Raw genomic sequence first — 1,153,433 nt, 5'->3', positions numbered from 1 at the left:
GAGATACAAATGAGCCTTTAAGCACACTGTGGTTTAACACCATGGCTTGTTTTAAAGCTGTTACCAGTGCTGGAAGAAAAGGGAAAGAATAGTTAATGAAAGAGTTGCTGGTTTGTGAGCTTATTCACACAAAGGGATGGGCATAAAGACTCTGTGCATGGGCAGAAGACATTATCAATATATCATTAAACTGATGGCTGATCATCCAAATGCAGTCAGTATACTGAATGAGAGTATTTTAAAGATGCAGTACACCATAGATTTGTGCTGCCTGTTCAGATACCACTTTGTTTCATTTAAAAAAATAATAACCACATAATATATGTCTAGTTACTCATTTCTTCTTTAATTTTATTAATTAAGGTCAGCGGTTCAGATACAGTTACTATGATGAGTCTCAAGGAGAGATCTATAGGTCCATTGAAAACCTAGATAAAATGGTAAGTGTTAAATTTCATAATTTCTGTTGTCTGCTCGTCCTGCGTTTTTTGAGGGCTCCTGCAGTTTTTCAGAGCTCCAAATAACACGTTCCCATTTTTGTTTCAACACAAGGGATGCAAACTGTATCAAGACCATTTCATCTATCCCTAGTCTAGGAGGGAATCCGTAGCCGCAGTACATGTGGCCACCAACAACATTGGGAAATAGAGTTTTGATGTCCAGGATCCCTGTGGAAGCTTTTCAGAAATGCTCCTTGTTTCTTCCTTCATTGCTAGAATTCAGAATTTCCCAATGGTGTTGGATCATCAGTAGGTTCAGGTGGGGGGGTGGAGCAGGGAGAACTTAGTAATTTTTCACAAGGCACAATTATGCTATAGAATTCATAGCTATCTTGCAGTGCAATCATAACCACGTAAGTCCTAGTGAATTCAGGTAAGGGAGGAGATGAATGCAGCCTTTTAAAAGGTCAACATCTGTTAGTGATGATAACTAAATGGTGTCGCCATGTTCCGAGGCACTTTTGCATCTAAATACTAGCTGCCAAATGGGATGGCTATTGTCTTCATGCCTGTCTTGTAGATGTTTCCATGGAGACATATAGAAACAAGATTAGAGTAGATCAACCCTTGGTCTGATTCAGTGGGGCTCCTTGCATTAAGAGCATGCTACCCGTTGTTCTAAGAGACAGTTGTAGACTCTAATGCAGGCATCCCCAACCTGTGGCCCTCCAGATGTTTTGGCCTACAATTCCTATGATCCCTAGCTAACAGGACCAGTGGTCAGGGATGATGGGAATTGTAGTCCAAAACATCGAGGGCCGAAGGTTGGGGATGCCAGCTGTAATGGGAGGAGGTATTGGGCCTAGGCCTTCCCAGTTTATCACAGAACTCTTTGGATTTGGAGCTAAAATTCAACGGGAAAACTCTTGATCAAGCTGGTCTGGGAGGAAAAGACCTAATGTGTTATGTAGAACTTCCACTTTACTGATAGCTTCTCAATTTGGTGTCGGTCCCCCCCACAGGTGATGTGACAACCGTATCACATTGAGTGGAAAGCTCTGTGTATTCATAATACACAGTAATACAATTATAACTATCTTTTTTACAAAAAAATGTTTGTAAAGCTTAGGTATTTCCCTACATGTTAAGACTTTCTGTGTTTGATATCTGTATTTCTTGGGTAACATGCTTGGCATGCTATAAATGTTGGTTATGAATAAATGCAGCTCTAAATTATAGCTGATCATAATATTGATATTCTCCTTAGGGTATGAGCATTATAGAGCAGCTTGACCCTGTGTCCTTTAGCAATTACTTGAAGAAATACCATAATACGATATGTGGAAGACATCCCATTGGGGTTTTACTAAATGTAAGTACTGTTTGTTAAGCAGAGTTCAAAAGCAGCAAATGCCATTATTAGAAAATACCATACACTCTCCTTGATGACCAAACCTTCTGTGGTTTAGCTTTTGTCGTACTCAGCTGGGTGGTGTTCTTAGCAGAGTTTGGAGTGGAACTGAATTCTTGAGGGAAACCCTGAATTTCCAGTAGTATTTTCTCTTCAGTAATGTGGGGACTGAGCATTGATACCTACCGGTCCTCCCCTGCAAAGTTTGCAAGAGTCCATTATGAATAAGGCGCTGGAGTGTTGCCTCTCTTGGAATGTCAACTTTACTTCCAAAACAGCGAACCTTTTTGCTTTCCTTCCCCCTAGGCTATCACAGAGCTCCAGAAGAATGGAATGAACATGAGCTTCTCGTTTTTGAATTATGCCCAGTCAAGCCAGTGTCGAAACTGGCAAGACAGCTCAGTGAGTTACGCAGCAGGAGCGCTCATGGTCCACTGAACCTCTGACTACTCAGGGATGACACCTGCACACCCAGTGGGGTCCCAGCCTTGCCCTTACAAAGATGCAGTTCCTGGTCTTTGGGTATACTGAAACCTCAAACTAATAGAACTCTTCTTTTTCTAGTAGGTGTAGTCCTTCCTTAGTTACAACTCATTTTAAAATGCTTTCTTGTTTAGGACAAGGGAAGGAAGGCTGGTGTCAAAATGTTGTGACTTCTAAAAGCCAGTGGCTATAAAGGGATGGTGGCAGACGCTGGTCCCCTTGCAGGTACAACATGTAAAAGCATTTACCACATCCCAGATTTGCACTCTGCAGACCTGTGCACATGTACTCTGCTTTCAGAATAGTTTTGCAAGTTGTAAACAGATGAGGGTGGAAGCTTTTTAATAAAAATGCATTTATAAAAGATCCTGTATCAGAATATAATAAAACTCCAGTATAGTCAATTACTACCCATGTTGTACAACAAATATCTTCTATTTTAGTTGCTAATAAAGGGCTGCACAAACCAACCTGGTGTGATGTGATTTGCTTTGAGTGGTTTCTTTTCTACAGGCAAGTTTTCTTTTCTCCTTGTTCCTCTCCAGAAATTCCCATGAGTGATTTCTTCAAAGGCCCTATTCCTATTTGAGCTACCTTCCAAGAGCCTCAGGCCTGTGGTAGACAAGGTCAGAAGCAAAAGTGGGTAAAGGAAAATAAATACCATTTTGCACAGGGATTCTGTTCCTGGCCCTGGTACACTTCAGCAGAGCACGTATAAGCGTGCCCTGTTATGCCCTCTTCTGGATCCATAAGGACCTGCACGTCAGCAATTGCACATCAACTGGAGGCACCTAAAATGGTCACGGCATGTACTGCAAATGTCCTTTTACAGGAGGCTGGTTCCTTCACACACCCCTATCTATTCTCCATTCATGCAACCAAGAGTTCAAGGACACATTTCAGCCAGGCAAAAACACTCCAGGATATGAAGTAGGGCTGGTGAGGGATGTGGCCTGAGAAATATCCCAAGAGCCAAATAGTGAGGTGTGGAAGGCTGCATTTGGCCACTCGGTCATAGGCTCTTCACCCTTGCTTTAAAGTACTGTACAATGAACCCTGTTCTGTTAGAATGTCAGTCTTGCATCCATCAGCAACAGGGTGCAGAACAGCTCCTGTAGGGCCCTATTGCTACCTCATTTGGCCTTCTCATGCGGCACTAATATTCTGAGCAGTGAGGTCATTCAGGTCTATCTGAGGTCCTCCTGTGCCTTCATTTCAAGAATCCCAGCACTGATTTTCCCTCTAGGGTCCCAGCATGCCAAAATAGAGGCATGTAGCCAAGGAGAAGGGTATGCAGATTTGGAAGAACAGTGTTGCACGTGAAGGCAGCTGGTGGCAATGGTGCTTCCTGGAGTCTCTTGGCATCCCTTTCTCTCTGTGCACATGGTGCAGAATGACAGTTTTTAAAAGTGTAGGAGCTGATGCAAGGACTTTGTGTGCCAGCCATACAGCTGTTCAAGGTGCAAAGCATTGTTTGCTTTGCTCCTGTACTTCCTGCTGCAAGCTGCCCCATTTGCAAGACCGCAGATCTGTTCAGCAAGGAAGATACATGAAATGCCTCACAATCCTTCTGTATTCTTAGTGATTACCGTATTTTTCGCTCTATAAGACGCACCAGACCACAAGACGCACCTAGTTTTTGGAGGAGGAAAACAAGAAAAAAAAAATTCTGAATCTCAGAAGCCAGAACAGCAAGAGGGATCGTTGTGCAGTGAAAGCAGCAATCTCTCTTGCTGTTCTGGCTTCTGGGATAGCTGCACAGCCTGCATTCGCTCCATAAGACGCACACACATTTCCTCTTACTTTTTAGGAGGGAAAAAGTGAGTCTTATAGAGCAAAAAATACGGTAAGTGACTAAAAAACCCTAGCGACATGAGTGCCTCCATATTTGCCTAATAAGCCTTAGAAGGTTGCGTTGACCGTTTGCTTCCCACCTTTCTTTACTTGCTTCCCCCATTTTTTTAAAAAAGAAGCAAAGAGTCTGCGCCCTCATTCTTTGTGGCCGGGTGGAGGAGAGGGAAGGGAATGAATGTGAAGATGAACTAGAAATCATTCTAAGTTTCTGAATGAACTTAATCCACTTAGCTCACTGAGTAATTATGGGCACTACTAGGTGTAGTTCAGAGATTTTTGATGTCATGCACTGGATTGATTATTAGATTATGATTTAAGTACCGTTATGTACAAGTTCATCCAGAGGAGACACATTTAGAGTCAAGATGGAAGGCACTGCATCATTCCATCTTCTCAGATAGGAGTAATTACAAGGTACCACACTAGATAATATTAAAAAATTTTTACTGTGCAGGTCCTGGTGTTGATGACATCTAAGCTCTAATGTAGCTTTTTATGCTGCATCCATGACTTGGATCACTTCTGTCTTGTGTTTCTTTGTTCACTTTTGTCATTCTTTGCAACCTACCTGGTGTTTTGCTACTTTCCCCCTAAGGTCTCTAAACTGGTGCTTCACATAGGCTTGGAAGAATTCTAGTACTGGTAAAAATGGTGCAGGGAGGTGACTTTCCTGTAGTGTTACATAATTGGGGCAGTTGTAACTCCAATTTCTCTGACCTACTGCTAACCTGCTTTGATTATTAAGGGAAGCAACTTTAAAAACAACAAAAACAGCTACAAATAAATGCCCATGTGACCCATCCTACTTGGTCTCTCTCATTTCAGTCACCAGTTAAAAATAATTCTGTTTTCCAGAGCGTACATCACATAGGCTTTTCTTATCCTGTCAATGAAATGTCCCTTCTGTTCATCTATAAATTTAGTGCTGCTGGTACAGATTGTTCTTCAGGCTGTTTGAGAATTTTAAAAATTTCTGTAGGAAAAACTCTTGGTCTGTCTGCTTCCTTAATCCAGTAAAAAGTAAATATATTTTGTGTGTTTTTTTCTTGCAATTTTTTAAAATTGATTTTCCAAAAGATTTTTTAAACAAACAAACAAACAAACATAAATCTCAATCATATTAAACCAATCTTAGTAACATTATTAAGTGACTCCCTCGTATCCCCCTAGTTCAGGGGTCTGCAACCTTTAAGACAAAAAGAGCCACTTGAACCCGTTTCCGAAGAAAAAAAAACTGGGAGCCACAAAACTCGTCATTATAAAAATAACTTTTTTGTCACTTTTTAAATTATTTCTTTGTTTGACTCCTCAGAATTACTCCTCATAGAAATAAACGTTAAATTAACAAGTTACCTTTTTGTGTGTGTGTGTTCTTCACTCCCCTTCAAAACAGTGACCAGCGTACATGCCCCCTTTCAATGCAGTGACCAGCGTACGTGCCCCTTACAATGTAGCGGGCGGGCGGGAAGGTGACGTCGGGACGGTGCGTGACTAACGCACACACCGCTCCCATGCAAAGTCACAGCCAGTACAGCGCCCGCCACAGTGGGGAGTGTCGGGGCACACAATGCGCCTCCTCCCCTCACTAGTATCCGCCACGGAGCTGCGGCAAAGGTGTAAAAGAGCCACATGCGGCTCCGGAGCCGCGGGTTGCAGACCCCTGCCCTAGTTGAATTTCAGTGTATATCATTATAACAGTTTTCCAAAACCAATTTTCTCATAAAATTAACTTAATCACTTAACATCTTTCTATCTTTCTATTTTAGCATTAAACATTAATTCCTAGCATTACATATTTAAATCTTAAGCCTATCTAATATTTGCAAGCTTTTCCAATTAAATTAACTTGGCATATTTAACTAAATAGTCTTTGAATTTCATCCATTCCTCCTGGCATTCCTCCTCCTGGTCACGGACTCTTCCAGTCAGGTCAGCTAGCTCCGAAAAATCCATCATCTTCACCTGCCATTCCTCCACTGTTGGAACTAAAATATCGGTGTCCTCTAATTGTATCCATTCCTTAATCCAGCAAAGCGCTGCTGCTTCAAAGTAGATCTTCAAATCTGGCAGGGAAAATTCCCCTCTTTAGAATCTGTTAATCATTTATATTTAATTCTTGGTTTCTTCCCCTGCCAGATAAATCTAGATAAAGTTTCTGCCATTCTTTAAAACATTTCACATTGTCAATAATTGGGAGGGCTTGAAACAAAAACAACATCTTTGGCAACACATTCATCTTGACCACCGAAATCTGGCCCATTAATGACAAATGTTAAATTCTACCAAATCTCCAGATCCCTCTTAATTTCATTCCATAATTTATCATAGTTATCTTTATATAGGTTCAAATTTTCCCTCAACAAATTAACTCCTAGGTATTTAACTTTTTTCACAAAGGCTAGGCCTGTCAAAAAATATATATATTTTGAGTTGGAGGTGTGTTGTAGCTCCTAGAATTGTAAACAGAGAATAGGATTAGATGATAACGAAGCATACAATGCCATGTGACTTGCAAGATTGTATCATGCAGGAAGGGCTTCCAGAATAAAAATTAAAATATCCAACATCTCTACCCTGCCAAATCCACATATACTTGTTTCTCCTGGAAGTTTGATGCCTATCCTCCTAAAGTCCTTACTGGTTCAACTCGGTTGAAATTAACTGCAATTGTGCATATTGTTAGTGTGTGTTCTTCATTCGTACAGGAGGAGCACGTGTTGGTCTTTGAGCCAAGAATCATGGTTCACCATGGGGACAACTAGAACTTTCAATTAGTGGTAGGATGAGAGCCAGTGTTGGGGCTAATCAAATGAACAGTTTATTACAGTGGTACCTCAGGTTACATACGCTTCAGGTTACATACGCTTCAGGTTACATACTCCGCTAACCCAGAAATAGTGCTTCAGGTTAAGAACTTTGCTTCAGGTTGAGAACAGAAATTGTGCTCCGGCGGCGCGGCAGCAGCAGGAGGCCCCATTAGCTAAAGTGGTGCTTCAGGTTAAGAACAGTTTCAGGTTAAGTACGGACCTCCGGAACGAATTAAGTACTTAACCCAATGTACCACTGTTCAGGCACAAAGGAATGTTTACAGAGAGGAGTATTTAAGCTAGACCAGCAAATCTATAGAAGACAACAGAGGTCAGGACAGATAAGTTGTGAAGGAGCTGCGTGCTTAAGCTGCAAGTTAAAACTGGAGAGGCTCTCAAACAAAAAAGGGCAATATATAGCAGACAAAAGATGCTATGGGATAAATTACACATTGCTGGGGGGGGGCAGCATGAGTGATCTGAAAATCTAAAGGAGGAAGAGGGCAAATCAGTATGTGCTTATAATACCAATCCTAGCCTGACTGCATTGGCTGCTAATTAGTTCCCCGGGTCCTATTCAAAGTGTTGGTTTCAACCTATAAAGCCTTAAATGACTCAGGACCGCAATACCTCCAGGACCGCCTCTCCCCATATGAACCAACCTGGACCCTGTGATCATCATCAGAGGCCCTTCTTCATGTGCCTCCTCCATGAGAGATCCAGAGGACAGCAACAGGAGGACAGACCTTTTCTGCGATGCCTCCCCGTTTGCGAAATGCTTTCCCCAAGGAGGCTCGCCTGGCGCCTTCATTTATATTTAGGAGCCAGGCAAAAATTAAACGATGACCTTTTAAATTGGGGGGCAGGGATTGCGATATTTTGTTATGTATTTTTGTGTTTTTGTATTGTCAACAACCCTGTGATATTTGGATGAAGGGCAATTTAATAAATAATAATTATATGCCTAGATACTTTTAGCCTTGTGTGATATAGGGTCTTTTGGCAGAAGCTTGAAGGGGGAACACAAGACTATGCATTCCTTTGTTTTGTCAGCATGAGCTTATCTATCTTTCCAGACAAATAGAGTTTTACAGTCGAGGTACTTAAGGAGATATTTTAAAATAGCAACATGGCTGAGCTCCTAAGCAAAAGTATTAATCCTGATGAGTTTTTTGTCCTCTCTATTATATATTCATTTATATGTTTAGTGGGCCTTTTTGTCCATATTCCATGTACCACAGGTAGTATTAGTGTTAATATATACGGTATATGCTAATACATCCTGCCTAGAGGGTTGTCTGCTACCTTGCTTCGTTTAAATCCTTAGTCTTAAATTTTGCAGCTAGTCTTTACCTTAATAGAGATAGATTTTGGCTGGAACTACATAGAACCTTTCCTCTGGTCCTGGAGAAAATTGGAGTCCTTGTCCTCCCGTTTGAAGACATGCAAATTGTACTTCCCTATCAAAGTCTAGGGACGCAGGTGGCGCTGTGGGTTAAAGCCTCAGCACCTAGGACTTGCCAATCGAAAGGTCGGCGGTTCGAATCCCTGCGGCGGGGTGCGCTCCCGCTGCTCGGTCCCAGCGCCTGCCAACCTAGCAGTTCGAAAGCACCCCCGGGTGCAAGTAGATAAATAGGGACCGCTTACCAGCGGGAAGGTAAACGGCGTTTCCGTGTGCGGCTCTGGCTCGCCAGATGCAGCTTTGTCACGCTGGCCACGTGACCCGGAAGTGTCTCCGGACAGCGCTGGCCCCCGGCCTCTTAAGTGAGATGGGCGCACAACCCCAGAGTCTGTCAAGACTGGCCCGTACGGGCAGGGGTACCTTTACCTTTACCTTTATCAAAGTCTAGAGTTTGGAGTGTATTTTATATATACAGCTTACCTTTAAATAATAAAGTTTTGATTCTGTTATACAATATGAGTATCACTACTGGAAAAATGTAGAATACCAGTTGAATACATTAGATAGTAGGTCAAAGCATTGTGGAACCCATTTTTAAAAATCTTTTCTTTAGCTTTTATTATTATTTAAAAAATATGTTTCATTGCTTTTTCACACATAATTTAAAATACCATAGAAAGCAACAATAGCAGCTAATCTTGTCATTTCTTGGGAAAAGCTTAATAGCAGCTTAAAGTTGGAACCACTGCTTAGAACAAGTTTATGATGCATATTAAAGACTCTAGTCCAATAAGTCTCTCCAGGTGTTTTTCTGGGTCTGGAGAGGTTGTTTCAATTGATTTCGCGTCTCATATTGGAGATGAATGGATGTGCTATAAACATAGCTGTTAACGTTTCCCTTTTTTAAAGGGAAATTCCCTTATTCTGAATAGGATTCCTCGCAAGAAAAGGGAAAAGCTGACAGCTATGGCTATAAAAGGATGAAGGACTCATCTTACCTCAGGCTTTAGCCTTTATTTTTGAAGTAAAATATGGTGCCTTGTTTTTACTGAGCAACATTTATATGTCGTTTAACAGTCTAACCAGCATCTGAGCACTTTACATGAAACAACATACCATACACACATGGGTGTAGCCAGGAATTATGTTGTGGGGTGGAGGAGAACCCCATTGATTTACTTGGTTTACGGGAGGGGAGGCAGCTATCCCCTGCCCCCCCCCCACTGGCTGTGCCCATGTATATAAATAAAAATACCTTTTAAAACTTTTTTTAAAAAATCAAGCAAACAAAATTTATCTAGATAAAATCAGCAATCTTAAAGGAAATATATACAATAAGATTACATGTCTAAATAGGCTGGTGTAAGTATGGAAGTTTTTAGCAGGCACTGAAAGCCGCACAACAAAGGCACCAGCCCAATATTGATAGACAAGGAGCTTCAGAGCATGAGTGCTGCCACACACAAGGGTCACTTCAGTGGAAGTGTGGAAGGAGCACTTGTAAAATTGCCAGTTCTGCAGATCAAAGCAGTCCAGTGGGCTTGATGGGTTGAGGCAATCCTTCAAGTAAATTGGCTTCATGGTACTGGGAGCTTTACATACTGACACCTTGAATTTGGCCTGGTAACCAATTGTCAGCAAGCGCAACTCTTTGGACAGTGATGGAAGATGCTGACAGGGTTTCCTTCCTATCAACAAACATCCCACAGAAGAACAGTAATCCCATTTTGTGGTAGTTCTCTCTCTGGTGTCAGGTTAAGACTTTTCTTCCTTTCCCAGGACATTTAAGGCCTGGTTTTGAGTCTCTGTGACATGGTTTCTGGTTTTAGTGCAGCTGTGGAGAAACTTTGTCCCTCCAGATCATGGGTAGGCAAACTAAGGCCCGGGGGCTGGATCCAGCTCAATCGCCTTCTAAATCCGGCCCGCAGTCCAGGAATCAGCGTGTTTTTACATGAGTAGAATGTGTGCTTTTATTTAAAATGCATCTCTGGGTCATTTGTGGGTCATAGGAATTTGCGCATTATTTTTTAAAAAATATAGTCCGGCACCCACAAGGTTTGAGGGACAGTGGACCAGCCCCCGCTGAAAAACTTTGCTGACCCCTGCTCTAGATCATAGGAGCCAACTCCTAGAGGCCATGGGGGCTTCTGCCCTCACAATCAGAAGGGGGGCAGGGGGGCAGCACTTACCGCACCCAAGCCACACATCTCTCCTGGGAGTCATGCAGTGGCTTGGATACATGCAGGCTCTGCGCTGCCCAAAAAAGCAACATGGGCCTGCAGGGCACCAGAGTAGAATGGGACTTAGGAACTGGGATTCTGGTGCGCCCTGCCCTGTCCCGTCCCCCTAGCTGAAGCAGCTAGCTATGCCGCTGCCCACAATAAAATATTTGTGTGTGTGCTCACGTGCGCACTGCATCATGTGATCAATTAAATAGGGCGGGGCTTACCTGGACCCCCACAATATTTTATTCAAGTTGGCCCCCCTGCGTCAGATGCTTCCGAACTACAATTCCTGTCATCCCCGGCTATTGGCTGTGCTTGCCAGAGTGGATGGGAGTTGTAGTTCAGGGCCAAAGGTTTCCCACACCTCTTTTGTGTCTTCATATGATGGCTGTTTTAGTTCTGTGCTGTATGTACTGTTTTATTGTGCTGAGTTTGTGGTGGTTGTTTTTTTTGCTGGTTGCCTCTTAAGTTTGAACTTATTTTATGGGACGTCTCATATTTGCAATAAATAAAACACAACACTTGCATATGCCAGCTGTAATGTTCCATATTTAGTGCAATAAGATCCGAGGAGGCCTAGAAAAGGTCTCTTAAATTTAGGTGCGGTCTTTGTATTAAAAAACAAACTATTATGAATGCTTTCCTTGTGAATTTTCTCATATGGTGTTTGTTTCTTCTGGCTTGTTCCTGGGTGACATATGTAGTGCTATAAGTAAGTCTTGCCAAGGGGATACTCTAAAGCAACAGAAATTGTACATAAGATAAATGGATGTTGATGTCGTATGCTGCCTTTCCTTTGCCTTCACATCTGCTAATGTTTGAAGCACAATGGAGTAAACATCACATCCTTGTAGCTTTAAAACACTTGTTGCCTTCCAAAACAGTGAAGCCAGAAGCCTGTGCATATACTGTAGTTCTTTCCTCCTCTGAATATGCTTAGTAATTGTGATGCTTTATTACTGATTATTGATGAGGATGATGAAGATAATAAAGTATTAAATCCAGAAGCACAATCTAAAAGGCAGATGCAGAGCAGATCAATCAAACTTATAAAATCCTAGTTAGACTTGTGATAATGAAACTGCTGTAATGCAGTCCCATTCAAAATTTAAAAACTGCTTTACAAACGATGAATCTGTTATAGTGCCATCAACTGATTGGTATATTCAGGAAGTATAAAATGCATAATGTGCAGCTTAAACAGCAGATGTCGCCATTGGGTTTTTAAAATGTGTTTCTGTCAGTTGCTCCTTTCAAGGAAGCTACCTGCGTTAATATCAGGCTACAGATCAAGCCAGGGGATCAGAAATGATGTACAAACATGAAACTGCCTTTTTGTAGGTGTGCACTTTCTGAATTTTAACCATTTCTGGACTACTGCATAAATGTTAGGATGCAGAACAGCCACCGTGCATTATGTCCTCACGTTTTTCAAGTGTTTTCTATTTTAGCCAACAGCCTGGGGGGGGGGGGGGCTCTTTCTACACTTACAATTTAGAGTGGCATACTTGTTGTTGGATCTGACATTTTAAAGAGTGAATTTGGAGCTGATTTTTGGCACCTTTGCTAATTGTTCCTGTTATTGGGGAGTGAGGGCAGGGTTTTCCTTTCCACATTACTGGCAGGTTGTACGGGAACTGAAAAAATTCAGAGGTTGTAGTCACAGCCCTTATATTCCCTGGTGTGCCTCTAGCCAGTAAACATTAGAATTCTGAACATACACATGGAATAGCGCTTTTGCAGCTTATCTGTCAATCTAGATCTAGATCGATATACAGGGATAACTAGGCTCATATAACCAACATGTTTAAGTCTAATTAATGCATGAAGGGATTCAAACCATAGAGCAAGCTGTCCTGCTAGATTTAGCTCACCTTGGGAGGGACTAGGTAATGAAGCCTTGTTCCCTCAGTCTACTTGAGAAGCTCAGTTTTTGAGGTCTGAGCTGGTTGCTCCATTCTCCAACTGCATGGTTCTTACAAGCCACCTATACCCATAATTTATGAACTTTCACTGCTTTGCAATTAAGCAAAGTTTTACTGCCTGTGCAACTTTTCTGAATGCTCCATGGAAAAGCCCAGGGATCTGACCTTTGGAGAATTTGTAAGTAAACCATTTTAAACTTACCACGTGATGATAGGAACCACATGTGAATAGCTCGCAAACTGAAAGCTCGTACTAGTCAGATTGAAGCAGCACAAAACACACATCTCCAAAACCATGCCCATCAAAGTGGGATGGTGCTTGTACATATGCCACACAACGAAAATATTAAGGATTTATTCTGACGCTTTTCACACTCTGGTGCCCACAGTGCTTTCTCAAAATTCCATTTGGGTTCACTGGCTCAAAACATCTGGGGACTCTTCCTGAGTCATAGCTAGTGACCTCATGAATCAGATTGCCACATCTCTCTACCGATTGGTCTCTTCCTCAGCAAGAGGTGTATGTGGATTGGATAGCGAGGCGGGTGGTCTATGCAAATATCAACAGCACAGTAGATTGTCTTAAAAAAGAGAAACAGTAAGCAGACAGAAATTTACTCATCTTTCAGGCAGGCTAACGTTGTAAAAACAAAATGGTGTTCCCTCTTTCTGTAGTTAAACAATGTGCAATCTTTTGATTTGATCACAATTTAATTGTCTGTAATCTTACATAGGAAGCTGCCTTAAAGGTAAAGGTACCCCTGACCATTAGGTCCAGTCACGGACAACTCTGGGGTTGTAGGGCTCATCTTACTCTATAGGCCGAGGGAGCTGGCATTTGTCCGCAGACAGCTTCCGGGTCATGTGGCCAGCATGACTAAGCTGCTTCTGGCGAACCAGAGCAGAACACAGAAACGCCGTTTACCTTCCCGCCGTTACCTATTATTTACCATTGGTGTTTATAACTTTGTATTGTTGACACAGACTGGCAGCAGCTTTCCAGGGTTTCAGTCTTTCCCAAGGGATGCCAGGAATTGAACATGGGACTTTTTGCATCCCAAGAAAACCTGGTGAAAACCCGAGTTCTTCTCTCCTTCTGCAATGAATATTGTGGAAGCAGAATATCTTAGGGCTGATTCTGCATTGGGTCTGGTTATAAAGTGTAACACTGAGATTGAAACAAAGGGGATTTTTATGTTGTCTAAGAAGAATATAAGGAGAACCTGATGGATCTGACTAGTGGTCCACCTAGCTCAGCATCCTGTTCTCCCAGTGGCCAACCAGATGCCTTTGGGAAGCCTAAAAGCTGGACCAGAGGACACCAGCACTTACCCCACTTATGATTCCTAGCAGCTGGCGTTCAGATACTACCTTCCACAATGGAGATTACCTCCCACAATGTATTACCTTCCACAATGGAGATTACTAGCTAATCCTGACTAGTAGCTCCAGGTGACCCCATTACCATGCTTTCCTGAATTCCACACTGATAGTGCAAGAAAAAAATAGGACCATGGACACATCTTCTCCTAACTCCTGAAAATCTAGTGAGACTGAGTGGGAAACTTCCTTTCAGATATAACATTGTACCCTTGTAGCTACAAATGCTTTAATTTTTTTTTTTTTTTTACTGTTGTTGAGATGGTGAGGAAATGATTCTCTCTTTTTTGTACAGTGGTACCTTGGGTTACATACGCTTCAGGCTACATAAGCTTCAGGTTACATACTCCACTAACCCAGAAATAGGACCTCGGGTTAAGAACTTTGCTTCAGGATGAGAACAGAAATCGTGCTCCGGCGGCGTGGCAGCAGCACGAGGCCCCATTAGCTAAAGTGGTGCTTCAGGTTAAGGATGGACCTCCGGAACGAATTAAGTTCTTAACTCGAGGTACCACTGTATATAATTTTATTGAGTTTTCTGTTTTACAATTTAAAATACTCATTTTACATCCTTAAGATATCTATGACTTCCCTTCTTCTCTTTCCATGGTTCATTTTACATATAATAAATCCCTGCATATTTTACAAAAAAAAAAAATTCTTAATGCTGCCAGCATTTTCAGCTGCACACAATTATTTCCTATATATTCAATAAATGTTTTCCAATCTTCTTTAAATCTATGTTCTTCTTGTTCTCTATTCTATATGTTAAGTCTGCGAGTTGTGCATGTTCTGTCAACTTAAGTTGCATTCTTCTTCAGTTGGGACCTCACTCATTTTCCATTTTGGGGTTAACAAAACATGGGCCGCAGTAGTAGCACCTGGGAATTTCAGTCTGAATTATCCCCAACAGAAAGGACTCTCATTTTGGGGGGGGAGAGTACTTCAAAACATTTTTTTTTCAATTCATTATGGATCATTTCCCAGTACTCTTTTACCCTTTCTCTAAGGTGAAACACACTTAGATTCCTGTGTCTCATTTTGTGTTTTCCTATTAATCTTTTCCAACTATGAAGTGGGAATCCAGGAAATATCCTCTGGAACAGGCACTTCCTTCTGTTTACTAACCCTCTTTTCAAATGGGCATAAATTATTCTAATGATTTGTTCTTTTAGAATTTTAGGAGATAGAAAAAACACCAATGACTCATGATAGAAGAAAGGTCTTCCACCTCTGTTACAGATGATGGATGAGGGACATCAAGAAAGATGAGGCCTTCTACAGAAGAATTACAGAAAGTAAAAGGATTTGCTCAGACGTCCAGACATGTTGAGTAGAGTTCATTAATTTAATTTGAGGTTTTTGCACATGAGATGTTCTGGGTGGATCAGGCCCGCTTCTGTCACAGCCTGCACATATGGCTGCTTATTTGGAAGTGTCTAGTATGTTCAGCTGGATATAGAACTATTGCCTTTATTTGAACTTCAGCAGGGCTTGCCCTCAAGTGCAAGTGATGTAGCTGCCAAAACCGCTTTCATACGGAATACTTGAGTGAGTGTTTTTGCGTAGGAATTGAGCCAGCTAACTACATTGCATTATATACATAAACTATTTTGGCAAAAAACAAAACCACAGGCTGCTCCACAAATCTAGTAAATATTAAGTGGCTACCAGCTGCCATGAGCTTGACAGCCCACCCAGACGTTGAACTGGACTTTCCAAGAACTCTCTGGGAGGCTTTTGCTTGAAGATTTCTTCAGTTGCCTACATTTCTCTTGTTTGTTTTTATGGTACATTTGAAAGAGGAAACCAATGCAAAAATAGATAAATCCCATTAAGTAAGACTTGAGATCCAGAGCGCATCTTAAGCAAAATACACATAAATAGCACTGAAGACTAATAGGAGAGAGGTCAATCAGGGCAAGTTGTAAATCAAAGACTTATAGTGCTGACAGTGGAAGATGGTGGAGACAAGGGAAGCACAGCTGGAGACCAGACTCCATGCTTTGTAGCAAAAATCAGCAGTTCTGCCTTTTATGAGGTTGTTTGGTTCATACTGAGAATAAAAGCCAAAATATGCAAAGGTTGCTAGGTCCCATTTGGTTGACATGGCTAGGCTTTTCCAAGGACCATCAACTCTCTGAATTAGCAGAGAAATCCTACATCAGGCATCCCCAAACTCGGCCCTCCAGCTGTTTTGGGACTACAGCTCCCATCATCCCTAGCTAACAGGACCAGTGGTCAGGGATGATGGGAATTGTAGTGCCAAAACAGCTAGAGGGCCAAGTTTGGGGGTGCCTGTCCTACATTATGTCTACCTTATACTAGCTTTTGCCAGCATGGCACCCTGCAAATGTTTTTTCCTACAAGCCCCATGATAGCTGGGGCTGATGGGAGTTGTAGTCCCAAATACTTGAAGAGTGCCAGGTTGGCAAAGGCTGCTATACTGAATCCATAAATCATTTATGGTCAGAGGCAATAGATGAGAAACTGAAGGTTCAAGCTGGGGGTGGGTGGGGGAGAGAGAGAGAGAGAGAGAGAGAGAGAGAAGGGACCTCCTTTACATGCACATGTCTTTTAGCTAGGCAAAGCAAATAATAGTAGCACCCTGAAAATTGTGACTGTGTGATAACAGGAAAGCATCCAGTCACATGTTGTATTTAAAATAAGAAAGGGAAACATAACATGATATATTTCTTGATGATAGATTGAATACATTTCCTTGCATGTAAAACTGAGCAAATCTTGAGTCAAATGTGGTAATGGCCAGCCATGTAAAATTGTTTTGGGATATGCTCTGGTTCTTTGGTCATTTTTGCTCTTGATTAATAGCAAGTAATAAGTCGCTCTGCCCTATATATAGGTCTCTCTTATGACCATAGATTGTAGACTGATATACACACACACACACGCACACACACACACAGCCTGTTTAAGCAATGTATTGTGTAAAGGGGGGAAGCTCTTGGTGCTTCAAAATGTCAACCCCACCAAAAAGGTGGTCATTACATCTTTACATGATTAGCATGAAACTTTGAAGGGATGGCATTGCTGGTCAGGCCATTGTTTATTAGAGATGCACCTGTTCTAAATTGCATGTTAATGGGCCTTTGCTCTTTGGTGATCACAGCAGTTCGCGTTCTCCCTTGTTGTTTAACCCATCCGTTTGTTCACTAATGATATAGACCTGTGTACCAGAAGAGAGTATTTATCACAGCACATTTGTAATTCACCCTTCCCACAAGGAAGGGGGCAAATGTAGATTTCCTAGTTGATAATGTAGGTCTATTTATGGCAAGATGCTGTTTCTGTTGCTGGTCAAAACTTACATATTAGCTTGGATTCAGTTTGGCTCTTCCATAACTCCAGAAGAGAGTTATGTGAAGTCTGGATGGCTTTATACCTGTTAAGAGCGGCATGCCAGCTCTTCATGGAGGCTTAAAGCTGTAGTACTAAACCTGGAAATGTAGGAAATAGGTATTTTTAAAAAATTGCTGACACCATCAGTTCTACTCTATAGACTAGAGTATCTATATGGGGGCATCACTTTCAAAAATTATTCTCCCTCCTTGCTTCCAAGAAACCTGTTAGCAGGTAGACGACTGGCAAAGCCTAAGGAGTCACTAAATTAGGGTCATTGTTAGAAAGTAGTAAAATGGAATTGAGTCTCACTTTTTTGCAGCCGTAGGCTCATGATCTCCTGTCCCCTTCCCTTTCTACTTTTTAAGCTTAACAAACTTTTAAAAAAAACAAAAACACAACTTTACTTATGGCAGTGGAGTGCACTGCAATACATAGATCTGGTGAGACTCCAATCGCTTCCCAACTTAATGTCTTAGAAGCACTGATACCTATAAATTAGCATATGCAATTGCATGTAGATTTGCATCATGAGTCTATGCCCTGGTTCCTTTAAGTACCAAACCATGTGGCTAAGGCAGGAATCAGCAAACTTTTTCAGCAGGGTGCCGGTCCACTGTCCCTCACACCTTGTGGGGGCCCAGACTGTATTTGGGGGGCGGATGGGAAATGAACGAATTCCTATGCCCCACAAGTAACCCAGAGATGCATTTTAATTAAAAGGACACATTCTACTCATGTAAAAACATGCTGATTCCTGGACAGTCCGTGGGCTGGATTTAGAAGGTGATTGGGCCGGCTCCAGCTCCCGGGCCTTAGTTTGCTAAGGGGTAGTGGACAAACAGGGCCGCACCTGTTTGACCTTCACCTTCAGGGCAGTCATCTGCGGAGTGAAATAGGAAACATCTCCTCAGACTTCCCTGTAAGAAAGGACTTGTAGTAAATGCATTTTTGTTTAACCTACACAAATGTGTGCTGGCTGGCATTCTCCCAGCCACACAAATCTGCTCATCTCCATAAAAGGGTAAGCATATTTCATAAGCAATGTTCCTTTAAACACACACACACACACACACACACACACACACACACACCTCTGGATATGTGCTAACGTGACCTTACAGAGAAACCTAGATTTTGTGTTAAAATTACCCTGTGGTTCTTAAACTGGGTTATTTAAATCATTTGTTTTGTGAATCAGTTCCTCATTTCATCTAATGTACACTTCATTTGCTGCCATTCATACTTTTGTTTTGTTTTTATTCCCTGCAGAAATCCTTTTCACAATATATTTGGGGCGTCATCCGCAGCACCACCAAATGAGAATTTAAAAAAACACATTAGTTAATTAATGGCATGGTTTATTTTCTTCCATTGAAACCAATAGAATCTTAAAAAGTGTTTTGGTTGGACCATGCTCATACTGTTGTATCTGATGCTGAAGAAATTTTGTTATGCTTGTTTTCCATTGCTTTAAAACATTTCTTACCATCCTTTCCCCAAAATGGTTTCATGCAGTTGGTTATATCTGGATATAAACTCAATCGGAAGGACAGGAAAGGGTGCACTGGAGGTGATGTCACTCTGTATGTCAAGGAGAGCACATAGAGTCCAATAAGCTAGAAATCCCCAAAGGGTCAGACTCTTCCAAAAAACATCTCACTACCTGTAAGCCTGAAGTTAGAATGAACTCTGGAGAAGGTTAGATCACCACACCCTGAACTTGAACTCTGATCAGAAGAAGGTGTGGCCAAAACATATTTGGCTATTTGGTTTTTCACGCCACAGCTTTCACTTAAAGCCATGTTGTAGCTGTGTTAGCATTTTTTTGCTCTATTTTCTAGGCATGGTTTGAGGAGCCTGTGATCCTCCAGATGTGACTGGACTACATCCCTGTCTATTTGCCATGCTGGCTGGTGTTGATGAGAGCAAGGGTCTAACAACATCGGGGGGGCCAGAGGTTAACCAGCCCTGGGGTAGACAATACCTTCTGAAGAAAGTCTCCTAGAGTTGAGACGAGGAAGGGAAGTTCAGCCCTTGGTATTATACATGGTTTCTGTTAGGATTTTATTCATTAATTCAAAAGGTGAACAATACCTAGGAAACTACTTGGATCTTTTGCTCATTGAGAAGACAATTGTCTCCAACGAAAGAGAGTTTAGTGCGAAGGCTGACATTTTAATAACAAAGTGCAGTCATCAAATACAATTTCTGTTGATGTATAGATAAAATGGGCTGATGAAAATGAGACTGAACTCAGCCATATCTGACACATTCCCATCCCGATCAGCTGCTGATTATCTCATCGCTGTACAATCACAAATCAGCCTTTTGATTGTTGAGCTTTTGGGAAGTCATTTTCCTGGATTTTGTCATGCAGATGTAGGCTTAGAGTGGAATTTTTTGCTCATGTCTAAGGCAAATTCCTTAGGACTGATTCAGTGAGCTCTGCTCCTAAATATGTTCAATCCACTTACCTGATAACTAAGTCCTGTGTACGTTTTACTCCAAAGTAAGTCACATTGCACATAGGATTGCAGCCTTAATGTGCTGGCTGGCATTGTCCCCGCCACACAAATGCCTCTCTCGTGATGATTCTGCTCATCTCCATAAAAGGGTAAGCATATTTCATAAGCAATGTTCCTTAAAAAAACAAAGCCACCTCCGGGTATGTGCTAAAGTGACCTTACAGAGAAATCTAGAAAGGCTCAGATGTCCTTTTGTTACAGGTGTTTCTAGGCAGAAGGAAGTATAGGTCAACTGCGGGTGGGGGAGACATTGTTGCTTAGTGGTTGGGTGACACTGTTCACGGTGCTTGTATTTGGCAGGGCACAGAGAGCTTTTTGGATAGGGGGCTTGTTATCATTTCATCAATCTAAATAGACATATCCAGAGCGTCTGTTTTCCTTTAACGATCATAGTCTGTTAACACAAAGTCCCTTGAGAAACAAAACACGAACACATACAGATAGTGAGAGAAAGGTAGAAGTCTAAGGGTAATAATAATAATAATAATAATAATAATAATTTTATTATTTGTACTCCTCCTATCTGACTGGGTTTCCCCAGCCACTCTGGGAGCCTTCCAACATATCAGTGGCATAGCGTGGGGGGTGCAGGGGGGGCCGGCCGCACCGGGCGCAACATCTGGGGGTTAGGGTTAGGGTGCGCAAATCCATGGGTTAGGGGGCGCAAATCCACGGGTTAGGGGGTGCAAATTACTTGCCTTGCCCCGGGTGCTGACAACCCACGCTACGCCACTGCAACATATATAAAAACATAACAAAACAGTACACATTAAAAGCCTTCCCTATACAGGGCTGCCTTCAGATATCTTCTGAATAGGTCCACCAAACTCTCTCCTGTATGCTTTTCTCATGCAGTATATAGCGCACCAACGATGTGCTTCAGCCTGCCAAGTTCTAGATAACCATGTGTTCTGCATATTTGTGGCCTGAGTGGGATCATTCACAATATACGGAGGGCATGTCATGTGTGGTTCGGGAATTGAGCTTGGCAGGCTATAGATTCAAGTCCTGTCTTGCGCTGTAGGCACAGCACGGCCAGGTTCTTTCTCCATTATGTTGAATGTTCCCGGTGGGAATAATGACACACAGACAAGACTGGATTTCCCCCACCCTGATGCAATTCTTTATGCGTGGACCTTCACTTATCTGAATGTCCCACTGTAACTGATAAAGGACCAGTCACAGGGGGCAAGGGATGATTCCTCTTGTGAACAGGCTCCTGCAGTATAATGTCGATTACTATCTGCAGGATTTGTAAGGTGCCATTTTTGTCTTGTAGTTACAAGGCCTGCTGCACTCGCCAAAGCAAGAATTATCTCTTGGCTCCAGAAGCACCTTGCTAGGTAAAACAGAGCCGCTCTGCTAGCTTCCTGGCAAGTGGGTCCCTGCAGGGACGTAGGAAGTGGGGTGCAGGGTGTCATCCCTGAGGGGATGTCATCCCTAAGGGGGTGACAAAATGGCATACTCCGGGGGGAGCACTTACCGCAGGCCTTGGCCTGCAGTGCACCCGAGCCATCCGTCTCTTCTGGGAGTGACGCGGTGGCTCAGACTGTATCATAACTACAGGATATAACCCTCCACCCCAGTTGAGGGCCTCTCCACCCAGACCACCTCCTAAGCCTAGGTAAAGAGATGGTTTAAGTGATGTCAGTAAAGCTACATTACTTAGGACTCAACTAGACTGGTGAAGAAAATATGCGACATTGTGCCACCAGATGGCGATGGGGAGTTCTGTTTTTCTCTACCTGCTTTCCCTGTTTAAATTGGCAACCCTTTAAACTGAGAAGCTTCTTGGATGTGTCTAGATCCAGCCTTAGAGTTTGGGCTTTCTTTAGGTCAAGGAAAGGAGAGGCAGGGGTGTAGCCTGGCATCCTCACTCTTCTGCCAAACAACGTTCATCTTCTTAACTTGCCTTGATGCTTTATCAACTGGAATTCCCTTTAACTCATGGAGTGGGATCCTCTCCTTCTGAATTGGCTACAGCCTGCAGGTGCCCTGTGTCTCAAGATGATCTCTGCATAATGGCCTGTCGCAGCAAACTCAAAGCAATTTTCACTGGGAGAAGGGATGGAAAGATCTGTCAGTTTTGATTGTCTTGGTTTCTCATGAAAGCTCATGAGCATTTGAGTGTGAATTTCTCCTAATAAAGAGTAAAACGCAGACATCAGTCAAAACGGCATATAAAATATCTGATGTCTGCGTTTTTTTGCAAGAAACTATCTGCAACACATTTTTATATGCTGTTTTCACAGATGTGTCCATTTTTATGCACACTTTCCCCTGTGATATGCATTTTTGTAGACATTGCTTGTTTGGAGAACTGAATCACAAAATTCAGAGAGGTGCAAATTTCAAAGGCTGTGTTTTGCTTCACATATTGTTTCAGAAAGTGTGAATTTGATAGATTCAGTTTTAAATCTGTACTGAATTGAATTTCTGCTCTGTCCCTATTTGGAAGCAAAATAATCCAGATACGACATCTGGATTTTTTCATTTATTTTTAAAATGTGTTGTCCTTACATGCGTGCATTTTCTCACACGTTTCCAGAAACTGGAAATTGGGGAAACTTGCTAACCAGTTTAATACCACCCTGAATCTCATTATGTATGGTTATATGTGAATGAGTCTATGTGCATTATCTATTGCTTTAGACTGCCCTGTTTCCTAACACTTTTCAAGCACTTTTGAACACTTGTTTCTCATTTATTCATTTGTTACTTCTTAGAAACACATCCTATGCCACTAGCTGTTTGTGGTGAGCAAGACTTTTGTCAAAAGCCAAAATAGCAATCTCTTTTGTAAAGAGCAGAAACTAATTCTCCATTTAATTTTTACAGAAGTGTAATGCTATAGTAAGCAGCAGCCAGCCAGCATGAAACCTAAGGTTAGTCACATATAAAAACATGTTACGGTTCTGATGTTGCCAGCTCATGAATACCACATTTCTGGCATTTTTCTTAAGCGTTTCTGAAATGCCATCTTTAGACAAATAGTTCAGCATTTGCTGTTAAAGCACAAAAGCCATTTGGCTGCTCAAAAATTTCCAAATAAACCAATATATACAAATCCTTAAATTGCTAAAGGAGACTTACAGTGGTACCTCTGGTTACAAACTTAATTTGTTCCGGAGGTCCGTTCTTAAGCCAAAACCGTTCTGAATATGAGGCGTGCTTTCACTAATGGCGCCTCCCGCTTCCGGCGCACTGCCAGCACGCAACTTCCACTCACATCCCGGGGCAAAGTTCGCAACCAGGAGTTAGCGGAGCTTGTAACCCAAAGCGTTCACGAGGATGGTAAGTAACACAAGGTTCCACTGTATATTGTTTAAGTCTTTTTCTTAATTGACAAATTATTAATTCCTCCATATGGCTTCCAACCTCCTCATTGAGGGTTCATCCTTTTTCCCTTTTTGTTATCACTGTTTCCGTATTCCTTATCTCAGTTTCTTTTTTCTATTATGTCTCATGTATTCTTAATCTAACTTGCAACCTGCAGAGTTTAGTCAAAATATGTCCAGGTTTTCACTTGTGGACAATGTTTAATTAAATATTCTTTATAAATTCCCCATTCATTTTTGTACCTTTGGGTTGGCTACTTATCTCAGTTAATTTAGCTAATTCAAGATATTCAAACAGTTTCTTCTGCCACTCCTCTTTTGATGGTATCGTTTCACCTTTCATTTTTTGGCAACAAGTATTCTAGCTGCTGTTGCAGCATATAAGAATATTCTTCTTTTTCCATTTCCATAATTTCCACTACTTTACAAGTGTGGTTAAAATCCTGCCAGTGTTCTGACCTGCTTGAAGTGGTCTTGTAAATAAATTATAAACTTTTCCCACTTTTTAAAAAAGTTCTTGTCTTCTTGATTTCTGAGCTTCCCAATTAGTTTTGCCATCATTTTTCAAAATGCTACCAACTCATTCTACAGCCTGTGTAGACCAGAGGTAGATCTACACACAGAGAAAAAAAATAAGTCAGAAAGTAAATTGTTATAACAAAAGGGGGGGGGAGCTATGTAAAATCGGAAAGATTTTTTTAAAATATATTTTTTTTTTGCCCTCCAGCGCAATCTAGTGTTGCATGCTGCCTTTCAGAAATTTCCTCGGACGTCAAGTCCTCCTTTGAAATCCCGGTAATATCCAGAAAAATCCGGACACATGGCAGCCCTCTCCAACCTAAAGATCAACACATGCAAATTTACTTGTTAAGTACAGAATACTCAACTCATCAGTTGGGATCCATCCATTCAATGGTAAGGTGATTTGAAGGCAGATACCAGACATGAATTGATGCTTTTGAATTATGGTGCTGGAGGAGACTCTTGAGAGTCCCATGGACTGCAAGAAGATCAAACCTATCCATTCTTAAGGAAATCAGCCCTGAGTGCTCACTGGAAGGACAGATCCTGAAGCTGGGGCTGTAATACTCTGGCCTCCTCATGAGAAGACTCCCTGGAAAAGGCCCTGATGTTGGGAAAGATTGAGGGCACAAGGAGAAGGACACGACAGAGGATGAGATGGTTGGACAGTGTTCTCGAAGCTACCAGCATGAGTTTGACCAAACTGCGGGAGGTAGTGGAAGACAGGAGTGCCTGGCATGCTCAAGTCCATGGGGTCACAAAGAGTTGAACGCAACTAAACAACAACAGCAGCAGACAGGTTCAGATAATGCTCAGCCTTTTATTCAGCAAACAGGATGACCAGCTTTAGCCATTTTTCACTAAGATGGGTGAGGTGAGGATTAGGCAGGAAATTCCAGAAGGAACTATGGAAATTGTAGTAATCACTCAGTTCACAGTGCCCTCCCCTCTCCGCTAGTATGCCTTGGCAAAAAGGTATCAAAACCCATTAGATTAAAAGGTTAATTAGCTCTTCTAGCTCTAACAAGACAGCACTTACCCAGCATTCCCCAGAACTCCACACTTGCTCTGCACACACACACACACTTTATATTAAACTTCTCAACAGTGTGAATATGAACATACACAAGTGCTGACTGCATGAGACCAGGTCCACATTCTTGTAACATAATACCTCTTGAAGACCCAGCCAGCTTCTGCTCACCTACCAGGTAAAAGAGTGCCTCCTTCGGACTTACGCCTTGAGAGTTGCATACCTGTGGGGCTTGGTGAGTCCTTGAAATATATTTGCTATGTTATGCCGGGGCAGAGGAAGGGGTGTGTGGGGCAGCCCCGGGTGTCACCACTGAGGGGGGCGACAAAATGCCGGGCAGCACTCACCATGGGGCCTGCAGCATGCCCAAGCAATGTGTCTCTCCTGGGAGAAGGCAGACAGACTCCGGATGCCCCATGGTGCATTCTGCCCCTATGGGTGGCTCACCTCGCTCCTATGGGTGGCTCGCCCCGCCCCGGGCGCATCGCCCCAGGCACCCGAGCAGCTTCCTCCACAGCTATGTTATGCAAGTAACTCTGAGTGATCACAGTTTCTGGGGCACTCCATGAGGTGAGCTTTTGTAGGGTTTTGCATCCATGCTCAGGTGGGCTAAGATCCACCTTTGGGTTGAATCACTGGTTTGACCAGACTCCATAGGTTCCCTATGGCCATGTATTTCTAGTTGGTGGCAATGGATTCTGCATCAAAGTGTGTACGCAATGTCTCCTGCTTTGCAGACACCATGTCTGGCTGACTGGGTGGGACCATGAAAAATCTTTGTAAATTCATAAAATTCAACAGACTCCCACACTAATTATTGGGAAGGCTTTCTCTGTGTGACAAGTCCACAACGTGCTATTACTTTATTATACCAAAATGAAAAGGATTAGTGGTTTTAGCCATTGGACTAATTTATTGTTCCAGTGAGTGCATTTCTCCCACACTGAAGAGGGCCCAAAAAGAAAGAATTAGACATTTGACATTTCCGAAACAAAGCATCGTACATGGAAAAAGCATAACTTGGTTAGTTTTCCTTGTGCTCCACTACACACACTCCCCCAAGTTTTCTGTTCTCTTTTTATTACATTTCCCCACCAAAATGGGGCTGGGCTGAGGTGTCCTACTAACATAGATCAAAATATTGCAAAGAAATCAGATCCTGTCAGGTGTTCCAATAAACCTATGTTTTGTTATAGATGTATTATTCTGAGTTATACATATATGGGTATATGTATATATAAAATAGTGGGTGTTGTGTAATTTGCCTTTTAAAAGTAATCTTTCTGTTGATTTACATGGGAGGGGGCACCACAATCTTTTCAGTGCTTAGGGACTCTAGGGGTCTTAATCTGGCCCTGATTTCGGTAACTAATAAATTGTGTGCCTCGTTCTTTGGGAGTTCTGGATAGACAGAAGCAGTTTGACTTTCTGGAAGGAACATTTAAAAAGAGCCACATGAACATTAGGCAGAGGGATATTATTCCAAGAAAATGGTATGTTATATTGATTTCATTAAACATTAGGAGTGAGTAACTGGCAGATAAGGAGCTTGTTGTAGATTCCTGGAAGACTTGCAGTAGTTTAAAAGGGATTTCTGACTTCCAGTTTTCTAAGAATGGCAGCAGTTACGAAGTCCACCACACCACCACAATTACCAAATTAGGTTGCTGAAAAAGAATCCTGAGTGGAGGACGAACTAGGAGTGAAATTTTTAGTGTGAAAGGACCTATGAGCTTGGTTCTGGTACTAATCACAAATGCTTGGGCTAAGCTTGCACTTAGAGGCACTTTATTTTTTAATTATGAGTGCACACCACCCCCCTTTGAGCCATTTTGCATCTGGCTCCAGGTTGTGGAGCTTGAGGGTTCTAGGCTGCATACATACTATATCTTTAAAGCACATTATTTCCCTCAAAATATTTATGGGCACTATAGTTTGTTAAGACTCGCTAGGGATTGTGACTCTGTGAGGGGGTGAACAACAGTGTCCAGAATTCTTTGAGGGGAAGAATGTGCTTCAAATCTGCTTTAAAGGTGGAATGAGTATGCCATCCTTCAAAATGTGCACTCTGAATTTTGCAGTACAGTTCTCCATCCAAATAATGTGTACAAAAATGGATATACTAGAGTAAAGTGTCAATAAAACCACACAGATTAGTGGGGGAAAACACCGTTGGGGGGAATTGCTTTGCAAAAAGGTGTGCATAGTAGGAGAAATTCACGTTTAAATGCTAATGAATTTTCATAAGGATTTTTTTTAAAAAAATGCAAACGGATGTGGAAATGTGGGGAAATTAAGGTAAAGGTGAGTGATAAATTAAAATATATGTGGGGAATTCTTGGAATGCTACATAGAGATTTGGCTGAAGCACAGAGGAAGAAAGGTCAAATCTTCTAATCAAAGTCAAGGCTATATAGAATTTAAACAAAAATGCTGATATTTGATGATATATCTTTGCATGTGGCATGTTGATGTTCCTGAGCTCTCTCGATAAAGAAACCAGAATATGGCAGGTCAATGCAACAAAAGACTCCTCTGGAAGTCTTTTTTATTTTGCATTTCTTTTGATTTGGGCTCATAATGGTATTGGGTCAGTCAAACACATTCCTGCTTTCCATACTGTCTGTGCCTGAAGAGGTTGGGGGGCAGCCACACTGCTTCATTTCCAATCAGTACATATCCCATAACTTCCTCATGAATTCTTGTAACTTTTGATGCTATAAATGTTCTGGTTTATTTTTTAATCCTGCTTTTGTTGTACCACAGCCCCTCCAGACAGCAATAATGTAGTAGCATTGGGGAAGCGTCACTAAACCCACCCCTAATGCCCTATTTTTGCTTCCATGGCATGTTGCAGAATATACCAGTCTAGTGAGGTAGAAATTCTGTAGAGCCCATTATCCGTAAGGCCTGATAAAAAAAACTGGTAAGAACCTAACACTGACTGAGTGAAAAACCCCTCCAAATAAGATACAAGGAGGGCTCTGCACAGAGAATGTTTTGGGCGAAGTTGCATTTCAAGGGCTGTGGTTGGATGAAGAGATATGGGTGGCAGAAGATGGTTGGTCAGAGGATGAAACCACTAAGATGACATCTTTGTCCTATATAGAGTATGTTCTTATGGAAATATCTTACAGACTCTTTGGACTCTGTCCTGTAATCCATCACTGAATAAAGTCTGACCAATTGGGGCTTGTTGTGAGGCTCCATACTGACAAATTTCTCCTACATTTGAGAGGGCCCTGGTCTAGCCAAACACCAGGGACAGGCCAAAGCAGATCACGTGAAAAATTAATTAGTAGTAAGAGAACTTCTAGGTTACATGAAGTTGTTTATTTGGTTGTTTGCCTGAGCTCGTAAGAGCCTTGCCTGGGTCATTGCCTGTAATGAGCAGCTGTGCATTTTAAAATGTGGTGCTGGGAGGCAGGGGGTTTGGCATTTTAGAGCTAGACTAATTTATGCAGAAAATAATTTAATTTCCATATTGGCCACTCCAACAGTTGGAACTTTACGTAATGCCATAAAATGCAATTTATGGCCTGCATGCTATAATAAAAATGTGCTTACATAAGGCAGTAAAAAGCAACCTCACATACAAACATTAAAACAAATGTTACAAAGAAGAAAGGAAAGAGATAATGTATGAAATGGAAAACCCACAGCTGATTCCCTGAGAGCATCTGGCAAATAAATAATCCTTCAATAGCTTTTGGAAAAGGACTTGGGAGATGGCTGAGTCAAGTGGCTATTGACCACAGTTGCACAGGCCTGCGGAGATTCTCCAGTCGGCAAAACACTTAAACGAAAGGAGGTTAATTTGTGGAAATCATCTAAACAAGTCTTTGTTTTTGCGCTGAGGGCCTTGAATCCAAAGAGAAAGGTTGCAAACAACTTTGGAGGAAGGCAGCAAACATCTTGTGTGGGTGTCAGGAGGCAGTTGGAGGATGTAGGACAGGCAACAGATTGAGAAATGTTGGAGGGTATGTTGTACGGTACAGGAAAATTTCTACCCACACTCTCTCCAGGCAAGCAAAAGTCACTATCAAAGACCATAGACATATTTTAGCCAGGCAAAATCAGTCAAGGAGGATGTGAAGAAAGACCAGTGGGCAATGTGGTCTGGGAAGAGTTGCAAGAGACAGGAAGAGACATCTGCAGGACTCTGGTTGGTTGCCCAGAAGCGGATGTGGTCTTTGGGCTAAGAAAGGTTTCTTCAGCTTTGCTATACTGAAAAGGATGTCTTATAAAGTCCCCCCCCACCAGTCCTACCATCCAATTTCATCTTCTGTATACATGACTTATTGCAACAAATTTTATCGCACAAGGTTTTTATAGGGTTTGCAAAACAAATCAGTTTGGCATTCCTGGGGAACGGTAAAGAAAAATCCTTTAAGTAGGCAAACGATGATTTCAGGTACGGATTGTGAAGAATTTACAAATGAGGGCCAGTGTGAGTGATGAGGTTTTTCAGCAAAAAAAGGACAGATGATAAAATACAGACATACAATGTTTATGGCTTGGTATAAAATCTGTGTCTGTACTTAGAGATTGAAAAATGTCCGGGGGGAAGATAATCAGAAAGCCAAACTCAAAACACTTCAACTATCTCAATGTGATGAGATGAACGGAACTGATTATTTTGAGCTTTTACCCAGAAAACAGAAAAGAGCCAGGATGTTCCGGCCAACAAAGTTTCTTTGGTCACGATAATCTAGGTCTGAATATCTGCCTAAAGAAAATGCTAACTTGCTAACTATCCTAGAATTCAGCTGTTCAGATGAGAAGCTGGGCCAGGCCATTTGTAAAACAAAACATTTCAAATCTTTCCCCAACTTATTTGTAGCTTGCAGAGATCCAGATGGAAGTGTACAGCCTGTGTGTGTGTGTGTGTTTTTTCCAAAGGCCATTATCTCAGATAGCAGAAGTTTTGCCTCCATTTAATGCTGCATCACTGAATGGCCAAAGAACACACCTATTACTCATGGCATGAGCCATGAACCAGAAGGGGAATGGGCTGCAGTTATGTAACTGGAATGCAATGCAAAGCCCATCATTGCTAATGAAGGCTCCAAGGAATGTTAATAGACTTAAAACAATCCTGCCCAAAGCAAGACATCTATGCTGCGTGCGAGAAGGATCCACCCAGACTGCCCCTGCAGTGGCCATAATGGCTTCTCTCCCTGTTTTGCTGCGCTATTCAGCACCCATTCCAAGGCAAATCATTTGCATTAATTTCCTTCTGCCCCAGTTCATAGAAGCAAGCACCATTGCTTTCTCCTCCCCATCTCGTTGCATCATAGTATGGAAAGGACAGATTGCCTTAACATTCATGTGATGTTCCACCATCTGCACACCTACACATATCATTGTGATATGTTGTCAAAGCAAATAATTTATATTTTAATGTGTACCTGAACTGATGATCAAGTTACAAACTTCCCAAGAACATTAAAGCTTAGTCATGTATAGAGTACTCCCAATTCTCCGAAAGCCTTCTTTATTTTGCCAAAATAGGCCCCCACACACACAACAGGGAAGTTTCAGTATGCTTGTGAGGGAGGACTCAGAAGTCTGCAGAAGGGCATAATATATTTAGAATAAAAAATGAGGAGGAGGGGTGGAAACTTCCCAAAAGCTGACCTGGTGAAGACTGAACATGCTTAGTGGGCATGGAATGCTGGCTGTTGCAGAGGAAGGAAATGAAAAATTTGCTTGAAATCTGGACAAAATCACTTCACACTAGGGATGGAAGAGGGCTGATTTTGCCCGCCTCGAGGTACGCCTATGCACTGCATCAGCAAGCTCACTGCAATTAGTCACTAGGACTAGTTGTACTCCAGGAGAAATTTCATAAACATTTAGTGTTGGATGTCAGTCCAAAAGTGTAACATTTTCCCTTTGAAGATAATATGCAGATGAAACTAATGTCCTAATACAGATTGGCTAGTATCCCGGGGACAGAAGCAGCCACAATTACAGATTTCAAGACTTGGGAAAATTCCCAAGAGAACCGAATTGCCAAAGCTGTGCTTTGAACGTGGGAAGAGCTTTTTTCTGATAGAATGTTTGCCAATCAGTGCACTTGTTTGTTATGCATAGTGTGCAATGGGCCTCACAAAAGATGCCTACTGAAGAGGAGGTATTAATGGACCCAATGCTTTCGTCACCTGGATATTTGTGAGGAAGAAAGCACTTGGAATCCCACCAGATAGTTTGTGGTTGATGAGAGCCTATGTATCCTTTAAGCAGCACATTATTAATTTATTAATTTCCATACCGCTTTATATTTTTAAGGGGAAAAAACCCCTCAAAGTGCAATTTTTCTAGAAAAATAGGTGCCAGAACTTATAATGACAATGGTGCCTACCTGAGAGGTGCTGGAACTGAGTTCCAGTGGGTTCCAGCTGAAGAAAGCACTGTTTGTAACATAAGAAACCCGCAAATAAAACAATGACAGAAGAAAAGCAAATATAAAGTATACATTAAAAGCAATGCAATTAAAATGGGAAACTAAAATATTATCTTAACTTTACAAAGGAGGTCAATTGCAGAATGCACATTTAAGACAGCAAAGTAAACAACAACAAAAAAGTGTTAACATTTCAAAAGAAAGCATTTCTAAAGGAAGTCAGATATTAAAACAGCACAATTAGCAAGAGAATGAAATATTATAATAAGTATAGTACATACCTGTTGCTGCCAATCCTGCCAATGGTGGTTCGTGGCAGGCAGAAGCTGTGGAAGCTCAAGCTCAATGATTACAGTCTGCACTAAGAAACAGCCAAGATGATTTCTGGCCTCTTCAGCAGCTTCAGCTTTTGTAGCTGGAGTCAATCAGGACCTGCCTTCCCAGGCCAGTTGGCAAAAGGCCTGCAAGGCAGGAGCAGGTCTACCAGGACTAACAGCCAAGATGTGTATTAGCTGTTGTTTCACACTTTCAGTCTTCAAGATGCAAATGGAGGTGGGAGTGGGGACTAGTAGCACTGGCCTCTAATACATGGCAAGTATTTCCAGTCCCAAACTCTCTGGCTCAGATTAAATATCTGATCCCTGTCTTGCTGTTGAAGTAAAAGTGAATGGCTACACTGGCAGACACTCCTATAGCATCCTGGTAACTCTTCTGACATCCACCAATCATGATGTTGGTCACCAAAGATGCCCATACATCAGCCATGCAGAAAAGTCTACATACAGTGATGGCAATGGCCGTGTGTCATCACTCAACCCAATACTCTCAAGAGCTCCACAAACAATGCCAGAAAGAGACCAGTAGTCTCCACTCCAGCACAAGCTCCCAAAGCACTGTGGTTGGGTAGTCTACACAGAAATCCCAGAGGCATCTCTGAAGAAGAGTTTTGTCAGTATTCTTAGCTGCAGTTGGAATTTGGGGGTTGTTCCTTGATGCGAATGGCTGCCAGACTCTGAGACCATGTAGGAAAGGTTATTTTCGTTCTTTTGACGTTCAATTCTTTATTATGGGGAAAGCGTGAGGACATTTTTGGCACACTGAGAAGCAGATCTGGGGACAAGTCTTCCTGCTATTCAGGTTGAAATCCATGGTGGTTGTGCCAAAATGTTAAGTGAAGTGTCTATGTCGGTTATCAGTAAATATCTGGTCTCTGCAATACTGCTGAGATGGCAGTCACAGTATATATACTCAAAGTCTGAGCTTGGGTGTGAGGATAAGGGCTTGCTTTTCTACTGCTTCTGAATGCAAAAGCTTTTCTTGTAGGCATAAGCACAGGTAGTGGGGAGCATAACAGAGAGAGCTGGTTCCCTATCCCCTCCCCATCTTATTTAGATGGCAGCAAGAATTATTCCAGATCAAGTGCTATCTCTGAACCCACTTTTTAGCATGTGATCCAGTTGCAGTTCAGAACTATCACGCACCAACCCTGCGTTAATTGCCAGATGAACATGCTTGATCAACTAAGTGTAATTTTATATATGTCTATTCAAGAGTGCAGTGGGACCTTCCCCCCAGTGTAGGCAAAGATCTCTTTGTAGATTAAAATGTGGTTTCTTTCTAACATTGAGACTCTTGAAGGACCTGGTGCCTGCGGGCTGCAAAGATTAACTGTCTTCTCTCTCACTGCAGGGGTCCCAGCTTGAATAAAATATTGTGGGGCCCAGGTAAGCCCCACCCCACATAATCAATCACATGACATGGTGCACACAAACCACCTGAATGGCAGTGTCCACCAACTTTTTTGGGGGGGGCAGCTGCCTCAGATACTTTATTGGGGGGCCGCAGCTCCCACAGCCCCTAAGAGTTGGCTCCTATGCCTCACTGTATTGAAAACTTGATGAAAAAGAAACAAAAGTTAGCTTTTTCTTCCAGTTTGTATCCAGATCTAACACACTCTTTGCTTTTCAGTGCAACTAGTTGCTTTTTCCAGTGAAACTACTACACCTTCCAGCTGCATGTGAGCAAAACAGACAGTACTTAATTGCAATAAATATCAGCATATCTTTTAGATGAGGCACCTGTCACAACATAGATAGATGCTGATGCTGTTTATTCTTTAAATAAGAATCCCCATGTTTATCCCCATGTTTATCCCCATGTAATAGGGATTATTCCTTGGCCAGCATCCAGAGGACAGCTTGACTATTTCTGCACTCCAGGAGTGGTAACTTGAATAAGCCCTGCCCCACATAATCAATCACATGATGCTGTACATGGACACCATTTGAATGGCAATGTCCATCAACTTCGGAGGGGCCCAGCACCCTCAAATATTTTATTGGGAGGGCTGAAGGGACCTTGGCTGCAAACCAGGGTTTTTTGTGCTTGATTTCCCCAACCCCAACAGTAGCTTACGTCACTAGAAAACTCTTTTGGAACCTGGTTGGATTTTTAAAAGCATATGGGTGTCTGTTATTCAAAGTAGATGGGGAAGTCAAAAACCCTATGAGGCATATCCAAGCCCTTGGGCCTGCCAGGATAAGCTCTTTGGATCCTGGCCCATCTTTGATGAGGAAAACAATATTGACAGTAAAGTAAAGGTAAAGGGACCCCTGACCATTAGGTCCAGTCGTGGCCGACTCTGGGGTTGCAGTGCTCATCTCGCTTTACAGGCTGAGGGAGCCGGCGTACAGCTTCCAGGTCATGTGGCCAGCATGACTAAGCCGCTTCTGGAGAACCAGAGCAGCGCAGGGAAATGCCGTTTACCTTCCCGCCGGAGCGGTACCTATTTATACACTTGCACTTTGATGTGCTTTCAAACTGCTAGGTTGGCAGGAATGTTGACAGTAATGTTCCTTTATAGTGGGGGTGGCAAAGTGACTAACCCTTTTCTGCCCAATGGCTGCATTTCCTTCTGGGCAACCTTTTCAGGGGGGCACATGCCAGTGGTAAGCAGGTTCAGAGGCAGAGGAGAATAGAGCAATGGGTGTGATTTTTACCTTTGTACAGTAAAGAAGGTTTTACACAAACGGCCAATGAGTGTGAAGTGGGGCCAGTGAGGAGGAGCGTGGCCTGGGAGTGGGGGTGTGGTTAGTGTGGGGGTACCCTTGGAGAGCGTTCCAAGGGCCAGATAGTTGTATCTGCCCCCCAGACCTGAGGTTCCTCATCCCTGCCTTATAGCAATGAGCGGTAGTGTGGAATATGGAGTTACATTGTATGTCTCATACAATATCCTTAAAACTTCTGCTACAACTTTGAATTTCATATGTACTATATGCCAAAATACTTGAAAATATTTCCAGCTGAAGATAGGCCACGCCTGGTTAGAAATGAAGAGACTAGTAAATATTTTGGGTGAAGCATCCAACAATTGCTTGGCAGGATCTCTGCAGTCCTTGTCACTCTCAGCTTCCTTTTCTGGCCCTTTTCTATTGGGAGATAGACCTTGCCCTATTGTACACTAAGGGACTGGAATGTTGTGGTGTGGAAAAGAAGTAAAAGTATGCCAAATTGATCATTTTTTAGATGTATACACATTTGCATAATTATTTCGCTCACCGTATTTCCATAATATAATAATAATAAATTTAAAAGTATCAATGCATGTACAGTATTTTCCTTTATATATGGCCTTTCCTCTTTAGAAAACTGATCTTAGAGCCCCTCCAGTTGACCTGTACATTGAGCATTCATCCTGATTTACTTTCCAAAAAGCAAGAAGTCCGATTCTTTTAAAAAGTGGGTTTCTTGCACTAGGGTGATATAATGCTTTAATACCCTTTAACTGTGGAAATCTAAAGTTCCAGCATGTGCTTGAAACTTTCCCGCAAAATAGTGAGTCAGGAATCACCCTTAATTGTACTAAATAGTGTTATCTTGTCCTTGGTTGAAGTTAGTGTACAGTACATGCCCCTTTTTGCCCATAGGATGATTATATCTTTTCCCCCCAACTGCTAGACAGAACTCTCTCTGTACTCTAAGATTACATTATACATGTATAATTCCTGCATAGTTTGTTACATTGCCTGGAGCAAACAAACTGGAAGCTTGTAAAGGCAACTACTCCATCAATTTTTTTTAGAATGCAGGAAGACTAGAAAGCATGCTGTGTTCTATTATAAAATACATGCCAATCTGGTAATGGAGCAGCAGCAGACATAAGACTATTAGGCTAATTAAAAGGAAAAAAAATTGTTCAATGGGACGTAAGATTCCAGTAGCAGAAGAAACGAACTTGTCTTTTCAATAGTGCTCAATTTCAGTCAGGAAATATGAACTCTGTCCCCACTTGACCCTTTTCTTTGTGACTCTTACAATATTCAGTAGTTCTGTTAATGTTTCCCAAATCACATTCTTCACTATTGCTACAATTCACAGCTTCTCTTTTGACAATCTGTGCAGTGAGCCTAGTTAGAGATTAATATAACTTTTGAATTAATGAAAAAGAATGTGGTGGACTGCATCTGCTGTCCATTGAAAGACCACGTTATGTGGCTAGGTAATGGATTTGGCCACAGCTGTGGAGGCAGAGTCTGTTCTCTTATGGTAACACTGTCAAGATACACCAAAATATGTCTGTATTGTTATTGAAAAAACTTCCTTCTCTTGGCGAAGGGCTCTGCAGACCTATGGGTTGTGCTCCACTAGGCAGAAATAAGAAATAGCAGGCTCTCAAATGGACACAAGGAAATTGGTAATGCTGAAATGAATTTGACCCACAACAGTTTCCAGGGAGGTGGAATACGCCTTTACACGTTTTGCAAGCGCATCTTTGGATTTGACACTTGGCATCCTTCTTCTTTAAAAGATGGTGGAAGGGAAACAAACCAGTCAAATTGTGTGTTAATTTTTGATGCTGAAGTTTCTATGTTGATGTCAAATTTCAAAATCCAAATTGCAGAGGATTTGTTTTCTTGATTGCCTCTAAACCTTAATTTCACCTGTAAAGATGGATTATAAAAGCAAACATTTTCGTCATGTTAAATATACATTCCATGCATGTAATCTGTTGACTAACTGGGATTAACAGAGTATCATGACCACCAAGACCACAAAATTCTAGTACCTTTTGACACCATCTGTTTACAAGATCAGGCACTGCAGTTGTTCATTAGTTGTAGCTTTCAAATGTCTTCCATGAGGGAACTGCTTTTGGTTCAGGAATATCACAAATCAAGCTGTAATACATTGTTACTTGGAAAGTGGATCCCCTCCCCCCCCCCCCGATTTTAGAGCCACCATCACTGATCATGAATGGCACAACTTCCTCCACATAAAGAGTCAATTATATTGTGGTTCTACTGCTGGTGCTCAGTGTGCAAAGAGAAATGGAAACTAATGGCTCTTAAGGTCATTGTCACACGCACAGCAGCAAATCTGCAGACTCTGCTCTTCTGCGTATGTATCCTCTGCAATTCCTTACAAGTTTTCTCAAGGTCCTTTCACAGGAGCCTGCCCCCAAAACATTTCTTAACCACCACCAATAAAACTGCTTACACATGCATTTCTGGTATCCCCCCCCATCATTTAACCTTCCCTTTTAGAACAGGAGTCTTTATTCGATTATGGAATTACAAATAGGTCAACATGACTGTACTCTAGTTTTGCTTTACATCAAGCTCCCATGGCAGCCATTTTGTGACTGGTGCCTACAGCACACTCTCAAAATTCAAAATGTACCCACATAACCCACTGGCCCCAAATGTTTTGTGAGGCCTAAGCTAATGGATGGTGCATGGAGATGGATCCAAAGAATTCCTTGCTGACATTTATTTGTACAGTGGTACCTTGGTTTACAAACTTCATCCGTTCCGGAAGTCCATTCTAAAAACCAAAGCGTTCTTAAACCAAGGCGTGCTTTCCCATAGCAGCGGGGGACTCAATTTACAAATGGAACACACTTAACAGGAAGCGGAACATGTTTTGCTTCCAAGGCAAAGTTCACAAACCAAAACACCTACTTCCGGGTTTGCAGCGTTCTTAATCCAAGTTGTTCATAAACTAAGCTGTTCTTAAACCAAGGTACCACTGTATAAGAACTACACATTATACGCAAATACACATAACAGACCCTGATAGTGTTTTTCCCCCTATTTGAGAAGATCAGGTATGGGAAGGAGCAGTTTTGAACAAGGAAGCAGCAGGGGGAGAGAGGGTGTTTAATTAGGAGACCAAACACTTGCTTGTAAGAGGCAACTCAGCTCTGTACTGATGAAGGGGAAGGGAGCTGCAGTGTTCTACTCTGCCCACTCCTTCTACCCTATCAGATCAGGTGGGAAAACAGAGCACATTACACCCTTAAGCTAGCCTGATGCCCTCAGGTGTGAAGGATGCTGTCTGGTTGACAGTGCTGAAATAAGATTCAAGTGCCACTCTGATTGGATTCTGTATGTGGAATAGGCAAAGGAGCATGCATGTATTGGACCAGCTTTGCTAGTGACATTTCTCTATGGGATTTTTTTTTTCTGGTGGGATTGACAGAGCTGAACTCTTAGGGCCTTTCATTTCATTATTTGGCGTTGCAGTATCCTCTCATCTGATCCTGCTGCTAGGACCTGCCCAATAAGAGGGTTCCAGAAGGCAAGGAGGGTGTACTGGATGAAGGTTTGTGCCTCAATAACCATAAGGCCACAAAGTCCAGCGTGTTATTACACTCCTAAATAACCTAGAAAGGCTGAAAACAACAGCCAGGGCTGAGGAAATTATGAGCATCCAGATGCTGTTAGACTACAGTCCCCAACACCTCTGACCACTGGACATGCAGACTAGGCTGATGAGAGCCAAAGTCAAGCAACACCTAGGGGGGCACTGGTTCCCCATCCCCAAGGCCATCCCCAAGAGTAGGCAGAGTCTAATGCGAGGGTGGAGAGAAGTGGCAGTGATGTGTTGAGGTACAAAGGTGTATGTGTGAAATGGTCCCTGGGTACCCTATCTGCCTTCAGATTCAGGTATAGGACAGTGTCCCCTGGAAGCAGAGCTGTAAAGGGGGGGGGCAGCTAGCTAGGTATTTTTTTGTCCCAGGTGAAGCCTCCAGGGGTGCACCATTGAGGCTCCCAGTGTGTGTGTGTGCCAAACTGGTTCTTTGACCTGGGTGAAAGAAAGCCTAGTTTCACCCCTGCTTGGAGGTTAGATTCAGCTGCCAGTTTGGTCATGGAATGGAAATGGGGAACCATTTTGCCTCAGGCCAGGGGTGCGAACTTAAATGAAATATTGAGGGGGGGGGGATAGGCAACTAAGCCCTGCACTGCATCATCGATCACATGATGGGGCACATCTACACTATTTGAATAGCAATGCCCATCAACTTTGGGGGGGTGTCCCCTCAAGTATTTTATTGGGGGGGTGCAGGGGACCTCTGCCCCTAGGAGTTGGCTCTTATGCTGCAGGCCAGCCCTTGCCCACCGCTCTTTAAACAACAACAGCAGCAGCAGCAGCACAGGTTTAGCACCGGGCTGACAAGATCCCAGAAAGGCAGCACCGTCTGTCTGTTACAGAGAGCACGGCAACAACAAGCAACCTCGTGGCCCCACGAAGACAAGCGCGAGGGGCCACACGAGGCACTTCTGGGATGGGAGAGAGGAGCGTGGAGCAAACTCGTCCTGCGCGGCTTTGGTGGCTGGGACCCTTCGATCTTTTTCTCTCTGCTAGAGAGATGGCTCCTGGTTCTCCGAGGGGGCTGAGCAGAGCGAGAAGTCTACTCTCGGGGACGGAGAAAGCACACCTCGAGGAAGCGCTCTGGCCATCCCTTGCTCGCTCGCTCGCTCGCCCCTCCTCTGGCTCCCGCCTCAGCTGCGAGCGAGCCAGCCCCCACCCCACCCCCTCCTCGCGAAGGGGGAGGCGGGCGCCCGGGCGGCCCTATTAATGGCGGGGCTGCCCTGCCGTGGCCGCCAGCGCCGAGCGCCCCCTCGCGAGCAGCATGCAATGCTCGCCGAGCCTGGTGAGGTCCCTCAGCTCCGTGCTGCTGTCCTTGGGGCTGCTGCACCTGTGGCTCTATAGCCACACGCCCTCCCGCTACGGCAAGCACGAGGAGGAGGAAGAGGAGCCGCCGCCGGCGCCCCCGGACAAGGGCGAAAAGAAGCCTCCGCCGAGGCGCCGCGCCCACCTGTCCGCTCGCTGCGCCTGGTTCCTGCAGGAGCTGCCCGCCTTCCTGGTGCCCGCGCTCCTGCTGGCGCTGCGCAGCCCGCCCCGCTTCGCGCCCCTGGGCTGCCGGCTCCTGGGCGGCATGTTCTGCGGCCACTACTTCCACAGGTAACTCAGGGGGTGAGAGCCCAGGGCACAGCGGCGCTTTCCTCCCGTTGTCCGCGCTGCCGCCAGGCGCCTCTCTGGTCCAATGCGGCTCTCGGCTTCCCGGGGCTCTGATTGGCTCTCGCGACGCCGAGCGCGCCCCTTCGGCTTCCGTCTAGTTCAGTCGCGAGGGCGCCCGGCATCGAGCCGTCTGCCGTCCCAAGTCCCCGTCGCTGGGCGCTTGCTTTGCCCGGTGACTAGTACGGCTGAGGTATGACAGCGCAGGTCTAGCCGTGCCTGCTCAGAAGCAAAGGAACTTTCTTATTCCCAGGTAAGTGGGGCCAGGATTGCAGCCGTGGTCCCATCCCACCCATGGTGCAAATGTAAACGTTAGGATTTCGACCGCTTGCAAGCAAGGTGGATCGTAAATCGCTTATTGCGGGGGCAAAGCAGGGCAGGGCATTCCCCCTTGGTAGCTCAGCCGGTAGAGCACGAGACTCTTAATCTCAGAGTCGTGGGTTCAAGCCCCATGTTGGGCAAAAGATTCTTGCGTGGCAGGGGGTTGGACTAGATGACCCCCGTGGCCTCACAGAACTCTACAGTTCTGCGATTCTATTCCGTCCAAAGTGCCATCGTATTCAGTGAAGCTTGCTCCCTGATACACACTACCTTTGACCAAGTCCCCTGAAACTCAGTGGGACTTGAATAGGCATGCATAGGCTTGCGCTGGAAGACACTGTCTGGCTTACTTCTGTCTGAGCAAACATGCACAGGATGTCCCTGCTTTCTGATCAGGGAGGAGTTGGAATGAAAATCACTTGCTTAGCAGCTTCACTCTGACACCAGAGTGTGTGGGTTTTTTGTTGTCAATCTACTGTTGATGATAATTGACACACATAATTCCCCACAACCTTTCATTTTTCACCCTTCACAACTGCATATATCTGCTTGTCTTATTCTGCTTCACAAATATATATACTAATGAATGTAAAGATATTTGTTATAAGCATGGACAAATGGACAGAGTTTATTGGGAGGGCTGTGACAGGTTTGCTAGATAGGGCAGTGCAAAGTATTTAATGGACTGGGACACACTCTGTGACATAAATCTGTGTCAATGTGCAAGAGTGCTTCCGGGAAAATGTATGATGGCAAGTGCCTGCTTTCTCATTGACACTGCATTTTGTAGCATGCCAAACCACCCTGTAAGCAAAGTAAAATAAAACAGATGGGGTGTCATGAGCAATTCCGGGAATGAAACTGATTAGTGACCTTTAAACAACAGCCTTCTTCCCCTCGCCCATCGCCCCAAATCATCTTTGTAATTTTTCAGTTTCTGAAAATGCATATAACAAACAAGCCTTGTATATCCCCACCCACAATAAACGTTCTCTGCATATACAATGTCAATAATACAGTCAAATATTTAACAGGTTTGTAAATAGTTTAGAGTTGATTATATCAGTTAGGTGTCTTTACTGCCCATCTTAACAGATTGTCCCAGAGTGAGTTGTGGGTAACTGGTGGTGAGGGAGAAACACTGTCCTTTCTAGTGTACTGAATAAACATGTACCAAACAGTTTCAAAATTGTCTTTGGACTTTGTGTTTCTGAGTGCTCTAAGGTTCTTCATTAGTTTCTTCATAAGGGCTGTATTCCATAATCCATCCCACCATACTTCTGGAGTTAAGTTATAAGCTGTTTTACAGTGTTGTAGTAATATATTTCTAACTTGCGGACATGAGAAAGATTAGGTTCTTAAGCAGTAAATTCTTATGGTAATCTATAAACAGATTTAATAAAGCTAACCTCAGATCAGGCTGTATCACCTGTCCTGTAATAGAAGAACATTCTTCAAATACAATTTTCTAAAATAATGGTATAGATTTTCATTCCCACCACATGGAATTATGAACCTAACTGTTGGCATCCTCTCCAATTTAAAGAACTTGGATGAGAGCTTAATCTAGGGCATAAATAAATGAGAGAGGAAGCTGCCGCTCAAGATAAGAAAAGAGGTTGTAAGGGAATACCTAGTTGCTTTCAATTAATTCATATCTCTAGGGCCTGATGAACAGCATCCCAGGATACTAAAGGAACTTGCAGGTGTAATCTCAGAGCCTCTGTCTATAATCTTTGAGAATTATTAGAGAACAGGTGAAGTCCCTGTGGAATGGAGGTGAGCAAATGTTTTCACATATTCAGAAAACTACAGACTGGCCGGCTTTACATCACCACTATGACAAACAGTCCTATAACAGACAATTAAACCATCTGTCTGTGAGCACTTAGAAAAGGATACTGTGATTACTAAGAGCCAGCACAGGTTTCTCAGTACCAAGTCATGCCAGACAAATCTCATTTCTTTATTTGATAGAATTACAAGCTTAGTGGATCAGGGGTATGCTGTGGATGTAGTGTATCTTGGTTTCAATCAGGCTTTTGACAAAGTCCCCCATTATATTCTTGGGAGAAGCTGGTAAAATGTGGGCTAGATGATGTTACTATTAGGTGAATTTGTAGCTGGTTCACTGACTGAATCCAAGACTGCTCACCAATGGTTCCTTATCATCCTGGAAAAAAGTGACAAGTGGGGTGCCACAGGGTTATGCCCTGTGCCTGGTGTTGTTCAACATCTTTATAAGTGACTTGGGTGAAGGAATTGAGGTGCTGCATGTCAAATTTGCAGCTGAAGGCAAACTGGGAAGGGTAGCTAATACCTCAGAAGATAGAATCAGGATGCAAGATTATTTTAACAGTTTGGAGAACTGGACCAAAACTAACAAAGTGAATTTTGATCCGGACAAATGTAAGGTTCTAAACTTAAGTAGGAATAATAAGATGCACAAATATAAGATGGGGACACCTGGCATGAAAGCAGTACATGTGAAAGGGTTTGAGGGATCTTAGTAAACCACAAGCTTAAAATGAGTCAACAATATGGTCAGATCATATCTGGAATACTGTTTCCAGTGCTGGGTGCCACAATTTAAGAAGGATATTTGACAAGCTGGAAGATATGAGGAGAAATGCAAATAATGGGGTAAAAGGTTGGGAAACCAAGCCTTATGAAGAGGAGCTGGGCATGTTTCGCCTAGATAAGTCAAGACTGAGATAACTATCTTCAAGGGCTGAAGGACTATCACATGGAAGATAGAGCCAGCTTGTCTTCTTCTGCTCCAGAGGGCAAGACCTGAACCAATGGATTCAAATTATAAGAAAGAAGATTCTAACTAAACATTAGGACAGGCTTTCTGATGGTAAGAGCCGTTCAGTGAGAATGCACTACTTTGGAAGCTGATGGACCCTCCTTCCAACGCTACAATTATATGATTCTTTGATTTCACAAGTATGTCATAGTGCCAGCTGCAAATTGTTTTAAAACTGTTTTTCTGTGTGTGCCAAGTTGATCGGGCCTCATACAGTGTGGGAATTTTTATTTGCAAAAGTGAATGCAAAGATACCAGGATGGATGCCCAGATCACAACCTGAGGTTATGGAAGCTGTGATATATTGCTAGTAGCAATGTTCTTAACTTTCAACATAATAATAATAATAATACAGATTGCTCCCTCACTTGCCACATAAAAGTACTTGGGCTCATGTTCACATCTTTGTGAACATAAGTGTGCACAGAACAATTTATTAAACTGTTTAACTTGACAGGTACATATGGACTTGCCTTAAAGGCAGGGGCATGTTAGTTTTTGCCCTCACAGAGCTCCCAGACTTCTCCGAGATCTTAGCCAGCATCCTTTGATCCAATAGAAGGAATTTATACAGTATGTAGCTAGTTTAAGATGCTGCTCTGTTGTTATTCTATGCTGCAGACCAGCTTAGCCAGGTGCCTTAGATTTGAGTTTAATGCACTAGACAATTTTTCTTGGATTAAACTATAAAACCCTCCAGACATTTTGCCAAATTTAAAAAATCTGCCTGGGCAGAAATTTCAGTCCTGAAAAAGAGGATGTGTCCTGAAAAAGTGGGTGTGTCCTGGAAAAAGAGGACATATGGCAACCCTAGCTATGCGGTCACCACAGCTCGAACTATTTCTTAATCAATTTCTTAATCAATAATTCCACTCTACAAAGCTCACAACTTATGTTTTCAATCCAACTGGGTTAAACACAACTGTACTTAACTTTTAAAAGGATAGAGTAGAATAAATAAGTTTGATACAAGTTTTTTAAAAACTTGCACATGAATATACCATATGCATAAATGTCTCGAACAAACTGTAGTCTCCTAGGTTGCCAAACACACAAGTTAGCCCTAGTGCTTCTGCTTATTAGGGCTGCCAACTTACCGAAACCATGTTTATAGCTACAAGATGCATTTTAATCATGGCAGGGGCAGAAGATCTAGAGCCTGGCAGAAATGATGTTGGGGCTCAAGATGCTGGACAATCCCTATACAACATCCCTGTCGGCAGGCAATAGGTTTAAACCTGGGACCAAGCTACATGTTGCTTGGGAGAGCCATGATTGGATCTCTTGACATTTGTATTTTTTAATAAAAATAAATAGCCACACTGGACTCCAAATGCAATCAGTCCAGCAGTGTTTCAAGGGGACTTGCTTCCATGGAATTGTGCCCTGGATTGCAGCTTTCGGCTGTGATTAATAGAGATTGCTTTCAGGCAATTGTGTTTAAGACTTAGAATGCACCAATAAAGCTGACATTACAATTCATGTTAAGACTGGCTTTGAAAGAACAAGCAAAAGTAGAAACTTTAATGTGTGTGTTAAAGGCACTCTCTAAATGTCATGTTAAATGTGATTTCATTAAAAAGTATTTAAGGGTGGTTTTAATCTTGTTATCAACACTTTAATGTTGACAAGGATAAAATGAAAGTATGCTCCTAATTAGACTTTTTATTACATTAAGCTATGTAATAATATGACATTTGAGTTTGGCTTCTTGAGATTAAAGCGATGGGTCTGGCAGATCTTTTAAGTGGGGTGAAATGAATAAAGTTGTGCAGAAGACAAACTTAAATTGGCTAGTGTAAGAAAGAGACAAAAAATTATTAACACAGCACCAAGGAATGCTATAATAATTATAGTACTGTATATTTATTATTTGTACCCCGCCCATCTGGCTGGGTATCCCCAGCCACCTTGGGCGGTTTCTAGCAGAATACTAAAATACAATGATTCACCAAATATTAAAAACTTCCCTAAACAGGGCTTCCTTCAGATGTCTTCTAAAAGTCCGAAAGTTGTTTATTTCCTTGACATCTGATGGGAGGGCATTCCACAGGGTGGGCACCACTACCAAGAAGGCCCTCTGCCTGGTTCCTTAAATGAGAAATGCTAAATGGACTGAGATGTTTCTTGGCAGTGTTGGTAACAAACCTGATGCAACGGGATCTGGTTTTAAACAGGCTGCTGCTTTGACAGGTGGCTGCTTTTGAGTGACTGCCAAAGGGTAGCTCCATTGTGCGCAAACATGGCCTTTGGGTCACAGAAGATGAAGGGGTGGCATTGTGATGGCAGGATCCTCCCCTAGCCTATGTGCTTTGATTATAATGTGTGTTAGGTTAGGATCCCCCTTGTGTACACTTCAATCCCTTTTCACATGGGAGCATGGTCACGTAGTCTAGGAAGTGGGAGGCCACATCCCAAAACATGCATCAAATATCAAAGCCTTCAAAGCTGTTGCTCATGGTCAACTGAGTATTAAAAATAAAGCCAAAGGAAGGGATTTCAGAACAACTGTCCCTCTCTTCAGGCATTCAGGAAGCTGTCAAAATCAAATGCAGGGGGGCAAGAATAAGTACTCAAACTCTGCTGCTTCCACTAGAGGGTGCTTGCATTCCTTGCATGGTTTTCCAGGGTTCTGCAAGATGTGTGAAGCCCACAGAAGCATCCCCATGGCAAAACAGGTCTATTAAAAGCTGGTTTTCGGTGCCCCTCTGAGCAAAACATTTTGCCTCCTCCCTTCAGTCCTCAGTGGAAGAAGAACATATAAGCAGGCAGCATCAACAAGCAAGAGAACCCTGTGGTGTGGGCCAAAAAGAAGAATACATGGTTAGGTCATCACTGGTTCAAAAGAAGAATACATGGTTAGGTGGTCATTGGTTCAAATGCACATGGGTGGTTTTCTTGTCCTTTTAGAGCTGCTGTTACTAAATCGTTGTGCTAATACAAGCACTGCCAGATTTCTTCACAAACCATTCCTCTAACATCTCTGCATGTGATAAAACCACGTCATCACAATTTTTTTGGCATGTCTGCTGTGGAAGCGGTTGGTACAATCCTTCCTAAGCAGTTCCAGTTGGGTGCAGTGAAATCTTACAATATGGCATTTGGAGATTTCCATTTCCTGTGCTTTCGAGTCAATTACTTTTTTGGGGGGGTGGGGTTTTCAGTGCTGTTGTAATTATAAGTCTGGGTTTGGTAAGAAAGCCATCAATTACGATGAGACAGCATTATAACAGAAGCAGGGTGAACCAAGTGCACTGTAGATTAGAAGGTCAGCAAGCTGACACTCGTCTGCTTCTTTGGTATGACTCTACTGGGACAGGTACACATCCTGTAGCATTAAACTTCCTGTCCATGGAAGTTCATCACACTCCCAGTTTGGCGCCTCCATGCTAGGTTGGTACAAGTTTCCAACAGTGCGCATTGCCCTGAAACAACCTGCATATTCAGAGCAGAAGAGTGAAAGCAGCACAAACATGGGCTAAGCATGGCATGTTGAGGATCAAAAACAGATCCTACCCATGTTTACTCAGGAAGACTGAGATTCCCGTGCACTTACTGCTCCCCATTGAGTGTGCATAGGAGTCCTACTGTAGACCCTGAAAAGTGGTTTTGCAGCAGCAACTGTGGCGGAGAACCATGAGCAAGCTCACTTACACTGCTTGTGCATATATTTAAGATTTGCACTACAGTGTCTCCTATGGCACGCCGGTATAAAGTGTAATTTCAGGGCTATCAGATCTTCTTTACTGAGAGCAAACATCCACTGGTATTCTGAATACCTGTAAGAAGTGAAAAATATCACATAGGACAACTGTTTACAGCTTGCCTGTGATCAAAATTTCAGTCAGATACTAAATAAGATTTGGAAAGAAACTCTTGCTTGATGGAACTAGTATGGAAACAAGAGTTTATATCCAAAAAGAATTATTTAACATCTCATGATTTAAGATTTTATCAAGACGCAAAATGAAATCAAGAATCTGTCATTTCCCCTCCTATTTGCAGAGGAGAGGATGAGAATGTGACCGCAGTAATATACTGACTTATAGGAGCAGAAGCCAAGAGACAAATTAATCGAAAAAAGTTTTTACATTGCTTCTTTAAAAATCCATTTCAGTCCCACATTCATTTTTATTTTTATTTTTTGCAGCTAGGGGTGGTAACCACAAACGTTCACCAAATTCCTTGTGTTTCCCTTATTCATTTAATGTATGCACAGGCCTGTTACAAAAAAAGTAATTACGCGTTTTTGCTACATGGAGGATTAAACTTGACTTGCATATAATAATGACATTTATTTTTAACACAGCAAACAGTCCCTTTTTGTTCTTCCCACAGTTAAGCTTGCATAATAAATCTTGGAACTTCCTGCTCCATTAAAGCACCTAACTTTTTGAAGTTTGTGGTCTGGTTAAGTCATTCTGGCACGTTTTCATTATTTTGGCAGATATATGACAAACAGTATAGCAAGAGGAACAAACTGATCTGTCTTCATAAAATGTCAAATGGCTATTTTCTAGAAGAATGGCAAGGGATGTTTTGTTGAAACATAGATCCATCGCATTTACTATGCACCATCCATTTGAAGCACTATTAAATCATAAACCAACAACATCTTGAAGAGGTTTGTTAGGCAAAGGGAAGTACCTGGAAAGACGGTCAAAGGATCATTTGTGTGGAAATTTCCTATGCCCATTAGAATAATTTGCATAGAGCAATTTGCATCTGAACTTTTCCCAGTTTGCATTGGAACATTTTCTGAGTCCCTAGAACAGGAGTGCGGAACTGACCCCTGGGTTTCCTCCCCCTCGGCAGACAATTGTTATAGGTGGATTGACCGACCTGTCAATCACTTGACAGAACAATGATATCAGGTGACCCGATCCGCCCACCCCTTTGAAGCAGGGCACACTGTGCCAGAAAGGAAAACCCAAGCCCAGTCAGGTGGGGTTTGAAGGTACCACTGATCAGCTGCTGTACTGACTTCGAGCTGTGCTTTTCTGGCAGTTCTCTGTAGCTGATCTGTGGTAACTTCCAGCCCTGCTTGACTCAGCTTGGATGTTCCAATGTGGCATACTGTGCAATAAAGGACAAATGGGTCAGCATGTTACGTTCGGCAATTGCCAGAATGAGAGGGGCCATGGCAGTTAAACTCTAACTTTAAGATATATGCTTTAATAAATAGTATTGTATTATCTGACTTAAAAGCGAAATTATAAATCTTTGTGTTCTGCTGACTGTAAAGTTCTGTATTAACAGAAGAGTCTGCATGCTTGTGACACTAAGTCCATTTTATGTTTGCATGCATGTATGTATGTATGTGTTTGTTTATGATCTTTCTTTCATGGCCTGGAAAATGAGCAGGAATAAGAAACACTAGGTGGCGCCATAAGCCTTTCTACTCCCTGAGGCGTTCCAGTAGGTTCCTATGGGGAGAGGCAGTCCTTGAGGAACTGCCATTTTTTATTCTTAGATAAAATCTCTTTATTTAATGGCTCTCCAGATCAACCCCAACAATGGCCAGGGATGATTGGAGTTGTAGTTTAACAGCACCTGGAAGACCAGAGATCCCCCCCTGACCTAATTTAATGGGAATACCCTCAGGTGACTTTCTAATGTAAATTTATCAGATACACCTTTAATAATAACTTAAGTATAGTCACTAGATAATTTTTCATTTGCTAGTGAAAGTTGTGTTTATCGCTATCATCTCATAAATATTCTGTGTACTGTAGGACTGAATTGGCAGTCTTATTTTTTATTACGTATGCTGCCTCCTGAGTGTACTTCAGTGGCGGGGGAGGGGATGGTACATTGGTGTTTTTTCTGTTATCTTTGGAAGCATTTGGTGCTTCCTTTGCCCATGGAGTTCTTTCATAATTGCCTGAGACTTGGCTCTCAGCTCCAATTCATAAATGGAGGAAAACAGCGTGTACTTGGTTGATTCACTGCTTAATATGCACAATAAGATAAAAGCTACATTTGCGGCATCACAGCATGAACTCTTTGCAGGTTTTAATGAGATTGTTTATCTAATTGGCTTCCTTTAGGACAGGTTGGTGTTATGAGTTTGGCCTGTTATGACTTGTGGTTGAGTCTGTAAGAATGGGTTTGCCTGAAATATTCCCCGAGTTAGGTCAGGGAATGAAACACATGTTGGTGACTCCTGCTTTATTATTTTCAATTTGAATTGTGAGGGACATCAGAAAGGAAGTGCTGACAGATGGCTGAAGGAGGAGTACATTGGAGTTAGAGATGTGAAGGCCTTGGTGGGGGGACTGAAAAATTTGGGGGTAGGGAGAGATTCCCCCCCCCATTTTCTCTGAAGGCTTTCTTTCTTCGTTTCTTTATGAAAAATTGGGGGGAAATGATTTTTCATTATTAAATATTTTAGAATGATGAACAAAATGTTTAAGGTGTTCATATATCCCCCCTCTCTATATATATACATATATTTCTCTCAGGGATACTTTTACATGAGGTTATGTACAGTATCATATCTTTACAATTCCAATAAACTGAGTAAAAGCAAGTCCTGAGCTGTTGACTGAGAATACAGCTCTCAAATGCAAGAACAAGATGCATTTCCACCTCTCGGATGGCACTACCATTGATTGTCAAAAGAGATGGAAGAATTGTGGTGATCAAAGTTGCAACTTTCCATGGTTGTAAAAAATACAGCAAAAAATAAAAAGGAAATCCAATCATGGGTCCCCAGCATAATTTGATGCTCAGAAAAGGAGTGGAGCAGCAAACCTGGCTATAAAGCTGCCCAGCTGTTGCCTAGCACTTGCTGATGCAACATCTCCTGTTATTCAGCTTAGTGTGGCTCTGTAGCTGGACAGCTCCCTTGCTATTCTGAAAGCCTTGCTTCTTATTCTGGTGGACAGCTCCTTAGCCTTGCTGGTAAAGTGAGAATCTGATCCATATGGTGTTGGTGATGTGAATGGGACAAAAAACTGAAGAGCTCATAATATTAGTGAAGAGATACACGCCATAGCAGATTTGTCCATCTGTTAAAGAATGTAAGCTTTCCAAGAAGCAACATGCTTCATTTGTGTAGGACTTAGTTTGGCAGGGTTGAGAAGGAGCTGGGCAGCTGGCCAGGTGCAGCAATGGTGGCAACCAATGGCTGCTGCCTTCTGCCACAGCCTTGGCTAGATTACAGACTGGCCACACATAGGCTCCTAGAGAAGAGCAGACTTCAGACTCATTTGCACAAAGCCCAAACCTGAATGAACCTTGTTCTGCTGCTGCTTTTTCCACACTGCTCCCAGTGTCAGAGCCAATCCACACATTAGGTGAGAGACCTATGGTGGGCCCTCCCAATGTTTTAAATGCTTACTTTGAAGCAGCAGTGGGGGCTGGTCCCATTGGAACTGGTAGGGCGGAAGGCAGGGAGACCAACAGTAAGGTTGAGCCAGAACCAATGACAAGTAGAGCTAATGAATCAGTGAGACTAAGGAGGAGTTGGCTGATGGGAGCTCTAGCTTTTAAAGGAAGAGCACTGTTGGGAAAGTTTGGTTTTGTTGCTTCAGCACTAACAGCAACTAGGTGGGCAATATTTAGATCACAGAAAGCTGTGTGGAAGAAAGGATTAGACATCCTCCACTCCAATACCACTCAGGTGAAAGTTGAAACTCCCCATGATTACCTTGAAAGCAAAAAATAAAAAGGAAGTCTAATCAGCATAGTGTGTAGTTTGGCTCTCAGTGTGATTTCTGTTCTCATCCTGAAGTAAAGTTCTTAACCCGAGGTACTATTTCTGGGTTAGTGGAGTCTGTAACCTGAAGCGACTGTAACCTGAAGCGTCTGTAAACCGAGGTACCACTGTACACCGCTTGGTTGTAAGAAGAACCTCAAAGCCAGTTACAAGAAGATAAAACAATAAAGTAAAAAAATAAAATACAACTGTACTTTAAAACATATACAAGTTAAAATGCTAAAACAGATTGAAATTACCTGCTCAACAGCAGTTTTAGCAGTAGGATCTCTGAGATCAAATGTTTTCTTCTTCAACATGGAACTTCTTGGAGATGGTAAAGATTCCGGTGCTAACCTTAAACATATGCCTTGTGCTTAACTGCGACAGATGAAACAAAATTGCCAATACAAGTACATACTTTTTAACCTTCCTTGCCAATCTGCCTATCTTTTGCCCATATGTCATTAGGCATTCAGGTTGCCAGTTGCCCTAACAGCTTGAGAGTGTTCATGGACCAGTGGCTGCTTACCTGTATGTCTGTGCAGCAAAGACGTAGGAATAAAGTCACATGCCACCTTGTCTTCAAAGCTTTCCTGTGTTGAAATGTAAATAGAGGCAATAAAGTTCCAACGACATATAGAATTCTCCACCCCTCCCCATTCAGTTCTGACCTACCTTGGAGGTTGTCAGAGCAATTCAGATAGTTTTCTGATGTCTGTGGTCTTTTCATCTCCTGGCACTTTGTCAACACAAAATAGAGAAGCATGTTGAGGATTTTAACCTCCTGACATTTTAAAATGCATTCTATTATGCAGAGCAGTGGTAGAGAACATTTGGCCACCCAGGTGTTGCTGAACCACAACTCCCATCAGTCCCAGCAAGCATACCCAATGGCTAGGGATGATGAGTGTTGTAGCTGAGCAACTTCTGAAAGGCTGGTGGGTCCATACACCTGATGTTGAGTCTCCAAATTTAAGTGCTCATTTATTGGATGCTGATAAGCACCAGCTTCCTTAATTGGACTGTGCTTGATTAGATGTTCAGATTACAATGACATTAGCATTAGTTTACTGAACTTCTGAAAAAATATGAGTTGGCTTTATATATCATTTGCCCAAGAGTCATAGGATTATTTGATATGCATGTGTACAGATCAGCACATTTTTAAGCAGCAGTTTATTATTAGCCACTACAGTAGCTGGAGTATTAAATTGCAACCACTTCCTCTTTCACAACAAGGGGTTGTTGTTTTTTTGTAGAGAGTTGCAACCTAATTTAAAAGACAAATCTTACTGTGCAATTTTATGCATGCTTACTGAGAAGTATGTCTCCCTGAGGTCATTGGGGCTTATTCCCAAGTAAGTAGATATTGGTTTGCATTGGAACCTTGATAAATTAATCATGACTTCAAATAGTACCGCCACATGTCTACTTAGAAATAAATTCAATTGATTTCACAGGTAAATGGATGTATGATTACATCCTTTGGCACTTAATCTGATGGTTAAATTTTGCAGCATTTCTTAAAGCAAGAATTATACTTTGATGTCTTTAGATTGTTTGCAGCTGGGTCCTAGAAGGTACCATCTTAAAAGAGGCATCCCCTCCAATGTGAGATGAAAGTCAGAATGGCTCTGAAGATGGTGCCTGCCATCTCAAGTGTTTTATTAGTTTTAACATATATATCACCCTTTGCCAATCTGATGCCTTCTATATGTTGCAGGACTACAACTTCCATCTGCCCCAGCCAGTAGAGAGAAGGCTGATATTTATTTATTCATTTATTTTATTTATAAATATATTTCTAGATCACTATTCATTACAAAATGTCAGAGTGGGTTACAACAATCATACATAACACAATACAATAAAACCATATGAATTTTTTTAAATCAGAGATCAACTATTACAGAAGAGTATTTAATTGCCAGCATAGAAAGGTCTTCAAAAGGTGCTATATATATGCTATATTTTATGTGTGTGTTACCCAATAAATTGAGGTTACTTTTAAAATCAGTTATATTTAAACGTTGCAGCCTTAATTTCTCAGTGTGTTTTGATGAGTGTTGTGGTTTCGTTTGTTCTCATTGGTCATATCCATATCATAAAAAAGACTTGTTTTGTTCATAAAGTCTGTAAAGCACCATATATGCTGCATTCATTAATAATAATGATGATGATAATAATGATAATAATATCACTATCAAAATAAGGTGCTACACTCAATATGCCAGCGAGTTTGGAAAACTCAGGAGTGGCCAGAAGATTGGAGAAGATCACTCTACATCCCAATCCCAAAGAAGGGCAGTGCCAAAGAATGCTCCAACTACCGCACAATTGCACTCATTTCACACGCTAGCAAGGTTATGCTTAAAATTCTACAAGGAAGGCTCAAGCAGTATGTGGACCGAGAACTCCCAGAAGTGCAAGCTGGATTTAGAAGAAGCAGAGGAACCAGAGACCAAATTGCAAACATGCGCTGGATTATGGAGAAAGCTAGAGAGTTCCAGAAAGACATCTACTTCTGCTTCATTGACTATGCAAAAGCCTTTGACTGTGTCGACCACGGCAAACTATGGCAAGTTCTTAAAGAAATGGGAGTGCCAGATCACCTCATCTGTCTCCTGAGAAATCTCTATGTGGGACAAGAAGCTACAGTTAGAACTGGATATGGAACAACTGATTGGTTCAAAATTGGGAAAGGAGTACGACAAGGCTGTATTTTGTCTCCCTGCTTATTTAACTTATATGCAGAATTCATCATGCGAAAGGCTGGGCTGGATGAATCCCTAGCCGGAATTAAGATTGCCGGAAGAAATATCAACAACCTCAGATATGCAGATGACACAACCTTGATGGCAGAAAATGAGGAGGAATTAAATAACCTTTTAATGAGGGTGAAAGAGGAGAGCGCAAAATATGGTCTGAAGCCCAACATCAAAAAAACGAAGATCATGGCCACTGGTCCCATCACCTCCTGGCAAATAGAAGGGGAAGAAATGGAGGTAGTGAGAGATTTTACTTTCTTGGGCTCAATGATCACTGCAGGTGGTGACAGCAGCCACGAAATTAAAAGACGCCTGCTTCTTGGGAGAAGGGCAATGACAGGCCTAGACAGCATCTTGAGAAGTAGAGACATCACCTTGCCAACAAAGGTTCGTATAGTTAAAGCTATGGTTTTCCCAGTAGTGATGTATGGAAGTGAGAGCTGGACCATAAAGAAGGCTGATCGCCGAAGAATTGATGCTTTTGAATTATGGTGCTGGAGGAGACTCTTGAGAGTCCCATGGACTGCAAGAAGATCAAACCTCTCCATACTGAAGGAAATCAACCCTGAGTGCTCACTGGAAGGACAGATTGTGAAGCTGAGGCTCCAGTACTTTGGCCACCTCATGAGAAGAGAAGACTCCCTGGAGAAGACCCTGATGTTGGGAAAGATGGAGGGCACAAGGAGAAGGGGGCGACAGAGGACGAGATGGTTGGATAGTGTTTTCGAGGTTACCAGCATGAGTTTGACCAAACTGCGGGAGGCAGTGGAGGACAGAGGTGCCTGGCGTTCTCTGGTCCATGGGGTCACGAAGAGTCGGACACGACTAAACGACTAAACAACAAACAACATCAAAATGAAAGGCCTTCTTTTTTTCATTTCTGCTTACAGTACAGTAACACTCCAGAGAACATAATGATCCCTCTCCTGGAATAGGAAAGGAAGGTGGTGGCTAGATTGCCTCCCTTTCCCCAATATTAAATGTTCCTTGTGGGACACTGCACAGGGTATAGGCTGGCCAAGGTCCCCTACAAACTGTGAAAGATGATAGGGAGAGGAGCTATTGGAGAGGCTACTGAGCAAATGAGGCTGTGGAATGTGGGCACAGAGCAGCCCTTTCTCCAGTTTCAGTAGACCATGTCCCTCTGTGAGGGAGCCTTCCCAGACCCGCTGAAAGAGGCGGTCATTAAACCGCTTCTTAAAAAAACATCTTTAGACCCGGCCAATTTGGCCAACTATCGCCCAGTCTCAAATCTGCCATTCTTGGGCAAGGTGATTGAGCGGGTGGTTGCTGAACAACTCCAAGCACGCCTGGAGGAAACGGACCATTTGGATCCCTTCCAATCGGGATTCAGGCCTCACCATGGGACTGAAACTGCCTTGGTCGCGCTGGTTGATTATCTCCGGCGGGCTAGGGACAAAGGTGAGAGCTGTTTCCTAGTTCTGCTGGATCTCTCAGCGGCCTTTGACACCATCGACCATAACATCCTTCTGGACCGTCTAGAGGGGCTGGGAGCTGGGGGCACTGTCATACAGTGGTTCCGCTCCTTCCTCCTGGGCCGTGTCCAGAAAGTGGTGGGGGGGGTGAGTGTTCAGACCCCTGGGCTCTCACTTGTGGGGTGCCTCAGGGTTCTGTCCTCTCCCCCATGCTTTTTAATATCTATATGAAGCCGCTGGGAGAGATCATCAGGGGGTTTGGACTGGGTGTTCATCAGTATGCAGATGACACCCAGCTCTACCTATCCTTTAAATCAGAACCAGTGAAGGCGGTGAAGGTCCTGTGTGAGTGCCTGGAGGCGGTTGGAGGTTGGATGGCGGCTAACAGATTGAGGTTGAATCCTGACAAGACAGAAGTACTGTTTTTGGGGGACAGGAGGCGGGCAGGTGTGGAGGATTCCCTGGTCCTGAATGGGGTAACTGTGCCCCTGAAGGACCAGGTGCGCAGCCTGGGAGTCATTTTGGACTCACAGCTGTCCATGGAGGCGCAGATTAACTCTGTGTCCAGGGCAGCTGTCTACCAGCTCCACCTGGTACGCAGGCTAAGACCCTACCTCCCCGCGGACTGTCTCGCCAGAGTGGTGCATGCTCTAGTTATCTCACGCTTGGACTACTGCAACGCGCTCTACGTGGGGCTACCTTTGAAGGTGACCCGGAAACTGCAATTAATCCAGAATGCGGCAGCGAGACTGGTGACTGGGAGTGGCCGCCGGGACCACATAACACCGGTTCTGAGAGATCTGCATTGGCTCCCAGTACGTTTCCGAGCACGATTCAAAGTGTTGGTGCTGACCTTTAAAGCCCTAAACGGCCTCGGTCCTGTATACCTGAAGGAGCATCTCCACCCCCATCGTTCAGCCCGGACTCTGAGATCCAGCGCCGAGGGCCTTCTGGCGGTTCCCTCATTGCGAGAAGTGAGGCTACAGGGAACCAGACAGAGGGCCTTCTCGGTAGCGGCGCCCGCCCTGTGGAACGCCCTCCCATCAGATGTCAAAGAGATAAAGAATTACCTGACGTTCAGAAGACATCTTAAGGCAGCCCTGTTCAGGGAAGTTTTTAATATGTAATGCTGTACGGTTTTTAACACTGATTGGGAGCCGCCCAGAGTGGCTGGGGAAAACTCAGCCAGATGGGCGGGGTATAAATAATAAATTAATAATAATAATAATAATAATAATAATAATAATTATTATTATTATTATTATTATCATGTTCTGGCACAAATTAGCTACCAGGATATCATTAAAACCAACTCCAGAGATGCTTGCTCCACCCTGAAGTAGTGATGTGTCAGGAGATGCCTGTGCTTAAATGTGGAGGGAAGGGCTGAGAGAGCTGATAATGCTCTGCAAGGTGAGTTACTAGTTGTATCTTCTGCCTATGCTGTTTAGTACCTTTAGTACCCCCTGAGGCCTTGGACTGACTCTACACCTCCCACCCCAAACTGGTCTTTCCTGCCCAGGGGGATCCTATTACTATAAGCTGGCTTCCTATGCCCTTTCTCAAGCAACAGAGTCCTTGGTGTTCTGTTTGGTTGGTCTCTGGTCCTGGGTTTGCTTCTGATTTATCTTTCAGTCTGCCTGCAAGCTTTGTCCTATTGGTCTTGGCTGAGCTCAGACTGCCGCCCGCCGCCCAGCCTTGATATGATGTGACAGCCTCTGCTAAAGCTAGCAAATTCCACATTAATTAAACCTCAAAAGCTGACATCGAAGCCTGCGCAAGGGATTTCACTGACATTTGTCTAGCTTGGCTGAAAGATATTCCTGAGATTGTGAGGTAGCCGAGGACAGTCTTCACCTCTGTGCCATGCTAGATCTGAGGCAGTCAGAAGTAAACATGGCCGGAATGGAAGTGAGGAGTCTGAAGATGTGGACTCTGCCTCTGCTTGTGTATAAGGTGATGAGATGGCTGTGGAGCAGAGAGGCAAGCAATGATAGGAACAAACGCAGCAGCACCAGCAACCAACAGAAGTTTGTGAGGGAACCTTGCCATAACCTGAGAGACAGCAAGGAAAGCAGAGAAAAGGCAGACATAAAAGTGGGAACAGCTAAAATAGAGGACTGTAAGTGGAGGAACTACAAAGCTCCAAGCACTGGAGATACCTGGGGGTGTGTGGAAAAGTGCCCATAGAAACTTTATTTGGTGATTACAGCTGCAGAGTTAAGCCTCACAGGAACCTTATGATGAAAAGAGTCACAGACTTCCTTGGGAAAAGAATGAGTGACTCACCAAGTTTCCTATACAAAACTGAATAGACTTAGGGCTCTGAAGGAATTCTGTTAAGCTTTTCCCTCTTTCTGGTGCTGTAACTAAGGATGCCCACTTTGCTTACCTTACAAGGCCATGCCTCCTGTCTCTCATGTAATATTCTGGTGGGGTCTGTATGGACTTGTGATCATGGAAGGCTGAAAATCCCTGCTAAAACAATATTCCAGGCATTTTCTCCTGCCAATCAATTTGTTCTCTTGGGTTGGGGCAACCCAACCACTGTTTTTCTGGCAGGGACCCTGTTCTCCCTTTGGTCTGGGAACTGGTTTATTTTCTCTTTGAAAAGTTGCCAGGTTGTTTCCCTTGCTGAATCTGCTGTTTGCTCCTCTGCAATTGTTAATCCGGCAGCTTTTGAAATTCTAATACTGGTCTGGTGCTAAAAGAGTGCTATATTTGAATTGTTTAATGGAACCACACTTGAGAGATCCCATTTCTACTGTGCCTTCGCGGGTTGCTGACCTACTTTTGGATTTCCCATCTTAAAAAGCAAAATGTTTATTTGGGATTACACTTAATGGCCGGAATGCACTTCTCACTTCACTTCTTTTACAGAAGTATTAAGAGCTAAATGAATCTTGCCATCACCATGACCTGGCAGTCTTGCAGATACAGCTCTAGCTCTCCAAGAAAGCAGGTCAGGCAAGATACACACACACAGCAAAATAAAAGCAGAGTTATATGTACTGCACGTGACAGAACCAACAGTTTCCCCATATAGCAGTGAGCTGTGCTTAAGCAGTTTCTCCTGTGTGAAGCATCTTTATTTATTGTGCATTTTTTCTAATTATATGCAATAATACAAACAACGCTAGTGGAGTGAAGGGGTCTGTGGCAAGAACCCAAATATCAGTGGGTGGGTATGCATTCTCCACAGCTCCTTCTGGTTGCACAGAGGTTATCTGCAATATTAGGCATGGATCTCTCTCTAAGCCAAAGCTGGGGCATCTTTTTCATCCTGAGGACCACCTTGCCTTCAGGGGCCACACATGCCAGTGGTGGGTGGGGCCAGAGGCAAAAGTGGGTGGAGCAATGAATATAAAGGTTACCTTGGGATCAGTGCAAGGGTTTCTGCATGTGCAATGGAACTTCTTCCCTCTCCTCCCCCTGTGCACCTCTTAAATCTAGGGGTTCTCTGCCCCCCCAAAAGAAGCCTGTGAAGATTTGGGGAGGGTGTGTACACAGGGGCAGGAGTTCCACTGCACAACATAAATGGGGCATGTTTAGGTCGTTTTCAGAGAGAAAGCCACCCTGTAAATAAGGGGTTTTGTTTCTTGAAGTTGAATTTTTAAAAAGAGGGAGATCTGCGGTTCAGTGCAAAAGACCTAGGGATGCGTAATGTTCAACAAACACGCACGGGCCACCCCGAAACAACGCCCCTGGATACATGATGTGTGCCGATAAGAGCTTCACAAACTCTACTTCTGCTTGCCATGTGGACAGAACTGAAACTGAAGTAGGTTAAAATCTGGAGCCTACTGAGTTCATGTTAATGGCACATGAAGCAAGGTGACCAACAGTGCAGTTGCAAGGGGATTATTCTGTGGGTCATAATGAAAACATGCAAAATTTGGGTTACCTCCTAGCATGCTGAGACTATTGATGACGACCTCAGACATGTTATATATGGTACATTGGTTTGTATTTCCAACTGTGTAATGCTGTATCTTCTCCCACACTTTTCTTTCCCCCCATTTCCGCTCCCTACCTTTTTTATTTTTTATTTTACTACTTCAGGACATTCATTTACTCCTTCCTCCGAAGAGGCAGGCCTTTCCCATTGGAGAAGCTGTTTTTTGGTGTGCTGTTCTGCATCTTTAATGGCTTCCTTCAGGGTTACTACTTGATTTACTGTGCCGAATACCCAGATGACTGGTACAATGACATCAGATTTACATCAGGTAATTATAGCTGCAAGAAGTCAAGCATCTGGCCATCTAGTTAATATGAGCTCCGCCAAATTTACAGAGTGTCAGATCATAGACAATGTTGTCAAAATGTCAAGGCAGGAAAACAATAGTATGAATAACAGCAGTAGTTCAACACTTTGCAAAACCCAAGGTGCCAAAAGACTTACTGTTGCTGCATCAGGCCCACACAGCTGCCCTTGTGGAAGAGAAAACACATGGGGAACAAGCTGTGTAACCATAAAGACAGGCCATTAGAGGGAGCAATTTGCATGTTTCAGACTTACGCAATTGGCATTTGCTAGTCATCCTCTACAGTGGTACCTCGGGTTAAGTACTTAATTCATTCCAGAGGTCCGTTCTTAACCTGAAACTGTTCTTAACCTGAAGCACCAATTTAGCTAATGGGGCCTCCTGCTGCTTCTGCACTGCCAGAGCACGATTTCTGTTCTCATCCTGAAGCAAAGTTCTTAACCCGAGGTACTATTTCTGGGTTAGCGGAGTCTGTAACCTGAAGCCTATGTAACCCGAGGTACCACTGTATTTGCTTTATCTGTTCTTTTCCTTCTACATGTCTTCTCTCCCACCCACCACCCACTTAAAAAAAAAACTTTTTCTGGTTCCCCTCCCCCATGCAAATTAAGTTCTAGGGCTGAACTGTAGCTCAAACGAAACCCTGGGTAAATAAATAAACCCTGTGCAGATAAATACATATATTAGTGAAAATACCATACAGAAATGCATCACTATAGGGGAAATCACTTTGCAATTTGATCACTGCTGCAGGCCTCACTTGTAGTCTGCCTGGCACTTGGAGGAGGAATTTGCTTGTCTCTGCTGCTGTTGGAGGTCTGACCATGGAAAGCCAAGAGAGACATGGCCAGGGAAAGAGTAAAGTTCAGCCACTGCAGTGTGTGCTTTCTTCAACTAGATCAGGGATGTGGCTCTCAATACATTGATAGACCACATCTCCCATCAGCCCCAGCCAACTTGACCAATGGTCAGGGAAGATGGGAGCTGTGGTCCAGCAACCTCCGGAGGGCTGCAGGCACCCTGTTCCTGAGCTAGATACACAAGCAGTGCTGCCCAGATGCTCTTCCAGTCCCCTTGCCCAGCCTGCCTCCCCCTGTTGGGAGAGAGAGTGAGACAGGTAATACTTACCTCTACTTACCCTGTAAACACTCCCTTGTGCAGTGGCCATGTGTTCTGCTCCGTATGGCCAGGCTGTGGTCCTGAAAGGCCAAAGGAACTACAATAGGTTGGCCAGCAGTAAACATGGTTACACTGGAGGTGCTGATATTCAGGAATTCTCCTTCTGCATGGTGCATTCTTACACAGTGCAGACACTGTTCCAAACTCTTAAGGGAGAGAGGACTGGTTAGCCAGTACCAAGTTTCCATGCCGCCACCTGGCTGTCCTTTTACTTACGGTAGGTCTGGCCCAGGGAGTGACACTGCCAGCCAGCTTCCTTTTTCTCAGTCTTAGTGTTGCCCTTGTAGAATTCAGCAGGCAGATGAATGGAGAGAAATCTGGCTCTGACATTGGCTCTGGCTCCACCTACTGTCTGAGCTCCCTGCATTCCTCTCCACCCATCTCAATGGGCACCAACCACCACTGCTCCTCACAGACAGCCTCTTATGTCTTCTTCCAGACTAGGGTTGCCACCTGCCCTTTATAATACAGTGGTACCTTGGGTTACATATGCTTCAGGTTACATACGCTTCAGGTTACAGACTCTGCTAACCCAGAAATAGTACCTCGGGTTAAGAACTTTGCTTCAGGATGAGAACAGAAATTGTGCGGCAGCGTGAAGCCCCATTAGCTAAAGTGGTGCTTCGGGTTAAGAACAGTTTCAGGTTAAGAACGGACCTCCAGAACGAATTAAGTACTTAACCAGAGGTACCACTGTACAGGATTGTCCAGTATTCCAATGTAAAACGCTATATCCTGTATCAATACAGTTTTGTCCTGTATTTCAGGTCTCTCTTTCTGCCAAGTTAGGGATCCTCTCCAAATGCATGTGTTTGAAAGGGTGTGTGAAAGATCATGTATTTAAGCTCTGAGTAGCCAAGCACAGACAGATTTCCAAATTCATGTGTATGTACATGTGCATGTGATAAATTCCAAAGGGGCAACCCCCCCCCCAAAAAAATCACTGCCTTCCCTGCCCTGTATTTTTCCAGAACAAAGGTGGCAACTCTATTCCAGACCCAGTTCCAAGATTGCAAGTTACACACACACACACACACACACACACACACACACACACACCACACCTCTTGATGACATCACCTTAGCCAGGCAAAATGGGGAAGAAAGAAAGAATGTCACAACAGTCACCTTCCAGAAGTTTCTTCTATCTAGTTTCTGTGGCAATACTCTGTCCCACGTTTACATTACGAAACAATATACCAAACACACCAGGGCAAGGCTATTTCCTTAACAAAGAAACTCAGCAGTCTCCCTCTTCTGAAGACCCCAGTTTCCCAGGTCTCAAACTGCCCTGTTTCATTATAATATGGATTCTCCCTTCCTTTGCTTGCCTGTATGGGGCAATTAACAGTGCTTGTTAAACAGGCTGGCTATTTGAGCACAGGGCCTGAAATCAAATATTTTAGTCACCCAACCAATAAATACTTCATTCTCTGCTTTTAGGTCTCTTGTTGTTCTTGTTTGGCATGGGAGTCAATATTCACAGTGACCTCATTCTGCGCCAGCTAAGAAAACCTGGGGAGCTCACTTACAAAATCCCACAAGGTATGTCATTCTTTTCCCAATTTCCTTGTGGGGACCCTGTCCCTGTGGTTTGAGAAACATGAGGGTAGGTGAGGAAGACACCAGCAGGTCACACTATTAGTCACCTGTCATTCATCAGAAGTGGTCAATAATAAGCAGAGTAATGCAGGAATGAGAAACCTGTGGCCCTCCAGATGTTGCTAGACTTCACTTTCCACCATGCCAGCTGGGGATGATGGAGTCCAACAACATCTGGAAGGCCACATATTCACCACCCCTGAAGTAATAGGATCATGGTGGGAAGCTGAGAATGCTTTCTAGGATAATTTATCTGAGCAGAAAGTCTAAAACATTTCTGACCAAGGGTAAAGGTCCTCGTGAGGCCAACCAATCATTTATTACCTTTGAGGTCATGGAGCCAATGAGAGTGCCAGAGCAGTAAGGTGACGGGCTAAGCACCCTCCTTACTGCCACATTGTCCCTGTTTTGTGTCTGATTGGCTGAGCCCGCTGCCACTCTTCCCCTGGAGCTAAAGCCTCAGCTGCCAATGCAACAAATGCAGTGGTTTACTGCTGAGACATGTTCCCAGTTGTTTGGGGGCTTCTTGGACTGTGGAAGACCCCCAACCTACATCTGGTAGTTCAGGCCTAGTGGAACAATTGATGACAGGCCCATCAAGTCCAGTCTGGCCTTCTTTAAATCCTCTTGACCAGCAGTACTGAAGTCAAAACTCTGCCTTCTTTTTGCCATTGCCACACTAGCAAAAGAACTTTGTACAACATTGTTCTGCAATTGCTTACAATTGGCTATGGGCCCTGGGAGCTGTAATGGCTAGGGGGTGTTGAGACCGTCTGGCCACAGCCATGGCTGCAGTAATGGCAGCAGGAATCCCTGTTGGGTTAATGCCAGCCCCGGTGGCAACATCCTTAGGATGTGTAAATGAGGCTCACTTTCCACTGTTCAAATGTGCTCATACTAGTTCCCTTTCATGCAGGAGGACTGTTTGCATATGTATCAGGAGCAAATTTCTTTGGTGAGATACTGGAATGGTTTGGCTATGCTATAGCAACCTGGTGCCTGCCAGCGTTTGCCTTTGCCTTTTTCACACTCTGCGTCATTGGGCCTCGTGCATATCACCATCACAGGTATCAAGCGTGCTGTTTGTATATTCTTATTCTTATTATTTTTTTTGCTCCTGTTTGTTTGTAGTGTGATGAGAGGGGCTTAATGTTCGTTCTAATTTACCTTTTTTTTTTTTTGAGGGGGTTTGTTTTTTAAGGGATGCCCTCTCCTTTATGCAGGTTCCTCTGGTGTCTGCTTTCATTGTATCCCAGAGGAAGGGGTTGTTATGTCACCCACATCATTGTCCTTAAAGTAGTTTTGGAGAGTTTTCAAGAGATCCTCTCTAGCAACTTGGTTTGTGGTTAGGATGGGACTGAAGGACCACGATGGGGTATGTAGTTTGTGCTTCCTCTCCTATTTTGAGGTAGCTTCTACAGGAGCGTGGTCTGTGGTTTTAATGTTGTTTCTACCAGGGGGATCAGGCCTTGTGTGAGCAGAATGCTGTCCAGTATGGACATTGTGCCATGGCGTCCAGACTGGAATGTGTGGCTGGTGCCTCCTGGGTTCTTTTCTCCCCATATGTCATAAAAAGGCTTCCGTCTTTTTAGCATTTTTAGTAGTTTGTAAGAATTTCTAATTGTTTGGGGTTTCCCTCTGAGGAAGGTTGCTCAGGGGGTTGTAGGATGGATATCTTTTAGGGAGGTGCCTCTCATATTTAGGTTGAGGTCACCTCCTAGGGTTGCTTCCCCTTCAGAGAAGGAGATGAATTTGTTTAGTGTTTTCTAGATGAACGCTAGTATTTTTTGTGTGTTTGGGGCATACACTATATGGAGCCAATTGTCAGTTTACTTTTGCCATCTAGTACCTTTTTAGCAAAAACGAATCTGCCTTTTTTGTCTTTTACCACTGTTGTGGCTTTAAAATTTTGGTCTCTACTGAGTAGTATGTCTACTCCGTGGGTCTTTCCTGACCAAGGTGCCACCCATTGTTGACTGAAGCAGGGTTTGCTCAGGAGTTTGCTTCCTTTGGGTCGGTTGTGTATTTTCTGTAGGAAGGCAATGTGTGGTTTCATGGTGTTTACATACAAGGTGATGTGTTTTCTTCTGATAGGGTTTCCCAATCCCCTCACATTTAGTGTAATTGCTTTTAAGCTAGCCATTTTGTATGTCTATTTTATAGGATGATTCCCTGCCAACCTGTCTAGGTTGTCCTGTGTTTCTCACCTTATATTATTGAACCTAGTGTGCTGTGTTGACATACAGTGTGGTGGGTTGCGGGAGAGGGGGGTTAGAGTTAGGGATGGGCTGAAGATTGGGGAGTATGTTGTAGAGAGTAGCCTATATGCAGTTATATAGGTGTTTGCTTGGGGTAGCTTGGACCATTTGGCTCCCAGCCAGTTGGTCCTGTGTCTCAGCTGGCATGGATGGCCTTGTTTGAGAACAGGCCATCCCCCCTTTTGCTCGCAATAGGGGTGGGTCAGTGAGACAGTGACAAGTGCTTGTGTTGGGTGTAAAGTTTATAAGCAATGCTGTCAGTATTGTTACCAATACTGGTGGTCCTCAAGAGCTCTGCGCAGCCATGGCATTTGCCATCTTGCCTCACTGGAAGTCCCTTATTCTTATTTTATTTAATTTTTTAAAAAAATTAATTATACAAAAGAAAGTGAAAAAAGAAGATGATATATATAGTGGGGGGCACTGGTCTAAACCACTGAGCCTCTTGAGCTTGCCAACCAGAAGGTTGGTGGTTCAAATCCCTGCGGCGGGGTGAGCTCCCATTGCTCTGTCCCAGCTTCTGCCAACCTAACAGTTCGGAAGTATGCCAGTGCAAGTAGATAAATAGGTACCGCTGTGGGAAGGTAAAAAGTGTTTCCTTGCACTCTGGCTTCCATCATGGTGTCCCGTTGCGTCAGAAGCAGTTTAGTCATGCTGGCCACATGATCTAGAAAGCTGTCTGCGGACAAATGCTGGATCCCTCAGCCAGAAAGCAAGATGAATGCCACGCCCCTTAGTCCCCTTTGACTATATATATGTAATGTATGTTAATACACATATGATTATTAATAACTTGTTAAATTCTGTATAACTCATTCCAAATATTGATATATTTATCCAAATAAAGTCTGCATCTATAAGCAATCTGTCCTTACGTTTCGAGTGCTGTTATGTCTTCAGTCAATTGATTAAAGGGGAGCATATTTTTCTTCTTCTAGTTCATCAATACCAGTCTTTTGGCCATTGTTAGGGCACGTAGACGTGGGACGCGGTTGGCACTGTGGGTTAAACCACTGAGCCTAGGGCTTGCCTATCAGAAGGTCGGCGGTTTGAATCCCCGCGACGGGGTGAGCTCCCGTTGCTCAGTCCCTGCTCCTGCCAACCTAGCAGTTCACAAGCAAGTCAAAGTGCAAGTAGATAAATAGGCACCGCCCCGGCGGGAAGGTAAACGGCATTTCCGTGCGCTGCTCTGGTTCGCCAGAAGCGGCTTAGTCATACTGGCCACATGACCCGGAAGCTGTATGCCAGCTCCCTCGGCCAATAAAGCAAGATGAGCGCCGCAACCCCAGAGTCGGTCACGACTGGACCTAATGGTCAGGGGTCCCTTTACCTTAGGGCACGTAGAATCCATTTTTGTTGTCCAGTTGACCTATAATAGGCAGATAATTCAATGTATGTGCTTGATGTACCGTAGATTATACATGAAAAGCTGCTTCATGAGAGGGAGACTTACAGTGCAATCATGCCTACTCAGATGCAAGTCCCACTGAGGTCAATGGACCTTATTCTCAAGTCAATGTATAGGTCTGTAGTGTTAAACAAGAGAAGCCAGGGTGAGACACAAAGCACGCACACACACACACAAAAACACACTGGCTGCTTCTCTAGATTAAGACTAGTTTACACACCGTACACTGAAAGTACCCCCTCTCAAGTACCCTGGGAACTGTAGTTCATCCCTAACAAAGCTGCAGTTTCTAGCGCTATCAACATACTGCAGCTCCCAGTATTATTTTGGAGCGTGTGTGTGTGTGTGTGTGCTTGAAATGCGCTTTAATTGTACTTAATTGACATGTCTCACCTGTTGTGGAAGCCTGGTTGTCTGTGACAAGAGTTGGAGCTCTCTCAGTAGCTGCATCCAAAGTGTGGAATGCCTTGCCCCATCAAGTTTACCCTCTTTCACTATCTTCTGCCAGCTAGTATTTTTTAAAAAATTCCAGCAAGCATTTGCTGGTATGATAATTGTTTTTATTCAGAGTTTGTTTCTAATCTGTTCTGAAATACAATGAAATAATATAACATCATCAATAACCTTCACACAGGGCAGTTGGTGTCAGATGGCTTAGAGGGCGTGATTTTTAAGCATGGAACTGCTCTTTGTTCTAAATGTACAACACACATATAGCTCAGAGTTGTCGGTCTGCTGTTGTTTTCTGTCTTCTTGGGTCTCATCTTGATAGATTCATAAATTCACTCCCATCTCCATGGTGCAGCAGCTTATGGAGGAGGATTGACTGTAAGTATACTTGGTAAATTCGTATGTCACACCAACCCACGGTTGTAACAAACCATAGTTTGCAAACCTAATTCAGTTGAAACTATGGTTTGATAGCCTGTCAGAAACTATGGTTTTTCAATATAACATCACACTAAATCACAGCATCCTTAACCATAGTTTGGTTTGATGTCTAATTTCTGCCACTGCAATACTTATGTTCACCATTGCTCAAATCTGAAAGTTGAATGGAAACTCCAAGTCCCTCTAATCAAAACATTTTAAATATTTGCCACAAGCAGCATAAGATGTTGAAAAACGAGATTCTACTTTCTTAAAGCAATCTGTGCAGGTCTGTGTCATTTTGGCCATTTTTTGTTTTCATTGTGTGTCCCTTTTGTCTTTTCAGGTACTATCACAAGAGGTTCACTGGCTATCCAAGATCTAGAAAAGCCTTGATTCCATTCATATTCTAGAGGCCAATTATCTGGACTTTTTGAGCAGCGGGGTGTGTTTTGTGTGTTATTTTACTGTATAACTTTAATTATGAAGTTTATTAATAATGTGTAAAATGCTGATGTGAGTTTCAAAGGGAAAGAAACTTGAATAGTGCTATGTTGCCAGTTATACAGAGTGTTGTTGCTGGATGGAAACAAGTAATCACAGTTCTGTGATTCATCGTCAGAGTTTTTGATTTTTTAAACAACAACAAAAAACAAGTTTTGTCAAGCAAAAGTTTTTTGTCAGTGATTTGCAGAGGCACCTAATGCTTTTATTGTGCACCATTATTCCACTCAAAATGTCTACACACACACACACACACTCACACTGCTTTTATCCCTAGCAATGGTGTTTTTTTTGTTAGTAGGAATTACTGAAGTTTCATCTGGGCCTGTCTGTAGTTGTCACTGCTGTAGCTATACTGAAGACTCTGAAAGAAAATATCTGCTTTTTTTTTACTGGTAATCTTTCTATTCTGCTCCTGTGGTCTTCCCTATAAAGAGCAACAGGTCGTCTATGAAAAAGTAATTCCTGGTTCCAAGGCCTCTTGCTGATAGAGAACAATATTTCATATTTTTTCCCCTCCAGGTGGACTGATTATGATCAAGAATGGGCTGCTATATTCCCAAAACCGTTATGTAATTTAAGTGAATGTGTCATTTCCTTGTAAAACATGGCTTGTTAACTGAATAAGAAATAAAAATTTTGTTCCAAATTTAGCATTTCATTTTACTAAAAGAATAGCCCAGGTAGCCTGTTCTAGCAGAGCACTTGTATCATAGCATCTTGTATCATACAATATATGGATTTATTCATAACTTGTTCAATGTTATCTTCTGGTTGTTTCGGATCATGCAGATTGCTTTGCTTTAAATGGGTGGCCTACTTCCGAGAGACTGTGATCTACTTTCAAAATTAAAATCTGGCGGTGATCTACCCCCGTTTTTTAGGGGTTCAGGTCAAAGTTGTTGAGCTTTCTGGGGGGAGGTGAAATGCATCTACCGCGATCTACCAAAACCTCGCAAGGATCGACCAGTAGATTGCGATCAATGTGTTGGACATCCCTGCTAAAGCATCCATTTTTACTTACACTTAAGACAAGAAAAATAATATGCTCAGCAAAAATAATGTACTTAAATAATAAATGAAACAAGTACAGTGGTACCTCGGTTTACAGACACTTCAGGTTACAGACGCAGCTAACCTGGAAGTAGTACCTCAGGTTAAGAACTTTGCCTCAGGGATGAGAACAGAAATCGCACAGTGACAGCGGGAGGCCCCATTAGCTAAAGTGGTATCTCAGGTTAAGAACAGTTTCAGGTTAAGAACGAACCTCCGAAACGAATTAAGTTCGTAACCAGAGGTACCACTCTATTTCAGATCAGGTCCTGCCTGAAAGCTTACAGTATAAGACATATTTTGAAACACATTAGGAAGAAAGGAGGATCAACTGCATGTACTTTACCATTGAGCTATGACCCACTACATTGATGTTCAATTATTGGTGTTGGACCAAGCAATTACTGTACAATGTAAAACTCTTTCCTTGCGTTTTGTATTTCATTACATTTATATCTTATCTCCCCTCCATAGAATTCAAGGTAGAACTTTAGGGAGGCCTGTCACCTAGTGGCAGAGTGCGCGTTTTGTATGCAGAAGGTCCAGGTGCAGGTAAACGACGTTTCTGTGCGCTCTGCCTTCCATCATGGTGTTCCATTGCACCAGAAGCGGTTTAGTCATGCTGGCCACATGACCCGGAAAGCTGTCTGTGGACAAATGCCAGCTCCCTCGGCCTGAAAGCGAGATGAGCATTGCACCCCAGTCACCTTTGAGTGGACTTAACCGTTCAGGGAAACCCGTGCCTGAAACCTTAGATAGCTGCTGCCAGACATTACTGAGCTAGATGACCCAGTTGTCTTCCTCTGCTCCTATGAAGCATACAGAGGTTTCCATCAAGGCACTGAAGAGGCAGAGCTGCTTAACTTCAGCACAGCTTTCAGACCACTTTCTGATGCTTTTTAAAGTACTGCTTTTGAAACAAAGCTTTGAGTTGACAGTTCTGTCTTCTGACCATAACATTTTAGGTTGATTCAAACACTGCCCGCACAGAGCAGTCCTGTGAATGCAGCATCATGAAGGAAGCAATATCTGAACCAGCATGCCACAAATTAAAATCCTATTTCCCGGTAGTGATTGGTTCCATAAGATTCTCATACAAATGGCCAGCAGGCAGCAGGAATGCTTAGATTTGTAGATGCCCCAGGTCAAATGTGTCTGTTCCAATGGAATGCATTTCATACTCCTCAACAGGCTCTTTGTACTTGTGTTTGAGCTTGTAACATAAATGGTGCTGTACCAAAATATTTTTAATATAAGGGAGGTGTCTATCAGGTGAGTCCTCTCTTTCAGATCACTTGAAATTGCACCTTACAGGCAAGTATAAGCAAACAAATTTGCTGATCTTTCAGGCTCAGCCAAGCTGTCTTCACTCAAATGTGTAGTAGAATGAGATGAGTTGGAATGAGCTTGATGCTGCTAGGAAACTATAGACTGCTAGACTTGAATTCCTGCACAGACATGGATCTGTATTTGAATATATTGTTGCTGTTCCAATGGTCCTTTGAGCTGCAAAATCACTAAGGGATACATGTTACTACCCTGCTAGTTTGTATGACACTTGGAGTTATACAGTCAGAATAAACTGATTGCATACCTGCTCTGTTTTATGGATTACAAACAATCTCATGGTACCCATTTCCACTTCTATTTCTATGAATGTTGGAGAGGGAGATAGAACCTAAAAGGCCTCTTTAAGGGTTCCTAACTCAGATTCATTTTATTTTTGTTACATTTATATGCAGTGTAACTCCCTTTCACCAAAGTCGTCAGGGTGGTATATGCAGTCCTCCTCCTCCTCCTAATAATAAATGGCAAGAACACAAGGAAAATGTACTTCACAGGGACAAAACAACAGCCTGTAACAGTTAAAAGGATCAGATCAAAGGCCTAACTAGTCCAACATCCTATTACCCATCATGGTCATCCAAATGTCTATGGGGAAGCTTCCAATGGGAATATGAAGTCTGGTGAGAAGACCCTAAGAAAAGATCTTATTTTCATCACTAGCTACAAATATGCGAACTTGAACTCCTTGGAGGAAAGGTGGGATGTGCAATTAATTTATCTGGTTAATTTTCATTGATAGGCTTCTCTTCCATAAATTTGCCTAAGCTTTACTTGAAACTGTGACACTAATGGCTATCACTGGATCTTGTGGTAGTAAATCCCATAAGTTAATTATGCAGAGTACGAGGGAGTAAAATGCCTCTTGGGAGCGATGCTCTAAGTTCCGCTTTCAGTGACTTCAGTCACTTTTCCTAGGCAGCTCATTCTGCCACCAATTAGGTCTGCTTTTTTTCTAGGTTTTGCAATGCCCTCTTCTATTAAATTATTCCTACTCTACTGGAGAACAGTAGAATTCCCATTATGCTGTTTCTGGCTCATTGAGCCTGTAATTACTTTGGTTTTGATGTCAGTAAGCATTTATCACCGATTAAACATTTAATCAGCAGATGAGCACAGCTTTCAAACAAAACATACATGCATTGATTACACATTGCAAAGCACATCTATTATTGATCATCAAGGTTGAATAGCTGCCAATAAGGAAAGTCAACACAAAAATATCATGTGAGCATGCAATTAACAATCCTGCCAGGAAGGCTGAGATGTGTCTCCATTTTTAGGCTAGTGTATTCTTGGTAAAATAGAATCTTACATAGCGTTGTTAATTTTTTACAAAATCTCCTGCACTGTACATGTTTTACTCTAAACCATTGTTGACAAGCATGTACAGGATCTTGCTGAATTAAGGATTTTAAAAAATGACACTAAAGCACCATGATAAGCAAGGCACCTTTCATGTAGGCAAACGAGGCATTATCCCAATTCAAGGGGACTTTCCAACCAGGCAAAAGCACTTGAGGAAGGTGTGGAGCAGGGCCAACGCATGGTGTAGTCTGGGGACTGCATTTGGCCCCAGAGCTTGAGGATTCCCACGCCTGTTGTAAATGGGTTCCTGACATTAAGTCCTGTGCTACCGTAGCAGAGGTACTTAAAGGTGTATGTGTAATGTATATATGTTTGAAGCCGCCCAGAATGGCTGGGGCAACCCGGTCATATGGGTGGGGTACTACTACTACTACTACTATTGTTAGATACAGGAGGTGTCATTCATGGACAGCCCTAGGCTATAACATACCTAGTACGACTGCATTTCATAGCAAGATGGGGTGGGTTCTCTCCTCGATAGGATGGCACTTAGTCATTTGGTTAACAAAATTTCTATAGTGAATGATTATAAGAAAACCTAAGCGGTTCATAAAAATATAAAATAGAACATTCTCAGTATAAAAGTTAAAAACAGGTATTTAAAAAGATTCAAGAGTAGCTAAAAAGAGATAAGGCATATATAACTTCTACATGTCTGAATTGGCTTGCCTAAACAAAAATGTTATAAGCAGGCGCCAAAAACAATACAGTGGTACCTTGGGTTAAGTACTTAATTCATTCCGGAGGTCTGTACTTAACCTGAAACTGTTCTTAACCTGAAGCACTACTTTAGCTAATGGGGCCTCCTGCTGCTGCTGCGCCGCCGGAACACAATTTCTGTACTCATCCTGAAGCAACGTTCTTAACCTAAAGCACTATTTCTGGGTTAGCAGAGTCTGTAACCTGAAGCGTATGTAACCTGAAGCATATGTAACCCGAGGTACCACTATACAGCGGAGGCGCTCGCTTCTAGGGAGTTCCAAAGCAGTAGATGCTGCCACACTAAAATAGTTAATTCTTTGTCTCTTTAGATTTTTTTTTGTTTCTTTAGTTGTCAGTCTCTCCCTGACATGAATGGATTTGGATTCAAACAATGGGCCCAGAGGGGCAGCCTATTGTAATGATAATTTGATTGGATATGTCCTATGTAGAAGACTGATATCACCTCCCTTGAGTTGGCCAATATTCCTCCATCAACCTCCTTCCTTTTATTGCAAAGTAAACCAAACTGAAGTTTTTTTTTATATCACATAGGCAATACTGCAGTAGTGTCTCTCAGGCTCTTGTGGCTAGCTAGCATCTTTCCAATAGTCTGGAGGGCTGCAATATTTAACAGGGATTGGCAAAAACTGTGCCTGACTTTGAATGGTTTGAAGGCAGCAATGGATACAACCCATCGAATCTAATACTCCCAAAGCAATCTGTAAATCTGAAACACATACCGGAGGCTAGTTTGTAGACATGGGTCTAATAATGCTCATTAATAATTTTGTTTCTTTGTTTTACATTTCTGCACCACCATTTTACTTGGTGGGCATTCAAGGTGGTTTACAACTCACAAATCAACAAAAGCACACTAAAGTCCCATTGAAGGAGCTCAGAGTACTCAGTTGTTGTCTCATCTGTGTCAGAAGCTGATACAATATAGTGAGGTCTGTGGAGGAATACTATTATACTGTATAATAAAAAGTGCTCATTACTTATGAATGCATTTCAACAAGGGAACAGTATTTCTCCCCTTTTTCCTTTTGACTTCTGTTTTATGAGCACTAGAAATAGACTTCCCAAATGCCAAAGTACAACACAGGAGAGAAACTTGTTTAAATTAAACATGACATATCATTTTATGGCAAGACCTGTATTAAATTAAAATGGTCATTACCTTTGCCTGAGGAAGTAAATAATGGTATATATTTGAGTTCTAATTGGTTACATAACATGGTTATCCTGGAACAGTGTAAGGCAAAACATTGGGACAAAAGGCTTCCAGATAATGTATTCATGGCTGTCAAACTTACTTTATCCAGAGAGTGCAAAGGCAGTTTTTCTGTTCCACTGTGCACTGCCTAATAAGTGTTCTTTGTTTTACTGAAAAGCATAAAGGTTATGAATGCTGTCAGGAAGCGCATATTGTATCAAGAAAGTGGATTGTAACATTTGGGGGGCAGGCAAAGCCACACGCACAATTAATACTAGCTCATATCGCCACAGAAGCATAGAGGTTTGTGGCATTCTTTCTTGACACAAAAAGAGGGAGAAGTTTTTCATACATAAAAAACATTGAGCTATCAACAAGATATCATTAGGTATGTATGGATGAATGTGTTAGGTTGTGTATGTCTGCCTGTGCTGTAATTCTTATGTTTGTAAAATATTCTGTTATATTAGCATATGAGTGTGTTGGCTGCATTAGAGTTTACACTTTAGGCAAGTCTGTTTATGCACACTTACTCGAAAGTTGTTGGTTCAAGGAAAAAATTGGTATACCAAAGAAGAATTCCAGGCCAATATCCAAGTTTGGGGCAAATAATCTTTGGTGAGAGAACCCCAGCAAAGATTTAAAATCACAAAATATGCAGCAAAGTAAGACGTGAAAATATAGACTGTTAGACCTTTAAAATATGCCTTTGTAAGTTCTAAAATTTCCCTCTTCCCCTACCATCCGTTTAGTTAAGTTTAAAATGGTTTACATACAAACTCTTCAAAGGTCAGATTCATGTGCTTCAGAAAGTTGCACAAACAGTAAAACTTGGCTTAGTTTCAAAGCAGTGGAAGTTCCTAAATTATTGGTTATAGAAAAACAAGAATGGCTTGTGAGAGCCATGCAACTAAACTGGATGCTGCAGCTTAGCTTCTTCACAGGTTGAGCTTCTCAGGTAACAAAGTCTTGATTACCTAGTCCCTTCCCAAGGCGAGCTAAGCTTGGCAGGACAGCTTACACTATGGTTTTAACCCTTTTGTGCATTAATTAGACCAGGGGTCAGCAACCTTTTCCAGCTGTGGGCCAGTCCACTGTCCCTCAGACCATGTGGTGGTGTATTTTGAAAAAAGAAAAAGAAAATGAAAGAATGAATTCCTATACCCCACAAATAACCCAGAGATGCATTTTTTAAAAAGGACACATTCTACTCATGTAAAAACAGTCTGATTCCCGGACCATCCGCGGGCCAGACTGAGAAAGCGATTGGGCTGCATCCGGCCCCCAGGCCTTAGGTTGTCTACCCCTTAATTAGACTTAAGCATCTTGTTTATGGGGACGCAGGTGGCGCTGTGGGTTAAAGCCTCAGCGCCTAGGACTTGCCGATCGAAAGGTCGGCGGTTCGAATCCCTGCGGCGGGGTGCGCTCCCGCTGCTCGGTCCCAGCGCTTGCCAACCTAGCAGTTCGAAAGCACCTCCGGGTGCAAGTAGATAAATAGGGACCGCTTACCAGCGGGAAGGTAAACGGCGTTTCCGTGTGCGGCTCTGGCTCGCCAGAGCAGCGATGTCACGCTGGCCATGTGACCCGGAAGTGTCTCCGGACAGCGCTGGCCCCTGGCCTCTTGAGTGAGATGGGCGCACAACCCCAGAGTCTGTCAAGACTGGCCCGTACGGGCAGGGGTACCTTTACCTTTACCTTTATCTTGTTTATACAAAGCTGGATATCCCACAAAAGTAAATCTCACTTAATTCAGTTAAGCTTATTTCACACATGCAAGATTTGATAAACAAATTGACTGGCAACTCCAAATACAGTGGTACCTCGGGTTAAGTACTTAATTCGTTCCGGAGGTCCGTTCTTAACCTGAAGTTGTTCTTAACCTGAAGCACCACTTTAGCTAATGGGGCCTCCCACTGCCGCCGCACCGCCGAAGCACAATTTCTGTTCTCATCCTGAAGCAAAGTTCTTAACCCGAGGTACTATTTCTGGGTTAGCGGAGTCTGTAACCTGAACCGTTTGTAACCTGAAGCGTATGTAACCTGAGGTACCACTGTACTAGCTTGCAGTAACAGCTTCCAAACAATATCAAATACTAGCTGGGGTTGAGGGGCAATTTTCATAGGGGCTGCAGCACAAGAGGCAAGCATTCATATTGCTCCTCCAACCCAGTTCTTGCACCTTCAGAGCTCTTTCGTAAAAGGAAAAAATCAGAAACAAAAAGGCAAATTATGCAGTTAAGTAATATGTACCGTATTTTTTGCTCTATAAGACTCACTTTTTCCCTCCTAAAAAAGTAAGGGGAAATGTGTGTGCGTCTTATGGAGCGAATGCAGGCTGCGCAGCTATCCCAGAAGCCAGAACAGCAAGAGGGATTGCTGCTTTCACTGCGCAGTGATCCCTCTTGCTGTTCTGGCTTCTGAGATTCAGAATATATTTTTTCTTGTTTTCCTCCTCCAAAAACCAGGTGCGTCTTGTGGTCTGGTGCGTCTTATAGAGCGGAAAATACGGTACCAGTAGCTTGGACCTCATCACTTCCTGGTTTTCATGTGACTGCAACTGCATACAACTCAATATAGCCAGTCAGTACGGGCTGGCAAAAACTCCAGGTCCTAAGAACAGCACTAATGCCAATTACAATCTTCACTTCTGGAGTGATCATGGACTAACTGAACAGGAAAACATTCACACACCTACCAGTGCTGCCCTTGTAATAGACTTCAGTAGGAAAGTTATTACCAATGGAGATTTCCACTTGCATAGCATATGAGACATAGGTTTTGAATTGGAGAGTGGGGGAATGGCTAGACATTCTGTACAGGTTGCTATTTTCAAATGGCTTCTGGCAGTCCTTCAGCAGCACCAGAGCAATGCATTTTTATGATTCGAACCCACCCAGAGATAGCTGTGGGCAGGATTACTGCATTGCAGTGTTGGACTAGATCAGTGTTTTTCAACCTTTTTTGGGCAAAGGCACACTTGTTTCATGAAAAAAATCACTTGGCACACCACCATTAGAAAATGTTTAATATTTTTTTCTTTAATGGCAAACAAAAACGTTGCGGACCGTTCTCTGCTCAGCGGGGATCGATCCGCTGATCCCCGCTGAGCAGGCGGATGACAGCTCCCTCTCCACACTGTGTGCGGGGAGGGAGATGTCAGAGCCCCGCTGCTCTCTATGGGGAATCGGATGAGAGCGGACCGCCTGTCTGCTCTCATCCGATCCCATCCGATCTGATCCCCACCCAGGACGGATGGAAAATAGGGTGGACACAGTCCGGCGCCCGCCTAGTGGGCGAAAATTTGACATATTTTTTTTTTAAAAAAATCTTTCACATTTTTCACTTTTTTCGACGGCACACCAGGGAACATCTCGCGGCACACTAGTGGTTGAAAAACACTGGTTGAAAAACACTGGACTAGATGACTCCCGGGGTCCTTTGCAACCCTACAATGCTGTGTAAAGTTGGAAAACGTTTTTGGAAATTGTTTATTAACAAACATAGCCACTGCTGCAACGTTATTAGTACCCCCCAAAATTAACAAAAATAAATGTGTAATTGTAAGCAGATGGAAATGCACAACTATGATGCATTCTGTTTGCAGTTGAACACTAAGAAAATATAGTACAATAGGCATCCATTCTATCACTAACTTTTTGTGCATTTGTTTTTCATCCCAAATCATGTTTTCCCCCCATCCAATTGAAAACTGCAATTGACAGTAGGCCTTTCCTATGTAACAGGGACAGCAATATACAACTGTAGCTACCTTGAATGTGTGAACAAATAAAACTTCACGGCGGCTGGGTTCACAAGAGTCTTGGGAGCTGCTCACCTGCCAAAAGATAATGTAAATATAATAATGCCTTAGGAGGACTGACTTGGGAGAAAGCCCTGCGTATGTTAAGATTTTTATTAAAGTTTTATCATAATACGGTAAGACATAGAAAACTAATGGAAATAATAATTTTTAAAAACAACTACAAAAAAGAGGGGAAAGAAACAGAAAGAAGCCGGAAGAAAGGAAATAGAAGAAAAAGAAAAGGCGAGTAATTCCTATGGTACACAGCTGCCCTTATTGCTAAGTAAACACGCGTCAGATCGTGGCCCACGTGAGCACATGGCCAACGGAAAGGCCACCGCCGCCTTTTAAACCTTCAAGGAAATCCCCCGCCTTCAAGACGCGCGAGACTGTCTTCTCCGCGGCTACGTTCGAAGCGGTGCATGCTGGGCCTTGTAGTTTGGCGAAGGCAGCGCCCGGGTGCTTTCCGCTCCTACTGCTTCGTCAGGCTTCGCAAGGCGAACAATTAAAAGAAACAACAGCAAGAGCTCAAGAATTTGAAAATTCCCGCGGCGGCTGTGATTTGTTCTCGCGAGAGGTCAGCCTTCCTCCTCCCACACCCCCCTCTCTCCTCCTGCTTGCCGGTGAGTGATTGCGGGTGGGGGGGAGGAAGAGGACGACGACGACGACGAGGCGGCTGCTGCTGCGCAGACAGATACCGAGCGAGAGCGCGCGCGGCGGCCGGCGACTGAGCAGGCCCGGCGCAGAGAGCCCGCCCGAGGAGAGGCGCACGTTCGCCGGCCTTCCCCAACCGCTGCGGCGGGTGCGAGAGAGGGAGAGAGATGACGCCTTTCTGACGGGAGGCCGAGCGGCAAAGCGGCGGAGGCGGCGACACCCGCCTGAGCAGCAGGTACCGCCCGCGAAGAGGGAGGCCGGCGGGCGGGTAGGCGGGCGGGCGGGCGGCGGACCAGGCTGGTAGGCCCTGTTTTGGGCCGGGCGGCCTGAGGCGGGCACCCCCAGGCTGCTTATGTAAGCGTCTGCGGGTGGTGCACATGGCTGTGCCGGGCGCTTCAGGCGCCTGCCTTCCCCGGGGAAGCCTCACTCGTACACGCCCAGCCTCGGAGGCTGACGGAGGCGAGGCCTCTCCTTCGCCCTTTGCCCTCCCGAGCGCGGGGACGCCGAGGCGGCTCGTCGGGCTGGGGAAGGCAAGCAAGGCGGCAACTGCAGGCGGGGGGGGGGGGGTGCGCGGCGTGCTGCTGTCGAGCGCCTTAAGCGAGCGTGGCTGGACGGGGGCGGCGGCCTGACGGGGCTCTTCCGCCCGACCCCTGCCCGCTGAGGCGAGAGGGCTCCCCGGTTCGTGTTCCGCTCGCGATCCTGTCGCTTTGAACCTGCGCTCTTAAAACTACAACACGGCGAACATGTGACAGTTCGTGACAAACAACTGAAACGGTGGAGGAACAGCCATTTTTTCCCCCCTCGAGGGCCATTGCGTAGAGTTATAATTTGCTTTCCGATTCCTGGTTCTGCAGGCTGGGTGGTTTTAATTTGAGGTGAGGGCACGTGGGCAGCCCGATTCTGGGTGCAAAGCGAGACTTGATTGCAAGGAAGCGTGCGTGCCATTGCTGGCCCTAATTACTTGGGAGTAAGTACTATTGGAATAACCTGGGCTTGGTTCTAACTCGGCATCATAGAATCATGATGTTATTGGGCTGGAATGGAGTGGTAGAATCCTGGGTCAGGGTGGATATCGCCTCTCAAGGCTGCAGGTTGGAGATGGCATTTCTGAATGGGGACTAGAGAAAACCATCGTATTTTTTTTGTTTCTTGAGTCTTAGCTAGTGTGCAAAAGTTGATCATTTTAGAGTTGCATGATAGGATGAGATCTAGATTTGAGAAATGGTAGATGCTGATGGATCCCATAGACAACCAAATTGTATCAATGGATGGGTATAGGTGACTGGTATCTTGCTTTGAATTCAGTGTGCGATAAGAACTATACAGTACCAGAATGCATTACGCAGAGAACTTCAACCATCTTTGTAAATAGTCTTCTCTTGTGAATGTTTGACTACAATGTAGATGTTGTTCAATATTGCCATGAAAGCCATGTAACTTTTTAGTGCCTGTCTCTTGGTGTGTTTTAAAAACATGCATGCTGTATTTGGCAGGACTATAGAGAGGTTGGTGTAAAATAATACCCCAAATAATCAGCATACTGGGTCCTTATTTTATTGTTTACTATCCTTGAGTTTACTGTAAAAATTGGCTTTCATTGTTTCAGTTCAGACTTAACTCTGGTCAGGTGTAACTGTTGGGTCCTTGGTTGGGCTTATTGTGCATACTTCTAGATATGTTTGCTGATATAGTGGGAATAATACTAATTCTTGGTCCTAACAAAATAAACTGATACAACCTGTGTGTGACCTGGTAGATTCAGTGCCCACTTGGTCTTTTTCTATGCTGGGCAAATACCTCTTTATTTTATTTTATTTTACTAGGCTTCTTTTTAAAATTGTACTATTCTGCTCATATCTGCTGTACCTTTATTGCGTGTATACAACTAAAATATAACTTGTTAGGTTAGGTGCCCTGGAAACATTTCTATTTTTTAGAGTAGCCTATTAATCAAGGCTGGCGAACCTGTGGCCTGCCAAATGTTCCTGAACTACAACTCCCAACATCCTGGACCATTAGACCATTGACTAGAACTGATGGAAGTTGGAGGATAATAAAGTCTAGAGGGCCACAAGTTCCGCACTTACAATTTTAATGTAAAATAAGTATTTCACTTCAACAAAGATATGTCCATAACTTCAGATGTTTCATCTGCATCAATCTGAAAGAGCTTACTGTGTGTTTCTGTCAAATGTTTCCTTTAAGTTACAAGGTGTGCAACATGTAAAATCCCGTTGTCCAGCAATACTTGGCCAGCTCATTAGCTGGATGAAATTGTGAATCAGTTCAATATGGAGTGAACACTATGACCACCCTACATGAACTTCCTGTATAAATGTGTTCCTCATCCCGCTAGTTTTTCTTCTGTACCAGCACTTGGATCTCTGCTTATGACTCATTTAGGGAAATGTAATAACCCAGTGCAAAAGAACCTAAGGTATCTTTAATGACTAGGTCTCCTGTTCTTTTAAAGTTGCAAATAAAAATTATTTATATTGTCAGCCATTCCTGAGTTGAGCTTTCTTATCTCCTAGAAGATTTTGTAGTAAACATCTTTGAAAGCATGGCAGCTGAAGAGTTTGAGTCTGAAAGCCAGAAAATGTTTTAACAGTTTGAAGTTTTTACTATTGGAAATCATCATTGTTCAGTTGTGGTAGTTAGTGTTCATTATATGTTGCGGGAGAGAGCGAGGGAGATTATTATTATTATTACTACTATAATTAAATTTGTATACCACCCTATACTTGTGGGTGTTAGGATCGTTCACAAGATAAAAACACAAAATACATAATCAAAATAAAAACAAAACCAACCCAATAACCCTCCCCCAAGGGCATTGAATGTTAATTAGGCAAAAGCCTGATTAAGGAGGAGCATTTTTTCCTGGTGCCGAAAGGTATATAATGAAGGCACCTGGTGAACCTTCCTGGATTGGAGTTGAAGGGTGAAACTGGGGGTGTGATTTTGGAACCTGTAAGGTAGTCATCTATTTCTACCCTTAGCTGGCATTGGAATATATTCTATTTTATTTATCATTTATTAAATATGTATGGCTCCTTATCAGTAAATATTCCCTGGGTAGTTTACAATTATGACAATATTTTTAAAAATACTAATTTTAATCAACAAAAAGCAATAAGATAGCAAATACTTTCCTTTATAGGAGACAGCGTAAGTGGTATGCCACTCAAATTAAAACCATGATAAGCCACAACAGCTTAAAATTGCATTTTAAAATGCAATTAAGAAGCTTGGTTGAAAAAAAAGGTGTTGACCTTGCATTGAAAAGACCATAGAGAATGTCCCAGCCAAGCTACTTTGGAGAGACTATTCTGTAAAAGGGTACCACTGCCCTCTGCCTGGTAACCACGTACCTCACTTCACTTGGTGGGTGCACCTGCAGCAGAGCCTGAAGGGGATTTAGGCATATGCAGGAAGAGGCAATATCTCAAGTGACCTTGCCTGAAGCTGTTTAGGGCTTTATGGATTAAAATCAGCATTGGTAGAACTCTTCCATAATATAATCAAATGTCCAGTCCCAGTAATTTGAACTACCTTCAGTTTCTGTACCATTTTTAAAGGCAGCCCCACATAGAATACAGTGGTACCTTGGGTTAAGTACTTAATTCGTTCCGGAGGTCTGTTCTTTTTTTTTGGGGGGGGGAAGTTTTTAATGTGTTTTTTTTAAATAAATATTTATTAAAGATTTTCTTAGAACAATAGAAAGAACAAACAAAATAACATATAATTTTTCCAATATCCACATTTTCATCACTTCTTTGGACTTCCTCGCATCTCTTGTTCCTGCGTTCCAAATATTCGAACTTTACCCAGCAATTTATCACCTTGTTTCAATTCTTATATTATACTTTTCTGATACTGTATCCCTAATTTTAGATACTTTAACCCAAACCTTAAAAGCTTAGTTTTAACATAATATTTATCCAAAATTTATCTTTTCTTATGTTTTCATTTATCTTCATATTCCTTTTAACTAACTTATTGGTGCCATACTGTTGATAATCTTACATCTTTCTTAACATTCATACAATTTACAATATTTTTGTAAATAGTCCTTGAATTTCTTCCAGTCCTCCTCCATAACTTCTTCTCCCAGGTTTCGGATTCTGCCAGTCATTTCTGCAAGCTCCATATAGTCTATCAGTTGCATCTGCCATTCTTACAGTGTGGGCAAATCTTGGGTTTTCCAGTATTTAGTGACAAGTATCCTTGCTGCTGTTGTTGCATACATAAAAAATGTTCGGTTCTTCTTTAACACCCTCTGGCCGACGATGCCCAGAAGAAAGGCCTCTGGTTTCTTAGGGAAGGTATACTTAAATACCTTTTTCAACTCATTATATATCATTTCCCAGAAAGCCTTAACTCTAGGGCAGGTCCACCAGAGGTGAAAGAACGTTCCTTCAGTTTCTTTACATTTCCAACATTTATTATCAGACAAATGGTATATTTTTGCAAGCTTGACTGGGGTCATGTACCACCTATATATCATTTTCATAATATTTTCTTTCAAGGCATTACATGCCGTGAATTTCAAACCGGTGGTCCATAACCTTTCCCAGTCAGCAAACATAATATTATACCCTATGTCCTGTGCCCATTTTATCATAGCCGATTTGACCGTTTCATCTTGTGTATTCCATTTTAGCAGCAAATTATACATTCTTGAAAGTACCTTAGTCTTGGGTTCTAACAATTCCGTTTCTAACTTTGATTTTTCCACCTGGAATCCTATCTTTTTATCCAACTTAAAAACTTCTTTGATCTGAGCATAATGTAACCAATCTCGCACTTTATCTTTTAATTTCTCCAAACTCTGCAACCTCCAATTATCTCCGTCTTTTTCTATTATTTCCCAATATTTCGGCCATTTGACCTCCATATTGAGTCTTTTCCGGGCCTTTGCTTCCATAGGTGATAACCACCTTGGGGTCTTATTTTCCAATAAGTCTTTATATTTTATCCAGACATTGAACACTGCTTTCCTGACAATATGGTTCTTGAAAGCCTTATGAATTTTAACCTTGTCATACCACAAATATGCATGCCATCCAAAAACGTTGTTGAATCCTTCCAAATCTAAAACATCAGTGTTTTCAAGAAGCAGCCAATCTTTCAACCAGCAGAAAGCTGCTGATTCATAGTACAGCTTTAAGTCTGGCAGGGCAAAGCCCCCTCTTTCTTTAGCATCAGTTAGTATCTTAAACTTCGTTCCGGAGGTCTGTTCTTAACCTGAAGCACCACTTTAGCTAATGGGGCCTCCCACTGCTGCTGCGCCACTGGAGCACAATTTCTATTCTCATCCTGAAGCAAAGTTCTTAACCCGAGGTACTATTTCTGGGTTAGCGGAGTCTGTAACCTGAAGCGTCTGTAATCTGAAGTGTATGTAACTCGAGGTACCACTGTACACTGCAATAGTCTTTCACACAGCATGATTGGAATCAAAATAGATGTAAAAATATCCTGGGGTGGGGAAGCAGAAAATTGATTTTAATAGAATGGACAGTTAATTTATAGATGCCTCATGGACCCCATTGCAATGTGAACAGAAAAGCAACCAGCCCTAATGCCACAGATTTCATGATTTTTCTGGGCATTCATCAAATTTAACTCCCTACTGCAACTCTAAAATATTTTGAAACAACTAAGTAGCTGCTAAAGGAGAACAACTTATCCAGAACTGAGGAGTGAGATATAAATGCCATAAATAAAAATAGAAAAATAGTGAATGTTTAACTGTTTCAGAAGGTGGTAGCCTGAAGTCAGAAATTTGTGCAAGCCACAAATGAGTGATCCATCAGTCTGCTGGATGGTGGTCTTCAGGATAAAAATCCTACTCTTTAACAATGAATAGCTGTTCAAATGCAAGTCAATCTAAAAATGGAAGGGGAAATCCTGATTTGCTTCCATAAGCAGAGTTAGAGAGGAATAGATCTATATTAGATGTACATTCCTTCCAAGTAGAGATCCTCTAAACATTCGTCATTTAGGGCAGTGTTTCCCAACCTTGGGCCTCCAGCTGTTTTTGAACTACAATTCCCATCATCCCTGACCACTGGTCTTGCTAGCTAGGGATGATGGGAGTTGTAGTCCAAAAACAGCTGGAGGCCCAAGGTTGGGAAACACTGATTTAGGGATCCTGTGTAACTGAGAAGGAAGTCCTGCAAAGTTAAGTAGTCTTTATGCTCAAGTAAATGTATATAAAATTAAGTGGTCAAAATTTGCCAGGCGCATTTTGCAGATGGGTATAGCCATTTGCGACCAAGTGAAGATGCCCAGGAGCAAGGATGGTGCCTGAAGTCTCCACCACTTGGAGGTGCATGCCTGGGGATCCTTGGATCTTGACTGTTTTCACACACTAGGAACACATCCTGTAGAATTATGTTATATTTTGCACAATCAGAATGAATTTCAGGAACCAAAAAGTCATATTAAAAAATTCGATGGCAACTATGTATTCTGTTTTGGCAAGTAACCCTAGTTTAGGGAGCAATTTGGTGCCTAGCTTATATATCTGAGTGTCTAACACTGATAAAATTGTAGCCTTCAGCTGCGTCCACACCATACATTGAAAGCACATGGCTTTCCCCTAAAAGCCTGGAAACTCTAGTTTACCACTCACAAAGCTACAATTTGTAGTACTCTTGACAAACGACAGATCCCAGGATTCTTTGGGGGAAGCCATGTGCTTTAAGGTGTGGGTGTGAATTTACTAACATTTCCCTTTCCCTACAGACCAAAAATATACCCTTAATGTGCTGAGAAGGAGAACTACCTATCTAGATAACTCATTTGATTAGTAAACACAGATGTTAAAGAAAATTGAGAGATTAGCTTTTTGTGCTTTCCTGTTAAGGAAAACATTGTAAAGAAAAGTTATTTTTAAAAATCCAATTCTTGTTCCATTTGCCATGTTTGATGCTTGTACTGATGCACTTCACATGCTGTGGAAAAAAGATACAAAACAGTGAAAAAGTGACTGTGGTAATGTTTTCTTTCCTATTGTCCTTGCCATTGGCAACATACTTTCAGAATATTGTTTTGTTTTTGAATTAGTTTCTGAATATCTTGGTACATTTTTAATTATCATATCCTTTAGTTGTACAAAGGTATTCCAGGTGTTCCAAAAGCAGCAGGGTACTTGGCAGGCCTTGGGCTTTAATATTCTCCACTGATTGGTAGCCTTTTTGTAAAGTTCAGATTAATAGTATTTTTCTTAAAATAAAAAAGCCTTTGCTATCCATATTGAGTTGTTTTAAAAACTACAAAACAGTATGTATAGACATATTGATTTATGACACATTGAATGATATTGAATGTCTCCATTTGTACAGCACATTTTTTTAAAAAAAACTAAATGGCATGTTGCTCCTAGAAAACAGAGACTTAGAAGAAATGTATCTTGACTTTTGGAAGGAGGAGGAGTAATTGAGCTATGCAGATTTGGCAGTGACTGAAATTTACAACAATGTCCTCCTTAACTTTGATGGTGGAGAATTGAGGGCATAGACCCCAGGGTCTAATCTGGTAAAGGCAAATGCCCATTGAGGACATTCTGTAAAATTAGCGGTCACGGTGAGCTCAATGAAACTATTCAGTCTGTTTTCACTAGAGCACATCAGATCCTGCTATGCACCTGTGCTGGAACACTTGCAAAACTTGGCATGTGTAAATAATCCTCTTGTAGATCTAATGAGTCTCTAGTCTTAAACTGAGTTTAAAAAGGATACTGAGATTGCAGGTTATATTCACACACAACACACACATACCATTATAAGTGTGATAAGTCTTTTCACTCTCTGTAAAGGAAATGTTCCTATGTTGCTGGGTGGTGCCAGTGCTCACATTCAGGATCTAATTGGCTATAATGTTTGAGGTGCCAGGAAACCAGGTCTGTTCCTGGCCTTGCAAATGTTGAGTGATGATGCACATTTTGTATGTTTGGGCTATGTTTCCATGTTTTGCTCAACTTGCTTATTGCACAACTTGTGACCTTCCAGACCAAAAGCTTATTAAGAGCTTGAGGAACTCTTTAAAAAAGTTTTATCAAGGTTTGCAAAATAGTGAAACATAATCCCATTTTGTTTTTGAAGAAGCAGCATGCAACAGTATATTAAGCAGTTAAAGTGGAACAAATACTAAACAATAAAGTTGCAGAGCTTTCATAGACTAAGAATATTTTAATTGCCAGAAAAAGCAGTTAATAGATTCTGGCAACCAAGTAATGCTGCTCTATAAATATGTGTGCATCCAGATTTAATACCTTTCAGGGGAACAAAAAGGGGTATCTAGCCAGCTTCCAGGGCAGGACAAAGAGGGGCTATTAACTTCCACATCTTGAACCTATGTAATACAGATCAGACTCTTCATCAGCTTGAGAGTAGGTTGCCTGTAGAAGATATAATTATAGAGTTGGACTGCACTAAAGTTCTTTTTTGACTTAAGAAAGTTCCTTTGGTAAAACTTTGGCTGAAAAATTGCGAGTCACAAATCCATTGAGCTATCTACTACCTGCCCTTGGAATTGTGTTTGCAAGTGTGTGCAAATACTTCAGGAAGAATACATCAATAGGATATGTACCCTTTCTAGAAAAATGCAAATAATGGCTTATTTTTAAGTGAAGTTGCACTATATAAGTATTTAATATCAGCAGTGGGCAACAAATACAATAAAAACCATATAAAACAAAAATCACAGACTAACTGTAGCAGAAATATTTTTTTCTTTAATTGCATAAGCATGGCAGCATAGAGAATTTTTCAGCAAATGCTTAAAAATGAATACAGAAGAGGCCTGCTAAATCTCTATTGGCAGAATATTCCACAATATTAGACCAATAACACTGAAAGTCTGTTTCATGTTGTCGTCAGATGAGTCTCAACAACTCAAGGGACAACCAGCAACACTCCTATAGATGCTCTCAGTAATTGAATTAGGATACAGTGGTGCCCCGCAAGACGAACGCCTCGCAAGACGCAAAACCCGCTAGACGAAAGGGTTTTCTGTTTTGGAGGCGCTTCACAAAGCGAATTTCCCTATGGGCTTCCTTTGCAAGACGAAAGCCCATAGGGAAATCTCCGGGACAGCGGGGAAGCGCAGCGCGTCTTCCCCATTGTCCTCAGACCTCCTCCGAAGGCTGGCGGTGGGGCGGAGAGACCTCCCCCCGCCAGGCTTCGGAAGGCTCCTCTGAAGGCTGGCGATGGGGCGGAGAGCCCTCCTCCCCCCGCCAGGCTTCGGAAGGCTCCTCCGAAGGCTGGCGGTGGGAGGAGGTCTCTCCGCCCCACCAGCAGCCTTCGGAAGGCTGCTCCGAAGGCTGGCGGCGGGAGGAGTGTTTTCCTTCCCACCGCCAACATTCAGAATGCTGTTCTGAATGTTGGCGGTGGGGAGGAAAAACCCTCCTCCCACCGCAAGCCCCGGGAACAGAGGAGAAGCGCTGTGCGCCTTCCCCTCTGTTCCCGTACCTGTCCGAGGCTGGCGGTGGGGCGGAGAGACCTCCTCCCGCCGTCAGCCTTCGGAAGGCTGCTCCGAAGGCTGGCGGCGGGAGGAGGTCTCTCCGCCCCTTCGGCAGCCTTCGGAAGGCTGTCCTGAAGACTTGCGGTGGGAGGAGGGTTTTCCTTCCCACCGCCAACATTCAGAATACTGTTCTGAATGTTGGCGTTGGGGAGGAAAAACCCTCCTCCCACCACAAGCCCCGGGAACAGAGGAGAAGCGCTGTGCGCCTTCCCCTCTGTTCCCGTACCTGTGCTGAAGGCTTGCGGTGGGGAGAAAAACCCTTCTCCGCACCGCCAGCCTGGCAAGCGGTCTCTATAGGAACGCATTAATTGATTTTTAATGCATTCCTATGGGAAACCGTGCTTCGCAAGACGAAAAACTCGCAAGAAGAAAAAACTTGCGGAACGAATTAATTTCATCTTGCGAGGCACCACTGTATTAGGGTTCAGCTGGTCCCTAATGTACTCTGTACCTAAGTTGCTTATTAATTAATACAAGAATATTAAACCTAGCTTGGCAGCAGATCAGCCAGTTCAGATGTTTTAACAATGGAGTTGCATGTTGTTGGCTAACTGATCCTATCAATAGCCTAGCAGCCACATTCTGCACAGCCTGAAGGTTCCAGACCAGGCTCAAGCGCAAACACACATAGAGTGCATTACATTAATTTAGTTTTGAACTAAATTAATGGTCTACAGTGGTCATGCTATCCCTGTTCAGGAATGGTCATAACTAGTGAACAGACAAAGCTGGTAGAAGGCACTCCTAACCACAGTAATACACTTAATACTGTATCACAGACCAGCAGCAGCCTGGTAACTAGTTCTGTGTCATACCTAGAACTACTAGTAGGGATGTATGAATATTCATTAATCCATTCCAGTACTCATTCATGCATTCATCAGCTGTTCTTTGTTGTGTGGGACATGGGTGGTGCTGTGGTCTAAACCACTTATCCTCTTGGGCAGGGGTCCTCAAACTTTTTAAACGGGGCAGTTCACTGTCCCTCAGACACTGTTGGGGGCCAGACTATACTGTAATTGGAAAAAATATGAACAAATTCCTATGCACACTGCACATATTTTATTTGTAGGGCACAAAATGGGAAAAACTACAATATTTAAAATGAAGAACAATTTTAATCAACATAAACTTATAAGTATTTCAATAGGAAGTATGGGCCTGATTTTGGCTAATGAGATGGTCAATATCCAGTTCCATATTTGTCACTGCTAGTCATAGCAAGTGATGCAAGTGTTCACCAGTTAGTCTGGATCTTGTTGGAGATTTCAGCTGTTTCATTCAAGAAAAAGTCTGTTCACAGACATAGGTGCTTCCAAAGATGGTTGCAATTTTGAGTGCATGGTTTCTGAGGTTAAGATATGTCCCAGAGGGGAGAGATGCATAGAAATTAGTGAGTCTGCTTGATTTAAATGTGTCTCATTGCGGGTTGTGGGGAATAAATGCGGATGGTGAAAACCACAGACCTTGAGCTTCTGGGAGAAAAAATGTGGGATGGAAATTAAGTAACTGTTCTGTCCCGCTTCGGGATGTTTGTGTGGATTCGGACGAACCCATACCCATTTCCCCCCCAAAGCCTGTGTCCACGTGGGCTCCTCTTGGATGGCAGGCAGACGTTTACTTGCGAGCAACCTGATGCCAAGGGGGATTCTGGCAAGCAAGCACACCTTGGATCGCAGCCCAGCCCCCAAGCACTTTTCCCAGGACAAAAACTCCCTATGATGATGGCGGCCATCTTTTTCCTTGGATGCAATCCCCAGCGGCCCCAAGGGGGGCTTCCTTGAGAGTAAGCCCCAGAGCCCTGCGTTCCTTGTGAGTGACCTTCTTCCCCCTTCCCCTGTCCTCTGCTCGTAACTCACCATCTGTGTGGAAGCTACCACAGGCGCAGGAGATGGAGGGCGAGCCTGGCCAGAGGAGGCGGCAGCTGGGGCTGCCGAGCTGGGCTGTAAGGACAACAGCAGCCGGGGCTGGATCAGGCAGTGCGCCACCGCGGAGAGGGCGGCAGACCACAGGGCACAAGCGAACAGCATGGTGGCTGGGGATCGAGGGAGGCGGACGCACGTGGGAAGGGACAGGCTGGATGGCAGGGCAGGGCAGGGCCAGGAGGGGGAAATCTTCACCTGCCTCTTTCCCTCCCGCCTGCTCTGCTTAAAGGCACCGCGGCACAAGCTCTCCAAAGCGTGTTGAGTCTCCTCCTCAATGGCTTCGCAGCAGGTTCTGCAGTGGCTGGGTGTGTCAGATTTAGGACCCTGGCAGGCTGCATTCGGCCCGCAAACCTTAGTTTGAGAACCCCTGCTCTTGGGCTTGCCTATGGAAGGGCTGGCAATTCAAATCCATGTGATGGGGTGAGCTTCCGTTGCTCTGTCCCAGCTTCTGCCAACCTAGCAGTTCAAAAGTATATCAATGCAAGTAGATAAATACGTACCAATGTGATGGGACAGTAAACAGTGTTTCCGTGTGCTCTGGCTTCTGTCATGGTGTTCAGTTGCACCAGAAGCAGTTTAGTCATGTTGGTCACATGATCCAGAAAGCTGTCTTTGGACAAACGCTGGCTCTTTCAGCCTGAAAAGCGAGATGAGCGCCACACCCCATAGTTGCCTTTGACTGGACTTAGCCGTCCAGGGGTCCTTTAATTTTTACCTTGCCTTTGTTATGCTGCAATTGGTTCATTTTACACAAGTATACTTCATTTTGTTGTCTGTTGATGTAGAAGTATACATAATCTTTTATGTATATCACAGAACTTGATGGATGTGCATTTGTAGATATTTACAACTCTTCCCTTTCCTATCTGTTTGACTTCAAAATTAATGACTTTTCAGAGGGGTATCCCTATTTATCAGTTGTAGCAAGAACAAACTCTTGTGACAGCTTAAAGACAAAGTGAATGAAGTAGCTAATGGGCCATCACAAAGCCACCTATTGCAGCAAGCCTATCCATATCTGCTTGGCAGTAATTCCAATTGAATTCAATGGGGATTCTCCCCGGAAAGCGGGGGTTGGGCTTGCAGCCCTGCTAACTTGATTTTACAGTTCGGCATAAATTTAGTTCTGGCTCCCCCTCACCCAGACATCAGGGAGTGATAGTTTAGTACCCTGTTGATATTTTGCTCTTTCTTTTTTAGGTTATATGAATTCCTGTGGGTATATTAAACATTTAACAGGCGCTCCAGTACCAGTGTAATGCCCCTTTTATAAACCATTTTTGTAATGCAGTTCTTTATTTCATAAATGCACATTTTATACAGAAATTTGTTCAATGTGTATCTGCTGAAACAGTGCCTAAACTAATATATGTTTCAGAATGTTCTCAGTAAGCATGATTTTGTTTTACAGCTTGGTATTCTCAGACTTCAACTGAGGAGCAGGCACAAAGTCAGCAGTTAACAAAAGAGGTCTTTGAAATTCACAGTAGGAAGCAGATTAAGGCTGCAGTCATAGCTCCACTTACCTGGGGAAAAGCGCCATTGAATTCAATGGGATTTACTTCTGAGTAGACATGATTTAAAGAATGCAGCTTTCACACAGTCAATGAACAATATTTTAGGGAAAAAAATGAAGCAACGAGGCCACTGTCAGGATAGCAGTAATTCTATGCCAATGAATATGTAAACAATGTGTATTAAGTGTCTCTTATTTACATACTAAAGTGATGAGAAATCATAGCAAATGTCCTTCCATCTTTTCTCCCCCCCCCCCCAGCTTACTTTGTTTCTTGCTGTAACTTTGAAAGTCAAGATGGTATTAAAAAAAACCCCTGTGGTTATAAAAAGAGGTGGGAAACCATCTTAATTGTTGTTCTTGCTCTAGTTTTCCCATCTTTTCCCTCCTCCCAAATCAGTATCAGTAAGGGACGCGGGTGGTGCTGTGGTCTAAACCACTGAGCCTTTTGGGCTTGCCGATCTGAAGGTCAGTGGTTTGAATCCCCACAACGGGGTGAGCTCCGTTGCTCAATCCCAGCTCATGTCAACCTAGCAGTTCGAAAGCACACCAAAAGTGGAAATAGATAAATAGGTACCAATCTGGCGAGAAGGTAAATGGTGTTTCCGTGCGCTGCTCTGGTTTCGCCAGAAGCGGCTTGGTCATGTTGGCCACATGACCCGGAAAAACTGTCTGCGGATAACACCAGCTCCCTCGGACTGTAAAGTGAGATGAGCACTGCAACCCCAGAGTCGCTTGCAACTGGACTTAACTGTCAGGGGTCCTTTACCTTTACCTTTTTAAGGTTGTGTGTGCTACCTGTTTGTCTTACAAATTCAGTGTTTGGCATAGGCAATGACATATTGAAGCTGTTGACATTTATTTTAATGAACCTTAGTAATACTAGTGATTAGTAAACTTGATTCTTGGCTACCGACGAAAGTTTACAATTTGTGGGAAATGTGTTTGTTACATAAGATATACTTTGGAACCAGGTATAGATCCATTACTATTGACTCTCATCTGTAATCCCTGCAGATTACCATCTTCTAAAGTTAAGGGTGATATCTAATGCTAAGTCAGTTAAATCATTTTATTTCAGTGGGTCTCCTCTGAGTGTGAGTAACATTGGTTATCACCTATGATAACCTTTACTGGTATCCTTTACTTCCTCTAGGCTTTGCTAGAAAATTCTGGTATTTACAGATAAGGATAATTGAAAAGGAGTAAATTACGCAGAAAAAGCAATTATTTTGACTGCAGAATTTGAGTTCCCTTATGCCATGAGTATTGTAGTAGCTGTAATAACTTACTGGAACAATCTGCTTGCTGAATAAACTTCCTATTGTGTCTCTACAGTGAAGCATGCGAGACCTAACAGCTCACGTAACCAGCAGCCTGCTGCAATTTCCAGAAGTGACTATACAAGCTCTTGGGGAAGATGAAATAATGATAGATTCGGTACTTCATGGGAAATTCACTGGAGGTAAAACTTTGAGAATTCATTTCTTATCCATTAGGAACATTAAATGTATGTTATAATGTGTAAATGCATAGTCAGTAATATGATCACTAGAGCAAAGAAGAATGCCCTTAACTGGGGAAAACAAATTGGGTCCATGTAGGGAACAGTTTATCAGAACCCACAATGAAGACACTGAGCAGTTGGTCATCTGTGTGAGTCCAAATGCAGGAACTGAATTTAATGTTGCAGCAGTTCTCTCTTCATAGACACTGAAGCTAAATTCTGGCAGGATAGAGTTGCTAATGGTTGTCAGATATTGCCCATTCACAGCAGGGTCATGATGCCCATGAAGAGAGAAATACACTGCTTGGAACAGCAATTTTGTCCTGCTCTGATTCTAGATTTCTAGGTGGTAGCAATGGGCTAAGGGACACTTTTTTACTAGCTTGGGTAGATGCACCGGCTGATTTCCTTTCATATATAACACATGCGACAGTAACTTCTCATTAGTTTCTATAAAATGTCCAATCTTGGCCTGCTCTTGAACATTGGAAGCTTCAGCTAATACAGAGTGCAGCAACCAAACAAACCAAACTCATGTGAAGAGGAGAACAAATCACTCCTATACTGGATTATTTGCATTGGTTCATCTTATCTCAACTCAAGGTGACAAGTTTCCTGCAATGCAGGAATCTTTTGCCCAATGTGGGACTCAAACCCACGAGTCTCATGCTCTACCGACTGAGATGTTAAATGCAGTAATCTTCAGGAAAATCCATGTTGTACCTCAGAACAGATAAACTGTAGTTAAGGCGGCTTGGCTGTTCACTGAAGTTTTTAGTATGAAGGGTTTTCATTGACTGAAAGTGTATGCACTTGCCAGGAGTAGATCTAGAATCAGAACTCATTTTCTCCCCTTTAATATTCATTGGCATTGTGTTTCCCATATACCTGAGTCAATATAAGCCTGGAACCTGAGTTTTTGTGTCCAGGCAAAAGACATTTGTTTCTAAGTTTTTGCTTGTAATTTGGCCCCTTTCTTATTTTTAGTCCCATTGTCCTCTTTAACTTCAGGGCTAGTACAGTGGTCCCTTGGGAAGCAACTGTGCTTGTGTGCAGTGTTGCATTTATTTTTGTAAATATGCATGGATGTTTCTCTGCAGAGTGTCCCAACTCTTTGGAAATGCTGTCATAGGTAGTAAGATGGAAACTGGCTAGGTATGCTTGTATTACAGTTTCTTGTGTTTATTCGGGAACATGTTTTTTTAATGTATCAAAAAAAATTTGAAAAGCCATATCTATATATATCTATATCTATATATAGATGCTTAATATAATAATAATAATAATAATAATAATAATAATAATAATAATAATAATAATAATATAATAATAATAATTGTATATACCTTTCATCTGCAGATGCAATGTATGCATTATTTTTCACTATGTTTATTAGGAAATATACTTTTCTTCTTCAGCCCTTCTTTCCAGATCCTAGGTTTACAATAATGCCTCCACATTTTTCCTGTTACTTATGTATATTTCTTCTGTTTTTTTTCTAGGACGAAGTGGACTGGCCTGCTTGGCTTGTGGGCCTCAGCTTGAGGTAGTAAACCCAGTCACTGGAGAACGGCTGTCTGCATACCATTTTAGTGGAGTGACTGAACAGCCTCCCACTATCCTTGCAGTGAAAGAGTTTTCCTGGCAAAAAAGAACTGGACTACTAATTGGCTTGGAAGAAGCAGAAGGAAGTGTTCTGTGTTTGTATGACCTTGGAATATCAAGAGTTGTCAAAGCAGTTGTTCTTCCTGGAAGGGTACATACATGGCTTTAAATATAAAAATCAAGACTTTTGCTTTGTTGTATACTTTAGATATTATTTATATTTTATTTCTTGCTGTTGGCATCAAACCAAATTCTCCCCTACATATTAGTGATACCCTTTAAAACTGAAATCCAGGTCTTATCTTCACAGTGATTAGACAAACTCCCCCTTTTCTCAGCAAGTGAAAGGCAGTTTAAGATCCTTTAATAGGATTTGTGAAATCAATTGCATGAGTGTAGTAGTACCAAGGATGAGGGCATTAAGCAGGCCAATCGCTTAGTGAAACTGGAAATGCAGCTCTTCGTGGAACATAGTTTTGAGGCAGATGGAATAAGAGGAGGCAGGTGCTTTGCAGAAGTAGGGATGCAAAAATGTTGTTAAAAAGTGTGTGGACACTCCTGGGATCTTTGTATTGAGGGGCATTCACTGCTGTATGTTCTCTTCACAGAAGACAAAAGTGCTTTTGTGTGTGAAGCCAACCATTTGCCACTTTGGCATCTTGAACTTATTTTTCAGTCAGTTGGAAAGAGTTCAGATTTGTTTTGGTTTTTTTTTCTGCCGCTCTAACTTTCTGACTACCTATCAATCATATTGAAAACTGGGATGGCACAACTCATAAACACAAAAAAGAGGAAGAAGTTAGTAGAACTGTAGCTTATTTTAAGATCATTGTACTTTGGAAAATTCCTTCCTTGTGGTCACATTTTTAACAACAATTCTCAGTGAACAAGTTATATCACATATCTTGGATGTGAGAAATGTTAAAAACATGCCACTAAAGGAGTTTTATGAAAAGCATTGGGCATATGAAAAACTATTTTCGGTATCTGGAGTGTTCCTTGCTTCTTTCTTGCCTATCAACAGCAGTATTGTCAGAATAGTGAGTTACATCCATTCTGATGTCAGCACAGCAATCTGTCACGCTTGGGAATTATTTCCCATTGCTGCTGCTACATTCCATTGTAGACCCTGAAAAGACTGTACTTATGGTCAGGGGGGCTATCTGCAAAAACATGGAATGGGTTGTGGGGACTGCTGGAGGAGGAAAGAATCACCCAGAATTGAACTCAGCCTTATACTTGAATTGGGGTGATTCTCCCATCTTCTAAAGGAAGAACTGTAGCTCAGTGGTATAGCATCTGCTTTGGATGCAGAAGGTCCCAGGTTCATTCTCTTGACATTTCCAGATAGGATTGGAGATGACCCTGTCTGAAACCATGGGGCGTTGCTTCCAGTCAGCATAGGCAATACTAAACTGTTTGGATGCTTTGTATTACATTGTATTAAGGAACTTCCTAAGTTCATACCAACTCTCATGCTTTCCCTAAGTAGAGGTTCTTTGGGACGCTGCTATGCGGTGTGGATAGGCATTGAAAAATTCCCGAGCATGAGACTTCCTCATAGTTGTACTAGGTTGGATGCAACCCAGTATATCCTTGGTACTGCATTGCTTTATTTGCATGGCCTGTTCAAAATGAGAATGCTATCTATTGCCCTGGGTTTGGGATTACCTGCATAAGCAATGTTCTCTTAACTTACGCCACAGGTAAAATATCTTATATGCACTGTTTTCTATATACTTAGTTTAGATAATATTTGGGTTCAGAGACCAAACTAAAAATTTATGAGCAGAGAAGCATTAACGTATGGCAATGGAAAACAAAATTCAAATGGTGAGCTGTTCTCTGGTGTATATTTGGTCATCTGCAGTCCAAATTTGTATTAAACCTGATCATTAAAATATTTGGCATTCTTGGCTTTTGAGCTTCTAGAACAAATATATTTAGGTCAGTTGTGTCCATAGTGTTGACGCTGAAGGCTTAGAGCCTGGAACTTCCCATTGCAGATAGTAAGCAAACATCTGCAGGCACATGGTATTTTCCATTTCCACAGCCACTTACAAGAGAGTCATGGTTGTGTATCTCTAATCTGCAAAAATGTGCTGTGCTTCATTTTGGTATTACATGAATTTTGTTTGTGATTTCTCCTGAATTCTCTGAACTGCAAGCCATACTTTGAGTGGCATATCAAAGTTCTTTCGAGATTTTTCTGGAGCAAATTTCTTTTAAGCTCATTATTCATATGTATGTTGAAGGAAATCAGTATAAATTTAAGGACTGGGAAGGTGTTAATAAAGAGTATTCAGAGAGGTTTTAAAAATATGAAGCCAAATAGTCAAATGGGGTGAATTCTTATCTCCAGGCACATCCAACGATTTTTGATTTGAGGCTTGGGAAGAATTGATAATGTCAGAGTGGAAACTTGTAAATTTATTGATTACAGTAACCTGTTTTAACCTTCTTGTGGAATGGAAGTAAATATCTTTTGGCGGCAATCTCTAGGCCCGAGTGCTCAGAATTTTAGCCATATTCTTTGTCAATAATAATTTTCAGACTTTTTGCTTGATCCTAAGCATTTGTGTCATCATCATTCTGTGACTAATTATACTCTTAATGCACGGTTCAGTGGGCTGCAATATTTTATAATGACCTGATCTACTCAATATCCTAAAAGAATCCGTTTCTAGTGCTTGCTGCTGTCACTTGAAATCTGTCATATCTCCAGCATTTGTCAGGTCATAAAATGCTGGAGAACACCAGTGAGTATGAAATGTACTTTTCTGCTGAATAACCTTAAATAATAGGTCAGTATTACTTTGAGGATACATTTTCTTTGTGGCAGTATAATGTTCTCCCCTGAATCCAAGTAATTCTCAAATAGTGTCTTGTTGGGATGGGATCTTGCATGCAAGGACATGGAGATCTTACTTTCAAATATGAGATCTCTGCACTTTTTCTACAATGAGCCAGAGACACGGTCTTAATCCCACTTTGAGGGCCTCTGAATAATCTTAATAAAATAGAATAAAGGCTACAGTTCTCACAAGTGTAAAAATGTTTATTCTGGTCATTTATGTTCCTTGGTTTTATCTTTTAAAGCAGCAGTTGTGTGTAAAGGCTTTTAAACAGAAATGTTTCTGTGAAGAAATGTCTAAGCTTTTATGCAGAGTTTTGTGCTCCAACATCAGGAAGCTTTTATTTTTTAAGGGAGGGGGGTTAATTCAGGTCTTCAAAGACAAGCAGAGTCCAGATAGTGTTGAATTTGTGAGGCATTTCAATGAGCAATTGGGTTCTGTCCAAAAAGAGTTCTCTGTAGCACAATGGCTTGTGTTTTAACAGTGCATCAAATCTCATTAGCTTCAAAAATTATTTGGAACTCAGGAAAACTTTCTTTTCTTTGAAGACAGCTTTTCTTCTGCTAACTGAAAAGGTGCATGTGATAGTTCAGACAATAACCTAGGATGGTAAAATAGTCTCATAGCATGAATACCTTTTAAAATTTGGCCAGAGTTAAAAGCTTTTAAAAATTTAGTACTTAATATAACTACTTGGATGGTACTTACCTGACCAATAACATGTTTTTATTGAAAAACTAAAAAACTTATTTAAATTGTTTTCCAGGACTTATTAATGTATCTCTGGCTGAAGTTGCATCCTCTGCTTGACATGAGAGATGGAACAATTCAATAATACCCAGTTGCTGGGCAAAAATCCTTAGTATGAATAACAAAAAGAGCCAGTGTAGTGTAGTGTAGTGGTTAGGGTGTTAGACTAGGACCTGGGAGGCCATGTTTCAGATCCCTAATTGGTCATGAAGCTCACTTGGTGACCTTCGACCAGTCACTGCCTCTCAGCACAGGGTGGTTGTGGGAATAAAATTAGGAGAGCAAGAACCATGTTCACTGCCTTGAACTCCTTGGAGGAAAGGTAGGATATAAATGTAATAAAATGGGGGGGGGGGAATAAACTTAATAATTCTGGGAATGCCAAATATGGATGGATCCATGACCAAATCCTTATACCTGGGATTGCAATGCTGGGTGGTAGAGCTGGACTAAATACAAAAACTAAATGGAATTCGTGTTGCTTACCTTGCAATTTGTCAAATACCTTAAGTAATACTCAGTTTTTTCCTAGGTTACTGCCATTGAACCCATAATTAACCATGGAGGAGCCAGCTTGACAACGCAGCACTTGCACCAGAGTCTCAGGTGGCTGTTCGGTGTGGCTGCTGTGGTTACAGATGTTGGGCATGTCCTCCTGATTGATCTATGTCTGGATGACTTATCATGTAGCCAGAATGAAATAGAGGCATCTGGTAAATTCAATTAATTTTCCTTGTAATATTGCTTGATTATTGAAAAACAAGAGTTATGTTTCCTAGATAGTGACCTGATTTTCACACAATCCATGGTATGTCTAGCCAAAGCAGTTACTTTGAATGTCCAAATTCAGCCAATCAATCTAAATATAGTTGGTTTTCTGGCACCAAACTGTGATGTTAAGTTATGTTTTGTTGTTGGCTTGCAAACCATGAATTATTTAAACCATAATTTTGTATAATATCCAGATCTAGCAATCTTGCTTAACTTTCTTTTGTTTGGCGACCTTGCTCCAGATGTTTGCCAAGCTGCAGAGACACGAGGGGTGGGGGTGGGGGGAGCCAAGCTTTGGAGAAGCAATACATGACTAGTTTCTTAATATGTGAGATGATTTTTGGATTGCTTAAATAATGGTTAAAACATACCATGCCTTAGCATGTGATCACAATGTGTGTGCAATTTCACATATTTTAGTAAACACAACTTCTAATGATAAGTGGGCTAGGAAGTACAGTGGTACCTTGGGTTAAAAACTTAATTCGTTCTGGAGGTCCGTTCTTAACCTGAAACTGTTCTCAACTTGAAGCACCACTTTAGCTAATGGGGCCTCCCGCTGCTGCCGCGCCGCTGGAGCACGGTTTCTATTCTCATCCTGAAGCAAAGTTCTTAACCCGAGGTACTATTTCTGGGTTAGCAGAGTCTGTAACCTGAAGCGTCTGTAACCCAAGGTGCCACTGTATGCCTGTACTGCTAGAGTTCAGTCTCTGCTGATCTACAATAGGATGGCTGTCTTTGATCTGTCAACCTCTAAGGTTCATATCCTTTTGGGATATAGAAAAACCTGTGGTTTTGGTAATTTCACTGTAGTTGCCATGGATGGTGGGGCAGAACAGTAGGTTCACTGTATCAGTTCTCTAGGCTGGATGTTTGGATGAATGGATTTAGGCTTTCAGTTTTGTCTGCAGTAGAATAGTCAAGTCAGACTACGACTGACTTGAAGTTCATCTAAAGCATGTATAACCTTTGTTGGCACTGAAAGCACCTGGGAATCTTCTTTTGCATTCATGGGGAGGAGTTTCCACAAATTTTAGTTGGCTTACTAAGCAAACACTTTTTGCTGCTGCTGAAACCAATGCCAAAATTAGGGGGCACAATACAGTGACCTCCTTGTTTTTTCAAGAACCTAGCTAAAAGTTTATTTTGGGATTGTTATATTGTGAACCTTCAGTTTGTGGTATGTGCTTATTCAGATATTGGAGTAGGAAACAGTGTATTGATGTGCACAAATTATCAAAAACTGTCCATATATTAAGAAAAACCAAGTAGAGGTATGCATCTAGAGTTAGACTATATATAATAATGGCTGGATCTTCAGTTTGAAATATATAGAAAAACAAATGAACTAATGAATAAATGCAGTTCTGACAAATGAAAAACAAAATAAATAATACAGTATGAATGAAAACTAATGGGATAGGGAACTTTTTACATGTGCATTCCTCAATTGAACTAACTGTAGTGGCTGCTTGACACTCTGAACCAACATTTTAAAGGCTAGCTACTTTAAAGCATGGCATTGTGTGTTTGTGTTGCATACTTTCATATACAGATCTAGAAGTCATCACTGGAATCCCTCCTGAAATCCCCCAAATAAGGGAAGCTATAACAAGGAAAGGACGCCATCTTTGTTTCCAGTTATTGAACCCATCAGGAACTCCTGTGACTACTCTTTCATACATACACAGGAGCAACCAGTTAGTTGTGGGGTTTTCTGATGGATATCTCTCACTGTGGAATATGAAAAGTTTGAAGAAAGAGTGAGTATATGTATCTGAAAAGTGCAGTATTTCATTAATGAAATAAACTGAATGGATGTGTTGATAGTTTGTGTACTGATCATAAAATATTGGATTATGGAATAAAAGTACATCAGTTAGATGCATATTCAATACAAAACAAAAAGCGGTTAAATTACTAAATGCATAACAATCAACGGATTTACACAGTTTTATCCACCTACCTTTCTCCTCTACCCATTTAGATACCACTCCCAGTTAGAAGGAGGTAGAATTCCTGTGTACACTGTTACTTTTCAAGAACCTGAAAATGATCCTCGCAATTGTTGTTACTTGTGGGCTGTTCAGTCAACACAAGAAAGGTAGGTATAGGCATTCTGACAAATTTAGAAAATAGTAGCTGGCTATTGTCAAGAAAATAAATTGTATGTAAGTTAAGTCTTAACTTGTTTTGCTTGCATGGCTTTGCTTATTCCTGCACTGTCAATCTTGTTCTACATTCTAGTACCTAATCTTCTGGTCAGAATGAAATCCTTTACCAAAGCCTTCTGTAGCAAGCGTAAGGAACTTTTAATGCTTGAGAGCTGCATTGTCTCTTGACCCAACCATCTGGGGGGCTGCTTGCCAACAGTAACAGAGGCCAAAATAAGAGTGGTTGTGATAATCTCACTCTCCTGCTATCAAGAGCTCACGCAGTACAGATTCTCATTGCTCCCTTCCCCAAGATTTTAAAAAGTGGGATGATCTTTATGGAGACTACAGCAGGAAAGGGAAGAGTTAACCCTTCCATTTGCACCAGTAAAAAGCTGTTTTCAAAGTTAGTTGCAGTATTGGGGGCTGTTTTTGCCAGGTGGTCACAGTACACAGAGGGGTTAAATCCACCCCTAGCTATGAGATAGACCCCCCTGTCACAATTAGGCTTGAAAAAACATTTGTATGGCTTCAGAGGTTGTAACCAGCCCCACAGGTCTCTGTTCCCCACCCATGTTCTGTAATAACTATTTTCAAAGCAGAAGTAAATTGAAATACAAGTCCAGAATTAAGGTCTTGGTAACAAAAGCTAGGGAACTTCCATGGTAAGATTCATGTGTTTGACTTCTGCCTGTGAAATATGATAAAATAATTTGATGGTGATTGAAAGGAATAATTATTTTGGAAACTGGATTCAAAATGTTTAGCTAAATCTGTGAATCTTGCAGAAAATATTTAGAATCATTTAATAATTAATGATTCATCATAGTTACTGAGAACCTGTATACTAGGAAAGTTGGATTTGTTACAAATGGAATACTATAGTCTTTGCGGAATGTTTTAGACACTACTTTAGATTTTAAGTGTTCCAGTGATAATATGCCTGATTCTTGATTGCTATGGGGATGTAAAAGTGCCTGCAGATCTCTCTTGCATGCAAGGGTTTTCCATCAATTCATTGGAATGAATCTATGTGATTAACGAAATGTCCATACAGATTAGACTGGACTATTTCTATGCATATGTCACAGAGGCCATGCCAATATAGGCATGTCAGGAGCAAACTAGGAGGCTATGGTTTGAAAGTTAACAAATTCTGTTAAAGCTTACTAAAATTTACTGTGATAAAAAAATAATAGGTTTATTTTCAGGTTGGCTATGGTTATATAACAGTACTTAGTTGGTTACATAACAATACTTAGTTTAATAACTGCTTACAAATGGTTCTGTTGCTTTAAAGAGGTGTCCGTAGACTTGCTGTTGTTTCTACCTTTGTACAAAACCACTATCCAATTACCTCTACTCCATTTACACTGCAGGTTATTTTAGAGGACTTTAAAATTTTTTCTAATCAGAGTTCTCTTTGCTACAGTTGCATAACAAAGTTTTCCAGCAGTTTTTCTGGTCAGAGACTTGGCATTTCTTCTGGTTTAAAGCATAACATTAAGAATATTTATTATATAGCAGCTGTGTTTTAAAATATTCTATAGTAACTATATTAAGTAGTATTCCCTGACAAATAACAAAGGTGCCTAGGCTTTATACTAAACTCTTAACTTGTTTCTTTCTAGTGAAGGGGATATTGTTAGTTTACATCTACTGCAGTTGGCTTTCAGTGACAGAAGGCGTTTGGCATCAGGACAAATCATGTATGAGGTAAAGTATTTGTATATACTAAAATTCAATACTGCTTTACTTGAACTGGTGTTCTCTAAAACTACAACTGGGTTCTAAATATGTAGTCCACCCGTAATCTTGCTAATAGGGAATACTTTAGATTTTAAGATTTTACTCCATTCATCTCAGAGATTAGATAGTATTTATTACTGTGCTACAGATGTACAAATATGTAGAGATGTCCTAATGGCAATGATAAAATTGATGTAATCAGTTTGAGTCTAGTTTCAACTCTCTCTCTCTCTCTCTCTCTCTCTCTCTCTCTCTCTCTCATTTTCAGAAGACATTTCCTCAGATTTTATTCTTAAATGTTCACTACATTTGCTCGTTATTAATCTAGTTAACAAATCTGGAGTGTGCTGGCACCACTGAGTTTGCATTCTTAAAAAATGAAATGATAAAATGAAACTTGTATGCACAGTAACATCATGCAGTCGCTTAAAAATAGGTGTAAATTAACTTTCTTTCCTGCCACCCATTGTCAGTGTTCCTGGCATTGAATATATAAGAAGCCAAATATGTGAAAAATAATCCTTAGGATACTACCCAAAAGTGTATGTAGTCAGTTAGACTGCATGAAATGGAACTCATTGCACGAGCCAAAGACTTTTCTTTTGGTGAACAGCTTCCAGACTTAAGACAGCTGTAAAGAACAAACACGTGGAAGCAGTTTCAGTGATCTCTTTATAGTGATTTGAATTGTCTGTAACAATGCTTCACATAAATAATCAACTTGTCCTGCATGCAAAAGTCATTACTTCTGTTCTAGTTTGTTTGAGGCTCAGGTACTGTCATAAAAAGCCAAAACAAATTCCTGGATTTATCTACTTGTGTTTTGAGCAGGTATTTTTATTGCCTGTCACTCACTGACTGTATGAGATCTGGGTTTTGTTTTTTAACAGTGCCCCAAGCATTCTGGCTAGCTTAAAAAGAACTTTCCTGCTTGTGTTTTATTTCTTCCCCCGGGCTTAATTCCTCAGATGCTTCCTAGTTTGTCATGTGCTTCGACATCCTGTCATTATAAAGTGATTTTTTTCTTGGGTTTGTCTCTTTTAATATTGCTTTAATTTAAACATAATACTGTTATATTCATATACTACAGCTCAAGCACAGTTTGCCTAACAAATTGACATGAATTCATATGGTCTGTTGAAACCTCACAGAAAGGTCTAACTTTGATTAAGTATTGCTTCAGACTTGACACCTCTAAGAATATATAGCAAATTTCACTGAGTGAAATTCTGGGGTTGGTCATACTAGGAATAGACCCTATTTATTTCAGTGGGTGGATTCTGAATGACTAATATTGGCTGTCACAAACTGTTTCTATTTCATGGAATGCTGCAGTGTGTACCTTCATTATAACAGGTATGTTTTACAGGATATGAGAACTTATACAATCAGAGCTCCACTTTCTGAGACAGGATATTTTTGTCCCTAAAGCAACTCTGAACATCAACTTTTTATTTAAAATACCCACATAGGATAGCTTTCCTGGAGAACTTTTTCATTGTTGAAATGCTCCTGCAGGCTATTCTCATAATTAAATATGCTTCTAGTGCTTAGTGGAACCAGTTTTGTCTTTGACATCCTTTCAAAAAATGTGAAAATTGTCAACATGTATAACCAAAGCAAAAAGACTGCTACTGGCAACAGTCTTTCCCTCCTTTTTGTGCACTTTACCTTATATTACCCTCACTCTTCTGTGTCATAATTGGGATATTAATTTTAAGCATTCCTTTTTTATTAAAACAGAATTTCTTAATATCTTACTAACCTGTAGACTGCACATTGTCTTAACGTGATTACTTTCTTCCCCCTCAGGGTTTAGAATACTGTGAAGAAAGGTACAGCCTAGACCTCACAGGTGGAGTTTTCTCTTTAAGAGGGCAGACTAGCAACACCAAATTGATCGGTTGTCAAACAGTAGAGAAATTTCGAAGCCATGTTGACAGAGAAGATGGTATTAATGAAGGTTGGTACATCAAGCATTAAAAAAACTTACCATTAGAACTAAGAATGAGAACATGCTGTGTAAAAACCTCCTAATTCTGCATTGAGTATTCTGTGATAAATACGTTTCTGCATAAATTTTGGTTAATATTTTCAGTGCTATATCAACAAATAATGATAAAGTAAAGGTTTCTGAACTGCTGCTCTTGAGCTGTATTTGTGTAATTGGTAGCTTCCAGCACTTTTATAGTAGTACCATCTCTTTCTTCCTCCTAGTCATATCACCTGATACAAGTGTATCAATCTTCAGCTGGCAAGTAAACACATATGGTCAAGGCAATCCATCTACCTATTTAGGTATATTTGACATAAATCGCTGGTATCATGCTCAAATGCCAGATTCATTAAGGTAAGAAATGGCAGCTTCTCTTCATAGATTTTCAGAAATAATATCTAATATGTTAACAGCTTGTCTAAGTATTTTTTTGGTCTGCTTTCTCAAGGCCTGGGGAATTTCTACACAATTGCCCCTATTTTGCATTATGGTCCCTGGATGCTGTAGTGAGCATGACTTCTCCACATCACATTCTGGATGTCTTGGTACATGAGCGAAGCTTAAGTCGTGGTGTACCTCCTTCGTATCCTCCACCTGAACAATTTTTTAACCCAAGCACCTACAACTTTGGTATGTGTACCATCGATTACTTCTGCAGGAACATGTTCAGTAAGACATTCAAAGATTAAATTTGTATTCTGTGTATCATTTCTAGCAATTAGGACTGCCACTACTTGAAGGGAATGTCTAGATGATTTGTTAGGCAAAAAATGCACAGCCCTTGCTCTATTTCAGGCAGTCCAAATGTCAGTTTGAGGGGAAAGCATTTTTTCTTCATTTTGTTTTTGGTATTTTTAAGGTAGAAAAATCCAGTTCTTTACCCAGCTAACAACACATTGCTGCACTTTCATATGGAATTGGTTGTCTTTGTGTCACAGGGTACTTATTGGTTGTTAGCAATAATATCATTGGTGGAAAAAGTGAACTCTTCTGTATAGTGGCTGTATAACTTTTTATGTGTTTTTATATTGTGAACTGCACTAGTATTTTATAACTTTCCCTGCACTATTTTAGAAAAGGCATTCATGTAGTCTGTATGTAGGCAAATGGGAGAAGTGAGATAGTTGAAGATGCAATCAGACTTAAGGAGGGGCCTTACTGAACATGAGCTGTGCCTGCCTCTGTTCTGCATATAATAAGCAGAGGTCCTTACGTAGTTGAGCGCTTCTGCTCCAAAGTTCAACACCCTTTCAGTCTAGTCTCTCACCCAGCATGTAGGCTGCAAGCACATCTGCACATTTCTAACCAATCTCTCTACAGAATAGTTAATCTGTATTGCTCTGGGTCTCTTGCACAATTTGTGTCATAAATCGTACCTAGAGAAAAGCTTGGAAGTTGTCAGAATAGGAAGCAAATAAGGAACTTGTCATACCTTTCAGCTAATTGAGCATTATACCTATTTAATGTTGCTGGTATCAATATAATCTAATGAAATTCTCTATTCTTTAGATGCCACTTGTTTGCTGAACACTGGGGTTGTTCATGTCACTTGCACAGGATTTCAAAAGGATGTAAGTTTTAATTCTCTGTTGCTCTCATTATGATGTTTTCCTGTTCACATTTTCACTAATTTTGGCAGTCAGCAGCATATAACATTTGGTAGAAGAAAGTTCGACCATGGCAGTTGTATTCTAATGTGTCTGAGAATGTTCACCGAAAGCAAGCAAAGGCCTTCCCAATCAAAAGTCAGATTGTGATTACCTGATTGTACTATACACTTTTATCAGAAGCATTCAATTCTGCACTTAATAATGACTTGGAATGAAGGTCAGTGAACTGAAACTGAATCCTGAGAAGGCAGTGTATGTAGGTAGCTCTCATCTCTCAGTAACTGGTATTCAGGCAGGTTTTTTTCTTCCCCTTAAAGACCAGATAGCAATTGATACTAGTTGATCCATAATTACCACATGAGGCTCAGGTGGCCTTGGTTGCCTAGAGCACCTTTTATCTGTTTTAGTGCTTTTGCCAACCTTGACTATTTTTGCAGCAGGATAGCTTTGTCATGGTGATTCACACTTTGGTTACCCTCTGAGTGGGATTACTGTTATGTATTATATGTGTGGCTGTCCTTCAACATGATCCAGAAGCTTCAGTTGGTGGAAAAATCCAGCTGGTACAGCTAGGGTGGCCCATATTATACCTGTTGTGAAAGAATTTTAGTGGTTGCCTATTCAGCTCTTGGTCCAATTTAAAGGCTGGTCCTTACCTTCAAAACCCTAAATAGGGACCCAGACACCTGAGGGGAGTGCTTCTTCCCATACCAGCCTGCTCATGACTTAAGACTGACCTGTTTGCCCAGGCATTTTAAATAGAATTTTAGTTGAAACTGCCTTTTGTTGTTGTTTAGCTTTATGCGTTTAGCCTGAATTTTTAAAAAGAAATGCTGTACTGTATTTATATGTTTTGTGAATTTCCATACTTCTGCACACTGCCCCTGGAAGATGATGGGTAGATGAATAACAGAATGCATAAGAGTGCTTTATGCAGAAGAGGCAAGCAGTCCTGCTTCGTAATAGGGTTTTCCTGATGCATCCTTCCCTCTAACCTTGAAAGGCTATTCAAGGAGACCCTCCACTGTGAAAGTTTATGTAAGTTGTAGGTGGAATAGAAAACAAGTACCCTGTGTCTATGTGTACTCAGAGTGCTTTCAATGCATGCACAAGGTTCTTTGGATTCCAGTCCCCAGGTAGTTCTAGTTGTATCCAGTATATCTCTAACAACAGTAGTACATAAGTTCAACAGTGAGCAACACCCTGAGTACAGACCAATTAAATGTCCATGAATCTCTATGGAGTGCTGCCAAAATGGTACTCAAGAACAGTAACACACAGTCTTGCAAAAAAGTCCACAGAAGTTCCTGGCTCCAAGATTCTTACTAGCCTTCCTATCCACAGAAAGAAAACAATGAATTCTATAAATCTTCCCTTTATGGTTATAGGAAAAAGTGATAAGTATAAATACTACTCATCAGCCTTTGTTTTGGCAGCGAGTGCTTAATTTTTTTATGACTTGTGTTTTGCAGTTTACTGCTGACAGCTTAATTTTTGCTGTCTTAATAAATAGTGTTTTGTTATTTACAGACATTGCATTTCTTAAAAAAATTTGGTGGTTCCTTAAATGAAGCCATTCCTGATAGTTATAACAGATGTCTTGTTGCTGGCTTGCTTTCTCCAAGATTTATCGATGTACAGCCTTCAAGTCTGAGCCAGGTATGTCCATGACAAATACGGAAAAGAAAATGTAGTGTTTTCACAATGCCTCTCTTTTTAAACACCCAAATCTAGTTAAATTCAGATATTGTTCCTGATCTAGGCATGCATGAAAGTAGGCTTAAATGTGTGCACTCAGGACTCATTTTAATTGACTTTCTGGATCATTTGGTGATGCACATCCTTTTCTGACCAGTACAGTGGTATCTTGGGTTAAGTACTTAATTTGTTCTGGAGGTCCGTTCTTAACCTGAAACTGTTCTTAACCTGAAGCACCACTTTAGCTTATGGGGCCTCCCGCTGCTGCTGCACTGCCAGAGCATGATTTCTGTTCTCATCCTGAAGCAAAGTTCTTAACCCGAGGTACTATATCTGGGTTCGCGGAGTCTGTAACCTGAAGCATATGTAACCTGAAGCATATGTAACCCGAAGTACCACTGTATTGTATAGTATTCATGACTTTAACATCTGCATAAAAATTTTATAAATGGGGCCCTGCCACAAAATGTTATGAAGGGAAGCACTTAATTTTCGAGATTCCAGATTTCTCCATATCTATGGGCTAGAGACACATTTTCAAATAGCTTTTCAGTGTAAACCAAGAACTGACCTATCCAGACACTGTGAGGATCCTTTTGATATTTGTTTTTCTCCCTTTTTCATCTTTTCCCAGTCACATTCCTCCATTCCAGGGGTCCTTTACCTTTACCTGTACCTGTACTTGTTATAAGCATGAGAATACTTGAATCAGCATTAGGAGTGATCAATGCATTTTTATTACTATTTTGTTTCAGGAAGAGCAATTTGAAGCTGTATTGTCAGCTGCTATCCAAACTAGTTCCTTAGGACTTCTCACTAGCTTCATCAAACAGTGGACCTCTGAAGGTAAATAAAGCCTTCCATTTGATTAAAATTTCCTCTAGCACGTAAAACTTATTATCATAACTTCTGCTTTTTTCTTTCTTTCTAAGAGCAACCAGATTCTGCTCCTAATTTGCGCTTTGTTCTTGAATGGACATGGAATAAAGTGGTTAGCACTAAGGAAGACTTTGTTCGACTATGTAAGTAGTATGATTTGGTGGTATGAAAGTTTCTGTTGAGCATATTTAGTAAATGGGCTGGGTTACTTGTTCATCTAGTGATACGGGAAAGCATGTTTAAACTCACTTCAAACTAATATTGTCATAATTTTTGTCTTTGTTTTAAAAGGTGTCCCACTATTTGATGGGTCATCTAACTTTATTGGTCCACAAACTCTACAGTCTTTGCAGCACTGCGAGTTACTTCTTAGCAACCTTAGCACTGTTTTGAGCTGTTTTGTAATGGAAGCACAAGAACTCACAGAAAAAGGTGTGTAAATGAGATCCAATCTAAGGTGCACATTTTATGTAACTTTCTAATGAATAGGAATGTTATTTCCCCCCCCCCCCTTCCTGTAAGGCAGTTTATGTGTATTTACAGCTACAGTGGTGCCCCGCAAGACGAACGCCTCGCAAGATGAAAAACCCGCTAGACGAAAGGGTTTTCCGTTTTTGGAGGCGCTTCGCTAAACGAATTTCTCTATGGGGTTGCTTCGCAAGACGAAAAAATCTTGCGAGTTCCCGCGTTTTTTTCTCGCTTTTTTCTGCCCTTTCCCTAAGCGCTAAGCCGCTTATCAGCTGTTCCGCTGATAAGCCGCTTATCAGCTGATCGCTAAAAGCCGCTAGACCGCTAATAGCGCTAATCCGCTAAGCTGTCAATGGGCTTGCTTCGCAAGACGAAAAAACCGCTAGACGAAGAGAATCACGGAACGGATTAATTTCGTCTTGCGAGGCACCACTGTATTTTAAATTTCATCTCCTTGGTGAAGAGAGAGGGCCTCTATTTTTAAATTTTATTTTAATAATAATAACTGGTGTCTGATTGCAAAATCATAGGATGTTTATACCAAAAAGATTAAAGGAAAGCTTTTTCAGAATTTCTAGACTTTTAATTCTGTGTCTTGAACTTCTAATACAGTTGGCTTGGTATCTTTTTATGGCTGTATTTCGGATGGGAGTAGTATGTTTTAAAATCAGTCTGGAGGAAAGTAGAGCCAGAATTGACGACTCTGTTCACCAAGATGTGAGAAGGAATGCATACCCAAGTAGACTGTTAATCTACCAAGTAGATAGACGATGACAGTTTGTCATAGTAATAGTTTACCAGTGAATGATGTGCTGTGATCTATCAGTGCTCTCAAAAGGATGCATTATGCTTAAAAGCTGACACAACTTTGTTGCTTTATTTTCAGGCATTACAGATCTGACAAATAAGCAGGTTGTAACCAGTCTCCTTTCACTGTATGTGCAAGTGGTCATCTGGTTCTGCCGATCCAACCTTCTTCCAGAAAGTTTAGGTAAGCCTTTAAAAATTGTATTTCAGTTCTCGGACACAACTCAGTCGCATCAAAATAACCTGAAACACGAACAAGCCTATCTTAAATTCTAATCCCATTGGCTAAAATTTGACTAATACAGCATTTATATTTTTCAGTATTTGAGTAGACAAGTGGCTTGCAAAGGCAATTTTCAAAAAATGTGGTAACACTGGTAGTTTCTCTGCTTCAGTAAAGTTCAGCTGTTTTCAACGACGACAACAACAACATTTTATTATTTATACCCTGCCCATCTGGCTGGGTTTCCTCAGCCACTCTTGGCGGTTCCCAACAGAATATTAAAAATAGAATCAAACATTAAAAACTTTCCTAAACAGGGCTGCCTTCAGATGTCTTCTAAAAGTCAGATAATCGTTTATTTCCTTGACATCTGATGGGAGGGTGTCTCACAGGGCGGGTGCTGCTACCGAGAAGGCCCTCTGCCTGGTTCCCTGTAACCTCACTTTTTGCGGTGAGGGAACCGCCAGAAGGCCGTCAGCGCTGGACCTCAGTGTCCGGGCTGAACAATGGGGGTGGAGATGCTCCTTCAGGTATAATGGGCCGAGACCGTTTGTTCTCAAAATGCAGAGACGATCATTTCTATGTGTTCTGTTTTTAGTTGTTTTCATTTAACAGTGTTTTTAAAATGAGCATTTCTCTCTTGTTGGTAGATGAAGATATGCAGTTGTCAAAACCATTCTATAATTACCAGCATATACAACATTTTTACGCTGGGTGTCGTCAGAAGCTGGAACGTTTATCAAGGTAATCTCTTAGTAAATGAAGTTTCAAATTACGTCATAGCCTATGGGTTTTCATTATCAGGGAGATAAGCACCAAGGTGTAGGCAAGATTGCTTAAGGGACTTGCTTGCACTTCAAAAATTGCAAAACATTTGCCTATGGACACTCATTGTTTGCAAAATGTTTATATAAACATTACTTCTACGAGCACTACAACTGCAGTTTTTGTTCTTCCCTTCTCTTGTATTGTCGAACTGTAAGCTGTTCTGTCAGGATCTCTTGTAGCATGTAATAAAAATCTATGCCTAATAAAATCCAGCTGCTTCCTATATTCAGGAAAGCTTAAATTGGTTTTAATGGCTTTACAGAAGGAACGTCTACAGTCAGAGTGAGCAGCCTCAGGCCAGGGGACCAAATACATTCCTCCACTGTGTATGACACTTGGGACTCTTCCTAGCCACATGCCCTCTCCCAAGCTATAGCCTTCCCTGACCCTGATTCAAATGCCACTTGAATGTTCTCTTTGACTGAAACGTGTCCTTGAACTCTGAGGATACCTATTGCTTGCCTAGATGGATGAATAGGGCATGTGTCTGTTTGTGCATAGAAACTAGGCTACTTTACTAAGGTAAAATTAGCATTCATTCTCCCACCCACTTTTTCCTCTGGTCCCACCCACCACTGACATTCAGCTCCCAGAAGGTTATACAGAAGGGAATGTCACTGTCAGGCTGAAAGGTTTCCTACAGAGATCCCTGTTCCAATGAATTCAAGTTTTCAAATTTTGTTTCAGATTTCTCGCTCTCTGTGAGAGAAATCTAAATTGCACAGTCATTTAATAGAAATGGTAAATATGCTTTCAACATCTGGGAAATATGTTTTTTTTAAAAAAAACACAACTTTTTTTATTTATAGAGGCAAATGGAACCCTGATTGTTTGATGATTGATGGATTGATTTCCCAGTTAGGCCATTCCGTAGTGAAGTTGTGGCAGAGAGATGATGGAGGAACAGGAAAATACCCTCCTCCTACATTACATGTAAGTATGATTGGTGAAGATTTTCTAATATTTTAACAAATGGAATACAGTACTTGACTCAGTGTGTTCTGCATTTTAGGCACTACTTGATCTCTACTTACTGGAAAATATTGAAGATCTCTACAAGCATGCAACTGTATCCTTTCATAGACTTAAATATAATGTTGTCTTTAAAATACATCATACAGAGAATAGCCTTTTATTGGCAATTCATGAATGTGTAGAATTTAAGGCGTATGTTGAAGAAAACTTATGATGTCCAAAAGCAAGGAATTGCAAAAAAAGAGCAGTATCTGCCATCTCATGGACTTAGAGAAGAGCAACCTGAGGACTGTGCTACAATGTGAAGAACAGAACCACCAGTCCTGTCACCTGTGCATGTATTGCACACCATAACCAAGGATCTCAAATTACTAAACTAAATCATTATTTAAAATTTTTACAGTTTTAGCTTTTTCCACTCCCCTCATATAAATTAATTGTATATATTATTTTTGGGACCTCATAATTTTCACATAACCATAAACATAATCTGTTTCTTGAAAGATAACCTTTTTACATAAACTGATTCGATGAATCTTATTGGAATAACATTGAGTTGATTCTCTTTCCCCCACCCCACCCCCAGCTTTTTATGTTGGACACTTTACTCTGCATTTCTCTTACTCTGGTGAGAAACCCTCAGATCTCCCAGACCTCAGTCTGAACCACAGAGGAATTTATAAAGCAAGCATGCCATCTTGCTGTGCTGCAAGTGTAGCTCCTTTTAAGTCTTTCTGAGGCTCAGTTCGTTGTTTAGGGGGGAGGTGCAAATGTTTGTCTTTGTAGACTTGGCTGCTAATCCTCAGCACAGTGTCATAGGCAATAAATAAGCATAGTGACCTGGGTTGGTTGCACCAACAAATTTTGTTTGGCTATCAAGTTGATGCAAAATGCACGGACCTCCAGTTGGACACTGTATATAAAATTTAAATATTTGGTAAATCTCTTTGTTACAGGCAGCATCCTAATTCTTTAGATATCTCTTAATTTTTTTGCTTCATACACAAAGTTAAGGTTTGTCAGCTACCTATGTCAAACATTGCTTAATTCTAGCATCTTTCTCCATTGTAGTGCAAGTTCTTGCTGTTAAATAATTGCTGCATTCCAAAAAAACTGTGGGATATTTGTATATGTTAAATAATATTGTTTTGCAGCACTGTATTCTCTCAGTCAGAATGCATGTTACAAATCTACTTTACTTAAGCATAAGGTTATAGTTATATAGTTAAAAAATGTGTAAGCAAAATGAAAATAACAGCTACTGCTGTTGCACAAGGGCTTTCAATGGAACTCATGCAGTTTTCTAACAGGTTCCCTAGCAGTTTGCATGCTTCAACTCAAATAAGTGGTTGAGCAAACAAGAATACAGTATACTTGGACTTTGGTTGTTCTCATGCAAATCACCAACATAAGATATTAATTATTGGAGACAAAAAACCAAAGGAAGAAGCTGCAGGAAAGATGGTTTTATGTTGTACAATGTGTCTGTTCTAGCACATCATAGAAAACAAACTCAAATAATGATTGCCCTTAATATTTATAATTAGACAATTTATTTACTATTGGACATCATGCATTCCTGTCCAAACAAGGCTGATACTTCAGTGGGCTCCTTCCCAACCGCATTTGCAATTCCTATAGGTCTGGTTAACTTAATCCAAGGTTTTTGGTGTTTGGATCACAATGACTTTGAGGTGGGTATATAAAGTGATAATTCATTGGTCTGTCTAGCTCAGTGGCAGTGGCTGTTCAGGATTTCAGACGGGGTCTCTCACGGCCTTAGCTGGAGATGTTGAGAATTGAATCTGGGAACTTTTGCATGCAAAGCAGATAGTCTGACACTGAGCTATGGCCCTTCTTCAGTTTAATGGCATACTAATTGAATAAAATTATAATGCTTTCTAGAGCAATGGTTTCTGTATTAGCTCTCTATTCAGGATCATAGTGGGCTGATGCTGCCAGTAGCTTATTGGCTTCACCAGTGTGGGACATGACTATTACCCTGGCAACAGTCCCTTCAGTGTAGATGGGGAAAGAATTAGAAATCATCTGGCTTTGAGCTTTCAGTTCTCAGCATCACTGCACTAGCTATACTAACACTAACTGACCTGCTTACAATGTCTTGTTTCACTTGCTTTAGTGGGAGCACAACTAACTGGTGGCACTATAGGATAGATCTAGCTGTCCTATAGAATTGGTGTATATGTTGAATTCCATAATTCCATAATTTCATTTCAGTGTAGAAAACTGTTTAGTAGAAAATAGATTGAAAGTGCACAGGAGGTTTCTGAATATTGTCTTGGATTCTTGCAGAATTCTCTGACCTATCTGTTTCATCCAGCTACAATCAAATTGCCTTGGCAGCACATAAGGATAATTCAGTTCTTGATGTGTCAAGGAGAGCACAGGCGAGCCCTCCGATACATACAAACAATGAAGCCATCATTGATGAGCAACAGTGAAGTAACACTTCACCTTACTGTCTTGCTGTTTAACAGGTGAAAAAAGTGCAGCATTTATTATTACGTTTACTCTTTGTGATATCACTGTATTCAAGAAGAAAAATGTTCCCCAGTTGATAAGATACTAATACTCATTTTTATGGTATTGGTGTGCTTTTTAAATAAATAAATAAAATAAAATAAATGCCATGATAGCATGTATTGGATGAACACCTACACCCTTGGCACATCTGTAATACTAGTTTTTAATGTTTTTTAATGCAATTTTTCCTGTAGCAGAAATATCTGCCACAACATTAATCTACTTTTCAAAAAATGATTGCAGTTGTATGGTGGAAGCTTGGAGTGTCCTGCGGCAGCATTCTACTCGGTTAAATGTAGAAGATATGCTTAAACATGTATATGAAACCTGTCAGGGGCTGGGACTGATGGAAGATTTGCTAAAGCTACCATTCACAGAAACTGAACAGGTAATCTTGGGGCTGAATAACTTCTGAAAGTACAATTCTACACCAAAAAGTGATTGGAAATCTCATTGACACTATGTGCATGTGTGTTTGCATAATTAGACCCTTATTGCTCCAGAAAAGGAAGCTTAATATTCTAAATCCTTTTTCCCCCTTAGGAGTGTCTGGAGAAGTTCTTGAGGACAAGCGCTGGTGTTAACAATCATGAGTTCCTCTTAGTTCATCATCTTCAGCGTGCCAACTACGTTCCTGCGCTACAGCTGAATCAATCACTGAAAGCTAATCTCATGGTAAGCCTTAATATTTTTTAATTGATTCCATTTATGAATTGCTTCCCTTAAAATCTCAGGTGGGTTGAGGAGTGGCATGGAATGAACCACAGCACTCCATGCACAACATTTTGTTTCAGGTCCCATTTATTTAAAGTTAATAGTGATGGAAACACTGAACTAGGGAGGGCATTCCACAACCAGGGAACCACCACTGGAAAGGCGATGTCACAGGTCAGCATCAGCTACCACCAAGGCCTCAATTTTGGGGGCTGAAATTTTTGATAGGTACTTGGGTCCCAAGCCATTTAGGGCTTTATATGCTAGTGCTAACACCTCAAAATTGTTCTGGTAGCTCACTAATCTCCAATGCCATGTTTTCGGGATTGGTGTTAAGTGGTCTCTTCAGAGTGCCCTGCTTGCAGCTATATTCTGCACTAGCTGTATCCTCCAGATTGTCTTCAAGGACAGGCCCACATAGAGTACATTACAGTAGTGCAATCAGGAGGTTACTAGAGCATAGACAACTGAGACCAGGCTGTCTCAGTCCATGAATATCTGTTGTTGGTGGACCAGCCTAAGCTTGAGCATACTAGCCACAGAAGGCACTTGTGACTCCATTGAGAAGTTTGAATCCAAATTACAAACCTGATCCTTCAGTGGAGCAACTTATCCAAGAACACAGGATGTACACATATCTCGCAGACATGGGAACCACCCACTCACAACACTTCCTCCTTATCAGGACTGGTCCCCATTCACTCCATCATTGTTTCCAGACACCTGACCAACACCTTCACAGCTTCTCCTGGTTCTGAATGGAGAGAGAGTTGTGTGTCATCAGCATGCTGATGACACCTTTTTCCAAATGCACAGAGGACAGCTCTGATCTAACTGGTCCCCCACCCCTGCAGAGGGAGTCATTCACAGTTAATACAAACCTCATCAGGGTTTGTATTGCCATATTTTTCAAGTTTAAAATTGGGGGTCGTCTTATACATGGAATGTTGAATTAAATAAATAAATAAATAAATAAATAAATAAATAAATAAATACATACATACATACATGCCACCATCCATATTATTTTCCCCCAGCCTCCCCTCACAATTGACCTCATGACAAACCCTGGTCTGGTACTTCCTTCAGCAGCTCCCACATTGTGCTTTCCACCTGGTTTCTTCAGTCGCTCCCTGGCTACCCAGACCCCCCCATTCCCCAAGCACACTCACTCAGGCAGATCTGGTAATCTCAGCTCCTTGCAGCAGCCTGGGGCGGGGTGAGCTGCCCATAGGGGCGGGGTGCACCGTGGGGCCTCTGGAGTCTGCCTGCCTCCTCCCACTCAGCCACCCTACAGCTGGGGGAGAGGCAGTGGGCGGACCATTTGGGCCAAAGGGGCAGCGTTCAGTTTGCTACCCTGGGTGTTTGAGAGCGGAGCAGAAAAAAGCAATTTGACTTCTGCAGCATACAGATTCCCTCTTAAAGGGTTCTCTAGCTATGATTCTTGCATTGTGGCGCTGACTAGTTCCCGGCCGTTGGGAACATGCTCTCGTTCCAGCTCAGCTTCCCAGCTCTGCTCCAGTGCTGCCGCCACTCTAGTTCTTATACTGCACATTATAATAATGCTGACTAGCAAAAAAAAAAAATTACCTACCGTAATTACGATACCAAATATATCGGCAAAGTTGTTCTGTTTGTTGTTTCAATATATGGTACTAAATATACTGGCATATTGAATATTTAATAAAATATCAAAGTTCTGTTTGGTGTTGAAAATATTTATTTCTTAATTTTGGGCTCAAAAATCGGGGCCGTCGTATACATGGGGGAATCTTATACACAGAAAAATACGGTATATTATAACAAGGTAATATTCACCCCCACCCCCGATCACCATATTCTTTCTAATATCTACTATAGCAAGAAACAGATTTTGATCATGACCTGAAGTATGTCTGGCACATGCTGTATTGAAACAGCTCCATGGTTGTTATGCAGCCATGTGCTGACTGGTCCAGACAAGGCAGCATCAGTGTGGATATGTGTCCTAGAATGAATTCTTCTAGGACACACTATAAAGGTTGTTTTACTCTCAATGCTCAAGATAAGCAGAACTGCTTGTATAAAATAGACTGTGGGTATGTGGTGTAGTATTAGTACAGTATTAATCTTAATACAAAGAGACCCTTTCAGCATCCAGGTTTATCCACAATTATAGTTTGCATGGGACGTGGGTGGCGCTGTGGTCTAAACCACTGAGTCTCTTGGGCTTGCTGATCACAAGGTTGGCGGTTTGAATCCTGCGACTGGGTAAGCTCCGGTTGCTCGGTCCCAGCTCCTGCCAGCCTAGCAGTTCGAAAGTAGATAAATAGGGACCACTCTGGTGGGAAGGTGAATGGCGTTTCCGTGCGCTGCTCTGGTTTCTCCAGAAGCGGCTTAGTCATTCTGGCCACATGACCCGGAAAAACTGTCTGCGGACAACACCAGCTCCCTCGGCCTGTAAAGTGAGATGAGCAGTGCAACCCCAGAGTTGTCTACAATTGGACTTAACTGTCAGGGGTCCTTTACCTTTTTTATATATAGTTTGCATAGTGTACTGTTGATCTATTAATATTGGTCAGAAAAATCTTCCTGTCCAGCTTTAAGAGCCCATGAATAAGCAGTTCTATACAGTTTGACTGTGAAACTGCCTCTCCTAATCCTGGGTTTACTATTTCATGTATTTCTGTAAAATATTAACTTAAATTCCTCTTATCACTCCTTTCTTAAACAGAATGATCGCGATCCCCGCTGGCGAGAGAGATCAGTTGCCAGAAATTCCATATTAGACCAGTATGGGAAAGTTCTACCCAGAGTACAAAGGAAGCTTGCTGTAGAGCGAGCCAAGCCTTACCACTTGCCAACTTCACTACGGCGGGAAAGTAAGTATTTTCTGTGTGTTGTGGTGAAACCTTTCAAAACTTGCTTTAAGTGTTTAATGCTGTTTTTCCTCTTTTTTTAAGTTTTAAGACCAAAGCCACTGTCAACAGTTGCAAAGAAAGTTACTGCAGGAAATGTCGTCACAAAAGCAACATTAATCAATAATGTACTGTCCAAAATTGGAGAGGTGTGGGTGGGAACTGAACAGAAAAACAAGTCGTTGCAAAATGATATGTAAGTATTCATTTTGTTGTCGTAGGAAATTACTGCATCTTAAGTTGCCCGGTACTAAAATAGGAGCTGTCCATATTCTTCACCTGCTTTCCATTGCCCATAATGAATAGCCTGGTGTTGATATTATTACAAAAGTGTTAATTTTAGGGTAGAAACTTTGACAGATACCAGGGCCCCACCATTACCTAACATACTAAGCAGTGTGCTGCTCTTTTATAATAGTTTTGTATGAAAAGCAGGGGGAATAAAGTTGAGCCAAAAGAGTTGAAAAGGCAGCAACTCATTGCTTAACCTTTGCTTTCTCACCCAAACTTGAACATTATTACCTGGCTTCTGACTGACTGTGTGCTTTATTTTTTCCTCTTCCGGAAGACAGTACTTGTGCATCTAGTGGTTTTCATGAGCTTGTCACTCTTGTGTTTCCAATCCTAGAACTGAAGAACAACCACCTACAGTGGATTCTTGCACTGACACAGAGATACCAGATCCATTTGTTGGGACACCAGCAACTAAATCTTTAAGAAAATGCTCCAGGTAAAATTTTTCAATAGGTGTTTGTATCCTTTGGGTGCTTCTCAGTCCTGTTGAAAACATCAGTTGTAATGAGTGGAAATCTGTTTTGACAGTTGCCTTGAATTATATATTTTTTACGTGGGCCTTTTTTAAAATGGAAGTATATTCTCAAAAAAGCTGCTTCTTTCTTTTAATTATTAAACTAAAATGACAGGTAAGCTGTGATAATTTATTGATAAAAGCATAAAGCAACTAAAAATTTAAAATCAGAAAAGCCTAGATGAGTCATAGTGGTAGGGCAGGGATGGCTAAAATATCCTCCTGTTTATGGCAACACCATTTTACATTTGTATTCTGTTTGTTAATACAACTTAATTCTTAAACATTTTGAAATGTTTGCAGATTGCTTGACTTGGTGGTCCAGCCTATTCCTCTTGATTCACCTTCCCTTCGAAGCAATCTGCACATGTCGCCAAGAGCTTCTGCATCCTGTATGCTTTCTAGTCCATTGCATTCCAGCCCTCGATGCTCCCTATACAAGAGCAGTAGAAGAGCACCTGAATTAAAGCTCCTAGAAACTCCTCTGGTTGTTAGGGTATGTAGAATTGTGAAGGTTTCATGAACTTGTTTGATGCAGAGGCTGAAGTGCCATGTAATTAGTGGGTTCTGCCTCCCATTTTGACGTGTTTCCTCCTCTTCTTAGAGAGCTAAAGCTTTGACATCTACATCTTCCTCTGGCTTTCCTGGTTTTACTCCTCAATCTATTTTGAGATCCAGCCTTCGGACTACTCCTTTAGCTACTCCAACTGCATCTCCAGGAAGGTCTATCACACCCCCTCTGCGTGCAAAAGAAACAAAAATATCATTTATGGAAGAAAGCAAAGCTTCAGGATGGACTGCTGGGGTAGGTTGGAAGAAACAGATGCTGGAAAGTAGAACGTTTTGAGCCATATTCAGACAAGTTGATAGTTGTGCAAAGGCCCTTAATTTTCTGCTTACCTTTTGGTAAGGTGGGCTTTAGTTAAATCTGGTTTATATATATGCATACATTGTGCATTTTAGGTTCATCTTTGTAAGTCACTTTGAATTTAACTTTTCTGGAATGAAGTATAAATAATAAAACAGCAGCAACAATAATAATAATTATGTGGGTGATTGGGTTCGTTTCCAGGTCTGCTGACACCCATGCATTTACTGTCCTATTCCAATGATGACCAAATGTGTAGAGCCAACACATACAGGCATAAGAGTCCCTTAATATACCATTTGTTACTGAATTTCTTCCTGGAGCTTTAAAACTGCATTTTGTGTACTTTGATGCATGCTAATTCCCAGGCCTATAGCCTCTTTTGCAGTCTTCTATGTTTTCTAAGTTAACATTTTTAATTCAGGAACCCCACATCATGTTCTCATGGCTGTATCTGCATTCCAGATATGAGGTAAAGGACCCCTGGACGGTTAAGTCCAGTCAAAGGTGACTATGGGATTGTGGCGCTCATCGCGCTTTCAGGCCAATGGAGCTGGCGTTTGTCCACAGACAGCTTTCTGGGCCATGTGGCCAGCATGACTAAACTGCTTCTGGCGCAACAGAACACCATGACTTGCAATGGCACGTTTTCAAACTGCTAGACTGGCAGGAGCTGGGACAGAGCAATGGGAGCTCACCCTGTTGCGGGGATTCATGGGTGGCACTGTGGTCTAAACCACTGAACCTCTTGGGCTTGCCCATCAGAAGGTTGGTGGGTCAAATCCCTGCAATGGGGTGAGCTCCTGTTGCTCTGTCCCAGCTGCTGCCAACCTAACAGTTCGAAAGTATGCCACTGCACATAGATAAATAGGTACCACTACGGTGGGAAGGTAAACAGCATTTCCATGAGCTCTGGTTTCCGTCATGGTGTTCCGTTGTGCCAGAAGCGGTTTAGCCATGCTGGTCACATGACCCAAAAGGCTCTCTGTGGACAAACGCCAGCTCCCTTGGCCTGAAAGTGAGATGAGCGCCGCAACCGTCCAGGAGTCCTTTACCTTTACCATTCCAGATGTGCAAAGCCCTTGTATGCATGTGTGGATTGGTCAATGAATTTTAGTAGCTGGAGCCTGCTTGTTAAAAAATGCACGTCTCCATCTTTAGAAGTAAAAACATTGACTATTTGGATCAGAGAGTTCAGGGTTTGCCTTCTGGATCAAGGCATTGAATGGTCAGAATTTTCTGCTCACTGGGGAAATGGTATTGCTTGTTTTAACTTGGACTGGTTTTTTTTTAAGATGACAGATAGTAAAACAAAACACAACACAGTTTCATCTGAATGCATTATTGAAGCTCACATGGAAGATATGTGGTCTAAGACTAGAGAAACTCCTGCCTTTTCAATATGCAGTCTTCAGGAAGACTATGAAGAAGCGGGTTTGTCGTCAGAATGCGTACCAGGCAATGATTTGAATAAAGCTGAACCTTCCAAAGAAACTAGTTATGGTTCTGTAAAGTCAGATCAAACTACTTCAGATTATCAAGATGCAAAATCGCCAGGTGACAACAGTGATTCCTTCAGAATCTCTCAGCCAGCAGGTTTCTCCCCTGAAGATCTTGTAAACATACAAGGGTCAGCTGAGAGAGAAAGCAGTGAGGCAGTAGCAAGGGATCCTTCGCAAATGGAACAGCAAACATCTACAGATGGAGAACAGTCGGCTGGTATGTGATCTACAGATATGCAAATGAATTAATAAGAAAAAGGGCATGCTGTAACATAGGAGAGATCCATCTAATCCAGCATTGGTTCTCCAACACTGCTAAAATAGATCCTCAAACTCCCAAATAGAGCATGATGGAGATAGCCAAAACACAGCCACCATATTTGGAAACAGTACATCTGGCAGATACTGGAAAGGGGTGTGTGTGGAGAAATTTTCCATGATTCCCTCTAATAGCAAACTCAGGTGGCTGATGACACATCAATTTGGCAAAGAAACAGTGGCTTTATATATTTTGGGGCCATCCAAGGTATGCAGAAGTATAACAGTTTGTGAATCACAAGAAGAGGGTGGGGGTGTGGACTGCCAAACAAGAACCTATGAGATTAAAGATTACTGGTGGCAGTTAAGCTTACAAAGAGGAAATAGAGGCAGCAAAAATTGTGGTTGGTGATAGCCAAGCCAAAATTGTAAATTCTTGCTACTAAAATCAAGACTTAATTAGTTTTTAGAAATTAGCATGAAGGATGCAACCTGTCTGCTTGTTTATGGGTTCTCCCATTCATAGGACTACCTGAAAGAGAAGGTGAAGACTATGGCTCACTTCCTAAGGATGAAATATTTGTGATGCATCACTTAAATGCTACTCCTGACACTACAGTCTCTTCTATGCCATCTAATGAAAGGTGAACATGTCAAGTACATCTTTAAAAAACAACAACCCAGATTTAGCATGCTTCATACCTTTTACATTTTTTTGCATTCAGTTTCTTGAGTACTGTGATTATGATATATTTATGATATATTTATTAGTGAAAAAAGGGACACAGCTGGAGCACCATTTCACAGCCTTGATTGTAGTGTTTGTTTTCTGTGACCAACTATCTCCCAAACAGCATGCTGATAGTTGCAAGCTTCTATTTTGATCCCCTGATAATCTCAGTAGATTGACAAATTGCTGTATCAATTGTTCAGCTTGCTTGCTTTCTCTCTCTCTCTCTACCATATGTTCAGCACATGGGAAGCACTAGACAGAGGGTTTACATAGAACTCTGCACAGAGCTTCCCAAACACAGAGCATAGGACTAGTATAAATGCAAGTTCAAGGACCTTTGTCCCACCCACCTGTCAATCATATGACATCATAATGGCAATTGGGTCTTTGACCATAATAAGACTATGAAATTATGATTGATATGTGAGTTATCCTATCCACGTGTCCAGGTTTGCCTGTGCATGGTGGGAATAGATAAGGATCTGACTACTGGGTAAAATAGGTTTCCTACCCCTACCCTAGTCAGTTCTTTTCATGTCCCACTCTAAGGCAGGAATTGACAATTTGCCACACAGAGGAAAACTTTTTTTTCCTTAGACAGTAGTGTGCATTTGGATTTTGCATAGCAACTGCCCTGAGTGAAGTGTACTCAGAGGAATATGCATAGGATAATATGCACATTAATACTGAGAATGGTTAATCAAACAAACAGGAAAGTAAAAAATTGACTTTAGTTAGCCACATTGTCAGAACTGTATAATTTGCATATAACAAAGGGGTAGATTCCAGACTTTTCCACAGAATTGGCTTTGCAGTATCTCTTGCAGTACAGTTCAGTAATAATTGGAATGGTTTAAGGTATTTGTTGACAAAAATGTGTTAGTAGCTTTCATAAAACTCACTTTATTTAAAAACTGTAAGTGAAACTGTCCTTTACTTTCTTCTTATAAAGTCAAACAAATGTCCTAGAGTCCAGCATGCTGCCATTGTTGGAAAAGAACCAGCTCCTTGATGAAGCAAGTCCCCAAGCTTTGGAGCCATTAGGAACAGATGCTGAATGTATGTATATTTGAATAATCGAGCAAATTTTCAAATGATCAAATAGACAAGGGAAATAATATTGAAAAGCTTGAAGTTGTGTGACTTGATTCTCACTGTGTATCTTTGATGCATGTGTGCTAAAATCTTTTTAGCCTGGTACTTTATGTTAAAATAGTAATTTCTGAACTGTTCAAGATACCATTTTTTATTAAATAAAATGTTTAATTATAAGTATATACCTCAAAAACATTTCCTATACTTATTAAGATCTGTGCTTCACATTCTGCAGTGCTGCTGTATAATTTAGTATACTCTACAGTGGGGGAAGTGATAAGCCTCCAAATCCTGTACAAACTTAAAATTAGGCTGTAATTGGAAATCTGGGTATGCTTTTATTTTATTTAAAAAGGACTTAGGAGTCATTCTAAGCTATTAAATTAAGTTTGAACTAAAGCACTACTGTCTTATAAGCCAATTAAAGTTGCAGATTGGGATGACCTTTTAGCATATGATACGTTTTCGCAAAAGACTAACATATTTTTTTTTTTTTTAAATGGGGATATGCTGGATGATCTCAGACATTGCAAAAGCTGTACCTGGTGACACGTTTTTCCTTTGGATTAGGAGGCACAATTGTGCTAACAAGTATTCACTGACTTTAAATGCACTAATTGCTTATTTAATGGGAGAACAAATATTTATCCAACTGCAAACTTTTGTTGTACATTGGTAGCTTCGTATTGCTGGCTGAGAGGCGCAGTAGCTCAGAAAAACCTCAGTTTTTCTGATTCTGCAAAGCAGAAGTGAGCAGAGATCTAGACAGTTCCTTAAATATTATTGGTCTCATCATAATATCTATCACTAAAAAGTTTTAATGTGGAAACAATAAAATAAGAAAAGTAATGAGATGACAATCCTTTTTCAGCTGTCATAAGTATTCCTGATAGTGAAGACATTGTCAGTGTTCATTCCAAAAATGAACTTGAAGAAAGAGAAGCATTAGATGAAGATGGGTCAAAAGAAGCTGAGAGCGAAGAAAATATAGCAGTCCTGCATGAGAAAACACCACTTAATATTGAACCTGCAAGTCAAGAAGCAAATGTAAGGGCTTCATTTAGCACTTCGGAACTTTCTTTGAAATCTGTTTGGAATTATTACTTTGCCGGTGTAAATACCTTGGATATTTGTAAACTTTCACATGTGGGGCAATGCTTAAGGAAGCAGCTGCAGGAGGAGACAGTTTTTGTCCCAGAGCACCCACAGATGCAGATACTGCTTCCCAGTGACCATTTATTTCCATGCATGCAACTGCTGAAAAACCAATTCCATGTGGCCGTGTTCCTAGAGCTGTACTGTGTGGAGCAATGTACAAATAGCTGAGTACAATGGCTAACTTTAAACCAATTGAATATTCCTCTGAAATTGGAAGAACTCCTTTGATTCATTAAATTTATTGAAATATGCGTATTGGAATTAAATTTATATACTTTTTGTTTTTAGCTTGTTGGTGATGGAACACGTGAAGTACACATCTCAGAAGCTGTAGTTGAGGCACTTCCGTACAATGAGCTATGTCCTTCAAGCAGTCTGAAATATCAGTACAGCAGTGATGCTATGGCGCAGCAAGTCACATGTGAATTACTCAAGAAAGATGCTGGTGAATCTGACTTTACTGGAGGAGATGGAGATCTGCTGATGTCCCAAAACAATTTTACGTTACTATTAGAAGGGGATGAAGAAGCCGAGATAGGAGATTCTAGTGCATTGCATACTTCCCCTCTTAAATCAGCCAGCGAGTTAGAGGGTGCCTGTGTAAATAGTGCTGGAAGTAACAACCCAGAATTCATCACAAATACAGTGTCCACTGTAACTAGTGATCAGATATCACAGAATACTGCTGAGGTGTTGCCTTATGTACCTGAACCTATTCAGATGGCTATTGCTGAGAACCTATTGGATGTAATCAAAGACACAAGAAGTAAAGAATTTTCAAGTGAGGTTGTGGACCAGTCTTTTCATGAAAGCATAAGTAAGAAGGTATTAAGTTCACCACAGGCACCTCTGCAAAATGTTACCGAAATAAGTAAAGATGTAAAATTGAGTCAAGTTGAAGATTCAGTGATGTCTAGCACCAGCACTGTGGAACAGATTGCACAAAATGTAAATGACTTATTACCTGATGGTCAGCCATTGGGACAGATGGATAAACCAGATCTGCTACTACCACCAACTCCAAGGAGAAGTGCTAGACGGGCAAAAGAAACATTGAACATTCCTGAAAGCCTTCCCCTTGGTGCTGAACAAGAACCTCGAGAAAAACCGACAAGACAGGTTCCTGCTTTCTCAGTCTTAGATACTAAGGAGACAAAGGAGTGTGACTTAGAAATATCAACAAATGTGCATCCCATCACACAGGAGTTTCAGGCAACCATTGCTACAAGAAGGGGGGTTAGAAAACCAAAAGAGCTTCATAAGCATCCAAGCGAACAGCTACCTTCTGCTCGCAGAAGGACTCCTAGAAGCACAAGAAGTTTAGTAGGGGATCAAGAAGGTAGTCAGTTTATCATTGACCATACAATTCAGATGATGGTAAATCCTAAAAGTGCAAGAAAACTAAAAAGCATTGCTTTCCACCTGGCAGAGAACGTGATGTCAGATCAGGAGGTAGAACCTCGTGAAGAGCAGCTGAGTACAAAACCAAGAAGAGGAAGGCCAAGAAAGCATGGTGAACTGAAAGTGATGGTGCAGTCAGAAACTGCAGCTGGGAAGCTGCCATTACCTTCACCAGTTAGAAGGGGCAGACATAGAAAGTCAAGTCTACCAGAAGCCATTTCTGAACATGACATACAGCCAAGTAAACCACAGCTACCTGTATCAACTGAGCAGGAGAGGGCGCGAAGCACAAGTATATCAGAAACTGTTTCTGATCAAGAGACTGGGCTTATTAAACAGTTGCCTGTGCGACGAAGAGGCAGACCAAGAAAGAATCCTTTGAATGTGTCAGCAGATTTGGGACTGGAGTTGTCTCCTCCCCCAACACCTAGTCAATCTTTTGTCACTCCTAGAAGAAATACTAGGAGAGGATCTGTTCAAGAAAAGACTCCAGTCGACACCACAAAGAGGAAATCTGCAAGAATTGCATCCGTGAAAATAGAAAAAACAAATACAAGTATAGAGAAAATGGATGCAGAAGAACATTCTGTACAGCCAAGTGAGGCAGAGACTTTAGTAAGGAGTTCTAAAAAGAGGCAGTCCAAGATGACGGCAATCAGAAAGAGAAGCCAGTTACCATCTCTTTCTGAGGAAGGTACGGAGGAGGAGGAACACATGCCACAAGCTGAGATTGCCGTAGGATTGCATTCCACAGATATGACCAAACAAAGGCTTAGTGAAACAGGGAAAACTTTGGCTCATCGTGGTACTCTTGTGAAAAGGACCAGATACAGCAGAAAGAGTACGAAACAGAGTCCCACCCTGGATACAAATGAGGCATTCTGTTTTTCTCCTCCTCTTACAAAACTGACAGAAAAATCTAAAGGTACTTGAAATGTTGCCTTCGGCTGTGTAAGGCTTTTTTGCTTATTTAAAATTGCCTACTATGCATGAATGCCATTGAGGGTAAAACATAACCAGAGCAGGATAAATACTAGGGATTTTTCTTAAAGCAAGACAGCCTATAACCCTGCCCACATTACTGTATGATATCAGTATGCCATCTACTGGGTATGGACCTAATTAGGCCTGCTGGGCCTTCCTATTTGGCTCACCAGGCCGTTTTAATCAACCCTCACAAACCTGACATAGGCACATATATAGGAATTGTGTACCCAAAAGTTTCACCCAGTTGTGACTTCTGAGTGCATTTTCAGCATTTTGCATATATGTATTGCCTCATCCATTACAAAAAGACCCAGTTCAAGTGCAGGGGAGACATTAGGATTCATCTGTTCTGTAAAATGTGAAGAGAGCCTTAGAATGAGCTGACTTTCTGCAACAAAACATTCCAAGGCCATAGACCACAACTAGTGCAATAGAGTATGGAGCAGCCCTCCATAAGACATTAGTTTTTACTTTACCTTGTCCATTTGCAGTCAGCTGGTACACTATTGCTGTAATGACAGCACTGCAGCTTAACTGCCCATTCACTTTAAATCAGGGAGGCCAGAACCTTATCTCTCCATTGGTCCCAGACCAAATTTGATAGGTGGGTGAGACTGTCAATCATCTGATGTCACTATTTTGCCAGGTGATCCTTTGAAGCAGGAGGGTCAAAGAGGAGCATGGGGCTGCTTGCCAAAGGACTTTCAAATATCACTGCTCCAGTTTTTAGAAGTTCAAGAAGCATTGCTGAGAGGGAGAAGCAGATTCAATGAAAACTGCTTCCCTCTCTAGGAGCAAGGTGCAACTTGATGGATGGCGGAAGCATGCCTTGTTTAGCAAAGAAACAGTTGGAGCTCACTTTAAGTTCCTGATTGTTCCTTTACCTGTTGTGTGCCTGACATTATGTATGACAGCTGGTTAAGGGAGGTTGGGCGTGGCTTTCCCAAAATGGCCTGGTGGGCCAAGTATGGCCCATGGGCCAGAGGTTTCCCACACCTGCTTTAAATGCCGACCCCACCTCTTTAAATGGAGATCTGCTCCCACCTCCCCTAATGCCCCAGCTATTCTCAGAAAAAGGGTAGCTGCAAAGCTGTGCTTTATGACATTTTGGCTACCATGGCATACAAGGTTCAAAGGGTCTTTGTGTAACAAAGCCATGCCAGGTGTTCTAAGAAGCTTAAACAAAGAGTAGTTAAATTGTGGGTATATGGAAAGCTTCTCTGCACCCTGCTTTCCGCTTATTCAGGATTGTAGATATAGTTGCATGCCTGGAATGCTTAGTTTCAAGTTCAAAAATAAACGCATGCTTTCTGATTCTAGGTGAGAAAGCAGTGACGCCTGTGCAACTCAAAGATTTCAAGGCAGACTTGACTTCTCAGTTTGTCTTCTCGCCCCCTGCTTTGAGATCTAGGAAGAAAAAAGTGTCCAGTATTTCAAGGATTGTGGAAGAGTTGGTAAGTAAAACCTTTGACCCCTTCTCCAAAGATCTGAAGAGAACAAGCCAGCAAATTTCTAGTGAAAGAGCCAGATTCTCCCTTCTGACATGATGTGAGATTAAGCTTTCCACATGTTTATAATTACAGTGGACCTTTTCAACACCTTTTGCAGCTTGTTAGAACCAGCTTGAGCTGTTGCTTCTTGGGGGTCCAGGGCACTTAATTGGTTTTATTGGTTTTTACTGTTCTTTAAAATGCTTAATTTTATTTAAGTTTTAAAATGCAATTGAAAAACTGTGGTTCTCCACGATCATGCTGGCTGGGTTGATGGAACAGTGCAACAACAACTGGAGGGCAACTCAAATGACAAGCAAAAACAATATGCACATCACCCCTTTGCTATACAGCAAATGAAAACAGTTTAAAAGATTAAAAGATGCCAGCTTTTGCAATATTTAACACACTTAAAGCAAGCTTTCAGGTTCATTGTATAGCATTTGAAGAACTGCTGACAGCAAGCAACACAGGGCAGTTGTGTTGCTTATTTTTTTATCTTTTTTAGTCAATATTAGAAATAACATAGAAAAGCAAGGAGTTTGTATTGATAAATTGGATTATCCAATTTAAGACTGGAAGCCATATATCATTATGGAACCAATGGTCTCTATCCAGCTTGTCTGTGTGGAGGGTCCATACATAGAGGAAAGGAAGCTGGCTTATGAGTGATGGGAGAGGCAAGAAAGATGGGAATAGATTTTGAGTGTGAATGTTTTAAATTACTACTGTATGGCACTGGTTTAGCAGTGTCACTACTAGTGCCTACATGTTCGTATGTGGGCAATAAATTTAAAAAGTAAATAAAAAGGAGATGTCAGAGAAACAGTTTCACTTTGTGCTGGTTTACCACTCTACATTTGTCCTTTAGGAATTACCAGTTAAAGAGGAGAAGGATGCAGTCTCAATAGAAACTTCAGAGAAGCCGAAAGTAAAGAGAAGCAGAGCTACAAGGTCAAAAGCAAAAAAAGCAAGCAAGTATGGGATGATTCTATATTACCCCCCCCAAAAAAAAAAACCTTGTTATTTCAAAAGCAGTCATGTGCAGAAATTATCACAGTAATGCATTTGTCATTTGGTATCATAACAACAAAAAGACATTAATTTGGTCTTCTGTGGCCTTTCAAATCTTGCCAGACTCCCAACTTCCATTATCTTGGCCACGTTGGCTGGAGGTGATTGGAGTAGGGGTCAGCAACATCTAAAGGTGCCTCTGTTCCCCATCCATGCCCTAAAGCATAAGAAATACTTTATATCAAGTCAGGCCATCAGTACATCTAGTTCAATATTGACTGGTAGCAGCAATCTAGGTTTCAAACAGGACATTTTTTCCAGCCTTATGTGGAGATGCTCAGGATTGAACATGGGACCATTTGTATCTCGTTTTAAGTGCCCTGTTTAGGGTCCATTTCATCAAACGTCCGTGGCAAACCCGGAAGTACCAGAACGGGTTACTTCCGGTTTTGCTGCTTGTGCACGCGCAGAAGCGCTAAATCTCGCTTCACGTATGTGCAGAGCAGTGCTTTGTCAAGCATCCCTTTCGTCGAGCTTCCGGGGCTCTGGAATGGATCCCGGACGCAAAAGGAGGTACGACTATACTCTATTATTCTTGTTGGAAGTCGCCCAGAGTGGCTGGGGAGGCCCAGCCAGATGTGCGGGATATAAGTATTAATTAATTATGACTGAGCCTACAGCTAATTATTCAGTCTTCATTCATCTGAACAGAAACATAACTTGTCGGTATCTGAAGAAGTGTGCATGCACACGGAAGCTTATACCAAGAACTAACTTAGTTGGTCTTTAAGGTGCTACTGGAAGGAATTTTTTTGTTTTAACTTGTCAGTGTAACCTCTCATTCCTCTTCCTTGCAGAGTCCTAGAGAAAGATAGCAGTTGGTCAACGCCACACATGGAAATTCAATTCATTTCTCCTTTTGGCACGCCAGTAGATGGAGCAAAAAGCAAACAGAAGGAGTCTGTGGATAAAGCAGAAAAGACTGTTCGTAAGACTCTTCATAGGAACGAGAGAATAACTAGCTTTCCAAAGCCAATTGTTCAGAAGAAGAGGCTATAACTGTTTTTAAATATGTGTATTGTACACCAATGCTTGTAAAGTCATCATTGTGTGGAATATTAAGAAAAAATCATTAATTTGGAAGATAATTTATATAAATTATTGTACAATTTCAGAAAACTAAAGGTCTTCAATAAGTAACTCCGTATGGAGTGTGATTTCTTCAGTCAATGCAGGTTTTCTATTTTATAAGACTTCATACATTTATATAATATGTAAATAATCTTATTTTAGGAATGTTAAATAAAAATGTATACATAACAGCGATTATTGTCCACTAGATTTTTGAGAGAGAAAGAAAGAATAAAAGAGGTGTGTGGTGCAAAGAAATTAAAGAGGATTTTAATGATGGCTTGTCACTGTTGGTGCTTCTCTAATGGGAGGCTACTCTTTTTTAACAGTTTGATCTTGCAATGTTTTTGAAAATTAAAATTTGGCAGTTTTAGAATTTATAGAAAATGTTTTGACCTTTTGGGAATTGGTAAAGGGGGTTATCCATTGCATACAAGTTCCTTACTCCTGGTTGAACATGTACCTTATTGAAGTCAGAATGTAAACAATTGTATTGAAGCTGTGCAATATTTTTTTGTATTTGTCTTAACTTGGGAAAGCTGCTCTTCAGTTTATAAAACAAAATCTCACCTCAGATGTTTCATTGTTCTTTCAATTTGCTGCATCAGCAGGAGTCTCTAACATTAGAAATATTTATATGTTCGCATTTACTCACCATGGGACTCAACACTTTCAGGGATTTCACCTCCTTAAATTTGCCCCCAAATTTGATATTTTGAAATGATGCATGTTTTATAGACTTTGTGGTTACTAGAGAAATGCTACCACAATTTTGGTAAAATAAAATGGTCTGGAAATATACATTCTCCTGTAGTGTTTGACCTATATCACTGCAGCACAGAGAAAGTGGAGTCAGGTTGAATCAGATTTGTGGTTCAAATTGAGAGAGAAGCCGAAAGAGGCAAGTACTTTAAACGAAGTTTTACATAGGATGCCCAATATTCAGTTGCCTCTTTTAGAAACAGTACACACTGCTGGCAAATGTGACCTCCTGGAGTTCCTCTTAGAAATAATGTATCAGGTGACATTCAGGTAATGAGTGGACACATAAATAATTGAGGAACAAAGCAGCAGCTGTATTAGGATCCACTCTACCCTTTTCTTTTTCCAAAACAAGGTCCTGAAGAGAAAACTTGAGCGATGCACTCTGTTTTCTTTCTGAATTCCTTGGAAGAGTTCAAGTGGCAGAAGCATGCCCGGTTCGGACAGTGTGAAAGTGGCAGTACGTGTAAGACCTTTCAGTAAGGTTAGTAACTTATTTTGTCTTCACTGAAACTATCAGGCCTAAGATCACAATGGGGCAGCTGAGTGGTTGGTGATGGGAAAGGCTAGGGACTACATTTCAGAAAAGAGGAGGAAGTGTCACTTGGTAAAGTGAGGAAGGAGCCCTTCCAGTAACGCTGGCACCTTTTAGAGGGCAAAACATCTGCTATGCAGGGGGTGAAGAGAGGGGAGAGTGATGCTTGGAACAGCTGCCCTGCTGCCAGTCCTTCATACACTACTGTAAGGCTTTCATGTAGCAAATCAGGCTTGGATCACGGTGTGCCTTTCTCTGGGTATGGTAGGCATGTCTGGCTAGTTCAGGCAGGTTTGTGAAAATGTCTCTTTGTATCATGTTAGGCCTTGATAGGTCCTTAAGGTTTCCTATAAAAGTAAGAATCTAGCTGAGGTTGCTTTTCTTATCTTACTGTAACAGTAACAGGAGAAGGAACCTTTTTAGAGTTAGGTTGGATCTACACTGATATGTAAAAATGCTGTAAAAAAGAAAAATAGTATAGCTCTCTTTGCAGTTTCCCATTGCTGGTGGATTGCTGCTCTACAGTGCCTTCTGGTGTCACATTTTTTTATTACGCATTTTTAATGTTTAAACTAACCAGTGTAGATTCGCCCTTGGTCTTGGAAACTCTTGTAGCGTAGTCCCTTGATTCCAAAGTTTTCCTGAGGACCCTGAACTCTCCTTCTCTGCCTTTGTGTGTGTGTTTTGTTTTAAAGCCAGTTTAATATTTGCAAGAGGCTGCTGTTACTGCATGGACTGGGTGGGATGGGGGAGTAACGTGACTTTTTAGGCCACAGTTAATGGATCCATTTGGCCCTAGGCCTGATAGTCGTCCACTTCATTCTGCCAGGGCTTCTGTGCTTTCTTAAATGTGTGTGACAAGCAAGTGTGTAAACAGCTGCAGCTTTCCCCAATTTGCACCTGTTGTGCACCTGTCAGTCATGCAGCTTTTCAACAGGACAAAACCAGGCTTTCTAAAACATGGGTAGGCAAACTAAGGCTCTAATCGGTCCAGGAATCAGTGTGTTTTTACATGCCCTTTTATTTAAAATGCATCTCTGGGTTATTTGTGGGGCCTGCCTAGTGTTTTTACATGAGTAGAATGTGTGCTTTTATTTAAAATGCATCTCTGGGTTATTTGTGGGCCGTAGGAATTTGATCACCCCCCCCCATATAGTCCAGCCCCCCACAAGGTCTGAGGGACAGTGGACTGGCCCCCTGTTGAAAAAGTTTGCTGACCCCTGCTCTAAAAGCTTGTCTCTGCTGTCTGGAGTGAGGTAAACAAACATGGATATTGCCTGGGGGTGGGGCAGGTGGAAGCTGGAAAGAGATGCCTCTGCTGCTGCCAAGCCAATAATCCCTAAACAAAACAACCCTCACGGTTGGTTTCCTCACTTCAGCTGATAGCATGCATAGTACTGAACCTCTTCAGTTTCCTAGAGCAATTCAGTCTCCTAAAGGTTTGAAAAGAGGAGACAAATGTGACTCACTAATGGAGATACTTCCAGACTGAATACAAATATGAATCTGTCTTGAGGCATTCTGATCAAGGCTTAAGTAAGCATATAAGGGGCAAGAGGGTATGCATGAGTACACTGGCCCTTCCCTACAAACCCTGTTAGCCAGCGTAGACAATGCTGGGTTTAGATAGACCCAATGGTTAGACATCACTTCCTATATTCCTACCCGTTGCTCGCCATCTGTTCAAAGTGACTGCCAGCATGTGGCCTCCAGAGGCTTGTGCGAGAGTGAATTCAGACCTCTGATCCAAGAAATGTTAGCCACTCTAGCAGTGCAACACTTCTACTTTCTCTGCTTTGTATCAGCTTGAATTAATCTTGATTCTCATCAGCAACCAAATCTGGAAGCAGCTTTTCACGTGAGGCAAACATCCCAAGGTCTTCTCCGGCAGAAATGTCCTTACTGATACCACCAAAGCATTTCATATTTAACTCTGAATGTCCAAAATCCATTGTTTACTGTTTCTTCCTAGCCTGTGCTCATACATTCTTCTACTCTCCTCTTATTTTTAAGTTTAAAGCCTTATTCTGAACTCCTGAATAGGTCTCATATGGATGTGATGGTGTATGTTTCCCTCCCCACCCCACAACATTTTAAAAGCAGGCTTTAAGCTTGAACTTCCTCTAAATTGCTCATTTTTTAGCAGCACTTAAAAGATCGTGAGTATAAGCAACAATCATAATTGCTGCTTAAGCTTGCATTTTCAAGCATGCATAGATCTTATTACAGTCAGTATAGCTAACTTCTAAGTAAATTTGTTTGAAGATTGGAACATAAATGTGATGTGTTTCATTTTTGGATGGTTTAGAATCATAGAGTTGGAAGAGACCACAAGGGCCATTGAGTCCAACCCCCTGCCAAGCAGGAAACACCATCAGAGCACTCCTGACATATGGTTGTCAAGCCTCTGCTTAAAGACCTCCAAAGAAGGAGACTCCACCACACTCCTTGGCAGCAAATTCCACTGTCGAACAGCTCTTACTGTCAGGAAGTTCTTCCTAATGTTTAGGTGGAATCTTCTTTCTTGTAGTTTGGATCCATTGCTCCGTGTCCGCTTCTCTGGAGCAGCAGAAAACAACCTTTCTCCCTCCTCTATGTGACATCCTTTTATATATTTGAACATGGCTGTCATATCACCCCTTAACCTCCTCTTCTCCAGGCTAAACATGCCCAGCTCCCTTAGCCGTTCCTCATAAGGCATCGTTTCCAGGCCTTTGACCATTTTGGTTGCCCTCCTCTGGACACGTTCCAGTTTGTCAGTGTCCTTCTTGAACTGTGGTGCCCAGAACTGGACACAGTACTCCAGGTGAGGTCTGACCAGAGCAGAATACAGTGGCTCTATTACTTCCCTTGATCTAGATGCTATACTCCTATTGATGCAGCCCAGAATTGCATTGGCTTTTTTAGCTGTCACGTCACACTGTTGGCTCATGTCAAGTTTGTGGTCAACCAAGACTCCTAGATCCTTTTCAGATGTACTGCTCTCAAGCCAGGCGTCACCCATCTTGTATTTGTGCCTCTCATTTTTTTTGCCCAAGTGCAATCCTTTACATTTCTCCCTGTTAAAATTCATCTTGTTTGTTTTGGCCCAGTTCTCTAATCTGTCAAGGTCGTTTTGAAGTGTGATCCTGTCCTCTGGGGTGTTAGCCACTGGGGTGTTAGACTCAGGCTTCAAGCCCCACACTGGGCAAAAGATTCTGGCATTGCAGGGGATTGGACTAGATAACCCTCTTGGTCCCTTCCAACTCTGTAATTCTATGATTCTATTATCATGGGAGGTTTGGAGAGAGGCATCCCACTGCCTTGCCCTGCTGGCCTTTGATGTGAAATATTCTGACGACACAGAGCTCTTCATGCTGTCCACAGGTAAAAATGATGCCAGCAGGGAACTCTGAATCCGGGCATTCCAGAGGTGAGGAGCTGAGTTGGGCCCACTGTCATCACTTGATGTCATCAGGCCCAACTGCTGTGCTAGCTCCAGGTTGGAGACCCCACTGCCTTCGTACCAGAGTGATCAGCAGAGATACAGTGGCAGCCCCATTGCTGCCCGACTGGGTTTTGGATTGTAGTGTTGCAGGGCCCTTTGGTGTATTTATGTGGATAGTGATGAGAGGTACTGCGTTATATGAATATCGAACACTTTCAAAGAACTCTGGTAGTGTGTGATACATTATAAATGGCCATTTGAAATGTGCAGCATAGATGAAATGTTGAATAAGGCCCTGTCTGTACTATACATTTAAAGCAGTATCATGCCACATTAAACAAGCACGGCTTCCCCCAGACAATCCTGGGAACAGTAGTTAAAAATGCTGAGAGTTGTCAGGAGGACCTTATTTTCCCCACAAAGCTGCAGTTCTCAGCTCAATGAAAGTAGGGATTAATTGTTGAACCACTCTTGAGAGTGAATTTTAATTTTTAAATATTAATGTGAATTTTTAATTTTCAATAGAGAGAGAAGAATGCAGGCAGCAGATGTGTGATTTCTATGAATTGCAGCACTACAAGCATACATGATCCCAGGAATCCAAGCCATGTAAAAACGTTTACCTTTGACTTGGCGTATTGGTCACACAATGGATTTTTAAAGGACCAAGATGGCAAGCTAATTTCAGCTGGGCCAAACAGCAAATATGCGGGACAGGTAAAATGCATTTCATACAGTGATGTATTCTTTCGCAATGCAATGCTAATAGCATAACTACTCATTCTGCGCTAGGACCAGTTCACAGGATGGTAAAGCAGAGGTTGGATTCAATAAGAAAACTAAAGTTCTGAATTTAAAAACCCAGTTCCTTTGCCTAGATTTTCACATCTGCACTTGGGTTGCATGTTTACAACTGTCATTGCTCTGAGCACAGTGTTAGAGAACCTTATTGTTGAACTTTTTGGAGTATCTGATATGGTCAGTGCACCAAGACCAACCTATCCATACCTGCAGTGCTTCATGATATCCAAGGGGCTTCCGCCAAAAGAAGTAAAATGTCCCTCCTAGTGTGTGCAATGTATTGGAGCCTCAGCTTCCCCAGAAAAGACCCTGATGTTGAGAAAGATGGAGGGCACAAAGAGAAGGGGACGACAGGGGACAAGATGGTTGGATAGTGTTCTCAAAGCTAACAGCATGAGTTTGACCAAACTGCGAGAGGCAGTGGAAGACAGGAGTGCCTGGTGTGCTCTGGTCAATGGGGTCACGAAGAGTCGGAAACGACTAAACAACAACAACAACAAAAGTGTGTGCAATAGTGCACACTGTACACACACATTGGTATCTATTCTGGTGCTGAGGACTATTTTCCTCACATTTCTGTTTCAAATATTTTACTGATTTTCAAGGAAAACACAAACATAAGCATTATCAAAACAATTTGTTCCCCTGCCTTCCCCTCCCCTCCCCTCCCTCCAGAACAGAAGACTAATGCATCAAATGTTCTCTTAAGTCTATGTGTGCATTCGGTGGGTGCCAGCGATCAGGGTGTTCATTTGAATATTTTATAAAGGAGTGCCTTTTTTAAAATAATCCATATCAGATATGTCATTCAGGGCTTGTACTCTATTAGTTACGGTAGTTTCTCAGATAAAACAATTGTCTGTTTCCATTGTGTCCTTTCCAGTTTTTTGCATCTACCAGAAGAAAGGTGATAAGTTCTTTGTGTATGTATAGGTATGTATAGGTTATGTTGAAGATTGTTAATAAACCTAGGCATGGATTACACAGTATATTCTGGTTTGTGATTTTACTTATTTCTGTGAATACCTTTCCCAAAATAGTTGCACTAACTCACATGCGCATGAAAAGTCGTACCGGTTACCTTGCACCCTTTTTTTTTTGCATTTCTGAGCCTTCATATTAAGGCAGCACTGGAGCAGGCAAGTAAGATCCTATGTATATGTGCACTAGACAGCTTATTTGTGTGTTCTTATAAATCTTACTTAGATTTATTTATTTTTAAAACCCCATTATAGAAGGAAGTTTTCCGGGACCTTGGGCAAGGAGTTCTAGACAGCGCTTGGCAAGGTTACAATGCTACCCTCTTGGCTTATGGTCAGACTGGCTCAGGGAAGAGCTATTCCATGATTGGATATGGTGCAAACAGAGGCATAATCCCAGTGGTGTGTGAAGAGCTCTTTAAAACAATTCAAAACCAAGAGCAGAACAAGCAATATCAGGTTGGTTCAAGTTGTGTAAAAGTTTGTAAATGTCAGCATTGCTGGATGCCTAAAACATAATTCTATATTTGGGCAATATTAACTGCAGTTTTTGCGTTTCAGGGGTGTATATATGTAAACCTAAACATATTATGCCATGGTGCTGAAGGATGATACAGATTAGGCCCTAAAAGGAGCGATTCTGAGTAGCTAAACCCATAGAGATCAATCACATAAAGATTCTAGTGACAAAAAAGTCACAATTTTATTACGGGTGTGTGTATGAAATCACAAAGTTATAAGCTGTATTAATTTGTTGCTGAGAGTTGATTATATATATATATATATATATATATATATGCAGGTTTTGGTGTCCTCGGGTGTCTTCCCGTGTAAAAGTTGGGGTGTCTAGGCGACGTTTCGACGAGGTCTCACTCGTCATCTTCAGGCTGGTGCTTTCGGCTTCTTGTTACTGGAACAGAGCGGGATCTCAATGTTTGAGTTCCTATAAATACTGTAGAGGGGGTGTGGTGTCTAGCCTCCAATGTTCTGGGCAGAGAGGAAGTTCCCAGGCTAGTGTGCCTTTTCTTCTTTTGTTCCTTAATTACTTGAGAGATACCTTGAGTGATTTCTTGAGTGATATCCTGAGTACCACTTAGGTGGGTCATTAGGTGTGGATTAGTTGCTAAAGTCTTTGTGTCTTGACCTCTTGAACTTTGTGAAGAGTTTTCCTGAGAAGATGGCTGTATTGCACTTAGTTGTGCTTTGGCTTGGCTTCGTGTATAGGGGCGAGCTGTGGTTTTGTGGCTTGTGTCAGCCAGATCTGTGTAGGGATTGCAGGGGGGTGCAGCATCCGGAGGTGCCACCATGGACTGGCTACTGGATGGTGTCAGTAATTCATCTGTGGAGAGGGTCTGGGTTTGGGTCTGGTGTGGTTGATTGGTGTTGGCGTTCTGTGTGCCTCTGGATCTGGTGTCAGTTTTTGTGGGGAGGGCTAATTTCCAGATGTCTGGCAAGCGGGATGTGTCGTCACGCTTGTTCATGTTGTGAGGGTGTTTCTCTATCTCGATGGCTTCCATGATTATTCTCTTGTGGTGATGTTCCGTGTTAAAGAGCAATTTGGAATCTGCAAAATTAATTTCGTGTCCTGTTTCTTTCATGTGTTGGAAAAGAGAGGAAGTTTTTTCTTCTTTTTTGACGGCATTCTTGTGTTCTGCGATACGTGCATTTATTCGTCTGTTTGTTTGTCCAATGTACGTGGCTGGGCAGACTTTGCAGGGTATTTCATAGATCCCTTGGTTTTCCAACTGGATTTTATCCTTGGGGTTTCTGAGGATATTGGCTATTTTTTGGTTGGTGCAAAAGGCTGTTTTGATATTGTGTTTATGGAGGATTTTGCTAATTTTATCTGTAGTGCCCTTGATATAAGGAAGGAGGGCCATGCCATTGTTTTCTTCTGTGTCTTGGTTTTTGGGGGGTGTTTCCTTGTAGCCCTCCCCACAAAAACTGACACCAGATCCAGAGGCACACAGAACGCCAACACCAATCAACCACACCAGACCCAAACCCAGACCCTCTCCACAGATGAATTACTGACACCATCCAGTAGCCAGTCCATGGTGGCACCTCCGGATGCTGCACCCCCCTGCAATCCCTACACAGATCTGGCTGACACAAGCCACAAAACCACAGCTCGCCCCTATACACGAAGCCAAGCCAAAGCACAACTAAGTGCAATACAGCCATCTTCTCAGGAAAACTCTTCACAAAGTTCAAGAGGTCAAGACACAAAGACTTTAGCAACTAATCCACACCTAATGACCCACCTAAGTGGTACTCAGGATATCACTCAAGAAATCACTCAAGGTATCTCTCAAGTAATTAAGGAACAAAAGAAGAAAAGGCACACTAGCCTGGGAACTTCCTCTCTGCCCAGAACATTGGAGGCTAGACACCACACCCCCTCTACAGTATTTATAGGAACTCAAACATTGAGATCCCGCTCTGTTCCAGTAACAAGAAGCCGAAAGCACCAGCCTGAAGATGACGAGTGAGACCTCGTCGAAACGTCGCCTAGACACCCCAACTTTTACACGGGAAGACACCCGAGGACACCAAAACCTGCATTCCTGTACCCGTGAAAATCTACGAAAGCATATATATATATATATATATATATAAAAGCAGTTTAAAAAGCAACTTTTCAAGCTGTTGGAGTCTCAAGAGTGTGAATAAAATGCAATAAGAAAGAGAAACTGGGTGTGGAGGCAGTTAAAAAAACACTATAGCTGAGTAGGCTCAGTGCACTCAATGCAGATTGACACATGAAATTGCTGAATTTTGCTGAATTGATTTTTTAACTGTTCATACTAGAAACGGTGACTTTTTGTATTTTGCTGTTCAATCTGCAGGTCACATTTAGCATGCTGGAAATTTACAATGAACAGGTAATTGCAGTGAATGACACTATTTCATTCTTTTATTTTTCAGTGTTTCTCCCCTAGAACCTATACAAGAAAGGATGTTTTCTAATAGCAGAGAACTTGAAATTTGTTCAGAAAGACGTTAACATTTCAAAAATAAACCCAGTCATTTACACCCAGGTCATGTGACACTGCACCAATCTTGCATATCATAGAACCATAGAATCATAGAATCATAGAGTTCGAAGAGACCACAAGGGCCATCGAGTCCAACCCCCTGCCAAGAGGGAAACACCATCAGAGCACTCCTGACATATGGTTGTCAAGCCTCTGCTTAAAGACCTCCAAAGAAGGAGACTCCACCACACTCCTTGGCAGCAAATTCCACTGTCGAACAGCTCTTACTGTCAGGACGTTCTTCCTAATGTTTAGGTGGAATCTTCTTTCTTGTAGTTTGGAACCATTGCTCCGTGTCCGCTTCTCTGGAGCAGCAGAAAACAACCTTTCTCCCTCCTCTCTGTGACATGGCTATCATATCACCCCTTAACTATTTAAACATGGCTATCATATCACCCCTTAACTTCCTCTTCTCCAAGCTAAACATGCCCAGCTCCCTTAGCCGTTCCTCATAAGGCATCGTTTCCAGGCCTTTGACCATTTTGGTTGCCCTCCTCTGGACATGTTCCAGTTTGTCAGTGTCCTTCTTGAACTGTGGTGCCCAGAACTGGACACAGTACTCCAGGTGAGGTCTGACCAGAGCAGAATACAGTGGCACTATTACTTCCCTTGATCTAGATGCTATACTCCTATTGATGCAGCCCAGAATTGCATTGGCTTTTTTAGCTGCCACGTCACACTGTTGGCTCATGTCAAGTTTGTGGTCAACCAAGACTCCTAGATCCTTTTCACATGTACTGCTCTCAAGCCAGGCGTCACCCATCTTGTATTTGTGCCTCTCATTTTTTTTGCCCAAGTGCAATACTTTACATTTCTCCCTGTTAAAATTCATCTTGTTTGTTTTGGCCCAGTTCTCTAATCTGTCAAGGTCGTTTTGAAGTGTGATCCTGTCCTCTGGGGTGTTAGCCACCCTTCCCAGTTTGGTGTCATCTGCAAATTTGATCAGGATGCCCTTGAGTCCATCATCCAAGTCGTTGATAAAGATGTTGAGGCTAGTATCAGATGCATTGTAGGCTGTTCATCTCCTTGTGTTAGCTGAGTAATGAATTGACCTTATAGCAAACTGGAAGTCTCAGTCATGTGCATTTAACTGAAAAGTGTTGAGTATATTCAAGTTTCTACAAGTGTGATGGCTATTATTGGGAATGTTATTATTAAAAATATGTATATTGTAAATGTTCTGTATAGTTTTGGAAGCATGTGGGGAAAATCATACGTACACAGTGTACATGCACAAACATTGTACAGTGGTACCTCTGGATGCGAACGGGATCCGTTCTGGAGCCCCGTTCGCATCCTGAAGCGAACGCAACCCGCATCCGTGGGTCACAATTCACCGCTTCTGCTCATGCACGTGATGTCATTTTGAGCGTCTGTGCATGCGCGAGTGGCAAAACCCGGAAGTAACGCGCTCCGTTACTTCCGGGTCGCCGCGGAACGCCACCCGAAAATGCTTAACCTGAAGCTACTTCAACCCGAGATATGACTGTATTTATTTCTCATGTATATGCACATGTTTACTTCAGATCATGTGACTCCTCGGGAGTATCCATATTTCCTGCCAACTTGTCAGTTCTACAGAGTTGCAATTGTTTTATAAACCATGAAATGGGCCTGTGTTCTAGCTACATGTACCAAGGGTGCAATTATTTTTGTCCATGAATGAGATTATTTGATGTGTTTTTGTGGCATTACTGCAAGTATTTTAAAAAAATACTTCTGAAATATACCGTTCTTTTGCCAATTAATCCCAACTATATACACAATTGTATATATATAAAATATTGCTAGGAACTCACCTTATTTTCAATAAAAAATTGCTGTAATAAGACACTTTTGTTTGCAATCCAAGGTTATAGACTTGCTCTCTAAAATCAAGAAGCGGGGTGGACTCAAGTTACGGGAAGATCAACAGCAAGGTTTCTATGTGGATGGCTTGAAACTGGTGCCCTGCGACAGTTATGCACAGATTGAGAGGTTAATGGAACAAGGTACCAAAATAAGAACCACTGCTTCAACCAGCATGAATGCCACCAGCAGTCGCTCTCACATGGTCATCACCATTCAGTTCAAACAGGTATGCACAAAACACTTTAGGTGTGGCCAAATGTAAGTAGAGAGTTAGATCTTAAAGCATTGGATTCCTTGTGAGGTTCGTGCTATTTCCATGGATATATTGTAGACCATCAAAACAAAGGACTGCTTTAATAGGTTGTGCATAGTGATCCTGTGGCAAGAGTGGCCATGCAAGAGTTTCTAGCACATGCGGACAAGACCTGAGAGTGGAGCTGCTATCTGGTATTTTGTGGACTTGGCTTGTGGCACACCATTGTCAAAATCATTGGCTTGGAAGTTAAGCAATAACATTAAGCAGGCCCCTGCCATGGTTGACAGGAGAGGGGGAAATGACTTGGGGGAAGAGGGATTCTAGAACCACTAAACAGTTTGCAACATCTTTTGTGTTAGGTTTGCAGTTTCAAGAATTGGTTTTGCATGTTTTGAAATCTGGGATACTACTTATTTTGTTTTGAGCCAACAGAGTTTTGCTTTGATTGGTTAGAGCCCTATCAACTTGTGAAGCACGTACTGTAGTTGGATGTGCTGAATCCAGTAGTAATGTCTCCTCTGCAAATGCCGGTCGAGAGGAGGAGAACTTAAAAGACTTGCACTGATGAAGTTCCCCTTCTCTCCTTTCCCCAATGCTGCTTCTTGTAGATTTTTCTTAGAGAAGACATCACTAAGCAATCCATTATAAATCTGGTAGACTTGGCTGGAAGTGAAAGACAAAAATCATCAGGATCCGAAGGAGACAGGCTGAGGGAAGGGTCACGTGTAAATCTAAGTTTGACCACCTTGGGAAATGTTATCAGGTACAAAATAGATTTTGTGAGGTGACCTAACCATCCCTTGGGTATTGCACAAATAGTAACTTTCTATTACATGATAAGTATCTTAGGGCAGGCTCCTGTCCGTTTGCTCATTAGTCTTTAAAGTACCAGGTTGTTGTTGTTTAGTCGTTTAGTCGTGTCCGACTCTTCGTGACCTCATGGACCAGAGCATGCCAGGCACTCCTGTCTTATGTACATATGATTTTTTTTTTAAATCCTTATAGTAAATATATATTCAAAGCTTCAAGTCTTAGAAATCCAAACTTAGAAACTTCCCTGAGTAGTATGCCCTTATTTCAGAGATAAGAGAATCTCATTTTTCTGTTAACTTCCTTTAAGGGATGTTTTTGACAAATAAATATTTTAATGTATTATTTAGGATATTAAACTTTTTAAGTACTGCCATTTTTTTTTAGCATTTCCTGAACATCAGCCCACATCCCATCTAGTGACCTTAAATGACTAATTATCATATGTAACAGTAACAAATAGAAACTCTTGTGCTCTTTAGCTTTGCAACATATTCAGTGAATATGGTACTCAGATATATGATTGATTTATTTTAAAGAAATAAATCTCCTGTTCACTCTCTTTCCCTTCTATCATTTATTGTTCTTCTAGTGCCCTGGCTGAGGCTGCTGTAGGGAAGAAAGTATTGCACGTCCCTTATAGAGATTCAGTTCTTACAAAACTCTTGCAATCTGCTTTGGGAGGAAACAGCAGAACTATTATGGTAAAGCTCCCCCCCCCCCCGGTAAATTTGGTAATAGCAATTTTCCCCACTAGAAGATGAAAATGTGTAGTTTCTTGTTCTGTAAACACATTTGAGACGGTGTACATAATTCTGTGGTGTTTGCTGTTTGGGTGCAGTAAAAAGGACTGAAAAAATCTGAGACACTGGCTACTTGGCAGTTGGATGCTGATTACATCACACCTAGGAATGAGAAATATTTCCCCAGCCCTGGCTACTGAACTGTATTTGCATATCTTATCCTCCCCCATCCCCAATTTCAATCACTGAGAGGTATTTAGAATTTCACAGCCAGGTTCTCTTAAGCCATTATCTGGGCACGTATATTATCTGAAGTAAAGAGGCTGTTGTGTCTTGTCATGTTAGTGCTGCCTTCAGCAACCTGTAAAGTTCCAGATGTTTTGGACTACAGCACATACTGGCTGGGGAGGATAGGAGTTGTAATACAAAACGACTGAAGGCTACATTAGTGATTTGTGAAACCGCTTTCTCCTCTATATGTGCAGTCAAAGCCATTCTTGGAACACAGGTGCTGTGTGGAAACATTAATGCAAACTCCAAAATATGCAATAAGACAATTATGACCACACAATTATGTCACACAAAAATGTGTTAAGCATTCCTGTTTTTCAGAACTCCGAATTAAGTTGAATGTGAAGAAAAACAGGGCAGGGGGAGACAGGGAGCAAATCAAAAGTTGGCATGAAATTAAAGCCACAAAGTCTTTCTGCTTTAGAAAGTTTGTTTGCTAGTTTGGTTGTTCCTAAAAACGTTTCTCTACTTCTTATTTTGGAGGTTCTCCACCCACTCACCCCCACAATAGAGCAGCATGGCTTGCTATCTGTTTTTGTTTTTGTTTACAGTATTTTGTTATCAGCGTTTATCTGAGAGGGGTTTATTTGGCTAAGAAGTCAGCCAGTTACCAATTCATATTCTGTTAGTAGTAGTCGCAGTATAGAACAAATAACTGAAAAGAAACTTGTCCTTTAACATATTTGCAGATTGCAGCTATTAGTCCAGCAGACATGTGTTATGAGGAGACGCTGTCAACTTTGCGATATGCTGAGAGGTATATTGTTTTCACATCTTGTAAGAGAAGTGATTGGAATGGATTTCAAAGGAGAGCAAGAAATTAAATAATCATTAGCTGCTATTTATTTGTGTGGGCACATACTACCCTGTTCAAGATCTGATCCACTGTTGTCACCCTAGAAATGTTAGGTAAAGGTAAAGAGACCCCTGACCGTTAAGTCCAGCCACGGACGACTCTGGGGTTGGGGCGCTCATCTCGCTCTATAGGCCGAGGGTGCCGGCATTTGTCCACAGACATGTGGCCAGCATGACTAAGCTGCTTCTGGCGAACCAGAGCAGCTCATGGAAATGCCGTTTACCTTCCCGCCAGAGCAGTACCTATTTATCTACTTGCATTTCGACGTGCTTTCAAACTGCTAGGTGGGCAGGAGCTGGGACCGAACAATGGAAGCTCACCCCGTCGCAGGGATTTGAACCTCCAACCTTCGGATCGGCAAGTCCTAGGCTCTGTGGTTAGCTTTAAATGCATACTCCTGAATTAGAGGTCCTGTTTCTTTTTCCAAACCAAGTTAACTTCTAGAACAGATTTAGGGGATTTATATGGGATTGACTACTCTTTTGTGAATGGCCACTGTTAAGAATTTAATTATTACCATCTGAAGTTTTGTACATTTCGTTTATTTCTAAATGCATTTGTTCAATCCTGTGTGTATATTTATCTGCAACTCATAATAATGTTTCATGCATTTGATGGGGTGAACTATACTCCAGTAAAGCTTAAGTCATAATAAATTTGTGAGTCTTCAAGCTGCCACAAGACTTTGTGTTAGTCTTGCAGCAAAAAGTAACATGGGAACCCCTCTGGAAATTAAGTCATTATTGTGTTTTAATTATATCTCATGTCAATCCTTTGCTGCAGCCCAGGGAGAAGGGAGTGTTGAGGAGGGGAAGCAATTTAAGGGAGACTGGGATGTCTTTTTTCTCACTGTCTGGAGAAAGAGAACTGGGCTGGGCTGCTTATTATCTTACAAGAGGAAACAAGGGCCTTACAGCACACAACAAATCATGTTGCCATGACTATTGTTTTTGCATCCTCCAAATTGCCACTGAAGCTTCGTGATTATGTTACTTGCTTTTGCTATACAGCACAATAATAGTCGTTGTCCCCCACCCCCCAACCCCGTTTTTTTTTTTAATCTGAAAGAACCAAAAAGATAAAGAACAAAGCTGTGATAAATGCAGGTCCAACTGCGAAACTGATAAATGAGCTGAAGGCAGAAAATTATCATCTGTTGTCCAGATTGTCAGGCCTTGGAAACTCTGGTAAAACGGTAGCAGATGAAACAAGTAAGTATTCTTGAGGAAGAAACAACATTTATTGTATTAGAAGACCTCGTGTTACCATTCTGCTGTCTTTTCTACTGTTTTCCTTTTCTGAGAGACTTCTACAAAGTGGCGAGGCTTGGATTCTGAGGGATCTAGCTCAAGCACACTCCTCCCTCCCTCCCCCCTCCCTCTAACCACAGCCCCACAGAGGACCTACCATCTGTTTGAGGAGGTCCCCTAGCCCCTCAGGAGCAGGTTTCAGGGAGGTGGTGGAGAGAGCTGTAGTGGTCCTTGGAATCCAACCCATTGTTTTTAAGGGAATGAGCCTATCAGGAGTGTATTAAGGCGAACAGAGCTAGGTATGTTATACCTGCCTTGGAAACAGGTCACTCACATGCAAGGGCTAAATGCTGAGGCATTTGGGGCCCACTGGGTTGGCATCTTGCCTGCCCCCTTGTGGCAGCACTCCTGCAGCTGCCAGCTCCCCCATTTCTCCCGCAGGTTCACTCACGGGCTTTACCCAGCAGCAGTGCTGTAATGCACCGTTACAACACTACCGACACCACTAGGCCCCTGACAACCTTCGAAAACCTCCTCCTAACAACAAAGGGAAATGGTAAAGGGACGGTATCCGCAATATACAAAATACTACTCCAAAATCCCGCAAATCCCCTAGACACAATCAAAAAACAATGGGAGAATGACATAGGCTATGAGATTAACCCCACTCAATGGACCAGAATGTGGTCTAAACCCCCCTTTAAATCCATATCAACAAAAAGAAAAGAACTCACACTGAAACTCACCTACAGGTGGTACCTAACACCAAGGAAACTAGCACTAATACACCCAGGAACCTCACCAAAATGCTCGAGAGGGTGCACCTCCTCAGGCACATACCTCCACATGTGGTGGGAGTGTCCCAAAATTCAACTATTCTGGACAACATCCATACAAGAAATATGTAAAATAACTAAGCAAGTAATAGACATCACCCCAGAATTGGCCCTACTAAACATCTTCCAAGACAACAATGCCCATTTACACCACAAAGAACTCATAACCCACCTGCTCTCAGCAGCCAGAAACATCATAACCAGACACTGGAGAGACCTGTCAGGAGTAAGCATGGACCAATGGTACCAAATAGTATGGGAAACAGCCCTACTAGAAAAATTAACTAATAAACTGAAACTGACACGGGGACAAACAGAAGAAGACGCCTTCACCCCGGTATGGCTCCCCTTTATCACATACACAGCCCAACAGGACAATGACAATAATCCACCAACAGCATACAAATCAATATGGCTAACCTGATCCAAAACACCCACCCACCTCACTCACACACGAAAACAAAGATCACCACAGCCAATCACAAGCAAACAATCACACCCTAAGCCAACCCCAACCTCTCTCACCACCAAAGGAACACAAGTGAACAACACAAGCAACGCTGACACCAAACTCTACATACATTAAACATAATAGAAACACCGCCACCCGACCCCACCCCCACCCATCCTCCCTCTCCCCACCCCCCCTTTCTTTTTTCTTTCTGTTTTCTTCTCCCCCTAATGCCTCAACAAATGAAACGGATTTGTAAAAACGTTACATGGAAGAAGAAGAAGAAGAAGAAAATAATACGAGGCACTACACTTCTGTAAAACAAGAAAATCCTTAATAAAAAATATTAAAAAAAAAAACACTACCGACACCAAATAAGCCTGCTTGCTTGTGAGCATGAGGTTAGCTATTCCACCTCTCCCTGTAGTGCTTGGTCGTGAGTGGACCTCAGTGTAGACCCCTGCAGATCCAGCTCCCCTCCCCCTTTCTGCCCCTGCGATTGTGCCTGCGCTGGTGCCAGTTCTGTCACCACACATTGTACCCTCACCTGTTGCTGTGCCTGCACTGCTGCTACAATGCAACAGCGGCGGTGAAGGCGCAGCGCCAGCCATGAGGGCAACAGGGCAGGGTTGGCGGCGTGGACAAACCCCCAGTGAGGCTGGCAGCAGCCCAGTGGTGGGGGTGGGTAGGCGGTCAGAAACAAATGGCCTCACCACCACCCCCAATAACTAAAAACACGCTGAACCTCACAGGATCGGTGCTGCTTGAGCTTCAGTCAGAAAAGGATTATTCCTTCTGCAAGCAGTGTAGACCTTGAAATACTATATAAAATACTCTATACCCGACCTTATAAGTAGACAACATTTGTAATGTAGTGCCTACCATGTGACATAGGTAATGTGAGCCAAAGTTTCTTCAAGGATCTCCAATATGCATAAATTAGGGGTAGTTAAAATAGATCCAGAAACCTTTCATCAGTTTTTCTGGTAGGATAGAAGCACTGGAACATATGGCTAAAGATCCTAGCTATAAATATTTCACTAGTGCTTAAGAACTGTTTGTTTCAGTTACGGCAGGGGTCTGCAACCCGCGGCTCCGGAGCCGCATGTGGCTCTTTTACAACTTTGCCGCGGCTCCGGGGCGGATACTAGCGAGGGGAAGAGGCACATTGTGCGCCCCAACACTCCCCACTGTGGCGGGCGCTGTACTGGCTGTGACGTCGCATGGCTGTCCCGACGTCACCTTCCCGCCCGCCCGCTACATTGTAAGGGGCATGTACGCTGGTCACTGCATTGAAAGGGGGCATGTACGCTGGTCACTGTTTTGAAGGGAGTGAAGAACACACACACACAAAAAGGTAAACTGTTAATTTAACGTTTATTTCTATGAGGAGGAGTAATTCTGAGGGGTCAAACAAAGAAATAATAAAAAAGTGACAAAAAAGTTATTTTTATAATGACGAGTTTTGCGGCTCCCTTTTTTTTTTTCCCTTCGGAAACGGGTCCAAGTGGCTCTTTTTGTCTTAAAGGTTGCAGACCCCTGAGTTACGGAATATATAAGAATCATAAATATCTGAGTATTTCAAGCCTGATATTTCAGCGTGGCTTAAAGAAGGTACCGCAGAATTCATTTGGAGAGAGAAAGAGTGAATGCTGTTTATAAATTGGATTTTTATTGTTGTTGTTTTCATATTGCATCCTTAATTAGTTTAGTTTTGCTTATTCTTTCCAGAAGAGCTTCGCTGTTTGCTGGCTGAAAATGAGCTGCGGATTCAAGCCATTCAGGCTACCTGGGAATATCGTCTGGAAGAAGCCCGGAAAGAATGGGAGCAGCAATATGCTGCAGTAACTCAGGTCAAGACGTCTGGACACTGGATGTCCATCTCCATCATTCCTCAGCTTGAGAGCTTTCCAGTGTTTTTAAAGTAGCAATTGTTGGAGCAAAGTGCTGGACCCATACAGTTAAATTCTGTTTTTCCTCCCAAAGAATCCTGAGAACTGTAATTTGTTAAGGGTGCTGGGAACTATAGCTCTGAGAGGCAAATTACAATTCCCAGGATTCTTTGACGGAAGCTATGTACTTTAAATGTGTGGTGTGCATACACCCCAAACCAGAGCTGTCCAAACTTTTCATGTTGGTGACACACTTTTTAGACATGCATCATTTCGTGACACAGTAAGTCATTTTTACTAGCAAACCAGAGGTTAAAGTAACCCCTTTCCAGCTCTGGGAGGAGTGCGGGGAGTGTTTGCGCAACACACTGCAGCCAACACACTAATGTGTCGCAACGCAGTTTGGAAAGCAGTGCCCAAAATGTTCATTTGATCTGGTTCAGAAAGGCCGTCCTAATTAGCATGACTATATACCGTATTTTTTGCACCATAACATTCACTTTTTTCCTCCTAGAAAGTAAGGGGAAATGTCTGTGCGTGTTGTGGAGCGAATGCCTACGGATGGCGGGGGCATCTGCTGCAGTTGTGAGCAGAGGATCCATGGTTCCCCTTCCTTCCCTCCTCCGTGGCTCGCTTTGAAACAGCAAAGCGGGAGAAGAGCCACTGAGTGGGGAGGAGAGAGGGACAGAGAGCCTGCTTGCTTTAAAGGAGCAAAGCGGGAGAGGAGAGGAGCTATTTACACGAGTGTAAGCGGCTCCTGTCCAGTTGGCTCCTTTAAAGTAAGCAGGCTCTCTGTCCCTCTCTCCTCCCCACTCAGCTCGCTAAATAGCATTATTAGCAGCATCCTTCTCCACACACCCCATGCATGCTCCTTGTCCCTTGAGTGCTTTTCCTTCCCTCCCCACTTAAAACGTGGTTACAAAGCACGGATCCACATGGATCCTCAGGATTTTTGCACTGGGTCACCCCAAATTCACCATCAGATCACATAGCATGTCCATGGCTACATCTTGCACCAAAAAAATCACTCACATACTGTTGCCTGGGGTCGCAGTGGTGCAAAAACGTGGTTACAAAGCATGGATCCACATGGATCCTCAGGGTTTTTGCATTGGGCTACTCCAAACTCACTGTCAGATCACATGTCTGTGGCCACAGCATGAACCACAAAAATCATACATCCACTGTTTCGTTTAGATTTTTTTTTTCTTGTTTTCCTCCTATAAAAACTATGTGTGTGTTATGGTCTGGTGCGTGTTATAGAGCGAAAAATACGGTACTATGTGCTTGGGAGTCTTGTGCAAGTAGGCTTCCCCATTAATTTCAAGGGAGAGGGCAGCCCGTCATACAGAAAAGGATGCTTGCTCAAAACTTCCTTTCTTATTGAAATGAGTGAGAGAGCTCTTGCTGGTGGAGTAAGGTACTACAACAGAGGTTGGCGCCTTCCACTTGAAGAACTTATAGCAGCCTCCACAGCAGCAAATATACAACCCTTGGAATATGTCACATTTTATTGGGTATAAAATGTTGCAGTGTGTGTGCTCAGAAAATATCGTTCTATAGAACTACAGTGTTGTAGGAAGATGATGATGATGATGATGATGATGATGATTATTATTATTATTAACTGAATTTGTTAGTTGCTGTATCTTGTCCTGGGCAATCCAAAGTGACAGACAAACAGACAGACAAAAATAAGAAACTCCACATAGATACTTTAAAACTAAGAGGGGAAAGTAATACATTAAAAACATGGATAGTTAAAGGCCAAAGGCCTAGATATAGAAGAAAGCTTTTGCCTGGCACCCAAAGATATAGAATGATGTCTCCAGGCAAGCCTCCCTAGGGAGAGCATTCCACCAACAAGTAGCCACCACCTGATTTTGTCCTTTCTCATGTTGCCACCCTCCGGGCCTCAGATGATGATTGCAGGGGCCAGGTCAGTTCATATGGCGACTGGGTGCAACAAATTAAAAATGCATGCAGGCGTATGGGAAAGAGCAATTGCGAAAAAGGCCTCTATGTTGCTAATAGCTGCAGAAACATGTATTTGTTCATGGGGTGGTGTGATCAGTTGTCAGGAATCAAAAATATAGGAACAAGGAGTCCATGCAATTACTATCTAATCTTGAGAAACATAATAGTGACAGAATGACGGGGTGGGGGTAGGTGTCCAGGAACTCTACAGATAGCCACACAGATGCTATTTCCTGTATTAATTCTTACCTATTCTTACATTTAACCTTGAGCATTTTTATTAAAGTAGCTAGATTTTTTATCAGAGGAAGAATTGCTAGCCTTGTTTATGATAGCAGGTGCAGTCTATAGAAAGAAGAGACTAGTTATTTGGAAGCCACTTGTCACATATGTTGTTGGCTGTCATTTAGTGGGAAGCGTGTGCTGAAATAAGGTTTAATTAATTCCACAGGAAAGATGGATGATGGAGACATGTCCTTATCTTGTGAATATCAACGAAGACCCTCAGCTTTCGGGTGTTCTCAAATATTTCATTCAAGACGGTATTATTTTGTTTAAGTGCTAAATGTGTGTTGCTCAGGTGGGTAATCCATTTTATATTATCACACATCTGAGTAATGTAACCAAAACAAGTGAGTCCTTTTCCAAGGAGGTTGCAAACAAAACTTTTACCACTGGGGAGACAAGATGGAAGGGTGGAAAGGGTAATTCAATAGGGCAGTGTATTAGCTTACCCACAGAATATTGAGTTATGGAACAGCATACAAATGCTTAAAATAAAATGAGATTAATATGTACAGTTTCAGTTGCACATGCTTTTAAATGTATACCTTATTCTAGTTTATTGTCTAGCATGTTGATAAAGCTTTTTCTTTTTGTAAATTAACCAACTGCAATTATATCCGCCAAATAAGCTCACTCCTAGCCACCCAGATTGTTTTTGTCTTTAGCATTTCACAGGGAATCATGTTTATGTATACCGTTAAAAAATGTTCACCACAGTTTTCCAAAGCAAAGTTTACACAGGAAATGTTTTATTTCAGGTTCTTCGGATGTTGGTCAATCATCCTCAAATGCAATAACTCTCCGAGGTTTAGGGTATGTAGATGAGCTTTTTCCTTTTCTGCAGGAAATTTCATCAACAATGTGGTAACTTATTTTGGTTTTGATTATAATTAGTTGGGAGGGAGATAGAAAGAATAAATATGCTACTAGATCAGGGGTAGGCAACCTAAGGCCCGTGGGCCAGATGCGGCCCAATTGCCTTCTCAATCTGGCCCACGAACGGTCTGGGAATCAGCTTGTTTGTACATGAGTAGAATGTGTCCTTTTATTTAAACTGCATCTCTGGGTTATTTGTGGGGCATAGGAATTCATTCTTTTTTCCCTTCAAAATATAGTCTGGCCCACCACATGGTCTGAGGGATGGTGGACCAGCCCATGGCTGAAAAAGGTTGCTGACCCCTGTAGTAGATGATGCTTACTAAAGTTATTACCTATCTCTATAACTAAGGCTCTGTCTAACATTGCAAGATATTTCATTCAAAACTTTGATGTGGGTTTAATTTATTGCTTTCTCTTAGTTTGTCTTGGATCATTTGGCCTTTTCTATAAGTGAGGAGGGTCATATAAGCACCGGGTGGCATCAGTCCTGTGTTTACATGGTTGAGAAGTGGGAATGCCAAACAAACTTGAATGCAGCCTCAAACACACAAGGGACCTCATTTCCTCTGCTTATTGTAACTGGGGTTTTACACCTATTTAATACCTACTTTAGCATTAAAATATATAATAATATTAATAACCATTTGTCTATCTAACCCATCTTACTGTTTGTTCCATATGGTAGAGGCTCTCCAAGGTTTTAGGCAGATTTTTTAATGAACCTTGAGATCTTTTAATTGGGGATAATGAAGGATCCAGCTTAGGACCCGTGTCATGGAAAGCATCTGGACTCTGAGCTTGAGACCCTTCCCACCCACTGCTCCTTGCGTCTTATTCCAAATGGTGCCTTATTTCTCCTTCCCTATTTTTACTAGAAATGAAGCAATGCTAATTTTACCCTGGTGGTGCAGTGAAAGATGTCTGTCACAATTTTGAATAGCTTGCTTTACAACTGTCTTTCAGCATTTTGGATAAGCATGCAACATTCACAAATGCTGATGGTAAAGTTACTATAACACCTCGGGATAAGTGTAAAGTCATTGTTAATGGTGTCCCCATTGCTGTGAAAACTAAACTGCAGCATCTGGTAAGTTCTTTGTTTGTTAACCATTTCCCCATGCTTTGGTATACTGTGTATATAGCTCAGTTTCTTAGTTATTACACTAACTCTTGCTGTGTAAAGACCAGGTTTCTGAAGACAGCTTTCAGGCTTTGAAAATATAATTAAATATAATGCTTAACAACTAATTGTGCAGTAGAAAGGCTTTCAGCAAGCCCTGTATACTCAATCCCTCAGGACCGTATTATTTTGGGGTCAAATAGTGCATATCTCTACATTGGACCACCTTCAGATCGCACCAGCGAGGACCTGACCAGATACGATTATGATTTCATTCAGTCAGAGTTGGCAGCAGCAGAAGGTTTCAGTGTAGATAAACTTGGTAAGCACTATAATATATTAGTTTTCTTGTTGATTTTCTAGATTTGTTGCTCCTGGCTTATTTGTTATTTTATTACACCTTAATATTTTATGGTAAGCTACCCACCCTGATAACTTGATTGAAGGGTATGAATGGTCCACATATTAATCCTAACACAAATTAAACATGGTGCTAAATTAATATACTATGAACAAATCTGGATTAAGGTGGTTGGGGCCCCTAGTGCAGTTCTCAAAAGAAGGCACCCCTACCGCCCCAAAAAAAGGAATGGAAGAAATAAAGTATCCAAAAATACATCTTGAAGTATATTAAAGACTAACACCTTTATTACTGTATACGATTTCGTGGATCACACCCACACACCCCTTAATAAAATTAGCAAAGAAGAAAATACTTCAAGCACGTGCAGTTTCGTATTTTAAACTTCTCATTGTTTTTGCTCACTTCCTAACTTGGGTTGGTCACCATCTCACATGACTGTTCTGCAGGAGGCATAAAATGGCTGCAAAAGGGGACCTAGTGCTTGTATCATAGGCATCAAATTTTGCTTCCTTTAATCAGAGTGGTGTATCTTTGTGTTATAAATGTCTATATTTTTCTGGGTAGTCCAACCCTGCCAATTAGTACAGTTCCAAGACTTCAACCAATATTAATCTAGCATGATTATTGTATGTTTCAACAATGCACAAGTCCAACTTATGTTCAGTTGCACAGCAGCTGAAATTTCAATAACCTAGTCATTTATTTCTCTGCCATAACCATGAAAACTGCTCTTGCCTGGATTTGATGATAAGGTGCTTTTCCCCCCTAAGGTGCTGCAAACAGGAAGGATGGGAAGCCAGATCCCAGCGTCCTTGCTGTGTTCCATGATTATCTTAAGTTAATGCCTTTGGTTGCTGAAGCCAATCAAATGAGTGTGGAGCTGAGGAAGGTAAGTTTGCGTGTGCCGTTGTTTACTGCAGGCGAAAGTCATCCTGATAGTCCACTGATTACACCTGTTGGGTAATTCTGTGTGTCCAAACCAGAGATCATCACATGGAACTATGGGAAATAACAAATTTATTTTCTTCATCAGAAAAGGCTCCTTCTGTAGGACTGAGAATAAAGCTTGCAAGCCTAATTCTCAACCCTGTACTGCATGGTGAAACAAATGGAGTACATAAAGTGAATGCCTCTTACAATAGAGAGGGGCTGCATTTAACAAGATGTGTTCCTGAAAGTGTGTTCAGGGGTTGGACTAACTTGTCCAGTGCCTTTGATTATTTTTGTCTCTCTGCGTTTAGGTCTCTAGCCCCTGCTAGTGCTGCAGCTATCTGCATAGCTACATTCCCTTGATGAGCTATATTGCCTGCATTGTTCAGTATGCACTACGTTGTACTGTGTTGCAGGATGAGGCCTATTTTTCTTTTTTTTTTTGAGGGGTGATAGTGGAAGTCCGCTGGTGGAAGATGGTGGACTTTTTCTCCATTTTCAGAAATATCACAATTTATGATTTTGTCTCTCCTAGAAAATAAAACTGCATTATTAGACAGGAGAAGGCAACCACAAGAACTACTTGGCATCTACCATTTTTTCTTTTTTGCAAGATTTACTGTGATTTAGTCCAATTCTTTAAACTGTGAGAGAGCTATCTATCTATCTTACCTATTAACACTACCTACTGTTTATGTCATCTACCTCTTATACCATTAAAAAGGAATTTGCACTATAGTGTTTTGCATATATACCCGATTTTAATGATTCTTGAGACATTTCTTTCTTTTACCTTTCTAAATTGAAAGCTAGTCAGCTACAGAAAAAACATTTTTCATACTGTGTGGTTTCTTTTCTTTTTTTTAACAGGACCTAATTTTGGAACTGAAAGTGAAAAATTTGGCTTCCTCTGACTCTAGAGGCTATGATCTGCAAAAGGAGATCATAGTTAAAGTGGCGCACAAAGTTACAAACCAGGTAAAGTAGTCTCAACCATTCGTCATGGCAAGTTGTATTGAGCAAGACTTCACAGGCTACTCTATTTTACACCAGATGGGCTTTCCCTGCCTGTCCAAAGTCCTCCCTGCTACTGTCTCAATGGCTGGTTCCAGTTTGACAAGGGAGGCTGCTGGTTCTGATGCCAAAGCCCCAGATCTGGTCTCCCAAGGTTGTCCCCTTCTCTTTGTATTCTTTGTTCAAGACATGTGCAGCCCATAAGTCAGCTTTTTGGAAATACAACTTAGTTTTTACACTCTGAACCTTATGATTAGAATAATTCAAGTTACTTCATTTCTCTAGATATGGGTTTGGTCAAAACCCAAGTTCATCAACAGAAAGTTTTTAATGGAAGAGCTCTATCGGCGTTTCTTAGATGGAGAAGATGTGCAGGTTGACAGAGAAAGCGATCCATTCTGGGATCCCGTGGAAGTAATCCATTTAGGATCTGCTCACATCTGGCTCCAGTCCCTTGCTTATTGCATGAAACTTGAGGAACAAACAGAACTCCTGAATTCTGAAGGAATGGAGGAAGCCATCATTCTTATCAATATCATTCCATGCTCTCCAAATGGCAGGTGAGCATCTGCTGTTGGTTTTCTTGAAAGGCTACTTGGGCTTGAAGATTTCTGCCTGTACCTTTAAAACAGGGGTGGCTAACCTGTGGGTTTTTAGGCGTTGTTGGACTACAACTCCCATCCTCCTCTACTATTGGCCATGGTCTGATGGAGTCCAATAACACTTGGAGGGGCATGGGTCAGCCACACCTGCTTTAAAAGCTGTGATGCACCAGGAAATTATGCAGCTGCTGTGCCTTCCCCTTCCCACACTGATTTGCCAGCTCGGTTGCTTACTTTCCTCTCCCATTTGTTGTACAACAGACACGACTTTAGGATGGGCAGAGGCTGATGGAGCAATGGGCAGAAGACAGGGGGGGCTGTATCTTTCCTACTACCTAGGAAACATGCCTATACAGTGGTACCTCAGGTTACATACGCTTCAGGTTACATACGCTTCAGGTTACAGACTCTGCTAAGCTGGAAATAGTGCTTCAGGTAACAAACTTTGCTTCAGGATGAGAACAGAAATTGTGCTCTGGCAGCGCGGCAGCAGCAGGAGGCCCCATTGGCTAAAGTGGTGCTTCAGGTTAAGAACAGTTTCAGGTTAAGAACGGACCTCCGGAACGAATAAAGTACTTAACCCGAGGTACCACTGTACATTTAACAACTTGGAGGCAGAAACTTGACAACCCTGTTTCTTACTGCCTCTTCTGAAGCTTACAGATAAAAATTCTAACTGACAGAGAACATTTGAGGTCTGACTAGGTATAGATTTATTATACATTTGTTTATAAATATTTCTAAACCACTATTCTGGGCATAATAGCCCTCACAAAGTGGTGCACAGTTGTGAAATAAAACAAATAAAACCACCTGTTTAAAACATTCACCCATTAAACTGTAGAAATTGATCCAAAATGGCAATGAATAAGTTGCAGATTGAAATAAAAATCTATTTTAAACAAAGCTAATAATGGGACGCGGGTGGCGCTGTGGGTTAAACCACAGAGCCTAGGACTTGCCAATCAGAAGGTCAGCAGTTCAAATCCCCGTGACGGGATGAGCTCCCGTTGTTCGGTCCCTGCTCCTGCCAACCTAGCAGTTTGAAAGCATGTCAAAGTGCAAGTAGATAAATAGGTACCACTCTGGTGGGAAGGTAAACGGCGTTTCCGTGCGCTGTTCTGGTTCGCCAGAAGTGGCTTAGTCATGCTGGCCACATGACCCAGAAGCTGTACGCCGACTCCCTCAGCCAATAAAGCGAGATGAGCGCCGCAACCCCAGAGTCGGTCACGACTGGACCTAATGGTCAGGGGTCCCTTTACCTTTACCTTTAATAATATGGAGCCATATGGATTTCCACAAGGAATGAGACCCACAAGTACAATACCATCACCAACAACGTCCTGCCTCTGACATTTCTGCCTTTTTCAACTCCAAGCCATAGAGCAGGGACATACTTAGATCATTTTTAACCTTGTCCAGGGATGGGGAAACTATGGCCCTCAAAATGCTGTTGGAGCAACTCCCATAATCCCTGACAATCAGCCATGCTGGCTAAGGCTGATGGGAGATAGGGTCCAATAACATCTGGAAGGCCACAGGTTTGCCATCTCTTACCTTATGACTTTGTTGGTCTATAAACTAACCTTGGACTTGATCAGCTGACAAGCTGAGATCAAACCCAATTGGCTGTGCAGCAACTCTGTAGCATCACTGATATCAGTGGGGCTTGGGCAGCACTAATCAGCTGATTAGTTCAAGGTATACTTTAAGTTCCAATATGATCTTTACATACCCCAGATCTGATGACATGTATGACATCAGATGTGGGAGAAATAATAATAATAATAATAATAATAATAATAATAATAATAATAATAATATTTTATTTATACCCCGCCCTTCCCAGCCAAGGCCGGGCTCAGAGCGGCTTACAAGCAATAATAAAAACAAGATGAATGATTACAACTTAAAAACAAAAATAAAATACAACATTAAAATAATGGAACATTAAAATATTAAAATGTAGCCTCATCGCAGGAGAAGGAAAAGAAAGAGGAGAGAAAAAGAGAGAGAGAGAGAGAGAGAGAGAGGGAGGGAATCAAATTGGCTCCAAGCCAAAGGCCAGGCGGAACAACTCTGTCTTACAGGCCCTGCGGAAAGAAATCAGATCCTGCAGGGCCCTGGTCTCATGAGGCAGAGCGTTCCACCAGGCCGGAGCCAGAGCTGAAAAGGCCCTGGCTCTGGTTGAAGCCAATCTAACTTCCTTAGGGCCTGGTTTGGGGAGAAACTGTATTGCAAGTTAGATTGAGACCCTCGCTATACCTAATTAGCTCTATAGTCCAGAGCGCAGTGCTGGTTTAGAGTTACATCCAAATAAGATCAAAGTCACTACCAACTTGCATATTAATTCCCATTTTCCCCATTTTATTTTTTAATAGAGCCTTTGGAGAGGACGATATGGTCATTGATCCTTTGGAATTGCTGGGCAAAAGAATTGATTTCCAAATTCACATTTTACAATGCCTTGGAGTCAGATGGATAAAAGAAGTGGCACAGAGAGGGATTCAGATTGGGTATTGTTAGTTAAAGCTTCCTGTGAAATATTCTCAGTTTGGCTCTTTGGAGTGAATAAGAATTTCACAACTGAGTTTTCTTTTGCATGAAAACTTTACCCAAGATAGTAATTTTTTCAGATAATGTTGGGTATCTTTATTTCTTCAGTTATGCACTTAAATCCATTCTTGACTTGCTGGTCTCTTTCCTGTTGTTGCTGATTTAGTAAATAATTTAGCTTTATAAATAATAGATTATAATGATCTCCACGGCAACTCCATGGGTTGTTACAGGGTCAGCCTGTGCTTTTTTCAACTCCTAGTATTGCATAGCACTGTAAACCAGGAGTAAGCAATATGATGTGCTCCAGATGTTAATGGACTCTAGTTCTCATCATCAGTAGCCAGGAATGATGGGAGCTGGAGTCCATCATTATCTGGAGGGGCCACAGGTTCCCCATCCCTGATTTCAATGAAGCTTGTTCAGAAGAACTTCCTAGTAAATTGTGTCCAGTGGACGCTAATGCCTGCTAGGTCAAGTAGTCAAGATTAGAACTGGGTTCTAATCAAGGGAAATGTATTTTTGGAAATGGTGACATTTTTGGCCCAAAAAGAGTATTAAAAATGACTACCATAAAGAAATTAAGAAACCATTTCATGAAATTTATTGGGCATGCAAGACAATTTTTTTTTAAATTAATAACTAGGAAGGAAAATCTAACCTTGAAATGTTGCTTCAAGATTGTCATATTTCTGTTATTTCAAGCAGTTGATGTCTTTGGACACAGACCTTAGTTTTTAATTGGGTCTTCGTTTGTTTTACTATTTTAGATATAAATTTTATGATCTCCCATGCTCATTATACACAAAGCCTGTTTGGAAAAATGTGAACCCGAAGATAGAAGAGCTAGTAAAATTTTCAACCCTTAATATGTCCCATGATTTTTTGAACTATTTGCAGAAAAATGCTCTGATTGTTGACTTGTGGGGGCTTCAAGGTATGCTTTTGACTTTTTATCTTGATAAAGCTATGTATACACCTTTATATTCAGTACTTTGTACCTAAAAGCATGGCTTTTGTTTGGAAAGATAACATAAAGCTGCCATGTACAAAGTCAAAAGATTGGTCTTTCTTGCCTAGGTTTGCTTACTCCAACTTGTAGTGGCATGTACATCTCATTAAACCACAGTTCAATAATAGTTTATTAAGCCATAAGCTGCCCCATGAACCATCAAGCAAACTTTTGTTTCATCATACCTTGAGTCATTTCCTCCCCCTGGCTATTTCCACCATCTCCTGTCTCTCTACCTACTATCCCAAAAATCTTTGTGGTGCCCAATTCATGGCACTTCCTTTTTCCCGTTCCTGTTGGAAAGTGTGTGGAAATGTTCCTCAAATTTTTAATCAGCTGTAATCAACAGCCAATTCCCTTTCCTTGCCCCATGAAGTTCTTTATAGAATTTATTTCCATTCCTCTCCTCCACTCCGTTGCCACATCTATCAGCTTTATTCCCCTATTCACCAATCACCCTGTTGTGTATTGGCTCTCCTGTCTGATTCAGCTCTCAGGCACTGTGCTCTTAGTTGCTGTTCTGCATTACAGGCAGCAGACTATGGCATGGTGAAAGCAAAAGGTCTTTCAAGCTGCCCTGCACCTCTCCTTGAACCTCCAGCTTTTGCATGTTTACATAGCAGTATGGGGCTGTTTGTAAAAGGGCTTTCAAACAGTCCCATGCTACATTCTGAAGTCCTGACAATCAAGGCTTCAAAGCACCACATCATCCGACATCAAGTGATTGGCAGTTCACCCCTGCTTTTAATGTTAATCTCTGGTATGTGTTGTAACTGACTCAAAGGTTTGGACAGCTTTGTGGTGCTGCAAGTAGGTCATGCTGACTTTTAGCTGACTTTTAGTACAGTGGTACCTCGGGTTACATACGCTTCAGGTTACAGACTCCGCTAACCCAGAAATAGTACCTCGGGTTAAGAACTTTACTTCAGGATGAGAACAGAAATCGTGCTCTGGCGGTGCAGCGGCAGCAGGAGGCCCCATTAGCTAAAGTGGTGCTTCAGGTTAAGAACAATTTCAGGTTAAGAACGGACCTCCGGAACAAATTAAGTTCTTAACCTGAGGTACCACTGTACCTTGATTATGTGTGGTTGGGCCCTTTATGATAGAATAAAGAGTGCTCAGTTATGTGAGATGCTAGCTAGACCTTGAGTTTAAATCCCCCTGGCTCTTCTTTACACTTTGAACTATTGACACAAAACATTTTGAATTCTTGCTGGCCAATTCTGCTTGTTCATTGTGAGACCATGACAGCTACAAGTCTTTGACCTATCGTATATTTAAAGTTAATTACATTACTCGGCAGCCACACTCTAACCCCACCTAGGACCAATGACTAGTCTAGCGCACTTGTTCTCCCAGGAGATGCTGGCGCCTGTATCCAGCACCCTTGTTTCCCTAGGATACCTTGCATGTGCAGTATCATAATGGCACATGTTAGACAGGAGTGGAGTGGCAGCAGACACCTGAAGCAGCAGAATAAGGTAGCTTTAGGGGAAAGAGGGGTAATTAAGGGGGGCTGATGATGCTCTTTCTAGGAACATGTTGTTATTTGTTACCAATGTTTAAAGTGATATAGAATGGGAATGTGGGGGATATAATCTATAATGGCAGTATCTTCCCAATAATACAGAAGGATGTGCGCAACTGGATTCCTCTCGGCAAGACATGGCATTAACAAGGGAGAGCTCTATTATCATTGATAATCCCAGAGCTGAGGTTCTGAGACACACCAGTCTGGTAAGTGTATTTTTGGTTTTCTTGCATGTGGTCAAAGATCATAACCAAGCAGTGTCCCAATTTCATGTAGCTAATATGGCAGGTGCTTTTTTCCTGCTAACATGAATTGCTTTTCTGCTGCTGTTGAGAATGGAAAAAGATCTAAAAAAACCCAGAAACAAACTTAGGGACAAAAAACTGATAACTATTTACTAGGGACAAATTCAAGGCAATAGGGACTTTCCTTGTACATGGGGACAGCTGGAGGCTATACAGCCATATGATGGCCAAATATGCCATGAAACCAATACCATTTCCATATGAATTATTGCATATGTACACACTTATTTTTGATAAGAATTTCTTCTATTTTTAGGACACAGAAAACCAGATTGCTGAACTTTACCAAAAGCTGTTAAAACTAGAGCAAGAGACTGAACTGCTTAGAGATATTAACAGAGCTCTAAGGGAAGAAAATGTACTTCTGAAGGATAAATTGAAAGCGTGCGAGATTGAAACCCATAAAAGTAAGCACCTGACCCCTTTTAAAAAGGTATAGGACCCCTGACAGTTAAGTCCAGTCGCGAACAACTCTGGGGTTGCGGCGCTCATCTCACTTTACTGGCCGAGGGAGTTAACTTTGTCCGCAGACAGTTTTTCCGGGTCATGTGGCTAGCATGACTAAGCCACTTCTGGCAAAACCAGAAGTGCATGGAAACACTGTTTACCTTCCCGCTGGAGTGGTACTTATTTATCTACTTGCACTTTGACCTGCTTTCGAACTGCTAGGTGGGCAGGAGCTGGGACCAAGCAACAGGAGCTCACCCTGTCACAGGGATTTGAACCACCGACCTTTCGATCGGCAAGCCCTAGGCTCAGTGGTTTAGACCACAGTGCCACACGACCCCTTTTACTTCTGCTTTAATTATGTTGAATTTGACCCTCTTCGGCTGCAATCCTGAGGGGGGGCAGAGGGGGAACTGAAGGCTGTTTAATTCCGTACCCTGAGACCCACTGAGTCGAACTGAGGACGGAGGAGCATTCTAATATTCCCTCAATTTTATAGTTTGTTTTTAAACTATAAGCTATAAACCAAACTATAGTTTAGTTCTAATAGGAAGGAAATACAAGGGAGAGATATTTACATCAGCTCCTAAGCTAGTTTAAGTATCTTTCTGGTTTGGAGATATGTCAGGCAGCTTTGGATCCTTCAAATTCAAGCCTTTATCTGGTTCTTCCTCTCCCTGTGACATGCTTGCTACTGGGCCTACAGATGTCAGAGCTCCAATGCTGGTAGGCTCAGGGTGTTGGAGGTTTCATTGGTGGCAGGAAGGGACGTTCCCCTCCCTTATGTAGGAGAAGGGACTACCAGTGTACACTATGTCCTCTTGCATTCCCTCCCAGGGCCATAGAATTGCAGCCGTAAAGCATTAACTGCTCATATTTACTTTAATACATTTTTGGGACAGGTGACAGCTGGCAGGTTTCAGGTGAGATTACCATGCTTGATTTATTGTAGTAGTGGTCCACCTCAAGGTCTCAAACAAATTTTGCATTAATATATGCATTGATGTATCTATGTAAAAATGTATTACATGTGTTGTGCAAGATGTGCTGGTTATTATAAATGATCAAAAACAGGATTATTCTTTTTTACATCTATTGAGTGAAACTCAGGACAGGAAGTTGGCCTTGCCCCCGTCTGCAAAAGTCTGCTAGTAACTTCAAATTAAAAAAAGTTTTAAGAGGAAGTGAAGATGAGAATAGAGCTGCAAGTAAAAGCCAGGAATCTCAGCACCATTGAGTATGGAGCATTTAGCTTCTGCATACCTTTTTGTACAGATTGCTGGAGGGGGGCAGCAAGAACACCAAAATTCTGGCCGTAAGTGGCTCTTTCCTTCTGTCTGTTGATACTAATCTTCACATCTTCCTGTTTTAGGTAAGATCTCAAAATCTCCTACAAAACCCCAAGCTGCTAAGGTAACTCAATCAGCGTCAAAGGATTCTCGCCCAGTTTGCAATTCTCGGATGAGCTGCGATGCAGAATTTGCTAAAGCCCTCAAAGCCTTCTACCAGAATATGAATGTGATCAGAGGCCAGTTTTTGAAAATAAAGCACTGCAGAGCTCCGGTATATATATCTTAACTGATTCTTAAAAAGAAAGGTTGAATCTATACTTATTTCCCCGACATAATCAGTATAATCCTTTTGAAAACTTCTACAGTGAACCAGTAGAAAACCCTCCCAGGACTGTAACTTTCCTCTTTTGCTGCTCTCTTTAATTCTACAGCTCTTAAGAATGCCCAAGTGTTCCTCACACCAAGGAGCCAAATAATGAAGTACTTAATGTTTTCCAGACTGTATTATATTGCAGGGCACATGCACCTTGTGTCCAATGAGAGGGTTTATTTATTTACAAAAGCTGAAACTGGGACATAGGAATGCAGAGTGCACCTCTGCTTTCACTTCCATTGTCAAGACTAGAAGAGCTTTTGAATAAAGCTGCAGAACTGCCTTCATAGTTCACCCCCCAGTTAGGATTTACTGTTGCTCGGGTTAAGTTAAGTTCCCCATTTGCTGGTGTAAGCTATTTTTTCCTTTTCACACTGCAGCTTCTGTATTTCATTTCATTTCTAGGAAGAAGATAATGTGCAACTACTTCGACATTTTGCTGAGAGACAGTCACACATGTTAAAGGACTTTGGAGAGCAACTTGAGTCAAGTATAAGTAAACTGAAAAATGATGTTGCTTTGATAGTTAAAAAGAAACGGGAGAGGCTAGGTTGCAGCAAACCGTAAAGTCATTGTACGAAATAAAACAGTAGTGTTTCAGTATAATTGTAACTGTGCTAAAGCATATGTTGTTTTGTGTCACTACAAATTAAGAGCACAACTTATGTATTTACCAGACCCACCCTGGACACAGCTGTAAGAGGGGAATAATTTAGTTCCAGGGTATGATCTGAAGGCACTTGAGGCAGTCTCCTTGCTGAAGCTGAGCAGGTCAGGATCTGGTCAGTCCCTGGGTAGGTGACCCATGATGGAAGAAAGGTGGGGTAGAAATGTAAGAAAATAAGTAACACTGCATGGTCATTATGTATCATTGATACCTCTACAAAAGTGTTCCTAAACTCCCTGTGTGTAAATTACTCCTGCTGTAACTCCTGAGAAGGAAGTGGATGGGAAACAGCTATGGGTCTGCCAGTTCTGAACAGTTTCGGGCATTGTACTGTGCCTGTGGTAGGAGAGTGACAGTTCCATTGACCATTGTACTGTTCTTCTCACACTGACATAGGAGGAATTGTTCCATCAGGAATGTTTATACACTTTTTTCAAATCTGTGCACTAATGCCTTATTCAGAATAATCAGTGTTGGAATACTGATCAATATTTGGAAAAGTCACTTATCCACTTGTTTGTTCTCTATGTTAGGACACTTCTCAATACAGGGGTGCCAAATGTGGCACAAGGGTTTTTGAGGGGGGAGGTAGTAGGTTATACCGCCATTTGGACACCAGGTACCATTTTGAATCAAGGTGACGGACTGAAATGTGACTTTGGCGTGACATTTATTGGTCTAGGTTTTCTGCCTCTTGAGGTGTTGTCACAAAATTCAAGCACAAGGGTTCCTGAGGTGTGGATGGCGGTCTCTGCCACTGTTTGGGTGCTGTGCACAATTTTGTTCCAACCATTGGACCAAAATATGATTTCACCTGATTTTTGGTGTCACGAGTCCAAACTCACAAATTGCATGAGCCATTTAAAAATCACAGTATTTTTGGGTTTCTAAAAATACCTGGGCAGTCCTGTGCACTTCCTGCTAGTTAATTGAAAAACACTTGGGAATGTAATTGGGGTAGGGGTGATGCTCTGCTTCAGTTTTAGTAAAATTTTATTTTTAAGGAGCATGTCACATTATTTGGGATGGTGCAGTTTTATTTCCAACAAACCACCACCTGGATGTCCTCTTGTGTTCCTTAAAACAGCCCCATGCTCCTGAAGGTAGCAATGTGTGGAGGGGAGGCTAGAGCAGCTAAAAGGTAAAAGCAGAAAATCATTTACAGAAAAGGGCCCTTGCTGTTATATGCAATACCCTTAGCACCCTACCTGTAATTTGGGCTTAAAAGAGGGACTTAACTTGTATTCTCGTTCCATTACATGGTCTACTAAATTGACAGTGGATCTTAAGGCATAGTTTATTCTAAGCACATTAGATAATGCTAATTAAAATGGTTGGCTTTTAAGTACAGTGATCTGTGTTGAGTTAAACAGAAACCAAGCAAATTTGTAACCCTCTTTTATTACACTGAAAAATGAGAACAAAGGGAATTAATAAGTGCTAAAAATCTTTCTTCCTTTCACAATGACATATTTCCCCTGCCTTGAGGATGTCTCAGTACACAGGAAAGGAATGATAACCGATCAGGTATGCAATGAAGTTACCAATTCAAGCAAGAATATTACTACGCTCCCCTCCACCAAGCTTATATTGAAAAAACATTGCAGGCAGAGTCTAGCTAAGTACCATGAGACCTAACTTAAGCATAATGAATTGGTTCCATTAGTGACAAGAGAACTATGTTTAATCAGAGAAATTGCAGTTGTCAAGGGGACTTGATCCCAGTCTATCTGAGTGTAGATTACAGTATTAATTGTGACAAGGTATAGCAGCCTAGGGAAACCTGTCTGAAGGAATGCCCACACAACTTACTAAAGACACCCTTTTGCTTTTTCAGTTTGCTTTCTCATTACTGATCTTCATAGGGAGTTAATTGGTTAAGGCACAGATTTTATAGTAAAGTCAACATTCACAATTCAAAATAAAAATACTGCAGTTGTAATTTGTTACTGATTTTTTTAGTTACCACAGCTAGTTCAGTCAAGCCCCTGATTCTAAAAAGCACTATTATTTAGCACTATTAATATAGTTGTTTTTTTTCATTTAACTATTGCTGTGCTACAGTGTGCATTTCCAGTAGTAAAAGTTCAGTCTTACTTCCATTTTGAGCAACAATATGAAACATGTTTTCCCATTACATAAGATTATGTCAATATTTTATTAAATTTAGCAACCATTTGTAGCTGATCTTTTTGGTATACAAGTACCATACAAACATTTGTTGGTCATGCAGCCGTCAGGATGTTTTTTCTTGTTTCAGACTTCAGGCTGGCTAATAACAGAAAACTCAATTCCATGCTGCTTGAGCCTGTCAATAAGTTTTGTATTGGAGAATGCAGCCCCAGGAGAATAGACACCACCCCTGTAAAACAGCCACACATTTGGGGTTACTGACATGTAGCTGCAAGCAAGCTTAACACTTATTATGAACAAATACTTACTGAAAATGGGATAGTTAAGTTCCATTCCCCGCTGTGAACCTTCAACAAATGTTTAAGTTAATTCATGAACTATGCATAGAAAAGCTTAACAATGTAACTGATTGAAATACTTTGTTATAGTTTTTAATACTGAACTTGACATGAAATTTTGTTATTTCTTAATAAATATTGCGATTTACAAACCATTAAATGACCTAAAGCTTGCACGTTACAACATGAATTAAGGTCATTTGCAGATATATTGGCATTAACACTCAAGCACTTTTTCACATGTTTGCAATAACTCAACTTGACAGAAAGTTTGCTTTTAATGCAAAAGCTGGCTGACAAAGTGAGAGAAAAGGAAGTTACTACACCATAGAACTGTACAGTGCTTTCAATTACTTTGATGCTTACTTTCATGCTAATATATTATTTATTCAATTGTATCCCATCCTTCCTCCCAAAGAGTTGGGAATGGCAAACAAATGGAAATGGTAAGAATACAAAGAATTTTTTTTAAAAAAGAAAGAAATCAGATACAGTACTATTACAGCCAAATAATTTAAAGGCTGCTAGGAACCCTGAAAGTATAAGCTATTTCACATCAAGAAAATTAAGACTTACTTTTTAGGAAGAGAAGGCTTGTCCTTCAGAAGTGCCACAGCTGCCTGAACCATTGCAATGGGTGTAGCAACGTAGCCAGCCTCTACAAAAATATGCGGGAGGGGAAAACATTACACTCATCATTTTGACTCTTGGGCTGGGGAGCTTTTCTTCGGGGGGGGGGGGGTGTTGTTGCTGTTGGTTTTCTCTATCTTAATTTTAGAGCTTATGAGCTATGTGGAAATTGTTCAGCAAGGCTGTGTATTTTTTGACATTTTATTTATTGTTTATGACTACTTTTGTTATGTTGCAGTTACATACTTTTTCATGTTGTAAACTGCCTTGAGTGTGGTTTGAACTGTGGAAAGGCAGCATACAAATAAAATTACTACTGTTTCTATCATTTCTAGAATTACCTTTGATTCAAGATTAAACATCTCCCTAAACACTGGGCCAGTACCATCTAGCTAGCATTCCCCTCCCAGGGCTGTACCTGTATGTACCATTTGCTTTATTTTCAGCAAGTATATAAACTAAATAAGCATGCGACAGTAACACACACAATCTAGATCTCCCAATAACCTTATGAGCAGTACATAAAGCAATCATCTGCCTTTTTCAATCACAAATCACAGTATAATCAAAATCAAACAGCACCACTATGTGCTCAGCTAAATTGAAAGCATTTCATAAAAAGCAGCCAAACCTTCCTCAAAAAGCCCCTAAACAGGAAGGGCATCTGAGCAAATCTGGTACAAAACCTATGATATGTGAAGGTATATCGTTATACAAAATTTGCTATACCTGGTCCCTTTACTTGGGTGCAGATTTTAACATTTGGTTTGCCCAGCTGTAAATCATCTTGTGTTCTGTATCCCTCACCAAAAAAAGTCATTTCAAAAGATGACTCTTCCATCTGTAATTCAAAAGACAAGAAAGAAAGAGCATCAAATCTCTAGGCTATGCCAGTTTCTATCGAACACACATTACTGCTTATACCACTGAATTTCAGCCCAGTTTAACTACAGTGAACTACAACCAAAGTTGAGGGAGTAGTTTGTGTACAAAAAAACCCACTGTAAAATGTTATGCAAAATAAGCCAGTTATTTGAATACAGTGTGACTTGCTCTGCAAAAAGTGTGGTATTTACCACCCATAAAATAAATTTGAGGTTCCAGACTGTCTTTGCTATAATCCAATCCAGCACTCTTATATTGTCATTTAACCTTCATAAAGTTAAAATTATCTCAGTGGTCCTGCTACAAGTTTGGTCTCAAATACTGCTTTTAAGCTAGTTTCTGAATAAGAAACTGCAAAAGTAGGTAGAAAAGGTTCATAGTCTGAATAGAGTAGATATGGGTTTCAGATTTAAGCTGAGATTTTTTTCCAGTCAACTTTCATTGAAGACTGTAAGGACTGGATCCAACACAAGGAAAGATTCACCGCACACACACTCACCCAACATACACACCACAAATTTCGCAAGCTGTTGAACAACAAGGGAAGGCCAGAATAGCACGAGCAAGATAGGTCCACTTTAAACAAGGCAGGAAAACAAACTGTCACCCCAAGAAAAGGGTGGGTCAAAGATTCTGTTGGAGTGATGCCATTTTCCTGCCTTCAAGCAACAGGACTGCTGTTCACTTGTTCTCCTAGTGCTCACCTGAGAACCTATTGCTATACATGGGTTAAACATGTCTGCTGAACATTTACTTCAATATTCAGTGTCCCAATATTACAACAGTAAGCCCTCAACGTAAGCACATTAAACTTGTGCATATTCAGCTTTATGTGCTTGGCAAAATAATTATTAAAAAATGAAAAGGGTGCAGCATTGGAAAAAATGACTTTGACAATCCCACCCACCATTGAACTCTATGGGTTTTGACTGTACACTATTTTGGCTTCATGCGCAATCCTTGGAATGTAACCTCAGCGTAAATTGTGAGCTTATTATACTCCACATCAGACTACCCATTATCCCTTTCCTTTACCCATTCCGCTTGAAAGACCCCAAGATGCCTCCTACTCCACAATTTTCCCAGTATTTAATCTACAATCTCACATAGAATTAAGGAATTTTCCATTGCTGCAATTAGTAAGCTAGTCCTGTGACACAGTAATTATGTAGAGAACGGTCACATCAGAAATACAATCACCTAAGAACAAAAGTAGTTACCTGTTTTTCTGTTGGTCCTTCCTTTGTGAAATGTCCCCCAGAAAAAAATGCGGGATACTGAAATAAGACAACCCATAATAAATTCCAGGATAATAGGGAGGGAAAATCAAGCTTCCAAAGTATTTAAAACAAAACCTACTTTTAGCAGGAGCTTTCTTCCAAAGTTGAATTTCACAAGCATTAAAAATAAAAGGCCAGCAAACATTAGCTTAATAACAGTTCCAAGACCACCCACAGTCGCGTAAGCAGCATACTGCACCTGAAAAGAAGAGAATTTTTTTATCAATGAAAACATGCCAGTTTATGTATAAACTGTTCCAGAATACAGATTTTTTTTAAAAAAACTTCTTTTTATTCATTTTCTATAACCAAACAACAGCAAAGAAAGAAAAAGAAAAATAGCCAACACATACCAAAAAAAAAAAGAAAAAAGAAAACATCAACCAAATCAAAACACCTAAACCAACCAAAAAACAAACATTAATTAACAATACAGAATACAGATCTTAAAGAACAACAATTCACAAACAACCAAGCCTTGCTTAGGCGACAAATAATAAATCCAGAAATAGGCTAGATATGATTGCTAGCTTTAACTGTGGGCATTGTAAGAGCAGCTGGAGGCATTAAAAGAAATACAATTTTCTTTTAGTACTACAATTACAGTAACACAAATACGTTATCATGTGGCACCATTGCAGAAGGAGTGATGACAGCCTTGCTGTTTGACACTTTTTCCCATTTCAGAGAGCTACATGAATATTCCCCACATAAGTGGCAGTGGTGACAGACATTCAGCAGTAATAAGATTTCCCAGAAGCTCATAAAGTAGCACATGCCTGCAATCTTTGCAGTGTTAGGCACATGAATTCAATATGGTTTCCCCTCAGGCACCTTTGCATATTATTGCAAGTTTCACATTATCAGATTCAAAGATTTCACTGATGATAGGACATTCTTTAAAATAGATGTTTAAGTAAACTTACAGGTGTTTCTTTCAGGTCTGTGTGCAAATAGTGCTGAGTTCGTTTTACTACAGAGACATCTGATCCCATGAACGGAATGGAATATTGTTTAAGTTCGTTACTGTAAAACAGTGCACCTCTGCAAAAACAGAAGCCAGGACAATTCAAACAAAGCTTGGCAAAGTGTGTTTCAGACAAGGCACTATCTACCTGTCCTTTCAAGCACATAAATCTGTATAAAGAAATTCTACCAGAATGCTTCCTTTCATGAAAATGTAAGGCACCTACAATTTTCCTTACCTTACATTCCTTCTGGAAACATCTTCTGAGCTACGTAAACAATAAATTCTAATCCACAAAAGTAGTATACCTTCTCTTAAGCTTTCTTCCAGTCACTGGAAGGGGTTTGTGTCCTATTTGCCTTCGAATTTTTTTCAGACTGCCTTGATCTGCAAAGCCATGTATAGCTGATTTCCAGGTCCCATCATGAATGCAGGAACCCTGTTAAAATGTTATGTTAATTCAATATACTATGCTCACAACACATCTATACCATTAGCTACAATAATGAAAACATACCTTATACACCTGATTCAGTGACTAAATCAAAGTATAGCTGAAAGCTATATACTTGATCCTAAGCATGACCATTTTCTCACTTCACCTCTCCTGTCCCCTCACAAAGATTAGTGTGTCTGCTCCTATGGCATTTATCGTCTGCTGTAGGAAGCAGGAGTGTGAGTGCATTCTAGCGATGTCTAGACTAATCTGGCTAGCTGTGTGAAGCACAGCATGTATGTCTGCAGGATTTTCACCCCACAAAAACCGTTTGCATAGACAGAAAGTAAGCTGTTTCTGCTCAAGGATGTGTCTTACTAGACTGGGCTGAGTTTAATATTGCATCTACTCCTCCTCCAACAGTGTTATAAAATATTGTTATTGTCTGCACCTTCCCAATCACTTATTTTTAACAAATGTTAAGTAGCTATCTACCCAACATCAGCAATAAAGCAATTTCTTACCACCTAACAGAAAGCAGATGCTTAGGTAAGGCTATCAAACTGGTATTGCATTACTTGAGTACTAGAAGTGCTATAACAGAACAAGCATTAAAGAGTGATGTTCTGCTGTCTGACAGTTTTGTAGACTATCACTACCAATACAACAGCGAATGTAATAATTTATTTTTATATTGTCTATATGATAAGTACCTACAATAAACTTAGCTAATCAAGAAATCAACCAACCTCTGGTCCAGATTTTACAGTCAGGAAACTTTCAACTGCAGTTAATGTACCTTGGGGCGGGGGAAGATAATTAATCATTAAGTGTGGTTGTAACAAAGAATTAAACAGCAGTTTATACTCAGGCTGTCATGGCATCAGGTAAATGAAGATACCAGGACACATTGGAAATCCTGTACTGAGAAGCAACAGCTTGCTCATCATTTCATTTGAGATTCTATCAGTACTGAACCTGCCACCTAGTTTTAAGTCACATACAACCTATTTTAATGATAGTATTTCCAGAATTATGCAACTTCTAATCAAGTACACTTTAGACGTGGGAAAAATCTCCATAGGCCATAACAAGCCCTGTTTCTACTTGGGATGTATGCCAGCAACTCACTACAGAAATGGAGCGGTCTGTGTTATTTCTACATCCCTTTCTAGCTCCGTACTCCATTCCATTAAGGAGCATAAGTTCCAAGTTTTTGTTTTTTGCTAATGCAACAGAAAGACTGATTGATGTACATTATTTTAAGATGATGGTAACTGAAGATATTTATAACTGCATAGCTTAATACAGCAGGATTCTGGTAACTATAACAAATATTTTGTAGCAACATCAGTCCTTGTGAAGAATTACAGAAGAAGCAGAATACAGAGCATATTATTGTTCCTAACCACTCAAATATCATTTTAACTCTCCACAAGGAAAATAATTTCTGCACCGCATATCAAAATTGTCATTAAGTTTAAGAGTCACCTTTCAAAGAGTTTCTGGTGTACAATACTCCCATATCTGCTGGGATAGAGTCAAAGCCACAGCTTCCAATAATATACACTCCCTTTTCTGCAGCTTTGTCATTGTAATTCAGATACATTCCTTCCAGGAACTGAAAGAAATGAAACAACATTGTACTGAAAAATAGATAATATTCTCTCTCAATGTTCAAGCAAAGATGATAACTTTCATAGCTGTGTCACTGGCACTATATTCAGTGGCTGATGCTCCATTTTGCAACATTACATAAGGTTATTATATTATTATCAAAACATTTATTGAGATGGATGACAGGGAGGGGGACCCACCACAAGCAAACTCAGCATCCCTGACTGCTGATACTTAGGATGGTGCAGGAGCTGCTATTCAAGGGCAGTATCACAAAGTTGGACACATACAAAAAAATTCCTGCATGATGGTAAGATGTGCAAATATGAATAATGTCTTAATACAATTGCGAATCTAGCTTGTTTTCTCAGTTTCTCATACCTGAGGCTCTCCACTGATGTCGATACAGCTTGTACCATTCTCAACACAAGCTTTCACCACAGGCTCACCAAAAAACCTGTACTATAAGAAGAAATAAAACTATTACTACTTTCATAAATCATACTATGCTACTTTAATAAAGACAGTAAGTTATCTCACTATGTTTACATATTTGAACAAGGTTATGTAAAGCAATTTTAATTTCTAATGAAATTTTAATCAATAAACACAATGATTAAAACTATTTAATTCCCATTCGGATTTTAAGAAACATCTCCCTCTGCATGCAATCCTTTCCTACCTCCTCTACCACAACTACAGCATGCACGTTTCAGTTATTAACCTTTGCTCTAGATTTAATGAGCTGGCAGAACTTTGCAACTGAGAATGAAGTAACAATGCCTTCCTCTTCATCTGCCTTCCCACAGCCTCACCACACACAGCTGCAATAGGCACTGTTTTGGGGGAAAGCAGCAGCATATTTTCCACATACAGCAATTTATCAGCTATTTGCTTTACTTAATAACTGCAAGTATAATTGGTATAAACAGAGGGAAATTAATTATGGCAAGAATTATTTGGATGTTCACTATACACACTGGGTTAAAAGTCAAGAAACAAACTGAACTGGTTCAGCTGCTATTATTAATACAGTCTTGTACATTTTACACTGGCCTTGAAGGACTGCCAGGCCCTTCTTGCTGATTTCTAAGCTTGCAAATATGTAGTGGTGGAATGGTGAAACTAGGAATCACTCTGCCCACATTCGAACCTATTTAATGAAGTTACTTCACCGTCTTAATATTTGCTAATGAGGGCTGGGCATAAGCCTATTTCACAAGGTCAAACTAGAATAATCCCTCATTTTATGCACATCTGACTTGCACAATTTCAACCATTGTAGCTGAAGGTGGGCTGAGTGAAATCATGCAAGTCAAGTTCCAAGCAAAGTAGAAAGCTTAAAAGCTTTTCTCACACCAGGCTTACTTGGGTTACCTAGCACAGAAAGAGATTTTAAGCTCTCTGCCTGGCTTGCTGGGCAAGGCCTGCTGGGCGTGCAGGCTGCCTCTAGGATGCAAAATCTTGCATGAACTACCCTTCCAGGGCTAGCACACAGAACGGGTCTTGTCCAGCAAGCATGGCAGAGAGTTTGAAAGCTCTTTTCACACTGAATAACCCAAGCACTCTGGCATGAAAAGAGCTTTTAAGCACTTGGCCTTGCTTGCTGGGCAAGACCTGCTCAGTGTGCAGGCTCTGGGAGTACTGGGGGTGTGCTCTCTCTCCCTCTCACCTGCTAGCTGTGGGGCAGCTCCATGAGTTTGACTATACACAATTTTTGCCTGCACATATAACCCTTGGAACTGACTCCTTGTGTAAACTGAGAGATTACTGTACTTCAAATGCCAAACAACACTGTCAAATTACAACCCTTTCTGATAACAACTGCCTCAAAATTATTTTTAATATCTGATCACCACTATAGAGGAGTGATACAAACATTATAAATTAATAAGTAAAAATATAGGATTAATATATGCCTTTGTTTCACAATGGCATAGCAGAGTTGCCCCTTTAACTTTTATTCATCCAGAAAATATTTTGGTTTACATACTTAGAAAAGATTTCTTTTTCAATGTTTGCTAAGGTAATAAAAATATTGCAATATATTAAATCTTCATTTTTAAAGTTTTTAGTATCATGGGAACTTTTTACTTACTCATTTTCCAAAAGAGGAAAATACTTACTGGGCCTACACAGTTCAGAACAATAGCAGCTTGTTTAGCCATATTAGCAAGAGAGGATGGATCACTGACATCACACAGTATTATGCCAACTTCTGACTTCAGCTCTTTCTTTCCTGAAAATGTAAAAGAAAAATGTTATAAAAGAAGCCTGGCACTGTATAATAATGGCTCTCTAATATACACATTGCTTTTTCTTAACATTCATTATTTAGTTATGAATTATTAGATGAATGGATCAAACCCTGGTCATTTTAAAATCCTTTATTTTTTCAACTACAGTACATTTGCAAAATAGGTTACTTTTTTCTGATACAAATTCAAACATCCACTCCCAAATATGCTTTTTCAGTATAAAACAACTGTGCAAATCGGAAGATGGGACTTCTTGCCACAAAAGATGACCGGAAAAATCTCAAGAAATTATTGAAAACTATTTCAGAGAAATACAATGCAGCAAGTCAGCCATGTAAGTGCATGTCACAAGATTATCACTATGACGTTTTATTTTAGCCATTGGCTTAGAACGAGCAACTACTCTGGTTTTAAAGATCAGTTTCAATAGGGTTTCCCCCCTTACGTGCGTTTTAACTTAGCAACCTCAGCACCACACAACCTTTTTCCAAGACTGCATTTATTCATGCAACATCAGAACCAATACATTTTCCCAGCACCAGAAAGCCTTGGGCTATAAAGCAAAAGAATGCAACAAGTGTCAACTGAAACACATTAATGAACCAACAAGCATTTTCACAATAAAAATTGTGTGGGCTAAGAAATCTGAAACAATGCTCAACTCAGTTATACCGACCAAGCGTGGGAACCTCTAACTAGAAAAGGCTAGTATATACAAGTCAGGACAAAGCAACAATTAATAGTTGGAGAAGCACAATGTCTGAAACAGCAAGAACTAAAGAACTCACACTGTCACAAAATGACAAAGAACACAGAAAAAAACTGACATTTTAAACAAGAAATGGGCCCATGTATGCAACTAACATGGTGATACAAGGCCCCAATACACTGCGGAGGATGTTTGGATGTAGCAGAGGTGCCTCTCCACTTAGCGCTGCCTGACTCCATTGGTGGGGGACTTCCACAACTGCAGAGGTCCTTATCAAAAACATGGCTGGGCAGAAAACACTGCTAGCACCAACAAGCAGAAACCCCTGAAACAAACTTTTCTAGAGTGGGAAAGAGGACCGGTTGTGCTGGCCAATGATCCACTAGATTTTAAGCTGGTCCAGCTACAGCCAATAGACCTTACCTGTGCCCAACTGAAATGCCTGCCTAAAGACGACAAAGGAAAACATGTAATGAAGCTGCTTCTGCCCTTGCGAACATACCGTAAGTAGCAGAACTGCAGAAGTGGTAATGGCTTTGCAGCCAGTCCAGTCCTGCTGCTCCCAGATGGGTGCTAGAATTCCTCCCTGAAGCTACAATTTTAAGTCATGGAAACATTCCGGTTGTTAGTCAGGAAAAAAGGAAACAAAAAACCCTTTGCAGTGAAAAATATGTATCACAAACAGCACCATCCACCTGGGTTTGGCAAACTTGGGTTCAATATCCCCCTCTTCTATGGCCCTATCACAAATTCTTGGTTTCACAGTGCAAGCCTAATTCCCCAGGTAAAATGGGTGGGAGAGGTTAGCACATTGTGCATCTTCCCATCACCCCAGTTGCCAGCCATAAATGAGCATAAATTATTATTATCAAGCATATTTATCCTACTCTCTTGATGCCAGAGTGGCTTGCAAAGAAAAGTCAGTCCTTGCCCTCAGGCTCGCAATCAAAGAGACATGACACAACAGGAAAAGGGGCTGGGAAGGAGTAGGAAAAAAGCAAGCTCAGGCAATAATTCTTAGTTACAGAGACCCTGCAATGAGCAGCAAGAATTGAAAAATTTGGCGAGGAGTCAAACGTTGCTGTTCTTTCAGCAGAGCTGATGGAGAGGATCTGCAGTTACATTTCCCCCTCTCTCTCACAGCCTGACAGGCAGTTGGGGGAGGGAAGTTGCTGTTTATTTAGGAGCTGATGAGAACACTGTGCAGTCCCATCTCTTCCTTTCCTATAGCCTGATGGGCTTACCCTGGAGTAACAATTTACATAGACTGAGAAAGCTATGCTGGAGTAAGGAAAGCTGGTGTGGAAGGCACAAAGGAGTGTGTTAAGGGTGGAAAATTGCAAAGCATCCTAACTCATTTGGTCTCGCTCATAGAGCTTGGAGCTTGAGCTCAGTGTAACTTACAGCACCAAAAATAAAGGTGCAATTAATTCACCCCACAAAAATCTAAGAGTAAGGCTTACCCTGCCCACACCCCTGCTAGAAGCAGTTAGGAAACAGCTTAATTTACACAGGAGATACACAGGCCTCTTTGTTGGGGGTTAGGGTCACCCTGCCAATACCCTTCTGCAAACAATGGCAACTTCCCAGCTAAAGTTGCTGTGAGAATAAGCACAATAAAAACTGTAAAGCCCTTTGGACTTGGAAGGGTTATTATCTAGATCAGATTTGTAATAGTCTGCTATCATCACCCCTGCCTTTAAATGGGATGGAAATCCTCCTGCTTGCTTGAACTCGGGAGAGAAGGGCTGCACAGTGATATGCTCCCTACACACTCACCTGCCCTGGATCAGTAAGATGGGAGGAACCACCACTCGTTCACATAGCTCCAAAAGAGAATTAGGCCTATCCTGCATGGGCCCATCCTGTCTATCAGCAACTACTGGTCATGACCAGGGCCATAGCAAGGGGGTGGTGAGGTGGGCCCCCGCCAGGGGCGCAGGTGATGGTGGGCACAAAATCAGCTAAAAATATGTCCATAAATGCAAATATTGATTATTGCCTCATAAGAAATGGTTTTAAATAGAGTGAATTGAATGGGGGGGTTGGAGGAGAGGCGAAAAGAAGAGCTAATTTGTCCATGGCTAGGGGGCGCAATCTGGATGGTTCTGCCAGATGGGGTGCAAGATCACCTAGCTACAGTTCTGGTCCTGACAGCTGAATGTCATGGCTCTAAGCCTGTGGACTTCTGCAGTCACCTGTCTGGCCATTGCAGAGAAACAAGATGCAGCCAGACTAGGTAGTCCTTCCGTCTGGTCTAGCAGGGCTCTTCCTGGCACCTGACAGGCTGCTGACATGGGCAACCTGGCCGTTTTGCAGTGAGCAGCTAGCCCCAGTGGTGTCCACACTTTTTTCAAAGAGGGCCAGATTTGATGAAGTGACAAGGGCCAACCAAAGTTTTTTTTTAGGATTGAAGTTGCTGAGCTTTTTTATGATTTTACCCCAAAGTCCTTGAGCTTTTTTTAGGGTTGGAGTTGTTAAGGTTTTACTGGATTTCACCCCAAGAAATAAACTGCCACAGGGGCCGGATTAAACCGACCTGCGGACCGGATTAGGCCCCCGAAACGGACTTTGGACACACCGGCACTAGGAACACCCTTATCGCTCTCTCCCTTCCACCACCCTGGAGAGAAGCAATCGGGCTAAGCTCAGGGTCCGGGGCCACGTCGCTGAGTTAATGTCTCACTTCGCCATCCTGGGCGCTCTCTCTCGCTTGAACGCGGCGGGGCTTGACTCCGAGAAGGGCAACCAGGAGCGACGCCTCCCCTGACTCCGCTTCTCATTTTGAGGGAAAGAAGCAGCAGCAGCCCTTGGGCCAAGCAGAAAAAAACACCCCCCACTCGCCCGCTCCCTTACCCAGCTTCTCGGCCGCCTTATCGACCGCCGCTTGCAGCTTCTCTCGGTTCCTGCCAGCCACGGCCCAGCGCAGCGAGCCTCGCAGCTCATCCTCACCGGCCACCCGCGCTACCTCCTGGACCACGTACTGCCCCGTGAAGCCCGATGCCCCGAACACCACCACCTCGAAAGGCCGCCCGGTCGCCATGGGGACGCGAAGAAGGCGCCGCGCTCATACAGCGCGAGGCGAAGAAGCGGAGAGGCGCTGCGCAACGGCTGGCAACCCGCGACTGCCGATGGGGAGGGGGAGGGGGCGGGGCCGCGGATCAACGGCCCCCTCTCCCGCCAGCCTCACGTGACCAATACTCGCTCCCAGCGCCCCGCCCACCAGCGGCTCCGCCGTGAGAGGCCCCCGCCCCCAGCACGCTTCCAGCGCAGCGCCTTTGCCAGTCTCGGCTGGTCCTGCCTGTTTCTTTCCACACCCGTCGCTGCCACGCCCCGTGTTTTCAGGAGGCGGGAGTGGATTGGCAGAGTCTCGTTCTCCACGCGTTGGGAGGCGACGTGCAGGCTCTGGCGACGTGCGTGCTCGTGCCCGAGGCGCGCGGTTGCAAATCCTCGCCAGCCCAGCCTAGCAGAAGGCATAGCCGCGAAATGGAGGACGATAGGGAAAAGGGCTGCATGTTGGGCTCGAAGCAAGAGCTGCGCTTCCTGAGGGCAATAACAACAACAATAATAATACTACAGTACATTCACAACAGCTGTTCTCTTCTCTTGGGGACCCTCTACAGGAAACACCTCGGGAAATATGGGCTTAAACTGTCAACGTTTTCCTTTTTTTAAGGGGAAATTCCCTTATTCCAAATAGGATTCCTCGCAAGAAAAGGGAAAAGTTGACAGCTATGGCTAAAATCTAATGCATAAATAGGCAGCTATGCTTGGGTGCATGGTACAGAAAGTGTGCCCAAGTGTCATGTCTAGAGCCATGTTACAAGTGTGTCTTGGAATTAGGCCCACGTGGGCAGTAATTTGGTTCGAAGCAGCAGGCCAGATAAAGACCTGTAAAATGAAGCATTGGACCACATATAATACCAGGATATATCATGGGATTCAGCCTCCCAGTAATGGGGGGTGTATTCTTGGGATAGCCCAAAACATCTTTGGTGGAGGGGTGCTACCTCTCTTTCACTTACTTAACTGACAGGGGACAGCAAACTTACTCAGTAACAAGCTGGGAGGGACAGCATTAGCCTAATTTACTGTACCTTACACACTGCTTCAGTAGCTTGTGTTTGTGAAGTAGTTTATAAATCTGCAAATGATTTGTGTGGGAAATTTTTCCATTCAATTATTTCCAAAAATCCCGTCTAGAGGATTTCCCCCCCAGAATCACACATCTAGGGGGTTCGGTGTCTGCTACTCATGTTTATAATAATTTCCTCAATAACACAACAATACAGTAAAATACTGTACTCCTATGTGAGAGTATCCACTTTGCAGGAGTAGTATCCTCTCTACAGCCATGGTCCAGTGATCATATTCTCAGTGAGAGGAGGATAGAGTATTAGTAACCTGCCCAATATGATATTCTCTGTACTGCTGCAGATTTCAAGGGCAGAGAAGCATGACAGAAACTGCACACTTATAACCTTGCACTCATTTTTTCCAAAATAAAAAACTCAATTGCATTCTAAAGTGCTTTTAAAATCTTGAGCCAAAGAAGTCAAATTCTACTTCAGTGTAAACAAAACATTATTTCAGGGGTAAGTGCCCCCACCATGCGTCTGAAAGTCCAAGCAAGTTTCACAGTAGTGTTCTTGGAATGAGTTTCAAAATGTAAAAGACTAATTAACTACAATGTTAGGGGTAACGTCTCTATATTTATTAAGGTGGTGGTGCAACGAATTACAGCCCATGGATATGTGGGAAGTGCGTGGGTTGCTGTAAAGATTTACATTACAAAGCTGTCAGTAGGTTAACTATCAGTTGCCAAGTTTCACTTTGGAATGGCCTGTTCCTTCAGACAATTTAGAAAGATTTAAGGGTATTATTTGCTTTAATTATAGAACCCCCAGCAACAAGATTACACAAAATTCTGCCAGGAAAGAGTGTAATTTTCAATGGAAAGGAATACTTTCTGGGACTTTATGCTGACAGTATTGTTTTATATACATCAGACCCAGTTAATGCTAGAAGGTATAGAATGTCTCTCAACTTAAGGTAAATTTTCAAAAATTGGAAGTAATGTTCTTTCATATTCCCCTGCAACTTTAGGAAATCTCCCAACATTTTACCAATAGCTAGAAAAAGTTTCAGGTATTCAGATTACTTATAATTTAAACAAATCATATCAGACAAATTATAGCAAAGTATGGAAAACAATAAATATGGGCATACGGTGCTGGAGCAAAATGAAACTTTCTGTTATGGAACTAAACTAAAATGACACTTGTTCCAAAAGTATTAATTTCAAACATTACCAGTTTGGCTCCCACCAGACCATATGTCTAAATGGCAAACAAAACTTAATAAATTCATGTTTAATCAGACATCTGGGAGCTGGGACACTGTCCTACAGTGGTTCCGCTCCTTTCTCCTGGGCCGCGTTCAGAAAGTGGTGGTGGGGGGATGAGTGTTCAGACCCCTGGGCTCTCACTTGTGGGGTGCCTCAGGGTTCTGTCCTCTCCCCCATGCTTTTCAACATCTACATGCAGCCACTGGGAGAGATCATCAGGGGGTTTGGGCTGGGTGTTCATCAGTATGCGGATGATACCAAGCTCTACCTCTCTTTCTAATCAGAACCAGTGAAGGCGGTGAAGGTCCTGTGTGAGTGCCTGGAGGCGGTTGGAGGTTGGATGGCGGCTAACAGATTGAGGTTGAATCCTGACAAGACAGAAGTACTGTTCTTGGGGGACAGGAGGGGGGCAGGTGTGGAGGATTCCCTGGTCCTGAATGAGGTAACTGTGCCCATGAAGGACCAGGTGCGCAGCCTGGGAGTCATTCTGGACTCACAGCTGTCCATGGAGGCACAGGTCAATTCTGTGTCCAGGGCAGCTGTTTACCAGCTCCATCTGGTACGCAGGCTGAGACCCTATCTGCCTGCGGACTGTCTCGCCAGAGTGGTGCATTCTCTGGTTATCTCCCACTTGGACTACTGCAATGCGCTCTATGTGGGGCTACCTTTGAAGGCGACCCGGAAACTACAGCTAATCCAGAACGCGGCAGCTAGACTGGTGTCTGGGAGCGGCCACCGAGACCATATAACACCGGTCTTGAAAGACCTACATTGGCTCCCAGTACGTTTCCGAGCACAATTCAAAGTGTTGGTGCTGACCTTTAAAGCCCTAAACAGCCTCGGTCCAGTATATCTGAAGGAACGTCTCCTCCCCCATCTTTCTGCCTGGACACTGAGGTCCAGCTCCGAGGGCCTTCTGGCGGTTCCCTCACTGCGAGAGGCCAAGTTACAGGGAACCAGGCAGAGGGCCTTCTCGGTAGTGGCGCCCGCCCTGTGGAACGCCCTCCCATCAGATGTCAAAGCGATAAACAACTACCTGACATTCAGAAGACATCTGAAGGCAGCCCTGTTCAGGGAAGTTTTTAATATGTGACATTTTAGTGTATCTTTCATTTTTGTTGGAAGCCGCCCAGAGTGGCTGGGGAAGCCCAGCCAGATGGGCGGGGTACAAATAATAAATTATTATTATTATTATTATTATTATTATTATTATTATCTCACACATTAAAATAACTTTTGCTGTATCTTCACCCAACCATTGATTACAATGCATGTCCACCCAGCAACATGACAGACCTAATGCCTGGCAATAAGGGAACTCAATGGAGCACATCAGAGAAATTGAAAATAGATGGTGCCCGTATAAAAGTAATAACTTTTTTTAAATAAATAAATAAATAAATTCTGCTCTTTACACTGGCTTACAAATCCATTTACACTCAACTTTCAAGATTTGGACAAAATGAGAATAGGTTATGGTCCAAGGCCTCCCACCCCATGTAATGTGTATGTAATGGAAAACACTGCTACCCGGTTTTGAAAAATAAATATAGAGCCTATAATTATAGATATGTGGAAATAAAACAGTTGTATTATTTGAAATATTTTTACAAAGATGGACAACTGCTTACCACTAATGAGATGCAAATTCAATTGGGAAATATTCAGATACCATGGTTATTAGGCTACCAATTAAGGTCCTTTAAAACAAATTCCCAGGTTAAAAACAAAGCCACAAGGCGATTGTCAACATATTAAAAGAATAATAGTGGAAGAAAATGTAACAAAAGGACTAATATCATCTTTGTATAAATCTGTTAGAGAGGTTTGATTTTGTCTTCAGCAAAATTTGAGAAGGTGGTGGGAGCTGAATTGAGACTTAGAAATTAAGGAGGTGGCATGAGATAGACTGTGAACAAAAGTGCCATGCAAATCCATATCAGCAGCAACCACAGAAAAGGTTCTTAAAATTTTGCACAGCTGGTACTTAACACCTAATGTTCAGAGTTATTCTTTAAAACATTAGTACAATACCGTTTGCGAACTGACTAAGTATCAAATTTGTTTGCCCCAAAGGGAAAACAGATCCTGGGTTAAATGCCTGCAATCCCTGGAATATCACACCGCTTGGATATTGGGGTAGTGTGTAACAATACTTTAAAAATACTTCACCTTTAATTCACCATATCTTCTTTGACTTTGCTCACTCCTACATATCAAAGCGTGAGAAAAAGATACACCTGAAGCCAGAGGCATTTGACATATCTTTAGTATTTCAACCATAACACAGCATTTTGTATGTTTGCAAATATTACTACAGTATTACTAAATGTTTATCACCAACAGGGACAAATCAACACAGCTCATTAATACATACTGTTCTGGTCCAGAGGGCTGACTGAAAAGACTGGTATGGGAAGGGCAGAGATTTCATGGATTAGTGAAGAGGAACAGTGGAATATGAAGAAGTGATTTAGGAGAGATCAGAGAGGTTAGGCTAGAGTCGTTCAGGGAAGACTTTGATAAAGAACAGGAATGTGTGGAAGAGGTAGAAAGAAGAGAAACTCTGGTGGTTTAAGGTAAAAAAAAAATGCAGTTAATCCTGAAAATTGAAGCAACATAAATCATGAACACATAGTCAAAGCTAGTACATAAGCAGTGAAATCTATGGAGGTCTAGCCACACCCTCTGCTGGTTATTGCAGGTATTCCTGTATTAGAGACTGATTTACTACTGTTATTTGTACAGGGCTGGGTTCAGAATTCCTGTGAGCAAAACACATAGGATGCTTTTGTCAGAGGGTGCTCTGGAAGGTTTGTGCCCTCTCCCAAACATTGTGGGATGGGGTTTGCAGGCAGTGGCAGCTGGTAACATTTTGACTTGGTAGGGCTACAGTGTTTAACCTTGCTGTCTTCATCACAAAAGGGCTTGTGAAGCACTTAGTTAGGAAAGTATGCCTTTACACATGTGCAGAATCACTGGTGGAGGAAGAGGGCAGGGGAGCGTACCACCCCTGGCAGTGTGTTCCCGGTGGGGTGCCATTGCGGCTGCCTCCCTGCCTGTGCTGAGCACCACACCCCCAGGATGTGCGCCACACCCCCAGGACGTGCACCAGCCATGTCCCCGCTTGCTCTCCGGCCCCCGGTGCCGGAGCATGAAGCTCTGCCACTGTGCAGAATGCTATTGTCTCTCCCTTTCTTGAAAAGGTTATTCCTTGTACAACTATGGACGGAGAAAGAGCTTCCAAGTAAGAGGGCCCGGGTTTGATTTTCAAACAAGAATGACTCACATTCCATCCTTCCTTCTACACACCCGAAAGAAATCTAAATGATTTTTTAATGAAAATAACTTCACAGCAAAACCAAATTATGGAAACGATGGGAGGATGCAATGTGAAATAGCTACTTGTCTTTCTAGTTGCTCATCTTATTTCACGTTCCATGGCCTTTGTCCACTGACATCCTTTGAAAATTTATTTTGAATACGACTGAACATTCTAAAAAAATTGGATGATGCTCAGCAACCAAACAATTATGAGAAACAGGCCTAGGTGCCAGTACCCAAGAGGCGGACTGGAACAATTTATGGGCCAAAAACCCTTTAAGATCTGTGTTAATTCGCAAAAGGGATAATTATTTTAAGTTAATGTATACATGACATTTACACCTTTAAGATACAGTTACATAGATGAAACACCTACCAATGTGCTGGAGAGAAAGTAAGGCAGTTGGTACGCCTTTCCATAGATGGCAGTCATGTGAACTTGTGCAGACATTATGGGAAAGACTATTTGTGGAAATAAGTAAAGGTAAAGGGACCCTGACCATTAGGTCCAGTTGTGACCAACTCTGGAGTTGTGGCGCTCATCTCACTTTCTTGGCCGAGGGAGCCGGCGTACAGCTTCCGGGTCATGTGGCTAGCATGATTAAGCCGCTTCTGGCGAACCGGAGCAGCGCATGGAAACACCGTTTACTTTCCCGCTGGAGTGGTACCTATTTATCTACTTGCACTTTGATGTGCTTTCAAACTGCTAGGTTGGCAGGAGCAGGGACCGAGCAATGGGAGCTTACCCTGTCGCGAGGATTCGAACTGCTGACCTTCTGATCAGCAAGTCCTAGGCTCTGTGGTTTAACCCACAGTGCCACCCATTATTTGTGGAAATAAGTGGTTACACATCAGCATGTTCAATGCAATCCAAGCATGGATTTATTAAAAATATTTAAAGAAGATCAGTTCAATTTACTTCATAAGCAACTCATCATTTTTCTCCTGGTGGCAGCACAGTTACTCATAGCATGAAACTGGAAAGGACTTGAACACCTACATATCACATGATGGCAACAGAATGTAGAGATTATTGCCGTAGCTGTAAAATTGACAAAAAGGGTGCATGCCTTGAACAACACCCCCGATGCAGATGATTTTATTGAAATATGGTGCCCCTTTATAACTATTTGAATTAACACTTGGAAGACTGGCACCCACCAGGCTTATGGTAAAATCTGACACATTCCTACTCTTCTGTTCTGGGGGGTGGAACTGGAGAAAACTTAATGTTTGGTTCATATTTTGTTGCAAATCAATAAAAATATTTTATATATGTAAAGAATGACATTATACCTCTTATTTAGAAATTAAGCCATACACACGACAAATATTTGAATTCATGTATTGTTTACACTTACACATCCATTGCCAAAAAGCTAAACACACACAAAAAAACTTTAAAATGTGAGGAACAGTTGCATGCAGTTTTGCTCCCCCATAATCAGCTTAACTATTTATTATGCAAACTACTTTCCCCCCTCTAAATTAACAGCCAATAGACAAACAAATGATTGTTGTGGGCTTCCTACAGACATCTGGTTGGCCCCTGAGAACAGAATGCTGAGCTAGATGGCCATTCAATCTGATCCAGCAGGGTTCTTAGACAGTTCTGAACAGGACAGGCAATGAGATGTGGAAAACACAAACAGCATTCTTCTTTTTTCTGGGACATTGTGGCAAATGAATTCGGACATATCCATCTTTGAAATTCTATACTGCAAGAATACTGGCTATAGATTGGACTGGAGATGGGACAGTGACTTTGTAAATTAAAGTCACTAGGTGGCACTATGGCATTGTTTTCACTTAGTGTGCAGAGTGTGTGTGTCTAAGGCTGATAGTACCATGTGACTGTATTCCTCTGACCCTCTCAGGAGTTCTGCTTTTTAAAATACAATGAGATATGTCCTCTTATGCAACTAGGAAAAGGTTGTACAAAGGTTCCCATCATATGGGGGGAAATTAGGTAAGGCAAAATTCTGTTGGGGGGGAAATAGATATGCTGATACCGGCAGTGAGAACATGAGGGAATAAAGCACTCTGCTATTTTGCAATTACGTTAATAAATTAAATAGTTTGAGAACAAATGTTATGCATTCATTTTTCACTGAAGATACTTGCATGCTGCTTTTGAAGCAAACCTCACATTGTTTCTTAACATTGTTTTAAAAAGCCACTACCATTTGAGGTGTTTGGAGAAGAGGAAGTCCACCACTCAGAGGCAACGACTCCTCCAAAGTTTTGAGTGGTGGTTGTTTTTCTTTTACACAAGGTACGCCAGTTCCTCCATCTTGGATTGAAGACATTGATGTTATTTTTAAGCAGTTTCTCCTAATGTCTTTTGTTCGCTTTTAAATAGATGTAAGTTGTTTGCCAAAGCGAACCTTCTTGATAATAATAATAATAATAATAATAATAATAATAATAATAATAATGGTATCTGGGGTTAATTTATAGATTAGCCAAAAATAATCTGGTTTGAAAACTGACAGAATGAAATACAGTGGAGAAAAATGTAGAAGTTTTGCATTTAGGCAAAATATAATTATGAAAACTTGAATGTAGACTTCTAGAATGGAGTGCATGTGAAAAGGATCTTGGAATGGTAATCAATCACAAGCTGAACGTAATAGCAATGTGATGTTGGCTGAAAAAACGGATAATGGAATCTTAGGCTGTATTAATCGAAACATTGTTTCCAAGTAAATGAGAGGTAATAATTATACTTTGTTCTGCATGAGTCAGAATACATCTATGTCCAGTACTGGGCATCATAGTTAAGAGGGATATATTTTATTTTATTTTATTATTTTATTGATTAAATGTATATATCACCCTTCACCCAAAGATCACAAGTTAAAAATACAGGTTAAAAGCACAAATAAATAGAACAAGAGTAAAACAAAAACACACAAACCCAAACACATTTAAAAGGCTGCAGAATATTAAACAGCCAAGGGCCTGGTTGATGAGGAACGGTTTTACCTGGCGCCTAAAGATAGTGAAAGGCACCAGTCAATTTTCCCTGGGGAGAGCATTCCACAAACAGAGAGTCACTGCAGAAAAAGCCCGTTGTCATGTTGCCACCCTCTGGATCTCTCATGGAGGAGGCACACAAAGGGCCTCAGATGATCATTGCAGAGCCTGTGTTGGTTTATATGAAAGGTGGTCCCTGAGGTACTGTGGTCCTGAGATGTTTAAGACCATGGATGGGGAACCTGCGACCCTCCAGATCTTGCTGGACTACAGATTTTGCTGGACTACAACTTCCATCATCCCTGACCATTGGGCCATGGTGGCTGGGCCTTATGGGAGTTTGAGTGAAACAACATTTGGAGGGCCATAGGTTCTCCATTCCTGACAGAGACAAATCTGAACAGACTCAGAGGAAGGCAACACAGTTTGCCAGTGGTGTGGGGGAAAAAGGCCTATGAGGAAAGGTTGAAAGGAGCTGGTACATTTAACCTGAAGAAGAGGAGGGAAAACATGGGAGCACTCCTTGGATACAGGAAGGATTGTCAGATAGATGAAAACAATGTAGTACTGGACTAGATTAACCAGGGCTAGTTTAGATCTTAAATTTCCAGGTGGGCTTAATTTATAGGAAGCTGCATTTCCAAATGTAATCCTATGCACATTTACTTGGTTTTAAAACATCTAGTTGAAATCAGTGGTTCTTAGTTCCAAGAAGGTATTCACAGGGTTGGCTGTATGTTGGCCTTACACAAAGATGATATTACACTAAATTACACTAAGACAATTCCCTAAGTAGACTGCTCATGACAAAGTGTTTAATTTATAGGTGCTTGCACAACATACCCCATGTTCCTGTTTTCAGATGAAGTAGACATACATCTTATTGTACATAGAATGTAGTTTATGTTGCAAATCACAGGTCTATAATTATACATTATAATCCAGGTCTTATAAATGGTAAGGTTTGTTCTTGGCTACTGCTTGTATTTCATTTCGAGAGAAACAAACCCTGATCCTGAGTTTAAACATAATGACAAGTCAGACTATAGCCAGTTTCCTTGCTGGTGTGGCCCCTGCAAGAACAGGAGAGGCGTGGAGTGCCTGCTATTGAGGAGTGGGCACTGGCACAATAAACTATAGTTTATTGTCACTATGGTTTAATGAGACAGGCCAATCAGTAAAGGCTTCCGTCAAAACACTGGGCAGACCGAGAAAACATTTGTTTGGTTTTGTATTTCCCATTTCCATGCAGTAATGCCCCTTATTTTTTTAGCTTATCGATTGTAAGCTTTGCAAAGTGCATGCCGGGGCAGGGGGGGGGGATACTGGAACAGAAAATGTAAAGCATATAGTGGAACAATTATTATTATTTCCATAGCACTAGTTTCCTCTTCTAACACTCCCTTTGCAATTTCAGCTGAACTCCACCCACATTGTCAGAGTTGCATCTTAAACAAAAGTTGAAGTAGTACTTTCTGCTGCAGTTCAACTTTTGTATTTACATGTTTTCATAGAATAAAATAATAATAATTCTCACAAACTGCTGCATATTGGAAAACATGACAAAATATGATCTTCCAGATTAGATAAATAGATTAATTTGAACAAAATCACAACTTTGTTCTTAAGTGATTGTATGGAAAATCTTTGTTGCGCTCCAATAGGAGTATAGGAGCAGGGAATGGGGCCACTATTTCTTGGCTGAAGCAGATGCAGCACTGGGCTAGGAATGGCAGAGAAATCACACAATTCCATAGAATAAAGTAGTTAAAAACAACTTAACTTTCATTTTTAAAGAGTAAGTGCTTGGGTCTGAGAGTTCCCCACTGCAGAGTGCTAGGGGGTGGGGGAAGGGAAGGAACATGAAGATGAACAAGAAATCATTCACAGAGCTATCCCAAAATAAATTTAATTCACCTTTAATTCACCTAGCAATTATGGTAACAAATCTCATGGGTAGTTCAGTGAACCTTGTTCAAATGAAAAAGTTCATTCCAAGGCCTGGTTGTAGGTCTGCTTGTAATTCCTTATAAGTCACTGTAAAATAACAGAGTTACTAAAATGCTTTTTGAGAACAATGGCAAGTAGTTATCCAGAACATATTATTAAGGTCTACATCCTTTATTAATAACAGCACTCAAAAGACTCAATGCATTTTCTCAGGGACACTTTATTTTTGTTCGTTATATTTAGAAATCACAAGCTTGGTTGATGCTTTCAAATAGTAATTTCCTCCCATGTTATTAGTAGCTAAGGTTTGATTTATCACATCTATTATTGACTTTGATTTGCCTTGACTTTACACAGTAGCAGAAGTTAAATTGCTATGTTTTCTTATTCTTACGAGTGTAACAGCCCTTTTATTGGAAGTTCAATAGTATGTGAGCTAGCTAGACTAACAAAATTCAACTTGATACCCAATTTGGCTTTAGGATTTTCACTTGCGTTTTACTGAAAAAAGCTTAAGGCATTCCCATTGTTGGCAGTAACTGATTGCACATCCACTGAGGCACAATCACACACATGTACAATATACTGTATAAAGATTAGCAAGCTGGGAGGCAGTGATTGGACGAAATGTGCCTTATTAAAGTAGAAGCAACTAGAATTTTCTTTTAAACAAATGTAGCTTAATATTCAGCCAATTGTTTTTATATATAAATTTATAAAAGTTCCACATCCCATGTATTATAGTATAATTTGGAACAATTGTATTTGTATTGTCCTAGCGTTCTGCTCTCTCTCACACTTAGCTTTATTTACAAGACCCAGCCATTCACAACTAGGAGGAAACAACCATGAGAAATGGGTTATAGCTCAAGGCCTTTTGCATACATGAATTACAATGAAAGAGAAAAACTGTTTCCTACCTTCTAGTTCCTCTCAATTCCACAGCAATTTGGAGATGCGCTTTTCATTTAGAGCGGTTTCAAGATGGAGGTTGAGACCCAACATAGCTTTATACAAGAGCCTTCTCTTTCAAATCGGTCACATTTGCATAAAATGTTTGCAGAATCAGAGCCTGAGATACTATGGAGAGCAACTTCAGCGTATTTTAAAGGCTAGGTAGAGCAAATTTTGTTACGCAGCCAACCATCTGAAAGGTCACCACACAGCATGTGAACTATCATACCAAACAAGAATTAGTACCAACGTTTTACTGATGTTTTAATTTCTTATATGAACCAACTGGAATATCTAGCTACAGGTCAGGATCACATGATCAACAGAGAGATGAAGCAGCACATGCAACATGGTCAAAAATTTGAGACTGCTTCCGTATATAGTGCTAATAAATGAGATCAACCATAAGACTGCTCTAAACCCAGCTCAGGACACCTGCCTATTCTGTTGCCCTCCACCTCAGTACTACCCATAGCAGTATGGGTGCTATGGCCTAGGCTCTGTGGCTGCAGAGTATGTCAGTTTAAGGTGGTATAATGATAGGATTGCCATAGTAAAAATTCAAAAATATACAGAGTCTGGTGGAGCAGGGTGTTACAAAATAAAGGAGATCAGTTCTGTTCTATGGTACTGCTGTGATCTAAAATCAAACAACTATGTGTTTTTTTTAAGGGGCATCTGGCAACCCTAGTGCAAAGTGAGATATCTTAAAATCTGTGTTGTATTTCTCTTTTAAATGTGCAATAAAAATAATTTTAACATTACTTCTGCCAAAATGAACCTAAGTACAAGGCTTCTTGATGGCATACTTTAAAAAGAAAATTCAAGTTATCATTCTCAATGTTTTTGGTGATCAGGAGCACAAACATTTAAAACAGAGGTGAAACTCGTGGTTGCTTTAAACATTAATATTCAACAGAACATCAAACTGAAAATTACAAAACCCCAAAATATATAGTAACTACATAATTATAGATACAACATTATAGCTACAGAAGGCATGCTCATCAACAATCCATCATAAAATTACAAAATAAAATAATAAGGAAATTCCTTTACAGATCAAGCTAACTTAATAAGAGCAGACAAAAGTGATGTACTGAACCAGCCAGTAATCAGGTTTAAAACTCATGCCTCCCTTTTAGAAGGTTCAAGCACTGCTATAGTGGAACACAAAAGGCCTTTGGAGTGCACATGGAAAACTGTGTTTAGACATAACAAAGATCCCCCCCCCATTAGACACAAAACACGTAAAATTGTTAACTACCCCATTGTAAGATTTGCTCTGTCAGCACATAAATCTTCAGGCCAAGAAATCCAAGAACAGTATAGTTAGGAGGGTGAGCAAGTGTGCTTCTGAATCCTTAGTTTCAAAAGCTGTTTCCTCTCCACCAAAAAGACTTCCTATATCCTGGAGAACAGCAAGAGCAATCCCTGGTGGTGAGGTGTGAGAAACTGTAGCCGGGGTGGGGGGTAGAAAGGACAACACTAATGTGGAAAGGTCTGTGCACAGGCAGCTAAGGAGCTCTTTGGATCCTAACCATGGGCTGGAATATACCAACAGCTATGCCAGCATAACTCAACAACTAACTGCTTTGCCAAAATTGCAGGCCGGCCAGCCAATGGAACTAAATGGGATTGGTGTACCAGAGGTCAAAATGCAAAAGAGTCTTCTCCAAGAAGGGTTGGGAAGAAAGAGGAGATCCAATCCAAAAGATATACCCAGCCTGCTAATTAAACAGGTGTGCCAGGTGTGCACCCTCTCTCTCTCTCATCACATAGATAGAGACAGGGGAGAAAAAAATCTAGCTGCATAACACCAGCCGCTTAGCAGAGAGGGGACATCCCTAGAAGAAGCACTACCAGTGTAGTTAACATGTCATTCTTCTGAAGGAAAAGCGTGATATAAAAACGAATCTTTTTCTTACCAATTCACATTAAGATGGATATCCTTTCAAATGCCCCAAAGCCTTCCCTTGTCAAGTTTAACATTCAGAACACCGTTTTCACGATATAACTTTCGCTGCCATTGCACTTTTGTTTTCTGCACAGCCAGGGCCTTAATATTGGTACACTCTGCATCATACACCACTAGCATATTCTGCACACACCTTTAGTGCACTAATGCACTAGAGCAGTGTTCCCCAACCTTGGGTCTCCAGCTGTTTTTGGACTACAACTCCCATCATCCCTTGCTAACAAGACCAGTGGTCAGGGATGATGGGAATTGCAGCCCGAAAACAGCTGGAGACCCAAGGTTGGGGAACACTGCACTAGAGCCCTGGAGACTGGTTTCTGAAGATATAAGGTTGGATCCATACTTGCCCCTCTGTGAACAGAAAGGCTCCTTCCTTTTAGAGAGGCAACTGGGATCCAGCAGAGGATGCCCATGAAGGAAGGGGTGGTGGTGATTTCTGCCAATTCCCTCTTTTGTCTTCTGTCCCCAAAGCTACTTCCCACCCTGTTTCAGAGGATTCCACAACACTCTGGACAGGTTTTCAGGGGACAAAGAAGACTGCAAGGGGAAGAGAGATTAGCAAATATTGCCTTCCCACCCGCTGCCTCCAATACGAGCGTAACTGTTGACTGTGAGCCTCAATCAAGCCCTTAATTTCATTATCAACTAACAGATTATACCATTAATTTTAAAAATAGACATTATATTCCAGTTTTAGAGTACAAATGTATATTTATACCAGTAGCTAGAAATGGCAGGGGGTTTCCCACGGCCATCTGGTTGGCCACCAGGAGAACAGGATGCTAGACTAGATAGGCCACTGGCCTAATCCAGCAGGCTCTTATGCCTGATTATTATATAAGCAATTTCTTCTTGGTAGGGAGAGAATTGGGGATTTTATCCAACTTTTCTCTAGCCTCACATATCATTATCAGAAAGCTTAAGAAATGCAGATTAGAAGGAATCAGGACGCAGTGGATATTTAAAAAGAAAAAAATACCGACACTGAATAAGAACCAAGTTCCAAACAGATTTCGGCAGGTGTCAGTCATGAGTCCGGTGTTTGTTGTCGTTTTCAGTTATGGAATTAACAAAATTTTCAGCTAAAAGGAAAACTAAGGATGTAATGTCACCACAAGATAGACTGAAGCTCATTTTTTTCATGGGTGAGAGAATATATATCAGATCCTCAACTTTTAAGCTGATATGCAAGCATTTTTCAGAGCTTTCTTAATTATTTCCCCCCTTTTCCTTCATAATTTGGTCAAGGAGAAATCAGTTGCTTTATTAAAGCTAAGGCAGTTTTGATACTGAGGCTTATTTGGCTCACTACAAAGAAAAAACCATATTTGCCACTGAGCATAGACTCAGTGGGGAAGTGTAGCTGATAATGGCTCCCTGGACATGATAGCAAAAGTGTTGTTTTAATTCTTAGATGTACACTTAAAACATAATAGTTGTATATCTAAAAAAGAAATTTCTGACATAGCCCTTTACAAGGGATGCAGATGGTACCATTTATTGGCCGTAAAAATTATTTAAAATGCCATTTTTTATTGTTGTGGCAAACGTTTTCTAAAAATCCACTTTTAAGGAATCTACAACTAAAAAGCTGTATATGAAGCAATGGAGGCATCCACTCATTACAGCTGCTACAATTTGAAATGCAAGACAAATTAATTAACAACTAGGCTGAGGGCTCTGATTTCTGCTACACCACTCCAATAAAATTACAAAACTCACTAGGACAATTAAAAATCAGGACAAACAGTAATTAAACCCAAATAAGGTACGTTTCCATAAAATATGGACTTATTGCATGATAGTTGAAGACAACATCTTTGCATGATCAGCCAGAAAGACAATATAGTCCTGCTCTAAGTTTACATGGATTGCATACAATTATGTGGGGACTGGAAACTGTAGGGTAGGTGATAAAACTTTTTCTTTTCTTCATTTCCTAAGGTTGGTGGATCGCTTTTGAAAGCATCACACAAAGGTAACAGTAGGGCAGTTTATCAGTCCGTCATGCTGCCTCATGATGTAGTAGCATGAATTCCACTTATGCACCCCTGATTACAGGAAAGTATCTCCTGAGCAGAGGTACTTCCTATGTCATCCACTGTACCTCTTCTGAAGGTGCCATGGTACAAGCAGCTTGAAATATTTTTCTCTCTTCAACAACTGTCAGTGAGCTGTCAGCAATTTCTTCTATGTGAAGGATAGCCAGTGCTTAAGTTCCTCTACACCCTGCACTATTCGGGTATAATAAAAGTCCATATTGGCGGCAAAGTCAGTACATACAGGAGATTCTGTGTCACCAAGCGTGCAGTACAGCGCAGTTCCTCCAACACTAAGGAATACAGTTGCTACGCACAGTAAGATCAGCAGAACACAGGAGCCACCTCCAACTTCCTCTGTAAAGATAAGATACATAACACACAGCTGATAAAATCGCAGGCAACTGAACTACTTTCAGTCTTACAAGATAAAGATGCATGGCTTTATCACTTGTTTCTAGAAGACCCTTTACCCCCTCCGTTTACCACCCAGCCTGATGATGAGTTCTGGAGGACTCAAAAGCACCTTGCTCACCGTTTTGTGACACGTGGGTTGGTGTAACAAAGGCATTGCCTTACTATGGGTCAACATGCCTTTGCGTGAAATGGAAACTCTGTGTGAAACTTTGCATGAAATGGAATTACTGTACTGTGTATGTCACTGTCCCCTCCGATAAAACTATAGAAACAAAATTGGAAGAGAACAATTTATAATAATCTATGCCACGAGTAGCTAAAATGTAGGGCAATGCCTAACATCACTGAATACAGTGTCAGTATTTTCGTTCTACAGAATTGTTCATCAGGCTAGATGGTAAACACAGCAACTATGGAGTGGGGAGAGAAGAGAGGGACAAAAATATTTTGGCTAAGGCTGAAGCCATGGAATCTGTATCTGGTACCAGTCTTACGATGGATTGGGGAAGGAGGTAGCAGAGATTCAAAAGCTTGCTATATAGGGCTATGCAGGTATCAGTTTACACCAGTGCCTTTTGTGAACGAGAAGCATAACATAGCTAATTTTCCATCTCTGAAAGCACAAGAACTAGTCTGTGTCCATCCTTAAGCAGGAGACATGACGATCCCTTGATTTCAACAGATTTCAAGTATGACTTAGTCGAATGCAACTCATAATATGTAATATGGGGGCAGGGCCGTGGGGTTGTGATAAACAAAAGCAGGGTACCTTGGTCAAATGTGTCTTCCATTTCTAGGAATCTTACTCTTCTTTTAGACTCTCTCCGCTGGATCTGAGCATCACTGTCATCTCTCTTCTTTAATATTGACACAAGCCCCTCCGCAGGAACAGTCTAACAGGAAAGATAAAAGAGGTGCTTTTAATGACAGACTATTAAGTGACTGGACTGCCTTGCACATCACAATATAGTAAATTATGGTTTACTGCTGGCTCCCAGAGAAGAGCTCATACTTATTTGCTCCTCCTTGATCCTTTTAAGAACAGCATCTTGTCTGGTTAAGGGATCTCCTCCTTACCTATGACCAATAGGCAAGTTTTTGTCCTATGGTTACTAATCATAATTAATGAGAAGAACTCAACCTTGGTTTAGCTCAGGGGCGGACTTTGGTAATCTTTCATAATATGGTGCCCTGTAAAGTCCCAAATTTGGCGCCCCCAATGGATCTTCTCAATTATTTATCTTTTCAGTTTTGCATCCCTTCAGCTCAGTTCCCTATGCAGGAGAACCGCCCGTACCACCCTAAATCTGGTGCTCCTTAGGTGTACACTGAGCTGTACTAAAGGAACTGGGGAGGAGCAAAGCACATGTGGTTCTGGTAAACTGTGGTTTGGCTTCCCCTTGATGTGCAAATTGGGCCACTATGTTTGGCTTTATATACAGTGGTACATAGAGTTACAAACACCTTGGGTTACAAACACTTCAGGTTACAGACTCCACTAACCCAGAAGTAGTATTTCGGGTTAAGAACTTTACCTCAGGATGAGAGCAGAAATCACGCGGCGGCGGCGGGAGGCCCCATTAACTAAAGTGGTGCTTCAGGTTAAGAACGGCTTCCGGTTAAGAACAGACCTCCAGAACGAATTAAGTTTGTAACCAGAGGTAACACTGCATTTCATTGGCTACATAATTGCACCAATATATTCCAATAATTATGCAGCATTATATAATTTATATTGCTAAACTACGACATTTGCTTCTAAACTTTGCTATTGTTGTAGCTTATAATTAATATGGATTATTTTGCAAGGAATTTCCCTCTAAATCACCATAAAGTGTAAAGGTAGTGCTATACTGTGATTACAATGTAACATATAGTCTGAATAGACATATTTTTTCTTTATGATATTTATTTATTTATGATGAAAAATATTTATGCTTTTTCTTAGCTGAAAAGTTGCCTTTATTCAATTTGATTACAATCTCTTTATATATTTAAAGGGGTTTCCTTCTCTTACACACACAGTTAGATACTAAGCTCAGTGTACATCTCTATGTAATTTTAGCAACAGGAGGGCATAGGTTCCTGATTTAAGGGCTCTTGTACTTATTACAGCTCTCAAATCACAATGTAACTCTGCTGTCTGGAATATGACCACATGAGTATTACAATTCCTTACTGGAAAATGCTAACAACATCACTTCTCATGAATGATACAATCACATCTGCCCCTACCACACTGTGACTAACACCAAAGCTCATTATGCAAAATGGCTGAAAGAGTTGAAAGTGACTAGTCTCATGATAAAGTGTGAAGACAACCCTTCTCAGTTTCCATCCACAAAGCAAATCTTCAGATTTTGCAGTGAGACTTGAGATGGACTCACTGCCTTGGGCGTGCTCAAAAGCTTCCTGACACTTTATTTTGAGACTACATAGTTGGTGAGAGTCATTCCCTGCTATGATGGTATATCATCCAGCAATAAAAGGAGAATAGTGAGGCAGACTGAGGAAAGAGGGAGACCAGTGAAGGGCCCACTTTCAGCTGGCTGTGTGGATAAATTCAGTCACAGTTTGATTCTTCTGTGACGCATGCAGGCTACTGCTGCACAGGTTGGAAGCTATTTCGCCACACAAGTGGCCCCTTGCTCAGATGCTGGGAATGTAACAGAGCATTAGAATGGGCGCAATCTTGAAAGCAAAACGCACAATTACAAAGCACATTTTTATAATGTCTCTAATGCATACTTCTGGTATTAATAGTTTTAGTTCTATCTGAAAAGAGAAAATCAATAAGCTGAACTTCTAAAAGCACAAGTACGCAGAGCAGAGATGTTAGTAGCTTGTCTCTGAAGAGGGAGAAGTTATTTGTGCTATTTTGGCAAAACCATTAATAATACTTTATGAATTATTCAACATTCAAGGCCGCTGCTGCGCACATGCTACTGCTATTATAATTTTATGTGGTCAGGCCAGAAACAAAACATTGATCGTTTTTTTTTTTATTGTATTATATAATAATATAAACCCTAACAGGAAAATTGCGACCTTGAGTATTAGCTGTTGATATGGAGGCAACTGGCAATATTAAAGGCTTCATAATATGTTGCATATTCCAAGCAACTTGGAACATGTATCATTTATCTGAAAATAAACTTTCAGCTCCTAGTAATTTGCTGTTACCCTGCCTTGACTTTGGAATTACATTGTGCAATGCATGAGCATGGATACAATAGACAACCATAACTTATAGAAATAATGAAGGCTTGCTAACTTGGAGTAAGCCTCCATGGACATCATGGGTCTTACTTTCAAGCAAATAAGGGGTGTGCATATATATCTTGCAGACTGTTTTAATGTATGGACATGCTTTTGGTTTCCCCCACACCAGTAGTTTCACACAAAGATTTGCTTTCTGAACATTACATGTGGACAATAATCTATTTTCCATAGATTAGCTGAATGGGGTGTCATTGTACATCACATTATTCTTATCCTGATACAGCATATTTCAATGCTTCATGCTGAACACACATGCAGATCAAGCATGAGGGTGGGTCAAAGGTCAAATTATGTGTTAAAATGTCAACAGAATCTTTACTGAGATTACTTTTAATGCTACAGTCAAGAAAATTCCCGTCTTTATGAACTAAACAACGCAAAGGTCAAATTCTAAAAACAATGAATACTGAACAGCTGATCACTCATAGGCTTCAACCAATTATTCTTATCAGCTTTTGAGGGTCCTTGGCTAAGACTCCCTCAGTGGGGTCCCATCTCTAAATGGGCCTACCCAGTCGCTGTCCCTCTCACTCCCCCTGTACCCAAATCACATCACTGCCTGTAAAAAGAGAGCAAGGCAAGTGGAGGTTTCTCCTGATCTTTGCTCTTGTCACTGCTGACATGCTTGGAGAGAGCAGGTGAACAGGCTGCAAAAACGAGATGAAGGCTTTGGGGGTCATGTGAAACTAGGCGGGTGCCCAACTACACCAGCTCCAGTCCTGATTCTTGTAAATCTGATCAGAATAAAACAGGAAACCTAATAAAACTACTGGATTGCTCTTGCTCCCCCTGCGAATGCATAGCTAAGGCAGGTAAGCCAGAACATTACAGAGTCTTACATAGTACATGATATAGCCCTACTCCAACACCACCCCCTTGCTTTTCCTTGATTTATGTATCTCTGAAACACATGCCTCCAGTTGACACAGCCTAGGGAACAAACTCCCTCTAGAGAGTGCCAATATTACTCCATATTTGGCCGGGAGAGATTGCTATTGAATGATGCAAGGTACTCTCTGTCCCCTCTTCAGAGACCAAAGTCTGCCTGCAAAGAAGAGCGCAGAGAACAGCAAACCTAAGTTAGGAATTACATAATGTTTCCCATAAGAACACTGTACCATCAGCTTTTGCCTTCTTACAGTAAACATAAGATGAGGGGAAGTAGGAACGAATGGCATTCAAATGGTACTTAGAAATGCAAAAAATAAATAAACACGGGGTGCGGGGCTCACTATGCTTACAGATACTGAAGTTTAGCAAGTGTAACATAAAAGATGGATTTCCTCTTAAGTATTTAGAAATATAGAAGTTGATGTAATTTTGGAGCAGATTTTTGCTGTATACAATACTCCTTGAGACATGGTAAAAAATGAGAGAAGATAATAAATGTATTCAGTTGTAATCCTTACCCATAAACTAGGCATTAAGACTGAAGGTTTATAAGAAGGATGTTTAAAATATTGCTAATAAACTTCAAAAACAAACACTCTGTTCAAACACACCTCTTTGCTGTGCTGTTCCAGTTAACAAACTGTGCCACTGCTACTGGATGAAAATGGAAATGACTGACTTCTGAAGACAAGTTATTTATTCTGCTTCTGAAAGTTAGCCTTAGGGATCAATCTTGCCTTCAAAAGAGTTTTGAGGGGGGGAGGCAAAACTAAACAGAGAGCTCTCTTCCTTCAACCTTTTACAGAGCAGTGCATAATGGATAGCCTTTGGTGAACAATATTCTAGATGATTCATTTAGCATGCCCAGAAGTACACTGTGACCTCAAATATGTCAGTCAGCTATAAAAGTATGGTGTGTTCTGTCTCAATCTCTGACTTCTGATGCTGGCACTATGTGCTTTGGAACAGCAGTAAATAGGATAAGCCATTATATCCTCAGGCGTTTCATTTACCAACTGTACCTAAATCAATAAGAATAGCTTAAAACTCCTTTGCTAAGTCATTCTGCCCATTTTCTTGCTGCTCAACTTAAAAGAGCAATGGTAGAACCAAATATATTCTCATAAAGAGAATAAAATTCACTCACGATTGTTCATCAGCCAGCCATGACTAGAATAACTGAAATGTTATTGTTAACCTCAGTTTGAGGTAAAGCAAAAAGGTCTGAAATATTCAAGTATGTTTTTACAAATGCACGAGAGAGCTTTTTTCATTCTGCGCCCCCTCCTCATGATTACTTTTGCTACTGTTTGGCCTCTTAAGATGCATAAGTTTATTTATTTTATCCTCTTATTTTTCATAAAGAAAACTTTACTTACCTAAAACCTAATCAATAAACTTGGAAAGGAAAAATAAACAACACATCCTCCTAAACATGGCTTCTTTTCAGGAAAAAAACCACAACTTTTTTCATGCTAAAGAACACAAATAATATAAACCACGAATAGTGCCAACAGTGTTGGAAGTTATTTTTGCCAGTGTTTACCTCTGCAATCTCTATTCGTTTTGCAAGTTCATCAAGTGAAGAAAAGCTTTCATCCAGTGAATAACCTTCCGATGAACTATAAAGTGCTTGTTCAGGAGGCATATGTGGAAGAATTTCAGAGTCCCCTTGGCTTGCTAGGCATTTAAGGGACTCCTCTCTGTCTGTTATGCAACCATTTAAAAACCGATCAAAGAGGTCTTCTGGTTCTTCATTTTCACCTTCCTCTTCCAGTACTGCTGTTTCCTCCTGTATCCCTTCATATGGAACACTGTCCAGTTCAGGCATGTTACCTTCAGCCTGCACATCCCCGGTAATGTCTGATGTTCTGCCCTGCACAGATTTCCTATCACCTCCATAAGCTGTCTGTTGCTGGTGCTTGTTTAATACGTTGCTCCCCAACTGAGTACTGGAAATCACAATAGAGCCAGCTGACCTGAGTAAGTTTTGTTCAGACTGAACAGTTTCATCTGAGGGAATTAGATCAGGAGGCATATAATCGGCCTCTGTCAAAACCAATGTGTCTACCATTGGCTCACTAGAGCACTCTGCTGCAGGCTCCTCAGCAGCTGCTTCTATTTTTGCTACATCCTCAGAGAACTGCTCTTCTCTTGGCTGCAGACCGTCATCTTCACTAGCATCCTTTGTAGATAAACAGCCTGGCTGAGGCGTGCCCAGTGTCTCTGTGGGCTGGGTGGCTGGCTCCAGTGTTGATTCATCATTGCAGCGCTCCTCCTCCATGTGGTGCTTCTCCACAGAGAGTCGAAGACTTGCCTTCTCTTCAAGCCTATGAGGCTTTTCGGGTTGGAAGCTCTCACACCTCTCACTCTCTTTGCGATTGTTCTCTTTCTTTGGTTCAGCGCCAGGCCAAGTCTGAGTATCTAATGCAACAGGGAAAGGGTTCAAGCATTTAGAAGTGATTCAATACTTCAGCATTGTAGGAAAAAGAAGAAGAAGAAAAATCAGCCACCTGATAGCACTACCCGTTAATGTTTTGACTGAATTCCTGTCTGGCAGCATTCGCTCTGCTCCACTAATTTTCATGTTTAAAATACAAATCATAGTTAAAGTGAAGCAGCTAACTTGTTTTCTATTGACTTTTAGAGCACTTAAAGACACCTCTACATACCCTGCTGAACAAGGGTGTGATTAGTTACATATATGCAAGTTTTCCTTTGGCTTTGGCACTAAGTGGCTTGATTTCACTAAGTATTTTATACAGAAATTACAAATTGCTTTAAACATTTTAAAGGAAAGGGAAACTGTGATGAATATTGGTTGCTAAAAATATAATGGTAGCTTCAGCAACTATAATTAAAAATGTACAAACCATACTGTTTACTGAAATTTTAAAAAAACCTTAATATGAAAGATTTAAAAAATCTCCATGATGTTTACTGCTGCAGCCCTATGCACCACTAAGTATGCATAGGTATACCATTAAAAAAATTATATTTAACTATGCAATGGGTTGTTATTGGGCAGAGTAAAGGTTGGGGGTGGGGAGGAAGATTTCTTGGCAGAGAAGCCACTGATTCCTAAGCCCTGTCAGCTTGCAGGTGGGAGCTGCTTGTTCTTTCCCCACCTGCTGCTATTGACAGATGTTTCCTAATTTCCCTCCCATTGACTCTAAACAAATTAACTACACCAGCTCTGTGGTTAGTTATTTGGTTTAGGTATGTGTGTCAAGGGAATGGGTGGCATCTTCTGGTCTACCCAACATGTTCCTTTTCACTTCTTACTGCCATCAGCAGTGAAGGAGAAATGGCAGAGGAACTTTCTGCTACAACTAGGCCATCAGCCATAGGATGGCTCCCTTAAAGTTTACTTTGATAGAGTGGATGGGGATGATCTTAAGTGATAACAGTATCTCATGTTTTGAACCAATGCTTGCAGTGCTCCTGATGTAGTACATCACACCAGGATACCTGTGTAGCATCGACAGATACAGAACAAGGAGGAGATGATGGCGATACATGCCATCCAAGGGGTCTATAAACAGCTCAGAATCCTAGTCATTGATGCAACCTGTCTCACATGGTTATTTTAAATACTTTTTAGAAAAACAACAACAACAACCTTCATAGAATGAAAAGTACCGCCAAAGCAAAAAGATCTCTCATGTAGAGAAAAAAAAAATTCAGCAGCAAAGCATAACCAGAAACCTTAGGGAATAAAATGCTAGGCTCAGTTTCCATACCATATTTAGATAAAGCTTATAAGTTTTAGAGCAACAGATACATAGAAATGCAGGCACAAAAACTTGGCTACCTTCCTATAAGGTCACGTGAGGACAGAACCATTAAGATTTCTCAGAACAACATAATTATTAATAAGAACAAATAGATATTTTGACATTTTCTATGTAGAAAGATAAAAATGCACTTGAAGAGTCTCTTTTCCAACTAGAAGCTTTGTTGTGGAAACTTGAAAATCTGCACAACAAAATCATTGGTCATGCCTCTATAGCGTGAAGTAGTCATTCCTTCAGCGCACCAAAAGGCACTGACAAAAGAAACTTCCTTAGTAGGACTGTAGGCCTCCCCAGGAGGCCTGGATGCTAAGGGGATGCACTGCCTAGCAAAAACCTTTTCTGCACACAGTGTGGCAATCAGCAGATCAGAGCTTGCTTGGGAACAAACATCTGCTAATGTGATGAGACAAATATATGTAACTTAACCTCTGATGACATTACCGGGGGGCCACATATATGAGGCGTGAAGAGAGGACCTGAAGAACACAGACCACAAGGAAACGAAACAAGATATTACTAAAGGGGTCAAAGAGGCTAAGAGGTTGCCTGAGATGAAATGTGATCGTAGTGAGAGGACATATTCCTGATCTTTAGTGAACTGATTGATTAGGATTCATATATTGTCCTGCTGAAATATACTGCTTTGCTGGCATTTTGTTTAGATGACCTCAGTACTGAAGGACAGCATAGGGAGCAGCTTAGATTTCTGTATACTAGCTGAGCTGAAAATAGTCACAGAGAAAAAGCTAGCAGAGGAACACATCTAAACAAGAATTATCTAACACAACTGGCTTGTGTTGATGAAGACAAGTTGATACCAAGGCATTCAACAAAGTCTCCCTGGTTATAGTGGTACCTTGGTTCTCAAACTTAATCCGTTCTGGGAGTCCATTTGACTCCCGAAACGGTTTGAAAACCAAGGTGTGGCTTCTGATTGGCTGCAGGAGCTTCCAGCACTCATTTGGAAGTAGCATCGGACGTTCGGCTTCCGAAAAACGTTTGCAAACCGGAATACTTACTTTCTGGGTATGTGGCGTTCAGGAGCCGATTTGTTCGGGAGCCAAGCCGTTCAAGAACCAAGGTACTACTGTATTTGATTTTAGGGCACTTTGGAGTCAGCAGAGCCTTTCTTGGGCTAACTGGAAAAGCTCCAGTTTTACTTCCACCTCAAGATCACAGGCACACTGGCCATGTCCCTTTACGAAAGCCTTGTTAATTATACTCACAAGCAGAAAACCATTGTTTGCTAATGATCCCACGTTGTGGTTGGAATTCACAACTGATTTACCATGCAGTCCTGTACTCAGAAGTAAATCCCAATGACGGCAGTGGGGCTGACTCTTATACTGGGTATAGGATTCCTTGATTATACAGTCTTTTCAACCCTCAAGCATGCCACACAACAGCAAGGAGAAGGCTAAAATCTTTAGGCAGCAGGCAGGTACACATCCAGGCAGACAACATCTCTGCAGCCGACTGCTCCACAGCCACCTTTAGCCTCTTTTTCTATTTCCATGCTAATTTTAGCAACAGTGGTGGATGTACAGAAGTTGGACAGTGTTTAATGTTAAGGAAATGAGGTCTATTATTTGAAGCCACTGCTCACACAGAAGCATAAAATTATATAGTTGAAAGGGACCATGAGAATCATCTAGTGCAGGAATCTTTTGCCCAATGTGGGGCTCGCATCCACGACCCTGAGATCAAGAGTTTCATGCTGTAACAACTGAGCTACTCTCACTCCTATGTTCTGCTGTTTTCTAAGAGAAGTCTAAGGCATCAAAAACGTAATCACCTTCTTATATTACTCTTGTTAGAAAATTGCCTAGCTAGTGCTATTCTAAATTAAAGTTTTCTAAACACTGACATGTTTTTAAAAATAAAACTGAAAAGATTTACAAGAGGGATACCTGAATCACATGCAGCAGCACCTCTTTCCTTAAGATCTTCAGATATCCTTAACCCTACAAAACTCTCACGTTTCAGGGATTTTTCTTTACTTATTAGCTGAAAAACACAACAGAATTCCTATTACTGAATTTTGTTTTTGTTTCATTTCATGCAGTACAGGTTATTATGCAGTGTAAGCTCTACACATTACATTTAGCACATTATAGAACACCCAGACATTTACTTGTAAAGCTATGCCAAGAAAAAACTTCACAGTTTACCTTGCTTCGGAAGACCAGCGGCCTGCAACCAAAAAAGAAAATACAAAATAAACAGCTGCTTCCACCAAAATATTATTCACAAAAAACATCATCAAAACTAGACGACAAATCAGATTAGTTCTTTCCATGCTCTAATATTAGCACAGAAGTTTCCAACACTGAAACACTATCTGTGCCAGCATAGTTTTAAAGCACAGAGCCAGACCATATGCTAACGTCATTACAAACTGCCAATTATTACTTAATGGCCCATAAGGCAGTAAAAGTGGTGAAATCAATACAAGAAGTGCTCTTATAGAATGTGTTTATACAAATGTATCAGCTTTCAAAAAATTGTCCTGAATTGAAATCGACCACTCAGAGGAATTAACAGTGCTTTTTAGATCACTGAAAGTACCACCTGAATAGCACTACTTCCTGTTTCTAGCGACACAAGAGACTTAGGAGTGGATGGGAAGCTGTGAAAAACTAGCCTCTCCTAATATTTTTCAGCACATAGGCAGCACACTCAGTTTCCCCATTTTGCTCAATCTTCTAGTCTTCTAGTCTCCCACAGAAATAGCAACAAATTTCAAAAGTGGAAGAAAACCATAAAAATCACAACAACTGGCAGGACAGCTCAACCTTTTAAATGTTATGCTTTATACTTCAAGAGTCTATTTCCAATAAAACAAATTATAAAGTAAAAAAAAATGCTTAAAGACAAACATAGGTGATTATTAAAAAGTTAATTGCACACAATTCTTACCATTGACAAGAAGCAATTTGTCCACAATGCAGTCCAGAGCTGCACTGTGAGTTCTGCATGCAAAACAGTGCTTCTGACACCCAAGCACCTTCATTTTACTGTCACTTATTTATCACATTTTTACATTGCCTTTCCACCAAGCAGCTCGGAACAGCGTCCTCAAACAATCATGATCCCCAATAAGTTTCATGGCCAAGAGATTATGTAAGATCAGGTCTCTCTGGATTGCATCCAGCTCTCTGGCCACTACTCCACACTGGCACTCTAAGAATTCTCTCCCTCAATATGGCACTTGACAAGCAAATTCTGAAACAGTGGGAAGTGGCACTGAAGAGAGATTTCATTTTGGGGGGTAGAGGTGGGGGAGTTAAATGTTCTGGAAGCAATTCTTGGTGCATGTGACAAAGAAGCCTCTCATTACTGGAGCCTCTGATCTGATAAATGCAACTATAGACCTGTAACACTTACTTTTAAAATATTGTGACTGTTAAGTAGAATAACATTAAACACAGCCATGCTCTTGGATCTTAGCGCAACTAGCTGAATAACAGTTTATTATCCATAATAACAATGCCCTGTCCACACTGACTCATTTATTAACTCTCTATCCCACCCTTGCTCCAAGGAGCTCAGAGCAGCATATGTAACTTCTTCCCCCCAGCAATTTTATCCTTACAGCATTGTGAGAGTGTTTCACTTATGAGATGGTGAGCTTGGGGAAGATACTTAGGGAGCCATCCCAACTACCCCGTCTTCCCAGCAAAGCGAAATGGGGGTGCTGGGACCAGCACTGCATCCATAGCCCTGCTGTGCATAGTGATTGAAGTGGAAGGGCAGGCAGATTGCCCTTCAATCAGAACCAGATTGAACTCTATGCTGTCATGTGACTGCAGGAGGGCCAGTTTGGGATCAGGTGGTTCCCCAGCCAGCTCAGCCCTGCCTTCTCTTTACCCTCGGAATATCCTGTTTGGGGGCTTCCTGCTGCCTGCCACCAGCGGGGATGCTGGCAGTGGCACATCTGCCAGCCCATACATTTGGCAGGTGAAACGGGAGCCCCTCATCAGCAGAATGACACTGGCATCACTTTGCAGCCAGCATGAAGCCATATCTCTAACCAATCTACCCCATTCCTGCCTGGCACAAGGGGGGTTGGATTGCTCTGTGTGCGAGCTTCAAGGAAGAGCAGGGATTTAAACCCGCATCTCCCCATTCATAGCCCACCACATTACAGTGGATATCTACAACACACAGAAACCTAAAGATCAGTACACTGACTATTACAGAAGGCTCAAAACTGGATATTTTTATTTCCCAAAAACACATGCTATCTCATTAAACTTTACAACAATCCTGTAATGTAGGCCAGTATTATCCCCATACTTCAGACAGGGGTTGGGAGTGGTTTGTCTGAAAGCCGCCTAGTGAATTTTTGGCCAGGGTGATATTTATATTACGTCACTCTTAGGCTTTTATGCTACAGTACTGTAGCGCACAGAAAGAAAAGTGGAAAAAGTCTACCTCATAGCAGCAGCACAAAAGAAGCCAAGTCATGCCAAGGACATAATTTTGGCCAGCGTGAGTTTTCCAGAACAGCTTTCAACGGGGAAGGCAGGACGTGAGTGGAAGAGGGAGAATCTCCAGGGCTCATGCAATTGGGAATGGAATTCAGAAAACCAGGCAGGGTATTCCCCCCCCCCAACCCATTTTAACAATCCTCACATTGGAGAAGATGAGGCTTTCTGGGGCAGCCAGAAATCTAATAGCTAAAAATACAATTCTCATTAAACATGGGATGGAGTTTAAATAGTTACTTTGGGGGTTTGTGTGACAGTGTTAATAATGGTAGAAAAGAAGGGGTGGGGAAGTAGGGAAGGCAGCAGTGGACGGTTCAGCCAGTAAATGAATGGAACGGTGAAGGATACAGCAATAAGAGTAAAATATGGGGACCGGAGGACTAGGGTAGAGAAAGGTAATTTAACAGGAATGTTGGAAGGCAGGAACAGTGGCAGGGGACAGGGACATGATGGAGGTGAGAAAGGGTAATAGGAGGAAACAAAATCAAAGTGACATAATAGGCAACCTGTCAAGCAGAAACGTGGAAGGTGGGGAAAAGGTTTTGTAACAACCCTTCCCCTTTGATAGATAGATAGATAGATAGATAGATTCTTTATTGTCATTACACAAGTGCAACATTGCACAAGTGCAACGAAATTGGATGCCATCCCTTAAAAACAACAAAAGCAACACAACAACAACAACCAAACAAACCACATTCCAGCCACACCCACACCCACACCCATCAAACTCCCAGGTCACACTATCGAGTTACTGCATTTAAGAAGGCCACAGCTCTTGGATAGAAACTATTTTTCAGTCTATTTGTCCTTGACTTGATGTTTCTGTATCTCCTGCCAGAAGGCAGTAGTACAAACAGACTGTGTCCCGGGTGAGATGCATCCTGCAGGATATTGTTTGCTTTCCTAAGACAACGGGAACCGTACAGTTCTTCCAAAGATGGGAGGGGATGACCAATAATCCTTTGGGCTGTGGTTATGACCTTCTGGAGCACCTTCCTCTTCCTAGCTGTACAGCTGGAGAACCAGGCACAAATACAGTATGTGAGAATGCTCTCTATGGAGCCTCGGTAGAAGGACACCAGCAGTCTCTCACTCAGATTGTTCTTCTTTAAAAGTCTGAGGAAATAAATTCTCTGCTGGGCCTTCTTCACCAGAGCAGTGGTATTTGCGCTCCAAGTCATGCCCTGATCGATAGTCACTCCCAAAAACCTGAATTCCGCCACCCTCTCCACCCGTTCCCCGTTGATATACAAGGGCTGAATGTCCGCCTTTTTTTTCCTGTAATCCACCACCAATTCCTTGGTCTTAGTCGTATTAAGAGCCAGATTGTTCTCTCCACACCAAGCACAAAGCCGCTCCACCTCGTCCCGATAGGCGGACTCATCCCCTCCTGAAATGAGCCCCACCACCGTAGTGTCATCAGCAAACTTGATGATTTTGTTGCTGGAATAAATGGCTGTACAATCATACGTATAGAGAGTATAGAGCAGGGGACTCAACACACAACCCTGTGGTGAGCCGGTGTTAAGGCTAAGGGCTGTGGACATATGTGACCCTACTCTAACCCTCTGAGAACGTTCTGACAAAAAGTCCAAAACCCAGAGACAGGTGGAGTTGGAGAGTCCAATCGCCTCTAGCTTGGACACCAGTCTATGGGGGAGGATAGTGTTAAAAGCAGAGCTAAAATCCACAAACAGCAGCCTCACATAACTCCCCGGCTGCTCCAGATGGAACAGAGCAGCATGGAGAGTGGTAGTGATAGCGTCTTCCGTGGATCTATTTGCCCTGTATGCAAACTGGTAGTTGTCAAAAGTTGATGGAAGACAGGAAATAATGTGACGGCGCACCAGTTTCTCAAAACACTTCATGATGATTGGAGTCAGTGCAACTGGTCTGTAGTCGTTCAGACTACTGATTGTGGATTTTTTAGGCAGAGGAACAATAGTTGACGACTTCAGGCAGGGTGGGACAATAGACTGGTGTAAGGACTTGTTGAAGATCTTAGTAAAGACCCTCGCCAGCTGATCCGCACAGCCCTTCAACACCTTTCCCGTGATGCCATCAGGTCCAGCAGCCTTCCTCGGATTCACCATCCTCAATACCTGTCTCACCTCATGCTCCTCTACAGTGAATGAGGGGCCCCTATGGGCTGGTGGCTGTAATACCGGCGTCTCAGGTGGCTCCTTCTCGAAGCAAGCAAAGAAGAAGTTAAGCTCCTCCGCCAGCAAAGGGTCACCGTCGACAGCACCAAGGTTAGGTTTGTAGTTGGTAATATGCTGAATCCCCTGCCACATCTGTCTTGTGTTGTTACTCCTTAAATTATCCTCAATCCTCTGCCTATAGACCAGTTTTGCCCGTCGAATACCCCTCTTCAAGTTTGCTCTTGCCACACTGTAAAGCTGCACCTCGCCCGACCTAAAAGCCCTGTTCCTTTCCCGCAACAGGCACTGGACCTCTCTATTCATCCAGGGTTTCTGATTGGGGTAAAACCGGACTGTATACTTACTTCCTCACATGTCATAAGCTCTCCTGGCCTATTTGACTGACCCTCCACTCCACCCAGTCCCCTTAGCAAATTTGGTGTGTGCTCCCAGCACTGGTATTGGGGTAATCAGTATTAGTGTTCAACCCTTTCTCCATTGTTAAATATGTGAAGCTGCCTTACACCTGAGGTCCAGTGCCGAGGGCCTTCTGGCAATTCCCTCACTGTGAGAAGTGAGGTTACAGGGAACCAGGCAGAGGGCCTTCTCGGTAGTGGCGCCCGCCCTGTGGAACGCCCTTCCATCAGATGTCAAGGAAATAAACAAGTATCTGACTTTTAGAAGACATCTGAAGGCAGCCCTGTTTAGGGAAGTTTTTAATGTTTCATGTTTTACGGTGTTTTTAATATTCTGTTGTGAGCTGCCCGGAGTGGCTGGGAAAACCAAGCCAGGTGGGCGGGATATAAATAAAAAATTATTTTATTGCATCTAAAGATGTGGGACCACCATTGATGGCTCTTGCTGGTAGGCCAGTGAGCAGCGCCTCCAATGATTATCTTAATGCTTGGGTAAGTTCATGCAGGTGTAGGTGATCCTTCAGATAATGTGGTCCCAAACTATTCTTTTAAGACAAAAACCAGCACCTTGAAATAGGCCAGGAAATTAATAGGCAGCCAATGTAACTGACTCAGAAAAGGTGCAATATGATCCAGTATGTGATGAGTATGGAGTTGGATGGTACCTGTAAGAAGGGGACTGCGCAGACCATTAGTGCCTGTGTCCTCTTCCGGCTTTCCATCCAATTCACTGTACTCAAAATGTTCTGTCACCCATGAAGTCTGCAGCTGTTTAATTCCTGATCAAGCAAATATAATCCACACTTTGATCTTGGATTTGAGTGTGACCTGGTGTGCATTACCAAGACCACCATGCAGGCACAGCCAGCAAAAATCACTACTGACATTGGCGGCTGTGAGCATTCCTACTGCCTCAAGCCAGCTGTCTGTAAAAAGAACTGTGTGCTGGTGACTAACTCATCCCCCAGAGCAAATATCATCTGCTCCACTCTAGGATTCGCTTGGAAACTTAGTGCTTCCAATGAGTTCTTACTCTCTGGGTGCAAACATTTGGACTAGAAGATAGTGAAGAAACAGGAACAATTATAGCTGAAATAGTGGGAAACCGACTCTGAACCATACTGAACAGAGATTAAAACTGGGTAGATGGTATATAGTGGTACCTCGGTTTACATACGCTTCAGGTTACATACGCTTCAGGTTACAGACTCCGCTAACCCAGAAATAGTACCTCGGGTTAAGAACTTTGCTTTAGGATGAGAACAGAAATCGTGCTCTGGCAGCAGGGCAGCAGCAGCAGCAGGCCCCATTAGGTAAAGTGGTGCTTCAGATTAAGAATGGACCTCCGGAACGAATTAAGTACGTAACCAGAGGTACCACTGTACTGTACTTATGTGTACTGGTAGATTTGCGTGAGGTGTGTAAATAGAATGATATTGAATGAGCAACATATATTACATGATTTCTGTAAATACAGGCAACTCTCAAATACATGGGGGTTGTGTTCTGGGGATAGTGCGTAAAGCCAAAATCATGTATAGTGAAAACACATTGAGTTCAATGGTGGGTGGGATTGCCAAAGTCATTTTCCCCAGACACACACACCCTTTCCATTTTTTTTTCTGCCAAGCATATAAATCGTAATGCTCACAAGTTAAATGTATGCAAGTTGCAAGTTACCTGTATGAGTCAGAATTGGGTGTGATACGTTAGTGGGGGGAGGGTTGCATGTTTTGAGCTAGAATGTGCCTTTGACAAGAGGAAAAGGATCCCTGGATCTTAAGATGTTTTCAAAATGTGCTGCTATGATTTTATTTTGGGAGCATCTTATTGTTTTATATTGTAGCTGTATTACAGTGCATTGTATTAGATTGTAGTTTCTCAGTTTCATTGTTTCTTACATATTCATATTGTATTTGCTATTTTGTTAACTCATCAGAGACCGTCTTAAGTGGTATAAGAACACATGAAATAAAAATAAATAAAATTAGTATGCTCGTATGGCGAAGGAAAGCATGCTTTTGTGAAAGTGGGAGTCTCCTTCATGTTTGATTAACTTTGAAATACTTCAGGCACCAAACTTTGAATTTAAAGCATTTATCTTCAGCAGTTAATTTGGGTAAACGATCTTCCAAACCATGTGATCCAACCCCCTCTGTCACATGACTATTTCATCTTCCCCTTTCTGGTTAGCACTAATCATAGTAATCAGTTAAGATGTGTAAACCATGGTTAATGTTAAACACAGTTTGCACTATTCAGCTGTCACAGCAAAACTATGGTTAGGCAACCTTGGAAAGAAAAGAGAGCCCATTGTATATTCCTTGTTCTTCCAAACCATTGTTTTGGAGGATTCCTAACATGATACAGTGGTGCCTCGCAAGACGAAATTAATTCATTCCGCGAGTCTCTTCATCTTGTGGTTTTTTTCGTCTTGCGAAGCACAGCTTAGCGGCTATTAGTGGCTTAGCGGCTTTAAGAAAAAGGAAAAAAACTCGCAAGAACTCGCAAGACATTTCGTCTTGCGAAGCAAGCCCATAGGGAAATTCGTCTAGCAAAGCGATGCAAAAACCAAAAAACCCTTTCGTCTTGCGTGTTTTTTGTTTTGCGAGGCATTTGTCTTGCGGGGCACCACTGTATTTTGAATTGAGACCAGGAAGATTTTGGCAATTTCATCTTCTAATAATTTTATTTTTAAATTTTCTTATTGAGAAATACAACAATGCACAAGTATTACAAGCAAGCAAAGGAAAGTAATTAATCTAAAAATCCAGTCACAGTCTAGAATTCTTGCTTAGTGTTTTGTTTTGGGTTTTTTTTTTTTACATTTTCTCCCTTTGAGCATCAGCTCTTTATGCTAAGTTGGCAAATGGCTTTTGAAAATCTGAACAGTTTCAACCACTTTATTCTGCTTTTCAAAGAAAACAGACAAGTGTTCTTTGGGGCCACACAATCCCTGAGTGCACCTAAACACACACAAAAAGAGAATTGAACTAATTAAACCAGTATTATTTTTATTACTTACTCCTGATGTGATGTGCAAAGTTTAGCAAGTTTGTCTAACTCTTCATTATTCAGGACTTTAGCAGAACGTTTTAGAGCTGGAACCTCGTTAGATGCTGCTGCTTTCCATTTTTTTTCTGCAACAACACACAATCATTTTATATTTTTGTATATTAAAAATATTTCAGTGTCTTCAAAAGCAAAATGTTTTGAATAGACAAAGTGGATTCAACATAATGGAAAAACAAATATTACAGCACGGAATAACTGCAATAGTCCATTAACAGCCAGAAGCCTAACTGAAAATAATGAACAACCACTGATCACTGTGCCTACACACAACAGTCACCACTAGGGAAATATGCAGCTATTTTTATTTTGCAACCCAAAACTTATTCTATTATAATAAAAACAAGAGATTTCCCAACTATATGACACACTTACCCCACTGTTGTTGTATAGAAGAAAGATTTGCAAGTAGTTGCTCATGATATAACCGTTCAAGCTGAATAAATTTCATGGCCTTCTCATCTGAATGAAAAACTAAAGGAAAATGCAGACACCGAATGACAGTCGAGAACAGACAGTGCTTTTTTCTAAAAGAAATGTTTAGAGGTACTCTCATTTTCCTACTCATATTGAAATACAGCCCCCCAATGAGGCCAAACTTAGATTCACAAAATGTTTAGGGGTATGCATACCCCTGCGTACAGAAAAAGGCACAGCATAGATATAATGTATAATTGTGCTCAAAACTTGGCATGCACGTGCTACATGGACCCCATAATCAACTCTCATAATCTTTCCCCCCTGTAGTCAGAAAGTTTTCCTTTTTTGGGCAATGAATTCTCTAGGATGAGTGTTTCCAGCAGTAATTTGCCATTCACATTTAAAGTTACTCAATTTAATGGAAAAAATACAACCAAGTACCACCTGGAAGCTCTTATTTCTTCAAATGACCAAATTCAAAAATGAAATAAATTTCTCTTTCAAGGGTAAAAGCTTCTCAGTTTTTGATCGCACATCTAGAATTAAGGGGCGAAAGCTAGCAAATACCAACAACATAATCAATCTCTTCGGACTGCAAGTGCAAAAGAGGAAAATCAAAGCAGCTATAAACATCTTATGTGACATGGCTGAGTGGGGATTTGAACCCTGGTCTCCTTGGTCTTAGTCCAGCACTTAAACCATTATACCACAGTGAATCTATGCAAAGCCTGACTAAATGCAAGCACCTCCTATATTAGATTCAAGTTCTTATGCTAGATTGAACAAGCTCATGTACACTCATAGCTTATGAACAATACCTTAGTGGTTTGTTTTTTGTTTTTTACACTGTTCTTGCAGACACTGTTTTACACTGTTCTTTACACATTTGAGATAACAATTTAATATTTATAGATGTGTCCCCTGGAAATTAAGAAATCTGAATAACTGTACTTAAATAATCATAATTTTTCCACTTTGGCTTTAAGCAGACCTGTTGCTGGAAACCTTCAGCCATATGCTGAGGGCAATGGCATAGAAATCAATCTTGATTTTAAAAAGGATACATTCTCCATCTTGAAAATACGTTTCAGCAATCTGTAACAGAAAGCAAAGAAGCAACTAACATTTTCAGATATTTATTATATCGTTATCACCCTTTATATTATCCTCCAGAAACCACCTCAGAATCTATATCCTGCCAAAAACGTACATAAATGTTGTACCCTGAACCATGGCTGAATACACTATTTGTGCGAAGCGAGATTATATATGTTTGGATGTTTCATATATGCAATAAATTAAGATTGTAGTCCTGGGCACACTGATCTGAGATTAAGTTCCAGTGAACACAGTGGACCACACTTTTGAGTACACTTTCTACCCATTTTATCAAAGCATCACATATACAGACAGAGAAGTAAGAGTTATAGCCACAAAGTTTATATACTTTCCAGCCTCTATATCTTCAAAAACTTCTGCTACAGTCCTCAGGATTATAACCGGCTACACCCACACACCTGAAAAGCAAATACTTGGGGTATTTAACTACTGTGGCATCTTAAATACTAACAAATATATTGTGCCATAAACTTTTATGGACCAATCCACATTTCATCACAGTCTTTGACCTACAAAAGCTTATGGCATGATGGACTTCCCTCAATAATCTAATGGGTAGGATCCAGACTAAATTAGCTCCCACATAAATCAATGGGACTAGGAACATAGGGCGCTGCCTTATACTGAGACAGACTCTAACTTACTCTAACTCAGTGGCTTTCCATTATTTCAGCTGATAAAATCTCTCATACTATGGCCACAGAGAAACCAAGGTAGTTCTTTTTTTACTACCTCATGGAGGCACAGGGGGAGGACTCTTGAATCCATCTGCTCAAATTCTTCTCGAAGAAGAGAGAAGAGGGCCTGCAAAGTCTGGGTTGGATCCTTTTGGGGAAAGTTTGCATTGGTCTTGTTTCCATCTTCATCTGATGTAGAACCTGTTGCTGTAATGCCAGTCTTCTCTTGCTTGGCTGCTGCGGAAGTATTAAACGAGAACAGTTGTGGAGTCTCAGAAACATTTCAACTTATAGGGTTCTGTTCAAAATTGCATGAGCAAACATCTGCTCACACAGGGGGATTCCCATCTCTCCTCCTTGAGCCCATGGAAAGCCACTCTGGGGGTCAAGGGCCTTTTAGGAAGGGGAACGGGCTGTAGCAAAAGAAGCCATACTGGCAACAAAATGGGTATAGCTTAATAGTACTTCTTAACTAATGCTCCTTTGGGGGCAAAAGCAACAAGAGCCGGAATTTATTCCAATAAACTATAAAATTTTGTATTAGAGATGGCATTAAAAGATTACCTTCAAAATAATTGGTTATTTTCATGGCAACGTGTGACCTTCACTATGTTTGTGCCATGCCAAATTACCATTTGTTTCAAAGTGCTATCCAGGTTTGGAATATCTTTCAGATATTCCAAAGCCATTCGTAAAGCTAATTGTGAGTGTTGTGTAGAACGATGGAAGTGGCATTCAAACAAACAAACAAACCAACTTAAAATGGAAGAAAAAAATTAACTTTATGGGAAATTGATTTCACAGTGTTGTTGATGCAAATATTGACTAAATTCTACAACCATTTCCCCAAAGTCACTCCTGCTAATATAGTTCATGCTGAAAAAATTCAGCAGTACCTCCTTTCTGGCTCTTACTCAGGACCACTACCTGAAAGCTAGGCTCATCAACGTAATTATAAAACTACAATTATTCTGTTATAAAAGCCACTACCAACACAGATAAAAAGAAAAGAATACAAAGAACACCTATACCTACCCTTGGAAGACACAAACCTACAGCACAAGACAAAAGAACATGTGCCCTCATTGTTTGGGCATTTTCTGATACAGAGACCAAAAGCATTTCATCATTACAAACTCTTTCCTAGCACCTGTTAAGTTCCCTCCTTTCTTGTTTCTGTTTTCCAACATACACCACAGATCACCAGTTTTGAATTCTACATCTAATCCCTTTGCAATCACTAGCTTAATCTTTAACTTGATTGTTCCACCTGTTGGGAGACTAAAATATCTGTTTCTCTTTATCCACATCATAAACATTTACATAAATATACAGCATTTGTTGAACAGCACCGAAAATTGTTTTTGATACAGGAAGAATTAAGAGTGAACGTGAATTCTCAGAATGGAACTGACCCAATTAGGTTCCTAAGATAGATCTGTAAGACCACACTATTATTCTTTCTTAGGAAAAGATACTACAGAAGATTGTTGCTCAGCTCAACCCTTGACTTATTTATTACACTGTGCAAACACTGCCCTCCCGTGAAATCTCTATATTCCTGAAAACAAAACTGCATTGCCTTTACATGCAGAAATGTGACATCTCATTTTTATCTGGTCACAGAAACCACAGCTGATATGTGAAAAACAAACTCAGAACAAGAAGATTGACAGGTCAAATGAACAAGAATGTATTAATTAGAGCAAAACTAAACCCTTTGTGTTGGCTAAGAAGCCAGCTTCAGAAATATCAGTTTGAAGTTGGCATGCTTTGAAACTAACCAGAATTTGTTATAATCTACGATTCCTAGTTCAGATGACAGGCCAAGCTAACACAGGGAAACTGAATGCTGGTGGAGTCCTTCTACCAACCATGTGGTAGGAGGGAAAGAGTGAACCTAAGATGGCAAAGTGCAAACCTAGGTTTCCCATCCATTATAAGGAAAAAGGCCTACGCTGGATTCTGTTTTACATGAAATAGCTTGCACAACAAATCCTTACGTTGTGATATCTTGTTTCTGCCATGTTTGTATCTCCTTAAAATAATCAAGAAAAAAACAAATTTAACATTTAAATTGTCACTGTAGTAGAGCTTAGACTGTATGAATAGTATCTTTTCAGTCTTCAACTATGCAAACCTAAATTGCCTTATTTTAAGCAGTTTATTAGCTGTCTTTCTACTTAGTATACACAAGACAGTATTCAAAATGGAAATATGAACTTATCATACACCCATTTCTATACATCCCAAGTATTTGCAAGTTCAGTCCTTCTTAATATGATAATGCCATCTAACCAGATGATGCAGATGAGTAATTGCCATTAAAAAAATATGTTCAATATACAGTGTAGAAAATCATACAGAGGCAGAAAATAAAAAGGGTTAACTAACACCTTATGAGGGGCGCAGGTGGCGCTGTGGGTTAAAGCCTCAGTGCCTAGGACTTGCCGATCGAAAGGTCGGCGGTTCGAATCCCTGCGGCGGGGTGCGCTCCCGCTGCTCGGTCCCAGCGCCTGCCAACCTAGCAGTTCGAAAGCACCTCCGGGTGCAAGTAGATAAATAGGGACCGCTTACCAGCGGGAAGGTAAACGGCGTTTCCGTGTGCGGCTCTGGCTCGCCAGAGCAGCGATGTCACGCTGGCCACGTGACCCGGAAGTGTCTCCGGACAGCGCTGGCCCCTGGCCTCTTGAGTGAGATGGGCGCACAACCCCAGAGTCTGTCAAGACTGGCCCGTACGGGCAGGGGTACCTTTACCTTTACCTAACACCTTATGAAAGAGGGTGTGACGGATTTCATGGAAGAAGTATTGTGAAAGGGAATTGCAGATGGTTTAGGTGTATTCAACACATTACATTTATTATATTTGCTGTATGGCCTGCTTTATAGGTCACATTAAACCACATTTAAGCAAACTATGGTTTAAGGTGAACAATGTGTTGGAGCATGCTGCTCAAGAGGTCCCATCTCACACTTCCCCTGTTGTTGCTGCCACTGCACAATAAACAAAGAAAGCCAGAGTTTGGCCTGTCATTTTGTCTGAATCCAGGCTGATTGCCTACCCACCCCCCAAAACGAGCTACAAGTTGTAAACCAGTCACAAAGCTTGAATATTGGTTGTGGCTTGTTGGGAGAGAAGCAAACCACGGACATGAGTGTGGTGTGTGAACTGGGCCATAAAATAAACTATTTTGGACCTTAAGCTGCCTCTGTGTGGCGACTAGAACTGGGGGCAACTTCTGCTACATGGGCATCTCAGCTCAGATTCCCGGCAGATAACTCTTGCACTGACAAAGCGATTAAATCAGTATGACACTGAAATTCCTTCCTATTATTTTTATCAATTGAAAACAAAAATTAGTTTTTAATAGCTTCTACTCTTCAAAAACGTGGGTGGCACTGTGGGTTAAACCACATAGCATAGGGCTTGCCGATCAGAAGGTTGCGGTTCAAATCCCTGCAACGGGCTGAACTTCCGTTGCTCGGCCCCTGCTCCTGCTAACTTAGCAGTTCAAAAGCACAAAGTGCAAGTAGATAAATAGGTACCGCTCTGGCAGGAAGGTAAACGGCGTTTCCATGCGCTGCTCTGGTTTGCCAGAAGCAGCTTAGTCATGCTGGCCATATAACCCGGAAGCTGTACGCCGGCTCCCTTGGCCAATAAAGCAAGATGAGCACCATAACCCCAGAGTCGTCTGCGACTGGACCTAATGGTCAGGGATCCCTTTACCTTTACCTTTTACTCTTTAAACAACACTACTTTCTCTTGTAAGAAAATGACTTGTTAATATTTGCCTTCTAGGTGAATGCATTCTAGGTGCATGCTTCACCTGTCAGGATTGTAGAGTTGGCTGGGAAGGTAGTGGCCTTGCAGAGAAGATATAGAAAGACCACACTTTTTGAGAACAGTAGTCATAGAAGGAGATACACCCAAGTCATGTTATAGGTTAAAGGCCTGTACTATGAGCAAACAAAATGTTGTATATTGTGGAAGTTGTTGTACCTTTCCTGCTGGAACTTTTTGTTTTCCTTGAACTCCTTTTTTCAGAGTCACCTTTTTCTAAAATGAGCATTTCATCTGCAGCGAAGCTTCTAGATGGCTTATCACTTTCATCTTCTTGGCAGGAGGACGTGTAGTCTCCACTGTCCTCATTATTATTAATGCTGTCCTGCTCAACCTTTCCCATTGTGTCGTCACTGCTTTTCAGAGTATCGTGCTTGCTTCCATTAAGCTGATTTTCATTTTCATCTGGTGAAGAAGCTAAGCAAGCTTTGATCTTTTCCACAAGTGTGTCGGTACGAAGTGAGCCTTGTAAACTTAACTGCAGGTCATTTGTAGGAGATTCCCTGTCATCCATTAGAGCGTTCCTAGAGTGAACTTTATATCCACTTAGCACAAATGATCTTCAGCTCTAGAAAGGGGAAAAAAGGCATTGAGATTTATAATAATCAAAATCCAATCATGTTTTGACTACCTAGCTATATTAGATTATATAGTCCAGCCTTGTATTTAAGCACTAGCCTGGTTACCATAGGATAGGTGATCAGGAACCACACGTAAGCGAGTGCATGGAATTCCACCCAGGCAATGAGAACAGGTTGGCAAAGGACTGACGAGAGCTCTGTCATTCCTCCAGTACTCCTCAGACAAGCAGCACAGAGATCTCAGCAAGGGTGATATCTGATGGGCTCCCTCCTGTGTCAGTGGGCCCTGAAGGGCTGACCTGGCAGCAGAGCCAGGCAGCTGAGGGGACTGACACCATTTTGATTCCCAACAATGCCCCAGAGTGACACTGTATGGCGCATTGTGGAAAATAAAAAGGGATTGTCTTGTGCTGCTCAGAGTGCCAGGCTGTGGGGGAATTAAATGGGGAACATGGCAAGCATCAGCACAGGACAGTTGCCCACAGAAACCAGGTGCTGACTCTCCTCCAGAGGCAAGCAATGTTTTTTTGCAGGCCTTTAACTTTTGTGGATTCTGTTTTTCCACAAGGCTAGTCAAAGAGGTTCAAGGGATTGGACTAGATGACCCCTTACAACTCTACAATTCTGAGAGTAAACTAAACTGTGTACATTGGCATACTTTATGGCTTCATATTCCAGGGGCGCTCTGTGCGATGAGAATATTCAGTGCCCCCACCTCTCGCCTGTCATTCTATATCATAGTTGTGATGTCTCTAAATCTCCACGCCCAGTACAACTGAACCGGTCGAGCTCCCCTAAATCCGCCTCTGCTGTACATATCATTCTGGCAATTTAATCCAAGAACGGTAGCATTCAGTGGTAAAATACCAGCACCATACTTTGTGGAGTAGTAAATTCAAATAAAAGCTCAACACTCAGAAATATGCAGATGTATATTTGTTAAAACTACAAATTATTTAGATTAGCCATATCCACCCACTAATTGAAAATCTGCTATTTAACAACAAAATGACTAGCTAAAGACAGGGGCCTCCATATAATTAAGCCCTAACATTTAGCAATTAAGTGAATTACACATTTGTGGTGCACTTTGCAAACCTTAAACATCACAACTGCTACCATAAGCAGGCAGTGGCTTTCACACCCTTTTTTTTTACAATGGAGGAAAATGAAGCAGAAATACTTACGGTAAATGACTGCCTAACAAAGAGGAAATCAGGCAAGACTGTACTTAAACAAATGAACATCTGTGATCTTTGAACAGCCACTTCACATACAAATGGGTGATATTTAACCAAGTCATATTCAGAGCAAACCTACCAAAAGCAATAGATATTGGTGGGTCTTTTCTGAATATGATCAATGTGGGATATAACCTATAAATGAGAAAAATTTATTTATTTATTTATTTATTTATTTGCTGACTCACCCATCCACACAAGGCTTGTTATTTCAGGAAACAAGACAGCAGAATGGGACAAACTGCCTGTAATCAGTGCAGTGCTGTAAAACACATTACTCCAGCATACAGGGAGCTATATGAGCAGATATGGGACACTCCTGCCAATGGAGCTTAATCTGGATCTAAGCAGTAGTTTTTAATTCAGTTAAATTATTTCACAATTAACACTACTTAAAAACCTACATTCTGACTTCTAAACTGAAGCTGATAGTATCCAGTTTGTATCTTTTATTTATTGTACCTTTAGATTTACTGAATCTAACTCATCTCCCTCTTCCTATTTACTTCCTCTAGTATATTTGTAGTGTTCCAGCAAAGCTTTCCGGTTAGCTAAGGGAGACTAACATTTCCTGCTGAACCACTAGCAGCTTACTAAGCGAACTTGCTCAAGCTATTCTACCTGAGTGTTGTTTGGTAAATTTCTTGTGCTTATTAGCAAGGATGATTGAGCATGAGCAAATACTAGCAAACATGCTCACTAAAGCAGCTGGTGCAACATTAATATAGAATCATAAGAGTTGCAAAGGACCAAAGAGTCATCTAGTCCAGCCCCCTGCAATGCAGGAATCTCAGCTAAAGCATCCATGACAGATGGCCATCCAACCTCTGCTTAAAAACCTCCAAGGAAGGAGAGTCCACCACTTTTCGTGGGAGTCTGTTAAACTCCTGAACAGCTCTTACTATCAGAAAGTTTTTTCAAATGTTAAGTCGGAATCTCCTTTTTTGAAACTTGAAGCCATTGGTTTGAGTCCTACCCTCCAAAGCAGGAGAAAACAAGCATGCTCCCTCTTCCATGTGACAGCTCTTAAGATATTTGAAGATGGCTATCCTATCTCCTCGCAGTCTCCTCTTTTCCATGCTAAACATACCCAGCTCCTTCAGGTGCTCCTCATAAGGCTTAGTTTCAAGACCCTTGATTATCTTGGTTGTCCTCCCCTGCAGACATTCTAGCTTGTTAACATCCTTCTTAAATTGTGGTGCCCAGAATTGGACATAGCATTTCAAGTGTGGTCTGACTAAGGCAGAATAGAGTGGTACTATTACTTCCCTTGATCTGGACACTATACTTCTGTTGATGCAGCCTAGAATACCATTAGCTTTTTTTGCTGCTGCATCACACTGTTGACTCATGTTAAACTTGTGGTCCACCAAGACCCCTGGATCCTTCTCACATGTATTACTTGTAAGCCAGGTGCCCCCCATCCTATATTTGTGCATCTGGTTCTTCCTGCCTAAGTACAGAACCTTACGATTGTCCCTACTGAAATTAATTTTGTTAGCTTGTGCCCAGTTTTCCAATCTGTTAAGGTCATTTTGAATTCTGATTCTGTCTTCTGCGGCATTAGCTACCCCTTCCAGTTTGGTGTCACCTACAAATTTGATAAGCATCCCCTCAATTCCTTCACCGACGTCATTTATAAAGACGTTGAACAATAACGGGCCCAGGAGAGAACCCTGTGGCACCCCACTTGTCACTTTTTCCAGAATGATGAGGAACCACTAATGAGTACTTTTTGGGTTCAGTCAGTCAACCAACTACAAATCCACCTAACAGTTACCTCGTTCAACCCACATTTTAGCAGCTTCCTTGCGATAATATCATGGGGTACTTTGTCAAAAGCCTGACTGAAATCAAGATACACTATGCCCACAGCATTTCCCTGATCCACCAAGTTTGTGATTCCATAAAAAAAGAAATCAGATTGGTCTGACGTGTCTTATTTTCAGCACCAGGGAATGTGCCACCTAAGAACTTGTCACCTCTTTACTGTTGTGCCCAGCAGAGGGGTTGTGGTATGGGTATACTGTGTTTTGCTTTAGGTCACTTAAATGTTTTCACTACCTTTAAATCTTATGGCAGATAGTGGTGGCACAGACATTATGTGAGAAATGGAAGGGAGCTCACTGGGAGGGAGGGGGAGTGAAATAGTAATAGCAGCGGCCAGCACACCTGACTGCTGGCCAGTGTGCCACACCCATTGTGGTAGATGGTCCTGCAGGTGATATATGAGAGGGCATGTTCACCACCTACGGAAAACGGCTAAATGTGGCTTATGAAAGGGCTTACCCTGGTGCCAGGTGAAGGGTTTTTAATTCACACAGAGGTTTTAAACAAGTAGCATTTTAAACAAACATCTCACTGTATCAGTTGCATCTTAATGTGTAACTTATACTGTACCAGAAAGATTTCCACCCTGCATTTAGTAGGTTTTAAAATATTATTTTAATTATTTGTAAAACCACCCAGGTAACATGTGTTGTGTGACCATATAAATCTAATAATAAAATAAATAAAATAAGTAGCTGCAACCCAAGATTTTTTTTGCATCGGGAATGATCCAGCCTAATTCAGTCTGCAGAACACCTCTATCCATATTAAAATGGCTGCAGATTTGCAGACTGGGCTTTTTTAAAATCTCACCCACTAGTACCCTCTCAGTTCCTCCCCTTCACATCTAATCCGAAGACAATCTCATTACTTTGTGATATTTCAATTGGTTGCAATATGGCATGAACCTTTTTCTGTTTTAGCCTAACTATACTGAGCAGTTCTTCATTGCACCCTGAAGAATTAAACTCCACAATATCAGTCATTATAATGCTCTGTAAGAGGCAGGGTTGGTTTTTCATTACTGGCTATTCATATGATGGAAGAAAAATAGTGATATTGTATTCTGAGGAGGCCTGCAATTAAGGGTATTTCACTAAAACAAATACTTCTCTCTTTTCAACACTTTTATACGAACAGAAATAACTTGATTATGGATTAAAGTACACAAAGGATTTAAGGAAATTTTGCATTCTGAACCCAGATTAGGCCAAGGAATTGCAAGAGAGTATATGGGGAGAGAAATAAACATCTGGCTCTTGGTCTCTCAGCCGCATGGCAAAACTGCTGAAGCTTGACTAACATTTGACACCTGTTGTAAAGACCACAAAAATCAAGTGCTGTCCCTATTTTACACATAACAAAATTAAGGTAAAAATATACACAAGTTAATCCATATATCGTCAACAGGCAACAAATCATTTGCTTAGCCCAATACTTCTGGTTAAGAGATTCAGGAGGAAATTCTCAGATTATTCTGGCTAATAATCTGAAATACAATTAACCCATAAGGTCTCATTTATACTAAATTGCACAACATGTGCACTACAAAATGAAGTGCACTACATAAATGAAGCATACAACATTTACACTGGTTTAATAATTATAATAATAATTTTAAAACACACAATGCCACCTTCGTAAATTAAGAATAATTCTCAACAATCAATAAACCAATAACATCATCATAAAGACAGGGACATTCAATGGGAATTACTCCAGATGTTTTTGCTTAGAGTTGCGGGGGACAGACAGAGGAAGAAGTATTTAGGATGCAAAATCTCTTTCCAGCCCAACTTTCCAACAGAGATAATTACCACTCAGTGCAACTGCCCCACAAGGCGGCCTCATTAGTAGTTTCTCTCATCATGAGATGATTGTGTTATGTACAATCTCATTAGTGAGCATACTCACTATCAGAAAATCTCCTTAATCTAACCTCTTGACTGTTTATGTCAGCTGGATGTTTTCTCTCCAAAAATAATGTGCTGAGAGTAAAAATACTGCTCTGTAAGCTCTTTGGGAAGTAAGCTCCTTATTTCTTCACTTCCCCTTCTCCTGAGCTTGAACCGAACATACAAATTCTGAGGTCCCTTCAAATTGTAGAAAATATGCAGCAATACATTTTATACTAACTGTGCAATGTGTAAGTTGTTTATCTATGAAAATCATATGATCTTCAAACATAATCCTTATCTATCAAATTTACATCCTACTCTTCTCTCCCAACGGCAGCAAATATATTTGTAATTTTGTTGTTGTTTAGTCATAAAAACATCTAAAAACAATCAAACACAGTGAAACATTTTATTCTCATGTTATACTCCATTCAAAACTTTAAAAAAAAATCAAAATACAGCTTATAAACACATAAATAAATGAATTCAACCAATCGTGTGTCTGAACACGCCAGCCAAAACACAAATATTTTCAGCAAGGATCTAAAGAATACAACAGCGGCACCTGCCTAATGTCTGTTAGGAGTTCCAAAGTAAGGTGTGGTGCCTAATGAACGCAGTACAGACACTGCATGACACTTGTAGAACTGTAACTTCTGCAGATCATTCATGTAGATATTATCACCGATGCAGACACAATGCTATACAACAAACAAGGGAAGAACATCAGAATTCTTGAAGGAGCATTGTCATACTATGGTCTGCTCCCAATCATTTAACCAAGAGTGGCAGCATAATGTAACCCCTGTGTGGGACCATGGGGTAGAGGTAGGGAAACACATGATAGAAGTTGCGGTTTTAAAGAGTGAAATGCAGCTTGAATTGCCCAAATTGAGTAATTACTGATGACAGAGGCACCAGCTTCTCCAGTAGGTGCGAGGTGTCTGCGCATGCGACGTCCTTTGATATTGAGGGACCCCAGCCCATGGTTAACCTTTGTCTGCTAGCATTGCTTCTCACAAAGAGATACAGAAATAGGGTGGAGAAGTCTTACTGCTGCAGGAAACAGGAAGTGGCATTAGACACACCTGGGGAATGCCTGATTGCAAAAGGCACAGGCTTGGGCCATGTGAGAGCCGAAAGATAGTTAGATTTAAGAATTTGGCACAGAAATGGAAGGAGCGAAACACTAATAATTACATGTTAGGAGAGGGAGAGGGAGAAACAGAGCAGGTTTCCAGAATTTCAGCATCATCCAAGGGTTTGGAATCATATGCATAAATGAAAGTTGTCAGAGCAGCTAGAGGCACAAGTCTACAGTTACTGAAAGGCAAACTTTGTGCCATCGAGAATACTGGTGATGATCTGGGGGGATGGAACAAAGGTACTTTCATTTGTTGTTCTTGAGGCCTGCACTGTGTGATCTGACTAACCCGAAGAACATAACAAACATAGAAGAGAGGCAAGGGAAGAGAACACTTCAGCAAAATGTGGAACAGCTTAAGTGACAAGAGGACAAAGAAAGACTTAATAATGTAATCTTTAAATGAAATAAAGAATTTGGTTTCTGAGATGGAAGATTGGACTGAGATACAGACAGAATGCTTAGTTAAAAGGTGTTATGCCAACAACATGAGGTAGGACAATACATGCGTCCCACAGCAGTATGATTTGGCAAAGGTGAATGTCATGTGTCAATCACAACAGATAGTCCCAAGCCTATACGACGTTTCAACTTGTGTGACAAGGCCGTCCCACATGCAAAACGAAGAGGCAGAGAAACATAATAATTTACAGCAATTAAAGGGCTGTGCCAGTTGGAAGGAGACTTCTGTTTTATGTGGGCTAATTAATGTCCAAAATAGAGGCGGATACTTGTATCAGCAGGTAGCACACCGATCAGATGCATAGATAAGCTTTAGGATACATTTGCAGTTCTTGCTCATCCCAGTCCAAAGACTTATCAACTATAAATGAGGATAGCCAATGTACAACCAGATTTGCTTTCTCAGTCTTGCTCATTTCACAGTCACCTGTGAAGCTAAAGGTGTTTTAGGGCATATGTAAAGTGCCAGCTGAACTAAGCATCTTCGTAACAAAGAATGGCTGCAAAGCAGGTGAGGGATGAAGGAGTTAAGGCTGTGGAAGAGCAGCTGCTGCCTTTTTTGCTCCTTCAACTTTAAAGGTAAAGGACAATGTACAGTTGTCTGATATAAGAAGTAGCAAGCCTATTATTAAATTATATGACCAATGATATTTGTATGGAGATATAAACTTGCTCCATATATAGCTGAAAATGATGCATTTTTTCATTTTGTTTGATGAAGTGCTCTGATAGTTCAGGAACCTGCATACCAAAATCAATCTTCTTCAGATATACTATTTTCTTTTCTTTCAATATTAAAATTTTACACTTACAGGAACTAGAGCTTTGCCTTTATTGACTGGGGATCATATATTATCTCTTAAGTTTCAATTTTAAAAAATAATTTAAAATTCTACTGATGCACAATTGAAACCATTAATGATTCCCTACTGTTTTGTTTAGATTTTAATTTAAATTTAACCATTCTTAAAAGCCATGACATATGGTTTCAGTAAACGAAGTATTGCTTGCACCAGCAAATACCTTCCTTCTGGGTAAGTACTTATTTTCATTTCTAAAGAGTGCCCATCTGTTTTTCTGAACACATATACAAATTCTTATTGAACACACTATTACAGAGCAATCTGATGAATGTAAACAGACCTGAATTTTAAAAGGGTGGGGGTGTTTCTCATCCATCAAAGATTCTAAAATACCATGGCTTAGATCTTGGACTCCGTTCCACTGATGTGATCAAAGTTCTGCTCCCAAAACACCCTCACCAGCAGAATGGGGGACTTCCTATGCTCATTTCTCCTTCCCTCTTGAAAGTATTTTCCAGTTTGAAGTAAAAACAGCCAAAAATTGCCTCCTCTTTTCTGCCAGGGAGATCCTCCACTACATGCTAAGTCTCCTTTAAGTGGGAGGAGTCCTACCAGTCACAGAAAGAACAATTAGGATGCAAGCCTATATTTTCATCATACTTCAAGAGGCACAGATTTACTACTACTATACAGGGATGGGATGAACCATTTTGTAGATTAAACGTTTTATGACAGAACTTCTTGATACCGATTTTCAGAAAATTAAGGGTCTGCCTTTAGGATCAGACTTTAGGCCTTCCTATGCACACAAATATTAAGTCCCATGTTCCACCTATGACAACAAATGACAATTTTCACCACCAGCATGGTATGGTAGTTAAGAGTGCCAAGCTAGGGCTGGGGATACCCAGGTTCAAATTCCAATTTAGCCATGAAGCTTGATGTGCGTGACCTTGGGTTAGTTTCACAGGGGTGTTATAAACCCGGGGTCAGCAACCTTTTTGAGCTGTGGGCTGGTCCACTGTCCACTGTCCCTGATCATGTGGTGGGCTGGACTATATATATATTTTTGGGGGGGGGGGAATGAACAAATTCCTATGTCCCACAAATAACCCAGAGATTCATTTTACATAAAAGCACACATTCTACTAATGTAAAACACCAGGCAGGTTCCGCAAATAACCCAGAGATGAATTTTAAATAAAAGGACACATTCTACTCATGTAAAAACACACTGATTCCCGGACCATCTGCGGGCTGGATTGAGAAGGCGACTGGGCCGCATCTGGCCCATGGGCCTTAGGTTGCCTACCCCTGTTATAAACTAAGGTGCAGGGTGGGACTAGCATGTAAATTAGGCTCCTTGGATAAAAGGATATGTAAACAAACAACAGCAGGTGGAAAGTTTGCGACTATAGTCACATGGCCTAGACATAATCAATGTCAGATATTTTGATTATCATTGTTACAAATTCTCTCCATGAGGTATCATAACACCACGAATACACAGTGTAACGCATGCCAATGTTTTGAATGAATAACTGTAGCACAGTTTTTCAGTCACAAACATTTTATATCTTTGGTCCTGTCATGTTGGTGGAACAGTGCCCTCCCTGCAAAATGAGGGCATATGCTACTTTCCTGGGTAGATCATCCCAAGTAAGAAAGACATACCAATATGCTTTACTTAGGGATTTTTACTTGAGAAGTCAAGTTGAGGTCAGTTCCAGGAATGCAGCCTCAATAGGCAGGGCAGGGCGTAGCATGCACAGCTGCTAAAGCAGAGAAAGAAAGGGAGAGCGATCTAAAAGGCCCTTGGAGAAGCTGGAAACAAGACAAGGAATGGAACTGATGAGTTCTACACCATGAGTGCTTCACTGCATGGCTAAAGTCTATTGGTAAGAACAGAGAATGTACAGAGAATTAGGGAAAGGAATGACCAACTGGTGGAAGTGCTTGAAACCCAGGAGGCCCATGTTTTAGAGCACTGGTATTCAACAGGTGGCCCATGACCTGACCTAAGGGGTCAACAGCAGCAGCACCATGCAAATATATGATAAAATAAAAAATAAGAACATGGTCCCCTAATGCATGTTTAGGGCTACTGCCAAGCCCCAGTCCTGAAGAGGTGACATGGAGGAATGTTCAATCCTAAGTACCAGCAGCTCCCTAGTTAAAGGGTTTCCAGGGCTTACAGTTCTAATAGCTTCCATACTTTACAATTACTAATATTTTGCATACGTATAAACAGAAGAATAGATTAATTGAATAATCTTTACTTACATAAGATAAATCTTAAGTATCAAAATGATTTCCCCTCGAATTACTTCCTACAGTTTTAGCTGTTGGCAAAAGTTGGTATAAAGTGCTGTGCCTTTGCCAATCAACGAAGCAGAATAAATTTCATAGAAATTACTATTAATCTCTCTAATTTCATATGTGCAATTATGATATTTTCCAAAAAAAAGAAAAAGAAAAAATGTTCAACTGATTTTATTATTTAAAATATACTAAACATGTTTACCGTTGCCTTGAGTCTTGTTCTTTCTAAACCAGAGAACAGTACTTACCATTTTTCAAAATGGTTCTTAAAGATATTGCAAGGGAAAGGAGATGCTTTTAGGCAACAAAGAGTTAATACAGAGCTGTCTGGTATCTGTTCATTCTGCCAAAAGAGAAAAAAGAGGGAGGAAATAATGTAAATTAAAATATATCTCATAAGAAATGCTAGTACATTTGGGTGCTACCTAGAAGGGACAGCCTTGAAAACCAACCAAATGAAAAGTAGAACTTCCAGAATACAATACTAATTAGTTTTTATTCCGTAATATGGAGGGAGATAATTCATCCTCTTAGTACATCTGGGTGAATTTTCTGACCTTTAGATATCGAAGAGATGGGCTCTGAACAACAATCCATTTACAAAGAATTTGCATTCATTTCTAAAAACAGTACTGTATATATAACAAGTGCTGTACAGAAACAAACTCAGTCATCACAATCACTGACAGAAAGCCTAAAAACTTCCACTGACTAACAGCAACAGCCCTGTTACGTTTTATTTTAATACGTTTTTGTGAGTCATGATCAGAATGTGCAGAGTATAGGCCTTTACAGAAATGGTAAGGCTTGACATTTATTCAAGTCAAGGGGATAGTCTTGCTAGATAGAACAGAGTTAATCTAAAACCAATTTCCTCAAGGCATGTTACAAATTAAACATTTATTAGTACAGTTAGACTGATCTTATTTGGAATATATGAATTACTTGTCTATCTCAGTTTAAGAAAGGAAAATAGATAATATAGCTTTTTTTCTTTTTTTTACTGGAGAACTTTGAATTTGAATCAGAATATACATGCCACATCATAAACAGCTTTAAAAGTTTCCCCAGTTTCGAAAGGGGGTTGCTGTGTGACAATGATGGCAGAGTATGCTTTTCTTTAAGAAACACAACCGAAAACTCAATTGGGCATGGAAAATCAGCTGCCAGCATTCCTTGGATCCCAGCCTACTACTACTTCAAGCAGGCAAAGGGAAAAAGGGATAGTTATTTTTGGAAACTATGCCAAATGTATGAATACAGGAATAAATCAACTATTTGGAGGAAAGAGAGAGGCAGAAAAGCAAATATTTAGCCAGCATTTAGAAGGCTGCTAATATGAATCAGACAATTGATATTAAATACAAATCTGACTAGATCTTCTGCATAACGCAAAATCAAGTATGACTACTATACTCATGCAGTTGAGCAACTGGTTGGCACAACTTTCATTATCAATATTCTGTTGCAAAGAGATCTAATTTAAAATGATATATAATGAGTACATTTTGTGCAATAAAGATCAAAACAAAGCTTTCCATTCAAGAGAAAAAAGCAAATAAAAAGGAAACAAATGATCAGCCATCTTCCATTTATATGATAGTCCAACTATCAAGCTCCATAGCTCTTAAGAAAATCCTCAGCTGAGAACACCCAAAATTGATTAGATAAGAGGTTATACTTAGTTACAGATGCCATCTATTCATCTTCTCGTATTTTTATCTGACAGATCATTCCCAGCCTTGGAACAATTTTTTTTCCTTTCTTGATCTGAATTTAAAGCCTCTTCTAAAAAAAAACCACCAAACCCTTTGGCCCATTAGCCTACAGCAACATTAGTCAGTCTGATGCTAGAGCAATAAAACATAGTGATCTGGGCAGCTCACAGGCAACCATGAAGGGACACAATGATCAGGAATGTAGACTATGTTTAGGAATGTACTACTTGAGTAGTGTAAACACTTAGTCACCACGCACCTCACTGACCTGTCGAGTTTTATTTAAACCCCTTACATTCATCTGATAAATAGGGGAATATCAACAGAACCAAAGCCCAACCGAAGGCATCTTTAAATACAGAATAGATCTTTAAAATAAGGGAAAAGTAATTATTACAACACTCTGTTATTATTCGTCATGCGCTTCATTTCCCCCCAAACATTACTTGCACAGCAACATCCCAATTTAGGGAAAGCATGCAAAACTGCATTCAGACACAAACACACGATTGTGCTTGTGTGTACATTTCACAAATACGTTCATTTCGACTAGATCTCTGCGCTTTCCAGAGACAGGTCACTGGGCCAAATGGACCAAAGCTGTATTCTCGCTCCGCTCTGAAGTCGACCAGGTAACCTTGCAAGAACCAGATCACTAACGTAGTGATCTCTGTTGGCTTAAAAAACAAAAACAAAAACGGCAACAACTCCAAAGCTTGCCCACCCTGAGCTCCCTTAGAGGAAGGATGAGAGTGAAGCGTGGCGAAGCGAGGGAGAGCACAGCGTGCACGGCGCTGTTCGGAAGAGACTCAAGCAGCTGGCACGCAAAACCCACACGTAATTCAAAACAAGGATATTGAATCCACAAGAGAGTGACGTGGTAACGAAGAAACAAGGACAGCGACTGGCTAACTGTGGCCGTTCATGGGGTGGGGAGCAAGACAAGCGCCCCACAGACCCAAGGATGAGCCTGATACTCTCTTCCCACGCAGGGCAGACCTCCTAATTTTCCCGCCCCCCCTCCTAATTAGCACCCCCCCAAAATCCCAGGTGCCCCACGCACACCGTCCCTCCATTACTTGCTCGCCCCTCTTCTCGCCCTTAAAACCGGGTTTCCATTTCAGGAGGCAGCAAAACACGCAACCCCGCGGAGGCTCCCCTAAGGGAGGCGGGAGGAAAGAGGACCCCGCCAGCGGCCGCTATGGCAGCTTCGGCTTCCTTCTCCCCTCACCTGAGGTCGCGGCCGCCTCGCGAGGCTTCCGGCCAGCCCCTCGCGCCGGCACAGCTGGGCTCAGAATGGACATCGAACGAAGCTACCTGTGACCCGGCTGCGGACTCCGGAGACTCAGCCCGGCGGCGACGGCGAGAAGGTGAGCACCACAGAGCTCCGCAATGCCTAGAAGGGAGCCTGACCACGGAGAAGAGGCAGACTAGAGCGTCGCCCCAGCAACAGCGGTGCCGGAAACGGAAGTGGGAGCCCCAGCCCGGCCGCTAAAGTCGTCTGGGTGCCGCGCATGCTGGTCGGCCTCGTACCCCGCAAGGTCACCCACGTGCGGGATGCTGCGTTCGGCGGTGGCGGCCTTGGCCCCGTCGGGCCTGCCGGGGCGCCCGTTGCTGCTGACGGCTCTGAGCCTGTCGCCTGGGAAGCGGCTCTCTTCGCAAGGCTCGGCGGATCAGAGCGAGCAGCGCCGCGGCCCGGCAAAGCCCCGCTTCCCTCCTCTGCGGATCCCCGAGGAGGCCGAAACGACCCGCTTGGTGGCGGAGAAGGCGCGGGCCCCGCCGCCCCTGCGAAGGTTCATCGCCTGCCCCGACCTCGCGCGCGCCGTGGCCTCCAGTCTGCAAAGCGGGAGGGGCTCCGAGGGGCCGGAGACGGTGGTGCTGGAATGCGAGCCAGGTGAGGGTTAGAGACGCTTGGTCCTCTTTACCTGTTACAGTGGTACCTCGGGTTACATAAGCTTCAGGTTACATACGCTTCAGGTTACAGACTCCGCTAACCCAGAAATAGTGCTTCAGGTTAAGAACTTTGCTTCAGTATGAGAACAGAAATCGTGCTCCGGAAGCGCAGCAGCAGGAGGAGGCCCCACTAGCTAAAGTGGTGCCTCAGGTTAAGAATAGTTTCAGGTTAAGAACGGACCTCCGGAACGAATTAAGTGCTTAACCCGAGGTACCACTGTACTTCGACTTCTGCATCACTCGCTGCACCAGCAGTGCCCCGGATCTTATTGCTAAGAGTTGGAAGGGACCCCAAGGGCCACCTAGTCTAGTCTTGTAATGCAGGAATCCTGCCCGCCACCATCCCTGTTTGGGCTCGAAACACCAACCTTCTGGTTAACAGCCAGATGCACTGACCGATTGCGCCACCTGCAAATAATTCTTTTAGAATAAAGAAACAGGGTGTTTTCAAAGTAGGAACCTAGGAGAAAAGTATTAGAGTCACACCTTTAGTTGATCTAGTTCTGTATCATCAACAACACTAGCTGGCAGTGATTGCAGTTTCAGACCAGGGCCTCTCCCAGTTCTACCTGGAGATGCCTGGAAATGGCATCTACTGCATACATTCTGCCTGTGTGTGACGGGCCATGCCCAATATATATAGGCAGTGTTCCAGAGTGTTTGCCAACAGTATTTCAATTACTTTTGGATCCTAGATTTTAACCAAATGTTTTTCTGTCTTGTGATTCCGTACCTTGACTGTTAGGCTATTGGATTAGACAGTACTAAGGAAGCTTCCATTAGCATCTAAGGCCCAATTGTTCCTTCCCCTTTTTCTCTTGTGAAACTCACCCCCGTTTGCTCTCCTGGCAAATGGAACAGTAAAACTAATGAACAAAATCTTCCACAGAACCTACATACAGCGTTAAGCTTACAAGGTGAACTTCAAAACTCTCTGTTGAATGCAGTGCAAGGCATTTCTTGAAGTTTCAGGTGCCAATTAATTAGGCATCTCTAATTGAAATATGATCTGTGAAAGAGAGCTTTCAAAATCATGATCGAATGAATGCATATTGCAACATATGGGACTTCTTAGTTCTGAAAAAAAGGCAAGTATGGTGAGACATGGCAAAGGCAAATAAAATTATGCATGATATGGAGAAAGTGAGTACAGAGACATTTCCCCCATTCATAATACTGGGGTCATCTAATGCAGCTGAATGTTGTAAGATTTCAAGCAGACATCTACTGCTTAACACTGTGCATAGTTTAACCATGGAATCTGCTAGCCAAAGATGTAGTAATGGCCACTAACTTTGACAACCTTCTAAGGGGGTTTCATGCAAAATGAATCTTATCGGTAGCTACTAGTGATGATGGCTGTTCACTACCTTCAGAATTTGAGGCAGTATGCCACTGAATGCCAGCATCTGGAGAGTACAAGGGAGAGTACTGTTGCGCTCATGTCCTCCTTTGTGGCTTTTGGTTGGCCACTGTGAGAACAGGATACTAGTCTAAATGGGCCTTGGTCTGATATCACCTGAGATATTTCATTTTTAATATAAATGTCCCACAGTTTCTTTTATAAAATTTGTTGTTGATGACTGCTGGCTGTCAAGAGAAATATGCTGGCAGAAACCCCAAAGTATATCAAGTTGGCCATTGTTTTCCTCCAGTTGTCTTCAGCTGAAGGTTATACTATTGAAAAGTTGTCCCTTCAATAGTTTTTTTAAAATTCACATTTCTTGCAATTTTTATTTCTTCTTTATGCTTGTATATAATATGTTGCCAACCTAGCAGTTTGAAAGCACTCAAAGTGCAAGTAGATAAATAGGTACCGCTCTGGCGGGAAGGTAAATGGTGTTTCCGTGCGCTGCTCTGGTTCACCAGAAGCGGCTTAGTCATGTTGGCCACATGACCCGGAAGCTGTACGCCAGCTACCTCGGCCAATAAAGCGAGATGAGCACCGCAACCCCAGAGTTGGTCACGACTGGACCTAAAGGTCAGGGGTCCCTTTACTATAGTATGTTGCAAGGGATATAATCCAGTGTAGTCCCTTGAGAAGTTTTGCATGTTTACATTCATATTTATATTTTTCTCTTCTTAAGTTACAGGGCCTTTGGGTTCTTCTTGCTCATTCTTTTAAACTAAAACTGTGTTTAATGCCGGTGTTTAACCCTGGATTTTTATTTTTTTTAGGTCCTGGAGTCTTAACCCGAACATTACTCAATGCTGGTGCCCATGTGATAGCTCTGGAGAGTAATAAGTCATTTGTTCCTGATTTAGAGGTAGGTTTGTACACGGGGGACTGAAATTTGTGGCTAAACGAAAAGATAAGATGATTGATGGTTTAGATTTAGAACCTGGACCTCTCACAAAAATCTGTAAAAGGACAAAAATGAGAGATTTAATTTATCTCAAAGTATATTGTTTTCCTGACAGGTTAGTCATTGATTGTTCTTTTTCTTTTTCTATTTTTTGTTTTATTTTGGTTACAAGTATGTCTCTATCACTCAATTTATCGTAATTTTTTTTTTAAACCAAGATTTTATTTTATTTTATTTTATTTAAAACCAAGATAAAGGCACAGGATAAATCCCAGCATCTCCTGTTAAAAGGTCTTGAGCAGCAGCTCTGGAAAAATCACTGCATGAGACGTTGGAGAGAGGCTGCTCTCTGAGTAGACAATACAGTATTTGGCTAGATGGGTTAATAGACTGACTCAGTTAAAACAAATTCAGATGTTAATTTCACCTTCTAATGATTTGTTTCTGTTTAGTCTCTGAAGGAAAAAGCAGATGGCCAGCTAGAAGTGGTGCATTGTGACTTTTTCAGATTGGACCCTATGGGTATTGGATCCTTGAAGCCACCTTTTATGTATTCTGAAAGACTTTTTGAGAACTTGGGCATCTTAACAGTTCCTTGGACAGCAGGTACTTAAAATTGGTACATATCAACTGTAGATAATTAGCAGATCAATATTTAATTGTTTCTATTTGGCTTTTTCCATATGGTGTGCTTGAGGCAGATATCTTCAGATGAAACAACAGCAGTTAAATACATTGTAAAATGGCACCTGTTAAACACGTTTTTCCAAAGCTTTTTAGGAAGAGGAAAGTTTTCATGGCTTGCCTAAAGCCACTGCTTCCCAAGGGAGTGTTCCGTAACTGCTTTGGGAACTATTATGATCCAAAGGTTGTATATAAATATAAAAATGACTGTGGTGCCACCGTGGAGATAGCCCTGTATCTTGTGGATTGCCAGTCTAATATTTGAATGTTAAAGCCTCACTAGAGGATTTAAGAGGTCTCATATGAAGGGTAGCAATATTCAAGGCATTAATTAAGTGGGAGTTATTTTTGTAATGATTCTGCTATTGTCTATTTATTTGGTGGTTATTTTTTTTAGTAGCGGTGAACATATACATTTTTTTCATTCATTTTGGTTGATTTTCTGTACAGATATTCCTCTAAAAGTGATTGGAATTGTGCCACAAAGAAAGGAAAGGAACTTGATTTGGAAGCTTCTCTATGCCTTATATGAACGCAGTTCTATATATAAATACGGAAGAACAGAACTGAACCTCTTTGTCAGTGAAAAAGAATACAAGGTATTTATGTATAAGATAGCTTAATAATACGCCAGCTGCTATGTGGTTGTGTTAAAATAATCAAACATACTTTGTAAAAGTTATTTTAATGCAGTGTATAGATGTAATAATTATTTTAATTTTTAAGCAAAGAACATCTCTGTACTTGTCAGTTCCATGAACAAAAAAAAGGTTTTAATAATTCGTATTGACAGCAAGTAGGGTAGTAATTATGTGTTGCACAGTCAATGAATAGATAAGTGCAGATTTTTTAAATTTATAATGAAACATAACCTTGGTTTTGATGCAAGTAGGAAAAATATAGGCTGCAGTTCTAAAAGATTTGGCTTCCTCTTTCAGTAGGCCAAATATCTGTGGACAATTTCTCAACAGAGGTTCTGTGCTTGTTAGGAATTTTTTTATCCCATTTGGGGGGAAATGTACTTGACAAATATTCAGAGGAACAAAGCCCTTGTATTAAGCTAAGGTTCTCTGGAGTAATTTCACAGAATATAAGTAAGCTCTGGCAAGCATTGGGAGATGACAGTAATGATCAGCAAGCACTCAGTGTAGTGGTGTGGGGTAAGGAACTGGAAAACCCAACTGTTGATTACAAACAAGAATTACTGAAAAAACTTAATCTAATCAAGTCCTGCCTCTTCAATAGGGTTAATCCAGAATGATCCATTTTATATGTAAATGATTTCATCTGCATATAATGCTTTTTGCCCTTATGGTCACTTATATCACTTTCCTGTTACTAAGAACTTTTTTATTTTACCATTTGCTTTTCACTACTGCCTATCAGTTGCAATAAGGTATGGGAAGTGTTGTTTGCCATACAACTCTGGAATAATTTTACTAATCCATGGCATCTCTCATCCAAAGGAATGGTTTACTCATCTGCTCAGCTAATATTACATTAAGGTGGAGCTCTGCAACAAAATGTTGGTATAGTCCTGGTGTGCATGTAAAACTGGTGACTGGGGTTTGTGTGTGAATTTGTGTGCTCTAACTTGGGTCTTATTTCATATGCAAAACACACTGAGATAGGTTGTGGTTTTGTTTTTGTTTTTTTTAACATTTGAAAGTTCAAAATCAGTAAGACATGGGGCTTCTGAATGCAGTGGCGTGATTTGGCTTGGGAAAAGGTCTGAGGGGGCAGTTTAAATAAATTGAACTTTGCTCCACCCCAAGAGGAATCCAAAAGAGCCCCAGCCCTACCTCTGACCTGCAGTATTAATGGTGGACTACATTACGGGGCTACTATAAGCTCTTCTGGCTCCCCATAGCTCTCCAACCTGCAATATGGGTATAGCAGTGAACTGTACCCCAGGGTTCTCTCCCAGCCCAGCTTGAGGTACAGATGTACATTTTTTGTACTCTGTTTTAGCCAAACCTGCAGTAGGCATCTGCTACTTTTATACAGTACTGCAGAGTTGTTGTAGACTACCCAGAGCTGTATTCATTGTTGTCATATAAACCCCAGGATTGTCATAAACCACTCTTCCCCGTAATCCCTTCTAACGTGAATGAACTGGTTTTGCTTTGAATCATCAAAATTTCAAATATGAACTGAATTAGAAAGAGCAGGAACTCTATTCTTTGCTGTTACCTTGTGGGTATCTTATGTAATGAATTGGGGTTGATAACTTGGTACACAATCTGAGGTACATTAAGATAATTGGATTCTCCATTGATTTCTGTTCCTGATGACATTTTAAAAGACCTTCTAAGAACCAGAAAATGAGTTAGTGGATATTGCTGTTTTTGCCGTATAAAGACGGACACTCCCCCTTGATGGTCGGAAATAGAATATTAGGTGATATAATAGAATATTGGATCTTCAGAACTATAGCAACTGCTTTGGAAGAAAGGGAACAGTAGTACAGATACTGAGTTGGCACAGTTTCGTATTTTGACTCATGACTGAAAATAGTACTCTAGTTCTGTTGTGGCATAACAGTGCTTCTAGTATAGCCTTGGACAAGCGAGACTTGTACCTTGATTCAACTTTCAGGTGCTGCTTGGAACTTCCTGCTTTAATCAAGCCTTCCAGTGTTCATGATAAAGTCAGAAATTTTGCATAAATATAAATGCTGTTTTTCTCCCTTGCCAGACTCTTGTTGCAAAGCCTGGGGAAACAAGAATCTATCAAGCACTAAGTGTACTATGGCAAACAGCCTGTGACATTCAGCTTCTGCGTATGGTGAGTGTTTAATACATGCAATGAATAGTAATGCAATGATACTTCTCTTAGGGCTCTTAATGGTAAGGTGATATTTCTGTTGTGCCAGGATTCACTTGGCTGGAAACTACTCCCACCCACCTGCTTGTAAGCAGGAAGCGCTTCCACCTGCCCCCAGGTGAGGATGTGCCTTCAAGGGATGCCACTCAGAAGGGTCCCTTGATCTTGTGGAGCAGCTTTTTGTTTTGCAGGCATGCAACAGGAAGCAAATATTTAAATACCTTGTGTGTAAAAGGTAGATTACCCATGGCACATTAGATCGCATTCTCCCAGATCTTTGTCATAATTTCTCAAGCAGTTATTTTGTCATTTCCTTAGCATTTATTGCTGTATAAATGCTTACATTCTTAATCAGAAGCCAAAGAGCTGCATGTGGTGCTCATGTATGATCGAAACACCACATGCTTCACTGATGGGGAGCCTTGAGCTGCCCTGAATAGGTACTGCTGAAAGTTGAGGGAACCTTTAGAGTAGGTGTTCCCAAAGTGGCCTGTGGACCACCAGTGCTCTGTGGCATGTCCTTATTGAATATTCATAAGAAGTTGCATTACTATTTCCTTCCTTCTAGGAGCCTTGGCCTTCATTTCTGACTAATTCAAAAAATGGTGGACTCTCTATACCAAAGAGTGTGGTAAGCTAAACATACTTGAATGCTTAAGGAAATGCTGTGTGAATGCAAACATTCTCAGATTCATTGAACTATTGTCCAGATTGCTGTTTTAGTGAGGGATACACAGGCTCATTCAGCTGTGCATTTAGCAATCAGCTCTCAGGCTCCAAATCTATATTGGCAGGGCTAGCGTCAGCAGCACTCATTGAAAATCCAGGTTTCAAAACATCTTTGTTGCTATACTTTTGCAATAATTGCCACGTCATTGTCATTGAATGGGATTGGGGGTTGTAAATATGGTGATCCAAACAAAATTGGTGCACATTATGCAAAATCCTGACTGGTGAACAAACTAGCATTTATTGGACCTCAGTGAAGGTCTGATTTTGCTTGCTAGCAGCCCAGTGGAACAGGGAGTAAAGCTTACACACACACACACACACACAGAAGGGGGAGAGAGAGAGAAATGATGAACTTCCTACTAGAGCTGAATGGTTACTCAAACTTACAGAATACGTGGAATTAGCCTCTCTCTCTGAAAGAATCAGAGACAAACACAGAGTTCATTCTAGAATGGGATAATTTCAAGAACTACTTGAAAAATAGTTGTAATATAAGCATGGTAGTTGCCTTTGAATGATTTCTGTGAATAATATATATAAAGGAAAATAACATCAAAATGGAAAAACGAATTTTAAAAAATAATGACAAATTAAAGTAATATGTTTATTGCAAAGGGAAACATGGAGAAAATCGGAGGTCTTACGTTTGTGTAGAAAACACATAGTTGAAATTATATGTAATTTTCTTTGTGAACATAAATATCCTTATTGGACTGACTGAAATGAAGATAAGTACATGCTGTATATATATATATGGAAAATGATTAATAAAGAATTTAAAAATCAAAAGAGAGAGAAAGAGCAAAGAATACTGATTGTAGCTGTAATAGTAGCTGGATGGCCATCTGTCAGGGATTATTTAGTTGTGATCCCTCCATTACATGGGTTGGGCTGGATGAGCCTTGGAATCTCTTTCAGCTCTGCCATTCTATGATTCTATGTGTTATTCAGTTTATTGATCTGGAAAGAAATGAAAAATGGAAATGATATGAAGCAGAATTATGAATCATACAGTAATATAGAAAATGGAAAAATTATATATATAACAAACGCAGGTGGCGCTGTGGGTTAAAGCCTCAGCGCCTAGGACTTGCCGATCGAAAGGTCGGCGGTTCGAATCCCTGCGGCGGGGTGCGCTCCCACTGCTCGGTCCCAGCGCCTGCCAACCTAGCAGTTCGAAAGCACCTCCGGGTGCAAGTAGATAAATAGGGACCGCTTACCAGCGGGAAGGTAAACGGCGTTTCCGTGTGCGGCTCTGGCTCGCCAGAGCAGCGATGTCACGCTGGCCACGTGACCCGGAAGTGTCTCCGGACAGCGCTGGCCCCTGGCCTCTTGAGTGAGATGGGCGCACAACCCCAGAGTCTGTCAAGACTGGCCCGTACGGGCAGGGGTACCTTTACCTTTACCTTTATATATATATATATATATGAGAATTATTACAGTATTCAGTAAATTATGATTAAATGATTAGCAATTGGGTATGATTTGCATATGGGTTAACATTTGTCATTGATTTAAAAAGCAGCATTGACAAAGCAATCTATCTAGATAAGTAACAGTTGGGCAACAAAGATCAGAGGGTTGGGCATTTTTCTATCAGTTAATTTCACTGTTTATATGAGCAGATCCACATAAAACATGGACTAAGGATTAGCATAATTCATCAGGGGAGGGAATGAAATGAGCAATTGAGACCCCTGTTGTATGAGGGGTTCCCAACGCAGTAACCTATGATACACTTGAAGTGTTGGTTTGCCCTTTCTGGAAAACTTATTGGGTAAAAGACACATGAATTAAATTCCTATGTTAATGTTTTTAATTTGTTATGTTATATGCAGCTGCTGCAGAATGACCACTTATGCTTAATACGGCTGACGCCAAGGAAGAATTTGTTTACAGACAGCTTGACAACTAGTAATTCAAGAATATTTGTTGTGATGGTGAAGCAATGCCTTGCTAAAAGCAAGACTAAACTAATAGATAAATTAAAGTAAGTAAAAGTCAATTTCTTTAGCTGACATCCAGCGTGGAAAAGAATTTAGTCGGATATGGCACTTGGCGTAAACCTGAACAATATTATATAGAATTTGCTTAAGTTTCAAAAAGCTGCGCATCTTTAGATTTGTGACTAATGTTTGAGAAGACTAGTCGGCTTTGTGGCTGGATACCTGAGCACAGTGGCTGGCAGCCAAGTGGTTACTGAGCCAGTTTGACTTTTGAATTTTTTAAAACAGCAGAGGCCCTCCGTCCCATTGCCATATCAAATACTATGTTTAAAAGCTGCTTTTATTTAAACATGGTTGGTTATTTGGCATGGAAGACACAAGGCCAAAGCCCTTTGGGAATGTAGAACTAGTTGCTTGGTTTTTTGGATCCTGAACAAAGACCTATTTTAGGCATGCCAATGGTAAGAATGTTTACTCTGAACAGGAGTCACAGTGCCATACCAAAAGCTGCTTCTGGAATTTCTTTCATTGCAGCAATAAGAAAAGGGAGGTTGGTGCTTGATAAACTTAAGTTCCAACCACCACCAGAGGTTTCAATATTGGCCATTTTATGTTTTCGACAGTCTTCATTTATTTTGTTTTTTTTATATAATTTTTTATTCGTTTTAAACACATTTATATTGTCATACATTTTACAAATTTCCAGCTTTTATACAATCTTTTGGACTTCCCTCAGCTCCTCTGATGATCTCCCATCTTTAAGATTTCTCCTGCATTTCTTAAATGTATATTACTTTTAACCTCATAACCGATACCTTCCCTTTTATTCAATAAGGCAATAATTCGAATTATTCCCCTTACAAAACTTCCTGCAAACCTACAAATGTAATCGAATCATCACAATTACTTTTCATATAGTCCGTAAATTTACGCCAGTCTTCTGTGAATATCTGGTCCCGCCGGTTTCGGATTCTTCCCGTTAATTTGTCCAGTTCTGCATAGTCCATCAATTTCATCCTCCACTCTTCTTTCGTTGGTAATTCTTGATTCCATTTTTGTGCCAATAAAATTCGTGCTGCCGTCATTGCATGCAAAAACAACTTACAATCACTTCTATTTATATCAGTTCCTACAATGCCTAATAAAAATGCTTCTGGTTTTTTAATAAATGTATATTTCAACATTTTCTTCATTTCATTGTATATCATTTCCCAGAAGTTTTTAACCTTTTTACATTCCCACCACATATGGTAAAATGTTCCTTCTTTTTCTTTACATTTCCAACATTTACTGCTTACCTTATACATTTTTGCAAGTTTAACGGGTGTAATATACCATCTATAAAACATTTTCATCACATTTTCTTTTAAGGCATTGCATGCAGTAAATTTTAAACCTTCTTTCCATAATTTTCCCCAATCATTCAGTCGTATATTATACCCAAAGTCTTTAGCCCAATTAATCATAACCGACTTTACCTCTTCACCTTTACAGTCTTCATTTGTATACATGTATCCTCAAAAGCATCCTGGAAACATGCTGTGATGCATTAACTTAAACACTGAAATCATTGTTTGCGTTTTGGGGTTTCATGATGGTGACAAGAAACCCTGGGTTGCATACCGTATTTTTCCCTCTATAACACGCAGATTTTTTCTCCTAAAAAGGAAGGGGAAATGTCTGTGCGTGTTATAGAGCGAATGTGTGGTTCCTGGAGCTGAAAAATCAGGCAAAAATCTCGGAGCTTCACGGAGAAGGGAAAACTGAAAAGAGGAAGCGGCTGCTTTCCTGCATTCTGCCTCAGGGTCTTACTGCCCACCCTCCTCTGTTTCGTTGCTGTGTTTGCTGAAACGGAACAAAGAGCAGGGAAAGCCCCTCCCCTCCAGGCAAGCAGCTCCGGTGCTGCTGGGGGGGGGAGGGAGAGAGAGAGGGGGAGGGAGGGAGAGAGAGAGGGGGAGGGAGGGAGTGAGAGAGGGGGAGGGAGGGAGGGAGAGAGAGAGAGAGAGAGAGAGAGAGAGAGAGAGAGATGGCTGGCTTGGGTGGGGAAAAACTTTTGCCTTTCTTTCCTCCCTCCCGTTAAATCCCTCTCCTGCATTCTTAGCCAGCTGCTTCTCTGCACACCCCTCTCATGTCCCTTCTTTGTTTTTCCTTCGCTCCCCACTTAGGTTACAAAGCATAGATCCACATGGATCCTCAGGATCTTTGCTGGGTCACCTCAAATTCACCATCAGATCACATAGCATGTCCATGGCTACAGCCTGCACCAAAAAAATCACGCACCCACTGTTGCCTGGGGCTGCAATGGTGCAAAAACGTGGTTAAAAAGCATGGATCCACATGGATCCTCAGGATCTTTGCATTGGGTCACCCCAAATTCACCATCAGATCACATAGCATGTCCATGGCTACAGCCTGCACCAAAAAAATCACGCACCCACTGTTGCCTGGGGCTGCAATGGTGCAAAAATGTGGTTACAAAGCATGGATCCACAGAGATTCTCAGGATCTTTGCATTGGGTCACCCCAAATTCACCATCAGATCACATAGCATGTCCATGGCTACAGCCTGCACCAAAAAAATCACGCACCCACTGTTGCCTGGGGCTGCAATGGTGCAAAAATGTGGTTATAAAGCATGGATCCACAGGGATTCTCAGGATCTTTGCATTGGGTCACCCCAAATTCACCATCAGATCACATAGCATGTCCATGGCTACAGCCTGCACCAAAAAATTCACGCACCCACTGTTGCCTGGGGCTGCAATGGTGCAAAAACGTGGTTACAAAGCATGGATCCACAGGAATTCTCAGGATTTTTGCATTGGGTCACCCCAAATTCACCATCAGATCACATGTCTGTGGCCACAGCATGAAGCCCAAAAATGATACATCCACTGTTTCATTCAGAATGTTTTTTCCCTTGTTTTCCTCCTCTAAAAACGATGTGCGTGTTATGGTCAGGTGCGTGTTATAGAGCGAAAAATACAGTAATTAGTTTAGCCATTGGAGTTATATTCACAATCTAACTGTTAATGGAAAATGATGTTTTAAGGAATGAAATCTGGCTTTGTTTTAAGGAATGAAATTTGGCTTTGTTTTAATAAGGTACTGATCAGCATTATCTTTAACTGTCCCATTGTGACTGATTCCCTCTCCCCCCCGCCTTTCTTCTATTTCAGTTTATGGAGTTCCCAAGGTGGGAAGGAATTGTTGAGACAGTTGGAGATACCAGAAAACATTACAACGGGTAGTCTGTATCCAGAGCAGTACAAAAGCCTTTTTGAGATTATGGAACAAGCTAATGAATTTGACCAAAGCTGGCTCTATGATGAAGATTTTTTGGAGGATAGCAGGGGCATCAATTTTTAATCTGAAACTGGTTTATTTTGAATAGGAGCTTGTTATGGTGCAAATGATAGTGGCTTGAAACCTCTTTATCAGTGAGGATAATTTAGTTGATAAATTATCAGGTGATAAATTATGAAGGTAATACCACATAAAAATTCAACATCTTACACATGCCCAATTTGTCCTCCATGGGAAATTTCATGTCATTGCATTTTCTAAGGTGCAAGGCAAAATCCTTTGTTGTTCAAAACATAGTGAACTGTTTTCAGTCCTGTTATTATTCCTTGTATTACAGCAGAGCTACTTTTGGAATATAAAGCAAACATGGCATACACTGCAGTTTGCCTCAAAAATAAATATAAAGCTTGAAATGCATAGATTTGCACACTTAAAAGAACCACCAGGTACTGTAAACCAAAAATTTGCCAAAAGAAGCAAGAAAATGTGTATTTCTGGTTTAAAGACTTGTGCTCAAATACTTGAATTACTCTAGAACTGGCCCCCACATGGAAAAATGTTTGCAAAACTTGCGCTGCCTTTATATATATATATATATTGTATAAACTTATGTAAATAGTATATAGTGAATGCACTTCAGTTATCCTGTTTTCTGACCAGGATGTTAACTACTATGTAAACTAAAAGAGGTTTGTCTCATCAGAAACCTTTTTCTAATTTATAAAAATGTAAATATTTTCATTAAAAATGCAATAAAACACTGTTTCTAGTCAAGAGACTGATTTCCTTTTGCAACTGTTTCATCCTGTCTACCCAGGCCCTTGTACACTGCTGTTGAAGAGCTGTATGAAAATTTCTCAAATATAATTGCCCGAATCAAATTAAGTAATTCTGATAGTGCAGAAATTTCCAACTGTACAGCAAAACTTTCCCCTTGCTTGCTCTTCCCTTTTTCCACTTTATTCTCCCCAAATCTGCTCTAGAGGGCTGGGGCAGAGGAAGAGGAAGGGAACTTGTACATCCGAAGTCCTTGTTCTAAGAACTAGTTTGTTGTTTGACTACCATAGAGGGGCGGGGAAAAGATACTGCAAGCTTCTTTGTGGATACTGTTTGTGCTGTTGAGGATGTACCGTATTTTTCGCTCTATAGGACACACTTTTTCCCCTCCAAAAATGAAGGGGAAATGTGTGTGCGTCCTATGGGGCGAATGCAGGCTTTCGCTGAAGCCTGGAGAGCGAGACGGGTCGGTGCGCACCGACCCCTCTCGCTCTCCAGGCTTCGCGGACCTCTCCGCAAGCAGCGGGAGCGCTCCCGCTGCTTGCAGATAGTTGCCTGCATGCCGAAGCCTGCGCACGCTGAGATCAGCGCGTCCAGGCTTCGCGGACCTCTCCGCAAGCAGCGGGAGCCAGCGCTGGGCTCCCACGGCTTGCAGAGAGCTGCCTGTTTGGGGGCTGGGGTCGGGGGAAGCTCGGGCCTCCCCCGCCCCAGCCCCGCGCCTGGGTGGGAAATAATTTTTTCCCCTTTATTTCCTCCCGAAAAAAACTAGGTGCGCCTTATGGGACGGTGCGTCCTATAGGGCAAAAAATACAGTATATAAAGCCAAAGACAGTTGGGAAATGGGGGAGGATAGATTATTAAAATGGAAGGACATGTAATCACTCCTTGCACAAGAAAATCTGCAATCATAAGAATTGCTATTGTTGATTCTGCTTAGCTGAATAAAGCACTACTGGGTCACTGCCACCAGAGCTATACGTGGAACCCCGCAATCATAAGAATTGAATGGATGATGATGATGATGATGATGATGATGAAATTTATTATTATTAGATTCACTAGTACGTCCTAGGGTGAGTTACAGTAATTTAAAAGTAGTTGAACTCCTGTTTTGTTTCTTTAAAATGTGTTGGATTCAGAGAAAAGCTGCAATTCTGCAAAGTACTTACCTGAATTCAGTGATGACTTACTTCTGAGTAGACATGTACAGAACTGCATTGTAAGTTAGCTGCACTTAAGTTTCATTTGATTTCAGTGGGAATTAACAACAGTCCAATTATACCTGCTCTGAAGTAAGTCTAATGTCAGTGGAGCTTACTCCCAAGTAAGTAGGGGTAGTATTGCAGCTTAAGTCATTACTAACTTTTCACATTTATCGAGATGCAATTAATGAAGACTGCAGTTCTGTGCTCTTACTTGGGAATAAGCAACACTGAAAACTATGAGCTTCCTTTTGAGTATTATGATTATTTACTTGTTGCATTGTACAAAATGTTTGTCTCAAAGCAACTTACATTTTTAGAAAACCCCCAATATTAAAATATATCAAAAAAATTAAAACATCTAAAAGTACTCATGCAGCAAGTACACATATATAGGATTGTGATATTAATCTGAACCCTACCAATAATTCCTTTCCAACTTTTCCCAAGTGCCCAAGCCAGTTTACAGCGTTATATAAGTAACATTATGTAAACCACTAACAGGCAAAGCAATCCTTAATGTGTGGGACAACTAATATGCTAGATCAATGCTTCAGAAATAAAATACACTGAAACATATTTGCGTGGGGTGGGGGCAGGAAGGAAGGAAGGAAGAGGCAGGCGGTGTGCTGATAAAAACAATTATAGCCCTAATACAGGGAACATGCTGAAAATATTTTGAAAACTACTGCTGAACATCAAGAAACGGGACATAGATAACTGGCCTTTTAAATTGTGTGTTGGACCCTGACTTTCAGTGGCCCACATTAGTAATACCACAACCATTTTCTTGTTTTTTAAGATCAGGAGAAAGATTGGGGGTGGCAGAAGGATGGTAGAATTATCCATTACAATACACATCAAGTTCTTCCAGTCAACATGGTTGGAAAAATCTAATCTTAATTTAACAACCCGGTAAAAGTGCTCAGAAAACTTTTGATGTCTGACTGTTGCATTATTTAAGGAGGGACAATTTTTCCTTTGAGAATAAGGAGTCATATTGCATTGCAAAGTAGAATCGGTTACCTGTAGCAAACACTATTCTTAGCAACATGATCTCATTTGACAACGATACAATGTCATGCTAGTAAGTCACAAAGAACACTGTACAGGAGCAACATTATACAACTATCCTAGAAGGTCAGATAATAATCTAAAACACTATCTTCATTGGGCAGAGGGCTTTATTAATGGAAGTATGCAGAGCCTGAAATTATATAACAAAAAGGTCTTGAAGTAGGCTGTTGAAACATTTGTATTGTTTTACCTGTAGATGTTTAAACAACTATATTAAAATCCAGAGATGAATTAAGGTGTTCATTAAAAAAAGCAAATAATATATCTTAGCACTTACACTATTTTAAATAAATCCACTTTTGTAGAGTATCTCTTTAGTTTCACTCTGCATATTAATATTTGAATCAAAGTGAAAGCAGGAAATAGCTAAGGAATCTGAGAAATTGTGTTGTTGTGCCACCTGCCTGTCATTTGGAATGTGTCCTAGTTTACAGTCTTTCTAGGCAAAGGACACTCTCTAACAAAATTTATATATTACTTGACTGTAAAGATAAAAATAAAATAGCTACTAATGTAAGCATTAGCCATGTTGTGCTGTTTCCAGGACAAATGCAAACTGTAGGTCACAACAATCCAAAACAAGATAACATTGCATTTTCCATTTGTAAGCAAAAGATGGTAAGATGATTTTTTTAAAAAAAATCTTTTATTTTATTTTTATCCTATTGTCCCACCCCAGGAGCTCAGAGCTCCTACATTTTATTCTCATAACAACCAATAAGGTAAACTAAGCTGTGATGTTACAATCCGAAAGTCACTCATTCTTTGATGCCTTTTCAGTGCAGTTTGTGGCTGAGTGAAGAGCTGAATGTATGCCCAAGTTCTAAATCTAACATTCTAGTTGCTGCACCACACTGAGTTTCAGTTGAGGGCACACTTCACACCATTCTCATGTGTATCTTCAAACCTGTGTTCATGTGTCTCCAAAATACTTCTTTTCCAAATTATATTTGATATGCACAAGTTCCTCAAGCCCAGGATTGGGGTACTCAGTTCTGTGGCAGACCACGTGTTTTGCATGCATGGAGTTTTGGGTTCAGTCTCTGGTATCTTGGCCCAAGGTAGCAGAAAACAGCATTCAAATTGCAAGTAAGCCAAACACATAATAGTAATTTATTTGTATTTTAAAAATACTTTTAATCTTAATAATCTGGATTGCTGGTATTAAAGGGGTTGGCAAATTGCCCTTCTTGAAGAGATATCTCCTACGTATACGTATCTAAAGGGCAGAGCTCAAATTTGACCTATGGCACTTTTTTGACCTATGACACTTGGTAACTCAATGCCATCACTATATACAAATGTCTGGATCATTTAAGACTATAGAACTTTTATTCTCAGTATGATGGAACTCACTGGTGAAGAATACAGTACTTTTTTTAAAAAATAATCTTATTTGTAAAGGGAATCTTTGTACGAGTTAATAATTTATTATCCTGTTAGAGCTCATCTGTATCTTTGTACTTCTGCCCTTCCAGGGCTGTGACACTTTACTGTTTCAATTTTTGATTTCTGTCTTTCTTTTGTGCTTTGTTATGTTGCAAGACTCTTTTCTGTCCTGCCCCCTCCCCTCCTGCAACAGACCCACCAGGGAAGAAGGGGTGAATGAAGATCTACAGCAGGAAGAAGGGTGGGAGACCAGCAGCTCCTCTTATTCCTGAATAGGCCACTGTAGATGTGGCACTGGGGAGGGCTGCCAAGGAAGTGGCAGATCTGGCCTCCAAGAAGCACGTGGCAGCAGCTGAGGTGGCAGCAGTGGGTGATACATTTATTGGAGGCTGGATGTGCTGCCTTCCGTCACCTGAGGCAGTAATTCACCTTGCCTCATTAGTGGGCCAACCCTCATTAGTCCTAGCCCCACATTAATTCAGTATGTCTTACTTATGAGATGATGTTGGTTATGGTTGTGCTGTGACACAGATCTGTAAATGGTGATTGTCATAGTAGCTGTGGACAAATATCTTAAGGTAGTGGGCAGCTTAAATCTGATTTTGCAATCCGATACCGAGTATGTTTACTAGGAAGTAATCCCCATTGATTTGATGAGGTTTATCTCCATGTTTCGGATTGCAGCCCTAAATTGGGAAATTATTCCCAATGTGATTCTGGAAGAGCCTAGCCTCCTACAGACGGTGCAAGATATCATTCTAATTGCCCTTTTTCTTATTTAAAACCCACATCCCCGAGTGTCTAAACCCGGTTTTTTGGGGGGAGGGGTGCACATGCGCTTCCCATCTTGTAGCTTGACGCCGCGCGGTGTGGGCACCCTGAAGCCGGGCGCCTCTTGCCCGTACCAAAGATGGTTCCGGCGGCGACACGAGTGGCGTCACGTGGGGCCAGAGGCGGGAAGGGCCCTGTGGGCCCGGGCGCCTCTCTTCGCTCTGTGCAAGCGGCGATGGAGAAGTTTGCCAGCCCGGGCAAAGGCAACGGCCTGCGCTCCTCGAAGGCGGTGAAGCCGGGAGAGCTGCTGTACCGCGCGGAGCCCTTCGCTTACACCGTCAGCAAGAAGCGCCTGGGAGGCGTGTGCGAGCGCTGCCTGCGCAGGTATTGGCTGGGCTTCCCGAGCTCCGCGTCCCTCTCTGCCTTCTTTGGCTGGGCGGCGCTGCCGTGCTGCGAACATTTGCGTAGCGCAAGGCATGGTATTCATGCGCCGCAGCTCCCTTCCAGCACCGCCTTTCCTTGCTGCGGCTGTGGAGTCTCTTGCCCGTCAACACAGCAGGCAAAGGCGAATTGGCTGGAAGTGGGTGGGGCGGGAAAAGTGGTCCTGGCAACGCTGTGAAGTGTAGCTGCTGTCTCTGGGTGGACTTATCCGGCCCTCTATTACTACTACTACTACTATTACTACTATTAGAATTTATATACCGCCCTATACCCAGAGGTCTCAGGGCAGTTCACAGAATACAATCAAAATATAAAAACCAATGCTTCAATGCTTCTTAAATTAAATTTTTAATGAAATGTACAAGACTGCTGATGTTTTAAGAACTGCACAGAAGTCTTCTTGCTTTGGATACACTTCTAAGTTACCAGTGAACTAATAAATTCACTGGTAATTTCTTTTGAGCAATATTTTTTAATGGTACAATCTGCTAGCAAGGCAATATTGCAATGTATACAGCTTTTGGCTGTTAAAACACCAACTTGGAATGTAAGGAAATAATTTAAAAATGGGAAATCTTTAAATATTAATTCTCAAATATTTTATGATGATTTCAGAAATATGGGAGAGAATAGTTATTTACTATATACTGTTCCTTAGTATAGGTCATAAACAGAAGTGGTCCTGGTAACACTGTGAAGTGTAGCTGCTGTCTCTGGGTAGACTTAAACCTGGCGCAGTATTACTTCTACTACTACTACTATTTGAATTTATATACTGTCCTAAACCCAGAGGTCTCAGGGCAGTTCATAGAATAAAATCAAAATATAAAACCACAAAATACATAAATTAAAAAGCAACAACCACCCAATAACCCCTGCCCCCCAAAAAACCACCAACCACATTTTAAAAGGACACGTAGGATGTCAATCAAATCCACCAAAGGCCTGGTTAAAAAGGAACTTTATGCCTCATGCATAGACTGAGGCGGCCGCCTGGTATTGGAAACTTGCCACAGCCACTGAGACAGTAGTCATCCTCCTCATCGGGTGGGTTTGCATTTTGGCCAGATAGGCACAAATTTAAGACCAATCTGTGCGCCCTGTAAGTTGGACTTCAGCTCTCATCAGCCCCAGAACAGCCAGTGGTCAGGGATTATGGGAACTGTATCCCAAGGATATGAAAGGCCAAAGGGTAACCACCCTTATTTTTAAGATGTGATGATGAAACAATGGGCCTCTCCTTACAAGATTATTCAGCACTTGATGGCTTGTGGCAGGATGCTGGAAGTGACTCAAGTGATGGAAGAGTGTGAGGTGATATGAAAGTGCTCTTGTGTGGTGTTAGATTTGTGATGGCATGTTTATACACGCAAGCTATGACTTGAAACATGCAAGTGTTTCATCCTATGATTTTTGAAGAAGTGATTTCGTAGCTTCGCCAAAGCTTGCCCTCCACTTCCCTCTCTATTCCTTTTGAGTCATACTGCATAGCGAGCCTGCAGGTAAGGGACTGTCTGTAATCCCTTAATAGCTGTACAGTGCTTAGAAGAAGTTAGGCATTTCATAGATGTTAAATAATAATGTCTTTCACACCTGTTGGGAATGGTGGAATGAAAGGGCAGTGCAGATTCTGAGGGGAAAAGCTCACCCGCACATATGCAAGTTGTGGAGGTAAATGCCACAAGATTGTTCATTAGCTAAAATTTCAATTGGAGTACCACCAAAAGGGCCATGCTAGTTTATTTCGGCATTGTCACTGACTAGCACTGACTGGTCTTTCCCAATGACATTTGGCAGGTGTCTCCTATTTGTTTTGTAGCCAAATGTGTAACCACAAGTTGTTCATAATTTGAAAAGCATTTTTTTTGGTCACTCAAATCTCTGTTCATATTTCAGCCATTCAGATAGTTTCACTGGTGATTTCCCCACTGCCCCCATTTCTCCACATTTGCATTATTCTCTTCCTGTTGTTATTTCCCTGCTGTTTACTGTGTCTTTCTTGCTGTAATAAGCTAAATGGTCTCAAATTTTTAGGTCAGACTCAAATTTATTTACCTTTACCACAGTTGTTCCAGATGACGGACCAGATGCCAGATATTGAGTTAGACTGATGTATCCATAAGTTTTATTATTTTGGCTATAAGATTATTGACTAGGATTTTGTAGACTTGGAATAGCATCATTAGACATAAACTTTTGTGGCTTTGTGTTTTTGTTTCTTATAACAAATCTCCAATAGGTGGCAGTACATGAACACAAAAGGTCTATTTGTTAATACATAAAAAAAGACTTAAGCCTCTAGTTTTTAACTGCATGAATAGTCACAATGAATGCTATGTCCTGACCATACTACAGTATGACTAGTTGGTCTGCAAGGTCAGGGGAAGATTAAGATTGGGCATAAAGCTCTCTGTCACCACATTGAAAGGGATAGGCACTCATACTTAACCATTTGCTCATAGCCACCTAGTGATTGTGGTGAAATGATTTCCTTTAAAATATTGCATGATTCAGTATCACAAAAGGGTAAAATGTTTGTTTCTAGAGCTACTCTTAACTATTGAGTGGTGATAGGCTTTCTTAAAAAAAAAAGTTTAAAATCTAACAACTGATATGTAAGACAATGTAACAATGTTGCTATTTGCATAGGAAATGTTTTCAAAATAAAGGTGAGTTTCACAGCCTAAAAGACATAAACTGAGCTTGCCATTTTCTCATGTAAAATAAAAAAGTGGAATCTCTATACTCGATAAATATTAATATGTGCCAAAGGAAAATCCTCAACACATAAGGGAGTGGGGGACAAGAGGAAATGGCAGTAACTTAGCAAATTAGCACACACTCAGTGCTTCATTTATTTTTCTTTAAGGGTAAATTTTTATTTTTTCAAATTCATAATGAAAATAAGTGCTGCGAGGGAAAAATAGATATTAAAATATGGATAATAGCTGATGTAATATGCAGTTGCAAATTAGTTTCCATTTATTGTTCTGAAGGTAAAAGGGGGGTATTTTATGCAAGATCCCTGGAAGTTTTGTATTATATTACATTATTGTAACTGTACATATATAAAAATGATATTAGTTTTTGTGGCCTAGAAAAAAATATTCTACTTATTTTGAATATTTATCTCTAATGTTTAACATATTATGTTACACATCTTGCATGGAAAACCTGTCTCAGCTTTAAGGAAGTTTTCTTAAAGGACAAAATAATTATGGGAGTTCCACATTGGTTTCCATCTTCAGATCTTTTCAGGGGATTTTCAAAATCACTTGTGGTATGATTTGAATTTGTACTATTTAAATAAAAATGTTAACAATTCCAGTGTAGGTTCACATGAAGTAGCATCCTGGCTAATGTTTGGAACGTTTCTGAGAATTGTTTCAGATTTTGGAGCAGACTGGAAGCCAAAATTCCATCCACTTCCTGTCCCCTTGCTGCTGCCTTAATCTGAAGTAGACCTTTTGCATCTCCCCTCCACCTCATTCCCCAGAGCTGTATGAACTCTCAATGCAGTCAGCTTTCCCAGTGAGTTAGATATGAATGTTCTTTTACAGACATGGCTGAAAAGCATAGGGAAATAAATAAATTGTCCAGTAGACCTTAGAGATCAACTAAGTTTGTTCTGCGTATACCCAGAACAAATTTAGTTGACCTTTAAGGTGCTACTGGACTAATATTTATTTTATTTATTTATTTCGACTGTGTCAGGCCAACATGGCTACCTACCTGTATCTAGAAGCATAGGGAAAGTAAGACATGAGGCCCTTTGTGTGCTAACTTAATCTAGTCTGATTGTAGAAGAGACCAAGGATTGTGCTAGGAAGAAAGGGTAGTTTTCAGGTGCAGATTATATTAGGTATATTAGGTATAGATTTCCTGGACACATGCAATGTAAGGTAAATCAAGGAATCAAATGCAATAAATTTATATAACAAACATTCTGAGTTGGGCTATAAGGAGTAATTGGTGGATCAATTAAAGCACTATTTGTTTAGATGGGAGCTTAAGCACATATCTTTTAGTTTTGTGGTACGTTGTAATGGTAAGGAGCAGAGTTTTTGTAATGTCTGGAGTCTAACATTACCTGATTTCATATTTGCTTCTGTTGTGAATTTTCATTTATCTTCACAGTTGGGGAGTCTTTTCATTATAGTTTTGATGTATTTATTTTTATCCTTAAATATATTTTCCATGGCTTAAACGCCTCCTGTTTCAGTAACGGTCCTTTAGCAATTTCAATGCTAACAATGGCCTTTTCAAAACATGTGTTCCTATTTATAATCTCTCTTCCTCTTATCGTTCTGACCCATGCCTCTCCTGCTGTCAATTAATTTTGTTCTTGTTTGTATCACACACCCAGTTGTATCATGTCCTTGCTTTCAAAGTCCTACATTATTCAGAGTCTCTTTACATCTTGGATAGGATATCTTTATGCTTTGTTTTGATTTATAATCTGCCTGGAGTATAAATATTCTTCGCAACAATTTTCTGAAAATTGGTGTATATTACAAATTGTGATTCGGGATATGCCTGAATGAAGAGGATTTGCTTATAGACAGCATGTTGTAGTTTAGATTCCATAGCTAATAAGGATAGGTTTGAGTCACTTTTGTAGTTATAAATGCACATAAACAGCCAGAGCGTGTTATATCTCAGACTGATAGATAGCCGAAAGCTCGCTGTAATAGCTCCATTCTATATTACAGAACAAGGCTATCTCTAACTTCCAAGATTGGTTCTTTTATATGTTGTGAGCCTTGGATCAATACAGCCAGTTATAGTAAAGTGTAATTTCCTCCCTACGCATAGCATGATGGAATATTTTTTTCCATTAAAGTCAACAAGTAGTGGTTTCTCTTTACTCCTTAATCTCTACTATATGTATAATCAGTTCTGGCAGAGCTATACTTCAGTTTATATAGAGTGTAAAATCTTCTACCATAAGTAGGCTAAGCTTTTAACAGTCCTTTAAGAGAAGTTATAAGGATATGGGAAATCGGTTCATGATTGAAAGTCAACAGGGGATATGATGGTATTGCATAAGATGTGGTTTGCTCCCATTTCCTGCTATAAGCAGAGGTGGCTGTTACTCTAATGCAGGTGAGGCAACTCCTTTGCTAGGAAGTTCCAATAAATTTGGTGGGACTTTTGAGTAATTGTTTTCAGAATCAGTCTTGTGTCTCCTTGCAGTACTCAGACCTTTCTGACCTAGGTTTGTTATGGAGCTGTCCACTTGATTGGAAGTGGGGGTGGCTGACAGTTGCCTTGCCTTGGGTAAGTGGATCCCTTTTGCAGTGGCTAAAGCCTCATCCTTTGCATGGTTCTGCAGTCTAGGTCATCTGTGTACAGTACACATTGGTTTGTAACTGGTATTCCCTCCACAAGACTTGCATCAAGTTCAAGCTTCATAAAACCCTGGTGGCCCATTCTCCCTTGCAATGTAAAAAGGTAAAGGGACCCCTAACCATTAGGTCCAGTTGTGACCGACTCTGGGGTTGCGGCGCTCATCTCGCTTTATTGGCCGAGGAAGCTGGCGTACAGCTTTCGGGTCATGTGGCCAGCATGACTAAGCCGCTTCTGGCAAACCAGAGCAGTGCGCAAAAACGCTGTTTACCTTCCCGCTGGAGTGGTACCTATTTATCTACTTGCACTTTGACGTGCTTTCGAACTACTAGGTTGGCAGGAGCAGGGACTGAGGAACGGGAGCTCACCCCATGTACTCCTGGATAAAAACCTTGCCAGTCTCTCTTTCACTGAAACATCTTCTCTCCAGCTTCTTTGACCCACGTTAGCATTCTGCACTCAAGCATACCTTACAAACACAGGCCTGAAACTGTACAGAGGAAATGTGAGTGGATACCAGAGGAATGTTTTGAGGGAAATCCCTCCTATTCTTTCTCTGATACAAATCGCTCTCTCCTCAAGGCACTTTGCAAAGGAAGAAGGGGCAGTTGGGGATTCATTACATCCAGCTTGGTTTGCCCTTAAGAATCTTTGTTAGCTTGATGGAAATAGGGAATTTATTTTACTACAATATTTGGATGATACCTTTCAGGAGGGAAATCTTCTGTTCCCTGACGATCTGCCTGGAGGTGTTTTCAGAAGTGGCTTTGAGTCCTGTCTGTTAAGACAGGGCACTCCAACTTTTCATACCAACTGGCCACAAGAGTACATTGACATGGAACCCATGAGCTGCACAATACCTTGTCGTGGTCTGGGGGGGGGGGGAGCCAAAATCTGACACCTCTCCAGCCCTGTGCTGCCTTCGCAAAGCTGGTTAAGCGAGGCTCATAGCTTTGGAAAGGAAGCACAAAGCTCTGGCAGGGTCCTAGAGCCCTTTTACCTCCTCCCCAAAGCTGGGAAAGCACTAGTTAGACTTTGGGAAGGAGCTTCTGTACCTGAGCTACATCCACCACATCAGAGGTGGGAAACTTTTTTCAGCCTGAGAGCTTCATCTCCTCCTGGGTCATTCCAGGGGCAGAGACAGAGGCAATAATGGGTGGGGCAACAAATGTAATTTTTACTTTTGTACAGTACTCTCTCAGTTCTCTATCCTCCATCCTGGAGAACAAGAGGAGTTGTCAAAGTTCAAGGACACGTTCTAGCAGGGCAAAAACACTCCAGGAATGTGAAAGTGTGTGGCCTGGGGAAGAGTGCCAGGGGCCAGATAGAGTGCTCTGAAGGGAGGCATTCAGCTCCTGAGCTTGAGGTTCCTGCCCGCCCTTGCACTGTATCCATGGATGTTGCATGTAGATCTGAAATACTGGAGGGTGATCATATGAATTAATGCATCTCTCTACAACAAAGAACTCATTTTTCAAAAGACAAACCCTGTGTATATAGAAAGGCGGCATGCTGAGGTTAGTGCTCTTCTTCCTGACATCCAGTTTCTTGTCTCCTACCTACCTAAGGTGAAAGTAAGGTTGATTTGGAGAAGAAACAGCACCACCTCATTCACTGCAGCAGCTGTTCTGGAAAACCTTGCCCCATGAGGTTCATTCAGCCTTTCGCCAGCTTTAGAATTTTTATTTTTATCTTTTCCAGCCAGCTTTTCATTTGTCATGCTGATCTGGTTTTAATAGGAAACAATGTTTTATCTGATGTGCTTGACCTTGTCAAGTTTGTTTGCTGATCTGCTTTTAATATGTTATGGATATATGTTGTTTTTGTATTGTTGATATTTTTATCTGTTGATTTTAATTGGTGCAATACACGTGTGTTAGAAAGGCAGGCTATCAGTTCTTCTGTACCTAAATAAACAAATGGTCAATTATTTTGATCTGAAATGTTTGATCTGTAGAGTGGCACAGTTTAATGGAAAATTAATCTGACACAGTATTATTGCAGGTCTAAGAAAAACGTTTGAAAAGACAGTATTTTATAAACCCTAAGTTGGGGTGGCCAATGAGGTGCCCTCCAGATGTTGTTGGACTACAACTCCCATCAGCTAGTGGTCAGGAACTATAGTACAAAACATCTGAAGGTCACGATGTTGGCTACCCCTGCTATATTTAAATGTGCATTTACACAATTCCACATGTTGAGCAAAACAGTGGTCCTGAAAGCAGACTGGCTGTTTCTTTAAATTAAAATACCTATTTCCCAGCTGCAACAGGTTTTGCTGCTAAAATGGGAGAATATCCAAAGAATCAGAACTAGCGTTTTGTCTGCGACAAAAATACAGCCAGTTCAATTGTTTGTCGAAGATAATTTTTATGGTAGAAATTAAGACCTCAGTCAAGCTTAGTGCTGGTGTTTTGCCTGATCCCCTTAGTATTCCACCTGGAATTGCCAGGTAAGCATTTGGGAGGGAGACAACACAGATAATACAGGAGAAGGTCAGAGCCAGACTGGCTCACTCCTGAAGGACAAATTAAGCTCACAGTGAGGGAATGGTGCCTGGCAGATTGTCAAATGTTTGATGATGTAGCTTTTTGGCTAATAGCTGTCCATTCAAACAGTTTGGATATTGCAAGTAGATGGCTTGCGAGCTCCCACGAAAGGTTTTATTTCCTTGGCAGTCATTTTGATTGAATTACCCTAAGTATTTGCTGTGGATAATCCCTTGTTTTATGTCTTGATAAGCCAATGCTGCTTAAATTAAATTTTTAATGAAACATGTCGAAGATTGCTGATGTTTTAAGAACTGCACAGAAGTCTCCTTGCTTTGGATACACTAATAAGTTCACTGGTAATTTCTTTTGAGCAATATTTTTTAATGGTACAATGTGCTAGCAAGGCAATATTGTAACGTATACAGCTTTTGGCTGTTAAAATACCGACTTGGAATGTAAGGAAATAATTTAAAAATGGGAAATCTTTAAATATTAATTCTCTCTCTCTTTTTTTAATATTTTTATTGCTTTTGAGAAATACAGAAAAAAGAATAAAGAGTAGTTATGAGAAAATAGAATAGAAGAATAACAAATTTCCATATTCTTTTTCCATCCAATCTAAAGGACTTCCCCACATCCTCCAAACCCTGCGTTCCCTGTCTTATAAAGCATCAGCAATTTGTTAACTTATTTCAAAACTTATTGTATCATCCATTTTATCATGTTCCCTAATTTCAATTTTACTGTAACCCAATTCTTATATGCTTTGTATTAAACACAATAAAGTTGTTTCATTATTTTACCTCTAAATTCTTGTGTCTTAATTTTCATTTCATTAACTTACATTTGCTGAAGCTAGAGTTTCCTGAAAGGTGCATTTTTTAACATTCATACAGCTTATAGTGTTTTTTCAAATAGTCCTTAAACTTTTTCCAGTCCTCCTCAATTGTTTCTTCTCCCACGTCTCGGATTCTGCCAGTCATTTCAGCCAATTCCATATAGTCCATCAGCTGCGATTGCCATTCCTCCAGCGTGGGTAAATCTTGTGTCTTCCAATATTTTGCAATCAGGATCCTTGCTGCTGTGGTAGCATACATGAAAAAGGTTCTGTCCTTCTTAAGCACTCTCTGGTCCACCATGCCCAGAAGGAAGGCCTCTGGTTTCTTAGGTAAGGTAAATCTCAGTACCTTTTTTAGTTCATTATGGATCATTTCCCAGAAGGCCTTCACTTTCGGGCAGGTCCACCAGAGATGAAAGAATGTCCCTTCCGCCTCTCCACATTTCCAACATTTGTTGTCAGACAGATGATATATCTTAGCTAGCTTGACTGGGGTCATGTACCACCGGTATACCATTTTCATAATATTTTCCTTCAAGGCAGTGCATGCCGTAAATTTCAAACCGGTGTTCCATAACCTTTCCCAGTCTACAAACATAATGTTATGCCCCACATCCTGAGCCCATTTTATCATAGCGGATTTAACTGTCTCGTCCTGTGTATTCCACTTAAGCAGCAAGTTATACATTCTCGAAAGTATTTTACTTTTTGGCTCTAACAATTCAGTCTCTAGTTTCGATTTTTCCACCTGGAATCCAGCTTTTTTATCTATTTTAAATACCTCTTGAATTTGCGCATAGTGCAGCCAGTCTCGTACCTTAGTTTTCAATTTCTCCAAGCTTAGCAACCTCCAATTGTCTCCAATTTTTTCAATTATTTCCCAATATTTAGGCCAATGGGCCTCCATGTTAAGTCTCTTATGTGCCTTGGCCTCCACCGGTGAGAGCCACCTCGGAGTCTTACTCTCCAATAAGTCTTTGTATTTTATCCAGACCCTCCAAATTGCTCTTCTGACAATATGGTTTTTAAACAATTTGTGCACTTTAACCTTGTCATACCACAAATATGCATGCCACCCAAACGCATTGTTAAACCCTTCCAGATCTAGGACGTCAGTGTTCTCCAATAAAATCCAATCTTTCAACCAGCAGAAGGCTGCAGATTCATAATATAACCTCAAGTCCCGCAGGGCAAATCCCCCTCTTTCTTTCGCATCGGTTAATATTTTAAACTTTATTCGGGGCTTTTTGCCCTGCCAAACAAACTTAGAAATATCCTTCTGCCACTTTCCAAAACATTCCACCTTGTCCACGATCTGTAGGGCCTGAAACAAAAATAACATTTTCGGCAATACATTCATCTTTACAGCAGCTATTTGGCCTAACAAGGAAAGTTTCAATCTTGACCATGTTTCCAAATCTCTTTTGATTTCTGACCAACATTTCTCATAGTTATCTTTAAACAAATTCAAGTTTTTGGAGGTCAGGTACACCCCTAGGTATTTTACTTTTTTAACCACATTCAACTCCGTTTCTTTAGAGAACTCATCTGTTTCTGTAACTGTCAAATTTTTTGCTAAAACCTTAGTTTTTTGCTTGTTCAACTTGAATCCCGCCACCCGACCAAAGTCAGAAATTAATTCTAGCACTCTTTTAGTACTGGAGACTGGTTCCTGAAGTGTTAATACCAAGTCATCTGCAAATGCTTTCATTTTATATTGTTTCACTCCGACCTCAATTCCCTGAACCGACCGGTCCTTTCTAATCATGTTTAGCAACACCTCCAGAACTGAGATGAACAATAGGGGGGATAGAGGGCACCCCTGACGTGTCCCTTTTTCAATTTTAAACTCCTCTGTCACCACATTGTTTACTATCAATTTAGCCTTTTGTTCTGAATATATTGCTTCTATTCCATTTTCAAACCCCCGCCCCACTCCCATCCCTTCCAAATTTTTCTTCATAAACATCCAAGAAATATTATCAAAGGCCTTCTCTGCATCAATAAAAATTAAAACCGCTCTGGTATTAAGATTTGTTTGTAGAAGTTCCAAAATGTCAATAATGTTTCTTGTGTTATCAAACAAATGCCTACCAGGGAGAAAGCCGGCCTGGTCCTTATGAATCACTTCATTTAGTACTTTTTTAAATCTACTTGCCAAAATATCTGCAAAAATTTTATAATCCACATTTAGGAGTGAAATGGGGCGGTAATTCTTAAGTTGAGTCTTTTCAGTTTCTAATTTAGGTATCAATGTGATGAAAGCTTCTTTCCACGTTTCCGGTGCCTTCCTTCCCTCCATTATCTGGTTGCAAACCTCCATCAAAGGTTGTATCAAATAGTCCTTTAAAACTTTATAATATTTGGAGGTTAGACCGTCAGGGCCTGGAGACTTGCCAAGTTGAAGGTTTTGAATGGCACTTTCAATTTCTTGCTGTGTAATGTTACAGTTCAGGTTTGTTCTCATTTCCAGGGGTATTTTTTGTAATCCATTAGTTTTAAGAAATTGATCCACCTCGGAAGCTTTTTGCGGCCCTTGTGAATAGAGTTCTTTGAAGTACCTCTGGAAGCACTTTCTAATTTCCTCGGGTTTCTGAACCATTCTCCCTTCAATCTCTAGATTTGTAACTGTATTAAGCTTTTGTCTCTTTTTCAACTGCCAGGCTAGCAGTTTCCCACACTTATTCGCCGATTCGAAGGATCTTTGTTTCATTTGTTTAATTTTCCATTCCACCTCCTGATTTATCAATTTTGAATATTGCGCCTGGAAAAATTTCACTTCTCTTAGCACATCCTTCGACTTAGGCCTAGATCTTAATTTTTTCTCTCCTTCTCTTATTTTCTCCAATATCTTCTCCTTCTTTTCATTCCAGAGCCTTTTCTTAATCGTGTTTTGTTGTATTAGAAACCCTCTCATAACTGCCTTACTTGCGTCCCAGATTGTTCTTTTTTCCACGGTGGTATTCAAATTTATCTCAAAATAGTCCTTTAAAGTTTTTTGGGCCTTCTTCACAATCTCCTGATCTCTTAATAAAGTGTCATTCATTTTCCATCTAAAGGAACCGGTTGTATTAAGTCTCAATTCCACTTTCAAAGCATTATGGTCGGAGCAGGTTTTTGGGCAGATTTCCACTTTTCTAGTCTTAGGTGCCAGTCCTCTAGTTGTCCAAATTTGGTCGATTCGTGTCCATGTCAGATGAGCTTCAGAAAAGAAAGTCCCTTCTTTCCCTAGAGGATTCTTAACCCTCCAAATGTCAACTAAGTCCATATTGTCTGTCATTTCAAAGAAAGTTTTAGGTAGTCTGCCGTCTTTCGATATGTTGACACTTTGTGACTTATCCATATTTACAGACACAACCCCATTCATATCACCCAGCATAATGATGTTACTATAGTCCAAGTAATCCAGCATAGTCTCATGCAGCTTCCTGAAAAATTCCGACTTTCCCTCATTTGGAGCATATATTCCTAATATCAAAATTTTTTCTCCTTGTGTCTGTATTTCAATCGCCAAAATTCGGCCATGTTCATCTTTAAATAAGAATTTCGGTGACAGGCTCTCCTTTGCGTATATCACCACTCCTCTCTTCTTAACTTTGTCCGAAGAAATAAATTCTTGGCCTAGTCTTTTATTGATTAACACTTTTCTATGGAGCCTTGTCACATGTGTTTCTTGTAGGCAGATAACGTCCAGTTGTTCCTTTTTCAAGATGTGAAAAACTTTTCTTCTTTTTTCCGGGGAATTTCCGCCATTTATGTTCCAACTAAGAAGCTGCAGAGACATCCTGAATCAATTGACGGGTTCTACAATGGGGTATCTAAGCTTCCCCCCGATCCCGGAGGAGGTAGTGCTGGTCCTGATCCAGGTGGTATAACTCTTGGAGGTGGTCCCGGTGGTGGTGGAGGCCAAGAAGCTGCAGCTCCTTTTTGCAGGTCCTCCTGCAAATTAAATATTAATTCTCAAATATTTTATGATGATTTCAGAAATATGGGCGAGAATAGTTATTTACTATATACTGTTCCTTAGTATAGGTAATAAACAATGATGTTAAATTACAGGAAGGTAGATTTCATTTACAATATTATCCTGAATGGTAAGAGTTGTTCAGCAGTGGACAGCTACTAGGGTATGCTACAAACCTCTTTTATTAGATGTGGGAAGATAAAATGAAGAGGCATTGGCTGAAGATATTTCCTCTGTGGGGGGGGGGTAAACTAAATGGTCTACCTGATATATTGTCAGCTGGTAAATGCTGGTCAACTTGTACTCAGTTTTGAAGTTTTCTAATTGTATAAGCAATTATTTCTTCTATCTAAACGTGGGGTGAATCTGGAGCTTACTTAATGCTGAAATCATTATTAATTATAAAAAAATGCACGTGAACCTTTTGGGAGAGGTTGAAATGCTGTCACTTCAGATTAATTATAGCGTCACAGGAGTTAGTAAGTGTCCCTGTTAATGTAATGTTTTTGCAGATCTATATAAAATTTGCTTCCCAATGTTTTGTCACATTTTTGCCTACAAGGGCCATATGTGTTAGCAGATGGGGGGGGCACATAGTCAGTGGATGTAGCTTGAGGTGGTGTGAAGCATGCTTCACTCACACACACACACACACACACACACACACACACACACTCACTCAGAGAGAGAGAGAGAGAGTGTACAGGCTTGTGGCCACCAAATATTGTTGCCCCTGCAAGCAACCCAGCCAGGGTTGATAGCAGTTGCTGTTCCACTACATTTGGAGGGCCACAAGTTCCTCAACCTTGATCTAGTGCATCTGAGAAACAGAACCCAGAAAACAGGACTGTGCAAGTACGTGCTGACTTAGTTCTTCAGTGCTCTGATAGTGTGTGGAGAAAGTTAAGGAGGCTGTCACCTGGAAGGGAGTTGAAAGAGGTTCAAACATGTTGCTTATTCCACCCACTAGGATCACCCAAAGACATTCCAATCAACACCATCGTGATGTTCCAGACTGCACGCTCTCATTATCTCCTACATATGTGGATGGTTGCCATCCATTCCTCTGAGGACTAGTAAGGAGATGAACTTGGGGACACTATTATTTGCAGGGGTGGAGTGTACATAAAACTGTATTGGGTGCAACTATCATATGCAATTGATCTGTGCTTCTCAACAAAGTTGGCTAGCTCAACAATATTTCAACAGACATATCCAGGTTCTTCTCTAGTGTCCTTATTCCCTTAGTAAGTTATTTTTGTTAGATTAAGGGCTTCAAGGCTTGCCCATGTGGAACAACTCTCCTGCAGGCTAATTAATTATTTCACTTCTAATTTTTTTTTATTTTTTGCCTTCCTTCACATATAAATTAATAATTATCATATCTGCCTGTACACACTCTTTATTGCTCATGTAAATATGGGTGCTGATAGTAGGTTTATTTAATATTCAGCCATGCATGTATGCATTTAGTTTTTAATTGTAAAAATAACTGGTAGTATGTTTTCATTAGAGAGCGGTAGACATTCATTCTTAATTGCAATAGTAAGCATTTTCCATAGTCATAAGTAAATTACAATTTAGTATCGGTTTTTTAAATTGGGATTTTTTCAGGCATTTTAAGCACTGGTCTATTTTCTGTTCCAAATGTGCAAAAGCTTAAAAAATAATAATACAGAATTGCTTGTGCTGAGTATGTCCCTGTGTCCCTTTTGCTATAAATTCTTTGAGGCATGAAATAGCCTGCCAGTTGTACGTTGCATTCGCACTTCGATAAATGGATATCAATTTATTGTAGCCACAAATTGTAATTAATGCATGATATCATTTCTCAGAATATTTGCTTCTAAGACAGTTTGATTTAATATGTTCAGTAATATGCTAGACTAAATTCCTCCCCCTCTCTTTTCAGTGGGGGTATGAATTATTTTCTTGCACCTTCTTTTATGGTAATTGATATGGAAACTTGCCTTGACTGGAGCCACATCAGACTAGGAGCCGAGGCATATGATAGTCACTGTAGAGCCAGGGCGGACTCCTGGTATCAGTTTAGTTGGAGTCTGTCTTCAGTGATCTTATGATGGGTAGTCAGAAGACACATGTTTAGCATATAACAAAAGAATAAAGGCAATAGCAAACTGCTATGCTATATAGCCCTCTGGAACTCTGGAAAGATTTCAGCAGGTGCTACTTCTCCTGCTTTGTTTTATCTGAACTTTTATGCTTGAGTCTTGGGGGGTCAGTGGTACAGCATTTCCCCTATATTGTACACTACATTTAGCAAGCAAGGAGCTGCACATTTGAATACTCCTCTACGGAAATATATCCTTACCCCTACAAAGAGAAAATGAACCTAATGTATTTCAGAGGAAAAGATTCAGCTTGGTCTCTCACTAATAATGGTATTTTTGTGTCCATCTATGTAGCGAGTTGTTTTCATCAGGGAGCTTTTAAATATACAACCCTATACCCCCCTGTTAATAATAGAGAGTGTGCCTATGGGGATATTCAGAGTGCGTTCCCCCTAACCACTGAGCAACTGCAGCCTCCCCTTTCTCCAGCCACTTAGAATTAAGAAGCTGGACTTGCACAGTAATGGCATATTTTCTGCACAGATGAAAGTCCCACAACCTCTCACTTCAGAAATTATTAGGAGGAGAGATGAGAGAGCCCGCTGTGAACCATCTAGCCTGGTGAGAAAAACCCATCTCTTCTGTACTGCATTTCAATCATGCCGTAGCTCATTGGACTTCAGTAAGACCGGAACAAGTAGTGTGGGATACCTTTAATTTTTTTTACCCATTAACATTAATGTTTTGCTCTGTGTCTGTGATATATTAAGTAATATTCAACTTATCATTTGTTTCCTGAATTGCTATTGCTATTGATTATATATTAGATTCATATGCTTTGAAGCAAACTGTTTTTCAGATGTTTTTTATTTTGAAAATTCATTGATGATGTCAGTGTCTTTTGGTCACAGTTCACTGTGGGAAAGTGGCACATGAATAAACTAGACTTAAATTTTAACAAACATTTCACCACCCTCCCCATCCACTCCTCATTTTCCTCTGGCAACTCTTCACAAAAAGCGCCATTTTTCTTTCCATAACTCTCTTTCCATTCTTGTTATAGGCAAGCTGCTTTTGCTTATTCCCTCACCCCACCCCTGTCTCATCCTAAATAATTGTGTCAACCGGAGCTCAGCCTAATACCGGGGTTGAGACCTGGAACATGGGATGAAAAGTACCTCTGAGCATGCACTTAGTACCATTTCCTTACCACTGAATCTGCAATCTTGTGTCTCCTCACATACTTAGAAACATGCCTAGCTATGCACTTTCAGTATAAGCATATATTGAATCTCTCCTAGTCCACTTCTGGTTGTCCAACACTTTTGTTCCAGCAACCAGAAAAAAAGTCTTAAAGCACCGCCACCATAACAATGCAATGAAAGAAGACATTTTTTAAAATGATATTTTAATTAGCACATAGATACAAGACTGAATAAAACAATTCCCTAACTCTTTATGCTTTCCATCCTCTTCCCACTTCAGCTTTTCATTGCAGCAACCAGCAATGGATTTGGGGAAAGCAGTGAATGTTAGTCAATATCACCCCATTTACATGTGATGCTAAGTTTTTGGGAAGGAAGGTTGATAAGGAAAAATAATCAAATGGATTTAGAAGAAAATGTTTTGCCCATTACTTGGTTTGCCTCAAATCATATTGCAAAAATTTATGTGAAAATCATAATGTTTGGTGTCAGAGTAACGATGTAGGACTCAAAAATATGAAGCTATGCAGACCAACTTGCTAAGCATGCCTGTACTAGGCTTTAGCTACCATTGGCATTTATAGTTCAACTCTCAAAAAAGTAGTTGCTTCCTGAAAATCATCTTCAAAGAGTCAGGTTTCTCCGGTTTGTTGTTATAAACACGGAATTTTATATTTCATTTGATAAAAGTATTTAAAAATATTTATTTATGTATGTCTATGTCTATTACTGTGGGCCTGTTGAAAAGTAGTTGTTCTGTAGCTGAAAAATTACCACTGAAAATACACCATTGTTTTGTGCCAATATAATGTAAGGTTGAAAACGGGTGTTGGAAATCAATTTGCAATTTGATGAGCTTTGACTACAAAACCCTGTACACTGATTACTTCTGATCTCAGTCTTTTGGGCAAGCATTCACATAAAATGTGACATAAACATTATGGGGAAAACATTAATTTGTATTCACTTTGTTGTAAAGAAAAGGCTGTTTTGCATAATTGTCTGATTGACAGTTCAGTCACATATAGAACTTTGAACTGTTATCTTACAAACATGCTAGATGTAAATAAATTGTGGTTTATTAGCTTTGTGCTGCCTACACTTGTGATGTTATTTAAGCTAGCATTTGGTAAGCATTGGAAATTGCTCAGGAAAATTCCATTACCTGAGTTAGCAGTGGATGCTTTCAATTTTGTTTGTTTGGTGCTTTAAATGATGGAAATTTATATAAAAAATTATATTAATTTATATTAAAAATACTCTCTAGAAATTCCTGTAAAGTGGCACTGGCTACCAAATTGTTTCTGGGCTTAAGACCAGGTGTTGATTATTATCTTGAACCCTATATGGTCCTATACACATAGGAATTTATTAACTTCTTTCTAGAATAAATCCAAGCATTCTCCTCCTACCTTCATTAATTGATAAACTCCTGGTACCTTTTCTCCTTCACTATAGCAGGAGGGGTGTGGTCTGATAGTGCTGCTTTTAGGAGCCACACTATGGGCAACTCCCCATTTAGGCAGCGTTCTCCAGGTATCTTCCCCCACTTCCAGGTTTCTGGCACGCAGTGCATATGTGCAGTCGTGCATGACTTGAACATGCATAAGCGGAGGGTATGCCTGTATAACAGGGGAGTTGGACCGCTGGTGAAGAGGCTGATGATGATGATAATAATAATAATAATAATAATAATAATAATAATAATAATAATAATAATTTATTATTTATACCCCGCCCATCTGGCTGGGCTTCCCCAGTCACGCTGGGCGGCTTCCAACCAAATATTAAAATACAGTAATACATCAAACATTAAAAGCTTCCCTAAACAGGGCTGCCTTCAGATATCTTCTAAAAGCTTGGTAGTTGTTGTTCTCTTTGACATCTGGTGGGAGGGTGTTCCACAGGGTGGGTGCCATTACCGAGAAGGCCCTCTGCCTGGTTCCCTGTAATTTGGCTTCTTGCAGTGAGGGAACCGCCAGAAGGCCCTCGGCGCTGGACCTCAGTCTCCGGGTAGAATGATGGGGGTGGAGATGCTCCTTCAGATATACTGGACCGAAGCCATTTAGGGCTTTAAAGGCCTAGCTGACATTTGCCCCTTTCCCCATTAAAAAGAAGTGATCAAGTGTAGATACTGATTCACATCATCGTGGCCTTTGGATCTTACAGCTGAATGGCTTGACTTTTATAAACTGTTTGCCAAGAGTAATACAAAGATTCTTGGTTAACATTATAGTGGGTGATGTAACTCATTTCATTTGCTCTTCAGTTCTAATGTTGAGTGGAATTTGGAAGTAGCCATAGCCATAGATCATAATTTTTATTTGTCTTCAGCTGACATTTAAAATATATTTCTCCATTAAACATGTAGTTTACAATGTCTAGGGCTAACGTGCAACATAGCTTGCTGTCTACACAGCCATAACATTTCTTCTCAAAGTGAACATGTACAGAATTTATTAATCTTATCAAAAAGCCTGAGAAGTGTATAACATGGAGTTATATCGTAATAATATGCTAGATAATAATATTCAATATACAGAATTTTCAGTTTTAAAAAATATGCAACTTCGTGTTCAGTGTAAGATAAATCTAAAATTTGGCCAGTAAAGGAATGAAATAAATAACGGGAGGTTTGAATAACCAGGGAGACATCGCCGTTGTAGAAGCTGAGTGTCTAGAAGGGAGACCATCAAACCATATGCAGACATACTTGCAAACAGGACCAGGAATGTTTTATTTTCATGCATGTTTGCCCCACATTTGCATTCAGATAACACATGTACTATCTACGTATGAATTCTGATATCCCCTTCCTCTTTGCTTCTTCATCCCCTTCCAGGTGGGTTGCTCACTCTCTTCCCTGCCCAAAGCACAGTTAATGAGTTTACCCCTCCCATTTTTTGTGCTTTGTGTGCTCTCTCTCACATATACACACCATTGTCTCTTTTTTAATGGAAAAGCAGCTCAGGGGAAAAGCAAAATGTGGTGACACAAGTCCCCAATCATTCAGCAATGTGCAGAGCCACTTCTGTCGGAAACTTCACAGAACGTGTTTGTTTCTAAGAAGCATTTATGTCTGATAAAAAATGAGGATGTAGTTCTGCAGCAGCTTGAGCACCCTGTGTGCATCTGTGTTCAGTTGTAACTGCTCTGAGTTTTCTAAAGGAGGACCAGTTAGAAATATAATAACTAAAACATGTCCATCATTCTTAGCAGTAAAGGCAAATCAGAAATTATAATTGGCTCTTAAAAGGGCACCCATTGCTATATTTTAAAGGCAAATACACTTTAAGATAAAAGCTTCATGCACTGCAGATTGATGTCAAGCAAGCAAGCAAGCAAGCAAGCAAGCAAGCAAGCAAGCAAGCAAGCAAACGACTATTTGAATAACAGAATAAAGGGTCACTTTAAAAATTCAGAATGTATATTTGTGATTGGGGGTGTTGATTCAGGAATCTGTTGTAAAAGAATTTGCAGAGACAAAGATAATTAAATTTCCACAGAGGTCATCCTGGAGCTGTATTATCTAACTGGCCAGTTGTCAAATATATGACTTAGGTTTCTGTTATGCTCTGTTGAACTAGCATCGTTCACTTATTGATTGCTGATGACATGATTCATTTGACAGCGGTTTCTATGCACTTTTCTAGTGCTTGTTGAATCTGTCCAAGTCTTTAATTTTCAAGGTGATATTAAGTTCATAATAAATTCTTCAAAATAACAACTGTGGAATTTGTTTTGCAAAGCAATGCATTGGTTTGTAAAATGTTGCTCATGCAGACTATTTTTAGTGATATTTGTTCCCTTTTAAATCAGAAAAAAAATTGTTTTCTGAAGCGGTACAGTCATACCTTGGTTCTCAAACGGAATCCATTCTGGAAGTCCATTCGACTTCTGAAAACGTTCAAAGACCAAGGTGCGACTTCCAATTGGCTGCAGCAGCTTCCTGCACTCAATTGAAAGCCGCATCAGCCGCCTCGGACATTCGGGTTCCAAAGAACATTTGCAAACCAGAACACTCACTTCCAGGTTTGTGGCATTCTGGAGCCAAAATGTTTGAGTTGCAAGGCGTTTGTGAACCAAGGTACGACTGTATTTCAACACTATCCAATCTTGTTAGGTTGCTGCACATGTGCCAAACCCATCATCATAAAAGGGAACTAAATCTCTCATTAAAAGAGAGTGTTGCACAGTGATAGGTTCTTTCTTTGAGCAGCTACTTTGTATATGCCAGTTGCAGACAAAGACCTTGATCACATGCCACTTTAAACCAGGGATGGGGAACTTATGGCCCTCCAGATGTTGTGGACACAGGGAGCTATCTGATACTGAGTCAAACCATTGGTCCATATAGCTCAGTATCGTCTGTGCTGATTTACAGCAGCTCTGCAGGGTTTCAGGCAGGAGTCTTTCTGAGCCCTACCTGGAGAAACCAGAAATCAAACCTAGGAGCTTCTGCATGCAAAACAGATGCACTACGATATACGTTATACGATATACGATACACGATACAATATACAATATATTTATTGTCATTGTCCCATACAGAACAATGAAATTGAAAAACTACATAAAACATTCAAAAACCCCTTAAAAAATAGCTACTACTGAGCTATGGCCTTTCCCTGTGTTATGGAACTTCCATTGGACCCAGCCAGCATGCCCCATGGTCAGGAGACTATGGGGAATGTCACCCAACAGCATCTGAATGGCTATGTGTTCCTCATTCCTGCTTTCGAGAGCCGGTGTGGTGTAGTGGTTAAGAGCGGTAGACTCGTAATCTGGTGAACCGGGTTCGTGTCTCCACTCCTCCACATGCAGCTGCTGGGTGACCTTGGGCTAGTCACACTTCTCTCAGCCCCACTCACCTCACAGAGTGTTTGTTGTGGGGGAGGAAGGGAAAGGATAATGTTAGCTGCTTTGAGACTCCTTCGGGTAGTGATAAAGTGGGATATCAAATCCAAACTCCTCCTCCTCCTCCTCTTCTTTAGTTAACAACAATTCAAAGGTGATAGTGCTGCATTCTGGTGCATTCTACTGGAACTGTAGGCACTTTGCTGCTCCTGCATTTCTGCTATATTGCCGGGAGCTAAGTCACTTTTTGGTGTAGCGTTACATCCAAACCCAGGCTCCTGGTGCTCCTGGTTTGCTTCTCACAACTAAGTTGCTGTGGAGTGGCGACCCCCTGCCTATTTCTCCAGGCTATTTCCATCCTCCTAAGAATGTTTGTTGCTGTCCTGGGTTGACTGTCTGTCATTCCCACTTGCCTTCTCCCAGTGCATCAGAAGCAGTGCCATTGTGAAAGGTCCTGATTAACCAAGCAGGCAGGCGGCCAGTCTAGGCCATACTATGTAGTGGGCATTACCAATGTGCATGGACTGCTCTACCTGCATGTTGCAGACTGGTGCTGCTGCTGCTGCTTCATTGCAGCATTTGTTTGAGCAGGCATCTGGTAGGCCATTTTGAGGATGGGATGCTGGACTATTGTAGATGGGACTTTTGTCTGATCCTTCAGGGCTCTTGCATTCTTAAGGTGGTGGAGGATTTACCTGTATGTGCCACATGGCCTGTCCTGCACCACCTTAGCTAACTTGCTGGTCTCTGCTGCACTAGATGTTGCTTCATTGCCCGTGTTGACAAGAGATTAAGCTGCTATTTTCTGTATATGGAAAGGGGAAGTGGTGCCATCTTGTCTTTGTCTCAGGCAACAAAATATCATGGTCCCTCCCTATTCCCTCAAATTCTGTTTCTTTAATATTATTAATTGTTACCCAGGTAGGCAATGGCATGCCTGTGTAGTAGTTAGGGTAGTGACTGATTCTGTAATCGACTGGGAAGCTTATCTAAATATAAATGAATTAAAAGCTTTTTGAAATATTTTTTCATGAATGATTCCTATTTATAGTTACGTGAATACACAAGCTGAGGAAATCCTTGGTTTAAATCTAAGATTAATGTTTCTGACATTTAGTGGATCTCGCTGCTCCCAAGGAGTGTTCGACTAATATTTGATTTGGGTACCATTTATTGCTCCATGATTTAGTGGTCTGAGGCAGTGGGGTTGACCGAGGTTGAAGGGGAAAATATATGTGCTGCTGCTGGAGGCCAGAATCTATATTAGAGTTCAGAAATACATTAATCTGCTTTGTATATAATCTTCATAAATGCTACTGTCAGTTCTCTGACTGGTCTAATTCTTAAGGCAAAGCAGTATCATCCATTTTATTTAGAGCAAGCTGATAGCAAAGCAATTATCAGCAAGTCATTTGGTTATGAAGATTATTTCATAAGCCAGGGAACCAGAAACAAGCGCACTGTAACAGATTGTGAAAGGGAACTATTCAGAATGACCACAAAGTCATTGCAGATGTACAGTGGAGCATCTGTGCAACCTTCAGACAGTCATTTATATACATTAGTGAAGCCATTGGTCTTAGTTTGATTTTTTTTGGTGGTATGCTAACACAAAGATTTTTTGTGCCAAATATTATTAAAATCTGTTTTGTACATCTGTCCATAAGATATTGAATTAAATAGCTAAACATATAAGGTGTGTGCATTTCTACTCTTTGGAAGTAAGGTGTCAGGGAACTGCCATCGGAGGGACAGGTGGTGGACAGGCTCCAGGAGAATAGGAGAGAATCTGCAGCAGAGGAAGGAACCAGCAGGGGGAGTGCAGGAGTCACAGCGGAGGGGAGGCTCTGGGATACTTCTAGTGAGAATAGCGAAGAGGTAACAAAACCCCCATTAGGAACTCCCACCCTTCGCCGGAAACTGTCACGCAGAGAGTCACGAAGGCGCATGTCCGTCAAACAGCTTTTATGTTGGCGTAAATTCCGTAGACGCCCACTGTCAGATTCTACCAGCGACTGACGGAGTCATGCTTTGGGGGCTCCGTTAGTGCCTCGGTTTGGATGACCAGCCAAACCCCAGAGGGATCAAGCTTTTACGCACAAGCAGCTCACTATCCCATCACAGCAATCTGACAGTCTTTGAAAGCAGCTTGTGCAAGCAGAGGGCATCATGAGCGAACCAGCCGGAACCGGAGGAGCTGGAGCAGGTCCAAGCCTGGAAGAAAGGTACAGGGCGTTGGAGGTCCAGCTGGCGCTGCAAACGGCGAGGCTCGAGGAGAGGAGGGCTCAAGATGCGGATAAAGGGAAAACCACCCCACTTGCCAGACGGGTGCCTGGATTGGTGCAGAAATTTGGGGGGGATCCCAGGAACTATCAAGCCTTTAGGACAGAGATGCAATATGCTCTCAATCTACTGTTTGATGACTTCCCCGATGAGAACTCTAGAGTGGCGTACGTGATTGGCCATCTAGAGGGAGGGGCGAAGGACTGGGTTCGGCCCCTGATGGCAGCCAATAATGAAATCTTAAAGGACACTATGAAGTTTTCTCGCGCCATGGACTTGATGTTTTCCAGCGAGATCGAGCAGGGGGTGGTGCGCAGACAGTTAATGGCGTGTAAACAGGGGAGCCGATCTGTACGTGAGTACTGGACTGAGTTCACCATGCTGATTCATAGACTAGGGTGGGACCTTGCTAGTGAACCTATTCAAATGCTGTTTGAAGAAGGTCTCTCTCCGGCAGTGAAAGATGAACTTTCCCGGGCGCCTAGGGCGGAGTCTATGGATCAGCTGACTAAATCAGCGCTGTCCATAGGAGCACGCCAGGAGGCTAGAGCTATGGAAAAGCGGGAAGGAAAGGGGGAACGTTGGAAGGACTTCCGCATTCCAGAGATTCCGGAGCAGCCTTTCCCGCCAGCAGAGCCGATGGAACTTGGAACAGCGCGCGCGCGCGCAGTTTCAAACACCAGTGAAGGGCGGAAGAAGGAGGGAAAGAGCGGCAAGAGATGCTATCTCTGCCAACAGCCAGGTCACTTTGCCAGAGTCTGTCCGCAAAGGAAGGAATGGCAAGGGATGGCGGGAACTGTTGGGGGGAAGGAGGAAGAAGAAATCACGGAGCAAGTAAAAGCCAACGCCTGGTTGCCAACATCAGGGCACAGCAGCCAGGCCAGGGAGTAGTGAATGTGCCCACGCCGGAACCTCCAAGACCAGCGCTTGTGATAGAGGTGTTGCTGGAACTGGCAAACGGACACCCACTGAAGATAAAAGCGCTATTGGATTCAGGTAGCTCATGTAATTTCATGAGTAAGGAGTTTGCAGCTGAACACCAGATACAGACTATCCCATTAAGTAAGCCTTTGCAGGTTACCACGATTGATGGGAGGGAGCTGTTGGGAGGAGAAGTGAACCAACAAACTGTACCAATGATAATGAGGGTGGCAAGACACACAGAACTGATAGCGTTTAACGTAGCCACCTTGGGAGGAGCTCCTATTATCTTGGGAATGAGCTGGCTGGCACTACACGATCCGCTAGTAGGCTGGCATCAGAGAGTGGTTTCCTTTGGATCAGCACATTGCCTAGAACACTGCAAGGAGGGAGAGGCTCAGGCAGGGGCCAGGGCCACTCTAGCAGGGATGGAAGTGATAGACAAGGGGAGGGTGCCACCACAATACGCTGACTTGATTGACGTATTCAGCGAAAAAGAAGCAGATAAACTGCCCCCGCACAGACCCTTTGACTGTCAAATTAACTTACTCCCAGGAGCACAATTGCCAGTGGGCAAGCTGTATGCAATGTCAGACAGTGAGATGCAGGAGTTAAGGGAGTTCATTGACAAAAACCTCAAGCGAGGTTTCATCAGAGAGTCACGAGCGGTGGGGGGCAGCCCAGTGTTCTTTGTGGACAAAAAAAACACGGGCAGGCCCAGGCTTGTATGTGATTTCAGGGCCCTAAATGCAGTGTCAGAACCAGTGACTTTCCCTATGCCTAGAATTGATGACATTCTAACACGGGTGAGAAAAGGGAAAATTTTTACCAAGCTGGACCTTAGGGGGGCATATAACTTGATACGTGTGAGAAAGGGGGATGAGTGGAAGACCACTATGTTCACCCCCTTGGGGGCTTTTGAGTACCGGGTTATGCCTTTCGGATTACAAGCGGGCTCCGCCTGCTTTCAATCATTCATGAATCACGTCCTGGGGCCACTGCTCTACAAGAACTGCGTAGCGTTCTTAGATGACGTCCTGGTGTACTCAGAGAATGAGGAGCAGCATGTGCGAGATGTAAGAGAGGTACTGAGCAAGCTGCGAGAAAACCGGCTGTGGGTGAAACTGGAGAAGTGTCAGTTTCATACCAGGGAGGTGGAATTCCTGGGGTACCGGTTGTCTGACAAGGGATTGGCCATGGATCCCAGCAAGGTTCAAGCGGTACTGGAATGGAAAACACCAAAGACCAAGAAGGACGTGCAAAGGTTCCTGGGCTTCGGAAACTTCTATAGGAAGTTCATCAAAAACTTTGCCCATTTAACAGCGCCCATCACGGATTGTCTTAGTAGCAAAAAGAAATTTGTTTGGACGGAAGAAGCGCAGCGGGCGTTCGAACGTTTAAAGCAGGCGTTTGCGTCGGAAGAGCAACTTTTGCACGTGGATCTACAACAACCAATGAGAGTGGAGACTGACGCGTCAGACCGAGCGGTGGGGGCCGTTCTTCTCCAGCCGGGAAAAGATACGTCTGAATGGAGACCGTGTGCATTCTTCTCGCGGAAGTTGAACAAATCCGAGAGGAACTACACAGTATACGACCGAGAACTGCTCGCCATTCATGAAGCATTCCGGAAATGGCGGCACTTGCTGATTGGGGCGCAGCACAAGGTTCAAGTCCGAACTGACCACAAAAATCTGGAATACTGGAGAACAGCCCGAGTGCTGAACCAGAGACAAGTGCGATGGGCCCAGGAGTTCTCCAAATTCCACTTTGAGATTCGTTACGTGCCCGGCTCCGAGAACGTGAGGGCGGACGCTCTTTCCAGGAAACCTGAGTACTTAGAGGGGGAGGGAGCGCCTGAGGCAAGGCATGTAATCCCTGAAGACCGCTGGGTGTGTGGGGCGGCATTGGTGGGGCAGAGGGAACTGATAGAGGGTACTGAGAACGATGAATACGCCCAAGAGAAACTCAGAGAGCTCAGGAGGACAGAGGAGAACACAGGGGGGTTTGAAGAAAAGAACGGGGCATTGTATTACAAAGGGGCACTGTACATACCCGATGGGGAACTGAGGGGCAGAGTACTCAAGCAGTTGCATGACAGCCCCACAGCGGGACATTTTGGACAGCACAAAACCATGTGGTTGGTTACCAGGGAGTTTTGGTGGCCCAAGGTGAGGGAGGACGTACGGGAATATGTCAAGGGTTGCGACAGGTGCCAGCGAGCGAAAGGAGAGAGGGTGGCGCCAACGGGGCTATTACAACCCTTACCCACGTCAGAAAGGCCATGGGAGGCAGTATCCATAGATTTTATGACGGACCTGCCAAAATCCAAAGGCAAAACAGCTGTCATGGTGGTGGTAGATCTATTAACCAAGATGTGTCATTTTATAGCTTGTTCACATGCGGTCACAGCGGAGGAAACCGCCAAGTTGTTTGTAGAACATATTTTTAGGTTGCATGGCGCCCCCTTGAGGGTTTTGAGCGACAGAGGGAAACAATTTACTTCCAGGTTCTGGAGGAAACTTATGAGCTTACTGCACGTAGAACTCAATTTCTCAACTGCCCGGCACCCAGAAACAAATGGGCAAGCGGAAAGGGCAAACGGGATTTTACAACAATACCTGAGGTGTTATGTAAAAGACAGAGAAAATGATTGGGTGGATAAGTTACCTCTAGCAGAATTTGCCTACAACAACGCGGAGAACGTGTCCACAGGGATGAGTCCCTTTCTGGCAAATTATGGGTGTCACCCCCGGGCATTCCCAGGAGAGGGAGGGGAGAGGTGGAGCGTGCCGGCGGCGGAATATTTTTTTGAAGAGATGGAAGCGATCCACCGTCAGCTTCAACTTAACTTAGAGAAAGCCAAGGAAGAATATAAGAAGCAAGCAGACAGAAATAGGAGGGAAGGTGAAACTATAAGGGTGGGAGACCGGGTGTGGTTATCCACCCAAGGACTACCGTTCAAGGGCGGGAGTAAGAAATTGAGACCCAAAAGATTGGGACCCTTTGAGGTCATACAGCAGGTCAACCCAGTAGCATTCAAACTCAGGCTGCCCAGTCACATGAAATTACACCCAGTATTTCACAGGTCATTACTGTCGCCGTACCGAGAGGGACGTGAGTGGGGGGAGCGTGAGAGAGAGGCCACCCAAACGCCCGTGATAGAAGAGAGAGAGCGCGACATGAACATGGCAGGAATCATTGATTCCAGGTGGAAGGGGAATCAGGTGGAATATCTGGTAGAATGGGAGGGGGAAGTAGAGTCGGAAAACACTTGGGTACCAGCAGAGGTAGTCAATGACGAGGTCTTAATAGAAACATTTCATCAGCGTTTCCCAAGAAAACCGCAACCCGTAGCACGATTTAGAAGGGAACACTTTGGGACCACCGATGAGGAAGGAGAGTTTGAAGGGTTCCCAGAGTCAGGGGTGGGTGAGGAAGCCGACTCCGACGAAGAAGAGGAAGACGGGGAGAGAGACGGTACGCCGTGGCTAGAAGTGTTTGAATCCTCGGATGACGAGGAGAGTTCCTTCAGGGGCTTTCCGCCCTCACCGCCAGTGGGAGAGGAGGCGGGAGGGGGTGAAGGGGGCCCTGGGGGGGAGGTGGATGTCAGGGAACTGCCATCGGAGGGACAGGTGGTGGACAGGCTCCAGGAGAATAGGAGAGAATCTGCAGCAGAGGAAGGAACCAGCAGGGGGAGTGCAGGAGTCACAGCGGAGGGGAGGCTCTGGGATACTTCTAGTGAGAATAGCGAAGAGGTAACAAAACCCCCATTAGGAACTCCCACCCTTCGCCGGAAACTGTCACGCAGAGAGTCACGAAGGCGCATGTCCGTCAAACAGCTTTTATGTTGGCGTAAATTCCGTAGACGCCCACTGTCAGATTCTACCAGCGACTGACGGAGTCATGCTTTGGGGGCTCCGTTAGTGCCTCGGTTTGGATGACCAGCCAAACCCCAGAGGGATCAAGCTTTTACGCACAAGCAGCTCACTATCCCATCACATAAGGTCACTATATGAATTTCTAAATCAAGTCTTTCACAGAAATGCTTTGTTTGTTCTTTGTTCTTCCACAGGCTTTCCTCTTATCAAAACAATTCTCCTTTCCTTACCTACAAAGAAATTTATACATATGCTTTTCTTGTTGCCGTTGCCTCTATCATTCTTCTCTCCATCTGTTGTTTCTACCTTTATTGAAATTTAAATTATAGGTCCCTATCTTTCTTGTTTGCTGCATGTGTTCAGGCATAAAACTAAGCTATATATCCATAATTTTTTTTAAAATAGCCCGCTTTGCCTCCTCCCTTCCTCCAGCAGGGAAACAAACCACTGAGCAGCTCGGTTAACCATTATGTCTGAAACAGCAAACTTGTGGCCACCCAGATGACCATGGGAAATCAGGAAGCAGAATATGAGCACAAGAGCACTCTCCCCTTCCTTGGTTTCCAGCAATTGGTATTCAGAAACATTGCAAGTCTGCTATTCTATTCTATTCTATTCTATTCTATTCTATTCTATTCTATTCTATTCTATTCTATTCACTTCAATTTATGTACTGCAGTGGTAGGAAACCTGATGCCATTTGGATGTTGTTGGACTACAACTCCCATCATCCATGACCAGTGGAGGCCAACAACATCTGGAGGGCCACAGATTTCCCAGCTCTTACGGTACGGTACATATGAGAGTACAGTGTCCTATAAATACATGTACACACACACTGTCATCCTTGACAGTGTCTATCCTTTTCCCTTAACAACAGCAGTAATAGCTCAGTGGCCGAGAATCTTTTCCATTTCCATTTTTCTTACCCAGTTGTGCTCATCTGTTGTTTGTTCTCGAAATTAAATGCTTCCAAAAGTGATACTATGTTGGTATTTCATTAACTCCACAGACCACAGCATGGCTCTTGATTCAGACCATTTTCTTGCAAAATGGATTGTTGGTATGGGTTAGTGAAAACCTCTGGTTGGTTCTTCATCCTTGACCAGTGAGTGAAAGCTTGCCATAGCTAATAGAAAATAAAATATCTTTTTTCTCTATTGTGCAGAGCGTAATTCCATGGCTGTCAAGCTAAACCAAATAATTTTATTTCACTGAAAACCCACTCTATAAACTGCTGGAGGATGATTAAAGGCCCATGTCTTTTGGGCTCAAGGCAAAAGGCAATTTGGCTCAGTGATGAACATGTAGTTATTTTTCAAACCTAAAATACAATTTTAACTAAATGTATCTGGAAAAATCTGTCTCAAAACATCCAGAAACACACCGTGTCAGGTTGGCATTTTCATACCAATTCATACTGTGCTGCAGTGCCTGTGTCTCTTTTGAAGTAACTTCAACACCAACAGCAATTTTTGAAATGGAAATGTGCTCACTGATGTGATGTGATTGGACCAACTGAGCAGGAGAGTTATTGACAGTCTCTCCTCTTGTGACAGATAACAGTGACACTGTAACTCCGCTTCTTAGGATGTATATAGAGAGAGACAGAGACATCAGCGCAGGAGAGGCTGAGAAGCAAAGCTTAGAAGCTGGAAGAAATGCTGCAAATTGGTTTTGCAGTCGATGATGATTATTAGCCATTCAGTAGAACTTTCCCAATGTCATTTGGCTTGCAATTGTCACACCATTTTGTGTACCGTATGTTGAATACAGTGCAATATATGGTGCCAGAGCAGGAGGTTTGCATTGTACAGGATGGTTTGCATATTTAGTAGGAATAAGTTTGACTTCTCCGGGGTAGACTCGTCCAACTGAGTTGCTCCATTTACCATATTTTTTGCACCATAACACTCACTTTTTTCCTCCTAGAAAGTAAGGGGAAATGTCTGTGCGTGTTATGGAGGGAATGCCTACGGGTGGCATGCCTACGGATTTTCCTCCTCTAAAAACTACATGCGTGTTATGGTCGGGTGGTGTTATAGAGCGAAAAATACGGTACTTCATTAGGCAGTCCAGCTGACAGAGTAATAACATTTGTTCTGAGAGACTTGCCTTTAGATCTTTACTGGGCCATAGACATGCTGAGTGGCTTACGGAGGTTGCTTCTTTTCCATCCTTGGTTTTCTGCTGTAAATTGAAATACTAGTAATGGTTTTCCATTCCAGGAATGAGAAATCTCAGGCACAGGGCAGAATGTGTCCCTCCAGCCTACATAGGCTTTAGGTGTCTCTCTAGGCCTCAACCTCATCCCATGCTAGCTAGGCTTGCTCCACCACCTCCTTGAGTGCTTAACTGTGACTGCTTCATGCGGGCCAGGATGGAGTTGAGCATGTTATGTATAGATACCCCTGACTTTTGCAGGCCTGGAATGTCACATCCATTACTGGATATGCCCATTTTTTGCTTCTGGTGCTGCCCATTCCTAGCATGCAACCCATGAAGGTTGCTCATGGGGGAATGTGACATTTGGACTGAAAAATGTCCACCATCCCATCTCTATTCCATTATGAAGGTATTCCATATTGTTCACATTCTGGGATAATCAATAAAACCAAGGAAATGTCATCCTTCTCAGTCATTAGAATCCGAATTGATCAATAAATATAGGCCTAAATTCAAAACTGTTAGGCATGGTTAAGCCTATTGACCGCCAGTGGACTTAAACAGTTACCTGTGTTGGATTTAGGCCATATCTAAATTGTTTTGAGTCACTGTTATTTATTGATCAATTTCCTTCAAGTTTGTAAATATGGTCATATATGGAAATCTCATCTGTAAAATAGAAATTATAAATATCTATTTCTTTAACAGAAATGTTGATTAATGGTTGCAAAATATTCTTTTCAGCCTTAGTATATCAGGATGGCACAAGAAAGAAAAATATGAGAAGAGGAACCAGAGTAGATTCTGAAGAGAAAAGCTCTTACACATTAGAAATTTAGTAAAACTGAAACATCTTTATATTTCACATAAATGTCCAGATCCTGAAGTTGTTTACTCTTAGATAAGTTGCATTGATTTTAATAAGGGCTCTATATATCCAAACAAGTATATTTAAGTATTGCAGATTTAATTAAGATTCTAATTTAAGATTCTATTTGTTTTGTATAATCTTTAGATGTTGCAAAAATGAGCCTTTTTTCTGAATCGAGAGCAGTGGTGGGAATCCTTCTCTGTGTGTGGTTATTCAGCAATCTTTATTTCTTCTACAAAATTCCAAGTGTCTTGACAACATCACAACCCTGCAATCAATAGAACAAATCAGCAACAGGCAAAATTATAGCAAACTAAGCTGTCAATTGACAGGCATATCCCCAGCTATAGAGAAAAGACGGAAGACAATGTGTTTTGATTCTGTTTTAATTGGAGCAGCCTAGATAAACCAGCTTTCCAAAAATATGTATGACAAGCTGGCAGTTATATTTTGAGTCTGCTACTGTTTACATAGAAGCCTACCTTCCCAGCCTTGCAGATGAGTCTCTCTAGAAGTCGGGCTTTTTGCAGGTGGAAATTTTTACTTTTAACAGCTGTAAAACAGGCAAAAATGCAACATGAGATACAGTGGTACCTCTGGTTGCGAACGGGATCCATTCCGGAGGCCCGTTCACCACTTCTGTGCATGCGTGTGACATCATTTTGCGCTTGCGTGTTGAGGTCCCCAAGCCACCCCCCAAATAACTCACAACGCACACTTAATTTTTTGTTTAAGGTTTTTGGCATAATTTTGGCCACAACTTTATTTAAATACAAAACCGTGAGTGGTTGTTTAGGCATTGGTTAAGACTATCTGTCCCCCCGCCTGGGGACAGAACTGACTTCGGGCACCACCGAAAGACAGTGCGGGGGAAAGCAAGTCGGGGGTAAATGGAGCTGAGTCACAGACCCTCAATTCTCATCCGCCTGCTCCCCGAAGGATTGCCGGCCCTAGTCCCATTCCAGGGATTGGACGAAAAGATGGCAAGCCCCAGGATTCCTTTAACGGAATTCCCTTTCCGCAGCAACCATGGAGGGGCAGGCCCAGCCTATCCTAACCCCTCCTCCACCAACTTATAACCAATGCCTAACCGCAACCTTACAAGTTGTGACGATTTGCTACACAGTAGGCAAAAACCAAATGGCCCAGCCAATCAGACAGATGGACAAAATTCCTACCAAGCCCCTGCCCCAACGGCAGACGACCCCATGACAGGCATAGCAAGGTCATTGCAACAATCCCTTACTCAAGGGCCTTCTCCATGAAGGAGAACACGCTTTCCGCGCATGCACAAGCGACAAAACCTGGAAGTAACCCTTTCCGGTGCTTCTGGGTCGCTGTGGAACGTAACCTGAAAGAACATAACATGAAGCAAACGTAACCTGAGGTATGACTGTACTGGAGATTTCAGCTGTTGAATTTCTGTCTCCTAGAGCTGTTAAAAACAATGGGTTGGATTGAAAATTGCCAAACTAAAAGAGGAGGCAATACAAGTTGGTATGTTAGGTGCCCTGAGAAATGGTTAATAAGAAAGAATGCTTGCGTAAGTGAGCCAATCACATTCCCAGAGCAGCAAGTGAGGATGTTTGAGGATGTTTGGACAGCACCTGGACAGCAGATATCCAGTGCAGAGAGTGAAAGGGAGGCTTTTCTTGAGTCAAAGAGGGGAAAAGCTGATATAGAGAGGGTTAAAAAGTATTAGAAATATGTGGAAAAAACACTTTTCAACACAAAGCATTTACGATTGTTAAAGACTATTATGTTTTAAGCCATTTATTATTTTTTTAAAAAAATACATGGTGAAGAAGCACATATGGGAGGAAGACAAAGGCTGTTTGTTGACAATGCTTACTTGGCTAAGTAAAAGTGGCATGCGAGGGCAAGTAATTTCCTGAGTTATTCATTCTAAAGGTGCGGTTGGTCTGTAGTTAAAACATCAACAGGGTTCTAACTGTGGTTGCATATGTGTACTTTTGTTCTGCTAGGTGGGTTGATTTGGGTTTTTTTTTATATGTTTGATAGTGTGAAAAAAACCCATTCTGCAAGTATATGATCAATTTATAATTTTTACCATGGGATGTCACTAGAGTGCAGATAGAGATGAACATGTTAAATTGCTATCTTAAGGATTTGTTTAGCTTGCTCATTAAAAATACAAGCAAACAACCCTTCATTAAAGCATGAATGCATATTGTAGGGATGGAATTCAACACTATAGGAAGTTGAATAATTTTATATTACATTTTTTATTCATTTCTCCTTCATTTTTGTGATGATTGAGTTTTTGTTGATGTTAGTCTTAACTAAAGTATTTTTTTCCATGTTGTAAGCCACCTTGAGCAGGGTGGAAAGGTGGCATACAAATAAAATGAGGTATGTATGTGTCAGATGGCAATGGTGGTTGCTCGTGAGTAACCAGTCAGGACACCGACCAGTCTTTTACAGGTTTTAGTTTGGTGCAAAACTACAGTGCAGAACCACAAGTTCATGTCTGCCTCAATCGCTAGCAGAATCTGGGAGTGGTCGTTTCCAGGTCCTCCCCCAACATAACAGCTTAGTCACCCCCAGCCTTTTCCTTCTTTCTTTGTGTTTTACACCTCTGCGCAGGGTGGGCAAGGGAAGAGACGTGCTTCCCTCTGGCCGGCTTGGCCAGGAGCGGTGCTGAGGCTCCCAGCATCCTCCTCTGGTCCTTTCCCCTCTTCCCTGCTGGAGGTGTGGCTTTCCCCGCCACAGGAAGAGGAACTGCTTCTCAATATTTTCGGAGGTTCCCTGTAACCCAACTGCCCCTCTGCTTCCCTACCCTCTTCCGATGGCAGTACCCTAGCAGTATGTATGTAAAGTAATGTGCATATGAATTTGGATAAGGTGTTTTGGCATGTTCAGTTACAAGTTAGTGTGCAGTGTACGTTGATGAAAGCTTTTAATTCAACTCTTGCTTTTGGATTGCACCCAGCGATGTGATTTCTGGATCCACCGAGCCATCAATGAAGACCCGCTTAGCTGGGTATGCCTGTATATTCATCACTTAACTGCATTATCAAACCATTACTTCTATGTGGGAATGGCTCACCGCAAGGAAAGTGAACTTTAATTTCATCTTGCCTCATGTCAAAGGCAATATTTTTTTAATGGAGTCACTTCATGCATTCAGCTACCCATTTCTAACGGAGCTTGCCAGAGGTCGAACAATGTGGTTCAGGCAAGACACAGTATTCACATGTAGTAAAGGAGGGTAGGAGGAGCCATGGAGGGGAGGTGTGTGTCTTGGGATCCTGGGTTGTCTGCTGAACTCTGATGGGTGTTGTTTTGTGTTTGGAGTCCTGAGGCAGGGCTACCTGCTATAGGCACAGAAGCGCTAGAATTCTCTTGAGGTTCCTGTTTGTGTTCTGGAGGCTGTTTTGTATAATTGCCAAGAGGTCCTACACACAAGTAGGAGTTTGGCAGAGACAGATGCCCGACTGGCATGTTCTCTCCCTCCTGGTCGTTCGTTCGGGAGATTCAAAATCTTTCTCCAGCCTGAACATCACAGCGACTGATACCTTAGAGGCATCAGCACACTTCAGGATCAGCAGAGTATAGGCAGTCAGCGTACAGACTCAGTAGCACAGCATTTGGCTAAACTACGTTTATTTACATATACACATTTGGAGCATCGTAACTCAGCTCCTTCCTCTTCAGCATCAGACAGCAAAGAGAAAGAACAAAGGACAAACATCTTACATCACAGAAACACAGCAATACAAACATCCTGTCTCCATGACTTCCCACAATGTGGAATGAAAACATACACTGTCATGTGATAAAAACAATCCCATGACTGCAACACGGGAAAAGAATCCTAACATAAGTGCTCTCTTTGGATGCAATGTGTCCTTTCTTCATAATTCATGGCAATGTGGGTGGGCAGCTTGCTTAATATTCTATTCTTCCCTCCTACGGAAGTCCATGGGAGGGAAATAGCATGTGCCAGATCTACTGTGGGCCTGGTGTGAAGTTGCCCTTTTGACGGGTGTGGTCACAGATGGAAGGGGTATGCAATATCGTGCAACTATATTCCTTTCCTGTGCCACCCATGACTTTCTTTCAGCTTTTCTGCTTCTGTATTGCAGTCATGCTTCTGCCTAATCGTGTTGACTATCATCTGGCAGGTTTCTAGCACAGGAACCATATTTATTCAAGGAAAATAATAAAAACAAAGCAAAGATCAAAATCTGTGTGCAGTCATTTCACCCAGTTACTGGGTTAATTCCAATGAAAATTGGCATATCAAGAAGACAATTTATTCCAGGTTCTCACCAAATCCTGTCTGAACTGAAATAACCTTAAATATGTATGATTTTCAAATAAGGAAAAAGGAAAAAGCCTCCAGGTTCCTAATGAATACCCATGATGGCAAGGCATAGAAGACCAAGTGCGATAAGAAGCTTTATCCACAGCAATAATTCAGGAGCCTGAAAAATGCATAATTTATAGATCAAAATATTCTCTAGTTACTAGTTAAAACTGACAAACCAGTATCAGTTGTCAGATACTGATTTTGGCTACTCAACTGATCATTGGCTTCTTCCTTCTCATTAATGTAAACATGGATATATTCATGGGATTCATTGGGAGCTACTGGATAAGTGCCATGAGATTTCTGTTGATTTCCATATGTAAAATGTAAAAAAAGAGGCTTCAACATTACAGTTCCATTTGAAGTCAAATGCTAGCACTGCTACACACAAAAAGGAATGTGTATTGAAAGCATGGGAAATTGAACTGTTTCAACCATCTACTCCAGGAATTATTGATGCTCTGCTTCAGTAGTGGTGTAAAACCTACTCCACATTATAAGGATAGGTGCACTGCAATACCATACTCTATTTAGTATAGATTTGTTTGTTTATTTGTTTGTTTACCCTATGATTATTCTTTCAACTATGCTTGATTTCCTCTCTGGTTGGTGCAACCGAAGTTTGACCTTGTCCACATAATCTAAAACTGGTTTACTGTCCTAACTCAGTTGTAACAGATGAATGCTTTGCAACCGCTGTAATTATAACCTGTACAAGGAAGGCAAGCAGAGCAGAAATGGACCAAGGTTCAAAGATGGCAAGACTTACATTGGCTTCCTCCCCAGGCAGCACTTGAACTGAGGATTTGAGGAATGGCAGTCAGGGATTAGTCAGAAATTTATGCTGGCTACAGGGGAAAACTAAGGAGATTAGCCAAGGAAAACTCCTTGCAATAGGCTACAGTGTGTCAGCTAATAAATCCTGAACTGCATTAAGGCTTTTGCCTCTAGCTTCCTTGCTAATCTGGCTAAAAAGGATACCTTCATTTACTGCAGGCACGCCTTTGCCTTTTCTCCTTCCTTCAGTAGATAGGACCTGGGTCTGGCATCAGAGGATTCTAGGTTGGCCTTTCTGGCAATACTGCAGCACAATAATAGAATGGAATTTTACTTGCAGGTCTTCAACTGGATACAAAGGCAAAATTTGGGATATAAAATAAGTAAGCAAATAGATAATTAAATGCTGCAATGCTGGATTACCTAGAACTGGGTTGGGGGACCTGTTGCCATCTAAACGCTATTGAACTCCTAATTCTCATTAGCCCCAGCAAGCATGGGCAATGGCCTGGGATGATGGGAGTTGTAGTCCAACAATATCTGGAGGGCTACAGGTTCTCCATCCCTGATCAGGTAGAATGGGTACCATAAGAACCTTTTGTGAGCGACAATATAACCTTGAAAGGCACTTTGAAGCAACCCTCCCAAAGTGAAGGCTAACCTAAAAAGTAAATTGACAGAAATACTTTTCTTAAAGTAACTCTATGGTCTGCTCTGCATTTATCCAATTTGCCTAAGGCTTTGTTTTACTTACAGAAGTCACTTATCCTCAGATTTTATTTTATTTTTAGTCTCAAAGGTTTTGAAAGCAGCATACTATCATCCCAAGGTTACATGTGAAGAGGAGAGATAAGGAGATATTAATTGTTTGAACTTACCCTGACTAGAAGGATATGGGTAGGTGGGGGCAGGGGCAGCAAACAGAAAAGGTTTGTCACGTTTTCACTGAATGCCTGCTGTGAATCTAACCCTCTGCAAGTAAAAGAGCAGAATAATAATTGCATGTTGGTTCACGTACAGATTCAGCTACCATGTCTTGTGACGTCAGTCTTGATTTTAACACAATTGTTTCCAACAGAAAGTGTTGCAAAAGGGATTGCAAAGTAAAATAAACAGAAAAGTTCTGCATTAACAGAAGATTTTAGATACATCAGGGTGGTGCCTTGTATCAGAACACAGAGCTGTTTAAATATTTGCTTTAATGCCCCCGTCTTCCTTAGCCCTGCATCATGAATCAGCAGAGATAGCATGAACGAGAGGCTACAATGTGGATTTTTCTAAGTGAGAGCATTCCAGGTTTTGAATTCCCACTAAGCTACTAAAACTCAATGAGTGGCCTTGCTCAAATAATCTCTTCTCTTTCAGGGCCACAGTCAACATATTGCTGCCAATATAAGTGACAGCCACAGATCTAGTTCCTCTCCCTCCCTCCATAACATCTAGTAGAATTTGTCTGGTGTTGTTACACTACAGAGTTCTTGGTTTCACTCCCCCTGTTAGCAGCAGCCAGTGTAGGACAGTGGGTAAAGAACTGCAAAACCTTATGCTACCCTGACCAGAGGTAAATTAATCCAACTAACTGCACAGCTGTTGTGTTTTGGAGTTTGGTCCTTGGGCTTCTTAGGGTGCGATACAAAATTCTGCCCTGGCTTCTTTGGAGGAAAGGTGGGAAACTTAGGAAACAAATATAACCTGATGACAGTGGCACTATACTAATGGTGTGCATTGGCACAAAGTTTAGTGTCACTTCGTTGCTCCGTTTCTGTGCTGTATTTCCGTGATATCATTATGTTCCTCCCGGACCTTGGGCTTTTCAGGGATATTCAAAATGTTGCCTGCAGAGCACTGCAGAGCTCTATATTGCTTTTTAGTTCTATAGCACAGCTGTGGAGGCTTTATTTTTAAAGTTAAAACTTTCATTTAAGTTTTTTTAAAAAATCCCTATATTGCTCTGCTTTTTAGAAAAGAAAATCCAAAACCCACAGACCAACCCTGAGCTCTTCAGAACTCTGCAGGCAGCAGTCTAGGCAGCCTCGTATTGTTAGGCCTATTGGTCACTTGGAGGACACAACCAACCACTAGATAGAAAGGCTGATCTGAAGCTGCAAAATTACACAAACACACAAATATGTACCAACTCTTAATTAAGGTCAGAAAGAGACAGACCCCAGCTCCAAGGCATTGTGAAAGAAAGTAAGTCCCTATTCCCCCCAAAAAAGCCCCTGAACCCATTTGACCGCAATTTGGCAAGCTTAATCTATTCTGGAGGAGCTATGGAGTGAAAGTGCATTTCATCCATATTGGTCAAAAGGAGTTATAGCTGTTTTTAGATTCCTCTTTATAGTGAATGGGGGAATACAGAGCTTTGTTTTATATGGAGCAGCTCAGAACATGAAACACAGATTGCAGCTGAGAGGCTACAGAGCGATTCAGAAACAGATCAGCTTTTTTAAAAAAAACACACACACAGAGATACAAGGCACCTCCTTACAATGCTGGGGGCAAATGGCTCACATGACCATCACCTTATAGCGTTGTTTGTGAGCTTGTAGAGACATCTGATTGGGGCATTTTTTGAAAATGGAAAGCTCTGCTAGTTGGGCCTTGATCCAAACCAGGTTGTTGTAAAGCTCCAACAATATTGTTGAAAAACATCTTTGTATGGAAATGGAGAGCCCTGTGTTTTTATAAAGACTGCATTCACATAATTACTGCAGTTCACAGAGTGCATGGACCAAAACCTATTGAAATATGCTGCAGGCATGCCATTGATTCAACAGGACTTTGGATTAGACCCTCAGAATCGTAACTCATGCCGTGATTTATCTTCTTTTCAGTATTGATGCATTGTTGCTGAACTCTTACACACCTCAACTTATTTCAAAGTCCTGAATAGCTCCTCAAACTCCTGTTGTTCTTTTATCTTCGCTGTGTGCTTGAACTGTTAGTATGGTGAAAAGAAAGGTTAGGCATGCACAGAGGAGAAAAATGACTCTTAGGTAGGTAGTTTCCAAGGCCAGCCTGGCCTCTAGCAGTGAGCGTAATAGACACAGGGATGTGCTGATGTTTTTGTGATGACTGATAACGCAGAGCAGTGGGACATCTGAAGGAGCAACGTGACAGCATGCAGACTGAAAAAACAACAACTGGGGAAAGGACCTTGAAAGATCACTTATACTACACTGAAAGAAAATTTGCTTGTTCACCATCTTAGCCAGACCACTGCACAAATGATCCTGGCTATTCTCTAATATCATCAAAACAGGATGCAGAAGAAAACAGTGGATAAAATAAAAACCAGATAATTATTCTTTACCTAAAATATGTTGCTTATTTGACACATGGGACAATAGAGGACATGGCCCTCCACAAAAGACCCAAACATTTGGACCTAAGCTCTACTAAGCTGTTGATGCTTGTAGCTAGCTGCCTGGAGGCCTAGCTCCACAGTTATGGGTGAGCCGAGTCCTGAGCTGCCTGGGGACTGCAGGTCGTGGGCCACTGGGTGAGTTTCACATAGATATACAGTGGTACCTCGGGTTAAGTACTTAATTCGTTCCGAAGGTCTGTACTTAACCTGAAGCACCACTTAACTTGAAGCACCACTTTAGCTAATGGGGCCTCCGGCTGCTGCCACGCTGCCAGAGCACGATTTCTGTTCTCAGCCTGAAGCAAAGTTCTTAACCCGAGATAATATTTCTGGGTTAGCGGAGTCTGTAACCCGAGGTACCACTGTAGCTTTATACAAACATAACAACCACCTTGATGGCTTGGACCAAAGGTCTTGGCTATTGCAGTAGTCTGTTTCCCACCATGACCAACAAAATTCTTCCAGGAAGCCCCCTTTCCGCAACAAGCCTTGAAAGCATCAACCCTCTTCTTTTTTGTTTCCCAGCATCTGGTGTTGAGTGGCATTCTCTCCCTGAACGTGGAGGTTAGATATAGCCACCATGACAGCCATTAATAGATCTTTGTTTCATGAGTTTCTCTTACTCCCTTTTAAAGCCTTCTTACGTTATTGGCCATCTCCACATGCCGTGTCAGTGAATTTCCTAAGTTTTGCTTTCTCTTAAGAAGTTGCTTCTTGTGTCTGTTCTGAATCCATTCCCCTGGGTAGCCCTGAGTTTTAGTCTTGCAAGAGGAGAAAAAGGTTATTGCTATCTAGAATCATAGAATCATAGAGTTGGAAGAGACCACAAGGGCCATCGAGTCCAACCCCCTGCCAAGCAGGAGGTTTTGGACTTCGGTTACAAAAATCTCTACAATGTCCCTCCTTACCTATCTTCTTAAGTTTTACTGTTAAGCTATCAAATACATTTTTAACAATCCTGTAGTGATCTAGAAACCCCAATGTACAATCCAGTTAAACCAAAATACCTCTGTTTTATCTTGAATGGATTTCACTGAATTCTGTGTAGGCGCCATTGGCATAAAGCCAAGAAAAACAGATTGAATTAATATGCTAATTGTCATTACTTTGGGGTTTACATTTTTGAAAATCAAGATCTATAAAGCCTGCGCAGGGCATTAATATCAACTATTTCAGAAATATTATGTGACTGCTGGGATAGCTCAGTTGGTACAGCATGAGACTCTTAATAGCAGGGTCATGGGTTTGAGCTCCAGAGTGCATTGCAGGGGCTTGGATTAGATGACCCTTGTGGTCCCTTCCAATTCTACAATTCTGTGGTTTTATGAGTTTGGTTCTATCAGTATGTTTTTACTTCGAAACAGCTGAATTTTGTGCTTATCCTGAATAATGGTCTGTGAAATGCAGCTGCTGCTTATTTTCACACCTGTTACTATAGTGAGAGTAATAACTGATATGAATCTCAAAGATGAAAGTAGTGAGAGGGAGAGGAGAGCGAGCCTGCAGTTCAGACTATTACTTGCACCCATCTTCTTTCCATCAAGTGTATCGGGTCTGCACATTAGCTAGAGAGATGTACTATATTAGCAAGATGTCCCACTGTTCAGATGCTGTAGGGAGCTGGCAGTATGGCAAAATAATAATAATGGTTGAGGCAAAACAGGAACGTGCTGCCACCACAGCTTCTCTTACCTGGTTTGTATGGCAGCGCCTGTGAATTGGCAGGTTCTGGCAAGATCTCGCTTCTCTTTTCATGGCAGCAGCGCAGGTGGAGTGCCTGCAGGGGCACTTCCTCTTGGGCTTCTGCTGCCTCAGGTGACTGCTTCACCCTGCTTGATGACTGAGCCAGCCCTGTAGTTACTAGTACAGTGGACATCTTGAATCTGAACCCAAAGAAAACTGATTGCTCCAGGGTGGGTTGTGCCTGTTCCAGCTCCTAGCAGATAAGTATTGTTATGTACAGTACTGAAGTTTTCACCCTGGGCCAGCAGGGGGATACTGTAGATAGTTTTCACTCAGGTCCATATATGCAAATAAGGGATTGAAAGTGACATTCAGTGACTGGATAGTTACAGAAAATGGTTACTGTTGCGTTGTAGTGGAGCTCTATATAAGCAGGCTGGCTGAACCCTTCAGTTCAGTTCTGTTCTGGCCTGTGAATAAACAAGAGCTGTTTGAAGAATCGCTGTGTCGTCTGATATGTTCACCCACAACTTAACAAGTATTCTTCCCTTGTGTCTTAATTCTATTGTGTTTTGTGTTTGCTTAGTACGGAATGTGAATCTAGTCTGGAACTGTAATAAGTTTCATCCATCCATCCATCCATTCATTCATTCCCTTGTGTCTTCAGCAATGCTTGCATCACAGCCCATATCTTACCAAGTGGAACCGTGGGAGTCAGCTCCTAGGGGTCAGAGGGTCTTCGGATCCCCTATAAAATATTTGAAGGGGCCGGGTTCGTCAGAGTTGATGGGCATTGCCATTCAAATGCTTTGTGTGCACAGAGTCATGTGATCAGTAATGCAGGGCGGGGCTTACTGCACCCCAATATTTTATTCAAGTTAGCACCCCAGCAAACTGAATTTTTCTGCCATCGCTTTGTCTGCCCTGTGATCTGAGTTATGAGCTCCTTGACTGGGGTTCATATACGGGCGCTGCGCTATGTATTGGTGCTTTGTTACACCGTATATTATACTCTGTCATGGTGACATGGGTGTGGCTCAGTCTTTGATTCAGAGGCAGCTTTTAAAATTTCTCCCCTTATTTGCACTATGTGAGGGGCTGGTGTAAAGTTAGATCATTTGGAGAGCATGACTGTGGGATGAAGGGGCACAGGATATAGGACATCTCCATCCTACCTGCCTTCTGCCCACAGCTGCAGCCTGTCTCCCGCTGTGTATCTTCAGAGGCAAACAACTTTGTTCTGATGGCATATCTGGGATGTTCCTGTGGTATACCTGCTGTTGCATTCTCCTTGTATATGAGCCCTTTGACAGCTCCATGGACCTCAGCTGGCAGATTGTCAGTACGGAATGTGGCTTTTAATTAATTAATTAATTAATTAATCAGGAAAAAAAATCTGCTGCCATATGAGTTTGGAGCTACTTTTGATTTAACTGATCAATCTACTAAAAGTTTTGTAACCCTCCTAAAGTGTTACAGTCAAAACCACACACTGGAAAGTTTTTTTTTAAAAAAAATGATAATATTTTAGTCATTTATTTCTTCACTTATCTTTTGGGGTGTTTTGTTGAGCATGCTAACTGAAGGACTAAATTACATGTTTTTATTACTTAGAAAACAATAGGAATTATATAAAAAAGCATTTCTACCAAGCGTTATAACGATATACAAAGACACCTCTAGTTTAAATTCCCCATCTCTTTTGATTGTATGCCCCCCTCCCAAGTGCCTTACAGACCCTGGAACAATTTAGACAGAACTTTAATGCTATTTTATATTGATGGGGAATTCAGAGTACAAATATATGCCGCAACTCAATGCGCCTACAGATTCACAACAAGAATTTTGCTTAAGGCAGATAAAATATGGACTAAGATTTACTGAATTTTAGCTTGCAATGGAATATCACGTTTTTGACCTCAAAAGGCCAACCATATCCCACTGTGTTGTTTACTGCAAATCAGCTTGGGATTTCTTCTGTGTTAAACATAGTTTAACACAAACATAGTTGACTGTATGAGAAGAGAACAATAAAATAAAAAGGTTATTTCTTTTATTTACTGTTGCACCCAATAAAAGGTAAAATATATTCTACCCGGATTGTAGCATTTCATTTTACAGCAAACAGGTATTGCTTGAAGAACCCCTATAAATATTATGAATTATTTACATACAGGATGCAAAAGCTGTAAATTGTTCAAGCGGAGCATGAATATTGGATTCTGAGACTTTCCATCTTTTTTGTTCTCCTGGAAAATATATTGTTTAATAATCAAACAGAGTTAAAATAATTAACTTTATGCCCATTGAACATACAAAAATAGAAGTTGTAAATATTCTAGGTCATTTTTTTTGACCTAGAATTCTCAAGTTCCTTTTTATTGAGACTTTAGGAAACACAGCTGGGCACAATACAAAGGTGATGTGTACAACCACAAGGACACAAGTTGTTTCTCTGCAGTTTTTATTTCAGATGGAGAGTCAGACCACAAAACAGCTTGCCTAGTTGTCAGTAGCAAAGAATGCTGTTTCCTAGAACCACAACCTAGGAAGCTAAAAAGTGCAGGTTTGTGAGTTCACTCCATTAAGCAGCCTTATAAACCATTTCAAAAACCAAGTTTGAAACTTGGCTCTAAAAATGCTCCCTGGATTGTGGACTGCTACTCTAGCATTAGGCTTTTCATACTTTTTTAAAGTTTACCTGAAAGTTATTTGTCTTAAATATTCAAAGTATTTCACCCCCCCCTTTTTCCTTTGCAACAGGAAGGATCGGCTGCTTAGGTGTTCTCAGTGCAAAGTTGCAAGATACTGTGGTGTACGTTGCCAGGTAATCATTACTCTGATAATTAGCTGCAAATGAATAATGCAAATATGTTACCCTTTTAGCCTTGATATTTTCCCCATTAACTCTTCTTAAGATCTAGGAAATTGGTTGTCATGGCCAGCAAAAATTATACATGCATGCACATGCACAATTAATTTTTTTAATGGTACAGTGTCATTATGTTGCATTTTGATGTAACTGTATATATTTTTATGTTCTGTATTTGTTTTGTTTTTGTGGTTCTTGGTTAATTTACTTATGTACACTGATATATTGAATTATGTTACTTAAAAATGAATTATTATTATTATTAGTATTAGTAATAGTAGTATTCTTAGGTTTTGAATGTGGAATTTGCTTTGCATTTTTTCTGTACTGGTTCTTTTTTGGTAGGATTTGTTAGCTGCTTAGACGGTTCTATTGAAATATGAAGCGGTATACAAATTAATTGTAACTAAAAAACTAAATAAGGGACGCGGGTGGAGTTGTGGGTTAACCCACAGAGCCTAGGACTTGCCGATCAGAAGGTTGGCGGTTCGAATCCCCGCAATGGGGTGAGCTCCCATTGCTTGGTCCCAGCTCCTGTCAACCTAGCAGTTCGAAAGCACGTCAAAATAGGTACCGCTCTGGCGGGAAGGTAAACGGCGTTTCTGTGCACTGCTCTGGTTTGCCCAGAAGTGGTTTAGTCATGCTGGTCACATGACCTGGAAGCTGTACGGCGGCTCCCTCGGCCAATAAAGTAAGATGAGCGCCGCAACTCCAGAGTCAGCCACAACTGGACCTAATGGTCAGGGGTCCCTTTACCCCTTTACATTAAAAAAAACCACACTAAATAATACTTAGGCATAACAAAAACCAAACCAAACACCTGCCTAAAAATGCAACCAGAAGTAAAGCACTATGTTACATTGGTCGGACTTCGCCAAGTTAAACTGTTCATGCAAAATACACACACAAGGTCACTGGGTTCTTTTGGAGCAGCAGGTACAGCCATGACAGTGCCTAAACTAGGAAAGGCTATGCCTGTTTGTAAGCAGTCTGTATTCACGATGTGAATGGATTCAAATTGGCAGTGATCATAAAGATGTGATTCCAATGTCTTTCTGACTTTAAAAAGCACTGCTAAGATTAGAAGAATGAGACACACGATTTTGTGTGATGTTGCATATTTCATTTCCTTGCTCCTTTAAAGGCTGCATAAACAGTTGATCATCTCAGTGTCACTTCTAGCATATTTTAAACTCCTTCCCAGCATTTATTTTAGGAACAAAGCATGTCAGATAAAGGCTGGCTTCAAAGAACAATTTTAGTTGGCTCGGGAGGAACATGCCAGTACAGCTACGTTATGCAGAATGATGTCTTAATGATTAGAGACACGACTGTTTATTTAGGGTGAAAGAAACTGGATTCATATAACCTTTGTTTTCTGGATACTTTGAGTTACAGTTATATTCCGATAGCTCTCGCTTTGTAGTCCATGCGAAACAGCAGATAAGTTAGAAGGGTGAACTTTCAGTGAAGTCCAAAACAATTATTTGTGAGGGGGAATAAAACCAATTTGAGAGTGGGAACTTTTCACAAAAACTTGCACAATAAGCTAAATGCACCATCCGCCCTTTCAGCAGTTTTTGAGAGATGGCCTGGTTAAGCTTCTGTGCACACCTTCACTTTGAAATGGCTTTCTAGCATCATAAGTCAAATCTGTTTGGGTATGTGAATTATACGAATATACCTTATACTTTTTTAAAAAATTAATTAAAGATTTTCTTGTTTTACAGAAGTATGTCTAATGTCTCTCGTATTTTTTCCATGTAACATTTTTACATATCAGTTTCATTTGTTGAGACATTAGGAGTGGGGAAGGGGTGGGGTTGGGTTGGGTGGCAATGTTTCTATTTTGCTTAATGTATGTAGGGTTTGGTGTCAGCGTTGTTCATGCCAGTTCTCTGCTGTTCATTTGTGTTTCTTTGGTGGTGAGAGAGGTTGGAGTTGGCCTAGGATGTGGTTGTTTGTTTGTGTTTGGCTATGGTGATCTTTGTTTTCGTGTGTGAGTGGGGTGGGTGGGTGTTTTGGATCAGGTTAGCCATATTGATTTGTATGCTGTTGGTGGATTATTGTCATTGTCTTGTTGGGCTGTGTATGTGATAAAGGGGAGCCATACCAGGGTAAAGGTGTCTTCTTCTGTTTGTCCCCGTGTCAGTTTCAGTTTATTGGTTAATTTTTCTAGTAGGGCTGTTTCCCATACTATTTGGTACCATTGGTCCATGCTTACTCCTGACATGTCTCTCCACTGTCTGGTTATGGTGTTTCTGGCTGCTGAAAGTAGGTGGGTTATGAGTTCTTTGTGGTGTAAATGGGCATTGTTGTCTTGGAAGATGTTTAGTAGGGCCAATTCTGGGGTGATGTCTAATACTTGCTTAGTTATTTTACATATTTCTCGTATGAGAATATACCTTATAATGAGTCACACCTTTGGTCCATCTAGCCCAGTAAAGTCTATTCTAACTGGCAGGGGTGCTTCTAGCTTCTTATCAAGAGCCCTTTTAGCTGGAGATGTTGCGGATTGAACCTGAAACCCTGACTCTTTCCTCTGACTTAAGATGTTGTGACATCTTCACATTGATTGCATGATCTCAGAGTGGCCGGAATTGTTGTGGCAGAATAAAGAAACCACCCCTTAAAAATAATGGTACACAAGGATTCACCCATTGGGTAGTGAACAACGTACAAACAACTCTGGAAGGTGTGCACTGAGGATTGATTTAGGGGCAATTTTGGCTTCTCCAAAAATACTTATTTCACACTGAACATATTGTGAACATTTGGTGCAGGCATAGTTCAAAGAGAGCAAGGGTGAAATTAAAATATGAGCTGTATAATTTTAAACCACTATTTCATGTGCCAGAAACAGAAATGCTTTTTGTCCATTCAGCTGCTCTTGCAGATTTGTGTGTAGTGGCACTCCTTAATCCCATGTCATGCCTCTTGCTTCTGTTGTCTGCCTGCCTGCCAGTCTCTGTGCAAAACCTGGCATAGCAGCAGCAGCAACAACGAAAACCCAGAAAAATCTTTTTGAGGTAGAAATCAAGGGACAGTCAAAATTGGAGGCTGAACATAAATATTCTGAGGAGAGGATTACTGATTCCGTTGGGCCAGGATCAGAGTTGCTGCAAAGCAGAAAGCTCCACTGGAAAGAATGGCATCTTACAAAAGGCAGAGATTTGTTCCTATTCATTTTTCTGCAGGAGATCAGATTTAGAGAAAAATAAGGGGGGACCTGCAACAAAACATTGCAGTGTTGACTGGCTACTGCTGTTTGAGTGTTCTAGTTAGTCAGCCCTGCCTCCAGAACAATCCATTCCCTTCCTACCCTGTTTTATGTACCCCTCCAAAGAGTCAGTCAGTTTTCTGTGACAACTGAACGTGATCAGTCTTCATCAGGCTAGTTCTGGGGTTCCCACTCTCTTTAGGAGGTATTTTAGATGCCCCCCAAATACCTCCTTATCTGCTTAAATGGTCTGTTTTGTCTACTTTAGGGATCCACACTCACCTATGAATGTAGGAAATTGGATGATACAGTGGTACCTCTGGTTACGTACTTAATTCGTTCCAGAGGTCCGCTCTTAACCTGAAACTGTTCTTAACCTGAGGTACCACTTTAGCTAATGGGGCCTCCCGATGCCGCCATGCCGCCAGAACACAATTTCTGTTCTCATCCTAAAGCAAAGTTCTTAACCCGAGGTACTACTTCCAGGTTAGCGGAGTCTGTAACCTGAAGCGTCTGTAACCCTACGTAACCACTGTATTGGTACATATCAGCTAGATTCAGATGTTACTCTGAACCAGAGCTTTCCAAACTTTTATGTTGGTGACACACTTTTTAGACATGCATCATTTTGCGACACAGTAATTCAGTTTTACTAGCAACCCAGAGGTTAAACTAACCCCTTTCCGGTCCCAGGAGGAGCACGGTGAGCATTTGTGCAACATACCTACACAGTACAACACTCTACTGTGTCATGGCATACAGTTTAGTTTTACATAAACAAGCTTAACCTCTTCCTGTGCTTATGAGCTACCACTTCCCTCCCTCCCATGCAGCTGGGAAGAGGAGTAGGGAAGCTTCTGCTTCATTAATTGATTATTCACAGGTCTCACCTAGATCTGAAATTGTGGTTAATTTTACCAGCAATTCGTTTCAAACAAGCAAGCTTCACACACCATGGTTTGAAATTTGCTTGTTTGAAGCTAATCATAGTTAATATTGACCAGTTTGTTTGTAGTTTTTTTCATTTATTTATTATAAGAACAGACAGGTTGTGTGTGGGTGGGAATAATGCAAGAGAAATTAGTTAAAAATAATAAGTTGTTACAATTGCTGATAAGGACATATGGGGAAAGGAGGTATAGTTTATGATTACAAGGTCTTTAAATCAAAACAATTACAAATTTCTATTTCAAAAAAGATAAAAGTATCAATAAACTAAATTCAGACATTTACATAGACCTGTGGGATATGACACTCCAGTTTGTATATGAAATAAAATTAAACCAAATGGTGGAGAAACAATTTTGAGCACTTTGGCACCCGGACATTTTTAGCTTATGTGAGATTTTTTTTTAATAACGCTGATTTACCAAGTCTTGACATAGTCTAATAGGTCAGATTATTGAAATCAAAGGTCTTCCCAAACTTGGTAGTTCTGGCCTAGGCTGCAGTTGAAAGATGTGAGATCAGTTCCTTGTTATTCAGATCTTGACCCAAATTTACAAATGCAAAAGAGTGAAACAAGGGGAATTGTTTGCCTGGTTATGAGTGAGATCTCAGAAAATACTTTTGTCCACAACTTCTTTATCTAGGTGCAGTTTCAGCACATGTGTTGGTAGGTCCCAGTATCCTGGCAGAGTAGCTTAGTGTGGTCTGTAAAACAGTTGAAAGAAGAAATGTAACAATTATATAGGGAAGTTGTTAGTACTGCATGTGCGTTGTGTTTTTTTCTGCACAGATAGTTTTAGTTAATTAATCAGTGGGGTGAAATTTTGGCAGAGAGCTTAAAATGGAAGGGCACTTTTTATATTACAGAAATAGGGAAAATATTTTCATTTAATACACAGGGGTAGAATTTTGCTTAAATTCTAATATGTCTTCAGAATCCTACAAAGTCACTTATACTGAGCTTTGGGTAATAATGCAAAATTATTTAGATGTAAAAGACAGATGGTTGATCAGCTAAAACATTTAAATGGTTGGTAGTTCTAATAACAATTAATACCTTACTGTAAAAATAGACCGAGTGTTTCAACAGCATTTCTTGCAAAAACCATATGTCCAACCGTAATCAGTGGCTTGGATCCCAATATTCTTATGCTTGCGCAAAATCACATTTATCTGTGCACTGGTCTCTTGCAGTAATAAATCATATTTATTATATTTCAATATCTTAAAAGTTTACCAGCAAAATAACTTCTGTTTTATCGCAATTTGTAGAAAGAAGCCTGGCAGGACCACAAACGGGAATGCAAGTGTATTAAGAGCATTGAGCCCAACTTCCCCCCAGACTCAGTGAGGCTTGTTGGCAGGATCATTTTCAAACTAGTAAGTAAACTTTCTACCTGTGATTGATCCTTGAAAAGGTGTCTACCCTGACTGGCTGAGGAGGCCTATATTTCACAGAGTTGTTATTGCTTCTGTTATGTACTGATGTTCTCACCCTGGGCCAGCAGGGGGATACTGTAGATAGTTCAGGTCCACATATGCAAATCAGGGATCGAAAATGACGTTCGGTGATTGGATAGTTACAGAAAATGGTTACTGTTGTGTTCTAGTGGAGTTCTATATAAGCAGGCTGGCTGAACCCTTCAGTTCAGTTCTGTTCTGGCCTGTGAATAAACAAGAGCTGTTTGAAGAATCGCTGTGTCGTCTGATATATTCACCCACAACTTAACAGCTTCATAATAGCTCTTGTTGGGGAGAGGCTAGAATAAGAACTGGCCGCCCAAGTTTTCCTGTGCTCCTTGCCGAAGCAAATTTCCTTCCCTGCCAGTGAGAGCCTGGCATATTAACAACCTCGAGTGGAACTTCTTGAATTGACTGCCTACGTGGATGTAGCTAGCTTCTGTTCATGTTGCATTATCCTCTGCAATTGGCAGCCGGGATGAAACTATTGTGCCATCACTTACTCGACTTTTAAGATACATGCATGCAAAAAGGCAGGAAACGGTCACATTTGTGTGAACCGCTTTTGTATTTATTACAAATGTATCCTTAGGCACTGGGATGGAAATGCAGAAGCAGAAGGACAGACTATACTTCAGAAGAATAAATTCATAAGTAATACATGTCATAAAATGCAAGCAAGTTGCACCAGAATAGTAATATGAGTAAGCAGAATTGAAGTCCTGACTGAATCAATCTTGCTGTAAAGGTTATAATTGCTGGAATTTGTGTACTTAGTGCTGGCTTCAGAGTTTAGTCCTTAGCTTGATCTTAGATGAATCCAGAAGTTGTATGTTTACTCATAGGTAGTTTCAAAATTTTCACAGCTCAGATCTCTGGGAGGCTCATCGTCTGACATCAGTTTCAAGGGGGCTTCTTTTGCACATGTTCACAAATGTTCACAAATGTTGCATATCAGAAAAATAAATACCTTGTGTCAGTGAATGAATTCAAAAAGGTTTGTAACAGCCACCTCAGCTGTGCTTGACTCAGTGTGGAACTCAGTGGCGCATATGGGTGAAATGTGTTCTGCAAAGCAAGGTGTGCAAAGCAAGAGAATAAGAATAAATGAGTTGTAACTTACAACTAAATGCTACTAATGTTTTCACAAACATGAACAAGAACGGATTAATGCTAATGATTGCTCTTTTAGTGCTATACATAAAGTATTAAAAGAATGATTAAAAATTGAGTTAATGATTTAGTCTGCCATCCTTTTAATTCATTATTATTATGCTCACCAGTTAAGACAATCAACATGTCCATCTGAAGAGCTCTACTCTCTTTCTGATCTTCAGTCAAGTAAGTAGACGTTAGCCCTACTTTTTTGTAAATGCTTCCCATGTTTACTGTGTAGCATCCTGAGATTTAACTTCCTCTTGGAACTTAAATTTTGACTCGACTAAGTAACACCTGAGAGAAGAGCTAGAAGGATTGTTTTTGAGTTTGTGTTTTTGGTTTTTTATGCTAACTAATATGTTTTCATTTTTTGGGTTGTACAGTGCTTTTGGATTTAATTTCAGAAGTGATCTAGAAGAAAAATACAGACAATTGGAAATCAAAGAACAAATGTTTCCGGCATTGTGGATTAACAGCTCTTCTGTATTGGAATCCATTTATTCACTCTGCCATTGGCATCTGGTTGTCCTCTGAGAGAACAGGATGATGGACTGGTTGTGCCTTTGGCCTAATCCAGCAAGACTGCTCTTATGCTCATTACTCATTACTCTAATATTTTGTGAGCTTCTTGGTAATTTGTTCCATCACCTTCTTGAGGATGCCCTATACTAATTTCAGCCACTGTTGAATTATGGGCTGATGAAGGATTTTTAGGAATATATAATCAATACACATTATTACAGTGGTACCTTGGTTCTCAAACTTAATCCATTCCGGAAGTCCGTTCCAAAACCAAAGCGTTCCAAACCAAGGCGTGCTTTCCCATAGAAAGTAATGCACAATGGATTAATCCGTTCCAGACTTTTAAAAACAACCCATAAAACAGCAATTTAACATGAATTTTACTATCTAACGAGGCCATAAAATGAAAGCAATAAACAATGTACTGTACTTTGCAGCTTTGATCCAAAATAAATAGCAAAAACAGACAGATCTCAGTGTAGCTCTCAGAACGGAAGCGTGACACTCAAATCTGAAGCGTAACACTCAAAACGGAACATGTTCTGCTTCCAAAAAAAGGTTTGCAAACTGGAAGACTTACTTACGGGTTTGCAGCGTTCAGGTTTCAGGTTGTTCCACTACTAAGCCATTCAAGAACCCAAGGTACCACTGTATTAGTATTAATAACAGTAGTAGGGTTTTTTTTACCACCATTCTGCCCACAAGAGCCCCCATGGCAACATCTTATTACAATCCAAAGATCATTGACCTGATTTTAACTTATTTCCAAATAAGCATGCTTAAAATTGCACCACAAAGGTAGTATTCACATGTGGCATTTAAATCATTTTATTTTTTCCTGCATCTGCCTAGAAATGTCCATTTTATTTAAAAGCAAGTTTTCTTCTTTCTATCCTGCTTCCGCAATATTCACCATCATCTGCACAGATGGTGGGAATGGGGCTCAGTGGTCCTTTTAGTATAACGTGTGAAAAAAGGGGCTGCATACGCTATTCATAGCCATACTTCTTGCAGCGTTTCATCTTCCCGGAAATGGAACAATTTTAATTTTCTAAACCCCAGAAAATTAAAACAATTTGTTTACTCAATATCATTTCACTTTTTACTTCCTTTGTCTTCAGTGTGAGATGGGAAAGCTAGCTCCTGATCACTTGCTGTGAAAACTCTTATGGGACAATTTTTCTCAGACAATGTTTAATTCTGACATCTTGGCCAGATTCCAGTCTGGATAATTGCCCTCTGCTTTTTGATTCTCTAAATTGTCCCTAAAGTTTTGGACGGATATATTATTCTTGTTTGCATCTGTCCTGAACTGAACTGAAATGTCCCCCACATTGCATTCTTAAACGGTTGCTACTCTCCATCCCAGAGGTGGTTTTGCTTCAGCGATGGGTGAAGTTAATACTGTCTGCCTGTCTCTGAAATAAATCAATAAATTCTGCAATGTGCATTGTGCATTGTGCTCCTTTGGGCTGAATAGGTTCTTTAAAAAAATATAATATCCTGTTCTTAAAATGTAAAAACGGAAGGAAAGAGGACCATGGGGCCACTTCCAGGGGAAAGCTGTAATACAAGCACACAAGTGTAGTAGCACTACATTTCCCTGGGGGTGTATAGTTCAATGGACTTTCTTAAGGCTTCCCCCTTCTAGAGACAGTGAAGTGGGGGAACTGGAAACCTTCCTTCCTAGCCTTTTTTACAAAGCAGCGTACAACATCAGTGTCTCTGGATATTTTGAATCCCTTTTGCGTAATACTCCAGGGTGGCTGATCTTTGGAAATTGTGGACCCACTCCATTTAAATGCAGCACTCTTGAGATTCCTTATGCTCAATAGAGCTCTATCCCACTGGTTAGGAGGAACAGGAGGTCAGTGGCGTTCTCCCCAATCCACATCCAGCCTTCCCCTCTGAACAGTGCAAGTGCATGAGTAACTTGCACCAAACAGTGGGAGACAGCTGAATGGGGATATACAGTGGTACCTCGGGTTAAGTACTTAATTCGTTCCGGAGGTCCATTCTTAACCTGAAGCACCACTTTAGCTAATGGGGCCTCCTGCTGCTGCCTTGCCACTGGAGCATGATTTCTGTTCTCATCCTGAAGCAAAGTTCTTAACCCGAGGTACTATTTCTGGGTGAGTGGAGTCTGTAACCTGAAGCATCTGTAACCTGAAGCGTATGTAACCCAAGGTACCACTGTACAAGGCGCAAACATAATATGTGCAGGATCATGCACATTGTTAATTTTTCTGTGTCATTAGATCTGGAAGCAATTCTGGAGCTCCGTTATTAGTTAGTATAACTGTACATAAGTAAATTAGTTGGTCCTTTCCCATGGCCGGTCACCCCTGCAGTGTTTTAAATTGTGGACATAATTTTGCACCTTTCTTCATAAGGTTTGAGAGGAGCTACAGTTTACTTTTTGATTAGCTGTGAGTGGTAAAGAAGCTGAAGAAAAAAACATATTCTTATGCCTTAAATGACAAAGATTTATTTCAGTAGTAAGGTAAAGAATTCTTTTCACTAGACGTTTATGCTCGATTGCCAAGTGGTTTCCTACACACTTGAAACCCTGTGTGCCTTTTCTGACTTTAAAAGCATCCTTGAACTAATGTACAATTACTGTAATATCTAGTTTGGCTCAAAGACACTTGGTTTCTTGTTTCCAGATTCGGCACCACAGAAATAATAAAATATAAACAATTGATCGGATCAGCTTTCATTTCCCCCCTGGCCTAATAACTCGGTTTCCAATAAAATGTGGACCACTATGAATAAAATATGCATGGATATTATATTTTTGATTTGGACCATGTCAGTTAAGATGTGGTTAGAAGGGTGCAGATTCTTTTAAATCGTTTCCTGCTATAGAGATTCATTTTGCAAAGTGGGAATTTTTACAGGGTTGGATCAAGAGGGAAACCTGCCAAAGGGGCTAGTAGAAGCTGGATTCCTACCTTACTTCCCTGGCAGCCAGTCTAGGGTTGGGAGACATTCCTCAATACAGTGGGCTTGGGGATGTGGAGGGGGGGGGAAGGGGAGAATACCCCCAAATTGGGCAGATAAATTTTCGTAGTGGGGCTCCTGCTCATTGAAGGCGTCTCTGTCTGATTTTTTGAAACCCCCACTTTCACCTCAGCCCCCTGCATCACAGTGACCTTCTAACCATCAGTGAAAGGGTTTTGGCTGATGGGTTTAAAGGTTCCTAAAGGGAAGAGTAGGCTTCTACTAGTTCCATTCTTTGGACTTTTCTCTGGATCCAGCCCATGGTTTCTCTGTTAATACTCGCCATATTACCTGCCAGCTTGAGACCTGATTTTGGGAAACCCTGATCTAGAGTGCAAATCTGCCACTGCGCAGACACGAAGATGTTGGTGGAAGTTTCTGTTCACCCCTTGCTTTATGTTGCCTTCTCTAAAGATTTTGACAAGTTAAGTGAAGAAATGAAAGATGGTCTTGGGCACCTTGCAAGGACTCTGCAGTTGTATCTGAAAGTGGAGATCCAAGAAGCTTCTCAGCTGCCACCTGCTCTAGATATTCTTCAGACCTTCGCAAAAGTAAGTGTTAAAACTGGATTCCTGGCAGTTCTATCATTTCCCACATCCTTAATTTTTGTGTTTCATGCAAAACCATAATATATTGCCATATGTCAGCGTGAACAGTAAATGTTATGTTCCACTTTGGTAATTAAACAAATTCTGTGCCTGGGAGCAGTATCATTTACTTTATATATATAAAATTGAATTCTTTGTTTTTCATTTAAGCAGCAAAGAATGGGCATATTAAAAATGAGAATGATGATAGCAGAAAATGCTGATATTGAAAAATGACTTGGAACGATTAGAGACAAATTCTATCCACCATAAGGTGTTGCTTTCTGGAAAAATGATCTAATGGTTTACGCTTTGCATTTTTCTTTTGAAACCTGTATATTTCTGCCGAATAAAATCTGTTTGGCAGATACATTTATATTTTGTGTTTTTTCTCATGTTGATATATGATTATGTGTTCCACAATATATCGGTGAATTCCAGAATTAGCTACGTCTGGCCATTTCCCCCCTTGATAAACCACCTGACACTTATATTTATTATAGGCAAACACTACTATCCTTGCTGTTGCCCACTTTTGGCCTTAGTTGAAGAGATGGCTTCCTAGAATAGTTTGGGGATCTTTTTTATAATAGCCATTCATTTTTCGTTCTTCGGGCCGACTGCGCTGCAGAAGTTTCCTGGTGTGGTTGGCCTCTTAAAGCATTACTGATTAGCCTTTTTGAATAGCCCTTCTTTGGCGGGAAATTTCCTGAGATCTGGCCCGTGGGGAATTTCCCACAGCTCTTGGGAAGTCCATGTGGCCAGGCAGCAGAAACTGAAGCAGGAGCACGAGGGTCCACAACCGTAGCCCCCCTGGGGAGTGATGAGCAGCTATTTCAGAGTATCTATATCTGGTTACTGGATATACGGTAATCAAATCAAAATTGACAGTATGCTCTAAAAGGGGCAATTGGTTAATCTTTTAATGAGTTTTTTAAAGAGTAACTTTTACTAACAAATTCTCAAACTACTGCTAATTTTATAATTCTCATTATTTTGCAACAACGGATAAGTTGAAATAAGTAGGAACACTGCCATCTAATTTATTAGATTTTTTTCAGTGTTTTAAGAAAATTCTAACTATTTCAGTGATGGCTCAGAGTTTAGTAACACTGCTATTACATATTCCTGGCTTCTTGTTTTTTCAGTCTATATATTGCAGTCTTTATTTGAGAGTGCAAAGTAGATACGTATTATTTAATCCTGAAATATTAATGTCCTGGGATTTAGTAGTTACATAATCATAATAAAACTGATGGAATGAGGTGTGAGTCATATTTCATCCACAAAAGTTGTGGGAGGAATTCAACATTCAGCTATGTTCCATGTACCGTCAGTGCAAGCAATTTCAGCTTGTCAGATGAAACAGTCTCTCCCCACCCCCCGTCATTATAGCAGGAGATATATATGTGGAAGAAGGGCCTATGTATTTCAGGGGCATTGTTTTGTGGGGTGCAGTGTATGGGTGAAACATTATGCCCAAGTATATCACTTTATTATTCTGCATTGGAATGAATGAGAAAATGTAAAGAGGTGTGTTCCTTTAGAGTTTGGCTTAAACTGCTCCTAATGACAAATGGTCAGTTTCCCCCTCCAACCCCACTCCAAATATTTCCTACCTTACAGATTACTCTATACTTTAGAACTCAGTGGGATCCACTGAGAACTGTGCTAACTATTTGCATAGCCCCACCCTCAATTCAATTTCTGGGTGTAAAAGAAAGATGGAAACAGCTTTTATATATACAGTGGTACCTTGGTTCTTGAACTTAATCTATTCTGGGAGTCTGTTCGACTCCCGAAAGCATTCGAAAACCAAGGCACAGCTTCTGATTGGCTGCAGGAGCTTCCTGCACTCAAGCGGAAGCCGCATCGGATGTTCGGCTTCCGAAAAGTGTTTGCAAACTGGAACACTTACTTCCGGGTTTGCAGCGTTCGGGAGCCAATTTGTTTTGCAACTGAGCCGTTTGGGAATCAAGGTTTGACTCTAATTTGATGTGTCTAGGTTGTCACTTATTGAGCTGCATCTGTTATGTTTTAACTATTTTCCAGGTTTTCTTCTTGCTATTTAAACACTGAGTTGATATAATTTTATTAGGCATAATATGATGATAAAAATGATTTGTGTGTTGCTATGGAAGTCAACCTTAATGAATTTCATTTTTCCGCTTTGCCGAAAAACTAAATGCAATGAAGATAGTCTTTTCAAAAGAAGTGTGCAATGTGTAGGACATCAAGCAGGTCTTACTATACTTCGCAAAATTACTTTTAATCAATTTTTTGCCATTTTTTTTTATTTATGTGTCCAGTGTCCACTATTTGAATTTTTAATTTTGCTGTTTCTATGTTGTAACTTATATGCTGTTCCTTTAAGCTTGGGAGTGACCAGGGAGAGGCCTATGAAGACATCTTTTTCTGAGTATTATAAAAAGTGATGGCAGCTGGGTTTTCCTGCTCTTTTCTTCCTTTTATATTCAGCTTGTTAAAGCATAATTTAGTTGGTTGTAAGCAAAGGAAAAGAAATCTTTGTTACAGAAGTCAAGCTTACAGGAACCATCGGTCCTGTTAGGAAGACTTAGACTTGCAGTATCGTGTATTTACTATACTATGTTTAATATACTGACCTTCTGCTTTTTATATGAATGACATGGAGGTTTAAGGCTCTTTATGTCATAGAGAGCAATTTATTAACTTTTGAATGAACAAAAACAAGGAAGACTATCTGTGAGAGAAGTGAAATCCCATGTAGCATTTAAAAGACATGTTGTGAGTTTTACGTGGCGTTAGATGGACTCATGTTTTTTTATGAAAGTAGTACTACCAGTATGTGATATCCTGTTGTAAGATTGTTTTTCTGACTTTGCAACACATTCTTTTCAAGTTCACTGGATGCTTGCTGTAAGCCTAGCCTCCATTTTTTCCTTTCTGATCAATCAGAAATTGTAGAAAGCTACAGTTGAAGGTCAGTCATAATCTGTTTGATGCTGTAACTTCAAGAATAAGAACGAAGAGACAAGAAGTCAGAAAAACAAGCAAATCTTCACTGAGGTGACTAATTCCTGACATTTTCTAGAAAGAGATTATAATGAAACTAGCTTAAAAAAAGTAAAAATTGGCTCCTTAATTTGCCCCTGTGCTCAAGAGAGTTTTGATCAGATATGACCAGAGGCTAAAATCAGTTTTGGAAAATATATTTGAAACACATCTACAGAAGGTCAGTGAATGCATTTCAGTTTATGAATATCAAAGAGACAGCAAAGGCACATTGTACACAAATGAATGTTGTGGAAGGGAAAATACAAGGAGCAGTGTATGCAGGTGAAATAAAACACAATGATTAAATGGAAAAGCAAAACAGAATATGAATATGCAATCTTTTAAAAATCATCTTTATTATTAATTAACATACACTACACACAATTGAACACAAAAAAACAAAACACAAGCACTAAGTTGCTTCTTGGGGCTTTCACCTTTACCATGCATGAGTTAATAGTACTTTCTTCTCTTTGTGCCCTTGTTATCCACAGCCTAAATTATTACAAGTCTAGCTCAGTTTTATTGTTAAAACAACAAGGTCATCACAGAGCTCAGAAATAAACTGATTTCAGGCCACAGTAATAAAGCCTTATTAAGAATAGGTGGTCAGCACACCAATTTTTGTTTGCACATGGGAATTCACCTCCCTGACCTCTGTGCATAGCCCCCCTCCCCCCAAAAAATCTTCTCTGGTGGGTTGAGGGGAAGTTCTGATACATAGCCAGAAGTTAGTGATAGTGATTCAGTTCACATTTAAAGGCAAACTTCACTAAGAAAGAATACGTGAACTGAAATACAGCTGTCGTAATTCACTCTTCTCAAAAAAATTGCAGTGCAGTTCTCCAGCCAAGTAATGTGTACTAAAATGCACAAATTTGGGTAGAGTGTACATAAAAATGCATTTATTAGTGAAAATAACATAAAATAATGCGTTGCACTAAGGGAAATGTTTGTATTAGGCACATTTGCATACAAAAATGCTGATGAATTTTCATGATGACTTTTTAAAATTGCAAATAGATTTGAAAATATTAAGATTTGGATGAATTAGAAACAGAAATTGACAGATTTGCCCATCCCTGATGATCAGTCTCCAGTAATTGTACTAAAAGATGGATGTAATTCAAGAACCAAATCATTCATGTGCAAATGAAATAAAAAGGGGTTAAGAAACTGACTAGTCCCACACCTTTAGTTGTAGGAATTATTTCAGATGGCCTTAAAGTAAATCAATGTCAATTGATACTTGTGCTCCACAACCAATTTATCATGATTGATCCTATTGAAGGCTGCTGTAAGGTAGACAAATGCCACAAAGTAGTCTTTTAGCATATTTGCTAAGCCAGTAATTAAGAACAAAGCATTGATCTATTTTCCCACAAGATAATACCCCTTCTTCTAATCATGTACCTAATTTTGACCCGATATCTTACAGGCTTTTTGGGTGATAATGACTAGGATCCAATTTGTTCTTATATATCATTAAGATAATGCTCACCCTCCAGTCTGTGGGCTTTGTACCGTATTATTTATATAGGCAACAATGCATGTTTGCTGTAGAGTTTCAACATGACAGTAAGTTGTGCTTAAACCAGGTATGTACAGTCCAATTCTTTAAACATGATATTACATGAGCTCACCTACATGGAGCTATGTGAGTGTTAGTGGTATGGATGCAACCCCATAGAAATCACTGTGTTCCAACATGTGATGATTTTACCATCTGAAATGTTCTATGTGAGTGGAGTCTGCCAAGTGGAGTGGATCTGTCCCAAGTCAGTGCTTCAACCGTTGTGTCTGTGAATGTGTGTATCTAGATTGTGATGCGGATATTAGTTTCCCAGTATTTCCCAAAGTTATAAGATCTCGCCGAAGGTTTAATTGGAATTGGCCAATTGATGGCAGACATTCTGTATGATTTCTAGACATTTTTTAAAATTTAAGCCTATGAGCCTCTGCATTCATAGTTTACGATTTTAGATATTGGACTATGGAATTAGTAGCTGAAGAAAGTCAGCTGGCATGTGGGAGCTCTTAGGGAGTAATCTTAGGCACATGAAGCTGGCGTAAATCAAGCTGGTGTAAGTTGGTGTAAGTAAGTCGTATTCATCAGAGGACTGCTGCTGCTCTGCTTAGTGTGGCAGAGGGAAAACAAGCCTTTAAAATTGTGCTCTATGCCATGGACTGCAAGAAGATCAAACCTATCCATTCTTAAGGAAATCAGCCCTGAGTGTTCACTAGAAGGACAGATCCTGAAGCTGAGACTCCAATACTTTGGCCACCTCCCTGGAAAAGACCCTGATATTGGGAAAGATGGAGGGCACAAGGAGAAGGGGATGACAGAGGACGAGATGTTTGGATAGTATTCTCGAAGCTACCAGCATGAGTTTGACCAACTGCGGGAGGCAGTGGAAGACAGGAGTGCCTGGCGTGCTCTGGTCCATGGGGTCATGAAGAGTCGGACACGACTAAACGACTAAACAACAACAACAAAAACATGCCAGGTTGCCAGGTCACATAACCAAGCTGCACAGGCTCAATTTGTTTATGGACCCACAGGGAACTCCTTCCTCCCCAATCCAAATAGGTTGGTGGCTGTTATTAGTTATGGGTTTTGGAGAGGAGACCAGCTGGCCAAGATTCACTTGAGATATATTAAAACTTCACATCAGAATGTTTTAGGGAGTTACAAGCATGTGGGGTCGTCCGTAGCAGTCTCTAGTTCATGACATACTTCTATAGATAGTTAGAATGTCCTGGTAGGAGTCAACTGTCCATCAAAAAGTATTTGTCAAGCTCTCCTTGAAGCAAGAACTGTCAGACATCTAGGCCATTGCTTTCAGTATTGTTACCGGTGATGCATAGAAACCTGTGGTAGCAACCATGCATTATGCAAATAGTAGCTTAGATATTCCTGTGTCAGTATAAGCCAGGCAAAAAGAGATCGCAATCAGTTCCCTTCTGTCTTATTTAGCTCCTGTAATGTCCACAATATTCTGAAAGGCTTTTACCTTTATTTAAAATGTCAACTTGTAATAATTAATAAAAGATGCAATCAAAATTCCATTTAGCAACAGTTTAAAATGACTTAATTATCTTAAGACCGCTCTCTTTTCATTACCATTCCGAGCACACAGAGTTCTGTTGTTGTTTTTTTTAATTTGCAGACTTACAGAGATGAGCTATAAAGAGTTAGCTAAAACTTGTTTAACCAGGCTTAGGAAAACAGATGGAAGTTTGCATGGAATTAGTACTCAATTCTGGGCTCAAGGTCCCTTCCCATTTACCAATTTGCTGTGCCAACAAAAAAGAGCTTCATTTTTTTCATTTGTTGTGCATTGCATCTCTCACAGCTACCTAGTCTTCTGTTTCATGGATATCAGTATGCAATATTTGAACATTGCAGTTATTCCCTTGATAATACAATAATATATTTTGCGGTTTTCACAAGAGTTACAACCCTGTGTTGGTTGATGATTGTATGAGATATTGCCATTGCAGGATTTGCTTTCTTCAGTCTCTGGGTTCTATCTGATTAAATCATGCTCAGAGTATACGCCCATTGAAATCAACGGACTTAAGTTAGTGAAGTCCATTATTTTTGTGGGTCTACGCTTGGTATGACTTACAGAGCAATCCCCCCATTATGCCAGGCTGTTGCAGGGGGTTGTACTGAGCAAAGGTGTTCCTCTGCACAGCTCTACAAGTATCTACAGGAATAGCCAACTGCACAAATATAAGGTGGGCGGACACTTGGCTTGCCAGTACTGCATGTGAAAAGAATCTAGGGGTCTTAGTAGACCACAAGCTTAACATGAGTCAACAGTGTGATGCAGCAAAACTAAATGGTTGTTGTTGTTTGGTTTAATAATAAGGATAATAATAATAATAAAGCTAATGCTAGGCTGCATCAGCAGAGGTATACTGTCCCCATCAAAGAAAGTAATAATACCACACTATTCTGCCTTGGTCAGACCACACCTGGAGTACTATGTCCAGGTCTGAGTGCCACAATACAATTGGACATAATTTGGAATTACGATGGTGGATTGAACCTGCATTGATTTTAACCAAGATGTAAGATATCTGAACCAGAATTTGCATGTTGGTTCCTGAAACCAAGGAGCAGGATTTTGTCCATGTTTGGATACAACTGGATGCCATTTTGAATCATCACTGAACCTTTCAAAACCATTGATTTCAAAAGTGCACCTTTTTCTGTTTATTAGAATGACTGAGCAAAGCCAGACTTTTACCACTAATGCTATGATTAAACAGAAGCAATAGTAGGCCCTGCTCATGGATAAACTCTCAGACTATTATACCAGCTGTGTAGGAATAACATTGTCACCTCGAAATTACTACATACTTTGGGCAGTGATCCAAAGGCTGAGAATAACCACACAGGTGTGTTAGTCAGGAGGCTGCCTCAGAGATCCTACAGGCTCCAAGCTGAGCTGAGGCTCAGTCCGAAGGAGGCTGCTTTGCAGACCACTTGGAGAAACACCTGAAGTCTAAAATTCTGCCATACACCCAAATTCTCTAGATCCTCCCCAAACACCCAAATCTCTCAGTTATCATGGACACTCCCAGCAAAAATCAATAGGTAGCATATATGAAACCTAGTTGGTACAGGACACAAAGTACTTCTGAGCGACATTTATCACTAAACATATTGTTGGCATTTTTTTTTTTTAATGTAACATATCAATGGAAGAAATGCCTTGTACAATTTTAGGCTCTCATTTCTGGGAGAAAAATGATGATGACCTATGTCCTCTTTTGTCATCAAGTTTGAGAAATATACAAAACTCCTACTTAAGTCCATACTTGCTCATTGTATGCTGGGCTATATTTTGCTTTGTTTCATCTTTTGAAAACCAGATTTATATTAAGCCTTGTGAAGTTCTGTTGGAAACAAACGGAGACAGCAATCCTGGAAAACATTCTCTCTAGTGAATTGTGACAGCTGTGTCTTTTCTCAGCTTAAATCCCTTGTTCTATCCGTCTCTCCTTTATCTCCTAGCTTCTTGTCATTTTTTAACTTAACCTAAAATCCAGGGATTTAAATATCAGAATTCTGAATATAGCTGAATTTTGGCCCAAGTTCAGAATGAGCTTGAGCAGTTGTTGCCACTTTCTCAGTTTCATTTTCATGGTTAATGTGAGCAATGCTTTATTATTATTATTATTGTATTTTTAAGAAAACGAGTTTATATTCAGAAACTGGAATTGAGTTCGGGAGAAATATCTCTGCTGTAATACTGTCTAGCTTTCCTGTAGCAGATTTGTGTCCATGTCAGTGATAAATATGGATTGTGCTTAGTGAGGTAGAGCTATGTGGGTTTCCTGTGTATATAGCAGCTATGCTATCACAGTCCGGAGCAGCTTTTGCTAATTATTCCTGATATAATTTCAAACCTATCTGACTGTGAAATTGTAACTGCAAGAATAAACTTCCGAGTCTGTTGCAGAAGCTCAATAAACTAGTTCAGCTGTTTCCCAATCTATCTGGTTGGCATGTGTTGATGAGTGGAAATAAAGTTATCTGGTATGAATGCTAGCGCCAGTCCTCATGTGTTGTGAGTGATTCATGTTTAGATCTCCTGAATTTTTTATTGCAAAGCAGTGGAGCCCCCGTACCAGGTACTCACATCCTGAAATGCTCAGAAAATGCAATTTTAGAGCTATTACTTCATTAAAAAAAAATCCTCTAATTGATTGATGAATTATTTTATTAAATCCACATATATTTGCATGTGTATAAAGCAATACTGTATTGGCTTGAATATAAGGCTCACTTTTTATTTTCCAAATTCCAATCGTGAAAAGTGTAGCTTAAATTTGTGACCTTAAAAAAATTGGCTTTTACGATATCGCTGCTGAAACAGACATACGGTAAAATGGAACGGGTGTGAGTGTCTGAGGAATATTCAGGTATTGTCTTTTTTTCTTTCCCCCCTTGAATTTTAAAGGTGCGGCTTATATTCGGGTGTGGCTTATATTTGGGCCAATACGGTAGTTCTGAAGAATGCAGCATTATTTATTAGATTATTTAAAATGCTTCTTTACTGGCCTTCAGCTTTTCTAGGGAGGTTTCTGTTTGTGTTGCAGCAAGTACTACTTTAAAGGTAAAGGTAAAGGTACCCCTGCCCGTACGGGCCAGTCTTGACAGACTCTGGGGTTGTGCGCCCATCTCACTCAAGAGGCCAGGGGCCAGCGCTGTCCAGAGACACTTCCGGGTCACGTGGCCAGTGTGACATCGCTGCTCTGGCGAGCCAGAGCCACACACGGAAACGCCGTTTACCTTCCCGCTGGTAAGCGGTCCCTATTTATCTACTTGCACCCGGAGGTGCTTTCGAACTGCTAGGTTGGCAGGCGCTGGGACCGAGCAGCGGGAGCGCACCCCGCCGCAGGGATTCGAACCGCGACCTTTCGATCGGCAAGTCCTAGGTGCTGAGGCTTTAACCCACAGTGCCACCTGCGTCCCTAAGTACTACTTTAGGTAAAGGTAAAAGGTGTGGGTGGTTCAAAGCCGCGCGATGGGGTGAGCTCCTGTTGCTCTGTCCCAACCTCTGCCAACCTAGCAATTCGAAAGCACGCCAGTGCAAGTAGATAAATAGGTACTGCTGCGGTAGGAAGGTGAATGGCATTTTTGTGCACTCTAGCTTCCATCACGGTCCTCCGTTGCGCTAGAAGCGATTTAGTTCTGCTGGCCACATGAGCTGGAAAGCTGTCTATGGACAAACGCCAACTCCCTCGTCTGAAAAGCGAGATGAGCACCACACCCCATAGTCACCTTTGACTGGACTTAACTGTCCAGGGGTCCTTTATTTTTACCTTACTTCAAAGGAAATTTCCCCTTTGGTATGAGAGAAGGTATTTGCCCTCTGCAGATTGTAAGCACTGACATCATTGCAATTTATATTAAGAGCACATCTTGGTGAGTGCCTACAGTTTTTAAAATACTGGGTATTCCCCACTCCTCCTTTAGATCTGGACCATGAATGCAGCATATTTTTCAATCTCCTTTTGTCAGAATTTATTTGGCCTAGGAAGCTTTCCCAGGCTATAATTACAGTACCTCTTAATTCCATCTGTTGATAAGCAAGAAGCAATCCATATATATCAGTGGCTATTCTCTTTTTTCCCATTCTTTTGAAGATCAAGCTTCACCAGGAAGGAGTTCAAGAGAGAGGGCAACTGGTGGCTTAACGCAAGTAAACAAATGGTTTTGATTAAATCCACACAATGATAAATGGTGGGATTTAGGATAATGGGGTACAGTTGGTCAATTTATTATTTCAAAGCAAGCTTAGTTTGGAAAAATTCATGAAAATATCTTGGGAAGGAATCCTCAAGGGTTGCACAGTTCATTTTGCCTTCATCTATCACAATTGCTATTGTCTTTTCCTTCATCAAACACATTTGTAGCAGTACATTTAAATTTACTGTTTCAGCTTGTCTGCTCTGAATCAATTTAATCCTAGTTTGGTGTCATGCAGTGCAGAAATTTTGTTTTAATGAGACTCCCTACGTCAAATGGTTCAAGATCATCCACATGTAAATTGGGCATGCCTCTGATACTACCTGTGATAGTCAACTGTTTATGAGGATAACAGCAGGTCAGGGGAGGGCACCGCACATAGATTTCAAGCAAAGCATACCTTTCCCTCTCTTTACTGCCTAGCATTTATGCTGTGCCTTGGACTCCTTCTATAACAAAGAAACAAAGTAAATAAATAGGTTAAACAGCCGCATTAAAATACTCACAAATCACTTCCCTGCGGTGGAATTATGCTGTCTTCTTAAAGGCCAGTTAAAAACAAATGTTTTATTAACTCTTGAACAACTGGAGCAAACATATCTTGGGGCTGCCTTTGCATTATCTTAGAGGAGGCATCTGTACTGTGGTGTGATAGGGTTTGCTGGACTAAACACAGAACATCATTATGGCTGCAGATACGATCCACTTACTGGCCAGGATGGTCGGTGGAAAATACAGCTAGCTACAATCATGGAGAAGCCCTCCTGCCTCTCATGTGTATAGCCCAGTTAATACCATTAGCTTTTCTCCATGAAATTTTGGAGCAATTTTGAATATCTGATCTAGCATTTTCAGAGGTACATAACTTAATCTCTAGTGTCAATGAACATTATGTTGTCTCTTGGCAATTTCCTCTTGCCCGTGACTTTTACAATCCTGCCAGAATCTTTATTGCTAAAAATGAAATAGTTGGGTCATCAGAAACTCTGTTAAGCAATGTGTTTTGCTTTGGTCTGAGATTTTGGGAAGAGAGTATATGCACCTGTGGGTGAGAGAAGAAGGGATAAATAAGTTAGTAAATTGTGCCAATATATGAGTTGGGTTTAAACCTGATCACCCTCTACTTTATCAGTGTGGTCTAGTGGTTACAAACTATAAGTGTAGTGGGGGTATGTGTGCAGGTTCAACTTCCTACTCACATGATGAAATTCACTGGGTAATGTTGGGCCAGTCACTGTTTCTCAGCCTAACCTACCTCACAGGGTTGTTGTAAGGATAAAATTAGGGGTGTGTGAGGGGAAGACAACCATATATGCCACTTTTAGCTCCTTGCAGGAAAGGCAGGATATAAATGTAATAAACAAAGTATTAAAAAACATGGTAGGAAACAGGTTCCAGGTAGAGATCATTGTTCCATAGGAAGATTTCTTGAAAGCTTACTAAAGTCATGTCTGTCTAGAGATGTAAATATTACAATTACAAGTGGCTGATTTCTAATAGGTAGTTGATTTGCCTGGTTTGTGGGATTGGGAAAACATAACATTTTTAATTAGAACGAGGACATCTTTGATATGAGGCACAAGCATCAATGCCATTATTCATGCATTATTGCTATGGGCAAGGTTTTTAACGTTTTAATTAGCATTGCTATTACTGTAGTGTTACTAATTAATTTTTCACCATAATCTTACATTGTAATAACCCCTGAATTGCCAGCGTTTTGCATAACAATGGAACTGCTAATGTAGGATGGGAGTGAAGGCTGAGAAGAAAGGGGGGATGAGCAGTGGCAGTGCCAGGTTTGACAGGACTCGGGGTAATGTACCTCTTGGCTGCTCCCAAGAGGCTGCTCCCAAGAGTTTTCTTTCTTCCCAGGTCCCTTCTGCCCTCTCCTCCTGTCACAACCTCCCTGGTTGCTCTCATCTGCTCTCCATATCAGTTTCCCAACAACTGCAGCCCTTTTTTCATTTAGGTGGGCATGTTGTGCAATGACTTGTCTGCTGCTAAGGCGCCTGCTCTACTTGGCCCCATCATCTGCCACTGCTGTCTCCTCTGCCGGTTGTTTGGGGACTGCAGGGCCCTGGACTTGGGTTATGAAGTCCAGTCCTAACAGAGACACTGGAAATAAATGCTGTTTGGCTCTTTAATTGTCATAGAATACAGTTTGATATATTGAACTACACTGTTATTTCTGATCGATTGTGACCGTGAATGATTGGAACACAATCCAGTATCCATTTAATCTCCTTATATTAGGAATGCATATTACTCCCAGTTGTCAGCTATCAGGACAATGCGTGAATGCAATCAATCAATCATTCAATGCAGTAACGATGCAACATTTCAAATACACAAACAAAACATGTAGAATGACAAAGACATGATGGTCGATTATTCTCTGTCCTAACATATCATTGTTAACTGGAGCTCTATATGTTGGCCATAAAATCCTAGGCAAGAAACACAATTCCTCTGACTTTATAGCAAAGAAATGAAATGTAGCCTGTTGGCTGGAAAATTATGTCTGCAGCTGTGACCTCTGAGGCACAGCCTTGCTTTCTACCCCGAAGGCCACTGTCAGCTTGCAGCCTAAAACCAACTTGGCCAGCTATTTCAGTCTGCTCCTACAGTCTTTTCCTAAGCACAGCTGTGAGTGGCGTTTACAGGATCAGGAGTGGAGTGTCACACTCTTTTTCTTCTTTTTGCCTGGGTAACACTGCTTCTCAGACAAGTAGTTTGGGATGTGGCACTGCCAAGGACAAAAGGTAATTAATTACTGTTTTTGAGCAGGCAACATCCATCCCTGCATGAAATGGCAAGGTTCCCGGGAAGATGTTGCAGAAATGTGTGGGGCATTTTTCCATTTCATGCTGCGAGGGTGGCTGCTGAAGTGGTGCACCATGCTGCTTTTTTGCCTGGGCCTCTCCCTCTGGGACATTCTCTCGTGAAGTCAGGAGGGCTTTCTTAATGGTCAGACCCTTTCCAGCCATAGTGGAACCTGATGACATTGTTGCTGGGGGACTGACTTGAGCCATAACACAGAACCTTTGGTTCTATAGGGAAGTGCCACCAATATTTCATACTGGAGCATCTTCCTGTGCAGTGAAATGTTCTCAGGCTTCAGATAGTCTTGCCTATTTTGAACTGAGATTTTTGCCTGATAAACAGTGGTCTTCTTGGTGTGTTTGTCAGCTTCTATTCTTCATTTGGTTCCTTCGCCCTGACTCCCTTCTCTCAGCTATCTACGATGTAGCCTTGCCAGGAACTCCCTACTCCTAAAACACCTATACTAGACTATTTTTCATGCACCTTTAGAGAAAATATTATGGATTTAATTCTTAGCAATTGAATTTTAGAGAAAGGTGTGCTTTGCAACATTCTCATATTTCTTAGAACTTTAGTCAGGGCAGCCTTTTAAACCAAAATGTCCATATCATCATCATACTTTAGCATGACTCTGCCCTGCTGTTCTTTAAAATGCTGAAAGACTTGACAATATGCACTGTATATCCCCCTTGCCTTTCATCTTTTCCCATGTCAGTGGATTCCCTCACCATTTCAACTTTTTTTATTGTGTACCTAGAGTGAGACGTGTTTGGAATTCAAGTGAGACGTAGCAGACACATCTAGTGCTCTCTAGAGAAAGCTATCCTTGATTAAATTGTTTAAAATGACTGCCATCGCGTGACCTGCTACCAAGGAGTCTCTGTACTGATAGATACTGTCAAGGAGATGAAGCTCCATGAGGTACTAATGAAGAATCTGAGTCCAATTTTGGAATGTTGCCCTGATATGAGATTACCTCTGATTCTTTTTTAAATGGTTTGTACATTTTTTTTTAGCAATTCCTTAGGATGCCATTTTAAAAGCAAAAAAGCAGAGCCATATAACCTGGGCCAGACCCATAGGTTTTGTTAAGTCTGGACAGATGGGAGAACTAGCTCTGTGATGGCTGTGACTTTGGCAAAGCCCTCTATATGAGGAACATGGCTTAGTACTATCTACACTGACACGTTTTTGGCCAAGGCTCTTTCCACCTTCTTTCCCTGGTAGCTGCATTCCAAGAAGGCATGGTAGAGGAGCTGAACAGGCAAGTAGTCTGTGTGCTATTTTTTTTTACATTAGAAAAGCTGAATCTGGTTTTCAGAAAGGGGACTCTCCCCCCCCCCCCCCGGTTAAGCAGAACTCCGTAATAAATCAAATTCCTGCTTCTGACCCTTTGAAAGCCCTAAGCAGTTTGAGTTGACCGTCTGCAAGTGATTGACAGGGCAGCCAGCATAGTAGGTTGCTACATCAATACTGTTTGAGGTTGCCGAATTGCAACTGAGGCATTCATACCCTTATAAATCCCATGACAGTTGCGGTGGGGTGAGGGAATGAAGGCTGCACCCCTCCCACCTTGTGCCCTTGGTACCTATGGTTGCACCCCACCCCAATCTCTGAATGGTGCAAGATTCCAGGGATTCCAGGCACTTACACAGGTTTGTGTTTGGGACAGCAGTGTTGTCTTTGCGATATATGATTCATTTGCACATATATACAACCTGAGCCTACAATGGATGGGTTCACAGCATTAACACCCCAAGAGTATTTTGCTCCCTCATAGCCACAGCCTTGGATTCAAACAGACGTGAAGCATCTCTTCCCACCCCAACCCCCGTCTCTCTTTCTCTCTGCTTTTCCACTTCTAGTTTCTAGTTCACATCAGTCCACTCTCCTCTCCACACTGGTCTTTGTCTTTCTAACTACGAGTGGCTGGAGGGAAGGGGCCGACTCCTTTGCAGTCTGGCACAGATCCGCTTCCTTTGTTCCCTTAATGGCTTATTACCTATAATCTTACTACACCTGGCATCTATTTGCTGCTGCATGCAGAGGTAGAAGGTAGGAGAAAAGGAATATAAAGGAATGTAGTGGAGTGGCTGCAGTTTTCTCTCAGTAATGTAGCAATGCAGTCAGTACTGAGTTTCGGTCTTTCATGCAGTGCTGAAATGCCACATTTAAGAAGCAGAGTCGTAGAATCACCCTTATTATGCTCAAGAATCTAGGCATGAAAGCAAATGTGGGGCAGTGGGTAAGATGCCATAATTACAAATGGAAAACGAAGGTTCACATCACACCTGGGCTATCAAGCTTGCTAGCACATTTGTGGAAAACGGTATTTTAACAGTATTCCTGTGACTTGGGTCAGTCTGCATGTCCTAGCCTAATCTCCCTCAGAGGGTTGTTGTGAGGATAAAGTGGATGAGAAGGGGGGGGGGGGACCATGTACCACAATCCTGAGCTTGTTTAACTAACCCTGTAGTGTCATAAAACAATGAGATCCAAACGTGTTACTGGGGGTGTGTGGGTGTGTGGAAAAATTCCCTATATTAATTGTACACTGCTTCAATGGGCTCTGACCTTTAAGCAGCTTATAAAACGATTACATGAATACAACAAATACTCCCCCATCATATGTTTATTTTTATTTTATTTATTAAATTTCTATCCTACCGTTCCTCCCAAAGGGTCCTGGGGTAGCAAATATCAAAATGTTAAAACTTGAAATGAAGTACAAACATTATTTAAAAGTTTTGAAACATTTAAGAATGTTCAGAATGTCTGAAAAAATTCAAAAGCAATTCGGATCTCTGTTTGGGTGCTGTGTGTAATGATTAAAGCAGAGGGCTGCAGTTCAATGCCCACAGGTAGGGCTCTGCTTGATTCAGCTTCTAACGCCTAAGCTGCAGAGCCACTACTCTCCATGTCTTCCTCCCTCTGCACTTTGAGACAGAAGTTCAACTTGGACAGAGCCTGTTGGTATTATGAATTTGATTATTACTGATATGGAAGAACGCAGGATGTGCATGGGTCTCGAGAGGACAGGAGCGATTCCTCTTGTAATATGTCACCTGTACGTATTAATCTGGCTGCAAAGAATGACAGCTTGCTGCTGTTTGTGCTCTGCTGCCTGTCATTAGCTTAGGTGCTCAGAATTGTTGTACCATCCATGACTCAACAATTTCCATGTTAAGATTATTCCCAGGACGGAGCTGGTGTTTCTGTAATAGTTGGCTCAACTCTGCCTTGTCAGATGCTGCAGTTTGTCTCCCTCAAACTGGACCAATGGTGTGCACAAAACATGGTGAACAAATATCTACATATATATTAATGTTGTTGTTTAGTCGTTTAGTCGTGTCCGACTCTTCGTGACCCCAAGGACCAGAGCACTCCTGTCTTCCACTGCCTACCGCAGTTTGGTCAAACTCATGCTGGTAGCTTCGAGAACACTGTCCAACCATCTCGTCCTCTGTCGTCCCTTCTCCCTGTGCCCTCAATCTTTCCCAACATGAGGGTCTTTTCCAGGGAGTCTTCTCTTCTCATGAGGTGGGCAAAGTATTGGAGTCTCAGCTTCAGGATCTGTCCTTCCAGTGAGCACTCAGGGCTGATTTCCCTAAGAATGGATAGGTTTGATCTTCTTGCAGTCCATGGGACTCTCAAGAGTCTCCTCCAGCACCATAATTCAAAAGCATCAATTCTTCGGCGATCAGCCTTCTTTATGGTCCAGCTTTCATATATTAATAGTTATTTGTAAATGACCCCACTTCCAAGAACTTCAGGGCACTGATGTGTGTCCCTGTATGTGAGAGAGGCCATTTGGATATAGGTTAGGGTCAGAGAGATAGAGAAATGAACTGCTCTAGGTTATGCAGTGAAGGTATGTATCTCAGCAGGTCTGATCTGAATGCAAGACTTCCAGCTTCCAGTGGAACACTCAGCCCACAAAGCCATCATGGCTTTCAAGTTTGAGCAAGGCTATGCCTTCTGCTGTTATTTTTGGAGAGCTGCAGAGACTGTGTTAATTTTCTTTTGCAGATATGGACGTTGACGTCTGCTCTATGTGCATTTGTGTGTTAGGAGTTGGCAGGCATTTAGGCTTTCTTCAAAGAGATGACAGTGATGCAGACATGATTAAAAGGCAAACGACTCCTGTGTTCCAGAGAAATGAATTTAGGTTGGGTTTAGGTTTCTGTTTTTTTGCAGCCCAGTGTGAGTTCCTCTGAATAACATAAATAGTATTTGAACAGAATCTTCTTTGTCAAAGAGGGCTTTGTTTTATTAATGTTCTATTTCCAAACAACCTGACCGCTTCTGAAGGGGGGAGAGACTGTTTAATTTACATCAGAGCCTTGGCACCTGTAACAGTCTCTTAAAAAGGGTAACCTAAGCTGAGTTGGATCAGCATATTGTGATTTAATTGTGCTAATAGGTTGCTAGAAAGGCAGCTATCCCTCGTCTTTCTTCCTGTTATTATTGCTTGAAAGACTGTTTTGTTTATTTCAGATCTCGCAAGCTTAAACTTGAACACTTCCTTGTTCCTTGAAATAAATGCATCTCCTCATGGTTTTAAAGAGGACAGAAAGCAAACAAATCAGGTCTGTTATCTCTGCATGAGAAAAACAACCCCGTGGAACATGCAGTTGTTCTGGGAATTCAGATACCCTGAATGTTATGTTAGTTAAGACAGATTTTAGAAGTACTCAGTTCCCATCAGGGAAGTAAAAAAAAAGGATAAACATTTTCAGTTCTTTCCAGGAAAAGCCATAATAGAAGTCTTGGTATTTAGAAGCCCCTGACCATTAATTGTTTGCTACTTGTTCAGGAATGTACAGGAATACGCCCTCGGGTACAATCCTTGCTTTGCAAGGATTTTGCTGCATGGGATTGTGCTAGGACCACCAAGAGGCAAGCTTTTCCACCTGCCCTGCCTTCCCCAACCTGGGAACCTTATAAAGAGGAGCAGAGAAGGATGCTTTTAGTTTTAACCCCTCTAAATTGTCTAATTTTTCCTACCACTGCCACCTGCCATACATATTATATTCTACCATCCCTTTAGAGTGAATTGGGAATGATATCTCCAGTGCTCGGCCAATTCCAGCCTGGCTGCTGTTATTAGGTGGGTGATTAGGTCTTTGTTTTAAATAGAAGGAAAATGTTTGATAAAAAGAGTAGCTACATTGTCAAAATTTACTGAACCGTCAAATATATATTTGTATGAAAAGCTAATTTTTAAAATTCTATTAGACTGTTGGGATTTAATTTTTTTTAAAAAAACCAGGGACTATTCCGTGATATGTACCAGTTGCTAGACAAATGTGTGTTACACTGACAATAATATCGTCATTTGAAGAACTGCTTTATTTTTGTTGTTTAGTCGTGTCCGACTCTTCATGACCCCATGGACCAGAGCACGCCAGGTACTACTGTCTTCCACTGCCTCTCGCAGTTTGGTCAAACTCATGTTGGTAGCTTTGAGAACACTGTCCAACCATCTTGTCCTCTGTCATCCCCTTCTCCCTGTGCCCTCCATCTTTCCCAACATCAGGGTCTTTTCCAGGGAGTCTTCTCTTCTCATGAGGTGGCCAAAGTATTGGAGTCTCAGCTTCAGGATCTGTCCTTCCAGTGAGCACTCAGGGCTGATTTCCTTAAGAATGGAGAGGTTTGATCTTCTTGCAGTCCATGGGACTCTCAAGAGTCTCCTCCAGCACCATAATTCAAAAGCATCAATTCTTCAGCGATCAGCCTTCTTTATGGTCCAGCTCTCACTTCCATACATCATTACTGGGAAAACCATAGCTTTAACTATATGGACCTTGGTCGGCAAGGTGATGTCTCTGCTTTATTTTAAGATTGTAATAAAATTTCATAAGTATAGAATTGTAGCGTTGGAATGTACCTCAAGGCTCATCTAGTCCAATGCCCTGCAATTCAGGGATGCTTTATTTATGTAGACCATTAAATCTTCTAGAATTTGCTTCCAAATTCATTGAAGTTAAAACAAAATTCCTCATCCATGTCAAGCCAGTTACAATACTAGACCAATAAATTTTACCCTGACTATTTAGCATTCTTGCTTGTAAACCTTTGACATAACTCCCTTTGCAGCCGCACACTTTTGAATTGTGTAATGTTTCCAAATAAATTATATATTTGGACTATTTTGCAAGAGGAGTAGGTGAAGGAGTGCACATTAACTATAGCCATGTGCACTCTCCGTATCTTTATATACATAGTTTCATAGTAATTGAATGCAAGAAAATTCTCTTATCCTGGTATGATTAGATTCAAGTTATGATGACAGTGCCATTGGAAAATCCCATCACTGTAGGCTGCCTGGCAAATCATGACAGTCAAGTTGAACAACACAATAGGCATAGGGGGGCTGCGGAGGAAATTGAGGAGGGAAATGATATGTCCTTCAGTGGAACTCACAGAGACCTGTTGACTCTGATAGGGGGTTGTAAGTTAGGATCAATTACAGTGTCAAAAGTGTAGGGGCCACTGGAGTATATATGTTGGCCCTGCAGAAATGTTCCTGCATGTAAAGGTAAAGGTAAAGGACTCCTGACAGTTAAGTCCAGTCGCAGACGACTCTGGGGTTGTGGCGCTCATCTCGCTTTACAGGCCAAAGGAGCTGGCGTTTGTCTGCAGACAATTTTTCCAGGTCATGTGGCCAGCATGACTAAGCCGCTTTTGGCGAAACCAGAGCAGCGCACGGAAATGCCGTTTACCTTCCCTCCGGAGCGGTACCTTTTTATCTACTTGCACTTTTTGGCGTGCTTTCGAACTGCTAGGCTGGCAGGAGCTGGGACCAAGCAATGGGAGCTCACCCCGTCGCGGGGATTCAAACTGCTGACCTTCTGATCAGTAAGCCCAAGATGCTCAGTGGTTTAGACCACAGTGCCACCCACGTCCCATTCCTGCATATACTGCTGCCCCTTTTCTTCTACTTCCGAAGGAGATTCTGAACATGTTCAGCTAAATTTGCTTCAAATAATCTGTGTCTTTGAGAACCCCATGCAATCTGGGTTCATGATTGCAGAGAGGATTCTGAGTGCCTTCAGCATGCTGCGGTTACTGCTGCTGCTGAATTGCAATGACAAGATCTAGGATGAAGAACTTTCTGTCTCTTTTTTTACCTTCACAAAAGGATCATCTTTTCTTTTCTTTTTGCTGGTTGCCTGTGATTCGTATTTCTACGCATTTTTTACATAAGCCATAATTATAACAAGTATTAGGAATCTTTATTGGCATAAGCCCTGTCTATTCTACTGATTTTGATAATGAATGCTAATAAACAGAGTGCCAGCTTTTCCTGTGTGGCCTCCCTACAATTGCTTAGCAATGCATATCCAATTTTTGGCACGGTGTATTAAACCACACTACTCATGAAGAGTAACAGGCACAAACACATTTGGGAAATGTGCTGAAGTGGCAGTTGTGTCCCCCCCCCGGGGGGGGGGATAGTGCTTCTTTAATCTGTCTCTAGGCTGAATACAACTACAGTGTGGTTTCTTTCAAGGAGAATCTTTACTGACTGATCATTTACTTATATGGTTATTTTTCGGATCTGCAGAATGTCTCTTTCTCTTCCAGCCCACCCCGCTTTTAAAGTGGTGGGAATTTAGCAGTGAAATTTTATAAGACGTTGCAGAGTTTTTGGGGTGAAATGCACGTTTTTCACGTTTTCATGTTTACAGCTCATCAGCAAGCAATGTTTGTTTTCTCTAACTGAAAACATTGTTATAGCATTTCATAGATGCTGTGATCTTTGGTTTTTAATTGGTCTTTGCAGCTTCTCATATAATTGTCCTTTTAAAGGATCATTTTTGGTGACCCTAGGGCAGTGATGACCAAACTTGGCCCTCCAGCTGTTTTTGGATTACAACTCCCATCATCCCTAGCTAACAGGACCAGTGGTCAGGGATGATGGGAACTGTAGTCCCCAAACAGCTGGAGGGCCAAGTTTGGCCATCACTGCCCTAAGGCAATGGAGCTCAGTCAACTCCACTCTCTTATCTGCAACAACTGTGTCCACCTGTGGGAAGGCAGACATCATGTTTCTAAAATCGAGGAATCAGACAACTTATGGAGGGCAATGAATATGTCTGTGTGAAGCTAGCCTGCTTGTTTCTGTGCCCCCGCATGTGTTTGCCGAACGTGAGCGGCAAAACCTCCTGTTCTCTAATTTTTCAAAACTTATATGCCATGGGGGGGATGCGGGTGGCACTGTGGGTTAACTGTGGGTTAAACCACAGAGCCTAGGACTTGCCAATCAGAAAGTCGGCGGTTCAAATTCCCACGATGGGGTGAGCTCCCGTTGTTCGGTCCCTGCTTCTGCCAACCTAGCAGTTCAAAAGTACGTCAAAGTGCAAGTAGATAAATAGGTACCGCTCTGGCGGGAAGGTAAGCGGTGTTTCTGTGCGCTGCTCTGGTTCGCCAGAAGCGGCTTAGTCATGCTGTCCACATGACCCGGAAGCTGTACGCCAGCTCCCTCAGCCAATAAAGTGAGATGAGCGCCGCAACTCCAGAGTCGGCCACGACTTGACCTAATGGTCAGGGGTCCCTTTACCTTTATATGCCATGGGTACCAGTAAAAAATGTGTTAAATGGTTCAATTTTAGGAACAGGCAAGGCTCCCAGAGTGACTCTGATCCCTGTTCATGATCAGAGGTCTGCAGTATTTCTGCCCCCACTTTATGACAGCATTGAAGGGTTTATGTAGCTGTGTCACCCACCTTCCTGTTCTTCTCTTAATTTATTTTAAATACAAATAGAAATTGGACAGATAACTAAAGCTTACTTTATATTGTTTAATATTTGAAATGAACAAAGGGCTTTAAATAACTCCTGGCAGTTTGATTTTGTGATAAATAAAAATGTAGATTCTGTAAGGAACCGGTCTGCTGAGAGACATCAAGGAAACTGCAAAGCTAGTGCTTGGAGTGACTGACTCATATATCAACTGTGACTTTGTGGGTGTAATGAGAATGTCAGCCATTTGACTTTGTTATGGCTGAACAGTGCTTCTGGGTGAAATTTTGCAAGCACACAAACAAGTGGAAATATGTTTCCCCAGTCTTTATATCTTGTGATACATAAAAGAGGGATTTTTTTAAAGGTAGCTTCTATCCTGTAAATGAGATTTGCTTTAGAAATATACATGCATTTATATAGGCAGACTACTTTACCTCTTTGATATCTAAGAATATTCCATTATATGGGACAAATTGCTTAATAACCCCTTCATTGTTTTTATCCTAAAGGTTAAATTTTAAACATTCATAGATGGAACATGGTATTCAAAGGGTGCAGCACACTTTGTACATGTGGCTTGCAATAAATGAATTGGGCATTGAGCCATCACCTGGTGGCAAAGCACATGATGTACCGTATTTTTCGTCCCATAGGATGCTCCGTCCCATAGGACGCACATAGTTTTTTTGGGGGGAAATAAAGGAAATTTCCCCCCTTTATTTCCCCCCCAAAACCAGGTCGGGGAACAACGGGATGGTGGCGCTGAGCCTCCCCGCTGTCCCCCGAGCTCGTGGGGCTGGCCGATGTCTGCCCAAAGCGCAGGGTGCTCTGCTTCAGGGCGCCCCATGCGCCGGGCGGCAGGGTGCTATCCGCAGCCTAGGGAGCCCTGCAGGAACTCCCGCGGGCTCCCCAGGCTTGCTGATAGCTTCCTGAAGCCTGGAGAGCCTCTCGCTCTCCAAGCTTCAGCGAAAGCCTGTATTTGCCCCATAGAACGCACACAGATTTCCCCTTCATTTTTGGAGAGGGAAAAGTGCGTCCTATAGGGCGAAAAATACAGTAGATACAAAATGGACCAGGTTTGATCCCTGGTCCCTGAACTGTGGATGGCTCCTGTCTGAAGCCAGAGAGAGTTGCTGAAAGACAGTGTAGATAAAACAGAGCTTAACGAACCAGTGATCTGACTTGTTATGTGGCACCTTTCTATGAACATAGATAATATTCCTTCCTATGAACAGAGCCTCTTTTTTTTTTGTAAATGTGGAAAATGAAGTTGCAGCATTGCAACATTTACTCAAAGATGAGTACTGTACCTAACTCACAGCCCCCAGTTTAATATGCAAAACACAGCTTTGTAGCCCATATTATTCAGAGTACAAGGAGGAACGGGTTTTATTTTTCTTTCAGTTTTACAAGAATTTCTAATGTGTTAGGATACTTGTTTTGACTGCTTTTGTGGTCCCCACTTATTCCTATAACATAGTACTTCCCAGTGAGAAAATTTCTGAGAAAGTGTGCAGAGGTTAAAAAAAATCTCTAAAAATATAAAAAGAGACAGGGTGAGATCTCGCCATAAAAGACTGAAACATATAAACATGATTATGACTTCGTTTTTCAAATTCACTAATGTTTCCTTTTCCATTGGCCATTACAAAGCGCTAATAATTTCTGGCTGTAATGCAGAGACAACAACAGTGTGCATATACAGCCAAAAGGAAAAGGAAAAAAAGGCAGCAGTATTTGAAATTCATTGTACACAAGGAACTGTCCACTAGTAATACCTCATATATACACACTACAACGAAATCTTTTGTACAAAATTCATTTTAGTGGAACATGTGGGAGAGAAGGACTGCTTGGACTGTATCTGTTTACCTTAGTTCTCTTTATTATGTAGCTCTTGCTTTCTGTATTTCTCTCTCTCTCTTGCCATTTCAGTAAGAGGCAGATATGTAGTATTATGTTTTGATTTCTCGGTTGCTAGTGTAACATAACAATAAATAAATTGAAACAACTTGGGAGGCTTGCATGCAACGTAAGTGGTATGGGTACTTAACAATACTTAAGTGATGCATTTCCTAAAAATGAATGCCCAACTCATACCTAGCATGCAGGGTTAATGTAGATAGTCTATATTTTTTAAGAGCAAAATAATTATAAGATATTTTGAAGCTTATGTTTACATTCTGTATCAACATGACCCAATACGATGCTCACAATATGTGGTTGGACAGCCTGCATCATCCCTGAAAATTGTCCATGCTGGCTGGGCGTTGGAATCAGAAATATCTGGAGGATTCCAGGTTGTAGAAGGCTGGTCCAAATGTTCAATAATGTATTGCTATGTGTAATATAGATATCAGTATTTCCTGATCTACCTTCTTCTTACCACAAACTCTGATGCAAGACCAGGAGAGTGATAAATCTGTTCCCATGTAAAAGTAATATACCATCTCTTCTTGGAAGTTATGACTTATTATAACATTGTCTGCCTAGACTCTGAAATTAACTCTTGGTTACTGTGGAATGAATGCTTATATTCCATATGCTCTCTTTTCACGTGTGCATCTTTTATTCACTTGGCTCAGTCTGTGTGAACCTTGAGACAGACTGGGGCAGACCTCCACATGTTGTGGACAACACTTTCCATCAGCTCCAGTAGGCATGGCTGATGACTCATTGAATCATAGAACTGTAGCGTTAGAAGGAACTAGAGGCTCATGTAGTCCAATCCCCTGTAACGCAGGAATCTCAACTAGATAATGGTGAGAGAGGATGGGCGATTCCTTCTCACGTACAAGATGGCCTTCTAATTAAAAGCCATCCACTGTCCTCTTTTCCCCTTTCCCAACAGAATGTACTGTTTTATGGGTGTTGATATAGCATATTGTGATAGTAAGGATTATGGAGCTGGCATTAGCTATGGCATCCTGCTGTGCTTCTTTGGCTGAAGCAGCACAGGGGAGTGTTCTACCTGCTTTATGTTCACTTTTTCTGCAGAAGGAAGAGAACTTTAACACATAGGGGTGAAAGAGGAGACAGCAAAAGCAGTGAGAGTAGGAAAAACAGCTGGAGAGAAGTTGGGAGACAACCCTACTCTCATTCATTCCTTTTCTATAAAATGCCACTCATTTTTATGCTTACTATAGTTGTTCTTATCTTCCATAAACCTTAGCTTTCAAATAAAGAACCATAAATGGCTTCAGCCCTGTATACCTGGAGTATCTCCACCCCCATTGCTCAGCCCAGACGTTGAGTTGCAGCTCCGGAGGCCTTCTGGTGGTCCCTCACTGTGAGAAGTAAAGTTACAGGGGGCCAGGCAGAGGGCATTCTCGGTAGTGGCGCCCGCCATGTGGAGCCCTGTATCGGGAAGTTTTTATTGGTCTGATGTTTTGTTATGTTTCATAGATTCTGTTGGAAGCTGCCCAGATTGTGGAGTATAAGTAATAAATTGTTGTTGTTATAATTATTAGTAGTAGTGAGCATTCAAGATTAAAATAAAGCAGAAACAAAAACAAATTTAGAAAACCTCCAGTATAATCTCTATTGTAACTTGGTTTGAAACAACATCCCACAGCCCCCCAAATAATGATATGTTTTTATCAGCCCATCTTTTATCGTCTTTCCCCATAAAACTTCAGTAAAGACTTGATAGCACTGAATAGTCATTGCATGAAAAACCCACCCACATTTATTCATGTATTCATTAATAAATTAGGAAATTAAATTTCAAACTGGTTTTTGGCAAATACTGTACAAGGAATGGCAAAGTTGCTTGTTCTGAAATGTTGGAAGCTACTGTCCTGTGAGATGCAGTAAGTCTAAGGGGAGATAACATACATTTGGGCTTGATATGGAGGTCATGTAAAGAAGAATCTTATAATTTAATTAAAAACTGTAATTAATCCTTGGGAGATACGATAGCTCACTATGGTCTGACATAATGGGCCTACAGAGTTTAAAAGCAAAAATATAAATGAAAACTCTTTATTTAAAAGATGGCAAGGGAGAGAACCTTTTTTTGTCCTGGTATCTGATGGAAATAGTATTCAGAAATGTAACCTTTGTTCTTTCGAGAACAAAAACTAAGCATTAAAAACTTCTTTAATGCTAGAAGATTAACTACAGAAAATGAATTGGGCCACTATTTTTGGCTTTGCTTTCAAAACTCTTTGCAAAAGAGCAAAACAAACAATTCTATGCTTAGCAAATTAGTTAATATCCTTGAAAAAGTCAATAATTTAATTGTGCTTTTATAAGGGCCTATTTTCTATTTAACCTGGAAAAATAGACTGAAATCCAAAGTGGTGGTCAGGCTTATTCTAAAGAGCTTTCACAAATCCAGCAGAGGTTGTGTTTTGATTTTTATTATTAAATTCATTGATCAGCTGTTCTGCAAGCCTCATCCGAACTACTTTTGAAGCTCCTTTCTGTTTCCCAAGTAGTTTGCCATGTAGCTCTCTGATGGATTTAGATAATTCCTTTCTGTATTCTGTATGATTGAGGTCATCATACAGTATTTCTCTGAATGATTGGCAGACTGGTCCAAGAGCTCTCTCCCTCCTCACGTTTTTCTGTCTGGGCCACCAGTTTGGTAAAAGTGAATATAAGTAAAGAAGTGAAGTGTTCAGTTGATCAAATGTATTTCTGAGGTGTGCAGCTCTGCTGAATGTTCTTATCACCAACCCAATGCCAGTATCTGTGTGTTGTGTGTTGAGGCCATCTTGTATATTTCTTCTGGTAAGGGGGAATGTTCTCTGTTATTAGATGGCAGTAGCATCATGTTTTTAGTGTGTGTTGAGAAATCAATATTGTGTGATCTCCTCGATCAGGAATAGCAGGACATAGGTGAATTTGAAAAGCAAATATGAGGATTTGGGGGGCAGGGTGGAAGAGCAGCAATGACTAAACTTTCTAATTTTTAGTGGTGCCATTCCCGCCATTTTGTGTTATGCCATGTACCCACAGCAGCCATTTTGTGTTATGCCATGCACCCACAGCAGCCATTTTGTGACTTGTACCCACAACACTTTCTCAAAATTTGAAATGTGTCTGCTGATCCAAAAAAGTTTGGCGACCCCTGGCTTAGGGTGATCCTAAAGGGACAGAATGGAAGGTATGTAGATTATGATCTACATAGCCTAAGTGAATGACATATTAATTATGTTTGGCATGTGACCACCTGTTAATTGATCCCCAAACTGCAGGCGAATCATTTCATTCACATGTCTTTTTATGTTCCAAGCAGGAGGCTTAGCATATATCCCTTTTTCCCAGCTGGCTATCCACAACATTACTCAGTGCAACTAGTTACCTCCAATACTTAACTTTTGTTTTTTAAAAAACAAAGCAATGTTGTGGTTTATTTATATACTGATTTTTGGCTCCCAAACAGCACATTAACACAGAAGAAATATACAATAAAGACACAATAAATCAGTTAAAATAGTATAAAGTAGTTACATCACAAAAGAACCATATTTGCATGGGATATGTTTCTCCTATGTTTCTTTCTGTGTGTAAGGAAATGATTGGACTAAAGAATATGGAATTTCTCTCAAACCCTGCGATTTTATAGCTGATTGAATTCTAGAGAATAGGAGACTGCTGAAATTTCTTTCCTAAGTTGCCACAGAAACCTAAGCATCTGAAAACACTTCTGGGAGATTTCTTTATTATTACATTTTTATCCCACCCTTCAGTCCAAAGAAGCCAAGGCAAGAAAAGCAGAAGAGGGCATGCATCTCTTTCCCTTCTCCACTAGCTGAAAGAGACAGAGAGGTCTTGAAGGGACAGGATACCCAAAATGTTACTTTTAAAGGCTAATGAATAGACTCTGTCAACGCCAAGAATACTCAGGCCTGAGAAACGAATTTTATCTCATTCCAGTTTCAACACATCTGAACATGCTGAACGCAAGGCTTATCTACCCCCTCCCTGTCCTGGGAAGGGTGCCAAGAGTCCAAAAGAGTCCCAAGACAGGGGAGCTTTCTGTTCATGCTCAGAGGAACTCGAGGCAGGACTCCTGAGGGAGGAGAAAAGGGGAGGGAACTGGAAGGAGTATATAAACTCTGTGCACATGACTGTGAACCCGTGCATGCTTTTTGTGAATTATCACACTTGCTCCTTCTACCAGTTCATGGATGGTAGAAATAAAGCTTTTTCTCCGAAACTATTCCTTGAGTGTCTGTTGACTCCCATTTTCCGTTTCCCAGGCACAATATTTTTCCCACCCGAGGGCAAAGCCTCATAAGGCTACAGTCTGACTTGATCTCTGGAAGAAGCAGTGTTGGAATTGAGACAGAGAGAGGCCTGACTTGCTATCTGTAGGGATATAATGCTAAGATTCATGAGTATATTATAAATGCCACCCTCTGACCAGGAGTCTCTTCATCCTAATTTTTTAATCTGTGGATCTCCATGTATGTGCAGAGAAAAATGCTCTGCAGCTGCTCTGTGGCATATTTAATCTATTCTTACTGCATATGCAGTCTGTCTAGGAACCCTTTCTGCTGGAACTCAAATACCTCTATTCCTCAGAAAGGTCTTTCTGGGTTTTATTAAATTTACTTCGAAACTCGGAAAGACTTGTAGCGGAGCAGCAAATCTGAGATGGCAGGAACATGCTTCATTCTGCTGCATTTTATGCAGAGGGTCCTGTACTGCAGAATCGCTGTGCTTGCCTTTCAGCACGCTCTTTGTTCTGGTTCTGCGAATTCACATCACCTTTGCTTTTGCTGTCATCTCAATTGTTTTACGATTAATCTTTGCTGCTCACTGAATCTTACTCTGTAGGCCTTGTGATTTCATCCACTATTGATGTCAAGGTCAAAATCTTTTAATTTTATAGGTAGAGCTGGCACCATAACCTCTGGGTCTGCTGCTGTATATTTAAATGCTGTCAGTTGTCTAAAAATGACAGTGTCTTGGGCTTATGTCTGTCAGCTTTTTTATTGAATTCTTGGGCTGTATTTTGTCTCAGAAGCCTATAAACATCATGATTTCAAAATTGATTTCCCCCCCTCACTGTGGCAACCTGACATGTTTGATATTGGGATTTTCTTGTTAAAATAAAAAGTTTATGGCATTAAAGATTTTCTACTGATTACCAAGAGTTAAGCTTGTATATTGCTTCAGGTTTAAAATTGAAGAAAGCATCAGCAAAATAAGAAGGAGAAAATAATAATATATATACCTGAGTGACTTTTCTGCTAAGAGTAAATAGTAGCCGAGCTTGAGTTGGGTTGAAAGTTGGATGTCCCTTATAAAACCAAAGATTGCTGCCGTAGTTGGACACTACAAATATTACAAAAAGGTCCTCCTTCACATATAACATGTATTTAAGCTATGGAATGACCACTACAATTCGTAGTGATGTTCATCAGTTTAGTTGACTTTAAAGGGGGATTAGACAAATACATGGAGGGTAGACCTTTCACCTACAAGTGGAATGGACTGCTCCCTGTTCACGATTCCAGCCACTTCATTCCATTCCCTCTTGATTCTTGGCTTTTCTGACAGTCAGCATTCTGCATCTGATCAGCATGTTCAGTCCTCATTGCTTCTTCCCCTTAAGACCACCCTAAATCATTTTTGTACTCCTGTAAGCCTTTGGGTTCTTCCAATCCTGCTGAAACATCTCTTCCATATACTTCATAAGCCATAGCTCTTGAAGCCTGAATGTCACAACTATGGCAAACATGTGGGATCTGTTATGAAACATGATCTTGTAGCGTACCCTGTCCATGCCCATGGCTTCTCCAGTCCATTTTCTTCTCCCTTTCCTCCTGGTTTTCCACATCTCCCCTGCCAGTCACCATTCAATAGCTGTTGAGTGCAGTCAGTCCTTATGGGCTTTTAAAAAAAATATAGCCTATTGTTTTTTGTTGTTTTAAAATATGTGTTTATTGATTTTCCAATATGAAATCCCCTCTCAACCCAAACCTTTTAAATCCTTGTAGCTGGGTTCGTTTTTGCAGTTTCTTATCTCATCATCTCTAGCACACACCTGTAGTTTACTCCAATTAAAAAAAACCCAATTTCCCCATCATTTTCTGATCATCTCCATCTGTCTCTCTCCGCGGTGTTGGGAGAGGTGTCCATCCCCTGCGCACAGGAAACAGGAAGCTTTTTTATATAGCCTATTGATACCTTTCTCTTGGTAAGTGTCTTTCAGGATCAGAGGGGTCTTGGACTGGGAGCTTTCTGAAGGCTAATAAACAAAGCAGTTATCCTCTTTGGGCTTCTGGTTCTCACCTGCCTTTCTGTTCGCCCTCTGCAAGGACTATATAATGTGAAATAATGAGGCCATGTGCTCCACTTTTGTTCAGTTCAAAATATAAAATGGATTCCCCATTCTGTTTGTGGCAATTACGGCCATTTCTCAAAGGTCTCTAGACATATGGACATTTGTGTTGACGATGCTAGTATTGCCCTTTTCAACTCTGTCAGCACAACAGCTGCATGTTTTAAGTCCACAGTTTCTAAGCATTTCAGCATCTGTAAATAAATTATTTCATATAAAAATGCTATTTATTTCCTTCAGTTATTCCCTGAGGGTACATTAGAGAAATTACATGAGAGGTATATTATTTAAAAGTGGTTCTGCCCCTCTTGTGGGACCATTTCCAGAGGGTGGCTTTGCAGGACTGCTCTTGAATGTTACCCGAAGAGTTTCATCCTGTCTTCCATGCTGTTTTAACTATATGAAGCCATTGAGGAAATTAGGGGATTTGTATGTAGCACAGTGTCACCAATATGCAGATGACACCCAGCTCTGTTTATCCTTATTACCTGAATCAGGTGTGGCAGCGCAGGGGCTGGTCTGACTAAATCTGAATCCTCACAAGATGGAGATGTAAATTAGAGGTGCTTTGGGATTAGATGGCCAGTTCTAGAAGGGGTCACATTCCCCTTGATAGAGCAGATAGCACCCAAATTTACATTCCTGCTAGTTGAAAAGGGAGTGTAATCTCATGTGGAACAGCCCATCAGTGTTCTCCCTAGTTCCTGACTGCTCTTCATGATTAACTGAACAAAAATAAATAATGGAAGGTAAGGGAAAATATCAAAAAAGCAATAGGCAAGGAGTACCTATTATTAAGGGACACGGGTGGCGCTGTGGGTTAAACCGATCAGAAGGTCAGCAGTTCAAATCCCCGCGACAGGGTGAGCTCCTGTTGCTCGGTCCCCGCTCCTGCCAACCTAGCAGTTCGAAAGCACGTCAAAGTGCAAGTAGATAAATAGGTACCGCTCCAGCGGGAAGGTAAACGGTGTTTCCGTGCACTGCTCTGGTTCGCCAGAAGCGGCTTAGTCATGCTGTCCACATGACCCGGAAGCTGTACGCCGGCTCCCTCGGCCAATAAAGCGAGATAAGCACTGCAACCCCAGAGTCGGCCATGACTGGACCTAATGCTCAGGGGTCCCTTTACCTTTAAAAAGGTAAAGGTACCCCTGCCTGTACGGGCCAGTCGTGACCGACTCTAGGGTTGCGTGCTCATCTCGCTCAAGAGGCCGGGAGCCAGCGCTGTCCGCAGACACTTCCGGGTCATGTGGCCAGCGTGACGAATCTGCAACTGGCGAGCCAGCACCAGTGCCGCACATGCTATAAAGCGGTACCTATTTATCTACTTGCACCCGGGGGTGCTTTCGAACTGCTAGGTGGGCAGGAGCTGGGACCAAACGACGGGAGCTCACCCCGCCATGGAGATTCGAACCGCCGACCTTACGATCAGCAAGTCCTAGGCACTGAGGTTTTACCCACAGCGCCACCCGCGTCCCCCCTTTACCTTTACCTATTATTAAATCTAGCTGGTGGGCCAGCTACAGTTGTTCCTTGCCACAGTAAACCATGCTTTGGTAACCTCAAGATCAGATTGGTTTGGAAACTTTGGCAAGCACAAAATGCAAATACCTTCTATAGCCATTTGGACTAATATAACACTGGTCTGGAGGGATCTGCAATGGTTGCAGTATCTTCAGTAGTCAGTGACTATTGGAAACCTAGATGAGATACATCTGGAAGTTTTGCAGACATAGGTGCTTTGAACACATCTTTGACCCATTAAGTGTTATAAGCTTGCCTTGGGAGAAAATAAATTGATGCTGATATATTAAGGGTAGCTTTCAATGCATATGCTCAATTCCAATATAAAAGGCCTGGTATGCTCTTGCTTTCCCATTTTGGGCTCTTTAAACTTTCCTGGAATTTTATTTACCCAAGTCGCCTCGGTGTCATTTCCAGATCATAATGTGCTAAGTATATATCCTTTTCTTACACAAGTGAATAAGAATTGGCATTGACGCGAGGAATGCCTCGCTTAACAGTTCATATCAGTATTTGTCTTTTTAAAGAAGGACAAGGCTCAACGGGTTGCTCACATAAATGGACAGATGTGATTATGATGGAGTAGGATATCAGCATAGTTGTGTCTTCCTTGATGACTACTAAGCCAATATGCGAAGCACAGATTTGTGTTACAGACACTGCAGGAGAGTTGACACCCAGAGTCTTTTAAACTTCTCTTTCCTCCTGTCACTCCTTTTCCTCCTTTTTGTCCAGGATGCAGTTTCTTTTTCACTTCTCTATAAGCATGGGACTGGTGCAATCTAGCAGGATTCCAACTTTCATCTTTAACTTTTCTTTCAAGGTTGTCCTTGTTATGCATAACTTGTTCCTGTTTTGTGTCTTGCTTTTAGCTTTGTGAAACAGATAGCTTTGAAGATTCTGCCAAATGATATTCTGGCAAAATGACATCATTTTGACCTGAATGAGAGAGGATTTCATATCAGATATATGAAGAGATTAAATATATATATATATGCAGGGAACTACCTTGGTCTGTTAGAAAATTAATTTAAGAAAATCACAACAAAGAAGCAATCAGATTTTTTAGTTCTTCCGAACCCTTCATCATGCTGAGCAAAATAAAAAGGTGTGTGTGGAAGGAGAGAGAGGGATAGGGAGAGAGATAATATTGGTGGCTATGGATAAAAAAGAAGCAGCCCAGATTCAGTGTGTAGTAATTTTCAGATAAATTGGGTAAGGTGTTACACAGATTAAATTAGGTTAGGATTAGGGTTCTTAGGTTGCACTTTGAGATGGAGAAGCATAACTGTGATTGCTCTCCTTTTAAAAATTTTTAAAATTGGTCTTGTACTAATTATACATTTTTTTAAAAAAAGGAAACCCACATTATCATTCTTGAAAGGCTAAACTAATGCATGCCTGCTCTAAACAGAGCAGATTTGGTAACCTAGAAAGTACACTTCTAATTGTGTGAATTTTGGAAATCTATAATGTTGGAAATGTCAATTCCAGGTTTACCCCAAGGTATACACAGACCTCACCTAATGCAACCTAATATTTCACTGCAGATTCCTATTGATGTCAAATGCACAGGACATCTGTATTTTTCATGGGTTGGATCCAGATCAAATTAATCATGCTTTTCTTTCCATTGAAATCAATGTGAAAGCTAATGATCAAATTGATCTTGCTTAGTCTCATTCATTTCATTGGGACCTAAGTACAACTTACTGGATCCAATCCCATGAGCCAATTCACGAGGAAAGATAACTACGTACATATGCAGAACTCAAAAAGCAATTAAGTGAGGAGATGAAATAGTGTGGATCAAAAATACTGAATCAGAGCCAAGTGTTGAAAGGAAAATGGAAGTAGAATATGGCTTCGAATGTAACTGATTCACACAATGCTAGAAAGCTTGAGCCAGTAGAACAGCCAGAGAAGAAAACATTGATCTCTTGACTCTCTGCCATCTGATGTTCTATTTACTGATTGCTCTACTGCATACACAAGAATATAATCTGGAAATTTATTTTTGAGAAATAGACTCACTCTTGCATGACTTTACTCAAACAGGTTGTGTTATTTTTCTTCCCTAAAAATACAGAGGCTTATTTTATGGTGGTCTTAATTCATTTCCTTGTAAAATAACTTTTCCACTTGGGTGCTTAGAATATTTGCCATCTGGAAATGAGGTTGTTGGTAATGCACAGCTAGAATTATACTCACCCCCCACCTCCCCACTAGGTGGTTGACAGCAGACAACAATTTTTGCAAGTTTCATCACTTTGGGCAATAATGCCTATTCCTTGGGGGTCGGGGGGGAACATATAGCTTAAAAATGAAATAAAAAATGCCTTGCATCTTTTTGTCATTAATGGGGAATGTGCCTAGCTGATTCGGTTTACCAAAGTGGAAAAGGAAAATAGCTTGTCATGGTCAGATTCAAAATGCTTTTGCTTTTTTATTATGCATCTTGCAAACACAAATACAGCTGCTTACTGATTTATTTCAGAATTTCCCAAAGGAAATTTCAAAACCTGCTGCATGCCCTGATTTCCTACTGGTATCTGATGTGCATCTTCCTGTCATGTCAGCTATTTGCACGAGGGCAGGAATGTTATTGCATTGCTGTGCATCTTACTGGAACTATCAGAATTCCGGAGAGTAATCATTAATCCAGGGGCAGAGGATCTCTGCAGGGCCCATAATACCAATTCTAAAATGAGCAGTGAGTCATACCCAAGAAATCACATATGTACATGTGAAGCTTCCCAATGCTGAGCCCAGACCATTGGTCCCATAAGCCAAATTTTATTTAGTCTGACTTAGCACAGTTCTCTTAAGATTTCCAGTCCTGTTACTGGATATGATTTTTAAGCAGAGGTTCCAGGAACCTGGGACCATCCTAAAACAGAATATGGAGGTCACAGTTTCTCTTAAGGTTTTAGGCAAGGTTCAGAAACAGCCAACCAAATGATCCTGAGGCTGCAACTTATTCTCCTATGAATAAATATTACAACATTTACAACATTATAGCTTCAGAAATAGAAAGGGTGGAGTTATATAAAATTATGCATGGAATGGGGAACGTGAATATGAATATGTTTTTTCACAATGCTAGGAACTAGGGTCATCCCATAAAGTTGAATGTTGGAAGTTTCAGGACAGACAAAAAAAACTATACTTGCAGGCAGGGAGAATGCTGTTGTGCTTTTGTCCTGATTTGGTCTTCCCTTGAGTGTCTGGTTGGCCACAATGAGACCAGGATGCTGTATTGGGTCTTTGGTGTGAGTCAGTGCTTCATCTGTTTTTAATGTGTTGGGAATGGAGGTACCCTTTACTGTCACTCTGCTTCACTTCTTCATTGGGAAAATGCCTTGTAAAAGAACTCTGGCTTACCTTTCCCATGGTGATGGGGTTTGGACAGACCAGAGAGACAGGTGGGCAGATTAGTAAGGACAATGGGGGTTTGCAAGGGGGTAAAATAAGGAGAAATGGGGGAAGAGGCTGCCTCACTGTTTTGAGGATATATTCAAAGCTACCCCAATTAGGGATGTTTGAGAAATAAACTTGACTAATATGAATTGGAATGTAGTTATCCTTCAGAGCCTGCACATCTTTGAACTTTATGCTGCAGTTCTCAGCTCAAAAATGACTTTCAAAATGTGTGTGTGTTTAATAAAATACATTTAGAAATGCATTTTTTAAAGAAAGAAATAGTGCATTTAAATACAGATTCCAATGGATTTTTTAAAAGCACAGATTAGTGCATAATTTGTTGGGAATGGACTACTCAATGAACTCATGTAAAAGGGATATGGGCTAGAAATAGAGTGATCTGTCCACTTCCAAACCAAATTCCTTTCTGAACTGACCCCAGTAGTCCAAATGAGTTATGAATAGTGTGAAGAAGAATGGTCCTGTAGTTTCCTGGGTCTAGAAACAGTGCTGCTGTTGAGGCAATATGAACTGTCATTGACTTTTTGAATCACAATATTACATTGTTGACTCAGGTTGGACTTGTTAACTGTTATAACTCTTAAATCTGTTGCAGAAGTGTTGCTGCTTAGATAGTGACTGCTCACCTTTTTATACTTGTTATTGGAATTTTCTTGTTACTCAAGTCATTTGTATATAACAGCGCAATTCTGCTGAATTTAAATGAATTCTTTTCCTTTTTGGTTGTCTTATGGCTATCTGTGATGACTATCGCATCTCTGATGTGTGAACATACCACATTGTTCACAGTGCAGTTACTTCACGAAGCTTACACAATCTAATTCCCATCTCTTCTCTTTATTTTCCTGTTCTCTTTGCTCAGTCCTTCAATTTTTGAGACTACTGGCATGCTTTTGGATGCCACTGACATACATAGTTTTTACTCAAATGCAATCTGATACTTGCCAGGCTGTTTTAATTTAAGGATCAGAATTCATACTCAGTAGGGGGCGCTTTAATACCAGTAAAAATCCATATATATATATATATATATATATATGTGTGTGTGTGTGTGTGTGTGTGTGTATATATAAACTATATATAACATGAGGAAAGCTTCTGAAATAATCACTGCAGTTTCCATCTGTACTTTGGGATCCAGGGAAATAGATGTACCAATTTTGCACATGATATATTGGCATGTCTTACAGTTAGGTAAACAATATTACTTTGTAGTACTTGCAACTGAATAGCAAGGCATGATTGTTTCTTTGAGAATTTTTACTAGCTGTGTTGTGTTGTGTTGTGGTAACACTGATCCAGTTTTCGGATGGATAACAGCAAAGTTCCTTCTGTTATGTAACTGTACTTGGATTCAACTTCTGACGTAACAAGAGGTAGAGATGGACAATATCCCTGGTCCCTATATCACACCACTCATTCTCAGTTGATGAGTGCTGTTGAGGAGCCACTGCTGGTCAGCCTCATTTTTGTGTTGTCAGAAATAGACCAAAAGTTGCACATTATCTGAGACCACAAGAACCAGTGGCTGCTATATGGTTTCCACTTGGAAAAGACTGAAGACTATACTCACTCCCTGATTACAATAAAGCAGTCCCTTTCTTGAAGTAGAACGTGTTCAATCTTCACATCCTTTGTCAGTTTGGTGCAAATTACTTTTTTCTGAACTATTACACTCATATTGATTTTTATTCTTTTTTAATTGGAGAAGGTAGTAGAATGAAGAAAACATTCACCTATCAATTTTACCACACAGCTGAATGTGTGGACCCAAAAGTGTAATTTCCATATTTATTCAGAAGTGATATCTGCAAGGAACTCTGGCTAACCTCTGCAGAGAAGTGTGTAGGCGTCTCTTTGATATTAATTAGGAATGTTTGTGAAAATCTAAGTTTCAAATAAAATAAAATTGATTTGTCAGATGCATCCTTGAACTTTAATTGCTTTCTGGTTTTTGATAGTCATCATAGATCTAATTAAGATGTACAGATGGTGTGTCTGTTTTGGAAAGTCAAAAACTTCTTTACACTTCAGATTACACAACTAAGGTTATTATCTTTTTTCATAGTCTTAGCCATGAATTTCTGTGAAATTCATGCACTCCCAGATGCTTCCCTACTTTACTAAATGCAACCGTAATATAATTGGTTTGGAAACAATTAAAACTCTGTTAAATTCACCACACGTGCACACACTTCCTTTAAAATACACTCTTTAAATGTAGGTAGAGTGGTGTGACAGTCACCATTAACAGGATGATGTTAAGGCTCTCTATTTTGTCTCCATATATCTAAACCTGATGGAATTTCGCACTTTGTTTCAAGGAAATAACTTGTTAACATTCCACCGTTCTTAATGAATCCGTTGTCTTCCACTTGAATTCTGTATGGTTTTGCTATGTATTAGTTTTAAGCCAGTCTATAATCTTGGTATGATTTATATATTACTAATAGGGTTGTTAATTATACATTGGATAAATCAAAATCAGTGTTGCTGGTTGCTTTCACCAGCATTACAGTAATACTATTAATTTTTAAGGTCCGTGCAACTTCATACTCTTAATATTAATTTTTTTAATACATTGTTCCTGCCATCTAAACCTTAGAGCATTCAGAAAATAGCTTGGGGGTCTATCCTCTCTTCACCTATATTTTCTTGAAATACGGCTATAAACTGCAGGACAGCTTGAGTGAAAATTGGATGTTGGCAAAAAAGATGCCAAAGGGGACTGCTTCCTATTTAGAGCACACTGTCTTCTGCACACTTGGATGGAAACAAAAATGCAATTAAAACGTTGTATTCATTGCCAAATACTTCAACTTTTAATTAGAAAAGGGAATCTAAATTTCTGAATTAACGATACATATGGCAGAAAATGTAGTGCATTTTGTTAACTGACATTTGTTATAAGACTGAGCCTGTTGCCACATATGAATAGTTTCTCTGTAAAGGCGAATTCCCTTAGGATTGTCCCATTGCTCCAGCTACAAGTCATGATTCGTGGATATTCTGTATAACTCATCCATGAACAAAACTTCAAAATATTTTCTCTCTCCTTCCAATATATAGTTGGGGCAGCTCTCCAATATTTCTCCTCAGGAAAAACGGAGACTAAAGGTCTTTTCTATTCCCTCACATTTTGAAGCTCATTGCAGTGGTAACCTCACAGGGCGTTTGCTCGTGTGTTGCAAATACTCTACAATAAAAAATTTGCCACTATATATCTGTTAGCCTCTATTGTGCTGCAGGGTTTTGATGCTGGTTCTCTTGGTTTTCACAACAGAGTAGATATGAGCCAAACATTTAGCCATGCCTGGTGATATTTAGGAGCGAGTTGTGGAATGGGGAGAGACACTTCCTGAAGGTTGAAAGGGATGGGCAATGTTTCTATGGTGGCAGGTGGACCTTAAAGGTAAAGGTAAAGGGACCCCCCCCCCCGACCATTGGGTCCAGTCGTGACCGACTCTGGGGTTGCGGCGCTCATCTTGCTTTATTGGCCGAGGGAGCCAGAGTACAGCTTCTGGGTCATGTGGCCAGCATGACTAAGCCACTTCTGGTGAACCAGAGCAGCGCACGGAAACGCCGTTTACCTTCCTGCCAGAGCGGTGCCTATTTATCTACTTGCACTTTGATGTGCTTTCAAACTGCTAGGTTGGCAGGAGCAGGGACCGAGCAACGAGAGCTCACTCCGTCGCGGGGATTCGAACCGCCAGCCTTCTGGTGGGCAAGTCCTAGGCTCTGTGGTTTAACCCACAGCGCCACCCTTAGGCGGACCTTGGGGAGATGTTAACAAACTGGGACAAGTTTTTTTAAATCTCCAAGAGGGTAGGAAGTTCAGCTCCTGCTATGCACTTTCAAAATTGGGGTTTTAACATCCCTGGAACTCAAACACCATGATTAGTTTATATTTCCAGGTGCTGTGTAGGGGGAAAACAAAAGATGGCATAGCATCATTTGCAACCTTTAAGGAAGTTAATGGAAATAATTAAGAAAATAATTCAAAAGCCACACCTCATCTTTCTTCTCTTCCTGAGAGTCAAACGACTTTCTCTCTCACCTCCATGGATGCAGCTGATTTCTCTGCTTGCCACCAATGTCAAAGGTGGGAAGGGGTGCTTCGCCAGCCCTACACCAGACAAACACTTGCTACCTCTCTGCAATTAGACATACCACTCTGAGTGTAGGGTGATTAGTGTGTGCAAAACAGCAGCAATCTTTTGTGCTTAAATTGTTGCTTCCCAATGTGATGCAAAGTTTGGCACTGCCATCTCTAAGAGCACTGATTGATTACCTGATGGTGAAGAGGGCAGGGTGGGGGAAGATGAAATGTCTCCCCCCTTGGACCTTCAAGCAAGTGATTGTTGTTATCAAGAGCTGCTATCACTGGCCATCTGTTTGTCACTCTTTCTGCCCAGTGTGGGGTTGTATCAGAAAGGGTAATTCATACATGGAAGCCTGATCGTTATTATGTGAATAGGTGCCCTATTAAATAAAGCAAAAAAAAAAAAAAAAAACCCACCCCACTTACAGAAATAATATAATTGTGTAAGTTGCAAGCAAGCCATTTTCAGTAATGCTTTTTTCTTAGCAGGAAAAGCCTTCTTGCTGAACTAGCTGCTTATTGTAGCAGTCAGTATGATTCTTGCAAATTGATAATATTTCGGGCAGGGTAATTGAAATCCTGGTTTTGCAAGGATACAGCAAAATGATAACCTTTTAAAAAATTATCCTTGGACAAAGGAAGTTTTATAAATACCAGCAACAGAAACGATGGCTTAAGATTGTGTTGAACAAAAAGAGTAACACGTAAGTAGAACTCATTTCCTCCAAATGTTCTTGTTTTCAGTATATATCAGTGCAATCTGTTTAGTTGTTTGGGTTTTTTTTAAGCATCTTGTTTTGGGTTCCCCAAAACCTGCAAACAGCTTACAGGTCATTAACATACATGCACGTAAGAAAGAAAGAAAAATGAAAGATAAAAGAAATTAGAAACAAACAGCAGAGCTAAAGAAACAAAAAGAAAATCACAATCCTTGGAAATAAAGAATAAAAACATAAAAAAACATTACCCACGAAGCAGAAAAACTCAAAGGTTTGTTGAAAAGAGGATAATCTTTGCCTGGTGCTGAAATAACAGCAATGGTGGAATCTCACCCCATAGTTTTAGAGTCTGGTGCCAATTTAAGATGAATCAATCCGTTATCATCATCATCATCATTCTCATACCATAAAGCTGCTGTAGCTGACAACTGGTGTTAAGATGGAGGCAGTTCTAACATAATGAGAAATTGTTATTTAAGCACAGATGTAAGGCCTTTTGCCTAACGGTATTTAAATCAGCTTTGACCTTAAGTAAAACAATTTACCACAATGAGGGACAGCCAAATAAAACTACTACTGACTTTATTCCAATAAACAAATGTCTGAACAAGAATAAGAAACTGAGGGTATGATCTTCAGTTCTGTTATGCCATGCGACACTGTAGAGCAGTATGCTTTCTTGCCTTGCTTAGCCCTGGTAAACCTCAGGGAGGCTGGTTCTGCCATTCAGGAGGGTGAAGCGACACCATGAGGAGAGAAAAACGAAGGCAAGAATTGGTGTCTGAATGCTGCAGCAAGGCTGTCTTGACCTTAGTTGGAGAGAGGGGGGAAATTTGAGCTCTGCTTCAAGCAGCAAAATGTCTTAGGCTAGCCCTGAACCCCATACATGTGTCTGGTTGCAAGACAGCGTGGCCTCTCTGTCATGAAACAATTGGCAATTGTTTTGGTTGGTGATTGATGACTGGTAGGAGCAGATGCTCTGCAGATACATGACATTCTGTTCCCCTGACCAGGAGCTATTGTGACTCCTGTAGACGGTTATACAGGAGTCTGGTAGTTGTTTCACAGTGGGGTAGTGATGTCACATTCTCGATTATTCCTGGAATTTTCTGAGCACAGCTCTCCACGTTGAGTGGGGAAATGGGGCAGAGCATAGAATCACAGATTTGTAGAGTTGGAAGGGACCCCCAGGGTTATCTAGTCCAACCTCCTGCATCCGTGGCAGTGGGCCATCCAACCTCTGCTTAAAAAATCCAAGGAAGAGGAGAGTCCACCACTTTCCAAAGCTATTGGTTTGGGTCTTACCCTTCAGAGCAGGAGAAAACAAGCTTGCACCATCTTCCATCTGACAGCTCTTTAGATATATGAAGATAGTTATTGTATCTCCTTTCAGTCTACCCCAGGCATAAGCAAACTCAGCCCTCCAGATGTGTTGGGATTACAACTCCAATTATCTCTGACCACTGGTCCTGTTAGCTAGGGATGATGGAAGTTGTAGTCCCAAAACATCTGGAGGGCTGAGTTTGCCTATGCCTGGTCTACTCTTTTCCAGGCTAAACATACCCAGTTCCCTCAGCTGTTGCTTATAAGGCTTTATTTCCAGACCTTTGATCATCTTGGTTTCCCTTCCATAGCACACATTCCAGTTTGTCAATATCCTCCTTATTTTTGGCAGCCAGAACTGGACAAGTATCCCAGGTGAGGTCTGGCCAAGGCAGAATAGAGTGGTATTATTACTTCTCTGTCTTTTCTACTCAGAGGGCCTACCACTTGCTTCTTCTTGCTATTAGTAATATTTCCATCTGCAGTGGGTTTTCTATTGAGATTCTGATGATAGTTGAGGTTTTTAATAAGTTCCAACCTTCATTCTTTGTTTTCATTAGATTCTAGCACTCAATTTTGTTGAGAACTATTGGGAAAAAAGTAAAGATTTTAAAATTAGGGTAACTAAGCTTAAAAAATTAATTTAAAAAAATGTGATTGTAAACATCAATTTAATTATAAGCACAGGGTAGAGCAACTGAATCTTAAATAATATGTATTTAGTTTAGTCTAGCATTTCACACAGTGCATTTCTAACATAATTGATGGGATAAATGATATGAAATGACTCTCTAGTTGTAAATAGGACTATTGGGATAGTAAAACTGGGCTAGGTAATGTTGGCTAATTGCTTGATCATTTTGGCGCTATGTATAGTGAAAAATTATGTGTCCCATATGAACATTTGCACTTGGTATGGTCACATCAGGCCTTGCTAATGCATTTTTTGTAGTTTCTCATCTTCAAAATTATCCATGTTTTGTTGTGCGTGTGCCTGCTAATTTCTTCTCAGATATTTTCCCCCCTGCTCATACAGTGGTGTTCTTCTATAGTCTCCTTCTCACTTCAGTCCTTGCCTCCCACTCAATCTGTTTCGCAGAGTCCAAGCAGCTAGCCCTTCTTTTCTTGCCCTTCTTTTCTCACCTCTGAGAAATACCAAGTAAGGAACAGTAGACTGATATAGATTATAGTCGTAAGAGGTTTGGGTTTACCAATTCCATGGTTCAGTATAGCTGTGAAGGTGAACATTCTTCACTGAGGACTCCTGATTCATCTTCCTGTTATGGCAGAGAAGACCATGGTTTAGTGCAGGGTGTTTCCAGCTGTTTTTGGACCACAATTCCCATTATCTCTGACTACTGGTCTTGTTAGCTAGGGATGATGGGAGTTGTAGTCCAAAAACAGCTGGAGACCCAAGTTTGAGAAACCCTGGCCTAGTGGTAGAGCATCTGCGTTGCATACAGAAGATCCCAGGCTCACTTCCAAGCATTCTCAGGTAGGGGTGGAAATGCCTCCTGTCTCAAACCTGGAGACACTGCCAGTCAGTGTAGACAATACTGAGCTAGATAGACCGATATTCTGACTGTATAAGGCAGCTTCCTATGTTCTTGGCTGCTTATGGTCTTGGGAGTAATGGAAAGTGCTGTGGACTTCCAAGGAGTTCAATACATTCCCTAGCCCCTCAGTTGCCTAGCATCTGGCAGGACAGTACTGTTCAAGTACTATTATGCACTGAGGTCAGCGTAGTGTGGCATATTTATAAGATCTCTATCCTGACAACTTTCCCTTCTGGATCCTGTCCTATATTAGATTTCTGAATACTGTACATTTAACATTTGAAAAGGAATACATCTGAACATTAGTTATTTTAAAGACACTTCACTTCAGTGATTTGTGTTTCATTCTTGCTGTTGCCCCCCATCCAAGGCCAGGTAGTTTCTGGCCTGGTATCTGTTTTCTTGCATCAGAAATATCTTGCATAAAAGGTTGCAGGAGTGGAGAGAGCTTAATTCTGAAGCTGCTTAGAATGCAGCCATACTGGAGAACCATTGGTGCATCTACAAGGACATATTTGAAAGACAGTTTTGAATATAGACATGGATGGCGCTAGGCAGGCTTTAATAAAGTTTGAATGAATTTTCTCTGTAGATGGCTGTTAATTAAATTTTGAAGGTTCCCTGAACGATTGCTTAAGCCCAGCCTACTTTAATTTACCTACCTCCGCTACTTCAGAAAATTCCCAAATCCTTTTCATGCCAGTTTTGATATTCTTACATTTAAGATAGAGAAGATCTGTGATGGACGTGTGTCTCAAGGGTTTTCCTCGTACAGAATGTAAATAGTAAATTCTGTGCAATCTAGGTAGGTTGAGATAATTTTGTAAAATGTTTTTGTTCAATGCAGGGCAGATTATTAGAGGACATAAGCTTTCTGTACTGCATCACATCTTTGGAGATCTCAGATGTGTGCCAAGAAAACTTTGGTCAGTCAGCCAACCCTGAATCCTTCATAGATTGTTAGTTATTTATTTTATTATTATTATTCTGGACTTATTTTCATAGAACGGCACTTGCAGCACTTTCTGTCTCTAGTGATGAACTGTGACTTGGCCTGTCTTGGGTACTATGCACCTTGACTTGAGCATGGGTGTGCTATGCTATTGTTTTCTGCTTTGCTGTGGGCAGCCAAATGTCTTGACATAGCCCTGAATATGACAATTTTGTGCAGCAACCAGGCCAGGAGAAGAATATGAGAGAGTTTTGTGATGTTTCTTACTTAGCTGAATACCCAAACCCATCAAAGTGGGAACGGTGGGCACTCCAACTTCATACAGCCTGACCATTGCTTTTTCTTCATTTTCACACAACTACAGGAGGTGAGTAGCTTTGAGTCTTTGATGTACTTGAAAGGGCCATATGATGTACTTCAGTATGCAAATTTGGCACCAAGGCCACCAGTTGTTGAGCTATGGGTTGGGGATTGGTGACACAGGACTTTTGGAGGTGGCGCAGAGTTCAATGAAGATGTTGACCCCGTGTGCGGCAGCTGTGAAAAGGGTGGATTCTACATTATGACTAATCAGGAAATGGGTTGAAATGCAGTTATCATAAGGCCATTATACGAATCCATGGTGAGACTGCACTTTGAATACTGTGTGTAATTCTGATCACCTCACCTCAAAAAGGATATTGTAGTTCAGGAAAAGCTTTGGAAAAGGGCAACCAAAATGAAACAATTTTGGAATGAAGAAAGGTTTCAACATTTGGGGATTTTTAGTTGAGAAGAAAGACAAGTAAGGAGGAACACAAGCGATGTGTGTAAGACAGGAGCAATTTGCCCAGAACCAAAGCAATAGCTTCCTAGCAACAGTGTTGTTGTTGCCATGGCAGGGCAAATCAGACAATTCCCCCCAGATTGCTGCACAGTCCTGGCTTAGTTACCACCCCACCCCATATTGCCCCAGAGCTACAATTCCAGAGTGATGTAGCACTCAATCCCTCTTCCCAGGGAACTCTGGGAACTAAGGCTCTGTGAGGGCCACCTAACAACTCTCTTAACTCCCTTAACAACACACATTTCCCAGGATACTTTGGGGAAAGCCATGGCCGATTAAAGTGGCATAATACTGATTTTAAATGTAAGGTGCAGAAGAGGCCTTTGTTTGTGATACGTATGTGGGATTTCATTTCTTTCTGTGGCATAACTGTAGGCTGCCAAAAGACAGCCAAAAACACTTCATTCAGGAGAGAGGGCTTAAGGACAAAGTGACATAATAAAGGCATGCAGTTTTTACACCAACTTAAAACCTACCCTCTCAAGCTTTACTGCTTGCTTAATTTACTGCTTATTAGCAGTCTTTAAAATGTGCTAAGCATCACATTAGCATATAGTATGAGGAGCTGTGTTTTCAAGAACAGGGAGAAAGCAGTGTCAGGTATCAAACCTGCCAGCTGCCAGATCAACACAACATTTTTTGTTTCTTGGCCTAGTGTGTTAAAAGCTTTGTTCCTTAATTGGCCATGCAGAGAAACAGAGGATCTATGTATGCCTTGAAAAGGTCCATATAACTGAATGGGCACCTTCAGGCCCTGAAAAACTTTCATGCAGGAATGCTTTTAATTAGTGTACTTAAAAAAATTGTTTTTCCTCATGATAGCTTGAAAATTCCTGCCTGCTAAATCAGAGTTTTAATGAATTATAAATGTCGTTGCTCCCCCCAAAATGAAACGTTAAAAAAAACACAAACCCAGGAGTATAAGAGAGTCCAGGGTAGAACCTTTTAAATAGTCCTGAAATATTCCACACAAATGCATTGCTTACCATTATGCCAGAAGTCATGCTGTTTTGTTTTTTTGTTATCACACAGAATGACTTTTAATCTCAAGTCAAACTGCTTTTACACATGATGTTTTTGTATGTTGCCTATGTACCATAACAACTTTACTGTTGTTTTCATGCTGCTGTGGCTATTGTGCATTTGTGGGTTGATATGGGTTTTAACAAAGGCTAGTCAAATCGTTTAAAAGACCTTTCTTAGCCACGAATGGGCTTTGCAAATTATAACTAAGCAGAGTTCAAACATTTTCAAAGGTGGGTTGAAAACATTTAGTCTCCCTTGTCCCACCCTCTCGGGACACTTTCAGGTCAATTGTGTGTTTAAACCTAAGCAATGTCGCCTCTGCTGGGAACCTTTGTTCTGCTGCGCTATAATGCTGTATTGAACCTGGAATATAAAGATTAATGTGTTTTACAATAGTCAAACAAGATTAATGCTAATTGATGACTTCTGATGAATTCAGTACCAAATTACACACCTACTTTTTACTCTTAGCACTTATAGATGTTGGTCCAAGTCTAAGCAATGCAGCAAATTCGTCCCCTTCTGTCCTCCCCTAAAAACTTTCTTTTGTGCAATCCAAATGCAAAATGGGAGGAATTATAGAATTGTAGAGTTGGAAGGGACTCTGAGGGTCATCTAGTCCAACCCCCTGCAATGCAGGAATCTCAACTAAAGCATCCATGACAGGTGGCCATCCAACCTCTGCTTAAAAACCTCCAAGGAAGGAGCGTCCACTACCTTCCAAGGGAGTCCATTCCACTGTCAAACAGCTCCTACTGTCTAAATGTTGAATAAGGTAATGCCTTCAGTATTACTTTATAAATTCATATGGCGTGTGTTGCAAAAATGTTTACCTCTTTTGTACAGCAGTGACACCGATCTTCTACAAACCCTTCCTCTTTTTTCATATTTGGGCTGCAAGAGTGGAAATAAACCCAGCAAAGGGAAAATGGTATAGGGGAAAGGAATTATAGAGTAGAAGCAATTAAACAATCTATGGCAGGCTTCCTCAACCTTGGCCCTCCAGATGTTTTTGGCCTACAACTCCCATGATCCCTAGCTAGCAGGACCAGTGGTCAGGGATGATGGGAACTGTAGTCTCAAATCATCTGGAGGGCCGAGGTTGAGGAAGCCTGATCTATGGCCTTTTAAACTGTGGGGGGTGGTAATTGTTTTTGTTTGTTACCATGTTATGTATTTTTGTATTTTTATATTGTAAACCATCCTGTGACCCTCAGATGAAGGACAGTATATAAATTTAATTAAGAAGAAGAAGAAGCAGCAATGGGTAGAGAAAGAATTTGTCACTTCTTGTCACCATAAGTCTCTAATTGAAATTGCCCTCCACCATGTTACAGCTATGTGGTATGACTCACATTCTACTATTTGGGTCTGCAGCTTTAACATGTTCAGGCCTGAGAACACAGTAGTTGAATCACACCCTGTTTTTATAAGCAGCTGTTTCTATGTTTAAACCCTGAAATCATGTTAGCCTTGGTCTTTTCTCTAGATAAAACACGACAAGCCATTTCACTGGTTTCTCATAAATCGTGCAATACATTAAACTTTTGAATCTTCACTCTTTTCCTCTTTGCGTTTTGAATTATTTGGATCTAATAGGATGTGAAGAGACATTGGATTTTTAAAATTTAACTTTTGTTCAACTACTTTCTTTTGGTCCATTTCAGTAGGCTTAATGTTCAGGTGGGTAGTGTTCATGGGCCAGGAGTCAACTTCACCTGCTGAGCAGCAACCTGAAGGAGCAGAAGGCGAAGTGACTCCACCTGCTGCTGATCAGCCTTCTTGCTCCTGATGAGAACCAGCTGGCTCCAGCTTTCTTAAGCAGGGTTTCCAGCCTCAGTCAGTTGGTGGAAGCAGCATTCATTGTTCCTGGCCAGACCTTGCTGCTGCTTCTTACATGAACTGAGATATTCTTGCCCTTAGGACCGGACTGAACCTAGTATTCAGAGTCTGCCTCCAGGCAAGTACCCCTCTGAGACTCAGCTGGTTGGCTGGCTTCTCCCTGCAATGGCTGGTAGCACAGGGCTACGACAGGGCCTATTTTATCAGGTTATTTTTCTTTCTGAGCGGTCCAGATAGTTTTACATTTGCTTTTATACTTCCAAGAACTTGTGATGCATGTTAGTTTTGTGTTGTGTGTATTCTTTCTGTCCTTTTGGTGCATTTCGGTATGAAAATAAGAATTTATGGGAGACCTGCCGTGTAGAACTACATTGTACTCTGGTACAGATAGCATGTAATAGCAAGTGGGAATATAATATTGCCTACCTTGAACAATGAGTTACATGCCCTAAAGTGTTCTTTTTTTATTGCCACTTTGAGACAATTAAGTGGGACTATCTGCCAAGCAAATTTGCTTTAGATGATGTAGAAGGGAAGCTGATTAAAGCATCACTTCTCTCTACCTCCCTGATATGTTTCACTTTCCCTTGATTGTGGTTGTTGCAATTTAACAGTATATACAAACACTTCTATGTAAAGCATTGTATTAGAAATTAAAGGAAAACAAGGGCGATAGTGTCTCAGACTTGGCACCCTTCCCCCTCCCATGTTACACATGCACCTTGAAATGCCATTACCTGCTGTAGTTGAGCGCAAGGCAATTTGTTATGTGGAAAAGCTAATTTTTCATTGCATTTCCACTGGGGTGTAGTGCAAAACAATCCAATGCCGCTCCAACAATAGTGTGGCCACTTGCATTAAGATCAGATAAGCTATCAGTTTCCATCGCCCATCAACTTTAAGGCCAGTAAGGTCTGTGACTACAGATTAGGGCCTTTTAATTTATTCAGCCCCTACCACCTCCTTCTTTCTTAGTGATGGAAAACTGAGTACAGTCCACTTCTACATGTTATGGTATGTCTTTTATCCCTGATGTCTGCATAAAGCAATTATTGGCCCTGGCAGGGACTGCTCCATTGTGCAGTGATGAAGAAAAAAACTGGGTCTGCTTGCATTCACAGCACTTACAGCAAAAGCAAGCAGATCCATCTTTTTGGAATGCTTGCCCAGTGCTGGTCCTTTTTGGAGATTGAAGGGGATTGGTGTAGTGTGGGCTTTCCAAGAAAGTCCTGCCCATCAGCTGACATAACCAGTGATGGAAAATGGCCAAATGTGACTCCCTGGTAGGCCCATATTTGCCTGTGGGCTGGAGGTTCCTCACCTCTGCTAAAGAGCAGTGTTGCAGAAAGTACCTGCTCCGTTTGCTGAGAACACAGTATTACTACTGAGCATCCTTGCAAATCCATCTTGGGATCACAAAATTAAACTGCATGAGGCAGGTTGGGCGGCATTGGTCTGCTTGCCTTGGGTCAAAAGCCACTTTAGCTGTTAGCTAAAATGGAGGCTAGGATCAGACTTGCTTTTAAACTTGCTTTCCCTCCCGCTGCCTCCCCCTGCCCACTATTAGACATACTGTTTCTGCTAGGGGAAGGGAGAATAAGAAAGGGAAAAATAGCTGTACAATCTTATTTTATCCCTGAGGTAGGCAGATACAAATCTGTATACACACAGGAAAACAGATTGGTTCCTTTTATACTCCGACAGTATAGTGATGAATGCCATGCATATAAACAAAATAGGGAAAAAAAACCCCAAGAGATTTATTAAGAAGATGCCAATTCTATGCAGTTACTTTTGTGGCCGTATTTTAAGGTTTTTGCTTTTGAGCTGAAGTTTCTATTATGGCAAAAACAGTACACCTTTTGTTTAGCTTTTGTCACCCCAAAAATGTTTATCCATAAAGGGGGAGAAATAATTTAATCCATCTAATTGTGTTTTTGCCTCCATTCATATATACCTCCTAGTGTAGCTGTTGTGCTAATTGATAATTCCACCTTAATGAATCCTCAGGTAGTGAAACAGAATTGGAAGTGGGAATCTTCTGTACATTGCAAGTAAAAAAAGAGAGATTGGCTTGCAGCGAATTGTTATTTATATAGTAAGCTGTGCAGATGGCATGTGTAAGAAAATCACTCTTCCTTCCTGAAGAAGCACTTGATAAATCATGAGGTTTCCTTTATACTTATTCTCTCTCCATGCCTAGGTAATCAGAAAGTTATGCAAATAGGAAGCACTCCAATCATGCCAAACACCTGGCAAAACATAATCAGTACTCATAACCGATTACCTTAATATCCCTTTTGTGCATCTTTTACGATATGTAAAAACATTTAAAAGTTTTCCCACAATGTATTTTATTGTTGTTTTTATACTATAAACAAAAGAAACAGGCCACAATCCAAATTGGATATGCATGTGCACATGTGAGGAACATGTGAAGAGCCAACACTTTTGCAGCAGTAATTCCCACGGCGGAAGAGTCAAGCCTGATTTTAGAGGCTTGCCTTTTTAATCAGCTTCTGCTAGTAATACTGCAGCAGAACCCTTAAAGAATACTGTAGGTGTGTACAGATATAGGTTCTCAGGCTCACCTGATAAATTTGGCCCGTGAGACCGACCCTGATAAGGATCTGGGCCATGAAGCCAACAGCTTCTTCACCCCTGTGTTAGAACAAGGTCCTGTATGTTTGGGATATGCAACAAGCCCCCCAAGTTTCATAGCATGTGACTTCTTTAGCCCAGGATGAGTATTCACTTGGCATAATTTGCAGTTACAGCTGTTGGCCATGATGGCTCTTGCCACCTGGATCAGAGGCTACATGCTTCTGCACCCCACTTGCCAGAGGAACCACAGAAGGAAAGGGCTGGTGCCCTCATTTCTTTCTTGTGGGCTTCTCACAGGAATCTGCTTGGCAACCATGGTAGGGAAATAAATAGGCTTTTAGTCTAATCTACCAAGGCTGCACTTATGCCCTTAGGAAGCAGGAGTTATTTTTTATTTTTATTTATTTATTTATTTATTTATTTATTATTATTATTATTATTATTATTATTATTATTATTATTTATTTGTATCCTGCCCTCCCCAGCCGAGGCTGGGTTCAGAGCGTCTAACATCATAAAAACAATACAAAACATAACTTTAACACAAGCAACCAACATCACAAAAGTAACATTCAACAATCGTAAGGATACTATAAAAAAATAATAAAAAAGTTAAACAGAAATCCACTCAACAGTTACAAAAAATAAATTAGCAAATGTGTATCTCTCCTTTTTCAGTTCCAGAAGTGGAAATGCTCAAGGTGATTTACATAACTAAAAACCAATTAAACAATTTAAAAATGACACTCGGTGAGCTGCAGAATAATACACAAACAGCAGGATTTTTAGAATCAAAAGAACACAGCAATAGGACAGCTAATAATCAAATGGAAAATTTCTAGTGAGCAATAAAATCCTGTTGGAAAAGAAAAATCTTATGATGTTGAGGGAGCGACATCAAAGAAAGAGCCAAATGAACACCTTGAGGCATGGAGCTCCACTTTCTGGGTGCCACAGTGAGAAAGTCCATATTGTGCAAAGATGCCCTTTCCCAGTATAGCTGATGTAGCTTCTGTCCTTGAGCAATAAGGAAATCGGGTCAGGAGTCTCAAGCTTTTGGGTGAAGGCTTGACTGTTCTTTTGCTTTTGATATTTCCTTTCTCACTGCTACACTAACCTTCTGACAAGAGCTTTTTTTCTTGCAAGGGACAACAATTCTACCCAGTGCCGGATTTACGTATATGCTAAACAAGCTATAGCTTAGGACCCCACTCTCTTGCCCCCCCCCAAATTAAAAGAAATGATGTACATTTCCAAATATAAGATAAAAAACAGATAAAACAAAACCTACATACAGCAACAGTTTTTTGTGTTGTGTAGGCTCCTACGATGTAAGTAATGGGCCCCGCCTGCTAGCCTGCTTCCTAAAATATCACTGGTTTGCTCATTTCTATATATAGGGTACCTACATTCTTCATGTGCAAATGGCTTTAGATACCTATTAGGTCCATAAATTACCATATAGCATATATTCAACACAAAAAACAGCGACAATTTGTTGTTGACAAAGGACAGGTGGACATATAAAGGGCCCCATTTCCTTCAGTAGCTTAGGGCCTCATCAAACCTAAATCCGGCCCTGATTCTACCTCAACTTGGAGCCAACGCTAGACAAACAACACTGAAACCATTTAAGCCCCATTTGGTGTGTGAACCTCACACAATGAGAATTGCATAAGAAGAGCAGGTCTGTGTTCATTGGTCTCTCTCCCACTGCCATGTCTCCACCAGCCAGCTCTACACATTTGGGAAGGTCTGAAGCAGGGAGCCTGCTCTCCATAGGTAGGATCTTTGTGTACAATTGGAGAATTGACTATGCAAAGTTCCCATTTGTGTGGGGTGCCTGCATGCTGCATCAAGCCGGCTATGCGCTTCAGATCTTGCCCCCAGCACATGGTGGGGACGGACGGACACCAAATGATCAGGACATGGCAGAGGGGGCAAAGCTAGCAAGTGAGGCCTTGTTGTTGCCATCATTCAAGTCTACTCTTGTGAGGTTGCAGCGCCTGTATTGAGCTACAGACTTTGGGATAATAAGAGTATTTTAAGATGTGATTTCCAGAAGTGAAGCATATAAACCCGAGTTCTCTTATTTTTTTTTAGCTGCTTCCGAGAGATGCTGTTATAGTTCACTTGGAAACATTGTTATTGTCTTTATGTTCCACATTTGTATCTGGTCTGTTAAATTGAGAGCAAACAAGCACACTCAGTGAGGTTCAGGGTTGAGAGAGGATTTGAACTTAATCCTAGTCTGACCGCACTCTTAACCACAATACCTCACTTGCTGACTAGTTACATTGTGTGCCCCACCCCCCAGTCATTTTTATTTGTCTGTGCAAGGAGAAAAGTATATTACGATGAAGCAGGAGGTTAGGAGTTCATATTGACTTCTATTTTGCTTAGTAGTCTTCAGCCTTATGTTTAATACATAATAGTGTCTGCTGTCTCCAATACTTCTTGTGTACAGTATGCTGCATTATTCTGTTTTAGGTTATTTCTGTTGCTCTGTATCTTGTAAATCAGACATTTGAAGTTCAGCGTGACTCGTTTGGGGGGGCATTTATTGCCTTGGCAGGATGCATGTAACATTCAGTAATGAGGAAAATCTTAATAAAATAAAAAAAACCTGTACAGGTACATAGCAGTATACACAATCCGGTAACTGACACATTCTTAAAAGCGAAAGGGGTAGCTGGGGAGGGGAGACTTCTCTCTGTATACAGTGCATGCTCTTTAAAGGGAGCAACCACTGCTTTTCTAGGTCATTATAATTCACACTGCGTCTGGCACTACTGGAAAACTAATGAAAACTCTGGGAGTACAAGGCTTTATTTTACAGTTGAGAATTCTCAGTAGTTACAATATGATGTTGTGCCTAATACTCCTGGTGTAGCCTCCCAACCCCCCACCCCAAACACAGATTTTTATTTTTAGCCCAGTCATCCATTTCATTCATTAACCCTATAACCACTGAGAGGTAGGGGTGTCTTTGTGTGTGTGTGTGTGTGTGTGTGTGTGTGTGTGTTTAGCACTGTAACCGAGCTTGTAAATGAGATAGTGTTGCTACATTAAAAATAACTAGGGGAAAATGCTCTTGCATTTGTAAGGAGGGCTCATATATGCATTGTTAGCACAGAAATAAAAATATGGAAAACTGGTGTTTTAAAGGGAAGCTGCAATAAAATGAAAGAGCAGGGGGGTGGCGAGCGGGTTGGGAAATGGTGGAGGAAGGGAGAATTGCTTTTAGCATACCAGAGAGAGTGATCTGATGCAATGCAACTGTTGCCATAGTAAAATTATATTGTATTGAATAAATGCAAGCTGCACCACCGAGACAAATTAAGCCAAGGTAATAAACTGTTTTAGCATAATTCCTGTCATCTTCCCTTTCTCTTTATGTAGAAACATTCATCTTTGGAAAGAGTACAATTAAAAGCTAAGCTTTGGCATATAGAATGCCAATTACAGATCATTTGTGTTGCCAAATATATGATAATAATATCTTTGGTTAAATGGGTCAGATTTTTTAAAAAGCAGTATTGTGGCACCCCTCAATGGAAATAACTGTCACAGCACTCACCTGTTTGTCTAAGGCAATGACTCCTATGTCGGCATGCAGTTAAACCATGCTGTGAGTATCCTCATTATTTAGACTATATATGATCAAGAATGATACCATTTTCAGCAAAGAGAAATGTAAGTCATAAACCCCAGCTACTCATGCTGGGTGCCAAACAGAGGAGGGGTGGGAGGAATGAAGGATTTCTTAAAGAGATGACAGGGATGCTATAATGAGATCATGCCATTACTTGGTCTCGGGACTCAACCTTATGACGTGCCACTGTATTGCAATTTTCAGTAGCTTCAGCAGCTGACACTCGGAGCTGATTTACAGCTTCAGAAAAAAGGCACATGATGCAGCAGCCCTGGGACTGTACCCATTTAGAAAGCAGACTGGGATCCTGTATACAGACAGCTAGCTTGCCAGGGGAAGTCTAGATTAGTGCTCTTCTTCTGAGAGTCTATCTTTCCACAGACACAACATTTTTGATGACAGGTCCAGTCAATCCTACCATTCCTTGCTTGCATTCTGAAGTCATACACTCCCAAGAGGAAGGCTGTTTTATGTCTGCATGACATGGGCATGTAAATTAGTCCTTGGGGTATCTCCTTTATCTGACCTCAGTTATCATAGCGGCACCCAGGAGTTAATTGCAATGCACCCACTGTAAATGTGGGAGCCAATTAACATGTAGAATGTTGTTTGTTAGCATTTTAAAATTGGCGAGATTCTAATCTGGAAGTCTCTATGTGAAGGCCTTACAGAGGCAAAAGCTAGAGAAGAGAGTGCATCAGCAGAGGTAAAATAACTTTGAAAATACTTGAGGAAGCATCAAACAGAATATATCATCTTGAAGAAGACAGAAGGGAAGTGGGCATTATTGTTAATACTGAATGAGGCCGGTTCACTGTAGATAGGGACGATTCACACCCCGGCCAGCATCTCTTAATCTTCTACTCTCGAGCAGGAGATATAGAAATATAATGAGTCGTACCAACAGGCTAAAAACCAGTTTCTATCTGTGGGCTGTTAGGCTGCTGAACGAAAAATAATATAGTGCAGCTGACTTTCGGGGTATGGGATGCTAGTAAGGCGGTTCTAAGAGGTTTCTTCATCCAACAAAATAGTTACAAGAAAAAAATAAGACAGCAAAAGACAGAAGAAATTATTAGACAGCTAAGGGAGTCTGAGAAGAAACTAACAGAGAACCCGAAAGATGAACAAAGTATACAATCAATAAAATTATTACAAACACAATATTCGATGTTGACGAATCAGGAAATTGAATGGAAAATCAAGCAAATGAGGCAAAGATATTTTGAATCGGCAAATAAAATTGGAAAACTTCTAGCTTGGCAACTGAGGAAAAGACAAAAGCAAAATGTGATAAATAAAATAAAAGTAGAGGAAGAGTTGATAGAAGACCCAAAAAGGATACAAATTTTTTTTCTCAAATTCTATGAGGAGCTATATAAAAAAGGAGAGGAAGATCCAATCCAAATAGAAAAATATCTTGAGAACTGTAAAGGAAAGACTGTAACGGAAGAAGAAAGACTTCAATTAAACAGACCCATAAGAATAGAAGAGATTCAGAATGCGATCAAAAAAATGAAACCAGGGAAAGCACCGGGACCGGATGGTTTATCGGCAAAATACTATAAAGTCTTGGGAAATCAACTGGCACCAGCACTTTGCGAGACCATGAACAATATCTTAAGAGGAGGAAAAATACCTGAGTCCTGGAGGGAGGCCTTTATAACGTTAATTCCAAAACCGGACACAGATAGACTGAACATCAAGAACTATAGGCCAATATCCCTATTAAACAATGATTATAAAATATATGCGGATATTATGGCAAACAGATTGAAAAAGTGCTTAACAAATTTAATCCATAAAGACCAGGCGGGTTTCCTGCCGAACAGGTTTATGAAGGATAATGTGAGACATATCATAAACATAATTGAATATTTGGGGATTAATAATGATGTTCCGGCGGCTCTGATGTTTATAGATGCCGAAAAGGCATTCGATAATGTTTCTTGGTCGTTTCTAATAAAATCCATGGAGAGGGCAGGAATAGAGGGCGAATTTCTGAAGGGAATACAGGCAATATACTCAGTCCAAACTGCCAAATTAGTAATAAACAATAATCTTACAAACACATTTAAAATCGAGAAGGGAACAAGGCAAGGATGCCCTCTCTCCCCGCTCTTATTCATCATGGTATTAGAAGTACTGGCGAATAAAATAAGATCGACATCGGAAATACAAGGAATTAAAATAGGACTGAAGGAGTACAAATTAAAAGCCTATGCGGACGACCTGATGTTATCCCTGGAAGAACCGCAAGAAAGTATGGGCAAAGCGCTGGAGATATTAGAAGAATATGGTAAGCTATCCGGATTCAAATTGAACAAATTAAGGACAAAAATGTTGACAAAGAACCTGGGAAATGAGCAAAATGAAAAATTAGAGAGAAATCATGGAATAAAGGTGGCAAAAAAAAATAAAATATTTAGGAATATGGCTTACACCAAAAAACATAAATTTAATTGAAGATAATTATTCGACAACATGGAATGAAATTAAAAAAGACTTAGACATTTGGAATAGAATTAACATCTCGTGGCTGGGCAGGATGGAGGTAATAAAAATGAATGTTCTTCCAAAGATGCTGTTCTTATTCCAGAACATACCTGTAATCAGGGGACCTAGACTATTCAAGGACTGGCAGAAAACCCTTTCAAGATTCATATGGCAGGGAAAGAGGCCTAGGATTAGATTTAAACTACTCACGGACCGAAAGGAGAGAGGGGGGTTTGCAGTTCCCAATCTAAAATTGTATTATGAAGCTGCTTGTCTCTGCTGGGTTAAAGACTGGATAACCTTGGAAAATAATGACCTATTGGATTTGGAAGGGGCAGACAACAGGTTTGGCTGGCACGCCTACCTGTGGGCAAATAAAGAGAAAGTGCACACAAAGGGTTCTCAAGCCACATTATCAGGGGCCCACTGTATGAAGTGTGGGGAAAAAACAAAAAACTGCTGGAATGGAGAGTACCTTGGTGGCTATCCCCAACAAACATCCTAATAAACAAAAAAATAAACACGGAGGAGCAAAAATTGACTTACGAAGATTTATTGATTAGATCGGAAGACAGCTGGAAACTAAGACCGTATGAAAAACTAAAGGGAAAGATGACAGGCTGGCTACAGTATCACCAAATCAATGCAATTTGGTCGGAGGATAAAAAAATTGGAATGAATGAAAAAAAATCAAAATTTCAGATTGAGATAATTGAAAGTAATTCTAAATTATTGTCTAAAATGTATAAAATATTATTGGATTGGGATACAAAAGATAAAGAAAGTAAAGAAGTTATGGTTAAATGGGCAATAGACTTGGGGCATAACATAGAATATGAAAAATGGACAAAATTGTGGAATGAGGGAATAAAATTTACGGCGAGTGCTGCAATCAGAGAAAACCTAGAGAAGATGATATATAGATGGTATATAACACCAGAAAAACTAAGTAGGATATATAAGAATGGAAATAAGGCTTGCTGGAGATGTAAAACAAAAGAGGGCAATTTCATACATATGTGGTGGGCATGTGAGGAAATAAAGAAATTTTGGGACATGATATATAATGAGTTAAAAAAAATATTTAGATACACATTCCCTAAAAAACCAGAGGCCTTCCTACTAGGTATTATTGGAGAAGAAATTAGGAAAGAAGATAAAATTTTATTTCAATATTCAACAGCAGCGGCCAGAATGTTAATTGCCCAAAACTGGAAAAGCATAAATATTCCAACGGTGAGGGAATGGCAAACGAAATTATTCGATTTTGTTGAATTGGCAAAAATGACGCAGAGAATTAGAAACCAAAAGAATACAAAGTTAATTGATGACTGGATTAAATTTATGACATATATTGAAGGTAATCATAGAAACCTACCAACTATAGCAGGACTGTTATAAAACTTCCGATGTAAGAACTAATAACCAATACCAGCTGTAAAAATGAAACTTTTAAAATTAGAAACCCGAAATCAGGAGGGAAGGAAGTCAGACAGTGTGTATTATGTATTAGTTTTTATCTTTCTGTATTTTTCACCTCTTCTTTTTCCTTTTTTGTTTTGGTGCCTGTAATGTATCTGTGTTTTTTTTTCTTTCTTGTGTGTATGTGATAAGTGAAACTCAATAAAAAGATTTAAAAAAAAAAAAAGAAAATACTTGAGGAAGCATCAAACAGAATATATCATCTTGAAGAAGACAGAAGGGAAGTGGGCATTATTGTTAATACTGAATGAGGCCGGTTCACTGTAGATAGGGACGATTCACACCCCGGCCAGCATCTCTTAATCTTCTACTCTCGAGCAGGAGATATAGAAGTATAATGAGTCGTACCAACAGGCTAAAAACCAGTTTCTATCTGTGGGCTGTTAGGCTGCTGAACGAAAAATAATATAGTGCAGCTGACTTTCGGGGTTGGTGTGTTGTGCGACAAGCACACAGAGTGCAATGAGATTGAGTGTTGGGGGGGGAGGGAGGCTTGGTTAATTTCATTGTACACAGGTTGTACATTTACAATAAAGGTATTATTATTATTGTAGTTCAATGGGGAGAAGCTGTTTTGATTCCTTAGAATTTAAGCTTCGTTGAGTGTTCCTCGTTTGAGCATCTTGGAGGCTTATTAGGCTTCATATTGTAAGGATAATGGGAATTTCAGAAGTCTGAGTTACACAAGAGATAATATAGCTTATCTTCCAACTTTTAGATATATTAGAATTCAACAGCCCTCACTGTGGCCAATCACATCCATTGCTTACCTTGGCCCCATTCAGGTTATCAGATGTTATCTCCTGGGCACCTGAGTGTGAGATGAGAGACGGGGGTAGAATCTTGGTAAAGGTCAAGGGATCCCTGACCATTAGGTCCAGTCGTGACCGACTCTGGGGCTGCGTTGCTCATCTCGCTTTATTGGCCGAGGGAGCCGGCGTACAGCTTTCGGGTCGTGTGGCCAGCATGACTAAGCCACTTCTGGCGAACTGGAGCAGCGCACGGAAATGCCGTTTACCTTCCCGCTGGAGCGGTTCCTATTTATCTACTTGCACTTTGATGTGCTTTCGAACTGCTAGGTTGGCAGGAGCAGGGACCAAGCAACGGGAGCTCACCCCATCTCTGGGATTCGAACCGCCGACCTTCTGATTGGCAGCCCTAGGCTCGGTGGTTTAACCCACAGCACCACCCGTGTCTCGGGGTGGAATCTACACACACATAAAAAACGCTGTGAAAATGCTTTTTCAATTTTTTTTTGAAAAGTACATTGAATTTTGCATGGCTCACTGTTGCCATCTAATGTCATACTTACATCTTCTAATTGTTCAGAACAGGAAGAAAGCCTGACCTGCAAGCTTTTATAGGGGTTGGGATCAGCACCTTATTTTCTCCGGCCTATTGTTACACAAAGGTTTCTGTGGCTGGTCTCTATATTTTCTTTGCAAAATACAATATAATACAATTCCAAGGAGGAATCCAGACTGACTTTTTTATGGCATGTCTTCTGTTCCAACATGGGAGATGTCCTCATTAAAACATACTAATAATAAGTTTCTTCTGAAATTGTGTAGTGGGATAAAAGTGCAACTTTATTAACTCATGTTACTGACTTGCACTTCAACTGAGCAGCTTCTGTATTTATAGCATTGCCCAAAATGCCAATTAACTTTTACACAACAGTTCATGAAGAATAGCTAAATAAAATTGACTGGATAGTATTGACCAACAAGCAGTTATCATGATGACTATTGACTGGGGGTGTTGGACTACGATTAAATAATCTCTTTATGATAACCCGTGAGCAGAACTTGGAAAATCAGACTTAAGTACAGCCATGGCCATTTGTTATTTACCTTATTATTTTGCTACTGCACGGTTCGATTTTGCCACTTCTAGTCTGTTCAGATATATTATAGGTAGCTGTTGTGTTGCATGCGTCCTTCCAACTTCACTAGATCTCACAGGATCTGGCAAACAAAATTCATACTTGGTGGTGGTGGAGCTTTCTTTTCAGGGATGTTACTCCATGCTAAATCTCAGCCCAAAGATCAGGGTCCTAAACATTTTAGAGCAAATCAAGGGCGAAATTCACTCAGGAGCCTGTATGGGTGTTAGAGCTGAATCAGAGGGAGCAGTCATTCTCGTCCACCCTGTGGTTGCCATTCAGACTGAAAGGAATTGGAGTACAAAGCCATTCTAGTAGGCAGGATGACATTTAGGTGGGGGAAAGAAAAGGCCTGCCAGATGGGAGAGGTTCCCAGACTTTTATACCCTAAACCACCTGCCATAAATGAGCAAGAAAAATATTAAGAGTAATGGTGTATTGGGAGACGTTTTCATGAGAGGTAAAGTTGAGAACTAGAGCAGAGAGCCTTTTCAGTGCCTGTGCCCAGCCTCATGAATTTCCTCCCTGAAGGAGTATTGTTTTGCTCCTTCGTTCAATGAACTTCTGTAGGAAGGTTAAAATCTTCCTCTTTGGGAAGGTGTTTGGGGCACAAGTGATTGCTTCTTCTTCTTCTTCTTCTTCTTCTTCTTTGCTACAAGCATGTCTGATTTTGAGGAGCGCTGGGTTGGCTGAATGCTTTACAGAGCCTTAAATCTCAAGTACAAATCCTGAATTAGAACCAGTAGGAAATAAAGTAGTTGTTTCTCACTAGGCCTGGAGTTACTGCAACATTATTATTATTATTATTATTATTATTATTATTATTATTATTATTATTGTTATTGTTGTTGTTGTTGTTGTTCTTCTTCTTCTTCTTCTTCTTCTTCTTCTTCTTCTTCTTGTTCTTGTTCTTGTTCTTGTTATTTATTATTATTTATTTAATACAGCAGGCACCTTAGATTTTTATTATGTGATGTCACAGCGAATAAGTAAGGTGTTTTTAGATTTTTGCCTAAAAAGAAAGCTGGATGTTCCCAAGTATATACTTTCAGCCAGTTTAGGTATCACCCTGCAATGTGGACTTGAGTTTAACTTGTGACACCTACAAAAATATGTGGAAAGGGGAAAAGGAGAAAAAAGGTGTTAAAGAGGTTTATCTTCTGTACAGACAATAATCTGGTGCGCCATTTCTAAATTATCTACACTGGGAGATGCTGAATAATGAGAAAAAGCAGATCTCCAACATGAAAACTCTGGACAATACAGATAAATCATGAGATACCTGCATCACAGCTCATATTCACTGATGCAAAAGGCAGCTGTTCTAAACTCTAAAGATAACTGGCTGGTGTGCTGGGGGAGGCGGGGGGGGGGAGATGCACCAGAAATGTAAGAATTCTCAGGAGTCCCACATAAAGGTGAGATGATGGATTTAGCTTCTCTTATAAAATAGCGTTGTGCCATCAGTATTAAATCTTAATGCTAACAGAAGTTTTCATCTGTGGTATGTGAGTGAGACCAAATTCTTAGGAGGAAATTGAAGTTGAATGCCAAGTTGTGGAAACGCTATTCTCATAACTCATTCTGACAAAACAGAGTGGAAATGAAGGCTATTCATATCTTAAGCCTTTAAAAATATTGAATGGGTTTCTGATGAAACCTGTGAAAATCGAGCCATTGATGTAAAGAGACCTATGGTTTTTAGCTGTGAAAAAAGAAAAAAAAATGTCCTTTGCAGCATAATATCTTTATTTAAAATAAGTTCCTGCCTGCCCCTCTGCAATTGGTTGGTTTGGCCAATGTGTAGTTCATTTAGAGGAATTTACCTGAAGCTGAAGTAAAGCTTTAATATCCTTTCTGACAGTATATGGATAGGGCACATTCATGGTAAACCCCAGAAATATTATAATTAGGACCATTATCATATTCATCAGACAGAGGGATTTAAGGCATCATAAACATAAAGCCTAAGGCTTGCCGATCAGAAGGTCGGCAGTTCGAATCCCCACGACGGGGTGTGTTCCTGTTGCTCGGTCCCAGCTCCTGCCAACCTAGCAGTTCGAAAGCACGTCAAAGTGCAAGTAGATAAATAGGTACCATTCTGGCAGGAAAGTAAATGGTGTTTCCATGCGCTGCTCTTGTTTGCCAGAAGCGGCTTAGTCATGCTGGCCACATGATCCGGAAGCTGTACGCCTGCTCCCTCGGCCAGTAAAGCGAGATGAGCACTGCAACCCCAGAGTCATCCGCAACTGGACCCAATGCTCAGGGGTCCCTTTGCCTTTACCTTTAAACATAAAACATCCCCCCCCCCCCGAATTGTGGCACGTTGGGCTGGAAGTGTGCTATCAATCTTATTTATTTGAAAAATAGAACTATTCAGTTCTGCAAAATGGTGGCCTGTTTTACTTGTCATTTGATGTGAAAATGTCTCCACACTGGCAATTTTCCAAAGTGTATTGTACTGGAGATCTATAGCAGGAGTCCTATTGCTCTTCCAGTTGCATTACTACATGTTTGCCAGTGACAAACATGAATCTAATTACCGTAACTTCTTTGCTGCTACGTTCTGCCCCCACCCCAAGTCAGTGAAAGTAGCTTTAATTTTGGTGATTTAACAATTGCTTTAACTTGTTATGATGTTGATCTGCTTGAGTGCCTCATCCTTCAATCCCACTGACCAAAAATTCTCCCAACAGTCTGGGGATATTGTCCCTTGCATGTGTGTTACTCTAACTGGCAGGGGCTACCTTACTTCCTGCCTCACTGACAGAGAACTGGCACTGACATCGACACTGATTTTGGGCAAAATATAACTGGTTCTGGGTGAGATCTTCACAGAAATCATTGTCGGTGGTTGGGCACCCAAGGGCTGCACTATGGACCTACAGTGGTGCCCCGCAAGACGAACGCCTCGCAAAACGAAAAACACGCAAGACGAAAGAGTTTTTCGTTTTTGAGTCGTTCCGCAAGACGAATTTCCCTATGGGCTTGCTTCGCAAGAAGAAAGCCCATAGGGAAATCTCCGGGGACCTCTTTTAAATGCTGGCGGTGGGGAGCAAAGCCTTTCGCTCCCCTCCGGCCTTCAGAAGAGGTCCAGGAAGGCCGGCGGGGGCGAAAGGCTTTGCTCCCCACCGCCAGCATTTTAAAAGCGGTCCGGGATAGCAGGGAATTGCGCTGCGCTTTCCCGCTATCCCGGACCACTTTTAAAATGCTGGCCGTCTGGAGCAAAGACTTTCGCCCACCGCCGGCCTTCAGAAGAGGTCCTGGACCTCTTCTGAAGGCTGGCGGGGGGGCGAAAGTCTTTGCTCCCCCCCCGCCTGCCTTCCCGGGACAGCGGAGACTTCTCCGCTGTCCCGGGCGATCTTAAAATGCTGGCGGGCGGCAGCGAAGCCTTTGCTGTCCCGGGAAGGCAGGCAGGGGGGAGCAAAGGCTTTCGCCCCCTGCTGGCATTCAGAAGAGGTCCTGGACCTCTTCTGAAGGCCGGTGGTGGGCGAAAGTCTTTGCTCCCCCCCGCCTGCCTTCAAAAGCCGTCGGGATAGCAGAGAAACGGCAGAGAAAAAAAAGCCCTTGTCCCCCCCCCCCCAGCCTTCAGAAGAGGTCGGGGGACAGACTGTCCCCGGACCTGGTCTGAAGGCGGTTTCCATAGGAACGCATTGATTGATTTTCAATGCATTCCTATGGGAAACCGTGCTTCGCAAGACGAAAAACTCGCAAGACGAAAAGACTTGCGGAACGAATTAATTTCGTCTTGCGAGGCACCACTGTATGTTCAACCACGGTTTAATGTGAACACTCAGATTCCTGCACCTCTTCTCTCTTGCCACTAGCCACACTGGACTGAGCATTAAACTACAGTGGTACCTCGGGTTACAGATGCTTCAGGTTACAGACTCTGCTAACCCAGAAATAGTACCTCAGGCTAAGAACTTTGCTTCAGGTTGAGAACAGAAATCGCGGAGCAGCAGCAGTGGGAGGCCCCATTAGCAAAGTGGTACCTCAGGTTAAGAATGAATTAAGTTGCCCCCCCCCCCGTCCTGCGAGAGTTGAGGCATCTTACAAGGCCCTGCCCCAGGTGTGAGGAAGATGAGCAGAAATGCCCTGCGCTGGAATGCCTCCCTCTTGCTGGTGAGAGGGGGACATTAAGGTGGAAGTGATGGGGTGGGCGGGACACCACCTCTTGCGCCTCTGCTGCCTGAGGTGGGTGCTTCACCCCACCCCATCAGTGGGCCGGCTCTGTTGGCTTGTTCCCCTCCAAACAAACCACGAGCAGTAGGTAGCATTTGTTGTTGGTATGCCTTTTGTGATTTGTTTTTTTTAAAAGATATTTATTAAAGATTTTCTTAATACAATAAAAAAAACAAAACAAAATAACATATAATTTTACAATAACCATATTTTCTTCACTTCTTTGGACTTCCTCGCATCTCTCGTTCCTGCGTTCCAAGTTTTTCGAGCTTTACCCAGCAATTTATCACCTTGTTTCAATTCTTATATTATAATTTTCCAATATTGTGTCCCTAATTTTAGATAATTTTACCCAAATCTTAAAAGCTTGATTTTAGCATAATATTTATCCAAAATTTATCTTTTCTTATATTTATATTTACCCAAAATTTATCTTTTCTTATATTTTCATTTATCTTCATATTCCTTTTAACTAGCTTAATGATGCCATATTGTTAATAATCTTACATCTTTCTTAACACTCATACAATTTACAATATTTTTGTAAATAGTCCTTAAATTTCTTCCAGTCCTCCTCCACAGCCTCTTCTCCCAGGTCTCAGATTCTGCCAGTCATTTCTGCTAGCTCCATATAGTCTATCAGTTGCATCTGCCATTCTTCCAGTGTGGGCAAATCTTGGGTTTTCCAGTGCTTGGCGACAAGTATCCTTGCTGCTGTTGTTGCATACATAAAAAATGTTCGGTCCTTCCTTAACACCCTCTGGCTGACGATGCCCAAAAGAAAGGCCTCTGGTTTCTTAGGGAAGGTATACTTAAATACCTTTTTCAACTCGTTATATATCATTTCCCAGAAAGCCTTAACTCTAGGGCAGGTCCACCAGAGGTGAAAGAACGTTCCTTCAGTTTCTTTACATTTCCAAAATTTATTATCAGACAAATGGTATATTTTTGCAAGCTTGACTGGAGTCATGTACCACCTATATATCATTTTCATAATATTTTCTTTCAAGGCATTACATGCCGTGAATTTCAAACCGGTGGTCCATAACCTTTCCCAGTCAGCAAACATGATATTGTACCCAATGTCCTGTGCCCATTTTATCATGCCTTTTGTGATTTGTTTAGGAGAAATGAACCCCAAGGACAGATTCAGACAACATGGCAAACCAAGGCTTGTGGTTTGTTGTTCCTGGCATGGCCAGGAGAAGGAGAGCACCGTGGCCCATTGTTAAACAATAGTCAAAGCAGGTCTTTAGTCTTTTGCATGTCAGAATTTCTGGATGAGGATTTGTGTGTGTTTTCTGGTTTCCACACTTTTATTTGATGCTACAAATAGATATATTCACTCTGAAGCAGTGCACATTTTTTCCTACGTGAAAGCTGAGCTCCTTTGTTTTAATGACAGGTTGGCCTTGAGAGGAAAGCAAAATCCAATCGCAAGTCCTGCAGCTGCATCTGGAATTTGACAGCTCTAGGAGGTCTTTTTAATTTGTTCTAGGAGTTGTTCCTCCCTTACCAAAAGCAAGCCGAACATAGAAACGATAAGCTTTCTGTAATAATAGAAATCTTTGCAACTGTAAGAATATCATTAAGCACTTCTCAAAAATAGTAAGCAATTTTAGAGATGGAGCTATATGAGTTTGGTCTCCTTGGATGAGAGAGTGGTAGAAACTTCAGGTGTTTTGTAATAACGGCCTTATTTTTAATACACAAGGAGAGTGCAAGTGGAACAAAGAGGCGCTCTTCTAAGGCACAAGATCCATTACCCTACCCCTACATCAGATACCGGAAGAAAGAGAGATGCCCTTCACTTACAAAGTGTCTTCAACAAGCTCTTTGCTCTGCTTCAGTCACTGTTTCATCCAACCTGCAAAATTCAGTTTTTCCTCACACCATTTTATATTTGCCCTTTTAAGATGTTGCACCTGCCTTTGAAACCATTTCAGGAAGGCTCACTTGGCATCATTTGATTTCAGTTTGGCAGTCAGTGGAGATCTTTTTGTTTGTCCAGACTTTTTAGGTTCTCTATTTTTATCTGTTTTGATTTTTTTTTAAGCCTGTCTTCCTGTTCATCAAACAGATATACCTTTCTGATTTTCAACATTTTCAGGTAAGTTGCTCTGAGAGCCTTTGATGAGTAGAATATGAGTAGACTGGATAAGTGACTATTGTTTTATACATACCTCGGGTTAAGTACTTAATTCGTTCCAGAAGTCCGTTCTTAACCTGAAACTGTTCTTAACCTGAAGCACCACTTTAGCTAATGGGGCCTCCTGCTGCCACTGCACCGGCGGAGCATGATTTCTGTACTTATCCTGAAGCAAGTTCTTAACCCGAGGTACTGTTTCTGGGTTAGCGGAGTCTGTAACCTGAAGCGTATGTAACCTGAAGCGTATGTAACCTGAGGTACCACTGTATAATCTTGCTGAAACTCATGGTTCTGGACTGTGACCTGTTTGAGCTGAGCTTTCCTGAACATCATATGGCTGTTGCCCAGTAGTTTTGCATAGTGAACTTAAAAATGAACAAACATAAATTAGGAATTTGAAACCTGATCAAATTCTGTAGAACAGCGCAAAGGCAAAGTTCTTCTGGATGTAGCACATTTCTAGATCATGCCATACGAGTTTGCATTTAAAAGAAATGCTGGTTATATAAAATAGCCAGTCACCTTCTGGATATTTTAGCACGGCTATCAGGAGTGTGAGACCTTTTGTTTCAGTTTGCAGCTAGTTCAAAGGAGGACAAGGAGACAGTTCTATAGTTTGATCTCTCCCCCAACTAAATGGGTTTATTAACTCCATTCCTCTCCTCCGATAACAGATCTCTGCAGCTGTCACAAAGGATATTTTCATTTTGCCATGCTGAAAAATCAGAGCTACTTTTTGAAGTAAGATCTCCTACAGAGGCGTATGATGATAATTAGCTCATTGAAATGATATTCTAAAAATAAAATAATCTAGCACTCAGATCATATTGGTACAACCAAGGTTTTCAATAATAATTGGGTGATTAAAACACAGAAGTATATTTATTAATGTTGTCTCCTTTAGATAAAGTCCTTAATTGGTTGCTCTCAGACTTCCTATGAACTGGAAGTATTCATACTGACTCCAGGTTTTACTTGCCTTTCTGCACAACTTTGATATTTATGCTTGTCAGAGTAGTTCTTTTTAAAGAGGAGAGGACTTTTGAGAGGATCTTGAGAGGACTATAGCCAGAAATAGTCTCTTCAGCCCAATATATGGCGGTGGCGATGGTGAACCCAGTTTGTATATTTTCCTGGGAATAACAGTTGGGAAACAGAATTGTGAAGTTTGAGAAGCTCACTAATGTGCTGCTATTGTTAGAGTGCTAGAAATGGGCATGGGAAAACTGACTTCAAGTTTTCACTTGTCCACGAAGCTCACTGGGTGACCTTTTTATGGTGATTGTTAACTAAATACATTTAATGAGCTCCAATAACCTTCTGGTGCTTTCCTCACTTCAAGAAGTGAAGTTACAGGGAATCGTGCAGAGGGCCTTCTCAGTAGTGGCACCCACCCTGTGGAATGTCCTCCCATCAGATGTCAAGGAGATAAATAACTCTACAACTTTTAGAAGACATCTGAAGGCAGCTCTGTATAGAAAAGTTTTTAATGTTTGATGTTTTATTATGCTTATATATTTGTTGGAAGCCACCCAGGGTGGCTGGGGCAACCCAGTTGGTTGGGCCGGGTACAATAATAATTTTATAATTATTATTCACTTAAAAAAAACTGAGTCTCAAAATGTCTTATAAAAAGTCATACAAAGATGCCATAAAAATACATAATACTAAATATGTTCATCTACCAGCGGAGGATAAACTATCCACCCTACTAAAAGATGAGCAGTAAAACAGGTCAAATTATTAAGCTTGGGGATGATATATTTGAATGCTTCCCATGTATAAAACCTTCACATATACAACTATCATATCAGGAAGAAAGTTAACATAAAACCCTTCTCTTGAAATGCTGGCTTTCCATGTTTTTACATGAAATAAAAGTGCATTCATCTGTGTAGTTGTACATACACACAAGCACACACATCCCTCAAACATACCAGGCTGAAGTGGTAAATTCAGAAAGGACTGTGCCATAGTTTCCCCTTGCATGTTTAATACATATCACAAAGTTAATAGTGAGAGAAATTGGTGTGAAGGTGGGTGGAAATGCAGGCTTTTAGGACAGTGCATGCAGCATACATTGAATGGTTTTGTTAGATTGGAGAGTCAGACTTTCATAGCAATACGGGAATGGGATGGGTTTGTGTGATTCTTTTCATTAGATGTGCTCATTGTGCGTCTCAAAGTTTGAATGCTTTGCTCTTTTTTAGCATGAGCCTGTTGAGGACCTTGATTTTACAGAGCTCTAAGTACGGCTTTTTGCAAGCTGTGAAAATTCCCCCCCTCCCTTTATCTCTCTCTTCTTCACTGAGATTACCACTGCCTTGAAACTGCAAAGGAGTATTGTATGTCCTGTCAATGTGAGTGTAAAGTGTTAATAGGGCGTAAATGGCCAGATGAATTTGTCATTTTCCCAGCACTAATGTCTAAAAGAAGGGATTTAATACAATATTGATTCCTGTTTTGTGATTTTCTGTGGTTGTGCGAGAGCTTAATTTGGGAACTAGTTTAGCCCCTTGAGATTATTGGCAAATACACAAGCTAATAAAAAATTACCCATCTGTTTAAATGTCAGCCAATTTTTAAAACCACATTTTAAAAAGCAGGCTGTGATGTAATAGGAAGTATGATTATGTGAGAATACTTGGAAAGAACAGGGGGGGAAAGCAACACAATGGCAGTATGCTACATTAAAATGCTCAAAATCTCTGGACGACCCCTGCTCACCGGTTTCATGTAGGTGTTGAACAGAGTGGGTGGTAAAATAGAACCATGTGGAACCGCACACTGAAGGTTCCATGGGGCCAAACCATATTTCCTTAAACACCACCCTCCAAAAACAACTGTCCAGGTGTGACTGTAACTCCCACAAGGAGGTTTCATGCACCCCCAACTCAAGCAGCTCAAGGAGACATTCATCACTTCCCTGGGTCATCCTGCCATGCCCTCTCTGCTCATTTTTATCAGCCATGTGTGGCAAGGGGCAAGAGCATATGTGGTCACCTGGAACAGATGAAGCATCTTCTTCATGTCTTTGAGCCTTGCTCACCGAAACTCTCATGGCAAGAGGACTCAGCAGTGCTCTGGACACCTCTTGGGACTCATCTGCTGTAACAGTAGAGTCAAGATCCTGGTGCAAGTGATTTTATCCTCGAAATGCTTTGCAAACAGCAGGACAACACTGGTCCTACCACCTCCTTTGGGCCTGACAGTGAAAGACCCCATACGGCCTAGAAAAGCTCTGTGGGATGGTACAGTGGGGGTGCACTGGAAGCAGCAAAGTTTGCCTTGCTTGCTGCCTTCACTGCCATTGAGGAGGCTCAATAGTGAGCACTCACCTGTATTTGATCACATTAGGCTGGTGTTTTTCTATACTTGTGTTCCAGTTGTCTCCCAGCTTGTTTCATTGCCCTGAGCTCTGGTGTATATCAAGGACCCAAGTGGGCTCTACAATGTGGGAGAGGATGCTAAGGGATAATCATTTAAACACTGCTGTCCATTCACATATTGTCCATTCACCAATTTAATAGGTCCCCCACCTCTGCAGGGAGGAAAAGGTGTTGAAAGCCTAAATCTCAAACATATTTATTAGCCTGTAAGGTGCCACAAGACTGTTTTTATTGCAGCAGATGAATGCAGCTACTCCTCTGGAATGTGATCATATAAGAAGCTTTCTGAACCCCAGTATCCAGAAACAGAGAAAAGCATATAAACTTTCTTTAAAAAGAGTTCCAGGAACTTATGGCTGTGCACAGGTATCTGTTGTGCACAGTGAACTTGCCTGCTCATAAAAGGATAGCCTGTTCCTCTAAATGGACAGGACAGTCCTGCATATGAATCTCTTAAAATGAGGAGGCATCCTATATGCACAGTGCCAGACGATCCTTGAGGGCGAAAGCTGCAGTTCATTGATCCCCTTTATATGCGTGCAAAAGATTGGTTTATGCACAGCAAACGTATGTTTTCTCCTGAGTGCACCTCCTCAGTTGCCAATTGCCAGGCTGCATCACAAGCTGAGTTTGAAATTCCCCAAGGGCTGCTGCCTGGTGGGAAAAAGAAGAAAAAATGTTGCTGCTGCTTACACTGATCTCCATTCATTTGCTTAGCTGGCCTGTGACCAAATTTCTTCATGGAGTTTTACCAGTAGAATGATAACGTTTGGCTAAAACACTGAAGCTGAGAAAACCACAAACCCTGACCATGTATGTTAAGGCCTGCTTTTTAAATTTTGAACATTTGAGAATGGCAGTAATCTTAACTAAGGAGTCTAAGCTATAGTTAGGTGACAGACTGGAGCCAAAGTAGATTCTGTTAAGGAAGAAGCACACTGGCTTGGGTCTCACTGTTAAGTCACAATCCATTTTATAGAAGTTTAAAACACCTTAATGTCATTCAAGGAGTTTATTTAACGGGGATCCACTGGGAAGTGATTCATAAAGGATTCACATGTTGCAAGGATGTTAGTCCAGAAAATTGCAATATATGATACAGAAGTTTTTACATAACTCTGCTCATAACTGACCAAATGACTAAGAAATTTTGTACATTAAGCTATATCATGGACAATGTCCCATTGCATCATGAGATCAAGTTATTATAGGTTTTTTTCTTTGAAGTTGCATGTTCTTGGAGAACCAATGAAGATTATGTAGTAATAAATAAAGGAAAAGTAAGGAAAACTACCCCTTCATGGATCACTGCCTTGCCGTGGCGAAGGGGCTTGAATAACTCAGAGAAGCTATGAGCTATGCCGTGCAGGGCCACCCAAGATGTACAGGTCATAGTGGAGAGTTTTGACCAAACATGATCCACCTGGAGCAGGAACCAGTATCCCTGCCAAGAAAACTCCATGGACAAAGGCAACAGGCATATAAAAGTTATGACGCTGGAAGATGAGCCCCTCAGGTCGGAAGGCGTCTAACATGCTACTGAGGAAGAGCGGAGGACAAGTACAAGTAGATTCAGAGCTGATGAAGTGGCTGGGCCAAAGCCGAAAGGTCGCTCAGTTGTGGATATGCCTGGAAACGAAAGGAAAGCCCAGTGCTGTAAAGAAAAATATTGCATAGGAACCTGGAATGTAAGAACCATGAACCTGGGTAAGTTGGATGTGGTAAAAAATGAGACTGCAAGAATAAATATTGACATCCTGGGCATCAGTGAACTAAAATGGATGGGAATGGGTGAATTCAGTTTGGATGACCATCATATCTACTACTGTGGGCAAGAATCCCGTAAAAGAAATGGAGTGGCCCTCATAATCAACAACAACGAAAGCTGTACTGGGATGCAATCTCAAAAATGATAGAATGATCTCGATACGAATCCAAGGCCGACCTTTTATCTCGAAGCTATGAACATGAGTGCTCTGGTCCATGCTCTGGCGTTATGTAGAGTTGGACATGACTAAATGACTAAACAACAACAAGGAAAACTTAGACTAGGCTCTCAAATAGAGCACGCCTTGTGGTAGGGCTGGCTTACCCATTGGCCTCAGTGAGGCAGTCACCTCAGGCAGCAGGCAAGGGAGGGGTGGTAGGCCTGGGCCCCCGAGGAGTGTGCCACTTGCCACCTGCTGAGCTTGTCTTTCATGGCTGCTGCCTGGGAAGAGCAGGACCAGCATTGGTCACTGCCTGCTCCTCTTTGGCCTCCATTTTTCTCCCCCACCACCTTCAGAACCTCAGGGCTTCCCTGGACTACCTCCAGTTCTCCAGGCCACAGTGGAGGGGCTACAGCTGATGAGGCAGTGGTGGGCCTTTTCAGCAGCACACCATGCCCTCTGGTTGGACTATAGCAATGTGGGCAAGACTACCTGCAGGATGATACAGTGCACACATGCAAACTGAGGTAACCAAGGTATTTGGAAATGTGAGCATTAAGAAAAGCATTGCAAGCTTTAGGGTTCAATTCTTTACTGTCTATACTGGCTTTATGTGGGTTGTAAGTCACTGCAGGATTAGGGTTTCCAGGCGTATTTAATGATGGTTTGTTATGGCAATTTGATTTTTAGTGTCAGGTTGCTACTCTTTTCTTCTTGCTTGATATACAGCCCACTGCTAAACTTGTTGGCCATAATATAAAGAATTGCTCAGCTACATCTGTGTGCCCAGCAGGGCTTTGGGTAGTTTCTGATGTGGCATGGTGAGGCTATCGTGTCAAGCCGCAAAATAAAATGTAATAATAATAAATCTGGAAAAGCAACACCTGTACTCAAGCAATTGGTTGGCTTCTGGGGATGATGGCAGGAGGAAAGATATTTTGGCTTACGTGATGTCTTTAGTGTGATTTAAGAGGCCAGCGCCAGGGCTTTTTTTTTCCAGCCGGAATTCGCCTGAACTCAGTTCTGGCACCTCTTAGGTGGGCACCATTGTTCCAGTTACAGATAGGTAGCCGTGTTGGTCTGCCATAGTCAAAACAAAAAAGGAATTTTTTTTGTGTGGGCACCATTGTCATTCTAAGAGCACAATTCATGGTGAATTCCAGTACATTTTCCTAGAAAAACAGCACTGGCCAGCACTATTTGTAACCTATAACTATCACAGCTATAAGTTTCAGAAATGTTGAGAACACAATTTATTAAATCAGTCAAATACTACAAAGCTGCACATTTTGCCATGTTCAAGTGATGCATTTTAATTTATTTCAATATTTTTGAATTTAGCTTGCTCTTCACATACATAAGGCATACCCTGTGCTCCTCAGCACTAAATCATGTTTTTGGGATACATAGGGTTGATGGCATACTTCAGGGGAGTTTTTCTTGCATATTTCTGTCTCGCCACTCCACTCCGTGATGCTTTGAACCCTTTAGGGAACATTCACTGCTCTTTTGGAATGCTATTTGCAATTTCCAGATTCCGCATCAAAAGGTTTCCAAATTACCAGATTACAAACAAAAGCTTCCTCCTATGGAAAATGGGGGGGGGGGGGGAGGTGCTGCAGAAAAGTCACAAATACTAAGACACCACACAAATTCCGGACCCATCCGAGCTTGTAAGATGCTACGCAGCCAGAATGTTTTCTGCAAGCATAATGCTTTTGATAGGACAAAACACTCAAAAGCTCAACTACTGATAAAGAATTCAGGCTAAGAAGCTCCATATTCCGTTTGTGTGGACTTTTGCCCCTGAAGTCTTTTATGTTCATGGGGATGTGAAGGGAACAGTGTGACCTTTTGGGGTCTTTCTTTCTTTTTTTATTTTATAAAAAAGAACTATTTTCTGAGGATCTTCTGAAGGAATAGTGTGATGGTTAAATGACACCATCCCTAGATAGAAAGAAGCCTGACCTCCAGGTAAAAATCGAAGTATGTTTGGTGCTTTCAGAAGTAACATTTGAACAGTGGTTTGTTGATTTTATAAGTATTTATTTATCTACTTACAACTTACATTAAAGTAAAAAAAATAATGATGGGTGGGACTTAACCAATGAGTCCTGTCAGCAGAAGTTCTGTATTATATATTTTTGAATGCAAGAAAAATGAAACACTATCAGGGTACCTATAATGTGCTGTCTCGGGGGACAGTACTTTTCTTACAATATATTGTTTGAAATTTACCCCAAGCCCTTTTTCCTATGATCTGCAAAATTCTCAGTGTTCTTGCTCACAAGTAAATGAAAAGGGAAACTATGGAATGGGGAAAGTCTGACTTTCATTTGGCTTTCAGAAAATATTGCCAAATGGGGGAGATGGTTACATATGAGACTGCCTTAGAGTCAGACAATTGGTCCTTCTACCTCAGTATTGTCAACACAGAAAGGAAGCACTTTTCTCAGCCATACCTGGAGACACCAGAAATGGAATCTTGTACTTTTTGCATGCAGAGCTTGTGCTCTACCACTGAGCTATGATTAACCATTAGAATGTAAGTTGGATTGCCAGGCAGTAACCCAGACTTTAGCTCTGGCCTTTTAAAACTGATTTAAATGGGGATACAGCAGCTGCATTTTCTCCTTTGCCAGCCCTTTCGTTTGCCCCTCTGCCACTGGCTGTCAACAAGTTGGGAGAGGCAGCAGGCACAAAGTCTCCTAGAGAGAAGTGGATGTATGGAACCAAGGCTGCTGTGTCTCCTGTTTAATTTGTATTTTTGAAGAAACACAGCGCACCTTCGGGCTGTAACCTGCTGACTGTAAAGGGAAATTCATGAAACGTTTTTTAAAAAGTTATTTTTTTCCACTTGTTTGCTCGCCAGTATCATATTCAATTAACAGTTACGTAGCTTGTAATTCATATGGAGAAATATGCACACAAGCATATGGTGAGGCTAAAAGAGGTTGGCGCCTTATTTTGGTTCAGTTCATAGAATTATGTAGGATATCTTGTTTGTTTCACATTTCCATGGGAGCCCAAATTTGTATTCTGAAGGTATGAATGGTTTATGTAAAGTAGGTGTTTTGTTTTACAAATATGCGCATTTCTGTGTTTTTTCATCACATCTTTGTGTTGCAAAGTGCCCAGTAACTCTGCTAGATAGTTCTGAAAATCCAGCTATTGGAACACTAGAACTTTCCCATACCTTGACATTTCAAACAATGTCAAATTGCTAATTAAAGAAAGAACTTTGTATGTTAGATGGATGAACTATAAGAAGGTGCCTTCTACCAGGTCAGAGTATTGGTCTGTCTGTCTCAGTATTGTCTGGTCTTACTGGAAGCATATTTCCAGAGTCTCAGGGACAGGTCTTCACATCACCTGTTTTACCTTTCGTTGAAGATGCCAAGATTTGCACCTGAGGCCTTCTGCATGCTACATGTGCACTGTGCCATTGATCAATGATGCCTTTCCGCTCTCTGTTGTAGCCATTAAATAGGAGTACTTCTCTAGAATTAAGGAGCTGTTGAGCCCCTCAGATGAATAGTGTGTGTAAGGTTTTGATTTGCAAAGCCCTGTGGCCTGGAGGTTACAGACCTTAGCTTAGGGCAGATAGGTCTACCAGTTTCATGTGAGCCCTGCTGCCCATTGAGATCTGGCGAGGAAGCAATGCTCCAGGAACTAAGAGTTGCTAGTAGTACACAGACTAGAGGGGAAAGTGGGGGAAACTACTTAATGATTTTTTTGCCTGTTATGAGGATCAGTAGTAATGCATTGTGCAGTGAAATACAGTGTATAAGAAATAAAGAAACCATCAAAATAGTTTTCAGGCATAACTTCCATAATTCAGACTAAAAGAAGAAGACTGGTAAGTACAGTGGTACCTCGGGTTAAGTACTTAATTCATTCCAGAGGTCCGTACTTAACCTGAAACTGTTCTTAACCTGAAGCACCACTTTACTAATGGGGCCTCCTGCTACCGTCGCGCTGCCAGAGCACGATTTCTGATCTCATCCTGAAGCAAAGTTCTTAACTTGAAGCACTATTTCTGGGTTAGCGGAGTCTGTAACCTGAAGCGTATGTAACCTGAAGTGTATGTAACCCGAGGTACCACTGTACTCACAGCAGACATTCTGACCTCTTTGCTGCTGCTCTGTTCTTCCTCCTGAGCTACCAAGAGCTAAGCTATGTTTTGCCCCATAGCATTGAAAGCCAGTGTGGTATAGTGGTTAGAGTGTCAGGCTAGGACTGGGGAGACCAGGGTTCAAGTCCCCACTCAGTCATGAAGCCCAGTAGGTGACCATGGGCCAGTCACTCACTCTCAGTCTCACCTACCTCACAGGGTTGTTATGAGGATAACATGGAAAGGAGAACTATGTATGTTATCATCAGCTCCTTGGATGAAAGGTGAGATGCAGATGTAATAATAAATAATAAAATGGGTCCAGAATTAGCTATGTAATTTGTCTGCCCCATATAAGCCAGTAGTAGCCAAGGGCAAATCTTGGGTACAGCTCATGGTTTGTCGGGAGTGAGGCAAACGATGAGCCTATGTCTGGACATAATTCCAAGTCAAATCATGGTTTAGCTCTGGATAATACAGCAGTAGGGGGCTTAGGGAAGCTACTTTCCTCACTGTCTCTGGGATAGTTTTATAAGAAATAAGGCACCCTTTATTTTGAGTCACTGTCAGAATGTGTCCTTTCAGAGCTAGGCCAGTGCTGAGTAGATCAGCACTGTTTCAAACACTTTTCTATAATGTAATAATTATTTGCAATTATTTGTCCACCCTATTCAACGGGATGCGCTGTAATCGACAACCAGCTGAAGTTCAAATTTATTTATGAAACTTATTAGTCACTTGGTACCAAACAGGTCTCCAAACAACTTACATTGAATAACATATACATAAATGCATTATTAAACAGAATAGGAAAGAAAAAAATCATATAAACATTAGCTTATTAAACAGCAACACCCAGCCCCCATATAATGTTAACATTGGCAGCACAACAGTAACAGCACAAGCTGTGGAAGACCCCACAATGTGCTAGATGATGATTTTCAGTGATAAAGCAGAACATTGGCTGATGCCTTATTTGTGTCTCACTTCTAAGCTTTCATAACCCTAACAAATTTTGAATCAAAATTGTTTGTCATTCGATATGGCTGGTCTACCTATCAAGGCATACATTTTAGCCATGTGCCAATTACATGCGCGTTAGCAATGTAGCAAGTGAAATTAATGGAATTTGTGTTTGTAATTGAGGGCAGGATCACAGCTGTACGTAATGAGCATTCAAAGACCTGGATTGGCTAATGCAAGAGACCCACGGTAGCCCAATTGGAAATGTGACTTATTTTCTTTGAGCAGCTAATACCCAATTTGAAATTGCCTCACTTTCAGAAAACACATGCTGCTTTTGTGATTCTTTGGATCCTATCCAATACCAGTAAGGTAGCAGTATGGTTAACATTAATATTGCCCCACCCTTCCAATCCCTAGTGAATACTATCAGTGATAAAATATTTTCAATAAATTAGGATTTTGGGAATAACCAGACAGTTGAATGTACCCACCAGTTTGGCCATGTGATCTGATTCTTTTGGCTAATGAATACCATTTCACATAAATGTCATGTTTCCAATATATATCCCATGTTCCCAATACATATGTTGGGAAAAGTCTGCCACCAAAATCCAATCATATTTGACCTTTGACGGGGAAATGCACTAAGACTAACTAGAGCAGCCTTTCTCAACCTTGAGTCCCCAGATGTTGTTAGACCACAACTCTCATCATCCCTAGGTAGCAGGACTAGTGGTCAGGGATGATGGGAGTTGTAGTCCAACAACATCTGGGGAACCAAGGTTAAGAAAGGCTGAACTAGAGAGTTTGAAAACCTTAAATCTTTTATGTTACTTTGTGAATTTTGCATTCCGAATGATAATTCACTAATGGCTTCTAGTTCCCGTGGGCTTGCTGCAATAGATGCTGAAATGGCAGAAGAATAGGGTGTAGCAAATAAACTCAATGAGCTGTCAAAAGAATTTTTCTACATCAAAGAAGACTCTTTCCCCTCTATTTGTGGTTCATACACTGACCTCCTCTGGCACTTCTCTTCGCTAAATATGAAATAGTTTCAAGCCATATTTTATTTTATTTTACTTTATTTTAAATCCATTTGGCTATTGAAATTTAAGGTTTAAGAATATTGTGGTGAGATTTCTCCTAATCTACCGTAGAATAGCGAGGGCAAAAAATTCTCTTTGCTGTTGCTTAGCAACCTTTTTTCGTAGCAGATGCACACAGGACTCCTGATTGTTTAATGCCAGCACTTCTGGCTTCTGTCAACATAAAATGCTGGCTGCAGAAGCAGCAGAAGGAAGTTATACTGAAACACAGGTAAGAAAGGGAACACATTTCTCCTGAGCTTATTAATGTGGATGACAGCTGGATTCCATTGAGGACACACATAGGGAGGATTAGTCATCCCAATGTGTGGTATATTGTGCTCCCCTTTCTCTGACCACACCTGAAGGCTTTGGGCAAACAAGGAAAATCAATACCACATAGAAAAAGAAACAGAGGCTTAGAGTATTTAATTTTTTTGCTGATACTTCCCAAGGGATGGATAAATAAATGTGTTTGCATATCCTCATCCTCATCATCTTGACTAATATCAGACAGAATAGTATATAACAGAATAAATGAATACTTCCATCTACCTGACGGGTTTCTGGACTTGTACCTTGGCGCATGCCATGTGAAAGACAAAAGGACCATACAATATGGTAAGAAGCAGCCAAAAACAGAAGCCATCAGGTACCAAAAACAATTTGTTCCAAGCTGATTCCTTGGCAACCTGGATATGACAAGTTATTCCTTTCAGAGGGTGTGTGTGTGTGAACGGAGTGGATGGGTTTCAGATGTGAAGGGAAGCTTCCAGTCTGAATTCTTCTTTTCAGATCACATCTAGCAGAGAGAGGCCCGTTTAGTGTTAGGACAATTGTAAGAATGACATTCTGGGCTGGACTGCCACAGACGTATGCTGCTGCCTCCAAATTTAGAGTCCCTGAATATTTATGTTTCCTGTTAGTAGGATACTGTGAATATTTCAGCGCTGATAAAAAAGGGTAAAGGTACCCCTGCCCGTACGGGCCAGTCTTGCCAGACTCTAGGGTTGTGCGCTCATCTCACTCTATAGGCCGGGAGCCAGCGCTGTCCGGAGACACTTCCGGGTCACGTGGCCAGCGTGACAAGCTGCATCTGGCGAGCCAGCGCAGCACACGGAACACCATTTACCTTCCCGCTGGTAAGCAGTCCCTATTTATCTACTTGCACCCGGGGGTGCTTTCAAACTGCTAGGTTTGCAGGCGCTGGGACCGTAAGACGGGAGCGTACCCCGCTGTGGGGATTCGAACCGCCAACCATGCGATCGGAAAGTCCTAGGCGCTGAGGTTTTACCCACAGCGCCACCCGCGTCCGTCAGCCCTGATACACCCCCCCAAAGGCCCCTGTTCCTCCAGAAAGGTAGGTAAAGGTAAAAGTAAAAGGACCCCTGACCATTAGGTCCAGTCATGGCCGACTCTGGGGTTGCAGTGCTCATCTTGCTTTATTGGCCGAGGGATCCGGTGTACAGCTTCCGGGTCATGTGGCCAGCATGACTAAGCCGCTTTTGGCGAACCAGAGCAGCGCACGGAAACGCCGTTTACCTTCCCGCCGGAGCGGTACCTATTTACCTACTTGCACTTTGATGTGCTTTCAAATTACTATGTTGGCAGGAGTCCAGAAAGGTACACATGAAATAATAAAAAAGCACCTTATTGAGTTAACATTTATTTTATTGGATGCATTTGTATACTGTAACACCTAACTGAGTGGTGTACTATTCTGATTTTAAAAATAACCACTAATAAAACAGCAATTATTTTAAACAATCTTTCAGCAGTGCAGCTGATGGCAGGCAAGTAGAAGTAAATTTGGAAGGCAATGTCTACATTTGGGGCACGACGACACCTTGTATAATTTTTAAGCATTGTAGTGACTGTTTCTCAAATCATTTGAACTGAATAAATTCTTGAGGAAATGGTTTATCAAGGTGTTTGGAGTAACAGCCTTGTAAATTTTCAGTAGAACTGAAGGTGTGTTCATTTGACATCTCAGTAAAAATGCCGAGGAATCAAAACTTGTCTGGTGCAGTTTGCAGGCAGCAAGATGGGAACCTACGCAGGTGGATAATTTATCCATAACTGGATAACATGGTTCTCCTTTGGAGAACTTTCCAAGACAACTGCATTCTAGCGTGTTTCGTCGGGCATGAGTTTGCAGAAGTGGTTAGTTTTTTTGGCTTTTGAAAACTCTGTGTACCACATCACTAAGCTCAAGCACTTCTTGCTTGAAGCTTTCAAAAGGATCGTGCAAACTAGCCACAGCGGCAGTGAGGAACTGCAGCACAATATTTAGCATTTCTTCTTGTTGTTTGATTCTTGTAACATATATGCTTTCAAGTATGGTGGCCTCCAATATGGTCGTGAAGGTGATACCTAGTTTCTCTATTTTTTGCTACTGCCCTTTTATCATTTTGTGTTGCCCATTTTTCTATCTTGTCATCCATAAATCTTTTATGATGTGAATAGATTTCTCTATCATTGTGGTAGAGAACTTTAGTGGATACAGCTCTGGTTGTGCATTATGTACAGTGTGACAGGCCTCTCATTCTCCCAAGCTGTAATGATGCACAGAAATTGTACAGTGGTGGCACAAAACTGAAAACAACCATACAGCTGCAGTCCAGCATCTTTCAATTGTATTCACATCAACCCAGCAAGGTTGGAACTAACCAAGTTCAAGGAGAGTGTCTATATTCACGCTTCAAATTGTGCCAGACTAATTGTTAGGATTGTCATAGGTTTGTCCAGAAGCGTTTTTAATGTCTAAGCCTAGATCTTTGATCGTTTTAAAAAACTCGCTCAGCTGTGGACAATCTATTCATGAAGCTTCTCAAAGCCTATACAGTAAAATGCTTTGCGATCTCAACTTCGGCAGTTACATAGTGCAATATGAAACTGAAGTGGTCACGTCTCAGGAGAACAGTCAGCAGCCATAGAGTAGTACTTGGCAGCAACTGATTCCAAGCATATAGCAACCAGAATTTCTTTCCTATGGGCAGTGCAAAAAAGACTTGAGAGTTAGAGTGTCAGGTCTCAAGCAGGTCACCTTGTCTCTGCATACAGGGTTAGTATGCCAGGGATTTTTGGCCGAGGGATTTTTTCACCCACCATGCAAATGCTGCAGGTGAGATAAATCACTGGCATCATACTTAAATTGGTTGCAGACTAAGTTCTTTGTCTTATTTCAAAGAAGGCAGACACAGCTACAGGTTCCTTTTACTCAAGGTGATAAGCAGGTAAAAATATTCTCACACATATTTCGTTGCCGCATGAAAAGAGAAAGCTACAGGAAACAGGTCCGTATAGTTAAACAGAAATGGTTTTCCCAGTAGTGATGTATGGAAGTGAGAGCTGGACCATAAAGAAGGCTGAACGCCGAAGAATTGATGCTTTTGAATTATGGTGCTGGAGGAGACTCTTGAGAGTCCCATGGACTGCAAGAAGAACAAACCGATCCATTCTTAAGGAAATCAGCCGTGAGTGCTCACTGGAAGGACAGATCCTGAAGCTGAGGCTCCAATACTTTGGCCTCCTCATGAGAAGAGAAGACTCCCTGGAAAAGACCCTGGTGTTGGGAAAGATGGAGGGCACAAGGAGAAGGGGATGACAGAGGATGAGATGGTTGGACAGTGTTCTCGAAGCTACAAACATGAGTCTGACCAAACTGCGGGAGGCAGTGGAAGACAGGAGTGCCTGGCGTGCTCTGGTCCATGGGGTCACGAAGAGTCGGACACGACTAAACGACTAAACAACAACGACAACAGGAAACAGACTTTACTTCCTCCCTCTCAGGAGAAGAGGGGTGTGAACTTACTGAGCCTACTCTAGAAATTAGAACTCTATGTTCATTAACCCCTCATATACCAACCAGCAAATATAGATTGTTAGGGTTGACTTAAGGGACGCAGGTGGCGCTGTGGGTAAAAGCCTCAGCGCCTAGGGCTTGCCGATCGAAAGGTCGGTGGTTCGAATCCCTGCGGCGGGGTGCGCTCCCGTTTTTCGGTCCCAGCGCCTGCCAACCTAGCAGTTCGAAAGCACCTCCGGGTGCAAGTAGATAAATAGGGACCGCTTACCAGCGGGAAGGTAAACGGCGTTTCCGTGTGCGGCTCTGGCTCGCCAGAGCAGCTTTGTCACGCTGGCCACGTGACCCGGAAGTGTCTCCGGACAGCGCTGGCCCCCGGCCTCTTGAGTGAGATGGGCGCACCAACCCCAGAGTCTGGCAAGACTGGCCCGTACGGGCAGGGGTACCTTTACCTTTACCTTTTAGGGTTGACTTAAAATCTCCCACATTATGTATTCTAAAGAAAAGCAAAAAGGAAAGGGAAAAGCTATGTTCATAACTCAGGAAAGCCAACCAGCCCCTGTTCACAGATACATCGACCCCTTTGTGTTTTCTTTTTCTGAATACTGTACATTGGGTACTAATTAAAGACTATTGCCTATTCCAACAAATGTATGACAGTATTAGGGCCAAATGTATTTGAAATGTATTGCAACATGAACCTTTAATTATAAAAGTCTGTAACCCTGAAACTCATGGTGATAGGATGAAATAGGCATGGTCCTTTTAATTTTGTACAAATGTACTACTGAAATAAGTGGGGCTTTATAAAAACTGGCATGCAAATAATAGAACTTTATATGGCAGACATAGCATTAACAAGGTTGCTTCCTTATGTGCCCTCAGACTATGCCCTTGGGCTAACTGTGGTAGCCATAGATGAGGATATAGCAAAGTCCTCCTTTCTAGAAGGATAATGAGGTTTTTAATGATCCAAATGAGTGCACATTGATCATTAACATCCTATACAGTATAATTATTCATTTATTCAACTTGTAGAATTGACTTTGCAGAGAGTTCATACAATTAAAAAAAGTTAAGTAAGCCCTTTAATTTATTGCTACAGCTAAAACTCTTGACCCTTTTTCTAATTCTTCCTTTGACATAGCCATATATTTTGCATTGTAATGGAGATTAGACTGTGCGTGAAGCCACTAGCACATTAAAGTTTTTAAATGCTTGTACTAATCAAACAATTAATCTGTGTACTCTGTAATGGAGATATTTGTACATTTTTCACATAATTATTTCAGTTAATTATCAGCATGATAGGGCTGAACTATGTTATATAATAATATCCTACAACTTGGTAAGTCTGCTGGTTCCTGCGGCCTTTTTCGGAACAGCTTTGCTGGTGTTGGTAGCAAGAGTTGAGAAAAGAAGGACAGAAATAGGCCGTGTTTGAGGGATGTGCTCTCCAAATGATTTTTCTCTCCACTGCCGCATTCCAAAGACATTGCATCCCAAAGACATTGATGAAAACAGGGGTGTCCTAATAGAAAGCAGGACGTCCTGGGATTGAATCAGAAACCAGGACGGCTTTTGTAGAATCTGGACTGTCCCTGGAAAAAAGGGACACTTGGAATGTCTGAGTCATTGGGTAACATTCAGCTACGTTTTACTCAGGGTAGACCCATTGAAATGAATGAACATGTCTAAGTTTTACTCAGGGTAGACCCATTGAAATGAATGAACATGTCTAAATTTCAGTGAGTCTATTTTGAGTAAAACTTAGTTGAATACCACCCATTGTATATGAACACAACATGGTTTTCCCCAGTTGTAAAGGGGAATCAGTATATTTTGATTCAACCCTTCTCTCAGACTGATTTTAATTCCTAGCATCCAACATAAAGGTAAAAGGTAAAGGTACCCCTGCCCGTACGGGCCAGTCTTGACAGACAGTCCGCAGACACTTCTGGGTCACATGGCCAGCGTGACGAAGCTGCTCCGGCGAACTGGCACCAGAGCAGCACACAGAACGCCGTTTACCTTCCCGCTAGAAAGCGGTACCTATTTATCTACTTGCACTTAAGGGTGCTTTCGAACTGCTAGGTGGGCAGGAGCTGGGACCGAACGAAGGGAGTTCACCCCACCGCAGGGATTCAAACTGCCAACCATGCGATCGGCAAGTCCTAGGCACTGAGGTTTTACCCACAGCGCCACCTGCATCCAACATATCTGACACTAAAGAAAGGAAAGGCTGCAGCATGTGCAACTTTTTAGTTTAGTGAAAAGACAAGCAGCAGCTGACACAATAGCTTATAAAAATTATGCGTGGCATGGAGACAGTGGTGGCCGATGGCCATTGAGACTGGTAGGGCGGCAGGCCGGTAGACCAACAGTAGACAGAGCCAGAGACAATGACAGGAGGAGCCAACTCATTCTAGTTTTGCCCCATTCCCTGCTGTGTTTTAAAAGGGCAACGTTGAGATGAAGGAGGAGGAGAGTGATGGGCAGTGCCACAAACCCAGTGCTACAATCTGGATTGGTTGTAAGAAGGCAAGCAAGTGAAGGCTGGCTATGGGAAATAGGAGTTTGTTGGGGCAGTGCTTCCTTAGCCCCAGTGTCCCAGCATCCACCACATCAAGAAAGTGTACAGTGGTACCTTGGGTTACATATGCTTCAGGTTACAGACTCCGCTAACCCAGAAATAGTGCTTCAGGTTAAGAACTTTGCTTCAGGATGAGAACAGAAATTGTGCTCTGGCGGCGCGGCAGCAGCAGGCGGCCCCATTAGCTAAAGTGGTGCTTCAGGTTAAGAACAGTTTCAGGTTAAGTACGGACCTCCGGAACGAATTAAGTACTTAACCCGAGGTACCACTGTATAGTGAAAAGCTGGATTAGATGGGCCATTGGCCTGATCCAGCAGCCTCCTATGTTCTTTTGGTCTCCTCTTACCTATTTCTTTATCTTTTTCTCTGTTTGGTGGTAACTAACTAAATATAAAGTTTTCCTGATTTGCCAGCAGGTTCACCATTCGTCAGTGAGAATGACAAATCTACTTGTCTATGATAATGCTGAGGTAGAGAATTGGTGCAGGCTGTATCCTAATTACCTTTGTGAAGTGCAAAAATCTAGAAATGGGACTGACTTTTTAGTACTCATTTTTGCTCTGTATTTTATAGCAGCTTTCCAGAAGAGTAATTTGTTCTAGTTTCATACAGATTGTGCCATATGCTATCGTATTAAGACGAAATGAAATATATGATTGGTTCAATTGTGATTTGAGCACCTCAAAATAAATGCTGCCACTCTTGTAAGAGTTGGAGAAGTCATATGCATCAGGTACCTGAAGGCTGAAGTTAATGCAAATAGCATCTCCATAAGAACATACTGTAACTACAAAAGAAGAATAATTTTTTAAGAGTTTTGATTAAATATCCTTCAGGTTCAGCACCCTGTTTCCATTTGTGGCAAACCAAATGCCTCTAGGAAGCATAAAACTGGGACACAAAGGCAGTAGTCCTTTGCTGGTATTCCTGTCCAGCAACTAGGATTCAGCTGCGTATTGCCTCTGAATACTGTTTAGCCATCAGTTTCTCTAATACTGAATTGAAGTGGTTGAGTGTCTATCAGTTTAGAAGTTAAACAAGCCCACCTCAAAATAAGGAAGTGAGAAAGAAAGAAAGAAAGAAAGAAAGAAAGAAAGAAAGAAAGAGGACATTGGAGTCTATTTTGGATCAAATATTGACCAGTCTTTGTTATGGAGCCAGGTGATTGGTAGGGCTATTAGAACTGGGATCAACATTACATTTCATCAAGTAGGCAGACTGTTGTCAAAGACAGAAAGCGCTAACTATAAGCCAAAGACAGAGCTAAAGGTTGTGGGTATTTAGTATGATGTGGAAGCAGAGCAGAACAGCAGAGGAAATGGCAAATACAAGGCAAGAGGAAGCGGTGAGACTAGGAGAATCCGGGATGGGCAGGTGAGGGTAGGCAGGAGGTGAAGACACTCATCACTTCACTCCCTTTGTGTGGTGTAGTGGTTAAGAGCGGTAGTCTCATAATCTGGGGAACCGTGTTCGCGTCTCCGCTCCTCCACATGCAGCTGCTGGGTGACCTTGGGCCAGTCACACTTCTTTGAAGTCTCTCAGCCCCACTCACCTCACAGAGTGTTTGTTGTGGGGGACGAAGGGAAAGGAGAATGTTAGCTGCTTTGAGACTCCTGAAGGGGAGTGAAAGGCGGGATATCAAATCCAAACTCTTCTTCTTCTTCTCCTTCTTAATTAAATATCAGATGCTGATTAGCATGAGACAACTTGCTGCACAAGCTGGTTGCACAGATAGTCTTTTCAAAGCAGCCATATTTATTATTCTCATTATCATCACCATCATCACTGATTTATTAGTCACCTTCTAACAACCATCTCAAGGCAATTCACACATCATTGAAAACAGTTAAAAACAAAAAAACAACACATTTAAAACAAGACTAAATCCCCACCAAGTAGACAGCCATGTTAAAACCCATTTGCCCAGATGGTAGAGAAGCAATAGGAGAACCTCTTATTGGAGTCCCTGGACTAGAGAGAGAGCGAGAGAAGCCAGAGGAAGGGAAGGAGGGAGAGGGTGGCAGCTGGTGTTATACTGATTTTGCTGGCCTAATTAAATGTTTCACATACAGTTCATATACCATCTGTTTAGTTCATCATGACAGTATCCTAAGTAGAAAGCAGAAATATGGCAGGATTCAGTACTCAATTCAAAATTAAGAACAAATGTCATCTGCTCATTTACATATGTCCTTAGCTAGTTCTTCAGCATAGGCCCGCGGTGCTTTCAAGTGAACTAGTTAGTGGGCTCTCAGTGCTCTAAATCACAGTGCCAATCACCTGCACACTGCACATTGGAGGTATGGGATGCCTGCTGCTGATCAATGCTAGTGCACATGGCTCTCAGTACTGGCACAAGAGAAAGAGCTACTGTTCTGCCAGAACAGTAATGGTAGCTCTAAATTCCCTGTAATCTAGCAAATAGTAAGCTTTTATGGACACTCTCCAGCAGGTGCAAAGAGAGCAAAGGAGATGATCACACAGGATTTATGATTACGAGGTGTGCATTGCAGTCTGCATAGTGGTGAGTAATGACAGCTACCACAGGAAGAGGTAGCATAGCAACAAAATGGGGCTTCACAACCTCTCTACTTTTCTGTCTCAGGACATGTTTAAAGCCCACTGAAAATATTTGTACTGCTCTCAGTGGACTTTGCTGTGTGCCTCTTCCATTTTTGCATGGTAAATAATATGAACACTGAGGAACTGAGTGCAAACAAAATGCACAACAGGCAATTGTTTTATCATTTGAAAATACTGGGGTATATTAACAATATCAGTATATGCTCTTAGTTGCCGTTTCAAGAGCCAGAAAGTTTTTTTTAATTCTTTTTTGCTTCTTCAGTTAGCTCTGGAAGATTTTATGAATGACTCAATAAAGGTAAGTATGCAGTAATGGTGTAACTTGTAGAAAAACTTAATTTACTGATGGAAATTATTCCTGCAGATAATTGATACCAGTAATTTATTTTTCTGTTTTATGATGAGATTAGCACTTGCAGCCACAGTCTAAGTCCCAATAATTTACAAGAGCCAGAGGTTCTGGTGGTCTATGATGACAGGCCTTTTAATGACTTGGGTAGTTTAGATGTTCAGCAATAGCTGCTGAAGGGGCCATAATGAATTTTCAGTTTTATAGCACCCACTGATATTAAATCACAGAAAATGATTTTAAGTGTCCTGTAAAGCTTAAATTAACATATTGTAGGCTATGGGCAGTTTTTAAAAACTGCTCCCACGCTAAGTGTCATAAACTGCGATTGCAACTGCTGATTCCTTAAAAATAACAACACGAAGAGAGCACAGCAAGTTCCATCAGAAGGTTCGTCTGATCTGAGCATCCTGCCTATATGGTGAGAGCCGAGTCTCAGCCCTTGCCACCTCAAATTGCTGACAGCTGTTAGTGTCAGCACATGTACCATGTGCAAATGCATTAATCATATTACTGGCTACATCTGTTCTTGGGAAAGGGACACATCTTGCTTTGAGAACAGGTACCTGGCTGTAAAAGGCTTGTTTCCCCCCTATTGTGATGCAGAATGCCATGTCAGCCCATTACTAGAGACTGTTGGACTGTGATAAGAACTAATTGACTGGCAATGCCTAATTTGCATCACATTTTTGATTCCCCGAAATCAATGGATAACCTGAAAGTCACAATGTTATTGAGGTCAGCACATAACACACAAATTGTATGGCTTGATTTAACTCTCAGATTACTGGGATTGTTGTGTGTTCTCTGCTGCTTCATCTTCTCTTTTTTTAAAAAATCCTCTAATTGTAACCCTCATATATGTAAGAATGTATTAGAAGCAAAAGGATTCTGTGCTTTAGCTCCATTTGTGTTTATAGGGCTATAGTTTATAAATCCTTGTGCTATACTGTAATTCTTTTTAGGACAAGAGGAAGTATTTTTCTGCTTCTGTTGAGAAATGTATGAACTAGCTGATGACCTTTACAACAACTTACGTATGGTGGTAAAGAGCTCTGCCAACCATCAGTATTCTTTATTTTGTCCAGCATATTACATTTTCAAAGATATGTGCCTTTGAGGACCACAATCAAGAGGTCTTTTTAAAATATAGTGTCTGGAGCAAAGCTTGCCACAAGCAATGAGATGTTAATGTCTTAAATGATTCAAGCACATTTTAGGGTTTTTTTAGGCGCTTCTGTTGGCAGTGGAGCCAAGTCCATGGGGGGCGGGGCGGCGGCTGGGTCAGTACCCTCCCAATGAAAATGCCCAGCAAATTTTAAAATGTTCCCCTCTTAATCTCAAAGGCACACAAATTTAAACTACTTTTTGAATTGCCTCCTGTTCCCTGGCCAATGATTTCTCTGCACCACTCAGCCAGTCCTAATCCAAAAGTATAGCTACAACAAGGAGGTCTCTTCCATGTGTTTCTAAGCGGAATAACCATGTGACTGTTTGGACTGGGTGAAATCCAGCCCTACATGGAATGCTCCTATTCCATCTCTTGTTATGAGGGATGTACAGTGGTACCTCTGGTTGTTCCGTTCTTAACCTGAAACCGTTCTTAACCTGAGGTACCACTGCCGCCACATGGCTTCTGTTCTCATCTTGAGGTAGAGTTCTTAACCCGAGGTGCTATTTCCAGGTTAGCGGAACCCAAAATGTTTGTAACCTGAGGCGTTTATAACCCAAGAGACCACTGTATAGGACAGACACAATAGCATAGAGAGGAGGAATAAAAAACAGCCCTTTGTGAAATGTGATATAGGCCTTAGGCTATATCAGAATCATTCCTCTGTTCTGAGCAAGAGACTTGTTTTTTTACACACACACACACACACACACACACACACACACACACACACCCTCTGCTAGAGACCTCATTTAAAACCCCTCCTCTCTGCCACAGACTCCCTGTATGGTATAGGTTACAGTACTCTGTTACTCTTATCAGTCAAAGCAGAACTAGGTGGGATTGCAAATACTCTAGAGGGCAGGTGAAAAATGTAGCTTGGTTTTAATAAACAGGAGAGCAAACCAGAGAGCAACATAATGCAATTCAGCAAGGAGAAATGTAACTGTTACACTGTGGAAGGAAGAGGCAAATGCACAAGCAGATGATGTTGGATAGCTGGCTGGGCAGCAGCACTTTTTGAGGGACGGAGGCTAAGGGATATAGAATAACATTGGATAACAAAATATATAGACCCAAGGAGCACTTTAGAGAGGTACAATCAATCGACTACTTATTGGCTTTAGGTGTAGCATTTTATCCTTGGCTTATCATATGGCACACAGAACATTTAAGAATTTACTAGCTGGTGCTGCAGCATTTATCTAAATGGCACAGTATTTTCAGGAGGAAATTTTCTCTTGGAATAAATTCTTTGGGGAACATATTCATTAGCAATGTACCATATGTTGTGAGCACACAGGTATTTCTCTTTCCTGAAATAGAATATTCCTATTCAAGGAGCTGATTTTACAATTAATCTAGATTTTTAACATCTGTTGCAAATAATTATTTAAGGACTGAACACATCTCTCTCCCCTGCCTCATTCAATAGCCAGCTGCTGAAATGCTTTTACATCAGTACACTCCAGCACAACAACAACAGAATGAAACCTACAGACAAATGGCCAGTGCATTCAAAGGAACCCATCATACCACCTTTTAAAATGACCAGATGGCAAGTCTATCACTGATATGCTTTCGTGCAACTGGCCAGCTCATTTGCAGGCCCTGCATTAAGTGTTTCAGCTATTGCCAGTCTACTGGAGTCCCTAAGATAGTTTGATGGTGTCTTGTATGCCTCCTTCCAGCAACTCCTGCAGCCAGGCTGGTGCCAAATGTATTGCTCTGCTTTCCTTTGGGACCCCATCAGTGAAGCCAAGAGGAGAGTCTAGTTGTTTGAGCAGCCCAGGACCTCCATACACCCTGCCCAAGCTCATGCCCCGGAGAGCTCACTTCAGTGCTGCTAATGCAGCAAAAACAACGTGTGAGGCAGCAGTTACAAGTTACCAGGCTCTGCAGCCACAGCTGATGCTGTAAATTCTCCAGTGGTTCACCCCTGGAGACACTTCTCTCTTGAGACAGATGGATGTCAACAATTGTCATTTCAGGACGGAGATAGCATAGTTACCCATGCTCTGTTAACCTTTTGTTTGGAACACTGCAATTTGCTCTAAATGGGGGTGCTCTTGAAGACCGTTCAGAGACAACAACTCATGCAAAATTCAGAGTCTTTAATAGATCTGATCTAATTTATCCCGAGCCCCTCAAGGTTTTGGTTTTGACTTTAAAACTATATGCTGCTTAAAGATAAGAAAGCTGGCAGTGGCAGGAACTGGGTCTAGCCATGACAGAGCAGAATGAAGATAAAGTCTGGGAATTAGTATCCCAGGGCTTGACTGAAGTGAGATAATCTTTTAAAGCCTCAATTCCCTCTTCAGGTTGGGTTAAATATTTCTCTAACATAGTTGGAGTTCAATCAGGGCAATCTCACGCATCAGTAGTGAGTAAAGATCAGTCAAATTTACCTGAATGGCAACCAGTCTCTAATAATCAAATAAAGCCCCTTACTGTTGGTCAGAAATCTAATAAAGCTCCTGGTGAAGATATGCACCCCCTAAGCCTTTTGAGGATCTCATGGAATGGTAGCTACCCATCTTGGCCATCTTATTCTCCTACATAAATGAAACGGGTCAAATTCTTCCTGGATGGAATGAGTATCATTTCCCCAATTTTTAAGAAGGGATAGAAATGACCCACAAAATTATCACCTAATTAGCCTACTAGACATCTCCTCCAGTCTTTAGGCTTGACACCTTCTTCATAAACTATGGGATTGTTTGTACACTAGTAATAAATTCTGCTATGAACTTGGATAAGCAGCAACTAAAGGACTGGCTCTTCTGGATGGAATCCATAAGGCAGTGTTCCCCAACCTTGGGCCTCCAGCTGTTTTTGGACTACAACTCCCATCATCCCTCGCTAGCAAGGGATCAAGGATGATGGGAGTTGTAGTCCAAAAACAGCTGGAGGCCCAAGGTTGGGGAACCCTGCCAAAAGGGATGCCCAACTAAAGAGAAAATCTATTTTTTCTCCTTGGTACCCAGAAAACAGAACTTTTTAGAGCAAGTTACTTGACTAAACTCTTTCCAATTTCATTTCCAACTGCTTTTACTAAGCTGTGTTTTCAACTGATGCCCTCTGCAGTTCTTGATGGTCATTATTATAAGATTGCACATGAAGACAGACTCTGTATATGTAGGCAACATCAGGTAGAAGATATTTCCCTTTATATGTTATCTTGTGCCTTATAAGCAGAGCCAAGGGAGCACGTTCTGAAACCCTTGCTCCCACAAGAAAGCCAAATTCTCCTTGGCTGAGTGGGCTTAGTTTCCTTTGAGTGATAACAGTGCCTTTGTGCCACATAAAGTGGCCCTTTTCACTCTGGCCACAAGAAAGATTAGGTAGAAGGAACTGGATAAAATAGCTGTAAATTGTATGCGGGACCCGGAGGTCTAAACTGATATTTTGTCAGTCATGGCTATGGTGGTATCCCTGTTATCTTTTCTTTTGTACTTTACACCTTAGCTGTTTGCTTTGTATTTTAAACAATTTCTGATTTTATGGATTTGACATGGCCTATGGCTAGTGCAATAAACTTTTTGACTGATTGAAACTATACAGCCATTATGGGTTCCCCAACAAGACCGAAGTAAACATGCAACAAATTTACAACTTATGTCCTTTCTACCTGAAGAAACCCCTCACTTTGTACTGTTCTGCTAGGGCTCTAAGGCCAGCTAGATAAGACCTGTTCGTGGAACTATTTCTCAGTGAGGTACATACCTCTGTGATTTTCAGGAGAGCTTTCTCAGCTTTGGAATGGTTTCCCTGCGCCACCCCCATACCCAAGTTTGGCTGGTGCCAATACTGGCTATCATTCAGCAGCATATGGGCAGTAAGATACAGTGGTACCTCAGGTTAAGTACTTAATTAGTTCCGGAGGTCCGTTCTTAACCTGAAACTGTTCTTAACCTGAAGCACCACTTTAGCTAATGGGGCCTCCTGCTGCTGCCACGCCGCCAGAGCACGATTTCTGTTCTCATCCTGAAACAAAGTGCTTAACCTGAAGCACTATTTCTGGGTTAACAGAGTCTGTAACCTGAAGCCTATGTAACCTGAAGCGTATGTAACCCGAGGTACCACTGTATTGGATTCCTGTAAGTGAGTGGATTTATTTTGATGAGCATATTTATAGCGATTCAGATATTGTAGATTTTATGTCTTGATTTTTGTGTTTTAAAAACTTTTGACGAAGTCTTTTGACAAAGGGCAGAATAAATAAAAAGCTGAAATAAATAAATGAAATTAACCTGTTTTAAAGATACATAATATCTAGCAATCTGGCCTCCAGATCTAAATATGTGATGCACTGGTAACAAGAATGCAACTGAATAAATGTCCAATTTCATTGCTTTTTAACATTCATGAAAATGCAGCAAGAGCTTTCAAGGGCTGATTTAATTTTTTTCCACATGTGGAGGTACCAGTTTTAGAATGCAAATATAGAATAAGGCAATGGTTTTCAACCAGTGTGCTGCGGCACCATAGGGTGCCTTGAAATTATGGTCAGGGGTGTCGCGGGCAACACTAGCCTCTGTCCCTCTTTCCTTCCCTCTCACCTCTGGTGCCCCCTTGTGCCTCTGCCTCCCAAAGCTGTTTGTTGCAGCAGCCCTGGCTACAAGCTCTCCAAATGAATGGTGTCTCTGTGGCTGGCCAGGGGATGCTTCCCAGGTGCCTGTGTGTGGAAGCTGTTATGTACTGAAGTTCTCACCCTGGGCCAGCAGAGGGATACTGTAGATAGTTCAGGTCCCCATATGCAAATAAGGGATCGAAAGTGATGTTCAATGATTGGATAGTTACAGAAAATGGTTACTGTTGCGTTCTAGTGGAGCTCCATATAAGCAGGCTGGCTGAACCCTTCAGTTCAGTTCTGTTCTGGCCTGTGAATAAACAAGAGCTGTTTGAAGAATCGCTGTGTCGTCTGTTATGTTCACCCACAACTTAACAGAGGCATCTCTCTTTGGGGTGGGGGCGGGGCAGCTCTGAGACCAGGCTTTACCTCAGTTAAGGTGATGCTGCAGTCTATCACCTCCAGCCTGGCAGGAGGCAGCTATTCCTATTTCGCCCCAGGTGGCAAAACAGGATGTGTCACCCCTGGTTGCATCCATCTCTTAAGACAAACTCTGCATTGAAAGTGGTAACACATGATCTCTGGGCACTTTTTAGAAGCATTGGATTTAAATTTATTGCTTGAAGAAAATCCCTATGATTTCTGAAACTATGGAGCTAGTAGTATCAAGTCTCTTGGTCATCCAAATACTAAGAAAAGGCATGCCAGGAATTGTTTCCTGATTGTGAATAATCACACAAACTGTAGACTCAAAATGACCCATCCAGGGAAGTTTGTTTATTTCTGGGGGTTTGATGGGGGCTGGCTGAAATTGCAAAGCACGTGTACGATTCTATACGACCCTATACGATTTAGCAACAGTACCACCAAACAAGAAAATCAAGAAAAAAATTACAGCCATACTTTAAAACATACAAAAGCTGAAATACTAAAACAGATTAAAATTACCTCAATTTTCTGAGTAGTCACCATAGGCATGAAAAAAATTGTTAATTTATGTTGTTCATGAACATATTATTATCTGTGGCTCTCTAGCTAAAAGCAAGTTATGTATTATAGCATGCCACATATTGTTCCCATGGATATGCCCCAAAATTTCCTTACCCTCATCTCTGTTGATTTTTCATTTGGACATAAGGAAATACACGTCTCAGTATCTCAAGGGGCACAGTAACAATATCCTTTAAATCTGAATGCAAAACTAAGCATCGTTCCCGTACCGAAATGTTTTGTGACTTTACTAGGGATCATGCATTGTGGCTATTAATTGAGAGAGCCCACTTGCTTGGCAATGTCTTGCGTCCAAATAAAGTGTTGAATCCAACAGGGTTCTAAGCCATTTCATAGTGAACACTCTCCTGGAGGTGTGGGTGTATAATTTGGGGTGGTCCTTATTTATAATTGTGCTTTGCTCCTTATTTATAATTGTGATCCTTGGTTATCATTACATTACAAATTAATGTACATTTATATATAAAAATCGTTTTGATTGGAAAGAATTATTGTGCATCCCAAAGAGGACAGCACCCTAGTCACGGAGATATATGATATGGAATAGGCCAAATCTATTTTGGGGTGCAGGGACATCGAGGCATCAGTTAGGCTGACTGACTGAGCTTTGTTTTGAACTTCCATGGAAATAAGACATTGGGATACTACACTTCCCAGAATTCTTTGGGGGAAGTCATGTGCTTTAAATAAGCGTTGAAATGTAATCCTGGTAATCAAAAATAACTCCTGGAAATCGAGGTATATATTTCTATAACATAAATGTAATCTCTGCCAAATATTCCCTACAACAGCATAGAACTATGCTGGTACAAAGACGGTAGGTAAAATGTTGCAGTAATTGGAATTGCTTTTTTTATATTTTTAAAGCATGCTGGAAGAGGAGGGGGAGCAGAAAATGCAAGCACAGCAGTATGTGTCCTTTTATGATTTATTAGGTGCTGGCATTGTGATGCCCTTTGCTGTTTTAAAACCGAACATACATCATCACTCCCTGCTGTTTCAAAAGCACAATGATTGAAAGCAAAGCTCACAATTATGGTAAAATTGCAAAACCTGTCAGTCACTGTGTTTGCCTGGTAGCAGCAAACAGGGTAGATTTACACCTGGGAAAAGCAAGTATAGAATAAGAGTCGTGGCATTCGTTGTTTTGCTCTTCTTTATAATGGAAGTAGGGGACTAACTACAGGAGGTGCTTAGCATATTTACAAGACGCTACAGGAGGTAGTTAGCATATTTACAAGCAACAATGCCACTATTTTGCATGCAGAAGTTTAAATATTGTAAAACATATTCCTAACACGGGTGCGTCTACTTTAAAGCATCTGCATCTACACATGTCAAAATGACATTTTCAAATCAAAGCGCTTTTTTGGCCATGAAAATTTCATAGCGTATTATCATTCTTTCTTTTGTCACAGAATTTATTTTTATTACACGCACTAGCTTTTACACTAACTCAGATTTGAAGTTGGTAATAGCCTTTGCTTAAAAGAAGAAAAGAGAAAAAAGAGCAAGTGGAAACTAGTAATAAGATGCTTAAAAATAATGGGGTTCTGACTTTCTTTCATCTTACAAAATAAAAAAAAAAATCCTTCCAGCACCTTAGAGACCAACCAAGTTTGTCATTGGTAAACTTAGTTGGTTTCTAAGGTGCTACTGGAAGGATTTTTTTATTTTTTTTACTATGGCAGACCAACACAGCTACCTACCTGTAATTTTCATCTTACAGTTTGCTTTGAGCTTATATGAGTTGCCTTCTTACAGAAGGTTGAAGTTGGTTCCTAGTCCTTATGGAGCTGCAATCCATAGCACCCTTGTTGTTTAGCCGTGTCCGACTCTTTGTGACCCCATGGACCAGAGCACGCCAGGCACTCCTGTCTTCTACTGCCTCCCACAAGGATTATTTGGGGAAAGCCATCTGCTTTAAATGTGCACTGAATGTGCTTTAAATGTCTGTCATGGCTCTGTACTCAGAACAGATCCACTGGAATTAAGAGACTTGAGTTAGTCATTTCTGTTGATTGCCACCAATATACTCAGAGTATGGCTTCATCAGATAAAACCATTAGCTTTTCATTGTTATTTTATGTTTAAGATGGTGGATTTCCTTCCCACTGCTCTGGCATCACCAGCAGTGAAGGTTCTACTTTTATTCCTATCAGAGCCACCACCTTATTGAAGAATTCATCATCCTTTGCTTCCTTGACTGGAGAATTCATGCATCCCTGGTCAGGCTATGGGCATAAGATAGACCAGATGATGTATTTTGAACTTGAAAAAACCACCATCTTACTTATTAAATAATATTCACAATATAAGTAAATATTGAGTGGGTTGGGTTGAGTCTGCATGTAGTCCTTATTTCAGTACAGTGGTACCTCGGGTTACAGATGCTTCAGCTTACAGACTCTTCAGGTTACAGACTCTGCTAACCCAGAAATAGTACCTCAGGTTAAGAACAGTTTCAGGTTAAGAACGGACCTCCGGAACGAATTAAGTTCTTAACCCGAGGTACCACTGTATTAGTGTTTAATATTTATCAAAGAATATAAGGCATGGATTGCTGTTGAAGAGGTTGGATCCTCTAGGCCTAGAAATGCTCTGGTGAATGACATACAAGGATACCTCAGAGATATTGCGGTTTTGGTTCCAGATCACTGCATATAAAAGTTACCTTTACACTATACTGGCTGCAGGAGGTGGAAAGAAAAAATCAGCTCCAGCCCTAGCCAGCTCCACTCCTGTGGCTGGAAGAGGGGCAGTGGTGATGGTGGGCTTTGTTCCCATGGAAGCAGCAAGGTTGCCTGCAGCTGCACCTGTATCCATGTAAGGAGCAGCAGGAGCCGCTGTGCAGCAGGGACAGACTCCTGCAGCCTCTTCACCAGTCCACCACCAGCTCCTTCAGCCCTTCAACTTGTAATAAAGGCAGTTTCTGTGAAGCAGGCTAAAATGAGGCATGCCTGTAATTACACTAGTAACCCTTGAGCAGCGCTAACTATTCCATGGGGGGGAGAAACTGACTGTTTTGCCTATGTTGAATATCTTAAATACTTGTCATTTTTAAATTCTGTGTTTATTCCTATTGCATGGTTTGTTTCATGCATGCTCTTGCCAGTGAGCTGTCACCGTACTTTGCTCTGATGCAGCTGTAATTTTCTGGATTTTCTGACCACGCTTGGTTCCTGATTTGTACAGTACCTGTTTGCATAATATTGAAACTTGGCTCAAACTTGTTGGAAGTTGTAGCACTTGAATCTTTCCTTGGAATGTCATAAGCTATCATATAAAGCAAAACATCAACACCTATTCAAACAAAACTGAAATTTCATGGTTTATAGCTCTCAGTCCCTATGTTATGTATATGTTTCTTCTTTTTGTTTGGCAATCACTTGTAGCCGAGTAAGATTGTCTTCCATAAACACGATTTTAACAGTGAGTCCGTAAGTGACTGTGGAGGCCAATTCTGGATCTACACATCCTTCCACAGTGGGGACATTGGTTTCTGAGCGGGAGTTGATCACAGTGTGGATTTGCCAAGTGTGCCTTCCTCTTAGCATGTTTCTCCCTTGCATCCTGAGTTCAAGTGTCTTCAAAGCCCATGACACCTTTGGTAAAGGCTGTTCTCCAATTGGAGCGCTCGCAGGCAAGTGTTTCCCAATTGTTGGTGTTTATACTACATTTTTAAAAATTTGCCTTGAGACAGTCTTTAAACCTCTTTTGTTTGTTTTAAGTTCAGAATAGAATAGTTGCTTTGGAAGACGATAATCAGGCATCCAAACAACATGACCAGTCCAACGAAGTTGATGTTGAAGAATCATTGCTTCAACACTGGTGATCTTTGCTTCTTCTAGTACACTGTCTTCCCAAGTGCTGCATTGAGGCATTCTAATGAAGTTAAACAGAATGACTATATATTATTTTTTCTTTGGATCTCAGTTCTTTAAATTGCATTTAAACAACAACCACAACCAGACATGTCAGAATTGCAGCCCCAGACTGTGCACAGCACACTCAACCCATATTGCAGCCTGTCAGGTGATCTGCCATTGAACTAGAGGTGGTTTATCAGGCACCAGACAGGTCTCAATATGGGGCTGGTGTGTCATGTATGGCTCAGGGCCACAGATTTGAAAGGGCTGATTTAAAATAAATTGCTATTCTTTCTTTGGATTGAAAATCTTAGTTTCTGGTTGTAAAAACCTGGGTGGCTTCCCCTTATACAGGCTTTGCTTTTTTAAAGGTTTGTTAATGCAACATAAGATGTTACTGTTCCATCTATGTTATACATTTTCCATGCTTTTAAACTATCTAGTTTCGCTTCAACGTTATTGCGTTAGGGGCTTTTGGTGGGGGTTGTCATCTTTTAATAGATGTTTTTTGTCATCTTTTAATAGAAACACATTAATGAGCTTTATGTACTTTCAGAAGGAAAATGGTTTTGATTTTTATAAGGCTTATATGCCCCAGAGAACATCACCATCTAGTGATATTTATGACCAGATGGAGTGAATTATGTGCATCTTTGTAGGTTTTCATGTGATGGAAATGTTTGCAGCAGTAAAATAGCAAATTGTCTAGCCTGCATTTAAAAATATAGTCATGTGGGGGTTCAAGGATCAAGAATGGTGGTCTTTTTAAAATGTCAGTGCCCTAAACATGCATAATTATTGCATCTCTAGACAGGCAAAGCCAAATTTGGTAAGGCATGCATTCTTAGTGTAACGCATGCTTAAAATACTGATAGAGATAATCTTTTTCTGGGGGGGGACTATTATATTACTGGCTTTATTTTGTCATTTATCATATAATACAAATATGCGGATACAAAGCATTTGGAAATAAGATAGAAAGTAGAAAACAGGGGAAGGTATTTTCTGTTTCCAGACAGTTGGGGGGCAGGGGAACCAGAACCCCCCCTCCCCATATATGTGACCCAGGTGCTCTCTAGGTGGGAGGGGGCAGAGGTAGCAATGGCTACTCATTTGGGGGGCATCAAGCATGATGTGTTGACCCCCTACCCTGTGCAAATGGCACTATCTGAACAAATATTTAGAAATGCACCTTTCTAAAATGTACTTCCTAAAATAAGAGGATTTAAATTGGGGGGCATGAACAAGACAGGTAGTTGTTACCTGCCTGAAAAGAGTTCTTTATGTATTGAAACTTTTTCCATACATGCTTCAATAAATGGATCTGCAGAGATGCTCCTCATCTTTTGCTGCCCTAGTGCAAAGTGGCACAGTTGTGCATGTTCATTTCTACACATGGAATACTAGATTCCATGCTACCTATCTGCAATCCTGATGAGCCACTGCCAGACAGTTTGCACAGTACTGAGCTAGACAGACCCAGTAGTTTGACTCAGTAGAAGGCAGTGTTCAGAATAACAGGTGTCCAAAGCCAACTTCCTTGAAAAGACAAGTATGTTTAATCTCTTACTCTTCATGACTCTTCTGCTGATAGCTGTGAACTATGATTAAGTTCCTGCTTAAGCAGTCTTTCGCTGGGTGAATAACTTCCCATTTGAGTCAATTCTCTAAATTGTTCTATTCGATTTGTTGCCTCTCCTGTTTCTGAGTGTTTTCTTTTAGAGAGGGGGCGCGGGTATCAGGGTTGTCACTTTGCATTTCTTAGTGCAGAAAGTACTGATCTGATGTGTAGAGATCTTTCCTATTCTACTTAATTCAAGAGAGTTCTGGAAGCTTCTCTGTGTGAAAGAATCAAGCAGAAGGTTCATGATGTTTGGATTATTCCTTCAGAGGAGTACAGCTGGCTTAAACTGGCTCTCTTATCTCTTTCAGTCACAAGGTCATGCTGACTTTAAAAGTAAGGCCAGAAGGAGCCTGGGTTTCACTTTCTATCTCTCTTCTTTCAGGTGTGGTGTTCTGTACATAGTATGCTATAGTGTTAAGGTTTAGTCTTATGGATTGCTTATGGACAGTGCCAGTCCTGATTGTATTGGATTTGTGACCAGCCTTCAGCTGAATGAAATATTAATTGCCTCTGGTCTGTTTTTTGGCAACGTGTTTAAAGTTTTTACTCTGCTAACTATGCATTGGAGTTCTACTCTGGAACAGTATTGAGGAGAATTTCATGACAAGAATTTAGCCCTGTGCAGACCTGAAACCTGGGTTCTCCTCCTAGAGAAAGCAGGGCTGCTCAGAGGTCTCCATGTGGCCAGGGATGCCACAGAGCCATTAGTGCCAGACATCTCCCTCACCAACCTTTCAGATCACCCTCATCACCTCAAGGGCCACATACTGCCCTTGGGCCATATGTTGGACTGCTCTGCCCTAAAGAGTCACTACCAGTCAGAGTAGACTGAGTTAGATAGACCAGTGGTCTGAATCAGTACAAGGCAGCTTCCTAACCTTAGAGTTCCCAGTCTAAGTAGTTTCATTGCTGGAGCAACCACTCTCTTAGGGCTCCACACTGCAATTCAAAGAAGTCTTGAACCAGGGGAATAGACACTGGGACCAGCATGTGTGAACCTGCTGTCTTTCCAGACACATTGTTTAGAAATGATCAAATAGGGCTATGACAACTGACTTTCCAAATGATTTAGCTTCAGGGCATGTAGAAGGTGGTAAATGGAAAGGGAGATAGGCCTACAGTGTATACAAACAAGCTGATTCAATCAATTATGGAAACTTAATCAGGTGCAAAACACAATATAAAGGCAGCTGGGGGCAACCTTTGTAAAACAAAGCAATGAGCTTCAAGCACAAAAGTGAAAATACTAGTTCATTCTCCTTCAGATACTGAAATTTTGCTCACTGCTGAAATGACTAGGATTCAGCCCTGGGAAAACCTAAGCTGTAAAAGTTTTTGTAAGCTCTGGTGATTGGGGCAATTTATTCTTGCCATAAGTAACTGATAATTTGCAAGCTCACCATACTGTAAAATCCCTGAGTGAGTACAGCGTTGATTGATTGATTGTCAAGAGTCCAAGTTATTTTGTATTGTTTTTCAGAGTTGTTTACTAAGGTTATAGCAACAACGCCTTCTATACATATTATGTGAACTAATCAGTCAATAACAACTAATTATGGTAGCTACAACCATTTCCCAAATAATACATTGTCAATTTTCTGAAAACAAGATGCTGATAAACAGTGCCTTTAAAAAAAAAAATGTTTAGAGGTACTCTCATTCCATCTGAGACTCAGGAAACACCATGACAGGAAATGAGGCCGCCATTGGGTGTAGCAATGGAACTAACAATTCACCGTGCTAGAGAATAAACTTTTTTTTTTAAAAAAATTAGTTTCTTCTCCCATTAGATTCACAAAATGTTTAGGGGTATACGTACCCCTGCATCCCCCCAGAAAAAAGCACTGCTGGTAAATATGGGAGACTTTCTTTTCTTTATATTTGTAACATCTGAAATTTACTACTTGGCTTTAAATGAATGTGTGTCCTGAACACGAGTCCCCAATGAGGACCCATGATTAGAAGTTTAGTTCTTTATTGGCAAAGCACTTGACTATATCAGCTCCTAAAGTGCAATAGTTGCATGCACCACTCCTGCTAAATTGCTAGCTAGGCATCTCCTTCTTCAGACCTGGACAGTTGGAGTAACAGCCTCCATGCCTCCATCAGCACATTTAAACACCCTCTTCTGACTGTTAGGATTCATTCCCGGTGTCTGCAGTCATGGGATTGTTATCTATCACATGATGGTGTATGTTTTCATTCCACATAGTGGGAAGTGACGGAGACAGGATGTTTTTCTTACTGTGTTCCATGATGTGGGACTATTGTCCTTTGTTTTTTCTCTTTGCTGTCTGATGAGAAAGAGGAAGGAGCTGAGTCAGAATGATCTGAGTGTATTATATGTAAATAAAAGTAGTTTAGCCAAAATGCTGTGCTACTGAGTTTGTTACACAAACTGCGAACACTCTACGGTTCCTAAGCATGCTAATGCCTTTTGGTATCAGTCACTGTGATGTTCAGGATGGAGAAAGCTTTTGAAGCTCCCGACCGACCAGGAGGGAGGGAACATACCAGTCGGGCATGTGTCTTTGCCAAGGTCCTACACGTGAGTAGGACGATCCTAACACTGACACAGTATGCACAAGCAACCAGTGACTTTTCCTGAACAGTAGCTCCAGCTACTCCCGTTATTTTAAGCCAAGCTTCCTCAACCTTGGCTCTCCAGATGTTTTTGAGACTACAATTCCCATCATCCCTGACCACTGGTCCTGCTAGCTAGGGATCATGGGAGTTGTAGGCCAAAAACATCTGGAGGGTCGAGGTTGAGGAAGCCTGCTTTAAGCCCTTCCTTGTCCTTGGAGACGGAGCTCTCTATGGGACTGCCTCTTCAACCTCTGTGATTCCCTGCAATTCTTCCCTTGCCTCATCTTTTCCAGCCTCTGACTGCCTAGACTCTTTCTTTTCTCCCTAATTCATGGGTGGCCCACAACTCAACAAATCACTGGGCCCTTCCCCTGGATCACCATCCTGTTCCTCTGCCCACTCTTCAGATTCCTGCCAGATTTCAAATACACACACACACACACACACACACACACACACACATTTTGAGTTGTGTATGTTGATAATTATATTTATATACATACTTGTTTTGTATAATCTGTAATAATTTGTAAATAAATAATATATTTGTGTGCCTTAAATATAGTAGGCGGTTGAACCTATAGCCTGTATTTTAACTGAGTATCCTGATTGTGGCCTTGGTTGTACAATTTAGTGTTTCCCTAATTTATTTTAATTATCCTTCTTTTGTCTGATGTTAAAGTAACTTTTTGGACTATTTATTCTAACTCATATGCTGTGATCCATTGGGCCTTCATTTTTACTGACTCCCAACAGTAATTTAGTTGCTTTCCTGAATATAAGATGTTGTGCAGTAAAATTGACAAAGAATAATAAACTGGGCATCCGTGAATGTAATTATTTATGAGGTCAATGCATGCTATGTAATTTCCTACAGATTCCCCCCCCCCCTTATTCTGTTGCTTTCAAAACTAATGTTCACATAAAAAAATCTAAAATCTTCCATATAATTTGGTAATTTGCTGCTTTCCCAAATTCTCTTTTCAACCTGTATGGGGATGTTTAGTCCTTTAATGTTTCAAAATGTTAGCGTAAAGCTTCCTGCCAGCTATGTCATGTGACTTGTGGCAATTACTATGCAATTTTTCTGTCCTGATTTTCCTCTGATGGTTTTCAGTAAAAAGTACTGAACAAGAAGGCACATTTCGACTTCTAGAATCTCCAGGGAGTATAATTTGCTTGACCTTGTAATACTGCTACCATGTTATTTTCAGATATTGCTTTATAAAATGTCCTCTACGACCTGTCTTCCCCCTACCTAAATAGCAACAAGTGCTTACAGTCTCTCATTGAATCTGAACACTGAAAAATGCCTTGGGGTCGTACTAGATGTGACGAGGCAGCCATGTTTGTTGCTCACATGCCAGCCCAAATCACGTATAAAGGAAGGATGGGGAACTGCCTTCAAAAGGAAAGGCCAGAGCTGAAGAGGAATATGTAGAAGAGTGGAGCATGGGCTGCTTTGGCCCGGGTACTTTTCTTCCAGCCCCTCCAGTGAGGTAAGGTAGGGGAAAGGTTTGCTCCCCTCACCCAGTGCCACTTTTGAAATTAAAATCTGACTGCTATCACTACCACCTTAAACATTAATGGGGAGACAGATGTGAACATCATCAAACAAGACTCTCTGGTTATGCCTAGTTTGGCCTTTATATACAGCGGGGATAGCCAGTGTAGTGCCCTCTAGATGCTACTGGACTCCTTCAGCCCCAACCAGCAAGGCCAATGATTAGGAATGATGGGGGTTGTAGTCCAGTAACATATGAATGATACCTCATTGGCTGCCCCTAAATATGAGGAAGAACTTTCTGATAGTAAGAGCTGTTTGGCAGTGGAACAAACTCCCACAAGTGGTGGTGGACTCACCTTCCTTGGAGGTTTTTAAGCAGAGGTTGGATGACCATCTGCCATGTATGATCTAGTTGAGATTCCAGAATTGCAGGGGTTTGGACTAGATGACGCCCAGGGTCCCTTCCAACTCTACAGTTCTTTGATTCTATTATTCTGTGATCTTGGTTCTCCTTTGAAATTATCTGTTGAGATCCCTACTCTAAAGGAATCCTTTAAATTTGGTTGTGGATAGCAACCAGTGTATTATTGAATAACGGGCACAAGAACTGTATGCATACTGTATTATGAATTACAACTTGGCAGGCTACAAAAGCCTCATGCATATCCTTCAGTTATGTTTTCTTAATGGGGTTCAACTTACTAAATGGGTATATGTGCTTCCATCAGGGGGAAAAATGGCAGTTCCATTTTTATTCTAGTCATAGCAATAGTTATGAGGTCTCAATGAGTGTTGCTAAATGCCCGCCTGTTTTTTCTTTTGAGTCTAGTATGTAGTCAACGTTTCCCTTCCAGTTGGCTGATAGTTTTTGTGTTTATTCCACACTCCACCCCGGAAATCCTTGCAAATCAGTATTTGAGGGCCTGACTCTATGCTCCAGAGTCTCAATTTCTTTATATAACCAGGAAAAAAATTCTTTTTTATAATGAATTTATAATTTCTACCCTTTAACACACCTTAATTGAAGTCAAGGCAACATCCTCTGTAGGATGATGCACTCCCGCTGCATTCTGAGCACTTGGAATCCTTCTGCAGAAAATCCCAAGCCCTTCATTTTATGTGTAAACATGCTATTAAGAGGAAATACTTCCTGCCCGTGAAGCTCAGAAATTAAAATTTTAAAAAACCCGAGGTTTTAGATGAAGTGAGGGGGTTGTTGCAACTTCATTCACTTCCGAGAAACTGTGCCAGATCACAGCAGGACTGAATTGGGTCCAACACATAAAAAGATGCCGTTTCTTTGAAGCACCATAACACAACGGCAGTTCCATTCGGCCGCGTGGGTGCCTGCAGTTCCTTTGCCTGCTGTCTGATAACTCTTGGCACAGCACATAAAAAGCATTTTCCTTTCAAGCTAGCAGAAGCTTTTTGTTTGCACAACACGTACTATCGCATTCATTTCTTCTTCCCAAGCATGGGAATGCATGGGGTGAGATGGATGATAGTAATTTTCACAGCTTAAGTCACTACTTTATCACCAGGAAGCAAATAGAACCCTCATGATGTTCAGACTATAGGAGGAAGTGTTCGCTTGCTGTAGTAGTATTCAGCTGCTGTTAAACCCTGTCAAACCCCCTTTATGGTTTCTTATGTTTCGGACGCAATTCATGCCAGTTCTACGAAAGTGTGCAATTCACTTTGGGCTGCATTTACATCCCCAGTAGTGAGCTTGACTGTTGATTGCTACCATGTAAGATAATTGTTGGGTAAGAAATCAAGGTAAAAACATCTTCATACCCGGGCAGCGGGTATTGGGGTGATGCTGGATACAACAAAGGATTTTACAGACTGATGTCTGGAATTTAGTTTGCTTCAATTTCTTAACTTGAATAGGCTACAACAGTTCCCCTCTACAGCTACTCTACAGTGTTTTATACTAGAAAAAAACTGAAAAAATCAGATGCAGTACAACAACCAACTCCCATGCAAAATTTCTAGGTGACTAAATAGCCCAATTTTTACGCTTTCGCCATTTGAACAGTGATGGTACACTAGTGTTGCACATACTGTTTTAGAACAGGTGCTTTTGTGGTTTATACGTTTTTAACTTGTACACCACTTGAATTACTTTACGCTATGAAGTGGTCTATAAATTTGTTAAATAACAGCAGCAGCAACCTGTGGTAAACTTGTGGCCATCAGAGTCCCACTGAGCTGTGCCTAAGGATGGGTCAAACCCCATAAGAAAAGTGGATTGCTAACTTGGTTTTCAAGTCCCATATACATTTTAAGCAGAAAATCCATGCCAAGTTTTACATGTTAACCTCTTTCCCCATTTCCCCCCTTCTTTGACATTTTTCACTTGTTTTCATTTATGCATTGTTGTGCAAGAGGCACATCATAGCATTTAAAGTCTTCAAGCTGTGGAATACTGAGGCATCCCTATGCCTGAGTTTTAAACAATGTTGCACTGTAATATGAGAGAGAGGCAACTGATTCACTTTCTTCCCCATATACGCCTGGCAGCGGAGTGATATTAACAATTGCGTTATGACAGTGAACTGAAAGTAGCTGCACTTGCCTCTGGTTTTCTAACTCTGAACTCAGAATGGAATAAAAGTAATTTGTGTAATGCTCAAAATTGCAAAGCGTCATCATCATGGTGGAAATTATGAAATGCGGAAAAGAATGAATGTGATAGGCAAAGAGATACCTAGGTTTTGGAAACAGCTTCAGCAGGTCGGCTGTATTATGTGGTGTTTGGGAGCACTAATAGTCTGTTTCTCATTGTGCCTGTTGGTGGATAAGCCATATATAGATAAGAGAGATAATTATTGTTACCTTACACATTGGCCTGGTTGACCCAACACAGGAAGTTGAACTATGGCTTCCTGGGACCATGTGAATGTGCAGGCTCCTGGAGAGTGGTCTGCAGAACCTTTTCTCCTCCCCAGTCCTATTTACTGTCAAGCTGAGCTACGTTTGGCTTAGTGTGTCATCCAGACAGGGACTTATGGTTAAGCTCTGTCTTCAGTAACCCTGAGCTGTAGCTAAGGTTTGCTCTTGCCTTTGTTTGGTGCAGAAGCAAAAAGGACTCTGAGTGAACAAAGTGGCTGTGAGCTACTTTTAGGGAGCCCAAACAGTCCCAGTAAAGCATAGTTTAGCTCACTGTGTTGTTTGAGCCAGGCCATTGTTTAGATAGCTTTGTTTCTCTCCCCCCCCCCCAGCAATTAGTGAACCAAACATTATCCCCCCCCCTTTGTGTGTGTTAAAGACTAATCTGTACACAGTCAATCTTTATTTTGGTCAGATTGTTTTACTGAATTGTGTACTAAAAGGCTTAATGTGATCCTAATTTGCAGCTAATCTTCTTTACCAAGGAAGTACTGTATTTGTTTTTTGAACTCCACATCATTAGCCTAACTTGTGGGGCGACGAAGAAGCACAGCAGTCCACAAAAGGTCTAGCATTAAACATCCACGCTTGTTATTCTCATAATCCATGTGGATTTTGAAACAGGGAGGTACAAAAGTTGCCTCTTTAACTAGACCAGTATCTGTAGGTTTCCGGTTTGATGTTAACTCTATGGAATCTGAAAACCTTTCAAATTAAAATGTAACGTTTTTGTCTGGCAGAATTGTAACACAGCTGATTCTGAGCAATATATAGAACAAGAGCAAGATTGCTTGTTAATGCAAATATGTAGTCAGCTCAGGTGGACAGTAACCTCTAGAGAAAATATTCAGTGTATGCATGCATTGCGTTACGACAGCAGGAGTTGCAGGCTGTTACATTGACTCAAGAAACTCACCTTCGGCAGGCATCCTAAAACTCTCTTCTAGGGGGAGAACAACAGTGTTACCCTCCAACTTTCCCTGGAATCCTTTTTTCTCTTACAGCAGTCAAGTGTTGAAGACATTATACTCCCAGTTGCTGTCTGACAGGACCTGTGTGTGTGTGTCCTCTGAGGTTTATTGCTGGAGTTTATTGCAGTGCAGCGAGTGGAATATTCTACAATGTTGTCTTGGCAAAAGTAAAAAAGCTGGAGCTGTAGTATTTATAAGAGAACTGGCCATTCCAGACAACTGCCAATCACAGAAATTTATGTTGTGTGTTCCAGTCTTCACCTGGGGGAGGGATATAAGGCCCTGTCACACCCACTCCCAAGATCAGCACCAGTCTAGGTTTCAGCTGCAGACTGTGAAGTTCCTGGCAGTGACTCCTCTATCTCTTGCAGATTTCATGTGTCAGATGTACTGTGTGAAAAGTCTCCTTTGTCAATGATTATTTCACAGAATGGGAGATTTTGGGTAGTACGTTTCTCCTAACATATTATTGCAATAAGGATTTGTTAGCTGCACTTGTAAAAACTTTTAAAGCCATGTCTTTTATTGCACTGACAACCTTAGTGGGGTGCTTTCATTCATTCATTCATTCATTCATGCCTCCGTTCATCTGGCTGGCTTGCCCCAGCTATTCTGGGTGTACAGTGGACGCTCGGGTTGTGAACGTGAGCTGTGTGGGAGGCACGTTTGCAACTTGCAGTGTCCGCAACCAGCAGCGCAGCGTCTGCACACGTGCGGGTTGCGATTCGGTGCTTCTGCACATGCGCGAAGCTCCGAAACCCAGAAGTAACCTGTTCTGGTACTTCCGGGTATTGGCGCGTCCGTATCCCAAAAACGCACAACCTGAAGAGTCTGTAATCTGAGGTGTGACTGTAATGTCACTTACTATCATAGGTGGGTGATTGGAATAGATGATATACCATCTTGACCTTGGATTTTATGTATCCATGAAGTAGTGTAGTACGTACAAAATGAAAGCAAATTTGAAAATCAGTAGGAGAATTTGTCACTCTAGGTCTACTGGATCCTTAAAGAAAATCTCAATTTCAAATTATCAAAGAGAGATTGCAGTTTTGAAACCACTTCAGTATCAATCTAAGGTTCTGTTACTGAAAAAGAATTTATAGAACATATAGGCAACTTACCCTAAGGGTGGTTTGCTATAAAGCATACCGCCAAACCAAAAAGCTTTATGCTTCATATTTATGCTGGCTTTATAGTTGTAAAAGAAAGCCTGGAGGCGGCCTATTAACTTCCCCATCTTAGTGTGATTTATAGTATGATGGATACTATATTTGATACATTTTCTTTATGCTTGGACTGTTTTATTAAGTTGATTTATGAGTGGGTAATTACAAAAAATAAATCCGAAATACTGTAGTTTGCTAAATAGCAACACTTCAGCAAAGAAAGTTGTTATCCAAATGACATTTGTATTGTATTTTTGGAGCTGCTTCAAAAACACTTTCGTGATCAAGTTTAATATTGAAATACAAGCGGCACATATTGCACAAAATGTGTATGCATGTACTTTTAGCATGTTGCAGGGAGCTGATCCTTTTCCCACTCGCATGTCGAGCAAGCTGAATCAACAATTAATAACTAGCATTAGAAGTTAAACTGAGTTTGGAAGTGATGATGAGTTTCAACCACCTATGACAGGTTTTATACATGAATCTGAGTCTGTCTGTGAGCTTTTAAAGAAGAAGTTGAACTGCATTTGCAATCGGAGGTAAAGTGTAGGTTAGGGCATCAATAAAGAATAACGTCCAGCTCATCCTCTTAACTCTTCAGTGGTTCTTTTGTAAAGTTATGAGCTTCTTTATGACTGGTCGTATGTTAGTGTCAAATGGAAGCTTCTGCCTACTTTCTTCAAACAGTGAAGGTTCTTCTGCCACAGAGATCCAGTTGTTTCTTCAGGCTGTGCAATTCATCACTACAGGCACTATTTAGTAGGTTTACCAGCTATCAAACTGCAAAATGAGATTGAGCTAATTCCACTCAGTATGGGGAAGTTTTGATCAATTCTGTCAGTATTCTCTTGATTTTTGGCAGCTTCAGAAGTTTGAGCTTTCATTTCTATATATTTTTAGTATGTGTTTCTTATCCTCAGAAACCAGGGGGAAAACATAGGGTACTTTCTTCCTACATGTCTTCTTGACATGATTTTTGCTAGGCAGGCTAGACAGGAATCCTGGCTCAACATTTCTTGGGAAATTCATAGAAGTTCAACTTTTCTGCACCAAACATTTTCAAGCAGAAACCACTGGTTTGGAAATGGGGCAGCTACAAAGTATAAAACCCAAATGTGGTTAAAATGTAAATTGACTGCAAGAAAGCATCATTACTCCACTCTGTTTCATGGCTGCTTAGCATTGTTATGAAGATGTGAATGTATTGTCATACTTGACTGAGCCCCAGCCTTACAATTCAGCTTAATTATCTTCAAGGTCATTTGCCCCCCCCCCCCCCAGTCAGGCCATACTTGAATATGTCAAATTATCTAGGACTACAGAACTTGCTCCTTTCCCCCATTGTGTGCCATTTTATTGCTGTCTATAACTATGATTATGTCTGTCTTTGCTGTGAAAAGCTAGAAAACTCAAAAGCCTTGTTTTGGCTTTTTCCTGCATGCGGCAAACAAAGCACTACAGACAGCCTATTCATCTGTTCACATTTACACAACCAAAATTGCCTGGAAAAATCTCTTTCTCTGACTGAATATAATATGGTGTATATTTCCCAAACAGTCACATCAGTACTGAGAGCCTTACTTCTTCACAATAAATATTTTCCTAACACAAATGGGCAAGCAACAAAGGTTCACTGCTTTCTGCTTTTGTTTGTCTTGCGCTTGCTACACACCATATAACAGGACAGAGTCCTGCTCTGTTATATCTTCTGGAGAGCAGCCCTTGAACTGGACGCTACAGCACCATGCTTATTTATATATTGGTCCCACCCTAACTCAAAGGTGTTCAGGAGTCACACCCTGCCTTCAGGCTTATCTAAAAAAGACAAGACACATAAGAGAAGGAAGAATGGCGGGAAAAAGTAGAGGAGGAAGATTAGTTTGATGATGCCAGAGTGAAGAGGTAAGTTGTAAGTAGGGGTCTGTATCCAGCAGGGTCCAGGGCTCCAGGCTGACCTTCCCTTGCTTCAAGAGAGATGCTGCAATCAACCCATCAGCCCTCATTCATCTCAACAGTGACAGAGTATGCGCACTGTTACTTATGGCAAAGCATTCTTTCTGGAAAGGAGTGGGAACAAGCTCCAGGCTGCAACTGCTACTTCTCTGGTTGATGGCTGGTGCCACACTCTTGCTGTGGAATTCATCTTGGAAGGCATGGTGTGTATCCTTCCAGAGACCCTTGGTCCCTGGGCATGGAGTGTGCTTCCCTCCACTTCTGCTTCCTGAGGCAACTGGAAGTTGGAGTTGCGTTTTGGGTAGAGAGGAGAGAAACAGAGCTAGCAATTTGCTCAATATCACTCAGTGGCCTTCGTGCCTCATTAGGAATTGGGTGCATTTATTTTGCTTGGTTGCAGCTTTCTGGCAGCCCTGCTGAATGTTTGTGGAACATGTTGCCAACTGGGAGATATTAGGCCCCATCACTTCAGGCCTTTAGGAGAACCCACAGACGTGTTTGTTCTGGAGCTTAAATAGGTTTTATTGTGTTTCTGAATTGAATTGAATTGATCTGTATTTATTTATTGGAAGTTAGTATTCTATAGAGCTCAATTTTTAATGTTGGGTTTGTTTGTTTTTGAGTATTATGTCTGGTTCTGTTAGTGATTACTTTGGTGTAGTCTTCCCCAACCCCAGATGCCTTGGGCTACCATAAGCTCCAGGCAGAATGGTCTGTTAACACGTTATAGTGAGCCACCCTGGAAGGGTTTTAAGCACCAAATGTGACATATGAACATTTTAAATAAAGGAAAAGCTTGGCAAAAGACTACTTTGGATGTGAACATTTGCCTAGCCCATGGACTTTGGTTGTTGCCTACCTCATAGGCCCACAGCCCAGCTCCCGAAAGGCCAGGTGGGGCTCGCTAGCTCTGGGAGGAGGTGTGTGATTCCTCAAGTGGATTAGGCTCAGGACAGGTGAGGGTCACCTGCCTCATCAAGTCCAGATGCTGCAATCAGCATGCAAAGTACAAAAGGGAAGCAGAGCTGAGGTGCTGTGTCTGCTCAACTGCCCATGTTGATGGACCTTGACTTGGTTGCTCTTGAACCTCCATGGGACTGTGTTTTGGGTTTGACTCTGCTGGACTTCAGACTTGGCTACTTGGATTGACCCTGGACTGTGTATCCTGGCTATGGACTATGCTTGTGTGGATTGACCACTGGACTTTGGACTTGGCATACACTTTCTGACAGGTAGGCCAGGGGGCGGGAGAAAGTCCCATTGTGTGAGCATACCATGTTGTTCTTATTCCACTTAGTGTTACATTGACATCCACCCTTAGGCTGGCTGCTCCTGTAGTCAAGCATCCATTTTGCCTTTGCCTTACAAAGCATGCTTGTATTTTCCATTCCTGATAAGAACATATATGCATGCATGCAAAACGTGTATTAACAACATTTGGCCATAATGAGCTTTGGGGAAATCAATAAACAACTTACTTTGTTATGGGAAGTGTAGCATGTTTTGTGCTCCTAAGATCTGATACACATGCATAATCCTTGTCTATGGGTAGGAATTACCAAACTAATGTCAGTTTCACAAAGTCTTTTCAATATACTTTTTCGAGTAATCTTCCTTGACTTGCTATGTCGGCAAAAGCAGTGAGGTTTTTCTTCCTGGCACAAAAGACACCAAGGCTGACTTTCTTGCACTGTGAAAGTAATTCTCAGCCTTCTTCAGACCATTATCAAAGACTACCTGACCTCTACTGCCCTCCCTTAGGCACTGAGGAGAGAAATAAATCACACTGGACACTTATATTAGACACTGTTCAATACCACTGATGTTTTTATTTCATTCTATATATTAAGCTACAGTTCTTAAGGTGGTTTCGTTTTAGACAGGTGGCTAGTAAATGAAGATAAGACATGGGCAGTTAGTTTAACAGCAACTGAACCTAACTATCTAAAGTGCTACCTTGAAAGCCTTAGTTTTGATTTATTAACCACCCCCCTCCAAAAAAAAGCTCATTGCAATACGCAGGGACATTGTTTTAAGGATCCTGTGTGCGCCACGAGTTTTACACTAAAAATAACTTTCTCTAGACATACTAACTGAATTCAATTAGCTGCCAACTTTAGCATGAAAAGAATGTCAAGTGATCTCACTATGGCTGAATATGTAGAGGTTGGATTATCTGTGGACACCTATGCCTGCAGTTGTCTACCTGTCTTTAATGACATCGGTTATTTGTTAAAAAACCTATTTCACACGTGTCATCAGAAGACCTCTGGTAAGATTACACTGAACAAATGCATAAAACACACTAATAATGCACCACATAATATCAATAGTCCATTGATTGGTCCACCAGACTCACCAATATTGCAGCCTGGAAAGACCTGTCCAAACATGGCAGGTGCCTAAAAGCTGTACAATCGGTGTGCTTGTTAGGGCTGATGGGTACTGCAGTTCAGCAACATCTGGTGGACCAAGGGTTCCCCACCCCTGGTTTACAGTGTTAATGCCACTCTTAACTTCTAGAGGGATTATGAGGTGCTATTGCCAAGACAACCTTCTGCTGAATGTTTGATCCCTGGGATTTCACTTAAGGTTGAAACTACCAGCCAAGCATCCCCAGCAGAACTGAAATGTGACATATATGATGGGATCTTATAGTACTTTCCTAGGATGTAAATTCTTCCTAAGTGAATTTTAACATTTTTAGTATAGGCAACTCCCCATTTACGTGGGGGTTGCATTCTGTGTGCATTGGTGGGACACACGTTAGCCTGCCCCATTCCACCTCTGCCCCATTGCAGTTCTGAAAACAGTGCACATGTTGGCAGCCGCACAGGTGCTGGTCACACACAAATGGGGAGTTGCCTGTAGAATGTATAAAGTCTGACACAGTTTGGGACTTTTAAAGACCCATCCTTCCCTGAAAGGTATATAGCTTTCTTCGTATAGTTTAAGACATTGCTGCCACATCCTATGTGTACTAAGCTTGGGATTGATAAAGGGGTGTATCATGTTAATAATCAATGTGGTGGCTGGTTGGTAGGTGGCACATGTGAACTTAAGACTTGCTTCTGATTGCGCTGTGGCAATGCACAGTTACAAGGTGAGTGCTGTCTGAAAGCTCACTCGCTGGATCATCACCCTGTCATGGTGAGTGGGCTTGCACATTCCTATGACCCTTGTGAACGAAGCTGTCAGGAGTTTTGTAGTCCCAGCAGGGTCACCCAGGGTGGTAAAGTCAAAGGGGAGGAGCTAGACAAATAATGACCCACTAAGTCCTCAACGGCAGGACAGGAGGAAGATAACAAGCGGTATGTTACAACGGCTGTGAAAGGATGCAAAATGCCAAGCACATATCCACACTTTCTATATGACAGGTTTGGGAGTGGTTCCAAGTATCTGGGAAGTGGAAATAACTGTAAAACACAGACAAGCAATATGGTTGCCAGCTGACTGTCTGACAAGATATCATCTTGGATTATAGCTCAGAAAGGGGAAATATGTTTTTAATTGCAAGACCTACAGTTTCAGAGCTTTGACAGCATAATTTACAAGGGAATATACGTTGGTGCAATTTCTTCTTTCTTTCGGAAACATGCTAAAATTCTTGTGTGGTGAACTCATATTTGCATAACTGGGAATAATCAAGCTGGGAAAATATCCTGTTACTTCCATAATATAAAAATTTACCAAAACTGAATGGAGATTGGTTGATACATTGTGTATGTTTATACTTAGGTAAGAATATAGCTAAGAATGCTAATAAAAAAGGAGTAAAAAAAAGGAACTCTTGCTAGGAGCAGACTGGATGTGAAAGGATAATAAATTGGTTTGGACTTGGGCTGCTTACACACTGGGCACTTACTGTGGAACAGCCATGCTTTATTCATTTTTTAATAGGGCTTCTACACAGCATCAATAGCAAAACATCACCATCTCATTTCCCTGAAATTCAGCTTATGTTTCCCCAGCCCAGAAAATCTGACACACACACACACACACACACACACACACACACACACACGCACCACCATTAAATGGCATAACTGCTCACTTTCATCAGTTGTACATGATCCACCCTGTTGCCATCCTGGCCTGATTATGATTTATATTGATTTGCTCAGCAATTTGCTGGATTGTTCTCTAGCAGTTTCTGTGGTCTCTCTCTTCTCTTCTCTCTAGGAATCAGCCTTATCCCTTTCCAAATAGAATTGCCTTTATATTAGCCCCCCCCTGCAGTGGGGGGCAATCATAACTGGGAGTGTAGTGCTGGAGAAGGCCACCCATGCTTGAGTGGGCTGGGTCCTGGTGGTCTTCCTTTGAAAGCACTGAATGCAAATTTACTGATATTTCTATGTCTCCTTTCCTTAAAGCAGAATACAGTTTTATAATGTTGAAAAAGTGCTTGGAGTGGGACAAGTGGGTGTCAACCAATCAGTGTTATGCATAGCCAGTTCTGCTGCAAGAATACGGGTTTTGCCCTTGCTCAGTTCGAACAATACATGATGTGTGCAGTTGTACAGTGGGTTCACTTATCGAGTTCTATATGTCTGTATACACCTCCGTCTCATTGCATCTATTTTTCAGTTTCTCTCTGGGGTGCTCTTACACTGTGCATCACAATTGATTTTGAGGGTCAGCTTCCTAGCAAACAGAATGGTAAGGTATGTCACACCTTCCCTGTTCCTGTGGTTCTCTCGAGAGTGTATGCGAGCAAGAACTGTCATCTCTGGACTCTTGTCTTTTTGGAATTGCTGCTGCATAAACAGGAAGCTGAAATAATTAATTCTATTGAAAGTAACAAAAAGAGGAGGGATAACATGAAGCAAGCCCTGGATTAGCAATGCAACTGCTGAGAAGAATAAATCAAGCTCATCTACCCTTACCCATGCAATCAATCGCTGCATCCATATCGCCAACCATTATTAGTTGCTCTAGCTGTGTGATAGCCAGCGCCAGCATGTTTATTCGTCTTGCAAATGTATGCATGGAGTTCTTTTAGCTATAGACGGGCATCGGAAATGATAATCTCTTCAAGATTGGATCTCTTTATTAGTTAAAATAACAGTTTCTGGATGAGTGGCAGATTAATCACAGAGGGCCGGGTTGTTGCATGAGTGGATCTGGGAAACAGCCTTCTGCTTCAAGACTTATATCATAAGTATCCAGCATACTAAATAGGAAAACGTATTTGGAGATTAAATCTTCGAACTTGCATTGGGTTGTCTGGTTCTGTGGAACTCAAATTGGAGTCCGGCAAATCAGACGCTGACTTTCTGAACTCACCTGGGCCATTCCTGCTGATGAAGTCGCACAGTCCTCCTGGCCTGGGAGGTCATGTGGTACTAGGGCCTTCGGGATGCAGTTGGACTACAATTCCCATCAGCTTCAACTTTCACAGCTTTCAACTTTTTGTCAAGGATGGTGGGAGTTATAGTCCAATAATTTCTTCAGTGTGCATGCACACGAAAGCTCATACCAAGAACTAACTTAGTTGGTCTTTAAGGTGCTACTGGAAGGAATTTTTTTTTGTTTTGACTATGGCAGACCAACACGGCTACCTATCTGTAACATTTCCTACAGTATCCAGCTGGACATATTAGAAGCTCACTAGCAGAGCTTAAACTTGAGCAGTATCCCTCTCCTGTTGTTACTCCCCAGCAATTGATTATACAGAGACTTAGTGCCTTTGTACCAGGAGGTTGCATATAGCAGTCATAGTGAATACCTGTACTGTTAGTCATGGTGGAAGGGATATTGTTTCTATGCATGTTTAACATAATGCTGTTTTTAATTACACTGGCATTTCCAGTGTTTTACTAATTTATAAAAAAATCCCTTCCAGTAGCACCTTAGAGACCAACTAAGTTTGTTATTGGTATGAGCTTTCGTGTGCATGCATACTTCTTTACCAATAACAAACTTGGTTGGTCTGGAAGGATCTTTTTTATTTTTTATTTTGTTTCGACTACGGCAGACCAACACGGCTACCTACCTGTTACTGATTTATAGAAGACAACGTTAGATATTTTGAGCACATACCTCTGCAGTTAGCACTGCTTCTCCTGAGATTTATAAAATTATTCAGTGTACAGATCTTTAGATTCATGGCTTTGGACCAGGCAAATTGCAAAATATAAGATTTGTAAATTTGTATGAAGTACCCCTCCCATGGACATATTAAGAAAAGAGAAATCCCGGGCTCTCGGTTTCTACTTCAGTGCTTGTTGAATGAAACCCATTAAAAATGATTCCACTGGGATACCTCAAAATTGAACTCTGTCCCTGCTTCCATTGAAGTTCTTCCCATTTTTTTAAAAAATCATACAGTGAAATGACTTTTATTATTAATTTAAGATTTGAGTGTATTTCCTTGTTTGCCAAGCTCAAGAGAGGCATCTTTTTATCAATAGCTTTCACCCAGTCCCTGGAAATGAATATACTTTGCCCTCTGCTCTTCTTCCTCACTTTATTCAACTCTTCTTTGCAGTTCGAGAGGCAGGTTTGCTACTGCTAGTGGTGCTGGAAGGCAAAGTGTGTTCTGGACCAGGGAAAGCAAGGGTCATTTCAGGCAAGCTCGACCAGGTGTCACTTCTATATGCAATATGCCAAACTGGTCTGTTGAAGTAACTTTGCTTTGAAGAGGTACCCTACTTTCCCCAGTGCAGCTTTTTTTTTTTATAATATTTTTTATTAGTTTTATAATATACAGAAAAAAGAATAAAGAACGTATTATAAAAGTAAAAAAGAAAGGTTACAAATTTTTCTTACTCCTTTTTCCAAATCTGTTGGACTTCCCCACGTCCTCCCAACCCTGCATTCTCTGTGATGCATAACGTCTGCAATTTGTTAACTTATTTCAATACTTATTATATCTTCCTTTTTATCATGTTACCCAATTTCAAATGTATTATAACCCAAATCATGTACATTTTCATTTTAACACAATAAAGTTGTTTCATTATTCTATCTCTGACTCCTTGTACCTTAATTTCCATTTCTTTAATTTAACATTACTGAAGCTAGAATTTCCTAAAAGGTGCGTTTTTTAACATTCATACAACTTATAATGTTTTTCCAAATAGTCTTTAAATTTTCTCCAATCCTCCTCGAATGTTTCTTCTCCCAAGTCTCGGATTCTGCCAGTCATTTCGGCCAGTTCCATATAGTCCATCAACTGCGTGTGCCATTCCTCCAGTGTGGGTAAATCTTGTGTCTTCCAATATTTTGCAATCAGAATCCTTGCTGCTGTAGTAGCATACATAAAAAAAGTTCTGTCCTTCTTAGACACTCTCCGGTCCACCATGCCCAGAAGGAAGGCCTCTGGTTTCTTAGGTAAGGTAAATCTCAGTACCTTTTTTAGTTCATTATGAATCATTTCCCCAGTGCAGCTTGACTTGGGCGGGGCAGGTTGAATTAACCTCATAAACACTACCTGTCAAACTGATGGGCACTTGTTAAAAAAAAAGCTGAGCTGAGTGAAAATGTTCTGTAATAATCAATTGTATACCACCAAGACTAAGTGGTTTTCCATTTTTAAAAGAAGGTGTTATTGATTTAATCTTCTCTATAGCAATGTTTTCATTCAGTGTTTTCTCTTGAGTGCTGGTAAAACATTGAAATTCAATATGATATTGTTGGATTTGCTCTGTGTGTTGTTCTAATATTAGTTTATCAAAACAAGAGATACAAACAATATTGCTTCACACCATTTCTTAAAAATACCCTACATACTCTGCAAATTGGCTGCTCCTTATCCATGATTGTTTTCAATTTTTGGAATATAGCAACTGGACTTTTTTTTATAAAAAATGTTTTGTTGTAATTGCCCAGTATGCTTTTAAAAATCTGTCTTTAAACTATATTTGCAGCCTAGTTTTTAATTCAGTATGATATCATATAAAGATTTCAGTGCTGTTGTTCCTCTATAGCTAGGCCCCACATTAAAGCAATTTATAATGTTCAAGACATTATTGGAACTTTGATTGTTTCAGATCTATCCATGTGAATGTGAACCACCAAGAAGGTATGGGTAGATGGGTGTAATGTTGGCCATGTCTACACAAGGATTTCCCCTTGCCAACCTTAGTCATGATCCAATTTGAGTCCCTTTGCTTGCTGAGCAACAGAGGCTTAATAGGTCTGCATGAAGCCTGGAAAATTTATGAATGCGATGAGGCCCATCAAAACCAAAGCAGGGTAAATGCAGCTTTCATTAATGTGCCATGTGCCTTGCAAGCATGGCTAAACTTCTTTCCGTAGTTAGTCTGTATTTTAAAAGCAGGTTTTTAAGAAACCAGTTGAAAACTATTCCTTAAAAGTGTTTACCTTTCAAACTTAGTAACATATTTGAATTTATTTTTAAATGTTCTACAGATATTTGTGCATCTCTTTCACCCATAAAATGGTGCATTTTGTAAAAGGTGTGTGCGTGGCAAATCAATGAGACTTCAATTGCAGAGGGTACTTTTGTGAATGAGAAAGCAAACATCCTTTATGCCATTCATCACACAAGGAAGAATGAATTTGCCTGAGGCAGGGCTGGAGTCTAGAGAGCTGTAGAAAATCCAGCAAAAATTTCAAACTATGAAAAGGAAACCCTCTTGGGGGACTTAGGTTTGTTTGCAAAATTTTCTAAAGAGAGAAGAAGAGTTGAGTCTCTGGTTAGACTTTCAGTTAGCTGGAGAGTGGATATAGCAAAACATAGTCTATAAAAAACATTTTTCGTATCTCTAGGGCTTCTCATTCCAGCCTTATAAAAAGATCCCTATGTTAATCCTTCAGAAGAAATGAGACTCTTCTTTTTAAAAGCTTGTCCTCCCATAAAAGAGCATATGAGATTCAGACAGGCAGGAAACCAAGGGTCTCTTTAAATTACTCCAGATAAGAGATTCTGATTTCCTGCTGGGCCTTTAACTCTGAAATACCCAGCCATTTTTGCCATGGCTCCCCATAAGTCATGTGTTCAGTTTACTTTATGTGCCTCTGTGGGAGAAAGGCGCTGACATAATGGGTGAGAATGTCCAAGTCAAGTACCTTGTTACTTACAGCAGTGATGAGCAGACTTCAGGGAACCTGCTTTGGTTTTTAGTATAGAACCCCAAGATCCATTGGCTTATGAGGTGCAAAAATAGTGTTTTGTGGGGCACAAGAAGGTGTCTGAGCACACACTAAGCGTAGGAATCTTATGCTCAGGTAAGACCTGAGCTCAGAGTCCTGCCACACCAACATCCTTGTCCCCCACTTTTCCAAGCTTTCTTCTTTCAGCAGCCTAAATAAAGCTCTTTTGTTGCTACCATGGGTGCAGAAGACTTGCACAACCAGATGCCTTCATCTGCCCCAGCTGCAACAAAACATGTATCTCCCGTATTGGTCTCTACAGCCACAGCAGGTGCTGTCACTCTCCAATGTGACTTCACCCCCAAAGGCACACTCCTCCATTGTCTCCCAAGACAGATGGATGCCAGCAGCGTTGGGGAAGTGGTTGTGTGGAGAAGCAGCAGAATTCCATTTGAAAAACAAGCACTTTCTTTACTTCAACATATTTTCCCCAGATCATTGTAACTGGGAGTGCCCTGGGTATTCCCTGTGATTAAAACCTAAACCTGTCCATTAAAAAGGAAGGTTCCTCTGTGTTCACCACCCACTCTCTGCTCAAGTTTGCAGCGTTTCACATTATTATTATCATTATGCAATGGTTGCTTTACAACCTGAGACCACAGAGTGGCTAAGAGTCCTTGATCTCACTTGAGACACCTTGTTAACAGTGCAGTTCAACTTGGACATGTAAAAACCTAACCCACATTACCATTACTTTTATCATAATTTGGGAAGCTGATGCACACCCCTAGTACCCATGCATAGGACTGTGCTATTGATATAATGGCCACAATCTAGCACCAGGTTTGGGGGGCTTAAAACCATTGCTAGATATCTGTAGTTAACTCCATTGATTTCAATGGAAAAATCAACACTATGCTGAAATGTAGTCACTGATTTCAAGCTGTCCCCCCCCCCTTTTTACTCTATTTGTAGAGAGCTATGTATCTAATGGGTGTTTTATTCTTTACAGGTGAGTAGCTGTTTCCTCCTTTGGGGGCTCAGTTCTGGTAAGTTTACTATGTCAAAGTTTCCAGTCAACTTTGCAAGTTAACTGAGAATATGCCCCAATAGTTCTATGGTATAGTTTTTTGAATTACCTACATAATTAGGGAAAACTCACTTGTACATAAAAGGCAGAAACTGACTATTCTCAAGGAGAACAAGATTTGCTTTCCTGTCTCAGTCTTTCTGCAGTGTACAGTAATTTCATGAGAACTTCTGGGCATTTTCCTATGGTTACTGAAAGAAGGCAAGTCTCGTTCAAAGTTACATGTATTGAAGGAAAACCCTAGAAATGTTATTTTAAAAAAAGCTTTGGTTTTGCTGACAACAGTTCAAGATGAACAGTGCTATCCTATGCATAGTATATTTGTGGAGCACCAGTACACACTATGCGCATGTGTATTGGGGATGGCTGAGAAGAATCATTTGGAAACCATTTGCACAAATGAAATAGCCCCCACACTGTTTCTTTTATCTTATAACTTCTGATGTGCTAAACTGTTCAGTCCCTCCTGATTTCAGCTTAAGATGCTACACCTCTGAAGTATTAATAGGATGCTGGACCGAATAATTAATCCACTGCCCCCCCCCCACCTCTGGGAGTGGTTGTGTAGTTTTCAGCCTTTATCTCCCTCCCATTTTTGACACAGCCTGTGACTGAGTAAAGCCATGAATCACTGTTAATTACCTGCAGTTTTATTTCTCTCTCACCTTTTTCTCACTCACGATGCCCTTGTTCTTCCTCTGCCGTGGATTGAAAATATTAGATAATTTTTATAGAGATTCTATTTTAAACACGTTAAATTCACAGAGAATGCCATAAAGCAGTGATATGCATCATAGCAATAGCAATAACGAAGTGTTGGAGGGAGAAATCCACTGAGCGCTGCTCCTGAGTGACTCCCATTAATTTTAATGAGGCTTGCATGGTAGCAGCATCTGGTGGGTTACGCACAGAACGTTGACAGAATAGCAAGACCCTCAAATATATCTGATTTTCTCGACATATACTGTATTGACTCAACAACATGGTTCTCCACATTCCGTTGGAGAGGCTATCCAAACTACTGCTACTACTATTAGTATTATTTCTTCCACCATTGACTTCATTTCATTTTTGAGGCCCTTAGAGAAAATATAATGCCACTTGCTATTTTAATATGTAGCCTTACTTGAAATAATTTTCTAATTATTATGGGCATACCCTTGCTTTTGGCAAGCGGTAATTGCAGAATGAAAGAAGTCTATTTTTTATGGTTAGGTGAAAGAAAGTCTCTGAGCATATATTTTACATGTGATTTCGTTTTCTTTTCATCTCTAGGTTCTTCATTTTTTCCTTAGGAGTTCGCAGTGGGAAAAAGTTAAGTGTGCTTACGTTTGATTGAAGTCAATAGAAATTAAAATGGATTGATTTCAGTGGTACTAGGAATGCTTTATTCTTCCACCCCCAAATTTGTTTGCTGTTCATGCTGAGATGTTCATATCACTCTGTTCTGGCGCTCTTCCTTCTCTTCTCATGTTCTCACAACTTAATTAAGCATCTCGTTTTATTTGCATCAGAGTACAATTTCTTTGGTACTTTTTCTATATTAGTATTTATTAGCATGGTATTTTCTTTCAGTTTCCAAATTATAACATCTTTCCTGACTTTTCAACTCATTTGTAATTATATTCCATGCCTGTCCCGTCCCGGAGTAACCAAAAATGTGTATTTGCTGCTAGGATTTTTTTTTTCATGTGTGCATTACTTTGTCCTTATCAGCATTAACTTACGTCTATTACTTTATTGCTCAGTTGCTAATTATGAAAGGCACATTAATGTCACAGGCTTAATTATGCTCACTACCTGTATAGCATCTGCATATTTTTATACATGCCAAGAATTAATGAAACTGTGTTGTCCTTGAGTTTGTTGAACAGTTCAGTAGTATGCGCATATTTGATAGCATGTTTAACCCATTACATAACCCCATGCACTCCATGTTGATTTGTCTCAAATGCTGCCATGTAGCTTAACTTTTATATGCATATGCGTAGTAACATTATAATCATAGGAAAAGTATATGTATATTGTGAACAAACCTGGTTTACAAGCAGTCACATGCCAGATGTTTTGCAGAATGTGCAGCAACCTGACGTAGGCTATGTTGGAACCATATGGCATATCATGATTTGACTTGTGTAGATGAACCTCTGAGGATGCTACAATGTAAGATCCTGACTTGGAGGCGGCATATTAACCTGGATGGGTTTCCATTTCATCTTGTAGCCTTCATTTTCCATTGAGATAGCCTCTGTCGGCTTGTATGAAGATGCCACTGAGCAGCAGGGTGGGTGGTACACCTTCCAAAGTGATAGACACTCAACCACCTGAGTTCGCTATTAGATACAATGATGCTACACCAGAAAATCAGAAATAGGAAGCACCAGTCGCTTGTGGTTCTTTCTGCTTCTCTGTTCTTTAGAGCTTAAAAGAGCTAGATGTTCAGAAAAATGTATTTGAGCTCTAACACCTTAGACTGCTCACCTAGAACCTTCCTTATGTACAGTGGTGCCTCGCAAGACGAAATTAATCCGTTCCGTGAGGCTCTTCGTATAGCGGTTTTTTCATCTTGCGAAGCAAGCCCATTGACAGCTTAGTGGATTAGCGCTACAGCTGTTAAGCGGCTTATCAGTGGAACAGCTGATAAGCGGCTTAGCGGCTTAAGAAAAGGGCGAAAAAAGCGAAAAAAACCCGCAGGGGGAAGCAAGATTTTTTTTTCGTCTTGCGAAGCAACCCCATAGGGGAATTCGTTTTGCGAAGCGCCTCCAAAACGGAAAACCCTTTCGTCTAGCGGGTTTTTCGTCTTGCGAGGCGTTCGTCTTGCGGGGCACCACTGTACTAGCTTCATGTATATTGGAAACATTTCGTACAGAGCAGCAGTCAAACATTGGTTTTCTCGTCTGCTGTTTGAAATGGTACTGCCGAGGACCTCTACTCATCTGTTTTAGCTCTTAGAAGTGAGAGTCAAAAATCTTTCCTCCTGCTTTTCATATGGATTAGCTTTCATGGTCTGTCATATCCTCCTGTATTATTATAGTGCAGTCTTGCTTGTTTTTCAGTGGCCTTTCTGACTGGCTAAAATAGGCTAGTGCTCTTAGCAATTTAGCTCATGTAAACTTGAGAATTCTAACAGAGAATACAGATCAGTTCAAATGACACAAAATGGAGCTTAGTGTTGTTTTTTTAAAAACAGTGTGAAGAACAGTACATTGTATCTGTATTGTTTTTGTCAAGATAACATCTTGTAGTCACATTACATATGAAGACTCATCCTATTTTGTTTATAATACACCCCTAATGTTGTATTTTAGAAAATCCCAGTTTTCCCCCTAAAGTGTATGTTTGCTCCATGGGATTTTCTGTACCCGTTTTAAGAGCGACAAGTATGCCTTTGTTCTGGCTCTTCGTTTCCTACATGGGCATAGAGAGCTAAGTCCCTGATTTCATCATCTATTTGGTGCGGCAGGGATGTGTGCAGTTATAACAGCAAAACCCCCAAGCTGAATGATTCCATAAAACTTATTACATAGGATCACATCATGCTAAGTCATGCCTTGCCTCAGTAAATCAGGCGGATTATGAAAGTATTAAATTAATAATAATAATAAAACCAGCTTATCCTTGCTTCCTTCACTCTTTTAATAATTTTTGCTCACATCACAGAATTAGTAACCCCTTCCCTTCTGAATTCACTCTTCCTTGAAAAGCTAATATGACAATAGCATTCATAAAATCATTACACTAGAATATGCTGCACCATACATGCTTTGTGGCAGGTTTGATCACATAACTGGAAAAGTCTAAAAAGAATATGTCAAAAACAGTCTCTTGCCTGGATACTTGTTTTGCACTTTAGCAGGGCTCCGTTATTATCTGCCATCAAATTCCAGTCCTCCATATGATTTCAAGAAAGCTATAAAGGGATGCTCCCAGACTGGCAGTTCCTAGTGCTTCCTAGAAATGTAGAAAGATGTCTTAAAGCATTATGATATTCATTTGCACTTTTGTCTGGTATTTTCCATTCCACTGCAATTGGTTTATTTTGCACAAGTCTCTGTTCTATTTCAGCATCCATTGATGTGGAAGTACCCATAATTGAAAATTATTATTTTACGTAGCGCACAATAGACATGCATATCTTAGTCATCAATAATACAGATTTACAAATCAATTACCTTTCCTATGTGTTCCCATTCAAAGTTAATGAATTTTCAGAGGGGTAAGTAGTCTTACGCATCAAAACTAGCAAAGAATCTTGTGGCAAAGTTGTCTCGTTTTGAAATTTGTCAGTTTCTTGTGAGCCAGATTTGTAGTTTGTACAACTCACCCAGGTGACATTCTTTGAAAGTGAAACTAATCTCCCGAGAAGTCCTCTTCCCAACTACTTTGTAGGAAAGGAGATGCAAGCCTGATGCTTTGATTGGGCTCATGGCAGCATGTCCACATAGCAGTAAACCAAGGTTTGGTGTTACATATACAGTGGTACCTCGGCTTAAGTACGTAATTTGTTCCGGAGGTCCGTTCTTAACCTGAAACTGTTATTAACCTGAAGCACCATTTTAGCTAATGGGGCCTCCTGCTGCTGCTGCGCCGCCGGAGCTCGATTTCTGTTCTTATCCTGAAGCAAAGTTCTTAACCTGAAGCACTATTTCTGGGTTAGCGGAGTCTGTAACCTGAAGCGTATGTAACCCGAGGTACCACTGTACTGTAAAATGCATCCTTTGTGCGTAAGTCTCTCTATGTTCCATCCACATTGTGAACATAGTTCTGAGAGTGGAGAAAAGAACATTTGCCTGAGAAAAAAAATGTTTAAGGAACAAATTTTAAAATTATTTTTAAGTATTTTGCTACAGCACTTTTTATTTAGGTACATGATTGTTTTCATAATTTTATTTTAAAAGGTAGTGTGAAAAGTTTTTGTGTAACTGAAGCATAGCTGAAATATCTGAATGGAAAATTAATCCAGTACTGTATTAAAAGGCATTTTCCAGGAAGACCATAATATTGTTCTCCTCAATCTATTTATAAAATTTGCACTGAGACAGAGATCTTTTTTTGATATCCTGCATGTAAATCATACTTTCCTGGCTTTTTTTTCCACTCAGTGTCTTTCTGATAAACAGTAGTAGAGTTGTAGTATTCAGCATTCTTGGTAAGATTGCTTAGATTATAATTGTGCTTTGTAGAAGCAAATTGGAGAATTCACTGCATATTAAAATATGCTGTTAGGTTTGCAAAGGCTTTGCAGATACTTTACCTTGATGCTTTGCACATTTTGGAAGCATCTCATCAACGCAGTACAAAAATACTGAGTAGTTATTCTTGAAAAGATTCTCTCCATGGACTAGCAAGTACCTTGCATATAAATTAAAAAGACAAGATGGGGAATATAATTCTGCAAAACATGCACGACTGTCTGCTGAACTACTTGTCATTATTATGCTTCACCCATCAAAGCACAGCATAAGAGATCCTCAACAGCCACAGGGTAATTTTAAGCATGTCTGAAATAATCACTATTTCCCCGTAAACATTTAGCCACATGATACTTTTGTGTTCTTTATTTTCACCTTAAAAATAAATAAATTCTGCTTTGGCTTGTTCTCTCTTCTAAAAATGTATGATCCATCCAGTCCAATAGTGAGACCAAGGCTCAGACTTGACCGCATTTTCATTGCTCAGCCTTGGAATATGCAAAGTGTGGTATTAATCTGTTTCTCCCATGCTAAAGCCATTTGGAAGAGCAAACAAAATAGACTGACATATAGTGGGAATAGCCCTCATTTGTCCAACCAGCCCATCTGCAGAAGACTCTTGTACAATTAGATCCCACCACCCTTCATCCAAAGAGCTCATGTTGGCATCCATGAGACCATCCAATTATTCATAATAATCTAATTTTTTTATTACAGATGAGACAATGAGCTTCATGACTTGTAGCCCAGCTTCTTATTTCCTGTCCAATACTGTTCTGTTAGCTAAGTTTTCTCTCCAGCCTTCACTGGTCTGACCATAACCGGAATGCTGAATGTTTCACTGGAAATTATATTCTGTTCCTCCTCACTCAAGTTCCATTTCCCCAACCTGCCTTAACACCTTAATTTGGGTTTGGTAGCAAATTGGAAATCCGGCCTGTTAATATGTAGCTGTCCAAATATACCCATCAACAGCCTTGCTGCTGCATTCTGCACTAATTGCAGCTTCTGAGCTGTTTCAGAGGCAGACCCACATAAAGAATATTGCAATAGTCCAGTCTGGTTGTTACCAGAATTGGCATCACTGTGACCAAGCTATCCCTATTCTGGAAGACTTGTAGCTGTTGAACTAGTCATAGGCATTCACAGCTTATTAAGGTTACTGTGCTTCTAGCACCATAAATGGATCAAAAAGTACCTCCAAGCTATACATCTCCCCCTCCCCCTCCCAGGGGAATGCAATCCTGCCAAGAACTGGCCCTCTCCCTGCTTCTCAGACTTGAGAACCAGCAACACACAGTACATAGCACCTTGTCTGGATTCAGTTTCATTTCATTGGCTCACATATAGCCCATTACTGCCTTCGTTCAATGGTCAAGCATCTGTACTGCTTCTCCTAATTCAGATGGAATGGAGAGATAGAATTAAGTGTTATCAGCATACTGATGACAGGTTACTCCAAATCCCTGCTCAAGGCCCATCTTCAGATTGTGTTTGTTTCATTTCCACTCAGTTTTATTTCTGTATTAGCCACAGGCCACAGCAGAATATAGATAATGCAAAAATTATCTTCTCGCAAGAAGTAATAAGATAATGCAACCACTTAGTGATGCATTTCACAACATGTGCCTCAGCAAATTCAGCAGGAGATGAAGATAATGCCAGAGCATAAGCTATTGATTTGAATAACACTGATTGATATTTATTGGCTAAGGAAGTCAACTTTTTGAACTTCTGTTTGTCTGCCTGTCAATGTCTAGCAAATAAATTTGCCTCAGGCTGACAGATAGTATTTCTGAAAAGTGTACAATATCCTCTATTTTTCGTGACCAAAATAAATGTAAATGAGCATCATGCAAGATTCCAGCAGAGCCATTCTTTATATATATATATATATAATATACACAGTTGGAATCATGCTAAAATCCACAAAATGTAAGGTCTCCTCTTGTCAAAGAAAAATAACTAACTTTGATAAAATAGCCTTCGAAACAGTGCAAATGTTTCAACATTGTAAATCATGGCACGCCATCTTATTGTGATTCACAGAACTCCTATAATGATCCTGGATGCTGTAAATCCTGGACCTGAATTCTGGACTCCAGTAGCCTTTTAGAGAGCTGATACTAGTATGAAATGTATAGGAACTAAGATACACTTTTTCCTTTTGGGTTATTGGATTTAAACTCTTCATTGAAGAAAGTAAACTTACATTACAGCTGTAATGTATACCTGGCCATTATACAGCTGCAATTATACAGCTGTAATGTATACCTGGCAATTATACTTTGGAGATTTAGGACAGAGAAAAGGAGTGGCCCCTTGAAAGCCAACTAAGCTAGTGGTTGTCACCACCTTTGGTGGCAATAAATTGAGGTTACAGACTAGAGCAAGACTGTCTTAACAGATCAGAAGTAGAACTCCAGGCAAAAAGCAGGCTGGCCCAATATATTTTGGCACCTGAGGTGGAACAGTAAATGTTGCTCCCTACCAAAGTCAAGGGGCACAGTATTCAAGGCTGGACAAATGTTTTTTGCTGGCTGAGGCAGACTGTGCTGCAAATAAAAACGATTTTGTTTACTCCCTAGGAGTAAAAAAATATATCAATAATATAACACATTTATTAACAATTTGCTGCCTTTTCCTGATACCCAGAGTCAGTAGGCTGAGGCAGAAGGCTCACTCTGCTTAATGGTAGAGCCTTCTTCCCTGCAGCTAACCATCGTTCAGGACTGAAGATCTAGGAGGAACAGGCAGGCAGGCAGGCAGGCAGGCAGGCAGGCAGGCAGAGCTTGGGTGGTGATCAACATATTTCTAATGCGAGCTACCGGTACCTATTTGGATATTTGTGGGCTTGTTTATACACCTATTATTTTTGCACACAGATAATGTCTAACAGTTAAATTGCAGTCAGTTTTTTCAGGAAATGTTGGCATAGTGAGTAATGTCATGGCTGCAAATGTCACGAGTGCTCAAATGTCATTAGCCTGGAGGTGGAGCAAGAACCTCATTTCCACCATTAGAATAGTAACAGAAATCAGGGTGGCTGGGAGGACGGGACGGACTCAACATGACTTTTCTAGCTTCTTATGAAATCATCACCCTCTCTAGAGAGGCCATGCTTTACCAGAGTTTACTCAGAAGTCAACTAGCATATCACTCCAGAATAAGCAGCTCCTAATGTGAATTCATTGGCTGTTTATTCTATGGTATACTGTGTCATGAGAACAAACTCTTTGTTAATCTGCCCTGCATAGCCATGTAGTTTTCATGCCCAGAAAATGATACATTCTGTATGGATTTCAGAGGCCGTGTGGCTCTGAAGCAAGGGCACAGCACGCACACTTTTCACAAAAAAACTATGGCTTCCCCTCCCCCAAGGCTTTCCTTTTTCAAAGGTTGCTAGTTATGCAAAACATACGATTAAGGCTGGTGCCATGAAAAATGCCAATTAAGCGGAAGTGTGCAGATTACAAATCAGTGCTAACTAATTAAGTTATGATACACTCTTGCCATTAGTGGAGCCACATAATAGAAAGGAAGGGAGGGGGAAACAAGCAAATTCTTGAAGCAGACTCTGTGATAGAGGGTGCAGTACAGCATTCCTGCTTTGATAATTAGGGCAAATAAATTAATAGGTGCCATATGTAATTTAAATAGAAGAGTTGGTTGTTAGCTTCTTCCAGAGTATAATTAATCACTTGCAGCTGCATATTTTGAAATCATGATGATGTACAGTAGTAGCATTTCATTAGAAAACAACAACCCTCTCTTAGTAATAATGGGTCAATCAAATTGTGATTGTTTCTAAAGGTGAGTCAGGCACTGAGCACACATTGTTTAATTTCGTTGGCTTGTTGCATCGATAGGTTGGATGAAATTGAATCCAAATCCTTCTTGCCAAATTGCTTCATGTGCTGCCATTTCTGTAATCTCCTGGGCTTGATAGCAAGTGCTGTGCTGCAAGATTTTGAATTGGGGGAGGAGATCCAGTGTGTTGTTTCTGCTATTGGATAACAAACAGTCTTCTGGGGCTGGAGGGAGAGTAGCTAAGGCAAGGAAAATCCCACCCACGTCTATTTACAAAAGGATTGGCCGCAGCATTTTGATACAGGCTTGCCAAACAGCTAATCCGAACACTTTGGGGAAGCAGTATGCTGCTTTTTCAAGCGGCGGTTTTATGCTGGTGGCAAGATGGTGAGAAGAGTTAAAAGCAGAGAAATACTTAGCACCTGCGATGGCGTGGATGCATCTATAACTGCAAAAGTGTAGTGTAGCTTGTGATCAGTGCATTACACCATTGTGGAATGTATGGAGCAGCTAGGTGTCAGTGTTGTCCACAGTGGATTATAGGTTTACTAAGATGCGGCTGTGTTTTCTTCAGCAACCACAGTGCAGCTCATTTGTGCCCAGATTCTGTCTGGTGGTTAGAACTGTTTTGGGAGAAGAGATTTGGGAGAAGAGATTTTTTTTTTCTCTGTTCCTGCCATGTAGCAGAGTTCTAACTTCTCTTTTGACTCATACATGAGCAGACTCTGGTTTGTATCCCGTGTTAGTCCTGTTCAGAATAGAGCTAATGAAATCAATGAACCCAAGTTAGTTAGGCCACTATTTTCAATGGGCCTCCTCTGAGTGGGTCTAGGATAAGATACAACCTTTTCTCACTTAAAAAAATAGCCCTACTAACCTAACCCCTTTCCTGTAATGTATTTTATAGATTTTTAAAATGGGTATTATTATACCCATTTTTTTGAAAGAAGGAAGGAGTGTAGTCTAATGTTGTTCACGTGTGTGTGTGTTTAAGGGAAATCCAGTGAGGTAAAGACTGTGAAGTTCTTTGTAGCAGCAGTGCAATTAATTAAGGGCTAGGGCAGGTCAGGGAGCCAGGTAATAATAGTTTCAGACATGAGCAGAAAGACAAGGTCTGCATACCAAGTCCACCTATAGATGGACAGCTGGTCTATCCATTGAGAACTTACCAAGGGATAGACCTATAATTCAGTTTTCTTAGAGGCCAGATCTACTCAGCCCTTGCCACTGCTCAGTAATCAGGTGTACCAGAAATCTTAAACCTGTTCTCTGATTTTTATATCACTTTTTATACCAAAATGTTTACTTTGCCAGCACTTCTGCCACCCTGGAAAAATCCCTGCAGATGCCCATGAGTTTGGCATGATTTGCAAACTGGGCGTATGTCTTTGTAGCCTTCAGTATGTCTTCTATAAGAGAGGCTTGGCACTCTAACAACGAGATTTAATATACCAACATGGCGGAACGTAAATGTTCAAACCACCTGTCAAAACCATGAGCATATTTTTTTGGGGGGAGGGGGAGATCCTAACAAAATGGTTGATCTACATGGTCAGCCATGTTGTATGTCAACAGTGCATTCCTATATCAAGACTGGTAACTTTTTTCTCCAGTCTATGATGTTGCTTAAATCATTATCCTATTTAGATATAGGTGAGATGGCTGGCTGTGCATCCACATGCAGGCTTTAACCTAACAAGGATTCCGAAGTCTGCTTTATTAATTCTACAAGACCTAGGAGAAAAGGATGAAGCATTAAGCTGATACTCAGTCCACAGACTTCAGGCTACAGACAGGGGTGGAGGACACAAGTGGACTGACTATGGATATAGGATAACCCTCCATGGAGAAAAGCCTGAATATAAATAGCAGACCCAGACCCAGAAGATCCTGTCAGCAGCATTGTATGATGAATAACCATGTCTTTAAAAAAGGCTTTTGTGTGTGTGTGTGTGTGTGTGTGTGTGTGTGTGTGTTTATGTGTTTATAAATAGCTATGTGCTTTATCCAGTAACTGCTAGCCAGGGGATATGCTGAGAGAAGCTTCCTTCACAAGATGAACAAGTAAGCTATTTGTGCAACGTGTTCCGTGTGCACATCAGAGCACACAAGGCGCTCTGGACCAGGAGGAGCATAATGTTAAAAATCATTTTCAAGTATGATCCAGTGGATACTTACGATGGGTTTTATCAATATTGACTTCAGAAGCTGCTAGCACAGTTTGCATCGAATTACCCAAATTGCTACTTGCTGTAATTTGCATCAGACTATAAAAACACCATATTATTTTAGTTTTCTAGAAGGGGGGAGATTGTAGAACTAAATGGAACATGTACCTAATTAACCATGGGGGAACCAAGCTGAGCTCCTGTCCATGGATTGGCAGTTTACACTCCAATTAATGGGATCTAACCAAGCTAACTATGATCAGGGTTGCAACCCAAACACAAAACCACATTTATGTTGCTATTTTTTCAGATTAATAAATTAATAAAATTTCTGCTTGTGTCTGTGATCAGCTGCTAGGCAGAACAAAAATTCTGGATAAAATCAGATGCAAGATCTTAGTTACTTAATGAATAGTAGTACAACAGTGCATTTAGGTCAGGTGCTCTGCATCCTTGCACTAGCGGAAAATTGTACCCAGGCCAATGCAACTGTTCTGACATGCCTGCATTGTGAAAGGTCTTGTAGGGAAATGTGTGAGTGACAACATTTAACTGCAGTCCTATCCTTGTCAACATGATAAAGTTTTCTCTCACCCCTGGTTGGTGCTGGACCTCCAGGCTCATCTGCAGCATTTGTTAGATCTAAATTTGCTAGATCCTCAGCCAGTCTCCTTTGAAAATAAGTCTGTTTGGCTACCAGTATTTTATGTTCTGGCAGCTCTGGAACGATTACCTGTCCCCTTAGGGCCCCTCACAAAAACATTTCTGGCTGTAGGCCTGAATTAGAGGCTTAGAGTACAAACCTTCCTGAGGATCAATGTATGACACTTCAGTACTCATTGTGACTCGTTGGCTCAGCTCCAGAGTTGTGTGGGCTAGAACTCTGCAAATTGGATACTCCTTTGAATGAAAAGTGATGGTGGGGGCAATTTTCACCACTTTCCCAGCACCCTGCAGTTCCTTATACCCCTGAAAATGTGTTCTGTGCAGCTGGGGAACTATCCTGCCCTGTGTACTATAGAGGATTATGCTATCTCACAGTATAATTTAGGGTTGCCATACGTCTGGAATTTCCCGAACATATCCAGAATACTGCAGCTACAGGGAAAATTTGGACCTTTAGCACCCCATGTCGGCAGTGCCGTTTTTGCCAATTTCCTTCAGAAGTAGCTCAAAAATGTCCAATTTCTTTGCAATTTTGCAAAAAGAAACTCAACAACTCTTATGTCCGGATTGCCCTTTTTGAAATATGGCAACCTTACTACACTTGTAACTATAGTAACAATAATCAGGACCTAGGGAGAAAGAACATTTGGGACTGGGTTCTGGGTATAGAAGAGTTCCTTCCAGTTGCAAAAAGGTGTTGGAATCCACAGTCTCCCTCTTTGCAAGCTGGATGCTCCCATGGGAGGATGAGATGAACTATTTGCTGATTTTACACTGCATCTCTCCACTTAGAATCATAGAATTGTAGGGTTGGAAGGGACCGTGAGAGTCATCTAGTCCAAACCCCTGCAATGAAGGGATATTTATGCTCAACATGGGACTCAAACCCAAGACCCTCAGATTAAAAGTCTTATGCTGTACCGCCTGAGCTACTAATACAATTGTAAGGTAAACACAAGTCCTCCTTTGTTTTATAAATCCAGAGTGAGCTTGTTTTATAAATCCAGAATGAATCCAACCTGAACTTCAATCATTTATATCAAAAATATGCATGTTGTTCACTTCAGATTTAAGGATTTAGAGAGCAGCGCAGAGAGCAAACTCCTTTGTCCTGCATGAGAACATGACCGACAGATAATGCAGCTGTTTCTACTGATACTAAAGTATTCATCAGACTGACTACCATAGATTATAGGAGAGCATTTCATTCAACTGTCAGCAGTTGGGTTTTTATACTCACTCTGCAAAATTCTTTAATTTTTCCTCAGGGACAGTATTACTCATTGACTTCATAAAGCCTTTTCTTTCCCTGTCAATATCTCAGGTAATATATTAAACAGAAGACTTAAAACAGCTTCAGAACAACTGATGATCAGTTCCACCTCTCTCTACTATACAAAGGGAGAAAAAGTAGGGGGGAAATACATTCAGACAAAATTCAAAGAGAGTTTAATGGAAAAGATGTGACAGAAATCTTATTATGATTTCCATACCACATTACAGTATCTCTCATGGCATAGAGAGATAGTTAAGCCCCATAAGATCTAATTGATATTGAAGAACAGGTACCCAGAATTCGTCTGGGTTCTATATAAAGTTATACAGTGCTTCCACAATGCCACAATTTCCAAACTGACATATTAAAACAACTATGCCAAATTGTATTCTCGACTAATATTCATGACTGGAAATGATGTTCCATTTTGCAGTTTCTTTGGTATGCGCTGTGTGGTAGTGGCTGAAAAGCTTGCTCCAGTTAAATAATTTGAATACAATTCTTATCCCAGCCCTGTTTCAATGTATTCAATGCTTCCTTCTACCATTAGGTGAGATGAAGAGTAGGGTCAGGCTTGATGGCCTCCTGTGGCATCCCCTCCACCATACGTATGTTGGGAGGAAGGTCTGAGGTGGGAGCCAGCTCTTCTTATCTAGGCTTCATTTAAGACTTCGTTTATTTGATTAAATTTCTATCCCGACCTTGCCCCCTGATAGAGCCCCAGGAGGCAAACAACTCACTAGTAAAACAGTTACAAGTAAAAACAAAATATATATTATTTAAAGCATTTTAAAACAATATAGACATCTAAAAATACTTCAAAACCGCTAAACATTTCAAGGTTACTGGGAACAGTATCTTTCATCCATGAAATGCCTGGATAAAATGGTATTTTTGAAGATCAGACGACGTTTGTAGGTTTGCAAGAAGTTTTGTGAGGAGTATTATTGGAAGTATTGCAAAAATGGAGAAGGGGAAGGATGATTTGTTAAGAGATGTAAAGGCAATATAAAGTTAAGAAATGCATAAGAAGTGGTTAAAACGGTGGAGCATCAGAGGTGCTGATGGAAGTCTAAAAAGATTGTATAAGTGATAAGTTTGGTGGTACATCTTATAATTTATATGTTAAAATCAATAAAAATTACTTTTTTAAAAAAGAAAGAAATGCCTGGATAAAATGGTCTGGGACTCAGCGTTTTTCAAACTTGGGTTTCCAACTGTTTTTTGACTACAGCTCCCATCATCCTTTGCTAGCAGGACCTGTGCTTCCCTCAAGCATTCCTGCAGCTGCCTGTCCACTACCCTCTCAATCACCTTGCCCAGGAAGGCAATATTAGAGATTGGTGGGAGTTTTCTAAAACTTCTGGAACCCAGGGGGGCTTATTCAGGAGGGGCCAGACCACTGCATCCTTCAAGGTGCATAACTCCCTCCAGTAGTGAGACATTAACCTGGACCCATCCAGTTAATCCCCCTCCTCCTAAATTTTAACAGCCACAATGAGCAGGGGATTGAAATGAATGGTAATTACATGGATGGACCAATGCAAAGTTCACTGTATTGGTTGCCTAATCACTTTTGATAATGCCAAGTGTTAAGGCATAAAGTTAATGTATAAAGTCAAACAGAGATTAATATACTTTACTTGACAGGATACCAGTTTGTTACTTCAAGTCTTACAGTGCATGTCTACTCAGAAGGAAGACCTAGCGCATGTAATGGTGTTTACTCCAAGTTAAATGAGGTTAAGATCGCTTCCTATTTTACCAATGCAAACTGAAATCCAAATAAGATAGAAGGGGGAGGAAAGGAATTTACATTTGTGTTCTCCACATTCCTCTTTGTGAGCTATTGTTTATCTTACACTGTTGCCCAAAGCTAGACATGCATTTATTAAGCCCTTTATATATGCAAATGCTAATTTAAAATAGGGCAAAAAAGCTGGTGAAACATGAAAAGCTCCTTTAATCTAGTGTATTTATTATAACGTGTTTTTGTTGTTGTTTAACTCTCATTAATTCGAACCATTAACTAAATGACCAAGTAGATCTAGCTCTCAGCTTGCACATAAGGTGATGGATGCTGTGGCAGTATAGCCATTATTCTGCATTACACAGTCATTTTTAAAAGCCAGAAACTGAAAACTGGTGTTTGTCTGTGAAGTAATTGCTGTTCATCAGGTTTACGGAAATGGAAAATACATGCATAGACTTCTTGATTGCTATAATAACATTCCTAGTGAAGTCATTTGGTATGTTACTGTTTCTAGCTCTATTATTTGTGAAACCTCATTGCAGCAGGACACACACACACAGTTTCTAAGTTCTAGTTGACTAACTTGTACAAATACACTATTCCGCCCCTCTCCCCATGAATAGTCTTAGCTTCTCATTATTCAGTCTCCAGATTTCCACATAAGTGGGATTTTATTATATATATATAAATAAATAAAGTTATCATTATAATTAATCAGTATTATTTATTTATTAAATTTGTATACCCTTCATTCAAAAATCACTGGCTATTTTAGTGCACATTTCTCTTACTATGCTAAATTTTTATATGCAATTTTGTTTGATATGCACAATTTTGCATAGCATTTTCACCTAATATAAAGTGTTTTTGTACGTTATCTTCACTGATGTTTGTATTTTTATGCATACTTTACCCTAGTATATGCATTTTTGTATATATTTCTGGGAATGAGAACTCCCTTGCAAAATTGAGATAAGTGTCAGTTTTGAAGAACGGCTGTATTTTGGTTCACGGCTTATTTCAGAAAGTGTGGGTTTCATAGGTTCCCCTTTAAATGCGAACTGAACCAAAATTTTCACCCATTTCTAGTCCTGACCTTTCTTAGACTCACATTTGTCTGTCAAAACATAATTTGGAAATGTATAGCCATTCATATGACTAATAGTATTTCCTATGTTTATGGCAAACTTTCGTCCATCTACCAGGACAAGAGAAATGGCTTGTTGGCTATACCTCTGATCTCCAGATCCATACGTTTGTGACTAGGACTTCTGGTTCATAGCATGAAGCCTTTTGTGTGACTCAGCATTTTGACTATTTCTCATTTATTTTAATGGCTTGATTAATACTCACCTTACATATGACTAGATAATATGTGTTCATCTCATGCAAATGACAAAGAAATAATGCACTTTTTCATCAGCATCCGCATACATGTAATATATTAAAATATATATTTAAAATGTTAATGTATTGAAGGTGTGCTCACGCTGGACAAGCAAGGGACTCACCATGTGAATTTTCTTGAGTAGCCTAAAGTTGAAACTACTTCAGAACCAGACCCAGGATGTCGATTCTCTGGAATATATATGATAACAATAGATATTTCACAAATGTTAATTAGCATATAGAAGGTGTGGGGAACCTGTGTCATCCAGGTGCCTTATCTTATCAGCCTCAGACACCACAAGCAATGGGCAGGGATGATGACAGCTGCAGTCTAAGGGCATCTGGAGGGCCACAGGTTCCCTGACTCCAATGTGGAGAAACTGAATAGATCAAAATAATCCAATGGATGTTATCTAATGCTTCATGGTCAGTCATAGGATCTGTAACATATGTCTGTTTTAAATTCTCACTATGTTTCTAGAGATAGGTCTATAGTACCCCTGGGTCTCCCCCTGGGTCTCTTCTAGCCTGTCCTTTTATATTGGCCATTTTTCTTGGGTTTGGTAAAGCAAGATTTATTTCTCCTTCTTTAGCTTCATAAGAGCAAAATGAAGAGATGGACTGCTAGTAGGCTGTGAAGAAATGATTAACTTTTAGTTCCCTGCTGATGGTTGAGTTATACATGGCATTGATCTGTGGCCAGTGGCATTAATGTATTAGGATATTTTTTTTCCAGGGCTCTTGATATGCCTGTTTAATGAAGTTCAGATTTCAGTAGTATTCCTGTTGAGTCCGAGTTAACTATGCAAATTGCTCAGCAGGTTGCTTCTTTGCAACCATTCTCAATGCATGAAAATAGAAATATATATATCCATCTGAAGAAGAATGCTCGCCAATCGCATTTCATTTCTGGTCTCCAAAAACTCATTTTGTCTTTCCAGATATAAACACCCTTTCCCATTGTTTCTGAATCAGAATTGTTTATGCCTTGGGTAGTTTTTATCAGGTGCTGTTACTGACAAAAGAGAAATATTCAATATGCAAAAGCAATATGCTAATTTACATTTTAGTCTGCTTCTCTCCTCTTCTTGTCCCATGAGAGTAAGATGGTTTTAATTCTGTGATATTTCAGGGGAGGTGTAGCCCTACCTAGTATTTTATTTGTGTGTGGTCATCTACCATGTTTATAACCTGAAAGAATATTCTTTGTAGGCAGCCAATGCAATCTCCCATTTATTCAGAATCAGCTGTGAAAGAACATGGATCAGAATGCTTTGAAGATCATGAGAATAGAAATGTCAGAAGAGAATTGCTGGATCAGGCCAAAGGTCCATCTAGCCCAACATCCATTTATCATAGTGGCCAGCCAGTGGGAAACCGGCAAACAAGACATCAACGCAACACCACTCTCCGCAGTTGTTCTCTCCAGGAACTGGTATTTAGACACATACAACCTCCAATTCTGGAGCCACCAGCTGACATGACTAGTTACAGTGGTACCTCTGGTTACATACGCTTCAGGTTACATACACTTCAGGTTACAGACCCCGCTAACCCAGAAATAGTACCTCAGGTTAAGAACTTTGCTTCAGGATGAGAACAGAAATCATGCTCCTGCGACGCGGTGGCAGTGGGAGGCCCCATTAGCTAAAGTGGTGCTTCAGGTTAAGAACAGTTTCAGGTTAAGAACGGACCTCCAGAATGAATTAAGTACTTAAACCAAGGTACCACTGTACTTTTATAATGAAAAAGAAAGAGAGAAGGTTGGAGAAAGAAGGTCAAAGAGCCTGCACAAATAGCTAGAAGGAAAGCTGGGAGCCTGTGCTTGTGGACACAAAATCACACCTTCGCAAAAATGCGTATGCAACAGGAGACTACATGCAATTCTACATGAGAAATTTTTCCACACGCTGACCTGTAGCATGTTATTGTTCTGTTCTCTTGTGGGTTGGAGGGTTCACAAAGCTGAAGACATTCCAAAGGGAAGCTTAAGTTCAAAAAGATTAAAAAATTCAGCCTAATAACCTGATGAAAGATGGAGAATTTACATGGCTTGTCAAGTTTTTGAACCTGCCAATCACATCTCCAGATATAGCATGCTGATTACTGCAGTACCCTGGTTCTTTCAGAGGAACAACTAAATGAATATACCCACATGGCCCTTCTCATTCAGTCAATGAATTTTATACAATGAAGGGAACAACTCATAATATATAGTTGGTTTGGGAAAAGAGCCAGTTCCATAATGTTTGAAAAGTGCTTTCAGTCAAATGCAGAATGGTATTATCTTCCTAATGATGTATATGGTTGACACCAGTTTAGTCCTAACATACAGGAAAAAGGTAGCCCAAATGTATTAAATTAACTACATAATGTGTTCTAATAAACAAAGGAGAAATGAAAAAATAAAGGATTTCAAAAGCATTTTGTTGGCAATATGAAGTTTTCTTGAATGAGATTTACAGATACAAATCTTTCAACAAACATGAACGTGCACACACGCACAATTTTTAACATAGTTTTTTATTGGATTTTCACAATTATAAAAAACAAAAGAAAGAAAAAACATTTTGCAAGCTGTACTTAGTTTATTCTCTTTTATTAATGATGATCAGTGCACATATATATCCCTTTTTGGGTCACTGTCTCTTCTGACAAGGTCTCAGACAGTATAAGGGAGCTAAATCAATACTTGCTTATTCATCCCTTATAATTAATTCTATCAGATACAAATTCCAGAAGAGGTGTCTCCTATTTCATGCATCTTTTCAATCTTCAGGCTGGTGCCTTGGAGGGGTGACTATTGATCCCCAAGTGAGAAGAGTCTCATATTAACTGTTATTGAAGGTGTCAAGATATGTCAGGGACTGTCAATAATGCAAATCACTGTTAACATACTAGATATAAAATGAAGAATAAATACTCTCTCTTGTGGAGAAATCCATTTTATATTCTATGACTGTTGTACGCTAATCTTTAAGGCATAAATTTTAGATTGCTAAATATATTTAGATGAATTGTCTTCTGGCTTCATTTTCTCAATACTGGTGAGTTGCAAAACACACATTTGGTATTTTGGAGTGAAGCAAGCTAAACTATACATGGCTTTTGTGTGATCTCCCTCTCTGTATCATGAATAAATTTAGATGGCCAGTGATTTGCTTCTCTTGCTAAAATCTCACTTTGCTAAATTTTAGAACTCTCTACATGACCCTAAGGGACGCAGGTGGCGCTGTGGGTTAAAGCCTCAGCGCCTAGGACTTGCTGATCGAAAGGTCGGCGGTTCGAATCCCTGCGGCGGGGTGCACTCCCGTCGTTCGGTCCCAGCGCCTGCCAACCTAGCAGTTCGAAAGCACCTCCGGGTGCAAGTAGATAAATAGGGACCGCTTACCAGCGGGAAGGTAAACGGCGTTTCCGTGTGCGGCTCTGGCTCTGGCCAGAGCAGCGATGTCACGCTGGCCACGTGACTCGGAAGTGTCTCCGGACAGCGCTGGCCCCCGGCCTCTTGAGTGAGATGGGCGCACAACCCCAGAGTCTGTCAAGACTGGCCCGTACGGGCAGGGGTACCTTTACCTTTACCTTTACATGACCCTAATGCCTCCCTTTAAATTATTTCTTTACATTACAATTCAGTCACAGTTTATAGCCTCATCCTTTTAGCAACTTTATCAACAAAGCAGCTCCTTGGACAGGTCTTTAAGGCAGATCACAACTGTTGTTCATGAGCTGGTTCTGGGGTTTGACAGCATCCTTGTTATCGGAACTGTAGCAGGCAATGGTGTGGCTTCCTTCATGCTTATTTATTGACAGTGCTTTTTTCAAAAAAGAAATGTTTAGGGTACTCTCATTTTGACTCAAGAAAATACCATTTTATAGTTAAAATTAGGAAAAACAAATACAGTAAATAGACAAAAGTACAAAGATTCACAAAATGTTTAGGGGTATGCGTACCCCTGCGCACCCCCAGAAAAAGCACCTTTTATTGATACCCCAATCCAGGAAAGAACCCATGGAGAATACATTGACATTAACTAGCTAGACAACTGTGTGGGTGGAGCTATTAGAAGTCTGGCAGGATACCTTTATTTTAGAAGGAATTTTTAGATGTTATTTGAGCAGTAGGTTTTCTGCCATGTCGGGAACATGAGTAGCTTAGTGATGGTGTCGGGGACAAGCAGGGCTCTGACAAGTGTGTGGTGGAGGCAGGGGGCCAGGGGATTGACTCAGAAGAAGGGACTAGTGGTTTATGGGATTTGGCTGGAGCCAGGGCAGGGGGAGGAGGAAGAGTCTGAAAAGTCAAGAGATGGAGGAAGGCCCACAGGATGTGCCAAAGGTGGAGGAAGAGACTGTTCAGGTGAGGACCGGGCCGGTTGAATCCCCCCCCCCCTGCTGTCTCCTAGAACCAGGAATGTCTTGAAGAGAGGAGAGCAGCAACAACTTCCATGTAGGCGAAGTCTCAGGTTGCGCATGCACGGCCCATCAGATGAGGGTACATAAGTGGGGAGGTGTGGTTCCACTGTTGCTGCAACTGCTCCATAAGGCCCATATCTGTGGCCAGCTGCTTAGAGGCGAGAAGCATGTGTGCATGTGTATCCAGAGGACTGTGAGAGCTTCTCTAAGTGTTTCTCTTGCCAATAAAGAGTTAACTATTAGATGTGTGCCTTCCTTATTTGGGGCGGGGCCAGACACCTATATGTTTTGGCTCTTATGTTCTTACGTTCTGTTTAAACAGATGGAATAGAAATAAGATTGGCTAGCTTCCAGATCAGATGTGTGTGTGTATGTGTATAAAGGAAGCAGAACAGATTAATTTCAGGTGTGTTTTCATGAAATAAAATCGGAATAAGTCTATTTACTTATTAAAAGTTAAATAGTATAAACACATAAATCTAATTCAATAGAAGGCTATTAGCTTGCCAAATGTTGATATGCTGGGTGGCAGCTGAGAAAGGTGATCTGAATATTTTGCAGCAGCTGTGCATTTTAAGTGCACAGTATCGTGTGTGGGATGGTATTTTAGAAGCTCATTCCCAGCCCATAAACAAATGAATCAATAGATACAGAGATGCACGTAGAGCCAAATGAAGTCATTGCAAGCAAGTTCATAAAACTTCATGAACTCAGTTTGAAAATGTGCTCCCTTTTAAATTTATCTTTTTTATGATGTAGTGAGGATCTAACTGCAGTTTTCGGAACTGGACTAGCAATGGAAGCAAACCAATGCCCTACATAAGCTCAGAAGCGCAGTTTGTATCCAAGCAGGAAGTGAGCAATTGGTATTATGGACCAACTTCCAGTTAAGGTCCGGCAGGCTGTTGAACCTCTGGCACCTTCTGAATCCAGCAGGCCTTTTAACTGAAGTCTGATTTTATAGTTTTAACTGATTTTTACCTTTTCTGTATTTCATGTCTTGAATACTGCTTAGATATGATTGTGGTTAAGCAGTATATATATTAAAAATAAGTAGTCCACCCCCTCGCCCCCATGTGGGGATGAGCCTGCCTAGGAAAGCCTGTGCAATTGCCCTGGAAGGTGGCAACTCCTCAAATACTGATGAACTGAATCAGTATTCCTGAAAGAGGTTTCTATTCCCCACCCTTTCTTCAAGTCCAAAAAGCCAGATTTCTCTTTCCTCTTACTCATTTTCTATCTTCCACAGCCTAGCAGGATTTACATGTTGGCAATCCAGAGGTCTTTTTTTGCTTTGAAAGATGGCGATACAACAAGTGACATGGGGGTTGGAGGCAGTTCTCAACCCAAGATTGGCCATCAAGCTACAGGGACCATCACAAAAACAGGAGCTGACTCAAGCTTAGTACCCTGCGTAGTCTACTGATTTCAGCAGCTCATGGCCTCACAGGGTACGGCTAGCCAGTTTGTTTGCATAGTACCGTCTGTGATGCTGTCATTCAATATCTACTGTTAAGGATGTTGCTTCTCAACGGTAGTGGCTAAGTAGCAAATCTGCACCATGTGCCACAGGCTACATTGCTTTTCTAAAAGAGTCTCGGAGTTTTCAATCTGGCAACCCCATCCTCTAGTCATCAACTGCCTGTACCAAATCCTTGTTAGGCATGTTCAGTTGTATCAGGCACATTAACCAGTATAAGAGGCACTGATGAGTTCTCATTCTGAACACACAAAAAACAGCATTTGTTTTGATGAGTAGATGATGGGAGTAGAGAAACCTGTGAATTCTTAAAAAGTGGTTTCAAATACGAAAAACAGAGTGCTTCTAAAAAAACCCACGACAGTTCTTAAAAGCATATTAAAGTGTGAGATTTATTTTCGGTATGGTTTTTGAAGTTATCAAATATTAGCCATTACTAAATTAAATTCTGACTTCTTAAATAGATTTATATTTTTTGCATTCCATATGTCTAGTATACATTACAATATCATTTGGACCCCTATGGCATCATCTTAACTATAGATTTAGTGAACTGAAGCAAATGATATTAAGAAGAATGATGAAACTGCCAACACATTAGCACTGCTTTGTATTCTTTCCATCTGCTTTTTGTCTGAAAAGTCCCAGCTTTTTATTTGCGTAATGGTTGTTTTATGCTATTTTCTTATGGAATGATGCTGTCTAGAACAGCTGGCCCTATCTCTATTAAACACCTGATTGTCTACACAAATCTTTTGTTCGTTTAAAAGAACGATAGCTTCTGTTGCTTTGCATCACCTCCATTGCATGTAATATTGTCTAGATGACTCTTCATTGCATAGGTCTCCAAAATACCATACAAAGCAAGGAGGTAAAGAACTGCTCTAGCCCGGGTGATATTCTCACTGATTGTTCTTTCCTCGAAATGCTCTTTTCGAAAGCCAGTCAAGATTTTATTCATATTTGGGGAATTTACATATATTTCTCACGCTTGTGGAATAATGAAAAAACCTCAGCATGGAAGCTTTGAACCCCAGCAAAAAAATTATTTCAGTAGAGATCTTTTGACAGTTTTGTGTGTGTGTTTATTTATTTAATGCTTTTCTATGCTGCCTTTCTTCCATTGTGAAACTCGTTGTTGTTTAGTCATTTAAAGGTAAAGGTAAAGGTACCCCTGCCCGTATGGGCCAGTCTTGCCAGACTCTAGGGTTGTGCGCTCATCTCACTCTATAGGCCGGGAGCCAGCGCTGTTCGCAGACACTTCCGGGTCATGTGGCCAGCGTGACAAGCTGCATCTGGCTAGCCAGCGCAGCACACGGAACGCCGTTTACCTTCCCGCTGGTAAGCGGTCCCTATTTATCTACTTGCACCCGGAGGTGCTTTCGAACTGCTAGGTTGGCAGGCGCTGGGACCGAGCAGCGGGAGCGCACCCCGCTGCGGGGATTCGAACCGCCAACCATGTGATCGGCAAGTCCTAGGTGCTGAGGTTTTACCCACAGCGCCACCCGTGTCCCCCTTGTTTAGTCATTTAGTCGTGTCCAACTCTTCGTGAAACTCAAGGTGGCATAAATTGGGTTTCCATGCGGTCTCCAATCTAGGCACTGGCTAGAGCCAAATCTCCCTAGCTTTAGCAAGATGGCTGTATCATGTATTTTTATTCCATGGTGGTGATATTCCATTGGTTATCCTTGATACAAGGTTAATAATGAGTGAATTAGATAGTCAGCAGATTCAATTGAGTAGGTTCTGCTGTTGTTGAACTAGGAACTTGCAGCCAAAGTTCCAGCCATTTACCTTGAAGAAGAAGAAGAAATTTATCTTTATGGCTTCCCCTACCCTAGCTGGCTTCATTCCCAGGCCAACAAGCCTCATGCCATGCCTTCCCTTCCCTTCCCAACTGCATTTTGTGGTGTTCCTCAGCTGCCTATATTAGTAAGCTAGGGTTGCCGTATTTCAAAAAGTAGAAACCAGAACACTCCAAAAGTTGCTGAGCTTCTTTTCTTTTCTTTTTCTTTTTTAGGAAACCCCCAAAATTGTTTGTTGAGCTTCTTTTAGGACAAACCCCAAAGTTGTTGACCATAAAAAGCCAAGTAATCTGATAGTTACATGGCCCATTTGCTTCCCAAGATTAACAACCCACATCACTCCTTGACTCTCTATGACACGGAACTCTACAATTCTATTATTCTAATATTTCCATCTCAGCAGCAGCACTTGCAGTAAACATGACTGACTCTCTATACCTAGTCCATGGGAGCCATTTTGTGTGTTATGCGGAAGTAGCATTAAGGGATTCCTGAATGATTTACATGTTCTCTTCCCATGCTTCTGAGTATCGTGTGAAGAAAACAACAGCAGCAACAACACATAAGCATGGTGGGATACATGAGCTATATCCTCACCAGGAGAAGTGTGGAAAGAGATGCATCGATTTCTTATTCCGCCTCTGTTGCCACATTCTCTTAATGTGCAAAGCAGCTCAGATAATTTTGTGAATACGTATTGACATCACAGCCTCTGGATAATGATGGCCTCATGAATTATGTGTTGGCAGTCGGTCCTGCATCCCAAATGCTGCCCTCCGGGCCACACCCTCTCCTGAGCCACCCATCTTACCAGCCCTGCTTTGCACTCTCTTTGAATTTTTGCCTGGCTGAAATGTATCCTTGAATTCTGATAAAATCCACATTTGTTGCTCCTCCCACTTTTGCCTTGGCCATTGTGGCCCTTCAGGTTGAAAAAGGTTCTTCACTACCCCGGTCTATGTAAGCTTTTGAGGAATTTTAGCATGATATGTAAATGTATTTGACTGACAGATGGAATTATCTGAATTAGGCAAAATTCAGCTAAAAAGAAATGTAGCTGAAAGATTTAACATTAAGAAATATATTATTTTTAGCCTTTTCTTTCACAGTCAATAATGAAAAAAGCATTATCTGTTGACTCTATTGAGAGGAATCCAATTAAAATCTGACATTAAGGACGTTGGCAGTTAGCAGATAGAGTGACTGCAGTAAACATATTTTTCATTTATGATTCAGCTCACAATAATCTTAAATGTGATATTTTATTGCCTGCTAATATCTTAAGGGACTCTGCCAGTTTCTATTTAGCCCTTTGGAGCACAAATTTCCTGGTGCAAAAAAAGATGCTTGCAATATAATGAATGTGGAAAAGAGTGTCAAGGGATATTTCCAAGTGCTTAAACCCATTTGAGGTTTATTAATTTTCTGGATTTAGGTTAACATGGTTTCATGAATAGGCACTGGGCCTGGAGAGTGGGATTAGGAAGGTTTCCAGGGGCTCTGAACTTGTGTCAAGCAAAACTGTCATGCCAACAAGCTAAGTCAACTGAACAGGGGAAAGCCTTTAAAGTGCTCTACCAGTGCATAATGTTTGTAAATTTTATTCAATTAATTTACAGCTGCAGGGCTCATGAGGCTGAAATGGAAGTTTTGTGAAGTTTTGATAAGAAAGCAGCCAAAGCAAAGAGAAAGGAAAAACAGAGTTTGATTAGCTGCACATAGTTTTAAAAGGAGTTGGCAGTAGAATGACAAATAAATGCTGGAAGGGCCATCTGCTGTGGTGTTTTTTTTGTATGTGTGTGTATACATGTATACTTACCTCCCCCTTATTTTGTTGACAAAAATAAAAGGTGTAAGATTCCCCCCCCCGTTTTTTATCTATTTCTTCTGCTTTTGCTGTTGATTTTTATTGAGCAGTTTAATGATTTCTTAAATTCTGGGAAGGGAGGTGTGTGTGTGTGTGTGTGTAGAGAGAGAGAGAGAGAGAGAGAGAGAGAGAGAGAGAGAAGGCTGGTTGAAGTATGGCTGCCACAGGTGTATTCATTACCTGTTAGGTACTTCAAATGAATGCTAGGTAGAGCTAGCAGTCCTTAGGCTTGAGTCATCCTCTTGATTCTGTATGTACCTGGGCTGCACTCCATTTGCACCTGTTAATGTACAATGAGTTGAGTAGTCAGAGAGTGTGTTTTGAAGTCACAGCAGCCTGAACAATCTAGAACTATAACCTATTACACAAGGGGGTAAGGAGCAATCAATAACTTAAATTGTCTTAGAGGTACTGAAATCTATTATATGGAATAATTAATCTAGGCATAATAAATTTACAAGGGTCCATTTGGATTTTAGTCCATCATTCTAACCTATTTTACAAGGTGTACATGGATATCAAGCCCTAATCCATAGCAATGCTAAGGAAAGTTTGGACCTTTCTCTAAAGATGAAGTTCTTAACGTTTCCAGACTTCATTTTTTAAGATAGTTTTGCATAGTTTTGCTCTGGATACAAATATTGTCATGTTTAAGACAATATTTAACAAAGACAAGGATCAGCAAAGCATATTGGCCAACGACCTTCCTTTTTTTGAATCAGCATTTAATAATCTAAGGCTGTTAGAAAAACTTTGATTACATTTGGGAGCCTCCTAGATGGGTTGTGAGAGAATCATTCCTACAGTAAAAGAAATCAGTGAAAAGACTCTTATTTGCCTATGTTCAACTGCTGGAGTTCTTCTTTTCTAGAGATTTTGTGGGGGCTATTAGACAAACGCATCAAGGGCATTTGGTTATTGGTGTCATAATAATACCCAGTCTTCACACTGATTTTGTGTCTCTGAGCTTCTGGAAAGAAAAGAGTGGGGATTTTTAATTGTATCTATAGATCTTCAGAGTGTGCTTAATCTACAGGTTAGAGCAGAACTAGCCATTAGATAACTACTAACTCAAAGTCCAGGCCAGTTTCAGATGGATTCAATATTGCAATTTCAACAATGTTTTAAGTACATAACCATAACAGCATCTTATAAAGGAAAAAAATAATTCCACTGGGCATGGTGAAAGATTTTATTTATTTATCTAAACCATTTAGATCCCATTCTTTACCAAAAAGGCTTCCAGAGTAGGTTACAAAAGTCAGCAATATGACAGTAAGCCCCTCAGGCTTACAGTCTAAAAGACCTGAGTTAAAACGGGTGGGGAGAGGGAAAAAGTTGTTTTTTTACAGTTCTTAGGACACATTTATAAAGTTCTGACTACACAGATTCTTGGAGATAGGGATGAAAGTCTGCTGCATCCCAGTTCACAGAGGGATGGACAAAGTTTGTCGCCTTCTGCCTCCAGGTGAAAAATTGTTAAGAATCCATCTGGAAACTCACACTTTAAAAATACTTACGAGAGGGGTGGACACAGCATGTAACCCTTGAAATGCTTCGTAATGAAATCTACAGGACTGGATTCGGAAGGGAACCTTTGCTCCGATTTGAATTCACCTGGATCAGATCAGCTGAGCTAGCTTTGGAATCTGAGTAGGGTGAATTCTCCATCTGTACTTGGAGAGCAACCCATCATTGGAAGCATTTTCCTCTCACATCAGGTCTAGGAGCACAGCAGATGGCTATGTCCTGGCCAAGAGGGCAAGGCCCCTTCTGCCACACAGTTCTTCCCTCAGATGGCTCATGCAAAGCCAAGAGGGAGGTATAAAATTTCCTGTCAAGCATTGATAAAAAAAAGTTTCTTCAGATGCTCAGGAAAAAAAGCTAGAATCTTCTACCATCCCAAGCCCAGAGCTGATAATAATATTTTTATTTTGTGTGTGTTTCTGTTTAATGAAATATTTGCACTTCTCTACTCTCTACTGTATGTGCTCAGGGTAGCTTCCAGTGTAAATTGTAGTATCAGATACAGACGACCAACTATTGATATAGAATGTCAGCTGTTGATAAACATTCTTGCAAGTTTTTGTCCCTCAAATACAAAGCTGACGATTCAAGAGTGTGAAGAGATATTGGAACTCCCACAGCCCTACGTTCCATCCTACCTGCAGCTTGGCTTGCTTAATGCTGGAATTCTGGCCTGTATTATAAGATTTTTGCCTTCATGTCCTATTTGTGGGATTTCTAGAAGCTTCTAGTCCATTATTGGAAAAAGAATGCAGATCTAGATGGACTTTTGGTCTGATCCAGCAGGACTTTTCTTATAACTGTAGCAGATTGACATAAGACCATACTTGAGACTTGCATGGTCTGTTTTTCTCCCCATGCATATTTTAAAGATGCAGCTAGGGAATATACTCTTGGTGTGAGCTGTTAATCTTCAGTTAAGTACGGGTGAGTAATTCTATTTTCACACTTATGTCTAGTTTACATAAGACTTGTATGGACATTTAGCCACGGTTTCTTTAATTAACTCATTTACAAATTAATTGTTGCTGTCACAAACACTGCTTCCAATATTTCATAGAAAGAAGAATTATAGGATCCTCACTGTGATGGCCTGGCACAACCTTTGGTGTTTTCTCGGGCACTATGCCTGGCTTGACCATCTGGGTGGGTTAGAGCATTGTTTAGATTGCCCTGCTATGGGTATTCTGGTGGTACATGTGGAGTACATAAAATCCTGATGAAAATAACATTTTTGGCTTATAGCGTAATGCAGTTTTGTAAAGTACCATTTGTCATAAGCAATGAAATTTTGGAGTAGCGTAAAATGACATATTTATAAACCATGTGTAACAGCCTTTTGATTACATGCTATGTTTGCTGTTTAGTGGTATGCTGAGAGTTATCAAGGCTGCAATTTACTGAGCACAGTGGCACATACTACTGAGTAAACTTCCCCAATATTCACTATAACTATATTCAGAGTTCCATATTTTAGTTAGGCTCTTCTCTCCAAAGACTATAATGGATCGCCACCTTAATCTGTGTTTCCAATATTTTTTGAAGGGCTGCCTGTCTCCATACCAGTATATTAAAATCTTTGTTGAAGATGATGAGTGTCCTTGACATCTGGTGGCTTATCAGTGGGCCTTCAAGTTGTGATATGGGAGGATTACCTGGTGCCTACTTCTTTTGGCATGAGGCAAATATTCGCCCCCCCCCTCAAATTTTTGAGAGATAATTTTAATTCTCTTGACTGTTTGATTATGATTTGGGGGCTTTTACATTTTTGTATTTTCAGTTCAACTGTGTTATTTTTTTTGTAAAGTACCATGGGATTGTAAGTATGAAAGCTTTTAATATATTTATCTATCAAATTCCTATAAATTTTATATGGCTTGTATCCAGTGGTGGTTTTGTGCCAGTGGAAGCACTTCCACACACGTAAGGAAAGACCCATAACTGTCACCAAACCACCAACTGCAACCCTCTGTGCCATATCTCATACTCTTCCAAAAAGGTCCTTCAGTCTTTAGGAGAAGCTTTTGGGAACCACTTCTGCCAGTGCAAAGTTAGCATATTTTCATTCCATTGACATTCGTATTCTACCAAAAATGGTATTATTGGTCTCACTGTCTACTGTGGCGAAATCATATAGCTTACATTCCTTACGTAATTAATTATGTAAGCTATATTGTCATTATGCTATTTCATCCATTTCATTTCAGTGCAACACAGTGCAGATTAGAGAGAAAAAACAATAGTCAATTATGTAACATTTGCAGACTGAAAACAACAACAATAGAAAATACCAATCATATTCACTAGACTGATTTCCCTTCTGGACATGGGATAAATAAGCAAACATAGGCAGTTTCCCTCTTTGTTGTAATTCTACGACATTCCTAATACACACACACACATCTCCCCCCTACAGATTCTTGTGTGTGTTTAGTACAGTTTATGGCTTATGATTCACTCCCAATATGATAAGCCTCTTATATAAGACAGCAGTAACATCTTGATACTTTAATCTCCAAACCAATTACACTTGATTTTACAAAATATTTCAGTCAGCCATTTTCTGCTGTCAGAGAAATAAATTATGTTTCTTTTTCACCTTCATAAATGATGACTGGCAACAGATAGCAACCTCAGCAAACATTTGTATGCTTGTAATGATGCTTGCAGTGTTATTACAGGCATGGAAGTAAGTTAGATAAACATCAGTATTAGATGCTGTGTTGTTTAGACCAAGTGCCTAGACATCAGTTGCCAGTTGTTCACTCACTGAACCACCATGGCAGAAGGTCAGAGGTGGGTAACTGCTAGCTGGCAAGCTGAAACTCTAGCCAGTGAGTTAGTTGCTGGGTCCCCGCCCCCCGGATATAAAACTCAAGGCCTGCTGTTATTCTTCATTCTGAGCAATACTGTCCAACTCCCTTGTCTACTTATATTATCTGTCTCTCTGCTCATACCCTTCATTGCTCTACGCATGAATGAAGTGAACCCCAAAAGAACCTTGCTGTTTTTGGAATGCAGGTCTTTCACATTGCTATTCAAACATTCAATGCTCAGGGGCAGTCTTTGCCAAACTGATGCCCTCCAGATGTTTTGGACTACAGTTTTCGGATGACAAAATGCATGCTGGCTGGGACTGATGGGAGTTGTAGTCCAAAACATAAGTGGGAGGAGCCCATGTTGATGAAGGTTTGGGTGTCCAGCTGTTGTTGGACTACAACTCCCATCATCCCTAGCTAGCAGGACCAGTGGTCAGGGATGATGCGAGTTGTAGTCCAACAACAGCTGGAGACGCAAGTTTGAGAAACACGTCTGGGTTGTTGTGCTGGTTTGCACTAGCCAAGCTTTCATTGTTGCTGCCTGATTTCCTTCCCAAGTCTAGAAGGCTAGAAGGGCAAAAGGAAGCAGTCTTTGCACTGAGATGTTGGTGCTGGGAGAATGCATACACCTCGACGTGTTTCAACCCATTTGTCTTGTTTGTGTGATCCATTTTTCTGTAACCAGTCTTAATAGTTATTTTCTAGGTCAAATGTAGTCTCCTAAAAGAAAGTTTTACTAAACTTGAAAAGTGTTGTATGATACCAAAGGCCTACCAAGCCCAACATCCTGTTTCCCATAGTCTCAACCAAGCATGACTGACTGGACTGTAGAGCACATAATGTTGCAAAGTTGACTTCCTTAGTAGGTACAATTTCAAAGCAATATCTGTTGTTCAAATTTCTAATTATTGTTCCCCTGCCAGAACACTATGACAGCAGCTTTCCATAAATTAGCCAGCCAAAAACCCAAGACATCTGCAGGCAATTTGGGATAGTAAGCGGCCGGGGGGGGGGGGGGAGGATTCAGGGCACTCTATTCCCTTTTATTACCACTTATGTGCTTCTCAGGCAGAGACATTCCTTTCTACTTTCCATACTTTTAGCTAGTCAGTGGATAATTCCCCAATCCCCAAATTCTTCTGAAATACAAAAGCATATGATAAATTTCAAGGTTCTCAACAGGTTTGTTTGGGATGCAAAATATCCCATTGTGTTCACTCGCTTATCTGCTGGATTTGCCTGCCATGCTCCTATTACAGTATGTTTTTTTATACTATCCTGTGGGGGGTCTAATGATGTGTATCATCACACTGTTGCGTTTGGCTAAGTGGGCTGACCTTGAAAGACATGCTAAAGGACATGCATAGTACATGGTGGTCACAGTACATGAGAGATAAATTAAAATGGCAAAAAGCAATTAAGTAGACTTTATAAAGCTATAATTTGCCATTCTGTAGTTCTTTGGTTTGTCAGTTCCAAACATTTTTATTGAGGACAAATAAAAATAAGTAGTTCTAAACTGCTGGGAGTATCTGAAAATTGTTAAAGCCTTTTGTTGTAATCTGGTTACTGTGATTGATGCAGATAAGAGATTGTTATTGGGGGGAGGAGAGTTCAAACTGTGGAAATAGGAATTTGTTTTATTGTGTATGAGTGTCACGATTTTATCTGCAGACCTAAGGGACAAGCGAAGATTTTGCTATTTGTTTCAGTAATTGCATCCTTGTATTATGTTTTTGGTGTGATAATTGCTAATTCCATTTTTAAATAGAATGCTTTGCACTTTATGCTTCCAGAATACAAATCAACAGATCAACAGTAAGAAGCATATAGATGAATGTTGCAGAGGAATTTTGTTGTCCGCTTATTAACTATAGGGAGTTATTTATTTCACCTGTGGCCTATCCAAGCAGCAACAACCTCAGTAAACATATTAACTGAATTCTGCTTATTAAGAGAGGTTCCTCTTACTTTCTAGAATAAAACTGTAGTGCTATGTTCTCTTACTCAGGTAAATCCCAATGTAATTCAGTTGTAATTCATATGTTAAAAATGCCCGACTTTCCAGCAAAAACAGGAATCCAGCAATGGAGGGGAAGTGTGTATGTAAACGAGTATTTTTCTATTTACTGCTAACATCCACTTTAGCAAACCATTGCCTCTTTGCTGCCACCATAGAACTAAAAACATTCATATTTTGCTATAGCGGTTAACTTTTCAGTAGCTATGAATAAATGTGGGAGAAAACAGACCAAAGTACTAGATTGATGTGACCACCCACAATCCCTGCCGAGATGTGCATAGGATTCCAGGGGTTTTGGCCTTCAGCCAGGTTCTGTGGTCCTTTGGAGAATTGAAGAGTCGGCGGAGACTGTGGTAGCTTTAAGAATCATGATTTATTCACATATTTACACCTGAGTTTGGATGGAGGGAATCCAGATTTTATAGCATGGTCATCTCAAGAATGGCTTGTTCCCCACAGCAGTGCAGCACTGGAGTCAAAGGAATCTCTTCCAGCCTGCCTTCATCCAGCCTGCCCAAGATGGGTCCCTGTCTTTGTTCTTTCCCTCCTCCTTCTTCCCAGCATGCCTTGCTAAAGACACTCTTTCCCTGTCACCTCATTACCAGCTACCCTGGCAAACCTCCAAATCCCCAGTCTCTGTTAACACCTCTCAGGGTTGGGGGAAGGTCAGTTTTCTTGCATTGCCAATGGACCTTAATGGCCCTGTACTGTTTCTTAATGACCCTAGCTTGACCAGGTCAATTTGAATAGGCTAGCTCAGGATTTCCTCTGCAGCTTGTATTTCCCCCTTCATATTACAAATGATCAAAACTCTACCATTTATTAATGTATTGGGTTTAGGGGGTTTCCCCCCCCCCATCAACATATAGCACCATTAACAGACTATAATGTTTGTTTAAAGGATTACTTATAAGGATTGTGGTTTCACTTACTTGCTGTTACTTTATTGCGTAAGGAATAGGGTTATGATCCTTTTATGAGGTTGTGGTTCCATCTCCTAATCAAGTCCTTGCTGATTACCCAGTTGGCAGACAGCTCCTTTTTTGCAGTTTTCACCTTGGTCCTTCACTTCCTTCACTTCTCTGGCTTCATTCATATTTGCAGCTGTGGTCTTCAACCTGGTCCAGCAGCCGAACTGGTAACCAGTGCAGTTACAGATGCTGACTGCCTCACTCCTGAAAGGACTCTGGCAGCTGTGCTCTAGACTAGGTGATGTTTCTGATCCACCTTTAAAGGCACCCCCCCCCCCCCACAGCACTTTTCAGTAGTCTAGTTTGGAAGTGATCACAGAGCACAAATCCAGATAAGGGCACAGTTGGGGTACTATCCAAAGCTATAAAAAGCACTCAGATCTTCACCAGGATCACTCCCAAACTACAAACTTAAACTTGATCTTTCAGGGGGATTGTGACACCATCCAACACCAGCTGTAAACCACCTTCCAAAGCTGAGGATTTCTAGTGGTTGTACCCTTTTCTGATAATCTTGAAATTACCCCTTTTCGCATAAAGAACCTACACTTTTTCTCCCTCCTCTTTTGCTGTACTATGGGTCCAAATAAAATTATGCAGGGAGACCAATAATCTAACATGCCATCAGGTTTCCTGAATTCACAGTTACATAAAAATGCAGGATATTCTAGCTTTACTGGTAAGATGTCTTCCACTATAGTATGAAGTAGGTTTCCTTTCTCCTTCCCCTTTCCAAATACAGTCATTGTTTAACTCGCCTACATATTTTAAAAATAATTACACACACAAAAATGGAATGGTGTACAATCCACTTTCTGTACTGCAGATTGCAGCCTCTGTGTTGTTCCAATTATATGTATACATATGAGTTCTGGTTTTTTTATCAGTCCCATCTCTAGGATGTGAAGAATTGATTTCCAGGAGATTTGAAAACACAACCTGGGTAATTCATTTTTACTTTCGATTTTCTTCCAAAACAATTCTGACAGCCCATTCCACTATGAAGTTAAGCCAAAGTTGATGGATTTAAGTTAATTTAGTGCCTTGAAGAAAAATGTGGCAGCAACAGTTCCTATGCCAGACCCAGTGAAGTAAATGTCACCTTTGCTTGCGGCATTCAAACATCACAATAAACCATTGTGATAGAATAAACCATGGTTTATTGTGATAGGATGAGCTGCAGTGAGCCTTAAGTTTGCACACTCCCCCCTTTCCTCTTTAGTGGACCACAAAGAAAGTTTAAAAGCTTTTTCTTCTATTGTTGAGGTACAATATTTTTTCTAAACCTGACAAACTGGTTAATACTAATGGTGGTTTGATTGAAGCAAACTATAATTTCAAACCATAGTTTATGGAACTGGTTCGTTTCAACAAAACATGGTTAATATTGGCCATAGTTTATGGTTTGTATGACCGGCCAAACTGCAGGTAATCTAAAACAGAAGCACAAAAATTCCTCATCTGGTTGCAGCTGCACCTGAGAAGGGGAGGGTGAGGGAAGAGCACAAGATCTCAAGGATTGTGGCTATGATGTCTGAATATAGCCATTGAAACTGATTTGGATGCAGGTATTTACTTTTGGAACTGAGTTACTTAGGGGAGGTGGTCCCTTGATCTTCTGCTTATTCCAGAAACAATGTAGTATATGGCACTGGATATTTGCAGACAGTTAGAAATATACTGTGGATTAATTTTAATTCATGGTTGAGATCTAGCCTCTGCAAAACCGAAAATCAGCCATAAGGTAACTTGGTTGTTCCGTCACAATTAAGAACAGCAAGGAGTAATCTAGGCAGCTTTACTCACTGTTCATCCTGGATAAGCTTTCAAACATAAAAAACAAGAAAGTGTAAAACCAGGCCCCAAGGAGCAATTTTTCTTTTCTTCCTCTCTGCAGTCTTTTCTTACAGCCTATCAGCATGAATTTAGTAGGGAGGGGGGGCTGCAAGCACTATATTCTTTCCTTTAGATGCCTTCAAAGTATTCATCAGAGCAGTGTGCAGGAAATGCATCTACTACCACCTCCTCCTTCCAGTTCTGGATAATTTCATAAACACCCAGTGTTTATCAAATTTATTTCTATTTAAAAAGGACAATTTTAAGGCTCTTTCAAGGCTTTCTATGCAATGTCGTAATTGTCTTAAATATTACATTCAAGTGAAAAATCTTATAATTCTGTAATGAGTGCCATGGTTTTTATTACAGCCCTGTAAAAAATATTCATTTCTTATTAATGTAATTTGTGAGTCACCTAACACACCAGCTTTTAGACAACGTACCATCAGGTTTAAAAGCACACAAAATGGTTAGGAATGGGCATCAAAATTTAATGTTTTTTAAAATGTAAAATGATACCAGCCTCCACACAAAACAAAACAAAACAAAAACCAGTGTTGGGGTGACCCTAATACAAAAGCTTGACGCAGCTGCATTATGCTCCATCAAATACTTCAAAGAAGAGGAAAGTGGTCTAATCTAGGGGGGTGGGGGGAGGTTCTCCTGATATTAAGCCAGTGTTTCCTGCTACTTCCAAATTGGCAGATTTTGACTTAATGTTAGAAGTAATGATGGAAATAAGCCAGAATCACATTCCACTATCTTCCCCATTTATTTACTGACATTAACCCCCCAATTTGGAAGTAACAAGGAACACTGGTTTACTGCAATGTAACAGGCTGAGGAGAGTGCTCAGCCATGACACTTGTTCACAGTAGTCTGAACTGGACCATTTTATCATACATAAGGCCATATTATTTTGCAAAACTCTGCTTTCTGATTATTTTTCAAGATATGTTTGTTTGCATTCTGGTGGAGTCATGGTTATTTTGAATGATTTTATTTGAAAGACAGCGTTGGGTGTCTAACTTCCATACTTTATTTTTCATTTATATTGCTTCTGTAAGTTTGGGTCCAAGTAGGGGAGTTTACGAAACATACATAGCCTGATAATTTCATGAAGAGAGCATATGCCAGGGCTAAGAGAATATATTTCTGTGTGCTTAGCTTATGAGAGACCTTAGCAAATATAAATGAATGATTTCAGCCCTGTCATTTCACTGCCTGTCTGCCTCACAAATCATGTGGCTGTCACTTTCCAAAGGAAATTACATCCTGGCACAATAAATGGAACTAAAAGATTTCAACAGGTTGAATATGTTGATCTAAAGTGTATATGATTTTTCTGTGATTTGGGTGACTCAAGTACAAGAGATTGCAATATGTGTAAGAATGTGTTTTTGAAAATGGCCAGAGTCTGTTGCCTTGAAAAGAAAATCCGCACCATTCCCAATTTTCTCATTTTATTTTATTTTATTTTATTTTATTTTGATGTTTCTGGCAGCAATTGTCTGAGCTACTGTGACGTCATAAAGTCTTAACTCCTCAGTCAGTGTCAACATAATGTTTGCAGCCCAGTTACCTTTCTGTGAGGGAAGGGAAAGTAGTCAGTTTGACTAGGATTAAAACTTCACACAGGAAGAAGTATATGGAGCAGATTAAATACTGAACGTGTGAGAGAGAAAAGGCCCTGGAAACAAGGGAGATAAAAGATAGCAGTTGCGTGTCGAGGTCCCCAGGTCCACCCCAATAACTCACACATCACACAGAATTTTTGTTTAAGGTTTTTGGCATAATTTTGGCCACAACTTTATTAAAATACAAATTTGTGAGTGGTTGCTTAGGCATTGGTTGCGACTATCTGCCCCCACCATGGGGGACAGACTGACATTCCGCACGATGCGAAAGTCAGAATGGGGGTTACGCGGAGCAGGGAACCTGCCCTCACCCCAAATGCAACCAGGCATTGGTTGCGACTATCTGCCCCCACCATGGGGGACAGACTGACATTCCGCACGATGCGAAAGTCAGAATGGGGGAATACACTTGGGGGTTACACGGAGCAGGGAACCTGCCCTCACCCCAAATGCAACCAGGAGCTCATTGCTATGGCCCAAGCCCCCTTGACAGAGTGGACAAGCAATAGTTAGCCCCCAATTCCTTTAACGGAATCCCTTGCAGCAGCAGCATTAGAGGGGCAGGCACAGCCAATCCATGCCCCTCAACCAACCAAACCATAAACCAATGCCTAACCGCCACCGAGCACTCAAGCTCGCCGCCAACCACTCACAGCTGCAACCCCACCTTCAAACCCAACACAACAGAATTTAACCTTGTGTCATTTCCCAACGGGGAAAGATGCACACCATCGTCCCTGAAAAGGACAGCCTCCTTGAAGGTGATATTGGGGTGCGCAATCATGGAACCACCATGAGCAATGACTGTTTTCATTGCCACCTTATTAACGCGCTTTCTGGCTCCTTCAGTGGCAGCTGGACAGCGATTGCCACGCCAGGTGCGCCTCTGCAGCAACTGGGACCAAAAAACTTTCACACCCAGTAAAAACTCTGCCAATTCAGCCAGGTCCTTTTGAACTGTAAAACGTAAAGAACAACAGTCCGTGGCAGGCAGATCATTTCCTCCTAACTGCAGCACGATAGCTGTAGAGGGCCCCTCCAACCTCACATGCTTCCGAACAAGGGAAAGCAATTCAGCCCACAGCATTCCATGCCTGGACAGCCAAGACACTTGCGCGTGTTGAGGAAGGCCAAGACTGAGTCCAAGTCTAGACTCCCTTGCTCTGATACCGGCCCAGTAGTCAATGCTGTGGCCCACAATGCGAACAGCAGCCACACCTAAGAGAAGACAAGCAAAATTAAGTATGGGTGATCAACGATGTCTATGCACATATCCACAAAATGCATTGGACTTCCAAAGGCCCATGTTCTTAATTCTTTCTACAGACAGTCCCCAATGAGCTGCTGTAGTGGCAGCACCATTGCGGAAAGAATGAGGGGCGTAACCTGCTGCTTTCAAACCACAAGCTGCAATCGCTTTCCGCATCACCTTAGCAAATTGATGCCTAGCCAATGGGGCGCCATCCTCATGAATAAGGAATGGACCCTCCCCCGTGGCCTGAGATCCAAATACCTGGAGGTATCCTCCACTGGGCAATGACCCTTATTCCCAGTGGCAGGCAGCCTAAGAGTGGCACCCCTGCCTAACTGGTCTGTCTTCGAATTCCGGATAAACAGGACCACCTCCGAAGGGGATAAAGTTACGTCCTGCAAAAGCAGTCCCCTTGACTCTCTGCCACAGGTGAATTCCAATACCACCTCACCTACCCTCAGGGCGCCAAAAAGGCTAAAGAAAAGGCGGCTGAAAAAAGTCGTGCTACATATTTGAACCAGCAAATGCTCCTCAACTTTAAGCGCATGCTGGTCAGCAAATCAAAAGTTAATAGGCTTCCTTACCACAGGGGATAGAGTGCCCAGCCTACCCCAGCCTTGCGCACCACAAATTTGGCGCAAGGGTCTTTATTAAAAAAGGCTTTGCAGAAAAAGTAAATGGCCGTCGGTTGGATCCTGAGCGTCCTGGCCACTTGGCCCAATTGGAAGAGGTGGGCCATCCTATGGAGTTGGAGCCTATTCCAACCGTCCAAGGCCCTGTGCACGACAAACTTTTTTCAAGGTCTCTGAAAATTAAGCTTCACTATAACAGACATTGCAGCGGACTGAATTCTAATAGTTTTTTCAGCACATCAAATCTGTAGCAGGTGGGCCAAATCCTGCAGGATGTGCTCAGCGTATGGGGGCAAGTTCCTCTGAAGGCCAAGGGCTGTCAACTAAAACCCTAAGAAATCAGTCCAGGCCTTCTCATAAGAGCTAAAAAGCAGAAGGGGAATGGAAGCTGCTACTCCCTGTAATTACTAATTGTTGTCAAAGTGCAACAGGTGGTCCGGAAAAGTCCAGCAATAGCTGAGTGTCTGGAGCCCAGGATCTGAAGCACTCCATCTGAAAATGGGATAGTGTCAGCAATATCATTAGAGGATCCCGTAAACAGGTGAGCAGCAAGCACAATATTAAACCTTAAGCAGTACAGCTCAAAAGCATGAGCGGAGGGGCGGAGACTCTGCTGGAGCATGTGGACTGTTCTGCCAAGATGCTCACCACTGCCTGGTTATCCGACCAAAAGCAGATCTGACGGTCACTGAACTCCTCGTCCAGATGTGAACTGCTACTACAATGGGGAAAACTCAAGCAAAGTTAGGTCACATGGTAGCCTCACCACACTAGGCTTGAGGCCATGGCTTTGCACACCAGCAGCACCTGAAATAAAAACCAAAGGCCAAAGATCCAGCAGCGTCAGCATGAACCTGAAAATCGCTGTGCAGGTTCAAGGTATCCTGCCATGTAAGCGTACACGAAGGTAAGGGGACCTCGGGCCGCAGACAGCCTGGCCAAGTGGGAACGGAAGGGGCAGCCTGGGACAATCAATCTGCATGCAAGATTAATTAAATGACCCAGGAAGATCGGATCTGATGAAGCATCACTTGCTTCAGAAGAAGTATTGCAAAATAACTTCCTTCCAGGCAGACAGCTTCTCCATAGGCAAGCGGTATGTTTGAGCAACAATATCCCTCTGGATCCCCAAATAATGATTGGCTTGCCCTGCCAGGCTCAAGGCCAGTGTACATGATGAAGAAGGGACCCCAGGCCATGAGACAACCTGGCCAAGCAGGAACGGAAGGGGCAGCCTGGAGCAACCACCCTGCGTGCAAAATTTAACTGACCTAGCAAATGATAGGATTTGACAAAGCAACACTTGCTTCATAAGAAGTATAACAAGAATAACTTCCTTGAAGGCAAACAGCTTCACCACAGGCAAGCAGATGTTTGAGCAACGGTATCCAGCTAACCCCCAAATACGTTACTGCCTATGAAACACCCAGCTCCTCAGAGGAATAAAGGGTGTCTAGCAAGCCTACAGAGGCTGGTGTTACGTGAACCAGCCAGTAAAATAATCCAAAAAATGGTACCCCCAGTTAAATGAGTATAGACTCACACTGTTCAATCCAGAAAGGCGCTAAAGGACTTGAGCGCTGCACAGTCTATTGCGCAACCCATCGGCATCGCCTTATCAATATAAGGAGCCCCATCCCAATTAAGCCCAACCACTTAAAATCGCAGGTGAACCACCAGCAGCCTAACAGTCAATTCAATATAGCATATTGCCAACAAGGCACCTCTTCCAATTTTGTGGTGAGCTCAACCGCCTGCCCCAAAGACGTGAACTTCGCAAAACAATTCCTTAAGGATAGCGTCATTCACTAAGGTGCCTTTGGGATGCGATAAATAAGGATCAGATGGAATTATATGGGGCTTTCTTAGGGGTCCCACCATACGTTCCAATGCTTCCTAACCTTCTTTCTGGCTACCTTAGGTGGCTCTCTAACTGACTTTTGATTTGCTGTATTTCGAGCCACTGGCTAAAAAAGCCAGAGGAATCCTAAACCTTGAGAAAACCCTTCCCACAAGCACAAAGTCGCTGACCCATCTAGATACCTTTTAGCCAGGCTTTCAAGGAAGATAATTTTATGGGAATATGGGCCAGAGATAAGGAGCTATTGCTTGCCAGCTCCCAGCCCCCGCTTGGGCAGGGGGCACCTTGTGCTGCCACCATGATATGTAAAATATACAGGGCTGACGCTATCCAGAAACCCTTAAACAATAAAGCTGTCACCAGGCCAGCTTCCTGCACACCAGTTTCAGGTTCTACTGCTCAGGGAATTTCCATTTGAAATGTGGAGCTGCACAAGTGGTCCACACGTCCCCATCCCTGCGATCCCAGCAAGCTGTGGGGATGATGGCAGGCCTGCGTCTAACATTCCCATCATAGTGAATTGCTACTTATAGAATCATAGAGTTGGAAGGGACACCAACAATCTTCTAGTCTACTCCCTAATAATAATAATAATAATAATAATAATAATAAATAAATAAATAAATAAATAAATATACCCCGCCCATCTAGCTGGGCTTCCCCTGGGTGGCTTCCAACAAAATATTAAAATACAGTAATGCATCAGACATTAAAAGCTTCCCTAAATAAGGCTGCCTTCCGATGTCTTCTAAATGTCTGGTAGTTGACATCTGGTGGGAGGGTTCTCCACAGGACAGGTGCCACCACCGAGAAGGCCCTCTGCCCGGCCCCCTGCAACCCGGCTTCTGTCCAGTTAGAACGATGGGGGAGCATGCAGCTGTCCCATACAGGGACCAATCCTGCAACCTAGGCATTACTGGCACCACGTGCTGACCCGCTGAGCTAACCAGGATGATCCTTAAAAACCTGGGACAGCCTCACCCTGACCCCATAAAGGTCCAAGGTGACGTCTTAATCGTCATCAGAGCCCAGGAATGAAGTACCTGTGAGGAAGCGTAAGCATCATCCCTGCTCCTTTTTGCGCTCCTCCTGGACTGCCGCCTCCGAAGAGCTTCCTTCTGGAAGAAGGCACCTGAGGCATCAGCAAGTCATCCTCTGCAGGAGAGACAAGCTCTGGAGGCATCTGCAAAGGCCCTGCCATAGTCTGCAAAAAACTAAACAATGTGAGGAACCGGTGAAACCAATGCTTTGTGCACCACATGGGGACGCTATTCAGGCCGGAAATTGCTGCCAGAGGTTATCGAATTCTCAAGCAAAGCCCTAGGATCACCTGCTAGGCCAGATATAAATGTTTCCAATGAGGTAACAGACTTGAGGCAGCCCACCACCTGACCAGGTACCCCTGCTTGCCCTTTTAGAGGGAAGCACCTCCTCAAGAAACCCAAATTTATTTTGATTTGTTTTGTTATAACAATGGCTAAGTGAAGTATATGAACCCTGTCTCCCAGGACCCAGTCCTAAACTCTAGCCACTAAGCCACAATGGCTCGTCTCTAAAATATTTTCTTTACAATTAAATTACACAGGCTGCAATGTCAGCCTAAAATAATGCAATAAAAACAAGTGCTGCAGTACCCCAGCAAACTAGGCCTCAAAAATGGCGCTCCCGCCAAAAAGAAGCAGGGAAGGTGGCGATCACAAGGGGGCCTGCTCCCAGGCCCCAGTTAGGCCACGCCTGCCTCCCTGCAGCCCTGGCAGACACCAGGGAAGGCCTGCCAGGCTAACAAGGCAAAAACCGGCCCTTTAAGGAATAGGGCGGGGGGAGCTCACAGCAAGGGCTCCTAAGGGCCTGGCAAGGCCAGAGGCACCAGGCGCCGCCAAAAAAGGCCTAACAAAGGCTGCCCAAGGCCAGGCCGAGGCTTCAACGTTAAGGTAAGCTGGGGGGGAGGGGGGAATTAAAAGACCAAAGGGGAAAGCAGAGTAAAAGTAAAAGAAAATATTGCACAGAAAAAAGAAAATTTAATAGGACTAAAATATAAATTAAATAGAAGCTAATGCAATTAAAGCAGGCCAAAGACACAAGGTAATTTGTAGAAAAATACAACCGTCTCCCTTCGCTATGATCAATCCGCTGCACGGGCGAAAAGAGGAAGCCCTAGCCTCGTGCAAGGAGTTTTAGCATTTCTGGCTGTCAATCAATAAATGGCAACATTAATTTCTTCCCAACAACAAGGGAAGCCCCAATCGCATCAGTGGCCAACGATCAGTTAGCCCGCCCCCAACTTTGGTGTGTCCTGGTGGCCCCCACTGCAACACGTGCTCCCCATGAAGGAGAACACGCTATGCAGCTACAGAAAAAGAAAATAGGCTGGCATTCATGTCCGGGCGAGAGTCTAGGTAGTGCCCTTAAGTGCAGGGTGTGTGCCCCCCCCCAAATTCCCAGCACAGAGTCTGCACCAAATTGGGATGGAGGGGGAGCTTTAACCTTTAACCCTTGTTTGATTTAGAACACCCCCCTATACCTGCAGTTTTTCATTGAAAGGAAAACTCCCATCCAATGGTAAAGCAGAGTTCCTGAATATGGGGTGGTTTGTAAGCACATATTTAGCTGAATGCACTTACAAGCCCACTTCAGACCATTTTGGCTAATGTGGAGTATTGTGCAGGTATGGGCATTGGGGAGCCTTGCATGAACACTGGGAAATTTTGAACACATGAAAAGGATGTTCCATTCTGTGCAAGGAGAACATTTGACCCCCTCCCTGCGGCCCTTTCAGTGCTGGCTTAAATCAAGCTTTGGGAAGGAGGCATGAGGCTCTGGCAGGGTCCTAGAGCTCTCCTATCTCCTTCCCAAACGTGGCTTTGCCTGGCTTTGGGAATGAGGTGGGAGGACTCAAGGACCCTGTCGGAGCCTCACACCTCTTTCCTGAAGCTGGGCAAGCACTTACAGGGTTTTGAGAAGGCACCCTCCTCGGATGCACACCCAGTGTGGCCACACAACTCATGCTGCCCTAAATCTGCCTCTGGATAAGGTGCTGTGGCACATTTTTGTGCCAGTTGAATGTTAATTCCACTTACACACACATACACACACACACACACAATATGGTAAAGGACTCCTAGATGGTTAAGTCCAGTCAAAGGTGACTAAGGGGTGTGGCACTCATCTCGCTTTCAGGCCAAGGGAGCCTGCATTTGTCCGCAGACAGCTTTCCGGGTCATGTGGCAAGCATGACTAAATCGCTTCTAGTGCAATGGAACACCAGGACGGAAGCCACAGCGGTCCCTATTTATCTATTTGCACTGGTATGCTTTTGGACTGCTAGGTTGGCAGAAGCTGGGACAGAGCAACGAGAGCTCACACTTTCACACGGATTCGAACCGCCAACCTTCTGATCAGCAAGCCCAAGAGGCTCAGTGGTTTAGACCACAGTGCCACCCGGATCCTACACACACACACACACACACACACACACACACACACACACACAAAGCACTCTTGACTTGTTCATCAAATACATGATCACTGTTATAATTGTTGATGTTGTAATTGGAATTCACTTAAACTGTAATTAATATAAATTCTATGATTTCTTATTAAAAACCACAGTGACTCTCTACATACAAAGCTATTAAAATATTTCATAGCAGTTTTTAAAAGTGTACATTGTCAACAAAGCAATTTTACCAGTTTTTTCTTTGTGTTATTATTCTACCATCCTGTTCCAATGGATTTCCACTTATGAAATAATAACTATCTTTCTAGTTTATTGTGGAACAGGTAAACAAGTTACAGAAATAATGGTGGGAAGAGGGACTAGTAACAGCTTTGACGTTTCTAATGACCATTTAAATGAATACTTCAGCAGTAACTCTGATGCAGATCAATAATTGTCCCATTGTTAAATGGATTGTTATATTGATTTATCTTGTGGCTAACAGTAAAACACCAATTAACTTGCTGTTATTGTGGAACAAAAATAAAAATAAATCAAGGGACCAACCACTTTTTGGTTAGTATTAAATCTCCTGATTTACATGCAGAATCAACTTCCAGCTTCTTATTCCTATGACTTGGGAGACTCAGAAGCAGCTGAGAATGGATTTTTGACCCAAAGCTATATGACTTGACTAAAATGTAATTACACCTTAGGTAATTTTTATCAGGTTTCCATTTGTCTTACAAGTAAGCCTGGACAACCTTTGACCTACCAGCCAAAATGCAGTTCACTGGCCTAATGTGTTGCCATATGGCACATCAGGTGCTTGAGGGTGCCCCTGTTTTTGCAGTTCTGCGGAAGTGTCAAAACTAGAAGCCTTACTGAAATTCTGGTGTGTCTCCAGCCATAGCTGTTGGACTCGTTTTGCCCTGATGCAGAGCATGTTGTGTAAGTTAAAGTATTATTTCACAAGGTGACCTCACTGGTGGTGTGAGACCAATGGTGGAGAGTACCTTAATAGTGCTGTTGGAGTGTTACAAAGTATTGTGGTGCTGTCTGTTGTTCTTTATAGTGGTTTCCTCCCTTTATTTCTAGCATAGTCTCAAAGGGCACAAGATCATTTAAGAAGCAATGCCAATATCTAATCTTTCGGTAGGCTAGTATTCAATTGGTTAAAATCTTGCTTTAATAATATTATTAAATTGATAAGCACGCATAATCTCTCTTCACAATAGAGGCATCTTGGTTAGAAGTAAAACTCCTTTTCCAAGCATCGTTTAAAGAATGCATTATGTAGAATTGGTATTGGAGATTTCTTGTTCCTATTTAATAATGAGGGAGCATTTGCAACAATTGGGTGTTTCTGTTCACCTTTCAGTTGCTGTTGCGTATATGTACAAAATGGTAGAATCTGTATTACAATACTGTTGTTGCCAGAGCTTGTGTATTAGTCAAATGGAATAGAGTTTTTCATATAACTTGTATGAAAATCAGTGGATAGCTTAGTGTCGTGCTGGTAGCATTGGCTGAATCTTTTCATTCAGGAGATTTTGACTTCTGGGAATCAGGGGTACACACACAATCGCACATTCATACGCAATATAGGAATGGTTTTCCACAGCACATGTGCATGAATATTGCAACTGTGTAGGTGTGACCAAACCTGTGGTCTGTCACTCCTGAATGGCGTCCCCATAAAATGATGCAGGTCAGATAGAACAAACACATAGAATTTCAGTATGCCTACACTTCACAGTAGTGTGGAATTGCAGCATGGAAAACTAGCTTTTTTATCTTTGTGTGTGTGTGTGTGTGTGTGTGTGTGTGTGTATACATACATATACACATTCCTGAACTATATACTTAATTGGAGCACAATGCCCCATAACTTTGCAGCTGTTAATGTGGTTTGGTTCCGCTGCCTACCATTTTGTAATGTTTGGGCAAGCACATTATGGATTGTGCGAAGTCTCTAAGATTACCTTCCACCTGGAAATGAAAATGGTCAAGGGAATTCTGGGAGATGGTGTACAGTGAGTTAAAGAAAATCTTTAAATTTCCTTTCCCCAAGAAACCGGAAGCATTTCTTCTAGGTGTACTTGGGCATGAGTTACCAAAGAAAGCCCACAGCTTATTTTTATATGCAACAACAGCAGCAAGGATATTATGTGCAAGATACTGGAAACAAAAAGAGACCCCAGGGAAAGAACACTGGCTATATAAAGTAATTGAATATGCAGAGCTAGCCAGTATGACATCTAAAATAAGAAATCAAGATGATAAACAGACGAGGAGTGAGTGGGAGTACTTGGGGGAATATTTACAAAAATTTGACCTCAAATATAAATTCCAGGTAGGGGGAACAGTTGACAGTATTAAAGATACACGAGTGTGGAAAACAAGGTGAAGGAATTAATGTATATGCAGCTAATCAGTGTGTAAAAAGAACTGTCATGGAATGCTGGGTGGGAAGTCAAACAGAACTACTGTATAAGAATGGAAAAAAGGTGTAATTGTAAAACTGGAAAACTTTTTTCTTTTTTCTAAAGACTACCTTCCCTTGTGGAGTAATGAGCATAATGGTACCTGGTTTGATAATGGAGAATAACATCTCAATGTCTTTATTCCAGCATAATTTAAGTTAGGATCTTGAAATGCACACTGTATAGAATAGAATAGCTCTGTTCTATCATTAAAAGCTGTTAGGTAAAGCAATGTAGATGTTAATAATTTTAGTCACCCTTGGTTCCTAGAAAAATGTTTCCGCTAAGGAACAGAACACAAGAATATCATTTCTCTTTATCCCGCTTCAGTTTATCTACTCAGTTTTCCTGTGGAAATTGTCCCATTAAACTTTAATTAGTTTAATGTAAATGCCCAGTGCGCTTCCATCGTCACAAGTCCCACTACAGCAGAGTATTTCGCACAGCAGTTGAAGAAGGGCAGGAGAGGCAGTATCTTTTCAAAGAGGAGTCTTGGAGCATGCGGTTTGTAACTCAAAGATAAGGTTTCTTTACAAAAACAAAAAACAACCCTGGCGAAGAACCACACATCTCAGCAAACACGCCCAAAAAGGGGGAGAAAGGGAAGAACAAACACACAGGAGACTATTTATACAAACTCATGTTCCTGGAAGCCTAATGACCTCCAGCTGCTCAGTGATTAGAGCGTTTCTGCTACCCTTTAACCCTTTGATAGCAACACCCCCTCTCGCTCGTAACACTGAGCTGTACCAACCTTAATTCAAATTTAAACCTGAACAGAAACATTTATGAGATTGCGGACCCAAAGCTTTCGTAAAACCGTCTGCAAGGTTTTCTTGGCTTGGACAATACTTTAGTTCAATTAAACCTTGTTTTACACTTTGGCATACATTTTGATAACGGATATCCAAGTGTTTTGTGTGTGCCTTGAATTGACCTGATTTAGCTAGTTTAATACAAGGTTGATTGTCTTCCCACACTCTGATAGGTAGGGAACATTCTCCAAACAATTCTTGTACCAGTTGCTTATAAAATTCCAGTTCTCTACATACATCTGATAATGCATTGAACTCAGATTCAGTTGAACTTAAAGCTATAAGTGATTGCTTTCTTGATCTCCAACCAATTAGTGCATTTCCAAATTTTATCGCCATTCCTGACACTGATTTTCTATCTGGTCCAGCATCTGCCCAACTACTGTCGGCCCAACATTCAAGTTGTGTGCTGCCCTCTGCTGATAGTTTTAAGCGAAACCTTTTGGTAGTTTGGAGATACCTTAAAACTCTTTTTACTCCTTGCCAAGCATGCATTGATGGTTTTTCAGCTTGTCTACACAGCATGTTGACAGCATATGTTATATCGGGCCGAGTCCACTGTGCAATGTGGAGTAGACTGCCTATCGCTGACTGGTAAACCCCGGGATTACTGAACTCTGTCTGTTGCTCGGCTTGAGCATCCTTTATGTAACTTAGCTCCATTGGGGTTTTAACACCAGCACAGTTGTCCATTTTAAACCTTTCCAGCAACTGCTGGATCTTAGCTTCTTGGCTTAGCCAATAGTTCCCATTTTCATCTTGCTGAATTTTAACTCCTAGATAAACAGATACATTGCCTAGTGATTTTATCTGAAACCTTTCTCCAAGCTTTGTGGCAAATTGTTGTGCAAGTTTATCATCCTTTCCACTGTATAATAAATCGTCAACGAATATCAAGACTGCTTCTTGTTCACATCCCAAGCCTTTTAGATAAAGACACGCATCTGCTGCGCTCTTTCTGAACCCCATGCTCTCTAGAGCATCGTTTAAGCAGGAATTCCAATTACGGGCGGACTGTTTCAACCCATAAATGGATTTGTGTAGGCGCCAGACCTGGTTTGGCTTATCTCCTTCAAAACCTGGTGGTGGTGTCATATAGACTTCCTCCTGTAAGTCTGCATTTAAATAAGCCACATTGACATCAAAATGAAACAGCTTATTTCCCTTCTTAGCTGAAGAGGCTAAAAGCATTCTTAGTGACTCTGATCTTGAAGTAGGGGCATAGATTTGAGAATAGTGAACACCTTTGCGCTGCGAAAACCCTTTTGCAACTAGTCGGGCTTTATATTGCAACTCCTCAGTAGTTGTGGGCTTTAAACGATATACCCATCGACAACCTACAGCTTGTTGCCCTTTCGGAAGCTCTGTACTTGTAAACACACCGAGAGACTTCATTGAAGCCATCTCTTTTTCCATTGCTTCCTGCCACTTAACGGCTTCTGAGCTTGGAAGCTGTTGTACCTCCATATAGCTATCTGGCTCACACTGTGCCATATTTATGTATACACTTGTCACCTTAAACCGCTCTGGTGGCTTGCCCTTTGTGGCACGATTTGACCTGCGCAATTGTTCCTCTTGTGCCCCCTCTGACCGTTGGCTGTCAGAATCTGTCTCAGACTTTATACCTGGATGTGCCTCTAGGGATAAAGACCTCCGTTTAGATACCTCCCTTGGGCTTGGTGTTGCAGGCGACCTGCTTCGCTTTTGCTGTCTGCTAGGCCTACTGACTGGCGATGTTGGAACACCCCTAGATTTTGGCTTTTCTACCTTAGGAGAAGGACCTTGTGCCTGGTCAGAATCTGCATCTGAACCATGTGCACCATCCTCTTCTGGCTCACTACTCTCTGGACTTTCATTCTCAGCATAAATGCCTAAATCATCTCTCAAAATGTCAGGGTTAGCATGTAAGTGAGTCCATCCGGATTGCTCACAAAATTCAGCGCTCCTACTGAGGACCACTCTTGTAGTATCCCCATTTGGGTTCACGAACCTCCAAGATTTGGCGTGTGGTTCGTACCCACAAAAGATGAGTTTCCTAGCCCTTGGACCTCCCTTTTTCCTTAACGCTTTTGGGATAAGTACATAGGCTGGACATCCAAACACCCGAAAGTAATTAATTTTGGGCTTCTTCCCATATAAAGCAAAATATGGGGTAGTTGCAATTACCGAATTATATACTCGGTTCAGAATATGAGTAGCCGCCTGCCAGGCTTCCGCCCAGTAACTTTGAGGGAGTTTAGCATCATACAACATAGAGTTTGCCAACTCTTGCAGAACCCTGTTTTTACGTTCGGCCACGCCTCCTTCTTGGGGGGAATAAGGTGTAGACAGACGATGCTTAATTCCCTTTTTCTTAAAGAAATTCTGCAACACAGACCCGGTAAATTCTGACCCTCTGTCTGTCTGAAAAGCAAGTACTCTAGTACCGAATTCAAGTTCTACTGCATGAACCCAATTTTTAACTGTTTCTGCAGTATCTGCTTTTGTTTTGAGAGGAAAAAACCATGTAACCTTTGTTTTGTCATCCGAGAGACACAGTGCATACCTCGAACCTCCCATGCTAGCAACAGGCATTGGGTCACATAGGTCCATATGCACAAGTTGGAATACTTTGTCAGATTTCCTATCTGAACTGGGATAGCTGCATCTATGAACCTTCGCCCTTTTGCATGCAGTACAATCCAAATACTTAGTACATTTGTTCATTTTGCACCCTTCTGATAATTCAGGTTGCCTTTTAACATATTGAAAATTAATATGTCCCAGACGGCGGTGCCATAAATGGACACAAGAATTATGGGTAGGTGAGTTCACACAACCAGCATGAACCTGTTCAACTTCATCTGGACTTGTCTCAAAATAATATAACCCATCTCTGCATTCCACCTGCAAAAGAGATACGTTATTCTTTGAAATAGTGCAAACCCCATTTTCAAACACAGTTTTAAACCCATTTCTATCAAGCTCTGACACAGACAAAATACACCCCTTCAATCCCTTTAGCACGTAGGCATCAATTTCTGTTTGCAAACATTTCAAGAACACTGTGCCTACGGTCTCTAAGGAACGTTTAGTTGAATCTGCCATTGTCACAACTTTAAGGGTTTGCAAATGTCTGCAATTCTGCAAACGGACACTAGATGGCGCCACCAGGTGGTGAGATGCACCACTGTCGATCAACCAGCGTAGATTGCTGCCTTGGCCACGCCCTTGCATCAACGCCATTGCTGAAGCCATGTGCTGTGTGCTGTGGGAGTAGCCATGACCTCCTCCTCTTCTTCGACGTTCCCTGGAACTCCTTGTCTGGTAACTAGGGGTAACGGCCTTGGTGCTGTCTTGACCAGGTTCACGTGTGCAATTCCTAATTAAGTGGGAAGGGGAACCACAGCGAAAACAGTGTCTAGCTGCAAAAGCATTTACTGTGTGCTCAAACTCAGCATCAACACTCTTAGGCACAGCATAACTCCCCTTTAAAGACAAACCTCTTTCTCTTTGCCTTTTATCCTGTTCATCTGCAAGCCGAGATGAAATGTATTCAAGGGTTAATTCAGTTGAAGGCATAGCTTCCAAGGTTAGAGCTAGAGTCTCATAGCTTTTATCAAGAGAAGACAACAATATGTATGACTGCTGCTCCATAGAGAAAGGAATGCCCAGCTGTCTTAGTTGATTAAAGGCAGACACCATTTTGGCAATATGTTCTTTTACACACACTCCCGGTTGGAGACGTAAATCAAACAAACATCTTGTAGCATGGATCTTGGCCCCCGCAGTGTTTCTGGAATTTAGCCGCTGCAGAACCGTCCAGACCTCATGCGTGTTCTTTAACTCAGAAACGTAAGGCATTTGCTCTGGTCCCACTGCCAAAACTAGTAGACCTTGGGCTTTCCTGTCACGTTTCTGTGAAGCTGCTGCTGTTGCTTTGTCTTCTGCAGACGCGTCTGCAGCTGCCTGTAAAGGCGGTGCTTCAGTACAACTCCACAACTCTTTTGCTTGCAACCAAACCCTCACTCTAGCCTTCCAATCTTGCCAATTTTTCCCATTGAGTCGCGTAAACGGGACAGAAAAACTTTCCTGGGACTCTGCCATCCTCCCTGGGGCTTAGGAACGATACTCACACACCTGTAGACCGTCTCCCAGCTGCTGAGGTGGCTCCTTGAAGAATAAGATGTCTTCCAGCGAGTACAAACTGCGCAGTGCCTGTTTAAAACTTTTCTAGGCACGTTGCAGGACTCAAGCTGCTTTGAAGGCTTTCGTTGTCGGCAACCGCTTCTGTCTTCGCTCCAGTCCTTGCATAAATCACTCTGAACTGCACTCCTTAGCTCCTTCTTGACTTACAAACACCCATAACCTGTCCCATTAAACTTTAATTAGTTTAATGTAAATGCCCAGTGCGCTTCCATCGTCACAAGTCCCACTACAGCAGAGTATTTCGCACAGCAGTTGAAGAAGGGCAGGAGAGGCAGTATCTTTTCAAAGAGGAGTCTTGGAGCATGCGGTTTGTAACTCAAAGATAAGGTTTCTTTACAAAAACAAAAAACAACCCTGGCGAAGAACCACACATCTCAGCAAACACGCCCAAAAAGGGGGAGAAAGGGAAGAACAAACACACAGGAGACTATTTATACAAACTCATGTTCCTGGAAGCCTAATGACCTCCAGCTGCTCAGTGATTAGAGCGTTTCTGCTACCCTTTAACCCTTTGATAGCAACAGAAATCAAACTTTAGAAGGAATCTTGAATAGAAGTTATTATGGATAAATAGAAGCCCCTCCTCCACTATGACCCATCAGTTTTTTTATGGTTCCCTGAAAGTATCCTCTTAGGACCAGTTCACTCAGTAATTTCTTCCCACAGAGCAGCCCTGAATCATCCTCAACCATGTGTGCATCCAAGATTATTGCACACTGAATGTGAACTTCACGTGGAAACAGAGAGAAGCAATTTCCAGAGTCAAAGCAGCATCCCCTAAGCTCTACTGTTGCAGGAATAGCTGTGCCTGTTAAATTTGGTTTTTTGCTTTGGTGAGCTAAGCTCAGGATTGCTTGATGTTGGGGTATTTTGTGAATCAGCCTTGGGTGTCCCTATACGCCAGGCATGAATATTGGGAGGGGTGTGTGGTTGAAGGTGGAGCTATTCTTTTCATCTTTAGATTCCCCCCCCCCCCCCGCTGAAGATTCACTAAAATCTGTGTCTTGACACCAAAAGCAATGTGATATATTCCAATGTGAGGCAGGTTCATTTATTTATTTAATGCATACCTTTACATTTAGCACTTGGAAAGTAGTTTAATGCAGTTTCATTCAGCTTCCTTTATGAGTGAGTGAAGTGCTAATTGTCTATAAAAATATAAAGAAATAAAACAATCTTTCTGAAGAACTGATGCTTGAGGGTAGCTGTATGGCTTTCACAAAGAAGGATGCTGTGCAATTCTTTTAGTTTATAATTTGGGTCTACAAAAGCATGTATATATGGGAAAACAAGTTCCATCTGTTTGGTTTGGTTTCTTTTCTTTCTTTTGTATGTGCTGTGTTTGTTTGTATACCTTCTGTTATTTTGGTTTATTGGATAGATTATGGATAATATACAGCAAAAATTTAGTTTAAATGTGTGCTCATGAAAATGAACTTGTATAAGTTTCAGATTACAGTGTATAACTGATGCTAAACCTTGATGAATGCTGGTGATTCTTGGAGTAGTGGCCAAACCATGCAAAGCTAAAGTTCTTTTGTATGTGTTTTTTGGAGGGAGAAAGTTTTGTAATTGTCCCTCTTGTCTATAAATGAAGATGAAAAATACATAAAGATTAAAGTTGTGTAGTTGTTTCCACTTCTCCTGTGCAGGCTAAAAACTGAGAGTACTTAATGCCCTTAAATGCAACGAAGCTAATATAAAATAAGCAAGCCTCTTTTTTGTTTCTGGTTGAAGGGTTTTATTTAGCTTTTGATCTAAACCAGTTCCCCTCCTATATGTTTATCTTATTGGCAAGATAACAGCAATGCCTACAGTACAACAGTACAAAATTCCGAGGAAACCTTGGATGGAAATGGGACTTGGGATCAGATATGAACTTTATGACTGCTGCCTTTATAGAGACCCCAAGCCAAGAACCTAATCCTTGGTCACTCATGAATACCCAGATGTAATCTTAGGTTGCTGAACCCATTTCTAATAGCACCATCATAAAGCAATTTTCTCATAGGAAAGAGAGCAAACAAACATTTTGAAGCTATATATTATTCATTTTATTGGTTTCTTTCAGAGCAGTCCTTATGAGAGGCCAGGGTGGTACAGAATGCAATGGCTGATCCTCAGTCACATTTGAAGGCCTGCCAGCTCTTGTTGGCCTGGGTGGAAGGGGGAGGGTAACGTTCCTCCTACTTTTGCGCTCCTCCTACTTTTTTGAAACTTGCATAGCTGAGGGACTAGAACACCGGGCGTCTTGAAGAATTCACATGATCCAATTGGGGGCTTTCTCCAACACAGTGAAAGATGCCAGTGGAGAGAGGTGATTGCATTATATCCTAACCCCCCTCCAGCCCCCAGGCGATAAGGATTGTGCCGTATCTCTTGTATTTCTTTTGTTACATATGTGTTTCATTTCAAAAGCAACAGCAACCACATCAGGCCTCTGTAAATTACTGTGGGAATAACAGCCACTGAGAGAAATGCAGAGCTTATGCATCACAATGCAACTTTCATAGAGGATGCTGGAGAGCATGCCTCGTACCTATCTAATTCCCATCTTCTGCAAGCTTCTCTGAGGTAGATGGCCAGTTGTCATACATTCAACTTCTCAGAAAGCATATCAGTACAGGAAAAGGCATGAAACATGCATACATTTGGTCATCAATCAATGTCAGTATTTAGATGTGTACATGTATTATATGCAAACTGGGTAGTCAGGGTCAATTGCTGTTCTATGTGTGTGCATGGCAAATACACATGTGTGATATTAATCACACGCAGAAGTTTTCATGTATGTTTCATACTTTTTCCAACGTTAAGTATTTTCCCTGTAAGATCATTTCATGTGAGGACACTTAGAATTACACAATTGTCGTGCATTCACCTAACACCTTGCTAGTCCTCTGTAGGTAGTCTTCTATTTTCACCCATAGGCAACTTTGATTGGAAGTCCCACCATCTCCATACACATAGCCTCTACATAGTATTCAAACATACTGTGCACATGTTCTCCACAATTGAAATAACCTCTCTCTTTGTGGTATACCAATTCATGGTGGGGATATATATTTATTGGTCATGTGTGGAGGCTGACATGTAGAAGAGGTGGAATGTGCTAGCATGTCAGAAGACAATCTGCACAAGGCTAACGTAGTCTGACGTTCATAACTGATATGTTTCTCTTTTACCCTACAACAATATAAATGCATCTAATTTTGTTTATTGTTTGCTCTGTTATATTCTTTCTTATTTGGCGATCACTTGTAACCGAGTATGATTGTTTTCCATGAATATGGTCTTAACAGTGTGTCTGTGACTGTGGAGGCTAGTTCTGGATCCGCACATTCTTCCACACTGGGAACATAGGTTTCCAGGTGGGAGTTGGTCATGGTGAGGGTTTGCCAAGTGTGCCTTCCTCTTAGTGTGTTTCTCCCTTTTGTCCTGAGTTTATGTTTCTTCAAAGTCCATGACTTTGGTAGAGGCTGTTCTCCAATTGGAGCACTCTCAGGCCAATGTGGGCCAATGTGCTATGGAAGTATGTCATATTTTACTGTCGAAGAGTGGTTTAAGACTTACATTTCCTGTATGATGAAATGTAACATTTCCATTGAAAAAGAACTGAAAACATACTGATATTAAAAGTTGTTGTTCTTTGAGTATGAGGCAATATGGAATGCTCAAGATAACAGTTACTATGTTCAGATGTCAAAAGGCAAGCAGGCAAATTGAGTTGAAGTTTCCAGGAGAAGAGCCACACTAATCTGCAGGAATGACAAATGAAAAATGTGGTGGCCCCTTAGAGATTTAGTGTGACATATGCTTTTATAAGCTGCATTCTATTTTATTAAGTGAGCAGATAGTGATGGATTGAGGTACACGAGGGGTGATGGTGGGAACTAAAGATAGTAGGAAGGAACACAACACACCCAGATTATTGGGGCACTCAACATACCAGAAATGCAACAACCAAATGGGAAGGGAGGAACTCATCCATAATCATTGCTCAATCCCTGAAAAACATAAAATTTGTTAAATGAAATTGGTTCAATACGTGTTTACTTCAGTTGCTCATGAGAACTCCTATCTAAATATTGTGACTGTAAGGTTTCAGAAACAGTGACAGGAGAGGTTTAAATGCTTCCCTTCTTCCTGTAGCCCAGTTTGTGTTTCAGTCTTTAAAAATGTGATAGGGTAAATGTCTTCACTGTATCCCTGGGTTAACAATAATGCCTGATAATTCTCTAGGACTTCCTTACATAAGGTACATATTTTCCTTAAATATTTACATATAGGTTTTTTTACCCCAGTGTTTTCATTATAATAAGCAATTATTTTCATGCTCAGCTAAGGTGAAATAGCATGATCAGTCAACAAAGCTAGAAACAGAGTTTCTTATCTCAAGCTGATGCTATCTTTAACACCCCCAATTCAAGAGGTCTCTTACCTTCCCTAAGCCGTACTTATCCTCATTTTTTTTTAATCAAAGGATTTTAATTCTTCAGGGAGAAACAATCCAACACACCAAGAACAATTTCCTCACATCAGCTATATCATAGTACAACTAAACAAAAGACCATCCCTCAAAACTCCAGTGGCCCAGTCTTGCAAGCATGGAACCAAGGAGATCCAGAACCAGCAAGTTGAATATTTACTTAATACACTTGTAGCTCAACTTACAGTTCCACCATAGAAGTCAAAGTGGCATCCATAAGGAGGAGTAGTTTGGATCTGATATCCCGCTTTATCACTACCCAAAGGAGTCTCAAAGCGGCCAAGATTGTCCTTTCCCTTCCTCCCCCACAACAAACACTCTGTGAGGTGAGTGGGGCTGAGAGACTTCAAAGAAGTATGGCTAGCCCAAGGTCACCCAGCAGCTGCATGTGGAGGAGTGGGGACGCGAACCCGGTTTCCCAGATTACAAATCTTTTGCTCTTAACCACTACACCATACTGGCTCTCACAAGGAACCTCTATCCAGACACTAAATTAGATCCAGGCCTCCTTATCTTTAGCAAGGTGGCTATACCCTATGCCCTCAGAGTACCCCATGCTAGAGAAAAGTAACACATGCTAGACAATAGCCAACAGCCATGCAACAGGTGTCAGTGTGAAGGGTACTGTACACTTAATTTGATTTAATATTTGTATTCTGCTTTTCCAACAACAAATGTTGAGCTCAAAGCTGCTCACAATAATCACAATAGCATTAAAGAGCAACAAGCATTGCAATCTCTATAATATCAAACATAGTTATATATAAAGCAAACAACAACAGTTGTATGTTCATAGGGCTCTGTTCATGGGGATGAGAATCCTGATAAGCCATACTTCATCTCCGAAGTATTCCCATACGTTTGCATTCATATAGGACACCCTTCCTGCTTCACTTGGGCAGACACAGATTGTGTGCCAGCTAGGGGCATGGCCAGCACATACAGTGGTATCTAGGGGGTAGGGCTAGCTTGGTGCATTCCCAGAAACTCTGCTACGTGTGCAGTACTCTTGGGTACCAAACACCTGAACAGGGCTAAAGGCGCCCTCTAATGTCCTCCTTCCCAAAGATAAGCTACTGTTTCTTCTTTCTTCCCACTTTCTACACAGTCACACAAGATGAAAAACACTGAATTTCTGCCACCACCTCCCCCGATTCTGTTGGTATTAAAGTATGGGTATGTGCCGTGGAGAGATGCTTTAACTAATCTCTAAACTTAATCCTTCAATGTAATGAAAAATAGAATAGTTTCAGCACTATTTAGTTTTCTTAGTCCTGGCTGATGAGTAACTGCAAAAACTGGCACCCACATACGCTTTTAAATCTGTCTTTTGTCACGTAGAAAATGGACAACACATAGAAGCTTTGAAGTCTCTCTTCTTCCCACTCATCAGAACACTTACAATCAGAGCAGAGAAGTGGAAAAGCTTTAGCTCCTCTTATGTTGAATCTAATACGATGTCTGCAAAGTTCTTGGCTTAAGCTAGGAAACACAACCAGCTATTTTTTGTTTATTGTCGGGCAACAAGAGCTTGAAGGGGGCTTTTGTTCTGTTACTTACTTGCTTCATAACAAATTAAAGTTGTGCCAGTGCAAAGTCTTTTTCACACTCCTACCTGGGCGTTTGGTACTAGCAGCAGGAGCAATGTAGGTCCTAAAGAAAAGAAAGGAAGAGAAATGGGGACTATTTTCTGGAAGGGTAGGACACAAGTTTAACAAGTTAGTGAATAAAGAAGATTCATAGCCTTCTGTAGTCTTCACTCTCTGCGCTGATCTTAAGACCATTAGCTAGGATTTATTCAATTATGTGTTTGTGTTCTTTATCTTGTATTTTTGAATTGTGACCCGCTCTAGGTTCAATGGATGAAGGGTGGTGTGTGTGTGTGTGTGTGTGTGTGTGTGTGTGTACACACACACTAGTGGGGGTATATGATCTTAGTGGGGTAACAGAAAATTGAATGAATTTAGAATGAGGAGCACTGATTTTATAATATTTGAGGAACACTGGCTTTCCATACAGATTTCATATAACAGAAAGTGTTGGAAAGAAGCCCAAAAAATAGAAGCCATGCATGATTTTGGAAAGCTCCTCCAGCCGTAGGATAAATAAATTATTGTTTCATTCACAGATAAAGCAAATCCAACGAAACAGTCTTAGACTAATCCATGGAATTATCAGTCACCTAATCCATCAAACAGCACCTCTTCCAAATTTGTGAAATTGCCTGAATTAAATGCAATGTTAGCCTAATTCATGAAATTGGCCATGCCGGTCATAGCTGTTAGACAAAGCACCACAGATTAGTAGAGTAGCTCTTGAGAGCCAGCCACAGCTCACTTGGTACCATTCATTCACATCTGACTTTATATCCCTGGTTTGCTACTGGGTATATGTTATAAAACATCAAAATTTCTAAAAGGTAGGGATCTATTCCCCCCCAAAATAAAAGACATCTTTTCTGAAGGCCACACTAGAGGCATAGAAAATAATAATATGGGCACCCTGGCAGGTGCTCTGAAGCACATTCTGGAGCATCTAGGCTAGTTATGGATGACAAATACATACCCAATGTTTTAAACAGCCCAGCTGTGTTTGCATACAGTTAACCATGCTCACTTACTCTGTCCATGCATTTTAAAATTTGTAAGTAACTAAACTCACAGTCCAATGAGAATTTTTTTTAAAAAAAATAGTTATGGCAGCTCTGCTAATGGAGATTGTGTGAGAGCACAAGGAAAAGAATTGCTTCCAATTTTCTAGGATATGTGCCAACCTAAGAGGGAGGGATTTTATATTTTTTTACAAAAATAATCAATCACAGCCTCATTCTTTATTGCTGAGCATTTATCTTTTAACAGTATGCTTCATAAACAGCCCAAGAGGCAGACTTAATGAGGGGAGCATAGCCAACATGGATGGAAATGTGAATGTTAGGACAGAAAAGCTGGCAAGGGCAATAGGCACCAGTGGCTGACCTTCAAAACAGCTGTGCTGTCATTACATACTAATAAATGGCAATTGTTCTGTGACTAAAGTCACCCAGGTGTGCCCCAGAGTATGGGAGAGAACTTCTGAATGCCGCACCGGAATGAAAGTTCTGCAGTGTCCCTGACCTCTCCTGATCTGACCCACATTTACTTAGAGCTATGTCTCACTGATTTCAAGTGTGCTAAAATTTTCAGTCTAGCATCAGCATTGCTTAATTACGTTTTCTGGTTTAGCCTTGTCATACTAGTGGGCCATAATAAAAGGACAATGTGGAATACTATATAAATCAGCAACCATTGCTACTACTTATACTTTACATAATGCCAGCAGGGAGCGCCCGGCACTGCCTGGGGATGTTTAGAAACAAAACAAGAATGTAATTTTTAAATGGATAACGTACCGTATTTTTCCATCTATAATATAAGACGCCCCCATGTATAAGACACCCCCTATTTTGGGGGACTCAAATTTAAGAAAATGGCGGGAGATGGCCCCATGTATAAGATACCCCCTAATTTTTGACATTATTTTTAGGGGGGGAAACCTAGTCTTATACATGGAAAAATACAGTAATTTGTGAGTTTTGACCCATCACACCAAAAATCAGGTGAAGTCATGCTAAAGTCCACCATTTTTATTCAAAATTCCAAGTGATGTCTGAATGCATAGAGGGAAAATGGACAACCCATTTTCCAAAATATATAGTAGATAAAACAGTGAGAAGAGTTTCTGTTATCCCATTTTATAAGTAAAGAACTGAGGCTATTGTTACACCTATTTAAAAATGTGGCCAAAATTGTCTTGTCAAATGCCGTTCAGCGAGTCCCTAGCAGATATGTGGGTATGATTTGAATCCAGTTCTCTCATATCAAAATCCAACTTGCCTTCCACTGGATAGTCCAACTTCACTATCCATAGACAACTACCAAGATCTAACTTCCTTCCTTCCTTCTACTATATATTTTGGAAAGTTGTTTGTTCACTGTGTATTTGGACACCTCTTCAGGTATTGCAATCAAATTTTGTGTGATTGTTCCTGAGATAAAGGAGTAAGTTTTCCTCTTTGCTTGGTTACAACTGGACACCACTCTGAATCAAGTTGGCAGACTGAATTGTTCAAAACTGCACTGAGTTTAAAACTGCACCAATGGTTTGGTTTCTTAGAAATCTCAAGCTGTGTCAGGTATGAAGCTTCTACTGTGATGCATCTAGGGCAAGATTTTTCCAATGAATGTACAGATGATTTCAGTTACCTTTTAAAACACTTCATACATTTAAGGCCCAACTGGATACCCAAATTCTTCTGCTACCGGTATATCTTTGAGAATATGTAAGAATAGGTTTTCTTCCCATGGAAAAAAAAATCTGAAAATGGTACAATTGTTTGGCTGGAATATTTGATCAAGACATAGGAAGTTGTCTTATACAGAATCAGAGCATTGTTCCATCTACCTCATTATGGCTGACATTGATTGACAGCAGCTCTCCAAGGTTTCAGGCAGGAGTCTTTCTAAGCACAGGAACGGCACCTGGGATCCTTTGCATACAAAGTGTATGCTCTGCCATTGAACTACAGCCCTTCTGCTATTATCTTCATTAGTGCCACAGATATAGTAGACAACAGTAGTGAAATGTCCTATCCTGTAGTTAAGCATCCTTCTAACTTCATATTTTGTAACTAAAACTTCTGACAGATTAATAGTTGCTTTAAAATATGTTCAGAAGATGTAATACAAGACTTAGCATTTGTGTTTAGTAAAGGATATTTTAAAAGATATAAAAGACAGAACTATATCCATTGACTTCACGTATCAATTGGATGATCTGTGATTAAGTAACAGTAGGGAATCCTAATGATCCCCAATGAGACTTGTGGTAGTGCAGAGCTCTCATTTTCTACTTTGCGATGTGGAAATGACAAGTAAACATGAATGAAGATGAGGCAAATTACGATTCATTGCAGAGCAGATCCAACAATTTCTCTAATAAGAGGTTATACCACAAATTTCCAGGGAAAAGAGATCAGCCGGAAAACTGGAGAGATGGAATCTATACAGACATTTTCTATAACCATCTGAATAAGTCTTTTCTGTCCCTATAGTAGGTTATTTGCATAAGAAAGTGTGGCCTTTTCTGTATTGTATTACAGGAGAATAGTGGCTATGTTTAGAGATGTCAACTCCATAGTGTGTGTTCATATATTAAGACTGCTGGTGGTTTCCCCACTTAAAGCAGGGCTCATGAACCTGTAGCCCTCCAGATGTTGGACTCCAAGTCCCGTTAGCCTTAGCAGGATGGCCAGAGGTCGGGGTGATGGAAACAGTAGTCCAACAACACCTGGACCACTACATGTTCCCCAACCCTGACTTCTAGGATCTCTAGTTGTCTAGAGGTGGAACTTCTGCCGGGAACCTGAAGGGTAGTTTTTAGTCAGCACAGATTAGCTGTAGGGAGCACTATAACAGGTACTGGCTACTAGGTGATTCATTCATCCAGTTTGCCTACTGCTCAGCAGATATAAAAAAAAGTTTAAACTTGCCGTCACAATTGTTCAGCACCATTTGCTGGTTTTTTTGGTTTATATATAAATCATTTTTATTAGTTCTCCAATAGGAACATCCAGTTAACAAATCCATCAAATTATAATCCAATTAAAAATGAAACAACAAAAAAACCCCAGCTAAATTACAATCCAAATTATTAATTATTAATTTTTCGGACATCCCATCTCCAATATTTTCATTTCTGCCTTCTTCTAGCACTGTTTGCTGTTCTGGCTGTCTAGTCACCGGATGACCTTGGTCCAGTCACCATGTCTCAGCCTAACCTACATCACAGTGCTGTTGTGAGGATAAAATGGGAGGAGAGAACCATGTATACTGTCTTGAGCTCCTTGGAGGATAGGTGGGAAATATATATGATCAGTAATACTAATTAACACCAACCAGAATCATCCTTACCAACATGGTATGAGTATGTGCATCATGGAAGCTAAGAAAGACAGATGAGGAAAAGACAGATGAGGACACCTCACACATATTCTTTGCCAGAATCTAGGATCAGTAAAACATGGATTACCATATATGAGTTCATAGCAGTTATTTAAACTGAGGCATTGAGAATATAATGTGGGAATCCATTCATCCTATATACATCACATTGACATCTGGCCATAGATATGGGAACTGAATGGGACTCAGGAAGACCTACCAGGTCTGTTCCCTGTTAGAGCTTCAAAGAGAATTTCAGTTCTATTCTTCATTGTTATGGGCAATAAAGGGGCACACTTTGCTTCTGCCTCTGCCTTGTCTTTCAACTTTGGCTTGTTCTTTGGGCATTGCCATGCTACATAACCCCAGTTTACTTGCCAGTAACTGGATCTGATAGTAGTAGCATTCTTCAAGATACAGCTCAGCTTTTGCAGCACTTTCCCTCACAATTTTGGCACAGCGAAGCTATGTTCAAAACACCTCTTGTCTAACCATCTTATAGAGACCGCAGCTGGTTAGAAATGCAAAATACTCAAGGGAGTATTATTTCAGAGTTCTTGCAGAGGAAGGAATGTAGTATGGGTCTGCAGGGTTATGTTTCATGTTAGAGATGTCCTGTATCTATACTACATTTTTTTCTTTTTATGCAATCTTGCTAAAGAGGGGGTTCATAGCTAAATCCCTGAGTCCTTTCATTGGCTATAATGAAAATGCGTAGAAAAGGTTTAACGTCACTTGGGTTTCATGTTCTGCATCTACTGTCACATTCACACCATACATGTTCTTGATATGAATTAGGGTTGGTAACAAAGAGACTAAAGACATTTAGGTAACTTCAACACCATAGTCAAAACAAAAAAAATTCCTTCCAGTAGCACCTTAAAGACCAACTAAGTCAGTTCTTGGTATGAGCTTTCGTGTGCATGCACACTTCTTCAGATACACACTTCTTCAGATACACTTCTTCAGCACACGAAAGCTCATACCAAGAACTGACTTAGTTGGTCTTTAAGGTGCTACTGGAAGGAATTTTTTTTGTTTTGACTATGGCAGACCAACACGGCTACCTATCTGTAACTTCAACACCATACTCATCACAGAACTACAATTCCCATCACCCTTAACAAACTATATTTCCTGGCAACCTTTAGGGATAAACATATGGTGTGGAAGTGAACTAAATATCTCTAGTCTCTCTGTCAATAGCCCAAATTCATGACAACAACAGTACCAGTGAGAGCCAGTGTGGTGTAGTGGTTAAGAGCGGTAGTCTTGTAATCTGGGGAACCGGGTTTGAGTCTCCGCTCCTCCACATGCAGCTTCTGGGTGACCTTGGGCTAGTCACACTTCTCAGAAGTCTCTCAGCCCCACTCACCTCACAGAGTGTTCGTTGTGGGGGAGGAAGGGAAAGGAGAATGTTAGCCGCTTTGAGACTCCTGAAGGGGAGTGAAAGGCGGGATATCAAATCCAAACTCTTCTTCTACCCCGATGTAGGTGTACCCCTTCACAAGTCTGCCATTGTAGAAGCCTAACTTCATGGGGAACCCCCATGAGTGCAGCCAGTTTCCCGCTGCAGATGTCCAACCCTATGAAGGGCAGGCCATCAGGAATGTGATGGAAGGGGAAGTCTGGCAAGTTAGCCCTCGCTCTCTTCCTCCTTGTGATGGGAAACTTGTGAGAGGGGTAGATGCCTGAATAGGGCTACTGAGCTCTCGCCAAACCATCCTGATCCCAGGCCTCGATGTTTAAAGTTTCATTTTAGCTTCCAAACAAGACATCTAAGTTCCATTAAAAAAAGATTAAGAGATATTTATCTTCACTAGGTCCCCTCAGGCATCTGATCTGAGTGAGGAATTATATACAAAACATGCTAAATGGGGGTGACATTGCTGCTAGTCATGAATCTGGTAGAGGAGATCATTTTTCATTAACAAGATAATTACCTAAATTACTTGATTTAAATCAGCCCTTATTATTTTGTCTGAGTTGCAAGTTGTACATAAGGAGCAAATGTGTTCTGCAGAGTCAAGTGATCTTCTTAAAGTGTTGTATTATGTGCCAAATGTTTTCCCAAGTAACCTGCTAAGTGTGGTGTGTGCTAGGAAGCCAGATAGACTATATCTTCCTTTACTAAAGCACCTAGGCATCCTGAGGTAGAGAATGCTCATTCATAAATTGGGGGGGGGGATTAGTGCCATTACTCCAGGTCTGTTGCTCTGGGTACATTCTTTTGGGGAGGGGTTTAAATGATAAGAGCAGGTTATGTGAAATACTGCTTGAGAGCAGTTGAACTCTCCAAGTTTCACATAATAAAGCTTATTGGTTTTATTATTTTAAATCTTTTGCTGTTGCACTGCCAAACAGATTAAGAAAATAAATATTAGTTCTTGCAAAGATGGAAACTGCAGTCCAACAATATCAGGAGGGCCACAGGTTCTACATCCCTCTTGTAACCTAAGATTTACAAGAGTTCAAAAAAAGAATATTTTTTTTAGTAGCCTTGAAATTCTGCTGCTGATAGTCCATAGCTATGATTCTACACAGTGTCCTCTGAGTAGCAAAGTATTTACATGACCCCAAAGATTTCCTTGTTACATCTAGCTTACATCTAAGGAAAATTTAATAATGGACCTTTAATAATGGTTTGTCTGCAGCATTTAAATAAAAAGGATCCTGGGTTTTTTTGTTTGGGTTTTTTTTTTAATTTATAGAAGTGAATCTGACAACCTATCAGTTGTAATTGATTCAAGTCAGAATACTGACAGCCTCTCAATAATGACTTGCCAAGTCAAATTGTGCCGGACCAGAAAAGCACATTCTGAAAGTTGCAAGCAGGCAATTAGGGTGTTTGACAGTTTTTGTTATTAAGCCATATGCGACTGCTTCAGAGAGGGCTGACAGCTCATGTGAGGTGATGCGCTCTCCGAGCTGTTGACAACCTTGCCTGGCATTCCTGTTGGCCTGAGGATATGGGGGTCTTGACACAGACCCCACAGCAGCAAACCTGTGAAGGTGCTCCTATTCATCTCACCAGAAAAGTGTTGCCTGGAGCAGATGCACAGCTGCTGAAACTTTTAAAAGTTGAATGCCTCTGGCCAATCAAATGCATCTGATCCAATGTTGTTGTGTTCTCAGCATCTAGTAATTCAGATCCTCTATATCTTATGCCAAACTATTTGGGCTGTTGGAAGCATTGCAGTGGTGTGGGGCTATTTTGAGTCCTTTGTTTCTTCTTTAGATAGGATGGCATACAAATGCAGGGCCAGCCACTGTCAGGCAGTTGCCAATGACCCAAGTCTTTAGAGGGCCTCCGCAGCTGAACTTGCTGCCAATTCAATCATGTTTTCCTTTGTCAGAATCTCAGGGGCATGGTGGGGAATTAAAATGGCAGGTGCCAGCAGCGCTTGTCAGCTAGAATAATTTTTTTACAATGCATAGAGAACTAATTTGATGAAGTCTCTTATAAATACGATAATTAAATAGATGTTTTGTAGCAGCAGCAGCCTACCACTGTCAATGTAAGGGGAGGGAAGGTAGGTAGGTAAGTGTGAGCACCACACCCAAGGGACGGAGCCCAGTCAAAGGTGTGCCAATGGCACTGCCATACCCAGCCCTGGCCCTATGGTGTGTGTTTTTTTTGGGGGGGAGGGGGGGAGGAAATCAAGAAACTGTTTGTGAAATAGATGACTGCCACTTGTTTGGACTATGAATGCAAAATACACACAAATATATGAAACTCCTTTCACTGCAGTAATAAAGTTGAACTTTTGTTTGGGGTCAGCTGTTAGTCATTCTTTTATCAGAGAAGTGACACATTTTGAACCCACTCTTGTAGAAGCATACTGTGAGCATACTACCAGTTATAGCTTTTGGAGAAAGGAATAAATGAGGTGAAGCTGCAAGGTGAATAGATGCCTGAAAAAAGCTTTAGAAGTTGCAAAGTGGCTGCAGAGATCTCTGCAGGAATCTGTAGTAGCTGATCAGCTGTCAGTGGGATCCTGGGCACTCACAGGAACCCGCCCTGGGGCTCATTGATTTCTGATGCTATTGGTTATTTACTATAGCCACAAAAAAGGAAAAGGAAAACCTGGTTTTCATGGTTGTAGGCAGGCAGTATGAGAAAAGCAAAGAGGTAATGGGGAGGGTGGAAAAAGTAAAGGAAGTGATTTATCTGGTGCTCTTGTTATACCTGTCGTAGCATTTTTTCCAGTCTTGGAATCACTGACTGCTGGATTATAATAGTTGATATTCTACATATCCAGTTTCATGGATTCAAATTCCTGTCCATCTTCCCCACCTTTTGTGGGTGCAATATGGCTGTGTTTGGATATCAAACCAGCTCTGGGGCCCTCGGGTGAAGGGCAGGTAATAATAATGCAAAATCATAATTCAGGATGATATGATTGAGCCTGGGCAATGCTTGATGTCACACTTTCTTCCTTCCCTCCCCTCCCCTCTCTGGGGCATCAAGAAGCGCTTGGAGGCTTTTGCCGAATTGCAGCTTTTGGTTTCAAACACAGACTGGTAAAGTTGATCACTTCAAGCTCACTCTCGTTAACATTAACCACATTTAGTGGGTTTGCATGAAACGACAAGGTGAAGTTAAACAAATCTGGAAGTGAAAGCCATGGCAGAGGAAGAATAGGAAGGAGCATGAGCTTGAGGTTTGCTTAGGCTTGTTTGTGCTAAACTTCTATCCTGCTTTCTAAAACAAGCTGGTGCAGGTTTATTACTTGGTACCTCTGCCAGACATAAAAGTGCAGAATTTTTATTCCAAGCCAGCAGAATCCTGCTCCCAGAGTCTAATACCTGGTACAGTGGATTGGCATAAGGTACATTGCAGTGAGGAAGCTGCTGTGCAGTCTTAAGCCTGGCAAGTGGTGGGAACCACCTGTGACATTTAATGCCTTTCCAACCAAGTTTGCTGTGATAGCTAGTACCAGCTAGCACAGTATACCAGCATGTAAGATGGTAACTGTAAGATGCATGTAAGATGGTTCACCGTGTGGCACTTAACTGCTGCATGTGCATTTTCAGCCTTCGTTATCATGGGACAAAGGAACTAAATCTGTACAAACGTGTGCTCATTTGCAAGCTGTCGTTCTTTTCCTTTGCAAACATGGCAATGAAAGTTGGATTTGAGGTGCAGGTGAGATCAGGTTTTGGTGCCTGCTAGGCAGCTTGAGATGCAAAAATGGCCACCAAAGGAAATGAGAACTGAATAACAGCATCAAGAATCCCTCTCCCTGCAAAGCTGTCTCTTCTTTCTGCCAGCAGTTCACTTCCAGGGCTTAGGGAAAGCGTCTTCGTGATTGTCAGGGTTATGGTGGGGACTTGGTTTAAAAAGTCGTATAAATAATAAGGGTATTTTTTGAAGAATAGATTTGCAATAAATTGAACAGCATCATTTCAAAGGTTATATAAGAACAAATAAGCAGTTGTGTAGAAACCAAACACAAAAACAAACTCTTCTGTCCAAAAACGATGGAGTAGCAAATTGTTTATATACTGGGACTTGGGTTCCAGGGTTCTATGGATTGCAGGCCTCTATGGAACTCAGTTTGACATTCTGTTAAAGTGGTGGCAGTTCCAGGAAGCCAAGCCCAGTCAGTTTACTTCAAAATGGAGATAGTACATCCAGAACTACTCTCCAACATTACTTTTGGGGAGACATTTGAGAACTCGCACATCAGTGGGCTGTCTGAAATTTTGCTCTTGAAGTTATTAGAAGGGGCCAGGAACAGAAATTGGAGTTCCTAAAGAAATCAGAACTCAGCGGTTCAGCAAAGCAATTTCCTGAATTGGGACTCACAAAATGAAAGTTCAAAAGGCTGTCCATCAAAAATGCATTTAAGGAAATAAAAGGAACTATGTGTTTTTAGTGCATGCAAAAATGAATAAAGAAGATAAGGCAGCAGGGCCTTCAGCCATTGAACACATATGGTATCATTGCAAACTGCAGTATCGAAAATAATTCACACAGTAGACAAAACAAGTGAAACGTTGTCTGTTGAAGTCATGCATTTAAGGTAGTGGCTGTGAACGTGGATGAACATGCACAATTTCCCTTCTATCTAATGGTTTTCCTCATTTTTATAGGTAGGTGGGGGGGGGTGTGCGTGCGCTGTGCACGCAAAATTCAGGATATAGACCTAGGAACTTGAGAATGTGCCCAGCAAATTGCTATCTGTTGATCACTGGAGTGCAAAAACAACCTTACAGTATTAGTTCTGGCATCAGCGAAGCTCATGTAATTCAAGGCAATAAATCAGGGCCTCGTTAAATTTAAAGGAACTAAATGAGAGTCTGGTGAGGACTATCCATCATGATGCAGTCTTTTGCACACAGGATGACCAAGTTGTTTACAAAAAGGAATTATTTAAAAAATACTCAGGTCCTAATTAAATTTCAGTGTCTACTCCCAAAAGAAACAAAATGATCAGTCTTTGGATTAGCAATGAGAGTAGCAAGGTAGTCCCATTTGGTTGTTTGTCATTTAGAATTTCATAGGATTATGAGGTTCTACAGAAGTTATTATGATCTCCCACTTATTCATCTTATAATGTTTCAAATTATGCTCTGCCAATAGATTTCAGGAGTGATCCAGCATAGGAGGAAGACTGAATCCTACAATCTGTTGAAAGGTTTTTATTTCACTGGTAACATTTCAGCCTCTCTTAAAAAAACCAGGAGGCTCAGAATGTGGTTGACAGCTCCTCCTCACTCTCCCAGCTAGGCTTCTGACAGAGAATTTAGTTTTCTTACAGTGCAATCCATATGTTTTTGGACGTAAGCTCCACTGCGTTCAATGGGGCTTACTCTCTAGTAAGAGCGTAAGAATGTATAATGTCCTCTCAGGAGAGAGCAGTGTCTATTTTTCAAGGAGTGTAATATGCACATTTACTGTTATCTCAAATGCTGTGGAAAATAACATTTATCCATGCCAAGGGGAAAGAAGAGAATGGCAATTCCATCTCTGCTATCAAAGCTCCCTCAGTTGTGGATGAGTGGGTGTGAAATTTGCACAATTGTATGGTAGTTGTATTAACTACAAAAATAGTATATTGTTTCAATCTTTTTCTGATTTCATCTGGCCTTCCTTGACTTGACTTGAAAATGACGGTGCTGTGCACAGCAGGGGGATCTGCACCAGCAATAGTTGCTCATTTAGGAATATCATCAATTAATTCTCACCTCAGGCCTACCCCACTACTCTGGGAATTCACTTTATGTGCTCAAAGTAGCTGCATACTACTTTAGTTTATCTGATTATATCTCACAGCAAGTGCTTTTTCCTCGAACTCTTTTGTTGTTTGTTGTTTTCTAAGACCGCTTGGAATTGTAGCTCTGTGAGGGGAAACTACTTTTCCCAGGATTCTTTGGGGGAAGTAATGTACTTTCAGTGTCCACTGGATAGACTTTAAATGTATGGTGTTGATAAGAATGAAGGTGGTAGAGTGGCCCCCAAAAAGAGGGAACTACATCACCATAAAGATGACAAAAGAGGGCACAGATCCGTATAAAAATTGCATATGTAAATATATATGTTTTGAGATGCAAATTTGCTGTAGTTACTGTAATTTAAATAGGAAAATTAATACATAATGTAGAGAGAGAGAGAATGTGGCCAGGTGACCTGTGTGCTGTCCAGGTACTAACTGTTGATGAGCAACTTCAGGGCCCCTGCCCATCTATGTTATGCTTCTTTATCTTTAAGCCAAATTCATATAGAAGATGCCTTCAAGCAGAGTAAGGTACACAACCACTCTAGAATGAGGTATTTTGTGGGAATTATTGGTGGGCATCAATTTCAGACCCTCTCAGTCTCATTATTTGGTTGGTGTTTCAATCTGTACTGCATGAGGAATGTGTGTATTCAGTTTATACCTGCAAGGTGGAGAGCAAAAAGGAACTTTAGTTAGATCTTTAAAATTTCACCTTGTAGGAACAAAAGATAATGACCAGAATATTCAGCTACATTTGCCATCTAGTGAGCAGATAATTTGTTCCAATTCTCTTTCACCTCTCTCTAAAAGGTCTCTTGTCTGATTAAGTTGAACAATTAAGGCAATATGTATTGCCATAGATAGCTTAATTGAACAATGAACACGGACAACTATTTTGCCATTTTGGAAGTGATACATTGTCTGCTCAGTAGTTTCTGAGGGTGAGACAAGTCTCAGTGTTAAAAAGATGGTGGTGCTGACTTGACAATTTTAAGTAGTGCTGCTTACAGTGTTGTTTTTTTAAAAAAAATCTCCTTGTGATTCCACAGCATTTTGTACCCAAAAGGGGAAAAAGGTGTTTTGTTGAGCAAAGTCCAGCTGTAGAATGCAAGTAATGGGGATGATTCTGCAATCCTCATTGAAGAACACTCTCTTCATAGCTACTGATGTTGGCAGACACGTTCTCTTTTCAGTATAAGGTTTGCAGTGCAAAAGCATGAAGGGAAACTGTTCTTAAGAAATGTAGAACTTATTAAATTCTGATGATGGTGGTGGTGGCAATTTTTAAAGATGACACATACGAGTTGTGTGATTATAGTAATGTCTAGACACCAGTATAATCACTACGTATAATCCAGCATTGTGGCCCTAGGGTAGGCTGTTATCTAAGAGTATGACCTGAGAGTTGGGTCAATCCATGGGCCAAAATTATCTTTGGTCATAAACTCTCCAACTCCTCCATTTTACAATATTAATTTATTTCATAAAATCCATAAGCTGCTTGATTGGGGGGGAACTGCAAAGAGGTTTACAAAAAGATAAAACAATAAAATCAATAAAGATTCACAACCATGTTTTAAAGCATGCAGAAATTAAAATACTGCTGCCACATTAAATGATTGAGTTTTTACGAACTCAGTTATCTGGGGATACAGGGGAATATGGAGAGAATAATCCTAGCCTATCTTTCGGGGCTTGGGTTACTCAGAGTAGATCCATTTACATTAATGGACCTAACTTTGCCATGCTTTTTCATTTCATAAGGTCTATTGTGTTTAAATCTTAGTTGACTACCACCCTATGTATCTGAAATTCTTTGAACACACAGTGGCTGCAGTTACAACTTCACTGACAAGAGAATGCTCCTATGTCCCATCGCACTCATTAGGGCCTACTTTTGAGTGAATATGCTTAGAATTACACTGAAAAATGTTACATAAATACCTTGTATTTTAATAGTCTGTTGGAAGCTGCCAAGAGTGGCTGGGGAAATTATTATTATTATTATTAAAGAGGTTACATGTACAAAGTCACGAGCTTTGCTGAACTTTCCACTCCCTCATGCCCCCCCTTACTTGAACACACATCCTACACTTTTAATTTCTCCCACACAGCTTTCAGTTCAACAGGAGGCTTCCAGAGCACAGGTAAATGAAAATAACCAGTTTTGCAGATTTTTCATACAGATTGTGCCGGTAAACTTAAGTGTTTCTGCTTTGCAAAAGTGGAAAGAGGCTGAAAAACAAATCCTGTCAAGAAATGGAAAACTCTTGTGATTATTTGAGATTCTGCATCTTTATGCCAACCTTCCCTAACCTGGACTGTAACTCCAATGAGCTCCAGCCAGCATGACCAATGGTTAGGGATGATCAGGAGTTGTCATCCAAAACATCTGGAGGACACCAGGTTGGGGAAAGCTACATTACACATTTAAATAGTTTTTTTAAAAAAAGTAATAATAATAATAATTTTATTATTTATACCCTGCCCATCTGGCTAGGTTTCCCCAGCCACTGTGGGCGGCTCCCAGCAGAGCACTAAAAACAGAATAAAACTTCAAACATTAAAAAATTCCCAATTCAGGGCTGCCTTCAGATGTCTTCTAAAAGTCAGATAGTTGTTTATTTCCTTGACATCTGATGGGAGGGCATTCCACAGGGCAGATGCCACTACTGAGAAGGCCCTCTGCCTGGTTCCCTGTAACTTGGCTTCTCACAGCAAGGGAACCACCAGAAGGCCCTCGGAGGTGGACCTCAGTGTCCAGGTTGAACTATGGGGGTGGAGATGCTCCTTCAGGTATACTGGGCCGAGTCTGTTTAGGGCTTGAAAGGTCAGCACCAACACTTTGAATTGTGCTCAGAAATGTACTGGGAGCCAATGTAGGTTTTTCAGGACCGTTGTTATGTGGTCTCAGCGGCCGCTCCCAGTCACCAGTCTAGCTGCCACATTCTGGATTAGTTGGAGTTTCCCAGTCACCTTCAGAGGTAGCCCCACACAGAGCACATTGCAGTAGTTTTGTCATAGTGTAGCCTATCACTTTCCAATGAAGTTGGGACAATTTCTCAAAGAATACAGTATGTGGTAAAACATAATTAATAATGATCCCATTTCAATTAGTCGTTCAAGTAAGTTGGCAGTTGGTTTGCTTGCCTTGAAAGGTTAATGCTACGGCTATCGTGAAGGCTGGCTAATTTCATGCGGATTTATTTCTATTAAAAACTCTAATCAATTTATAGTCGCAATACTTAATTTTTTAAAAGACTGTAGGTTGGCTGAGTGACTGCACTCTGATTACTTTATAATGAATATTTTTTCCTGGTAAATGAGCAATTTTTTACTTGTCAAAATTCAGTTTTGTGCCCTCGGATTTAGCATTTTGATTCTGTATTCATAGTTTGTTTTATTAATTGTTTGGATATATTTGGCTATGCTGAGCTGCACAGGCATGCATAATACATGGCACATTATGCAAGATATTTTCCTAAGTGACAAGCTCCAGTTACTCTCCAGTAAATACAGTATCTGTCACATAAGAATGTGGAGTGTTGTTAAGAGTACTCTTAGATCTCTAACAATTATCTCAACTGTTGAAAAAAGAAACCACTGTTTAAATTACTATGCTATGCCGTGTATAGCAATTTAAGAGATTAAATTCCAATATGTAAGTACTCCTAAATACATTCCTGATGTAACGAATCAGAGCAGTGGGTACATTTATTATTTCTTATAAGGAAAATAGTGCACATTTCTCTCTCCTATAATTTCATAATTGGTGTTTTAACAAACAAGTCAAAAAGGCCTCCAATCCAATTTTAAATTACAAGCAAAGAACAATATTTGGAAAACCACAAAATAATACCGGTAAAGCTCTGGCATATTTTGGAAGCTTCTAAATTCCATTAATGTATCCCAGAATGAGGTTGTTGAATGAATATTCTAGACTTAATGACCAGACTAAATTTATTCTGAAAGTGAACCCTTTCCAAGAAGATTCAATAGCAGGACATTTCCAAAACATTTGCAGCAAAGTAGCTTGTGGATCATCACATTTCCAACATTTATGATTTTTATAAAGTTTATCTCAAAATGTATTCTGGGAGACCAATGAGAATGAAATATTACTTTTATTGAATGAGCCAGCTGGGGATTTAAGGAGTGCCATTGTTGCATCAAATCTGGCCATGAATACAATACCAAATCCACTCCTAAGTAGGAATGCTGAGAAAACTGCTTAAAAACCTTTAGGATGCAATTTTATGGACCTTGGGAGGGCAGCATCCCAGGGGCCATATGATCCAACTTTCTCTCTAAGGGTGCAAGAGAGAGCCCCCACATTTGGAGAGGAAGGTCTGACATTGGATGCCTCCTCTGTAAAAGGTCCACAGCTAGTTCCTCTCTGACTTCAAAGCTGTGACATCAGAGCAGGCAAAGAGCAAGCATTCTGGGGACATTCCCGGGAGAGGCAGATCCACAGCCCTCCTGCTCCCCAGGCATGTCCCCAGAGCAGGGCACAAACCACGCCTGCCTTGGAGCTGGTGTGATTTACTCCTCTCCCATTGGAACCAAAGGGAATGAAAGTGTTTCTGCAGCAGAAGGGGACTTGGAAAACGGGAAGGAAGTGCATTCCCCCACTTTTTTAACCTGCCAGCATGAACCAAGCAGGGTATTAGGAAAAGAACGTTTGTCTGCCTTTGGTTCCTCTACTTCCTTCTGATTGCTCGGTTGGCATTCTATCAAAGGCAACAAAAATGTAAGGTAAGTGAGCATAGGGTTGTCACCTTAAATGTAATCATCACTATGTTGATGTCATTTTTTGTAAACCCTGTTGAGGTTTCATTGCAATCAAGTGGTATATCCGAGTGTTTTGAAATTAAAATATCTCTCAGCTTTAAAATAAAACTTGCCTTATTTTAATGGATTGTACATCAGGGACTCTTGGAGCCTTTTCAGGCGCAGGGTGGGGTGAAAATGCTCTAATTATTCTTTAAAAAGGAAAGGAAATGATACGTTTTGCTAATCTAGAATGGGCTCCAGTTGAGAGTGCACAGACCTCCCCAAAGTGGAGTGCAACAAGCGCTTAAAATTCCCCTGAATTTTAAATGGTGGTGGGGATGTAGACGGAAAGAGGCTGCTGTTCAGGAATAACTTTGGAAAACTGCGCTGTGTGCATTCAGGCCTCTGCAGGCATATAAAAAAAGCTCTCTGGACTATTATATTAATCAGTGCACACATTGCAGCACACTGAGCCTGAAATGCAGCAGCATACACAGCTAATCTGTAGAAAAGTCTGTTGTAGATGCTGAATGCAAAATCGATAGCATGGCTGTTGTATTGTGGAAAGGCACAGCGTGTAGTTCTGCAGGAACAGGGATTGTTATTTATGTATTATATGAAAAATAGTCCTGATTCCTGCAGGATTCCAAGCACAAAGCAGTTCTTCTAGTGCTATTGTTCTCTTGTTTTGAGATCCATCTATTCAAAAGAAACCTGTATTTAGAAGGCATAGTGAAAACTCTAATTGTTATGGCCACATTTGCACCTAATCTGACTGCATCTCTGCCTGTGAGCTTACCTGTGGTATGTGGGTGCTTCATTGTATGCCCTGGTCTGTCACTGCTTAATAGAAAACCAACAGGAATGTTACCAAATTGGTTTTCCTGCATGCCTTTAAGCTATTAAGTTTCCAGAATGGAAATAAATCAATATTTGTGTAAGAACAGAAGCTGATCTGCATATTTGCTGATGAATGGAGCACAGAGGCTTTCCCCTCAGACTTCTAGCATGCATAATGATTCATACCCATGGCAAATAAAAAAAGATCCATGAAGCTGATTTTGTTCTAATGTGGCCTTTTCTGTCCCCTGATATACCCATAGTTCACTTCCACTAAAGGTATATGCAACAAAATGGAAGCCGTGATACTTTATACATGATGGTGTACGTGGCTACTCAACATCTTTTTCCTATGTGGAAATGACTTCAAAATAGGGAAATGAAATAGCCTTTAGGAGGCTAAACTGAAAATCAAGAGTTCATGGAGCCCTGGGAATGAGAGAAAGAAATTCAGTGGCCATGTGGACAGTTTATCAGGGTCCTTTTTGTGTGTTACTGATGCACACATGCACTCCTGCACCCTGGAAAACATCGTACAAAAGGGGTCTGGATACAACCATAGGTAAATCAAATTTGCTCTTTTGCTGTGTTTTATCATTGCACTTAAAGTCACATGCCTGGTACTAAATCTCCACACAAAAACAATCATGGATGCACATTAACAATTGTTTGCTGGTTGTGGCTGTTTTTGGCATTTAAAAAATCAATTTAAACTTGCACCATTGTTAATGCGGGTTGTGGGAAGAGCTCTCTGTTGGTGGTGGCCACACCTGAGTTTTTGGTCCTGATGCAGGTGCTTTGCACTTAGACACAATAGCCGGCCCAACTCCACAGTCCTACTAAGAAGCATAGCTGCAGTTTTTCATTCCCCACCATGGACCACATTATGACGGTGAGCTGCATTTGCCGTGTGTGCCTGAATGCTCTTTAAAGGCGACAGAAATTGATGTATTCTTATTTTAAAGACCCATGTCTCCTATTTCCCAAGGGGCACATCCTTGGCATTATGCAAATAACATGGAGGCATTCATGAATTCATATTGTCAGTTTCATACTCTGCACCTGAGGCAGCATTAGGCTTTGAACTGCAACTCTTCCATCAAAAAAAGCAACTCATTAACACTACCTTATCAGCTTAAGCGAACATTACCCATCTGGATGTGAAGTCTCCAAAGGAAGATTCATTTTGCAAGTGAATGTCTTCAGTACAGGGTAGAGTGAAAGCATATTTATTAAATACATGAATTAGAATCTTCTTCCTTGCATAGATTTTTTTTTGGGGGGGGCGACCATCTGAGGCTATTAAATATATATATTTGAACCTTACTTATTAGGGAACTTCTATCTCACCTTTTCAGTTCCATAGAAAACTTCAAGGTGTGGCTCCCATCCTATAAACAATCTAAGTAAAGAACCAATTTAAACAAAGCATGGAACAAGAACATTGGTCCACTAGAGCAGATGAAGACCCTGTTGGATCAGACCATTTGGTCCATCTGGTTTACATCCTGTTTCCCCCAGTGGCTGATCAGGACATGAAGACATGGTTGCACCCCAGCAGCTGGTATTCTCCTAGTGTCCAAGAAGGATTGGATCTGGACAATTTTATCAGCAAAGAATCATGCTGGAGCCTGCTACACAGTGACAACTCTGCCTTCAAGGCTCTCCCAAATTCAAGGTCCTAGTGCCTACCTTTAAGGCCCTTCACGACCTAGGCCACCATACTTTGAACTCCCTCTCTTTGTTCAAACCTTCAAGCTAACTGTGGTCATCACATCAAGCTTCACTTCACTTCCCTCTCATCTCGGGAAGCGAATTCATCAGCAGGTGAATCTTGCTGTGATTGCCCAATGCTCTAGAATCACTTTCAGAATGAGGTTAAAAATTGCATATCCCCGGTGCCATTCCAGAGGGCTTGTAAAACACACCTATCTTTTATCAGCATTCATGGCTTGGAAAATATGACGGCCCTGGGATATAGTTGCAAGGATTGTTATTTTTGCAAATGGCATTGGGTTCAACTAAAAATATTATTTAGTAATGCACATTCCTAGCTTGGCTATTCAAGATTGTTTCGCATTTTTAATTTTTTTTTACTGGAAATAGCAGATGGGTTTGTCTTTTTTAGTTTTGGTATATTTTTCTTTCTTGCAAAGAACAAATTTCAGTGGACAAAAATTTCAACACAAATAGTTATAAGGGGCTGGTATAAGATTCACTGGCATTCCTAAGACATAGGATTAAACTCTTTGTGCATATTTAGAATCTGAATCAAATCGTATGTATCTATACCAAAGTCTATTCCAGCATCAGTGTATTATGAGAAAAAATGGGGAGGACAAGGAGATGACAACGTGGGAAGCTATGAAATCTGGCCTTGAGTTGCACTTTCTCATTATTATTATTTTTACAAATTGATACTGATTGGGATGTCAACTTTTCCCCAACACCCACCCGAAAGAGGTTTGCAGGTCAGCCTTCATAATGATATGAGTTGCTACAGCTATATGGTTTTGCTTGTTAACCATATTCTTTTATGAAATCCAAAGTGAAGGCAGTAGGTTCGAAATCTTTATAGTGGGAAACATAGTATCGATGATAAAATTACATTATTAAAAAAACAAAAACAGAAAGAAGCTGTTTCATTATCTTGAAGATGGGAAGCCAGGTTGTCAAGGCTGAGAAATCTGCTCAAGGGTGAAGATCAAAACATTCCTACATGAGAAAAATAAAAGGCTTGGCAGCAAAACAGAACCATCCAGCCATAGAAAGGTATGGCGTTTAAAAACCCAGACACCCTTAAGTAGGATTTGCTGCTTAAAGTCTCCCAGCTTAAGAAAGATACAATTATGGCTGTGTTGGCTCCCATATTGGGCCCATAAGATCTGTATGTGAAAGATTTACTTGGTGTTTACTACTTTACTTTCTGTGATAGAAGAGAGAGTTGGGGGTGGGAAGAAATGAAATGTTTGAGCTTGTATTGGTGTTTTAATTGTAAGGTTTACGTAGTCCAGTCTATAGAAATCACCAAGGATATCTGCCAGTACTCTCTAGCCATAAGCCCCATGTACCCATAACCATGCATTCCAAAAGAAGTGATTTTAAAGCAACCAGGTTATAGTTCACTCCAGAGCAGATCTGAGGAGCACGCAGGGGGTGGGGGGGACTGGATGTGGGGAGGGGAAGAGAAGAGAAACAATTAGTTCCATTGTGCAAGCCAATTTCCATTATGCAAGCAGATGGACATAACTGGATGCTTCCCTAACATAAATTTACGGAGTTGGGCATTTTGTTACATCCAGTTGGGCCAGTGTATTCTGCAGTTCCAGTTCTTCATTTTGTAGTGCACATGGCATGGTTCAAAAATGGCAGCCCCAGACCCTGTTAGAGAAAGGGATGTGAAGAGTATGAATTGTATGAAAGATGTAAAAGAAGTGGATTGACTGAATATGAGATGGAAAGGTTAGGAACAATGATGGAGTCATTTGTAGAATGCAGTATCTGTGGAATGTCAAAAGTGTCACGATAGGAAAAGAAATTGAAATAGTGATTGTGTAATTCTAGTGGGGATAATATACCAAAACTAAAAAAGTACGCCGTACAATGAAGCATCACAAAATGCCATTCTAAATGGCAGTATACTGACTAGCTGAAATTGGCTTCTGATTATCACTTGCTACAGTGTCTCTTTTTCAGTGTCTCTTTTTAAAAGTCCCCTGACATTCGTAGCTGGCGTTTTCACGTTCCTTTGTCTGAAGAAAGTATAAAGGAAACAATATGAAATTAGCTGTTCTCTTAGCCATATTCAGGTAGCAGGTTTTGGCCACTTGGGAACTATGCTCCTTTATTTTACAAGGAAGTAATGTGGATTCTGATGGGTTCTGTACTTTTTTGTTCTTTATACTTAAAAGGTATACTAGAAACATTTAAGATCTGATTCCCTCCCACTTCTAGTGTTCACCCTAATGCAGCTGGCATTTCAGTAGACAGTCTATTAGGGTAAAGTTCAAAGTGATGAATGGGCAAGTAATAGAATATATCTTTTACTTAACAGAAATAATTAGATTATTTGATAGTCCTGTACAAAATTGTGCTGAATTCATTTTTAGCCAAAAATATGTTGAACTCCCTTGTGATATATTTTTTTAATGAAACTTTTGTTGCAGTGCTGGCATTGAGAATTCTGTTTAATAATGCATCAGATATATTTTTGAATTACCTTTTATGTAACTTACAAGAGCACCAGGTATTAAAATATCAGAATAAGCTGAAACAGAACTGGAAAATGAAGGTAAAAGATGGTTGTAGGGCTAAAATACTCTCTGAGTAGATAACGTAGCAGTATCAGGAAATGATATAAACATTATTTATTTTAGTTTGGTTCAGGGTTTCCCAAATTTGGGTCTCCAGGATCACAACTCCCATCATCCCTAGCTAGCATGACCAGTGGTCAGGGATTATGATCAGACGAGATCGGGTGTGTTCAGGGTAGTATGGCTGTAGACAGTGGTCAGGGATTATGGGAAATGTAGTTACAGGGAACCAGACAGAGGGCCTTCTCGGTAGTGGCGCCCGCCTGTGGAATGCCCTCCCACCAGATGCCAAAGACTTTATCTGACTTTTAGAAGACATCTGAAGGCAGCCCTGAATTGGGAAGCTTTTAATATTTGATGAATTATTGTATTTTAAAATTTTGCTGGAAGCCACCCAGAGTGCCTGGGGAAACCCAGCCAGATGGGTAGGGTATAAATACATTGTTATTATTATTAATCCAGAAACAGCTGGAGACCCAAGTTTGGGAAACCTTGGTTTGGTTAGTCATCTTCAACCATTTCCCAGCAGAGCGGATAATGAGGACCAAACAAGAATTTGTTGACTTCATCTTCAAAAGTTTATGCATGTGTCTGTACAGGCAACTTTTGCCATATCATTGTGATTCAGATAATAAGCTGCTTATTTTTCCTTCTTACAAATGTAGGTATAATTAAGTTGAAACAATCTTTCTTTGATGAATACTTCATTTACAGTAGTAATAAGTAGAAGCCATCATAGAAATTAGTCTGTCACTCAGACAGACTGTTGTTAATCTGTCTGCAACTATGTACAGTAAACAAGGTTCTTCCATTTTCTAATTGGAAGCAACATCTGATTAGGAAGGGAGCTCAGTGTTATAAATGCACTAACTCACAAAGGACTTTGGTGGTTATGTTGTATCTAGCGATACTGCAAATATATAATCTGTGTGTCTGTTAATACAAATGGAGTAAATTACATTTATGAATATACAGATATGTGAAAAGCATGGTGTTAAACTTGCTTTAAGTCTGCTGAGGTATTTAGTTCCTGTCCTAAGAGAATAGACTTTAAGCCTATATTGGGGCATATTTACTGCCATGTGTGGAGTTTGCGGAGAAAGCCATTTTTTAACACTTGGGGAGAGATGGACATAGTGCAGTGATCTGCCAAATAGTCTTTGAATTGGAAAATTAGCACCATTTTCTGTTCTGTGGTGACAGAATTACTTGATTTATATAGCTTTGCCTTTTGAATGGAATGAATTAGGCTTCAGTGTTCAGTAATATATGTGGGCCAACAGACATGAAAGTGAAGCAGTGTCCACTTAGACTTCTATAATCTCACTCAAGTCAATGGCCACTTAATGAAACCACACCATTTATTGAATTCTCCTTAAAAGCTCTGTGGCCATTCAACAGCTATTTTAACACATTTGTCAGCGCGTACCTCAGCAGATGCAGATGTGCAATTAAGCTGTTTTTCTTGTATAGTATTTTAAAATTTGTAGCACACAGCACTTGGGCATTTTTTAAAAGTATAGTAGTTGAGAAATTATACCATAGCTAATTATATATATGCCTTTCTGATTTAGTGAGAGGCCAACATTTATTTGAAATGATCTTGCCTTTTATAATTTCTAAGAATTTTCAAAGCCTCTCCCAAAACAATAAAATAAAAAACAATATTAAAACAATCTAACAAATGCAGCATGAAAGCAAAAAAAGCAACTATCAAGCAATAAATAACATTTTATATTAATGCTATGTTGCTTTTCTATTTTGTTGTTGTATTGTGACATTAAAATAAAAACAGTTAAATATAAAATATAAATAACAAAAGAAATAGTGTCAAATTACTAATTTCTAATAACACGTATGAATAATCTGTGTGAATCTGAAGCCTGGAGTAAGAGTTTAAAAATAGAGACATCATTTGGAAAGAGCTGAGCGATTTGCAGGTGTTTCATTTTATTAATACACCTGCAGAGAAAGTCTTACACGACGGGGGGAGGGGGACCATGTCAAGCAAGAAAGCAATACGGTTTTAAAGGCCTTTTGGGGTAACAAGTAAAGAGCTTCTGTGCTTTGTAGTCTGCAGTGCTTCTTTGATCAAGTCAAGTACATTTCTTGAAAGGTTACAGTATATTCTTCTAAACTTTTAATATTCTTTCACTGACTCAGACAAATGCCAGCCTTTTGGCAAAAGCCTTCACACTAATCAAGTGCCATCACGGACGGGCAATTAATTTTTATCCTTAGGTCTTATCAGAAAAAAAGAGAAACTGATTTGTACTAATCTTAACTGTTCCCTGTGGCGAGAGAGTCAGTTTGTCAAAGAAACAGATTCTAGTATAGGCTGAAACCTCAACTAGTATGAGCTGTTATGTTCCACCACATTCCACAGACTGGTAACTCCATACCTGTCAACTGTCCCAATTTAAACGGGACATCCCAAAGTTACAGAAGCCACCCCAGCGTCTGATTGGATCTGGGGATGTCCTATTTTGGCTCCCTTGAGAGTGTGACGCCCAAAGGCACACGTTTTGGGGAGCTATGCTTATGCCTGAGTCACCTGACTCCCACAAGAGCATGGCTCCAAAAGACGTATGTCCCATTTTCCTCTGCGGGATGTTAGAGAGTATGTGCCAGCTGTACCATAATGATTTACACATATGATCATCCCCATTGTCTTATATGGTCCTTTTATGTGTTCTACATTGTCTTTTAATGGTGCCTTCTTAAAAACAGTTTCTCACAAAAGCTTTTGTAAGGATCTCCATTTTGACAATACTTTTGTTTGGACTTGATCCATCCCTGAACTTTACTGTATGTTAACAAAGCAGCGTTAAATAGCTGCGTTCAGGTCAGTGTGGGAAGAACATCACCAGAATGAATCATAACATTTACCGAATGTTGCAAAAATATAAGTAATTTCAGTGGAAGATTCATCTGCCGATGAAATGGATTGCATATTGCTTATTCACAAAGAAACATGGAGCAAATTCTTCCTGTGTGCATTAAGGATTTAATATGATTATTTTCCAAGTTGGGGGGGGGCACTTTTTCTCAATTCAGTCACAAATAACACTTTTTGAAGAGCCAGAAATGACACATGGTTTCAATATTATCTGAAAAATATCATTTTGACATATATTCTTTGTGCTGATTGGCTCTTTTTTTAATGGCAGCTTTTTGTTTTGTTTCAAAACCAAAAGTATTTGATTCAGCTGCTTTGAGCATTTGTCTTGAAAATGCTTTCATAGTGACAGATGTTTTGCATCTAGATGTTTGTGAATATATCTGAAAGCAAGGATGCTATCCAGGATGTCCCCCTCCCCTTGAAAGTGTTCCGAATGTAAATGAATGACAGGCCCCAAAATGCTGAAATGTTCAATTTTAATCTATACTGTCAGGATAGCAGTCTTTAAGTTCTGCTTTGATTTATGAGTCACACATGTAATAATTGATGTTGCCATAACAGAGTTTTGTAATCAACCCGTTTAAGAATTGGTTCAACTAAGGAAATGACGAGAAGCCTGACTTAAGCACACAAATAGGGACTGTGCATATTTTCTACTTGTGTTCACAGAATGCATGTAGAATTGTAGCAGGATTATGCCTCCGGTCTCTCACCCTTCCCCTTACACACTCAGCTTCCTAAAAAAAGGCTACACATGTGCAAGCTGTATGCTCCAGGGACTCAGCTGCATATATATGTACAAACAAGTTGGGTTTACTCTTTCAGAAATTACTCTGGATGCATGAAAATGTGAAGTTAGAAAGTGCAATCTGGGTGCTGTGGATTTGTGGCTTGTTGGACTGGCGCAATGGTGTTCAAGATTGTACCTAAAAAAATCAACTGCCTTATCTGTTAGATTATCTGACCATATATTTAAAGTTCTAAGTGATCTCTGTGGCTTGGCATATCTTTTAATGTCTTAGGCTGGTCTGAAAACTGCAACTCGTCCTTAGATGAAGATCACCTGGCCATAGATATCCTCACATTTGTAACAGCATATTAGGTTATTGCACTATGTCACAGTGGGGGATATCTTTTTAAACTTTATTTTTCAGTTTCTGAAAATATTTATAGTAAACAATCCCCATATAACCCACACCCAAGAAATATTCCATGTATTTTGTAAATTGTCTAGTCAAACAATAAGCAGGTTGGTGCAATGATTTATTTATTGAAATATTTGTTATTAGTTTTTATAAGAACAAATTTAAAATAATAGTTAGCGGGGACTTTTGACATATCCATATATGAGATCCGCCCCCCCCCCCCCGAAATATTTTGTTGGTGCAATCATTTAGATGTCTTTGAGGGCTGTTCGGAAATGAAAGTTAACTCAAAATGCCACAGGATGCTTATTAATTGGGGCTGGAAGTATGAAACATACATCATCATCAGTTCTCAAAAAGCAATGCAATCTCCTAACACTGTTTTTGAGCTTTTAAAGTAATGAACCACTTGGGACCTGGGTGCTTAAAGGGAGGCCGCCTCTTGCATGAACCTGCCTTGGTTTATAGATGTTCCTCTGAGGCCCAGCTGTGGGTCTTCAGAGGTCCAAGTGAAATAAAACAGATAGTTCCTAGAATAGTGCCTTTCAAGTCATAGCTGTCAACTTTTCCCTTTTCTTGCAAGGAATCCTATTCAGCATAAGGGAATTTCCCTTTTAAAAAGGGAAACGTTAACAGCTATGCTTTCAAGTTGTGGTCTGGAATTCTCTGTCCAGAGAATTTTCTCTGGTTTTGTTACTGCTTCCAAGTCATTACTAGATGGATTTTATTTTTATCTAACCAGACTAGGTTGTTGTTGTTTTTATTAAAAACAATCTTGTTGTTTGATTCTGCTCTGTTGTGACATTTAGCACTAACTACAGTTTCTGTGAACCATTTTGTTGCTTCTTATTGTTGTAAGCTGTTCCGAGATCTTCAGTAGAAGAGCAACTGCTATTTTAAATAAGTAAATAAAAGAAGTGCTCTGTGGGTGTTTATTCCCCATGTCATGAATGTAACTCCCTATGTATAGGTAAGAACAGGGAAAACTTGAAAGAGCCCAGAACTTTGTTAAGGCATAAGAGTTGATTTTTTTTTAAAAAAAGTTTGTTTAATTAAAAGAATGAGAATGCTGTTTTATTTGACACAAGTCTATGCACAAGAATTTTAATCAGTTGAAAACTCAGATTCGGGGCTCTGGCTGTCATTTGTGAAACTGCACTTTCTCATATCAAATAGGTTTGAATTGCTTGGAATTATTTTTAAAAAACAACAACACAATGCTCTTGAATAAGCTTCAGGAATTCTTAAACCTGCTTGCATATGTCCCACAAACAGAAATGGAAAGTTGACTATGCCAGCTAAATTATTTAGAGCAAATCATTTGCTCAGTGTTAATTGGGATAAACATTTTTATTCATTCAAATCAAGGAAATGAGCAGGCTCGGATATGGATTAATTCAAATCTGTAGCTGTTCGTTTCATTTTGCGAATAATTTTAAAACTGATAAATCAAAGTTCAATTGCTATACAGGCTGTTACTATGGATACCTGAATTGCTAGATATGTAGCTTCTTGGGTAACATTTATGCTAAAGGGCATATTGCTAAATAACAAGCCCTGTTTGCTATAATGCATAAATATCTGTTGCAGTAAAGTACACACTGTCAGACTGAATATATCTTGAATTTTAAAAACCTGCCATATTTTAAGCTTGAAGGCATCTTGTATTTACGTTGCAGTCAATACTACCAGTATCACATCCTTTTTTTTAATGATTTCTAAGTTGAGAAATTTTATTTGAAGATTCAAGACTGATTCTACTTGAATGTATTCCAAAGCCAACCATAACCCGAAAATAACATTTCAAGTTGACACAGTAGTGTCACTGTGTTACTGTGGTAGCCACCAGCACAATAATTGTCATAGTTTAGTGCTAGGCATGGCTAATAAGTGGCAAAAAAAATCTGCAGCAACAGTTTGTAATAGAGCATGGCTGGGGGAAGGGAGAAAAATCAAGCCACTCTAATGATTTTTTTGTCTTCCACCATGAAGCCATCTATGCCAGTTCAGTAATTTCTTTTACCTGACATGTACTTGTTATAACAGCCAGTTGCAGCCAGGTGGTATATCATCGGTTTAGACAAGCACAATATGATGGAGAGGCTTGGAACTGGGATGAAAAGGAGATTGATTTACAAACAGGACCAGCCATATGTGCTCAAACCAATGGTCTGCCTGCTCTCAAATCCTGTCCCAAGTGGTAGCTGCATGTTGTTTGAAATTTGTAGCAGCAAAAGATACAAGAGTGCTCCATTCCTCGCTGTCACCTTATCAGTTAATAGAAATCTCAGTGTATAGACTCCAAGAGGTTCATCCAGCAGAATGATTAGTCATAGATGTAAACCCTGCCAAAGGAGATTAGGATTATGGTGTGTGGTATATCCCCCCCCCAAGCATTCTTTAGATATTGTGAAATGTGATGCTTAGCAACAGTCTTTCTTTACTGCTCTGTGGTGAGGAGCTGCCCTAGTACTGCTATTGAGCAAAAGTGTTCAGTGGCTTGGAAATGATAACATTAGCAAACTTAGAAACTTTCTCAGCAATTTTACCCTCTGGTTTCACCAGCTTTACATGCAACACTTGTCATTAGAAATATATTCAAGGAAATTCTCAGAATTTGAGTAACTGCTTATGTTCTCCTTTGTTATTTTGCTTATACAACTTTGAACCATGAATCACTTTTTAAGATGATACTTGTCACCAAGTAGCCTAAAGCTACTACTATCTGTTGAATGAACAACTATTATCTATCTACCATCTATCTATCATCTATCTATCTATCATCTATCATCTATCTATCTATCTATCTATCTATCTATCTATCTATCATCTATCTATCTATCTATCTATCTATCTATATCTATCTATCTATCATCTATCTATATCTATCTATCTATCTATCTATCTATCTATCTATCTCTATCATCATCTATGTATCTATCTATCTATCATCTATCATCTATCATCTATCATCTATCTATCTATCTATCTATCTATCTATCTATCTATCTATCTATCTATCATCTATCTATATCTATCTATATCTATATCTATCTATCTATCATCTATCTATCATCTATCATCTATCTATCTATCTATCTATCTATCTATCTATCTATCTATCTATATCTATCTATCTATCATCATCTATCTATCATCTATCTATCTATCTATCTATCTATCTATCTATCTATCTATCTATCATCTATCTATCATCTATCTATCTATCTATCTATCTATCTATCATCTATCTATCTATCTATCATCTATCTATCTATCTATATCATCTATCTATCTATCTATGATTCTCAGCATCCTATAACACTGACAAAACTATTGAGTAGGACTATGCATAGGTACAGGTGGATATGAATTGCTGGTTTCTCATTTATTTCAATGTAGTAAATCACAGAGATTGCCATTTGGTTCAGATGTATGGTAAGGGGGGGGGAGGAAATGGAACTTTCTGTCTTTACTGCCTCTCTTTCTGCCCCACCTATAAAACATAATAGGGCAACAGGCAGTGCTTTTTTCGGGGGGGGGTGTGTGTGCTGGAACTCACCGCCTCATTCTCCAACTCAGACGCCACCGCCACCATCTTGAAACCAAAATCACATTACAAGATACTGGGCTACATCATCTTATAGGAAGCTGTGCCTCTTATTATGAGTGATAGGATCCCTCTGACCCTGGAGGTTCCACTGTGGCTAGTAGCCTCGACCTATACTGGCAAATGTGTCTCCCTGGGGTTGGCTGTGTCGAGTCCCCCGGCCTGCCCGCCCATGCCTCCCATTCTCTCCATGTCCCCTGCCAGACCCTGAATCTCCCTTTGTGAGGGAATGAAGAAGGAAGATGGAAGAGCATGCACCTACATGTGTGTTGCTGCCACTGCCTGAGCCCAAACCAGAGGCCTGTTCCTGGTCAAAGGCAACATGCACACAGCCAGGCTGTCACATGGCCTTCCTGAGGAGGAGGAGGAGCTGCAGCCGGGCTCAAGGCAGAGCTAGCTGCTCCAGCCCCCAGAGTAGCGCACATGCTGTGCACCCAGGGACCGGGGGAGCGTCCAAGGGGGGGCACCACCCACAGCAAGCATCCCGGGGGCGTGCTTCAGGGAGCGTCCCAGGGGGCGAGATGCCATGGGGGTGGAGCAAGCCACCCATGGCAGGCTGCTTTCTGGACAGCGGGGAGGGAGCTGTGTCGCTTTGCCAGCAGCCTTCCTCTCTTCCCTCTTCCTTTTGACAGCTCAAGGGAGGCTCCTACCCCTGGAAGCAGCCCAGGAGCAGGCAACGGCGCACCACCCGCCCATAACTCCCAAGCCTCCCTTGAGTTTTCAAAATGAAGCCGACAGTTCAGGGTAGGCTTGGGAGTCGCGGGTGGGTGGTGTGCCAAATCTCATTCCCCCACCCCCAGTGTTGACACCTGGGGCGAACCACCCCCACCGCCTCCCTCCTCTGCCCCTGGCTCAAAGGTCGGTGTTATGGAGGTTTGAACTTGCAATAACCTCTCCCCACCCTCAGCCTCCCATCACTTCTCTTTTTCCACCCTGGCAATTGGTGGTGTCATGAAATGGCCCCACAATAGCATTTGCCAGTTAAGAGATGGAAGAAAAAAAAAGAGATGAAAAAAAACTTCAGATGAAAAAAATACAGGTCCTGGCTATAGCTATTGAGTTTGATTAGATTTAGTGGCATGGCAGTTCTAATTCTGTAGCCTGAATTACCACGTTGAAAGGAAGCTTGCTGTAAGGAAAAATTACTTTTGTTTATTTGAAAGATAGTTTAAATCAGGCTTCCTCAACCTTGGCCCTCCACATGTTTTTGAGACTACAACTCCCGTCGTCCCTGACCATTGGTCCTGCTAGTTAGGGATCATGGGAGTTGTAGGCCAAAAACATCTGGAGGGCTGAGGTTGAAGAAGCCTGGTTTAAATGCTTGCAAATTGGATAATGCTCATTTCAAAATAATCTTGACCAGGCAACGAATGAGGTGCATTTGAAAGCGGTCAAGTGGAGTTGCCAGCTTCATTTGGTAACCATGAGCCTAGGTTTGGACAACATGCTAAAGCAAACCATCTGTTTACTGTCTGGGAACCCACACATTTGCTTTCTTGAGCTAAGGTGGGCGATGTGGGGAATTCATTGGTGCTAGATGTATGCGGGTTCAGTGGTGATCCCAGGGCTGGTTCTATCTACCTGAATCATGGGGTGGGGGTCAAAGAGTGGTTGGTTATCAGCACTTCATATATGCATCAGTAGTCTGTGTGGGAGCATACCTTATTTCTCTGGAGGAAAATAATGCTGTCTCGAACATCTGAATGCCTTGTATATTAATTCACTTTGGCTGGGCCCTATCTTTAGGATTTGTTGATAAACTAGCCTGTGTACATTCTTCTCCCTCATTCCTTTGAGTAAAAAAGGGAAGAGGAGAACCAGATTGCTTAAGACAGCTTTTATTTGTCCTGTTTGGGGCTGATGTTATTAATTGTGTCTGTGCAGAGTATATCACTAAAATCAGGCTTGTGCAGCATGAAGAAGTAGGACCATAAGTCAAAGGTACTGAGGAGGTAGATAACAGATTTGCTGATAGTTATATGAAATATTTGCACTTCTGTGGAAACTTGTGGGCAGAGGGGAAGGTGAATAGGAATCAGCTATTTTAATTTTACACAGCACTGGGGTCAAAGCAATTTTTATACAAAAGATTTTTCTGCTCTGCACTTAAAAAACAACAACAACTAATCATAAAATATTCCAGAAAATAGTTTTTTAAGAACACATTTCTGTGAGTGTTGTACAGAGGACATTTGTATGCACTTCTTGTTGGATATCTGCTCTTTCCTTTCAGGAGCTCAAGGTGGGAGATATTCCCCCTCCCCACCTTTTATCCAGTAAGTGTGAGAAGTAAGTTATGCTTAGATTTGGTGACTGGCTCAAGGTTACACCAGCAAGCTTCATGGCTGGGTCAATGTATCCCCACTCCTAGTCCAACACCCTACCATTGAAAAATGATAGAATAATATCAAATGATAGTAAAAGGTATCTAAAAGGCCTGGAAGAATAAAAAGGAACTTGCCTGGCACTGAAAAGAAACTAAATAGATGCCAGGTGAACCTCTCTAGAGAGAGCATTCCACTGCCAAAATGGCCCCTTCCTTTATAACCAACCTTCACAAAAAAGACCTATGACACAGGAGGTTCAGCACACCTTTGGACGCATCATAATAACATAGATTCCATGAAGGACATTTTGGAAGTAAGAGTCATACATCAATAAGGTAACAGAGGCATATGTCAAATGACACGGACACTCTTAAATACTTTGTCGTCAAAAGGTTTTATGCAATTCAAAGCTAGAGAGCTTTTGTGAAGGATGGGTTACTATGGGAGCTTCTGGGTTCATCACCTTCTGGGCAGGTTTCACATCATGCATGCAGTTGTGAAATTTGAAATATCTAACTATTTTTATATTAGCTCTTTTGGGGGGGGGGGAGAAATCCCCACTTGTGCCAGCTTATAATGTCTTAGATGCTTGGTTGTTATGTGACTTGCTGGATCAAAGCGTCAGATCACTGGGAGAGAAAATCTATGAGAATGAGCAGATAGGATTCTGAGTTTATCTATGCAGATGTGAATAACGCCCACATTACATCTAAATGAATGCTACCTGTGTCTCGTTTTATAGTCTATCTGCAATGACATGCCACTGATAAGCTTATTTTATTAGCATGTTACTGGTGAGATGTTGTCTTATGCATGCTGGGCATAGAAGTAATCCTTAGGTGAACTTTTACTGGATCTCCAACTCAACACAGCCCATTAGGTTCCTTAATTCCAGTTTTTAGTGGTTTATCTAGTAGCATTCTGATTGCAGCTATATTTTAGGGGCCAATTTGCTGAGGATATTTGGAGCAAATATAGCTGATAGAAGAAGCTGGATAGGCCAATTGGTTAGAGTGTGGTGCTAATGCAAAGACTGCAGGTTCGATTCACATAAGTGACAGCTGCATATTCCTGCATTGCAGGGGGTGAGCTAGATGATCCTCAGGGTCCCTTCAAACTCTATGATCCTAAGGGGAAATTGTGTCGATTTAATGGGATTTTTTTTTTGGCTAAAATCATGCTTCTGAATAATCATCAGACAGTATTCCTCGTAACGATGAAGTTATTCATAATACACAATGGGAAAAGGTATGTAAAGACATTTGTGTGTTTGGTGATATGCAAGTTTGGGGTGAGATCTGTAGTGATAACAAAGCAGAATTATTTACTTTAAAAAGGTCCTTTAGACAGTGATTAGATGCAGATCTCTGAACTTTGGTTGTCTACCCACAATTGTTTGAGCTGTGAGCTTAACATAGTGTTTGTCTAATTTATACGTCATCTTTTGTTATTCTTCCAAGACATCTGGTAAAAATACTTTACAATGAAATATGTTTTCTTTCCTTGCTGGAACTGATCAAACATTGCTGATAAGAGAGAGAGAAGAGTAATAGCTTACATTTTTTTAAAAAAAATCATAGCATGACAATCCAACAGGGTGAAGGAGATGAATAAGACTTCTGTTGTTTTGGTAATTACTTTTAAAAGTTCTGATTCTAATTCTGGGTTCATCACCAACCTATCACTATGGAAGCAGGACTATGTGCTATATAACAATGTGCTATGTAACAGCTAGCAAATGACATTTCTACCTTTCCCTTAGGTCAGCATGGGGCAGCAGTGTCCTGGTAGAGGGAACCTAGCTAAATATGAGTTGAGTGACAATGCCCGCTCAAGAAGATGTTGTTCTTACTTATCCTGATATTCACCTTGTACTTGAAAGCAGCCTTACCTGGTAAAAAGCTGGTTAGAAATTCCATAGAAGTCAGTGGTGCAGGGGGAAAAGGGGGAATTTAACTATTCCTTTCTACACAGCTTTATTGGTATCATATTTTCACCTGCAAAGGTAGCTTATGGACATGGATTCAGAGTGAGACATCACACTTCAGTCCAGGTGGAGTAACTTTCCAGTGCTTGGCCATGAGGCTCACAGTCATATTAAAAAGAAATGTGTATCCAAAAGAGACAAAAATGAATTATTACTGAAACGGACAGTGCGCAATATATGAGAGCATCTGGTTCAGTCAACATTGATAAAATAACACAAAATGTGCATTGACAGGTGGTAAAAGAATGAAAAACCTGAGGGGAAAGAAATGCATTGCTCCACATTTGGAAATGCATAATGAACAGTGAAGTGTTGCCTCTTAGATCTATCCGGACCTTGCCAGGCCAACACACAGGCTGGGTGAACACAGCAAATCTTCAGCTAGTGTGAAGCGGTGAAGCTCCAATCGTGTCAAAAGAAATAACGCTAGTTTTTTAAAAATCTTTATATCAATATCTATCTGTCTGTCCCACTTTTCTTTACGAAATAATTTTAATGTGACTTATGAAAACAAATCAGAATACCAAAAACCCCCACAATAAAAGCAGTTTCAACTGGTGTCTGACAGAATCCTTTGACTGAAAAGCCACTAGCCCAGTATCCTGTGCTGAGAGAGGATCTGTCCAAGTCAAACACTTCTAGCAGATTAGCTCATGTAGTGGAAGTCTACTTAGAGAGCCTCTGGGTTATGGGTGGGCAACCTGTGGCCTGAGAGCCACATGCAGTCCTTAAGCTAATTGCAGGTGAGGGAAGCCTGCAGGGAGAGAGAAAATGGGGAAGGGGAAAACAAATCTTGCAGAGCAATGAAGAAAGGTGGGAAGCACTGTGCAAGAAAGCTCTGGCAAGAAGGGAGGAAATCTGGTGAGGGGGGCAGAGCTGAAGTGGAAGTGGAAGTGGAAGGGCAGAAACCATTAATTCAGACCTCTGTGAGTGTCAGAAAGAGAGGGAGGGAGGGAAAGAAAAGAGAATGGCGGAAAGAGAGCAAGACAAGGGGTGGGCCACCAATTATATGACCCCATCCACTGCTGCTCTCAGCCGTGCCAACTGCCAGCATGTGGCCCCTGACAGATCCCCCCGAATGTGGCCCCCAACAGGAAAAAAGGTTTCCCTCCCCTGTTCTAGATGCCGGGCCGGACAATGGTGGTGGAGACGCTCCTTCAGGTATATTGGGCCGAGGCTGTTTTGGGCTTTAAAGGTCAGCACCAACACCTTGAATTGTGCTTGGAAAGATACTAGGAGCAACTGTTAACATGTTGTATTTCCCCCCCTTGTAGAAATGTGTGTATCACTTCAGTTTAGTGGGCAGAGGTACTGTGTCAGAAACAACATGCTTATGGAAAGCTAGACTGTCAGAAATTAGACTAGTCTTCTCCCTCACATGCTATTTTCATTTTGCATGGAATTCTTTTCTCTGTGGGATAAGTTCCAAAAGGTAACCCTCCACCTGTAGCACAAAGGGGTACGCTGAGCTTGATTCTTCTGATTAAATAGGTGTTCCTCAAAGGACCAAAGTGTGCCATGTTCACAAAGTATCGTAGAGCATGATATGAGTTTGACCCACCCACCTTTTGTATCTTGTGGACCACATATGAAATAAATGAGCTTTCTAAATAGTGGGGGCTTGCATTATGTTTAATGGAGCGGAGTGGCATGACTGTCAAAACTCTCTATTTGTACAGAAACTTTCTCACATTACAATAGCCACATGACTCAAAATAAAAAATATGTGGACTGTATATCATCATATGAGAACCAGACCTGGATTGCTTTGAGACTAAACAGGTCCACTGTGATAGATTTCCAGCTGTGAACTTTGTTTAAACTATTGTCTGACAGGCTGAAGATCACTTACAATTCAGGGAACTGAACTGTTGAGTAAATTCACAATAGTTCCTGGGAAGGCTGGAGAACTGATCTAGGGTGGTAATTATATTCCCATTTCTTCTGAACTTTGAATTATTGACATCAGATATGTCTGAAACGTAACAGTTGCATATTCCAAGAGCTTATGTATGTAATAGCCCTGAACTCAATTCAATCTCATATTTCTTTATATAATTGATGAGTAAAGCAAAGATTAAAAGAGAAGTTGCAACTTCTAAGAAGTTATTTTGATTCACCTCTCCATTTGCTGTCTATCTGCAAGTAGCCTGAAATCATCTGAACTTACCTACCAGCTTTGGAATATTGAATATTTGACCAACGTTTCAAAGAGGTGTCGTGTGTGATTGCAATAATAATTATACAGTGAGGGGGGAAAGTATTTGATCCCCTGCTAAATTTGCCCATTTGCTCTCTGACGAAAAAATGACCAGTCCATAATTTTAATGGTAGGTTTATTGTAGCTGTGAGAGACAGAATAACAACAGGGAAACCCCCAGAAACCCATAGTACATTATTAGAAACTGCTGAAAATCTTAGTCTGAATTAGCTTTCCCCATCCTTGGTATCCTCTAGAAGTTCTGAACCACAGCTTGCATTGGCCCTGGCCAGCTAGGCCTAGTAATAATAATAATTTATTATTTATACCCTGCCCATCTGGCTGGGTTTCTAGTAGTCAGGAATGCTAGGAGTATCTGGAGAGCACCAGGTTAGGAAAGACCAATTGAAATAATCAAGGCAAACATGAAAGGAGAGAAAGAAAATAAAAATAAAAAGATAAGTGGCAGAAGAGCCTAGCAATATTCAAGCAAACACTAACTCGAACAAATTTCTGAACTGCTCCTTAAATTCTGGAAAGGGTTGGAATTCTCAGGAGGGAGGGGGATTCTAAAACCCAAGGGGCAACTCAAGAAGATGAGAGGGAGGGGGGAAATCACTATTTTAAAATTACAAAGGGACACGAAGATCCGGAAGAAGAATGAAATGTAAAGGTATGGGGGAAACGAATATCTCATTTCAGATCGGGCACTTTACTCTGTTCAACCTACCATTTCCAGGTATAAAATACTTTTGGAAAGATCTATGTGAAGCAGAACACTATTATTCCATTTTACAGATGCAACAGACAGTGAGTTCCCTGTGGCCACACCATTAGTTGATAGCAAGGCTTATTTTGAAGAAAACAAATGAAAGTCCAATAGTGCTAAAACCTTATGTGATTTAAGAGGAAATGCATTGGCAAGGGGGATATTGTTTTTCATTAATTGGGCACTGATTATACTGCTTTAATGTGATACATTGTGGTTTAGTTTTTCATATTAATATATTCTGCATTTTCTGAGCAAGCTTGAACCTTTTCATTGCTAGTGTAACTAAATCAGGGATTGGAGGGGGGGTTTTATATAAAAACAGAAACTGGAAAAATATCAGATTTTTTAATAGTTCTAATTAAACTTTGCAAGACACTATGTTCTTGAGTCTGTAAAATACATCTGGCAACATAAAGTGTGTTCATGGGAGGACTTTGATAATATGATGTCCTGTGTGAGGCTAAATTTTGGTGACCCCCACCTGACTGAAGGAAGGAAGCCGTGAGAAAGGCATTTCCTTGCCTGCCCCAGGCCACTTTTGCACTGCCCTAAATCCGCCTCTGGTGTGCTGTATTCAAACATTGGGTCAGTAGGGGCGCCATTTCAAATTTTTGCTGCATGGAATGGAGCTGGGAGGAGCACTAGTGATTAGCAGTTTAGCAGATGTGGGACATGGTGAAGTGTGTTAGGATATTGATGTTCCGTTCCACCTTAAAAGGAACAGGCATGACTGTTGTGTGTCACATGCCTGTTTACAGTCCAGCACAGCCTGCTGGGAACTTCCGTTGTGTATAGCTTTTGTTTTATGCTTCCTGCTCTTGGACACGAAAGAGAGCAGACATGTTTTCTTTGTCCTGAACTATATGAATAAAATGCTTGTAAATATGCCTGGGAGGTTTTTCCCAGGCAAGAACAATGACATGACATGATTTGGGGTAATGGACAGAACTTCCTTGTTCTGGCAAGTGAATGAGATGAGATGATAATGAGGCTGTCAGTTTTTTTCTTGATTAGCACCAAGGAGGTCAAGAAAATGAGGCAAATAATCAAGCAGTGTCTTGGATACCTTTCTCCACCTTTCTTTGATGGGATTCCACTCCACACAAGCAGTTTAAATGATGATATTACTCTGCATGATTGTTTGCATTTCTAATTAAAAGTTAATTGTTTATTTTCAGATGACTAGAGTTGTTTTGTTAAAGGTCAATGTGTTTCACAAGTTGCGTTTACTTTTATAAACATCTTGTAACTGCCAACTGTTTCCAATAAATTGCATACCACGTGATGTACTGTTGCCCTTTGGGGGTGTATATGAGACTTAACACAGCTGTTTACATGCTTGGGCTTTCCTTGGAGGTGTGGCTCTGGGAGCCATCACAATAAGCACCTACACCTCAAAATCTGTAACCGCACCAATGCTAGTCAGTTTCATATCCCCCTCAGTGTTCACCTCAGCCACTGTGAAAATAGCCATAATTTCCCTCGCTGGTGCTGCCTGCAAATAGGGTAGCAAAATGGGTGAAGGATTATTTGCAACTGTATGCAAAATGTATGGTTGTTGCAAAGTTGTGTGAGTGGCAGAAGGCAGAAGAAGTTTATAGAGAAAATCCCAGGTTCAAAAAGTAAAAGGCTACATCTGCACCATACATTTAAAAGACTATCATACCACTTTAACTGCCATGGCTTTCCCCCAAAGAATTCTGGGAACTGTAGTTCAGAGACTCCTATTTCCTCTCACGGAACAACAATTCTCAAAGTTCTCTGAGCACTCTTAACAAACTACAGTTCCCAGGATTCTTTTTTTGGCAGGGAGACATGACTGTTAGTGGTAGAATAGTGCTTTAAATATATGGTGCAGGTGTGGTTTAAGAAGCACTGCTTAAGCCCTGCATCAAATGAGCAACAGAGTATTTTCAAAGGCATTTCTGAAAGTGTACAGTGACCCTTATGAGTGAATCGCAGGTTTTAAGACCACATCCATTTTTCTGAACAGCTTTACACTTATATAATGTTTAGCTGTGTTTGTAAGTAAAACGACCTGCTTCAGGCAGGTGTTAGGTCTGCCAATTATCTAAGAAAGGATGGGGGCAGAATTCATTTCTGCCTCTTCAATGTGTTGCTTCCAATGAAAGAATTCAACTGGGAATTTCCGGGAGAAATACCAAAATAGTCCCAGTATTGACTTAATGTCATTAGTGTGCAGTGTCGAGCTAAAAATTAATGTGGTTTGATTTTGAATATTTAATAGCTTGTGCTCTGAGGGTGAAGAGAAAGGTATAATGGGGTTTTGTGAAACAAACACATGCATATAAATATGGAACATTCCTTTTTCTTTTGTTTTCTGTAAATGAGCATTATATATTAGTGGATTGTCAGAAATGAAATCTCCAACCAAAGAAAGAGAAATTATATCACATTTCCAAGCTATGTATCTTTGGAAATATGCCATCACTTTGTACAAGCCACATCCAGCCTTCCAATTTCATAGGCACTGAAAGGGAAAAGATATCGTATTTTTCGTCCCATAGGACACTCCGTCCCATAGGACGCACCTAGTTTTTTGGGGGGAAAATAAAGGATAATTTTCCCCCTTTATTTCCCCCCCAAAACCAGGTCGGGGAAACCAAACCAGGTCGAGGAACAGCGGGATGGCGGCGCTGCGCCTCCCTGCTGTCCCCCGAGTTTGTGGGACTGGCCAATGTCTGCCCAGCGCGAGGGGCGCTCTGCTTCAGGTTGCCCTGCCCACCGGGTGGCAGGCTGCTATCCGCAGCGTAGGGAGCCCTGCGAAAGCCTGCATTCGCCCCATAGGACGCACCCAGATTTCCCCTTCCTTTATGGAGGGGAAAAAGTGCGTCCTATAGGGCGAAAAATATGGTAGTTGACTTAGAGTAGATTGCAGCTAACATATTTTTTATGTATTTCACAGGCTTCCATGCATAAGCAGAATCATGTCCAGAAATTATATTGGTCTTGTGTAGATGACCAAAATGTGGGTATAATCAGGGCATGAATAGGTAGTAGCCTACAAATGGTATGTACATAACTTTCATTTCTAGGAAACCAATCAGCATGTGGAGGTAGAAAATGGGAACAGTGGGTGTTCTTCATCATCTCACTTTTGATCTTCCCAGTATTTTGGCTGTGCACCCTGGCACACAGCTCCTGAGATGGCTTTTGAATAAAGCTCAATGTAGGAACTTACGAAAATGGATTGTGCAAGGTTGCAGGGATTGCAAGGATGTGTTTAAGAGGCAGTGCATTCACTCTGGGTGCCAGAAAACAAATCCAAAACTGTAGAGAGTGAAGTCTTGCTTCCAATACTCTCTAGCGTAGCAAAGAAAAAAGGTATGCCGTGATTAAGATCAAACCATTTGATATGGCTTGTTTTCATTCTATCTAACCAGTACATCTTTTAACACTCCACCATCATCAACAACAACAAAAATATTTTTGTGAAATAATTTCTCTTATCGAAGGGGCTTTTGAGTTATGGCTTAAAAGATGTCATCTAGCCCCATAGATTTTCCTCAGTGTGCTGCTTTTTCTCCACATTCTGCCTCCATATTCAATTTCTATTAATATTTAATGTTAGTGGCCAGTAATGGCAACAGTCTTCAGGGCAGCATCAAACAGGGCAGCTGTTTTGCTGTATAATTTCCCCATCATGTTATTGTGAACAGGAAAACAATGATGATAACACTAAGATATTCAGCTTGTTCCTTAAAGTTGATGCATTTCCAGATGGTAAAAGGACAAGACTTTATGGAGTGGTGGATTCTATTCCCATATCTAATGCATTAAATTAGAGGTTGTGGTTTAATTGTATGATATATATATAGTATGGTACATTTTGCCTTGTTAGTACAGCCAAATCTCAGTCTTTCACAGTCCATGATAAATTCCTGTTTTCAAATGGCATAGGTGTGCTCTCTGTAATCAGAGCAATCTCTTTGGGCTGCTTCGAAAGAGGGTTTTGTTGTTGCCATTTATACTGAGGTACAATAGCCAAGTACAGAATACATAATCTTTGCCCATATGGTAAATGTGTGCTGTTTATGATCTTGGGCAGGTTCTGCTGGTTTTAAACAGAGTTTTAATATTGTTCTGAACATTTTAGTCTATTTTAATTGGCCTTTGTGCTTTTCTCAATGTTTTGGCTACTTGTTAAAGTGTAAAAATTAGAGGGTGGTATCCAACTAAATCATGACTTAACTGGATATCAATCGTCCTTACATTTTAAACACAAATAAATGTATTTTAAAGTGGCAAGGATGTGTGTGCTGTTTTCCAATGTGCATAAAAATATAAGGCTGTCATCCTGCAGCTCACATTGGAGGGTAGCAGTGCTGCATCACAGGTCCGGATTTGCATGAAGTGAGGGTGGGAGAGGGAAGCAAAACAGAATGATCACAAACATTCACCCTCATCCTTAAAATACGATTTAGGCCAAACTTAACATTCTGTAGCTCCTGTCTGCTTTACCTCAACAATTAGTTCAAAAGCTCTTCTGCCAGCTTTTTATCTCCATTCTAGTTTACTTGGAGCACATTTCTTTTGTGCAAGCTGGACTTGTCCCCAAACATTCCCAGTGCCTACTAAAACTAAACTCACACTCCCAAGACCACTGTCTCATTCATACATTTAGACTCTACGGCTCTGCCTATCTGTCTGGTGCTGTTCATGGAATGGATAGCATTTCAAAGAAAGGTATCTTGAAGACCTGATTTTCAACCTTCTACGTCACAGCCTAAGTTTACTTCCAGGACCACATGACTACATTTCCCCACTTCATTGGTATCAATATGCACCACCATCCCTGACTCTTTCCTAACCCTATTTATCAGGCTATAGACAACGCATGGCATCCACAACCTTCACACCAGCTGGACAAGTCACCATATGGTCTGCATCCCCATCACAAACCCAGTGTCTATCCCACTCACTGCCCAGTGTATCCTCAGTGGAAGTGTGAATCTGACCTTATTTCTATTATTTATCTCTATAGAACTGTTATTCAGCTCAGTGATTCAGCTCAGTTCAGAGGCTGGCTGCATCTGGCTGTGCTCTGATGTCCATCGATCCCACCTTCGTCGCCAGTGTTAAGTTGTGGGTTGACATAGCAGACGACACAGCGATTTCTCCAAGTAGCTCTTTATTTTGTAAGCTGGAATAGAACTGACTGCAAACAGCTCAGCCGGCCTGCTTTTATAGGCAGCCGGCTGTCAACATTGTAGCAACAACAGCCCAGAGTTCCCGCCTAAAATAACTGACGTGGACCTGAGTGAAAACTATCTACAGACCTGAGTGAAAACTATATACAGTATCCCCCTGCTGGCCCAGGGTGAAACTTCACTACATAACAAGAACATTTGTAAACAATAAACCTGGGGTATGGTGTGAGCATATGATAGATGCGTGGCTGCATTTTCTTCACAAAAATGAAAACAAATGTGCCTGTTTATCTCTCTTCGTTTCACCTTGTTTGAAGACAACAACATTTCTAGAAACTGGCCAGAGGGACTATCCACTATAAGCAGTTTTTCATAATTATCTAAGGGCATGGAACTGGGGACGACGACGACCTTATTTAATAAGAAACTGTATTTGATGTCATCAGAGATAAAATGCCTTGAGTCACAGTGAACATTAGGCTTATGAGTTGTCGTCCCCGATCGCTCAGTACTGAGGTGCTGCTGTGGATGTGACTGTAGAGCACTTGGCATTCCCACATTTATTACTCTTAAATGAACATGTTATTGCTCTTAGGTAATGCAGCATCATGCATCACCATGGCATCAGTGCAAATCATTCTGATTCATTTGAGAATATAACAAATTAGCACAGACTAGCAGTCTAACCACAGACACTTACAGATTAATGGATGGAAGAAGAACTAGAAAAAAGTTAGTGCCTTTAATGACTTGCAAAGTTTTGATGTTTAATGGAGAAAAAATGTGAAAAAACCTTTGTGAGATACCAGATCCCAACAGCATAATATCCCTTTTCTCATTTGTTCAGCTTTCTCAACAACCAGATGAATCTTTTGATAAGTCCAGTCCAAAGACTGGTTCTGGTAAACAGAAAAATCTGATTAATGCAGAAGGATTTGGTGGACTATGATAATCAAGTATATGGGCCACAAGCCGGTGAATTGGATGGTTAGAACTCCATGCCCAGCAGGGGTTTCTATCACGGCCACCCTCAACAACGGTCACATGTGGATTGCCCTTTTGAAATTTAAGAGACTGTCATGATGCTGAATGACAGCCTGATCAAGAAAGAAAGAAAGAAAATATAAGATAAAAACACCGTACAAAGTGTTGTCTTAGACACATGTAAAATACCTTCATTATTTACTTCAAGGGCATGATAAATATTAGGCCCATAAGTTGGCTATTGTATGTAATCTACTTCTTCAGTTCTTGAATCTGTCAGAACTGCCAAATTAGTGTTTACATCAAGCAAAAACAGTAAGAATATCTGTATGAACAAAAGATTGCAAGACAAATCTGAATTTCTACTCCATTCATTCATCTTCCAGCTTAAGTCCTTGAGCTTCCTGTTATCTGAACTTGGCTCACCATCGAATCATAGAATTGTAGTGTTGGAAGGCAACCCCGAGGGTTATCTAATATAACCCCCTGCAGTGCAGGAATCTTAACTAAATCAAATATGACAGATGGCCATCCAACCTCTGTTTAAAAGCCTCCAATGAAGGAGAGTTCACCACTTCTCATGGAGGACCATCCCACTGTCTCTTCCTGTCATAAAGTTCTTCCTGATGTTTAGTCAAAATCTCCTTTCTTGTAACTGGTTTGGGTTCTAACCTCCAGAGCAGGAGAATATAAGCTTGCTCCATTTCCCATGTGACAGCACTTTAGATATTTTAAGATGGCTATCATATCTCCTCTCAGTCTCCTCTTTACCAGGCTAAACATACCCAATTCCCTCAGCTGTTCCTCATAAGGCTTGGTTTCCAGACACTTTATCATCCTGGTCGTTCTCCAACACAACCAACACTTGTCTCATTTCTTTGTGTTTTTCTTTCAAGGGAAGGGCATTATCTAAGTAGCAGGGCACATGTTCTGTGTTCAAAAGGTCACAGGTCCAGTCCCTGGCATTTCCAGGTGGGGCAGAGGAAGACTGGAACCCTAGAGAACCACTGCCAGTCAATGTAGACTGAGCTCAATGATCTGATTCAGTATAAGGCGGTTTTCTTTGTCTTTCCCTCCTTGTGCTTGCATTTAATTCTAGCTTTTGCATACAGCACCCATGTGTATGAACTTACAACTATTAAAATGTTTTGAACGCTCCCAGAGGCACAAAGCAAACTTGTACATTGTGCCCGGTCCTCCTCCGTAGCAAATACTACAGCATCAGACCTCCTTCACATCTGTTCCATCTTATGCTGCCATGCCTCTCCCACTTTTCCTGGCTGCTGTTGCCATCATGCTGTAGTTGCTATAGATATTAATATTAATGTTTTGCTCCTGTGTATTCTTTCACAAAACATGTATAGTGTTAGAGGCGTAACTTAGCTTTCATCTTCAGTGAGGCAATTTGCTTCTGAAACAGGTGATCTCTAGTGGTATCTATAATAGAAGCATACACAGTAATATTAGGATGAAAATGACTTTACAATTTTTACAAAAACCTTGTGGGATATAGGATGGTGATTATTCCCCTTTTGCAGATAGAAACATAATCCAAAGGATAATGACTTATCCAACAGGCAGTGCTCAGTAGGCCCATAGAATCATAGAAGTGTAGAGTTGGAAGAAATCATCTAGTCCAACCCTTTGCAATGCAGGAATATGCAGCTGTCCCATATGGGGATCAAACCTGCAACCTGGGCCTTATCAGCACCATGCTCTAACCAACTGAGCTAAGACTTCTGTTGAGCTGTTTGTGGACTGATTTCTCTTCCAAGTACTTGCTATTTTAACATGGAGTTTTTATAATGGGGTAATTTCTGTCTTTAGAACATGAATCGTCTCATAATACAGAAATAGTGGTGATAGTATATTCGAATTTTTTTTTTTTAAAAAAGTATTTCCCTTAGGCAGAAGAAATATCTTTAGAAATAGTGATGATAGTATATTCGGATTTTTTTTTAAGTACTTCCCTTAGGCAGAAGAAATATCTTTAGAATGTATGTATAAGCTAACCCAAGGCTTCTACATCCTTTCTTCATTTTCTCCACTATATTTCTCTGTTTTGTAGTTCCTCCCCTTCTGCAGATTCCATGAAATAGTGGGGGGTGGGGGGGATCTTTTACATTTTATTTTATTTTTTTATTAAAATGAAATCAGCCAACTTCTGTTTGTTGGCACCCCTGGATTGCTCTCGCTTAGATAAATTGGAAGCGGGGAAAGCTCCTAGTGGGTACAAAGAAGACTCCTGCAGATGGAGGCTGCATCTCATCCTGAGAAGGCTGGGGCTGACTACAAAAATAGCAAAGGCTTAAAAAGCAGTGCCATCATTAGTGTGTGTGTGTTGTATGGAGATATCAAGATCAAGAACGCTGCAAAGGGAAATGCCTTTCTTGCTAATTAGTAGAGTTCCCCTCCCCTTTATCCGCAGTGGGTGTTAATCACTAATAGCCTTTCTATAGCTGCATCTCTCATCAGGTGGCTCCCCCCCCCCCCCCGCACTCTACTCCAAAGCTTTGTGGATTCAGAGAGGAGAACAGTTGCATAGAAACTCTGAGAACTTAATATTTATGACAACAACATTTAAGAACATCTACATTTTCTCAGTTACCTGCATGTATCTGAGACATTACAATACCAGTTGGAGTTACAGAGTTCACATCTCAATTTGGTCAGTCAAAGGGTTACTCAACTTCAACGGTTTGCTTGCATCTATAGTTCGTATGGCCCTGCTTACTGTTCATGTATTCCAGATCTGTAAATATGCTGGCGATGGACCCCTGCCTTGTTCTTTCTTGTTTGTGCACATAATGGAGTTATACCAGAAGGTGTCTTGAAACTAGTCGAAAAAGGCTTTATCTTCATAAGCTCTTTTTGTGTGTGTGTTATTTGTATATTATTCACTTCCTTGACGTAAAACTTGATAGAAAAGGGCCACTCCTTTTTTTCTGGACGGACGCAGGGGTACGTGTACCCTTAAACATTTTGTGAATCTTTGTACTTTTGCCCATTTACTGTGTTTATTTTCCCCGATTTGGACTATAAAATGATGATTTTCTTGAGTCAAAATAAGAGTACCCCTAAACATTTTTTGAGGGGGGAAAGCACTGCATACCTTTATCTGTTTTTGCTCCCAGCAAACTTCTAAACTCCAAGGACCTCAGAGCTCATCCTGCCTGTGCCTTAAGACCTTCAGAGGAGGTTCTTTTCCACATAACCATTCCTGGGGAAGTGTGTTCATACACTGAGATGAGAAAGGGCCTCTCTCTGTAGTGATGCCCCATTGGTATAATACCCTCCCCTGAGAAAGCCATTTCCCTTCCCCAGGCAAATGGAGTTGCGGGCTGGACATGACCCCGCCCTGTGTGCTAGCCCCTGCGTCATAGGGAGTCCCTTCCGCGTAACGCCCTAGGTGGAACAATCCAGTTGGTTGGGGGCGTGGCATGCTCTGTGTGAGCAGTCCGCCAGCGGGAACTCGCCTCTTTTTCTGGTTCCCACTCATGCAGTTCTCCCACCATCCCTTCCTAAGATTAAGCTCTTAATCCTTTGACCTTGCTACGGACCTCGGTTGGTCGCCTGTTGAAGGGGCCTGGTAGGAATATTTTCTGCTCGGAAAATTGGCACCTCCTATTTCAAGGGTATTCTGTTAAAGGAATCCAGGGGGTGTGGCCCCATCTGAAGCCCTGGTGGGGGCTAGGGCCATGGCACAACCTCTGTTGGTGACCCTGGGGGAGTTCCTAGTTGATGTGCATCAACAGGGCTCCCCCTACTGGTGGTTAACCCTTCTGAGACTTCCTGCAGGCGGGCAGGAGTTAGATATAGTCGGTTCGGTTCCAATGCCTAAGCCAATATCACTCACATCCTGTAGCCAATAAAAATGTGGCCTTTTTTAGCCCATTAACCTAAAATAAAGTCGTGTCTTTATTCCAGCAAAGGGGAAGGGTTTGGGGCCTTGCCACACAAGGACACTTGTTATCCTTTCAGCATTGAGGGAAAGATTTACAACTGTTTGCTCAGGCATTTTCACTTTTGTTGTTGTTGTTGTAAGAGCTAATTTGTGATAGTTAGTCTGCTTTGCTGTTTTAACTGTTTTCTTTGTTTGGATTGGTTTTTATGTAATTCTGTGCAGTTTTTAATTTGTATCCCACTCTGGGATCTACTGAGATAAAGGGCGGTCCATAAATGCTTGTAATAACTAAATGAAGGATTCCCTAGAATCACAACAGCCTGTGAGACAACAACCTGGCACAGTCCTCAAAGCAGCATGATCATGTAATGAAAGCCCAACACCTGCTTTGACAATGGAAATGCAACTCTGGAAGGGATGTGTGATGTGGAGCAGAGTATACATCAAGGGAAGGGGATTTTGATTAACCCTTCCACTGCCTGTTGAATCATAGAATCATAGAATCATAGAGTTGGAAGAGACCACAAGGGCCATTGAGTCCAACCCGCTGCCAAGCAGGAAACACCATCAGAGCACTCCTGACATATGGTTGTCAAGCCTCTGCTTAAAGACCTCCAAAGAAGGAGACTCCACCACACTCCTTGGCAGCAAATTCCACTGTCGAACAGCTCTTACTGTCAGGAAGTTCTTCCTAATGTTTAGGTGGAATCTTCTTTCTTGTAGTTTGGAACCATTGCTCCGTGTCTGCTTCTCTGGAGCAGCAGAAAACAACCTTTCTCCTTCCTCTATGTGACATCCTTTTATATATGTGAACATGGCTATCATATCACCCCTTAACCTCCTCTTCTCCAGGCTAAACATGCCCAGCTCCCTTAGCCGTTCCTCATAAGGCATCGTTTCCAGGCCTTTGACCATTTTGGTTGCCCTCCTCTGGACACGTTCCAGTTTGTCAGTGTCCTTCTTGAACTGTGGTGCCCAGAACTGGACACAGTACTCCAGGTGAGGTCTGACCAGAGCAGAATACAGTGGCACTATTACTTCCCTTGATCTAGATGCTATACTCCTATTGATGCAGCCCAGAATTGCATTGGCTTTTTTAGCTGCCGCGCCACACTGTTGGCTCATGTCAAGTTTGTGGTCAACCAAGACTCCTAGATCCTTTTCACATGTACTGCTCTCAAGCCAGGTGTCACCCATCTTGTATTTGTGCCTCTCATTTTTTTTTTTTTGCCCAATACTTTACATTTCTCCCTGTTAAAATTCATCTTGTTTGTTTCGGCCCAGTTCTCTAATCTGTCAAGGTTGTTTTGAAGTGTGATCCTGTCCTCTGGGGTGTTAGCCACCCCTCCCAGTTTGGTGTCATCTGCAAATTTGATCAGGATGCCCTTGAGTCCATCATCCAAGTCGTTGATAAAGATGTTGAATAAGACCGGGCCCAAGACAGAACCCTGTGGCACCCCACTAGTCACTCTTCTCCAGGATGATGCTTCTCCACTCTTTCGCCACATGTACAGAAAATCTCTTCTCCATATTTCTTCCTCCCAAAGCAGCAGTCTTAGGCATCAAACACATGGCGATGAGCAATAGGCAATGGCATATTTGCCTCGCTGCTTTAACCAGCCTTGTAACTCTTGGCATGAATCATTCTGTAATGCTGAAACCACATAGATCTATAGGACTCTATTGTAAGACACTTAGGAAAAGTATTTCGGAGAAATGGGGCGATTTTTCTCCCAGCTGGAAAGAGTTGTTAATTTTTTATGTACTGAAAAACAAGGTCAATATTTTTGTAACACTTTAATTGCTTTTATAAAAGAAATGGACTAAACATAGCTCACAAGTGTTGTCTCGAATTATGTTTCCAATAGCAGCAGGAGAAACATAATTAAGATGTATGACTTTTGTAAATGGTTGGGAAGTATGAATGGGTTAAATAACAGACTAATTAATGTGGGGTGTTTTGTGGGGGAGGGTTAAGGCATTTTATTACTGTTTGTATATTCATTTAAATCAGCTTTCCTGTCAAGACATGTGAAATTACTCTGTAGGCAGATTTGGTGATTCAGTTTTGATTAATGTAACACTGCAAACGTCCATAGGATGAAACTGTGTGTGTCTGTGTGTTTTCTTGCGGACTAGAAAATGGGGTCTCAGCATATATCTAAACTTGTATTTTGGCAGCCTTTTAAAGGACACTGGCATTTCAGCACCTAATTGGCTTCATTATTTTTTTTTGTCCCAGATTTAAATGCTGTAATATGAAAGGGTACCTCTGTGCTGGACTTGAATATCCCTCTCTAATTACCCACCAGTTGCTGCCTTGTATTTTCAACATTTCTTTCACTCGGATACGAAGTTTCTCAATGGATCTAGTAATACTAATCATGGATTATAACCTTGTTTTTACAGGTGACCTGCAACTGTTTCAGCATTAGCAATGGAGAGATGCAGAATGTTGGTGTTGGCCTTTATCCCAGGTACTGTGGGCATTCCTTAACTCATAAGCAAAACCTCCAGGATTCTAGTTCTATTGCACAGAGATGCACTCAGTCCCAGGCTTCGGGGGGGGGGGGGGAGAAACAGGTACTGTAATGAATCAAGAAATTTTAGAAATGAAAACAATTCACAGGAAAATTCCACAGCTGCAGTTCCTCCCCCCCTGCCTTGGATAATTCAGCCGCATGGCACTGGAGCCTATTGAATTCCCAGCATTCAGAGTTGGGAAGGGAGCATCAGACAGAAGGTTATATCCAATGTTAATAATACTCAGAGTAGACCTATTGGAATTAGTAGACAGAACTAACCCAAGTCTATTAATTTCCGTGGGTCTGCTCTATGTAAAACTTAGTTGAACACAACCCATAATATTGTATATTTGAAGAAGACCCTTTCTACCACTAGAGGGAACTGAAATTAATGAGCACGCAACTTGCAGTACATTGAAGCAAACACCTCTTTGGCATTGGTTGATGGTAGGAAGGGGCATAAATGTCATCAGTGACCATTGGCCACAAGTGATGATGATGATTTTAATTCATTGCCTGCCCTTTACCTTGTTGTCCCAGAACGGGTTATAGCCATTTAAAATAGTTCAAAACAACTTACAATCTCAAAAATAGGGTGAGTCCTACAATATACATCCCAAGTGTCAAAAGCCAGGGAAAGGTGGCGACAACACCAAACTTTGTAAGTATCTCACTTGGAATTAAAACTTGCCTTGCTTTTAGTATTTGGCTGCGTAGATTCCATGTCTCCCAGCAGAGTGTGTAAACCAAGTACCCCACTTCCTTCTTGGTGTCTTCAGCACTGCAGCAGTAGCAGCCCAGGCACAAGAGAACCTGGGAAATGTAACTTTCCAATGTACCTGAGTTCTTGATGTGGATGTCAGGTGCCATGGAAACTACATTTGCCTCCCTTTGCACTGGGCCTAAAATACTGCTGACAAGCATTCAAGACACCAGGGAGGGAATGAGGAGTGGAGTCTTCTCTAGTCAAACTTCATATTTGCTCCTGGACACCTTTTCCTTTAAACCGATGTTGTTTTCCTTCCTTAGCATGTCTTTGCTGAACAACAGTTGTGATCCCAACTGTGTGATCGTATTTGAGGGTCCCCGGCTCCACCTCCGCTCCATCCGGGACATTGAGATGGGTGAAGAGGTAATTAGCTTGTTCTCTCTTCCGTCACAGACACCTGCAGCGGTTGCATCTCCTTAAATAACTTCCAGACTGCAGGGCCACCAGCTTTAACACTTTGATGATATATTGATGCTTCTTCCTATCTCGTAGCTATCAGGAAGATGATGATAAAGGGAATCTTCTCTTCACACTGTCTGGGTCTCATAATCATTACCTCTCATAAATCACTGGCAGTCTTGATGAATTCTTCTCCCTCCATTCCTCCTCTAGGCACTTCATTTTGTTTGTATTTGATTGCCTTTACCCTGATAAAAAACACTTACGATACTTCTGGGTGGAATGCTGCATTCACTAAATCATTGCAACAATAAGCATTTGTCAGATTGAAACCATGCTGAAGCAGTAAACCTTTCATTGGCAAGAAACCTTTCATTGGCAAGTAACAAGGCAGGGGTCGTTTCCTTGTTGGTTTTATTAAAAATGACTTGGAGAAATGCCCTTCCCAAATGATTTGTGTTTCTTATCAGAGAACTGTTTCACACCATTTTCTTTTTCAAATATGGGCATATCCTATGCATGCCCTCAGAAGATTGCTACTTGCAAAATAAAATCTGATTGAAATAAATAAATAAATTTTAAAAATTGTCCAGTAGCACCTTAGAGGCCAACCAAGTTTGTTCTGGGCATAAGCTTTAGTGTGCATGCGTATCTGAACCAATCTACCTGAATATAATATGGTGTTGAGTTCACAGACTTCATCTCTTGGGCTTGCTGTCTAATGCTGGATCTCAGCAAAGTTTATGGGTAGCTCCTTTTATCTGAGTCACAGTTTTAGTTGTTTATTCCAACAAAAGTCCAACTCCACTGTTGGTTGTTGTTGTACATTAAAACATCTCACTCAGTAGTAGTGATACAAGAATAAATAGCATTGGTGTTAAGGTTGCAGTAAAAATACTCGAAACATATGAGCTTGGAGCCAGACTAAATTAGCTGCACATAGTTCCCACTAAAATCAGTGGGACACTACTTAGTTAGGATTAACCTTTCACATTAATTCCAGTGGGGCCCAAATTAGCACAGATTGAACACAGGATTTTTAAGCATAGGATAGAACTATTACTCTTTAAAATTATGAAATGTCACAGCTAGGTTCAGTGGGGCCTTAAGTATGGATTGGGAAGGGAGAGTCCGTTCCAAAAGGGAGTCAGCTAAATTCCCTGTATTCTGAAGGACAATCACACATTACACAAATTACGCATACAAATTAGACATATAGTCCCAAGGCACATGCAGATTGTCCATGAAACCAAACTTCTCAATGACACTCTGCCTTTCTGTCCTTATCTATAAACTTGCTAAGAGTCTCTAAATCCAGTCTTTGGAAGATGCCATTGACTTTAATGACTAGGCAAAATTACCCAAATCTGGTCACAACTAGATTGACCTTTTTCTGAGTTATTTTCTCCTGTGGTTCCATCCAATGCAGCCCTCTTAGTCTGCAATCCTTTATCCGCTTACCTGAGAATAAGTCCCATTGAACTCTTGAGTAGACATGCCTACAATCACACAGTTAGTTAAAGGGAATCTCCTGGAAGTCACAGCAGTACAGTACTGCTAAAGGCAGAATCAGCAAGGATAAGAAGACAAGCTTAACATTCTTGTTCTGTGATGAAGCAATAGGACCCCTTTCTGGCCCATATATAACTGGGTTTAATATAAGGAAGACTGAAACCACTATAGAACAGCTGTAGTTATTTGACAGCCTGTCTGCTTCTAATTACAAGGCTACTTGAGTCTCAAATCTGATCCTAGTCACTCAGAAGCAATTATAACACCTCAACCTTGTTAGAGTGGGAGCTCCAGTTTTTATTTTTCTGCCATGTCTGGCTCCAAATGTTTTAACTCTTTCTGTGTTTGGAAAGAGAGAGAAAAGGGAAAAATACAAAGTTGGGAACAAAAAGCAGAAATCCCTAATGGCCTGCCTGCAGACCATTGTGACTCATTCATGAATAAATTCAACTTCTTGCTACATTTAAAAGAAATCAAATATTTAGTTGGCTCCTGTTCTAAAGATTCCGTAACTCTGAGTTAAGCAATCTCAATGTTTCACTTACATTTGAATTGCCATTCAGCCTTGGCTCTGCTCGAACCAATTCTGCTGCTCCCTTGGGGTGGCTATCTAATTCTATGCACTCTATAAATCTTCATGTTCAGCATATAGTATTCATATAATAACCAGGGCACCAGGCACAGGTATTTCAAACCTATCTGCACTGAATTAAAGCCTATTAGCCAATGCTTGTCACATTTCATATCTTTAAATGAATACTCTTCTTCAGTTATCAGAACAGACAGTCTTGCAGAGTAAGTTCACCATCCAACCACCTTTGATTAACCCTCCACTAACAAGAAAAAATGCTGGGGGTTTTTTTTTTAATAAAACCTGCAGCTGGGACTGGGAGAACAGTATTTTCTATGAATAGATATTCCCTTTTTGGTAACACAGTGAATAATATTTTACAAATTGATAATGTATTAAGGAATCCCAATATGTTTTATGGATGATACAGCTTCCTGAACACATTAATGTCCGCACCATCAAAAATATAATTGGATATCTCTTATGCTTTTGATCACTACCAAAAAATAACTTGTACAGGTTAGAATCCCACCAAAATAAGCTTTGAGTAAGAATAAAAATGATGAATGAAGCACAGTGTGCCCCCTTCAAAGCAGTTAAGGAGTTGTTAAGCATCCTTGAATCTATGGCTGCAGAATCTATGGCTGCTATTCAGAAGACTTCTTTCTTTTCTTCTTCTTTGGCCATCACTTGTAGCTGAGTAAGAGTCACTTATGGACTCACTGTTAAGACCGTTTTCATGGAAGACAAATGGTCTTAATAGTGAGTCTATAAGTGATTGTGGAGTACAATTCTGGATCTACATGTCCTTCCATACTGGGAACATACAGTAGGTTCCTGGGCAGGAGTTGATCATGATGAGAGTTTGCCAAACGTGCCTTCCTCTTAGCTCATATCTCCTTTTTGCCCTGAGTTTCTGCTTCTTCAAAGTCCACCACACCTTTGGTAAAGGCTGTTTTCCAGTTGAAGCGCTCGCAAGCCAGTGTTTCCCAGTTATCAGTGCTTATACTACATTTTTTTAGATTTGCCTTGAGAGCATCTTTAAACCTCTTTTGTTGGTCACTGGTATTTCGCTTTCCATTCTTAAGTTGGGAACAGAGTAGTTGCTTTGGAAGATGATAACCAGGCACCCAAACAACATGACCTGTTCAACGAAGTTGATGTTGGAAGAATCATTGCTTTGACACTGGTGATCTTTGCTTCTTCTAGTACACTGGCATTAGTTCGCCTATTTTCCCAAGTTATGTGTTAAATTTTTAAGACATGGTTGATGGAATCATTCTAGGAGTTGGAGATGGCGTTTATAAGTGGTCCATGTTTCACAAGCGTACAGTAAAGTTGGTAGTACAATAGCTTTATAAACGAGCATTTTGTGAATGTAATGATAAACTAGGTTATCATTTGAATAAGCCCCAGGCTCATACGCTCCCCCTCTCAGAAACTTTTGCTTCTCTTGTTAATTAACCCCAGTTTTGCATTACAGTGGACCCTCTGGATATGAATGTAATTCATTTCAGGGGTCCATACATACCCTGAAAAATTCGCAAGTAGAGGTGCCGCTTCTGCACACACATGTGGCGTGATATAGCGCTTCTGCACATGCGTGTGTGGCGAAACCAGGTGAAATACACTTCCGGGTTTGCCTCGTTTGCAACCCGAAAGTTACATTACCCAAAGGTCACGTAACCTGAGAGTCCACTGTATATCCAAACTCAGACAACCTGTGGTTAGTCTTTAAAAAATGTAAAGGACCCCTGACAGTTAAGTCCAGTCACGGACAACTCTGGGGTCGCGGTACTCATCTGGCTTTACAGGCTGAGGGAGCTGGTGTTTGTCCGCAGACAGTTTTTCCTCTGGCGAAACCAGAGCAGTGTACGGAAATGCCGTTTACCTTCCCGCCGGAGCGGTACCTATTTATCTGCAGTCGTACCTCGGGTTACCGTTGTGGGGATTCGAACAGCTGACCTTCTGATCAGCAAGCCCAAGAGGCACAGTGGTTTAGACCCATGCCACCCGCGTCCCCTGTGGTTAGTCTTAGCTATGGCCTATTGAAACAAACCAGCATCAGGACTTAGTCTACCAAATTGGCTTGTTTCAGTCAGAGTTTAAGGTTCAGACATAACACTAAACTGGGGTTTATTTGAAAGCAGAAGTAAAAGCTCTGTACCTCTTCCATGTGCCAGAGCCAGAGTAAGAGCCAAATGGAGCTCATCCATGATATTTGCATCAAACATTTCTTCTATGGGCAGGGTGAGGAACAGTGGGATTCCTCCCATTTTATTCTCACAACTGATCCTGTGTGGTTGGTTAGGTTGTCATTCATGGATGTATCTGTTGTCATTCATAGATGATTGCATGATACTTTAAACTTAGGATCCCTCCTATTTTAGCAGTGGACAATATGCAATCTTTTGTCAAATTACCACAGAATTTCCCCTGCTTTGTTGTCTGTAGCTCACCATCAGCTATATTGAAACAATGATGCCTACTCCTGATCGTCAGCAGCACCTGAAGCGCCAATATTGTTTTGAATGTGACTGCCCTATGTGCCATTCACAAAGCAAGGTGAGTTGTTTGAGCCCACTTCTGGGCAGCACAATAGATACACAGTTTCATGCCTTTCTGATGGTGGCCTCGGGGTCTAACTGCAAATGGCCTTTGTCCTTGTATCTGCTTTTATTCTGAAAAAATACCCATATGAATGAAAGAATAGCAATAAATAAGTATCAGTTCAAAGGATGAGACTATGGGTGGACTCTTCTGCTGACTTTTAGGGGCTGGCGTTTCTTATCGCCTTTACGAAATAAAGAAATGAACAGATTTTTATTTTGTCCAACATATCCAAAACAAGAGGAATTGTAATTTATGCTAATCCAAAGTTAGATCCGAAATTATTATTTAAGGATGAAGAAGGCAGAATTATAGGAGTGCAAATAATATATGAAAGAGAGAAAATAATTGTAATAGGAATCTACACCCCAAATTGAAAGAAAGGTAGAATTTTACAAATTACTGGAGGAAAGATTATTGGATTGTAGTAATGAAAATATAGCACTACTAGGCAATTTCAATAGAGTAACCTCATTAGAACTAGATAGGACAGCAAGAGAGAAAGAATAAAAAAGAAAAGACTACCACAGACCTCCTTTCAGGTGGTGGAGAATCTGAATTTAAACGATGTTTGGAAACTTAAACACCCGAACGAGAAGTAATCCATGCACTTCTCAGAGGCAAAACAATCAGCAGGGAGAATAGATGGAATATGGCTGTCAAATAATTTAATATTGAAAAAACAAAGAAAAAAACCCCCCACAGAAATACAACCAAGATTAATTTCAGACCATAACCCAGTTACTCTAGAATTAAGAAACAGCAGGAGAACGAGATGGAGATGGAGAATGAAGGAAAATATCTTGAATGATGGAAAAATATTTTTAAAAGCACAAGACTTTAAAAGAATTTTTTGAAGTAAACAAAAATCAGGAAATGGACATCAGGGTGATTTGGGACGCAAGCAAGGCTTTTATGTGAGGCTTCCGTACCCAACAAAATGCTATCCAGAAGAAAATTAGAAAGAATAAAATGGAGCAAATTAGAAAAGAGATAAATATAAATGAGAAAGAACTAGCCAAAAACCCAAAGAATGAGACTGCAAAGCAAAGCAGTTATAAATACAAAGAAGGCAGATGAAGCCGCAGTGAAGTGGTGAGAAGTCACTCGTGAAGAAATACGGATTCTGTCTGGTCTATATATGTACACAGTATATGTAAAAAAAGAAAAGAAAGGACTGAATATGTATATGAATAACCAATGAAAAATCTAATAAAAAGCATTTTGAAAAAAGAAAAAGAAAAGAAATCCACATATTTGGAACTCCAGCCCTTGGAGTTACTCACATTACATTCATTAAGGCTTGTCACAAGGTATATTTTCCACTAATGAAAAGTAAACAGTGCTCTAATTCTTCCTATAGACTCTTCTGCATAGGCTTACGGTTCCACTTTCCTTGCTTTTCTTCTCTCTCTTTTTACAGAAGAAAATTTAATTTGTCTAGTGATAGTCCCTTGCAAGCTATCTTGCAGGCTTTGGTAATGCTGCTTTATCAAGAAAAAATTAAGGGCCACATGCCCAGTACCGTCATTAGTGGAGCCCCTCAGACGAGTTCTAATCTGAAGTTCTTCTGTTTTTCATTTGGTAACTGTTTTTTAAATTTTAAAATCATTCCTAGACTGCTTTTCATTTCAAGGCAAAATCTCAAGGCTGTATACAACTGTAAAAAAAGAATCCACAACCCAACAGCCATATGCTTCTTGGTAGAATAGCACCATAAAATAGCATATTGAAACATCGGCAGCATAATCCAGAGGCAATAGAAATACACCTCATTGGTCAAGAAATGTCTGTGCATCCACCATTGGCAAAACCATAGCAGAGGGGAAGACATTCCATAATGTTGGCATCACCACTGAGGAGGCCTGTGGCTTCATTGTTGCAAGAAAAAGCGTCAGCTTGCGGCACAATTAACAGGGCATCTTCAAAAGGTCTTAGTGACCTAGCAGGTCTACATGGGAGAAGATGTTCCTTCTGATAACCTGACCCCAAGTTGTTTAGGGCTTTATATATTAATAACAAGACCTTAAATGCCACTTGGTAGCAAACTGGCAGCCAGTTTAGACCTGTCAGTACACGTGTTATGTACATATAGCTAGGCTCTCCACTCGACAGCCTGGCCACTGCATTCTGCACCCACTTTTAAACTACCTTCAAGGGCAGCCCCATCCAGAGCACATTACAGTAATCCGTCCTTAAAGGCAACCCCTATTATCTCCGTGAATTTATTCCTATAACATGAATTTACTCAACCAAAGAATATTGACAGCATACAGGAATTCCTGGTAAAATGCTATAACCTATATTTTTCCCCCCAGGCAGAATCCCTTTACAGTTTTTTTCTGGCTTTTAAAATCTGTGGTCAGACCTAACTCCCTTGTGTTCATCTCTGTTTTTCCCTCTGTGTGCAACTACTGAGCTGTATTGATACAATTACAGTGATTTCTTTTTTACAAACTGTTACTCCATAGGCCACAGATTTCCTAAAGCTGTCAGTTATTCTCTCAGTATGCAATATGTTGGGCCTGAACGCTCTTCTTTACAGTGATATCAGATTTATTTTCCTCCTTCACTGGCTCCTGGCCAGTCCTTGTGCTGAATAATTTTATGAGTGAGTGCACACTTGTGGCTATTGAAAAATCAGTTTGTAACCAATTTCCTATCACAGCTGTTTTCTGATAATTATCAAAAGACGATTAGTGCTTTTTTATTTGTTTCACATGTAATTACTATCCAAGGCATGTTTTGGAGGAGTTTTGTGCAAGCAATCTATGTTAAAGTACAGTATTGTTTGATTAAGTATTTTAAGGTATAATTATTTGCGCAAAGTGATTAACCTGAGAGCACCATAGCTTATTTAGCTATAGCTGTATTTGCAGCACAATCTGAGGCATGCTCACTTAGCATGTCCCACTAGGGTTGCATTCAGACAGCACTTTATTCAATTTTCATGATGGTTCCTTCTCTGATAATATCCAAGTTTTATGTGATCTTTCACATGACATAAATGCTGTGTCTGAAAATCTAGTAGGATCTAATGAAAGTTTAGAGTTCCATGTGGATTTTCAAATCCAATTAGCAGATATAGGGAGAAGATGCAAGACCAGATATTTGCTCACAACTGTAATTATTATTATTACTATTATTATTATTATTATTATTTATTTCTACCCCGCCCATCTGGTTGGGTTTCCCCAGCCACTCTGGGCAGCTTCTAACAAAACACTAAAATACAATAACCTATTAAACATTAAAAGCTTCCCTAAACAGGGCTGCCTTCAGATGTCTTCTAAAAGTTTGGTAGTTATTTTTCTCATTGACATCTGGTGGGGAGGGCGTTCCACAGGGCGGGTGCCACTACCAAGAAGGCCCTCTGCCTGGTTCCCTGTAACTTGGTTTCTCACAGCAAGGGAACCACCAGAAGGCCCTCGGCGCTGGACCTCAGTATCTGGGCAGAACAATAGAGGTGGAGACGCTCCTTCAGTGGAGACTAGCAAGGAGGTGATGAGACAGCAGTGCTTACCCAGTGTCCCATCACTGGTGACACTGCAGCTTACTAAGACGGCGAGGGGCTCAGTCAGTGCAGTGCAAACGCCCCAGCAGGAACATCAAATTAGCTGTGGCAGTACATTTGTGTCATGGCAACCTAGAATCTTAGAGTTGGAAGGGACCCAAGGGTCATCTGGTCCAGCCCCCTGCAATGCAGGAATCTCAGCTAAAGCATCCATGACAGATAACCATCCAACCTCTGTGTAAAAACCTCCAGAATCCAACATAACTGCTGTCTTGTCCCTTTGCCTCTCAATAAGTTACGGCATTGCCAGCGATGGGAGATCAGGTAAGCACCCCTGCCCCACTGACTGCTCCCACAACTACTCCAACTAAGAAACAGCCCAGATGGGTAAGGATGGGCTGACGAGAAGCTGCAAGTTTCTAGTCTCTTCACCTCACAAGAAGTCATGGAAAGGGCAGGATGCAGAGCGAGGAAGGATAAGGAACCGGTGGGGAATTGTAAGCTGCATTGTCTGCTTTCCCCCATGATGAGCAGGGCTTCCTTGGACTGATGGGAAGACAGGGAAGGTGTGCAGCCTGTGCTTCTGAAGGAAGAAAGCAGCAGCAGCTGCCCTATACTCTGCAGAGTGTGGGACCCTGGAAACGGTGGCAGTTGATGTATGTGAAAATGGGAGGGAACAGAGTTATGAATGGAGATATATGTAGCTAGTATGGACAGGAGAAAGAATGATCTGTTCATCCTCATAATTACAGCCATACCTTGGATTACAGACAGCTCAGGTTGCGTTTTTTTCGGGTTACGGACCCGCCGAAACCCGGAAGTACCAGAATGGGTTACTTCTGGGTTTCGGCAGTCATGCATGCGCAGAAGTGCTAAATCGCTCTTTGCGCATGCGCAGAAGTGCCAAATCGCAATCTGTGTGTGCACAGGCGCACCGCTGCAGGTTGTGAACCTGCAGCGTCCACTGTACCAATGAAAGCAAGTGGTGTGATCCAATAAGCACCGCACAGTTCTCATTGTTGTATAGGGATGTTTGAAAACATGCAGAATGGTGCAGATTATAGGGAATGTACCTCAGTCTGTGCCACTTGGCCCAAATTGTTGCTTGGGGCCTGGTGTTCATAGAATTGTAGAATTGGAAGGGATCCTGAGAATCATCTTATCGAACTCCCTGCATGCAGCATAGTGGAATATCCACTCAGCTGGATAGGTTAGTTGGTTAGAGTGCGGTGCTGATAATGCCAAGGTTGCAGGTTTGATCCCTGTATGGGATAGCTATGCTGCTGCTGCTGCTGCTGCTGCTGTTTTATGTATTTATTTATACCCCACCCTTTTCCCTGATGAAACAGAAGGTGGCCATCTATATCCAAAGGACCCCATGAGTCACTCACTTTCAGTGGCGGTAGCTGTCACATAGTTACACCAAACACAGTGGCCTATTCCGGTCACAGGAACCTATGCCAGTGGGGTGAGGTGCGAACAGACCTTCTTTTCTGAAACAGTCTCCCCTCCCCCTGAAATTTCCATATATTTGCTTAGCATTTTAAGAATGTCTCCTACCAAAAAGTATTGCTGCTGAATTTCTGTATCAGGTATCCCTTTATAGTAAAATTAATGCAAAACCAACACCGTTGCAATGATACTCATAAAATTTAAATGCTAGATTTAACAGCACCTCCCACGTGTTTGGATAAGTTCTTTGTTTACTTGTTTACATTTTACCAGCCCAGAAATTTCAGGTTAAATCTAATGTTTTAAAAATATTTTTGTAATTATTAGTTTGTCCATCCAGCAGCGCCCCTCCTAAAATCCCATACGTTAAATAGTAGGTTGTCATATTTTGCCTTCGTAGCACTGCAACTGAAGAGAAATTCTACAAGAGGTTTATTTTCCCCTAGAACTCTCACTACTAACATACCTTACAAATAGCATTAGGAAAAAATTACAGATGCTAAGCTGGCAAAGGAATACTTTGTTTTGTCTTCAGGTAAGTATTAAATGCCTACATTCTACAAGCATTACCTCCACAGAGAAAATTATGGTATCGTCTTTCATAGAATGTATAAGTCATCAGCATCAATTTAGAAATCTACCCCTTGAATATCTGCTATTCCTATTTGAGATAATGAGCCACTATATCAACAAACTCATATGTTGTTGTTTTTTTAAAAAAAAGACCTGTCACATTTTGTAATGTCTGGCAGTCTAGTTCACGAGTGCAAAATTAATAAAGCACGGTAGTCTCCTGTGAGCGCTGCAAAATTCTGCACATGGTCTTCTTTGAGAGCCTTTTTTAGTGGAAAATGTGTGGATTACAGCTTTAGTATCACCCATTTCAGCCATATCTTTAAGGTTATTACTTCTGTATTCAAAACTGAAAAACTAACAGAAGCTCTATACTTGCTAGCAATCAGCTTTTGCTCCTGTAGTATCCTTGGTTTGTGGTATTGTTTGGTACATACATTGGTACAGGTAATATTTCATGATGTAGAAAAAAATGCATGCTCATAAGCTGAAACCCTAGCATTGATCTACCTTGAATTAGTGCATTAATTTGCAATGTTGAGATTACATTATATGAGTGGCAAATATTTTAAACAGGGACTGCTCAGAAGCTGGTCAAGGCACTGAAGATTTAGAACAGTGGTTCCCAACCATTTTTTGGCCATGCCCACCTAAGCATCTCTAAAATCCTGATGCCCCCCACTCCCCATGCCTATTTATTTATTTATTTATTTATTTATTTATTTATTTAGTGACCTCCTATTCACGTGAAGGAAGCCTAAAAGGCCATCCACTGTTAATAACTCATTCTTGAATTGCTCCCCTTAAAAATTGAATTGCCCCCTTGTGGGGGGTGCGCCCCACATTGGGAATCACAGATTTTTTAACAATTTCTGGGGAAGTCTGATGGGACCATGTGTCACCCATCCTGAAAAGTTCTGCACTGGCTGCCAGTGAGGTACTGATCCCAATTCAGGGTGCTAGTACTGGTGCCCAAAGCCCAATTTGGGATCCAAGTAGCTAAGGGAGTAATTCCCCATCATCAACCATCTTAGGCCCTATGACTGAGAGATTAATTGAGAGCCACTGCTGTGATTGAGAGCCAGGTTAGCATGTCAGACCAGGACCTGGGAGACAAGATTTCAAATTCTCACTTGGCCATGAAGCTCACTAGACGACCCTGGGCCAGTAGAGGCCTCTCGGCCTATCTTTCTGTTGTTGTTGTTTAGTCGTTTAGTCGTGTCCGACTCTTCGTGACCCCATGGACCAGAGCACGCTAGGCACTTCTGTCTTCCACTGCCTCCTGCAGTTTAGTCAAAACCTACGGTACCTTTCTACCCAACTATAAAAACTTTCAAAACAGAAATTTCTTCAATCTTCTCCAGAAATTACAGACAGTGGGCAGTTGTTCTATCTCCACAGGGGTGTAATTCTGCGATGACATGGATTCATCTGGCCGTTGCAGACAGCCAAGCTGGTTTTGTTGTTAAATTTCAAGAGACCTCATTGCCTTATATGTATTTCAGAGTAGCCAAGGGTAGATGCAATATTGTATTTTAGTCAGAAATGTCACTAAAAGCACAGGAATCATGTCTAAGTTCTGGTTTTAATGGCCAGCTTGCCCCTTCAGCTTCCGGTTTCTAGGATTTACCCTGGTCAGCATCAAGTGCAGACCGAATGGCAGGCTTTGACAAATGAGACTGAGACCCCAGTGGTTATTTACCTCTCTTGGTTGCTGTAAGGCTCTTTTCTCTGAGGGAGCTGTTCATAATATTTATGAACACGTCGGAGTGGGTTGTGATGCCATGGGGTCGCAGAAAATAAAGCAGAGTTCACACAAATGAATGGGAACTCTGAGAAGTCTGCCAGAAATGTAGATTCAGAGACTACTGGAAGGGGAAACTGGCATTAATATGGCATGACAATTTGGCAGGCTTAGTATGTTGAATTGCTGAAACAGGATTGGAATACAACACTCTCCTGAGAGTCCAGCCTTGTAGTCATCTGAGAGGAACAGAATCTCATTACTCACAAAGCCAGGAGCCTAGAAAGAAATGTAAACCTTTTGGTAGATAATTTAAGCAGACTTTTTTCTCTGCCAGAAGGACAAAATGTTAACTATTTGGGGCCAATTCCATCACACAATTACTTTCCAGCTTTGTTGTTCTGTTTTCTGTCTACAGGCTTGCAAGGGAATAAATGCATATGAATCTACATCAGATAGCATCAGCTATTTCCACAAAATTAGTGTCTCAAAGTAGCACAAATTCTCCATTGTCCCATGTAGCAGCCAAAATACCTTCATCAGGCCTCAGGTACCTGTGAGGCTCAGACCAGTGGCGTGACTGGAATTTGGTGGCTGGGCAGTGGAAACAAGCCCTAACACTTTATCATATGCTAGCTTGGGGTGTCCATTATGCCAAAATGTAGCAACAGTTCATTATGCTGGAATTACAGCACTGGCTGTAGTTCAGTTGTAGAGTACATCTACTGCATGCAAAAGGCCTCGGGTTCAATCTCTTGAGATATCCAGGTAGGGCTGGAAAGGGTTGGGAAAGATGTCTAGCTGAAACCCAGGAGAGCCATTTGTCAGTGCTGAGACAGTACTGAGCTAGATGGACGAATCGTCTTCCTCTATACAAAGCAGCTTTTCTGTGTAAGTTGGCATAGAAGCCTCATTGATTTCAGAGAAACCAAACTCCCAGAAACACATGCACAGGATTGATGGCAGACTTAAATCCTGCATTGTGACACGTCTTGAACATGAACAAAATTTAATAATGCACTATAGTAGAGAAGGGGACGACAGAGGATGAGATGGTTGGACAGTGTTCTTGAAGCTACTAGCATGAGTTTGACTAAACTGTGGGAGGCAGTGGAGGACAGGAGTGCCTGGCGTGCTCTGGTCCATGGGGTCACGAAGAGTCGGACACGACTAAACGACTAAACAACAACAACATAATGATTTCATAAAATGTATAATATACCATAGAAATTTCTATCATAGAAAATATAATTTTAACCACAAAGCAGACTACACATCCTGTAGATCAGTATGGCTAATCGTACCATAAATAGCTGCACACCTTTAATATATATGTTCCATTTGTTTCTTCTGATTAATTAGGTTTGTGCTGAAGCCAGCAGGTACACATCTCTCCCTTCACATGGTCACTAAACATTGATGTTTCATGGGGAAAGGAATTAGGAGCCAAAAGAAAGCAGGTCCTCAGCAAATGGCTACCCCCCACCCCTTTTTGTTAGGTTCTTTAAAATTCCTTATGACCTTGTCCACGGTTTTCCATTTCTGGAAGGAACACAAAATTGAAGAGAGATACTATGATCTGGTCATGCCACATACAGCAGCAGGTTAGTATTTATAGCTTGTAGCAACACTTCATTTAGAAATGGAAAAGGTTATTCTCACCACTTAGCAATTATAGATGCTGACACAAAGAGATCAAGCAACTAGCTTCAGAACACACACACACACACACACACACACACACACAACCTGGATCTTTCAGAATTCTTTCATTTTAACATTTGAGGCACATTGTAGTCTCAGTTTTCACTAAAACCTTGGCCATGGTGATTTTATAAATGAGAACTTGCAAGTATTCAGGAAATATAATAGACATAGCACAAGCATCACTTTAGGACAGCTAAGAGTTCATTCCCGCAGTTTGACCAAACTGCGGGAGGCAGTGGAGGACAGAGGTGCCTGGCGTTCTCTGGTCCATGGGGTCACGAAGAGTCGGACACGACTAAACGACTAAACAACAACAAAGAGTTCATTCCAAGAACTGCTTCTCTCAGCATCTTTGGGCTGATGTCCACTTGTGTTTACATACACAGGAAGTCAAATTCCTGATGAAATAGCTTTGTCAAGTCAAATCCAAACATTATCACTTTATGTGTTGTATGTTCCACTCATGACCAGATCATGACATGATGCTGACTTTTTACTTGTTTAAAATCCTGACTGAAGGACACCTGCTGATTCAGCTTCTATTGTAACAATGTGAATCAACAACCACTTATTTATTTGTAGGAGAAAAATGAGTAAGCTGAGCTCTCGCCATGTACTTAGCTAATTAACATGGGAAGTCATGTATGGAAGGTAGTGTGAAAATGATGAGCTTTAATCTAAAGGGGAAACAAAGCATGGTCGAGCTGCAGCGCTGTTCAGAATGAAATACAACCCATTTGGCTATGTAAATATTTTGGTAGAAGTATCAGACTTGAGATATGACTCAATTACATAAAGGTTATTAGAACAGTGAGAAATACATAGTTAGCATTTTCCTGGTTTGGCTGATTAGCTGAACACAGCTTACACAATAGACCAGCTCAATAGTCTGTTCAGATTGCTGTGAATGTTGCTTAAAAATGAATATTAAAACAATGAACAATGAATTTATTTTTACAGTTTTGTAATCTGTTCCCATCTGTAGGGAAGCTAAGGAAGAAGGATAGGGTATATGCAAATGTACTAAAATTAGGGGCGCTGGTGTGTGCACGTGCAGTGGCAGAATAAGATACATTTTGAAGTCAGCAGACAAATTCTGTTTAAGTGTAGCCTTTTAAATAATACAGCAAAGAAAATTAAAATACTCTGGGTTTGCCATCTGATTCGTCATTATTAAATAGATCACGTGCTTTGCAATCTTGCATCAAGTATCTCACACAAATTGTGGGAGAGCTGGGGTAAGTTTACAGTCCAATGTGTCTAAAATGATCACAGGTCCTGTGGGTGAGGATTCAAAGAGGACTCTCTGTGAAACTTTGAAAAAAAAGCCACTTCTAAACTGTCCTTCATTTATACATCAAATTACACAAGGTGCTTGAAAAGGCCTACACCTTTGTAATATTTTCTTCATTTTGTGGTAGATGTTATGTCTTGCAGCTTATGAGAGGTATACTCTTCTTTGTTCAGACGCGTCTTCTGCAGGTTAGCAGTGTGTGTGAGTGAAAGTAAGTTCTGAAAGTGTGCATACTCCCTAACTGTTCTGCCTTGGACACTTTTCATTGCTTGTTTTCGATTCCTCTCAAATTCTGTCCCCTGGTTATTAAATGTGGGTAACAGCTGATAATGCGGCTTGCAAAATTTAGTTCCTTAAATTTGAATTGAACTTGACACTTTAAATTTAGCCTGTTCATCTCTGTGTTGGGAAAGGGATTTGATGCTCCCAGCCTTTAACTATAAAATGTGTGTCAAAGGGGGTAGGGTATAAAAACCAAATATAGATACCAGTGACCTACTGTAATATCTATAATAGAATCGGTGTCTTGGTAGTTATGATGAGCAAAGTGGGGGGGATGCAAAAGCAGGCAGTACGAGGGGTAGTAAAGAGCTCTGAAGCCCCAAGTATACCTCAGGAGCAACAAGCTTGTCATTAGACAGCAGGTTCAGTCATAATGGCGGAAACAGATTAATAATTAATAAATGGAAAGGTTCAGGAAATTGGATGATTCAAGAACTCATTTGCATGCAAACTGTTTTAGGCACTGTCATTTAAAGACTGGAGGAACATCTACCAACAGTGGTCATTATTTACAGCAGAGAATAGTATGTAATGATTTTCTGAGCTCCGAGTGCTTCATGGTAATTAAAGTGCTGTACTGGCTCTATTAAACGCATCAGCAGAACTTAGACCTCCAAATTGCTTGTGGTCCAGCAATCTCAGCATCTCTGCATACTCAGGCTCTTAGTGACAGTGAAATCCTTTGCATTGCCTGGGGTAGGCGTTCTCCCTGCCTGCTTTTTATGGCTAGGTATAGGCAGGTATCAGGAAGAAAGCAGTCATTGGGAACTTGAGAAACTGAGTTCATTAATATGGATTTAATAATAAATAAATAAAAATCTGGATGTGTCTCAAAAGCCTGCAAGCAGATCATGAAGGCAATGGTCTTCTCTTTTTGTGTAGATCCGAGTAACTGGTATTCAGAAGAATGTAGGCTCCATTTAGCTATGGTGGCTAATGAGCTACTGACAGACCCATGTTCCTTCCAGGAACCCCCTTATGTGAGATAGTGGGCATCACCACATATTGTGGGAATGCATTCCATACTGTTAATTATCTGCTGCGTGAAGATCTGCTTCATTTTGTCTGTGCTGAATCTACTACCCATTTCATTGGGGGACCCCCAACTTCTAATATTTTAAGTAAGGGCGAAAAGGTTGTCTATCTGCATAAACATTATGCACTTCTGTTACGCCTCCACTTACAACTTCCACCCTAAATGAAAAAGCCTCGGCATGGGGGGAACCTTTTTTCCCAGCCTGATTACATTTTCTCAAGGGCAGGCTTCAAGGCCCAGCATGCTAGTTCTGGTTGGGGCAGGAGGCAAAAGTGGCCGAGGCAATAGATGCAACTCTTACCTTTGTAGAGTAGGTTACATTTTGGCAATAAAAAAACAGAGGTTTCTACATGCACAGTAAGGTCACTGTTGTTTCCTTCTCCTACAGTTTTTACCCATATACTATCCACCTGCCTTCCATGTTGCAGGTCATTGATCTCTTCACAAGTGTACACATCCTCCCCCCACTTCCTGCTTGGTCTGTTCCTTTTGAATAGATTATAGTCCTCAATTTCTACATTCCAGTCATGAGTCTTATTCCACCAGGTTTCAGTAAAGCCTATTACATAATATTTGCCATCCTGTATTAAGAACTCAAATTCATATTGATTATTTTCCAGACTCTGTACATTAGTCATTCCCTCCAGCTGTAGTTTCTTGTCCTCTAGCAGGTTTCTGGAGCACCACCTCACTTTCCTGGGCATCAATGAAGCTATGATCCTCAGTTCCAAGTGTTCCCCTTTCATCTGTAATATTGTCTCCCTCCCTGTCAGGATTTAGTTTAAAGCTCTCCTAATTGGGTTCACAATACTCTTAGCAAAGCGTGTTCTCCTTCATGGAGAACACATGTTGCGGTGGGGGCCACCAGGACACTACAAAGTTGGGGGCGGGCTAACTGATCATTGGCCACTGATGCGATTGGGGCTTCCCTTGTTGTTGGGAAGAAGTTAATGTTGCCATTTATTGATTGACAGCCAGAAATACTAAAACTCCTTGCACGAGGCTAGGGCTTCCTCTTTTCGCCCGTGCAGCGGATTGCCCGTCCCTCCCTCCCTAGAATAGGGTTGTTCGCTTTGACCTTGCTATGCCTGTCATGGGGTCGTCTGCTTTGGAGCGGGGGCCTGGTAGGAATTTTGTCTATCTGGCTGATTGGCTGGGGCCATTTGGTTTTTGCCTACTGCGTAGCAAATCGTCACAACTTGTAAGGTTGTGGTTAGGCATTGGTTTATGGTTTGGTTGGTTGAGGGGCATGGATTGGCTGTGCCTGCCCCTCTAATGCTGCTGCTGCAAGGGATTCCGTTAAAGGAATTGGGGGCTAACTATTGCTTGTCCACTCTGTCAAGGGGGCTCGGGCCATAGCAATGAGCTTCTGGTTGCATTTGGGGTGAGGGTAGGTTCTGACTTTCGCATCGTGCGGAATGTCAGTCTGTCCCCCGTGGTGGGGGCAGATAGTCGCAACCAATGCCTAAGCAACCACTCACAAATTTGTATTTTAATAAAGTTGTGGCCAAAATTATGCCAAAAATCTTAAACAAAAAATTCTGTGTGATGTGTGAGTTATTGGGATGGACCTGGGGACCTCGACACGCAAACACATTCTTGTCAACCGCTGTAAGGTGCAACTCAGCAGTCCTTTCTCAAAGAAGTGGACAACATGGTCCTCGAAGCCAAACCTTTCCCGGCAACACCATCTACACAGCCATTGGTTTCCTTCCAGTATTCTGCTCTCTCTTCCTGGGCCACAACCTTCAGTAGGAAGGAGTGATGAAAAAACCCACCTGTGCTCCAAGAAGAACCTGTTGTAATATCATAGCTTTGAAGATAAGATGAGATGTAATCTTAATTTAAGAGGAGCCCTTTTTACATGTAAGATAAATTGTATTCTCTACATGTAAGATAAATTGTATTGCTAAAAGGAAAATTGAAACATTTATGTATTGTTTACCAAAAAGGAAAGAAAAAGTGGGGGGGGGGAATTCCTGAGGTAGTGAAGAATCTCATTAACTAGCTAACACAAATTACATAATTTTATGGAAATATACTGCAAAATGTCTCCCTCTCCCTCTAAAGATTTCCAGGCCTGAACAAAAGATGCTTTTGTCTGGTGTATCATACACCGTATTATTTTAATCCTAACACATTCATTAGATAACATCTCCCCTATTTAGCAACTTAATACTCTTAAAACTGCTGTGTAGAAGAGAGCTGCTCCATAAGATTATTATTTTAGTATTTCATTACAACGTATATGTATAAAAGAGATTACTTTCATATTAACAATGGCAGGACATGTTTGCTCAGAAGTAAATCTCACAGTACTCAACGGGTATAGTAAGCACATTCATGACGCAGTCTTAATCTGTGAAGGTTCATTCAGTTAACAAAAAGTTACATTTGCCTTATGATTCGGTGTTATAGAAATATGGCTTTTGGAGATTTAATTAATACAAAAGATATAATCCTCCTTTGTTTGTCTCTTTACACATCCCAAAGAATGCTCTGGCAACAGGTTTAAATATAAAGTCATGATTATCTTTGAGTGCATTGCTCATATAACAGGGTTAGATTCTGTCTGTGTTGACTAGCCCTGTCCTCTGTTATAGCCAGTTACCGAAACAGCATTTATCGTTACACTTTTCACACTAAAATGGTATCTTATAACTTTATCTTGATTTACTGTGACAGTTGAGAGGCTGCTGTGATATTTTGCATTTGGATTGTCAATAAAGAATCTGATTTACAGCCAGGCAATTAAACTATACATTTATAAATCAATATTATAGAACATCATAGCTCAGCTGGTTAGAGTGTGGTGCTGATAATGCCAATGTTGCAGGTTCAGTCCCCATTTGGGACAGCCGCATATTGCTGCATTGCAGGGGGTTGGACTAGATCAGGCATAGGCAAACTTGGCCCTCCAGATGTTTTGGGACTACAACTCCCATCACCCTTAGCTAACAGGACCAGTGGTCAGGGATGATGCGAATTGTAGTCTCAAAACATTAGTGGGGCCGAGTTTGGCTATGCCTGGACTAGATGATCCTCAGGGTCCCTTCCAACTCTATAATTCAACAGGGGTTGCTGACTCGTAGTCTCCAGATGTTGGTGGACTACAACTCTTCAGTCAATGAAATCCTTGTGTTAGAAGAAGCACAAGGGTTAGTGCAAGTTCAACAGGCTCTCCCCCCCCCCCCCTTGTATTTGCCCCACACCATTGCAAAATATGTTTGGGGGATTGTGGGAACCCCTGGAACAGATGTAGCGGGCATGCGGGGGAAGGAGAGGGGGAGAAATCCTTGCACTGATGGAACATATTTTACTTAGCACTGCGTTGAATACAACCCCATGGCTATTGGCCATGCTAAGATGAGATTTGGACTCCAGCAATATCTGGAGGGCCACAGGTTAGCCACAAATGTGTATGTACCTGAGAGTAAGCATCATTGAATACAGTGGGACTTACTTCTGAGTGGACATGCATAGGATTACACTGCAATAATCTAATCCTAAACACATGTCATTGAAAGGAAGTGTTGGTAATAAAGAACTCAGGGGGACTTGATGCTGGTCAAAACTGCTAAGTTACAGATAGGTTGTCGTGTTGGTCTGCCATAGTCAAAACAAAAAAAAATTCCTTCCAGTAGCACCTTAAAGACCAACTAATTCAGTTCTTGGTATGAGCTTTCGTGTGCATGCACACTTCTTCAGATACCCATACGTATCTGAAGAAGTGTGAATGCACACGAAAGCTCATACCAAAAACTGCTAAGGATTGGGCTAGGAGTATTTTATTTTTATTATTTATTGAAGTTATGTACTGCCCCTTATTTGAAGTTCATGGGGCAGTTTACAACAGAAAAGTACAAAAGTACATTACATAATAATAGACCAAACAATATATTTAGAAAGGTAGGCAAAATTAAGCCTGCTTATCTAGAAGTGAACATATATCATATACAAATGATTGGGCAGTATTGGTCAAGATATCACTGCATAAGATCAAGGGAGCAAAAGAGGTGGGGGCAAGGGAATTAGCTTTCCCCTGCTTCCCTAATAATTGAGCTGGTGTTTTCTGTCCCTTAATATGCATAGGATTGGGCTGCATAGCATTACCCTCTATTGGAGCAGTTTACATTGGCAGTTCCTGTACTGCATTTTCCCATATGTATAGCCTTATAATTCCAGAATGTAAATAGAACATTGCTCACTTTAGTTTTTGTTTTTGGTTTTTACAAAACCAAAATAATGGTCTCCTCATTAACTTGTGATCTATATACTTGTAGAGATTTTCATGTGTGCTGCATTTAAAAAATACCACTACTTTGTTCCTTAAGGCAGTTATAAAACATGCTCCTGTTTGAAACACATTGCTATTGCTTCTGTTAAAGAAGGCTTAAGATCAACACATATCTGGGCAAAATTCTTATAGAACATATGCAGTATAATTATAATGTTTCTAACAAGATTTTGGCCTCAGCTTTATGCTGAAATAAGCAAAATCATTTTATGATTTAATTTCAGCCATGTTATTATTACTTGAAAATTTTGAGGACTGTCTTAGTGCCTTTCTTCACAACTACTAACAAGTATTTTTTGTTGTTGCTAGCAACACATATAGTAATTGCTTATAGATGGGGTGGAAATCCACTTGCACTTACATATGGTATTCAGTGGTATGGGATTTAACCTTAACCAACAAACTGACTAAGTTCAGGCATCTGATTGGATGAACACAATCAGTCATATTTACTGATAGGTGGTTCTTTCAAGTTGCAACATTAATTCTTCAGTAAAGCATTTCTCAACACCAACACAGATATTTTTTAGAAAGACTTGACCGTTGTATGAAATTTGTATGATTGTTGATTCTGTGAATGGTCTTAATTACACCATTCAGTTTTGGTTATAATGGTTTTTTGGGGGGTCCCGGGGCACATTTGGAAATCTAAGAAACCATCACAGACACCACCAAATACCTATTTCACAGAAGAAAAGCTATTAATGTTCAGACTCCACCCCCCTCTAAAGCAAAAAGCGGACAAAAATATTAACAACAACAAAAAAGCCAAAAATTCCAAACACTAGGGGTGGCTGTGGTCAGAGGCACACAGAATAAATAGATGTGACTCTTAATTTGCATCGTAGGCAGCACTCCAGCCATGAAAATGCCAAAGGGTTCTACATATGCACACACCTTTCCATCTAGGTAATTGAGAGACAGTTAAACACTCAACAAGGGTGTGGTGAGGGGTGTGGCTTGTTGAGAGTGCCATGGGCCAGACAGAGGTCAACATTTGGCCTCCAGGCCTGAGATCCCCACCTCTGCTAGATGTCTAGTTTTCCACTCAGTTTTAAAGACCCGGTTACAATCCATTTGCAACCTATCCTGCAGGTATGGAAAAATGTCACTTTAGCCATACTTAAAGTGAATCAGACTTTTTCGCTCCCAAAGGTCTCCGACTGACGTGATCATAATCTTTCATCACCCCCCCCCCCCATTGTTCAATCCCTTTTCATCACCACTCGCTGTTAATCACCTAATATCATCAGCTCTAATTGTGGTCTTCTGCAGTCCATAGTAGCTGATTCACATGCCCTTGTTGTAGCTTGCCTCCATACAAGAAAAAATGTGAAAAGCTTGCCAGTAACAATTAAGCCCTGAGTGAACCCAGCCCTGTAAGCAGGAGGGAGCCCTATTAGTGAGTGTTGCGGCTCCAGCAGCAAAAAAATAGAAAACAGCCAGGTGAGTTAAACATCTGTGTGAGCCAAACAACAGTGGAAGGAGGCCATGGCACTAAGGTCTGATCCCCACACATGATTACAGAGGTAGATATTATAGAGGTACATTGTCCCATATTTTTCTTGCTTTGTACCACACCAGTCTTTTCCAAAATGTTTCACAGTCTACAAAGCTCCAGACGGAGCAATTGGATTACATTGTTCAATTTAAATAAATTTTCCGAGATGAGCAAAATGCCGGTTATTTAAACAAGGAATTGGTTTGGGTGCAGAGAACAACTACCGTATTTTTCCCTCTATAACACGCAGATTTTTTCTCCTAAAAAGGAAGGGGAAATGTCTGTGCGTGTTATAGAGCGAATGGTGGTCCCTGGAGCCGAAAAACCAGGCAAATATCAAATCGCCAGGCAAAAAATCAAATCGCGGCGCTTCACTGAGAAGGGAAAACTGAAAAGAGGAAGCGGCTGCTTTCCTGCATTCTGCCTCAGGGTCTTACTGCCCACCCTCCTCTGTTTCGTTGCTGTGTTTGCTGAAACGGAACAAAGAGCAGGGAAAGCCCCTCCCCTCCAGGCAAGCTCCGTTGCTGCTGGGGGAGAGGGAGAGAGAGGGGGGAAGGGAGAGAGAGAGGGGGGAGGGAGAGAGAGAGAGAGGAGGAGGGAGGGAGGGAGAGAGAGAGAGAGATGGCTGGCTGGCTGGCTGGCTTGGGTGGGGGAAAACTTTTGCCTTTCTTTTCTCCAACCCGTTAAATCCCTCTCCTGCATTCTTAGCCAGCTGCTTCTCTGCACACCCCTCTAATATCCCTTCTTTGTTTTTCCTTCGCTCCCCACTTAAAATGTGGTTACAAAGCATAGATCCACATAGATCCTCAGGATCTTTGCATTGGGTCACCCCAAATTCACCATCAGATAACATAGCATGTCCATGGCTACAGCCTGCCCCCCCAAAATCATGCACCCACTGTTGCCTGGGGCTGCAATGGTGCAAAAACGTGGTTAAAAAGCATGGATCCACATGGATCCTCAGGATCTTTGCATTGGGTCACCCCAAATTCACCATCAGATCACATAGCATGTCCATGGCTACAGCCTGCACCAAAAAAATCACGCACCCACTGTTGCCTGGGGCTGCAATGGTGCAAAAATGTGGTTAAAAAGCATGGATCCACAGGGATTCTCAGGATCCTTGCATTGGGTCACCCCAAATTCACCATCAGATCACATAGCATGTCCATGGCTACAGCCTGCACCAAAAAAATAACGCACCCACTGTTGCCTGGGGCTGCAATGGTGCAAAAACGTGGTTACAAAGCATGGATCCACATGGATCCTCAGGATCTTTGCATTGGGTCAGCCCAAATTCACCATTAGAGCACATAGCATGTCCATGGCTACAGCCTGCCCCCCAAAAATCACCCACCCACTGTTGCCTGGGGCTGCAATGGTGCAAAAACGTGGTTACAAAGCATGGATCCACAGGAATTCTCAGGATTTTGGCATTGGGTCACCCCAAATTCACCATCAGATCACATGTCTGTGGCCACAGCATGAAGCCCAAAAATGATACATCCACTGTTTCATTCAGAATGTTTTTTCCCTTGTTTTCCTCCTCTAAAAACAATGTGCGTGTTATGGTCAGGTGCGTGTTATAGAGCGAAAAATACGGTAATTCTAAATTTAAGAAGAACTGTTCTCCCCTAAAAGAGGGTTGCTGTCATGCTAGAGGCACAATTTTCTACTGGATGACAGTGCCTATAACATCACTGGCTTTTGATATCTCTGCAAAAGGCAGAGACATTTTTTCTTGGCAAGCTGGAATAGTGAGGATTGCATGAAACAAGGCTCCCTGCCTTGGTCGTCTCTTTTGATGTATCTTTTAAATTTTTAAATGCAGCTTCTGGAGGGCACAATTGAAAGTGAGGTGCTGCTGGGAGAGGGTGTTCAATCCTTTCCCACCTGCTGTGCCCCTGCTTCAGTAGCTACCCCACCCCACCCTCCTCTCCCACAATATTTCCAATGTGTAATTGGTTGGTTCCAAAAACACATAAAGGGAAAAGTTCCTGGAGGAACATGGACAGCGAAAGAGTTGGGTAAGCTCTTTTCCACACTCAATCACAATGTGCTGTTGGCTTGCACTTATATGTTTTGGGTATGGCATGTAGTTTGGGATTAAGGCAATGGGAAGTATTTAACTAAACAGGAGGATTGGGGGAACAGAATCTGCTCAGGAGGATTGGGGGAACCCCTAGAATGGATTTAGGGGATGTGCAGAGGAAGGGGGAGAGAGAAGGATAATTTCCATTGTGCAAGAAGAAATACTTGTGCTGATGGAGAACCTGCCTCAGCACTACATTGAATGCAGCCCAGTGTAATGTGGAAAGTTGCACTTGGATACCATTAAAGATAATTCAGCCTCTTAGAGTTAATTCCATTCTTAATCGGTATTAGCAAAGTACATGGCATACTGAAAAAGTGGCAAAACTCACATTGCTGATAAAGAAACAGAATTGCTCTGCTAATGTGTTGTTGTCATGCGCTAGTTGGATGCAGCAGAGTGATGGGAGGCACCAGCTAGGGAACCCCCAAGGGAACCCCAGGAGAAGAAGGCCCAGAGCCAGGAATTGGTGGTAGGACACCAAGGAGAGGTCAGAGGGAGAAGAGGGAGCAGACTTGGAGGAGGAGGTGTGACAGAAGAGGAAACAGAGTTTAGTGAGCAGGAAGACTTCAGGGTAGAGAGCAGTCCTGATTCAGAGGCTGGAGAGGAGGGGGGCAGGAGAAAGAGGTGAGGCAGGCTTCTGAAGAAGCCAGGAAGTTTTCCCCTCCTGCTGCAACCTCCTCCCCTCCCATCCCCTCCCCTCTCTACCACCAGTCACACAGAACACACACACAACTAAAAAGAGCAGAGGAGAGGTTGGTTGCATGCAGACACAGTCTCCGATTGCTTGTCAAAAAACCCTGGAGGGGAGAGGACTTAGGCAGCTGTGGAAAGGTGGGAACCTTCAGCCTTCACAATACCCTAATTGTGGCAAGATCTACTGCGAAGACTTGCTGGGATCACTAGGCCTGCACTGATTTGATTTCTTTGAATCAGGAGTGAACTACACTGGCACTGGTGTTTTTTAATTGCTAACCTATACCTGACTCAAGGTCCTGGCAGTTGTATCCCAACTACATTGTACTCAACACACCCATTGAAATAGATGTGATTAAAATAGCCGTTATGCATTCAGCAATGTCAATAGGTCTACTCTAAGTATGATACAGCTCTTTGTTCTTGGCCCCAAATGAATCCGTTTTGCTGTTGATCAAAAATTTACCTTGCTGCACTCAGCCACCTTCCTTTAGCATTAGAAACCACATTTGTGTACATTCAACTCCACATTTAGTTGTCCAAATCAGTTTTGAATTTGGACAGGTGGGTGAATTTCCTGGCTTTTTAAAATGTTTATCTCAGCCGTGTCTGCATTGGCTTGGGTTGATGGGAGTTATAATCCAAAATACCTGGAGGCACCAGGTTGACAAAGGCTGTTCTATCTGCATTGCTGTCCTGAGCTGCAGAGTGTTTTATAGACTGCTGGTTTTCAATTTTCTCGATTGTGCTGAGATTGTGCTAGTTATATTTTATCGTTTTAGATATTTATTGTGAGCCACTTTTGGAGGGCTGTGCCCTGAAAAGCGGCATATAAATACTGGAAATAAAGAAATACCCATGATGTTGCACTGATGTAATTACTTTTTATGGGTCACATTTCTGCTTTCAGTTATATTAACATACATCAAGTCAGCTGCTGTGTAATTGATGCTGTGCCCTTTGAATTAGACAGAGGCAAAACTTAGCTCATTCGCTTTATATGCAAAGCTTAACGTGTCTGGATCTTTACAATTAACATAACTGACATAGCTACTGCAACATGATCTTTTTTGTCCTACTGCTGACCTTTTATCCGTGGCAGCTTTCATTCTGTACCAAATTATTTCCAGGTGAGCTTATTGTGATCAGATAGCTGATTTTATGGTAAGTACATTTGCGAATTGCAAGGGAAACACTGCTTTCTTTGTAATTTCCTTATGTGGAATGTCATAGAATCCCAAGGCAGCCAAGGCCATTTTGATACAATCATCTCTTGGGGTAGTACAAGAGTTCACCTCCTATTTCTTCCCTTTGGACATGAATGGGAAGATGTTGCTGCAAAGCTACACATGAAATTAATATGGGCTCTGGGTACATATTTTCTATTATTTGGAACACACAGTAATTAATTTTCCTCCTCTGTGTGAGAAATGCAGATTAAAACCTCTTAACTTCTGTGCTCTTGGGATGATAATTGATATATAAATTGCATTAGTATCCCTAAGCTCCTTTTGTATAAATATTTTTGTGATATTAGTGGAAGGGGTCTGCCGCCCCCCATTTTATCTACTATATCCCTCACGTGATTTGCATTCATTGAATATGATTTTTTTTCTATGACAAGTAGAGCAAGTTATAAGTCCCTCCTTATACAGGCATAGCTAGACTGATATAGCAGAGAATATGTGTGCTTTATTTTCACACCTTGGGTTTAATATGCAGTTTGCTTCTACCTGTACCTCCACTTTGATAATGGCTAACAGTAGCCTCTTACAGATGTTGTCCATGAATGAAGACACATAGGTGTGGGGGCAGATCCCGGTGACAAGAGGCTAAAATCCCACCTCTAGATAACCACAAAAATCCATCATGCATTGGGGGGAAAGTGGTTTGAGATGCAATGTTCAGTCTTCTGCTCTAGACACTACAATGAAATGCCTCAAAATTTTGCTTTTCAAATGTTGCAATGTCAACATTAAAGCAATCCCATGAAATTATTAAGATTATTATTTGATTGTTTTTTAACATCATTCGTGGTATTCAACTAAGGCCACAGTCACATTTAAAGCACGTAATATCACGTTAAGAAGTCCTGGCTTCTCCACATGAATCTGGGAGCTGTAATCTGTTTAGGGTGTTTAGAATTGTTAGAAGATCTCTATTCCCCTCACAGAGCTACAGTTTTCAGAGTGGTTTAACACTCAATACCTCTTCACAGGAAACTCTGAGAATTGTAGCTCTGGAGGGAGAACAGGAGTCTCCTTACAGCATCCTTAACTAACTCCAGCTCCCAGAATTCTTTAGGGGAAGCCATGACTACTTAACATGGTATCATAATGCTTTAACTGGGGTGTGTGCATGTGGCCTAGGTTTTAATCAGAGTAAAGGTACCCCTGCCCGTGCGGGCCAGTTGTGTCCGACTCTAGGGTTGTGCGCTCATCTCACTTAAGAGGCCGGGAGCCAGCACTGTCCGGAGACACTTCCGGGTCACGTGGCCAGCATGATGAAGCTGCTCTGGCGAGCCAGCACCAGCGCAGCACACAGAAAAGCCGTTTACCTTCCCGCTTTAAAGCGGTACCTATTTATCTACTTGCACTTAGGGGTGCTTTCGAACTGCTAGGTGGGCAGGAGCTGGGACCGAAAGACGGGAGTTCACCCTGCTGCGGGGATTCGAACCGCCGACCATACGATCAGCAAGTCCTAGGCACTGAGGTTTTACCCACAGCGCCACCCGCATCCCTTTAACCAGAGTAGACCCATTCAAATGAATGAACAAACCTAAGGGCCATTAATTTCAATGGATCTTCACCACCCTGCGTATTGTTTCTTATTATTTTGCTGTTTCTTGCCCTGAGCTTCTTTGAGAGGAGGGGTAGGATAAAAATCTATTAAATAATAATAATTAGGCAAACAGGAATATAATAAAAAACCATGCAGGCTCTCAAGTTCCCCATAACTCTTCATCAGGCTAGATGTTAAGAAATGGCGGATGGAGAGAAATAACGAAGGGGGGGGGTCTAGTCATGATTGTCAAGATATCTAAGCCTACCTCTGCTAAGTTTTAAGGTGGAGTGTAGGAGGAGATAACAGATTTTCAGCTGTGGCACTTCAAAGTATTTGGAAGTTCTTACGTGATTTTGATTAGTCTAATAAAAGTATTGGTTTAATATGATCCTTTTTCTTATAGGCCAACACGGATACCTTTGGCTTTTTTCAAAAGTGTGATTTATATATACATACATAAATACATTTATATATACATATATAATCAAACATACAACCAAGTAAATATTGTTATAGTATACTTTTGAGTTTTCGATTAATGCTTCATTCGTGTGATACTTTATTTTACTAAGATAATATTGATAAGATAACATTGACTAATGTTGGATACCTTCATGAGTGGCCAGGAACCCTCTGGTGTCAGTAAATGATAAAGGCTAGAGTGTGTGGTATTTAATCACAGCTACCTAAGTATAGGTAGTCCTTCACTGGAAGTATAGGTGTCCTTCACTGGAAGGACAGATTGTGAAGCTGAGGCTCCAGTACTTTGGCCACCTCATGAGAAGAGAAGACTCCCTGGAGAAGACCCTGATGTTGGGAAAGATGGAGGGCACAAGGAGAAGGGGACGGCAGAGGACGAGATGGTTGGATAGTGTTTTCGAGGTTACCAGCATGAGTTTGACCAAACTGCGGGAGGCAGTGGAGGACAGAGGTGCCTGGCGTTCTCTGGTCCATGGGGTCACGAAGAGTCGGACACGACTAAACAACTAAACAACAACAACAACAACAACAACAACCTAAGTATTAGCACATATCAAGGAATAACACTATTCTGAACCGTAATGAGAGCACAATGCCATATTTACTTTGTTAAAGTTGGTTTCTTACCGATGACATGACATTAAAAAAAAATAGATCTTCCCTTGAGGATAAATAATTGTTGCTGTTTTTTAAGTACATTTGAAGACCAATCTTATTTAAGTGATGTTCCCCAATTTGTGATTTCTTATGTAAATCTTCTGTGCATTCAAAGTTGACTGACATTCTTCTTAAATATTATCTTCACAGAAATGAAATAGTCCAGTTTATGACCATTAAGACGAATTCATGGAAAATAAGGCTATCAATGCCAACTAGCCATTACGGCTATACTCCACCTACATGGTTGGAGGTGGTAATACTTGAATACCAGTTGCTGGAAAACACAGGGGGGAGAATGTTCTTGTGCTTAGGTCTAGCTTGAAGGTTTTCCACATCTTCCTCTTGGCCACTGTGAGACCAGAATGCTGGACTAGATGGGCCATTGTCATCATAAGCTCATTTGTTAGAAAATCTATAGAAATTATTCACAAAGAGTGGCATGAACACAGCTCCAGCAAGCCCCGAACTCTTTGTTTAATGTGTGCATTCCAGATGTGTGAAGTTGCATGACAGTTTTGCCATTGGCTTCAATTGAATACAGACTTCAAATTATCTTGGATAAGACAATTGAATCCTCTGCTTTCCAACTTCATGCTGAGTGGAACTATTCCCCCCCCCCCCTTCTCGTTGTTCAGATTTGCATGGTGCAAGATGGCATTGTTTGCTTCTCTTCTTTTAATCAAATGCTTTTGTCTCATGCTTTTGTTTCTGTCCAATGCAGGATGCTGACATGTTGGCAGGTGATGAGCAGGCCTGGAAAGAAGCCAAAGAAGCTATAAATAAAATGGGAGCTCCAAAGTCACAAGAAGGTATCCTTTCAATGCCAAAGTACTGGCCAACAGCAGATGGGTTTCCTTTTGAGGCAAGAACATATAAAAGCTGTCTTCTTCCTTGCTATTTCTAGAATATGGAAATGCTTCGTTCCTTAAAGATTGCCCTCAGTGCCTGTGTTAGAGTGGGCAGTTGGTTTTGGCTGGGGTGTCAGATTCAACTCTTAACAGGTGAGTGGAGCCACCCACTTGTCAATCACTTCAACTCTTATAACATCAGGCCATTGAAATTTCAAGCTGGGGCTGCAAAGAAAGATTGCTCCTCTGTACCTCCACAAATTCCTTTGTATTTGCAGCATGGATTTGGTCCAGGAAAAATAGGGAGTATTCTCAAGTGCACTTTGCAGGCAAAACTAGGCACTTTTAAAATTTGACACCTTTTAAGAATAATAATAAAAAAACCCAAGTATTTTGCCTGCAGTTAAATAATTCTCATTCCTTCAGCTGCAGCATCTGCACATGATGCCGTATTTGATGTCAGGCCTGGGAAAATAGATGTAAACAGGCAGCCTGGTCCACTTCCTGGGTCTGACAGGCCTATTTCAGACCCTCCAAGTGTCCCTATTTTCCAGGGACTTCCCTGATTTAGAGAAGTCATCCCGGTTTCTGATTTGATCCCAGAATGTCCTGCTTTTCCTTAGGATGTCCCTATTTTCATTGTAGAAATATCGGAGGGTATAGAGTTATCCAACCCCCCAAGCCATTCGAAGGCAATCCTGTATAGGGAAGTTTTTTTAATGTGTAAAGTTTTATTATGATTTCATATATGTTGGGAGCTGCCTAGGGTGCTGGGACAACCCAGTAAGATGTGTAGGGTATAAATAGTAAAATTACATTTACAGAATGGGATGTCCCTATTTTCATTGGAGAAATGTTGGAAGCTACTCTGTTTAGGTCCATGGGCTGAAGGTTCCTCACCAAAGGCTCTGTGTCTTTCTGTCTTTCAGTATCTAGTAAAAAAACGTGTTGACAGTTGTAGCAAAGACCATTTCCTTCTGTTTTGCTTCTGTTTGCACTACAAGCCAGAAGATGACAGACACCAAACTTCCTTTTGTCTGTGTTGAATCTCTCAACATTCTGCTTCATGGGATGACTCCTGGTTCTAGAATTATGAGAGAAGGAGAAAATACTGCAACCAGGGATTATCCCCTGAAACTAAGTACAGGGAGATTTGTGACAGACAAGGGGAGACTTCTTCACACACAGCGGAATCGAAACAATTGAATTTGTTAGCAGAAAATGTAGTAGGGGACACCAACTTGGACAGTAATTTTTCATGAGCTTTGAATGGCACAATGTTGATTAATCCTTAATCCAAATAAATGTCAGAATGGGAGCAGGCTCTTGTGACATGCCAGACGATACTAAAGAACAATGCCACTCACCTCCCAGACACAAACATTTACCAGCTGAAAGTACTTGACTTTGCCATGGACGCCTGCATAAATCTTGGCCTTTTGGAAGAAGCCTTGCTTTATGGTCACAGGACTTTGGAGCCCTACAGGTAAAAGATAAAAATGCAGTCATTTCTTGCAAGATTCGCTTTCAGCCCAGGAAAGAGGGTATGAACCAAGAATGTGGCTGCATCAATGTTACTATTTGTTAATTATTCTATGTGGTAGCATTAGGGGTAGGGCTGCCATATGTCCGGACATTACCAGGATTTCAAAGGTGGGGGGGGGGGGATTTCTGAAAGGTGGCACTTTGCTCTGGATCTTAGGCAAGTCAATTGAGAAACTGTGTTTTTTTGGCAATTGGGGGGGGGAGCTCAAAAGCATTGGGGTTTTCCAGGGTGTTCTGGTTTTTACTTTTTGAAATATGGCAATCCTAATTAGGGGTGAGGAGTAGTCAGCTCAACTCAAACTTGTGCACTGATCAAACATGTCAGCTGTTCTTCAGGAAAGGGGAACATTACAACCCATTGTTCCTCAGCTGAACCATTTTGGGGAAAAAAAAGGTTTACTTTTTCTGCCCTTGGTGATGCAGAATTGCAGATTGTTTGAGATGTACTGCTGCATTTGATCATTGTGTTTATGACACAAACGTTCCTGGAGGACTCTGGAGTGTTTTGCTTCAGATCCCCGTGTACTTTTCACAAACCTCTATATTCCCAGGTACATTTTTAGAGACAATATTTTTGGCAGTGCTTCAGCACCGTGTTCTTCCTTAACTCCTTATGGTACTTTCTGGTTTTAGCCTGGTGTCTAATTAGTTTCGATTGATATGGTTTGATCAAAAGAGAAGCTTTCTCCTTTGAAACAGGTAGTAACTGTATAGTATAGCAATGTGACCGGGATGATCAAAGGGGGAAATACAGCTTTGTACTCTTTTCCTCTGCATTTCATTTCTTTTGTTCATCCAAATGCATTTTTAAAAAAAGGAAATAATGATGGTGGGCAACCTTAGATTTGGTATCTTCAATTACCACCACTAGCATCATAGCCGTTTCCCCTTATTTTCTCAAGGAGAGGCAGGCACTTCAATGGAGTTCTGCTATGTTGCTAGGAATAAGTAGTATTCAAATAGCAGGGCTGCAGCAGAGGTTAACAATAATTTAAAGTGCTTGTAAGGTTGGAGCAGCTCCAGCTTCATTTTGATTGCATTATAGGGTAGAAGGTTACTAAGGCACCTTTGCCTGAATACTGAATTTTGAGACAGTGAACTTTTAAACAAATGCTAGCATAGCTGTTTCCTTTGGTTGCTTTTAGGTTTGCCGCCTGTGGCAATTTTTGAGAAGGGACGTAATGGTTCTCCCCTCTTTTCTCATGACTGGTGGTCTTCTGTAAGTTTCTCCTCCTGGAAAGAAGGAGAAAACATTAAAAAAGTGCAAACAAAATTAAAACAAGTGAATTAGCCATGAAATTAGTTATTGCCACAATGGCAAAATATCAGATTACATTGGCCTTTACAATAATTTCAGTGAACGAGACTTGTCAGTGAGAGAAGAGGAACTTACCTACTGCTCTTTCTTTCTTTCTTTCTTTCTTTCTTTCTTTCTTTCTTTTCAAAATGGCTTCCCTTTTTAATTTGCATTTTTTTATTTACTGCTTCTATTCAGCTATGCTTCTTTTACCCTTTAACCTGTCAATGTGGTGCTTCAGACCAACGAAGCTACTTGTCTTTTCCAGGGAAAAGATTGCAGTAGAAAACAATTATAATTTTATCAATCATTCGAATATCTCTTTCCCTGTTTGCTTAGTGGTGTGTGACATAGTTTCCGAGCTACTTATTACAGCCAAGTTGATTCTGCCGCTGCCGCCTCACCTTCCATCCACCACTACCCTTATACACATAGACAGAGAGACACACAAACACACACACACACACAAACGACATGTTCTGTTAAAATGTATTTGATGAAATGTTGCTGGCCTGGTAAAGCTGCTGGCCTCTCATGTACCTTGAAGACAGTTGCTCTTAGTCTCACCAGGTGCAAAAGCATTTCCCAAGAAGAGACATTTTCAGCCCGAGTTCTTTTTTTACCTTCAAGCCATCACTACAAGCTTTGACGCACCTGACAAAAAATCTTCAGTTTCTCATTACAAGGAGTTGTGCCTGAAGCAGCAGGATATCAAATCTGAGCAAATCTGTTGGGGTGCATTGAATTTCTCCAGTTGAATCAATCTACTGCTTGACTGCTCCTGCAGTTCCATTACAGCTATCTATTTTCCTTTCCTCAACTCTGGAGCAAAAAAATATTCATATTCTTATCTGCAGGGAATCACCTGAAAAACAAGCCATCCATACAAATAGGAGGTGGTATGTCCACCTTTAAAAGAAACTGTTCTAAAACCATTTTAACTTCAAGGACTGTATTTGCTGTGTATGTTTCCATTATGCGATCAGCAGGGTTGACATCCACTGCTGTGTGCTAAGTGCAGTATTTGATCACATGTTTTCATTTGACCATCATGTGAAACCAGTCTGAGTATTTATTTAAGTGACATATTTAGATATCCGGCAAACATATTTAATGGCTTCTTTTATGCTATAGATTCACACTGTAGATTCACACTAATTAACTGATGCTAAATATTTTTTGACCTCCAAAACGAAGGTTCTTTTTAATGATTAAAAACAACCAGGATTCAACTTTAAAAGGAGCTTGGATCAGGTTTAAAGAAGACATTAGAATCCAGAAGAACACAAGAAATGAAGTTTTTCAGGGGGTTGGACTAAATGACCCCTGGGGTCCCTTCCAATTCTACAATTCCTTGATTCTAAGATTCTACACTGGTCCTCACTTGTCTGTCACTTGGCCACCTTAATTGGATTGGCCAGCATATGAGTAGTTGAAACTGAATGACGTGAGAAGAACCTTTGTGTCTCTTGGTTTCTCAAGAAGTCGTCTTATATGCTGACACATTTAAGAATGTTGACCCTGTAGGGCTGTGTGCCTGTGTGTGCTATATTTGTGGTGAAATCTCCCACGTTTCCAGAATATAATTTAGAATTAAATTCAGTTCCCCTAAATAACAATTTCTTTTTATTACTCCTACTATATCCTCACCTCGCACTCTTATTATCAGGCAGTTAATCAACATATGTACTAAGTTCACACTTTTACTCCCACATCTCCAGCAGTTGTCTGCACTTGTTATTTTCTTCTGGTATAGTTTTGCTGGAGTCCAGTGGACTCTGAATATTATTTTCTGTTGAATAAATCTGAAACCATTCTTAACCTGAGGTACCACTTTAGCTAATGGGGCCTCCCGCTGCCCCCGGCACACGATTTCTGTTCTCATCCTGGGTTAGCGGAGTCTGTAACCCAATGTGTATGTAACTCAAGGTGTTTGTAACCCGAGGTACCACTGTACTGTCAATGCTGTGACACTTTATCTGATTTGTGAGGATTTCCCCCTCATTTCAAACAAAAAACAAACAAACAAACAAACATTACAATGAAGAAAATAGAAGCGGTGTATATCACCACTAGAGGCTGCTAGTGTTTTGATGTTATTGTGAGCCAATGGACAAGTGGATTTTTGTTCAAATTGGGGTATTAACAGAAATTACTGATAAAGCTACGAATAGAGATAAGAACATCTCCTTGTGCAGGTTTGTAGAGTTCACTAAAAATGTGCCCTTCTTTCTTTAGAACTGACTTTAAACAATTTATGCGGTTGCAGTTGAACATCCAGATTAAGTGGGATTTTTATATTTTCGAAATGTTGGTATGCTTATCTAATGAAATGATTCATTAGATAACCTTCCCAAGGGAATTCTTTTGGTGGGGGGAGACAGCTGCACCCATTTGCCCAAGAATTACCTTGGGAATGACATTATGGAAGGGATGGTGAACTGTTTTCAGCCTGGGGGGGGGGGGGACTTCAGTGATAAGGATGGAGTGATAAGCCAAAGTAGGTGGAGCATTGCTGTGACTCTTAGGTTTGTATAGTAGACTTTATTGCTGCCTTGCGAAAGTCAGAAGCTTCTACAAACATACCTCTTTCCACCCTCCATCCAGGCAAGCAAACAGTATTACTACGGTTCAATGCAAAACAGTGTAAGAAGGATGTGGAGCAGGGCTGGTGAGTGGTGTGGCCTGGGGAAGGGGGTGTGGCCTGGGGAAGGGTGTGTGGCCTGGAGAGAGTCTCAAGGATAAGACAGAGCAGAATGGAGGGCCACATTGGCCCCTGGTTCCTCATCCTTGCACTATATCACGATGCAGTGTCATTCCTATTCCAGGAATGTGGTCAGGCTGTTTAAAGCAGCTAAGCTTTCTCCTGAAGCAGTAAGAAGACTTCGTTGTTGTTGTTGCTAAAAGAGAGAGAGAGAAATCCCCTGGCAGATCCTCCAAGTGTCTCTATTTTCCAGGGACAGCCCCAGATTTACAGAAGCCATTCTGGTTTCTTATTTGATCCCAGAATGTCCTACTTTTCCTTGGGACGTCTTCATTTCCATCAGAGAAATGTTGGTGGGTATGGTAGGATGTCCATATTTTCATCGGAGAAATGTTGAAGGAGTTATTTGCCCCCCCGAGCCATCTGAAGGCAGCCCTATATAGAAAAGTTTTGTAAATGTTTAATGTTTTATTATGTTTTTTATGTACGTTGGAAGCCGCACAGAGTGGCTGGGGCAACACAATCAGATGAGCTGGGTAAAAATATTAAAATTATTGTTATGGAATAGGATGTCCCTATTTTCAATGGACATGCCTTTGTCATTTCTTGTGTTATTGAAAGGTAAGACAAAAATTCTTAATATTTACCCAGGAGTAATTGTGACTAGAACTGTGGACCTTTTTGAGGGCCCTTTAGTAAACAAACTCAGCATATTGGCCTTGTGGAAAACATCCACATCAAACATCAATCTTTATCCTGTACGTTCGTGCAGTGACAAAGAAATAATAAGCAAAGGAAGTCGTTTCAAGCAAATCATGAAAGAGATAGAGAAGAGGTAGGAAAATATCTCCTATTTGAGGGTTTGCAGAACAGCTTTCTTATTTATAGTCTGCAGGGAGCACCCACCTATCAGTAAACGTGAGACTGAGTGCTGGGCCGTCAGCGGTGAGAGAAAGAGGAAGAAAGCTGTAGGAGCTCACAATTTATTGCAGTGAAAAATAAAAGTAAAAAATGCTGCTTCTGAGAGAACGCACTTTGATTCTGCCGAAACAGATTCAGAACCCAGGTGAATGCAGAATTTATGTCTTGCTGTCCCTGAAGGTGCTGATCTCTTTGAGGCTGGGGATAGATCCTGCCAGTTCCTCAGCTCAGTGGAAGGGCACATGCTTAGCATGCTTAAAATCCCAATTTCAATCCCTGGTATCTCTGTTTATAAGGATTTTGGTTCACAGGGCTGGGGAAAACCTTTTGTCAGGCAGATTTGCTGCCAGTCAGAATGGATAATACCTAGCTAGATGGCAGCTTCATATGTTCATTTGAGGATGAAAATTGGCTTGCAATCTATGTTTTGATGGTCTTTTCCTCCCCTTTGTCCCGTCTACCATTTTGGAATGAAACCACAACCTGAACCTCACATGCAATTTAGGAATAACTCCTGCCTTGTCAGTCTAGTTTATCACCACCAACAACAGCATTATGGGCACAAGTGTGTGTTTTAAGTGAATAGACGTAATCTGATTCCTTCCTCCTGGCAAAAGGTTTCATAGAAATACCTCTCGTAAAATGTCAAACAAATAATGAAACTTCAACTGGTCCAAAATGCAGTGGCCAGATTACTGGCCAAGGTTCCATTTGGAGCTTACATAACCCTGTTTGAAAACAGCTGGAGTAGTTGCCAGTTTGTTTCCAAGCCAAAGCTCTAAACCAGGGGTTGGCAAGGTTTACCTTGCCTGGGCCAGTTCACTCCAGCAGAGATCCCTTGTGGGCCAGATTGCACATGTGTGTGAGTGCGCATGGCCATGATTTTCGGCGTCTGAGCCTGCGCAGACGCAATTTCTGGCACCACGGAAGCGAGTCTCCATGTCATGCTGTGACAGTTTAGCAGAGCGCGCAGGGACTCTCCAAGCAGGCAGCTTGGTTCAGGGGCGGTTCGTGGGCCAGTTAAACGACCCTCGTGGCTGCCCATGGGCCTTAGGTTGCCAACCCCTGCTCTAAACAACTTAGGCCTCATATATCTGAAGGAGCATCTCCATCCCTACATAGCTTCTCAGGCATTTAATTCTGCACAGGGGACTCTCTTGGTAGTTCTATCACCTTCCGAAGTGCAGGGAATAGTGGACCAGGAGGGGGCTTTCTCTGTGGCAAGTCCCTAAAGCTGGCAGTTTCCTTCGCAGAGGTGCATACAGCATGTTCACTGAACAGCTTTCACCAAATGCTGAATACACACCTCTTTACCCTCACCTTTGACAGTTAAGGTACTTTGTTCTGTGGGACCCATCTCTTTTGCTGAATTTATACTGTTGTGCTCCATTGGGAACAGTTTTATTTGTTTTACAGCTGTAACTTCTTTCATCTGTAATTATAATTATATATCATACTCTTGTAAGCTGTCCTCGGACTTGTGAAGGGCCGGTGAGAAATCTAATAAAGAAATAGGTATATAGGAAGCCGGCAGCAGGTTTCAGGCCAGGGGCCATTCCCCAACTCCCAGTGTACTTTAAGAAGGTTGTGATTCATGACCATATAATTGGGATTGTTTCATATCAAATTCAGCATCCGTTGTTTGTCTAGTAAGCTATATCTCACTCTGTAAAAAATGGTTAATAGACTCTAAGCTACCTAAGCACACAACTGTATCCATTCATAGCTTTTGAAAGCCCACACATCTGTGTTTCTTTTGTGGTTGATTCCTGTTCAAGTGCAGTCTAGATTTAGACTTTCAATTTCTTAAAGAAAGGAGTGTGCTCTCTCATTACAAAATGCTAAATAATAATTTATATATAAAGGTTCTACCCTAAACACTGCCACGACTGAAAACACTTGCTAAAGAGCAGTATCAGCTTTCCCCAGCTGTGTTGTACACATTTTGAAGGACTTGGCAGCTGCCTGCCTTAGATTGGGGGAAAATTAAAGAATAATAAATGAAAACTCAATATTGCCACCAGTCGTGTCATGAATACCTTTCAGTAGTAACTTAAAGGTGTCCCTGAAAGTGATACACAACATGTGCTTAGTGTACTTTAAAGTTGGCTGGCATTTCAGACGTCTGCTGTAAATGGATAGAAACGAGAGCCCATAGCAAAGCACTTGATTTTGTTCAACTTACACATTTCTAAAGAACATTTATATGTCAAAAAGGTGCCCCGCAAGGTTAGTGCTATGTTTGTTTTCCTTCCTGATGATGTATGAAAGTACATCCTGCAACAAGTGCAATCTGGTATTCTTGCTGGAAGAGAAGGTGCAAGGGTTTAAGGAACATCTACCAAGCTTTGGCCTATCAGGGAAGATGAATAGCTTCTGGAGCGAACAGGAAATCACAATTCCTGGGGCGGGGTGAGGAGAAAAGCAGACATATAGAAGAATGTCACATACAGAAGTGAGATAATCAAGAACCATTCCATGTCTTTGGAGTTGTGCAATCAATTCTAGGGTTGTACAGAAACATTGCTAAGATGCGAGAAAAACCAGGAAAGAAGCATGGTTTCCAAACTTTCTATCACAGTACACAAGAGTATAGAAAATTAGCAGGATGAACTTGAAATCTTAATTCAGTAAGGTAGATATGATTTGATAGGCATTACTGAAATCTGGATTGAAGGGAGGAGGAATAACATATCTAAAGGATGTGCACCCAACCACGGAAATCCATTAATCTGAACATGGAAGGTTGCTTGAGAATTTATGAATAAAAATAAGAATAGGGATGTATATTAAACATGGGAAAGAATGGCATGATGTGCTTAGCAGTGGAGTAGGCTGCTTTGGGAAATTGTAGTGTATTTGGGGATTGTTTGTTACATGTATTTTTTTGAAACTGAAAAGTAAAGAAGTTACGAAAAGGGATGCCAAAGTTGTGAATTTTGGGCTTCACTGGGTGGTTGGGTTAGATTACCTTTGAGGCACCTTCCAACTTTCTGATTCTAAGATTTTCAATAGGATTATTCTGTATCAAAACTTTATGAATTCATGTGTATAATCAATGCTTTAGAAACCATCTAAATAATGCATTACACAGCATTTTAAATTATTCTGAAATATGCTTAATTTCAATTCTATCAGTTCCAATGGCAAAAATACTTTGTTTGTTTGTTTTTAAAGACTTATTTTTCATGTTTGGTCACACTATGACTGTGAAATACTACTGTGCTGTGCTGCTGCCTGTTATCTAAACCCTGGACCCTTCCAACTTTCATGCCATTTCCCAGGAGATTTCATGAAAGGTCACAGAGTCAGGGACATGACTGACTAACATAGGTATATTCAATGTATGAGTTGCTGGCTCATGTCAAGAAACAGAGATAGGTTATCACAGGGAACTCGTTTTATAGTTGCTCACTATATTTATCTAGAAGCCTCTGCTTTGTTCAAAATAGTTTTAAAAGCCTAAGCCAGTACTACCAATTTGGCATTTTAGAATGGAAAGCATGTGATACCCCTTAGGAAGATAATATGCTGCCTACATACCTACTTATCTCTTGCTTTCTGTCTGGACTCTGGACACAACTAGTCTGCAAATTGTCTCTCTGCCATGCCTGCCTTCTAGGTAGCACTCTCAGTTTGGACAAATATCAAGTGGGGAATAGCAGTTTTTAAAACTGTGAGCTTATTGTACAAGACAATAGGCTCTCGCTCTCTCTCTCTCTCTCTCTCTCTCTCTCTCTCTCTCTCACTCTCTCTCTTTGTCCCCACCCTCACTTTCATATACCAGCAGAGCTTAGGACAAACATCTGCCCCAGTGTGCTTTTAATATTGGCTTAAATTGGACGGTGTCTCTAAAAACTCCATAGCACATTACAGAAAAGGGTACAACCTATAGGAATTTCAGGGTTATTGTGCTGCTTGGCATGCTTGTTCATTTCCTTTTATTTACTGACTGATGTGTGACTACTCGTTGGAGTTAGAAGTTCCTAAGTGATATGTGATAAACCATATAGGAGAGAGATCACGGATCCAGTGATAACCAGGGAGCAAGTTGGTTTCTGTCTGGTACATCTTAATACACCAGTCCAGTGGGAGAACATTTGCTTTGCAGGTAGAAGGTCCCAGGCGCAATCCCCAGCATCTCCAGGTAGGGAGAGACTTGGTGGACCAATGGCCTGACTTGGTATTAGGCAGCCTCCCATGTTCCTACCAGCTGCCCTCCTTTCTACTGGACAGGGGTCTACTGCCATCATTGGTAGCCTCAGGGCATCTGTAATACACTCTGCATTTGTCTGCTAATGAAGCCTGTTCAGAAGTTGCAGTTAGTGTAGAATATATGAGCCCACAGTACATGCATTGTAAAAAAAGAGGGGAAAGACTCTAAATCTCCCAGTATTTCTATCCACTGCACAGTTGAGTGTCATACTTTTAAAACAAATTCTTCGGATCAAAATTAATTAGGACGCAAACAATGTATTTGGTGACCTCCATGTTTCTCCTATCATTGTATTTTTAGACCCATTAGTCATCCTTTGGCAAAATATCAGTGGGCCGTGTTTAAGCAAGATTTACAAAAGCTACTTAGCTTCCTGGGATCATGGCGGCCCTGGTGACAGCTATGGCTTACACAGAGATACCTTAGTCTGATACTGAAGCAAAGTTGAGGCATTGTTTTCAATACAATAACATTACCCGGACTTGTGATTAAGTGCTTACCGAGTTCCATTTCCTTATAAGAACATGTGTAAGAACCAAAGAATGTATACCTCAAGTGAACTAAGCATTAATCTGTCAGCGGCCTAAGTGTGTTTAGGATAGGGCAATGGAAATATGCAAAAGGGTGACACAGTGTGTGTTTGCTGGGAAGCAATTAAGAGCAGATGGGAGCTGTAAGGCAGACTGATTCATGAATACATCTCTTAGCATACATCTCTTTCATTAGCTGCATCTTGACATAAACATGGGACTTGTGATTGTGGATCTCCCCCCCCCCCCATCCAAAAAAGCCAAAGTTGTTACAGTTTTAGAAAAGCATTAAATACACATTTAAACACATGTTTCCCCCTTTTAGGGTATGTTATTATTTCCTGGATATAGAAAACCTGTATGAAGCATAGACTTTTCATGAAACGCTATTTCTGACCTGGGCTTCTTCCACATTTTTGCAGGGCAGTCTCATGATCTCACCATCAAACATTTGCCCTTGTGCCTTTTCTTATTGTTTCTTTCACCTTTTCTCAGACATCCAAAATTCCACCTTTTTTAGAAGCATTGACCATAAGCACTTTCTTAGAAGATGCAGATGGCCCTTGTGCTGCTCTTCTGTCTTTCTGAAGATGTGGGTTGTTGACACATTCAGTGACATTTGGGGAGGTTGAGCCCTGTCACCACACCTTTTTACTTTCCTATCTCAGTGCTCCTTCATTTTCCTTACCTTTTTTTTAAAAAAAAGAATCTGGGCTCTCTTGTAAAAGCACACGCACACAATTTTTAATCGCTGCTAATGTGCCTGTATTAAAAATAAGAATAATAATTTATACTATCTCAATTATGGAAGTAAAAGAAGCCAAAGAGTTGAGTTTTCCAGCAGAAGTAGACAACGCAGGCCTCAGTCTTTCATAAACATTATTGTCTTAGCATTCTTCTCCTGCCCCCGATCCCAGTTCACTTTTGACTGGTGACTGCCTTGAGCTCATTAGAGGACAAGGTGGTATATAAATGCAAACTTGGAACCGATTAGTTCATTTTGAGATTCAGTGACAGCAGGAGTAGATTGGGCAAGGTGTGCATGATCATCTCATTAATATATCCCTCCAAAATGATTATTGTGAAACTAAGGCCTTGACTCCTCTTTATGGCTATTAATGTGGTAAAGATGTTTTAACGTGTTTGTTTTTCATGGTGCTAATGCGATGAAGTGAAATTACACAAATTAAAACTAAAAATTCCAATGAAATGAAATTCTGTAAAAGCAGGAGAGCCTCAGTAGACAGGTTTGTCATATCATCCTCCAGCATAAGCTCAGCAATGTACCCTATCACTGATCTGTAGTATTACTTTGACACTTAAATTGTTGAGTCAGTGTTAACAATGGGGCCTTTACCTCCAAGTCAACTATTATACATTTACTGCTCTGATCATGATTGTGAAGCATCCTTCTATCAGGAACATGTTCTAGGGATAAGGACAAAAATAGAATTTGTAAATATCTTTCCTTATCTGCAAATACTGGCAAAAGTGCAGAAAACATGTGGTTGTGTGAAATGAGAATGCATGAATAATTAAGCCTCTTTTATGACTGCCCAAACATAGTATTTTTCTCCTCTTCAAAGGCATTCTGTGCACTCTAGGAGGCTTTCAGAACTTAAAATCCTCTGACAAATGGCAGTCCTTGGAAGTCTGATAGATCATATTTTTATCTGTTTCCGATACATAAACAAGGCAGTAAATTAGGCCAAGGCACACTATAATGAGCGCTTCAGTGATGGCACAAGTGTGTTTGGCTAGCACCTTGCCTGTATCATTCCAGGAAACCTGCCTCCTCTTAAGCCATCACCTGTGAACAGGTCTGGTAGACAGTCTCTTTGGTTGATGAGTTTTCTCTTAATGTGCAGACATTGTGCCAAGCATGTGGCTGCACATAGTTCCATGGGCACTCCTGCATTAGTCTAGGTGACTTTTTGGCAGGTATTTCCCTCTTTCCCCTTGTCTTCTTTTGAGCAGATCCTTTCCCAAAATGGTTTTAAACGTGTTATTTAACATACTCTGCCAAACAAAGCCGTGTTTCCCCCTTGCTTGAATCTAAGCAGCTAGCAATATGCTCCCAGGAGACCAATTTCTCTTCTTTACATTTAATTTTGCCTTTTGTAAGCCACGGGGTTCCCAAAAGTATCATCCATAACCAGTCCAGCATATGCAAACATTGGCCACAAATTTGTACCATATGGGGACTTTTGCGAACAGTAGCACCTAAAATATATATATATAAGGCCATAGGGCTTACAATGCAATGCTCGCTTCTGCTCTGCTCTTTCCTTAATGGCCCATAATGCTTGGTAACAGAGAGCCATCCCTCATGAAACTGAAGGCAAGTAATACCATGGCTGGGCTTTATGCCCTGGGGCGTTATGATTTCCCATATTCAGCACACGGCATAACTCACTGAGAAGACCACCAGCCCTCCTCCATATATTGCCTTTAAATACCCTACTTTCTCACATTTTGTAGTCACCAATAGTATTATTCATTATTTCTACCAGCACAAGAACCATTTTGCATGGACATACAGTGGTACCTCGGGTTAAGTACTTAATTCATTCTGGAGGTCTGTTCTTAACCTGAAACTGTTCTTAACCTGAAGCACCACTTTAGCTAATGGGGCCTGCTGCTGTTGCCGCGCTGCCAGAGCACGATTTCTGTTCTCATCCTGAAGCAAAGTTCTTAACCTGAGGTTCTATTTCTGGGTTAGCGGAGTCTGTGACCTGAAGCGTATGTAACCTAAAGCGTGTGTAACCTGAAGCGTATGTAACCCGAGGTACCACTGTACTTGTTTGCATTATCTGGTATGCCATGCATACCTTAACCCTTTAGATTCATTTTTGTGAATAGCAGAACAAAAAGGACACATCCCTTTTATTAGGAGTGTCTGCAAGAATCGGAAATGAAATTAAGGATCAATTCAAGCAGTATGCTCCTCCTTTTAGAGCCCGTCACTATGAGATGCTTAGATGTCACCGAGAATGCTGTTCTGTAATCAGACTGTTCAGGGTTGGAGTTAACTCTTTATTAGCAAAAATATGATCACCACAGACTTGGCGGAGTGCCAGGCCTAATGAGCACAGCAGCTCTTTCCCAGTGGTTTTCCTCCATGAAATCAGGTGCCGAGACTGAAAGTCCCCACCTCCCCATAGCCATCCCCTCCTCTCCAGGCTTTTTTCAAGCAATTGGAGACTGCGCCTGCATGCAGCCTGTTACTGCTCCACCTGTTTCAGCCCTCTTCTGGTTCTGGGAGGCAGAGGGCTAGGGGAGCTGGTCACAGCAGGAGGGGGAGACATCCCTGACTCTTCACTTGCATGACTCATCTCTGCCTCTAGATCTTCCTCCCACCTGCCACTTTCAACTTCTGATTCTTTATTTCTCTCTTCCACGGACTCTCCCAGCTCACTAAGCCCTGTTACCCCTTCAGCTTCTGACACCTCCCCTTCCCAGTCTTATCCCTCTGACAACTCATCATCATCTCACCTGGGAGCCTTCTTCCCTTGGTGGGTCCTCAGTTGGTTCCTCCCATCATTTCCCTGCATCCAGCTAATCCATGACATTAGAATATCTTTTGTTTCTGACGCTGAAAAACACTGAAGAGCTTGTTTAAGTGCCAAAGACTGAAGTAATTGTACCATGCGAAATACAGAGCATTGTAGGGTTGTTAGCATCCTGCTTCCTTAGTGAGATAGAGAAAACATATCTGCACAATTGTTCCAATCTAATATCTTGTTATTCTAATGGTGCATTTGTTTGCAAAAATTATTCCAACAAAGAGTAATGTTTAAAACTATCCATGTATGGATACATCTACTATTCATTTAGTTTTCCAAAAAGGAACAGCTGGGAAACTAGCACAGAATGACACCGCAATGATTATATCCCAGAGAAACAAACCAGAGAACAAGCCTGAGTCACTTAAGCAGGAAATCTACTAACCTTGCAGCATATTTCTTTATGCACTAACCTTGCAGGATGTATTTGCTTCTTACCTGAGCACTGTGACTGAACTTGAGAATTCAGCATTGCAATTGTTAATGTGTCTCTGAACTTGCAACCTTTTTCATAAGATTTTGGATTTTCTAGACTTCTACCCCTCCACCCTTTTTAATTTGAGTGCAAGCAGAAGGTAAAACATACTCAAGGCATCCATTATTACTTTCCACAATTTGCTGGAAAAGGCAGAAGCTATTAAAAACTGAAGGCATGCATATCTCATGCTATTCAGCTAACTGGTAATTAAAGAACAATTAAATTTTTCATGGTGTAGATTATGCCTGTTTTTCAAAGCCATTAGAAGCTGCAGCTCCCTGAGAGCTAGGCTTTCATTAAATGCACTGATTAATGGTATCTGAAAACAAAGTGGCTTTTTGTATGTCCGTACTGTTTAAGAACATACAACTGTGGGTGTAGCATTTCCAGCAGGGTGACTGGACAGGTTTTTTTGGGATGAACAAACATTGTACTATTCAGTTGAAGACCTGCACCAAATGCTGCAGGTATTCAATCTCTTGTGTTAGGGGTAAGGAATACTTTTGGCCCAATAGGCTAGATCTTTATTCCCCACCCCCATGGGCCATCTGTGACAGGTGAGTGTGGCCACTCATCTATCACTCATCTGAAGTCATAATAATATCAGGTGATTGGCAGTCTCATCCCCCTGTCAAGGTTGACCAATAGTTGTGGTGGGAAATAGAGACTAACCAGGACTGAACTCCCTACTTATCAACTGCGGGGGCAGGAGGTTCAATCCTGCTTTTTTGTAAGGATCGGCTGCACCCATTGAACCCACCTATCAGTGTGATGTCACCTGATTGACAGGTGGATGTAGTTTAACAAAAATGGCCCCACAGACCAAAGTAGAACTACCACTGGCTTGCGAGCTGGAGATTTCCTACCTCTGTTCTAGGGCTACAAAAGACACAGAGAGCTGGGTAATGTTCTATTATTTCAAAGAAGCAGTGACTGTTAGAAGGATCATCAAGGGAACTTTCTTTAGCAGATTTCAGGCACTAGTTGGCTTTTCTTGATTCCTAAACAACTCAAGGCTGGAATTAGACATGGGATATATTTGTGTACCATTGAAAACATGACACACACACACACATATTTCTGTCATCATCATCCCCTAAAACTATGTAATGCAAAGGATGTGATGTCACTATTTGAATCATACTTATAACTGTTGACACAAAGAGACAACAGACAAAACAAAAGGATGGGTGAAAGAATAGGACAGCCCAAGCCCAATAGGACTGCTGAAGCAGAACCTGGAAAGGATTGGGTTCTGGGGCAGAGTACAGGAAGAAGGGTTTCAGGACCATGGGCAGCAGTTTTGTTGCTTAGAGCAGGAAGGAGCAAGTTGTCTCAGTACTGAATTGTTGCAATTACCAAAGCTTCGTAGTCTGGCTTGAAAAAATCTAGACTGAAGCTTGGATAACCTGCCTTCTTCTTTGAGAGAAACCAGCTACAATTAGCTACTGGTATTAATGATGCTAAAAAGTTGGTTCACTCAAGATGTTAAAATTGACAGTGCAAGTATATGCTAAAGAAGTAGAACAGTAACTCATTTTTACTACTTTTGTCATGTGATAGGAAAGCAGAATATAAGCTTTGCTGCCTGCCCACCATTCCAATTGCTATATTTGCTTCTTTTTAATTGTTCTAGGTATCCTTGTAATTTTACATACTGAGCAGATAAGAAGCTTAATCTGAGATTCCTTTTATGATGCATGAAGTAGGAGTTGCATGTGCTGAATGCCATAAAACCTTTGCATTTTTGAACAAGCCATCTATGTGTTGGAATGGCGACTGATTAAGCCTTTTTATAAAAAAAAACACCACTTTTTTTGCATCCACCAGCTGTTTCGATCATACCTGTATGCTTCATAGTCTCTTTTACTCTTCTTTAAAACTGCTTAAGGAGCAAGCAGTAAAATCTGTTTAGATGAATAAATCAGATAGTACAAATTAAAAAAAAAATAAAATGCTTTCTCTCTCGTGCATTCTACAATGCAAGGATATGCATTAAAAGTGGCTGCTAATATCAGGGTTAGAATTGTGAGCCAAGGCATCGCGGTTAGATTGCTGATATCAATCAGATGGCTGAACATTTTCCAGGAACCTTCCAGCACTGAGGCATGCATCATCTGCTGTCCTGGTTTTCATTCAAATCTTTTAACTCTTGCAGCCATTCTAGTTACAAGCATCCCTCCAGCAGTGGCTGAAGGGGATCGGTATGGTATGCATGAGCATACTGTTTTTCTGCCTTGCTGCCCTGTGCTGTTTGTGTGTGAGGTTCAAGATTAAATTGGAGAAAAATCTCCGATCAGAAACTGAACATTTTTTCAGCCTCACTCTGTCAAGCTGCACATGCTGAACAGCAGGGGGGATGCAGTAAAGGAGGCAAAGGGTGAGCTGGAAGCAACAAGAAAAATAGGGAGGGCGAGGATATACTCTCAGTAGAGATAATAGGAGAGGCAGAGGGAGGGAGGGAGGGCCAGATATCAGCAGCTCACAAGTGGCAAAAGCTGGAATGCCAAGAAATTTGAGGGGCTGGCATGGTTAAAACTAACCAGCTACATGCGATCCCAGTTTGTATAGCAGCAGACAACAAAGAACACAGGAAGTTTCCCAGATAAAAGACAGTATCTTTCCTCCTATAGTACACCTCCATCCTCACTTATGGAAGCACACTGTGAGGTCTCAACAATCTGTGTTTTCCCTGCAATGATCCTTTTCAGCCCCTTGGAGGATAGGATCAGAGCAAATGTACCTTGAGGGACTGGCACATCCTCAAAATTGGAGCCACCTAAATGAGTCTAAAACATCTCTGAGATGAGAATATGGAAATGCTAAAAGAGCCCTGTGCCATACAGTTCATTGAGGGTGCATAAATTAATATCAATGCTGTTTTTTTGTAAAGGTTATTTAAAGGTGATGTTGAAAATAAAAGAGATTATTATATAGCACGGTAATACTAATATCAGCAGTCGATCTCATAAACAGTTGGGCCTTACAGTTACAGACATCTTGATTGGAAGTTGTTTGCCATCTATCCATTAACGGACCAAAATATTTGTTAGCCAAGATACACATGTTCAGCTGAGACATGGGTTTCCCTGTAAATAACTGTAACTGTGCTATGTTTTGTCGCCTTTTGAATTATTGCAAAGTTTCCGCATGCCATGCAGAAACACAACAGAGCCAGTACAGCTCAGCAGGAAGAGTCTAGGGTTTCATGTTGAGGACCACACAGCAAATCCCCCCCCCCTTGATTATGAAGCTTACAGGGTGGTCTTGGGCAAGTTCCTGCATCTCAGCTGAACTGAACCCACAAGGTTTCTGTGAGGTTTGAAGGAGAGAGCCCCATATTGTCTGTGCTGAACTCCTTGGAGGAATGGCTAACGACAAATGTGAAAAGCAAACAGATAGCTCTGGTGTATACGCATGATGTCAATCTTCACACTGCAGGCAGAAAGTTGGAAGCTAAATGAATCCATTGAAAACCAAGACTGGCCCAAGTGTGCAAACGACTGAAAGAGTTTCTTGGGCCAGGAATGTTTTCAGACAGATTCCAGTGGGGTAGTCAATATAGTGAGTTACAGATTGGCGCTAATGTACATTTTTGACTGGAGCCCACTTGGCCAGATGTTTGTAGCCCACAGCTGCACATGCTACAATAAATCTGTGGATCATTAAAGTGCCACAGGACTCTTGTTAGTGTATCTTGAGGCTGTGGTGAAGCAACATGTGATCCACACATTGTGCCTCTGCCACCTTTTTGACAGTTGCTGCAAGATCCCTCCTGTAAGTGCTTGAGCCAGCAAAACATCTTTTTAGGACGGTGGTATTCTTGACAGATTTGTCTGTTTCGTATTAGCAGATTTTTCATTTATTGTAATATTAGCAATAAATACGGATAGAAATGAAGGTGAAAAATGTGCCATAACTATTAGAATAAAGATAAAAATGTAAGTTAGTATCTGGTCATGATACAGTGGTATCCTACCTAACCGTACTTAACCTGAAACTGCTCTTAACCTGAAGCACCACTTTAGCTAATGGGGCCTCCTGCTGCTGCCGCGATGCCGGAGCCCGATTTCTGTTCTCATCCTGAAGCAAAGTTCTTAACCTGAAGCACTATTTCTGGGTTAGCAGAGTCTTTAACCTGAAGCGTATGTAACCTGAAGCGTATGTAACATGAGGTACCACTGTATTAGGTTGTTTTTAACTATCACCTTATTTTACAGTAGATCAGTAATTTCTTGTTTATACTGAAAGTATGTTTCAGTTTTCCATTGGACACACACCATAGTAAAAACAAAACAAAAACTGTGGTACCAGTTGCTTTGACCATGGTTACAGCCTAAGCAAGTATACTGATTTCTCTAGAAATGTAGACTATATTCAGACAACTGGCAGGGCACAGAGACTATAAAAAGCAATTAGATTCTAGATAATTCCCAGAATAAAAGAGAGAAGGCAGAAGAAAAGTGAATTAGAGCACTAATAAGGAGGGTTCCCCCCCCCCCCCAGCCAGTTCCATAGTGAAAAGTATGGCATTATGTGTATCTAGGTGAAAGCAAGGGGAGGAAGAAGTCTACTGTCAAATACTGAAGTAGACAATGGAGGTGTCCTATATTTACGGTAATTACAGGAACACTCAAAGGAGCATGTGCTTCTGCAGCTAAAGCCAGATCCAGCACTGGCCATTAGAACAGTGACCTGGTTGCTCTTAACTTGCAAGGCAACACTTTATTCTTCTCACTTCGAGTTATGGTGAGGGCAAAAATTAGTTTTGAAAACCAGTTTTATTCAGATAATCCAGAAATGGCTATATGATACTGTTTGTTGCATTTATAGACAATGGTACCTCCGGTTACAGATGCTCCAGGTTACAGACTCCACTAGCCCAGAAATAGTACCTTGGGTTAAGAACTTTGCTTCAGGATGAGAACAGAAATCGCACGGCGATGGTGTGTCAGCGGCAGTGGGAGGCCCCATTAGCTAAAGTGGTACCTCAGGTTAAGAACAGTTTCAGGTTAAGAACAGACCTCCAGAACAAATTAAGTTCTTAACCCGAGGTACCACTGTACTACCTTTATACTGAAGCACCAATGGTGGTTTACAATTTAAAATATTGACACAAACAAATGGTGCAAAATATTCTCAGACTGATTTCAGGATCTGATAGCACTCCCTCTCTGAAGTAATGCCAGCTTGGTGTAGTGGATAGAGTGTTGGACTAGGACCTGGGAGACCCGGGTTCAAGTCAGTGCTCAGCCTAGGTTGCCATATTTCAAAAAGTAAAAACCAGGACACCCCAAAAGTTGAGCTTTCTTAAAAAAAGAAACCCCCAAAATTGTTGAGCTTTCTTTTACAAAAACACCAAAAAAGCAAGTTTGAGACTTGCCTAAAATCCAGTAAAAAGTACAACATTTCAGAGGCATGGTAGGCCTAGCTCAGCCATGAAGCTCACTGGGTCAATTTGGACACTGGGTTGCTGTCTCTCACCCCAGCCCACCTCAAAGGGTTATTTGTGGGTGGTAAATGTGGAGCTCCTTGGAGGAATAGCTGGGGTATGAATGCAAATAATAATGATGATGATGATGATGTAATTTTGACCATTACATTCTTTATTCTTTTGCAACTCTGATACTGTTCTCCTCTTCAGTTGGCCAGATATACTGTACAGGCTGCTGTGCAGGATTTGAAAGATTCTATTCAGTTCAGGAACACAAACTCTCTGTTTGATCATCAGAAAAGTAGCTACCTAAGTCTGTTGCAGCAAAAATGACAAAGAATTCTGCAACGACTTAAAGACTAGTTTATTTATGAGCTTTCATAGGCAAAATCTCCCTTCATCAGATTTAAGCCTGCTACACCTAATAAAGCAGATTCTAGTCTTCAAAAGCTGACACTACAATATATTTCCCGGTCTTTAAGAACTCTGTGTTGATGTATTTATGTTCACCTCTGTAGAAAATGTGTAAAAAAAAACCAACAACAGGGAGGCGAGGTGGACAGTTGACTGATTCTGGTTGGGTGATGGTGCCTAAAGAAGCTTCATCCTACAAGCAGTGTTAACTTATTCAGGAATCAAGATGTACAGTTTTCATCTTGTTCACAAATTTAACTGTAATAGCACTTTCTGTTCTGTGTTAAGCATTCAGAGTCAAAGGGATGAGCACAGAGATGCCCACAAATGACAAGTCAGCCAAGCTGCACAGCCTGGCAAGCATGTAAAGTAATGAATATAGAAGAGCAGATTGCAAAAACAGCACAACAGTAGACGAAAAGCAATTTTCCTGACTTTTCCTTTCAAGCAAATTATATTATAGCTTCAGCTTGGCAGAACATCAAAACGTCTGCATAGACAACCTCTGCTCCCTTACTGCTATTCTGTGACTTGATTTGGAGAAGAGAGGTAATTTAATATTTTTCCATTTTGTTTGATTTTTGTGCAAAATGGAAAGGAGTAAATGTTTTTTCCTCTTCTTTCCTCATAGGGCATGCAATGAATTTTTGATAGAATCAGAGCTGTCAGCAGCTGTACCTTGCAAAATATTTTGCAACTTGATGGGCTTCTCATGCCAAAGAGATTACAGTCTACTTAAGGCTTTGTTATAATTAATATATCCCAATAGGTCCTCTTAGAGTCTGCATATGACCATCTATTTCAGTGACATGACACACCTATAAATTATATTTGTTCCTGTAATGTAGGCAGAAGTATGTAGCTCACCAAATGTGAAATAAAACACAGAACACAGCTTTAGTGATAAACCAGTACTGGTATGATTCAAAAAACTTTCCACTGAGAGAGGGTAGATATCCTTCCCTCCCCCTCCCCAATTTGAATATTGGGACCTGACCTGTTGCAAATATGCAATGCAACATAGTGGAAATAGCCTAAAAATCTGATTTAAAGACAAATCACCCATAGATACTGCTAAGCACTACTAAATTCAGTGGTTCTTATTCTCAGTTAAATGGCGCTAGGATTGCTGCATCACTTTGGGACAAGAATAGACCAGGTATAGAAAGAATTGTGACCTGTAGTTTATGTGCTATGGGAATGAGCTAATAATGTAGCTGGGCTAAACCTATTATATATGGCTCAGAAAGACTAGCTCAAGAAGAGAAATGTACCATTTTTAGTATTTATGAGATTACAGAATTGTTTAATGAAACTCAAAATAAGATTAATGAATAAATTTGTGCTTATCAGACTGATCAAACAAGGAAGAATTCTATTGGAAAGGAAATTATTTGCTCTGCGCATGGGAATTGCCTTTTAAATAAAATTTCAGTGTCCATTCAAGATCTAGAGATAAGAAGTATTCCAGACTTAATTGGCAGAGAACAAACACAGGGTAATATTTTGGCTTCATTGTACCCATGATTCTGCAGGAATTCAGACTCAATAGCTTTATTTTGGAATGTACAAGAGAAATGCAACCGTATCTACAACTCATTCCTACCACTAAGAATTTAGGAATGCTAACTATTGTGCCCCAGTGTTCAGTGTGTAGTTTTAATCTAATCTGTACAAATTGATCCTAGTTCAAGTACCTTTGCAGCTGATTTTATCCACTTTTTGCTTTGCATTGTAGACTATGTTCAGGGGGATAAAGTCTCTTACTTTCCCGTCTGTATTTAGGGTCTGACAGATCATGGCATCTTAGGCCTAGCTGTGTCAATCACTCATTTAAGAAGCAAAGGGAAATGCTACATAGGAGCTTCCTTCCAAGGTTATGTGCATGGACCACGCTGAGAAGGGTCCGCCCTGTCTATGCCTAATGCTGGTCTTGTAATTGCACTTTGAAGGAATACAAACCACTTAAGAGTTCAACATGGTCGTCTTGCAGCAGCAGCCGGTCATTGATTTGCTGTCAGAAGATAATGAAGGCCAAGGTTATTGTCACAAAATTACACTGTAAACTAGCATACATCTTTTCCACCTTTACCTCTTCCTTGTTTTGTTTTTAATTTGCCTTTCCCTCTGGATCAGATGCTATTTTAAACTGGCATTCTCCAATCTAGGGTCACAGTGCAAACCTATAGAAGTTTACTCATAAGTAATTGAGTTTGGTGGACTTATTTAAGTAGATCTAGCATGGCAGTAATGTGACCTGGTCTGCCACCGTGTAAGATTCCACAGTTTCTGTTTGCATCTTGGTGTCCATCTGCTCTTGTAATATTAGTTGTTGTGTTGAACTCTGCCTAAGCCTATGAAACCAGGATGGCAATAATATTTATGGCAATATGTGCTATATCTGGTATTCTAATGAGAATGTGTTGAAGTAGTATATATGAGTTTAACACGGCTCTATCCCTTGACCTCCCCTTCATGGATCACTGCCTTGCCGTGGCGAAGGGGCTTGAAGAACTCAGAGAAGCTATGAACTATGCCGAGCAGGGCACCCAAGATGAACAGGTCATAGTGGAGAGTTTTGACCAAACGTGATCCACCTGGAGGAGGAACCGGCAAGCCACTCCAGTATCCCTGCCAAGAAAACTCCATGGACAAAGACAACAGGCATATAAAAGATATGACGCTGGAAGATGAGCCCCTCAGGTCGGAAGGCGTCCAACATGCTACTGGGGAAGAGCGGAGGGCAAGTACAAGTAGATCCAGAGCTGATGAAGCGGCTGGGCCAAAGCCGAAAGGACGCTCAGTTGCGGATATGCCTGGAAGCGAAAGGAAAGTCCAATGCTGTAAAGAAAAATATTGCATAGGAACCTGGAATGTAAGAACCATGAACCTGGGTAAGTTGGAGGTGGTCAAAAATGAGATGGCAAGAATAAATATTGACATCCTGGGCATCAGTGAACTAAAATGGACGGGAATGGGTGAATTCAGTTCGGATGACCATCATATCTACTACTGTGGGCAAGAAACCCGTAAAAGAAATGGAGTGGCCCTCATAGTCAACAAAAGAGTGGCGAAAGCTGTACTGGGATGCAATCTCAAAAATGATAGAATGATCTCGATACGAATCCAAGGCAGACCTTTTAACATCACAGTAATCCAAGTTTATGCACCAACTACTTGTGCTGAAGAAACTGAAATTGACCAATTCTATGAAGACTTACAAGACCTTATAGAAGTGACACCAAAGAAGGATGTTCTCCTCATTATAGGGGATTGGAATGCTAAAGTAGGGAGTCAAGAGATAAAAGGAACAACTGGCAAGTTTGGCCTTGGAGATCAAAACGAAGCAGGGCAAAGGCTAATAGAGTTCTGTCAAGAGAACAAGCTGGTCATCACAAACACGCTTTTCCAACAACACAAGAGACGACTCTACACATGGACATCACCAGATGGGCAGCATCGAAATCAGATTGATTATATTCTCTGCAGCCAAAGATGGAGAAGCTCTATACAGTCAGCAAAAACAAGACCTGGAGCTGACTGTGGCTCAGATCATCAGCTTCTTATAGCAAAATTCAAGCTTAAACTGAAGAAAGTAGGAAAAACCACTGGGCCGGTAAGATACAATCTAAGTCAAATCCCTTATGAATACACAGTGGAAGTGAGGAACAGGTTTAAGGATTTAGATTTGGTGGACAGAATGCCTGAAGAACTATGGATGGAGGCTCGTAACATTATACAGGAGGCAGCGACGAAAACCATCCCAATGAAAAGGAAATGCAAGAAAGCAAAGTGGCTGTCCAATGAGGCCTTACAAATAGCGGGGGAGAGAAGGCAAGCAAAATGCGAGGGAGATGGTGAAAGATACAGGAAATTTCCAAAGAATAGCAAGAAGAGACAAGAAGACCTTCTTAAACGAGCAATGCAAAGAAATAGAGGAAAGCAATAGAATGGGAAGAACCAGAGATCTGTTCAAGAAAATTGGAGATATGAAAGGAACATTTCGTACAAAGATTTCCATAATAAAGGACAAAAGTGGAAAGGACCTAACAGAAGCAGAAGACATCAAGAAGAGGTGGCAAGAATACACAGAGGAATTATACCAGAAAGAAATGGATGTCTCGTATACCCCAGGTAGTGTGGTTGCTGACCTTGAGCCAGACATCCTGGAAAGTGAAGTCAAATGGGCCTTAGAAAGCACTGCAAATAACAAGGCCAGTGGAAGTGATGGTATTCCAGCTGAACTATTTAAAATTTTAAAAGATGATGCTGTTAAGGTGCTACACTCAATATGCCAGCAAGTTTGGAAAACTCAGCAGTGGCCAGAAGATTGGAGAAGATCAGTCTACATCCCAATCCCAAAGAAGGGCAGTGCCAAAGAATGCTCCAACTACCGCACAATTGCACTCATTTCACACGCTAGCAAGGTTATGCTTAAAATTCTACAAGGAAGGCTCAAGCAGTATGTGGACCGAGAACTCCCAGAAGTGCAAGCTGGATTTAGAAGAGGCAGAGGAACCAGAGACCAAATTGCAAACATGCGCTGGATTATGGAGAAAGCTAGAGAGTTCCAGAAAGACATCTACTTCTGCTTCATTGACTATGCAAAAGCCTTTGACTGTGTCGACCACGGCAAACTATGGCAAGTTCTTAAAGAAATGGGAGTGCCAGATCACCTCATCTGTCTCCTGAGAAATCTCTATGTGGGACAAGAAGTTAAAGTTAGAACTGGATATGGAACAACTGATTGGTTCAAAATTGGGAAAGGAGTACGACAAGGCTGTATTTTGTCTCCCTGCTTATTTAACTTATATGCAGAATTCATCATGCGAAAGGCTGGGCTGGATGAATCCCTAGCCGGAATTAAGATTGCCGGAAGAAATATCAACAACCTCAGATATGCAGATGACACAACCTTGATGGCAGAAAGTGAGGAGGAATTAAAGAACCTTTTAATGAGGGTGAAAGAGGAGAGCGCAAAATATGGTCTGAAGCTCAACATCAAAAAAACGAAGATCATGGCCACTGGTCCCATCACCTCCTGGCAAATAGAAGGGGAAGAAATGGAGGTAGTGAGAGATTTTACTTTCTTGGGCTCAATGATCACTGCAGATGGTGACAGCAGCCACGAAATTAAAAGACGCCTGCTTCTTGGGAGAAGGGCAATGACAGGCCTAGACAGCATCTTGAGAAGTAGAGACATCACCTTGCCAACAAAGGTTCGTATAGTTAAAGCTATGGTTTTCCCAGTAGTGATGTATGGAAGTGAGAGCTGGACCATAAAGAAGGCTGATCGCCGAAGAATTGATGCTTTTGAATTATGGTGCTGGAGGAGACTCTTGAGAGTCCCATGGACTGCAAGAAGATCAAACCTCTCCATACTGAAGGAAATCAACCCTGAGTGCTCACTGGAAGGACAGATTGTGAAGCTGAGGCTCCAGTACTTTGGCCACCTCATGAGAAGAGAAGACTCCCTGGAGAAGACCCTGATGTTGGGAAAGATGGAGGGCACAAGGAGAAGGGGACGGCAGAGGACGAGATGGTTGGATAGTGTTTTCGAGGTTACCAGCATGAGTTTGACCAAACTGCGGGAGGCAGTGGAGGACAGAGGTGCCTGGCGTTCTCTGGTCCATGGGGTCACGAAGAGTCGGACACGACTAAACGACTAAACAACAACAACATCCCTTGACCTGCATGGTGATTATGATACTTTATTAAATTTGTATACTGCACTTCAACTGAAGATCTCAGGGCAGTTCACAGCATAAAATACAGAATAAAACAACAAAGTACTTAATAAAGACAAGAACAAAAACAAAATAAACCAAACACATGTTAAAGTACACAGACTGTTAATCAGCCAAAGACCCAGTTGAAGAAGAACATTTTCACCTGGTGCGTAAAGAAGTATAATGAAGGCGCCAGATGAACCTCTCTGGGGAGAACATTCACAAACAGGGAGTCATGGCAGAAAAGTCCGTGCTGCCACCCTCCAGACCTCTTGTGGAGGATGTACAGAGGTACCTCAGGTAACATACGCTTCAGGTTACATACACTTCAGGTTAAAGACTCCGCTAACCCAGAAATAGTGCTTCAGGTTAAGTACTTTGCTTCAGGATGAGAACAGAAATCGGGCTCCAGTGGCGCAGCAGCAGCAGGAAGCCCCATTAGCTAAAGTGGTGCTTCAGGTTAAGAACAGTTTCAAATTAAGTACGGACCTCCGGAACGAATTAAGTACTTAACCTGAGGTACCACTGTATACAAATGGTGATGATCACAGAGTCTGGGTCAGTTCATATGGGAAGAGGTGGTCCTTGAGGTATTGCGGTCCTGAGCAGTTTAAGGCTTTATAGATTAAAACCAGCATTTGGAATTGGAAACCCTATAGCTACTGCAGCCTTCAAGAAGGGTAGTTACACAAATCATCAAAAAAACCCACCCATCATGACCTTCATGTAATTCAGCAACTATGGGCATCTCGCCCTTACTTTGTGTCTCACCTTAATGTAATTTACTTGTCATTTTTTCAAACAGCTTCTGATAAATTGACAGATAAAACATTATGTTTGTGAGGGGTGGTGTGTGTGCAATCAACCACGTTTGAAACAAAGCAGGCAGGAAGATTCCATGAGCTGACTCAAGGGCTCAGTCAGAGGAGAAAGAATGTTATTCTAGGGTGGAACACAAATTGATAATAGGAACAAAATTGCCACATCATTTCCCAAGAATAATCCCATTAACTGGAGCAGAATCTACTTCTTTCTAAATTGATTTTGGCATTATTATACTCCATCCACCCAACATTATTCCAGAAGTCTGGTACCCTTCACCATAATGGGGGGCATGGGGGTGTGTGAGGAAATACCCTGCTGTGTACCGTACTTCTTCTTTTGTGTATTCTTAACTTTTAGTGAGGTGTAGTATTATGGACTGTACCAAAACCTTCGCAGCTTCGGTGACTCTGGAATCTTCTAACAAGCATTTTCTTCCATTATAAGCTCACAAGGCTTACAAATCATGTGCGTTTGAAATTCCATCAGACTGAAGGTGGAGGCACAAATGTTGCTTTGCAAATGGGTTTACGGAGAATAGCATACATCAATTAACCTATTTTAAATTGTGAGGAATTGGAAATGTTCGTCATTTTCTTTGCCCTGTACTAAGCTTTAATCTAAGCTCATGAGAGGATAAAAAAGCTCTAAACAACTGACTTGGAAAGCAAAGAAAAGAGAAGTTCTCTCAGATGTATGATTTTAAAAGATTGTGTTACATATCTAGAAAGCACCAGTCCTCTCCTTTTTATACCCTTTTATAATGTGAAAACACACTGGATGCTCAAGGAAATGAATGACAGGTGCATTTCAAACCAAGTAAATGAACCGTTTCTTCCCAGAGCAATAAACCAGCTAGTAATTTTGATTGTCACAAGAGATTATCACGGCAAATATGCAATCCTGTTTCTTCATTTAAAATGAAATGATAAGGTCCACAAACATTGGAAGTATAGATCCTTTCCCCCTCCAATGCCTGTGAAATGTATTTTTCTGCGATATGTTGAGTTACTGGCCTCAATGTAGACAATGCTAAACTGGGCTTACTGGGTTTCCTAGCTCAAAAAGAAATTGCACTACGAAGGATAGCAGAAGGCCGAATGTCGGGGAAGTCAAACATAGCAACTGCTTTCTCTTAAAACTCCTGCCAGAATACTGCAATTCTCAGCAGCACCCTGGAATACTGAGAACAATGGGAACTACATTCCCCATGATTCTCTGCATTCTTGGAAGGTGCTGTCATCATGTGCATCTGTTTCCAGGGCTGTGGGCTCATTTCACTAACCTGATGCCATGGAAGAGCCTGATGCCTTGAACCCTTGGCAAATAGTTCAGGCCTGGAGACATCAGGGCTGTAAAGATTAATTTCAGAATTAAACCAGAATGGGTATGGAAGGACACATAAAATACAATGTCTGAATCTTCCCACCTTACCAGCTCAATAGTAAACTACAACAATAATATCTGAGCTCAGATGGACGTAGGAAGAATGTAAAAGAAATTTAAATAACATTAAAATAAATGACCCCATCCTATCTGATCCTCCAAATGTTTGCTTGCATTGAATGGCTTTATTTTGCACAGGATATGGTTCTGGGTAGCATCAATGAGAAGGAAGTTACTTAACTGAAGAGCAGCGTTTTAATGTACCTTTTTACATATCCACATGGTGTTCTTACCTTGCTTAAGGTTCAAGCTAGTGCATGCCACCTCTGAACCGACATGTCTACAAATGTAAAGAACCTTGTATTGTCACAAGTTGGTAAGGTTATAGGTACATTTTCCCTTGGCTTGAGATCCAGAGAAATTAGAGATGGCAGCCTAGCTAGGCCCTGTGCCAAGTGAGAACCAGGATGGTGGTTGGACTTTGGTTGGTGACAGGAACTCTTAATAGAATTGGTTCCATGTAACAGCCTTACTCAATTGTCCTCGGGGGCCAGTCATGCTTGTGCTCCTTTAAATGGTTTAAGCACCTCCTGAATTGAGGTTCTAGCCTTCCTGGAGCTCATATTGGTAACTCATTTAGTATGTTGACTTAATTGAGGTGCTAAAAGTATTTTCTGGTTTGTTTGCTGTTTCCAATAGGATACATGAAGTTAAACGGAACAAAACCTTAGCACATTTCCCCTCAAATATCTTCCAAAATATTTACATTGTGCACTTTTCCTCAGGAAGGTGGTCCGGCAAATGTGCTTACACAGAATATGCTCCAATAATTTAACAGATTTATTACAGAAAATGATACTAAACAGCTATTTTATATGTCAGCTTTAAAGCTTGTGAAAAGCAACTAAACACATGCATAAGACCAGTACATAAATCAGCCCAATAAAACAGCTTTGTAAATATTTATGCACTCAGTGCTCTCAGTTTCACGCTCGCTTCCTTTACCTCCACCTCTTAAATTTCCTCTCTCTTTAGTTTATGGCTGTGAGTGGTTTTGGTTGTCTGCCTGGCATTGCTTAATTACTTACTGCTTCCTCTGGTATCATGTACCATAATCCTAAATCTTCACAAACTCTGATTACCTTAGGAATTGGATGCAGTTATTCCATTAAGTCTAAATGGAACCCTTGTGGGAGTAAAAGGGGACTCTACAGGGTGAATTTACTGCCTCGGTGGTAGTAACACATTGGAGGTAGCGGCCAGGCAAAAGTGGGCAAAGGGCCAATCCCCACTGCTAGTGAAAGAGCCCGCAGTTCTGTGCTGATTTCTTCCTCTTCCCCACATTAGCTCTGGTGCCTTCTTGCTCAGGCAGCTGGAGGGCAGTTCACTCAGTCAGCCTTTCCGTTTCTTTGAGGCATTGGAATGCTAATGGAATTGAGATATTGAATGGGGGTGTACAGAAATGGGGAACCTCCAGGTCTTGTTGGACCACATCTTATTATCCATGACGACTGGCCATGTTGGCTGTGGCTGATGGAAGCTGGAGCGAAGGGCAGGCAGGGCACAGTCCTGTTCTCAGTCAGTGAACATGTGGCGCAATGATAGGACAGTCCGCTTTGCACCTCAGTATAAAAGGCTAGTTGATATACATTTAGAAACATAGGAAGCTGCCATTCACTGAGTCAGACCATTGCTCCATCTAAGTCAGTGTTGTCTCCACTGACCAGCAGCAGCTACAAGATTCTAGACTGGGTTCTTTCCCAGTTCTACCTGGCAGTGCCAGTGATTGAACCTGGAACCTTCTGTATGCAAAGCAGATATTTATCTCTTTAAATTTCTTGATGTGTTATTACTTGGCTCCTCAACACATTATGATTTGTGACTGAATATGTGAACTGAATCTACTGCAGAGTAATTTTGTTCATTCATTAATCACCCCCTTCTACCTTTCCATCCAGTGGGCCCACAAGATGGTATACAATTTGTGTATGCAGTGATTGCTCTATGGTGGGTCATTGGCACATGCAAGTCAGTACTTAATGTTGCAGTTGCTAGGTGATGGCCACACATGTGCAGACCAGCCCAGAGTGATGAGAGGTCTCCAGTATGATAAAATTGCCAAATATCACACCATGCGAAAGCTAGAAAGCAAGGATCTCTGAAAAAGCTGTTGACATGATCTTACCATGTTGCACGTGTTTCACTCATTGGAGCATTTTTACTAGTAAATATAGAGGGGAAACCACCTCATGGTGAGTACTTAACCGAAAAGGTAGATCAACCCCTGGGCCATTTGCAAATGGTTACTATTTAGTTTCATAGAAAAGGGTTGGTGCTGTTTCTTGTGGGGAAATGGGGTGCTCTCTCCAGTGACTTAATATGGCACATTCTGGTTGGACCATAGTTTATTATCACCCTGTGCTGGAAAGACACAGCTGGACTATTCATCTAACTATGGTATGAAAAGTTCTGGAGCTTTGCCATAATGTAAAAATTAACATGCTATCTAAGAACTCTGAGAGATAATAAAACTACAGACTCATTCTGCACAAACTGGCAAGATTTTATTTCGTTTATTGATAATAATGATGCATGCATACAGGTGCCAGACCAATACACCTGTTTCTTCTTTTAGGAGCAAGTGGAAAAAGCAGCTGCTTTCAAACCAACAACATGCTGATCTCTTACAAAGCAAAATGATAGTTTCCCCTTTAACTATCTAACCCAGCTCACCTCCCTATATTTTCCAACATATCCTCTTGCTTATTCAACTTTTTGCTATCATGGGCTCCTTGGGGAGGAAGGCTGGTGCATAATTTCAATAAATAAATAATATGCAGATGGCTGTGCTGATCCTATGTTATTTTTGTTTTGTATTACGTTATGTGTTTGTTTCTTTGAGATACATAATTTTCAAAATTAGCACACCCCCAAAGGAAAAAATAAAAAAGAAAAGCCCTTGCGCCATTTGGGGTTTGTATCTAAGTTTCTTCCTGCTGCCGTAGCTACACTACAAGATTATTTTTGTAAATAGCATGAAGAACTGCCAGCAAGAATTGATAAATGTTTGATCAAATGGGTTGTTTTCCTTTCCTGAACGACCCTGATCCTGAATAGTTTACACCACTGTATAAATCTTGCAGCTGCAGAGTGATTGCCTTTAAAACACTGACATTTCCAGTACATAATATTGCAAGTAATTAGTGACACCAGGGCATTACATGTGTTCCTTGTGCTACAAACAAGCAGCCTAACTCTGTCTTCATCTCTGTGTGTGAATGTAAATCAGGAATAATGGCAGTGCAGTTAATAGGGAGTACTGGTCCCATCAGATTAGTGGGAAAGAAAGCATAAACTGTTATCAGGATAGATCCATCCTGTATGCTAGTAAAGCAAAAGGTGCTCAGGTTTGTTTTGGAACGTTGCCGTAGAATGAAATCCCATAGTCAAGAGATTCTGACAGGCACGTAGGTCTATATAAAATGGCTTTTTCAGTTGCTGCTTTCTAAACGTGTTGAGAAGTATCCAGAAAATGAATAAAGGTGGCTATTTCACACCAACACTGTAGCTGCTACTACAATTGTTGACTAGATGTCTATTATCTTTACAGTGTTCATTATTTCAGGAATCCTCACAATGCTCCTGTAAGGTTGGCCAGTATTAATGCTCCCAAGAAATAGTATATTTTCTGGAACCAATTACTGAGTTTGTGGCTGAGGAAGGATTTGACCTGGGGATTTAACTGGCTCACATTCTTAGCCACTATGTTTTTGAGGATCAATTTGCTTGTGCTGGGCATTTTAGGTATTGCAAGCCCCTTGGCCATTTTTGCAGACACACATTGTATTTTATTGTGTGGCTAGGAAAATGGAAGCCCTCAGAATTGAAGTTGTGAATATGTTTCACTGTTGTGTATTCTGCATCCTGCTGTCCCCCATGGACTCTTCCCCCAGGCTCTGTGAAGATTCGGAATAGAGACCCTGTCTCCACATTGAAAAACCTCCCATGGAAATGAAACTGTCTCAGCACTGCTGTGATAGAAAGCCTCTTTGTTTAACACGAAGCATAGAGAGAGCTATTGTGCTGCCGAACTGAGGTGTGCAAATTGCTCCCACCCCTGTCACTTTCTAACAGGATAATGTGAAAGTCATTCTGCAGGGACAGGAAAAATAATAATTTGTTAATTCCCCTCAGTATTCCACACTTCTTCGCCGTGTAGCTAATTTTCTCTGAATACCTTATTAACATTCACAATGGCTTTGCAGGCCCACCCTAATAGCTCTCCACTGAGGCAGGAACTGTGAAGGTGAGAGCTGACAAAGATGCTATGATGATTTTTCTCCCTTCCATGCTTCTAGGGTTTATTATTCTGGCTTCCATCCTTTGAGAGCCGTCCAGATGATGAGAGTGGCCAAACTCCAGTGCAGTCACGACTTGTTTCCTCAGGCCCTGGAAACCTTGAAGGAGGTTAGTTTTGCTCGTTCTGCTTCTACCCTTTCCCCTTTCCTTCGCTCTCTAACTGCTGCCATTTTCCTCACCCTCCCAGCTCACCCCCGCTGCTGAAATATTAACCACCAGTCGTTTTCCACCCACCCCACCTCCACATTTCCTTTTATCCACACTGGTACCGTAGGCAATAGCTGCGCAGTGAGGTGATGGGTCATTGCTACTTACCTAGTTTCCAGGGGTGACTTCCTTTAATATCAGTTGTTGGTAATTACTGTTCAGTAGCTGGGGGGTATCATTAATCACCCCTAACCTTGAGTGGCAAGCAGCTATTAAGATGGACGAATGAAAGAGTATTTCAGTGCCTTAGTCTGCTTCTCATGCTCCCTTTAAAATATTGATTATGTTCTGCCTAGCTGCGTGGGGAATACAGACTAAGGAGTAGGTGAAAACACATCTATGTGTCGGTAATCCTAGACAAGGAAGGGGTACTATATCGATCTGAAACTTTTAGATTAGGATTTTAACATAAAAACAGCAGAGGGGGACCAAAATCTTAAATTGGTAGGCTGGCATTTTATTTTTGACAAACATCATGTTCAAATGCTGCCATTGACAATAACACCTGATTTTCAGCTGGAAGTCTGAGTTGGAAAGCAAATGCCCCTTGAATTCTGACAAGTTTTTAATTAACAATGTCTTTTAAAAGTCACTGTGAGTGGAAGACAGTGGTGGCTGTACTGCATTTTATATTGTCAATTTGCCAGAGAGATTCTAATTGAATCAAGTGCAAAATGGATTTTAGGATAATTTTTGTTTTTAATGGGGGGTGTTATGATATTTGATTTTTTAAAAAGAAAGAAGAAACCTTAACAGACTTCCTTTTAGAATTGTTAATAGTTTGCTGGCTGATTCAGGATTAAAATCTGTCTCAAATGCACAAATGTCCATATATTTGGAGTGGAACATTTAGTACTTCTGCTTTGTGGACATGGTATGTGCATTCTTGCATTGTGATCACTTCATATTTGTTAAATCTGTGACCCACCTCATTCTAAGAAGTAGCAACACTCTGTTATCCCCATTGAACAAAATACCTTCCTATATATTAATTCAATATAGTGAATTAAAATTATCACCTTAATCCTGAGCTTTAAAGGTAGCCCAAATAAGAATATTTACAGCACCTAGGGAAAAATATTACAGCTTTACACACACACACACACACACACACACACACACACACACACCCTCCACACATTCTGTTACGGTAATAGTGTGCTATTCCACATGAGCTCAATTGCTTGCTATTCCTATGCTTAATTCAGCCAGCAGCTGCCTTATTTGGAGTTTCTCGTCATGAGCTTGTGATAGAGTCACAAAGTGCAAGTCACACAAAGTGTTACCAGATGTCCCCGGTTCCCGGGGACAGTCCCCAGATTTGCAAATCTGTCCCCAGAATGTCCCCAGATTTGCAAATCTGTCCCAGGGAAACGTGGCAGCGGCAGCCTCAGCAGCCCGGAGCCAGCCTGGTAGCGCATTTGGCTCTGGCTGGCTTCAGGAGCTGCTCGCTGCCGTGGCGCCCGCCATTTTTCCTGTGCCATGGCAGCGAGCAGCTCCTGAAGCCAGCCAGAGCCATCTGCGCTAACAGGCTGGCCCCTCCTGAGCAATTGCCGCCCACCCATGACTCCCGAGCCTCCCCTGATCTGTCAGAGGGAAGGGGGAAGGGGGAAGGAGATCAGGGAAGGCTCGGGAGTCACGGGCGTGCGGCGTGCCGTTGCCCAGTTTTTAAAAAAACTCTGCGCATTTATGTTTCACAGGGTGTGAAAGAAGGGCTTTGCACCTTTATACAATATGCGTGCGTGCTTGGGCCCAGGGTCTTTTGCCTCACCATCCCCACCTTGTTGCTACTCAGCTTCAAAAAAAAAAAAAAAAGGGTCCCTGGATTCATTGAAAAAAATCTGGTAACCATAAGGTACATAGCACATATTTGTGAATACACAGTATAACATTCTGACAGCTGCCTTGCTTACTGCACTTAACTAATTGTACCTTTTTAAACTTGTAAGTGTATCCTAAGTACTAGTGTGACTTTCTTTGCTAAGGGCTTAGATCAAATGAGGATTCTGAAATTCAGTTGAACCGGTGCAATACTTATGCATGATAATGGTTAGAACTTGAATTGTTTTTGGATTTTATGGTGTTCAGTTCTGTACTACATCACTGATCCAGTTGAACTCAAGACCATGTGCTTACAGAGTTGCAGGTCGCCTCTTATCTAGGCACTGACCAGGCCTCTCCTCCCTCCTTGCACTGTTTTGGAGATTCCCCTGACCCTCCGCCAAGCCATTTTCGGGGGGGGGGAGTGGGGAACCCCCATTGCGCTAGCAGACGTCCTTGCATGGGCTTCGACTGCCGGGTCCAGTTAATTGAAACTGGCTCGTTATTTAAATAGTGCACAAGAGAAATGGCATAGTCCTTCCTGAGCTGCACTGTTTCAGACTGCAGCTGGGAGATGTCAGAGACTGCAGTCGCATATAACCTCCCTGCACATGGGAAGGGATCTAGTCTGCTGCCACTATACCCTGTGATACAGGAAGGTTGGTTCTGAGTGATTATAATAATATATCAACTTGTCAGCCGAAATATATATTCCATCTGTATCAATCCCCTGCCGGGAAAAGCTCAAAGGAACATGAGCAAAAAGCCCTTCTGCTCCAGAGTGATGCTGAACTCTTTCTGACTATATGTCATTTGAACTGGTTCTTTCCAGCTTGCCCTGTGCATTATTAACTGCATGTGTGATTAAAGTAAAATGAGTATGGCTTTCTAGGCATTTGTCCTTCCTTTGCTGCCTCTAACAGGCATTCATTTTAATCAAGGGACAAAGGAGAAACAGAAATGATTTCCTCAATACTCTGTCCTTTTGCTTTGTAGAGCATCAGCATGATGGAGTTTGCTTCCTCCTTTCATCATGACTGAGCGGTGCGGCAGCATATTTGCATACTGTTACATACGCTGATGTTAGGTACCCTGTCCAATCCCAATGCAAATTAGACACAAATGAATGTGCTGGGCTTTTATTTGCATTCAGAGACACATTCATACCAATTATCTAATGAGGCTTTATATTCTTGGGTAAGACAACTGTGTGGCTTCTGATACCGTGGCCTGTCTCGTATTTGTGTGCACAGAACAGTAATAATAAATAATAATAATAAAACCAATTCCTTAAATCATGAGAGAAGCCACTGGTCCTACGGTGCTCAACAGTCATTATGATTGTTTTATCCTGTGGAGGAAACAGCTTTTGTGTAATGACTTCTGTATGCACACATTGTAATATTTAGCTTAGGCTGCAATCCAAACTCCTTTTCCTGGGAGTAAGCCCCACTAAATTCAATATGACTTACTTCTGAGTAGTCATGGTTAGGAGTGCATGGTTAGTGTGCATGCATTTTCTGATCAACCCATACACATAGCCCAAACCAGGCACATAGCTCCAGCTCCCGCAGTCAGTTTCTTGGACAGCATTGCATGCAGATCAACGCACGATTTGAGCTACTCTTGCTATCGGTTTAGATTTTTGTTGTCCTTCAGTTCCTTTGCACCTTATGGTGCCCCTGCTGTCTTCGCAAATGAGCTTCTCTGGAAGCAGGACCTGCTTATGGAAAGTGTTGAGGCCATGTTCTCCACAGCTCCTAGATCTTCATGACTCCGCTCCACTCTAAGCCTGTTGGTGTCATCCTGTCATCCTGCACTGAGTAGCTGCTGATAACGGGGCAAATCTCCTCTAGTGTGGCCACCTGTGTCTGTATTCCTTTTTGGACATCTGCAGATGAAGAGCGTTGTAAATGCGCAAAACGAAAGCAAAATTAAAAGAAAAAGCAGAACTTTCCAGCCAGAGCAGTTGAGAGGCATGCAATAAAGAATGATGGATTACTTGTCTGTCTTTTCAGGCTTATGATATCATGAAAGTGACCCATGGGGCAGAACACAGCCTAGTGCAAGACTTGATGATGCTCAAGGAAGACTGTGAGGCTGGCCTGCCATTAGAATGAAGAAGACCTGCAACTCACTACTGTGCAGAAGGAGAATGGAGAGCAGACATGGGAGAAAGAAAATGACTCCCTACACAACCTATGTAGCTGTCAAGATCTCATTAATCAAAGAACAGTTAGGAAAAGGTTCCAGTTGTTTTGGTGTGTAACTTGTATATTGTTTCTTCTGCTAATTCTTCAAGGGACCTTTCACACCAGTTTCTTGATATTTCCACCAGAAGTATGCTGTCTGCAAAACAACGTGTTGACAAAGGAACTTGGACAGTTCTTGGTAAAAGTACAATATACTGTTAATGACGTAGAAAATGATAATTTCTGGAAATGATTTTCTTCATTTATCATGGTAGCTAAGGTACTCTTTATATGTCATGGTAACCAATATTAAACAAAAATAAAATCTTATATCCAAAGTATTTGAATTCCATTTTTTTGCTGCTTTCTCTCCTGCATTGCATCACTTCTTTTCCTTTCACATGCTGTCATTTTGAGACATGGAATGATCCTGTGGATGAATTTGTTTTACATCCTTTCCAGTTTTAGTTTGCCTAGAATATCCACCATTAAGTACCATTAATTTATTAACCATGGAATTTGCCAATGCAAGATGAATCTGTTCTTCTAAAGCTGTAAATCGATTCATCTCCTCCATACTGATTCCTTTGAGTTATATAGACTTAATATCATCTGAGCTTGATTGGTGCATGTCTTGGAGTAGTTTTCTGCCTTTATTGGGTTCAAGAGGGATGAGGTAGGTTTCATAGGAAGGAAGGAAATCATATACACACTGATTACTAGTGAGTAAACTCAACTGAACATAATTAGATTTTCTTCTGTCTTAACATGCATAGGATTAAAATGCAGCCTTCTCTGTCATTCAGACACTGTGCTTAGCCTTGTACTTATGCCCAGGAAAGTGATTTCATGTACGCAGCATTTGGAAAAGTGGTTACCAGTTCTTACCATATGTTTTTGTTTTTTTAATCTGCATGTGTTCATATCTTCCTTTGCAACCAAGAAACAAGGAAATGCCTTATTCCAATTCAGACTGTTGGTCAATCTAGCAATCTGACTGGCAGCAGATCTCCAGGGTGTTGGGCTAATAGACCCTGCTAGAAATGAAATCTTAAAATTCCCAAAATCTGCAGTGGCTACCAGTCAATTCACTAATAATATAAATACAGCCCGTTGTTTCTGATAGCAGCTACCGTGGTACCTCGGGTTAAGAACTTAATTCGTTCCGGAGGTCCGTTCTTAACCTGAAATTGTTCTTAACCTGAAGCACCACTTTAGCTAGTGGGGCCTCCTGCTGCCGCTGCGCCGCCGGAGCACGATTTCTGTTCTCATCCTGAAGCAAAGTTCTTAACCCGAGGTACTATTTCTGGGTTAGCGGAGTCTGTCACCTGAAGCATCTGTAACCTGAAGCATATGTAACCCGAGGTACCACTGTATTTGTTACCCCAGTTTGCTGCGTTCTTGGGAAAGTCTTTTAGCTTCACCTCATATTTAGTGTGAGGAAGGGCCATAGCTCAGCAGGAGAACATCTGCTTTACATGCAGAAGGTGCCATGTTCAATCCCTGGCATCTGCAAGTAGGCCTGGGAGAAATCCCTGTCTGAAGCCCTGGAGAGCTGCAGCCAGATGGTGTAAGCAATGCTGAGCGAGGTGGACCAATGGTCTGACTTAGCATAGGCCGCTTTCAATGTTAACAACAATAATGCATTGGAAGAGTGAGAAATTGCCACTGAGCAAGGGATGTGGGTGGTGCTGTGGGTTAAACCATAGAGCCTAGGACTTGCCGATCAGAAGGTCAGCGGTTCGAATCCCCGCAACGGAGTGAGCTCTCGTTGCTCGGTCCCTGCTCCTGCCAACCTAGCAGGTCGAAAGCATGTCAGAGTGCAAGTAGATAAATAGGTACTGCTCCAGTGGGAAGGTAAACGGCGTTTCCGTGAGCTGCTCTGGTTTGCCAGAAGCAGCTTAGTCATGCTGGCCACATGACCCGGAAGCTGTATGCCGCAATAAAGCGAGATGAGCGCCGCAACCCCAGAGTCGTCAATGACTGGACCTAATGGTCAGGAGTCCCTTTACCTTTACTTAAGACATTTTAGCCAGTGCACTTAATTTTTTAAGCCTTAAGTAGATGTTAACAAAGCCAAATATTTCTGTGAGAAATTTAAACAGAAACCATTTACATGTTTTGAAAGCTTTAAATAATAATAATAATAATAATAATAATAATAATAATAATAATATCAGTATTTATCTGCCAACCATCTGACTGGGTTGCCCCAGCCACCCTGGGCTTCCCCGAACAGAATATTAAAAACACAGGTAAAACATCAAACTTCTAAAACTTCCTTATACAGGGCTGCCTTTAGCGTTTGTCCCTGTTCCCCTCCTCCACCAGGACAGTTTACTGCTTCCTTCCCATCCATGACTGTCATTTTATTAATCTCTAGTCAGCTTCTTCACAACAATAACTTGACACCATTCGGTGAGAATACATTTCTGAGAAAATGAACACTCCAGGCATGCTTTGCAGCCTCATCTCATGAATGCAAACGCTGGAGACTCATCTCCCCTCAAGTGGTTTGAGCAAGTTAGTGTAGCATTGTGCACTTGAAAAATTGAAATTTCGGGAAAGGTTGAGTCATGTCAGCCACCCAAGGAGTGCAATAATCCAAGGAGAACTGTTGTTGTTGTTGTTTTAATGGCTGGTTAAGAAAGGGAAAATGTTCAAGGGGAAGGCCAGATCCAGGCATTAAGGACCAAACTGGAAGTTTAGTAAATTGCATCAATTCAATTAATTTGCATGTTAAAACAAGTGCTCATAGAATATGTGTGGTGGGACACTTAATAGGCTTAGGACCATGTGTGAGCCAGTAAAGGGAGTTTCTTTTCACCATAGTCTCAGTGAAAATTGTCCCAGCAGCTGATATTTGCAGTGGTGGGAAGCCTCTGTTAAACCTGTCCCCGTGGTCCTGCTTCTGCCCTCACAGCTGCTATTTTCATTTTTTAATGGTGCCATGTTAATTGTATCCACACAGTGGCATTTCTAGTTAGGCTCTTAGCAGTGTTACTGCTGCTGCAAAGTTTTAAAGAGATGGGCAGCTCATTCTACCATTTAGTGGTGCTGCTGTCTCCAGATAGGAGGTGTGACACTCTGCTGAAAGGATAAGCCTGAAAATCACTATACGAATATCCCAAAGGCATATTATATTTCCTACCTCTGCTGGGCACATATGTACCTGAAATTTTGGAGATCTAGTACGCTATATGTGTAAGCAGTGCCTTTATTGTGATAGTCCTTACTAGAGTGGAGAACTGGCACCTCTTTAACCTCTTCCCCCCCCCCTCTGCTGAAGGCAGCCATCTTTTGCTGGTAGTCACAGCACATTAATCAATATGGAACTACCATCACCTCATCTTTTTTACACCCACACCCACTGTGTGCGTAAGGTGCTCACATATAGCAAAGGTAGACCCTTTGATAATTATTTTCTGGAGACCTTCTGAGTGGGAGCTTCACCAAAAGTATGGTTGTACCTTGGAAGTTGAATGGAATCCGTTATGGAAGTCCTTTCGATTTCCAAAATGTTTGGAAACCAAAGCACGGCTTCTGATTGGTTGCAGGAAGTTCCTGCAGCCAATCGGAAGCCGTGGAAGCCCCCTTGGACGTTCAGGTTCCAAAGAACGTTTGCAAACCGGAACACTCACTTCCGGGGTTGTGGTCTTCGGGAGCCAAAACGTTCGACTTGCAAGGTGTTTGGGATCCAAGGGATGACTGTACTGCTAATTACATTTCTTAGAAAATTTCCTAACTTGGGCTGTAAATCTCTTACTGTGCGATCCTCAATAAGTGTACTGAGAAATAAGCCCCTCTGAGTAGATAAAGGATTGCAGTTTTTGATGAATAAATCTGGAATGCCTGCCTCAGTAGTTATGTAGCACATTAAATATATTAAACCTACGTTGTCATACAAACATTCCAGAGTAGGTCACAATGATTCTTATTCTTAGAGAGAAAGTATGTTGACTAAATGAATGCACAAAATTTTGTAATTTTGAATCTGGTTCCCAAATAACCCAAAAGGGAAGATGCTGGATTGAGATATACCATGCATTTTGGAGACATTCAGTTTAATGAGGGACACAATTATTTGTTACATGGAGGCCAACTGCTAAACCACTAGACCTGGTGAGGAAAAGGATACATTTGTCCGTTTCGCAAACAGATTAAACAAACATTGGTACTCCCAGGATGTACACTTAACATTTGACGTGGAGGCTGTCAAAGTTTCACATCTTTTGTATAGAAATGGAAAGTACTCCCTTTCATTGATTGCAGTTTATTTCATTCTCTGTGTTTCCTCTCGGCAGGAGCAATAAATGAAACAGACATTTATTTTAGTTTGAGAGTTATTTGTTGGACAATTTAATTTCTGCAGGGTAAATGTTGGAGAGAGACAGAGAGCAGCAAAGGCAGAGGGGACCTTGTTGCTCTCACTGTTCTTTACACACAGTGTGGGTGATGCTGGAAAAACAAAACCAGCCAGTTATAAAGCTCAATGAGATTTGAATAATAACTTTGTGCTGACTAGTTAAATAGCAATTTGTACTCTTATCTGTTTTACTGTATTTGCAATGTGTCACAAGCCACCTCAATAACGTCTGTTAGTAATTATTATTATTATTATTATTATTATTATTATTATTATTATTATTATTATTATTTACTATTAGTACTATTATTATTAGAGTTAGAATTAGAATTAGAAATACTACTAGATAAAAAATATGTATATTGTGCTTGGGATAACATGCAGCCCAGAGATATAAATGATAAAACCTGAAATTTCAGTTCAGTATAATTTCTACATTACAACAGAACCAAATTCAGTGCAATGTATGATAATGGTAATTCTACCTACAGGCCAATTTCTGTCTTCTCACATGATATACAATTTGCTGAAGGATCTGTCTCTGTTTAAAACAGTAACACTTTTTTTGCTCCTCACACCGAAGTTTCTCAGAAACTACATTTTCTGTTGCATTTGATCTGACAGCTTCCCTTAAATTCATCACAGACGATATCAGTGGCAGCCAAGGGAGTAAAAAAGTCAGCAGAATTGATTTGTTGGAAGATTGGAGAGTGGCAGCCTAGACTGTGGGCACGAGGCTCTGATGTTGCTTGTTAGCAGTAAGACCATCTAACAAGAGATTTTCGTATAATATCATTTATGTTGCTTCCTTTACCACAGTAGAATGCTTTCTCCTTGAGTCCACGGGTGGGTCATCTGTGCTCATAAAGTAAGATCAGATTCACTCTCTTAGTGACTGCTGCATCTTTATCTTTAAAGGCAAAAAGTAGGGGAAGCCAGGGAAAACCACAGAACCATGGAAATCCACATGCCCTTCAGTTCAATTCATTCAGGGTTGTAAATCTTTGAAGGTTGCTGGCACATTCTGCTCTTTAGTGAATGTGCCACTGAGATCCTGTTCTCTGCTCTCTCAATGCAAAATATTATGTTGACTGCTACACCAAAGACATTACTTCTGGGTAGTGGGTCCACACTTCTAGAATGCTGTCCCCCATGAAATAATCTTCAAATTTTCTGAAGATTTCAAGATGGGAAAATGAAAAGAAAGAAAGAAATTGCTTCCCCCATTTTCCCTTTTTGATGTGTTAATTCCTACTGTTCAAGGGGTTGTAATGTACTTTTGATTGTATAGTTATTGCGGTTTGTTGTCTTTTTGTTAAATTGCGCGTATTGCCGCGGAGGGAGGGGCAACTGTGTTCCATAAGGTGGCCAGGCAATAAATAAATAAACACACTAAAACCTAATTGATTTTAGTGGGGTTGGGTACCCCACTAGTGGGGTTGGGGTAAGGGTCTCCAGGTTTTGCCCTGTATATTAGGATCAAAACATGAGTGGTCCGCTCCCCGCCCCCCACTTTGTGGCAAAGGAAAAATAAGTTTTATTCTCAATAGGATGGGTGAATATGTCACTTTCCATTCCTGCAGTGTCTCATTCTTCCAATGTTCCATTCAGTTTTCCACATTTCTACATCAGTTTCTGGTTTGTTTTTTAAAAAAATCTCATAAAATGTGCAAATTTCTCCTACTACCCATTTTTGTGTGCAATTTTGCATATTGTACACATTGATGCAAAACAATCTCCCCTCATATAATGCATTTTAGTGTGTTATTTTCAGTAGTATTTTCATTTATATGCACGCTTATCACTAGTATGTGCATTTTTGTGCACAGTGATCGGCTGCAGAACCGCATGGCAAAGTTTGAATAAGTGAATTTCAAAGGATAGCTGTGTTCACAAATGCCTTTGGAAAATGAAAAAAAAAAGTTTTCTTTTAAATGTGAACTGAATTGAATTTCCTGATTTTCCTGATTATCAGAAGTTCAGATATGAGATGACTTCTGTGCCATCGCCTTGGCAAAGTGCTGCAGGAATCACAGGAACCAAGCTAGTGACTGCTGAACTGTCCACAGGGAGATGCTGGTTCACAAATTGTGTCTCTGAATGAGTGAGCCCAGCTGGGACCTATATGATATCATGTCATACAACCTTAATATTTGCCTACTGGTGTCTCTTCTTAGAACAAAATCAACATATTTATTTTGTTTTTGCAATGGCCCTGGACGCTATATATAATTCTTTACCTATAATTATTTTGAGAGATTGTAGGTTTGAAAAAGGGACTGTAGAGATTCGTTCTCCAAAGAAAATGAAGAATTCACTCTTAGTAATTAGGCTCTGCTCAATCCTATGTATCTAGACCATCTAACCAATTCCCAGTAGCTCTTAATGAGATTGAGACTTCTTAAATGTACATATACATAGAGTTGGGGTTGCCAGTGTAGCTCTTGAGTGTGCAATGGCACCCTTGAGAGCTTCCTCTGCTGCCCCCTGCTCACTGTTGCCATTGTTTTGAGGTGGCAAGGGTGATTGCCCCATTTAAAAGCTCTCTGGGTATCATTGGAGCAATCATCTTCCTAGCCACACCTACCTCACAGGGTTGTTGTGAGGATAAAAGGAGGAGGAGGAGGAAAACATTCCAACTTGAGCTATTTGGAGAGAAAGTAAATGTAATAATAAATTAGTGAATTATCACAGAGCTAGATTTGCTGATATATCTCATGCCTGTGTGCCCTCCTTTATCTCCTTTTACAGATGTTAAAACGAAGTACTGCAAAAGCCCATTCTGTACGTTTTTTCTATAGCTATAAGAAAAAACAGCATGATAGAAAATTGGCATTCCTGGAGGGTTAATACTGTTCTGTTAACAACTGCCAGAGCAAGTAATTCATCATGCCTCGCCATTGGGAAGCCGGAAGATTCATTTCTGAATAATCAGTGGCAAAAAGAACCAATAAATAATAATATTTAAAGGTCATTGTAAAGAAGAGATAGAATGTGATTGTCCCCTTCCCCCTTTTTTCTAAAGCCTTTTATGTGAGAATTAGTCAAGAATTTATGGCAAAATGTAGAGACAATCTGAAATTGCCTTTCATACCATTTTGCACTTATTATGAATATTTATTCGGTTTGGCCTTTATGACAAGTCTGCAACTCAAGAACATGGAGGGGAGTGAATTGAGAAATGGTCCTTAACGTCGTCTCTTTAGAGGCATTCTAATACTTTAAGATAGTTTAAAAAATAAAAAGTACCACACCCAGGATTTCACATGTGAGCTTGAAATGAAGTCAAGTCAATCAGTGACGAGAACACCCGATGATATGATTCTCTGTAAGCCAAGACAGCTTCATAGAAAATCCTGATTTTAGCTACTAATTGTCCATGTTTCATCATACCTGCAAAGAGCCTCGTTAAATCAACAGCATCACAAATTTTTGAAGCATCCAGATTTTTGAGGCCTTAGCCTTTTCAACAATCACTACACATCTCACTTCTGTACGGGTGGAACTCCTATAACTTCTTATTAGCTGTAGATAGAGTGAAATCTCTGTCCCCATTTACGAAACAGAAACCCAACCAAAACAACAGGATTCTTTTGTGGCAGCAAACACCATGTTGTGCAGTAGAGAGACTTACTTACAATGAGATTCATCATATTTTTACAGTCCTCCCAAGTGATGATGGCTACAAATGCTAGTTCTGCTTACTACCTTTTTCTACCTCCTCCAAAAATGTTAGGACAATGTGCAGGGGTTTCTCCCATATTATCCTCTCAAAAATACTATGAGGTAGGTTAGGCTGAGAGATTGTCACTGGCCCAAAGGTCACCCAGCAGACTTAATGGCTGATCAGGAATGTGAATCTTCTCTTCCCCTCCCCCTTACTCTTTCTGCTTATCAGAGTTTGGGATTAGGAAGTGGATAGACAGCTGTGCTTGTGCAGGCATCTGAAATGTTATTTTAATAGTATGAAGTACAAAGTCTGCCACTTGAATAATAACAAGCATCAGATGAAGGAGGAATCGGAAAGAAAGAGATCTGAAGCTGAACATAGGATTATTGAGAGTCAGAAATACAGCTATAAAAATGGAACATTTTTCAGAGTGTCACTTAGCCCATTCCCAGCACTGACAAATGTCCTTGTGCTGGCTGTGTCTGGAAGTGCTGGTGATACAGGAGCATGAATGCTGTTGTGGCCCAACTGAACTTGGCTGGAAAAAAATCTCATCAACTCTTTTCCGTGTGGCAATAACAATTCTGAGTTGCATCAGTCAAAATAAAGCTTCAGTCTCTATGCAAAATCAATATTTTGCCTATGTACATTACTCTAGGCCTAGAGGCAAAAGACTTGCTTGCTAGGCTGGGATTTTAATTTAATCTTTGACAGATTTTGTTACTGAACATGTTCTGTAAATCACATTGGTCCCACTCACATTGGTGCATATTTCATTGTCAATAAATCACACTGGAAAGTGTTTTGAATTGCAAACAGAATGGGATTAGCCACTGCCTTTTGGGGGTTGTTATTGTTTCTGCTCACAGCCCTAAACAGAGATCAAATGAGCACTGCAAATTCTAAGGATTAGGTCCCTTCCAACAAATTTCACTGCAAACGCCAGAATTTTAATTTTTATTTAGCTGGTGGCTTCACAGATAACCTTTGGAAGGCAAGCGGCTTAGGCTGCTGAGGCCCAAAGATGCAGCCTTGGCCTGAATCCAAGCTGCCCTCTCTTAGGGCAGCAAAAGTCGCTCAACACAAGGCATGGCATACACTTGTTCTTTATTAGGAGTGGAGGGTTATTGGTTTTTGTTTTTTTAAATGTGTTTTGTGTTCTCATTTTGTATTTTTACGTTGTGCACTGCCCTGTGATCTTTGAGTGAAGGGCAGTATATAAATTTAATAAATAAGAAATTATTACCTGTTAGGGATCTTTGCTGCTGATCTTGGAAAAAAACATTTGGTGATGGGGGGGAATAGCCAGTACAGAAGTACTGTTGCTATTCTGCTTTGCTATTTTCCTGGTTGTGCTATTTTCCAAAGTATATAATCTTAGCCAATGAAACAGGAAAAGTGGCTACAGCTGTTAATACTGGTCATTGACTGTAAGAAATTGATTGATTGACTACAGCTGTCACCAGGCTGTTGAGAATTGTTTTTGTCTCTTCTCTCTCCTCCTACCCTTGACATTGTTCCTCATTTTTCAGACTTTAGCATCAGTGCTAGTCAACATGCAGTTTTAAACGTATGTATTAAAACATTGTGTGTTTGGGATTAAATGTTTTCTTGCTCAGGTGTTAGCCTGTTGAGCTAGCAGTCTTAATCATGGGTCTCCCATTCTGCAGCTGGAATTGCAGTGGAAGGGAAATTAAGTGCTCAGCTCCATCACTACTGTGCATTGAGCAGGCTGGAAGTCTGGATGTATTTGAGTATATAATGTCAGCAATGTTTAATACTGTACATGGCAAGGCTTGCAGGCAGTGATCCTTGTTGTGTTTCTGGGGGTGCTATAAACACCCAAGGGTGTGCCTGTTTTCATTAATGAAAAGTTGGGAGATGAAGTGCTAATGGAGGAACTACTGGAAATGAGTTTTCAAGAACTGATGTGATCACTTTTCTCCTTCCCTCGTTTTTTTGGCAGGAGACTGATTGGTGGATGTGTGAAGCTGTGGTCCAGTAGCACAATGTTAAAGCAGAGAGAGTGTTTCTTGATGAGGCTTTCCTTGTGGAACACCAAGTGACTGGATTGCTTTTTATGAGGCCAAATCTGAGTGTTTTGGCCTTACCAATATACATAGCTGAGGATGGGAGGAAATGTAGATTTGGTCATCATCTTAGTCCTTCCCAGCAATCTTTTGTTTAGATCCCCACAGTGGTATCAACCAGTGATCTTGTAGTAAATAGTAACCTTACTGGTAAAATCTTTAATCCCTTAAAATGTCTATTACTTGACTCTTACTTCCTTGGGGAATCATTTAATTAGCCAGCCTGTGGTGGAATCAGCAAGAATCCAAATCCTATTGGATGTTTAAGGCAGTGCTGGCTCTCATGTGCACATTTCCTAAAGTCACTTTGTAATACTGCATTATTCGCCGGCAAAAACCTGCTCCAGAAACCTGTGGGAAGGAACCAAGTGTTTTCACTGAAGGAAGACTTCCAGGGAAGCACAAGAATTGGTAAGATAAAAGTAAACATTTAATGCCACTATATTTTGATATCTTTTAAACATCATATCTTTGACAATATGTTTCACACCTCATATACCACAAAAGGTAAGAGATTCTTTTTTTAAACCAGCAAACAGTGAACTTTACATTTTAATGGCAAAAGGCTTGACATATTCATTCAATCAGTTTCCATTTTGTGTGTGTTTCTCGGTTACTTTTCCATTCTTGTCCTACTGCTGTCTGGGTCCACCCCCTCCCTGTTGGTTCTTTTTCCAGCAAAGCGGAGGTGAGGAACCTCAGAGGCTCTGGGGTCAAGTGCTGCCCCCCAGCCCACTCTGTCTGGCTCCCAGGACTTTTCTCAGGCCACATCCCCTCTCTCTAGGCCAACCCTCGCCAGCCCTCCTTGAGTGATCTTGCTTGACTGGAATGGGTCTTTGAACCCCAACAATGGCTCTTGGTTGCCTGGATCAAAGAAGGTGGGTACGTTTGCATGGAAGCTAGCATGTACAAAGGTAACATTTACATTTGTCTCTTCGGCCACTTTTGTCTCTGGCCCCACCCTTTGGTGGCATGTGGCTGACCCCCTGGAAGGTTGCACAGATGGGAATGTGGCTCTGGGTCTGGAAGAAGTCCCCCACCCCTGTAATGGAGCCTAGGTGATATAGCAGACGATTTGTGTGTAGATCTGTCTTCTTGTGGAACTTCTCGTGACTGACTCAGTAGAAGTGATTCCCCCTAGCAGGGGTCTCTCTCCAACCTTACGTGACTTTATTATACCACGGTTACTATGGAAAAGGACATAGCCACAGACAGAATGAAATGGATTCAGCAAATGTACACTTCAATGCATAGCACTTAGATAAGCATTTCCAATCATGATGGTTAAATAAATTATAAAGTACAAGCAATTCTATAAAGCAAGAACATCCTGAGTTTACAAATAAATTATGTCCTTCATACGTCAAATAGGTGATGGATGTCAGATAGCAGTTTCAGCTAGGGAAATTGGGGAAGGAGCTGAAATTTAGAAAAAGTAGTATCTATGTGTACATAAAATCTTTAGGCGAGTGAGTGTTTTATTCAGATACCCATTCACACGCATATTATACAATATATAAGGTGGCTAAATTCATATAGAGAGTATATGTCATATAGATATAGCTGAAACTGCTTTAAGCACCACTTTTATTACCATCATTTTATTATAAAGTATGCTCCAGAGATGAGTAGGGCCACTCAAAGTTTTACAAAATGCATCCTCTCCTCCATGCTTGGGAGATGTTGAAAGGTCAGTTTGAATGGGTGTTGCTTGGGCTCAAATAACCTACCATGGATTTTTTTTCCTGCAACAGGAACATCTTGGACCACCTTGATCAAGCAGGCTGGAAGTTAATGCTTGAATCTGAGTACCAGGAATTCAGTAGCAAAAGGTATTCTCAAGATGGTACGTAAAAGAAGTTCATATCAACTCCACTGGCAAATTTGTGGCCAAGTTTGGATAGTCTGACAACAGAAGTTTGAGAAACATGCCACATCTGCTTAGTTGGCCAGAGGCAGATGCTCCAATAAAATAAAATAAAAACTTTCATCTGGAAATAGTTTAGAAAAAAATTGGTTGCTCTCATTTCTTGACTATTAGCTAGAGCAGAGGAAAAATTCTATGAAGCATCATAGGTGCTCAGCTATTATTTTGCAACCTTCGTGCAAGGTGGAAGTTATTAGCTAAAAATTAGTTAGGAAATTGTCGAATGAGCCAAAGAATCACAGCCAAGGCTTCTCTGGCTCTGAAGCATATGATCGCCAAGTGCAGTCACCAGAGCATATGGGCCACTGCTTTCCCCGCTGACATCTGTGGTAGCGAGTTACCATTTAATGAGAGTTTGCTTGATGTTTTACATGTTGCTTATGATCAACAATAACCATTTTAGATGTTGCTTGCATGTGTCTTTCATCATATATGCCATTTGCCACAGGCACATCACTGTTCCATGCCTTGATGCCAAAATGTCTGTGGTACAGCTCTTTCCCTCAACACAGATCAGGGAAATATTTTGTGAGCTAATTTAGCTCACCTGCTTTCCTTCAGTCCTCTGCCAATTAGAGAAGGCCTGCATGGGGGCTCAAAAGGCACAGGGGTGTTGTTTCATTTTATAAGGAGCAAATAGTCACTCTCCATTTTGATCACACATTATCTGTTTATATTATACATATAGTGGCAGAGTTAATCCTAGAGGTTTAGAGTGCACCTGACCTTAAATTATTGACACCTAAATGCATTTTTCTATTTATTTTTATAAATGTTTAAACCATTTTTCAAAGGTTTATACGAGGCAAATACAGCCACACAGCTTTATAGGCAGGAGAACATGCATAGATAATAACACAGCCCTCGTTTTAAAATATAGTTTCTATAAAATACAGTGGCATAAATGGCCAGCCTGCTGGTGAGTGGGGGCTGTAAAGGTTTTATGGACAGAGTTTTGCAATGAGCGTCATACATTATGCTTTGCTGCTTGTAAGTAGCTGCCCTAACTCAAACACATAAAACATAGCTGTACCACCACACAGATTTCCATTGGTTTATCTATGCACCCTCTTAACCTTATTGTTTTTAACTCAGGAAAGTGAGAAGATGTGTGTGCTATGGCTGTTACTTGTTTTCTGATGTCAGTGTTTAGGAATGCAAATAAGGAAAATTGGAGGGAGGGTTTGTTTGACATGGACAGCAAACAAAAAAATACCATACTAATCTACAACATTGAATATGATGTAGACATATGAATGGTATTTCCACCACCCTCCTCTACCCCTCAGGAGCTGCATTTTGCCCTATGGGGAAAATAGTTTCGGATGTTTTCTGTGTTTAGAAAATAGCTTGGGGGAAAGTGTTACATTCCCCAATTCCCAAAGAGGAAGCATTGGGGCACCACCTTTGGCCTTTTAAGACACTGCCCAATCCTCCATCATCACATCTCATTTGACCCTAGGATTTTGTGCTTCCAAGTTATGCCTGTAATTCAGCAAGTGACACTTGCACATGATGCCTTCTTGGTTTGATCTAGCGAACTTATCTTAAGCAGCACATGTGTTCTTACCAGGCACCAAGAGGCCATGAAGTAGCTTTGCAAATGTTGCAAGCTTGGGCCTTGGGAAATTACCTTACTTGCAAATATTTATTTTGCAGGAAATTTCAAGGAATGTGAAGGCAGGTCAGAAGAAAGTGAGGTGAGAACATATTTCAGAGGAAGATCAGAATTTTACCATTGTTATAAAAGACTTTGTTCATGCACTTGGATCAGGTAGGGAAGACCGCATGTTTTTAGGGCCAGGCTTTTGGTAGTCTTTGTCTGTCTTCACAGCACACAGAGCTGATGTGTGACATTTGTGCCATTGCTGTTGTACTGTAGATTCATTTAATGACTCATGAATAATCTGATGAACTTTTAATAATGCAGTTGTGACGGTAAATTGTGATACTAGTTGTTTAATATTTCTGAATGCCTTGTTTTGCGTCTCACAATAACTTACTGAGAAAGAGAAAGCTGGATCAAGTGGTGTCTCATCTTGCAATGACTACTAAAAATAAAATTGGCAAATTTTGGAGTTTGTTGATAGAAGTGTTTTGAAGAGATAGTGGAAGATGCTTATCAAGCAGAGATGCAATAAGGTGTTGCTCATTTAACTCTCCCCCTTTGAAGTATTATGTTCTGATCCATAATATATGTACATGTATACAGAAGCAGTCCTCCTTGTCCCCATCCCTAGCCTGATAGAGAATCAAATATGGCAAAAAAGTGTCTCCTACCCAATCCAGCAGATGGAGCAGTACATATGCTGTTCAATTCTTTAAAAATGTATCTCACAGATCAGAAAGGAGAAAGGGGGCTGGATTCATTTTTTGCAGATCTACTTTTTCTACTGAGCAGGTTTTGCAGCTTTTTAAAAGGGCTGTTTGTGTATTGGTGCTGTGATGTGCATTGATGTGCATCTAAACACAATACATGTCCTCCTTGATCATACAAATGGTCCATCTAGTCCAGCATCCTGTTTCTCATGGTGCTCAACTGGAAGTCTCTGAGAAGCAGGGCATGAAGACTTGCCTTGTTGTGGCTTCAGCACCTGGTATTCAGTGCCTACTGACCTCTCAACCGAAAGCTTCCCTATAGCAATCTTGACTACTCTCCATGAATTTGCCTAATCCCTTTTAAATCCATCCCAACTAGAGGCCACCACCACACCCGATTGCTGTAAATTCCACAAACTAGAAGGATGCTGGTCTGATCTACCATAACCATTCCAATGTTCATAGACCCAGAGCCATAACAGGTAGGGAAGCATTTGCATTATCTCTGTAACCAAATGAAGGCAGCTCTAGGACAAACGTAGACACACCTCAGAAAAAAAGAGGCAGTGGTCAATCAACATCACTGGTCTTCAACTGGTGGACTGAGATGTGCTAGTGGGTTAACAGGAGCACCACCACCATGCAATATAAGGTAAAAGGTTAAGAAATTGGTCCCCAAATTCATGCTTGGATTAAAAGTGGATCCTGGGTCTGAAAAGAATGAAGATACCTGGTTAACATAAACTAAGAGAAATAGTAATTATCTTCATTTGCGCATCCATGTAAATACCACAATCTGAGTACAAAAAGTAACAGCTAACAAAAAAAAAGCCGTTAAGACTTCTGCTTTCCTAGTGATGTCAACTGAAGTCTTGTTATTTTGCCAGAAAATCCACATTTATGTTCTTTAATAACAAAGTGGACCTCTCCTCTTCCATACTATCAAATATTTTGGGTTTCATGTACATGGTTTAATATCTTTTTTCTCTTTGAGTGGCCTTACTCTCGTGTGTAACAATAAATGACAGTTAACATTTATTTATATGCTGTATCGGTTAAGAAATATCTCTACAAACACAAGTTACGTAGAAACAGCAAGTCAGAAATAGGATAAAACACCGAGGGAGGGGAAAACAGGCTGTAAATACATTTCAGAAAATGTGTTTTGATTTTTTGTCTTTTTCTTTTTCTTGACTAGCACCATCTGTACACAAGAAAGTATGAACATAAATGTTTGGATAATAAAGATTTGCAAGGCACTTAAGACAGTCTTCCTGTGTATTTTTACTTCAATGGTGCTCTCAGCAGCAGTCGGTCCTACATCTGCTCTTCCTCCCTCTACAGCTATTGTTGAGGGGTAAAGTCACTTCTGCCAGCAGTTCCTATTTACAAACATGTCCTTAAAGATTTCTCAAAGTGCTCTTTCAGGCTAGGAGATTCCACATCCTTATTTCTCAGCGTCTTTGCTTTTCATCATCATCCTCATCATCTAGACAATGTATGCACCACTCTTCAGCATAAGAGGGGGGAAATCTCTTCCACACACAGTCAAAACATGACACCAACCTTCATCCTCATTCTAGGTCTTTGGGGTGCTGTTCAAAAGGGAGAAAGGGGAGTGGCAGTAGTCCAAAATGTTCTTGAGGTTAATTCTTCACCGACGCCCAGAAGTGATGTCAAAGCAGGTGATCATCATGAGGTGGGCCTTGCAATAGTTGACACGGTTCTCTAGTCGCTCAGTCACGCACTCGAGAGCCTCCAAGTACTCCAGGGAATCCAAGTCAAATACTTGCTCCAGATCAACTGTGGGAAAGGAAGCAAAAGGCCCAGCACATTACCCAAATTGGTAGCGCAAGCCCTACATCGCTGTTATCTTTAAGGGCTCATTCACACAGGTGTGTGTATTACTCAAGGGACTGGATTCAAAGAACTGTGAAAGGAAAGAGTTTGTGCAAGAAACGGGCAATGCTATGACAGGTCGATTCTATAGCAGGCCTCAGTGGCCTCAGTGGAAGAACATGGTTAGATTTGTTTTAGCTGTCCTCATACAATGATCCTGAGTTCAGAAGTCACCATCTGCATGCAGAAAGGCAAGTGAACTTATGTACAGGCTCTGCTGAAAATGCTCATAACAAGTACAGTGGTACCTCGGGTTACATACGCTTCAGGTTACAGACTCCGCTAACCCAGAAATAGTACCTCGGGTTAAGAACTTTGCTTCAGGATGAGAACAGAAATTGTGCTCCGGCGGCAGCAGGAGGCCCCATTAGCTAAAGTGGTGCTTCAGGTTAAGAACAGTTTCATGTTAAGAACGGACCTCCAGAAGAAGAAGAAGAAGAAGAAGAAGAAGAGTTTGGATTTGATATCCCGCCTTTCACTCCCTTTAAGGAGTCTCAAAGCGGCTAACATTCTCCTTTCCCTTCCTCCCCCACAACAAACACTCTGTGAGGTGAGTGGGGCTGAGAGACTTCAAAGAAATGTGACTGGCCCAAGGTCACCCAGCAGCTGCATGTGGAGGAGCGGAGACGCGAACCCGGTTACCCAGATTATGAGACTACCGCTCTTAACCACTACACCACACTGGCTCCAGAACGAATTAAGTACTTAACCCGAGGTACCACTGTAATATGAAGTTCCCTGCACCACATGATAAAAAGTAAATATTTTATGGACCTTTCATAGTACATAAAAGACTTAAGGCCACAATCCTAAAGCCACATCATAAGAGATGTGGCAAAGAGGGCCTCCATCAGTGGGATGGTGGAGTGCCAGGTACATCCACAGGAAGCTCTGTCCTGTCAGTGGTGCATTGTTAGTGGTAGGGCACATTGACCCTCACCCCAAAGGGCAGAAACTACACCAGCCCTGGAGCTGGCATAGAGATTTTCCTTCCTACTGATGTCAAATAGTATTTTCTCAACCATGGGAGCTCAGCACCACCACTTTAGGATTGCGCAGTAACAGGTTGGCTGCAACACGTGCTTTTGTGGATTAGAGCCCTCTTTTTCAGGTGCCCAAAGTCCTATCCTTAGTGTTATTCTCTGCTCTAAGTAGCTAGCAGCAAAATACTTTTCCTTTATAGTTGAGGTACCCTCACCTATTAATTTAGCCAGCTTTGGCTGTATCTTTTATACATTTTGTTTGCTTCTTTAGAAGAATCCTTCCTAATTTGAATATGGGATTCTTTAATCTCTTTAAGAATGAGCTGTATGAACTCTATCCTTTTCTAGCTATATGTAAAAGGGGGGGGGGGAAACAAATTAATGTCTTCATAAGTCATTTCAACCAAATTTGCCTGAAAGTATTATTTCACAGCAGGAGAGCAGATTTAAAATATAATTCATATGTCTGAGTGATCTGAGGGCAAAGTGGGGTGGGGAGGGAAATCTCATTTTCAGAAGCTCTGGAGTGAGACGCATAAGCGTTAATCTAGTGATGGCAATATTCCTCACTAGAATGCTGCATAATTCCTGGCTTTGACTCTTGAGCAAATAGGCCCACTTGGTTCCAATGTCACAGTTTAATAGGAATTATGCAGGAACAGTTTTAGAAATGCAGTCCATCCAAATCTGCTCCAGGTCAAACATCAGCACAGGCTTTGCTTATAAACATAGTAGTTCGTGACTTAGCTACAGCACCAGTAAAGTTTTGTGTCAATGAAAAAAACCAACTATAGGCAGTAAAACCTTACATTCACTGAGCCATTTATTAGGATCCAGCATCAGGTACTGTTTGGTCACTTCCAGCTCCCTCATTAACCACTCATACTTGGCCTTGACCTCTGCAATTCGCTGCTGCCGGTGCTCCAAGATTTTCAGTTTAGCGTTGAAGCAAATCACCTCCTGCTCAATAAGATATATGAAGGGGAGAGTCAAGGGAGGGGTGTGTGAAATAAAGGCCAGATTAGATCTTTCCCCAGCCAAATTAACTTTAATTTGGTAGCAACAATCACAGAAACTCAGGAAATGAAGCAAAAAATTAAAGAAATAGGCCTTTGACAATGAAGGGTTCATTGGTTATTGTGGTCTTTTCAACGGCAGATGACCTGTTAAAATATATTATTCAAATACATTGTACTCCGCAATACATTTCATTAGATGCTCTGGTTGTTATGTCACTGCAAAAAGATTTAGGAAAAGTGGAAAAACTCAACTTTGAGGCTACAACTCAGAGGGGCTGAGCTAGAAGTTAGACGTTCCCAACCCCTTATTTTCTTCACAGAAGTAATATAGGTATTTGTAGGAATATTCAGTGGATATGACAAATGTACTCAGCCAATCAAACATCACCTCTTCTTCCTTGCAAACATACCACCTGATCAGTGTTTTGTCATGGCTGGTATTTAAAATCAGAAATGAACTAATTGGGGAGAAAACAGCCCAGGGAGGGGGGGAGGTGTTTATGCAAGGGAACAATAGAGATGCCTTATGTACCTTTTCCTCCTGCTGACCAATCCTCCTTGTAAGTATCTGTATAGATTCTCTTTTGGAGGTGTGAATTTGGCCAGGTATTCCATCTCTGTGAGAATTACATTTCTGTCTATTCTATTGGGTTTATTCATTTGCTTCAACCACCCACCCCCCGCCCCAAGGGAATTGCTGGACAGAAACCCACATATATGATGAACAAGTTATAGTAAGATTGAATCAACATCTTCAGAGTTAAAGATCAGAAATAAATTAGGAATGCCTCACATTGTTGTCCCCCATGCGCCGTCGTTGGAGCCGCTCCACATCATCAATCTCATAAACTTTGATCTCAAAGGGCTCTCCCATTCCTCTCTGGGAACTTCTCAGAGGTCCATCTACCCAGCGTACTGCTGGGCTGGTAGGTTTCCTTATAGGAGATGTTGTGTCAAGCGATAAAGCTGGGATGAGTCTCCGTCTCTGAGAACCTAAGCAAGGTCACAGTTATAAGGTTTTGTTATCAAAGGTTTTTGTTATCAAACTCTCATTCTTCTCTTCAAACAAGAGTTTACAACATGCAAGGAAACAAGACTGAGGAAAGCTGCCTATTTGCTCTGAACATTACCATCAAATATACAATAATACTGCAGTCCACAAGTGCTGACATATCTGTAATGTATCACTAAATTTATTTCTTGCAAAATTCTAGTGTTGTTTAGCACAGTATAATCTCACTTAGCATCCAGTCAGGATCCTTCTCTGGTCTGAGCAATGAGCTGCTTGCCTTTACCTTGCCCCACTCTCAACAGCTCAGGAACTAGGTCTGATAATTAAGAGTGAACAAATCTTCAGAGTATACATGATTCTCACAAAGAGACACAATGGGACAGAAGGGAGGTGAGGAAGTGCCTCAGGTAGCAAAATGTCTTGAGCCAATCATGGGTGGGCAGAGCTGAAAGGGAAGCAAGCCTAGCAGGTGCAGACCCCATCTCTCCCCATAAACCCATACAGACCTAAACATGCTTAACCTAGCACCACTCATGGTGCACTAGAGCCACTCTTGTGGCATCTCAGACTGACTTACAGTCATAAACCACTAGCAGAAAGAGAACTATAATCTTTTGACAGATTGTTCCTTTTTTAAAAAAAAGTAGCATTTTTCACTGGATTTACCAAACGAGGACAACACCCTTTCACAATATTGTCCACCATACGAATCTCCACATGATCCCACCTGCAGATAAGGCTAGAATTCACTTTGCTACTGCTTTTTAAATGTTTCTGCTCGTATCAGGGGACTTTTGTTTTTCCTATTGATCATTTTGTCCAATACACTCAGGAACTGCTAGCCTTAGAATGACATGAAGGTTTTTCTCAGGAAGGGAAGAATAGGAAGATGGCTAGCTAAGACTGTTGGAGGGGGACAGGTCCAACCCACTTCTCCTCACAAAAGATCCACCCATTTCTATTATCTCCTCTTCTGGAAACAGATTCATATTTCACCTCCTGCTAAAGATCCAGTATTTTGCCTCTGTGAGCTTGACTGACCAGAATCCTGTGTTTGTGTTATTTGGATCCTCACATTTTGAACTACATTTGCAACTGCTCATTCGTGTTGCTGTAAACAATGAACAACAGTGTGAGGGGAAATGAGAAAAAGCATTCCTCTCCTACCTGTAGAACAACAAGCAGAGAAACAATTCTCTCTTACTTGCAGAGAAGGTGATTTGAAACTTAATCTATTTTAAATAGGCATTGATTAATGAGCTGGTTATTAGTCTGGATACAGAAGGTATAGGGTGACTTAAGAGGAATTCCTGCTGTCCCAGAGTCCCTCTATTTAATCTCTGTGGTTTATCTGATTTCACTTGAGATGGGTTGTGTAAGAAAATATATCTATACAGTAGTGTTTTATGGTGAGTGCCACCAAGGTTTCATGATACCACAGAAAGGAAAGACTTAACTGGTTCAAACAGCAAATGCACATACTCTATAGTGCTGAGCATGAACCAAATATACTTCTATATCTATATAAAACACACAGTGGACATCTGCTCTACAGCAAGCAGAGAGCAATGGGAGTTTTGGCAAGGTTATTGTCCATCTGTCTGTCTATCTATACACATATGCGCTTCCCAGCAAAACTCACCCTTATATCTCTATTTCTTTTGCGAACTGAAAATGAGTGAATCCCTCTTTACACAGTCTAACTGAATCAACTGCCAATCTCAGAAGGACAATTTTATTTTATCATGCTGTTAAGAACAGCATGCATTGCACCTGTTTCCGAGAGGATCAAGTAATTTATTTTTTAAGGTTCAGATGCATTGGTTGTGAAAAGTCTAGCAAGACAAGAAACCTGGGCAACTTTAAAACAACAATGGACAATATGTGATAATATTCAGTTACCCCACAGGGGTAATGCCACAGCTATGGCTCAGCTATAGGGTGCAAACTACATGACCACAACAAAAAGTTACAATAAAAAGACAAGGAAGGGGTTGGATATGCAACCACATTGTATAAGATTATGCATGGTAAGTTGAAAGTAGATACAGTGGTACCTCGGGTTACAAACACTTCAGGTTACAGACTCCACTAACCTGGAAGTAGTACCTTGGGTTAAGAACTTTACCTCAGGATGAGAACAGAATTTATGCAGTGGTGGCGCGGCGGCAGTGGGAGGCCCCATTAGCTAAAGTGGTACCTGAGGTTCAGAATGGTTTCAGGTTAAGAACAGACCTCCGGAACGAATTAAGTTTGTAACCAGAGCTACCACTGTAGAAGTTTTTCCCCCTTTCTTATAATACTTGGAGTCATCCAACACTGAACTACTAAGGACACACAAAAGGAAGTACTTCTTTTAAAAATGATTAAAAGGCATATTAATGGTGAACAGGACTATCAATGGCTCCAATCCACTGGTAGAGGCAGCGTGCCTTTGAATTCCTGTCGCTAGGAATGACAAGAGGGGTGAGCGCTGTTGCACCAAGTTCTGCTTGTAGGATTCCCATAGGCATCTGAACAGGATGCTGAAATAGATGGGCCATTGGCCTGATCCAGCAGGCTCTTCTTATGTGTCTCATAAAAAACAAACATCCATCTTTGATTCTGTTTTCTAGTATTTCTACCTTATGACCCATCCTGATGCCTTTTTCTATGGGCAAAGGTAACTGTCAACAACCATAGTCATGAATTGGTTCCAAACCTTCCCTCATAAAAGGGGAGTGGAGTAATTTGATTCTACCCTGAAAGAGTCAGAATCATATTGCAACAGGTTATGGTACAGCATTTAAAACCCTGCTACATGAATAAGAATATCTGGGTGCTGACCTTGATTTGAGCTGATAGTTGAAGTCCTTGTAGGGGCAGACAGGATAGCAACAGCCAATGAATAAATGTGATAATCATAAGGAATTGGTGAAAAGTGTAAGATTAGAATAACATGGCCATATTCCCATACATATATTTATATGGATAGCAAGTCATTTTCTAATTAATCAAGGGGACTCAAGATACGGAGTCATGGAATCGTGAGACAAACAGCATATGATAGCTAAAAGCAGATAAGAATTTACAACATGAGGTGCAAACCAGGGTGTCAGGGAACTGACATCGGAGCCTAGTGGAGAGGTAAGGCTCCCTAATGATGCCGGAGAGGGAACCAGCAAGGAGAGAGGGAGAGCTTCCGCTGGGGAAGGAAACCAAGGTGACACCAGGAAGAAAGGAGAGGCTGAGAGTACTTTGGAGGGGAGGCTCCGAGACTCTTCCAGTGAGGTCAGTGAGGAGAGTGCAGGACCACCCCTTGGCACACCCACTCTGCGCAGAAGGCTTCCGCGCAGAGAAGCGAGGAGGAGGTTGGCTCTTAAGGAATTCTTATGTTGGAAGAAGTTTAGGAAACGCCCACTGACGGATTCTGCCAGTGACTGAGACAGTCGCGTTTTTAGGGCTGTCAAACCGGGAAAAGGTCCAGCTATACAACCAGCTCGGAGCAGTTTGGAATTTACGCACAAGCAACCCCAATTCCCATTACTCAGGGCATATAGGAACATGCTTGGGCAAGAGTTTTAAATAGAAAGTTGATGCACAGAAGGGTGGTTTTTTTTGTTTTTTTTTGTAAGAACAGTGTGGCAAATGTCTAAATAAGGAATCTAAGGGTGGGACATGGTATACTGTGTTAGGGGTCCAGATTTGCTGATCAGAATAGAACAGCAAGACAAGTAACTGGGTGTGAGTTTATCACCAAACAGCAAAGATCTGGAGAGCCAATTGGAAAGAGACACCCAAAGTGGGATGGAGACAAAGAAAGAGGATAAAAGGCTATGATCAGATAGATACAAGAGTGTGGAAAGTATTTGTATGTGTTGACCATTTTCTGTTATTTTTTACTTGCTCTCTATTCTGTTATCAGACTCCAATGAACTCCATGTCTGCATCTGCAAGCAGGATAGTAGCATCCCTGTTAGGGACGGCTGGAGTATCTCATGAAATAAAACTTTTACAATATGACTATTTCCTCCTAGACTGACCAATAATGTGGACAATTCTTTTATTGTTCATGTATTCAGGGTGACATAAATGCATTATTTGAGACTAGGGAGGCAGCATTGAACATCATTTCACATGGGGGAAACTGAGTAAAATCTCCATAAAAAACCCCACATTTTTATCTGCCATTATTTTATCTGTTGTTTAATTGTACCAAGCAATGCTTTCCGCCATCACCCCCAACCTCTCCCACAACCGCCCTGTGTTCCCTGGCCTAGCATCATTAGTTTTGAGGCAGATCATTTAGAGTCTGTAAATGAGCACTACTGGTGCAATGTCAGGAGGCAGTTCCTCATTGAGCTTGGCAGATTGACAAGTAATTTGGGAGAAGTCCCAGAGAAGATGTAGGTCACAGCAGACAGTGTCCAACAGCTACACATCTCTAGCCAGCCATTGAATAGCAACACGCCTCCTCACCCCCATGCTTATCTTCACTGGGGCTAGATTTCAATACACTATTGCTATGCCAGTTGTCTAATGCTATTGTGTATGGAGATGATTCTGAGCTGGTTATTGTCCAAGGCATGCCTTAAAAAAAATGAATTAGCTCAGTCCCTTTCCCAGCTTTCCTGAAAGAGAAGGGGTAAGGTCCAGACAAGCTAGTGGCAATTGTGTTCCTGTAAGCGAATTCCTAGCCAGCCAAGTTAGCAGGTTTTATTTACAAGTAGTCTAATGGTGTCCAACTCAATCATGCATGTTCCACAGAGCCTTCAACATGCACAATAGCCCACTGCTACTTCCTCTATTAAATCATTCCTATATTCATGCGGTCGAGAGCTCAGTGCCAGCACGTGGTAGTCAAGCGTGTAAAAAATGATTACTCGGATCCCTTTCAACACAGATTTGCTGCATGAAATGGCCTGGCTGTGACCTGGGAAAATCAATGCTGTTGTTTTTAATGAACAAAAAAAATTGTGATTGGGGCCCATTTCACCATCTCTGCTTTCCAGCCAGCAGTTAAGTGTTTAAAAGGGTCACCAAACACACACACAGCAGCTCCTTTTGCTACTGTGAACATCACCAATAAGATTAAGAAATAACTTTTATGTATGAATTGCCATCACTGTTGCCATCATCAAAGCAAGTACGTGAGATGCTGCTTTGAAATGCGACTAAGTTTCTCTTGAACCAAACACTGCAACTGCAATCCATCACAAGAATTTAGTGTGTGTAGCTCCACTTCAATCTCTGGTGCCTTGCAGCTCATCTGAAACTGGGGGTGAATTCTGGCACTTTTGGATGCAAAGAGAAATGATCTGCTTGTTTGTTTCTTCATTTTTGACAGCATGTTTTCTTACGGCATATTTTTTGGCATTAGAACTAAAGGTCTTTAGTGTTTCACAGTTTCTGTTCAGATAATGTTGGAGGAGAAAGTTTTTTCCTGTGCAATGTGTGGAACTGCTTTGAGTTTTTCATTTTGATTTTATATTTACATCTGCATAAGTATGTGTGCATTTGATATTCCATTATTAAAATGCACAAAGTAGGGAGGTGAAATTGGAAGGAATCCAAAGACCTCTTGGTCCAATCCCCTTTCCACACCTCATTGCAAGGCTGAATAGTCTGTGTTTCAGCTGCACCGGTCATGCAATCCAGATCACAGTCAGATCACAGTGTTGTGCAAGCATTGCAGTCAGGGGGATGGTGGAGACTCCAAATATGACACTTCTTAGTCTGCTTGTAGTAACTCATTATCAAGAAGCAACAGATGAAACTGAAGGCAGCCCTCTTTAGGGAAGTTTTTAATGACTGATGTTTTAATGTATTTTTAATCTTTTGTTGGAAGCCGCCCAGAGTGGGTGGGGTATAAATTATTATTATTAAAATATTATTATTACTACTACTACTACTACTACTACTACTACTACTACTACTATTAAAGTTTGGGTGGAATGGATATTTTCAATTTGGGGTGGATGGCAACACTTAAAGACAACAGCAACAAAAGACATAGTATAACTATCTCCACGTTCTATGCATAGCTATTTTAGAAATCATTTTGTTGCTTCCAGTGACCCTGATATTGATAGATTCCAGCTTTCTCAGAAGATGCAATATCTCCACCAACATCCATTCTCAAATAAACCCGGTTGGTATTACAACTTATTTTCAAATATCCATTTTTGAATTTGTATTCCTCTGTTCTTACAAATGACACCATTAATTAGAAGAGCTTAAAACCAAGATGGAGGTGGAGACTAACAATCTAACTATTGGCACTTTTAGTCTTTTTCTCTTGTGACATTCAGCAATTGCTTTGCCAAGGAAACTCAGTATGAATTGTAATATTTAAAAAAGCTACACCGTTCATAAAACGTTTTAACGTGGAAGGAATCATAAAGGTTCCTATGTAAAGCAAAGTGAAAAAGAAAAGTCTCTGACACTGTCCTAAAACACTCAACACTGTCAGGCAACAGATATGAGCACCATGGGCCCTACACCTGCAGTATTAAATATTAGGAAATGTTGCTTAGCACTTATTCCAATAGTGAACATAAGTGATGAGTACTACCAGAATTGTAGTCACAACAGAGGTACAACATAAGTATAAAAACGGTTTTAAAAGCCTAAAGCTACAATCCCTGAAGTGTTGGAAGCGAGAGGGGGAGAGATTATAAAGGTGCTGCCTGCTGGGCTCTCACTGGCAGGCAAGGGTGGGGGGAAATCAATTCAGATTGCATTTAAAGGCTAGCTTACCAATTCTACACTTTCTGAAACCGTATGTGAACCCAAACACAGCTATGCTTTGAAATTAGCACTGATCTGATTTTTTCAAAGCAGTTACCCACTAATTTGTACAAAAATGCATACACTATAGTACACATATTAGTAAAAATGACATACAAGATCCATTGTGTAATTAGCAAAACTGCATATAAAAATGTGCATAGTAAGAGAAATAAGCAGCAAAAAGCTGATGAATTTTTAGATGACTTAAAAAAAAACTGATGTAGAAATGTGCAGAACTATGACTGGAAAAATTAGATACAGAGAGAAACAAAAATTAACATATTTGGCCATCCCTACTGGTAAAGCAGAACCAAGGGTGGTGTTCTTCTGTCCATTTCTGGTCTCAATTCACCATCCTATTTCCACTGAAAACAACAGAAGGCAAAGGGGAGGGAGAGGTTTAGCACTCATGGAAGAGTAAAATTGGAAGGGACCCAATGAGTCACCTGGTCCAACCTATTGCAAGGCAAAAATATCTCAATTTTTCTTCTGATTTTTTTTTTCTTTTAGGGATGTGCAAGAGGACTGGGAGGGTTTAGGATTCTTTAAGAACTTAAGAACACCTTGCTGGATCAGGCCAGTGGCCCATCCAGTCCAACATCCTGTTCTCACAGTGACCAACCAGATGCTTGTGGGAAGCCATAAGCAGAACATGAGTGTAAGAGGCCTCTCTCCAGTTGTGGTATCAAACATCTGGTATTTCAGCCACACCCAACACGCTCCCCTTTTGGCACCACATAGGCCAGCTCTTTGGGAGGAGCTGGCATTGTCAAGAGAGGTAAGTCTGGCCAATGAAGACTGTGCATGCACTAAGGAGCTGCAGAATGTGCAATCGTTGGAAAAGAAAGAGGAAGAGGAAGGAGGAGCCTGAAATGCCCTGCTTGGAGGAAAGGGCTGGCCGGAATCCTGTACAGAAGCCTCCCTTTTAGGAGGGCAGATAGACTCCAACACTTTGTTGCAGGTTTCACTTGTCTGGTTTAATTTCCTTTCCCGAGCCCTCTTCTGTTTTCTACGAGCCACACTGAATTGAACAGGTCTCTCTTTCTAAGAATGTGGTCTTTGCTGCTATGTGACATGCAAGATCAGCTGAGGCCACGTTAAGCCCTACTAACCAAATCTCAGGAACCAATAGCTAGATTTTCTCTCCTAAAGCAGCCAACCATATAAGCTATTATATGCTCCAATATCCCTGTGCTTGATCTCCCTTCCAAGTGCTCTAGCCCAGCCCTTGCCAGCAGGCAGCCAGCCAGGAGCAAATTACATTGGGGCCCTTTGTCCATCGGTAACAAGCTGCTCTCTAAAAGATTGACCATGAAGCCCCATTCTTTAAAAAGATAAAAAAGGAGAAATACCCAGCCATGCTGATACTTTGCACATTTTCAGTTCCGAGCTTGTTGCTTTACTGAAAAGCAAATATGAAAGTGCGCACAGGCAATTTTCAAACCTATGCAGCCACATGCTCCTAATGAAGGGAAATGGATTCTCCCTTGAACCAGTATTACAGTCAATAATTAGTCATAGTTTCAGGAAGACCCAAGAACCCTTTGATCTAGCTAACTATATATAAAAAGGGACATGAGCCTGTTTTATACAAACCAAATAAAAGTTGCAGGGAGGGGAGTCGCCTAAGGAAGATGTGCTTTAGAAAACCTCATCCTGTTGCAAATGATACCCAGTCTGTGCTCGAGGGCTTGCTATGGATTAGAAACGCCACAGGGGGACAAGAACTGGAAGCCGATAAATAGCATGTATGAAAAAGCCAATGCATCTGTGAAGATTGTTTGAGAGCTTAAGTGTATGTCTGAGAGCCTGTTGTATAATGTAAATCTAATCACAGGTTTGCCTTCTGTGGCCTTCTTATATTCTTTAGCTCCCAAAGACTCATGAGCTCATAGCATTGCACCTGGGGGGAAATGGATATTCAGACTAAGGCTACAATCCTATGTACACTCCCCAGGTCTTAGTCACACTGAACTTTTGAAGAGCGATGAACAGAATTGCATTGCAAGAGAGTCAAATTCACCACTGAAAGAGCATTGTAATAAAGTGGACCCTTGAATTATGTACTGCTCTGGATACATAACTTCCGGGTTTTGCCACGCATGCATGCGCAGAAGCAGCGGCTCCAGTTACGGACTTTTCAGGTTAAGTACGGACCCCTATGGTCCGTATGGAATGAATTTTATTTGTATCCGGAGGGTCCATTGCAGCTCATTCTCATGCCCGTTTGGGTTGACTACGATTTAAAAATGAACACGATATTTAATACAATTACCTAACTGCCAATGACCTAACAGCACATGATCTTAACATACGTAGCTATCATGTCATTTTTTTAAAAAAGTGATGGTGCGTGAGAGAGGGCTGCCTTCACCTTGGCAGCAGCAGAAACAGTTCTGAAGTGAGAGAATCAGATCCCCAGACGCCTAAGTGCCCCTTAGCCCCACCCTGGTGGAATAATCTGACTGGGGATGATCACTCTCAATGTGTTGTTATCAATTTTCAATTGGTTATGAATTACATTTGTATGAATGTGGTTATTATTAGACGTCACCTTTAAAAAAAAATGGTAGAAAGTGGCATATGCATCAAATAAAATAAAAATAAGCCATGGTATCTAGACCACAGCTTGACCTCATTATCGGAAAAAGCATGATTCTGGCACAGACCTAGTTTCCAGAAAAGTGATAGCACTGGATTATCCTTCAGCATAGCATCCCTAATTTTAAAATGGCAAGGCATGATCTAGCCAAAGTAAAGACCTTTTGAGTTCTGTACTGTTTTCAAGGACAAAGGGTGAGTGAGAGAAGCATGTACAACCTGTTTTGGGGGAGGGCAATTGGGTTGATGTTTTTATTTTGATTATGTATTTTGTGGTTTTATATTTTGATTTTATTCTGTGAACAGCCCTGAGACCTCTAGGAATAAAGGTAAATACGGGACCCCTGACCATTAAGTCCAGTTGTGACCGACTCTGGGGTTGCGGTGCTCATTTCGCTTTATTGGCCAAGGGAGCCGGTGTACAGCTTCCGGGTCATGTGGCCAGCATGACTAAGCCGCTTCTGGCGAACCAGAGCAGCTCATGGAAACGCCGTTTACCTTCTCGCCAGAGCGGTACCTATTTATCTACTTGCACTTTGACGTGCTTTCGAACTGCTAGGTTGGCAGGAGCAGGGACCGAGCAACAGGAGTTCACCCCGTTGCGGGGATTCGAACCTCCAACCTTCTGATTGGCAAGTCCTAGGCTCTGTGGTTTAACCCACAGCGCCACCTGCATCCCCCTCTAGGTACAGGGCAGTATATAAACTCAATTAACAACAACAACTCCAACTGAAATCAATGGGACATGAATGTCTTCAACTGCCTAGGCTGTGTCCAGTACTTTCTGTCTTCTGCAATGAAGCAGTAATATTGCACAGAAGGGGGGAGTAGATGCCAAACAAGTCTGAAGCCCATACAAAATGAAAAAGGATGAACAAGGATTAAACGTTATTTACTGCATCTGAATCCTGGACCTGCCATGAATTGTCCTTTCATTCTTCCAGCACAGTGAGTGGATAATACCAGGGTTCAGCAGCAAATAATGGAAGGTTTAGACCCAATGTTAATAAAGCACTAAGAAAAGTCAACACATAGTTATGGTAGGTGGAAGTTGGTGACTAACAGGAGGATGTGTTTGTATTTGCCTGTATGTATGATTAAACACTATGTGTTTGTTTAGGCTATGTAACAATCAGGTAGCTGCAAGCAGTTTCCTGTGCTTATGAAATTTAGAACCTGAAATTTAAGCAGGACTAAAACTGAAAGGAGGTAAATTGCTCTTGTCTTTCAAAACCTGTTGCATACCCTTTGATGCTCAGGTTCTAAAACCGTTACTTAAGTATATAGAAGCACGGTAATGCACTTAAGGAAAACCAAAAGAAAACAAGATCTCAATCTCCAGGAGGCAGGGAGAAGAGAGGAATTTGTCTCTTCAGTGTGTGAGAACTTCAAAAGCAATCGTGAAACCTCACAAGACTGCTGGCGATTTTCTTAAAAGTCTTTGTGGCCTCTCTAAAAGGGGTTTTCTGTTGATTCATGTTGATCACGCCTGACAGCTAGCATTTCCGTTAATAATAATCATAAATAAACCAGACAAGGTCACCTGACCTGAAATGAGCATATCTACAGCACCGTATCCATTATAGCAGTGTGTATCCATGACAGCAAATCAGGAAGGGTCCAGTGCTCTTGACACCATAGTTTAAAATAATAGGAAATGCCTTGGGTTCTTTGAGATAGATATGTATATTTAAATTGCAATGGCAATCTTTTATACATGGACAAGGATTAAGGGAAAGAGATCTGCCTTTAAGAGGGGGAAAAACTGAAGCAAGACTATTCTTGACCATAAATTAATGCCAGCAGATTTCCCCATTCCACTCCAGTTTGAGCCTGGCCCACTGCTGCAGTCATAATCTTATGTTTATGTCCTCATAAATCTATTGACATGTAAAAGATTGTGCTTCCATCCAATACAGAATTATGACTTTATTGCTGGGGGGTGGGAATTCAATGAGAAAACATGCTATAAAAAGTGGAAGGCTTTATTTATTGACAATTGTTTAATGAGGAAAAAAAGATATTTGCATTGACTTTTTTCTTTTTTTTAAGGAATGACAAGGTGTTTAAATATGACCTGTTACTTCCAGGCTTAATTAGAAATGGGTACAATTCATTAAAAATGGTGGTCTGATAAAAATAGATGCATCGAAGCTCAAATTTAATATTTAACCCCTCCCTCTTCCATTTCACATCCCCTGCTTTGCACGGTTTAGTAAAGATGAGCTGCACACTTTGTGCTGAAGGTCAATGGATTCAAGATCTATCAGGGTAACAGGGCAAGTCATTTCCATCGAGTGTGTCTGAGTGCTGGAAGGGAGCTCAAGGGTCAAGCTGTCCCAACACCTGCATTATGCCAGGATTTTCTAGATCTAAACCATCCCTGACAGATGCTTATCCAGCCTCTTCTGAAAAAGAGGCGGATCCTGTATCATAGCAGGAGAAATGTAACTAAAGTGTGCCCAGGATCAAATATATAATCAGAGTGTGCCAGCCTTGTAATAGAGCAAGTCCCTTCCCTTTCTTGAGGAAGGATTTGAGAACATGCTCAGAAGAAACATGTCTCTACCATCTTGGCGATAGTAAACAAATCCTTTTTGGATAGGCCACATACCTTTTAGACCAGCCATGGCCAATAGAGTTCATTTGCAACTATAGGAAAGTAGGGCCTCCCATGAAGTGAGCTAGAAATGGAAAGTATATATTCCCCCTCACTTATGAAGCCATTCCACAAGGTCAGGCAAAAATCAGCTCTATCTGATGTAGGTTGAAATTCTCCTTGCTACTCAGCCTGCTATACTTTGGTCATTAGTATGGGTGCTAGCTTTGTATTCTAGGGTTGTCAGCACACTGGGAGCAAGAGGTGAAGGGTGGGGTGGCTTCTGTCTTGTGTGATCCACTTTTGCTTCACTGATTAATGAATGGGTCTCAGCTGGCACATTTGAGGGGTATTATTTTACACTCAAAGTGGCAGAAGAATGTCTATGGCAAATGATGTTTGATTCATAATGCGCTTGAGCATTAGAAATACGTATCCTGAACCTGTAATTACAAACTAAGGAGTAATTGCTGGATCAGCCTGAGGCCCATCTAGTCCAGCATTCATTATAAGAATCTAGGTGGTCTACAAGAAATTGACCAATAGTCCACTGCTGGAATGTGGTCTCTCTTTTGCCTTGTTGGATCAGTGGTTCAGAGGAAAAGGACTGGGTGGCCTTTCCACCTATGCAGCCCTTCTAGTGGAATATCTGCTTCATTTCTTGTCAATCCATCCACAGGGAATTCTGAAAGGTGGGGCTGGATCACTAGCAAACCCACAAATAGCTGAGAAGAGTGTGTAGCCCATTGGGATTGGGAAAAGGGAAAGAGCAAAGTTGAGTTTCAGGCTGTCCATTGAACAGGGACATGTAGCAGATCTTTCCATGGCTGGGCTCCCAGCAACATCTAGAATGTCACATAACCCCCACCCCAGATCTTTGTAGTCAATACTATTGGAAGAGTCAGTATGGTATACTGGAGAGAGAGTTGGATATTTCCCATTATACTACAGAGGGATTTCTATGACTTGGGACTAGAGCCATAGGTTGAAATCCTGCCATGGAAGTTATGGGTGAACATAAGGTTGTTATGAAGATAAAATGGCTCATCTCCCACATACTGTCCTAAGTTGTTTATCCCCCGAGGAAGAGGATAAACATGTGATAAATAAGACAGTAGGTAAGAAAATGTCCTCTACAGAACCTGCTTTTCTCATTAAAACACATTCATTGGTAAGAACAAACAGGAAGAATGCCATTCTAAAAGGGACACTGGGCTGGGTTGTTGAATATAAGGCAGAAATGACAAAAACAAAACAAAACCCTAAGGCTAGTGATGAAAATTGGAAATAGTTATGTCTTTTGAGAATTATTCTTGATGGTAGTCTTGAAAGAATAATATTCTCGTGCTCTAGTTCAAAATGCTTTGAGTCTTTGCTTTGGGCACAGAACAGTAATTTCCATCTGTACAGGTGAAGCAAAGTCTAGACAAATGAAGAATGGACCCTGAAAAATGCCCTTCCAGAGAAGAAGAAGAAGAAGAAGAAGAAGAAGAAGAAGAAGAAGAAGAAGAAGAAGAAGAAGAAGAAGAAGAAGAAGAAGTCTGAAGTCAGCCAAGTCAAGTTGGTGCCCACCAGTTGTTTTGGTTTACAGTTCCCTTCATCCCTGACCATTGGCTATGCTGACTGGGGCTGATGGAAGCTGGAGACCAAGGCATCTAGAGGTCAGCACCAGGCTGGACAAGGTTGGTTTAACAGAAGAACTGGCATAGTCACATATTTACTTACCTAACAAAAAGCATGGAAATTCTCTGTTAATTTCCCCCAGCTGAACTTCCATGCCATGCAAGCAGTAAAGATGATCTACAGTGTCACATACTATTCTAGTTCACAATTTGGGCACATGTCTTGGTCTCCAAGGACCGTTCATCCTCTTCTGCCCAATTCCTCCTGAGTTAATCACCTTAAAATGCCTTAATTTCCAATGGAAAAGTTTTTAGCATTCCCCCCAATAAGGTAAGTAACTCTGAAACCTACTTAGCAGGTCTCGGTGCTATTTCTCAATCTAGAAGTCTAAGGACATACCTGTATTTGAACGTTTCTTTGGATTTTTGAGACTTCGGCACCTCCCACTGAGGGAGCTGCTGTTCTCGCTCATAGAGTCTTGTGCTGAGGAAGCACTTCCCGTTGCTTCACTGTCTCTCATCATGCTTTCATACCCGCTGCTTCCTCCACTGTGGTAGAACAAGGCTGTTTTCCCCATGGCAGGTGGCAGCTCCCCGCTCAGGACACTGCTGTTGTCACTTCCGTGGCCACTGCTACAGCGGTGAGGCTTCCGAGGTGGAGTGATCTTGCTGTAAGGTGAAGGCAACAGGTGAACAGTTGGCTTCTCTTCTCCGTGGATGGCGCTGCGATCATCTGTGTCTGAGTTCCTACGCAACTGCAGCCCTCTGGTGCCTGTGCTTCCTTGCAGAAGTTCTGAGATCCTCCCATTGACGGCTCTGAGGGGCAGTTTTGAGGAGAGCCCAGAGCCCCTGTTCCTGCTGAGAGACTGAGTAGACCAGGACATATTCTTTCCATTGGGAGGCAAGCCTGAACTCTGCCCCACAGACTGAGGGAGGGACTTGGTAGAGAAGCTAAGTGTTTTGGTGGTTGAGGCAGCCAGGCTTCGAGCCTTAGGACTTGCCAAGAGGAGCTTGCTCACTGCAGAGATCTTTGATTGACTGGCCTTTGGCGAGGCCCCTGCAGACTGAGAAAGGCCTGAGTTTGTGGGTGAGGACATTGCACTGCGGTTGAAACTTCTCCCAGCTCTGGGCATTGTGGTGTCTTTCCCAGGACCCATCTTGGAGCTGACAGAGGACAGACTCTCTGCCCTTTCCAAAGACAGGCACTCATAATGGCTCCCACTGGACCTTCCCAAGGAATTGGTTCTGCTGGCCAGCTGCTCAAGTTTGGCACTAAACAATTTACTGCTACTATTGTTACCGCTCTCCATACTGGAACCCTTTTGTTTCCCATTCAGCTCATCGGGAAAACTAGCCAGGAAAGGTGCTGGTTGGTTCAAAGGGCTGCTGGTGCTGCTACTGCATGTGCTGTGCTGAGGGCTGGCCCTATTTTTCTGATCCAGGCTAGATTTCCTCACGGGAGGCAACGGCGGAGTTCCTTTTGGACGTGTGAGAACGCAGTGTTTGGGGGACGCAATCCTTCTTTCCAAGCTAGCTCTGGATGTCTGGGACCCAACAGAACAGCTAATGGCACTGTTCTCCTCAATGTAATGATAGGAAACCCCATCCAATTCCTCCAGCTTGCTGGCCTTCTGAACGCCTCTCGTGAGGCTGCCATTTTTAAAGCTCTCTGTAGTGTGTGCTGGGCTGTGGACTGTGGAACTGGAAAGTCCCATTTCACATCCATCTACAACCCTCTTCAGGTTTTCCGTTCCCGGGGAGCTGGAAGTCTCTCCGCTACTGCTGCTAAACCTGTCTGCTGACTTCTGCTTCTTATTTTGTTGAGTGATGGCTTCAGCCTTGGGGCCACAGCTTTCTTTTTTCACACTGTCTTCCCTCTTTAGCCAAGGATCATCAAATTTTATCTCTTTTCTTACACTGGATTCCTTCACCTCTTGAGGCTGGGGAACTTTTGCTGGTGACGACACTGCAGATATGGTCTCAGGTGGCTCTTGTGCCTTAAAGGGATTAACAGCAATACATGGATACACAGTAATGTTGGTCTTCATTGGAATGAAACCTTCACAACTGCTTAGGCTTGTGGTGTTTGATATGGTGACCATAGTCTTTCCCAGGGATGATATTTTACAACCTTTGATAGGTGACATTTTATTAATACTTTCGTCAGTAACCTCTGGCAGTACAAATATTTCCTCGGTGACTGGCTTTTGCTTGTCATTTATACAAACCACACTGCTGTTCTGTACGCCTCTTGCCAGTTCAGGAATGGGCGCATCTGCCAGTGCTTCCCCATGCCCATAGCATGCTTGGGCTATGAAGCTGTGGCATGACTGTTCGCCATCACTTCCAGTGCTCATTTCACTCAACCATGAGCTGATAGAGGAACGTCTGCTTTCAGCCTCTTCAGCTTTGTGATCCAGTCCCATTTTTGGAAGAGGCATAAACTGGGTGATACTGACCTCAGACACAGGAGCTGTACTGGCATAGCATTCAAGATCTTCACTGATGCTGCTGATAATGCTAACCGGCCTAGACCCGGAGGCCAGAGCTTGCACAGAACAATCACTGTTAAAGCTGATGATACTTGTTGGACGTCCGTTCTCCAGAACCCCACTAATGGTCAGTTCTTCAACCAGGGTGAATACCAGCTCATCTTCTCCGTTCAGCTCTAAGGGCTGCTGCACCGTGACCATGGTGGTGCTCAAAATCTCCTTCTTTGACTCAGGAGAAAGAGGTGGCTCTTGCTGCTGCTCCTGCTGCTCTTCGTTGTCAATGGGCTCCCCATAATCAGCACTGCTAGAAGACACAGACTTTTTCATGAGCTGTGGGCTCATGCCAATGGGAGGAGTGCGGATCTCTGGCTGCATCAGAGACTCACTGGACACCATCCCGGAGTCCTTGCTTAAGGATGACGGTGGTGGTGCAGGGTTGGGCAGCACCCCTTTCTGGGTGTAAACCTTGCACCTCTGAGAAGGAGAAGTGGGTGGCTTGTACTCGGATGTCTTGGAAAGGCTTGCAATGCCAAGCCGCGGGGAACCCATGGGCCGAGGCTTGCTTTCTACAAAGCCGCAAGTGTTCAGGCTTTCTCGGCTGCTCTGCAGATCCGTGCTGTGGGATTGCTGGGAACAGTTAGTGTGGCTACTTGGACTGCCTGTAACACTCCTAGGTGATGGAGGGGTGGGTGCCTCATTAAGCACCCCGGTGTGAACAGGGGAATGGCTTCCCTGAATTTTGTTGGCTGTTGCATTCAGGTTTTCCTTTAAATCTTTATCAGGTTCTTGGCAGCCTGCCAGGCCTTCTTCTGATGTACTAGTGAGCTCTGCTGCTTGGCCTGACACAGGGCACTTAGTCACTTGGTCAGAGCTGAACTGAACAGGCAGTTCTTCAAAAGGAAACGTGTCAGTCTCCTCACTGCCGTCAATGCAGTCCAACCTCTCCTGGAGTTCCGCAAATGTATTGCACTTCAAGCAGTCTCTCTCAGAAGTGCTGGGGGCTGTCTCACTCATGTCCTCCAGCTTGCCTTCAGTTTTGGTCTTCTGAAGGGCAGGAACTATGGGGACAAAATCTGGGGGACCTTCGTTGTCAGTTAGTTCCTTGTCCGAAAGGGCTGTGCCATTGGGGCCAACATAAATGACGGTGTCGCATGACTGTTCGCTGCTAGAAGAATAATCTGGGTCACTTGACAAGTGAAGAATGGGGAAGTCTGGATCAACAACGTTCCGAGAATGGAAGGGCCTCAGCTGGGTTGGCCTCCGCATCCTCCCTTCTTCACAAGAACTTTCTCCTCCAGAAGAGCTTGACGTGTACTGTTGGGTAGGAAGATAGGGGAAAAGTTAGCATTTCGAAGAACCCCCTTCCATGGAGCTGAAATCCACACCCCATGCTCTCATATAAGCCTTCATGCATACAGAGGCTACTGCAAAGGCCACCGGGCATGGAGATTGCCTCATTCAACATGCAGTAGAGTGCTTCATGAAGCTGGTGGCTTCTGGCATCAGGGATAAAGCCACCAAGTCCATGTGGCAGGTTGCTGTACAGAAATGGTTTAGCATTTCAAATAGCTCCATGTGCTTGGGTTTAAGCAGCTGTCATATTGCTCTATTTGTTCATACAGGAGCAGTTGGTGGGAAGGAGACTTGCTTACTGGGAGGGAGAAGGGTGAGGCAGTGGGGAGCTGGGCACAGTGTGGATGCACCAACAGGAGGGGCAGATTGGCTCTGCAGGTGCATCAGCACAGCACTGACCTCCCCCGGGCCTTGCCCTTCTCCGTACTGGGAAGCTGCAATGACTCTGGACCACAGGTGCAAGCTGACTTCCATCCTCACTCACGGCTCCTCTGTTCATGCACACTGGGCTTTAGCAGAATCACAGAGGGTAAAAACAAGTTCTAAAGTGAAATGAAAACCAATTTATTTCAAACATGTTACATTTATAAGGTTTTCCTTCATTCCTTTTTTGTGAGTTTTGTCAATATTATTCCCATTTTTCATACGAAAAACTGAGGTTGGACAGTAGTGATATGCCCAAGATAACATGGACCAATTCCTTATCATGGAGAACTCCAACTCATGCACTATCAATAGTATGGTCTTCATGCCTGTTTATAAATAACCTATGCAGTCAGACAACAATGTCACTTACTGGGGTATGTTGTTGTGCAATCATATTGAGGAAAAATGCCTGATGCTGCAATTCTTCTGCTGAACTCAGTGAGTTGCTCTACCAACTAAATATGTGTAAGACTGGGCCGCATGCCACTTTGATCCCAGTGTTCCTTTTGACAGTTGTTAAAACAAATTCATTAAAAAGCCTGCCATGGCATTCTTGCAATTATTTACTCTGAAATTCATTCACTGATCACAGTGGAGTTACTTTAGATGGATGACTGAAGTCTACAGCTAAAACCAAAGGCTAATGATGTTGAGCTGAAACATATAGTTGAAAGTGGATGAGCATTTAGTAAGCAACACCCATCACTTAATTAGGTGGCTGGGATAAGCACACTTGGAAGTGTATTTCACTAGAATCAAGGGGGCTTACTTCTGTGATTACAGCGGTGGAGATGAAAGCAGAAAAGGAGGAATGAGAAAAAACAAACCATGCCTCCCACGTCTTTCTTCCATTAACTATATAAAAGAGGTTCACCTTTGCATTTCAGTATGCAGGGGAACACATTGATCCTCTAGTCCAGTTTCCAGCAACAAAAGCTCAAGTAATACTAAAATTTCCTAGATTTTAATAATGCCAAATAGATGCGCTCAGTAACTTCCTGAAAAATCTCTAAGAAAGGAGTCCACTACTTCTCTGTCCAAGTTATCAATTTTTTATTATTATAGTTAATATGTGTTTCCTGATACACACTTTAACACAGTGGGACTTTCATTTTATTTCTTTATACATTTTATGAGCCTCCTTTCAAAGTGATTTCCACAAACTACTGAAGCCAATATCAAATGAAATAACAATTAAACCACTCCCAGCAATAAAATATAAGCAGCTAGCAGCATAATACATGTTGGCACAGAAGGAAGTCCTATTGAGGTAAGTATTGGATTGCAGCCTTAAGCTGCAATAAAAGCTGATTGCTTGCTTAAGAGAAGAAAGTTTCCAAAATTAAAAAGCTGTTATCTGCTGGCAGAAATTGTCCAGAGTAGGAACAAGGCAAGTCTCCTTAGAGAAGCACTTCTACCAAGTCCTGATCCCACATGTCTAACTTCAAAAAGAAGTAAAAAGTCTCAGTGACTGTGAAGGAACATACTCTCCATACTAAAGTCCTAGGCAACTAACTTTCACAGTTTTATTTAGTCGCTGCAAATTTTAATTAATGTTCAGTTTTATTTAGATAGTGGCTAGAGAAGAAGAGATATAAAATAACGTGTGTTGGATCAACCTTTTCTTGCTGTAAATACATGTTAGCTTCTGATTTTTATCAGAACTGAGCATTGGTATATGCAATCTTCTCTAAAAGAACTATATAGAATTCAGATCAGAACACCAAGCTTCTCAATTTTCACTCTCAAGATAAAATATAATGTTGGCTTCAAATGCACTGGCTGAATTAGTACCATCCAGACCACATCAGCTAGTCTTGTTGTTTTTTTAAAAAAAGTTTGTGCTCATTCATTGTAAGGTTAATGAGGGAAATGCTATCAAAATTAATATTGGTGTCACACACTACAGCATGCTCTGTTGCAGAGATTTCTTTCTGGGAAGAGATTGTTGTGCAGTGATATTTTACAGAATCTGTTAATTGATCTCAGCTCACATTTAACAATCCTTAGGCTGCTAATGTGAATGATGTTAATAAATTATTCCAGCTTGACTTTTAACCAGGATTCCATGCTACATAGACTTCAAGAAAGCAACATGAGAGTTTGAACTCTGCCATTTCTGTGCCTATTATAACCAATCATTCATCTAACAATGAACGTATGATTTCCCTCATGCACTCGGATGTACTGCCATACCATCAGAAATTAAGAATATTGATTTTTGTTAGAAGCTGCACTTTCAAGGCCTCTCCCATTTCTTTCGGATCCCTAGCTTGCCATGCTCTTTCCAGAGCACGGCAACAAAAGAGTTCCCCCCTTGTCCTTACCTTTGTTTTCTTTTTCTTCATTCTTAAAACCCTGGATGCAATCTGGATGGTGGAAAGTGTTTCAGCATAGTTCCCTGCAGCTGCCGAAATGTGAGCTATCATGGTAGTACGGCAGTTCATGTTCCCAAGGGACTCCCGGAGCAACATGGTCAGCTTGCTGTCTCTGCAAAATAAAAAGAATTAAGGCTACATTAGTGAGCCATGTTTCACTTTGACTGTCGGGATGTGACTCCAGGTCTCAGCAAGATTTCTTCCTTTTTAATGGAATACTAATTAGCATTGTTCTTCGGGATTCTAGTGCACTACATCTGCCTCTGAACAAGCTGGAAAATCCCTGCACTGAAATGGAGAGGCTCTTATCTTTCAAGGGTTTTCTGCCTGTTTTGTTTTCCTAGCACATTTTCAGCAGTATTTTAGCACTGGAAGCCGCCTCATCACCAGGAACCTATTATGGGCTAACTAGTTTTAAAAGAAAACCCAGCTGTATTTAAAGGCACAGAAGGATCAGGCCTTAAAACACACCACAAGTTTCACCTCTGCTCATTCTTTTTGATGTCTGAAGGTGGAATGAGTTTGTCCCATTTTCTCCCTGTCACACACTGAGTCACCGAACGGACTCATTTTTAGAAGACCTTGCAACCTCCGCCTACCACTTCCTATGAGACCTGCAAATGTTTTGCATGACAATTGCTTTGGCACTGAAGAAACTCTGCTAACATTATCCATTAATGCAACCCCAATTATTACTGCAGGCGATGGCGTGGCATCAAAAATTCAACAACAAAAACTTATTTAGAATGATTTTTTTTCCAAAACAAAACCCTGCCTCTTGTCAGCAGTGCACAAGGCAATTCAGGAGTAAAACAGTCACTGTGTTATGTGATGATGGTAGGAACCATCCATTCTATTAATGCAGTTACAAGAGTACAATTCACCAGGCACTTGTCCTTTGAGAGCCCTATGGGAATGGATGGGAATTATGCTCCCTCCTCAATAATAATAATAATAATAATAATAATAATAATAATAATAATAATTTTATTATTTATACCCCGCCATCCTTAGTTCCCTGCAGAACTCAGCAGGGAGGAGGGTATGGACAAAACTAAAATTAGTTGGCTCCAAGGCCAGCCATGACACAAAGTAAGGCAACTGGGTGTCAGGATCCACAGGGGCAGCAAATCCGGCCTCCAATGAATGCACTGCCTGAGGTTGTTGCAGCGGCACACTCCTTGGAAGTCAGATCTGCCTCCTCCTCTGCAATGTCCACCCAATGCTGCCTCTACAACTGCCTCTTGGTGAATAGTAGGCTCTGCTGGTATCCTCACACCCCTAGGGAGGAAATAGCAAAGGCTGCCCTCTGGGGTCTCCTGGGGCCTGCACCCACCTGGTGTGATAGGTTCTGGTGCCACCTAACATTGGCTTCCCTGCCCTACCAGAACCAACTAGCACCAGCCTCTACTGGTACTTCCCCCTGCTGCCATAAGGGGTAATTTGCTGAAACTGCTTGCTGTGAGGGAGTGGGATACCAACACACACACAATAGAGTTACTATGCGCAGATATAGTAGCTCTATTGTGAGTGTGTGTGTGTGTGTGTTTGCAGATAAAGTACAAGATAAGCAAATTGTTTCCTGATTATTTTTCTTAAGAGAGAGTCTAAAGACACTGGCTGCAAGACATATTGCTATCCTAAATAGATCCATTCAGCAGCAAATAGCTCCATTTCATCATGTGTAAACAAAGCATCCATCAGAAAGTCTGAAAGTTTCCCCAGAAAGTTCAAGTGCAACCTTCTGTTTTGCACAGAATCTGCCGGTTCTCAGCTTCCTGTGGGCAGAGCTAGTCAATCCCTCTACAGTATTTGATGGCATGTGATGTAAACAAAAGTCCATTAAGATGACAGCAAGGGAAAATGCGTTCATTTCTCTGATTCAGCTTTGAATCCACACAGACCAAAAGATAAAAGGCTGTTGTGCAAGCTTCGTGCATCATCTCTTCAATCAAGGAATACTGCACTATCAAATTCTGTGCAAGAGTAACCACTATTCCATGGATGATGTACACAGAAATTATTAACATCTGTATGGAAATCGATACCAAGCCTTTCATTTACTCATGCGTCCATCAAAGCACAACATGGAATGACAGTGCAAAAGGGCAACAGACTATATCTAGGTCTCATGAGAATAACTAAGTCATGCAGCCATCATCAGCAAACTGGTGTGGTCTTCCTCGAGACTTATAAATGATGGATGTCTGTAGGTCACCTGAACCCTGAATTACGCTGAAGTGCATTCTTGCTGTTGGAAGAGAGATGATATTACGCACATTCCTGTGCTACATCTATTGAGATCATGCTTATAAATAACAACAGATGATTTTAAAAACCAGCAATGTTTCATATTTGACGCAAAAAAAGTCTAGCATTATCTTGATAATCTTCCCTTTGCTGTAGGCTACAGTTAGCTGCCTCCTTTCTTATAGCTAGCTTAACAGCTTCCCAAAAGAAAACTACAATGGAAAGGTTACTAATCATGCAATTTGCAAATATTTTGCATTTTATATTCAAGATCTGGACCTCCCAATTCAATGGTTCAATTATCTCTTTCAAAAAGATATGCTAATGATTTTTTTAAAAAAAACCCACACAGAGACAGAAAAAATGCCATCAGACACAAGCCACCTAGTAGCTGCTGCCTCTGTTCCTTTGATCTTGCAGCAGTTTAAATCTCTGAATTCTTTTTTTCTTTTTTAATCACACCTATTATATTTCAAAATATACCGGTACCCGACAAATAGGTATACAAATGCACAGGGCATCTGTATTTTTTTGAAAGCTGATTCTATCCTCCTGTCAGAATAAAGGAAGATGGGTGCTTTATTTCAATAAGGAAAATAAGCCAATATTCTTCAAATGCTAGGTTATTTCTAGTGGGGTAATCAAAGGTACTTTGATAAAGGATAATTGTTATGTAAAAATACCCCACAAAACATTTTATATCAAAAAATATTTCTGCTGACTTCAACTTTAATGAAAGTAGCATACAAAAATATGGATCAAAACATTCTGAAGATAGCCTTTCAAGATGGCACAAATCCCCGGTCCTAAATTACCCTTGTGTGACAGCAGTTCAGTAGCTCTGTTCCCAAAGATGCAGTTAGAATTCTGTGTTATGAGGAATATAGTTATTATTAATTAATTAATTTGTACACCACCTTCAGTCAAAAATCTCAGGGTGGTTCACAGCATAAAAATATAAAATAAAAACACATAATACATAATAAAAATAAGAACGAAAGCAAAACAAACCAATAGCATGCCCCCCCCCAAAATATTTAAAAGGACACAGAATGTTAATCAACCAAAGACCTGGCTGAAAAGAAACATTTTTGCCTAAAGATATACAATGAAGGTGACAGGCAAGCCTCCCTGGGGAGAGCATTCCACAAATAGGGAGCCACTGCAGAAAAGGCCAGTTCTCATGTTGCTATTCTCCAGACATCTCGTGGACAGGGCACACAAAGAAGGGCATCAGATGATAATTGCTAGGTCCAGGTTGGCTCATATAGGGAGGGGTGGTCCTTGTCGTATTGCAGTTATGAGAATTATGCCTGCTGACTTTGATGTCTGTCACTAGGCATCCTTCCTTATCATTAGATGATTGAATATTTTGGGCATATGCATGGCAGATGGAAGAACCTGGATTTAGTTGGTAAATGCTGCCATTTAGGCACAGTACAGGCTCAACTATCTCAAGCCCTGTAATCACCTGGTCCCTGTCCACCATCTAATGTTGTTGATTATTCAGCCAGTTACTGACTACAGTGGTGCCCCGCAAGACGAACGCCTCGCAAGACGGAAAACCTGCTAGACGAAAGGGTTTTCCGTTTTGGAGGCGCTTCGCAAAACGAATTTCCCTATGGGCTTGCTTCGCAAGACGAAAATGTCTTGCAAGTTCCTGCGGGGTTTTTTCCCTCCCCCCCCCTTTTCCTAAGCCGCTAAGCCGCTTATCAGCTAATCCGCTGATAAGCCGCTTAACAGCTGATCGCTAAAAGCCGCTAAACCGCTAATCCGCTAAGCTGTCAATGGGCTTGCTTCGCAAGACGAAAAAACCGCTATACGAAGAGCCTCACGGAACGGATTAATTTCGTCTTGCGAGGCACCACTGTACAGTGGTGCCCCGCAAGACGAACGCCTCGCAAGGCGAAAAACCCGCTAGACGAAAGGGTTTTCCGTTTTGGAGGCACTTCGCAAAACGAATTTCCCTATGGGGTTGCTTCGCAAGACAAAAAAAATCTTGCATCCCCCCGCGGGTTTTTTTCGCTTTTTTCGCCTTTTTCTTAAGCCGCTAAGCCGCTTATCAGCCGTTCCGCTGATAAGCCGCTTAACAGCTGATCGCTGGAAGCCGCTTGACAGCTGTAGCGCTAATCCGCTAAGCTGTCAATGGGCTTGCTTCGCAAGACGAAAAAACCGCTAGACGAAGAGAATCGCGGAACGGATTCTTTTCGTCTAGCGAGGCACCACTGTATAGGCAAACTACCTTTTCTAAGGAAGACTCTTCAATATTGTTGATCACAGATATTGACTTTCTGGCAGTTGTGAGGCTGCTCGAGTTATACAAGGGATACTGTCCCCTGAGCCAGACTCCTCAAAGGAATCAAGGGCTTCCATTGCTAACAACCTGACAAATGGTGCTGGGACCATGCCAGATGGGACAAGTGAACAAGTGCTCCTTTGCACACTAGGAATATTTGGCCCTTGATCTTCTTTAGCCCAAGTGGGGTGGACCTTGGGGAAGGTGGACCAGAGGAAGCAAGGCCTTAGTTCACCTTCTGCCTTTGTCCTGCCTTGCTGCTGTGGGAATCTGGTATGGACAGGTCAGAACAATTAGTTCTGATACATATATTTTATTTTGCTGGAAGTGAGTGGAGCCTTGCAAGGAACAGGACTGATGGAGAACAGGCCCCAGTAAGCTATATAGGAATAGAATTGCCAGTCAGCTGATGGGTTTGAGACTTCCCATGCCACTCAAGGATACTTCTAAAAAATGAAAATATGTAATTTACATTGAAGTAATAAAACTGCCTGGGCTATACCATTTTGGGTTGCAGGTGGGTATTGGGCCTCCATAAACACACTCTAATTATTATTAGAAATATTATAGTCTAGCCTTCTCCTTGGCATGTTAGTTTTTCTGTGTGCAGGAATCCTTTTACAGTCAGGGAGCCACCCCACCCTGGAAACCCTTATCGACAAGCCTGAAGTGCTGCAATCAGAAGCCCAAACACAAAGCTGCTACCTCACTGAGAACTAGGATTCAGTATGCTTCCCTTGCATTCAGATGTACCTCCCCCCACCTTGAGCTGAATGTGAATGATCAGAAAGGAGTGTTCTGTCTTTGTGATTGTCAAGGTGATTATTAAAAAAAGAAGAAGATGAACAGCACCAATTTCATTTCCAAATGAAAAGGAAATATACAAAAGAATGGGAACCAAGTTAAAAAATTGGCTCAAAATTCCCCTGTCCCTAGGAGATTATTTAGACAATTTTATGTATTTATTCCAGGTCTAAAACATATTAAGTCATAAATATTTTATCTTTCCGCCCCCCTCTCATTCCTCCTTTCCATTTCTCTTAGGACTCTAACCAATAAAAAAAAGGAATGCAAACATTGGTGACAGCAAAATTAAAACTGAAAACAGAACCTTATTTTTTTTTATTAAGCCATATAACATGCCATGGCATGTGTGCCTACTCATACAAATCACATATCATGGTTTCTTGCTAGTAGCAGGCCAATGGCAAATGCTATTAACCACCTAGGTGTGTGATTATTACATGATAAGCCGTGGTACGCCCTTGAGCCTGCTGTCATACAGTAATTTATTGGCAGAAAGTGAGCAAATGTAAATATATTTCACGTAGTCAGTAAATATAAACATTATGCCTGCACCTGCTTCTGTCTGTATTAGTCAATTAATAAGAAAAAGTATAATTTGGTATAGCATAGCAGCATTGGGTTGGTGTGGGGTGCTAAGTCTTCTCTAAATTGTGAAACATCATGGTTGGATCCCAGCCCTACTCCTTGAAGTGCAATTGTCAAAACTCTTCAATAAGAGGGACAGGTTAAACATCATATTACTACACAAGATGTTTGTGGTGTTGTCTTCAGGTTTAGATGCCTTTGATAAAAAAATTAGGAAAATTCATGGAAGTTATCTGTTAATGGTCATTAGCTATGATGGCATAATGGAACCTCTGTGTAAATGGGCAAAATTCCTCGGATTATTAGAAGCAAGATATAAATAAAACAGAAGATAAGCATCACTTTCACAGCATGCCCTGCTAGTGAGCTTCCAGAAGAAAATGCTGGACTAGTAGAACCTCCATTTTCTGCTGAGCCTGGCATATACACACATACTTTTAAAGATCAGTGTCAGCTTGATGATCAAGAGATGATCAAGAGAGCTCCATTTTTTTGTATTGAGGTAGAACTTTTTGATTCATTAATTACAGTTGCAACCCTGCTATCGTCCCGTTTTATAGACAGGAATTAAGAATAGTTGTTGTAAGAGCAGGAAGTCAATCTGGGGTTTTGGGGTCCTCTACAACGTACCCTAACAATGATCCCATACATCTGTCAGGCCCAGACCTACCATTGGGCCGAGTGAGATGCTTTCAGTACTATTTTCACCTCAGGAAGCAAAATGTCTTGGCCCAGAACAGTAGACATTCCTGTTTTAATAAACATTTACATTGTGGAACAGAATAAAACTATGCTTAGTTATGGGGTTTAATTGTTTTTGTATGCTGCAGAAACAGAGATAAGAGGTAATTCCAGTTCTTGAAGGATTATTGGTTAAAAGAGAAAGGAAATAGAAAAAGGGAAGAGGGAGAGAAAGGAATTGTGACAACCAATTGCACTGAAAAATAGTCACAGTCTTGTTTGCTAAAATTGCCTGTATGGGGTTTGTCTTTCATTATGACATAGTCATTTCTGGTACACAAGCAGTTCTATAAAAAGGAAGGTTAAACATGATTGTCAGAGTAAGCTAAGGTGTTACTAAGACATGAAAAACAGACCTGGTTTTGTAAATTTCATAGAAATGGAATGTTTAGTGGCTTTGTTCCTAAAAAGCTTAAGGTGTACTGTCACTTTAGGACAGGTCAAAGCTGGGATATGCATGAATATCCATTTGAGATATGCAACTCAAACAGATACATTAAATGTAGTCACACATTCAATGTAACATACAGTTTGACCTTATGGTAAAATAATTCCCAAATGTTCTTCACTCATACATTTTTCCTTTGGTTTGCTCTCATTTTCTAGTACTTAGACCTTTTAACAGCTATTGTTGCCATTATTAGAAGACTCTTTCCAGGAAATTTGGGCAGTAACACTTGCCTACCACCAACAGTCATACTTATACTAAGTTTCACATAATCTTACAACAGAAATTAATTTTAAATTATTCTCAGTCACCATGTAACAAACCCCAATATCAGGTAATTATGAACCCATTACAGAGCTAATACAGTCCATAATTTACACAAGATCTATATTGTTCCCAGTATGCCACATTGCTGTACAGATTCCTGTACATTCAGTAAGGCATATTTGCATGTAAGCATCCAGAATATTTTAGCCTAAATATCTTTCAATGAGATAGCAAAATCATCACTGAAAATATTGGTAATATGGGAGCCTCCTGAAAAGAGATGATGAGAGATAAATATGCATTGTAACTAAAATCTCAATGCTTATACCGTATACATAAATATCATTACATCAACCTTCATTTGATATAAAACACACCACACAATTGTATAAGCAATGTGTTATTACAAAATATCTAAACAGCCAGTACACAACAGTGTTACCATAAAGCACCAATGCAGCAGCAAGCAAAGGCTGTAGCAGGTCAGTCAGCTGCTTGTGACTGGAAAGCCAGACAGGAAGTTTGTGACTGTTGCCATGGGAAGAAAGGGGCAGTCCATTCTGTACTGAGCACCGGATGTTAGCTCAATGTGTGTGTCATATGACCCGTACTGGAAGTACATGGGAGGAGTTTTGATTCTTACTGCTGTTGAGTGCAGACATGTTTCTCTGTACTGATGTAAGAGACAGAAATAAAGGATGTAAATAGATTTCTGTCTGCTTCTTTCCCCTCCCTGGGGATACCAAAGGGGAGAGAGAAGAAACAGTGTGTTCTTCTCACACATCTGGGAAGAATCGCCGAGACCTCGTCTGCTTATCTGCCGGGAGTAGCAGCGGGGAGGTCGACAAGGAATATCTGCCGGTGCCTACGTTGTGGCACATTCCTCTGACCCAGGCAGAATTCCAACAGATGAACAATCATCAGAATGACTGATGTTTATGATGACTAGAACTTTGGAAGCAATTTTGCCTGTCATTATGTAAATATTGGCCTATGTTTAACATTATCAATGGAATCTTATTATTTATTATATACTCATTTTTACACCATATCTTTAAAAAAAAATCACAGAGGACAGACATATTTTCTGAAAAAGACTCATGTTGAAAATATAACAACATGATTTTGTAAACGTTCGCTTACCAATTGTCCATGAAAATAATAATGAATTTTTCTCAGATCTTTTTAGATGGATTACAAATAAGGTAAAGGTAAAGGGACCCCTGACCATTAGGGCCAGTCGTGACCGACTCTGGGGTTGCGGTGCTCATCTTGCTTTATTGGCCGAGGGAGCCGGCGTACAGCTTCCAGGTCATGTGGCCAGTATGACTAAGCTGCTTCTGGCGAACCAGAGCAGCGCACGGAAACGCGGTTTACCTTCCTGCTGGAGCGGTACCTATTTATCTACTTGCACTTTGACATGCTTTCGAACTGCTAGGTTGGCAGGAGCAGGGACCGAGCAACGGGAGCTCACCCCGTCGCGGGGATTCAAACCACCGACCTTCTGATCGGCAAGTCCTAGGCTCTGTGGTTTACCCACAGAGCCACCCATGTCCCTTGGATTACAAATAGATTGTGGCAATTTCTGAGTGGTACCAGTGATACTTCCCACAGGTCTCCTGAAATGGGAAGAACAGCCAGAAAGTGTAAATAATTCACTGGAATCCTGACATTTTGACTGACTATATTAAAGGCTCAATTGTGTAATTTGCACAACTCAGCTCCCATTTTCTTGCTGAGCTCCTACAAGCTTTACTGCGTCCTCAGAAGAATGGCCACCAATGAGCTCCTTGGTCTTTCTTCTTGTCTGTCCTTTGAAATTGACTTGTGCCCTGGGCAAACCACTGAAACAGGAGACAAGCTTAGTGGAGTTTCTTCATCTGTGAACTTTATTTCTGGCAGTCAAATACATGTGTCATAATGCCACATTTACATTATGTGCAATTTCTCTCCAGAAATACAGAAAGCAATTCATAGCAGGAGGAGAGAGGTTAAGCACAGAGGTTCTCAGTGCTTTTCCTTTTAACTTCAATATACAAGATCCTATTCAAAAGCAATAACTCACACTTTTCTCCAAGCTGGGGTGGTGGTGGTAGAATCAAAGAGTTTTAGAAAGAATCCAAAGGGCTGGGTCATTAACCACTTGTGGCACAAAACATAACTCTCTTAGAATTCAGAAAAGAGTGTTGAACATTGCATATAAATGCCAGAGCCTTAACAGTAAAATATTTTCTCCTGATCAAGCTAGGAGTCAGAGATGTATTGTGGATGTACCCTGAACTGGAAAAGTAACAGAACATTCAAATGGGTGTTCTGTACAATGGCCATTTCTCTCCTTGACCCACCTGCAAGGGCTATGTGGGTGGAGCCCTTTTCAATAAGCAATAATAGTGTCTCTGAATCTATTCAGGGTTAAAAGGGGGCTAAAGTTAATACTGCTCCACATTTCCTCATCTTTATAACTGATTTCTTCTTTTTGAAGAGAGTGGTGTGTGTGTGTAGCCCCAGCAGCTAAATTCAAGAGAAAAACTGTGTGAGCAAAATTTGGGGCTAAACGACAGTGGACATCAGAGTTGAGAAGGGTGATTTTTAAAATAGAAACAAAATAATCTTACTAATGGTTTCTCTCTACAATTGAAAATATTACTCCCAGTTCTTAAATAACGGAAACTCGTTTATGGGCCCAAATGACAAAAAAAAGCATCAGAAGAAATACAATTTTTGCTTCTTAGCAAATACATTGTTACTGGTTTGGTGTTGAACTAACTGGTGATCTCTCAGGGTCTCTTCCAACCCTGTGTGCTTGTGATTGTAAAAATAAAAACTGTAAGGTGGTAAAAAACCACCCTGGCTGAACAGGTCTAGCTGGGCATAATCTAAGGTAAACTAAGGTGCTCAGTTGCCATAGGGCAGGAGTGGAGATTTTTTGGCCCTCCAGATGTTGATGAACTATAATTTCCATCAGCCCTAGTAAGCATGGAAGTTATCATTCTCCAACACCTGGGGGCCAAAGGTTACTACACCAGCCATAGGGAATAACTGGTAGACCTTCGTTTAAATTATGACTGGTAAGTATTCTGGGAGAGGAGAGCCAGTTTGGGGAAGGGGGCATGCATTTCTTCCTGCACCTTCATTGAGAAACTGATGTGGGAGTACTGAACCTAGGACAGCCATTGGAGTGTTTAATACTGTACTTCCACCTATGCTCAACCTTTATGCTTCTAAACAAACACAAATATTACAGAGCACCAGCAAGCCTCCAGTAAAGTCACGCCTTCCCTTGTTAATTTTAAAGAGCCTCAAAGACTCCTTTCTTCATCATGGCCTTTGGGGGCTGAGCTATTGGATGCTGTTCTCCAGAGATAGATGAATTATTTGTATTTTGATTCTTTTTTAAATGGTTCTGTTGTTGGATTGTATATATCACTTTGGGGCAAATTTTGCCTAAAACGTAGTTGCACACCCTATTAAAGAAATAGTTAAATTCCAAAGGAAACTAAGCCCTGGTAACCAATGAAACACTGAAAATCTTATTGTGCAGAGAATTTGGGAATGCCTAACAGTATGTACGAAGTTAAAAAGAATGGAAACTGACGAGCACAGTTCATATGTTACCAGCGTGTCACAGGTATTTTATTTTGTTTGGTTATACCATTTATATGTTCATTTTACATTGAAAGGTTTCGAACACATATTGCTGGTAGATTCATGGATCTTCAGTTCTGTTTTAAACTATGTTTTTGAGTATGATTTTATTCCTATCCCACTAAAAAGGGGGTTCCCTGCTTTGCTTGTTCAACATTTCATTATGTAAGATTAGCCTATGGCTAGGCACTTTATAATTTGCATAATTTTACTTTTTATTATGCTATGGGCTCAACTGTTCTTTATAATTTTTACAACTCAGCTCTGATTTTATCACTGAAACTTATTGTTTAACAAAAATGACCCCCCCCCCACCAGCTCTGATTGTAGCATGAGTCCTCAGAGCAGATACCAATGAATCTCTTCATCTATCATTTTGTCTGTCCTTTGAAACTAACTTGTGCCTTTGGCACATCATTGGAAGGATTAGCAGAGTTTCTCTATCTGTGAACATCACTACTAAAATAAATTTTTAAAAGCTACTTATGTTCTATCACTTAATCATCCAGTCCACCAGTAGGCGGATCCTATATGTTCTACTTGTTTAACCATCTCACAGGCACCTACCAGAAAACAACAAAAAATCAGGATAAAATGCAAAGAAACAGATTATATTGTACATGTGCCTACATCTCTATATTGAGGGCAGCTTGTAATAAATTTTATCATAACAGAAGAAATCTCAGTTAAACTGAAAACTAATTAGGATCCATATGCTTATGTCAGAGAAGAGTCAGACTGCTAAAATACTGCTGACTGTTGGTGGATCTTTAAAATAGTGCTGATATTATACACTACAGACAACAGATGACTAGAGTAATTGTGTTTGCACACCAGGCACTGCAGTATTCACAAATAAATGGCATACATGAGTCATTTTGTACTCATAAGTATCAGAATATACTCACAACCAACAATCTATTAATAGAGATAGTCTCCTGATAGGGAATTAGAGGCAGAGTAACAACAGGCAGAAAGGACCAGGCCTGTACTGTGGCCTGCCACTGTTTCAGTGGCTTGCAAACTGAATTGCTAGGACAAGCATTTAGAAAGCAAAAGCCACATTTCAGACACAGGGCAGGGTCAGTGCAGCTGCACAGTCTGAAAGGCAGAACGTGGCCTCCTGCATAAGCTGGTATCTCCTTAGGAGCAACTTCCTTAACTTGCTGAGTTGGTAGATCCTATGTGGAGATTCCCCAGGAATTTAGATTCTCGCTTCACTATAAATCCCATGTCACAGCTCTATACAGAAGCACCATGGCAGGAGTTAGAGGAACCAAACAGTTTTTAGGGGTGGGGGAGTGGGGACACTGTCCAGCGCATGTCTCCACAAACAGGAGTAAGAGGCACCCATAAACCTCTAGCAGGTCAACCATGGAGACATTTTAACAGCTGTCCTTCCTTGCATCTTTCATTCATGGCACAAACATCAGCTACTGTGCAAACAGGGTAGCACAGGCACTGGGCAATTACAAAAAAAGAAAACTCCAGGAGGAAAATGAAAGTTTCCTTTTCTCCACCTGATGCCTGACCATGTTTGGAACAAGAACGTTAGAGATTGCTTCTAAGAGCAATGAAGCACAGTTGCCATGTCATATTAATGCAACTGGAAGGCAAATTTCCTCAGACTTATGGTAATCACATGATAGCTTTCATGTAGTCAGGCTATCATAGAGCAGCTGCTATGTTTGGAATTTCTAATGTATCTATAAAGAGTTAGACATCAGGTGATACTCCTGCTATACGATAGTTATTACTTCAGCTGGTCAAGTGAATTACTGCTGAGCATACGTTTGTGAGTTTAACTTTCTGACTGATTACATTTAAATAAATTTGCATAGTACCAAAATCAGGAATTCTTAGAAAGTCAAATTTTCACCCCTTCTTAAATATGTGTATACATATGTGAATAGCAGTTCCTTTCATCATTAAATACAGCCAACAACTCATGGCACACACACAAAGGCTAGGGTCTAATTTTTTTAAAGATTTCTTGCCTTTATATTGAAGGAAGGCTCTGGGGCTGCCCTTGAGACTGACCCAGAAACTCCAGCGGGTGCAGAATGCCGCGGCGAGACTCCTTATGGGGTCTTCGCTGTGAGATCATATTCATCCGGTACTATACCAGCTGCACTGGCTCCCGGTGGAGTACAGGATCAGGTTTAAGGTGCTGGTTTTAACCTTTAAAGCCCTATACGGCCTAGGACCCTCGTACCTACAGGACCGCCTCTCCTGGTATGCCCCACAGAGAAATTTACAGTCTGCAAATAAAAACATCCTATAGATCCCAGGCCACGGAGAGGTTAGGCTGGCCTCAACTAGAGCCAGGGCTTTCTCGGCCATGGCTCCAATCTGGTGGAACGCTCTGTCACAAGAGACTAGAGCCCACCAGGCCTTTGGTCAGGGCGCAGCCTGACCCCCTCCCCTGGCAATCTGCACAGAATTTTGCTTGATGGTTGCCATTAATTTGATCTTAATTTGATTTTAATTAATTTTATAATGAATGTTTTTAGAATGTTGGACTATTTTGATTGTTGTTAGCCGCCCTGAGCCCAGCTTCGGCTGGGGAGGGCGGGATATAAATAAAAATTATTCTTATTCTTATTCTTATTCTTATTCTTATTCTTATTATTCTGGCATTGTCTCCAGAATCGATGAATGCATGTATAAACATAACATTTTGTCATCACAAATAAATGTCCTTTCCTGTTATTAATTGTGATCTGATTACCCAGAGGAGCTGGAATCACAATAGCATTCTTTAGGAGGCAAGACAGGACAGTGACCTCTTCCAAACTCAATCAGTCTTGACATTACCTGGTAATGCTTGTTAAAATTCATTGGCAATAAATGGCTGGTTGTAAGCCACTGGAACATTTATTTGGTACCAACTGTATTCACAGATGAAGCACAGAGCAACTTCATATGCTAACAATGAAACACAAAGAAAGTCCAAGTGACTTGTGTGTCTTTATTTGTATATTGATGCTTCCTGTATATTATCCAAAGAAGGTACCCATTCATCTCATTGATGAGATATGTTAGCTCCCACACATAGAGCTACTGATCATATTCCTCCCCAAAATGAAACTTCAAATGTTACACAGAAAGTGCACAAAGGATGTGTGACATGCACACACTTCCTCTGCCAACTCTCCTTCATATTGTCCAAAACAATTCATAGTCTCTGCCCAATTTTCATTAGACAGAAATGGCAGGAGAAAAGGGAAAGGTTAATGCTAAACTTCATTCACACCAGTGGGTGTGTTGCTCAACAACAGGTGCCATTGGACACCATCACTCCTCTCTTACCATTTCCGCACATGCATGCTTCTGCCTCCTCCCCACCCCCCAATGATTCCTCCATGAAAACAGGAAAGAAGTGTATGCTGGTATGCCAAACCAAATTTCATCACTTCACTCTCGCAATTTTCTGGGTTAAGGAGACTGCAAGTAGATTTTTTTCTGGAATCAGATAACATGGAAATGAGCACTAAAAATGGGTTTTATTCCATTAGTTTTCTAGAAGTGGCTTTTACACTATGTAAAAGATCAAATATAGTGCTGGTATTAAGTTAGGGAAATGTAGGGGAAATGGACAAAAGCACTGTGTGAATGTAGCCCATGGAAACTCTCCAGGTGGCCTCATATCTGACAGTGAAAATGCTGCCAATATTTTATGACCTTAATGACACAGCATATATGGACAACGTGTCTCACAATACTGTCTAGTGTCTCTGTTCAGGAGAATACAACATTTTTTTCCCCTGGGACTCCCCTGCTGTGAATCATTACAACTCAGACGTGGAATATCAGGGTTGTTATTTCCTCAAGTGAAATTAACGTCAAATATTGGTGATTGTGTCATGCATATTCATGAACTTTTGAGAAGGTTTCATAATTAGATCAGTTGGGTGAGATTCCCTTGATCTGAAGTAGCAGGGGCCCCCCATCAAGACGCCAACCATCTTGTAGCGTGACCTTCCCAATTTCCTGCACTAGAGAACTGATCTTGTTATCCTAATTGCAATTCCAAATGGAGTGGTACCTGAAAATAAATTGACTGCTGTTCAATTTCACAAACCACTCAGATTGGAATTGCAACCAGTATAAATAGAGCAACTCTCCAGGAAGCTGGGGAGGTCACTCAGTAGGATTGTTGGCATCTGTCGGAGAAAACCTTTGTGTGCCAGCCTCCTGGTGCTTTCAGACCATAGCACAGCAGTAAGGAAAAGCAGAACTATTTCTGTGCTACGAATTAAACATTTTTCTTGCCTATACATGTGCCTCAGTTCATACAGCTTATTCCTTCAAATAAAAGCATGCTTTTACAATAGCCCCAAAACATTATATGCAGTAAGAATATCAAAGTCACTAACAGGAAGCCCTTAAAAATTTTCTGTTATCCCTAATTATCTCATAAATACAATTAATCAATCCTAAACATCACAACTGGCAAGTGTAGTCTTTTACAGAAAAATGGAAGAGGAGGGAAAACATATTCCAAAGCTTTTTGATCTGTGGTGACCCATAGCACTGCATGTCACATGGAGAACAGCACCAAGGGGGTCAAGTCCAAACAGTCTCTCGCCTCCATTAACCACCAAACATCACTTTGTATACCAACTTAAAACTTTAGAGGAAATCTAGGGATAGACAGATCAGTCTGTTTCTGGTCAGTGTCAGTTTTGCACCTGTTCACTCATAAGGTAATTCGGTTTTGCGTCTGCATCAATGAGTAATTAAAAATACAAACATGAACATTTATTTACATTATTTTCAAATGTATTTTTGCACTTTTTAAAAGAAGAAAGTGCATACAAAAATGCAATTTATCCTACAAGGAATTTCTGTATGCATTTTAATGCGCAAGGTACATTGTCATATACAGTTCTGATCAAAGAACTGCACTGCAAAATTCACTAAGTGCAAAAATAATTACTGATTCTTGTCTGGGAAGTACAAATCAGGTTGGCTTGCTTAAGAATTCAGATCAAGCAACACCCTCAAGTATCTGTATCTAGAGATCATTACAAAAACTGAGATCATTCAACTTTCTCAGAAAATCAGATTATACATAAAAAATAACCTCGTCTGAATAGAAGTAAATAATGTAGGGATTCCTATCTGAAACATTCCCATTCTTGGGGGTGGAATCTGAAAAGCAAAAGAGTTTCATTTGATAATTAGGAAACTTACCAGCAATATATAAGTTATGTATATACTTGGAAACTTAATGGACTTCTATTATTTTCACCTGGAACAGGCTTTGTATATACCCTGAGCCACCACACACAAAATGGCTGCCACATGAAGACTGCTTGAAATCACTCTCCATGGCAACTGTCTGCATGTAGTGAGCCTTTCATGTGCTGTGGCTCAGCACACAAATCAGGAAGTTTCCTATGTCATTTTTAGTCTTAATTTTATTTTTTTAAAATTTGCCTTAGTGTCAAGAAAATTCTCTCTGTGTACCAATGGCAGGCAACATGTCAAGCAAATTAAGGCAGCTTCTAATGGACAGCTTTCATACCCACTGGCCATTAGAACTTGGCTAGACATATAAAAATCCTTCAATTATTTGTTTATTTAGTTATCACATTTGTATTCCATCTGTTCTCCAAAGAGTTTGGAGCATCATATCCAAACTTTTTTTTTTCTTCAGCAAACCAATGAGAGGCACAGGCTGGTTATGAAGTGTACAAGGCACAAGGTAACCACATACACTTTACAGCAGAATATTTTGTAAATAATAATAATAATCCTGGAACTGTGAATCCTTATTTCGTTTTAGTTAGGTCTATTTCTGCCATTCACTTTAATGAAACTGGTGTGAATAAAAATCTATTTCTACCATCTGTATTCATCCCTCAATTCTAAAACTAATTTACAACACATATATAACATTTGCCATGAAGCTCTTAGTACCTGCTTTTTAGTTTCAACTACATTTACCTTCATCTTTGTGAAACAATTTGAGTATAGAAATACTGTGTGTCGATTTTATATGTTTTCAGAATTTCATTCTCCTTAAAAAGCAAGCAATGTTTCTTCACTTACTATGATACTTTCCTAAGATGTGTGGCATTGAAGTTCCAAAGATTACTCTGTAACTTTTGAAAACTAAGAGAAGGAATTCCCAAAAAGCATTTGGCAAGATTGCCACTCTCTTAAATTTTTACCTGAGCAAGCCATAAGAGTTCAAGAAGCTTATTGTGAATCTAATGTTCCAGGAGTGCAGAGTCAACAGATTTCAAAAGATTATATCAAGAGTGGATTAGAAAGTATTAAAACATGCCTTGCTGTTCAGATCAAAAGTTCATCTGTTTCAAACTGCGGCCTGGTAGATGCCCAAGAAAGCTTATAGCTCAGCAAGTTGGTGAAAGCCACCATCAACTAGTACAGAGAGGTATACTTGTTTTTTCAATGTTCGTTTTTACATGAAATAAAATGTATATTTGTCACATTTATACACCATTCCTCCTCCAAGAAAAACATGGTAGCTTACATATGGTTCTTAGTTTGTCGCTTATCTGGACGTTTCTCAAAGTCTGATTCCCTTTAGCTTCAGCAGTTGAACTGTATTGTGTGCCTTAAGAATATATTATTTGGTCCTCTTAGGGGGGAAAACAGCAGGTGCCACTACTACCTGTCCTCTCTCTCTAGGATTGGGTCCCCTTTCTGCCTGCCTGTCTGCACAGAAGACAGAGTCAATTGCATTGGTTGCTTCTGCCACTGATTGATCATCTGCTCAAGTGGGCAAGCAAAGAACGAGCAACTAGTGTGGGTCAGAGCAACGTCCAACATTCACTCAACAGTACTGTCCTGGGAGGTTTGTGCTAGTGCCGTACTGAAGCCTGTCCTCTAGCTTCTCAGAAGTTTACTTCTCCTGCAAAATGGGCTTCTATTTTTCTACCTTCTTCTCAGGGCAGTTTTGAATTTCTTCAGAAGTGCCCCGAGAAGATGACGGGGAGGAAGAAGAGGATCCCAAAGAAGGGTGTAGCCATGACTGGTACACCTCAGGGCAAGCTGGGAATGGAGAAGGAGAGGTTGGGGGCACAGAAAGTACTCACAGGGCAACAGAAGATGGTGAGGGGATGGGAGTCAGTGCACAGGAACCAGAGGAGCAGAGCCAGAAGAGTCCCCGTCTCCATGAACACGGCAGGCTCTGAGGCATAGGGAGCAGAGGGAGGTACACTCTAGGAGGCTGAGGCAGACAAGGGCCCATAGCCCAGCTTCCTAGCTGGCCAGGTGGGGCTCACTAGCTCTGGGAGGAGGGGTGTGATTTCTCAGCTGGATTAGGCTCAGGACAGGTGAGGGTCACATGCCTCATCAAGCCCAGATGCTGCAATCAAGATTCAATGGATAAAAGGGAAGCAGAGCTGAGGTGCTGTGTCTGCTCAACTTCCCATGTTGAGGGACCATGGCTTGGGTATCCTGGGAGTACCACAATTTATTCATTTTATTTTTTGAATTTGTATACTGCCTTGTGCCCACAGGTCTCAGGGCAGTTCACAGGATAAAATCAGGATATAAAACCATGAAGTACATAATCAAAATTAAAACAACAACCACCCCGTAACACTCCCCCCCCCCACATTTTTAAATGGCATAGGTTGTCAATTGTGCTTTTCAGGACTGAAATCCAGGTTCCCTGACCCTGGATAGGCTACAGAGGTGGGAACCTGGCTTGACTGTTGGATTATGGACTTGGCTTGCTGTATTGAACCTGGACTGTGCTTCCTGACCTGTCAGATTGCTGGACTACTTACTAACATTTGCCCTTGGAACTGTGTACACCAGCTGGATGGGTCTCCAGGTACGTTGGGGCTCAGGACACAAAGAGTTACCTCACAGTGCCTTCTCCGAAGCTTTAATTGAGTCATGGGAAGGGAGGGAGGCTGGCTGGCTACCAAATGTCTGAGATTGACACACTCTCTGGTTTTGTTTTTAAGAGGAGTCCTTCCTTGAGCCTGATGGGGGAAAAGCTTTGAAAACTGATGCCTGTTAAAATAAAAAAAGCCAACAATGACCAGCTTGCAGGTGCACAGCATCTTCCCTGCTTTCTTGTGCTCACAGGAAAGCCCAGTTGTGGATGTCATAGGTTTTTCTGGAAAGGAAAGCACCTGGGAAGACTGCAGAGTGCAGCCCACCAAAGGACTGATTGGCAGAATAATACAAAGGACACTTGAAAATGCCTGTTGTCTCAAGTAAGGTAAAGTAAGGTAAGCACCCAACCATGATAATTTCACTGAACTCTTCTCTTTTTGATGGCAATTTCTTTTATCATTAATTGATGGAGAATAGTTTTGGGGTTGTTGCTTTTTTAAGAAACACAGGACAACTTTCTGGCACTCTTCCAACCCTACCAGTTCAGCGGCATGCAATCTGTAGCAGCAGAAAGCACAGCTGTCAGTGCCAGCCAGAAGAGGGCAGATGAGTGATTATCACTGCTCTTTCTGCTGATGCAATCACTAGGCCACCCAACACAATTGGGTGAGCAGGTGGGGAGGGGTAGCTTGAAGCAGCCACTGCCACTTGCTCTCTCTGCCTGTGGGGTAGTAGCAGGGGATGGATTGGGGAAAGAGGGGGTACTGTGTCCTGTTCTTTGTCTCCAGCAACTGAGAATCCAAGGTATACCAAACATTAAGATTCTATTCTTGCACTAATTCTACTATTCAAGTCATGTAAGAGCTTCAGGGATATCTATATATATTTACAGAAAGGTAGGTGCACTAGCCAAGTCTATCCCTGATGATCAGAGAATAAGTTCAAGTGAACGGCTTTATAGATGTTTGTTTAGCGATAAGTTACAGGGGAATCATTACCTCCACATAATTACATCTCACCACTGACAAGTCGTAACACGTGTGTTAAGTTGTACACTGATTTCCTGAGACTGTTGTGCAGTCCAATTGTGCTGGTAGGCTCAGCAGTCCTTTAGCTTTATATCCAATTAATTCTGAAAGATAGCAAGTTCTCCAATGAACACTAAATAAATAAAATCAATAACTAAATGACTGTTTGGAGAGTATAATACATGATGGCTTTGCTAACACCTTCCAATAGTTCAGGTTTACTTATTTTTCCCATGTGATGCATGCCTCTTGCAACAGTGTACAACAACAGCTCCTTTTGACAGCATCTACTTAATCACTTTAAGTGGGTTTATGATCACACACAAGAGAAACAATTTAATCCCCTGATTTTTATCCTTTGTAACCTCATAGAAACTAGTGGAAGCACATGGCGGGTAACGTCTCTTTATATCATGCCAAAGTCACATGGAAGGAACATCCCCAAAGGAGTGCCATTCTGGCTTCACTGCTGTCGGTGATGGTTTTACCCTTTTGAATGTTGATAGGGATGAGGTCATCACTCACCCCTTCTGTAAACTATCATCATCACCATCAATGATTTATTAGCTGCATTCTAAACGACTGTTGCAAGGCAATGTACAACAAATATAATTAAAACCAGTTTAGGAATACAAAAACAGCAAGTAGATTTTAAACAAAGCACTTGTGGTAAAGACCCATTTTTCCAGCTGGGAAAGCCTGTCAGAACAATGCTGTCTTCAATTGTTTCCAGAGAGTGTAGATACCAGGCACTTATTGCATCTTGACAGGAATCCTATTCACATAACTGGGGCAGCCATGCTAAAAGCTGTGCTTCAAGTTACTGTAGAGAGGGCTTCTGTGATCTTTGGAACTTGCGGGAGAAACTCTCCCGCAGCAAGGCTAGGTTCTAAAAATGTAGAGTTCTGCTAGTTTTATTTATGTAATGGTGCTTAGGGCTTAAGACTGTCAAATGAAAAACATCCTCCCCTTTCCAGGCCAAGACCTGAATTTTTATCTATTTTATGCTCTAACAAAGGGGAAGTATTTGGGTACCATCTACAAATGCAGATGCTTGAAGAAATATGCCCAGATTAGAGTCCCAAATCTTCTACTCTGCCAGCAATCTATTTTCCAATTCAAGGCCAGAGGACCAACAACAGCACTTGTAGACCTCAGAACACTCTGAGGTGGCTTTAGCAGGTACAGTGTACAGAACTATTCCTGCCACTCTCCAGAGGAGGAAGAAGCATATGATAGCCATATTTCACCAAAAAGTGGAAGAAGTATAGTGTCCAGATCAAGGGAAGTAATAGTACCACTCTATTCTGACTTGGTCAGACCACACTTGGAATACTGTGCCCTGTTCTGGGTGCCACAATTTAGGAAGGATATTGACAAGCTGGAATGTATGCAGAGGAGGGTGACCAAGATGATCAAGGGTCTGGAAACCAAGCCTTATGAGGAACGGTTGAGGGAGTTGGGTATGTTTAGCTTTGTAGAGAGGAAACTGAGAGGAGATGTGATAGCCATCTTCAAATAACTAAAGGGCTGTCTTATGGAAGATGGAGCAAGCTTCTTTTCTCCTGCCCTGGAAGATAGGACTCAATCCAATGAAAAGTTACAAGAAAGGAGATTCCGACTAAACATCGAGAAGAAAATTCTGCCAATAAGTGGGGTGAACTCCCTTGGGAGTCTCTATTCAACAGTGGGGTGGACTCCCTTGGGAGGTTGAAGACTCTCCATCCTCTGCTTAAAAACCTCCAAGGAAGGATAGTCATCTGTCATGGATGCTGTAGCTGAGATTCCTGCATTGCAGCTCTACAATTCTATCAGGGGTTGCCCATCACCTTCTGTTGCCTGGGGTAAAAGACAAATGGGCTTCCTTAATCTCACATACAGCTGAGGATCAGCTGACCACAGTGGTATTGCAATAGCATCCACAATCACACCTACACCTGAAGATAGTAAGCTAGTTTAGGGAGCATAAATCATTTACTATTTTCCAACACCTAGTCATTGCCACCCAGCCCAAGCATCCACTGCTGAGGTGGCCATTTCACTCTGCCTATTTGTAGAGCTCTAAGATTAATTGAGAAGTTGGAACAGTTGCTTCCCCTATCCATTGTGCTCTTTTCTTGAACCACCATAATAATAAAACTGGCACGTGAAGGCTCTTGTGACAGCAAGATATAGCTAAATACAACTTTCCCCTCTGGAACCATAGTATGATGACACACCTGAACATTTCTCACTTAAGTGGTTATGCAGTAGCCATCCTACTGCCTCACTAGTGTGAAATCCAGTAATGTCTCTAACTACATTGAAAACAAAGGAAAAGAAAGATGAACCAAAAGCAGCCATGATCTTCATTTTCCCAAGTTTGTCAACGTGTCTAGACAAAGTAGTCTTTGAGGTGGGTGTTACTGTAGTCCTCAACTGATGTCAACAGTTGCCACAAGCAAGACCAATGGATGGGTTGCAGAGTTATGATGAGTGATTGATTCTCTTAGTCACATTTTTTGAATTTAGTTAGCTCTTTGACAGGAGTATTTTCTTTCTAACAAGTCCGCCAAATTACTGGATCCAAAGTGCCCTCTGACTCCCTGAAAAGAAAAGAAAACCTAAAAGCACAAAGCAAAAAATGAAACTTGCTACAAGCAGAATTTCAAAGAACTACTACATCAAAGAATATTACATCCCAGACAAAGCCTTAATTAAGATCATTTCAAAATGTGGTTCCAATACATGATTCACCCTTGTATTGTAGAACTATATAAGCCACAAAGAGCTTCATATACTGAAAACAATGTTCTCAAGAGACTGCTGCTTCAGCAGTATTCCCTCTCCATTTCTTTCCTATTAGATGTTAAATACTTTAAGAACAAGAGTAGGAAAACACGGCATTAAAGCTAAATTAAAGAGCATTCTCGAGGTTTCATGAAATTGTCACTTATTAATTAGTAGATCTTCTGGACTGGGTTTATCCATGTTATGAAAGGTAACGTATAAATTAATTCTGCAACTTCTGTCTTGGGAGACAATGGAACAGTGATCCTTCAGGGGTAAAGCCAAACCATTGGAGAGTTACAGTGCCTGCTGTAGCTGTAGAGACTGATAAGGGAGAGATGTTATTGCAGATTAGCTTTCCTTTTAAAAAGCCTTCAAAGCCATGTTTGAAAACAAACTTAATGGGAATACATGGACAGGGACTGAAGAAGTGTGGTTGGTGGCAGGAACTAGGTTTCATTCATTTATTTCTAGAATTTAGATCTGGCCAAACAGCCAGGAATGTCTCCTATGCTGGGCAATGATTAAAAGACTGAAATACGAATTTAATCCAGTATAATTTAAAATGATAGTGACGTGCAGACCTTCCTCAAGGGTAGGGGGGGGAAATTGGTTGTTCTGGAACCCAATTCCATATTTGGAAACCCTATTGCACTCCAGATGACATCACTGACCACTTCCCAGGCATGGCAGTATCTACAGCATAAGAGATTTAAGGATTGAGAAGCCCCCTACTTCTCCTCCTCTGGTGCCTGGAATGTTAGCATCCTAGGTGATGGGACCATGGGAAAACAATTTCATCTCCCAGAATTCCTGGGGAAAGCATATCCCAGAATGTTTCTAGGTATCTCTAGATCTCTCTATCCACTACGGCTATTGAGGCAGCCACCAGGTAACTAGAAAGGGTACAAAAGAAGAGCCAGGGAGCAGGTTTTTTTAGGCCTATATTATGCTAAATCCTGCTGGAAAATAATTTAGGGGGAAATGGCAGTCAATTTGGGATAAGACTAAGAACTACAAAGTCACATGCCAAACAAATCTTGAACCACAGCAAATTTGGCAGCATCACTTAAAAAATAAAATAAGCAAATTATGCTTTAAACAAATACACAACAAAGAGGTCTAGTGTCTTTACAGTAACCACTGACAGTCAGATTAAGTCTAACTTTTGCCGGTTGTCCCCTGCGCTCCTGTGAAAAGGCTAACGGATCAGCAGAATACTTTGATTTATGTCATGTTGTAGAAGAGACTGAGCAATGTTAAAAACCATTGGGACTCTTAATATGGGAGATGCCAAGAAAATGGCCATGTTCCTTGTCTAACAGAGTTGTGAAGAGAGAAGTATCTTAAATTGAAGTAGTGCTCCTTATAACTTAACACAGCCATTGTAAGTAAATGGCACAAAGAACAGTAGCTCCTGTCAATTGGAATGAAAATTTATGACGAATTAGTACAAATCAAGGAGAATGGATAGGTGACACTAAATCACAACAATGCAACTCATGCAGCTGATAAAATGCAGAACACAGAATGTGCTGTGGTCTTTTTGTTAGTCTTCTTTGATAATATTTTTCACTATCTGTCCTTCTAGCTGTTTTGAATTTCCTTGGAAAGAAAAATGCCACAGAAAATTTAAAAACCAATAGAAGTAAATAATTTAGCATTTTCCACCATCCATGTTATGTCATTAAGCAACACAGAGAGAGCAGGTTCACACAAACGTGTCTCCGTAATTTGATTTCTCTACACTTGACTGGACACTTCATTAAAAACTGCCATGCAGATGATTTGTGTCGATATAAAACATCTGCCTGTTATGTAATGGCACATTCACCTATGCAAGCTATCACTTTCCTATGCCTGCTGCTCTAGAAGCGGCTGTGGTGGCAAGTGGCTTTTGCAGCCGCACAGGGGAATGAGGGAGGTCTGACAAAAGGCTTCAAGGTGCAGTCACTTGCTGCACCAATGCTAGGGAGAGGGTAGGACCAAGGTGGGCTACCTAAGCCCTTTCTGCCCGTGAACTCTTCATTCATTGGGCTACCGCCACTTCTGACCCTACAAGCAGTGCAGGAAGTGGCTGATTAGCATTTAGAGGACAGAGTAGGAATGTTTTGTTTGTCAGCTGATTGGCTTTGCTATCAGAAGTTTTCACCTACTCTGTGCTGATATGTGATGGTTGTATATAGTGGGTGGTAGTCATGAAATAGGTTAATTGGCCCCATTGGCAGGTAGGGGCAGGACGTTATGAGGTAGATAAGGTTTGGTGGCACCCTTAGGCACCTGGAAAGGTGTCTTGAGAAATGCCTTCAGGTTGGCCCCAAAGGTGTCTTGGGGTCAGAAGGTTTCTGTGCCCACATGCTTAATGCAGCTCCTGAATGGGGGGGGGATGTAAAGCATGATTTTGCTTATCACTATTGTGATAAAACATACAACTGAAAAACATGGAACACAAAAGGAATTGTAGTGCCAAACAAGATGACCAACCATACTTACAAGGAGCCATTGTTGTTTGTCATGAAAAGTGATTCTTGACAGGAGGTGGCTTGTAGTTTGGCAGGAACGTCACTCCCTTTTACATACTGACATTTGTGCTGAAATTTAAACTTCACAGAAAACAGGTAGTTGCCTGCCCATTGGGTTTCCTGCACATGACTAAAATGCCTAAGACATCATACCTGTTTTCAAAAGAACAGTTTTTGAGTTCTGTAATCATTATGCCTGCCCAACTGAAGAATTATGTAGCATGTAGGGAAATTATTCCAGATGGGAAATATAAACGTAGGATTTGACTAAAGTGGTTGCATAGGAGACTCATATAAGGCATTATAAAAGGCAGCTTTGCCAAGTTTCAAATGAAGTTTCTTTCTTATAGCACTGTTAATCACCATATAAACATCCCCAGTGGTATAAATCTCTCACTGGGGGCAAATTAAGGGAGTGGGAATGTTTCCAGTTTAATGAGTTTGATTTGGCTACTATATCATGGAATGTTCTAAGAAATTGGCTATAAACCAATTCAGTAAGAAACAGCCACGAAAAATAATCCAAACAACCTATAGACAAGTGAAAAATAGGTCCATTCCTTTAAACATACTTTTTGTGCCAGGAGAATGGACAGAAGTAATGGGAAGAGCAAGCAGAGGATGGACTGGCAGGGTTGGAAAGCTGGCAAACCCTGCAGATTGCTTCATTTAAAATAACAATCAAAGGATTAACTCTTGGTTTCTGTTTGCAACAACTCAGTAGGTTATAGTAAAACCTGTCCCTATTCAAAATATTCTACCAATGAACTTTACAGATATTTCACAGACTCATGTAATTGTGCTGTTGGAAGGCACCCCAAGGGTCATCTCCTGCAACCCCCTGCAATGAAGGAATCAAAGCTACGGAATACCTGACCATGGGCCAGCCAACATCTGTTTTTAAAAACCCAATGAAGGAGAGTCTAGCACCTTCTGAGGTAAGATCTGAGGTATATTTAATCAACCTCAACTCGCCTTTAGGTCAGCATACACTATTAAAAGAGACTAAATATAGAAATAGGGCATTGAATAATTTGTTGTGGCTATAACATGGAAAATCCTGCATCTCTAAAGCTGACCTTCAGGTGCAATCATTCTCGGTTGACAGTTTATTTCCCTTTGCTTTATTTGTTTCTGTTCCTTCATCCCAAATGGATTCCACTTGCAGACATACAAATAATGATTCCCTGTCCTCTGTGTTGCTACCCTTGAAAATCTTGTAAACTGTTCACATATCTTCTTTAGTCATTCTTTTTTTTCCAAAGCAAGGAAGCTTTAGTTCTTGTACTCATTGCTCATAAATCAATCAATCCCCTCAGACCTTTAATCATGCTTATTTCTCTCCTTTGAATCCTTTCCAATTTGTCAACATCATTCCTATTCAAACATACCCAGAAGGGAACACGATATTTTAGAAATGTTCTCCTGGCGCTGAAAAGAGAAAAATGGCTGCTTCACACAAATAAACTGAAGGTTTGATTCGAATATTTCAGCATTACTACGAATATCAAATGCAGATTTTGGAGAGTTGAAAAGTAACCTTGCAAGGCACAATGTATTCTCTAGCTTGTTTTCCACATGGCTGAGCTTTTGGAAGCAGTCAGAGAGGAGGGCGCCAGGTCTCAAGAGTTAGGTGCCATGTCAGGGGGTCAGAGTCAAGGGATCAAGCCAAGCAGCAGTGTAGCTAGCTGCTCAGGTGCTGGTGTGGTGCACGCATCCTGCAGCTGGGGGCAGGGCGAGCCGCCCATGCGGGTGGGGCGACTGCATGGAGCCTCTCCGCAGCCTCCCATCAGCTGCAGGGTGGCTGAGGGAGAAGCAGCAGGCAGACGCAAGCTCCACGCTGCCGTTTCAGGCAGCGCTGAGCCTGCAGGCGCCGAAGCCACCACATCACTCCCAGGAGAGACGCGTGGCTCAGGCATGCTGCAGGCCCCACGGTAAGTGCCGGCCCCCACGGTGAGGCACCTAGTGCCAGTCACATTTCATTGTGTTTGTTGACTGAACTAAAAAGTTTCATGAGCCCAATTTTTATTTTTTTATTTTTTAAACTCATATTTTTCTCATTTTGTCACACACCCCCCAGTGATGACACCCAGACCAGCCCACACCCGCCGCACCCCACTTCCTCCCCCACTGAAGCCAAGTGTCAGAGCAGAGGAGCAACATTAGGAGTCACAGAAGAAGAAAGAGAAAACCAAAGGATGCACCAAAAGGTCATAGAGCCAGGGAGAATACTTGTTTAACAAAATCTCAGCCCAAGTTAGAAGCATTTTCTGTGTCTTCCTGGAAGGGCTCAATAGTCGGTGTGGATAGGTGGGGCCGTTCAAAAGCCTGAGAACCCTACACTGTCTAGGGCAGCCTTTCTCAACCTGTGGGTCGCCAGATGTTGTTGAACTACAACTCCCATCATCCCTAGCTAGCAAGGCCAGAGCTCAGGGATGATGGGAGTTGTAGTCCAACAACATCTGGGGACCCACAGGTTGAGAACTGCTGGTCTAGGGAGATGCTCAAAACTGCAGTTCTGTGGCTCATCATATGGGCAGCTGTGAGGAGAGCCAAGTGCTTCTAGTGCACTGATAGCTACAACATCACATATTCTGTGACCCGACAAACCTCTTTCCAAGCACACAGGCGATAGCACAAGAGTAGTAAAGCAGTTTCCCCTCTTTTCATTTCTTTTCCTTAACTACATCTCCTGCCTGACATCATTTTTAACTCGGCAGAACTTCAAAGCATCATAGGATCAAATGTTACTCAAACAAAATGCCACTAGACATACAATTCTTCCTATGTATCCTGTTGGAATGGATTCTCTATGCACCTTCCTATGTGTAATAATGTTCCAACCAAGAGCCTGCAAGCAAATCCATCCACTTTCTAAGCTTGAACCACTTGGCTTGAACAGAAAGAGAAGGTACCTCACATACAGGGAGAGCCTGAACTTGGCCCCTGGGCCTGAGGTCCACCACCTCTTCTGTGCTGCAATCCATTTTTACAGAGTATTGCACCACAAGATGAAAAATACATGTCGTTCCTCTATAGTTTGCTTATAGAAATGCACCCCAATGTAGTCCCAAACCATGTTGACAGGTACTACTAGGGGTAAAAAATGCAAAAGGATTCAAATGCTTCTCCAGAATAAAGATTCATGCACTAGAATAAATTTAAACTGATGCTATTTAGTAAAGGATTCATAAATTCTTACACTTTTCTAAACGCATCTCTTGCATTCCAAAAGTCATTATGCTGTATAAAATGATTATTTCCAAAACAGCATTACCATGAATTATCACCATTGCTGCCTAGCAACGAGCATCTTTTCTTTTCTTTTTTTAACACTAAGCTGTATAAACTAGTATCTGGAATTTGTGCAAATGTGTATTCATTTGAGGACCGCAGAGACCCATTCATCTTAGAAATCAGACACAGATAATATAACACATTTAGAGAAACAAAGCAGCAGCAACCATTTCCACACATATCTTAGTAAAAATCTTCTCATTACTGCCTTAACTAAGTTCTGTAAAGCTTAGTTATGACAGACTGCATTTTTTAAAAATCTTCTCTTGAAGTCAGTGGGGATTTTTTTTTAGAGCTTGGTATAGAAACAATGGACCCTTTATTGATAAAGCTTCATGATGTAAATGTTTGTATTGGTTATACCTAGAGCAGGCTTCCTCGTTCATGTCAATAAATGAGGCAATGTACTGATTTGAAATGTGTGCAGGAAAAGTGAATCCTCTGAATATGAACCTCTAGGTTCCAAATCACGCCCAGACTCACTCCTTGGGGGTCCAAGCTCAACTCCTAACCACCCATGAGCCCTTCCTGCCCCCTCTCCTCCTCCGTTTCCTCACAGTGGCCACTTACATCTCACACACTGCAAAAAAACTGGCCGCAGATTTGCATAAAGTTTGCATATGTTAATTCATTGGGACAGATACAATTTTTGAAATAATGGTTATAATGAAACATAAATATAGTGCATCTCACCATAGTGCAGAGGACTGTGATGAGGTGACCTGTGTACCTCATCAGTTTGACGTCCAGGTGCTAAACTATTGGTGGCCAACTTCCAGACCCTTGATTCTTGATCCATAAATTAGTCTTGGACTGGGCAGTTTTCAAATAGAGGAGTTCTTCAAATAGAAGGCTGTCCTATGTGAAGGAGGATGAATAATGTTCTACTTTTCTCTGCCCCAAACCTGACCACTAGCAGTGGGAAGAGTGTGCAATGCAATCTCCCACTATTCCCAACGACCCTCAGTGGTGACACAAACGAGCCTTTGTGCCACAATTAGGGGAGTAATGGCCTTATCCTTCTTATTACGTCCAGGGAGTGTCTCCTCAGTTGTTTCTGTGCAGAGAGTTAGAGGGATTTTTTAAGAGGAGATATAGGCTCTTTGTGAGGCAAAAGTTAATCATCCAAGTTATTCTGCTTGAGTGCTAAAGGTCCTGTATCATTGTCCATATCGGGACACCTGGGTCTTTTTGCTCTTCTCATTTCTGGGATTCTTTGTATATCAACAGGGCCTTACTTTTGGGTCAAATGGTAGAGTTCCAGTCCAGATAGGTCTATAGCTAACTTGTGGGTGGCAAGGAGATAGAAAGGAGGCTAAAGAGATTAAAAAACCCCAAACCAAGCAGAATTTTCCTTTGATGTAGTCTCTTCAGCAATGGCAATTCTTCCTCTCCCCTCGGTTTGTTTAAAATATGTGAAAGGTTTAGGGGGATCAGAGGAGTTTAAAAGGGCTTTAAAAGATTAAAAGGTTGTGAAGGTTAAAAGTCCTTAAAATAAGTTCTAGCAGTGTGGAGATATAGCCAACAGGAAACCCAGGTTGTGGCTACAAGACAGTTGGGTTTCGTTAAAACTAATTTACAACGCTGGGGTGGCCGGAACAGATAGAACATATAAAATAACATTGCTTTCAACAAAAGAATAAAAAGGGAACAAGAAGGGGGGCAGCAAGGCAACCGCCCATCATCTTGTAATTAAAAGGAATTTTGCAAAGCTCTGATAAGCACGTCCTACCTTGGAGCCATCTTAGGAGCTGACATGAAAAAGCAACAAATCTCTCTCTCTCTCTCTCTCTCTCTCTATATATATATATAGATATATATGTTGTTGTTGTTGTTTAGTCATTTAATCGTGTCCGACTCTTCGTAGCCCCATGGACCAGAGCACTCCAGGCACTCCTGTCTTCCACTCCCTCCCGCAGTTTGGTCAAACTCATGTTGGTAGCTTCGAGAACACTGTCCAACCATCTCGTCCTCTGTCATCCCCTTCTCCTTGTGCCCTCAATCTTTCCCAACATCAGGGTCTTTCCCAGGGAGTCTTCTCTTCTCATGAGGTGGCCAAAGTATTGGAGCCTCAGCTTCACGATCTGCCCTTCCAGTGAGCACTCAGGGGCTGATTTCCTTAAGAATGGAGAGGTTGGATCTTCTTGCAGTCCATGGGACTCTCAAGAGTCTCCTCCAGCACCATAATTCAAATGCATCAATTCTTCGGTGATCAGCCTTCTTTATGGTCCAGCTCTCACTTCCATACATCACTACTGGGACAACCATAGCTTTAACTATACGGACCTTTGTTGGCAAGGTGATGTCTCTGCTTTTTAAGATGCTGTCTAGGCTTGTCATTGTTTTTCTCCCAAGAAGCAGGCGTCTTTTAATTTCGTGACTGCTGTCACCATCTGTAGTGATCATGGAGCCCAAGAAAGTAAAATCTCTCACCGCCTCCATTTCTTCCCCTTCTATTTGCCAGGAGATGATGGGACCAGTGGCCATATTCCCCATACTACATTCTACTCATGAAAAAACAAGCTGATTCCCAGACCATCCGCGGGCCGGATTGAGAAGGCGATTGGGCCGCATCCGGCCCATGGGCCTTAGGTTGCCTACCCTTGGTTTAGCGGGAAGACACTCCAATGAAAATTTCTGATACTATATTTCTGTGGGGGGGGGGGTATAGTATATGGATGTTTTAAGATGGTCTGTATCTGTAATGCCCAATAAAGGTTTGGAGAAAGAAAAGGTGACACAAATGTTTGCAACATTTTCATGGGGCTACAAGTGCAAAGAGTGTATAGGCCATAGCTGTCAACTTAGATTTGAAAATAAGGGACCAGCAGCCTTGAAAATAAGGGATCAATAGCCAAAATAAGGGACCTGCAGCCTCACCTGTTCCAGGCACTCCAGTCTTCCTGTCCTCCTGTAATCTGGTCAAACTCATGCTGGTAGCTTTGAGAACACTGTCCAACCAACTTTGTAAACAGAGGTTCAACTGAATAGAATCTGAATCACATGCACCACAAGGCCTATGCAGCCTCAACTTAAGATGGCTCCCCGGCCTGGCTTTGCACTGCAAAGTTTGCAGCAGCACGTGCAACAAAACGGCGTCCAGCATTCAAAAAACCCCTCAGCTTGCATTAACTAGCCACACACAGCCTCCCCCCCTCGCCACAAGATTGCCAGTCACCCACCATTTTAGTCAACCAGCTCCTTTCTTTTCCTCCATAAGTCAATCGAAGGAGCCTCCAAAACAAATTCAAAAGCCCCCCCTCCCACGAGATCTCCTTTCATTTCCCCCCACCATGTGCCCCCGCTCCAGACAGACCTTTTCGCTGGCAAGGGTGAGTGGGCCGTCGATGACGTATCCATCCGATTCTGATCCGAGCACTCAGCATAGGTATGTTCAACTTCTGAGCCCCTCTGAGCCAAAGGCAGAAAGCCCAGCCAGCAGCCAAATGAAGCCTCAAGGAAAACCACCGTCACCTCTCCGCTGGGAAGCGCTGAGCAAAGGCGAGTCCCCAGGCAACGCAGCCGATTTGATCAGCACAAGACATGAAAGCTCCACCCTCCAGTCATTCTTAGACTTCTTATTGGGTGAGCAACGCAGCCAAGCAACACAGTTGGAGCCTCCCTCCTCCCTGGCCGGCAGGGAGGGAGGGAGAGAAGCTGCTTCCTTTGAAATTTAAGGGACATCATTTAAGGGACATTTAAGGGACATCCATCAATAAGGGACAGCAGCGGGACATGGCGCTGGAATAAGGGACTGTCCCTTCAAATAAGGGACATTTGACAGCTATGGTATAGGCTCCAGTTAATGTAAAGCGCTTTGCAGGTTTCCCACCACTTCAGTGAAGTTGACACTGGGCACTGTATCTCAAGCTCTGTGTGCTCTAAAGTATATCCTTGGGACTGCTTCTATACGATGGCTAGCAAGCCATATGAGCAGGCCAAATGTTTCTTTTGGGAATAGATTCCGTAACAGCTCACTGAGAGAAAGCTTTGTGTTTCTTTTCATGAGATAGATGCAAACATGAACAAGTGTTCTGGCACTTGTATGTCTGCAGAAACCCAGAAGAAGTGTAGAATAACAGCTGTGAATCACAGCAACAAGAGATATGCCAGCATGAGGAGTGGAAGACATTTTGGGTGGTGCTTTTCTCCCTGTCCAGAAAAACAGCTGTTTACAACTTAAACAACATCAATGTTCTGATAGGTTTAGCCTAATTGTGTACGCCGCCCCCCCCCCTCTCTCTCTCTCACACACATTTTCTTCAGCCTGCCTTTATTCAGGCTCAAAGGGGGGAAAACATGCAGATATTACAGAGATGTTTCAACTGATATTATCAAAAGCCTAATCTAGAGGTATTGTTTTTAACTTCAAAGGGCTAGTGAAACCACAACATTTTGTTGTGTGGAATGATTTTATTTCTTATGCTACAAAAATAATACAATGTGACCCCATTTATCCCGAAAAGTATGTTCAATTTGGAAAATTAATAGTGGGCAAGATCATGAATAGAAATTATGATAAATGTTAACATATAATTTGGTACTAGTGGGGTTCAGTTCTTGTTATTACTGTTTTGAGGGTTTCATTACAGTTAAATGGTGTATAAACTTTATGAAATAAATAAATAAATAAGTAAATAAACAAATTAGCAATATGGGACTAGAAAAGGGTCTTCTGTTCAATATTCAATGTTATTATTCTGTATGTGCTGTTTGCTGTTTATAGCTTTGTATCATAAAAGTTGCATCAGCATTATAAGCAAAAAGATCAAATTTCTGCAGCAGCTCTGGCTGACAAACAAGATGAAGCAAATCTAGGCCCTGCAAATAAGCCAACAACATTTATGAAAAATTTGTATCCCACTGTCTCACACATACCTGTGTTTGTCATTTCACACTTGAAAGAAAAGAGACTCAGCTCTCTTCCGAATTATAAAAAGCTTCTACGGAATACCTAATCACCTGAAGGTGATCATTACTACTTATGGGCAAGCATCCAAAAGATTGTTGTATGAGACTAAGTAGATCTCTCTTGGTACTGGAAAGGCAAGTCTCCAAAATGAATCTTCTCCACTGCTTAGAATAGCTGACAGATAATATGCAACCACGTACTGCCCTATTGATTTTTATAATTATTTTCCCTGCCACTTCTTGAACAGAGCTGAAGATATTAATGAATATATTTTGGAACGATACACTGCTCTCCCCTCTAATGGCCTCTACAGCCTCAGCAGATGCTGTAACACTCCAACAGTTTGACTTTACCCCCAATGGCACACTCTTCCATTGTCTCTTGAGACCGACGGATGCCAACAATACAGAGAGAGAGAGAGAGAGCTGACACAGTGAGAGATCACTTACTTGTATGGAATGTGTTTGCTGCCATTGACTAGGGCTAGGATCACATTGCCCAGTGCAGACAATGAAAGACAAAGTCCAGAGCCTCCTTCACGATTTTTGCTGAGGGGTTTAACACAGCTGCCCAGGTCGATGAGGTGTAAGCGGCTACGGCCTCCTGACACTGTTAGAGAAGAAATGAGAGAGAGGGATATTAAGAGCCAGCTTTCTCATTCTCATAGGTTAATGTAAGTATGGTGTTGGAATATATAACTCTGGAATACGATATGTGGTTTCCTGGGAATAAGGCCCCTTGAAACCAATGGGTTTTAAGACTGGAGAGAGAGAGAGAGAGAGAGAGAAGAGAGAGAGAAATTAATGATCTTTATAACCTACTGAGTAGAGACAGCAAAAACAAAGAAGCCAGCATTAAAGCAATAACAAACATGAGAGTTAAATTCATTCCTCTCAACCCTTTCTTGTGACTAACCCAACTCCTCCATATGTAGGCAAGTGAAATTGCCTGTTGTTTTAATACAGTACTTCATTTTCCTCTGTTATTGCCTCTTTTAATATATGTGCTTGAATTCCACATATGCTTAAAAAAAAAGTAACGCAAGAGACACTACCTGATAAGACAGGCAGTTTTTAATTTTCGCTTCTTAAAAAGCTAAAGACCATTACCACTTGATATTCCTCAGTTCAAAAATGTCTGGCTTCTGAATATTTCATAAAAGTATTGTTGGAAATGCTGACACACTACTTAAAGAGGCCGGTGTTCAACGTGTTATATGCTCAGAAATAGAGTGCCATCTAATGTGAGCGTGAAAGGGCATTATTCAACGAATTTTCATGATTATAAATGTCATTATTTGTGTTCCGTATTCTCAAAAAGCATTTGAGAAATACTTAGAAATTTAATGTAGCTGATAAACTATATTTTGCTACCCATAGTTACTCCAAAGTACAAAAGAAAAAAAGGTATTGTAGATGTTAGGTTCACGGAAGCATGATGTTTTATTTATTAATTTTAAGAATTTATACACTGCTTAACATCATGGCCTCTAAGTGGGATACAGTAAGTTTACAAAAGATAAAATAAAGATAAAATCAATTTAAATTAACCATAAAATCTGAAAACTTGCTGAAAATCCTTGCTGAAATGAAAAAGGTCTTCCCAAAGTTCAACTGGGAGGGGGCCTGTCTGATCTCAGTCAGGAAGGACTACCACAAAATTGGGCCTACTATACTGAATACATATGAGCCACGTGTCTGAGGCATGAGGGTGGCCACTACCAGTGACTCCTCCAAATACCTCAATAACTGGGCAGGGATATAAGGAATCAGGCGGTTCTTAGTGTATCCTGGACAGAAGTTGTCAAGTGCTTTGTAAATTTATACAAGAACCTTGACCTTGATTTGGTAGCATACGGACTGTGAGTTCAAGGTTTTATACACCAGCATTGGTATGCCATCTTGAATATAAAGAGTTGTTTCCTTGGATTGCAGATTACAGAACATTGGCTGGGAGATTAGGCTTTGCTTATAATGTTAGTGGTCAATTTTGTAACGTCTAGCCCTGCCCTCAGACTACTAGATTCTCAATGAACTAATTGTTTTTGAGAGCATGGCGTGTAGTACAAATGTTGCAATTAAGTGAACATGCTACACTAAGAAATGGAAGTCAAAAAAATAACCCTGGGTGATATCCAAGGTTATTCTTAGTCTGAGTTCATTAATTAAGTCCATTATTTTCAGGTCTGCTTTGAGTATGACTTAAATTGGATATCACCCAATAACAGTTTTGAAGAATTGGCACCTATTTATTGATTGTTAGATAGATAAGATTCTGCTTCCAACCGTTCTACAACATTCTATTTATTTATTTATTTCAATTTTATACTAAAAAATGTTACTGAGCAGCATTTTAAAAAGAAATTAAGGGGGCCTAATCGCAACTAACTTTAGACTAGATCAGAGCTTATCTCAGGCTCTAGCCAGCTCAATAGGTCTCCCAGAGGGGGAATATGAATGCAACCCAGGGGGACTTTTCTTTGATATAATTTATCAAGCTTTGAGAAAATGATAGGATTTCTTCATTTAATTGCATTAGAAGTAATTACAAAGTGTGTGTACGCACACACACATAAAAAACATAGAAAATTACATGACTTTAATGGCAATCTTCTTAAAGTGGGCCATTCTCATTCCTAAAAGATTATGCATCCGTAGTCCTCCTTTTCCCTGAAGGGGGGAAAGTCAATAAGCCCATTGTGAGTTAAGTTCTGTCTGGCAATTCTATGTGAGTTATTACTGTAATGCATACAAAAAAAGATTTCAGTTGCATGATATGTTTGGACACTTTGATTCATGTACATTGTATGTGTACTATGATACTGTATTTATATTTATGTTGGGTGTTATTCAACCGATTTATAAAAATCAGCAGGTCTACCCTGTGTATGACTAATGCTGGCTATCACCCATGCATGTATGTATTTGTACTGGATAATTTTCTGAATCAAAAACAATCCAAAGGACTATTAACAACAAAAATATTCATTCAAATTCCTATTAGAGGGCATCAGACATAGCAATTCAAACTGACATAATACAAAAATTGCTAACCTTTGGGATTAAATGGTTCAGTCATTTAATGATACCCATAAAGGAAATAGTGGCTTTTCAAGTTCCCGAGTGAATAAGGAAGCCACCCTTGGTGGTAAGAGAGCGGATTTCATTTATTAGATCTACTGAATTAATGCCCCTATTTTAATGCTGCCAGAAGAGAGATGCCTTTGGTTGTGCTTTTAGTTTTGGCACAGTCAAGTAGTCGTCTGGGAGACAGGCAGCAGGTCGCAAACAAGTAAACAGAGGAAAGGGGAGGCAGTTGCAGGGCAGGGAGAAAAGTTTTTCAGTTGGAGAAGAGTTACTTAGCCTTATGAGCCAATGCAGAGTTTGGAGGTTTATTGGGTAAAGTGACACGTCTGAACAGACATTTCATGACATAGTGTGGCCACAGTGGTTCATGTATTGGAAACACTAGACTGCTGATGGGGGTGGACTGTCACCAGCCCATGACTCTGGTACTTGAAAGCTTACACTACAAGGCCAGGTTCAAGGATATATATTGTATTAATTGATCCCTTATAGCCCTGGATGATCACTGACATCTTTGCAGGAGTCAGTACCAGTGCCCTGCTCCATGGCTCAGGTGCATAGCTCGTATTCACCAGGAGCTGTGCATTCAGCATTGTGACCCAGTTTTATGGAACTGCCTTGCATATGCATAAGTGGACATTTACAAGGGTGCCACTGGAGATGCATAGTCATTAAAACAACAACAGTATATGCATATCTTAGAAAAAGATAGGGAAACAGTGGAACTTACTTCCCCCTTTTCCACTCTTCTCCATTCGGTACTGGTAGATGTGCAGAGTGAAGAGCATATGGGAATTCTTGTGATCTTCCTCCCGGCAATCTTGCTGGCTGCTACGACGTGAGGCAATGGCTGCATCAAGGAAGAAGGCAGCTTTCTCTGCAGTAGGAGCTCGGAGTTCACTTTGATTCTGCAACTGCAAGGCAACCGACAGGATACAAACCACATAAAATGTGCTTATTGAGATCCAGTACTGGCAAGGTATTTTTGCTCTATAAGACTCACTTTTTCCCTCCTAAAAAGTAAGGGGAAATGTGTGTGCGTCTTATGGAGTGAATGCAGGCTGCGCAGCTATCCCAGAAGCCAGAACAGCAAGTGGTTTCACTGCACAGCGATCCCTCTTGTTGTTCTGGCTTCTGAGATTCAGAATATTTTTTTTCTTGTTTTCCTCCTCCAAAAACTAGGTGCGTCTTGTGGTCTGGTGCGTCTTATAGAGCGAAAAATACGGTACTTTCTGTTAGCACCACCAAAATACAGCATGCTCTAGATTAGGGAACATCCTGCTTTGCAGAACATCTCTGGCAAAAGAGAATCCCCATAGTGGAATGCCTCCACATGAACAAAACCCCAAAAACGAAGAAGCAAGGTGTTTCACTCTAGATCTGTGATACTGAACCTGGTGTCCTCCTTTGGATCTGGTTTCTGTTTCTCAGACCCAGTTAGGCTGGTTTTAGTCACTGACACTTTAGCTTCCATCTGCCTTCAAGGTTACCATCAAGCAAGCCTACCTCCACACTTCCCTGTTCTTTTCAGTAAATATGTTGAGAGGCTGGATGTCTTGTAACGGACAATATAAGACTCCCCCGACCCTTAACAGTTGCTTTGCAGATCTGCTTTCTCAAAACCTTCTGCCAAGTCCAAACTAGGTGTGATAGTAAACACATGGTTCCTGCTTAAAATGACAGCTGTGGATATAATTTCTATTTCCCCTGAGATCAATCAATCCTGCTTTCCTCTATCCCTGCTGCACATCATTTGCTGTCCCTTATGCAGAGTGGGGAAACATGGAGCATCATAATGTCAGGACATGTGTATGTTCTGTTAGAACAGAAGTGGAAAACCTGTGGCGGTTGAGATGTTGCTAGACGACAACTCCCAACACCCATGACCATTGGCCATGCTCAAGATCATCTCCATCCCTAATCAGAATTCTAACTTGTCCTCTAACTTTGGTGTGTTTCAAACAAGACTGCTTAGTTATCACACATGCTTGCCAATAAACTGAAGTCTGAGGTGTGGTAAAAGGGGCAACTTTAGATTTTCTGCAGGCACTGAAGAAAGCTTTGAACGATTTTTTGGCATGATTCTCTACGGACTGCACAAGTTAACTGAAACCCTGAATGAAGTCTGTGTGGCCCTTTGTGTTTTCAGGATTTCTGACTATAATTCATGTTTACTTTCTCTCTTCCTCTTTTGCTGGAAATCTCTCCAACACATTCAGTGCAAGGTAAAATCCCACACCATAAGGGCAGTAGTCACTGTATGCTCAGAACAGTAGGTATTTTGTTTCAGATGTGAGGACTACAAGGAACTCCTGCCAGCAAGGGTGCCTAGAGGATTTAGCCATAATTTAAAGGAGGGGCAGGGAGTCAAACGGCTACTGCAGCTCATGTATCTTTCAACATGGCCAGGAAGTGTTGTGTTGTTTTTTTAAACCAGTTGGGTGTTCCTATCCGAAGAACACTGGGAGTTGTTCTTGGCTTGGCCAGGGCTCCCATTCACAGCTTGGCAGCAATTAATAAGTAGCTATTAATACTTCCTACAACATTACTAAGCCTAGTACTATAAATAATGTAGTTTGTGAAGATATAAACAGCCATATTATTGGCCTCCAGCTATTTGTGCAATATTGTAAATATTTTAGTGTGTTGTTATACATTGGAGAAATTATTATAGGAAGGAGACAAATTTTGTTTGATCTGAATCCTTTCACATTTTATAGCAAACAGAGGTCTCTGCTCAACATCAAGTTATGCCAAAGGCGCAAATATTTAGGCCAGGAGAGCAGATGGCCCCTGCAGCTGCAGGTCATAAAGTTTCTTGTGTGCCTGAGAGTAAACACTTCCAAGTCAGAAAAAGTTTGTGCTTAGAGTTGTTGGGTGTGGTTTTTTTAAAAATTGAACCCATTGTAGTAAAAACATGACACCACTTGGTATATGTCATAGCTTAAAAGAGTTTTGTATTCACCTGCATGCCACAAATTGGGTCCTCACAAAGGTAGACCCCAGGAGACTGGCCGTCTTGTAAGCTGCCTGTTGCCACCTCTGACAGCAAGTCTCTCAGGTTTTCTTCTTTTCCCCACACTTCCACTGCTGAGATTCGGACAGAGAACCGGGCTCCTGTCTTCTCTTTCCGTTCATTAATCAACTTAAACAGCCAGGATATGGCACAAGGGATTATGCCAAGGTTCTGCATGGAATCATCCTTTCCAATCATCGTGTAGGATTTTCCTGTTTGGAATGGAGTAGAGAAAAGGAAGATAATGACTGCAAACAGAAAATGTGAAGGAAGGAACCCTATGAGTGATCTTACAATATTGCACATCCTGATCTGCAATAATGTGTTGTTCAGTGGTATTCACAACTGTGTCCAGTCAATGGTTGCCCAACATCACTTCTCCCCTCTCCTCCCCCCCCCCATGCATGGTTCATGCCCTCTCCAAATCTGCTCCTAAGGGTTGGGGGACCACCTAGAACAGATTTAGGGTACATGCAGGGGAAGGAAGGCGCAGAACTTTATGTTGAGCAAGGGGAAATCCTTGCACTGATTGAACAAGAGACTTAGCACTATGTTGGATTCCGCCCTTTGATTTGGAATACACTTGAAAAGTAGTTGTAGCTATTGAATGGATATTCTATTAACTTTTCAATTTCCTTTTTGTACCTCAGTCTTCTGTTGGTAAAACTGGGCATGATACAACCTACTTTTAATTGTAAAACTGCAAGTAAGGCTCACTGCTTTCATTTTCATGTATAGGAAATATGAATCAGCATACAAACAGAGTCCATCCACATAAAATTTACAATCCCAAGTTAAGTAATACTAGAGATAAAATTTCCGAATAGTATATCCATTCAAGTGGTAGACCTTTGGAATGCTGTCAACCATGACAATGAGAAGGTTTTGAAATAATATTCTTTTAAGCTGATTGATCTGTAAGTGCAGTTTTTATTATCTTCATTATCTTGAATGGATTATCTTGAATGGATACCATTTTCTCAAACTAATACTGGCCACTAGTGTTCAACCATAAGCACCCCATGGAATTTAAAAGTGGCTAATTCCTTCATCTAATCATCATGATTTTAAACCATTATTATAAAACAATGGTGAGGAGCAAGTGGGGTGGAGAATGACACATCCCCCCACCCTGGTCACTGTTAAGTATTCAGGGAATACATCAAAATCACAGGAAGTACAAGAGTGACTGATATATTGAAGGAAACAAGATACAGGAGGTTATAGCTGACAAATTCCTTCTATATTGTCCTTTGAATATGAAACTTACTAACCTAGTTTGGTATGTCCAAAGCAAAATACACATCCATCAGCACCGTTCACCACAGACTGGATCACTTCAGCTACCGTTCCTGCACATACTTCGGCCTGTTATAATGGGGAAGAAGATTATATATTCATGAGGAAATGTGAATATAAATGGGATTATCAATATCTTGCTTAAAGAAAACTAGGTTAGATTTGTTGTTGTTAATAACAGTTTATACGTTTCAATGCTATTTTTATCTATATACTTGAAACAATTTTTGTTATAATAGTTTAACAAAATCTCTAGGAAAGATATGATGAGGGTTAAAACAGCTTCAAACCAGGAGATGGCTGGTTTCTGCTAAACCTCCCCCCTGCCCCACTGCAAAAAATTATCAGCAACAGAATATTTTCCTATCTCCTACCTCATTTTTATGATGTAGATTTTTTTAGATACTACATTACAGTTGGGGGCAGGTATTTTACAGAAAAGATCATAGCCTTCTCATTATGACTATCACTACTAATGTGAACAGATAAATTAGGAAGCATTATAAGACTGCAAAACTGAGGGATGCTTGAGTTACATGCTCAAACAGATGGCCAAGGAGAAAGAAGGTTGTCTACGGACAGAAAGGATCCTGTCATGCTGATATCAATGGACACAAGGATATCAAAGGACATTTTCCTTTGAGTGCACAAGGAAAGTTCTGGTAGCTATGAACCACAAAACCTAGCAGGTAGGCTGAAACCTGAAGCGGTTGAATTTTACATACTGATATTGATTTGTTTTGCTCCATACACACACATTCCGACACACTTGTTTCAGACTAGACATTTTGAATTGGGTAAGGTTTTAACATTTACTATATACACTACAAAAGAAATTCATTCTCGACCTGATATTAATATATAATGAAGCTTCTGAATAACAGTAATGCAATTCTTTGAACATTATCCCCATCACAGTTTGCCTACCTGAGATGCGTCTTGAGGGAAAACGGCATCAAACGCAAACATCTTGGGTGGCACTTGACTGCTCCTTTTTTGGAAGGCATTCTGGCCTCCACAGGACAATGGGTCATACAGAGTAATTTGCTTCTTACGAGGATCAACCTTTAAGAAGGAGCTGGATTCAGAGGAGTCCCTGGCCAAGGTAGAACAAATGCGGACCATGACCTTCACCTATAAGCAAACAAAGGGTAGGGGCAGGGAAGGAGAAATCCCACACATATCATTAGGCTATATATACATATATCAGCAAACAACTATAATTAGACTCTTGAGTACTTTGTATGAAAGTGATAAAATACAAAATTTTGGATGCAGGCTGGTTTGGAACAAAATTTTGGTAAATGAATGTTTCTTGTGATATCACGCATTGCACTCACTCCAGTGAGATCACCAATGTATCTAATGAGTGAAGCACTGCCCTCATGCTCAGTTTCCTTCATGCGCCCTCAGTGATGCATCAAATAACCAATTTGATTCGCAATGTACCACTGTGATGTCATTCATAATGAGGTTCCAAATTGGCTGAGATTGCCAGGTGACTTATCCATGGAGAAAGAAGTAACAGACAGGAAGAAAAACTGTACTGAACAGGAATTTTTATTTTTTAAAAAGCTGAATTTTCATACACTCAATGCTTTTTCAAAGAATGCAATCCTATACTCACTCACTAGAGAGTAAGTTCCTTTGAACTCAGTGTATAGGGTTGAACTGTTAAGACAAATTTGTACCACTCTTAAATAGTCATTTTCAACCAAAAATGGAAACTGGAGAATATTCAATGCAAGCGTTATTTCCAGTAAGTGGCCCTATCAGCTTGTGTTGCATTTGTTTTGCATCAAGGGAGGGGGAAATCCCCCAAACTCTTTTTCGATAGGTGTACCTTCTGCAACAAATGCTGTAGAAAATAAGATTGAATAGCTCCTCTTAATCTCTTTGGTTCACTACCATGTGAGATCAAAATATATCCCTCTTGCTGGGATTTATTAATACATTAGAAGACAGGTCACACCAAGAGGATTGTTTAAAAGAAATCCATGCAGTATATTCGCTTGGGGTTTTTGTTTTTTGTTTCTTCTTCATATATGAAGCCAACAAAATCCCACATTGTCACATGGGAAGCTTTCTCTTGGCACCGGTTTGCGTAAGGCTCATTGAATTTTATGAGATGTCTTTAAATGTTTTATGTTTCTTGTTATTGATCCCAGCAGAGTTACACCTGGGTTATACCACAAAGCAGAACTCAATCTATAATTCTTAATATTTCTGATCTTTTCAGTCCTCAAGCCCCATCAAGAATTTTGAAGTCCACTCTCAGTCCACTTAGGCTACTGTCTTGGTGTAGGAATATATTAAGCATATCAGAAATGGAGGCTTCAGTGATCTCAGTCAGCAGTATTTGCAGCTCTAACCCGCACTGCAAAATTTCATTTTGGGTTTATATAGTTGCTTATGTGATACATAAGGCTGGAGCACTTTCATTTTGAGCAGTGTGTCTTTGTGAACTACTTGTCCCATCAGTCATTTTGGCACATTTTATTGGACATGCATTGCATGGGGAGGGGGCTGGCAGGAGTCCACTTTCCATAGAGACAGAGGCAGAGGCAGAGCTATCAAGCTATATTAGCAGTCTATCAATGTAATGGCAATTGCTGACTATAGGAACAGACTTATTGGAGGTTAATGAAGAGTAGGCTTTGTAATTCCTCATTGCCACTGCTTTAAATAACAGAAAGGAGCATAAATTTGTGCTGAGAGCAGCCGCAAAATTGAATGGTGCAATAAAATCTATATCTTCTTATGACTTACATACATTTTCACACAAAAGAAGCTTGTTCCAAAGGAGTGGGAAATGAACATCATAAACAAATACCGGTAGATACTGGAATCTTATTTCTTTATCTTCACTTTGATGTCATTCAGTCGGTAGAGTTCAAGGTATCCATAATTTTGCCAGCACAATTAGGATGAACATATGGGGAAATGTGAGTGTTCATTTTTTAGACTGCATTTTTTAACCCTCTGCATGCCAAGCAGACTACTGAGCTGTAGCCCTTGGTTGTAAAAGATGCACCTGGTGCAAATCCTCCCTTTATTTCAACTCTTCTTCATCACAAAGCCTACACCTTCAAAGTGATCAGCCTGTTCTAGAGCAATAGCTTTCTTCGCATGCTCAAGGGCAATATGTTCAAGTTCTTCATTTAAAAGCAGCAGCAGCAACAACAACAACAACAACCCAACAGTTGGTTAAGTTTTGAAAAGGGAAATCAGAGGGCAGGATCAAGGGTGTTAGGACCCATACTTAGGGTCAGATGAAGCAACAGAGGGCCAAGTGATAATTCCAATCTCCATGGTGTTGATTCCTGCATATCAAGCTGCTGTTAAAGAAGTAGCAATAGGCTACGACCTTTATAAATGTCAGTTGGCAACCATATCCTCTCCTCAACCCACAAAATGCTTTCACACATTCATGATTACATGCAAAAGCAGCATCTGTCTAAAGCCTATCTCCATGTTCTGAAGCGACAGTGATAAAATTGGTACAGTACTATGAAGTAGGTACACCCAGAGAGTGTGTTGATGGGTTGTTGTTTTTCTTTCACTTCTCTTTTCTATAAAAATGGAAATAAAAACTGGTCGCCCTTTTGAAAGGTCGGTGACCCTTGGGTCTTTGTAATACCTTCAAAACATTTCAGAAAAGGTAATTATGCTGTAATTCTTTTACAATTATCATTCACTTGGTGCTTTAATGCATCATTCTCTTTCTTGCTTTTCATAAAAAGTTCATGGCCTTAAAGCATTTCAAAATACACTGGAGGGAGAAAACAGATGTAAACACATTCAAACACTAAGATATTCACTCTTGCAACTTCATCTGCTTGAATTCCATTGCTACTTATCATGAACAAAATTTATTATGCTTCTTCAGATAATAGTCTTTTAGAACACTTGAAAACATGAAATCATAAGATAATCAAAAGTTGTGTAAAAAAAGAAACCCATGAACTGCAGTGTCACAAGTTCCAGTAACAGCCAGATTACAAGAGTAGGGGCTGCGACAAAAGTATGTATTAACACAATATTCCTTTTAACACATAAGGCACATGGTCCTCACACAAGTTTTTAAATATCAGCTATGTCTTAACTCTGACCACCAGGAATGTGGAAAGGTATCAAAAATCTTTGAGTAAAAAAGAAAAAAGAAAGACTGAGATAATTAGTTCCTCTCTTACATCTGGCAAGTGTCAAATTAGTTCCATTAAATTCTGCCCTGAGCCTTAGGCAATTGACACAAAATATACAAGAGTATTAAAATTCACCTAGGGATTTCCCTACTATTATAATGTTTGCATAGCCTATCCCCTGGCATGAAACCAAATGATCACCACAATGTATATAGCTCTCCCTGGTCTCATAGAAAACACAATATTTTTTACACCAGTACTATTAAATTCTTCTTAGGGTGTTCACCTGGCAAACAACTACAGTAGTGTGACGTGGGTGGCAGTGTGTGAAGGAGTAAAGAGAGCATTTTCATCACCAGAAATGCTTGCATTCGAATGATCATATGAGAATGGCACCACATACACAGCCAACAGAGCTTCATCCCCTCTGGTGTGGCAGAGCTCAAGTTACCAGCTTTATGCTGAGTCTGACCACTGACTGAGTCATCTGTTCCAGTGCTGTGCAATGTGACAGTGGGTTGGCTGCTATTTACTACAGCTGCCAGAGACCACAGCCTGCAAGTGTCCCAGGAAAGCCAGAACATCCTGTGTTTTTTTCTGCGAGAGCATGGCAGCCATTTTGAATGCGGTGATCTTGTGCATTTCCCCCCATGATCTCATGCAGGTCACGTGACTCGTGTGGGAGCATGGACGGGAAGACGTCCATCCCAGTTTTAGGACTCAACATGTTGGAGGGTATGAGAGACTGAAACTGGGACATGCTGAATAAAAATAATGAATGTTTAACTATCAGGAGAATGGTGGGGGGAAATCAATACATGGATATCTCTTCCTCTCAAGCATGCTAGGTTGGGCAGGGCCAAAGGCAAAAGTGGGCAGATTAACAGATTTGACTCTTACCTTTGTATGGTAAAATGTGTTCAAGACATAAGAAAGTCAGAGGTTTCTATACACACACAAATGCTACTCCATCCTACATTGTGGCAAGGAAGAGGTATTGTCACAGTTAAACACTCAAGGAGGGGAAGGAGTATTGTCACAGTTAAACACTCAAGGAGGGGAAGGAGTATTGTCACAGTTAAACACTCAAGGAGGGGAAGGAGTATGGTCATTGATGGGTGTGGCCTGGAGACACGTTGTGGTCTAGTTTAAAGAGCCAGAAAAAAGAGGTATTGCAGGCCACATTTGCTCCCCAGGCCTGAGATTCTCCACCCGTTGTAGAGAAATGCCTGATGCTCTCAAAGGAAGGCCTTTGGCTTTTCGCTCTGCAGATGTGAGCCAATCAAGGCCTAAATTAAGACCCTACTATCCAGTTACTGCAACTCTTAGGTTCTTCGTTGAGCTGTTAGCTGTAGAGTAGGGTCTTAAACGAGATGGTTGGATAGTGTTCTCGAAGCTACCAGAATGAGTTTGACCAACCTGCGGGAGGTAGTGGAAGACAGAAGTGCCTGGTGTGCTCTGGTCCATGGGGTCACGAAGAGTCATATATGACTAAACGACTAAACAACAACAACAACAGGGTCTTAAATTATGCCTTGATTGGCTCACATCCACCGAGTTAAAATGAATCCAAAAATTAACCTCTTCTGGTCGGAGGCAAAGAAATTCTGGACTCAAAATTTATCTGAAAAGAACTAGCTGCAATAGTTAGAATTAGCTACACATGTACCGACTGAGCTGGGAATGAAGTACTAGAGTCCTTATAGCGCAAGTGGGGGAAAGCATATTTTTGAGTGCTCACCTCTCTCTAAAGCAGCAATGGGGAAAGTGTAGCCAGTTGTTGTTGGGACTCCAAATCCCATCAGTGCCAGACAGCATGGTCAACAGTAAGGGATGATGGAAATTACAGTCCAGCAATGTCTATTTGGCCAAGGGTTCCCCATCCCTTCTCTAAAAGTGGGGGAAAGGAAACACCCACCTCCAAGTGGAAAACTGCCAAAATCAGGAGTTGATTTTAATGGAGGTGAGCATTCAAATGCAGCATTTTCCATTTGTAGCCTGAAGTTGTACACAGTCCATTCTACTGCACATTTTCTTCAGTGTGTAGACTAAAACATATTAGGGATTGTATACTGGCAAGTTTTAGTGCGCTCCCTCTTTCTATATCCTGCACTTCTTCACCCATTTGAAATATTTTGAACTGAAAGGTCTGTGGAATTCATTTCACCCCACAGACTGTAGGCTCCAGTGCAAAGGGCCAGAAAAGCCCAAAAGGCCATTCTCAAGACTATCTTGCCTGCATACACAGAACTGATATGTCTGCAGAGTTGGCTGTTGTGAACTGGCAGCCAAAAAACAGGATTCACTCTTTTAATTTTTTCTTGATGCTTCCAAACCTCCACATCCTATTCCAAAATGTTTTAAAATAGCACTGTGAAGGAGCCGTTATATTAAAATCAGTCTGGTTGAATGAGAATTTTAATTTGGGTAGGTGGAAGAAACAATGATAAATCTCTACTCAGCTATTCCACTGCAGCATGAGGAAGGCAAAGGATATTGAGGCTCTGCATAGGGAGCAGAGTATCCTACTCAAGTGTTGTTACTTACACCCATATAGTTTCCATGATTACATGCAAAAGAAGGCTTCCAGGTCTTCATATGATAGTCTATGCAGCAAAGGAAATAATGAGTACCGATGCAATCAGATAAGGATTCTTTAAAACTAAAATGGAATGAGGTGGCAAATTACAATTTAAGACAGACAGATTTGTAAGAGTATGTTCCAAGCTGAAGAACGAAGGATGGTAATCATATTCACTCAATAAAAGGAGGCTGATTCAGGGGATTGAGAGGTGGGGGGGAGATGTAGGAGTTCGCTAGATGGAAAGCAAATCTGTTGTCTAGACCAATAAACATCTGTCAAGAAGAACACAGGCAGGAGGACAGAACTGCTGTTGGGTTTCAATATAAATCCAAAGGGGTGGCATTACCATAAAGGTAGCAAACATGTATATATACAGGATTGTGGCTCTTGAAGTGGAACAGTCTTAAGATGATGTTCAGTAAAGAGCAATGAGATTTTTAAAAAACAATGCCTGGATTGGATTTTTTCCCCATAAGGAAAAGCAATTCTGTATTTATATCAGAACAAGGCTCAAATATAGATATTAAGCTTAACCACACTTGCCTTTTGCCCCACTCTTTCCAAGTGTAGGGTGTTTTTTTTTTACTCTGAGCTTTCCCTGTGAAAACCCACTCTTTAAAGCTGAATCGGAGCAAACGTCAATTCAGGTTTTCTGCAGATTGACATTTGCTCCGAATTGAGGTTCAAAGTGTGCGGTTTTTGTAGGGAAAGCTCCAGAGCAAAAAGAAACCACCTTGGATGCAAAACTTTAAAACACCTGGAAAGAGCACAGGAAAAGTACAGTGGTTCCCCGCAAGATGAATGCCTCGCAAGACGAGAAACCCGCTAGACGAAAGGGTTTTCCGTTTTTCGATGCGCTTCGCAAGATGAATTTCCCTATGGACTTGCTTCGCACGACGAAAACATCTTGCGAGTCTTGCGATTTTTTTTGCTTCCCCCCCTTTTTCTAAGCCGCTAAGCCGCTAATAGCCTTTTAGCCGCTAAGCCGCTAAGCCTTTAATAGCCGCTAAGCCGCTAATAGCGCTAATCCACTAATAGGGTTGCTTTGCAAGACGAAAAAACCGCTAGACGAAGAGACTCGCGGAACGGATTATTTTCGTCTTGCAAGGCACCACTGTAAATCTGGATAAGTCCTAAATTGCATATAAAACAAGTCCATTAAAACAGTTGCAAAATAAAACAGTTCTGACGATCAGCTTGCTAGACCAAAACAGGGACCAAGTGAACTGTTAGGGACTTCCCCTGCGTGTGAAGACAGGCTCTGGTGGATTGAGCGGATGAGATTTAGTGTGGGTCCAATGGTCAAGATGGCAGTAGTGAGAAGTGTGGGGCAGATGGGCAGATGGGCTTGTCAACCTGATAAGGTAGCCCAGCTAGGAGAATGAAAACTCTGCTGCCTTATGAGAAAGGCCTCAGGACTAAACCCCCAGGGAAAAAATTCTACTGCTGCTTTGTGGGACATCTCCAGGAAAAGAAAAGGGTAAGGAGTAAACCCTACACAAATCCCGAGTGGAGTCCTTAAGACAGTTGGATAGCACCTTGTATGTCTCCTTCCAACAACTCCTGCAGCCAAGCTGGTGCCAAATGTATTGCTCTGCTTTCCTTTCGGCCACATCAGCAAGGCTGAGAAGAGGGTCTTATCATCTGGGGACCTTCATACCCTAGGGTTACCATACGCCCAGAATTTCCCAGACATATCCAGAATACTACAGTCAGAAGCAGTGTCCAGGTGGACCTCCATACACACTGCCCAGGCTTACATCCTGGAGAGGTCACCTCAGTGCTGCAAACACAGCAGCAGTTACAAGTTACTGGTTGCTGCAGCCACAGCAGGCGCTGTGATTCTCCAGTGGTTTGGCTTCATTCCTGGAGGCACGCTCCATTGTCTCTCGAGGCAGACAGATGCCAACAATGTCCTGGGAATTTACAGTGGGTAAGTAAGAGTGGATAAGTAATCTTAGAAAGAAATATCCCAGAGGAGAGACTGTCTTTGGAGAAATGTGTGCCAGCAGGTTAAAAGATTCCCCTCTCTATGTACTATAACATGATGCTGAAAAAAGAAATTAAGGGGGGAAACACCCTCCCAACAGTTTTTTTATTATATTGTACAACTGGAGTACTTATTCAAGTCTCCAGATTTTGCAATCAACAAAAGAAAACACATGTTTAGTTGTTTTAAAATCATCGGATGATCTGATACAATTCATTCATCTAACTAATGTATGGTTATGGAATCTGGTTCCTAAGAACATCTTTGAATATTGAAGAACTGAACAGAGTTTAAATCACAAAAATTACTGAAACATTTCAGTTTAAATATTTATTTTTGTTTGAGCTGCATAAAATGAGTAATTCACTCCTTACAGGCCAGAGGATTTACCATAGTGTAGATTACAATTTGACCTTTCCACCGCCAGAAGCATGGGATTGTCAGATTAAGGAAGGTTAAATTTAAGTGCAAAAAGATAAGTTTGAAAACAAAATGAGCTTTACTTGGCTGTGTGCTGCCAACCTGCATTCTTGAATGAGATCACAGTGTAACTGGCTCTTAATCCTGATGACTGCAGCAGCCCAGGATGGTGGAAACCTAAACAATGGATCCAGTCTTTCTAGCCAGAACTGGAGTAAATAATCTCCAGCACTGCTTAGTGCCTTGTTAAGTGCTATAATAAGTTACAGGGTTGCTGTGAATGACATAGAAAACTAATTGCCACAGAATGGGATGTATGGCTTGTTAGCATTCACTGTATAAACATTGTCTAGCAATCTGTATCATTCTTTCTCCCCTCCCCATTTTAATAATTTGGTATGAGCAGATGACACAAGGTTCTCATCATGCAACCTTAATATGATCTCAGGGAAGCTCTTCTACATGGAATAATTCATTATGTTATGTGTAGCTCAGGGGCTGTGTCAGGGGTTCCCTACCCCCCTTCCTAGTATGTAGCAACCTTTAATGAATGGCACCTGATCAATAATGCAGAATCTGACATCTGAGAATAAATAAAAAGGCCTTCCATGTGAGTTCTGCCTGTAGAAAATGTCAGAATCATTTATCACAGATCCAGATTGATGCCCTGCAGCTGCTGTCCACAAAGACTCTAAAATCTAACTTTGCTGAGTACCACAAATGTGTTTTTGTGTCGCACGTAATTAGCTTTCCTCCATGACAAAAACACAAGAGAAAGACTGACTGAGAACGCGTGTGATGGTGATTATCAGGGCTTTATTAGAAGGACATTTTGCCATAATGGCACTTTGTTTTCAGGCTGCTTCTTACACAGAGTTACTTTATCTTGATTTCCAGGTGCGCTTTAAAGCAATCCTCTTTGTAACTCTATACAGTCTGAGCTGTTTAATCCAAATCAGTTTGCAAACTGCCTTTACATTGGGATTTTAAAGCCATAGATTAACAAGTCAATTGAGTGAACAGCACAAGCCAAACAAATGGCAAATAATACTTTGGCTCTCCTGACATCCAGGCATACAGCTGAAGAATGCAGGCTCAACCAGGTCTTAATTGCCTCAAAGAAAGCTACACTTTCACATCAAGCAGAATGGCAGAAACTAATTGTTTTTTTTTAAGTCATGCACTTCAATCCCAGAAGAAAGTAGAAGAGGGGTTTGAAATAGCAAAGAATCATCTCTACCACTGATGTAAGTTAGCTGAAGAGTACAGGGGGGCTGGTCCATCAGGGCAAATGGGGCCCTGCAATATCAGCCAATTTGATGTATTATAGTATTTTAATATTTTTTTGGAAGCCGCCCAGAGTGGCTGGGGAAGCCCAGCCAGATGGGCAGGGTAAAAATAAATTATTATTATTATTATTATTATTATTATTATTATTCCACCCACCTGACTACTTACTGAAAACCAATCCAGGGGGCGGCCCTGCCTGTCAGCTTCCTCCTCCTCAGTCTCAGTGTTGTCCTTTTAGAATTCAGACACGGGTGGTGCTGTGGTCTAAACCACAGAGCCTAGGGCTTGCCAACCAGAAGGTCAGCGGTTCGAATCCCTGCGACAGGCTGAGCTGCCATTGCTTGGTCCCTGCTCCTGGCAACCTAGCAGTTCAAAAGCACGTCAAGTGCAAGTAGATAAATAGGCACCGCTCCCGCGGGAAGGCAAACGGTGTTTCCGTGTGCTGCTCTTGTTCGCCAGAAGCGGCTTAGTCATGCTGGCCATATGACCCGGAAGCTGTCTGCGGACAAACACCGGTTCCATCGGCCTATAGAGCGGGATGAGCGCTGCAACCCCAGAGTCGTCCACCCAGTGGCGTAGCGTGGGGGTGCAGGGGGGCCGGCCGCACCGGGTGCAACATCTGGGGTTAGGGTTAGGGGGCGCAAATCCACGGGTTAGGGGGCACAAATTACTTGCCTTGCCCCGGGTGCTGACAACCCACGCTACCACTGGACCTAATGGTCAGTCCCCCTTTAAGGTGGGAACAAAACTGGAATCAGTTGGCTCCGCTGGTCATTGGTTCTGGCTCCACCTACTGTTGATCTCTCTGCCTTCCACACCACCAGTCCTAATGGTCACCAGCCACCACTGGAAGCATAGCATGGAGGGATCCTGGGAAGTTTGTGATTCAGTGATAATCAAAGCAAATAGATGTATTTTTTGAGGGGGAAGAGATTTATCAGCAATCATGATGTCCTTTATCAGCAGTAATTACACAATTATTGTGCAGCCAGTTGTCTTCACAGGTGCCTTGTACTTGAGGCAGAAGATCCTCAGTGCTAACTGCTTAGGTGCTATACAAATAACACCCCTATGATAATTCCATTTTTATTAAGTTTTGTCAACTTTTTTATTTTTTGCTTGACCCTAGTTCCTTGTAACAGCTTGAGCTGCATGACTTTAGCGGGTAATAACGTTAAATCTCCATGTCATGAAAAGTTTCACAGAATGATTTCACCCAATCAAGCTGATGTTGAAGGCACTAGGGCAGCTCAGGTTGACTTTATTTTGGTCAGTTGGCAACCCTGTTTCTTTTATTTAAATTATGCATCACAGTAAGAAAAAAGTGGGGGCTGTACAGATTAAGCTTACATAACATTATTGTACATAACATTTCCAGTAACATTGAGCTTTCAGTACTTCTCCTTTCCTTGGCATTGATCATTATTCTCTGTTTGAAGAGGCACAAACTCATTATATCAAGGAAGAGCGCAGACCTGAAAGCATTAACATTAGATACAATATGAGAGGCTCTCGTTTTAGACAATTCATAATGCAGTACTTAAATGCAAATCACTTTTTCCCCTACAGACTGTAATAATTCTTCAGAAATGTTCTGGTATATGATTCAGATTTTAGAAGGTTGTGGTTCTTTTGTTACCACTCCCTGGTATGTACAGTAAGGCAAATGTATTTAATAGTTCTCTTGGAGAATATACATCCACAGGCTAAAGCTTCTTCTGAAATTTATGTGTAATTGCAACCGACCAGACGGACTTAGCCAAGGGGAAGAAAGTGTGATTTATGTAAAAGCAACTTCCCGTTATGAAAAACTTGGAATCTCTCCTAGCAGCTCATCTGGGATTTAGATTTCTGTTTAATTTACATCTGATACATGAAATCTCAAGGCTGTCTGTTCAGATTTCAGCTGCTAGGGTTATACAATGGTTACTGCTACAACCTCAACATACTATATTTCAGGGAAATTTTGTCATTGCTACATTTGGCATTGAACTCCTCCCTCCCCCAACACTGTTGGTTCCATCCTGCACAGTGAGCGTAATTTGAGAAATATATAATTTTCTAAACATTACACCTGACTTTCAGGTGTAATCAGAAACTTAAACTTTGAACAGGGACATGTCCACATTTGAGCATTATTTGTTAATCTACTTTCCCCCCTACACAAAGTAGACTAGAGTAGTCCACACCAGCACATGTTTAAATTTGTACAGGAAAAGCAACTGGTCTTTCCTGTTTATACCAGTAAGAGGTCCCTTTTGTGTTTGTCCCCACTTTATAATTTGTTGATTCCATTATGCTAATTAAGTATTGACAGGACATGAACAAAGATAGCTGTGCTTTGGGGGGGGGGGGGACCTTAAAAAAAAAACCTGCCCAGGAAGTGTGCAAAAGTGCACATTCAGGTGATTGTAATACTTTTGCAGTTTTCTGGTTTTGTGCAAATCTGAGGGATCAAACATACACATATATACACCTCCATTCAACAGCACTCCAGAAATAGTTACCGGCAGGGCTAGAAAATAACTGAAAGCAATTGCTAATTTTCAACACACACACATTTCAGATTGCTTGCGATATCTGGTCTAGAAAGTTAGATGTGCATTGAACTTGCTTTACGTGTCTGGCAAATAAAAATAAATAGAAAGTGAGTGGGCATCTGGGGGGAAAAACTTTGGCAATCCCTCCCACCATTGAACCCAATGTGTTTTGGACATACATGATGTCTGGAATGTAACCCCCACATAAGTTGTGGTCTTGCTGTAGTTAAAAGCATGACTGGAAAGACATACAAGGACTGATGAAATAACATGCCTGGATAAGGGAACAGCAGAAAATTATTATTAATCCACCCACACAAAACTCCAGAACAAATAATTTGCAACCCATGTGGTGGAGTTTGAGGCCTAATTCACCCCAGTCCCTCTATTCAGTAATCCTAAATTTATGGACAAAAAGCATTGAGATCCATTTCTTGATTTAGATCAGGCATCCCCAACCTTTGGCCCTCCAGATGTTTTAGACTACAATTCCCACCATCCCTGACCACTGGTCCTGATAGCTAGAGATGATGGGAGTTGTAGGCCAAAACATCTGAAGAGCCGCAGGTTGGGGATGCCTGATTTAGACCATCGCCTTCCCGTCTCTTCCATTCACAAAGATGCCCACTGTTTACAGGCTGACTTGCCAGTTTTTAGAACTTCAGTACAAAACTGTATGTTACAAAGAGGTTGGAGCCACCATGATGGGTGGCAGCCTCTTGTTGAATTTCCTGTGACCCCTCTAACTTCCAGTTCAATTTATCCCATGTCATTACAGTTCACTGTAGCAGGGGTGGTGAAACCCAAATCATAATGGCATCAAGGCATGGAGAAAACTGAACTACATGTTACAAAGATTGGAGGGAGAAATTGTCACAGAGCAGCTGTTTCCTCCGTATCCATTGCAATGTATAGCTGCAAGCCTGGAAATCTATATAAACTTGTTAAGCCACACAAGAAATAAACAGGATTTTCAGGTCAGATAATGGGTCTCCCATGCCCTTCATTGTGCTTTGCTATTCCCGGTGAACAGAACAGCCAAATACGTGCAAACGTGCATTTTATGATAACCAATGAATTTAGCATTTCTTAGTACAAAGTATATACAGTTGTACATATGGGTGCAAATGAAGACTACTAGATGGAGAACCTACCAGAGAGCTATTGCATTTTCCCTTGTATCTAATTTTCATTGTCATACAGATGTAAAATACACAATATGTTCTTTCCTAACTTTCTCTGTAACAGCTGGCAAAGGAAGCATTTGGCTTAGGCTATAAAGTTGTTTGACTTTTTGCCATTGATAAATCCCCCACTTTACTTCACTGAAAGCAGAAATAAATGCAGGGCACTTTTAAAGCCTCGTGTACGTTGTGCTATACCTACACTTGTACTAGTCTAAAATTACTCCATGTCAAACATTACACTATACACACATATACATATCACACAGAGAGACACACATTCTCAACCTGTACATATAAGCCCCTTTGAGCAGCATTCTGGAATTTGTTAACTCTGAAATAGCGAAAACATTGTCAATGAGAATCAGGTCTTCCAGGGCAAGAGGGAAAGAATAATCATTCCCATCTGAGAGCACAGACTTTTTAATATGATCCCTTAAAGAAATATAAAGACAAACTGTTTACTGAATGTTTCTAGCATAACATGAGTTTTGCCGCCAACTGACAAGTAAATGTATCCAGTGAATTCCATTGCTGTGACCTTTTGAAAAAAACAGAACTCCATTTTATTTTATTAGTGCTCTTTCTGTTTTATTAACCAAACTTTATGAAGTCTGTGCCATTCAAAATGCTAATCTAATTATGCAGACTTTTACGGTTTGGTTTGGTTTTGTGCATTTTAATGATTTGGGGGTGGGGTTGTATGGGTTTCAGAGCAGGGGAGGGCATTCATAAACTCATAAAATGCAGGAGCTGCACACAAATGCTCTCAAGAGGGCGCAAAGAATTTCAGCGCCACCATTTTGCTGTGGTTTACACACAGAGAAAGATCCATGCACAGGACACAACAAAGCCCACCCAAGTCGTGTGTGAAGGGTATAGTGTCCATGTCAGCACAGGAAGACTGGTAGCCAGGAGGAGCAACACTCTTCACTGACAAGTTGCATTGCCCAATCAGAGACTCAAAGGAAAGGGGCTTTCATCCCAAATGAGATAGGGGTCTCCTTACCTTGGGACTGTGCACTGGCTGGAGGATATAGGAGGCCTCTAAGGCAATCCCTCTAAGGCAATCAAATGACCCTTCCTACTGCCTCCCAGTTCCCAACATGCAGCTTAATATGCTGGTGATACCAAAGGTTGCATTCAGCTAAGCTTCATCCAGAGTAGGCACAATGAAATTAATGGCCCTACCCTGCCATGCTCATTAATTTCAGTGGGTCTACTCTGAATAAAATTTAATTGAAAGCCACCCCAAGTGAGGGCCCTGGGACCCAAGACCCTCAACCCTCCCATACAATATTACCATATTTTTCACTCCATAAGACACACTTTTTACCTCCTAAAAAGTATGGGGAAATGTGTGTGCGTCTTATGGAGCGAATGCAGGGGGGGGAGGCAGGCAGGAAAAGCCCCCAAGAGCCGCACACAAACTCCCAGTGGTTCTTGCAGGCTTTTCCCCAAGGAGGGAGAAGGGACTGACTGGCCGCGTCAGTCCCTTCTCCCTCCTCGTAGAAAAGCCTGCAGGAGCTGTGCGCTCCTTAAAGGGTGCGTGGCTCCTGCGGGCTTTTCTACGAGGTGGGGGAATTCCCCCACCTCCGGCAAAAGCACACAGAAGCCATGCACTCTTTAAAGGGTGCGCGGCTCCTGCGGGCTTTTCTACGAGGTGGGGGAATTCCCCTACCTCGTAGAAAAGCCCGTAGGAGCTGTGCACCCTTTAAAGAGCATGCCGCTCTTGGGGGCTTTTCCCTGAGGAGGGAGAAGGGACTGACTGGCCGCGTCAGTCCCTTCTCCCTCCTCGCAGAAAAGCCCGCAGGAGCCGTGAACTCCTTAAACGGTGCTGCTTTAGCTGCGCACAGCCTCTCCGGCCGGGAGAGGCTGCGCGCAGCTAAAGCAGCCAGCACAGCGAGCAGGATCCATCCCGCTGGCTGTCTCGGCTTCTGCCATAGCCGCATGCAGCCTCTCCCGGCTGGAGAGGTTGCGAGCGGCTAAAGAGGATGCCAAGACAGCGAGCGGAATCCCGCTGGTTTTGCTCTTTGGGGCTGGGGGGTAAACCCAGGCTTCCCCCGGCAGCCCTGAGAAGCTCTGGGAGAAGTGGACAGAATGCAACTCAATTTGTGATATATGCACACTATTGCTTTTGCTATACCTGCACATCCCAGAACTATCTGATACTGTGTGTGTGTGTATTTCCTACTGCTCATAGCCGTGGCTAAACATTTTGCATTTTTTCTATCACCTGCCTATCTATATCAGCCACCAACAAAGACACATAGAACATTGAAGACTGATCATCTAGAATAATAAATACCAATAGAAATATGTCATCTATAGTGCATGTTTTAAAGAAGAACATGCAATTTTTCATATGTTTATTAAGCTTATACACTTCCTTTAGTTCCAATGAGCTTAAGCCAACATAAACAGCACCCTCACCCCATTTTATCTTCCAAATAACCCAATGAGGCAGGTTCAAGTAGAGAGACAGCGGCCAATGCCCCGATCATGCAGTGAGCTTCATGATTGACTGGTGATTTGAATAATGTTTCTCAAATGTCACCTTCTATATTTCTTTCAGCAGCAAGTTCAGTTGTCAACTGACCACTGCACAGTTCTGTGGAATTAAGTTTTTGTTGTTGCCCCGGAGCTTTCAACTCATATCACAAATCATTTCCAAAAATGGAAGTAGTCATTACCACCAATCAAGCAATGTACGGTCACTACTATTGCTCTGGCACACCTACAAAGCTCTCTTATCTGTAACAGCATACCCATTCATCTCAATGAAGCATATTTGCATGTTTATTTTGTTTGTTTGTGTGCGTACATAATTTCTTCCATTGAAATGAATAAGCAGATCTTTTTTTCCAAGTGATTCTCCCACACTCCTAGCTATTTTCCACTCTGTCAAACCAAAAAAATAGAGAATGGCCAGCTCTTTCTTTTGGCTTTAGGCTTGAGCCTGCTCAGTGCATGCCCTCCAATGGACTGTTTAATGTCATGAAATGTGATTCTCCATCCTAAAATGCCCATATTTAACTCCTGGCCTTTTTCTACTTGGCACACTATTTGGACAAAGAAAACGTTGTATATTTTACCAACTAACCATCAATTTAATGAAGACAAATACTGGTCTTCAGGCTAGGTGAGTCCACCCCCCCCCTTCTACTCTGAATGAGAGCCTTGTTGAACACTCTGTTGATACAAGGCTGAAAAGTGTATTATACCATAAGGGACCAGTTTATATACAGCAGCATACCCTGCCTTTTTATTATTAAGGCAATCCATCATTCAGCATATACACCATGTTTAAAAAATAGATGGATCATGCTGATATGTTTTGATTAGGCATGAAATTCATAAAGTTCATTTGTGAAAAGAGATACTGACAACTTCATAGGGGGAAAACGAATTAGTAACATTTCAGAAGAATTGTAAGGAAGAAGAAGAGTTCATAGGTGAGAAAAACACGGAGCAGACATGGCTGAATGAAGAGAGAAACATAATTCCAGGGTACAGATAATGCACACATATACTTGCGTCAAAGTGCAAAACATAATAAAAGAATAGCATCTCAAAAATATGCCTGGAAAGTCCTCATTATATTAATATGCACCTGGGCCAATGGAATCTGTCCAAGCTGCGCACCAACAGACTTGATCACTGAGGCTGCTTTAGTTCTAATCATAAGATGCTTTGCTTGAAAAGAAAGATGCAATGCATCTAACACCATTTTTTTTTCTTTGTCAGGTAGAAGTGGGGCAACGGGGCATAGAGTTTGCTGTTAAAGGAAGGCGTGGGGAACCTGTGGCTAGACAAAAGCTCTCATCATCCCTGACAAGTGGGAGTGCCACAGGTTCTGCACCTCTGTATTAAGGTTAAGATTTCTATTACGTGTGATGTAACAATACATTAGTTACATGTAATTCAAGAAGAAGAAGAAGAAGAAGAAGAGTTTGGATTTGATATCCCGCCTTTCACTCCCTTTAAGGAGTCTCAAAGCGGCTAACATTCTCCTTTCCCTTCCTCCCCCACAACAAACACTCTGTGAGGTGAGTGGGGCTGAGAGACTTCAAAGAAGCGTGACTGGCCCAAGGTCACCCAGCAGCTGCATGTGGAGGAGCGGAGATGCGAACCCGGTTCCCCAGATTACGACACTACCGCTCTTAACCACTACACCACACTGGCTTCTTATTATGTTTTTATTGAAAATACCCCTAATTCATCAATACATAAAGCAGTGAAATAAATATGATGGGTGCTACAATGCTTAAACTATACAAAGTATATAATAAAATATTAGCGTTCTTCCATGCTCCAAACTTTAGCACACAACTGGGAGAGACCCTTGGCCAAAAAACGACAAAGTACATAATCAAACTAAAAACAGCAAATTGCCACACTAACCCCTTGGATAGAGACTGAGGGTTGTAGCAACTAAGATTTCTCCGAGTAGACCCATTGAAATTGATATACTTAAGTTAGTCATGTCTATTATTTGCAATGGGTATACTTTGAGCAGGACTAGCATTGGCTGCAACTGAGATAAAAATAACTAGCAGGGAACCTCCACACATCCTGCATATCTGTAGCAACTGGAAATGTTGAAAGAATTATTGTGCTTCCATCAATTACATTAAATAGATATACATTTCCAAGACACACACCCAATATAATAAGCAAATGTTGCTTAGGAAAAGATAAAGTTCTCTTTCTGTTATGAAGACATCATCCCCCTAATGCACACAAAATCCGATTGGAAACTCAGCACGGCTGTACAAAAGAACGTTGCTTACCAGAAGCAACAGAAGCCTCTATATTCCAGCTTTGTGGTTCTCTTGTATTAAGGCTTGGCATCATGTAGAAAGAGAGGCCTGCAGGACTGGGCCTTGTAAGCAATTTGCTACACTTGTCATCCCTGGAGTATAAAAGCCTTTTCTGGAGGATATTGTTCTAGCAAAATTACCCACTGCAAAAGGCCAGCAGCAGGCTCATCTTGTCTCAATCAAGGCTGGACAAAGAGGAAAGCCCAGCACGTGTCTCTGTCATTTGTACGATTAGCCTTTTTGACTGCAGACACTAGTTTTCAGAAGTACCTAATTTCTCATCGGAAGATGCTTCCCCCCACCCAATCTGTCAAAGGCATACAAGTGTGTGCTGCTTAAAGGAGCATGCAACGAATGTCTTTCCAGAGCACCAGCACCAACACGATGACAATCAAATTAACATTCACATCTATATCACATTTCTGAGATGTTATGTCGCCAAATGTGAAATTGGAAATAGAATATAAGGGGCAGGCAACAGGAAAGAAAATGTTTAAAAGACTGATGTTGTAGCCTTAGAAAGCAGTAAATAAAATATCAGTCTCCATTTGCTACTTAGTTTTTCCCTGTTCTGCTTAGCAAATGTACCAATTAATAAATATTATAAAAACAAAGGCTGTAATCATAAAAGATGCTTACAAGGAAGTATGCCCCATTAAACACAAACACATTTACATCTGAGTAAACACACCTAGATTTCCACTAAAGGAGAATCAGTCCTCTAAAGAAATCACCCATGGCTAAAGACTACAATGACTACAGACCACAACTACAATCTGCAAGGTTCGCACTATGTTCCTTGAAACTTGAATTATATGGTGAGTTCTGGTGGTAATTACACCAGGCAACCGAGTACATGTGGACATCATCTAAAAAAACCAAAAACCCAGAGGGACAGGGCTCAGGGCTCAGACAGTCCACACTTCAGCCCTATCCCCTTCCTGGCATCGGCGCAATGTGCAACCGCATGCTGATGCACCTTGCCAGGCCTCCTCATTCCCTGCTCAGATGCAGCAGCTGTTTGGTGCAATGCAAGGGCATGATTACGAATCTTCTGCTGCCATCCTATTCAACTGCTATTAAGCAAAAGGGTATCTGCTGCATCTGGCTTTAAGGATGAAATAAAATGTGGCCAGCAAACACAGGCAAGTAACAGAATTATCAGAAGATTACCTTTTTACAATAACCCTAGATAGTAGATTTGGGTTTGTTTTTTCCCTAAGGTAACATAGCCAGGATGGAGCTGTAAATTCTCAGTTTTTGGGAGCCTTAATCTCTGTTTTAAAAACTGCACCAGTATGCATTATTATTATTATTATTATTATTATTATTAGCATCTTAGGGTGGTTCACAGGATAAAATCAGAATATAAAACCACAAAGTACATAATCAAAATAAAAACAACAACAACCCAATAAACAATGTCAATCAAATCAAGGCCTGGTTAAAGAGGAACGTTTCTGCCTGGTGCCTAAAGGTGTATAATGAAGGCGCCAGGCGGACCTCCCTGGGGAGAGCATTCCACAGATGGGGAGCCACTGCAGAGAAGGCCCGTTAATGGGTTGCCACCCTCCAGACCTCTCATGAAAGAAAAAGCTGTGCTTCTTTCCACCTATTTTGGTGACACAATCTAAATATTTTTAATAAACCCAACGATTCATTGAAAAAAGGAAATTAGCTTTGTGCAATCAAGTTACATTTTGTACCTCTTTTTTAAAACTTCTTTAAAAAAATATTAAAAATTCAAATCAGAATTTGGATGCTCCTTGCCATTTTTAAATTGCTCCAATCAGAGAAAAATCAACACAATTTCCTATTATATTATTGACTTGAATGGGAACGCTCCTTTAACAGTTTGTGTCAGAAAACGAACCTCTTAGCTTAAACTGAAGCACGTGAACGTAAGCAGGTACTTGCTTGGTGTTAAATAAAGATCAGCAGACTCAGCAATGGAGAATAAGAAGGTGAAGTTTATTGCCAGGCAATAAGGACCCAGTTTGGAATCTCTTCCAAAAGGAACTGGGACCCCGATTGACAGAAATCCAGAGGTCTTTATACCTGAGCAGATCACAGCAAATCATAGATCATGAGACAACCATGAGACAGTCACGATATTGTCAGCGAAAATTAGCCAATTAGCAAGCTTCTTGCCATGCTACCAGCTCCTGGTCAAGCACTGGTCAAGCACGGAGTTCTAGTTCTGTTTTCTGATGCTCGCAGTGACGCTCTGTCTAACCTCTCCCCTAGTTATGACAGGACAGGGAGTTTGGAGATTTTGCGGTTTCCCTCTTCCTGTTCTGTGGATTAATTTAGCCTGTATCTGAGGGGATTTTGTACCAGAATCTCTGATTCACGTCTTCCCCATGTCCAGGGTACACGGATGTTTGTAGGGGAAAGGTGGGCTCCTAATTTTGCTGTTTCAAGCAGTATGCACTTAGCTAAGGCACAGCTTCCCTTTGATTCAAAATGGATTATAAAATACTGATTATGTGTGAGCATATATGAATATATTGATTACTGATAACTGATTATATGGATAGCATAGGGGTAGCCCTTCTTCCTTGCCTCAAAACCAGGCCTGTATGGTGGAAAGGCTCCCCTTTGGTGCCAGGCACTAAACTCCTAGGCACACAGCAAGCACAAGAAAGGCCAGCATTGGGCCGGCCTGCCTGGCCTCCCACTAGTCTGTCTATTCCCAAAAGCAAAGGTTGATGGACTGGCTGGCTTGGCTCACCACCCACCCACCCACCCACCCACCCACTTGCTTGCTTGCTTGCTTGATTACTCTGAGGCCACTTCAGCTCCTGGCAACCAGCACCCCCTGGCCAGCCCCTGAGGCAGCATTCGCCTGGGGAGCTTGTAGCCAGGGCTGCTGCAACAAACTGCTGTGCAAGCCTTTGGGAGGCAGAGGAACAAGGGGGCATTGGAGGAGAGAGGGAAGGAAGGAAGCGGGATAAGACAGTGTTGCTCACGGCACCTCTGACCATCATTCAAGGCACCCCAGGGTGCCACCGCACACTGGTTGAAAAACCCTGCATTAATAATAAATAATAATAATAATAATAATAATAATAATAATAATAATAATAATATCTTTATTGTCATTAGAGACATGAACAAAGTGGGCGCTTCATTGGCCTAGGAACTGCATAGACGAAAGACTAATTGTATGCAATGCTTACAACATGATGAGCAATTAAATACTAGAAGTGGGTAATAGTCATCAGCACCACAATGCACGGGACGCGGGTGGCGCTGTGGGTAAAAGCCTCAGCGCCTAGGGCTTGCCGATCGAAAGGTCGGCGGTTCGAATCCCCGCGGCGGGGTGCGCTCCCGTTGCTCGGTCCCAGCGTCTGCCAACCTAGCAGTTCAAAAACACCCTTGAGTGCAAGTAGGTAAATAGGGACCGCTTTCTAGCGGGAAGGTAAACGGCGTTTCCGTGTGCAGCTCTGGCTCGCCAGAGCAGCGATGTCACGCTGGCCACGTGACCCGGAAGTGTCTTCGGACAGCACTGGCCCCTGGCCTCTTGAGTGAGATGGGCGCACAACCCCAGAGTCTGGCAAGACTGGCCCCTACGGGCAGGGGTACCTTTACCTTTACCTTTTACCACAATGCACAGGGAGGGGAGGTTTAGGCCTTCCTTCCCCAACTGCAATCTCAGGACAAAACAAAACAAATCCAAAAATGCTGTCGTGATGTGGCAATAAATAATATGGTTGCTAATCACATGGTTAGCTGTTTGTGTATGCTGTAAGGCCTACAGAAGCTGGTGGAGAATAAGGTTGCAATGCAGCCCCTTCCAGGAAAATCCTATCCTTTCCAACACAGAGAAAATCCCCACACATAGTTCAGCTGTTCACGCTTGGAGAAGGATTTAAGCTATTAAATTTATCTCCCTTTTTCTTTTTTGCAATGTCTTCTATTGCTCTGCAGACAAAATTAGTATTTGCTTCCTCCACCCATTTAACCTACTGAGTGTCTGATATAGACCTTGAGGCTTTAAAACGGTTCGTACAAAGAGTATTTCTGTAGCACTGGGATGATCACAATGTATTATTTTGCAAAGTAAATTATGCCTTTAAAGGAACAAGGGGAAAGCTCTTTCGGCTGCTGAGCATGCTAGAGGGAGACTATGGCTGACAGACTAATTCTGAACCCCTATACCTGCAGCCTCACAAACGGAGGAGCTGCTTGCTCAGCCTATATGCCAATTCTTTTCTTTTCATCTTTAGCTGCATTTTTGTATTAAACATTGAAACCAATCAACTTCTCTCTAAGAAAGTCAGTGTAACTCAGGTAGGGCTGCATGCAGATAGGGAGGTGAGTAAAGTGCTTCAAATTTCCTGAGGAGTCGCTCTGTCACTACTTGCACTTTGATGTGCTTTCGAACTGCTAGGTTGGCATCATGTTGGTCTTATTTTAATCAGAGGCAGCATATATATATAATCACACATAAAGGGAACTTGGGAGTGCTTGGGATGTTGTATCCTATTTATATTGTTATTTAAGGGTATTGTGGGATTCTCTGAAGTTGATCACATCAGAACACAATAAAGCAATGTGGTGAAAAGTTAGGGGATGAACCATGAATGCTCTCTTCCACCCTCCTGGTCCAATATACCTGCTTGCAACTACACAAAGGAGAGAGATACTGGGTAATGAGTGGCTCCTTAGTCTACAGACAAAATGAAGTGCACAATGAAGTGCAAGGCTGCTAGGATTGGGGTGGGCAAGCTATGATAATGCCTTGCCTATATAGAAAGGGTGTGTGTGTGTGTGTGTGTGTGTGTGTGTGTGTAGAAGCCTCTGACCTTGCTCTACTCACATTTGGCATCATGTGCCAACCAGTATTGGCATGTAGTCCCCAGAAAGTTGTTCAGGGCGGAATGAAGCCCTCCAGCTGAAAAAGATTATCCACCTCTGACCTGGAGGATGAGACTATGGAGAGCTGGTTAAACCAAACGTGTCTACCTAATACAGCAGATACCTAATCCTAAACCTAAACAAATATATTTTTTATCCAAAAGGAAATACCAGGAAGTAATGCTTAGAGAGAAATTCTTTACCAAACGTAAAGAACTGAGTAAGGGAAGTGGAACATATTTTTTTCCCTCCTATACTAATTGTCCTGTCCTGTTTCATTGAAAGCAATCTCAGTTCCCCTGAGTCTCAAACCTGCTGTTTATCTTCCCTATCTAGTTATTTTTAATTTGTACTTCTATTATTATCACTGCATTATTAATATGCCACGATAAGCTGGGAAATAGCTTGGTGGAGTTCAATTTCAGCAATGCCTCGCACCGCATAATAGTCGTCATGATAAATTGTTCCCTGTAATCTGAAAAGATTCACGATACCCACTGCACACTGAGTACGAGTCTCCTGGGGAGCTCAGCTTCCTCGTTTGGGTTGCTGTTCAACTTTCCCAAAAGGAGTGTGGGCCTCCTTATGTTTATCACATCTGCACATGCTGTTATCAATCAGTGTGCATGCCTCCACCTTCTGTGTGGCCAGACAAGCACACACATCCCTAGTGCCGCTGTCAGATCTAGTGCCAACACATAGTTCAGCATGCTCCTAAGAGATGACAGTAATTTAAAGGCAAAACCCAATGTTTAAATTATTTGCATGCGTGGCAAAAGCTTTTGGAGAAGGGCAAATGCCAGAGAGTGGGATTAAGGTTTGTGGGCTGACTTACAGAATTTTATTCTTAATCTTTTGTACCTGGGCTAAAGCCATCTAGGCACAGAGCCGGAAAACACAGCTTCACACTATTTTAATAGGCATGTTGCATTTTCCTGTGGAAGAAACCAGGACAGAATTTAAAAGTCTGTGCTGGGCCATCTCTACATATTTGGAATATTGCTGTTTGGTAATGGAAACAAGTATACATATATTGCCTACATCAGCCTGGAGATATCATGGAGAAGGCATTAAACTTTTTAAAACAATGTACATACATCATTCAGCTGATTACAATATTTGTTTTCATATTTAAAAACTAACTAAAAAAGATGTACTGACAATAATATTTCTGAGGTTCCTAACTTACACTTTGTTCTTGCTTACACATATCCTGATATTTAATCATCAGCATTCTATAAACTAATTGAATGTGTTAACTAACACTTGGCAATAGGTGTTAACATTTAGTGCGTCTAACTGCTGAAGAGATGTCAGCTGACAACAGAAAAAGTAAACACATGGGTGTCCTTTAGGAAGATCATTTTAACATGCTGTGGGTGGGCTGAGAAAGGATGAAGAGAGAGACAAGGAGTTAATATTTTAGAAGAAGCCAGTTAGAACAAACTTTTCTGTGAACTTTAAAAGGTATTCTGCTTATTTAAATGTAACACCACACCTTCTGAAAAGCTATATCCAAGGGTCAATGTAGAAATAAATGGCAACATTTCCCCAGAATGGAAAGTCCCCAAGGGAAATCAATTCAGAATGCTACAATATAGTCAATTAAAGTCCCCAGAGGATTTGATGAACTACAATTTAATACAACAGTAAAGCAGCTTCACAAAATCCTCACACACCAAGTGGCATCTGCTGAATAATTACAATATACAGTACTACAAAAACACACACAACTTTAGCTATATATTTATTTATATATCTAGCTCTTTCTTATAGTTATTGTACTTGCATGGCTACTTTGTAAATAATCATTATCACTAATGGAAACCACAGCGAAGGAGAAATATCTAAATAACAGGTCTGGGAATTACCCAAAATGCTTTTCACCCAGGGAAGCAAAGGAGAAAGCCACACACTCTTCAAAAGTTGTCCTGTGTCACATATTATTTATACCCACCACTAGTGAGTTCTACATGAAAGCCATAATTTTGAAAAAAATAGTTGGACTCCACAACTATTGTGGTAATAGTGTTATGAGATCACCAATCAGCAGAATGGGGTCAAAAGATGAGGAAGAGCACATGAAGAGTGCAGGAGTGTGGGCAAGTGAGTGGACAAATAGTTGGCGACTAATTTATTTGATAGGGACGCGGGTGGCACTGTGGGTAAAACCTCAGCGCCTAGGACTTGCCGATCGTATGGTCGGCGGTTCGAATCCCCGCGGCGGGGTGAGCTCCAGTCTTCGGTCCCAGCTCCTGCCCACCTAGCAGTTCAAAAGCACCCTTAAGTGCAAGTAGATAAATAGGTACTGCTTTCTAGCGGGAAGGTAAATGGGGTTTCTGTGTGCTGCTCTGGTGCCGGTTCGCCAAAGCAGCTTCGTCACGCTGCCCACGTGACCCGGAAGTGTCTGCAGACAGCGCTGGCTCCCGGCCTCTAGAGTGAGATGAGCGCACAACCCTAGAGTCTGTCAAGACTGGTCCGTACGGGCAGGGGTACCTTTACCTTTACCTTTAATTTATTTGATTTTTATACCACTGCTTCGCTCAGTTTTTAAAGCAGTAAATAGTAAACCTATCTCAACAACATTAGAATCATTTTTTTTTAAAAAAAAACAATCAAACAACAAATAAAAACAACAAACCTAGTAGGAAATAAAACAAGGAAGGGAATATTTAAAACCAAATTTCCAGATGTATCCACATGTCAGGATATGAAAAGGAAGGTAATTACAGGAGGGCAATTTTTACAGGTTCTATCCTCTTCTGGGAGTTACTGTAGCCCTTTTTTACACACACTTCCTCAGAATATAAATTCTCTCTTTGCATGCACTAAGGAACCACTTTCCCAGAGTATATCTTACCCAATGGCTACCTTACTGGGATGCAACCATCAAGAGGAAAGCCTTGCATCACTGGCATTACACATTGTAATAGCAGAAGTCATATACCGTATTTTCCGTCCCATAGGATGCTCCGTCCCATAGGACGCACCTAGTTTTTTGGGGGGGAAATAAAGGGGGGAATTTCCTTTATTCCCCCCCCAAACCAGGTCGGGGAAACCGAACCAGGTCGAGGAACAGCGGGATGGCTGCGCTGCGCCTCCTTGCTGTCCCCCGAGCTTGTGGGGCTGACCATGTCTGTCCGGCGGGCGGGGCGCTCTGCTTCAGGGTGCCCCTCGCGCCGGGCAGCAGGCTGCTCCCCACACTGCGGATGTCTGGCGGGTGGGCGGGGCGCTCTGCTTCAGGGCACCTCTCGCGCCGGGCGGCAGGCTGCTATCCGCAGCATAGGGAGCCCTGCGGTGAAATCCTGCAGGGCTGCGTAGGCTGCGGATGTGTTCCTGAAGCCTGGAGAGCGAGAGGGGTCGGTGTGCACCGACCCCTCTCGCTCTCCAAGCTTCAGTGAAAGCCTGCATTCGCCCCATAGGACGCACCCAGATTTCCCCTTCATTTTTGGAGGGGAAAAAGTACGTCCTATAGGGCAAAAAATACGGTACATACCTGAGCCATCTGGAGTTGCACCATCAAAAGCTGGCCGTGTGCATTTGAAGGAGACCTATATCTAGCCATCCTCTCAAGCATGCAGGCATAAACCCCTCTCAGTCAAATTAAAAGTAAAGTGCCACACTTCCTCCCTAGTATTTAGGTATTTCTCCAGATCTTCTTCAATGCACCACCAGCCATACATTTAGTCAGGATGTCTTTAAGGAAGTGCAAAGCTGAGTGACCTTGTGGCTGAATCAATAGACTCAGTTGGATCATTACTCTCTGTTATTACAGCACTGCTATAGCGAAGCTTCCAACAGTTTTACCATCCTGCCACTTTCCATAGAGCAAAGCTCATGGGCACATGCAGAGAGGAATCATATAACAAAAGAAAGGTTCTGAGGTCTTGGGGAGGAGAAAGGCTGCAGATGCATATTCAAGCCTTTATTTAAACACTTACTATACATACTGCACATGCTTGTCTATTTTGCAAGATCCCAGGTGTGGAGGAAACCAAGTTTAAAATCTATACCCACCATCTTACTAGAATGACCTTTTCACTTTAAGTCTATTTGATCATGACTTTCCTAATTTGTAATAACCTTCTCCACAGGGATTTAGATCTCAGCAAATAATTAGAACTGTGTTCAAAATGCAGCTCCAAAAACTGCACAGCAAATTAGAACTGATTAACTAGGCCTAGGGTAGTGCAAAGAAAAAAGCGGATATATTATGAAACATAGAATGTAGAAATTGTGATCTAAGAAACAGAAAAATAATAGTGTTGTGTGGTTTATTTAAAAAAAGAAATAGCTATAGATAAGTGCTGGAATATGTAACAACATTCCAAAGGTTTTAATTTAATGTAGCAGTTTGCTATGTTCAACTCCATTCTAGTCTGTACTCTTCCACTATTTAAAGAGAAAATCTGGAACTGTAAAACAAGGGTGGGCTTGGGGCTTTGCAGGCAATCTTCTGGAGAATACATGCCAGCAATAGGCTAGGTGAGAGGCAAAAGTGGCCATAGCAATAGATATGATTTTTTTTTTAACCTTTGACCAATAGGCCTCATTCCAGCCATGCAAAAGCCAGAGATTTTTATTTATTTTTTTACAGACAAACATGCACTCCTCCATCCTCCATCATGGCAAGAATGTCCCTGTTTCAGGGCACATTCCAGCTAGGTAAAAGCGCTGAAGTAGCAGGGCCAGTGAGAAATGTATCCTAAAATGTGGGGAGTCACCTGGAGAGAGTCCTGAAGGCTAGACAGAGTGGCCTGGACGGTCGCATTCAGCCCCAAAGACTGAGGTTCCCCACTCTGTCTAAAAGGAAATGCCATATGGCTACCACATTTGTAAGACAGAACACAAACATGCATGTCCAGCAGAGCCCAGGCATCATTTGGTGAGCCTCAATGCCAATTTGCAATACATGCCCTCTCCCCCACTCATGCCACAATCCTGTCTTATATATGTTATCTTATAAGTCATGAAAAAACATGTTATATTTTTATTCTAAATCATTCTTTCATAGTTTTTGAAATTATAACTTGGCCCATACTGGGGCTTTTCTGCCATGCCCTCACACACAGACACAACTCCTGGTGTAGCCAGGCAGAAACACAACCTAGCCCACACTATTTGGGGGGACATTGACAGAGGCTTTTATTTAGAAAGAAAAAATTTACATAGAAAGTTTGGGGAAACTAATGAGGAAGGTGAAGTCAGGGATTAAATAGTGTTCATGGCTCTTTTCCTTTATTTAGAAGAACTAAAGTTGTGTGTGTGTATGTTTTTTTAAAAAGTGTGTAGGGGTAGGGAAAGGTATTAAACATTTTCCGGAAAGTGCACACTGAACTTAGCCAACAAAGGCCTCAGTCAGATCCATCAAACCTGTTTCCTGACGAATATCTCTGTTACGGGGCCACTCTGACTTGAGGGCTAAAGGCCACCTGGCTTTCATTCCAAGTGGAACTAACTGTTTAATTTATAGAACAATCGGTTTGACTACAATGATGAACGCACATGTCTTCTTAAAATGCCTCATGGGGTATTCCTTCTTTTTCCTACATCAGTAACCATGGTAACTCTGAGGAGAAACAGTTTTTGTTCTTCCTCTCAGAAATTGTTTCCAAGGGATAATGGTTGAAGCTCTCATTTGTCCTACAGCAATTAACTTTTGACTTACTATGTGTCCCAATGCTGAAGCTTCAGAAGGAAAGATAGCTCTCCCTCTTGCTTCCTTTTTAAGGTTCTCAAGATTAATATAAGCAGCACATGTTTCAGAAGCTGGACACAGGTTTCAGAAAAGCTTAATACACTGTGAAAGATATTTGTGGCCAAAAAGAATAAAAAAAGCTCCCAGATCCACAAACCCTTCTGCTAGAGCCTAATCTCCCCCACAACAACCAAAAATCTGGAAAAGTGAACTAACATCTCCCTGAAAGTAATGCTTCTGAACTAAAAATTGAAATGAGAGAACATTCTGTGATTCCCTGCCAGTTCCTGGCCTTTCCTCTCTCCTGTTGTTTCTCTGTTGTAGATGGATGGTAAATTCTCTCTGCTAGCATGCACACCATTAAAATAATATAAACACAGCTTCTAGTAAAATCTAAAATGGTGTTGAAATTTTTTTCCCAATATAGACAAGAATTCAAAATCAGCTCTAATTTCTGCACTTTCTGATAGAATAGCTTTCTTCACATCCAAAATCCAAACTGTACATTCTGTCACCCAGTCACATACAGAACAGGCCAAAGAATAGCATAGTGACTGAAATGCAGAAAAGATGTGAATGAAAAAGCACAAGCTTTTTGTTATGGAAGAGGAGGCACTTGACAATAAAAGAAAATTAAATTCTGTGGGAATCCCTTACAAACATCTGGCTACAAGCCTGCAAGTGTGGCCTGCAAATACAAATTGAAACACCTCTGGACAAGATGAGTGTGCTGAGATGAGTGTCATTGTGCGAGATGGCAAACCAATTTGTACTATACAGCTCATTGCAGCATACACCTCTTACTTTAATTGGATTTGGTTGGGAATTGATCCAGAAGAGAGAGAAGGGTCAGAGAAGACCCATGACATGCAATTTTCTTCTCTCGTTGCTCCTCATTAAGATTTTGAGTCCCAGCTGCAGCAATGCCTTTGACACTGGTGGAACGTCATTAAAAAGCAACAGAAGGATGGCATTAGAAGGCAGAGAAAGTGAAATTAAGGTAAAAATAACAGTAAACCAATACTGCTTTGGGATCCCAACCAAATTTCAATATACTTTGCGAAGAGATAGTCACAGCATGGAAGACGTTACCCAGTGGCAACGTGTGAGTCAGTACATACTTTTCTATTGTGTCTCCCTCTTTTGAAATAAAAAGAACCTTTAGTGTCTCTGAAAACTTGGATGATAGCCAAATCTTTATTTGTATTGCAAATATATATCAAGCAGGTAGGGCTAGCTGCGTCAACAATTCACCACCAATTAAAACAGAAAGTTGTTAGATTAATGTGGTTTGGTACTTACCATCTGCTAATTATTCTGAAACAGTCCACCCAATATCTTCATCCCCTAGATACACACTACATTCTCTTAAATCCAGATCATCCTGCAGTATATATTTTATATATGCCGTATATATTTTAGTTGTTTAGCTATATGTTTCATGGCCATTTCTTATGATACCTATATTTACTCATATATAACAATGCTTTTAGAGATATAGACATACAAAGTCAGCATGCTGTTCCTTCTGTAATGATGGAACGGTTGGATAGAACTACATACATGCTAGAAAATGCAAGTACAAAGCCAAAGGTTTTTTTGTGGGGAGAAGGGCACTGCAGCTGCTCTCACCATTGACAAGGGAAGCTTGCCTCTATCAGTATGAGCGGCTAATGACAGAAAGTTCCAAAGACAATTTCATTTGCTTTCAAAGTTCTTTAGATTGAAAACACATTTAACACACTTAAGGTTTTTAAAGTATCGCGGAGTTGTCCATAGTTCATGCATCTCATCATTGACATTACTAAATTGTGTGGAGCATTTTCTGGCCTCTCCATTTCAAGAAATGAAAATAGGGAAATATAAAGTTAGATTTCACCTTTACACTATTGTCAACCAAAGATTAGTCACTTGATACTTCTCCTTGACCAGGGGTAGGCAACCTAAGGCCCGGGAGCCAGATGCGGCATAATCGCCTTCTCAATTCAGCCCAGGGATGGTCCAGGAATCAGTGTGGTTTTGCATGAGTAAAATGTGTGCTTTTATTTAAAATGCATCTCTGGATTATTTGTGGGGCATAGGAATTCGTTCATCCCCCCCCCCCCCAAAAAATATATAGTCTGGCCCACCACATGGTCTGAGGGGCGGTGGACCGGTCCACGGCGGAAGAAGCTTGCTGACCCCTGTCCTTGACTATACAAAGGAAAAGAAAGACTGGGAAAAGGCATTCTCAGTCACTGCTCCCTACCTCTAGAAACTTTCCTCAGGGTTTCTACCTAAAGCATCTGAACATCTTTCAGTTGTAACATACAAAGGCTTTTGAGTGGCATGCTAGGGAGGAAGGGTTTGTTTATATTTTGGTAGACACACTTTGTATTTTTCAGAGGTACATCAGGGAGGAAATCAACCTTCTGTCTCTTAATGGGGCAGTTTCTCTTTCTTCCTAGTTCCATTTACTGGTTATCCCTTTTTCCAATGTCTGAGCTATCTATTGCCATCCTAAACAGCTATTAGTCCTGATATACTCACCCTATCAGCCTTGCACAATACCTATTTCTATTCTAACTTAGAACAAGTTGCAGAAACATCACTGATAGAAAACAAGGAGAGCAGGATGGCATCATAACCCTGTAGAAGTTTTCAAAGAGCTTGACTGCTCAGACATCAATAGACACAGGCTAGACCAGCTCAGATAAAGAGATCACATTTACCTTTTTCTGTTCTAAGAGGAAATTAAATTACCAAATTACACTCAGACTTTGAATTATAATTAGCTGAAAATACAGGTTAGTTTACAGACTATGTAGTACATTATTAATTCAAATTCATATACTAAGCAATTGAATTAAAGTATTTTGGAATGTATTAAATTAGATTTGTCTGTAAAAGTGCATGGTGTCCCAGTACACATGAAGAAATGTGCCCAAACACCCTCTCTAGAGCTGCTTCTCACTTTATGCAGCAGGCTTGTTTGCCTGAGGCTATATCACTGTTATCTGGCATTTTCTGTAGTAAGCATACCAAACATAAATAGCAGTGCTTATATATTATCACCATACATGTTACAGGGAAACCATTGTTAAAGTTATAAGTTTAACGTACATAAAATGCTGTGTTTGAATGCACTGTATTTAAAATGCTGTAATGGCAAGTTTGCCTTAGGCAAAAAGGTTCCACTCTGGCAAAAGCGTCAGAGAATGCTGGTATTTTTTCCATTAGAATGAGCTAAGCTACCTGATGACTCATCTCTGGAAACATGGAAACACCAGCTGCAGAGCTGTCACAGCAGGAAGATGAAACTTGAGAAGCCAGTGTGTGCTTGTTGGAGATGACTAGTAGCCGCAGCCACAGCAGTTGCAGAGAAATTCTGCAATGATGAACAAGCTTAGGATCTCCCTCTGGGACCAGAGAGAGGAAAGTTTACTGAACTGCATAAATAACTGAGCACCGTTGCTTGTTTGCAATGTGTTGCTTTGTTATTTTGTAATACCTATCTTATTGTAACTAGTACCTAAGACTGTTCCTCAGTAAAGCTCTGAAGTGCATTCTTGCAGTAGAAATAATTCATTTCTACACAAGGGCCAGATTAAGTAGTCCGCTGAACAACTCTAACAATCAGTATAACCTTTTAATATACCCTTAATGGCTCGGGACAGGTTAACTTAAGGAATCACCTTCATACATGCCTACTCAATCCCTGCAATTTTTGGAGTTTGCACTTTTACAAGTGCCACACAATTCCACATTTGTAAGGAGTTGTTCCTTTCCTGTCTCTTGACATTAGACAGGTGTGTAACTATATTCTTCTAAATGCTAACTGAACACTTACCTGTTTCAGCAAGCCTATTCAAACACACAATTTAATTTGTTTTAAAGTGTTATTGACTTATATATTTGTTTTTAATGATAATGCTTCTATGTATATTTCCTTTTAACTGGTTTATGGGCTTTAGCCATGTTTGTACATAAATTGATCTGTACGCTGCCTGGAAAATTGATCAATCAAATTATAAATTTTGTAAACAAATATATAAATCAAAGGCCCCCGGTTTTGTGTGTATGGGCACTGTACACAAACATGAACATTTTCTCTTCATAATTTTAGGCTACAACCCTAAGAACGCATACTTGGGAGTCAGTTCCACTGAAATTTATTTGCAGTGCTTTTTTTTCTAAAAATATGTTTAGGGGTATTCTCATTTTGGGGACACGGGTGGTGCTGTGGGTTAAACCACAGAGCCTAAGACTTGCCGATCAGAAGGTCGGCAGTTCGAATCCCCGTGACGGGGTGAGCTCCCGTTGCTCGGTCCCTGCTCCTGCCAACCTTGCAGTTCGAAAGCACGTCAAAGTGCAAATAGATAAAGAGGTACCACTCCGGCAGGAAGGTAAATGGAGTTTCCGTGCGCTGCTCTGGTTCGCCAGAAGTGGCTTAGTCATGCTGGACACATGATTTGAAAGCTGTCTGCGGACAAATGCCGGCTCCCTCGGCCAATAAAGCAAGATGAGCGCCGCAACCCCAGAGTCGGTCACGACTGGACCTAATGGTCAGGGGTCCCTTTACCTTTTTTACTCTCATTTTGACTCAAGAAAATCACCATTTTATAGTTAATATCAGGAAAAATAAATACAATAAATGGACAAAAGTACAAAATTCACAAAATGTTTAGGGGTATGCATATACCTGCGTCCTCCCAGAAAAAAAGCACTGCTTATTTGTAAGCAGTTGCACATGGTATGCACTGTAAATGTTTGTTACAATCAGTTTTCTTTTTGTTGTTGTTTTTTAAGTATATATTGATAAAAGTGTCCTGGGTGTGATCACAAAATGGCTGACATAGGCAGGAAAAGAAGAAGTAGCGCTGGCACTCCATACCAGCAATGACTGTCACAGAAAGAAGCTCTGGTTACAATAAACATTGGTGAAGCTGCAACAAATATGCTTACACATATGTTTTCTCCCATTACCAGAAAAATAAAAAAGATGGTTAATCCTTACCTTGCCCAGTCCTGGAGTGTCTTTGACTTTGTTGACTGCCCTCAGCAAACATGGTGGAGCAGGTGGAGGGGAAGTCTGTAGGATGGTGCTGAATTTGGTAGCAAATAGGTGAGATTCAGAAACAGAAGACGCAGAGGGCCGGTGTTTCTTTTTTTTGGATGACAAGTTCAACTTCTGAGCAGCTCTGGAGAGGAAAGAAATCCAAAGGGAAATCAATATTTTACCAAATAGTTACATAAAAGAAGAGGCTTTGAAGATTTCTGGGGGTTCAGACTTTTGGTAGGGCAATGTCTCTCTTTGCCCATGAGGAGCTTCCCCTGTTGTCTTCAATGGAAGTGGGAATAATCCAAATAGATTTATTTGTATAAACCAGCAAATAGTTAAGCAAGGTCCATGTTACATACAATCCTATTTTTCCATACAGTTCTTCTGTTTAGAACACAAGTCATGTTGTAGTCTATCAGCAAATTAACAAGGTTCACAAAGAGCTATTTGTGTTAAACAATTCAGTTTCATAAATTCACTTTTGGCTCACAAAGAACTGTTTGTCGTTCCTAAGTCTTTGGGTGCAGTGTGATTACCTGTGGAGCATTTTGGTGTAAGCAGCCAATCATAATTATGTTAATACTCATTATTAAATGCCCAAGTGAAATTAACAAACATATAAGAAGCCTAGCACTAGCTATTTTAAACTTCCAACACCTCATAAAAAATCCAGCCTACTTCCTGACATGTGGGACCCAAACACCTTGGTGCTATTTGCAAAGCTGTTGGAGAATCATACAAACTAGCAATTTGGTAGGTTAAATAAATTATACTTTGGTTTTGAGACTGAGAGCTAAGGTTTGCCACACTTTCTATTTAAAAAAGAGACATTTTCTGCAGTCCAACTGTAAAAATATTAAGCTGCAATTTTTATATACAATGTGCAGCATTTGATAATGAACTTATCATTGAAAAAATATTAAATATCCCCCAGAATTTCTTGTCCCCATACTCACATTTTCTATAGTGATATTATTATCTGGATATCTCAAATGAAGTCAGCTTTATATTAAACATTTTCACATAGCACACTTCCTATTATAACACCACACTAATAATAATTGGTTGTCTTACAATATCATTAACTACTAATTACAGAATATACATCAATTGAGACTCTTGCTAAACTATTCAAAAAGTGTTATGTTAGTCAAAATAAATTATAAAAACTCTATAGAAAATTAATCACAAAATAGTAAATGAGTACCCTAATAATTTCACCCTACAAGCTGTATACATTTTACCCTATGAGCTGCATACATTGTTGTCTATTAAAGCAATCTTAATCCCCAAGGTTGATGGATGAATGGGAAGATTAGGATGGCACACAGTCCCCTCCTCATCACATTCCTTTGGAGCGAAGTTGTAACCAGCAGAAAGCCCTGAAACAAGGCCTTGTGGGCTATGGCAGTGCCCTTGGATTCTTCAAAGAGCCCAATCCTCGGACCTCTCACCAGCCTGAATTCTGTGTGTCAGAAATAGAAGAAACTACCACCACTTGGTTGGCTGGCTGGCATGAAGCCCTTCTCATGACATGGGCTGAGATGAGTTGGCATACTACAAGTCTATGAAAAACGTACATGTAGATGCTGTTCAAATTGTTTCAAGTGTAACTAAATGGTGCAAAATAAGGTTAGCCGGTTGGCAAAACTCACAACACAGAAACCATACCTTCGAACATTTCTTCGATGAAAATAGGGGCATCCCATTCCATAATGATAATTTTACTATTTATACCCCACACGTTTTACGGGGTTGGCCAAGCCACTCTGGGCAGCTTACAACATATATAAAAACATAATAAAACATTAAAACCAACTTATCTATACAGGATTGCCTTCAGACAGCTCGGGGGTCGGATAACTCCATACCCTCCAGCATTTCTCCAATGAAAACAGGGACATCCTACCATATGCTGCCAGTCAAGTGCAGGTCCTCTAAGTGTCTCTATTATCCAGGGATGTCCCGGATTTACAGAAGCCATCCTTGTTTCTGATTTGATCCCAGAATGTCCTGCTTTTCCTTAGGATGTCCCTATTTACATTTTCCAGCATATTCAACATATCCACAGAAGTTGGACTAGAAGAAGGATAAGAGAAAAGCTTGCATTGCTCCTGGCAGCTGCCTGCACCTATTTTCCCCATCTTTGGCCAACCTGCCTTCATATAGAGACTGGGTAGTTTGACAAAGGAGACAACAGAAGTTGGGCACTTTGCTTATCTGACTCTGTATGCTCCAAGTGAATCCCTAATACTTGACTACCACCTTCCATTGTTTATGTCTTTTGTCTAAACATTATTTCAGTTGTCCATTTTTCAATGCACTGCTCTCTGATTTCCTATTTTGACCTAAATTTAGTTACTTAAAGGGGGGAAGGGCGGTTTTCAGTAAAATTAAACACAGGTCCCCATACGAATTTGAAACCATTTTCTTTATACTGTATCATGTTCGTTTGTCAATTACTTTCCAGGAATGACAGCAGTTCTGTTTACCTCAGTCAAATTCTACTATTAACACATATTCATACCTACATTAAAGGCCAATATACTACTATTGTAATATACCCAGTAAGCTATTTGATCCATCCCTTCTCTCCTGTTACTTCAGTCGAACACTCTAGCCCTATGTTGCTTAGCTTCTTTAACTAGTGATTTAATCTTCCTAAAGCATTTATTGAACCAAAAGGTCCATAGCTGACATTTTTCCTTAGTGAAAAAGAAACATTGTTGGAAGATAACTGGCCTTTTCAAAACTATAGAATGATATGCTTTTTTGACAGTGCTAACCTTTGGGATGGCATTAAAACAGAAGAACCTGGATTCATATTGGCCAATAATTGGAAAATTAATGTAAAATGTATGTCCTACATTTCTCTCTCTCTTTCTCTCTCTCTGAAGTAAGAAACCAAGAAAGGAAGGTAGCAAAATGACAGCTACACACTTCCCACTTTTGGCAAAGAGGTCCAGAAAGATGTCACTCTCCAATTTCAGATGTATCAAAGTAGAAGATTTCTACAAAGTGGTTGATATTTATATCTCTATAGTATTTATGAAAACCTGCCATTTGCTTTGTATACAGTCGACAACCATTTTGCTCATGGGTTCCTGGCCCCTGAGCATGTCAGCGGAGCATGTAAAAACACACATCAGCCCATCAAGCCCTGCCCCACCCCAATTCCATCCCTGTTCTGGCCTTTTAGTAAGGCATTTAGGGAGGTTTTTGGGTCACTTCCAGGTTCAGTGTTGTATCTTGTGCAGCTCTACACAGAAATAAGCCTGTTGAGTTCAATGAAGTTTACACTCTAGTAAGTAAATTTAAGGTGGCCGTCTAAGCAAACAAAGAAAGGGAAGCTTCAGGATTCTATGTATTGTGTTAACCCTAGTTATGAATCATGAATGACTGGAAAAATCTTCAGATGAAAATCACCTCAGTCTCTAAATTTCTTCAAGCCCTTGCTTGCATTTAATGATTCCAAAATATCTGGATATAATTTTAGTTTCTGCATACATCATGGTGCGTCTGTGAGGATCTATAAATATGTCTCCTTAAAGCCCAGTAAACACTTGACGCTTGTTGTTGTTCTTCTTTTTAATGCATGTATTCAATTTCATAGCAACAATAAAGCTATCCAAGCTGTGCCTTTCAGAGCTATTTCTATTTTACGTCTTGGGTGGTTTAACTCATTCGCCTTTTGGCCTCCAACAGTACCTGCTAACCTAAGTAGGCTGGAGGCACTGAAATTGCTCAACAAGTCATCGCCATGCTTGTTACATAATTAGTACACCAAGCCAAGGCCAAATTCATAGTCCTGTTATAGAGCCTTATGACCACCTCTCAAAAATGTTGTGGCTGCTTTGCAAAACAAGCACATACTGAAATCAGTGGGGTTGTTCCTCAAATTTGAGACACAAATTTCAGGCTTGCTGTGAATCTGTTGATTTGGAGCATCATTCACATGCACCATTTTAATGGAAAATTGTGGGTTGTAGGATTTGTTTTTAGAGTCCTCAATAAAATCAAGAAACTACTTGCATCCTTGCTTTTAAACATAAGGCAAACGGGGACCTGAAAATACCATTCAAGTTATACAAGAAAGACTTGGATGTAAAAAGTAATATATATATATATATATATATATATATATATATATATATATATAAAATATAAACATATAAATGAAATTAAATATACCCAGAAGGCATATCAGGATTGATAAAGCACATGTTGGCCAGTTTCCTTGTTTAAGAGGAATGGTACACTTTCTACCTTGCATTTGACTTTCCATTCAAGTGTTTTTCATGTAGTGGGGAGTGGAATTGGCCCTAACTTTCCTTTGGAACTTGTTATGCTGATTGATTTTCTTTCTCACACCTTAAGCGGAACCCCTGTCATCAGTGGCTGCCCAGAATGATCAGTTGTCCCATCCATTTGCATTTACTTGAAAGCAGTTTAAAAATAAATAAATAAAATAAACAAACAAAGAAATCACACCATTCTTAGCATTTTAGGTCTTCTGATACTTTGAACAGTCAATAACCAGGGAAATGAGCAGATAGAGGGGTAGTAGGAGGATGTCCACTACCCTAATCCCAACCTGCAAGTACATTATTTGGGGGGGGGGGTTTGGCAAACAGAGCCTATGTATGTACTGTCAGGATCCTGAATGCATAGGCAGACCCTGCATGTACACAACTTGTGTTTTGTATTGTACATGGATTTCACTTAACGAAGATTTCTCTTATACCATCAGAGTTTTATGTGGATTGCTGAGAAATAAATAAAGGTCCCTTTACCTTTACCTTACCTTGAGCATGGTTTTAACTTTGAAAAGGCGGCATACAAATAAAATGATTTATTGACTGATTGCACTTTTCCACTACCTCCCATGAGAAAGCTTGGCCACACACATGGAAGATTTTACTTTATCCCTCTAACCTAACTCTTTCATGATCTCTGAAACAAAAAAAGAGCACAATCAGACCCAACGCTACATCTCTATCTCTTATATTTTAATGTTCTTGTTGAAAGAAAAACTACATGGAACTGGAATGAGGCACAGTAGATATATATCTCTGTGTTTTAGCCGATCAAATTTGTGAGAGCCACTTTATTTTGAAAGAGGCTTTCATTAATTTACACACATTAAAAATGCACTTAAGACCACCACTGCAAGCCAGACTTCTGCGTTGAATTACAATTTAAAACTCTGTCCAGTTTTTTTAGCAGCTTAATATAGTTATATCTTACAGACCCCACACTATGCAGTTACTAGTATTTCTTAATAACAGTGTGTTGCAATTACTGTATTATATAAAACATTTAAAACAAGGGATGGGGAATTTTGGCTTTCCAGGTGCTGTTGGACTCCAACTCCCATCAGTCCCAGGCAGAATGGTCAATGGGCAGGGATGATATGAGCTGCCGTCCAGCAAAGTCTGGGTGGCCTCATGCTCTCTCTTCTGGTTTAGACTGACCCTATTCAGATTGTTGTCACATTCTTTTCAAGCAGAACAAAATATTCCTGTGCCTTTCATTTGCCCTTAAAATAACTGGCGTTGAATGTCCATCACCAGGTCCCGGTTTCACTCCCCAGTATCTTTAGTTAGGGCTGGGAGAAAATTTAGTCCGAAATCTTAGAGAAGTGCTGCCAGTCAAGTGCAGCTCCTCCAAGTGACCCTATTTTCTAGGGACAGTCCCAGATTTACAGAAGCCTTCCTGGTTTCTGATTTGCTTCCAGAATGTCCTGCTTTTCCTTAGGATGTCCCTATTTTCAGTGGAGAAATGTTGGAGGGCATGGAGTTATGCAACCCCTGAACCAAGGAGATAAATAACTATACAACCTTTAGAAGACATCTGAAGGAATCCTTCTAGGGAAGTTTTTTTAAATGATTAATGTTTAATTCTGTTTTTATATGTGTTTTAAGCTGCTCAGAGTGGCTGGGGCAACCCAGTCAGATGGATGGGTAGAATTATATTATTATTATTATTATTATTATTATTATTATTATTATTATTATTATTATTATTAAATAGGACATCCCCATTTTCATCAGAGAAATGTTTGAAGGTATGCAAGTCTAGACAATACTGACCCAGATGCCCCAACTCAGTACAACTTGGGTTACATACGCTTCAGGTTACAGACTCTTCTAACCCAGAAATATTACCTCGGGTTAAGAAATTTGCTTCAGGATGAGTACAGAAATCGTGCTCCAGTGGTACAGCGGCAGCGGGAGGCCCCATTAGCTAAAGTGGTGCTTCAGGTTAAGAACAGTTTCAGGTTAAGAACGGACCTCCGGGATAAATTAAGTACTTAACCTGTACCGGAACAAATTAAGTACTTAAGCACTTAAACTGTATAAGACAGCTTTTTATATTCCTATAAAGAAGAAACTGGAATCCTGTCTTTCAGGAATCATATCATATCAAGGCATGCATAACTGAACCAAACAGCTCAAAGGTGACTATCAGTTACTACTAGTTACAATGGCTGTATACCACCACCAGGATCAGAGACAGCAAGATTCTGAATATCAACTAAATACAACTTCTATAGGCATCTGGCTGGTCACTGAGAGAAACAGGACGCAGGAGTAGATAGACCTTTGGTCTAATATCAGCAGAGCTTTTCTTATATTCTTAAAAGGCAGAATATTTAATACTGAGGTCACCGAGCTATGGGCTCTTGAGTCTACATAATAATTAATTCAAGTAATGTCTGGAAAATTCAAGGGACTGTTAAAGATGCAACATAAAGTGATCCATTTTTCTCGAGCTGATCCTGGTCTAATTTCTCTCCCCATAACTGCTACACCCAAAATCTTAATCTTTTTTTATTATTTATTTTTAAATTCTTTTTATTAAGTTTCAGTTACAACATCAAAGAAAGAAAGAAAATCTTAATCTTAAAGGACTGAAGTGGAAAAGGAAAGTCAGGAGGGTCAGGGAGACACAAAGATTACCGGTATAACTTCCCAGTAGCTCACTACCGTTTTCCCTTAAATTAATTCCTGGTCAAACGATTCCTCCTTCCCTTTCTCCAACACAAGTGAAGATTGTCCAACACAGTCACATTTTACTTCAAATAAGGACATTTTCACCAGTCCCCTCATTATTTTGAAGTAAACTGTGATGTAAAATGTCCTTATTTGAAGTAAAATGTGACTGCGTTGGACAACCTTCACCATAATTCACTTAAATGTATTTTGAATTTGATAGCAGTATGATTACTGTTTCCAATCAGTTCAAGGACACCATTTTGAATTAAGTACAGATTTGCCTTCCCTCTACTTGGTTTCATGATCAACTGTTTAAACAATAAGGGCAGAGGTCCCTAATGTGGTACCTGTAGACCCCAAAGCACCACAGAAACCTTCCTGGCAACCCTGTGCCACCTGCCACTCCCATCTTTTTAAATCTATGTTTTTTTGGTTCTGGGTTTTTATGTTGCGGTGTTGTGTTTTTCCTGTTTTGGAGTATGTGAGCATTTCTCTGAGCATCATCAGTTATCCTTGCTATAAAGTGGGTGTTGTGCTAGTGCCCATGTTTTCTAAGTTTATCAAACATAGCACTGGGTCTTCAAAATCTGGAGACCATTAGTTTAGTGTATTTAGGAACATTACCTCTTTTCCTTCTTAAATGTGCCACAAACTAAATTACCGGGGGGGGGGGAGAGAGATTATGAGTCTGTAATGCATTGATGTTGTTAGCTTTTAGTGCTATCATTTAAATAAACTCTTTTCTCTCACTCTTCTATTTTCAATCAAGTGAAATGAAAAATGACATGAAATTAAATACGCTGTGCTCAAAAGAGTAATTCATTGCTCGAAAGCAGTAAATTGTATGGAGGTGTGAAAGATACCAACAGGCAGAATTTGCATAGCTTTTTATAATTTGCAACTCTTCCCTCATTACCTTTCGGTCTTTTAGTAAAAAGCTAATTAATTTCAATTATGGGGGATACTACCCATTGATTTGATGCCTGCTGGATAATTAAGCAAAATTTTGACATTTAGTTTTGTTTCCGAAGGAACAGCTGTTTGGTTTATAAATTGAAATAAAGCTATTTGTAATGGGAGAGAAGGTCTTACAAGTAAATGTCTAATTAAAAGAGAGGAGCACCATTATGTAGACATAAATGAAGCTCTGCCTTCATGCTAGCAATCACAGATGTAATCAGAGGCAACATCAATACTGTGTGGACATCATCTTCCCAGCTTTCAAACAACTTGGGCCCCAAATATCTGGAAAACTGCCTCCTTCCCTGCACTCCCTCCTGGGGCCCTCTTGGTAGTTCCACTGCCGTCAAAGGTTTGGGGTTGGCAACCCAGGAAAACCCCTCAGCTGTGGAATTGTTGAAGGTCACCTCTTTACCCTAGCCTTTGACACAATAAATATACATGTTTAGGACCCATCCCAGTCCTGTGATTGTAAATTGTTTAATCAGCTTTTAATTTTGTATTTTAGTATTGTTCTAATCTACCCTGGGACCATTTGCTGAAGTGTGGGTGAGAAATCAAATAAACAATAATAAATACTCCACTGAGAACAAGAAAACAAGAAATCCCAGAACTGCACACCAGTATGTATAGGCCCTTGAAGGAAATATCCCAAAAGTGCATACCTGGAGAAATGGACTCGTGAGACTCCTCATGATCTATGGCCTTAGCTTGCCCCAAAAGTTTCTATGGAACTTCTGGAAATTTCTCCTGGAGTTTTTTTTTTTTGTTTCTCAGCTGGGACACGACAAGTCTGTGTCAACATGCCTTCTCTCAACACAGGCCAGTCTCAAACATTCTGGCACGTTGGGTGAAATAATATTGTTTCCACACAATATTTATGCTTGCCCAACAACCAAGACTGCAAGCACTGAAGGAAACTTGAAGATCTAACAAGTCCTGCTAACCTTCCACTTCTGTACATTTATCCAGGGAAATTAATATTTGGAGGTTGTATTTTTTGCTGGATATTCTCGTATGTTCCTCTTCATCTGGTGTAGAAATGATCGGGAATGTGTGGAGAAAAGGGGGACAATGAAAGCATAAGCAACCAAGCATATCAGGAGGAGCCAAGCAAAATTAAAAAACTCTTCTTATTTATCTTTTTTAAAAAAACACCCTTAGATCAAAATGAAAGCTTCATCCTATCTGCAAGGTATTGATCAGCCTGAGACTTATCTTGCTGGCTGCTTTTATCAGTTCAGAGTTCTGGAACCTGAACAGCACCACATGCGAAACTCTTTAGAGGAAACTGCAGCTTTTTTTCTTTCCCTATCCTCTCACCTTGACTCTACCATTTTACCGTTTGGCACTTTTGCTGATTTCAATCAGTGCTTTTCTGAAAGACACTTTGAAAATAGCAACGTATCTAAACTCCTGCTCGCTAAGAAAAATTGCTCCGCAGACTCTCTCAGAAACAGTGCCCTTGGCAGCTAATCATTTTACTTTTAATAGCAAATGTAATGGGCTTCCTGGAAGTTTAATAGGAAGCATTAGGGGCCATTTATAGATGGCACAGAACAGATTTGAAGAGATAGCAGCCTGCTATTTGGGATCTTAAGTTATTGTGGTCGGTCTCCCTATTTCTCACTTGTCTGTTCATATTTTCTGTAATAGAACACAAACACTAAGCAGATTTATTCAAATGCTAATGGTAAAATGAATAATAAAAAATTATCAGGCTGGGGGCTATAAGGAATTAAAGAATTGAAAACCAGTGCTAATGCACCAGATGAACAAAATAATAATAATGACTGGATGTGCTCATACGTCCAGCTACCTTAGCTGATGAAGAAGGAAATTATATTGTTTTGGCATTATTTATTTGTAGGAAGTTAGAGGGGCAGGGTATAACTTGTTGTTGTTGTTTGTTGTTGTTGTTGTTGAATAGGACATCAGACCATTTGCTCATCAAACTCAGTGGTGTCTATACCAACTGACAGTATGTTTTCAGCCTTTCAGACAGGAGGCTCTTCCAGGCCTACGTGGAGATGCCAGACTGAAATGTGTTGATCCAACATTCTGCTCCTTATTCAGAACCACTAAAGATGTATAAAAGTAAATGGCATTGGAACTTTTTATAACATAATATGAGTTGACCACAAGATCAGCCTTTTGCTAGGTTTCATGCCTTTGCCATGACAAGGAGATCTAGCTCTGATTATGCTTAATTTTACTCAATAATGAGAGGAGTCATGCCAGTAAATCTAGCCAAGATCACATGAAAACTGATACCATATCCGCTCCCTTGCACAAACAAACTTTTTACTGGAAAAGTAAACCCTACCAGGCACCGATCACCTGTTCCTCGGTCTTATGACCAGGGTATTGAACTATTGTGTTAACTCTGGACTGAACTTTTGTAAAGCCAGATTCTGTGTTTTCTTTTCTATTTGTCCTTTGTGAGGGTTTGAACATGGACACCCCTCAACTACGTAGACAAATAGATGTTTAAGTGTCTTGCCTAATTTAATAAACCCATGAAGGCCGGGTTCTTGTCTCTGTAGCAATGTGTGCTGCAAAGGGGATCTTTACAATAAATGGACTCAAGTGCCTTGTAATGAGATGTTCACTGGACACAGCATGCCCAGCTCTGTACTGGCCCCAGACCTGATATTCTAAGGGAAAGCAGAATTAGATAAGCATGTACTAAACAGTGTTTTTCCCCAAGCCAAACTGAAACGCCAGCTGAAACTACAGTATAGGCAAACTGTATTGCATTTCACTGTGCCAATACCCAGATATTTTAAGTGTGTGAAAGGGGGGGTCAGCGAGAGCCCAAGCTATTTTAAGTCATGTTGTGAAGCTGGAACCCAGCCAAGTTATTTCAAAAGTATAAGTGCAGACTCAAAGATTGCCCTATGAAACTAGTATGCCTGGCCATTTGGAGAACATTATTTTTAATTAGTCTCTAATTATATTGGGTGCAGTAATCTTTTGCATGATAAATTTAGCAGCAGTGGCAACAACATAAATACATCAGCGAGAAAGAGAGACAAGAGAATGAAAGAAAGTCCACATTGGTGGGGGGGAGTCTGAATAAGGGAGAAGGGCAGTGGCGGCATGGTTAATTGGATGCACCAAAATGCGATGTAGGGAAAAGTTCTTATACACTGCCAAAACAGATCCCAAAGCATCATGATGTGCCCCCTAAGGATGCTGTAAATTTTACATTGTAAAACAACTTCTCACATTAATTAGTGTTAGTTTTGGTGATGTCCAATATTTTCATCAATGATCTGAATGTTGCAGTTGACGAAATAGTGAGAGGAGTGGCAAACAATCTAGAGCAGTCTTCTTCAACCTTGGATTGCCTGATGTTGTTGAACCACAACCCCATCATTTCTGTCCTTTGGCTAGACTTGCTGGGGCTGACAGGAGTTGAAGCCCAACAACATCTGGGGAATCTAAAGTTAAAGAACGCTTCTCTGGACGATAGGCTAAGTATTTAAAGGACATCAATAAAGTCCTAGAAAACTGAGCAGAAAGAAAGAACATTAAACATGTGGAAATGTAAACTATTATACATTGGGAAGAACTATTTGTCTAGATTCACATTTTGAAATGTTTTAGTGAAAAAGCAGGCTGAAAATCACCAACCTTGTCCAGTTCTGGGCACTGATTTAGCAAGGACATACCCCTCATTAGAGATGGGGGAAGATTATTTTAACGAAGAACTACCTAATTCACATTTCTCAAACCAATATGTGAATCAAAACAAAGGGTTTCTTCAAAATTCACACTTATTGAATTTTGTGGTGCAGTTCTCCAGACAGACCATGTTTATAAAAATGTGTGTATTTGAGGAAAGTGTACATAAAATAAATATATTGGTGAAATAACTTTTTTTAAAATGCAGTATTGTCATCATATTGGGTTAAATAGCTCACAGAAATATGTACTTTAGTCAAAACTGCATACAAAAATGTGTTTACCAGGGGGGGGGGAATCAAACTAAAATGCTGATTAATTTTAATGAGATTTTTTTGGGGGGGGGTCACAAATTGCCACAGAAATGTAAGGAACTGGATTTACAATTGGAAAAATGAGAAACTGAGAGTACTGGAATTGACAGTTTGGTCCATCCCTACCCCTCACAAAAGCTACAATGATAAGACAGTTTAGCATGAGGATCATATGAGGACAGGATGAAGGAACTGGGAGTGTTTGACCTGGAGAAGAGCTGTACAACTTTGACCCACCAAGAAGAAAGTGCCACATAAATAATGGCCTACCATGGGCTTCAGAAACTTCTGCTTCCTAACTATGACTTGGAAAATATGTTTGGGATAAGGAGCTTTCACTCACCATCACGGCCAACCCTGTGGAAAATGCATCACACTAGAAATGGCTGCATGCCATTTAAGCATAAACACAGTTGCACCTCTTCCCCCTCATGTCTGGCACAGGACATTCGAACTGGCAAAAAAATGGGAGGGCCCCCCTCTTCCTTCTGTACAGGCAAAGAACATGTGTGCTGCTCTTGGTTGCAAGATTAAATTATGAGACTCTCTTCCCCTGCCAAGCCACTAAGAGTCCTAGACATTGGCCATAGCTCAGTGGTAGAGTATCTCCTTTCTATGCCTGAAACCCTGCAGTACCACTGCCAGTCAGTGTTGACAGTGCTTAAGCAAGATGAAACAATGGTTTGGCTTCCTATGTTCCTAGACTATGGCCGTTGAAAACCCTGGGGTCCTTGATTCGGGTATTTTTTATTCACCTTGTGACTCAAAACATGAAAAGAGTCATATTTTCCCTACTTCAGATTTGCACAGAATAATCACCTCCACCCATCTAGCACTAAACTTCCGTCCCAATTCATGGCTGAAAACTGGTCCTGAGGGAATCCTGTAGTAGACGGCATAATGGCTGCTTCTGGGTGTATGAAGTTATTCCCAAGCAACGAAGAGCAAATCCAAGTTGACTGCAATCAGGGCCATGCTTGAAAGAAAGGTTTAGTATAAAAGTGTACAGAGACTCCCAAAACCTTCTTCCCTCTGAACAGGTTAGTGTCAATATGTGTTGTGTCAATAATCTCAGTTATATGACGCAATAACCTGGATCTAGCCATTTTCATGGAAAAATAAGAAACCCTTTTACTTTATGCTGTTTTGTAACACAGTCATACAGTAAAAATATAACAGAAACCTGTCTCAGTGTTTGAAGGTGCCTGCTTATCTAGCAGAACCGAGACATTCTCTGTCTGCAAAAGTGTCTTATGTCAGTTGAAGAGGAAACTATTAAAAATTAGCTACATCAGATAAACAACAATAATTTTAACAATCATTTACAATAAATCTGAGTGTTACATCTGGCTGTTTTTGATCCATCCAAGCATATTGCAGATTCTGTACTAAAAAGATAAGGAACAGTATAGATTCAAGCTTGTCACTTGCATGCATTATTCAGCCATCCATTCAATAACAAGGCTGCACAGTTTTAGCACTCCTAACATGCCAGTGTCAAGCGAAGAGCAAAGCCAAGAATATTTTAATCATATCTGTAAAAGATATATGCTGAGAGATGTTGGCGGAGCTAAAAGGAGGAACCAAACCCTTCGATTCACTGACTGAGTAAACAAAATCATATCCACTTACATGGGTCTCCAGTCCATCATCTGCACTTTTACATTATAACCTGAATTAAAAAATGTGCAATCCTTTTCTTCAGTCCAGTTAAAATGAAGGCTTGCTCAAATGTTGCTCGCAGATCCGCTGTCATGTTGCCAGGAAGTGCAACAGTATGACAAGTAAAGGAAGAAAAAAAATTAAAATCCACAGGGGGTGGAGTATTCTAAGGAGGAACCCAGGAATCCTGAGTGCTAGGGAATTCTAGTCCTCCTAGGCTGCCTCAAGCCTCAAGATACTGCCTCAGGCTTTTAACCAACTGTTACTTCTTATTTCATACAGCACCTTATCCATCACCAAATTTCCGCATCTATTGCAGATCCCGTTAACATGTTGCAACCTGATCTCTCTGCAGTTGAAGAGAAACAGCACCAGTCTCTCTCTTCCCTGTGATCGGAGAAGTGTGTGTGACTGAGAGAGAAAGAATGCATGTGCATGCCTGTGTATAAGCGTGTACAGGGTGGGGGGAATTAAGATTGGCTGTGTGTGTGTGTGTGTGTGTGTGTGTGTACGCTCCCAAGAGAGGCAAAAAGGAGGAAACACCTTGTTAGATCTCCCATTACTATACCAGAGCCTAGGAGTTCTCTTGCAAAGCAATTGCTGTGCGGGGGGGGGGGGAGGGGGGAGCGAACCATCCAACTGCATAGTCGGATGAGGCTGCCTTATACAGAGACAGGTTATTTGTCCACCTAGATCAGCATCGTCTGCACTGACGGGCAGCCGTGCTTTAGTGTTTCAGACAAGGTCTTCCCCAACCCCACCTGGAGACATCTGGGAATGAATCTTGAGTGCTGGATTAAAACATTTGGCCAGTGATTTTCACAGGATTTGGAAGGAATGCCCAAGGATTGGATTAATCTTTTGAAATTGGGTAAATTCTATGACTTTGGAGATGGAGCTGATCTGCAAATACAAGGTGGTCAAGGTTCCCCTACTTTCTTTCTTTGCTCTTGCACCTCTTGGAATGATGCAATATCAGGATGGAGCAGATGTTGCCCCAACACTTTCTCCCCAAGACTGCCCCTGGGAAGCAGGCTATGTGAACTCAAGCAAGAGCAAAGGGAAAGGCAGTGCTTGCACTGCTGCAAGTCGGGTGCTCGTCTGTGATGGGGGACCACCAAGGGAAACCTGCCCAGACTTCAGCAAAATCTGGAGCTGGCCGGATTAGAGAGAGGCATAAACATTCCTGATCTTCCTGGCTTTGGGGGATTGAGCCTCTTTGTTTTGGTTGCTGCTTGTGTCTTCATTTATTATTTTAATGCCTTGTTTGTTTATTTATTTTAAATTGGCATCTATTTTGTCAAGAAAACCATCCCAGAAACCGCTGCTGAAAGGTGGTCCTAAAATCTGACAAGTAAATAAATAAGCATGCTGTTGGAAGCCAGAAATGTAGAATCTAAGGGGCCTAGCAGTGCTAATAAGTAGACTTGATGTTGGCTAAAAGAGTCTGGGGTTTTCACTAACCCTCCAGAGTAGTTTTTTTTTTTTTTTTGCAGGCCACAATGTGGGAAAGGGGGAAGTTGTGTTGAGCAAGTAGAAGCTAAGGAGTTCTGGGTCTGTCAGTGCTTGGATGGGAGGCCACCTAGTAACCATCTGTATGCCACCTTGAGTTGCATGATGGATGAAAGATGGGACGTCAATGAACTAAACAAAGCATTAACTATATGGTAGCTAGACATAAAGGGGCGTGGGTGGCTCTGTGGTTTAAGCCACAGAGCCTAGAGCTTGCCGATTGAAAGGTCGGCGGTTTGAACCCCCGCGATGGGGTCAGCTCACGTTGCTCAGTCCCTGCTCCTGCCAACCTAGCAGTTCGAAAGCACCTCTAAGTGCAAGTAGATAAATAGGTACTGCTCTGGCGGGAAGGTAAACGTCATTTCCATGTGCTCTGGTTTCGCCAGAAGCGGCTTAGTCATGCTGGCCACATGACCCGGAAAAACTTTCTGCGGACAAACGTTGGCACCCTCAGCCGGTAAAGTGAGATGAGCACCGCAACCCCAGAGTTGTTCGCAACTGGACTTTACCTTTACCTTTAGATAAACATAACTGAAAGGTATGAAGAGAGAAACAAATGAGAGTGCCTGGCATCTCTTGGTCACCAACACGCTGTTGAATGGGAGCATGGTAAGATGGGGGAAAGGAAGATGTGGCAGCAGTGGGCAGACCTGCTTGACGATGTAAACTCATTTGAGATGCAATTTGTAGGCTTCATAAGAATTTCCTATGTGGCTGCTCTCCCACCCGCCACCCGCCATCACCATCCTCATATCCCAGTTGCACTTTAACCATTTATGACACAGCAACTCAGGATAATGGGGGGGGGATAGATCTCATTTGCAGTGCTTGAGTTATAGTGGAAAGGTAGTGGTTCCTTTCCCCCCCCCCCGAACTCTGGGAGAAAAACAAGACAAGATACCCCTGTAAGACAGGATGGTTTCTGCAAGTGTAGTATGTGAATCAGTCTGTGGTTAACACTCTATTCCTTGGACACACCCTGAGCTGCTTCTAAAGGAATCTACCAGATGAAATAGTGAAAATGTGCACATTCTTTACAGGGTGATTGTCTGTGGTCAGAGGGGATGACACTTAGGCAGACTTTTAAAATAGAACATTACAGGGTATAGCTTTACAGTTTTAACAGAGCTGGATACTCACTCAGCTGTTGCTCAAGAAATATGAGATATTACTGTACAATAGAAGCTTAGTGTGCTTTTTTGTTGTTCTGCTGTCAATCTAACGTGTTTTTCTGAAAAGGAAATTGAAAAAGCAACACTCGCAAAAGAATTGGAACATGCAGTCGCTCTCTGTGTGCGCATTATTTATTTCGAGTATTTTTTTAATTTAAAAAATAGTTTGCCTGAGAAAATGTAAAACAAAAAAGAGAAAACTGCAACTCATTTGTTCCTCATCCTTTTCGGGGTCCACACTATCCCTTCACCAAGGATATCAGCCGTGGCAGAGACTAGAGACGCTCCACCTAGTACACACTTATTTTTGGACTAGACAGAGTCTCACCCTAACAGAGAGGCATGTTGCATTTCACGTACCAATTTTAAAAGGACTTCCAAAAATATTTAGTCGCAATGTAGCTAACTTTTCAAGGAAAGCCTCAGGACAGTATCAGCTACAAGAATATTTAGTTCAGAGGAGTCTGCTGCCTCTCAAATAATAGCAAGTTGCAAGGCTCGAGACAATGATGCAATGCCTAAGGATAAACCCAGTACTTCACCAGGCCCAAATTTAACTGCCTGTTCAACAGATCTTTTCTGTTTTATAAGAAATACTCAAGGGACAGACTGCATCAGAAATTAGTCTAGAACGACAAGTCAGCAAGCGTGCAAACAAATTGGTTTTATATTGCAAAGGCCATTAAGTCTATAAATATACAATTCTATGATTCTTTGTTGAGATTTCTGTATAGCAGGGGGTTGAACTCAATGACCCTCGGAGGGCCCTTCCAACCCTACAATTCTGTGATTCAATTTTATAAATACTTAAATAAATTATGTACACTTTTTGAGTGTCTTCTCAAAAATGCTTCAAATCTTTGGAATTAAACTATTGCATCTCCAATTGCTAGTACTTAAGTTTTGCATTGATGAAAATATTATTTATTTCAATAACATGCAGATTAGGAGGAAGGGATGATAGAAGGGAAACTGTTCTCTGGATGTCCCCAAAGAAGAAGCTATGGGAAAGTTGGATGGGAAGGAAAATGTCAGTTAGGGTCTGCTAAATAGAAGAAAATACCTGCTTTGCTGACTTCCACATAAAGCAACTAATTTAATTGGGGGGCAGGGGGAGAACATGATACAACACAACATGCATAGTCAAAGTCCTGGCTTATCATGACTCAAGACAGAGGCAATAAAGGAAAGCTGAACGAGGGAGAACTCAGGTAGGAACACAGAATCATGTCAAAACTTAATTCACTATTGAACACAAAGATGCACACTGGGACTGTCATGACTTTCTTGCACCAGATGATTTATATGCTGAGGCTGCTGATATATATTACATTCATCCCCATGACAGTCCACTGTCACAGAACATTGTCAGTTCAAAATCCACTGTAAATGGAACACTGCTTGTGGAAAAAGCTGCTTTAGTTAGACATCCTTTATTGTAATCATTTTTTATTTTTTTTGCACTCTGGAAATCTTTCATGAAAAAATAAGAGTTGACATCTAAAAAGTGGTGAGATACGTTGATTCCTCTTAATAAGCCTTTCACTACATATTTCTGAATCAGAATCCAAGGAGAATGGCAGAACATAGTCAATGAATGTGTGCTGTTAATCATCAGCACTTCTCCAGTGGTACTGGCTAAGTTGTAATCTAAACTGCTTCATGAAGTTATCACATAATACTATGGGACAGGAACAGAGGAGGTCCTCTACTAATTTTGACCAGCCACCTTTTTGGTTAGTTAACCCCCTGCAGTCCCCAATGCTAAGTCCCATGCTGTTCTGAAGGGTCCCTTTAAAAAGTTGAACTCAAATTTCAACATCACTGCTCACAAAATATATTTTCTGCACTGCTGCTACTGCTTTTATGGCTTTTCCAAAGCAAGCCTTTGTCTGTAAGCAAAGCCAGCCACCTTCCTCCTATGGCCAATAAAAATGCACTCTGCAACCTTCACTTGAGCACTGTGTCAAGTGAGAAAGCCTTCACATTCCATTAAAATACTTATATTTTTCCCCTCTTGGTTTTATAAAGCAGAGATTTTTAGAATCAGACTGAGCAGGGTATTGTGATATTAGAGAAAGCAAAGCAGAGCTCTAGCTGCAACAAACACTTTACATCTCGTTTTATTTTTACATCTGGTCCTTCTTTTTCCCCTCCCAATCCCTGCCCCGCATTTACTTACTTACTTATTTAATTCATTTTGTTGAATTTGTATACCATCCTTTATCCAAACACCACAGGGCAGTGCACAACATAAAAATACAAAATGAGAACACAAAATACATAATAAAAACAACAAGAAGAAAAACAAACTAATAACCCCCAAACCAATAACCCTCCTCCCACAAACACATTCAAAGAGACATGGAGTTGTTGATCAGCCAAAGACCTGATTAAAGAGAAAAGTTTTGTTTGGCACCTAAAGATATGCAATGAAGGCAGCAGGCAAGCCTTCCTGGGGAGAGCCACAGAAAATACCTTTTCTTGTGTTACCACCTTCCAGACCTCTCGTGGAGCAGGAAATGAAGAAGCACCTTAGATGATTATCACAAGGTTTGAGCTGCTTCATATGCAGAGAAGTGGTCCTTAAAGTATAGTGGTCCTGGGCCATTTAAGGCTTTATAGGTCAAAACCAGAACTTTGAATTGGACCTGGAAACTAACTGGCAGCCAGAGCAGTCAGGCCAAGACTGGTGTAATATGCTCAAACATGTAATATGCCCTGGTGAGCAACCTGGTTGCCAAATTGTGCAGTAGCTGAATTTTCTGAACTATGTTCAGAGACAGCCCTACATATACTGCATTGCAGAAATCTAACCTAGAGGTTCAAACCTAGACAGCATCTTAAAAAGTAGAGACATCACCTTGCCAACAAAGGTCCGTATAGTTAAAGCTATGGTTTTCCCAGTAGTGATGTATAGAAGTGAAAGCTGGACCATAAAGAAGGCTGATCGCCGAAGAATTGATGCTTTTGAATTATGGTGCTGGAGGAGACTCTTGAGAGTCCCATGGACTGCAAGAAGATCAAACCTCGCCATTGTTAAGGAAATCAGCCCTGAGTGCTCACTGGAAGGACAGATTGTGAAGCTGAGGCTCCAATACTTTGGCCACCTCATGAGAAGAGAAGACTCCCTGGGAAAGACCCTGATGTTGGGAAAGATGGAGGGCACAAGGAGAAGGGGACGGCAGAGGACGAGATGGTTGGACAGTGTTGTTGAAGCTACCAGCATGAGTTTGATCAAGGGAGGCAGTGGAAGACAGGAGGGCCTGGCGTGCTCTGGTCCATGGGGTCACAAAGAGTCGGACACGACTAAACGACTAAACAACAACAAAACCTAGAGGTTACCAGAGCATAGACAACAGTAGTTAGGCTGTCCCTACCCAGACAGGAGCACAGATGGGCCACCAGCCAAAGCTGATAGAAGGTCAAAGGTTCTGGATCAGTTGCCTTCCCTTGAGGCTCAAGTGGCCAAAGCTGTGCCACTGAGGCCAATTGAGCCTCAAGTGACAGCAACTGATCCAGAAGCACTCTCCAGCTGTGCACCTGCTCCTTCAGAGGGAGTGTAACCTCTCAGCCATCTGGTCTAGGGAACGCCCACTAACAGGGCCTCAGTCTTATCTGGATTGAGCTTGAGTTTGTGGGCTCTCATCCAGTCCATTACTGAGGCAAGAAAACAGTCCAGCACATCCATTGCCGCACCTGGAGATGTAAAGTAGAGGTAGAGCTGTGTGTCAACAGCATATTGCTGACCATGTACTCCAAAATTCCACTCAGCAGTTTTGTGTATCTCTTACAAAGCACAGGGGATAAAACTGAACCCCAAGGAACCCCACATAGAAGGCTCCATGGGTCAAAGAACAATCCCCAAGCATCACCCTCTGGAAATGACCATCTAAGTTGGACCGGAACCATCACAAAGCGGTGTCACCCGCCCCTATCTTGGACAACAGAGTTATTACACATGATCATATTTAGTCACCCTTTTTTCTGTTTCTATAGAGAACAAGTAAAAGCTAACAAAGAAAATTTAGTATGCCCTCATATAAAACTTACCTTTTACTTCCCGCTTTCTGTAGTCTATCACTTGACATTTCAAAGAATGCCAAGGCAGATTTGAAAGGAAAGACAATAACATTCCACTTTTCTTTTAGGCTATAATCTAATGTCAATTGTTTTAGTATTTGCCTGGCATGACTAGTGAACTTCAGTAAACATGTGTAAACTCCAGTCTCATGACTTACAACAAATATCAGTCTCACTGAGTTCAATCGGTTTCACTGGCAAATAAGTGTGCATCAAACTGTGTTGCAAACCAGTATAAGTGGGGACAAAACTGCAGCCCATGTGCTGCACTATGTAAATAGTCACAATCAATGTATTTAACTGTTTAATATTTGGCAGCAAACATAAATACACACACATATATACCCTGGCATGCAGAATTTATTTTTAGAAAATATGTCATTCTTTCAAGTCACAGTCATTCATTCATTCATTCATTCTACACCCTTGCTTACAAAAAAGCAACACAATCTCACTAGACAATTTAAGTTTTCTAATCAACTCACGGATAAAAGTAGTACCCCCAACTGTGTATAGTAAACAATGCACTGTGTCACATAGCTTAAAATTACATAAACTGGCGAAGTATCTTACATCTACAGCAATTTGTTCAACTGCACACAAAGTAATTAACTGAACTCTGATGGAGAGTAGGAAGAGGATCAGGATGCCTGTACGAGTTCATCAATAACGGAATATATAATATGTTGGCTTTACTAATCCGTGTTTATCCCCACACTGGATAGCAGCCAAATTTCTTACAGCCCAGCCCAATCCTCAGACCAGTTAAAACCAAAATATTTGTACTGAAGCCAATTTAGCCCTGCTAAGGTTAATGAACGAGATCAGCTTAAATCCTAGTAACCAGGTAGTACGCTGCGCTGCCCACAACGGATGGTAGGGCTACATTAGATACAACACAGTCCTGAGAGAAACCAGAACATTTCTGACGAATTATTGGCAAAAATAATGAAAAATGCTGCCAACATGTTCAAAGTCAAGGCATCCAGTATGCCAACAGCTATTAAACCAGATGCCATTAATGCTGCTTACCTCAAAATTATTTCTCATCCCATTACGTGACCATTATGGGTTAGGAATTTAGTTCAGGGAGCAGTAGCATTTCCACAGAACATGGAGGCATGTGTCCAAAAGGGGGAAGTAAATCATCCGGGGGGAAATGATATCACTTAGACTTTCATGTTGATTTAAGACAAAAATTATTAACACTTCAAGATTTCCAGCTGAACAAAGGCAGGGGAGGAATCCTCTTCCTGCATCTCTAAAGGGGCAGAGAAAGGAACTCTCATCACTGACTAAGAGAAAGTGCAAAGACCTTGGGAAAGATTTTTGCTGTAGTCTTTCTAACAGTTAGGAGTCATTTAAATTAATCTATATAGAAAACCATATGAAAATATAAAAGATACGGGATTGACAACAAAGGCCAAAAGCAGCTTTTAACGTCATCAAACTTTTATTTTCAAAATAATATTTGATCTAATCTACAGTAACATTTTTAAAAGGGGGAAACAAGGTCATCAGCCAATCAACACAAATCAGTAACGTTAGGAATGGAACTGGTAACTATTTAGATATCACACCGAACAGCAAGGAAGTTTACTACAAGGAAGTTTTCCTATGTTTAAATCATGCCACTGAACTTCAGTAAAAAATGAATTCCCTGCAGATGCTATAGCAGTGAACACAGATCTGCCATAGATAAAAGTTGTACTAAAATTTCAATAAAAATTCCTTGGGCAATTCCGTTCTAGCATCCTGCACATTAATGGCTTTAATTAGATATGCTTTTCGTAAGCCACCCAAGCCACAATTCTCTCCCATTCATATCATAAACATTTCAATTTGCTTCCCGCCTTCCCGCCACCGTCACCCCCGCCTGTCACTTAGCTCCATTTCAGCAAGTTATCTGATGCAAAGCTACTGGACTAAATCAACAGCTGGGGGGTGAAATTGCAAATGGGTTCATTATCAAAACTAACATAACCAGAAGCATCTGCAAGCTTGAGTTTATACAGCAGGATAAGATCCTTGCTGGAGCTTAGGGGACACTCCTTTAATCATGTACAAACTCCAGCTGATAATTTATATTTGCCTCTGCCACACTCATGCAGGCAGTTCATAATGAAGTTGGGAATGCTCTAATAGACCAGTCTAAATTGGAATAGCCAGAGCAGAAGGATAGGAATGGTTTGTTTCCTTTCTTCCAACCCACCAGTATTACAATCCACCAGCCGTCCTAATAGAAACGGGTCAATTTGGGGTTACTTCCTAGCGACATATGCAGTCCTGGCTACAGTTATGTGCACAACTTAGCAGCTACAAACTGTTCATGTTCTTGCTAATCCTGTATGCCAGCCTTCCCCAACTTTGTAGTGCAGTAAGTACAGCTCATGTTATCACTGGCCATTAGCCATTTTGACTGGGGCTTATGGGAGTTAAGAGACCAATAGAATCAAGAGAGCACAAGACTGAAAAAGAGTGCTTTACGCAGAACAGAATTTGCACTTCCAAAAGGAGATGCCTGTAAAGGTCCAAATATTGATTTATTTTATAAAAGTTTGTGGTTACCACCCTCTCATAAAATATCAGGATAGTGTTTCTTTATGCATATCTCTAGACTGGGCATGTGGCTTAGAACTGTTATAAACTAGCCATTCAGAACCAAACCCTCTCCTCATGTCATCCTGATAATAAAGATTAGGGAAGGAAATAAGCAAGATCAGTTAAAAATTAAAATGGGGCAAACCCCCCTTTGCTGGTTAGATACAGTTTGCAGGCTTTTATGCAAGGTAGTGGCTTATAACTAATTATTTCACCGCTTATTGCAAAGTTCTGCTTGAGAAGTGCCAGCCATGGCTTTTCCCTTCCTTTCCCATTCCAGTGGTTGCTCCAGATAAACAGGTTTTAGTTCTGGTTCACAACCCCTGTTTTCTGCATGCTCTTTGTGATCAATTTCATTTCCAATGATGGTTTTTGACACTCTGGTGGAGTAAGAGATAATCTTCTCCTCAACTTCTAATTAAGCATGCAGAGCTGACAATGATAACCTACACATCCCTGACTGTCTTATCGCTTTCGAAGCTCTTGAGGTTTCCAATTCAATTTCCAGCTCCTCTGATCACACAAGAGCAATTAAGGGTGGAAATGCAAACACTGCAGCAAAGTGTGATTCCTTAGTTTTGCTGCAGTACCCGAGTTCAGCCACAGGTGGCAGCAGTCAAATCTTTATGGAGCTGGAGGTTGGGACACATATAAAGCTACCCTCCCACAGTGGTGATACAAATACAGGTTGCATCTAAGTCACAACATTAAAAAGTTCTTAGGAACAAAACATTAAAAGTTCTGAAGAACTTCAGCCTTTTACAGGGTTTCCAGCATTAAGACTCTCCCCGCCATCTTTCCTTTGGACAGTCTTTGTGTAGGAATTGCCTTCTTGTTGTCTTCCAAGTGACCCATACTAGAATACTTCGTTGGCATTTACATCCACAACTGCAGTTTATGTTATCGGAAAGAACAACAACAAAAATGCATTATCCATTTAGAGTGCTTGCTGGCTTTTCCAAAACCTACTGAAGCAGATATACAAAGAAAAATTGCAAAAACGGGGAAAAATAAAACTGCTTTATATGCACTGTGGGTTTTCAACTCAGCTTAGATTGTTTCACTTCTACAGTTCACAAAATATAGATGTGATTTTAACATCTCTGCATTCAAGAGCAAACACCTGAAAAAGGAATAGAGAAATGGAAGCAAATGAGAAACGTGGAGCTATTCTAACTTATTACTCCTAAAAGAGAAAGAAGGAGAGAGAATGAAGACAAAATACTGCTAATGTGTTTTAGTCTCAGGTATGTTAAAGGATATTGCAGACTATAGTGGTTCAAAATGACAAACACTGAACCTAAAAAGAAAAAAAGTGTATCTGAATACCAACATAGCAAAGGTTCCCCTGATTTATGAGTATACATTGAGAATACCTTTGAAAAGGGAAAACAAACAATGAATTGCCAAGGCTGAATCTTAGTACTGTACAGTGGTACCTCGGGTTACATACGTTTCAGGTTACAGATGCTTCAGGTTACAGACTCTGCTAACCCAGAAATAGTACCTCGGGTTAAGAACTTTACCTCAGGATGAGAACAGAAATCGTGCTCTGGTGGCACAGCAGCAGCAGGAGGCCCCATTAGCTAAAGTGATGCTTCAGGTTAAGAACAGTTTCAGGTTAAGAACGGACCTCTGGAACGAATGAAATACTTAACCCGAGCTACCACTGTAGTTCACTGCATTGCTTCCTCTCCTCATTTCTGCTACAGTTGTACCTCAGGTTACAAACACCTCGGGTTACAAACACCGCTAACCCAGAAGTAGTACTTCGGGTTTAGAATTTTGCCCTAAGATGAGAACAGAAATCGCAGGGCGTCAGTGGGAGGCCCCATTAGCGAAAGCGCGCCTCGGGTTATGTTATGTACTGAGTTGAATAGGATCCAAAAAGCAGCAGTCTGATTGGTCCTAGAACAATAGGGTCCAGAATGCAGCAGTCTGATTGGTCCTAGAACAATGCAGCAGTATGATTGGTCCGCAGGAGCCACCCAATCCAGCTCCAGGTGGAAGTGAATCTGCAACCTGATTGGGCTACAGGAGAATCCCAGAATTAGCCAATCACATGCGGCCAATTGTTTAAATAAGGTATATAAAGCAGATATTTTAGGGGAACTTTCATTCCTCACTACTATGAGCTGAATAAAGAGCATGAAATCCACACTCGACTCTGAGTATATTTCAGGTTAAGAACAGTTTCAGGTTAAGAACGGACCTCCGGAATGAATTAAGTTCGTAACCCAAGGTACCATTGTACTTCCTGATTAAAGTCAGTAGAGGCTGGTGTATTACAGCAACCAGGGCTTAGCTCTACCAAGTGGAACTCCAAGCAATTTTTAGAAAAGGTTCTCTCAAAAATCTCGAAGCCACACTCTTTCCAGTCCCACCCATATTATTCCACAACCTATTTGAGCATTTCTGTCAGTCTCCCATTCTCTGGCCAATCTGTTCTCTGCACCACTCAGCCAATCTCAGTCCAAAAGTATCACTATGGCCAGGAGGTCCCAACAGAGCCTTAGTACCACTGGAGGAAGGCTACATATGCTGGCAAGAGGACCAGAAATGGGCTGGAGGCTGGGGATCAAAGAGCTACCTTAGAATGGGCAGGCACACCAGTAGAATAAGCACTGAGGGCAGAAATCAAGGAAAGTGACAGGTGGGATCATGCTACTACTTATTATTTATTCTATGCATGCTCATTTCACAGTTCCTTGTGAAGTCAACGTAGCTTACTTTCAGCAGTTTTAATCTGCAAAGTTATATTAACTCACACGCATTGTTGGCCAAAGATAACATAGACATCAGTCTTTAGCACAGCACAGAAAAACAATCCTGGCTGTGGGCGGGAAGGAAAATAACAAGAGCATGCTCCCGGTGTGCATCGTACTGAAGCAGAACAGCATAGCTTTCTGCTTCTGTCTTTCCCCAGAAGAATGTATGACCTGCTTGCTATTTGAAATGTGTCTGTGTCTGTTATTTATTTATTTGTCTCAAATATTTATACCCCACACTTTCTACGTCCTTACAGGACAGCTTGCAAAATGAATTAAGTGCAGGATTACAAGAAGCAGCTTCAAAAACTCTAGCAATAATACAGCAGCACAGCAAAGAAGGAGAAGGAGTCTAATCAAACTAAAAATAGGCAACAGCTGGGATTTTAAAACCTGGGAATCTTTAAAGATGCTTTGACTGGCACTACAATAAAAAGGCTGGTATCAGTCAAGCCTGCTTGGTCAGAGTGTTCCACAGAAGAGATGCCACCACCAAAAAGACTCTCACTCCTTTTGGTGTGGGAGGAAATAATCTCCCTTCCCTCCCTCCATTTCCTGCAGCTGGCCACTGGATTGCCACCACATTGGCCCCCAGTGGGAAGGGGGAGGAGGATAAACCTGTAAATTCATATTATCCCCAAATTAAATCAATCTCTTTCCTTATTTTTTGGGAGGGGGAAGCTCTGAGTCAATCTGACAGAAGCCAGGAGGCGCTCATGTATCATCTTTTTCCTGTTTCAAAGGATTTTAAAATAGTTGGCTAAAAAAAAAAAAAGTGTTATCAACAGGTAATGACAAGCACATGTAGGATAGCCTGTTCAATTTCCCAGATCTTTACTGGCTACAAATGAGTTGTGTTGTACAGATGTTAAGAAATTGACTGCAATCCCTCCCCCCAAAATCTACACCTCAATCAGGCACCCAATTAGCCCCACCGTGGGAACTGTGTATACATGAAGATTAGCAACCCCCTCCCTGCAGACATTCAGGGTGGTATTCAACTAAGTTTTACTCAGAATAGACTCACTGAAATGAATAGACCTAACTTCCTCATGTACATTAATATCAGTGGATCTATTCTGAGCAAAGCATAGCTGAAAACCACCCTATGCTCTGTATAATATGTGGATACCAGGTGGTGGGTCTAGGTGGTACAGCCTGCTTTCTGGTGCTCATGTTTGGATTCAACTAACGAATCAAGTTGGATGAATAGGCTTATTGTGTTGTACCCTACAAAACTATTTGTGGCCTCCAAGAATGTGGAGATGGTATTAGGGGGTCTTTCTTTCAGATCTATTGCGTCCTACTGAACAATTTGGAGTCTCAGATAACATTGAGACTTCACTAGATAGGGAAGCTGTTAGCATTTTTAAGCAAACTGATCTAATTTCCACTTCTTGGACTAATATGTAGATTTCTGCATGTATTTGATCCCTTAAAAACTGAGTCCCAAAGACGGTTGGGTGGTACCTTGTATATGCCTCCTTCCAGAAACTCCTGTAACCAAACATATTGCCCTTCTTTCCTTTGGACCACATCAGTAAGGCTGAGAGGGGGGTCTGGTGGTCTGGGCAGCTCATGACCTCCATACCCACTGCCCAGGTTTGTACCCCAGGGAGGTCACTTGGGTGCTGCTAATGCAGCAGTTTGACTTCACCCCTGGAGGCACATTCCACTGTCTATCGAGACAGATGGACAGCAACAACAACATTAGCATATCTTCCTTCCTATATTTCATTTTTAAACAATCTATGTATCACATACATACTGCATTTCTGTAACATCACATGTGGCCACAATGTGGAGTCCATAATATGACGATACTATGTGTCAATATTAATCGCAGCTTACGCTATTAATGCAAGGAGCTCATATTTTAGGTTTGATTCTGCTAACGTATACAGGAAGTACCAGATTATGGAACGAAGCAATAGGGTCTCATTCTCTCTGCTCAGCTGCTTAGTAAGAAGTAGTAGTATTTGTCATACAAATACACATAAAAACTATTTCATTTAAGGCAACAACCATGAAGAGAATCACAGCAAATTTTGGGTGCACTGAAAAGTGAGACAAAGAAAACATGCATGTGGTAAATCATGTACTCCTGCCACATGACAGACTGTAAGTAATGCCCTAAGCATAATAATGCCATAAGGGTGTGATTTAAGGGCATATGGTGGCAGCCACCCTGCTGCAGCTAATCAGACCCATTTTCTTGAAAGTGGCATGTTGATTTTGTTAGATAAATAAAAAACAGAGATCCACAGTTCATTGTGACCCATTTAGCTATTGACGGGAAGATAAAAAACTAAGATCAACACTCTATAATATTCTGCTGTCACAGCAGGTACCATTTGTAAATCCATCCCATACATTGGGGTGGAATCCAATGGGAGAGCTAATCAAATTAATCTTTTCCTGGAAACACAATGAGAAAACAAGCTTTGAATCTGTCTAGCCTAAAAGTTATAGGCTTATTTCAATTAACAGATGAATAAGATGGGGGCATGGGGGAGGAATAATTCTAGAACTACTGATGTAACACATATTGTAGCTACACCTAGCAGACCACTTATTCACCACCTTCAGCTATCTTGTTAAATCATTTCAAACAACCAGTTAAAGTTCCTATTTAGAATTTCTTGTCTTACAAGTATTTCCCTTTATTGCCAGTTTTTAAAAATGAGACCATATTACTTGCATATATCCAGCTGCTGTGGATTTCTGGCATACAGATGATGCACTGTACATTGGACCGGCGTGAATGCGAACCTCCAGAAAGCCATTCTGCATTCAAGGCAAAAAGCTTGAGCTTTTGTAATTCTTTTTTAACATTCCAGAATAGTTTTCAAACACCGTTGTATCTCTTTTACAGGAAAACATGTGGCTTTATATATCAATCATGTTATTAAAAAAAAAAATCATTTCTTGCATATGGAAATAAATAAATTCCTTCTAAGACATCTGTTCTCACAGGTCAAATTCCAAGATGAAGTAATCCATAAAAGTGCCAATGAAAATTCATATACCTTTATGGAACCACCGGTATGTCATTTTATGCAACTGTAACCTACTCTGGGCAGCTAGCCGAGAATATTTTTCATCCTAACCTAAGCTCGAAGGTCTTCTGCTATTTATCAAGACCTTGTGTCAGCACTGGCGCCTGTGGAAGCTACACAAGTGTACAATCTTAAACTTAATATTTCAAAAGAGGCATCACATTGAGTTGAATAGGGCTTACTCACAGGTAAAGGGGCATGGGCTTGCTGTCCCAGTCACATGCCTGCTGGCTATTAACCCTACTCAAAGTGTAGCAGTCCTATAGGCATGAAAGCGAGGGTAAAAATGGGGGGGGGGGGTAGATCCCCTCCCCCGTTTTACATTTTTTAAATGGGCCTACACATCTCTGATCAGTTTGGTATCTGTGGGGCAGGGAACTCATAGTAGCATACTGGCACATAGCCTACTCTCCCCCTCCACCCCCAGAAAAAAGCTTGGCCTGAGCGTCAGTAAAATGTATTGGATTTTTTTCCCCTGGTTTTACATGTCAAACGACGCAAGTCAAAGGTTACACATTAATGAAAAAGAGATTCAAGTATTTTCACTGTGGAAAAAAGCCAAACAACAACAACAACAAAAGGAACAATGAAAGAGGTGTATAAAATTATGCATGTGTGGTGAAAGTGGAGAGAAATTTATCTTATAGTATTAGAACTCAGGATCACTCAATGAATTTAATGGCAAGGAGACTCAGGATGGACAAAAGAAGGTACTTTGATGGCAGATCATTAACATATGGCATTTATTGCCACAGGATGCGACTAGGTAGGAGGGTGGGGCAGGGAAAAATTCCGTTCAGTTTGCATTTAAAGGCAAACTTATGCAATTAGCACTTTCTGGAACACTCTTAGACAAATATATGGAGGATAAGGCAATCCATGGCTACTACTCATGATGGCTGCATGTGTCACTTCTTGGATGTGAAACAGCATTCCAGAATACCAAATAACAAATAACAAACAGTGGGAGAAGGCTATTGTACATTTCATACCCTGTTTTGGATTCCCTGAAAGCATCTGACTAGCCACTGTTGGAAATAGGATCCTAGATCAGATTAGATTAGATTAACTTTTTGGTATGATCCAACAGGGATCTTCTTCTTCTTCTTCTTCTTCTTCTTCTTCTTCTTCTTCTTCTTCTTCTTCTTCTTCTTCTTGTCTTATATTCTGAACACCAGAAACAATGACTATACACATAGTGAAAATGGCAACATAAATATTTATAAATGTGATCGAAGCTATGGATCAGTCTTTCCCTTCAGTCTAAGCAAGGTTACCAAATTTTAGACGATTAATTGCACACTTCTCTTTGTTCATTATGGAGACAGAATTAAACCCCAAGGACTTCAGAAGTTATTTTTCTTTCTGCACTGGAAAGCACAGTTCCAGGGTTACCACACTTGGTGATATATAATCAAAGCAGCTAATTCATGTGCCGGCAGGCTTCTCCAAATATCTATGGGAAAGAAACACATTCAGCTTTCAACCAGACTGCCAGAAACATGTTCATCTGTGGACTTGGAATTCTACTTATTCCTAGCAGCTTAATGACATGGCAAAAATAAATTTATTATATTGTTTTGCACTACCATGTTAATTTAATATTAAAAGTTAACCTGCTATTAATATTTTTCACATTATAGGAATGGCTTGTGGTGGCCTTTATTTAAGAGAATGCAGCCCAGGACTTGTAAAATAGGATTGTAAATCACCCTGTGATCTTGGAGTGAAGGATGGGATATAAATTTAATAGATAAAAAAGATAAAAATAATTTAGAGAATTATAACATGCTTTGAGGTAATGTGTATTCATTTGCACCCTGGTGCACTATGACCTTTTCCAGTCAACCACGATGTCTTCCCACTCATTTCACTGGAGTAAGTCAATTCCCAAGTGCATTCTTTTACAAATTCAGATTGTCCCCCTCCATTTAAATCAATAGTGATCACCTGTCAGGGACGTGGCTGAATTGAACGCCTGCGAAGAGCCAGACTCTGGAGATGAAGGAATGCCAGTACAGAGGAAGACAGAGTCCGACTCTGGAGATGAGCAGGAATGGGTTAGCCTAGCCCCCTTCATCTAGAGTTCCCAGACGAGGAAAGCTTGCAAACAGAGGGAGGGGAGGAGATAGATGGCATTGAGAGGGTTGCTATGCAACCAGGAGAAAGGCAGCATTTACAGGCTTCTTCTTTTGATAGCCGGGGGGGGGAGTTAACCCACCTTCTCCCCAAACTAGAAGAGCTGAAAGGGTTAAAATGCAATGGAAGTACAAGAGAGGAAGGACTGGACTCTAGCACCTTTCATGCTGTGAAAGGGGCAGAGATTCAGAGTGACCAACATGTAGCAATGGCAGCAGGCTCGGAGCCTCCCTCTGGATGTAAATTGTAAATAAACATACATAAAACTGCCAGAGACTCATTAATTCTTATCAGAGATTGCTTGCCTGCCTGAGATCATTACATCACCACAAACGCAAGAGAATTTGGCACAACTGACCACAGCCAAATCTTATTTGTAGTAGCTCTCCCTAAAGGAAGCCTGTTTGTTGCCAACTTTTCATTGCAAATATAGTTGCCCTGGCCTAGTCACTTGGGCAGCACCAATTACTGAGCAATATAATATATTATCTGTTTTGAATGTGTTGTGTAATATTATTATAATATTCTTTACTTGCTTGTAAATTGCTTCAGAATTATTATTTTTTAGTGATAAGCAATGTTAAAATTAAATAAACCTAACCTAAAGCACACATGTAAATGGGATTTACAGTCAAAGAGATTTAATCCTGGGTAAGTGCATATAGGACTGCAGCTTTAATCACTTTATAAAGGCACATACTTCATAAAGAGAACATAAATTGTGCCCCAGTGATGACAATCCATGATAAAAAGCATTAAAAAAAATATTTTCTTTTCTTTCCATTCAGCCTGATACACTCCAACCCTTTTAAGTACTCTTGTACTCTGAACACCTTCTAAAATGGCGGCACAAGGTCACTGTTTATTGCATTTCAATTACCACAGAACAAATAAAATGCCAACTTAATTAGAGCACTGCCTTTTATCTTTCAAAAAGAATCAGGCAGACAGAAAATTGTGTTCATTCTGGAATTCATTCATTGGCAATAAGCTTCTTTCAAGTGATACTTGTTACAGGCAATGGCTGACATACACCTGTAAACGTCAATATGAGAATTCTGAAAACTTGTACATAGATAATTACCTCGCAAATAATCAACAGCACAATCCCCTCTGCTTTATGGGCTATTTACTAATGCAAATATGTTTAGGCAGTTTGAGCTGATCGTTTGGGCCTAATCACAAAATCTCTTAGCGCATCAAACACATCTACAGAGACTAGAGTTCCTGGAAACTGAACAAAATGAGAAGAAAAATTTAAAAGAAGTAAATCAATGTTGTTCCCTTACTGGAAAGGCAATGTTGGAGGAGATCTTTTTACTGCAAGTTGACTAGTTACCATGGCCACTAGGTGAGGGATGTTTACTTGAAGCAAATAAAAGGACAATGAAAGAGTCTTTAATGTTCTTAGCCCCTTGCTTCTATACACACAAACACACACACTTGCAGTACATTTGTTGGGAAAGGTGACAGTATGCCAACCACATAATCAGAAAAGGAATTGTGAATGAAGACAGGAAAAGAGCCCAATTACACATGACATTTTAATGAGCAGGGATGGGGTAGAGATCCCCTGATACAAATCTGCCTCCCCCCACAAGCTGCTATTAGCAACAGAGTGGAAAACATACAGGCATAACAAGGTTGTGGCTAACAGCAACTCCTGCTGGTGTAGTTTGTTTGTTTATATTAGAGATTTCTTCATTTACAAAAATGCGTGCATTGTCTCTTTTTTCAAGTTGTGTTTTCTACAGATCAGTTTCATTTGTTGTGAGACATTAGTGTTGCATGCAGTGTTAGGTTAGGAAGGAAAGAGAGGGAAAGGGGGAGGGTGGGTGGTGAGTGGGGCGGGGTCAGGTGGCAATGCTTCTATTTTACTTAGTGTATGTGTGGGGGTTTGTGTCAGCATCACTTGTGTGGGTTCCCTTACTATTCACTTGTGTGGGTTCTCTTACTATTCACTTCCATGGTGGTGAGAGAGGTTGGGGGTAGCTTAGGGTGTGGTTGGTTGCCTTTGGTTGGCTGTAGTGAGCCGTGTGTGTGTATGTGTGTTTCTGTGTCTGTGTGTCTGGATCAGGTTAGCCAGATTGATTCGTAGGCTGTCAGCAGATTCTTCTTGTTGTCTTGTTGAGCTGTGCATGTGATGAAGGGGAACCATATCAGGGTGAAGGCGTCTTCTATTTTCCCCCGTGTCAGTTTCAGTTTATTGGTTAGTTAGGCTGTTTCCCATATTATTTGATACCATTGGTCCATGCTTACTCTTGACAGGTCTCTCCAGTGTCTGGCTATTGTGGATTTTGGGGCATTCCCATCACATATGGAGGTATGTGCTTGTGGAAGTGCATCCTTTGCAGCATTTTGGTGAAGCTCCTGGGCATATTAACACTAGTTTCCGTGGTGTTAGGTACCATCTGTAAGTGAGTCTCAGAGTGAGTTCTTTTCTTTTCGCTGAGGGAGATTTAGATCACATTCTGGTCCATTGGTGGCAGGGTTATTTATGTCAGAGAATTATGGCTGATCTTCCTTGTTCTATTACATGGGTTCCTTTCTTTGGGTTCCAAACCAAATTAGTTGGGAGACTAGCTTAAATGAGATCACTCCTTAAGAGCCAGTGGTCAGTTTGAATGTCATTGTAAACCATTTAACCATACCCTCCAATACATTGAGGCAAAAAACCAAGATGCCCATGAGATCACACTATATATAGTAGCTGATTTGCAAAAATCTGTATATTAGGTGAAATTGCAAATAGAGGTGCGTATTTTAGGAGAAATTCTCCCTGAAATGCTCCTGAACTTTCCTGAGGACTTCTTTTAAAGAAGCTGCATGCTGATGTGGAAATGTGGAGAACAGACTTTATGACTGGAAAAATGAGAAATAGAGAACAACCAAAATTGACAAATTTAGCCATCCCTAGATAATACATAGAAACCAATACTACTTAAGCCCTTAAAAGCTATTTACTTCAATGAGACTTATAGACTACAATCCTATACATTTTTATCTGGGAGCTCACTGGGATTTACTTCTGAGTAAACATGCATAGGATTGCACTGTGAAAAAACTTGTTTTTGTGTTGCACCTCTGATATTGGAAGATACCAAGTTGACAGTTCCTCACAGTCTTTCCAATTGTGTATAAAGTTCACTCAGGAAAAACCCTGTGCACAGTGTACCGATATATAAAGAATACACCATGAAGCACAGTAGATTGATTTCCTCTCCACACCGCATCATAATCCTGTCACAGACTACCATCAGCACAAATACCTCTTGATAACTATAATTAGCTTCCTCCTCCTCCTCCTTTGGTTGGGTCAATTGAAGTTTAATTAAAAGTATCTGCAGAAAGAAGCAGAGTTAATGCTGTTCACTATCGCTTATTCAGGGCAACCTACACTCAAATAGCTGCTCAATGGCTCATAGCACTTTTCAAAATTCATAAGCAGTGCCAATGTATGTTATAATGAGAATGTGCAGATAATGAGTAAGTGTACTTCCAGTACAATTATCTTAGTTGCTCAGTCTTGCATTCAGCTAATGGTCAGGTATTTGAGGTCCAAAGTGATAGGTTTCAGGTCAAAGGTTTAAGTAAACATACGTCACCTGAACGGGCAGGGGGACAGAATCAAATCATATTATAGGCTAATCAGGATATTAATGTTGATGATGGTAGTCTGAATATTTGTTTCTTTAAGTAGATCAATACCCTGCCCCTCCCCCAAGTGATTAATCTGTTAAGGAATTTCCAGGTGTCTCCTATAAACACTCTGTGCATTGTAGATTATTTTGGATCTTGTTCTAAGCTAAGTTTCACACTAGGTTCACTTGAAAACTGACTGTGCCTTTGGTGACTCACTGGAAAATTGAGAGTATGCAGTAGGCACCAGAATCATAGCATTAGTAAGAACTTTATGTATTTGCTTTTATCCTGCCTTTTCCATACACTATTTAAAGGAATTAAAGATCTTAAGCGAATTGTAATAACATAAAGCAATAAATTAAAATAAACATCAAAAGAAGAAGGCATGCAAAACTACAAATTTTCCTGTATTAAAATGCTTGGATGCATAAAGCGGCTTTTGCTTGGTGCTTCCAAAGGTTTAATACGCAAATGGGTCATTGAGGTACCACAAATAAATTCTGGCAACAGGGTTTAGGGTGGTGTGTGTTTTTTAAACAATCATTTCCCCCCAGAAAGGGGGAAGTGGCATTTTGATGACAATAACACTCTGTAGGCACTCCAAAAGCTTGCATGAGAAGCACTGATCCCACTATAAATACCTGACCAGAAGCACCGTGGAGCTCATAAGAGCTTTTTTTGTACCAGGCACATGTTCTGGGGGAGGTCTTTCAAGAACAGAGCAGGTCCAACCCTTGGTCAACACCCACCTAACTAGGGGTACCCAAAGAGGGTCTCCCTACAAAATCTCAAGAGACTCCCCAGATTTCCAGTTCCTTGCTCCATATCCAAATGGAGTACAAGAGACTAAAACATGCAGAATATGGAGGTGGAATGTATAAATTTGGTACCGATCAAACAGTTTGCCAACAAATCTTCAGAAAAAGTTTCATTGCTTTAATTTCTCTACCATGGAGAACAATGGAGGGGCTGGAGTAAATAGGCTAAAAGAACTAAAAAGCCCTAAATGGCCTTGGTCCTATATACCTGAAAGAGAGTCTCCACCCCCATCATTCAGCCCGGACACTGAGGTCCAGTGCCGAGGGCCTTCTGGCGGTTCCCTCCCTGCGGGAGGTTACAGGGAACCAGGCAGAGGGTCTTCTGGGTAGTGGCGCCTGCCCTGTGGAATGCCCTCCCATCAGATGCCAAGGAAATAAGCAACAATTCTACTTTAAAAAGGCATCTGAAGGCAGCCCTGTTTAGGGAAGCTTTTAATGTTTAATGCTGTGTTGTGTTTTTGGTATTCAATTGGGAGCCATCCAGAGTGGCTGGGGAAACCCAGCCAGATGGGTGGGAATATAAATAATATATTATTATTATTATTATTCATGTGTCAAAAGCTGATCAAGCGGCAGTGTTGCAGAAATTGCAGTTCATAACCACTGTCCCTCTTTTTCACAACTGAGGAAATAGCATCCGCTCACCATCATATGCTGAATATTGCTAAAACACACAATATATTTTCTGTCCATTGAGAACTGATACATACAACTGCACTTTATAAGATAGTGCTGCCAAAGCAAGATGAGCATATTTGCTTTGCATAGCACAGCTATGTGCTATATATTTAGTCAATACATGTGCTCTAATCCCAGCATCCTACAGAGATCAATCCTAAATGGTTCTCAGGGGAACTCGAATATTACGTTTCAGCCTGGGAAAGGATCTTCCTCTCTAGTTCTCTTATGTGCAAGAAAGAAAGAAAGAAATCAACATTTCTTGGAGACTGTATGTGGAAACACTTAACAGTTGCTAGCTTGGAAAATAAGCTGGAAGTTCTATTATTTATTTACAGAAAAAATTTTCTGATCCCGCCTTCTATTGTTTATGTCATCTATTGCAAAATACATGATACAAGAAAATTAATGACTGATGTAGTAAGCCTCAAAGAATCATGCAACTCATTTTTAAATGGTTGTTTCTCAAATAGCAGCTCCCACCTGCTGCACCATTGTTCAAAAAGCAGCTGCTGATGCGGCCTGAGGGGAGGGGGCACAATTGTTCAAAGGATAAAAATGGGCACTAGATGTAAACAAACATTGAGAAGCCTGTAAGTATATTGCGCCAAAAGATTTAACCCAAGCACAAAGCATGCTTAATGGGACAGGATGTCGTCCTGAAATATAAAAATCCACTACAATGTTACACCCCATGTTACAAGTGACCACAACCATCTTCATTATCAGGGAATGTGAAACTATTCCAAAACAAAGGAATGTCTAGGTCAGAGACAAGCTTATGTGGAACCAACTTTGGTGGGGAAAGGGCGTGTCTGGATGAATGAACAGGGTGATATCCAATTGAACTTTGTGCTGGGTAGAGTCATTTAATAATAAATTTTATTTATATCCCGCCCTCCCCAGCCGAAGCTGGTCTCAGGGCGGCTAACAACAATCAAAATAGTTCAACATTCTAAAAACATTCATTATAAAATTAATTAAAATCAAATTAAAATCAAATTAATGGCAACCATCAAGCAAAATTCTGTGCAGGTTGCCAGAGGAGGGGGCCAGGCTGCGCCCTGACCAAAGGCCTGGTGGAACAGCTCTGTCTTGCAGGCCCTGCGGAAAGATGTCAAGTCCCGCAGGGCCCTAGTCTCTTGTGACAGAGCGTTCCACCAGGTTGGAGCCGCGGCCGAGAAAGCTCTGGCTCTAGTTGAGGCCAGCCTAACCTCTCTGTGGCCTGGGATCTTTAGGATGTTTTTATTTGCAGACCGTAAATTTCTCTGTGGGACATACCAGGAGAGGCGGTCCCGTAGGTACGAGGGTCCTAGGCCATTTAGTAATGTTCATTCATTTCAATGGGTCTACTCTGAGTAAATTTAGCTAAATACCACCCATATTGATTGAAGAAGTCCATATCTGAGACTGGGTTTAGGTCTTTTTCTTTGTTCCCAAACACATAATTGCCATCTTCTTGGCTTGCTAATCCATGCACGAAATCAGACTTCTGGATATTCATTCTACTGCAACTTAAAATATAATCAATGTCATTTGCAATACTAATTTGATCCCCTTGCTGTTAAGAACAGGCTTTCAGATAGTACTGATATATCAAAGGTGGCAGAGCTTTATATCTGTTGGGGTTTAGCAAAGGGGGAAATGAATCCAATCTTCTGGCAATCAAAATAGAAAACTTGAAGTCCTGCATAGGGCTAACCGCAATGCTTTGTGCCAGGGACCTATATTTGATATCTCCCTTTAATTCCAGTACAGGGATATAAAGGAATCTGGAGGACTGAAATCCTGGAAGTTTTTCAACATCTGTGTACTAACTGAACAGGCATTATCATAGTGCTGCAAGGAGCCTTCATCTCTTGAACCTCTCATTGATTTATTAAATTTAAATCTGATCTCTTTGGACTGGGATCTGACAATCCTTTTTGAGGAAAAGTAATCAAGGAGGAGGAAGAGAGCAATGCTGTTGGCCAAGTAACTTGTTGTAAACAGCTGGAGTGCAATTCCTAAACTGAAAACTATGTATCTGTTATAATGCCATTCCTCAGAGGCTGGTAAACACCTCTGCATTCACTTCCCCTGTACACGCCACCAGCAAAACATAGGCTGGATGTGGGTGAGGCTGGATGGATCCAGTTGGACAAACAACATATTGCAATTGTGCAGGCAAGTTTCTAGATCAGATCTGGCGCCAGCATAGAAAGAAGAATAGAAAAGAAACTCAAATGATTTGGCAGCATGCAGTGATTTTCAGACTTCAGTGTCATCTTTGTGTTTCTCCAGCCATGCAGTGTGCACATAATTGGCTGTTTGTAAACAAAGGCACAAAAGGAAACGTTCAATGTAAGCCACAATTAGCATTTGCCGTTGAGGTTTGTGAGCTCACTGGCTTGTATTTGTGCTGAACAACATGACACATGACCCCTTGGTGGAGGGCAGGGGAGAACAAGGACAGAGTCAAGTGGACATTGAGGGGCATTCCACAAAAACCAAAAGCAAAATAGAGGACTAGTACATGGGCTAAATAAATCTCGGTCATGAAATCAAGATGGAGATACTACTAGCTCCCCAACACTCACATGTCAAGCCAAATTAATTCTTCACTTCCGATTGAAATCTAATGAGCTGTCTAATAAATGGAATACTGAACAAAAAGGCTGAAACTGCTGTTATCAGAGAAGTGAACATTGGAAATCAGCACACCCAGACAAGTATTGTGCCAGTTTAAGATTGGCAACCAAGATAGGATAGTTTGATTTAGAGTCCAGCTCTTGAAGGTTGAAATGTCTGCTGACCATGACAATGGTTCTACATCATCACTAGTATTGCAACTCTAAGTACACTTTGTAAAAAGAAAGTCCCACTGAACTGAGTAGAAATTACTTCTATGTAGACATACTGAACAACAGGTTGAAAGACAATTACAGATTGTGCATAAGGCTTTGTGCCATTCCACTGCCTTCCTCCACCTGAAAATTCATTAGTTTCCCCTATTCTAAAGGGTCCAGGAAGGAAAATTCAGTTTCAGATCTAATGCTTGCAAGCATCACTTGTCGCACTTCCGGGTCGGCGCCATCGCCGAATGGCGGACTCCCTCCGAGCTCCGGAGGGAGCCTGCTTGGCAGGGGCTGGGTCCTACCGCACCGGCGATGCGGGGACCCTTAAAAACCACGGCCAGAGGAGGCCGTGGACATGGAGACTCGGCTGGCACCGTTAGCGCTCTCCCGACTCGTGAAGGAGCCTTTTTAAAGGCTACGGATCGGGTGCCGGGGAGAAGCGTGGTGCTTTGAGTTCTCTGCTATCCCTGCCGAGCGCAGCCGCATGCCATCCGGCGGAGAGCGCTGACTTCTTCTATTGAAAATTTGGATCTAAAGAAGAACCCGTGAGTAATTGGAATATGAACTAAAAAAAAAGGGATAAATTTTTAAAATTTGGAGCGAACGGGGGAGGCGGAAAAAAGGAAGTCAGCCCACCCCTAAATTGTAGAAGAGCCAAAACAAAGGACTGGACAACTAAGATCGAGTGCAACCTTATTTCGCCGAATTAGCAACTTCGCAAGGGAAAATTATAAGATTGAGCTGGAGGAGAAAAGTGGAATTGTTTTAAAAAAGCAACCCCCCCCCCCCGGAATCCCTGGAGCGATTCGTGAAACTGCCTGGAGAAAAGCAATGGAGGTTTTGACAGCTGTCAAAGAGCTGTCAAAAAGGAAGATTAAAATAGAGACTTTGTTATGAGGACTTTGCCGGTTACATTTGTTATAAATTGAACATAAACTGTTTCAAATATGGGCTAACAAGCTACTTGGACTGGTGGATGTGATTCTGGAAGGGAACTTTGCTACTGTAATCCATCTAGAGGAGCTGAGGGATATTGCATGTGTTTTTGACAGGAAACTTGAACAGTTGAATGGAACTTTTAATCTCCTGGGAAACTGCAGGAATGGAACATTATTTTGTCTACAGAGGTCTATACACTACAGGAAACAATGGAACTATTTGTTGGAAAATGAAAGGAACATGATGCAATGCTTTGCTCCTGAATAACAAGCCTCTGCAGAGACACTAGAAACTTTTGGAAAAAGAACATTTCTGTGGGAGAACAGAGAAACAAAAAGGAGGAGAATGATTGACAAGAACAAGGAAACAACAAGAACTGGACAGAACTGGGAGAGGGAACATTTGGGATATCCAGGTTTGACAAGCTTATGGAAACAAAATTGGAGTTTTTACTCCTGGATATAAAAACCTGGATAGAAGAAATGGGCCCCTTTTTTGATAGACTCCTTCTATGATTGGACACTCGTAATTAAAGACTGGCAAAGAACCTGAGGGACATAGTGTAATGTGGGAACTCCAGGAAGATATTAGAAGTAGAGGGATAGGTGAAACACAAAGGGGAAAGAGGGGAGGGAAAGTTGGAATCCAAAGGTTGTAAAATCACTACTCATATTTATTTTATTTCCATCTGTACTATGTTTGAAAGGGGGGAACTCGTGGAAGGGAATAGATCGATCTTAGGGGATGGGAATTTGGATAAATTGGGTTACTGATGATGAGTGTAATTTGGGGATAAGAACTTGTTGAATTTAATTGCTTATTTGGAAGATTTGGAACACAAGAGGGGGTAGGGAGGGGAAGTCCTGGTTATTGGCAAAAAGTTTATAAATTGGATTTAATTTGTTTTAATTTGTTTTAATTTGGAAAACCTTAATAAAAATTATTATAAAAAAAAAAACAAGCATCACTTGTCGTACAGGTTATTTGAATGTGGAGCTTGCTCTGATTCAATGCCACTGCTATTTATTTATTTAAGAAAATTGTATTTTATGAAGTCTACAATATTCTGCATCCATGGACTATTTGTCAACCCGTCTTCCTCTTAAGCCATCATTACTAATACTGAGCATCTCTTATGTTCTGTTTTAGCAGGTTTCTCTGTGTCTACATGGCCTTAGTACCCATTATCTCAGTGGGCAACTTACTGAAATATGTTTGTTGCTTTTACTGATGTACTCACAGAGGTTGCTAGATGGCAATATGCTGTGTTGTATGTGATCCAGTGGTGATGGAAACATAACACATCAAATGCTAAGGACAGCTGCTTTCTGGGATCATATCAGATTCTCAATTGCAGCCACAAAATAAACAGAATAACTGAGGTTATTTTCTCCAGCCTCCACCTTTCCCACCAAAACCAGGGCATCTGCATAGCTACACAGTTTAGAAAAGTTCCCATTGGTGCCAACAGAAACTTCCCCCCTAAGTCTCATACTTATATGTGTGCAGAGGTGATGGGGGGGGTAGGCTGTGACTAAGGACAAGAGGGAGAGTTTTCCATTGCCTCTGTACTAGAGATTCTGAATGCTCTCACAGCTGTACTGTAATTTAATAGACAAAAAAGGCTGCACCTCACACATGAAATGTAATGTGTGGTTTGAACCTGACAGGCAAAGTTATCCAGGTTTGCAGCAGAAGTCTTTCCTAGTTCTCTTGCATTGGAGAGATTGAACTCAATGGTTTATGAATTCAATGCCTGTTTTCTCCCATTGTCCTTTAGGCTCTCCCCTAGAGCTTCTACAAGTGTATTAAAAGTGCTACTCCCAAACAGAAATCAGGCAATTGCTACTATTTCACCCATCCACTCAGTCTGCATTCTCAACATGAAGAATTAATTGTGTGTCAATGGTTCTAGTACTGCAAACTTTTCCATTCCATCTTATTACTGCTTGATCTTATGTAAAACATGTGAAGAAAGCCTGGTCCCTGAAAAATCACATATATAATTGAAGAAGGGCTTTATGAATTTACCACAATATTTAAATGTCTGCTTTTTGACAAAACATACTATAGCATCACAGCACTACAAGATCTTTACATGTTTATAAGTGTTATAACAAATACAAAGAGACAAAGGGAAAAAGCTAGATTCGGCTGTAAATTAAGAGAGGAATTGTTTCCATGAACATCTGGGATGAATGTAAGCAACCTCCTCACTGCTTAAACAAAGAGCTGGCACAAGGAGAAAGGAAGAGATCTGTTTCCATTTAGAACATTGTTCCTTCCTTGGAGTTGAAGTATTACCGTATATTAAATAATACAATTTTCTGTGTGTAGATGGAGATTGTAGTATAGAAGTTTTTTAAAAGAAATCTTTATACATTGGATTTTAGAGGTACATCAATCTAAGAGATGAATCCATTCCAGAATATCTACTTTCTCCTAAACTATTAAGTCAGATGTTTGTGACATCTTCAAATCTTCCATCTTAGAACCCCAAGGCACAAAACAGGGTAAATTGATCTCTAGAATCATGGCAGAATTATGACTTCTTATTTCCAACTACTATAGAATTAAAACAATTTTGTGCTCTGATCTGTATAAGACACAAAACAGAGATATAGTATGGCTTCAGTGAAGAGGCTTCAGCTTGAAATTTGGATCTCTTCTATCATTCCTCTCGCATGATCAGGCTATAGGTCTGGTCTGCATGTTATTGTTCCAGATCAGAAAGGCACTTCTCTTATCTTACTCATGAACAATATCACTAGGAAGCACACATGAAATTAACACTTCTATGTTCCCAAGTTCTGATTGTCCCATGGGCAGTCTTGGAACAAATAAATCACCATGCATTGTGATCAACACACAAGGTAGAGTTGCTTACAAGTTTGCAGCCCAACCAGCACTGCTTGGAAGCTATTCCTATGAACTGGCACCTTCAGATAGGAGCTTTACCCAGAAACTGATACAACTTTTACAAGCATGATATACTTTTTTTAAGCCATTATGACTGCTGTGGGGATAGCTCCCATGTTCATACATGTTCAGTGTCTCCATTAAACCCAGGCCTGCATGCTCCAAGGAGCCATCAGTGTTATGTTTGATTTGGCCGCTTGAGTAACATGAAGGCTGCAAGAAGTACATTTTTGGACACAATTCTCACTAATCTCATGTGTTAAGATGAATTAAATATAAATGACCTAATACAAATACCATCAAAAAATTGAAAAAAAGTTAAGGATTAAAAGTAAACACATTTAACAACATGTACTTACTTACTTATCACTGATAACAAACCAGGAAACTCACAAAAGAAAAACTGATTGCATTTATGAACCAAAAAGCAACAATGGCCATAGTGAAAGACAGAATTAAAACGCCTACAATGAGACAAGGGCAAAGCAAAACAAGGAAATAATTAGAATAATCCAACAGAGATGAAAATCAAAGCACAAACTGGCAGCTAAAAGCAAAGGAGGCATCTAAAGATTAAGAAGCTGAAAGAAACAGACCTCAGCAATGGAAGAAATTAGGAGATAAAACAGAAAGGGAAGAATCAAAAAGCAAACCAAATGTCTAGCACAAGAAGATGAGGAAAGAAGAAAGTCCAGTAACAAGCAATGAAATGAATGAGGGAGAGGCAGAGTGGAACAGGACGCAGGAGGGGAAAAAAATATAAAATACTATTTTTAACTAAATTTAATTTAATTTGAGAAAATGAGTTAGATTAACTTGAACATTATATGCCAAAAAAACAGGGTGGAATGGGATACCCTTTCCTCAAGCATTTTAGAAGCCTTTCAAAATGAGCTTTATATGTAAGCAGATCACTAATCCAACTGTTTAACTATTATGTGAAACAGCAACTGTTCTCAGCCTATCTGAAAATCTGATACTTTCTGCCCTAGACACCTCTCAAACAAACTAGACTTAGGCCACATGGAATGGCTTAATCCTATTGACTCAGGTGGGGTCATCTTATCAGTTAGCTCTTCTCACAGGTGAACAAAGCAAATTTTAGTGGAAGCCTTTGCCCCCAGATTCCCATCATTTATGTTGACTGAGCTTTGTCAATTCTGTTTTCGCCCATCCTCAAACAAACAAACACATGTGTGTGAAGTCTTGCATTGCAGCTATATAAACTAGCAATTTTGTGTTTCCCTTATAGCAGTAAGGCTACTCTGGAGCTGACAGCATGCTTTGCAGATGATAACCTAGACTGATAGATGCTCATACTTTATTGCCTGCTAGAAAAAATGTTGTTGAAAAACATATGTACATAAGCATTTTGGGGCACTCACTGCAGTACACTCCACACCAAGTGGCTCTTAGCATGCTAGCCAAGAAAAATATCTACTAGCCAAGACAAATACCTAACTGCTGTCCATGCCTCAACTCTTCCTCTCCACATCAAGTTGCTTATTTGCTTATTTATATCCTATATTTCCTCATAGGGCATCATAAATCGGGTTAGGGGTTTTTTTTCCTATCCTTGGTGGGGAAGATTAAGCAACAGATAAGTTACTTGGCACCAGTAGTGGCTCAAATGGGGGACAGATTTTCAAAACTAATATTCTGACACCAGTATTGCTGCTGCTCACACGGGTCCAGGGTGGGTGTGGAAGGTGGCTGTGAGATTTGGGGCTGCACAGCAACACCAGCAAGGGTGCCAGATTGGCTCTGCTAGCATGCCAGAGCAACCACTACCTCATTCCTGCTCCATCCCCAACTAGGTTATGTTAGGCGGACCACTCTGTGGTTGTGCCCAATTGCATTCAGGAGATAGTTTCATGCATCTGATGAAGTGGACTGCAGTAGACTGTGCTGTAACAAATTTGTTAGTCTTAAAGGTGCCACAAGACTGCCATTTTTTACTCTGTCCAGCCACTTCTGAGCTTTGTTTAAATGGGAAATTGATGCAGCTTCATAATTTCCATAGCCCTTGTTCTACATGGTATGACTGTATATGGATATCTTCTTGTCCTGTCCTGAGAGCCAGTGTGGTGTAGTGGTTAAGAGCGGTAGACTTGTAATCTGGTGAACCGGGTTCGCGTCTCCGCTCTTCCACATGCAGCTGCTGGGTGACCTTGGGCTAGTCACACTTCTTTGAAGTTTCTCAGCCCCACTCACCTCACAGAGTGTTTGTTGTGGGGGAGGAAGGGAAAGGAGAATGTTAGCCACTTTGAGACTCCTTCAGGTAATGATAAAGCGGGATATCAAATCCAAACTCTTCTCTTCTGCTGCTTCCTGTGGAAGGTAGGGTTGTAATCATGCCACTGGTCCCTGCTATCTTCCATATATTAGCCCACACCCATTCATATATTTCTCTGAATGTGTGCCCTGTCACTACTGCCCATTCAGAGTACCATTCAGTCGAGTTGTTTCTACGCATGTAGCCATGATGTGCATCTTCTAATGTGGAAGGCTGATGAAGTAGAAGGTGCGGGGCCTGTAATCACCACTGTGATTCCTCAAACGTCCCCTCCCACTATCCAGTATAAGCAACTCTACCACTGTTCCCCCATCCTCTCCTCTTTCTCCTGCCCCCCTGCTTGCTATTAAAAAAAATGCTGCTGCTAATTTGATGGTGATGGCGGCAGTCTTTCTGTCTCCGACTCCTCTCTGACTTACATGGAGGAATGACAGTCACTTTGAAGAGCCCCGCCAGGGTCACATGGGTGGCAGCAGTACCTGAATGGGTGAGCCAACTGGCAAGATCAGTGAGCTCAAGGTTGCTAATCTGCCACCCGCTACATCTGACACCTAAGGCAAATTTGCCCGATGGAAGCGCCAGCCGTCACTTAAATGTTTGTATAGGATTTTTGTCTTTCTCTTTTGTATTTCCAATCAGTCAGTTCATTTTCACTGATTATGAAGATGAACAGTCAATAACATCAGTCTCTTGTCTCACTGAAATTTTATTGTTCCAGGAAGCAATGCCTTCTGGAGAACTATTTGACTGGATTTAGAGTCCAGTGATTTCCTTTACAAAATGAGCATCACAAGTCAATAGATACAAAGACTTATTATCCCATAAACTGTGGTATGTTGCAAAGCCAGCTATGTATTCAAACAGCATGGCCATTTTACCATTCCCTCAGCATACTGTGGTCTTGTTATAAAGCAAAACCATACTGGATAGACATATACCCTTGAGCCAAACTGAAAGCAACTAGACATATGTTAAATTTCTCGAAGTTACACAGAGGTTCCTTTACAGTTTCAAGTGGCCATCAGTGTTTATGTTTACCCACTAATTGCTGGCGGAAAGTTGTCTGAATGAATTGCTGTCTTAAGAAAACACTAGTTCTTTTAGCAGTCTTGTAACAGTACTCAGCCGACATGGCAGATCTTGGCTGGAATTTAGAAAAAGAAAGAAAGAAAGACTCTACAGCTGTGCTTTAACAACTGTCTTATTCAGTAATTTTCAAAATGGGAAAGGCATCATCAGATGAAAGGATTACAATTCAGCTTTTACAAGTGTAAACTGTAAGGTTTAGTACTTTTTACACTGGACCCACATGAGCTTTTGAATCTGTGACTGCCTAGTGATGGACAAAACAGAGACAACTCCAGATGTCTTTATCAATGCAGATACACAAAAGCATCAATATATTTTATATGGTCAACATATCAGCATATAAAACCATCTATGTATCATTTGCTTAATTTTTAGTATGCAAATATCAATGTGGTCAGAGGTGATTTGTATAATTAACTGAGCCATGACTGTACAAAGAATCAGATTAATGCTCTTAATTTTCATTTTTACAATCCTGAGAGGTAACATTTAACACCTAAGCTCCATGATTAGCAGGTGACTCGGGAGTCTTCAATTTTGCAGACAAGCATCTTCTACAGATGTTTTTGTAGAATTGGGGAAATAGACTAGAATAGTGTTTATTGCATTAGCCTATCAACCATACCAGCATACCAGCAGACTTGGGGAAATATTTTTTTTAAAAACCCTCTCTAGTCACTTTAAAATTTGTCCTGTACAATCCAGAACTTGATGTTATTAGGACTAGTATGCCTAGCTTGACAAAGCAAGGTTATTTATTCTACACTCATATAAGTAGAACCTACTGATAATTGTGAGAAATTGAAATATGACATGGATACAGTCATAACAATTCCACCTATTATGGCTGCTGAAAACAGCACAGCCAGAAATGCAGAAATTGCTCCCAGCTGCTAGGCTGTGTTATCTCTTCCTGCATAGTCTAGTTTCTCCATGCAGATACTGGAACATGCATGGCTGAGGATAGGCTGTGGCCACTCGTGTACAAGAGAAAGTGACCATGTGGTAGAGTTTCAGTGCTTAATAAAAAACAGACTCCCTTTTTCACAGACTCATGTGAAATCGCCTGAAAACTTTTCAACATTCCTTTTAAATTTATTATCCTCCAGGAGCCTCTCGTGAACAAGCATCCTCTTGTGTAGCATCCATTCATTTCAGCAGGTTGGCGACATTGGTAGGAAGGAATCACTTGGCTGGTATACTCAGCAGTATATGCAGAGCAGAAGTTCCCAGGGCATTGTACTCACCCTGCTGTCCACCTTGTAACTGAGAATCATCAGGCCAGGTGGAGCAACTGGAGCAAAATCATGAACCGCAGCCACTCCAGCATCTTTCAAAAGCAGGAGTGGCGTATTTTAATGCCCACACCGAAATAACATGTGAATTGATCAGTTGAAAGAATTCTGCTCTTGGTGGCTGGCAAATTGTTCATGAGAAGCTAATTTTATTTCTGAGTATTATTCTAGATAAGTTGTTGTCACAATAATATCACGGTTCTGCTTAAGCCCAGAGATGCTTATCAGTTAAAGCAGGTGGGGCTGACCTGTTTTTCTGTATTTCTTCAGAATACAGAAGGGCCACATGCCAGTTATGGGCAAGGCCAAAGCCAGCAGTAGTGGGAGGGACAGAGCCAAAAGTGGGCAGGGCCACCTCATTTTCTTTCTCTTTCTACTAACTTCTCTTTGTTTTTGACACCCCTCACTTCTCTTCTTCTATACCTAGCAGGCTGCCATGGAAAAACAGATCATTATTGTAGAAGGCTTATGAAAGTTGGCCCAGGGTTGCATAATATTAGGCCAACAGTTGCCTACCCCAGACTTAAAGGGAGGGAGCTGGACTAGGGCATGCATTGTGCCCTAAACATATTGAGGTATGCAGGGCTTTTTTCTGGGGGAATGCAGGGGTACGCATACCCCTAAACATTTTGTGAATCTAAGTTTGGCCTCATTGAGGAGCAGTAGTTCAATACGAGTAGGAAAATGAGAGTACCCCTAAACATTTTTTATAGGGAAAAAAGCACTGAAGGTATGTTTTCAAGAATTCAGTTCCAGGAAATCAATGGAACTACTCCAGTGTAAGCACTTAGCAGAATGAGTACAATGGCTTGGCAGTCATTTCAATAATTTTAGGCTGAATACAAAGGGATAAGATTCAGTATTCATTAAGTTCAGAAAATTCCCTGCATGTTGTCCAACATCTTGTCTAACATGCAAAATGCAAAATCTAAGCTTAAAGACCTGTAAACAATTTCAAGTTGCTTGCTGCCAATGGACATTGTCTCTGTTTGCCCTGAAGGAGCAGAAGGCTTATTTACATGACTTGGCTCACGCCTAAGTAAATATCAAAGCTAAAGCTCTAACCAACACTTATGAAGCATTTTCCTTTTTTTAAGTTAACATTACTTGATGGTGGGTTAACTTGCAGTTATTGATTCAATCTAGTCAAGAAAATTAGGAGACAATAACTGTTTATTTCTCTAGTCCTTTCTCCAATAAAATGATGAATTCCACAAAAGGCTTTAATGTACAACATAAGTCTCTAATTTGGTGTAATACAGTTTCCCTTTTTAAAAACTGCTGAATGCCCAATGCTATAATTAAAATTAAAGCCATATTCAACTGCTAGAGGGTCAGTTAAAAAAAATCAAACCTACCATTTTTACTCTGAAAAGCCTGAAAACAGACATCTTTCAGACTGACAAAAGGCACTCTGTCTGCTAGCCCTGAAATGGGCTTTAGAAATAGCAGAGTGTTATACAGGAGTTGTTAATTTTCTCCCACACACATTCCAATGGATCCCCCCCCATCTTATTATGTCATATATTGTGAATTTAAATGTAGTTCATTAAGAGAGAGAGAAAGTGAAGAGAGTCCAAAAATTACCCCTATTTCTTAATGAAAGTTTGACAAGTCATCCCACAATTTTGCCATTGGATGTAGTTTTTTCAATGAAATACTGTTAGGATTTGCATTCTTTGGAGAGCAAGAAACCAAAAGATTTGCCTAAGCCTTATTTAGCCGAGCCATCTTGTCCCTCCTACTGTTCAATGTGGACATTCAGCCTCTTAGCAAAACATCGATAGGTTAATTTATTTACGTATTTCTATGCCGCCATATCATAAAATATCATGGCAGTGTGCAGCTATAAAACATAAAATACAATTTAAAACAATAAAAATATATAATTAAAGTGCCCAGTTAATCAATGTTAACATCTGTGTATGCCTTGTTAGCATAAAAAGGCCTTCAAGAGACGTTTGAAAGTCAAAAGGATGCCTGCCAACTCTCTGCTGGAAGAGTGTTCCACAGTATGGGACTGGTGGTACTAAATGCCCAACTTCTAGTGGAGCCCAGTTCAGTCTCCGTAGCACGGGGAATAAATAGTATAGTATCTTCATTGTATACACTCATCTCTTACCCCAGCCTCCCTCATTTTAACTAACCCAAGACCAGCCAGCTCTGTACTTGACTAGCATCCATATAACCCTCAGTTGTAAACAATTGTGTGTGTGCTTCAGTGTTTGTTTGTTTATTTGTTTGATGATTCACTGTCTTTCAGATTCTTTGAAAGAGACTCTCAAGTCTCTTCACCAGATGCCAGAACTATGTGTTCAACAATGAATGGCAGCCCCACATCTCCTCCAGTCTCCTCGGAAATGATTAGTAGATGTGACGTCATTTCCTGCCCTGCAAACATCTTCCAGTTGGGTGGTATTCAACTGAGTGGACCCATTGACACTGTTGGATCTCACTTAAGTCATGTTCAGTGCTTTTTTCAGGGGGTACTCAAGGATAAGCAGTACCAGCACCCCTTTTCACTACTCTGAGTGTAATGTCATTGACTACCACCCATGAAGTGTAGCAGAGCAGAGGCAATGGCAAATCTGGGCTGAGGATACTCATGCCCTGAGTCTTTGGCATAAAGTTCCTGGCCAGGAGCTGCAGAGAACAAGCAAACTTTCCATCTTACCTGGCAAAAAAGGAAGCTGCCACTGAGGTGCCTGTTGACGTGTCACTGGCAACACAGGTGCTTTGGGAAGCAGGTAAGCTGTACAAGGAGGGTTTATCGGCATTGTAGCGGTTCAGTGCAGCTTCAGTCAATCCCTCTCGGCCAGTCTCGGTCATCAACTGGGAAATCTAAAGGGGGGAAAAGGTACAGGCTCATTGGGTGCTATTTCACCTGACCACTACATGTTTTGGAAGGCAGGGAGAAGAGTATCGCATTCAGCACGCTTCTGTGACCTTTTAAATGCATTTATTGGCTCTGCAATCCAGTTCTGTGGCACTTTGGCTAAGACTTTACCTCATTTCCATTAAAAGTAATGAGATAAAATAACCCCCTGACATTTTAAGTTTCCTTTATGGCTCTGGAGTTCCTTCTGTTTGGAGGAGAAAGTGTAAACCATTATCCTTGCTTCATTTGAGCACAGTGGGGAACTCTGAGGCATTAGTCAAAGCCTGCTTATTAAAGGAAATCTGTACAAACATTCGCCAGTGTGGCAACGTAGCTGTGCATAATGCAAGTCAAAATAGGTTCTTGAGAATCAGATGTACCAGGCATCTCCATGTATTCCAAGCATTTAAGAGATGTGACTCTGACTCAAGCAAGATGCTAATGTGTATTTTTCATATTACTGCCTGCAATTTCTTATGGGATAAAAAAATTAATCAAAAGTAATTGAATCTAAAAAAACCCCCATACAGTCCTGTAAAATGCTGGTTAACATAAATCTTTCTCATACATGTCAAATGGCATTGTCAGCATCTGTCCCATTTGCACCTCTTTCTCCCCAGCACCACCCCAAATTTCCCCCCTCAAAACCAAAATTGCCTGCAATTTATATTTATGCTACGTAAAAAGTGACTGGCTTTTCAGAGCAGAATGCAAGGTTAAAAAAATAAAAAGCACTTCCCGTACTTTGCCAGGTCTATGGTAGCATTTATTTCCTGGTTGATTTGTTATGTAGTTGTGCACCAAATGCTTAATAGACAATATATTTTCTTACAAGGCCAGGTGTTACCCATTTGATGAACCTCATGTACCTGTTTAGTAAAAGGTTTGGCATCCTCTCACTGATTCAGGCAATCTGACATCCTGAATATCTTAAACCTGACAGGTGACCAGAGCCCTGGCAAAGCAGGCTAGTATATTCTCATCTATATGCCAAAATACTTTCTGTTTCCTATCAGGTCCACTTTTTTGGGGGGGGGGAGGCACTCTTATTATCAGCACCCTCCTTTTACTACTACCATGACCTACTTGTACCTTCATCCTACACTTACTTAAGGTAAAGGTCAAGGGACCCCTGACCATTAGGTCCAGTCGTGGCCAACTCTGGGGTTGCGGCGCTCATCTCGCTTTATTGGCCAAGGGAGCCGGCGTACAGCTTCCGGGTCATGTGGCCAGCATGACTAAGCCGCTTCTGGCGAACCAGAGCAGCGCACAGAAACGCTGTTTTACCTTCCCGCCAGAGCGGTACCTATTTATCTACTTGCACTTTGATGTGCTTTCGAACTGCTAGGTTGGCAGGAGCAGGGACCGAGCAGCAGGAGCTCACCTCGTCACGGGGATTCGAACCGCCGACCTTCTGATTGGCAAGTCCTAGGCTCTGTGGTTTAACCCACAGCGCCACCCGCGTCCTTACTTACTTACTTATTACTTATTGAAGTGATATACCACCCATCATCCAATGATCACAAGGTGGTTTACAATACAGGTAGCCTCCCATTTATGTGCATTCAATATGCGCACAACCGTGTATACATGTATTGCACTGTATACCTGGAAGTGACCTGGGAATGTCATAAAGAGGTCACTGAAATGCCACTAAAAGGGCGAAACTGGAGTGGAGAAGGGGTGTTTCAGACTTTTTCAATGGGTTTCAATTATAAGTAATTTCACCAATGCACACAGTGCCTTGGAATGTAACCCCCCATATACTGGGGGTGGGGAGGTGGGCTGCCTGTATATATTTACATAGAAAACAGTTGCCTTGCTTTCTGTGGATTGCATTTCCAAGTAAATCTGCTTTGAACCTCAAACCAACCGTACACTGAACACGCCTTTCTGTCCTGATACCCAGTACTTTTGTGTTGTTGTTGTTTTAGACCAGTGGTGTAGTGGTCCAGGCTCATGGGGTTCAAAGACCTATTACTATTGCTGCAGCAACCAGTCCACAGTGGGAACTACTAAACAGAATGAAAAAATATTTCCTCCTCTGAGGAAGGGAAAGAGGTTACTAGGACTGATTGGCCATGGTACATATCCTGCATTCTTCCTCTCATCTAATTCAACTGAGGTCACCGTTAAAAAATGAATCTGTTCACACAAAAGATCAAGAACTGACATATCTTCCCATTGAACAATGGAACAGATAAGTCAAGCTGCAAACAAGCTGACTTATCACTATTGCAAGCTGAAGTGCCGCATGACATACTCTCAACAGCAATTTCCACTGATGAGCTAAGCAATATTACTCAGCTTTTATTGGGATTCCACAAAGAAGGATTAAAATTAGGAACTATTTAGCCACAAGTGTGGACTTTGCTATTTGGCTTTGTGCAGCACACAGAAACAAGCTTTATCCACAGTGAGACAAATGCATGTCAGGTTGACTTAAGTGACATTTATGGATGCCACAGGAAATAAGGTGTGTGTGTGTGTGTGTGTGTGTGTGTGTTTAATATTAGCAATTAGAGAACCAGGCACTGATTGCAAATTTTCCCCAGAAGGAATAGTCCATAATTTCTGCAAATTAGCTTGAAAACATTATACTGCATTATACTTCAGTGCCCAAGAGTCAGTCTAAACCAAGAGAAAAGTGTGCCCATATTCTCCTCTCACTCTGTGGAAAATAAAATACACACGCACAGACTTTTCATAAAAGAGTTGCTCAGTCTTCTGATATCATTCTGAAAGCATGCTGCAGTTCAAAAAGGAAATCAGACAAATAGTTTCTCTATTCCCTCACCCATGTGTTCCGCCAGCAAGCTCATTCTTTGTGTGCAAAGATTTAGAATAGGTTAATGGGATAAGTTTTGAGTGGGGCCTTTGTTAATGTATTGGCAGCACATCACTGCCTAGATCAGCAACAATAGACAAAACATAACAGAATGCAATTCTTTCATGCTGTATAATAATAATAACAAACACTTCTAAGTGCATGTGGACAACACATATGTTCTTCCCAAATTCACATTCCTTGTTCTGTCTTGTGTGAAGTATAAAAACCACACGCCCTTTCTCCACCTATTCCCTTCCAGCTTGACAATAGCAGTCATTGAACATTGGTTTCTTTTAAGATCCTGTGGGATGACTGGGTACAGTGAATTTTTTTGAAGCAGGCAGACACTGCTAAACAGATCTACAAAAAAAAAAGTCGCTGGGGTTTTTATAATATAATTTGATGACAGGTATCATTAGTAAGCAGCAATGTATTAACAACAGGTCACAACCACGGTGGCAAAATAAGTAATATGTGAAACAAGAAATCTCAATGCTTTTTTGAGAATAACTTTGCATTATTTGTTTCCAGCATTTGGCTCAACTTGACCCCCGTCATATCCTACCTCTCCTGACATAAAATAAGTGCCTCTGTCCCTTATCTAAAGCAGTTTGACCTTGCAGTAATAGAGGCTTAGAACTGTCACCATCACAGCACCCCCAAGTGGCTACATTTAGGTACTTGGTACTTTGGAAAGCTTTATACAGCACCGTCATGTTTTTGAGATTTTTCTCTGCAACAGTGAGGTCTAGAAACTTTATTTAAAATAATTAAAGCTGTTATTTATGGAGTTATAGCTAACAACTTGAACATAATATTTTCCCCATTTAGGGCAATTGGTTGTTCCATTATTCTATTTATATTCCACCTTTCCTCCAAGGAGTTCAGGAAAGCAACATAGTTCTGTCCCTCCCCACTTTATCTTCATAACAAGGTTAAAGTGAGAGGTGGTGACTAGTCTAAGGTCACCCAGTGAGCTTCATGGCTGAGTAGGGATTTGAATCCTGGAAGATCTTAATTGGCACCTGTGCCTGAGGTTCTCCACCCTTAAAGTACACATACAATCTTTTCACACACACACACACAATACACTAGTGGGCTCTCAGGTAGAAACCACAGCAATGCTACTGACAGAGGCATCCCATGGCCCAGCAGTCAAGAGATACACATGGAGACGACAGTGGTTTCTCAGAAGAAGTGTTTTTGAGTCCTGCTGGGATGTCAATGACCACATGCACATAGCTAATGATAGTGAATGCAATGCACATATATTGGCGTCAAACGGAGGGGAACAAGCCAACTTTTTGCAAGGGAAAGGGAAGGTGTCCACATGGATAAGGAAGAATGATAGATGCAATGGGATACAGGAGATGCTGATCTGAGTCCCACCAGAAGAGATGTGAATGTGGTCTCTATGAGCGAATGCATACCTTTGATGGTGGTGGGGAATCCTTACAGCAACAAGAATTTTGAATAGAAAAGGTGGGGATGGGAAGAACAAACACACAGCCATAAGACCAGAGAGAAAAAAGATCCACAAAGGGGCTTTTGTGTGTCTTAGAGCCATGCCCCCTTTTACACCTCTTTTTCCTCACAGACCCAGCCATATGGAAGGGGACTAAAGAGGATTCACACGGAGCCACAGGTCAGTACAGATTTAGGAAATGAGAGATTTTAGGTTTGATCCCTGGCATAGAAAATTGCTGGGGAAGGCACACACCCACACACCTGACAGTATAGTCAATCCGTGGGACAGCAACATGAAATCAGTAACCTCACTCAGAACTGAGTGCAATGAGCTGTATGCCTGAGGGACTCTGTTCATGTGATGGGAAGCAAAGGAGAGAAGAACTTTGTTGCAAAATTTAAAGCGAACCAACCTAATCCGTTGGTCTCAGATTTACATCTGATTACACCCTTCTTTGAATTTTGTGGTGTAGTTTCGGTTTTTAAAAATGCACACTTTAGGGAGAAATAGGCTGAAAAGTATCGTTCTCTCCTTGGCATAGCAGGTTGAATTCAAATGTTATGTTGCCCACCTAGTGACTGAAACTATCACCTCACACCTGCGTATTTGACATAAAGCCACCTCAGGAAATCATTTCAGATTATTGCCTTTCATCAGCTCAAGCAGATGCCCTCAAATGGGAGCCGAATTGAACTATCCTAGGAAATTACTTGTTTCTCCTCACTATGCATTTTGACATGAAGCTACTATTTTCAATAGGAGAATCAAATCTCACTTTTCATAGAAATTTTGGACTAAACCAATGTTTTTGGGAAACTGAGTTGTAAGATCAGTTAGTAAACCCATATTTTTGTTAACGTTTTTGCTGTTTTGTAACTGTTTTTAGCTCCTATATGTTGTACATCGTCTTGTCCCATGTGGAAGGCAATTAAAAAACAACAGCAGCAACATCTGTAAGCTCCCCTTATTCTCTATTCAATCCAAAGATTGCATACCTCTGCATGGAGATATGGAAGTCCTTGCTTCATACAAGCACATGAAGTGCAAGTGGAGGTGGTCACCCTCCTACTTTCCCTTCCAGACGGCTGTGTAATGTCACAGGGGATGTGAAAGCCTGAAAACAATATCGTTTTCTCTTGGAAATTATATCACGCCTAGGTCTGGCTAGTACATCTTGCAAAATCCATGTGCACTACTTGGAATAAAGATGAGCAAATAAATGATAATAGTTTCTTTTGAACCTCCCATTCTTCAAAATAATTCAGTAAGAAAAACCTTTTCTCTCCACTTACTTTGCACCCCACTCCAGAAATAACTAAATCTTTAATGCACACAGGTTTCTTCTAATGGTTAGCTACCTCACAGAAGAGAAGTAGAATTTGATCAATGTAAGCGGGTGGATTAAACACTCATGATTTATTCGTTCCCACCATCTTCAGACTGTTACTCACATAGCCATAAAAGTATTTCAACTTCTCCTGTAGCTAGGGATGGAGGAGAAATTCAATTCAGTACACATTTAAAGGAGAACCTATCAATTTTGCTTTTTCAGAAACAATATGCAAACCAAAACACAGCTATCATTTGAAATACACTCGTATCTGAATTTTGCAATGCAGTTCTCCAACCAATGTTTACACAAATGAATATATTAGGGGGGGAGTGTGCACAAAAATAAATATACATTGGCAAAAATAACATACAAAAATGCATTCTGTTAGGGAAAACAGAATTTGCCATTTGCGGAATTTAGCATTTGCAAAAAATGCTAAATTAGTCAAAACTGCATTTAAAATATTCACTGAAATTTTCATGCTGCAATTGGCTGCAAAATGTGGAGAACGTAATTTAAGATTGGGAAAATGAGAAACTGAGGGAACCAGAATTGACATGATCATTCCATCCTTACCTGTCACACAAGTTTTTCCATTTGCAATTGGTTTTGTGAGTTGTACAACCCACAGAGGAACAACCCAGGCTAATGGTTCAGGTTATTAATGTGAAGGTGCAAGCGGTCCTAGAGGGGAGCAGGAATGCAGGGGACACAAAGCTGTGGTACTTCTTCTCACATATGTATACATTTTATTAAATTGGAGAACTGCATCCCAAAAATTCAGAGATGTGTGAATTTCCTAGAATAGCTGTGTTTCAGTTCACATGTTTGCTTGAGAAGTGTAAATTAGGTAGGCTCACTTAAAAATCAACCAGATTTCCCCCTTTCCCTATTCTATTTAGATAGACTGTGTGGAAAAGCCTCCAGTTGTTATCATTTTGAGGCTGCTTTCCTGGGCTCAGACTCCCCCCTGCCTTCCCTCCCAAGCAGAGGTTCAAATTGGACAGGAATTGGATGAATTATTTTCTAACACCTTTTGAAAGAAGAACACTGTGGGGCTTCAGCAGCAGGCCTTAATAATAAAATAGCTCTGACTCTGCAGAGTTTTAACCTAGACTCTATAAACAAATTGCTTTTCATCAGTTCTATAAATGCAATTTCTTCATTCTCACAATTACCTAAGCTGTATAGCTATAGAAATTACATTTTTGTAAAGAAACTATGATTTCCTAACACATATGCACTCTAAACACTCTGAATAGGGCTAGAATCTACACTTGAGGGAAGAATCAGGTTTGAACCTGATGGCTATGTTCTGGCCTCCTATGCATTGATCAGCTGTGTGAAGAGAGTTACACATTTACACACCATGTACAGGTTGGCTCTGTATTCAGTGGTACCTCAGGTTAAGAACTTAATTTGTTCCGGAGGTCCGTTCTTAACCTGAAACTGTTCTTAACCTGAAGCACCACTTTAGTTAGTGGGGCCTCCCGCTGCCGCCAAGCCGTTGCCACGCGATTTCTGTTCTCATCCTGAAGCAAAGTTCTTAACCCAAGGTACTATTTCTGGGTTAGCGGAGTGTGTAACCTGAAGCGTATGTAACCCTAGGTACCACTGTACAGGGCCCTTTATTTTGCACCAAGTTAATCAACATGTAGGGGTCAAATACAAGGCTTGCTACTGCATATCAAATCCCTCTCCACAGCTCGTTCTGTCCCTGCTCAGAATATCTGATGTAGCTAACGGCTTTGTGTCTGCCAGATCAATAAGGATTCCATACTTTCAAAACCACTGATTAAATTTTTTGCCTTTGTTGTCTCGGTGACTTTCTTGTGCTTTTATTAAAAGTCTATTGGATTTTCGGAATAATAGTAAGTAAGCAAAATGTCAGTACACAAATAGTACCAGTGACACCTTCTTTAAGTAAGCATATCCCATGAACCCTTAATCCCTTGCCCCTCTGCTCCAGAATTCAATAAAATAAATAACAAGAATTTAAAGCAGAAATAACTTTCCTTGGAAGTGATGAACAATACAGACGTGTGAGTTTTTTCTAATCAGGACACCATATGCTCTGTGATGGTGATGATGATCATGCTAAGAGCTGAAATGATGCAGAATGTGCATGAGTTACAATGCTCAAACCATGAACAAAATATCATTCTTTTAGAGTTGTACGCAGTTGTTTTTAAACCGTCTTGATGAGGGGTTACTGTTTGTTTGATCCTCTAATGAGGGTAGCTATCCTGTGGCCCTCCGGATGTTGTCAGCTGCCATCAGCCCTAGCCAGTCAGAGGTTATGGGAGTTGTAGTCCATCAATCTCTGGAGGGCCAAAGGTAAGCCACCACCGCTCTCTAACATTTCTCAGTTGTCCTCACTATGCAGTTAGCAACACTAGACCTGCTATCTAGCATGGGGGTGCTAAGAGGGCAAACATTTGATCATTAGCGTTTGCCAAATAGAATGATAGATACTGGAAAGTGGAAAGTGGAAAGTTTCTTCAGACCCTGATAGGTGGGCATGGACAAACTTAGTCTAAATCAAGGGTGTGAATCAGTATGAGTCTCTCCACAATTGTGAAGCTGTTCTTCCCTAGAGATGTAAAGCTGTTTCACACATTACATGTCAGTAAACCCACTGACTACACTCAGCTGACAACTTCAGTTATCCCTTGTTCCTCAACAACTGTACCTGTATGATACACATATTTGCAAACATTAGCTTACTGCATTTATGCTTTCTATTTTTAGATGTATACTTCTACGGTTTAATTATACACCCCCAAAAGTTGATTGCCATTATCATATCCCTAGCATTACCATAGCTTGACAAACTTTCCAAAGCTTTTATTTTTTACTTAGTAATCAAGGCTGGATATGGAGAAAATATTTGTCACTGTTTTTATATTGCTCTGTTTTATTGTGTGTTCTTTTAGTTATCCAGTTGTTCGTTATTTTGAGCTTCCAGAAAAGCAAGTCAGTGCAATTTTTATATGCATTGTACATTTAAAAAATAAATTCATGATTAACTGTTTTAAATGCCCTCTAATGGACCTTCATTTGGGGATAGGGCAGATTTAAAAAGCAAACCATTAAATAAGATATACTTACAGCTTACAGCTTCTATGTCACCTCCATCACCACCCTTCTCTTTAGAGGCAGCAATTCTGAACAATCACTGATGCTGTTCAATATGAAATGCCTTCAGAACAGTCACACTGACTTGCACAACTTTTGTCTAAAGTATTTTAATATATAATTAGGTATTTCACTTATCTGCACGTAAGCTGTCAGCTAGTAGCGTCAGGGCATTGTAAGAAGTTGAGATCTTACTGTAACTGCTGCCACATCACAAGAAGCAATCTGTAAGCCATTGACCTTTCGCTTCCCTGCTGACAGGAATGGCACCAAGAGCTACCCAAGTGTGTCAATGTGTAGCCTCTTCTTAAATGGCACAACTGAGCCAGGGAACAGCTTCCTTCTAATCTCCAGTAAGATAGTAAGCAATATAAAGAACTAGCATCTCTTCATACAGGCAACATTTTAAACTGCATCATTAGTCTTTATTTAAAAGATATATGACAAACTTCTGCCACAGCGAGAGTGGCAGGAAGAAAATTGCTGTTCTCTGGGTTTGAAACAGCCTTGTGAAAAGACAGCAGCTTAATGCAGAAAACAGTGAAGGTTTATTCCCTATTTTTTTCCTGTATTAACTCCAATGAGCGGAAAAGAGCTCCCTCTTCACCATTCCCCGAGCTGGATATTCATCATATCTTACACACAAAAATGAAGTCATTAGGCACATATTGCTTTCCTGAGGAAAACTGCCAAGTTTCAGGTACCTGCTCAGTTTTAATTAGTACTTTTGGCTGCAATCCTAAAGGCACTTACAAGGGAGTAAGCCCCATTAGAAATCATTGGATTTACTTCTGAGTAAACATGCACAGGATTGCATTGTTATTCCACACGTGTTCCCTCTCCCTCCACCAGATGTTGCTCTGCAGGTCAGCAAACTTAGTTTTCCCTTCTACCAGCATTTCTAATGCCAAAGGCACTTAGTTAATATCTCAAATCCACTTAAACCTCAGTATACTTTTGTTATGTTTCCCCTCATTAAGACCAATAGACAGGATAATTCCCCTCCCGGCCAAAAAATGATGTCTACAAGCAATATATTCCTGGAAGTGCAGACAGAAGAAACGTGAACAATTGGGGGTGTCAGAATCCCAGTTATATATATATTGTGTCTTTACGTACCATATGACTCAGAATGCAGGACTTATTTTCTCTCTTTTTTTTATAGTGGAGGATATCACTATTACCATTGGGGCTTCTGTGGAGCAAACCTCCGGACAGTGAACCCCAAGAAAGCAGAAGGAGTGGGATACCCAATATGCCCCAAATGGAGGCACTCTGAATCTCAATGTCCTACAATCACCACTGAGTCATCTAGAATGGAGATGACACTGAGCCTGAAGAAAAGCTCAATCCCAATGGCACAAAGCTCACTTGGCAGCACAAAGAATCCCATAGAATCATAGAGTCATCTAGTCCAATCCCATGTATGAGTCCTACTTATTACAAGGAATTATAACCCTAAGTATAGTCAGGATTAGAACCCCACGATTATACCAGAGTGGGGAAGTCAGGATGTGCATTTACATCCTTATTTGCTGCCTGGAAAACTGATGCAATAACCTCCATATACCCACTCCTAGTCTAGCTACTTTCTGGACAGCTTGTATACTGTTCAACACTAGGCCTACTGACTGCTGACACTGTTGGACAGCTCCAATGTGATGCCTGAAAGGCCAGAATGGGACACAATATCTTCAATCTGGCCCACAGCTTTCACAAATTTCCCAGAAACCAAACCTTTATGTGTCTCATAGGGGGCAGGTAATTTCATGATCTAACTGGTAGCTGTCACTGCTTGCAACAGTAGAAGGTTTTCAACATACATACATCACCAGCTAAGCATTGTGATATACTGATATATCATGATGTATGGATTAAGTATGTAGCTGTGTAGAGGCATTGTCTGGCTTCATGGTTTTTCCTGTGTTGTGGTTTTTGCACAGCACACACACACATCATGATTCGTGATATATTACCAGGTTAAATATTATGAAACCGATATCACAATATGGACTTCAAACCGGTTTTGGGTGATATATCAATATATTGCCCAGCTGTAGTTATGGCCTTGCTCCAGAGCGTTCCCTTTTACTTCAGATTCAAGAAAGTACTTACACATCTGGGTCAATCAATCTGAACTGACAACCAGCACCAGCATTAGAAGTAGCCACCAAACATTTTATCTGCATGTTCCTTCCATCCCAATTTGCAACACAGATGTTAGACTTGAGACAGACTATGGCATTACAGTTCACAATGAGCCACAAGTAGAGGCAGTTTCTTAGATATGTTGTGTCAAGGCCATTTAGTACTCCTGTGTTATTATGGGCTGGGCTCAGAAAGCAGCAGCACTGACTGAGGCTCAGCAGGAACAAAAAACAGGCACCTCCAATTCCAGTAAATAATTTGTCTATACACACATCCAGGAAAATTGTAATAGCACTGTGGCAACCAAACACTAGATTAGCTGAAACTGATACTGCCTTTAATTTAAATGGAGAACATGGTCTTATTACACTGTATGCAAGCTTTCCTGTTATATCTGCACAGACCATCATAATCTATCTTCACTAAAACATCTGAATGCCAGACATGTTGCATTCCTGCTTTCTCCCTTAGGGCACTGGGCCTGCTGGGAACATTAAGGAGACTGACTCAATTCTCTCAACTGGAATTTATTGTTCACTGATTAAAAGACTCAAAGCAAAGGAGTCCTCGATAGCCAGCACAAGAAGAAGATGCAAAAAGGGGAAATGTTTAAGTGATTTACAGTTCAATACTCAAAGCACTCCAGCAGGAGCCAACATTGCACCGACTTTAGGTGAAATTGAGATGCTTTAGCAATCCAGTTCTGAACATTTGTTGCTGGCACACATCCACCTGCAGTGCCAGCATAATGTCATGTTTTGTGATGTTGCCCTGGGGCACATCAGTCAGTATACCACTTCAGTAGCAGCAATCAGAAGCAGGCAGGGGGAACAATCCTAGAGCTGGCTAGTTTGGTTTCTCCTTTGAAAAAGCAAATTAAGTATTTTGGATAATTTCACCCCTAGCCCAAGATTCTTCTAAGTGTCTACAGATGTAAAACTCCAAAGTTAAATGCGTATGCAAAACTAATTTAGGAGTACACTTGCAAGGAGGTATTTGTAGTAAGTCACATATATTTTCAAATCAAGAAAAAAGCAAGAAAGAAACCCAGACTGCAAGATAACTCACCAGTCCTAGGAAGGTGCTTTTCCTTTCAGACTGCCATAGTGACAGTTCACGTGGGCTTGGGTTCTGTAGAAAAGTGACTCTGAGATATTCACTACTATTATTACAATTTATTTATTTACTAATCACATTCTAAATCTCAATGCAATTTATACATAAAATCATTGAAAATACAAAAACAACCAATACATTTCAAACAAGGCTAAAACCCTAACAAGTTGACACTTGTGGTAAAGCTACTGCAGAGAAAGCTTCTGAGAACTTTGGAACTTGCAAGAGAGACTCTCCCTGCAGACTGCTGAGAAGATAAGGCTGTCTCTCAAATAACTTGGTCCCAAGCTGTATTGGGAGTTAGTACCAACACCTTGAACTAGGCCCAATAGCAAACTAGCATCCACTGCAAATCCTGAAAACAAGGTGCTTTACACTGGTGGTAGTTTGCCCCCACAAGCGACCTAGCTGCCACGTTCTGCGCCAGCTGCAACCTCTGGAACAACCCCAAGGGTAGCCCCACATAGAGTAACTGCAGTAATCTAAACATGAGAATATAACCCATTCAGTTCTGTGAGAATATCTAAAAGGCAATTTCCACAGGGTTATGTTTTGCTGCTATTCTTAAACTTAAGTCACTGCAATTCAGCAATGCAGAGCAGGGGCCACATTGAGCTCTTCCATCCACAATGGCCCACCTTCTACCACTGAAATGATCCAAGCTCGCTACATGTGCATCTGAGCATGCACACAGATCTTGGGATGTCCCTCACTCCCTGGGCATGATTCTGCTTCCCTGTAGCTATTTATATTTTTAAAACATACATGTTAATCGCTTACACACAAGTAACATCATCGACCATTACACTTCATGCATTTTGTTTCATAAATATTTTCCGTTCCTACTTATAATTTGATTATGGGGTATATGCAATTTCCAGTCACTGGAGTGCTGCAAGTCACTGTATAAACTAAATCTGGAGGGTAGTAATTTGCATTTATGTCTGTTCCTAAGAAAAGCAGTGTTCGAAAGCTGTTCTTAGAGTCTTTTCATACCCATGTATTTCTCCTGAATTGATACTCTTATATATTTCCATGAACAAACAAGAAGATTAAATTAATTGGCCAACTGGGAATATGGAACAGATTTACAATAGATGTAATTAAAAACATTCCAGCACAATCTAGATTTGATAGCAAAGAAACGTGTTATCAGAGGCAATGACTAAATTCTACTAATCGGATCTAATTCGTATTAATTGCAGAAGTGGCACTGACTTCAACTTTAGTTCATTCCTGCAACAATTTAATTTAAGTGTTTACTTGCACAGTAAATTTCTTGACGAGCATGAAAGCTAGTTCAGTGTAAATTGTATATTGTGGGCTATATTCTCATTGTAGGAATGCAGATTGAATTAGAAATACCTGTTTTGTGTTGAGGGTACAGTCGTACCTTGGATCCTGGACGCCCTAGAATGAAGACAGTTTGGCTCCTGAATGCCACAACCTGGAAGTGATTGTTCTGGTTTGTGAACATTCTTTTGGAACCCAAATGTCTGATGTGGCTTCCGCAGCTTCTGATTGGCTGCAGGAGCTTCTTGCCGCCAATCAGAAGCAGTGATTTGGTTTCTGAACATTTTGGAAGTCGAACGGACTTCCAGAACAGATTCCATTTGACTTCCAAGGTACGACTGTACTTCAACTAGCAGATTCAGAACAGCAAAATAACGTGTGGACAATCAGGGAACATCCTCCTTGGTCTGGATAAGAATAGGGACATCCAAAAACCTCAGGAACATATAGTGAAAGGCACACACATTGACAAAATGCAGATTAAATGGTGGTGAAACAAAATGGAAAAGGTCACCATCACTTAAATTTGTCAAGTGTGTTTATTCTAGCCAAGGGCAAACACATTCAGAATACATCCCATGTGAAGCACTGGACATGAGTATGAGATGAAAAAGTATATGGGAACATTATTCATTTTTATTTACTTATCTTTTATGGGGATTTATACCTTACTCTTCAAACAGATTCCAAGAGTGGCTTACCACCACCACCACCAACAGAAGTAACAAATAAATTAAAAGGCATACAAACAGCATACCAAATGCAGCAAATCTAAAGAAAGCACCAAATCTAAACTCTACAAACAGACCCAATTAAAAGGCCTGGTAAAATCAAAAGTTACCAGGTAGCCTAGATGACACCAGAGCAGGTGGCAGGCAAGCCTGCATAGGGAGGGCATTCTATAGTCAAAAATCAGCCAGAACATAGAAGGGTAATGGCTGAGTTTGTGAAACCAGAGTTACATACCTGTTTGTATCATTGGGGGAATGAATGTACCTTCGTTTGAGTCAACACATGAATTGAGACAGAAATACACAGCACTATAGGAGCAAGCTCATCCTCTATAAATAAACAGAAACTCTTCTTCGGACTAGAAAAGCTATGGACACATTCCACATTAGCTGGTATTAGTAGTGGGTAGTATTAAGGTCACAGGTTTTTGTTTCTCTGCTGAGAGTTTTATTCATCGCTAAATCCACCACTTCACCAAGCCTTTTTTTACACTCTTCTTTCTCTGGTACCCTAATTACTATCCACTACCGGTAACTGGCCAGGTGTCTCCTACTGCTGACTTTTCTTTCCAGTACAAACTTGGAACAGATGAGCTGGTCTCTGCCAATGTTTAAAGCGGCCTCTGAAGTGCAATACAATTCTTGGGAGATAATCAAGAGCTTCAGTTAAGCCTCAGCCGCTAACATTGCTTCAAGGCATTTAGGATTATTATTACCCAGGGTGTAGGCACCTGTGGTAACTGACAAGGTCACCAGGTAAGACAGCAGGTAACAAAGGCCCTTTCCCCACCTTGGAAAAAAATCCCAGAGACCTTCTTTATATGAGAACAACAACTTAATCTCCTGGTTTAACATCTAATCCCACCCCAAAAACATCATTGGATTGAGCAAATAAACTATAGCCCTTTCAAATGTTCATCAGTGACATTCAGAGGAAGAAGTCTGGATATGGAAAGCTGCATTTTAAGCTGTAGGCTTTTAACTGGCCATGCTGCTCAGCCAAGGCAAATAGCTTTGTTGGTCTGAATGGCTTCCTAGGTATATATCTGAATGAAAATCCTCTTGATTTATCAGAAAACTGAAACAGATCTTAATCCAGCACTTCCAATCTATTAATTTCAGTTTAATATATTTTATCTCACTTTTCAAACTCACATCAGTTTAAAACACACACAGAGAGACTTGGGCTTATAGACAAAAAAGCAAAAAAGCCAAGGTGGGCAAATGGAGGGGAGGATACAGAAAAGTGAGGAGGGAGAACAATTTGACAATGCCAGAATGACATGGGGACGTGTCAGTAGGAAGTGGCATCCTGCTGTGGCGAGGCTGATTTTCCCTTGGGGTTATTATTGTCTGGACAGTGGCAGCACAACTACATAGTACAATTCCCCTGCTTTGCTGGTGGAGGTGCCAGGGTGTTCTTCCCCTTTGCTTCCATAACCCAATAGCAATGAGTGGTTAGAGCAGAATCCTTTCCAACAGGGAGAGAAAGCAAACTCATGCAGTTGCTTCTTCTCTGGTTAATGACTAGGGTCAAACAGATATGAGAGAAGGAGCCACGTTACACATTCATCCCATTCACATATAAAGCCTACTACTATTCATGGGAAGGGGTTCATGGATAAGGACAGCTGCATCTTACCTTTATATAATAATGTAATAATTTATTATTTATACCCTGCCCATCTGGCTGGGTCTCCCCAGCCACTCTGGGCGGCTTTCAACATTAAAATACAATAATCTATTAAACATTAACAGCTTCCCTAAACAGGGCTGCCTTACCTTACCTCCTTACCTCCCCAAAATACACAAGCCTAGGGGGTGCATAGGTAATTTAAAAGGTGACTGGCACCACTTCTTAAATATCTTAATTCTATTTTGTGCCTGCAGTTTTTTTCTGAAATTTGAATCTGGCAAATATGCTGCAGCACGGTCTTGGTTAAGATACACTACTGTAGGAACATTACCAATAATATTTTCATGACATGCTCTGAATAGGACCAAACAGCAATTGTGCACAGACAGCTTTCCGGGTCATGTGGCCAGCAGGACTAAACTGCTACAGGTGCAACAGAACACCATGATGGAAGGCAGAGCGCACAGTAACACCACATTATTGTACTGGGAGTCACCTAGCCATAAATGGGACAGAAGTTTGTTTAAACCTCCATAGTATCTCAGATGTCAGGGCCACCTCAGAAAAGAAAAAGATCCCATCCCCTCAGCAAAAATAAATAAATCTATTTACAGAGCCTGAATGGACTGGCAGATAATTCATACTGCAACACTAGAGACAAGGCAATGTCATCCTTGGTACACGAGGGCAGGAGGCTTGCTAGAGAGTCCACAAAACCCTGTCCTCCAACATCTCACTGGCATTCTCCAGCAGCAGCTACCTGAGCTGTCTGTCTCTCTCCCCCCAATGAAAGGGCTATCCCTACCAGAGGTTTACAGGTGTTGGAGTAAAGGACCTTACAATAGCACCAGCCTCTTATTATTCATGCTACCTGGTCAGTGGAAATCAGCTAAAGCACTGGCGCCATCTTTGGGGGGCCCTGGGCACCCACAAGATTTCTACTGTGGGTGTCTGGCCATCACATCATGCGCACACTGCTCAGCCTCGCCCGCTGTCAGCTGCCTTACCTTTGCTAGCTTTCTGGCACCACAGTGGTGACTGGGCCAGGGCCTCCACCTCCGCTACAGGTCCTCTGTTTGGGCCTGTCGCGGTCGTGCTTCCAGGGTGCACCTGCAGCTGTGGTGGGCCTCAGCGGAGGCCTCGTAGCCGAGGTCTTGGCCTGGTAGCTGTGGCAGGGGTGGGGTGGCAGAGCACCATATCCATATCTGCCTCCGTTGTGTCCACAGCTGCAGAGACCCCGTTGTGTCCACAGCTGCAGAGACCCCATGGCAGAGGCCCTGGCCCAGCCGCAGTGGTGGCAAAGAGCAGTGGCAGTGGAAGCTGGAGACTGAGTTGCACACATGCCGCTGGGCACCCACAGTCTGGGGCCCACATTGGCACCTCTGAGCTGAAACATTAGCAGATTTCTGTACTAGGATAAATGAGTAAGGTTTCCAAATGATAAAGGTTTTGGTGTTTTCTTGCCTAGTCTTATCAAGTCTAGTCTAGTAATTCATTATTTATCTTGTGCTGCCTCATATACTGAGGTACTAAAATATGAATTTAATCAATCAAAAGCAAGGTGGTTATTTTTCCCTTTAATTTGTCAACCGTCCTACACTTACCTTGTGTGTGTGTGTGTGTGTGTGTGTGTGTGTGTGTATGCATTTATTCTAGAAGTCATAAATATTGGTTACCTCCGGCTATCTGGCAGACAAATTCTGTCTGCTACAGTTCAGTCTCTTCATATATTAATTTTGAATATTAAGCATTCAGAATGCAGTATGCGCAAACGAACAGGATAAGCTGTTCAATATAAAACATTTACATGAATACTAGAGCTTTAATTTGCTAGAGCATATTCAGAAATTCAGTATTTCCTGCATTAGAAAAGGTCACTCTTTTGATTATTATTTTCCTTTCAAATGTAGATCACCTAGTATTCTTTTAAAATATTTATTAAAAGTGCAGGCTTATCTACATGAGGAGACTTGAATGATTAAAACAGAGGTTTCTTCTTCTTTTCTCTCTTCCTCTCTCTCTCCTTTCTCTTTATGAATCAAGGTTACAGATGTTCAGCCGAGAACTCCTAGTGACCTTAAGCATGACCGGCAGTCTAACACTTTCAAAGGTGACAGGTCATTAGCCTCTGTTCTTGAATCTTTGAACTCTTCTGGGGATAGCCAGCTACAGTGAGATGGCTGTGAAAGGTGATGCACCATCTCATTCTGTCTTATAGCAGATAGTTGCATTTAATGTCGTTCCATTATCCTGGAGTGATTCTTCACCCCCCCTGCCATGTGTAACCTCTATATGCTCTTTGGGAAAATACAATCAGTGCGGGTATAAAGTTTAGAAGCAGCTGGTCAAATGGCATTCTTCATTCATGTCATTCATACCTTCCATAAAGTCAGTTTATGGCAGAAACCCTGAACTAGACCTACTCAGAATAAAGGATGTTTCACACATTACATTATTGTATATTGCCCAATACAAAATGATGGTCAGTGCTGAAGATAAGGGGTCTCTAAGTGGTCTGGTGATTGTTTATGAAGAGGTATAAACAAATTATGTAAGAAATTATATTTTGATAAAATCAAAGATAGCTTCTTAATGAGGCTGCCACTGAAGAGACTACAAACCTGCCTTCTAAAAGGATGGAAATAAATAATATAGCACTGAGGTTATAAAGAGTCGCTTGCCCAAAGCTACCAAATAACTTTGTGCCAAAGGCAAAATGTGAGCCAGAGACTTCACTATGCTACATATTAGCTCGTTATAGGGATTCTGTATGTTAGTTATAGTTGGGAGCCACCTTTGAGGTCTTTATTGTTGAATGACAAGATAAAGTTAATAAATGAATAAGCACAGATGTCTATCAACTTTGTATTTAAATCAAGAGAGATATTCAGGACACAACCTACTAAGGACATTCTTTTGGACAGCTCTCATTCAACAGAGCTTCTGTCCATGCTAAACACAGGTGTGATCCCAGGTAATTACTTTCCCCAAAAAGTGTCTGCTGCTGAAACACCATCACCTTCTCCAGCACTTCACTCAAGAAAGGGGTGTTCGAGACTGAGCAGTAGTAGTCAAACTATAACATCCCCTTAGTTAAACTAAAATAAATAAAACCACAGTGGTATTTTAATTTTTGCATTTATTCAGATATTCCTAAATGTATAATGAAAAGCAAAATAATTTGGATTGTTCTTGTTAACCACTTTCTTCTGTTAAAAGACTTACACATTAATTATGCCATAAGCTTTTGTGGACAGGGGTCTATTTCATCAGATAAGTGAAGCTGAAAGGAAGCTGAAACTGAGCACAACAAATGCAATGCGGGGAAATCAATGCTCAAATGTTATTTTAAGTGGAAGTTGGCAGGTCTTCACATTTGCCTGCATGGTCAGAGCACCTCAGGTATTCTTGCTCTCTTTCTTTACACAGTAAGTTGGGTCATTCTGGAAACACTTTGCGTGTGTATCCCTAAACAATATGTCTTTGTCTCAAGAGGAAAACAAAGATGAGGGGGAAATACCTCAATTATTGAGGGCCCATTTATCTCCCTTTTTATTCTAAGAGACTTGAATTAAATAATTTAAGTAAGAGGGAAAAGTTAACCAAAAGTTCTGTAACCACTTATGAAGTGAACTGTACTGCATATATCCAAAGCTGTAGCAATGGGACTGCTTCAAACATCTTGTGGTAAATTCTTTAAAAAATGAATTGCTCTTTACAGGATGATGTGGTGGCCACTTTCCATCAGGAGAGCTACATGGCTTCGCTAAATTTTAAGAGTTGCTTGCCCTTGGCAACAGCTTTCCCTGGCCCAAATTATTCTAGATAGTCTCACAGGAAGGAGACGGTTTCATATTATAGAACAAACTAGACTGGATAAAGTCAAGAATCCAAATCCTTACTAATTGTGATCTCATGTCATGCACTTATATTAAAGGATTATCTCACTTTTTTTTTTTTTAAGAGCTCACAGATTGCTTCTTCCCATCACAGCAGAGTCATGGGGCTCTCATACTCACAGGATAAGCCTCCTTAGCTCTTTTCAGTTGCTGGGAGACTCTTTTCCCCTCACTTCCCTTGTTTGGTCTGGTATAGTGAAGGGAAAACGAATGATTTCAGGGTCATGAAGCCATGCATAAAAATGTCATGTGAGATCAAATCACTCCAGAGTGATTGTAAAAAAATAAAATAATACAATTAGTATGGAATCCAACTTCCCCTCCTAGTATAAAGAAAGAAAAAAGGACACAACCGGACTATTAGTTTGAAAGTCAGATATAATTAGCCAATTACTGTAATACACAAGCTCAATTGATGACTTCATGGTAAGAAGGTCAGCTGATGACTTATGACCCCACCAAAGCTATTCATTACTTATTTTATGTTTTATGTTGAAAAAGACTAGTAGTCTGCCAAGAGGTATTTTCCCCCCCAAACAATAAGTGAGTGCAAGAAAGTCAGACTAGGAGCTATGCTTTATTATTATTTTCCTTTTTGTCAATCTGTGGAAAAATTCACCAACAGATATTCTTAGTCAATATTCTTTGACTAAAAGCTGGTTTGCACATGCATTTCCACCACTGCTTAGTGACCTGATGGCTGACAGCTGACAAGTATGGCCAGATAAAGGTAAAGGTAAAGGTACCCCTGCCCGTACGGGCCAGTCATGTCCGACTCTAGGGTTGTGCGCCCATCTCACTTAAGAGGCCAGGGGCCAGCGCCGTCCGAAGATACTTCCGGGTCACGTGGCCAGTGTGACCACAGTTTACCTTCCCGCTATAAAGCGGTACCTATTTATCTACTTGCACTTAAGGGTGCTTTCAAACTGCTAGGTGGGCAGGAGCTGGGACCGAACGACGGGAGCTCACCCCGCCGTGGGGATTCGAACTGCTGACCATGCGATCAGCAAGCCCTAGGCGCTGAGGTTTTACCCACAGCGCCACCCGCATCCCTATTTTCAAAAATCCATAACTTCTGCCTGTGGACAGAATAGGATTACATTCATGAAGAACACGTTCTTGCAAACCTCTGTACTTTCCTTAAAAACCTATTCCTTGAGACTGGCAAACCTTTGGGGATGGTATGGCATAGGGTGTGGAGACTGAAAGTGGAAGGAGCAATCGGCAGAAATTCCACCACCCCGCCCCCAATTTATTTGATTGGAGGAGCTATTTATTTATTTACTTATTAATATCCCTCACTTCCTCCCAAAGGAGCCCAGGGCAGCAAGCAACAAGTGATAAAATAATGAAAATGTCTGAAAAACATCTGAAAAAACAATTCCAATACAGATATAGACTGGGAAAGATATCAAGAGACTTGTTGAAGCAGGTCTTCAGTAGTTGCTGAAATAGCAAGAGACAGCATCCATCTAATACTAAAGGGCATCCTAAAAGCCCGATTCCTACGTTGTGTGGAATGCACCACTGGATAAGATGGTACCTAAAAGAGGGTTTCACCTTCAGAGCACAGTAAACATTTGAGTATATAGGGGGCAAGATGATCTTCGGGTGTCCTGGTCCCATACAGTACAGGATTTTAGACACCCAAACCAGTACCTTGAACTTACGTGGGTAGCTATTTGGCAGCCAGTGCAGTTGTTACAACAGTGGGACAATGTGTTAGCAATCTCCTGCCCCACTGTGCAATCAAGCTACTGCATTTTGCTCCAACTGCAGTTTCTGAACCAACCTCACGGGCACCATCACGCTGAAGTAGCCTGGAGGTTACCAGCACATGGGTGACGGTGGTCGGACTGTCCAAGTTCACAACAGATGTTATTTAAACCATTATAGCTAATTTTAATATATGATTTACAAAAAACAAAAATAAACTCTAACCACTCAAAACTATATTTTGGTCAGTGCCTCTATAAATGGTTGCGGGGGGGGGGGGCGGACACACACACACACTCCTTATTTGCTTGAACAATTTCTTCTTATGAACAATTCCTTAAGAAGAACGGCAGTCACTAAAGAGCCAGGGGGAAAGATGATGAAATGGTTTATGAAATTCTGGCAATCAACAGATGAATGTAGCTATATATTACTATTTTTAACTTCCAGTCATCTTAAGTTACAAAGCGATTTACAATCATATGCCGTTTACACTCCTCGCAGCCCTGGGAGGAAACCACTGTGAGGATTTCCGCTTCTCCACAATCTTCACTATAGGCTGCAGGAGCGTGTGAGTGGACTGTCTGAAGTGCAGCAAAACCAAGCGAGTCCCTTGTGGGGGTAAGACAAAAACCACTCATTGCCACACTCTTCTGATCATTCCCTCAGTGCAAGCATTTCTGCTTGCCAGATAGAAAGACCTTCCCTCTCATCCCGCCCCACCCTTCCTGTCCTCCCTGTCTAGACTATTTGGGGTGAGGCACAGGGAGCACAGACGAGAAAAGGAGGGAGCCTCATTGCACCAGTCAAAAACCTTGTGCTGGTTCTGCAAGCACAGAGGGTTAGTGGAATCCAGCCCAGGGGATTCGTTACTTCCCTGCCATGCTAATTGTTGAATTACCAATTGTGCATTGGTCCTCAAATAAATGTTGTAGCCAAGACCCAGTGTCCATCTCTTTCTCATGGACCTCAAATACCCACATGTGCCCTTCACAACTGATGCAACAGTACATGTGTATTTTGTGCTTGGGTGTCTGTACCTAAATATACATGCAAGAAGCTGCCATCAGTTTTTGTTTTATTCCTCTTTTATAATCCTACCTCTGCAATGTGCTTTAATGGCCCCAGTAGGCTGTTACGATAAATCTACTTTGCTTCACAAACACATAGGAAGTCCTGGAAGTTTCTGCATGCACTGAGTATATTAGGGTGGCAAAGAACTGTCGTGATGATTCCTTTGCTGGTGTTCCTCCTACTTGTTTTCAAAAAGAAACAGGGGAGGGGAGAACTGGGTGTGTGGGTTTAGCAACACATCCTTACACTCCAGGGATCTAAGGCTGTAAAAAGATTTTTTCCATTGACTTCAATAAGCCTTTGTTTTCCTGGAAACAGTGCATTAAAAACTGGGAGTTACCGTTTAAGTATGTTAGAAAGAGCAACAATATGTGTATTACATTAAAGGAATATTAAAGAGACAATATAAAGGATCTTTGTTTTTCTAGCACGAACAGTTGTCAGTAAATTCAGTGACAAATACATAAAAGTGAATCAAGTTTTTAATTTATATGTACTGCATCCTGAAACTGCAAATTCTTTTAGCATCTTTGTCTTCTTGATCATATTTGATTACAATTATTTCCAAGTTACAGGTAAATAACTAAAGCTGAAAAAAGAGACACCCCTGTCACAGGTGTGACTAGAAAGTGTATAGATGTGCCTGCATACCACATTTGTCTTCTACATAACTGAGAACCCTGCATGAAGCAGCGGTCCCGACTGTGAGTACGCCGATAGACATGTAGAGCAGGGAAAATCAAAATGGCGCCCCAAGATTTTTTGACTATCATAGAATTATAGAGTTGTTAGAAGCATCATCCTAAGCATCATCTCGTCCAACTCCCTATATGCAGCTGTCCCATATGGGGATTGAACCTGCAACCTGATGCTATCATCAACACACTCTAAGAAAACATCAGACCCAGCTGGCATGGCCAATAGGTCAGAGGTGAATGAAACTGTAGTCCAACAACTTTCAGCTAATGATCAAGGTTTGGTGCTGGGGGAGACTCTTGAGAGTCCCATGGACTGCAAGAAGATCAAACCTCTCCATTCTTAAGGAAATCAGCCCTGAGTGCTCACTGGAAGGACAGATCCTGAAGCTGAGATCCAATACTTTGGCCACATCATGAGAAGAGAAGGCTCCCTGGAAAAAACCCTCATGTTGAGAAAGATTGAGGGCACAAGGAGAAGGGGACGACAGAGGACGAGATGGTTGGGTAGTGTTCGCGAAGCTACCAGCATGACTTTGGCCAAACTGCGGGAGGCAGTGGAAGACAGAAGTGCCTGGCGTGCTCTGGTCCATGGGGTCACGAAGAGTCGGACACGACTAAGCGACTAAACAACAACAGTCCAACAACTGCAGACCATGGCGGGACAGCTGTGCAATATGTAATAATAATAATAATTTATTATTTCTACCCCACCCATCTGGCTGGGTTTACCCAGCTAATCCTTTCCTCTTCACACATACTGTCCTACACGGTGCCAAATGGCTGGACCAGAATTTTATCACCTGCTAACTAATACAGATGAAGCTGCTGTTAATGGCACATCCACAGGGGCCACTTCAAAAATAGGCAGCTGGGAACTATTTACCATGAACTTGAACTACACCCTTTGCATCTTGCTGACAAGAAGTGTCCTTCTCAATATGCAAGCCTGCCTCCAAATTCAGCATCCCATTATGATGCCAAGGTTTCCTCTTATCTGAGAGGCAGAGAATCAGAAGGAAAAATAAGAACAGGCTTCAAAGCAGTCAACCATTTCTGGCAGGCTGTCTAGACTACCTAACTGAAAGCTAATTTACAAAGGGGAGATGCCCACGTCGGGGAGCCATTAAGTCTAGCCAGGACTACAGCTCTTGTTCCTGGGCATCAGCCTGACAAACGATGATGCAGAGGGCAATGAACCCACTCCTGGAACTGCAATGCTCTTTATCCAATGAGATTATTTTTTATTCCTGGTCCCGTTAGCTCAGCATTTCTCAGATGTAGCCTGTAGCATGATTTTGTATAGCAAATGTATTTTGTGGTTTTATACTGGAAATTGCCCTGTGATCTTTGGATTCAGGGTGGCATAATAGTAGTAACAGTAACAACAACAACAAACAACAACAGTGGTACAAAAGCCTCAGGTTAGGCTTAGTGATGTTTTGTTAAATGCACATCAGCATTCTTTTTTGTGGGGGAAGCTAATACTGAGAGGGGGGTTAATTAGGACGGTCAGCCATGATCTCCACAAAAATCCCAACCACCACAGCAATTATCATTAGGGGGAAAGCTCCTGTTGTTGACTGTGGCCAGGGAGGGGATAGTTAAGGGTCCCCAGTGTTACGCTATGGAACTTGAAAGTTACCCAGACACACTGTTACCATTTGAAAGGGAGAAAAAGTGACCAAAAATTATTACATGTGCACAGGATCAACACCTTTGGGAGCAGCTTAGTTCCTAACATGCTTTTAACAGCTTCATGGCATGCTGAAATTTCACAACTACAGCTTTCCATGGCAGGGATGTTACATTTCTTCCTGTCAAGTGTTCTGCCCGAGGGGAGGGGATAAGCGTACCACCATGCAAGCCTGCAAACCTATCCATATTTACCTGGCACTTTGTACCACTGAACACCTTTAGGGTGAGGCTGTTTAACTGTTACATCATATTCATACATCTACTTTATAGCTTCAGCAATTTCATTCCCTTCCCAACATAATAGATCCAATAATTATACCATGCTCTCCAAAACATACATAACAAACATATCTAGACACTAATTAATGGATTCTGCAGATATTTTGAACAGTGTGACCCATCTTTTTTTTTTTTTACTGCCAATAAGACATCAGCAGTTCACAAATCTTCTCACAATAAAAATTGCCCACGTATCTTGTGCAGGATTATACTTCATTATCAACCATGCAAATGCCAGGGTATTCAACTTGGAAACCCCTACTCTGATTATTATTTACATGAGCCTTTTTCTACTATCATGTTCCTCCAATTTGCATAAACATAATTATTATAACCAGGATTTCTCTTCATTATTACTAATGCTACAACCAGGATTTCTAATACGGAAGAGCGCCTCTGAACTTTCGACTTCTATACTATTATTAATGAGTCTCAACAGTCCATGTTTATTAACCTTCCAGCCATAAAGCAATACCCTGTTCTGGCTTTTTCAGGACAAGTAGGCTTGTTGAAGCACATGGTCCTTTGGCATGATTTGCAGTGTTAATTTTCTGAACCACAGGATGGTTATCAGAGATAAAAGCTGTAGAAATACGGCTGTATGTTATGAGTGACTGGGGAGGAGGGGGCTGACTTCCTGTTTTTACAAATGAGGTAAATCACGGCTTGTTCAATAATATGATTGTGTTGATACAACTTCTTAATATGTATTACTCAAATCCACAAAGTATTCTAGAGATATTATTGGGGGGGGGGGTGCCTTTCTAACGCTACTTACTTGATAGGGATACAGAGTAACGCCATTTGTTCTCGACAAGGACCAGGTGCCGTCTAGGTACTGATGAGCCTGGATAGCCACAGAATTCAGGATGTTACCATTGCTGGGGCTGGTGGCCATCTGTACACTGACCTTTGCCTGATGTCCCAAGGAACCATTTTTCTTCTCTATCCCATTAACGATCCCTATGTTGTTCTGTTTCCCGCTGAGTTTGTTAGGCAGAAAGCCAGCATAATTGGATGTAGCATAAGGAGCAGACATGTAGGCCCAGTCCCTGGGCTGCAGGCTGCCCATATGTCGCGAGCCCACCAAGGTGGGGATGTTGGGGAGAGGAGGAGGAGGGGAGCCAGGAGAAGCATCGCAATGTTCAGTGTTGGCAGCCTGTTCGAGGGTCAGCACCATCTGAATCGCTTCCTGCTTCAGCTGGTTCAAGTGAGTGGCACACACGTCGCACCGGTTGTCTCTTTCGTTCCATGCCTTCCGGGTGGTGTTGGGCACCTGCAGCTTGTCGTGAATTGCAGAAGAGAAAGCCGGGTCCTAACAATAAGAGAGAATGAGGAGAGAAGTAGACAATTAAAATTGGATGATAGGGAAAAAATTAAATCCAAATTCTACCACTGGTTGTTATTAATTCATTTTATTAACAAGTGAAAAAGAATTAGGATATAAAAATCCCCATGCTTCTGCCGGATCTTAATTAGCAGTCGTATTTTTGAATACCACTGAGACGTTCATTTGGGAGTTGACTCATGAAGATCTTTCCCATTTGCATTTTCAAACTGCGCTAAAATTACCCATAAGATTACTTCAACTTCACACACAAAAAAGAAATTATTTATTCTGAGCAGGGATTGGGAACTGGAGGTCCTCCAGATGTTATTGGGCTTCAGTTCATATCATCCCTAACCATTGGTCAAGTTGGCTGGCTTCCAACAACAACTGGAGAGGTACTTTGATCATTAGTTGTGTCCACTGATCAAACCAAGCATACAATGCTGCCCATTAAGAGTCTTTTAATATTGAATTTCATGATATAGTGCAAACTTAACGGGCTTCTTCAGAAAGAAGGGTATCAATCAATCAATCAGTCAGTCAAATTATCCATTATTTACCTTTATAAGAAATCCATTTTCTACCACCAAAATAATCAAGTACAGTGGTGCCTCGGGTTACAGACGCTTCAGGTTACAGCCTCCGCTAACCCAGAAATAGTACCTTGGGTTAAGAACTTTGCTTCAGGATGAGAACAGAAATTGAGAGGCAGCAGCACAGGAGCAGCAGGAGGCCCCATTAGCTAAAGTGTTACCTCAGGTTAAGAAAAGTGTTACCTCAGGTTAAGAAAAGAACGGACCTCCAGAACGAATTAAGTTCTTAACCCGAGGTACCACTGTCTTGCTGGTAATACTAGATAATAAAGAGTGTCCTTGGATAGGGCAGTCTAGCCAGACTAGCCAAAAAACAAACAAAAAACTGGCTTCCATCTCATGGCCCATTTTTCTTTTTGGAAGCTATGTGAGTGACCATCCTAAAGGAGACCCAAATCTTAGCCTTCAAAATATCTAGTCCACTACCTGCTCTACAGTAGGAGTTTGCATACATGAAACCTTGTATACTTCACACAATGAACCCCATCACACAGGGTCCTGCACACACAATTAACTCTACCAGATAAATATGTGACAAACAGAGCAGGAATGCAAGAACTACCAGTACAAGTACAAATCAAAACACGATATAGTGAGACAAAGGCTGCATTCTGACATCATGCTTACCCATAGTTTAGTGTGATAACAATGAGACTAGGTGAACCTTGGGCTCACATGCTTCCTCCCACCCCGTCCCTCCTCCATCTTGTCAGTGAGGAGAGCAGAGGCTTAGGTTTCTGGAGTCAGTAAACCACAGTTTAGCATTACACCCAAACCCTAAACTGTAATGTGAAAGGATTCTGACAAATGCTTGCATTCTCTGCTTCACTCAGCAGCTAAGCAGACAAAACAGTTGAGGGTTGAAAGCTAAAGTGTTTGCAGCATCTAAGAGCATTCTCTCTGGGTCTCAGTAGGCAGGAGACGGAGGGGGTGGGCAGGAGGAACTGAGGAGAAGTGCAGACAAGAGGTCAAAGATGGTTTAGAGACCAAGGAGAGAGAGAGATCTACAACACGAGAAGATGGAAGGAAAAGAGGAGAGCTACCAAAAGAATTTGGGCTGCCTCAGCAGAGAACTCTGTGCATATAAAACAAAACAGAGTGGAGTCCTATGATGAAAGTGGGAAATGGAATGCTTTGAGTATGTTCTCCACCATGAAGAGCTATGAGTACAAAAGACCTGCTGAGGTTCTGAAGACTCCTAGACCCAGAGGCAGTGATGGAGCTAGTATGTGGCTCAACTTAATGATGGTTTATTGAAAAAAGTCAGCTTCACTAAACATAGTTTGAAATTGGCTTGTTTCAAACAAACCATAGTCAAGTGCTGGCTGGGGCTGATGGGTGTTTTAGTCCAAAAAATGCAGAAAGCACCAGGTTGGGGAAGGTTGCTATCACATTTCCATGAAAGCTACGTATCTCTACACCATCTCAAGAAGAGTTTATGCCTTTTGGCTGTTGCTTTAAGACACTTAAGAAAATGTTTGTCTTTTAAGAATATCAGCTTGTTTGTTGAATGAGACCACAACCAATCCAGTGCAGTATTGTGTTTTCAACAACAACCAGACAGATGCTTCTGGAAACTTCTGAATAAGGCATGACACTGGTGGTCACTTCCTGTAGTTCTCCCAGGAAACCTCTATATTTTTGATAAATATGATTTTTTTAGAGGAAAGAAGACACAGGACCCTGAACCAACAGCCAAAGCAAACAGATTCCACAATGCTAATGCTTGTTTGCTGGGAGGAAAATGTGCAGCGGGTCTTAGGAAGGAGGGGGAAAGGAGGATTCACTGTTGGGAGGCTGTATTAATTACACTACATCTCTATTATATGCTAAACCATTTTTATTTTCACTGTTTAAATACCGTGAACAGCTACTCAGCATGCTGTGATTAATTGATTAATAAATCATGATACCTCTTTATGCAAAGTGGCTGAAGTGAAGTTCTGTCAACAGATGCCCAAGAGGGGCATCCCTAGGAAATGACGGGGGAAGCACTGGTGGGGACTTAAACACATCAAGTCACAGGCTGGCTAATTCAGTTCAGAAAATGCCTCAGCAGCCTACTGTTCAACACCATCATGCATCGCTTCAAAGAAATATCACAGTTCATGCACATGCACAAGGATCTGAAACATCTGTATTGATGCAGAACTGATAATATACCCTGTAAAGGTAAAGGTAAAGGACCCCTTGACAGTTAAGTCCAGTCAAAGACGACTATGGAGTGTGGCACTCATCTTGCTTCAGGCCGAGGGAGCCGGCGTTTGTCCACAGACAGCTTTCCAGGTCATGTGGCCAGCAGGACTAAACCGCTTCTGGCACAATGGGATAGAAATGCCGGTTACCTTCCCACCTCAGCAGTACCTATTTATCTACTTGCGCTGCCTGAAAGAGCATATCCACTCCCGTCATTCAACCCAGATGTGGAGGTCCAGCTCTGGGGGCCTTCTGGTGGTTCCCTCACTGTGAGAAGTGAAGTTACAGGGAACCAGGAAGAGGGCCTTTTCGATAGTGGCACCCAACCTTTGAAATGCCTTCTCGGCAGATGTCAAACAGATAAACAACTACGCTTTCTTATTACTATTACTACTACTTCAGAGTTACATACCTAATCTGTCCAGTAACACTGATAAGGAAATCACCAGATTCAGCATCTCGGGAATCAGCTCTTCCCTCACTAATGGAACTACATTCCTTAACATCCTTGGTACACAATACAGATAAGGGTTCCGCCCTACCAGTTCCAGTGTGCACCAGCCACTGCTGGTTCCCAATATAAATAAGAGGTACATTGTGTTTTCAGTCCATTCATACACATGCTCAGAAAGACACAGAGGAGCTCTGAGCTTTTCTCCACAGCACCCCAAGGAGGTTGCCTAGCATTACAGTAAGACTAAGACCCTGCCTTCTGTATAATTTGTTTTCTACCTGCTTGATTGGTCAGGGCTGTCAAACCTCTGCCAGTTCTCCTGCTTCAGCTCCTGAATACAACAGGCCCGGTGTTGTTCTTTGAAACTTAACCACTCTCTGGCAAAGGGCTTCACTTGGGAGTAGGTACATCTTATATTCATCTCCAAACACGGTTCAGCATGAAAGATCCCAGACACTATTATAAATAAATCTTAGGAAAGGAAAGCTTTTTCTGAAGTATGCCCAGCATCTACAAACTGTAGCAGTTTCGGCAAGGGCTGTGCACTAGCAACCTTAGCTGTGTATCAATATTGAAACGAACTTCATTTCTTTCTCAGATGTCATCTAGCAGCACATATCTTGGTAGATGACCTCCAGAAGGTACAAGGAGCCTTACATTCTGCAACACCAAGCCAGGCAGGTGCATTACATCTAATGCACCCTGACAATGCAGTTATAGTTGGCACCACCAGCAGTGGATAGCAGCTGCCCCAGATACAGTCAAGGAGCCTGACAGACCTCCACACACATTTCCAACGCAATATGTGCATATAGATCTTCTCAAGCCCTCATTTCACTAATCATGGGCGTAAGTTACGTAAGTCTCCTGTCACTCTTGAAAGATATAAAGATAAGCAGTGAAGTCATATGAAAAACCACCCTTCAGGAAGAGAACAGCAAAGAGAGTATAGGCCCAGCTTCATAAATGTATCTAAAGCGATCCCACGATCTGGATCACCAGTTGTCAAACTCCCCATTTACGTGGTGGTTACGTTCTGAGGCACTGTGCATTTAAGTGAAATGGCGTATATTGGGAACACCATTGAATAAACCTGCAAACACCACAATCACTCCCTGCAAACTTCCTTGCTCAAAGTCCAAATCTCCACAGGCCTTAAAGGTCTGTGAAGAGCTCCTAGGATTGTACTTGCAAAGGCTCATGGGATTGCTAGACACTGTTTTTGCACCATTTTTGCTGTTTTCCACTCTTTTAGGGCTGTTTTGTCCCCTTTTCGTGCCACTTCCGGGTTCACGGTGATTCGAGCATGTGCAGTTGTGCATGCCTTGAACGCACAGAAATGGGGAATTTCCTGTAATGATCACTCAAAATGTAATGAGTGATCTGCGTCTTGTTGAGGAAACAAGAGTTCCCTTCATGAACATTACAAAACCAGCTTCAAGTTAGTCTGACCATTACTGATAAAAAACAGTTTTCAAAGAAACAAAACTCAGGCTACAAATGAGATACGGTGAATATTAATCAGAATGGGATAGCATACAAGGGTCTCCTGAAAACATGGCTTCTGGGAGTGGACAGAAGCGGAAAAATTAGTGTATAAGAAAACTCAAACTTTATCCTTGGCAGAAATGTTAAGAGATCATGCCAGGAAAAGTTACTGAAACTGGAATGGGCATCATATATTACAGACGGTATGGAGGAAGTTAGATCACTATTATGTGCATCAAAGCTCCAGAAACAGATTGCTGGAATAGCATAACTGCTATGTTTTGGCATCAGTACACTTTCTGTATGAGTTCCAGGGGGCATGTTGGTGGGCTTAATGAGCAGCAAGTTATTAGTCCCACAGGTGTGTATAAAACAGGCATAAGGACTTCAAGCTATGTACAGTTTGGGTTCCATAGCATACGCAACAGGAGAATGCTAAGTTATGCACACTATTTGAGCTTCTTAGGCTTTAAAACTCAGCAGGAAATGTAACAGAAATAGGTCTGCTTGTGAGACTTCATGTCGACTTGAAAAGTCCACGGCATTTTGGCATCCATTTCCAAAGTGCCAGCTGGGGAGAGGAGCTCAAAACCGAGATAATTATTCAAGGTTATAACCATATGCTTCTTTCAAACAAAAGGAGATTTGATTCAGTTTCAAACAAAAAGTTGAGAAGGAAGTGACTGAAAGTGAATTTAACCATTCAGTGCAACACAAGCTCAGAATCATGAGTATAAGCTAGAACCATAAGAAAAAGAAGGAATTCCAGAGTGAATAGGAGTCGCAAAAACAATTGTACCGCAAATGTCTAAGTTAAAAAGGGTTAAGCAGGTGGTGAGCTATATATTGTCCATACAGCTAGGATATGTGAAACATGCCAGCCCTACTGCTCCCTTGTTCTTCTTTTCCTTACCCCATTTGCTTGTGTCATCCACCTGCTGCATCTTATCACTGAATGAGACTGAAGCCCTTTTCCATTCATTTTGCCCAGCATATAGTAAAATGGAGAGCTGATCCTTGCCAGGGGTTTTAGGTAGGGTGTCCTCTTTTACAGTAACTAAAATTAAGAAATGCATCTATGAAAGGGAGGGGATAAAACACATGTATATAATATCTGCATCTGATAATCTAGAGATGCAAATTTAGAATTACTATAATTTAATAGAAATCAATGCATTTCACAGTGGGGAAGAATGTGATCAAATGAACATTGCCTGCACAGTTTGCCGTCCAGGTGTTAAACATTCATGGGCACTTGAAAGGCCCCTGAAATTTATTCTTATGCTTCCTGACCTTTAAGCCAGACTCGAAACAGACAGTCCTTCAAATACAGGGCTATCCCCTGATAACCCTCCAGAGAGAGGACCGACCTCTGTGACATAGTACAAATGGGCACTGTAATTCTAGGCATTCTTTCAGTATGTAGAGTCTACATTGTAGACCACCCTAACTCTCCTTGCCACTGTGACTGCAGTATACTAACAATATGCTGGGCTGAACCGTGGAGCAGTTCATCCAACAGGTCTAAGCTGCAGCAATAGCCTCCCAGCAGCAGAACAGCTGTCACTCAACCAAAGTGGGAGGGGGAGAGGCAAAGGGGTGGTGAGGTCAGGGTTGCACACTGGCACCTGCAGGGCCAATCTGCTGCTCCCACCGGTGCACCCAGACAGCCCTGACCTCACCACCTTGCCTCCACCTTGCTTCTCCCCTTCCTCCTAATGGCGTAGCATGGGGGGCAGAGGGGTGGTGGCCCCGGGCACAAAATTCTGAGCAGGGAGCAACCAAGCGAAGTGACGCCTGTCCATGCCCTGCCCCTGGGCCGGCCGATGAGTTTGAGCTGGCTCGCCCTTCCCTCCACGTGCAGTGCCACCCCAGCTGCTCCATCCACCAGGGGCACAACACTTGCCCCGCCCCAGGCACCAGCAACTCACGCTATGCAACTGCTTGCTCCTTCAGGTGAGTTGCAGCTGTGCTGCTGCCAGGAGGCTATTGCTGCAGCTTCAACCCGTTGGGCTTCCAACATACCGCTAGGAAGCTGAACAGAATAAACAGTGGGAGTGGCAAGGAGAGTTAGGGTGCCCAAGCAGGGGCAACCAATGGGGTGTCCCCCAGAGGGAATGCAACTCTCATCAGCCCAAGACAGCGTGGCCAATAGTCAGGGTAGGCAAGAAGTTGTACTCCCAACATCTGGAGAATACCACTTTGTCTCCTCCTGTCCTATAGATTCATATGCCCCTGGCAAATTGTCGAGCCATAATTTGCTAGACTATTGATCTTCAGTGTAGTCACTGTCCTGGCTTTGCATTGTTGGCTTTTACTGATGGTTTATTCAATATGTTTCACTGCTTCCTGTGTTTTATTTTATGTTTTAAGTGTTTTATAGTGATGGTTATTTTAAAAATCTGCTTTCTGCTTTGAAATCTTTGAATGGAAAAGTGGCCTAGAAAGACGTATGTATATAAATAAAGAAATAAGTAAGTAAATGCAATATACTGGTGGGCAACTGAATAAGTGAAAAGTAAGACAATAGATGCTATATATTTTCAAGCATAGCTGAGTCATGGAAATTAACTCCCACTTGGAGTCGTGCTGGGTAGGGGATCATCTCCTTCAACAGAGAAGGTAGCAAGGACCTGTGTTAGGTGATCAATCAGTCATACCAAGCGTTGGGAAAGGTGGAAGAAGAACAGAGATCAATGGCTTCACATCTTTGCCCTGACAGAAATGTAACTTCCAGACCTTCACTTGCAGCAGGGGGTAAGAAAACTAATTAAGAAACACTGATGGGAACTGATGCAGTTTCTCTGATAGAAGCCACAAGGGCCGTTTTCTTTTTACCATTCTAAGGAATTTTGTTTTGTGCCTCTAGCTTGCTAGCACAGAAGCTACTTTGTTTAAGCAATGCCTTTGCCATATTTTCAGAGGACAGGGTAGAAAAATTAACAGCTTTATTTCTTGATTGTGGTGGTGGAAACCGTGTGTATTCTGAGTGCACGTACATTCCATACATCTGGGCCAACTTCCAGATGATGTTGTTTCTTAACCTAAGGACACACACTCTTCTCTAAAACTAGATTAACTGCCACGGAGACTTGCCACCTTTGAAAGTCTTTGGCTCTGACTGCTGAAAAAACTGGTGCTCCCAACTGTTAAACTGACACCGTTTCTGTTGAAATAACAGAATGCTCGAATAAACTGAAATCTGTGGGAGTCCTGAGCAAACAGAGCCTGTGGTTTTAACGCGGTGAATACAAATGAGCAAAACTGCTACCAGCAACAGTTACAAATTACCTTTCTTCCCAAGCAAAAAGCTGGAAAGGTGACTAAATATTCTCAAATTTTGCAGTTCGGGTTTGCTTCACCCAACACAGAAAGCTACACTGATGTCATGATACCTTTTGTCTTACAGGGCACCACCAAACTCACACAAACAGGATCATTGCTGCTATCATATAATAAATATCTTGCTTGCTTAAAATTTGTGTCATGTGCCAGCTATTCTCTTACATACAATTTCAGATCTGTTTTTGCTAGTGAGTGAAACCTCAGAACGGGGCTGAAGCCAATCACAGCTCCTCACAAGTGCCTCTTCATGATACATGTGTATTGAAAATATGCATTTTGTCACATTCAAACATTACATTCTTAGATGTAAAAAAGTAGTATGTGGAATGTCCAATAGACAGGGCCGTTTTTCATCAAATTCAAGCAGTATCTATTAGGAAGAAAGTCTGCTTAGCTTGAGCTTGTCACATAATCTGGTTATACAAATCTCTCTCCCCCCCCCCCATCTTGCAACAGGAAAGGGGAGAAAGTTCTGTTTTGTTTTTTAAATGGTCTGTTTTTTAAATGGTCTTCCCTTATCTGAGTTTCAAATAGCATAAACTACTATCACATTTGCCTTGGATTCATCTCCAATTGATTCACTTTCACCTATTTTGCTGATTTAGAACCCCACTCAGCCCCCAGATCAGAAGAGAAGGTTGAGTTTGGTGTCATTAATAAACTGATGATACTACCCAGAATTCCATCTAGATGTTAAATAGCAAGGGTGATATAATTAAACTTTGTGGTACACCACAGGGTAATTGACATATTCTCATTATAGTTAGAATATTAAATGCAGTGCATTGAGGAGAAAATAAATTAGGTTTCTTGCTTGCTTAAGGCTTGTTCTAAGGATGTGACAACTGCACACATCTGGCCCCCAGGTGTTTGCATTATTGTTTCAAAAGTAACTGTAGCTAAATTTCTAACTGAGCTGGGGGGAAATAAAAGGTTGTCAAGGAAGAAGCATGGAGTACAGTCATACAGTTATATCTCATGCCCATATTCTGATATAGAGAGTACATGAGATTCACTGGATAGAGGACTCTGAAATATAGCCAACACCTCTTTAGGGAAGTTTTTAATGACTGATGTTTTAATGTATTTTGTTGGAAGCCACCCAGAGTGGCTGGGGAAACCCAGCCAGATGGGGATGTATGTATGTATGTATGTATGTATGTATGTATATGTTTGTATGTATGTATGCATGTATGTGTTTGTATGTATGTATGTATGTATAAATAAATTACTACGACTACTACTACTGGAGCAGACAGCCACGCACACAATGGGACTACCCCCTCCTCTCCTCTCCTCCTTCATTTATCATCAACATCTCTTCTCCACCCTCTGTAAAACATTCTGAGGGTGCACAAGGGGGTTACAAAAAGAAGGAGAGGAGGGAGAAGTCCCACTGTGCAAGTGAAGATCTGTTGCACAAGCAGAACAGCAGTGTTGGGTATGGTCCTTACATGGAAGCCAAAACTTCCCAAATTCCCCTTGCTCATGAAAATCAGTGAGTGACCTTGGGCAAATAACTCTCTCTCTCAGCCTAACCTCTCAAGATCAGCCAGAGAATCACCCAGCTATCATGGATGTGGAGGCCCTTTAAACCTGTATATTCAACTAACATGGACTACAAGCTACCAGAAATATCATCCCTGGTGATACACACTGCACATCTAGTTACCAACCTCTGCCACTCTGTATTTACTCTCAATTACTTCCAGTTTGGAAAGATCAATAGCACTGTAATTGGTGTTTGCATAGTTCCATGTGCCAATGTTTTCATGGCTGACTTAGAACAATGTTCTTAGCTCTTGCCTCCAAAATCTCCCCTCTGCCTGAGATACATTATCATCTGAACCCATGAGCAGGAAGCACTTGAGAAATTCTCCCAGGACCTCTAGACCAATCCACACAGCAGGTCCACTTCCTGGATACTATTGTGCAATAATGGACATATAAGCATTAATTTATGTCAGAAACGTACTGATTGCTTCACATACTGATGTGCTTTGAGTTTCAACTGAGAACACTCCAAAAAACAACAACACCACTTTCTACAACCAAGCACTGCAATGCAAACACATTTGTATGGACGGAGACTCAAGATGCATAGATTTTCATCAGGCATTTCTTTGACTACAATATCCACCCAGTGAAATGAATAACAGGTCAAGAGAGACAGGCTAGTACTCAAGAATAATCTACTATGGAACAGATCTTGATGAGAAACTGACAAACACACTTTGTTGCCACCTACTAACTCCCTGCTATCATCAGTGATCTACAGCTCATCTTGAACAATGATACTTCCCTCTTACAGGCCTTGGGTGGTAGGCCAATCCTTGCTTACAGAGAGTCCCCTAAATCAAAACGGTTATGTACCACCAACAACAGGCCATACAAGGACCAGATGCTGCAATGAACACAGATGCCAACTCTGCCCCATCTCTACAGAGCCAACACTGTTACAGGACGTAATAATCTCAGTCACAACATAAGAGATTCATTCACCTGTTCATCATCCAACGTGATAGATGTTACCATCTGTCAGCAATGCCCTTCTGTGTTCTACATAAGCCAAGACAGGCCATTCTCTAGGCAAAAGAATAAACGAATACAAATCTGACACCAGAAAGGGCAATATTCAGAAGCCACTGAGAGAAAAGTTCAATCTTGCAGGATACTCTCTGCTGCTAACCTTAAAAATAGCCATTTTTGAACAAAGAAGTCTCCAAGGGAGACTCCAGCACAAAGCAGCTGAAATACATCAAGAGGCAAATGTTGTCATTTGAGGCCTGAATTCAGATAACAGGGGTGTTTTTTTAGCCTATTACAGGTGTTAATTAGCTCCCCATACAGTAACTTTAATATAAGAAAAATATCTAACCTCACAAAAATCTGACACCGCAAAATTTCAAACCAAGATCCTTTAATTAATTATCTGTCCTTTTTGTGGCTCGCCATCAACAAAAAGCTAAAGTTATAAAATAAACATCTTTTTGTCAGTTGTGTTTTAGATCACAATGTAAAGTTCTATGACTTATTCTATTCAAATAATACAACAGTGACACAGCAGGCAGCTGTAACTTCTGGAATCTCATACCCAATCTGGGCTGATGTTTATTTTCTAAGAAAATGGAATAGTGTCATTGTTAACAACCAGCAGGTGTCAAAATGTGGAGGTGATTAAAAAAATGTAGGCAATAATTATGTCTTTATTTGACAATGGCCTGAATCCATTATAGTCATATAGACACGGCATTCCAGAAGGAAGAAATATTAGGAAATGATGGGCCCTTCAAAAAGTTACAACTGCATCTTCGGCATTAACACAACTGTCCCACTCTTCTTATACTATGGAGAAGCAGTTTGCTCCACAGGAGGCAGTGATGCCCACCAACTTGGATGCCTGTAAAAGAGGATTCAACATGGAGGATCAGGCTATCCACAGCTACTAGCCATGCCTGGTCAGGTTTAACCTCTACTGTCAGAGATATTATGCCTCTGAACAGCAGTTGCTGGGAATCACAGGTGGGCAGAGTACTGTTGCACTTTGATCCTGTTTGCATGCTTCTCCCAGACATCTGACTGGCCACCTTGGGAACAGGATGCTGGACCAGTTTTGGCCACTGGCCTGTTTTAGAAGGCTCTTCTTATGTTCTTAGCTATAGCTGTTGGCCTATTGCTTTTTTCTTTCCTTTTTTAATAATCCCACGGACCTTGTACAGACTAAAACATCTCACTGCTTTCTGCAAAGTTATCTCATGCTTTCCTACTGAGCATTCTTTTATTATAAATTCAGCCAGAACTCAACTTCCAAAGTTAAACTCAAAAAAGAAAACCTGGTCGGAATTTTTAGGCAAATGGAGCTTGAGAAGGCTACCACATAGAAATTCAGAAAAAGATTTCTACCCATGGAGAATAAACAAGACTGAGAAGAATCCATAACTATAATCTAATGCCACTATCATAACTCCATCTAATACCAGACTAGTGTGGTCCAGCACCTATGTTTGGAAGAAACCTGGAACCACCCAAAAATAAGGCAATGGTTTCTGCATACTAGGAGGACAAAGAAGTTTATTTGCAACTCAAAAGAAAGGGGCTTTTAACTATATATCCAAAACCATATATCCAAGTACAACCCTAGCTCAATGTGGATATGCAGGATATGTTGACAGCTGGTTCACATATCATTTAGAGAGTCGGTTTTTAAAAAGAAAAAGAAATAAAAAATAGATAGTGGTGAAGAGAATTAGTCTGCTTGAGCCAATTAAGTTAACACCTTATACTATTCTTGATGAAGGATTAGTGCCATAGCACTTTTCAGTAGAAACCATATTATTTTCATCTAATCACTTGGCTCCTTTTCATTTAGCATTCTAGTGCTACACTTGTATATATCTAATCAAGCATCTAACATTTTTCACGCTATCATTAACTCAATTTGTAATAGGAACTATAATTATAACTTTAATGATAGTGCTGGCCAAAGGAATTTAAATGTGAAATTATGTAATTCTCGTGTGTGTGCGCACGCGCTGATATATTGCACTGCATTGCAGTATGCTGTAAATATTTTAAGGGGAAGTAATAAGCAATAACAATTCTCTAATCTAGGGCATTTCATACATTGGAATGGTTTACACGTAACACCAAACTATGTTTTGGCCAGCAAAACAAGTCAGGTTCATCAACCATAGTTTAAGGTTTTTTCCCCTTAAACTAGGGATAGCAAACATCATGCCCTCCAGATACTTTGGAATTCTATATTCTATCATCCCAGACCATTAGTCATGCCGGCTCATGCTGATGGGAGATGGAATCCAACAACATCTGGAGGTTATCACATTGGCTAAAACATAGTTAACATGAACCACAGTTTGTCTGGGTTTGTACATAATGAGTAACAGCAGTTAGTTGAAAATGGAAACAAATGCTTCTGATCTCACCTCACAGCCATGCTAGAAGAGATGGGAAGGGAAAGCTCACAAGCCAAATTTCATGCCTGTACAGCCAAATATCTGATTGCAATAATTACATGGCAGCACACGTGAGCTTCAAGGAGTCAGAGCCTGTCCCAACTCCTTGACAAATGTACTTGTATAAAACACATATTGCAAAGATTTGTTTCACAGCTTACATGTATAAGTATATGCACTGAACATCTTAGATGCATATATGGGTCCTGATGCATTGATTAAAAATATCAGTGCAACTCAAAGAGGTGTTGTGATTGAACAAGAGTGCAAGTAAGATTTTAACATCTCTTGAAATATTTTACATTTCCTCATAGTTAGCCACATTGTTGGTGTTATTTCAACAATGGCAAATCCAAACACGAAAAAAACTGTGGCTGCCCCATTCTTCAAAAGTAGATAACAAGGGTGTGTCAATTGTTAGAACAATAACTTAACATATGCCTAGCCATGTATTGTAGAGCTTTGTCAATGTCTTAAAAACTTGTAACCTGTTGGGATGCTGTACTGATTTTTTTAGTAAAATGTTTAAACATAACAACTGTGGTGAGACTTCGAGTTCCAAGCCTGACAGTGGGAGCCAAGACATAGAGAGACAGACATTGAAGAATGGGGGGGGGGGATGATTCTGTAATCAGAGAAAAAGCAGACTTCAAGTTTGTAGGGTCTAGTTTATGTTCTACATAAACCCCAAGATCCACCAGTTAAGAGTCAGCTGCAATTAGCAATTAAGAACATGGTGCCTCTGAACAGCTGTTGAGTACTGAAATTTGTTTTGAGCTTCGATCACAATCCTTGTAACCCAAAATGCATTTGTAACTACTTCAAACTTACTTTATTTCAACAGTGCTCTAATTAGGAGGGGAGTCCTGTTGTTAAACAACCGGGAATCAGAAACCTTTGCTGGTCTATTGCAATTCCCCCAGAGATCTATGAATAGATCCTGATCATCTTCTGCCCACCCACTGCTGTAGATGCCAGAAATAGATGCCCAGATTCCAGTAGTAATACTACTCAAAACAATGCTATATAAACATATAAGTTATTACATTATTGACACCCTGGTCTGCTAGTAAAAGCAGTATGTGACAAACCTCACCAAGGAAAATTCATCTGATGAGCCTTCCAGTGGCTTACCAGCGGACCAGATGCAATAGACCAGATGCACGCATCAGCATTGGTGACCACGTGATTAAGGTGGTAGATGATTTTGTCTACCTGGTCTCCACCATAATCAGCAAGCTTTCCTTTGATGCTGAGTTGGACAAGCGTATTGGCAAGGCAGCTACAGCAGTAGTTCACTTCTCCAAAAGGGTATGGGAGACTGTGATGCTAATGGCTAAAGCACACTGCTTTATGGTAGTCAGATGTGGGCAACTTATAATTGCCAGGAGAGACACCTTAATGCCTTCCATATGAGCTGCATCAGGAAGATTTGGGGCATAAAAAATGTCCTCTCCTAAGCTCACATTCCCAGCATGTTTGCACTCCTGTCTCAGTGACGTCTACATTGGCTGGGTCATGTCCACAGAATGGAATATGGCAGGACCCTCAAGAATGTGCTCTGTGGGGAGCTGGCTTTCAGTACCATGCCTGTTCTGCGTTATGAGATGTCTGCAAACATGACCCGAAGGCTGGCAACCCTGATATGCGGGAATCCCTTGCAGATGATCAGACTTGGAGACAGACAGTCAGGTCTTGTGTCCACATCAGTGACCAGAGGAGGATTAACCTCTTGGAGGAGTGCAGAAAGAAGAAACACTATGGTACACCTGCATCAGGAGAACTGGACACCTTCATCTGCCCCCGCTGCAACAAAACATGTCTATCCTGTATTGGTCTCTACAGTCACAGCAGTTGCTGTAACTCTCCAACATTTTGACCACCCCCGAAGGCGCACTCTTCCATGGTCTCCTGAGACAGACAAATGGCAGCCTAACCTGTACATTCAATCATGGTGGCTTAGAGGAAATTTTCTGTGCCTTGACAAGCTAGTGACTGGTACAGAAGCCATCTCTTCTGTTCCACCTGGTCACCACACTTTCCCCAGTCTTTAATGATCCTTTGCTATAGCACAGCAAGACCACCCTTTTATTTCTTTGCTGTGAAGTTTGTGCCATGATTAGGCCCTCTTTGCAGAATATCAGAGTTGTTCTTTCTTTCAAGAGACAGTCTGAAAGAGATGCTTAGGCACTCAAATGCCTCTCACAGCATTTGCCCCTAGTGATGGCCAAAGTATCCGATCAATTTGCTGCCTCATAAAAATTATTCCTTAGCCTATTTGACTAATTCAGGGCATGAATGCTCATAAGTGGTAAGCCTGACAGGACTGAAAGAGCCCATTCAGAGCTGAGAGCCTTTACCACTTCCCTCCCACTCACACAAAACACATCACACACACCAGATCCTTAAGGCAGAGCACAGGGGAGAGACCCAGAATGAGCTCCTGTTACAAAACAAAACACTCTCACTGGCCCTGTACTGCTTATCTTCAAGTGTGGGCTGAAAACATACCGTCACTCCAGCCCCAGCTCGACTCTGATTAAGTCAACTGCTGACAAGTCTGAATGGAGGAATGGCTTCTTGACTTGTGTGGTCCAAGGAAGACTAAGATTACAAATCTCTTCCAAAATATTCCCCAAGTGCCCCCACTCCCTGCTCCTGACAATTGGGGAGGGGGGGAAAGAACAAGAAGAAAAGCTTTCAGTATAGCTGGTAATCTTACCCACCTAGGCCTCAAATCAAAATACACTCCTACTTGGGTTACAGAGTCAGCTGGAAAGTTCTCTAATCAAGTAAGGGCAGGGGGAGGAAGAGGAGCAGGAGCGGGGGCTCAGAGAATAGACTCCCAACTATTTGTAAAGATCAAAATCTCCCATCACAATTCAACATTACAGTGCTGGCTATGTAACCAAGAGTCAAGGATTAAACGGAGGGTGGTGGGCTGGCACCTGAAAGAAAAGTGCTCTTCGTGCTCCGGGTAGCCTTGGGCACTGCTACATCCCCATTTATTTCTCATTGATTAGACCTGTAAACACTTTCTTTTCCCCCTGAGCTTCTCTGCAATTAATCTAGCATTCTGAGGAAAGCAGTCCTCTTTAAATTCAAGTGGCAGCAGGTTATCCTCAGCTGACATCCCTTGACAGTACTCAAATCAAACTTGGCACCCAGCATCCTCACTCGCAAAATCCCCTGAAATGAAGGTGGATTTTGTGGCTAAAAATAATCACAAGAGCCAGGTGTCTTGTGAGACCATAGATAGATAGATAGATAGATAGATAGATAGATAGATAGATAGATAGATAGATTAGATAGATAGATAGATAGATAGATAGATAGATAGATAGATAGATAGAACTGATCATGTGCAATCTTTGTGATCTTGGCCAAGAAAAATCACTTTTTATTATGTGTATATTGATGATAGATGGACTTGCATCTGTATTTGCACTCCCGCGTGTAGGCTGGCTTGGGCTGTAAGCAATGGCAGAGGATATTCTCAGTTAATATATACAGTGGTGCCTCGCAAGACGAAATTAATCCGTTCCGCGATTCTCTTCGTCTAGCGGTTTTTTCGTCTTGCGAAGCAAGCCCATTGACAGCTTAGCGGATTAGCGCTATTAGCGGTCTAGCGGCTTTTAGCGATCAGCTGAGAAGCGGCTTATCAGCGGAACAGCTGATAAGCGGCTTGGCGCTTAGGGAAAGGGCAGAAAAAAGCGAGAAAAAAATGCGGGAACTCGCAAGATTTTTTCGTCTTGCGAAGCAACCCCATAGAGAAATTCGTTTAGCAAAGCGCCTCCAAAAATGGAAAATCCTTTCGTCTAGCGGGTTTTTCGTCTTGCGAGGCGTTCGTCTTGCGGGGCACCACTGTACACTACCAATTTAAACAGGCTTTATAGTCATTCTCAAGACACTTGAACATTTTACTTGTATGATGTGGACCTTGGCACGCTCACTATGCTCCAGAGATGCTTCCAGGTGGATGGTGATTGTTGGATGGGGGCTATGAATAACATAGTGTACAACTAAATGTTAGGTTTTAGTGATTCTGGTCATTACCACAAGTTTTCCAGACCCTTTAGCTCTCCAACTCACCACCCTCTCTAAGCATTTTGCAATGACTCACAGATATTACTGTTCCCAAACAACCAACTGGCCAAATCTCAGGACTGCCCCTGGAAATTGGGGAGTGGGGTTGCCATGTTTGCTTTGGAAGCTAACACCACAGCAATATTTTTACCAGATCACAATCTCAAAATTCATGTTTAGGGAAAGTAAATGATTTTGTATTCATTATCCGAAATTAAGGGCAAATAAAATTCTGAAATAAAAACGCGTGTTTCTATGTAGCATTGTAGAAGTGTGTGTATTTTAAACTACATATTAAAACCTCCAGGCTGTTGTTTTAAATTGTGATTAAATGTGCACAGATGGAACATTCACATTGCATCATTTCCTAGAGAGGATCTGAAATTTTTATTTTTTTCTGTTATATTTTCATTGTAAGTTTTAATACTCCATTGTGGACTAAACTCCATTCTGAATGGTAATTGTGTTAGCAGCATATTCTGAATATTGTTTGCCTGCCAAGCAAAAGCTACAGGCCCTTCTAGCCTCTCAGATTTTTGGATTAGGTTCCCAAGAACCCCTCCCCTACAGTATTACAGTCAACAACAGGAAATAGTCTGCAGGCAGCAGCAGGGGGAAGGGGAAAGCACAAGAGACAGGTGGTCAGATTTAACTAACCTGTTACATTAGTGGAACTCCTGCTACCACAAAGGAGTTTTCCCACCTTTCCCTTTGTGTGCCCCCATGCCCCCCCAATCTGCTCTTAAGAGTCAATAGAACCCCCAGAACAGTACATGGGTAAGGCAGGAAGAGATGGTTCTGTCAGGCACACAGAAATACTTGCACATGGGGACTCTGCAATCTTCACGTGAGGCTCTTCTTTGTGTGCCTCCTCCGTGAGAGGTCTAGAGGGTAACAACACAAGTACAGGCCTTTTCTGTAGTGGCTCCCCATTTATGGAATGCTCTCCCTAGGGAGACTCACCTGGCACCTTCACTACATATATTTAGGTGCCAGGCAAAAATGTTCAAAGAAAAAATTGTCTCTCTTCAACAAGGCATTCGGCTAACATTCTACAGCTTTCTCAATGTGTTTGTGGAGTGGGGTTATTAATTTGCTTCCGTTTTATGTACAGTGGTACCTTGGGTTAAGTACTTAATTCATTCTGGAGGTCCGTTCTTAACCTGAAACTGTTCTTAACCTGAAGCACCACTTTAACTAATGGGGTCTCCTGCTGCCGCCGCACCGCCAGAGCATGATTTCTGTTCTCATCCTGAAGCAAAGTTCTTAACCCAAGGTATTATTTCTGGGTTAGCGGAGTCTGTAACCTGAAGCGTATGTAACCTGAAGTGTTTGTAACCCGAGGTACTACTATATTTTGCATTCTCATTTTGTATTTTTCTGTTGTAAACCACCCTGGTATCTTCAGATGAAGGGCAGTGTACAGATTTAATAAATAATAAAAATAATAGCACATGAGAGTGAGTGTGATATTCATCAGCACACAAGTCCATGCACCTGCAAAAGGATAACTCACACTAGCCATACTTCTGACCTAAATGCCTACTGGTTCCTTCAATCAAACAAATAATGATGCGGAAGTCCAGTTCAACTAGCCTTTCACATTCCTTTTCCAAAGTGCTTCTGGCTCATGGACTTACACTGGCAGAATTTGTGCAACTCCCGATGAAGAATAGATGAAGTCTGCTAAAAATAAGACAATGCTGTATCTCATATTTGTTGATGGAAAAAAAAATATGTCCCAGTATTAAATTAAGGATTTCTGCAACCGATTAGGTTTATAAGCATACCCCAAGCCAAAACCTCAAGTTATACTAATCTAAAGCACATTAACTATCTCCCCCCCCCCCCATTTTTTAAATTAAATTTCACTATAAACATGCAACGGTCTTTCAAACACTATAAACATCCAACCACATTAGCCATCATCTGTAAAATGTGAGCCCCCAAATAACTAATCTTTGAGGAACTCTGAAAGGCTCTGCTATTTTTGCCTCCAACCACAAACAGTTTACACTGAAGTCAGATGGCAGAAGTGAAAGTCTATATGCTATTAAAATGACCCCATTGTTTGAAAGACTTAGAACCAAACCTTAGATTTCGTTTTAAAAGACTGAATTTCCCTTTACTAAAATAGCATTAGGATTACATCCCTGCTTATCTGCAATTTCCTTCAATAGCTTACTTAAGGTTTCCCCATTGTTCTCCCATGGGGACAATTAACTTTCTTGCTTTTAATCAATCAAGTGATTCAGAAATTAAAATCAATCTGGCATTATCCCAGCACTGTTGACATTCTGGGTTTCAGATATATAGAAAATTATCTATGCTTCAAAAAGCAGACATAGCAGTTTTAGGGAGGCAATCCTATGGTAAGATCCACTGGGATGAGCAGTTTGGGTGTAGTGGCCCTCCAGTTTAGCTGCCTGATTCCCAGCTCAACTAGGCTCAACTAGCATTAAATCCCTAACCCTGGCTCAGCCAAAGATAGGCCAGACTTGCTCATCCTGACTCAGGCAGCTGAGCTGAAGCTGGCTGGACCAAGGATGGCGTAAGGCTCCAAAAGTAGGTGTTCTGAGAGCATGGCAGTCGCAGGACTAGAGAGCGGGGGACTTAGGCTGGATTCTAAGCCCATTCAGCTCAAGTCACATGACCTGGCAACCCAGTATAGAATACTACTTTGAAGCCTTGTTTGCCAGGCTTAGGCAGAGCAGCAGCAGCCACCCCTCAGCTGAATGTGGGTTGGATCTGGTCTAACTTTCTGCTGGCTTTCCTAAATGCCAGCATCTTGTGCATAGGATTGCTCCCATCATCATGGCGGGTGTAAGTTATAGATAAATTGGCTACAATTTGGAAGATTATTAAGATAGGTCTTTGTTGCTACCCATACTCTGAAATCACCTGACATCTAGCAGCATCAAACAAACAATGTCTCAGGAGAACCAGGGAAGGACCTACAATCATTTTTAGATTATTGTTGTTTGTTTGATTGATTGATTGATTGATTGATTATTACACGACCTTCACTAGCAGGTTACAACAATTTAAAATTCAAAAAAATTCAATCATTTTTTTTAATGATATTTATTTAAAATTTCCAATACAAACATACAAATACCAATACAGACAACAACAATAAAAACAAAACCAACAAACAAAGACAAAACAACAGGTATAATTTCAAATCTTATTTTCTCAACCTATTTTCCCCGACTTCCTCATACCTCCCCGTTTTGTATTCTAATTTCATTATCCAATCAGCAAATCCATTCCCTTATTTCCCAGGAGTTTTTTACTAATTCCATTCCTTTTCTTAGTCAAGGTCTCTGAAAACCACATTATTTTTAAACCCCTGTCTATCTAGCATTCATTAATCTTATAGTATTTATTAAGATAGTCTTTAAATTTCTTCCAATCTTCTTCCACTGTCTCCTTCTCCTGGTCACGGATTCTGCCCGTCATCTCCGCCAGTCCCATATAGTCTGTCATTTTCATCTGCCATTCTTCCAAAGTGGGTAGATCTGGTGTCTTCCAATACTTTGCAATAAGGATCCTTGCTGCTGTTGTGGCATACAAAAACAAAGTTCTATCCTTCTTTAACACCACATGGCTAACCATACCCAGGAGAAAGGTCTCTGGTTTCTTCAAGAAGGTATACTTAAATACCTTTTTCATTTCATTATATATCATTTCCCAGAAAGCCCTGATCCTTGGGCATGTCCACCAGAGGTGAAAGAATGTACCTTCATTTTCTTTACATTTCCAACATCTATTATCTGGTAAGTGGTAAATTTTTGCAAGCTTGACTGGGGTCATGTACCACCTATATATCATTTTCATAATATTCTCTCTCAAGGCATTACATGCCGTAAATTTCATACCGGTGGTCCACAACCTTTCCCAGTCCGCAAACATGATGTTATGACCAATATCTTGCGTCCACTTAATCATAGCTGATTTAACCATTTCATCTTGCATATTCCATTTCAACAGCAAGTTATACATTTTTGACAAATTCTTAGTATTGGATTCTAGCAATTCTGTTTCCAATTTTGACTTCTCTACCTGGAAACCAATTTTCCTATCCTGCTTGTAAACCTCCATTATTTGATAATAGTGAAGCCAATCTCGCACTTTATCTTTTAGATTCTCAAAACTCTGCAATTTCCACTTGTCACCCTCCTGTTCTAGGATTTCACAATATTTTGGCCATTTAGACTCCATGTTAAGTTTTTTCAATGCCTTTGCCTCCATTGGTGACAGCCACCTTGGAGTTTTGTTCTCCAACAAATCTTTATATTTAATCCAAACATTATACAATGCTTTCCTGACAATATGGTTTTTAAAACCTTTATGAACCTTAACCTTGTCATACCACAGATATGCATGCCACCCAAAAAGATTATTAAAACCTTCCAAATCTAAAATGTCTGTGTTCTCAAGAAGCAGCCAGTCCTTCAACCAGCAGAAAGCTGCTGATTCATAATAAAGTTTCAAGTCTGGCAGGGCAAATCCCCCCTTTCTTTTGCGTCAGTTAAAATCTTAAATTTTATTCTGGGTTTTTTGCCCTACCAGATGAATTTGGAGATATCTTGCTGCCATCTCTTAAAACACTCCATCTTGTCAACAATTTGCAATGTTTGGAACAAAAATAACATTCTAGGCAATACATTCATTTTGATAGCTGCGATTCGACCCAACAAGGAAAGCTTCAAATTTGACCAAATTTCTAGATCCTTTTTCACTTGATTCCAACATTTATCATAATTATCTTTAAATAAGTTCATATTTTTAGCTGTCATATTAATCCCCAAGTATTTTACACTCTTAACCACAATTAAACCTGTTTCATTCTGAACCTCTCCTTCTCCCAACTGTTAAATTTTTCTCTAATACCTTAGTCTTAGATTTGTTTAGTTTAAATCCTGCCACTTGACCAAACTCTTGAATTAATTCCAAAACCCTTTTGGTGCTAGATTCTGGCTCTTGTAATGTAAGTACCAAGTCGTCTGCAAATGCTCTCAGTTTATATTGTCTCGCTCCGACCTGAACCCCTTTAACCAGCTGGTCTTTTCTTATCATGTTCAGCAAAACCTCCAGGACCGAAATAAAAAGTAGTGGGGAAATTGGGCACCCCTGACGTGTCCCTTTTTCTCTTAAATTCTTCTGTAACTACGTTATTTACAATTAACTTTGCTTTTTGTTCAGAATATATTGCGCCTATACCATTTTCAAAACCTTGGCCTACCCCCATCCCATGGAGATTCTTCTTCAAAAAGGTCCAGGAAACATTGTAAAAGGCTTTCTCCGCATCCACAAATATCAGGACGGCTTTTGTATTTATATTGACTTCTAGCATTTCCATAATGTCTATTATATTCCTTACGTTGTCTGATAGATGCCTTCTCGGGAGAAAGCCTGATTGGTCCCTGTGAATCTCCCCCATCAAAACTTTTTTCAATCTCTTAGCTAAAATGTCAGCAAATATTTTGTAATCCACATTTAATAAGGAAATTGGGCGGTAGTTTTTAAGTTGAGTCTTTTCAGTCTCTGTCTTTGGTATAAGCGTAATAAAAGCCTCTTTCCACGTTTCAGGTGCTTCTTTCCCCTCCAAAATTTCATTACAGACTTCCTTCAAAGGTTGTATTGGCCAGTCTTTTAAAGTCTTATAATATTTGGAAGTCAGCCCATCAGGCCCCGGAGATTTGCCCAGTTGCATGTTTTGAATGGCACCTTCTATTTCTTGTTCAGTTATTTTCTGATTTAAAGTTACTTTACCTTCACTTGAAATTTCCTTCATCCCATTTTTCTCCAAAAATTGTTCTATATCGGTGTCTTTTTGTGGCCCTTGTGCATATAATTGTTTAAAATATCTCTGGAAGCAGCTTCTAATTTCAACTGGATTGTTGATGTTCTTTCCATCCACTTCTAAATTTGTCACTGTATTTAATTTCTGTCTCTTCTTCAATTGCCAAGCCAAAAATTTCCCACATTTATCCGCTGATTCAAACGTTTTCTGTCTCATTTGTTTGATTTTCCATTCTATTTCTTGGTTCATCAATTCCATATATTGAATTTGATATAATTTAATTTCTCTCAGGATCTCCTGCGACTTTGGTTTGGATTTTAGTTTCTTTTCTCCTTCTTTGATTTTTTCCAAAATTTTATCTTTTTTCTCATTTTGGCTTCTCTTTTTTATTGCATTTTGTTGTATCAAGAAGCCTCTCATGACCGCTTTACCTGCGTCCCAGATTACTCTTTTTTCCACTTTGGTTCTCATGTTGATCTCAAAATAGTCTTTTAATGTTTTTTGGGCCTTTTTACAGAATTCTTTATCTCTAAATAATGTGTCATTCATCCTCCATCTAAAAGTGCCAGCAGTTGTTTGGTTCATCTCCATCTTCACGGCGTTATGGTCGGAGCAAGTTTTTGGGCAGATTTCCACTTTTTTTATATTTGATGCCAGTCCTCTAGTAACCCATATTTGGTCAATTCTAGTCCAGGTCATTTTGGCTTCAGAAAAAAAAGGTTCCTTGTCTTTCAAGAGGATTTTTTATTCGTTCCGGAGGTCCGTTCTTAACCTGAAACTGGGCCTCCTGCTGCCGCCACGCAGCTGGAGCACAATTTCTGTTCTCACCCTGAAGCAAAGTTCTTAACCTGAAGCACTACTTCTGGGTTAGCGGAGTCTGTAACCTGAAGCGTATTTAACCTGAAGCGTATGTAACCTGAGGTACTACTGTATACTATTTATATGACAAAATGGATGGGAAACTATCACATTTATGTCACATGCACAATTTGCCTAGGCCACACAAGGTGCAATTTGTCTGGAGTGAAACATCTGTGCTTCTGAGAGCCAATCTGCAAGACCCTATCAAAACACTGCTAAGAGAGGCAGAAATATCACCAGTTTCAGAAGTCGGCCTTTGGTTTTTGGTTTTTTCCATTTTGGCTTGGTAGAACTTTTTGGTCATTATTCTTCCACAATCTGAACTGCATGGAAGGACAGAAGGGCCCTGAATTCAATGTAATAGCAGCAGCATGAGACGAAGGAAAAATAACAGTGAATGTGCCCTGGACTGATGAAGGAAGTTGGAGTATATGGCCAAAGCACTCACATATTTGAAGTGTTTGTCTAAACATGGAAGCTTCATGCACTAGGCAGAAGATCAGAGTAACCAGGATGACCACTCTCAAACTAAAGCTTTGTGATGGCCTGGGATTCCGATTCAGAGGACGAACCAGAGGAATCCCAGCCTGCACAGGAGTCCCCGCCTCCAGGGCCGGCTGAACTGGGGCAAGGCCTAGATGCTGAAGAGCCTGCACCTGTGGCAGAGCACCAGGAGCTGGCCCCAGGTGAAACCCTTCTGGCCCCAGAGGGGCTTGAGGACTCAGTGGCTACAGGTGAGCCTCCTCCAGGGCCCAGTAACCCTTCGGCCTCTCCTGATCTGCAGAGGCTTAGGGCAGAGAGGCGAAGGGAACTGGTTGCTCCCAGGAGGAGTGCTTGCCTTAAGGTCAGAGGAGGCGGGGCTCCTGGGGGCCGGGACCGCCCCTGGCCTTAGAAGAGGATAAAAGCCCAGTCAGCCCGGTCCCAGGTTGCGGGAGCAACGTCGTTGTTGGCTTCGGACCCTCCTGTGTTCCTGACCCCTGCTCGGCCTCCTGTTCCTGACCATCCGGTGCTCCTGTTCCCTGCTCGCTCTCCTGTTCCAGCGTTCCTGTTCCCCGCCCGGCTCTCCGCCTCGGACCTCGCCCCTCTTCGTGTGGACTCTGCTTACGCCCACGGTACCTTACCCCCGGGTCCAGCACAAGCTTTGTACTTAAGAGAACATGTATTATTTTTATATCTTGCTCTTTTCCCAAAGAGTTTAGTGCAGTGCTTTCAACTCACAACATGCCTATGTGGTGAAATAGGCAGAGAGACAGTGACTTGGGCAAGGCTTCTCCTTGGGCTTCATGGACCACAGCAACTACACAGATTGCAAAATATTTGCATATTGTGGTTGGGGATGCCAGGAGGCAGCAATTTCTAGAACCCCCTGCCTACAGACAGGTGCCTTCACTGTATTTTGGTGCCTGCCAAATACATTACCCAGATGTTTAGAAAGTTTGCACGAGTTTTAATCTTTTTTAGTCTATTGTATTTTGTTTCTATCTTTCTGTACGTTTTAAATTATGGTTGTATTTTTTTTTTTTTTTAGTGATCATTTTATTGGGGTTTTTTTTGTAAACTGCTATGATATTTTTTCTACAATCAAGTTGCATATAATATTTATTAAATAAATAAATAAATGCCTTCTGCAAACTTCCTAAAGTAATTTTTTCTTAGAATCCAAGGCAATGAGATCCCATTTCTAGTTTTGCAAGACTGGACAATGCAATCCAATAACCAAATCAAGGCAAGTTATGTCAGATATATCATTTAAAAAGCGTATGTCACACATGAGTCTAACTAACATGTTATTCGGGATCTAAACTACTTGCAAAAAGACTTCAGGAGTGTATCTATCATATGACTATGTGAGAGATAATAACACATATACCTGTACCTAATTACTAGTGTGTGTTCTAGATATCACTGCAAATCTGATCACAGAATGGATCGGAAGAAGAGAGCATTTACAGTGCTAAGAGGTGTTAAAACTCTTTCCCATAAGATGTAACTGTAGTCTGCAATTAGAGTCTAATATTGATATCAGCAGGTGTTTTCCACTTAAAACTAAAAGCCTTTATTTCAATCCATATAGTTATGGACTTTCCCCAGCACTCTGAAATAGCTTGCAATTGTAATAAAGGACCCTAACACTATCAAAAATTATGCTACACCTTTGTCACAATGCACAATGGCCTCCAAATAGTATGATTAAAGGTTAATTTCATGACCATTTCTGCCCAGATAAGCACAGGATATATTTCATATGGGTGGGAGTGTACATGTTTCTGTGGAGAAAGATCTTTCACCTGATCATGCTGAATGTGTGTGTGCACGCGTTGTTTTTTTAAAAAAATCTTTGTAGTGAGCTGGGAGAAACTGCAGACCACCAAGGGGATTGTCTTGATTGGTTTGTCGTATGCTGCCCAAGTAATGGAGCTATTACATACAATCAAATTCACTCCAATTCACAGTAGCTCACAGGAGAAAACACCCAATTTCCTTGAAACCTGAACATAAGGTAATGCAAAATCAAAACCTGAGAAGTGAAAGATGGAAGCCTTGTCCTGTGCTTTCCCTCCCAGGCGCTTTGTGTTTTATTTCAAAATAAAAGTACAATAAAACCAGAACAACATATAAGCCAACAGGTATATAGCATAAACATACAGAAGAGTATACTGAGAACCCTTTGGGGGCGGGGGGGGGGGGAGAGAAACAAAACAAAAGAAACTTCTCCTGTCTGGAATGAGAGCAGCAGCAGCAGAAACACATACACATCTAATAAATAAAATAAGGCTTAATTTTTCATCATTAAGACACACATATCAATAAACAGGGACGCGGGTAGCGCTGTAGGTTAAACCACAGAGACTAGGACTTGCCGATTACAAGGTCGGCAGTTCGAATCCCCACGACGGGGTGAGCTCCCGTTTCTCGGTCCCTGCTCCTGCCCACCTAGCAGTTTGAAAGCACACCAAAGTGCAAGTAGATAAATAGGTACCACTCTGGAGGGAAGGTAAATGGTGCTTCCGTGCGCTGCTTTGGTTCGCCAGAAGCAGCTTAGTCATGCTGGCCACATGACCCAGAGCTGTACGCCGGCTCCCTCGGCCAGTAAAGCGAGATGAGCGCCGCAATCCCAGAGTCGGCCATGACTGGACCTAATGGTCAGGGGTCCCTTTACCTTTACCTATCAATAAACAGTAAAATGGGAGAGCAAACACACACTGTGGGAACTCACCAAAAGGATAGATGAGAGAGAGGTGGCCTCCCAGATTATAAGTAATGTAAGAAAGAGAAAAGTCTCTGTCATCAGGGGCGGAGGAAGTAGTGGGCCACCCCGAGTGTCACCACTGAGGGAGGGTGACAAAATGCACTCACTATGGGGCCCGAGCCATGTGTCTCTCCTGGGAGAGATGCAATGCCTTGGGCGCGCACAGGATCCACGCTGCCCAAATGGTCCATCCGCTGCCTTCCCCCCAGCTGTAGGGTGGCTGAGTGGGAGGAGGCAGGTAGACTCCGGAGGCCCTATGGTGCACCCTGCCCTAATAATAATAATAATAATAATAATAATAATAATAATAATAAAAATAAAAAATTTTATTTATATCCCGCCCTCCCCAGCCGAAGCCGGGCTCAGGGCGGCTAACAACAATAAAACAGTACAAAAGTACAGCACAAAGAACACTCTAAAATCATTCATTATAAAATTGGCCACATGACCCAGAGCTGTACGCCAGCTCCCTTGGCCAATAAAGCAAGATGAGCGCCGCAACCCCAGAGTCGGCCACGACTGGACCTAATGGTCAGGGGTCTCTTTACCTTTACCTTTACCTTACCTTGTTATTTTATATGAGCTAGCAATATATAAATATTTTTATAGATAAATACAGCCCTGTCTCACATACAGGATGTAAAGAATGCTGTATTCATGTGAACCTTTGTTTCCATTTTGAATTACCATCAAGGAAACACAACTGCTGCATTTTCCCCCCATCGCTAACACTTTTCTCATAAAGTACATGCAGGGATGCCAGCAAGACTTTCTGGCATGCTATATCTGCATCCGCCTTCTGCCTCACTTGGAAAAGAGAATACAATTTGTGCCATATGCAAACCGGTATCTTCATTTGCAGGGGCAGTTGAAGGGATCAGAAATTAACCTGAGGCCACACGAGTTATTTTTATGATACTTTATGCTTTCATTTTTATGATGTTGCATTTTTATTGTAACTTACTATCTTGCCTGTAAGTTAGTTTGGTAGGAGCCTGTTTGGCGGGAGTGCAATTATATCCATGTCTACTCTGAAGTAAATCCTATAGTGCTTAGGAAACTAGGTGTAGGATTACAGCCTAAATAAATAAAAAACAGAGATTTCCTAATGCTTTAGTAGAAAATTCCTCAGATTCTGAGCTAGGTAGTATTTGGAACTGCGCTTCACTCTTGATCCCCTCATTTGCATAAAGACACAGAATACAACAGGCAGTAGCTACTATTCCCCTCAAATACTTAATTTTCTATTGCATTTTTTTCTTTAAGAAAAAGAAAAGTATAAAATCTAGAGAAATACACCTCCTTTCTCCTCCAGCCATTTTTTTTATTAATACCTTTTCAAGGTCTTTGAAGAACTAATTAATCTAAAGCTGCACTTGTGGAAGAGAGTTAATAGAAATTTTAATACAAACATAAAACCATAACAAGATTTTATCTTACTTCCTTTGATATGTGAAACAAACAGTTACTCCAGGAGGCTTTGAGAAACAGTTATGGAAAACCACAGGTGATAAATTAACCACAGAATGGTTCTCCTTTTGCAATAGAAACACACAGAGATTTTAAAATAATTGAACAAAAAGGCTGTGAAGGTCAAGTCAGTTTGTTCTTGCTGTCTAAGATACATGTGGAAACTTACGTGGAAAATCAGAATCACCTGCCCTGCAAAGAATATTATTTCATGTTTTCTATGTATTTCCCCCTTTATGTTAGCAAACAAGTGAATTTTAAAGTAGGCATATCTATGCTCCAAAGGAACTGTTCACACAATCTGTATGCACATAACCTACGCAGGAAGTGTGTGAGATAGGGGAAGAAAATGGGATACAACCATCTATGCTCACTAGAAAAAATGCAACCTGATCCAAATCTGTACACGACTGGACTGTTGGACCCATTTAAGGTAGGTATTGATTTTCTCTTTTTCTATTATATTGCAAAACCATATTCTTTGGTACAGTAAACAACAACAACGCACACACAGGGATACACTGGATTATAATTATTTGAATTACAGGTCACATCTGAACAAAAAACAAAAGACATTTGCCTTTTACCATCTACCGTTTCTAGATTTTGACAAAAACCAATTATTTGCTCAACTATATCAAACTATGCATTGAATATATACACACATACTTCAGAATTCATGGGTCAGTGATGGGATTGGGCCACAGTGAATCTTTACAATGCCATAATTCCTAGAGTAGGATCTATATTTTCTCTTTGCTACCCTGATATTTTTCCGCACATGTAAATCAAACAAACCCAAACCCAAGCATGTAAGGGGAAAGACAAGGTGCTGCCAATGGGAGCTTCCTTTTGAAGCCTTACAGCTGCACAGGTTTTGCCTAAATTCAGCCCCCTGTGTCCTGCAGTCTCAATATGTCTGTAATTAAAGAAAAACTAGACACGTAGCAGCACACTACAATTAAGTGTAATGTGTAGTTTAGCCATGAGAGGGCTTTCTAAAAGGATAGGCCAAAAAAACAACTTAACTGCAATCCTAGTCAGGACTACCTGAACTCAACTGAGTTTACTTCCAGAAAAGTTGGGTTAGGATTGCAGCCAAAGTCTGGATAACGAACTGGAACTTCCACGCATACAGGCAATATTTGTCAGAAATCCATAAACTGCGTACAAATTTTTTTCATGCATGGCTAAAAGGCATTTCGTTGACCACTGTGAAAAGCAGAATCCTGGTCCTTTGTGTGATCTTGCAGTTCTTATTCTATCTGTTCATTCCACAGGTAATCACTGTAGTGTGGTCATCAAAAACTATCTACAGTGGTACCTCGGGTTACAAACACTTCGGGTTACAGACTCTGCTAACCTGGAAGTAGTACCTCGGGTTAAGAACTTTACCTCATGATAAGAACAGAAATCATGTGCCAGCAGCGTGACGGCAGCAAGAGGCCCCATTAGCTAAAGTGGTACCTCAGGTTAAGAACGGTTTCAGGTTAAGAACGGACCTCTGGAATGAATTAAGTTCGTAACCAGAGGTACCACTGTATTATCCTGAAGGGTGGAATCGCCTTAGACCAAGTTCCCCGACCCCTTGAACAGCTGTCACCTAGTTTTTAATTCGTCCAAGTGTGCATGCTCATGTTTATTTTTCTTCTTGTTGTTATCTTTGATGTTAAGCAATAGCTATTCATTCTAGGTGGACAAAAACGTCACCACAGATGGAAACTAAGGCCCAAAATTGCATCACGCATCAGTAGTTAAGTACTTTAGTGGCTACAGTAAACTTACTCCATATTTAAACTACTGTAGCTGATACAGCTGAGAGCAGAAGGATCCCATTGTTTGCAGTTAATGATTTCAGATCTTAAATGGTTACATCAATATTTCATTCCAGCTGATTAAAAACAGAGCTGGAGTAACTGTTAGTGCAACAAATTCCCCAGATAATAGTTACAAGCTATGAAAGAGCAACTGTGGAATAAAGTCCAGTTAAGATTCTGAAGCTACAATTCTGTAATTCAATTTTTTTAAAATTACTACTGTACTACTGTAGTGATAAGCACTTATAGCTTCTATGAGCCAAGCTAGAAGTTATGTTAAATGCATGATCAAATTTAATCTGCATGGATTAAAAAAAATATGTGATAGATAAAAGCCTACCTTTAACAGCAACTTATGGTTGCTTTGGCTAAATTTCCACTTAAGCATACAGAGGGTGGATAAGAACACAAAATGTTTTCTGCGTCTGACAGCCCATTGCAAAATGAGAAGCATGTGAAACTCAACAGTGCAGTTAGGATGATGACATGGAGAGAGTCACAGACATAATCCCAGATATAGAAGTACATCAGTGGGAGAGAGTCCCATTAAAAATATGGGGAAGGTAACATTATTGTTACCATGTGAGATCCTCTTCAGAGGCCCCACTCTATGTGCACCCATTAAGTGAAGTGAAATGGCTGGCTACCAGGGAGAGGACCTTCTTAGTGGTAGGATGTTGGGTGTGATGTGTCCTAAGAACCTGTGTTGTTAGTGTTCTGAACCACTGTTATGTGACCCCTGTATCTGAGAGTTACCTGCTTTCATTGTTCTGTACACTGGATTTTTTTCTGCTACAAATTTCTATTTTGCCATGTTGTGCTTTTAATTGTATTTTTTAATCATTTCACGCTCACAGAGAACAAATGTTATTGGGTAGCTTTATATATATATAGTAAATAAATTAAATTAAATCTATATTTAAGTACTATCTGCTTTAGCAGGCCTATATGGGGAGAGATTGAGACAGATGATGAGCCTGAGATGCAGTAAGACGCCCCCAACAAAGTTGAAAGAATACCGCAAACAAGATTTTCTGTGACTCTGGGGATAGGATTATAAAAGATTTTCTGAAGTCACAAGGCTGGAGCAGAAAGCCTTTCTAAATTGCATTTCTTGGATTTTATGTTATTATCTTCATGGCACAGTTATTACATATTAAAGCTAATGGCTCTCTTTTGCTAGTAACCTAATATGGAATGTGATTGATATCCCTATCAGTACTTTAGAGAACTCTTTGAATTTCATAAGCAGAACTGAAGGAAGCAGGAGCAGGTGAGCAGAATATCCTTATGTGTACAACACACTAAGCCTGGGGTTTTCACTGCAGCATATAAAAATATCCTGAAACCTTACAGTACTGAAGCTTTCCAGGTTCTCCTGTTTGCAGGAAATCTGCTCCAAACACAGTTCATTTTTGTATCTAAATAGGGATCTATTTGTGAGTTATCTATAAAGTAATTTGCAAATACCCATCCCATTCTAAATGTACCATTTCCTTTCTCCTTTCCTTTCCTTTCCTTCCTTCCTCCTTTCCTTTCTCCTCTCCTTTCCTTTCCTTTCCTTTATTTGCTCACTTGCCATCAGAATTAGTTTGCAAATCACTTAGGGTGGATCTCGCTTTTTTGTTGATGTTACCTTAAAGCAACACATAAATTGATGATGCTCTAGAAAACAGTAGCAGCAACTGTACTAGCTATGTGGCCCCAAAGCTTTTAATTAATGATTGAGGCAGCCACGTGAAATAGTTCCATTAAATTCAGCAGGACCGTCCTAGTGTAAGTGCTCTATGGATTCTTAGCCTTTGTATTGTTTGGAAATTTGCTACCCTTCAGATCTTAATGCACACCTGATCCCACTTCACAACCACCTGTTAATGAATCATCTTGATTAAACGAAAGTCTGGTGTTTTGTTTTGTTTTTGAAAAAATATTGACTGTGTTCATTTCATGACTATTGAAACAGGGCAAAGGAGTGGTTGTAAACATTGCTTTAAAGGGAATTTTTAAATGGCAAAGTGCTTCCTTAGGAAACAGCAAACCCAAGTTTTACTAGGAAAAAAGAAAGAAAGAAGATATATTCAGTATTGCACACATACATGCATGCAACACAACCCATGCTGGGCCTCATAAAATACAGCCTGTAACCTTCCGTTCACATAGCCAGAGCAATCCAGTGACAATAAACAGCATCCTACCAAACACAACCTCCATCAGTTAACGAACACAGAAAGCAAAAATCTGTCAGGCTATCTGGTTGTTGTCACACTGTTTTGCGGTGCAATGGTTTCGAGGGGAAACAGATAATTTGCAGACTGAATGTCTCCTGTACAATGGGTGTCTGACAGTGAAGGGAGATTTTCCACAGAGAAATTGCAGTGCATTGAAACAACCTGAGGGCTTGTCTAGACTTGGGAAATTTGCACTGATGGTGATGTCTACATCAATTCAGAGGCACCATGTGCTCTTCAAGACGCTCCTGACAATGCGCTGTTCCTACAGGTACAAAATAGCTTACATACAGCGTAATGACATGATCATAATATCAAGAAATGGGGAGGATTTTGCTGTTCTAGAAAATGCTATTAACTCACGTCTGAGACAGGGCAGTCCAACACAGGCAGGTAAGGGCCAACCCGTGGCAGTACACCAGCTCCAGAGTGGGCCTATTGTCAGAGGAGTCACAGAAAACAGGACGGCTTTGACTTCTCTCAATCTGCCCCCAACATGCCATGCACACACTTGCTTTTCCCCTCTGCCACCATTGGAGCACTGATGGCAGAGCAAGGAAAGCTGCAGAGGTTACCTTGGTCACAAAAAAAGGCCTCTGGGGTGAACCCACAGAGAGCCAGGTCCACAAAATCCTGTGCCCTCAGATATGTCCTCATATAGGGTTGCCATATTTCAAAAAGTGTAAATACAGACACCAAAGTTACTGAGTTTTGCCCAATGTTGTTGAGCTTTTTCTTGCAAAACTCAAAAATAATTGAAGTTTTTGAGCTATTGTAAAAGAAAATTCACCAAAATCTAGAGTGCCGACATTGGTTGCCATACGTCTGGATTTTCCTGGACATTTAAGCTATTTCGGCCTAGACGCTGTTTATAACAGCCAAAACCCGGCTATATCCAGGAAATTCCAGACATATGGCAGCCCTACCTCACAAGCACCTAGGGATTGGAAAAAAAGACCTGACTGGGGAGCATGGCATGCTTATGACACACAACCCCGGGCTGCTCAATAGCTGGGGCAACTTGGCATACTCAGCTCAGAGTTCTTTATTTTTCAAATGTATTTCTCTTGTACTTTGTTATGGTTGGTGGGTCTGAGGGGTCTAGGAAAAATAAATTCTACAGTATTATGGAACAAAGAATAAGTGTGCTTCTCCATAAAGCTACACACACACACACACACACACACACACACTTTAGATGTCTTTCCACCCCCCTATACCAAAAGTAAATCAGTGCTTACTGTATTAAGGAAGTTTTAATAGTATCTGTGAGTTTTCTAGTGTAAAGACGTATGCACCAAAATGAGTTGCTCCTAATCTTCTGCTGTGAGCTATAGCACAGTAAAATTACTTGGCAGAAAATAGGAAGAAATGAACACTGAATGATACCATATGATGGAAATGAAAGGACATGTTGATTGATGTGTGATACAGAAAAGGGGACTGATGACATGAAATGAACAATACAGACAAATTGTTCCCCTCAGATCTGTGATTGGCAGGGACTAAAAAATGCAATCTCTGTGGCAGTAAATTGTGAAATTACAACACTTTAATTCAGACTTTTTTCTCCCTTTGTCACTTCTTTTTTTGACAGAAATGTAAAGGTGCTGCTTTTTTCTGTTTTGAGCTTGCCTCTCCATGTTACATTAAATTCAGCAGTTCTTTCTATGGAGTTGCTTCTGAGCTTCTGTTCTGAGGCTTCAAAGGAAGCTCTTACAGTTAATTCAGGCAGCCTGCCAAAACTATGCAGCTCTGAACAAAGTTTTTAATACTCCCGCTTTGGAAGTACATACACATTTTATTTTTTCAACTTAACTTTCCTAACGTCATTGATTCTTAAGTGTGTATAAAGGTAAAGAGACCCCTGACCATTAGGTCCAGTCGTGGACGACTCTGGGGTTGCGGCGCTCATCTCGCTTTATTGGCCGAGGGAGCCGGCGTACAGCTTCCAGGTCATGTGGCCAGCATGACTAAGCTGCTTCTGGCGAACCAGAGCAGCACACGGAAATGCCGTTTACCTTCCCGCCGGAGTGGTACCTTTTTATCTACTTGCACTGGCATGCTTTCGAACTGCTAGGTTGGCAGGAGCAGGGACCGAGCAACGGGAACTCACCCCGTTGTGGGGATTCGAACTGCCGACCTTCTAATCGGCAAGTCCTAGGCTCTGTGGCTTAACCTACAGTGCTACCCGCGTCCCTGTTTATTGATATGTGTGTCTTAATAATGAAAATTTAACATTTCCAGAACCTTGGCCCTTCCTGATATTAGCTGGGGAGCTGTTGCAGAGCTGTCCTAACCACACAGCTAAGTAACATCCCCATATATAGGTCATGTGGTAGAGCTCACGTCATGACTCCTTCCCATTAGGTGTGAAGCTGTTGTAGGAAGGAATGACAGAATCCTACATCACCTCAGAGATTTTCTGAGCAATTGGGAAAGAGTGGGGCAGCAGCTTCCACAACAACGCTAAAGATAACATGATGTTTGGCACACAAGACCAAAATCTGATGTTATGGGTTAGGTTGTAAGGAGGTTAAAGTATTTGATTACTTTATGGTGTCTAAAATAATGAGCTATGGCTTGTTCTGAGGCTTCCAAAACAGATTTGGGGAGAAAGGAATCATTTCCATATAACAACTGTTTTTTCTGGGTCTTGGCCATAGTGTCACTATACAATGTTTATACCTTTGGAACACTGGTATTTTTTAGCCTATAACCTTTGATTACAACTCAGAAATTTCGGGAACTGGGGAGAGAATTGTGCCCTTTTCATATTATGAAATTTCCAACCCCTCTTCTGCAAAGCAGGACTGTCTTGACCTTCATCTGGTCTTGTGCGTGAATTAGTATTAAGTATAATTCACTAATCCCTGCTGTGACCACAAAGAGCCCACAGGTTGAAGATTATTTCATGTAGGAGCCATGTGTTCGCCATCATAGACAGAGACAGTGCTGTATTTGAAGGTGACCTCTATCTGAAGGACAGTTTGGTCCAAGTCAAGATTTAGGATAAAAAGCCATAATAGAGAGCACAGACCTTTAGCACCCTCTTCTGCAAATCAATCAAAGTTGCCACAAAACTAAGGTAAAAGTTAACACCCATATTTAAACCAACTGTGGATGACCCTGAAAAAGTGGACTCAAGTCCACAATAGCTTATTCCAAAATTTCTTAGTCTTTATGACACTTTGCTGTTTTCATAGCAGACTAGCCCAACTGTCCCCTCTGAATATTCACCACAGGGGATGAACTTCACCAAGTTCTCTGTGGCTTTCCATATCCTAAGATTTCTTGCATTTCTCTCTCTCTCTCTCTTAAATGGTATTTTAAAGATAAATGAACATTGGCAACATTCAGTTATTTTTCTCCAGAAATATCCCCAATAGCAATTCAACAAACATACTCTTATCATACATAGTTCTGTTTGTAGGTAGCGTGAGCTGAGAATATCGAAGTGATAAATGATAAAAGAGATTTTGGAATGAGGAAAATTTATCTTTTTGACAGCTGAGTTAAGATAGAGGCTGCTAAAGTCTCCTCCAGTTGTATGTTAGTACTGCATTTTCTGAAATAGTGTTCAAGGTTAGATCTACTGAAAAATATACAACTGACTTACCTAAAGTTTCACACAAGAAATCTAGACAAAAGTAACAGGATTGCAAAGTTTGTGTGTGGGAGTGTGTAGGATAGAGAGAAAACTACAAACTGGTTTTAACACACATGTGTCATGCAGACACCACATTGTATATATCATATTCCTAACTGATTAAAAAATTTCCAGTACATTATTATCTCACACATGCAGTGTTTTCTGGGGGGGGGGGGGGATGCAAGGATACACATACCCCTATAAAATTTTGTGAATCTAAGTGTGGCCTCATTGAGAGGCAGTATTTCAATATGAGTAAGAAAATGAGAATACCCCTAAACATATTTTTTTAAAGAAAAAAGCACTGCACACGTGATTATATTTGGATGAACTTCCAAAGATTTATTGTTTCTAGTCAGATGAAGTTATTCCAGATAAGGTTAGAAACAGATTCACAGTAATACTAGTTGATCATGGTCATGGCTCCATTGTGTTCTCCAGCCAAAGGAGAACTTAACAGGAGCTTAACAGGATTTCCTCTCGAGTTTTCATTATCTTGCCTGTTTGGACATTTGTCTACCTAGGGTACACTGAGCAATTTAACATATTTTTCCACTGCTTACAACATGGACTGAAGCCTGAATTTGTGGAGAGTCGATATTGAAACATACCTACTATGTAATGTATCCCAGGTCTAAATTGTGTACTTTATTTGAAATCACACAAAGCTAGATAGACAATTGTACTGGTTCAAATATATGTTTTCTATTTCAATTCTCCTCTGCATGGCTGTTGTTCCCTCGTGGCTTGCATTCAGAGGCAGTGATTCCTGGTCATATATTCACTGTGATGGTATCAGACAGACAGTGCTGGCTAGTGCCTCTTGGGACTGGTGGTCCAGAAGACACAGAGGCCAATCAGAGGTGGAGTCTGAACCAATGACCGGCAAAGCCAACTAATTCTAGTGTTGCCCCCATCTTCCTCCCTGCTCAGTTCTACAAGGAGGCTAAGGAGGAGGAATCTGACACACACATAGCTAACCCCTGGGTGGGTTGTAAGAAAACAGGCAGGTGGGGGCTGGTGGAGTGCCAAATGGGGTTGGTGAGGCACTTGCCCTAATGGACCAGCCTTCCCTGAAGACGCATTGATGTATTTCCACCATTACAAAAAAGACAAGGCTAACCTGCAGTGGAAATGCAGGACCCCTTTTGTTTCTGTAATGTGTGAAAATGTCTTGCAGGATCTGTTGCACTTTTGTGGATCTTCTTCCCAGTGGACATTGCTAAAATACAGGCATAAGCCTTTCCTAGAAACTTCTTGTTTAGGCTACGGAGAATATGCTGCAGTAAGAGCATTGAGGAAGAGGTTTCCTTTGCACATAATTTACTGTTTCTAACATAGATGTGGGATGAGTGATTCTAATCACTGAATTTCATTAGCTATCAGAATAATGGCTGCAAACAAGAAGAATGTTTATTAGCATCCAGCAGAAAAGCCAAAAGGTTCACCACAGATGTAATCACAAAACTGCATTAACAAAAGATTAGTTAACAATGAGGCCTGCTGTGGTTTAAAAGATGGAGATTGTTGCCACAGAATCTGGAAGACTAGCTCAGATTTTCCATGGTTTGTAGAGTTAGAGCTACCATGTGGTGTGTTCTTTAAGGTGCCATCACACTGAATATGTTCATTAAAAAGCCAGCTTTTTGAAGCTGTGAGGTTTTTTGAAGTGTGCAGTAGAATACAACTTTTTTTTTTTTTTGAAGAGGGGATATAGTGGGGTTGGTTTGGGTTTGGGGGTTTTTTCTTGCAAAATTTTGCCAACAGCAAAAGTAAAGGAACACAATTATATGTCACATCAAAAAGTGCCCAACGTGAAAGAGTTGGAGTAAAGATTGACAGTAACTTTTGTATCTGGGCTCTTAATTATTTTAAATCAGAATCCTCCCTCCTTGTGTAATTGTTAGTATTGTTGAGTTTCGAAAACACAGACTGCTACTTATTGGCGGTGGTCCCATTTCTTGCCTGACATTTCAGTCAGAAACGCAGCAGAGCAGGTGGGGCTTGGGAGAGGGCCAGCTGCTAATCACTCTCCAAAACAAAATTTTCATTTAGGCGTTTTACGTTTTCCAGGCATTGACCTGCTCATTTTTCAGGCATTTCAGAGTGCGAGCACTTTGATCACATTCCAACCCAAACACGATTGTTTACATACAGTATGGCAGCGTACAATTTGTTAAACCTTGATCTGGATTTTGATTTTTTTTTTCAGACACTAGCTGCATACTTCACAAGCTGTGCAGTTTACACCTGAGGCTCTTCTGGCTCAGAAATGCTGGGGTTTCTTTTTCTTTCTTTCTTTCAGGTAAACATTCATTCGCATTCTCTTCAATAGAAGTCTTAGTAATAGCCTCTCCAGAGGTTAAGAAGTGCAGGGAGATGATTGGCACGAGTGACTTGTAAGAGGCATTTCCAATGCTGCAGATAAAGGGGGAAGCAGACTCACTGCCTGCTGTTTGTAAAGCTGTATTGAAACATCATTTCCCCCCCCCCCCTTTAATTATATGAAATGTTCACTTAGCCCAGGTCTCAAGGGAAAGGCAATTGCTTCATATGAAAAGAGCTTAGGGAAAGCCAACACTTCTCCTGTTCTGTTCTGTATGTTTGCATGCATCATAAGGCGACCCCAAACTTGTTATGTGTTGAAATTAACACTACAGTGCTTCAACGGTAGAAAACTCACCAGCATGGTCAAGATGAGTCCTTAGACCAGGATTACAGAAGAAAAGAAGCATTACTGGAAAAATCGGACTTCTGCTTTAAGAGGCAATCAGTCTGTATGCCAGGTTTGGTTACTCCCACAGCAGAGAAGTGTGTGGAGGAATAATACCCTGGGCTGCCTCCTTATTAGTGACTTATAGCACTAATATTAATTGGTTTCCCAAAATTCTTAACAAAATTTAAAAAAGAAAGTTGGGAAAAACACCCTTCTCAGTCGCTGACACTGCTATTAGTGGCGATGCTAAAAATGGTGGTGATCAGAAATGATCTTTTCCACTTTTCTTTTTAAAATAATGTTATACAGTGGTACCTTGGGTTAAGTGCTTAATTCATTCCGGAGGTCTGGACTTAACCTGAAACTGTTCTTAACCTGAAGCACCACTTTAGCTAATGGGGCCTCCCGCTGCTGCCGCGCCGTCGGAGCACGATTTCTGTTCTTATCCTGAAGCAAAGTTCTTAACCTGAAACACTATTTCTGGGTTAGCAGAGTCTGTAACCTGAAGCGTATGTAACCTGAAGCTTATGTAACCCGAGGTACCACAATACAGTGGCACCTCTGGTTAAGAACTTAATTCATTCTGGAGGTCCGTTCTTAACCTGAAACAATTCTTAACCTGCAGTGCCACTTTAGCTAATGGGGCCTCCCACTGCCGCAGCGCCACCGCCACACGATTTCTGTTCTCATCCTGAAGCAAAGTTCTTAACCCGAGGTACTATTTCTGGGTTAGCAGAGTCTGTAACCCGAGGTACCACTGTAGTGTAATACATGTGTGGAGTCAGAGCCAATTACAGGTGGAGCCACCTGATTCTAGGTTTGCCCCCATCCTCCTAACCTGCTGAATTCTTTAACAGCAACACTCAGATTAAGGAAGAGGAAGCTGGCAGCCAGTGCCATCCCCCCTGGAAGGCAGGTAGATGAGGGCTGGCTGACAGACTGAGGATGGTGGGGCATTCGCCCTAATGGACCACTCTCTGCTGGATATAACATCCTTCCACTTAATTGATATAGATATATCCCAAATAGGTTTTTAGCAGTCCTTAAAAGATAATTAAAATGAATAAAGTGATAAAAGATCACAATGGAAAAGGGTTATAATGAATGTGTGCTGAGCTGTGGTAGATTCACCTCTTTGATACTTCCTTGTACATGTTGAACCCCCATTCCTTTAAAAAGATAGATGAGCAGAGCTAAAAGCATCTGTAATTGTGGAGATTGTGCTGATCATATAAAGAAGAAGAAAAGTGGGCTTTTCTATGGTCTGTGAAAAGACAGAACTACAGGGAAAATGCAGGATGATGGTATTGTATGGATGCTCTGAAAAATGTAAGGGAACAAAGCATGGAAATTACACACTAAATGCCTAGTGTGGAAAAACTCTGCAGAAGAAGGCACTCAAAGTTCTCTGACCTGAGATTTAAGTCTGCACTCATTTCACGCCACCACACGAGAGAGTGGCAGGCATAGTCCATGGTGATCATTATGGTTGTCATAGTAATAAACCTACTATACTCCACCACATTTGCCATTATTTGCTAACCTCATGGAAGTCACTGTGGACAGTGCCAAAAACTGTTCAGACTAAAGAATACTGAAAGTGTTTAAAGACAGATACGTTTCTGGCATCCATCCAAAATGACTAAGCCGTGGCATTATTCAAATCAAAGCTTACCTGTGTCATATTTTAGACATCTGTCTACTTATTCCTATGAGTTCTAGCTGCGAGTTTGTTGCTCATGTGTGACTTATGGGTTTAAAGGAATATACAAATAAAGGGAAATCAAAGCAGTCTATTACAGAGTTTAAAGGAAGCGTTACTGAATAGCATAATAATAGCACAGTATTTATATAGCTTAGGGAGGGGGAGACAGTGGATTGGGATCTACTAGTGGATCTCTGGGTTATTTACAGTGGATCAGCAAGGGTTTCTTATTTCCATTTGTTTAACAACAACAACACACCTTTCCCCAGCTAGTTGTTAAGATGGTGAGGCATTTTGTCTGGCAGTATCTCCAGGTGCCCCTAAATTCATGCAAGTAGTGTCTGGTCAAGTGTGACAGACATGACATCGGCATTTATTTACCAGTGCTGAATACTATGAAGAGTGTTGCGGAGAGAATGAAAAACCTCTGCAATTCTACAGTAAAAGAAGCAAACCTAAATGGAGAAATGAACATGGAAATAGAAACTGTTCTAGTGTGTGTTAAACTCACTTTAAAAAACTTGGGAATCCCACATAGGCAGGCTCTCAAAAGTCTACTCAAGAAGGAGACCCTCAAACTATGGCTGAGGCAAGCACAGACATTAAGCGGTTTCTCCAGTTACTCTCAGGGCAACAAGTGAATCCCACAAAAGCACCATGTAGTAAGTGACCCCTTTTGGCCTGTTCTTCGAGTGACACATTTGCCACTCTAGAGAGCAGGGTATGAAGAGGAAATAATATATTAGTCCGGGATCGCCATATCCTTTATGTAAAAGCAAATTTCAGCATTTCCACATATCAGTGTTTTTGGACCAACATTCTTAGGGCCAAATTGGACACAATTGGGAGGTTATTGCTGTTAATTAAATTTTTCTTTTTTGTATCTTTATTTTATATGCTGTTATGGATTTTGTTCATGTGAAAATTGTTGGTTGTTTGCTTTTGGATGGTGGTGCTGTGGTGTAAACCACTGAGCCTCTTGGGCTTGCTGATCAGAAGGTCGGGGGTTCGAATCCCCGCAATGGGATGAGCTCTCAATTGCCCTGTCCCAGCTCCTGCCAACCTAGCAGTTCGAAAACATGCTAGTGCAAGTAGATAAATAAGTACCGCTCCAGCAGGAAGGGAAACAGCACTCTGGTTTCTGTCATGGTGTTCCACTGCACCAGAAGCAGTTTAGTCATGCTGGCCACATGGCCCAGAAAGCTGTCTGTGGACAAATGCCGGCACCCTCAGCCTGAAAGCAAGATGAGCACCGCAGCCCGACAGTTGCCTTTGACTGGACTTAACCATCCAGGAGTCCTTTACTTTACCTTTATTGTTTATAATTATGTTTCTTTTATGATGTAAGCTACCTTGAGCTTTGCTTTAACGACGAAAAGGCATCATACAAATAAAATTATGTTGTATAAGTATGAGAAATGACTGTGAAAGCAGTTCAGCTCTGGAACGGAATTCCTACTTTCAGAATGACACACAGAGACACCCTGTTCTTTAATTCCAACTGTATACATTTTGCATGCAGCCCCTTGGTAGATCTTTGGGTTTCTAGAAAAAGAAAACAGGAGATCCAACTAGCCTGGAGTCTCTCCGCACTAATACAGCTCATTTCAAACGCTTAGAATACTTCAAGTGCATTTTTTTCAGCAGTCCTTACAAGAGTCCTGTATGGTAAGCTAGAATTTTTATTTTCTTGCTACAAATAGGGTGACCACTGATTCTACATTCAAAACGAAGAACTGCATCACATACACCAAAAAACAGGACATAAAAAGGTCCTAGATTTATATTATATTGGCATGTGCTAATTTATATGTATAGGTGCAAATTTAGAAATAGCTACTATAATTTGATTATAAATACATCTCACCATATCAGGGGAGCATATGACCAGATGTCCTGGGTACCTGCTTAGTCTGGTGCCCAGGTGCTCTTGCCAATGGGCAGCTGCTCTCCTTTCTCATAGTTCTTTGCCTTTAAACTGGACTTAGAACAGAGAGCGCTTCAAACAGAGAATTGTCCTCTGTAAAGTGTGGCTTCCCTAATTGCAAAAGCGGGTCAGAGGCTTTGTAAGTTTGTGGCTCAGTTGCCATTTGGACTCGGGACTCCCCAGCTCACCCTTGTCATATACAAATGTATCCAAATGCTACTGATTTAGTGGCTGGCTAATTGGTTTAAAGGGAGAGGTGAGTAATCAACTAAAAATGTTTTAATTGGTGGACAGCATTGCACAAGAGATGCCCGTTTCCAGAAAGAAACAAGTTTGCTTGTGAACATATGAAACATCCACCTCTGCTATCTACTGCTGGCTCAAATATAGAATTGCAACATGGCCTTGGGCAAATCACTTAACATAATCTTTGCTTCAGATAGTTGTCTGTAAAATGACATAACTGTGCTTCCATACCTCACAGGGATATGGGGAAGGTGCATGGGGGGGGGGGAGGAGATAAGAGTAGACTAATGATTGCCAGATGCTCAGATGTTTCACTGATGAGGACCATGCAAGGACTCTGATCAAAGGAGGAGCCATTTAAAAAGGTCACTTTTGAGAGACTTTATTAACATCTTGGGTAGGCAATTAGTCCTCCTCTTAACTGGAACTTGTGCTTTGTTTTCTCGACCCCACCCCCTTCTCAACGTAATCTTGCCTGCTTGCACAGTATACAAATATTAATTTCTTATTGAAGTGGCCCCAGGAGGGAGCCTTCACAATAGCCCACTTCATTTAAAATTGGAAGAAAGGGCTTCTGTATGAATTTAAGTTTTCAAGTGTTTTCTGAAAATGTACACAAGTTTAATTTAGGACACACACAATCACACAAACATAGTCATTGGAAAGAAAGGCAACGCAGACTTCATCGGTCTGGGCATAAGACACCAATTAAGACTGGCTAGGAGGCACACTGCTGGTTAGAAAACACACAGGGTTGTAACACAACATGCCTTTATTCTGCTATAAACACTTAAGCAGGCAGTTATCACAAGACACAGCAAAGAGGCTCCCCTGCTGAGCTGACTAGTTACCATTCATCCCTACCAGCGAACCTGATGAATTAACCACTAAATAAATGTGTGCCTAACCCCACCCATCTCTTTTCTCTGGCAACCCCCTGTACCAAATGGCTGGAAGTGACCCAAGACAGATCTAATGAGGCAATGGCTCCAGAATCAAGGCTAAATCAGTTTGCACTCAGGATTAATTGTGTCCTTTTGTGAATTAATGGGTGGGGTGGGGGATTCAACAGAGCAAGAGGTCCAGCTGACCTAGACCTCTCTCAGGTCAACCAGAAGGGAACAAGATCAGAATCACATTGTCTTCCGGTCAACCCAGAACTGACCTGGTCATCTGGGGCCATTTAAAACAGCATGTTGATGTGTTACAAGACCCCTGTCGGAACAGCTCCAGAATAAGCAACTAGTCAGGTTACAGCAAGGTCAACTGGACCTACGCGCGTCGCCTGCATGCTGAGATGAAAAGAAACACTCTGGGAACACCTGTTTTAATTATTTGGCATTTTGTACCAAAGGCCATGCATTTTAAAAAATCAGATTCATCTAAACCAGAAGTTAAAAAAACAAACTTATTTATGGATACAGTATTGTATACTATTTGGAACCAAAACAACAAGCTGAGGTTCAGCAGAACATAACCGAGTACATATACATTTTCTATTTGCTATCTTCATCATTAATGCTGCCCAGCCCTTTGGCCTACTGCAATTCTTAATAAGATGCACTGGTGAGAGTTTTGTTAACTGGAATGACAGTGAAACAGTTCTCATTTTATCTTAGCACTTCTGTTGCTTTAACCTTACTTTCAAATCCTGTAAATCAATGTTTCTCATCCTAGAACTGGAGGGTTGCTTGTCAGCCATCTGGTCCAAACTCTGCAAGAAACTGGAGCATTTTCAACAGACGGCTGTCCAGTCTGAGTGTCGACCTCCAGTGAGGTAGAGTCCTACACATACTAGAGAGGAAATACCACTGAACTCAGGGCAAGACATAGGGTTACACCACAAAGGTCTCCCCATACTGAGTAACTGGAATATATAAAGACAGGTGAGAATCAGCCTGAGTGCACAGAGTTGTGCCATGCTACTTGAGGGGGAAAAAATCATAACCCATAGATTCAAAATGGGTATAACCACTTAGGGAACGAGATCTTTAAGTTATAATAGAAGGCTCACTGAAAACAACTGCTCAGCATGCCACTACAGTGAAAAAAATCCATTTTAGTGTTAAGCATGATCAGAAATAGGAATGAGAAGAAAACAGCAAGTGCCATAACCTATTAGATATACCAATGGTGGTGTATGAACTTTTGTGGTACAATGCACAATTCTGACTGCAACATCTTTGTAAAAATAACATTTTTAAGTGGGGGAAGAGATACAGTATTATCCCCAGGAATAAAGAATTAAGAAGCCTTTTATTTTTGTATTTTGTAAAGGCAACTAAGGGATGACATGATAAGAGGTTTGTAACATTTTTAAATGTATGTCAGTATATGCCAGCCTTTCCTCAAGGAGCTCATGGTAGTGTACATGTTCTTCCTACTCATTTTCATCCACACAACCCTGTGAACTTGGTTCAGCTAGGAGACTGACTAGTCTAAAAACTAGTGAGCATCATTGCTCAGTGCAGTTATCAACCCAGTCTCCTTTATCTCATTCCAATATTCTAACCACTACATTTTGATATTTGAGAAGAGAATGAATGGTGGGGAAATTACTGATTGGTAGTTTAAACTACTTGGGCTTGCTGATCAGAAGGTTGGCAGTTCGAATCTCCACAATGGGGTGAACTCCCATTGCTCTGTCCCAGCTTCTGCCAACCTAGCAGTTTGAAAGCACACCAGTGCATGTAGATAAATAGGTACTGCTAAAGTGGGAAGGTAAACGGCATTTCCATGTGCTCTAGCACTCGTCACGGTGTCCCGTTGCACCAAAAGGTCTAGTCATGCTGGCCACATGACCCAGAAAGCTGTCTGTAGACAAACACCAGCTCCCTTGGCCTGAAAAGCAAGATGAGCCTGGAGAGCCTCATTCCTCCAATCGGGAGGCGAAGAAAACAGAGGGATTCTCCTAGAATGGTAGAGTTGGAAGGGACCCCTGAGCATCATGTAGTCCAACCCCGCTGCAACACAGGAATAGGCGGGGGGATCGAACCTCATCGAACCTTTGACTGGACTTAACCGTCCAGGGGTACTTTACCCTTTTACTTTTTTTACAGAACTTCTTTATATGAATAATGAATGAATGATTCGATATATTTGTAACCTAGCAATAACTTATTGCTCTAGGATATTATTATGGCTAATTTCAGTTGGCTATAAACTCTGCTTAGAGAGAGTTCTATCTAGAAGGCCATGTTTGAATTAGAGCGCTGAATGACAGGAAGGCAATTGTGATGTTCTTACTCTTCATACGGCCTTCCCTCTATACCCGCTTCATCATTCATTTCCCTTTTAGTAGTTATGTCTCCAGGTGCACGCCCAGGAATGTTTCGTTTAACTGCTCCTCACTAGCCCCTTATGCAATATATCATTAAAAATCAGGTAGCTTCCAACTAGGACTGTTGTGTCCAACTCCACATAATCACATGTGCTCAAATACAATGTTCATGAAACACAGTTATAAATCACTCACTCAGTTTACCATAGCTAAGGTTTTAAACATGGTCTTTATCTGGAAGCGTACCGTTTCCCTCGACTGGCACAGAACCAATGCCTTTTCATTGGAACAAAATGGTTTTGTACATAAGTGAAGTGTGCGTGAGCGTGTCTGTGTGTGCTCATACACTCACAGATGGCTCACATACACCAACTCTCTCAGGCAACTATCAAAGGACAATATATTATAGAAACCTCTTTGGAAAATAACATTGCAAGTTTAACATACTAAATTTTGAATTATATTTCCCAAGCATAGTCATGTTTTTAGAGTGGGGGAGGAACCCATCTAGTGCTATTTTTCTAGAAAGAAAGGTGCCAGAAATCACCATGAACTCCTCCCTTGTTCTCTTATAATGCAATGGTGTCCACCTGAGAAGTGCTAGAACTGAGTTCCGGCGAGTTCCGGATGGAAAAAAAGCCTTGATCCCATCTAAATAAATTAAAACCAATGTACCGTAATTCCACAGAATACAAAATGGAAACACAAACAGGCTACACTAAATCAATTTTTCTTGGCTGCAGCAGTCTAGCTTTAGCCATTTAGTTAATCTTCATAAACAAGTAACTCATTCAAAAGAAAATAAATTAAATGTTCTGCCTTGAGGAATGGTTTTATATCAAATCTTTTGTAGTTACGATGTCATAATGTAAACTCTGCTAATGTGGCTTCTCTTTTGTCTTCTGGAACATCTTGAAAACGATTTGGTGGAAGAACGGAAAAGACTAATTTTTTATTAAATGAAACAATTTGAAAAGCAAAACAATTTCTGTAACACTGTTACAACACAAGGAGAAACAAAACAAAAAACAAGCATATATTCTGGAAGGAAATGCTTCTTTTGCAAAAGAAAAACACTTCTTTTTGCAAAGTTTCTGGACCATATGTCATAGTGCTACTGTAAAAACAACAAGAAATCATTCTGGGAGCATTATGTAAATGGACAGAACTCGCATTGTACTGATAAGACATTGCTGGGTGGGAAATGTTATTTTTAAGTGAAAAGGCATGTGTAAAATGGAAACAAGTTATACATTAACTGGTGCCAGCTTTAAACCTGTACAGTGGTACCTTGGGTTAAGTACTTTATTCGTTCTGGAGGTCCGTATTAAATCTGAAACTGTTCTTAACCTGAAGCACCACTTTAACTAATGGGGTCTCCTGCTGCCGCCGCACCGCCAGAGCATGATTTCTGTTCTCATCCTGAAGCAAAGTTCTTAACCCAAGGTATTATTTCTGGGTTAGCAGAGTCTGTAACCTGAAGCGTATGTAACCTGAAGTGTTTGTAACCTGAGGTACTATTATATTTTGCATTCTCATTTTGTATTTTTCTGTTGTAAACCACCCTGGTATCTTCGGATGAAGGGCAGTGTACAGATTTAATAAATAATAAAAATAATAGCACATGAGAGTGAGTGTGATATTCATCAGCACATAAGTCCATGTACCTGCAAAAGGATAACTCACACTAGCCATACTTCTGACCTAAATGCCTACTGGTTCCTTCAATCAAACAAATAATGATGGAGTGGGGTTATTAATTTGCTTTCGTTTTATGTACAGTGGTACCTTGGGTTAAATACTTAATTCATTCTGGAGGTCCGTTCTTAACCTGAAACTGTTCTTAACCTGAAGCACCACTTTAGCTAATGGGGCCTCCTGCTGCTGCCGCGCCGCCAGAGCACGATTTCTGTTCTCAACCTGAAGCAAAGTTCTTAAGCTGATGCACTATTTCTGGGTTAGCGGAGTATGTAACCTGAAGCATATGTAACAGAGGTACCACTGTATTAATAAATAATAAATAACAAATAAGCACTGTATAGTAAAACAAATCTGGGTAAGATTCATTTAAGCCTGGAGCAGTCTGAGGCCCTGGACATTCCCAAACATGCACAAGGCAGTATTGCGGACAGTGTAGTTCCCAAAATGCCCAGCATCAACAAGGAAATGCCAATAACAACAATCTGAGCGCAAATAAGTTTTATATTGTGATAGTGGGGGAAACTGTGATCAGATGACCTGTGTGCTTGCTCCACTGACCGTCTAGGTTGATGCGTAATTTTGAGACATCTGCTCTCCCCTCTATCTTTAAACCAGACGTGGGTTGAACAGTCCTTCAAGTAAAGTTCTGGCTTATCTAAAGTAGGACACATTGTTACCCTGAGGCACTGGCAGCTCAGTGCCATGAGAACTACACCTCCTGTGATATTTAACTGTTCTGCTCACAAAGCGTATCTGCAGGATCTCCTGGTCCAGTATAATTTTGTGGCTTTCAAGCTATAAATGGATTGCTTTTTGCCAATTCCAGTGCTTCATTGTCAGCGGTTGTCACTGGTGTATTTGTGGTTGCTTCCACACAGCTCCAATGTATGTCTTGTGGTTCGGGCAGATTGTGTGTTTACAAACCATGACAGTCATGCCCGGTGCATGAATAAGATGGATGAATAGAGAGGAGGTGAAACTTTCCACATTACAGTGGTACCTCGAGTTAAATACTTAATTCGTTCCAGAGGTCCGTTCTTAACCTGAAACTGTTCTTAACCTGAAGCACTACTTTAGCTAATGGGGCCTCCTGCTGCTGCAGCGCCGCCGGAGCACGAATTCTGTTCTCATCCTGAAGCAAAGTTCTTAACCTGAAGCACTATTTCTGGGTTAGCGGAGTGTAACCTGAATCGTATGTAACCTGAAGCGTATGTAACCTGAGGTACCACTGTATAGTTTGTCTATAGGTGCAAAAATGGGCAAAGTCTAAAAACCTCGAGTTCTTTCACTATGATAAGGATAAATACGTCTGGCAGAAATGTTGTTTTCCAAAAACCAGGATAATCGTTACTTTTTAGATTAGCTTCACAAAAATTTACACTGAAGAATTTCAGTACTGCTGAAAATGAAGTTACAAGAAGATGTTTTGTTTTGCAGACAATGGGGATACTTCATAGTCTAAAACACTAAACAGGGTGGAAATATTTTGGAGGTGCATACTCAAAATGAAGGGCTCAAGGTTATAAGAGGCCTTCTTTCAAATCAGCACCATTCATTAAAGCATTTATGTTTATCAAGACTACAAACTGAGGTCACTCCTTTAGGTTCCATAGAACCTGCAATGGCTGTTTTCTCTCAATCCATGATTGCTAATTACAAGTCTGATTGAATATAGCCTGTCTTTAATTATACAGTCTCTTTATTTTCTTTTTATATATAAAAAAATCTAATCAGACACTAAATAAATGCTATTGTTATAAGGAGTCAGGGTCAACATACCAGGAGACCTTATTACCATGTGCATTGGCTGTAGCAGAAATCAAGGGTTGTGTAATGATATTCAAAAAGTGTGAATACTTCAATAAAGTCCTACACATATTGGAAGCTACTTTTCCCGCTCTAAACCATTACTGTCCCATAGGCTTTTAAGCAAGAGATGAAGCCTTCCAGGTGTTGTGGGACTATAATTCTCATCTCCAGCCCTGAACATTGGCCATGCTGTTCATAGCTGATGGAAGCTGTATTCCAACAACATCTAAAGGGCCGCAAGTTCCCCATTCTTGTTTTCAGCCTACGGTGTGTTCGGTTCTGTTTTAACATTCCTCTTGCCCTTTCTGTAGTTAATCAAGGCTTGTCCTTTCAGTCTCCTTTTACGCTGTTGTTGGAAGATAAAGTTAAGACATTCATTAGCAAATCATGTATTCTGGCACAGGCTAAAAATGCCAAAGCTTTTTATCTCATGCTTCAAAGATGCAACTGTCACACAGAAGCCTTTGGGAGAATGGTTCCCGAATTTGAAATTCCTATTAAGTCTTGTAGAAGGCAGCACAAAGGTAAGTCTTGCACCTTGAAAGCAAAGGAAACAAAGAGAAACTTTATCTCTCATATTTAATCACACTAGGCAGCATCTCGGTAGTATACTCTGTAGTTCAGGGCCAGAAATGCTCCACTCGCAAAGGGCAGGAAAATATTTAAGTTGGTCCATCTCTGGCTCACTAGAGCAGTGTTTCCCAACCTTGTGCCTCCAGATGTTTTTGGCCTACAACTCCCATCATCCCTAGCTAGCAAGACCAGTGGTCAGGGATGATGGGAGTTGTAGGCCAAAAACATCTGGAGGCACAAGGTTGGGAAACACTGCACTAGAGAACTCCTGGCCAACCAGAAGCAACAAGAGCAAGCAGGTTACACATTTGCATAGTGGTCCCTTGTGTCCCTGCAAGTCCATGGATTTTAGCAGTATGTTGATGAAGGTCCGCATGTTAGCATGCCTATGCCCCACCTCAACTGATCACTGTTGTTATGGTCCAAACTTAGTTGGTCTCTAAGGTGCTACTGGACAATTTTTTAATTTTTTAATTTATTTTGACTGCGTCAGACCAACACAGCTACCTACCTGAATGGAGATGGGGATTGTTATAGATGAAAATTATTATTTAGTGTCATTCCACAGAGCTTCCGCTGATTATGGAAGAATCAAATAATCCAACATACGCAGTTCTATGGTGTTCTTTCTAAATACTCCTAGGTGCCATTGCATGCAGCTGAAGTGCAATGCAATTTCACAAAAATCCTGCTCCTCCCATAAACATTTGTAAGTATTAGTATTGTCTATGGCTGTTATTACCAATTTTTCACACACACACAAACAAACAAACACAAACATATGAAGTGAATCCTCCATTTGTACACTACATTCACCAGATATTATGATCAATGTATAAAAAGAAGGAGTGGAGTCACATTTCATATGTGCGCAGGCTTTCTGCAGACATTCAACTTAGCACTGAAGCAGAGGTGGGAAACTTCAGGCCTGGAAGCCAAATCATAGCTGTCAACCTTCCCTTTTTTTGCGGGAAATTCCCTTATTCCAGCGCCGTTTCTTGCTGCTTCCCATTGCTATCCCGGATTGTTAGATATCCCATAGACTGTCCCCGGGACAGGGATGCTCCTGAAAGTTGACCGCCAAGGGCCAAATGCTGCCCTCCGGGTCTCTCTGCCTGGCCCTTGGAACTCTCACCAGGCCACGCCCCTGACTGGCCCTGTTTTGCACCTTAAATATTTTTGCCTGGCTGGAATGTGTCCTTGAATGCCTCTTGCTTGTTTGGATGAAGGATACAAGGGGATGGGTGATTGTGTGTAGAAACCAGCCTACTGGTACAAGGGCAAAATTTGCATTCGGTCCTCCGTCCACTTTTTCCTTCTAGCTCCACCCACCACAAGCATGTTCCCTGCAGAAAGTTCCCTAGAAGAAACGCAGTCCTTGGGCTGGAAAATGTTCCTTATCCTTGGTGTGGAACAGGGAAGCAGGGACGTGTCCAATACCACCCATGCACATTCATACCCACATCAATGGTAACATCTGCACAGGGCATGCAGAGACTGAAAACAAAGGTGCCAGCTTTCAAAGCAGGGCAAAAACAAACTTTGAAAATGTATGAAAATCTTAAATAGATCGTATGTTTTGGGTTGCAGCCATGCACCACTATTTATTAAGGAAACAACAACCCAGCCATTCTGGTCCTACCTGGATTTTGAACTCAGTTTTATGGATAACAAATAAGGCCTCTGGGGCGAAACACTCAACATTTAAAGAAGAACTCTTAATGCCAAAGGTCCAGCAATCTCCTGTTCAGGCTGCTTTCAGGCCTGCTAAACTTTGGCTGTAGTTTTAAAATATTTTATTCATCACAGCCTAGTCTTCCCCCAGTCTGGGGATCTTTGAACTCCAGCTCCCATCAGCCCTTACCAGTATGATCTGGGATGATGGGAATTGAAGCCTAAAACATTGCAGTGCTGTTTTTCTAGAAAAAGCGGTGCTGGAAGTCACCATGAACTCCCTTGTTCTCTTATAATGGCAATGGCAGCCACCTGAGAAGTGCCGGAACTGAGTCCCGGCGAGTTCCAGCTGAGAAAAATGCCCTGTCTGGGGGTATGCGAGGCTGGGCTATGCTGGCCAAAGGGGTATGATTTAACCATATATAACAGCTAGCTCCTTAAAGCAACCCTCTCATATCCTGGACAACATTAATCAATAATGAGAGACTCACAGGTTTTATCTTTTTTTCTTTCTTGCTTAAAAAAACCAAACCAAACACTCATTAAAATGGCAATTTTGTATCTGAAACATTGGCAGTTGTGGACAGTGACTGCCTCTGTAGTATAAACGGGAAAGAATAAATGTAAATTACGGGACACTTAACTTTTCTGAATTAGCTGTTAAATGACACAATAATCGACAATACGATGTTTGCAGCATCTCATTAATAAAACTCACAAGTTGTTTTCAGCAATTACGTGCAATCATTGTCATGTTATCACTGGCCAAGAATCATCCCTCACTGTAGGCTTCAAACACATAATTATAATCTCAGATTGCCAAGAAAATCACCCTGTCTGAACGGAAGACATGGAGAAGTATCCCACTGACACAGAAAAACACATCAGCTAAAGAGAGAGAGAGAGAGAAAAATAAATTTCATCATGCGAAGAACCTGCTGCAAGAGTGAGTCTCTACATTATTTTTCCTAACCTTTGTTCAGAGATTGAGATACTACTTCCCAGCGCCAACTTCTGAATCAACAAGCACCGCCACACCCTCTGCTAAGCATATGGCCCACCCAGATAGCAGTGACCCACTTCTACTTCCCATAACTGCCTGTCCATCCCCACTGTGCGCTACGAAGGCCATTTCCGCTGTTCCAGCCTTCCATGAAATTCACTTTGGTTTGAAGACCAAGAGGATATTGACATTAGTAAAGTGCTGCTGAGAGGAAAGCGTCTTTTCTCAGAACTATTTCTAGGCCGGTCCTTTGCAAATTGCATTTTCCAGTCTTCCTGCCTCTCTCATCTCTCTTTTTTAAATATATAACCCCTCAGTTCATATACAAAGAATACAGTAAATAAACAACAGCTGTCTTTCTCATCTATATCCTAAATTTCAGTACTCGGGTTTGATCCAGCAAAGAAAGAAAATTAAATCAACTTTAATGTTTATATTTAATTCATCATCAACTGACCTGAGCCCTCGTATTGGCTAACTGATTTGTTGGTACAAAAGCCCTGAGAGAGAGAGACTTGGCTTACCTCTTATGAGACAAATAAATTTGGGGCAAATTTTCCAGCAGCAACCAATTCTCAATGATTGAAGTACAAGTATAAGCATAGTACCGTTTTCCCACTAGAGTTTTTGCTATCCACTGTATTACCTCTTTAAGAAGTTTGCCCATGGCTATAGAAACTGAACTGCTTCTATTATGGTTTTTTCTTGTGCACATAAGTAATACTGATGGAACCAACAGTGGAAGAAGGGGCAACATCCTTCACTTGGTGCTCGTATCATGGCTTAGTAAAACAGTTTCTTGTAACCTCTAAATCGGGAAACCATGGTTTAATCGCTGCTTGTATTCCAAGACATGGCACTAGGATCTAATCTGTGAGAGAAGAAGGAAGGAAAAGGAGAGAGAAGAAGGGAGCATGGTTCTCAGCCCAAAAAACTATGAGTTGTTGGTTACAGATCACAATGTCTAAACCAGGATGGCATTTAACAGCTAACACAGACTGATTAAAAAAAAACCTCGAAAACTCACTCAGAAACAAGTGTTCAAGCCACTGCATTCTGAGGACCACTTTTACCACAAATGCAGTGAGCGCCAGGTCAGGAGTGAAACAATGCACAAATCACTTCTAAGAGATAGGCGTATTTGACAGCAGGATATTAAATTACGGGTGCTTGATCAGCACTAGCACAAGTACCGCACTAAAATAAAAGTGGGCTTTTTAATTGTCTGTAAAAGCAGTGAAGGCTCAGTGCCACAAGCTGGCTTGATTCCACATACTTTAACTAAACTGGGTATTGGATTTGACTGCCAAACACTCCAGCTTAATTAGTTTATGCATCACAACCTGAGATAATTCACAATTGTTTTAAAGAACTGGACTGAGGTAGAGCCTTTTAGAGGAAATTTAGCATAAAACGCATGGTTTTATCATTATGCTTTTTTTCACATTTTTTACAGGGTCTATTCAGTGAAACTAATTCTTTAAAATATACAGTCAGATAAATATATAGATATATAGATATGTATATTTATTTGGTAAAACTAATTCTTTAAAATATACAGTCAGATTAAGATATAGATATAGATTCCAAATGTCAATATTTTTACTGCAATGTTTGCTCATTTTAAGCTAGAGAATTTGGAAGTTCTACAGCAGCTTCACTAAATCTTTGTTTGCTTACAGGAGTTTGTTGCTACTTGTCCTGTTAGGGTGTTGCCCCCTCTTGTTGTTGCCTCACAACTTTGGCTTTTTTAAACACTTTGCTCCATTACATGAATTCTGTGTTAAATGTTAATATAATCATTCGTTCACTTGTCAAACGTCATTATTATCTCTTTGCAAAGTAGTTATCCTATCAGGTATTAAACATCTTGCTTCAGGCTTTTGACTATCCCCAGGGAAATTTAGTTGCTTCAAAAAGTTAACTACTTTATTAGCTTTCCAAAAAAACATTTCATACATTTTAATGCGTAAACCCAACATTACTGATCAAAAATGAAATGTGACTTAAGAGGATTTAAAGAATAATTAATGACAATCCACTGCACTGTAAGTATTCTATTTAATCTTACCACATTCATAATAAAAATACAACCTGTGGCACTTTATATCTGCAGTGTATTGTTCAGTCATGGAATAGCAAATCTGTGAAATATATATATATATATTTACAGGTAGGCAAACAGTTACAGTAATAGCTGGTCCATAGCATTTGTTGAGCCAAACAAATTTCCTGAGGCTTTTCCTCCTCAGCACACTTTAGGCTTGTTTCCATCACCTGTGGGCCAAGGGACTGACAAAAGGGGTTCTTGGATGTTAACAGGATCCAAAGAACCTCCTCTGCTTTGCCACATACCTTTCTACACATAAGAAACCAGGCTCATCTGATTCCCGTTCCTGCCCCCCTTTCTTCTGCATCTCATGGGTTTTGTGAGCACCCGTGACATAGGTATTATTTGAACCTTGGGTTTCCAAGACAAGCCCAGCCCTCAGCCACAGTGGCTTTCAGTTGTTGTACAGAGGAAGGCTGTTTCCTGCCTATGCAAGGCTTGCCATGTGTCTGGGAAATCCAGGACATGTCCTCTTTCGTGGGGCCAACATGCTCAACCAGGGGGATGTTTATATTTTAAATGAAATGTCGGGGGGGTTGGGGGGTATTTATTTATTTATTTATGGGAGGGTTGCTTGGGCTCAGGTGGTTTTGGCTGTTCTGCATGTTACAGTTGCTGCCAGCCCAAGCCAGGGAAAGAGACTGGCATCAGCTCGGGCTGTGCTCTTTTTTGTTCTTGCAGATATGGCGACCATAGCCTATGCCATTACCTGAGCAAATCAATACAGTGGTACCTTGGTACTCAAACGGCTTGGCTCCCAAACAAATCACCTCCTGAACGCCGAAAACCCAGAAATGAGTGTTCCAGTTTGCGAATGTTTTTCGGAAACCGAACGTCTGACACGGCTTACAAGGCTTCCGATTGAGTGCAGGAAGCTCCTGCAGAGCCAATCGGAAGCCGCGCCTTGGTTTTCGCACTGTTTCGGGAGTCGAACGGACTCCCAGAACGGATTAAATGTGAGAACCAAGGTACCACTGTAGATGGAGACTGTATTCTTTATTTATTTTTAAATAGCTATACAGAGCTATGAATCAAAGAACTCCATAGTGGTTTACAAACTAACAAATAAAATCAACATTACTAATACAAACCAGACTTGGCATAAATATAGCAGGAGCAAAAACCTAAGGGTGATAACGTAATAGGAGGACAGTTCTGGCCAGTCTACCTGGGTGCCAGTCAACACTATATATTGTAACTGTTAAAATAGCCACAATATCCTCCCCTAATGAGAGACCAAAGTATCATGGATATATCTGAAGGCTTTTCCCAGTAAGAAAAGGAGGCACAACCAAAGAGCTAAGTGAAAGCTGAGAAACAGCAATCTCAAAATGAGATCAATGCACAAAGAATAAAGCAAAGATCTAAATCATGTTGAGAGAAGGCTGAAAATTCCCGTACGCAGGACAGTCCAAGCAAGCCTTTTGATTGCCAATCAATAAGGAGGCTTAGAAACGTGACGGGAACTGCCTTTTCCTATTCCCAGAAAAACTAATAAAGCAATTAAAGGGGAGTTTCGCTAAGCCATTGCTATAAAATAATTGACTTTTAAATTGAGATGTGAGAAAATAGGTTAGACAAGGTTAGAAAAGGTTAAAGGAGAAGTTAGGACATAAGGGGAGAAATGATTGTTTTCTTCTGCAAATAAGGGAAAAAAGGATTAAGGACAGCTTTACACAGCTTTGCCTTTGGAAAGGACCTCGTCCCTGTCCTCTAGGTAATTGCTAAACAAGGACCTTCAAACAAAACTTGCAATTATCTGCTTTCTGTTCCTCAGCAGTTTAGTAAGCTGAACCCAACCAAATGCTCTTATGTGGGTTCCAGCCAGCCAGCCAAACTCTTTTCTAGAATACTTCTTTCCATTCAGTGCTGGATTACCAAATAGGCAGAGGAGGTACTGGCCTGTGGGCCCCACACCTTTTAGGGGCCCTGCGACAACAGAGTTGATCTTGATCTTGTTGGTAAAATAAAAAATGCATTAGGAGATCCTTTGTGAGGGCCCCTCCAAGATTTCGAGTGCCTTAGGGGCCTTCATAGGATTTAATCTGGTACTCCTTTCCCAGTTTTAGATTTGATATCCCGCTTTATCACTACCTGAAGGAGTCTCAAAGCGGCTCACAATCTCCTTTCCCTTCTTCCCCCACAACAAACACTCTGTGAGGTGAGTGGGGCTGAGAGACTTCAGAGAAGTGTGACTGGCCCAAGGTCACCCAGCAGCTGCATGTGGAGGAGCGGGGACGCGAACCCGGTTCACCAGATTACGAATCTACTGCTCTTAACCGTTACACCACACTGGCTCTCATTTTCTGTCTTTCTCTCATTTTCTGTCATTCCCCTTCCCCAACAGACAGAGAGCATTTTGAGGCCATGGAGCATGTGTAGTTTGGGCTGTTTGGTGGGTCTAAGGTTTTCGTGTGCTTTTGGAAAATATGGGGGTTTTGCCGCCTTCGGGCCTGCCAGTACCTTCCTCTTGTGTTTTGGCACAAGAGGGGGACTAGCACTCAGGGAATTAGTTCACTGTACATATATGGGAAGCATCTGAAAAGCTCACCTCTTCGGCCCTGACAAATGCAATCTTCAATGGAAAGCTAAAGCAATATATTGCTCCAAAAAATAAATAAATTATATCGTTGAAGTATTCTGTGGGAAAGCAGATTGAAAAAGATTGCCAACAGGTGTGTGATAAATAGGGTCTGGGATTTCTGTCAGGTGAAAGCTTGCCAGAAAGGTTGGGGAGAAAGATAGGTGGACGACTTCACCTCACTCGCCAGGTGCAGAATGTTGCTGGTAGCAATGAAAGCTACTAGTTGAGATGCCAAAAGCTAGATAGCTTTACTAACCCCTCTCTCCATCCTACGAATGAGGGGCAGGGAACCTAGAGCATGTACATGGCTTTAATATATTATACTATTAATTAGCATCGTGGCCAAGATAAAAAAACTAGCATCTGGGAAGCAAAATAAATAAAAACAAAGGTTGGACAAGTTTTAAACCAGCCAGGTGGCAAGCCTAATTCCAGTCAAAGGGAGCTTGCTGATAACCATCAGCTCATTTCACACAAGTCATTAAACATCCATTAGAATGTAATTAGTTTTTATCACTGCGGACCTGTGCTGACCTGAAGTAGAATTTGAGCTACAGGACTGAAGCACGTTTTCAGAGCTCTGAATCATTCAGTCGTCCACATTGCTTCAGAGCTGGAAGCCAACCTCTTGTATGTTGCTCATGGTGGGAGATCTTCAGAGGAGGACTCCACAGAGATCCTGATCTGGCGTACCCAAACACTGCCTCTTCAGACATGGGAAGGCTTGGTCGAGAAACGGGTGGTGCCTGAATTACTCATGCTACACAAACCAGTTATTACAATAATAACTGAAATATCACACACACGCTTCAAGCACCCACTTAGCTGGCCTTAACTTTTCCAGGTTTGTGTCTTGCGGAGCAGCTGATGCAACAGTGGGACCACGCATCCCTGGGTTTAATGTACCCTTGTCTGGTGGAGTGCATGCATGCAACCTGAGACTTCTCCTGCATGGAAGTTGCCACTGCTCTTCCCTTTTCAAGCCCCTGCTGGTTCTAGGAGACAATGGGGCAGGGGGAGGCATGAATGTGACTGGCCCACCTGTCTTCTGAACAGCCTCTTCCTCCTCTTCCAAAACATCCTGCACCCCCATCTTCATCTCTGACTGCTCTTCCCCCTCCCCTGCTTTGCAGGTGGCACCAAACCCTATAAACTGCTAGCCCCCTCTTCTGGGTCCGTCTCCAACCCCCTTACCTCTGCCACACACTTGTCAGGGTCCTGCCAGTCCAGACACAAATTCACAATTTCAGATGCAGGATAATACAGTGGTTACATACGCTTCAGGTTACAGAAATAGTAACCCAGAAATAGTACCTCGGGTTAAGAACTTTGCTTCAGGAAGAGAACAGAAATCGTGCTCCGGTGGTGCAGCGGCAGTAGGAGGCCCCATTAGCTAAAGTGGTACCTCGGGTTAAGAACAGTTAAGAATGGACCTCCGGAACAAATTAAGTACTTAAACCAAGGCACCTCACTGCCATTATTAAAAAGCAGGTCAGAGATAGCCATTTCTATATCCTTGGGGCCAGCAAGAATCTGGGTCCACCAGGGGCCAGAAGGGAATTCTCCTGTACAAACAGACCCTTTCATGAGTGTCTAGACTCCTGAATGGGTAGAAAGATCACAATTATAGAGCAGATATCTGAAAATACATATTATATACTTGTAGCATAAAATAAAAAGCGGAAAGATGCAACACACTGCAAGGTAAAATATCAGTGGGTTAGAGCCATGATTAGTCATACTGAGAGCAGACACAGTAACATTAATGAAATTAAAGAATAAAAGCTGACAACCCAAGATAGGATACATGTATTTATAGACAAATGTTCTTTAAAGTTTTTTAAATACCACTTTTTGTCAAACATAACCTCCAAGTGATTTCTCAAAAAAAGTAATCAATAACAGCAAAATCAATAAAACATCATAACACACTATTGGAATATTCCTAACAAATAATAGCGGTTTCATTCAATTTATCAGCAATACAAGAAGAGATCCAAGCAGTCACAATATGATTTAACCTCCAAAGGGCTTAGGGAAGCAAATTGGTTTTTACTGTAGGATGAAAGTGCATTCAAGTTGTGGCCATTTGTGCTTCCAATCATGTAGAGGCATACAAATATATAACTATTTCCAGGGGAAAGGGTAAGCTACAGAAAACTGCCCATTACTACTGCTCAAATGTAGCACTGGAATGTCACCATTCAAACAGTACTTGGAAATTTGCAAAACTACCTGTGGAAATAGCTGCTTTCATTTTTCAGAGCAATGCTCTCCCTCGTACTCTGGGTTTCTGGAGGAATATCCTGAACATGTGCCAAGGTGAAAGATCTAAGGCCGAAAATTATAGGTCATTTACCTAAGTTATCTCTCTTTGCCTTTGGGGAAAATGTCCTAAAACAGCTATAAAGTTATAATTATCCAGGTGGCAAATAGCCCTTTAAGGCTAAAGTTTACCAGTGTTCATAACAGCAGCTGTTAAAAGGAAGACAAGGAGAGAGGGGGGGAGTCAAAGAATTCACCCTCCACCCTCACCATTAAAGTAAGTCAGCCTTGGTTTATTAAACAAAGAGGTGCTTTTTAAAAGTCTGTATACGATGATGTTAATAGTAGATTGATTGAATTCAACTAAGTCCTATTCAGAGTAGACCCACTGAAATCAATGAAGCTACATTAATCATAGTCATTAGATTCAATGGGTCTACTCTGTATAGGACTAGCAATGAATACTACCCATGTGTTTAAAGTCATCTTAGAAATACAGAAATTCTTGTGCTGTATCTGCCTAAGCCATTCTCAGTAGACCCATGGAAATCAATGGACAAGTTAGTCATGACTACTTTAAACCCATTCATTTCAATGGGTCTAGTCCATAGGTTCCCAAACCATGGTTTGCAAACCACTAACGATCCACAACATGTCTTAAAAAAATTAATTTAAAATTATACAACATCTAGCACAGCACATTGCAATTGCTGCAGCAGGCAGAAAAATCCTTAAGTGGCCTGCCAAGACACTCCACAGTTTTCAAGTGGTTATGGGGGAGAAGAGTTTGGGACACACTAGTCTAGGAAAAGTATGACATTAGTAAGATGCAGCCCATTGCCTACGAAAATAGCATTATTTTGTAATAAATCACAGACAAGGTTTAAATGTTATGCAAAGTTCAGTGGTTCTGAAAGAAAACTAAGTTTAAGATATGTTGCTGGGATTCGCCGCTGCGCATGACGTCATTTTGAGCATCTGCGCAAGCAGCGAAACCTGGAAGTAACGCGTTCTGTTACTTCCGGGTTGCCACAGAGCGTAACCTGAAAACTCTCAACCTGAAGCATATTTAACTCGAGGTATGACTGTAGTGTAAATGGACAGGAGTGGGGGGATTTTAGGCATATAGTACAGTGATACCTCGGGATGCAAACAGGATCCGTTCTGGAGCTCCGTTCACATCCAGAAGCAAACGTAACTAGCGACGGCACGTCTGCGCGTGCACGCGAGCCTCGCTTTTTCCTGCTTCCGCGCATGCGCGTGACGTCATTTTGAACATCTGTGCATGCACGAGCGGTGAAACCCGGAAGTAACGCACTCCGTTACATGTGGGTTGCCGCAGAGCGCAACTCAAACACGCTCAACATGAAGCATATTCAACCCGAGGTATGACTGTATTAGGAAAAGGGAGCAGGAAATGGAGGAATGGAGAAAGTCTGGATGTTACGTTGAGTAGAAACCATTAATCCTTACAATTAGATCCAACTCAGGCCCAGAGTCTCAACTGGAATTTTCTGTACAGCCCCCCCTCCAAGAACATAAGAAGAGCCTACTGGATAAGGCCAATGGCCCATCTAGTCCAGTATCCTCCTCTCAGTGGCCACCCAGATGCACTCTTTCCCCCTGCAGTTTCCAGCAAACTGGAATTCAGAAGCACTGCTGCCTCTGATCATGGAGGCAAATCATGGCTGTCATAGCTGGTAACCTTGGAGAGCCTTATCCTCCATGAATTTGCCTAATCCTCTTTTAGCTGCATCCAAGTTGGTGGATAAGGGCTAAAAACTGGCACTTAAAAAATAAAAGTGGAAACCTGAAAAATCTGTACATCTTATTAGATTCCATGAATGAGTGTAAATGCAAAGTCCAATCAGAGTCATGCAAATTTTACAGCACCCTATATATAGTGCTATATGTCCCTACATAGGTCCTGAATAATAGGTACTATTAGGGTAAAGTACGTGTCCAAGTAGATTCCTTTTCTTTATACTAATCACAATCATTGTAAGTATTTGTTACAATAGCCAAGGAAAGGAGCATTGCTCTCTTACAGACAAATGCACAATCAGGACTTAATCACACACTACATCAAAGGCAAAGTTCTAACTATTTTTTTAAAATGGCATATTGGATGAGTGGCAGCTGAATCTTCCAACATGCTGGTCGAACATTCTGTTGGAAATTTTGTGGTGAGGAGGCCTAAGGGTATACTGGAACCCATATGTATGTCCTGCTGGGAAGAAAAGCAACAAAACCAAAGGAATTTATCTGCAAGCCAGAAATGCAGTCCAATACATCCCAGTGTCTTTGTAGTCACTGGCCAAAAAACTGTAGGACAGGAAGAGATTTGCTTTTTATTGAGCAGAGTTGCATTTAGAATGCTACCTCTACAGTTTTCTTTCTATCTTCACAGGTAAAAAGACTCGCAACCTAACATTTCTTTCTAAAAACAAAAGCAAAAATCAAAAGCCCTTCTCTGTCCCCCAGCTACAACTTTGGGTATAACTGCAGTGATCCTTCAATCTGAGTCAGACTCTAACCACTACACCACACTGGCTCTCATGGCACATCAGAGTGTTTTTTCATTCAGAGATATCACACACACTTCTTCCGCGGGCTCTTCATCATTAAAATAATATGCATGGCCAGCCCTACAATGAGATAAGAGTGAGGTAACTGCCTTTGGCAGCAGATGCTGACAGCACAGCAATGGCAGCCCCTTGGTTGTTCCTTCTGAGCCCCAACCATTCTCCTCAGTTAGAGATGTCTGTGCAACACAACCTGTCCTGTGCCCCCGAGCCAGCCTGCAAAGCTATCCTATCATCAGTGCTGAAGTAAAATTCAGCTTCATGGAACTGTACATGGAATGGGGCACCCTCTTGTCCTTTGCCTCAGGCAGTAAAGTGTCTAAGGACAGCCCTGAGACTCTGCTCTTATTTCCCTTAAATTTGTTACTAGAGATACGCAGCCATAAACAAAGGCATTAAAGAGGCCTGTGTAAATCCCAAAGCTTCTGCCCATTTCTTCGGGGAACTACATGTGTACTAGCAATGCAGCACCTCTCGTGATTATTCAGTTTTCAGAGAAACTATCATTATCCTGAGTTTATAAGAGTTTGCGCAATCCAATAAAGGCCCAAGACCCATTTTTGTTCTCTACAGAGAGTGACTAAGAAAAAAACCTGCCTCATCCTTGCCAGTGCAATGTGTTCAGCATGAAACACGGAAGCCCTTCTTTCACACCTTTGATCCTTCCTGCTGGCTCCGGCTGGGAGTGCTAAAGTGCTGAGAGATTTTGGTTTTGGAATGTGCTGCACAAGCCTATTCAATATAAGCAACACAAGTTGGATGGCCATCTGTCATGGATGCTTTAGCTGAGATTCCTGCATTGATGGCTTGGACTACATGATCCTTCGGTCCCTTCCAACTCTACAATTCTATGATTCTATAAGTTATCTTTTTTAAAGCACATACCTTCACATATATTGACTTCTAATCACAAATTATTGGGACAGAAAACACGCAAAACAAACATACATGAATAAAGAGAACCCCCCCCCCCCCAATTTCTTAGTGCATGAGCTTTTAAATTGTGGTGGCTAAGAACATATCTCTCAACTGTCCTGGGAAAACTGCAACATCCCATTTTTTCACATGAGAGAATGGCATTCATTTTGGGCCCCGCAATCTCACCCTGAAAAAAGTGCTTTTTCTGGGCCACAATCTTGCATGGGTCACGTGAGTGGCCCATAATTACAAACATAACAAAAGTCCTCATAAACAAAAGGTAAAACATCAAGAAGTACACAACCAAATTGCAATTTCCACACAAATCATAGTAAGAGCTAAAAGATACCCAAAAAATATCAATAAAAGCAACCACAACCACACACACACAACAAAACCTCTAAGCAAGATCCCATCCCAAGAGTCTCTCCAGCAGCCTCAGCTTTTGTAGCTACAGTCAGTCAAGGCCCCACCATCCTAGGCCAGGTGGGAAAGGCCTGCAAGGCAGGGAGCAGGACTTCCAGGACTCACAGTCAAGATGGTAAGTGTAATAAGCAAAAGATGTGAGTCACCTGTACATGGTCAGATATCCTTAATTAAGATGTTATTGAAATCAATGGAGCTAATTACACCTAATGCAGGGTAAATTGTGGCAAGTACACCACTTATTTTCAGGTGCTGGGTGCAAACTGGGTGATACATCATCGTATAGAACTATTTCAGTTATCTGAGAACTCGGCTTTTCTGAATTCAGTGCATGCCCCATGTCAATTAACTGTTTGATGATTAAATCAGTGGGGCTTATATATGCATGCATGCTCTCAAATGTAGCCCCTGTAGAGATTCCTTTTGTTTGCTGGAACATCTGGTTATCTAAATGCTCTGGAAGTCCTTCACTGTGCAGATAAAATATGCACCGTTCAGGTTTTTTTAATAACAGACAACACAGAAAAGACCGTAACAAATTACCATTCATCCTTTTTTGAAAACAAAAAAGTGGAACTACAGGAACAGCCACACAAAGCACCCTGAACAGGCTGAACATCCATTCAAGTTTTCACCACTCACAGCAAAACTAGAAATTTGATTCCTACATCTCAGAGTTGTTTCGTCACCTCAAGAGCAGATGAGCATCTGTCCTTCACATCTGTATGGCAAGCTCAAAAGCAAGACAATCCTGGGCTGTTCTGTTTTATCAGCTCCTATAAATACAGGCTGCCAGGCAACACAGCAGGCTGCTGTCTTAGGGGTTAGACTTAATTGCTACATTCACAGAGCCAGGGGCAATCCTATCCAGGTGAGCTATTAGTTAGCAGACAAAAGAAAAGAGGTTTAAAGTTTTTAGTGCACATGTTTGGAGGAAAAGAAACTGCAGTATGTACAGAAAGTAGGAGGGTTGTAGCAAATTAGGGCCTCTCATGTTTTGATTGCTCTAACATGCCTGAGCCATCCTGACAGGACCCATCACCATGCTGTGATAAAGGGATGTCTGGGCTTCCTCATGACTTCAGCCAATATACAGATGTCCTTCACATATGACTGCACTCTCAACATTCACTGCCGCTGCCCTTTTTCCCCTTTAGTTGGATAAATGAGGACTGGACTTGCATGGAGTTTGATTTCCGGCCATTTCGCTTTGAAGTGCACATACTCTCTGTCCCCAATATTTTGCTAAAGGCCATATAAGCATAAGAAAACAAAATGGAAAGTTCTCACTGTAATTGCCACATCGCCAACATCCTCCTCCCTGAATTTAAAAATTCATTTAAAAAATCAGGAGCCAAACTATGAAGCAAAGGGGATAAAAGAAGACTTGATCAGCTAAACAACATACATTAGACACCACTTTCCATAGATAGCACTCAATAAAACTATGAAGAATTTTAATCCATCTTCTACAAAAGAGGCTACAGTGTGAACAACCATGATAGATAACTAGACAATACTTGAAGAAACTATTCATCAGAAGGGGACAAAGCTCCCCTTACTACTCTTCGCAATACAGATTATTAGCATTTATATGATGTCAAGCGTAGCCTTAACCCTTTGATCTTAGATGAGATACAGGCTGGCTGTAAAATAATAAGTAATGATGAGAGTAGGAGCCCAGAATACTCACTGCTGTATTATTTAGTACAACAGGAAATATTAAGGTGCATTTAACAAGCAAGGATTCATCCAGGCCACAAGTGACTCAAGATGGAGGACTATGGATGCAAGTCAGAGGAGACCTATCAAGAGATCAATGCTAGACTGCATTGGTAAAATGGCTATTTCCTCCTATCAAATTAACTTCCATTCTCTTTCCTCATTCCATTCCTTCCCCAAGCAGTAATATTTGTCAGCTGATTGCTTTCTTCCCCTCAGGCTACTCATTTGCTGCTGGGCTTTGCTCTCCAACAGCTTTTCTCAAACAGTGGGCCAAGCACCACCCAGGTGTCCTGGCCAGGAGAAAGCTAGCAACAGCCACTTTCAGGCGGCACTCAGTGCCACAGACAGCCTACTGACTCCCCACTGGTCTGCCTTGCCCCCTTAGCCATGCCAGTGTCGTTTGGTTGGACCAGCGCTGACAGCAGTAACTCCTTACATGTAAAGGTGTCCAGGAGACAGAGGAGTTCAAGGGGGAGGGAAGATCTTTCTCCTCTCAGGGGAAAGCGCCAAATGAGTTGCTGAGGGAAATTAGAAAGTGAGGCAAAATTAATATTTATGAACAAATAAATAAATACAGCGGAAATAGAAAGGAAAGGGTAAGAAAGCTGTTATATACGCAAAAGGTGAGTGTGAACGGAACAAGCAGAAGGGAGAAAAGAAAACAGTAGTTTTTGGGGGGTATTATGGCACAAGAAGAATGTGAAAGGAGAAAAGAAGAAATTACAGGAGATGGGTAAAAGGAAAAAAAATACTTTGATAGGCATGTAAAGGTGGGAAGGGAAACTATACAAGAAAAAATCTTTTCCCTTTAGAGCTTCCAAATCAGCAAATTCTGCCTAAAATGGAGAGGCTGAATCAGAGCAAATGTTTGGATTTAGCTTCAGGAAGCAGAGCTGTGGAACTCCTTGCCACCATGAAAATGCTATGGCAAAGAATTTCCAAAGATGGATTAGATATCAGTAGTAAATGATGTCAGCAATTGCTTATCCCCGGCTCTGCCACCATTTTGTGACTGGCTGTGCCCCTGCACCATCATTTTCTGACTGCTGAGCCTCAGTAAATTTTCAGCCATTTCAAGTGATCCCTTGGGGTAGAAAGTTTGACAACCTCCACTCCTGAGTCGCAGCATTATTCCTTATATAGGTTGCTTGTTGGATCAGCTGGAACTATTTGTGTAGAAAATATATCACAAAAATAACCTATCAGAGGATTTACATAAGTGTTGGAGAACTCTTCTCATGTGTATCCAACAAAGTCTGAGTCTAAGCATCTTCCAGACATTTTACAAGATCTAATTTTTGATACTGGTTAAGTCATCATCCATTAGTTATTTTTAGCAGATTTTTTTTTAAAAAATGCTGCAGCAATTGCATGGAGTTTGGGTTTGATGTTTTGGTTCCTTTGTAGAAGAACTGGATTTAAATCTACAGTGGTACCTGTTACAGACTCTGCTAACCCAGAAATAGTGCTTCAGGTTAAGAACTCTGCTTCAGGATAAGAACAGAAATCGGGTTGCGGCGGCGCGGCGGCAGCAGGAGGCCCCATTAGCTAAAGTGGTGCTTCAGGTTAGGAACAGTTTCAGGTTAAGAACGGACCTCCAGAACAAATTAAGTACTTAACCCGAGGTACCACTGTATTTCAAAGTGGCTATGGCACACTAGGATATAGCAAGACTTTAAGACTCCAGCTGTACAGTGGTACCTCTAGATACGAACGGGATCCGTTCCGGAGCCCTGTTCACATCTAGAGGTAAAAGTATCTAGCAAAGGCACGTCTGTGCACGCACGTGTCGCTTTTCACCGCTTCTGCACATGCGCATGACGTCATTTTGAGCGTCTGCGCAAGCGCAAGCGGCGAAACCCGGAAGTAACGCGCTCCGTTACTTCCGGGTTGCTGTGGAGCGCAACTCAAACGTGCTCAACTCGAAGCGTATTTAACCCAAGGTATGACTGTACTTTTTTTAAACCGAGGGTGAGTGATCAGTCTTGTGGTTGTAGGGATTTTTCCTGTGCAAATGCTCACTGTTAATCAATGAGAAGACTAGGAAAGAAAATGCAGCTTTTCAGAAAAAAATGGTATTTTTTTACACATTTCCAGTAAATGAAGGATACAGGGGGGCTTAACTATGCTTCCTCTTGTCCCGCTACTTTCCGCAACCCGGGGAAAAACCTTCTCTTTAGCACTGAATTGGCGCAACAAAGCGTGTTCTCACTAAAAGGAGAGCACGGGTTGCGGATGGGGCTATACAAGGCACCCCATGATTGCTAGGCAAGTTAAAGCCAGGGCTTGTTTAGATGGGAGGATCTGGTTATCTGGGGAAAGTTGATGTTGCAAACTTAGGGGTGGGGTCAGTGGCTATTTAAGCAAGGTCCACAGCTTTCTCTTTCTCTTTTGCTGTGGACATCGGATCTCATCGGATCTCTGAGTGACTACAGCAGAAGTTTGGGTCGTATACCTTTTCCCTTTGTTTTTCTTCCTCCATTTTCTCCTCTTTCTTTAATTTGTTGCTGAAAGATCCTTCCCCACTTTATTTAATTTTCCTGTTTGTTTTAATTCCCTTTAATTTAGTCGGGGGGGGGGTGCTCGGCCTGGGCCCAGGGGCCGTGTGGGGAGGGCTTCCCTCAATTCCCCTGCCCTCTTGCAGGGTCGATCCCCAGTCAAGGGAACATTTCTTCTCAGTTTGTCCTTGCTTCTCCCTTCCCCACAGGCTTCTGTTGGTGCCCCTTTGCTTCCCTGCGGCTGGCTGCCTGGCTAGGGGTGGCTTACCTTGCCCTGTAGCAGGCCCTGGGAGGCCGGCCTGGTGTTGCTGGGGGGCTGGGTGCCGCTGGTTGTCCCCAGAGGTGCATTGATTTGAGCGGAGAGCTGTGAGGCCTCCATTTTGCAGCCTCATTAGGCGGGAGCGCCATTTTGATTCCTCTCGGCCACGTGGCGGCCTCTAGCGTTCAGGCCTAGTAATTGCAGGGCCTGGTGGTTGCTTTATCCTAGGCTGAGTATAATTGGTACTACTGCGACCTCTTGTGGCAGTTGATATGTTTGCAGGCAATTAATTTCTTCAATTGCACGCAGCCTGGACGGCTAGTGTAGGTGTGTGTGCTGGTAAAGAGCACAAGGTTGTGGTTTGTTTCCGTATTGGACAGCTTCTGATTTGGTGGCTGGTGCTCTTCCCAGCTGCTCCTGGGTTACCGATCTGTTGCATAATCTGTAGGCAAGGGGTTGCCTCCTGTCTACTGGTGCATCATTTTATAGTCTAGGTCTTAGTTTTAATTAACTATTTAATTCATTCTGCTTCATTTTCTTGCAGATTCTAGCGTCTTAAAGAACTTAGTTGGTTTTTTTTTTTTTTTTTCTCCTACTTAATTTTATTTTCTTTTCTTTTCTCACCAGTAGTAGGAATGGCTCCTAAGAAGGCAGCAGGAAGGCCTGTTCCAGCCCGCTCCTCGAAGCGGCCTATAAAAGGCCCATCCCAGGCCTTGCGATCTCCGCAGCCTGGTCAGTCCTTGAAACGCATCCAGGCTATGGTTTCAAGTTTGTCTGGCGACCCGGTGACACTGGCAAGGGTAGAGGCGGAGATGGATGGCCTGCTACACCGTTGCTCGACCCCGTCAACGTCATCAGCATTCCCGCCTCCCCCGGTGGATGTTTCCTCTCCTGCATCATCATCTAGTGAAGAAGGGGAGCCACTGTTAGCCGGAGTTGGCTTACCTGATGCTCCGCAGGTCCAACCTTCGGTGCTGCCTGTATCGCAGGATGCAGTGCCTAGGGGCCGTGGTCGTGCCAGGGTCGGCGCCAGAAGAAGCGCATCGACCCGGGGCCGCGCTGTACGGGGCTCACCTGTACGGCCCCCAGCGCTGGGGCATTCTAATCCAGTTCATTCACAAGTTGTCTCTGTTCAGTCAGCCCCAGGTGCAGTGCAACAGGGTGAAGCGTCAGATTCTTCGATTGAAGACAGTCTTCCTCTTCCTCCAAGGTCCTCTTCCGGTGGGCATCGTCGCCGAAAAAGGGGCTCCAGGAGGCACTCTAAGAAGAGACGGAGGGACACATCGTCCTCCACTTCAGGTACTTCCTCCATCAGCTCTAGCAGTGATGAGGGGGCCCCCCTTAAGCTTTACTGGGGCTACGGGGAGTCGTCGGGGCTGCCAAAGTGGGTTTGGGAGCGTAGGGCAAATTCTCATAGGGCCAGGTATGGCGCCGTACAGGAGTGTCGAGAAGGGGTCCTGGTGCCTGACGTAAGAGTCTCCACCAATTCTGCTAGGGATATTATTCCTGGTGCCCACTTGTCTTCCAAATTGCGGTCTAGGATTCTGGATGGCCGCTACGTGGATATTTTCAGCTTGGCTCCTCCGCTTGATGGTCGGGAGCCGCTGGACAAGGGCCTTTCCGTTCCCAAAAGACGGACAATTGTAGCAAAGGCTGACAGGACTTTTGAACGTTGGATGGATAGTTTCCAGGTTTTTGCTGGTGTGATTTCTGCAGCGTATCCCAAGAGGTCTCTGCACCTCTGGGTTTATCTGTCTATTGTCCGTTCAGCTTTTACGATGGCTGGCGAGACTGCTGCATTATCATATGACCAGAACTTTAGGCGTAGGGCGGCCAAGATACCGACGGCCCGCTGGGACAGGAAGGACTTGGATGTGTGGACCACTTATGTGGCACCACGTATTGAGAAGAAGGCTTCTGAGTTGCAAAAATTCAAGCCTGCCACCCAAAAAGTTGGGCGCAAGTGGTTCTGCTGGGACTTTAATAAGGGCATTTGCCAACGTCAAGCCTGTAAATTCGCACACCTTTGTGACAAATGCTCTGGGAGCCACTCGGCTTCTGCTTGCTCCGCGGCCAGGCGGCCCTTTCGCAGGGGAGGGGGCTCCCAGCAGCCCCCCAAGGTCCCTGCCCAGCCTCCTGTTCCCGGAGCAGGAAAGTGATATCTTTTCTTTGGCCTATACTCCGGTTCGGCTACAGCCGTTACTGGCGTTACTGGAATCTTACCCAGACAGAGAGTCAGCGTCGTATTTGAGTAATGGTTTTTCGCTGGGATTTAGGATCCCAGTGGTCGTGGCCCCTGTAGCCCAGAATCCTAGGAACCAGAAATCCGTTAAGGACATGCCTGGTGTGGCGCGTAAGAAAATTGAAAAGGAGCTGGCTTTACGTCGTATGGCTGGTCCTTTCGCCACCCCCCCCTTTCCTAATTTGCACATTTCACCCTTGGGAATAGTTCCCAAGAAGGCCCCGGGGGAGTTTCGCCTAATTCATAACCTCTCTCATCCTAATGGTACGTCGGTTAACGACGTAATTCCCCCGGAGCTCTGTTCGGTGAAGTATGCCTCTCTTGATCATGCGATCAAGATGATAAGGAAGTTTGGGCCTGGTGCCCTATTGGCCAAGTGCGACATTGAGTCGGCTTTTCGTTTGTTGCCAATTCATCCTGAGGATTTCTGGCTGCTGGGTTTTCAGTTTGACGGGGGATTCTATTTTGATAAGGCTATGCCCATGGGCTGCTCGGTAGCTTGTGCGGCTTTTGAGTGTTTCAGCTCATTCCTGGAATGGGCCTTGCGCGACAGAACCGGTTTGGGCGGGGTTACGCATTATTTGGATGACTTTTTACTGGCCTCCGCGAGGGACACGGGGGATTGCGTGGTTCTGCTGCGTGCCTTTGCGTCCCTGGCTGAAGACCTGGGGGTTCCATTAGCGGCAGAGAAAACTGAGGGTCCCACTACGCAACTTACCTATTTGGGTATCTTGTTGGATACCGTGGCCCAAACCTCTAGTTTGCCGCCAGATAAGTTAGTTGCTTTAAGGAAGGTCATTGAAGAACTGCTCCCATTGAGGAAGGTTACCTTGCGACAGCTTCAGTCGTTGCTAGGTCATTTAAACTTTGCTTGCAGGGTGGTGGCGCCGGGGCGCCCGTTCTGCTCTCGCCTGGCCAAACTTACCTCGGGGCTGCAGGCACCGCATCATAGGGTTCGTTTGTCCGCCCAAGTGCAAGCCGACCTCCGTGTGTGGCTGGAATTCCTGGAAGAATTTAATGGCGTATCACTGTGGCAGGACACTTTGAACCTCCACAATGATTTTCAAGTGCATTCGGACGCGGCAGGGTCACTGGGGTTTGGTTTGTTTTGGGACGGCAGGTGGTGTGCTGAACCTTGGCCCCAGGCTTGGTGTGGGGAAGCGATAACTCGAGACCTGACATTTCTTGAGTTTTTCCCCATAGTTGTTGCGGTACACTTGTGGGTCGAGCATTTTAAGGACCATCGGGTTTGTTTTTGGTCCGATAACCAGGCAGTAGTGACTGTTTTAGCTAAGCAGTCATCCCGGTCGTCTAGGGTTTCGGCCTTGCTTCGGGTGTTTGTTTTGCACTGTCTGCGTTTTAATATTGTATTTTCTGCTCGCTTCGTTCCGGGTATTTCTAACGAGATTGCTGATGCTCTGTCCCGTTTTCAGATGGAACGATTCAGGTCATTGGCGCCAGAGGCTCGAGACTGTCTGGAGATTTTCCCGGATCATCTCTGGAACCTTGGCAACACTTAGTTTCACAGGGAGTAGCAGCATCAGTCGCCCCTTCCACGCTAAGGTCCTATAAGAAGGCCTGGGCTGATTTTCTGTCCTTTAATGGCCAATCGGCGGGGGCGGTCATCACCCCTCATTCTACTGCCCAGGTGCTTAAGTATCTGGCACATTTGTTCCAGATGCGCCGGGCGGCTAGGACCCTGCGACTTCACTCGGCAGCAATTTCTTTCTTTAGCAGGGCCACTTTTGACAAGGACCCATGTAGGAAGTTTGTGGTGCGCCGGGCATTGGAGGGATGGGGACGGCTCACCCCATCGAGGACTGTTCCCAGAAGTCCCATCACTTTTGAGTTGCTGATACAGATGCGCAGTAAACTGCGGAGCATCTGTTGGTCCAAGTTTGAGGCCCGTCTATTTTCAGCAGCCTTTTCCTTGGCATTCTTTGGGGCACTGAGGGTAGGCGAGGTGGTCCTGGAGCAAAAACGGGATGGAGGTTCCAGGGGTTTGCTGTTGCAGGACGTGAGCATGTCACAGTCGGACCTGAGGGTGCATATCAGGAATTCGAAGACCGACCAGGTGGGTAGGGGAGCCGTCATTCGGCTCTCGGCAACGGGAGAGAAGGGTCCTTGCCCCGTAAAGGATCTTAAGAGATACTTGTCCTTGCGGCCGGCAGGCGAGGGGCCTTTGTTTATTCATGAAAATGGGCACCCTTTAGTCCGGCATCAGTTCACTAAGGTGATGCGCAAGGTGGTTGTGGCCTGCGGCCGCAAAGCATCGGAATTTGCTCCTCACTCCTTCCGTATTGGTGCCGCAACGACAGCTGCCCATTGGGGTTTGTCTGCAAGGAGGATAAAGGACCTGGGTCGTTGGAGATCGGATGCATTCAAAGTATATGTGAGGAAATAATGGTGGTGTGTGTACTGACATTTTTGTGTTTTAACCCTAGGTCTGGCCGCTATCCGTATTTGGATAGTGGGACACAGCATTGTGCACTGGGCCGCTGTCAGAGCTCGTCAATCTGGTCTGGGAGCTGGCTTGGGCCTTCCGCAGCACGTGCAGGTGTCCTGGATTTCCAGACGAGGGATGCAGTGGAGAGAATTATTGCCTCTCATGCACAGACGGGTCCTCCACGCTGGCCCCCCTACAGCGATAGTGGTGCAGCTGGGGGAGAATGATATGGTTTCCTCTTCCTGCTTTGGGCTGCGTGCTGCCATATTACTGGACTTGAGGGATTTGGCGGCCTTGGTGCCTTCAACCACACTAATTTGGTCGCAGCTGCTGAAACGCCGCATTTGGAGGGGTAGCCCTTGCCCGGCGGCCACCGAAAGAGTTAGGAAACGGATTAATTCCGCGGCAAGCAAATTGGTGGTTGGTTTGGGCGGATTTGTGATTCCTCACCCTCTGATTTCGTTCAAGGCCTCTGAATTATTCAGGGATGATGGGTGCATCTTTCCCCGTTGGGGAATGATGTCTGGTTGGATGCAGTGGTGTCCAAGTTGAGGGTGTGGTTTAGTCTGTGAGTGGTTGGCGGCGAGCGTAAAGGGCTCGGGTGGCGGTTAGGCATTGGTTAAAATTGGTTGGTGGAGGGGTATGGATAGGCTGGGCCTGCCCCTCCAATGCTGCACGGGTATTCCGTTAAAGGAATTCTGGAACTTACCATCCCCTTCGTCCAAACCCTTGGTGCAGGGTGCGGGCCGTGTAAGTTCCAAGGAGCATGCGGGGATTAGCTGAGGGTCTGTTTCGCAGCTCCAGTTGACCCTGATCTTGCTCTTCCGCACTGACTACGGAGTCAGGGCTGTCCCCAAGGCGGGGAGGACAGATAGTCTAACCAATGCCTAAGCAACCACTCACAATTTGTATTGATAATAAAGTTGTGGCCAAAATTATGCCAAAAACCTTAAACAAAAATAATGTGTGAAGTTTGAGTTATTGGGTTTGGGGTGTCTTGGGGACCTCAGCACGCAAAGCGTGTTCTCACTAAAAGGAGAGCACGGGTTGCGGATGGGGCTATACAAGGCACCCCATGATTGCTAGGCAAGTTAAAGCCAGGGCTTGTTTAGATGGGAGGATCTGGTTATCTGGGGAAAGTTGATGTTGCAAACTTAGGGGTGGGGTCAGTGGCTATTTAAGCAAGGTCCACAGCTTTCTCTTTCTCTTTTGCTGTGGACATCGGATCTCCCGCCCGCCCTCCCTTGTTGGGCTTCGCTTGACCTTGCTATGCCTGTCATGGGGTCGTTCGCCTTGGTGCGGGGGCCCAGTAGGAATTTACCTCTTGGCTGATTAGTGTGTGCCAATTGGGTTTTGCCTACTGCGTAGCAAATCGTCACAACTTGTAAGGTTGGCGGTTAGGCATTGGTTAAAATTGGTTGGTGGAGGGGTATGGATAGGCTGGGCCTGCCCCTCCAATGCTGCACGGGTATTCCGTTAAAGGAATTCTGGAACTTACCATCCCCTTCGTCCAAACCCTTGGTGCAGGGTGCGGGCCGTGTAAGTTCCAAGGAGCATGCGGGGATTAGCTGAGGGTCTGTTTCGCAGCTCCAGTTGACCCTGATCTTGCTCTTCCGCACTGACTACGGAGTCAGGGCTGTCCCCAAGGCGGGGAGGACAGATAGTCTAACCAATGCCTAAGCAACCACTCACAATTTGTATTGATAATAAAGTTGTGGCCAAAATTATGCCAAAAACCTTAAACAAAAATAATGTGTGAAGTTTGAGTTATTGGGTTTGGGGTGTCTTGGGGACCTCAGCACGCAACAAATTGGATTGACGTTTGCTCCATTTAGTATACTAAAGAGTAGGTTTTCCTTGGGAAAAGAGGACAAGGGGGAAATTGCTTAGACTGTCCTAGGCATGGGACAAGCAGAAGTTTGGATGAGCCCTTACAGTGACGTGTGTGTGTGTGTGTGTGTGTGTGTGAGTGAGAGAGAGAGAGAGAGAGAGAGAGAGTCTGTCTGTCTGTGTATATCTATATATATATCTCTTTTTTCAGTTCTTGGTATGCTGGGGAGGTGGGGAAGGGGGAGCCTTGAAAGTATACTAAGTAGTTGCTTAACTGTGCATTCCTTCAGCTACAAAGAACAAAGTCAAGACTATTAAATTCATTTCATTTAGTGGAAACAGGATTCCAGACCTTGGAAAGTCAGTACTTTACTCAGAAAACCACTTAGCCTTTTTTCTTTTCCCAAAGAGCTATGTTGCTAATCAGAAACAGGCTAGTCACTATCCATCACTGGAGAAGGCAACATACACACACACAAACACACAAAGATATATAGATATAGATAGGAACAGATACACAACACACACACACACACAGCGTATTAAAGCAAAATCAAATCAAACCTGCAATAGGGCAATGAATCCTATCCTCCCACATTTCACAGGTAGATGGGTAAATAATGGTTCAACTGAGATTTCATTCACACAGAGGAATAGGGTATGCCGGGAACTCGTCTCAGTCTGACAATTTGCTGCAGATGCTGGCTTAGGGGAGCAATTTATCAGTGTCATCCACTTGCATTACTATACACTAGTTCCTCAACAGCACTGCTTCTGCCCTCGCTTCCCACACAATCCTCTCCAGCCCTTGAAATTCAGCCACAAAAAAGAGCCCTTATCTTGGCTTTCCTGCTACATGCCTATTGCAGTGATTCAAACTACTGTGATTCAGTGCAGGGTAGAAGGAAGAGTAGACACTTTGTTGTTGTACTGATAAAAAGGGACCCCAAAAAATACAGTCTATGGTTTTTAAATCTCTTTCCCCCACCCTCAGACTCCCACCCCAACCCTCTCCATCTCCCTCTCCCCCTCTCTCTCATATGCACACATCCTTGTCCCTTCTTCTTTATATTCCCTTTGTATTGATGTACAATTCACTGTTTTAAAAAGAACCATCACAAGAATTCAGCTCAGTGCAAATGACTCCTGAAAGATATAGGCATTTTAGATGCTTCATCTTTGGTTAAACTGAAATGGAATATTAAACAGGCAATACACAGAGACACGGAGCTACAGGGGAGCACTCAAGCACCAACATCCATTATTTAACTGCTGCATCAGCAGCAGACAAAGCTGTTAATATCAGACAATCCAGCCCAGTGGTTGGGTCATGTATCAGGGAGCTGGACACATAAGGAACCAATCCCACCTGGTGTGACCTGATATCTGAACTTGGGCATGTCATTTTCTGCCCACTATTATTCTCTTGCTTCATCTTTCTTATCTCCTTGAACTACAAGGTTTTCAAGGCCCCCTCTCTATCCATACATAAAACACATCAGGGCTGGCTCTCTCAGCTTCCATATTCCAAAAGTGAAAAACAATAAGAAATTCAGTGCTATTTTTCTAGAAAAAGAGGTGCCGGAACACACCATGAATGCCTCCCTCGTTCTCTTAGAATGATAATGGTGTCCATCTGAGAGGTGCCAGAACTGAGTTCCGACGAGTCCCAGCTAAAAAAAGCTCTGAATAAATTCATCAACAAAAACAGCCAAGCCGTGCATAAGTTCTAATGTTTGGTATAATAACACAATCACCTACGTGATATTGCCATGTGCTGTAATGTCTCCCAGTGAAGTTGTTCTCTGCTTACACCAGTTTGTTCCTTTCTAAATGATCCCCAAAATTTTTGCAAAGATTCAAGGAATATAAAGGGTAATGCGTTTGGAAAAGGTGCACCAGCACCAGTCTAAATCTATGACAATAGGGCTGAAATTCAAATATTGGTTTGTACTCTTTCCTCCTTTTCTGTATGTACAATGGGACATTTGTTTCCAATGATAGCTCCTTGCACTACATCAGATGACATTCCCTAGACTTACCATATGTCAGGAAAATTCCTGACATGTCCTGGTTTTCAGGTGTAAAAAAAGCTTTGGGGGATTTTTGCCCAATTAGCAAAATGTCAGGGGAAACCCAGATGCAGCACAAACAGCTCAAGAAGCTTAAAATCACTATTTTTGGGTTAGGTTTCCTCCAAAAAGCTCAGCAACTCAGCGGGTATCAGGAATTTTACTTTTTGAAATACGGCAACCCTAATACTCTCTAAGCACCGTCCCTGACTTTCAGAAGCAGCTTGTCAGACAACTGAATAGGAGAATCTGCATTTCAACATGGGAAAGGGGCCAAAAGGTGGGGTAGAACTATCAAAATAAGTAGATAAAACTTAGTTGTAATGACCACAAATGCTGATGCATTCACAGACATTATGAAATACAATACACCCAAAGTTTTTCCCAGTACATTCTATGTTAGGGCTGGATTAGACACCTACATGCAGGCTACAGGAAACCCTTTACTCATGGCAGTGGTACAAACAGGGCAAGTCAAATTTTAAGATCCACTTAAATCCTGGCCACTTACAAATTGCCAAAAAAGAAGAAAAAAGAGGGAGAGGATATGCATCACCCCAAAAAAGTGCAAAAGAGGGGTAAGATTTGCATCTGCCATGTACAGATGCAAATTCAGAAATAATTACTATGATCTACCAGGATGTGAGCCCCATTTAGTATGGTGGGTGTTTCTTCTTCCTAAATCTACATAGTGTCACACTGTGAAAGACCCTTTCCATAAAGCTTATTTTTGAACCTTACTCTATACAAAATGTATTGTGCATACCTTCCATGGAATAGGCCACTGTTAAAATGCTAGAAATTTAGATGTAATTGAATACAGAAATTTTCACATAAATATTAAATATGTTGGAGGATGGGAATGAATTTTGTCATTACTCATAAATCATGTTGATGCTTTCTATTAGCAAAATTATAGCCATATTTTAATAAGCGTATTATGGTTAAGAACCTTAAATATATTACAATCACAAATATGCATTAGCTAGCTTAATGTGTTTACTCACCGACAGAAACTGCTTGCATATAGGCACACAGTCTTTAAAAAGAAAAACAATACTGCTACCTTGCAAGATGCTTCAGGGACTGTCTTTCCCTCAGTCCAGCCACTCCCTCCAATTCATCACTCAGTTTTGTTTAAATACTCAGAACACAAGAGGACTTGGGCAATTATAAGGGCAGGAAATGGAACATGAGTCAATAAGGTGAGGCATAACAGGTTACTGCCATTTTAGGTTGCATTTGAAGGTGGTGGTCTGCATTGCCCCAGGCAAAGAGCACATGGCTCCCCCACTGCCAGTATCCCAGGACTCCTCCCACCAAGACATAAGAGCATGAGAAGATCCTCCTGGATCTAGTCCAGCATCTTATTCTCACAAGATGGCTAGCTAGATGCCGGTGGGAGGCCTGTAAGCTGGGCATGAACACAACAGCATTCTGCCCGCCTGCAGTTTCCAGCAATGGGCAAGCTGCCTCTGTCAGTGGAGGTGGAACACAGCCATCATGGCTGGTCACTGCAGATGGCCTTCATCCAGTCCTCTTTTACAGCCATTCAAGTTGGTGGCCATCACTGTTTCCTGTGGGAACAAGTTCCATTGTTTAGCTCGACTCCATGAAGATGTGCTTTCTTTTGAATGTCCTGAATTTTCCAGCATTCAACTTCATTGTATGTTCATGAGTTCTAATGTTATGAGAGAGGGGTAAGTTTACAAACTTCTGACATGTCACATCTTACTCACCATTTCTCTAAACTAACAAGTCCTAAACGCTGCAATTTTTCTGGCAGTTGTTCCCCACCCACATTTAACCCAGCTCCCATCTTGGTGCAACCCCAACAATTGACCAATCCTCACCTGGAAGCACTGGAACTCAGCTCCACAAGGTTGCCATGTCTGAAGGCAGGACTCAGCTTTTTAGTGTTTATTGAAAAGCCACTGCCATTCCATCCAGCACAGCCATCTTCCAATCACCCTATCCTGTGAAGTCTTTCTGAACTTTTTACTGAAGCAAGGCAGCAAAAACAACAAGTTTGACCCCAGTCATAGGCCCTCTTTTATGGCCCAGGAGCAGAGCAGAGCAAAGAAGCCTTTCCTTTAGCAAACACTAGCTAGTCCTGAACCATCCCTTCCCTTTTTGTATGGGTGATAGGCCTAGTCTGCTCTAACCAGTCCAACCCCTAGGCGTAGCCATCACCCAGCCAAAGTGTTGGGGGGGTGAGATGGTTCAGTGAGGTAGGGATGGGCCCAGGGCTAGGTGACCCGTGGCAATAAGACTTCTGTGACCCATCTCCTACCACACAGGCACTAATAATAATAATAATAATAATAATAATAATAATAATAATAATGGTAATAATTTGTATACCACACTATATCTATAAGATCTCAGGACTTTTCACAACCTAAAAATATGCTTCCAACAGCCAATCCCAGTTAGCCTTCTTCTCTTCTTCTTCTTTGGCAATCACTCATAGCCAAGTAAGATTGTCTTTCCATAAACACGGTCTTAACAGTGAGTCTGTAAGTGATTGTGGAGACCAGTTCTGGATCCACATGTCCTTCCATAGTGGAGACATAAGTTTCCAAGCAGGAGTTGATCATGGTGAGGGTTTGTCAAACGTTCCTTCCTCTTAGCACGTTTCTCCTTTTCACCCTGAGTTCGTGCTTCTTCAAAGTCCAGGACACCTTTGGTAAAGACTGTTTTCCAGTTGCAGCACTCGCAGACCAGTGTTTCCCAGTTATCAGTACTTATACTACATTTCTTTAAGATTTGCCTTGAGAGCGTCTTTAAATCTCTTTTGTTGTCCACCAGTATTTCGCTTTCCATTCTTAAGTTGGGAATAGAGTAGTTGCTTTGGAAGATGATGATCAGGCATCCAAACAACATGACCAGTTCAACTAAGTTGATGTTGAAGAATCATTGCTTTGACACTGGTGATCTTTGCTTCTTCCAGTACACTGGCATTAGTTTGCCTGTTTTTCCAAGTGATGTGTAACATTTTTCGGAGGTACCGTTGATGGAATCTTTCTAGGAGTTGGAGATGGCGTTTATATGTGGTCCATGTTTCACAAGCGTACAGTAAAATTGATAGTACAATAGCTTTGTAAATAAACATTTTGGTTTCCCTGTAAATATCCCAGTCCTCAAACACTCTGTGCTTCAATCGGGAGAAAGCTGCTTTCTCCCAGTTAGTAACCTAACATCTATAAACTGAACTAGCGGCAGTTTCCAAGCAGTCTTCAGAAACAGCCTTTGACTGATGGGAGGGGTTCCTTTTTGAAAGCACAGCATGAAAAAGCTTGAGAAAGGGGAAGCGGGGGCAGAGAAGTATACTAAAATTACCCCTAGTTTTATTGGTACATTTTGCCTTAAATAGTGCCAAAGTTTGGATAACCCCACCACCTCCCCTCTTAAGACTCTAATGTTCACTCCGCAATGTTGAAAGAGAGTGCTAATTCTTCCAGTGGGACAACTGTGAGTGATACCACCAATATTAACCTGATTTAGAGAACTTGTTAACTGTTAATAACATTCATTAGAGAATGAGAAACGCATGAGTCATGACTTCCAATTTGCTGCAGAATGGGCTTTTATTGTTTCTTCTTGCCAGCCACTGTTAAGCAAGCAGAGAGATGAGCAGACAAATGAAGAGCAATAGCTTTTGTTCTGGCAATATAGCATCTAAGAGGTGGGGTGGCTCTACAGCACCAGTACATATTGGGGCTGCAGGGGTGAGGCATCCTCTGTGATGGATGGGAGAGAAAGGGGCTTTTGAGTCAACCTCTGAAATCTGGTTGGAAAAAATGGTTTGGTTTAGCTAAAGCTGGCTGATGATATTAGCTGCTGTCACTTTAAGGTAACAAAGCACTGAAAAAGGGAAACTGAGTACAGTGGTACCTCGGGTTAAGAACTTAATTCGTTCCGGAGGTCCATACTTAACCTGAAACTATTCTTAACCTGAGGCACCACTTTAGCTAATGGGGCCTCCCGGTGCCACTACACCACCACCGCGCGATATCTGCTCTCATCCTGAAGCAAAGTTCTTAACCCGAGGTACTATTTCTGGGTTAGTGGAGTCTGTAACCTGAAGCGTATGTAACCCGAGGTACCACTGTATCTTTAATATTGTCAAACATGGTACAAGCAAATAGTATGGGACTGATTCAGGTGTTAAAAAACAGACATTTCTCCTACGACTGCTACTTCAGAATGGGGGGAATCTCATAATTAAATGCTCTAACATAAATAAGCAAACATATCCGTCCAACCAATCCTTCTCTGACATGTTTATTTCTCTGTGTACAAGGGGGGGTTGACATGGAAAAGCATTCAAACATGAACTCCTTGCTTACATTTAAAAGTGGCATGGTCCCAAGTACAGTATGCTATTTCTAAAAGTATAGATTGGTGTTGATGAGTCTATCAGAGCCAACATTAGATGACCAGCATATTGCAAACCTTCACCCAGAGAAATGTGCTTTCTAATAAGGAAGAAGGGGGAGATACATGTGGTGGAGTTCTGTACAAAGAATAAACAATCCATTTCTGTTTATCCTGTGGCATCTGATCACAGAATATGTCAGTGCATAGCTCTGTAATACAGAGGTGGGGAAGATTCCTAGTTCTAAAAGCTAACAGATTTCATACCAGCACATTATATATGACAGGTCATACACTTCTGACATTTGTGACAGTCACACATAACAAATTGCTGAAACCAGGCCTGAATAAAAATACAGGACATACAGTAGTATAGGGCTCTACACAGAAAACCACGACAAGCTGTTCAGTTTTGTGTTTGGAACTATCCCAATTATCTGATGTTCCAAAAATAATCCAGGGTATTAGACTGCTGATGCGGCTGAGTCTGTGTGAACGGTTTTCTTTCCTCTGTACACAAAGCTACTCTGGCTCTAACAATCCGCTGATTTGGGCAGCCTGCCCAGTACAATGTGCTGACCCATATTTAGGATGGATGATCTTTTATTTTTTTTAATAGAGGAGAAATCGTTATGGAATAGTTCTTCAACACATATATAAAACTCTCTCCTTAACCCACAAGGCAAACACCACAAATTCTCTTTCTTGTGAAGCAAAATGTGGTTATTTAAGAAATACATTTACTTAAAACCAGTTTTATCCCACTTTTTCTCCCTAAGGAGATCTGAAAGTTGTACCCTAAAACAGTAACACAACATAAATAAGCAATATTAGGTTATTTGACATCTGGACTAAGCACCCAGAATTCTCAAACATTCCAAAGAGAACCTCATAACTGATCATGGGCTAGGCATTTTGAAAAACATGCACACAACACCTGCAGCCAACCAGATCCACAACATAATGTTTGTGGAGGGAAAGAATGTGATTAAAGAACTGTAACGAAGGAGTCTCATTTCCCAAGTAGGATACATGAACCCTACAGCACACTCCAGAGTCTTGCCTGCACAAATCTCCTCCCTGAGGTAAATGGGTGTAATATACTTCCACCAATATATTTTCATGAATGGTTCTTTAGAAGCAGTTAAAAATGCACCTTAGCTCTTAGCATAGTGAGAATATTGAATACGGATGAGTATCAGCCTCATCTCCCAATTATGTCTTCCTCCAGCCACCCCCAAACACACTGGCTACTAAGTTGTGGCATAATGGGACTGTGTGGACATGTGGGCTCCAGGAGAGGAGCTCACAGCTGCATTACTCTTTCCCAGGCGTTTTCACTCTGGCATGAGGGAAAACGTTAGCTACAAGCTGATTATTTAGCAAGGAGAAAGTTTAACCACAAGCTCAGGTTCAGATGGCATGCGCAACCAAACCTTGGATTAGCACAAGACTAGGAAACAGAAAACTGATTTTGAGCTCTGGGGGGTGGGGAGGCATGTTTGCACAATCCCAGCAGGCCATAATTTGGCTTCCTGGGTTGTGCAAACCAGCCTGATGTACAAAAGCTGGTGAATAACATCCATAATGGACACCTATAAAGAGTCATCAGAAAAATATTGCAATAGAGGCCTTTGAAGCTGTTCGTTGCATAGTCTCCTACTGGCTATTAAAAATAACTGAGGTATTCTTCACTTTTGGAACTTCTTGACAGTGGATAAATACTTCATTATAATTGTTGGGCGTTACTGAAAGCAAAGGAAATGGAAAATACATACGTTGTCCAGGACCAATCTGCAAGACATTGTTAAAAGCTGCTTACAAGTAATTTGTCTTGTGTTGGATTTCTGTATCTGTTAAGTTATGTGATATGCAGCTGTGTGTCTGCATTGTGGTCAGTCAGTCATTTGTATGCCACCTTTCCAAAGTTAAAACCATGCTCAGGGCAGCTTACAACATAATACACAACTTAAAAAGGTAAAGGTAAAGGTACCCCTGCCCGTAGGGGCCAGTCTTGCCAGACTCTGGGGTTGGTGCGCCCATCTCACTCAAGAGGCCAGGGGCCAGCGCTGTCCGGAGACACTTCCAGGTCACGTGGCCAGCGTGACATCGCTGCTCTGGCGAGCCAGAGTCGCACACGGAAACGCCGTTTACCTTCCCGCTAGAAAGCGGTCCCTATTTATCTACTTGCACCCGAGGGTGCTTTCGAACTGCTAGGTTGGCAGGCGCTGGGACCGAGCAGCGGGAGCGCACCCCGCCGCAGGGATTCGAACCGCCGACCTTTCGATCGGCAAGCCCTAGGCGCTGAGGCATTTACCCACAGCGCCACCCGCGTCCCAATACACAACTTACATAACTACAAACATGACAAAAGTAGTCATATACAATAAATTATAGCTCAGTCAGTAGAGCATAGAATCATGTGAGACTCTTAATCTCAGAGTCCTGGGTTCAAGCCCCACGTTGGGCAAAAGATTCCTGCCTTGCAGGGGCTTGGACTAGATGACCCTTGTGCTCCCTTCCAACTCTACAATTCTATGATACTATGATTACGTACTTTCTAACTTCTATCAGAGTAAAATGATACTTTAAAAACTGAACAATCAAACCAAATGAACTACAAAGCTGAGCCATCTCAGTTTCAAAAGGTTCATTACCCTGCCATCTGGAAAACAAGCATCTATGTACACAAATCTGGTGCCCAAATGATACAATTTCTAATACTTCAGAATTCAATATATACTAGCAAAGTTATTGGAATATGTATCAAAAGCAGAAAGCAGATACAGTGGTGCCTCGCAAGACGAAATTAATCCGTTCCGTGAGGCTCTTCGTATAGCGGTTTTTTCGTCTTGCGAAGCAAGCCCATTGACAGCTTAGCGGATTAGCGCTATTAGCGGTTTAGCGGCTTTTAGCGATCAGCTGTTAAGCGGCTTATCAGCGGATCAGCTGATAAGCGGCTTAGCGGCTTAGGAAAAGGGGGGGAAGGGGAAAAAACCCGAAGGAACTCGCAAGACTTATTCGTCTTGCGAAGCAAGCCCATAGGGAAATTCGTTTTGCGAAGCGCCTCCAAAACGGAAAACCCTTTCGTCTAGCAGGTTTTCCGTCTTGCGAGGCGTTCGTCTTGCGGGGCACCACTGTATTCTACCAGCAAAAAGGTACATTTAGAGGAAATGGTCCTATTACATTTGTAAGATACAGTGGTACCTTGGTTTAAGAACAGCTTAGTTTATGAACAATTTGGATTAAGAATGATGCAAACCCAGGTGTTTTGGTTTGTGAACTTCGCCTTGAAAGCAGAACATGTTCTGCTTCCTATTGAGTGTGTTCCATTTGTAAATTGAGTCCCCCGCTGCTATGGGGAAGCATGCCTAGGTTTAAGAACATTTTGGTTTAAGAATGGACTTCCAGAACGGATTAAGTTTGTAAACCAAGGTACCATTGTTTTTGGTATACTTCAGCAACTGATACACAGCAAACCTAGGTAACAAATCTAGGGTATGACCCAGCCAAAGTTATAATGAGTGCTTTTTCACCCCAATCATTTTTATAATAGAGGAACAAGCACATAAATGAGTATAATTTGACAGAACGCACAAGTCCTGCTATCTGAATACTCGTTACACAAAAATTCACTTATCCAAACATGATGAATTAGGATCCGATCCTTGTTATAAGCAGTGCAGGTTGAGATATCCAAACAACCAGACCTGCATGTAGTACTATAAACAAATAAGTAGCCTTAAACAAGATTTTGCTGGTCTATGATAGCCGTTTCTCCAGAAACCATAGTGGGAAGTGTGGGGGGGTTGGCTAATTAATAACATTTTTTCCTTCCTTGTTTGACTTTTGCAAGATTTCAGAGGGTTTTCCTGGGTTTTTCCATTCTGGGATCAAAATTTTGTTGCCGGGAATGCATTAGAAATTTCCCCATAGGAATCAATGGAAATGATCCACTCGCTATGTGAATGCTCACCTAACAATTTCCTGAGAACGCATTGTGTTCGGATAGCAAGACCTGTGTGTATTATTTCTCACAGCAAATGTTAAAAATCACAGGTCACGTATCTCCCTGGACAAAAAGAAAAAAATCAAGATTCATGATTTGAATCACTCTGTTTTTAAAGTAAGGCCTAAACCTCTGATTTTCATAATAATAAAAATGAGAAGCATCAACAAATCTAAGTACTATTCTTTATTTCTCTGGTTTGCTTCCACAATTGGAGTAATTCTAGGTGCTGTAATGTAAGGGCACAGGCAAATGGTAGGTGCTCTCCCTGCCAGGAGACCTGCAATTGCAAAATGTGCTTTTGACAGGTTATGCTCAGTGTTTGGTATTGTGACCTATGATGCAATACAAAAGACTGGCTGTTGCTGCCTAAACTTCAATGGACTTAATCCTCCCAAATGCTGACAAATTACTGCTCCAGGCCATTTAAAATCACATTTCTAATGCAATAATCCTATTTGCATTACACTGACTTGGGATGAAATTATTAGGTGACTGAGATTTTTGCACTACAAAATTAAGTCCCGCATACAGTCCGGCTGTGCTTTTTCATATATTAAAAGTCTGAACAGAAATGAAATTCCATTATTCTGCTACTTGCTAAGCTTTCAGGAAGGGTTCATTACTGTCCTGTCTCTGCTAGAAATGTCTCCCTAAAGTAGGCACGAGCTAACAGGAACCCATTTCCCATTATATCAGCTGCAGGGATTCTTTCATTATTAATATTATTAGTCTTCGGCCACCAAACATCTCTGAAGTGGAAAGGCTAAATCAAGAGCATGTGGGCAGAAATGATAGAAAGGTGCAGAAAGTGGATTAAGCACAGGTTCTAACAGAAAGGGAAATATAATAAAGCCATGCCCATATATCCTCCAATATCCACCCATGGGACTCTGTGGGGAGAGCTCATAGCTCGGTGGTAGCAGGTTCTATGTGTTCTGTGCCCCAGGACATGAAGAGATACATCAGGTAAATGGAGAAATTATGAATTATGCCTTAGCTTTTCACTGAGGACACATTTATTCACTTAACAAATGACAATATATTTGACATTTTAAAAGATTTTTTCATATACCGTGGTACCTCAGGTTAAGTACTTAACCTGAAACTGTTCTTAACCTGAAGCACCGCTTTAGCTAATGGTGCCTTCTGCTGCCGCCGCGCTGTTCTCATCCTGAAGCAAAGTTCTTAACCTGAGGTACTATCGGAGTCTGTAACCTGAATTATCTGTAACCCGAGGTACCACTGTATGTTTAATAGTGTATGTTCCCTTCTTCTAAAGCAAGCACTGAAATTGTTAAATTAAGGTTTGTGCTTCTGTAATTTAAAAGCTAAGCTTTGTCAACATAACCAAAACCGAAGTCCCTCAGCTTTCCTCCTGTTGACATATTTTGAGTGAATGTTTCTTGTTAAAGTTAACGTTCCACACTTGTGTGATAGCTATGAGGTAGTCAAAGGTACCCTTGTTCTAGGTTAAGCATTCATTTTGCTGCGGCAAATGCAATGTATGGCTGCAGATGGTTCCATACATAAAAATCTGTCAGGTCACGCAATGACAACAGCAAACTATTACGGGATGTATCTGACTAAATCATACTCCGAATAGAACCCGGACTAATTTAAATCCATTTTTTTTCAGCGAGTCTACTTTGACTATGACTTAAGTCAGCTACAACCCAATAGGGTTTTTTATATATACATTCAAACATTTCAAAGTACATGATTCAATTTTTAAAAGGTTCCCATTCAATCAGTATCAATAACCTACTATTTCTGTGAAAACCTATAATGCATTGTTATATTAAGAGTTGCCATGCCTTAACTAGCCAAGGTTTATGCATTTTAAAGAAGGAATAAGTGCAAAAATGTAAAATATATATTGCTGACTGATTATAAAGCTCTTTTGCTGACAACGGTTATGAGAGCTAATGAAATTTCCAGGATGTTATCAGCAGGAGTCCCTCCCCCCCCCCCCAAAAAAAAACCTTGCAAGTCAGCTGGATTCATAAATGATAAATGGGCAAGAATTAGAACACACGTTTGATTATTCTTCCTATAGGCTACACTTACAGTTGTGTACTACCAGCAACTTCTGCCATAGAGGTTTACAGTAAAAATATCAATTGAGAGAGCGGGGCTGAACAGGGAAGACTGTGTGCTGTGTATTTTAAATGTGAGCCTGAGTCAAGAGGGGTTGTGTGTGCACACATGCATAAGACTGTGTTTGTGTACTAGGTATGTGTGATTGTGTGAATGGTGTGTGTGAGAATAGGGTGTAAGTTGGCGCTACCTACTTTGGTATCTGGCCCCGCTTGCTGCTGGTATGAGCACTTTTCCCTTAGGGAATATGGTCCCTTGAGGAGAAAATGGTTCCTCATCCTTGGTTTACACAAATCAGGCTGATCTTATCAATTTGGAATTCAGTAGTAAGGCATAATGGGTGGTGCTGTGGTCTAAATCACAGAGCCTAGGGCTTGCTGATCAGAAGGTCGGCGGTTCAAATCCCTGCGACTGGGTGACCTCCCGTTGTTTGGTCCCAGCTCCTGCCCATCTAGCACTTTGAAAGCACGTCAAGTGCAAGTAGATAAATAGGTACCACTCCGGCGGGGAGGTAAACAGTATTTCTGTGCACTGCTCTGGTTTGCCAGAAGCGGCTTAGTCATGCTGACTACATGACCCGGAAGTTGTCTGCGGACAAACACCAGCTCCCTCAGCCTATAGATTGAGATGAGTACCGCAACCCCAGAGTCATCTGTGACTGGACCTAATGGTCAGGGGTACCTTTACCTTTTAGTAAGACATAAGATTCAGTTGCTGCATTTTAAAAAAAGGTATACAGCTATATTCTGTATACCTGTTGTGCACACACACACCCAAAACCAACCCTCCTCTCTGAATTTCTGCTACTGAAGCACCAGTCCAGCCATTTTCTTGGTCCGGAAAAAGGAGAGCTTATATGGGATCCTGTGGGCATCCCTAACAGAGAGGCATCCCCATTTTGCAGAAAATATGGAGTTGGGTGGGCACTGACAGCAACATTAGTCAGTGCCTAAGTCAGGCATAGGCAAACTTGGCCCTACAGATGTTTTGGGACTACAACTTCCATCATCCCTGACCACTAGTCCTGTTAGCTAGGGATGATGGGAGTTGTAGTCCCAGAACATCTGGAGGGCCGAGTTTGCCTATGCCTGGCCTAAGTTCAGCACAAAAGGAGAGCAACAAAAAAAAAGGCGCAGTTCCTCCTGAACCAAAACTGGAGACCCATTGCTATAGGCTCTGGAATATGTTTATTAATTTTGGAGGAGGGATGGTGTACAATATTGGCTGGGGGGGTTCCTTTGGTGAGAAACCAAGGTCTTCAATATTCGAGTCATTTCAAGACCTATGGCACTATGAGGCACTGCTGTTGGACTGTTCTTTTGACTGTACATGTAAAAAGTGCCTTTCACGGTCATATTTTTGCTTCCCTCTTGCCCTGCAGCAGCTAGTTCCAGCTCATATAATAAGTCCTGATGTTTTTATCAATGACAGATTCCTCACAAACACCACTTCATGGAGTCAAGAAGAGGGCAGACCATATTGGCTAGGGGTCCTGGAAGACCTGCTCCCCTGCCTTGCAAGCTTTTTCCCACCTGGCCTGGGAGGGTGGGGGCTGCTGAATACAATCTTGGGCTGGGAGGTTTGTTGCTGTTGCTGCTAGAAGGTTCTGTGTCTCTATTTTCCATCTTATGATTTATCTGGAAATTGTTCTATTTGGTTGTGTACTTTTTGATGCTTTTGGTTTGTGGCAACTTTTGTTGCGTTTGGAGATGTGTAGTTTTTACTATGTTGTAAGCAGCCTTACGCTGTACAGTGGTACCTCAGGTTAAGTACTTAATTCGTTCTGGAGGTTCGTTCTTAACCTGAAACTGTTCTTAACCTGAAGCACCACTTTAGCTAATGGGGCCTCCTGCTGCCGCCGCTGCACAATTTCTGTTCTCATCCTGAAGCAAAGTTCTTAACCTGAGGTAATATTTCTGGGCTAGCAGAGTCTGTAACCTGAAGCGTATGTAACCCGAAGTACCACTGCAGCTTTGGAAAGGTGGTATACAAATAAAATGATTGATTACCACCACAATGCAGTTCAGAAGCCTGCCTGTCACATAACTTAGCAGTTAGGAAAATCCAGCACCATTTGTGTGAGAACGCAGGCGGGTCTAGCCAAATTACCTGCAAGCAGCTTTAACAATGTATTGCATATTGCCTTGGGCAACGTATTTTCCATTTCCTTTGTTTTCAGCAATGCCCAACAAATATAATGTCAAGAAGTTCCAAAACGAAGGAATACTTCAGGCATTTTTAATATTCAGCTGGAGATTGTACAATGAAGAACTTCAAAGGCCTCTATTGCAATATTTTTTCTGATGATTCCTTCTAGGTGTCCATGTTATTCACCAGCTTCTGTACATCAGGCCGGTTCCGCTATATCATATTATTTCCACATAATGTGTTCAATATCTTCAGACACTAGGGAGGATTCCCACCAGCAGCTGCTACCAATAGGGAAGCGACCTGCTTCAACTCAGCCACTGCTAATAACGTAACAAAAGCCTGCTGGATCAGGCCAATGGCCCATCTTGTCCATCATCCTGTTCTCACAGTGGCCAACCAGATACCTGTGGGGAAATTAGCAAACAGGACCTGAGCGCACAGGCACTCTCCTCCTCTGTGGTTTCCAGCAAGCAATACTGCCTTCTCTAATGGAGGCAGAGCATATATATCATGGCTAGTAGCCACTGTCCTCTCTCCTCCATGAATTTGTCCAGTCCTTTTTTAAAGCCATCCCAGTCGTTAGCCATCACTGCTTCCTGTGGGAACAAGTTCTATAGTTTAACTGCTGCATGAAGTACATTTGTTTATCTGTCCCGAATCTTCCACCATTCACCTTAACTCTTGCAGTCCACTTGCAACACTCAATGAGAAATGTCACCAGTTCTGGGACAGAATTTTAAAAAGGTTACCAATGATTGTAAAACCACAAACTTACTACAGCTATCAAAAGAACGTGATTTGTGGAACCATTTATTTATGATTCAGACTTTTAATTTAATTTTTGCACACTTGGAATAACTGCTTTAGCAGCGAGCAATTCATATAATCACATATGCTATGCAAACGGAGGATTCAACTCAGTCAGTCCTTTAGGACCATCCATATTTTAATTCAAAGAGCACCATAAATAAATAGTGATAAATGCAATTCAGCAAACTGGTGCTAGAGACCCTTCAACAGCAATCAGTGTTTTCACTTGATACCTCTTGATCCAAACCACAGAAGAAGAAAACCAACCCCTGTTTGAAGTAGAAGAGTAAATATTACCATTTGATAACACTTGGGCCTGACAGTGCAAATTGAATGGCATTGTGTCACATTCATGCAACCCACTGGCTCTCCAACATCCACAGGGTTACCATGGAAGAGAGAGACGCTTACAATTCTTTTAACACTTCGTCAGCTCAAAAGCCTCTGACAGAGCTTTCGGGACTGTTAACTTTTTTATGCAATATATGTGGTAATCTTTCCACGCGGCTTTCAAAGAGTGGCTCAACTATGGTAGGATTTTGCCAGATTTCACCTCAAAACATCTTGATATCCAATCCAAATAAAGAACTCAGCGTTAAAAAGGTGACATAAATCATGCAAAGTCATTCTGACGATATGGCCAAGCTGCAGAAACTGTTTTCCACTCCACATTAAGCCGCATGAAATGGAAGTCCATAGGGTATCTGAAGAAGTGTGCATGCACACGAAAGCTCATACCAAGAACTGACTTAGTTGGTCTTTAAGGTGCTACTGGAAGGAATTTTTTTTTGTTTTCCACTCTGTTTAATTTCTAAGAAGAGAGGAGCCAGGACTCATTCCCCACTTAAAATCATGACCTCGGATCTGGAATGTATGCCTCACAGCCACTGAAGAGGAGGCCTGGCAGTGGCTATTCAGTGGAGAGAGGAAGGTCCTCTTTATATACTGAATGGCACTTTCTGCCTTAGGCCACATTCGTACCACATATTTAAAGCACTATTAGTGCTCGTAACTTTTCCCCAAAGAATCCTGGAACTGTAGTTTGTTAAGAGTGCAGTAAAGCCAAGGTTTGGCTTTAAATGTAATCTACACCCAGACTCATGGTTAAGCTTTCTCCAGACCAACCACAAGTTGTAACCAAAGTTTGTTCTGGGTTACAGCTCATGGAGAGTCTGGAGAGATTTTAACCAAGAGACCAGGTTTGGATGACACATGATGCATAATTAAAAACAGGGCTTTATTTCACCCAGGTTAAAAACCCAGTTTGACACAAACACACACCCATGTGCACAGGCTGGGAGCCTCAATGGAGCCCCTCTAGATGCTTCACCCAGGGCAAAAAAAAACAGCTAGCCCCAACTCTCCTCCCCCATAGCTACAGTACTGGCAAAAAGCAGCACACGTGCTCATGCTAAGCCATGGTTTAGCTTAAGAGTGCAAGCCAGGTCAGTGAAGTATTCACTATAGCTCAGCAACCTTTAATGCCAAGGAATTTCCATGGTCATAACCATTCAGGGAGGAGAACCACAGATGTGGCAATGTGGAAGCACTGTAGGAAATAAATTAGATCAGAAACGTAACTTGTGAACAAACCCAAGTGTGTCATGGAAGCTGTCACTCCTAGATGACATCATCATTTGTGGCACTTCTTCAGATAAAGACTATGTAGTGTAGAGTTACATCCTTCAAGCAAGTTATAAATGCAGATTTGTTCACAACAGTGTTGCCCTCAACATAAGATATTACAGGTTACACCATAAACCATGGATGTGCCTTGACCCTTTGGTTAGTTTCACACTTTTTGTACACTTCCATTCCTCTTCCACATCCCAGATCACCAATCATACTTTTTGCAGAAGTTCCTGCCACTATATTGCAGAGCTGACAATGGAAGGCAAGGCTTTCTTCTGGCACATTTTCGTTCCTACAAACATGAAATAGCATGTGAGCAACTTTGATCATCCAGTGGCACTTTAATGTGCATGCTTCTCAGTAGAACTACGGAGACCTGCCAGCGGTCTGCTGTGTGATTGCAATGGAAATAGTGGGGAGAGATGATGTCATATACCCATGGACACAGGAGAAGCAAAATGATGGAGGAGGCGCACTAAAAGGAAGGAGCTATGGAGCCAATCCTTGTTTTAGATGAGGGAGGGGATGGGAGTACCAAGTAAATGTAGGGTAATTTAAGAGGCAAAAACTCAAGAAAATGCCAGACTGAGCAAATTCTGCTATGAGTAGTGAGCACAGTAGCCTTTTCAACTGCCAGATGCAGGTAGTAAAATGAAACCAGAGGACACCTCACAGATGTGTAAAATACACAAAATGAGAGAATAAGGCATTTTAATTCAACTGCATGAACATGGAGTGTGTGCACAGAATACATTATATCCTTTCAATGCATGATTTTATCCAGCAATTTCAAAACCTCAAAAATGGTATCAAATTAAATGGCTTTTTGACACTTATTTCACATTTAATTTATGAAGTGTTCCACACTCTCTATTGTTCTTACGCAATTATACCATGAAGACAAGAAGATTGGAATTCCCATCTGTGATCTAATAGGTGGCAAACTAAGGCTCAGTTCTCATGCAGATGGTAAACCTGTGTTTAGACTCTACCACTATGACTGGAGGGGTGAGCTTACAGAAATGGCTATTCCTTCAAACAATAGAACGTTCATACAATAAAACACTGTACTACATTTAGAAAACTAGCCTGTCAGGCAGAAGGCTATGTAAGAACCCTTCTTTCATTTGGATTGGAAGAATTCTTTTTTTAACTAGAAGAGCTTTCAATAATGGGAGGAGCTCCCACTGCCAATCTCAATGGAAATGTCTATGTTTATTCCCCTTAGCTCACCCATGGTGAATGTCCACACCACAAACCAAAGAACCCAAAACATTTGTTTGAAATGGCAATTTTAGGTGCAACTCTTGGTGTTTCATTTGCATCTCAGAATGCATTGCAGAGTCTGGGACCAGTGTTCCTCATGACGCAGGGCCATCCCAAAACATTTTGCTGCCTGAGCAAAGGGAAGGTATAGTGCCCTCCACATTCCACAGACAAATGCCAAACTGACAGGTACCCGAATCTTGCCTGTACACAGGCAATAAGGGCATTATCCTCCACTGCCCTTGAGGGCAGCAGGCTAAGAGAGTGCAGAGCACATCATGTGGCACACACAGCTCTCTGCCTACTACTCCTCGCCCCTCAGCAGCTGTCATCTAAGAGTACTGTCTCACATTGCCTAATGGTAGGGTTAGGGTTAGGGTTAGGGTTAGGGTTAGTGCTGATGTGGTGGCTTTAGTGTGCAGCAGCTGTGGCTGGAAGGCAATAGCAGCCAGTACTGGTGGGACAGAACTGTGGGAATGCCCTCCAATCTAGCCATGGCTACTAGCCACAATGGCTTTGTTCAATCTCCACTGTCAGAAGCTGTGGGCCTCCAAATACCATTCGCTGAGAATCACAGGTGGACAGAGTGCTGTTGTATTCACATACTGCCTGCAGGCTTCCCACAGGCATCTAGTTGGCCATTGTGATGCTGGACTACACAGATCATCTGATTCCACAGACGCTCCTGATATTCTCATGTTATTCCTCCAACAAGGTACCTGAATGATGCTGGGCAAGATGGCAGCAAAGTCAGGGATGCAGAGATGCACTTGTGGCACCAATCCAGTGCTTCTGCTGGTGAGTCTGCAGAGCCTTGATCTGTCCAGGTAAGCTGCCATGACACTGGCACCACCACAGCAGCTACAGGCTGGGAGTCAGCATAAACACAGCTGCCATATACAGAGGAGATTATGAGAATCTGAGTTGACCACTGCAAGCTCAGACCAGTTCTTTATCCACCATCACTGATGTTACTATCCATGTTTGTTCAGCCCCACTGAGTTCTATGGGACTTATCCCCCAAGTCAGGCTGCAATCCGAGGCAAGCTAACCTAATTCATGGAGGATAAGCCTATCAATGACTGGTAGCCATGATGGCTATGTGTTGCCTCCATGAACAGAGGCAGCAACGCTTCTGAACACCAGCTGCTGGAAACCTCAGGAGGAGAGTGTTGTGCTTGAGGGTTTCCCACAGGCATGTATCTGATTGGCCCCTGGAGAACAGAATGCTGGACTAGATGGGCCATTGGCTATTCTTATGTAACCTGGGAGTAGGCACCAGGGTTTCCTCCAAGGAAACTGCGCACACCTAGAAGATTGTAGCCTGAGGCTCTCCTCTCAACACTGAGGACAGAAAGAGCAACCTTGCATGCCTATGCTTTAGATCAATTTATTTTTTCATTGCCAGATCTCCTTGGAGAAGGCCACCCATTTCCCTCCAGAGGATTGCCCATCACATCACAAGATGTGCACCCATGAGAGATGGCCAGGGTTTACCCTTACATGCGGCTTGACACATTTTTGTGCAATCACAACAACAAAATGTGAAATACGCTTTTTTGCAGCTGCGCATATGAGATTTAATAAAGAGCTGGGTATTTTCTTTAAAAGGAAATGGACAAGAAGAGAAAGGAAACAGAAGTTTGAACCAAACACTGGTTCCTTTCAAACCTTGGGAACCATATTCATGGTATATTGCAGGACTAATTATTTGACTAGTCAGAGGCATTTATTGACTCAGACCGAACTCTCCTTAAGCCGCGTATGTAGGCATGCCGTCATTACAAACCAGTACAACACAAACAGAAGATTACACCGTTGGTGCTTCCTCTCACTTTGTGCTGAGCGTGTCAAAAACGTCTTTTGTCTGGAGATGGGGGGGGGGGGCTCAGCTACAGAGCTGCGCTGGATGCGGGAAGGGAGTCTCACTACCCAGCCACAGGTTAAAGGAGATGCCTCTTTCTCCCAAATAATGGGGGTGGAGTTTGATCCCCTGATTCTTTTCAAGACCCCCCCCCCTCCCTGTTTTCCTTGCTCCCTCACTTTCCTTTCCCCGAATGTCCTGTCTCCTTGCTCTGAGATTCCTTCCTTCCTTTGTTAATGCACGCTTTCTCCACTCGTGTTCGCGGGCCTGTGTGTGGGAGATTCTACCGACTCGCTCAATGGCTCACCTTGCTGCCGAAGGGCCCCGGCAGGAGCAGCTTGAGCGCTTGCCTCTTCAGCTCCACCAAGCGGGCGTTGCAGTTCTCGCACCAGACGCCGCGGTCGGAGCCCGGGGAGGAGCCCCCTCCGCTGCCGGAGCCCGGAGACCCCGTGCCGAAGCCCGGCGAGCCCCCCAGCGACCCGGGAGAGCTGTTGCCGATCCCCGGGGAAGCGGGGCCCGGCGACCCGGTGAAGGAGCCCGGCGACGACGTGCCCGATCCCGGGGAAGGGGTGCCGGACGAGCCCAGGATGGAGCCGGCTCCTTCCGGGGCTGGGCGGCTGCCGGCCCGGGATTCCTCGTAAGCTTTCCGGTACCAGCTTTCGGGCGAGAAGGGAGCCGCGGGTTTGGTCGGGGAGCAGGGGTCGTTCACCTGAGTGGAGAAGGAGGGACGGGGGAGGGAAGCAGATCAGTGGGGGGCGTGGAAGGAGGGCAGCGAAGTTGCATTGATAGGAACCAAGTGGCTCGTGGAGATGTTAGATATTAACACCCCAAGTCAGCTAAAACACCCCTCCATGCATAGGAGCCAACCCCTAGGGGCCGAGGTCCCTTCGCCCTCCCCCTCCATAAAATATCTGATCCCCCAAGTTGATGTGCATTGCCATTCAAACGATGTGCATGCCCCACATCGTGTGATCAATTATGCAGGGCGGGGCTCACCTGCCCCCCCTATTTTATTCAAGTTGGCACCTTTGACCTCCAGGCACACCCGCCCCCTCTGATCTCCAAGAAGCTGGGTTTGTTTTTTTTAAAAAGTCACCACCTGAGATCGATTTTCCCTACAGAATTGGTGGGTGGGTGCGCGCACGTTTTTCCAATCCAAGCCCCCTCCAAGGAGCGCTCTCTCTCTCCCCCTCCCTGGCGATCCCCACCGCGCGCCCCTCTCGTACATGAGCAAAAGCCCCTCGGAAGTCAGGTTACTGTATTCTATATACAGCGGAGGAGAGGAGAGATCCGCGAAGCACGTTTCGCCCCGCAGAGCCGCCGTCTAGGCGGAACCCCAGGCTGCAAAAGTTAAAGGAGTGCAGAGTCCATGGGCTACTGCTGCTGCTGCTGCCCAAGTGCTCGGCGTCTGCAGCCGCGGAGGGGAGGAAGCGAGAGAGGCGCCCGGTCTCTCTTTCGCGTCCCAGGGGCGGAACTGGTTAAGGCACCCCCGGCTGCCCCTTTGGCTTGGGGCACCGTGCCGCTTCTTCAGAAGGCGACCGGCTTGATCGGGGGGCGGGGATCCGTGTCCGCTCGCAGCCCTTTTGTGTGGAAGCCCAGCGCTGTCGATTTTTATTATTATTATTATTATTGCAAGCATCCCTCCTTCCCCTTTACTTAAGGGCAACTTACCCCATATTTCCTGTTTCGGGTGCTGACCGCGATCCTCTCCTTATTCCCAGCCACGGAATTCATGGTGAGGGTGATGATCTCGGCGCCCGCGGCAGGATTTCCTGCAAATTTGTATCCAAGGGGGGATTTTTTTCCCCCAATCCGGCAAGGTTCACGCACCAGCTGGAAGCAGCTCCGCACTTCAAGTCGGTTTCCCCCTCCCTCTGCCTTTCCAAGGAAAATACCACCAATAAAAATAAATCCCCGATCCCAGAAAAGAAAACAAAAACGCTGCCGGAGCCCCAAGAGAGGGTGAGATTGTATCTTTCCGGCCCCCCGTCAGATCATGTTTGCCCTCATTGTCTTCTCTCTCTCGTTTATTCCCACTCTGTGCGTTTGTGTGTGTGCAGAAATCCAAGGGATCGGCGTTCCCCAGTCTAAGCAGACAGCGCCAGTTTCCCTGCACAACTCAAAAGGAACAATCGCATCCAAGGTAGATTTTTAGCCAAAGGAGAGAGAGGGAGAGGAGCGGAGGACTGGCTGGGTGTTGCTGGAGAGGCAGCGTTTTCTCCCCGTTGCTACTTGGGGGTGGTGTGTGGCAACTTGTTTCCTTCGCCAAGGTTCGCCACGGAGTTAAAAGAAATCCTCCAAAAACCTCAGGATCCTGGCTCGGGGAGGAGCCTCCGCGAGGCTTGCAGCCAATATCTTTCTCCCCATTTTGCCCAAGCAGTTTCTTGCAAAGAGGGAAAGCTCAGCGCTGCTGGAGCTGCCGCTGCCGCTGCCGCTGCTGCAGAAGCGACACTGCCAACAGCCACCTCTGAAAGCTGCAAAAACGCTGCCGGGGCTTAACTACAGGCGGCCGGCTGTTGACTGACTGTGGAGGGTCCATTTTCGTTGCAGTATTTCTTGACTGACATTTGTGATTTTTTTTTCTCTCTCTCTCAAATCCCTCCCTCCTAAGAGAAAGGGGAGGAATGGGCTTGCCTGCACCATAGTAGCTGGTTGCTCATGGTTGGCATTCAAAGGCGCTAGTCAGTTTGGGTTTTGCAAGTGTTCGGATGGGTGCTGGAGAGAAGGAGTAGGAAGCCATGCCTGACACACACACCCCCCAGCCTACCTTCCTCCATACAGGTCCTCATGCCTCTATGCCTAGACAAAAGGATCTCTGGATACCAAGTGGTTAAGAATAGCAAACATAAGGTCTCAACACCAGGGTTTTGGTTTTCAAACACTTCTGCTTCAGGAAGGAATGTGCGCACAGGTTATCCCAAAGTGCCAAAGACAACTGTAATATTTCTACAAGGTTTATCCCCAAACAGCTGGCTGGACATAGATCAGCTGCTAAACTTAGGACAAGATCCATTCATTTGAAGATGTGCAGAGGGGCTTGTTTCAAGCGCTTCATCCATGACACCTGTCAGCTAGAATTTATTGGGGGGGGGGGGAGAACCTAGTTATCTGCAATGCAATTGGTCAGTTAGTTAAGTATTTTTATTGATTTTAGGGGGAGATCTGCACACACCCACACCCCAGCTACGCTCATGACACCTGTATCCCAAATCTGCATTGCCTACCAGGAGATTTTAAAATGTTAGAAATCAATATATTTTGCATATTCATTGTGTTGGTGGGGAAGAATTGGTGGCTCCGCAGCACCCAGCCTTTCTGCCTTCTCAACCCTAGGTAGCCTTTTGTAGACCTGGACTGAAACCCACACCCCAGTGAGATGAATGGTAAATAATCTGCACAACAGGGAGAAAGTGAGATGTTGTGTGTGGGTGCACGTGCATGCATGCATACAATTATGTTTATGTACCTGTGTGTGGTTTCCTGCAGCAACACAGAGGCTGAGATTCTCAAGAAACTGAAGTCCTGTCCCACACCAAATCTGTATGCCATACTAATAGCCCTGGCTATAATGGGATCTTGGCTTCCAGCCCAACCCCTCTCATGTCAGTGCTATGTAATGCATGGTGCATTTATTTCCTCTACATAATCAAAGCCTTCGGGCTTGTCTGCACATTGCAGTTACCACATGGAAACGATTTAAAATCACTCCATCTGGCACCTGTTATCATATTAATACTTAGCGTTTATACCACTTTAGTGTTCAAAACACTTCATACTCATTAGCTTAGCAATTGTTGCAGCAACCCTGTAGGACAGGCCAGGATTATTATCCCGCCTTGAGAATGGGGGGGTTGAAGCTGAGAGAGAGTGGCTGGCTACCCAGTAAGTTTCCCAGCAGAGATTAACTCTGAACTGATAAGTTCCTGATTCACAGCTCCCTCTCTTAGCCACTGGGCCATTTTGGTGGTTAGTCATTTGTGTGGAATGCTCCATCACATGGGCCGGTTTTCTCCATGCTAGTTAAAAAAGAACTTTTCTTTTGTGTGCTTTTGAACCAGTGCCGAAATGATCCTTGCTGCTATACAATGAGCTAGTTCACACACATATGGCTCCCCACAGGGTGGCAGATACCACACTGAGCTTTCTGCAGAGACTTCAACGTGATGCACAAAATGGTAAGGTAAAAGGTAAAGGTACCCCTGCCCGTACGGGCCAGTCTTGACAGACTCTGGGGTTGTGCGCCCATCTCACTCAAGAGGCCAGGGGCCAGCGCTGTCCGGAGACACTTCCGGGTCACGTGGCCAGCGTGACATCGCTGCTCTGGCGAGCCAGAGCCACACACGGAAACGCCATTTACCTTCCCGCTGGTAAGCGGTCCCTATTTATCTACTTGCACCCGGAGGTGCTTTCGAACTGCTAGGTTGGCAGGCGCTGGGACCGAGCAGTGGGAGCGCACCCCGCCGCAGGGATTCGAACCACCAACTTTTCGATCGGCAAGTCCTAGGCGCTGAGGCTTTAACCCACAGCGCCACCTGCGTCCCTGCACAAAACGGTGCCCAGTGTTAATTCCAACATATGTAACATTTTGGTTGCCTGATCCCAAAGAGAATATCCTAGAGCTGGGCAAAGTATGCAGAAGAGACAGCTGCATGGTGAAGAGGTTGGAGCCGATTCCTTGCAAAGAGAGGCTTTTACAAAGAGACAGTGTAGTGTAATGGTTAGAGTGTCAAGACTAAAACTTGGGAGACCAGGGTTCAAGCCCTACTCAGCCAGGAAGCTCCTTGAGTGACCTTGAGCCAGTCACTGCCTCTCAACCTAACCTACCTCACAAGGTTGTTGTGGGGATTTAATTACAGAAGGGGGGAACTACGTATGCTACCTTGCAGGGAAAGGTGAGATATAAATGCAATAAAATAAAATAAAAATAATAATGGTTGATGTGCTCACATAACACTGAATGAACCTATGAGACTCATTACCATAAGGTAATTTTGTTAAAAAGGTGAGATTAGAATATAGAGGACATGCCTTACCAATTGCCTCCTTGTTGAGTGGCAGCATACTGTCTTGTTTTCTGAAGACAAATAAATGATGAGATGGTCATAATCCCCACACCTTCCTTGTGAGCTTCCCTGAAACCTCTGGCTTGCCTGCTTGGAACAGGAAGCTGGACCAAGTGTGCTCGCTGGTCTCACCCAGCGAGGCAATTCTTACAGCACATAGTATCACAACACAGGTGCAGATGATGGTGTTTCTTGAACAGGAGTAGAAAGCAGGAGTGTCTCACGGGCGCTTCTGGCAGTCGACACACTGGAGTAGTGACTGCACCAGTCGACGATGCAGATGGTGCTGGTCGATTGTGCCATGATCCGGAAGTGACCAGTGTAAAGCCGACTCGCAGCACATCATATATTTGTTGCATACCAACAGGAGGAAGCTGGCTTGAGGAGTTGCATAGGTCCATGGCTGTTGCTTGCTCACTTAGAAAACCATGGCTGTTGTGCAACAGCCATGTGAAATCATCCTCTGACCTTGTGTATATACCTGGTTGTGATAAAGGTGCAGTTGGTTGACGGTTCTTGGACCCTCTCTAGATCAGAGGGCCCGGTATTAAAAGCATTACCTATTTAAAATAGGCAAATATTTAGCATTTGCACAGGTATGCTGCACTGTTAGACGAAAAGTCATGGAGGCTAAATAGACCTTCCATGGTCAGAGTCAGGGAACCAGTTGCTGAGGAGCAACAGCAGGAGAAGACCTATCTCCTTGGTTTCAAAGAAGCACCTGGTTGATCAGGGCGTTCAGGAAGCTGCAATAGATGGACCTTTTGTCTGATCTATCTACCATACTTCTTTTCAGGTTCCTTTGTTTAGTTTCCAAGCGTATTTTGATCTGCAAACGCTGTATTTTCCCTCTTGCAAAGAGGACCGTTGGGATATTAAGGCATGAAAGATGAAGCACTATTAATGCTGTGTCGTCTGGCTTGTGTTCCAGCATGGCCACTGTGAGCATTTGCTTCATAGGCCACGGAATATAACTTTCAATTTGCTAGAATCAGCACTTCTCATGATGAGCAGGCAGGTTTGCTTTGTTCTTCATCAGCCCTTTAATTAACACACTGTTAGATGTCCCTGCCGAACTGCATCTGCTGCGTTGGGGATCATCAGATTGTGTGCAACAGTATGCCTACCATGGGAGATTGCAGGCATATGAGGATCAAAGCGGCCTGGGGCTGGGGGCAGCAGATTGGCCAGCTTGGTTGTAAATTCCAATTTGCAGGCTACCGCCTTGTCACACACCAGGAAGCACAGGAACGGCAACATCTTGGTGGCTGTTACCCTCGAAAGTTTGCCGACAAGGAACAGTAAGTATGCATGACACCCATTCAAACATGGTCAATGAGGCAGTGTTTTACAGCTGACTGGTGGACCAGGAAGCACAAAAGACTATTTAAATATCAGGCGGTTTCCACCATGGGGGGGGGGGGAGGGAAATGCTTCAGGGAAATGGCAGCATCTACAAAAAAGAAAAGAGAAAGACTGCCCTTCAAATATGTGTATTAGTAGCCACCTACACCTATTAGATATCACCAGGACTCATGTAGGGAGATTACAGGACATGATGCGCAGGAGTTTGTCTGATGGGGGGTGGGGACCAGGATCATCTGCAGCTTACCAGGGGAGGCCCCAAGGCAGTGCAGTCAACTCCAGGGGTTCCATGTATTCTGCTAGTGCCTTCATTTAGGGCAGGCCAGTCCCATATCATAATACGGCAGCTGATAAATTATTATTATCATCATTATTTTATTTATACCCTGTCCATCTGGGCGGCTTATAACATATCTAAAAACATAATAAAACATCAATTCTTAGAAACTTCCCTAAACAGGGCTGCCTTCAGATGTCTTCGAATCTAGATGTTTATTGACATCTGAAGGGAGTGCGTTCCACAGGGCAAGCGCCACCACCTAGAAGGCCCTCTGCCTGGTTCCCTGTAACTTTGCTTATCGCAGTGAGGGGACCTTGGTGTCCAGGCTGAGCAATGGGGGTGGAGACACTCCTTCAGGTATACTGGGCCGAGGCCATTTAGGGCTTTAAAGATCAGCACCAACACTTTGAATTGTGCTTGGAAACATACCAAGAACCAGTGAAGATCCTTTAGGACTGGTGTTATATGGTCCCAGCAGCCACTCCCAGTCACCAGTCTAGCTGCTGCATTCTGGATTAGTTGTAGTTTCCAAGTCGCCTTCAAAGGTAGCCCCATGTAGAGCATATTGCAGTAGTCCAAGCAGGAAATAACTAGAGCATGCACCACTCTGACAAGACAGTCTGCAGGCAGATAGGGTTTCAGCCTGCGTACCAGATGGAGCTGGTAAACAGCTGCCCTGGACACAGAATTGACCTGTGCCTCCATGGACAGCTGTGAGTCCAGAATGACTCCCAGACTGCGCACCTGGTCCTTCATGGGCACAGTTACCCCATTCAGGACCAGGGAATCCTCCACACCTGCCCCCCTCCTGTCCCCCAAGAACAGTACTTCTGTCTTGTCAGGATTCAACCTCAATCTGTTAGCCACCATCCAACCTTCAACCGCCTCCAGGCACTCACACAGGACCTTCACCGCCTTCACTGGTTCTGATTTGAAAGAGAGGTAGAGCTGGGTGTCATCCACATACTGATGAACACCCAGCCCAAACCCCCTGATGATCTCTCCCAGCGGCTTCATATAGATATTAAAAAGCACAGGGGAGAGGACAGACCCCTGAGGGAGCGCACAGGTGAGAGCCCAGGGGTCCGAACACTCATCCACCAACACCACTTTCTGGACGTGGCCCAGGAAGAAGGAGCGGAACCACTGCATGTCAGTGCCCCCAGCACTTCCTCTGGGTGGTGTCTTCTCCCCACTACAGTTGTAACCTGTCACACAGCTCATTGGGTAGAGTGCTGTTGTGGCAGCACCAGCCACAAAATGAAAATGGTCCGGTCCACCTGATGACAGATTATAACACATTTTGGCAGCAATGCACAGAAGCCGCCACCAGGAGCTGTTTCAGGAGGCCGTTTCGTGATAAATTCAAGGTGCAGAGTAGCCCTACTAGTAGTGGAAGCGGTAGCAGTGGCTCAGACATTCTAATCTGGGGATAATTCAGCTACGGCTTTCTGCCAGTAAGAATGTGCAAGCACAGTTATTTAATAAGCATTTATCTCACCGTTCCTATAAAAATCAGTTTCAAGGCAGTTTAATGTAAGGAACAATGAATAATTCATAAAATGAACGCGGGCGCAGAGAATCATTAAAGCAATGACCAAGACTCTGTCATTAAGGATGGGAATTCAACACCTTGATTCATTATTTAGGTTTGTTGAATTCAGAGGGCAGCAACTGGAGGGCAGGAAGCACCCCACGGCCGACTGTTTTCAGAGGGGCTATCTTGTTAATCCATACTCTCTAAAACAGAATTGTGTCAATAAAAGATCTGTGCAGAAATCCCCAAATTATTTGCACGGGTATACAGTTCTATGGTCCCCCCACTCAGAGCTAAGGGAGATAACTCACCGATTTACACAGTTAAAGGGAAAGGTAAAGGGACCCCTGACTATTAGATCCAGTCGTGGCTGACTCTGGGGTTGCGGCGCTCATCTCGTTTTATTGGCCGAGGGAGCTGGTGTACAGCTTCCGGGTCATGTGGCCAGCATGACTAAGCTACTTTTGGCGAACCAGAGCAGTGCACGGAAACGCCGTTTACCTTCCCGCTGGAGTGGTACCTATTTATCTACTTGCACTTTGATGTGCTTTCGAACTGCTAGGTTGGCAGGAGCAGGGACCAAGCAACGGGAGCTCACCCTGTTGCGGGGTTTCGAACCGGTGACCTTCTGATCGGCAAGTTCTAAGCTGTGTGGTTTAACCCACAGTGCCACCTGTGTCCCCGATTTACCCAGTTAGGTGGGTCTTATTTTCTCATGATCTCCTTGAGATACCTTCACGTGCACTCACAGTTCTGCTTCTCCGGTTTGCCCTTGAACACTGCACTGTGGCTTGTGTGAATGTAGCAAGCAGGTGGACAGGGTTAAGCAAATGGGATTTCTCCACTCAGTCACTGAGCAGTTGCTACATTCACATCCTCCTGGGGCCCTGGCATCACACCATAGGAAAGCATCTGAGAAGGAGATTTGCACTGGATTGAAAAAGTGTGGCACTTGGTGCATATATGCCAATGTCATGCAATAAGTGATTATTGTCTCCATCTGAAGGTGGTTAAAATGCCAGGCTCCCGTCTGTTCTCTAGGCTGGCTCAGAGCTAATCCCGGAGGAACGGCAGAAGCATATGGACACTGTTAGCACCTTTTCCAAAGTCTTTGGCTCCCCTTCCAAAGGTATCTCTGAATTAATCAGCGCTAGCTGGTGACATGGCGTTGTTATCGGCCACGTGGTGCTATATGTTGCCCATTTGTCAAATTGGGATGGAAATGATTAAAAAAAAGAACTCCATGGAGAGATTTGTGGGATATGAGCGCCCTCTACTGGTAACGGTATGCAGTACATCTAGAAATATGGCAATTCATTATCGATACATGATTTCCCAAATATAGAAAGGAGACAGCAGGAGACAGGCATGTAAAATGTTGCACTCTAAGCAACATTTAAAACAATCTTACCACTAAGTAATGATTGAATTGGTCTACTGGCTTTGGAAATTAGTCTTGTTATAAATAGTGTAGACACACTTAAGCAACTTACAATACTGGTCCAATTAATGCAGTTGTTAATGGTCTGCTAATTTGCGTGTCTAATAATTTTTTTTAAATAAAATTAATTATTTAATTAAAATAACTGCATTAACATTTTAGCAATGTGTCAGTTCTCACACCAATTCTTAGTGAAAGACAGATGAAGTTCTTCACTCAAATGAACAACTTAAACGATTAACGTTGTTCATGTATATTCAGGTTGGTATAGCAAGGACAGGTTGCTTTGAGAAATGCAGACCGTCTTACCTTGTAGCTGTTTAGGCCCACTGTATAGAACTTGTGGCAGACATTTCAAGTCTGCAAATTTCTGCAAAGGGTGGGGGGCAGCCACTTGTAAGATCAATGCAAACCGTCTCTACTTTGATTTACTTTGTACAGAACCTTCATAGCGGCAAGCCAAAAACAACCCTTTCTTTGCAGAATCGTAGCATTCATTTTTAGTGGAACGCAAAATGCAAAACGCATATTGCTATGCATCTCCCTTGACAGAGAGGGGCACTCTTATCTGCCTTGGTAGAATATCTAAGACACTATCACACCAGCGCAGTGAATTTATCAGCAGAAAAGAAATATGGAAATGATAATAGAATTTCAGCTACAATCCTATGCACATTTTCCTGGGACATGGTGGTCCTCACTTTAGAGCAACCATGCATAGCATCAGGTGGCAAGGTAAAGGGACCCCCGACCATTAGGCCCAGTCATGACCGACTCTGGGGTTGCGGCGCTCATCTCACTTTATTGGCCAAGGGAGCTGGCGTACAGCTTCCGGGTCATGTGGCCAGCATGACCAAGCTGTTTCTGGTGAACCAGAGCAGCGCACGGAAACGCCGTTTACCTTCCCGCCGTAGCGGTACCTATTTATCTACTTGCACTCTGACGTGCTTTTGAACTGCTAGGTTGGCAGGAGCAGGGACCGAGCAATGGGAGCTCACCCCGCCATGGGGATTCGAACCGCCGACCTTCTGATCGGCAAGCCCTAGGCTCTGTGGTTTAACCCACAGCGCCAGGTGGAGTGACACCTAAAAGCTTTGCTTATTTGCATTGCATTGCCTAGGGAAATTTTGCACTAACATGTCAGAGAATTCATGCTCCGGTTTTTAAAAGCAAACTTGGCATTTGTATCAACACTTCAGAAGAAGGACAACATTGGGCATTCTCTTTTGATAGATCCTTAAGCTACGTACCAAAACAGTTCCACCATTTCTCTCTAAAACCTTACTGATAAGAGCCCTGTGGGATCAGGCCAAATCCCATCTAGTCTGGCATCCGGTTCTGAGTGGCCAACTAGATATGCGTTGGTCACGGTGAGAACAGGATGCTAGATTAGATGGGCGTTTGGCAAGATCCAGCAAGGCTGTTATTATATTCCCATTACGTTCCTGTCTAACTTATTCGCAAATCCTGGAATTTTCCAGAAGAATCACGCACATCCTAGCATCTCACAAGATGCAGCACTTCTAAACAGTATTTTCTCTGAAGCCTTCCTCAGATAAGGCAAGCAGACTCTGGCTTTGGTGGTTACCGCTATCATCTCCATCTCCATCTCCTTCTCTTCCTCCTCCTCCTTCTCTTCTCATTCTCCTTCTTTGGCGATCACTCTTAGCCGAGTAGGATTGTCTTCCATAAACACGGTTTTAAAAGTGAGTCCGTAAGTGACTGTGGAGGCCAATTCTGGATCCACACGTCCTTCCACAGTGGAGACATAGCTTTCCAGGCCGGAGTTGATCACGGTGAGGATTTGCCAAGCGTGCCTTCCTCTTACCGCTATATCACATTCTTGGCTGTAACTTCGAGAACAAATGAGTTGGGTTTAGTTGACTTGCTTGTTTGCATTTCTTGATTCCGATCTCACAAAACATGTGTACTTTGGCTGGAAAAGTGGAAACGGAGAAGATGAAATTTTATATGCAACTGGGCTTAGAATGCAATTGCTAAACGAGCACAATGACTGTGTATATGAGAAGATTGCAATGTGATGCAAAATTGAATGGATAGCACCTCTCGCCACAGTAATGTTAATTTGTATTTTGCTCAGATGGTTATGTAGGTTCAAATCTAATTTCCATGATAATTTTAGCAATGGTATACATGTGGAGCGAAGAGTGGGCCTGTGCCAGGGGGTGCTGTGCTCTTCCAGAAAGATAATTAAAACAGCCTCCGCTGTCCATGTGGGGGTCTAAATAGCTATGCACGGAGTGCATATATAAGATCTACCGGAGTCCTGCTGAAGATATGACCTTCTGGAGACTTGCCAAGCAACTTTTAAAGTGCTTAGTTATTGAGCAAGGCGTAGCTGCAGGATTCTTTGGCATTGGCTATGAAGCTTACATTGTATTCTGCAACATGAAGAACTTTCTCAAGTATTTGATTTAGTCCAAATCTGAGTGTGGTGCATCCTCTGTCCTAAATCTCGCGTCATTCAACTTCCTTGGATGATCTCAGGTTCTAGCATTATGGAGAGGGGGGGACATTTCTCTTCACTTTCTTCACACTGTGCATCATTTTATACACCTCCAAACCGTTACCCCATACTTGCATTTGAAATTTTAAAAATTTAATAAAAATTAACAATCATCCTCATCTCGCAGACATTGTTATGTGACCTGCGGGTGGGATAGGAAGGGAATTATTATAAGAGCTCACTTTACTGCCTGGAAATGCAATGCAAAGGAAAATACAAAAGAATTTACTAAGCAGATAGTTGCAAAAAGAGAGCCCTAGCAGGACTGAATGTTTTTGTGACCATTTCTTCTTTGGTTAGTCCAGAAGGGCAGTTTCTATTGTACCTTGTTTGCTGTACAAGGGAGTTGCTAAACGGGTCATTTAAACCCAGGTTCAACATAATAGGGTTTATGACACAGCATGACTAGAGATGAATGAATTGGCCTCTTCATAAAAAAAAGATAAACAAAGAAAGGTTGAAGGCCAAATCAATATCCTGGACCTAGATAAGCAGTGTATGTTTTAGGTAAGTGTTGATTTGACGCAAATAAAATCCATCTGACCTACTGTTGTCTTCATGTTAATTTAGAAATTTCACAGGTTTGGGGGAAAATGGCAAGCAATGTTTCAACTCAACATGCTGCAAGAATGTGTATGGATAGACAACTGGCCAACAGGATAATGTGGATTACAGCATAAGAAGAGCTTGCTCTTTAGTGCTCCCATCTAATCCAGCAGTCTGTTCTCGCAGTGGCCAACCAGATGCCTATGGGAAGCCTGCAAACAGGATCTGACCACAATAGCTCCATCCCCACAACTAGTATAGAGACATACTTCCTCCAGCAATGTAGACAGAACATAGTCATAATGGCTGGTGGCTATGGGTAGCATTGTTCCCCTGTCTAATCCCCCTTTTAAGACACTCCGGCTATTACTATATCTTGTGGGAACAAATTCCATTGCTTCATCATGTGAGGAAGTACTTTCTTTGGTTGGTCCTGAATTTCTTATAGGGGTGGTGGCAATCATGTGTCCACACTTGACCCATTAGGAGTTTTGGGCGGCGGCGGGGATTCCTAAATGTTTTGGGCCAGCTCTTCACTTTGTTCTGTCACTTAAGTCTTTCCATTCTATACAGTAGTACCTCAGGTTAAGTACTTAATTCATTCTTAACCTGAAACTGTTCTTAACCTGAAGCACCACTTTAGCTAATGGGGACTCCTGCTGCTGCCGCGCCGCCGGAGCCCGATTTCTGTTCTCATCCTGAAGCAAAGTTCTTAACCTGAAGCACTATTTCTGGGTTAGCAGAGTCTGTAACCTGAAGCGTATGTAACCTGAAGCGTATGTAACCTGAGGTACCACTGTAATTCCTTATTTTGGCTCGAGTCTCTAAATAGTGTTAAATACTAACAAAAAATGTTGGCCACCTCAGGTACATGCTGCATGGGATGAACATTTAAAACAAATCTTTCAAGCTAAATAAGATGGCAGCAGCTTTATTTTGAAGAGGCAACAACACTTCACATCGAAGGATGCAGTCTGGGAACTGATACTAATAAACCTTAGCAGTTAGTCTCATAAAAATGCTAAAAGCCCTTTTTGGGAGACCCAAGAGAAAAGACAGCTCCGTTGTGTTGAGGAAGGCTGCATACAAACAAGAAGAAAGAGAACTAACAAGAAAAATCCAATGAATGTTTAATGAGAACTAATTGTAAAATATATGAGGAGCTAGTCAGCAGCCACCAGAAATACATTCTCATGGTCTCTGCTAATTAGGGGTGCTTGGTTCCAAAACCACATACGTGGCATCTAGGAGAATATCCTTGCAACAACAAAAAAGAATCATATCTAATGGTATGTCAAGCAAACATAATGGCATTAAATCTGCAGTACCATCAGTTTGGATGAACTATCTCCAACTAGGGATGTGATATCCTATCTCACTTTCTCTTCCCACTACAGGTCTAAATGACATCGATATGCAAAGGAGGCTCACCACTTTAGGGCAGCAATGGGGAATCTTGTTCAACTTGAGGGCTGTGTTTCCTTGTGGACATCCTTCCGATGGTTGCAGGCCAGCGCTTGGTGTGGCCAGAGGCATTAGATATCCAGAGAAACATACAGAAACATATAGTACGTTGCATTGTTAGAGTTCAAGGACACAAGCACTTGAGGAGAGCAGGTCTGGTGAGGGGTGTGGCCTAGGAGGGAGGGAAGAGGAAGAGGAAGGGCATAGCATAGCTAAGCTGGAAAAGGCTGAAAGGCCATATTTGTCCCCCTCACCTGAAGTTTTCCAACCCTGCTTTAGGGGAAGGTCTACTATGTTGCAGGATCTTAGCCAGAACCTGTTGAATATAGCAGAGCATACGCAGACTGACCAGAAGCAGTCAGTTGCAGGCAGGATGAAGCAGGAACAAGACACTGCTACTAGTAACTTGGTTACTTATAGGTTTATTATTTACAACAGACTCACAAGTTACTATATACAGGATACAGACATGGATCTTAACTCTCTCACAGAACAAACTCCAACAAACTCTCAAACCACATACTGACCAACCAACCAACCAGGAAGGTCAGGAGTCATCATGCCTATGTGGAGACCTTGGACAATAGCAGAGTTGTATCCAAGGTCCCATATGTCTAGGAAGAATAACTCCCTCTGCTCAGTCTTCTTGGCCTTGGGCCAACTCCTTAATTGCTTCTGTGGGAAGCTGCATCAGATTGCGCGTAGTCAAAATCCCAACATACAGCTCAGTGGCAGCGCACATGTTCTGCACACAAAATGTCCCAGGTACAATCCCTGGTGTCTCCAGCTAGGGGTGAGAAAGTGTTCTGTCTGCAATTCTAAGGACAACCTCTACCAGACAGGGTCCTAGAATGATAGCACTGGATACTGAATTAGATGGACCAAAGTTCTGTGCTGGTATAAGGTAGCTTCTAATACAACTCCAGTGGCTTTTTTGATCCATAAAAGCTGTTTCAAGATGGTGCATGTTTCATTCAAGGAAATTGAATGTTGCAGGTAATATTCGACTCTTCCCGTTCCCATTTCTCCCCCTCCCCCATTCAAACCATGGGCTCATCCATGCAAGCCTAACCCTGGGAATTCAGAGAGGTGGCTGAAAAGGGGGAAAGAAGGTGGAGCAAGGAGTTCCAGTGGAAAAATGGCAGGTGGGGAAAGTCTTAAGTACCCAAGCTCTCGTGTTTGAGATTTTCTTCCTCCTAAAAGGATATCTGACATGGTCAATGATTCTAATTTCACTGCAAAGCAACTATTCCAACGCCCTAATAAATGCGTACAGTATTTCAATTCATACATAGGCCAATTTGTTTTTCCGGGTGGGAGTATTTCATTGGTTAGGGGAAGCTGTCTCTGGATCTCGAAGGAATAATATTTTATTGATTGGACGCAAAGCCCTCTTCTAATTTTTTGCCATGCAATAGTACTTGCTTTCATAAATCTTATGCTCTCCTCAGCAAAAATCAATGCATACTTATTAATATCATATTGATACATGTTTTCTGAGCAATAAAAAGTAATGTTTTACACATTCATTTAACTATGAAGGCATACAGCATAGATTTTACAGTCTACAATAATTTCATGCCTTTGGATGCACTATATTGACAAGTCTACCATTTCCTTCTGTTTATAAATTCAAATACTGAAATCATAATAATAATTGCTCTTTTTAACTTTCAATTAAAATGCATACAGAATTAAATTACAAACTAACAAAATGAATTTCTATAGGAACAAATATAAGGTGTTACATTTAGGCAGGGAGATGGCGTGCACCTGGGTTGTCAGTAGTATATGTGAAAAGGATCTAGGGGTCTTAGTAGACCACAAGCTTAACATGAGTCAACAGTGTGATGCAGCAGCAAAAAAAAAGCTTATGCCATACTCGGCTGCATCCACAGAAGAAGGATAGTGTCTAGGTCAAGTGAAGTAATAGTACCACCCTATTCTGCCTTGGTCAGACTGCACCTGGAGTTCTGTGTCACAGTTCTGGGCGCCACAATTTAAGGATATCGACAATCTGGAATGTGTGCAGAGGAGGGTGACCAAGGCAATAAAGGGTTTGGAAACCAAGCCTTATGGGGAATTGGGTCTGTTTAGCCTGTTAAAGAAGAGACTAAGAGGAGTTCTCTGATTCTAAGGGGAAAGAAATTGTGGTCTAAACCACAGAGCATAGGGCTTGCTGATCGGAAGGTTGGCAGTTCGAATCCCCTTGATGCGGTGAGCTCCCATTGTTCGGTCCCAGCTCCTGCTCACCTAGCAGTTTGAAAGCACATCAAGTGCAAGTAGATAAATAGGTACCGCTCCGGCGGAAAGGTAAACGGCATTCCGTGCACTGCTCTGGTTTTGCCAGAAGTGGCTGTCATGCTGGCCACAAGACCCGGAAGCTGTCTGCAGACAAACGCTGGCTCCCTTGGCCTATAGAGCGAGATGAGTGCACAACCCCAGAGTCATCCACGACTGGCCTAACGGTCAGGGGTACCTTTACCTTTACCTAGCGTGACCAGAAGAAGCAAAGAACCCTTCCTTTGCACATGCTTCCCATCCACCCAACTTCAAGCAGTTGTTATGTTGCCTCACGGGGAGAAAAATGGCTGGGAGGAAATGCTTCTGAATGTGAGAGTACAGTGGGAGGAGGTTTCAGCCTATGTGGCCTTTTAAATCTTCTGTGTTTTACTTAATAGGGAATTAGTGCCAACCCAATTGTGTAAGAGATGAGGCTGCCACCATCAGATCATCTAGTTGGGCCCAGTGTCCTCCCTGTAAAATTGGTCTGTATTATCCCCTGATTAGAGAGTGAACATAGGGACAGTGCTTGGGATGGCAAACTTGCTGGCCTAAGGCCACCCAGTTTGCTCATGCTGAACTGAGATTTTAACCATGTACTTCCTGGCTCCTACATGGTCCTTTAACTGCTAAGCTAAACCCACTCTCAGAAGCAGAGCGTTTGCAAATCAAAAGACAAGTCCAAATCAGTTTTTCTCATTACGTTTTAGGCTATTCAGACTTTATTTGCATTTACTCATTGCATTCAGGGGTGCTCCACTTCTGCTCTTTATTAGAAAAAAATAATAAACTGTGGCATTACTTGTTTATTGCACTGAAACGAAACGAATCTGGGGCTAATTAGTCATTAGCATTGTAAGCAGGGAAGGAAGTTATTAAAAACATAAGTGAAAATTTAATTGTAGAAGATACAGAAGGCAACAATCTTAATTATTTCACATGCCTTAATTAGAGGTTCTAGAAGAAACAAGTCTATAAAACTAGTCTCTGATAATGGTTCATTCATAGTCTTAGATGCAAATGGCAAGTTAATGTTCTCAAGATCTGTGTAAAGGAACAGCATTTTGTAACTAAAATTAAGAGGCCACTGTTCAAAATTTGGGTACCATACAACTGTCTTGGCTATTACACAACCTTGATTCCATTCTATGAGAACAAACAGAGGTTATGAAGGCTCCACAATATATTGGATTGCCCTGTACTGGAACTGAATTATTTGCATAGTGTGAGAAATCTGATTTACTGTCTTGAGATAAGAGTCCCTAGAAGAGATTTCAGAGTAGTTTAAGCAGTAACAGATACCAGGATTAGGTAGTATTATTCACCCAGGCTCTAGAAAAAATGTAAATAATTAACTTTGGACTTTTTTCTATGGTCAGCCACTACAGCCTAAGAATGAAATGTAGTTATTATAATGCTTTTTTAAAAGGCTAATCATATTATCTCATGCTAGACACGTGGGTAAAATATGTGTAATTAGAAACAAATTAGTTAAATATGTGAATACATGCGGAACTAGAACCCAGTTTGCAAAGAATTAGCTGGTTAGTTAAAGTCAATTTGTAAAATTCAGGACCCTCGCTGCTTCTTGGCAATTGTTGCAGGTCACAATGCTGCAGAGACATTATAAGTCATAGCTGGCAAAATTCAGAACTGGCAATTCTGTTGAGGCCCCAGGCTCACTATGCAATGGTGAGATGCAGAGGGCAATCAACAGGATTCCTCCTAAGAGTCCTCAGCAATGCTGCTCCTTGGTTTCCCTGTGGTACTCTGGATGATGAAACAGATTAGAGGACAACTGCAGCAATATGGCACAAAATTTGTTGGGAAGGTGACCAAGCTGACTTTACAGTGCATGACCGTGCCTACTGTATGGTGTTGAGGGCAGCAAATAAATTCTTCTTTTTCACCTCCATTACATCCTCAATTAACTGCCCAGCAGTGCTTTTCCAAGTGGTATGGGGTTTATTAATATCTGCCCCTCCGAATGGGGAGTCCGGAGCCAGTTAAGAGCGGTGGACTCGTAATCTGGTGAACCGAGTTCGCTTCCCCACTTTTCCACATGCAGCTGCTGGGTGACCTTGGGATAGTCACACTTCTCTGAAGTCTCTCAGCCTCACTCACCTCACAGGGTGTTTGTTGTGGGGGAGTAAGGGAAAGGAGATTGTTAGCCACTTTGAGACTCCTTAGGGTAGTGATAAAGCGGGATATTTTTGAATTATGGTGCTGGAGGAGACTCTTGAGAGTCCCATGGACTGCAAGAAGATCAAAGCTTTCCATTCTGAAGGAAATCAGCCCTGAGTGCTCACTGGAAGGACAGATCCTGAAGCTGAGGCTCCAATACTTTGGCCACCTCATGAGAAGAGAAGACTCCCTGGAAAAGACCCTGATGCTGGGAAGAAGGAGAAGGGGACGACAGAGGACGAGATGTTTGGACAGTGTTCTCAAAGCTACCAGCATGAGTTTGACCAAACTGCGGGAGGCAGTGGAAGACAGGAGTGCCTGGCATGCTCTGGTCAATGGGGTCACGAAGAGTCGGACACGACTGAACAACTAAACAACAACAACAAAAGCGGGATATCAAATCCAAACTCTTCTTCTTCTTCTTCTTCTTCGGTGCCTGCTAAGAAAAATTTGTCAGCCATTTTGAGGATAAAGTTGCTTGCTTCTGTGTAAATTTAAACACCATAGTTGAGACAGATGCAGCTGAAATGTCCAGCATGTCTGGTGTTATGGGATCTGCTTCAGCTTTTAAGTCCTGAGGACTCAAGGTGCTTGTGGCTGCCTGGGTAAGTGCCTCCCTTCTTAGTGCTTGCTTGTCAGTTAGTTCAAGTGAGCTGGAGGAGACTGATGTGATGAACGCATCTTTACATGCAGTGGTTTTACTTATTTCCCATATAGAAGCAGTAGTACAACTGTGCCTTTAAAAGCCAGCTCTGAAGGCTTGCTGCAAAATATCCCCAGGGTGGGGGAATGTGCTCAGCAGGATGGTAGCTGTTCAACTGCAAGTACTTTTGGAGGAAACGGATTATCTGAACACATTCTAGTCTGGGTTCAGGCCTGGCTATGGGACCAAATTGCCCTTGGTCACCTTGATGGATGGCTTTTATTAGGAGAAGGCAGGGAAGAGTGTGGCCCTGTTGCTTATTCTTGACCTGTGACTTTGGATACCATTGATTGGTAGTATCCTGAAGATAAGTTCTGTAGGAGTAGGAGTCACTAGGTTGCAGTGGTTTGGCTCCTACATAAGGGGATGGTTCCATAAAAGGTCATTGGGCTACTGTATCTTAGACAACTGGCAGCTGTGCCATTCTAAAAGGGTTCCATCTGGTAGTTGTTGGCATCTTTATAACTCGGGAGACAATGGAAGAGTGTGCCTTTGGGGGTAAAGTCAAGTCTTTGGAGAGTTACAGCACCTGCTGTGGCTGTAGAGACCAACGCAGGAGAGACATGTTTTGTTGTAGGTGGGGCAAGTGAAGGCAGGAGTTCCATCTTGCCTCCAAGTTACTTTTACCATGATAATGCAAGTAAATGTGAATTAACAGACAATATTTCTTCTAAAAATATTCAAAACCTGCATTTGCTTTCGTGGTAGGAACTTTCTAAGTAACTCAATTTCATGAGTCCAGCGTTTTTCACATGGGTTGGCCCAAGGTCTCACTTGCTCTTAAGTTTTTCACATCTACTTCCTGTAAATCCATCATACAGAGAGGCCTTGTGATCATGCACATCTTATCCCCTGCTTTGTCTTTTATTTGCTCTTTCTGGGGCAGGACTATATCTCCAAGTGTGTTTGTAAAAAGGTTTAAGCACACTGCCACCTTACTCTTAACCAGGCCTCCCTGGCCTACTCCAAGATAGCTATTAAGGAGAATCAACAAGAAATTGTGATGCTGCAAACCTCTGAAGAGAGTTTCACCACCGCAAACACAATTTAGTCAGCAGAATCTTCTTAAATGCAAACTAGACCCCTAGGATGGAGGGGGAAGTAATACCTTGAATAAACAGAGAAGCATTACAGCATACCTGGAAGTCAAGAAACTTATTTTCTAGGAACAATGGGGAAAGAGTGTTCCCAAGTCAAGAGCTTCACCAGTGCTCTGCTTTTAGCTACAGAAAATCCTTTCAATAACAACTCCTCCACAGATTTCAAGTCTCAACAAACAACTAGACTGTTTGACTAGTTTGCATAACTTCCTTAATGAAGTCAGATCAAAGTCCTATAGTTTGAAAGAGTTTTGCTATAAATCAAAACATCTGGTAAGTTTGCATCTATGCAGACCAAAATATAAGGATCAATGTTAAATATGAACTGATCTCTAATAGTTTTGCCTTCAAAATGTTAGTTACATCATAACTTATTTACTTGAAGCACAACTCTTCCTAGTTTTGTCTACATCTGAAGTAATTCATGAAATTATTTCTATTTTTCATTTTTAAAAGACTAATAATGCAATTAATAATAATATGTTACCCCTCATTATTTTGTTCTGTAACCTATGCATGTTTACTTGGGAGTGAGTTTTTCCTCCCTAGTACGTGTTTTCTGTGAACTGCCCTGACACCTCCAGGTATACGGCGGTATATAAATTCAATAAATAAGAATTATAATACTTCATACTGTAGTTTTTGGCTGGGATCCAATACTTAGTTACCTGGGAATAAATTCTGCTGGACCCAGTGGTTCGTGCTTCCTCTGCATAACCTGAAGTTTTCTTATTTTCTTATCCAAACTGATCAACATTTGAAAACTATCTTTTTACAACTTCTGTATTTTACTAAGTATATAAAAGGATAATATTTTCATAGATGAATTATTTCAACATAAGCCTCTGCTGCAACCTCATGGCAAATACAGAACAATTCCAATGATGTTAATCAACAAGCACCAAGCAAAAGGTTCAGACCTATATGAGTTACACAAAAAGTCCTTAGTTTTCATCCACAACCATCATTGAGATGTAGTCTTTGTAGCGAACATTATTTGTTTCTGGATCCACAGCAGCAGACAACATTTCCTCCATTTCTTCTTGAGTGAAAGGCTCACCTGCAGCATAAACAGGAATATTTGCAAATGGCTATCGTTTTTATTTATTTATTACTGCTCAGCCTTCTCAAGCATTCTTGCTATTTACCATACGTTTTTTTCAATCACACCAAGAATGAAGCACAGACCCGGGTACTTTTTCTTTCATTGCATACACACTTAATCATATAACAGATGAACTTGGTAACTTCTTAGCACAATTCAAAGTGCTGGTTTTCACTTTTAATGGCTTGCGATTCAAGTGTCTTTAGGGCCACCTTCCCCCACATGAGCCTGCCTGATTATTAAGATCATTCTCAGAAAGGAAAATTAACTACGAATCCCCAAAATTGGGGTCCCCTCCAAACCTTGGCCCTTCTCAGAGGCCCTTTTCCGGGTTCCTGCACTATCAGAGGCAGAGGTGGGAGCTGACCACATATAGCTGTGGAGTCTGCACTTAAGAACAGCAAAAGCATCTTGTAAATATACCTTCTTCAGTCATGTACTTGACCAACTCATCTTTAGTAAGATGACCACATTTATTCTGGTCTAAAACCTAAAAAGAATAGAATATAAAGTGTTACCCTTCCTTCTCTTGGTTTAAGTAGTATTTTCCTCCATAAGTAGAATTTAATTGATACAGACCTCAAATGCACGTAAAAGAATATCTTCTGGAATTGGGCGGTACCTGAAATGATTCAATTAAAAAAATACTTAGTGGTGTTATGTATCTCAGTTGTGCCCCAGTCTCTTTGCTGCAGCAGCACCACTGCCTTGCTCTTCTCTTTTAAGAAGAGTATCATTTGTTGTTGCAATCTGGGCTCTGAGAAAGACCTCTAAGCAGAGGTCTATGAATTACTTATGATGATGCTTACTTTCTACTGCTAATTAGGTAAAGTCATTATCCATGCCAATTTTTGTTCTCAGCATATCTTCCCGTGGAATTTGTTACCATTTTATTTAAGAGAAAGTCTCTAGAAGGACATACACAATGAAGTCAATACAGTGGAAGAATAGTAGAATCGACATGCCCAGTTTTAAAAACAAATCTATTATATTTTTTTCACAGTGAAGCTTATACTTTAAAACTGATTTTGTCTGTACAGCTTATAAAAGAACCTTGAATAAAATTAGATGTGTGAGAGTGATTATTATTATTATTATTTGAATTTATATACCGCCCTACACCCGGGGGCCTCAGAGTGGTTCACAGAGAAAATCAAGATATAAAACCACAAAATACATAATAAAAATATAAACAACAACCCAATAGCCCACTCTATATAAATATATGCATGACTCAAGTTATATAAACAGGTCCTTTTTTAAATCACCTTCTTTCCGTCAACACTCTAGTCATCATGGGAAGAAATTTTTCCAAACGAATAAACCCAGTTGGTTCTTCTTCTTCTACCTAAAAATAAGAATACAAAAGCAAGATGAAATACAGACAAACAGAAAAGAAAACGAGTTTTCTCAAGTTTAAGCTAGTAGATATTTGCAAACATAATAATAAAAGAAAGGCAAATATATTATCCTTCACACGGATGCATTGAACCCATGGACTGATGCTGAGAATAGGACATCTGTAGCAGAGGGCAGTGAGATGTGGAGAGCAGACATCAGACCAGTCCCCATTCCTCTCCTTCCTCGCTGATCAGTGACACTGGCCACATACAGATTGCCTTCACACAAAGCAGAGTGCTCAGACACGGGGCCCAGAGTATGCATCTGCATGGGCATAATCAGGGTGGGAGTGCATGGTGAAAGTCTGAATCAGTGGATGCTTAAAACAGGAGGAGCAGAATGCCTGCAGAATGTACCACGAACACGTCCCCTTTAAACTACCTCGCACCAATATTAAAAAAAGGAGTTTGGGGTTTCTCTGATGTCAGCATAGGAACAAAGGAAGCCGATTTATACAGAGTCAGACCGTTGGTTTATCTATGCTGATTGGAAGCAACTCCCCAGAGTTTCAGAATGAGGTCTTTCTTAGCTATACCTGGCAGGTCTTGAACTCCGAATCTTTTGTATGCAAAGCATGCACTCTGCAACTGAATTACAACCTGGTCCCCAAATAATTTAGGAATAGTGCTTGTAGTTCCTCGATACAGTATTTCAACTCCTGATAGATTTGCAACCATTAGCAGGCAGCCTACATGTTAGCACAAATTATACTACGAGAGGCCAGTTATAGATAGATTTCATTTACCTAATACCTGGGTCAGCTGACACCAGTGATATGTTACAGTGCAGAAAGCTATCTGATGCCACTTTGCTTTTCTATCTTAGGTAAGTCATGGGAGATTGGTCTCCACATTATACCAGAGCAGACTCTTAAATAGAAATTTTATATAGCAAAATATAATGACTCAATAAAATACACTAAATAAAATATGCTACATACACTTTGTATTGGCAGACAATCCTATCTCAGTTTGAAAACATGCTGGGAGAATCACTGAACATTAATAGGATGCGTTCTTATTACTGCCTTGCCTTCTTCCACCTGCCTTGCCCCACCCTCCATAATAATAATAATAATAATTTATTATTTATACCCCGCCCATCTGGCTGGGCCTCCCCAGCCACTCTGGGCGGCTTCCATAAAAACCAAAAATACAGTAAAATATCACACGTTAAAAACTTCCCTGAACAGGGCTGCCTTAAGATGTCTTCTGAATGTCAGGTAGTTGTTTATCGCTTTGACATCTGCTGGAAGGGCGTTCCACAGGGTGGGTGCCACTACCGAGAAGGCCCTCTGCCTGGTTCCCTGTAGCTTTGCTTCTTGCAATGAGGGAACCGCCAGAAGGCCCTTGGCACTGGACCTCAGCGTCCGGGCAGAATGATGGGGGTGGAGACGCTCCTTCAGGTATACTGGACCGAGGCCGTTTAGGGCTTTAAAGGTCAGCACCAACACTCTGAATTGTGCTCGGAAACATACTGGGAGCCAGTGTAGGTCTTTCAAGACCGGTGTTATATGGTCTCGGCGGCCGCTCCAAGTCACCAGTCTAGCTGCCGCATTCTGGATTAGTTGTAGTTTCCGAGTCACCTTCAAAGGTAGCCCCACGTAGAGTGCATTGCAGTAGTCCAAGCGGGAGATAACCAGAGCATGCACCACTCTGGTGAGACAGTCCGCAGGCAGATAGGGTCTCAGCCTACGTACCAGATGGAGCTGGTAAACAGCTGCCCTGGACACAGATTTGACCTGTGCCTCCATGGACAGCTGTGAGTCCAAAATGACTCCCAGGCTGCGCACCTGGTCCTTCAGGGGCACAGTTACCCCATTCAGGACCAGGGAATCCTCCACACCCGCCCGCCTCCTGTCCCCCAGTACTTCTGTCTTGTCAGGATTCAACCTCAATCTGTTAGCCACCATCCATCCTCCAACCGCCTCCAGACACTCACACAGGACCTTCACTGCCCTCACTGGTTCTGATTTAAAAGAGAGGTAGAGCTGGGTATCATCTGCATACTGATGAACACCCAGCCCAAACCTCCTGATGATCTCTCCCAGCGGCTGCATGTAAATGTTGAAAAGCATGGGGGAGAGGACAGAACCCTGAGGCACCCCACAAGTGAGAGCCCAGGGGTCTGAACACTCATCCCCCACCACCACTTTCTGAACACGGCCCAGGAGGAAGGAGCGGAACCACTGTAGGACAGTGCCCCCAGCTCCCAGCCCCTCAAGACGGTCCAGAAGGATGTTATGGTTGATGGTATCAAACGCGGCTGAGAGATCCAGCAGAACTAGGAAACAGCTCTCACCTTTGTCCCTAGCCCGCCGGAGATCATCAACCAGTGCGACCAAGGCAGTTTCAGTCCCATGATGAGGCCTGAAAGGGATCCAAATGGTCCGCTTCTTCCAGGCGTGCCTGGAGTTGTTCGGCAACCGCTCGCTCTATCACCTTGCCCAAGAATGGAAGATTTGAGACTGGGCGATAGTTGGCCATTGTGTGGAAGCTAAGGCCCGGAAAAGACTCAATATGGAGGCCAAATGGCTGAAATATTGGGAAATAATAGAAAAAGATGGAGATAATTGGAGGTTGCAAAGTTTGGAGAAATTAAAAGATAAAGTGCGAGATTGGTTACATTATGCTCAGATCAAAGAAGTTTTCAAGTTGGATAAAAAGATAGGATTCCAGGTGGAAAAATCAAAGTTAGAAACGGAATTGTTAGAACCTAAGACTAAGGTACTTTCAAGAATGTATAATTTGCTGCTAAAATGGAATACACAAGCTGAAACGGTCAAATCGGCTATGATAAAATGGGCACAGGACATTGGGTACAATATCATGTTTGCAGACTGGGAAAGGTTATGGACCACCGGTTTGAAATTTACGGCATGTAATGCCTTGAAAGAAAATATTATGAAAATGATTTATAGGTGGTACATGACCCCAGTCAAGCTTGCAAAAATATACCATTTGTCTGATAATAAATGTTGGAAATGTAAAGAAACTGAAGGAACGTTCTTTCACCTCTGGTGGACCTGCCCTAGAGTTAAGGCTTTCTGGGAAATGATATATAACGAGTTGAAAAAGGTATTTAAGTATACCTTCCCTAAGAAACCAGAGGCCTTTCTTTTGGGCATCGTCGGCCAGAGGGTGTTAAAGAAGGACCGAACATTTTTTATGTATGCAACAACTGCAACAATGATACTTGTCGCCAAGCACTGGAAAACACAAGATTTGCCCACACTGGAAGAATGGCAGATGCAACTGATAGACTATATGGAGCTAGCAGAAATGACTGGCAGAATCCGAGACCTGGGAGAAGAGGCTGTGGAGGAGGACTGGAAGAAATTTAAGGACTATTTACAAAAATATTGTAAATTGTATGAGTGTTAAGAAAGATGTAAGATTATTAACAATATGGCACCATTAAGCTAGTTAAAAGGAATATTAAGATAAATGAAAATATAAGAAAAGATAAATTTTGGATAAATATTACGCTAAAATTAAACTTTTAAGGTTTGGGTAAAATTATCTAAAACTAGAGACACAATATTGGAAAATTATAATATAAGAATTGAAACAAGGCGATAAATTGCTGGGTAAAGCTCGAAAAACTTGGAACGCAGGAACGAGAGATGCGAGGAATTCCAAAGAAGTGAAGAAAATATGGTTATTGTAAAATTATATGTTATTTTGTTTGTTTTTTCTATTGTATTAAGAAAATCTTTAATAAATATCTTTTTTTAAAAAAAGATAGTTGGCCATTGTGGCCGCATCTAAAGATGGTTTTTTAAGAAGCGGTTTAATAACCGCCTCTTTCAGTGGGTCTGGGAAGGCTCCCTCACGGAGGGACGCATTCACCACCCCACGAAGCCCATCGCCCAGTCCTTCCCGGCTAGCTTTTATAAGCCAGGATGGGCAAGGATCCAGGAGACAGGTGGTTGGTTTCACTCATCCAAGCAGCCTGTCCACATCCTCGGAGGTAACAGATTGGAATTAATCCCACTCAACTTGACTAGACAGAACTCTAGCACTCTCCCGCCCCGGCCCTGCTCCCACGGTGGAGTCTACTTCTTCCTGAATCTGAGCGATTTTATCTGCAAAAAACTTTGCAAAATCATTGCAGGAGAATATGTGGCCCGTACTGGGCCCCGATGTTACAGGTGGTTCCGCTAAATTGTGAACCACCTGAAAAAGTCTTCTGCTGCTGTTTTCTGCAGATGCAATAGAGGCGGTGAAGAAATTCTTCTTCGCCGTCGCTATCGCCAGTCTCTGCTTCTCAATTTGTATTGTATTATTTTATGCACCATGACTTGCCATTGTTTTATTGATTATGGTTTAGAATCTTTTTATTATAATCGTTAAGAGCGGATTTATGTTTAATTTTTATATGCTGATATTTAATATTATTCTATACTATTCTAATGGATTGTTGAATATTACTTTATTTGATGTAAGTTGCTTATTTTAAAGTTATGTTTTATTATCACATTTTTGTATTGGATTAGATTATTATAAGGTGTACATTCTTTGTTTCTTCAGCTTGTAAACCACTTTGGGTATTGTAAAATAGAAATACAGTATACAAATTAAAAGTGATGATGATGATGAAAATTAAGATTCTAACAAGGATACTAAGATGATTCTAACAATTATATAGGTTAAAGCTTGTTGTTTTAAACATATTGTTTGTTGACATCCAATTTGTTGATTATCATAATACTCCCAAGACTACATGAGACAAGCAACAGTGGGTATTTTCAGTAACTCAACATTGTCCTCTAGTGGTAACAGTACATTTATACAAAACACTGCTCCTTCAAAACAGAATTTTTGAAAGAATAAAATGTTATTATATGAAATTGTTTACACTGAAGCAATTATTTCTCTTGGAAGAAGGAAAGCATCCATGAAGAACAGGAAACTATTCATAGTCAAGATCAGAAAAGAACAGAGGCAGTCTAGTGACAATGTGTAGAATAGACCACTAGTTAAGGAATTGTTACAGAAGTGCTTTATCCACAAAAGTAAAGTTATACTTCTAAGACCTATTGACTGCATTCACTTTTGATACAGTAGCCTGTAGCATTACCGAACCATTATTTTACTTCATCAATTTCACAGTTGAGTATTTCCTGAAAACTGGTATTTACTACACAGGGGCAATTTGATTAGACAGTCCTGAGGTTAAAGTCATTAGCCCTATCTGGGCATTTGCTCTTGTCAGGTATAAACAAAGGTGCAAGGAGAGTGAGGGTGCACAGCTAAGTCCTGTCCCTGCAGAATTTTAATTCTCGCAAGGGTTTCCACCACAGATAAGGTTCCCTGCTTCAGTCTTTTTGCTCTCACACTCATGGAACTGTGCACAAATGATGCACATTAGGTATGGGTATAAAGGCAGTTCCTCCATATGGTATTTCTGACTTTTGTTAATTTAGGAAGAGAGATCAGATTTCCTGTATAAAATGATAGAACTTAAAAAACACATAAAGTACCTCTGCAATCATATCATGTAGATCCCCTTCACTTGGGCAGCATCCTAATGACCTAATGATTGTACCAATCTCCCTGAAAGAAAGAATATATTTGTTAATAAATCTACAGTGCAATACAAATCTCTAGCAGCTACAGTTGTGGGCAATTCCTCTTTTACACAGCAGCTCCCCATACCCTACCTAAACATACCCTACTTAAACATTGCTTAGAAGCTGGCCAGTAAATCACACCATTTGACATTGGAGTTAACGCTTTATTAGCAAAAACATGATCTTTACAGACTTGGATTTGTGTCAGGCCTAATGAGTGCAGCAGTACGGTAGGCTTTACCCCATGAAATCAGTTGTCTAGACTAAAAGTCCCTCCCTTCAGCCATCTATGTCCCCTTTTCTCCAGGCTTTTTCCAAGCAATCAGAGACTGCACCTCCTTGTCTGCATCTGCTCCTCCTGCTTCATGCCTTTTCTGGCTCTAGGAGTCAGTGGGGAGGGGAGCTTGTCTCAACAGAAGACACACCAGTGACTCATCACCAGCCTGACTCATCTCTGTTTCTTGACTTCCCTCCTCCCACTCACCTGCTTTAGCTTCTGCCTCTGATTCTGGACTTCTCTCTGCCACAGTATCTCCCAGCTCACTAAGCCCTGTTACCTCTTCAACTTCTGACACCTTCTCTTTTCCCTCTAATAACCATTGTTGTCCCACCACCACTCCCTGAGCTCTGAGCCTTCTTCCCCTGGTGGTTTCCCAGCGGATTCCTCCCACCATTCTTCTGTGTCCAACCAGTTCATGGCAGGTTCTGACTCCTGATCCTCCAGAGAGGATTTTTAGGGGGCACAGACAGCTGCAGGAGGAAGAAGAGGACAGGAAATGTCCCTCGCATGAACATATTTTGTGTGTGTGTGTGTGTGTGTGTGTGTGTGTGTGTGTGTGTTTGTCTGTTTATTGTTTGTTTGTTTGTTTGTTTGTCTTGGAACTTTGAAGTGTCAGGCATAGCTCTAATGGCTTTAGCCCAAACGTAGCAGAGTTTTCCTGCACAGCGAAGAAGCTAGTTGAGGTGGAAATGACTAGTCAGCTAGACTCAGAATAACTATTTACAGGATTTATTAAAAGGAAAAATAAAACCAGCAGAGTTTCTGCATACAAAACAAAGCAAAATAAATCCTTTCTCTCTCTCTCTCTCTCTCTCTCTCTTAACCATACACAGCACTTCTTCTCCTAACACACCCACCTAACACAAACTGTGCTAGCATTCCTAGATAACAGAGTTGAGTGCTGGTCGTTAACCAATCAGAGTAAGTAGCTTCTAGGTCAAGCAGACCTTGGCTTTCTTCCAAGAGTAAATTGACACTGCCTTGAGTTAATTGTGTGAAGCCAGAATCTGTAAGTTTTCATGAGAATCAATTAACAAAAACTGAACACCCCCTCACAGATTCTGCTGGACAATTAACATCAAATAACACCTATGTAAGAGATTATTTTTCCAGCAAACCTAAACCCTTGCACATTTGCTTGTTCTTTATCTTTGCCAATGGTTTAGTTAATACATGTGCTACATTTTCTTCACTTGATACATAAGTACATGTGATTATATTGTCTTGTACACAGCAACGTACGTTTTGGTATTTTACAGAGATATGTTTGGAACGTGATTTGAAACCCTCTGTTTTACTTAAGGTGATACAAGCCTGATTATCAATGTAAACTTGTACTGGTTCTCCACAATTTACATTTAAATCTGCTAACAAATGCTTGAAATAAATCACCTCATTGCACAATTCACTCAATGCGGCGTACTCTGATTCTGTTGATGACACACTTACAACGTCTTGCTTGCGTGACCGCCAGCTGATTAAAGCTCCACCGACCATTATGACTAGTCCTGTGACAGATTTTCTATCCGGCAAATTTCCCCAGTCACTATCACAGAAGCAACTCAACATTTCATCCTCTGAAGAATTTAATTGTAACATATAGCCAATTGTCTGTTTGAGGTATCTCAGAACTTGTTTTACCCCTTTCCAGGCATTTAGTGTGGGTTTTGAGACCAATCTACTCAATATGCCTACTGCGTAGCTAATATCAGGTCTGGACCACTGTGCTAGATACAATAAACTTCCAATTACAGAATGATATATATCAGGATGTTCAAATTCAGGACTCTCATCTATATGAAGTGTTTTTATGAAACCTGGATCCATAGGCACCACTGCCCCTTTGCAATCCTGCATCCTGTATGTAGTCAGTAGTTGTTTAACCTTGTTCTGCTGACTAATTAGGCAGCTGCCATCTTGGGCCCAGCACACTTCCAACCCTAGATATGTCCTAACCGGGCCTAAGTCTTGTCATAATCATTTCCAGGCCTCTGAGAGTATCCTTGAGCCACTAAACGAGCTTTGTATTTGTACTTTCCTGTCACCAGTGGTTTAAGTTTGTACACCCACCTGCAGCCTACAATCTTTGCCCCCTCAGGCGCTGCTACTGGTGTAAAGACCTTGTGCTCATTCAGAGAGGACATCTCTTCCTCCATTGCCTGTTTCCAGAGCTCTGCCTCCTCTTTTGGTAACTTTAACACCTCCTGAAAACTCTTGGGCTCTGCAATTACACTAAACACATTTGCAGTATCTGGAGAAAAACGCACTGGAGGCACTCCTTTGTTTTGTCTTTTAGACCTTCTGGGAGAAAATTTTTCTTCTGACCCACTTTCCTCCTCAGAACTACGACCTCTCTTTTGTTGCGTAGCAACTGGTCTCTGGCTAATTCCACTTTCTTGAGAGCTCTTATCTGAACTTTCCTCCCCCTCAGACTCTGATTCTCTATGTTTACCTTCAGAGTCATGAAGCTCCTGGGAAGGTTCAAACCAAACCTCAGTATTGGCATGTAGTCTCTCCCAGCCACTATGTTCACAAAAACTGGCATTCCTGGAGATCACAATGCCATTTGTCCCTTCAGCAAAGCGGAAACCTTTTCCCAGCTCCTGGTAACCCACAAACACTAACTGTTTGGTCTTAGGATCTCCCTTCTTTCTCATTTGTTTTGGAATTAATACCCAGGCTTTTGATCCAAACACATGCAAATGGTCAATTTTGGGTTTTTTCTGAAACAATTTAAAGTACGGAGTTGTACCTATTGTTTGATGAAAGAGCCTATTTTGGAGATAACACGCGGTGAGCATGCTCTCCCCCCAATAAGACATGGGCAAATCAGCATCATCAAGCATGGCAAACATCATATTTTGTAAAGATCTGTGTTTTCGCTCTGCAACGCCATTCTCCTCTGGGGAAAAAACGTTCGTTTTTCTATGCCCAATGCCACGCTTTTGTAACCAATCTCTAAAAGCATTTGACATAAATTCGCCACCTCTGTCCGTCTGAATCCTTTTGAGTTTAAGGGACAGAAATCTTTCCACAGATGCCACCCAGCCTTTAAACTTAGTGAACACGTCACCCTTATTCTTCATGGGAAAAACCCAAGAGTAACGTGTGGCGTCATCCACAATTGTTAATGAAAAACGCGATCCACCCCTGCTTACAGGAAATGGACCAATTAAGTCCATGTGAACCAGCTGTAGCGGTGACTCACTAACTCTGTCACTTCTGGGGTAAGAGACTCTGTGGGTTTTAACCTTTTTACAAACATTACAATCAAGGTACTTGTTACAACTCTTTAAATTACTCCCATCAGCCAATTCAGACATTTTTAGTACACTTTTCCAGCAAGCATGCCCCATTTTCCTATGCAATAAGTGCACACAGTTGTCATGTATAGCTTTGTTATTCACTGCAGGCTGAGATTTACTGACTACTGCTGCAACTTGAGATCCTGCTTTAAGCCAAAACAAGCCTCCCTCTGACTTAGCAGTGCCTAAAATCTCACCGGCCTTCTTAATAATGCAACTGTCTCCTTCAAAATACACTTTAAACCCAGCTTTTAGCAAACAATCTACAGACATCAGATTGCTCCTTAATGAAGGCACATAAAGTACATTTTGCAGGCATTCACGAAGACAAGGAACAAAAACTGCACCCCCCGAAATCACTTCGGAAGTACTTCCGTCCGCTAGAGCCACCTGGCTGCGCTGTGCTGAGTTCTTGGAAACAAACAATTCATCTGAATTTACGATGTGCCAAGATGCTCCCGAATCGACCACCCAGACAGCTTGTTTCTCATCAGCAATCTTGACCTCGGCGGTCACCAGCTGAACCGACTGTTTTCGTTTGAAGAATTTCTTTTTTCGCTGCTGCTGCTGCTGATCATGTCTCTGCTCCTGCACCGGCCACTGAGACTTGACCAACTCTGGACATTGTCGTTTTAGATGCGCTGAAGACCCACATCGGAAACAACGCCTAATAGCAAACGTTGACTCCTCACCGGTACGCTGCTTTTGCTTCACCTCTGGCACGGCATGAGAACTCCCTCCAAACCGCCCGCCTGTAGAAGCCTCTGCAGCAAACGACCTTTCTTGCCTCTTCTGCCATTCTTCAATCAAACGCCCAGTAACATAACTGACTGATAAATCACGCTCCTGTATGTCTTCTAGAGACAAAACTAAATTATCCCAGCTTTCCGGGAGAGAACTCAAAATAATAGCCACCTTCTCCTGCTGGTCTAACACACAGTCTCTTTCCTGTAGCCCAGTAAACTTTAACTGTAAACTGTGTAGGTGTTCCTGCATTGTAACCCCAGGCTGCAACGTTGCCTTGTACAATGCCTTGCGAATGAACAGCTTGGAAACCGCTGTCTCACGCACATGGAGTTCTTTAAGTGCTTGCCACACACCTCTAGCTGTCTTGATTCCCCTCAGATACGGCAACTGGGAATCTTCCAGCCCCAAGACAATTGTGGCCCTTGCTCTTTGGTCTTTATCGAGGTCTTCATCATCAGGCTTCGCAGGAAACTTACTCACCACTTGCCAGAGACGATCCCTCTGCAGCACTGCCTGCATGCGTTCCGACCACAGCAAGTAATTGGAGTCATTCAGACGCTCAAAAGCCATCTGAACTGGTTGAGAGGCCATCTTGAGAGCGATGTCCCTGGAACCCGGAACCAGCTACTCACGACCACCGAGAGAGAAAACAGGAACCACAGCACCCAGCACAAGCACGCTGCAGCTGTTGTCCTTGTGTCCACTGCGTTACCAGTTCACAGCAGTCAGGAACCAGCCAGTGTCCATCTGCTGCACCAACAGGAACAACAACTTCTGGAACTACTGGAACCAACACCGCTGATGCTGACACCACCACAACTCAGGCTGGCAGCACAATATCCATAACCTCTTGGAACTTTGAAGTGTCAGGCATAGCTCTAATGGCTTTAGCCCAAACGTAGCAGAGTTTTCCTGCACAGCCGAAGAAGCTAGTTGAGGTGGAAATGACTAGTCAGCTAGACTCAGAATAACTATTTACAGGATTTATTAAAAGGAAAAATAAAACCAGCAGAGTTTCTGCATACAAAACAAAGCAAAATAAATCCTTTCTCTCTCTCTCTCTCTCTCTCTTAACCATACACAGCACTTCTTCTCCTAACACACCCACCTAACACAAACTGTGCTAGCATTCCTAGATAACAGAGTTGAGTGCTGGTCGTTAACCAATCAGAGTAAGTAGCTTCTAGGTCAAGCAGACCTTGGCTTTCTTCCAAGAGTAAATTGACACTGCCTTGAGTTAATTGTGTGAAGCCAGAATCTGTAAGTTTTCATGAGAATCAATTAACAAAAACTGAACAGTTTGTTTGTTAAATTTCTATACCACCCTTCATCCAATGATCCCTGGGTGGTTTACAATATAAAAACACAAAAATACATAACATAGTAACAAACAAATACCTCCCATCCTACAGTGACTAGATACCTAAAATTACTTCAGATTTAGTCGGTGCTCTTGAGACCAGAGATACAAGCCTAGTGGCTAATTAAACGTGTACCAGCAGCTCTCTTTAGTAAAAAAATTAAAGATGAAATCAAGGAACTGTGCTTATTGAGAAAGTGTTGCAAGATTTTGGGCATGTGTATCCTTTAAAGAAAATTAAAGAAGATACAGTAATCCTTTTTTTTCCCCTTTGCATATCTGTATGGAAACAAAATTCTACAGGATGATGCTATAACCCAGTTAAGTTGCTGTTGTAGGAGACAACTGCTAAAAAACAATCTAAGAGTCTTTTGTCAATTTATGAACTAAGAGTCTTTTATCAATTTATGAACTATTTGTTATAATGCCATAATAAATATTATTTTCATCTTTAAGGTACCACAAGACTCTAATGCTGTAGCTTTTGCTGTGACTAACCTTTCTAGAAACTGAAATAGCTAAAAGGGCATCCTATACAGTTCTGTCATCCTTGCCTCCGAAATACCTTACAAATGCCTTTAAGTTGGTGCGGATGCCAGAAGTATTGCAAGAGTACTTCAAATAAGGCAAAGGGAAACTACCAGCTGCCTAGTCCCCACCTCCATCCTCTCATTGCTCCCTAAAAGCCACTGTATAGTTCAGGAGCTTCCCCGGAGTGCTGGCAAGGCAGTGTCAATGGCAGCTGCTGCTGCCTCAAAAGGAGTGAGGCTAATTCACAAGCCCTGGGGCAAATGTACAGTGATACCTCAGGTACTTCAGGTTACAGATTCCGCTAACCCAAAAATAGTACCTCGGATTGAGAACTTTGCTTCAGGATAAGAACAGAAATCATGCAGCAGCGGCACGGAGACAGCGGGAGGCCCCATTAGCTAAAGTAGTACCTCAGGTTAAGAACAGTTTCAGCTTAAGAACGGACCTCCAGAATGAATTAAGTTCTTAACCTGAGGTTCCACTGTATACCAATATACACCAACTCTGGTTTCTTGCACTCTAAAACACTGTTACATTGTAATAGTTCTGAAAGAAGATCTTCCAGACCTGACATCCACAGTTTTATTACACTCATGGTCAAACACCTCAAAGGCCTCGGTGATCTTCTTATGGATTTCAGTTATTGCAGACTCTGCAAAATGAAACAATAATGAATGTGTTATATATAATTTCTCTTGTCCACAGTATGACAAGATCTTTCTTATAACCAACCAAAGTGTCATAAAACAGTGAGGAAACTTCTGAGTTCTCTGTAATTCTTTATCAGATAAGGCATTTAGCAAAACATATTATTTATAAGTTTTGCTTGTTTACTTTGTGTGTTGTGAGTCGCTCTGAAAACAATTTCCTTTGTGTGAAGGCAGTATATCAAGTAAAACAGAAAGTCGGTGAAATGTAATTGAAATTCCTCAATCCGCTTTCTTTGAATCTGTCCCTTTAGTCATTTCTGAAAAACTCCAATTGGTAATGACATTTTGGAAAGATGTTGCCTCCCTCATCCTGGTCATCTTAGGGCTAAACTAAATGCATTTTTCACATCTCTAACCCTGGCAAGCATGATTTTTAAAAAATCAAAAATCTGGGCATTGATGTTCGGGGGTTTTAAACATTTGCCCCGCACAGTCCCAAGCAGAACCAGAGTCCGTCCCCCGCTCCATCAGCTATTTGCAGTGGAAGGCAAGCTCCCGTTGGTAGTAATGGGAGCCTTCCTCACAGTGGAAAATAGCACATCCCCATAGCTGATTCAGATCAAACCATGGCAACTGGTGTCTGTCACACCACAAACCTCATCCAGTTACCTACACACCAGCTATTTATTCATTTATTAAAATGCATTTTAGGTCTAAAGGCATAAAAGATCTGCATGCATACTTACTGAAGATTTTGATATAAATAAATTTTCATGACGAGGGTGCTGAATATACTAATTAACCAGGATAGGTTTACACTGGATTGTACCCAACTAAGTTCTACTCAGAAGAGACCCAGTGAAATTAATGAACCTAAGTTAGCCATGTCTATTAATGTTAATGGATCTGTTCTGAGTAGTACTAGCACTAGCTACTCTATTGCAAGTTACAGTGAAGGATAATTTACAGAACCATGCTAATGATGTCTACTCAGAAGCAGGTCTTGTTGAATTCAGTGGAACTTGAATTCAGGTAAGTGGGGTTAGGATTGCACCCTTACTGCTGATTGAGGACATCTTTGTACAAGGAAGGTTTGGAGTGTTTTGTCCATTTTCTTTAAGTGGTTATATGCTAGAAGTCAAAGCCTGTTGAACAGTTGTGTTTTTGAGAATACACTGGAATACTGATTAAGATGCAGTTACAGATAGGTAGCCGTGTTGGTCTGCCGTAGTCAAAACAAAAAAAATTCCTTCCAGTAGCACCTTAAAGACCAACTAAGTTAGTTCTTGGTATGAGCTTTCGTGTGCATGCACACTTCTTCAGATACAATGTGTAATACTGGCTAATACTGTAACACAACATATTAAAACTGGCCTAAGAATTTAATAGTAGTGTTTATACATTTATTATTTGTTCATTTCCTTGCAATAAAGAACATTGTATATTCTATATACATTTTTTCTTAATTTATTTATTTATTGGCTACGATGTGTGTGGTTTTTTTAGCTTGATAGTAAGCGGTGAAATTATTCATGCTTACTTCCAGAACTATAGACCTTTTATTCACAGCATTTTAAACTTGATAATTAAATGGTAGCTTTATAATGAGTTTTAATTTAACGTGATTATTTGTCATGGTATAAACTATGCAAATTGCATTAATTCACATACGGTAGGTGGCAACCCCAATAAAATATTATCAGCAGTGGTCCCAGATATTTGGGAAATTTTAGGTGACTCTTAGTAAGTTATTTTGGTTCCATCTCTTTGAGGATAGGGAAGGCAGGAATTTTCAGATCAGCTTTTCTGACTGTTCTCAACAGTACCCAGTAGTTTTTATGCTATTCCCTTGCATAAGGTAAAACACCCCTGGACGCTTCAGGCTGAGGGTGCCAGTGTTTGTCCACAGTTAGTTTTCCAGGTCATGTGGCCAGTATGACTAAACTGCTTCTGCCTCAATGGGACACCATGACGAGTGCCAGAGTGCATGGAAACATTGTTTAGCTTGGATAATAATAATGACAGTACCCCAACTGGTAAAGAGAAGAAACCGGACAGCTGATGGGGGGAAATCTAACATAACTCTGAAATGTGACAGACCATTTTGTATTCTTCTTCCATGTTAATTTTCAGAATAAGGACTTCCAGAATGGTAGCCATGTCCATCTGTTGCAGCAAAACCAACAAAGAATCTTGTGGCAGCTTTCAAATTTAGCAAATGCATTGTAGCATATGCTTTCAGGGATCACAGGGTGCTCATAGCATAGTAAATTCACTCTATGTGGGCCGACTCTTGGTGTTGGTCCAGAGCTGCAGCAGTGGCTACAGTAGGTTCATTCGGGCACAAACTACACTCTCCTTGTAGGATTTGCAATGGCTGCCAATTTGCTACTGGTCCAAGTTCAAGGTGTTGGCACTAGCCTATAAGGCCCTATACAGCTCAGGATCAGGTTACTTGAGAGATGGCGTTATACCCTCAGCAGATCACTGCAATCCTTGGGAGAGTTTCTCCTGCAAGTTTCATACATCTCAGAAACTGCTCTGCAGTAACACAGAGTAGGGCTTTTAGTGTGGTTGCCTCTGTTCTGTGGAACAGCATTCCCAACAGCTCAGGACTCAGATTTCTTAGTTTACTCCTGTCTTCACAGCACAGCAACCTCTTGAGGTGGAGCAACTCCTGTTTCCATGGTGCACTGGGCTCTTGAGGCAAAGCAATGATCCTAAAGCATTCATAATCACACTTACAGTGAAGGAACTGCTACTAAACTCAGCAGAACTAACATGAGAATAGTTAGAAATACATGATTTCAGTCCAAACTAACAAAAATGTATGAACTGCAAAAAAACTTGCACTACTTTTACTTGCAAATGCAATTTCATTTGATCGAAATGGACCACCCATGGTGTGCTGGTCCTGGGGGTAAGGTACCGTGGGCGTAAGCAGAGTCCACACGACGAGGGGCGAGGTCCGAGGCGGAGAGCCGGGCGGGGAACAGGAACGCTGGAACAGGAGACCGAGCAGGGAACAGGAACACCTGATGATCAGGAACAGGAGGCCGAGCAGGGAACAGGAGCACCGGATGGTCAGGAACAGGAGGCCGAGCAGGGGTCAGGAACACAGGAGGGTCCGAAGCCAACAACGACGTTGCTCCCGCAACCTGGGACTGGGCTGACTAGGCTTTTATCCTCTTCTAAGGCCGGGGGCGGTCCCGGCCCCCAGGAGCCCCGCCTCCTCTGGCCTTAAGGCGAGCACTCCTCCTGGGAGCAACCAGTTCCCTTCGCCTCTCTGCCCTAAGCCTCTGCAGATCAGGAGAGGCCGAAGGGTTACTGGGCCCTGGAGGAGGCTCACCTGATGCCACTGAGTCCTCAAGCACCTCTGGGGCCAGAAGGGTTTCACCTGGGGCCAGCTCCTGGTGCTCTGCCACAGGTGCAGGCTCTTCAGCATCTAGGCCTTGCCCCAGTTCAGCCGGCCCTGGAGGCGGGGACTCCTGTGCAGGCTGGGATTCCTCTGGTTCATCCTCTGAATCGGAATCCCAGGCCATCACACATGGAAGCAAATATATGTACTTTTGGGTATTTCTGCCAGTAACCAACAACGCAAATAAATGCAGTATTGGATGCAAGGATATAGCCATTCCTGGCAATGTTCATAAGACAACTTTGTGACCCAATTCAAGTTTCTACACCATGGACTGATACTGCTTGTGCACTATCAACAGGGACAAGTCACCATATGTCCTCTTTTTCCAGGACACGTCCTCTTTTTCATGGGTATGTAAAATGAGAGTCGTCATAGCGATCCATTGTTAAAAGAAGGGTAAAGGTAAATTGACCCCTGACTCTTAGGTCCAGTTGTGACCGACTCTGGGGTTGTGGTGCTCATCTCGCTTTATTGGCCGAGGGAGCCGGCGTACAGCTTCCAGGTCATGTGGCCAGCATGACTAAGCCGCTTCTGGCAAACCAGAGCAGCGCACGGAAACGCCGTTTATCTTCCTGCCGGAGCGGTACCTATTTATCTACTTGCACTTTGATGTGCTTTCGAACTGCTGGGTTGACAGGAGCAGGGACCAAGCAACGGGAGCTCACCCCATTGCAGGGATTCGAACAGCCAACCTTCTGATCAGCAAGTCCTAGGCTCTGTGGTTTAACCCACAGCGCCAGCCGCGTCCCCATTGTTAAAAGTAGAAGTCCGCAAATGTGTCCTCTTTTTTGCTCTTCAGAATATGGCAACCCTAGTTAGAGAAACCTTACTTTACATGTCACAAAAGCCATTTTACCTTTCTGAAGTAAAAAAAAAAAAAGTATGTTATATGCCTAATAATAGTCATTGCCTTAAACATTGCAACTGAGAGCATAAGAAACATGACAACTGAGGAAATGGCTCATGGTTGAGCCCATTTATCATATGTCTATGAGAATATTTCCACAATTAAAAGAGTACTAACTTATCAGCAGTCTCACTGAGTTCATGGAGATTATTGTAGACAAAATGTTTTGTATATCAAAACCTTGATCAAAATGACATACAAAGAATATTTCAAGGTAATAAGACTCAAGAGATGCTTTAACCTTGAAAGCTCTTGGAAACTGTGCATGACAATACCCTGAAGATTAATTATTAGTCAATACTGTGACTGTTATTGCTCAGAGAGAGACAAAGAACATCTACTGAAATTTCTAATTTATACAGGAGCATCGGCTCACAGAATAAAAAGTAGGACCAAGACTTGTGTATCATATAATTCTGAAAGTGAGCTTTTAGGGAAATGCTGTTTACCACATTTCTGAGAACCAGTCATCAAATCAATTTATATAAACTCTTCCTCTTTGAGGAAAAAAAGCTTTTATCTTTCTTGTGTTCAGCTTTTTTATTGGCAATATCCAACAGAAGACTAGATCATTCCTGAAGTCTTCTGAAATATTAAATAATTGCTGGGGAGAAGTGTGGAAATTTCCCATCCTCCTAATATTTAAAGTTTTCAGCTAAGAGGTTATAACACCAAACAAGGTGAATCACTACCATGCACACACTCTGTTAATCAGCTATATAGGGCACCTATTTCAGATAGGGAATTTAGAGATTACCGTATGCATGCATGTTTATACACCTTTAAATAAATGGCAATTAAGCACTTAAATTTAAATCTTATATAAATCAATGGGATTTACAACTTGAGCCTAACCCAAGTTAGGCTTGGACAAGGGGGGGCAAGGGGCAGCTCCCCCCCATCAAGTAAATCAATAAAAAATACTTAACTGAGGTCCTGCACTCCCCTCTGCAACTTTCAGCCTGGCTACGCCCATAGCCTAACCCAGTGTATTTTATTTTTGCTATACAAATATGCCCACTAAACCTAGGTAAAGGTAAAGGTACCCCTGCCCGTACGGGCCAGTCTTGCCAGACTCTAGGGTTGTGTGCTCATCTCACTCTATAGGCCGGGAGCCAGCGCTGTCCGGAGACACTTCCGGGTCACGTGGCCAGCATGACAAGCTGCATCTGGTGAGCCAGCGCAGCACACGGAACGCCGTTTACCTTCCCGCTGGTAAGCGGTCCCTATTTATCTACTTGCACCCGGGGGTGCTTTCGAACTGCTAGGTTGGCAGGTGGTGGGACCGAGCAACGGGAGCGCACCCCGCCGCAGGGATTCGAACCACCGACCATGCGATCGGCAAGTCCTAGGCGCTGAGGTTTTACCCACAGCGCCACCCGCGTCCCATAGCCCACTAAACCTACTAACCGACAAAAAAGAATTTATAGCCCACCAAGTCACACATGCTAATGTAGATTTCGGTAGGTATCTGTCTCAGGAGAAAATGGAAGAGTGCACCTTTGAGGGTAAAGTCAAACCACTGGAGAGTTACAGCACCTCCTGTGGCTGTAGAGACTGATATGGGAGAGACATGTTTTGTTGCAGATGGGGCAGATAGGAATACACTGTTGTTATGCTGGGCAAAACATGTAGCTACTTTCAGCCCTGGAGAAATGTAATATGTGGCATGACTGTCCAAAAAGGGCATCTATTTATTGCATACAGTGGTACCTCGGGATGCAAACGGGATCCGTTCCGGAGCCCCGTTTGCATCCTGAAGCGAACGCGGGCCGCGTTTCACCGCTTCCATGCATGTGTGTGATGTCATTTTGACCGTCTGCGCATGCGCGCACAACAAAATGCTCTCTGTTACTTCCGAGTCGCCACAGAGCGCAACCCAAAAATACTTAACTTGAAGCACATCTATCCCAAAGTATGGCTGTACAGATAAATGTGAATTAATGTGCAACGCCTCTGACATAAGTAATAATATTTATTATTTATGCCCCACCCCATCTGACTGGGTGTCCCCAGCAAACTGAATTGTGCCCTGCTTATAAAAAGCACATTATATTTTTAATACTGATGATTTTGTTAAGCAAAATAAAACTATATGGGATAGCTCAGTTGGGAGGGCATGAGACTCTTAATCTCACAGTTGTGCCCGTTTTGGGGAAAAGATTCCTGGGTTGCCTGGGTTGGATAAGATGACCTTGGGGGGAGGTCCCTTCAAACTCTTATGATTCTGTGAAATATGGGAAATATGTGCGTAAAGCAGTTAAAGAGCTGAAGAAATTGCGTGTGACAGTGTGAAGGCAGCGGGCCAATATTTCCAGCGCAGGATGTGGAGCAAGTTTCGCATTCAGGCAGTTCGGCAACCCCCACATTTTGGGGCCGCTCTCGAAAGGCATCCTGCTGAATTCTTCTGCCATGTTGGAGATGAACGTGCCATCTTGCAGGGTGGGAGGGAGGCAGGCGCGCGCGTGGACCCAGCGGGGCTCCGACCCGCCCGCCCAACCTGTGTTCTCTGGGCTTCACTACTACTCCACAAGACGCAGCCTAAGGATAGCACAGGGGATAAAGGCTGAGAGAATCAGCCAGCTGCTTTTCCTCAGCCTCCCGGAGGCTTTGCCCTTACCCGCTGCAGCGGCTTCCTTGTCCTCAGTCGCCATGCTGTTTCCTTGGCGGTTGCCATGGAGACACTGGAGCTTCACAGGCCTTCTCCCTCTCCAGCGCCTCCGTGGTGGCAACGCGCACAGGCGGATTTCTGTGTGTCGGTCCGTTCCTACGTGTTCTTGCATTGCGGTGCTCGCGTAGGAGAGGGTGCTTAAGAAAGCGGGCATGGGGAAATATCAGGAAACAAATGCACGGGGAGCAGTTTGAAATGCGCTGTGTTTCTTGTTCCTGTATATATCGTACACATAGCGGCTGCATTGCATTGCATTGCACTGCTTGCGTAAAGTGCTCTCCAGTTCCAAAGCAATATGCGCGCGCGCACTTTCTCACACGCACACTTTATGCTCTCAGGGCCAAGGTACGGGTTTGCTAGAAGGGAGGGCAAGAAGGTCTAGCAGAAGGGGGAGAAGGGCATTTTAAGAGACTTTTTTCTAATCACCTTAGCATAAGTGTGCTGTAAGAAAAAACAAAACAAAACCCCACTTTAGGTAAGTTGTCATTTTGCAGGAGAAGGGAAAAAACCCCACCAACACTGAGCCCCATGCACACTGACTTGACCAGCTGCAGAGGAGGGATGTTCTGGTTCTTTGCTGGCGGAAACCTCCTTGGCAGCATCAACAAGCTGTTTGAAGTATGATTTAATTCAGAAGCATGTGCCCAAATAACAATAATATAAATTTTCTCCCTAATTAGGCATACTATCTTTTTCTCAATCAAAAGCTCTGGGTCTTTTATAGCTGATGAAGACACAGAAATTCAATCTTGGTTGCACTCCTAGACATAGAAGTAAGTGTTGTTAAGGTCAATTGGACTTACCACCAGGTAAGTGTATATAGCAGGGATGGGCAGAAAGTAGATTTGTATTTACTGACAGATTTCTGGGTGATTTCCAGTTGATCCGTGAGGATTTCTGACTCCCAGTTATTTAGCAACAGTAGCAAATGTACCAAAAAACAGTAGCAAAAAGTATAAAGGGAAGGATAAAGGATGAATTTGAATAATATGATAATTGCTGAACTAATTTTAAAGTGGAATACATGAAAGGAAGGCGGGTGGAAGCAAGGCAAAAAACAGTAGCAAAAAACTAAGATCATGGCCACGGGCCCCATCACCTCCTGGCAAATAGAAGGGGAAGAAATGGAGGCAGTGAGAGATTTTACTTTCTTGGGTTCCATGATCGCAGCAGTCACAAAATTAAAAGACACCTGCTTCTTGGGAGAAAAGCAATGACAAATCTAGAGAGCATCTTAAAAAGCAGAGACATCACCTTGCTGACAAAGGTCCATATTGTTAAAGCTATGGTTTTCCCAGGAGTGATGTATGGAAGTGAGAGCTGGACCATAAAGAAGGCTGATTGCCAAAAAATTGGTGCTTTTGAATTATGGTGCTGGAGGAGACTCTTGCGAGTCCCATGGACTGCAAGAAGATCAAACCTATCCATTCTGAAGGAAATCAGCCCTGAGTGTTCACTGGAATAACAGATCCTGAAGCTGAGGCTCCAATACTTTGGCCACCTCATGAGAAGAGAAGACTCCCTGGAAATGACCCTGGTGCTGGGAAAGATTGAGGGCACAAGGAGAAGGGGATGACAGAGGACAAGATGGTTGGACAGTGTTCTCAAAGCTACCAACATGAGTTTGACCAAACTGCGGGAGACAGTGGAAGACAGGAGTGTCTGGCGTGCTCTGGTCCATGGGGTCACGAAGAGTCGGACACGACTAAACAACAACAACAAGCAAATGAATGACTCCCCCTTCCATCTTTTTACTGCTGAAATTAAGCTTGGGGTAAGCAGGGGTGGATTTTTATGTGAAAGAGTTGTGAGCTCTTTGCAGTTCTCGTACTAAAATTCCTGTGCTCAGTTTTTTTAATTCTATTGCTACAGTCCTAGCCCCGCTTAACCTGGGATTAAGCCACATTGAATTCAATAGACTAGAATGGCACTGTTAGTATATTGACTTTTGTACCAAATTCTGGATGGTGCCTCTCATGGTTTTAGTAAAAATAAAAATAAAATAGTAGATCCTGGAAGCCTGAACTCTGATGTCCATGGCAGAATCCTGAGTGTTGATGCTGCTCAAATCAGTCTGGAAGCTACATACTTTGGATGCCATACTGTCTAATCTATATGGAGTCTGCTATGGTTCTTCAGGATGGGACGCAGGTGGCGCTGTGGGTTAAAGCCTCAGCGCCTAGGACTTGCCGATCGAAAGGTCGGCGGTTCGAATCCCTGCGGCGGGGTGCGCTCCCGCTGCTCGGTCCCAGCGCCTGCCAACCTAGCAGTTCGAAAGCACCTCCGGGTGCAAGTAGATAAATAGGGACCGCTTACCAGCGGGAAGGTAAACGGCGTTTCCGTGTGCGGCTCTGGCTCGCCAGAGCAGCGATGTCACGCTGGCCACGTGACCCGGAAGTGTCTCCGGACAGCGCTGGCCCCCGGCCTCTTAAGTGAGATGGGCGCACAACCCCAGAGTCTGTCAAGACTGGCCCGTACGGGCAGGGGTACCTTTACCTTTACCTATGGTTCTTCAGACTGAGGAACATGCACACTGTAAATAGATAATTATTATTAAGATCTTCCATTGTAAACAGGTGGTAAGATTGTGCCCAGACTCAAAACAGGGATGGGGAATGCTGTACCCCTTGGGTTACTAGAGAGCTTATTTTTCATCTAGATCTCAGCTCACTCTCTTTCTTTGCCCATTTCAAATGCAAAACTGCTGTTTCTCATACCCTTCTCTCCAGGGCACAGGTCTGTGCCTCATTCATTCAGATGAATTGCCCATTCAGGAAATATCCACAGTCATTAAGAAACATTAGGACTCTTTTGTCAAAGATGCTGGCTATTCAGTGATCAGGCCAGTCAAATTCACAGCAGTTTGCCCTCACAGAAAACATTTGCAACTACGCTGAAATAAGTTGCTATGATAGCCAAAATGACTGGCTCCAATTTTCCTAAGGAAAAGACTCCTAAAAAGATTTACAATTAAATTTAAAGATTTAAGAATGAAACACACAAGAGCATTCACTGGGTAAGTAATCCACGTATTACAAAGGTATTTCCTCATCACCAATAAATGGTTTCCCTTCAGTCAGACTTTCAATATTAGCAGGACAAAAGGTTGATGCTTGCCTCTTTACCCAGGTACATGCTGTTTTGCATGAAGATAACATTCCTTTCAGGCTTGCAGCTTCATAGTCCTCACAAACAAGTTATAAAGTTGTTCTTTATACAACTTTATACAAGCTGCCACCGCCCCCACCCAGCTCCCTTGTCCACATTTTAGATGATTTGGCATGCTTGAGACAATTCTGCTTTGTAACATTCATCTCTTCCAGTAACCCACCTAAATAAATAGAAGACTATAGCAGATAGAACCTTTTAGAAGAAATTTATTACCTTTCCTAAATAATCATAAAATTTAATCCCTCTTGAGCTGTGCTTCTCTTTGTCCTAAAGCTGAGTAAAATCCCAGGTCTGTAGAGATTCCTGCTGCTTAGCAAAGGGTCTGGAGAAACATTTCCCATGAATATCAAATGGACATTCTGATCAAATTCTCTTTCTTTCTTTCTTTCTTTCTTTCTTTCTTTCTTTCTTTTCTTTTCTTTTCTTTTTTTTTTTTTTTTTTTTTTTTTTTTGCTGCTCACTTATTGGAACAGTATCTGCCTAGCACTATGGTCCAAACTGTGGTTGTAAGGCTGGTCACATCTGAGGGTATATCCTATTAGATTAGCAAAGCTTTTCGGTATAACCCTCATTTCTGTCCATCATCCTAGGTACTTATACTGGTAAAGACTTCAAATACTAAGAGTTGGATTCCTCTGTCTATTTTTCTCCTGTAAGCTGTGGGCTTCCTGTTTGCTGCCACTGGAAGACCTCTCCCTCTCTGTTGCTCTAATTACATTCACATCCTGCTTTTTCTTCAAGGTGATGCACATGCCCCCCTCCTCCATTTTATGTAAATGGCCCATGACAACTCACTAGGATTCATGGCTGAGTGGTGATTGGAACTTTTAGTCCTCTTTGTCGTGGTCCAACATTCTAACATTGGGCTGTGTTGGTTCAAATGAGACCAAGAAGCCTACAAAGGATCTCTCTGCAAACATTGCTCCTGCTTGTGGATGGTTCCCTTTCAAATCATTTCCTTCCAGCATGGGCTTCCGCATTTGTATTTCACCTGTACTTTATCTTTCGTGGGTACACATAGGCGAGTATATAAAATGTGACTGGGGAACCTATGACCCTCTACATATCACTTTACTGCATCATCCTTGTCTGTTTGCTATGCTGACTCCAACCTCTGGAGGGCTACTGTTTCTGTACTTCTGCTAAAAGGAGTGCTTCTTCACCTCGGGTTAAGTACTTAATTCGTCCCAGAGGTCCGAACTTAACCTGAAACTGTTCTTAACCTGAAGCACCACTTTAGCTAATGGGGCCTCCTGCTGCTGCTGCGCTGCCGGAGCACGATTTCTGTTCTCATCCTGAAGCAAAGTTCTTAACCTGAAGCACTATTTCTGGTATCTGAAGAAGTGTGCATGCACATGAAAGCTCATACCAAGAACTGACTTAGTTGGTCTTTAAGGTGCTACTGGAAGGAATTTTTTTTGTTTTCACTATTTCTGGGTTAGCGGAGTTTGTAACCTGAAACGTATGTAACCTGAAGCATATGTAACCCGAGGTACCACTGTACAATACTTCACAATCTAAACACAGCAGACTTTGACTGATTTTCTTGTCTGCCAATGAATCCTGTGACTTACAAAATCTCCCAATTTTTCATTGAAAGTGCACCCTAAAATAAGGTTACCAGATGTCCCTGTTTCCCGGGGACAGTCCCCGGATTTACAAATCAGTCCCCATACAAAATCCATTGAAGTTGAAAAGTGTCCCTGGATTCATTGAAAAAAAATATGGTAATCTCACCCTAAAACACACTCAACACTCCCTACAAATCCAGATTTTAGATCAGTAAAGGTAAAGGTAAAGGTAAAGGTACCCCTGCCCGTACGGGCCAGTCTTGACAGACTCTGGAGTTGTGCGCCCATCTCACTCAAGAGGCCAGGGGCCAGCGCTGTCCAGAGACACTTCCGGGTCACGTGGCCAGCGTGACATCGCTGCTCTGGCGAGCCAGAGCCGCACACGGAAACGCCGTTTACCTTCCCGCTGGTAAGCGGTCCCTATTTATCTACTTGCACCCGGAGGTGCTTTCGAACTGCTAGGTTGGCAGACGCTGGGACCGAGCAGGGGGAGCGCACCCCGCCGCAGGGATTCGAACCGCCGACCTTTCGATCGGCAAGTCCTAGGCACTGAGGCTTTAACCCACAGCGCCAACTGTCCACTACAGATCGTCTCATAGAAGCATAGAAGTGTAGAGTTGAAAGTAATCCTGAGGGTCATCTAGTCCAACCCCTGGAATGCAGGAATAAAGGAACACTTGATCAGTTTCCAAGGAACACCAGAATTTAACAGAATGCAGTTTATTTACCAAATGCTAGGAACAAGTAACTGGGAATGGCATCCTCTTCATGTTCTGCATGCAAACTACAGAGACATATCATTGGTTGATGCTGAAAATCAATTGTTGATCTAAATCAATAATTTTTAGAGACATATTCCTATAAAGATGGAAATTCCATTTAGGCATCATGGCTAATGGTTTTGATGTGCACTCCAATCCCATGCATGTTTACTCAAAAGTCAATGTTATTTTTTTAAAATAATCATGCATTGTTTGAAGATAAAAACTTATTTTGGTTCACATCAACCTGTCACTATTCAATTCAAGCGGACATCCCTGAATTCTAGTACCTTTTAAACTTTCAATCCTTCCCATAATTTACTACCCAGCACCGCGGTCCTATGCAGATTTACTAGGGAGCTGGTGGTGCTGTGGTCTAAACCACAGAGCCTAGGGCTTGCTGATCAGCAGGTCAGCGGTTTGAATCCCCGCAACGGGGTGAGCTCCCATTGCTTGGTCCCTGCTCCTGCCCACCTAGCAGTTTGAACGCACGTCAAAGTGCAAATAGATAAATAAGTACCACTCCGGCAGGAAATGGCATTTCCGTGCGCTGTTCTGGTTAGCCAGAAGCGGCTTAGTCATGCTGGCCACATGACCTGGAAGCTGTACATTGGCTCCCTCGGCCAGTAAAGCTAGATGAGCGCCGCAACCCCAGAGTCATCTGTGACTGGACCTAACGGTCAGGGGTCCCTTTACCTCAGTGTTTCCCAACCTTTTTTGGGCAAAGGCACACTTGTTTCATGAAAAAAATCTCGAGGCACACCACCATTAGAAAATGTTTAAAAAATTAACTCTGTGCCTATATTGACTATATATAAAGTAACTCTCTTTAATAGGAATCAAATAAACACAAAGAAAGTATTTTATAATTACTTTATTATGAAATAGTAAGTAAACAGAAATATGAAAAATTATAAAATACTTTATTCAGTGCGCAACCTGGGCCTGTTTGGCTGAACACAAAACTGTTATTCTGGCTGGAATCGAAGAAAGACACACACGTAGCTCTTCGTCAACAGCTCTCAGTCTCTCTCTGTATTTAGTTTTTATAGCAAATGAAAGAAGAGTAAGCAGGCTGGGGTGGGTTAAAGTAAGGGCTGAAAGTGCCTAGATGAAGTGGGGGAAGCTAGAGAGGAGGTACATTCTGACGTTTGAGGATAGACTAGGTTCTTTATGTGAATGATAGGTGAGTTATTTGACAGATCGAACTGAGAGCAAGGTGTGGCTTGTGTAGCTGGGGTGGACATGAATGTTTGGGGTGCAAACCCCAGGCCGGCCAGGTCCGAGGGGGGGCAGGGAGAGACGGGCCTGCCTGCCTCTGCCTGCGCTGTGGTGTGTTTTGCCCCGACCGACGGACGGACCGACCTGCCAGCTGTCTCCGCAGTAGCAGCGCGGACTGGAGCTCCGTCATTCTCCCCGCCGGTGCCTGGGAAGGGGAGTGTGGGGCGGCCGCTGTGGAAGCGACGGAGTGCTCCTCCTCCTCCTCCTCTTGCCGGGCTAGAGCCAGCCGGCTAGCGCTCGCCCCTCCTTGCTCGAGCCGACCCCGCCGCCAGGGGCCTTCCCGTCCTCTCAGCGGCGCCGCCTCGCGTCCCTTGTCCGGGGGTTGGGAGGGGGCTGGGGGGGAGGAAGGGGGCGAGGGGGAGCAGCCGCCGCCGCTCCTGAGGAGATTCTGAGGCGGTGGCGGGCAACGCGTGGCGGAAGAGGAGGGGTCCCGCCAGCCCCGCGTTTCTCTCTCTCCCTCACGGAAACCTTCCCCTCAGCTTCTGCCGCTTTTTCTCTTCTTTCCCTCTTCCTTTTTTTTTTTTTTTAAAATGAAAAATCTTTCCTTTCTCTCTTTTCCAGCCCCCCTCCCCTCTTCACGGAATTTCACTGCACTCGGGCGCCGCAGCGCGCAGGCGCACTGCTCGCTCCTCTTTCCGCGCAGGCACCTTCTCTTGCTCTTTCGCCTCCTTTTCTTTCTCTCTTGATGGTCCGCCTACAAAGGAGCGAGGGAGGCGCCCGCCATGTTTGGATTTGCATCCAGCAGGAGATGCCGCCGCCGCCCCGCCTCTCGCTGCCCGACTCGCCCGCCTCCCTCCCACGGCACACCAGGCAACGTCTCGCGGCACACTAGTGTGCCGCGGAACACCGGTTGGGAAACACTGCTTTACCTTTACCTTTAGGCCCTGTTGAGATCAATGAAATTTGAGTAAGTGTGGATAGAATTGAGTGGCATGCAGTGTTTTTACTGTGACCCCAGGGTCTCTGTGGTAGTCATGGTGATGGCTTACTGTTAAGTAAGGATTGGAAACTAGAAAGAAAATAACTTGCTTTTCCTCTGTTTTCATCACCTGCCACTCCTGCATAATATTGGACATAACTATGGTCTTCACAGCATACTGTTTTCCTACTGCTGTGGAGAGTTTCCATCTACGTATCTGAAAAACCCAGGCAAGCCACATTCCTAAATCAGGCTGTGTACACATGGCAGTTTAAAGTGGAAGCATGCACTTCTTATTATTTGGGTTCTTATCCATGACATGTATAGCATTGTCCCATAAGTGTACTTCTACAAACTAAATTAAAATATGTGCTGCTATTGGTCAAGCTGTCACACGGGACTAGTAGGTGGAGAAAAGTACATCATGGACATGTGAGCAGAATGAACCCGCCACACCATGACAAGGGCCTACTCTTATTGGGTGTGGGTAGTGAGTCAGTCACATCCTTTATTCTTATTGGTAGGGCGAAGGGGTGAGCCACCTCAAAATGAATAGATACACTGCAGAATTTCAAACTCTAGCCCAGACTACATCTTAGGTTGGGGAAAACTCAAAATCTTCTCTGACAGATCAGGAGCAATGAGACAGCCATATAAAATGGTCAAATGTTACCCTAAAACAAACTCCCCAGTTATATACAATTTGTCTTAATTTTATATCAATAGATAGGTAGATAGGAAGGTAGGTAGGTAGGTAGGTAGGACTTCCAGTAATAAGGGTGCAGGGTTACATGGCATTTTCTGTTTAACAAAAAAGCAGGCACTATATTCTTTGTAGTTTTGCCTTTCCGAGAGCACATGTTGCTTTTTAAAGCTTGCAAAACTGGTTTGACCAAAGATGGTACCTGACACACACATAAGCATGTGTACAATGACAGAAGTGGTTTATCTACAATTGTTCTTTCATATAGCTGAAAAAGTTACCTGGTCCGCCTCTATAGCAGGCATAGATAGGCAAACTCGGCCCTCCAGATGTTTTGGGACTGCAACTCCCATCATCCCTGACCACTGGTCCTGTTAGCTAGGGATGATGGGAGTTGTAGTCCCAAACATCTGGAGGGGCGAGTTTGCCAAGCGTGCTCTATAGCAGTGTTTCCCAACCTTTGCGCTCCAGCTGTTTTTGGACTACAACTGCCATCATCCCTAGCTAGCAAAACCAGTGGTCAGGGATGATGGGAATTGTAGTCCAAAAACAGCTGGAGACCAAAGGTTGGGAAACACTGCTCTATAGAATCCTAGTTATGCAATGAAAAGTGTGTATGTGTCTGTCTTACAAAGTTTTTATGCCATTTCTGAAAAGATTCCTACCAGATTCTCAATTTATATGTGCTCCTTTTATTGGGTACAAAGACAAAAAAGTAAATAAAAGAGTCTTCAGAAGACAATGGGTCATTGTGTCTGGCTGTTAACCAAAAGGTTGGTGGTTTGAGCTCATGTTCTCATGATGAAAGTGATTCTCTTAATGCATCTCTATTAGGAAACTTATTTATATTTCTACTTAATGTTTGCATTCATCAATGAATTGAACTGAGAATAGTCTTTTCAAAATAATCTCATGAAACCTGTTTCTATCATTTGTATTAAGCATTCCATTAATTTTAAGAAAGCAGGTTCTAGAGCCCTAGGGCCTCCATAATAAGTTTATATCTGGAATATCTGGAATATCCAAAAACTAAAACTCTTTCTTACAGTATATTTTTATGAGTAAAAAGAAAGCTTAGTTAACCTGTATCACAGTAGTCAATGTGACTGCCTCCAGATGTTGCAGGATTACAATTCCCATCAGCCCCAGCCAACATACTCAATGTTCATAGATCATGGTAGTCGTAGGCCAGCAACTTCTAGAGGGCACCAGGTAAACTGCCACTGATCTGCATAATGTGGGCATATCAAGTTTAGATTAAGTAATGAAAGGTTCTCCCGGTTTACGTATTATGCTGTTATGCACATAACTCTTTGCACTTAAATGATACTTAGGTCTATCTCTTTTGATGTTGAAAAACTTCCCATGGATTTCTGATTTTCAGGGGCCTATTTTTATTCCCAAATGAGTATCCAACACTGCCTGACCAAATACCATCTACAGGAGAAGATGGATGGGAGAGATTTGAGGGATTGGCTCTTTGCGTCTGAGGCAGAAAGAGGCCTGACTTTTATTACTTTCTGTAAGTGCTCACCATGGTTTCCACTTATTAAATCTGTGAACTTTCGAGCTAGTTATTTGAAAAATCTTTTGTCTGTCCTGTAAAGAATCACCTTTACAGAGCTGCGCTTCCAGTCGATGCCTTCAGTGCTTCTGGACAGTATAGTAAAATATGCTGCGAGGAAAGACTCCTTGGGGGCAACCACGCATGGAGGACATATAATTATGCCATCATGCCATTACTTATTGTGATGCCCACACAAACCCAAGCATGGGCATAGCCAGGATTTATGGGTGTGGGTGTGTGCAGAACCTCAGTTAGTTAAGTATTTTTATTGACTTACTTGCTTGGGGGTGGCAGCTGCCCCCCCCTCTGGTTATGCCCATGGACCCAAGGGACTGATTTATAAAACCTGTGTTTGTGAAGGACCTTAATTTAACCAGGGCAGAGAAGGTGAAATGGCTGCTGAATGACGCTGATACCTCTCTAATTTAGAAAGTAGCTCCCTATGCCCTGGAAGTTGGCAGCTAGGAAGATTATGGCAAAATAATTTGATAAACTAGCAAAGGGGACTTGGATATTTAATTTGTATACAGTGGTACCTCGGGTTACATGCGCTTTAGGTTACAGACTTCGCTAACCGAGAAATAGTACCTCAGGTCAAGAACTTTGCTTCAGGGTGAAAACAGAAATTGTGCAGCAGCGATGCAGCGGCAGCAGGAGGCCCCATTAGATAAAGTGGTGCTTCAGATTAAGAACAGTTTCAGGTTAAGAAAAGACCTCCAGAACGAATTAAGTTATTAACCCGAGGTACCACTGTATTTTGTATGAGAATTACCTCTTATCCTCTGTAACAAAGAATTTAAGCAGATTTAACAGAGGCTTTATTGTATATGTAGCGATTGTTCATGTTTTTGGATGATTCACTGGCCTTTGGCTAGTGCAAGGAAGTTTATGATGATGCTTTTTATTTCCAATTTCAGTTAAAAGCATATTCAGAGCTGTATGCCTGTGGAAACTTACCTGGGAGGAAGCCGCCTTGGGCTTAGCTCTGCAGCGGGGAGAGGAGGCTATTGCCCAATACAAAATACTTTTAAATGCGCCTGGAGCAGAGCACAGAACGTTAACATTTTGATATCCAACCTGCAGTCCAATCCTAAAACTGCATTCTTGAAAAATAAATACAATCTAGCACTGCACTTGAATGTTTAAGTGTGGAGTTTCGCAGCCTTTGGGGCGCCACTGGTTCTGCCGCGCGAATATTACTGAACTATATTACCACTTTGTCCTCGGGCTACTTGCGCCGTGGCCGCTCACGGTAAGAGCTGCGCGAAATTTGCTAGTTACGGTAGCGAGGGAGGGGCGAGGATATATTGGGCGCGCGGCGGGGGCGGGGTGAGTACAGCGCCTGCGTGCTCGAGCCCGCGAGGCGCGCTCACCGTCCCTGCCTCGCGAGCCTCGGTGAAAGGATTTGGCGCCAGGCGGGTCTCTCTTCTGCAGCTGCCGCAGCCACCCGAGCCAGCCACCTCCGCCCAGACCGCATCGAGTCCTTGCAGCCGCCGCCATGAGCTGCTCCCCGGTGAACGTGAAGAAGCTGAAGGTGTCGGAGCTGAAGGAGGAGCTGAAGAAGCGGCGCCTCTCCGACAGGGGCCTCAAGGCCGAGCTCATGGAGCGGCTCCAGACCGCGCTCGACCAGGAGGAGGCCGGCGGGGGAGGCCTGGCCGGCGGAGAGCCCGGCAACGGCAACGCGGAGGAGATGGGCGAGGCCGCTCCGGGCAGCGGCGGAGCCCAGGAGGAGGACCTGGCCCTGGGAGGCGGAGGAGGAGGCCCCGACCAGGCCGCGGCCTGCGACGACGATGAGGAGGCCGAGTTCGGCGTCTGCCCCGGGGAAGAGGAGGAGGAGGAGGGCATGGAGCTGGGCGAGAACGGCGAAGGGGTGGCGCCCGGAGACGAGGAGGCGGCCGAAGACCTGGAGGACGACGAGAACGGCGACGACCAGGGCTTCCAGGAAGGGGAGGACGAGGAGGAAGAGGCCGCCGCCGGCGCCGCCACCGCAGCCACCACTAGCGGCGGCAACGCCAACGGCCACGGCGCCCAGCAGCAGCACGGCGCCGCGGCCAAGGAGGCGGCCGGGAAAGGCGCTGCCGCCTCGGAGGCCTCGGCCTCGACTCCGGCCTCCTCGGCCCAGCCCGGCGCGAAGCAGCTGTCACCCGCCCAGCAGCAGAAGCCTGGCGGGCCTGCTCGTCCTGGGGGTGAGTAGTGCGTGGGACCCGGATGGGCGGCGGTTGGGAGCTCAGCAGCGAGGTCAGGGTCCGCCGCCATCTTTCTCTCCCCCCCATCTGCACGGCCACCGCGCCTTTCCCCCCACCGCTGTCGGTGGAAGTGGGGAAGGCCCTCCCCGCGCGCCAGCCTTTGGGGATTTCCAGGCCAGGCCCGCCGCGTGTCTCTGGGGGGGGGGGGAGCTTTGCGCCATTTCGCGAGCGTGGTGAGGAAGGGGCGCGCGAGGCGGGGGGGGAGGGGCGTCTCGCAGGAGCCGCTGGGGCGCGCTGTGGAACGTGCGAGGGAACGTTTTGTGCTGTTCTGCGTCACATCCGTCCGTGGGGCGCTGTGGGCTCGAGTTCAAACGCTGAGTACAATGGAGGCGGAGGAATCCCTTTCGCAAAGCCTAGGCCGCGCGCGCCTGCCGAAATCAGGCCGTGGCGGGGGGAGGGGAAGGATGAGGAAGAGGTGGGCCTTTGGAGAGCCGCTGCTTAGGCGCGATCGTAGATCCGAGCGAAGACTTTCCCTGCTAACTCTGGAAGGTCAAATCGACAGCGGCAAACGTCAGAGGAGGCAGACCTTTAGTTTTCTGTGCACTTGAAGTTGTAAGATTTACGGGAAGCATTGTTACAAATGCGCCGCGGGAGTAGATGCTTTCCTAATAAGAGTAAAAAAAGAATGCTGTATTTTATCGTTTCTAACGTATCTTATTTCCCTCTTCAAAAAAAAACGAAGGAGAAGCTAAAAGTGAGCAAAAACCTGGGGAGAAAAAAAGGGGAGTTAAGCGGCCACGTGAAGACCATGGGCGAGGGTATTTTGAGTATATTGAAGAAAACAAATACAGCAGGTAAATCACTTTGGCATGTTAAAGTTTTTCATGAAAGATTTTAATAATTTCAATTTGTTGAACTCAAGTGACTGACCTTTTTTTGTTGGCCAGGGCAAAGTCTCCTCAGCCACCTGTTGAAGAGGAGGATGAACACTTTGATGACACAATGGTTTGTCTTGATACTTGTAAGTATAAAAACACGCTTGTCGTTTAAAACAAACTTCTAAGACAGTCTGTTGATTCTTAAAAAAAAAATTGAGCCATTTGTGTACCTGAGGTACAATTTCTGCTCTGCTCTGAAAATTTAGTTTTTCAATGCATTAGCTTTGAATTTAATCAGGACAACACAAAAGTGTAAAGTGTTGTTCTGTGCAAAAAGTGAGGCACAAAGGGAGAAATGGATGCTTTGAAAGGGGAAGCATTATTTGAAAAACGGAGATATGGGATATGCTAATTGATGTACAGTATGCTAATTGATGTAGGCAGTCAAAGGACCCCCTCCCACTTTATACTTGCATAAATACCTCAGTAGATAAAACTAACTGCGCTAAGATGCTTCATTAACAGGGAAAGTCCAATTAAGAGTACATCAAGAATTTTGTTCAATGTTAAGAATTATTTTCATTGGACATAATTGCAAGTTTGAAACTGCTCAATTTGAACAGATACTGTATAATGGTAACAAGTACTTTACTAATATTGTGTAACACTACTTTTGGAAAGTGGTGGAATTTTCCACCTTGTATTGCTTAGTATGTCTGCAGATGTTGGTTGGCAGCTGCAATCTTGCTGCCTCCCATCTGGACTGGGGGGGTATATTTGGAGTCCCAAGTCAATCTTGAGTTTTATTGGTAAAATCGTGGAAACTGATAAGGAATATGTTTAAAAAGTGTTACCACTTTTCGTAAGCATTCACTTTAGAGCTTCATGCACATTCAAAATGACTTCATTAAGAACAATGAAACTTTAAAAAGTTCTGAGAAGTTATTCTGGGACAGTCTCCAATTACTTTGGCACATTTGCATTGCTCATGGAAAAGTAGTGAACTGTTGCACAGACAAGTTTATAGAGGGATTATGGATGTATTTCCAGAAGACAAAGTGGCTATGCGATACTAATCCTTGGTTTGAAAAGTGATAGTACTGGGCAGTGAAGCTACTGATTGTTGGTGTTTTAGAAAATTTCAAATTCATATGCTGCAGCACAAGATAAAGAATAGTAAACAACTTTATCATGTGCATGTTTACTTAAGTAAATTCTACCGAGTCCAGTTCAAGCTTAGTACTGTACTGGATATGTCTAGAATTGCATCTTAAACTGCAGTCCTCTGCACCCTTGGAAGTGAGGCCTACACTTTCTATTTCACTTACATAATATGAAAGTATTGTTTGATAGAACAATTGAGAGTATTTATAGCAATGTTTCTATCTCTTTTTGAATATTGTCTGACTCAATGGCTCTATAAAAAGCAATAATCTCTTGAGGTGTTGAGACATTTGTATTATAGGACAACTTGTGTTTGGCTGAACATTGTCATCTTGAAATCCTTTCTCAGTCTACAGCTTATTCATGGAAAGTGTTATCAAAATAAGTTTTACTCTGATTAGACCCATTGAAATTAATGAACATTACAAAGTCAGGTCAATTAATTTCAGTGGGTTTACTTTGGGTAAAACTTAGTTGCATACCATCCAATGGTTCTTAGGTTTTATATACTAGAAAACACAATTAGATTTGGCAGAGCACCAGATAAGAGCACATTTTAAGTGTCTGCACACAAAGCTAGCCAAAGACAAATGATGATTACCGTATTTTTTGCCCCATAGGGCGCACTGGCCCATAGGGCACACCTAGTTTTTTGGAGGGGAAATAAAGAAAAAAAATTATTTCCCCCCGCTGGGGCGAGGGAAGCCCGAGCTTCCCCCGACCCTAGCCCCCAGAACAGGCTGCTATCCGCAAGCCGTGGGAGAGCTGTATGATTTCGCACAGCTCTCCCATGGCTTGCGGAGAGCTGCGCAAACTCCGAATCATGGGGCGTGCTGAGCTCAGAGCGCCCCCGGTTTCTGGGTGCAGGCAGCTCTCCCACGGCTTGCAGATAGCTTCCTGAAGCCTGCATTTGCCCCATAGGACGCACACACATTTCCCCTTCATTTTTGGAGGGGGGAAATTGCGTCCTATAGGGCGAAAAATACGGTACTTCATAGGGTAAGTGTGAAAATACATCATAGCTAAGCTAAACGTAGATAATCCTGATTCCAGAGTGAAATAAGATGATAATCTTCGGTCTTGAGCAAACGTCATCACTTTGCTTGAGAACCCTTAAGTAAAAGGGGGACTGAGTTAAATTTTGACTAATTCAAGAGTTACCTGTTGTGACAAAGAATAGCACTAAATCAAACTGATGTAACTTGATTCTTACAGGTGTTTTCCACTTTTTTTTGTTCGACTGTAGTTGAACAGATTTCAACCGTTTGATTTTCTTTTATTGACAGATAACTGTGATCTACACTTCAAAATTTCAAGAGATCGTTTTAGTGCTTCCTCATTGACAATGGAAAGTTTTGCCTTTCTTTGGGCTGGAGGGAGAGCATCCTATGGAGTTTCTAAAGGAAAAGTCTGTTTTGAGATGAAGGTAAGCCAGATCAGTATTGAAGACAGTTGTTCAACATTGCTTCTGAATGCTTATAGTTTCAGCTGAAATCAAGCTAAACGAGGAGAGGAGAAACTACATTTTATTATGGAAAATTACGTATTCATGATTTTAACTGGGCAGTCATGCCCATTTCCAAGATACTCCCAGTCTATTCCCACTTATATACTCCCTAACAGTCAGCATTTTGTGGGTAAGTTCAGCCTTTAAAAGAGCTGGGGGTATTTTTCTGGAGTGTGTGCCAATTCCCCACCCCACCTGTCAATACAGCCCCTCATTAGCATGAAAGGTGTTGTCTTTGCTGCATAGGCATGGACACTCAGAATCATTTATGTATGAGTATTAGGCAACTCAGAATAAAAATAGCTAAGACCATAACAGGTATTTTATCAATACCTGGAAAATTTAGCAGTAAAGTGCTATTTAACACACTAAAGCAATTATCCAATTAACCTTTCATACAAAAACCAGAATGGTTTCTTCAATAATAATAGCATTTTGCAGCAGATCCTACACGTAGTATGCTTATTACCATCATTCAACATAATGTGCTTACCTGGTCACCACCGGCATCTAGGGAGTTCACCCAAGTAAGGGAGTGAGTTGCCACTAGAGGGATGGAATGATTGATCCCTCTTGAAACAGTCTGTGGTCTCTGTGCTGGGTGTGGACCAGGGTATGTATTTCCTTTTTGTCCAGCATGGTCACATGGGAAAGGACCACGCTGTTCCTTGATTATTAGCCTGCTGTGTTGCAATGCTAGATTCCCAGCTGGTAGACTACATAGTGTTTAGCATAGAAACATGGCAAGCTGCACTTTTATGCTCTGCACACAAGGTGAAGCAAGTTGGTTGAGAAGGCAAAGAGCACTTGTTACTGGCTTGCAATATACAGTGGTACCTCGGGTTACATACGCTTCAGGTTACATACTCCACTAACCCAGAAATATTACCTCGGGTTAAGAACTTTGCTTCAGGATGAGAAATCATGCTCCGGTGGCGTGGCAGCAGCAGGAGGCCCCATTGGCTAAAGTGGTCTTCAGGTTAAGAACAGTTTCAGGTTAAGAATGGACCTCTGGAACAAATTAAGTACTTAACCTGAGGTACCACTGTATTTTACTAGCCTGCAATTTGCTCATAAGAGGAGCTGAAAACTTTTTTTAAAAAAAGTGTATGAAAGACTGGTAATTTTGGAGCCTGATTGACAAGGCTAGCTGAGCTATGCTTTTATTATAACTGTAATTAATAGCAGTTTTTTTATTACAAAAATAGGTAACTGAAAAGATCCCTGTCAAGCACCTGTATACAAAAGACATTGACATACATGAAGTGAGAGTTGGCTGGTCGCTGAACACAAGTGGGATGCTGCTTGGTAAGCTTTTCCCTTAAAACATGGATTGTCATGGTGATTCGTCTTTTTTGTAGGAATGAGTAGTACTTTTCTGGGTGCTTAAAAGAGGGAGATGATGAATCACTGTAGACAGAAAATGCGTGGTAAAACTTAATTTTGAAAAAAGAGTAACTACAACCACTATTTTTTCTTAGTAATGGTAGTTACAAGTTACTTGTGATCTATGGAATCTGTTCCAGAAAGCTCACTCTCAGTACTTCGTCAAAAGGAATATAGGGAAGTGTCAGCATACCTGACATCCTCTATATTTGGGTAAAGAATAGTGCTTTGAATCAAATCCCTTTAGCAACAGCACCCTTCACCTTTGTACCTAATTCATGTCTCTGTCCACCTGAGGAGCTTGGTACAGAAGGAAATGGCTCCAGCACATGTAGGAATCGGGGGCTAATTCATTGTGTGCTTGCCAGAAGTGAGTAGTTGGGTGAGAAGCTGAAGTAACATCCTACGCAGCTAATTTCCTTGGATTGGAAAGAAAATAATGGGACTTTCCCACCAGACCTGTGCTCTAAACTAAAGTTACTTCCTGAGCTCTCACGTGAGGCATTCTCACTTTGCAGTGTACCACAGTGCTAGGATTCTGCAGTGGATGGGGGTTATCTGTATGGTGCAGCTTATATAGAAAATCTTGAGCTTGAATGTCGGGTTACAAATACAGTAATTCAGAACTTGAAAACCTCAATTGCAACTGTTCAAATTTATCAGGCGAGGAAGAGTTTTCTTACGGATACTCCTTGAAAGGAATAAAGACATGTAATTGTGAGATTGAAGACTTTGGTGAGAAATTTGATGAAAATGATGTGATCGGATGTTTTGCTGTAAGTATTTCCTTACTTGGAACGTCAGTTACTATTTGCTGCTATGCACTTACCTGCTTTATAACAAAATGCACAACTTTATTTCCTTAATTAGGTATTGCACCTTTGCTTAATTTTCAAGTGTTTAGATTTTTCTTTAAATATCCACTCAAGCCTAAAGTTCTAGATTTATTTCTAATTAATGAACCTGCCTAAGTTCATTTATGCTAACACTTTTTTTTGTACAACAGAATTTTGATGGTGATGAAGTGGAGCTTTCTTACTCAAAGAATGGACAGGAACTTGGTGTTGCTTTCAAAATCAGCAAGGAAGTTCTTTCTGAAAAGCCCATTTTCCCCCATGTTCTCTGCCATAACTGTGCTGTTGAATTTAACTTTGGCCAGAAGGATGAGCCGTACTTCCCCATACCAGAGGGGTACACATTCATCCAGAATGTTCCCTTGGAAGATAGAGTTAGAGGACCCAAGGGACCAGAGCACAAGAAAGAATGTGAAGTAAGTAACGGTCCATTTTGAAATCATTGAAGCATGTCAGCTTGAGTATTTTTCTTGAGGCAGTTGATATGGGTACCACAAATGACAAGCCTTGTCTGTAGGGCAATTGGGGTATAAAATAAGAGCTTTCATTTTTTATGCCTAAACTCATTAGGTGGTAATGATGATTGGCTTGCCTGGTGCTGGGAAGACTACATGGGTTACCAAACATGCAGCAGAGAACCCTGGGAAGTACAATATCCTTGGGACAAATACTATTATGGACAAAATGATGGTAAGTTCCAACTACTGCATAAATTTAGCATAATGCTATGGGTAGTTCATCCTAATATGTTCAGTGGGACTTATTCCCTACCTTAATTGTTTAGGGTTGCAACTTTAAGGTAACTCATTTGGAAACTTGTAGCCATCATGCATCTATAGTATTAAAACTTAGATATCTTTAACTCATTTCAGGGTACTGCTTTAGCAGTTGATGGCCCACTGAAAAACTTTATTCCTGTGGAGCGAGTATTTTCTAGATTGTTCATTTGGAAACTTTGAAGAAACTTATTCCTCTAAAAGTATACACATCCTGCTTGAAATATTGGAACTCCAGATAAAAATAAGTCCAACTGGTTTAGCTGTAGGCCGTTACTATCGTATATTAAGGCCGTTAATGTTGTATATTAATAGTAAAGTGTCTGAATTAAATATTTCAAGGCACTGAATGATGGGATAAATTGGGCTGCCTTGTTTAATTCTTAGGATTGATCTCATGAGCATTTAGAACTCATTCAAAGCAAGTCATGTATTGCAAAACATTGCCTAAAACGTTTCTGGTATTAGCAATTATAGACCATTTCTTGCTATTAAAAATACCCAATGAAAAGAACATTAATGGCAGTGAATGCTGGGCAACTTCTGTTTTCATAGGTTGCAGGTTTTAAGCGGCAAATGGCTGATACTGGAAAACTCAACACACTGTTGCAGAGAGCACCACAGTGTCTTGGCAAGTTTATTGAGATTGCTGCGCGTAAGAAACGGAACTTTATTCTGGATCAGGTATGGGGGCCAAAGTTCATTGTTTTACAAAATTCAGTTAAGCTGCCATTTGTTTAAGGGGGGGTGTAGATTCTAAACTTCAATGGGAGATACAATATATATATTGAGGCAATAAAGTTAGAATATTAGCAGTTGTACTTAGGTTTGTAATATACATGAAATCAGGGGGAGAATGGTTATCCTAGCCTCTACGGCCTAACATGTACATAACTTCCTTCTACTTGTAAACTTCTTTGCATTTATACATGTGGAGGTGAAATCTAAGCACACTAATTTAACTTAGCTCTAACAATGACAGCTACGTGTAGTAAGTTACTGCATTTTTTTCAGACAAATGTGTCTGCAGCTGCGCAGAGGAGAAAAATGTGCCTGTTTGCAGGCTTCCAGCGCAAAGCAGTTGTTGTTTGCCCAAAAGATGAAGACTACAAGCAAAGAACACAAAAGAAGGCAGAGGTGGAGGGAAAAGATCTTCCAGAGCATGCAGTGCTCAAAATGAAAGGCATGGAACATAATCTATACTGTGTTCTAGGATGTTGAGTATCTGTTTAAAGGAATAATGTAAAGACCTAAAGATTCAAAATTTCTTGCCTTAAAACAGTTATGCCTCTTTAAAAAAAACTGGAAGACTTCTGTAACTTTGTAAGACAACACTATATTGTGTTCCCTCTGCTGCAGCCCTTAATACTACTTAAAGTCATGATATGCTTCATGCAGATGCACAAAGCTGTCTTGGCATAAAGTGCCCTAGAAAACGAAGCTAAACGTGTTATAGCAGACGTGTGTTCCCAGTTCAACTTAATAGGGAGAATGTGTCAAGTTTTCAGGAATCTTGCTCCTAGCTTGAAGTGATGATTACTTGTCTTGTATTCCTTTTATATAGGAGGGGAACTTTGGCTTTTTCTAATGGCTTCAGAAATAAATACTGAATATTCAGGACTCTCTATCTTGTAGGAAATTTTACTCTGCCAGAGGTGTCAGAATGTTTTGATGAAATAATCTACGTAGAGTTGCAAAAAGAAGAAGCCCAGAAGCTTCTGGAACAGTACAAAGAAGAAAGCAAGAAGGCCCTTCCTCCAGAGAAAAAACAGAACACTGGTTCAAAGAAAAGTAACAAAAAGAGTGGTAAAAACCAGTTTAACAGAGGTGGACAGAGAGGACGTGGTGGATTTAACATGCGTGGCAACTTCAGAGGAGGAGGTATCCTGTGCTCCTAAAACTGCCTCTTAAATCTTTTAATTTTATACCCGAGGTTTTAGTTGCTTGCCCCAAAGAAGAGCAGAGCTTTGAGAATATATCATTGTGGATGGAGACAATGTCTTCATTTCTGGAAAAAATATCGCTGGAGGGGCCCAGGCATGGCTTTGATTTAGCAGGAAAAAAACAATGCAATTAAGCATCCTGTAGCTTAGTTTTTTTTAAAAAGCAGCTAAGTGTCTGTTTATGGACAGAACCTCATGAAATCACCAGTGCTTGGGCTGAATAAGTTTTTGGTGGTTTGGGAGAGGGCTGTCACTATCTTTCCCCATAACTGTTCTTAAAGCAACCTCAGTTTGGACTCTCTTAACAGTTTTCAGATGCCTTGCCCCATGGAATTTGAATTTTGTCTTCCAAGTTCAAAGCTCCTTTACTAGAAAAAACTAACTTGTGCACAGGCTGAAATTAATGTCTATTACTAAATAGTCTCTTACTTCTCTTCTGGGTCAAATTAAAGTATGTCATTGGGTCAATATTAATATTCTAACATTTTTCACAGTCCCTGGAAATCGTGGAGGATACAACAGGAGAGGTGGTAACATGCCCCAACGTGGAGGTGGAGGAGGCGGTGGCAGTGGTGGGGCAATAGGCTACCCATACCCCCGTGGTCCTGTCTTTCCGACCAGAGGTGGTGGTGGCGGAGGAGGTGGCTACTCAAACAGAGGAAACTATAACAGAGGTGGAATGCCCAACAGAGGGAACTATAACCAGGTAATTTGCTGTAGTCAGGAAGATGGCATTTTTGGCTGAATCTTTTGGTGCTCTCTTTAGCAACCAGTACAGAAAGCATGTTTAAAAGTGTGGTCCTAATACATAACAAAATTGTTCCTGAAGTATATGATGTACAATGTTTTTTCAAAGTTTTATAACACGTGCAATCCTGTAGTGCTGAAACCTAAGTTTTTAAAATTGTACTTTTGTCTTACGCTGTTCCCAGTAGTTTCTTTCTCAAGGAACTGATGAGGTCTACGCTCAGTGTTTGAGTCCTGCATTAGGTGCTCTCAAGACCAATATATAGGAGCTGAAAGACGTGCAGTGGTACCTTGGTTTATGAACTTAATCCATTCTGGAAGTCCCTTCTTAAACCAAAGCGTTCTTAAAACAAGGTGCGCTTTGCCATAGAAAGTAATGCAAAATGGATTAATCCATTCCAGACTTCTGAAAACAAACCCCTAAATCAGCAATTTAACATGAATTTTACTATCTTAACAAGACCATTGATCCATAAAATGAAAGCAATAATCAATGTACTGTACTATTAAAATATGTGCGCTGATGATAGTCATTGTTTGGGTGTGGGGCTTTTATTCATTTCCACAGTCACACAATCAGCTGAACTGGGATCCACACAGGACCCCCCCCCCCCCATGCTGCTGCAGGAAATGCTCCCTAGAGCATGCACCTCCTGCAGCGGCATGGGGGAGAGTTGCAAGCCCACCAACCATATGGCTAGCAGGCGTAGCTTCCCTCCCTTCCCTTGTGGCTGCGGGAAACTCCATGATGATCCCCTTCTCCGCTGCCGGACAACGGAAGTGTGGCTCTCAAAATGGAAGTGCACCCTGAATGGAGTACGTTCGCAGTCCAAAAAAATACGCAAACAAGAACACCCATTTCCGGTTTTGAAGTGTTCGTAATCCAAAAGGTTCATTGGTTAGGCTGTTCGTAACCCGAGGTACCACTGTATTGGAAATCTAGGCTCTTAGCACAGATCCCATATATAATTTATGCAACAATGCAGCTGTGCTCTTTGTATGATGTCCTGTTTTCTAGTGAGGCATATTCCTCTGTGTATAGATAATGGAATGGGCAGAAGGTAGATTAGAATCTATTGGTTGATCCACTCTGAACCACCCAGAAATCTGTAAGAATCTCTGGCTCGTAGTAGCAGAATTACCCCACCCCACAAACACTAGTATTTAAAATAGCTTTGAGTGACATTACCATGATTTGTTTGTTTGAAAGGAATGAGCCTGTACCTGTGCGAAATTCCTGGGCTTAAAATTACTCTAAACCTTACTTTCAAGTGAATCTCAAGATTTTAGTTAAAAACACACACACAAGCAATCTCACCAGCCTCTGCACCATCCCTCTGCTAGGTAGCATATCATTCAGGCAATGATCATAAGATCACTGACCATGTAATTCGTACATATAGCAAAATCAGCACCACATTTGTTATTTGCTGGTTTAGCCTGATTCCCCAACTTGCATGTGTTCAGGAGCAGTACTTTACTGACATATGGGTAAATACTGACTAGCAAGAAGAATTTGGAATGTCTCTTGTCAGAATGTTGCCTTGATAGTTAGGAATCAACATCAACTGAAGGCTTTTTATCTGAAAGTTTATTAACTGAAACATTTTTGAAGTTTACTGCAGATAGCCGCCTGGATGTGTTTTGGGCCATTGAATGGTGAAATGTTTAATAAGTAACTACAAATCAATTTATTGCACTTTCGTTACAGAACTTCAGAGGAAGGGGAAACAATCGTGGCTACAAAAATCAATCTCAGGGCTACAACCAGTGGCAGCAGGGTGTAAGTAAACTTTCTCAATGTGCAGCAAAATACGAAGTAACGTTAAGTGTATGTTTTAACAAGTACCGGTAAACCTTTATGAGGATATAAATAGCTTAAGAGTAACGTTAGTACAAGATGTAGTTTATTCGCAATTTGTACTTCATACAGTGGAACCTCAGGTTGCAGACGTAATCTGTGACGGAGGCACACCCACAACCTGCAGCACAGCATCCGTGCACACGTGTGATGCGATTTGGCGCTTCTGTGCATGCGTGAGTGGCGAAACCCAGAAGTAACCCTTTCTGGTACTTCCGGGTTTCCCGCAGACTGAAAACACGTAACTTGAAGCGTTTGTAACCCAAGGTACCACTGTGTGTAAACAATCATAGGAGTGGGATTAAAGTATTAGGAATTGTCCACAACTCCCAATTGCATGCTTCAGATGTTTTTCATACACACCTACGGAATGTAGAAATAAAATTTGCTGATATTTGACTATGGTTAACAGTGTTTATCTTGGTTTTTGCAGCAATTCTGGGGTCAGAAGCCATGGAGTCAGCATTATCACCAAGGATACTATTGAATTCCCAAATAAAATGAACTGATCCATATTTCTTCAAAACCTTCACAAGAAGTCGACTGTTTTCTTTAGTAGGCTAACTTTTTAAACATTCCACAAGAGGAAGTGCCTGCAGGTTCCTTTTTTAGAAGCTTTGTGGGTTTGATTTTTTTTTGTACATTTTTAATTGCAGTTTTAAAGTGAATCTTAAGAGAACCTCAGCATTGTGCACGATAAGAGAATGTGTCAGTATTTCAGGGTTCTGCATTTTATCTGTAAAATGTGACTTTTTTTTACCACAACAAAAGTAAAATGTTGCTTTGTATCTGGTGTCCTCTTATTAAAGATTTTCTTTTCTCTTCTCCCCCCCCCCTTAAAAAAATTCTAAGAAACAGTCGAGAGTCATCAAAACAGAAAAGTTAGCAACCAGGCTTGTTGTGGCCCCATGAATACTAATACTATGTAAATAATGCTCATTACACTCCATCTTCCACTCCATCCTCTCTATGCAGTTTCTAGGTATGGAAGAGGGGGAAGAGAAATAAGAATGGTCTTTTGGCAATAAGCTAGGTTGTATTTTTGTTTTTTAATTTGGCAAAGGGTTGAGGGTGGGGTTGCAAAGCAAACCTAAAGATTAAATAGTGAAGGTGGAGTGCATGTAAAACCTGGTTGCTTTTGTCTGTGGAGGCTCAACTTGTGAAGGTACACACCATCAACTTTTTCCATTTGTTATGCATTTTGATTCTGAAAAAAGCTGGCTCTGCCCATTTCTTATTAAACAAACTTGTTGTAAATCCAGTTGTCTAATGGGATCTATATGAAGTTAGCTGTGTGTCTGTAACCTTTTCCCCACAAATACTGTGTATTTAGTGTGCTTGTAGTAGTAACTCCACCATTTTGTAAATGAAATTGTGATTCACCCATTTTATATCTAATTTTTAATCATGTTAGTTCTCAGATGGGTGTGTCTCCTTAGCCTGCTGATTTACTTATCTAAAGAAAGTGGGTGGAGAAATTAACTTTAGCCGTTTGTTTGCAATAAAATAAAATCATTTTACTCTTGTTCTGGGATTCTCACCACATTGGTCTAAAATCCCTTTAATGACTTTGAGGGGCAGGATACGCATATATAGTGAGATGTATATGCACCACATGCATGCTTTCACATAATAAAGAGAACCAGTTGCTTAAGCAACTTAAAAACATTTGACAAGACTTCTGGAATCAGGAATCCGGTAGTCTCTTGTTGGAAGGAGTTTCTGAATTTCATGAAATGGATGGTAATATACCAGCACACAAATGTTTTAGTTTTGCAAAGAATAGCCAGTAGTATTTGTATATTGCAGGGTTGGTGCTTAGGCTAACAGAACTCTCAGTGGTGGTGGCAACTGAAGCTCATAAAGGTAAAGGGACCCCTGACTACTAGGTCCAGTCACGGATGACTCTGGGGTTGTGGCGCTCATTTCACTTTACTGGCTGAGGGAGCCGGTGTACAGCTTCCGGGTCATGTGGCCAGCATGACTTAAGCCGCTTCTGGTGAACCAGAGCAGCATACGGAAACGCTGTTTACCTTCCTGCCAGAGTGGTACCTATTTATCTACTTGCACTTTGACAACGTGTTTTTGAACTGCTAGGTTGGCAGGAGCAGGGAACGAGCAACAGGAGCCAACCCCGTTGTGGGGATTTGAACCGCCGACCTTCTGATTGGCAAGCCCTAGGCTCTGTGGTTTAGACCACAGTGCCACCCGCTCATAGCCAGAGCTAATGACTATTTGATGTAAAATGGCAAATTAGTTTGGGTGTCTTCTAGAGAGAATATAGGTGGTTATATATGTCATGGCTAGATAGCTACTTTTACAGCTACACTTGGCAGGATTAGTTTGGTATAATATTTGGAGTTCCTACTGAATATGCCACTTCGCCAAGTGAGTAATGGTGCATCTGCAGGAGTGTGTAGTTGTTTCAAGGTTTATCACTGGCTTCTACTTTTTAGAGTACTTGTACCAAGCAGATACTTGTGTATCTGAAGAAGTGTGCATGCACACGAAAGCTCATACCAAGAACTGACTTAGTTGGTCTTTAAGGTGCTACTGGAAGGATTTTTTGTTTTGTTTTGTACCAAGCTTATGAAGGATCAGGTTTAAAATGTTAAGTGTTTAGTAAACTGATGCTAAATGTAATTTGCTAGGAAGGATTATCTAGATCATAGTCTTCAAGCTGCTGTGATGTCTGGTGTTTCTAGCTTTTTTAGTTTCTCCCCGCTTTCTCCCATCTTTTCTGCAGCCTGCCACTCCTTCTTGGGAACACACTACCTGACATGGAAACAGGTTGTGATAGAAGGGCTAAGGGGTGGAGTTGGTGGTGCTTGCTCAATCACAACAGGAATGGATTAGGTCTCCCATTTAGAGACCAAGCCTTGAAATGTGTTTACTCACTAGTTTCAGTTCACTTGAAAAGAAATGGGTAGGAAAGGGGTTAGAATCTCAGTTGAATTTGATGAGTAAACTGGTGGGGAGTGTGTGCCTTGAATGTCTTTCTATGTTCCCCCTACTCCAGGATTGTATATAGGGTTTGAGTTTATGTGGGAAGATTTATTGGGGTTTTCAGCTAGATCTGTTTGGGAGTAAGAGTGGAATCCAAATCTCATTTACCTGGAAGTAAAATCACCAGTCTAGATTATGCATTTTAGAACAGTCACAGAATTGGTAGCTTATTGCCAGACTAATGTTTCTGAACCCTTGTTGGTTCCATCCATATAGTGTGCCACTAATGTGCTTTCAGGGAATCTAAAATGTGCAGTGGTAACCTTTAAGGCTTTCAGAAAGTTTCAGAAGTTAGTTTTGTAGAAGTGTCACTAAGGTAAGGTATTACATGTCCTCTGCCTCATTAAAATACAGCTAAGCCAGTGTAATGACTTGGACTTCTGTACTTGGGGACTGCTAGTCTAAATGGCTCTTGCCATGTAATATTTTTACTTTCACCTAAGATGCTAAGATTTTAGTGTCTGGCTAGAAGAAACTAGTGCACTGCTCTATACAGATAATACTGTTAACCTATATGGAAAGATTGTAACTTGCACAGATGTGTCTAATTCTAGGAAAAATAGTGTAAAAGCAAACCACGTGCAGAATGAATGCCTCCATGCTTTTAAAGCCACACTCTTAGAGTCATAACTTTGGTTAGAAGTCTCTACAAAATGAAAATGGGCCATGGAAAAGAGCGTGTGCTTTTTGCTTGCATTAAAACATCCTATGTTAATGTAGAGATCGCTCTTCTGCATTAGGTCTATGCAGTGCCTCTGGTTAGACTTGTAAGCATATTGAGTTCACTTTCAATTGTTATGCATGCTGTTACCTGTATAATTGTTTTGTGCAAGCCTTATTAGCAATGGTACAGGGTTCTGTAAACCCCACTTTAGGCAGCAAGTTAGCACTAGATACCCATTCATCCAGCTAGGAAAGCTGACCAGAACAAATCTCTTTCTGGTTCTGCATTTTCATTCAGGAGCAAAGTACCACAACATCTTACTACATCACCATTACAGTAGCAAGGGATATAAAATGATCACTTGGATTTATTTACAATCATTTCTACTGAACTTTATTCTTTTTTAAAGTTCACTTAATGAATATGAAACTCAACCTATACAAGTAATTACCCAGATCACTTGTTGAACTGCTAAAACAGGATATGTTTACAAACTCTTAAAGCATAATGGGCTATCTTTGGAAGCTAGGCCTAGATGACAATCCGTACAAATAATTTTGCTGCAGGGATTCTGAAAAGCAACAGAGGCAAACTACTTTTTACAAACCCCACCCCTGAAGAGTAGACCTCTACAGCACAAAGAATGGTTAACAGTAAAAACATTGCACAATGCTCTTAAGTATTTTTCTACTCGCCCACCTAGCTCTTAAATTTATTTTGATTAATTCAAAGAGCACTTGCAATGCTAAACAGAAATACAGGTGCCAAATGTAATTAAGGATGCTTTTATTATTGTACAAGCAGCATACAAAACTGGTAAGCGGTCAAAGGTATGGAAAACAGTAGCCACCACTATTCTCAAACAGACCAAACAGAATTGCTTGCTATTATAATTACCATATATACAATTGGGTAAAGGCTTTGTAAAAAAAGTTTTTTTTACATGATTTCAGTGCAGAAAGCTTGCATAACTTTTTCTCTGGAGTAGAAAGAGGGTAATGAGTACTTTCCTAGAACGATTCCCTTTAGCTTAATTTAATGCAAACAGTATTCTAATGAAAGAACTTGATTCAAGTGATATATTTTATGGAGGAAAAGGATGCTTGTATGCAACTTTAGATTAGTTGTAACATTACTGAGCAACCTTGCAAACTCAAATTGCTTCCAGCTCAACACTAGTTTAAGACATTCTGAAGAAGTTACAAGCATCACGGTTACCTTATACTGCTCTAGAATCCTGGGTTAAACATCAAGTGTCATCTACTGCCCCTTCCCCAAGGAAAGTAAATCAGATTACATATGCTTCACCCTTGATTTGAAAGTGAGAATAAATGAAAAATACAATTCGGAGCTTCAGGGCAGTCAACTGAACTGTTTCCTAATGCTCGGCAAATGAGCCATGTCTCGTATTGTGCTTAGAAATGTTCACAACCAAGTGCTGTTTCAAGAACGGCTTTCTTCACTTTTCTTTTTCTCTGGATCAAACTGGGTGCTCTCATACAAAATTTTCTTTCTCATCCCTTCTTGAACCATTCGTTGCTGGATCCTTAGTTTTGCATTATTGTATCTACAATAGACCCTCAATAAAGAAAAGGCAACAAAATAATGAATGATACCCATCCTATTTTAGAGAATAAGAGCTCCCAGTATTTATTCAAATGGTATAGTATTGAACCAGCCTGTACTTTGAAGAAGATAGAAATGCTTTACACAACTTTTTCTTAAGTAACTGTATTCTGCAAACAAGTATGGAATAGATGTGCACATAGAGAAAAGTTAAAGAAAGCTTTGTACAAAGGGAACAGACTTCTGCCTGCACAATAGAACTTCACCTTCCTCACGTCCTCTTAATCCACTATATGCACCTTCATTAAGCACCTTTAGCAACAGGTGAACACATTCCTCTTCAACCAGGCCTTTGGCTGATGAACATCTTATACCCTTTTAAAAGTGCTTATGGGAGGGAGATTTATTGGTGGTTGGTCTTTTTGCTCATTATTATTTTGGGTTTTAAAAAACGTTTTATGTTGTGAACCACCCTGAGATCTGTGGATGAAGGGCAGTATACAAATTTAATAAAATAACAATGCCCACAAAATCTGCTTGGGAGAGAAGGCACTTGGGGGAGATATGTAGAGTCTGCAGAAAGTAGATGAAGGCAATGTTCCATTGCAGAAACAAGTCTACTCATGCAACACTGGAGTCTGCCATCTCAGTTGCATCAGTGAAGATATTGGATGTGAATTTGGATTGTTATACTGTACTACCATATTATTTAAACACCCCTCCCAAGCAATGGACAGCTGGAGTAGGGTGCAGAAGGTGCAAATAAGTCATATATTTCCAGGAATAGCCTGGTACACTAGTGTGATTACATGTGCTGAGTTGTAGGCAGGGGTGCCAACTTGAGTAAAATATTGGGTGGGCTCAGGTAAGCCCCATGCTGCATAATTATTCATAAGGCATGGCACACACCATCTGAATGGCAATGCCCATCAACTTTGGGGGACCTGGTTCCCTCAAATATTTTAGGGGGTGCGCAAAGGGACATAAGTTCCTAGGAGTTGGCTCCTAGGGTTGTAGGAAGAATCCACCCAAAGCCTATCCACTCACATCTTCAACACAAGTCTGAGAATTTCAGAAACATACATACCAACATCCTAATGTTGTCAGGATAAAACCTCCCACTCCAAAGTCACAGGATCGTCTCACTCTGCCTAGGCAGAAAAGAAGTTTGTTTGTAAGTTATGTAGACAACATAACAATTGGACAAGAAGAAAAGGAACTAACAGAAAAACAACGTAGGAAACGTATTTTAGAAGTATTTAGCCAACTATTTCTGAAGATACAGTTGGCTTTGCATAATCTTTATAATGCCATGGTTGCACAAACCAATGAGACAACACATTAAACAGAATGAACTACAGAAAATTTGGGGTAATTTGACATACGTACGTACTAACCTCATAAAATTTGACAAAAGGTGAATAAAGGAGGAAATGCAGCCTGTTGAACATTACAAAGACTAGATTCTAGAACTTTTGGCTGCAAAAGAAAGTAACCCTCTTATAAATCGGTATTGTTATAATGAGGCTATTATTGTTTACCTTTACCTTTAATTGAAAATAATAAAAACTATTATTAAAAAAGAGAAAGGAACCCTCTTAATTATCCTCAGCAGCTGAGGTATGCTTATGAATACTCCAACTGCTAAGAAGTTTAAAGAACAATCGGTATGCAATGTTTTGGAGACTGATTGTGCTGTATGTACACCTTTGCCGGGAAGGGTTTTAGAGAGGAAGCAAGCAACACTTTATATCAGTTGTTGCGATGTATTAATTGCTGCATGGAGCAAAGTATTACCAGAAGAGAGAATGGAAACAAAGAGAATGGAAACAAAGAGAATATTACATATAAAAAGAAATATCTGCAGATTAACCTTTACTTACTAGTTGCCAAAAAGTGTCCAAGACCCAAAGTTAGACCACCCAATGAGCCATAGAGCACTGATTCTCGAGCACAAGGGACATTTCTGACGTCAAGTATTCCCAGTAGCTTAAAAGACTTGAAAGAAATGACATATATCACATTAAACAATGCATTGGTTATGTACAGAACCCTCTGAAGTGCTGCATTTAGTACAGTAGATCACTAATAGTGATGTAAAGCAAAAAGAAAAGAGCATGTAGTTTTCCCGCTGGGCCAAAAGGACAAGAAAAGGACACAACCACTGAAACTATCTTACTATCATTATTCTCCAGTAGCTTTTTAAAGGGGTGGGTGAAGTTGTTGAAAAGTTATTCTGTTATTCTCATTGTCATTCTCATACCAATGGACAAAGCATGCATCAAATCACCTTGATCTTTTGCAGCTACCATCCACCTGAAGGCAAAATCATTCCCAAAGTGGTATATAAAAGGCTATGCTTGATTTTTGTATATTTTTTTTACATTTGATATCCCACCTCTCTTTCTTCATGGTGGCCTCATATACCTTCAGACCATACCTTGGGATACTTGAGTTTAGATAGTGCCGCATGACCATATTGATCCTGTTGAATTTCTCAGGATTTGACGCACTGATCAGTGACACTGAGCCATCCTTCTGGGTTGGAAGGCTCCACATTGCAGTGGTTCCTATCTTTCCTGGAGTTTTGACAGGAGTATGAGCATGCTGATTCTATTGAATTCTCAGCACCATATGATGCATTGGAAGAAAATCCTATACAAATTTCCACTTTGCATCACCATTCTTTTAAAAATACGAGCGTGCTCTAAATTTGGCATTTTTATTTTACTTGCATTTAGTAAGGGATACGTAACCGGAGGTGAATGTAAGTAGAGGTAGCACTGTATTTGGGGGGGAAAGAAGTTCATGCTGCAATCCTACAACCAGTTGGAGGCCTGTTGGGGTGGGGGTGGCGGCATTAGGAAACTGTGAGCGCTGTTGTACAGCTGGAGAGAAGTTTCCAGGTGAAACAACATTAAGCTGTTGAGGCCTCTTGGTATGCCTGTGGAAAATGGAAAGTGCAGATGTCTCACAAGCAGTGCAGGTCTAAAAACGGCATTTTGGGGTTGTATTGGGAGTCATGGATCTGAAGCTTCCATAGACTGCTTTGCCCACCTCCATCCAACATGCTCACAAAATTGGTCTGAACCGGAACAATGGAAGGAAAAATTCTTTCCCCCACCTTCCAACTCTGGCTGCAGCAAGCTGGCAGGTCTATAGATGCATCTGCTCTAAAGGAAAACATTTTCTTCCAATAGCAAAGGTTACATTTATAGCACAATCCTATACACATCAACACAGAAGTAAACTCACTGAGTGCAATGAGGCTTCTTTCCATGTAAGTGTGCATTGGATTGCAGCTACAAAAGCCTCACTTGTCTGCCCAAACATTCAGGGTCAGGGCATAAAACAAAGGATCAAAATTTCTTTGGAGCTACGGTTGTCATGTCTTCAGTATACCCCTCTGGTTTCCTCGAAGGCAGGATTAAAAACCATTTTAAATGATTAGTATTTTTAAAAAAAGAAAATAAATGCCAGCGATTGTGACAAAGGAACCTGAGTAAACAAAACGAGTATTATGGTCCACTTATGGCCGTGCGACGCGTTATGTGGATTCAGAAATATATCGGGCATTAAGTGGTTTGAAGCGAGGCTCGGTTTCCTAGGGAAGGAGCGGTCTACCAGGGTGATAAGGCGCGACGGTTGAATAGAGCTTCCACGCTCAGAGGCAGTGTACCTGCTGGAAGGGGAGGGCCAACAGAAAAAAGGCTACGCGGCTACCGGGAGTCCGCTGCTGGGGAGGCAACACTTGGCTCCACGAGCCCTGCTAGCCTCGTCACGTCGAGGCGCTTTGCGCAATGCTCTGACGGCACAGAAGCCGCTCCCGTTAGAGAAGCTGCAGCCCCTTCCTCCGTCCACACGAACACTAGGGAGGCCCTAAGCAGCCACCGCGGAGCTCGCCGACGGCGCCTTGCCTCCGCTCCCAGCTCATTTACCTTCTCCGCGTCCTCGACCTCTTCCTCGCCCGCCATAACAACCCCGCTTGCCAGGCTTCTCCCGGCCGACCAACCGCCGCAGCTAAACCACAGAGCCCTAAAGCTTGAGTTGCGCAGAGAGGCCTCTCGCGCAGACGAAGGCGGCCGCTCTACCCATCCGTCTCTGCCGTCCGCCCGGGGTTTTTCCTCCCTCCCACTCCTTTCCCCTGTATGGCCCCTCCTCTATCTCTATGGTGCTCGGAGAGAGAGAGGGCCGGCGCCATTTTAGGTCTGGAGAGGAGATTTCGAGTAAGGAATCCTTTGTTCAGTGAGATGGGTCACGGAGCAGCGCGCGCGCCTGCGCGGGAGCGCGCCGCTTCCCTCCGCTCTCATTCTCCCCCACCTCCCAACCAGCAGCCTCGCGCGCGCGCTCCCGCGTCCGGCTCCCGCCACGAACGTCGTCGCGTCAGGGTGTTTGATGGCGCCTAATGGCGGGCGGGGCGAGGCGGGGGGAGGAGCGCCTCAGGATAAACCAGCAGCAATTAAAGACTAACGAGGGCGGCTGGCGGGCCAGCCACGTTCCTGGCGGCAAGGCTGCCGCAAGTGTTTCATAATAAGGCTGGCCAAAAAATTGAGGGACGTTCTCGCAAGTAAGCCGCGACGGCTGCTGCTTCTTCTGGAAGAAATCTTCATGTTATACGGACTTTATTTTCGTGTGCGGAAAGGCGGGCATGTGAATTTGAAAAGTTCCGAAACGAAAGCGCGAAACATGGGCGTGGTGTGGGGACTCGAGGGGTGGACTGGGACGACCCACCTGTAAAGGCCCCGTAGGGATTTCTCTCAGCCTCCCCTCCCTCGTAGTTGTAAATGACAACCCCCGAAGAGCCCAAGTTTGGATGACTCCCTAAAGCAAACCTTGGCTTAGCAGCAGCAGAACCACCAAGGGCAGAGCAAAGAGCCCCTGATCTCCTCCTATAGCACAGTAACACTTAGTATGATGTACGTCCAGGCCCAGGGCCGGATTTAGGTTTGATGAGGCCCTAAGCTACTGAAGGCAATGGGGCCCTTTATATGTCCAGCTGTCAACAGCAAATTGTCACTGTTTTTTTGTCATATTTGCTATATGGTAATTTCTGGACCTGTTGTCGTTTAGTCATGTCCGACACTTCGTGACCCCATTGACCAGAGCACACCAGGCACTCCTGTCTTCCACTTCCTCCCGCAGTTTGGTCAAACTCATGTTGGTAGTTTCAAGAACACTGTCCAACCATCTCGTCCTCTGTCATCCCCTTCTCCTTGTGCCCTCAGTCTTTCCCAACTTCAAGGTCTTTTCCAGGGAGTCTTCTCTTCGCATGAGGTGGCCAAAGTATTGGAGCCTCAGCTTTAGGATCTGTCCTTCCAGTGAGCACTTCAGGGCTCATTTCCTTAAGAATGGATAGGTTTGATCTTCTTGCAGTTAATGGGACTCTCAAGAGTCTCCTCCAGCACCATAATTCTTTGGCGATCAGCCTTCTTTATGGTCCAGCTCTCACTTCCATACATCACTACTGGGAAAACCATAGCTTTAACTATTTGGACCTTTGTTGGCAAGGTGATGGACCTAATAGGTATTATGGACCTAACAGGTATCTAAAGCCATTTGCACATAACAAAATATGTATTTTATCAAAGTTTTTCCCCCCTTTAATTTTTTTGGGGGGCCTCCAAGAGATGGGGCCCTAAGCTATAGCTTGTTTAGCTTATATAAATCCGTCACTGTCCTGGCCTCTATAAAACACATCAGTGACCCACATCTGCCTCCAGACATAAGTGAAAAACACACAGAATCCTTGTGAGACCACAACTACAGAGAAACACAGCAGGTGGTGGTGGTTTTTTTACTAGCAAGGCAACAAAATTTACTTCACTGCAGGAGATTGGACTGGATGACTCTTGAGGATCCCTTCCAACTCTACCATGTTGTAATTCTATGGAGTACGAGGTAAAAAAAGCCAAGAGGATATAAGTTGAGTACTATTATCTATTGGCTAGAGAGAAGCTACCCTTTAATTTAGGAAGGCTCCTAGGGCTGAAGGCAGATGGAAGAAGCCGTTGCCTGTTGGCCAGCACAAAGCCTCTTTCCCTACACTTTGTGGTCACTTGGGAGTGCTGCAAAGGGATATACCGGTAATTGATTCTTGCTGTGTTTCGTATTTAAAAACTACATAGGTTAGTGACTGATGAAAAGGAATCTACAGTGTCAAAATCCAATATGCACAAAAATTATCCCAATAGTTAAAATAGTTTTAATTCTTTTTATTTGCGTATGGAAATAGTTCTACTTAAAAATTATGATGGATTTTTTTTCTAGGTTTACATTCCCCCACCCTTTCACCACAGGAAACAAATCCTAAGGCTCATTTCAGTAATCAAAATAAACAAATCCTAAGGCTCATTTCAGTAATCAAAATAAACAAATCCTAAAGCTTATTTCAGTAATCAAAATACATGTTATGTTATGATAACTGAAATAGTGCTTATTCTTTGTCTCACATAAATAGCTAGTAGGTTGCATGCCAGCAGCTGTAATCATTTCATTAGTTCTGTATTATTACTTTCATTGATGTGTTACTTGTGGTTTATGAGAAAAAGAACTGCAAGCACTGAAAAGTGATACTGAAATTTTATTTGCTTTTGTCTGTAGTTATTCTGTTGCTATTCTGTGGCAGAGTATGAAATAGAAGGAAACAGGGTGATGGTAAAGCAGTATTGGAGCTGTACCGAGGACTAGGTAGATAATCCTTTATTTTATATCATGCAGTTATATATTGCTCAACTGAAAAATACATAGGGCTTTAAATAATTTTAATATAAACAGAATTATTTATGCCTGGATTATGGATTGGTATACTATGGGTTAGGGGTACTCTCATTTTGACTCAAGAAATTCACCATTTTAAGATGGAGATAATTGGAAATTGCAGAGTCAGGAGAAAATGAAAGACAAAGTGCGAGACTGGCTACATTATGCTCAGATTAAAGAAGTTTTTAAACTTGATAAAAAGCTAGGATTCCAGGTGGAAAAATCGAAGCTAGAAACGGAATTGTTAGAGCCTAAGACTAAAGTACTTTCAAAAATGTATAACTTGCTGTTGAAGTGGAATACACAAGATGAAACGGTTAAATCGGCTATGATAAAGTGGGCACAGGACATTGGATATAACATTATGTTTGAAGACTGGGAGAGGTTGTGGACTACTGGGTTGAAGTTTACTGCATGTAATACATTGAAAGAAAATGTTATGAAAATGATATATAGATGGTATATGACCCCAGTCAAACTTGCAGAAATATACCACTTGTCTGATAACAAATGTTGGAAGTGTAAGGAAAATGAAGGAACATTCTTTCACCTCTGGTGGACCTGCCCTAGAGTGAAGGCTTTCTGGGAAATGATATGTAATGAGTTGAAAAAGGTATATAAGTATACCTTCCTTAAGAAACCAGAGGCTTTCCTTTTGGGTATTGTCAGCCAGAATGTGTTAAAGAAGGACCGAACATTTTTTATGTATGCAACAACAGCAGCACGGATACTTGTCGCTAGGCATTGGAAAACATAAGATCTACCCACACTGGAAGAATGGCAGATGCAACTGATAGACTACATGGAACTGGCTGAGATGACCGGCAGAATCCGAGACCTGGGAGAGGAGACGGTGGAAGAAGATTGGAAGAAATTTAAGATTTATTTACAAAAATATTGTAAATTGTATGAATGTTAAGAAGGATGCTAGAGTATAAACAAATTGGGCACCATCGAGTTGAAGGAAGTGAATTATGAAGATAAGATAAATTTAAGAAAAGATAAAAATTTTGGAATATGTTGGTTATATTTAAATTTTTAAAGACTTGAATAAAATGATAGTCAAAATTAGAGATATAACATTGGAAAATTAGATATGATGATTAGAAATAAGGGGATAAATTTGCTGAATAAAATTATAAACAGGAACGCAGGAGCGGGAGATGCGAGGGAGTCCAAAGAAGTGAAAAGATCTATGTTAAGAGATGTTATATTGTATTGTTTTATTGGCATTGTGATTCAAACAAAAAATTGTTAATAAAAAATATTTAAAAAAAGAAAAGAAATTCACCATTTTATAGTTTAAATTGGGAAAAATAAATACAGTAAATGGACAAAAGTGCAAAGATTCACAAAATGCTTAGGAGTATGCGTCCCCTTGCATACCCGCAGAAAAAAAGCACTGGGTTAGACACAGAAGTGTAACCAAAAAATAAATACATTTTTCCTTTCATTTAAAAATACATTGATGACTTTTTCTTAGCAGTTATATAAGATATATTAAACAGACTACTAGGCTTTTTACAAGAAAATGTAAAGAGGTTATTTTATTGTATCATACTTCCTATTTTGAATAATTTGGAAAAGCAAGGTAAATTTTTTACATGAGCGTGACTGACAGCTGACAGAAAATCAATGGAATGAGCTGGTGCAGCACTGCCCAGAGATTTGGGGGGAAATGCATATTTACAGGGGACTGCCTAAGTTATTTGACTGAAAAGATTTCTGATGTTTGCAAGATACAGATTTCAAGTACATACTGTATCTGCAATGAATGAAAAGTTAGTTCCATATGCCATCTGGTGGTTGTCTGTGAAGATGCTGTAGCTTTAAAAAAAATGTAGATCGTCTCTTCATTTTACTCAGGGTGCATCCTGATGACATAATTTTAGAGGTGAGCCTGCTGTGGACCCACATTCATCTACTTTGGGTGGAAGTATGGTCTTTGTATCTGCACTGAACTGAGAGAAAGCTGCTTCTTCTGCTTGCAGTCATAATACTGCTTAGTTATGCTTTGACACCTGCAATGTTTCAAATCTCTGTTTGTTGTTTCAAAATAATTTCAAAGTTCCAAACGATTATGTAATCATGCTTTGCAACAATGGTTGTATAATATTTGGACACATAATAACTTAAAGTTTAAAAAGGGGGAAAGTGTGCATTTGTTGTTGTTATATTTGTACCCCGTCCATCTGACTGGGTTGCCCCAGCCATTCTGGGTGGCAAGCATACACATGAGTGGTAGCTGGTGCCCATTGGGACAGGTGGGGTAGATGTCAGAGAGGCCAACAGGAGGTGGAAAGAGCCAATGACAGGCAGTGTCAACTAATGCTCGTAAAGCTGCCCTTCCTCAGGGCAACACTGAGTCCAAATAGAAGGTTTACATGTGGTAGGAATGTATTAACTATAATGGAAGCTGGCGAATGACGAACTATGAAACTGTAAATGTAACAGGAGGCTGAGTGACTGCTCCTGCAGTCTCTGAACTATCTCCCTCTTCTGACGTGATCAGTGCCATCCAAGCTGACAGCTTCTCAGGAAGGCAGAAATATGTGAATGGAGCCCCCCAAGTGATTGTGCTACTTAAACTAGCAGCACTGGTCACACTTCAGGCAGTGTGTGCAGCATAGAGGCTGGATGCAGAGCTTTTTTCCACAAACAGCCTTTTGTGTTGGTGGCAACGCTGACTTCTATGCAAATACCTGTTACGTTATCAGTCTTGATAGTATTTTCAAAGGGCATGCTTCCTGTTACTTTGCTGAACTAAATAAGCTCCCAAGCCTTTGTGCACTAATCACGTGTTTCATAGCATTTCTCTCAAACTTATTTTAAAGGCAGCCCAGATCATCATCACTTCCCCAGTAAATAGGTCCTGTACATTAATAACATTGAAAAGCTGGACAGTTTGTTCTTTTCAATCTAAACAGAGGTGGTGGGTTTTTTATTTTTATAGGCATAGAAGTGGGGGGGGGGAGAAGAGTAAGGAAAATTCATATAACCTATGTTGTGTCACAAGAAACATCAAATAAATCTAGTGGAATCAGTTCCTGATCTTCATCTATTTCTTCTTTATGTTGGCTTCCCCAGGTGCTTAGCCTCTTAAACAGTCTCCGCAAAGCAGCAAATTTCCCTTTGCTCCAATCTTTCTTGTCTTTTTTATTTTCAAGTCTGTCTTTCAGTTCCTTGTACTGCTTAAGTTGTTGGTTTTTTCTACAAAATAGCTTAAAATACCTGTAGGTATCACTGCTGGTGTACCCTTTAGTCCCCACTTTTGCTTTTTGCATTTTTGGGTTGATGTTTAGCAAAGCCATGAATCTGTCATTCAGTTTCTTGACATTTTCTCTTAGCTGAGGTAGTTTTTCTGACAGTTCTAGCACACTCATATTAATAAATTCCATTATTCTTCAGAAGGTCTTTCTGCTTGAAGTTGGTGTTTTCCTTTCAAAGTCTACGGACAGGAAAATCTTATTAATTGTAGATTAAGTCAAAACTTTAATCATTAGGCATCTATTAATTTTTTTTACTAACCTCATAACACTGTTTTGTCTTTTAAACTGATAGATTTCCATGGATAAGGACAATATATATCTGGCAGTGAAATGCAACTTTTTATCCAAGAATTATTAGTATTCTGTTTCTATGAAAGCTGATGACATCACTATTGCTTTAGTGACTTCACAGTAAATGAAAGGCCAGTTCAAAGATGCTAAAATGTGCTGTGCATGTACCTGCTGCTGCAGGAGACAAGTAGCTGTTCCATCTGGTTCAAAAGTTGGTAGTTCCATTCTGTGGTGGGATCAGAAGATAGGATGACAAAAGGCAACTGGGATGTGCAAAGCCTTGTGCACTTGGGAGGCAAGGACCCTCACCCGTTTTAGATGATCTGGCTTCATCTGCCACTTCCCCCCCCTACCCTCACATCTTCCTGGCATCTGATGCATCATATAGCTGCCTCTCTGTTTAAAGGCAGGGGTTGATTTGTTTCTATTTCTATTCCCATCCTCCTTTTCTGTGTATGAACTGGAGGATCTTTTTATGCCCTCTATTTTACCATGTGCTGCTCTTTTCTAATCATCTTGCTCCTTTCACTCTCTCCAACTGTCACTTATAACTTTCCCTCCCCCCCCCCCCCGTTTCTCTTGCATTCTGCATCCTGTCCTCCAAATTTCTACTCTTGTTCTCATTTTCCTCTTGGTTCCTTCTGACTTGCTTTTTGCTTTTAACCTTTCAGGAAAGGAGCGGGAAAGGTCCATCCTTTTTACCAGAGACCTGCCACTGTATCTTGGAGCTGTATGTTAGCCTAGATTCCTTTCGGTATGTTGCATATGGGTCTGTTGTGTTTCAGTTGGGAGTTGATAGTTGCCCAATACCATCATGAAAATGTTGTGTCTCTCCCTCCATCTCAAAGTACAGTGGTACCTTGGGTTACGTACACTTCAGGTTACATACGCTACAGGTTACAGACTCCGCTAACCCAGAAATAGTACCTTGGGTTAAGAACTTTGCTTCAGGATGAGAACAGAAATCGGGTGGTGGCAGCACGGCAGCAGTGGAAGGCCCCATTAGCTAAAGTGGTGCTTCAGGTTAAGAACAGTTTCAGGTTAAGAATGGACCTCCGGAACGAATTAAGTATGTAACCTGAGGTACCACTGTAGAATGCTGAAGAGGCCAGGTGCTTTTGATGAATGTCAGTACTGTACCAGGATGCAATAAATTTTTGGTTTTTCTAGTATTTTCCCACAAAAACATCTTAAAGCAAGTTGTTTGTTCAAGAAATTCTTGTTCTTTCCTTTTTTTCTTTGATATCTAGATAAGAATAAATATTGTGAATCCTCTGATAAATGTTGTTTCTCTTTTTTTGTACATTAGCCATCCTTGTACCCCACCATCAGTTCCCATTGCTCTGTTGTCTCTTTTGAAATAGTTTAATTTGAAACTCTCCAGTGATCACCCCTTCATCATGGTATGGCACTGGATATGGATTGTTTTGAAAGACCTTATATAGTTTATATAGTTATGTATTGCTTCTGTTTAATAAAATCCCGTTAAAAAACAATATTGTCATGTGGAAAGCCTTTGTTCACTCTTGCATGTTAATACTTTTAACCCAAAATATAAAAATAGATTTAATAATGCAATAGTATATAAAGAAGTGGAATTGAAATCTAATATTTAAATTGACAAGAACAGAACACATGCAATTTGTTCTATAAAAAACTTCTCTTTAATAAATGGATGGATTCAAGTTTATAATAGTTTGACATGTCAAAGTAACAAAAGTCAAATTCTCTTACTATTTCATACAAATACTATGCATTACAGTAAACATATCTTAAGTTACAAAAAGTGTCAGTGAAAATTCAGTATCTAACTGTCTAAAAGTGAAATTTTTCTTATCAATTGTGATTACAATTCTATTGCATGTTGGAAACCCACTGCATTGTTATAATCAAACCATTATACAGTTTACTGATGCAAACTGACAAAAATGTAGCATTTTATTTTTGGCTTCCTGAATAAAGGGTGACATTTTAATAAAAATGGCTTTAGTAAGACAGAACACCAAACAACCGTAATCTATCTTAAAGAAAAATAATCAAGTATTAGGAATTTGACAGATCAGAGAACCCTGAATGTATTTCTACTACCCGTTTGTTTTTGTTGGAAAAGCCCCACAGATATCCAGTATTCTCTTAGCTGAGAATAGTGTTATAGTTTTTAAATGCACACTTTGGCCACTGGCAGACAGTGTACTCCCTGCTGGGTAGTAATGCTGGTGAAAGGTAACTTGAACTATTGCTTTGAGAACAGCCTTTGGCAGGGTTGTTTGTTTTAAAGAATCAAGTGGAGACCGAGCATAGCACATGTGGTAAGATATGAGACTACCACCACTTCATAAGATGTACCAAATTCAAGGTTCAAATGGTAAGTTTGTTCATGGGGCTATGATCATTACTAAATGGCTTAACAGGGAACTCGTATTCAAAATGAACCACCAAATTATTTATTAAAAAATGACTGTACTTACTGTGTCATGTATATCTTTGCATTGCTTGCATGCTATCGATGTGTATGAAAGTATGTGTGTATCATATACAGTGCTGTGAATATGAGCAGAACAAGGCCAATTTTTTTTGATAAAAAATTGATGGAGATTAATCTAGTTCCTAATGTTTGTCCAAACAACTATGACAAGCTACAGAATTACCAAAATCCAGCAATCCTATGTAGGCACAACTACTTCATAACTCCTCACAAGGGCCTCAACATAGGTGATAATTCCTTAAGTGTCAATACATATGTTCACCAAATTGCCCCTTCCACTGAAATAAGTTGGGAGGTTTTCAAATGGAGGAATGCTGTGTGCATTTCAGCACACAGACGGCTCTGGATCAGAGCTCAACTTGTTAACATTTGAGCTTCATTAACAGCTTCAGATCCGAGATGGAAAATTCCATTTCCACTTCACCTGCAGTTCAAAGAAATCCTCTCGTCTATCCCATTGTCATTCTACTAAGAAATGCTTTATATAATTTGGCAATCATGAGTAGATTGTCAATCATAAGGGTATAATTCTCAGAATCCTAATCAAAAAGTATAAAGAACAAAGAGTGTAGGGTTAAACATGCGGCATCAAAAAAATCTAGCAGCTTAAGCAGATTGTGCTGGCTACTGACAAAACAAGAATGGTTAAAATGCAATCATAATGGCACTGTTAAAGACAATTTAGTTTCTTACTAAAAAAGGTTGGTTAAAATATGGAACATGCTCATTATTTCACATTTTTGAGAATTATTATTGTTTGACTTTTAACAGGATAATGTTGCATACCTGAGTATTGTTTACAACAAAGTCTCCCTCAAATGAGTGTATGTAAAAACTTGAAGTGGTTAGAAAAATATCTAATGCCTTTTTAATTGCAAACAATACAATTTTTATACCTTCAGTGGGATTGTATTTGTAAAATAATATGCCAGAACATAATGTAAATTTATGAACAAATTAACCAGCCCTCTTTTCTTCAGGTTGTCCAATATGTGCAGCAACAAAATACCTCCCAATTTAGCTGACTGTGTCATCTACTCTGAAGAGTTTATTCAACAAACCCAGCAATGTAATACCACATGTAAGAGTTATTTACATATTCTTCACCAGACCTTTGTTTATACATAATTTCCAGTTGGCCTCTTCCCAGTTAAATGCAAGATCCTTAAGGCAGCATGTATAATAAAAATCTAAAACCTATTCCAATTTGTTATTAATTCTACTGTATTCTTCTTCCTGAAGAAGACATGCTAACATTGGGGAAAGATACCAAATAGAATGAATTCCTCTGTTATCTTGATGAATGCAATTTGTCTTTGATAGTTGCTATTAGACTAACAGTTAAGAAAACTGTGTCACTAAAAGAAACATCTGGGTAACTCACCTATATCTGTCATTGGTTCTGTTGTGAACACAGACGCTGGAGAAAACCTTTGCATTCCCTCTAATTGTTGAATGTTGCTGATGGAAAACTAAACAAAACACTTTCCATTTCTCTTCATGTTTCTATTAAGAGACCCTTCTCTTAAGCAGCAACTTACATTTGGTTAAGTTAGCTGCAAAACTCACACTGCTAAAGTGAGTTCAGTCATGAACCAAATGTTACCATGTTATGTTAGCTAATGTTAATGTCTAATTGCATGATTCATCTGTATTCCTCCTATAGTTCTAGGTAATGTGAAACAGCACTGTTATTTGATCTTAATGGGGGGAAACTGTTGATGTTCAGAATGACGTTTTGCATCTCTAAGTCAGACAAAAACATGAGGCAAAAAGGAGGTTGAAATCTGACACCAGAGAGAACACACTCAGCTTTGTAGTAAAATATTAATTCACTCAGCATGAGTGGATAAAAACTGACAGAGAAGTCACAGTTTTAGGAACAGATATTCTCAGATACATACTAAGGTAACCTCCTTGGTTACTAGGACAGATTTCTTTGTATTGACAATTATGTACCCTGTTTACACATAGTATTCATCCTTCCCTGCTTCTTTATCAGCAACAATTGGAAGTGAAATATTTTGTCCTGCCCAATTCCAAGGTAGCAACAAACAAAGCTGCTCATTCATCCACTGAGGCTGATGAAGTCATGCAGGCCTAATTGAGCTGATTAAAATTTATCTTTCAATGGCAGGTATCCCTGTGGGACTTGTAAACAGCAGCACACAATACTGTAAACAGTTTAACTTCTGCTCAGTTAGTCCAGGCTTGCTGATTAGATGAAAATCAAGAAAGCAGCTCCACCATAAGTCCTTCCCATTTGCCCCATAAACATTTTCCCCACTACATATAAAATCCTGAGTGGAACACCATCATCTTGAGCTGGAGAATCAATTGCATACCAAAGACATTAAAATGGCCACTCTCTGAAGTTCTGTAATGAAGTCAGTTACTGACAAGGCTTCCAAAGGCTTCAGTGTAATGGGACTTTGGACTAAACCTATATTTTAGCATGATGTCCAGTTCTTGCCCCTGACGCTGACTTTGGCAAGGAAGCTGAGGCTGCTGCATCTTCTGCTTCTTCCAGTTCTTCCTGAAGCTCTTGGCTTACACTTGACTGAAGAGCTGCAGGTGTAAGCCATTCTTTTGGTAGGCAACTTTGGAGAAAGGGGATACAGGAACTGAAATAGGCAAGGCGATTCACCCAACGAGGAATTTCTTTTCCACAGAGAATCTATATGAAATGCCACAAGTTATCCACTGCTTTTTTTAGTACGTGTCAGTTTCTATACTTGAAATACAGATCACTGAATTGAAATGCCTGTCAATTATAGTACAGTGAATATGAACCCTTCCTGATGTTACCTGTGAGACAGGCAAAACAAATACTATATCTAACTCAGTCCATTCTGAAAATAACAGTAAGCTGGGCATCAAAAACTGAACATATTTTTGAATGACTTTTTTTACCAAAACAGGGCAATCCTAGCCATGCCATTTCAGAAGTTCTATTTCAGTTCAATGGGGCTAACTCCCAGGTAAGTAAGATAAAGAATAAGTGTATGACAAATCATTTAGTGACTCATTAATGCTGTTTCAAAAGTTCAAATTATCAAATGAAAATTACAATTATCAGTTTTCTGTATGAGTCATTTATATGTAAAGTATAGCTTTATAAAATGCAGTTTTGCACATTCCAATTATATGAATGGAAACAACTGTGGAAAAGTTAAGGTCTCCATTTGCTTTTGAGAAAGAATGGCTTATTACTCTTACAAGGTCACTCTTCTTCATAACTTGGCTAGCAGGGTTAAAAACCCACAGAGCTTCCTCTCTGGAGGTGGCAGTGAAAAGTATTGCTGCTACCATTTTATTTCCAGCAAGCCCTTGATTGAAAACCCATTAATATTACATATGTAACCTATGTTGCCTACAAGTACTAAAGTGTTTATAAAAGTAATGGCAAGCATTTGCCCATGCTGAACAAATAATACTTGCCTCTGAAAAAGCTGAAGAAAAGTGATTGCAGTTTTTGTGCATTAAGTGATAGGCATTTCCTTTAAAGTCTTTTCCAAGTTCTTCTATAATTTTTTCTATATCCTCCTCCATGAAGTCAGTACTTCCAAGAACAACAGCTTCTCTAAAATAAAAGAGGGTGGAGGCGGATGCAGAGAGAGAAAGTTGTTGCAAATCAGACTGGATATGTTTTTATTCCCCGTTTGCTCTTGACAGCATGCACACACCTCCAAAAATTATTGTGTTAAAAATAGAACTTCACTGCTTTTGTCCTCTGGTTGTTTTTGAACTTCATGCCACGAGGCCTCACTACTTTTACACTACCACTTCACTGCTCTTATCCATGAGATCTCTCTGTAAATCCAGATTTGTGTACATACAAATGTATCATCAATCATTTATTATGCAGTCACAGGCCTGTTAAAATTATTTAGTGCTTTATACTGTATGTCAATTTTTATTACTATATATATATCATATTTTCCTCCATGGAGCTCAAGATGGTGTACATGCTCCTCATTCTACAACCCTGTGAGGTAGGTTAGGCTGAGAGATGGTGACTGGCCCAAAGTGAGGATTTGAATCCCAGTCTCCCAGGCCATATTCCAACACTCTAATCATTATATTAAGTTCCATATCTCATTTTAAGAGGCAGTGGGTAGATACTTTTTGGTTGCTCAAAACATACTATTCAAAATTAGCAGGTTGTAGTCAACAGACATCTGAATCTAAATCACCCAAACATATTTTGGGTTACAGCAATAAAAGAAAAAACTTCTTACTTGAATTTAAATGTTTCTCCCAAGTCAGATGCATTTCCTGGAGAAATTTCAAATATTCCAGAAAAAGGGTACGGATGTCCACCATAAGCAAATTCTGAAATACAAAATCAGGATTTTATGCACAACTCATTGTAAGTAGGACTTTCACTTCTGGTGATTTTATAGACATGCTTTGATCAGCTGTAGGTTAAAACTGAAGTACAGTGGTGCCTCAGATTACATACGCTTCAGGTTACATACACTTCAGGTTACAGACTCCCCTCACCCAGAAATAGTGCTTCAGGTTAAGAACTTTGCTTCAGGATGAGAACAGAAATCGTGCTCCGGCAGTGCAGCGGCAGCAGGAGGCCCCATTAGCTAAAGTGGTGCTTCAGGTTAAGAACAGTTTCAGGTTAAGAACGGACCTCCAGAACGAATTAAGTACTTAACCCGAGGTACCACTGTACTGCTACAAAGTAGTTTATATGTACAAATGTCAGTGCTTTATATATTTATATAAAAGTTTACATTACATTTGGAGAACACTGATTTAAATTCCCATAACAATTACGCTGAGGCCAATATATGCAGAAACCATGGGAGAGGAATCCTCCAGATGCTGCCGGATTTGATCATTGGCCATGCTGCCTGAGGCTGATGGAAGTTTGAGTTCAACAACATCTGCAAAGCCACAGGTTCCCCAATACTGATCTACACCATGAATGAACAGTCAGATTATTTGTTGCAAATTTAAGATGGTGAAATGTAGGGAGGGAGACAATGCTCTTTTCCTCCCTGCCTCACAACCCAGTACATGTCCTATGTACATTAGCTGCTTCTTTGCACCAATGTAAGATTAAAGCGTGATACATACCTCTGCCATATATCTCTATTCCTGAATGGAATACTCCAATTCCGAGAGAGGAAGTGTATTCATTCATCCAGTACTAAAAAGGAAAATGGGAAACTTAACTGATTGTGATTACGGTTTTCTAATCACGAGGTCAGCCCTGTACATGGAAAAAGGGGAGCGAATTTTTGCAGATTCCTCTTGCAGCCTCTTGTATTCTCTTAAAATGTGCTCTGGAGAGCTGGAGCAGAATTAAAGATGCTGCATGAGGCTACAGTGGTGAGGTTGAATTGGCAAAAAATACCTCCCCTGCCCCTTTAATGAGTGGGAGCCTCAACAGGACCACAGCTCTGAACTGAAAGAACCTTCAGGGTACAAAAGGGCAGAACTGGATTGCATTTGACAGAAAACTATTTATTTTTATTATATTTATATCCCATTTTCCTTCACAGAACCCAAGTTGCTGAATATGTGATTTCCAAGCAGCCTCCCATCCACTGATAAGACCTGGACCTACTTAGGTTCAACAAGGTGATGGCTTCATGTACCACTGGAAATATCAGTTAATAGCAGAGCTGGACCATTAAATATTAAGTTCATTTCTGGTTCAGCTCAGTGGCAATGCTTAGCTGTTTGATTAAACCTTTACGTCTACAAGTGTTTGTCTCTTTATTAACATTGCTACACAAAACACAGGCGGCTGGACACAAAAACAGGGAGGGGATCCTGTCTTAGCAGTACTGTATGGTGCGCAAGGTGTTAAAACTGTGTTAAGAAGCCTCTCCTTAAAGACCCAGGGAATTTATAAAGAAAAGGAAAACTTAAGTGAGAGTTAGATATCATGGGGTTAAAAATTTGGAGTTGGAACATTAATGGGATGAACGAGAAAAAGAAGAGGAATAAAATTGAGCAATATTTGAAAAAGAAAAACTTGGATATTATTTGTCTTCAGGAAACGCACGTAGCCAGAAGACATAGGAAAGTATTAATTAATAAGAGATTGGGAAATGAATTTGATTCTCTGGACAGAGAAAAGAAAAGAGGGGTAGTATTGTATATTAAAAATAAGATTGAAGCCAAAACAATATTTAAAGACGAGGAGGGGAGGATGATAGGGGTCCGTATTAATTGGCAAGGAGAAAATCTGGTGGTAATCGGGGTGTACGCTCCAAACGGAAATAAGACTGAATTAGAAGACAAAACATCTGAATATGTAGATCAGAAAATTATCTTAGTGGGTGATATGAATGGGGTGGTTTCGTTAGGAATTGATAGATGCAGGGAAGGAGTAAGTAAGGAAGGGAAACTACCAAAAACTTTCTTTTCAATGGTGGAAAACTGCAATTTGATAGATATATGGCGCCTCAGGCACCCTCTAGATAAACAATTCACCTTTCACTCCGAACCAAACCAGTCAATGTCGCGTATAGATCAGATATGGATTTCAAGTGAATTATGTCCAAGAGTTAAACTAATAGAAATAAGACCGAAAGTAATCTCAGACCATAATCCGATAGAGTTGGAATTAGAAAGCTTGGAGACAAGAACCTTCAGATGGAGACTGAAAGACTATCTCCTGGATGATCAGAAAATTGTTGAAACTGCGCAGGAAAAATTGATGCATTACTTTGCGGATAATTGTGATAAAGGAACAAAGGTTAATGTAGTGTGGGACGCAAGTAAGGCAGTGATAAGAGGATATTTTATCCAGCAGAATGCAATTAAAAATAAGATTAGAGAGAAAGGTAAAGAAGAAATCCTAAGGCAGATAATGGTAAACGAACAAAAACTATCCCAGAAACCTAACTGTCAGAAAGCAAAAGAAAGAATAAAAATTCTACAAGCCCAATTTGCCACAATAATAAATAGAGAGGTGGAGTGGAATATCAAAAAATTAAGACAAAAAAACTTCGAATTTTCGAATAAGTCAGGCAAATGGCTTGCATGGCAAATTAAAAAGAGGAAGGAACAGAGCACAATAAATAAAATAATAGTGGGGGGGGGGGGGAGAGAAAAAACTGACCCTAAAGGAATTAGGAGGGAGTTCCTCAACTACTATAGAAGTTTATATAAAAATAACGAGAGAATAAGTTTAAGGAGGATAGAGAGATTTTTGAAGGATAAAGGGGTGCAGAAAATTTCAACAGAGGAAAAACAACGACTGAATAACCCAATTGGAAATGAAGAGATAGAAGACGTAATTAAAGATCTAAAGAGGGGGAAAGCTCCTGGCCCGGATGGATTTACCACAGGCTATTATAAAGAGATGAAATCTGTTCTGGTGGGACCCCTGAAAGAGACTATGAACAATATATTAAGGAAAGGAGAATTCCCAGAGACTTGGAAGGAGGCATACATCATATTCATCCCCAAACAGGACGCAGATCCAACCCAAGTTAGAAATTATAGACCAATCTCACTGCTAAATACAGACTATAAAATATTTGCAGGGATCCTTGCAAAAAGGTTGAAGAGGTTGCTATCAGAAATTATTCATAGGGACCAAGCGGGATTCCTGCCAGGTCGGCAGTTGAGAGATAACATAAGAAATATAGTCAATATGTTAGAATACCTATCTGTCAGGATTGATAAACAAGTTATAATGATGTTTGTGGATGCCGAGAAGGCATTCGACAATGTGATATGGGACTTCATGCTGAAAAATCTAGAATATATGGACGTGGGAAACGACTTTTTTAACGGGGTAAAAGCTATATATACAAACCAGAAAGCTAAACTGATCATTAATAACATTGTGACAGAAGAGATAAAGATACAAAAAGGAACAAGACAGGGTTGTCCACTCTCCCCACTTTTGTTTATAACAGTTTTAGAAGTTCTTCTAAACTCTATAAGACAAAATCAAAAAATAAAAGGAGTGTTAATTGGACAGAATGTATACAAGATTAGAGCCTTCGCGGATGACGTAGTAATAATGACAGAAGAACCAACAATTGCAATAGAAGAAATATTAAAGGAATTAGACCAGTTTGGGGAGGTAGCAGGGTTCAAATTAAATAAGATGAAAACGAAAATGATAGGTAAAAATGTAGACTTAAAGACAACAGAAATAATTCAACTCCAATCGCAAATAGAGGTGGTTAAAAAAGTGAAATATCTCGGTATTTGGCTAACACCTAAAAATATAGATTTATTCAAAAATAATTATGAGCCGGTGTGGAGGGAAATAAGAAAGGATTTGGAAATATGGGGAGGGCTGAAACTGTCATTCTGGGGAAGGATTAATACAATTAAGATGAATGTCCTTCCACGGCTGATGTTCTTATTCCAGACTATTCCTATAATTAAGGGGAGCCGAATCTTTAAAGAGTGGCAAAGAGTGCTCTCAAGATACATCTGGCAGGGGAAAAACCCTAGGATTCAGTTCAAATTATTAACGGATATAAAAGAAAGGGGGGGTTTTGCGCTGCCGGATGTGAAACTATATTATGAGGCAGTTTGCCTCTGTTGGATAAGAGATTGGGTAAAGTTAGTGAATAGGGAGCTTCTCGATTTGGAGGGCTTCGATAATAGATTCGGCTGGCACGCCTATTTATGGCAGAACAAAAGAAAAGTACATAAGGGATTTGAAAATCATATTTTTAGAGGGCCATTAATTGAAATATGGGAAAAATATAAAAATTTGTTGGAACCGAAAACACCACACTGGCTTTCACCCCCGGAAGTAATGAGTGTAAAGACTATTAATATGAGAAGTAATTGGGCAACATACAGTCAGTTATTAACTAAAGAAGATGGGAAATGGAAGGTTAGACCATACGAACAAGTGAAGGACCATGTTTATGATTGGCTACACCATCTTCAGGTGAGTCAGATGTTCAGAAAAGATATTAAAGAAAGAGGCTATGCAGAGAAAGAGTCCAAATATCAGACGGAGATTATAAATAATGAAGAGAAAATTATATCTAAAATGTATAGAATACTGTTAGATTGGAACTTGGGAGACGAGGAAGTCAAATCCGTGATGATCCGCTGGGCAAAGGATGTAGGACATAGTATACTATTTGAGGACTGGGAAAAACTTTGGAAGGATGGATTAAATTTTACGGCATATATAATGATAAAGGAAAATGTCATGAAGATGTTCTATAGGTGGTACTTAACACCTATGAAACTATCGAAAATGTATAAGGTGGACAATAAGTGTTGGAAATGCAAGGACAAAGAGGGCTCCTTTTACCACATGTGGTGGGAGTGTGGAAAAGTAAAACAGTTTTGGGAAAAAATCTACATTGAACTAAAGAAGATCTTAAAATATACGTTCACAAAGAAATCAGAAATTTTCCTATTAGGGATTCTAGGCCACGAGATAAAAAAAGAAGACTGTAAATTAGTATACTATGCAGTCACAGCTAGCCCAGATGTGGAAACAGCAGGAAACACCAACGGTGGAGGAGTGGAGATCAAAGCTGCTAGACTACGCGGAATTGGATAAACTTACAGGAAAAGTTAGGTATACAAGAGACCAAAAGTTCATCAAGGATTGGGGAAAGTACGTAGACTATCTGGAATCTATCAGTGAGGGAAAAACAACGCTAAAGGGATTCAGAGATGCACTGTGATAGACTAGGAGTTATTGTGTAAAGAAAATAGGAGATAGAGAAAGGTACAATGACAATATATGCTAAGAAATGTGTAACCCAAATTATTACTTCGAATGATTTTCGGGCAAGCTAAAGGAAGCCTCGAAAGGGAAGATTAGGTAATTTTGCTGATGTGAAAATTATAATTTTGTGTATCTTCTTTTTTATTTTTATTTTCCTTTTTTATTTTTTATTGTTATTTGTCTGTGTAATATTCTTTTTTGTTTATCTGTGTTTTAGTCTCTATTTCCTTTATGGAATGAAGCAATAAAAAGAATGTTTTTTTTTTAAAAAAAGAAGCCTCTCCTTAAAAATACCTGTGACTGATAAATAACACTAACATAATGCATGTGTTTGTTTGCAAAGTTACAGAAACTGCACATACTGAACAATAAAACAATAATAAGTACAACTGTAATCCGTTCTGAAAAACCCATGGAATTTGTGTTCCACTGAATCTGCAGTCAATCTACTAGAAGAATTATAAGAACTTCACTGAGAGGGGATTAGTTCCCCCCTGCCCTGGGACGGTGATTACAAATAATTACCTTCTGTACCTGAATCGAAAGCTTAGCCATGTTGATGGTATGGACCAAAACAGTCCCTGAAAAGATGTCTTTAAATGTATGAAGATTGCAAAACTGAGTATCATGCAGCAAATATAAAGTACAATTGAGACTAGAAGAAACTCAGCTGCATGGGAAATGCAGGGGCAGCAGGGAATTGTGAATAGAAATGTACCCCACAGTTCTTGCCCAGAGTCCAGACCTTCTGCAAATGCCACCACCTTTGCATTAGTCCTGTTAGGTCTAGTAGTTCCCTCAGACTATCCTACAAACAAGGAAAATTACGTTCTCTGCCATGGACTTAATTTGTAAAAGGGAACTATTTGTGGTAATAAAGTGCTTACAGAAAAAATGGTCACCCAGGTGGGATCATGGCAGATGTCTGGCCCCACTGCTTCTTTTAATTAACAGCACATTAAGAGAAGTCATATAATGGGTGGAGAAAGGGGATACAGGAACTGAAATAGGCAAGGCGATTCACCCAACGAGGAAATTTCTTTTCCACAGAGAATGGGACTGGATGCTTCTAAACTTCTCACAGCAATGCCAGAAGCGAGTGTACAAACCTGACACTCACATGAAACTGCCTATAATGCTAAACCACAATTTATGTTTGAAAAATGTCTAAATAGGCAATCAGATGAAATTTTCTTGATTGCATTGTTGGTGGGTTCTGTTTGCACTGCAACTTCCCCCCCCAACCGCTAGATCAGGAAGCTTCACTGCTTGTCTTGGAAATGGCACAGAGTGCCTGCTTAAATAACTTGGGTATATCCTTTTAAATAGTTTTTTGGATGTGCCTTCTTGGTTAGTTACTCCACATTTCTGAAAAATGTGTGATTTTTATCAGTGGTATTAGTTTAAATCCAGCTTGAGTTGGATAGAAAATAAATTTGAAAGGTTGAACAAGGGACAGGAAAAAAACCTGGATATGTTTTCAGCATATTAGACACAAGAGATTGCATTAAGTGATCTTTGAAAACCTTCCCAAACCAGTCATACTACAAACTGAAAAATAAACAAGTTAGTGGACATGTGCCTTTTTTTGTTTGCTACAAAGCAATACACCCTCACTCTAGCTTTGTAAATCTCCCCATAATCAGTCAATATGTCACAGCTGTACCCAAAGGTAATTTACTTGGGAGGTTCTGCTGATACAGGATACACTGTTCAAAGTTAGGGAATACATTAGGTGTTAGTTTACACTCTGGGGACTTTCACATATTGGGACTTTTACAGAGCATTCTCTTCATGCAGTCTTTATGTAATAGCTTTAGGATTCTCAGTTCACATATACATTTAACTACCTACAGGTTAACAAAAAATAGTGGATAGTAATTTGCCAACAACAAGGGATCAGAGCACTTCTTGCTTTTGTCTCCCAAATGCCATGCACTGAAAGTTATACCTCACACAATGAGTTTCACAAAACACATCTTGGTCCACCATCTAGCTAGGCTAGTTCCTTTCTGGGGTTAACCCACAAGGCTGCACTATTACCTAATTGTAGATTATTGTCAAGATTACTAATTAGTCAGAATAGCCATTTTGGAAAGATTGGGACATGAAGAGAACTTAGATGTCCATTGCATCTAATTTCTTGTAAACTAGGCAAATGTTGCATTAAAGTAAAGGTAAAGGTACCCCTGCCCGTATGGGCCAGTCTTGACAGACTCTGGGGTTGTGCGCCCATCTCACTAAAGAGGCCAGGGGCCAGCGCTGTCCGGAGACACTTCCGGGTCACGTGGCCAGCGTGACATCGCTGCTCTGGCGAGCCAGAGCCGCACACGGAAACGCCGTTTACCTTCCCGCTGGTAAGCGGTCCCTATTTATCTACTTGCACCCGGAGGTGCTTTCGAACTGCTAGGTTGGCAGGCGCTGGGACCGAGCATCGGGAGCGCACCCCGCCGCAGGGATTCGAACCGCCGACCTTTCGATCGGCAAGTCCTAGGCGCTGAGGCTTTAACCCACAGCGCCACCTGCGTCCCATGTTGCATTATAGAAGGCAATTAAATCACTTTATAATCATACAAACAGCCCTCCAGGAAAGGAGGAAGAAAAATGGATGGAATTAAGCAAAATACAACAGGAAGAAGATTACAAGAGCAGCAAGGTTTTCTTGCTTCTGAAAAATAATTCTCATTGTTTTTGAACATGCAAACAAAAAAATAATGTGCATTCTGTAACATGGAAGCAACCATGGCAGTGAATTTGTTCACTCTGATAGCATGCTCAGGGAAGTAGACAGCTTCTGGAAGAATGCACAAGAATCCAATATATACACCACTACTACATTTGGGTCACAATTACTCTGAAGAATGTAAAAATAATAGATTTCCAAGGCTCCCACAGGAAGATGGTTTTTTTTTTTTAATCCACCCTCTTGCATTCCAAGTCTGGTGCAACAAGTGTGTATCCGTGTGTCATGCAGAAGACAACACAGTACCAGGTAAAGGGATGGAACAGGAGAGAGAAGCAGAACTCGGCAGCAGTTTAAGAAGATAAAGAGGAAATATTCCGGTAGCAATACACAAAACTCTTAAAATAGTGCAAGGGGGGGAATAAAAAGCAATGGGATCAGGGGTGCCAACTTGAATAAAATATTTGGGGGGTGGGCAGTTAAGCCATGCCCTGCACAATCAATCATATGTTGCAGTACATGCACACCATTTGAATGACAATGCCCATCAACTTGAGCAGCCCTAGCCCCCTCAAATATTTTAGGGGGGGGGGCAAAGTTTTCTCAGCGTCTAGGAGTTGGCACCTACAAATGAGATTAGGCAAAGGGGAGAGAATTGTATTTCTTTATTAATTACAACATTTCACTTCTAAGAGGAATGCAGGGGTTCCTTCCTTTCATTCTCAAAAGAGGATAAGTTAGTTCTGCAATCACCAATGTGATGCCCATGGGCACCATGGCACCCTGAGATACCTCTCCAGCTGCTGCCAAGACTCCCTATCCCAATTTTTTGTTTTAAAAAAATAAAGGTTTGGGGCTTTCTGGTTGCAGGGGCTGCTTGTATGAGTGCAAATAATGTTCTTTTCATGTCTGTTTTATTTGTTTTGGCAGGGGTGTTTAGGTGTTCTAGCTATTTTTATTCTGTGAATTTGTGTGCATGTGTGTGTGTGTTGTGCCCATAACAGTTTCTTAGATTTGCATATGTTCCCTTAGGCCCAAAAACGTTGGTGATGCCTGGGATAGCTGGAGAGATAGCAAACTTTCATGACGTAAATCAGACCCCAAGGCCCATCTGATCCTGCATTTTGTTTTGTCCTTGGGAAGCCCACAAACAAGGACATGAGCACAAGGACACTCCTTGCTTGTGATCCCCAGCAACTGATATTTAGAGTTGCACACCCTCCAACCCTGGAGGTAAAAAAGCCATAAATGACTAGCAGTCTTAATCTCCATGAATGGCCTGGGTTATAGTCTGCACTGGGAGAAGGAAAAGCAGAAAGCAAACCAGACAAACCACCCCACCGCTTCTTATCTTTGCCACTACTACCAAGTGGCCATTTTATTTTTCTCTGGTTGCCTCCACTAAATAGCTAACCTTATGAATTTTAACTAGCTCAACATTTTTCTAATATTGGTAGGAGTGACATGGCACTTAAGAATGTGGTGAGATGCAAGACCTCAAACTGATTTTTCCCCTACAGCAACTATGCTTAAGGATTTAGTAATACAAGTTGAACAGTTTTCATTAAAACTAAGGGTGAAATTCAATGTTACGCTATTAAGATTGCTCCATCAGTACAAGCCCCATTGTGCCAGCAGGACTCGTTGTGCTGCCTTCTGCTAGCACAAGTTGAATCCAGCCCTAACTTTACAATTTAAGTAACTACATATCAGAGCTAACAAACAAACAGCAGCAGCAACAAATGCTCCCAGCCCTTTGTCTTCTGGATTGTTTCCCTATCCAAGCCACTACTTATCAACTTGCACTCTCGATTCAGCTTCTGAGTCTCATTTGGTCTCCTCCTGGCTTCTGCTGCAGTGCCCTTCTGTGCACTTTAGCACTTTCTCAGTGTTCCAACTCATTTTAAATGTTCCAGCCCTTTAAGTTTCTGATGCCACAATTTTCTTCTACTTTCAACTAACTACCCTGTTTTCTAGCTATTTTACTTCAGCTCATGGGTGTAGCCAGGATTTTTGTTAGGGGGCACAGGACTTTGCTTGGGAGGAACAGGACTTTGGGGAGGGGTGAACTGATGTGATTGGTCAGTTAGTTAAGTATTTCTATTGTTTTACTTCATGGGGCAACCCATGCTTCAGCTGCTTGTTAGTCAAGGTATAAAACATTAGGACCAAGTGAATAGCATGTCAATAGACTGTGCACCTATTATCCAATGCCATTCTGGCTAAACTAATTTATTTGAACTTAAACAATAGGGAAATTTTACTCTGAGCTGTAGAAATTTGCAGCTAATAAACATTCACTCATTCAAAAAACTGTGACAACAACATCAAAGTTGTCCTATCTGTGTTTTTTCAAGTTATTTTTTAAAATACACTTATATCCCATCATTCTTTCAAGAAGCTCAAGGGGGTATACATATTTCTCTGCAATCCCTCTTTTATCTCCACAACACTCATGTGAGGTAGTTTAGGCAGAGAGATAGTGAACCCAGCCTTCATGGCTGGGTAAGCATTTGAACCTAGGTCTCCTCACCTCTGTTCTGACAGTCAATTCACTCAATTCACATTGGCTTTCTGCAATTCTTAAGAAGCTGTTGTGCAATGCTGAAGAAGTCAGATAACTAGATAGGAATGGTGTGTGTCATTTATGAGCTGGCAAAGTAAAAGATTGCAACACTTTAGCCAAAAGCAACAGGGAGTTAAATATCTCCAATGTTTTCCCCACATGATAAACCAGTACAGTACAGTACTATAATTTAGACTTTAAGGCCATCTGACTACACGAGTGCTAACCTGTTTGAAAAGATATTATGTTTCTACTTGTGTCCAGAAATTATCGTTTGATATTTTAAGTAGTCACCCCCCCCCCCCCCGCCAACCAGCTTAGGTTCTTTGTATATGCAAAAATGGTGGTGTAAGGCTCTAGTCCTCAAGGCAATTCAGAGTGTAAGAAACTTGAGGATTGTGTTCTGGCCAACTCTGATAGATTCTTATTAAAACACTATCATTCTTTCTTTGTATGCATGGCATCACAAAGATCAACTCAAAGTACCAAAGATGGAGATGGGCACGAATCCAACACACAAGGAGAGGCAACTGAAAATTCACACACCTGTTGCGGTAACTGTGGAGCCCTTAATAATTCCCTCGCTTCCAAATTGTTATTGAACCTTTCCAGGGCAAGAAGGGGATAATGAAAGGAGCATTTAAACCAGCATCCTGCTGTTGCAGCAATGTATGGAGGCGGGGGGAGAAACATGTGAGCGCCGAGGAGCCGCAGAAGGATACTCCTGTGGCGTTTGAGAAAGGAAGGAGCTATGGAGGCAGAGCAGCAGCAGCCTAGGGCGAGAGAGAGAGAGAGAGAGCGCGAGCGAGCGAGCCCGGGAAATGTGAGAGAGTTGAACCTGGCGGGGATAAAGGCAGGCAGGCCCCCGACGGCCGGCTCCGTCGCCCACTCACCATGTCGTAGACGTTGAGGATCACCAGCTGGTTCGCCATTCTCCCCTCGCGCGACTCCAGGCGGGGGTCCCTCTCAGGCCTCGGGCGGCGGCCTCGGGACGCTCTCGGGAGGCCCCCCGGGCGGCCGCCGCCTCCTCGTCCGGCCTCTGGCTGAGGGGCGCGACGGAGCCGCCGGCAGCATGGAGCCGCCTCCGCTGAGGAAAGGAGGGGAGCCGGGGCCGCGTCCCCACGAAGCCGCCTCGCCCCGCGCTCGGCAGACGCGAGCCGAGAGCCGCCACCGGCACCCGGGTGGGGCCCAGCGCAGCTCCGCCTCTCTTGTTTGTCTCCGGGCTGCCGCCGCCCGCCCCTACGGGCCGCAGGGTACGCGCAAAAGTGACCTTCCCTGAGGAGCGGCTGTTGCGCCGCCCGCAAGCCCCCCCTTTCCCCTTCGGCCAACGACTTTCGCGAAGCAGCCCTTCCAGCTTGCCCACATCTTCAGCGCCGGTGAGGTGAGGCGCCCAAACTACAACTCCCAGCATGCAGCGCGGGAGGAGGCATGTTTCCCGGCAGCCCAAAGGGAAGACGCGGGAGCCCTTTCCCCAGTTCTGTCTTCTTCTGGCTGCTGGAATGCGCGAGGGCTCCTCGACCAACGGCCTTCCGAATGTCCGCGCGAAAGTTCGCCTCGTGTGACCCGAGGCGGGGGCCGCTGGCTGAGCGCCCTCGCTGCCGCCAACGAGACGGGTGCGGGGCCCGGTGCGTATGTGAAGGAGCCGCCGCTGCCCTCAGCTGACTGAGGGGCTCAGAAGCCCTTCTGTGGCGGAGGAGCTGCCCAGGGCGCACGCAGGATTCGAGCCCTTTTGCTTCTTTGTGGCCTTTATGCGCCCGCTGGAATAGGGAGGAGGAGAGGGGGATCAGGAGCGGGCCTATGCAGCGCCCGATCCCATCTGGAAGCCCCTTTGCAGTGCTTCTGCTTCCCCTCGCCTCGCAAGCGGCGCTTAACATCATCAATCGCTGGCCTCTCCATGTGCAAAAGGAGGTTCTTTTTATAACAGATCAAAGACTCCCATTATGTGCAACCTGGGGAAACTCGGTTTAAGCAAAGGAATTGGCAAACCAGGCTATCAAACGACAGTTGCAAGTCTGTACGTTGGAGAGAACTGTGATTTCTTCCAAAGTGAAAGCAGCAGCTCTTTCTTCTCACCTACAAAGAACAGAAGTAGGGAAAGCACATGACGCTGACAGTTGCTATGCCCAATTCATAGTCAATTTCACCATAATGAGATTATAATTTGAACAGGACTATACTATAAATTCATTACAGTAGCAGTGTTTTAAACCTATAAACAAATAGATGGTGATCACCACATCCGTGTTATCTGCATAAGGATGCAGTTAACATTTCAGGTGTGAAATATGGCTATGGTCGTGTTCTGCTTCCTATCTGTTCCTTTTTCATTCTTTATGTGGGCACAAGCTGTAAACACCATGAGAAAGGTCTGCTGTCCCCTGGCCCGACATTCCCCTGACATCCCCTTCCCAATTGCTTAGTCCCCTAGTACCATCCTTTGCTCCTACACCGCCCAGCAGCCGTTTGTCAGTACTGCCCAATTAATGTCCCCAAATTACCATTGTAGCAACCAACGCTGCCTTGTGATCTCTCTGTGTCAACCAATGGTGGCGCAGAAACAGAGCACCTGATTGCTGTATGTACTTGAGTGAGCAGGTTGCTCACTCCCACAGGTTGAAGTGAGAATATATTTCCCAGGATGACCCACAGCCATTTCACAGCACCTTGCAAAACATAATTCCTTCTATATATATGTGCTCATTATATGTAAATAAAGGGATGGGACCATAAGAATCTTAAGTAAACCTTGGAGCGGCCCTTTGGTGCCCCGTCTCCTTTCCTGTTTTGTACATAGCATTTGGGAGCCAAAGAAAAGACAGTCTAGTTTCAAAATCAAGGCCGAAAGACCAATGAGCTGCACAAGAATGCCGCATTTCTCACACTGTTTTTTTCATTTTCGGTAAATCACTTTCAATGGATTGTTGCACTGATCATTACTAGGTTCCCTTTCAGCTCCCAATTCCATTCAGCCCCGGTGTTCTAATATGGAGTTTTGATATACTGTATACACATATGACGAAATAACTTTATTTTTTTCCGCAGCAGAGTTTGAATGGTGTAGGAAATGAATTTGTTTAATATTGATTTGAAGTTTGCAATGTGCTATTTTCATATGTTTTTTTTTTAAAAAACAGATATCAAATTTGATTCAGAAGAATGTCAAAAGTGGTGGGGGAGAGTTTGTTTAGTAGGGGTGAATTCTTGTTTAGGATACAGTATATCTTTCTGAGCATTTTAATGTAAGGAACAACAAACTGCTTTCTTAAAAAAATATTAAACTAGGGAGAAATGGTTGCCCTCCAGATGCTCTTGCATCACAGCTCCCATAATCCCTAACCATTGGCCATGTTAGTTGGGGACCACAGCTCAATGATAGAACATATATTCTGTGTGGAGAAGGTCCCAGGTTCAATCCACAGCATTTCAAGGTATGGTTGGAGGAGACCCCTGCTTGAAATCCTGCAGAACAGCTGCCAGTCAGTGTAGACAGTACTAAGCTGGTTGGACCAATGATCTGACTTGGTATAAGGCACGTTCCTATGGAGCTGTCAGGAGTTCAGTAGCACTTGGGGGGACACAAACGCTAAATGGTCCATCCTCATGTTAAACCACATTTTGCCATATCCAGTGATTATTAAATGATGTATCAAGGATCAATGGGGAACTTCAGTGTCACAGCTTGCCCAGTGCCTCTTCGCTCCCCCTGCCCCAGATTGTGCCATTGACTTCTGGTTGGACTGAAACCCACACCAACAGCTTCCCATATGCTAGGTAAAGGTGGCTAGGAGACAAAGAAGTTCAGAGGGGGAGGGAAATGTGGTGTCCATCATCTGAGGGCAAGGGAAAGATGCTGAAAGAAATGAGAAAGAGATACAGGGTTATTTTTTTAAAAAAGAATAACAACAATAAAGTGGTAATAGAAAAGTTTTAATAGAGGAAAGAAGTCAGTGCTAAAGGAATAGGGAGGAGGGTTGAAGCAAACAGGCAGTTTGGAGAAGAATAAGGCACAAGTATGACAAGGGATATGAGACGCAGGTGGCGCTGTGGGTTAAAGCCTCAGCACCTAGGACTTGCCGATCGAAAGGTCGGCGGTTCGAATCCCTGCGGCGGGGTGCGCTCCCGCTGCTTGGTCCCAGCGCCTGCCAACCTAGCAGTTCGAAAGCACCTCCGGGTGCAAGTAGATAAATAGGGACCGCTTACCAGCGGGAAGGTAAATGGCGTTTCCGTGTGCTGCGCTGACTCGCCAGATGCAGCTTTGTCATGCTGGCCACGTGACCCGGAAGTGTCTCCGGACAGTGCTGGCCCCTGGCCTCTTGAGTGAGATGGGCGCACAACCCCAGAGTCTGTCAAGACTGGCCCCTACGGGCAGGGGTACCTTTACCTTTACCTTTTTATGACAAGGGATAAAATACTTGGGGAAATATGAAAGAGAGGAGGAAATATAAAGCAAAATCTATGCATGAATGAAACTGAGCTATGGAACTCACAAGAAAATCTCTGAAGCAAAAAATTTGAGAAATTTCAAAGAGGGATTAGGTATCAGTAGAAAATGATGCCAGTAATTGTTAGCTGATTACGCCAAAGTCTGCCTCCCTCTGCTACAATTTTGTGACTGGTGAGTCTCAGTAATTTTAAGCTATATCAAATTGGAATGGAAGGGAGAGAGAGAATTTGAGAACATGTTTATTGCTTGCTATAAATATTTGTTCACAGACATTTGTCCTAACACCCAAGCTTGTCACTTATCTACCACCATTATGAATAGTACTATGAACAGTGCTAAGGATTAATGTCTCACACTGAATATTCACTTACTGTGAAAAACTCTATAAATTGAAAGTGGAGACACTATATGTTCTTTCCATTGTCTGTTTGTTTATTTTGTAGCACAATAGAATCTTCAATAGAATCTTCAATAAAAACGAAATTTAAAAAAACAACCAGTGCTAATGATTCAGTTCTTGAGTATCCAGAGGTCATTGTTAACATCACAGAACCATTCCTGAATAAATAGTTTATTTTATTGTTAAAAATTATTGCACAGAAGGAATGGACCACTTTGGGATTGGGATTTTGAAAAATATAAGATGATCAGATTTTGAGGGTTTTAGAGGATGTTAGAAAATTGTGTACTTGTATTAATCTTAGTTTGAAACATTACAACTTTTGTTTAAAACATTACAGCATTTGTTTAAAACATTACAGTATTGTATGTTCATATACAGTTTAATAAGTACAAGTAATAATTTGTAACTGGGTTACTCATATTTCTTTGCTTCATCTGAAGAAACCGCTGAAGTCATATCTGAATTAAATGACACCACTGGGTCCACAAAATGGAGTGCCCGAAATAATTTCACATACCGATAGTAGCTGAAGGCAAGGACTCCCCAAAAGAAAACAACTATCAGACAAGCCCAACCGGCAATCTTAAGCATGTTTAGGCTAAAATACAAACAAAATGGAACATAAGTGTTGGTGTGTTCGTTCAAGGAGCAGCTCAATAATAATAATAATAATAATAATAATAATAATAATAATTTATAATAATAATAATAAATTTATACCCCACGCAGCTGGCTTGATTTCCCCAGCCACTGTGGGTGGCTTCCAACAAAATATTAAAAAAACAATAGAATGCTTTATTGTCACAAGCTCGACTGAATGGAATGTAATTATTTGTTTAGCTTCCAGTACATGTAGAATGTTATTGGAACACCTACACAGAGCTGGGATGTGTTATAGAAGCTTGTGCCCCACTCACCTAAACTTGACACTGCTGTGGCACTCACTACGCATGCCATATTCAACTCTTCTTCGAGGGGGAAATTGGAACCCATTGCAGGCACTGCTCCAGTGAACCAAACCAGCTTGGCCCAGCATGGCTAATCTATCCCACAGATTAGCAACTGTGGTGGGTGGGACAAGGGAGATAGGCAAGAAGGGGTATATATCCCATTATTAAATATCCCAATAAGTTATCTCCCAGTCGTTTTCCTTCCAGGGGGAAATATGCAGCTGGCACAAAGCTGCTGTCTGTGTCCCCACCATGGCCACCATAGCTACAACCACCACTGCAGAAGTCAGAGCAGTGACTCCAATCAAAACTGCAGCAGCAACTGTTGGATTGACATACATGTAATCTCCCCACAAGACTCCATAGAATGGAACTGAAGAGATTGAAATGCCAGTAATGGAAGCAGGGACTCTGCTACCTGAGTGTTCCTGTTTAGCTCCACCTCCAAAGAACCCATATCACTCTTATTGTGCTCCAAAGGCTGCATTCTGCTGGTGAACAAGACAACTGTCTCTGCCATCTGCCTGCATGTCCAATAGGATCTCAAAGCACCTATGTGCAACTGCTGGGATTGTATTATGGCTCCACCTTGTCCTCTGGGCAGAGCCCTAGGTGTCAAGAAACATTTGCCCTGCTTTCAAACAAAACTGGCTCAATGATTGCTATTGTTGTTAATTCATGTGTATATCCTGCCTTTCAACCAGTTTGAGGTCCATAGAGATAAAAATGGCAAATACGCTTTGTATACTGTACAAAGTATTGCTGTGTTCTTTTAAAAGAAAAACCCTGCACTCAAAATGGTGAATTCTGGTAAGGATACAGGAATACCGTATTTTTCGCCCTATAGGACGCACCGCCGGCCCATAGGACGCACCTACTTTTTTTGGGGGGGGAGAAAAAAATATCCCCCCTCAGCTGTGGGAACTCCCGCAGGGCTCCCTAGGCTGCGGATAACTTCCTGAAGCGCGGGGCGCTCTGCTTCAGGGTGCCCCGCGCTCTGGGCAAGCAGGCTGCTATCCGCAGCCTAGGGAGCCCTGCGGGAACTCCGGCGGGCTCCCCAGGCTTACGGACAGCTTCCTGAAGCCTGGAGAGAGAGAGGGGTCGGTGCGCATCAACCCCTCTCTCCAAGCTTCAGCGAAAGCCTGCATTCGCCCCATAGGACGCACACACATTTCCCCTTCATTTTTGGAGGGGAAAAAGTGTGTCCTATAGGGCGAAAAATACGGTAAATTCCCTTATTGCAGGTGTTAGAAAGAATTCCTCTCCCATCCAAATCAATGCTCTATTATTAAAGTTTGCCAAGGAAGATGGTAGAAGTTACAGACTGACAGAAATACATTTATTTTGGATTCTTTTGCAAGCTAAATAAGAAAAGTTAGCTGGGGAATAGAGATATCAGATAGAAGTAGAAGCAAATAAGTAAGAAATCACATTTTTTTTCATGAGTCTGTAGTAAGCATATTTCTAGTTGCATGTGTGTGAGAAAAAATAATGCTTTAGGGAAGAAAAAAAATTAACTATTGATACCTTTTGAAAGACTTACTAGATTTACTGTGTTGAAGGCTTTTGTGAACAAGAACCCACATAATCAAACTAATGATGTGCATCTTTAGGTTGCAGATAGAGTAGAAAAATATATAAAGAGTAAAGCAAAAATGCAAGTATCAGATGATTCTATGCAAAGTGAAAGTACAAATTCAAAATAGCTGTAAGTGGTAATAAATTCAGGTATAAGTGCTAAGAAGATGGCATTGCTGCTAATTCCTGCTGTTTTAAATGATTGCCTACTTACATTAAGCTTTGCATAGAAATATAATTCACTTGCATTTTGTGGCCTTTCAACTCCACACCTCCATCCCACATTCCCTATGTAGAAACACACATCTGTCATTGGAGGATTCACTTTATGTATCTTTATGTAACTGACATAAGCTTTTACCACAATATGTATTAGTCTTCAAAGTGTCACTTTTTGTTGTTGTTTTTAGTAGGGTGGGTATTTTAACACATGGCTGGAATATTGAGGAACATAATTTGCTTGCTTGTTTGAATTTTCAGTGTATTTGTAGTAAAAGTGTGTCATGAATAGCTACTTATTAGTATCAATACCCTGAATGTAGCATGGTCTGTTGGCTTTTATATGCATAAGGGATCACTTTTTGAAAGCATCTCTCTCCACATCAAACATCTAGGGTTGGACCTGAAGGTGAAATTGTACATTTTCATAAGACTCCCATAGCTCATGATCTAATTTTCTGAGTCATTTTTTTACACACAGAGAATGTTAACATTTATATTATCAATCTTTCATTGAACTAAAAAAAAAAAAAAAAAACCTGAAAGCCTCTAGGCTTTTTAAGAATGTAGAAAGTTAATACATCTTCCCAGATTTCAGAACATAGAGTTTGTTCAATGGATTTTTACTAAACTTTGCATCAGGATTTTTACCAAACTTTGGCGCAGGAATGGGAACTAATGCTTGATCTCATGCCAACAAATCAAGAGTACTAATGCCTACCTTTCAATGATGCCATGTGTCCGAACTGCAAAATAAGCTTCATAAGGACAAAAACTGGAATGAAAAATGAGAGACTAAACATTATTTTTCATAACTGTAAACTACAACGGTCTTCTAATGAGAGGGGAACCCCAAAAGGGTCAAATTTTAGACTATTACTGCTTCAGAAAAATCAAGTGTAAGATTCATGACAGTGATGATACTGTGAGAGGAGTGGTGACAGATACATTTGGGCCCTTCAGAGATGGGGCTACTGATACTAGTAGTCCTTGATAAACGTAACCAACATGAACAGGACTATTCTTCCATATCAGCATGTGTTCTCTGCATGAGTATAAGAAAAAGGGGATGCTACCACAGCGCCCCACCCCCCAGCACCCTCATTTGTGAGATTGATTATGTAACTGTTTTTCCATATGTACATAAGAAGCTGTAATTGCTGATGTTTGTACAGAGATTAAATTAGGTGAACACACTCTCTGCATGGGTGTGTGTGAGGTTTTTCTACTCTAAGAAAATATTGTGTGTAAAAGAAAGCAGAGCTGGTAACAAACTATAGTTGCAGATTGACTGATTTTGTCTTCCTCCTTGGATACCATCAGTTTAGGACATGTGCAGAGGCGATATGCCAGGACCCTCCCATAACACAAAATGGGTGAGATTCAGAGTTCTGTGTACCTTATTTTATTTAAATTGTTTTACTGTATTTGTCATCCAATAACTAAAGTTTCTGGGTGATATTCAGCACACTGAACTGAAAATCTGCTATGTTATTGTGTTCCTAAGTAACAGCTATATGTCATCTCTGCTATTGACCTATTGTATAATGTACACCATATATGACACTCAGTATTAGGTCTATATACTCAAAGAAGATCCATTGAAACTATTTAACTATTTAATTGAAACTATTGAACTATTTAAGTAACTTAAGACTACTGATATCAATGGATCTACTTTGAATACGAGTTGAGTATCGTCCCAAACACTTAGGAATTAACTTAATTACAAATTTATAAGCATGTTCCTTTCAGGTATAATTATATTCAACAAAAGAGGTTTAAAGACTGTCTCAAGGCAAATCTAAAAAAATGTATTATAAACACCAACAAATGGGAAACACTGGCCTGCGAGCGCTCCAATTGGAGAACAGCCTTTACCAAATGTGTCATGGGCTTTGAAGACACTCGAACTCAGGATGCAAGGAGAAACGTGTTAAGAGGAAGGCACGCTTGGCAAATCCACACCGTGATCAACTCCTGCCCAGAAACCAATGTCCCCACTATGGAAGGACATGTGGATCCAGAATTGGCCTCCACAGTCACTTACGGACTCATTGTTAAAACCGTGTTTATGGAAGACAATCTTACTTGGCAACGATTGATGACCAAAGAAGAAGAAAGAAGATACTTAACCATACAGCTGCTAATTATGTTAAAGCTAACCTGTAGTTTGGATCCATTATCTTCAATCTGAACAGGAAAATGCCAGCATAGTCCTGAGGCCAAATGATAGAGTTGATGCCAGAATGGTTCATGAGTTCATACTGATTATCTAGTGTCCCTAGAAGTCCAGCACCACCACTCATAAAACAGGATACGTAATTCTGGGTGGGGAAATGTAATTATTTTACCATAAGACACACATCCATAATACGTGAGGAATATGGTAAGTACAAATAATATACCTGTTTTATGTCCTAAAGTGTTTGCATAATAAATAAGTAGCTGATTCTGTAGTTGTTGGGTTGCAAAAAATAATTAGGTATAGCTTAAGACACTATAGTTTTCAAACTATTGGCAAATCATGCAATCCAGAACATCAGCAAAGCTGGTGGATAGGAGGAAGACCAAAGATGGAAGATCCAAAATATCTAAAGCTCTGCTTGGGACACACAAACAGGGTGGATAGAAGGGTGGAACTCCCTTTCTGGCCATTTTTGAGAGGGTGGGGGTAACATTACAATTTCCCACCTAATGTTTCCATGGCGTATATTTTGTTCTGTTTGGCGTGTGTAAGAAGAAGGGGAAGGCTTTGGATTCATGTCCCCTTTTTACCTCTACTGGTATCTGTAAGATAAGGGCTACATATGTTTTTACAGGGCTGGTAGGTGCCTTACAAGGTCAGATTTCCTGTTTCAAGGTACGGCACCACCTGCTGCCTTTGGAGAAGGAGATCCAAAACATCATATAGCTCTAGAGATGCACTGCTAGTGACCACAGGATTGTGCCCTAAGTATTACTGCATTGCCTCTTGAATATTAATTTGTGCGTCCTGATCAATATTCATAGGCAAAATACCATGAGAGCTTCAGAATTCATATTATTAATTTCCTTATTATATACATTTTCTTACCTGTCTCCCCCAATAGCGATCTATAGTATATGCAGTAATGCTTTCTAGATCCTGAGGAACCATCGAAGACATATTTTGTGCTTTGCTCAAACAGCGTACCTGTTCAAAGAATATAAATGCACAAAGTAAAACAGAAATCACATGCACAGTCTCAGTCAAAGTCTCAGCTGTACAGCGTATTTAAATTTTATCAATCTCTTAAGCTTGATACTGATGAAACTGGTAAATATAAAAGTTTAAACCATTGTAACACAAATACAACCGTTCATAGATTTCAGTCCATCCTGTTTTGCCTCCTGACATTTTGTCAACCTTACTGGGATCTCAGGTAAGGTCATGTGCAGCATTTGGAAGCCTTATATGGTCTCGTGGAGGCTCTCACAAGAGCTTGCCAGAAGCCACCACCACATCTACTTGCTTCTCTGGTAGTGTGTGTGCGTGGACACACAGAGGTATTCCTTGCATTCCACTGCCTGTTTGGACCTATGTCTGCCGGATGCAATGGACACTGCCTCCAAAACCTTGGGGCAACAATTAAGGCACTGGCTCAAGCTAGGAATCTGTGGTGGACTTTGTGCCCCTTAAAAATTCTGAAGATTCTGATATTTCTTCCCATGGTAATTTTAAAAATGTAGTGTTGATAAGGTGTCAATTGGAGTGTGCCAATCTCATAGATCCTTAGAATTCTCGTATTTGGTGTTTTCTCAAATTTGGACAGAGCAGATGTAAATATTACATATGCCATGTTAAATGCAATAGCACATAGGTTTTGGCCCTCAGTTTAGCATTTATACTCACTACAGATAACTTTTAAGGGGGAAGTGAAGTCAAGAAGCAGGAGGATAATTCTGAGTGGCAGCTAAGTTTCACATACTAATTGGAATGAACCAACGAATTTCTGGGCAGGCAGCTTATAGTTTGTATCTGTTGGGCTGTACACAACTGTTCTGTTATTAAAAACCATTGAATAAATTGTTGTGTGTAGTTCACCATACTACACAAAAAGGAATTTAATGTATTTGGCAAGTTCAGTTGGTTAAAGCGTGGTGCTGATAATGCCAAGGTTGCAGGTTCAATCCCCATATGGAACAGCTGCCTATTCCTGCATTGCAGGGGGTTGGACTAGATGATCCTCAGGGTCCCTTCCAACTCTGCAATTCTATGATTCAGTTATTTCAGTACTTGTGTCTTGTCTATTAAACATGTTGCTTCTAAAGTTTTGAAGAATTTGCTTTTAAATCAATTTAGCACTGTCAAGAGGGACGCGGATGGTGCTGTGGGTTAAACCACAGAGCCTAGGACTTGCCGATCAGAAGGTTGGCGGTTTGAATCCCCGCAACGGGGTGAGCTCCCGTTGCTCGGTCCCTGCTCCTGCCAACCTAGCAGTTCGAAAGCACGTCAAAGTGCAAGTAGATAAATAGGTACCGCTCTGGCGGGAAAGTAAACGGCGTTTCCGTGCGCTGCTCTGGTTCGCCAGAAGCGGCTTAGTCATGCTGGCCACATGAACCGGAAGCTGTACGCCGGCTGCCTTGGCCAATAAAGTGAGATGAGACACAAGAATTACCCACCGTGGAAGAATGGCAGATGAAGGTTATAGACTATATGGGACTGGCAGAAATGACCGGCAGAATCCGTGACCAGGGAAAAGAGACGGCGGAAGAAGATTGGAAGAAATTTAAGGACTATCTTAAGAAACATTGCAAGATTATTGAATGTTAGAACGATGTTGACTTAGAAATTAAGGGGTTTCTAGCTGTAATGATTATGTAATTAAGAAAAGAAAGATTAAAAATTAAATTAGAAATTAGGGGAAGGATTTGCTGAATTGGCTTGATTAGAGATTGGAATACAGAGAGGGGAGGTATGAGGTGGTCGGGAAAGTAAGTTATACGACTATAAGGGATTGAAATTATACCTGTTATTTGTTTTGTATGTATGTTTATCTTATTGTCATTTTTGTTTTCTTTTTTTTCTTTTTTGTTGTTTTTATGTTATATAATTTTTTGAAAACTTCAATAAATATTCTTAAAAAAAATAAAATAAAGTGAGATGAGTGCCGCAACCCCAAAGAGTCAGCCACGACTGGACCTAATAGTCAGGGGTCCCTTTACCTTTACTTTAGCACTGTCAAGAGCTGTGTAAAAGACTGATTCAGACAACATCCATTAAAAAACCCTATTGTAAACAAAAATTCATATTTATTAAAAGCATTTATATACCACTTACTATTTCAAAGATGTTACCGTATTTTTCGCTCTATAGGACACACTTTCCCCCCTCCAAAAATGAAGGGGAAATGTGTGTGCATCCTATGGAGTGAATGCAGGCTTTCGATGAAGCCTGGAGAGCGAGAGGGGTCGGTGCGCACCGACCCCTCTCGCTCTCCAGGCTTCAGGAAGCTATCTGCAAGCCTTTGTAGCCCGATGGGAGCTCCCACCTGGCTCCGAAGGCTTGCGGATAGCAACCTGCAGCCTGAAGCCCAGGGAGCGCAACGCTGCCTGGGCTTCAGGCAGCTATCCGCAAACCTTTGGAGCGCTCCCCCAGCCCGCAAGCTCTGGGAGCGGTGGCAAGGCTGCGCAATCTTGCCTCCGCTCCCAGACCTGAATTTTTTTTTCTTTATTTACCCCCCTAAAAACTAGGTGCGCCCTATGGTCCGGTGCGCCCTATGGAGCAAAAAATACGGTATATCACTAAAATAAAAACACAACCTCAAACCAGTTAAACAGCAATATAAAAGCATTCAAAAGTGAATAAAGCAGAAATTTGTAAGATTCAAACATGTAAAAAAGGTTCAATCTTAGATGTCGGGGAAAGCCTGAGCAAAAATATGTCTTCACAATACATCTATCTGGAGCAACTGGTGGTTGCTGTTTCATGAATGGCAGATGGAAGGGCATTTCACAGTTGAGGAGCAACAGCAGAAAATGCTGATTTTGAAGTCATTGCCCCAAGACATTTAATGGGGTGTGTGGTGCCATGAGAATCCCCCCCCCCAGTTGATCTAAATGAGCTTAAGGTCTAAAATGGGGCAGGTGGTCTCTTATTCTTGATTAACCTGAAGGTTAGTGTATAAATGTCTGGTCACCTGTTGTACTGTTGTGTTATAATGGTAGTCATTCCTGCCATTCATCTCCCACAAGATATAATTTGCTTCAACAGTCCCAATCATGTTTTCACGCTCATATCTAGAAAGAACAGAAATACAGTGTCATGTCTCTGTAAAGGACAAAAAAAGACCAAAAACAACAACAACAAAGCCATACTAAGGGTATACACTACTGTAGGCCAGAGTTCTTGCCAATAAGGCAATTTTTAAAAATATGGAACTGGTGGGGAATTGTGGTAATGAAGATAATATCATTCTTTTATCTTTCATCTGATTGGGATGGTCAAAGAAAGGGCTTAACGAATAAATATATATAAATACATATTTTCCATGGGTTTATAGTGTTTAAAAGCTGCTTACAAGAGAACAGTAGGACGAAATGGACGTGCGTAATGAACCTCTATTGGGCAACCAAATAGGGCAAAATTGTACTCTTGCTCCTAGGAGAAAGGTAGGTTAACATAAATCTCTCCTTGCCTTCTATTTGCATCAATAGTATACTTAATTTATTTATTTATTTATTTATTTATTTATTTATTTATTCACTTTATTAGTTGCTTGGCACTTAAGGAGTCTCCAAGTGACTTACAAAACTTAAAAGCATAAAGCATGGCAGAGAATCAGAAAGAAGTACATTGTATTACAATAAAAGCTTTGCAAACGCCACAAAACAGCAGAAAAACCTTCAACAGAAAAACGCCATTACAGTTGTACCTTGGTTTTCAAATGCCTTCGTACTCAGACGTTTTCGCTCCCAAATACTGCAAACCTGGAAGTGACTGTTCCAGTTCGCAAACTATTTTTGGAAGCCGAATGTCCGACGGGGCTTCTGCGGCTTCTGATTGGCTGCAGGACCTTCGTGCAGCCAATCAGAAGCTGAACTTTGGTTTCCAAATGTTTTGGAAGTCAAACGGACTTCCGGAACAGATTCCATTCAACTTCCAAGGTATTACTGTAATAGCAAAACCATCATAATCTCTCAAATGCTCTGTAGGTACCGGTATGTTTTTACCTCATGCCAAAAGCAGGACCTGGTTAGGGAAAGTGTTCCACTAGTGGGAGCTATAACTGAAAATTAAATGTGTAGTTCTTACCCAGTATTCTCCCTGTGTTTTGACCCATCGATATTTCCTAATGTGAGGAAAAAAAAATAAAGTTTGTCAATAGTAAGGACAATGTTTTATTTATTTATCTATTTATCTATCTATCTATTTATTAATTTATTATTATTATTATTATTATTATTATACCCCCACCCATCTGTCTGGGTTTACCCAGACACTCTGGGTGGCCCATAGCATATTTTAGAACATAATAAAACATCAAACATTAAAATCTCCCGGATACAGGGCTACCTTCAGATGTCTTCTAAAAGTCAGATAGTGTTTTATTTCCTTGACATCTGAAGGGAGGGTGTTCCACAGGGAGGGTGCCACTGCCGAGAAAGCCCTCTGCCTGGTTCTCTGTATAATTGCTTCTTGCAGTGAAGGAACAAGCAGAAGACCCTTGGAGGAGGACCTCAGTGTCTGGGCTGAACAACGAGGGAAGGAAATGCTCCTTCAGGTATACTAGACCAAGGCCATTTAGGGCTTTAAAGATCAGCACCAACACTTTTTTTTTTTTAATAATAATTTTTATTAAAGTTTTCCAAATTAAAACAAATCAAAACAAATTAAATCCAATCTATAAACTTTTTGCCAATAACTAGGACTTCCCCTCCCTACCCCCTCTTGTGTTCCAAATCTTCCAAATAAGCAATTAAATTCAACAAGTTCTTATCCCCAAATTACACTCTTCATCAATAACCCAATTTATCCAAATTCCCATCCCCTAAGATCGATCTATACCCTTCCACGAGTTTCCCCCTTTCAAACATAGTACAGATGGAAATAAGATAAATATGAATAGTAATTTTACAGCCTTTGGATTCCAATTTTCCCTCCCCTCTTTCCCCTTTGCGTTTCACCTATCCCTCCACTTCTAATATCTTCCTGGAGTTCCCACATTACACTATGTCCCTCAGGTTCTTTGCCAGTCTTTAATTACGGATGTCCAATCGTAGAAGGAGTCTATCAAATAAGGGCCCATTTCTTCTATCCAGGTTTTTATATCCGGGAGTAAAAACTCCAATTTTGTATCCATAAGCTTGTCAAACCTGAATATCCCAAATGTTCCCCCAGTTCTGTCCAGTTCTTGTTATTTCCTTGTTCTTGTCAATCATTCTCCTCCTTTTTATTTCTCTCCAACACTTTGAATTATGCTTGGAAGCATGCTGGAAGCCAATGAAGATCCTTTAGGACTGGTGCTATACGGTCCTGGCGGCCACTCCCAATCACCAGTCTAGCTGCCACATTCTGGATTAATTGTAGTTTCTGGGTCACCTTCAAAGCGGTCCAAGCGGGAGATAATCAGAGCATGTACCACTCTGGTGAGACAGTGTGCAGGCAGGTAGGGTCTCAGCCGGCGTATCAGGTGGAGCTGGTAAACAATTGACCTGCGTCGCCATGGACAGCTATGAGTCCCAGCCTGCACACCTGGTCCTTCAGGGGCACAGTTACCCCATTCAGGATCAGGGAGCCCCCCCCCATGCCTGCCTCCTGTCCCCCAAAACAGTACGTCCATCTTGTCAGGATTCAACCATAATACGATAGCCACCATACATCCTCCAACTGCTTCCAGACACTTACACAGGACCTTAACTGCCTTCATTGGTTCAGATTTGAAGGAGAGGTCAAGCTGGGTACTATCCGCATACTGATGAACACCCAGCCCAAACCCCCTGATAATCTCTCCCAGCAGCTTAATATAGATGTTATTGCCTATAATGTGTGATTAGGTCTCACACTTTAAATTTTAAAGTCACAACTGCTCCTCCATTTGCCTCCTCATTTTTCACTACTAAATAGCTGTGCACTCCATTGCAATTCCCGAATGCTCAGTCCTCAAAAGGAAAAAGTGAAACGAGAAAATTAGGAGAAAATATTTAGCAGATTGAGGATGAGAAGGGAAACGGAGCCACTTTCGCTTAGCTGACAAACCAGCAACTTCCAGCTCCTCTTCTTGTCCCCCCCCCCGCTCAATTTCAGCTGCTCATTATAAAGAGTTTTGGAACTAAGGACTACTAGTTTCTGATTTTGCTTCTCCACACTCCTTCATCCCAATTCCTTTCCCTTTTGTGCCATGGCCTTTAGATTATAAACCCAAGAGCAGGGTATTTCATGACTGATCTTTGTAAACCACCCTGGAAGCCTTTTTTCACTGGAGAATAATTTTAAAAATCCTACAAACAAACAGGCTATGGAACATGGCTGAGAACAGGCATCCTATAAAATAAAATAGAATTTATTTTTTTAAGTGCTTTTTCTCCATTGTTTATCGTTAAACTTGTAAAATGTTTTTCCTGATAATGACAACCACACCCTCCAACAAAGAACTGGAAAGATGCCTTTATTTGCCCTTGCAGTGGAACATGTTCAGTAAAAGTGGAGTGTTTTAATGAATTATATAAGTATATACCTTAAGTTTTGACAACATATATATTGATTCATGGTTCTTGTAATATCTGCCTATGATATACCTATGCAGCTACTGTCTTTAAAGTTTTGTTTTCTATTGATGTGTTAGTTTTGTTACAGCTTATGGACAATAAAATAACATATTTATCTTATTTACACTTTCCATATAGCAAAAGGATATGGTGGAGTATAAATTTAGCAAAAGACTTAGTAGCAAGCTCACTATTGTGTTTTGGGACAGACTAAATGGGTTTGCCAGCAAAGTTAAAATACTGCTGCTTGGATGATCTTTAGGAGGGAGGAATTTTGTATCTGGATTCACTATGTCAGTCTCAGAAATGATCAGCACTATCAGAGTTGGCAGCTCTGATGAATGACAGCATTAAAAAAACAAAAAAATAATGCCTGTACTCTACCACCTACAGAACACTTAAATAAATTGGAAAAGCAGTCAAAAACAATCTATTTCCATCCATATTTTATATGAAGTTTCTTACGCGGGTATTTTGAATGTAAAAGTTTGATTGCTACAATTTGTGGGTCTGTGGACACAAAAAAGAGAAATACAATTATATAAAGATATTTATGATTAAATGATAGTTTGAAAATATAGCACAGAATTTATTATGGTCCTTCTACATTTTATATATTATTAATATTCTTATTATTTCATTTATATATATCTGAATGCCAAAATAGGGTTCTAAAAGGTTTACGAGGTATAAAACCAATTATATTAAAATATAAACATCCATAATTAAAATACACAATAAAACAATCTAATGAAAATAACACAGCAATTTAAACAGAGGTCTCTGGTGAAGAGTTCAAGAGAATGCCTACATAGACAGAAGCATCTTCTAAAGCTGGAAGAATATCAGTACAAATGCAATTTCTTGCATTTCAGTAAGGAGTGTACAGTTGGCCTGCAACTTACACAGAGGCAACATTCCAAGGGTTTGCATGCAAAGGCAGGAAGACCCCTGAAACTGCCACCACATGACTATCCTTATCTTACAGGAAGTGGTGGAGGAAGAGGGGTGCTGGGTGCGGGGTCCACCCTGGGTTTCATCACCGGGGGGGGGGGGTTGACAAAATAAGTTGTTTAAAAAAACTGGGCTCACAAAACTTTTTAGGAGGGACGTGGTGGCTGTGGCTGGATGGTTAGGTGGGAGCCAGTTGAAGTTAAATCCTTCGAAGACAGAGGTCCTCTGGCTGGGACGGGACGATAAGGGATTGAGGGCGCAACTCCCATCTCTTGCGGGGGTGCAATTAGTGCCAGCACCGTCCGTTAAGAGTTTGGGTGTAATCTTCGACACCTCCCTTTCCATGGAGGCGCAGATTACAGCTATAGCAAAGGCGGCATTTTTTCATCTCCACCAAGCTAAGCAGTTGGCCCCTTACCTCTCTCGCCCTGACGTAGCCACTGTGATCCACGTGATGGTCACCTCCAGACTGGATTACTGTAACTCGCTCTACGTGGGGCTGCCCTGAGACTGACCCAGAAACTCCAGCGGGTGTAGAATGCCGCGGTGAGACTCCTTATGGGGTCTTCACTGCGAGATCACATTTACCCGGTCCTATACCAGCTGCACTGGCTCCTGGTGGAGTACAGGATCAGGTTTAAGGTGCTGCTTTTAACCTTTAAAGCCCTATACGGCCTAGGACCTTCGTACCTACAGGACCGCCTCTCCTGGTATGTCCCACAGAGGAACGTACGATCTTCAAATAAAACATCCTGAAGGTCCCAGGCCACAGAGAGGTTAGGCTGGCCTCAACTAGAGCCAGGTCTTTTTCGGCTGCGGCTCCAATCTGGTGGAACGCTCTGTCACAAGAGACTAGGGCCCTGCGGGACTTGACATCTTTCCGCAGGGCCTGCAAGACAGAGCTGTTCCACCAGGCCTTTGGTCAGGGCGCAGCCTGACTCCCTCCTTTGGCAATCTCTACAGAACTTTAGCTTAATGGTTGCCATCAATTTGATTTTAATTAATTTTTATAATGAAATGTTTTTAGAATGTTGTACTATTTTATTGTTGTTAGCCGCCCTGAGCCCGGCTTCGGCTGGGGAGGGTGGGATATAAATAAATTTTATTATTATTATTATTATTATTAGGTACCTGCAGGCTCCACGCTGCCTCAAACGACAGCGTGGGACTTGCGTCTGCCTACTACCTCTCCCTCAGCTGCCCTACAGCTGAGGGGGAGGTGGCGGAGAGGCTCCAAGTGTTGGAAAGGCTTGCCCCGCACTCATGGGTGCAGATCGCCCCGCCCCTGATTGCAGGACATGCCCCCACACCAGGCACTGCTTACTGGGCTCTGGGAAGCATGTGGGAGACCTCTGGAAGGCTGTGGGAGCCTCCAATGAAATCTTGCAGGGCTGTCCAAAATCTTGGGAGCCTCCCACTGCCTTCCAGAGGCCTTGCATGACTTTCCCAGACCCCAATAAGCAAGGTGAAGGGCTTAAAAACTGTCCCCACAGCAGGAAAATGCAGCTCAAAAGGCCTAGGATTAATATGAAGGAACTTTAAGTTATCTGAATTTGCTAAAAGTTAGTATTACTTCACAGCAGGCATAATTAATAGATCTCACTGTCACAAGCTGTGGTGAGGTGACAGTCACTGGCTTAGATGACTCTTAAAGGGACAAGACAAGTTTATGAAAGATAAGTCAATCAACAGCTATGAGCTGAGAGAGGTAACTTGAACCCCCAAGATTGGAAGCATGGTGCCACTGAACAGCCTTCTCAGAGGGAATACTATTGCTTTCATGCCTCACTTTGGATTTCTGGGAGCAGGATGCTGCGGTTAGATAGACTTTGTTGGTCCTGGTACATAAGTGTTCCTTGCGTTCACAGACAGGTTAATTTATCTCACTCATCTGCCCTCAAAACAGGGTTTCTGAGGTGGCTAAAACTCATAGTAAACTGCAATTAATAAACAAGATAAGACCAGTTATACAATACAGTCAACGTCAAAGAAAACCCAACAGCACCCAATCTGACTATAGTATCTACATTTTAGTTATTTTTTGCAATGTAGAACATGGAGGAAGAAGGAAAAAATAGCATTGTTACTTGCTTTTCAATAGCCAGGTCTCGAAATACAGGACATCCAACATTTATGTGCGCTACCTGAAAAGAAGCACATTCTAGTAAGCTGACAGTTTCTGCCATCCATCACACATAATGGCCAAAATATCAGTGGGGAAAAATAGTTTCTGTTCAAACTCACACCACTGTAATGGCACTGTGTGGGGGGGGGGGGGAGGGGAGAGAGACAGCACAGATCTAGGTTTAAAAGCTGACATTTGAAAGCCAATTTTTGTGATTTACATGCATGCAGTACAGTATTAAAATATATGTAACAAATAAAATAATGCATTTTTTAATGTGCCTTCCAATGCACAACATGGCTAGAGAGGTCCCATTGATCACATACTTAACTATTGCCATTCATCTGATTTGAATTGATTTTATAATGAAATGATTTTGGAATGTTGTATCATTTTAATGTTGTTAGCCGCTCTGAGCCCAGCTTCGGCTGGGGAGGGTGGGATATAAATAAATTTATTATTATTATTATTATTATTATTATTATTATTATTATTATTATTATTATCTCCTAAAGAAATCAATATACAACTTTAGCTAAATTGTCCCTCATTTGGAGGTGTCAAGCAGTTCACTCTCCTAGAAACTACTTACTCTTGGTAGAAAGCAAATTCATAAAATACGGTACTCTGGCTGCAACCCTTAGTATAATTACTTTGGATTAAGTCTCACTGATCACTTCATTTCCAAGTATATGGGGTTAGGCTTGTCTTTAATTTTTCTAACTTTTATTGCAGTTAGTGGACCTAAATTGGTTATAGCTATTCATTTCAATGGGTCTACACTGAGTTAAAGTTAAATATAAGACTGAGCCTGGAAAACTGAAACATCTTAAACCTACAATAGCAGGCTATATCTCTTACAGATTTCTAATTCAAAAACTGAACTGAATGAGGGTGATCAAATCAAGTGATAAGAGATTGAATCAATTTTTGTAAGGGCTCATTAATGTATTGCTGACAAAATTATGCGGTGTCATCGCTGCTCAAGGAAGTGCTTGAAAGAGTAAATTCACCCTAACTTTAAATCTCTGTGCTTGAATAGCCATTCTAACTTTAGGCCCGGCTCCAACTTCTCTGTTGGGGGAAATTTTATTGAACAGGTGACTGTGGTGCCATTTCAGATACCCATGACTGAAATAATTTATGAATAACTTGACATTTATTATGAATAGTATTGACATAACTCTTCTTATCATACCTGTCAAATTATGAAGGAATGGGTTTCCAAAACCCAAAAACTGACTGTGCAGGCAGTTTTTAAACTGCACCAAAATCCCCATTTCTCCTTAGCTAAAATGCATAAACTTCAGCCGTTCAGCAAATGCAAAACAAGAACACAGCTCTCTCCCTTATCAGTTTGACAGCAAGACTGGCCTCGACTCTACCAGTAGAACAGACACAGACATATCTTATGTTCTGAACACAAATGATGCAGAGACCCAAGTCTGGGACTAACGCCAGAGCATGTTCTCGGAAGTAGTGACCTCTTGCTCCAAGATAGGAGTAGGAACAGGAATATCCTTTTATGGTCAGGAGTGCAGGAAGGAAGATCCCTTTATGGTTGAGAGTACCAGAGCAGGAACATATGTGATGTCAACCTGTGTACGTACGCTGACGTGGTTGGGCTCCTAGGGGAGGAGTGAGAGGGTGCCTGGAGGATATATAAACTGCATGAAACCTGTCATTTCTTTGTACTTGCTGTGGACTCACCATGCAGGTGCCTTCTGCTATCCGGAGAGCAGAATAAACTCTTTCTTTGAACCAACCTCGGTGTCATTTTGACTTCCTTCCTCCTGTCCCGGAGCAACGCAGACCCAATCGGTGAACTCCAATAAGGCTACACTTACAGATTTGAAAATAAGGGATCAGCAGCCTCGGAAATAAGGGATCAGCAGCCAAAATAAGGGATTTTCAGAGCACAGGGATGTTTGACTTCTGAGCCCCTCCGAGCCAAAGGCAGAAAGCCCTGCCAGTAGTCAAACGAAGCCTCAAGCGGTGGTTCCCACAGCGCAGCAACCCGGCAAAGGGGGTGCAGCAAGGAAAACCACCGTCACCTCTCTGCTGGGAAGCGCTGAGCAAAGGCGAGACCCTAGTCAACGCGGCCGATTTGATCGGCACAAGGCATGCAAGCTCCACCCTCCAGTCATTCTTAGACTCCTTATTGGGTGAGCAACGCAGCCAAGCAACACAGTTGGAGCCTCCCTCCTCCCTGGCCGGCAGGGAGGGAGGGAGAGAAGCTGCTTCCTTTGAAATCCAGAAAATTTAGGGGACATCATCAATAAGGGACAGCAGCGGGACACGGCGCTGGGATAAGGGACTATCCCGCCAAATAAGGGACGGTTGACAGCTATGCTTCTTATCTTTTATATTTTATGATTGTTACATTATGTTATGAATGTATGTATGTATGTTATGCTGTATGTTATTCTGAAGCCTTTGGGCAAAAGGCTGTATAAAAATGTTTCAACAAACAAACAAGCAAGCAAGCAAGCAAGCAAGCAAGCAAGCAAGCAAACAAACAAACAAACAAACACAGTCCTCCTCAACCCTTTATCATATGACGGCAATATTTTTAGACTGACAGTAATTCCAGATGGGCAGTTTATTGAGCATTCGTCTTGATTTTTTTTGCACATATATATGCAGGCTATATGACACTGCCATTTAGTAGTTGGTATCTTGTGTAATTTTTTATCACTTACCATCAAAAGTCAGAAAGGGGAAAGTTAACAAAAATTGCACTGGTGAGTGTATGCTAACAACCACTAGATGGCAATGTCATATAATGTCACAACCACAAAAAGTGTGAACAAATCAGGATAAACTCAATAAGCTCAATAAACAGCTACCTGAAAACAGTATTTTGATTGTTTTGGTGGACAATCTCTGAAAGTCACAGCAAGATCTTGATTTTATTGGACTTATCAGTGGCTTTTGTCCCTGGTATCGTTAAAGTATCAGATATTATACTGCTGGTGACTATCCAAGGCAAACACTTGAGATGGTTTTAATTTTACCTCTCAATATGTACCCAGATAGTGGAGACAGAACTGTGTCTTGTGAGGCTCTTTTTATTTGGTAATGTTTGTCATTTAATATTTATGCAAAACTGCTGGGAGAGAGAATGTGGAATTTAAGAGTTTGATATGATTAATATCATGATATTGCCTAACTTTCTGCTTCATTCTTTCTCTCTATCATCCATTAACCAGAGCATCCTTGGTCCTGAACTTGTTGGTGTCTGAAGGCTACGGTCTGCTGAATAAGGAGAATAAAACTGAACCTGATGTTGATAGAGGATCCAAGGAGGCTGGAGCCCTTGCCACTGACTGAGGCATTTCCCTTGATAGAGTATGTATGCAGCCAAATGCTGCTTAGCGTACAGCTGCTCCTGACAATCCAGGTTGTGGCCAGGAGATTTTTCTATCTGATCTAACCTCTGTCCTTCCACCCAATATGAATGGCAGAACTGTATACATTGGTACCTCAGGTTAAGTACTTAATTCGTTCCAGAGGTCCATTCTTAACCTGAAACAGTTCTTAACCTGAAGCACCACTTTAGCTAATGGGGCCTCCTGCTGAAGCACAATTTCTGTTCTCATCTTGAAGCAAAGTTCTTAACCTGAAGCACTATTTCTGGGTTAGCGGAGTCTGTAACCTGAAGCGTATGTAACCTGAAGCGTATGTAACCCGAGGTACCACTGTACTGAAAAATGGGGACCAGGCGGTCAGCAACATCTATCAGCTATTATTGTATGACTAGGTGGTAGTTTTCTAAAACCTCTGGTTTCAGGAAGGGCCACTTCAAAAGGGGCCACACCACCCTGGCTCCTGTCAAGTTCGGCAAGAGATGGGGCACCATGATGGCAGAAGTAGTGTGTGTGTGAGCAATTCCCATTTAAACTCCCATTTAAATATTGTGTACCTCACAATATTTTATTCCATCCCTCCTCTCACTGGGAATGTCTGTAATCCTCCTACACACTTCAAGCAGCAGTATGCGGCTCTGTCCTTATTGGGGTTTGGGGGGGGCGGGGTTCCCCTTAGGATTTCCCCTCTAATGTTGTTTCTGCACACCATGTGGTCCTCCAAGCCAACTTTATCTTCATTTGATATAAAGTCAGACATTAAAGATCTCTATCAGGTATTTTTTTAAAAAATGAAAGTTTTTGCAACACTGTATTTGTTAGTGCTTAAGGTACTATGGTATTCAGTTGTTTTCATCCTTTTTTAAAAAGAAAGATTAGCATCTCATGCTAAAAACCTACCTTGTTAGGAGTCATACATGTTCTTCCAGTGAGGGAAGGTTCCACTTCAATTGTCATAATACCCGTTGAACTAATTCTACAAGGAAGTACCAGCCATAAAACAGGTATATTTAAGACACTTAAAATCAATCCTTTATATAATACTTATGTGTTGCTTTCACAACTGATATTTATTTCATTATCTGTTCCCAAAATTCAAATCCACAAACTTAAGTTTTTAAGAGTTCAGTCTTATACTTGAGATTCTGGCTGGGGGATTCAGGGTCTGGTGGAAGCACCGCAATACTGTCAGAATTTATCATATATTGCTGGCATGACCAATGTGCCAGTGGAACTCCCACAATCTGCCAACAGAGCACTCTGTCAGTAGAACTGTTCCGCAAGCAAAGATACACTGGCAAAGCAGCCAAAACAGGATAGAGATGATGAAAATGAGAGTGGAAGCATGGCTACCCATTGCAACATGGTGCACCGACACGGCTGGGGGTATGCTAAGGGCCCAAACAAATCTGGCAATGGTGTTTGCTGTCAGTGTGGCCACTTGTATTTATCATTCATTTGACCTTTGAACTAAAAACCCCTTTGCATGAGAATTGTTGCTTCTACATATTGATTTCCTATCTGAAATAATGACCTCAAGCTTTTATAGTAACATCCCAAAAGGGACCCAGTGCTAAGCAACAGGATGAGGGATATCAAGATTTTTAGATCCCATGCCAGGTTTGTGCCCAACCTGGGAATCTGTGTCAAATTTTGGTTCTTTGTGGGTAAAGAGAGAGAGCCAGTGTGGTGTAGTGGTTAAGAGCGGTACTCTCGTAATCTGGAGAACCGGGTTCGAGTCTCCGCTCCTCCACATGCAGCTGCTGGGTGACCTTGGGCCAGTCACATTTCTTTGAAGTCTCTCAGCCCCACTCACCTCACAGAGTGTTTGTTGTGGGGGAGGAAGGGAAAGGAGAATGTTAGCCACTTTGAGACTCCTTATAGGGAGTGAAAGGCGGGATATCAAATCCAAACTCTTCTTCTTCTAAAACTTGGTTCATTTAAGAACTTCAGACTTCAAGCAAGAGATAGCAGTTTCTGACCCTCAGCTAGCAGGCCCAAGATATACTGCATCTGCTGTATATCAGTATCCCAAGGACAGAAATTGTTATTTACTAACTAAAGTTACATTTTTCCACTGTGCTGTCATAAGGCTCTATCATTCAACCTAGGTTCTGGAAATTTGCAGCTAAGTAGCCCTGTGATTGGCTGAGAAGTGGGATAACAGGCAAAAATATATAAAAATACCTTGTATTCCTTGCCCCAAACTAACCCCTCTGCTAGCCTCCTGTTTATCCCCATCTTGTATTCTGAGTTTTCGTTGTTGAACTGACTTGTCAAGCCACATCTCTTTGAAAAGTCAGAGCGTGATGATGAAGTGTCTTAGCTTAGGTTGTCGGATTTATTTATTTTTAGTATATTTTCCATTATATTTCTAATTTCTTAATTGACCTCCTAAAATATTTTCTTCCTATTTAGTAACAGGGTTCTTAAAGGTAAAGGTAAAGGGACCCCTGACCATTAGGTCCAGTCATGGCCACCTCTGGGGTTGCGGCGCTCATCTCGCTTTATTGGCTGAGGGAGCCGGCGTACAGCTTCCGGGTCATGTGGCCAGCATGACTAAGCCGCTTCTGGCAAACCAGAGCACGGAAACGCCGTTTACCTTCCCGCCAGAGCGGTACCTATTTATCTACTTGCACTTTGACGTGCTTTCCAACTGCTAGGTTGGCAGGAGCAGGGACCGAGCAACGGGAGCTCACCCCGTTGCGAGGATTTGAAACGTTGACCTTCTGATCAGCAAGTCCTAGGCTCTGTGGTTTAACCCACAGCGCCACCCGCGTCCCTCAACAGGGTTCTTACCACGGTATTATTTTATTATTCTTAAACATATATGTTCTACATTTTACTGTGGTTATTTAGAAAGCTGCCTTGGTGTAAACCAGTGCCTTAGATCTCTTTGATCATACTTAGCTACCATCCAAATGGTTGTTTTTGCTGGAGGCTTCAGACAGCAAAGCATGGTGACTTAGCTCTTGCTCCCTGGAACCTCACAGGGATCCCATAGAGCTACAGGCGTCTTCTGGGCCTGAAGGAAAGGACTCTTAACAGGAGTGGTGGCAGCATACAATTTGGGGGATTTGGTTGGACACTGAACCCTATAATCTTTACATAGTGGCATCAGCTGGAGATTAACTATTCAGAGATGTGTGCCCTAGCTGAGATACAATTAATTTGGAATTTATTGAACGTTGTCTGAGCAATATGTTTGGGGTAAATCATTATAGACAAAAGTAAGTGGACAAAAGTTTTTTTTAATACAATATATGTTTATGTGGCAAGGACAACACCATTCATTGAGTACCTTTTTCCTTCTCTTGTTTGTACACCAGAGAAACTGATCGGTAACCTTTTTTTAAAAAATGCGTCTAAGATTGTCTCAAGCTTCCTCAAATACTAGACTTCCAGAGTTGGAAACCCAAATAGTTTTAGGCTTTGGATCTTATGCTAGAGCCCAGTTTGCCCAAATAGAAATGGTTTTAAATTGGTGTCCTGGAGAAAAACTTTTAAATTACGTATGGTGCCAAGGAAAAACAAAATTCTGCCTTAATAAGTTACATAATTCTGGTATGCAATTTCCCCAGAGTTTTCACATTGTAAACTATGGCTTGGATCCAAAGAATGTGAAACTAGTTCTTGGAGCCTAGGCAGACTTTATATCAGCTCCCCGTGCCATGTGGCAGATTGTGTTTCAAACTGAGACAAATTTAAAAAACAGGCTGTGATGTGTCATGGAAGAAGCAAGCTGTTCAAAGGGTTTAGTTTTATTAAAAATAAATAAATCTTGCATTAGTGCAAGCCTCTTGCTTGAGGGTGCATGCATACAGGCAAATGTACTAATCTTCACAAAAAGGAAAGAGAATAGTTGAACTCAAATTTATGGGCAGATACTAGAAAAGATTATAAAGAAATCAATCTGTAAGTATCTTGATAACAATTGCAGTGATTAATAGGAGCCAACATGAATCTGTCAATAATAAATCCTGCCAGACTAATAAACTCATTTTTAAAAATTAGGTTACTAGATTATGGATTTTGGAAATGCTGTGATTTTTATTTCTCTTACTTTCAGAAACACATTTGACAAAGTTCTACATATTATTTTGGTTACTAAACAGGTTAAGTGTGGACAAGTGCTCATCAATTGTTCCTCATCAACCCGGAGAGAGACTTTGAATGTGCTGCTGCAGGGCTCTAGTCTGGGCCTGGTTTTCTTCAACATTTTTAGTAGTTTTATAGATGAAAGGGAGGAGTGAATCATGAAATTTGCCAAAGGCACAAAACTCAGAACTGCTACCTAACATCTCAGAATGACCTTGATAGAATGGAAAGCTGGGTCAAAAATAGCAAAATGAAACTCAAGAGATATATGCAAATATCTGTTTGCTTTCGTATCTGTTTTGCAATACATTTTAAAATTTTCAGGTAAAGGATGGCAGGAAACATGGCTTGGCAGTAGTACAAAGTTCTTGGGATTGTAATAAACCATAAGCTGAATGTGAGTCAGCAAAGTGATCCAGCTGCGAGGCAGCTAATGTGATTTTAGGCTGCTTCACCCAAATCATAACATCCCAGTAATGAAAAGTGGTAGTTCCACTTCATCCTATACTAGTTAGACCTCACATGGGAGTATTGTGTCCAGTTCTGCACACCACACTTTAAGAGTGATATGGTTTGCTGGGGGAGACGGGAGGCTGTATGCCTGAGCCCTCTCCTAATTACTGGATCCAGCACAGATTCAATTCCTGAAATAGTCAGGCTAGCTTCCTGGTGGGGTAGTGTCCCTCTAAGTATGAACCATTAAGGCAACAAAGGAAGTAGCTCTGTGCCAGATGACAAATAGATGAGCCTCCTTACTTCTACTCGCTGGTAGTTAGAAAGACAAAAGCCAGAGTTGAAGGTCTGAGTTATGTGAGCTAGAAGCAAGGCTGCAGGCTGGGCAGCTGGGAGAAGGAGCCATGCCTGATTTCTGCTTGAATCCAAAGCTGTGGCTATTGGGGAAGCAACACCTTCTTGAGGTGTTAATGTGGTGTCCATCAAGCTCATGTTGTATATATGTGTAAATAAACCATATATCATAAAGATACCACAGTCTCCAGTGTCCCTCATTCCAAAGGAAACTGAATCCTGGGTAAGCCTGGAATCTTGCACTGCTTGGAGATTAGGGTGGCATGCAATAATATAGATAAATGAGAATGGGGTGATGAAGATGTTAGGTAGTATAGAAAATAAGTCCTATGAGAGAAGGTTAAAGGAATTGGGTATATTTAGTATGCAGAACAGAAAACTGCTTGAATCCTGCTTACTGGTTTCCCACAGGCACTTGTCTGGCCATTGTGACAACAGGATGGTGGATTAGATGGGCTGTTGGCCTGATCCAGCAGGTTCTTCTTATGGTCATGTTCTGAGCAGATGAAAGGGAGGCCTAAACTCCAGTGGCCCCTGTCAGAATTGGACTATAATAGCAGCATTACAACTACATCATATTTAAAGTCCTTGTGGACAACAGAGGGGTTAGTTAGGAACTGAGCTACAAAGGACACCTTAGGATACAGCTGCTGAATGTACTTTACTCTGAGAACAGCTTGTGAATATTACTGTGGCTAACCAAACACCTTTAAATGAATTTGTGGGAACTGCTACTTATATGGCTGGCACAATAATAAATTTCACTGGGAGGCTGGGTCTGTAACCCATATTGATATTTTGATATGTGTAATTTTGAACCATCCATTGTTGAAATAGATACAATGAAAAAAGATATTGCACTTGATTTACCTCATTTGAGAGTATTGACTGATGATTTGAAAATGCAAGGTGTAGTTAAACAATGTCAAAGCTCTCATCATAGTAAAAAAGGGAGATCTTAAAGAAAAATGGTGGTCCATCTCAGAAGGGACTTGGACTAAACCCATGGCCCCACTTGTAAAACCAAGAATAGATAGGATCCCCAAATTAACAGCTCCCAGAAGGCTTCCCAAGATGCAACGTGGTCTTTGGAATTAAAAAGAAGTTCCCCAGCCCTGAGCTAGTTCCAATAAGCCTTCAGTGTGCTTATGCTATTGACACTTCTGAAACGTAAATGTAACCAATAAATTGTTAACCATTTTCATATTTTAACTATCATTATACTTACATTGCATCTTCATACTCTCCCTCGGTTGAATAATCATGGTCATGATAAAGTGTTACAGTCTTTAGATATAATAAACAACAACAATGAATAGTTAGTCTTAAAATACCATATATTTAAGGGCTGCAGGCAGGTAACATTACTCATTATATCAGAATAAAACAGGATACTAAAAGTTAAAAGAACAAATTATATAAAATATAAACTCCACTTTATCCTAGACATTTGAATCCCTGTAATGTAGGTAAGGTTATATGGAATCTTTTAGAATATTCATGTGCAACTTTGTATGTATTTAGTGAATCATAGAACTTGATTATATTAGTTCTTATTGAATTAGTTATTTAAAATATTACAGTGGTACCTCGGTTTAAGAACAGTCCAGTTTAAGAATGATTTGGTTTACAAACTGAGCAAAACCAGAAATAGTATCTTGGTTTGAGAACTTTACCTCGGTCTAAGAATGGAATGCGAATGGTTGAAGGGCACCGGTGGTGGGAGGCCTCATTAGGGAAAGCACGCCTCGGTTTAAGAAGAGTTTTGGTTTAAGAACGGACTTCTGGAATGGATTAAGTTCGTAAACTGAAGTACCGCTGTATTATAATAGCCCCTTTCTGAGCTATCATGACTGAGGAAATTGTTGCACCCATATTTATAGGCTTCATGTAGAAGTGTAAGTTCATAAATCTGGTTCATCCATGGAATTCCCATTGAATTAGAAACATGCTAGTAGCCTTGCATATGTCTGTACCCAGTAACATGTCTGAACCAGACAGCCTGACCCAAGAAAGAAACAAACAGGAAGAAAAATGCAAGATTCACCTACCTGATTCTTAGTACAAATTCCACGTGCTATTTCATATTGAATAGAGTTATTTTGCTTCAGCAAGTGTGACCTGTAGATTGTAACTTCTGTGGACAATCCCACATTTTCCAGAAAGACAATCTGGGCCCAAAAGGTCATATTTGTTCCCATATCTAGATAGTAAGTATCTGCTTCCATATTGTGCTGAAATGATATATACGGACAGACCTCTCCTAAAGGATTTGTGGCACTAAGTACTTCGGTTTTCAGTGGATAAGCCTTGTAATATATATGAGTACCATTGTTTATGAGCAAAAAGAAGTCACCATGCCCATTCACAAATATGGCAAAGTCTTTGGCGTCAGTTTCCCAAGCACTGAGCTTTAGAACATCTTTCATATTAAACTTTAAGAAAAACATGTCATTGTTTTTCATTTTGATCACAGTGTTTCCAGCACTGCCTATAAAAAGGAGAGAGAAAAATAGATAGAGCTTAATATAACATCTGGTTTATGTATATAATTATATTACTATTATCAATAAAAGTACAATTCTTTCTTATCTTTTCAGTAACAGTGGTTAATTGTTTTAACAAACATTTGTCCTTAGTACAAATTAGCCTTGAATAGTGGCAAAAATTATCTATAGAAAACGTATGTTTGTGATTCCGGACATTCATTATTTCTTAAAATTATTTGTATAGTGTCCTTCATTTCCAAGGTGATTTCTGGGGCACATTGTTTTAAATTAAAATTGGGAACACACATTATTCTTCCTTTCAGAAGGCCACATTTTCTTCTCTCATATCCAACAACAATGTGCAAACATCCTGTTCAACTGTAGGATGACCAATTAATGTTACCGTACTTCCTGGCAGCCACCCTCCCAGCATGCAGCCAAACTAGGGTTCAGGGATGAATGTGAGTCTCCTGTAACTGAATTATATTGCAGCCTCTGCCAGAGAAACCTGGGGTATTGTTATTCCCTTACTTAGGATAATGTCATTACATACATCTGGTAGCTAAATTTTGCAAGGCACACATCACCACACCTTATATTTATTTCAGGTATACAAACTCCTGAAAACATACTAGTGACCCTGGCAGAATTTTGGAAAGAATTGAGGTACACAGTCCAGAAGTTGGTATATGAAGTTAAGTTAGCTAGGATCACTCCTCCTGTATGAAGTGCTAGGTGGAGAGAGATCTTGGAATGTATGTCAACACTAAGATGATATGCCAAATGTTAATTATGTGTATGCAGATGTGCAATTGATTACAGTGGTTCCTTGGGTTACAGACACTTTAGGTTACAGACTTTGCTAACCCGGAAGCAGTACCTCGGGTTGAGAACTCTACCTCAGGATGAGAACGGAAATCACATGGAGGCGGTGCAGCAGCGGGAAGCCCTATTAGCTAAAGTGGTACCTCAGGTTAAGAACAGTTTCAGGTTAAGAATGGACCCCTGGAACTAATTAAGTTCTTAACCCGAGGTACCACTGTAGTATGTTCTTTCTCTCAAGTTTGAACTGCTCTCCACTAATGTTTATGATACTTTCTTATAATTTAACAGTTACACTATCTTATTATGAATAATAATAGTAATAAATGTGTTACAATTCATAATTTCCAACAAATGCTACTCCAAAGAAAAAAAGATCTGCAAAGAATACATCTGTGTTTAGGAGTTAACATTCACTTTTTCTTTTTGTAGTTGTTATTTGGCTTCCTGAAATCTAGAAACTTGTGTCCCCTCACCCACCAAATATGAAACAATGATACAGCATATAGCTTGATACAATACAATATTAGGCCTCTTCTCACTAGTGTAATGTGTAAACAGGATTCCTACTGAAGGTGGGAGTATGCATCAGTATGTGTACCCTGACAAAAGAGAGGGGGGGGAGAGAGGGAGGGAGAGAGAGAGAGGGAGAGAGGGAGAGAGGGAGAGAGAGAGAGAGAGAGAGAGGGAGAGGGGGAGAGAGAGAGAGAGAGAGAGAGAGAGAGAGAGAGAGAGAGAGAGAGAGAGATATTAACTGTGCCTTGTTTGACAGAAGGGGAAGATCAATCATACTTTTTGGATGACTCTGAGGGTCATCTAGTCCAACCCCCTGCAATACAAGAATCTCAGCTAATGAATCTGCTGACAGATATTCATTCAACCTCTGCTTTAAAACTTCCAATAAAGGAGAGTCCACCACCTTCCAAGGGACAGCTCTTACTCCCACAAAGTTCTTTCTGATATTCAGTTGGAATCTCCCTTCTTGTAACTTGAATCCATTGGTTCAGGTCCTACCATCAAGAGCAGGAGTACACAAACTTGCCCGAGACATGCAAAAGCCGCACAGCCTTTTTCACACAAATCCCACTTTCCATTCACCCAGGAAGCCTTATCAGAGTTCAAAGATACATTACAGCCACGTGAAAGCACTTGAGGAGCTTGCATCCCTTCCAGTTCTACAATTCTATGATTCTATGACTCATCACCAGAAACATGTGCTGCAGAGCTCTCACAGCAAGAAGCTGAAACTTGAGAAGCCAGAATGTGCTTTTTGGAGATAGGTTGTAGCAACAGCAGCTACAGATAAGCTTTGCAATGATGAGCAAGCTAAGACCTTCCTCTTGGACCAGAGAGACAAAGAACTAAACCTCATTGCTTGTTTACAATGCGTTATTTTCTTGTCTTGTAACATTTATCTTATTGTAACTAGTATTTAAGACTGTTCTACTGTTCTATAGTAAAGCTTTGAAACTCCTTCTTGTGGTGGAGAAAATCCAGTTCTACATGAGATAAAGATCAGGAATTCTGCTGAACTCCTCTAACTCCAAGTTGCGAGGGTGCTTTGAGCAGGGTTTGGATGCAGCAGTTGAGTATCTACCCCAACACAGCTTTTTACTACTACTACTCCTACTCCTACTATTATTATTATGCCAGGTAGATTAGTGGCAGTTGTGGCTTCCACCTACCAGGTGAACCACTGGTGAACAGACGGAGGTATACTGCCTTAAGCTCCCCTCCTCTGAGGGCCCCCCAATTGCACTGTATTCAGAATCTTGTTTATAGCTTTAATAGCCATAATCTCTGATACACATTATGGGAAGAGCCCCAGTGGCCTGCCACTGATACGTATAGTAAATTTAATGGATTCAAGCCATTATTGGCTTAATTTATATAACTACTCACACATTAGAACTTTGTTTACAATGGACTCAAAAAGTAGTAATCTGAAAATTATAGCATCAGCCCCTAGGAAATGAACAGGATGTATCCAACTGCCATAGCTGTGTCATCCTCCTGGGAAGCTTTTTACTATAACAACACCTGCATATCTAGGGACATACAGATCCCCCCCATCATTTACACATGTTCAATTAACACATGACTGTGCATACGTGCGGCCCTGGAAACCCAGATACTGGGGAGGGAGACCTGATGAGCTTCAGCAAAGCCCCACTGAGCCTCTGACACCATCTTTGGGCTTCAGGGAGGGTCTCCTCATGAGCTGGAGGTGCAGCGGGGCTTTGCTGAGGCTCCCAACTAACAGCTGTAACGCAGGAAAGTGCCTGGTGCTAGTGTGCTTTCCCATGCATCAGCTGTTAGCTGGAAAGCCTAGCTGTGCTTCAGGGCAGCAGGGCTTGATTGACCAGCTCAACTGATGTGTGGGAAAGAAGCTTCCTTGTGCATCAGCTGTGCAAGACCCACTGTCTCTTTGGCTCCCGAGAGCTGGAGGGGCAGCAGTTCCTCATTGACAGGCTCAGCAGACGTGGGAACACTTCTTCCCTGCGAGTCAGGGGGGCTATGTTGAGTTGACAGGCAACTCTCAATTTTATGCAATTTCACAGACATGCGCAGGGGTTCAGAACATAACCCCTGTGTAAATGGGGAGTCACCTGTTGTACTTTCAAACACTATGCATTTATGGCTTAGGTTACACACTATAATTGCTAAAATCAACTAAAATAACAACAATTTCCATTAGTAATTTATATCAAAATATACTATACTTAACCAATAACAACTTGATGAATAACTGTTCCTAATGCTGTTGCTGATAATTCCACGCCTGTCTCAGCATCTTTAATATATCCGGTGAATTTGCTTCCTTTGTAAGAATAAATAATCTTGTCACTGTACCACAGCAGCATAGATGATGATGCTCCAAACACAACTTCCATGTACAGAGGGTCACTTGTAGGTGCAGGCAGGGAAAGATCTCTCAAGAACCAGTGGGCCTCGTCTTCATTAAATCCTGCCACAAATAATTGTGCGGAGGTTCTGCATCCAGTACAAACCAGTAAGACTGAAATTTCAGAAGGGACTGAATCATAGCAAGCACTTATTACAGCTAAAGTAATGTGGTCTTTGAATCCTAACACACTCCTTAAGACATCTACTTCCATGACTAGAACAAACATATCAGTTATATTTCTTGATGGGTACATGAGGAATATTTCTGTTTTTGTCCACAGGACTGCTTCACTTAAATCTGATTCCAGCACCTTGGGCGTCGGATGAGATAGAGAGAGAAGCGGTGGGAGAGATAAATAATAAAATTCAGACACTGTAGGTATTGCTTAAAGCTCCGTCTTAAATTTATCATAAACAATATCAAAACATTCACTGAAAAGTACCATATTTTCCCGTCTATAAGATGCCCCCATGTACAAGATCCTCTCCCCTATTTGGGCGGACTCAATTTTAAGCAAATGAGGGGAGATGGCCCAAAGTTGTTGAGCTTCTTCCCCCCCCCCCCCAGCTGCGGGCAGGAAACACTCCCGAGTTCGTTTCCCGCGTGCAGTGGCATCAGGGGAAGTTGCGCTCCCGTTGGCCAACCGGTTGGCGGGAGCACAACTTCCCCCGATGTCGCTGCACGTTGGAAACGATCGAAGAAGTGTTTCCCGCACGCAGCCGCATTGGGGGAAGTTGCGCTCCCGCCAACCAGCTGGCTGGCAGCACACAGCTTCTCCCCCTGCATGCAGCTGCGGGCAGGAAACACTCCCCAGATCATTTCCTGCTCGCTGCAGCATCAGGGGAAGTTGCAGTCCCTCCAACCGGCTGACTGGCGGGCGCGCTGCTTCTCCCTCACCATGCCACTACCTGTGTATTGGATGACCCCAGTTTTTTGACACAATTTTTGAGTCAAAAAACCTTGTCTAACACACGAAAAAATAGGGTAAAAACAGTTTGAGATATAACAGATTTGCACTTAAACACTGAGTGCATGGAGTTGCATGCAGATAAGAGTCAGTCCCAATATAAATAGTATTTCCCCCACCCCCAACTGTTATTTGCCATATTAGGAAAAATGTATGCCTATACACGTACATTTTTCCTGTTTGCCAAAATGTAAGGAAATCTGATCTGATCACAGATCTCCGTTTGCTCCTTTGAGGTAGGGGTTTAGAATCTTCCTTTCACTTTATTCTACTAGCCTTAAACATTGCACCTGTTAAAAATTCTTCTGGATATTGGTTTTTTGGCAGAACCTGACTACAACTGGTTCTACGTTATAGAAAAATTGCATTTTGGATGCTTCTTGCATCACCATGAGAATGGTGTGTGTGCTTGATGAGAATGGCCATTTGTAGGGAAGCAGGGTGATGCTGCACAAACTTGGCAAGTGGTAGGCATATAATAAATCCCATAATGAGGAGTTTGCTCAAAAATCCTGAAGGAGAGGAAACCTTTTGAAACTGCAGGGAAAACGTTGCACATAAACTGTCCTAGTCATTTCCCTAAAGCTGTTTGGCCTGTCTAAGCTATGTGCCTCAGCTCTTGGTCAGGAGGAGGAAGGTCATACTTGAATGGCTTCAGCGGACAGCTGCCATTTGGCTCCTGGTCACATTATTCCCCTTTTCTTGACATTCATTAAGTTGAGTTGCTGTTGAATGCTATTTTGTGGCTGCTAACCTACTAACCAGACAGATCGAGTCTGGGAACTGAAGGAAAGCCCTTGCCCTTGCAGCCAGTGCTTTCTGAGTGTGCTACCTGTCAACCAAGAGGATATGCTTTACAGTACTAAACTATCGCATCCCGGAAGCTCTGGGCAGCAACAGCTGCAATGTTTTTTAAGTTGTGGTGGTATGAATAAAAAATAAGTCCATATGAACCCTCTAAAATATAAAATATTTTGAATAACTCACTTGAACTGGATAGTTCCTTAGACACCAGATTCTTTCTTTTATCCCAAGAATTCCGCTTTCTGGAAGTTTATGTTGTTTTCCAACTCTGAACATCTTGTCATCGTTTATAAAATAAGCAGAATTGTCTATTAAAAATACAATGTGTAACTGTACTATGGCTACATCATTTACTTTCTGAGCTACAGCTGGATCTAATACAGTGGAGGGAAATGTGATTCTTTTTGTATGTCTGAACTCATCATGTGTTAGGAAAGCTCCATAATTTGTCACCACAACTGCTTTAGTTGTATGACATGCAGACCATGCTATCATGAGCTCACTACCAGCTGGAGTCGAGATAGAGACATCATGTACGTTGACTGGAGGAATTTCTGATTTTGCCATGATAAAAGGAGTCCGGGCAACAAAACAACCCTGAAAAGTAACTGGTTTTCCACTGATTACTCCAATGATGTAATCTGAAATGCTAGGCACGTTAATTTCCCAGTATCTAAAAATAGAAAAAAGCATCATATGATTACACTTTATTACCCTAAATCCAAGCATGTTAAATGGAAATTTCTATTAGGATCTATGTAACATAATTCCACGTTATCTTATAGGATTGCAGTGCATGTCACCATTAGAAAAGCAGCAGTTCAAAAATTTGTATTATCAATGCATGTAGAATACAGCTATTGTGAAACTATTCATATGCACCAAGCTACAAACATTGACAAATGATATACTAGAGTTTGGAAGAAGACTCCATTTCTTGAGCTATCTCATTTGCTCAAAAATCTGTGTATTGAGCGAATGAAATAACTCATGCAGATGGCAGGCAGAATCTGAAACTCCACTCATAAAATAATAAAAAATAGTTCTGTACGCAACAACGAGCTCTTTAGGAATGCTGAAAACAGTCTCAGCAAGCTCAAAACTAGGAATGAAAGAACTGTCAATTTCAGTTCTTTCAGATTCTCATTTTTCCAGTCTTAGGTTCTGCATATTTCTGCAGCAATTTGTGAATTTTCTTTTTCAAAATAATCATGAAAATTCATGGCATTTTAGTTTTAATTTCTCCTACTAAACACATTTTTGTGTGCAGTTTTGACTAATATACACATTGTTGCAATTTATCCTAATACAATGCATTTTTGTATTTCATTTTCATAACTATATTCATTTTTATGTCCACTTTCTCCTAATATATGCATTTTGTAAACACTGTTTTCTTGGAGATCTGCATACCAAATTTCAAAAACTGTACAGTAAGTGTGAATTTTGAAGGGTGACTGTGTTTCAGTTCACATATTGTTTTGTCCCACACCATAAGAGGTGCCATATAATCGTGGGTGGCTCATGCAGGGTTTATATCTGGCCTGTGTTGTCCTTATTGATAATTGGGCTCATCTCAAGAGCAGTCCACCTGGCTGTGAAGGCATGGCTGCTGTCTGAATAGGGTTGGAAATGGTGCCTGGCAAACTGCTCCATAGCACACCCTCCTTTTTACTGTTACGCCAGGAGGATCAGCAGTGCATGTGAGTTCGGCCAACCAAGCTGCTTGCTGGTGGAAGATGGACTTCTCTCACCTTGGCTTCCCCTTCTTTGGGGGACTAAGGGGTTGTGCTAAATTCTCACCTTCCTCCAGCCTGGTGGAGTCAGAGTTTGGATTGCAATTTATGTATTTTTTACATATACCTCTTTAAAAAAAGATTTGTGAAAGTACTTATTAGATTAAGACCATCATCAAGGCTCTAGGCACTTCCTGGAACTAATAGCCCTTGATGGGAATGTGCATGAGGCCCAAATATTTGTTCCACAGAAATGCAGGTAATGCTTAGCTTGATAACTAAGATCAGGAGAAACTGCTTTTAGGAGTGCAGTCAGGAGAAGAAGATTTAATCTTCTTCCACATCATCACTCAAGTGACTTTTCCTCATGTTAAGAATACATATGCATTACAATATACATTCTCATTAGGAGGTGCATCAGATATGTCTATATGGATTTCCCTTGCTATACTGGGCCACGTATACCTCTAGGTTAGATTACTGCAACAAGTTCTATGTGAGGCTGCCTTGAGTGTATAAATCCAATCCTGACCTGACTGAAAGGTAAAGGTAAAGGTACCCCTGCCCGTACGGGCCAGTCTTGACAGACTCTGGGGTTGTGCGCCCATCTCACTTAAGAGGCCAGGGGCCAGCGCTGTCCGGAGACACTTCCGGGTCACGTGGCCAGCGTGACATCGCTGCTCTGGCGAGCCAGAGCCGCACACGGAAACGCCGTTTACCTTCCCGCTATAAAGCGGTCCCTATTTATCTACTTGCACCCGGGGGTGCTTTCGAACTGCTAGGTTGTTAGGCGCTGGGACCGAGCAACGGGAGCGCACCCCGCTGCGGGGATTCGAACCGCCGACCTTTCGATCGGCAAGCCCTAGGCGCCGAGGCTTTTACCCACAGCACCACCCGCGTCCCTCTGACCTGACTGAACTGGCTCCCAATTAGTTTCCTAATGCAAAGTGCTACTTTTTACCTAAAAATCCTTAAATGGCTGAGGACTGCCTCTCCCCATATAAACTCACCTGGACCCTGCAACCATCATATATTTTTGTTTTTATATTGTAAACTGCCCCGTGATCCTCAGATGACCGCAATATAGAAATTTAAGAAATAAATACACATTAAACCCACAATAAGGGACGCGGGTGGTGCTGTGGGTTAAACCACAGTCTAGGACTTGCCGATCAGAAGGTTGGCAGTTTGAATCCCTGCGACGGGGTGAGCTCCCATTGCTCGGTCCCTGCTCCTGCCAACCTAGCAGTTTGAAAGCACACCAAAGTGCAAGTAGATAAATACGTACCGCTGCGGCGGGAGGGTAAATGGCATTTCCGTGCTCTGCTCTGGTTCACCAGAAGTGGCTTAGTCATGCTGGCCACATGACCCAGAAGCTGTACGCCGGCTCCCTTGGCCAATAAAACAAATTGAGCACTGCAACCCCAGAGTCTGTCACGATTGGACCTAATGGTCAGGGGTCCCTTTACCTTTACCTATACCCACAATATATGAAAATCAGCAGTCTTCTTTGTATAGTAAGAATATATACAACATATTTTTTAAAATAAAAGACAATTAAAGGCTTCCACCAAGATGGCGAACTAAGGAGAGCACCCTCAGAATCTCTCCCAGATCACCTGATGAACCCCAGGATCCAAGGGTACAAAACGGGAGAAGGTTGATCTAACCCTTGAAGGAAGGGAAAAGGAGGGAGGCAAGAGGAGGGACTGCAAAGCACAGAAGAGGCTCAGCCACACACTGGCCCAGAGCTAGCCCTGTGAAAAGGGTAGGAGATACCCCTCTCATTCTGTGTCTCACCCCCACCCATTTGATTGATAAATAAATAAATAAATAAATAAATAAATGGTGGTGCCTAGGAAAGAGACGTAAACTGACCCCGCCCCAAAGCGGATCTTCGGAAGGATGATGCTCTCACTGCAACCCACAGTGGGGATCTGAGGATGTGAACTTCCCCAAACTTATACTGCCTATAACATTAGTTATTGGTATGAGCTTTTGTGTGCATGTGCACTTCTTCAGAAGAAGCATGCACATGAAAGCTCATATCAATAACAAACTTAGTTGATCTCTAAGGTGCTACTGGAAGGATTTTTTTTATTTTGTTTAGACTACGGCAGACCAACATGGCTACCTACCTGTAACTATAATGTTAGTGCCTCACATCGAATATTACTGATCTGTTGAAAAAATGCTATGAACGGAAAACTGAGACACTGTATGTACTTTTGTAATTCAAGAAAATATTTAATTAAAACGATTGTTTAAAAAGACAAATTCAGAAAAATGTAAATGAGCAATACCCGTCATCTGAATATTTTGATTCTTCCGATTCTCTGCTGTCTTCACTGAGGTGAAACATCTTAACTGTAGGTGTTTGTCCCAAATTCAAGAACTGTCTGGAAAGTGTCTTAGAATGCTGTTTAGAAAATGGAATGAGTTGTATATTTTCAAAATTTGCTTATATATATTTAAAGTCTTATCTGTTTTCATATCTAAAATGCTATCTTTGAAATAGGTACTTCCCAGGACCAGGCTCAAACCTGAAGTATTAATATTAAATAAATATGATATTGACATTCCTTTCAGATAATAATTCTACGTCAACAATCAATCGATTGGGTTGGAAGAGACTGGGATAGCTATCTTGGACCAGAGGAAATTTTAGCTTCAGTGATGTAAATCAATGGCCTGCTAGTGAAAGCAATTTGTGACCTTAATACTTTAATAAACTGGGCAAACAAATTATACTAAAAGTTGCTTTAAATAGAAGGTATGATTATTTATTTATCTAAAATATTTCTATACCATCCTTTGGCAGAGCTTCCAGGACAGTTTATGAAAAAATACAACCAATACATAAACAACGTATTTTAAAGTTTAATTAATACAATTATATACTGGTGCAATTATTTAGTTGAATATATAGCCCTTTGTTTCCATAGGAATATGGATATTTCATTACTTCCCATTTCAAGTTAGTTTATGAAGGGAGGATAACATACTTCTGGTGGTCCTTTTGCAGTATGGCTCATTTCTTTACTATCAGCATTTTCTGGGTCATAAATCCATACAACCAGAGTCTGGCAAATAAAAAATGAAAATAATTGCAAATTTTGATGAATTTGAACAATACTGTTTCTTCCTGTGAATTATAGGCCATTTTGTGTTATAGAACTATATTAACCATGTATGTAAGCTGACTATTTAAAAGCAAATTAATAGTCCCTGTTTTAAAGTTTAAAGTTTTATAAGCATTCAGGTAAATATGTTTTTCCTATAACAAAGATATCCAAGTGCAAAAGTACTGAGAGTACATTTCATGGCTGAAACAGGTGAAAAGAGTAACTGAGATAACATTATGTTTTTAAGAAAAAGACATCAGGTAATTCTATGGTTTAGTAAAGTCACAGAAAACAGGATGTAGTGATGAAAATCTCTATTAAAACAATATATTGCCATTTTGAGTATGGAGCCATAATTTAACCAATAGATTTGCTAGGTTTAGCATAAAAAATTAATAAAGATAGGAAATTAATCTTCATAGGTGGAAAGGTGAGAGGGTATGTAAGAAGGGCTCATCCTTTTCTGGAAGGAGCAGCATGGGGCAGTTTGCAAAGGGCTGTCTGCAAACAGGAGGAAAAAGGCATGCACAGCTACACAAAGCAGACCCTTTTGGAAGGATCAGTTGAATGCAGGATTTCTGCAGCCAATCATTCAAAAAGAGCCTCCAGAGCAGACTGTCTGAAAGCCCTTTGCAAATAGCAAAAGTTTTTCAAACAGTGCTGTAAGTCCCTAAAATTGGGACTTCAAAGTTAAAGATTCAAAATGTTACATGATTCAGTAATGGCAGAAGTGTGCTGAGAAATCTATTGAACAAATGTGCACTGAATTGCCACCTAGCCAAAAGATAATAGAATAATTCATTAGCTCAACATTACTGGGATAAATGCATTATCTTTCTGTCAGGGAACTGCCATCGGAAGAACAGGTGGTAGAAAGGCTCCAGGAGAATAGGAGAGACTCTGCAGCAGAAGAGGGAACCAGTAGGGGGAGAGCAGGAGCTCAAAGGGAAAGGGAGTCGGAGGGGAGGCTCTGGGATACTTCCAGTGAGAACAGTGAGGAGGTAACAAGACCCCCTTTAGCAACCCCCACCCCTCGCCGGAAGCTGTCACGCAGAGAGTCCAGGAGGCGCTTGTCCGTCAAACAGCTTTTATGTTGGAGTAAGTTCCGTAGACGCCCACTGTCGGATTCTACCAGCGACTGACGGAGTCATGCTTTGGGGGGCTCCGTTAGAGACTTAGGTTGGCTGACCAGCCAAAACCCGGAGGGATCAAGCTTTACGCACAAGCAGCTCATTATTCCATCACAGCAATCCGACAGTCTTTGAAAGCAGCTTGTGCAAGCAGAGGGCATCATGAGCGAACCAGCCGGAACCGGAGGAGCAGGAGCTGGAGCTGGAGCTGGAGCGGATCCAAGCCTGGAAGAAAGGTACAGGGCGTTGGAGGTCCAGCTCGCGCTGCAAACGGCGAGGCTCGAGGAGAGGAGGGCTCAAGATGCGGATAAGGGGAAAACCACCCCACTTGCCAGAAAGGTGCCTGGATTGGTGCAGAAATTTGGGGGGGATCCCAGGAACTATCAAGCCTTTAGAACAGAGATGCAATATGCTCTCAATCTACTGTTTGATGACTTCCCCGATGAGAACTCTAGAGTGGCGTACGTTATTGGCCATCTAGAGCAGTGTTTCCCAACCTTGTGCCTCCAGATGTTTTTGGCCTACAACTCCCATCATCCCTGACCACTGGTCTTGCTAGCTAGGGATGATGGGAGTTGTAGGCCAAAAACATCTGGAGGCACAAGGTTGGGAAACACTGATCTAGAGGGAGGGGCGAAGGAATGGATTAGACCCCTGATGGCAGCCAACAATGAAATCTTAAAGGACACGAGGAAGTTTTTCCGCGCCATGGACCTGATGTTTTCCAGCGAGATTGAGCAGGGAGTGGTGCGCAGGCAGTTAATGGCGTGTAAACAGGGGAGCCGATCTGTACGTGAGTACTGGACTGAGTTCACCATGTTGATACATAGACTGGGGTGGGACCTAGCGAGTGAACCTATTCAAATGCTGTTTGAAGAAGGGCTCTCTCCGGCAGTGAAAGATGAACTTTCCTGGGCGCCTAGGGCGGAGTCTATGGATCATCTGACTAAATCTGCGCTGTCCATAGGAGCGCGCCAGGAGGCAAGAGCTTTGGAAAAGCGGGAAGGAAAGGGGGAACGTTGGAAGGACTTCCGCATTCCAGAGATTCCGGAGCAGCCTTTCCCGCCAGCAGAGCCGATGGAACTTGGAACAGCGCGCGCGCGCGCAGTTTCAAACACCAGTGAAGGGCGGAGGAAGGAGGGAAAGAGCGGCAAGAGATGCTATCTCTGCCAACAGCCAGGTCACTTTGCCAGAGTCTGTCCGCAAAGGAAGGAATGGCAAGGGATGGCGGGAACTGTTGGGGGGAAGGAGGAAGAAGAAATCAAGGAGCAAGTAAAAGCCAACGCCTGGCTGCCAACATCAGGGCACAGCAGCCAGGCCAAGGAGTAGTGAATGTGCCCACGCCGGAACCTCCAAGACCAGCGCTTGTGATAGAGGTGTTGCTGGAACTGTCAAACGGACACCCACTAAAGATAAAAGCGCTATTGGATTCAGGCAGCTCCTGTAATTTCATGAGTAAGGAGTTTGCAGCTGAACACCAGATACAGACTATCCCATTAAGTAAGCCTTTGCAGGTTACCATGATTGATGGGAGGGAACTGTTGGGAGGAGAAGTGAGCCAACAGACTGTGCCAATGATAATGAGGGTGGCAAGACACACAGAACTGATAGCGTTTAACGTAGCCACCTTGGGAGGAGCTCCTATTATTTTGGGGATGAGCTGGCTGGCACTACATGATCCGCTAGTAGGCTGGCATCAGAGGGTGGTTTCCTTTGGATCAGCACATTGCCTAGAACACTGCAAGGAGGGAGAGGCTCAGGCAGGGGCCAGGGCCACTCTAGCAGGGATGGAAGTGATGGACAAGGGGAGGGTGCCACGACAATACGCTGACTTGATTGACGTATTCAGCGAAAAGGAAGCAGATAAACTGCCCCCGCACAGACCCTTTGACTGTCAAATTACCTTACTCCCAGGAGCACAATTGCCAGTGGGCAAGCTGTATGCGATGTCAGATAGTGAGATGCAGGAGTTAAGGGAGTTCATTGACAAGAATCTCAAGCGAGGTTTCATCAGAGAGTCACGAGCGGTGGGGGGCAGCCCAGTGTTCTTTGTGGACAAAAAAAACACAGGTAAACCCAGGCTTGTGTGTGATTTCAGGGCCCTAAATGCAGTGTCAGAACCAGTGACTTTCCCTATGCCTAGAATTGATGACATTCTGACACGGGTGAGAAAAGGGAAAATTTTTACCAAGCTGGACCTTAGGGGGGCATATAACTTGATACGTGTGAGAAAGGGGGATGAGTGGAAGACCACTATGTTCACCCCCTTGGGGGCTTTTGAGTACCTGGTTATGCCTTTCGGATTACAAGGGGGCTCAGCCTGTTTTCAATCATTCATGAATCACGTCCTGGGGCCATTGCTCTACAAGAACTGCGCAGCGTTCTTAGATGACGTCCTGGTGTACTCTGAAAATGAGGAGCAGCATGTGCGAGATGTAAGAGAGGTACTGAGCAAACTGCGAGAAAACCGGCTGTGGGTGAAACTGGAGAAGTGTCAGTTTCATACCAGGGAGGTGGAATTCCTGGGGTACCGGTTGTCTGACAAGGGATTGGCCATGGATCCCAGCAAGGTTCAAGCGGTACTGGAATGGAAAACACCAAAGACCAAGAAGGACGTGCAAAGGTTCCTGGGCTTCGGAAACTTCTATAGGAAGTTCATCAAAAACTTTGCCCATTTAACAGCGCCCATCACGGATTGTCTTAGCAGCAAGAAGAAATTTGTTTGGACGGAAGAAGCGCAGCGGGCGTTCGAACGCTTAAAGCAGGCGTTTGCGTCGGAAGAGCAACTTTTGCACGTGGATCTACAACAACCAATGAGAGTGGAGACTGACGCGTCAGACCGAGCGGTGGGGGCCGTGCTTCTCCAGCCGGGAAAAGATACGTCTGAATGGAGACCGTGTGCATTCTTCTCGCGGAAGTTGAACAAATCCGAGAGGAACTACACAGTATACGACCGAGAACTGCTCGCCATTCATGAAGCATTCCGGAAATGGCGGCACTTGCTGATTGGGGCGCAGCACAAGGTTCAAGTCAGAACTGATCACAAAAATCTGGAATACTGGAGAACAGCCCGAGTGCTGAACCAGAGACAAGTGAGATGGGCCCAGGAGTTCTCCAAATTCCACTTTGAAATTCATTACGTGCCAGGCTCCGAGAACGTAAGGGCGGACGCTCTTTCCAGGAAACCTGAGTACTTAGAGGGGGAGGGAGCGCCTGAGGAAAGGCATGTAATCCCTGAGGACCGCTGGGTGTGTGGGGCGGCTTTGGTGGGGCAGAGGGAATTGATAGCGAGTACTGAGAACGATGAATACGCCCAAGAGAAACTAAGAGAACTCAGGAGGACAGAGAACACAGGGGGGTTTGAAGAAAAGAACGGGGCGTTGTATTACAAAGGGGCACTGTACATACCCGATGGGGAACTGAGGGGCAGAGTACTAAAGCAGTTGCACGACAGCACCACAGCGGGGCACTTCGGGCAGCACAAGACCATGTGGTTGGTTACCAGGGAGTTTTGGTGGCCCAAGGTGAGGGAGGACGTACGGGAATATGTCAGGGGGTGCGACAGGTGCCAGCGAGCGAAAGGGGAGAGGCTGGCACCGGCGGGGCTATTAGAACCCTTACCCACACCAGAACGGCCATGGGAGGCAGTATCCATAGATTTTATGACTGACCTGCCAAAATCCAAAGGCAAGACAGCGGTCATGGTGGTGGTAGATCTATTAACTAAGATGTGTCATTTTATAGCCTGTTCACATGCGGTCACAGCGGAGGAAACTGCCAAGTTGTTTGTAGAGCATATTTTCAGGTTGCATGGCGCCCCCTTGAGGGTGGTCAGCGACAGAGGGAAACAGTTTACTTCCAGGTTCTGGAGGAAACTCATTAGCTTACTGCACGTGGAAATCAATTTTTCAACTGCCCGGCACCCAGAAACAAATGGGCAAACGGAGAGGGCAAACGGGATTTTACAACAATACCTGAGGTGTTATGTTCAGGACAGAGAAAATGATTGGGTAGATAAGTTACCTCTGGCAGAATTTGCCTACAACAACGTAGAGAATGTGTCCACAGGGATGAGTCCCTTTCTGGAAAATTATGGGTGTCATCCCCGGCCTTTTCCAGGAGAGGGAGGGGAGAGGTGGAGTGTGCCGGCGGCGGAACATTTTGTTGAAGAGATGGAAGCGATCCACCGTCAGCTCCAACTCAACTTAGAGAAAGCCAAGGAAGAATATAAGAAGCAAGCAGACAGAAATAGGAGGGAAGGTAAAACTATAAGGGTGGGAAACCGGGTGTGGCTATCCACCCAAGGACTACCGTTCAAGGGAGGGAGTAAGAAATTGAGACCCAAAAGATTGGGACCCTTTGAGGTCATACAGCTGGTCAACCCAGTAGCATTCAAACTCAGATTGCCCAGTCACATGAAATTGCACCCAGTATTTCACAGGTCATTACTGTCGCCGTACCGAGAGGGACGTGAGTGGGGGGAACGTGAGAGGGAGGTCACCCAAACGCCCGTGATAGAAGAGAGAGAACGCGACATGAACGTGGCAGGAATCATTGATTCCAGGTGGAAGGGGAATCAGGTGGAATATTTGGTAGAATGGGAGGGGGAAGTAGAGTCAGAAAACACATGGGTACCAGCAGAGGCAGTCAATGACGAGATTTTAATAGAAACGTTTCATAGGCGTTTCCCAAGGAAACCGCAGCCCGTGGCACGATTTAGAAGGGAACATTTCGGGACCACCGATGAGGAAGGGGAGTTTGAAGGGTTCCCAGAGTCAGGGGTGGATGAGGAAGCAGACTCCGACGAAGAAGAGGAAGACGGGGCAAGAGACGGTAAGCCGTGGCAAGAAGTGTTTGAATCCACGGACGACGAGGAGAGTTCCTTCAGGGGCTTTCCACCCTCACCGCCAGTGGGAGAGGAGGCGGGAGGGGGTGAAGGGGGCCCTGGGAGGGAGGTGGATGTCAGGGAACTGCCATCGGAAGAACAGGTGGTAGAAAGGCTCCAGGAGAATAGGAGAGACTCTGCAGCAGAAGAGGGAACCAGTAGGGGGAGAGCAGGAGCTCAAAGGGAAAGGGAGTCGGAGGGGAGGCTCTGGGATACTTCCAGTGAGAACAGTGAGGAGGTAACAAGACCCCCTTTAGCAACCCCCACCCCTCGCCAGAAGCTGTCACGCAGAGAGTCCAGGAGGCGCTTGTCCGTCAAACAGCTTTTATGTTGGAGTAAGTTCCGTAGACGCCCACTGTCGGATTCTACCAGCGACTGACGGAGTCATGCTTTGGGGGGCTCCGTTAGAGACTTAGGTTGGCTGACCAGCCAAAACCCGGAGGGATCAAGCTTTACGCACAAGCAGCTCATTATCCCATCACACTTTCTAATGCATTCATATCATCAATTTATCTATAAATAAATCCATTAATTGTCACTATACATATATTCCGAACTCTAGTTCAATCCTAAATGCGTGTTTCTAAAAAACAAATTCCTTTAAAACAGAGGTGGCTAACATTTTAGATAGATAGATAGATAGATAGATAAATTTATTGTCATTGTCCGTATATACACAGTATACACAACAACGAAAATCAAATACCCGAGACCGGATTCACATACACATTCGCACGTATCTCCAACACTCTCATCCTATTCAGACATAATCTATTAGAACATAACATAATCCAGAATATAACATAACCTATTAGAAGCATAGCATAACCTAAAACCTATCTCATTCCTTACTACTCACTGCTTGCTATTTCTTACAACTGGCCCTGAGATCATTATTTAGTGCAATCAGAGCTCTTGGATAGAAACTATTCAGAAGGCGTGTGGTTCGTGTTTTCATTGTCCTGTATCTTCTGCCCGAAGGCAACAGTTCAAAGAGGTTGTGAGCGGGATGGGTGGGATCTCTCAGGATATTGTGTGACTTCTTCAAGCTGCGAGACGTGAAGATCTCATCCAGGGTTGGTAGTTGGAGCCCAATAACATTCTGGGCAATTTTAATTATTCTCTGTAAAGCTTTTTTATCCATTTCAGAGCTGCTCCCATACCACGATAATATACTATAGGTTAAGACACTCTCAATGGTGCTCCCTCCAGATATTGCTAAACTAAAACTCCCTTCATTGCTGAACATTGACCATGTTGGATAGAGATGGTGAAAGCTGCAGTTCACCAATATCAGAAGAATCGTAGGGTAGCCATCCCTGCATTAAAACAAATGAGTCTTGTTTCCCAAGAGTTTGATTTTAAATTTCTGAGAAGTAGTAAAATCTCCTAGCTAGATGTGAGGATGTGCTGCTGATGGTTGCAAAGAACCACTAACTGGTACTGGGCATACAACAGAACTGATGGTTATGCAATTTTGCAAACATATTTGAGATTGGGGCATGTATTTAGCATCACAACATAAAGCAATAAGACACATACATATCTCAGAGTTCTTACCACATGATTGCTATGTAATGATGATCTACAAAGTAAAAAAATTGAATATTTAGTGAGCATAAAAACACTTCAAAAATGGTCAAAACAAAGATAATTTAGGAATGCTTATAGCAAATGAATGTTGTTAATTCAACGTAATACATCTGCTTAATACACCTCCATTATTGATACACATACACATATACATTATCATGTTTAGTGTGTATAATGAGGAAATGTTCTCAAAGAAAAAATGCAACTGTATGTGATTGAATATATTATGTTGAAAAGTATGTTTAATCTTACCTTGCGAAGGAAGTATACACATACCATAAGAAACAATCTAAATCAGCATTTATAGTCAAGTAGCGTTCCCTATCCTGAAATGTCTAAAAGGGAAAGGAAAGGAAGTTAGATATTTTATTCTGTTGCAAATAAAATAATTTTGCTTTACCGTATAAGGAGTTTGAAATCCACTGGTGTCAGTAATCTTGCATTTCACATACTGTAGCATGTTACAATTCTGTTTTGTCTACAATTTTTATCTAATTAAGTCACTCATAGTCAGAGTAGACCCACAGAAATCAATGGACTTAAAATAGAAACATACAAAGCTGCTTGTCAGACCACTAACTAAGTAGCTAAGAACTGTCTACGTAAATGGTGTTTATGTAAATGGCGTTTCCGTGTGCTCTAGCTTCCATCACGGTGCTCCTTTGCACCAGAAGCTGTTTAGTCACGCTGGCCACATGACCCGGAAAGCTGTCTGCAGACAAATGCTGGCTCCCTTAGCCTGAAGCGAGATGAGCGCCGCACCCCATAGTCATCTTTGACTGGACTTAACCGTCCAGGGGTCCTTTACCTTCACCATCTACTATAACTGGTAGCAGCTCTCCAAGGTTTCAGGCAGGAATCTTTCCAGACCTGGCAATATAGAGGACTGAACCTGAAAGCAAAGTATATGCTTGACTCGCTGAGCTATGGCCCATTCCCAACTCATTTCACTGGGTCAACTTATAGTATGACTTGGTCAATTATTTATTAAATTTGTACGAAATCCCAAGAAGGATACAATTGCCTTTTTTGCCTGTCCTCCAATAATACTTTTGTCTTATGTCCTATTTTGTTGTCTACATTTCTTTTTCTCTTTACAGAGAATGACAATTTTCGGCCCTGGAAGGGGGTGGAACAGGCTTATGTGTGACTGCTGATGCACGTAGTGACCTGAAACACAACCCCCTGTGCAAACGGAGAGTTGCTTGTACTACATCAGAAGATGCAAGGAGAAGGGTCAATGAATGATCGTTGAGGACTATACCCTTAAGATAACAGAACATGTGGCCTGGTATCTGTTCTGCCATCAAATCTCATAATGTGTTCTAACGCTGGCTGTCAAGTCACTGTACGAGCTTAATCAAATTTCCCCCCTCTCTAAGATGAAAAACCACCAGTGATCTATCTTTCAATCTGAATAACAAAGCAATTAATGGACTGAGTCAGTTCCAAATGGAAGAGTGTAATACTTGAGTGCTATAAGTGGTATATGCCAAGAACATTTGATCAAGTCCTAGAGGTACATCTCTAAGACATCAACTAAGAACTTGTTATCCCTTTAGTTGATAGTTTCCTTTGATGGTCTTGAGTATTTCTTACGTTGTCCTATTATTTTATTTTTGCCTTTTTTACTGTAATTCAAATCTCAGATGTTTAAGATGAGCAGAAAACATTTAAATACATTTTAAAAAAACCTTTTCAATATCCAGAATATACTCTCTTTACATGCTTGCTCAAAAGTTAAGTTCACGCATATGCATATATATAACATATATATATACGCCACCACTCATTTCACCCTACTACTTGAGCAAGAAAAACTGTAGGTTAATTTTGAATAGGGAGCTACTACTAGCTAACTCAATCACTGTTACAGACGCTTCAGGTTACAGACTCCACTAACCCAGAAATAGTACCTTGGGTTAAGAACTTTGCTTCTGGATGAGAACAGAAATCGTGCTCTGGCGGTGCAGCAGCAGTGGGAGGCCCCATTAGCTAAAGTGTTACCTCAGGTTAAGAACAGTTTCAGGTTAAGAACGGACCTCCGGAACAAATTAAGTTCTTAACCCGAGGTACCACTGTACCACAGTAGTAATTCAGGAACTAAACAGAAACTATTCACAACTTACCAGAGACCCCCGAATCTTTGGTTTAACCATATGAGTTCCAGCAACTGGACAATTCAATTCTGGGGTACGTGAACTAGCGTAATAAAAAATAAGTAACATGTCTAGTGTGAAGTTGCTTAGCACTGACACTATATTATAGCCCTAAATATATGTATTAGTTATAGAAAAATATATTGATCCATTCAATTGTAATTTGATCCTCTTATATGTTTTATGCATTTTATAATCAACAGCTTTAGCATCATATTTCCATATTTGCACTGACAAACCTCCACTCAGATAATTCCTAGCATTTTAATATTACAAAGTAACAGAGTAATGCTGCAAATTGCAAATATCCCTCTAAACAGGGGTGTTGGGTATAGGGGGCAGAAGGGGCTTCAGACCCTCAATATTTTGGGGCAGGGGGATCAGCCCACCTCAATACTGAGGGGGCCACCACCCCCACCACCGGGTGAGTGCTCATCACCTGTATATTGAGGGGGCTGACATGCTCTGTGTGCCCCCGCCCAGGAGCTGGACGGGGACAGGGACGAGCGAAGGCAAAGATCGTCCTCCTGCCCCCCAGCCTCTGCCCAGCAGCCCAGGAGGCTGGAACCAGTGAGGCATTACTGCCTCTAAGCCAAGGAAGATGGGGAAATAAAAGCATGATTATTCATTCATTAAACTATCTACCATGCATTGATCCACATTCTGTAGACCTTGAACAGTATGACAAACTCTCTGGTACTAAGCAAACTTGGACAGTGCTGCTAACCTTCGAAAGTTCCATCATACCCAGTATGCAGCTCAGAATGAAGAGGCTTATTGCTTCCCTTTCTATATGCCCAATTAGAATGCTCTTAGATGACGGAAGAAAATCATTATCTACATGGATGACACAGAGTGCAGCTCGGGGGTGGGGGAATAAACAGAAAAGATACTCAAGAAGCCCCCGGACTATAACCAATACAGGAAATCACAGCAAAGTCCAGCAGATGGGACCTCAGTTAAACTGCCAAAGGGAATTGATGGATATTGCAACACCCCTTAAAAGGTTTGGAACTGGCAATATTAATTTGACCAATAATAAATATAATAACTCTAATGAGACCCTGGACATATTTCCCTCTCAAAATAAAAATGACAACCCCACTCTTAGAAGGGGACCAAGATATTGATTATTCCACCAGTCAATCAGGTCTTAGTACTGGAGCAATAATGATCAACCTGGTCTGCCTACCACAGGAAACACCTGCACCTGCCAAATCCGATTCTATAAGAGATGTTCCCAGTACTTTTGACTCATTTTTTTCCACTCAGATTTCTAACTCTGACCTATTAGCAGGCCTGACATAAAATCCTGTCACCGAGCGAATCATTCAGATTAGATCCCAGCTTCACAAAGTGAAGCTGCCCTGCCATGTCCTCACCATCAGGGAGTTGAGCCCTTTCCAAACATTCTTTTTAGGATCAGGAAAAGAAACAGTGGGAACAACTAAGCCCTTGTATGTCATTTGAGAATGGAGGCAACTACCCGTTGTTGCACCCATAACCTAGGTTTAAGGTGCCATTTATTTATGAATATTTATTGAATTTTATAACAAATAAAGATACAGATCTCAATCATCATTTTATATACCACTGTTCTCCCTCCCCTCCTCTGGACTTCCCTCAACTCCCCCTCTGCTGAGTTATTTAGCTTTATTTATTGTATCCTGCTTTTCTTATATAAAAGTTCCCTTATCATTTCTCTAAGATATATGTTACTGAAATAAAGTTGTGAACGTTTTTTTCAAACCCTGCCAGTGAATCCAGTCCATTTTGTTGTTTCTGCAAATAGACTGTAAATGGTTCCCAGATTCTTTTGAAGACCTTTTTGTCCTCTCGTAGTTTCTGTTAGCTTAGCTAATTCAGCATAGTTCATCAATTTTTCTTGCCATTGTTCCTCTGATGGTATTTCTTCCATCTTCCAATATTATCCAATCAAGATTCTTGCCGCTATTGTAGCATACTTTGGGGCGGGGTCAGTTTACATCTCTTTCCTAGGCACCACCCTTTATTTATTTATTTATTTATTTATTTATTTATTTTTCAAATGGGTGGGGGTGAGACACAGAATGAGAGGGGTATCTCCTACCCTTTTCACAGGGCTAGCTCTGGGCCAGTGTGTGGCTGAGCCTCTTCTGTGCTTTGCAGTCCCTCCTCTTGCCTCCCTCCTTTTCCCTTCCTTCAAGGGTTAGATCAGCCTTCTCCCGTTTTGTACCCTTGGGTCCTGGGGTTCATCAGGCGATCTGGGAGAGATTCTGAGGGTGCTCTCCTTAGTTCGCCATCTTGGTGGAAGCCTTTAATTGTCTTTTATTTTTAAAAAAATATGTTGTATATATTCTTACTATACAAAGAAGACTGCTGATTTTCATATATTGTGGGTATAGGTAAAGGTAAAGGTACCCCTGACCATTAGGTCCAATCGTGACAGACTCTGGGGTTGCGGTGCTCAATTTGTTTTATTGGCCAAGGGAGCCGGCGTACAGCTTCTGGGTCATGTGGCCAGCATGACTAAGCCACTTCTGGTGAACCAGAGCAGAGCACGGAAATGCCATTTACCTTCCCGCCGCAGCGGTACGTATTTATCTACTTGCACTTTGATGTGCTTTCAAACTGCTAGGTTGGCAGGAGCAGGGACCGAGCAACGGGAGCTCACCCCGTTGCGGGGATTCGAACTGCCAACCTTCTGATCGGCAAGCCCTAGGTGACAAATCTTTTTAAAATCAATAATCCACCTGCTCTATGGGTCCAGAAAAATTATCTGTTCTCCTTGTTAACAAAAAAACATGGATTTCAGTAGTAGCAAATTCCATTTTCTTCTTTCCTTCTCCATACTCCCATATTTTTCCCCCTGCATATCCCTCTCAGACTGCCTCTGACAGAATGTTTTCTAACTATGTGTAACCCTAGGCTGTTTGCAGAAGGGGCTAATAAGAAGATCATTGAATTTATCACTGCCCAAGTCTCATAAATTTTCAAAGGGGGATATTGTTGTCCTGTAGCCACCATAAAGTGGGGAAACCTTTTCACTGAGTAAGCAAGCTTAGTAGGACCAGTCTGATCACTAAAGGGACTGTATTGCCTGAAGAAGGGAGTGTGAGATTAGGGGCCTGAGTCTATACTGTGGGTGAAAGCCCAATAAAGCTGGAGTTAGAATCATAGAATGTAGAGTTGGAAGGGACCACAAGGCTCATCTAATCCAACCCCCTGGAATGCAGCAATATTTTGCCTAATGTGGGGCTTGAACCCACAACCCTGAGATCAACAGTCTCATGCTCTACCAACTGAGCTAATCCCAGCGTAGACAATATAGCATGTATTGTCTTCAACTGGGGCTCATGTTTGAGCATACTCCCCATGGAGCACATAGATCACAGGGCATTCACTATTCCACTCCCCCAGGACAGCCCCACATCTGTGTTACACATTTTTGCATTCCTTACCTTTTATCATCAATAGTACATAATATGGAAAATTCCCATTCATCCAATGAAGACCCTTCATACACTAAATGTATCTAGACAAAGAAAAGATAACTTGGAATCACTCAAGCCCAAAGCTGCCAAAATGACTTTAATCAAATATTGGGAATCCTGGCACAAATTATTGTGTTGGATTTCTGCATGAATTGGAATTCAGCAGTGAATTCTCCTACCTACTTTTGTAAATTTTTGAAAGCTATGACAGTGGAATGACCAATTTCTGGGATGTTCCTTGTTACTAGGGATGGGTAATGGTTTCCCACTGCCCCCACCAGACCGCCCTGCCCCTCGTAAGGGAGAAAATTGGGGCAGGCAAAAGTCACTTGACTTTCGGGGTGGGAATGAGTAAAGTTACAGTAAGAAGGTGGTTCAAGGTTTGACCCAGTTCTACTTGCCAAATTAGATCTTAGCCTATGTATGGACAGTAGTCTTAAACATGAAGTACTTACACCAGTTCTTGCAGTAAATAGAATATAATGCCCTACTGAAGTTTCATATCTGAAAAGACAGTAAAAAACAAGGTGCTCATTAACAAAGGCAAAACTCTTCATAGTTTTTCAATGTTAATGAGCACACGCACACCTCTATACTGCAGTTTGTGATTTAAATATCTTGGCTTCCTTGAGGAACCCTAGTCTGATCAATTACCAGTAGATATTCATTGCTTCCTTAAAGAATTACTGTATCCAGCTGTCTGCTTTATCTGTTGGTATCTGTTGGATTTTTTGGCCTGTTTCCCCTGCTCAGGTATGAATTGAATAAACCAAGAGAAGCAGAAAATATTTGAAGGTCTCTCTGCTGATCTCACAGGATAAAGCAGTCCCAGGGATATCCTGAGAGTGTGTTTGCCAGAGGACCTTCCCTTCGCCTAATTTGTCAGCCGCCTTCCATGTCGGAGAGTGGGCGCACTGGCTGTGCTCACTTTCACTATGCCCACCACTGGCATGCAACCCTCGGAGAGGATTCCAAATGCGGCTCTCGGACTGTGAAGAGTGAGCAAACCGAAGTACAGTGGTACCTCGGGTTACATACGCTTCAGGTTACAGACTCCGCTAACCCATAAATATTACCTCAGGTTAAGAACTTTGCTTCAGGATGAAAACAGAAATCGTGCTCCGGCGGCGCGGGAGGCCCCATTAGCTAAAGTGGTGCTTCAGGTTAAGAACAGTTTCAGGTTAAGAACGGACCTCCGGAACGAATTAAGTACTTAACCCCAAGTACCACTGTAACGGCCCCTGGGTGGCCGGCTAGGGGAGTGCTCTGCCTCATATCTGTTACCTTTCTCTTCACAAGATGCAACCTGCACTCACCATGAGGGCCGCTCGCTACCCTGAGCCATGGACACCCCCACTTCCTCGTTTCCCCTCTCGCACCCTTAAACCTGCCTCTCTGACATCCCCTTCCCAACCCGTTCAGCCCCCCGGGCTATCCTTCTCTCCCGCACCTCCACACTGCCCAGCATCCCTTCAACCAGAGGCAGAGCAGCAGAGGCTTGGCCCACACAAGCGGGGACAAAAAGCGCGCCATCAACGCTGCCGAAAGAACGGCCCCCAAACCGCCGTTAGCAACCGACGCTGCCTCGCGCTCGCTCTGCGTCTACTAAGAACAGCGCGGATGGCCACAGGGGGTGAGCGAGCAGCGCGCCGTCCGCCAGCTGAGGCGAGATCCGGGGCGACTGCGTTTCCCAGCATGACCCGCGGCCATTTCACGGCGAGACTGCGAAGTTAGCCGCGCGACACTATGGGCAGCGTAGTTCCTTCTATATATGGGCACGAAGCGCCGGCATTTAACATATTATGCAGATGAAGGGGCGGGCCTCCTGACACGCGCAGGAGCGGGATGCCAAAGGGAGGCCGGTAGGCGGCAGCAGGAGCCGGAGCGGGATGCGGCAACTGTGAGGGAAGGCGGTGATGAGGTAGCCGTCGCCGGCGGAGTCGGGCGCGCCGCTTCCTCCTCTGCTCCTCGCATGTGCCTTAAGAGCAATACGGAAACCTTCGCCTGCGGGAGCCATGTCTGAAAGCGGCTCCACGCCCGCCGCCGCCATCCCCAACGGCGGGGCCGCCTCACGACACCCCGGCAATAAAGTGGCCGTGGTGCTGGGGGCACAATGGGGCGACGAGGGCAAAGGGAAAGTGGTGGACTTGCTGGCGCAGGACGCGGACATCGTCTGCAGGTGCCAGGTGAGGAGCCGGGCGGGCCGAGTCACCTTGAACTCTCCCGGAGGCGCGCGCGCGGGGAGGCGACGGGCCGCAGAGAGAACGAGAGCGGACCCCCCGCGGCTCTTCCCGCCGCCGCCGCCTCGGTTTCTATAGTAACTGCCGCGCTCAGGCCGGGCGCCGCGCTTTTTACTCATCGCCTAGGTCTAACCAGCTGGCCGTCAGGGCGAGCCTCTCCCCTTCGTTTCCCCCATAGCCGGCTCTTCCCGCTTCCTCCATTGTTGCGACTGAGCTGGGCTGCTGCTTCCTTGCGGGAGCCGCCGAGCCGCCTCCCCACCCCGGCCGACTGCGCTGCTTTGTGACGGACGGCGGTGGGGAAGGACGGCAGCGACCTGTTCCTTCCCTTCCGCTCCCCCCCCCCGGTGTTTCTTTTATCTCTTTCTACTCTGACGGTTACGGCCATTTCCCGCCGTCCGCTTCTTTTTCTCCTCGGGCAGCCCTGCAGTGCAGCAGCGGCCGCTCTTCGCTCAGGCGAACGAAATGCAGCGGCGGAAAAGAGGCGGCTAAAGGAGCTGCTGGCAAGGCCTTGGCCAGCCCCTTCGCCAGGAGGCTGTTGTCTTCCTTGAGGCTCCATCATGAGTTCATTGGCGGGAGGAGAGGTTCATCTCAGGTGTTCCGCTCCTGTTGTGTTGCCTGCCCAAAATAAGAAACAAGCGTCCTCCTGTTTTCTTCTGTGTGATACCTGATGTCTAAAGAAAGAGATCCTAGACCCAGGCTTCTCTCTTTTTCTCCCTCTTCTTATGGCCAATCTGGTATAGCTAATTTCTTCCAAGTACGTGGATAATGCTGTTTAAATAATACAGGTAATGTTAAGATCCTAAATTCAATTGAAAAATCCTTATCAAAATGTCTATTATCTTTCATTAAGTGATTTTGATGGAAAGGGATAATCCAAAGAACAGGTAATGGCCCTGCAGTCTCTGTCAGAATTGCAACCAGGACTACCTAGGATCCAAAGTGCACCATGTGCATGCCTAAAACTCTGCTTTGCATATACAAAACATGGGTTGTTTTCATATTACTAATGCTGCCTCTTACACAGCCTTAGGATTCTCCAGTCTTCACAAGGGCAGGGGAGGGGTGGAGAAAGAGCAGGAAGCTCAAGAGGTGGTGATGCAAAATGCCCTGTTGAATCCATAGAAGCTCACACACAATTCTTTGGGTGCTTTGTTTCTAAGTTGTAGTCTGTGTATTTCAGAACATGCTCAGGTTGGAAGTGCTTTCTCAGCCTTAAACAATGAAGTAGGAATTCTGTGCTTAGGAGTTGAAAAAATCAAAAGACCTGCCATACCTAGACTACTTAGAAAAAACTAAGGCTGCCATGTTGTTGTTTTTAAGAATCTGATCCAACTTTTTTGCACGTGACACTTCTCTTATACAGATGTAAAAAAGAAAGTATGTGTATAATCCTGTGTAAATATATTTGCCACAAATACTGATGGCTTGTATTCAGTTAAGCCCTGCTCAAAAGTAGATCAACTTGATGTTAATGAACCTAAATTAGTTATGGCCGTTTACTCTTAGCAGGACTCACTTTGAATACCACCCCATATTTAGAAGCTACAAAAGTTTATATACACTTTTCTTTTTTATCCTCTCCAAATGTTAATCACCTGTTCATATCATAGTTGGTTGTGTTGAAATTAGTAATACACTGTTATGCTCTGTCTCACTTTTCTGAGCTGTGAGAAGTTCCAGGGACATAGTGTTTATCTGGATTTCCTTCTATTTCAGCAGAGATTTATAGAATTTTGAATTATTTTACTTTTAATTACATATATACAGTGTCATATAAAATCTCCAGAGACAGGCAGTTCTCAAGAATGCTTTCTCTGCCTGAACTAGCAGATCTCCAAATCTCAGCTATGTGTCTTACTTGAAAATTATGGAGCTGTCTGCTTTGTTCCCTTTCTCAGATATGCATTCTCCTAGATTGCATTATCCCTAGCTGTAGGGTGGGTAGATGGGTGAGATAGAAAGCTACTTTGTACCAAGTCTAACCACTGATTTATCTAACTTAGTATTGTTGACACTGGCTAATACATGTACTGTAAGGTGTTTTCAAGGTTTCTGAGAGAAGCCTTCCTCAGCCTAGCTTTGAAGATACCAAGGATATCTGGCATGCATATGCTATACCCAAGGGCGCTTCTCTGTTGCTGGTAGAGGTGGCAGGGCACCCAGCATGAGACCAGCTCTGGCTCTACCACTGAACTATGGCCCTTCTTTTCAGGTGGAAATATATCACCTGATTATCCTGGGTTATTAATGTAAGCAATGTACATTCACCCTAATTTACTATAGCCTGAAAATCTGAAGGAGTGATGGCTTAGGCTGCAATCCCTTTACTCTCTAAGTGAGGAAATGGGGCTACAGTAAATTGCAAAATTTACTACAGTAAATATACAGTAAATTGCCTGACTATATTTATTTCCCTATGTTTATGTACTTGTGGACCAGATCTTACAAGATCTGTTGAAGCCAATAAGAAGCTACATTAAGGCAGTTGAAGCAACATTTTGAAAAGTGAGTTGCTGACCCATGCTCTTCTCTAAAAGATAATATGTTTGTGTAGTTTAACTAGGACTTAAGAGTTGGGGAGACAGGGAAACACCAATCTTTCTGTGTGATTCTTGAGAACTACCAGTCCTAGAGTTCCTTGTGTATTGGCTGGTGGAAAAGACAAAGCACCATAATAATTGCTGACATTGATCCCAAGGACAGTGAAAGCCTGCTGGTAGGATTAATGGGTCCCAAATATATGTGAATAAATGTCCACTTAATATGCTGCAGTTCAGTTAAATGTCATTAGTATTATTAAATGTATTACTTACCCTTCACCAGCAGAGTTACAGCAATTTAAAATTCAGAATTATAAACATTTGGAACCAATTACAGAATAGGTCCAGGACTGAAAACACACATTTTGGATGTTAAAGGCCAGGATAAAGAGGTACATCTTCAACATTTGCTGAAAGCTGTATAAGAAACCAGATGCACATCTGGTTGAGAGAATTCCATCACTTAAGGGTTGCCACAGAACATGCCTTTTCTCACCTGCAACTTCTGAGGGAAGAACTACCAAGAAGCCCCTCTCTGCAGATTTTCACAAGGGGAAGGGGGCCTGTAGAGGAGACAGTCCTTCACATATTTGACGTATAAGTCATTTGGAGTGTTAATCTAGCATGAAAACAAACAAACTGGTAGCCCAATACAGCTGTTCTAGAACATGGATTATATGAGTTCTGAAGGTAACACAGACATTAATCTGCCTGCTGCATTTTGAACCCGTTGAAGTTTCTGAGTTTTCTTCAAGGGCAGCCCTCATAAAGATAGTCCTACATATCTTTTCCAAACTGTCAGTGACTGGCAGAAGCTGAAAATTTTCAGCAAGTCTTAACATTTATAAAAAGCTGCACTGTTAGCTACTATGGGGCAAAAACAGTTAAGATCCTGGCTTTTTATCTGTCTGGTGTGAACTTGCAAGATAAATAAGGTTTGAGAAAGAACCCATGGTTTTGCAAAGAAAAATACTAGAAAAATAAAATTTTCAAGTAAATTGATCACTTGAGAAAGAAGGGAAAAGATTGAAAGGCTAATACACTTTTGTTAGGACAACCAAAAAGTGTAAAAATGGTTGGCAAACTTTGTAGAACACTTCTTCATGTTGGACGTTAAGAACACAAGAAAAGCCTGAATCAGAGCAAAGGCCCATCTAGTCCAAGTATTCTGTTCTCACAGCACTCTGTTTTGCAACAACATTGGAAGGCCACAAGTCCCCACCTCTGACTTAAATAATAGTCCTATTCACAGAAATCTGAAACCTTAACAATTCTTAGAAGTGAGATTTTTAACACACACATTCTCATCCCAGTTTGTTCTTTTAAAATGGTGCTTTCCAATGCCTGCTTTTGATGGAACAACTTTCAGATAAGGAGAAAGCAAATTAGATTATTTGCTGAAGTGATAACATATTACCAGTGTTACAATACAGTACAGCATATGCTGCACGCTGTTTTCTTGTTTGCATTTAAATGAAAATGTATAAATGTAGCTTGTAAAAATATTGCGTACATTTGATAATCTGGTCATAAAGTGTGTCTAAAAATCAGTGTGGTGAGTCTGATTTCTACTGAAGTGCAATTAATGGCTAAACCTTGAAGTCTGTTTAACTGTTGAAGTAGGGAACAAGAACCACACATCAGTTTCTCATTGAGCAACATTCTGCTTTTTCTTACAAAGATCACATACTACCAAGTCACCGGCAGTATTACTTCATAAGCATATTTTTCCCTTATTCATCTTTACAGAACCACTGCACCTTAGACTATGATAGGTTATTAGCATTAGGAACAAGTATAATACACCCTGAGTAGAGATGTGAAGGCCTGGGGAAAGTACTGGAAAAATTACAGGGAAGTGGTAGGTTTTTTAAAAAATCTGCCCCCCCCATCACATCTCTAACCCTGAGCATCTCTTCATATTATGCTTTGCTTGTTTGCAGCCATCATTGGAAGAAAATGATAGCCGTTACATTTGTGTATAGACTGGGCAAATTGTAATTTGGGCAGAGTTGGATGCCACAGAGCAAGTCCAATGGAGCGCTGTTTGATCCTTCTGTACTGGCTTGGTTTCAATTACTGTGGTCTGAGGATGTGGCAAGCTGATTGGAAATATGCAACTAACCACCTGTCCCTTTCACCTTTGCCTGTCTTGGCTTCTTGGACTTAGCTGTAGGGGGTTGATTGGGTGTGTCTGAGGATTAATGCTTCCCTGGAGGAGAGAAAGTACCCGCCTTGAAGTGGTGCATTAAAAAGTGGTCTTTAAATAGACCTCCCTGCAGTCAGATATGTTGGACAACTATCGCCCAGTAACAAATATCCCCTCTTTGAGCGTGTTGTGGCACAGCTTCAGATATGTTTGGGAGAAAGTGATTGCTTGGATCCATTCCAGTCTGGCTTCAGGCCCAGTCATAGCACTGAAACTACCTTGGTCGCCCTGGTTGATAACATTTGGCAGCAGAGATGTGGGAAGTGCAACCCTCCTTGTTCTTCCTGGTCTCAGTGGCCTTGATACTGTTGACCATGGTATTCTTCTGGAGCTTCTCAGGCAGGTCAGAGTTGAGGGCATTGTTCTTTAGTAGGTCTGCTCTTACCTCCAGGAACAATTTCAAAAAGAGTTGTTCTGTGGTGTCCTGCAGGGTTTCATCTTATCCCCCATGCCCTTGAAGAAACATCAACTGGTCCAAAATGCAAGGGCCAAATCACTTGTTGGGGTTCCATTTATAACACATATAATTCCTATTTTAAAACAGCTTCATTGGTTGCCTGTTCATTTTTATATGTCATTTAGGGAGCTCACATTAGTGTCTAAAGCCTTAAATGACTTAAGCCCCAAATATCTGAACAGTTGCCACCTTCTCAACAGACACACTCTGGTGTTAAGCTCAGAACACTGGAGCCCTCTTGGTAGTTCTTCTGCCCTCAAAAGCTGAGGTTGCGGGACACCCTGAGAGAAAGCATTCTCTGTGGCAGACACCCACAGAGGGTTTTGTGGCACCTTCATTATGCAGCTTTCATAATGAGCTTAACCTGATCTTTGACTTTCTGTCTGCCTCTGTATATCTATATCTATCTATCTATCTATCTATCTATCATCTATCTATCTATCATCTATCTATCTATCTATCTATCTATCTATCTATCTATCTGTACCCATTCTAGTTGTGACTGTAATTTCTGTTAAACTGTTTTTAATGTATTTTACATAGTTGCATCTTGCCCTGGGACTTTCTGGTGAAGTTTAGGTGGCTATGGTGTTGTTGTTGTTGCTGCTGCTTCAAGAGTGGGCCCATATATTGTGTAGGATCCAAAGTTGTGCAAGTGGGAGCCTCCTTAGGCAACACACCTTTCCTTCCTTCCTTCCTTCCTTCCTTCCTTCCTTCCTTCCTTCCTTCCTATGTATCCCCTGAAAAACATATCTGAAGGGCCAATAAATCCTTCTAAACAGCGGGGGCTACGTTATGATAGGGAATTACCAAAGTTAGGTGGACATAATTTATGCAAACACTTGCGTATGTTGTTCATATAATGTAGAGGGGAGGGAAGTGGACAAAAATTATCAGGTGCCAAAGACTTAGTGAATTGGGCAGACTGCTTCATAAGTAAGTATTTCTTATAACTGCAGAGGTGCAGTGTTTCTTATCACTTCATCTACATGTTTAAATATTCTTTTTAATGGTTGTGTGCTTTTAGTTAAGGATCTTGCATGTTTTTAATGCCTTTTATTGCTCACAAAAACAATAGCATAGATGGTTTGGTAGTTCAAAGTATGCTGAATGCTGGTCATAGTTTTCATTGGTAAAGCAGTGCACCATTTGCTTATAACTTCCTCATTTTCTCATTTAGAGAATTTTTAATCTACAGCATTTTACAAATCTCTAAAAAAGATTGACATCCTTGGTATAAATCTGCTGTAAGAGTAATGATAGATTGTTTTTTTAAAGCAATTACTGCTGTATAACTGATAGCAATCCCTTTGCTGAGTTCACATTGTTAGATAATGGCTTGGTTTGGTAAGCAGCAGTGCTTACCATCCATGATGAGTGAGTGATTAAGTGATACCTTGAAACTCTTGTTAAGCTGTGACATCATCAAGGGAACTGGCTTTGAAGTCCAGTTGCTTTCAAATTAGCAAATGAGCATGGGAAACTGAGGTTTCTTTTTAAAATAAATTCTTTTTTTTTAAAGGATGTTAATTTGATTTGAAGTATACTTCCAACAGAACTGGTGTGCAGAACTGGTGCATGGTTTTCTGCTGCACTGAGCCAATGTGGTTATATGTTCTTAAGTGGAATCAGTTGCCATCTTCATGCACCATTTTAACTTTCTCAGATTGTTAAATTGTGAGCCTCAACTATAGTTTCCGTTGGTGTTGCTTTTTTGGGGAAATTACTTTAATTTGCCTAGGAAAATTATCAAACTTGTGGAAAGTAATTTTCATTTTTCATTGGGAAATGGTCTGATGCCCTAGAGTGATCTAATTTATCATGCTTATTTTCCTTGTATCTAATAAACAAAAGTAACAATTTCACAACTGCCAGGTTTGCCTAATTTTTATGTGCAATTAACATCCATTCATTTTTGCTAATGAACTTAGGAAATGGGAAAAGCTCCATGGAATTATTTCTACCCGTCATCACTGGTAGCATTATGCAGTTCTTTGGGCGTGAAACAGAACCAAAAGCTTGCATTAATCCATTTGCTAATCCTTCTCCTAGTATGAGCTATGTGGCTCAGGGTTCCTTCAAAACTGATACAAATATCACAGATTTGGAGGGATCAGACTTTCCACTGCTCAGCTGGATAGGATATCACTATCTTTTGTTTAAAAATAGAAATGATTTTAGTTCTAAACACTTTTGTGTAAACAAACAAACTTGTTTTCTTAGGTAGCTTACTTCTAGGTATCCTAAGGGCTTCTAATGTGTAGATTTTTTATTTTAAGAGTCCCAGTGATTACATCTGCAGTTTTAAACTAAGCCTGTCTTTCTAGCTGTCAGATTATTTGATCATATACAATTGCAAACAACAGTGTAGTGGTAAATTAATCTTTGTAATGTACCATGCCAGAAATCAACCGGCTTTCTTGCAGTAAAGTGTTAATTTGTTAAAATATTATCTCATTTTTCCTTTGGCATATGTTTACTTAACTAGTCAACATGCATAGCAGTTAAGATACTTTAGGATTATCAGCTTGTGGTCAGGGATTGCATTCATGTCTGAAACATGATCTGAGCAATTGCAATTCTTTAAAAAAAATATTATTCATTCCACAACTGCAGTCTATTTTGTGTATAAAACTTCAGTGTTTTCTGCAAATGGTGTGATGGAATACTTGTGATAGGGGATATATTGAACGCCACGGTATCTAGACTTTTGCTTCTTCTGGTGACTCCTTCATCTGCCAACAGAGGCTATGAGGGGCGTTAGCAGCCCAGTGAGGAAGCGGCAGCTTTGAGGGATGTAACATCTAGTTGACTCAGCAGGTTTCAGGAGTGGAAGTTGGGACATGGAAGAGATGGGGAAACATATTTACATATTTGACCAATCTTAGTAACTTTTATCTATTTCTTAGTGTTTTAATTATTTTTTAATGTTGTGTTGCCTTAAGAGGTTATGGCATAAGCACTACAAGTAAAATAAATAAATAAATGGGTTACTAATCATTCTTTGATAGGATTTCGAACCTGGCTGCTTGGGAAAATCTGGTTTCAAGCTTGTTCTGAAGTCTGATCCTGTTCCATTTCATGGAAAATACTGTTAACTTTTTCAACAGAAATTTACTAAGAGAGTGTAGTTGCAGTCCACAGGCTTGGCTAAGATTTCACATGTGTGCTTTCAGCTGTAGCCCTCAGGACACTTGATACTCAGTATATCCATAGTAAATGTAGCTAATGTGATTTATAGATATGCATGTTGAAGTTGGGGTGTAGCTCATACTATAATAGTTATAGTGTTCCTCTGGATTTGATACGTTATGCAGCTTGTCATTTCTACTCCTCTTCTAACTACTTATTATATTAGTCTGCTTATATGGGAATGTAGAAACCTGGGGACTGAAAGGATTTTAGGATGTTGCCTGAGAGTCTGCTAGTTTTGATGCTGTGTCCTTGTTTTCCGTATGGCTATCATAATTATTTGTCTGGTAGCATAGTTTGAGCAGCGGTTGGTGGGTGACATTGGTGGCAGACTTGTCTTTCCCCTTCCTCTCCTCTACTGTGTGCACCCCCCAAAATCTGCTTGGAGTGTTAGTAGATTTTGGGGGCACATGTGGAACTGCATGGAGGAGAAAAAGAAAGAAGCGTCATTGCACAGGTGGATGTCAATTGTGCAGTCTAAGTGGAGATTTCATTCTCTTTAATATCTTTAGGCCTGGCATGCATTGTTAAATTAAAACTGAAAGTAGTGTTTTATCTAAGTGTAGCTCATTGGCCCAGTTTGCATGCCACATTAAATAGTTAAAATAAGCTATGATTTAATGTGAAGAATCAGTGTGCTTCTGCTCATTGCTGAAATTTCAGGCACCTGTGTCAAGGAGGAAAGTACCCACAGTCTTGTTTGCTTGGGGAAACCCACATTCACATGTGACAACAAGACAGACTCAGAGTTGTTTCCTCCCTGACATGGCAGCAGTTGGAATGGAGGAGCAGGGGCGAACTTTTATCTTTCAAATTTTGGTGGCGCCCTCTGCAAGGCCAAAATTTGGCACCCCATGCATCTCACCTTCTGTTCTGCTCAATTCACTATGTCGTAGTTGCAATGCTCTGCAGCGGACACTATGCTCAGTGACCAATGTGGCGGAATCGGTCACACTGCCCTAAATCTGCTTCTGGGAGAAGGAATAAAAATTCCATGATTTCAGCAGCATGCACTAGCTTATTTTAATGCTGCTCTAAGCCTCAAGGAGGAGGAGCAGGATTAACCGAATAACTATTAATAGGAAGTACAAGCATGTTGGCTTGCAAAATTCTTAAGGGAAATCCATATCCCAAACAACCACTTTAGAGGAGTAGAGAGGTTCTGCTTCCATTTGCCCGCACATGGTAATTGAGGCAGGGATTTTGGCCCCATGCAACTGCTCAGAGAAAGTAATTTCTGAATGAATTTGTTTTTGTAATTTATACCTCTTTTTCTAACAAGTACTTTCAAGGCAGTACAACACAGTATCTGCGAAACACTGCTGTGACAGAAGCAAGTGCACACATGCCAACTCTTATTTAAGCCAGTATTTGGAGTGGGGAAGGCAGGCAGATTCCCTTCCCCAAATGCAAGATTTTTAAAGAGATCCTTGTTTCCCAGGAACCCATTCTGGCTTTCTTCTTGCTGCATGTGCCCAGTGTGGTTCGATGCCGGAGGCCCACTTTACTAAAGGGAGAGTAATACTGGAGACTGATTCTCCACCCCTCTACCCCAGAAGTTGAATGTATGAAATGCCTGCACAGTTTCAAGTAGCTCACAACTATTCATCAGCAAGAGAAACTGGCATATTAGGTTACTGCTAGGAAAGAAGTTCAAGTAAGGACATGAGCTTTGTAGCTCTTTTGGATGAGCAGCTCTAGAGAGACTTGATAAACATTTCTTATTCTTGAATGTAGGAAATAGAATATTTCTTATTTGTATAAAATGTTTTCAGTTTTAAAAGATACTATGGGATCAAATGATAGCATTACCTCTTCAGATCAATGTTATTTAAACTTGGAATCCAAAGTTAGTCTTTTTGAGATTCCTGAAAATAACATTGGTATTGATTTATAGGCACTGCTTGTGGGATTCCCTCCCCACAGAAGTGTGGCTGTTACTTTCATTTACGGTTGTTGTTGTTGTTGTTGTTATTTAGATTTCTATGCTGCCCTTCAGCCAAGGGTCACAGGGCTGTTTACAATATGGTTTTCATTGTATGCTGCAGATGTACCTCTTACTCTGCTGTTTGAAATTTGAGATAATTTCTATGTCCAGCATTAGAAACTCAGATATATAAGCTAGGCACCAAATAGCTCCTTAAACGAAGGTTACAGTTGCCAAAACGGAGTGTCTAGTTGCCATTTTGGGGCAAGACGGCATCATGTCTTACAAGAACAGCATAGGCAGGAGAGCTGCATGATGAGCTTTGGACGCTGTTCTTATCATTTAGTCCTTATGGTTGCAGAGATAACATGGTTGCAGAGATAACATACCAATGCACACAGGCCAAATATAGTTTTCTAATTTTGAATCATATGTTTTGCCGAAGGCTTTGCTCTGTATACATATCTTAAACTTCAGAGTTCTTCCAGATCAAATAAAACCTAAATTGTTTTAAAGGTAACAGAATTTATTAGAAGTCAGATTTCATTATACAGTGGTAACTCAGGTTTACATACACTTTAGGTTACAGACTCTGCTAAGCCAGAAATAGTACCTCCGGGTTAAGAACTTTGCTTCAGGATGAGAACAAAAAACATGTGGTGGCAGTGGAAGGCCCCATTAGCTAAAGTAGTGCTTCAGGTTAAGAACAGTTTCAGGTTAAGAACGGACCTCCGTGTGGTACACATCCTGGGAGTGTGGTCGCGATGGCACCCTTTCCCCAAATGGTACCCGGTGCGGTGCGCTCCCCCCTCCCCCCATCCATACGCCAGTGGAAGTATTACTGCACGAACAGAAACCATTGCAAGAGTGTGACAACTTCAATGGATACAACTCATTGGAATTTACGTACTATTTTTTTGACTTTATTTAAGAATATGAAGTAACATAGGATGGGATTATAAAAGTTTGTAGAGAACACCACCCTTCTTTTCTGAAGTCATGTATAGAACCCCTTTCTAATTCTCATGAGGTGATTAAAAAGGTGATTCTAAATTTCTAGATGTATGAAAAAGATAAGATAGGCAAGGCAAATGAATTAATGGTTTAGTCTGCCAATGAAATGCTTTATGAATCTCTTGAACATTTAAGACATGGCAGAAATGGCATGCCAGACCTCTATAAATATTGGCACTGTGGACTACTGCAAGGTAAATCTTGTCAGAAAAAATATGCCCGGTATGTTCACATAACTGGAATGCTGTGTTTGCATATTTTACTAGCTATTCAACCACGAAAGTCACTGAACATTCTGTGTGTTTCTTACACAGCACAGTTAAACTGGCTTAAGTTTTTTAAAAAAGCATTGTCCTCTTTTGTTAATTAGATAATAGAGTACAATCCTAAACTCTGAGTGAGTTTAGGATTGTACTGTATTATCTAATTAACAAAAGAGGGCTATGTGCTCTATCATTCCATTGAACTCAAGGAATTTCCTTCTAAACAAGAATGCTTAAAATTGCACTGTGTGACTATTGTTCTGTGCTCACTTACCTGTGAATAAACCCCATTGAAAGCACCAGGACTTAGGAAGCACACATAGGGTTGTCCGATTATTTGCTACAAATTATTAGTATTTCTGTGTTAAAATAATCATCCTTGTACTGGTTTACGTATGCATTAGAATAGGTTACAAAATGGTAAAGCTTGGTTGCTTTTTACTGGAATTACCAATTCAGTAATGACTCCTTTGAAGACTTTAGCTACCACCTGTAAAATCTCTGCAGCCCCCTCCTTCATGAAGTGGCGATAATGCTTGTGCTTTTTCTTTGAAAAATACATAATACTGAAAGACGTGGTGAAGAGTGACACACTTTCCTACTTAAGCACCAAGTGTGCCTCAGATCAACACAACAGTGGAAGAGGAAGTAGGGAAAGTGTTGTTCTTCATTTCCTCTATCATCTCTGTATGGTTTTTAAACCTCAGAACAACACTTGACCAAATGAACAGAAAACTGGGAGAAAGGATAACTATCCAGATGGGGGACTGTAAAAGGAAAGTAGAATTGCTGGCAGGAAGCAGGAGGGGGCTGGAAGTTGGGTGACACAGGAGTTGGGGAAGAGAGGCTGGAGTAAGAGAGAGGAAAAGAGAAAGTAGAATATGAAAACCAACGTGCACTTTCTTTGGCACATGCATGCACACACAGGTTGGAGCCAGTAAAATGGATCCTCCTGAAAATGTGACACTTGTCTCTTGGTTAACTGAACAAAAAAATAAGAAACCTAGCATTTGCCAGTGCTGCCATGCCACAAAACATGGATCCAAGGCGTGGGGTCTCATAATTTTTACAAGGAATATCTTCCAAAATCAAACATCACACTACAAAAGTAAGTCGTGAGTTTTCTTTGTGGCAGTTTTGTCAATTCAAGTGGATTCATTTTAATTTTCTTGGTGCTTTGAGTTTTGGGGGTTTTTTTTACAATCAAGCAGTATATTAAAAATATAGTTAGCATAACACACTGGTTCTGAACCAGTGTTTCAACTATGACAGTTTATTAAAATATGAATGCTTTAGGAGTAATGAGGTCTTTCATTGGTCAAAACAACTGACTGCACATGACACACAGTGAAGCTTAGTTTTTGCATTTATTTATTTAGAAATAGTTTTTGCATTGTGAATTTGATTGAAAAGTTGTGGGTGTATTTGTAAATGAAAATACATCTTGGAAGCAAGTTTAAATCAGTGACCAATCAACTGTTAATACATTTAAGACGGTTAGTAACAGGTTTGAGATTTGTTGTTTATGTTGCCAAGTTAAGCAAAAAGTAGCTTGATTTGTTTTTCTTCCAAGGAACAGACAGGAACAACATGTATGAAAGGGTTGATAGTTCTAATGTGAGCTTTTAATAAATATTTTAAGAAAAAATGAAGAATAATAAATCCTATCTTACCTGCAGGGAGGCAACAATGCTGGGCATACTGTCGTAGTAGATTCTGTGGAATATGATTTCCATCTCTTACCCAGTGGTATCATCAATCCAAAAGTTACGGCTTTTATTGGTAAGTAGTATTTTTCAGAATATACTGTACCTCTACAGTTTGAAGTCTTTTTTTGTAATTGTTATTTTATTGAAAATTTTTCAAATATAAAGCAGTAAGTGATACATAAAGAGGAAAAAACAAAACACACAACTGTGTAAAAGGGAAAAAACACATATGAATATATATAAAAATACCCTGACCCAGACATTATTTTACAAATTTGATGATATTATCTTAATACTAATGTAAATATTAATAGCCTACTACAGTTTGTATAAATTTGTTCCAAATATTATTGTATTTATCCAAGCAGAGTCTGTAAGCAGTCCGTTCATAGGTTGCAAGTCTTATCATATTATCAATCCACTGATTAAAGGAGATCATGTCTTTATTCTTCCAGTTTATCAATATCAGCCTCTTGGCTACCATTAGAATGCGTAAAATCCATGTTTGTTGTCCAGTTGTTAACCTCTATATCAGGGATTGTCAACTGGTCCCTACCGCCCATAGTGGGCATTTCAGGATTCTAGGTGGCTGGTCGGGGGTTCTACAGCACAAGCTTAATCCTCCTTCCATTGAGCACTGGTGAGCGGTAAGGAAATTTTACCATCAAGAAAGATGGTATAAAAAGGTTGACTATCCCTGGACTAGATTATCAGACTAAAATCATCTGGATGTGACCCTGCCCTTCCAAGTAAGCAGGGGTGTCAACTTGAATAAAATACTGGAAGGAGGGCAAGGGTGTCAACTTCGGAGGGCAGCCCTCTCAAATATTTTATTGGGGGGGGGGGCGCGAAGGAACCTTGTCCTCTAGTAGTTGGCTCCTGTGCAAGTAAGTACCGCTTCAACCTTGCCTTCCTGGTTAGCGGAGTTTGTAACCCAAAGCGTCTGTAACCTGAGGTACTACTGTACAAAGTCACCATTGGATTGAAGCCTTAGACCAGGGGTCAGCAAACTTTTTCAGCAGGAGACCGGTCCACTGTCCCTCAGACCTTGTGGGGGGCCAGACTATATTTTGTAAAAATAAAATAAATGAATGAATTCCTATGCCCCACAAATAACCCAGAGATCCATTTTAAATAAAAGGACAAATTCTACTCATGTAAAAACACGCTGATTCCCAGACCGTCTGTGGGCCGGATTTAGAAGGCGATTGGGCCAGATCCAGCCCCCAGGCCTTAGTTTGCCTACCAATGCCCTAGACTTTAACTGAAAAGTAAGTAATATAAGATATATTTTAGTATTTAAATGCTTTTCCTTTTTGCAAAGTCAAAACTGGGTTTTTTGAGACTTTTAACCTCCTTGTATTCCTAATTGATCACTCCCTTTTCGTGCTTTCCCCAGGAAATGGTGTGGTAATTCACTTGCCAGGATTGTTTGAAGAGGCAGAGAAAAATGTTAAAAAAGGAAAAGGTAAGAACAGCTTTCTAAGGTATCGTAGGGAGATGGTGAGGATTCTCTCGCATTGGTATATAGCAGAACTTGGTAATTACCAATGTGTTTTTGCTCCTGAGTTGCCTGATGGTATTCACTTGGTGCATTGAGGGGAAAAGTAACCAATTCTCAAAGATTTATTTCTTTTGTTCAGAATCCCACCCCCATTTAATTCTATTTAACACCTTAAAGTAAGTGGCATATGACATACAACACTTTAAAATACAAATACATGCTGTATATAATTTTAAAATTTTCAGTGGCCAAGAATGTTGGATTAGTGTTCAGATTATCTAAATCAGTGGTGCCCAAACTTTTTTCAAGGAGGGCCAGATTTGAGGGCCAACCAAAGTTGTTGCGCTTTTTAAAGAAATTGTTGAGCTTTTTTTTTTTTAGGGTTGAAGTTGTTTAGGGTTTTTTTGAGGATTTTATCCCATAAACTGCCGAAGGGGCCGGATTAGGCCCCCAAAACGGACTTTGGACATGTCTGTGGTAGAGCCTTTGGCCAACAACGGAATCAAAGGTGTGCTAAAGGTGGGAAAGGAGATTGCAGAGGAGCTGAACGGATTATTTGCATCTGTCTTCAGAGCAGAAGACTCGCAAGTAACATAAAATTAATAAGGTGAAACAGGAGAGATGCGAGCCGGGAAGGGTGACGGAAGTGCCGGCCGGGCGGCGACTCACCTCACAGGCAGTGCGCCATCCCTTTGGCCCAGGCGAGGCGGCGGCTGCTGCTGCTTGGTGACCTCCTCGCCCGTCTCCTCGTGAGGGAAACGCGGCGTCGGGGCGCCTCCGGTGGAGCAAGGCCGCTGGCCTTTGCCTTCCCCTCTGCCTTCCTCCTTTTCGCCGCGCCGCCTGCGCCTCCGCTGCCTCCCGCTCTCGGCGGGCCCTCCCGGGCGTTGGGCTCCGAGGGCGAAGGCGCCCCTCCTCAGCCCCACTCCACCACGCCCATCTGCAGCAGGGGCCCCGCCGCCCTCCCGCCAGCCGCCCTGGCCGCTTCGCCCGCCTCCTCCTCGGGCTCGAAGCCCAGGTTGTCCCGGCTCCAGGCCTGCCTCGAGCAAGGTGAGAGAGGCAGCGACGGTGAGCAAGACGAAGGAGGAGGAGAAGGAGAAGAAGCGCCGACGACGACGATGCCCGGCGGGTCCCGCAGCCGCCCCAGCTCCAGGCCGCCAGGAGGGCAAAGTCCCACCATGGCCCCCCGACCCTGGACGAAGGCTGCCTCCGCCTCAGAAATTTTCTCTCAGGCCGGCCGAGTAACGGCGCGGGAAGGGAGCGCCTTCGCTTTTTCCACTGCCCGCCTTCCAGCCCCCCATCCCCGCCCACAGCGCGCCGCCTCGCAGGGGGAAGCAGGCTGGCGGCTACACGGGCCACATGACGAGGTCAGGCCCTTCGCGGGCCTTGTGTTTGACACCCGTGATCTAAATGCACCACTTTTTTTAAAGCCACATGATGAAATAGAATTTAAATGGAAGAAGTAATATTAAATAAATATCTAGGGTTTTTATTGCGAGTTAGAGTGTTCATAAGCCAGTGCTTTATATAGATCCATTTTCAAGATATTGTATGTTTGAGACAAATAGTAATGACTGAAATTTGTTTGGTTTTTCCAAGCTACATTGAGTTAGTTTTGTGATATTTTCTAAACTGTCTCTTCATTCAACTGATCAAATTAGGCTGTAATCCTTTGCACACTTACTTGGGAGTAAGTACCACCAAAGACAGTGGAATTTTTTTCTCTTTAAAAATGCATAGAATTTTGGCCATTAAAAGTAACTGCTTTCTAAATGTCCCCCCCCCCCTAATATTTCTTTTGCTGCTTTTCAAAGGATTGGAAGGTTGGGAAAAAAGATTAATTATATCTGACAGAGCTCATATTGGTAAGTAAAAAGTATTGAAATATATTAAATGATTCAAAGTATTTTTTAATCTGTAGCTCTGATTTGTTTTTCATTTGTAAATATCTAGCAATAATATAGGTTAGAATACAAAGGCCTGTGGGGGAATGTTCCATGCACATAGTGGGGCCTTTTGTTGTGCCCACTTCAAATGTAGACTCCCCCCTACATTATTCAACAACAGCTATTGAGAGAACAGCCTCCCAACACAGTAGACAGGGTTCTAAAGCTAGCTTTCTGGTATCAAATACTGCATTGGCTATCAAAGTGGAAATCAAACACTTAAACAAGAGGTGTTTTCTATCTAAACTGGTAATTGTTTTATAGTAAATGTGTTCTTCCACAAATGAATGTTTATGTCAAGAATTCATCAAGATGAATTGTTGGAGGATCATCTTATTTATTGCCTTATGTATAAATAAATAAATGTGCAGTTCGAAAGCACGCCAAAGTGCAAGTAGATAAATAGGTACGGCTCCAGCGGGAAGGTAAATGGTCTTTCTGTGTGGTGCTCTGGTTCACCAGAAAGCGGCTTAGTCATGTTGGCCACATGACCTGGAAGCTGTACACTGAGTCCCTCGGCCAATAAAGCGAGATGAGCGCTACAACCCCAGAGTCGTTCGCGACTGGACCTAATGTTCAGGTGACCCTTTACCTTTACCTTTATGTCTTCTATACTGCATACTAATGCAATTTATACCAGGGGTGACCAAATGGCAACATGAGCAACAGCTAGCCTGAAGCGTGTCTTTATCCGTCTACCTTTTTGGTGTCCCATCAAACAAGAAATGCAAGGGAGGAAGTATCTTGGCTTTCTCTTCTGCACATAAAATGATTTCTACTGCAAGCATCAAAGGTCTAGCAAACTCATAACAGATGAAGATGGTGGACATTTCCCCAATCTATCCAGTTAAGCTGATCAGGAGACAAGAAAACATTGTGTTACCCTTGGATTGTCCCCTCCTTTGCTGCAAAACACCAATGAATAGCATGGTTCTTAAGTAGTTTCTCAGGAACAATTCCCCCTCCCTACCTTAAAACACTAGCAACTGCTGTTGTATCACAGAGATTAACCAATTTAAACAAAGATTGTTAAGCAGTGTAATAAAGTTACCTAATATTGATAAGAAGCAGGGTATGTTAAAACCAGCCTTTTCACTTTAATGTTCGAAATGTGTTTCCACTTCAGATTATTGTGTGTTTATGGCCCCTTTCAACACATGCGGCTATTGACAAAGCAAGTCCACCCTTTTGGTGTACAGTGGTGCCACCCAAGACGAACGCCTCGCAAGACGGAAAACCCGCTAGACGAAAGGGTTTTCCGTTTTGGAGGCGCTTTGCAAAACAAATTTCCCTATGGGCTTCCTTCGCAAGACGAAAGCCCATAGGGAAATCTCCGGGACAGCGGGGAAGCGTAGCGCGTCTTCCCCACTGTCCTCGGACCTCCTCCGAAGGCTGGCGGTGGGGCGGAGAGCCCTCCTCCCCCCGCCAGGCTTCAGAAGGCTCCTCCGAAGGCTGGCGATGGGGCGGAGAGCCCTCCTCCCCCCGCCAGGCTTCGGAAGGCTCATCCGAAGGCTGGCGATGGGGCGGAGAGCCCTCCTCCCCCCGCCAGGCTTCGGAAGGCTCCTCCGAAGGCTGGCGATGGGGCGGAGAGCCCTCCTCCCCCCGCCAGGCTTCAGAAGGCTCCTCCGAAGGCTGGCGGCGGGAGGAGGTCTCTCCGCCCCACCGGCAGCCTTCAGAAGGCTGCTCCGAAGGCTGGTGGCGGGAGGAGGGTTTTCCTTCCCACCGCCAACATTCAGAATGCTGTTCTGAATGTTGGCGGTGGGGAGGAAAAACCCTCCTCCCACCGCAAGCCCCGGGAACAGAGGAGAAGCGCTGTGCGCCTTCCCCTCTGTTCCCGTACCTGTCCGAAGGCTGGCGGTGGGGCGTAGAGACCTCCTCCCGCCATCAGCCTTCAGAAGGCTGCTCCGAAGGCTAGCGGCGGGAGGAGGTCTCTCCGCCCCACCGCCAGCCTTCGGAAGGCTGCTCCGAAGGCTGGCGGCGGGAGGAGGTCTCTCCGCCCCACCGCCAGCCTTCGGAAGGTTGCTCCGAAGGCTGGCGGCGGGAGGAGGTCTCTCCGCCCCACCGCCAGCCTTCGGAAGGTTGCTCCGAAGGCTGGCGGTGGGAGGAGGTCTCTCCGCCCCACCGGCAGCCTTCGGAAGGCTGTCCTGAAGACTTGCGGTGGGAGGAGGGTTTTCCTTCCCACCGCCAACATTCAGAATGCTGTTCTGAATGTTGGCGGTGGGGAGGAAAAACCCTCCTCCCACCACAAGCCCCGGGAACAGAGGAGAAGCGCTGTGCGCCTTCCCCTCTGTTCCCGTACCTGTGCTGAAGGCTTGCAGTGGGGAGAAAAGCCCTTCTCCGCACTGCCAGCCTGGCAAGCGGTCTCCATAGGAACGCATTAATTGATTTTTAATGCATTCCTATGGGAAACCGTGCTTCGCAAGACGAAAAACTCGCAAGAAGAAAAAACTTGCGGAACGAATTAATTTCGTCTTGCGAGGCACCACTGTATTTCTTTGCTGCCTTTGTCAGTCTTAGAATATCGTTGCTGATTAGTGTAAACCCCCCAGTTATTGGGATAACAAGATGCATTCTATGTATTCTATTCAGCCTCTATAACTTCTGCAATATAAGAGAATTTTAAAATGCTTGGAATGTCAGTAGCCCTGGAGAAATGCAAATGTTTTTAAACAGAAAAGGTTTGACTGACACCGCTTGAGTTGTAGCATACTGTAGTGCTTTGTTTGCATACTTTGTTTGCCTTGACTTTAGTCTTCACAAATTGAAGTGCTTTTTCTAAAATATTATTTTACTAAACAGCTGTATTTTCTCCAGGTCCTTGTTACTTAAAGTTTATATATCTAGTGCAAATGATGATTTCCAAAATACTTTGGCATACATTAATGAGAAATAATAGCTTACTTTAGTTTGGTACTTAATGCAGGTATTAATACAACAGAGTTCATTTTGTATCCTTCAAATTCCTAGTATTTGACTTCCATCAAGCTGCTGATGGCATCCAGGAACAACAAAGACAAGAGCAAGCAGGAAAGAAGTATGTTATGTGTTGTCAAATGTTTTAATTGTAAATGCTGGAAGAAATTGTGAGTGACAGGGAGGGCTTTTCAGCCAGTACACTTCCAGAATCTATTCAATAGAGTGTGCTGTTAAGGGTGCTTTGCAGTAAGATTCTTTCTTAATGTTTTTGCAAGGAAATCTGGGACACCTGTACATTCCCACTTATTTGTATGTACTTTAAGACATGTGATTCAAGGGTTCAAAATTAGTTAGTTTGTTTTCAACCCGAAGGGCACAACAAAATTCTCTTCAGCTTTAGAATACACTTAAGATGTAAGTTTTTGCACAACAGTTTTGTTCTTAAATTGTAAGCCTCAATACCTTTGCAGTTCACTTGGATATATATTTTTGCAGAACATATGTTAAATTCCAAGTAGCAAACCCGTAAAGCTGTTGCTCTTTATCACTTATGTGAATCTTGTTCTTCAGCAGGAATGGGAAATGTATCTGAATCTCTGGATCATGTTACAGCATAATGAGTACAGAACATTTTGGGTGTCTTCCAGAGATTCAAGGCTCTTAAGCTCTGTTACCTAATGTGCGTAATGGTGATGTCATGTGATAAGGTTATGATGAATGAATTAAGGTCAGAACTAGGAAAATACTAGTGTGTGTGCTTTCTATTTTTCCACCCCACACTAATCCATTGAAATGATAGTGGTATGATATTGAATGATTGGGAAACTTTCCCACCCTTTGTGAAAATTGAAAAGTCATATCTGGGTTTTAGCACATTTAATTCCTTTGTACATTCAGAATTAGATTGGTCATGGGCAAAAGAGGAAATATTCTTGGCCAGGATCCTGTCAGCCTGTCCTGGGGTGGGACTTGCTTATTTGCATGTTATTTTGTTGGATTATGTATCCTTCCTCAATCATGGTGACGGTGCTAAATCAGTAGATCTAAGTGTATCCCCTCCCTTCTTGATATATTCCTAGGCACTAGTACAACATAAAGATGTTGATTTCATTTTCATCCATGCAGTTAGTATTTTTTAAATTGCACAGCTGATTGTTTTTAAAAAGGCAAGAATCAAACTTGACATACAGTATTTCCTTTTGCAAATATGGATGGAATAGGGAAGTATTGAACTATTGATCATGTCTTCTTAAAATAAATCAAAATAATACAAACCTGACTCAAGAGTTCTGTGGTTGTCGTTGATACTTAGGAATAGTATAGCGAATGGACTCTAGAAGTCTAGGTTGTTGCTGTGCTTTGACAGGGAATGGACTTGCTGCATTAATGATAGTGGCTCTTTTAAGGAAATTTTTCTCCTTTTGAGAAAAAGTTGGTTGTGCTGTTAACATTTTCCATTTTCCAGAACTTGGCCTGTCTGTATTGTAAATTTGCATATCTGAAGTTTTGCTAGTATCACAAAATGTGATACAGACAAAACAAAATCTGAGTGGGTCATTGTATGAGACTCATAACAGGCTGTGTTTACATTCTTCTCCACTCCCCTTTTCATCTGTGATTTGTTTACTCTTAACATTGCAAATCTCAACCTGTCCTTGATTGATGCCATTGGCCTGTTTTGCAAACAATACCTAACCATTGTTGATTAAACCTTAACTTAGTGTTGTGTGAACCTCCCCAATAGCTTAGCTATGGTTTGTTCACTGCCATCAAATCACGATCTATAATCATGGTTTATTGATGGCTTATGAACCTTGATTTAAATTATGGCTTGCTGTTACATATGAACCCAGAACCCTTCTTAACAATGGTGTATTTGCTCATCCCATCCTAGATTTTCACCAGACTACTAAAGGCTTGAGGCAAAAGCAGCTGGAAAACAAAACAAAAATTTGGGAAACATTCCATGGTTGGTTTGAACATCTGTGGGACAACTTGTAGTTTGTTAAACCAATTGTTGGAGTTGTCTTAAGACCTCTTGCTATGACAGAAGGACCAATTAGCCTTGGTTCAGGCAACACAGTTCTAAGACAGACTTTACAGTTAGGCATCCAAGATCCTTGATTCATAATTTGACCAGGAATAGGTTTCCTCAATTCTATGGGCTTTCTATGGCACAGAGCAGTTTCATAGCCTTTGGGTGGAGATAGGCAAATGGCTTATCATGTGAAGTAGCCATGCTGAGAAGAAAAGTATAGTGCAGGTCATATAACAGGAAATAATGAGCTCCTTGCTACATATAACCGGGGTCTAAAAGCATAAACTGTTCTGACCACATTGAATAATAGTGCTGTTTTTGTTTAGTCTCAGTTCTCAGCTGTGTTCCACCACGTTTGAGATATACCCTGTATGTTGCTTTACTTTTAAGTAAGCTCTTCATTCTTAGCATGCTAATATTCACACCACTACAGTCTCTGTTAAGAAAATTCATTGAGATTTGCACAGAAGAAATGCATACGAAATACATATAAACAATGTGATATGTTCATTCCTTTAAGGTAAATAGTAAATAATGTTTAGACTGTACCTTTTTAAGTATTTTGTATATTAGCATTACAAGTAACACTTCGGAGGATGTTTTGCACCACCTGCCAGGATTCTGTTTCTTCTTAATCTTCCCTCTTCTCCTGGGTGCCCACTGGGGGAAATGTTTGACCTCAGTGAATTATAATTTTAAACTACCAAGTATGTACAACATACTTCCAGAGTAATTTTATTTTTAGAAACTTAACAACAACCTAGTTGAATTGATAGTCACAGATTGTGTAGTATGTGTATGTTTTTTATTTTTGTGTTTTAAAGCTTGGGAACTACAAAAAAGGGAATTGGTCCAGTGTATTCTTCTAAAGCAGCTCGAAGTGGGCTCAGAATGTGTGATCTAGTTTCTGACTTCAATGAATTTTCAGAAAGGTAACCACTTCTCTAGAGTAATGTAAATATTTCAAATAAGTTTATTACTAGGGCTTGTATATTCTGATTTTCATATTCTAAAAAATCCCTTACTGGATCTCTCATTTGTGAGTCTGTTTTTGTTTTCACATGTGTTAAGTTAAAATTTTTATCAAGGCTTTAAAAAAAAAAGTTGCAAGCATAATTTATTTGTACTTATTTTACTTTTTAGATTCAAAGTGTTGGCCAACCAGTACAAGTCTGTTTACCCTACCTTAGAGATAGACATTGAAGGAGAATTGAAAAGACTGAAGGTAAACTATAGAGGAGTTATGAATTATTTGACATAATTGATATATATATACAGATGGATTTATCTTTGTATGTTTCTTCTGATAAAATGATAAAGAAACACTGCTTCTGGCACACAAGCAGCAGTCAGTTAACTTGTCGCTTTAACTAGCAAATTGCCTGCATTAGGGTTATCATAAGTCAGAAACAAATGGCCCAGTAGCTTTATCACAGTGGTCAGTTATTTACTGAATTAAACCTGTTTGCTGAATCTTAGATTTCATGTAGAAAAGGAATCCTGTGGTCTTTTTATCTTTTAGAAGCTCATATTCTACATTGTTGTGACAATGCTCCTGAGAGCTAGTGTATAGCTTGGTAAAGGTTTGTGCCCTACATCAGAAAATCATTGGTTAAAGCCTTTTTTGCATACAGTCATTCTTGGTATTGGGAAAATATATGGATCAAAACACATTTTCTCTCTCTTATAGTATTGGAACTCAGGGTCACCCAGTGAACCTTGACATGACCCCAACCCTGAACATCACAGTAACCTATGCCTGTTCAGCAATACAGACAATTCATAAGGCAGAAGCTGATTGAGATGTAATGGAGTGCTAAACTTCATGCCAGAGGACTAGACCTGTAAAGCTTTCTGCTCTTCAAAAAGTAGGCAGAACTTAGGAGGGATAGTCTGGCCCAAGGGAAATGGATAAAAGGCATACTTTAGTCATATTCAATTGTTAGTTTCCCTGACACAGGTAGAATCACATGAGAAAAAACGAGACAGGTGTGCTACCTGTTACCTTTGTTGACCCATGATGCCTGCCCTTGCTATTTTCCAGTCATTGCAGTAGGGAGGCTGCCATACTTATACCTGTGAGATTTAGAATTCTGCTGATGCAGAGCTCTCAATTTCACAAGGGGCCTACTAGGTTCCGCAGGTGCCCCACTGCAGATGTCTGCACTCCAGGCGGAGGAGGGTAATAGTAGTGGCCAACACAGTGAACTGACTAGCACATTCATTTCTACTCTTGCTCTTACTGCATGAGAGGTACACTGACTGAAGTGGATTTGTAACAGCGTTGCTTGGAACTATCCAGGGTCATGCAACTTCTGCCTTTATCGGGTGTCTTCCTCAGGAGCATCCACCTTGCTCTACTGACTCTCGTTCATGAAAAGGTAGTTCTTCACGCAGTGCATAGCTCAGTTGAGGATTCTGCTGTCGCAAGATGTGGCAGTGACAGTGGTAGACAAATTTTGTGGAGCATAGGTCTACCAATGCTATTAGCTGTGGTAGCTAAATGGACGCTCAAAATTCACAAATAGTGTATCCCTAAATAGTGCCTGCATGGGGGACAAAGAGGGGAAGACTTTTTCTTCCTGCTCTCTTTGTGAGCTTTCTGCAAATATTTGGCAAGTGTTAGAAACAAGATAGTGGATTAGTTGTTAGACTCTTGGTCTGATCCAGCAGGACTCTTAATAATTTTAACTTGAGAAAGAACTAATGAATGACATCTATATGCTTTGTTCTTATGCACATTCTCCTTCACACAAAAAATAGCTTATAGTTGACATGGCTAACAAATAGCAAATGGCACTTTTATTGTATTATAAGACAGAATAATTATTTGCCTGCCTCTTTGGTAAAGTGTCTACAGTGTGTTTTGAAGATTGTAGTTTACTACATTCTAATCTCTAGGACATGTTTGTCTTAGGGTTACACTGAAAGGCTCAAACCAATGGTGCGAGATGGTGTATACTTTATGTATGAAGCTTTACACGGCCCACCAAAGAAAATTTTAGTAGAGGGTGCAAATGCAGCACTACTGGACATTGATTTTGGTATGTATAAAGTCTTTTTTTATCATAGTCTCCATGTGTGAGGTACTTGTCACTTGTCACATGTATATTTGAAGGACTGTGCAGAATACAGCTGTTTAAGACTGGTTGCATTATAGTCGTTCTTGTACATTGAATGTTCATTGTACATCTTGGCATTGAAACTATACCACTATTTTTAAGGGTGTGTTGTCATTTTAAATAACAACCAGTGTTACTTGCTATTCAGTTACCTTTCAGTAGAAAGATGCAATGATAATATTTTATATAATTGTGCTACTCTTAGTTCATTCCTATCTTCTTTTCCTTGCCCTTCTGAAACAGGAACTTATCCTTTCGTGACCTCATCAAATTGTACCGTGGGAGGTGTTTGCACTGGCTTGGGTATGCCACCACAGAACGTTGGTGAAGTATATGGAGTTGTGAAAGCCTACACAACTAGAGTTGGAATTGGTGCCTTTCCCACAGAACAAGACAATGTAAGTATAGCAATTAACATTAATGTGAGTTATTGGAACAAAGTAAATGAATGTACAGTTCTCAGAAATATTATTTAACACAGTGGTCTTCCAACCCTTTCACACCTGGGACCCACCTTTAATCCAATATGCATTTGGGAACCCATATCCTTTTTAAAAAAAAACCCCATATATTTGTATGGTGGTAGTGCTTTTGTTATGACCCACCTCAGAACAGGTTGTGACCCTGTAGTGACTCCTGACCCATCAGTTGAAGACCAGTGATTTAAGGTATGCATGGCTGTACTCTCCCAGGCATCAGATTCTGTATACCACATACTTTAAAGTGCTGCTGCTTTCTGTCTGAAATGTAAGTTTCTCAGTCCACAGATCTGCTGCCTGGGTGTTTATATGTGCTTTTAAAAAGTTTTTAACTACTGCTTATTCCTCAGTCCTGCAGAGCCTATATTTCTGTCGGAGAGCAAGCTGAATTCTGTTCTTGCTCATGAATCAGCAGCAGAATTGTTAACTAAGTTCCAGTTGCAGAATCTTTATTACTAGTGACGATGCACGTGAACCAGTTTGCCTTTTTGATTCCAAGCTGAATTAACAGGACTAGCAATTTAAGATTGCCAAGGATTTCAGAGCTTCACAAACAATAACTGAGCTACAACACTCCTGTGAGGTAGCAGGTAGGCATTATACAATGGAATCAACATGGAGTGTTGAGAAAATGGCCTGCTCAATGGTATTTTCACATTGATACCTGGCATTAAAGGTGGCTCCTGTACTTGTATCTTCATCCTTGTTAAAAGTTTTGTGCACTATGTGGGGTTGGAAATGTAAAGTATAATTTGTTTTCTGTTGTCAGTAAATTGTGTTTACATAGAAATGAACAATATTACTCCAGTGTATAACATGACAATATTCTGTTTCTTAGAAAATTGGAGAATTACTGCAGACACGTGGGAAAGAGGTTGGTGTGACCACAGGTCGGAAAAGAAGATGTGGCTGGCTGGATCTTGTGTTGCTTAGATACGCTCACATGATCAATGGATTTACCGCGTGAGTAGTTTGTAGTGGTAGCAAGTGCACTGTAATAGAGTATAATACTTTGTAGAAACAATACAAAGTAATGGGAATGAAACACCCTTCAAGTAAAGAACAATGTTTTGAAGACTCACTGTGGAAGACAAAATGGTTTCTAAAGTCACAGTACTGATGTAAGACTTGCCAGCTGCCATGCTAATAACTATGATACCCCTTCTGGAAGAAAGTTACCATACTTTTCGCACCATAGGACGCACCGGACAATAGGACGCACCTTGTTTTAGAGGGGGGAGAACAAGAAAAATAAATTCTCCCCCTCTCTGCCCAGTGCCCCTTTAGCGAAGCGGCAGGAGGCGCTGCGCAGAGAGGGGGAGAATTTCCCCCTTCTTGTTTTCCCCCTCTAAAACAAGATGCCGTTTAAGGTGCGTTTAGTCGCCTTCAGGCAGCTACCTTGGAAGCCTGGAGAGTGAGAGGGGTCGGTGCACACCGACCTCTCTCGCTCTCCAGGTTTCAGGTTCCTTTCGACCTGCTCTTTGGGACTGGCAGGGGGAAGCCCACCACCAGCCCCAAAGAGCAGGTCGGGGAGCAGCGGAAAGTTTCTATGGCTTCCTTGGCCCCGCAAGCACTCTCCCAGCTGGAGAGGTGGCGCGCGGCTAAAGGGGCTCCTGCCATAGCTGTGTGTCACCTCTCCAGCCGGGAGAGGGTAAGCGGGGCTTCTTTAGCCCCACGCGCGCTCTCCCAGCTGGAGGTGGCGGCGTGCGGCTAAAGAGGCTCCTGCGATAGCCGCGTGTCACCTCTCCAGCCGGGAGAGAGTCGCGGGGGGCTTCTTTAGCCCCGCGCGCGGCTAAAGAGGCTCCTGCCATAGCCGCGCGTCACCTCTCCAGCCAGGAGAGGGTCGCGGGGCTATGGCGTCTTCGCTCCATAGGACGCACACACATTCCCCCTTCATTTTTGAAGGGAAAAAAGTGCGTCCTATAGAGCGGAAAATACGGTATCTGTTATAATCTCTCTCTCTCTCTCTTTGGCTTTTATTCTGGAATTCCAGGGTTTTCCCAGGTTACTTTTTTTTAGTCTATAATTTTAAAGCAAGATGTAAAGGTAGGCTGTCAAATATACATGGGTAAGCGTGGCTTCGAAGACTAAGCAACCATGTCAGCCCTAGTGATTTATATCTTTCTTTAAAAATAAACAAATTTACTTCCTAAGATTATAGTTTATATTTGTCCATACCTAACTAACACATCAATATTTTATTTTAAAACAGATTGGCTCTTACCAAATTGGATATTTTGGATGTATTTCCAGAAATTAAAGTTGGTGTTGCTTACAGAATAAATGATAAAATCATACCTCATTTTCCAGGTGAGTGCGTATGATCATGTGTGTGTCCATACTATAACTTTTCCAGTGGTATATTTAATGCTAGATGTATCCCCTCACTATAGTGTAGGTTCACTACTGTTGTTTTTTATTGTTGCTTCTGTTGTAATTTATTCATCAGCTGATATAAAAGCCACAAGGCAAATTGCAGTATGTAAAATTTGATTCATACAAAATTACATGAAATATTATTTACACAGTAAATAATACTTAAAATAACAGAATCATAAAATTGTAGAGTTGGAATGGACGTTGAGGGTTATCTAGTCCAAACCCCTGCAGTGCAGGGGTCCTTTGCCCAATGTGTGGCTGGAACCCATGAAACTGAGATTAAGTGTCTCATGCTGTACCAACTGATCATACATTACTGCTCAGAATAGTCAGCGTGGAATTCAACATTGCACTCTTTCAGTCGTTCTGTCTGTGCAAGTATGGCAGATTGCCAAATGGAACAATCCTCTTTCTCCCCACTCCCCTCTTCTGTGGGATCTTCTGACACACACACCCCGAGCCAATTTTGGGGAGTGCGGAGGAGAAACCATGTTGGACAAGCTGAAATCATGGTACAAGGCTTCCACTGATGGAGCTTGTTAGATGAATCCCCAAAACTCCACTGACCCCAAACAAAATGAGCATGATAACCATAAAATTAACTAATGGAAAAAATGCTCTAACAAGAGCACCTGAGGTATTAGCAATTAAATGTCCAGAAGAATACTTTGCCTAGTTCCTAAAATATGTTAATATAAGTACTAAGGGAGGCTCTTTGGGAAGAGCACTCTATAGTTAGTTGCCCTTAATTCCTCCATAGCAGAGTGGGGAACATCTGACCTCCAAGCTTAAATTTTGACTGCCAAACCTCTTTATTTGGCTCCTGAGGCTATTTTTTTTAAAAAAAAATCAAACCCACCGGACCTACACCTGACATCATATGTGGTATCGGGTGTTAAGACAGAGATACAGCTGCGTTGCCTACTTGTACAGCTGATACCTGGATAAAGCAGGATTAAAAATTTTCGTGAGGAGTTCAGCCCTGCTGAACTTCATGGGAGTTTCCCTCCCCATGGACCAACTTTGACAGGTTCACCAACCTTTCATGCGTGGTGGTGGAGATTAAGATCTGGCCTCTGGACCCAAAAGGTTCGTCATCCCTGCTTTATAGGGAATCTGTCATTTCCATCACAGTAGTTAACTTCCTTTCCCTATATTTCATCTATGTAAAGGATTTTGGGATGGCTGTTAAGTTGATTACTGAGCTGTTTTGCACAGTCATTCTTTTGTTTCTTCATCTTTTATTCCTTTGGGTGACTTGAGGTTGTAAAATTTGCTTATCTGAATGATTAAACAAGTCTGATATTATTGTCAACAGTAAAATTATCTGTTACACTGCTTCTTCTTCTTTTTTAAATAAAGCAAACCAAGAAGTCTTAAATAAAGTAGAGGTTCAGTATGAGACCCTCCCAGGATGGAACACAGACATATCAAATGCAAGGACTTTTGATGAACTGCCTGTAAATGCACAAAACTATGTTCGATTTATAGAAATGGAACTAGGAATTCCTGGTAAGCAAAGCAGTTTTTAAAAAATGTTTTCAGGGATCTATTAGAAGCAGAAGTACTTCTAAGGAAATGCTTTGTCATTGAGAGTATTACTCATCACTATGTAACTGCCGGTTTGTAGACTTGAAACGTGAAACATCATGATTGGTAAAATTGCTCTGAGGGTCTGTATACTACTTCACAGTAATTCATAATTTGTGTAGGTAGGTATTTCTAGAACTAGTCATTCCTGAGAGTCACACTCAGTGAAAGAGATAAATCAAGGAATCTGAAGGCTTGGCTTTTGAGCTAGTGACTAACATAGTGGATAACATTTCTCTTTCATTGTAAACCTGTTCGCTTGTTTCCAGATCACTTCATGGTCTTGAGTCCTGAAAATGAAATTGTTTTAACTTGAGACGTTAATTTAAATAGATTTGGAAGAGCCTTTCGAATCACCTTGAGTAACTAGAGAATAAAATTCTGTAATTGCTGTTCTCTAAGTAGTATTTTCTAGTTGTATGTGTTAGATTACGCTCCTAGCTTTGCTAAGTTTTTACTTGTGATAGTTCTGATATTTTGTATCCTGATTCTGGTTAGATGTCATTGTTAAAACTGAAAAAATAGAAATAATATTAAAAAGGGAATGTTTTAGTGAAATATACCGAGATTTTGTGCATTATATCTTGGGGGGGAAATGCCAATTACTGATTTGAGTGAAATCAGTAACCAATTCTGTAATGCTTTTCAAAATTGCTTGAAAAGCTTTTGCCTTAGGGGAACAGAACTACTGACATCAGGTAAATAACATTAAAGAGCAGGATATCACACAGTTAGCTTTAAGTAGCTGCATGACTATTGAAAAACAATTATTTTGGTAAGTCTTTGAAAGTATCCATAGAATACAGTTCTGTATGCACTTACCTTGGGAGTAAGACTCTTTTGAGTAGACAGGTGTAAGATTTGCACTAGTATCCTAAGTCATCTGTTCCTGCAAAGTGTCATGCAAAATATATTTTTCTTTCTGCAGTTAAGTGGATTGGAGTAGGAAAATCCAGGGAGTCGATGATTCAGCTATTCTAAAGATACTAGATAAATGGAAGAAAAGAAAGCACACTCCACAAAGAGACTGTCAATTCTTATATCTATTATTCTTAATCTAAGCAGCAATGATTTTTGGAAGTTGGACATTGTATTTAAGAGCTAAAGATGGTCTGGACAAATAATTGTTACTGCTGTAAAAGACTTTGGCAACTATCAGTATCACTTCACAAATTCCAGGGCATTTGTCACTATTGCCACCATTTGTCAAGGTGCCACCAGATTTTTTTCTCCTTCAGATGTTTCTCCCAACACTACCTTTCTAAATCAAAGGTTGTACATTACTTTCATGACCATATGTCTTTATTGTCTCTGCTTTTGGTGGTGTTACTTCCTGAAATTTTAGATGCTTAAAATAATTAATGCAGTTTTGCACAGAGTTTTACATCCTCATTTGTACTCCTAAAGCTGTTGTTACCTGTATGGCTGCTGTAGTAGTGTGTGATTAAAGAGAGGGATGATTTTATAATGATGAAAAAAACTCTTTTTTGTTACAGGTTTTTATTAAAACTATTATGAAATGATAGCTTGGAAGGGATGTTTAATATGTAAACAGTGCAACAACTTAAATTATAAAGTAAGATACAGAAAACATATTGTAGGTCTATTATACTCACTACTGAAAGGAGTTCATTAATACATTTTTAGCTGTTATGATACTTCTGCGTTTAAGCTTTTAACAATCCAATTCAGAATTCAGCCAGCTCTGGTGTATAACTCTACTAAATATGTGAGCTGCATTTACGTTTTTATTAACTGGCATTTTGTATGAGATAACAGTTGCTAGTTGGTGCTGACATACTAGCACTAATTACAACGCCCGCCCCCCCGCCTTTAAAGGAATTTTATTTTGAAATCATACAGACAACAAAAATACAATGCAACCAGATCATTAAAGGGAAAGGAAATGGATTACAGGCTTTAGTGTAGCTTCACTAAGCTTGTGGGACAGTAAAAGTCAAATAGCCTAAGGAGAATCTCATTAACTGTTGAATGAGTTTGAATGTGTACGCTGAATCATAATCAGGACAAATATGATTGGAAGCTTGGGCTTCCATATAGCAGGTAAACAAACCATGGTGCCATAATAGCTTTTAAAAAACTGAACATTTTTGATGCACTTGCTGAGTATGTTTGTACATAAGCATGGTCTTTCACATCCACTGTTGCTTGTGAGGTACATTGTGCTATACACCACTTTGCAGGTGTGTGCAATTGGTTAAGAAGACCTTTATTCAGAAATCCAGGGGTAGGTAATCCAAAATAAGCATTTTCTGTTAAGAAAAGAGAGTGGGATGGATCCAGAGCTGCGTAAGTAGCAGTCCATTCACACAACAGGTCTTCTTGTTTTCCCTCCTCACTTCAGCTCCTTGGACCCCCAACCCTCTTTTTCAAATTGCTTCTCCAGAGATAGTAAGTGTTCACTTTCCCTTTAATCTTTTTGGCTGCAACCACATCTATCAGGATGCTTTTCCACCAGAATAAAACAACATTAGTCTTTCTCTCTTTTTGATGTGTGGATTGACTTCCTTTTATCAGAACAGTATGCTGCTGTTTTCTGTTTTGTTTTCTTGCAGACAGCTATTTTTTGTTAATGCCAAGATTATTTTTGGAGTACGGAAACTTTTTAGAAGAACCCGTCATTGAAGCCAGAAATAGCATTATTGTGTTTAGATTCTGGAGAAGGCTTTGGTTATGGATACTTTTAAAATTCTCCCTATCCAAATATTTCTCTCAAATTTTGGGCTCTATCTTTAAAACTGGCCTTCTTACTCAATTAGCAGTGATATGTTCTGAATTTTCAAAATTTACAGGGCATTGATTCTTCTGGCAAAAGTGAGGGATGAGAAGTGAATTTCACTGATTTTTGCCTTCCTCTGCAGCTCCTTTGAAAGTCTGCTCTGGAGTGTTTGGGAGGGGGCGCTCTAGAAGAGGGGAAGGAAGGAATCTGCAAAAACAGTCTCCTTCCACCAATGGGAGGCCTCCTATTACAGAAAACTAATTTAGGATCCAGCCCATAGAATACACATTCCCCCCCTCTCTTGTCTGCTTTCTTTTGTCTCTGCCTTTTAACTTTTTATTCACAATTACTTGTTCTGGTAGCAGGGATAACACATAATAAATCAGCTCAATTTGCTATTTCCAGTTTGCTAGGGATGTTTTTCTAACTACCGTACATATGCACTGGTGCATAGTTCTGTGTCAACTAACAAATAAAGTGATTCTTTCCACACACCCCTTAGCAACACACATGCTTCTGCACACAGGAAAAATATTCAGCATGCTCTGATAGAATCCCTTTGAAATCACAAATAACTGTCATGTCTGCGAACTTTTAAAATTCCCAGGGGGTAGTAGGTACTATTTGGTGTTTTTGCAGCAGCAAAGTCTTATACACCTTAAATGACAAGACATATATTATAGTATGAGCTTTCGTAGACAACACTCCATCATTCATTAAAGGTTATCCCGAGTTACACATGGACGAAGGGAGGCAGCAGCCCTAAAACAACGTATCAATCCCTCACCTTTTCCTTACAGCTTCTTCCAGGGACCTGTGGGTGTTCCTATACTGCAAAAATTGGGATAAGTCTATATATGATACCCTGCATCTCACGTCTTTCCAGTGTTAAACATTCTAGTATGGGTAAAGAGGAAGCAGTTTGCAGAGTTTTACAAAACAGTAATCTCATTCAAGCTTCTGGTCTCTCTAGCTTGGCCACCCTGGTTGCTTCCACATCTCAAGAGCAAGGTGAAAGAAGAGCAGTATTGCTCTAATGGGGTGGAAGAGGGGATGGGATCCTATTCCTTTCCCCATTTAAGTCCTAGTATGTTTTATTTTGCCCTGCATTGTGCACTATTGTGGGGCAGGGGCGAGGGCACTCAGAAGTGAATATAGTCCTTGTAACTTCCCTGGAAATATGCATAGGGGACAGAAGTGATTTAAGTACACCTCCCATTGTTTTTTACTCCTGCCTTTCTGGGACAAAGAAGTCATGGTCATTGCCAGGGGTGGGGGAGAGAGAAGAGAAGAAGTCTTTTGTAACATTGATTAACTTCTGCCTGTGCTTTGCAGTTGCAGCTCTGAAAGGCTGCCCCCCCCAAAAAAGATATGATTCCCCCCCCCCCTTTTGATACCTATTACCGTCAAGCTTTTCCATCTCTAAAATCAAGTTTCAGAAGTGTTCAAAGCAGTTCAGAACATATTTAAAATTGCAACACTATCCATATAGTATAAGAAGTCGTCTTTAGTACTTTTGTGAGCGGCAGTCTTGAAAGGTTATTCCATCTTGTTTTTCGATGTGTGTGTGTGTTTTAAAAAACCCCACACAGCTTGGCTGAAAGGATTTATCCAACTCCCATAAATGACGGTTTAGTTTTGTCTTTCTTCTTTGCAGAAAAACTTTTCCAAACAGACTGCAATTCAGCATCAGTTTTTGGATGATAATCCTCAGCAATGTCTATAATTTAAACATAAAATCATTATTGGCCTTGCTGCTTGAATTCAGAAGGAATTAATGAATTCAAAACCTGTTGATAATTGACTGGCAACTTCTAACACTTCCATCCCACACACCCCAGTCACATAAAAAAGCATATACCAGACGCTTCATGTAACTATTCCTCAGCAATGTGCCTTTTTCTGAAGGCTCTGCAGATCACATTTAAAAAAAACAAAAAACCAAGGTGCCCTGCTATGGCTGTTGCATTTTTATTTCTCATTCTAGCTTTTGACCCATCCGAACTGTGTGTTAGCTCTTCCTCCTCCACATCCACTTGATTGGTTATTCTGAACTGATAAATCATTATTTAATCTCAGCCCAATGGCAGAAGAACTACAAAGCATGGACTAATAAACCATTGTTCATCTTAACCTAGAGACATTGAAACAGTAACAGTTGTATCAAGCAGTGTTGCAGAAAATGAATTTAGTTGCCCAACAGTTCAACTATAAAGCCACATGATTTCTTGGAACACCTCTGCAGAGCTCATGCGGACCTCTAAAAAAGAACTTTGGTTTGACTTTTCCCCCTTTGTGTGGCACCCACCCTCAGCCCTGGTGCCATATTGTACTTGGTCCTTTGTTGGAAGAGATTTACCCTGTAGTTTAAGGCCCTGCTTCTTGTGAGAAGCAAGTCCAAAACTCCCATGGGTTCACAGAAGCATTACAGTTCTTTGAATTCAGACCTGTATATTCTCAGAGGATGACAAGCATCGCATACTTCAGAGATATTTATCCTGCAAAGGGCGAAGAATCTGTAGGCAATTGTTGGGCATAAGGGCTTTCTGCCAAAATACCAGCGTTGGGATTATCTCATAGTAGACTGCTAATCCATGAGCTAGTAGCTTTACCTGATACACAGAGCTTGCAGGATTGAAGTTTGTCTTCTTTTTTGCACTACTTTCAATTGCGTATGTATTTTTAAAATATCAAAACTTTTGTTTCCCCCCTCATTTTAAGAAATCAAGCCCTGCAAATCGCTGGTTAAATGCTTGTTAATGTTTAATGCAATTGTTGATTTTCATGAAAACTGTTGGGCTAACCTCGCTATATTCTTGCATTTGCTCTAGGTGGGGAACAGTACGATTAGCTCCCTTCCAAGCTGTAATGAAGGCATGTAATGCACATCAACATTTATATAAATATGTTTAACAGTGAAGGATTTTTTTTAAAACCAGCCTAATGGATACCTTCCACATTTATTTCTTAAAAAGGAAGATACTACTGTGCTTTGCTTCTGTGTAAGGGCAAAAGCTTCTGTTGGCCTTTTTATTGCAAAAAAAAGGATATGAAAGTGAATGTGCAAATCAATACATAAAGTTATTTTTTTATAAGATGGAAGAGCTTTCCTAACCTAAACATGGGTTGTGTATGTTATCTGGCTAAGAATTTACCCACCTGACTTGTAAAATGGTAATGTGAATGCTTCTCTGTATGTTGTTGTTGTACACCAGTCACTGACTTTCTTCTTGGTCCTCTGGTAGTGGATATATTGCTTCAGAACTATATAGTCATAGTCATGCTGAAGTACAGTTTCACGTTTTACTGGGACTGTCTGCATTTTTCTATAAAGGCTTTATGAAAAAGATAAAACAATTTAGTAATCTTGTGTTGACACCCGGCTTGGTAAAACATGAGCTGCCTGTAAGAGTAGCCAAATATCTAAATACTTATTCTAATATCCTATTGAAATGGACCATTCAGTTATAATCCAGCTATCGTCTAATCGGCATTAGCAGCATGACAGCTTACAGCCAGACTCATAATAAGCTATTGTTTGTACCAACTGAATATCAGGTTCTTGAGGTAGTGCAAATGAGGCTAGGCACTTTGCACTTGCAGCAGAGTAAACTGCATTGATTTTATTCTGTTGTGGAAGCTTACTGTAACATATAATAAATAGCTTTCAATACTAGCTGGAGGGTTGTTTTTTTTAATTAACTATCCTCATGAGAAACCTTTACTTATGTATCAAGAATTACATGAGAGTACAAAAGGCCCGCATTTATACTATTAACAGTAACTAATGGAGAGTAATGTAGGGCTAATGCACATTCAAAACAGGATTGATCTGGTTGGGAGGGGGAAACCCTATGCTTTAACCACTAGTCCACATTTCCTCTCTTTGGGGATTCATTTTTCTTTTTAAGATAGGGTGACAAAATGGCTAGATGAGTCAAATAGACCAAGCTTTACAATCCATTTTAAACATCCCCAAACTTTCACCTCCCCTTCTTTAGCACTCTGGTAGTTTGTATGTGTGTGCATTAAATTTCTTTTGTGGGTCAGTGTCTGTTCCTCAACACCAGAAGCGTCAAATCTGCATTCAGGTGATGCTAACTAATTCCAAGTTTTCTGTGAGCACTATTGAGGAAGTTACATTCAGATGTGTGAAGTGACGCTGTTTATGCCAAATTAACGGCTTAGGACTTCTGAGTACTTACTTCAAACACACTTTCTCTTTGTGTGAAAGGCAAAGGCATTATTATTATGTTATTGAATTTATAACCTAACCTCCCTCCCAAAGGAGCCCAGGGCCACAAACAGATACACAATTTAGAAACAAAACATTCTAGTACGGGTTAGAAAACATTCTAAAAGCAGCCATAGTTGGAAACATTATTCCATCCAGCAATTGCCAGGAACGGTATTCTTCAGCCACCTAATGCCTGGATAAAGAGAGACTGTTTTCGAATTCTTCCTGAAAGTTTATGATGACGGAAGCAGGTGCACTTCACTAGGGAGGGCTTTCAGCAAGGGGGAAAACCACTACTGAAAAGATTGTCAAGGGTCAATAAATAATAATAATAATCAGGCAGCCAACATGGTGTCCTCTAAATGTTGGACTGTTGCTTGCATCATGTTGATCTAGTGGTTGTGCTGGCAAGGTATTTCCATCCACATCACCATTCTATGGTGTGCACATGCATGACATCACCAGGTAATAATGGGGTTCTTGAGTATTTCAATAAGGCGTTCCAGTCACCTGAGAGCCGAATGGTGGGAGTAACAAAGGCTCTATCAGTGTTGACCTTTTCAGCATTTGATAAATGGGAAGAGTGCAAGACAGGCCCGGGAAAAAGCTTTTGTGTGTCCTACCTGTCACAATAAATTTCTAATGTTAAGGCAGTAAAGGGCCATATGCAGAACTGTCTCGGTGTGCAATTGCTGCCAACTTCTCATACCTTAATTAATTAGAACACCTCCTAAGGGGTGAGCAGCTGTTCAAAATACATTTCATACCTTCTCTCACTTTCAGGAGGATATTCATAATGAACCCTCGCCGTTTGCCCTGGATAGTAACCAACAACATCCTTTCCCTGATGTAGAATATACCTAGAAAAAGCAAGGGAAATTCATTATTCGGATTCAGTATTCAAATTCTGTGCTGAGATTTGCTGCCTGAAACTCTATAAATCTGTACAAATAATTATTAGTGAACTGTTTAAATATGTCACTCAATTTGCATTTGTTGTCTTCTGGAGCTTTCATTTTTTTTACATTAATTAATTAGGCCTGGGTTTTTTTTATTAAAACTTTCTCCAGATTGCCAGGTGATAGTAGAGATTATCAAAGTACATGAAATGCAAAATTTAAAGTTTAGATGTTCTCAAATACTGTTCTTGAGCCTTTATAATAAGGATTTGTCAGACAGGCTTGAACTTGCTTGGTTAGCGCAATGTTTTGTGAAATCCTGAACCTGTTTCTGAAGGAACTGGGCTTTGTTTTTGATACTTTACCCTGGAGGCATCTGTGGTGATGTATCTACAAATTGTCGCAGTCTTATTGCTGTACCTGCCATTACAACCCCTGGAAAAAAGAGTAGAGAACGTTAAGGTCTCTTGTTACTAATTCAGTATTTATTCAAAATGTAAAGTCACAGTTACAAGTATACTTGGAAATCTGTTGGAAGAACTATTTCGGTTAGATAAATTAATATTCTGAGTGAAAATCAACATCTTTTCCAGAAACTCACCTTCTAAAATGGTACTTTTACAGAAAGCTCTTTTGTGGAGGTAGGTTAGATGGTGTTCTTATTTCATAAACCTAGAAATAAATGCATAAATAAGCATAAATGCAATATATGATCAATTGACATCACATTTCACCACTTCACCACCAGTTTTTAAAAGTACAGAATAGCTTTCCCCATTTCAATTGCTTAGCATTGGGGGGGGGGGGGAACGGGACACTGACCTCATGAAGGGGCTTTGAATAACACTCCTGCAACTAGCTCTGCCCCCTAGACAGTAACACATATTTTGTCCATGCCCTCTGAGTGACACATGATTGACATGTGAGGGGAGCCTGTACCCATAAATCCATAGGGTCCCTTCAGTCTGGTGCCAATGACATATCAGCTGTTGCATACCTGTGGGGCAAGGATAGCCAGCACGTGACTTCAATATGTTATCAGTCTACAACTCCCATCATCCCCAGCTCACATGACCAATGAACTGGAATGATGGGAGCTGTAGTCCAACAACATCTGCTAGGCAACACATTGACTATTCCTTATTTAGAGGATGAAGCTAGTCTGGTATTTTCTCAGAAGCCCCTTCACATGTTTTGTACCCACGTGTGAAGAAAAACTGAAGATAATTTTTGATAAATATTCATCTCTAAGTTGTACCTATTCTTTATAAAAAACAAGCAGAAAGAGACTACATTTTGCCCAAGTTTCAAATTGCCGTCTGTTTCATTGGTACGCACTTGACTGGTTTTGACATTTCTGCCAGTATCCAAGCCCTGACCACTTTCTTCCTGTAGGAACATTTGAAACATGCCATTGTTATTCTATGCTAGGTGCTGTATCTTAGTACAAGAGGGGGAAACCCTCTGATCTGTCTCAAGGCCAGATTTTTTTGATCCCAGCCATTATTTTAAGATATGACCAGCTGCCTTATATGTTTCTAAAAAGATCTGGAGTTTATAGACCTTGGAATTGGATGAATTACTAGAACCTTTTACTTTATATCTTAACGTATCAGTAACAAGCTTTCACTTGGAAGAATGAGTCATGGCTGGCTTGAACAAATGTTGACTCACTAGCATTTGGAAAATATTATAGATTATGCTGTCTGTCAACTGCACCAGCAAATTATGTTTTGGCCACACCACGGCAGACTCCAGACAGGCAAATGTTTAAACCTCTGTGTCTTGGATGAATCAGAGGCCAAGCTGTAGAAAATTCTAGGTCTCTGTCCTAAGTAAATAAAAGCTCTTCCTATGTTAGCTCTAAATAACAGATGACACAATATTGCTGTTGCGTCTTTCACAAACACAGTCCCAGTTGAAAACTAAATAATGTGACATTTTGGTTCTTAATATGCACCTTAACTGTTGTGTGGAGTGTAGTCATTGGTCAGAGTGGAACATCCCAAACTGGATTCATGGAAGAGGGAGGAAATTATTTTGTTGGTTCTCCCTCCCCAGGCCTCCCAAAAACCAGAATTTGAAGGTTGGAGGCCCTAAGACAGAATGGGAAGTGACAATGGGGCAGCGGTGTAGTGCGGTATTGGCAGAAATGGGCTTCTCCTCTTCCCACCCATGGAGCAGAAACCTCCACTGGATCCAACATACTTCCACGAACAGAAGGAGCCCTTCCATTTGTGGAACAGCAGGTCTGAATCCAACCCATAGTCTACAAAATATTTTCAAGTTTTGTTATTTCAGTCATCCTTGGAACATGTAGCAGGATGGTGTTTAAAAGTGACAACTCCAATCAAACACACACACAGTGTGAGCTGTTCAGATCTGCTGTTATATTTACCAACATTTTCATGTTCCTGACAGCCAGTTATGCTCAACAGTTGCCTTCATAATTGTCAGCGATGCCATGAGAGCTTTCATTTCCCCTTCATGACACACATCAACATTTTCTGATTTAGCTTTTACCCCTTTCCTGTTAATTCTAGAAGAACTTGTTGATTTACATGCTCTCTAGTCAAGTGTCATTTTCAGTGTGACACTTATATGCACCGATAACAATTGTGTACAAGTAAATATCATGCTATACAAATTAAGAGATCATAAAAGTCATATGTGGGTATTTATACACAAATGATGGGTTGGAACCTTTGCAGGTTTTACCCAAAAGCTCTTGGTGCACTTCATAAAATCTTGAAATGATGTCCACTTGCTTGGTCAACATACTCCTTTTTTAAAACTAGTGCATTCCATCATTTAGGAGTATATATAACTCTTAGGAGCATTGTCTGCAAACTTATGAGAAATAATTTGTGCCACCACCACCTCTCTCTCTCTCTCTCTCTCTCTCTCTCTCTCTCTCTCTCTGTGTGTGTGTGTGTGTGTTTGTGAGTGTAATGAGTGGGATTTTTGCTGTCTTATTGTTGGTTTTGAATTATTACATTGTTTTCAATAGGTTCTTGTAAGCCACAAGGAAATGTTTGTTTATGTCTATATTAATGCAACCCAGTGTTCACCTCCCCTTTCAACCCTCTGCGAACCCCCCCCCCCAAGAAAGCACCCTTCTCTGAAGGTCTCCCAATCCTCTGGGAGGTGGAAGCAGTAGTCTGTTCTGCTCATGTAAGGACAGCACTGCCTTAAATTTTTAAAAAATTAGGGCAGGTTTCACAGAAATCACATTTCTCTCGCTAGATATTCAACCCATTATATATTGCTATAGAGGTGGAATGGATTATATGCGGTCACAGAACTGTGCCATGGGCTTGCCATCTTTTCTTATAAGCCCCCCAATTAACCTTTTGATCTAAATAAAGTTCTGTTCACTATCACAGCCAGAGTCTTCTGCTTCTTTGGGTTTTTTTTTTTTTTTTTTTTTTTGGATTAGTTCCATAATGAAGTTATTTTTACCACACTTATCTGCCAGACTCAATTATGACTCATGGTCATTGGAGTGAGCTATTTTGTAAGGGCACAGGCAAAATATTGCACATAGTAGTCAGCTTGCTTGAATTCAAAAGCAGCATTTGATAGATCTCTGGGTTTTGCAGTGTGCATCAGCAGAACCTTGGATGAATGCTCCGCTCACCAAACAATCCATTTGTAATGGTCTGCATTTCCTTTTGCTTCCTTTTCCAGTGCTGATTTGGGATATCAGTAATGACCACCAGTGCCCATAGTCTTCAATGATACCTTGAGATCATTGTATCTTGTTGCTATAATTTTAAAAAGTTTTGGCTTGAAAAGAAGGTTCCAATTTCAAGCTCTTGCAATAAAAAAAATGCCTGGGACAAAATATCTCGGGCGATATTGAGGCTGCATTCCGGGGGTCCAAAATCATGTATAGCCAGAGCAGCCCCACAACCACCCTCATGTGACCATCCCTACCTTTCCAGAGCAGAAACAGACCTTGGCTTACGTGCAAGCACAGGTGCCAACTTGAATAAAATACAGGGAGGGGGCAGTTGATCACATCAAGTTGTATCTAGCGCAGAGTTCTAGTGCAGCTGCACTTCTCCCAACACTGATTTTAAAGGTTCACGGCGGGGGGGGGGGGGAGTACAGGGCAGAATTTTGTTCCACTCGGACAAGTCTCTTGTGACGGAAGAACAGGAACGTTGTGTCGTTTCACTTATGAAAGATGAAGGAAATTGCGCCACTGCTGCACTTCTTGGCAGAGTTTGCAGTGTGGAGAGAAGCAATTTAAGAGGATGTCACAAACCAACTAATTCAGGTTGGCTCTGCGATACAAAACCATTTGTCCCAGAATAACAGTCCTTGCTGATGCAGCATTCGCTTCTAATGTGCAACCGCTGGAAAGAACAAATACAGACGTAGCTTCTCCAACTTAGTTTGTGGGAGGGGATTAAGTTTTTCATGAAGGCAATCTGTATTAAATTTGTACTGGGGCTCAGCCCTGACACCTTGTTTTCCAAGCCAGGGCTTAATCATGAGATACATGAAAAGGAAAAAAATGCCCTTGAATAAGCTGAGCACATTTATATGACCACTGAGGAAGTGCAGAATCCTGGCACATCAGCATCTCTAGATCAGAAAGTGCTGTTTCCAGACTGACTTGGGAGCCTGGCATCGCTTTATTTTTCTTAAGCACTAAAGTTCATACAATTTAATAATATGTCTAGTTGCAGGACACAAGTGATGTTTCCTCATTCTACAAGGTTGTGTATGGATAGACTCTCTTACCTCTCTGCCCTATAGTTTTGGAAATGAATTTTAAACTGTGGGTCACTTGAACAATCCAAACGAAAACACTGGTGTAAACCACCCACCTCTGCAGGATGATGAAAGAAAATTGCATCCTTGCCTGAGGCCATGAACTCAAGGTCTGTGCAGCATTGTGATGCAAGTGCTATTGTGATGCAGTAGATACAATCAGTTGGGAAGTGCTGGGAAGAATCCAGAGTCACGCACAGCTGCAATTTATTCAGAAACCTTCATGTTAGGACCAGCTAGAGCTGGGATCAGTATGACATAGTGAATAGTATATTGTAAGGGTAGGAAAATCCCCATCATCATTGGCCGTGCAGGCTTGGGCTGATGGGAGATGGAGCCCATCTGGAGGGCCATGAGCTCCTCACCACTGGCTTAAAGGGTTAGGACTAAATGAGAATAATTGTCAATGGTTTCATGCACACAAAAATAAAGAAAAAAACTACAGTGGTACCTCAGGTTACATACGCTTCAGGTTACAGACTCCGCTAACCCAGAAATAGTGCTTTAGGTTAAGAACTTTGCTTCAGGATGAGAACAGAAATCGTGCTCCAGCAGTGCGGCAGCAGCAGGAAGCCCCATTAGCTAAAGTGGTGCTTTAGCTAATGGTTAAGAACAGTTTCAGGTTAAGTACAGACCTCTGGAACAAATTAAGTACTTAACCTGAGGTACCACTGTATCGATAATATACAGGCAAAATCAGCAAAATACAGGCAAAATCAGCAAAATTTAAAAACCAGTGTGTAGAGAAGCTTATTTTTTGTTTTCATGTGTAGCCTGGGGCTGAAAGTGCCAACTGCAGGCTACGTATGAAAACAATTTAATTGAGATTTCATAGCTTCGAAAAGACCACCTCCACCATTTACCAACTCTGGTTTAGTTCAGGCATAAACTAAACCATGGTTTGCTACTGCATGAATGAGCTATGTACACGCACACTTTCCACCTTAGTTCACTCTAATTCAAATAGCACAAGTGCTGTTTTGCAATTCCATCAAAACTACTTGCTCTCCAAAGCAAGCTTGCGAGCCATAGCTCATTTCTGGCTTGGGCGAATACCAAAATGTAGAGTCAGGAAAAGGCTTCAGTCCCCTCCTTGCAGTGCTTTCTTCGGCCCTTTGTATCCCATCTACTGCTAGCAAGCCTTTCAGAAGAAGAAGAAGAGTTTGGATTTGATATCCCGCTTTATCACTACCCAAAGGAGTCTCAAAGTGGCTAACATTCTCCTTTCCCTTCCTCCCCCACAACAAACACTCTGTGAGGTGAGTGGGGCTGAGAGACTTCAGAGAAGTGTGACTAGCCCAAGGTCACCCAGCAGCTGCATGTGGAGGAGCAGGGAATCGAACCCGGTTCCCCAGATTACGAGACTACCGCTCTTAACCACTACACCACACTGGCTCTCAGGATTTTAACCAAGTGAGGACAGATGTACTCTTCTTTTGCTTGCCTCACCCACATACTGTACCTGTCAAAGGATTCCCTCAGTGCCATGTTTCATTGAGAGGGCCCAAAATAGATGGAATTAAAAGTTTTCATTTGATGGATGGTGAAGCACCAGCTCACATTTAGATGCCAATGCTAACTATTTGTGTGTGTGTGTGTGTCTATCCACCAACAATTATACTTGAACATCTGCCAACAGCATCACAATATTATGGCCAGTGATGTGCTGACACAACAGTTGGTTTGCCTTGTTCTTCTAAGCACATTTTTGCTGGCACAACAAATTTTAGGGCAAAGCTGTAAAAGAGCGATTCACAGATGACTAGCAGTGATGCAGTCTCAAACGCATTGGTGGAATTTCACCAATTTCAGTGATGGGCAAATCCCATTCACCCGTTAAATTACATGCTGAAGCTTACACAGTACATTAGGGGCACTCAACAATGATAAAACCTAAAGGTTAGATTTCAAGGATAAAACATTGTAGGCCCATTTTTCACAGTTGCTTTCACCTATACATAACATAGCTTGCTGCCAAATTGATGCGACAGAACTTTAAACGGCTTACAGCATAAATCAGAATCTAGTAGCAGTGCATTAGTCATGATTATGAACATGAATTAAGACAAAAACAAATCCTGTACTGGGAGTTCTGGACACATATCTATTTCATTCGACCTGAATATGTTGCATTTTTGTAGTGATGAAAATTGACCAGCTTTATGAAGACACAGCTGTTACATTGTGCTGGTCAGGCTTGCTTTTGGAGTTTCCTGGCCTTTGTGAAGAGGACCGCCTTCCATTTGAACTAACCCTATACTGTTGTTTATTTGTATTTACAGTGGTAGGTAAAGGGTCCCCTGACCATTAGGTCCAGTCGTGACCGACTCTGGGGTTGCGGCGCTCATCTCGCTTTATTGGCCGAGGGAGCCGGCGTACAGCGTCCGGGTCATGTGGCCAGCATGACTAAGCCGCTTCTGGCAAACCAGAGCAGCGCACGGAAATGCCGTTTACCTTCCTGCCAGAGCGGTACCTATTTATCTGCTTGCACTTTGACGTGCTTTTGAACTGCTAGGTTGGCAGGAGATGGAACCAAGCAACGGGAGCTTCGAACCGCCGACCTTCTGATCAGCAAGGCCTAGGCTCTGTGGTTTAACCCACAGCGCCAACCGCATCCCTATTTACAGTGGTACCTCGGGTTAAGTACTAGTTTGTTCTGGAGGTCTGTTCTTAACCTGAAACTGTTCTTAACCTGAAGCACCACTTTAGCTAATGGGGCCTCCTGCTGTTGCCGCGCCGCCACTGCGCGATTTCTGTTCTCGTTCTGAAGCAAAGTTCTTAACCCAAGGCACTATTTCTGAGTTAGCAGAGTCTGTAACCTGAAGTATATGTAACCCGAGGTACCACTGTATTTATTATTACATTTATATCCTGCCTTTTCTCCAAGGAGCTCAAGGTAGCATACATGGTTTTCCTCCCTCCTCATTTTATCCTCACAACAACCCTGTGAGGGAGGGCATGCTGAGAGATTGTGACTGGCTCAAGGTCACCTAGCAAGCTTCATGGCTGAGTGGGAATTTGAACTCTGCTCTCTTAGGTCCCAACCCAACACCCTAACCACTACACCACACTGGCTCAGGAATATGTGGCAACATTTCAAATCACATGGTGGGGTGTTTTTTGTTCTTGATTTGGTTGAGCTGTCACCCCTTGTCCTGGTAAAATGCTCATCATGTGGACTCTCCTTCCTTGGAGATTTTTAAGCAGAGGTTGGATGGCTATCTGTCACGGATGCTTTAGCTGAGATTCCTGCATGGCAGGGGGGTGGACTAGATGGCCCTTGGGGTCCCTCCCAACTCTACAATTTTATGATTCTATGATTTTATAAGTAACATAAAATTATAGCCTTGGGCTATGGCTGCTGCACTCTGGGTAAGTCTGTGAATGGGACGGCTGTTTTCCCACCTCGATAAGTATTGAATATTGATTTTCTTAATCCATCCACAAAGAGCAGTGCTCACAAACTATGAACTGAATATATCAACAGAATGGGTCTTAGCAGAATTGTGTACATACTGAATTATTACATAATCAAATTACTAATAACAGGAAATTCTAGTACAGTGGTACCTCAGGTTACAGATGCTTCAGCTTACAGACTCCGCTAACCCAGAAATAGTACCTCAGGTTAAGAACTTCAGGATGGGAACAGAAATCGTGCGGCGGCAGCGGTAGGCCCCATTAGCTAAAGTGGTACCTCAGGTTAAGAACTGTTTCAGGTTAAGAACGGACCTCTAGAACGAATTAAGTTCTTAACCCGAGGTACCACTGTACTGTACGCATTATTATGTCACCTTCTTAATAGTAATTCCACCTACATCTATCTTCAGATCAGTTAAAACCACCCGCTCAATTTTAAAATACTCTTACTAGCATCTTTCTATACAAAGACTCCTTAAACATGAAATTAGGGTTAACACAGTTCTGGCAATAATGGTAGCGATAATTAGGTGTTCTGATGCTGACTCGAATTAGCTTCATAGGCTAATCTGTGACCTACACATTTGTGACAAAGATGAATTAGCTATTTATTTAGCAATGACTTTTCTCTATCTGAAACTGGAATTTGTTACTGAATTGCAGTTGTGGAATGGGTTAGTGTGCTGGGGTGCGGGTAGGTGCTTTGGAAAGGGCAACTGTTACAATTTGTTGGAACGTGTGGGACTTTAATGAACTATTTACTGTATAACAAAACATCCAAATGCCTCACTTGAAAGGCTAGCTTTACCCAAATCTGGAGGAGGCAAAGGGTTAGTACACTCTGTAAAAAGCAGTTTTCAAAACTGCGAAAATTATTTTGGAACATCTGCTCACCTGGTTCCATAAGCCAGTACTTGGTTATCCTTGGTCACCCTCTTAAGTGAACCTGAAAGTAAAAAGGATTGCATGCAAAGATATCTGGAAGCCTTCAGAGACTGAAAGATCCAGAACAAAAAAAAATCCTTCCAGTAGCACCTTAAAGACCAACTAAGTTAGTTCTTGGTATGAGCTTTCGTGTGCATGCACACTTCTTCAGATACACACGTGTGCATGCACACGAAAGCTCATACCAAGAACTGACTTAGTTGGTCTTTAAGGTGCTACTGGAAGGATTTTTTTTGTTTTGACTATGGCAGACCAACACGGCTACCTATCTGTAACTGAAAGATCCAGGTGAGACTTCAAGGATATCTAGGGCATGTACAAAAGATCACACAAATAAGTTACTTCATTAAGGTTTGTTGGCATTTAAACAGTTTTAAAGATACAGTGGTACTTCAGTTTTCGAACGTAATCCATTCCGGAAGACCATTTGAGTTCTGAAATGTTTGAAAACTAAAAACTCAATCGCCAATAGCTAGGCCTCAGGATCTTGCACTCAGCGGAAGCCGTGTGGCATGTTTGACTTCCGAGGCGTTTTTGAAAACCGAAGCATTTACTTCTGAGTTTACGGCGTTCGAAAATTGAAATGTTCGTCAACGGAGACGCTCGAAAACTGAGGTACCACTGTACAAAGAGAGAGCAAGAGATGTTTAATCAGAGCAGTAGTGCCTAAAAACCAGAATCGTGGGAGAGAGGACAGTGGCCTCTTTTGGTCAAATTTAAGTAATGCAGCCAGACCTGCCTGCATAGAAATAAAAATTGTGTAGCATAGTGGATAAAACATTGGACTGCTGGGTAAGGGTGGGCAAATCGGTTTTGGTTTCTCTCTCTCAGTTTCTCATTTCTCTTAAGTTCAGTTTGCCTTCATTTCCACATCAGTTTGAGGATCTTTTTTAAAAAAGTCCTCATCAAAATTCATTAGTGTTTAGCACAAATTTCTCTTAATATGCACATTTTCATGCAATTTTGCCTGATATAAGTATTTTGGCAAGAAATTTCCTGTAATATAATGAATTTTGTATGCTGTTTTCAATAATATATGTATTTTTATACACACTTTGCCCCAGTGTAAGCATTTTGTACACATCTGTTGGTTGGAGAACTGCACTGCAAAACTTAGAGAAGTGCAGATGTCAAAGGATGACTGTGTTTCAGTTTGTGCATTGTTTCAGAAAGTCTGGATTAGGGCAGGTCACCTTTAAATGAACAGTGAGTCAAATTGCCCATCCCTACCTACTAGGTGGCCTTGGGCCTGTCAGTCTCTCTCAGCCTCACCTTTCTGCACAGGGCTTTTGTGAGCGGCCAAGGGAGAATAACATGATATGCCATTTTGAGCTGTTTAGATGAAGGCTTGGATCAAAATGTAACAAAACTGGAAGTCAAAATAGGAGAGTACACAAAGAAGTGGCTCTAAATGCCTCAACCTCCAAGAGTTGCTGAATTACAACTCTGTAATCCCTGGCCATGCTAGAGCCAGTGTGGTGTAGTGGTTAGGAGAGGTAGACTCATAATCTGCTGAACCGGATACGTGTCTCCGCTACTCCACATGCAGCTGCTGGGTGACCTTGGGTTAGTCACACTTCTATGAAGTCTCTCAGCCCCACTCACCTCACAGAGTGTTTGTTGTGGGGGAGGAAGGGAAAGGAGATTGTTAGCCGCTTTGAGACTCTTTAAGGTAGTGATAAAGCGGGATATCAAATCCAAACTCCTCTCCTTCTTCTTCTAGAGTAATCCCTTCCTATTACCACAAACAAAACAAAATATGGAGAATCAGAAGGAAACAAATATTCAATAATGCCCGAAGCTTTTCTTGATTTGGTAAGGAAACAAAGTGCTGAATGGTGCACTGTCCAGATGAAACCCGCTGACAAGAGTGCTCTGCTTACTTTTTGACACATTTGAAGGCAAATCTATCAAATCCATACAGCTGTCTACCAGCTCTATCTGGTACACAGGGTGAGACCTTACCTGCCCATTGACTGTCTCACCAGAGTGGTGCATGCTCTGGCTATCTCCCGCTTGGACTACTGAAATGCACTCTACATGGGGCTCCCTTTGAAGGTGACCCGGAAACTACAACTAATCAAGAATGCAGCAGCTAGACTGGTGACTGGAGGTGGCTGCCGGGACCATATAACACGGTCTTGAAAGACCTACATTGGCTCCCAGTATGTTTCCGAGTACAATTTAAAGTGTTGGTGCTGACCTTTAAAGTAAGGTTGCCAGATTTTTTTCAATGAATCCGGGGACACTTTTCAACTTCCTACTAAATAGATGGATTTTGTCAGGGAACTGATTTGTAAATCCGGGGACTGTCCCTGGGAAATGGGGATGTCTGGTAACCTTACTTAGAGCCCTAAACGGCCTCGGCCCAGTATACCAGAAGGAGCATCTCCACCCCCATCATTCTCCAAGGTCCTCCTGAGAGGGCCTTCTCACAGTTCCCTCATTGTGAGAAGTGAGGTTACAGGGAACCAGGCAGAGGGTCTTCTGGGTAGTGGTGCCCGCCCTGTGGAATGCCCTCCCATCAGATGTCAAGGAAATAAACAACTATCTGACTTTTAGAAGACATCTGAAGGCAACCCTGTTTAGGGAAGTTTTAAATGTTTAATGTTTTAGCGTGTTTTTAATACAGTATTCTTTTGGGAGCCACCCAGAGTGGCTGGGGAAACCCAGCCAGATGGGTGGGGTATAAATACTAAATTCTTCTTCTTCTTCTTCTTCTTCTTCTTCTTCTTCTTCTTCTTCTTCTTCAACAATATAAGAATCAAAACATAGTAATCCTTTGAAATGTGCACTTGCCTGAATTTTGCAATGCAACTCGCCAAGATGAAAAACTGAAGAGGTGTCCTGGGTAGGCCACAATTTATCCCCCTCCCCTGAGGTGGACCTGAGCATGCCCATTGGCTGGCCAGGACTGCCTCCTGGGAAATGCCCACATCCAGGCCTGGCTGCTATTGGCCAATCTGCAGGTAGGCCTGCAATGCTCCCCAGCCAGATCATGAATGTGGCTGTGGCCAGGCCGCAATGTCACCTAACCATTAAAGGTAAGTGGATCTCTCCAACCAAACACTGTTTACAAAACAGCACATATTAAGTAAAAGTGTGCATAAAAATGAAAATATTGGTGAAAATAAAATACAAAAATGCATCAAATCAGGGAAAATCGGTTGCAAAATGTTAAGGCAAAACTGCATACAAAAATGTGCTTTATTAGGAGAAATTGGCATGAAAGCTGAGTTCCTAAAATTGAAGCTTTTCTGTTTTACTGTGCCTCTGAGTTTTATACTATAGTCTATGCCTATCCATACTTAGGTACTTGCTTGTGTATCTATTTCTGGAAGCCAGATAGCTTTTGGGATTTGCCTACAGGACAGCTAGGATGGTTGTTGTTGTTTTTTTATAATGATTTATTAAGTATCCAGTTAGAGTGGTGGTAGTGCTTGCTATCCAGTTTGGTGATTGCTGAATGTTTTAGGTAACTGGGGTTGAACACAAGTGAAGGTTAGTAAGAAAATGCGTTTTTCAACACCCACTCAGCCTGCAAGCTCCGTAGTGAGCTCCCCACAATCGCAATGGCATATATTATGTGAATTGCTCCTTCTTTGGTTAAACTCAGTGATTGTGATGGAATGTAAGGGAGGAAGTGAGCTTTGGAGCATGTCAAGCTCAAGTCATCTCTATTTCTCTGTAACAGCTGAACCAGGGGAGGCCATGAATGCCCTAAACCTAGAGTGGTGTCAGGATGCAGTCATGGGCTGGATGAGACCTGATAAATTGACTGTAAAGAGGGTGACTCTATGGATGCGTGGCTCCAAGATTTCTGAACTAGCTTGGGCACCCGCCCAGGATGTGGTTGTGCTCCCTCTGAAGGAGTATCTTTTGGTGGTGTTCTTGCATCCATCACTGTCAATAGTGGCTAGGAATGCCCATTACCAATTTTTGTTAGGGAGGGAACCATTCCTGGACAGGGATCGCCTTCCTACAGTAGCCTATGAACTGGTGACCTGAGAATTAGGCTACTGTAACGTGCTATATGTGGGCCTACCCTTCTGCCTGGTTCAGAAGCTGCAGCTAGTGCAGAAAGCAGTTGTTAGGGTGCTTTGTGGGACATCCAGGTTTATGCACATATTGCTGCAGTGCTGATAGATCTGCTATTTGCTTATTAGCTACAAAGTTCAGTTTTGTTGATGACATTGAAAGTCCCAAACTACTTGGGAGCAGGCTACCTGTACCAGTACAGACCAAGCCAGCAGATGGTCACTTGGTGACATATGGAAGTGGACCTTCTCAGTGATAGCAACTCCTCACTGGAATCTCCACCCTTGGGTAATTCCTGAGGCACAGACAATAAAAGCATTTAAGCGCCTCTTAAAGACTTGCATGCTCACCCAACCTTTCCTGGACTCTGACCAGTGCTTTCCCCCCCTGTGGGGACACAGGGGGATGCATACCCTAAACATTTTGTGAATCTTTGTACTTTTGTCTATTTACTGTATTTATTTTTCCTGATTTGAACTATAAAATGGTGATTTTCTTGAGTCAAAATGGAGTACCCTTAAACATTTTTTTAGGAAAAAAAAGCACTGACTCTGATTCTTAATTTTTAATTCTCTGTTTCTGTGTACTGCTCAGTTTTATCTGTTTTGAACTTGTTTTTATGTAAGCCACTTAGAAATATTTTTTATTATATTGGGTGACATAATTTTTTACACATAAATAAATGTTATAGAAATGAGACTAGTAAGGTTCTATATCAGAAAACAGAGTCATTGTGGAGGAAAGGTAATGTTTTTATACTTTAAAGAGGACCCTTTCTGTGCCAGCTTGCCATTCAAGGAATCTCTGTCTCTGTCCTGGAACTTATGTATATGGCAGAGGATTCTGGGAAGTATTCTAAATTGTCCAGTTGGTTCAAAGGAGTTTCTTTCCAGGCTTGTTGGGCCTTGTCCCACTGCAAGCCACACCCAGGTTTCCACCATGTGTGAGAACTGTATGGGAAAACTGCCTATTTCACATTATCTTTCAGGGAAGCGTGTCCCCGTCCATTATGGATCTTCTCGGTGAATACACCTGATAACATTGACTGAGGAACCTCAGTGTTTGCTGGAAATAACTTGGAAAGCAGTGCTGAAGGGGCACAGAAGAAATGTTTGGCGACTGTAACATGCCAACGAAAAGAAAATATGCATTTGTTTGACCACCAGATGGTGTCGTTGCTTCAAAGATGGAACGCAGTCTTGTTTTGGTAGCGCCAGAGGGCTGTAGTCAATTGTTTTGAAAGTACTTTTTAAAGTAGATGCTTTTATGCTTTTTCGTTGCTTTAAAAAAAACAACAACCCACAAATCTTGACATTGCTAAGTTCAATGAATCAAACCCAACTCTGTCTAATTTGTCCAGCTCCACCCTGGCTGAAGCAAATGCAAATAAATGAATTTGCTTCAGAAGACTGAAAACAGTGTAGCTATTGTTTGGTTTGGCTCTGTTTGCCAATAAACATCAAAACATAGTTTGGAGCATGGAGTACTACTGTCATAGAGAACTTTTGTTCCATGTTTTTTCTGGTAGGTTTCCAGATCTAAGCCATGTTGGCATTTGAACGTAGGCAGACAGAAGCATTTCATTCAGTTCTCATTGGCCCAAGAGGCAGCACAGTGTGTTCAGTTCTGATCTGACAGCCGATCACATCAACTGTCAAAGTGTTACTTCCCGTCATGGAGAGTCATGATCGAGGAGCTTAAGATAAATCTGTAAAGCTTGGCAAAGACAAAAGATGTAAATGAGTGGTTGTTTTTCTGTGTCATACAATAGAAGCAAAAGGGAGACAAGCTTGCCTCTGAATCTGAGCGACAAATTTTTGCATGGACATGAATCGGAGTGTGTTCACACATTGCAAATTGGCAAGAGGCAGATTTGTGAGTGAAGTTGGGCTTTTAATTAATAACATTTGCATCCCATGCTTCCTTCAGGGGTTGCTCACATGGGGCTTCTACCATGTTATCCTCCCAATAACCCTGTGTGGTAGGTCTCCTAATTAAAGATCTGGCACTACTACAGTATCACAATGACTTTTAACTTCATGTTGCCTTGTAGAAACTTGTTCATCTCCCTGTAGCCAGGAAATGTATGTCTGAAAGGGAAACTCAGGCATGCCATCTCCTCACGGAGGAGTTGTACAAATTCACTTTTTGTGCATGACCACATTTTGTAGAGATCTCTTGTTCATCTGCTTTCCACCACGTGTTAAAATTTACTAAGCCACCACTAGGGTCACTGCTTTTAACAACAGCAATAAAATAGAATTAGAATAACAAAAGCCCTCGAGGATGATTCATTGCCATTTTGTGCACTACGCAAATAAATAAAAATTCAAACAAAAATAAATAAAAAGGGAGAGTTAATATAGAAAAGGAGGACATGGTTTAAGGCATCTTGGCCACATAAATGGGACAAATGAATGTATTGGACTGTCAGCTATGATGTAAAAGTGTCAAGGAAAACTGACCAAATGCTCTCATATTCCTGTTCTTTGTACTCAGGTTGACCCATTGCCAGCTCAAAGAAGGAAAGGGCATGCAAATCATTCATCTATTGTTGTATGGAAGGTGATGGCTTCTCCCTACAGTGGTGAAGCACACCATGCAGCCGGCTGACCCTCGTGACACATGACCCATAGTTGCCGGAGTCACTGCTTGAACAATTGGGCCCATCTGTCTCTCAGGGATTCTGAGTATTCATTGTATATTCCTGACAGTCTGATCCTATGACTCAGTGTTCTGCATCTGAAGTACACAGGATCTGATTTAAATATTCCTCTGCTGGTGCTGTACGCAACAGGTGCTGAAACACTAGGGACTGAATCAGACCTCTGCTTGAGCACTTGCATCGCAGCTGTTATGAGCATTCATGGATGCTTCTGGGGTGGCATTTTCATTCCAAGTGGCATCTAAGATCTGGTGTAAGATGCAAGCATTGTTGAGTTGTTTGGAGACATTGACCATGAACCTTCCAAATTCATTTGGAATTGTCCTGAAAATCCAACACAAATGAGTGAATTACAGAATGGAAACTAAAACAGAATGGACTGACTATACCAGAAATTTGTAGAATACAGTACAAATATATCCAGATATACAATCTTTAGAAAAGTCAGAATATGTTACACCAGCAGGAGGGAACCTATGGTCTTCAGGGTGATGTGGGATTCCCATATCCATGAACCCCAGCCAGCATGAGTCATTAAGAGTTTGGGTTTATTTAGATTTCCTAGAAATAATTTATCCTTATTACTGCTTGGGTGGAATAGCCCATTGTAATGAACTGGAAAAGAGGAAGAGATTTCAATATCTAAAATGGGGTGGATTGGGGGTGTTCAGCAAATAAATTATGGATTCTCTGGCTTTTCCCATTAGCTTTTTCATTCCTGGACATGGGTGGCACTGTGGGTTAAACCACTGTGCTGCTTGGGCTTGCCAATCGAAAGGTTGGCGGTTCAAATCCCCGCGATGCGGCGAGCTCCTATTGCTTGGTCCCAGCTCCTGCCCACTTAGCAGTTCGAAAGCATGCTAGTGCAAGTAGATAAATAGGTACCGCTCTGGTGGGAAGGTAAACAGCATTTCAGTGCGCTGCTCTGGTTTCGCCAGAAGCGGCTTAGTCATGCTGGCCACATGACCTGGAAAAACTGTCTGCGGAAGTAGACAAACACTGGCTCTCTCGGTTTGTAAAGCGAGATGAGCACCACAACCCCAGAGTCATTCGCGACTGGACTTAATTGTCAGGGGTCCCTTTACCTTTAAGAGAAGAACAATTTCTGTATTATATCGCCATTGAAATCAGATTGCCCATTAAGAGATGACACAAGTAAAACTTAGACGACACCATAAAAGGTGGTGCCAAATAAGGGTTTTATTTTGCTGCACTCTCTTTTGGTGTATTTCTTGAGATTGTCTTGGTTTGACACACCAGGAAGTCTATTAATAGGCTAGATCTGCTTCTTGTTGGCTTGTAACTCTGGTTTCTAAAGACCTATGCATTTTGATTTGAACCATTGAACTTTGGATGTAAGTTGGCTTGTGACATGTGATAAACCACTGAGATGTTATGAAAGAAGAAAATTATTCCGCCTGACTGCTTTGTAAAAAACAAAACAAAAACAAAACAAAACCCACATGTTTTTAATGCTGCTGCTGATAGAACCTACAAGATATAAACTGATTCAGTCACAGCTACAGGGCATAAACAGGATTAAATGTAAAGAGTATCAACAGTTTAAAAGGACAAACACAAAAATGATTTTTGGATACCATATAATCATCCCAGTCTAAAGACAAACCTGATGTAAGCTGACAATATGATGTTCCATCTATTGAACTCGGTGTCTTTGGAGCCTTGTCTAAAGATGAACCTGTGCATTTTTCAGAAGCAAATATTAACATTTTAACTTGGGCACGATGGAGCGGCATTGGGGTGGGAAGAGTTAAGACAGCTGTAGGTGAGGAATTAATGTGTTTTGGTTGGTTTTCTGTTGTATAGGACACTTTTACGGATTATTTTTAATCTGTTCCTCCCTGATCTAAGAATTAAAATCAGTGCGCTATATGAGACCCAACATTTATTGAATTGCTATTCAACTGCAGGACAAGGGGGTGAGAAAGTGGCCAGCTCTTGGTGCAGTTCCTATTCTCAACTTTGTGCGAGACACACCAGAGGGAGTTTTAATTCTTTGGTTAAAAGCATTTTTACCCCGCTCTTCAACCAAAAAGGGCCCCAGACCTGCTTACATAAGATCAGTAACAAAGATGGCAGTCCCTGTCTTCCTGCTTAAAATCTAAATGACATGGCAGAAAAGGACAAAAGGAGGAGGAGGGAAAAGGAAAACAAATAGACTCAGGCAGCAGCTCTTAAAGGTTCATGTTTCTTATAATGACCAGCTTGAATGGAAACAGCTCAAGGAGACTGGGAGCCTAACAGAGTTGGGCTGTCAGCAGAGCACGTGGGGTGGTCCTACTTCCCAACCCTTTGTCTGCTGCAGCCTGAGAGAATGGGCTGCTGCCAGGCAACAGCTCAGGGACCGGGAGAGCCCAGTAGTCAATCAGCAAAAAGCGTGTTGACATCTGGGGCACTTGGACAATCCTAAGATCATGTGAGGACAGGCTGGTCTCTGGCAGGGAGTTGCCTCTGCTGCAATGTGTTGCTGTTTCCATAAGTCACAGCACTTAATGCTTGGATTCCTGTGTCTTCGTAGCCCAAAAGCTGAGAGTACTGATGTCACCAACAAGTTATCTCCAGAACGTGGCTTGACCGCACTTGCAAACATCAGCATTATCCTGTCCGACTGAATGCTCCAGAGCCATCAGGGGCAGTGGCGTAGTGTGGGGCGTGCAGGGGGGGCCGGCCGCACCGGGCACAACATCTGGGGGTTAGGGTTAGGGGGCGCATATCCACGGGTTAGGGGGCACAAATTACTTGCCTTGCCCTGGGTACTGACAACCCACGCTATGCCACTGATCAGGGGCTCTGCTTCTGCCCACCCGCTTCCAATTCAGGAGTACCTGGTATTTAGCAATGGTCCCTCCCCTAATTTGGCTGCATCTGACCCTCACCAAGTGGACAGCAGCAGGGCAGTTGGGAACCTAACTCCCAATTTAACTCTCTTGTCATGTCTGTATCCCTGATGGAGAAGCTGGACTCAACCTCCTCCTCCTCCTCCTCCTCCTGAACTGTCATCCTCAGGCACCCCATTGACACACACACAGCTGCTCCTATTGGCTCAGCATGCCCAGGAGGGGTAGGTGAGCCCGGCAACACAGATGAGGAAGGCCCCCTCAAGGGAACTGCTGCCTATTTCACAGCTGTATCATCCGGGTGGCCCACAACCACACCAGCCGATGAACAGACACGGGTTCTTGGTTCCCTGGTGGCATGAACATTTTGGAGAGATCTGTGCTGTGAGAACAGGTGGAAGACATACCTGCAGGTTAGGTAGATTCAGCTGTTGGGAAGTTCAGCAGTTAAACAGAGACTCTGACTAGGCAGGGTGGGGAAGGAGAGAAGAAAAAAGCCCACTTTGGATAGAGAGCCCAGCTACACAGGGAGAGAGAAAAGAAAAGGCCCCAACTGAAGAGCAGATCACTTGAGGAAGGAAGCAAGGAAGCTCACCAGGATATATAAAAGAAAGTACTTCTTCACACAGCACATGGTTAAACTTTGGAACTCACTCCCAAAGGAGGCAGTGATGGTTTCAAAAGAGGACTGGACATGTTAATGGTGGGCAATTGATGGCTACTGGTCATGGTGGCTATGATCTGCCTCTACAGGTAGAGGCAGAAATGCTTCCAAATGCCAGTTGCTGGAGACCACAGGAAGAAAGAATACTTGTGTGCTCAGATCCTGACTGAAGGTTTCCCACAGGCACCTGATTGGCCGCAGTGAGAACAGAGTGCTACACTAGATGAGCCATTGGTCTAATCCAGCAGGATCTTCTTAGCAGGGACCCTGATTTGGGCGTGGGGGACTAGAGCATGCAAGCTGCATTACTGCCATTCTGTATTCTACTTGGATTCAATCTTTTGTTTCAGATCAGAGTCATGTCTCCTGTTTGGCCATTCAGGCTTCATATTACATTCTCTGAGAAGAACAATTCCCCCACCACAACCCCCAAGCAAGCCAGGTTCAGAGTACAGTGGGTTAAGTACTTAATTCATTCCAGAGGTCCGTTCTTAACCTGAAACTGTTCTTAACCTGAGGTACCACTTTAACTAATGGGGCCTCCTGCTGCTGCTGCGCCGCCGGAGCTCGATTTCTGTTCTCATCCTGAAGCAAAGTTCTTAACCCAAGGTACTATTTCTGGGTTAGCAGAGTCTGTAACCTGAAGCGTATGTAACCTGAAGCGTATGTAACCTGAGGTACCACTGTACACACCAGCCTGTCTAGTGGGACACTTCTGCTGACAGCAGTTATGCAGTAGAAACCATGCCGACACCCTCCATGGGGGTATGGCTCCATTTCTGCCATTTTATGATGGTGTCTCTGGGCTGCTTTCACACTGTTGCTATTTTGTGGGTGGGATTCAATCGCATACCAGCAAATTCACGCTTTCTCCCCTTCAATGGGTAGAAATTTTGCACCAGGGATCTGCGGATGCACCCTATTAGGTTTATATGTACCAAGGAAGAAAAAAGAGACAGTCAATGGTAGACGTGTTGCATCCATCTTTTATGTGTGTGTAGGGCTGTAGCTCTGTGATACAGCATCTGTTTCACATCTATAAGATCTCAGATTCAGACCTGCAGGTAGAGCTGGGAAATACTCATCTGAAATTCTGAAGAGCCACAGCAAATCAATGGGCTGTAGACAACATTGAGCTAGGTGAACCAATGGTCTATCTCAGTATCCTCTGTGTGTGTGTGTGTGTGTGTGTGTGTGTGTTTGCTGAATCTGAAATATGATAGAAATATGCAAAGCATGGATTTTTTTCTCTAATGCTGTAATATTATTGTGTAATAATCATTTGAATAATATGTAATAATAATAATATGTTCCATATGTTGTTAACATAACAATTGGTGAAAAGTAGAGAAAAATAAGAAGAAATGACAGGGAGCTGCACCGCAAGAACTCATTTGCGGTTCTCATTTATTTCATTGATGCTCACGCAGGAGAATTTCCCAGCTGATGCTGCTCAGTATCAACAAATATAAACTCAGCGATACAGTTGGCTGTCATGATGTGAACTGTAATGGTTGATATGATAAGGAACCCCCCTTACACAAGCATTTGGACTAGATTGCTTTCTTTAACGCCATAATGAGCCCACAAAATGTTAGTTAATTGCCACTCCATTCTCTTTAACTAGATAGCCCTTTTGACATGAGAGTGCATCATGTGTCGACTCTCTCCTTACTTCTTTCCCATGTCCCTCTCTTCCTCCATGTGACCAGCTCTGTTGCAACATTTTTGGTGCAATCATGCCGAGATTCATTTTCACTTTTATATTAGAAAACCCAAATCTTTGGAATTAAAACCTCTTAATATTGATTTTCCAATACCAGGTGTAAATTACACTCTGCGTGACAGCATCCAACAAAGCTTCAGGTGCTAAGATGGCTGCCGTAAGGACGATGTTCAAGACCCACTAGACAACGGAGAAAATACTTAAAAATAATGTAAAATATACTCTTGGGTGGTCGACTAGAAACTTTAGCAAGCTATTTAATACCACAAGAAAAAGAAATTGTTCCGGGGCCAGAGGTGGGAGTTGAAAAAACATCCTAAGAAAAAAGAATGATTATTACTTCTTTCAACTTATAGTGCATGAGTAATATTTGGAGATTTTGGAATCAAATGTAATTATTCATGGTGATAACAAGGTCCTCTTAATTATAAGCTTCCCAAAATGTAACATAGTGTTTGCTACTTCAATCACAATCTATTCCCATTAAAATTGAATACCAGAAGATCATCTTGATTAAGAGAGGACCAAATTATATCCCTGTTTCCTTCAAAGCCCAATACCACATTATATTCCCATATGAATTATGCCATCATAAGACACGCACAGTGTTTTGTTTTACTGATCCAAGATATAAATTAGGAAAACCGATTTGTTTTGGGCCACACATTTTTGGGTGTAGTGATATGCAGCGTTCAAAACTCCCATTGTTCTAGGCGTGTTTTGCGACAGGGAATTTCATAAACACGAGCAGTTTCTGAGCTCTGAGTGTAGTACTGCGCCTAAGATTTCAGATCAAAATTGCCACTGTTACTTAGAAGTAAATCCCAACCAATTGCAATGGGACTTCCTCCCAAGAAAAACATGCATGGATTGGGGACCTGAAAACTTTATTTTATTTTATTTTATTTTGTTTTGTTTTATTATTTTCAATCCAGCATGCTTTGTTTAGATTTTAGTTGCCTTGTTTAATGTACTTTTAATGTGATGTGCTTTAAATTTGAAATATACTAGTTATGATGGTTTAAGTAGGCCATGTTAAAGTGTTATCTACCCTAGAATCTCAAAGTGATGCTTAAAATCAAAACAAATTTTGGAGTGGGATCACTGAAAGACCCTTAAGTCTGCAAACTGGACACTCAATGTGGGTGTCTCTGTCATCAGTTGTATAGGCCTCTAATATGGTGTTAATTGTGGTGCCAAAATGATTTATATTTATATGAGGGAAAGGGGGTGTAGGGAGAATTCAGGGCTTGTATGCAGAGTGGAAGAAAAGGAGGACCTTTTTCTGCCTCCCCATTTCCAGCCACCCAGGGACCCTCTTAAGACTATTAGGGGGAGTGGGCAGGGGAAACGGCCTTCTGTTTTGAAGTCTTCAGATGGGGACTAGACCATGTGAAAAATGAACACAAGATTTTAACTGCAGTTCATTCATTTTCAGCTTTGCATTCTTGTTATTAAAAAGTGTGCCTAGACATTCCATGGTTTTGCCCATAACCTAGGTCCCATTTAGCTCCTAGCTTTCTTATCTCAGTTTCTAAAAATGGTGATATGCCTGTGTTGGAGAGAACGTTTAGTAAAAAAGAAGACGACAGTAGTAGTAATAGTAGTAGAAGTAGCATAGGCGCCGACTCCATGGGGCCTGAGGGGGCCCGAGCCCCCTCAAAAATTCGTTTGGGGGGGCTCTGCCCCCCCAATAATTTAAGAAAATTACTAGTTATATTATGCTTTGTAAAATCACAAAATTATGTTGGTATTTTTTATTTTCCTTGTTTGACGATAGTTACCTTTTAAAATACATTCAGTAATGAGTTAAAACAAAGCCACTCCCGATCTAGAGAGGGGGTGGGGTTGCGGGCTCTCGACCCATCAACAATCTCGCGGGGCTGGCGTCAGCCCCGCGAGAAGCGGGGATTCCCCCAGCTCATTAATATTCACCGCCCACGGCGGCAGCCAATCGGCTGCCGCAAAGGGCGGGCCCTCACAGGTTCACTTAAGGTCGGGGCAGCCCGGGGCTCGCCCCTTTCGTTCCCCCAGCAGCAGTGGTTTGGAGGTCTTGGGCCCCCCCAATATTTTTTATAAGTCGGTATGGGCCCCCGCCCCCCCCAATATTTTTTATAAGTCGGCGCCCCTGAGAAGTAGTAAAAATAAATGCATCCCACCTTTTATTCTAAGAGGATATAGATGTTGACTTGGAGGTATAATTGGCATCTGTCCCTTGGGAGGTATGAGGCATGGATTGTTGGTCTCCCTGATTACATATATAAATGGCATGTAAGCATAATTATATATGTTTTCCTATACAGTGGTACCTCGGGTTAAGAACTTAATTCGTTCCGGAGGTCTGTATTTAACCTGAAACTGTTCTTAACCTGAAGCACCACTTTAGCTAATGGGGCCTCCTGCTGCTGCCGCGCCGCCGGAGCATGATTTCTGTTCTCACCCTGAAGCAAAGTTCTTCACCTGAGGTAATATTTCTGGGTTAGCGGAGTCTGTAACATGAAGCATCTGTAATCTGAAGCGTATGTAACCTGAGGTACCACTGTATAAAAAAGAAATAAAGGTGAGGGGGGATATTTGGTCAATTGCATAAATTCTTTATTAAGATAACGAAAAGCAGGGACACAAGTCTGAGAGTTGAAGCACATATGCATTCCAAACATGGGGGTGGGGAACCTGTTACAGGACAGCGGGGGTCAAACTGAAATGAATTGTGACTAAAACACAGATTTGGGCATACTCTTTAGGCAGCTACCCCATTCCCCACTGCTTGACTGTAAAAATCCAGTTAGGTAGCCTAACTCAACAGACCAGCCATATAGCAATAGTTCTGCAAGATAGTCATTACTCATTCTAAGCAGACAAACCCTGGCTGGCATAATGTGGAGCAAGCTTTTATATAACTAGCACATTTATCACGGCCACAATTGCCACTTTATAAACAAAATGTGAACAAAGAAGCATGATGAGATGAAAAGAGAGGAAGAAATCAATTATAAGGGGAAATGTGATTTTTTTTTTCCAGAGCGAGGCCGTGGTCTTCCACACACACACCCCTCAACCCGCCCAGAATAAAGCAACTGGCAGTGGCATTTGATATGGATTGCAGATGGATCATGTGTCACCCATACAGCTGTACATATCTGGCACACAGGTGTTTGATTGTGTGCCTGCCAGCTGCCAAGCAGCAGCCAGAGAATCTGTGGCCAAGAGAAGGGTTGGGAGCAAACTCTTCACACTTCTCTAGGAAAAAAAGGTAAAACACTGAAAACTGCTCGATGTGTTCATGAACATGTGAAAGTTCGCTCTCAGGATTTTACTCAGGTCTGAAGTTGCTTTCATATGTAAGATGAAGACAACAACACAGACCTACCTTATTTTAGACTGGTGGGGTGGGGATGACACACAATTTATGAAATGATACAAAAGCATCCATTTTGCTAACTTCAACAAAATATTGGGGAGGCCCAGGTAAGCCTGTCCCACATATAATCAAACACAAGACATGGCACACACACACACCCTTTGAATGGCAATGTCCATCAACTTTGGGCCCCCCCAGCCCCCTCAAATATTATATTTGGGGTGTGTGTGTGAAGGGACCTTGATTCCTAGGAGTTGGCTCCTATGTCCAGTACATAAAATTTAAATATACCGATGGTTAATACAATTTAATTGTAGATATCATCAATATACTTGGCAATGATGCAAAATTGTTTGAATTGGTTTGAGACTTTGCTCCAAAAAAATACATAATATTTGTGGGTCTGGGGAAACATAGAGCATTGGTGTTGATGTGGCAGAGGCAAATGGTATCCATACTCAAAGTGCCCTCCTCATCTTCGTTATAAAGAGTACATTCTCAAATCAGCAGTAGAATTTTGTGTAGCAGTTCTTGTTCTCTGTCAGAACTGGGTGAGTGATTAGGCCTCAGTAATAACTAGCAACCCACAGGCTCACTCACTACACTCTGTCTGGGCTGGTTTGGATACAGTGCATTTTGTCTGTTGACTAGTTTCATCCACAAATGTGCCTTTACAGCTCAGTGAACAACATAATGGAGGTTTTAAAAACTGATTATATGAGGAGCCTCATACAAAAAAGCTCTAAAACTGAATAGCATGACAGACTATCATAGGGTATCAGGTTAAACAAAAAAAGGGATACATTTCACTTGTCTTTTGCATACAGCAAGATCTCCACCCTTCCAAAAAAAAAGGAAAAAGGAAAAAGATGTTTAAGTGTCAAGATCAAGCTGTATATTGAAGTAGTGAAGATAACTGTGAAACAGAACATGCATTAAATGAGCTTAAATGCATTTCAGTGAAATCAGAACCACATAATTCAACTGATTATGATCAGCATACCTTCCCAAAATGTAGCTGTCACCGTCACCTACCACTATTAGATATGAATGTTAATACTTTGGTAATGAGATTAGTGTACAAGTCACAGGAAAGCAAGCCTGAACCTTCTGTCTTTTCATTTGTTATTAATTTCTGACCAGCTCAAGAGGGTCATTTGTTCGCATTGACAAGTGCAGCTTCAACAGGTCTTCCCTGGGAGGCTCTTCTCATGCTCCAAGTGAGTTAGAAGAGCCAGAGACAGGGCCTTTTGAGCACAGATTTGTGGGCCGCAGTTTGATTCTTGGCATCTGTGTCTGGATGGCAATTTACAACAATGAACATCCACCGGCTGCCAAATCTCCACACAGCATTCAGGGCTAGATCCAGCTCTAACTAAATGGGAATGTGGTGGAGCTTCCATTTTGGAAAGAGTCGCAGGAGGGAGTTAGTGGAACTTGGCAGAGAGGAACTCATATTTATGGCACCCACTCTTTGTCACTTGAGCCATTCTTGTCCCCACAGTTTCAGCCATACCTCTCAACCTCCAGGATCTAAAATGCAGATAAATGGTCATTTGAAAGAGGAACAGCTCATGGATGGAAAATCTGACAGCCCAGAAACTCTCTGGGAGCAGGTGGAATGTTGCAAATATATGGGGCAGCTTTTTTCAAAAAAGCAAGGTGAATTTCGCAACAAGGAGCACTTAAGATATCTTTTCAGTGGAGCAGGCATTCATCATAGGGCATGAATTAAATGTGCACAATGTATTGTTCATGCTAGGCTTTTGGAAAGTCTAGACATAAAACTAGGCAAATTAAGCATACCATGTTCTAATGGTATGCTCCCCCCTTCAAGGGTGTTAGTGTAGATTTATTATTGTTCTTGACTGACATTTGTATTGTAAACTGCCCTGAGATAGGTATATTGTATGTTGGATAGTATAAAAATGCCCACGCAAATGACTATATCTACATGTGGGCAATGCATATTGCAGGGGCAATTGGCTTATGCTATCTATACACAGGCCATACTTCCTTGGGTCTAGGATTGGCCTGGTTGCGGAATTGGAACAAGGCATATGAGGGTGTTACATGGCTTGTGACTAACTGCCATGTAGATAGGTCACAGGATAAAAGGCAGAGTACCCCTGATTTGGGAATATGCTACAGCACTCAGTTGAATATGCTGCAGCACAGGGGTGATTAACCTGTAATCTTCCAGATGTTGGTGTGTGTTGGCCATGCTTGCTGGGGGTGATGGAAGTTGGAGACCAACAACATCTCAAGGGCCATGTGTTCTCCATTCCTTGATTAACCCCTTCCCAGAGTGGTTTAACACTTGGTCCCTCTTCCCCTGGAGCTCTGGGAATTGTAGCTGTGTGAGAGGAATAGGAGTCTCCTAACAACTCTCAGCAGCCTTAACAAACTACAGTTTCAAGGATTCTTTGGAGGGAAGCTAAGACTGTTTAAAGTGGTATGATGCTGCTTTAAATGTATTGTGCAGCTGGGGCCTAAATAAGTAACCTTCCTTTTTAAATGGATCATTAGAAAATCCAGTGGCGTAGCGTGGGGGGTGCAGGGGGGGCCGGCCGCACCGGGCGCAACATCTGGGGGTTCGGGTTCGGGGGCGCAAATCCACGGGTTAGGGGGTGCAAATTGCTTGCCTTGCGCCGGGTGCTGACAACCCACGCTACGCCACTGAGAAAACAGGAACAGGAAGTAATCAAAAGGTCATCTTGTACAAATTCCCCCTCCAGTGAACCTTACAATGTAGAATGAAGTATGCCACAAGTGAAGAATAATTACACTGCAGTAAATACATGTACGAGGGACACGGGTGGCACTGTGGGTTAAACCACAGAGCCTAGGACTTGCTGATCAGAAGGTCGGCGGTTCAAATCCCTGCGATGGGGTGAGCTCCCGTTGCTCGGTCCCTGCTCCTGCCCACCTAGCAGTTCGAAAGCATGTCAAAGTGTAGGTAGATAAATAGGTACCGCTCTGGTGGGAAGGTAAACGGCGTTTCTGTGCGCTGCTCTGGTTTGTCAGAAGCGGCTTAGTCATGCTGGCCACATGACCCGGAAGCTGTATGCCGGCTCCCTCAGCCAATAAAGCGAGATGAGAGCTACAACCCCAGACTCGGCCACGACTGAATCTAATGGTCAGGGGTCCCTTTACCTAAATACATGTATAGTGCAAACCTTTACCTTTCTAAGAAGCGGGACCTCTTGTTTTCAGTGGAGCTCACTCCCAGGTAAGTGTGTTTATGGTTGCAGCCTTAGACACACTCTTTTCTGCCACTGCCCCATATTGCTAGCTAAGATGTTGGCTCCAAATATGGCGGTCAGTCAGACCCTCTATCTAGTCCTCATTTGCATGCCACCCAGCATCCCGTCGGTAGCTCCTTGTGCTTTTAAAGCTGCAATTGCATTAAAGCCTACCCCATGTCACTGTTACTTTGCTTCCTTCCATCCTTCACATCGCTGTGTGTCATCCTTGGCCTACAAAATTTGACACACATCACAGGAACCAAATATAGCAAGGCTCAAGAACACTCTTTGCATAATGTACATATGTGTTTAATTTATTTTTATCTAAATTCTCCCTAGGCATATGGAAAAGAATGAGTGATAACACTGCCTGGTGTGGTCAGGCATTATGTGTTCCTCGCACAGCTCCAATAACGAGGCTCTATTCTGACGTTTGCATATGAGTCAGTGACCAGGCTTGGTTTCCAAGCAGCATGAAACATATAGCTTGATGCTGCTTGAGTCTGTTGCCCATGCACATGATGCGTCAATGGGATTGTTCAGACACTCACTTTTATGTGGTTTTCACATAAAAGTTCCGGAAAGGTTGCTGCTTGAGTGTTTGGGGCCATGGCTGCTATCTCATAATATGAAATATCAAACAATTATGTTATATACACAGTGAACCGTTTCAAAAGAACACCCACCCTGTTTTGACAATTATCCATTCTCAAGGACTGGTTCTGTGTGGTTTCCAGGAGAGAAAAGCAAAGGTGATAGAGAAAAAGACAAGCATCTTCACCTCTCTGGAGAAGTGGCACTATCCTATGATAAAATGCCATAAACGTATGCAATGGTTTTATATTTCCCAGTGACATTTCTGATTTGTTTTCTTGGATTTTAATTTAGTTTAGGTTGTCAGCTCACACAGAGCTATGGGCTGCCTTTGGTGAAATGATGTCAACCACTGGCTCACAGGGAAAGATTTGTTAGTTATAAATACTGTATATTCATAGAGATTAATAGAGGAACAGACAGCATGGAGCACAGCTAGATAATAAAAGCAGAGTCATGATGTCCTTTCTCCACAGGACAACAGACCCAGAGTAGCTAAGGTTTGCTACATGGGGAACTATTATTCTTACATATTTGCTTCCACAGGGATTTTAGCCCAAGCCACCCATCTACTAGTTGAAAGGAAAACCCTTTTCAGGTGGCTTCCATTCTCTGCTTATTCAGTCTTCTTGCTAAAGAACAATTAAATTACATTTTGGGGCATTCATGCTGTGGAGAAAGATTAAAATAAATCAACACATTCCAGGTCATTGTCTTGCTGAGTTCACAGCTTGTACACTAGAGTTCTGCTTGGACAGGTTATAATTTTTGGGTAGTTCTAGATAATTGAAATTCCATGTTAGATTTTGGAGCCCGCGCTTAGTTGACAATGAAAGTGATTCAGAATTCTGTTGGAATAATAGCCAGCCTATTCTGCTTTACTTGAATAAATATTTATCATGCAAAGCTTGACCAATTCTCTAGATGGAAAAGAGAAGTCTGATTTTCATTAGCACTTGAGTTTTCTGAAACTGCAACTACCCCCCATAAAAAAGGACCAAGTTTGGGTTAAAATGCAAAAATATGATTTAACCAACCACAGCTATATATATATATATATATATATATATATATATATATATATATCATGGGGGGGCATGGACGAAAGCTTACACCATTGTTTATGAAGAGCACACCAATATTTCACCACATGGGCAGTAGATTGACCGGTCTCAACAACATTCACAGCTCTTGCCGCTAAATGAAATGAAAAAGCAATGTGAGAGTATTACAGGAAGAGTGGGGATGGGAAAAACCCCAGTTTCTTTCCCTGCTATCAGCTTCAGTGCAGTATTATTATTATTAGGCTTTAGCTCACACTATTCCAAGTTGAACCACTGAAAAAAAATTAACAAAGCTGCCACTCTATACATTGGCCACTTTATACATTGGCAGAACCAATAGGATGTGCACAGGTCTGCTACTCCTGGCTTTCAGACATCCATAGACCCAATACTTCTTATCCAAGTGATTTCTCTTTCTAAAAGGAAAAGAGGAAAACAGACATCACACATTGCTTATGACCATATTTTTGGACTTATTTTTGGAACGCGATGAAGGGCACACGCTCAAAGTGAGATGATTCAAAATTCAGCTTTAATGTTAAGCCAATGTGGTCCTGTGCACACTTTGGAGCGAGTCTCATTGAGCTGAATAAGACTTGCTTCCAAGTAAGCATACATATAGGATTGGACTTCAAGGTTACAATCCAGTTAGACCTAAAGCAATTTCCTGCACTTGAGACAGACCCTGGGGCTTCCAGTTTAGAGGAATGCATCTCACTCTCTTATCACCAACTATCCTTACAGCAGGTGCAGGTAAGTATTCCTTTCCTTTAAGGGATCTAGAAGTTATGTGCAACACCAGTCTTCTGGACCCCAGTTACTTCACCTGGGTCTTCAGCTGGAGTTAGTGGTGCAGGTAGAAATTAAATTCACACTTCAAGGCAGACCTACCTAATTTGCACTTTCTGCAACAGCATGCAAATCAAAGCACAGCCAATGCTGTTCTCCAGCCAAGTAAGTCAAGGGATGCATACAAAAATATGCATATACAAGGGCAAAGTATCCATAAAGCTGCATATAAGTGAAGAAAAAATACGAAAAAGCATTGGATTGGGAGAAACTGCTTTGAAAAATTGCTTTGCAAAAAAAATGTACATTAGACAAGATTGCATAGAAAAAATTGTATATTAGGAGAAATACGCAAACAGATATTGTAATGTGGAGAACGAAACTTAAGATTGGCAAAATGAGAAACTATGGAGAAATGAAATTGATAGATTGGGAGGAATTCAGTGTTGTGCTATGTTTATCATTCTGTCAGGGCAAGCAGTTCAGCATGCCAGAAGCACTGATCTTCCCCTCTGCTCCGCCTGTGCACTGTTCCAGGATTCTCCTGAACACCCAAATCCAATTTTGAGGGGCGTTGGAGGAAAGGTCAGGAAAGCCCAACTTGTGCAAGCAGAAGTCCTTGGGTATGCTTCTGCTGATGGGACTCATTAGTTGAATCCCACCCAATGGATCTAACTTAATCGTGTTCATTTATTTCAATGGGTCTCCTCTGAATAAAACTTAGTTGATTACCATCCACAGTTTTTATAACTGCCACTATTATTTTTTCCTGCCCTGGCCCAGTTCTCTTGAGGTGACCACATCTTCTCTACCCAAGACTTCTCTTGCCCAAAGGCATTCTAGAGCAATCTTCCCAAACCTCAGGCCCTCCAGATGTTTTAGACTACAACTCTCATCAAGCCAGCCAGCATCAGACTAATCTGCCAGGTTTGGCTGTGCTGGTGACTGCTGGGACTTACTATGAGTAAATGTGATTGTGACTGGATAATAACCAGTCAAGACACTGTAGGCCTCCAAATATAGCCTTCTAGCAATGGAGCAAAGATAATGTTTGGAAAACTAAATGCAAGCTCAGTTAGTCTATATAACTGGCAGGAATAATATACAGTACAAAGCTGCAGATTTAGGAAACTGGAGAATAGTGACCTGTCAAAGAAATATGTTTCCAGCCATTCCAGCCTTGTTTCTTCTGACAGAAAACGGATAATTTTACAGGGGTCAGTTATATTTTTGTGGTATAGCATTAAGCAACACAAACCCCTGTGCGGTTCTCTTCTGACTGAAAGGCATGGTGGCCTATTAAGCCAATATAATGAAGGAGATTAACTTGTTGGGTTGAAATAACGACAGACAAGTGGTGAGCGTCATATGGGAGGCATCTCCCGAGCAAGTCTCAGGGAACCAGAAGCGAAACTTTCCTTCATTAACTAGCCATAAAAATACACAAGAAAAACAAACAAGGAATCTGCATGTTAAAAAGGCTAATGCTCTTTATTTCTGTCATGTTTTTGAGGATAACCCTGCCTCAAGGGACAACAATTTTATAATAAAACCAAAGCGGTTGGTTTATAGTAAAACTGATGGAATCTTGCACCAGCATTTTCAAACTACTAGAAGAGATAGGGAATCATGGCCCATTTGCCGTGATAAATGTCTGCATCATAGAGCTCACACCCAGCTCCAACAGGTTATTAAAGAATTAATGGCTTTATTTGGACTTGTGGTTGGGTACCTATTTTTTAGCCAGTGCCACTACAGCACCAATTTGGTGAGGAATGGGCTGGAATGTAGTTTCCTATAATGTTAGTTCCTGTTCAACCAGCAGTGATGCAACTTGCCAGCTATGGCTTTTTGCTTCAGCAATTGGTCTGGAGTCATCTTGGTGTGTTTCTTGGTCATCCAGTGGAGTCTGTTTGGAAAGATGCATTTTCCTACCTTCAGATGACTACCACAAAGGAGAATCATAGCTTAGGAGCAGAGTACATCTTTGCAGGCAGAAGATCCCAAGTTCCACCCATGGGCTTTCCACTTAAAAACATCAGGTAGGAGGTGATGTGAAAGACCTCTTCCTGAGGCTCTAGAAAGTTTATTTTAATTGTAATGGATAAAGCTGGGTTAGACAGACATATGGTCTGATGTGGGATAGAGTTGCTTCCTCTGAAATCAACAGTTCAAAGCATATATACAGCACATTTTCCTTCCAGCAATCTGGGAAAGCCAAGATCAGCACCTTGGAGAGGGATTAGAGCGTGAATTTTAGTTGATGATCCTGTAGCAAAGGCAGAATACACACAATCATTATAGTCTGGGATAAGTATTCATTGACTAGTTGCCCCGTTCTTTGAATGCTGCGTCTGGACAGCTATTGGCTTCTCCTTTGCCCTGGAGTTTCATGTTGTGGGGTTATAGGGATATCCTTAGGGTTTAGGGGAGGAGATGCAAGCTCCATGGTCTTCAGCTCCAATGGGACATGAAGGGAGTGGATCCATCTGTTCCACGGGGTTGCCATCATTGGAAGACTTTGCCTCTGAGGATTCCTGCTCCGGGGCCACAACAGTTGGGAGGTTTCATACTATCTTGTAAAATAGTGTGTAGTATTTTGTGTCCATTCCAACTTGGATGCCACATTAAGTTTAGCTGGTAGACCTTTTTGTCTTTGATATCATGGCCGCATAGATGAGTTGGAGGTAATTCACCCGAGGGTACAGATAATGTGATTCATTTTGAACATCTTCATTTAAAGAATTAGTTTGGGGGCATTGCCTCCCTTTTTGGGCTGCCATTACTTATTATCCCCATTTTCAGATTGGGGCTTGAGGATGATAGAAGGGTAGCTTGCCTAAGGCCTCCTAGAGATAATGTGGCTGAGATTAGATGTGAATTGAAGGCTTTTTGCTCACACTTGTACCATGCAAGCCTGTACATGTTTACTCAGAAAAGTCCAAAGAAGGTCAATAGGATGAACTCTCTTGACTGCAGCCTTAGCCATTATTCCGTATCAGAAGTTTATACTATATTGAAAAGTGGTGTGTGTGTTACACTTTTTAAATCTTTGCTCTCTCTTTTTTAGAGGCTGAGATTCTTGACCATCCCAGGTTCGTTACAGCTACTAAAAGAAACAAGTAGATTAAAAAATAATCATGAAATAGCCAGTCAAATCCCCAGTGATAAAGAGAACTACTGTCTCATATGTAAGTGAATATATTACAGATTATATAATTTTTAAAACAAACAAACAAACAAACAAACAAACAAACAAACAAACAAACAAACTACAAATATCTACTAAGAGAGTGGCTAGTAATCAAATGTTCATTAATGTACCTAAGCAAATTTGTAAACTGATGAGAATGAATCCAATCAAGTGACAGGGAATATGTACAGTTTGGTGAAGAATTTGGATAGGTTGTTCAATCCTAGAATCTCACTTAGTTTGTATTTGTTTGGGATGCTAGATTTGCAAGGCTGCATTCCACCATTTACTTCAGACTAGTTTTGATTGCCTCAGAGTGGCTACTTGAGTGCTTCACAGAAACATTGACTGCTGGAAGGCCTAGGTGGAACCATCAGTTCTTTGGCAAATTGAACATTTGAAAGAGATGTCAGCAACTGTAGAACAGCCATCTCTGAATACAGGTTGGGTGTTTTGGTTCTTCAACTTAAATTTGGTCTAGGGACGTGACACCAGGTTTTCTGTACTCAGCTCTTTGTGAAATGAAACAAAAGTTGGATGTGCTCCACACTCCAGTGAGGAGAACAAAAATTAACCTTTGTGAGCTTGAACAAAAGACCGATCATTTAGAGGAAAACAAGTGAGGAACCATAGACAATTAGCACTGTCCAGGCTCAAGCAGCATCATTAATGAGGAATACTATCCAATTAGAAAGCAAGGATGGAAATTCTGGAGAATGCTTGTGTGTTTTCCCATCTGAAATCTCTGGATAAGCATCTAAACAGCAAAAATGTTTTTTGAAATGTAGGTGACTGGAGTATTTGAAATACTATTAGACCAAACAGTTTCTTTTTGCTCTTCATATTTTGACAGTGTTTGTTTCTTGCTCTGAAAAGAGATTTATATCAAAGGTCTGAAAACCCCCTGAACATTTGCACAATAAGGGTTCAATTCCTATATGATGACAGTATGGATTAAGGCTGTAATCCTACAAACAGGTACATCTGCCTAAATCCCAGACTATTTTGCCAGTGCGTGAATTTGACAGATTGTGGACTGAGATATACATAATAATCCATATTTTAATTATGAGATCTATGCAGAACACAGTGGCAATGAACTAATTAAAAGGTAAGTATGTTTACAGTACAACCCTATATATGTGTTTACTTGTAAGTAAATCTAATTGAACATAGTGGGGCTTACCCCCAAGTAATTGTGCGTAGGGCTGCAGCTTTAACTTATTTATCTGCAAATATTTATACCTTGGTGTCCAGCCCCGAAAGCATTCCTGTCAATGGAAAGATTAACATGTGCTTAAGTCTTTCCCAAACAAATAAACAGCAGCAAAGTTATGAGAGGGTATTCTGAGGCCTACATGCTCATTCTCAAAACAACTCTGGGGTAAATTTAAGTATTCAGCTGGAGGCAAACTCCAGTTGCTGCTGTTGCTACACCTGTTTTTATATCCAGGTGGATTATGGGACCCAGTAATTCACAGTTAGGAATGTAGTTAGTATTCTCTTCATCACCTGCCCCCCCCTAAAAAAATTACCTCAGTAGAGTCATGGCTTCACCCTTCTTTCTAATAGCAGCATTTGAGATGTGCCCGTCCCCTTTGAGGCTACACATTGGTGTGCACGTAAGAATGAATTCACACTAGACAATGCTATGCAGGACGGTCCCTTTTCTGCACTTCCCTCCTTGAAGAGTAGAAGGTGTGACATTGACATCCAGCCAACAAGCATAAATTCTGGTGCTAGAGGCAAAGTCATGTCATCTTGACTGGTCATTGACTGGTCAATGGGAGAGACTGGAGAGCCAGGGCTGCAGTCTACCTCAGTTTTCAAGAGAGGGCTTTTTAACCTATTGAGCAATTTGCATATCTGTAATGTGGTTTGATTGTGTATTAAACAGACTTTGCGCCAGACAAAATCTTTTAAGATCCCAGTGGAAAACTAAGTACGGTACTGTTAAACAAAACTAAAATTTTCTTCAGGAAAACACGGCATAAATTCAGTTATATAAGAAGAGAAACATAACACAGAGACTCCAGCTACGATGAAACAGAAAAGTTAAATGTTATGGGTCAGAGTGCCAGGCTTAGAATGGGAACATATTTATAGATTCATCTAGATCCTTCTTAAAACCGGTAAAGGTTACCTGTAGAAAATTAATCGGACAGTTATGATGAGAGTGCATGACGGATCTCGTCTCCAGTTCTCCTTTTTCTGTGAACCGTCCCTTGGATCTTTCCGGGCCCCAAGCTGTTATTTGTCACTGCTCAATGACCCACCCTTGCATCGTGGTGTTCCCCTTCTGTTGTTAGATGTATTGGTTTTTATGTTTCTGTGCTTTTATGTTTGTACATATTTTATGGGCTAATAGCCGTAAATAAATAAATTTGAATTTGAGTGACCATGAATGTGGTCAGTCAGACAAAGGTCAGACCTCCTTTATAGTGAATCAGTGTCTCTGGTGGGAGAACTGTTGTGAGGAGTTCATGAAGTATCTGTGTAACAATGAATTCATACATCCCTTGTACATCAAGGGAGCCATGAATGGAAAGTCAGTGTAGCCACAGATATTGACCCACATAAATTCCTGATAAGACAGTTTTGTTTAAGCTGAAAGGAAAAGAAGGGGGAAAGTGTAGTTGGCATACACCAGCCTTCCCCAATGTAGTGCCCTCCAGATGTTTGCCCCAGATGATAGGAGTTGTAGTCCACAGTGCCTGGAGGGCACCACGTTGGCGCCCCTGATAAACATTATTATAGGTATGCTTCCCAAATCTGTCACACAGGGAAACATGACTCCATGACTTAAGAGTGCTACAATAATGCCCTCTGTGAGGTTACATTTTGGTTAGCCTTTTCACTCCTTCACTTCCACAGTGATGCTTGAAAAAGAAAGATTTTCTCAGCATATATATCTCAGATGAGACAGAGAATTATACCATGCCATACCAATAAAAGTTAAGAAGCTATAACTAGCAAGATTATTTTTAGCTTGCTCCACTTTCCCCACAGATATTAACATTAAATTCCATTCAGATGCCTTATTGCAGCCGAAAATCATGGCCCCTGCTCTTCTTAAGGCAGGGACCTGGCTGTACACATTGGCACAGTACAGGGAAGATTAATATCGGTTTCTACATTGACATTCCAACCCCCTGCTAACTGTAAATAATATTTCAGAGAAGATCCTGATACATCATGATCTATTATGTTGTGGTGATGAGGCTGGTTGTTATGTCCTTAGCAGTGATTTATCATCCTCTGCAATGACACAAATCATGGATAGCTCATGACATTCCATAATGTATGGTCCCTTAGTTGTGGCAGAGATGAATTTGGCGCTTAGATCATAACATTTTGAGATGTTTAGCTGATGTTTTGCTTCCATCTATTTTTTAAAATATGGCTGGCCTTACACAAGAATGCACCCACCCACTACCACTTTGTTTACCATGTCAGAAAGTCCTTCTCTGAATGTTCTTAGCAACACCATGCTTGGAGGAGTCAACTTGGAGGTCTGATTTACAGTACTTATTTAGTCAGTATCTGCTCAGTTTATCATTAGCTCAGTATCTCCTTGCTTTGCCACCATCTCTACAGGAATCAGGGACCTTTGGATTCTGAAATTCTGTGGTCACAGGGATTGACACAGAACGTGTCAAGTGCCAATTAGTATGACAAGCGTGTCAAAATTCCCGCAGAAAATAATGATGCTGGTAGTGTCAGGGCTCTATCAGACACCATCACATTCCTTCCCTAGCATTTATCAACTCCAGATTCACAGACCTCCCAAATGCCACTTTAATATCTGCCAGGAACACACCATGTCCCGTAATAAGCAAATGCAATATCTTCAGCCAGATGTGTGTTTGTGTGTTTATGGATAGCATATTCTGGTGACTTTTAAAGCTTTCTCTGCATAGGGTTTGGGTTTCATAAATTTACAGGCCTCTGACTACAGCATGTCCTCTTTACCTTATATTCTGATCCCAGGGGACACATTTTGGCATTCTGTTGCATGCATAATGAGTATAAAATGTTCTCCTAAGCACTGGAGTATGCTCATCTGTTTGGGTTCAGTAGACCTATTCCGACACAACAAGCCCACGTTCAAGCTGTGAACAAAGAGAAGAGTAAGCTCTTTGGGTTGGAGCTGAGCTAATCCAATGAGTTACAGCTATATCAATCCTGCTCTGGAAAATAAGAGGTTCATGTTGCTGCCTACTTTGATTTTAATTTGCCCCCTATTTGTCTTCAAAACATTTCAGAGATTCAGGGAAGGTGTCAGTACAAGATTATATTTTTAAGGGGCCTTAGTTCTTCCTTATATTTAAACAATAGGTAAACTAATAAAGTGCATATACTTTCGTTGTCAGTGTAAATGCGCACTTGGCAATCAGTTTATTGTGATAAAAAAAGAGAATACGTTTGCTTTCTTAAGTAGCTATTAAAGGAGTTCAACTAAGGACAGGTTTCATCCATTTTATCATGGTATAAGCCCAGGTTATCTATCTCCTACTGAGATAAATCCTGAAATCCTTATTAACCCTTTACTCAGACAAAACACCTACTGATGCCAATGGAAGCTGAAAGCATGTCAGCCCTCCCACTGATCAATCAGCTGTGGTGAATTCAGAAATCCATCTCACAAGGAGACGCTGGACCATGATATTTTATAATGACAGTTTGATTTAATAGTGTTTTTGTATTCCTATTACATATTAGTTCACACAACTGTGCAAGAAGAAGAGGTTAGATGTAAAACGGCAACTCTCATTATGGAGGGCAGTGGGCTCCCCCAAGGATATGTACCAAAGCCAGTGCTATTTAAGTTTTCATAAATGATACAGCAGTGAAGTGCCAAGTTTGCAGTTTATAACGAATTATTTAGAAATGGTAAAAACACAGAGGGCTGGCAAAGTGCTCCTAAGAGATCTCTCCAAACTTGGTGGATGGGCAACAAAATGGCAAAACAGATTCTACATTAAATACATTGAGGCAAAAATCTTAACTTCAAATGCTGGATTCAAACGCTTGAATTGGTAATGACCTAGGGCCTAGGGCTTGCCAATCAGAAGGTCAGTGGTTCGAATCCCCGCGACGGGGTGAGCTCCCATTGTTCAATCCCTGCTCCTGCTAACCTAGCAATTCGAAAGCACATCAAGCGCAAGTAGATAAATAGGTACCGCTCTGGCGGGAAGGTAAACGGCGTTTCCGTGTGTTGCTCTGGTTCGCCAGAAGTGGCTTAGTCATGCTGGCCACATGACCCGGAAGCTGTCCGCGGACAAATGCCAGCTCCCTCAGCCAGTAAAGCGAGATGAGCACCGCAACCCCAGAGTCGTCTGCGACTGGACCTAACGGTCAGGGGCCCCTTTACCTAACCAGCATAAAGATTTTGGGCTCATAGTGGATGAAAATGTCAACTAACAGTGGAATCCTAAGCATGTCTACTTGAAAGTAAGTCCTGTTGAATTCAGTAAGGCTTATTCCCAGGAAAGTGGGTTAGGACTGCAGCCTTGGTGGAAGGGGAGGTCCCTGCAGGCCATTTGCCCTTTCCCCATCCTTAGATTCCACCCTTAGATCCTCTTGCTATTTTCCTGGGCTCCTCTTGGGACACCCACAATCACCTCCTGGCCTTCAAGAGCAAGGCGACTGCCAGACATTCTGTGGTGGACCACTCACCTAGAGACATATTTGCCAAGCTCTGCTCCTGATGGTGGACCAGCAAGGATGGGGCTGAAGGGCCTAATATAAGTAACACCAGTTAGCTGCCTGGTTTGTGCTTAAACACCTATGGTGCCATATTAAGCACTCCAGCTATATAGACTTTCATTCCCGTTTCAGCAGTTGTGACCTAGATGCCTGCACTAGTATTTGTTCCTAGCCGAACAGCTCCCATTTCACATACAAGCTTATGACAACATGCACACCAGCTCCCGTGTATGCAGGAAGGGTGCACCAACAAGCTAGGCAAGGTAACCTGAAGAAGCCTGAGTGTGCCCCTCATAACTCCTTCAAGGTTGCAGAGAATTCTTGGGCAAGCAGTTCACACAGGGAACCAGCTATGCTGGAAGCAGTACCAACATTTGGACTCTCAAAGTAATAATGGGCACCCACCTAGATGGTTCTGCTCCACCCGGTTGCCTAATATGCCTCCTTCGTTGACATGCTCCTATGTACAATATTTGTTCCATGTCTCACACTATGCTATAGAAATCCTCTGAGAATATATTAAGAAAAACAATAGGCGGATATATTAGTGGGAAATTGGTTGCTGTTTATAATTTTTCAAAGCAACAAACACAATAGCCTTGAGACTTTTTTTGCTGTTACCTTCTTGTAAAAACAATATATATATTTTTTTTTAATGACCTAATAGGTTTGCATTTCAATGTGTATTGGAAAGGCTAGCAAGGCAATAGCATTAATAAATGCTATTCCCTGCGCTGAATCTCAGATGGCAATTGTTTTTCTTCTTCTTGAACATTTTAAAATCATCAGCTTGCTTCTGTTTGTTCCAAAGATAAATTGAACAAGGGCAGCTGTAGTAAGGTAGAGAATTTTGAAATGTTATCACAAGAAGGCAGCATTGTTTCTGTGATATATGCATGCGTTTGTTTTGACAATAACCACTGTGATAGTAAGGAAATGCACAAGGATGCACCTTACATATAGATATACCCAAATCTAACGCACACACTAATCTTTTATTTTTTAAAAAAGTCACACATACATTTAAGCAAGTACTCCATTTCCAAACTGGCATGTGTTCTGTTGTGGCTAATGTATGTATTTCCAAAAACAATGATATGTTTCCAATACTATCTTCCACATTTTTTTTGATGAGCAATGAAATAGGTTGAGGTGGGATGTGTTGTATCCCACCACATTATATCATTCCTCTTTTTCCCTCTCTGTTGGATGGCAATCGGGGACCCTCATGCCAAGCTTTGGAAGCAACAGCATCTGGCTCCTTGGCAGATTTTGCAGGCAGTCTTGTTGCCAGCCTTTAAGCTGTGTCTGGGTCTGCTGCATGGTTTGGCTGCAGATGGGCTCTCTGGGTTGCCTTGTGCTTCTGGGTTCCAGTTTTGGCTTACCTTTGATTCAGAAGACTTTACTCATTTTTATTCATTTGTGAATATAGGCCTATCCAAATGTCTCATGAAACCGATCCTGCTATTCAGAACTGGGGCTGGGGGCGGGGGATGAAGAGACTGCTATTCCTCTGGTCAAAAGAATACAACAAAATAGTCAAGTAGCAGAGATTTGTTAGAACCATTGATTTTTCACAGATTTAAAACTAAGTGGCATTGTTCTTGCACAGAAGTTAAATATTAGACAGCAATGCACTGGAAGACCAATTGTAGATATTTCAGAATGTGCCATCAGGGGGTCAGAAAGTTAACCTGCTTGGTTTCCTTAGTTCTATTATGGCAATAAAATTGGACTGAAAGGCAGCTTCTTTTGAGCTTAAGTTCAATATTACCCACACTCTAATATGCTTCTTGTCCTTCGTTTATTTCAGCATTTAGTTCAATGAGAGTTACTTTCTACTATGTGCTTAGAAGTTGTGCCATACTTGGAAGTTGGTGAGACTGAAATAAAAGTAAAATATATAAGGCCAGGTTTAAGAACAACAGAAGATAGGGGATAGCCAGAACAAAATATGAGGATCTTTGTATTACAAAGCTAGTTGTGAAGTCTATTGTTGTTGAAAATGAAATGTTTTGTGCTGATGTAGTATATATGCACTGGGACCTCAGAAGATAATTGGGCACAATATTCATCACCATGAGAAATTTGTCCTATGAAGCCAATGGAGTCATTATCTATTTACTCATGGTGATGAATTTGAGCTAGTGTTGACCTAGAAAGCATAATCATACAAGCTTCCATTTAACATTTTCCTTTATTGGTGGAAGGAAGTGAAGTTCAAGGTGGAGCCAAATGCTTCTCTCCATCCAGGAAGAGGAGATATAAGGCAGGCAGATAGTCCAATGCAGCCCTCCCCAACTGGAGCTCACTTCTGACCATCAGCCATGGTGGCTGGGGCTGATGGGAGTTGGAATCACAACAACATCTGGAGGGCACTGTATCAATCTATTGTGTTCTTTTGAAATTTCGCATCTAAAACAAATGATTGAACATTTTGGCTAATATGTTAGAGTAGCCCAAACTTGGATCTCTAGCTGGTTTTGGACTACAACTCCCATCATCCCTAGCTAGCAAAACCAGCGGCCAGGGACGATGGGAACTGTAGTCCAAAAAGCAGCTGAAGACCCAAGTTTGGGAAACACTGGAGCACAGCATCAAAATCCTTTTTTCTGGCTTAACACTGAACAGAGGTCCAACGCCTCTGACTACTTCACCCACTGCTGGAGCATTAAAAAAAAAAAGTTTGGGAGGGAAAAAGTGGCAGGGTTATCCATCTTGCTGCCTACCTATGATAGGTGCCTCCTTCATCCCATGCTAGGACTACCTGGAGTGGAGAGAAAGTAGCTAGGGAGGAGCAGCAGGAATGTCCCACCAGCCATTGGTAGGTGCCTCCTTTGCCCTGTGCTGGGGCTTGCTTGGAAAAAAAAAGGTTAAAGAGGGAAGGAGGGAGCAAGGTGGGCATAGCAGGTACTTCTTTTGCCCCAGGGAAGAGCTTTTCTGAATTGTGGGTGGAGTGCTCATGTAGCATGTGTACAATTGAGCAACGTATGTATGTGTGATTTGCACAAGATAGGTAGAGATGTATTTGTGGGGTGTGCATGTGGGATGGAGGAAGGGAGAGATCTGGATGTTATCTGTGTGCATATGAGAGATAAGGAAATACGTATGTGAGGTCTCTGATGGTGGAAGAGGTGCACTTGGACAGAGGGAGAGATCTAGGTGGCATGCGAGTAAGTGAGAGACAGGGAAATGCATGTTTGTGGCCTCTATGTGTATGGTGAATGCATGTATATGTTGTGTGTGTGTGTGTGTGTGTGTGTGTGTGTGTGTAAGAGATAGTGTGCACCTTGTATCTTTCCCCTGGTACCTGGGAATGCTTCTTTTGTTATTAGGCAACAACAGCATCCACACTTGTGCTTTTGCGTGTGTGTAGAAAAATCAATATTGTGTGATTGCTACAAACAAGGACCAGCAGGACGTAGCACTGGCTTCCCTTGGTAGGCATGAAGTGAGCATCAAGAACCCTCCTCTCTTTAATTTTGAATTATTCCACATACCCATGGCAAACAGTGTGTGCTGTGCTACACACTGCAATGTGACCATCGGTGTTTAATTCTTTATCATTGGAAGTAATCAACATTGTCCATAAATGATTAGATATTTTGGGAATCCTATTAGCAGAAGCCCTGCGGGTGGTCTTCCTCTCCTCCCCAGTTGGCTGGAGAGGGGTCTGGAGAACCCACGGAGCAGCACAGAGTGGGAAGGAAAAGAGAGGAATCGTTCCATCTGGCAAGAGTAAATGTTGGTCTGATGGAACAATCAGAAGAATGCAAGATTAAAATCAGCGTATTTTATAAATGTTATTATCAATTATAGGGAAGGGAGGAGGGGGCACAGGAAGAGGAGAGGGGATGGGAGAGGCATTTCACAATCAAGATAGGAGAACAAGCACCTCCTTTTTGACAACAACAAAAGCATTGTTGAAATCAATAAACCTAAGTATTTTTTTGCAGGCCTTTGATTTCAGTGGGTCTCCTCTAAGGATGACTAACATTGGATATCACCCTCAATATTTTATTGATGAAATAAAATGTTATGTTTACAGTATTAATATATGCAGTCCTCCCCTGCCGCCTTTTCAGATCAGGAGTTGCTGCCTGGTATGCTTAAGCTTAGAGATGAGACAGTTTGGCAGCTCTAAGTGGAAACAGATATTCCTGCTGTGTTAAGAGATGTGGAAACCCAGTTAAGATCACGTGTGTGCCATTCCCTAGAAAATTAGAATTATCAATATGTTGGTGACAAAGAATAGGAAAAGCCATATTTCTTCCCCTGCTGGACTTTGGCTTTCTCACCTCTATCCATATACCACTTAAGCATCCGTTACTGAGAAGAAAGCACAATATTTATTTCATTGTCAGAATCTCATCTGCCTTCCCTTACAGCAGAGACGCCAACTTGTGAAGGAGATTGGAGGGAGGCTGACCTTCGGCGTGATGTCCTGACGTCACATCAGGACACTGGAGGAATCAAGAATGCACACTGCACATTAATGATATTTAGCCCAAAGTGCTGGCTATCTGGTACATTTTTGAGGTTTGGCTTTCTTTCATTACTGTATAAAGGATCTCTCATTTTTAAAACAAAGAGTAGTTGTTTTAAACCACGACCCACAACCTCTTAAAGGAAGTTCATTCAGCAACTATTGAGCATGGGAGAGGGTATGAAAACATCTGAACAGTGGGAGCAGGAAGTGTGGAAAGGCAGTGATTTGGAGCTTACAATCCACATGAAACAGCAATACGGACGAGCCCTCCATTAGTTAGTTTTAGAATATTGGAAAGTGCAACAAATGCACATGCCGATCAATGGAACATGAAGCTTCTGGTGCAGCTGAGTGCTTGGCCGGGCCAGGCAACAATTTAAGCAGTCTGACGTGTGTATGAAGTTGGTGAGCAGCTTGTGACTTCTTGGTTCACTTTTCCTAACCCTTTTCTTTGTCAAGGATTCACCAGCTGCTCATGGAACTCTTTACTATGCGGAACTCCATCTGTAAGGTAAGTTTCTCTGACCTGCCTTCTAAGACAGATTTTTAAAATGGATCAATTTTATGAATGTTCAATTCCCTGGTGATGCATTTCATAGATGCACATTAGTTGATGTGTAGTCTGTGGATGAGATTGTTCTTGAGTTTCTGGTTCTGCACATCATTCTCGCTCTTGAGCGCGTGCGGCATTATGGTGGTTTTACAGTGCAACCCTGTATCACCTGTGAGGGCCAGGAACAACCTTTTTGGATTAGAATTCCACTACTGGTTCCATTTCACTCCAGCCTTATGCCAAAGATCTGGAAAATCATTTTCTGCACATTTGTATTACTGTACGAATACTCAGTTGGGTGAATTTACCTTTCGTAAGCTGAATCAGCTAGGGTCAGGTGTTATTTCCTGAACTCACATAGGGAGAAGCAAGACTACACATGTTGTTGCTTCCCCACACCATGCCCCCACCTGTACCAGCTTGAAGCCAACCTTCTTGCATTGGTCCGAAAGGGGCTACTAAGTGTATTTGGATAAATGCACCTAGACTCCTTGACATAGGAACCTAAAGGCAGCCTATCTCCCTGTGATGCCATCTATGCTCTTCTGGTCTTCAGTTCATTATTCCACATAATAAACATAAACATCAGTCATTAAAAACCTCCCTAAACAGGGCTGCCTTCAGATGTCTTCTAAACGTCAGATAGTTGTTTATTTCTTTGACACCTGGGAGCCAATGTAGGTCTTTCAAGACCGGTGTTATGTGGTCTTGGCAGCCACTCCCAGTCACCAGCCTAGCTGCCGCGTTCTGGATTAGTTGTAGTTTCCAGGTCACCTTCAAAGGTAAGCCCCACATAGAACGTGTTGCAGTAGTCCAAGTGGGAAATAACTAGAGCATGCACCACTCTGGTGAGACAGTCCGCGGGCAGGTAGGGTATCAGCCTGCGTACCAGATGGAGCTGGTAGACAGCTGCCCTGGACACAGATTTGACCTGCACCTCCGTGGACAGCTGTGAGTCCAAAATGACTCCCAGATTGCGCATCTGCTCCTTCAGGGGCACAGTTGCCCCATTCAGGACCAGGGAGTTCCCCACACCCGCCCTCCCCCTGTCCCCCCAAAACTGTACTTCTGTCTTGTCAGGATTCAACCTCATCATCTTAGTTATTTGTTATTGTATTGTATTTATACAGAAATAAAGTACAGACAGTTATATGTATTGGTAATAGGAATAAAAAGCCAAATAATAATAATAAGATTATTTATGGCATTGCCAAGGAAAAACATAAAAACACCATAGCTTTAACCTGCTTGATTCCTTTCACAGGGTCTACTGATACCGATATTTGAGGAATGCACCCCTGTCAGCTAACAGTTCCAAACACATTATCCTGAAATCAAGTATACTTTCTTTTCTGTATTCAAAAACAAACAGACCAACTGATATAGGAGTAACATAGGAGCCAACTCCTAGGGTCTGTGGGGACTTCGGCCCTCACAATGAAATATTTGAGGGGGCCAAGCCCCTGCAAAGTTGATGGGCATTGCCATTCAAATAGTGTGTGTGCACTGTGTCATGTGACCTATTATGCAGGGTGGGGCTTACCTGGGCCACTCCTGCTGGGTAATGCTCATCCTAAGCAAAACATTAACTACCTCTCTGTTGTTCCCAAATACTGAGGAAAGCTAATGTGGGGATTAACAAAAGGTCTCAATTAGTGATTTGGCTTATTACTATAAAAACCTCTTCCTACAACATTGCCCCAACATTACCCAACCTACCAAAGGTGGTAACTGTTCTATATTCATGACAATAAATAACTTGAAATAAAAGTTCTGCAAAGAAAAAGAGAAAGGCACATTTGCTAACTATAACTTTATAAATCTTTGTATTCTTGCTGATGGGTTGTTAATTTGGTACTAATATTAAGGTACAAACATGTTTATATTATGTTTACTTCTGGTTTAATTTGAAAACAATAGGTGGGGTTATAATAAGTACGCTGCAAACCAGCACAATTTGCAGTTACCTCATGACAATATAACCCAGTTCATGGGGCCAAGGTTTGAACGTTCATCTTCCTCACACCATTTTATGAAATGCTTTGGACACCAAGAACAGAAGAGTGCATTGCAATGCCACAAGGATGTATAAATATGAATGTCAAACTGCCCAAGTCAATGAAATACATTAAAAAACTGGGGACTTCCATGGTGCAGTAGGCCATATAAACACAATGAAATTATAATGAGGGGGGCCAGCGATGTCGGCCACCCACCAATAGTTTTATAGCTGTGCCTTGGAATGAAGGCTCTCAGCGGACCCATTTAATCTGGACGGCTTTGTCATTTTTAGCACATGCTGAAGTAGCAATTCTAAAAGGATGTTTCAACTGTTGTTTCTGACAAACAGCAGCCAGACTATTTATGGGCAGCTCCCCACCCACTCTTGTGCCATTGGCAGTAGGTAGGAGGGAAGGGAATACTGTTACTTTGTTCAAGCAGGATTTCTCATAATCACCGTCTGTTGATGCCTGCATACATTTAACTTGCTAAAAGAAAGACAATATTTGACTCCCGCCACTTTTCAGAGGGCCGTCCAACAGAATTTCTCTGATTTGCATAGGCTGGAGCTGAAACAAATGTTTGCAAATATTCAAAATTCACCAGCAATTCCCAATTTAGAATAAACTATTCAGAGGCAATGGTCAATGTTACATTTCAAAATTCACATTCAAAATACAGCTCAAAATTTGAAAATTGAACGCTGTAGATGTCAGCAACGATTGATTGTTTTAACCTGCAGCAGGCTTCAGATATGGAGTCTTACAAACAGTCATCAAATACTAATGATCATTGCTTGCTATTTATTAAATGCTGTCTGGTAGTAAATACTGAAGTATGTTATCTGTCAAATGCATATGATTTTAAAAAGCTGTTAAATGTCAGCTGTCAATATCATTGCACGCCAGTCTTAAAATAACAGTTAAATCTGATACTTTGGTGGTTTTCAAGCTATTTTCTGAGGTACCTGAAGCTCTCCGAAAATTTCTCAGAAGGTTCTCAACATGTTGGCCACCACAAGTGATTTTCCTCTGTAATGTGCAAACATTCGTTTTTCACTAGAAACCTGAGGTCTTTCACCCAGAGCCAGGTGCTAAATAGTGGTTCAAGGTGGTGAACATACATTTAAAAGTAGGGAACTGGGTGCCTCTGAGCACATGCTCAGCCCAGTAATTTGTTTCCAGTCCCAAAACTGTGCTCGCCAATCTTTCATGTAATAATTCCTTCCAGGGTTACCTCAACTCTTTATTAAATGTTTTTGTTGATGATATTATCAAACTATTAGAAATCCTTGATGATCTACTCTAAATCACCTGTTGATATACTATAGTAGAGCCCAGTCTTTCTTCTGCCTGCCCCTATTCTAGGACAGTCTCATTTCATAGCTTGGAATTGTGAGTTCTCACAACATCTCTGTGTACTGTGAACTTAGAACATGCCCCAGAATCCAATTCTGCATATTCTATGGCAGACACAAAGAAATTTGAGAGAGGCCGATGCGGAAGGTGTTCCATGAAGGTCAAAAGTTTGAACACCAATGGGATATATGCCTGGATGACAGCTATCAGTGCTACTGCATGTTTATCAAATAATGCAAAATATCAGCTCTTAACTTACCAATACTGAAATCCAATGCCTTTTGGAGTACCCGTTACAGATAGTCAACATCCAACAAACAGCTGGACAATATCTGAGTTCTAACAAAATATTCTTCTCCCTTCCCCTCCTCCCAGCTATCAGCCACACAGTCCGTGCTTGCCTCTAGGGTTTGCCCCAGCCACAAAGTAGAGGATGGCGGAGCTAGCAACAGAGGCCACTGCCTCCTTCCCCTTCTCTCTCTCTCCCCCTCCCCTCCCCTTCCCCTGCTGAGCAGACATGGAAAGATTCAGCAGAGATGAAAGGGAAGCTGTGCTCATGCTCGCCTAGCCACTCATGGCGCATCGAGGCAGTGGCATGGCAGCACATCCAGCAGCAGAGAGCGCATTGCAGTGCAGCTGACGGGGAACAGTGCAACCTGTTGACCCCCTCTCTATTTACCTTATTGCAAGATTTGGGGTGGGGCAGTGCTGGTACTACGTGCCATTGAAAAAAAGCACTGAGTCTATCCCATGCTCCGTCCTTTATTGCTCTTCAGGATTTCATGCTCCGATTTTCTCCTGCAAAGGCCTCAAGTTGTTTGACTCTGGTTGGAAGCCTTAAGCTTAGCCCCTGCCTCCATCAGTAGAGCCTTACTCTTTTTAAAAAAACATAGATTATCAAAATATAGAGGACTGGAAGAAAGAGAGGAGATTTTAGGCAGCGTTAGCTCACTTTGTGCTTTTAAACGTGCTGTATCTCTGAAACTTGCTAATGAGATACATGATTACAATGAGGGAAGGAGGGTGACACATGTTTGCCATAACCCAAAGAGAGATGCTTTCCTCTGATGCCATGTGCTCTGCTGACTGCACAGGTGTCCTTTTGTGTTCCTAGCTATTCTTCTAGCATACTACTTTAGTATGGAATAGCCAAGCTGAAAAATGCAAGCGTGTTTTTTTTGGCATACTGAAAATTTGATAACTGAATAAAATTTTAGTGGAAAATCCTGACATAATTCTCAGTCTTCTGTTACATCTTCGTGGGGATGTGGGCATAGGTTGGAAAGAAGAAGGAGACAGACCATTTGCCCCACCAAAGTTGGCAGAGAACCATCACAGAATACAATTCCCAACCAGGCAAGATGTGGAACAAGCCCTTAACCTCTGTATTTGATATGATACCGATCATACCATTGGTAATTAAGAAATACTTGCTATGTGGGGCTAAATAGCGCCAATCTGCTCTCTCCCCACTCCCCAGTTCTGGAGAGACAGGCTGTCTCATGACTCCATATGGCGCTTTTAAGAAAGAGAAGCCTTGATGATAGGAGAGCCATACAATGTTCAAAACTGTTAGTGGATTTGGGTGGGTGGCTACAAAAGCATCTGAAAATGATGAAACAGATTTCTGAGGTCTTCTAAATTTGCAATGTAACCTAGATATAGAACAGCTCAAGATGGTCTCTTAGGCTTCATACTGGACAGAAGCACTCTGGTAAGCTCTTCCCATGCCTTGAACACTATTCCACCCCTCCCTTCATTCCCAAAAGGTCCATTCTACCTTGACATAGCAAGGACAGGTAAAGACTGAAGGTAGGATAGGAGCAAGTTAGATTGGAACTCTGTTCTTCCCTGTCTTCTTTCAGTATAATATCCCAATATGGAATAAGATCTGTCCCTGTTAAATGATGGGATGTATACAAACTGGTACAACCCCCATTGGCTCTGGTTGTTCTTTTCCAAAGTAAGGACACTTAGGATCACAGCATGAAGAACTTGTTTGGCTCTGCAGGGTTAGCATAGATTCCCAGTTAATCGTTCAAAAATCTAACTACTGTCCCATGTATTCTATAGAAATAACTTTATTCTAGGTTGAGTGAAGATTTGGACCAACTTTCTCTGCCTCTTGAATTGTAAGTATTGACTACAATGGCACCATTAGCCCCAGATTTGGGGGCATAAGTCATCGTCCCCACCACCACTAGGCACCCAGCAGTTCAGTAATTTAAAATGGCGGCAGGAATCTGCTGGCCCTGAGCAGCAGAAGGTGGCCTTGCAGCATAACTTGCCCACATCCATTAGCCGGCCATCATCCTAGGCCCAAAATCATGGTGATAGCAACAGGAGGCGACTGGCAGTAGGTGGGAGTAGATCAGCCCCAACTCCCAAGAAAGGTGCAGAAAAAACCAGGCTGCTGATGGTGTCAAAGTCGGGGCACACAAGGTGGCTCCTCCCTGCAAGAAGGTACCTGACAAGGAGCCGCCACAAACCTGCCAGTGCCACCAATTAACTGCAGAATCCTTATCAATGTACTGTCTGTCAGCCACACACACACTCAGGGCTTGAGAGTAATTTAGAGATGATAAAATGCAGGAAAAAGACAGGCAATCGGGAGAAAGCAGAGTCCCTCCCCGCTCCAGACCTTTTCCTCATTTTTCATATGAAATTTGGGGAACCCTGAAAAGAAGAGGAAACTTGTAAGAAAAATGTTCTCTTTCAAAGTGAGTGAAATGCTTAAGACAAGGTTTTACTCAAAATATGTAGTATGAATATATTTTTTTAACATTAGGCAATCTACAGCATTAGAGACTTAAATTCCTGCATAGTGGAACCCTGCAATCCTATATGCAGTTATCTGTGATTAAATTCCAACAGAACTCTGTGGAAATTGTATAGAATTACACAGTAGTGCATTTATACTTTTGAGGCTGCAATTCTATATGCATGCCTACCTAGGAGTAAGCACTGCTAAGCAGTGTGTGGCTTACATCCTTGTGAACATACATAGGATTGTTTCGTAAATGTGATAAATATGCCAGAAAGTATAATTTTATGTGCATTTTAAGTTTTAAAAGCAGTAAAATAAGTTTTGGTTTGATATGAAAGCAGGTATTGCATATATTTCAATATCCTCAATAAAGTTCACTTCTCCCATGAACCCCCCCTCCCCCCCCCAAAAACACCCACACTTTCTCCAATGGCTTCAAAATGTCTAGAAATGAATGCTTCTAGTTTGAGTGAAACAGAAGTAAAATGGCTACTGATGAAAAATGTCCCTGGAGTAGAGCTGGATGCAAAAGTTTCAGGAAAGAAAATGTTGGTGCAAACACATGCAAATGATCTGACCTGCTAACAAAACTTGAGGCAAGTAAGGTTGATGCATCAGCTGCATAGATTGAAATGGAAATATTTTAGCTTGACATCAAAGTGCTCTGTCTTAACAAGTATGCTGAAATATTTGTAGATTATTTGCAAGAACATAAATCAACTTGTGCTTTGGCTGCGTTTAATTAGGATTGCACTGATGCAACCAAAGGTAAAATGTCTGCCTTCAGTTGCAATATAATTGGTGGTGAAACTTTAATAAATCCTGATTTCCCTCTAGAGATCCACAGCCATCTGATTGGATTCATTAGTAAAGATTTGCTAATTGTCTAGAAGAGATTACATGGGATTGTTTTGAAATGAGATCTGGAGTTGCATACTGCCGGATTCTGCAGATGCATGAAATCTAGCACATTTTGAGGAGGGCTCCTGGACAAATTTCCAGAATCTTCTCTAGTCATGGAAAGAGTATGGAAATTGACTCTTCTCCACCATACATGCACACTGGATCTGACTAGGCTTGCACTGAGTTCTGGCATGTCATCAATTTCCTCAGCCTCCATTGACGCATGATACCTGAGCCTAGGAAAATAGGGTCAGGGTATTCTAGTCCGCAACAACAAGGATCTCATATCCAAAGGTTCTTACAACCTCATCTCCATGGATGCCCTCAAACACCTGTTCTTAAATGATACCTGTTTCCTCATTTTTCCTGCATTTTCCAACAAGGTCAGTCCTAATACTTGGCAGGGTGACATGATCACCTCAAATGGCAGACAGTGGAAAGCAGGGAGTGGCAGCAGGGTGTTGGGGGAAAGATCTGTGCTTGTCATTACACAACCTGCTAACCTGCTAAAGCTAACCTGCTGCCCTCTGGTGTGATGAAGGATACTGTCCTATTGTCAGTATTGGGGGGGGGGGGATAAACTAACAATCTGGTTGGCTTTTTCCATGGAATTGGGGGTGCTATCTTGTCCTTCACCTGTCTTGGGCAGGCCCTGCTTCACAGTCCTTCCACTTAGCTTTCTCTTGTATCTGGATGTGGTCCTTCTATTTGCACTTTACATCTGCTTATCTTTTGCTCAGCTCCATAGTTTATTTCTTCCCTTGGCTGGGAGCACTGCTGCCCAGATTCTACAAAGCTGCACACTGTGCTTTATCTCACTTTTCCTATCTGAAATTCACTTCTCTGCACTTTCACATCAGTTTACAACTTTTTTTAAAAAAGAAGAAGCCCTGGCTAAACTTCATCAACATTTTATTACAAATTTCTTCCACAATGCACATTTTGACTAATGTACACATTGCTGCAATGCAGTTTCCCCTAAAATAATGTGTTTTTATCTGTTACTTCTACTAATATATTATATGCATTTATAGACACACAGTGGAACCCCTACTTGCAACCATAATCCGTTCTGGAGGTCCTGTCATAACTAGAAATGCAAATAAGTAGAGGCTCACTTTTCCATAGAAAGTAATCGAAAAGTGCACTGAGGGTGGGTGGGCTTACCTGGCTACAAGCTGGGGGTGGGGCAAGGGTCAATAAAGAGCTGATTCACTTCGGCCAGGGTCATTTTATTTTCTTGCCAGGCCAGGTTCTTCTCTGGACTTCCCTCAGGTTAGTTCCTCAGCGGGGTTTGGGGCTGCAGTGCGCCCTGCTGTGCCTCTTGCAGGCGGCACCTCTTCCACAGCTTCGGGGGTGGGATGGGGACCCTCCCCCCAGTGGCGGAGGCTCCAGCACTGCTCCACAGCTGGCCGGGTGAGCTCTGGGCTGTTGGCAAGGCCTCTGTTTGCATCTAGAGGAAAGTTCATAAGTCGAAGCGCCTACTGAAGATCTTAACTGGAATCGTACATAAGTAGAGGAGTACGTAAGTCGAGGTTCCACTGTACTTCATCCCAGTATATGCATTTTCTCACATTACCTGCCCAGAGAACAGCACTGAAAAATTTCAAGTGAGAATCTTGAATACTGGCTGTGTTTCAGTTCACAGATTTTGTTTTGGAAAATGCAAATTAGGTTGATCCACCTTTAAATGTGAGCTGAATCAAATTTCTCCCCCACCCCGGAGTCCCATGCCTGCCCATTCCACGCCTTCCTAAAACCCTAGATTTTTCAACCTCACTTTTATGTCTCTCTGCTCCTGCCCAGCAGAGTCACATGCACTAAAATGATTTTGGGAAGGGAAAATCCCTTTCATAGCAAAACTGCTGTCCTTTACAAAGTGACTTCCTAGCCAGCTATTCAGATACTTAGGAGGAATTGTTGCCTGTAATTGTTTTATGCCTATAACAGTCCCACTGAGATACCAGTAACTATTATCTTTAAGGTATAGCACGATAAGTATAAGCCCACAAGAGCCAAAAAGTGCCATTAAGAGGAATGCCTAGCATATGTCCTCTAATACCTATTCACAATGGGGAGCCACCTTATCCGGTTTCATAATGCGCCTTTATGCTTAAGTAATGAGCATTAAAGGACAAACAGTATGTTGCATTTCTTTCCAAATCATGAATTCCTTTCCTCCCTAAATAAAGTATGAATCCCACCTAAATGTGTCAGTTGTGCTGCTTTTCTTTCCTGGCTTTTTAAAACAACTCCATCCATAATTTGAAATAGCAGCAATAACTAAGTAGATTTTGTGGCATCTTCATTGTATAAAGGAACAGAAAGGATTCAGTTTTCATTTTCGTGAGGGCATCTGCACACAATAGATTTCCTAACCTTTCCTGAATTTCTGAAATTATACCAACTTGCAACCCAGTGCCTGAAGTTACATTGCTGTACCGCTACCCAGCAATATCTGGATGAAGTATAGTAGAAGTTCTGGTCTTGTTTGTTATAAGAATAGCTCTGGTTCTTAGCTGAGGTTTTTTTTTCCTGTTAGGATATCAGTCAAAAAACAAGCCAATGCATTTCTTCGTTTTTCATTTCACTTATTTTTTCCCTCAGGCTTTCAAAACCTTGTTCTGCTTTAGCCTTCACTTTTCTAAAACCTGAACTTTGCTGCTCTCTTTCGTCTCTCATTCTATCCTCCAAGGTTGTTGCCTCTCAACAAGCTTTCTACCTTCACATTCTCTGCCTTATTTCTATACTGGGGTGGGGAACCCTTAGTCTATGAGCCAGATGCCACTGCATCCATATTTCATTGGGTCCTCTGGACTCCCTCCTTCACACCCAGGGAGCAGCTGACAGAGAAAAAGCCTTCGGTATTATGCAAAGTGTGCAATTGTGGCACAGTTATCTGCAAGAAGTTCAAAGTGGGTGGGCTGGGCGGCTCACCAGAGAGATAGACTTGTGTTCCTTGCAAATACAAAGAAAAGCGTTCAAGAATTTTGCAATTGTATGTATGCAATATTTGGGATGCAGCTGCATTTCATAGTTTGAGCCTTTGAATAGCTGTAAGGTAGGACTCGCAGTTCAGCCTTGCATTTCATAGAATCATAGAATCATAGAGTTGGAAGAGACCACAAGGGCCATCGAGTCCAACCCCCTGCCAAGCAGGAAACACCATCAGAGCACTCCTGACATATGGTTGTCAAGCCTCTGCTTAAAGCCCTCCAAAGAAGGAGACTCCACCACACTCCTTGGCAGCAAATTCCACTGTCGAACAGCTCTTACTGTCAGGAAGTTCTTCCTAATGTTTAGGTGGAATCTTCTTTCTTGTCGTTTGGATCCATTGCTCTGTGTCCGCTTCTCTGGAGCAGCAGAAAACAACCTTTCTCCCTCCTCTATGTGATATCCTTTTATATATTTGAACATGGCTATCATATCACCCCTTAACCTCCTCTTCTCCAGGCTAAACATGCCCAGCTCCCTTAGCCGTTCCTCATAAGGCATCGTTTCCAGGCCTTTGACCATTTTGATTGCTCTCATTTAATGTTCAGTTTTATATTAAACTGCTTAGAGGTTTTCTTACAATCAAGTGGTATATAGATTTTGTGTAAATAAATAAATATGCATGGTTCTGTGTGGGTCTAGCCCCACAACTCCTGGAGTGCAGGCCCCCAACAGTTGTCTACAGCCCTTGAACCCACCAGTGTTCTAGACATTGAGTTCTGAGAGGATTCTTAGGGAAGCTGAATTACTGTTCCCATGATTCTGTAAGAACGGGCCTCCAGAATGAATTAAGTTCTTAATCTGAGGTACCACTGTAATTCATTTCACCAGAGCACTTTTTCAGGGAAGTTCTAAAGGAACTCTTGTTTCCTTAATTTTTAAAACGAAGGCCTGATACTTATATTATTACCTGGTGGATTGAACAAAACTAGGAAAGGAAAGGAAAGGAAACTAGATTCAAGCAGAGGAAACTAGATTCATGCAAACTAGTTGTGTCTCATGTGGCAGGGAAAATTTCCTCACTGTTCCCAAAGGACTCTACTCCTTAAGACCTGAGAGGAAGAATAAGGTTTGCCCTCAGAAGCTCTGCAAGAGGCAATACTATTGCCTTGGTTCCCGAGTCCATCCACTCCATAGCTCCATCAGAGGAATGTCACTTCACACAGGAAATCTGACAAGAGGAATTTCCCCAATGTTCTAAGACTTGAAACTAAGCCTCCCAAATCATGTTTCCTCAGATGTACTTAACAAGCAACTCTTCCTCCCAAGGAAGGGTCTTGTGGCTGACACAAAAATGTGACTCAGACCTACATTCAGCAAGCCAAGTATAAACCTGGATGTTTATGTGGTTTCTTTTCCTGTCCCTTCTTTGAAATCCAAGTTAACTTTAAAAAAACAAAAACCGTGAAAAATCTCACAGGTTTTTTTTTGTCAGTGTACTTCAGAGTTTAGAAGGCTGTTAAGAGTGTGAATATAAATGTCACCACACATACATATTACATGGACTTAATTTATATTTGTCTAAAATGCAAAGGTCCCCCCCTTTTTTACAGTTGTACCATCTGTGATTGAAGTGTTATCTTCCTACAGTTTATTTCATCTCCAAGACAGAGGGAAAGTATATAAAAAGAGGGGAAGATGATAGATTAGATAGAAAAGGGGCAAAGGTTAAGGGTCCATGGGAAGTTTTCAGGACTTGGAGGAAAGCCGTCACACAACATAGTTCTCAGTGCTAGGTGATTTTATTGGTGTGGGTGTGTTTTAATTCATATTAATTATCTAAAACCAGAGGTGTTTTTCCTATGAACATGTCATGTTATTTGGTTTTCCAAATGGGAAAACAGCACTCAGGGGAAATAATATAGCAATAACCTCTTAGGAGGGGAAAGATAAATGATCAAGGTAGAAGACAAGAAGAAGAAGAGGAGGAGGAGGAGGAGTTTGGATTTAATATCCCGCTTTATCACTACCCGAAGAAGTCTCAAAGTGGCTAACATTCTCCTTTTCCCTTCCTCCCCCACAACAAACACTCTGTGAAGTGAGTGGGTCTGAGAGACTTCAGAGAAGTGTGACTGGCCCAAGGTCACCCAGCAGCTGCATGTGAAGGAGCGGAGACGCGAACCCGGTTCCCCAGATTGCGAATCTACCGCTCTTAACCACTACACCACACTGGCTGGGTGTGATGGCTGGGGTGTGAGTCATCCCTGAGAACTTTTCTCACTGCAAATAGCATACAGAAATGCATTTTATTAGGGGAACCACCTCACAACAATCATATTAGGCAAAACGGCATACAAATATGTGAACATTAGGATAAATTTGCAATAAAATGTTGATAAATTTTCATGAGGACATTATTTTAGAAAATCACAAACTGATGTGAAAATGTAAAGAGCTGGAAATATGAGAAGCTAAGAGGAAACCAAAGCTGGCAGATTCACCCATCCCTAGACAGAGCAGGATAAAAACGTAATGAAATAAATAAATACAGCATATAAATGTAGCTAATGGAAGGGATGAGTGTTTTCCATACATAGAAAGAATTATACACTTTGCATGAGCACACACTATATTTTGAGCATTTATGCGTCAGCCTCGTTTGGGCTGGTATCCAGCATGCAACTATACAAGCTGCAAGTGACAGGAAATGAACGAAGGTGATAATAGTACAGCTAAAAGTTTGACTAAAGTGGAGAAAATGTGAGAGAACGCAAAGCAATCAGCAATGTGAAAGGATAACTCAATGCATACACATCTTGAGAGAACATGGTGGGCTTGTGCCATTTTGCTTTTCCTTTCATTAACATTCTTCAACACAAAACTCCAGAAGTTCACTAATAAAAGAGGTCGCAAATATCAGCAAAAGTGACTCAGCAGCTTTCACTTGCCGAATCTTTTCCAGAACTTCTCTTCACCCAGCTGCAGTCTGGACTCCCACGTTTCAGCTGTTCTTTCTAGCCACAGGCAGGAAATAATGATCTTTTCCAAATTAATGAATATTAAATATATATAATAGAAATGGCAATGTTAAGTGGAAACCATTGCTATGCTCTTAACAAAGGCTCTGGGAAAATAAAAGCGAGGCAGGTTTCGTTTTGTTTTCTGACAGCCCAGTACAAATATCAAATCTGAATCAGAAATGCCATTTGTCTGCGGGGAGGGGGGAGGAGGAAGAGTAACAGGGAGACAGATGTTTCTCTCATTATTTTTGTTCTGGGACAGCCATTGCTATTAAGACATGTCACCATCCTCCAGGGCCACAGATACAAATGCACAGCAGGACAGCTGTGTTTAAATTATCATTGTAATTTCCACTGGGGCACAAAAATGTCATTCGGAGGCATTCATGCAACATAACCCTTTTTTTGCATGAGTGTATCTGGCAGATTTCCCCCCTTTCATATACATGTATGAACAGATCATCATAGCGGTATATTGAAGCCATAGCCAGGTGCTTTCGTTGAGGCTCGTCTAAAAGTAAGAAATGTAAGCAGCCCAGGAGTGCTTTAGGCATCTCCCATGACTTTCGCAGTCCTCTGTTCTGCTCACCAGTTATTTCCCAAGCGTCGGGAAATTCTAAACAATGATACTTCAGCTGAAGATAATGTTTGCCAAATGCTGCTTATGGTTTTCCCTTTTCCTTTTGCAGGGCTGCCCTCTGCTCTGGAACAGTTGCGGTTGCCCTTTTGAAATCGAGGAATCTGCATTTAACCCTCAGCTGAAAGAGAGGACCCACTTATAATCTGTTTGAAGACGTTTTTTGTTCACCTGCATCCTTAAATATAAGAACATAAGAAATGCTTGATCAGCGGCCCATGTAAAGGCACCCTTCTGTTCATGGAGGGGGCTTGTATTCAATGGAGGCAACTACTCACAGAAGCGGAAGAGGCAGTTTTCTCAGCTTCCACCCCCTTCACCCACTCCCCATGCTACTCAGTCCTCTGCAACAGATTAAGAACATAAGAAGAGCTGGTTGAATCAGCCCAATGGCCCATCTAGTCCAGCATCCTGAAACCCACAAGCAGGGCCTGAGCACAACAGCACTCTCTCTTCCTGTGCTTTCCAGAAACTGGTGTTCCTTTGGGTCCTTCTCTCCCAAGAAGGACTATATGCAAAATATGACAGGGTTCCTGCGCTCTTAACAAGTGTGAAGAAAATACAATTTTGGCAAGGGCAAAGGTCTAGAAATGCCGCACCTGTTGAAATTCACTCTGCTGCTTTTAAGGAACTTTGTCCTTCACTGTATCTTGGCTATGAGTCCTGGGAGAGCTGCTCCCTGCCTTGCAGGCCTTTTCCCACCTGGCCTAGGATGTTCGTAGCAGTGAAATTCTGCCTGAAATTAGGCTGTAGGTCAGTGAAGGAAAATGTTACTTTCCCTTGCAAGACGCACAGGATTTCCTGAACTGGGTAAAGAAAAACACACCTTCCCATTGTCCTAGTTTATAGCACAGAGTGTCCTTGTACTTCTTTGTGGATACCATCAGTTTCAGTCTTGGTAACTAAGGAAAATATTCTGACGAATGCTTCATATTTTTTGTACTATTTAACTTTGCATTATATGTACTAAACTGCATTCTAGTAGTTTTCAACAGGTCTAATTTCTTGAGATCAGCTTCCTTAGTTAGAAAAATGTATTACAGTGGTACCTCGGGTTACATATGCTTCAGGTTACATACACTTCAAGTTACACACTCCGCTAACCCAGAAATAGTGCTTCAGGTTAAGAACTTTGCTTCAGGATAAGAACAGAAATTGTGCTTTGGCGGCACGGCGGCAGCAGGAGGCCTCATTAGCTAAAGTGGTGCTTCAGGTTAAGAACAGTTTCAGGTTAAGTATGGACTTCTGGAACGAATTAATTACTTAACCTGAGGTACCACTGTATATGAAATAGCTGTATATATGTATTTTTTAAATAAATAAATAAAAGACAGGATTAGAAGATGCAGGGAACAATTCATCCCATCCTATTGCAGTGTGCAGCCACCATTCACTTTAAAGGTAAAGGTAAAGGTACCCCTGCCCGTACGGGCCAGTCTTGCCAGACTCTGGGGTTGTGCGCCCATCTCACTCAAGAGGCCAGGGGCCAGCGCTGTCCGGAGACACTTCCGGGTCACGTGGCCAGCGTGACATCGCTGCTCTGGCGGTATAAACGCCGTTTACCTTCCCGCTGGTAAGCGGTCCCTATTTATCTACTTGCACCCGGAGGTGCTTTCGAACTGCTAGGTTGGCAGGCGCTGGGACCGAGCAGCGGGAGCGCACCCCGCTGCAGGGATTCGAACCGCCGACCTTTCGATCGGCAAGTCCTAGGCGCTGAGGCTTTAACCCACAGCGCCACCTGCGTCCCTACCATTCACTTTAGTTGTCATTAAATCCCAGATATTCTCTCCCCCCCCCCAATAATGCTGCAGAGCCCCTTATTTTCTGTAGCAGCTTCATAAGGAGACACTTCAGACATCTGCTGCTGAACATGCAAAAGGGGCCTTTGAGAATGCTTGAGCCTAGGTCTGCCCCTCCCATGATACTACATGCGCCAGCAACCGCAAGCCAGCCTGTGATTGGCTGAGATTGAAGGGAACCACCTGAAGCATGCCAATCATTCCAATCACAAGTGCTGCCCCTGTGTTGGAAACTCTTTTTTTGTGGATGAAGGTGGCCCCCTTCAAACTCAGCAAATCTTACTCTAGGTTTGGAACAATGTTAGCGCAAGCAGTGGCACTGGGAGGGTAGAGTTAGCCCCACCCATTCCTACAGACTCATGTGTATTTTGGGCAGGAAACAAGCTATGATGTATATGATAAAATCCCTAACATAAAATGTGGTTTCTTACAAGTTTATTGGGGTTAATCAATAGTGGTGGACTGCTAACCTGAACGGTCATTTGTTTATACCCCCAGGCTTCTTCTGTAATATGCAGCTGCATAGCCAAAAGGAAACAGTCTAGAAGTTGTGCCGGAATAGTGAGAATCAGTGTACAGAAAGGGAGAATAGAGATGCACCTAGCAAACGGAGGAACCTCTCAAGAAACCTTTGAAGACAAAATTGGAATAAAGTCACATTTATAGCTGACAAGAATAGAACAAACAGAATACATATATCATATATTTTAGGAGCAGCCTTAGCAGAAAGGCAAGGATATATCTTCAGGAAACAGAATCCTATGCATTCTTAGATTTATGACTGATTTTTTAAGAGTGTGGGAATGACTGCCAGGATTTCATCTCATTCATCTTTGTCTAAAGAGGCTCAAATGAATGCTGCCACCAGAGGTTAAGGAGATCCATTTGTCAACGCAAGAGGATGGGTCGGAGACAATAAAGGAAATGGTAAAACCAACCATCAATCCCTGTTATTTATTGTGATTTAATTAGAAGATTTAGACTGCATTCTTCAGAATGCTCCGCCAGGCCAAATCCCATTTACTATTATGGGGCTTTCCTGGACGCTGAGCTTTGCAGAGTGGATTGCAAGCATGTTTCTTCCTCCCATGCCTTATCATTTCTTCTTTATGCAAAACATGCAGAATAAGACACTTGGAAATATATTGTACAGAACTCTGACAGGACCAGATCCAAGTTTGAGGGGAACTTTGGGGAAGAGCCCTCTGTTGAGCCTTTCCTATGTTGTGGGCCCATCCAACTTACCCCAGTGGCAGTAATAAGTAGCCCCACCACTACCACCCCTCAGTGGCTAGATACAGGAAGTGCTATTTTAATTACCCAGAATGCCTCTGTGATAGTGTTGCTCCAGGGTATTGTTGGGAATTAAAATGGTGGCTCTTGGACACAGCTGAATTTTTAAATGAGACCCAGGGCAAGCATTAATGGTGGGTCCTGCCAGGGCGTTGGGACTTTTCAAGGATGTCATGTGCTGATGCCAGGCCTGCTGATAAATGCCAAAGGTGATCACATTATGCAATTTTCTTGATAGGATTTAATTTAAATAATAACTAAATCATTGCTCAAGACAACTGTTAAAACAGTTGATAGCATTTCTGGATGTGATTTTAATGATTTAATTTAGAAGAATTGATTTCAATTATCAAGGCAAAATGTGTTTAGTGGCCACACTTATGCAAATTTGCTTAATTTGCAGATTAAGTATGACTGAGATAGTCTCTGCTTACCCACAGAAAACTAACATGACAGAAAGAAGGCTTAACACCTTTCCCCCTGACATGCTAGTTTGCCATGTGAGGAGAGATTTTGTTTTTTATGGAAAAGCATTCAGTCAGCCATCTATACTCTGAAATGGTACAACTTGGGCACAAATTTAGCATTGCTCAGTCAGGACAGGCAGAGGTCTTACACTGAATGTCAAAGCAGAACCTCAAACATTGGAACTTTGCACCCTTGACTGCATGGTGGGATGTGCAACTCATGTCCAGCCACATGATTGGCTGAGAAATGGATTATTCTTATGTTGCATGCTCATTTCCTCATTGAAGGTGTGGGACGCTCAGGAACAGCCCTGCTATTTATGTAAATGAGGCCCATATATGATGCTAACTACCTATCCATCACGATCATTCTCAATGATGCTAAGTAAACCATGGCTTAGTCTCAATTAGCAGGGCAGCAGAAAGATCAGGGGAGGAACAATGTACCGATGATCTGTGGTCTAGGACAGACATCCCCAACCTGCGGCCCTCCAGATGTTTTGGCCTACAACTCCCATGATCCCTAGCTAACAGGACCAGTGGTCAGGGATGATGGGAATTGTAGTCCAAAACATCTGGAAGGCTGAAGGTTGGGGATGCCTGGTGTAGGAACTCACACTTCTTTTCATTCACACTAAGCCATAGTTTGGCTTATCAGTATGAGCAAACTGGGCCAAAGTAACTTCAGAAGAAGTCCACATATGGGATTTAAAAGGACCTTATAGGCAATACATAATAATTAAAACAAAAAACGGGTGTGGCACTAAAAGCAGCAGTAGAGAAAAAAACATCTGCATCTTAAAAAGTGCTAGAAAACTGTTTTTCAGGAGTAGCTGTCATTTAATCCTTTCATTTATTGGATTTGTCTAGGACCTCCCCAACTCCCATGGACCACTTGAAAATTGCTGGGGGGTTAGATGGACCACTTGCCTGTTGTAGCAATCATAATGTGCTGTGATAGATGCTGCATTAGTTTTAAATTGTATTTCTACAGACGTAGCACAGACCACCTGAATGAAGGCCATGGACCATTCCACAGCTTGGGAAGCCCTGGCCTGGGAGACCATACCATGAAGAATTCAAAAGAGCTGGCAATAAAGAAGGGCTTTGTATCCCTTTCAATAAACTGTTCCCTCTTATCCACTGAGAGGAAGGACCATCGCTTAGTATTAAAACACCTGCATTGCATAACAAAATGTCCAGTAGCACCTTAGAGACTAAGTTTGTTCTGGGTGTAAGATTTCATGTTTTTTGGTCTCTAAGGTGCTACTGGACATTTTTTAATTATTATTTCGACTGCATCAGACCAACACGGCTACCTACCTGAATCTACCTGCATTGCATGCAAAAGATTCAAGGTTTAACAGTAGCTCCCGGCAGCGGCGTAGCGTGGGTTGTCAGCACGGGGCAAGGCAAGTAATTTGCGCCCCCTAACCTGCCGCCACTGCCAGCTTCTTCTTGCTGCTGCCTGGGCTGGGGTATTTACAGTAAGGTAGCCACGACGGCAGCAGCGAGTCCGTGTCAGGTGATCTGAGGTGAGTTGCCGCTGACGCTGACGCCCAAACGACGCCGCTTGCCTGGAGGAGGAGGGCAGAGAGGCGAGGAAAATGCAACATGGTCCAGCAGCTGCAGCAGCGGCGGCGGCAGCGGGGCTGTGAGGAGGGGCTGCCTGGCGCGCCCTCCGTGGCCCTGACATGCGGGGACTGCGGCGAGCACTGAGAGCCGCTGCCTGCCGGACGCCTTCAGCCCGGACGCGCACACAGCTCGTCGGTTCTGCGAGACATGAGGCTCTGCTACAGCCTGCGCCCGAGGCTATTTGGCGACTCCGGAGGCGGCGAGCGCCCCCCCCCAGATGTTGCACCCGGTGTGGCCAGCCCTCCCTGCACCCCCCACGCTACGCCACTGGCTCCCGGTCTGGCTTGGAACAGCCTCAGTCGGAAACCCCGGGTCGTTGCTGCAACTCAGCATAAACAATCCTGAGGGTTCTTCCACACTTCCTCTTGTCCCGCCACTTTCTCCCAGAAACATGGGAACATGCCCTACAAACATGGACACAACATAGAACAACACATTCTGCTCATGCTTCCTAGAGAAAATGTATTCTGTAAGAAAAGTGTATGATCAAATGAATGCCTGCCAGTGTTATCCAATAATATTTAGGCAATGGCTAAAATACAGCGTGGTTTTTGAAGAAAGATTTCATCTCTCATCAGCAATAGGATCTATTTTTTAAATGTGCTCCCCCCATCCCCACCCCCCCAAAAACAAAATGTTGGAATGCTTGATAGAAATGCATTTATTTGTCAGATCACGAAGTTCTCATAACATTTCTCAGCCTTAATAACACATCTGCTCTTAAAATGTGGTCTCTTGGTAATAGCTGGCTGAAAGTGTCTGAATTTAGGGATTATTTGAGACAACAGATTTCCTTCTATTTGGAATTGAATGAGGCATCTGCTCCCTCACCGTTGGCTTTGTGGGATATTCTCAAGGCAATCATAAAAGGGCAGATCATTTTGTACATTATGGAAAGGAAAAAAAGACCTCTGTTGGTAATTATGAGAATTGGAAGGGTATATTGGGGACCAGGAAAAATAGTACTTGATGACTATAAAAGTAGTTGCTTCATAGAGCCTCCACCCAATTTCAGGAAGATGTAGAGCACCCAGATTAACCAAAGAAGGGACCACAGTAATGCATGAAGGCCCAAAGTAGCAGGTGGAACAAAGAAGTGTGTGGGGGGGGGGAGGAATCTGGAAATTATTTGCATTGTACCTCAGGAAAAATAAACAAGAAACTGGCTGACTCATTGCAGGATGAAGAGTTAGTCATGGATTCCTGGAGAATGAGCAGATTGTCTGCCAGTATTTATGACAACCACGTATTTGGGGAGGAGATTTTAAAAATTGGATTATGGTGCACAAAATCACATGCAGCGCTCCATATATTAAATTGCTTTTGTAATATTAAGAATGAAAGCAATCTCACAGCAATTTGGGAATATTACTACAGAATTCCAGAGCCTCTACTAAAAAAATGTAGGCTTAGCATTTACCTTGACAAAAGTTGGTATTAGAATCACAGAATTGTAGAGTTGGAAGGGACCACGAGAGTGGAGAAAACTTTCCATTTTGCCCAGTGTGAAACAAACACTTGCTTTGGAGGAAGTTTGTTGTGGAATTCCAGGGACAAGAGTGTTTGGTGTTTTGGCAAGTAAACAGATACCTGCATGCATATCTACAAAGGACCTCATGAGCTGTGTTGTCCAAGAGGAACCTGCACAATAGGTGCAGTTCCACAGTTACTGATTTTACCATGGAACAGCCATGTCTGTACCACAAGCCAAACATTCATTTCCTGGCATGTACCAACCCCCAGGGTCAGTTCTTTAAACCTTTTAATTTTTTTACTTTGACTTCCTTTCCAGGACCACTAAAGCCAGGCTTCCTACATGCCGTTAACCACCTTTGTCCTTTGGGCACAGGGATGGTTTACGATGCACTAATGGAATGTCTTTTCATGAAAGCCATTTCCCAATCACTCTAATGCCATCCATAAACTTATGTGTTAAGCCAGTTGTACTTCCCTGTACAAGCACCAAAAGAGTGAACCCACCTCTATGTAACAGTCAGATTTAAGATGACACCTGAACTGCTACTGGGACTGAACAGGTGACACCACAAGATGACATACTGACTTGTTTTGCCGTGAAACTAGTGTGATGTTACAAAACAAGTCATGTCCTCTGGAGCTCAGTAAATGACATAGTACTTTCCAAATGGAATAGAACCTTCTCGTTGATATAGTACCTTCAAAATGGAGCAATGAATCTCTAGGCAATGGGATTTTCCAAATACTAGATGTAGTATCAAGCTCTGAAGATAGTTTGACACCACATGATTGATCAACCACTGGAAGAATGAATCATTATTTTAAAGTACTTTCTTTCTGGTTTAAGTATAACCAGCATTCCAGATCTGTTCCTGATCCAATCAGCAGATGGATGTGTTACAATTGGCTTTCTCGATCCCTCCTAATTAATATTTTACATTTTCTTACAGAAGCGTTTATTACTATTCTTACACTTATTTCCCACCTTCAGGGATTTGTAGCTCAGTATGAGAGCCCATCTTTTCCATACTGAAGGTTCCAGGTTCAGTATTTGGCATCACAAGCTTTTTTAAAAATTAAAAATAAATCAGATATAAGTCCTAGGGAAGATCACTGCCCAACAGACAATATTTGATTAGATGGAATAATCATCTAACTGAATAAGGCAGCTTCATATAGTCACAGGATGGTGATTACTACAGTACGACAGTATTGTATCAGTTGCCATCCTAGCAAATCACATGCTACAATCCTCACCTCCCCCCATCTTCCTCCCAATAGATCTTTGCATCTTTGCATTGAAGGCCTAGAAGAATGACATCAGTTCCCATCCTGGGGGCTAATACACTCTGCAGAGGCTCTGCCATGAACTAGGTTTCTTCTCCTATTATTATTATTATTTTATTTTTAAAACTTATTAAGTTGTTGAGGGGGGGGGGGGGAGGCGGAACCACTCAGCGCCTTCTCAAGGTGGTGATCCTTTCCCCTGCTCTCACTCTATATAATGACTTTTTTACCACAGTCTTTACGCATGTGTGATGAACCTCCCTCTCAACAATGTTCATGTGTGATGAACCTCCCTCTCAACAATGCTTTGGAATAATGCTATGTTAGGGACATTGTGGAAATAAAAATGGCAACTACCAGACCCAGATACCTGGCATTGACTGGAGCACTGCTGTCCACTCTCGCTGCTTCTGCTGTCAGGCAAGCTCACCAGGGAGGGTTGTGGTGCAACCATTGCAAGTACTCTTGGATGGGGAGTATTTTGTGGGAGAGCTGCTCCAGAGGAAGAACTGTGAGGGGAGAGATACTTTTGTTCTTCATCAGCCAATGGCTTTCCCACCCGCCTTGCCTCACCCTCCAGCCCTGGGAGCCTTTCCCAGACCATGACTTGGAGAACAGAAGAAGCAGCTTGGAAGAGAGAAGAGGAGCTCAGGGATATTTCTTAAAGTAATTTTATAAGTTGTGTGTCCTTTTTTCTCAATTTGATCCTTTTATGTGGTTTTCTACATTTTGTGGTATTTTATGCCAAAACATTTCATGCTTTTTTATGATTATAGATTAGTAATTCTTTATTGTAATAAGTGTTTGCTGATGCTTCATTTTAATGTTTACTATTAGATTCTAATGGACTATTGAATATTGCTTTATTTGATATAGGTTGTTTTTTTAAAGTTATTGTGACTTTTTATCTTGGATCACATTGTTATTATTAATGTTTGATGTTTTATTATGTTTTTGTATGTGTTGAAAGCTGCCTAGAGTGGCTGGGGCAACCCAGCCAGATGGGTGGGGTATTATTATTATTATTATATTATCTTGACTCATTTCAACCTGGGTTCATGCTTGGTTATGGAACTGAATTGAACTTGGTCACCCTGAGTGACCTTCATCAGAAGAACAGGGGGAGTGGGGCCATATCCCTCCTTGATCTCTCAGTGGCTTTTGATATCATTGACCATAGTACACTTATACATTCTATGTGAGGCTGCCCTTGAAGTTGTTCTGGAAGCTGCACTTGGTGTAAAATGCAGTGAATTGACCCTCACTGTGGCAGGATTTGGCCAACATGTTACCCTACTGTTGAAAGAACTGCATTGACTTTCAGTTAGCTACCAGGTGAGGTTCAGGGGGATGGACTTTTATATTGGTATATAGGTAAAAGGTAGAAAGGTAAAGAACCCCTGGATGGTAAAGTCCAGTCAAAGGTGACTATGGGGTTGCAGCACTCATCATGCTTTCAAGCAAAGGGAGTCGGCGTTTGTCCACAGTCAGCTTACCAGGTCATGTAGCCAGCATGACTAAACCGCTTCTGGCACAACGGAACACCGTGACGGAAACCAGAGTGCATGGAAACACCGTTTACCTTCCCGCCACAGCAGTACCTATTTATCTACTTGCACTGGCATGCTTTTGAACTGCTAGGTTGGCAGGAGCTGGGACAGAGCAATGGGAGCTCACCCCATCACAGAGATTCAAACCGCCGACCTTCTGATCGGCAAGCCCTAGGCTCAGTGGTTTAGACCACCCTGCCACCCACGTCCCTATATAAAGCCCTCTCTGACTCACCCCTTATATACCCAACTGATCAGTATGTGCTACAGCTAAAGATCTCCTGCAGACGCTACCTTATTAGGAGGTCTGCTCTGCACAATGTAGGAATCAGACCTTCCGGGCTGTGGCACCTGCCCCTTGGAATCTCCTCCCCTTAAATATTAGGCACTAGCTCTTTTTTGACACCTGCTGAAGACCTTCCTCTTCCAACAACGTAGTTAAGTAGAGATCTTTCCCAACCTGCATCTACAATCTCTATTGGAGTTGTTTTTAATCTATTTATTTGATCACTTGTTGCTTGTCACCCTGCATTCCTTTGCTTATTCCAAAGTGTGTGAGAGAGGGAGATTTGTCTCGGGCTGAATTCTCCCCTCTATGCTGAAAAGTCTTTATAAGAGACTGGCTGAGTGGACTGGGTAGTTGTACTGCAATGTTGTGCCTTCCTCTTGTGCCACAGAAAGTGGGCTATTTCATGAGCAAAAAGTGACAAAAATCATTGGAGCTATATAATTACTGGGGTCACCTATGGATAACAATGTTCACAGCTCAAACTGCATGGCTGTGCTTCTTCAAGGAGGTTAAAGCCACCCCATTTGAGAGCATGCTGTTTTCTAGCAGTCCAGATGCCACTGATTGGAAGTCACAGAGAGTCAACACAGAAGAAGCAACCCCTGCAAATGTACCTAATTTCCCTCGAGACCATTAGGTTTATGAAAACAAATAAAACCTCTGTAACATTTCCCCCCCTTTTTATGGTATCAAGAGTTCACTAGAAATTATTCCACATTTAATGGTCAATTTAAGAACATTAAATGTAGTTAACAATCAATTTAGCAGGTATTATTCCACTTCTGTTTATAAATGTCTAATTAAAATAGGTCATTTTGCTGTGCGGAGTGTGACTTTTGCTAGCCAATTGCAGCACTTAAACCAATTCAGCAAAAATAATTGCTATTTGAATACCCTCTTTCTTCCCCCCCTCCAAAAAAGGGGGCAGCCTGCATATATATTTGCAGTTGCTACCCCCCACTTTCCAGATCTTCCCTGTCATGCCTTCCTTCCAAAAACCTCCAGGTATTTAGAGCAAAACCACAGAGTGGAAGGCTCCACATGGCTTGGCAAAAGGACGCCATAAAGTTCTGTCCTGTAGCTGTGGATACAAACTCAAGCTGGTCGTACGCAGAACTCCGACATGTTCAGCCCACTACCCCTCGGCACAGCCAAATGTTTCAGCAGCTGCCCTTTTGTCCTGTTTCTTAAATAAACAAAGAACAGATACAAATTAATGACCTAAATTTATGGCAAAGAACACTGCCTTCCCAGAGCTAACTGCCTTAAAAGAACAGATGTTAAAATAACATTCGGATTCGCACAAATGCAAGCATGGTTTTTTTTAATGAAGGGGGGGGGAACGACTTCTGTGTGAACATGTAGGCTTGGAATACCATATAGAAAATAACCTCTAAAGAAGTAAGGCATTGCTTGCCCTTTGCTGTTGCACTACAGATTGTGTGACCTTCCTATCCTGAACAGGAGATGCAAATTATTCTGCACATCACATGTTACAATTCTCTCCCCCCATCTGTCTGTCCCCCCCAATAGATCTTTGCATTTTATCTCCAGTCTGGAAGGACAAGAAGAATGTTACTTTAGATAGTTATCAGATGCTGTTAGATTTGTATATCAGTCTCATTGTTAATATTATAGTCATAATTATAATTATAAAATAAAACATTACCTCTTTGTCCCATCCTTCAGGAGGCAGTCTTTAGTCATGAAGGATGCTTTCTTGGAAAACCTTGTTGAGAGTTAAGCCTGAAAAGAGGCAGACTCTTGTGAATGGTAATTATATCCAGGTGTGAAGAAGTAATTAATAGAGAGAAACCTTTAGCAAAAGGAGTGAGAAATCTTAAGTCGGGAAGAGGGGGAAAACAGATGTAAAAAAACAACAACCATCGTGCAGATCGCAAGAAAAGTCACGTGTAGGATTATATTAAGGCAGGGAGCACTTTTCCTCAAAGAGACTCATAGCAGAATGTTATCCATAAAGAGGAGCTACCTGTTAATACCTTCCTTGACCCCTCCAATCCTTTGCAGTGCCATTTGAGTTGCCTGTCAGATAGCGAAGTTTTGCCAATATGCTATACAGGATTCCTGAATTACATGGAAATATTATTCGTTCGAAATAATTTGTGGACCAGTTTTCCTATGCTCAATGCAATTTAATTAAATATCAACAAACATTTTGAAAGCAGCAATTAAACATAATATGCCTTTCACAAATCGACTCTCAGCAGCCATCAAATAAAATCTGAACAGCCTTCAAATTGTCTCAGCACCCCATAGGTTTTACAATCCATCCAAAAGGCCACGAGGGAAGAAATCATAGAGTTGGAAGGGACCCTAGGGATCATCTAGTCCTGTGGTTCCCAACATGGGGCACACGCCCCACAGGGAGGCAATTTGATTTTTAAGGGGGGCAATTCAAGAATGAGTTATTAACAATTAATGGCCTTTTAGGCATGCTCCACTTTGTGAATAATAAGAATTATATGTCACCGGGGTGTGTGTGTCAGGATTTTAGAGATGCTTAGGTGGGGCATGGTCAAAAATAGGTTGGGAACCACTGATCTAGCCCAACCCCCTGCTACGCAGGAATGTGCAGTTGTCCTATACAGGGATCGAATCTGTGACCTTGGCATTATCAGCACCACACTCTAACCAACTGACCTATCGAGGATGGAACAGTTTCTGTTCTCACGGAGGTCAGTCCAAAGCTTTGGGGGCAATTGCAATAAAGGCTCTACTCCTTGAGGCTGATGGTTTCACCCAGGGGTCAGCAACCTTTTTCAGCCATGGGCCAGTCCACTGTCCCTCAGACCATGTTGTGGGCTGCACTATATTTGGGGGGGGGGGGATGAACGAATTCCTATGCCCCATAAATAACCTAGAGATGCATTTTAAATAAAAGGACACATTCTATTCATGTAAAAACACGCTGATTCCTGGGCAGTCCGAGGGCTGGATTGAGAAGGCGATTGGGCCGCATACGGCCCATGGGCCTTAGGTTGCCTACCCCTGGTTTTACCCTTCATAAAACACAGGAGCCCTTGGGGCAAATACAGGGGCAGGTGGTCTCAGAGTTGCATGCTCCCCATTTCCCTGAGTGGCAAGAAACTCAGAGACAGGGCTACTGGGTTTTGCTTCCTTTGGATGACAGAGCATGCTAGACACATAGTGTTTTTGTTATATCTGTCTATTTACAAATATCCATGCAGAGCATAATGGGATCAAATAGATTACTAATGCAGGCAGCACAACCACTGATCCTGCATGAGATTCCTAACTGACCTAGGGTCCTTCATCTTCAGTCAACTCACAGCTCCCTTGTCTGGCTCTCTTTCTAACCAAACTCAAGCAGCAACTGCTTCTAGTTTTCTCTCTTTCCCTCTGCCAAATTCTGATGGACTTCACATTTCCAAGATTAGAGAAAGACTGAAAGACATCGAGGTTGATCCAGCTCCTTTTGTTATATCTCTGGGTCATCCATCAAGTTTGTGAAGCAAAATAATGGGATAAACTCCATTCATGCCTACCTAGGCAGTCAAACTCATTATAGTATGTTGGGTCCTTGGCTGTGAAGGATTTTCATGTGGGAATTATAACTTGTCCTGGACAAGAAGCATTCTAAATTCCCGACAAATTCTTATCATAAATTTGAACATATGCTGTATGGATATAGTGGAACATGTCTTGCTGAAGAATGGACAAATAAATACATGTTTAGATCATGACAAAAAAGGAAAATTTATGGATACCTTAAATGACTGTGTTCTAGACCAGTTGGTCCTTGAATTGACAAAAAAGGGAAGCAATCCTGGTGGGAGATGTAGCCATTGCTGAATTAATTAGAAACAGTGACCTCAGTGCAAATTCAACATACAGTATATGTAGGTGGACAATTGCCCAGGAAGTCCAGCACAGAGACATTTCAAAAGAGGAAATTTGTCAAAGATGAGAGGATTGGTAAAAAAAAAAAAAATGAAAATGAAAGTTGTATGGGTCAAAGGTATCCATCCAAGAATTCTTAAAAGGGTTCACATGTGAAATTTGCTGACCTAACTGAAATGTGTAACATGTTTAATTGGCCATGTTCCAGTCTTCTAATATTATTCTTTGTGCCTGAAGTGTTGCATTGGAACATGGCCAATGCAACACTATAATAATAATTTTACTATTTATATCCGGCCCATCTGACTGGGTTGCCCCACACTGGGTAGCTTCCAACATATATAAAAACATAACAAAACATTAAACATTTAGAAACTTCCCTATACAGGGCTGCCTTCAGATGGCTCAGGGGTCAGATAAGTCCATACCCTCCAACATTTCTCCATTGAAAATAGGGACATCCTAAGGAAAAGCAGGACATCCTGGGATCAAATCAGAAACCGGGACGGCTTCTGTAAATCCGGGATTGTCCCTGGAAAAAAGGGACGCTTGGAGGGTCTGATCTGGCTTTAGGTGATACCACCTATATTCACACACAACACAGCCTGAAGCCAGCTTAACAAATTACAAGTCAACTTCAACAAATCCATTTACTTGCTGCGCGCCAAGTGCATTTTGTTCATGCCATCGCACACTGCACTCCATTTCCCTTCTTCCTCAACAGTCTAATATACATTTTCTTGTCAAGCGTCTTGGCAGTCAACTCCACGGTTTGCAAGATGGACTGAGAATTCCACAGGTGGACTGATTAGTGGGTGGCATTTTTGAGTTCTAGCAAGCTGTTAGCATTATGTCTGTTTGCTTTAGGTACAGATGTGAAGTGATTTGACAGTCAATTTCAGAAGTGTGTGAATTTTTTTAATGTCAAACTCTTCTTTATGGATACAGTCTCTTATCTGCCTGGCTGTCCATTGGAAAGAGAAAAAACCACAAAACCTCAATCTGGTGGTTTCCAACAACAAGGAGGGGTGGGGGTAGGGATCCAAATGCTTTCAAGTGAGAAAAAAAAATGGTTTTGCATTGGAGGGCGGAGGGAAATGTAATTCAGTTGAGGGCTTCAATCCACATGACCAAAATTCTATAGCGGGTACAAAGGATCTGTTACTAGGAAGTCAATTTTCTGTTTACTTCACACAACTCACCCGAACACAAGGTTGCATAACAAAAGCCATAGATACAGGCAAGTGATGTTTGACAAGTGGAATTTTCTGTTGACTTGCTCGTTACATTTCCTCCTTTTGACAGAAACATTTGGAATGTGATTTTTCTTGCAGTTACTCTGAGCCCGAAATAACAACTCTAGAATCAACGCTTTGGAGGTGGAAAGGTACAACACAAACACTTGCAGTCAGAGCAACATGGGAAATATGACTTGACATGCACAATAACCACACGTGGCACATGGTTTATTGATTGCATCTTGTCATATGAAAGAGGCACTCTCAGATCTTGACATCATACTTCCATATATTTCACAACTGTGGAGCAAAATGTAAATATTATCTATAAAAGCTGTGGATAGAGCTGGCTAATGAATGGGCCAAGATTCCTCTTTCCACATAGCAGCCCTTCTTAGAACAGCAACAGTCAACACCTGTATATAAGGGGAGGCCACTTTCTTGTCCAGAAAGTGGTGTGGGAGAGGGACAGCCTGTCACATGAGCTCCTGCGTCAGGAGCCATCAAGCTCTGCATTATAGTTGGCACTGTTTCGTACCAAGTTATCAAATTTATGGAGCATATGCGCTTGGGTGAAGTCATCAGTGAGGGAAAACTGAGGGAAATGGTTCCTCCCAAAAGACTGCTCAGGAAGCTGACTGGCAATGGCTCTTTGCCTTTCTGGAGCATGCCTAATCATGCAAACACGTGTACATGAAATGCCATTCATTGGCACACTTTCTGTAGGTAGCTATTAACCAAAATATTTCATATCACACTCAAAGAGAGATGTAACGTCAATATGTGAATTATTTCTCTCCCACAACTTTTGTAAAGGTCGCACAAGTGAGTGCTGCAGGCGATTTTTCATTAGCATGGCGCAATTTAAAATATGACATGGCTGCTGGGTGTCAGGCAGAATTGCCATGTGGCCTTTGCACCACCAATTAGCCTTCCCTGATGTAGAGAAAAGTTCATTCAAAAGAGTGGTCATAACAGCCTTGGACTGTCCAGCTCGTTGGTTGTTTATTTATTAATAAAAACATTTCCATAAAAATACCAAAATGGTTTCCAACAAGTATACACATGCACAATAAAAACCACATGCAGATTTAAAACCTGAGAGCATCAGCTAACTATAACATTGTCTGCATAAGCCTGGCTTATGCCTGGCTTCATCTCAGAGACATACATGTTGGTCTCAGAAAAAGAGAAATATATAATTGGTAAAAGAGTATAGGAAGCAGTAATAACTCCTTCTGGCCAAGGAGTTCATCACAGTCAACGGCACTGCGATACGAATGGTGGGAAAGGAAATAGCATCACTAACAAGCCTCTGAATATGTTCTGAGGTAATTTCTGTGGAGAACAATAGTCACTCCAGTGCAACTGTGGCAATAAGCCTGATCTAGCATTGGGCGTACCTTTTACTCCTAGTTCCATGTTGATTAGCTTCGGGTACAGTCAATTCTGAAAGAAAGAATTAGCATGGTGGATTAACATTTGTGAATACCATAGGTGACTGAACAGCTCTGAACTCTATTTCTGTGAATGCTCATGTCAATTCAAGGAGAAGATAATATCCATTTCAAATCTTACCACAGGCTGGGTAAAAGAGGGTGTTACTTATCATAGACACCAAGCTTTGAGAACTAATTTTGCCTTTCCCCAGCAATTGTCTGAAGTACTAAGAATTTCTGAAGAACAAGTTTGCAAGGCAGGGGAAATGGGGGTTGGGAGGCACCTAAGGACATAGAGTGCAGGAAATATTGCAATATGTAAATTATCATTTAACACAGCCTCACTTCTTGTGTAAGGCACAAAGATAAAAGACAAACGACAAGTAGCTGCAATACGATGCATAAGATTGAAGCCCTCATCATCCGATCTAATTCCAGGATGAGTAGTACAACCCAGTGCAGCAGGCAAACACACTTGCACAAAACCAACAAAATAAGAGCACACACTGGCTATTTGAGTTATTTATTGATTGCTTGTATCTGAAAATAATATGCTGCCGTTCGGATTAGAGGAAATAAATGGGATGCATCCATTGGTGCATGAGCAGAAAACAGCTCACACAATGGCACTTCCTCTCCCCTGCAGCTCCCCTGAACCCCTCAAAAAGCCTCCCCAGAAGGCTGGGAGGAACAAGCAAGCTTTGTGGGCTATGTGACCTGGATCTGTAGGAGAGGACTGCCCAAAATTGAGGGGGAGAATCTTGCACCAGTGGAGCACAACATTCAATTCCTCAGGC

At 41.6% G+C, this 1,153,433-nt stretch overlaps 16 protein-coding genes and 4 long non-coding RNA genes across 60 annotated transcripts in view; 9 read left to right on the top strand and 11 right to left on the bottom strand.

The window, feature by feature from the left end:
• The window catches only part of MEMO1 (mediator of cell motility 1), a 15,548-nt gene extending 12,744 nt beyond the window's left edge, over positions 1 to 2,804 (top strand). For both annotated transcript variants that reach the window (XM_083732769.1, XM_083732770.1), the window contains exons 7-9: positions 364 to 440; positions 1,708 to 1,812; positions 2,158 to 2,804. In XM_083732769.1, the coding sequence (XP_083588895.1) occupies positions 364 to 440; positions 1,708 to 1,812; positions 2,158 to 2,289 (314 nt within the window). In that variant the 3' untranslated portion in view covers positions 2,290 to 2,804. The remainder of the gene's footprint in view (positions 1 to 363; positions 441 to 1,707; positions 1,813 to 2,157) is intronic.
• A 32,056-nt stretch (positions 2,805 to 34,860) lies between these two features.
• LOC310841704 lies at positions 34,861 to 39,322 on the bottom strand. Of its 2 annotated transcripts, none has more exons than XR_014562710.1 (2): positions 39,219 to 39,322; positions 34,861 to 36,057 (listed from the first exon to the last, which is right to left on the bottom strand). It is a non-coding gene; the product is annotated as an uncharacterized lncRNA (long non-coding RNA). The 2 variants fall into 2 exon arrangements; XR_014562711.1 differs by lacking the exon at positions 39,219 to 39,322 and adding an exon at positions 36,183 to 36,281.
• On the top strand, positions 38,931 to 67,192 carry SRD5A2 (steroid 5 alpha-reductase 2). The gene is made up of 5 exons (XM_083732792.1): positions 38,931 to 39,364; positions 58,520 to 58,683; positions 61,345 to 61,446; positions 62,420 to 62,570; positions 66,386 to 67,192. Exons 1-5 carry the CDS (start codon positions 39,033 to 39,035, stop codon positions 66,450 to 66,452), a joined length of 816 nt encoding a protein of 271 aa, XP_083588918.1. The 5' UTR covers positions 38,931 to 39,032; the 3' UTR covers positions 66,453 to 67,192.
• Positions 67,193 to 76,389: 9,197 nt separating this feature from the next.
• Positions 76,390 to 129,701, top strand: AHCTF1 (AT-hook containing transcription factor 1). Of its 4 annotated transcripts, none has more exons than XM_083731969.1 (36): positions 76,390 to 76,916; positions 90,992 to 91,118; positions 92,663 to 92,916; positions 96,903 to 97,083; positions 98,697 to 98,904; positions 99,129 to 99,245; positions 100,926 to 101,010; positions 102,856 to 103,006; positions 103,261 to 103,393; positions 103,488 to 103,669; positions 104,549 to 104,610; positions 106,180 to 106,308; positions 107,103 to 107,193; positions 107,280 to 107,369; positions 107,518 to 107,658; positions 108,581 to 108,685; positions 109,375 to 109,468; positions 110,362 to 110,485; positions 110,565 to 110,621; positions 112,075 to 112,221; positions 112,841 to 113,025; positions 113,315 to 113,459; positions 113,615 to 113,746; positions 116,499 to 116,646; positions 116,728 to 116,878; positions 117,311 to 117,412; positions 117,794 to 117,986; positions 118,095 to 118,295; positions 119,654 to 120,077; positions 120,645 to 120,762; positions 121,804 to 121,910; positions 122,818 to 122,993; positions 123,393 to 125,430; positions 126,813 to 126,946; positions 127,854 to 127,960; positions 128,854 to 129,701. In XM_083731969.1, the coding sequence occupies exons 2-36, from the start codon at positions 90,998 to 91,000 to the stop codon at positions 129,053 to 129,055; spliced, it is 7,035 nt and encodes a 2,344-aa protein (XP_083588095.1). In that variant the 5' UTR covers positions 76,390 to 76,916; positions 90,992 to 90,997; the 3' UTR covers positions 129,056 to 129,701. The 4 variants fall into 4 exon arrangements, with proteins under 4 accessions (XP_083588095.1, XP_083588098.1, XP_083588096.1 ...); XM_083731972.1 differs by having other exon boundaries at positions 76,456 to 76,916; positions 122,818 to 122,987; XM_083731970.1 differs by lacking the exon at positions 76,390 to 76,916 and adding an exon at positions 77,051 to 77,556.
• Positions 129,702 to 130,191: 490 nt separating this feature from the next.
• Positions 130,192 to 163,199, top strand: LOC310841342 (kinesin-like protein KIF28). Its single transcript, XM_083732218.1, is given in 24 exon segments — positions 130,192 to 130,373; positions 134,377 to 134,568; positions 135,888 to 136,091; positions 138,482 to 138,517; positions 140,523 to 140,747; positions 141,386 to 141,540; positions 142,180 to 142,291; positions 143,311 to 143,378; positions 144,546 to 144,688; positions 147,746 to 147,867; positions 150,335 to 150,425; positions 150,927 to 150,981; positions 152,011 to 152,134; positions 152,345 to 152,489; positions 153,302 to 153,420; positions 154,332 to 154,439; positions 154,761 to 155,035; positions 157,459 to 157,593; positions 158,404 to 158,570; positions 160,276 to 160,382; positions 160,738 to 160,888; positions 162,301 to 162,491; positions 162,999 to 163,133; positions 163,136 to 163,199. Coding segments are annotated over 24 exon segments (3,165 nt in total). The 5' UTR covers positions 130,192 to 130,319; the 3' UTR covers positions 163,187 to 163,199.
• A 1,443-nt stretch (positions 163,200 to 164,642) lies between these two features.
• Positions 164,643 to 177,843, bottom strand: SCCPDH (saccharopine dehydrogenase (putative)). Its single transcript, XM_083732638.1, has 12 exons — positions 177,370 to 177,843; positions 173,673 to 173,785; positions 171,928 to 172,008; positions 171,421 to 171,550; positions 170,679 to 170,728; positions 169,802 to 169,932; positions 169,453 to 169,570; positions 168,606 to 168,725; positions 168,467 to 168,523; positions 167,091 to 167,202; positions 166,308 to 166,389; positions 164,643 to 165,622 (listed from the first exon to the last, which is right to left on the bottom strand). Exons 1-12 carry the CDS (start codon positions 177,554 to 177,556, stop codon positions 165,517 to 165,519), a joined length of 1,287 nt encoding a protein of 428 aa, XP_083588764.1. The 5' UTR covers positions 177,557 to 177,843; the 3' UTR covers positions 164,643 to 165,516.
• A 10,470-nt stretch (positions 177,844 to 188,313) lies between these two features.
• CNST (consortin, connexin sorting protein) lies at positions 188,314 to 231,081 on the bottom strand. 3 transcript variants are annotated; one of them, XM_083732372.1, is made up of 13 exons: positions 230,884 to 231,081; positions 228,183 to 228,277; positions 217,813 to 218,221; positions 213,868 to 214,049; positions 213,081 to 213,111; positions 211,972 to 212,058; positions 211,550 to 211,664; positions 203,643 to 203,664; positions 203,382 to 203,478; positions 199,221 to 200,098; positions 194,271 to 194,394; positions 191,337 to 193,441; positions 188,314 to 191,188 (listed from the first exon to the last, which is right to left on the bottom strand). In XM_083732372.1, the coding sequence occupies exons 3-12, from the start codon at positions 218,165 to 218,167 to the stop codon at positions 193,236 to 193,238; spliced, it is 2,097 nt and encodes a 698-aa protein (XP_083588498.1). In that variant the 5' UTR covers positions 218,168 to 218,221; positions 228,183 to 228,277; positions 230,884 to 231,081; the 3' UTR covers positions 188,314 to 191,188; positions 191,337 to 193,235. The 3 variants fall into 3 exon arrangements, with proteins under 3 accessions (XP_083588498.1, XP_083588500.1, XP_083588499.1); XM_083732374.1 differs by having other exon boundaries at positions 213,868 to 214,046; positions 230,884 to 231,031; XM_083732373.1 differs by lacking the exon at positions 230,884 to 231,081 and adding an exon at positions 230,732 to 230,879.
• Positions 231,082 to 231,209: 128 nt separating this feature from the next.
• Positions 231,210 to 244,179, top strand: TFB2M (transcription factor B2, mitochondrial; the record flags this gene model as incomplete). Its single annotated transcript, XM_083732656.1, has 8 exons — positions 231,210 to 231,546; positions 233,784 to 233,872; positions 234,364 to 234,517; positions 235,046 to 235,194; positions 237,293 to 237,382; positions 237,990 to 238,052; positions 239,992 to 240,143; positions 243,279 to 244,179. 8 exons carry the CDS (start codon positions 231,210 to 231,212, stop codon positions 243,466 to 243,468), a joined length of 1,224 nt encoding a protein of 407 aa, XP_083588782.1. The 3' UTR covers positions 243,469 to 244,179.
• A 4,581-nt stretch (positions 244,180 to 248,760) lies between these two features.
• Positions 248,761 to 613,156, top strand: SMYD3 (SET and MYND domain containing 3; the record flags this gene model as incomplete). Of its 9 annotated transcripts, none has more annotated exons than XR_014562537.1 (14): positions 248,761 to 249,005; positions 292,888 to 292,951; positions 298,437 to 298,544; positions 299,909 to 299,966; positions 303,723 to 303,859; positions 530,468 to 530,535; positions 531,613 to 531,715; positions 536,289 to 536,399; positions 561,278 to 561,365; positions 562,716 to 562,890; positions 594,805 to 594,913; positions 609,028 to 609,123; positions 609,499 to 609,562; positions 609,936 to 613,156. XR_014562537.1 is itself a non-coding variant. In XM_083732615.1 (12 exons), 12 exons carry the CDS (start codon positions 248,761 to 248,763, stop codon positions 598,951 to 598,953), a joined length of 1,356 nt encoding a protein of 451 aa, XP_083588741.1. In that variant the 3' UTR covers positions 598,954 to 599,366. The 9 variants fall into 9 exon arrangements, 4 of the variants coding, with proteins under 4 accessions (XP_083588741.1, XP_083588740.1, XP_083588743.1 ...); XR_014562538.1 differs by having other exon boundaries at positions 609,028 to 609,562; positions 609,936 to 610,983; positions 612,738 to 613,156; XR_014562539.1 differs by having other exon boundaries at positions 609,028 to 609,562; positions 609,936 to 610,997; positions 612,738 to 613,156.
• On the bottom strand, positions 609,562 to 887,752 carry KIF26B (kinesin family member 26B). Of its 5 annotated transcripts, none has more exons than XM_083731982.1 (15): positions 887,361 to 887,752; positions 885,997 to 886,398; positions 790,110 to 790,646; positions 764,074 to 764,240; positions 713,884 to 714,067; positions 680,278 to 680,484; positions 679,326 to 679,419; positions 678,001 to 678,263; positions 675,766 to 675,949; positions 672,399 to 672,558; positions 638,502 to 638,664; positions 632,304 to 635,709; positions 618,092 to 618,291; positions 617,089 to 617,239; positions 609,562 to 615,200 (listed from the first exon to the last, which is right to left on the bottom strand). In XM_083731982.1, exons 1-15 carry the CDS (start codon positions 887,421 to 887,423, stop codon positions 615,052 to 615,054), a joined length of 6,330 nt encoding a protein of 2,109 aa, XP_083588108.1. In that variant the 5' UTR covers positions 887,424 to 887,752; the 3' UTR covers positions 609,562 to 615,051. The 5 variants fall into 5 exon arrangements, with proteins under 5 accessions (XP_083588108.1, XP_083588109.1, XP_083588111.1 ...); XM_083731983.1 differs by having other exon boundaries at positions 790,242 to 790,646; XM_083731985.1 differs by lacking the exons at positions 885,997 to 886,398; positions 887,361 to 887,752 and adding an exon at positions 865,970 to 866,071.
• A 17,057-nt stretch (positions 887,753 to 904,809) lies between these two features.
• Positions 904,810 to 928,192, bottom strand: DRC8 (dynein regulatory complex subunit 8). The gene is made up of 7 exons (XM_083732853.1): positions 928,085 to 928,192; positions 921,054 to 921,138; positions 914,174 to 914,246; positions 908,556 to 908,635; positions 907,867 to 907,909; positions 907,711 to 907,777; positions 904,810 to 907,242 (listed from the first exon to the last, which is right to left on the bottom strand). The coding sequence occupies exons 1-7, from the start codon at positions 928,116 to 928,118 to the stop codon at positions 907,127 to 907,129; spliced, it is 498 nt and encodes a 165-aa protein (XP_083588979.1). The 5' UTR covers positions 928,119 to 928,192; the 3' UTR covers positions 904,810 to 907,126.
• Positions 928,193 to 939,397: 11,205 nt separating this feature from the next.
• HNRNPU (heterogeneous nuclear ribonucleoprotein U) lies at positions 939,398 to 952,667 on the top strand. Its single transcript, XM_083732317.1, has 14 exons — positions 939,398 to 940,294; positions 941,037 to 941,148; positions 941,242 to 941,315; positions 943,623 to 943,762; positions 945,052 to 945,151; positions 945,893 to 946,005; positions 946,236 to 946,499; positions 946,654 to 946,773; positions 947,415 to 947,543; positions 947,874 to 948,042; positions 948,495 to 948,740; positions 949,297 to 949,508; positions 951,261 to 951,332; positions 951,844 to 952,667. Exons 1-14 carry the CDS (start codon positions 939,607 to 939,609, stop codon positions 951,895 to 951,897), a joined length of 2,493 nt encoding a protein of 830 aa, XP_083588443.1. The 5' UTR covers positions 939,398 to 939,606; the 3' UTR covers positions 951,898 to 952,667.
• Positions 952,668 to 955,849: 3,182 nt separating this feature from the next.
• COX20 (cytochrome c oxidase assembly factor COX20) lies at positions 955,850 to 960,717 on the bottom strand. Its single transcript, XM_083732884.1, has 4 exons — positions 960,585 to 960,717; positions 958,530 to 958,644; positions 957,734 to 957,797; positions 955,850 to 956,659 (listed from the first exon to the last, which is right to left on the bottom strand). The coding sequence occupies exons 1-4, from the start codon at positions 960,618 to 960,620 to the stop codon at positions 956,524 to 956,526; spliced, it is 351 nt and encodes a 116-aa protein (XP_083589010.1). The 5' UTR covers positions 960,621 to 960,717; the 3' UTR covers positions 955,850 to 956,523.
• Positions 960,718 to 960,766: 49 nt separating this feature from the next.
• LOC310841592 lies at positions 960,767 to 971,438 on the top strand. Of its 6 annotated transcripts, XR_014562571.1 has the most exons (6): positions 960,879 to 961,617; positions 963,247 to 963,333; positions 965,272 to 965,335; positions 967,637 to 967,719; positions 968,275 to 968,368; positions 970,431 to 971,438. It is a non-coding gene; the product is annotated as an uncharacterized lncRNA (long non-coding RNA). The 6 variants fall into 6 exon arrangements; XR_014562572.1 differs by having other exon boundaries at positions 967,637 to 968,368; XR_014562570.1 differs by lacking the exons at positions 965,272 to 965,335; positions 967,637 to 967,719.
• On the bottom strand, positions 966,339 to 967,074 carry LOC310841593. Its single transcript, XR_014562574.1, has 2 exons — positions 966,934 to 967,074; positions 966,339 to 966,853 (listed from the first exon to the last, which is right to left on the bottom strand). It is a non-coding gene; the product is annotated as an uncharacterized lncRNA (long non-coding RNA).
• Positions 968,607 to 988,415, bottom strand: DESI2 (desumoylating isopeptidase 2). The gene is made up of 5 exons (XM_083732841.1): positions 985,290 to 988,415; positions 974,545 to 974,617; positions 973,692 to 973,785; positions 972,892 to 973,033; positions 968,607 to 972,127 (listed from the first exon to the last, which is right to left on the bottom strand). Exons 1-5 carry the CDS (start codon positions 985,326 to 985,328, stop codon positions 971,894 to 971,896), a joined length of 582 nt encoding a protein of 193 aa, XP_083588967.1. The 5' UTR covers positions 985,329 to 988,415; the 3' UTR covers positions 968,607 to 971,893.
• Positions 988,416 to 989,249: 834 nt separating this feature from the next.
• Positions 989,250 to 1,041,725, bottom strand: CATSPERE (catsper channel auxiliary subunit epsilon). 14 transcript variants are annotated; one of them, XM_083732229.1, is made up of 22 exons: positions 1,041,518 to 1,041,719; positions 1,039,618 to 1,039,666; positions 1,039,130 to 1,039,203; positions 1,035,660 to 1,035,732; positions 1,033,783 to 1,033,865; positions 1,033,480 to 1,033,522; positions 1,025,803 to 1,025,880; positions 1,025,101 to 1,025,216; positions 1,021,245 to 1,021,734; positions 1,019,111 to 1,019,600; positions 1,015,123 to 1,015,562; positions 1,014,300 to 1,014,358; positions 1,009,067 to 1,009,142; positions 1,004,765 to 1,004,817; positions 1,002,185 to 1,002,229; positions 999,267 to 999,303; positions 998,533 to 998,612; positions 998,152 to 998,251; positions 995,067 to 995,165; positions 994,157 to 994,317; positions 992,712 to 992,765; positions 989,250 to 989,841 (listed from the first exon to the last, which is right to left on the bottom strand). In XM_083732229.1, exons 1-22 carry the CDS (start codon positions 1,041,601 to 1,041,603, stop codon positions 989,655 to 989,657), a joined length of 2,973 nt encoding a protein of 990 aa, XP_083588355.1. In that variant the 5' UTR covers positions 1,041,604 to 1,041,719; the 3' UTR covers positions 989,250 to 989,654. The 14 variants fall into 14 exon arrangements, with proteins under 14 accessions (XP_083588355.1, XP_083588362.1, XP_083588366.1 ...); XM_083732236.1 differs by having other exon boundaries at positions 1,033,498 to 1,033,522; XM_083732240.1 differs by having other exon boundaries at positions 1,041,536 to 1,041,643.
• ADSS2 (adenylosuccinate synthase 2) lies at positions 1,040,995 to 1,072,209 on the top strand. Of its 2 annotated transcripts, XM_083732618.1 has the most exons (13): positions 1,041,176 to 1,041,348; positions 1,054,684 to 1,054,786; positions 1,056,113 to 1,056,181; positions 1,058,029 to 1,058,079; positions 1,061,128 to 1,061,194; positions 1,063,939 to 1,064,046; positions 1,064,258 to 1,064,339; positions 1,066,032 to 1,066,158; positions 1,066,480 to 1,066,634; positions 1,067,554 to 1,067,678; positions 1,068,928 to 1,069,025; positions 1,070,457 to 1,070,606; positions 1,071,613 to 1,072,209. In XM_083732618.1, the coding sequence occupies exons 1-13, from the start codon at positions 1,041,178 to 1,041,180 to the stop codon at positions 1,071,663 to 1,071,665; spliced, it is 1,359 nt and encodes a 452-aa protein (XP_083588744.1). In that variant the 5' UTR covers positions 1,041,176 to 1,041,177; the 3' UTR covers positions 1,071,666 to 1,072,209. The 2 variants fall into 2 exon arrangements, with proteins under 2 accessions (XP_083588745.1, XP_083588744.1); XM_083732619.1 differs by lacking the exon at positions 1,063,939 to 1,064,046 and having other exon boundaries at positions 1,040,995 to 1,041,348.
• A 2,702-nt stretch (positions 1,072,210 to 1,074,911) lies between these two features.
• SPMIP3 (sperm microtubule inner protein 3) lies at positions 1,074,912 to 1,084,940 on the bottom strand. 3 transcript variants are annotated; one of them, XM_083732858.1, is made up of 6 exons: positions 1,084,808 to 1,084,940; positions 1,079,162 to 1,079,232; positions 1,078,926 to 1,078,995; positions 1,078,429 to 1,078,521; positions 1,076,584 to 1,076,759; positions 1,074,912 to 1,075,144 (listed from the first exon to the last, which is right to left on the bottom strand). In XM_083732858.1, the coding sequence occupies exons 3-6, from the start codon at positions 1,078,985 to 1,078,987 to the stop codon at positions 1,075,032 to 1,075,034; spliced, it is 444 nt and encodes a 147-aa protein (XP_083588984.1). In that variant the 5' UTR covers positions 1,078,988 to 1,078,995; positions 1,079,162 to 1,079,232; positions 1,084,808 to 1,084,940; the 3' UTR covers positions 1,074,912 to 1,075,031. The 3 variants fall into 3 exon arrangements, with proteins under 3 accessions (XP_083588984.1, XP_083588985.1, XP_083588983.1); XM_083732859.1 differs by lacking the exon at positions 1,084,808 to 1,084,940 and adding an exon at positions 1,083,402 to 1,083,539; XM_083732857.1 differs by lacking the exon at positions 1,084,808 to 1,084,940 and adding an exon at positions 1,083,316 to 1,083,457.
• A 53,579-nt stretch (positions 1,084,941 to 1,138,519) lies between these two features.
• Positions 1,138,520 to 1,141,217, bottom strand: LOC310841204. Its single transcript, XR_014562403.1, has 3 exons — positions 1,141,164 to 1,141,217; positions 1,139,401 to 1,139,566; positions 1,138,520 to 1,138,709 (listed from the first exon to the last, which is right to left on the bottom strand). It is a non-coding gene; the product is annotated as an uncharacterized lncRNA (long non-coding RNA).
• Between the last annotated feature and the right edge of the window lie 12,216 nt (positions 1,141,218 to 1,153,433).

The sequence above is a fragment of the Podarcis gaigeae genome (genome assembly GCF_964106915.1).
Source record: "Podarcis gaigeae genome assembly, chromosome: 3".
Lineage (NCBI taxonomy): Eukaryota > Metazoa > Chordata > Lepidosauria > Squamata > Lacertidae > Podarcis > Podarcis gaigeae.
The sequence above is the reverse complement of the archived record's forward strand: the minus strand, read 5'-3'. Positions and strand labels throughout refer to the sequence as shown.

Bases quoted from the DNA above. Each gene is read 5' to 3' on its own strand.
- SRD5A2 (XM_083732792.1), top strand. From the start codon at position 39,033: ATGCAATGCTCGCCGAGCCTGGTGAGGTCCCTCAGCTCCGTGCTGCTG. The intron at 39,365-58,519 runs GTAACTCAGGGG...TTACTACTTCAG, and splicing joins TGCGGCCACTACTTCCACAG to GACATTCATTTACTCCTTCC. The intron at 61,447-62,419 runs GTATGTCATTCT...CCTTTCATGCAG, and splicing joins CACTTACAAAATCCCACAAG to GAGGACTGTTTGCATATGTA.
- AHCTF1 (XM_083731969.1), top strand. From the start codon at position 90,998: ATGCGAGACCTAACAGCTCACGTAACCAGCAGCCTGCTGCAATTTCCA. The intron at 99,246-100,925 runs GTAGGTATAGGC...GTTTCTTTCTAG, and splicing joins GTTCAGTCAACACAAGAAAG to TGAAGGGGATATTGTTAGTT. The intron at 127,961-128,853 runs GTATGGGATGAT...TCTTCCTTGCAG, and splicing joins AAAGCAAAAAAAGCAAGCAA to AGTCCTAGAGAAAGATAGCA.
- SCCPDH (XM_083732638.1), bottom strand. From the start codon at position 177,556: ATGGCGACCGGGCGGCCTTTCGAGGTGGTGGTGTTCGGGGCATCGGGC. The intron at 173,786-177,369 runs GTAAGGGAGCGG...TTACATTTTCAG, and splicing joins TAAGGCGGCCGAGAAGCTGG to GAAAGAAAGAGCTGAAGTCA. The intron at 169,933-170,678 runs GTTGGTTGATTT...ACATTTTAACAG, and splicing joins CTGTAAAATCTGGACCAGAG to GGTTCCTGCATTCATGATGG.
- CNST (XM_083732372.1), bottom strand. From the start codon at position 218,167: ATGGATGACAGGGAATCTCCTACAAATGACCTGCAGTTAAGTTTACAA. The intron at 200,099-203,381 runs GTATCCCTCTTG...CTGTTGCATTAG, and splicing joins TGCTGCTGCATGTGATTCAG to ATACTCAGACTTGGCCTGGC. The intron at 194,395-199,220 runs GTAAACACTGGC...CTTTCCTGTTAG, and splicing joins AACGAATAGAGATTGCAGAG to ACTGTTCCTGCGGAGGGGCT.
- KIF26B (XM_083731982.1), bottom strand. From the start codon at position 887,423: ATGAATTCCGTGGCTGGGAATAAGGAGAGGATCGCGGTCAGCACCCGA. The intron at 672,559-675,765 runs GTAAGTTCCACT...CTTCTCTAACAG, and splicing joins GAAGAGTGGAAAAGGGGGAA to TGTCAGGAGGCCGTAGCCGC. The intron at 618,292-632,303 runs GTATGTCCTTAG...GACCTTGCTTAG, and splicing joins AAAGAAACGTTCAAATACAG to GTTCTCAGAGACGGAGACTC.
- DRC8 (XM_083732853.1), bottom strand. From the start codon at position 928,118: ATGGCGACTGAGGACAAGGAAGCCGCTGCAGCGG. The intron at 914,247-921,053 runs GTCTGGAAGATC...TCTTTCTTTCAG, and splicing joins AATAAAACTGTGGATGTCAG to GGAGATTGGTACAATCATTA. The intron at 908,636-914,173 runs GTACTTTATGTG...TCTTATTTTTAG, and splicing joins TACATGATATGATTGCAGAG to GTAGAAGAAGAAGAACCAAC.
- HNRNPU (XM_083732317.1), top strand. From the start codon at position 939,607: ATGAGCTGCTCCCCGGTGAACGTGAAGAAGCTGAAGGTGTCGGAGCTG. The intron at 940,295-941,036 runs GTGAGTAGTGCG...AAAAAAACGAAG, and splicing joins CGGGCCTGCTCGTCCTGGGG to GAGAAGCTAAAAGTGAGCAA. The intron at 946,006-946,235 runs GTAAGTATTTCC...TTTGTACAACAG, and splicing joins ATGTGATCGGATGTTTTGCT to AATTTTGATGGTGATGAAGT.
- COX20 (XM_083732884.1), bottom strand. From the start codon at position 960,620: ATGGCGGGCGAGGAAGAGGTCGAGGACGCGGAGAAG. The intron at 957,798-958,529 runs GTAAGTAAAGGT...TTTTCTGCCTAG, and splicing joins TGGACACTTTTTGGCAACTA to GCAGAGTGAGACGATCCTGT. The intron at 956,660-957,733 runs GTATGTATGTTT...TTCTTTATTGAG, and splicing joins CTGACAACATTAGGATGTTG to GGTCTATTGTAGATACAATA.
- DESI2 (XM_083732841.1), bottom strand. From the start codon at position 985,328: ATGGCGAACCAGCTGGTGATCCTCAACGTCTACGACATG. The intron at 973,786-974,544 runs GTATGTATCACG...TTTGTATTTCAG, and splicing joins AATAGAGATATATGGCAGAG to AATTTGCTTATGGTGGACAT. The intron at 972,128-972,891 runs GCAAGTATTATT...CATTTCATATAG, and splicing joins TTTCTTCAGCTTTTTCAGAG to ATTCTCTGTGGAAAAGAAAT.
- ADSS2 (XM_083732618.1), top strand. From the start codon at position 1,041,178: ATGTCTGAAAGCGGCTCCACGCCCGCCGCCGCCATCCCCAACGGCGGG. The intron at 1,067,679-1,068,927 runs GTGAGTAGTTTG...ATTTTAAAACAG, and splicing joins ATGATCAATGGATTTACCGC to ATTGGCTCTTACCAAATTGG. The intron at 1,069,026-1,070,456 runs GTGAGTGCGTAT...TTTTAAATAAAG, and splicing joins AATCATACCTCATTTTCCAG to CAAACCAAGAAGTCTTAAAT.
- CATSPERE (XM_083732229.1), bottom strand. From the start codon at position 1,041,603: ATGGAGGAAGCGGGAAGAGCCGGCTATGGGGGAAACGAAGGGGAGAGG. The intron at 1,039,667-1,041,517 runs GTAAAAAGCGCG...CTGTCTTTTCAG, and splicing joins TGGTTAGACCTAGGCGATGA to ATATGAAACTTCAGTAGGGC. The intron at 999,304-1,002,184 runs GTAAGAAACTTC...TCCTCACATTAG, and splicing joins TTTACATTCAAAATACCCGC to GAAATATCGATGGGTCAAAA.
- SPMIP3 (XM_083732858.1), bottom strand. From the start codon at position 1,078,987: ATGGCAGGTACAGCAATAAGACTGCGACAATTTGTAGATACATCACCA. The intron at 1,076,760-1,078,428 runs GTATGAAATGTA...TTTTTCATAAAG, and splicing joins CCTCCTGAAAGTGAGAGAAG to CCTTTATAGAAAAATGCAGA. The intron at 1,075,145-1,076,583 runs GTGGGTAAATTC...TTTAAATTATAG, and splicing joins ATTACCATTTTACAAGTCAG to ACATTGCTGAGGATTATCAT.